We start from the raw sequence: 1,153,433 nt of genomic DNA on the forward strand, positions 1-1,153,433 counted from the left end.
AGCACATTCTCCAGATCTCTCACCAATTGAAAACGTCTGTTCAATGGTGGCCGAGCTACTGGCTCGTCACAATACGCCACTCACTACTGTGGTATCGTGTTGGAGCTGCATGGGCAGCTGTACCTGTAGACGCCATCCAAGCTGTGTTTGACTCAATGCCCAGGCGTATCAAGGCCGTTATTACGGCCAGAGGTGGTAGTTCTGGGTACTGATTTCTCAGGATCTATTCACCTAAACTGCGTGAAAATGTAATTACATGTCAGTTCTAGTATAATATATTTGTCCGATGAATACCCGTTTATCATCTGCATTTATTCTTGGTGTAGCAATTTCAATGGCTGATCGTGCTACGATGGGTGCTGCGTATATTACCTATCCTGCTCTTCTGCTCAACGACATGGTCCCCAGTCAGCTGTCCTCGTCGGGCTGTTATGGGGATCAGGTGTGATATGGCTGAAATCACAACGCCGGGCGTACACGCCACAGTCCCACGATATTATCCGTAGTTCAGGGGAAGGTGCACAACTAATCCGCAATTACTCCATATCGGACGGACGCTGAAACGCGCGAGTCCCATGTCTACCAAAATCTAGTGCGGCCTGTTACCCCGCTGCTGCGGCTGCCCAATCGCATCATTTAAAAATAATTTTAACCAATGAACGCTTCTCCCGCCAGACTGCGGGTGCGCAGGAAACGGCGCTTACGTCACATCGATCTGGCCAATCGTGGTCGCCTGTGGCAGACGCCGCTCGTCCGAAAAACTTTCCAGACGCTTCCTCGGTGCCAGCGTCTAAACGAACACGTTGCGCTCCCTTGTCGCACACTCACAAAAAATGGAGTATGCGATTCGCGGAAGTACATTCATTGCTGGCAGTGCCGCCGGCGGCGCTTTTGTGAGCCCAGGCGACATGGCGGAGGGGGAAACAGCGTACCCCTGCATTATTCATTTTGGGTAGAAGTTCTGCTTTCCGCGCAGTGTTCTGCCGGAAAGGCCGCCGGTCTGTCGAGCCGCATCAAAGCCCTGCCTGGCATGGAGGGGGCCAGCACCTCCTGGATGCTGCAGGTTGCAAAATTCGACCTTCGGGCTAACGTGCTGCTGGCTTCACTTCACTGGCTCTCTGAGTGACATCCCGACAGAAACCTGTACTGTTTCTCCTGAGTGGACTTGGGGTTAAAAAAACATGGAAACTAAATATTACGATTAATTTTGTAAATAATTGACAAGTATGCCAAAGAGGAAGAGAGAGAACTACAATGGACATGTTATTCCCTGGACTCTTGCACTTCTATGCATGAACTATCTTTCCTTTGTCATTCGCTTATCTTATCTTCTTGGATTCGGACCTAAGAGGACGTTCTTGTGTAAAGCTCATCTTGCTGTACCAGCTGATAATGTAAGTTGTACTTAAAACCCGAAAAATATAATGGTTATTTTGTCACAAGAATTTGTGTATGTGGTCAATCAATTGGTAGTCTGATACCTGGACTGTCTTGAGTAGATATGGGCCTTAGCAAAAGAATTTTCATTGTTAGGCGCCATCTTCGAAAAATCTTCAACATTTTTCTTTTAGCTCATCTACGAGACGTGCCGTTGATTAGGACGATTAAGTTTATTTCAGATACCACGAGACCGGAGGCAGCTACTAATAATTTATCAATTTTATTTACAGATTTTCTTTATATAACGAGATAACATCCCAGGCAGAAAAGGTCTGGTCACAGGATTCCAGTTCCATTACAGGATTTAATTTGTAGATGCTACTCTTGTTATCTTATATTGCAGAATAGAAACGAAACCACGATAAGTTACGTATTACAGTAGTGTACATCGAACAGACTTGGCAAATATTCTCTAGTGCAATAAGCACACGACTTCTCACGAGCCTGGAATAATATCTATAGTGTTGGATTGATAAGAAAAGGACAATTAATTGTCGACGATTACGTAACTACCCTGAGAACTGAGCCAGTTTACTGAGTGCTTACAAACGTCGGGCTAAATTAAACAACATATTACACTGTTAATAATATTCCTACATTAGTTATTTCTCTTCTATGCTGAGCCATTGCATTAATGTGTGTTTCTTTTTTGTATAAGTCACGGCTTGTAACAACAACAATTATACATATAATAATTTTTCTTCTGATTTTCGATGAATTAATGTAAGCAATGTTTTGATTTCATTTCTTTTTCTTTTCGTGTCATTATGTTAACGAAAATGTAAGCAACTTTCGATGTGAATATTAATATTTATGTCAAATTTCAAGAAATGCTATAACAGAATTGATGTTGAATCTATTGTAACATGTTTAAAATTGTAATTGTGCGCCTGGTCCATACGTAGGCAATGTATTAGGATATGTGGAATGTAAAACCTTTGGTGAATACCCTATCTGTAGGGGAGCGGTAAAGGGTGGATGGCAGGCGAGCGCGGGAAAGTGCACACGGGCATCATAACAGTTTCAGGGTCCCCCCCCCCCTTCCACTCTTTTCTTTTCTATTCATTTAAATTCTGAAGTGTACTGAACTGATTTGACCTGCAAAGTTAAAGTCAATATAAAACCTAAATTTATCAGTGTTTACTCTTATTAAAATTGACATTGTATCTGTGTTTCAAAAGTGCTATTTCTAGGGTAGTCTATGCCCGATTTCAGTCGGATCAATAGACAAAATGCAGTTTGTAGTAATCATTGTAGTGTAATGTTGTGTATTTACAGCTTGTCCAAATTAGTACAGAAAGGGAAAATATTAGTTCAGTACATTTTTCTGGTTCTAAAATTTACCATATAATGCAGTATTACGAAGTGTTGTTATGCTTGTACGTACACCCACTTGTACAAGGAAAAAACTCACTTAATTCCTAATTAGGCTGGCGAACGTATTATTAACAATTGGTAGCATCTGCTGTGCATATTCCTTGCCCGTCCTAACGTGTAGTTGCACTTTATACTTGCTTGACGTATCATTGTTGTTACTGACTGGGTATAAGTCCGATTTTGCTTCCATTCAGGTACACGCGGTCAACATATGTACTAAAATCCTTTCTTAAAAAGGTGAAGCCCGTCAACTTATCATAGTACAGGCTTTAAAAAGTTAACGTACGCCAGAGCGGAGACGTTACAAGTGGCTTCCCGGTGACAGAACATCCAGTTGTTGTCGGTCACAAATTAAAGTGAATACCGAACAGTGGATCTTCAGTGGCTCGAATTGCAATAATAGTCAGTAAAGTAAATAGCAGTGAACGTCAAGTACAGTGGAGAGGTGTAATTGGCATTCAGTATGGACAGGAACGTAGACACGGTAGATGTGCCGAGCGTAATGGAAAATGCGCTTGGCAGTAGCAGGAGTTTACGTGGCCAGATAACAGATGGCGTTAGCGGAAGGCAATTGACGTACATACAATATCATGAACACGTTAACGAACAGATTGAAATGTCGAGATCGTCTCGAACACAGCAAGGGATAAAACAGGAAGTAGAGGGTGGCTTACTAGATGATAGTGGGTATGTGAATGAATCCACTGACATGTTTGATTCACCACAGATAAAGAAAGAACCGAAAGAAACTTCTGAAGTAGAATCAGAATACACCGATTCAGTAGAACAAAACAGTGTGAAAATTTTAAGCGTGAACGATTTATTTGAACCATTAACCAAACAAATTTCAGGGCAGAATAATCAGCTTAAAACACACGTTGCCGAGCAGCTCAAAACACAGAATAATCAGCGTAAAACACACGTTGCCGAGCAGATCAAAACACAGAATGATCGGCTTAAAACACACGTTGACGAGCAGCTTAAAACACAGAGCCATCAGCTCAAAACACAGAATGATCAGCTTAAACCACAGGTCGAAGAGCAAGGAATTAAAATTAGTAAACAAATAGAACAGGTAGAAAAAAAGTGGGTAATTTAAGTTCTGTGGTAAATACTATGAAATTTGAAATTGACACCATTAACAAAAATATGGATACTATGCAGGGGGAAATTGACAACATTAACAGTAGGTTTGATGTTGAAATTCTCAACATCCAAGAGAAAGTAGAGCCTCTGGTTGAAACAAAAGTAGACGAAAAAGTGTTCGGTCTTAAAACTGAGATCGTAAACGAATGTCAACACGGAATCGCACAGTTGAAAAAGGCAGTTTCAGACACTGAAAGAGATTTAGGTGAGAAAGTTACCGGATGTGTACAAAAATGTGAACAAAATGCTTCGAAAATTCAAGGCAAAATTTTCGATCTTGAGAGTAAAATTAAAGATAGACCTGGTGTTGTCTGTAATGCCACACCAATTACGAAGCTATTAGAAGGTGAGGAACGCTTCGATCCCGCCAAGAAACATAACGGATGGCATCCGTTAGATTTCATCAGAAATTGCGAGAGGATATTTCCTGAACACTTGTCTGATCAGGAAAAGATAAATGTAGTAATTAGCGCCCTAGCAGGTCACGCTAAGCGCTAGGGAATTAATTTGAATACCGAACGAATGACGTTCGAAGAATTCAAGCAAAGGTTTACGGAAGAATATTGGTCCGAACAAAAACAGGATCATTTATGGCGCGAGTTTATCATGGCCAAGCTTCATGATAACAGGGGCAGGAATTCTTTGAAAGATTTCTGCGAATATTGGTACACGAAGTTGACGCATTTAAGAGGAAGAAGATCCGATTCAGAAATCATCTGGGAACTATATAAAAAGCTTCCAGAAGATTCAAAGAGATACGTGGGAAGCAATCATCGCAGCTTCCAAGCATTTCTAGAAAGGGTCGAAGACGAAGACCACTGGCGCGAAAGTCGTGCCAATTATCAAAATTTTGGTAATCGAAATAACCGTAATAATGACGAAAGAAATGATGGCGAAGGGTTTCGCGTCAATATGATACAGAGAGGTAGAGGTAGAGGCAGAGGAAGAGGAAGTTATTCAGGTCGTGGTAGAGGATACACCGCGCAAAATAATAACGACGCGGGAAACTGATTTCCGCGAACGTTGTGGGCCAAACGGAAGCGGACAGACATACCGGCCCCGATTTAAGAAAAGTTACCGAACTGACAGTAATGTTATGAGACAGGTTAGAGACAGGCGTGGAACGACGCAACGTGTTGCTGCGAAACAAGCGTCAGGTGCGAGCCAGAATGAGTCATCTTCGCCGCGCAGAGCGATACATGTTAACAGGCGAGTGGAGCATCAGAGGGCAACGGCCCAGCCTAGCAGAACAGCTGTTCAGAGAGAAGCCGCTAGCAAGGCGGCAGCAATAGGTACAAACATTGCTGTAAGAGCTGGTGAATACATTAAGAGTGGTAATTCCGTGGCGAAGGAAATAGTGGATGGAACAGTGGATACACAGAGAGGTGCGGTTAGCAGTGTTAGTAATGAAGTAAATGGCGAGAATGAATTAGCGGAAGTAAGTAATTGGCGTGTGCAGATCGACGATCTATACAAGAGCCTAAGGCAATGTGAGTGGGAGGATTTTAAGAAAGAGTATGAGGCAAGGAAGTTGATTAGTGAAAAAGGAGATAAAAGGGACGTCGATAAGGTGACGTGGCCCAAAGTTGAAGAGGAGAGAGTAAATAGCGCCGCGCAAAGTACGCGTGCTGCCGATAGGACGAAGGTGAAAAATAGGAAGGAAATGGAGGACGAAATCCTTAGCATTGACGAGGAAGTAACTTCTGTTAATGATCCGCCAACAGTACTAGCTGCTACCGAAAGGCTCCGTGGAGAAGGGGCAGATAATTACCTAAAAGTAATTGAAGTCCACGAGGATTACACGTAATATGAATTAACAGTAGGTGTGAGTAAAGCTGATAATGAGGACGTTTTGCCGAAAGAGGATACTGAGTTAAAATTAAAGCCTGACGAAAATGCAGAGGGAGAACTTAATGCCTGTCTCAGAAAAGCTTTTATGTTAGAACCTGAAAGCGATCCATAATGGTCGGATTCTGACGATAGTTCAGACGGCGAATATTTTGGTACTGGAGAAAATAATGGGGATGCAGCTAATTGTGATATTGTACCTAATGATACCGAAGTTTCAAAACAAAATCCAGATGTTGAGACCGAACAAAGAAAGAAAGAGCCACCTGACGACTCAGGATCTATTTTACAAAGAGTTCAAGTAATTAATGACTTTGAACTCCCGGAACCAAAGAAACCGCCAGATATATGTGGGGTGAATGTTAAAAGCATATCTTGGGACGATGTTATCGTCGACCCGGATTTGCTTAGGGAAGATCACAATAATAGAAAACATTCGACGGTTAAACAAACTGTAATACCAGTTGAAATTTATAATGTGAAATTGCAAGTACTTCTTGATACTGGATCTCAGATAAGCGCAATCTCCCAGTCGTTTTTCGAACACATTTGTGATAAGCCTGGACTAGTAATTATGTCAGTGATGGGTGTAAAAATTGTTGGTGCTACTGGCAAAACTAGCAAGCCGGTAAAGAACCAGGTTTTGGTTGAATTTAGTATAAAAGGACAAAAGTTTGAACACGATTTTTTGGTTGTGCCAGACTTGAGTACTGAAATGATTCTCGGAATAGATTGGTTAGATAAAGAAAAGGTGATTATTGATTGTAGCCAGGAAGTGATTAAAATTAATAATGCATCTAGGAATTTGGAATTAAAATTTGAGGAAAATGGGAAGGTGTTTGGTTCAGAAATTGATTCTTTATTGTTGGAGATCGACCAAGGGAATGATGTTTTGACAAACAAGTATGAGGTGTACCACGTCCAGCGGTTAATAGATGAGAGTGACAAGCAGGGGCATAATTTTAAAGAAATGGTGGAAAATTTGAAGGGAATATCTCCCGAACAGAAAACAGAATTGCTTGATGTTTTAGATAGTAACAGCACCGTATTTTCGGACAAACCTGGCCTAGTTAAGAACTTTGAATACCAGATTGAGACAATAGAGCATAAACCTTTCTTTGTAAGACCGTTTTCGATACCCATATCAAAGAGGCAGGCTGTTCAAGTGGAAATAGATAAAATGATAGAATGGGGTGTAATCGAACGGAGTCGCAGCGAATATAATAGTCCCTTTATCATCGTGAACAAAAGGGATGGGGGAGTGAGAGTAGTTATCGACGCCAGAACTTTGAACAAAATTGTAAAGAAGGAAATAGACAGACCTGAAAATCTGGACGAAATGCTCCAAAATTTTTATAACGTGAAGTATTTAACCAGTCTGGATATGACCGCCGGATACCGGCAAATCTCATTGAGTAAAGAATCCCGTAAATATACCGCTTTTCTATTCGCCGGGAAATGCTATCAGTATAAAGTAGTGCCATTTGGGCTTAGCACTTCTGTGGCAGTATTTATTAGGGCACTGGACTTTGTATTAGGGAGAGAATTGAGTTCCCGGCTAACCATTTATGTAGATGATTTACTGATTGCTACAGAAGAATGGCAAGAGCATTGTGAATTATTGCAGAAAGTTTTTATTGCTCTACATGCAGGGGGCATGACACTTAAGTGGAAGAAATGTGAATTTGTGAAGTCGAAAATAAAGTTTCTGGGGCACATTATTACTACGACCGGCATTGGCAAGGATCCGGAAAAGTTAAGTGCAATAGCAGGGTGTCCAGCCCCTAGAAATAGAAAACAGTTGAAAGCCTTTTTAGGTTCATGTGGGTTCTATAGAAAATTCGTCAAGGGGCAAGTTTTTAATAGTCCTCATTTGAATAACCTACTTAAGAAAAATAGTGCTTTTGTGTGGACTGAAGGGTGTATGAGAGATTTCGAAAAATTAAAAAGTGAACTTTTGAATGATAATATTTTGCATCACCCCATACTGTCAAAACCTTTCCATATGAGTACTGACAGCAGTGCTTATGGAATTGGTACAAAAGTTTTCCAAGAAATCTGTGAGGGCAAAGAAATCGAACACAGGACTATCGCATTTGCAAGCAGGACTCTAACAAAATACGAGAGAAACTACACTATATCGGAAAAAGAAGCTTTAGCCATTATATGGGGGTTAAAGAAGTTCAGAAATTATCTGTGGGGCCATAAGCTCATCATACATACTGACCACAAAGCTTTAACTTTTCTTAAAGATTGTCGTTTACTTAATGGTAGGCTAACTCGTTGGGCTTTGTACCTGCAACAATTTGATTACGATATTTGCTATGTTGAGGGTACTGAGAATTATGTGGCAGATGCTTTATCTCAATTGCCTAATGGTATGAGTGAAGTGCCCAATGAAAATCGTGAAGATGGTACTTTTCAGATAAGGTATATGAAAGAGGTTTCAGGAAAAAGGAAAATTGTGCAAATATGTAAAAATATGAGATACCATCAGAATGAGGATCCGACATGGAAATCTGTGAGGGTAAATTTTGACAGTGTGCAGTATCCTCAAATTAAGAAATATTACAAAATTTTTAAAGGCATTTTATATAGGAGGAAAGATTTAGTCACTGAGGAATGGAGAGTATGTTGGCCACACCAGTTTGATACTGATGTCATAATTTTCATTTAGCATTGGGGCATAGTGGGCCGAAGAAATGTTTGGATAAATTGAATAATGTAGTAGTGATTGCTGGTAGTATCAGTAAGAAGGTAAAGGAACGGGTTAAGTCGTGTGATGTCTGTCAAAAGGCCAAAGTACCGAACAAAACTAGTAGGGGTCCAATGCAAAGTACATTACCTGAAGACACCCTAGACTTATTATCGGTAGATTTATATGGTGCCCTCCCAAAGACTTCGGGAAATTGTGCATATATTTTAGTAATTTTGGAAGTATTCTCTAAATTTGTGAAATTATACCCCTTGAAAAAAGCAACAGCAAAAGCTGTATTTAATAGGATGGTTGAATACTTCAGAACCATTGGCAAACCCAAGGCAGTACTATCTGACAATGGTCCCCAGTTCATATCCAAAATTTGGAAAGAAGGGATGGAGCAAAATGAAGAAGAGGTTAAATATATCGCAGCCTATCATCCTGCTAGCAACCCGTTTGAAAGGTACATGCAAGAAATCGGAAGATTATGTAGAACGTACTGCAGTCATAACCATAGGGCCTGGGGCAAGTTTATATCGGACTTTGAGGCTGTCATGAACACATTACATCATGAAACTACTGGATTCTCACCGGAAGAAATTTTGTTAGGCAGCAGAAGTAAAAGTTTAATTGAGGTAAAACTAGAGTTTCCACCTTGTACAAGTTTGGGGTTGAGTCAGTGGAAAGAATTAGTAAGAAAAAGGGCAAAGCAAAAAGCTGAATCTAGATCTAAAAGACACGATAAAAATCTGAAAGTTTCAAAATTTAAAATTGGGGATTATGTTCTTTTAAAAACCCACGAAAAGTCTAGTGAACTGAACCATGAAATTTCCAAATTTAAATATATCTATAATGGGCTGTATATAATACGGAACATTCCACACGATAATGCTTACTACCTGATCTACCCGAAATCCAAAACATATTTAGGTGTAAGAAATGTTGTGGACCTGAAACTGTATGTTCCTAGGGGTGAGTGACATAAGTACAATCAGAAAACAATTTACAGTAAATATGTTGTATATTATGCTGAAGCTAATTTATGCCAAATGTAACAAACCTTTGTAACTTAGGTAGACCAATATCAGTGTACTAATGTAATTATGTGAGTTTCAGATTACCAATTGTACTATAAATGTAAAGAGGTATGGAGAAAAAGGACTGAAAAGGAAAGGGTAAATGCCAAAAACCAAAGTGGACAGTATATGAGTCATAATGTAAAGGACTGCCAAACACCAATGAGGGCAGATAAATAATCAATGGAGAATTGTAAGTGTGATACAGGTGATGTGGTAAAATGAGGTGAAAAGGACTGCCCAAACCTGAATAATAGGCAGCAAATATGTGTAGTAAATTTTCTGAATATTATTGTGAAATGGACAGCCATTCAATGCAAGCAGCAATAAATTGTCTTATAGTGTATACAGATATTTGCATTTGCTTTTGTAGTTAAATGCTTATGTTTCAGATTTTGAAAGTATTTCTTTGAAAAAGTTAGTAAAAATGAGTAATTTGCTATTTTAATAATGTTGTGATGGGAGGTTGGACTGTGCAAAAGGCAATTAAGTAAATAACCAGTAAATGTTCTTGATATGTTAAAAAGTATAGACCTATATAATGTGAGTGAAAAGAAAGATGTGATATAAATTTTTTTTTTTTTTTTTTTGGACATTCACATAAAGATCCAGAACCACTGTATAAATGTAAAATTTAGTGTTCCCATTAAATTTATACTTAGTAAAATTTACTGGAAACAGGGGCATGTGTAACAACAACAATTGTACATATAATAATTTTTCTTCTGATTTTCGATGAATTAATGTAAGCAATGTTTTGATTTCATTTCATTTTCTTTTTGTGTTATTATGTTAACGAAAATGTAAGCAACTTTCGATGTGAATATTAATATTTATGTCAAATTTCAAGAAATGCTATAACAGAATTGATGTTGAATCTATTGTAACATGTTTAAAATTGTAATTGTGCGCCTGGTCCATACGTAGGCAATGTATTAGGATATGTGGAATGTAAAACCTTTGGTGAATACCCTATCTGTAGGGGAGCGGTAAAGGGTGGATGGCAGGCGAGCGCGGGAAAGTGCACACGGGCATCATAACAGTTTCAGGGTCCCCCCCCCCCCCCCCTTCCACTCTTTTCTTTTCTATTCATTTAAATTCTGAAGTGTACTGAACTGATTTGACCTGCAAAGTTAAAGTCAATATAAAACCTAAATTTATCAGTGTTTACTCTTATTAAAATTGACATTGTATCTGTGTTTCAAAAGTGCTATTTCTAGGGTAGTCTATGCCCGATTTCAGTCGGATCAATAGACAAAATGCAGTTTGTAGTAATCATTGTAGTGTAATGTTGTGTATTTACAGCTTGTCCAAATTAGTACAGAAAGGGAAAATATTAGTTCAGTAGATTTTTCTGGTTCTAAAATTTACCATATAATGCAGTATTACGAAGTGTTGTTATGCTTGTACGTACACCCACTTGTACAAGGAAAAAACTCACTTAATTCCTAATTAGGCTGGCGAACGTATTATTAACAATTGGTAGCATCTGCTGTGCATATTCCTTGCCCGTCCTAACGTGTAGTTGCACTTTATACTTGCTTGACGTATCATTGTTGTTACTGACTGGGTATAAGTCCGATTTTGCTTCCATTCAGGTACACGCGTTCAACATATGTACTAAAATCCTTTCTTAAAAAGGTGAAGCCCGTCAACTTTTCATAGTACAGGCTTTAAAATGTTAACGTACGCCAGAGCGGAGACGTTACAGGCTCATATTAATTCTATTACATTACACTGATAACAAAGAAAAGGACTCACAAATAAAAAAAAATTATTTTATTACATTACAAACCCTGTCTGCAAAACTATTTTCACTTATCGCAGGGCAGTACATTGTCATTGCTTACCCCTTAGCCACCTCTATTATCATAGCGCGAAGAGCCGTAAATTTGTTCACATCAGTGATGCTACTTGTCGTTACTGCCCTAATTACTTATTTAACAACGCAAAGTGGCGCTTGATGTGGACCTTGCACTTCCAGTGCAACGCCCGTATAGGCTGCCACCTTGCAACCACGTCTGATTTGAAATGTGACTAAGGCTCTCCACCATTACAGCGCGTATTTCAAGCAAGCTCGATCTGCATCTTCATAGTGACGCTACTATCGCCACTCTGATGTGTTGCGTGAAACTTGAATGGACATCATGCTTCAGATGTAGAAACACACCTACTAACTTTCATCTGTGTCTCACAACTCCTTATTGGTATTGCGACTTTTTCTCCGTCAGTGTATGTGGCACACGGATCCTCAGGGGGTCAGTGTGCTAGCGACCTCCACAGAAGAACGGCCGCTGACAGCCGAGCCTTGTAAAGCTGCCAGGCGGTCGTTAAGTGTGGCCGTTGTTTACACGCGGCCACTGCAGGCCGTATATCAGCGCGGGAGCTGAGCCGATCTCCGGTTTACGCGGTGAGGGATAGGCAGTCACTTCCAGTCGCCAACGCCGGCCAAGCAACCTCAGCAGCGACGCGATGTAATCTCGCAGCCGACCTGCTGTGCTGCTCTTAACTACGAGGTGCATTCAAGTTCTAAGGCCTCCGATTTTTTTTCTCCGGACTGGAAAGAGACATAAATATGCGCATTGTTTTGAAATGAGGCTGCGTTCATTGTCAATACGCCCCAGAGATGGCAGCACCGTACATCAAATGGAATTTTACCGCCAGCGACGAGAATGAGAACTGTTTTAAATACTTAAAATGGCGACGTTTTCCTTACTTGAACAGTGTGCAATCATTCGTTTTCTGAATTTGCATGGTGTGAAACCGATTGAAATTCATCGACAGTTGAACGAGACATGTGGTGATGGAGTTATGGATGTGTCGAAAGTGCGTTCGTGGGTGCGACAGTTAAATGAAGGCAGAACATCGTCTGACAACAAACCGAAACAACCTCGGGCCTGCACAAGCCGGTCTGACGACATGATCGAGAAAGTGGAGAGAATTGTTTTGGGGGCTCGCCGAATGACTGTTGAACAGATCGCCTCCCGAGTTGGCATTTCTGTGGGTTCTGTGCACACAACACAATCCTGCATGAAGACCTGAAAGGTGGGTGCCACGAATGCTGACAGACGACCACACGGCTGCCCGTGTGGCATGTTGCCAAGCAATGTTGACGCGCAACGACAGCATGAATGGGACTTTCTTTTCGACGGTTGTGACAATGGATGAGATGTGGATGCCATTTTTCAATCCAGAAACAAAGCGCCAGTCAGTTCAATGGAAGCACACAGATTAACTGCCACCAAAAAAATTCCGGGTAACTGCCAGTGCTGAAAAAATGATGGTGTCCATGTTCTGGGACAGCGAGGGCGTAATCGTTACCCATTGCGTTCCAAAGGGCACTACAATAACAGGTGCATCCTACGAAAATGTTTTGAAGAACAAATTCCTTCCTGCATTGCAACAAAAACGTCCGGGAAGGGCTGAGCGTGTGCTGTTTCACCAAGACAACGCACCCGCACATCGAGCTAACGTTACGCAACAGTTTCTTCGTGATAACAACTTTGAAGTGATTCCTCATGCTCCCTACTCACCTGACCTGGCTCCTAGTGACTTTGGCTTTTTCCAACAATGAAAGACACCCTCCGTGGCCGCGCATTCACCAGCCGTGCTGCTATTGCCTCAGCGATTTTCCAATGGTCAAAACAGACTCCTAAAGAAGCCTTCGCCGCTGTCATGGAATCAGGGCGATTACGTCGAGAATTAACGCCAGTTTCATCGATTTAGGGTGAGTAGTCAATTAGAAAAAAAATCGGAGGCTTTAGAACTTGAATGCACCTCGTACAAGGAGGAGGGATAGATAGTTTACATGTTGCGGGAAACGTTATCTAGCTAATGAATAATCAGTACAAAAACAGAATATTCTTCTTTTACTTTCTCGTAGCTGAATGGAGTTCAGGGCGATGAAGCTGAGACAGCTCATGTCCCAAAGTAAATGAGTAAATGTGACCTGGGCTACAGCGGACGGTGTCGCTAATTTCTGGCATACCAAAGTTATTGAAGTTTGTATCTGCCGAATTTTTAATGGAGTTATATACTTGAGCCGTGTGCAGCTCGCGTTCATGCCGTTTGTTCTTTGGCGTTTTGTCACATCGAGTGGCGTCTTGTTTCTTCCTCACTTACTGGCGAAACGAAGTTGTTGGCTTGACTCCGTGAGTGGCAGCAGCAGCGCTTATCGATACTGGTACTGACGTGCTATCTTTGGTGTGAGCGCTAGTATTTCCGGGTGGTGGTGGTGGTGGTGGTGTTGTGTGGTGGTCAGTCGGCTGGGACGGGCAGCGTGGCCAGGTTGGGGCCGCTGGCGGGGAGCACGCGCTGTCGGATCGTGATGCGCTAGCTGCGAGAGCGACAAAGTTCGTAGCCCACCGAACCTGGACACTGAAGTTGAGCGATCAGTTAACGTGTTATGAAACCTCAACTATTGTGACATCTCCTTTTTCATTTGCGTGTTGTTGCTCCCTGGGCTGTTCAGGCTAGCAGCATGGAATGATGTGCTGGAGTCGGCGAAATCTTGCAGCCGTCTTCCCATATTGTAATTAATTATTAAATTGACTGTTACTTGCCAGTGACCTGCACCAGCGGTATTTTCTGCCCTGTGGCCGTTAACGCCCCAGTTTCCTGCTCTGGTTGCTAGCGTAGTTTCCTGCCAGTGTCCCTTTCCTCGACATGTTGATGCTGTCCGGCACGACGTGTACTTCTACAGACTTTTAAGTTGTTTGGTTCATATTTTGCTTAGAGTGGTTATTGTTCCCTTGGCTGTTTTTAGTCGCCAGTTTCTGAAGACGTAGTGCTGTTCGTATCCCCGTCCTTGGCCGATATTTTCCATCGTTGTGCCGTTGGTGAGACGGAAGGGGATTCGTTAAGTTGTTGATTGTTCCTTGGGCCGTGCCTAGTTTGGGTTGTCATCCGATTATCTAACTTCAGTTCTTGGCTGCCTGTCTCACCTCGCCTTATGTTTGAGCTACCTTCTCAGGCCGACCCTTGGAACACTTGTGAGCAGCACTTGTTCTGTTTGTTTTAGACTGTGATTTTCATTTTAGTTTGAAGTACTGTGCGAGGCCTTCGTCTGTGTATTAATTCAGTTCTTTTTAAATTTTAAATAAAGGCCTTCAGCCACATTAAATTAAAATTCTGAAGATTGATTTTATTTTTAAAAAACTTTTTTTCTGAAATTTGTTCTATCTGAAAATGTTTGTACATCAGGCCCTAAGCCGTTAGTTGTTCGATGTGTTATGTGTGGCCTTCGGCCGAGGATTTACGTGAACTCCTTCTAATAAGGCCTTCAGCCGTCTGTATTCTTTAAAGCAATTTTTTTATAAGAAGGAAGGGGTTTATTTTAAATTGTTCGTCTGACTTGTTGTTCAGGCCTTCAGCCATTGTTTCAAATTTGTTTGTGGCCTTCAGTCGTGCAATAAGTTAATATTTCTTTAATTATGCTTTCGGCCATTCTGTAGTAAGTTTAAAAAGAAATTTCTTGGTTAGAAAAAATTGTTTATTAATGTGTTTTAATTATAGTTTCCTTCAGACGTGTAGTGCAGGCCTTCAGCCGATAATTGTTTTCTATTCCATGATCTTTTTTAATTTACCTTCTATTTTTAATTGCTTTTGATTTCTAATTCAGACCTTCAGCCATTCTTGTTTTTGGTGTGGTTTTGGGCCTTCAGCCCAGAAAGCATCTCAAGTTTTCCTTAACTAGGCCTTCAGCCGTATTGTCTAATTGTGATCTTTTAAGTAATGTGTGAATAAGTAGTTCGTAGAAAAATGAAGTTGTGTGTTTGATTGTGCAACTCACAGTAACTGTTTACGGTCCCATCCATATTCGTAACCTTATCCTGCGCGCTCTCTGAGTACCTACCAGCCAGGTTTCAATACTTTTTCTGTAACTCTGGGAAGAACCTTCGAAGAGAAATGCAGGTACATAACCAGTGCGGCACTTGATAAAGTAGTAACAAGATATAGCGGCCTATAAACGTCTCCTCTGCTGTACCAGATGTGAGTAAATGTAATTCACGGACGCTCTTCCACGCTTGTTATGTTGCTGGAGTCCTATTCGAAAGCTGTTGACAGTGAGACAGAGAAATGTATGTAGTTTCCTTTTTGCTCAAGTCGATGTCACAGCTTGGCTGCTACAACCAATACTTAAGTGACGATGAGTGGTATCTCAACCTGCACGAGAATTGCCGAACTCCCTCTCCAAGTTCAATTCTGGCCGAATGCTTCAATACCCCTCTCCCTTTTCTCTCCTTAAATAGCTAACCATGCAATGTTGTACTGTCGTCTGCATTTGTTGTTGATACGTGTTGTTGTCACATGTTGACGTTTCCCAGACCGCCCCTCGTGAACTATATACCCGTTTTCTTCAGTACGTTACAAAATGTGCTCGCAGGAAAGTCTCACTTTAGACGATCCCAACTTTAATAAAATTGTTACTCGGTGGATGGAGGAAGATGTCAATGATATAGATCAAGAAATAGGCGGAAAAGGTGACGATTTTGCTATAGCCAATGATTACAACTCTGAGCGAACAAGAGGATCATTCATAAGACAATGATGATGGGAACCTCTCTGTTTCTCTAGTAAAATAAAGTGTTGGTTAAAATAATATGTGTCCTGAGAGGTAGCAAAGACAAATGTAGGTCTCAGAAATGAATTTCAATTTGCGGACTTCCCTTCTGTACCTATCGAGTGCAATTTTTATGTGCAAGGTTAAAACCTGGAGTTAACGTTTAGCTGAAAAGGGGAACTATAATTTTTCAGAATGTCAAATTCAGTTCTCTAGCAGTTTGTTTACGTGTACCATTTAAAAAACCGCTCAAAAGTACGTGATTTTGTGTTATAAAAAGTACAATACAGAAAGCTTCAGTGCAAAAAAACAGCGAATATTTAAATAAATGTAAAAATAAATGTTGTGCAGCTTAAATTATAATTTTCTACTTTTTATTTGTTTATTCTTATGGCTAGGGCTCCCCGTCGGGCAGACCGTTCGCCGAGTGCCGGACTTCCAATTTGACGCCTCTTCGGCAACCTGCAGTCGATGAGGACGATAGGATGATGATGAGGACAGCACATCACGGAGGCCCTGGGCGGAGAAAATTCTCCAATCCAGCCGGTTATCGAACCCGGGACCCCGTGATCCAGAGGCAGCAACGCTAGCCGATAGACCACGAGCTGCGGACAGGAAAGCCTGCAGCAATTTCAACTAACGTGGTGTAAGTATGTCGTACAATCTCGAAAAATATATGTTCTGTGCCCTTGGGGTGGAGTAGGGGCGTGAAGCGAGTGACACGTAAAAACGAAACGAAATACACAGTGTTGGATCAATAATTTTTGAGATTACTAGAGTGCTTCGTGAAATCAATCCCATTTGCGTTTGTGTGACGGTGGTAGGGGGTGACACAAAAACGAAGTTCATGGTTAAATCTACAGCTCATTCAGAGTAGAATCCTAGGTTCTGTAACAGAAAGAGTAGATGAGCTAGTCTCACATCCGCTACGAGAGCATTGCAGGATTAGTTTCAAATAGTTGAACTACCGCAGTCAAAGCAGGAGGTAAAGATATCTTCATGAGCAAGATATTCAGAATACAATATTTTAATTCGTACAAATCGGTTAAAGTATCGTACAAAAATACGGATTACTCATAAATGTTTTATAGACTGACCCTGACAAAGCCTTACTTGAACCAACAGGAAGCGTGTCATTGATGGATATATTAGGAGACAGATAAAAAATTTTAAACCTTTGAAACTTTATTGGAAACATTAAAATAATTGGTAAACAAAGTATCAGTGTAATAATGAAATGTATTTAAGATAAAGGTACCATACTTAAGGTTTGTACGAACGTGAAGTTCGCAAGGAACCACTTTGTTAAAGGAGAAGAGCATTCTTGCTGTAGAAATAGCCAGTAAGGACGTTTGTCACTGGAGCAGAGTGGGGAAACTAAGGTCACAGAACGATTCATGCCGATTTCTTCATCACAATGTTCTGAGCTTACCAGCACCCTCGTGACGTAAATAATGACATGCCGATGAAATCGTGAGGCGCAGGAGGAAGAGGAGATCATACAAGATGTAACAAGAGTCGGCAATGTTATGAAACGTCGACCCTGTTGGAAGGAAAGGGGGAGGGGGGGGGGGGGGAGAGCAGCAGCGGGCTTGTCAGGGTGGGCGTTCCTGCCTGCTCAACCCGCGTGTATGGGTTCACCAGTGGGGAGCAATGGCAAAGTTAGCAATGCTCATGTTACAAATGTATCCACTTATTAGATCTGGTGCTCCGGGCCCATGTCCAGTGGACGGCACGGGCGTCGAACGCTCGCTCCCTTATTGCGGTGCGCCTTTAGTACCCCGAGCGCAGAGTGCCTCGGAGCTGACCGTTCTTTCTTGGCAGGCAGCGAACGCCACATTCGTAATTGCTCTGACTTAGAACACCACCACAATCAACTGCGGCCCCTTAGTACGGATATTATAGTCAGTTTAGATGTAGTCTCCTTCTTTATGAGATTTCCAAGTTTTGATTCCCTGGAACTAATGGTAGTTAAGTTTGACGATTGACACAGAACTCCTTGGGCAAGTTCTGCTTATTTCCTGTTCGACAGAAAAAATGTTATGAACAAACCGATGGCGTGCTGTTGAGTAGTCCGTGGCCATATGGAGCCGAAAAGCTTCGAGAGTTCCTGGAATCACTACCCCATCGACTGGCCACAAACGACAGAATAAATACTTCCACGAAGACTTCTTACGTCCCTCCAGCCAACAATCATCTGAGTCTTCCACTGTCAACCGGGAAGGCTCTAAGAAACCAAGCAAAGGCAAACGGTCTTCTCCTTCGCCGACTGGAACATCCTCTTCGACAATGTTGCCACATGACACCTTCAGCTGGCCGACCTCCATGTCGCCGGTGCATACTGCCAATCGTTTTTCTGCACTGGGCTCCACAGACCGACGCCTCTGTAGATCTCACGAAGCAGGATCCTCCAGTCTCTGTGCCCTGTAGCTGTGAGTCTTTGAAAGATGGCACTTGGCAGCCACCAAGGTGACAACAATTCATTTTTTCCCTCCTTCCCTTTCCTCATCATGACTCTGGTCCAATGGAATGTTAGCAACTTTCGATCCAACAAAGAGGACTTACTGCTGCTCTTGGAATCGCAGCATCCTCTTGTTTTCTGCTTCCAGGATACAAATTTGTGTCCTCACGACTGCTCTCAGCTTTCACATTTCTTCCCAGTCCACTCTAACCTCCTCCCCGAGGATAGCATTCCATCTCATGCGGGAGTCATGCTGCTCATCTAGGATGACGCTCATAGTCAACCAATCTCCGTGACTACCTGGCTTCAAACTGTTGCAGTCGGCACTTTCCTTCCCCACTTCACCTTTTCCCTTTGTACCGTTTACATCCCTCCATCATTTGGTGTCACCAGGGAAGACTTCCTCCAGCTTATTGCAAAACTCCATCTCTTTCTACTGCTCGGTGACTTTAATGCTCACCATCCCCTTAGGGGTTCTCCCACAACCTGTCCGAGAGGTGACCTTCTTAACCAGCTTAACCTTATCTGCCTTAGCACGGGAGCACTCCCATTCCTTCTTGACTCCACGATCACCTATTAGCGTTTGGGCCTCTCCTTCTGCACTGCCCAGCTTGCCGATCGCCTGTTCTCTCTGACACTTACTCGAGCCACCATTTCCCATGCGCTATCCATTTGCTGACCCCTGCCCCACCTGCATGCACATCCAAATGGTAGCTAAGGCCGACTGGGGGCTTTACTCCTCTCTGGTGATCTTCGACGAACATTCCCCCAGTTGTGATGACCAGGTACAATATCTTACAAACGTTGTTCTTACCGGCGCATAACGTTCCATTCCTCGCACTTCTTCTTTACCGCTCCATGTCCCACTCCCGTGGTGGACAGAGGCGTGCCGCGACGCAATTCGCGCATGGATACGTGCTCTCCACGTTTTTAACCGCCATCTTATGATGGCAAACTGCATTCGTTATAAACAGATTCTTGCACAGTGTCGTCGCGTTCTTCTGTATAGTAGAAAAGCTAGCTGGATTTCCGTTACTAGTTCTTTTATCAGCTACACTCCCTCTTCCACCATGTGGACCAACCTCCGATGGCTCTCTGAGACCAAGTTCCGTTCCCCAGTTTCCGGCCTGGCTGTAGCAGACGATATCAGAGTGGACCCTATCGCTATCTCCAACACCTTGGGCCGCTATTTTGCGGAGATTTCGAGCTCGACTCATTATGAACCTGCCTTTCTTAAACGAGTGAAGGAGGCTCAGGCGACATCATCCTCAGAGTCGTGAGTGCTACAGTGCCGCCTTTACTATGATGGAGCTAGATCATGCTCTCGCTTCATCCCGATCCTCCGCCCCAGGGCCGGACGATGTTTCTATTCAGATGTTGCAGAACCTTCCTCTTGTGAGCAGGTACTTCCTCCTTCATATGTAGAATCACATCTGGACAGAGGGCACGTGCCCAGGCGCTGGCGTGAGGTACTGTAGTACCCATACTTAACCCCTGTAAGGACAAACACCTTCCTTCTAGGTACCACCCCATTTATCTCACCAGCGGTGTATTCAAGGTGATGGAACGTATGATTCATGCCCACCTGGTACGGTGGCGCCAGTTACGTAATTTACTAACCACTGCACAATGTGGATTTCGAGTGTGCCCTTCTGCAGCAAACCATCTCGTCACTTTGTCAACCCATGTCATGAATGGTTTCGTGCGGCAATACCAGACTGTGGCCGCGTTTTTAAATTTGGAGAAAGCCTACGACACCTGCCAGAGGACTGGTATCCTCTGGGCTTCCGTAGCTGTATGCTCCATTTCCTTCACGAATTTTAAAAGACCGAATTATCAAGGTACATGTGGGTTCTGCCTTGTCGGACACCTCTACCCAGGAAAACGGTGTACCTCAGGCTTCCATCCCGAGCGTCGTCCTCTTTGCTACTGGCGCTGACCCTACTATGGCCTCTCTCCCGCCAGGCATCACCGGCTCCATTTTTGTTTACGATTTTGCGATCTATTGCAATTTTCCACGGACTTGTGTCCTTGATCCACGTCTTTACGGATGTCTCGATCGTCTTTACTCATGGAGCATAGACAATGGCTTTCAGCTTATTTTACATTTGAAAGGTATGTGCTAAGGTCTGATAGGGTAGCTCCAGAATATAGTCGGTGGTTGCCAACCGCAAGGTGGAACGAGTATAATATCTTTGAGTAGGAGGTTCTTTGATGGTTAAGAGAGCCGGGGGCGTGCAGTAAAAAACCGAGGAGTCGCAGCTAGGTGCCCGGAGGAAGCAGACGTGTGCAGACAGCTGTAAGGTAGGTCGCGCTCGCTGACCCACACCAAACCTTAGCACGTAAACGAGAGAAGATATATAATCATTTCAAATTGGTTTTGTTAGATCATATTCAGAGTTAGGATTTGTATGTCCAAGGTTTGACACAGTAAGCGTTTGGTAAAATTTTTGTAAGATTGTTTCGTGCTGCGGTAGATTTTGTGTATGACTTAAAATTATAACAATATATATATTGAGATCAACATTGTGTTTCTAATAGCCTGAGTCATCATCCAAACCCTTTGCTTAAATTGAATATGGAAATGAGTAATAGAGTAAAGTTACCCACCAATAAAAGAACCAAGTAAACATCAGGGCCAAAAGTTTATTTTCCAGTACCATCTTAATGCCATTGCACAAACGGCATTATTCACTTAAATGTTATTGCTGAGTCAAATACATGTTGCATTTCTGGCAAAATGGAGGAGTGCAAGAAACAGGTTCACAGACGCAGTCAGATGCAGGTTTCGTGAATAATTAATTTAGAACAATCTTATCAATGAAACTTCCTGGCAGATTAAAACTGTGTGCCCGATCGAGACTCGAACTCGGGACCTTTGCCTTTCACGGGGAAGTGCTCTACCATCTGAGCTACCGAAGCACGACTCACGCCCAGTCCTCACAGCTTTACTTCTGCCAGTATCTCGTCTCCTACCTTCCAAACTTTACAGAAGCTCAGATGGTAGAGCACTTGCCCGCGAAAGGCAAAGGTCCTGAGTTCGAGTCTCGGTCGGGCACACAGTTCTAATCTGCCAGGAAGTTTCATATCAGCGCACACTCCGCTGCAGAGTGAAAATCTCATTCTGGAAACATCCCCCAGGCTGTGGCTAAGCCATGTCTCCGCAGTATCCTTTCTTTCAGGAGTGCTAGTTCTGCAAGGTTCGCAGGAGAGCTTCTGTACAGTTTGGAAGGTAGGAGACGAGATACTGGCAGAAGTAAAGCTGTGAGGACCGGGCGTGAGTCATGCTTGGGTAGCTCAGATGGTAGAGCACTTGCCCGCGAAAGGCAAAGGTCCCGAGTCGAGTCTCGATCGGGCACACAGTTTTAATCTGCCAGGAAGTTTCATATCAGCGCACACTCCGCTGCAGAGTGAAAATCTCATTCTGGAATCTTATCAATGATACTTTCACTTGGCGATACTTTCACTTGGCGACCCTGCTATATAAATAATCAAAGCTTGACCACTTTCACGCTTTAAATCAAGTAACAGTAATACCAATCACACAATAAACGTTAAATTCGTTTACATAAACCAATACAATTTCCTTCTTAAATTTGAATGTCACCGGCAGTAGCCTCGCACCAATGTGCTTTCTGATAAATAAATAAAGAACAAAAGTAACTATTATGCACTAAACTTTACAACAAATATTCTATTACCTAATGATTCACTAAGGTGTCATGCTGTCATCGTTCACTGTATTTTGTGTGGAGGAAATGATGATCTCATACTTAACTGAAAATACTGATAATTTAAATTTACTATATCTTTTAAAGAAATAAAGTTACAGAGTTGATATTTACGACATTTTGTCATTTTAATGATGTGCTTCTATATCAAATGTCGATCGTTAAGATCAACTAAAGCGTTCAGATTTTAGCATTCAGGTCTTTGTTACAAAACATATTAATTTTACTTTAACACTAAATCCTAAACTATTATTGAAATGAACAATATTCAAGTTTTATTGGGATCACCATGAGAATTTAAGAAAGATGGTAGATTTAAATTACTGTGGCTTCATTCCCTGAATTACTACAGAATTAAATAGTTTTCATAAATGTTTCCCTTCGTGGCCGATCTTAGATCCGCCATATTCAACACTGCTACGCCTCCCTGGGCACAGACAGCTCCTTCGGGGTTTCCCTATGACGTAGGTTCTCGTCTGTCTCACTCGCACACTACAGCGCTTAGGCCTGATCAACCTGGCCTCATTCAGCAAAATAGAAATCTGTGAATTTCCCCACCTTGTGGGGACTCCGCGTTGTTTGTGGCACACGGTCCTGGACGACAGTATCCGTTTCACAATTCCTGGAAGGCTGTCTCTTGCGGCCATATACTTAAACGAGAGCGAAATGGTCGTTAACTCACAAGGTGATACCAGAGAACAGGCAAAACATACTGGGAAGCATAGTAGTAGAAATGTTGTGATGTCTAGAAGCAATTTCTATACAGCAACGGCGAAAATGGGTAGTTACGAATATAGCAATTTGAAACAGGAGTTGGAAAAGTATTGTATAACATACAGAGTTATCTGTGACAGATGATAAATGATTAATAAATTCCTAACGTAGAAAGTAATAATAAAAGTTTCGATACTTGTTAGGCACTTAGTGGAGAGAGAAAAGCAACCTTTAAAATCAAGATGAAGCCAAGATAAAGAGTTAGAGATTTATCTTGAAGTGTCGGGAAAACTTGTGTTATCCACGACGGCAGATGTCGTCAGCCGCCTTAGGAACGTGAGAAACTTCGCTCGGCTCTCATGTCCTTGGAGTTATCAGAACGATTCACATTAGTGCTACCTGCGTATCCTAATTTGTGGCAGAGCACCGTGAGGATTCACTGATAACATTCGAGTGCAGTGTGTTTTTCTATATAGCTTATTCTTTTGCCTTTAAATTTCCTTACAGTAGTACCATATTTTATCTTCACCATATTTTCGTTTCGTACCTTATTTCCTCGTGTGGAGATGCGTTTGTTTGCTTTCCTGTCTCTTCTAGCATTTATCAACATGAACCTCTTCATTGCTTGTTTTGTAATCGTGAGTTTTGAAGGCCTTTCGCATTGGAGGGCCATACCTCACTTCTGTAAGTGAAAACAAGTCGTACACACTGATTTTAATGTTGCCTTATAGACCGTAATTACTTTGCCCAAATTACTCCAGACCAGTTTCGCGCCGACCGGAGTGGCCAAGCGGTTCTAGGCGCTACAGTCTGGAACGGTACGACTGCTACGGTCGCAGGTTCGAATCCTGCCTCGGGCATGGATGTGTGTGATGTTCTTAGGTTAGTTAGGTTTAAGTAGTTCTAAGTTCTAGGGGCTGATGACCTTCGAAGTTAAGTCCCATAGTGCTCAGAGCCATTTGAACTATTTTGAACCAGTTTCGCTCAGCTGTTTACTTCTTTTGCTGTCCATCCTGTTGTTGCCTCCAGTTCCCTAAATACAACAAACCTCATCCGCCGGTTCTGTTGTGACCTACCTGGTCGTGAATCAGCTTGTAGTTCCTCAGTGGCAACGACCTAGGCGAAAAATTGGCTGTTAATGTGGGTAGATACAAAACTATCTACGAGGGTTGGATCTTAAATAGTGGCAACTACTTATTCACAACCGATACAAAACAGTTACATGTTTGCACCTGTTACTGCCCTTCAAAGTAGTCACCAGCGACTTGTAGAACCCGTTGCCAGCGATGTGGAAGGCGTAGTATACCGTTAGCAGAGCCTGTTGTGTTGATGGTGTGAATGGAGCGGTCTAAAGTTATGGTGATTCTTGCGTACCACTGTGATGGTGTTATCCTGACGCATTACGTTCCTCCACGGCAGACTGTCAGTGCACAGTATTCGTGTTCGTGTTTGGAGTATCACCTGCTACCAGCTTGGCGAAAGAAGCAGCGAAACTTTCTGCACATCCCACCAATCATTTTGCACGACAATGCGCGGGCGCATACAGCGCAAGCTGTGGCTGCTCTATTCGGTCGATGAGACTGGGAAGTACTGTACCATCCACCATACTCCCCGGACTTAAGTCCTTGTGACTTTGATTTGATTCAGAAGGTGAAGGAACCACTTCGTGGCATTCGCTTCAGAACTGTTCGAGAGATTCGACAGCCAGTAGTCCGCTCCATTCGCACCATCAACAGAACAGGCTCTGCTAACGGTATACTCCGCCTTCCACATCGCTCGCAACGGGTTCTGCACAGCGCTGGTGACTACTTTGAAGGTCAGTAACAGGTGCAAACATGTAACTCTTTTGTATCGGTGGTGAATAAATAGTTGCCACTGTTTAAGATCCAACCCTCGTATATCCAATAATGTGGTCGACACACACACACAAAACACACACATTTTTTTCACAGGTTTTGCTTCCATAAATGTGAGACCCCCTCCCTCACAGAATTAACCATGGCCAGTCCGTGTCTTAATTACGTAGTTAAGTCTCATTCACCAGGTACGAACATACTTCAAAAATGTTCAAATGTGTGTGAAATCTTATGGGACTTAACTGTTATGGTCATCAGTCCTTAAGGGGCTCCGGAACGCCCTATACTTGCAATGTTAAAATAACGCTTATAAATTGCATCTTTCCTCACTAAGTATTTGAGGTAGGAAGTTGAACTTTTTACAGATTATTTATTGGAATATGGGCTACAACTTAACACAGGGATTTTACAAAATTTTAGTTCAGTTATTAAAGATGATTTTTTTCAATTGTAATGAAAATTCACAACATTTTTTTTGCAATTTTTTATTTATATATTCAAAAATGTACAGTTTTTTGGAAAAAGGCTGTGTTAAATTATGCAGAAGGTACTGTGTAACATTTACTGAAAGTTTGAAACAAATATGTTTGGAAGATCCTTAGAAAACATGTAATTAGTATGAGAAAATAAAAGTTTTGGGAATCGAGCGACAAAGATTGGATTAACTTTTTAGTGCATTCGAGGTCCATAGGATGGATTATCTTCATCCTCTGCAAACTCCTCCTCCAGCTTCCTCTTGTTCCTCCTCCTGTTTACTCTTGCTTGTATTTCTAGACTCTTTACAGCCCTGTCTGCAGCCCGAAGGCGTTCCATGTCTAAAGCAAGCATCGCTTGTTGTTGTGTTCGTAGATTTTGCTACCATTTTCTTCAGTTGCAGTTACTGCAACACTGTTCCAAAAGGTGGTCATGTATGAACACTTATCACGTTTCAGTTGTATTTCACTAGCAAGTCCTACGTGCTTTATTATGGAGAGTTCCAGACCAACTTCACTACAATGAATACATCTTACACAGTTTGAAAAAATTCCTTTGAGAACCGACATATCAAATATTTCATTCACATCCGATTCGCCCATAAAACATTCATAGTTTTCACTCATTGAACCAAGCTTCTTCTGTGAAGTATTTTCTTTCCCACTTTGACTGCTATGGGCAGGTGTACTTGAGAGGTTAGATTCACTCACTTGGTTATCGTCTTTATTGTTTACAGTAATAACACATACCTTTGGCTTTCCAACATTTCTCCTTTTCTTAAAAGCCTTCAGAGGATTTCTAATAACTTTACTTTTACTCATTATTATACTTCAACAAAACAGAGACTCAAGCAACAGAATTAATTACGAATATTTTCGAGATAACGACAGAGTAAATAAACATGAAACAATCGACAATAACACCAGCGATATATATTGAACCATCACAGGTTAGCCACAACACATACTTTATCTCACATCACTAAAATGTACCTGATGAACACGGACTTTAATAATAACACCATTTGACAGCAGTTTAACAGCGCCACAGTGGGTCACGCCCATGTAGAACACATTTCAAAAAAAATTTAAAAATAGTTGTAGCCTCGGAACTGAATAAATTATATATAGTCTGCAGATTCAGGAAACGCAAAAAAGTAAAAATTGAACTTTTCATGATTTTGAGCCTTTCCGGAGCCCCTTAAGCTTACACACTACTTAATCTAAATTATCCTAAGGACAAACACACACATCCATGCCCGAGGGAGGACTCGAACCTCCGCCGGGACCAGCCGCACAGTTCATGACTGCAGCGCCTCAGACCGCTCGGCTAATCCTGCGCGGCACTTTAGTGATATCTAGGAGCAATATTATGAGCTGATTCATTTTACAAACACAGTATCCTGAAAGACAATAACTTTCTGTTTGAATACAACATTGATAAAGATCCGTTCTTCAGGCATGTGGAATCTAAGCTGAGACGTAACTGCACTGCGACGTGATCTCCTTGGTTCCTTCGTTCTGCTTGACCACGCTCATCGTCAAGATAACTGTCAGGTATGTGCTTCGTCGACAGATTGGTTGGTATTGCAATGAAGGTGGCCTGACCTGGATTTTTGTCTATGTATTTAGTAACTGCTGTGTCAAGCACGGCAAGACATACAGACTCCACTATTTCTTCTGATTTTCCTGCTCCAGCGGGACCAGCCGCACAGGGTGTTCCAAGATGGCCGCCGAGTAAGTGACGCCAGAAACCATTTCCAGAAAGTTAAGTGATTTAGACAGGAATATAATTTAGTTTAACGCCGACAACAAATTAAATACGTGCATTAGTGTATCGTTTAGTCTTGCCGTTAAAGATTTGACTTTTCTTTGCGTATTTTTTCAGAAAACACGAAAAGATCGTAATTTCGCGAAGTCGCGCTTAGGCTTAAATTTTGTAAACGTGTTTGTTTTTTGTTTGACGGTAATTTAACTAGTTTCTCGGTAACAAATAAGTAAACTACCGTAAATAGCGTATAACTTCATTGTTTTAATACAGATTTCAGAAAAACAGCGTAACTTTATATCAGAAACTTGCTTATATACATTTGTTTATAGGCCTAATTCTCGTAACGTTTTTGGAGAATCAAAGTTAAAGTATCTCGTTTAATTGTCCTTTTTTTCATTCCATCGAGTGACATATATAATAAATAGCGTATACCTTCATTGTTTTAATACAGATCTCAGAAAAACAGCGGAATTTTAAATCAGAAACTTGCTTATATACATTTGTGAATAGGCTTAATTCTTGTAACGTCTTTTTTTATTTTCGGTAATTTAATTGATTTATTCTAGCTAAAGTATTATTTTTGCCATGAGAGAGGAGTGGCTGACTTGCCCTAGAATTGTTAGTTCCGGGGTTTGGTGTGATGGATGCAGTAGTTTTTTTCACTGGGGGTACTGCAGTGGCGTGGGTGTTGGGAAAGTGGATCAGGCTCCTCAGTGGTTATGTAGGATTTGCAGCAGAGATAGGAAGATAGTGGAACAGGAGGGGAAAATTGCTGCCCTTCAGGCTGAGCTAGATCAGGCTAGGGAAGATCTGGACAGGTTAAGGAGGGAGAAGGGCAAAGAGAGGTGGGAAGTGGCAACAGGTAGCAGAAGGAACAGGCCTAGAACTAAGTCTGACAGTTTTGTGGTGAATGTCAAAAATAAGTTTGACCTGTTGCTTCAGTTAGAAACTGATGAGCCTCAAGCAGTGGTAGGTGTAGACAGGACACAACAAACTTTCAATAGTAAATTGAAAAAGAATGTAGGAAAGTCATCGAAAAGGAAGAAAGTTTTGTTGTTAGGCAGTTCTCATGCCAGAGGTGTAGGCCAACTTCTGCAGGAGGAATTAGGACCAGAATACCAGGTCACAATTTTTTTCAAATCAAGTGCTAGTCTGGATCAGGTGACAGAGGATTTAGGTTCACTCTGTAAAGGATTTACCAGGGAAGACACCGTGGTTATTGTGGGAGGGCCAGGGAACAGTATCGACAGAGATCCTGGCTACAGTATAGAGTGTGACCTGGTAAAGATTGCGTCGGCATCGAGACACACCAATGTTGAATTTGTATCTGTCCTGAGACGCCATGACCGGCCTCATTTGAACTCTTCTGTTGGGAGAGTTAATTTGGAGTTTGAATGGCTGCTTGGGTCGGGTGCAAGGGCTCGTATTGGTGTGGTTGCTGTTGATTCACTCAGTAGGTGGGACTACACCAGGCATGGCCTACATCTCAACAGGAAAGGGAAGGGTAAAGTGGCTGGGGTAATAGCGGGAAATTTAAGGGGGCGAGGCGCTGCCATGAATGGTAAAATACCAGTGATTACAGGTGTTGGAGCAGCACCTTTTTTAGGATACGTACGACAGAAAGAGGTCAAGTTCTACGAGAGATTAGGATTGAAACAAATCTTCAGTTTAGGAAAGAAATTAAACAGCACAATTTTAGCACATTGGATCACCAATCACAGCTGTCAATTATAAATTTTCACCAATCACCAGAAATTTTGTCTCCACCAAGTTGTATCTCAGATCTAGGTAATTGCATTGATGAATTAAAGTCACCCAACCCAGTTGACATAATCTGCCTCTCTCAACACCATGTGACCACTGGTATAGGAACTAGGCCTAAGCACAATGAGAAACTCAGACAGGAGAGTACTGCAAATGTTAGAATAAGGAAAGGTTCTCATAAAAGTATAATTAAAAATAATGTAAGTATATTTCATCAAAATATTGGGAGTTTAAAGAATAAAGTAGATGAGCTTCTGGTTTGTTTAGAAGATTTAGAAGCTGAGAATGAAATAGATATACTATGCCTGTCTGAGCATCACATTGTTACTGATATGGATAAGGTAAATGTAAGTGGATATAAGCTCTCTGCACATATAATGAGAGAAAGGAGGAGTTGCCATATATGTCAAAAGTTATCATTGTGCAAAAAGTATAGAAACGAAAAAGTTTTATGTAGAGAAACATATAGAAGCATGGGCCTGTGAGCTTAAATTAAATAAAGGCACATTTATAATTGTAACTGTATATAGGTCCCCATCAGGAAATTTTCATCTATTTCTGAAAAATTTGGGCTCCTTTTTGTGCTATCTGTCAGACAGGGGGAAGCAAATTATTATTTGTGGGGACTTCAATGTAGATTCTCTGAAAGAGGGTAATAGAAAAAATGACCTTGAAGTATTACTCGGTTCTTTCAATTTGACACCCGTTATTGATTTTCCTACTCGGGTGGTAAAGGATAGCAGCTCACTGATAGATAACTTCTTTATAGACCAAGATAAGTTTAACCAGATAAATGCTCAGCCTCTTGAGAATGGTCTTTCTGATCATGGTGCACAGCTAGTTACAATATATGACATAGCTCCATTCAGCAATACTAAACAGTCCTCCAGTGTAGTACGTTCAGTCAACGATTTAACAATTGCAAATTTCGGGGAAAGCCTACAGCAGTTAGACTGGGATGAGGTGTACTGTGAACCTGGTGCCAGTTTAAAATATAATTTATTTCATGACATTTTTGTAAATGAATTTGAAAACTGCTTCCCCAAGAAAATACACTCCTGGAAATGGAAAAAAGAACACATTGACACCGGTGTGTCAGACCCACCATACTTGCTCCGGACACTGCGAGAGGGCTGTACAAGCAATGATCACACGCACGGCACAGCGGACACACCAGGAACCGCGGTGTTGGCCGTCGAATGGCGCTAGCTGCGCAGCATTTGTGCACCGCCGCCGTCAGTGTCAGCCAGTTTGCCGTGGCATACGGAGCTCCATCGCAGTTTTTAACACTGGTAACATGCCGCGACAGCGTGGACGTGAACCGTATGTGCAGTTGACGGACTTTGAGCGAGGGCGTATAGTGGGCATGCGGGAGGCCGGGTGGACGTACCGCCGAATTGCTCAACACGTGGGGCGTGAGGTCTCCACAGTACATCGATGTTGTCGCCAGTGGTCGGCGGAAGGTGTACGTGCCCGTCGACCTGGGACCGGACCGCAGCGACGCACGGATGCACGCCAAGACCGTAGGATCCTACGCAGTGCCGTAGGGGACCGCACCGCCACTTCCCAGCAAATTAGGGACACTGTTGCTCCTGGGGTATCGGCGAGGACCATTCGCAACCGTTTCCATGAAGCTGGGCTACGGTCCGCACACCGTTAGGCCGTCTTCCGCTCACGCCCCAACATCGTGCAGCCCGCCTCCAGTGGTGTCGCGACAGGCGTGAATGGAGGGACGAATGGAGACGTGTCGTCTTCAGCGATGAGAGTCGCTTCTGCCTTGGTGCCAATGATGGTCGTATGCGTGTTTGGCGCCCTGCAGGTGAGCGCCACAATCAGGACTGCATACGACCGAGGCACACAGGGCCAACACCCGGCATCATGGTGTGGGGAGCGATCTCCTACACTGGCCGTACACCACTGGTGATCGTCGAGGGGACAGTGAATAGTGCACGGTACATCCAAACCGTCATCGAACCCATCGTTCTACCATTCCTAGACCGGCAAGGGAACTTGCTGTTACAACAGGACAATGCACGTCCGCATGTATCCCGTGCCACCCAACGTGCTCTAGAAGGTGTAAGTCAACTACCCTGGCCAGCAAGATCTCCGGATCTGTCCCCCATTGAGCATGTTTGGGACTGGATGAAGCGTCGTCTCACGCGGTCTACACGTCCAGCACGAACGCTGGTCCAACTGAGGCGCCAGGTGGAAATGGCATGGCAAGCCGTTCCACAGGACTACATCCAGCATCTCTACGATCGTCTCCATGGGAGAATAGCAGCCTGCATTGCTGCGAAAGGTGGATATACACTGTACTAGTGCCGACATTGTGCATGCTCTGTTGCCTGTGTCTATGTGCCTGTGGTTCTGTCAGTGTGATCATGTGATGTATCTGACCCCAGGAATGTGTCAATAAAGTTTCCCTTTCCTGGGACAATGAATTCACGGTGTTCTTATTTCAATTTCCAGGAGTGTAGTTAAATATACTCGTAATAAACCTTGTAACAAACCATGCTTACTAAGGGTATAAAAATATCTTGTAACCGGAAAAGGGAAATGTATCTGACAGCAAGAAAGAGTAGTGACCCAGAAACTATCAAACATTATAAAAACTACTGCGTTTTTAAAGAAAAGTTATTAAAAAAACCAGGAGTATGTGTATCATGTCTGAAATCAGCAACTCTGATAATAAAATTAAAACAATTTGGAATATTATTAAAAGAGAAACAGGTCAACCAAGAGCGTAGGAAGACAGTATTACCATCAAACTGAATGAAAACTTTACGAACAAAGTCAGAAGTTGAAAATATTTTTAATAATCATTTTCTAAATATTGTGGATATAGTAGGATCCAGGTGTTCATTAGAAGATGCTAGGCTGTTAATGGAAGAGGCCATACCAATGCAATTTGATACAATTGAAATCTCACCCACTTCTCCCTCTGAAATTAGGAAAATAATAAACTTGCTTAAAAGCAAAAACTCACATTGAATTGATGGCATTTCCAGCAAAATACTAAAAGCTTGTTCTCAACAGATAAGTAAGATTCTCAGCCACCTGTGTAATAGCTCTCTGGAACAGGGCATTTTCCCTGATAGACTGAAATATGCTATTGTTATACCTTTGCATAAAAAGGGGGATAGATCTGATGTCAACAATTACCGTCCAATCTCCCTTCTAACAGCTTTATCCAAAATTTTTGAGAAAGTAATGTATTCAAGAGTAGCTTCACATATATGTAAAAATGAAGTACTAACAAAATGTCAGTTTGGTTTCCAGAAAGGTTTTTCAACATAAAATGCCATATATGCTTTCACCAGTCAAATTTTGAATCATCTGAATAACCGAACACCACCCATTGGAATTTTTTGTGATCTCTCAAAGGCTTTTGATTGTGTAAATCATGAAATTCTGCTAGACAAGCTCAAGTATTGTGGCATGAGTGGGACAGTGCACAAATGGTTTAATTCATACCTAACTGGAAGAGTGCAGAAAGTTGAAACAAGTAGTTCTCATAACACACAAAGATCAGCACATTCCTCAAACTGGGGAACAATCAAGAATGGGGTTCCACAGGGGTCAGTCTTGGGTCCTTTGTTGTTCTTATTATATATTAATGACTTGCCATTCTATATTCATGAAGAGGCAAAGTTAGTTCTCTTTGCTGATGATACAAGTATAGTAATCACACCTGAGAAACAAGAATTAACTGATGAAATTGTCAATACTGTCTTTCAGAAAATTACTAAGTGGTTCCTTGTAAACGGACTCTCACTGAATTTTGATAAGACACAGTACATACAGTTCCGTACAGTGAATGGTATGACACCATTAATAAATATAGACCTTAATCAGAAGCATATAGCTAAGGTAGAATATTCCAAATTTTTAGGTGTGTCCATTGATGAGGGATTAAATTGGAAGAAGCACATTGATGATCTGGTGAAACGTTTGAGTTCAGCTACTTATGCAATAAGGGTCATTACAAATTTTGGTGATAAACATCTTAGTAAATTAGCTTACTACGCCTATTTTCACTCATTGCTTTCATATGGCATCATATTTTGGGGTAATTCATCACTGAGGAATAAAGTATTTATTGCACAAAAGCGTGTAATCAGAATAAGAGCTGGAGTCCACCCAAGATCATCCTGCAGACATTTATTTAAGGATCTAGGGATATTCACAGTAGCTTCTCAGTATATATACTCTCTTATGAAATTTGTTATTGACAACGAAACCCAATTCAAAAGTAATAGCAGTGTGCATACCTACAATACTAGGAGAAAGGATGCTCTTCACTATTCAAGATTAAATCTAACTTTGGCACAGAAAGGGGTGAATTATAATGGCACTAAAGTCTTTTGTCACTTATCAAATAGTATCAAAAGTCTGACAGATAAGCAAGTATTTAAGAAGAAATTAAAAGAATTTCTGAATGACAACTCCTTCTACTCCATAGAGGAATTTTTAGATATAAATTAAGAAAAAAAGAAAAAAAAACAAAAATATTAAAAAAATAAAAAAATAAAGAAAAACAAAAAAACACAAAAAGAAATAAAGTTGTTATATTAACTTAAGTATGTTGTTAAATTAACCTAATTATGTCATGTATTGGAAAATTCGACTCGTTCCACATCATTACGAAATATCGTATTCATGATCCATGGAACTAGTATTAATCTAATCTAATCTAATCTAATCTAATCTCCATGACTGCAGCGCCTTAGACCGCTCGGCTAATCACGCGCGGCGCACATACTTCACGTTCTAATTATGCAACAATAGTCGTGCAGTACAAAGTAACGAACCCAGAACAGTCTCCTGAGATGAAACGATATTTTTTTTTTTTTCACTCCTGCAAACGCCAGGGAACTGGCAGTTGCAGAGTCAACATTGCGTGGTGAAGCTAAACTTGGTAGTTTCTGTTGGTAGCGTTGAACGTCGACTATGTCATCATTTCCCCTCACACTTCATTGCACACCGCAACGACCAATCTTGTCGTTTAGGTTTATGCTCTTCTTTTTCAGCAACCGTTTTTGAAGAATTTGGATGTGTATGAATAGCGCCCTAGCTGTGTGAAAAAAAATGGTTCAAATGGCTCTGAGCACTATGGGACTTAACATCTATGGTCATCAGTCCCCTAGAACTTAGAACTACTTAAACCTAACTAACCTAAGGACATCACACAACACCCAGCCATCACGAGGCAGAGAAAATCCCTGACCCCGCCGGGAATCGAACCCGGGAACCCGGGCGTGGGAAGCGAGAACGCTACCGCACGACCACGAGATGCGGGCAGTTGTGTGAAAGTTGTTATTCCATTCACACCGCCACCCTCAGTGCAATTGCTGGTCTTCTTTTGTGCCACATGTACTTGCTTCCCACAGCCAAAGACAAAGATTGGACGTGATGAAAGCTCAAAAAGTAGTAGGAGTCCTTCACACAGTGAAAGTAAAATTGTGTCCTACCACAGTTTCAAAAGAATGACTTCAATTTTTTTTTCCGAAAAGAGTAAAAAAAATGTAACATAAAATAAAAATATCGGCAATCGATATAGCCGTTTTGGTGTCGATATATCGATACACTGGAAAATATAACTACCGACATATTTTCGGAAAAAGATTCATGTATATCGATATTTTATCAACAGTCCTATTACCGACTAATTTGAGTCTGTGCGAGACAGGTTGCAATAAAAGGATGTGCGCTAAAACTCGTTGGCACTGCTTCTGCTACAGCGGTGCCCCTGCAGTAAGGCATGTGCCACAATGAGCAGAGACCGATGACCATGCTGTCTGGTCTCCTTCCCCAAACAACCAAACCAAACCACAATGAGCACATACACAGGTACACTCTGCCTATTACTGTAGACGCCACTGAAGAGGATAATTTTTATAAGAGCTTTGGGATTTCTTGCCGCTGCAGTCAACAAAATGAAGCATGGGAAGGAAGAGTGGTTTTATGTCTCTTGGAGTGCTGTTACTATAATACTTGTCTTACAGCCTCTTTAATTACAGAGTCTACTCGGAAAGCCATTTCCTGGAATTTTGTAAGCAGGCTTTCCCAAGACGTTAGGCGTCTTTGATTGAGGTTTTAAAGCCCGTATTATTTGAGCGTTTCTCTCCGGCGTTGGCCGATGCGCCATCCCCATGACGTTATTGCGAAAATTTACGAAACTACTGCGACGATATAAAAAACAATCGTAACAACGAAAATATTGATAAAAGCCATAAAGACGATGTCTTGTGATTATTGCAGTGAAATATTGTAAAATAATATAGAAAAAGAACAATGAAAATTACTATTAATACGAAAACTATGTATTTCAAGACTAATCCGTGAACAAGGACAAAAATGAATAGACAGTCCTCTAACGAGGAAGAAAGAGAAAAAACTAACTACTCTTCGTTTTGTTCTTCATTGTAGAAGGACGCCATTAACGATTCGTGATGAGAATGGTATGTGTTTTTTACTAATATTCTAAGAAAAAGCAATCTTATGATAATAATTAATGCTATAAATGTGTAATGTTGTGTTTTGCTTTCAATAGTGTAGGCAAAGACATCCCATAATTATTACTGAATAATTTGCTATTTTCATATATTGAGCTGATTTTGTTTCAAAGGCGCCATTACGGGCGAGAACATAATTTTAAGTTTTTCTTTACGCCACACGGCTTAAAAATAGGAACTCACTCACTGAGAATTATCTGCTTAAGTGTTTCACTTGAAAGTGAGTTAATATTTCTTGCAGAAACTGTTTTTGTGTTAGCCTGGACCAGTCAGCACGGATCAGGACTCACGCGATTCACTACATACAAAATAATTGTAATTCAGATGTAAATAGAAAATAGATTTCAAAGAATTTTAATCAGTTCTATAACGAGATTTCAATGCGAACCTCACAGAATGCCCAGAGTCTCTTCTCGTTCACAAAACAATGAAGCTGGTCGGATTTTAATGTGCGCGACATTTAGCTTTGCTACATTTCATGTCTAATACGTTAAACACAGACATGCTAGACTGCTGAAATTCGCAGTTGAAAAGAAATTAACATTACTGGCACAACAACCAAAGCCCTTCACGTAACCGTCAAGATTTTGGTACGCTTTAACACAGCATTTCAGCTTCGTGTTGCAGAGCGGCTCTGCGCGTCTGCAAACGACGAAAGGTACGTCAAACATAACATTCTAATAACGACAGGCCCACAGAAAACTAAAGTGTGTGGGGTCAAGGCGCCCAGGAAAAGTACATTTATCTTGAAAATAGCAAAGCTCAATTAAGGTGGCTTTAATGGTGTTGTACTTTGTAATTTGCAACCTTTCATATCATAAAACATCTTTACGCGTTAGTAGAATTGAGTATTCTGCATTTACAACTGCATTTATGTTCAAATGTATGTGAAATGTTATGGGACTTAACTGCTAAGGTTATCAGTCCCTAAGCTTACACGCTACTTAACCTAAATTATCCTAAGGACAAACACACACGCCCATGCGCGAGGGAGGACTCGAACCTCCGCCGGGACCAGCCGCACGGCCTATGACTGCAGCGCCATAGATCGCTCGGCTAATTCCGCGCGGCAACTGCATTTACCACTGATGCTGAGAATGAGTCATCTTAATTATTTCTTGTGCTACACGAACATTGACAATAACATCATACAGGACGGAAAGTAGTACACCGAGCAAGGTACTGTGGCTCTTCAGAGATCGGAGAATGAATCGCTCAGCAAAACGATCACGTCGGGGATGAAATTTACATGTCGCGGAGGGTCAGATAGTGAAGACACGACTACAGTGTCCGTCAGGGAATCAGGCACATCGCTTGTTTACAACGTTGAAAATGTGCGACAAATACAAGTATTAAGTATTGCCTTTTGTGTAGTTTATGTAGCAAATGAAGCAGGTAACAAGGAATATAGAAACCACAGAAAATGAGACTGACGGAAAGTTCAAAACGGCTAAGCCGGAATGGATAGAGAACAAATGTAAGGCTGTAGAAGCATGCTCAACAAAAAGACAAGTAGATGCCGCCTATAAGAAAATTAAACAGACCTTTGGAGGAAAGAGAAACTGCTTTACGAATACCAGGAGCTCAGATGGTGAGCCAGTACTAAGTAAAGAAGGGTAAGCTGAAACGTGGAAGGAATATACACTGGGTCTGTACAAGAGAAATAAACTTGAGTACAAAGTTGTAGAAAGAAAAGGGGAAGTGGGTGATTCATTTCCCTACTAAAGCTGCTGCCTTTATTTATTCTATCTGCACTCTTCTAACATTTCCTCTACTACTGTAAGATAGGGTCGACCTTCCCCATGGTTACCACGTGTGCCTCATTCCCTGAAAACAACACTGACAAGTCCGCACTTGGTACCGCACGGGGAATACTAGGGGATACTCAAAAAAGTCAGAATTATTACTTAAAAGTTATATGTTTCCAATTGTTTACAAAGAACCTTGTCCCACTCAAAATACTCTCCATCACAACTAATACATTTGTCCCACCGGTGCTTCAACTGTTCGATACATTTTTTGTAGGCCTCTTTAGAAATGGCTGACAGCTCCTCCCTCGTTTTTTCTTGACTTCTTCAGTGTTGTCTTATCGGCGTCCTTTCATGTCCCTTTTCATGTCCGGAAGTAAGAGAAAGTCGCACGGAGCCAGGACAGGCTAGTAAGGTGCCTGGGGCAGCGGAAACACGCCATTTTTAGCTAAAAACTGTCTAACAGAGACGGCTGTGTGTGCAGGTGGGTTGTCGTGGTGGAAGAACCAGTCTCCTGTATGCCACAAATCGGTTCTTTTTTCACGAACACTGTTGCACAATCTTCTGAAAACTTCCAAATAAAAGCTTTGAATGATGGTATGACCAGGGAGAAGAAACTCTGAACGAACTACGCCCTTAGCATCAAAAAACCAAATCCAGCGTTGTTATGATGTTTGATTTGACTTGACGACATTTTTTTGGACTGGATGACGATGACGTCTTCCATTGGCTTGTCTGTTGCTTTGTTTCTGGGTCGCAACCATAGCACCGTGACTCATCACTAGTAATGATCTTTGACAGAAAAGCTCGATCAGTTCCAAGCTGTTGTTTCAAAGCACGACATATTTCAACTCGATGTTCCTTTCGACTGTCAGTCATAACCCGAGGAACAAACTTGGCAGCAACCCTTGTCATTCCCAAATATTCCGTTAAAATTCGCTGAAGGAGCTCCAAGATAACCCACTAACATCTGACAGCTGACCAACTGTATGTCGACGGTCGGCGAGAACAAGCTCTCGAATTATTTCAATATTTTCGTCAATTAGGGCAGTTGATGGACGGGCAGAGCGAGGTTTGTCATCAATCTAAATTTTTAACCAAGCAAACCAGTCGTACATTTGAGTTTTTCCTGTCATCTTCGTAAGCTGTTTTCAACATTAAAAGTTTGAGCAGCATTATTACCGAGTAGAAAACAAGATTTCACAGCTGCACGGTGTTCACTTAAACTTGCAATTATAAAAACAGTCACTGCAGATGAACAGAACAAGCCAGGCCGACAATGCAGGCGGCACTGAACTGGGAATGAGTTGCGATACACACGCCTAGCGGCAGATGTGTGTGCTACACAGACTTGTTGGGTACCCCCTCGTAAGCAAGAAGAAAACATAAGTAAATTCCAGGGATTTATCTCGAGGTACAACCACGAGGTTTCTCTGGGAAATTGTACCGGCGTGCAGCGCCACAGTTCGCCAGTCTCGCTACACCCAGCAGCGTGACCTGCCTCCGTTACACCTTATCCGAAAACAGCTGATAATAGTTAGTACACACAAACTTTGCTCTTAAAGGTTCAACGTAGTGTTTGATGGTTTAACATAGTCCTGGTTCATTAACATTTTGTCTCCTCGTTGTACAAGCAGATCGAAGTAATGGTGACACTTTCGTTCATTATAGCCTTTGTATAACTTACAGGGTAACGTTATTTGTATGTTAGTTGACATTTAGTCTCTTTTCACTTAGCTATCCCCTAGATTTCACAGTGGGTTAGTCCTCTTTACTAGCCCTTTATTGCTTTTGGCTTTTAGACTTTTACCTTCCGATATTCACCAGTTTTTGCGGTTCAATTTCTTTTTCTATTTATTCCCTTTATTGATCCCTAACTACGCCATAGCCATTCTCCACAATTATCCCCTCTACGTTCCTAATCGATTTCTTTCATTTTCATTAATCTCCTCCTCGTTACTCGTATTTCAATCCCTGGGATAGTTTCCACAATAGAATACTGCAAACAGGTTTGCAGAATACTATTATATTTAAAGGACTGCAGTTCAGAGGAAGGAAACTGAAAGAAAACTGCGAACAGGTTGGGAACCCATGTACGCCTCACGCGTTTGAACTCTCCCACCTTTTGCCGGCCGGAGTGGCCGTGCGATTCTAGGCGCTACAGTCTGGAACCGAGCGACCGCTACGATCGCAGGTTCAAATCCTGCCTCGGGCATGGATGTGTGTGATGTCCTTAGGTTAGTTAGGTTTAATTAGTTCTGAGTTCTAGGCGACTGATGACCTCAGAAGTTAAGTCGCATAGTGCTCAGAGCCATTTGAACCATTTCTCCCACCTTTTGTTGTCCTTGTAAGGCAGGGCGGAGGATCGGACAAAGTTTCGTGGCAATCTCTTTCCCTTGGGGTCGGAACTGCCCCTACTGGCCAAACAATCAACAATGAGCAACGTCATGAGGATGCAGAAGACAATGGGAACCAATGCACTAAAGACACATTATGTGCATCCACAGAATATGTGACCTGCAATTGAAAAAGTGTCATGATGATCTCTCCATTGCCAAAGAATCCCTAATAATACCCCATTCTGATCTCCGGGAGAGGAGCCGCTCTGGGTAGCCGAGCGGTTTTAAGCGCCTTGTCACGGTTCACATCGGAGGTTCGAGTCCTCCCTCGAGTATAGGTGTGTGTTTGTCCTTAGCGTAAGTTAGTTTAAGTTAGATTAAGTAGTGCGTAAGCCTAGGGACCGATGACCCTCGGAGTTTGGTCCCACAGAAGTTACCACAAATTTCCAATTTTCCGGGAGGGGACTGCCAATGGAAAGGTGACCATAAGAAAACCACTGAATGACCAACCAAGGATAACGTTCTACGAGTCGGGGCGTGGTAGTGAAGCTAGAAAATCTGAAAAGGGAAATGCAAAGGCTCAGTCTAGACCAGGGGAGTGAAATGGAAATAAGGCGAGGAATTCTGGTACGATGAGTCTACTATAATAACAACAGCAGCAGAAAATGGTGTAACGAGAGTAGAATTCGTTATGAATAGGAGAGCAGGACAGAGAGCATGTTACTGTGAACAGTTCAGTGTTCTGACCAGAATCGACTGCAAACCAACACCGACAACGATCGTTCAGGGTTACATGTCCACTCTAAGATGAACATGAAGATATATAGCAAGTATATGAGAATATCGTACGGCTGACTCAGTACATAAACGGCGAAGAAAATCTAATAGTTATGTGGGATGGAATGTGGTTGTAGGGGGAAGGAGTAGAAGAAAGGGGTATAGGAGAATATGGGCTTGGTAGTAGGAATAAGATAGGTGAAAGACTAATTGAGTTCTGCAATAAATATCGGCTAGTAATAGCGAATATTCTGTTCAGGAATCACAAGAGCAGGATGTATACTTGGAAAAGACCGGGAGATACGGGAAGATTTCAATTACATCTACATGTACATATATACTCCGCTAGCCAGCAAGCGGTGTGTGGCGGAGGGCACAATTCGCGCCAAAGTCATATTCCCCCCCTCACCCCTCCCCCCCCCCCCCCCCCCCCCTCTGTTTCACTCGCGGATCGCGCGAGGGAAAAACGACTGTCCGAACGCCTCAGTACGAGCTCTAACTTCCCTTACCTTTAAATGATGATCATTGCGTGATTTGAAAGTTGGTGGTAATAATATATGGTCTACAGCCTCGGTGAAGATCGGATTTTGGAATTTAGTGAGCAGCCCCTTCCGTTTAGCGCTCCGTCTATCTGTAAGTGTGTCCCACTTTCTATCAGATTTGTAACGCTCTCGCGATGGCTAAATATACCAGTCACGAATCTTGCCATTCTTCTTTGGAGCTTCTCAATCTCTTGCATCAAACCCAACTGGTAAGGGTCCCATACAGACGAACAATACTCTTAAGACTCGACGAACTAACGTATTGTAAGCAATTTTCTTTGTTGAAGGACTGCATCGCTTCAGGATTCTACCAATAAACCGCAATCTAGAGTTACTTGTGTAATCCGATCATTCCATTTGAGATCATTTCGAATAGTCACATCCAGATACTTGACGGATGTTACCGCTTCCAAAGACTGGGCATTTATTTTGTATTCGTCCATTAATGGGGATTTTTGCCTTGTTATACGCAGTAGGTTACACTTACTAATATTGAGAGATAACTGCGTGCCATTACACCACGCATTTGTTTTCAGCAAATCCTCATTGACTGGTTCACAACTTTCGTGTGATACTACTTTCCTGTAGACTACAGCATCATCGGCAAACAGTCTAATTCCGTTCTCAATACCATCAACCAGATAGTTTATGTAAATCGTAAAAAGCAGAGGACCTAATACGGTGGCCTGGGGCACACCTGAAGTTATGCTTGTTTCTGTTGAAGTCACCCCGTTCAGGACGACATACTGTTCCCGGTCTGTTAGAAAACTTTCTATCGAACCGCATATGTTAATGATAGGACGTAAGCGCGCACTTGTTAGAGCAAGCGACAGTGCGGAACTGAGTCGAACGCCTTTCGAAAGTCGAGAAATATGGCATAAACCTGGGAGCCGGTATCTAGAGCCAGTTGTATATCACGCACAAAGAGGGCCAGCTATGTCTCGCATGACCGCTTTTTTCTAAAACCATGATGGTTTCTGCAGATGAACTTCTCAGAGTCTACAAAGGTCATTATGTCTGAACACAAAATATGTTCCATGATGCTACAACAACTCGATGTCAGTGAAATTGGCCAGTAATTATGTGCATCCGATTTTCTACCCTTTTTGTAGATTGCTATGACCTGGGCCTTCTTCCAGTCCCAAGGAACTTTCCGTCGTTCCAATGATCTCTGATAGATCTCTCGGATAAAAATGGTGCTATACTTGTAGCATAGTCAACATAAAATCTCAGGGGGATACCGTCTGGGCCGGATGCCATTCTGGCGTCTAAAGATCTTAACTGTTTTACAATCCCAGATACACTAAACACTATGTCAGCCATCTTTGCGTTTGTTCGATAATTGAAAGGGGGAATGGTGCTGCAGGGCTCTACCGTAAACGACTTTTTGATAGCTAGGTTTAGAATTTCGGCGTTCTGTTTATCAGCATCAGTTACATTACCCGTACCGTCAGCAAGATAAGGCATGGAATTATTTGTAGCGTTCATAGATTTTACGTACAGCCTAAATTTTTGGGGGTTATTTTTAGAATCTGCCGATAAAATATTGCTTTCAAATTTGTTAAAAAAATCTCTCATTGTCCTTCTGACAGCTGCTTTCATTTCGCATAATTTCTGTTTGTCAGCGGGGCAGTGACTAGGTTTTAAACGACTGTGTAAAATTCTCTGCTTTCTCAGCAACTTCCTAATATGTTTGTTGCACCAAGCTGGATCCTTTCCCTCCCCTATATTAATTTTCCATCTCAGTCGAACCTCTTGTTTGTCGTGTGGCTAGAGGTGGTAGCGACCCAATCTTTCATTTTGATTTTAATGTCAGATAGCATTTCCATTTGCGTGTGGCTCTCTTAGCCATCAGGGTATTGCTCAGACCTCCACTCATTTTATAAACACCACTTACGTGCACGTCACTTACAAAGTCTGTTCAAAAAAATTCCGCAACTTTATCCACAAAATGTTTCTACGCTTACCTTTCACTTATTGTGCGTGGTCTACCTCGATATACTCTCCTCCACAATTGATACAATGTTCTCAACGCCGTTTCCACTTCCTGAAGCATTCTTGGTACGCCTCTTGATATCGTTCCAATCTTCGTCCTTATAACGGGGCTTTCAACTTCGGAAATAAAATGAATTCCGCAGGAGCCAGGGTTGGAGAGTACGGAGGGTGAATCAACACAGCTATTTCGTCTTTTGCGCGACATTCACGCACCAGAAGGGATGACTGTGCAGGTGGATGTTATGTAGTTGGCGGCAACACGGTGCATTCCAAGGCGTTGTGTCAGGATTTCATGACATGATCCAACTGAAATGTTACATTCTTCTGCAGTCTCTCGGATAGTCAGTCAGTCATCGATTGCCCCGCACAGTTTAGTTGACGTTCCAGACATGAGCGTCGACGGTGGACGTCGAAGGGCGTCCTGAACGAGGGTTATCTTTAACTACCGTCTGGCCATTTCTAAACCATGTAAACTATTCGTAACACCGAGTACGGCATAAGCACTCATCACCGTAGGCTCCTTGCGCCATTTGATGGGGGTCTGCAAAGGTTTTCCTTAGTTTCACGGAAAACTTAATGCAGACACGTTCTGCTGTAACTCCGCCATCTGGAAATTCGCCATCGGTGCGGCATAACGTTCAACTCAATAAAGCACGGAACGGTAACTAACAGACATACAACAATGAAACTTCCGGCAGTTACACATTAAAACACATCGGCGATCTTTTACAGAAGCTCGAAATTTAGCGCGGACTTCAATGCGAGATGCCTATAACAATTCCCACAATGAAACTTGTCTCGAAACCTGACAGAAAATCCAAAGTGATTATGGTCGCATGTGAAGTATGTTAGCGGCAAGAAACAATCAATGCCTTCTCTGCGCGAAGATACTGTCGGAGACAGTGCTGCCAAACCAGAGTTATTAAACACAGTCTTCCGAAATGCCTTCACAAAAGAAGACGAAGTAAATATTCCATAATTCGAACCAAGAACAGTTGCCAACATGACTAACGTAGAAGTAGATATCCTCGGAGTAGTGAAGCAACTTACATCACTTAATAAAAGCAAGTCTTCTGGTCCAGACTGTATACCACTTGCGTTCCTTTCGGAGTATGCTGATGCATTAGCTCCATACTTAAAAGTCATATGCAACCGTTGGCTCGACGAAAGATCAGTACCCAAAGACTGGAAAGTTGCACAGGCCACACCAATATCCAAGAAAGGTAGTAGCAGTAATCCACTAAATTACAGGCCCATATCGTTAACGTCGATATGTAGTAGGATATTAGAACATATATTGTGTTCGAACATTATGAATTACCTCCAAGAAAACTGTATATTGACACACAGTCAACATGGGTTTAGAAAACATCGTTTCTGGAATACCTAGCTCTTTATTCACATGAAGTGTTGAGTGCTATTGACAAGGGGTTTCAGATCGATTCCGTATTTCTGGATTTTCGGAAGGCTTTTGACACTGTACCACACAAGCGGCTCGTACTGAAATTGCGTGCTTAGGGAACATCGTCTCAGTTACGTGACTTGATCTTTGATTTCCTGTCAGAGAGGTCACAGTTTGTTGTAATTGATGGAAAGTCATAGAGTAAAACAGAAGTGATTTCTGGCGTTCCCCAAGGTAGTGTTATAGGCCCTTTGCTGTTCCTTATCTGTACAAACGATTTGGGAGACAATCTGAGCAGCCGTATTCGGTTGTTTGCAAATGACGCTGTCGTTTATCGACTAACAAGGACATCAAAACATCAAAACAAACTGAAAAACGATTTAGAAAAAATATCTGAATGGTGCGAAAAGTGGCAGTTAACCCTGAATAACGAAAAGTGTGAGGTTATCCACATGAGTGCTAAAAGGAACTCGTTAAACTTCGGTTACACGATAAATCAGTCTAATCTAAAAGCCGTAAATTCAACTAAATACCTAGGTATTACAATTATGAATAACTTAAATTGGAAGGAACACATAGAAAATGTTGTGGGGAAGGCTAACCAAAGACTGCGTTTCATTAGCAGGACACTTAGAAAATGTAACAGTCCTACTAAGGACACCGCCTACACTACGATTGTCCGTCCTCTTTTAGAATACTGCTGCGCGGAGTGGGATCCCTAGCAGATGGGACTGACGGAGTACATCGAAAAAGTTCATAGAAAGGCAGCACATTTTGTATTAACGCGAAATATGGGAGAGAGCGTCACAGAAATGATACAGGTTTTGGCCTGGAAATCATTAAAAGAAAGGCGTTTCTCGTTGCGACGGAATCTTCTCACGAAATTCCAATCACCAACTTACTCCTCCGAATACGAAAATATTTTGTTGACACCGACCTACGTAGAGAGGAACGATCACCGTGATAAAATTAGGGAAATCAGAGCTCGTACTGAAAGATATAGGTGTTTATTCTTTCTGCGCGGTATACGAGATTGGAATAATAGAGAATTGTGAAGGTGGTTCGATGAAGCCTCTGCCAGGCACTTAAATGTGATTTGTAGAGTATCGATGTAGATGTACATGTAGAACCCGCGTGTTCAGGAATGCCAGCCGCATTTCGATGCAACAGACCATTGGCGCGAAATTGCGAATGTTCCAGAATTTTTTGATCGGACCCCGCGTATGGAAAACACCGACAAAAGCAAGTGACAGAATGGTAGAACATCTGTTAAGACATCAAGGAATAACTTCCATGGTACTACAGAGAGCTGTAGAGGGCAAAAACTGTAGAGGAAGGCAGAGATTGGAATACATCCAGAAAATATTTGAGGACGTGGATTACGAGTGCTACTCTGAGATGAAGAGGTTGACACAGGAGAGGAATTCGTGGCGGGCCGCATCAAACCAGTCAGCAGACTGACGACGCAACAAGAAAAGAAAAATTAGGTACCTCATCACCGACCAACGCCACTGTTAACCATTTATCTGGTGTCGCCTTCCTTATTTCCATCTTAAAATCTGATTCAGACATTCAAGATTATGTCGATAAATCGATTAAATTTTGGAATACAGTGCTATTTTCTGATAAATCGAAGATTAACTTGTTTGGATCTGAGCAAATGCGAAAAGTGTGCAGTAGCCAAATACAGAGCTCTGGTCACATATCCTACCTCCAGTAAAGACATGGGGGAGGAAGCATAATTGTTTGGGAGAGAAGGAGGCGATTAGTGTTCAACGTCCCGTCGACAACGAGGTCATTAGAGACGGAGCACAAGCTGGGATTCGGGAGGGATGAGATAAGAAATCAGCCGTGCCCTTTCAAAGGGACTATCCCGGCATTTGCCTGAAACGATTTAGGGAAATCACGGAAAACCTAAATCAGGATGGCAGGACACGGGTTTGAACCGTCGTCCTCCCGAATGCGAGTCCAGTGTGCTAACCACTGCACCACCCCTCTCGGTAATTGTTTGCGGAAGCATGGCACCTTCTGCTGTTGGTGATTTGACAATTATTGTCGCGGATCATCGTAAGTGTATCGCTGTGTTGAGAGGCCATTTACTTAGCAGTACACAGGAACGGAGTCTTGTTGGTGTCTTTTACTTTCGACAAGACAAACGTACGGCTCTGAGAACTCGTTATTGTGTACTTCTCCAAGAAAGTTTTCCCTCCACCACAAAGCCCTGATCTTAATCCCATAGACCATTCATGGGTACACGTGGATACAAAAGTTCGAAAATGTCGTTCACAGGAAAGCGGCAGTTTCAGACGGTATTGTTAGAGGAACGCTCGAAGATCTCCTCAATTATTACTGCAACTTGGTTCACTCCATGACAAGCCACCGTGGCACAACAACCGAGATAGAAAACTGCTGCGGAAGCAAAGAGAACTTCACAGCAAACATAAACATAACCAACGCCTTGCAGACAAACAAAAATTACGCGAAGCGAAATGTAGTGTGAGGAGGGCTATGCGAGAGGCGTTCAATGAATTCGAAAGTAAAGTTCTATGTACTGGCTTGGCAGAAAATCCTAAGAAATTTTGGTCTTGTGTCAAAGCGATAGGTGGATCAAAACAAAATTTTCAGACACTTTGTGACCAAAATGGTACTGAAACAGAGGATGCAGGCTAAAGGCCGAAATACTAAATGTCTTTTTCCAAAGCTGTTTTACAGAGGAAGACTGCGCTGTAGTTCCTTCTATAGAATGTCGCACAGATTACAAGATGGTACATATCGAAATAGATGACAGAGGGATAGAAAAACAATTAAAATCGCTCAAAAGAGGAAAGGCCGCTGGACCTGATGGGATACAGGTTCGATTTTACCCAGAGTACGTGAAGGAACTTGCCCCCCTTCTTGCAGCGGTGTACCGTAGGTCTCTAGAAGAGCATAGCGTTCCAGAAGATTGGAAAAGGGCACAGGTCATCCCCGTTTTCAAGAACGGACGTCGAACAGATGTACAGAACTGTAGACTTATATCTCTAACGTCGATCAGTTGTAGAATTTTGGAACACGTATTATGTTCGAGTATAATGGCTTTTCTGGAGACTAGAAATCTACTCTGTAGGAATCAGCTTGGGTTTCAAAAAAGACGATCGTGTGAAACCCTGCTCACGCTATTCGCCCACGAGACTCAGAGGGCCATAGACACGAGTTCTCAGGTAGATATCGTGTTTCCTGACTTCCGCAAGGCGTTTGATACAGTTCCGCACAGTCGATTAATGAACGAAGTAAGAGCATATGGAGTATCAGACCAAGTGTTTGATTGGATTGAAGAGTTCCTAGATAACAGAACGCAGTATGCCATTCTCGATGGAGAGAAGTCTTCCGAAGTAGTGTGCTGCAGGGGAGTGTCGTAGGACCGTTGCTATTCACAATATACATAAATGACCTTATGGATGACATCGGAAGTTCACTGAGGCTTTTTGCGGATGATGCTATGGTACATCGAGAGGTTGTAAGAATGGAAAATTGTTCTGAAATGCAAGAGGATCTGCAACGAATTGACGCATGGTGCGGGGAATGACAATTGAATCTCAATGTAGACAAGTGTAATGTGCTGCGAATACATAGAAAGAAAGATTCTTTATCATTTAGCTAGAATATAGCAGATCGGCAACTGGAAGCAGTTAATTCCATAAATTATCTGGGAGTACGCATTAGGAGTGATTTAAAATGGAATGGCCATATAAAATTAATCATCGGTAAAGCAGATGCCAGACTGAGATTCAGTGGAAGAATCCTAAGGAAATGCAATCCGAAAACAAAGGAAGTAGGTTACAGTACACTCGTTCGCCCACTGCTTGAATACTGCTAGCCAGTGTGGGATGCGTACCGGATGGGGTTGATAGAAGAGATAGAGAAGATCCAACGGAGAGCAGCGCGCTTCGTTACAGGATCACTTAGTAATCGCGAAAGCGTTACGGTGATGATAGATAAACTCCAGTGGAAGACTTTGCTGGAGAGACGCTCAGTAGCTCGGTACGGGCTTTTGTTGAAGTTTCGAGAACATACCTTCACCGAGGAGTCAGGCAGTATATTGCTCCCTCCTACGTATATCTCGCGAAGAGACCGTGAGGATAAAATCAGAGAGATTAGTGTCCACACAGAGCCATACCGACAATCTTTCTTTCCACGAACAATACGAGACAGGAATAGAAGGGAGATCTGATAGAAGTACTGAAAGTAGCCTCCGCCACACACCGTCAGGTGGCTTGCGGATTATGGATGTAGATGTAGACGTCTAGAAGCTTATATCAGTGCCAACAGTAAGCACACAGGCTACTAGAACTGAGTTACGTGAATTAGAGAGACATGACTTCTATTTTCTCTAAGTGTGCCAATACTTTTTTGATATGTAGAGCAACTGATTTCTTTTAGTGAAGTAATACTTTGTTGCGAGAAACATATGTTTATTATTGTGCATTATTAAATATAACAGAGGGCCTTTATTTGTTTGTAATGTATACATGATGGTAGGTGTATCAGTAGTTTATTGTGCCACTGTACGTGCGAATTCCAACGGAGAATTCCAGGGCGAGGTAACAAAACGGAGATATACGCTCACAGGAGGCTGAGAGATGGTGAGATACTATTAAGAGCAGCTGGGTTGCCCAGCTGATAGCGCGGGAAGACTCCACGCCTCGGGACGTTATCGCGAGCGCGCTGGGGTCAGCAGCGGCGCCCGGCGATAGCGCTGCGAGCACTCGCGCCGCGGCACGGACACCGAGCGGCAGTGAGCGGCATGGCACGGCGTCGCGATCCCACCCCCGTGCTGATCCTGCTGCTGCTGGCGGCGGCTACGTCTTCTGTGGGGGCGCCGCGGCGGAAGCGCATCGTGGGCGGCAGCCCGGCCGCCATCGCCGACTTCCCGTGGCAGCTGTCGCTGCAGTACGACGGGTCGCACACGTGCGGCGCGGCCGTCATCGGCGGCGAGTGGGCGCTGACGGCCAAGTCGTGCGTGGGCACCGACCACCTGGAGCACCTGCAGCTGCGCGCCGGCAGCGCCACTCGCTCCAGCGGCGGGTCGCTGCACAACGTGACGGAGGCCGTGCGCCACTACCTGGCGCTGCCCACCACAATGGACTACGACTTCGCGCTGCTCAAGGTGCGCCGCGCTCTCTGCTCCACTCTGCCCCGACTGCAAGGCTAGCTTACGAGGCACTAAATCACCAAACGAGGCGCATGTGCGGCGCGCGGTTGCTCAAGTCCCTGTAGAAACTAAACCGTTCGGAGATATGAAGCTTCCTGGCAGATTAAAATTGTGTGCCGCAGCGAGACTCGAACTCGGGACCTTTTCCTTTCGCGGGCGAGTGCTCTACCAACTGAGCTATCCAAGCACTACTCAGGCCTCGTCCTCACAGCTTCACTTCTGCATCTCAGTCTCCTACGTTCCAAACTTTACAGAAGCTGCAGAACTAGCACTCCTGAAAGAAACCGTTCGCACTCTGGCAATATTAAAATGCAGACGCGCGGGATTAGCCGAGCGGTGTGAGGCGCTGCAGTCATGAACTGTGCGGCTGGTCCCGGCGGAGGTTCGAGTCATCCCTCGGGCATGGATGTGTGTGTTTGTCCTTAAGATAATTTAGGTTAAGTAGTGTGTAAGCTTAGGGACTGATGACCTTAGCAGTTAAGTCCAATGAAATTAAAAAAAAAAAAAATTAAAATGCACTGCACAACAAAACTGAAGGATCACTTTTTCGAAGCCCGTCATTTTCACATATTGCGCCTCTTAACTTTCATTACATATTTTTTGGATGCAGTCTGCCTTTGGCAGAACACGGTTTTGTTATATATCCCATACATCCTTCACAGCAGTTGCAGCATCATCTGTGCGATTTTATTTTATGGCAGTTAAACATAAAGAATGCTCTTTACTATTTGTACACATGTAAATATTGGTTTTAAAAATCGTAATTACAAATTTTTGAAGAATGCATAAAATTAAGTATTTATAACTCTTTTTACCACATGCTGTGGTTTTCCTGAGGTATGTTTTTATAGTGCCTTTTTTTCTTTCACAGTTTGTCATGTGCAATCATATAGAAGTCAATGTAGACAAATAATTAAAGCAAAAATTACGATTTGGAAACTGTTCTGGCTATGCCTGAAATTAAGTCTATTTGGCAGGTTTCACTGTCACTGTTCCACTGTTTACCAGCTGTAAAAATAAGACGGCGGACAGTGGAAGAGTTGAAGCTATTCCTGGCGGTTGCTTTCAATCTTTCAGACTTGTAGGTGTTTATTTTGTGTGTGTGTGTGTGTGTGTGTGTGCGTGTGTGTGTGCACGGGCGAAAGGTAACTGGGGGGGGGGGGCGTTTCTATGTTGTTGTGGTCTTCAGCCCAGAGACTAGTTTGATGCAGTTCTCCATGCTGCTCTATCCTGTGCAAGCTTCTTCATCTCCTAGTACTTACTGCAACCTACATCCTTCTGAATCTGCTTAGTGTATTCATCTCTTGGTCTCCCTATACGATTTTTACGCTCCACGCTGCCCTCCAATGCTAAATTTGTGATCCCTTGAGCCCTCAGAACATGTCCTACCAACCGGTCCCTTCTTCTTGTCAAGTTGTGCCACAAACTCCTCTTCTCCCCAATTCTATTCAATACCTCCTCAATTAGTCATGTGATCTAACCATCTAATCTTCAGCATTCTTCTGTAGCAACACATTTCAAAAGCTTCTATTCTCTTCTTGTCCAAACTATTTATCGTCCATGTTTCACTTCCATACATGGCTACACTCCGTACAAATACTTTCAGAAACGACTTCCTGACACTTAAATCTATACTCGATGTTAACAAATTTCTCTTCTTCAGAAACGCTTTCCTTGCCATTGCCAGTCTACATTTTATATCCTGTCTACTTCGACCATCATCAGTTATTTTGCTCCCCAAATAGCAAAACTCCTTTACTACTGTCTCATTTCCTAATCTAATTCCCTCAGCATCACCCGACTTAATTCGACTACATTCCATTGTCCTCGTTTTGTTATTGTTGATGTTCGTCTTATATCCTCCTTTCAAGACACTGTCCATTCCGTTCAGCTGCTCTTCCGAGTCGTTTGCTGTCTCTGACAGAATTACAATGTCATCGGCGAACCTCAATGTTTTTATTTCTTCTCCATGGATTTTAATACCTACTCCGAACTTTTCTTTTGTTTCCTTTACTGCTTGCTCAATATACAGATTGAATAACATCGGGGAGAGGCTACAATCCTGTCTCACTCCCTTCCCAATCACTGCTTCCGTTTCATGTCCCTCGACTCTTATAACTGCCATCTGGTTTCTGTACAAATTGTAAATAGCCTTTCGCTCCCTGTATTTTATCCCTGCCACCTTTAGAATTTGAAAGAGAGTATTCCAGTCAACATTGTCAAAAGCTTTCTCTAAGTCTACTAATGCTAAAAACGTAGGTTTGCCTTTCCTTCATCTTTCTTCTAAGATAAGTCGTAAGGTCAGTATTGCTCCACGTGTTAGGTTGGTGTTATCTAATAAGTCTTTGAGTGCAGAGAACAGAGTTCCATTGCAGAGATCTGTGTATTCATGTATTACGTGTTTTCCTTCAACTAAGGCTTTTTGTATTACATATTTTTCTTCAGTTATTAGTTTTTGTGGGGGGGCTCTTGCTCCATTTGAGAATTTTCAAGTCAGTAGTGCTGTCTGTTGGGCTATGTTTCTTGTCCATGAGGTTTTCAGCAAATGTGGAATGACAGGTGTTACTTTTTAATGCTCTTCTGTGTTCTGTCTACCTGCTATTAAAGTTTCTGCTTGTCTGTCCTATATAAACAGATTTGCAATCCTGACATGTTTGTCGGTAAATACCAGATGCGTTGTGTTTGTCTGTGGTTGTCTTAAGTTTTCTCTGTGTTGAGTTTTCTGTCCTGTAGCCTATTTTTAGTATCTTACCTACTCTGTGGGCTGTTTTGTTGTTATAGGTGAGAGTGAAGCACTTGTTTGTTGTTGTGGGTGTTTCTTATTCATGTATTGTTAAAGCAGACACAGAGAAAAGAGCTTCAACCTGAACATGATTACGTAAGTTTCATGTTTGCCTCAGAGGTGTGTGCACCCTTCCTTTGTGAAGCGTGGCGCCCTTCGACATCAGCCTCGGGCTCGACGACGTGTCAGACAGCGAGGTGTCGACTCAGGTGGAAAAAAGGCCAGAGCTCAGAAGTTCATGTGACGTGTAAGGTGGCTTAACGACGTCACATTGGCACCAAACTTCACAATTCTGTCCAAAGCCGCTGCCGACGTGTCACACATTGAAAAGGTTGTCACAGACGCCACAGAAAGATCCGTACTTAAACACTTGAAAATTGCTCAAGTCACACCAATACCCAAAAAGGGAAGTAGGAGTAATCCGCTGAACTACAGACTTATATCACTAACGTCGATTTTCAGTAAGGTTTTGGAACGTATACTGTATTCGAACATTATGAAGTACTTCGAAGAAAACGATTTATTGACACATAGTCAGCACTGATTCAGAAAATATCGTTCTTGTGAAACACAACTAGCTGTTTATACTCATGAAGTAATAAGTGCTATAGACAAGGGATGTCAAGTTGATTCCATATTTTTAGATTTCCAGAAGACTTTCGACACCGTTCCTCACAAGCGTCTTCTAACCAAACTGCGTGACTACGGAGTATCGTCTCAGTTGTGCGACTGGATTCGTGATTTCCTGTCAGAAAGGTCACAGTTCGTAGTAATATACGGAAAGTCAACGAGTTAAACAGAAGTAATATTCGGCGTTCCCCATCTATATTAACGACATAGGAGACAATCTGAGTAGCCGTCTTAGATTGTTTGCAGATGATGCTGTCATTTACCGTCTTGTAAAGTCATTAGATGATCTAAACGACTTGCAAAATGATTTAGATAAGATATCTGTATGGTGCGAAAAGTGGCAATTGACGCTGAATAAGGAAAAGTGCGAAGTTATTCACATGAGTACTAAAAGAAATCAGCCAAATTTCGATTATGCGATAAGTCACACAAATCCGAGGTCTGTAAATTCAACTAAATACTTAGGGATTACAACTACAAATAACCTAAATTGGAACGATGACATAGATAATATTGTGAGTAGAGCAAACCAAAGACTGCGATTCATTGGCAGAACACTTAGAAGGTGCAACAGGTCTACTAAAGAGACTGCTTACACTACGCTTGTTCGCCCTATTCTGGAGTATTGCTGTGCGGTGTGGGATCCGCATCAGGTGGGACTGACGGATGACATCGAAAAAGTACAAAGAAGGGCAGCTAATTTTGTATTATCGCGAAATAGGGGAGATAGTGTCACAGACATCATACGTGAATTGGAGTGGCAATCATTAAAACAAAGTCTTCTTTCTCGTTGCTACTGGATCTTCTCATGAAATTTCAATCACCAGTTTTCTTCCCCGATTGCGAAAACATTCTGTTGCCACCCACCTACACAGGGAGAAATGATCATCACGATAAAATAAGAGAAATCAGGGCTCGCACTGAAAAATTTAAGTGCTCGTTTATCCCGCGTGCCGTTCGAGAGTGGAACGGTAGAGAAACAGCATGAAGGTGGTTCATTTAACCCTCTGCCATGCACTTTATTGTGAATAGCAGTGATCTGAAGTAGCAAAGGGTGTTTGTACTTTTTCATCCCTCCTATTTCTCGTCCTGCTGTGGCGTGATCAGGGAGAACGGCGCGGGTTGGGAGAGTGTGATATTGACACATACGCGAATAAAACGGCGAAATGTCCTTTTAGGACCCACCAGTTTGGTAAAACTCTCGGTCACACCAAACAACCTCTGTTGAGCGCCTTGAAAATGTACCTGTACAGACAGAACCTGTGACGAAAATACCACGGCCCCTGCTGCTGCTCTTTAGCCACCATACTGCTGGTCAGTAAGTGGCTAGTCTCGTGTTCTCTCTGTACAGGTGGGCAAGGGCCACAGAGGGTTTTGCCCAATTGGGTAGTCTTACGTTAGAGGCACCCTTCGCACTTTTATTCACGCATGTGTCAGTGTCACGTCCCCCCGTGATCACCTCAGAGGTGGACGCAAAATAGGAGCGCTGAGAAAAGCGTAACCACCCTTAGCTGCTTTGTATCGCAATGAGATTTCGTTGATCTGGACAGTCACTAGTGGTTCCAGAGCGAAAAATGCGGAACTACTGTGCTTCAAAGAGGTATGATCATCACCGATGGGGAGGCGGCCCCACAATGTATTAGAAGGGATAAACGCCCGAGGGTGTTAGCAGTGGCCAAGGTTGTCAAGAACGTCTTCTTGTTACTCGCGCGAGCACGAATTGTCGTTTTCGACCGCGAAATGTGAGAGAATCGACGCCCCAGAGAGGGTGGTGGTTTCACTGTCCTGTATGCCAGCCCCTGCGGCCTTTTCGTGCCTATTATGAGTGAGGGTGTTTTCCTGGGCTCATTGGGAAACTGCGTGGTTTCAAAGATGGTCGTCGATGTTCTGATTTCGATTGCAGAGGAGTCTGAGGAAGGGGTGAAATATGGATAAGAGGGAGTGTGACAACATTCCAATCATATGACACGTCCACCGTGCCACTGGTCAGAATTGTGGTACAATTTGGTGGGTCAATACACCCACATTACACGTCACACGAACTTCTGATTCGTCCCATTTTCTTACAGGTGTCGACACCTTCTTATTCGAAGCGTCGTGGAGCCCGATGGTGACGTCGCAGGGCCTCAGGCTTTTGCACCATTACAACGGATGTTGTACGCACCTTTGAGCCAAACATTACAACGGGAGGAAATTTCGGGGTTTCGAAAATGTGATTCTTTAGTTCTGTTGCGCCATGTAGTAGTAGCATGTGGTTTGAGGTTAGGCGTTGTGTAGGTAGCGTGTCAACAAAGATAAATATGAAGTGACGAACGGAGCAAATTGTTCGCTTCTTTGACATCCATGCCATGCATAGTTGTTTGTGGGTTTTCGATAATGGTGATTACAGAAACATGGATAGACTCACAGTATCTGATGTGTAGATGAAAATTCTTTCCCTTACAAACACATACACAAATGACTTACGAAAAATAAAAGTGAACAGAACATCAGGGTGTGAAAGAGCCCACATCTACTGACTGACCCTCTAACCACGCCTAACTAGATTTTAAGAAGACAATTATACAAAAGTTAGCTGAGCTTCTAAATCGCTGACGTAACACACGATATCTCCAATTGTAATTGACAAATATGTGCGTAACCAATACTCTCCTCACACTGTCTATAACGCTCTGAGAACAAGAGTTTACTGTAACGTCACACACATTTAACATAGGGTGTACATAAAGTCCGGGAAGACCTTCAATTATTTATTGCACGAGAACTGAACATTGTACAGATGTCATACATATTGCATTTTTAACTGAAACTCTGAAAGTTTTTTTTTTTACAAACATTCGATATGCAATGTAGATTTCGACAAGATATGGTTCATGCAAGACTGAGTTCGACCCCATCGAAGCAGGAGAGTGTTTGATGTCCTGGAGGAGCACTTTGGGGACCGCATTCTGGCTCTGCGGTACGCAGAGGCCACTGGCTAGGGCCTCGATTGGCCACCGTATTCTCCGGATCTAAATTAGTATACGGCCGGGAGAGCGGTGTGTTGACCGCATGCCCCTCCATATAGGCATCCAGTGGTGCCTGTTGGCTGAGGATGACACGGCGGCCGATCTGTACCATTGGTCTGTCCGGGCGCAGTTTAGTTTCTTTGATCACATGCGACTCCTCTTTGACAGGTGTACAGAAAGAACGCCAAAATCATTGCTGAGCTGAAAACAAGCCATTCAGGAGGTCGTCGACACCATCGGTGTTCAGACACTTCATTGGGTCATGCAGAAAGTCGCTATTCGTCTGCGCCATATCAACGTCAGAGATGGCAGACATATCGAACATGTCATAACTTAAATCCGAATATCTTTAGTGACGTTTATGAAATCCAGGTAACAGGTTGAAGATAGGAAAGGACCAAACATGAACACGCGGAAGGGAGACCCATCAGATTCCGTCATTTTCACCAAATTAACATTTATTTAAGAGAAACATATTGAGCAATTAAATTCCAGATTAATAACAACATGAAAAACATCATAATTATAGTTACATATAAAGTGACATACTACTGAAATTAACCAACATAAACAAAAGGAAACAGTTTCCAATAAAAACAAAGCATATGAGTTTATGAAAAGTAAGAATGAAATTTGAATCGTTCAGTAAAGGGAAACTACATTTACCAAATACAAAGCACATCAGGTTTTAAGAAGAACAGTTACTAGAGAATTTGGACGCTCTGCTTTTATGAACGGTAAGAGGATCAACAGCTCGATTATAATTTACAAACGTTGATGAGGTAATCCCAATAAACTCCATTGCCTACAACCCTGGCGACAGTCGCCCAACCCAGGTACAACTCCAAGGAACAAGACAACTACTCAACTTTGATACGTATGACGGAAGACTCGGCAAAAGCGCTCCCGCGGCAATAACTTAGATGTCGGGCGCTGGGCAGGGTTCCGCCAAGGTAGCGGCCCAGAACTCACGGTGCAAACACCAAGGTAGACTCGCGTGTTTCGCAATCAACTGTGAACGCAAATCACACGCGTGGCAGCACCCTCAAACAGTAGCAGAATATACATTATCTAATGATGAGACTCGGTTTAACAAGATAAATACAACGCGTAACCTTAGATAAAACACGTAGTTAAAGCCAAACTTACATAAATAAACTTATATATATGACGGTAGTATCTGTTCCCGAAAGAACAGTTACCGTGGATGACCATGCAGCTTTGCTAGAAATGAAATGATAATTAAATGGACACCCTAGCTGCAAACAGGCTCAGATGGATAGAGCGTCTGCCATGTAGCAGAAGATCCCGGGTTCGAGTCCCGGTCGGGGCACACATTTTCAACATGTCCCCAATGAAGTACCTCAACGCCTGTTTGCAGCTAGGGTGGCCATTTAATTATCATTTCATTTCTAGCAAAGCTGCATGGTTATCCACGGTAACTGTTCTTTCGGGAACAGATACTACCGTCATATACAGTTAAAATATGGCTTCCCGGCCATTGACCTTCTTGTGCGAACGCACACGCAATGCCCGAACTCGTACGGGACTTGGTAGATTAATCTGCCACGAGTAATGAGTATGATGGGCAAACATCTATTAGGCGCACTACGAATGTAGTGGTGTGGACATGTTGGGAATGTGGATCTCACGGGGAGCGTGCAAGGGATAAGTCCCTGCAGACGCACTATCCTCTGTGCCCGCGGTGGCTCAGATGGATAGAGCGTCTGCCATATATCAGGAGATCCCGGGTTCGAGTCCCGGTCGGGGCACACGTTTTCAACATGTCCCCAATGAAGTACATCAACGCCTGTTTGCAGCTAGGGTGTCCATTTAATTATCATTTCAAACTTATATATATTATTAATATTTTTGATTATTCCCTTTTGAGAAAGCGACTGAACTTGAGTAGTCACCATTTCTTCTTCTTTCTTCGTTCTTCCCAAATCTCTTCATGCGTTCACTGTGTTCTCTCTTGCGTTCTTCCGACCATCTTTTTCCCGTTCTGCCGGCCGTTGTGGCGGAGCGGTTCTAGGCGCTTGAGTCCGGAACCGCGCTGCTGCTACACTCGCAGGTTCGAATCCTGCCTCGGGCATAGATGTGTGTGATGTCTTTAGGTTAGTTAGGTTTAACTAGTTCTAAGTCTAGAGGACTGATGACCTCAGATGTTAAGTCCCATAGTGCTCAGAGCCATTTGAACCATTTTCCCGTTCTGTTCTCCGTATATTCTTGTTTAAGTGTGTGTTTCTGTATGGAGTTTCTAAACTGTTCTCTATTATTTATGTTGTCTTGTGTGATTCCCAATTCTTTAATGTCTTCTTCTGCTTCAGTGATCCACTTTGCGTTGTCTTTGCTCTTGTTTACTATCTCAAAGATTTGTCTCGTGAGCCTGCTTTTATTCATCCGGCTGATATGTCCATAAAATTTCATCCTTCTTTTTCTGATGGTGTCTGTTATTGTTTCTATGTCTTTGTAAATCTCTCTAGTTGGCCTCTTCATCCAAATTCCTTCCCGAAACACTGGTCCATACATTTTCTTCAGGATTTTTCTTTCCTGCTTTTCAATCTCTCTGATCTTCGGACGACCATGAATCACTGTAGTTTCTCGAGCATAAAGTACTTCTGGTAGGACTACTGTGTTGTAATGCGTATTGACAGAAATAGGTTTCTTATTATAGTGATTCCAAGTGAGCTTATATGCTTTTTGTAATCTCGAGATTCTATCTTTATTGGCTAATGAGTTCAGTCCTGATGCTTGGATTATCTCTCTCAGATATCTGAAGTGGGCAACTTGTGACACTTTCCCGTACTGACAAGTAATGGGGATATTATCTACAGGTTTGTGTTCCATATACTGTCTTCTCTCCAAGGAACAAGACAACTACTCAACTTTGATACGTATGACGGAAGACTCGGCAAAAGCGCTCCCGCGGCAATAACTTAGGCATCCAGTGGTGCCTGTTGGCTGAGGATGACACGGCGGCCGATCTGTACCATTGGTCTGTCCGGGCGCAGTTTAGTTTCTTTGATCACATGCGACTCCTCTTTGACAGGTGTACAGAAAGAACGCCAAAATCAGTTTTCTGTGAGATGTCGTGTAGTTTTTCCAATGCAAGTTTGGTTTCCTCCCTATTGTTCGTTAGAATGGCAAGATATTCCGCGAAAGCCAGACACTTCACCCTAATTCTCTGCTCTTTTTTTTATCCCTATCTGAATCCCTTTTATTTCCTTTTCCCATGTCCTTACAATTTTTTCCAGAACCATGTTAAACAGAAGGGGGGACATCCCATCTCCTTGTCGAACACCAATATGAAATGCTTCTGATGTTTCTCCCATTAATTTAAGTTTGGCGGTTGTATCTGTTAATGCCAGTTGAATAATTGACCTTGTTTTCCTGTCAATCCTGAACTCCTTTAAAGTGTGAAATAATGTTTGCCTATCTATTAAATCGTAAGCCTTTTTAAAATCGACAAAAGTTAAGACAGTAGATCGACCTTTGCGAAACCCTACCTGATACTCCCCTATTAACTCGCTAAGATTGGGAGATAATTAGAATGGATTTTGTCGTACACAATAAATACATATGCCTCTGTCTAGGTAAGATGATAAGTGATTATATGTAACTAAAGAGGGGCAGGTACAAACTGAGCAGTTGCAGTTAAACCCCCTGATGCATGAGTAAGTATTGCTAAAACGCCTTGACAAACATCAGTTAAGGTGAGCATAAGAAAAGCAGAAAATTTCACTCAGTAGTAGCCATACGTAATTCAGTTGTGACTAAGACACATCAACGTAGGTTAGAATAAATACACTTTTACTAAATCACAATTAGATTTCAAATTCATACCCAGTACCTGATACAATGCCATGACATTGCCAGTCACCGGTGTTACCGCTTCAATTCATGAAACCTTCCCGTCTCCTCTATATCTCTCTTGTTACTCAACCTTCCCTTTTACAATAACCTTCCCTTAGGATTTCTATCTCTTGCTTAGTAATAACAAATGAAATCTTCCCTTTGAAATTAATTCTCTTTCTCAATCTTCGCATACAAATTTAAATGCTGCTTATTAAAAGTGATTATTTCGACGAAACATAGAATGTGTCGTCGTCGTGGCCCTCAGTCGTTACCTGCAATAACCCAAAACTGTTCCTTAACTTTTTTTTACTGTTACTGGATCGCCATCTGACTGCTACATCGAACTGCAACGTGAATATACTTAGTCTGTTTTACTATACTCTATTAGCTACTGGTGGGCTGTCATAATAAGTGGCTGTATTTATTACCAAAGCTGACGCTATTCTTTAATAGCAAAGCTGACATTATTCTTTAATTAATTTGACTGAAGTTACGTAATTCATAGTTAAACTTTTTCTTGACAACAATAAAATTTTGCAAAGTTTTACGTTGATAGTTTTTGGGACGAATTATAATCAGTAATGCAATATTGCTTGCAAAAATTAATTATATTCTGAATGAAATGATTTTACAAACGTTCAAATGGGACTTACTTTTTACAATAATCTTACAACTAGCATTGCGCAAACATACCTTCAGTAGTCTTGAGTTTCTCAAAAAATTAATTCAATAATATTAGTTCCTCTTATGATAATAGTTAGCTGATGTCTGTGTACATCCGTTTATAATCTCTTGTAAATCATAGCTAGTGGCTGGCAGGCACACCGCTCCTCTCAACATCTCGCTTCAGACCTGCTACCGACTCGCTTCACATATCGCTTACTACTGACTTCCTACGAACGCTAAAGTGCGGTCTCTTCCGCCAACAATCCTTTTAGGTGCAGACAATCCCTGCTACCATTACAAAATATATCAATGCGCGGTCTTTCCCGCTCTTTTCTTAAAACGTATCTATACGGGGTCTCTACCGCCCTTTTTAAAATTATATCAATATGCGGTCTCTCCTGCCAACAATACTTTGGTGCAGACATTGCCTGCTACCTCAAATCTTTCCAAGATGACAAATATTAATTATTCCTACTTAATCCTATAAATAAAATATAAACATCTTTCATAAATTGTGGTTTGACAATAGACAATAGAGATATACAGGTCTTACGTTCATAACATCGTACCCCAAGCGGGTGCACACTAGGGGTTAACCAATTAAAAGAATGTCTCGACTTGGAAGAAGGCGCACTAACAAACTATTGGCCACTCTCAGACCAAGGCACACCGCACAACGAACAAACACATATTATTCACTGAGCAAGACACAAAAATATTGCGGCAATTTTCCTTTAAACAATCAAACGACAGTGCCAGCATATCAATAGGTAGTATGTTATGGTGCTCTCTCCGCACCGTCAACTATCCTTTTTAACTCCTTTTCAAATTCTAACATTCTGCGAGGTGTCTGTTTGTTCTAAGTCGTGTCTCCCTACCACTTTCGCGCAACGACGCTCTGAGCGTGAGTTTTAGGGAATTGACTAGTTTGAACCTGGGACGTGTTGCTGGTAAGTAGACGCCAGACCACACATGACATGTAGAGTTCAGAAGAATTCAGTGAGACTAGCGATGACATAATCAAATACTTAATGATTTCAGCGTCAGCTCCGCTGCACTCCCTGTAAAAGAACCTTAATACTAACTAAATTTAGTGGAAGCGGTTCAAGGCTTTCCTATTTTTAGTTAGCTGGTAAAATAACGTCGAAAAAGCAGTTAAGTTTACCATTGTTTATAAATTGCGCTGTTGATGAAAGGAAATATTTTAATACAGGATGATAAAAACCAACTACATTCAACAAAAATGTTAACGAATATTCCCTGAATGGGTTTCCAAGTTCTATAATGGATCCAAGGATGACGTATGCCATATCACATCTACAATCTAGGTTTAAATTAAGTTTCATAAAAGAGAAAACTATCAAAAATGGTGTACAGTGACCCTCAATTATCTTTAGTTACTTATTTAACTTGTCGTAAATTACAGTGGCTGATGTGGCTTCTCAATAATTATATAATGGAAAAATCATTGCGTTTCAGATTTTAACTTCTAGTAGCAAATGTGAATACCATGAGCTTTAATTGACGATCGACACAAGTATTACGCAAAAAGGGGATGTAACAGATGAGACTTCTGCAGTTCTGAGTGAAGCCTTATGCGCTCTTATGCAGCATCGCGTGCGTTCATTACCTTGTCTGTGGTTAGCGTCGGGGGGTAGCGGGTGGCGCAGCTCCACACACCTCACCGTCTCGGTAGCAACTCACTCTAACCTCTCCTACTACAATTTCCCGAAGTTGGTTTAAGAAAAAGGTATCTGGCTGTGTTTTCAACTTACCAATCAGGGTCTCAATGTTAACCTTTTGCTCCGCCTACAAAAATTTTGTCTGTCCAATGAGAAACCTTATACTTTTTGTTGTGGGGCAATGTTTTTAATGTTTGCAACGTAACAGAGACGCGTATAGTCTCACGCTAAAACTTGCAGCTGTTGTGGTCCTTTTAGTGTTATCGTAAGATCTATAATGTTCTTTTGGAGCGCTGTATCTTTTAACATGGGCTGGGAGGTGGTCCTGGCGGTCGGACGGCGACGTGGGTATCCGTCCCTATCATAGGGCCTTCTAGCTTAACACGGCTCTGCTCTCGGCTTCTGTTCTCTTTTCTCCCCTCGGAACTGCGTCTTTTTCACGGTGGGAAGGTATGACATGCATTTAGGCGTTCTTGTGTTAGTCTGTGGTATTCCATTTGCTCACTCGTTGATCGTATTACTTTGGTTAACTTACTGTCAGGATTTATTCGGAGCTATGTGACATACTGCCGGATTTGCTATCATGTCAGGGTTTTCATGGAAGGTGTTGGGTTTGCCTGACACCTTACAAAATAACAAAAGGAGTCCCCCGTCACCAGAGCTCCAGAGCACGACCTCCGTCCCCTTCTCTAGCGGCTGCCCAACATTCGAAAAGTCGCTCGGCGATCCGGCTGGGTACATGCGCTGTCAAACCCAAATCTGTCCAGCCAGACCCCGCCTCCAGGCACTGTTGCTCCAGCCCCCCTCCTCCCGTCACGTGACGTTCACAACTCACTGCCGCCGCGATGAGCCACCACACCTCAACCAGGAAAACCAGAGATAAGTCACAAGGGAGGCGACTATCGATACCGGTGCCAGAGGTAGTTAGCCCAGCAAACCGAGCCGCCACGTCTCAGTTTACATACTGAATAAAATGTGTGCATGCCATAGTTCGTAACTAATTCATGTCTTTTTCATGTACAGGGTGTTACAAAAAGGTACGGCCAAACTTTCAGGAAACGTTCCTCACACACAAAGAAAGAAAATACACTCCTGGAAATTGAAATAAGAACACCGTGAATTCATTGTCCCAGGAAGGGGAAACTTTATTGACACATTCCTGGGGTCAGATACATCACATGATCACACTGACAGAACCACAGGCACATAGACACAGGCAACAGAGCATGCACAATGTCGGCACTAGTACAGTGTATATCCACCTTTCGCAGCAATGCAAGCTGCTATTCTCCCATGGAGACGATCGTAGAGATGCTGGATGTAGTCCTGTGGAACGGCTTGCCATGCCATTTCCACCTGGCGCCTCAGTCGGACCAGCGTTCGTGCTGCACGTGCAGACCGCGTGAGACGACGCTTCATCCAGTCCCAAACATGCTCAATGGGGGACAGATCCGGAGATCTTGCTGGCCAGGGTGGTTGACTTACACCTTCTAGAGCACGTTGGGTGGCACGGGATACATGCGGACGTGCATTGTCCTGTTGGAACAGCAAGTTCCCTTGCCGGTCTAGGAATGGTAGAACGATGGGTTCGATGACGGTTTGGATGTACCGTGCACTATTCAGTGTCCCCTCGACGATCACCAGTGGTGTACGGCCAGTGTAGGAGATCGCTCCCCACACCATGATGCCGGGAGTTGGCCCTGTGTGCCTCGATCGTATGCAGTCCTGATTGTGGCGCTCACCTGCACGGCGCCAAACACGCATACGACCATCATTGGCACCAAGGCAGAAGCGACTCTCATCGCTGAAGACGACACGTCTCCATTCGTCCCTCCATTCACGCCTGTCGCGACACCACTGGAGGCGGGCTGCACGATGTTGGGGCGTGAGCGGAAGACGGCCTAACGGTGTGCGGGACCGTAGCCCAGCTTCATGGAGACGGTTGCGAATGGTCCTCGCCGATACCCCAGGAGCAACAGTGTCCCTAATTTGCTGGGAAGTGGCGGTGCGGTCCCCTACGGCACTGCGTAGGATCCTACGGTCTTGGCGTGCATCCGTGCGTCGCTGCGGTCCGGTCCCAGGTCGACGGGCACGTGCACCTTCCGCCGACCACCCGGCCTCCCGCATGCCCACTATACGCCCTCGCTCAAAGTCCGTCAACTGCACATACGGTTCACGTCCACGCTGTCGCGGCATGCTACCAGTGTTAAAGACTGCGATGGAGCTCCGTATGCCACGGCAAACTGGCTGACACTGACGGCGGCGGTGCACAAATGCTGCGCAGCTAGCGCCATTCGACGACCAACACCGCGGTTCCTGGTGTGTCCGCTGTGCCGTGCATGTGATCATTGCTTGTACAGCCCTCTCGCAGTGTCCGGAGCAAGTATGGTGGGTCTGACACACCGGTGTCAATGTGTTCTTTTTTCCATTTCCAGGAGTGTATGATTTGTGGACATGTGTCCGGAAACGCTTACTTTCCATGTTAGAGCTCATTTTATTACTTCAAATCACATTAATCGTGGAATGGAAACACACAGCAACAGGACGTACCAGCGTGACTTCAAACACTTTGTTACGGGATATGTTCAAAATGTCCTCCGTTAGCGAGGACACGTGCATCGACCCTCCATCGCATGGAATCCCTCATGCGCTGATGCAGCCCTGGAGAATGGCGTATTGTATCACAGCCGTCCACAATACGAGCACGAAGAGTCTCTACATTTGGTACTGGGGTTCCGTAGACAAGAGCTTTCAAATGCCCCCATAAATGAAAGTCAAGAGGGTTGAGGTCAGGAGAGCGTGGAGGCCATGCAATTGGTCCGCCTCTACCAATCCATCGGTCACCGAATCTGTTGTTGAGAAGCGTACAAACACTTCGACTGAAATGTGCATGAGCTCCATCGTGCATGAGCCACATGTTGTGTTGTACATGTTCTAGCAGCACAGGTAGAGTATCCCGTACGAAATCATGATAATGTGCTCCATTGAGCGTAGGTGAAAGAACATGGGGCCCAATCGAGACATCACCAACAACGCCTGCCCAAACGTTCACAGAAAATCTGTGTTGATGACGTGATTGCACAATTGCGTGCGGATTCTCGTCAGCGCACACATGTTGATTGTGAAAATTTACAATTTGATCACGTTGGAATGAAGCCTCATCCCTAAAGAGAACATTTGCACTGAAATAAGGATTGACACATTGTCGGATGAACCATTCGCAGAAGTGTACCCGTGGAGGCCAATCAGCTGCTGATAGTGCCTGCACACGCTGTACGTGGTACGGAAACAACTGGTTCTCCCGTAGCACTCTCCATACAGTGACGTGGTCAACGTTACCTTGTACAGCAGCAACTTCTCTGACGCTGACATCAGGGTTATCGTCAACTGTACGAAGAATTGCCTCGTCCATTGCAGGTCTTCCCCGGTCGCGAGTCATAGGCTAGAATGCTCCGTGCTCCCTAAGACGCCGATCAATTGCTTCGATCGTCTTCCTGTCGGGACACTTTCGTTCTGGAAATCTGTCTCGATTCAAACGTACCGCGCCACGGCTATTGCCCCGTGCTAATCCATACATCAAATGGGCATCTGCCAACTCCGCATTTGTAAACATTGCACTGACTGCAAAACCACGTTAGTGGTGAACACTAACCTGTTGATGCTACGTACTGATGTGCTTGATGGTAGTACTGTAGAGCAATGAGTCTCATGTCAACACAAGCACCGAAGTCAACATTACCTTCCTTCAATTGGGCCAACTGGCGGTGAATCGAGGAAGTACAGTACATACTGACGAAACTAAAATGAGCTCTAACATGGAAATTAAGCGTTTCCGGACACATGTCGACATATTATCTTTTCTTTATTTGTGTGTGAGGAATGTTTCCCGAAAGTTTGGCCGTACCTTTTTGTAACACCCTATAGTTCAGTAACTCTCACCCTGTATGCACGCCCCCAATGCAGGTCAGCCCTGCGTTCAACCTGGACGATCCAAACGTGAAGGCAGCAGCGCTCCCCGAGGAAGGCTCGGACCCTCCGGCGGGGACTGCAGTGATCGCCACGGGGTGGGGCCGGAACGGCACCTCCGTGGAGCTGCCGGAGACGCTGGAGCAGGTGAGCAGCGCGGTGCTGGAGCGCGCCGACTGCCAGGCGCAGCTGGGCACCTGGTACGTCACCGAGCACATGGTGTGCGCCGGCGCCAGCGACCGGGGGCTCGTGTGCTGGGGCGACACCGGCGGGCCCCTGGTCAGCGGCTCCACCCTCGTGGGCGTCGTGCCCACCACCGGCGTCTCCTGCGACGAGCAGCCCTCCGTCTTCTGCAGGGTCTCCGACGTCCGCTCCTGGATCACCGACAACACCGGCATCTGAGCCAGCTGTGTGGTCCTGCACCGTACCACCTGACTACGTGGCAGATCTGCCTTTTATGGAGCGTTAAATTCTTATCTTCCTTTCCTTCTTTCCCGCTCTGGAAACTAATTAAATAGCGATTGATTTGTTACGTTATTCAGTACGAAAATCTAATTTTTATTTACGTCATTCTTCAGTTGTGAAATATTGTACACGAGTGTCTCAAATAAAAGGATTAGGTGCATCATATGCAGGAGCTTAGCTAAACTATTTTATGACTGAAACTTCCTGGCAGATTAAAACTGTGTGCCGGACCGAGACTCGGACTCGGGACCTTCGCCTTTCGTGGGCAAGTGCTCTACCAACTGAGCCACCCAAGCACGACTCACGCCCCGTCCTCACAGCTTTACTTCTGCCAGTATCTCGTCTCCTATCTTCCAAACTTAACAGAAGCTCTCCTGCGAACCCTGCAGAACTAGCACTCCTGAAAAAAGATATATTGCAAAGACCTGGCTTAGCCACAGCCTGGGGGATGTTTCCAGAATGAGATTTTCACTCTGCAGCGGAGTGTGCGCTGATATGAAACTTCCTGGCAGATTAAAACTGTGTGCAGAACCGAGGCTCGAACTGCGTCCATTTCCATGAAAGATTCTGTTTTGAACTACAACTAGATTGATTGCAGTTACCCTACACGAAATTTATTCTGCAACAACTTAAAATGTTTTTTTCAAAGTGCAGATGTTTTTGATTTATTACGTAATTTCTTAAATTTTGTATTTTATGCTTTCATTACTTTTCAGGTGTCTTTTGCGTTGTGACTCTTATCTAAGATGATGATGTTTGGTTTGTGGGGCGCTCAACTACGCTGTTATCAGCGTCCGTACAAGTTCCCAATCTTTACTCAGTCCAGTCTCGCCACTTTCGTGGATGATGGTGAAATGATGAGGACAACACAAACGCCCAGTCCCCAGGCGGAGAAAAATCCCCAACCCGGCGGGGAATCGAACCCGGTACCCCGTGATCCAGAGGCAGCAACGATAACCACTACACCACGAGCTGCGGACTCTTATCTAAGAAGTAAAAATTAAAGTATGCGCATAGGGATTAATCTTTTCACTACTTGTCACAATTTACATCTGTTTAAAGCTCGATTTTGACGTTAACTTTTAGTATTTGACACACCTAGTTGAGAAGCAAGCATGACGACTGCTTGGCGCAGGTAAGGACCTACCTACACATTTTAACGTTGCACTTTGTATCATACACTTGCTATGACAGACAAAAAAATTGGAATTTCTCTCCATTATAGGTCTATGTATTGGTAATTTTTTTATCTTAGGACGGCCTGAGGAAGGTAATGTGTATCGAAACTGGCCAATAATCAAAATAAAAAACTGCAACCATAGACTAAAACATACATTTGTCCCTTACAAAAATTTACATGTTACATCATCGTGGCACGGGGAAGACTTCAGCGAAGACGCAGATGGAGACCATCGGAATAGCGGAGCTGTCGGATGAAGCAAGCCTGCTTTTAGGGGGTAACAGAAGCCATGTGGAGAGGGATCTCAGACGAGTAGTGAAGGCAGTCCCTCTAGGACAAGGGTAAGTCTGAAGGAGAATTCCCCTGGGACAACAGGTTGCGGACTGTGCTTCAGCCTGGCTCCATGTGTAGGTAAAACAAATACTGCTACGTATCTCAGAAAGAAAGGACTGGTAGATCTAATGGTAAACGGAAATGGGTTGGTGAAAGAACTATTGGAACTGGAACGTGGATAAATCAGGGCCTGAGCAACAAATTCCAATAGGTGGTATCAGAAGTTCAGAAACAGCAAGTAGATATTTTAGTTTTGACAGAGACGAAGAAGACAGGCAGAGTGGTGAAAACGAAATACCAGCATGGTGTTGACAAAGGCACATGGGCTTAAGCTGAGATGCTGTTTCGGTAAATAAAGGATGGAAAGGAAGAATAAAGACTGGGAGGAGGCAAATGAAAGGTTCTTGCAGTTGGTGATTGAAAAGTTTGATAATGAAGGGTTTATAATACCAACATATGCTCCCTCTGACTATGCTGTCATCGCTGATAAAGAAGCATGTTTTGACTGGTGCAACTTCTTCACATCAGGAATAGTTTGTTGTAAGGGATTTAAACAGTAGAGTTGACTCTCGACTAAATAATAGTGCGACTGGGAGATTTGGTGAAGAAATGATGAACAAGAGTGGGAGTAGATTAATCAAAGTACGTGATCAGATGCAATGTCAAATTATGGATGGGTTTTTTCAACAAAGGATATCTGTAAGTACACATGGATTCAACCAACTAGGAATTTAATGTCAGCAAGAGATTTAATAACTGCCAAGGAGGGTAGAAGATCAGGACGTGAGAGTGTTTTGAGTGCCAGAATATCGCCATATGATATTTGGAAGAGTCATAAGCCCCCTAGGCTCCGAAACTTTATTTCATTTTGCTGACGACACATTTTAACGCAGATGGAAAATCTCTTCATAAACATCTGTACTGTGCACAAACGTTTATATATTATCAAAAGCAGTACTAAGCGATGTATTCAAAATGTACTCTTTCCTTGGTTCTGCTACTGGGCACGTTCCTACTGATTCCACGTATCAGCTAATGACTTTAGACATTAACTATAGTTCTCAGATACTTCCACATCTCCCACATGTTGTGACGCTCTTTTCATTGTCCATTCACGAACCTTTTTGTTGAAAGAAATTTATTAGTGCCAAAACAAAATTATTCTCATCATGATCTTTAAAACTAAAACAAATACAACACCACATAAATTTCACCAAACACTATAGATTTCTTGCGCACTGACCTTGGTTCCATCCTTTTGTAGACTCATTACTTATGATTATTAATGCAATCGAAAATAATACTCAGAAGAAACTGCTGAAATATATTACTGTATTGAAGATCATACAAAAGTCGAAGTAAATTACTGATCAACTTACGAGCTCCTGGTAGGATAGTAGAAGAGCTCGAGTGAATAAGGAAAAAGGAAAGATGAATTCACAGAGCTGTGGTAAGCCTTATACCACATAACGAATCTTTCAAACTTACACAGAAAATCACTATTTTGCACTTTCTCACCAAACGCTGCCCTTTGCAAACTATTCATTTCTTTATATATATCTAATGCTTTGCACATCTCAGTCAGTGATAACTTTCTTTAATTTAATGACTTTTTTCTCTTCACTTCAGCATGACATTACTTAAACTGATATTTACTGATTGCATTTCACTTAACTTTTTACGAAGTGTGAAAGTTTTGTATTCTTTGTCAACCAGATCATTAACTTCATTAACACTTTCTTTTACTACCTCTAGAGTGTCCCTCTTCGCATCAAAAACAATAAGTATTTACATCAACAATTTTTCTGATTGATCCCCAAATCCTGAATACTAACGTTATTTACCTGCAATGCATCTACAGTCAATTCTTCATTACTATCATAATCTGTATCAGTACTCCTATCTAAATCTCTCTGTACTATCCCCCCTCCCTCCTAGATTCCAGATCCACAACATCAATAACAAGTCTGTCAGACTTTTCATTGAACAATAGTATATATTCTGTTTCAAAGTCAATTGAACCATTTTTTAGAACAACATTCTATTCACCTACATCTACCTTCTCAATATCAACGTTAGTTATCTGCTTTGGGTCAAACATCATTTCGTTGTTATCATCAAAATGACAAGTTTATACTACTTCAGTCAAATCAGATGAAGAAAAATCAACAACTTCCATCTCCTTACTAAATTTGTTTTTAGTTACAGTTTCATTTGACATTTGAAGTTGTGGTCCTCAGTCCAGACGCAGCTACTCCTTCCTGTGCAAACCTCTTCATCTATGAATAACTGCTGCAGTTTGCATCCTTGTGGATCTGCTTAGCTTATTCTTCTCTTGGCCTCCCTCTACAATTTTTACACTCCGTGATTCCTTCCCGTACTAAATTGGTGATCCCTTAATGCTTCAGAACGTTTACAACCAACCGATCCCACCTTCTATTCAACTTGTGCCACAGATTCTTCTCCCAAATTCTTTCTCCTCATTAGTTACGTGATCTACCCTTCTAACATTTACATTCTTCTGTAGCACCACATTTTGAAAACTTCTGTTCTCTTCTTGTCTAAACTATTTATCGTCCATGTTTCACTTTCATACATGAATACACTCCATACAGACACGTTCAGAAAAGACTTCCTGACAATTAAATCTATAATCGATATTAACAAATTTCTCTTCGTCAGAAATGCTTTCCTTGCCATAGCCAGTCTACATGTTATATCCTCTCTACTCCAACCATCATCAGTTACTTTGCTCCCCAAATAACTAAATTCATTTACTGTTTTAAGTGTCTCATTTGTTAATCTAATACCGTCAGCATCACCTGACTTAATCCTACTACATTCCATTATCCTCGTTTTGCCTTTGTTTATGTTCATCTTATATCCTCCTTTCAAGACGCGGTCTATTCCGTTCAGCTGCTCTTCCAGGTCCTTTGCTGTCTCTGACGGAATTACAGTGTTGACAATCTACCATTACTAAAAGATCCTTATTTTTTACCAAAATTTTTTTTGATTACTATTAGTCTCCACCAAAAATTTTGCATTTAATGTACATATTACTTATACTTTCATTACCCTAGTTCGATTCTGATTTTTAACTGCCAAAACACTCTCTAATACTATTTTTAATGTCACTATAATATTGGTCCACTTTTGATTTAAACTACCAACGTTACTCGTTATTTCTTTGACAAACTATTCCTGGTGTTTCATTAACTGTATCAATAATGATTTCATGTCTTCTTTACTGCCACTTCTTGTCACCTAACCCCCAATAAGTCCATTCCTTTTAAGTTACTCATTTTGGCCGAAGAAGAAACAGTCACTCAATGATATAAACACTTGTACCTCGATAATTTTTCGTTGTCAGTTGCTGCTGTTTTGATCTCTGGGTCGTAATCTTCATATCACCATGTTCGTTATTTGCATTTGCCGTCCCGTCGGTTGTTACGATACGTGACGTAGTGTCGACTGAAGTCTTGCCGTCGATCGTGAACGCAGCTGTTGATTGGCTGCTGTCCGAGATGTAGTCGACACTGTTGTCGTCACGAAGTACTGGGTTTTCCATTGCCCAGGCATTCGTCTCGCAATGGCACCCGTTTCTATTTGGAAATTCAAACAGTTAAAGTTTGAGTGTTCCACGAATCATTGTCTGTGCACTTTCTCAATCTACATCTAATTTCAGTTCGTTTACGCCGCACAAAAAGTATTCACTATCCCTCTCCGACAGTCATTTCACTACTACATACAGATCATTCTTTGCCACAAGACTCTTGAGTTCACTATCACTGGGCCCATTTGTGTCAGTTCGTCACACGATACGGCATCAAATGTAGCGGAACCGTACTTACCTGTACCAATAAGTCGTCGGCAGCTGCACCTCCGTCGAATCTGGCTGAAAAGTGGTTGTCAAAACTCACTGACGTAAGCTGCATTGAGATTACTGTTCAGACACTTTAACTGCACTTCGGTGTTAAGTAACCCACTGTTTATGGCCAGGTCGTGTCCCACTAATTTAAATTATGCACAGGTAATTGATTAGCCGCATACTACACTCGGTTGATGTCCTATAATATGATTATTCGATTGAAGTAACCTAGAGTAGAAATGACACAACAAAAGTTCAAGTGTGGTAGATATACATCTTATACTCATAAAACACCGTTCTTGGAATCTAGCAGTCAGCGTGGTACGAAAACGATGTGAACAGCAAGTAACTATTGGAAGTAGCACCGTTCCTACTCAGATCCTATTGTCACAGTTAGGAGGCGGTATTATTGAGAATTAGCACGGGTCTGAAATTAACAGTTTACAGTCAGGCATTCAGAACAGTCACTTAATAAACTCACGGATACGGAATTGAGATAGAACTCTGCATATTTTACTACTTGTAATAATGTTTTAGCCAATAACTCTAATTGTACAAGAAATAGATGAATGCAGTAGTTGCTAACATATTTTCTATATTTTCTGTATAAATAATACAGACCTTCACATGGTTTTTTGAAGTACAGGGTGGCGCAGGGAAACGGGAAATTTCGAAATGACGTCATTTCCATGAATAAATTCATAAAACTAGTAATTTATTAACGAATGTGAACGTATTCAGTATGCCATTATTCAGTATGTCTTTACAATCAAAATGTCCAAAAGTATCTCTTTACTGTTTAAAGATGACATGGGAAAGATGTGCTCCCATTCGGCGTTCACACACTAACAGCCTGTTATGAAACTCTGGAATGCGCGGTGTAGCAAATCTTGGGGAATGGCAGTGATTTCGTTTTCAATGTTCTCCTTCAGTTCATGGGTTGTTGCAGGACGTGTACGGTACACCTTGCCTTTAAGATATCCCCACAGGAAGAAGTCGCAAACACTAAGATCAGGGGATCTCGCAGGCCATGCAATGTCACCGTTACGTGAAATAATGCGTCGTCCAAACAACTGAAGAACTGCTGCCATCGATTGTCGAGCAGTGTGTGACGTGACTCCGTCCTGCTGAAACCACATGTTTTCGACGTTAAGATTAAGCTCGTACAGTCTCGGTGTAAAGAATGTTTGAAGCATTTCAACATATCGAGCGGATGTTACTGTCACTGCACTACCATCCTCACGTTCAAAAAAAATAAGGGCCGACAACACCGTGACATGATACAGCACACCGTATTGTGACCTTGGCGCTATGTAGTGGTCGCTGGTGAAACTCACAAGGATTGTCCTGTGACCAATAACGAAAATTCTGTTTGTTCACGAATCCGTTCAGGTGGGAATGGGCTTCGTCTGATATCCATAAGTTACCAAGGAAATTCGCGTCCTCGTTGATTTTAGCCAATATCTGGCTACTAAACTCCATACGTGACGCTGGGTCTCGTTCATGTAAGTGTTGCACAATCTGCAACTTATAGGGATGGAAGTCTAATTCGTGCAGTATTCTTTGTAAGCTTCGTCGCTTAATCCCTAGCGAAGATGCATGCTGTCGAACGAAGCGGCGAGGACTTCTCTCGATTGCAGCTCTAGCAGCTGCAATGTTCTCTGGGGTACGTAGCGTTGGAATGCCACGTGGAGGTTTCCTTTTCAAGGCAGATCCTGTTTCTTCAAAATTACGCACCCACGTTGTAATCGCATGCGCAGATGGGACACGTCCATGACGTCCAAGCTCGTAATGCTGTCGAAATGTTCTCTGTGCGGCAGTCGCACTATCACCATTTCTGTAAAACGCTCTCACAGCTACTGCACGTTCCGCACCAGTCCAATTCTCCATGATTACTAAATGTCAATGCGTTCACATATTGTGCAAAGTTTCGAACATCTGCCGGCGCTACAGTGCTGCCAACTGTAACGTTCAAAATTTCCCGTTCCCCTGCGCCACCTTGCACTTTATCAGTAAGTTATCAATCATGTATATGTTTACACACAAAAAATGATAACAAAGTTACTGGTATATGTATTTAGCAGGTTTTTAGGTAAGCTAATTACACTTGTGAGTTTCCATTAACTGAAAGAATGTAATGGACAATGAAGTTAAGTTGGCTAAGCTCTGAAATTTTTGGTACAGTGCACATGCCATATAAGTGAGCATGTTCTGTCGTTACTATTTTCTTGGCTGCTGCAGGATAAACGCTGGCAGACAGTCATCGGAGAATGAATAATGTGTACGGGGTGGCTAGCCTGTCGGAAACCGCCATTGTGGAATGGTGCGCCAAGTTCTTTGCTGGTCATGATTGGCTACAAGACGCCAGTCGACCTGGGAGGCCGGCAGAAGTTACGCCAACTCAAGCGAGTGGGACTCGAGTACCTGCCGTATTGCCCTGAAGTCACCCCATGCGACTGTCACGCCTGCGGTCCCTTAAAAAGGGACTTAAAGTGTCGACGATTGATGTCGGACGAGGATGCGCAGCAGCCAGTTAAGGACTTCTACCCACAGTAGGGCACACTGTTGTACCAAATGGGTATTTGAAATCTAGTGCGTCGGTGGAGTGATTGTCTTAATGTCTGTTCGGCATAGCGATACCTGATTGTACGGTCTTCGAACGGAAACTTTTTGATCGCCCCTTTTATATTCACCATTAGATTGTCAGGGGGACGTCAGCTGTTACTATGTTTTTATTTGAGTGTGGATGAATCCTTCCGCTGGATTTGAAGATCTTACTTTATCTGATATTGATTTCGGCACTACAATGCAATATCTTCAGGTTACTGAATTCAATAAACACATTTTTGTCATATCTGAACATAAATGCAGTAAATCGAAGTATCTGCAATTACTTTTAGAAGTGATCAGACATTAATTCCATTAAACTGAGAAATATTCCAGTTTCGATGTATTCCATGTGATAAGCAATCTTGTAAATACTTATCGGAAGCTGAAAGCTACGGGTTAGTGTCTACAATGTACCATATTTTCAAATATGGCCCTAAAATCTGACGAAATAAATGGATTACTAGGCAAAAGCAACGGAAACACACAGGTGTTGTTATCAATGGAGAGACGTCTACAGACGTTAAAGTAACCTCTGGCGTGCCACAGGAGGGTGTTATGGGACCATTGCTTTTTACAATATATATAAATGACCTAGTAGATAGTGTCGGAAGTTCCATGCGGCTTTTCGCGGATGATGCTGTAGTATACAGAGAACTTGCAGCATTAGAAAAATGTAGCGAAATGCAGGAAGATCTGCAGCGGATAGGCACTTGGTGCAGGGAGTGGCAACTGACCCTTAACATAGACAAATGTAATGTATTGCGAATACATAGAAAGAAGGATCCTTTATTGTATGATTATATGATACCGGAACAAACACTGGTAGCAGTTACTTCTGTAAAATATCTGGGAGTATGCGTGCGGAACGATGTGAAGTGGAATGATAATATAAAAGTAATTGTTGGTAAGGCGGGTACCAGGTTGAGATTCATTGGGAGAGTCCTTAGAAAATGTAGTCCATCAACATAGGAGGTGGCTTACAAAACACTCGTTCGACCTATACTTGAGTATTGCTCATCAGTGTGGGATCCGTGCCATATCGGGTTGACGGAGGAGATAGAGAAGATCCAAAGAAGAGCGGCGCGTTTCGTTACAGGGTTATTTGGCAACGTGATAGCGTTACGGAGATGTTTAGCAAACTCAAGTTTAGCAAACTGCAAGAGAGGCGCTCTGCATCGCGGTGTAGCTTGCTGTCCAGGTTTCGAGAGGGTGCGTTTCTGGATGAGGTATCGAATATATTGCTTCCCCCTACTTATACCTCCCGAGGAGATCACGAATGTAAAATTAGAGAGATTCGAGCGCCCATGGAGGCTTTCCTGCAGTCGTTCTTCAAGCGAACCATACGCGACTGGAACAGGAAAGGGAGGTAATGACAGTGGCACGTAAAGTGCCCTCCGCCACACACCGTTGGGTGGCTTGCGGAGAATAAATGTAGATGTAGATGTAGGTGGTAAGACTCACTAAGGGATCAGACAATACAATGTAGAATCGTATTGGCCAATATAAAAACTAAGACGGCAGGATGGAGTCCTCTTGTGTCAGTGACAGAAACAGAATCTAAACGGTGCGGCACGTAACGTGTACATACGTGAAACGTTTTCTGAACGTATCATAAGAACCGAAAACGTAACAGACAACGAGGTTTGTTAAATTATTTAATCGTATAGCACAACTCATCGACGTAAGGCAAAATTATTACTTTGGTTTGACAGGGCTATTTACGGCATTCCTTCTCACTTTGGCTAATACATCTTATATGCGACACAGTCCCTGATATTAATAACCCTACAATCCATCAATGAAGTATGCAATTTCAAACTGGGGAAGATGCATCCTGTCCCACAAACAACAAATGATAACACATCGCAACGCAAAGGCACACGAACGCCAATGCTGGCAGCTTATTTCACACTGTGTAACACTTGTAGTTTCCTTGAAGCTGAAAATTATAGGGAACGGAGTAGAATCTGCTGACCTCTACGATAAACAAGTAATCATGCGAATGACCGGGAATCCGCCGTAGTACATTTCGATAGAGGGAGCAATCGTACCGACGGCCGCGATGGTGAATTTCTAAACCTGAAGTTGCATATAATATCAATTAGACTGCTGGTAGGAAGTAGGGTTCTTAGTTGACGGAAATCCAAGAGTCATAACACAACCATAGATAACACCATATTGTATACCAATGTCTCAAAAAACCGGTGGAGATAAGCGAAAGAATACTTACGGAAAATACTAGGTAAGTGTAAAAAATACTGACGCTACTATGATAAAATATATAGATAACATAACATACTAAATCATACATGGCTTTTCATTATGATATGAATGTAGTGTGTTGCGTTGGCAATACGGCGTTTCGTGCCCTTGAGGTGTGCTTCTTTCTAGCACCTTACATCCGAAAGTAATGCTAATGTTACACTTCTAAACTTACTTTGACACTATCTGTCAACAATTACGAGTATTTATTTTAAATTTTATTACTATAGATGTAATTAGGTTTTTTGCTGCACAGTGTATCTAGTACCAGAGAATGAAAGCTATGATAGTCAACAATGACACCAGAGAGCTAACCCCCTTCCTGAGACAATTCCTGCGCGAGGTCATTACAGCCATCGAACAAATTAAGTGAGTGGGTTTGGCTTCATGAAGCATAGTCATAAAACATACATGATATTAGCGATTTCTGCTGCCACATCGGACTTAGATGAGCGCAGCGCTTTCTTTATGCGCTTTCGGAACACACGGTTCCACTGCTGACCTTAATGAAAATACAGGGTGATCAAAAAGTCAGTATAAATTTGAAAACTTAATAAACCACGGAATAATGTAGATAGAGATGTAAAAATTGACACACATGCTTGGAATGACATGGGGTTTTATTAGAACAAAAAAAAACAAAGTTCACAAAATGTCCGACAGATGGCGCTGGACAGCAAAACTGCTACCGTGACGGGTGAGAGGTACGCCGATATGTTACAGAATCGCATCATCCCCAGCCTGGCTGATAAACACCTGCCGGAACGTACGATGTTTATGCAGGATGGCGCTCCACCCCATATTGCTAGACGCGTGAAAGATCTTTTGCGCGCGTCGTTTGGTGATGATCGTGTGCTCAGCGGCCACCTTCGTCATGCTTGGCCTCCCAGGTCCTCAGACCTCAGACCGTGCGATTATTGGCTTTGGGGTTACTTGAAGTCGCAAGTGTATCGTGATCGACCGACATATCTAGGGATGCTGAAAGGCAACATCCGACGCCAAGGCCTCACCATAACTCCGGACATGCTTTACATTGCTGTTCACAACATTATTCCTCGACTACAGCTATTGTTGAGGAATGATGGTGGACATATTGAGCATTTCCTGTAAAGATCATCATCTTTGCTTTGACTTACTATGTTATGCTAATTATTGCTATTCTGATCAGATGAAGCGCCATCTGCCGGACATTTTTTGAATTTTGTAGTCTTTTTGGTTCCAATAAAACCTCGTGTCATTCCAAACATGTGTGTCAATTTGTACCTCTCTATCTACATTATTCCGTGATTTATTCAGTTTTCAAATTTATACTGACTTTTTGATCAGCCGGTATTTATCCGAACGGTACCCCATAGCTTCAGTGTTCTGTCGACTTAATTTGTCGAACCCGGTTTCAATAACATGATCATCTTTAGTCGGCCTATACACGTACACTGTAAGATCATGGACATTCAGGTACCTATTATTGGTGATCAATATTTGGTGTGTGACGTCTTGAATTTTGATGTGGACACTTTCAACGAGGTTTCTCAGTGTCTGTGGACAAATGGCCTCGCATGCTTCAAGATCCGAAACTCGAGAAGGTAGTGATATTGGACGCTAGGGTCTGGAGAAAAGTCGACGTTCTAACTATCTCAGACCTGTTTGATTGGGTTCGAGTCCTGTCTCTGGCAGGCCAGTTCATTTCAGGAATGTTATAGTCCACGAAGCATTGCCTCACAGATGATGCTTTAGAACAGGGTGCATTGTCATTCTGTCAATCATTGTCTCCGAACTGTTGTTGAATGTACACGATGGTGTAAATTGTTTTCATACCAGTCCATATTTTCTGTTTTGTTAACCGTAGTAAGGGGACCACAGCCCAAACACGAAAAATATACACATACCGTTACAGCACCTCCTTCGTACTTCATTGTTGCCACTACACTGTCTAGCGTTAAAAGGTTTTTGCTTTTCTCATTTAACCAAATATAACATTGATGATGATAATTTATGGCAATGTTTGCCGGCAAGATAAAGAATGAAACCTTTAACACTAGATTGCGTACTCACGGCAGTTTTCCTTGGCCGTTTTTTGGTACGACTTGGAAAGAGAGAAAAATTAATGAATGATCGTCGATGCGTCGGTTCTCGATTGTGTTCAGGAGACGTACAGATTGATTGCGCGAAATTAGTTTCTCAAATGACCTCTTCACCCGGATTGCTTTCACGCAATCAGACTCTTCAATGAAATTACCTAAGGGACCTATTTGAATAATAAAAAAAATGCAAAACAGTGAAATTTTGTAAAAAAAAGGTTGTCAGACCGGAAACTGAACACATTAATGGTCTCCCAAATATAATCGAGACACCGCGATAAAGAGCGAACCTGTAACAAAGTTCATTTAAACATAAACATTATTTGTGATTAATTTAAAGAAAAGAATAAGCATAGATTTTCTGTACAGTGAAGCATCAATATATTCTCAAAGAACAAAGGCGTTAAACTATAAACATTAACAAATTTACAATGAATACAAAACTTACATTTTTATGTTTTTCTCATACATGGAGCAGTCCAACAATCGCTGCTTTTGTATGTGTGATATTTTGTAAAAATTAAATGTCCTTGCGTGTGCGTAAGTATTTTTTATCGTCTCAAGGTTTACAAAAGCGTTTTTGTTTTCTTGGTGATAACGTGGTTTTTCACACTAAATGAAATATAACTTGTAGCGGTGCTACACAACACGTCTTAACAAGTCGGCTACCAAACATCAAAGGTAATGAAGTACATGTTAACATATCGGCGACCAGAAGTACAACTAACTATAAAGACTCTAGAATTTTCCTAACAAATGATAAATTGTTCTTTCTTCTGTTTCGCAGCTTCTTGCTATCAAGCGCTGCGGCAATGATTTTAAATATCTGCGCCCAGGGACTCATAGTGTTTAAAAGTACCTTTTAAACGCTGGCCGCGCGTCTTGGTATAGGCGCACGTTATAAACAGATTTCCTTTCTTTATTCTCGCGTTGTCATGCTTAGTCTCATTACAAACTACAGCTCGATGGTTGTCCTTTTCTCAAATGCAAAATGTCTGAAATCCAATAATATCACAACTGACAACAGATATCGTTGTGCAAGCATTTGCCAAACAGTTCAGTTCACTCATTTCTGAAGTCATTCAATGTCTAGCGGTGGCGCTTTTTCACTCTCTCAAGTGTCACTTAGCGTTACTACGGAAATATGTGACTTGTGAGTAGCTGCTTGACAATTGCATATTGGCTAGTGGACTGCTAGCAACATTTTGGAAGTCGCGAGTGATTCCTTCAGCCGACTTCATGCAACTTTTGCAGCCACCTTCCACAGACGTCAGTATAAAACGTATGTCAGGTTTTTGGTTTATCTGTGGTTGTTCCTTCGCGTTTCCGCTTCACAATGACATCCAACAGTCGCCCTGGGCAGCTTCAGAAGGACTGACGCGGCCCTGATGGACTTGGTTCTCAGGTGACACCCAGTGATCCAGTGACTGCCGCACGCCCTAAGTGACTCAGCTCTTCTGGCCGACCAGTTGCGCTGTTGCGGCTTCTCTGCTGACGACGAACTACACTCCGGCGGCTCTTTTATGCCCGTGGGCCCGCCTCCCGTGAGGTCTACTGGTCCGTTTGGAATGATATGTGGGTGCCGGATATTTCTGATCAGAACCTTACCACGCCACCTGCACGAACCGTCTCACACCACCACTGCGTGCCTTACAGCTGGCAAGTTTCCATTGTCACTGGGCGGTTGCAAAGAACCCAGAGCTTCAATCAGCTGATGTCTTTTACATGCTGAACCAACGGTAGTGATTTTGCGATACTGCATCCTTAGGATCACACAGCCCAGCCAAAGATATATATATGTTTCATGTTTATACATGGTTATATGGCGAATGTGACGGAATTTCTAACAATAAGAATATTGTGAGTCAGTTCCTTGGATATTATATTCTGGCATGGCACGTGATGGATAATATACATGCACATTCTCTACCACAGCAATACAAACACTACTTCTTTTTATTATAAGTAGAGAAGTACAGTATTACAAACCAGTTTGGTCCACTGTTCAATGTTACACTTAAGATAGTGAACACAGTTTCCGGTTCTCCTTTCATACTCCAGTTGAAATAAAATGTATGTGCGAAATAATTTTCTTACCCAGTCTTTAAAAAAATCTTAGTTTCCTAATTACAGTTGCAGATAATGTAATAATAAAATGTACAGTATCGTAATAGAAACCTACAGCAGTACAAATAGTTTTAGTCTCCTATTTGTTACAGTTAAGATGGGAAATACAGTTACTAACCATGTCTTCACAGTGTACTTGAAATGTAAAAAAGTACAACAAAGAGGCTCTATTATTTTAAAAGATGTTTCAGCTATTATTGGTCTGATACTTTATAAAAACGTGTACGTATATCTATAAAATTCAACCAACACACCAAATATCGAATTGTGTTACATTGGAAACGGAGGAGAGAACAATTTAACTAAACTGTGTCCTCATATTAACACAAAAAAACATGGGCAATAGTGATGACCAGTCAAAACTGACAGGCTTGTCTAAGATTAGTCTAATAGGACTTTTATTGTACGACTACATGAGGCGTGAGAACACATTTTTAACCTATTTGGATCTTCTTTGTACTACTGTGGGCTGAATTTTCCGGTATTTTACAATTAACTTGAGTTGCTGGATGCGAAATAGCATAGCTGCAGCTTAGCTAAATGGATGGATGTCTGTGCAGGATATACGACGTCCTACCGCTGCATGGCAACGGCGGATTCTCCAGCTGTCGGTAGTATCTACTACACTCTAATGTATGGGCACTGCACTGAAATCAGCATAAGGTACTACATAATGTGATCAAAAGTATCCGTATACCTGGCTGAAAATGACGTACAAGTTCGTGGCGCCCTCCATCGGTAATGCTGGAATTCAATATGGTGTTGGCCCACCCTTAGCCTTGATGACAACTTCCACTCTCGCAGGCATACGTTCAATCAGGTGCTGGAAGGTTTCTTGGGGAATGGCAGCCCATTCTTCACGGAGTGCTGCACTGAGGAGAGGTATCGATGTCGGTCGGTGAGGCCTGGCACGAAGTCCGCGTTCCAAAACATCCCAAAGGTGTTCTGTAGGATTCAGGTCAGGACTCTGTGCAGAATAGTCCACTACAGGGATGTTATTGCCGTGTAACCACTCCGCCACAGGCCGTGCATTATGAAAAGGTGCTCGATCGTGTTGAAAGAAGCAAACGCCACCCCCGAATTGCTCTTCAACAGTGGGAAGCAAGGAGGTGCTTAAAACACTAATTTAGGCCTGTGCTGTGATAGTGCCACGCGAAACAACAAGGGGTGCAAGCTCCCTCCATGAAGAACACGACCAGACCATTAATACCACTGCATCGCAATTTTACTATTGGCACTACACACACTGGCAGATGACGTTAACCGGGCATTCGCCATACCGTCGACCTGCCATCGGATCGCCACATTGTGTACCGTGAGTCGTCACTCCACACAACGTTTTCCCACTGTTCAATCGTCCAGTGTTTACGCTCATTACACCAGGCGAGGTGTCGTTTGGTACTTACCGGCGTGATGTGTGGCTTGTGAGTAGCTGCTCGACCATGATATCCAAATTTTCTCACCTCCCGCCTAACTGTCATAGTACTTGCAGTGGATCCTGATGCAATTTGGAATTCCTGTGTGATGGTCTGGATGGATGTCTGCCTGTTACACATTACGACCCTCTTCAACTGTCGGCGGTCTCTGTCAGTCAACAGACGAGGTCGGCGTGTACGCTTTTGTGCCATACGTGTCCCTTCACGTTTCCATTTCACTAACATGTCGGAAACAGTGGACCTATGGATGTTCAGGAGTGTGGAAATCTCGCGTACAGACGTATGACGCAAATGACACCCAATCACCTGACCACGTTCGAAGTCCGTGAGTTCGGCGGAGCGGCCCATTCTGCTCTCTCACGATGTCTAATGACTACTGAGGTCGCTGATGTGGAGTAGCTGGCAATAGGTGGCAGCACAATGCACCTAACATCAAAAACGTATGTTTTTGAGGGTGTCCGAATACTGTTGATCACATAGTGTACTTGTAGGCTCGCCCAGTCCTTCGTGTAAGTTCACGTAATGTTAATATTTGGCCGTCTCTTGATTATTTATCCAGCTTTGACTGTGGTAAAAACGCTAGGATAACTATAATATGTTTCTTATGGAGACATGTTCAAAATGCTTTTAAAAGGCTTGCAGAATTTTCTTACCTATTTGAGGACTATCTCTTGTGGTCGAGTTCAGTTTTACAAGACTGTTATTCCGCCATATTTTCTTCACAGTGACCTCATCTCCCAGGAAATGGTTTTCCGGTCAAGCGTTCTAGAGTCCGCCGTGTCATGATTTCATGTCATCCCACACGGCAAGGCTTTGCAACCCGTGCAACGTAATGTTGTGTCATACTTCTTTAGAATTTATAAAGAGCGAAACAATAAACAAGCTATAAAATCGACCAGCACATTAATACTTCCCACAGTGACGTGGTAACGCAGTGTTTAAATTCATAAATAGGGACGAAATTACCTGATCTGTACTATCTTTTAGCTGTTCACATTCAAGATTAGACTGGACCATAGAGAGTTTATCAATTACGCTTATCAGTGATTGCAGACGAGACCGGGAATGCATGTACCGATTACATAGATACATTACGAGCTGATCGAAAGTAGCTAAATGAAAGTCCTAACTGGCTCTTGTTCCATGATTATTTGTAGAACTATTACTCAAAACCTAATGTTTTCTTTGATATACATGACAGATTGCTAGATGTACTCATTTGCTGCAGTAAGGAGACCCAGTTTTTTTAACTAGTTCTATACAACGAGCCTCACTACTATATTTAGTTATTATTTTTGGATCCTTCTCTGCCGGCCGCGGTGGCCAAGCGGTTCTAGGCGCTTCAGTCCGGAACCGCGCGACTGCTACGGTCGCAGGTTCGAATCCTGCCTCGGGCATGGATGTGTGTGATGTCCTTAGGTTAGTTAGGTTTAGGTAGTTCTGAGTTCTAGGGGACTGATGACCTGTTTCTGCTGTTTAAAAATTATTTCTATGTTTTCTGCCTTTGATCCCCAGAAAAGAATTCCACAGCTAAGAACTGAGTGTAGTAGGAACGGTATGTCACCAACAAACATTACCTTTTACGCACTGATGACAGAACACAAGAACATAAAATACTGCTGACATTCTTTTTGATAAATAAACAAACACATCTGGATTTCAACTTTTTACTCACCGACAACCGTTTCCAATCTGCGCTCAGGTCGTTTTTACGTCTGGAGCCGCAGTTTGTCAACTTTTTTTTTTCTTCCCACAACGTTGACAAACTGCACTTAGCGGCGCCAGACCTGAAGGTGACCTGAACGCAGATTGAAACCGGTTGCTCGTAAATAAAAAGTTGTGATCCATACGGCGTTTGTTTATTTACTACAAGAAAGGGTAACGATTACTAAGACATGCCACCTGTTATGAAGGGCATTCTATTTGCAGCTATCTTCGTCTATTCATTCCACGTTAACTGGCAGCTAATATTCATCACTCGAAATCTTTTTGTGTTTGTTACACAATCTGTAGGTTTACCATAAATGCTTAATGCGACAGACTTGTGTTCCCTTTTTGTGCTGAAGGCACACTGTTTGTTTTCTTTATGTTCAGCGTTTATTTATTACATTACATATTGCCCAATTGGAAACATTTCTGAGGACTTTGTTCCATCACCGTTTGGGGCGTGCATCCAGAACTGTAATATTTCTTCTTCCGATATTTTGGCTGATAACCGCACAGCCATCTTCAAGGTGCATCAGTGACGAAATTAAAAACACGTTACACATCCTTGAAGGTTTCATTTTTCCTCTCTACTAAGTTTCCTGGTGTACCATTGACTACATTATTGTCATGAAAACACTCTTATATATTCTAATGCCTTTGTACATTTGAGCTACGTATTTTCATTGTATTACGATGACAAATACTGCATTATTATGAGACGCCCCCTGGATGAATAAATAAATAAAAGAGCATCAGGTAGTGACTGACTGTTGTGTATCTGCAGCATTTGCGATGACCCTCGCTGACTGTTATCGGTTACACTCATGACGAAAGCCATATGTGATCTCGCAGCAGCTACTGAAGTGCCTCTCCTGACGCCTCCCAGTAAACTGTCCCATAATAGATAAATCTCTCTTCTAACAAGCCGTAAAATTTTCTCGGCCTGTGTACTGACATATGATTGGCTACCTTCGATTCCTCCACTTGCTAATTGACTATCTGTTAGCAACTTTCCTTGCTGTTGCGTAGTGCCATCTTTTCCCAAGCAGTGAGTTGCTTGGAGCAGGAAAATCAGAAGAAATAGTAGAGTCTGTATGTCTTTCCATGGCTGACACAGCAGTTATTGAAGACATCGACAAAAATCCAGGTCAGGGCACCTACTTTGCAATTCCAACCAATCTGTCGACGAAGCACATATCTGACAGTTATCTTGACGATGAGCGTGGTCGACAGCAGATCATGTCGCAGTGCAGTTACGTCTCAGCTTAGATTCCAGATGCCTCAAGAACGGCTCTTTAGCAGTGTTGTATTCAAACAGGAAGTTATTGCTTTACAGTATACTGTGTTTGTAAAATGAATCAGCTCATAATATTCCTCCTGGTCATCAACGACGTCAAACATAATTAATTATTCATTTGTTATTTTCATAATTGTAACTTCCAGTATTTAATTTACTGCTTCATAACTAACTCACGACGCCCACTGCACTCAGAGTATCATAATAACTGAAGCGTGATTCAACGCACTTAGGAGCCCGATTATATATACAGGGTTATTACAAATGATTGAAGCGATTTCACAGCTCTACAATAACTTTATTATTTGAGATATTTTCACAATGCTTTGCACACACATACAAAAACTCAAAAAGTTTTTTTAGGAATTCACAAATGTTCGATATGTGCCCCCTTAGTGATTCGGCAGACATCAAGCCGATAATCAAGTTCCTCCCACACTCGGCGCAGCATGTCCCCATCAATGAGTTCGAAAGCATCGTTGATGCGAGCTCATAGTTCTGGCACGTTTCTTGGTAGAGGAGGTTTAAACACTGAATCTTTCACATAACCCCACAGAAAGAAATCGCATGGGGTTAAGTCGGGAGAGCGTGGCGGCCATGACATGAATTGCTGATCATGAGCTCCACCACGACCGATCCATCGGTTTTCCAATCTCCTGTTTCAGAAATGCCGAACATCGTGATGGAAGTGCGGTGGAGCACCATCCTGTTGAAAGATGAAGTCGGCGCTGTCGGTCTCCAGTAGTGGCATGAGCCAATTTTCCAGCATGTCCAGATACACGTGTCTTGTAACGTTTGTTTCGCAGAAGAAAAAGGGGCCGTAAACTTTAAACCGTGAGATTGCACAAAACACGTTAACGTTTGGTGAATTGCGAATTTGCTGCACGAATGCGTGAGGATTCTCTACCACCCAGATTCGCACATTGTGTCTGTTCACTTCACCATTAAGAAAAAATGTTGCTTCATCACTGAAAACAAGTTTCGCACTGAACGCATCCTCTTCCATGAGCTGTTGCAACCGCGTCGAAAATTCAAAGCGTTTGACTTTGTCATCGGGTGTCAGGGCTTGTAGCAATTGTAAACGGTAAGGCTTCTGCTTTAGCCTTTTCCGTAAGATTTTCCAAACCGTCGGCTGTGGTACGTTTAGCTCCCTGCTTGCTTTATCCGTCGACTTCCGCGGGATACGCGTGAAACTTGCCCGCACGCGTTCAACCTTTTCTTCGCTCACTGCAGGCCGACCCGTTGATTTCCCCTTACGGAGGCATCCAGAAGCTTTAAACTGCGCATACCATCGCCGAATGGAGTTAGCAGTTAGTGGATCTCTGTTGAATTTCGTCCTGAAGTGTCGTTGCACTGTTATGACTGACTGATGTGAGTGCATTTCAAGCACGACATACGCTTTCTCGGCTCCTGTCGCCATTTTGTCTCACTGCGCTCTCGAGCGCTCTGGCAGCAGAAACCTGAAGTGCGGCTTCAGCTGAACAAAACTTTATTAGTTTTTCTACGTATCTGTAGTGTGTCGTGACCATATGTCAATGAATGGAGCTACAGTGAATTTATGAAATCGCTTCAATCATTTGTAATAGGCCTGTATGTGCGTTAGTGTCGCGTGAATGGAGTATGAAACCACTGACACGAGTGGAAGTGAGTGAGTGAGGTTTATTCTCTCCAGTTGTTCTCGTCCAAGTCTGCTGTTAGGAATTAGCGTCATTATCTGGTTTCCCCGTTCTTATTGATTTTTATTGTGTGTGCTCCCGTGTCGGTGTGTAACATTCATTTCAAATTCTTCGAATAATATGAAACCCCATTGGGTACGCAACTTCTTACCTTTAATCCTGCTGTCGTACATTTAATTATTTATTTAGCGTCGTTAAAAAAACCCGACCTGGCTCACTGGTTTTCACTTGACCTGTTTAGTCCGTTATCTTCCATTATACACCTGATGCCTGCTGCTGTTGGTCAAGTTGCACTACAACGCGCTACTGTCCTGCTAGTTTGGACAGTTGGTGCGGCTCAGGTAACAGGCGAACCCGCAGGAATTCGGAGCCGACATTTCAGTTTTTGAGAGGTAATCGCTGTCTATGTGATGATATTTACCGAGCTAAGACGTCTCGATTCACTTCATTCTTAACACTGATCGTGATAATGTTCACTCACTTGTGATATTTGTGTATTATAGTTCTCGTAGAGCAGGAAAGTACGGTTCAAATTATACGTAACAGAAGGCAGTTAAAGAGCGGAAGCGGATCCTCAAAGCTCTTCGCTCATCAGCCTGATCTCCCTCGGCGGATAGCGTTTTCAAAAATGCGCTTTGTGTGGGCCTCGAAATATTAGTCCCCAGCAATCTGGTAGTATTCCATTCAGATACGCTCCTACTACCGAAGTAAACTTTGTGATAAGCTAACGATAACGCTATATCTCCGCTCGTGAACAGGATAAGAGGCACTTGGACCAAGTTATAAGAGTTCATGCGTCATCAGTCTGAGAACAAAACCGTATTACACTGCAGAAGATATAGTGAGAAACAGAAAGACCGAACTGCTTCTGCTGGTGTACAGTACATTGCGTTTCATGTGACGAGCGAACTGCATGTCGATTTGAGCCTTGTGAATGTCACTTAGTCTGGGACACTAACGCTGCTGTTGGGCAAATGTACTCTACTACGAAGGAATTGTTCGTAGTAGTGGAAACTCAAACCATAGGAAACATCCTTTTATAAAATATAAAGCAATTACACCGATTAATAATTTATAGACTAGTGACGCAATGCTACACTCCTGGAAATGGAAAAAAGAACACATTGACACCGGTGTGTCAGACCCACCATACTTGCTCCGGACACTGCGAGAGGGCTGTACAAGCAATGATCACACGCACGGCACAGCGGACACACCAGGAACCGCGGTGTTGGCCGTCGAATGGCGCTAGCTGCGCAGCATTTGTGCACCGCCGCCGTCAGTGTCAGCCAGTTTGCCGTGGCATACGGAGCTCCATCGCAGTCTTTAACACTGGTAGCATGCCGCGACAGCGTGGACGTGAACCGTATGTGCTGTTGACGAATTTTGAGCGACGGCGTATAGTGGGCATGCGGGAGGCCGGGTGGACGTACCGCCGAATTGCTCAACACGTGGGGCGTGAGGTCTCCACAGTACATCGATGTTGTCGCCAGTGGTCGGCGGAAGGTGCACGTGCCCGTCGACCTGGGACCGGACCGCAGCGACGCACGGATGCACGCCAAGACCGTAGGATCCTACGCAGTGCCGTAGGGGACCGCACCGCCACTTCCCAGCAAATTAGGGACACTGTTGCTCCTGGGGTATCGGCGAGGACCATTCGCAACCGTCTCCATGAAGCTGGGCTACGGTCCCGTACACCGTTAGGCCGTCTTCCGATCACGCCCCAGCATCGTGCAGCCCGCCTCCAGTGGTGTCGCGACAGGCGTGAATGGAGGGACGAATGGAGACGTGTCGTCTTCAGCGATGAGAGTCGCTTCTGCCTTGGTGCCAATGATGGTCGTATGCGTGTTTGGCACCGTGCAGGTGAGCGCCACAATCAGGACTGCATACGACTGAGGCACACAGGGCCAACACCCGGCATCATGGTGTGGGGAGCGATCTCCTACACTGGCCGTACACCACTGGTGATCGTCGAGGGGACACTGAATAGTGCACGGTACATCCAAACCGTCATCGAACCCATCGTTCTACCATTCCTAGAGCGGCAAGGGAACTTGCTGTTCCAACAGGACAATGCACGTCCGCATGTATCCCGTGCCACCCAACGTGCTCTAGAAGGTGTAAGTCAACTACCCTGGCCAGCAAGATCTCCGGATCTGTCCCCCATTGAGCATGTTTGGGACTGGATGAAGCGTCGTCTCACGCGGTCTGCACGTCCAGCACGAACGCTGGTCCAACTGAGGCGCCAGGTGGAAATGGCATGGCAAGCCGTTCCACAGGACTACATCCAGCATCTCTACGATCGTCTCCATGGGAGAATAGCAGCCTGCATTGCTGCGAAAGGTGGATATACACTGTACTAGTGCCGACATTGTGCATGCTCTATTGCCTGTGGCTATGTGCCTGTGGTTCTGTCAGTGTGATCATGTGATGTATCTGACCCCAGGAATGTGTCAATAAAGTTTCCCCTTCCTGGGACAATGAATTCACGGTGTTCTTATTTCAATTTCCAGGAGTGTATTTGGAACTTTATTATGACTTGAAAATTTTTTAACCAAGTGGACTGATTGTGACATTCACTATATCAATTATCACAAAAGACCAAGGACCTGAAAAATAGTTTTCCTCCGTAACTGTCACTGTTTTTTACTAATGATGAAATGTTTCAGGTTATTGTTTAGATTACATTATATTGATCATAATTAGTGGATTCTGCTTTAATGTGCCCGTACTCTGGCTGAATTATGTTTAATATATTCTTTGAAAGCGTCAATATTATGTTACTTAAATATTTCTATTAATATTTTGGTGGCATTGTCTACGTGTGGCGTAATATTGCTGCAACCTAGCAACGCTGTTCCACAGACGATCTATATCTTACGAACACATTAATACACAACCAAATGCACCTTGATAATAATTCGTGAAAATAAATATGCTTTCTTTCAAATTCTGAAGGTGGCAGGGGGGTGCGAAAGACTATTTAGATTTTGTACAAAAACCAGATGGCAGTTATAAGAGTCGAGGGACATCAAAGGGAAGCAGTGGTTGAGAAGGGAGTGAGACAGGGTTGTAGCCTATCCCCAATGTTTTTCAATCTATATATTGAGCAAGCATTAAAGCAAACAAAAGAAAAATTTGGAGTAGGAATTAAAATCCATGGAAAAGAAATAAAAACTGTGAGGTTCGCCGATGACATTGTGATTGTGTCATAGACAGCAAAGCACCTGGAAGAGCAGCTGAACGGAATGAACAGTGTCTTGAAAGGAGGATGTAAGATGGACATCAACAAAAGCAAAACGAGGATAATGGAATGCAGTCAAATTAAATACGGTGATGCTGCGGGAATTAGATTAGGAAATGAGACACTTAAAGTAGTAAAGGAGTTTTGCTATTTGGGGATCAAAATAACTGATGATGGTCGAAGTAGAGAGGATATAAAATATAGACCGGCAATGGCAAGGAAAGCGTTTTTGAAGAAGAGAAATTTGTTAACGTCGAGTATAGATTTAAGCGTCAGCAAGGCGTTTCTGAAAGTATTTGTATGGAGGGTAGCCATGTATGGAAGTAAAACGTGGACGATAAATAGTTTAGACAAGAAGAGAATAGAAGCTTTCGAAACGTGGTGCTGCAGAAGAATGCTGAAGATTAGATGGGTAGGTCACATAACTAATGAGGAGGTATTGAATAGAACTGGGGAGAAGATGTAACCTCCCCCTCACTTATCGACCTTAATGACAGTGAAAAATTAAACCGCGTGTACCTAATGGAAATTTTGGAAAAAGCAATCGTCACCGAAGTTAATCTGTCGGTAAAGGGGGAGGAAAGGGTTACATCTAAATGAGAGGAAAAATGCAAATGAAACTGGTGGAAATGAATTTTGAAAAGGGGTAAGATAATAAGGAAAGTAAATGTGCGGCCGTTACGTCAACAATTAACTAGCGGTAATTAGATATTAGAGGTTTAGGGGAAATTACGGTCGCCAGTCCTATGGACAATTACTATAATAACTGAAAAAGAAAGGTTATTGCACATATAATTAGCACTAAAAGCGTGGCAACTGAAGGTTGACACGTGTTGTGTGAAAACTGAATGTTTGTCTGAAGTAATAAATTTCGCTACATCCTGACCTAATTTAGCAGAAGAATTAATAAAACTGGAAAATTGAAAGTTAATTTAGTGACTGAAATTAATAATGAACTTTGTTTCTGAAGCATATTGAAATTCAGTAAACTACAGTTAGTCTTGGGCTACCTCAACAACAATTTCAAAAGCTCCTTGAATCTACGCAATTTAGAAATAAGAGATTTAACTTTGAACTTGAATTAAATGATTCTGAACAATTAACAATATTAAAATTTAGTACGTACCAAGCTGAGCTGGAGTCACAGGTAAGCTAAAATATGCAAACAAAACTCGCACTCTTAATTTGTGCTTGTGTAATCTAAATATTGTAGCCAGCTATGAATACCTTAACTAAACTTTGAAATTAAAGCAGTGAAATCGAATGATGCTGGCGTTTGAATTTCAACGACACTCGGGTTCATTTCGGAAAAGGAAGGGACCCTGCTTGGTAATGCAATTGGGACAATGAACAACAAATGTTCATGCTAAGTTGCTGTAATTATAGTTACGAAAATGGAACAGTTTGAAAAGCTGAGGTCTGCCATACAGTTCTAAAACTTTACGTGCTTCCAGTCTTCCTTGTTGGTTGATTGAAGGTTTGAAGCCGTCGATCGAGGAGGTGGCGACAGTCACTCATTGTCGGCCGTCGCTGTTGCAGAAGCTGGATGTTGGCGCGCCTTCTTCTCGACACGGTCACCAGCCGAAACGGGCTCTTGATGTGCGCCAGCTAATGCCTCCCGTCCGCGACACCGTGTCCGAAACTAACATAGCCAGACTCCCTCTGCTCTGCCCGCGCTCCACGCGGCAGAGTTAACACTACCAAAGATCTTAAACACTTTCGTTCTCCACACGACCTATCGATGTATTCGTTCGATAGTATAGTTTTCCATAGTCCAGACCCAGCGTAAAAATACAAATAATATTCACAAAACAAACCAACATAAATGCATAAATATATATATACAAACAGTAAAACAATTACAATATATTATAAAGACACAGAAATGTCATATCTTGAGGTAACAAAACAAGGAAAAAAATTACAGTACAATAGATGGAAATAGGAGGATATGCATTTCCGTCGTTACAAAGAGAAATTTGTGGCACAACTTGACAAGAAGAAGGGATCGGTTGGTAGGGCATATTTTGAGGCATCAAGGGATCACCAATTTAGTATTGGAGGGCAGCGTGGAGGGTAAAAATCGTAGGGGGAGACCAAGAGATGAATACACTAAGCAGATTCAGAAGGATGTAGGTTGCAGTAGGTACTGGGAGATGAAGGAGCTTGCACAGGATAGAGTAGCATGGAGAGCTGCACCAAACCAGTCTCAGGACTGAAGACCACAACAAAAACAAATATGCTTTTAGCTGCCACTTTCTTTTTAGTGTGCTAGGTCAAATACGATATTTACTGTTTGTAATGACTGTCGTCCTTTGACGTATTATGGGCCAGGACCTAATTCCATACAACACCTTAAAATGACTGGCAAATTCGTAATTAAACTGCCTATTACAGGTCTCCAGACTTGCAAGAAGAAACGTTATTAAATAGTCTGCGCTGATAGTAACGCGCCAGTAAAACAATTATACAAATTTTAAACGTGCCGCGTAATGTTGGCAGAATGCAGTGCACCAGCAATGTTGTTTTCGCTCCGCTATAATTCTGTAAACTGGGATTATTTGACATAGGTTTAACGCTTCTATAAATAAAATTCAACTCACGCTTAACTTAGTATCTATTTGATATCAGCCCAGTGAATAACATTACGTTACATTATTTACATTACAGACCTGTAATAACGTTTCGGAAGACAACCAAAGGGGAAGAGAGAAAGAGAACATTTACGTATAGAAAACGGATAAAGACCGTAGATGAACAGTTATCAGTACAATCATATCGTTTATTTTTCAAATACATAATTATCGTCTTTGTTTTTTAAACTGTTAATTTTTGTAATTGTTCGCATAAAACACTATCTTTACGCATTTCATATCATAAGACCTTTTTTATAGTTTTTGTACGTCTTACTTCACTTGCACATATTGGTATGGGGTCACTATACTGCGGAAAAGTAGAAGGAAATGAAGCACGTACCTTTCAGTTAACTGCGATACAAATCATAGCGCTTAACTTTATGAAAAATTGTTGTATTATAGAGATAATATTAATTATAATCTATCATAAAACGTTTGTTTTAAGAGCCCCTGTGAGAATATTCAGCAGTGGATTAGAAGGTTTTACGCTGTTGAGATTTCTTCAGTTCACTCTTAAACTTCACCACATTAAGAATGAGACATTGAAAGTGGCTGTTAATCGTCACTTTCAATGATCCATTTTACGTTTTCTGTATTTTCATTACTTCGTGCAACATGAGGGTTGCAACTTAAATAATGGCAACTATTTATTCACAACCGATACAAAAGAGTTACATGTTTGCACCTGTTACTGTCCTTCAGAGTAGTCACCAGCGTTGTGTAGAACCCGTTGCCAGCGATGTGGAAGGCGTAGTATACCGTTAGCAGAGCCTGTTCTGTTGATGGTGCGAATGGAACGGTCTACTGCTTGTCGAATCTCTGGGACGGTTCTGAAACGAATGCCACGAAGTGGTTCCTTCATCTTCGGAATCAAATCAAAGTCACAAGGACTTACGTCCGGGGAGTGTGGTGGATGGTACAGTACTTCCCAGTCCCATCGACCGAACAGAGCAGCCACAGCTTGCGCTGTATTCGCACGCGCATTGTCGTTCAAAATGATTGGTGCGTTGCGCAGAAAGTGTCGCCACTTCTTTCGCAAAGCTGGTCGCAGGTGATGCTTCAATAAAGAACAGTAATACTGTGCATTAACGATCTGCCGTGGAGGAACGTAATGTGTTAGGATAACACCATCACAGTCGCACACGAGGATCAGCATAACTTTCACCATACTGGGGCTCTCACGCACTTTCGACTTTCGCAGCGACCCGTAATGACGCCATTCGTTGGATTGACGTTTCAGTTTTGGTTCGTACGATGTGGCCCACGTCTCATCCAGTGTTACGATAAGGTATAAGAAAGCCTCTCCTTCACGCTCATAGCGCACCAAGTGCAGCTTCGTAACGCATCCATTTCTGCATTTCCGTCAACTCATACGGAATCCATCGTGATGCAGTTTTTCGCATGGCCAGGCGTTCCTTCAGGATGCGAAGCACAATCGTATGCGCTAATCCGGTTTCGTGGAAGAGCTCACGAACCGTATGGCGTCGACCACTGTCAACTAACGCGGCAACAGCACGCACTTCTTCTTCAGAGACACTAGGACGACCTGCCCGATGGATGTCTGCCACAGTTTGCCAATCTTCGTTGAAGGCTTTTACTCAACGTGCCACTGTTCTGTACGGCAATGCCGATTCCCCGCACGCCTCTTCAAGACCTTGATGCCACTGTCGTGCTGTACGACCTCTGGCACATTCAATCCTGATCCAACTCCGTTGTTCCTGTTTCGAAAACGCAATGACACCGTTACGTTAGACCGCTCGCTCATAACTATTTTTCCCTCGATTGTGCGCAAGCCGGTGACGTGGGACCGGCGAGTCCATTTGCACGGAGGTAAGGTAGGTATGTCAACAACGTGTGCTATCAGCGACAGTAGTAGATTCCATTGCATGGTGTCTCCACTGCAGTGTTGCCACCGTTTAAGTTCCAACCTACGTAGTTATCATAGCTTCAATGAAAAGGTGATTCTGTAATCAGTATCGGATAAAACATAGTATCTTTGGGGTTTAGATTACGAGGTTTGAAGGAGGCATGCTTTGGAGTGCTTCCGGTTCAGCGGGCCAATCAAGAGGCTGACCGCTCACGGATCACACAGATTCCTGGTTTCATATCTATTCTGTTGGGTGCTTTGCTGTTGGCTGGTGTCGTATGGACTGCATCAAGGTGAGGAGGTTAGGTGTCGTACCGTTGCTAATCCAATGCGTCTCTGTAAGGTCAGAAGAAACGAGGCTTGGCACGGAATCCGACATTGGACTATGACTACGAAGAACATTACACTCATTTCAGTCACTGTTGCTTTCAATCAATCTTAGGCTATTAAACGCTTTTTATCGTCTATGAGAACTTTGTTGGGATGATGTGTATATTCTTGCATCTGCGTAACACGTGTTGTGAGCTAATATGGTATCTGCTGCATTGTCGTTTTCATCAGGTTCATCGCCTTAATTGCTTGCAGTCGCACATAAGCATTCTCTTTATTTTGCCTTGCCTTCGTTTACTTAGTGCATTCTCAACGATTACACGATCTCACGGTGCAGTGTATAACTACCGGTCCGTCTTTTATGTTAATGTGAGTTTGGTTGGCAAATTAGAACATCACTTTATATCTAAATGTAATTTTTTTCCACGATATTTCGCAACTGTACTTGCGATTACATACATTTAGCTATCGCTGATACTTTTTCATCTGCATTCATATACGCTGTTGAGAAGCACACATTTTGCAGAATTTCACTTGTAAATGTCGCTTTCCAACTCGCCAAAGCACAGTGTAAATTTTGCTCTCGTATGCACAAACTCAGTTGGTGTTAATTGCTCTCAAGTGACTTTGGCGCCCTACCTGAATTTTATTTCCTTTCTCTGTCTCTCTCTCTCTCTCTCTCTCTCTCTCTCTCTCTCTCTCTCTCTCTCTGTGTGTGTGTGTGTGTGTGTGTGTGTGTAGTGTAGTGTAGTGTGTTGTCTGGACATTAGTACTTTTAAATATGTTTTAGTTGGGTGGATTGTGGGTGATTAAATTATCAGCAGTTGTGCTGTGGGAGCTGTTACTGTCCTGAACATCTTGCCTTAAAGATTCTGCATGAATGTTCTTTGTACACTGAATCATATGTAATGACATTGTACGTGCTTCTACAGAAGTGGCTGTATCCATTGTTTGATATTTGACTATTACAATCGCAAATTGGTGTTTTACATCTCCATTGTATCGTCGCCGACTATAAGTTGAGTTGCTAAAACACATTAACTAATGTTGCAATCTTAGAAGTCATTTTCGTGATATCTTGTGTTAAGTTTTGTAGCAATTCCCGCTAAGTTATGCTGCGCTATTAACGCATATGTGAACTGCTAAGATGACTTTCATTTCTCGTGCTACGGTGAGATAGCATTCTTTAAAGAATAATATAGGTCACAACTTTTATCTACGGCAGGGCCTAGTTTTCTTAAATAAGGGCTTTATCAACAGAATGGCCACCTTACAACATACAGGCCTACTATGCTATGCCAGGTTGTTGAATGGAAACCCATTGTAATTTTCGATCCCCCAATTCGCTCAATAAAGTCCATCAACTTGAGGCTGAGTGCATTCAATCATGCGAACTGCAAATTAATTGTAATTAACATATCCATATACTGATGTACATGTACACATACTCCGCAAGTCAAAGTGCTTCCACGGCGGAGGGTTCCCTGTACCACCATTAGTGATTTCCGTTTCTGTTCCACCAGCAAATAGAGCGACGGAGAAACAACTATCAATACGCCTCCTAAGAGCCATAACTCGTATCTTATTTTCGCGGTATTTACGTGAAATGTATGTTGACGGTAGTAGGATTGTTCTAGTCAGCTTCAGATGCCGGTTCCCCAAATTTTCTCAATAGTGTTCCTCGAAAAGAGCTTAGTCTTCCCTTCAGGGATTCCCATTTGTGTCCCCGAAGCGTCTCCGTGACACTTGTATGTTGTTGGAAACTTCCGGTAACAAATCTAACAACCCGCCTCTGTATTGCTTCGATGTCTTCCTTTAATCCGAGCTGGTACGGATCCCAAATACTCAAGCAGTACTCAAGAATAGGTCGCATTAGCGTCCCATATGCGATCTAATTTACAGATGAACCACGCTTTCCCAAAATTCTCCCGTTAAATCGATATCGACCATTCGCCTTCCCTACCACAATCCCCACACACTTGTTCCATTTCACATCGCTTAGCAACCTTGTGTCCAGATATTTAAATGAAGTGACTGTGTCAAGCATGACGCTACTAATGCTGTACCCGAACATTGTGGGTTTGTTTTCCAACTCATCCGCATTAACTTATATTTTTCTACATTTAGAGATACTTGCCATTCATCACAACTACTAGAAGTTTTGTCTGTGTCATCTTGTTCCTCCTGCAGTCACTCAACTTCGACATATCCTCGTACACCACTGCACAATCAGAAAACAACCGTAGATCACTGTTCACCCTGTTCGACAGATTATTTATTCATATAGAAAACACACTTCCCTGGGACACTCCTGACGATATCCCTGTCTCCGATGAACGAGGACTGCATACTGGGTTGTAGAAGACTTCGCGCCACTCACATATCTGGGAACCTATTCCGTATGCTCGTATCTTAATTTAATGTCTGCAACGGGGCTCCGTGTCAGGTGATTTCCGGAAATCTAGAAATATTGAATTTGCCTGTCACGTTTCATCCATGGTTTGCAGCAGATCATGTGTGAAGAGGGCAAGCTGAGTTTCGCACGAGTGATGATTTGTGAAACCATGCTGATTCGTGGACGCAAGCTTCTCGGTCTCAACAAAATTCATAATTTTTGAACTGGTAATATGTTCAAGAATTGTGTAGCAAACCGATATTAGGGATATTGGTCTGTAATACTGCGGGTCCATTCTTCTGCCCTTCTTATATATAGGAGTCACCTGATATTTTTTCCAGTCGCTTGGGACTTTGTGCAGGGGCAAGCTGGGTAAGGGGCCAGTTCCGTAGGCCACTGTTTGGGTTTCCATCCGGACCTAGCGACTTACACTACTGGCCATTAAAATTGCTACACCAAGAAGAAATGCAGATGATAAACGGGTATTCATTGGACAAATATATTATACTAGAACCGACATTTTCTCGCAATTTGGGTGCATAGATCCTGAGAAATCAGTACCCAGAACAACCACCTCTGGCCGTAATAACGGCCTTGTTACGCCTGGGCATTGAGTCAAACAGAGCTTGGATGGCGTGTACAGGTACAGCTGCCCATGCAGCACGATACCACAGTTCATCGAGAGTAGTGACTGGCGTATTGAGACGAGCCAGTTGCTCGGCCACCATTGACCAGACGTTTTCAGTTGCTGAGAGATCTGGAGAATGTGCTGTCCAGGGCAGCAGTCAAACATTTTCTGCCGGCCGCGGTGGCCGAGTGGTTCGAGGCGCTACAGTCTGGAGCCACGCGACCGCTACGGTCGCAGGTTCGAATCCTGCCTCGGGCATGGATGTGCGCAACGTGCTTAGGTTAGTTAGGTTTAAGTAGTTCTAAGTTCTAGGGGACTGATGACCTTAGAAGTTAAGTCCCATAATGCTCAGAGTCATTTTTTGAACATTTTCTATATCCAGAAAGGCCCGTACAGAACCTGCATCATGCGTTCGTGCATTATCCTGCTGAAATATAGGGTTTCGCAGGGATCAAATGAAGGGTAGAGCCACGGGTCGTAACACATCTGAAATGTAACGTCCACTGTTCAAAGTGCCGTCAATGGGAGCAAGAGGTGAGCCAGACGTGTAACTAATGGCAACCCATACCATCACGCCAGGTGATAAGCCAGTATGGCGATGACGAATACACGCTTCCAATGTGCGTTCACCGCGATGTCGCCAAACACGGATGTGACCATCATGATGCTGTAAACAGAATCTGTATTCATCCGAAAAAATGACGTTTTGCCATTCGTACACTCAGGTTCGTCGTTGAGTACAGCATCGCATGCGCCCCTGTCTGTGATGCAGCGTCAAGGGTGCGCAGCCATGGTCTCCGAGCTGATAGTCCATACTGCTGCAAACGTCCGCGAACTGTTCGTACCGATGGTTGTTGTCTTCGAAACGTCCCCATCTGTTGACTCAGGGATCAAGACATGGCTGCGCGGTCCGTTACTGCCATGCGGATAAGATGCCTGTCATCTCGACTGCTAGTGATACGAGGCCGTTGGGATCCAGCACGGCGTTCCGTATTACCCTCTTGAACCCACCGATTCCATATTCAGCTAACAGTCATTGGATCTCGACCAACGCGAGCAGCAATGTCGCGATACGATAAACCGCAATCGCGATAGGCTACAATCCGACCTTTATCAAAGTCCAAAACGTGATGGTACACATCTCTCCTCCTTACACGAGGCATCACAACAACGTTTCGCCAGGCAACGCCGGTCAACTGCTGTTTGTGTATGAGATATCGGTTGGAAACTTTCCTCGTGTCAGCACGTTGTAGGTGTCGCCACCGGCGCCAACCTTGTGTGAATGCTCTGAAAAGCTAATGATTTTGCATATCACAGCATCTTCTTCCAGTCGGTTAAATTTCGCGTCTGTAACACGTCGTCTTCATGGTGTAGCAATTTTAATGGCCAGTAGCGTACTTGTTTTCAACTCTTTCAATTGTTTCTCTACGCCAGGGACTCTGGTCGATGGTCAAACCACGGCATGTTTGTACGTTTCTCCTGCGTAAAGATTACTATGAAATAACATCAAATAAATATTTCGTCACATTACGCTGAATTATCGTCAAAGAAACTCTTGCTTATTTTAATGTGTGAGTAGATACAGGCGCCGCCTTGACTAGATACCACACTGGATACGAATGCGTTTATCTTCTACAAAATTCATATTGTGCCCCATAACTTAAATAATTTTATAATTATTAGGTTCCAGATACTTCACTTCATACATCAGGAAAATTGTCTTACGGTTTTCAAGCCCTCGTATGACCTTCCTATATTTCTTCTTCGAATGGATTTACACCTGAAAGCCTTAATGGGAGTTTTTCTACACACATAAAGTCTACATCTTCCATTTTCTTCTATTTTCATTTATTTTTGCTTTTATGTTATCGATTCCTAAATCTTTTGTTAAATTCTCATAACTTCAGCGACCTTTTACATACTTCCACTCTTCTTAGAAACATCATTTCTTGAGACCGTGTTCTACTTCCTTCGTGTTTTGTTGCCCCTCGTGCTTAACTTCCTTAAGTAAGGAATGGTACTGCGGTTTCTTTCCTGGTTTATTCTGCAAATTTTGTGGAATCATTCCATATATGGCAGTAAATTTGTTTACATTTTGGTGTACGTCATGGTATTCGTAAGTGACGCCACATACTAGACATTTAAAATGTTTAACTTGTTCCACGCTTTTATTATTCAAGTCTACTTCTCATATTACTGATTGTATGACTCGAAATGCTGTCAGTTTGCCTTATCTGCTGGTGACCTTAGGATGTATTCTGAGGTGTTTGCTGCAACTCAGTCACATCTCAGGGTCATTTTTATTCTCTGCAATCAGTGTTAGGTCATCTGCATATAGCATTATATTTAGTCTAGAGCTACGATCTAAAAATATTCATTTTTCATATAATGGCTGAACGACGTTATTCATATCGTCTCATAAGAGTTTATAAACAAGTATCGAAACTATTGTGGATGTGGGAAACATAGTCACAGAGCAAATGAACACAAAATGAGGTGCAAGACAAGGATGTTATATTTCCCTGACATCCTTCAGCATAGACCTAGATGGAGTGATCAGTATATGGAAAATGGAGTTACGAATATATTTACTTGCACTGGGTAATACTTGTTTAAAAATGACACACGGCCTTAGAGATGAGTTCACTAAGGTTTTTTTACTTTTTATATTTTTATGGCAGAATCATTTAGCGTCTTTCCTGTCACGGACAGCCAGTGGTTATCTTCAAACCAATGACATGTGCAGCGAGCGGATTCCGTTGCGCTGTGACGGGTTATAGAAGTCAAGAACTTCAACGTACGCCGAAATTATTCATACTAATACTTACGAAGATTCTTACCCTGAGAAATGAACCACAGTTGATCAATGACTTTTGTGTAATATTAATAAATTATGCAGAAGTGCAAAGTAGTATTATAGACCCAGCCAAGGTACAGTAAAAAACTGTCCAAAAATATAAAAATAAACCACATTTTCCCCAAAAACATGGAGGTATGTTACATTCTCCTCCGGAGGTAGCTGTTGTCAGCTGTTGTTGCTGACCATAGGCGGTAATTATCAGACTATTGTATCGAAGACTGAGATTCTGATACCGTGACTGTGTGAAAATAGTGGTTAATTCTCGCAGCAGAGTGAAAACAGCTAGCAGCCACTGCTAACAAAGCTGTTTATTGGGGATAAATAGTGCCTTACTTACTTAGAACCGACGAGTTCACACCTATGCAGCTATTCCCATTTGAAATTACATTATGATCTACGTTTCATAATCGCTGATTGTGGTAAAGGTTGCTTTGAAAGATTATCGTCTGCTTTGTGGAAATCGTGGCAAAGGGACGCCAAATGAAAGATTACCGTTTTGTGGAAATCCAACAAACTTTCTTACAATAAAACTAGCAGAGGACGACAGATGAAAGTTAACTGTGTTATTTTAGAGGAGAGAAAACTATGCTTTTTCCTGTGTTTTCTTAAAACCCTCTGACAACGCTCGTATTTCTGCTTTACGCGGCGCTCGTGATTTTTGTGGATTTTCTTGTTTCTATACTGGTCCATAAACAGGCGGAAACCGACGACTAACATCAGCATTAATAGAAGAGGTAGTCATTGCAACTAGCCCTGAATGGAAATGGCGCAACGGATAACTGGGGGAGGGGTACATGAGAGCGTTACCTAGAGAACACAGCATGTCCTATATTGCACGTTAGTAAGCAAGGGCTGAAGGGCTCACACGCTGATGTGTGAGTCCCTGCGTTCTATATCTTTTTGTTATTTTTAAAACTCTTTTCCTTCTATAAATGAATTCTCTTAAATTGACTTCATTGTGATTTCAGGGTATGTTAAAGAGTTATGATCATTCATAACCTATTTATTTTACACATAATCATGCGACTTTACAGCACTTACAGTAATTATTCCACTTTACAGAGATAAAATTTTTTTACAACTTATAGCTCAGCTATCTTGTATGCTAATATGCACGCACATTATTGGTTCAAATGGCTCTGAGCACTATGGGACTTAATATCTGAGGTCATCAGTCACCTGGAACTTAGAACTACTTAAACCTAACTAACCTAAGGACATCGCACACATCCATACCTGAGGCAGGATTCGAACCTGCGACCGTAGCGGTGGCGCGGTTCCAGACTAAAGTGCCTAGAACCTCTCCGCCACATCGGCCGGCACACGCATTATTGTTGTAAGGGCAAGACGGAACTGCGTTTGGCCAAATGTGCACCACCAAATTCTAGCATTACTTTACATATGTAGTGTCGCGGAATAGTAAAAAGTTGGAAACGTGGAATATTGTTTAAATTTCGTTGGCTATGCCGAGAGCCAGAGGCAGTAGGTTAGCCAAGAGCTAAGAGGATTGCACATATATCGGAATGTGTCGTCACGCGGGGGTAATGTCCTGGTTACACACAACAAGCGAGAGAGAATTGCTTAGCACGCGGGTTTGTATCAGACGGAGACTTTCGTAGAGTGTAAGGCAGAGGTATAGCGTCAGCTGTACTGCATTTCACAACTTCGCGTAAGTCTGTCGTAACAACAAGTAACTCTGTCGCAAGAACACCTAAGGGGTGAGTACGACAGATGAATCAGCAGTATAAGTGGAACGAATGCGTTCATTACAAACGAGCGTGACGTCAGGACGTCGCTCGTGCTTCCTTTAAATACGCCAGCTTTGATAGCAACAAGGCACTCGACTCGCAGTTAGACCTGCAGTTAGATGTGTACTGGGTCGCTGCGTAGCGCTCAGCTCGGTGATCGACATGATAATCTTTATTAAGGAGATGTTGCAGTAAGGGCGGCCCATCCAGCAGCAGACGTGAGGGGACAGTACCAGCACTGGTCCTCTCTGCTGCCGCTGTCAATCATCAACCCAGGATTAGCAGACATCGCGGCAGACTCGCTCGCCGCCAATGCTGACCACATCAGTGAGCCGTCGTCGAGATCGTGCGGGGCCTAGGCCCCGTGCATCCGCCATCACAACCGGGTGAGCCGACGACGCTGGGGGACTGCAGCCCGTTCCGCCCGTCCACCGCGGACGAGCCACCAGGAGGAGCAAGGAAGAAGACGGGGTGGGATAGGGTACACCCCGCACTACGAGAACGTCTCTCGTGCCGACAGCGCCGGGACTCGAACCCGGAGCCTCCTACACACAGCGGCTTGCTGTCCGCAGCAGAGCCGGCCGGCGAGCCGGGCGCAACCAGCCATGTGCGGCCGAAGTACGAAGTAAGGACATTGCTTCGCTACGTCACAGCACGCGGCGCTGCGCTAGCAAGGCTGGTGCGGCCCGGAGCTGGTGTCATCGCTACGAGTCAGCGAGGACTCTGGAAGGTCATTGATGTCACCAAGCCACATCGTACTCGGCAGAAATAAAGGTGTTATGAATTAATAATGTTTCTTTGGCGTTTCTGACGCGTCCACAGTCATTTCCTAGCATCCTGACAACTGGAGAGGTCACCACTCGGCCATCCAGTCCACCATAGGCGACCGGGACCACCGGAGCGCCTACAGATTTGGTGTCAGAAGTCCTCGCGCCCACCGCCTACGGATTTGGTATCAGAAGTGTTCGAACCGCTCTCTACAGCACTGGCCCGCAGTTCTGGTATCTGGTGTCGTCGACACCGCCACTGCAGGACTGACACCACACAGTTGCGATCAGAACTGTCGACTCTACGCAGCCTTGTGGTAAGTGCAAGAGGCGATTTTGTTAATAACTGTGGATCCACGTTCTTTGCTGGGAGTGCACTCTGTGAGACCTGTGGAAGCAGCAGATTTATCTGGGTTTAAGGGAAACAGTTGGGAAACGTACTTGGTACCAGTCACATGCACTGTGTGTAATTTAACGGGGCATGGGGAGCCATGCACGAAGTTTGTACCAGTAGAATGTTCAATTTGTAAACGGTTTGGTCACGCAGCGCACAATTGTCGAGAGTGTCTCTGGGCAATAGCAAAGCGGAAGGATTAATTTTGTTTAGTTGTGCATTGCGAGTCTTGTTTGTCTACTTGTGTGTAGTGCTCAACTGTGACAAAGGAGTTGAGTAGCTAGTGTAGTTATTGTTCTGAAGAGTAAATTCAGTATAAAGTAAGATGTTGGTAATTTGCACAAATCATGCCGGAAACAAGATCCGTTAGTACTGAAGCGAGTATAGCTCCTCTGACGGAGCAAGTCTCAAAATTGTTAAAAGAGAATGCGCAGCATAAGTTACGTCATGTAGAATTAATGACGCAAATGCAGACCTTGCGTTCGGCGCAAGAGTCGCAAACGGGTTCAAGTGAGTGCAAGTCAGTAGCAATGTCCAACCTTGCACTATATCCTTCAGTAGCTAACCTGATCACGCCTTTCTCGGATAAAACAAAAGAGGATGTCACAGCGTTCATTAACGATGTTTTGGCAACAGCTGCAATGGGCAATTGGTCGGACTTAACTACTTTACGTATGGCAAACTTGCGACTTGTAGGGGAAGCCAAGACGTTCGTGATGTACCATGAGACGCTTTGTAAGGCGAGCACGTTTGAAGAATTGGCAGATGGGTTACGACAAAGATATCGTAAGCAGAATAGTGCAAGATTTTTTCGAGAGAAGTTAGCTAATTTGACACAGAAGGTGAATGAGACAGTGGAGTCTTTTTCAGATAGGGTACGGAAAATTAATTCGAAGACCTATGAATTATCGGGTAATCCTGATGCGGATCGTGTATTACTACGAGAGGCAGAAAACAGAGCCCTCGATGTATTCCTCAGGGGAATTCCTGCAGAATTTTCTCCTAGGGTTAGGATGGAGAACCCTGGGGATTTAGCTGCAGCACTGCGTATTGCAACGCATCTGCAGGAGATAGACATTGCAACAAGGGTTCGCAATGATAAACGCATCTTTGCGTCGCAGAGGAATTGTTACCGTTGTGGGAGGAAAGGTCACGTGAAGGCTCAATGCAGACAGCCGCAGTGCTATGCTTGTAAACGCTATGGTCACAAGCCGAATGAGTGTCGTAGTAAGCAGAATGGTAACCGGAATAAGCAGTAAAAAGCGTTAAACGGGATCGGGAGTGTTTCGTCCGTCGGAAGACATTCCCGGTAAGCAGAAGTACAGTGAAAACTAGTACAGAGACGGATTGTTGCTTGATGGGTGTTGTAAGGAATAACAGATGTAAGTTTTTGATTGATACAGGGGCACATGTATCTGTTGCTAGTCTAGACCACGTGGGTAGGAGAAGACTAGGTACTCCTAGGTATAGATTACGTGGAGTAGGGAAAAATGAGTTGCAATCATTGAGTACAATACAGCTCGTTTTTAAGATTGGAACTGTAGAGTTCAGAGAGCAAATGGAAGTGTTGCCAACTGTGGGACAAGGGTATTCTGTGATCCTCGGACTGGACTTCCTCGATAAACACCATGCCAAAATTAATCTTTCACAGCGTACAGTTGAACTTCGTGGAAACTTGTTTTCAATGGGTACAACAGCTGTAAATGTTTCTACGTCGCGAGGTGCATCCGTTGCTAAGATTTCACCAATTGAACCGCGTACAAGGGTATTAAAGATGATTACGCATGTCAAAGTGCCTTCGGGTACAGGGAAGTTAGTTTGGTTGTCAGTAGGTACCGATGTACCACAGCAGAGATTATGTGTGGTGGAGCCACTGCGTAACGGATATAAATGGGGAACTGATGATTTCGGTCAGTGTAGATAATTTTGAGGCAGATGAATTGGATCTCCCAAAGGGTTTAGTGGTAGCGAGTTTGGAAATACTCGACGATGAAGATATAGGTGAATCCCAAGGTGATTATAACGTCAAGCAAACCGTCAAGGCATCTGTACTACGTGATAAGATTCGGCATTTGGAGAATGGTGATCGGAAAGCTATGGAAGCTTTGTTACTAGAGTATTTAGACTTGTTTAATTCAGAAGGCCCATTACCAGCAACTTCTATTACACAGCACCGTATACCGACTGGCGATAGTCCGCCGGTCTATAGAAAACCATACAGGATAGCGAAACACCTACAACCAGTAGTGGAAGAATTTATTAATCAACAGCTAAGGGACGGTATTATAGAGAACAGTGAAAGCCCGTGGTCTGCCAACATAGTGGTTGTTCCTAAGAAGTCACTGGACGGTACTAAAGAGTATAGGTTTTGTTGTGGCTATCGTTTTTTTAAGGCACGAACTGTAGCAGATGCGTATCCAATACCGAACATCACGGAAACATTGGATAACCTAGGTCGGTGTAAATATTTTTCGACACTAGATCTAAAGAGTGGGTACCATCAGATAGAAGTAAGTCCCGAGGATAGACCGAAGACGGCCTTTACAACAAGCCTTGGTCACTTTCAGTATCGCAGAATGCCATTTGGGTTGAAAAACGCTCCTGCTACTTTCCAGCGTCTGTTAGATGGTGTGCTTCGGGGACAAACCGAAGATTGCTATGGTATACCTCGGTGATATCGTTACTTTTTCGCGTAATATAGAAGAGCAAGTATTTAGTAGGCTAAGAGAGGCAAATCTTACGCTTAATTTCGAGAAATGTCAGTTTGCTCAGACGCAAGTGACTTATCTTGGGCATATTATCAGTCAGGATGGGGTAAGAACGGATCCTCGTCTAACGTCGGTTGTGCATGGTTTTCCAGTACCACAGACCACCGAACAAGTCCAGCAATATGTCGGCTTATGTAATTACTACAGACGATATGTAAAGGGGTTCGCGGAAATTGCACATCCATTAACGAGATTGTTAAAGAAAGGTGTTAAGTTTGAATGGACATCACAGTGTCAGGAGGCATTCGAGAAGCTCAAACAGATACTAACATCAGACCCAGTGTTGATACTTCCCGATTTCGAACAAGAGTTCATACTATCTTGTGATGCTAGTAATATTGCTGTAGGTTGCATTCTTTCTCAGAGGGTTAATGGACAGAAACATCCAGTGGCTTATGCTTCCAGGCAACTGAATAAGGCAGAGAAGAATTATTCAACTACAGAGAAAGAAATGTTAGCAGTTATTTACGGTATCTCGTATTTTCGCTGTTATTTATATGGACGTAAGTTCAAGGTGATTACAGATCACGCAGCATTGAAGTGGTTGTTGGGGTTGAAAGATCCTTCGAGTCGTTTAACGAGATGGGCACTGAAACTAAGTGAATTTGACTACGAGGTAATTCACAAACCATGGGTAAAACATACGAATGCAGATGCGTTTAGTAGAAAAATAGCAGCTGTACAAGTTGTGGGCATAAGTGAGAAGGAGTGGATAAAGGCGCAAGCCACTGACAGAGAGTGTCAATTGTTCCGAACGCAACCGCAGTTTGAACTGCAGGATGGGTTGCTTTGCGGGAAGACGAAGTGCTGACTACGCGTCGTAGTACCGGAGTCGCTGAGGGAAGAAGTGTTGAAACAAGCGCACGACCATGTATTGTCGGGTCATGGTGGTAAAAGAACGACTGATAGACGGGTAGCTGAAAGGTTTTGGTGGAAGACACGTCGCAATGATGTAGAGAAGTATATGCAAAATCGTATACCGTGTGCGCAGAGAGCAGATTTAAGTCATCAGAAAATTCAGTTACAGAGACTACCGAAGCGGATCGTCCGTTCACATTCATTGGATTAGACGTAATCGGAGCATTTAACAAGACCCAAGCGGGTAATCGATACATATGAACAATATTAGATCATTTTTCCCGATACCTGGTAATGGTAGCTATTCCAGATCAGAAGGCAAACACTGTTGCGCAAGCCTTAGTAAATAACTGGTTGCTGAAGTATGGTGTGCCTGATACTATAATTACAGATCATGGTAGTAACTTTATGTCGGAGCTGCTGAAGCAGTTATGCCGTTTATTGAAAGTTAAGAAATTGCGGACAATCCCATTTCATCCTCAGTCGAATGGACGAACAGAACGGGTTCATAGGACGTTAGTTAAAATGATTAGTCATTACGTAAATTCAGAACACACGGATTGGGACGTGTATATAAATCTGTTGACAAGCGCATATAACGCGATAGTTCATACAGGAACGGGGCTCTCTCCGTATGAGGTAATTATGGTCGGAAAATGCCCACACCATTTGATGTGCTCAAACCTCAGGTAGGTTCATAGGGTGAGTCAGTGAAGAATTTCGCCAAGAAATTGAGAGCGATTTGGCAAAGAGTACGGCGTGCTAATACTAAAGCTTTGGAGAAACAAGAGAGTATTGGCCAAAGAACAGGTAAACTGCCGCAATACAGATATGGTCAATGGGTATTGTTGGCTAATCCTTATGTTACGATGGGTAAAACGAAGAAGTTTTTGACGAAATATTCTGGACCGTATCAGGTACATGAAATAGTGTCTCCAGTGAACGTAAAGTTGCAGTTACCAACCAAGTTGTCAGTAGTTCATGTGAGTAGCATTAAGCCGTTTAAGGGCGCAGTGGATGCGTTACCGCAGATTCCTCCAGCAGTAACAAAGGGTGTGAGGATACCGAAGCTAAAAGAACAGCAGAGGAATGTCCCTTACGCACTTAGGTCTAGGGATAAGTAGATTAAGTGTCCTCGGGGAGGAACATGTGGTATTTATTGTTATTAGGTAATAGGGTATGAGTAGTTTTTACTTGTCATTTGTGTGTTTTAGACGTGGTAAGGAAGGGAGCGATTGACATGGCTTCCTTTTCCTTCAGGTGCCGTGCCAGGATGTGGCCCGGGAAACTTTTCGTCAGTCTGGTACTGCTACACTGTTGCAGAGGAGAGGTGGTGCAGGTGCAACCACTAGATAAGGGAAATTTGTTTGCAAGACAATTAGATGTGGTATTGTCAAGCCGCAGGTGGACAATTGTGTTCACGTATAATATATCGATACGCTCTGCTAACGCCGCTCACGGCAGCAACTCAGTGACAGTAAGAATTTAAATTAACCAAATCCATCGGTTAGTCCCTCAGCTGTTAGGGGTAAAACCCAATGGGACTCGGGGCAAGTAAGGCTAGGAACCTGCTTCACTGGTACATTAAATATGATGCTGGCAACAATCAGAGCAAAATGCCTCGGACCTTTGGAGGTGACGGAGTCCCACCTCTAACTGACAAACCAGGGACTCCTAAGATACGACTTGGCAAACAAATGGTAATGAGATGGGGAGCTATTAATATCTGTGGGGGATACTCTGGGAAGAAGGTAGAGCTGGCAGAGGCTGCAAGTAAGATGGGGCTGGACGTTTTAGCTGTTAGTGACATTCGGGTAAGGGGGTGAGAAAGAAGATGAAGTGGGAGAATACAAGGTCTACCTGTCAGGAGTCAAAGCAGGAATAGCACAATGGGGGTGTAGGGCTTTACATCAGGAAAGAAATTGAACACAGCGTAGTTGCAATAAAGTATGTAAACGAACGACTGATGTGGATAGATTTGACAGTGTCTAGCAAGAAAATTAGGATTGTGTCAGTATATTCGCATTGTGAAGGGACAGATCAAGATAAGATGGATAGTTTTTATGAGGCACTCAGTGATGTAGTTATTAGAGTGAAGGACAAGGACAGTGTTCTGCTCATGGGTGATTTTAACGCCAGGATTGGAAATCGAACAGAAGGGCATGAAAAGTTTATGGGTAAATTTGGAGAGGATATGGAGGCCAACAGCAACGGGAAACAACTCTTGGATTTCTGTGCCAGTATGGGCTTAGTAATCACAAACTCCTTTTTTAAACGTAAGAACATTCACCGGTACACTTGGGAAGGCAGGGGAACCAGATCTGTCATTGACTATGTAATAACAGATCAGGAATTCAGGAAGGTTGTGAGGGACACACGTGTATTCAGGGGATTCTTTGATGACACTGATCATTATTTAATCTGCAGTGAAATTGGGATTGTGAGGCCGAAAGTGCAGGAGGTCAGGTCCATATGTAGGAGGATAAGAGTGGAGAAACTTCAGGATAAGGAAATCAGGCACAAGTACATAACAGCGATCTCAGAAAGGTAGCAGTTAGTTGAATGTAGTCAATTACAGTCATTGGAAAAGGAATGGACAAGGTACAGGGACACAGTACTAGAAGTGTCTAAAGAATGTCTTGGAACAGTAGTGTGTAAAAGTAGGATGAAGCAAACAGCTTGGTGGAATGACACAGTCAAGGCAGCCTGTAAAAGGAAAAAGAAGGCGTGTCAAAAATGGCTACATACTAGAACTCAGGTACACAGGGAAAGTTACGATGAAGAAAGAAACAAAGCCAAACAGATAATTGCAGCATCCAAGAAGAAATCTTGGGAAGACTTTGGAAACAGGTTGGAGACTATGGGTCAAGCTGCTGGAAAACCATTCTGGAGTGTAATTAGCAGTCTTCGAAAGGGAGGTAAGAAGGAAATGACAAGTATTTTGGACAGGTCAGGAAAACTGCTGGTGAATCCTGTGGATGTCTTGGGCAGATGGAGGGAATATTTTGTAGAGTTGCTCAATGTAGGTGAAAATACGATCAGTAATGTTTCAGATTTCGAGGTAGAATGGGATAGGAATGATGATGGAAATAGGATCACATTTGAGGAAGTGGAGAAAATGGTCAATAGATTGCAGTGCAATAAAACAGCTGGGGTGGATGAAATTAAATCGGAACTCATCAAATACAGTGGAATGTCAGGTCTTAAATGGCTACACAGGATAATTGAAATGGCCTGGGAGTCGGGACAGGTTCCATCAGACTGGACAAAAGCAGTAATCACACCAATCTTTAAACATGGAAACAGAAAAGATTGTAACAACTACAGAGGTATCTCTTTAATCAGCGTTGTGGGTAAAATCTTCTCAGGTATTGTTGAAAGAAAAGTGCGAGTATTAGATGAGGACCAATTGGATGAAAATCAGTGTGGGTTTAGGCCTCTTAGAGGTAGTCAGGACCAGATCTTTAGCTTACGGCAAATAATGGAGAAGTGTTATGAGTCGAACAGGGAACTATATCTATGCTTTATAGATCTAGAAAAGGCATATGACCGGGTTCCTAGGAGGAAGTTATTATCTGTTCTACGAGATTATGGAATAGGAGGCAAACTTTTGCAAGCAATTAAAGGTCTTTACATGGATAGTCAGGCAGCAGTTAGAGTTGACGGTAAATTGAGTTCATGGTACAGAGTAGTTTCAGGGGTAAGACAAGGCTGCAACCGGTCTGCACTGTTGTTCATATTATTTATGGACCATATGTTGAAAACAATAGACTGACTGGGTGAGATTAAGATATGTGAACACAAAATAAGCAATCTTGCATATGGGGATGACTTAGTTGTGATGGCAGATTCGATTGAAAGTTTGCAGAGTAATATTTCAGAGCTAGATCAGAAATGTAAGGACTATGGTATGAAGATTAGCATCTCCAAAACGAAAGTAATGTCAGAGGGAAAGAAATATAAACGGACTGAGTGCCAAATAGGAGGCACAAAGTTAGAACAGGTGGACGGTTTCAAGTACTCAGGATGCATATTCTGACACGATGGCAACATAGTGAAAGAACTGGAAGTGAGGTGTAGCAAAGCTAATGCAGTGAGCGCTCAGCTACGATCTACTCTCTTCTGCAAGAAGGAAGTCAGTACCAAGACTAAGTTATCTGTGCACCGTTCAATCTTTCGACCAACTTTGTTGTATGGGAGTGAAAGCTGGGTGGATTCAGGTTACCTTATCAACAAGGTTGAGGTTACGGATATGAAAGTAGCTAGGATGATTGCAGGTACTAGTAGATGGGAACAATGGCAGGAGGGTGTCCACAATGAAGAAATCAAAGAAAAACTGGGAATGAGCTCTATAGATGTAGCAGTCAAGGCGAACAGGCTTAGATGGTGGGGTCATGTTACACGCATGGGAGAAGCAAGGTTGCCCAAGAGACTCATGGGTTCAGCAGTAGAGGGTAGGAGGAGTCGGGGCAGACCAAGGAGAAGGTACCTGGATTCGGTTAAGAATGATTTTGAAGTAATGCGTTAACATCAGGAGAGGCACCAATGTTAGCACTAAATAGAGGATCATGGAGGAATTTTATAAGGGGGCTATGCTCTAGACTGAACGCTGAAAGGCATAATCAGTCTTAAATGATGATAATGATGATGATGATGAGGTGAAAGTACATTAAAACAGGGTGTAAGATAGGTCATGCCGGGAACACGAGCCACGCACGGCTCAAGTAGTTCTTATTACGTTTTTGCTGTAGGGCCCTCCAAGCTGAAACGGTACAGTAGTTACCGTTCCATAAGTAGCAGGTTTCGTTGCTCATTCACACCGGGAATACAAACTGAGGAGGCTCCGCCGCCAGTTTATTGCACGACGCGGCCGGCCGCGGGTGCAACGGAACCCCATGTGGACCGATGGAGAGTGTGTTAGGTTTCATTATACATATCTATATATGTCGGCTATCATGTTTTACTTGAATGCAAATTAGCACATGAACATTCCTAATCCTCCTCAGACCTTTCCATAAAGCGTGGCCAAATAATAGTTCGGGAACAGTAGAGGTAGTTCTGTAGTATAGTAGTGCCAACCTAACTGCTGGGTAGGGGGTCAGAGATAAAGCATAGGCAGGTCGAAGTCAAAGACGTTCCAGTACGATAAGGTTTGGGGTGGAGAGGTTGATCACGGCCAAGTGGTTCGACCATCCCCTCCACCGGAGCCCAGGAAGACCTCCGGGTGCCCGCCATATTGAGGAGTGTTACAGAAGACGACGGTAAGTGAGCAGACGTGCCCTCAGTGCGTCTGTCTCAATGTTCACAGGAAGAAAGATATCTGAATATTTGAACTAATTCTTTTTATTTCCAGCTTCAGATTATGTACGGAATTGAATGTACGTAATGATTGCTTTCTCGTTTATTTCGGAAATTTTGTATGGGAACAGTAGGCTCCCATCCTTTGTACGAAGGCACAGGCTGCCGTAAGCTACAAAGTCGCATTAATAGTTCCAATGTATAAATTCTATCGCGCAAATCGAGTAAAACGAAGCATTTTCAAACGCGTATGATTTATTTTGGTCGAAAAATTGAACTGAAAAAATATTTATTTTTGTGAAGGGGGTCTTCGAACACGTGGTGTGCCCTATGCTAGTAGTAGTGAACGAGGTTGAAAATTAGGTAGCCAAATTATAATATCGAACGCTCACATCGTAATTCGTCGCCTCACGGCATGGTTAAATTAATTGTCGTTTCCACCCCCTTTGTAGTTGGATGTACTACACTTCCACGTGGTCAATCGTTTGTTGCCGGTGGGCACGAGTTTCAAATAGCGAGAAAAGAGATATCGCCCTGCTAAACTCCTTCGACCCCTGTGTCAATGTGTCTGGTCCCCAGTTTGTGAGTTATCCTCCTCTCATATAGTGGATGTTCTATGTGTAGGCGCCCCGGTGGTTCCGGTCGCCTACTGTGGACTGGAGGCCAAGCGGTGACCTCTCCAGTTGTCAGGATGCTAGGAAATGACTGTGAACGCATTCGTTCCACTTATACTGCTGATTCATCTGTCGTATTCGCCCCTTAGGTGTTCTTGCGACAGAGTTACGTGTCGTTACGACAGACTTACGCGAAATTGTGAAACGCAGTACAGCTGACGCTATACCTCTGCCTTACACTCTACAAAAGTCTCCGTCTAACACAAACCTGCGTGCTAAGCAATTCTCTCTCGCCTGTTGTGTGTAACCAGGCCATTGCCCCTGCGTGACGACACATTCCGATATATGTGCAATCCTCTTAGCTCTTGGCTAACCTACTGCCTCTGGCTCTCGGCATAGCCAACGAAATTTAAACAACATTCCACGTTTCCAACTCTTTACTATTCCGCGACACTACACATCCCCCTCCTTTAAGAAAATTCGTCCCGAATTTTACAATTCTGGACTTACTGGTTGTGCACGCCATATTTCCTTATACTCTACAGGTGTCTTACAACTACTCCTTCAACACTGTCAAACTTTTCTTGTCCGCTAATAATCTATTTACCCTTAATACTGATTCCAATCTTATCATTGGTTATCTATTTATATTACGTTCCACTATTCGCGATCCATCCCGTCGGTATTTGATGTACGGTTGTTATTTCAGAACGAGACATCTTTTTCCGTATACAAAAGTAAGTTGCACAAATAAACACTAGAACTAAGATTATGCTAGTCGTTGACACACCAAATATAATTAATTGTGTTTTGCTTATAGAATGAGATTTTCACTCTGCAGCAGAGTGTGCGCTGATATGAAACTTCCTGGCAGATTAAAACTGTGTGCCCGACCGAAACTCGAAATCGGGACCTTTGCCTTCGTGGGCAAGTGCTCTACCAACTGAGCTACCGAAGCACGACTCACGCACGGTACTCACAGCTTTACTTCTGCCAGTATCTCGTCTCCTACCTTCCAAACTTTACAGAAGCTCTCCTGCGAACCTTGCAGAACTAGCACTCCTGAGGGAGACGATACTGGGGAGACATGGCTTAGCCACAGCCTGGGGGATGTTTCCAGAATGAGATTTTCACTCTGCAGCGGAGTGTGCGCTGATATGAAACTTCCTGGCAGATTAAAACTGTGTGCCCGACCAAGACTCGAACTCGGGACCTTTGCCATGTCTCCGCTATATCCTTTCTTTCAGGAGTGCTAGTTCTGCAAGCATCGCAGGAGAGCTTCTGTAACGTTTGGAAGGTAGGAGACGAGATACTGGCAGAAGTACAGCTGTGTGTACCGAGCGTGAGTCGTGCTTCGGTAGCTCAGTTGGTAGTGCATTTGTCCCCGAAAGGCAAAGGTCCCGTGTTCGAGTTTCGGTCGGGCACACAGTTTTAATCTGCCAGGAAGTTTCGTGTTTTGCTTATGTTTCTCCCGATATTGCTGCACGTGCTGATGTTGTCGGCATTCTGCGGGGAGTCGGTCGGTTGTTGGGTTTAAGTTATCCCCACGCGGTGCAGTCGGCTGGGTCCGCTGGCAGTCCCTGCGCAGTGTCGGAGTGTGTGTGGAGCTGTCCGAGTGCTACGAGCTTCGTGGCTCACCCACCCAGGACGTCAAAGTTGAGTAGTGGCTTCAACTACCCAAGCCACGTCCATTCTTGCTGTGGTGGTTCGTTTCGGTGGTTCACTGCTGAGGAGCTTTTCCTGTCAGCAACACTGAGTGTTTCTACTGCTGCAATCTAGCCGCCATGCTGTGCAATTAAGTATTTTGGTTGACTACAATTCGAGTGCACCAGTGTAATTTTCTGCCTAGTGGCCGGTTACCTGCCCTGGCTACTAACGTAATTTCAGGCAGCGTCCTTTCCTCACCTGTTGTCGCTCTCCAACATGGTATGTAATTTTGACAGAAATACATACTCCATTGTCGATTACCGCGTTTGTATCCTTTTGTGTTGGAGTTCCAATGTATTGATTGATGGGAAGCAAGTCGTGTTGGTCGGTCCGTGGCTGTGGCCTGGTTGGGTTCCGACGGATCGAGTGTAGCTGGGCTCACCTCCTGTCTCGCCCAAGTCTCGCCTAAGGCCAGACCGACCTCTCTGGAGGCTTCTGAGTGCCGTTGTCTTTATTGTCTTTCCCACCGGTGTTTAATTATCTGTTTTCAGCTACTTAAAATTTAAGGCTTATGGTTATTTTTTCTTTTTTCTTAAAAATTTTGCAAAATTAATTGTGGGCTTTCAGTCTTGCAACCTCATTCTTAAAATTATCTTTCAAGCTTAAACATTGCGGCCTTCTGCCTTTAAAAGTTTATGGTAATATATTTTAAAATTTTGAAACTTAATTGTGGGCTTCAGCCATTTGTACTGCACCTTGCATATGTTTGTTCTGTCTACCTTGCTTTGAGGTTTTCCATCTAGCTGTGATATATATATTTTTTTAATTGTTTTATTGCTATTTTAATTGGATTTTTATCTTGTTGGTTTTTAAGATTTCTTGTTTGGAGGCCTTCAACCGTGAAAGAGTTCCATTTGGTAAACGTTCCGTGATGTGCCGCTTTGGTTGTAAACGTGTTATTAAATTACAATAAATTACAATTAGAAGGTGAAACTAACCCCAACCTAGTTTGGCCCTTCCCACAACCGTGATTACCTGTTCTGCCCAGCGGTTTTAGCGGGCGTTTCGCTACTATTTTATTGTAGATGTACCTGTAAATATTTTATAATAACATAAACAATTGGAGAACTTAAATAAGAACTTGCTTACATTGTTGTAATTCATTTTAACTCTATTTACAATAAACTAGTCCTTTTCCACTTTGTTGTCTTTTCGCTGTTGGTCACCACCACATCAAGGAACTTTCACCACAATCAGCGAACATCACGTGTACATCATAGTGCAAATTCAAACGTGAACAGCTGTCTGACGACGCAGTTGTCGGTTCGAAACCGGTATCGGCGCTATTTTCTCCTAATAAATAGCGGTATTAACAGTGGCTGTTTGCCGTTTTTACTTTCTTGCGAGATTTACCTGTATTTAATGCTCCGTGTACAGCGACAACGGCCGAACGTCCAAATGATGTGCTAGTGTGTACGCCAATTCAGTAGGCAACTTTTTGTGCTGACAACCAGTGTTACCATAAAGTATCTATGTACGGTCTGAGCTCACAACGACCGTTCGAGGACCCTGGAGACTGAACAGTTATAGAAACCGCATAGCACATTACTCTCTGCCGGGATGCACTGACAATGCAAAATTATTTTTCACCTCACCTTAGTTTCACAGGCGTCTTGACGTACCGTTTTTGGTGTCAAAATAGTATTAACAAAGAGGCTTCCAGAAGAAAAACATGAATCACGCAAGTGATGAGGTTGATCATACTATTTTGAGCAGCTTCTGTCGCATTTTAATAACACTTCAGTAGGTACTTACGGAATGGCGAAGGGCAGTAACAGTCCTTGCAGTTAAGGAGTGAAGGAGCTGGCGGTATCACGCTGCTTTGTGGATGCTTCTTGCCAGAACTTTCCTCAGACCGCCCAACCTTCCAGGGAGATCCTGCGCCGTGGCAGCTGCGCAATAGGCGCGGCCAAAGTTTTCCTGCGAAATCAACATTTATGGCCGCCCACGTCGCAAAGTGTTTCACTGTGAGAAATAGCGGGAAGAGCTTTGGCCCCGTATATTAAGACAGGTGCGACTTTCACAGGGAGCTCGGAATAAATCATACAGCACTGGAGATGCCTCAACAACACGGGACAAGCACTCCTGGCTCTGTCCCCATACATCACGAGAAGTCTCATGTGAAAACACGAAACTACCCACACTCCGTGATCAAGATAATAAACTTTTCAGTTTTATTAATACGGTCTCTGTCAGCACCACTGGGAGACGATCTTAAGCCGTTTTGTCTAGTCTGCAGAAAGTGACGTATCAAAAAAGGATAAGTTGCCTAAACTGCACCGCTTTTGAGGTTTTACTTATTACAGCGTAAACGTTAAGTCAGCAAATTATTCAGGCAATTCCAGTAGTAACTATAGGTTCAAGTGGCTCTGAGCACTATGGGACTCAACTTCTGAGGTCATCAGTCCCCTAGAACTCAGAACTACTTAAACCTAACTAACCTAAGGACATCACACACATCCATGCCCGAGGCAGGATTCGAACCGTAGCGGTCACGTAGTTCCACACTGTAGCGCCTAGAACTGCTCGGCCACTCCGGCCGGCAGCAACTATAGGATCTTGTACTTGGTATCTGGTTTAAAGAATGGTAATTCTTCGAGAAACACACTACACTTAATTATCTAAACATCTGTAAGTGGTACGGTTTAGGAATCTGGTCTCCTAATTTGTATCAGTGGATGCATAAATTGTACCACACTGACAAAAATTTAATCACCCACAGAGAAATCATTACAAGCATCATTTGTAAGGTGTCACGCAAATCCAACACCTTCCATGAAAACCCTGACATGATAAGCAAATCCAGTAGTATGTCACATAGCTCCGAATAAATCCTGACATTGAATTAACCAAAGTAATACGATCAACGAGTGAGCAAATGGAATACCACAGACTAACACAAGAACGCGTAAATGCATGTCATACCTTCCCATCGTCAAACAGACGCAGTTCCGAGGGGAGAAACGAGAATAGAAGCCGAGAGCAGAACCGTGTAGGCTAGAAGGCCCTACGATAAGGGCCGGACACCCACGTCGCCAGCTGACTGCCAGAACCACCCCCCAGCCCATGTTAAAAGATAGAGCCCTCCACAAGAACAGTATAGATGTTACGATTACACTAAAAGGGCCACACCAGCTGCAAGTTTTAGCGTGAGACTATACGCGTCTCTGTTACGTTGCAAACGTTAAAACATTGCCCCACCACGAAAAGTATAACGCTCCCCACGCAGAATGTTAGACATTTCATACCATGTAATTCCACCCCTGGATTTCATAAACGCCTGGATACGGTTTGGAAATAAGACAACAAGATTGTGCAGCGACGCCGTATCCAGCTTAAACGACTCGCTGATTATTTTATCGCGCGATTCCACCAAATTGCGGGGATGATGATGTTGGTGTTTTATCCAGATTTATTATGGGGTCTGGTGGTTTTGCAGACAAGTCGAGACCTTTTTTTAAAAAAATCTCTGGCACACACTTAAGTATGATTTGCAAAGTATTCATATAAATGTAGATGTAACAAGGTGGGGGACGATTCAGAAAACAAGTCACACATTCTTCCAGCTCGATGAACTTTGCTGTCGTCTTTACGTGGCTGTGTGAGCAATGGCCGCTTGCAACGTGACCGACTCGAAATGTTCATCGCATGCGGTTCCTGTCGCAGTGTTCTGCTGCTAGCAGGTTGGAATGGACCTTCATTCACTGCCTGCAGCAATTCATTGTCGCGTTTGGAAGCGATTTTGATTCACAAGCCGTGCAACCCGTCTCCAGTCCATCTCAGTGAGGATCTTTCTCCGGCCAAAGGACTGACGTCGTGTTTCGTGACCACGCGTTTCGCACCACTGTTTGCAGACACGCTGAACAGTCCGCCGCGAAACACAAACAAATCCGGCAATTTACACACCCTGTGGCCACGGGCACGGCTAAACACGACTACCCCATCTACCACTCTGTCACGTTCTTACATAACCTATGTATACGTACAATATCCGCTTGAAACATAAATGTGTCGCCGATCGCTACGGTCTCATGCATACGTAGATGAAGTGTGAACGCGGCTGAGCACATTACTCGGTTGCTGTGCCATCTGTAAAGGCTTAACTATTCATCTGTAAATGCACACTGGGGTGACCAGCTTTTTGTCGAGCGAGCTTATGTCTTTGAGCTTGAAGACTTCTCCTACTCTATAAGTTTCAGATGATGTTGCATATTTTAGATTTTCTATCCGTATTTGCAGACATTACAATACGTCTTCTTCGCTTCTTTCCTCCCTCACAACTGTACACTTACCATCAATCAACATTAAGCATTTCATCATTTCATTCATCTCATCATTTTTTCCATTCTATTTTCGTCGCACAACTCGCAACGGCAGTCCTCTGTTTTACAAACGGTCTTCAAAATATTTTCTTTTCACGTGTGAAGCTGCCGTTCTAGATTTCTTCTCCTTTGCTGCGCTTAGTATATTTATTTTTTCTTTTTTTTTTTAAACACAGACTTTTCTTAAGCTCACAGCCTCCTCGGCTAGGCATTGAGGTTTTGCTTGGAGCTTTCACCATTTCTATCAGATTCGACGATGTCTCTGCGATTGACACCTTCAGTCCACGCTTTACCTGCTACGGCTTCTTCTGCATAGAAATTACGGTACAATCTTTTTTTCCTGCAATGTCTAAAGCAAGATCTCTTACATCCAACGTGCATTATCCTATCGTCATCTTCTAATATAAGAATATGCTCTTCCAATTCGTTTTTAGATTCGCTGGAAAAAAACTTTTTGTATCCCCGTTTGAATTTTTTTCAGTATCCACCTAATTCTGGCTTGTGCCAGTTTATATGCGTCCACATTCATTTAATCCATGATCAAAATTTAAATATGCTGTTACAACAGCACTCCGTCTTCAGGCCACAAGTGGCCCATCGGGACCATCCGACCGCCGCGTCATCCTCAGCTGAGGATACGTATAGGAGGAGCGTGTGGTCAGCACACCGCTCTCCCGTTCGTTGTGATGGTTTTCTTTGAGCGGAGCCGATGCTATTCGGTCGAGTAGCTCCTCAATTGGCATCACGAGACTGAGTGCATCCCGAAAAGTGGCAACAGCGCATGGTGGCCTGGATGGTCACCCATCCAAGTGCCGGTCACGCCCGACAGTGCTTAACTTCGGTGATCTGACGGGAAACCGATGTTCCCACTGCGACAAGGCCGTTGCCTATGCTGTTACAGCTAAACGCTATTCATCTGCGCTCCGGTTTTCCATAACGCCTGTTGCTGTACGGTAATACATAAAATTAGTTAGTTAATAACTTAGGATAAACAACGCATTAGAAAATTCGCCTCATCCTTTCTTAACATTATGTTATATTAATAACGCTAACGCATTTTTTATAGCTCATGTACGAGCAAGTTTCTTAAGCTGTAACGATACAACATCAGGAATTAATAAAGGTACATTATGGGCAACATCACCATTTTCTCTTTTTCAGTTTAGAGCTGTGTCATATTATCAGGTACCCTAAGTTATGATCGAGTCGTCATTCGGCTGTTATCCAAGACAATATGCCGTGTATACGATTATATAACGTTGGTGCATAAGTTCGTTGCGTTTTTGTTTCGCAACTCAGGTTGCCATGGGTTTATTTATCGATTGTCGTATTTTATTTGTACTTCACTGTTGGTGTTTGTGTTCACGTATTGTGATTTCGTCACATGGAGACAGTGAGTGGAGCTGTGGACGCTAGAAAATGGAGTGCCAAGAGGAGAAATCGGAACATTTCCTCCATGTTTTTCGGTTTGAGTTCCATAGCGGGGTTACAGCAGCGGACCCAGCCAGTAACGTTCGCGACGTGAGCGGGGATAATGGCACAGGACAGAGCACGGCAAGAAAATTGTTTTCTAGTTTTAAAGTGGATCGTTTGAGAGACACGATACTAGAACTGTCGGAAACGAAGCCCTTAAAGAAGGAAGATATTAAGAACGCATTAATTTTTTTTGTGTATAGGTTAAGGCTAAAAGCAGCATGTATATGTATATGAACAGTGTTGAAACAGCAAATGTTTTTGTTTTAAGCTCATTTTAAAGACCTTAAAGATCATTTCAACGTATATTTTTAAAAAGGAAACAGTTCAATACATTTTAATTATGAAAAGATTTTTATGCTTATGAAGGTAGCTTGTTTAATGTGATATTTGTGCACACACAACAAGAGTTGAACGTTAGTCGTTTCTTATGCAGCCTGCATGGCCATATGCTAGTGCACTTCGTAAAGTATCAAAATAAATTCATCAAAAATTATAATGTGACAGAGCACTGTGTAACCATTGAGCAATGTTGTATTCATGTCGAGCTGCTGAGTGTCAAACGAAATGTTTAAGAGCATTTATTTCACAATCAGTAACCACCCATTACGTTCCGCACCCCAAAATCCATGTCTCCTTCGAACTCAAAATTTACCCATAAATAAAACATTATGTTGACAGTTTGCTTAAAACAGTAAGTCTCTTCGAAATGTGCACAGACGATCTGCTCCTCAACGCACAGAACTCACAGCTGACAAAATGGCCCCAAGAAACACGCAGCTCAAGCTGACTTCTCAAAATATCGGATACTGCAAGAGGTATGGGTTTTACAATAGTGGTAGAAATTAGGAGCCGATACAATATGGGCAACTCTCCCCTACTGAGTTCTATATTCGTTGGAGTTGTTTGTAATCTTCTTTTACACTACCTGGTTTGCTACTGATAATCTGTTAATTTTCATCACTGTTTAAATAAGATACATGAAGGAACTAAATCCGTCTATTGCATGTTTTCAGGTAATAAGTGATACTTGTAGAAATTATTTTTTTCAAGATCCAGGCCTGACCCACAATTATGTTTTACAGGGGCCGTCAAAGTTTACATTATCAGCTAGGAAAAGATCGGAAGCCCTGAAACATGGTGCTGGTGTCAGTCCTTTCCTAAATGTTCGCCTTTGAATGTATAGATTTTTTCCCATGACGGTTTGCATTTTGGCTGTCAAGGAGACGTTCAACCGGATTAACCATCTCGCCAGAGTTCTCGAAGTTCTTGCTAGGCAATGGTTTGTTCATCACAGGAAGGAAGAAGAGTTAAGAGGGGCGTTCAATAAGTAATAAAAAACATTTTTTTCTCGGCCAGTTTCTCTTGAAAAAGTACGTAAATGTGGGACATCGTGGAATATTACCGCTTTAGCTCATATACTTTCGTGAAGTTCCAATAGATAGCGCCGCTATACGTAGCTTTCAAAATGGCGTCTGTAACGGAGTTGCGTTCCGTGTAGAGAGCTGTCATTGAGTTTCTTTTGGCGGAAACCAGGCCGTCGCAGTTGTTCATAAGCGCTTAGAAAATATCTACGGAGACATGGCAGCGAACAAAACCAAGGTCAGCCGTTGGGCGAGGCGTGTGTCACCGTCGCATCAAGGTCGCGCAAATCTGTCAGATCTCCTGCTTGCCGACGGCCACGCACAGCTGTAACTCCTGAATTATCGGACTTCTGCGTGTTCGTCGGCACAAAAATGCGAACGAGTTTCTCCCTCTCCATGACAACGCAAGGTGTCACACAAGTGTGCGTACTCGACAGAAGCCTACAAAACATCACTGAACTGTCCCTCCTCATCCTACCTACATCCCGGATTTCGCACTTTCCGATTTCCATCTAACCTTGCCCAATGGAGGATAAACTCTTCGGGAAGCAGCTCGACCGGCCGGAGTGGCCGTGCGGTTCTAGGCGCTACAGTCTGGAACCGAGCAACCGCTACGGTCGCAGGTTCGAATCCTGCCTCGGGCATGGATATGTGTGTTGTCCTTAGGTTAGTTAGGTTTAATTAGTTCTAAGTTGTAGGCGACTGATGACCTCAGAAGTTAAGTCGCATAGTGCTCAGAGCCATTTGAACCATCTGAAGCAGCTCGTAGATTTGGGTGATTATTGATGCAACGAGATGGTGGCCCCGACATCGACCAGTAGAGTGATACCATGCGGGCATACGGGGGTACGGGGTACTTACTGGAATTAAGGAAAACTGAAAAGGAGGACCCACCAATATAACTTTCTTTCCACACAACCTGTTTATTTATCAATATATAACCATAATTTTTTTTATTTTTTTTACAAAATAAGCAAATTTGCAAAATTGTTTTGACCTTAAATCTTAAGATGAATAATCTTTTGCAAAACAAATCAAAACAGCAATCAATATGACACTGATTACAAGACGGACGGACCTGCAGTCCACCCGTTATCGGGTGAAACAGCGGTGTTTATTACCGCACTGGACACAGTCTGTCTTATGAAATGCTCTTCTGCAACACATGAGAACTATGTAAGCACCATTGATGACAAGAGTGATTCAGTTACTCAAAACAGATGACGTACCTTCTAATTTGAACGCTGCATGTCGAAAGGTTCGGGGTTAAGATGCGCACCTGTGCTTTAACGTTAAACAGACTAGCAAACAATAGGACAATGATAAGACTTACTTCCAAGCAACCAACGTCTTAATTTCAGTCGGCAACCAAGGTGCGACTGGATCCCAATCCGTCCCTTCTGACCATCTTATTTTGACTAAAGCGCTGGTGACAGTTGGCTGTTAATATTTTCAAAGTTAAACTGATTGTCAGCTGTTAAGACCGCTTTCAAGGAACATCTTAAAACATTACTTGTGAACACGTATTACAAGAGAACTCACTTGGCGGAATCACAAGATCCAGGTAAAATACACCAACAATGACCCGGTCTATCATGCACATCAACGCACAGCTCAGTACAACAGGTAGTTCAGATTATAACCAATGACTGAGAAATACAATTATAGTCAAATAATTGAACCGGTTAACATCTAAATCTAAGCATTAGGCCCCTGTTTTGTTTAACGGCAACCTGTGCCTTAGTACAATTGTTCTGGCTGCGTTTACGACCAGGAGGTGATTTATTAGGACATTAACGATCGGGTATAAACCAGAAAGGAAACGCAATATAATAGCGGGACAAATTTTCAAACGACAACACGTGTCTTAGTACAACACTACAGCCTATATTTTACGACCAAAAAGCCGACCGAGCAAACTCTGAGGGTCGGATACAAACCAGAAAATAATGATGGCAGGTAGGGAATGACACGAATCACCACAGAACGTTAGTCAGCAAGCAGTTCCATGGATCCACGGTGCGTCGCGGCTATTACTGAGTGGTGCCGATGAAAGCCAGGTAGAAGAGGGCAGCCAGGCCACGAGCGGTCGTCCGACACGAATGTTGCCAACCAGCCGACGGGATGTCAGCCTGCTGTTTGTAGGCGACACTGACCCCGGTGAAGTACTCCAGTACCTTCGCACTGCGCAGGCCCTCCTCGCGCAGCTCGTGGCTTCGGCCGCTCGGTCATCGTGACCACCTCTTGTCGCGACGCTACAGCCAATCCTCAAACTTCGTCCCTCCTTCTCGAGCCAGCGAACCCCCCCCCCCCCCCCCCATATATATATGCCCCTAGCCGAGCCTCAGGTACAGGGCGGGTCGCAGGTGGCGGATAGCGAACGATCCATCAGATATGGTGGACAGCTGCGAATAAGGGGAAACCCAAATAAGCAGTCCCGGACCGAGGCGGCAGCATCACGAGGGTGTGGGAGGGTGACTTTTGGCAAGGGTCACACTCATTCAAAAACCACAGAACCCGAAGACGTTGCTGTGTCATGGCGAGTAAGTGCCGCCATTACAATAAGCACTGTCAACACCCAAATCCAGGACGCGTCTGAAGTGGGAACCATCGGCATCCTGGTCAGCGTCTGTTCACACAATGTGCGGCTGGTCATAATGCGCCAGGAACTAACAATCCCTGGTTCTAAACACCCAGTGGAAACACTGGACCAACTTGATTACAAGCAAGTATGACTCGTGCAAGTAATAACAACATTACCCCAGGTGGTAACCAATCCACCCATCAACAGATGGCAACCAGGAATTCGGATTCTGGGGAGCCTGGACTTACACGATTACATCAGAGAAAGTCGGAGCTCTCTGGCAAACTTCCACTTAAAACACCTACATACATTGGAACCTTTAACATAAATACATTAATCCAACCAGGAAAACTTCTAAACCTTACAACAGAACTTGAAAAGCAAAAGGTAGTAATACTAGCTTTACAGGAGACACGTTTTACAGATGAAGAAACATCAGATTATGGCAACTATCGCATCTTTAAGAGCAAGACGGATAAACGAATCGGAAGAGGAGCCCCCCATCTCGGGATGGCGTTTATCATACACAAGAGCGTGCTCAGCTCCATCAAGGAAGTTACTCCCGTAAATAATAGGATAATGACGATGCGCTTACAATGTGCCAACAAAACATACACAATGGTTAATGTTCATGCTCCCACAAACGGAGACAACAAGAAAAACCCCATAGAAACAGAAAAGTTCTGGGAAAATTTGGAGAATATAATGGCCAAGATTCCAAAAGATGATACAAAAGTTCTACTCGGCGATTTTAATGCCCAAATTGGTAGAGAGAAAATCCACCAAAAAACCGTAGGCAAATATCCTGCACATAAATTTACCAATAAAAATGGCACAAGGCTCGTCGAACTATGTAAGCAGAATAACCTGAAGATAATGTCAACATCTCCAAGAAAATGTCCAAGAAAACAAAAGACATGGAGATCTCCTATACAACAAATTGGCGAGTTTCAAATAGATCATGTGGCGATTTCATACCCAGTACAAAAAGAAATTTACGACGTCCAAGTACGCAGAGGAGCAAACATTGATTCAGACCATTACCTAACTAGAATTAAAATCAAGTTTACAGCACGAAGAAGTCATCAGAAGAAAACAGAAATACAGAAATATGACACCAAGAAGATTAAAGAATCTAAAGTAAAAGAAGAATGGGAGAAGGAAAAGGCAAACACATGGGAAGAATTTCATTCTAAAATCACGCTAATAGCTAAGGAAACTATTCCCTTGAAAAAGATATTCAAACACCCTTGGTGGGATTCAGACTGTGAAAATGCATTGGAAAGGAGAAAAATGGCATTTCAAGAATATAACAGTAAAAAATCACAAGAAAGTCTACATTTATTTAACGAGGTTAGAAAACAGGTTTCAAAATCTATTAGGCAAGCAAAAAGGAAGTACACAAAGGCACAACTGGATGCCATAGAAGAAAATTTCCAAAACTATAATACAAGAGACTTCTACAGAACTTTCGCAGATAAAATACGAGGATATATCCCTCAAAATTTATGTTTCAGAAAACCAGATGGTAAATTAGCCCTAACAAACCAGGAAAACTGTCAAGTATTGGCTCAATATTTTTCTAACCTACTAAATTGCCCAGAACCTAGTTTAAGGTTTCCCAAAGAAATCAGTGCCAACGCTCAACCGGATTCATTACCACCAACACAGGAAGAAATCAAATGTCACATTAAAAACTTAAAAAATAATAGAACATCTGGCGAAGATGGCATTGTTGCAGAGCTATTAAAAAACCTAGGACCAAAGACGTTACAAGAGCTCACAAAAATAATAACAAAAATATGGGAAACAGAAAAATTACCAGAGGATTGGAAATGTGCCCTTATTCACCCGTTACATAAAAAAGGAGACAGAACAAATGTCAATAACTACAGGGGAATCTCACTTTTACAAGTCACCTACAAAATTCTCTCAACATGCCTGCTGAAAAGAACACAAGAGCAGCTGGAACGCCAAATTGGTGATTATCAAGCAGGCTTCCGCCCCGGTCGCTCATGCATAGAACAAATATATAATTTAAAGACAATATTAAAACACAAAGCAATTAGAAATGCCCCCATAATTTGTACATTTGTAGATTTTAAGAAAGCCTATGACTCAATTGACCGGCAATCTTTGTTTAACATTTTAGAGGAACTTGGACTTGACTCCAAAACACTAAGGCTTATCAAAGAATCACTGACAGACACTGTATCTAAAGTTAAATTCAGGGGAGAAATCTCTGAACCTTTTCTCATAAAAACTGGAGTACGTCAAGGTGACGGGCTATCTCCACTTCTGTTTAATATAGTCCTGGATAAAGTCATTAAGGAATGGGAAAAAGAATTAAAAAATCAATCCTACTGGAAACCAATCCATCTTGGTAGAACCAAAGACAACGTGGAGATATCTTGTTTAGCATTCGCGGACGACTTGGCCATACTTGCAGATGATGAAGAAATCGCCACCAAACAAATAGAGATCCTTAAGGAATGCCCGGATAAAGTAGGTTTACAAATTTCGTTTCAAAAGACAGAATTTTTCTGTACGAAATTCCATATACACAGTTTGAACACAAAATATGGAAAAATAAATAGAGTAAAACATTTTAAATACCTAGGTGAAATTTTGGAGCCAACCGGAGGAGAGAAAGTTGCACAGAAGATCAGACAACAGAAAATGAAGAGAGCATATGGTATGACACATGAAATATACAATAAAAAATGCATCTCCTCGAACACAAAAATCAGACACTACTGCGCAGTAATTAAGCCAGCAGCGCTATATGCTAGTGAAACGCTCACACTCCACACAAAATGTGATTTAGAAAAAATACTAAAAGAAGAACGCAAAATTATGAGAAAGATTTTAGGTCCAAAATTAAGAGAAGAAGGATACCGGATACAATCAAGAAGAACCACAGAAACTATATCAAACCTGGCAGCAGACATAAGAAGGCGAAGATTAAAATTTTATGGACATATCACTAGACTTCCCCCCACACGACTCACCAACAGAATTCTCACTTACATAGAAAAAGTCAAATCAACAACACCATGGATTAGCCAAGTAAAATTAGATTTACAAAAAGCAAATATTGAACTTAAAGATGTCAAAGATAGAAAAACTTTTAGAAATAAGGTGGAAAAGTGGATTGTATTGTCGGAGAAGGAAGCACTAAAGAGACCAGGAACAAAATGGACAGAAGAAAGAAAAAGAAAACATGGAGAACGAATGAAAGAAGTATGGAAGAAACGACGTCAGAAAGCTTTGCGTGATCCTTCTGGGCCCATTCGCGATAAATAAATAAATAATAATAATATATATATATATGTCTCGGTCTGACGATCAGTGTTCAAGTATTGTTCGATGGATTGTTTTGTAAGACAGTTCCATTGTTCCCAGAATGAGATTTTCATTCTGCAGCGGAGTGTGCGCTGATATGAAACTTCCTGGCAGATTAAAACTGTGTGCCCGACCGAGACTCGAACTCAGGACCTTTGCCTTTCGCGGGCAAGTGCTCCACCATCTGAGCTACCGAAGCACGACTCACGCCCGGTCCTCACAGCTTTACTTCTGCCAGTATCTCGTCTCCTACCTTCCAAACTTTACAGAAGCTCTCCTGCGAAACTTGCAGAACTAGCGCTCCTGAAAGAAAGGATACTGCGGAGACATGGCTTAGCCACAGCCTGGGGGATGTTTCCAGAATGAGATTTTCACTCTGCAGCGGAGTGTGCGCTGATATGGAACTTCCTGGCAGATTAAAACTGTATGCCCGACCGAGACTCGAACTCGGGACCTTTGCCTTTCGCGGGCAAGTGCTCTACCATCTGAGCTACCGAAGCACGACTCACGCCCGGTCCTCACAGCTTTACTTCTGCCAGTATCTCGTCTCCTACCTTCCAAACTTTACAGAAGTTCTCCTGCGAACCTTGCAGAACTAGCACTCCTGAAAGAAAGGATACTGCGGAGACATGGCTTAGCCACAGCCTGGGGGATGTTTCCAGAATGAGAGCTCAGATGGTAGAGCACTTGCCCGCGAAAGGCAAAGGTCCGGAGTTCGAGTCTCGTCGGGCACACAGTTTTAATCTGCCAGGAAGTTTCAGTTCCATTGTTGATGGATTACATTTCCTGAGGATTTTTCCAATGAGACTGCCTGGCATCTGCCTGACTCGTTATTAATTTTATGTGGTCGTTCTATTTCAAATCGCGCCGTACACATGTTCCAAGGCATTTTATGGAAAGTAACTGATTTCAGTGATGGTTCTGCAGTTATGTAATCACGCAATAAAGGGTCTTTGTGTCCATATATTCGCAATACGTTACATCTTTTTATGTTGTGGATCAATTGCCATTCACTGTACCGTACATCGATCATCTGCAGGTCTTTCTGTATGTCGCTGTGTATCAACAGCATCATCTGCGAAAAGCCTCATGGAACTCCAGACGTTATCTACGAGGACATTTATATATATTGTGAAAAGCAATGGTCCATAACACTCTGTAGATTAGAGGAACAGTTCGGAGACGTTGGTTCTATTAGCATGACAATGTACCTTGTCATAAACAACATACGTGAGGCAATGTTTTGTGGACAGTAAGATTCCTGGAATGGACTGTCTTGCCCAGCATCCCGACCTCAAACTAAAGTAACATCTTTTCGATTAGAACGTTGATTTCATTCCAGACAGCAGCGTCCACCATCTCTATCTTCTCTTGTTTCGGCTCTTGAGGAACAATGCGCTGCTGCTGCTCCACAGAGTTCAGGCTGTCACCCCGCATTACTGTCCAGTAACAGGTGTTCGGATACTTTTGATCAGACAGTATCTTTACGAAGCTACAGATGAGTACACACAGTAATTTTTCCCTCAGTCAGTACTGGAATGGTTGTGGCAGATAACTGACTTGCGGAGTATAGAGGAAGAGGCGCACAGCTTTTTGACTTCAAATAAGTTGTGACTCGTTAAAGATATTGCTGATCTCTTTTCAACTAAATTAATGCTCAACAGAATCTCGTGAAGCAGAAACCAATGCGTCAACTTAATTTGGTTTAAACTGGAACTACGTTATTATTCGAACTAGAACAACAGATATGTATGAAAGATATTCAGTGTATAACTCTCATGGATGTATGACAATACATTACAGGATGAAAATACATTGGATGTGGGTACTATTCAGCTGTTGTTGCTACTGAACAGCGGGCGGCTCTCACGTTTGCTCCACTCTCCATGGAGACTAACACCGTTGATACGTGATGTTTGCACCGCTCCCGATGGAGAGTGAAGTAAACCTGAGACTGGCCCGCTGTTCAAACGGCGCAATAACAGTACAAAAATACCCACATCCGATGTATATTCACTCTGTAATTTCTTCTTATACCTACATAAAAGTTGTGTCGCTGAACTTGTTCCATGCATATATGCTATTTCAGTGCAAATGATGCCGAAGCCCCAATTTAAAACAGTGAAGTTGATGCATGTATCCAAGGATTAATAGATTTGCTAAAAGATGTAATTCTTTGCTTCAAGAGCTTCTTTTCACTATGCTTCTAGTTCAAAACGATTACAAATATGTCTTAACGAGTCTAAAGTAAGTTGATGAGAAGTTAGGTACTCACCTTGTACACAAGGTGAGGCATCTTAAGGCAGCCCTCCTCAAATATTAACCTGAACGAATGAATATATCCAGCTACAGCTGACCTAATTGTAAGTTATACTAGACAACGTGGCGAATATTTTGACGTACGAAAGTAATTCTAAACAGCTATAACCACTGAATTATGATACTGATCGTGGTTTTTTAATAAACACAATTGTGTACTTTCATGTGTGGCGATGTAAATGACCTTCAAACAGGAATTTGACTACATTGCAAGTTGCCATTTGCGTGATATTATTGTCAAACACATATTTAACATGTTTTTCTATGATATTTGTGCCTACTTGTCGATATCTGTGTAGTCGGTACTGACGCCGGGTAGATTGGCTTAACTAAGTAAGGTCTTTGCCGCGAGTGGTGTTTCCGTCAGTGAGAAACCAAGGCAGCCAGATAGGTGGCACGGCATATAGCTTAGAATAAGAACAAAGATTCCTATTCTGTTCTGGCTCTGGTGGTGTTCGGTTCTTGTGTGTGATGTGGGATGGTGTGGTGTGGTAAGAGACTTAGCTGCTCTGGAATCCACTGAGAAGAAAGTAGACTGAGGTATAACTATAGCCTGGATTTATATCTATGATAATACTGTGAGAACTGCAAACAGCATATTGTCTGTCAATGAGCGACAGGAAACTATGTAATATTTGTTGCAATTCCGTGCTTGGCGAGCCATGGTGAAATAAGGAGTACTTGTCCGCTTTGAATTATTAAGAGTTCAAAATGTTCAAATGTGTGTGAAATCTTATGGGACTTAGCTACTAACGTCTTCGGTCCCTAAGCTTGCACACTACTTAACCGAAATTATCCTAAGGACAAACACACACACACCCATGCCCGAGGGAGGACTCGAACCTACGCCGCATTAAGAGTAACAAGTCGGTATTTGAAGTTTAGATCTGAGTGGGCCATTCTAGCGTCTTCTGTATGGTGTATTTGATTTGTAACCGAACTGAGTACAGACATTCTCATCCAACTAGCAGTTCTTGGCATTTCAGATGATTACCTTAATATTTTGTAAATGAAGTTTTGTCTTGTGGTATAAGCACCAAGTGGTTCTTGTAACAATGATTCTGGTATTTCATGTGAAATAACTCTATCTTTTGGTTTCCAATAATTATAAAGTGATACAAAATATCTCACATTTATTTGCGTACCTTCCTGTCACTAAACTGAAAATATGTAGTTGTCTAATGATTGTCTTTGATGCAACACGAGGTTATTCACTTCTACATCATTCAGCAGTGTTAACCGACTATGATCTTGTGTCTTCAGCATGATTCTTTACTTCGATGATTATTACTTTTCATGTCGTAGCTACTTTTTTAAAACGTGCGTTTGTTTATCACATTCTTAACAGGTTCGATAAAGTAATCGTCAGACCAGTACTTACTACACTATGTTCTATGCATATTCAGTATTATCCTGTTCTTTGCAGAAAAGGGCTGTGTTTTACTGTTCTCAGCCGAGCAATTACATCGCATATCTTTTGCCTATAAGGTGGGATGTATAAAATTGTTACGTAAACTTTTGTTTCAGGTGATACTAAATTATTTATTACAGAGAATTTATTATACCTTAGCTAAATTTGAGTAATGTGTTAAGCAATTTTGTATGCGTTGGATTGTTCGTGTAGTGAGACTGTGCTACATTATTATTTTCATGGGTGAACATTCATAAAAAAAAATGAGCGTCATCACCAGGGCAAATTTCTGTGGGGACTACAATGTCGACTCAGTTTACGGTATGTGTGTTTTTAGGTTATTAGGCAAAGTAGGTAAGAGACGACAGAGGCGTTTGTCTCTGCATAAGTCGGATCTGCAAGATGTGATTTGTAACACCTGAAGGTTTTGTTGTATGGGTTTAACAGTTTCATGCAAGTGTTCGATACTTGCGAGTAATTTTGATCATATTCTCGCGCTTTGCGGAAGTTCGGTCTCCCTATCGTTAGTAAAGGGGCCGGATCATGTTATCACTGGACCACATTCACTTTATTGGGATAAATTTCAAGGCATAATGTGTGTCCATTACTTTGCATGAAGACGCATAGGAAGGCGGCTTACAAAGCCCACATCGAAGGCTGTTTCCAAATCCACGGAAAAAGTACATCGTTGCATTTGAAGTAACCAAGACAGTGTTACAACTCGAAAGCGTTAAACTGTAAAATTAACGTCCATACGTCGGAAATTTGCTTATACTGTGCACTAAAATTCTGCGAAAACGGTACCGCGGTATATTTAGTTGTGTTGGATATATTTCGGGGTGCCTCAATGTTGTCAGACAGGCTGAGAGGTCACGACCATAAATAACTCCAGAACGCCGGCGTGGAGCGAGTGACGATAAATCGCAATTACCTGTTTGTTAATTTCAAGTTTGTGACCTAGTTGCCGGCTGCTATTACTCACCGGGCCTGTGTCTGCCGGAAGGTAATGCCACGCGGGGTGGCTGTGCTATCACGACGACGCAAGTTGTCCGGGACTGCTGGGGAATTTCCGGGGCCGAACTTGGCGAGCGGCCGTCATCCACAATATCGGCGTCCGCTGCCACTCTCGCCTGCCTCCATTCTCCACTCCCCTGTCTTTCGCATCAACACTTCTCTCTCTCTCTCTCTCTCTCTCTCTCTCTCTCTCTCTCTCTCTCTCACCGCCTCCCACCTCCTTGCTTCTCGCTCATTTCTCGTGTATTCATCTCTGTTTAAGAACCTGCCAGAAGCTTGTGTAGCAACGAAGCCTTTCGTAACTAGCTGTCGTGAAGTAACACTAATATTACTCTCATCTTGTGCCCAGTCTCACTGATCGCGACCGCCATCAACGTAGGTACTGAGTGGTGCGTTTCTCTTTTAGTGTACAAATGACCGTTTAAACATGGGCGTCTGTCTGTATGCATATGTTTCTACACATTGTTGTATTCATGTATGACACATACTGTATTTGTAGCTATACTTAAAAATTACCATTAGGTGCGCACCGTTCAGTGGTTGTGTGTAGATAGCCTCAAATGATGTACAGCGAAATTGTTACTTTTTTAACTACTACTCGCTTCCCAATGTAATTCCCTGGTCAGTGCCTGATTTAATTAAAGTACATTCCGTTACCCTTGTTTCACTTTCGTTGACGCTCATGTTATAACCCCTTTTTCAAGACACTACTGAGTTTATTCAACTACTCTTCCAACTAATTTGTCGTCTCTGACAGAATTAAAGTGTCTTTGGTAAACATTAGCTTTTTTTTCTTCTCCGCAAACGTCTTTCACCCTCCAAATTTCTTTCTGGTTTTCCTTACTGCTTGCTCAATGTACAGTTCGAATAACACGGTGGAATGCCTGTAACCCTGCCTCACTCCTTTCTCAACTAGTTTGGCCAATATCTGGCTGTGTTATCTGCGTAATCCTTGAACATTTGGTATGTATCACGAGGGGACTTTAAAAAGTAAATTACACATTATTACGGCACCCCATTTAACTTTTATTGAATGCTGCACTACATCATCAAAATGAAACAGATGCACAACACTGTCACGGAGTCTCTGTAAACAATGGTCAGAACTTTCTACTAGTCGTTCAATTCCTGACGGTATACAAACATTCCTCGATCACGGTGACTCGAGAACTACTGTGTGGACGTCGTCATCACTGGAAAATCTCTCTTCCCACCTCTTTGCTCTAAATGTAGAAAAATGGAAGTTAATACGGATCAGCACGGAAAACAATCCTGTACCGTTCAAAAACAGCATTAGTAGTGTGCTGCTAGACTCACTCACCTCCATTGATGATGTAGGCGTAACGTTACAAAGCGATATGAAATAAAATGACCAAGTCAGGTTGACAGTGGGCAGGGAGAATACTACAAGGGTGGTTTGAAAAGTTCTCGGAATCACCACGAGAAGTCAGAGCTAATGCAACGAGTTGTTCACGTGATACTCAGTGGCCTGTCACCTGTAAACACGTGCCACGTCAGTGCTCTTGGAAGAGAGTCGTCACGTTGGCGTGGCTCTGTTGTTATTCCCGCGTAGTGATTTGCGAAGATTAAGAACTTCCTAAAGAAAGGTATGAAAGCAAAGGACATTCATGTCGATTTCCAGAATACACTGCGGGACTCTGCTCCTTCATATTCAACTGTTGCCAAGTGGACAAATGAATTTAAATTTGGTCGGGAGAGCTTAGGTGATGATCCGCACGGTGGTCAGCCAAGATGTGTCGCTACTCCAGAAAACATCGTAAAAGTGGACAAAATGATCACGGAGGATCGTCGATTGGAAGTGCGTGAAATTGCTCACGCTTGCCAGATGTCATCTAAATAGGGGGCATCATATTTTAACTGAAGGATTAGAAATGGAAAAATTATCTGTAAGATGGGTGCCGTGACTCTCGACGTTGGATCAAAAGCGCTTGACAATGGACTTACAGGAACAATGTTTGGCCAGTTTTAGGAGAAACGAACAAGATTTTTTGCGCCGGTTTGTGATCACGGATGAAATTTAGCTGCACTACTGTGCCCCAGAGACAAAACAACAGTCAAAGCAGTGGAAACATGCTGATTCTCCGCCACCAAAGAAACGAAAGACAATTCCTTCGGCGGGAAAGGTCATGGCATCAACGCTCTGGGATGTGAAGGGGATTCTGTCAGTGTGTTATCTCCCCACTGGGCAAACAATTAGTGGAGAATACTATGCTAACCTCCTGGACAAATTTTACAAATGATACCCTAAAAAGCCGGCCGGTTCTAGGCGCTTCAGTCTGGAACCGCGTGACCGCTACGGTCGTAGGTTCGAATCTTGCCTCGCGCATGGATGCGTGTGATGTCCTTAGGTTAGTTAGGTTTAAGTAGTTCTAAGTTCTAGGGGACTGATGACCTCAGCTGTTAAGTCCCATAGTGCTCAGAGCCATTTGATACCCTAAAAAAGGCCAGGTTTAGTAAGGAAGAAAGTCATCTTCCATCAAGACAATGTGCCTCCGCACACATGTGCCGTCGCCATAACAAAATTACACGAATTAAGTTATGAGTTGTTGCCACACTCGCCTCATTCACCTGATATGGCTCCGTCAGACTTCCATCTCTGTCCAAAACTGAAAATTTTTCTTGGTAGACGAAGATTCACTTCAAACGAAGAATTGATAGCCAGAGTTGACAACTATTTTGCAGGCTTGGAGGAAATTATTTTCGAGATGGGATCAGGAGACTGGATCATCGTTGGACCAAGTGCATTAATGTACAAGAAGACTACACTGCAAAATAAACAAAAGTTTCAGTGATGTAAGTACTTTTTTTCTATTCCGTCCCGAGAACTGTTCAAACCACCCTCATAGATTTCGTTTTATTGGGAGAATTTTGGGGAGGTTTGGCTCATGTATGAAGCAGACGGCGTATAGAACGCAAGTGCGAGACGTTCTAGAGTATTGCTCGACTGTTTGGGGTCCCCATCAGATCGGACTGACGGATGACGTCGAAGAAATTCAGAGGTATGTTCCTAGATTTGTCACCGGTAGGTTCGATCAGAACGCAGATATTAGGGCGATGTTCCATGAAAGGGAATGGGAATCCCCCGAGGGAAGACGGCGCTCTTTTCACGATGTGCACCGTTGCGGAAATTTGGAAAACCATCGCTTGCGACTGACTGCAGAGCAATCCTGCTGTTACCGACGTACATTTCGAACGCACATCATAAAAATGAACGACTAGCCTAGATCTTTCAGTGTGGCCTCTGACTTCTTCTGTTTTATTACGATGATCCTACCTCTCTATGTGATGGGAGTCAACAAAATATTTTCGCCTTCGGAGGACAAAGTTAGTGATTGAAATTTCGTAAAAAGATTTCGTCGCAACGAAAACCGTCTTTGTTTCAATTATGCCACCGCAAATCGCGTATCATATCTGAGACACTCTCCCCAGTTTCCCGATAGTAGAAAAATAGCAGCCTTCTCTGAACTTTTTCTTGGATGACTAAAGCTGTGTGCCTTATAGACTCGAATCGAGAACCTGGCGACTCACGGGAAATGCGCTTTCCGGTTAATTTTGCCAGGAACGAAACATGGTCTGCCTTCACAGTCTTATTTTCACAAGCGACACTTGATCAGTTTGAAAGTTACGACTGGGGCAATGGCAGAGGTAAAGCTATGAGGTAAAGTCGTGGGACGTGCCTGGATAGCTCATTCAGTAAAAGCATTGCCCATGATAGAGAAGGTTCCGGTTTCGAGTCCCGGTTCCACACACAGTTTCAGTTCCACAGCACATTTAACAGTTTACACCAGTTCGATTTACCTGAAAGACAACGACCCCGTCTTCATATATGGGATTGCAGGCTTTCTTGGCGAATAATATTTCTGTAATCTTTCACGTTTATCAACCGAGTCGTGGCGTCTTGACGCAATGTTTCGACGAATTTCCTCCTCATTATCTTACGGTGAAGTACAAAATATTTGATCACATGAACGTCCGCAGCTGAGCAACATATTTATACACTACTGGCCATTAAAATTGCTACACCAAGAAGAAATGCAGATGATAAACGGGTATTCATTGGACAAATATATTATACTACAACTGACATATGATTACATTTTCACGCAATTTGGGTGTATAGGCCCCCTTAGAAACCAGTACCCAGAACAACCCCCTCTGGCCGTAATAACGGCCTTGATACGCCTGGGCATTGAGTCAAACAGAGCTTGGATGGCTTGTACAGGTACAGCTGCCCATGCAGCTTCAACACGATACCACAGTTCATCAAGAGTAGTGACTGGCGTATTGTGACGAACCAGTTGCTCGGCCACCATTGACCAGACGTTTTCAATTGGTGGGAGATCTGGAGAATGTGCTGGCGAGGGCAGCAGTCGAACATTTTCTGTATCCAGAAAGGCCCGTACAGGACCTGCAACATGCGGTCGTGCATTATCCTGCTGAAATGTAGGGTTTCGCAGGGATCCAATGAAGGGTAGAGTCACGGGTCGTAACACATCTTAAATGTAACGTCCACTGTTCAAAGTGCCGTCAGTGCCAACAAGAGGTGAGCGAGACGTGTAACCAATGGCACCCCATACCATCACGCCGGGTTATACGCCAGTATGCCGATGACCAATACACGCTTCCAATGTGCGTTCACCGCGATGTCGCCAAACACGGATGCGACCATCATGATGCTGTAAACAGAACCTGGATTCATCCGCAAAAATGACGTTTTGCCATTCGTGCACCCAGGTTCGTCGCTGAGTACACCATCGTAGGCGCTCCTGTCTGTGATGCAGCGCGTCAAGGGTAACCGCAGCCATGGTCTCCGAGCTGATAGTCCGTGCTGGTGCAAACGTCGTAGAAATGTTCGTGCAGATGGTTGTTGTCTTGCAAACGTCCCCATCTGTTGACTCAGGGTTAGAGACGTGGCTGCACGATCCGTTACAGCCATGTGGATAAGATGCCTGTCATCTAGACTGCTAGTGATACCAGGCCGTTGGGATCCAGCACGCCGTTCCGTATTACCCTCCTGAACCCACCGATTCTATATTCTGCTAACAGTCATTGGATCTCGACCAACGCGAGCAGCAGTGTCGCGATACGATAAACCGCAATCGCGATACGCTACAATACGACCTTTATCAAAGTCGGAAACGTGATGGTACGCATTTCTCCTCCTTGCACGAGGCACCACAACAAAGTTTCTCCAGGCAGCGCCGGTCAACTGCTGTTTGTGTATGAGAAATCGGTTGGAAACTTTCCTCATGTCAGCACGTTGTATGTGTCATCACCGGCGCCAACCCTGTGTGAATGCTCTGAAAAGCTAAACGTTTGCATATCACAGCATCTTTTTCCTGTCGGTTAAATTTCGCGTCTGTAGCACGTCATCTTCGTGGTGTAGCAATTTTAGTGGCCAGTAGTGTAGAACAAAAATCCGCTTCAGCTGCCAGTAATTTTCTTTAATTTATTCCACAACCGGTTTCGAAGTTTAAAGCTTCATCTTGAGGTGCCACCAAATAAATACGGAAAGATAAATCTGTGTTCGCCACCAAATCCTTATGGGAACTTAAATGCGTGTTGATCGGGCCAGTAAGGCATGGGGATCACATCACACCCACGTCAAATAAACGCATGGGAGTGTAGGACCAGTAACCACAGCGCCCACCTCGGCTGCAAGGGACGGAGCACGGAAGTCCACGTCTTGCTGCCCAGTCGGGCACTGTGATTGCTGGTCCTGTGCTCCCATGCATTTATATGACCTGGGTGTGGTCCCTCACGAATGACTGTCCTCACTGCCACACATTTAAGTTCCCATAATTATTTGGTCGCACATTAAGATTGAAGCTTTAGCTCGTGGCATAAATTAAAGGAATTTACTGCCAACTGAAGCGGATTTCTGTTATTTAAATATTCAGACGAAGGGTTGTGTTCACGTACAGCTCGTTTCTTCACAGCCGCGGGACCGAAGACACCTCAGGGAGGACGCAAGGGGTGGAGCAGTACTGGTATTCGTTCATTAAAGAGGCAGTGGAAATAGGAGTAAGCGATGTTGTGGACCAGAGCAGTGGTTTGCCACTGTACTCCGTGTGGGATACAGCATTAGCAAAAATATTTCAGGAAGGCTCTCGTGTAAAAGAGATTGAGATAACTGTTGGCGGGCAGTAGCTGGACTCGATGCGTGGACCCCACTCTGCCCTGCCGAAGGCCTACCTGCCACCGTGTAACCTCTCCCTTACTAATCTGCCTATCCTGCTTGCGGTATGAAATATGAGCGTGTATCCCTAATGGAATTTTTCTATTTGGATAAGGCTATCTTTCCCAAAGAAGTAATACCGATAAGTAGGGGGAAAGTGTACAACCGATCTTTCTGACAGAAAAGTCTACTAAAAACAAAAAAGTAATTAAACCGAACAGGGCTACAATTTGGAAAAAATGAAAGTTATTTTGTGCATTCACTCACAAACGACACTGGACAGAAAAGGGGCACCACTGATCATGAAACCAAAAGTTACACTAATGAACGAAAAGGAAATAATTACGGTCGGTAGCCCACTGGGGCGATTTACGTCCAAAATCCTGTACAAGATGATGGGAAAGAAAAACACCTATTACTAAACACTGACGTGGCAACTGAAGGTTGTCACGTTTTTTGACACTTATTTTAAGTGAGTATGTAATGATAAAGAAAACTGAGAAGTCACTTTCACGTTAAGTCTGTCATTAAATTTTGAAACAGGCAATCGAGTAATGATTTGAAAATACCCACTTAAACTGTATGTTAGTATTGAAATTCGTTATGTGAACAATGACTTTCAGAGACCTCAACATAACGTCATCAAAGAAATTTAGAGAAAGGCAAGCACTTTGTACTTTGCAGTTACTTAATTTTCAAATTGAATTTCATATTATAGTCTGAACAACTGAACCTTTTTTTATTGACTTGAACAGAATTAAATACTAGAATACGTACCAAACCAATCAGCCATGTGCTCCATCCTATATGTAAAATAAATAAAACTTCCGCACTCTTAATTTGTGCATTTTCTTTAGATTTGCATTTTTTCCAGTGATAGATTCTCAAACTTCGGTTAGCATATAAGGAAAAAAGGGAACAAGGACCCTGCTTGGTAACAATGTCTGGGGGCAATGAGGACACAATTTCCCAGAGTTTAACTGATTATTATTTAAATAAAGTTCATTAATCAAATGACATTCAGTTGTGCTGCTGGGTTAGCCATTAATACTTTCTACCAATGAACAGTCTTACTTCAGTGCTGTGTGTACGACGAAACTCGGAGCCGACTACGGATCTGTGTTGCTGGAACTGCTGCTGTTCTTGAAGACGGTGGCATCTTGTGGGTCCACGGCTAATTACAGGAACGGGCAATCGTAATTAATACAGCCTCTTCCGCCCGTCCACTGTCCTTCCTCCTGCTACTAGTCATCTGGCCGGAGCGCGTACATGATGCCGCCGAAGTGGTACTATGCTGCGACAGCGTCAACACAACACTTCCGCACACTACAAGCGCTGGAACCCGTCTCTCGCTCTCTCCGTGCGCTCAGCGCAACAACCCCCTACCCAAAGATTTTACAACGCACAAGCGCTGCTATTATCGTTGCTAGTCGATGCAAATAACAATTCCTTTGGCTTTTACCCAAAGTTTACAAGTTCTACAGTAAAACACAGATAAATAGAATGAACCGCCAACAGACTTCTACCTAAATGTACACATACAGTGAAGCAATGTTCTCACTTATTAAAAGAAAGCATTTATATTACAAATATTTACACAATTTAAAAAAGAATTATACATCCTGCATTTTCGGTGTTACAACCGTTCTCCATAACATCTATTTCAGAAGCAAGCAATTGGCCCACCCTTTCGGCCATCAACAAAATGGTTCAAATGGCTCTGAGCACTATGGGACTTAACATATGTGCTCATCAGTCCCCTAGAACTTAGAACTACTTAAACCTAACTAACCTAAGGACATCACACACATCCATGCCCGAAGCAGGATTCGAACCTGCGACCGTACCGGCCGCGCGGTTCCAGACTGTAGCGCCTAGAACCGCTCGCCCACTCCGGCCGGCGCCCTTCAACATAGCAGCGGCTAAAAAGGAACAAACTGGTCTTGTAAATGACATTTCGCCTGAAGATCACAAGCAGGAAACTCACCGAAACGTTGCGACAGCACGATGCTACGACCCTCGTGATACCTGAGATTTGGATTTTCTTCATGGAAACCAACATGGTAGCCGAAAAACTTCCATCATGTCATGCGAAACTAAACTTGCCATAGTAAAAATCATACATAGTTCTAGTTCAACATGGCACTTTCCACACTGAAGCGCCAAAGAAACTGGTATAGGCAAATACAGAGATATGTAAGCAGGCAGAATATGGCGCTGCAGTCAGCAACGCCTATGTAAGACAACAGCCATCTGGTGTAGCTGTTACATCGGTTACTGCTGTTGCAGTGGCAGGTTATCAAGATTTGAGGGACTTTGAACGTGGCGTTACAGTCGGCGCACGAGCAATGGGACACAACGTCTCCGAGGTAGTGATGAACGAATTTTCCCATACTACCATTTCACGAGTGTATTGTGAATATCAGGAATCCGGTAAAACATCAAATCTCCTTCATCGCTAGGCCGGAAAAAGATCCTGCAAGAACGGGACCGACAACATGTGAAGAGAATCGTTCAACGTGACGGAAGTGCAACCCTTCCGCAAATTGCTGTAGATTTCACTGCTGAGCCTTGAACAAGAGCCAAGCATGCGAACCATTCAAGTAAACATAATCGATATGGGCTTTCGGAGTCGAAGGCCCACTCGTGCACTCGTGTGCCATTGATGACTGCACGACACAAAGCTTTACGCCTCGCCTGGGCCCATCAAAACTGACATTGGGCTGTTGACGACTGGAAACATGTTACTGGTCAGATGGGTCTTGTTTCAAATTGGATACAGCAGATGGACTTGTACAGGTATGGAGACAACCTCATGAACCCATGGACCCTGCGTGTCAGCGGGGGACTGTTGAATCTGGTAGAGGCTCTGTAATGGTGTGGAGTGTGTGCAATGTGAGTGATTTGGGACCCCTGATACGTCTAGATACGACTCTGATAGGTGACACGAACGTAAGCATCCTGTCTGATCACCTGCTTCCATTCTTGTCCATTTTGCATTCCAACAGACTTTGGCAGTTCCAGCAGGGCCGCACAGCATGGATTACTACAGTTTTGGCCTCCACGGAATTCAGAAAATGAATTATCTCACAGTACTACACTCTGATTTTTCTGAGCTGGATATTAAGTTGTGCTTGCTGAAAATCAGTATTAAAACGTAATCTCAACCACCGTTCACAATGCAAAAGGACTAAAATCAATGAATTTTAAAGAGGCAAGCCTACAAGATTCGATATTTGTTCTTAAGTATAGCTATGTATTTACCTTTTAATGGTAAATGTTGGACTGACTATGTGCTTGGGCGTTTATCCTTCATTAATGCCCAGAATCCTATCGATAAAATCCTAAACTATAAGTGCAATATGGACAATTATTGCTTTTGACAAATCAGGGGAATGGAAGGTTACAGAAATTTTAAATAAATGTAATGATTTGCACAATAAAGTTGAATTCACCATCGAACAAGAAAATAAGGCAAACTGCTACTCCTCAATCTAAATATCATGAAGATGATAGACATGCGTCTAAAGTGTACAGGAAGTTGACATTAAGAGATATTTTTATACATAATAACTTCTGTCATCCAAATGGACAAAAACTACCCACTGTTCACTGTGTAGTCGACAGAGCGTTTTAAAGTACTGATGAGCAAACAGGATACAATGATTGAGCTGAATATTACAAGAAATCTTGCTACAGCTAACTGACATCATGAAAACAGTGACTAAATTACTTGGTAAGAAACAGCACACAAAGGTAAATGGGAAAGCCACACAGAATATTAAGAGTGTCACAATCTGTTTTTCAGTATTTTAGCTCAAAAGTAGCTAATATTTTTAAGCTGTTTACAGCTGAAGGCTCTTTTAAAAGCCAACAACATGTAATGATGTAAATTAATGAATAATTTAAAACAATGTGTTGATAAACATGATAGGGATAGTATCCGTTAAATTCAGTGTAGCAGTTGCAACTACATTTGTCAGACTGGTGGGACTTTTAAGTTGAGGTTCAAGGAACATAGTGACATTCTTTTTTGGGATTTGAAGAAGCCCTCATAATATTGGACATAAAGGATAACGGTAAAAACTGGATCAACTGAAATAGTTACAAATTACTATGCATAGCAGAAATAATGAAAATATGTTAAATGAACAAGTTACAAGATGTGCAAACAATTGTTTCTTAAATTTTTATAAATCTGCTATAATATCAGTGTGTGGTTATCTATTTTACTGGAAGTAATACTCCTGTCATTCCGTGTGTGACAAATTTTGGACTCCCAATCATCTCCATACGGGTGTGCATTATCGTTCATCATTGGTGAGTGTGTCTTTGATTTCTCAATAATGCACGCAACGCTCTTAGTTACGCTACATAAACTGCCTGATCAAAAGTATCTGGACGCCCCTACGTAATGCAGATTTGACCACTAGGTGCCATTGAGAGGCAGACCTGCCACAATAAAAGAATTCAGAGTGCACTGTGTTGTCAGCAGAGAAGCTGTAACAGCAGAATGGGTGAGTCAGGATTGTTCAGGGACTTCAAACATTGACTGATCATTAGATTTCACCTGAGTAGCAAATTCATAAAGGAAATTTCATCCCTTCTAAAGCTGCCTGAGTTGACTGTTGGTGAGGTGATAGTGAAGTGGAGATGTGAAGGAACAACCACAACTAAACCAAGAGCAGGCATACCTCATGTACTTATGAACAAGGACCCTGGAGTACTGCAGAAGGTGGCTGTAAAATACCACATGAAATGAGTGTTAGGAACCATTCACGATTTCCAAAGTGTCACCTGCAGTTTTGCTAGCATTATGACTACATGTAGGCAGTTACAAAGAATAAGTCACAGTGGCTGAGCAACTCTTCACAAGCCACACACTTCTACAGTCAATGCTAAGTGAAACTCGAGATGGTGTAAAGTGCGACACCAATGGACAGTGGATTACAGGAAATGGGTAATGAATCCTGGTATACACTGTGGCAGTTCGACAGAACCAGCTTGCCTGATTCCCAGTCTAGACATGATGAACACCACTGGAATTAGTTAGAATGTCAACTTCACTACAGACTGCAGCATCCAACAGTTACCCTTTGGCTGCTTGGAGACCCAACCTGAACCCAATGGAACACCTATGGGATTCTACATCTACATCTACATCTATACTCCGCGAGCCACCTTACGGTGTGTGGCGGAGGGTACTTATTGTACCACTATCTGATCCCCCCTTCCCTGTTCCATTCACGAATTGTGCGTGGAAAGAACGACTGCTTGTAAGTCTCCGTATTTGCTCTAATTTCTCGGATCTTTTCGTTGTGATCATTACGCGAGATATATGTGGGCGGTAGTAATATGTTGCCCATCTCTTCCCGGAATGTGCTCTCTCGTAATTTCGATAATAAACCTCTCCGTATTGCGTAACGCCTTTCTTGAAGTGTCCGCCACTGGAGCTTGTTCAGCATCTCCGTAACGCTCTCGCGCTGACTAAATGTCCCTATGACGAATCGCGCTGCTTTCCGCTGGATCATGTCTATCTCTTCTATTAATCCAACCTGGTAAGGGTCCCATACTGATGAGCAATACTCAAGAATCGGACGAACAAGCGTTTTGTAAGCTACTTCTTTCGTCGATGAGTCACATTTTCTTAGAATTCTTCCTATGAATCTCAACCTGGCGCCTGCTTTTCCCACTATTTGTTTTATGTGATCATTCCACTTCAGATCGCTCCGGATAGTAACTCCTAAGTATTTTACGGTCGTTACCGCTTCCAATGATTTACCACCTATGGCATAATCGTACTGGAATGGATTTCTGCCCCTATGTATGCGCATTATATTACATTTATCTACGTTTAGGGAAAGCTGCCAGCTGTCGCACCATGCATTAATCCTCTGCAGGTCCTCCTGGAGTACGTACGAGTCTTCTGATGTTGCTACTTTCTTGTAGACAACCGTGTCATCTGCAAATAGCCTCACGGAGCTACCGATGTTGTCAACTAAGTCATTTATGTATATTGTAAACAATAAAGGTCCTATCACGCTTCCCTGCGGTACTCCCGAAATTACCTCTACATCTGCAGATTTTGAACCGTTAAGAATGACATGTTGTGTTCTTTCTTCTAGGAAATCCTGAATCCAGTCACAAACCTGGTCCGATATTCCGTAAGCTCGTATTTTTTTCACTAAACGTAAGTGCGGAACCGTATCAAATGCCTTCCTGAAGTCCAGGAATACGGCATCAATCTGCTCGCCAGTGTCTACGGCACTGTGAATTTCTTGGGCAAATAGGGCGAGCTGAGTTTCACATGATCTCTGTTTGCGGAATCCATGTTGGTTATGATGAAGGAGATTTGTATTATCTAAGAACGTCATAATACGAGAACACAAAACATGTTCCATTATTCTACAACAGATTGACGTAAGCGAAATAGGCCTATAATTATTCGCATCTGATTTATGACCTTTCTTGAAAATGGGAACGACCTGCGCTTTCTTCCAGTCGCTAGGTACTTTACGTTCTTCCAGCGATCTACGATAAATTGCTGATAGAAAGGGGGCAAGTTCTTTAGCATAATCACTGTAGAATCTTAAGGGTATCTCGTCTGGTCCGGATGCTTTTCCGCTACTAAGTGATAGCAGTTGTTTTTCAATTCCGATATCGTTTATTTCAATATTTTCCATTTTGGCGTCCGTGCGACGGCTGAAGTCAGGGACCGTGTTACGATTTTCCGCAGTGAAACAGTTTCGGAACACTGAATTCAGTATTTCTGCCTTTCTTCGGTCGTCCTCTGTTTCGGTGCCATCGTGGTCAACGAGTGACTGAATAGGGGATTTAGATCCGCTTACCGATTTTACATATGACCAAAACTTTTTAGGGTTCTTGTTTAGATTGTTTGCCAATGTTTTATGTTCGAATTCGTTGAATGCTTCTCTCATTGCTCTCTTTACGCTCTTTTTCGCTTCGTTCAGCTTTTCCTTATCAGCTATGATTCGACTACTCTTAAACCTATGATGAAGCTTTCTTTGTTTCCGTAGTACCTTTCGTACATGATTGTTATACCACGGTGGATCTTTCCCCTCGCTTTGGACCTTAGTCGGTACGAACTTATCTAAGGCGTACTGGACGATGTTTCTGAATTTTTTCCATTTATGTTCCACATCCTCTTCCTCAGAAATGAACGTTTGATGGTGGTCACTCAGATATTCTGCGATTTGTGCCCTATCACTCTTGTTAAGCAAATATATTTTCCTTCCTTTCTTGGCATTTCTTATTACACTTGTAGTCATTGATGCAACCACTGACTTATGATCACTGATACCCTCTTCTACATTCACGGAGTCGAAAAGTTCCGGTCTATTTGTTGCTATGAGGTCTAAAACGTTAGCTTCACGAGTTGGTTCTCTAACTATCTGCTCGAAGTAATTCTCGGACAAGGCAGTCAGGATAATGTCACAAGAGTCTCTGTCCCTGGCTCCAGTTCTGATTGTGTGACTATCCCATTCTATACCTGGTAGATTGAAGTCTCCCCCTATTACAATAGGATGATCACGAAACTTCTTCACGACGTTCTGCAGGTTCTCTCTGAGGCGCTCAACTACTACGGTTGCTGATGCAGGTGGTCTATAGAAGCATCCGACTATCATATCTGACCCACCTTTGATACTTAACTTAACCCAGATTATTTCACATTCGCATTCGCTAATAACTTCACTGGATATTATTGAATTCTGTACTGCTATAAATACTCCTCCACCATTGGCGTTTATCCTATCCTTGCGGTATATATTCCATTCTGTGTCTAGGATTTCGTTACTGTTCACTTCCGGTTTTAACCAACTTTCCGTTCCTAATACTATATGCGCACTATTTCCTTCAATAAGAGATACTAATTCAGGAACCTTGCCCTGGATACTACTGCAGTTTACCAATATTACGTTAACTTTTCCTGTTTTTGGTCTCCGAGGACGGACATTCTTTATAAACGATGATAATGTCCTCTCTGGTAAGCCGTCAGGTATTTTATCGTTTCGCCCAAGGGGGGGTCCCTCTAACCTAAAAAACCCCCGTGTGCACGCCACACGTACTCTGCTACCCTAGTAGCTGCTTCCGGTGTGTAGTGCACGCCTGACCTGTCTAGGGGGGCCCTACAGTTCTCCACCCAATAACGGAGGTCGATGAATTTGCAACCATTATAGTCGCAGAGTCGTCTGAGCCTCTGGTTTAGACCCTCCACACGGCTCCAAACCAGAGGACCGCGATCGACTCTGGGCACTATGCTGCAGATATTAAGCTCAGCTTGCACTCCGCGTGCGATGCTGGTTGTCTTCACCAAATCAGCCAGCCGCCGGAAGGAACCAAGGATGGCCTCAGAACCCAAGCGGCAGGCGTCATTCGTTCCGACATGTGCTACTATCTGCAGCCGGTCACACCCAGTGCGTTCAATAGCTGCCGGAAGGGCCTCCTCCACATTACGGACGAGACCCCCCGGCAAGCACACCGAGTGCACACTGGCATTCTTCCCCGACCTACCCGCTATTTTCCTGAGGGGCTCCATAACCCGCCTAACGTTGGAGCTCCCTATAACTAATAGGCCCGCCCTCTGTGACTGTCGGGACCTTGCCGGAGAATCGGCCACTGGCCCAACAGGCGAGGCACCCTGTGGTGGCTCGGAAACGATGTCATCACCACTAGGAAGCACCCCGTACCTGTTGGAAAGGGGTAAGGCAGCTGCCACGCGGCCAGATCCCACCTTCGCCTTTCGGCCAGGCACGCGCGAGCCCACCACTGTCCGCCATTCACCCTGGAGTGATGGCTGACCGGTAAGATGCTCACTGCCGGAAGACGCAGCGACATCAGGGGTTCCATGTGATTCCAAGGCCACCGAAGTAGGCATAGGTCTCACCACAGTTGCCCCAACGCCACTACGAGCCGACGCCTGCGCCTCGAGCTCGATGAGCCTAACAGACAAAGCCTCCACCTGCCCCCGAAGAGTGGCCAATTCTCCTTGCGTCCGCTCACAACAACCACAGTCCCTACACATGACTATGTTTACCCTACTCTATACGGTGACAAATTCCCAAGATAATCTTCTGATGAGCTACTCTGATAATCAAGAAACACTCACTGAAATACGAGACGCGAAAACTACGCTAGGTTTTCCCAGAAAAACTATTTAAAAGCTAAGCGCAGCAAATAAGTACAAAAACGCTTTCTACAAACAGTACTCGCTGCTGCTGGTGCTCTCGCTCTGGCTGTCACAAGACAACTGCTGATTCAAGTGACTAGTGTCTAACGGCCGCGAAACAAACAAAAGACGGTTTTAGGGCGCTTTCTGTTCTAAACGATCAAGAAAACACTAAGAAATCTAACACGAAAACTACGTAAAGTTTTATCAAGAACTGTTAGTTACTATGCAGAGCAGATAAACACAAATGGAATCCCTTCCTTAGTGGATGGTCGTAAACAAAATGCAAAATAAACGCTTTATACAAACAGTACTCGCTGCTGCTGGTGCTCTCGCTCTGGCTGTCACAAGACTGATTCAAGTGACTAGTGGCTAACGGCCGCGAAACAAACAAAAGACGGTTTTAGGGCGCTTTCTGTTCTAAACGATCAAGAAAACACTAAGAAATCTAACACGAAAACTACGTAAAGTTTTATCAAGAACTGTTAGTTACTATGCAGAGCAGATAAACACAAATAGAATCCCTTCCTTAGTGGAAGGTCGTAAACAAAATGAAAAATAAACGCTTTATACAAACAGTACTCGCTGCTGCTGGTGCTGTCGCTCTGGCTGTCACAAGACAACTGCTGATTCAAGTGACTAGTGGCTAACGGCCGCGAAACAAACAAAAGACGGTTTTTAGGGCGCTTTCTGTTCTAAACGATCAAGAAAACACTAAGAAATCTAACACGAAAACTACGTAAAGTTTTATCAAGAACTGTTAGTTACTATGCAGAGCAGATAAACACAAATAGAATCCCTTCCTTAGTGGAAGGTCGTAAACAAAATGCAAAATAAACGCTTTATACAAACAGTACTCGCTGCTGCTGGTGCTGTCGCTCTGGCTGTCACAAGACAACTGCTGATTCAAGTGACTAGTGGCTAACGGCCGCGAAACAAACAAAAGACGGTTTTAGGGCGCTTTCTGTTCTAAACGATCAAGAAAACACTAAGAAATCTAACACGAAAACTACGTAAAGTTTTATCAAGAACTGTTAGTTACTATGCAGAGCAGATAAACACAAATAGAATCCCTTCCTTAGTGGAAGGTCGTAAACAAAATGCAAAATAAACGCTTTATACAAACAGTACTCGCTGCTGCTGGTGCTGTCGCTCTGGCTGTCACAAGACAACTGCTGATTCAAGTGACTAGTGGCTAACGGCCGCGAAACAAACAAAAGACGGTTTTAGGGCGCTTTCTGTTCTAAACGATCAAGAAAACACTAAGAAATCTAACACGAAAACTACGTAAAGTTTTATCAAGAACTGTTAGTTACTATGCAGAGCAGATAAACACAAATAGAATCCCTTCCTTAGTGGAAGGTCGTAAACAAAATGCAAAATAAACGCTTTATACAAACAGTACTCGCTGCTGCTGGTGCTGTCGCTCTGGCTGTCACAAGACTTTGCTCCAGATTGCAGTGTCCAACATAAATACCTTCTCTGGCTTCAGCTACTGAGGAAGAAAGGGGTGCCATTTCTCAATAGACATTCAGACACCTCACTTAAACTATTTGCAGCAGTGTTCAAGCCATCATAAAGCCAAAGGGTGGATACACCCCTTATTAACATCCACTAACAGATGTTCAGATACTTTTAATCAGGTAGTATATATGTTTGTACTCAGGTGTGCCTTTACTCTACGTAAATGGACGGTGCATGCAGAAAGCCTTTGCTGTGACATTGTCCATATTTATAGACTGCATCTGCTGATTCATTTTAGTTTATTTTACTATCCTGACAGATGATGTTGAAACACATTTAATGAAGACATTGTTACAGGGTAAGTTACCTAGAATTCATAATACTTTTATTTGTTTTTTTATCTTTAGCAGTTTTATAAGATTCTTGTACAATGATTCTGATGATGAAGGTTGCTTCTATGGAACACGTCATTTTAGTGATTTTTCATTGTGAACATTGATTGAGAGGGCATTTTAACCTTAATACTCCATTTCATCAATGGACTGTGTGATTTTATTTTTGTTCCAGTGTCATCATGTTGCGGTATTGTGGTACGGAGATTGCACTGTGTACCATGACTGTAGACTTGCGCCTGGAAACAAATGGAAGATCTATTAGTCATCTTGTAAGTGTTGTAATTATTATTCTTTCCATGCCTTCTAAAAGAAATGATTCACTAATTTTTGTGCTGTCTTCAGTGGCCTTATTTGACTATTTTCTTTCTTACATGAAGCTATTGGTTGTTTATGCTCGTAGCTTTAGGTCTCCTACACAGTTTACAGCTGCCAATTATTTTATTTTGTGGTGCTTTTTTCTTTATTTGTCCCCAGGTAACAAGCTTGTTTTGTTTACTGTTGTCGTTACACATTTTTTTTTTAAAAGGATATGTTTGCTAAAAGCAACTAAGCACACAAAGCACATATATAGAAATAACTCCTAAAGTTAAAGATAAGATGAGAAATGACTTGTGTAGCTGGAAATAGTTACATTAATCACTTTTTGTTAATTACATTCTGTTAAACAACGAACACACAAAAATGCTTCCAGTCACTAGTGCATTTAAACATAGATATAAGTATGATACTTGGCTTCAAAATATACAGTGTGTGTCCCAGAATGAATAGTCAGTGTCCAGGGATAAGACAGGAACTGTCATTCAAAGCAAAAAAATCCAGTAAACACTGGCTCTAAAATGCATACCTGAAGAGCTGAGAGCACTTCATAATCTTTGCTGCTGTGTCAAAACTAGAAAAGATTGTCTAGTACACGAGGCTCCCCCCCCCCCCCCCCCTGTCGGAGGTTTGAGTCCTCCCTCAGACATGGGTGTGTGTGTTGTGTGTTGTCCATAGCATAAGCTAGTTTAAATTAGATTAAGTAGTGTGTAAGCTTAGGAACCAATGACCTCAACAGTTTGGTCCCATAAGACCTTACCACAAATTTCCAATTTTCTAGTAAACATGTTCTCTAAAATGCATACCTTAAGAGCTAAGAGCACTAATGTATCTTTATTAGTGTGAAACATGTATCTACTACTTGCTTATCTCTGTTACTGTGAAGCAGACCTCTTCTACTGAACAAGTGCCCATAGTTCTTATGGTACGAATGTTAGAGCCCATATTTACTAGAATTTTTTGCTTAGACTGACAGTTCCTGTCATATCCCTGAATATTGACTATTCCTCCTGAGACACACTGTATATATCTCAAAACCATGTATTATACTTGTGCCTTTTGTTAACCCTTTAACTGCTACGGACTTGTTAACGTGTGTGCCTTTGTACCTGTCCCTGTGTGTTCTGAACGTGTTTATGTGGGCCACCAGTCCTTCCATCTGGTACTCTGATCGTGTCTACGCATAGACACATTCAGAGTACCAGGTAGAAGGAATGATGGCAAGCGTAAACATGTTCAGGGCACACAGGGACAGGCACAAAGGTGCGCGCGTTAACACATCCAGAGCAGTTAAAGGGTTAAGTACATTAGTAACTGGAGGCATTTCTGTGTGTTTGTTTAAATGGTTCAAATGGCTCTGAGCACTATGGGACATAACATCTGAGGTCATCAGTCCCCTTCACTTAGAACTACTTAAACCTCACTAACCTAAGGACATCACACACATCCATGGCAGAGGCAGGCAACAGCACGGTTCCACACTGAAGGGCCTAGAACTGCTCAGCCACAACAGCCGGTTGTGTGTTAGTTACCTAACAAAAGTGATGAACATAACTGCATAAAACTACACAAGTTATTTATTATCTTTGACTTTAGGAATTATCTTTGTTGTTTTGAGTGAATTGGCACATGAAATATTTGGTAGCTATAAGTTATTTGATGTAATTTATTTAGATTCAGCAGGAAATACTGAATTTTGTACAGTAATTTGGTAACAGTTACTACAACAGTGAATAGTTCACAAATGTAAATGCCTAGTACCCTTGAATGGTTGACATTATATCCCAATTCATGTCTTAGGATTGATGGTGATAGAGGTAAGATTGTGTTGCATGGTTTGTAAACCTCAACTCATTTCATTACATAACTGCAAATTATATTATTCTCACTGATGACGAAATATTTATTCCAAAAATAGTTCTTACAAAGCTCATTAACAATGTTTTGATATTACAATAAGGCACACACACAGGTCAGTGACTCATTATTGCTCTCCTACTTTACAGTGCCTTTTGTTTAAGAAGTTACATTTGTAAATGTAAGAAAATAAAGGCACCTTTACTTGGTTTGTATTTAATACGAATTAAAGCATAGCATTTTATTGTACTTTCACAGCCCACAGTTAGCCACATAATCATGAGGTGCTTCTAAGAAGCTTCACATTTGTACTTCACTATCAGCATTAGAATGTAAGCCACAATGACACATGTTGTGTATTTCACAATCGTACCCACACAGAAATATCTTATGATGAAAGGGATGAGCCAAAATTCATGATAGGAGAAAGAAAACAGGTGTGATAGTTCACTTCCCCTGCTGAACACAGAATAGCAGCTGCACACACAGTTGGTGGACAGCTTCGTACTGTCAGCATTCTCTGAGGATGGCCAAGGGCTCCCTGAAAATGATTACACTTTCATGTCTCTCTACAGACTTACACAGAGGCTTTGCACAAGAACACAGAATAAATATGGTTGTCCATCATAACCACCAATATGGAAGGGTCCCCAACCCCAGGTTAAACAGATGGCTGTCAATGTGAGACACAGTTAAACAGATAAATATTTATACTGGTGCATACAAATGAATGTACATACGTTTCAGCACAGCTGAATTTCAGAAAAAAATGTAATTGTCATATTGCACAGGAAATTAGACAAGGCTAAATGAAAAAACTATCAGATGATTAGTCTAACAAGACCCACTTGTAAACAACTGATCAGAAAACTAAAAAAATATAGGGTTATAAAGAGAATTAAGACTTTCTGGAAGAAGTCAGGAAGGTTTCAGGATGGGAAGAGGTATTGTAGGAGTAATTTGACACAGTGTTTAGCAATGGAAACTAGACTGTTGATAAGCAATGAAACATTACTAGCATCTGGAAGTTGAATAGGATATTGACGTCTATATAAGAATGAGGCTGATGTGCAGAGGGAGCCGAATAATCTGGTTAACATCTATAAAATCCAAACAGTAGCAATAAAATTGGAAGTCAAAGACTGGTAAGTTCATGTTTAGAACAGTTCCAGCTTTCCACCACAGTTGGTCAACTTATGTGAGAAAGAGAATGAATGAAGGAAGCAAAGGGACAATCTGGGAGAGGAATGAAAAAACAAGAGGAAGGAAAAAAGATGATCATTTGAAAGGAATGGACACCAAAGATATATTGAATACAGTTTAAAGGTAAACGAAGCATAGTATAAAGGTGAACAATACCTTGATCAAGATCAGAACTGGAAACAACACAGTAGTAGAAGCAGGAAGGAAATCCTCCTACCTCAGAAGTCTTTACGCTTAATGGCTGAAGCAAAGAAGACAGCAGGAGCAGAATGGCACAGGTGAAGATAGCTGTCTTTAGCGACAGAGCTCTACTGGTATGAGGAAATAATATGGAGCTTTGTTTGGTGTCATTGAAGAACTGGCTGGTACACGTAAAGATTCAACTTTCACCTGATCAACCACATGAAGAAGCACAAAGCTGCGCAAACCTTCTGAAATGATTTTTTGTACAATGAAAAAAGAAACTGAATGCTGTAAAATATTCTGTCAATATTGCAATAAGTTCTCATTCTGGCTACGGTCAACTTAACATGTATGTCATCACTTGGCATCTTTAATATGTGGTACGGAACTGTATTCTTTGGTGTTGAATAAAGCAAGCTCAATAACAAGTGATTTTGGTAATGAAAAGGACCAAATGAAGTATATGCATTTCCTGAAATATCTATGAAGAAATTTATTTGTGAGTGTGTCTGGATGGAGATTTTATCAACTGCTCACTTACACTCAAAGAATTTAAAGTGAAAGCAGTGAGAAAAGAAAGAAATGATATTTTGGGGGAGGGGAGGGAGGACGGAAGAAAAGAAAGAAATCAAAACAGGAAGTCAAGATAGAAAACAATAAATGTATCCCAGGTAATACACTGTCAAAATCATCAAGAAAAGAAAAGGACAGAGGAAAAAGAAAACAGTATTCTACTTTCAAGGCATAGCCTTTAGATGAAGATGATGTTAATCACTCACACAACAGTGTTAAAGGAACAGAGCACATTATCTGGCCTCTAGTGTTTGCAAACGTGTGATTACCTTTTTCTTTCAGAGAAAGAGCAATCTCATCCTGAAGGGATGTCGTGTTCACAGCGACTGTGTCAGCGACTGCTGAGGTGACTCTGCTTCCCTCAGCTGAAGGCTCCTCTGGCTCAAATTTGTCACAAGGAAACTGCAACATGCACAGAAAATGTGTTCTATACCACCAGTTCTTAAGGTGCAACATAAAAGAACATGAAAAATTACAACAATGTTAGTGTCACAATTCATTGTTATTTCCCAAAAAAAACTGAAACAATCTTGTCAAAAGAAAGATAAAAGTAAAAGTAATCTGTGGCACAAGCCCATGACCATGCTACTGGCCTTACAGTAGGTAGAGTACAGCCTTTTTTTGCCACAGTAGTAGGAGGTTGTGGGTGGCAAACAGAGTGCCCCAGCTGCCTTTCAGCCCTGGGAAATACCTCTGGTACTCATTTGATAGCTGACTCAGTAGACCTGGGGCCATACGGGAAGGAATGGAATGACAAAAATCTTTGCCCCTATCAATGACTGAACTCAGGGTTACCACACCCAAAGAAGCCACTCAACAGACAGGTACAATATGCATTTTTCAGCCCTTAGATTCCTACTGAGAAGATCCTCAATTATGAAACACAGCTCATAAAAAGCAAAATGTTCCTTCTGTACATCCTAAATGGTACCCAAGAAAGTAAAAAATCTGAAAGATATTTTCAATTAAAATTTGTTATTAAACTTTTCACAAACTTGTAAATATGTACACATTGATGTACAAAGCATAATTTTACATTTGCTTATACAGATGGCATTACTGCACTGAAGATGTGCATAAGTCATAATTGCTGCAATACTCAGGTTATTTGTTAATATTAACAATGTACAGTATAAGTTATCTAGTTCTACAAAGATATTCATCGAATCAGCAGTTGGCCACCAATACATTCATTTAGGTTTCACTAAAACTGTACTTTAGCAGTAGCTAAATTCTTGTGACTGTTAGCAAGTTATTGAAAATATTTCTTCCTGGATCATGGACAAATTTTTGGTATGAAGCAAGTGACCTTTGATGTTTTCAGGGTTATTCTCATTTCTGGTGTTGATTCCATTAATTGGACTACTGATATGAAAATATGATATATTATTTATGACATGTTTCATTCACATGTAAATATACTTTGCAAAATTGCAGTAACAATTTGCAGTTCTCTGAGCAAGCCCCTGCAGGACATTCTTCAATTCACGTCACAGACAGTTCATAGTATCCACTTTTGGACTAGGGAAACTGTAGCCTGGCCCAGAAGTTGATCCAGCATGACATCATGGAATCAAATCAATCAAAATTTTCCAGAATTTTTTCTGTCATGTACGTCTAACAACATCTGCATTGTAAATAAAGGTTTGTTTAGGATTCTCAGTGTAGACCTCTGGATGCTTCTCCCATCTGTATTCATCAAGTTATAATCCCAAAATGAACACTATCAACTTCATTTGTCTGCTTGTCACAATATCTTAAACATGTGGTGGAGAGAAACCTCTCTCAGGTTTTGAATGGCAAGTAGTATGTCTATTCTGAAGTTCTTGGGCACAGAATTGGCTAGAATCCATGTATTGATGTCCATGAAACCTCTTTAGCAGCTATTTTTAGAACTATAACTTATTTGCTCCTTATTGCAACATTCATATTATCTGTCAACAAAGCAGAATGAAGACTGACAGCTCAACATGGGGCAAATGACCTACTGACTTCAGTTGCCCTCCGTGCAGTTATTCCTCTGGCACCACAATATTAAACTTTACTTAAGAAGATCACATTATTTATGCAGCCAAATGCATTTATTTATTTTTATAAGAATAACATCCTCATCAGCAAGCAGTGTGGATTTCAGACACAACTGTCAATGGGACAGGATATTTTTAACTGAACAGATAATATGCTACAATCAGTACATCAGAGAGTATTATCATAATGAATGATTCGTGATGTGGGTAACACTTCAAGTTTCATGGTTTTTGCTATTTACATGACAGACAGCAATTCCATATACATCACATAGCAACAGGTAATCAAAATTGCAAGCAGGCAGATTAGTTCTATTGCCTTGTGAGATTCGCGACACGAAAACACTCTCAAAATGGTTCAAATGGCTCTGAGCACTATGGGACTTAACATCTAAGGTCATCAGTCCCCTAGAACTTAGAACAACTTAAACCTAACTAACCTAAGTACATCACACACATCCATGCCCAAGGCAGGATTCGAACCTGCGACCATAGCTGTTTTTGGTCCTGCGCTCTTCTGATGTGTGCAAATGTTAAATGACACACATTGTTAGAGGGCATAATTCTTGTTGTGCTTGCCAAGGACACAATATAGGTACAAGAAGTAGTAGTACACGCATTGTTAGAGGACATAATTCTTGTCCTGTTTGCCAAGGACACAATATAGGTGCAAGAAGTAGTACCAGTTCTCTCACTGCAAAGAGAGACAATGTCATATTTGAAAAGTCAACAGATAGTTCAAGGGAAAAGAATTCTCACTGCAGGTTGACAATATTCAGGATATTAAATTCTGTAGTTCTCTATGAACATGTTGTAAATAGCCTTCTTTTACAATGTACGTCACATAGGATTCTTTAGCAATGAAGTACAAGTTGCAGGAATTATTAAGTGGGAGTACAGTTAAAACTCAAATGTTATTAGAAACCCCACACTCTGTAATTAATGAGGCATCTTATTTAATCTCTGTTTGCTATAAACAGATTTTGAATAAAGAAACTAGTTTATTCTGGTTATTTCCATCCATTACTGAGTTGCTGAATAATTTTGTAAGGAAGTCAGTATACAAGAATACTTGTATCAGAATACAGAAGGGTGTTCTTAAGTTTTATAACTGGTGTTAATTCTACAACTGCAGATAATGTTAAAAAATGAGTAGTATGGCAACTGCTACACAAGACATACAGATATTTATTAATGCCTTTTTCATCACTAGTATTTGTAGTTTATCAAAAATCAGTGAAAACTTGTAGAAAAGTGGAACTCAAAACAGCCTCTACTGAGGCTTCCTGTCAGAATCAAATGTACAGATACACACATGTTCAGTAACTCACAACAGCGTATTCCACGTTTCATGGGTGATGCAGTGGAGTTTAAGAGTAAATTACAGAACTTTCCTGTATGTCAAGTTCTGCAGCTCCATTGAAGAGTATCTTCACAGAAAACTATTAAAATGAATCCTCTATGTTAGTTGACACACTTGTTCTGATGAACATGTGCTCCTAGAATGAAGCTTCCATGTCATACTTTTCTTTCAATTAACTTGCCCATAACCTGCTCCACATTGTTGTATTTCACTCTCATATATATTATAATCACTAAACACAATATAGGTAAATAGATCAACTACAAAATTCTCAGAGTGACATTAATTATGTTATTTTCCCTCTGACATTTCTGTCAGCAGGTCAGTCATAAAAGCACATGTCAAAGAATGATGAGCATCAAATCTACCCTGAATAGATGATCCATGGAGTGCCTTTGTCATTTCCATCATTTGTGTTTTCAAGCACTGCTCCTAAATGGCTTATGTAATGCTTCCTTTTACAGATTCCTCCAGTGCCCAAATACATGTGGAGAAAATACATTGGCTGCAGTTTTAAATTTTCTCACATTTATTACATATGCCAGCAAAAAATCAATATTATTGATACTGTGTCATACATGTTCAAGAAATCAGATGCTACCAGTGAAACGAGCTGTTTTTATCTTTACTGTTGATGTAGTCTTACGATGTATGTGTCAAATGCAAGAATATTAGCAGAGGATGTGTAGAAATAAATGCATTATATGTGGATGAACATGGAGGAACTGAGTAATAAAGCTACTCATAAAATATTAGTCAATTATATTCAATTGAATTTGAAACTAAGCAGTAGTTTAAGTAGTTCTTAAACTAAACCGTAGTTCATCTGTATGTTCTCGATGGAAGTATATTTAACCAGAAAAGTGAAAGATAATTACCCTCATATGATTGATGGGAGGGGCACAGAAAAGAACATTGATGTTATTAGACGCAACGTGTCATCCACAAATCTACATCTACATCTTTACTCTGCTATTCACAATAAAATGCCTGGCAGAGGGTTCAATTAACCACCTACAAGCTGTCTCTCTACCGTTCCACTCTCGAACAGCATGCGGGAAAAACGAGCAATTAAATTATTCCGTGCGAGCCCTGATTTCTCTTATTTTATCGTGATGATCATTTCTCCCTATGTAGATGGTTGCCAACAGAATGTTTTCACAATCAGAGGAGAAAATTGATGATTGAAATTTCATGAGAAGATCCCACCGCAACGAAAAACCCTTTGTTTTGATGATAGCCACTCCAGTTCATGTCTGTGGCACTATCTCCCATACTGCGCGATAATACAAAACGAGCTGCCCTTTTTTGTACTTTTCCAATGTCAACCGTCAGTCCCACCTGATGCGGATCCCACACCGCATAGTATTACTCTAGAATAGGGCGGACAGGTGTGGTGTAAGCAGTCTCTTTAGTAGACCTGCCAATGAATCACAGTCTTTGGCTGGCTCTACCCACAAAATTATCTATGTGATCGTTCCAATTTAGGGCATTTGTAACTGTAATCCCTAAGTATTTAGTTGAATGTACAGCCTTCAGATTTGTGTGGCTTATCACGTAATCGAAATTTAGCGGATTTCTTTTAGTACTAATGTGAATAACTTCACACTTTTCTTTGTTCAGGGTCAATTGCCACTTTTCGCACCATACATATATCTTATCTAAATCATTTTGCAATTCGTTTTGATCATCTGATGACTTTACAAAAAGGGAAATAACATCATCATCTGCAAACAATCTAAGATGGCTAGTCAGACTGTCTCCTATGTCGTTAATATAGAACACGAACAGTAGAGGGCCTATAACACTTTCTTGGCGAATGACAGATATTATTTCTGTTTTACTCGATGACTTTCCGTCTATTACTACGAACTGTGACCTTTCTGACAGGAAATCACGAATCCAGTCGCAGAACTGAGGCGATATTCCATAGGCACGCAGTTTGGTTAGAAGACGCTTGTGAGGAACGGTGTCAAAAGCCTTCTGGAAATCTAAAAATATGGAATAAATTTGACATCCGCTGTCGATAGCACATTACTTCATGAGTATAAAGGGCTAATTGTGTTTCGCAAGAACGATATTTTCTGAGTTGGTGCTGACTACATGTCAATAAATCGTTTTCTTCGAGCTGCTGAGAGAACTCGTCTATAAAGGTTATTTTGCACTCACTGAGCAGACATGTGAATGAATGTTGAAGAGGCAAGTATTTCAGTGATTTCTTTATGATTAGTCTACTTTTCAGTTATGAAAGACCTGCGAGTCAATGGTCATGTGCATACAGAAGATGAAGTGATTTGCATCTGATTTGAGCATTTAGAAGGAGTGGTAGAATTTGCGTGAGACTGAAATTACGAGGGCAGTTCAATAAGTAATGCAACACATTTTTTTCTCGGCCAATTTTGGTTGAAAAAACCGGAAATTTCTTGTGGAATATTTTCAAACATTCCCGCTTCGCCTCGTTTAGTTTCATTGACTTCAGATAGGTGGCAGCGCTGTACGGAGCTGTTAAAATGACGTCTGTAACGGATGTGCGTTGTTAACAACGGGCAGTGATCGAGTTTCTTTTGGCGGAAAACCAGGGCATCTCAGATATTCATAGGCGCTTGCAGAATGTCTACGGTGATCTGGCAGTGGACAAAAGCACGGTGAGTCGTTGGGCAAAGCGTGTGTCATCATCGCCGCAAGGTCAAGCAAGACTGTCTGATCTCCCGCGTGCGGGCCGGCCGTGCACAGCTGTGACTCCTGCAATGGCGGAGCGTGCGAACACACTCGTTCGAGATGATCGACGGATCACCATCAAACAACTCAGTGCTCAACTTGACATCTCTGTTGGTAGTGCTGTCACAATTGTTCACCAGTTGGGATATTCAAAGGTTTGTTCCCGCTGGGTCCCTCGTTGTCTAACCGAACACCATAAAGAGCAAAGGAGAACCATCTGTGCGGAATTGCTTGCTCGTCATGTGGCTGAGGGTGACAATTTCTTGCCAAAGATTGTTACAGGCGATGAAACATGGGTTCATCACTTCGAACCTGAAACAAAACGGCAATCAATGGAGTGGCGCCACACCCACTCCCCTACCAAGAAAAAGTTTAAAGCCATACCCTCAGCCGGTAAAGTCATGGTTACAGTCTTCTGGGACGCTGAAGGGGTTATTCTGTTCGATGTCCTTCCCCATGGTCAAACGATCAACTCTGAAGTGTATTGTGCTACTCTTCAGAAATTGAAGAAACGACTTCAGCGTGTTTGTAGGCACAAAAATCTGAACGAAATTCTCCTTCTTCATGACAACGCAAGACCTCACACAAGTCTTCGCACCCGAGAGGAGCTCACAAAACTTCAGTGGACTGTTCTTCCTCATGCACTCTACAGCCCCGATCTCGCACCGTCGGATTTCCATATGTTTGGCCCAATGAAGGACGCAATCCGTGGGAGGCACTACGCGGATGATGAAGAAGTTATTGATGCAGTACGACGTTGGCTCCGACATCGACCAGTGGAATGGTACCGTGCAGGCATACAGGCCCTCATTTCAAGGTGGCGTAAGGTCGTAGCATTGAATGGAGATTACGTTGAAAAATAGTGTTGTGTAGCTAAAAGATTGGGGAATAACCTGGTGTATTTCAATGCTGAATAAAACAACCCCTGTTTCAGAAAAAAAAATGTGTTGCATTACTTATTGAACTGCCCTCGTAATGTTGCGTCAGCAACATAGAGTATAGGTGAGATTAAATTTGTGTAAGCGTGGAGAATTGTTGCCCCGTTAGCAGATTCAGTAGCGGAAAGAAGCTGACTTACCTTGTAAAACTCCTCGTCATACTCGTAGTCATCGAGAGAGCCGACGCTTAACATACTCGTCTGTTGTGATCGTGATTGTGAAAGACTCGTCTTTCTGAAAAAAGAACGAAGTGTTTTAGACATTTAGACAGACAGGCTAGAGGCAGAGGAGGTGAGTTGCATGGAGCGAGTTGGTGGTGTCTGCGAGTTACCTGGAGCTGGAGAGGCGCTCCTCAGACGTGGTCTGCTGGTCTCGGCAGGAGGTAAGGGTGTCCGCCATTCCCCTGACCATCTGCAGCTGCTGCACCAGCCCTGTAACGTCCAGTGGCGCCACTAAGTGGAGGAGTTACTCCGAAAGGCCAGTAACAGGGCATTTAAACTTTCTCCAGATTAAATGACATCGTATTACTGACGAGGTAAATGTCTGGGACAGTAATTCAAGATCTCCTACTAATTAAAACATGGACAATATTGTTACTGCACTGTATTAAGTTTATATGCAGCCCACATATATATACAGAAAATAGAGGGGAGATTGTAGAAAAAATAGCAATATCTCACTAAAATTTGTAGAACTAAAGAAGGCTTTTGGCAATATAATAAGGAATAATGCGTTCAAACATCTTTTGAAAAGAGGGGCCAAAGCGCAGCGACAGACTAATATATTCGATATACACACAAAACGCAAGTAGAAACAATGAAAACGGAAATAAAGCAAGCAGAAGGGTTTACGGAGATTTCCCATTAATAACCACTGTCATTCGACATGTGTGCCGAAGAAGTTATAACGATGTGTTTACGTAATGTGTATACATAAAAATACAGTTATAAATGTCCCCGTTCGTCTCTTGCGCTGTAACATATAACTATAATCAGTGGTGGAAATATATTTGCGAACGCCGACCGTGTGCGGCGTCAGATCAGTCGGAAGTTGCATTGCAGAGGAGAGTAAATGCCTATTCAAAATATAATTATTTTTGGATAGCTCAACATGAATTTCGTAAGGGACCGTAGTTTTCATGCATTTACCAGTAGAATATGGCGCGGAGAAAATACTTCGCAGCATGCAACTTCCGTCAGATTTCGACGAAAGAATTCGTGACTGTGAACTCTCTATTTGGCAGAAACTTAAAGAAAATTAAATAACTTCATGAAGGAGTGAGACATAGATTCTATACTAAATAAATAGTCCATACACCAGTTCCATTTAACTCTGAATTTATGGCAATTAATAGATGAACTTACACTGCAATGAAGGATTTAACATGGATGCCGTTTTGACTGGCACTTCTCTTCTCGTAATGAGAATAAGTCCTTTGACGTTTTCACATACACGTCGCACAATAAATCTACTGCTATGCAGTATTGCACTTTTAGTATTGCACTTTCACTTTACACTAAAATAATATTTTTTAACTATAATAATACGGCGGCAAGACATGCGCGTCCGATACGAGTTACAAGAGACAAGAGAAAATGAGTAACTGAGTAACTGTTCATCGAGAATATCTCGTACATCAAAAGAATGTGTAAAAGTGTTCTTCTTCTGTCCGTTTTTCGCGCCGTGGTTTTCAAAGTCAGTAACTCACTGCGTCTCTGACGGAACTTCGGCAATCAACACGTTACGTCACAGGTCGTTCACCTTTTACATTCTCGCAACTTTATTTGCTAATTGTAGCTATTGCCGAGCGACTGCTCGATTAGTGAATGATTCAAAATGATAAGGCAATCACATAATGTTACAAAGTGATGAAAAAAGTGGAATAAAATTTAAGGAGGAAAATAATACAGCAAGAGGAAATACATTATTGGAGACTATACGTGACATGTGAGGCGAAAAGTAAGGAATACTTACATTTCTTAAAAGGAATGGACAGCACGGTTCAGAATGTGGCTTACGGACGGACAAACCAAAAAGAGCAGAATATAAAGGTTGAGTATACTGGCACAGTTAAGAGGAAAATATTAGCACAAGAGGGGAAGAAATGGAAGACAGAGTCGGATCAATAGCGATATTAATTAATTAGAGAGAGTGAATAAATTGTGTGTGTGTGCGCATGTGTGTGTGCTTGAGCGAGAGAGAGAGAGAGAGAAAGAGAGAGAGAGGGTGGAGGTGGGAGGCAAAGCACAAGATTGTTAAGAGGATGTCACGGTGTTCAGGAATTCGTCAGGAGTTAATGATGGAAACTGCTGGCAAGTTGAAAAATGATCACGAACCCAGCTTGTTTGCATTCAGAGATGTTAGCAGTAAACCCTTCCGCAACTTTCGATGCTTTAAAGAATCGAATTCCCACACATAAAACAGCTTCAAATGATTACAAATAACTTAATGCGTTAAACATCTGCTGTCAAGCATACAAATTCTTGATCGTTGAAGACGTAAAACATTAACTGGTTTTGTTAATTTCGGATTATTCATCCAAGGACTAATGAAAACTTCATAACCAAACTGGTAAGCTGAAAAGGTGTTAACCCCTTTATGTGCTCATGTAAGACCTTTTTGGCAAACAGGTGCGTAATTTATGCTCCGTTTTAAGAAAAAGTAGTTGTTCGTATCGTTCAATGTTTATAACTTCGTATCTCCTAAGCCATGTGTCGCACTGTGATGTAATGTTGCGGATGTGTTCAGTGTTATATGTGGACGCTGTCTGTAAAGTGGTTAGTAGTAAAGACATATTAAATATAAATGTCATGGCTGATGCATAAGTTCTACTGTATGAACTGCGGAAATATTCTAAACCATACTTTTTTTTCTTTCACAATTTTCTAGTAGGTGTCGGCAAGAAAACGTTCCGGACAAGTTTTAAATTACGCGTAAAGCTTGCTAGAAGATGTGAAATACTCTTATTCTCAAATACTTGATGGATATAATCTGGTTAATTTGTAAGCCACGTCACGCTACTCAAGACATGTAAACAGTTTCTAACTTTAATACTTAACTTCTTGTGTTGAACCTTTAATTTCAGATTATAGTTCTTAATTACCTGATAATAACAGTATTTAATTTTTTTCAAATTCGATCATTATTAGAAATCATGAAAATCAAACTTCTGTTCCTCCTGGGAGCCATTGCTCTGGCGACCTGGAACTTGGACTAGGTTATTCTCGGCCATTTAGTTCCGCAGGGTGTCCGAGTAGGAATGGTGAATACTAACGGATATGACAGGAACGATCATTCGAAGCAAAACATTCTAGTAAACATGGGCTCTAAACTGCATTCCTCAAGAGCTATGATCATTTCTTCATCTTCGGCACTATGAAACAAATCTTCCCCACTGCAGGCTCTTTCCTTCCATGTTTTGAGAGGTGGCAGTATAGAGCAAAACAAGAAAATATATCCAACAAACATTTGCTCTGAAGTGCAAAGCTTAAGAGACATGAGCAGTTGTTCATCTTCGACACTGTGGACCACATCTCTTCTACTGAACAAGTGTTCACAGCTCGTAAGGTATGCATTTAAGATGGTTCAAATGGCTCTGAGCACTATGGGACTCAACTGCTGAGGTCATTAGTCCCCTAGAACTTAGAACTAGTTAAACCTAACTAACCTAAGGACATCACAAACATCCATGCCCGAGGCAGGATTCGAACCTGCGACCGTAGCGGTCTTGCGGTTCCAGACTGCAGCGCCTTTAACCGCACGGCCACTTCGGCCGGCTATGCATTTAAGAGCCCATGTTTACTGGACTCCTTTGCTTCGAATGATCGTTCCCAACATATCCTCCTCGGACATCCTATGTATACAGCGAGTAAAATAAAACTAGCCCGGAATACATTTTACGCGCTGTAAGACGGGCAACGCAGCTTATATCATACGCCCCGGGTGCGGGTGACATGTTGGATTGTCTCTTAGAGCGCGTTAAATACGAGGGGCTTTCAGTGAGTAATGAAATACTTTTTTCCCAATACAGGTCAGTTTTATTCCGGATTTCAATATACCATTATTATTCCCCATACTTTTGGCTACAAAATCCTATTTTTAAACATTATCTCCGTTTACTGCGACGGCCTTAAGCCACCTTTTAAGGAGGGCCTGGATGTCCGCATGGTACGACTCCACTGGTCGATATCGGAGCCAATAACTTGTATCAGTGACCCCCCCATCATCCACGCCCTGCTTCCCGTGGAGTGCATTCTCCATTGGGTCAAACAGAAGTCGGAAGGTGCGAGATCCAGGCTGTAGGGTGGGTGGATGAGGAAGTCCAGTCCAATGGAGTTTTTTGAGCACCTGTCGCGTGTGTAGACTTGCGTGAGGTGATCCGCAGTCATGAAGAAGGGAACGATCGTCTGCAGTTTTGTGGCGACGAACACACTGTTGTGTGTGGCCGGCCGTCACGAGAGACATCTGACAGCTTGCGATGATGACATGCGCCTTGCCCAACGGCTCACCTTGCTTTTATTCAGTGCCAGGTCTCCGTAAACATTCTGTAAGCGCCTATGAATATATGCAATGCTCTGGTTCTCCGCCAACAGAAACTCAATGACAGCTTTCTGCTTGGAAGTCCCCTCCGCTACAGACGCCATTTTGAAAGCTACATACACTCCTGGAAATGGAAAAAAGAACACATTGACACCGGTGTGTCAGACCCACCATACTTGCTCCGGACACTGCGAGAGGGCTGTACAAGCAATGATCACACGCACGGCACAGCGGACACACCAGGAACCGCGGTGTTGGCCGTCGAATGGCGCTAGCTGCGCAGCATTTGTGCACCGCCGCCGTCAGTGTCAGCCAGTTTGCCGTGGCATACGGAACTCCATCGCAGTCTTTAACACTGGTAGCATGCCGCGACAGCGTGGACGTGAACCGTATGTGCAGTTGACGGACTTTGAGCGAGGGCGTATAGTGGGCATGCGGGAGGCCGGGTGGACGTACCGCCGAATTGCTCAACACGTGGGGCGTGAGGTCTCCACAGTACATCGATGTTGTCGCCAGTGGTCGGCGGAAGGTGCACGTGCCCGTCGACCTGGGACCGGACCGCAGCGACGCACGGATGCACGCCAAGACCGTAGGATCCTACGCAGTGCCGTAGGGGACCGCACCGCCACTTCCCAGCAAATTAGGGACACTGTTGCTCCTGGGGTATCGGCGAGGACCATTCGCAACAATTCTCCATGAAGCTGGGCTACGGTCCCGCACACCGTTAGGCCGTCTTGCGCTCACGCCCCAACATCGTGCAGCCCGCCTCCAGTGGTGTCGCGACAGGCGTGAATGGAGGGACGAATGGAGACGTGTCGTCTTCAGCGATGAGAGTCGCTTCTGTCTTGGTGCCAATGATGGTCGTATGCGTGTTTGGCGCCGTGCAGGTGAGCGCCACAATCAGGACTGCATACGACCGAGGCACACAGGGCCAACACCCGGCATCATAGTGTGGGGAGCGATCTCCTACACTGGCCGTACACCACTGGTGATCGTCGAGGGGACACTGAATAGTGCACGGTACATCCAAACCGTCATCGAACCCATCGTTCTACCATTCCTAGACCGGCAAGGGAACTTGCTGTTCCAACAGGACAATGCACGTCCGCATGTATCCCGTGCCACCCAACGTGCTCTAGAAGGTGTAAGTCAACTACCCTGGCCAGCAAGATCTCCGGATCTGTCCCCCATTGAGCATGTTTGGGACTGGATGAAGCGTCGTCTCACGCGGTCTGCACGTCCAGCAAGAACGCTGGTCCAACTGAGGCGCCAGGTGGAAATGGCATGGCAAGCCGTTCCACAGGACTACATCCAGCATCTCTACGATCGTCTCCATGGGAGAATAGCAGCCTGCATTGCTGCGAAAGGTGGATATACACTGTATTAGTGCCGACATTGTGCATGCTCTGTTGCCTGTGTCTATGTGCCTGTGGTTCTGTCAGTGTGATCATGTGATGTATCTGACCCCAGGAATGTGTCAATAAAGTTTCCCCTTCCTGGGACAATGAATTCACGGTGTTCTTATTTCAATTTCCAGGAGTGTATATTGCGGCCATCTATCGGAACTTAATGAAACTATATGAACTGAAGCGCTAATATTGCACTTTTTTTTTCCTTTGTTGAATTTCGATTTCCCCCGTAGGGGGCGGACTGGCAGCAGCTTAGTACGCTGCTCTTCAGCCTACAGAATTTATTAAAACATAAGAAGAAAAGAAACAATAAAAGCAGGGGATAAAACGGTGACTTAAATTGTAAAACGGCGTAAAATTGTGGAAAGTTAAAACATAAAACAAATGGGTGGGCGATGCTAAGAAAATACACAGGAAGCAGGCAGGTAACCCAGTAGTCAGACAAAAAAACATGGCGACAGTCTGGTTTCTGTTTGCAAGAGATATAAAAATCACACCCAGCGACAGTATCAATGAGGGGGAGAAAAAAAGGGGGGAGGAGAAGAAAAACGAATTGTGGGGGGGGGGGGGGGGGGAAACCGACGGAAGGAAAGTAATCATAAGGGGGGACGACGACGGAGGGAGAGGGCTCATAAGGGGGGGGGGGGGGCAGGACAGACGCGAGAGGGAATGGGGAAAGGCAAAGGAGGGAACCGCAAAAGGACTCGGGGGAGAGAAGGGAGGCAAAGAGAGGGTAGTTGGGGAAAAACAGGATGGAAGGGGGGGAGAGGGAGCCCAGGAATAGGACAGAGGAAGGAAGGGGGAGGTGAGGATCAGTAATATTCCACGATGTCCGACAGAATTTACGTACTTTTTCCATAGAAACCAGACGAAAAAAATGTTTTGCTTCATGTTATGGAACGCCCCTCGAATATTCCAAGCTAGTGTTGTTTTGCCTACCCTGAGTGAGAAACGAGTATAATACAGGGTGATTCAAAAAGAATACCACAACTTTAGGAATTTAAAACTCTGCAACGACAAAAGGCAGAGCTAAGCACTATCTGTCGGCGAATTAAGGGAGCTATAAAGTTTCATTTAGTTGTACATTTGTTCGCTTGAGGCGCCGTTGACTAGGCGTCAGCGTCAGTTGATGCTAAGATGGCGACCGCTCAACAGAAAGCTTTTTGTGTTATTGAGTACGGCAGAAGTGAATCGACGACAGTTGTTCAGCGTGCATTTCGAACGAAGTATGGTGTTAAACCTCCTGATAGGTGGTGTATTAAACGTTGGTATAAACAGTTTACAGAGAATGGGTGTTTGTGCAAAGGGAAAAGTTCTGGACGGCCGAGAACAAGTGATGAAAATGTAGCACGCATCCAGCAAGCATTTGTTCGCAGCCCAGGAAAATCGACTCGCAGAGCTAGCAGAGAGCTGCAAATTCCACAATCAACTGTATGGAGAGTCCTACGAAAAAGGTTAGTTATGAAACCTTATCGTCTGAATTGAACGTCAACTACCCGAGGCGATGGATCGGCCGCCAGGCAGCCCGTGACAGAGCACTTCATCACTGGCCTCCAAGAAGCCCTGATCTTACCCCCTGCGATTTTTTCTTATGGGGGTATGTTAAGGGTATGGTGTTTCGGCCACCTCTCCCAGCCACCATTGATGATTTGAAACGAGAAATAACAGCAGCTATCCAAACTGTTACGCCTGATACGCTACAGAGAGTGTGGAACGAGTTGGAGTATCGGGTTGATATTGCTCGTGTGTCTGGAGGGGGCCTATTGAACATCTCTGAACTTGTTTTTGAGTGAAAGAAACCTTTTCAAATACTCTTTGTAATGATGTATAACAGAAGGTTATATTATGTTTCTTTCATTAAATACACATTTTTAAAGTTGTGGTATTCTTTTTGAGTCACCCTGTATGTGTGCAGTGCTGCTGCCGGCATGAAGCAGCATGCTGCAGCTGCTGCGCTCTGTGGCGGCGCGCCTACCTTGCTGCTCGAGCAGCAGCGCCCAGGCCAGCCGGAAGCCCGTGGCCACGTGCTGCTGCCGGTGGCGCGACCCCTGGCGCCTCGCACCCTCCGCCACGCGCTGCAGCCGCGCCGTCTCCTCCCGCTGCGCCTGCAGTCGCTGCTCCAGCTCCTCCTGCGCGCAAAAAAGTCCCACAAACAAGTCTAAAAAAAAACTCCACACCACCTCCTTGATACAAAAGATAACCATACACAAACCTGAAACACTACTCGCAGTCGATTTAAAGCGCGCCGCTGAAAATACAACTTGTGTGGCGCCAGAACTCGAGTGACACTGCAGTGGTACCGTGAGATGCTACTACAAATTCTACGTGGTGGCACAGTTTTGAATATAACCGCAACTGAGATGCTTCCTGCAGCTGTTAAACCTTTTTTTTTTTTGCTATCTGATCAGAAGTATCCAGACACACCTACTAGCACACATTAATACGGCATGTGGCTACCATTCGCCTTTATGACGGATTGAAATCTGATGCGATCCCTTTCTTTGAGAAGTGAAGTGGAAGAATAGCAGGTCGTACTTCCCCAACAATCGAAACTTGACGAGGTGTCGCTCGCTTCTGGTCTGAAGTGAAGTCGATGTTCTACGTTGTGCCAAAAGCTGGCCCAGTGAGGTCTTATCGAGGCTATGAGCAGGCCAGTCCACTGCAGAAACGGTGTTGCCCAAAACCCATTGCTCACAGATGCTGCTTTATGTCATGGTGCATTGTCATGCTGAACAACCATCGACAGGGTGCATTGTCATGATAATGCAATCATCGTCTCCGCGTTGTTTCTACACTGTATACCGTAGAAACTGCTGTAAGATGTGTTCATATCTTTCCGCATTTGGTGTTTGCTTTAGCGCAGTAACGGGACCACAGTCGACTGGCCAAAACACACCTCTACACCCTATCACTACATACTCCATACTCCACTGTCGGCACTACACATGATGGCAGGTAACGTTCTCCAGGCAATCAACCAAACTAAACACAGGCTCTAATGTGATTCATCACTCGTTTCCAATCCTTCACTGTCTTTTTAAGAACTGCATCGTACTGCTTTAGCGTACTGATGTCCACTAGTTGTTGTGCAAATCCTGTAAGTAAGAAGGCAATTGGCTGAGACCAGTCTCTAACATCACCTTAGATAAAAGTTCATATTTACGCTCACAGGCGTAAAATCCATCCGAGTAAAGAGCAAACACATACCGTGCGCAAGATGAATTCGAAAATAACTCATATACACTGGATCCGTTTCCACAGGTCTTGAACAAAATATTGCATCAGTGAAAAGCTCTGTGAACATAAAAATCAAGAGAGACTGAAGGACCAAATATGGATCAGCAGCTTATGAATCAATCACGTGCGGCTTCATATCTGTCCACCTTTTCTCTCTTAGTATAGTGTCCGCCTGCTTAGCTGGGTGGTAACGTGTTAGTCTCCCATGCAAACGGGACCGGGTTCGATTCCGGCAGGGCTGGAGATTTTCTATGCTCGGCGACTGGGTGTTGTGTTATCCTCATCACCGGCGTACATGTCGCCCAGTGTGGCGTCGACTGCAATAAGACTGGCACTTGGCGGCCGAACTTATCCATATGATGCCATACCGTCTTTTCCATTTCTGTTTACATAGGCGCTCTAATGCTACACACTATAGTGACGTAACTGGGTGTTCACAAATGTAGCTGCTGCGCGACTGCAGTATATCATTAGCAGTGACGACACTTTAGTTTATGCTCTTTACTCCACACATAGTTTACACGTCGGAGAATAACGTCGAAACCTTAGACACACAATACACCATCTTCACCAGCACATCAGGAGAGTGTACATTACAAGACTTCTTATTAAAAAAAAGCCTGTCATTAACGTTGCATATTTTCTGCTTCCTTTGCTGTGACTCTTTGATATGTACCATAACTTCACCTGCAGAAAAACTATGCCATTTTTTTTTTTTTTTTTTTTTTTTTTTTGCTTCACAAGCGATTTAGTCAATTATTACGAGAAAACTAATTGTCTATACTCACGACCTGTGGCCCAAACAGACTTCTATAGTCGGATGTTGGACCGACCAGTCACACCACTTTCGTGTTGGACACAGCCAGCACACACGCAGAAGGAAAAATATGCCACATTCAGTCGGCGACAGTAGCTCATATAGAGAGGCAGTGAGATGACACAGTCGTTTCGCTTGCTTCATAACTTAAAGTTTTCGGATGTTTTGCGACCAATGAGTTCCGATTACAATTAGCAGCTCAATGAAATCATTATAATGTCATCATTTTACGTATAAATTACTTAATTCAATCTCGTCTGATTTCCTATGTGCGAGTTACAGCAAACTAATGATATCCGTTGCAAATACTGGTTTGCTACACAACTTTTCAGCTGTATATTTACGTTGTCCGATTTTCCGTCAACATCGAAAGGGGCAATTCATACAAAACAGGTAATGTCTAATGCCGAGTACTAGCATGTAGCCATATACGGATGTAACAGAAGTAATGCTACCACCACTTTTTAGGTCTACAGTCCAGACAGTCTAAAATAAACGCGAAATCTAAAAAGGTCTTGTGCTTTGAAGTAAAATAAATGTTGCAGTGAAGTTGCAGAGATGGATTTATTCAACAGACACAGGCTGTTTCAAAAAGAATCATCCTACTTCGCAAGACTGTATCTTTTATCTGAATGAATATAGAAACATTAAATATATTTTAATAAACGTATGGGACTAAAGAGTTCTTATCATCACCGAAAACTTTCGAGTTCCAAGGTTATATCTTTTACGTGTGTCCGCGCCCGTAGCTGATTCGTTAGTGCTGCTGACTGCATGGGGAGAACCCAGGTTTGATTCCCAGTATTGCCAGAGATTTTTCCTTGGCAGTATGTCTGGAATGGGGTGCACACAACCATGTCATGCCAATTTAGGAGCTACTTGGCCGATAGTAGAGGCTTCAGGTCACGAAAACTGACAACGACCGGGAGAGCAGTATGCTGATCTCACGTCGTCCATACTACGTTCAGTGCCGACATTGGCAGAGGATGACTTGGTTGTCGGTCGGTGCCGATTAGCTTGCCAGAGCCTGTGAGCGGAGATTACGTTTATTTTATAAGTGTACCTTCGGAAACTTTTTACAATTAACTTTCACAAATATTCAATGTGCTCTCCACCAGTCGTACGACAGACATCCAGGCGATAAGATATCTCGTCCTGTAGTTTTGTGAGCGTGTATGGAGCTGTGCTTTTATTGTTGTTGGTATGTGGCATGCCAATTCCCAAAGATGATGAAATGCGAGACACACAGACGAATAGGGGAAGGAAGTGTTTGCAGAATACTGAAAGTGTTGGCGTTAAAAAACGTTTGTACCAGGTGGGTTCCCAGGATGTTGACAGTGGCTCACAAAGAAACACGAAAAACGGTATGCAGCGAACTTTTGGAACAGTACGAGAATGGTGGGGATGAATTTCTTAGAAGAATTGTGGCAGGTGATGAAACATGGCTCCATCATTTTTCACCAGAGACGAAGAGGCAATCGATGGAGTGGCATCATGCAAATTCACCCAAGTAAAAAAATTCAAAACCACACCTTCTGCTGGAAAAGTTATGGCTACGGTGTTTTTCGATTCCGAAGGACTCTTGCTTGTGGACATCATTCCAAGTGGAACCACCATAAATTCTGATGCATATGTGACGACACTGAAGAAACTTCGAGCTCGACTGAGTCATGTTCGACCATATCGGCAAAAGCAGGATGTTTTGCTGTTGCACGACAATGCACGGCCACATGTCAGTGAAAAACCAGGGAAGCGATCACAAAACTCGGATGGACAACACTGAAACACCCGGGTTACAGTCCTGGCCTGTCTCCATGTGGCTATCATCTCTTTGGGAAACTGAAAGACTCTCTTCGTGGAACATGGTTTGAATATGATGGCTCCCTTGTGCACGCTGCCAAACAGTGACTCCAACAGGTTGGTTCAGAATTTTACCGTGCGGGTATACAGGCGCTGGTTCCAAGATGGCGTAAGGGATATGATATGGATGGAAATTATGTGGAGAAATGAAAATATTGTTCCTAAAGGATGTACCTACACACTGTAAAACTTTCAAACATGTAGAATGAAAGATTGATATAAAAAAAAAGTGTGAATTTCTTTTGAAGTGACCCTCGTCCAACTGGTTTGTAATTTGAATAGACACTATCTTTCAGACGTAGGAAGACGCGCCTACCACATTCCGTTTATGTCGCACAACTCCTTCGTAGTGATGTGATTTTTTTCCGTTGGTGCACTTTCAGGCTGCAAGTTAAAACTGACCCCAAGTTTTCATCTTCATACATGTAGAACACATAGGCCTCTTCAGCCATAGAACTCAATACTTTATAGTGGGACGAAATCAACAGGTGTAGAGGTGATCTCTGGAGTTTTATAGGGCTATTACTGTTTAAAGCGTCGTAAACTCCACAGGCCTAATGAATACGATGCTGTTGTCTACGGGAAGTTGGCAGCGACAGCCGTCGTACCAAAATGCAGGAAGACAGTTGCATGATTATTTGTTCAAGACTCGCAGTTGACCACGAACGTAAATAAATGTAACATACTGTGCGAAATTAGGCGAAAAGGTCCATTACTGTTCAATTATGTTGCTGGTGAAAACTCTCTGAAAACAGCAATAACCCTAAAATACCTACTAGTGACCATTTGGGGCAGCACAAAATGAAATGACCACTAAGAAATAATTGCAGGAAAATGAGATGTCAGGCTTAGATTCATTATTGTAATCTTAAGAAATAATTCATACACGTACAAAGTGGCTTACAGAAACCTTGTTCAAATGATGGTTCAGTATTTTTCATCATTCTGTCAACGTATCAAATAGGATTAGCAGAAAAGAGAAGACACAATGAGGAGTGGAACGTTTCATCATGGACCATTTGGTCTGCACGCAAGCGTTATGGAGACGCTGACTAAATTCCAGTGGCTGTTGCTACAAGACGGGCACTGTGTATCAAAGAGATGGTTACGTCAAAAGAGGCGTTGAGTAACATATTACTTTCTCCAACGTATTTCTTGCTATATAATGACGATAAGAATATCTGATAAATTACGTCCCATACGGGAGTTTAAAGACAGTTGTCCTTCCCATCTGACATTTCAAATGGAACAAAGAACAGGGAAATCAACATACACCGTAAGATAGCTTGCGGAGTAAATATGTAGGTGCACGGCGTTGCGAGGTCAGATCAATCTTTTTTGAAATATTCTGTATTTGGTCACTGCCAGACACGAAGCACACAAAAATTTAAGTTCTTGAACATGGCTGGGTGCACCAACTGTAGACCGGAATCCTAGTTAGGATATACCTATATTATAATCTACATCTACATTTATACTCCGCAAGCCACCCAACGGTGTGTGGCGGAGGGCACTTTACGTGCCACTGTCAGTACCTCCCTTTCCTGTTCCAGTCGCGTACGGTTCGTGGGAAAAACGACTGCCGGAAAGCCTCCGTGCGCGCTCGAATCTCTCTAATTTTACACTCGTGATCTCCTCGGGAGGTATAAGTAGGGGGAAGCAATATATTCGATACCTCATCCAGAAACGCACACTCTCGAAACCTAGACAGTAAGCTACACCGCCATGCAGAGCACCTCTCTTTCAGAGTCTGCCATTTGAGTTAGCTAAACATCTCCGTAACGCTATCACGCTTACCAAATAACCCTGTGACGAAACGCACCGCTCTTCTTTGGATCTTCTCTATCTCCTCCGTCAACCCGACCTGGTACGGATCCCACACTGATGAGCAATACTCAAGTGTATGTCCAACGAGTGTTTTGTAAGCCACCTCCTTTGTTGATGGACTACATTTTCTAAGGACTCTCCCAATGAATCTCAACCTGGTACCCGCCTTACCAACAATTAATTTTATATTATCATTCCACTTCAAATCGTTCCGCACGCACACTGCCAGAAATTTTACTGAAGTAACTGCTACCAGTGTTTGTTCCGCTATCATATAATCATACAATAAAGGATCCTTCTTTCTATGTTTTCGCAATACATTACATTTGTCAATGTTAAGGGTCAGTTGCCACTCCCTGCACCAAGTGCCTATCCGCTGCAGATCTTCCTCCATTTTGCTGCAATTTTCTAATGCTGCAACTTCTCTGTATACTACAGCATCATCCACGAAAAACCGCATGGAACTTCCGACATTATCTACTAGGTCATTTATATATATTGTGAAAAGCAATGGTCCCACAACACTCTCCTGTGGCACGCCAGAGGTTACTTTAAAGTCTGTAGACGTCTCTCCATTGGGAACAACATGGTGTGTTCTGTTTGCTAAAAGCTCTTCAATCCAGCCACACAACTGGTCTGATATTTCGTAGGCTCTTACTTTGTTCATCAGGCGACAGTGCGAAACTGTGTCGAACGCCTTCATTTGGAACCTTCCGTTCCTCTAGAGACTTGCGGTACACGGCTGTTAGAAGGGGGCAAGTTCTTTCGCGTACACTGTGTAGAATAGAATTGGTATCCCGTCAGATGCAGTGGACTTTCCTCTGTTGAGTGATTTCAGTTGCTTTTTTGTTCCTTGGACACTTATGTACATAAGCTCGGTACGGGCTTTTGTTAAAGTTTCGAGAACATACCTTCTCCGAAGAGTCAAGCAGTACATTGCTCCCTCCTACGTATGTCTCGCGAAGAGACCATGAGGATAAAATCAGAGAGATTGGAGCCCACACAGAAGCATACCGACAATCCTTCTTTCCGCGAACAATACGAGACTGGAATAGAAGGGAGAACCGATAGAGGTACTCAGGGTACCCTCCACCACACACCGTCAGTTGAGTGATTTCAGTTGCTTTTCTGTTCCTTGGACACTTATGTACATAAGCTCGGTACGGGCTTTTGTTAAAGTTTCGAGAACATACCTTCTCCGAAGAGTCAAGCAGTACATTGCTCCCTCCTACGTATATCTCGCGAAGAGACCATGAGGATAAAATCAGAGAGATTAGAGCCCACACAGAAGCATACCGACAATCCTTCTTTCCGCGAACAATACGAGACTGGAATAGAAGGGAGAACCGATAGAGGTACTCAGGGTACCCTCCGCCACACACCGTCAGGTGGATTGCGGAGTATGGATGTAGATGTAGATGTTAACTATTGCAGGGGTAACCGTTTACCCTTGTGAATAAGACGTTTTTAAAGACGTCGAAACCTAGGTTAAGAGGTTTGAACGAACTTATTATTTCTGCAACTGGCTGGCTGTATTTCGCATTATCCTCACGAAGATACAAAAATTATTGGATTGTATAGTCACAGTTTGGGGTTGCACCACATGATAACGGTGCTAATGTGATTGTTTTAGTTATAAAAGTCTAGCAGCATCTTCGCGTCACCTTGCGGCGCTGCAGCTGCACATTCTCCTGGCGCAGCCTCTTGCTGTCCTCGGCCGCCTGCTGCTGGGCCAGCAGCGCCTCCTGCAGCTGTTCGTCGCGCTGCCGCAGCTGCTCCCTCAGCGACGCCTGTCCCAGCCGCAGCCTTTTCTCCTCCTGCCAACACAAACACCTGATGTCAGCAATAAACAGCTGCAGCCACTTGCTGACCTCACCACCTGCTGCCGTGTCAGCAGTGCCTCCCACAGCTATTCGTCATCCTGTCGCAGCCGCTCCCTCAGCGAAGCCTGGCCCAGTTACAGCCACTTCTCCTGTCAACAGAAACACCTTACATCAGCAACAAATAGCTGCAGCTTCTGGTTGTTCTCGGCTTCCTGTTGCTGGATCAGCAGGGCCTCGTACAGCTGTTCGTCATGCTGCCTCAATTGCTCCCTCAGACACGTCTGCCCTAGATGCAACCTCTTCCCATCAACAGAAACATCTCACGTCATCAGCGAACAGTCAGACACAGTCAGCAGTATAGGTACTGGTATTAGCTGCGATGGTATAAGCCGTGTGCATTGGGGTTCAAAGTGCTGTTGTTGTACTGTTTGTGTATGTTGTTCGTGCAACCTGTGGATAGAAAGTAGCCTGAGGTCTTCTCTGTGCTACTCAAACACAGTTGCCCCTCATCTGTGCCTTCACCTCCGTGTCCTGTTGCACAAAGGATACACCCAACACTGCCTACAGTATGTACATTAACATCAACAGGAACGTGTAAAACCACCAATGTCGCCACCAGCTTCCCAAACCGAAATAAACAAGGTAAATGACGATAAGACTTCTTTCATTACAATTGTCAATCCCCACCAACTACACATTTTGACTAACTTCGCGAAAGAAATATTATATCATTATTTGCACAAACAGAAAAGCCACATATATTTCACGAATAGGGAAACTCAACGTCAATCAAGCAAGGTGGTTGATACAAATCTCACCAATGTTGCGCAATACTATAATGAAACCCTACAACAGCTTACGAGTGTTAAGGAAGAAATCTCGTGCGTCTCCCTCTCGCAGGCGCTCACTAAAAAGTGCTTTTACAAGTGGTACCATCTTCATCAGCTCTTACAATGAATGTCTCCTTAAGCCATTCAGCGGCTGGTACCTCCTTCCACGTCATCTTATATTAACTGCGACTCTGAAACGGTAATTAATCTTTCCAGATGGTAACAGACTGATACTCTTCACCTGAAAGTCACGAATTTATCAAACAGGTGTTATATTAGATAAGGCTGTAATTCGTTGGCTCAGTTTTTGGCGAACTCCGGGATTTTTTTGAAGGAAGCAAGGTCACCCAGACCATTGAGTCACCCACATCTGAGCCCGCTGCCGACTCACTGGCAATTTCGCTCAGGCATTCCACCGGCCCATTCACAAAGACTTAGTGTGTCTATCAAAATCCCCACCCAACATGAGTGGTCCACTTTCTCCGCTCCTGCATCCGTCCTCACATCACCTTTGGGCGTATTCATGGCACCAGAAGTTAAATTTGTCCCTAAAGATGTGTTTCGTTCTGTTACACAGTTCATCCCATTGGACCAGTTTTCCCTCTCAGGGAATCGCTGCAGGTCTCTTTACAAAGATTTTGGTCCTCTGTAACTCCTATCTGTTAATCCGATGGCATTTTCTGTCTTGTTAATTATATTGAGTCCACTGTAAAATTGCTAATACAAATGACAAACAAGAATTAGAATGCAAGAAATTTTGTTTGTAAATGTATTCCTTTTATTGCACTTCTGAGTAATATTAACGTACTGACTGCACGTAAGGTAAATTTTGTCGTCAATGTTGTGAATTACTATGCCAACGAGGTCGTAATTATCGTCTACGGTCTGCAAAGTAAAGATGTTCAGGCGAAACTGTCGACCTAAAGAAGGGTGTCGTCGCGGACAGTAATGGAGACGAATTAGTGCAGAGCAGCGAAATGAAAAATGAGACATCGCGTTTGTGGAAATTAATTATTCAAGGACAGTGAAAGAGTGTCAAGAGAGAAGAGATGTCGATGTGAAGACGAAAGAAGGAGTGGAATTAATTTTCTGATGAAGCTTCTCAAGAAAGCAGAGAACAAAAATCATGTAATGGGAAGTGGTTGCTACGTCGTCTTTGAAGAATTTAGATTGGTCGTTTGGACTCCGATTGAAAACCTATGAGCAAGACGGATGAACGAAGAGTGTAACGGCGAGTGCACTCATTAGTAAAATTATATTTGCTAGCGAAGTGGAAGATGCAAGTGGACAGTGTCATGAAGACGAACTGTTGCAAATGAACAGAGCGTGTTTACGAATGAACTAATGTTACATGGACTTTTGTACACGATGGACAATTTAGAAGTGCTTTTAATATTTGTGAGGGCATAGTAAATGATTCGCGGACTGTGAAATTTTGAAATGAAAGTGTACTTCGCCTATCAAATACAACAACTCTGCGAGTGCTCACTGTTGAAAGGCAACAGCTTTGCTTTTACAAAATACCATGTCGAAACCAATTCCAGATAATCACTCGTGTTCTACGAAACGTTTGAAGTACTTTGAGCTATTTACTGCAGTGGAATCTTCGCTATATTAATTTTCAGTGGGTTTATTAATTTTGGAGGCCGATTGAGGAAGCAAATCTCATTTACAGATAAGATAACACAGATCAGTCACGACAGCGGCCCAGAGCTTCCTGCTATCAGCGACTATCTTCAGCCGATGGTAGGCAAATCTCAGACAGCAGGCAGAACCGCAACAAAAATTTATTTACGACGGCTTCTAACGGTGCATTCTTGTGTGTCCGGCCACTTCATACATCGTAGCGCCTACTGCATCGGCATCCCACTTCACGTCCAACCAACACGGGATGCCTGCATCCACAGGGCGTATATTCACCAGGAAAACCTACGTCGTCTGTGTTGTCAACACACAAATGTTTACCGGCGGCCGCAACACAGCACAACACTAGGTCTCCACCAACGGCCCCAGAGACCGCTACCCGTTCGCTGAGCTTACAGAACAGCTTCACCAGAGGTAACAGCTAGCCCAGGAACTACTCTAATACGCCAGGCACGTGAAAGCAAATAGTTCTGGCAGATACATCTGCCAAACGAGCTTTATAGGGCGGTGCACTGCCGGCGAAGGGCAGTTAGACCCACCGCTTGGAAGTATACAGCGTTGTCACCCCAGCATCCATGGCCAGACGCCTCTTCTACCTGTCTGATCTCTTGCAGATGGACTTGGTACAGTAGACAAACATCTTGACACTGTAGAATTGTTTTATTGTGATCTCTCCCCATGAAGAGACGGGTCTTTTCCATTATTATTGGTTATTGTACATCTGTGACGATCCGCAGTTGGGATCGAGTATGTTGATCGTTTGGAGACTGTATTTTTGTTTCGGTTTGGTGAGTCCAATAAACTGTTTTCGGACTTGTGTTTTTCGCATTTCTTTTCTGCTAGCGCAGATATTTCACACTCAACACTAAATTAGATTACAGAAGTAAAGACATCCTTTTCCAATACGAAATGAAACTTACACGCAAGTTAATGGTAGACATTTCAACATCTTCATCTTAGTAAACCACATAAACACTGTAATTTCTCTCGTCGTCCAGTGCTTCGCATTTTCTGTATATCCACAAACAATTGCATTCTTGCATAACCAAACAATGGAACTCCAGGATGGCACGTTTTTGTTGAGGCTATCTGCGACCAGCATCTCCGCTATATGGAAAGTACATTCTTGCTTATTGTGATATAATTTTGAAGATTAACAGTGCTTTCTTTACACTGTAGTCTTATATTAGAGAGAAGTCGCAAAACTAGTGTTTCGTGATTCCATCTTGAGGTAAATCCAGACACTGATCCGTAATTTAATATATACTCACAAATATGTGTACTTGCGTATCAAAACAAACACAGACTACACTCACAAGTTGTGATAAATACGGAAACTTTGAAGATATGCAGAATGAAATATCTAATGTCCAAGAGGATAAAGTTAGCAAGGCGATTTGCTTCGAAAATTGTTTACAAAAATGTCATACCTCACCTACTTTCATAAATTGACTGAAACGGAGGAAACTGAAGGCCTGCATGAGGTACCTCAACGAATTACTTCGAATTAGCATTGAACTTTTGTTAGCCTTTCGCTTGTAGCGTCCAGCACTGCAACGGGGCAGCATATGAAATGCAGATAATATTTAATTAACAGAATGATCATCACAAAAACCGTAGCTTCTTGTCGATCATATTATTATCACAGTTCAGTGAGAAGGCGCAATTACAAGTCTTGTAACAGCGTCAGTTCCTGTAACCTAAGTAGCAAGCACAGAATTCATCTTTAATAACACTGTGCTTCAGTAATGGTTCAGTAGCCGCAGACGTAATTAACAGAATGGCTATGACTGCATGTTCGGTTTTCCCTGATACTTCCAGGAGCGGAGACCTCCCAGTTGTGAGACCCACGGGTGTTGAAGCGACACACCGTGAACAGATGAGCTCGTATGCTACAGACCATGGTGAACCCTGGAGCTGGCAACTCTTCTGATTCTAGGCGTCTGCCCGGAAGACCATCCAGTAGAGGCTCCAGCATGAATTTCAGTAACTCACTCCTGCTCTAACAGAACTTCATCCACTCAGTCGCTGATCCTAGCCAGTTATGTTAAAGGTTTATGTGAATCTCAATGTATTGCAATGCCTACCGTATCGGTGCGATGCCTGCCTTCAACAAGGTAGTCATATCTTTTTCCACTACATACAGATAATTCGACCATATGGCACATACTTAGTATTTTTCTATCGCTATCTGCTGGATCACAGGACTTTCTGCAGCCAACCATAATCGGAAAACTGTGCCTACAACTCGTTCTACTGAGAGCACCAGCCACTATTGTGTGCCAGGACACCCTGATGAGCAATTAAATCCTGCTTTATACCTGAGGTGCGACTTCTTTTTATAATTGGGCTTACCCCGTACTTACTGCATAAGAACATTAAGACTACTGCCCACCGTGAAACTGAAGGTCCCCTTGTGACGGAGAGGGCACGTGACGCGATAAGAAAAGTATACGAGTGGGCCGCAGACGTGAGGGAATCACTCTAGCGATGGTATGGACCGTAAATGGCCTAATCCACTGACATAAGCTACTTTGACAGAGGACAAATTGTTACGGCGGCAAGTCTGAGAACGAGCATCTTAGAAACGGCCTAGCCGCCAGGCTGTTAGCTTGCTACTGGCGTGAGCATCTATGGTAAGTATCTGGCGGACGGTGACCACGAATACGCGACAAACTGTTGGACTTCCACGTCTCATTAGAAACTTGCGAGATCGGTGTTTTGGCCTTGGAGCAGGATAGGTGGTGATCTGTGGCATATCTAAGAAAGGGTACAATTCTGGTGAAGATGTAAGTGTTTCAAAGCACACCGTTCAGTGCTCATTGTGGAACATGGGGATCCGTAGCAGGCACCTCTAGGCGTTTCCAAGCTGATCCAACGACTTCTTCAATAACTTTTGCAGTGTGCTCGAAATCATCTCGAGTCTGCCGTGAAACAATGCAATACTATCGCCTGGCTGGATAAATTACATTTCTTGTTACATCAGGTCGATGGTCTTGTCCGGCTTTCCCCTATGTTACTTATCGAAGACAGAATGACAGTTGTGGACTGCGTGAACATTATTATGGAATATCTGCATCCCTTCAGGCGTGGTGCCTTCCATGACAGCGAAGTCTGTCTGTGTCACAGAACCATAATCGTGATACAATGGTGAGGTGCATGACAGTGAATTGACATTGTCTTGGCCACCACATCCACCTGACCTCAAGGCATGGAACGTGTAAGACGCTATCGGACGCCAGCTTCTATGGAGAGGTGGAAACATGTGGACTGTGAATCAGGGAGAAACTCGCTGATACAGTGGAAGATATGAGTAAATTTGAAAAGTCTGTAGCAGCCTCCATCATTGGTGAACAAAGGTTTATACTTCTGAGTCATGGGAAGAAACAACCTAACATTGGTATCTCAGGTACTACAGAAAATTGTATGCCGAACAACTGAAAACTGCTATACACACAAGAGTGATCTTATGACCTGTGATAATCATTCTACGAGAAGTAATCAAGTTTTGTACATCTTTTTCAGTTTAGAACGATAGCACATTTGGCTTTATTCGATTCAACATCAATCCCCCAGGGAAATAGACAATGATGGGCATGAGAACGTCATTTTCAATTAATAAGAGCTGCATCGGCAAGGTATAATGACAAACGCAGTTGTACGTTCGTCGCCGAAACCTGACCGTTCAGTGTTTAGTCCAAGTAACTGTTTGATCCAAGATGTAGGGCAGATTTATGACCAAACATGGAGACAGCTCTCAACAGCAGTGTCCCTAAAATTAATGTTCACCATCAGCACAGTTTCGAGGGGATGACACAGGCCTACAATAAATAGGCGGCAGCGGTATCCTATGTGAAAAAAAATTACGATGTAATTACAATTTCTTCCATGCCTTCAAGGTCTCTCCTTTTAGAACTATAGTGTAAGATTGTTTCTGCGCAACAGTCAATAATGTGCGGTGGGGATCGGAAACAGTAGCTGAAGATCATTCGGATTGTGAGGAGCACTGTTCGCTCGGTGGACCTGTTCTGTGATGTCTCGAAGCACAAGCAAGATGTGCTCGAGTATTGCACATTTTGTCTCTTCATCTTGTTATGTGACTGGGCTCATATTTTGATGCCATAACAAGAATACGTTACAAATGTGTAAACGTGACTCACCTGTCTCACAATGTTTTCTTTGTCTTCACTGAGTTGAGCTTCCATCTCCTCGAAGAGTTTCTGCATCTGTAAACAGTAGCAAAAATATTACAGCGTGAAAATGAAATTGGAATCCTAATATAAAAGTATACATACGATGTGCATTGTACACACGGTAAGTATTTCTTGTTTCTCCGTAATAAATCGTAGTTTTTCTAATCATGTCATAGCTTAAGGCGTACGTTGCATTATACGACGTATTTGCCCTCATGGCGTTTACACATGTCGCTGGATCATGGCGGTGAAATCCAGTAAATCAAAGCATATGTAAATAACATATTTCGTAACTCCCTCCTTTTCTTTTTATCTTTTTAGCAAGTTGTAGCTTAATTTTGCTGACAAAGATTTCGTTACTGAAACATTGTTTCTCTGTATTCTTAACCTCTCTGTGCTCCCCTGAGGATGCGTTACACCTAAACAGATGTCGGATAATACGAGTAAAACGGAATGATCGTAGCTGCGAGTTATTCCTTTCGAAATAAAAACGTCATTAGGAATTTATATAGCTCAGGAGCGCTACGCACCTAAAATATTTAATCACTTGCACACGTTGATGGTGCACTGTTTCCAAGTATTATCTGAGTTTGGATAACTCTGGCCACTTTTTGCAGATATTGGAGGCGTCAGGTGGTGCAGTGCAGTGCTGATGGGCGCAGAAAACTTCTCACTGTACAGACTTAACAATGCAGCGACATTTATTTTAAAACTTTACTGCAACGAAATGGCGGTTACACAATAGCGTTGCACACAACTATGAATACAGTCAGCAGCAGGAAGTCAAATGATTTCTTCAAATAATTGAGGTTTCTGTGGGCAAATGTTGTGTGCAATGTTCAGGCACACTGAATTCAACACCTTTGGTGATTTCTTTATGGCTTCAAAATAAGTTTTAGTATTCAGCTGTAACGAGAAACTGACATTGTTACTGGAGTGAAACGCATTAGTCTGGCGCACTTTTACATGCAACATTTAGGTTTGGTTCCTGTGGGTCATTGCTTCTGAATGTTACAGCAGATAAGTATTACAGTATGGTTGTAAAGAGTGATGACGTGGGATGATTATACATCAGCAGGATGAAGAAACGTTTCGAGTGTAGCATATGTTACTTTGAAATGCTGAATGTAGTTAAGTGTCAATTGATGATTGCTGTCAATCGCAAGAGAGGCAGACCTCCTTGACAACCTGCAATAGTCAGATACTTTAGTATGGCGCCTAAGGACGTATAAAGGCGTTTAGTATAGCCTCGAAGGATGAACCGATGCTCCCTGTGTGGAGTAATTAATTTTGAAACAGTGAAATATAACGAAATCGGGGAGAGTCAATGTGCAGCTGGGTTTGGATCTTCTTGGCTTTGCTTTTGTGGTGCTGCAAATTGTCATTTAATTTAGTATCGTGCTGAAGCGGAAAGAAATGCATTGAATGTAGTTCTGAAGGATTAAGAGAGATTTCGAGCCTGGCGGATACAGCTTTGAAACAATGAATGTAATGAAGGCCGTCTTGCTGAGTGGCAGCTAGGCCAGGATAGCCATACTGACAGTTCACTGACGCATGCATTATCTGGCTTTGGATCCTTGGGGCAGTTCTTTCTGGATGCGGAAATTATCCAAATAATTTAGCACAGCACTTCATTTATGAAAGAGTGCATTAAAGGTAGGTGCGAACTGTAAAGAACAATTTAGTGTGAGAAAATTATAATCAAAGAGTGTGTGAAAGATTTTCTGAAATGCTGAATGGCAAATATGCCAGGGCAGCCGCAATGTTACTGTTCTACGTACCTCTCACTAGATGCTGCATTTTCCACATATTTTACTATGATACTCAAGGATGAATCAATGACTGAAGTGTAGCATTGTATTATAAAGAGACAGTTTGATCGCAGTTGAATTTATTTTGTAAAGAGATAATGTAATAAAGTTTTAAATGATGAATGGCGTCCAAACCACGGCACATACACTGATGGGGAAAAAAGTAACACTAAGGAGTTGTGCGACACAAACGTAAGTTGGTAGGCGTATTTCTACATCTGAAACATGATGTGTATCCAAATTTGGTGCCGTTCGCATGACAGCGGCGTTAGTAGCACTACTGTGAGAATACAAACCGGATTTGCTTTAAAAACACGCTGTAGCGGTCCTGAGTGTTGGTTACATAGTGAGATGATGTAAGTCAAGAATGCCTTTAAGGTAACAAAGACGCCGTTATGAACACCTCACTGAGTTTGAAGGAGATCGTGTAATAGGGCTACAAGAAGCTGGACGTTCCTTCACCGATGCTGCACAAAGACTTGGCAGGAATGCAGCCAACGTATACGACCCCTGTCAGCAGTGATAACGAGAATGTACGCTCGCAAGAAGACCGCTCTCCGGATGCTAAGTGTCACCGCCGAGAAGAAGACCACCGTCTTCGGAGTACGGCTCTGGCGCATGGTACTGTATCCGCGGCAGCAGTTTGAGAAGCAGCTGTCACCAAAGTGACATAACCAACTTGTTACAAAGCAGTTACTTCAAGGACGGCTCCGAGCCAGACGGCCTGTAGCGGGCATTCCACTGACGCCGAAGCACTGCCGTTGCGACTTGAGTGGTGCCATGCGAGAGCTCACTGAAGAGCAGGGTGGATGTCCGTTGTGTTTTCTGATGAAAGCTGGTTCTGTCTCGCTGTCGGTAATGGCCGTGGGCTGGTTAGAAAGAGGTGAATTGACGGCCTCCAACGAACCTGTCTGGAGCTAAACCTGGTGTTAAGGTCCGAAGTGCGATTTCGTATGACAATAGAAGCACTCTCATGGTTATCGCACGCACACTGACTGAAAAATAGTACGCGAGTCTGGTGTTTCGACCTGTTGTGCTGCCATTCGTGAACAGTATTCCATGGTGTATTTTCAAACAGGACAACGCTAGTCCGCAAACCACTGCTGTAACCCAACACGACCGGGGGTGGTAGCCGCGCGGTTTGAGGCGCCTTGTCACGGTACGCGCGGATCTCCCCCCACCCCCCCAGCCGCCACCCCCCCCCCCCCACCCCTCCGGGCATGGGTGTGTGTGTTGTCCTTAGCGTAAGTTAGTTTAAGTAGTGTGAAAGTTTAGGGACCGATGTTCCCAGTAGTTTGGTCCTATAGGATCTTACCACCAATTTCCAAAAGAAATTAACCCAACACGCTCTACCGAGTATCGACATCTTGCCTTGTCGTGCTCGATCACCAGATCTGTCTCCAGCCGAGCACATATGGGACATTATAGGACGACAACACGAGCGTGATTCACAAACAGCATTAACTGTCGCTCTACTGACTGACCAAGTACAACAGCCTTGGGACTCCATCCCCAAACTGACCTCCGGCACCTGTTCATCACAACGCTTGCACGTTTGCAAGCTTTTGTTGAACGTTCTGTCGGTTACGCTGATTACTAATGTACCAGAATTTCGCTTATATCAGGCCACTGTTTAAAGCTGTTGTAGACAAGCACTGGAGTAAGGTTGTAAGGGACGGAGTACCTCTGGAGGATGAAGCTGCTTCAGTGTGCAGCAAAAGTAATTTTAAAATAACTGATGTTTAAATTGTGATTGATGACCATGACAGGGTATGAGTATCTCCTTGTGGTGTTGCAGTTGTTATAAACTGTTATGATGCTGCAGAACACATAAATGGGTCGAGTGTAGCTCTGGAAATGCACAGAGCATAGCGAAGTTCAAAGTAGCGAACGTAACGCTAGGAGAGGCGTACCTGCTTGTGATGGGCCTCGTCTCGCGCCTTGAGGGCCGCCTCCAGCTGCCGGGCGTCCTCCAGCCGCCTGGAGAGGTCTGCGCCCAGCTGTGCCAGGAAGCGCTCCAGGTTGGCCTGCACCAGCGGCAGCCCATCACGGCGAACCCGCCTCACCAGCTGGCGCAGCGGCTCCGTGCTGACAAACGTCTCCAGGTAAGCACACAATACACAGTTACCCTTCTATTGTTAGTCTAATACATTCATTTTCTTAACCTACATGTCACGCTCGGTGAATATCACTTAGATATGAAATCTAGAGCGCATACAATATATCATTATTCGGTGATAATGCATAATTATAATGTAAGTCTGCAGGCTTTCGTGACCGTTGTCACTGAAGTTAAATTCTTCTGGTTTGTTAGACCGCGTCATATTTCTTCAAACGATCGACGTTTCGGCCGCCCTGCTGGGATATTCTTCAGGATCTTGTGATGTCCACTGCAGATTGGGTGTTCAGTCTACAGTGGACACCACAAGATCCTAAAGAAGATCCCACCAGTGGAGGTCGAAACGTCTTCTTCAGGCTCTTGTGGTGTGCACTGTAGATTAAGTGCTCATTGTACCGTGGAAAACAAGATTGTGAAGAAGATACCGGCAGAGGGGTCGAAACATCTTCTTCAGGATCTTGTTGTGTTCTCTGTAGACTGAATGTTCAATCTATATTGAACACTACAAGACCCCGAAGAAGACCCTCGCAGAGGGTTCGAAACGTCGATTTTTTTAAGAAATATAACGTTGCCCAACAACCCAGAAGAATTTAATTTCTATAATAATGTCATACGGCTCAATAGCGAGGTATCCCGTGTTCCCAGGCCGTCATGCATCCATCACGCATAGCTTTCGTGATCGGGTGGGAAACGATGTATCCAACGCGACAGCGCCATTGGCAATCGAGGGTTATATACATCAATATACGAGGTTTATGGCCCACTGGATGTGGTAAGTAACGCAATGATACCACGAATAATCTACACTGATGAGCCAAAGCACTGACAACTTGTTTAACAGCGCGTTAGTTCACTGAAAAACACCGAAGAAGCAGTTCTGCGTGGCATGAATCAGATAAGTCTTTTGTAGGTTTCTGGAGGTAGGTGGTACCAAATGTATACGCACAGATCGTGCAATTTCTGTAAATTATGGGCCAATGGTCCGTGGGCACCGATTTGGTACATGATAGTGTCCCAAATGTGTTCCATCAAGTTCAGATCAGACAAATTTGGGGGCCAAACCGTTGACGTTGACGTGCTTCTCAAACTACTGTAGCAAGATAATGGCCGTACGCCGAGGACATTTATCTGACTGGAGAATGCCATTTCTGGCACGAAGGACATCAGAAAAGTAAACAGATCGTCTGCAGTAATGTTGATGTAGTCCACAGCTGTCATTGTAACATTGATTACTACCACAAGTCCCATGGAATCCCATATCAATGCTTCCATAGCATAATAATGCCCTCACCAACCTGATTCCGAGGCGTGGGCCAGCAGTTCTCCTGGGTGACGGTATATGTACATACAATCCACGACCTGGTGTAACAACAGAAGGTATTCACCCGATCAGGTGATACGTTTCCATTAATCTATAGCCCAGCCTCGATGACGACGCGCCCACTGCAGTCGTAAATGAAAATGTGGTCGAGATGAAATGGGAATGCACAGAAGTGGTCTGTTGCGGGGATCTGTGGCCAACAACGTGCTCTGAACGCTGCGCTCCAGAACATTTGGGCTTGCACCAGCATTGTTATCCTGTCATAAAAAATCCCACGTATTGCCGCCTATCGTGCTTCAGTGAGTAGCCAAGACTCCACTACCACGTTCACCGATGAGGCGCAGGCGTCGACCACATTGTCGCCGACAAAAAGATCGGCTAATAAAATGTTTGTGGACATTAATCACTGGTTACTAGCCAATACTTTGTCACTAAACTTTGGAAAAACACACTACGTGCAGTTCAGAACTTGTAAGGGGTGTCCCACGAGTATAACATACGATGACAAGCAGATAGAAGAAGTGCACAGTGCTAAATTCTTGGGATTACAGCTTGATAATAAATTCAACTGGGAGGAGCACACCACAGAACTGCTGAAGAGTCGAAACAAATCTCTATTTGCAATGCGAATTGTGTCAGACATAGGGGATATAAAAATGAAAAAGCTGACATACTATGCTTACTTTCATTCCATAATGTCATATGGGATTATTTTTTGGGGTGATTCATCAAGCCAAGCTAAAGTTTTCCGGGCACACAAAAACGTGCAGTAAGAGTTATATGTGGCGTGAACTCAAGAACATCCTACAGAAGCCTGTATAGGAAACTAGGGATACTAACTACTGCTTCCCAATATATTTATTCCTTAATGAAATTTGTCATTAAAAATATATTACTTCTTCAAACCAACAGCTCAATTCATGGACTCAATACTAGAAATAAGAATAATATTCACAAGGATTTAGAGTCACTTACTATTGTACAAAAAGGTGTGCATTATTCGGGAACACACATTGTCAATAACTTGCCAGCAGCCACAAAAAACTTAACAACCAATGAAATTCAGTTTAAGAAAAGCCTAAAGGATTTATTGGTGGCCAACTCCTTCCACTCTATTGATGAATTTCTCAGTAAAACGAACTGATTTGTGTATATAGGCACAATTTCAGTGCAGTAATGTGTTTATTGTAAATAAGTATTATAGTAGATCTATTACATGTTTATTACCTTATAAATAAGAAAACATTTTTATTTTAAATTTAGTGCATTAGTGTTTGTAAATGATTCTTTCATATAGTGTTTCTTACAAAAATGACGATCATTCCACTTGGGACCTGTGGAGTGGTACATTAGCTTATTTGTTTGACTTGTAAATATTTGTCATGTATTATTGTTTTTCTGACATGTTCTACATCCTGGAGGACCTCCTCACTACAGATCAATTGGAATGAAAGCAAATCTAAACTAATCTAATCTAGCGGAAAACGTCGCGCAATGCAGACGCAAAGTCGCGGATTCGAGCCCATCCCTTCAAATGGTTCAAATGGCTCTGAGCACTATGGGACTTAACATCTATGGTCATCAGTCCCCTAGAACTTAGAACTACTTAAACCTAACTAACCTAAGGACAGCACACAACACCGAGTCATCACGAGGCAGAGAAAATCCCTGACCCCGCCGGGAATCGAACCGGGAACCCGGGCGCGGGAAGCGCCCACCCCTTCCTTTATTTCTTAAACCACCTATCCGATGGAACCTCAAAGATAATTTATTTCACTTTCTAACTCACCAGTACCAACAAAAGCTTCCAGGAATATTTCCACAAAAGAGCTCGTGGCTGGATCAAGAACAGTTTATGCCCGAGAGTTTCGTGCCCAACAGCGGCCATCGGCTACACACCGCCCGCTCCGTAACATCAGGGCATGTGCGACCAAATAAACGCGGCTCGGCGTGCCTTGGACACGCTACTGCTCTCGCACTGGTGAGCATTAAATTGTTTATTATTATCGGTCGACTGCCCATGCAAAATAACATCGATAAACTGAGTGAACCAAAGTAGAAGCACAACATACACAGGTTGCTATGAGCGTATTTATCAACCGCCATTTTCTTGTTTGAAGTTCTAATATTTATCTTGTAGTTACATATTGGATGTTGCATACTTGAAACTTACGAACGTTTGATACGCGTAACAACATACAGTCGCTAGTTTAATTTCCGAGAAATTACAAACAAAGATTCCACTGCATGTTTTCAATGTAGTGGTAGAAAATACAAGTTTAATTTGTCCTACGTAACTCCAAACTTGTTTACACTGTAATTTAGTCAAGTGCATAAAATACTACTCAACACAGCTTGGTTCACAATTTCGCCTGTTTCAGTACCGTTTTTGCACGTGCAATGATTCTTTACCCGCCTCGTTACGTAAGTAACATTTTTACTTAGTATATGGTGGGTTAAACACTGCTCACATTAACATCTGTCGTGTTTGCCATTACTTTGCATAATCTGACTTAACAAACATAGTCCTCAATTTACCGGCCGATAACGATACAAAAATGACAGCAGTGTCCATTTTTGTACAATTTATTAATTCTACAGATAAGCACAGTCCCTATACATATCAACTATGAAAAAAACTGAATAAGATCTAAAAAATACAAATAAAGTAGTCAGGACTAACTAAGAAAGTACAAACAGACTCCCGCAAAAAAGAAAATCACTCGACTGTGGAGCTACTGAGATTGGAATATACGCAAAATATAAAGGAGGAGAGTAAAGAAACACTAAATTAAGCTCTGCTGAGCTCATACTGTAGCCTAGGATCGCAAGATCCATAATCTCTCAAAAGAGAAATAACATTCCCTACTGAGAATGGATGTATCATCAGTTACTTTTTACTAGAAACTCTGATTACGCAAGAGCTACTGCGGAAAACAAATACGCAAATTCTAAAGCACTGATCTAAACTATACGAAGTGTTGTAACACCACTTTTAAACGGAGTCACGTGACATGGCGCTTCTGGCGGCAGGAAGCTACCCGAGAAAGTCGCCTCACACAACGATAAGCACAAAAATTTACGCAGAAAACTTAGAGAAGTTAGTAAACACCAGTCTACACCAGGGGGAGGCTAACGGATTAACTGTGGTTAGTCTTACCTTATATCTTTTTATACAGGTGATCCATGCTCCGATTCTTCTTGGTACGAAAGTTACCAATAACGTTATCTTTAAATTTCTGATCTCTAATAAATTGTCAAGTCAGTTTTTTCTATGGCAAATGTGTAGAGAGAATTTAACCTATCATTTGCCTGACAATTTTTAATTCTTTTAAGAGCGCTCATACTTCTCTCAGAAGAAGCTGTATTGACAGGGAACAATCAGTGTGATAAATTTTGTTACTCCTTTACAAATAATTGTCCATTATGTTACGAAGTCTACCTGTGGAAAATATTCATGTTTATCAGAGTAAAAGTTTCCATACTCATTTTCCTGTTGTTTTCTGTTGAAGAATGGGTAAGTTGTGACAAGCCCGTTCAGTTTCATTATGGGGAAATTTGATTTATAATTTCCAATCTTATTCTTATCAAGCGTCTCTATAATCTGAATATTCTGAAGATCTACAAAACGCATTTCCATTTGCATAGCATGTCATCAGTAAAGCTTATCACTGATGTCGTTTCACAATGAATTTAAGCCCCTGTTTTGAAACTTTTTTTATTTTCGTCGTTGTTCCTTTCATGTATGTTTTACAGAACAGCAGAGGCGAAACACAACATCCATATCGTACATCTTTTTTTAATCCGAGCACTTCGTTCTTGGTCTTGCATTCCTACTGTTCCCTCTTTTTCTGAGAATTTCGAATATCTTGCACTATTTTACACAGTCGAACACTTTTTCTACGACGACTAATCCTATGAACGTGTTTTAATTTTTCCTAGGCTCGCACACCCTCAATTTATGTTCCATTCCTATGTACGTTATTGGTGTCCGTAACTACAGCGCATGAATTGTTAAGCTGATTGAGCAATAGTTCTTGCACTTTCCTGATCTTGCTATCTTCGGAACTGTGTGCATCATATTTTTGCGAAAGTCTGATGGTACGTCTCCAGATTAAAAGATTCTGCAATCAACATGAATAGTCGTTGGTTGTCTCTTTCCTCAATGATAGTAGAAATTTCGAAGACCGACTGTAATAACTAAACCCCTACTTTCCATAACGACTCATTTGTCCTTCAATGTACCCTTTTCAACTATGCACTCTCACTTTTGCGAATTTCCCTTCCACTCTTCATGTTCACGCTTCTGCTTAAAATTTAACCACAGACTGTTTTGACTTCCCTATACGCTGAATCTGTACTTCCGAAGACAGTTTCTTTCTCGAATTCTTCTTCTTTTTCCTGCAGTCACTGCACATTGGCTTACCTGCAATTCCTATGTATTTCATTCCTTATATTGTTGTAGTCCTTTCTTTCCGTGAACAGTTTTGAACTATATTCTTCCACTAATCAACTGTTGACCAAGGCTTCTTGGCAGTTACCTTCTTTTTATCTATATTTGTATACCGAGATTCTGTAACTGGCGATTTTAGATATGTCCATACCTGTTCACCAGGCTTGCCTATAGCGTTATTCATTACCGTAGTATCTGTAGCCTCAGAGAACGTCAGACGCACCTTACATTTTACAGTACTTCCGTATCCCACTTCTCTCCACAGTGGTCCTTCCGGAGCATTCTCTTTAACTTCAGTCTACTCTTTGCCATTACTAAATAGTGATGTGAGTCTCTACCTGCTCCTGGGTACGCCTGAAAGTTCATACCTGATTTCGGAATCTCTTTCTGACCAAGATGCAATCTAGTTGGTATCATCCCGTGTCTGCAGCTTTTTTCATTTGTATTTCCTCCTCTTGTGATTTTCGAATAGTTACTCGCCATTATTACCTATAGCTGAAATTTATTGCAGAACTTAAGTCTTTCTCCTTTCTCATTTTTAACCATCACCTCGAAAAAATCAATTAGTGTAATTAATTTTTTGTTCGTTTGTACCGTAGAATACCGCTAAAAGAGCCAAAAGAAAGTGGCGCACCTCATTAAGGAAGTGGAAGTGGGCTGCGAGGTTTTTAATACTACATTTCGCATATGGTGAATAGCAGCTGCCGTATTATATTACTGTTGAGGACTCCGGACTCTACCGTTGCTTCTCAAAATTCAACATCCGCTTACAAGGAAACGTTTCCACTGCCCTCACTTGCAGTCGTACCTGTTGTGTCGTAGTGCCGAATTTACTTCAGTTTCCAAGACGCCTCGAAGAAGCTACGCATGGCCAGTGCTTGGCTGACACCGTCTGCGCCTACAAGCTCCACGTGGGGCAGCCCGCAGTACACGAACGACCACGCGGAGGCGGTCTTCTAAGGGGATCTGCATCTGCGTCTACGAGGGTTGTTCCGTGAAATTATAATAACGGGTCCGGCATAAAAAACTCCCCGATTACAAAGTAACGTGCAGCGGACAGTAGAAGGAGCAGAGTGGTGGGGGGCGCGTCGTTAAGTAGCTGCCTACGTGCCGTTTTCAGTGTACGCCATGGCGTGGTCTGGTGAACATCGTGCCTTCGTAGTGGAAGATTTTATTCAAAATGGCGAATCGCCTATTAATACTCAACGTGCTTTTCGCGTTCGCTTTGCGCTCGGACGACGGGACCCTGTTCCCGATAAGAAAACAATTTATTCTTGGGTTGCTAACTTTCGTGAGACAGGTTCCGCATTAAAAAGGAAACCACCTGGACGACCACGGACTGCAACAGGCCCCGGAAATGTTGATGCAGTTAGAGCTTCAGTTCAACAATCTCCTCGACGATCCGCTAAAAAGCATGCGGCAGCATTACGGATATCTGATCGAAGTGTGAGAAGAATCTTGCATCGAGATCTTAAAATGCATCCTTACAAACTTGTAACTACGCAGGAACTGAGTGAACGAGACTGTGGTGTCCGTGTAAGTTTGTGCCAAGGCCTTCTTCGGAACATTCGTCCCAACGATATTGTGATTTTTTCTGATGAAGCACACTTTCACCTTGCCGGAACAGTGAACAGCCAAAATTGCAGGTACTGGTGTGAACACAATCCCCAAGAACTTCATCAACGACCACTTCATAGCCCTAAAGTAACAGTATGGTGTGCTGTTTACAATTCCGGAGTGATCGGTCCTTACTTTTTCGAAGACAATGACAGGAATTTAACTGTCAACAGTGAACGCTATTGTGCCATGCTCCGCGACTTTCTCCAACCGCAACTAAGGGAGCTTTTTGGTGAAATAGAGAACGTGTGGTTCCAGCAAAATGGTGCTACAGCCCACACAGCGGCCGGCCGAAGTGGCCGTGCGGTTAAAGGCGCTGCAGTCTGGACCCGCAAGACCGCTACGGTCGCAGGTTCGAATCCTGCCTCGGGCATGGATATTTGTGATGTCCTTAGGTTAGTTAGGTTTAACTAGTTCTAAGTTCTAGGGGACTAATGACCTCAGCAGTTGAGTCCCATAGTTCTCAGAGCCATTTTTGAACCCACACAGCGCGGCAGTCACTGGCATTGGTGAAGGAAATGTTTCCTGGACATGTGATCTCGTTGCGTGGAGATATTGGCTGGCCCCCACGATCGCCGGACTTAACGCCCTGTGATTTCTTTCTTTGGGGCTATTTAAAAGCAAAAGTTTATGAACAACGTCCACAATCTTTACGAGCCCTGAAAGAAGCAATTACACAAGAGGTTGAAGCTATTCCACCTGAAATGACTCAAAGAGTAATGAATAACTTCAGGGAAAGACTCAATCAGTGTGTCGACAGTGCAGGAAGCCATTTAAGGGATGTTTTACTTAAAAAGTAAGACCATAAGAGTATTTTCTAAAATGGCATAATATGTACTTTTATTTAGTATAAATAAAATTGTTCCACCTTATTTGTTTTTGTTTTTATTAGCTTTCCTTAAAGGGGAGGTTTTTCTGCCGGACCTTGTATCATGTTCTGTGGTCTTACGCCGATCTTGTGTACTTACCGGTACTTAAATACGTTCCCCATAGATTATCTGAACTGTTCTTTCATCGAAATGATGTGGAACGAGCCAGTTTATAGAACATGTATATGAGATTGGCGTTAACATGACTGAACATATTATTTTTACTCCTACTTATGGTCTTAAAAATCAATTTTTTTCCGGTTAACGATTTTAAATAAAAATTCGACCATGGAATAGAAGGAGTTTACCAGGATTTTAAGTTAAATTCAAAATTTTCTTTGCTGTCAGACTTTTCACATTATTGAACCAATGATCAAAAAATTTTGTTGTTGGATATTAAACTCCTATCTGAGTTACTGCCAGCTTTAATGTAGACAATAGTAATTTTTTCACTCTAGTGTTGCATGTATGGACATCACTACAGTTCTCAAATTGTAATGGCTAATTTGTGACGAATTTCATTAGCAAATCTATTTATTGCGATGGTACAGTTAACCATTTAACTATTTAATCCTATTTTTATAGAGGTTGTCACGGTGAAGAACGTGGAAAAGCTATCTCAACGTTTAATACAGTACCGGCCATTAAAACTGCTACACCAATAAGAAATGCAGATGATAAACGGGTATTCATTGGACAAATAAATTATACTAGATCTGACATGTGATTACATTTTCACGCAATTTGGGTGCATAGATCCTGAGAGATCAGTACCCAGAACAACCACCTCTCGCCGTAATAACGGCCTTGACACGCCTGGGCAATGAGTCAAAAAGAGCTTGGATGGCGTGAACAGGTACAGCTGCCCATCCAGCTTCAACACGATACCACAGTTCATCAAGAGTAGTGACTGGCGTATTGTGACGAGCCAGTTGCTCGGACACCATTGACCGGACGTTTTCAATTGGTGAGAGATCTAGAGAATGCGCTGGCCAGCTTTCTGTATCCAGAAAACCCCGTACAGGACCTGCAACATGCAACCGTGCATTATCCTGCTGAAATGTAGGGTTTCACAGGGATCGAATGAAGGGTAGAGCCACGGGTCGTAACAAATCTGAAATGTAACGTCCACTATTCAAAGTGCCGTCAATGCGAACAAGAGGTGACCGAGACGTGTAACCAATGGCACCCGATACCATCACGCCGGGTGATAACGCCAGTATGGCGATGACGAATACGCGCTTCTAATGTGCGTTCACCGCGATGTCGCCAAACACAGATGGGACCATCATGATGGTGTAAACAGAGCCTGCATTCATCCGAAAAAATGACGTTTTGCCATTCGTGCACCCACGTTCGTCGCAGAGTACACTATCGCAGGCGCTCCTGTCTGTGATGCAGCGTCAAGGGTAACCGCAGCCATGGACTCCGAGCTGATAGTCCATGCTGCTGCAAACGTCGTCGAACTGTTCGTGCAGATGGTTGTTGTCTTGCAAACGTCCCCATTTGTTGACTCAGGGATCGCGACGTGGCTGCACGATCCGTGACAGCCATGCGGATAAGATGCCTGTCATCTCGACTGCTAGTGATACGAGGCCGTTAGGATCCAGCACGGCGTTCCGTATTACCCTCCTGAAACCACCAATTCCATATTCTGCTAACAGTCATTGGAACGTGATGGTACGCATTTGTCCTCCTTACACGAGGCATCACGACAACGTTTCACCAGGCAACGCCGGTCAACTGCTGTTTGTGTATGAGAAATCTGTTGGAAACTTTCCTCATGTCAGCACGTTGTAGGTGTCGCCACCGGCGCCAACCTTGTGTGAATGCTCTGAAAAGCTAACATTGCATATCACGGCATCTACCTCCCGTTGGTTAAATTTCGCGTTTGTAGCACGTCGTCTTCGTGGTGTAGCAATTTTAATGGCCAGTTGTGTACGTCCTTCGTATAGATCGCGAGATTATAAAATGATGTGACGAGTTTGCATTGTGCTAGCAATCATCCTTATATCTAAAACAGTCAGAAAAAAATATTCTGCCTATTTACAACGTGTTCAGCATAAAAGGAGAAGAAAGTGAGACAGAACACACCATAAAATGTCGTTCCTTGGCGTAACATGTCATATGTTGTACAATCAAGTACGTTTACGTGGTTTCACCACGGTTTCTTTTCCCGCGACCAAGGAATCAATTACACTATGTTACCTGAAACTAGTAACTTACTTAGCATTGTTGAGAGAGATCAGAACGAACTACAAATACTTTTGAGAAGATTCATTCCACTAACTCTTACACAAGAAGCTGTTGCACACTACATTCAAAATCGTTGTATCTTCGGGCATGTGCCAGAAGCAAATTATCACTCTGCTTCGGAGCGAGCGCTGATATGAAACTTAATGGAAGACTGAAACTGTGTGCCGGACTGAGACTCGAACTCGGGACCTTTGCTTTTCAGTGGCAATTCCTCTACAAAGTGAGCTACCCAAGTACGGCTCACGCCCCGTCCCCACAGTTTCACCTCCGCCAGTACCTCATCTCCTACCTTCCAAACTTCTCAGAAGTTCTCCTGACAAACTTGCGGAACCAGCACTTGTGGAAGAAAGAATATTGCGGAGACATGGCTTAGCTGCAGTCTGGGGGATGTTTCCAGAATGCAGTTTTCACTCTTCAGCGGCGTGTATCTGTAGAGCATTTGCCGCGAAAGGCAAAGGTCCCGAGCTTCGAGTCTCGCTGCAGCGAACAAGTTTAATCTGCTAGGAAATATCGGATATGCGGTTTACACGGCGTGTTTTCGTTTAGAAGCAAACATCATCCGTTATGCAAACATATCACGCACTTCCGGACAGAGATCGTAAGTAGCTTATGTTAAGCACAAAATAGGCGTGGAAGGTGTAAAAAAAGTTAATAACAGAAAGAATAGTGTACTTAAACGCATGAACCTGTTAGTTAAGACACAAAAAAACAAATTGTCTTGCCGAGCGGATTGGCCGAGCGGTTTGAGGCCTGATGTCACGGACTATGCGGCCCCTTCCGCCGGAAGTTCGAATCCTCCCTCGGGCATGGGTGTGTGTGTGTGTGTGTGTGTGTGTGTGTGTGTGTGTGTGTGTGTGTGTGCGTGTGTGTGTGCGTGTGTGTGTGTTGTTCTTAAGTTAGTTTAAGCAGTGTGTAAGTCTAGGGACCGATGACCTAAGCAGTTTGGTCCCTTAGGAATTCACACACATCTGAACAAATTGTCTTACAAAGATCTTTTTTCTTTTTTTTTTGTACCAAAATCCTTTTCATGAAATAACTAACAATGGATATCTGACACACAATGATGGTACTATCCAAGTGCAAACTATAAATTCGACTTATACATTGATGTGTCCACCGCAAGTTGAATCGTGCCTGGAGGCGCACGTGACGCAGTTAGGGTAATACACAAGCGGAGTAGAGACGAACGAAGAATCATTCTAGTGTCGATACCAGCCGCAAAAGAGGACTCCACTGACGTAACAGACTTTGTCAATGGGTATATCGTTGTGGCCAGGTTGTAACGCCGGAAATGCATATCCTCCTATTTCCATCTATTGTACTATAAATTTCTTTCCTTATTTTGTTACCTGAAGATATGACATTTCTGTGTCCTTATATATTTAATTGGAAATGGAAAAAAGAACACATTGACACCGGTGTGTCAGACCCACGATACTTGCTCCGGACACTGCGAGAGGGCTGTATAAGCAATGATCACACGCACGGCACAGCGGACACACCAGGAACCGCGGTGTTGGCCGTCGAATGGCGCTAGCTGCGCAGCATTTGTGCACCGCCGCCGTCAGTGTCAGCCAGTTTGCCGTGGCATACGGAGCTCCATCGCAGTCTTTAACACTGGTAGCATGCCGCGACAGCGTGGACGTGAACCGTATGTGCAGTTGACGGACTTTGAGCGAGGGCGTATAGTGGGCATGCGGGAGGCCGGGTGGACGTACCGCCGAATTGCTCAACACGTGGGACGTGAGGTCTCCACAGTACATCGATGTTGTCGCCAGTGGTCGGCGGAAGGCGCACGTGCTCGTCGACCTGGGACCGGACCGCAGCGACGCACGGATGCACGCCAAGACCGTAGGATCCTACGCAGTGCCGTAGGGGACCGCACCGCCACTTCCCAGCAAATTAGGGACACTGTTGCTCCTGGGGTATCGGCGAGGAACATTCGCAACCGTCTCCATGAAGCTGGGCTACGGTCCCGCACACCGTTAGGCCGTCTTCCGCTCACGCCCCAACATCGTGCAGCCCGCCTCCAGTGGTGTCGCGACAGGCGTGAATGGAGGGACGAATGGAGACGTGTCGTCTTCAGCGATGAGAGTCGCTTCTGCCTTGGTGCCAATGATGGTCGTATGCGTGTTTGGCGCCGTGCAGGTGAGCGCCACAATCAGGACTGCATACGACCGAGGCACACAGGGCCAACACCCGGCATCATGGTGTGGGGAGCGATCTCCTACACTGGCCGTACACCACTGGTGGTCGTCGAGGGGACACTGAATAGTGCACGGTACATCCAAACCGTCATCGAACCCATCGTTCTACCATTCCTAGACCGGCAAGGGAACTTGCTGTTCCAACAGGACAATGCACGTTCGCATGTATCCCGTGCCACCCAACGTGCTCTAGAAGGTGTAAGTCAACTACCCTGGCCAGCAAGATCTCCGGATCTGTCCCCCATTGAGCATGTTTGGGACTGGATGAAGCGTCGTCTCACGCGGTCTGCACGTCCAGCACGAACGCTGGTCCAACTGAGGCGCCAGGTGGAAATGGCATGGCAAGCCGTTCCATAGGACTACATCCAGCATCTCTACAATCGTCTCCATGGGAGAATAGCAGCCTGCATTGCTGCGAAAGGTGGATATACACTCTACTATTGCCGACTTTGTGCATGCTCTGTTGCCTGTGTCTATGTGCCTGTGGTTCTGTCAGTGTGATCATGTGATGTATCTGACCCCAGGAATGTGTCAATAAAGTTTCCCCTTCCTGGGACAATGAATTCACGGTGTTCTTATTTCAATTTCCTGAAGTATATATATATATATATATATATATATGCATTTATGTCGATGTATAATTGGTTTGTTTTGTAAATATTATTTGTATTTTTATGCTGAGTCTGGCCTAGCGAAAACTATGCTATCGAACGATTACATCGATAGGTCGTGTGGAGAACCAAAGTGTTTAGGATCTTTGGGAGTGTTAACTCTGCCGCATGGAGCGCGGGCAGAGCAGAGTCTGGCTGGAGTAGGGCGGTGGAGCAGGTGTGTTGTGTGACGCTCCCGCGAGTTGCCACGCCTTCGGGGTTTGGTAGCATGTAATTGCGGTCGACTTGCTATGATGGTTTTCTGACACGGTGTCGCGGACGGGAAGCATTAGCTGGCGCACATCAAGAGCCCGTTTCGCCTGGTGACCGTGTCGAGATGAAGGCGCGCCAACATCCAGCTTCTGCAACAGCGACGGCCGACAATGAGTGACTGTCGCCACCTCCCCCATCGACGACTGCAAACCTTCAATCAACCAACAAGGAAGACTAAAGGCACGTAAAGTTTTAGAACTGTATGGCAGACCTCAGCTTTTCAAACTGTTGCATCACAAAAATACAGCAACTTAGCATCGACCTTTGTTGCTCATTGTCCCAATTGCATTACCAAGCAGGGTCCCTTCCTTTTCTGGAATGAACCCGAGTGTCGTTGAAATTCATACGCCAAGATTAAAGATTTCACTGCTCTAATTTCAAAGTTCAGTTAAGGTATTCGTAGCTGGCTACAATATTTGGATTACATAAGCACAAATTAAAAGTGCGAGTTTTGTTACCACATTTTGGCTTACCTGTGACTGCAGCTCAGCTTGATACGTACTAAATTTTACTATTGTTAATTGTTCAGAATCATTTACTTCAAGTTCAAAGTTAAATCTATTATTTCTAAATTGCGTAGATTCAAGCAGCTTTTGAAGTGATTGTTGAGGTAGCCCAAGACTACCCTTGTTTTATTGAATTTCGTAGTGCTTCAGAAACAAAGCTCACTATTAATTTCAGTCACTAAATTAACTTTCAATTTTCCGGTTTTATTAATTCTTTGCTAAATTAAGTCAGAGTGTAGCGAAATTTATTACTTTTGACAAACATTCAGTTTTCACACAACACGTGTCAACCTACAGTTGCCACGCTTTTAGTGCTAATTATATGTGCATTAATCTTTCATTTTCAGTTATTATAGTAGTTGTCCATAGGAGTGGCGACCGTAATTTTCGCCAAATCTCAAATATCTAATTAACGCCAATTAATTGTTAACGTAATGATGGCACATTTACTTTCTTTATTAATATTACCCTTTTCTCAAAATTAATTTCCACCAATTTCATTTGCATTTTTCCTTTCATTTAGATGTAACCCTTTCCTCCCTCTTTACCGACAGATTAACTTCGGTGACGATTGCTTTTCCCAAATTTCCATTAGGTGCATCCGGTTTAATTTTTCACTGTCATTAAGGTCGATAAGTGAGGGGGAGGTTACACGGTGTCTGTAAGCCAGCATCTCGGAGATGGAGAAGCTTGTCACCTGTTTACACGCTACTGTTGTGAGCATCTGCGGAAAATTGTTGAAGGACAGAGAAACACGAGTGCGTGACAAGGTGTGGGACGTTCCTGTCTCTTCGCAGAACATGGGAGGTCGAAGGTTTTCTCTCTACGTAAAAAAATGGTTCAAATGGCTCTGAGCACTATGGGACTCAACTGCTGTGGTTATCAGTCCCCCAGAACTTAGAACTACTTAAACCTAACTAACCTAAGGACATCACACATCCATGCCCGAGGCAGGATTCGAACCTGCGACCGTAGCAGTCCCACGGTTCCGAACTGCGCGCCTAGAACCGCGAGACCACCGCGGCCGGCCCCTCTACGTAAAGCAGGATAGCCGGTGACGGAGTACGATGCTGGAACAGGCACGTTTCAGGAAGCAAAGCCCATGTGGCGGAAGATGGGATTCCGCCGTAGACGACCCCTACGGGTTCCCATGTTTACCCAACGTCACTGTCAATTACGACAGCAGCAGACCTGGGAGAATCGAGATTGTTTGTTGGATCGATGAAAACGTATCACCTAGTCATCGTGTTTCTTTTGCCTTATGCAGAGATCATTTCGAACAGGATTGGTCGTATTTTGCGGACGACCATCATCTGAGATCAGTCCTTTTAGATTCCGCAAACGATGATCCTGGCTTGCGTAAGCCGGGTGTCCACCGCATTCCTTGCAGTTGCAGCTTGTCATGTATTAGTCACATTATCAGGACTGGGGAGGGCCGGTGTAATAAGCGTAAGCGCCACACACGCTTACAACAGACTAGCACATTCGCCATTGCAGAACACTGTCTTGGCACCGTTTTTTTTTTTTTTCCTCTATTGAAATTAAGTCGGAACTCATCAAATACGGTGGAATGTCAGGTCTTAAATGGCTACACAGGATAATTGAAATGGCGTGGGAGTCGGGACAGGTTCCATCAGACTGGACGGAAGCAGTAATCACACCAGTCTTTAAACATGGAAACAGAAAAGATTGTAACAACTACAGAGGTATCTCTTTAATCAGCTTCGTGGGTAAAATCTTCTCAGGTATCGTTGAAAGGAAACTGCGAGTATTAGTTGAGCACAAACTGGATGAAAATCAGTGTGGGTTTAGGCCTCTTAGAGGTTGTCAGGACCAGATCTTTAGCTTACGGCATGTAATGGAGAAGTGTTACGAGTGGAACAAGGAATTATATCTATGCTTTATAGATCTAGAAAAGGCATATGACCGGGTTCCTAGGAGAAAGTTATTGTCTGTTCTACGACATTATGGAATAGGAGGCAAACTTTTGCAAGCAATTAAAGGTCTTTACATAGATAGTCAGGCAGCAGTTAGAGTTGACGGTAAATTGAGTTCATGGTTCAGAGTAGTTTCAGGGGTAAGACAAGGCTGCAACCTGTCTCCACTGTTGTTCATATTATTTATGGATCTTATGTTGAACACAATAGACTGACTGGGTGAGATTAAGATATGTGAACACAAAGTAAGCCGTCTCGCATATGCGGATGACTTAGCTGTGATGGCAGATTCGATTGACAGTTTGCAAAGTAATATTTCAGATCTAGATCAGCAATGTAAGGACTATGGTATGAAGATTAGCATCTCCAAAACGAAAGTACTGACAGTGGGAAAGAGATATAAACGGACTGAGTGCCAAATAGGAGGAACAAAGTTAGAACAGGTGGACGGTTTCAAGTACTTAGGATGCATATTCTGACATGATGGCAACATAGTGAAAGAACTGGAAGCGAGGTGTAGCAAAGCTAATGCAGTGAGCGCTCAGCTACGATCTACTCTCTTCTGCAAGAAGAAAGTCAGTACCAAGACTATCTGTGCACCGTTCAATCTTTCGACCAACTTTGTTGTATGGGAGCGAAAGCTGGGTTGATTCAGGTTACCTTATCAATAAGCTTGAGGTTACGGATACGAAAGTAGCTAGGATGATTGCAGGTAATAGCAGATGGGAACAATGGCAGAAGGGTGTCCACAATGAGGAATGAACTGTATAGATGTAGCAGTCAGGGCGAACAGGCTTAGATGGTGGGGTCACGTTACACGCATGGGAGAAGCAAGGTTACCCAAGAGACTCATGGGTTTAGCAGTAGAGGGTAGGAGGAGTCGGGGTAGACCAAGGAGAAGGTACCTGGCTTCGGTTAAGAATGATTTTGAAGTAATAGGCTTAACATCAGAAGAGGCACCAATGTTAGCACTGAATAGGAGATCATGGAGGAATTTTATAAGGGGGACTATGCTCCAGACTGAACGCTGAAAGGCATAATCAGTCTTAAACGATGAGGAATGATGGATGAATGAATGTAATGAATTTCAGTTCCCCATCTGGGGCGGTCTGGCAGCAGCATGTGCGCTGCTCTTCATCCAAAAGACAATAATGGTACAAGAGAAGACGTTTTAAAATTACAAAGTAGAAAATATGGCGGACAACAACACAAAAAATGAGGAACATAATGGACGAGAACAGACAAAAAGGGGGCGACTGTAAAATGGAGACAAAAACCTTAAAAAGTAGTGAGCACAAAAAACCAGACACTGGGGCAATTAAAAGAACACACGGCGAAGTATGGCTGCAGCACAAAAGTATCGATGGACAGCGTAGCACATAACGATCACTGACAGTAACACTATGTGTAAGTCCAGCATAAAATTAGACCCAGAGCTCTCGACGCACAGGAGAACAGCACCAAACACAACACTGACATAGCACGCTGATGACGATGAGCAAAACACAGGACCCGCCAGGGCCATGGAGATGAGGGAGAAGGGAAAGCTGGCCAGGGTGGCCGAGCAGTTCTAGGTGCTACAGTCTGGAACCGCGTGACCGCTACAGTCGTAGGTTCGAATCCTGCCTCGGGCACGGATGTGTGTGATGTCCTTAGGTTAGTTAGGTTTAAGTAGTTCTAAGTTCTAGGGGACTGATGACCTCAGAAGTTAAGTCCCATAGTGCTCAGAGCCATTTGAACCATGTTTTGAGAAGGGAAGAAGGGAGGGAGGGGGGATAGAGGAGGGGGAGAGACAGGTGGGGGCGCGACGAAGAGGGCTGGGGAGGGAAGGACGTGGGAGGGACACAGTTGAGGAGGGAGTGCAGAGGCTAGGGGGGTGGGGGAGAGGAAAATCCGCTCTGGGAGAAGGAGGGGGGAGGAAAAGGGGAGCCCTGGGGAGGGGAGGGACAAGGCCAGGTTACAGTTGGAAGGAAGGGTAGATGTCATGGCGATCCATGTGGGGGAGGTGCTGGAAATTGCCCTGATGAAGGAGATGGAGGGTGTGGAGGTGGAGAGACGGAGGGATACAGCGATAGAGGCGCGGCAATGGGCGAGGGTTGGAGAGGAAGGAGGAAACCAGAGGCTGGGTGGATCAAGCCAGTGGAGAGTATAAAGGATGCGAGGATGTTGGAGGAAAAGGAGGAGGTAGGGGATCGGCACCGGTCATCTTGTGGAACATAACAACACAGAGATTCTGGCATGCACTTCCAGCTACTGGGATAGCCGTATGAAGGAAGCCATTGAAATCAAACTAGCAAGTCACCTTGTAAACAGAAACAGAGGTTTTTGTTTAAATTCTGCGTGGAATCCTGATCTCCTTTGTCGAAAAACGGAAGGACAGAGTTAATGATACCTCACCCGGTGATTATTAATTTCACTAACGTTAATTTCTGTTGTCTGTCATCTTTGCTTTGCGATGGCGCAAGTGTTTACAGTGTGTAATTGTTATCTGTGCAGGAGTTTCTCTGAAAACTGAGATATTAAATTCACTTTCACAGCGCTTACTTGCTGCAGTTATGCCTCGATAATAGCAGGGTGAACACCTGTCGAAATATCGGCGGTTGTCGACCGCGGCCATCGGATGCATTCCCGTTAGTTATCTGAACATCATGTCTCTTGTTAAAATACAAGCGTCGCTTCCCGCTTTATTTGTTTCCTGAGGTGATGGCACCATCCAGCAGTGTACCTGTCCCTGTCACAAGACCAGAATTGTGCTGCAGGGGTGTGAGGAGAAATTTATCAGCAGAAACGCTGCCTACTACGTTCCAAATGTGGATCTACAAGCTGTTAATGTGGCTTATCCGTGTGTGTGAGTATGTGCTACAGTGCCAAACTTGGAATCCAAAAACTGAGGTTCTGTCACCGGTCGCTCTGGGGATTGTTATACATTCTCCACCTTCGCTGTGTTTGTTAATTTGGACAATGACGCGTTGCACCGTGGTTCGGACACCACTTTACACTATAGGTCCTGCTATAATAGACTAGCCGCGCGTGAGTAGCCGAGCGGTCTCAGGCGCTGCAGTCATGGACTGTGCGGCTGGCCCCGGCGGAGGTTCGAGTCCTCCCTCGGGCATGGGTGTTGAAGCATCCCCAACTCTCTTGTGGTTCCCTTTTTAGGTACTCCACGTCGACGTCTGCTCGTAGATACGTATCGTCGGTAGGTTTTCCGGCTTTACTTCCCGACGTGACAGCGACGACTCTCCGATGAGGTGCGGGCCTTGTGTTTTGCTATTACTGGGAGTCTTGTAAATATCGCTTTTATTTAGCAATTTTCCCGGCTAAAACTCTCCCCTTTTATGATTAAGACAGCCTGCGCCACTTTTCAGAGGGAGTGGGGACGTCAAAGAGTCACAAAAGTTCATATTTAGCAGTCCGTAAAACACGTAAACGTTCACTTCAGTTAGCGTGTTAGTTAATGCCTACGCTTTCCGCCAGATGGTGCTGACTTATTGCTGAATAGCTTTGGTACCGCAAAACCTTCACTGATTAGTACTAGGTAAATGAAATAAGTACAACACTCTTGAATTTCACTTTCACTCTATATTCAAGGATTAAGATGGTGATGGATGATGGTCTATTTAAAAGGTTTCTAGCCTGGAGGAATCTAAATAGTCCGCAAATGCCGAATGTCACGCGCTCTGCGTCCAGATTCGCAACTAACGGCACACGACACTTTCAAAAGCCCAGACGTTAACATCTGAATACCGGTACCTCTGAATTCACTCGTATCAGCAGATAATTTGAGTTTCTGTCGTCTATATGTCCGTAAAGTTCCAATCTAGCACCAAAGTCCTAAAATCCCCTTAATACTCCGTTGCTACCAACAGTCAGAGATCGTACACTACATCACTTTTAATCACCGTAATATTCTAACAGTTTATCGTGAATCTTAACACGATAAAGTCGAATCTAATTACTGTCTCGCTGACTGACACGGGTTCCCCGCCCTTTAACGAAACAATCAAGGAAAAAAAGCGGCAATAATGACGATCAGGCCTTTTTTTAGGTTTTTCATCACAAGAGTTTAACGTGCCTGCCTTCTCCATGACGAAGCTTCCGTGGCTTTGCTGTACTTAGACGTTAAACTACTTGCTGATATACTATAATTTTGATCTGCAATTACCGAACTCTGATTGTACACTATTTTCCCCTCTAAAAATTCTATTCTTAATTTTAAATTATTCTTTCTGTAGCTTTTATCACTGTAAACTGAACCGAGGTGTTACAGTGTGTGTGTGTGTGTGTGTGTGTGTGTGTATGTGTGTGTGTGTGTGTTTGTCCTTAGGATAATTTAGGTTAAGTAGTGTGTAAGCTTAGGGACTGACGAACTGAACAGTAAAGTCACATAAGATTTCACATACATTTGAACCTATAATAGACTAGCTCGAAGGAAAGCAATGGCATACCACCTTCTGTAGAACAAAGCCTAGTGACAGTGGTGTTCAGCTCTGCCACTTTCTATATAGTGCTAGTTCGTCGGCATTTTGAATAAGTGTAGTGGTTGGAGGTCGTGTGTCCAAACCCTAAGCCACGTCGCTGGTTTTACACAAACAGTTGCTCAGGCCTGGTCCCTGGCGGAGACAAAAATGCGAGCCAAACGACTCCGACTAAAGGCGGCCACCGGGAACAGGGGGACCGCGACGGCAGCGCCACTGCCGCACCGCGGCAAGTTTTCTAATTACGGCTAGCTCCTGGTTTACGCAGCGAGGTGCGCCCTGCGGAGTTGTAGCGCCGGCGTGCTAATAGCGCCCAAGTACAAAGGGCCTCTTAATATGTCGTTTAAGCGGCTGTCTCCCGTCGTGGAGTGCAGATGTTTCCGCAAGTAAAGGCTGTTCCGTGATGCGGCAAATTGTGGAACGTTCGTAATGAACCAAGTTTGACAGCGAGGCTTCCGGTTACTTGCGGGCGCACTAAATAGATGTCGACTGTCTGTAGTGTTATAGTAGGGATATACTGTCGCCGTTGCGACTACTGCAGGCAGTCGTACATTAAAGGCGACAATAAGGATTTAATTGTAGGGGGATTTTACTCAACGACTTCACTGCAGTCGTAGAACAAGCGCGACAGCGAGGTGTAGAAGCAGTAATTATTATCTATATACAGGGTGGTCCATTGATCGTGACCGGGATAATATCTCACGAAATAAGCGTCAAACGAAAAAACTACAAAGAACGAAACTTGTCTAGCTTGAAGGGGGAAACCAGATGGCGCTATGGTTGGCCCGCTACATGGCGCTGCCATAGGTCAAACGGATATCAACTGCGTTTTTCTTAGAAGAGGAACCCCCATTTTTATTACATATTCGTGTAGTACGTAAAGAAATACGAATGTTTTAGTTGGACCACTTTTTTCGGTTTGTGATAGATGGATGGCGCTGTAACAGTCACAAACATATGGCTCACAATTTTAGACGAACTGTTGGTAACATGTAGGTTTTTTTAAATTAAAATACAAAACGTAGGTACGTTTGAACATTTTATTTCGGTTGTTCCAATGTGATACACGTACCTTTGTGAACTTATGATTTCTGAGAACGCATGCTGTTACAGCGTGATTACCTGTAAATACCACATTAATGCAATAAAATGCTCAAAATGATGTCCGTCAACCTCTATGCATTTGGCAATACGTATAACGACATCCCTCTCAATAGCGAGTAGTTCTCCTTCCGTAATGATCGCACATGAATTGACTATGCGCTGACGCATGTTGTCATGAGTTGTCGGTGGTTCACGATAGCAAATATCCTTCAACTTTCCCCACAGAAAGAAATCCGGGGACGTCAGATCCGGTGAACGTGCTTCGATGACCAATCCACCTGTCATGAAATATGCTATTCAATACCGCTTCAACCGCACGCGAGCTATGTGCCGGACATACATCATGTGGGAAGTACATCGCCATTCTGTCATGCAGTGAAACATCTTGTAGTAACATCGGTAGAACATTACATAGAAAATCAGCATAAATTGCATCATCTAGATTGCCATCGATAAAATGGGGGCCAACTATCCTTCCTCCCATAATGCCGTACCATACATTAACCCGCCAAGGTCACTGGTGTTCCACTTGTCGGAGCCATCATGAATTTTCCGTTGGCCAGTAGCGCATATTATGCCGGTTTACGTTACCGCTGTTGATGAATGACGCTTCGTTGCTAATAAGAACGCGTGCAAAAAATCTGTCATCGTCCCGTAATTTCTTTTGTGCCCAGTGGCAGAACTGTACACGACGTTCAAAGTCGTCGCCATGCAATTCCTGGTGTATAGAAATGTGGTACGGGTGCAATCGATGTTGATGTAGCATTCTCAATACCGACGTTTTTGAGATTCCCGATTCTCGCGCAATTTGTCTGCTACTGATGTGCGGATTAGCCGCGACAGCAGCTAAAACACCTACTTGGGTATTATCATTTGTTGCAGGTCGTGGTTGACGCTTCACATGTGGCTGAACACTTCCTGTTTCCTTCAATAACGTAACTATCCGGCGAACGGTCCGGACATTTGGATAATGTCGTCCAGGATACCGAGCAGCGTACATAGCACACACCCGTTGGGCATTTTGATCACAATAGCCATACATCAACACGATATCGACCTTTTCCGCAATTGGTAAACTGTCCATCTTAACACGGGTAATGTATCACGAAGCAAATACCGTCCGCACTGACGGAATGTTACGTGATATCACGTACTTATACGTTTGTGACTATTACAGCGCCATCTATCACAAAGCGAAAAAAGTGGTCCAACTAAAACATTCATATTTCTTTACGTACTACACGAATATGTAATAAAAAATGGAGGTTCCTACTTTAAAAAACGCACGTGATATCCGTTTGACCTATGGCTAGAAGAGTTTCGTTCTTTGTAGTTTTTTCGTTTGACGCTTATTTCGTGAGATATTTGGCCCGGTCACTATCAATGGACCACCCTGTATAGTGTGTTTTGCTGGCAACTTTCATAGCAAGCACAATAATCGACTGCAAATTTCGGAGTGAAAATCCGAAGTGCATTAAGTACAAAACGCACAGCTAAACAGTATGGCGTTTAACACATATTTGTTAAATGGATCATAGTCAAACGATGTTTTCGGTTTTGGGAATGCGCAGAGTGCTTTTAGCGACGAATCTTCGTCATTGTCTAATTTATTGTATTACGAAAGGCATAGAAAAAAAAACTGAGGATCCGTTAGAGGACGATCAGTTTGTTTTAGTTAAGGTAAAAGCACCAGACAGAAAGAGCTGACGTTGTGCCTGGCAATGGTAACAAGACTGAAGAAAAATCAAGACATAGTCATAGGATCTATCGACACAGAAAAAGGTTCAACGAAGTATGATGGTGTAAGATGTTCTAACATACAATACCTATAAGAACCAAGAAGGATCAATAAGAACGGCAGACAAAGCGCGCAATGATCAGATTAAAAAGGGCGTAAGAGAAGGATACTGCCTTTCTCCCCTAAGTTCAGTCTGTATATTGAAGAAGCAATGACGGAAATAACAGGTAGGTTCAGGGTGAAAGAATATCACCGATAAGACTCGCTGATGGCATTACTGTCGTCAAATGATGTGAGAAAGAATTACAGGACATACTTAATGAATAGTAAGACGAGCACAGAATATGTAAATTTAAGAAAGATCAAAGTGATATGGAGTAGTAGGAATGAGATTAGTGATAAAATGGAGACAATGGAGTAGACGGAGTGAAGGAGTTCTGCTATCTTGATAGCAAAATGACATAAGGACGAAGCAAGGAGGGCAAAAAATGCAGACTAGGATAGGCAAAGAAATCTAATAGTAGCAAACACTGGCCTCATTCTGAGGAAGAAATTTCTGAGGATAGACGTCTGGACCACAATATCCTATGGAAGTGAGTTGTGGACAGGGAGGGGAGGGAGGGAGGAGATGAAGAGAATCGATGCGTTTGAGCTGTGAAGGAGTTACAGAATAATGCTGAACATCAAATGCATTGATAAGAAGTGAGGAGGTTCTTCGCAGAATCAAGGAGTATAGAAATATGTGGAAAACATTCACAAGAAGAAGGGACTGGATGATAGGACATATGTTAAGACATCAGGGCATAACCGCCATAGTACCTATGGGAGCTGTAGAGAATGGAAGCTGTAGATTGGAATATATCCAACAAATAATCGAGGACGCTGGGTGTAAGTCCTACTCTGAGAGGAAGAAGTTGTCGTAAGAGAGGAAGTTGTGATGGACTGCATGACACCAGTCACACGGCTGTAATATTATGTCAGTGTTGGTTACCTGTAAGACAAAACTTGGTGCACTTTACACATGAAGAAGGCATATGCCATATCTGTAGTGAGTGATGGCATGTGAGTAGTGTTACCTTAGCAGGCACGTAACACGTGTCGGTTCTTCTATGGCTGTACGCAGAGTACATATAATGTACAACATAGTACGCACATATAGCAGATCTGCAGAACCAACTACATATGGGTGCACTTGAAACTTCGCTTCAGGTTAAAACTGTATGCCGGACTGGGATCGAACCTGGGACGTTTGTCTATCGTGGGCAAGTGCTCTACCGACTGTGCTATCCAATTACCAGTCATGACCTGCAACCAGATTAATTCTGTAGCCACCCAATCACCGTGGACGGGTGCTGGCTGTTTCTCTGTGACTCGAAGACAAAGGAGCAAGCCAAGCAGCCGAGAAATGCAAAGACCCAACCATTATCGAGCGAGGTAATGCTCTGTTTTGTGACTGCACGGCGTGGTGCTAACAAATTTTGCTCCTAAGTGGCAAACTGTCACAGAATCACACTGCCGAAATCTCCTGACGAAGTTACTGAAGTCTACCAAGACAAAGCGCTGCAGGAAGAGGTCCCAATGGGTGTTTTTGTTCCACAACAACACTCCAGCTCTTTCCGCTCCGTGCACTGTCATACATGCTGCTGCCTTTGGGCTATCACATTTTGCCTCTTCGTCTCCTGATCCAGCGACTTCTTCTGGTTTCCTAGGACGAATAAACTGGTGCGTGAGAGGCATTTCCAGAATGGCGACGGGGTGGAATCTCTGCTGAACAGCAAAAACGAACCACTGTGTCCGTCACGTCATCTGTCGTTGGGGAAAATGTGTCGCATTATTATTAACGAGAAAAATACGTTCAGACTGAGCATTACTATACAAGTTCAGACAAGCCTTACAAGTTTCAGTTTTGGCTAAGTTTTCACTGAAACTTCCTGGCAGATTAAAACTGTGTTCCCGACCGAGACTCGAACTCGGGACCTTTGCCTTTCGCGGGCAAATGCTCTACCATCTGAGCTACCGAAGCACGACTCACGCCCGGTCCTCACAGCTTTACTTCTGCCAGTATCTCGTCTCCTACCTTCCAAACTTTACAGAAGTTCTCCTGCGAACCTTGCAGAACTAGCACTCCTGAAAGAAAGGATACTGCGGAGACATGGATTAGCCACAGCCTGGGGGATGTTTCCAGAATGAGATTTTCACTCTGCAGCGAAGTGTGCGCTGATATGAAACTTCATGTCTCCGCAGTATCCTTTCTTTCAGGAGTGCTAGTTCTGCAAGGTACGCAGGAGAACTTCTGTAAAGTATGGAAGGTAGGAGACGAGATACTGGCAGAAGTAAAGCTGTGAGGACCGGGCGTGAGTCGTGCTTCGGGAGCTCAGATGGTAGAGCACTTGCCCGCGAAAGGCAAAGGTCCCGAGTTCGAGTCTCGGTCGGGAACACAGTTTTAATCTGCCAGGAAGTTTCATATCAGCGCACACTCCGCTGCAGAGTGAAAATCTCATTCTGGTAAGTTTTCATTCTCTTCGCTCACGATGTAATATGGTATTTCTTACATACTTGCCGACATAGAATACGTTTCCACTCTTCTGTACACTCGTGAAATTTTTTGTTGGCACATATTTTATGTGAAATTCGTATTTTGCCAGTATTGTTGTTACATGCCTCTGGTTCCTACATTCTTTGGCTCAGTTGTCATCCATCATGGCTTATGTGATGTAGAACTCTTGGTTTGTCTCCATTTTCCGATCGATGATGTTAATTAGTTTCTGATATGGTCCTGTTGAAGATATCCATTGTTGTAAACTGATGACTCCCGTGAAATAAGCCTCTTTCATGAGTCGGGATGGCGTGGTTTCTCCCGTTTTGTAGTATCCTTTTCATGAACACTATCTTGTCTTTTTCTGTTCTTTTCCTATCGCCGATCTTAGGGTTTTTTCCACATGCTTCTATTCCATACGTTATAACCCGCACCACTGCCGCTTTTTGTAATGTCATCGATGGGCTTTTCACAGACTGGTTATGTTCAAGACATTCTACGAGGCTTTTATGGCTGCTGCTGCTCTTTTCTGAATATGCATGCCGAAAGGTGCCGCTGATGCCTCTAATGTAATTCCCAAGTATTTATATTTCCCAAATATTTGTAGTGGCTCATTGTATAAGTGTGTCGCGTTAAAGGATGAATATGTGGAGAACGGCTAGCATCATTTTCAAGTTGAAGGTTGTAGCTTGATTTTTTTCGGGCCGATAAAGCCTCGTAACTACACCTCGTGTTCCACATCTGGTCACATGATGACATTATAAATTTGATCATCTGTCATAAGTCAGCGCGAAGAAGTATCCTTGTTGATCTTCCTATTATTCAAATGGTGCAAATTGCTCTGTGTACAATGGGACTTAACATCTGAGGTCATCAGTCCCTAGACATAGAACTGCTTAAACCTAACTAACCTAAGGATATCACACACATCCATGCCTGAGGCAGGATTCGAACCTGCGACCGAAGCGGCAGCGCGGTTCCGGACTGAAGCGCCTAGAGCCGCTCGGCCACAGACGCCGGCGTTCCTATTACTTCCGGCTCACGCTGCAAACAGAAAGTACAAGATCCCACTATCAGTTTAGTAGCAGACCGATGTGTGTACATTCCTGCCCGCTATGTGGCACTGCCTATGGCGTCCCATGGCCCAGATTAGGAAAACTATAATTTCTTAACTATTTTTGCACGATATTAAGCAATTATATTTGTCATATGTAAAAGAATCTCTACTGGAAGTCAAGGAATAATGTGGTTATACAGAAAAACTATAATCTTTAACATAAGTATTATTACGGGGTGTTCAAAAAGTCTCTCCGCTGTGCCATATGATTTTTCGGCTGCCTGGGTTACTTCCCTTCAAGTGGACCCTCCCAGTGATATTCTGTAGCCATCCATACTACAACTTGTGTTAAGTGAAATACTAAACGGTTATTTTCAACAAGATGGCGCAACCACGCATACAGCTCGCGTTTCAATGTCACTGCTTGCTGATGTTTTGCCGGCCGTTGTGGCCGTGCAGTTCTAGGCGCTTCAGTCCGGAACCGCGTTGCTGCTACGGTCGCAGGTTCGAATCCTGCCTCGGGCATGGGTGTGTGTGTGTGATGTCCGTAGGTTAGTTAAGTAGTTCTAAGTGTAGGGGACTGATAACCTCAGATGTTAAGTCCCATAGTGCTCAGAGCCATTTGAACCATTTTTGCTGATGTTTTTGGTGATCACATAATTTCACAGGGACTTTGGTCTCCACGATCGCCTGACCTAACACCACCTGACTTTTTCTTCTGGGTTGCAGCGAAAGCAACTGTGAATAAAAACCGTCCAAAATTCACCGATGAATTGGAAACTGCAATATCCACTTTCACTGCTTCTGTTACAGAAGAAATGTTACAGCTTGTGTTTGGAAACATGATTAGACGAATTGAACTGTGTATTCAACAACGGGGGCGGGGGCGGGGGGGGGGGGGGGGCAAATTTCAACATGTAGTGTGAAAATTTGTAACTAAAAGTGAATATTCAATAAATTAATAACTTGTATTTCACTGAGTTTCAATTCGGTATATTCACTGCCGCATACGGCACGCGCAGCTAACAGAAATATAGCACTGCGGAGAGACTTTTTGAACACCCCGTATCATCTTTGGTCTTTCTGGCGTCGGCGTGAAACAAAAAGAGCCAGACTCTGTCTTGCTTTGTCTTGTTCGGATAGGACGACATTGCGCGCAATCTACATAATGGTGTGTGTTCATATTTTATTATTTGAGCAGTGAGCTCCAATATATGTCTTAAGTATTGTGAGCTCCAATATATGCCTTAAGTATTGCTGTTGTTAATTTTAACTGTAACCTGCACCATATATCCCGTTTGCCTGTCCCAACATTTTTAAAATAATTTCAGACGCCTCGCCGGCAGCAAGCTGAACATCGCTGGAAGGGGGCAATTGGTCGCCTTTAAGCGGCAATTTCAAATTATTGTAATTATTATCCCGTTCTTTCCACAGGCGACGCTGGAGACAGCCGACATTTCTTATTTCCTCCATGATCTATAGCAAACTGACATTTTCCAAGAACTTAACGATTTATTTAGACGATTTATGTTACTTGCAATAGGACACAAACTTGGCTTGCACTAAGACGGAATTAAATCACACGTAGGTCCTTACGTACTGGAAATGGTGAAATACTTTTTTAGTGTGTATATAGCCTATAATGATTAACTGTTTTTGAGCACGGATTCGTCTAAGTAAATTCAATAATTATACAGGATCCCATGCTACATTTTTGTGTCAGTAAAATGTAAGAACGATCCGTGCCTTCGCATATCTTTGCAGTGAAATCAAAATCAAATTAAAAATAAAATATAAATACATTCACAGTCCATTCAACAACACACACATTAAAAGGGTATATATTACACTACTAGCCATTAAAATTGCTACACCAAGACGAAATGCAGATGATAAACGGGTATTCATTGGACAAATATATTATACTACAACTGACATGTGATTACATTTTCAAGCAATTTGGGTGCATAGATCCTGAGAAATCAATACCCAGAACAATCACCTCTCGCCATAATAACGGCCTCGATACGCCTGGGCATTGCGTCAAACAGAGCTTGCATGGCGTGTACAAGTACAGCTGCCCACGCAGCTTCAACACGATACCACAGTTCATCAAGAGTAGTGACTGGCGTATTGTGACGAGTCAGTTGCTTGGCCACCATTGACCAGACGTTTTCAGTTGGTGAGAGAACTGGAGAATGTGCTGGCCAGGGCAGTAGTCGAACATGTTCTGTATCCAGAAAGGCCCGCAGAGGACCGGCAACATGCGGTCGTGCATTATCCTGCTGAAACGTAGGGTTTCGAAGGGATCGAATGAAGGGTAGAGCCACGGGTCGTAACACGTCTGAAATGTAACGTCCACTGTTCACAGTGCCGTCAATGCGAACAAGAGGTGACCGAGACGTGTAACCAATGGCACCCCATACCATCACACCTGGTGATACACCACTATGGCGATGTCGAAAACACGCTTCCAATGTGAGTTCACCGCGATGTCGCCAAACACGGATGCGAACATCATGATGCTGTAAACAGAACCTGGATTCATCCGAAAAAAAATGACGTTTTGCCATTCGTGCACCCAGGTTCGTCGTTGGGCGCTCCTGTCTGTGATGCAGCTTCAAGGGTAACCACAGCCGTGGTCTCCGAGCTGATAGTCCATGCTGCTGCAAACGTCGTCCAACTGTTCGTGCTGATGGTTGTTGTCTTACAAACGTCCCCATCTGTTGACTCAGGGATCGAGACGTGGCTGCACGATCCGTTACAACCACGCGGATAATATGCCTGCCATCTCGACTGCTAGTTATACGAGGCCGTTGCGATCCAGCACGGCGTTCCGTATTACCCTCCTGAACCCACCGATTCCATATTCTGCTAACAGTCATTTGATCTCGACCAACGCGAGCAGCAATGTCGCGATACTATAAACCGCAATCGCGATAGGCTACAATCCGACCTTTATCAAAGTTGGAAACGAGATGGTACGCATTTCTCCTCCTTACACGAGGCATCACAACAACGTTTCACCAGGCAACGCCGGTCAACTGCTGTTTGTGTATGAGAAATCGGTTGGAAACTTTCCTCATGTCAGCACGTTGTAGGTGTCGCCACCGGCGCCAACCTTGTGTGAATGCTCTGAAAAGCTAATCATTTGCATACCACAGCATCTTCTTCCTGTCGGTTAAATTTCGCGTCTGTAGCACGTCATCTTCGTGGTGTAGCAATTTTAATGGCCAGTCGAGTATATATGTATATCACTGCATGCTCAACAATATAGGGAGCGAGTATAGAGCACAGATTTCCCTCAAGAGCTGTCAGTGCGCAGCTGTGCAAACTGTTTCACGTTACCCTCAAACATCAGGGTCACCATTCTTGGATTTAAAAGACAATACTCCCTGATACACGTCGGGTGTTTCACGCATTCCAACACCTTGCCCGCTAACTGAAACTGGAGCACGCAGCGAAGCAAGGCTCCAAGGTGACGCGCCTACTGTGCAACAATGGCCATCGGCCTGGAACCAGTCTGGCGCTGGAGTGGCGGTCCCTGTCGGCCCTCCTGGAGCAGTTAACGACGGCGGCCGGGGAAACCCCGGCTGCTTCCGGCTGGCCGGTCCAACACAATGGCTGCCAAACGAGCAGCAAGTGGGCGACCAGAGCGGCTCCACGAACTCAGCACACGTCACACGTCTCCACGCTGTGTGACTGCGAGTTATCTCGGGTGAGCAGACAGCAAGGGGGCGCAGCACCTGCTGGCCAGCACAGGCTTTCTGTCGGTACTCTTGTACTGAAGTACCACAGGGCTGTGCCCGTCTGACTTCTAGGAATGCTCTAGCGGGTTCATGAAGATGGTGGTTTGGTTTGTGTGTGTGTTTTCGAGTAAATGTTTGCTTTGTGTGTGTGTTTGTGTGTTTATAGGTCCCTAAAGTGGCGCGTAAGGGTTAGTTTAGGTCTTTTATGCTGAAGGTCTGGATGTTCGCAGCCTAAATTTCGAATGAGGAGATGGGGCGATGACAAACTGCCTATTGGCTTCTGTCTCGGGTTCTTCGGCCGACGTTCATCTAAGAACCCGAGACAGAAGCCAATAGGCAGTTTGTCAACAAGTGGCCACGAAAGCCTTAACAATTTTGTAGATGAGGCGATGTTTGTGTCCTCTCATAAAGACACTTAATGTAGTAAAGGAGTTTTGCTATTTGGGGAGCAAAATAACTGACGATGGTCGAAGTAGGCAAGATATAAAATGTAGACTGGCAATAGCACGGAAAGCGTTTCTGAAGAAGAGAAATTTGTTAACATCGAGTGTAGATTTAAGTGTCAGGAAGTTGTTTCTGAAAGTATTTGTATGGAGTGTAGCCATGTATGGAAGTGAAACATGGACGATAAATAGTTGAGACAAGAAGAGAATAGAAGCTTTCGAAATGTGGTGCTACAGAAGAATGCTGAAGATTAGATGGGTAGATCACATAACTAATGAAGAAGTATTGAATAGAATTGGGGAGAAGAGGAGTATGTGGCACAACTTGACAAAAAGAAGGGACCGGTTAGTAGGACATGTTCTGAGGCATCAAGGGATCACAAATTTAGCATGGGAGGGCAGCGCGGAGGGTAAAAATCCTAGAGGGAGACCAAGAGATGTATACACTAAGCAGATTCAGGAGGATGTGGGTTGCAGTAAGTACTGGGAGATGAAGAAGCTTGCACAGGATAGGGTAGCATGGAGGGCTGCATCAAACCAGTCTCAGGACTGAAGACCACAACAACAACATAAAGTTTGGCAGATTTTTCCGTTATGAGGGAATAGATGGTGGGGTGATCCAAGAATTCTCTGATTTGTGTGTTGCGGACGTATCTGTCAGCACCTGTGATTGCTCTGAAGGTTTTATTTTGTAGCCGTTGTAGCCTTGCAAGTGAGGTGTCTGACGCCATTGACCACACTTCCGAGCCATACAAAATGACCGGAAGTATGAGTTGGCGCCAGAGAAGCATTTTGCAATTCAAGGTGAGTCCTTCACCCTTCAGAAGAGGGTGTAGTTGGGACAGGAGCGCGCACCCTTTGTTTGCCGCTTTATTGATGTGTTGTCTCCATGTTGAGGCGGTTGTCGATCTGCATCCCGAGGTAGGTAATGTGCTGGTCAGCTGGCCGCCAAAGCCGCACATGTGTTCCGCTAACTGTAGCCACTATACAGCAACTGCTGCTCCTTGGATGAAATGCCACGTGCGCTCATTATTATTATTATTATTATTATTATTATTATTATGTGGTTTGCCTTCCTGGATAGCCGAGTGCGTTAAACACGCCGCTTCAGGAATTCGGGCAGTGCGCCGGCCCCGGTTCGAATCCGCCGGGCGGATTAACGACGAGGAAAGGTGTGTCGGACAGCCTGGATGCAGGTTTTAGATGGCTTCCCACATCCGGTCTGGGTGAATACCGGGCTCATTCCCAAATGCCGCCTCAGTTACAAGATTCGCGAACACTTTGAAAAAAATTCGGATTCTGTACATGGGTATCACTACATGGAGACAGCTGTGGTACACATATTTCCTCCTGAGATGTGGAATGGTGAAGGGCATCCGGTCACCGCCTTAAATTAACCATGCCTAATTCCGTAGTAACAATGCCAACCCCATTTAGATGCACACAAAGACACTAGAAGAAGAAGAAGAAGAAGAAGCTTACGTATACATGCAGGCAAGCGACGAATTTAAATTTCTGCCTAGGTGTTCAAATGGTTCAAATGGCTCTGAGCACTATGGGACTTAACATCTGAGGTCATAAGTCCCCTAGAACTTAGAACTACTTAAACCAAGGACATCACACACATCCATGCCCGAGGCGGCAGGATTCGAACCTGCGACCGTAGCGGTCGCGCGTTTCCGGACTGAAGCGCCTAGAACCGCTTGGCCACAGCGGCCGGGGACCTAGGTGTTAAGGGGGAGTATCAGAAGGGGTGAGGCGTGAATGGGAATTTGAATTGAGGAGGGACGGATGCTAGGGTAGTCCGTGCGATTGTGCAAAGCCACTGTGCCAGGGTGGTGTAGTGGTTAGCGCACCCGCCTGGTGAGCACAGTCTCGGGTTCGAAACCCAGCCTTGGTAGAAATTTTCATTCATCGCTTCAGTCTGAGCATATACATCAAAGATACTTGGGACTTGAAAAGGTCTCTGGAACCATATAGTTTCATTTGATTTGAAATCGTTATAGTTTTCTCTGCACGTCCTTCTGTGTAACACCTAAAGTGACTTTCGAAAATAGCCGATCACTTCATTTTGTTTTATGTACTTGCAGCGTCAAATGGCAAATTGAGGACACAAGAAATCTTGTTTGAATTAACACCAGAATTTGATTGTGTGTGTTGCATGCTATACACTCGCAGTAACTAAAGCAATACGGATTTAGCGGAAAAGCTAAACACTGGTACATGAACCCAAGGGCTATGCGATGTCTACCGGCTGCCGTGTCGAACCTCCGGCAATGGCGTCATCTGGATGTAGTATGGAGGGGGAGAGGGGGGGGGGGGGGAGGGGTGCTCGGCATCGTCACTGCGCTCTACCACTTGTTATCACTTTTTCAGACATTCGTGCTGATGCTGCTCATTTCAGTATTTTCCCAGCTGGCGCCACTCGCGTGACTGCATCACGTTCCAGTTCTCTCACTAACGGAAAACTTCGTGGCAGTGAGAGTTTGCCGGCCGCTGTGGCCGAGCGGTTCTAGGCGCTTCAGTCTGGAACCGCGCGACAGCAACGGTCGCAGGTCCGAGTCCTGCCTCGGGTATGGATGTGTGTGATGTCCTTAGGTTAGTTAGGTTTCAGTAGTTCTAAGTTCTAGGGGACTGATGACCTCAAATGTTAAGTCCCATACTGCTTAGAGCCATTTGAACCATTTTGAGAGTGTTTTCGTGTCGCGAATCTCACAAGGCAGACTTGCTGAAAGCTCAGCTACGGAAGTGACTCAGTAATACACTTCGTATCAGGAAAACAGGAAACGGAAGATTGCCCTCCGACGTCTAAGAACGGGCGCTGTAAATTAGAGGACGCCACGGTATTGTGCTCTGGACTGTTCCTTTTCTCAATAAAAATCAGTTATCTGCCACTGAACATGGCCAGTGAAATAATTTCTTAGATTTGAAAACGACTTAACGAACAGTATAGCAGACAGTGTTAAATCGTGGCTAACCCAAAACACATATAGGCTTCACTGGGACAAAACATGGAATCTTGTGGTAGCCCAGTGTTTACTGTCAGAAGGTGATCACATAAGCAATGAAGTCCAAGACTTTAAATTATTAGGAGTGAAGACGGATGAAGAAATTCCTTGGAAGTATTATATTCGGGGACTTGTCAGAAACTAAATACTGTTCACAGAATGAACTTCCACTATGCAGCAGAGCGTGCGCTGATATGGAATTCCTGACAGATTGAAACTGTGTGCCGTACCGGATCTCGAATCTGGGACTTTCGCGGACAAGTACCCTAGACTCGACTCTCCAGACGCGTCTCACGATCCGCGCTCGCAGCTATCCTTCACTCCAGCCAGTGCCTCGTCTCCTCCGTTGCAAACTGCACAAACGTTCTCCAACATTCTTGGTGGGACTAGCAATCCTGCAACAAAGGATACTGTGGAGGCATGGCTTCCACTGGCTGGGGAATAGTTTCCAGAATGAATTTTAATCTGCCAGCAAGTTCCAAATCAGCACACACTCCTGTACCGTCCCTGTACATATAATTCCTCGTGGAATTTGTGGGACAAAACGTGGCCTCATTCAAAACGAATTTCCTCAGTCACTCAATGAACACTAGAAGATAAACAATATATACTAGCACAAAAGTTATTTAGCCGTTTCAAAAAATGGTTCAAATGACTCTAAGCACTATGGGACTTAACTGAGGACATCAGTCCCCTAGACGTAGAGCTACTAAAACCTAACTAACCTAAGAATATCACACACATCCATGCCCGAGGCAGGATTCGAACCTGCGACCGTAGCAGCAGCGCGGTTCGGGACTGAAGCGCCTAGAACCGCTCGGCCACTAAAGATTTCAATTTCAATAGATTCTCATCAACACTGAAAAATTTAAATCACGAGGCAGACACTTTAAAATATATAATCTTCAAAGGCTTCATTGCGCCATACTTGCAGCATAGCATATTCTTTAATATACACTCCTGGAAATGGAAAAAAGAACACATTGACACCGGTGTGTCAGACCCACCATACTTGCTCCGGACACTGCGAGAGGGCTGTACAAGCAATGATCACACGCACGGCACAGCGGACACACCAGGAACCGCGGTGTTGGCCGTCGAATGGCGCTAGCTGCGCAGCATTTGTGCACCGCCGCCGTCAGTGTCAGCCAGTTTGCCGTGGCATACGGAGCTCCATCGCAGTCTTTAACACTGGTAGCATGCCGCGACAGCGTGGACGTGAACCGTATGTGCAGTTGACGGACTTTGAGCGAGCGCGTATAGTGGGCATGCGGGAGGCCGGGTGGACGTACCGCCGAATTGCTCAACACGTGGGGCGTGAGGTCTCCACAGTACATCGATGTTGTCGCCAGTGGTCGGCGGAAGGTGCACGTGCCCGTCGACCTGGGACCGGACCGCAGCGACGCACGGATGCACGCCAAGACCGTAGGATCCTACGCAGTGGCGTAGGGGACCGCACCGCCACTTCCCAGCAAATTAGGGACACTGTTGCTCCTGGGGTATCGGCGAGGACCATTCGCAACCGTCTCCATGAAGCTGGGCTACGGTCCCGCACACCGTTAGGCCGTCTTCCGCTCACGCCCCAACATCGTGCAGCCCACCTCCAGTGGTGTCGCGACAGGCGTGAATCGAGGGACGAATGGTGACGTGTCGTCTTCGGCGATGAGAGTCGCTTCTGCCTTGGTGCCAATGATGGTCGTATGCGTGTTTGGCGCCGTGCAGGTGAGCGCCACAATCAGGACTGCATACGACCGAGGCACACAGGGCCAACACCCGGCATCATGGTGTGGGGAGCGATCCCCTACACTGGCCGTACACCACTGGTGATCGTCGAGGGGACACTGAATAGTGCACGGTACATCCAAACCGTCATCGAACCCATCGTTCTACCATTCCTAGACCGGCAAGGGAACTTGCTGTTCCAACAGGACAATGCACGTCCGCATGTATCCCGTGCCACCCAACGTGCTCTAGAAGGTGTAAGTCAACTACCCTGGCCAGCAAGATCTCCGGATCTGTCCCCCATTGAGCATGTTTGGGACTGGATGAAGCGTCGTCTCACGCGGTCTGCACGTCCAGCACGAACACTGGTCCAACTGAGGCGCCAGGTGGAAATGGCATGGCAAGCCGTTCCACAGGACTACATCCAGCATCTCTACGATCGTCTCCATGGGAGAATAGCAGCCTGCATTGCTGCGAAAGGTGGATATACACTGTACTAGTGCCGACATTGTGCATGCTCTGTTGCCTGTGTCTATGTGCCTGTGGTTCTGTCAGTGTGATCATGTGATGTATCTGACCCCAGGAATGTGTCAATAAAGATTCCACTTCCTGGGACAATGAATTCACGGTGTTCTTATTTCAATTTCCAGGAGTGTATGTACCACACAACGTAATGCTTTCTTAAATAGTTTTAGTTGTTTGGCTTTCAATTTTCCTAATTAATAATTATGCACTAATTAGCGTCACGGTCAGATATTTTTCGCTCACATGGCCGCATGAAACCTCGCAATCTGAATTATAAACCGAACACCTGCATAACCCGCGCGATCCGCTAGAGATTATTATAAACGCATGGCAGAGGGTAATTTTTATTGCGCCATATGATAATGTGATAATGCATCTTTTCGTCCATTCACATATGGAGTGTGGTAAGGAAGACTAGTTACATAACTATGTGCGGTGTCTTACTACTCTGCTTTTGTCATAGCACTATCTACAGGGACCGTATTGTAAAGCAAAGAACTCTGTTCATGGGTAGCCCTCTAAAAACAAGACGCTAGAATTTTCTACGAAGATTTTTATAAGTTACCTCATGAGGAAACAGAGATGAAAGACACGTTCGTAGCATTTCTCGGCTTAGAAAAAAAGCGTTCGACAATGTAAAATGGCGCAAGACGTTTGAAATTCACAGAAAGATATGTGTAAGGCATAGGGACAGACGGGTAATATACAATATATAAGAGAACTAAGAGGTAAAAACAAGAACGAAACGACAAATCGAAATGCTTGGATTAAAAAGCGTGTAAGACACGGATCCAGTATTTTTCCACTAGTGCTGAACTGTACACAGTACAAGCACTAATGGAAATGAAAGAAAGTATCAAATGTTGGATTTAAAACTCAGGATGAAAGGATATCAATGATAAGATTCGATGATGACATCGCTATTCTGAGTGAAAGTGAAGATGGATTACATGGAGTGAACAGTCTACAGAGCATATAATATGCATTGAGAGTAAACCAAAGAAAGACGAAAACAATGGGTAGTAGTAAAATGAGATTAGCGATAACGTTAACATCGAAATTAGGGGACAGGCAGGAGATGAAGGAATTCTACTTTGGGAGCAAAATAGCACACGACTGAACAAACAAAGTGACATAAGAAGCAGACAAGCACAGACACAGAGAAAATTTCTGGCCAAAGGAATTGTACTGGTATCAAACATCTTCCATAATTTGATGAAGAACTTTCTGAGAACGAACGTTTGGAGCACGTCTTTGTAAGTGAGTGAATGAGGGACGGTGGAAAAACCAGAAAAAGAGAACCTAAGCGTCTGAGATGTGAAGGTGTAGAAGGAGGTTGAGAAGTAAGAGGACTGGTAAGGAATGAGGAGGTCCTCCACAGAATCACTGAGGACATGTGGAAAACAGTGACAAAAAGAAGGGTCACGGTGATAGGAATAACATCAACGGAATGCGAGGGAGTTGTAGAGGGTGAAAACTGCATGCGAAGAAGAGATTGGAAAGTGTCCAAAAAGTAACAGAGACGATTGGTGTAAGTCTTACTGTGAAATGAAGAGGTTTTGACACAGGAGAGGAAGTGTTTGGTTACGTGAAATCATAACTTGGTTTAGGGTAAACAAAGTCTGATGAAAGAGGTTAAATACTTTGTTGTTTGGGGAACGACATACAGAACAACATATACGCTGCACTCGAAAACGATGAATACGAGGTGCATTCAAGTTGTAAAGCCTCCGATTTTTTTTCTAATTAACTACTCACCCGAAATCGATGAAACTGGCGTTACTTCTCGACGTAATCGCCCTGCAGACGTAAACATTTTTTTTGAGAACGCTGACGCCATGATTCCATGTTAGCGGCGAAGGCTTCTTTAGGAGTCTGTTTTGACCACTGGAAAATCGCTGAGGCAATAGCAGCACGGCTGGTGAATGTGCGGCCACGGAGAGGGTCTTTCATTGTTGGAAAAAACCAAAAGTCACTAGGAGCCAGGTCAGGTGAGTAGGGAGCATGAGGAATCACTTCAAAGTTGTTATCACGAAGAAACTGTTGCGTGACGTTAGCTCGATGTGCGGGTGCGTTGTCTTGGTGAAACAGCACACGCGCAGCCCTTCCCGGACGTTTTTGTTGCAGTGCAGGAAGGAATTTGTTCTTCAAAACATTTTCGTAGGATGCACCTGTTACCGTAGTGCGCTTTGGAACGCAATGGGTAAGGATTAAGCCCTCGCTGTCCCAGAACATGGACACCATCATTTTTTCAGCACTGGCGGTTACTCGAAATTTTTTTGGTGGCGGTGAATCTGTGTGCTTCCATTGAGCTGACTGGCGCTTTGTTTCTGGATTGAAAAATGGCATCCACGTCTCATCCATTGTCACAACCGTCGAAAAGAAAGTCCCATTCATGCTGTCGTTGCGCGTCAACATTGCTTGGCAACATGCCACACGGGCAGCCGTGTGGTCGTCCGTCAGCATTCGTGGCACCCACCTGGATGACACTTTTCGCATTTTCAGGTCGTCATGCAGGATTGTGTGCACAGAACACACAGAAATGCCAACTCTGGAGGCGATCTGTTCAACAGTCATTCGGCGATCCCCCAAAACAATTCTCTCCACTTTCTCGATCATGTCGTCATACCGGCTTGTGCGAGCCCGAGGTTGTTTCGGTTTGTCACACGATGTTCTGCCTTCATTAAACTGTCGCACCCACGAACGCACTTCCGACACATCCATAACTCCATCACCACATGTCTCCTTCAACTGTCGATGAATTTCAATTGGTTTCACACCACGCAAATTCAGAAAACGAATGACTGCACGCTGCTCAAGTAAGGAAAACGTCGCCATATTAAGCATTTAAAACAGTTCTCATTCTCGCCACTGGCGGTAAAATTCGATCTGCCGTACGGTGCTGCCATCTCTGGGACGTATTGACAATGAAAGCGGCCTCATTTTAAAACAATGCGCATGTTTCTATCTCTTTCCAGTCCGGAGAAAAAAAAATCGGAGGCCTTAGAACTTGAATGCACCTCGTAAATTCCTGAAACGTTTTGTGTTACGCCTGCAAAAATCTAACCGGTTGAGTACTTGATTAGACGTGTTAATAATGATTTTATTAAAGTATTTCCAAATATATCGTTACTATGGATGAAATTAAGATCAGGAATGTTTCTCCAACCTGTTCGCATTGACACAGATATGTCCATAGAACGCTTATGCAAAGGGGGGCTAAAGTGAGGGTGTTCCTTCTTGTATAAAGGGGAGCTGGCCAGCTCACCTGGAGAGGAGCCTCGTGTCCTCGATCTGCGCCAGCAGCGCCTCCATGGGGTCCTGGTCGTCGTCGTCGTCCACGTCGTCGTCCCGCGCCACGTCCGCGTCGCCGTCGACGTCCGCGTCATGGTAGCCGGAGGGCCGCGCGCCGCAGGGCATGCCCACGCCAGAGTCCGCCTCGTCCAGGGATCGAAGCTGCGCCTCCCGGCTCGGCGGCCGACGCTGCGTGCGCAGGAAGTCACCTACGGCAGACACCAGACACCACGCTAGCCATTTACACTTTGTCCACTTAATTACTGCTTTATAAAAAACTGGCTCTTATGTGGTTGTACAGGTCGTTGAAATACACCGAACGCCCTCTACATAATGGTGCTTTAGTTTTAGCTCTAATTCTACCCCGTAGGTAGTGGTTTGTGCAGTACGCCCGAGATAAAAGCGGCCTCCTGTCAACCATACGCGCAGCGTGTCCTATGGAAATTGGAATGAGCGTTTGGCGTCACTGGCAGGGAGGCCCCTCGCGGGGCAGGTCCGGCCGCCTTGGTGCAGCTCTTATTACATTCGACGCCACATTGGGCGACCTGCGCGCCGGATGGGGATGAAATGGTGATAAACACCCAGTTCCTGAGCGGAGAAAATCCCCGACCCAGCCGGCAATCGAACCCGGGCCTGTAGGACAATGATCCGTCACGCTGACCACTCAGCTATCGGGGCGGACAGCCGGTCCTATAAGATACGAGTATCTCACATAATGGCTAAAAGACGCTCACAGCAATTTCAAGCAACAAGCAAACGGCAAGAACTAGAGATGTGACCATTAACAACAACCGTCACTCGAACGGAAGATCCGTCGAGTGGGAAGCAGGAAAATAAAAAACCTACTTTGCTTACGAAGGAGGGTCGCTTTTTTTTCATCTTGAATTTACTTTGTAATATAACTTAAAGAAGATGGGTTTGGGAAAAAAAGACTTAACGAAGTTCTCCATAATGAAGTACGGTTTTATGGAGGAAGTAGCAAAAACAAAATAGGCAGAACTACAATTGTGGATAAAGATCTTGAAGAAGATCTGGTTTAGTACTGTCTAGCTGTGGAAGCTTCTTTCTTTGGGCTTACTCGTCATGTCTTGAGAAAACTGGGCGAAATTTTCAATTATCCAGATACGTTATTGTTGCAGTAGAACTTCAAAGTACGTTGTTGCAGCGATGGAGACTTCAATATTTTGCTGTCCCACTGGCTCAGATCTTTCCAGTTCATGAGGTGTTGCAGAATACAGAGTTTCGCCCGCATCTCGTGGTCGTGCGGTAGCGTTCTCGCTTCCCACGCCCGGGTTCCCGGGTTCGATTCCCGGCGGGGTCAGGGATTTTCTCTGCCTCGTGATGGCTGGGTGTTGTGTGATATCCATAGGTTAGTTAGGTTTAAGTAGTTCTAAGTTCTAGGGGACTGATGACCATAGATGTTGAGTCCCATAGTGCTCAGAGCCATTTGAGCCAATACAAAGTTTACATATATTACTTTGTACTGCACGAATTGCACCTACAAGGCGTTATTCACATAAGCGGATAGTAGTAGTTACAAGAGATCTGTTTTAAGGATAATTATTTCAGTTTTCTCTTGGTTTAGCTTATGTTAACACCACCCTCTAATTTATTCCGTTGCGCTATGAGGAAGTTGATGTCACCATGGGATAGTCTGTCCATTTACGGGTCAGGTTTCATACAAACAGGAATGTTCGAGGGCTTGAAAACTGGAGATCATAGTGTCTTATGAACAGACAGGTTAAATGTAAAGTAGTGGCAGGCTTTCAGAGTTCGGACAGGAAGTAATCGTTCTACTGATTCCTAAGTAATGTTTGTTGGTTTGGGAAAATCACCAGGCTGGACGGACGGAGGGGAAAAAAAACAAAAAAAAAACAAAGAACTGCTCGATTCGTCACTTGTTTGTTTAGTCGCCTTGAACGCCACAAAAACGCTCGACAAACTGCAGAGCGAGGAGTTGCAAAACGATTATATGTGCATCGTCGACGACCGGATGCGTCCCAAAACGAGTCCAGAACCAATAGAACTTCCTCTAATATGTAACATTCATCTTGCGTCACGACCACGCTCCTACAGTCAGGGACGGGTTCATACAGACGGGCACGTACCGACTCTACGTACCAACTGCGAATAGAATAGGGGGTGCAGGGGTGATACGGCTACGTTAAAAGCCACTCCCCTTCACCCCACCACGCAGCATATTGTGGGTCTCAAGAGAACAGGTGACTGTGCAGGGCACGTGATCTTTCCGTACATTTAGACCACAGTGGTACGAGGCGGGGAGATGTGACAATGAAGCTGCATTCTTTCTTCCGTCATGCCTGCCAGGGCCCTGTGCCGAGTCTGTGTGTTTGTGTCAACAGCGCCAGCAGACATCGCTCACAGGGGACGTGGGTTCAGGGTCCCGCGCTGCGCCACAGAGGACAGACGGGTCGAAAGCCCGGATACGTCACCTCGCAAGCGCCGCTCGGAAACGAGCATTGCACCAGCAGCCTGGCAGCAGTAAAATAACGCAAGGGGTCGGTAGTACCGTCCATAAACAGCGCTGCTTCTGAGACAGTCTTCCCTGAAGTACCTCTTCTTCCAGTATGTCGACGTCAGAGGCTGACGGCAAAACTCCAAAATACACAAGGAAAAACAATGAGGCGACGACATGGGATAGCGATGTGCATATGTACAAGTGACGTTAGTATCGCGTACACAAGGTGTAAATGTGAGCAGCCAGTTGCAATAAGCACTATGTGGACGATGTGGCCTATTCTACACCTTATTTTAGATCCATGTGACGATGCTGTGCTGATTATATTTATACGTTTTGACGATGCCATTATGGCCTTATCACTTTAGGACATGGTGTAAAAAAGATCTGAGGATGGTCATTACGGACTGAAACCGGTCATCGTCTAAAGAATTGATATTGAGATCACAGACTGGAATAAAAAAACATATTTAAGGTGTAAAAGGACAGTGCATTGGCGCAGCCATCATTTTTACACAGGTTCAAATGGCTCTGAGCACTATGGGACTCAACTGCTGAGGTTATTAGTCCCCTAGAACTTAGAACTAGTTAAACCTAACTAACCTAAGGACATCACAAACATCCATGCCCGAGGCAGGATTCGAACCTGCGACCGTAGCGGCCCTGCGGTTCCAGACTGCAGCGCCTTTAACCGCACGGCCACTTCGGCCGGCTTTACACAGGTGAGTCACTAAAAAGGTATCCGATATGATTATGGGCAGACGACACTAATTACGCGACTTAGCACGCGGAATGGTAGAACTAGACGCATGGGACATTACATTTCGAAAATCGTCACGGAATTCAGTATTCCGTGATCCACAGCGGAAAGAGCGCGGTATGAAAAACGCAGTGGCCGCCGACCCCCACGTAACGACCACGAACAACAGCGTCTGCGTATAGTTGAAAAACAATACTGCGTGAAATAACGGCAGAAATCAATGTGGTGCATACGGCGAACGTTTCCGTTAGGACAGGGCAGTAAAATTGGGCATTAATGGGCCATGGCAGCAGACGACCGACGCAAGTGCCTTTGCTAACAGTAGAGATGGGCAAAACTGTTCTTTTCAGAGATCGGATCAGAACTGTCCACTCCCTGAAATGAACTAGCTCTTTTTCATGACTCACCACTCATTCACAATAGAAAATAAATGGAAGGCACATTGCCTTTAAACTTGGTTTATTCCAGTACTATACCTGTATTTTGATCTTATTTGATCCTACTTTGAAGTAACACAGATAATGAGTAAGAATTTTGTATTGTTTATTGAAATTTCCACGATATGACAAAGTTTTTGATTATTGATTTATTTTGCACTATCGTGGTTTTTTGGGTGATCGGAAAATGTTGTAACTTGAGATTTACATTAACAATATATTTGGCTACAATGTATTAAAATTTCATTATCCTCGTACAAATATATCGCAAGCCATATATTTTTAAAGTGAACGTTTCCTTCCGAAGACGCCTAAAATCGCAAAATCCGTACCAGAATAAGAAAAAAATATATATAAATTTGACTGTAAGACTAAAGTGCTGCATGTAGCCTTACGCAGAATAAAACAAGCAAAATATTGGTGTATCACATTTTGCTATACGTTTATTGGTTTGCTCGTAATTAAAGCATAAATTCGAGTGTCCATAATAAAAATCGTATAGTAAGAGGAGTCGTCAGGAACATAATCTGATCAGTTTAAACAAATAAAAATAAAATAAAAACAAATGATGTATACATAACATAATAATGTAATATACATAGCGGTATTACTACGAAGAACAATATCCAGTAGAGACGAACTCCGATGCAGAGGCGCTGAGTCAAGCAGGTCGAGCCGCGAGCTGTATTACTGCGTGAGCTAAGACCACAGAGACCAGAGTGACACCTGAGTTGCTTTGCTCAACGCTCTGGCTAGAGTCGAGAACGGTGGGGTGAGCGTTGAGCGGGCGAGTTCCGAGGGTGGGGGGAGCGGTGAACGGCCACCAGTCACCCGCTCCGAGACAAGTCGCCCGTTCTCTTGCGAGCTGGTTGTTGCAAGTAGTTCTTATGTTCTCCGCTAGGCGGCTCTCTGTCCTGTTGCTCGCATCAACTGCCCAGAGGGCAGGACGTGCGACTGAAACGATCGCTGACAGAGTGCGATACTAAGTTGAGCTGCGCCAGACACTGCATGCGGCACAGGAAGCACAGAGACGGCATGGCATATGTGAAACACAAAATCCAATGGGGCACTGCACAATGCAGGCAGCTAAGGTAGAAGCAGGGCAGAGGCCGGCGCTGGCTGCGTTGTGTGGCCTGTAGTGTGCTCTGACCAGCAGAGGCCCCACTGATATGCTCCGTCTCTCTCTCTCTCTCTCTGCTGTGGGAAACGTTTGGAGCTACCGTTCTTTTTTTCTGAATCACTGATTGTTCACTCCTTTGAAAGATTCAACTCTATGAATCAGTTCAGGAGCGGATCCCCCATCTCTAGCTAACAGCAGGACACTGCATGAGCACCTTTCCTGGGCTCGTGACCACATCAGTTGGACCATGGACGACTGTAAAATCGTGCTCTGGTCAGGTTAGTCTCGATCTCAGTTAGTAAGAGCTGGTGGTAGGGTTCGAGTGTGGCGCAGACTCCACGACGGTGTAGTTCCAACTTGTCAACAATGCACTCTGCAAGTTGGTGGTGACTTCATAACGGTGGGGTCTGTGTTTACAGGGAATGGACTCTATCCTCTGGTCCAACAGAACCCACCATTGATTGGAAATGGTTATGTTCGGCTACATGGAGATCACATGCAGGCATTCATTGGCTTCGTGTTCCCAGGCAACAGTGGAATTTTTATTGATGACAATGCATCATGGCAGCGCGCCGCAATTGTTCGTGACTGTAGAACATTCTCGACAATTCGAACGAATGATTTCGCCACCGTGATGGCCCGGCGTGAATCCCACCTCATATTTACGGGACATAATCGAGGGGTTCGTTCGTGCACAGAACCCTGCATCGGCAACATTTTCACAATCATGGACGGCAATCGACGCAACATGGCTCAGTATGACGAGTCCGCGCCAACTCGAGTTGCTGCAGTACGTATATACAGGGCTATTACAAATGATTGAAGCGATTTCATGAATTTACTGTAGCTCCATTCATTGACATATGGTCACGACACACTACAGATACGTAGAAAAACTCATAAAGATTTGTTCGGCTGAAGCCGCACTTCAGGTTTCTGCCGCCAGAGCGCTCGAGAGCGCAGTCAGACAAAATGGCGACAGGAGCCGAGAAAGCGTATGTCGTGCTTGAAATGCACTCACATCAGTCAGTCATAACAGTGCAACGACACTTCAGGACGAAGTTCAACAAAGATCCACCAACTGCTAACTTCATTCGGCGATGGTATGCGCAGTTTAAAGCTTCTGGATGCCTCCGTAAGGGGAAATCAACGGGTCGGCCTGCAGTGAGCGAAGAAACGGTTGAACGCGTGCGGGCAAGTTTCACGCGTGGCCCGCGGAAGTCGACGAATAAAGCAAGCAGGGAGCTAAACGTACCACAGCCGACGGTTTCGAAAATCTTACGGAAAAGGCTAAAGCAGAAGCCTTACCGTTTACAATTGCTACAAGCCCTGACACCCGATGACAAAGTCAAACGCTTTGAATTTTCGGCGCGGTTGCAACAGCTCATGGAAGAGGATGCGTTCAGTGCGAAACTTGTCTTCAGTGACGAAGCAACATTTTTTCTTAATGGTGAGGTGAACAGACACAATGTGCGAATCTGGGTGGTAGAGAATCCTCACGCATTCGTGCAGAAAATTCACAATTCACCAAAAGTTAACGTGTTTTGTGCAATCTCACGGTTTAAAGTTTACGGCCCCTTTTTCTTCTGCGAAAAAAACGTTACAGGACACGTGTATCTGGAAGTGCTGGAAAATTGGCTCATGCCACAACTGGAGACCGACAGCGCCGACTTCATCTTCCATCGTGATGTTCGGCATTTCTTAAACAGGAGATTGGAAAACCGATGGATCGGTCGTGGTGGAGATCATGATCAGCAATTCATGTCATGGCCTCCACGCTCTCCCGACTTAACCCCATGCGATTTCTTTCTGTGGGGTTATGTGAAAGATTCAGTGTTTAAAGCTCCTCTACCAAGAAACGTGCCAGAACTGCGAGCTCGCATCAACGATGCTTTCGAACTCATTGATGGGGACATGCTGCGCCGAGTGTGGGAGGAACTTGATTATCGGCTTGATGTCTGCCGAATCACTAAAGGGGCACATATCGAACATTTGTGAATGCCTAAAACAACTTTTTGAGTTTTTGTATGTGTGTGCAAAGCATTGTGAAAATATCTCAAATATTAAAGTTATTGTAGAGCTGTGAAATCGCTTCAATCATTTGTAATAACCCTGTATATCCACACTTATATATTGCCAAGGTTGATGTATCAACAGATCGCAAAAAAGAGAGCTTGCAAGGCATTGCATTACTGCACTAAAGCTTCACCAAAGTCTGATATTGCACAGCGACTTTGCAGCAGGATATGGGCAAGGGTAAATACATCAATCGGTTATGCTAAGAAATTAATCACTGATGTAGAAGGGGTTGGCCACACGTTAATTCTCTAGGCTATCTTTAAGCTATTGAAAATGGTTGTCCCTGAATAATAGACACCTTTCTGGATCAAAGTAGGTGACTTTATAAAGATTGGTTCTCCTTCGAATTCCGCGAACTGAGCTGTTCGCTTGAAAGAAATATGTGTTTTATTAAGAAACAAATATACTCAGAAGTAACAGGTAGCACATGAAATTGCTTGAACAAACTTCTGCACGACTTTCTTGAGCTCGCACCACAAATAATTCGTAATGCACCCGTTCGAATCCAGAAGCGTTTGGTGTAGTCTGACGTGTATTTCTCCCAAAATCTGATACTGTGCGACAATATCGAATGAAAGTAAGAAAATCATTACAGCTTTTTTAGGTCACGTATGTCTGAATACATTCGCATTCCAAACAAAAAATCGTTCATTCATGGTAACCGTTCTGTTGCTGCTCTTCCTAACTGAACAGACGATGTTTTAATTTCAAGAAGTGGTCAACTTTGTGTATTGCATGTCCTCGCATTTTACGTATATGTTACATGGCAAGCACTTGCAGGGTCTCAACTGCAAGTAGAGAATTTTGTCCAAGATACCTGAATTGGTCCCAAATAAATTGTTCACGGACACGATAATCTCATTAACGTATCTTTCTAAAGTAACATTAGATTTGCCATGTAATACAATGTTTCTATCATCTACAAGCAAAACAAACTTCTCACTTTGGTAGTGTTGGTGCTGGAGGGTCATTAATATTTATTTTTGCAATCATCAGGCTTCACACTGTCCCGGCGGGAACTTCTCCTGCGCCAACCTCTTCATATCAGGGTAGTACGTACAGTAATACAAGCGAGAAAAAGTAGTGGGCCTAGGATGGAACCTTGTGGGACACCACGTCAAATTACGAGTAGTTCCCATTCAGACGCTTCATGTCAGATGGTTCCTTTGTTGACGTCGTGAGATGCATGTTCGACGGACCTAGATTTGGTCGCATCCTCTGTTGAGTAGCACACGCATATGTAGTAGTGTGTTCTTGTAAAACTGCCTTTTGTCATCGGACAGTGGATATAAAGGCTCACGAGTTGTCACATGTGTTGCTGCATATTCAAATGTGAGGGGGGGCCGCGCAATTCGTGACAAGGCGCCTCTAAACCACGCGGCCACTCCGCGCGGCTTGCTGCATATCATGTCCCTCTGTGTATCCAACAAGATCAACTTGGGTATCGATGGTATTATTTGTGCGGATAGCTCAGCGTAGCGGCACGCTTAGGTCGCACGAACTGGATCTTGTCGGAGAGTGTTCTGAAGGGCACTTCGTGACATGTGCGTTCTTCCTCCGGAGGGAGGACACCCCACCCCCCTCCCATCGCAATGTCTAGTACAGATTTGAGGACAACAGGGCAGCACGTATTAGATAAATGTATTTAGTGGTTAGTTTACAGTTGATATGTTCTCTATTTTATCAAACAATGGGACGAATGTTATGATCCTTAAGATATTGTGAAATGGCCGACATGCTACCAAAATAGTCAGGGAGAATGTTTTCATTGGGGTGGGTGACTATCCTAGATGTTTTTAAGTGTTAAGACCCTAAGGTTCTTTTGTCTTAATTCTGTAGTTCAGTTCAGTTAATACTGTATTTTGATATCACATATTAACACTGAAGAAGTTGATAGTTTTATATTCTTCCTGAATGGAGGTCCCACAGGGTGGAATTGACATTTTCATGTCAACTACATGGTGGAGTACGTTAGGGTCTCAAGTGTCACTTCCAACAGCCATTGACCGTGGTGGGCCGTGTTTCGCTAGTAATCAGCAAAACACAATTTGTCGTCATCATACAGATCCCTGAAAAGAACCATAACTCTTTAAACGGCACTATAGCCTATTGGTTAAGTTATTTAGCTAGTAGCTATGCTGAAGGTTACGTGTTCGAGTTCCTCAGTAGTCCAGTCAAAATTTAAAGGAAAAAATTCGTGCAGGCGCAAATTTTTGTACAGTGGTATAGGAGAGGGCCATCAACAACATGATACACTACTGGCCATTAAAGTTGCTACACCACGAAGACGACGTGCTACAGACGCGAAATTCAACCGACAGGAAGAAGATGCTGTGATAGGCAAATGATTAGCTTTTCAGAGCATTCACACAAGGTTGGCGCCGGTGGCGACACCTACAACGTGCTGACATGAGGAACGTTTCCAACCGATTTCTCATACACAAACAGCAGTTGACCGGCGTTGCCTGCTGAAACGTTGTTGTGATGCCTCGTGTAAGGAGGAGAAATGCATACCATCACATTTCCGATTTTGATAAAGGTCGCATTGTAGCCTATCGCGATTGCGGTTTATCATATCGCGACATTGCTGCTCGCGTTGGTCGAGATCCAATGACTGTTAGAAGAATATGGAATCGGTGGGGTCAGAAGGGTAACACAGAACGCCGTGCTGGATCCCAACGGCGTCGTATCACTGGCAGTCGAGATGACGCGCATCTTATGCTTATGGATGTAACGGATCGTGCAGCCACGTCTCAAACCCTGAGTCAACAGGTGGGGATGTTTGCAAGACAACAACCATCTGCACGAACAGTTCGACAACGTTTGCAGCAGCATGAACTATCAGCTCATAACCATGGTTGCAGTTGCCCTTGACGCTGCCATCACAGACAGGGGCGCCTGCCTCAACGACGAACCTGGGTGCACGTATGGCAAAACGTCATTTTTCGGATGAATCCAAGTTCTGTTTACAGCATCACGATGGTCGCATTCGTGTTTGGCGACATCGCGGTGAACGCACATTGGAAGCGTGTATTCGTCATCGCTATACTGGCGTATAACCTGGCGTGATGGTCTGGGGTGCCATTGGTTACACGTCTCGGTCACCTCTTGTTCGCATTGACGGCACTTTGAACAGTGGACGTTACATTTAAGATGTGTTACGACCCGTGGCTCTACACAGAAAATGTTCGACTGCTCCCCTGGCCAGCACATTCTCCAGATCTCTCACCAATTGAAAACGTATGGTCAATGATGGTCGAGCAACTGGCTCGTCACAATACGCCAGTCACTGCTCTTGATGAACTCTGGTATCGTGTCGAAGCTGCATGGGCAGCTAGCTGTACCTGTACACGCCATCCAAGCTCTGTTTGACTCAATGCCCAGGCGTATCAAGGCCGTTATTACGGCCAGAGGTGGTTGTTCTGGGTACTGATTTCTCAGGATCTATGCACCCAAATTGCGTGAAAATGTAATCACATGTCAGTTCTAGTATAATATATTTCTCCACTGAATATCCGTTTATCATCTGCATTTCTTCTTGGTGCAGCAATTTTAATGGCCAGTAGTGTAAAAATGTTCACAGGAGGGGTGTGATCGTGATGGTGGGGGTGCGTTTGAAGGTCACTTTTTAGGCTGTTTTTTAAACTACGTCAAACTTCCTACAGGAAAGATCCGACTCATTGTTTCACTATGGCTAGTGTTTTAAGCATCGGAAATTTGCAGATTATTAGCAACGGTATTTTAATGGTATTAAATTACCCTTTACTGTTAAATGAAATGTATTAATAATACATATGAAATACGTGTAATTCGACTAGGTATAGCAGAACCATGTTAAGGGATAAATAATGCTCTGGAGGTGGTGTAACAGGGTGGAGGGTTGAGGAGTAGGGGTAGGGCAGAAGAGCAAGGGATGGTAGGCTGCCGGATTGTCATCATTAACTTCCCTCCTTGATAGGTCTGCAAACTGATGATTGAGAAGATGATTCCCCACTCTACCTACTCCACTACGTGAGAAGAGGCAACTGCAGCGTTTTTCACAAAGTTACACCGAACCTCCGCAGTGCGCGTTATGAATCACTGGAGACGCAGTGCGCGCGCATGCTCGGAGCTGTTTATTTTCCATAAAATCGGTTAACACTACGTGGAAAACAGTTGTAGCTATATCAAGCTACTAATAACACTAACGCAAGAAACGCATATGGGAAGACTACGTAAAACTCTGCATACTGTACTACAATGCACAGGGGTAACTGATTCTTAGTCATCCTGTGCCGCTGCTATGCCTTAGCGTTTTTTCCGGGAAAGAAGACTTCCTGGACGACGAGGACTGCCCGGTTTTTAGTTTACAGACAGATTGTACCTCCCCAGCATTTCCTGGTTTCTTCTCTTGACAGAGCTCGTGTTTACACGAGATAATTGACTTATTTTCAGTTGAGTACATATTTGCAGTTGCTAAGTCACTTTTTATGCAAAACACGTTCCTATAAACAACGGCTCAGAAGTGTTTAATCTGCAAGTGTGACGTATGTAGTTCAAAATGGTTCAAATGGCTCTGAGCACTATGGGACTTAACATCTGAGGTCATAAGTCCCCTAAAACTTAGAACTATTTAAACCTAACTAACCTAAGGACATCACACACATCCATGCCCGAGGCAGCATTCGAACCTGCGACCGTAGCGGTCGCGCTGTTCCAGACTGTAGAGCCTAGAAACGCTCGGCCACCCCGGCCGGCCTATTCAGGAATTGCTGGCACCTTTAGAGTGGGCTGCACTCAGTGGAGGCAATCACCACACATCCACAGTATCTCTTACAAGATGGTGTGGGTATGTCTGTTGGAGTGTTCAAGTCTAGAACAATGATCTGCTGTATGCATTGCTTGACTGAAATTCGTTAACACGTAGGTGACCTACTGGTGTTGCAGAGGGAGACAATTTAAGTCCCTGGGATTCTTCAGATGTTGGAAGAGCTTACACTGGGGTGATGAATTTGAAACCCCTCACGCCATGAAAAGTATCCCGGCCAGTGGTACTAGAGACAATAAAATCGACATTGCCAAAAAATATTGACGTAGGACAGGCTCTTCAGTGTGGTAGACATCTGAGAGGCGCAGCTGCAGTGCATATTCACGTAAGAGCTCAATTAACAACTGCAAGTACATACTCGTTGAATACACTGACAGTAACTGCGCTGTATAAACAGGAGCTAAGTCAGGTTATTTTGTCTGTTCACGCAGAAGTGGACAGGCAATGCTGGGAAGGTTTAGTCTGTAAACTAAATCTGAGCATCGCTAATGTTGGGGGAAGTTGTCTTTCCCAGAAGAGCGCTACGGCAGGCGTACTGGAATTTTCCTGTAGCACTGTAGAAGAGTGTGCAAAGTTTTACGTAGAGTCCGTCCGTTTGCATTTCCTGTGTTAGTATTATCAGCTACTATTTCCTGTAGTGTTAACGGACTTTGCGAAAAATAAACACTAGCGGGTAGCGATTCATAAGCGCGCTGCCGAGGGCTGACACAACTTTGTGAAACACAACGTAGTTGCTTCAGATAATGGTATAGAGAGAGCAAGGAATCAGCTGATAAGTCTTCAGTTTCCAGACCTATGAAAGAGGTAAGCGGATGATGACAACCCGGCGACCTACGTTCCTTTAAGCTTCTATCCCCCACTCCCCACCCTTGATCCTTTTACAACAGAACATAATTTATTTCTTAATACGGCTATCCGGCACTTAAAATTTGTTCTTAATCCACTTCGTTTAACAAGAAAAATTAATTTTATACCATTAAAACTATAATAGTTTCCATTTCTCCATCCCCTGCGATGCGGAAATTACTCATTGTAGTGAAAAAAAAATGAATCCGCCGTTTCCTGTAGGAAATTTGATGTAGTTTAATTTTGTACTGGGAAACATTTTCGCTAGCATCTGCGGTTTTAGAGATATTAAAAAAACCTAAAATGTGTGACCTTTAAACACATCCCCAATCCCACACTCATATCCGACCGGTGGGGACTTTAACTGTGTTTCAATGGACCTCTTCCCTACCACTCAACAAAAGTTTGCGACTACACGAATTTTTTCTCCTATTCAACCTTTTTTGGTCTTCGGTGACTGGGCTACATAGGTTGTACACATTTTAATAATATTTATCGAAAAGATTAATCATTATTTTTATTCAATTAACTGGTTTAAATTTACATATTTTTTAATTCTAATGCTTTGCCGCCTCATTTGAATCACACCTCTGTACTAACTTTTACATTCGCTCCCACTTTTCTTGTTTTCCTTCTTTCTTCATCTATAATATTTATCCAAGTGACTTTAATTATGTTTATTTATTTAGTTCGATTTAATTTCTTCCTCTTTACCGTTTTGTATTTTCATCCATGTAATTGCAATTGTTATTTTGTTTGGATTTAATTTCATGTATAATGCCTTCTTTCGTCTAATTCTTCTCTGCGTCATGATGACTAAAATATTTCAAAATCACTGCGGGCAATAAGGTATTTTTTTGTCAAAGCAGGTTCAAATGGTTCAAATGGCTCTGAGCGCTATGGGACTTAACATCTGAGGTCATCAGTCCCCTAGAACTTAGGACTACTTAAACCTAACTAACCTAAGGACATCAAACACATCCATGCCCGAGGCAGGTTTTGAACCTGCGACCGTAACTGTCGCGAGGTTCCGGACTGAAGCGCCTAGAATCGCTCGGCTACTCCGGCCAGCTATCAAAGCAGGCATGACGGAATTTCGGTCGATGTTTGACCACGCCAGCGAGAACAAACAATTTATTTGTCGTTCTCTATCATTTATATAAAAGATTTATATTATTTTTATTCAATTAACTATTTTAAATTTATATATTTTTTATTCTATATCTTCGCCACGTCATTTGAATCACAGTACTAACTTTTTAATTCGCTCCCACTTTTCTTCTTTTCATTCTTTTTTCATCTGTACTATTTATCCAGATGGCTTCAATTATTTTTATTTACTTACTTCGATTTAATTTCTTCCTTTTTACCATTTTGTATATTTTCATCCATGTTATTGCAATTGTTATTTTGTTTGGATTTAATTTCATTTATAATGCCTTCTTTCGTTTAAATCTTCTCTGCGCTCTGCGTCATGGTAGCTAAAATATTTCCAATGCGTGTGAAATCTTACGGGACTTAACTCCTAAGGTCATCAGTCCCGAAGCTTACACACTACTTAACCGCCGGCCCTGGTGGCCGAGCGTTTCTAGGCGGTTCAGTCTGGAACCGCGCGACCGCTACGGTCGCAGGTTCGAATCCTGCCTCGGGCATGGATGTGTGTGATGTCCTTAGGTTAGTTAGGTTTAAGTAGTTCTAAGTTCTAGGGGACTGATGACCTGAGATGTTAAGTCCCATAGTGCTCAGAGCCATTTGAACCATTTTTGAACTACTTAACCTAAATAATCCGAAGGACAAACACACACCCATGCCCGAGGGAGGACTCGAACCTCCGCCGGGACCAGGCGTACAGTGATAACTAAAATATTTAAAAATCACCGTGGGCAATAAGATTTCTTTTGTCAAAGAAGGCATGGCGGAATTTCGGTCGATGTTTGACCACGCCAGCGAGAATAAACGATTTATTTGTCGTTGCCCACCACGAAGTGAAATTAGTAATTTGTGCACTATTAGTTTAGTTAACGACGTCGAGCCCTGGTCTACGGATGACTACGGCACTCACACTGTACTTAGGCTTCGGGTGTTCCTCTCCTGCCAGAGCTGACCTCGTGGTCCCGTGATGAGTCACGGGCTCCACTTGGTATTTGCAGTGCGTGACGCACATCTGCGTATCAGCGGGCCGGATGCAGGATTCTCGGCTCCATCGCTACAATCAGGAACACACAGCCCAGGGAAACTGGCGGTTTCCACTTGGGACAGCAAGGAGCTCCGACCGAACTCCACCTCTCCCACAGCAGGACAACAGTATTTTATACGACGCAGCCGCCGACTTTGCGTCACGCAATTCTTCGTCCATGAGAAGAGGTCGACCAGTAGAAACGAAAAATGTAAATGATTAAAGTGGCGTACAGCTGCCTCAGACTTTTCCAGTAGTTTTACAGCGGCCGTTCATTAGGCACTCTACGTCAAGCTGTAGTGGCAGAAAACCACCACTAATGAAGGGGCCCACTGCAAAGCCACGAGTCGTGTGATAGGCCTAAGTCCAGCGATGTCGCCTGTATCTTGCAGTGTACATCACTATATGCTGACCAGAAAAAGGAATAAAAGTTCAGACAGGAAAAACAAAAAGTTTAAGGAATGACTGTGCATTTTTATTTTGTCTGGGACGGCAAGGGGCGTGGAAGACCGGTTGTACGAAATGGATAACGTCTTAAAAAAAGGTAATAGGACGACCATTAAGAACAGTAGAACATATGTAACGCAATGTAGTCATGAGGCGGAGCCGAGGATGTTAACTTAGGAAATGAGACACTAAAGTTAGTAGATGAAGTATGCTGTTTGGGCAGCAAAATAACTGACGATGGCCAAAGAGCAGAATGCCAGTAGGAAGACTTAAAGTACTAGCATGTCTTTTCTTACAATATTTATCTGGAATGCACTCTCATATGTAAGTGAAACAAGGACGATAAACCTTTCAGCAAGAATAAAATAAAAGTTTTTCAAATGTTATTCTACACGAGAATGCTGAAGATGAGATGTAGATGACTGATTTTGAGGTTGGGAATGTACTGGAAGGGAAAGAGCTTTTTGATTTAAAAAAAAAATTCATCAAAAACGCTAGACTGCTTGTAGGGATAGGTTGATATCACAAATCCTGCTGCTGTGTGGGGCATAAAATTGTACAGGGAGAGCGAATACAGTAAGCAGAGCCGAATGGATATAGGCTGCAATAGTCACACAGAGATGAAGGGATTTGTACAGGTTAAGCTGGCGAGGAGAGCTGCATGAAACATTTTTCCGAAAAAAACTGCATAATAAAAGTAACTCGCTGTTTAATTATTACGAGTTTCTGCCACACAATTTGCGTAAGTCTTAGGATACGATGAGCACAGTCTACAGAAGATGCGTGCTGTCATTTCGGATTTTGGATACAAGAAGTAATAATTAAAAAACTGTACCCAGTACTTGTTTTGCAGTTCGGGCCCACTGGTAGTCATAATGCTAAACGTTCCTTCCAGTTGTAACTGCCACGGTAATGTTGACGTTGTTAATTTTACATGCCAGTATGAAAACTTGTTCGTATTGCAGCTTACGAGCGTTCAGCCTCTAAATGCAACTTACGCATTCATCGAGCTCTCAAGCGAGTAGAAGTGTTTTCTCCGTTTAGTTGTGGATCCATTTTGATGGAATGACAAAGAATAGAACGAACTAAGCTGGGCCGAAGTAAAACTAGACATAGTACGGTCGTTATCTTCAGTTGGACTACTTAACTGATCTCATTCCAAGTTAAAAAGAAGAAACTTCCGTTCAGAGGACCTGGTGTGTCATTGAATATTCCCTGTTGTTTACTATCGTGTTACGTATGTGAAGACACCTTTCATTGATTAGACCTGTTCCGCGTGGCCGACGACTGCCTGCAAGGCATAACGAGGAGCCATCCATGATCGTGGGGAATGTGACAGCGTGTCGCCAATCCTTCCAGTCGTCACTGCCAGTGGGTGAATCCTGATGGCGGCGCTGCTTCTGAGTTCAAGCAGCTCCTGATCTGACCTTACGAGGCTGTTTAGACTCCTTCCCAGACCTCCCTACCACTCAGGACAAAACTGAGGAGTTACTAGGAAGAGAAGCCGGGTCCTTCCGCATGGGAGGCAGGGACGTTAAACATTCGGCTACGGAGATGGTCAGTATGCTTACGTTTCCCAGAGAGTACTTCGGTACCAAAGAGAATCAAGAGTATGTGGCCCCTGCTATGCGCGGTCGTCGCTGAAGGATTCACAGCTGGGTATATTCCAAGGAAGGAATCGTGTAAGTCTGCGGCACACATGTAGCTGGAGCTCTACATCCACGGGTGTACAGGTTTACCTGTCAAATCAACCTGACGTCTGCTGTGGATGCACGATTTAGGCAGCCAGTTCATCGGTTCACCATAAACTCCACCATGACTGTTCAACGACAATCCAGTTTTGACACGCCGTAACTGTTTTAACACAGGAAGAAAGTGTTATGTGATGTATAGAATGCATGAAGAAAAGAGAAGTGTATTCAATTGTCAGTTTGTTATACTAAAGAAGGGCAATTTAGGGCTTACGGTGCCGTCGGCGAGGAGATCATTAGGGACGGAGCAGAAACTCGGTTTAGGCAATCTAACGTGCTGTAAGCTATTTAGAGACGCGTAAATCTGAATGGCAGGACACGGACTTTGGCCATTTAATGCGTTACAGTAAATTATTATATTTTACTTAATTTTAATATCTTTGTGTTTTTTTACAAAAAAATGGTACAAATGGCTCTGAGCACTATGGGACTTAACGTCTGAGGTCATCAGTCCCCCAGAACGTAAAACAAACCTAACTAACCTAAGGACATCACACACGTCCATGGCCGAGGCAGGATTCGAACCTGCGACCGTAGCAGCAGCGCGGTTCCTGACTGAAGCGCCTAGAACTGCTTGGCCACACTGGCCGGCTGTTTTTTTTACATGTGAATACGAGTTTCCAACATTACCTTGTTTGCCCAAGAAACTCAACAGCTTGATCTGAAACTACTTCCTGATTTCAAAGTATGGTTCGCTTTCTTTCAGTTTCTTTCGACAGTTAATTCCAGTTCTTATACTGGGAACTACTGTCAGTCGGTCGACAGTGAGTTCTATTTCTTTCAAGGATTCCATTAGTTTTGAATATGCCAGTTTCTTCTCCACTATCATGTTAATCTCTAGTGTAAGGTTCAGTACACTTCGTCCCGCCGCCTTGTGTTTGTCTATCTTTCTACTCATTACGACTTACCAGAACAACTGACGTCCGCAGCTCGTGGTCTCGCGGTCGCGTTCTCGCTTCCCGAGCACGGGGTCCCGGGATCAATTCCCAGCGGGGTCAGGGATTTTCACCCAGATGGCTGCGTGTTCGTGTTGTCGGCATCATTTCATCATCATTCGTGCAAGTGGCGAGACTGGACTGAGCAAAGATTGGGAATTTGTACGGGCGCTGATAAACGAGCAGTTGAGCGCCCCACAAACCAAACATCATCATCGACCGACTGACACCTTGGAAAAGCAGCAGCTGACTTGCACATTCATCACTTGTGAAGGTATATCGCGTAACTTGGGGCATTTGCCCCGGTCGCCTGCACAAGTAAACACACTCTTTCATCCACACGTTCTCATTTGACTGCACAAGCGCTTTCGCACAGGCAAACCTCGAAGGCATAACAGACAAGCCTTTCCCCTGTATTCACTGCAGCTTGGGCGATTAAGTTGGTTAGCGACCTCTCAACATACGGAAGGGAAGGATGTCAGGCGAAACCAACTTGCAGGTGAAAAGAAGTAGTTTATGTATACACCTGGATCTCCATCAGGCCCACAAAAGCATTGCCCCAGAAATGAGTTACAAGGGCTCTAATGCTCCAGATCGACCAAGGTCTTCGGGAGGCCGGCCTTGTTCATCCCAAAAGAAATCCATAATATTCCCATTTGGGACTTCCTGTGCCTCACTCACAGCTCTTTGCTGAAAACAACGAAATTCTTCAAAAGCGATACATAGATTCATACACACACACACACACACACATACACACATAAACATTCATAAGAGTTTGAATATTGAATGGGTCACTGTCTGAGAAATTAAAAGTAGTTTCAATCCCCCAATTTCGATCCAGATTTTCGGGAGATTTCCCACGGATTAAGGCAAAAGCCATAGTTGGTAATCCCAACTAGGAATCTCTTTGCCCTACTACAATCTAGCCTGGTACTTCTTCGAAAAAAACCAAGGCTCTGTAATGGGCTGGATCTCCTTCTTCTATCGCTTTCAGAATGGAAAGTACAAAATGTTCTACCCTGAACACATCCAACCTGGGAGCTGACATCTCGCGGCTAGATATGAGCGCGCTTGGAAGTGAACTGTATGAGGTTTTCGCGAGCAGAGATTTAGCAAAGCACAGTAAGCAATTGAAATGACGTAGTTGGTACTCACCGAAGCCGGCGAGGAACTGGTCGATGGTGAGGTATCCGTTCCCGTGGACGTCGAGCGAGTCGAAGACTGCCTCCAGCTGCTCCGGCGTCAGAGGCATCTCCCCGCGCATGCGCTGTGGACACACAAACAGAAGAGCGGCGGTCAAGGTCACGCGGCAGCAGTCTCCAGTTACCTGCCTCTGCCTCTGCGCGCTGGAATTACACCGCCTTGTTAATCGCTGATTACGCGAGCAAGGACGCCGTCCAGGGATATTTCCAGCACCTGTGGTTCTGCCAGCAGGGGAGGGGAGGCGAGAGCGAGAGGCTGAGTAGGGCAACAACAGGCGAGCTCGCGATGATGCAGCGGGCCAATAAAGCGAATATTCAAGAACGTTCACTGCAGATCGTGAATGACTTTTACAATACACCAATCATTTCCATACATTCTGCAGACAATGGTCTCCGGAATGAAGAAAGAAGTCAGAGCTATATATTTAAGTATTATACAACATTACCAAAGCATAACGTCTGACAACACTAATTCTAAGTACACAATAACCTAAAACATTGACTTTTAGAGGTCCTGTGGAGATATCCCTCAGTGGAGCAGAAAGAGTTGCCCAAAATTATGTTCCCTAATTCAGTCCGCCACATTTCACAATGTGCCCTGTCAGGCTCTCAAATACTCATGTTCCTCTACTAATGTTAAGCCCTTGAAGCCTCTGCACAAGTTGATTTTGGTCCTAACGTTATATTCATATTTCGCACTTCTTTTAAAGATGGAAAAATGTTGATAACGACAAAGCACAATAATGTATTGTGTAACAGTTACCTAATTGCCAATTTTTATTAGAGGTCTCGGCTAGATGTTGTACGAGTACAACTGACACAACAATCAATTATCGTAGATCACATAGAACACTTTGAAAAATTATCGGTGCAAGTTCAGGTTCCCCAAAATATGATTCCGTAAGTTACCAGTTAATGCAAATAAGCGAAATGAACTAATTTTTTTCATTTTCAAATCACATGTAGCAATGGTCATGTGCGCGGCAAACGAAATTAAACTAGGTTCGTCCTTAATGCTGAACAGCATGTTTTCTAACTAATGTTTTAGTTTATTGGATTTCAAATTAAAAATTACTGCTTTCTACATTTTGTATGTCATTGTCGAAGAACCTTATTTTTATAGCTTGTGGAGTTTTATGAGAAGTACCCTACTGCATGTATGAGTCAAAATTCGATGATAATCCACTTTTCTTGAATCATCTGCTGTTCCTTATTTGTAGAAAATGAACTAACTTTTCGTCTGTCAGTCGATGTTTGTATTATTTCAAGCTGGCTGGTTACGGGCAGTGTGGTCCATCTTTAGATCATTTCTCGTAGTTACGTAGTGGCCAGACTTAACGGTACTATTAGTTAGTTTCGCTGTTAAAATCAAAGAAGTTCGGGGCTTGCTGCTGGTCGTCGTTAACTACAAACCACGATATTTCCACTGCTCCCCCCAGTTATCTACAGGTGAACCATCGAACTCACAACAGTTTCACTGTTGAGTATATGGCAGTGAAATTGATAGTTCCATTAAGACTGTTGCTCTGTAATTATGAAGGTCTAACAGTGTTTCACAGGTGAAAAATAAGTCTATTTTCCATCTGTTGATATTTCTGAACATTTCATTAGTTGTCTTTTCTGTAAAGGGACTGGTACCACTTTTCATTTCTTTACTTGCATCATAAAAATAGTTGGATCTTCTGAAACTGAAAGTGAGAAATCGTTTATCCAGACTTTCAGAAAAAAAACAGAGGGCCCAGAATCAATTCTTGTGGTACACAATGTCTCATTGCTTCAAATTCTTAGTGACTATTGTTACGTCATTAACATAGAATAGGCAGACTTCGCTTTGCGGCTTTCAAATAAGATGAAATCGCTTAAACGGCAATGTCTGCTATTCCACAATATTTTATTTTTGCATGAAAGTATTATGGTTCACACAATCAATGTCTTTAGCCAGGTCACAAAGTACTCCCAATGGCAGGAATTTGTGGTTTATTGATTCTAATATATATTTCTGTCCAGATAAATACAGCCGTTTCAGGTGGCCTTTCCTTTCAAAATCGAACTCGTTTGCTGTTGAATGTGTTTTCTTTTAGTAAACGATTATAAAATCTATTGTTCATTATCTTTTCGATTTTTTTAAATTTTGGCAATAAGGGGGTTTATCCAGCTGAGCAAGCTAGAAAACTTTGAAATGCATGTAAAAATTACAACACTGTATAATGAAGGCTTTCCCAGTCTGTTGTCTCAGTTGCTGGTGAATCATCTTTGATGTATGGTCGCGGCTTATTCGTTCCCCAGATTTCGTCCAGACATGTGACAGACATCAACACAGCGCTTGAACCATATCGTGAAATCATGACGCTTGATCATATCACTATAATGAATTAACGTGTTAGCCGTTATTTGGCATTAAATACATAAGCTAGAAAAAGTTTAGAAAAGGTTTGAAGCTATGCTTAAACTTTGTTTTTTGGAAGCCACTAAGTATGAAACACTGCTTGAATACAGTCTGTGAAATTTGCGCTCCGTTTTAAGAAAAAGGAAGTTCACACGTCTCAGTGTTTATGACGTCACATCTCCTGAATGATGTGTCGTACAACGATATAATTTTTCAGGTACATTCAGTAGAATATGTGGATATTATCTGCAAATTGTGCTACGAACAGAGTCCATAGTAAATAAGTCATAAATTAACGCGTCGGGTCTGATGTTTAAGTTTTACTGTATGAGCAGTGAAAACAATAATGGTTCTTTCTTTTACAATTTTGTGGCGGGTGTCAGCGAGAAAAAGTTTTGCAAAAGGTTTAAAATTACGTTCAAAGTCTGCTGGAAGTCACTAAGTGCTCTCATTCCCAAATACTGGATGAATGAAATCCAAGTATTCATCAGTTAAGCATCCTGAAGACAATCACATAGTTTCTAACTGTAATACTTGTCTTACTGTGTTTTAAACATAAGATCATACCTGTTAACGAGTAGCTTATTAAAATATTTTAAATTCAACAACAACGCGTAGTACTAAAAATCTAATTTTTGTCGCCCCTGGGAGCCCCTAGGTAGGCAACTTCATCGATAGTCGCTTAGTAATACAGATCTCTGTCGACCTGGTGTGGTTTAAGATCGAAACAATTCGAAAATAAGCTCAGGAGCAAACGGAACTTAGTTGATTTGGCAGTTTCCCAGTTTAAGCTGTAACTATGATTTTGTGAAAACATGTACCGTGCTTCCACAGTTTTTTCCCTCTACAACAGGTAAGTACAGAAGATGGTGTTACAGCTGCAGTACCCGACAATCTAGGGAATGAAACTGTAATGAAAATAGCAACTGATGATGGCACAGGGCGCTGAAACATCTTTGCTCAGAATAATAACAGTTGATTACATATTAGACGGAAATGACTTACCGTAATTTAATCCTCAAATACGGCCACTGGTAGAGGTTTAAAGCCAGACTTCAATGATAGTTTATTTTTAATACAGGGCTATTACAAATGATTGAATAGTTTATTTTTAATACAGTGGGGAGATCGAGTTACTGTAAGCTTTTCCTGTTGGCTGTTAGCTTTTCTTAATTTATATTTTGACCATTTTCATGGCAGTACTCGCAGAATGCAAAGGATGAATAAATGAATGGGCACCATGTTTGTTATCATGTCGTAATCGTTCACTGTGGTTACGCCTGGCGCTGAAACATCCAAAATGGAAACAATACTAAAATAGGAATTGCACCAAAAGCCAATTCACTGCAGTTGTATCTTTCGTTGTCAATTGTATTCTGCACACATAAAGACAGGAAGGTTACGCACGAGCCTATGTCTTTACATTTTGTTCACTATTTTTGAAATTACGAAATACTAGAGGTGATCCGGCTGTGGGAGACACGAGTGCTCACGCACTGCTCAGAGGGCGTGCTTCGTGAATGGAGGGGTGAGCCCGGCTGGACACGGTCGGTACACACACTGACTGCCGGCTGCCAGCTGTAACGGCACCCACTCACAAGGGCATCACGCGGCCTTACACAGAAGAGCTCCGCAACTGTGGGAATGTAGCAAAACAGCCAAGACTTGCCAACGGGAACCGAGCTCTTTGACGATTCTCAGTTCACGAACCGAGGCAGAAAATCCGCGTTTCACTTCTGAAATCTGCATGACGATAGCCACTATACTTGTCATAAGGGAGGTATTGTATTTTCGACTCATGTGTTCACAAGCTACGGACAACGCAAGAAGGAACATTTGTATTTGAACCTGTATGTCAGCGTCCTAAAAGAATGAGAGGAAGGAAAGCACATTGTGATTTAAGGTCCAGTTGACACGATGTCATTAGGGACTGAGTACAAGCTCAAAATGAAGAAGGATGAGAAAGGAAAATACATTTTGAAACGTCCCCTTTAAACAATTATACATGACTGTGCTTAAACCGACACACAATATTTTTAGCGCAACGCAATCTGACTTACAATAATCCCTACAAAAGAATGGCCCTGACTAGCATTAACCTATACGTTTCACAAATCACTCACCTCACAAAAATCTTCGTTACTCGAACTACTGCAATACAGCGAGCGCCACTACTGCCAGCTAAATAAAAGATTCAAACTACTGAAGGCACTAACTACTGATAGGCATAGTTAGCAAATGAAAGATTTTGATAGAGAACAAACAATGTATTTACCTTAATAGTGTTGAAAAATCATAATATACATAGCAGTTCATGATATCCAGTATTACAAATTTCAAAACTCCGCCATCTCTCTCTCCACATCCACCACTGCTGGCGGCTCACCTCCAACTGCGCAACGCTACGCGCTGTTAACAGCCAACAGCCCAACACTACAATGGCAGACAACAATGCAAACTAGCCACAGACTGCACACAGCACAGTCAGTGATTTTCATACAGAGCGCTACGTGGCGTTACCAATAAGAAAACCTAAACAGCTAAACAGCCTACTTACACTTTCTAAAAGGAATCATCCCGAAACAAGCGATATGCAGACAGAATCGAAGAGTGGTGATGATATTGTGTGGCAGAAAGTAATGAACCGAAAGATTATACGTGCATAATATCGAGTTGATGTACCTATAGAGCGCAGTACAACAGCTATTCTGCTTGGCGTTGATTCGATAAGTCCTTGGTAGGTTTTCATAGCTACACTATGTGATCAAAAGTATCCGGACATCTGGCTGAAAATGGCTTACAAGTTTGGAATTCAGTATGGTGTTAGCCCACCCTTAGACTTGATGACAGCTTCCACTCTGCAGGCATACCTTCAATCAGGTGCTGGAAGGTTTCTTGGGGAATGGCAGCCCATTCTTCACAGAGTGCTGCATTGAGGAGAGGTATCGATGTCGGTCGGTGAGGCCTGGCACGAATTCGCCGTTGCAAAAGATTCCGGTGTTCTGTAGGATTCAGGTCAGGGCTCTGTGCAGGCCAGTCCTTTACACGTATGTTATTGTCGTCTAACCACTCCGTCACAGGCCGTGCATTATGAATAGGTGCTCGATCACGTTCAAAGAAGCAACCGCCATCCCCGAATTGCTCTTCAACAGTGGGGACCAAGAACGTCCTTAAAACATCAATGTAGGCCTGTGCTGTGATAGTGCCACGCAAAACAACAACGGGTCCAAGCCCCTGCACGAAAAACGCGACCACTGCATAACACCACCGCCTCCGAATTTTACTTTTGGCACTACACACGTTGCCAGATGACGTTCACCGGGCATTCGCCATTACCACACCCTGCCATCGGATCGCCACATTGTGTACCGTGATTCGTCACGCCACACAACTTTTTCCCACTGCCACTGTTCAATCGTCCAATATTTACGCTCCTTTCACCAAGCGAGGCGAAGTTTGGCATTTATCGGCGTGATGTGCCATTCGACCATGAAATCCAAGTTTTCTCACCTACGGCCTAACTGTCATAGTACTTGCAGAGGATCGTGATGCAGTTTGGAATTCCCGTGTGACGGTCTGGATAGATTCCTGTCTATTACAAATTACCACCCTGTTCAACTGTCGGCGGTCTCTGTCAGTCAACAGAAGAGGTCGGCCTGTACGCTTTTGTGCCGTACGTGTCCCTTCACGTTTCGACTTCGCTATCACATCGGAAACAGTGGACCTAGGGACATTTAGGAGTGTGGAAATCTCGCGTACAGACGTATGACGCAAGTAAGTAACACTCAATGTTGGAAGTCCGGGAGTTCCGCGGAGCGTCCCATTCTGCTCTCTCACGGTGTCTAATGACAACTGAGGTCGCTGGTATGCAGTACCTAGCAGTAGGTGGCAGCACAATGCACCTAATATGAAAAACGTATGCTTTTGGGGGTGTCCGGGTACTTTTGATCACATAGTGTATGTGGCAACAGATGTCTACCACTGGTCATACTATTCTCGTAAATTAGGGACCATTGGGCGCACGGAAGTGGCCCTCGATACTGTTCCAGATTTGTTCCGTCGGGTGGATTTGGTGCTCAAGACATCTACATAAGTTTAGTACCATGCTTCTCAAACCACTGCAGCCTGATGCTAATCTTGAGACATTAACAGTTATCATGCTGGAAGACGTTACTGCCATCGGGGAAGACAACATGCACAGTGGTGTGTACGTGACACACATTATAATTTGCCGGCCGTAGTGGCCGAACGGTTCTAGGCGCTACAGTATGGAACCGTGCGACCGCTACGGTCGCAGTTTCGAATCCAGCCTCGGGCATGGATATGTGTGATGTCCTTAGGTTAGTTAGGTTTAAGTAGCTCTAAGTTCTAGCGGACTGATGACCTAAGATGTTGAGCCCCATAGTGCTCAGAGCCATTATAATTTTCCTAGCCCACAGCTGCCTGACATTTTTGACAACTACCACAAACCGCATCAAAGCCCAGGTGAATGTCCCCACTATATAATACTGCCTCCACCGATCTGCATCCATAGCGCGGACTGTATTTCGAGTAACCGTTTGTCTGCATGACGGTGTAGCTGGACCAAGCGTAATAAGAAACGTGATTCATCCGACAAGGCTACAGGTTTCCATAGTTGCACTGTCCAACCTCGATGAGCCTAAGCATGCTGCAATCGCAATTGCCGATGATTCTTGAGAACAAGCAAGTTTAGCAGCGCTAGCATTTTCAAGTGAGAGAAGGTGCGGTGGCATATTGCATTAACCTCTGGCAGTCAGTGAGCAGGCATGCCGTCATTCGGGTTAAGGCAAAACGTTGTTGAAATATTAGGAGACGGGCTAGGCTCGGTTGGAGTCACCTGTCAGTCAGCTGTAATTTATACACAGACAAAGGGATTTCTCCGTTATCGGGCTTTCGGTGGTGTTGCTGACTGCTTCACCAGAATCGACGCACAGGTATAACAGGTGCGATAGCTGTTGCTTTTGTAGCAGATTCATTCGCTGCGCACCAACCTTCCAGGGAAATGGGGTTAAACCGGACGGGGAGGCAACATGGAGCCGCCAACGGCAGCCTTGGGTTCGAGTCTCTGTCGCAGTACCAGATTCATGTGTTGAGTCCGCCTTCCAGACTTGGTGACGCAGCGCAGTGGGTCTTCCCAGCTCACTCCAGCAGCAGCCAGAGTCCTGCCCAGGGGCAGTGGGTCCCACCCCGGACACGGCAGCCGCCTTCCGACAAGCCGGTGGGCGTGCTTCCTCGCTGCACGCTTCTGTCACCCACATGTGGTCATTCATAGAGGGTTGGGCTACGTCTGCAAACTTTCTGTCCGTCTCCATGCGTCGCTGACGACGGTGCTGCGGCTCACCCAACTGGGACGAGTTGTTGCCAGCTGGATGGTCGCTAGGAATCTCCCGGCCGGCTGCCAGCCTTCTTTCTGTGGGACTGGGAAGAGGGGGGATCGCATCTCCCCATATGGACGCAGTGCTGATGTACGAGTTGATTATGATAGCTGCTTCTCTCTGGGCCTACACGGACCTGCCACCCACCCTGGACTCGCAGCCATTTGATGACGCAGCCACCGTGCTACTCCTCAAGACTGTTGTACAGCGCTAGTCCGCTACTGAATCCCCTGTTCAGCTACGTGCACTCAGAGGTAGGGTTCGAAACGCTTGTACCGGCACCGGCATTTTTAAATGCGATCACCGCCCGCGGTGGCCGACCGGTTCTAGGCGCTTCAGTCCGGAACCGCGCGACTGCTACGGTCGCAGGTTCGAATCCTGCCTCGGGCATGGATGCGTGTGGTATCCTTAGGTTAGTTAGGTTTAAGTAGTTCTAAGTTCTAGGGGACTGATGACCTCAGATGTTAAGTCCCATAGTGCTCAGAGCCATTTGAACCATTTTTAAATGCGATCCATAACTACGCTAAGTATTGAAAATCGAATTTTTGTTGTCTCTAGAAGCCGTTAGACATCATTGTATTCTACCGCCACATCTTCAAGAGATATTCTGTCGCCACATCTTCCACAGATCGCCGTCTATACTGCGTGATGAGGTGTGGACGTCCAACATTTTGTCACCTTGTTCAGCCATTTTCCACAGATGCTTACTGTGGTGTCACCGCCAGACACCACACTTGCTAGGTGGTAGCCTTTAAATCGGCCGCGGTCCATTAGTATACGTCGGACCCGCGTGTCGCCACTGTCAGTGATAGCAGACCGAGCGCCACCACACGGCAGGTCTAGAGAGACGTACTAGCACTCGCCCCAGTTGTACAGCCGACGTTGCTAGCCATGGTTCACTGACAATCACGCTCTCATTTGCCAAGACGATAGTTAGCATAGCCTTCAGCTAAGTCATTTGCTACGACCTAGCAAGGCGCCATCACCAAGTATATTGAAATGGAGATTATATCTGTACAAGAGCGATGTTATACAATTATGGATTAAAGTTAAGTATTCCAGCAGCTACGTACTCGTACTTTTCTTTATAGCATTCATTACGTATCCTGTTTCAGACCTCACGCCAGCCTGCGTGAGTTTAAGCGCGTGCCTTTCGGCTTCCTCTCATTGTGTCTAGACTGTCTTGTCTAGACACAACACTTACGACACTAGCCAGTGAACAGCTGACCCTTTTACCGTTTCCTCGATGCTCGTTTTCTGCTCCTGGCCAATAACAATCTGCCCTTTGTCAAAGTGCAGTGTGTTTATTTGTGCCCCATGTTGTCGCTAGAATAATTCCCCATTCGCCTCTGCTCAACTTATACAGGGCCGTTAATCAAAAGTTTTGAATATTTTGAGAGGTCGTAGTACCCACCTAAACAAGTATAATAAGTGTAATAAATCGGGGTAATATTTCAGGCACTAGAGAGACAGGCAGTCCAAAATATACACGTAATAAGTTTATTCCCCGAACACAACTTTAACTAAGTCTTCTATATACTATGGTAGTAAAGTTCCTCGACGTCCCAAATTAAGCAAGTGAAAAATAAACAACAGTTCTTCACTGGCGAACAAATTAAAGTTCCTGAATCAAAAAATAAATAAGTTCCTCAAGAAGTGAAAATCTTCAACTGGTATGTAACAGCACAACACTCTTTGAAGGCGTGCAAAATCGTGAAGCCTGAGTAAAGTTCAACGTAAAATAAGTTCCTAAATTTTACAAGCTGGGACATAGTCGCGAATACGAACAGTGATCCAGCTACTGTCAAATGTTTATTTACTCCAGTCTTTGGTCACAATATGAAGTCCTTTGGTGATGACCGGTTTCAGTCAGTAATGACCATCTTCAGATCTGTTCTACACCATGTCATATTGTGACAAAGCCGTAATGGCATCGTCAAAAGTGTATTGAGTGTATTTATATGTTCTGAAGATGCCATTACGGCTTTATCACATTAGGATATGGTGTAGAACAGATCTGAAGATGGTCATTACTGACTGAAACCGGTCATCGTCGAAGGACGTTATATGCTGACCAAAGACTGGAATAAATAAACATTTGATAGCTCCTTAATTCTTGGGTTTGATAATAAAGTCGCACAATAGGTTATGACGTGAAAGCAAACACTTTCAAAATGCCTTACAGTCATATTTCACAGGAGAAGTTCCAACGATAAAACTGTACAGTAAATTTCTATGTCCGGTAAGGACAGAAATACAAAGTAACGTCTTGGCATTATCTTATCTTTTAGTCTAAACAGAGGAGGCGACGCGCTGTCCTGGAAGGTGGTGTCGGAGCCCACAGCGAAGCAATACTGAAATAACCCCGTCGATTGCTCGCTGCGACGGAACTGGTTTGCTAAGCTCGCAAGCTGGCCTGAATAGCTGACTAACGGCAGGATACGTGCGGGAGTATTTTCGGTACGTGACACTGCAGACGCAGGAAGAGGTGAGGTAAGTCAACGACCTCTGCCGTCGCCGTGCGCGCCGTCTCGTCGCCTGTTGGGAAGGCTGTTGTCGCCCCCTGCTGGTCTGTCCGTGGAGTTCCGGAACTCAAATTTCCCGCTGCGTCCGTTCCGTAGGGGCGAAGTTCGCGGCAACCCACACAACGCAGACGTTGTGCCGTCGGCGTCATATTTTTAGAGCGCCATGGGAAGTGAAAAATGCACACCTTTCGAATTGTGGGCGCTTGTTCATCTTTGATATTGTGAAACACATCTCTTCTACTGCAAGCTTTTTGCTTTCCATATTTAGGGAGGACATAGTATAGACCAAAACAAGGAAAAATTGTAGAATAAACACAGACTCTTAAAATGTATATCTTAAGAGCTATAAGCATTTGCTCATCTTCGTTGTCGCAAAACACATCTCTTCTATTGAGCAAATGCTCATACATCTTAAGATATGCATTTTAAGAGGCTATGTTTGCTCGAGAAGCAAAGAGTTGCAGCAGAAGAGATGTGTTTCACAATATCGGAGACGAACAAGTGCTCGCAACTCTTAAGGTTTACTGGACATCTTTTCCTTGTTTTGGTGGGTACTACCGTCTGCAAAAATATTCGACACTTTTTCTACACTTTGAATATTTTCCTTCCGCGACCCGTGGCTGCAGCACCAGCACGTGACATTCAGACCCACTGTGACCAGCTGTGATAACGTTTAGTCTCCGTTCTCGGCTGCTGCGTCTCTGCTATAGAATTTTCTATTATGGAGACTCGAGTTTGAGCTTTAATTACACGCGAACCCATAGGTCTATCGCAGAATGAGTTATACCAATATTTATCTTGTTTTATGCTGCGTTAGGCTACATGGAGAAATTTGATTTTAAAGTTCAGTGTCTACTTTTCAATTTAGATTGTAGTCAAGCCGGCGTCTTCGCTACGAACTGCTCATTTCAGAACTATATAGCTTAAAATGTATTTGTCCAAGGCTAATGAAATTTTAATAGGTTATAGGCACATGTATTTGTAGCGGAAATCTCAAGTTACAGAACTTTTCAATCACCCACAAAAAATTATTATTATTTTTCAGAAGTAACTTTCCTCAGCCGTAGATAAACACATAACCGAAAGCGTGGTTTACTTTGGAGTTTTCTTTCGTGGCTATACGAAGCTACGACCACTGTGACGCTTTCAGTTATATGTTTATCTTGGACTGAGGTAAAGTTACTTTAGGAAAATCATAAGAACGTTTTTTGTGTGAGTGAAAAACTCTGTAACTGGAGATTTCCACTACCAATATAAGTGTCTATAACACATCGAAAATTCATTAACATTGAACAAATGTATTTCAGACAACATAGCTTTGAAGTGAGCACCTCGTAGCGAAAACGCAGAAAACCGGACAATCCTTACTACAAACTAACATAAACGTATATATTGAACTTTAAAACTAAATTGCTCCATACAGCCTACTGCAGAATAAAACAAGAAAAATATTGGTGTAACTCATTTTGCGGTAAGCATATTAGCTCGCTTGTAATTATAGCTTAAACCCGAGCCTGCATAATAAAAAATCCGCTAGTAGGGATCACGGCACACACACGTCACACGGGGCTGATTGTCGGACCTCTACAGGAAATAAATACCCAGTCCGGATAGGACAGTTCGTATCTCGTCTTCGAAGCCTTCGTTACGCCGATTCATGAATACAGTTGTTCCTTATTTCGATTTAGAACTATTGCGTTGTTCTTTGCACAGTTACAGTATAAATTATTAAAAAAATGTAATAGAGAAAACGTACGAATTTAATATGGAAACGAATATAGCCCTTATAGATTACGTGAAAGCCTTCGATCGTATAAATAGGCAGATGTAATGAGGCGTTCTAGAAAAACAAGATTACCTCCAAAACAACAAACAAGTTCTGAAAGATGAATACACAGACACTAAAACAATGATTAGAGCAAGTGCAAGAATTTCATATATGATACCAGTGAATAAGGGGGTCAGACAAGTGGAGAGCTTATGACATTATTTAATACCTATACCGAAGACATCATAAGAAGACTGAAACGCTATTAACAGAACCTTAAGGAACAGATTTTGGAAGGAGGCAAAAGTTAGGTTTTATAAAGCTACGGCCCTACGCTGCTGGAGTGAGACCTGGGTTCTTACAAAGAGGTCTAAGAATAAAATACAGAGAGCTGAAATGAGATTTCTAAGAACAGTGAAAATCTGACCTTGTCAGGATCAAATTAAGAATCATCAAAGTGATAAAAATTGAATGTTGAAGGCACAAACAACTCAACAGAGAAATACAGAAACAGATGGAAAGAACACGAGAGCTGAATGCTGCAAGAAAGATTGGCGATACAACTGTTGAAATACAGGCCGAGATGAAGATGAAGTAATCCTGGTAAGCCCAAATTTAGATGGGTTCAACAACAACTTTTGAAGCCTAACTGGCATTATACTAATGTCTGGAAGTGAAAGTGGTGGTGGTGGTGATGACTATGATGATGATGATGATGATAATGTTGTTTAAGATGAGGCTAGGTTAGTTTATCTGTACTGATTTTCGGTTCACGTTGCTACAAGTCTCTACAATGTTTCCGGTCACCGCCTTGGTCTCCATCTTGGTATCCAAACGCTGCGTGGTTCGTTACATTGCTGCTGCGATGACCGTTGACGCGTATTGCTAAAGACAGTATGAGACGAGCTTGACTACCGCTTCGACGAGGGCACTCACAGAGCATTTGTCGAGTGTAAAATGCAACGTCGGTGATTTCAAGATCCTATCTATGCATCAGTAGCATCTGAACATGTAATTCCTTGGAAAATGTAGAGCTCTGGAAACGAACGGATCATGCATTTTATTCACAGTGTTTCACATACAATTTCTTAAAAGTACAAGTAATTAATTTGGTTCAGCGATGAACGCCTTCCGATCTGTGGCTACATAAAGGTAAAGCAATAGTGTGCTCGGTTGTGATTTCTCCACGTTAATATTCAGATGTAAGGCTTTTCAACGCTCAATAAATTTAATTACACGGGTTTTTTTATAAATTCGTGCTCAATGACTGTGAATAAAATAGTTTTAATATTATAAACTGTTGGTGACATTGTCGAATGTAGTAAACTCTGCCATTTGCTTCGAGTCATTAATGGAATCACGGAAAATTAAAATTCGGGTAGCTAGAAGGGTGTTGAAGCGCATACGCCCTCAATACCAGTCCTTTCTTAACCACTGCGATACATCCCTCGATATTTTTAGGGGTCGAAGAATTTCCTTTGAAATTATCTTACGTTGACGTACTATAGCAAACAATTAGTTCACAGGTAAAGTATTACAATAGAACTGTAGGTCAACAGTAGCCAAATAGATTTTCTATGGAAGGAAAAAAAGGTGTGCGTTTCGCCTGCAAAACCAGCGATAGCCATGTGGCACTTACGATAAAAATTTAAGTGACAGTTGTAAAACACTGACACAGAAGTACATGAACTTACGAGTAGGCAGAGAAGAGCTGTTTTATTACGTTTCACGGAACGGTTGCGTTAAGACTTCCTGACACTGAACTTGACAGCGACATGAGCGTGGAGTAGAAGAAGGCATGTGACGTCATAACGTGGAATTACACACTTAGGAGAGCTATTGGTTCACTAAGTACCGTCTGCCACATAGGGTACAGCCGTTTTTCAATTACATCTGTAGATGTAGATGTCTAGATGACGATCCTCTTCGTCTCGTGAGGCCCCCGCTGGACGCCACAGTTCATTTGAGGTGTCCTAAGCGCGTTTGTACTGGAATGTAAAGTTTACTGAGCAACAAGTATGAACTGAGAGTGAACTGAAGAAAGAAGAAAGTAAGGGAAATGAGATTAGTGGGAACTTACTATAAAAATTGGAAACTACGAAGGAGACAAAGTTAAGGAACTCTTCTACCTTGGAAGCAAACTAATAAACACCGGATGGAGCAAGGCGCACACAAATAGCAGAATAGCACAGGCACTGAGGAAATTTCTGGTCAATAGACGTGTGTTAGTGTCAAACATCGGCCTTAACCTGAGAAATAAATTTCTGAGAAAGTACGTTGAAGCACAGCAAAGTGTGGTAGTCAATCATGGACAGCAGGGAATCCGAAGCAGAAAAGAATCTGAAGCGTTTGAGATATGGTGTTAAGATATCAGGGAATGTCTTCCATGACACAAGAGGGAACTGTAGAGGATAAAATTATAGAGGACGTAGGGTTCAAGTGCTTCTCAGAGAGGAAGAGGTTGGTACAGGAGACGAATTCGTGGCGGGTCGGTGCGAACCAATCAGAAGACTGATGATTAAAGAAAAGACTTACAATATTGCCAACTTTCCCCCTTACAATATACCATTACTTAGTTCGCACAATGAACTGAGTTGTCATCTTCAGGGAGAACCTCAGGAACGCACTGCAGCTCTGTCGGTTAGCGGAAACAGCCAAACTGCCGTGTCAGTCCAGCACATTAGACACAGAACGTTACGTCAGGGAATGGGACGCAGCTTAGGTCTTGTTTCGTAACCATTCAGCGAGGCGTCCTGCAAGGAAGCAAAGCTTGCTGCTGCATTTACTCTCTGCGATAGATTTAGCGAAGACTACTGACGCTCTTGTTTTGAATGAGCTTTTTGGGATTATAAATTATCGTGTACAAAATGCAGGAAGCGAAAGTTTACCTGCAACGTATACAGAAACGAAACTGCAGTTTTATGAGTTGTAGGGCATGAAGGAGATGGAGTAGTTGAAGAATGAGTATTCAATCTGTACAACGCCAAAGCAACTAAGGAAGCCCTATAGAAAGTTCAGGTGTTAGAAATGAAATAATAAAAAAAAAATCTTTCAGGATTGCGGGTAACTTCCTAATTCCGTCAGAGACAGCAAAGGATTAGGAAAATCAATAGAATGGAATGGGTGGTGTCTTGGAAATAGGTTACAAGATGAACACCTATAGAAGTAAAACAACGGTAATTGAATATACTCGAATGAAATCAGCCGATGCTTAGGGAAGTAGATTAGAAAATGAGAAACATCATGTATTAAAAAAGAGTTGTTATTTGGGCAGTAAAATGACTTACGACAGCCGAAGTACAAAGGATACGAAATGCAGACGGCTAACTGCAAGAGGGGATTTTAACTTATAATACATATTTAACTGTTAGGAAATCTTTTTTGAAAGTAGTTTTGAGGAGTGCAGCCTTATTCTGAAGTGAAATCTTAAGGATAAAAAATATAGGCAGGACATAATGAAAATCGCATAGGTACATTCGGTTACCTACGAATCGCGGGAAAAAAACTTTATAGCAAAATTTGGCTCAAATAAGGTCTTTATTGATAGTGCACGTACTGATGTGTTAACGAATAGTTAATTTGAAGGGAAGTGTGAAAGGTAAAAACTGTATATGAGGACAAAGATTTGACGACAGAAAGTATGTTCCTTATGTGTAGATGAATAGGCTAGTAGTGGATGAGCTAGGAAGGTGTGCTACAGAAGGCCGGCCGAGGTGGCCGAGCGGTTCTAGGCGCTTCAGTCTGGAACCGCGCGACCGCTACGCTCGCAGGTTCGAATACTGCCTCTGGCATGGATGTGTGTGATGTCCTTAGGTTAGTTAGGTTTAAGTAGTTCTAAGTTCTAGGGGACTGATGACCTCAGAAGTTAAGTCCCATAGTGCTCAGAGCCATTTGAAACATTTTTTGTGCTACAGAAGACCAGTGAGACTGAAGACCGTAATGACAATAAGGGGCTTAATGCAACGGTCTGTGCTTGTTTGTCACAAGGCATGGGTTTCGATCGATCCATCCCGATGCGATGATGGTTGAGTTGCCACTCCTATAAGCACAGAAGTACTTCCGCTACTATTGCATGCATGTCGTCCGAAGTTAGGCATTTTATTGAATGTCCGCGCTGTCTGCACAATAAACATTTAATACGCTTGAAAAATATAACTGATCCGAAATCGATTGGCTAAATAAAATCGCAACATAAATGGTAATTACAGCGTCTGCTTTCGATTTCCTCCCAACGTGCAACTAAGGCCTGTATTACAGTGTCAAAAACATTTGAGCAATCTTTTATGAAGTCTAGGATCACGCCCCAGCTTTTGTGATTTTGACAGAGTTATTTTAGCGCGTAATACTGGCTCGAAGGCCGTCCGTTTTCCCAGCAGAAGAGGGCATCTGCGCAAGTGCGCCGTGTTTGCCGTACCTGTTCTGACTCGACAGGTAACACCCATTCCACGACTCTCCGATCGCAAACTGTGTACCGCAGTAAAACTCTGCTCACTCGGCTGCTCGAGTCATTCTGACTGTGAACGTCCTAACCAAATCTATATAACGTAACGGCGATGTATCACAGCAACTGGGACTAACTGTCCGCAGCTACCTAAGGAGCAAAAACCACATAGATTTATTCACCTAAGTCAATCTCTTCGTCTCAGAGTAGCACTTGCACACACCTAACGCAATTGTATGTTGGATGTAATTCCAATCTATGTCTTGCCTACAGTTTTTACAGTCTACAGCTGGTTCTACTACCACGGAGATTATTCCTTGATGAGATGTTTCTCCCTGATGGCTTTACAGATGTTCCATCACCCTGTCCCTTCTTCATGTCACTGTTTCCCATAGTCTTAACAGGTGTCCGATCATTCAGACCCTCCTTCGCCTTACTGTTCCCCACATGTTCTCCTTGCCAATTCTGCGGGGAATATCATTTCTTATCTTATCAGTCCACCTATTTTCAACATCCTTCTATAACTCCACCTAAATCTGAGTCACGTCGAATCTCTTCTTTTTACAGTTTCGCACAGTCCATGATTCACTTCCATACAATGCTGAGCTGTAAATGTACATAAACAAACATCTCTTCCCCAAATCGAGATCTGGTCTAATACTAGCATATCTCTCTTGGTCAGTAACCCACTCTTTGCCTGTGCTAATCTACTTTTTATGTCCACATTGTCTTATTTTGCTTCCAAGGCAGCAGAATTACTTAATTTCGTCTACTTTGTGATCCCCAGTTTTTATGTTAAGTCTATCGGTAACCTCATTTCTAAAACCCCTCATTACTATCATCCTTCTTCTGTATTCCCTCACTCCATATTCTGTAGTCGTTAAACTGTTCACTCCGTTCAACTGGTCTTGTAATTCTTCTTCACTCCGAGGATTACAATTTCGTCAGTGAATATTTTTATTGTTATCCTAAATTTTATTCCCAAGCCTGAACCTTTCTTTTATTTCCGTCAGTGCTTCTTTTATGTGTAGATTGAACAGTAACGGCGAAAGACTGCATCCGTGTCTCACACCATTTTTCATCCGAGCACTCTGTTCTTCGTCTTCCATCCTTCATTTTTTACCTCTTGGTTTTTGTATATATTGTATATTACGCGTCTTCCTCTATATCTTCCACCTATTTATCGGAGAATTTCGAAAATCTTGCACTAATTTACGTTTCGAACTCATTTTCTAGGTCGAGTAATGCTATAAGCAAATGCCAGACTCATTCTTTGAAAGAATTCTTATAAGATGTAATTCACCTACCGAAGAACTAACTCACAAAAATGTCTTTCCGATGCTTAATACGGGACAGTCTGGGGCTCCTACCAGGTAGCATTAATAGAGAAGATGATAAATATCAAAAGGAGAATGGCACGCTGCGATTCAATTTTGCTTAGTCGATGTGACAGTAACACGGAGATGACCTCCATTGGCAGGCGCTACATGAGAGACACTGCGGGTTACGGAGAAGTTTACTGCCGAAATTATAAAATCATATTTCCCAAGAAGACTCGGGGAACATACTCTTTCCCACCACGTACATCTCGCTAAATGACTACAACTGGAAAGAAAGAAATTCGAGCTCATACGTAAGCTTAATGATTAATATTAGACAAGTTCTGCATCTAACAGATGAGGTTCACCAGTCATTTTTAGAAATTTGTCCTCCCACACCAGAAATGTGTTTATGTAGTGGAAAAAATAAGAACGAAGCTAGCTGATGAGTAGGTGATTCTATTTTCGTGTGCCAAATAAAAGACAGGCTCTGTTGCAACATTAAATGATTAATAACGCGTTTCGCGTTCTTCGAACATCACTATATTAACTTAAAAAGCAACAGTGGTCGCATTACCCAGAATTAGAAACCATAGCGGCGATGGAGCTGTTTTCATGATTTCAGTCTCCGGTGAAGGCACTGTGCGCGACTGGGTCCACAAATGTAGTTCGTGCAAAAGAAAGGCACATCGCTAAGGCAACAAAAGGAAACCTCCCATCGACTGTCAGTTTGCAGACAGCTTGACACACTTCTCTCAGCTATTAAGCCCTAGGCCGCACACTTGGAGCCACGAGATGTCTGTCCCTGGAGAACGATGGCGGCAGTGCAGAGTGGGACAACTACACCAAAGATGCTGGTTGCAAATAGTGAGCGGTGGGAATCAGGCAGCCGGAGATGGAGCTTCACTGTGGCGAGAAGCACAGGTGTTCCTGGGGAAATTTGTTTGGTGGATGCAAGCATTGGTACCAACGAGACCTAGTGCAAGCCACTCCTATAGATGGTGTGAAGAAAACGGTTACCGCAGATCTACTCTGCGTAAATTCCAACGGTGAATTTTGATTATTTAAATTCAAAAGAAGCCATTTTATTTCCAAAGTTAACTACAGTAATCACGTCAGAATTTTGTAAAAAAAACTCCGAAAAACATAAAACACGAAAAAACCGAAAATAATTTGGTCAATATTTAAGGATGACTGACATTTCGTTCCATTATCAAACGAAAGAAACTCACGCTCGGTCATGAGTATGTGGTAACATGACTTCCCACTACAAATAAACACAATTTACACAGTTGACAGCTGTCAAAGTCAAACTTCCCACTGTTAGCGTCCCTTGCACCAATAGCGAGTGAGCAGCCTTACTGCGATTGGTCAGCGCTCGAATCTGATGGCCGACACCGCAAATCGAACCAAAGCACGTAATTGCGCCTGACAAAACATGCCCACGTACATAAAACACACTCGTCCAACAGAATACGTTAAAACACGCGCAATAACAGCTACAATAAAACAAAATAAAAAGACGGTAGTAGTAAATGGCAATGACTGCCATAAATAGTGGGTCAACAATGTCAACACAGATTACGGACACGCTTAACAGAAATACATTTTTTAAGGGAAGTAAATATTGAGAAAAGTTCATCACAAAAGAAAAAGAAATTACATTTGTAGCTGTTAAGAACATTCTGGGTCTTTGCAGAGGGAGAGTGATGGGCGTTACAGCTCATCTGAGTGTGTGGTTGTTGTGACGTCGAGGGCACCTCGTTTATCCCGGCCGTGTAATTAAATCGCCTCTCGCCAGTCATGAAATTTCCATGGACACGTCCTCTTTCTTAATATATGGTTATTTCCGGGGGAAATATTATCATCTGTGTCATTTTGCCATATGCTGATTAGACGTGATTGTTGTAGAAATCCAAATTGCTTAAGCACACACTTCCGATATCAAAGTCCCGTACACAGTTTTAAAACAGTATAATATTCAATTTGATTCGCGATAACCCAGTCCATCGGTTTTTAGCAATCACGATCGCGAATTCACGGTTCTGGCGAAAAACAGTACGACACGTAACAAAGAACTTCAAACTCTCCACAGCGACAGCTAATGTTTTAACGAGTGCGGCATCTCATTAAATTCTACCCGAGATAATACGTTCGAAGTACATTACTTCGGGTTACTCTTGTTACGTGCTTAACAGTTCGGTCTTAACCGCGATAATCACATTCCGTTCGCGTAAGCATTGTCACTGCTGTTTATAGTACTCAATGTTCACAGTATTCACAGGCTAACATTTTGTTCCATAGCGCCCACCTCGAAACTTAGTTTATACCGCGACCGAAGAATAAGAACGCGGCCATAAATTTGCGTGCTTTCCGTCCTAGCACGATTACCCAACACATACGCGTCCAGGGCACTCTGTTACACACAACTGAGTAACATTGTTCGACTGCAACTATCGATATCTCTCCGCCATCACAGTTCAGTTTATACAACGGTGCTGCATATTACATTTATTATTACACAAAAGCATTACAATGACGGTCAAACATACTCGTGCGTTAAAAATTCTGCATACTCATTTAAAAAGAGATTGCTGTTGAAATATAAATAAAGCAAAAAGAAACAGTTACATTTCATGCTACAGAACAAAACAAACATTAATCGAAACCGCACAAAGACAAACGTACAGAGTACACGAAGCAAAAGAAAAGAAAGAATAGAAAAAAATAATATATCGTAACTAGCCATATCTTGACAAACGTGAACGTACAACGGCCTAACCCGTGAGAGTAAGCCATGGAAAAGAATATGGAGGACAGGACAGCATTTTGTGGGAGGGTGGAGTTAGTTTGGAGCCTTGGAGGAGGGAGTTTGGTTGGAGCCATGGACAGCGCTTATCTGACGGCTCTCGAGGGGCACAAATGCCTCACTAGCTGCTGATAAAGAGTCGCATATCGTCTCAATGCGTGTCGCGAGAACGCTATCACACACGCCCACACTTCCTTCCGACAGTTTGCCACCGTGTGCAGTCAGGGGCCCGACGATCGTTTGCTTTTCTTAAGCCAATTTCCGCCCTAGACCAGGACCGGTCCGCACGCTGTTGCTTACAAGGAGAGTAATATCATAAAGTTTTATGCAGTAGTGCTGACCTGCTGTGTAGATATGGGAAGGGAGCGCATAACGGCTGGGAACGGCGGCCATAACGGATACAAAAAGGTTTGGTGATTTTTTTTACCTAAGTTGCAATCGATCTGGAACCTCTAAAATCGCAGGGTGCACAGTAAGACTACCTTGTTACCCGCTATATTTTTATTTCATTCTCTTCTCAGAAATGGAAAGCCGTTTAATAATCAATAATATGAAAAACATGCGAGTGGCCAACATGCCCGACAGGATAGGTCGTAATGGCCACAAACCTAAGAAAGGGCTACACAAATTCAGAAAACCAGATCCAACTTCGAAAAATTGTACTAGGAGGAAAAAAAAGAACCTATTTACTGCACAAATCCCATGTTGGCAATAAAAAAATAAAATACGTAATATAATTACTATATAATTTTTCAAGAAAAATTCATTATTATTACCGTGAAAAAGGAAAATAAAGCGATTCAAAAAAATTTAGGCACAGTCTCTGCAAAAATGGTCATTGACATCGTCACCAACAGTCAGGTACTGTTCGTGAGCCCACAATGCATATCCTGAGCACTTGATCACAACTTCAGTGTTTGAAATCATTTCTGGAAACGAGAAATCCACCCTTTTCCATACATTCAGGTTTCTTTACTAAAATTTTGCACAATATCGGACAGCTCTAATGGTCTACTTCACAGATCCATAGCAGTCATCTAGAAAACTCTCGTGTCCAACAGCAGGAGACGGTCGTAAATTTTCTAATCTTGCCGGCCGGTGTGGCCGAGCGGTTCTAGGCGCTTCAGTCTGATCCATAATAGTCATCTAGAAAACTCTCGTGTCCAACAGCAGGAGACGGTCGTAAATTTTCAATTCTTGCCGGCCGGTGTGGCCGAGCGGTTCTAGGCGCTTCAGTCTGATCCATAATCGTCATATAGAAAACTCTCGTGTCCAACAGCAGGAGACGGTCGTAAATTTTCTATTCTTGCCGGCCGGCGTGGCCGAGCGGTTCTAGGCGCTTCAGTCTGATCCATAATAGTCATCTAGAAAACTCTCGTGTCCAACAGCAGGAGACGGTCGTAAATTTTCTATTCTTGCCGGCCGGTGTGGCCGAGCGGTTCTAGGCGCTTCAGTCTGATCCATAATAGTCATATAGAAAACTCTCGTGTCCAACAGCAGGAGACGGTCGTAAATTTTCTATTCTTGCCGGCCGGCGTGGCCGAGCGGTTCTAGGCGCTTCAGTCTGGAACCGCGCGACCGCTACGGTCGCAGGTTCGAATCCTGCCTCGGGCAGTGATGTTCTTAGGTTAGTTAGGTTTAAGTAGTTCTAAGTTCTAGGGGACTGATGACCTCTGCTGTCAAGTCCCATAGGGCTCAGAGCCATTTGAACCATTTTTTTCTATTCTTGATTTGAGGTAAACATAATTGAAACCCTCCAAGTATTTCCTTGTTGACAGTATTCAATAGCTGTTCACATAAATAACAGTATAACCGGAAGAAAAAAGTTTTCATATAGCCCGAGTATACTGACTAGGCTTGTCGATAAAATTTCGATATGTATCAGCAACATATTTTCCCGCGATACATCGATGTATGGATGTCGTAATGACAATACGGAGGGCCGATATTTTTATTTTATACGATTTTTTTTCTTAACTTTCGATAAATATTTGAAACTGTTCTTTTGAAAATACTGTGGAACATATTTCACTTTCACTGGTGAAGGAGTCGTACTAGTTTTTGAGTTTTCGTCACATCCGGTCATTCTCTTTGACTGTGTGAAGTAAGTACAGGTTGAAGAAAGAAGAGGGCGACTGCACTGTGAATGGAACGATAAGATTTACACTATGTGATCAAAAGTATCCGACACCCCAAAAAAACATATTTTATCATATTAGGTGCATTGTGCTGCCACCTACTGCCCGGTACTCCACATCAGCGACGTTAGTAGTCATCAGACATCGTGAGAGAGCAGAATGGGGCGCTCCGCGGAACTAACGGGCTTCGAACGTGGTCACGTGACTGGGTGTCACTTGTGTCATACGTCTGTACGGGAGATTTCCACACACTTATAAACATCCCTGGGTCCACTGTTCCTGATGTGATAGTGAAGTGGAAACGTGAAGGGACACGTACAGCACAAAAGCTTACAGGCCGACCTCCTAAGAGGGTCGTAATGTGTAACAGCCAGAATACATCCAGACCATGACACAACATTTCCAAACTGCATCAGGATCCACTGCAAGTACTACGACGGTTAGGTGGGAGGTGAGGAAACTCGGAGTTCATGGTTGAGCGGCTGCTCATAAGCCACACATCACGCCGGTAAAAGCCAAGCGACGCCTCGCTTCATGGAACGAGCGTAAACATAGGACGACTGAACAGTGGAAAAACGTTGTCTGGAGTGACGAATCATGGTACACAATGTGGCGATCAGATGGCAGGGTGTGGGTATGGCGAATGCCAGGTGAATGTCATCTGCGAGCGTGTGTAGTGCCAACAGTAAAATTCGGTGGCGGTGGTGGTATGGTGAGGTCGTGCTTTTCATGGAGGGGCTTTGCATTCTTTGATGTTTTGGGTGACACAGCAAATGCCTACACTGATGTTTTAAGCATCTTCTTGATTCCCGCCGTTGAAGACCGATTCGGGGATGGCAACTGCATCTTTCAACACGATCGAGCAGCTGTTCATAATGTACGGCCTGTGGCGGAGTTGTTACACGACAGTTACGTCCCTGTAATGAACTAGCCTGCACAGAGTCCTGACCTGAATCCTACAGAACACCTTTGGGATGTTTTGGAACACAGATTTCGTGTCAGGCCTCACCGACCGACATCGATACCTCTCCTCAGTGCAGTACTCGGTGAAGAATGGGCTACCATTTCTCAAGAAACCTTCCAGCACCTGACTGAACGTATGCCTGCGAAAATGGAAGCTGTCATGAAGGCTAAGGGTGGGCCAACACCATATTAAATTCCAGCATTACCGATGGAGGGCGCCACGAACTTGTAAGCCAATTTCAGCAAGATGTCCGGGTACTTTTGATCACATAGTGTACCATTATTAGCGAAGTGGGCATCATCAAGAGTGAATGTGCATCGTTTTGCTTTCAGTTCATGCTCTAAAGGTATGTGCACACGGTGCCTCTTTCGTCGTCAGCAGTCGCAGATCCACGGGAATAAAACGGCATGCACTAAAAGTTGTGGAAAGAACGCATGTACGCATGAACGTTCTCGGATCCACACGTTGCCACATTGCGCAAGCAGTCTGCTATGAATCATCTCCTTTGCTTGGAAGCTTGTGTCGCGTTTATTGTGATGAAGAAGCGACAGAAAATGAAAAGTACTTAATGTACTTCTAATTTATCCGAAATTGGTTGTGTGACTAAAACTACGACACGTTTAGCAAGCTGAGCGCTTGATTTCCGTAAATTTGTACGTTTTGCGCAATTCAGTTAGTAAACTGTAATGCTATTTTGTCAAGCTGCAATATTATTGGAGAGTCATGGCATTGCTTTGGTGTAGAATGTTGATAGCGTACACATGGACTGTAGGTTTACGGTGAGTTGTCGTCGAGCGGTCATTTCACAGCAACCAAAGTATGTTAACCGTCTCGCAAATGAATGTTTACATTCGAAACCGGTAACGGCGCTTTTTCAATAAGGCAAACAAAAACTGAATTGTGGCCGGCTGTTAGCGTACGCTATCAACATATTGCACTCGCCAATCGTCTGTATTTAAGCCACGTTTTGGTGGCCCACAAAATGTGCAAGCACCGTTCGCGTGATCTCATTTCCGACTCGTACGTCAGCATTTCTTTTATCTGCGACGTTTTGTTTCAATTGGGCGTGGGAATATTACCCTGATATGCCGCTATCTCTGCTTTCACTAGACACAGTTCCGCTATCTAAATGTGTGGAACTGGTGGAGAGTGTTACCGAGAGTCAATAAGTACTATCGCAGCGTCAATAAAGTAAAAGTTCGTAAACAGTGAATGATATCTTCCATAAAACTCCACAAAGTTGTGGCCGTATGATATTTCGTATTTTTACTCACACGCTGTAACACAAAATTAATTCAGTGTTTTTTTTCTCAGATAGATTAAAAATACGATTGCTAGGCCACTCTATAATAAATATGACTTCCCAGATATCAGCAAATTGCGGATAGTCTCCCCCCTCAACATTACTTTCTCCAACTTGTGGTAGTGTACTCATGAGTAAGAATGGGTAATTTAATCAACTAAAGTTAGGAGTTCAGAAATGCTATCGTAATAAAGCAGCTACCTTTACATTCACGTGCCGCGAAATAAAATTTTCAAAACATAAAACATCAGCAAAATGGGTCTTCTGTGATCTTACTGAAGCGATCAGAATGCGTCAGTCAATATTCTGTTAGAGGCGCTTAGTTTTTATGGGACCGATGCTACAGCAACTGCGTGGTTCATTTGATGTTTGAGTAAACAGGATGCAGAAAATTACAATAGAATGTTATAATAACTAAGGGAGGGACGTCACGTCGTCTACATGGGTAGATCACAACTAGCTGATTGAATCATGAGTCCATTACTATTTTCGTTTATGTTAATTGATCTACCATTGTCAGTGTGTGGATGTTATGTTGACCAGTTGTGCAACGGATTGATCGGAGAAGTACCCTTTGGCTCCTCCAAGAAGCAAATTCCACCCCACACTACTACAGAAGTCAGACAGACGCTCCTAACTTACCAAAAGGAAATGCATGAAAAATTTTCAGCAATAAATATCTTCTGGAGTCATCGGCTGTAAGGAAAAGACACAAAAATATTCTTTTTTCTTACATAACTAGTGGGATACTTGGGTACTGGAGTAGTGCTAGTTAGTGTAAGAAAAACTTTAAACGAACAGAAAATATTATTTATTGCAAAATTTAAGAAAATCAAGTGAAACTTTTATTTATAAACTGATACACAGCTCCTCTTGTAGATAGGAATCCTGTTAATGACATTCATATACAAAGTGTGGGAAAGCTCTTTTATGCCTTTTCTTTAAGAATGTTGTTTACTCGGCAGAATGGCTGAGAGTCACACCTACTCAACTTGAATAATTATCCGATTCAATTTTTCTAAGTACGGTCGAGGCTGTCGCGTGAGAAATGCAATGGAGTGACGTGAATGAAGAATGTTATTTGTATTGGAGGAAAGATGGGGCTCGCCTACACTGTAGCGCACAATACCATGAGCTGCAGCTACTACTGCCTGCATCATTCGCCGCTGAAAAACAACAGAACTACCTCTTTCTATCTGGACTGACCTTCGCCAATCGAACTCTCACTACGCCTTGATGAAGTCAAGGACTCTTATCTGCCCCTGCTCTAGCTATTGACATGGTACACTGGTCAGATAACCAGTCTACAGTGATGCCACTCAATGTTCGCTCGCAGGTGCTAACTAATACTCCGTCTGTGTTCACACCGCACATTAAGTGTCGCAGCCAACACAGTGAACAAATGCTTAATGGATTGCGAGCGACTCAATATGGAGTATCACTGTGATTCACTAGCGACAGAGGTGCTCTCTCAAGCCGGCCGGAGTGGCCGAGCGGTTCTAGGCGCTACAGTCTGGAATCGCATGACCGCTACGGTCGCAGGTTCGAATCCTGCCTCGGGCATGGATGTGTGTGGTGTCCTTAGGTTAGTTAGGTTTAAGTAGTTCTAAGTTCTAGGGGACTGATGACCTCAGAAGTTAAGTCCCATGGTGCTCAGAGCCATTTGAACCATTTTTTAACTACAGTTAAAAATAAGTCTTTCGTTTACTGGCTGCCAAAGTAGAAATTCGTCAGTGGACTAGAAGGAAGTATCCAGGACAAACGGTTTTAAGTTGGGTTTAAAGACTTGCTTTGCTGCCTGTCACACATTTTACTTTATTGGGTAATTGATCAATAATTTTTGTTGCTGCATTCTGAAGTCTATTCTGAGCCACAGACAACTTTAATAATGTATAATAACGCTCATTTAAACGTCCTGTGCATTTTAATTCACCGATGTCCTATTGAAACACATCAGGTAGCTCCGCACTTAGACAAAATTTAAGTGCACAAAAGTAGGTACCGTATTCAGAATTATGGTGGAGTTTGCACACGTACATACTGAAAGCACGTTTATAAGCAACTTCGAATGTGAACTATAGCTTCACGGTTTATTTACTCAATTATTAACTTTGTTGTCGTTCCATTAAAGTTTGAGAGTAACATAGATATTCACGAATACAATACTAAAGGAAAATTAAACTGAACTTTCCTCCAGCGACTTTACATTTTTCGCAGCAATGTGTGAAATGCACAGCTGAAATTCTCTCAAACGACAGTCGCCCATGAAAATTAAATATGTGACTTTCAGCAGAACTGTTTTCACACGTAGATTAAAGAAATTTTCCTTTAAATCTCCTAAACTACTGAGGAATTCTGGAACACAAATAAACGAATTATAAACCCGGCATAGAGACTGCCATATTTTAATAAACAGCGGAAACTGAAACAAGTGAAAGTATATGATGATAAACGCGAAAACATTCTGGAAAACATGGGTCCGCAAATGAGCTGTGTGCGAGATGGTTGCGAATATGTAGTTATTAGCCCTTCTTGGTGGCGCTCAAAACGTAATAGTCTTGCAGTAGTAGCACATTTCACGGATGCTTCTGTGGGAATTTGCAACGTCAGAATTAACAAGTACCACTGCACTCTTCCGTTCAACAGTTTTCGACTGCCTCTAAAAAAGTGTATCGTTTCACCTTTTTTTAAACTTTAGTTTTATCACACTGTTCGGTTGACACAAAGAGTTAAGAGTTTTTAATCACACAACAAAATTATATGCTCCCTCTGCGGTAAACATTCTTCCGATATCTTCAACCGTTCACAAAATAAAAGATAAATGGAACATGCCACTAACTAACTAATCTTTCTGGGAATGGTGTTTGCCTCCGCACAAAATACACGGTTAACGAAACCCAGTAAACTGCCCCCGGTAATATATTGGACGGCTGTTGTGAGGCAGCTGAGTTCAAATGAAAGACCTGCTAGTGCTGTTATGAAAATAATAATAATAAAAAAAAATAACCTTGAAGGCGCCCGTCCAGCATAGTGATTAATCATTTTACCTCTCAACACTAGAGCCAAAGCCGGCCGGAGTGGCCGAGCGGTTAAAGGCGCTACAGTCTGGAACCGCACGACCGCTACGGTCGCAGGTTCGAATCCTGCCTCGGGCATGGATGTGTGTGATGTCCTTAGGTTAGTTAGGTTTAAGTAGTCCTAGGTTCTAGGGGACTTATGACCACAGCAGTTGAGTCCCATAGTGCTCAGAGCCATAAAAAAACTAGAGCCAAACAAACATCATCTCCCATGGTAAATAGGCGTGTCAAGCTAAACTTTGTGGCACAGGTAGCTAACACGCTTCGACATGGCGGTGCTTGACATGATATCCAGGTATACAGTTCGAATCCCAGATGCGGTACAAAATATGTTTTTACCTCTTTTTCTTAGTCATCAGCGTTGCGACTGATTTGCTTGCGCTACCGGCAACCACTTTTTCCTCTTTTTGCACCAGGTGGATGTCCAGCAGCAGATATTTCTCCCACCACATTAGGAAAGACGTCCTCGGCGCTACTCCGGTTGAAGCCACCTCGGTGATACGTTGGGACTGACGTAAATTATTACAGATCAGAAAGAGCCGAGAAGACGTCGCCACAGTTAAGGTGTTCTCGAGTAACAGGAGACGTGTCGACGATAAGATAGCACTCACCTTCATCAGAAACGGCTGCGTCTGCCGAGAGCTGTACTATCGGCGAGTAGAAGTGCCTTATCGCGTCTCCTGACCCGCCTACTTGTCTGGGTTCCACACAAGTGCTGAAGGCTCCTCCGTACTGCGAACTGTGCTGGAGTATAGCAACTTGCGCAATGCGTTGTTGGGTGTAATGAACACACGTTTTATAACGCTTAAGGAAAAATCATAGTTGGAAACTCCTTAACGCTTGCTCGTACCTCTTACAGCCCCATTATTAAATCAATACGAAATCTTTCTTCATCATGTGCTAATCATTTCATATGGACGTAATTACTACTCCCAAAATCTGCTCTTTCTTTTGTCCATTTAAGCCTCCTATTTTCCCCTACTACCGCCTGTTTAACTAATCACGGATATTGTAAAAGACGTCTTACAACCTGTCCCTTTTTTGGTAAAGGTCGTCCATAGACTTAATTCCTTAGTACTTTTTCAGTTAGTACTTCACTTGTCTGGCAATTTTTTTCATCGACACCACTGCATTTTAATACTTTGAGTTTACTCTTCCCTAGATTAATAATTTTCATTTCACTTCTCTACGATACTGTGCCTTCCACAAACCAAGAACCATGCCGCAATGAATAGTTTCCGTGCTTCGACTATAGAGACAACCGTACCGACGGTGCAGACACATCGGAGAAATATTTTGGAAGGAACATATGGTTCGTGAAGGGGGACAGCAGCCTTTACAATGCACACAGGTGCAACAGTCTCAACCATTTAATGATCTAGCCTTTTAACATTAATGAACATCAACCTGCTAGTTGGTATTGGTAAAAGTTGAAAAGCATCAAGAAATTACAATACGTTAAGGCAGGTGGCACTGAATTAGAGACAGCAGGTGAAAGGAATGAATAGTGGCTTGGAAAGGGGTTAGAAGATGGGAAAACTCAAATAAAACAACGGTAATGGGGACAAGTCGTATCAAATGATAGGAGACTGTTGGAATTATATTAGGTTCAAATCAAATGGCTCTGAGCACTATGGGACTTAACACCTGAGGTCATCAGTCCCCTAGAACCTAGAACTACTTAAACCCAACCAACCTAAGGACATCACACACATCCATGCCGGAGGCAGGATTCGAACCTGCGACCGTAGTAATCGCGCGGTTCCGGACTGAAACGCCTAGAACCGCTCGGCCACCGCGACCGGCAATTAGATTAGGAAAGCAATGTTGACATGTGTGTGAATTCCTAAGGGACCAAACTGCTGAGATCATCTGTCCCTAGACTTATACACTACTTTAACTTTAACTGATGCTAAGAACAACACATACATCCGTACCCGAGGGAGGACTCGAACCTCCGACGGGAGGGGCCGCGCAGTCCGTGACATGGCGCCCTAAACAGCGCGGCCATTCCGCGCGGCGGAATTACTTTAGGAAACGAGGCACTAAAAGTAGTAGACAAGTTTTGCTATTTACGGTGACAACAGTAAAGATGATATAGAATACATACTGGCAAATGGTCAAATTGTCTTGACAATCAGACATATTTTCACATCGACTATCAGTTTAAACGAATGGAAGACTTTTCTCAAAACACTTGTCAGTAGTGTAGCAGTACACGGAGTTGAAACGTATGGTATAAACATTTCAGGCAAAAGGAGAACGGAAGCCTTCCAAAATGTGGTGTTACACAAGAACGTAGAAAATTATATGGGAGCGGCTAAGTTAATGAGGAGACGCTGAATCGAATGTAGGGAGTGTGTGTGTGAGAGAGAGAGGGCTTTGTTGCACAATATGACTAAAACAAGGGCTCCATCGGTAGAACACACTTTTAGGTATCACGGAAAAGTCAATTTGATGATGCAGGAAAATATGGGAAGGGAAGGAGCGGTTAAAATTGTTGAGTGAGAGCAAGCCCCGAATTCAGTAAAAGGGTGAAGTGGATGTAGGTAGCAGTAGATGCGCAGAGATAATGAAGATACTTAACGGTGCACACTAGCGTGGAAATATTTATCAAGCCAGTCTGCGGACAGACCAAAATAGCAACAATACAACTGTGCTTCAGACATAAACTTGTAGGAATTTCTTCCCCAGTATCTGATAAGATTTCTGTTTCGTTGAAGAAAGACAATTACTTCTGATATCTTCCTTGTTCCTGAGGTTCTATGTTTGGAGGAAGCGCTGAAAGATAGAAATTTGTTCTACTTGCAGCTCTCTACCGGGACAGAGTAACGAGCCAGTCAATGGAACAGTAAACAAATCGCTAGTACGACGGTGTAAGACATATGGATGATTTTGCATGTAAATACGCACGCCAAACAAAAATTTATCATTACTAAAAGCGTCACTCTGCAGCCCTGTAACAGGATCTCTGTCCTTGATGATGGTTCAATTCTGTGAGGAAGAGACTCGACAGATTACTTCAGATGCCCCATATCCAGCTGAGGACCCCTTCCCCTCCCACACCATTGCTGATTAGATCCCGTTCAGTAATCATATTGCGACAATGTCGATTCCTACGTTTCACCCGCTGACTCAGTCCGAGACGTTTTCTGTAGGTCTATGATCGGGTGCTGTGCGATAGGGAATCTGTTAGTCAAACCAGGAACGGACGAGTGCAGCCTTATGAATATAGCTTTTTCCGTCTTGGAAGATGGCTCAACACGAAAATTCAGAAGAAAGGGCAACACTTGGCCGACAAAAATGTTGAAATAAAAATCGTGGCTCATTTTCACGGTATCCTGAATGAGTGGGTTCCGATCATGGTACAAAAGCACCTGCATATTATCACGTAAGTATATTCGCCCAGAGCTACACGGTTTACACACTTGACTGGCCTATCCATGCACTCGACACCTTTCATCACTTGAAAAGGGGAAAACTCGGCTACGTTATACATCTACAGTTAGCTGCTATCGTATCTCCGCGTTGTTCGGCCAGCTGAAGTTATACAGCTTAATGTGTCGCTGTGAGTAATAGCTTTGAGCGAGGTAAGCAACTCAAAATATTCGTTGCATCCCCACAGCTTCATTGGTTGAAATCGAAGCTCATTCCCTGATAGCAACAATTCTTATAATCCGGTTTGCAACTGTAGCCACTGACACTTGTCTCTGGTCCCTATTAGGTGTCACCCTTTTACTACGACTGTTGTAATGCCATTTTACATGGTTTAGAGTGCTACGCGCTCCATGTAGACAGTCCGCGCTGATGTACCAATAGATCGGGCAACTTCAGTCATGGTGCGGCCATGTCACGTCCAACGACTGCAACATTCAAGCACCTCAATGCCATGAGTTACGTCAGCGGTGGTGACCACATGATCGACAGGTGTCAGTTTTGCAGCATCTAGAATAATACAAAGCGGCCAGTGTCCTCAGTTCCAAGGTTTTGTATGCCCATCCTTTTAGCAGGAGGTCTCTGGGACGACGGCCGGTTACTATCGTGGCAAGGAAATAAAGACAGCTAGAGCCGTCCTTACGATTTTATTTTATTTTGTCGCTGCCAGTTTCAACGCTTCAGTGCGTCATCAAATACCCAATTTGAATGGTTCTCGCGTCAATTGGCAGTTGATGGTTGGAGTGCTGACACATTGTCTGCGTATCCAGTAACGCTGGCAGCAGATGTATGCATGGGGAGCATATCAACCTGTATCGCATCAGAAACAGCCTGAAGATGACGCACTGAAGCGTTGAAACTGGTAGCGATCAAATAAAATAAAATCATAGGGAGGGCTATATGTTTTTATTTACTTGTCAGTTACAAGGGGTGTTCAATATGTGACATATTATTCCCCACTCTTCTGGCTAAAAACCCTGTCTTCAAGCAGAATCCCCGTTAAATGTGAATGCCTCACTCCACGTTGCTGGGAGGGCCTATAGCCCCTCACGGTACCACCCTACAGGTCGACGTCTGTGCCATCGTCTTGCTGCGTCACTAACCTCCCCATCATCAAGGTAATCTTTCCCGCGTAGTGAATCCTTCGTTGGGCCAAAGTCGGAAGGTGCGAGAGCCGGGCTGTAGGGTGGATGAGGAGAACCGCAAATGGTGGACGAGTGTGTCGGCACTACCAACGGAGACGTCCAGCTGAGAAGCGAGGTGTTTGATTGTGATCTGTCACACGCTGAATGAGAGTGTGTGCACGTTCCAACACTACTGCAGTCAGAACAGTCCGACACGCAGGAGCTCGGACAAGTTTGCGCGACCTTGTAGCGGTGATGATAAGACGCGTCGCCCAACGACTCGCCGTGCTTTTGTTCACTGCCAGGTCTCCGCATACATCGTGCAAGCGCCTATGAATACCTGCGAGGCTCTGATTTTCCACCAAAGGAAACTCAATGACAGCTCTCTGCTTGGAACGCACTCATCCGTTACAGTCGCCGCCACCTATCAGAACTTCATTTAACTTCAGGGGCTGAAGCGGGAATATTCACAACAAATTCCGCATTTTTTTCAACCGAAATTCGCCGAGACAAAGACGTGTTGCATTACTTATTGAACGCTCCTCCTACGTGGCTGACTAATTTTTGTCCAGTAACTGCAAACAGTTTGATGGATTTTCTTTACCAGACTAACCGGAATTCTAGGGAAACACAGTGCCGCAGGGAACACTAATGTGAATGAGCTGCTAGCGCGGATGGAAGCAGGTGGCGATGGGAGCATCCCGCCAGCCGCCGGCTGCTGCTACTCACCTGCTGAGGACGCACGGACATGGCGCGGCTCGGGGCAGAGGCCGAGTCGCGACTGGTGAGGCACAACTACCGTACCGCCGGCCGCCGGCCCTATCTTATCTGAGATTTGCCGACTGCCAAACACGTCAGCAGATTCCCGCTCCCTGTCTCCCCATCACGTGACCGGACGCGCCTCCGTACAATATTTGACAGCTTACTCGATGGACGTGGAAGCGCTTCCGTTCAACTGGGAGTCGAAGACACAATTGTCCAACTGTTTTGTTGGAGACCGAAGAGGATGGCTCACACGAACTCCGCAACATGTTCAAAAATGCCCTTATCGCCTGTACGCTAATCCGGCAACCACCAGTCATGGACTGTGGGGCTGGTCCCGGCGGAGGTTCGAGTCCTTCCTCGGACATGGGTGTCTACGTGTTTGTCCTTAGGATAATTTAGGTTAAGTAGTATGTAAGCTTAGAGACTGATGACCTTAGCAGCTAAGTCCCATAGGATTTCAGACACATTTGAACATTCGACAACCACCAGTGGATTTGTAATATTCTATTGATCAACGCCAAAATACATCAATAAGGCACCGGGCTGCAACAGTAAGCACTTATATTTAGGTTATATTTTTAATATGTAGATTAAAATTGAAGAAACTGCAAAAAGGTGGGAATTTAAGGAGATGGGACATGGATAAACTGACTAAACCAGAGGTTGTACAGAGTTTCAGGGTCAGCAAGAGCATAAGGGAACAACTGACAAGAATCGGGGAAAGAAATACAGTAGAAGAAGAATGGGTAGCTTTCAGGGATGAAGTGCTGAAGGCAGCAGAGGATCAAGTACGTAAAAAGACGAAGGTAGTAGAAATCCTTGGGTGACAGAAGAAATATTGAATTTAATTGATGAAAGAAGAAAATATAAAAACGCAGTAAATAAAGCAGGCAAAAAGGAATAAAAACGTCTCAAAAATGAGATGGATAGGAAGTGCAAAATGGCTAAGCAGGGATGGCTAGAGGACAAATGTAAGGATGTAGAGGCTCATCTCACTACATACTGCCTACAGGAAAATTAAAGAGACCTTTGGAAAAAAGAGAACCACTTGCATGAATATCAAGAGCTCAGATTTCTACCCAGTTCTAAGCAAAGAAGGGAAAGCAGAAAGGTGGAAGGAGTATATAGAGGGTCTATACAAGGGCGATGTACTTGAGGGCAATAATATGGAAGTGGAAGAGGATGTAGATGAAGATGAAATGGGAGATATGATACTGCGTGAAGAGTTTGACAGAGCACTGAAACACCTAACTCGAAACAAGGCCCCGGGAGTAGACAACATTCCATTAGAACTACTGACAGCCTTGGGAGAGCCAGTCCTGGCAAAACTCTACCATCTGGTGAGCAAAAATGTCTGAGACAGGCGAAATACCCTCAGACTTCAAGAAGAATATAATAATTCCAATCCCAAAGAAAGTAGGTGTTGACAGATGTGAAAATTACCGAACTATCAGTTAAGCCATGGCTGCAAAATACTAACACGAATTCTTTACAGACGAATGGGAAAACTGGTAGAAGCCGAACTCGGGGAAGATTAGTTTGGATTCCGTAGAAATGTTTGAACACGACTTATCATAGAACATAGACATATCTTAGAACATAGACTTATCTTAGAACATAGATTAAGGAAAGGCAAACCAACGTATCTAGCATTTGTAGACTTAGAGGAAGCCTTTGACAATGTTGACTGGAATACTCTCTTCACATTCTCAAGGTGCCAGGGGTAAAATACAGAAAGCGAAAGGCTATTCACAATTTGTACAGAAACCAGATGGCAGTTATAAAGAGTCGAGGGGCATGAAAGGGAAGCAGTGGTTGGGAAGGAAGTGAGTCAGGGCTGTAGCCTCTCCCCAATGTTATTCAATCTGTATATTGAGCAAGCAGTAAAGGAAAGAAAAGAAAAATTCGGAGTGGGTATTAAAATCAATGGAGAACAAATAAAAACTTTGAGGTTCGCCGATGACATTGTAATTCTGTCAGAGACAGCAAAGGACTTGGAAGAGCAGTTGAACGGAATGGACAGTGTCTTGAAAGGAGGATATAAGATGAACATCAACAAAAGCAAAACGAGGATAATCGAATGTTGTCAAATTAAATCGGGTGATGCTGAGGCAATTAGATTAGGAAATGAGACACTTAAAGTAATAAAGGAGTTTTGCTATTTGGGGAGCAAAATAACTGATGATGGTCGAAGTAGAGAGGATATAAAATGTAGACTTGCAATGGCAAGGAAAGCGTTTCTGAAGAAGAGAAATTTGTTAACATCGAGTATAGATTTAAGTGTCAGGAAGTCGTTTCTGAAAGTATTTGTGTGGAGTGTAGCCATGTATGGAAGTGAAACGTGGACGATGACTAATTTGGACAAGAAGAGAATAGAAGCTTTCGAAATGTGGTGCTACGGAAGAATGCTGAAGATAAGATGAGTAGATTACATAACTAATGAGGAGGTATTGAATAGAATTGGGGAGAAGAGGTGTTTGTGGCACAACTTGACTAGAAGAAGGGATCGGTTGGTAGGACATGTTATGAGGCATCAATGGATCACCAATTTAGTATTAGAGGGCAGCGTGGAGGGTAAAAATCGTAGAGGGAGACTTAGAGATGAATACACTAAGCAGATTCAGAAGTATGTAGGCTGCAGTAGGCACTGGGAGATGAAGAAGCTTGCACAGGATAGAGTAGCATGGAGAGCTGCATCAAACCAGTCTCAGGACTGAAGACCACAACAACAACATTTTTAATATAAAGATAACATTTAAGGTTTGTACGAAATACTTGTCACTAAGTCCTCTCTGTCCATTTTATCATTACCCTACTGTTAAGGTCTGTTCTGACGAGCACTTGTCTTTAGTTCGTTGACAGTTCGTGGTACGAACAAGGACGCGACGCAGCCGAATGTAAGGATCTGTTTGCGTTCTCCACTAACTATTGACGAAATTGTAAATGTTAGCGTGAGGTTATTCAAAGATTTAAAATCGGACGAAATCTGTGGTATACATTTGTCGTTGTGCAAAGAGCAAAGCACTCACTTGCCCATGAGGGCATGAGAAGCAGTTCTGCCAATATAAGAGGAGGCGGCAAAAGGGAAGATGAGCGTCCAGTGTGTGAGGATGAAGATGCTCTCCTCAAGCTGGGCGTCGACAGCCAGGCTGACTACGAGGCCCTCTATCCACTCCTGGACAATTACAGTGCCCCGGCACCAGGGAGGGAGCTGCAGGACAATACAAATAAGACGGCAACCAAGACCGTCCTGAGAGGACTTCTCTACAAGTAAATTCAACTACAATATTCGCCATTAAAATTGCTACACCACGAAGATGACGCGCTACAAACGCGAAATTTAACCGACGGGAAGAAGATGCTGTGATATGCAAATGATTAGCTTTTCAGAGCATTCACACAAAGTTGGCGCCGGTGGCGACACCTACAACGTGCTGACATGAGGAAAGTTTCCAACCGATTTCTCATACACAAACAGCAGTTGACCGGCGTTGCCGGGTGAAACGTCGTTGTGATGCCTCGTGTAAGGAGAAGAAATGCGTACCACCACGTTTCCGACTTTGATAAAGGTCGGATTGTAGCCTATCGCGATTGTGGTTTATCGTATAGCGACATTGCTGCTCGCGCTGGACGAGATCCAATGACTGTTAGCAGAATATGCATTCGGTGGGTTCAGGAGGGTAATACGGAACGCCATGCTGGATCCCAACCGCCTCGTATCACTATCAGTCGAGATGACAGGCATCTTATCCGCATGGCTGTAACGGATCGTGCAGCCACGTCTAGATCCCTGAGTCAAAAGATGGGGTCGTTTGCAAGACAACAACCATCTGCACGAACAGTTCGAAGGCGTTTGCAGGCCGGCCAGAGTGGCCGAGCGGTTCTAGGCGCTACAGTCTGGAACCGCGCGACCGCTACGGTCCCAGGTTCGAATCATGCCTCGGGCATGGATGTGTGTGATGTCCTTAGGTTAGTTAGGTTTAAGTAGTTCTAAGTTCTAGGGGACTGATGACCTCAGAAGTTCAGTCCAATACTGCTCAGAGCTATTTGACGTTTGCAGCAGCATGGACTATCAGCCGGAGACCATGGCTGGGGTTATTCTTGACGCTGCATCACAGACAGGAGCGCCTGCGATGGTGTACTCGGCGACGAACCTGGGTGCACGAATGTCAAAAGATCATTTTTTCGGATGAATCCAGCAGGTTCTATTTACAGCATCGTGATGGTCGAATCTGTGTTTGGCGACATCGCGGTGAACGCACATTGGAAGCGTGTATTCGTCATCGCCATACTGGCGTATCACCTGGCGTGATGGTATGGGGTGCCATTGGTTACACGTCTCGGTCACCTCTTGCTCGCATTGACGGCACTTTGAACAGTGGACGTTACATTTCAGATGTGTTACGACCCGAGGCTCTACCCTTCATTCGATCCCTGCGAAACCCTACATTTCAGCAGGATAATGCACGACCGCATGTTGCAGGTCCTGCACGGATTTTCCTGGATACAGAAAATGTTCGACTGCTGCACTGCCCAGCACATTCTCCAGATCTCTCACCAATTCAAAACGTCTGGTCAATGGTGGCCGAGCAACTGGCTCGTCACAATACGCCATTCACTACTCTTGATAAACTGTGGTATCGTGATGAAGTTGCATGGGCAGCTGTACCTGTACACGCTCTGTGTGACTCAATGCCGAGGCGTATCAAGGCTGTTATTACGGCCAGAGGTGGTTGTTCTAGGTACTGATATCTCAGGATCTATGCACCCAAATTGCGTGAAAATGTAATCACATGTCAGTTCCAGTATAATATATTTGTCCAATGAATACCTGCATTTCTTCTTGGTGTAGCAATTTTAATGACCAGTAGTGTAAATACCTAGGAATTACAATTACGAACGTCTTAAACTGGAAGAACGCATAGAAAATGTTGTGGGGAAGGCTAATCAAAGACTGTGTTTTTTGGCAAGACACTTAGAAAATTTTACAGGTGCACTAAATAGACTGCCTACACTACTCTTGCCGGCCTGAGTCGCCGTGCGGTTCTAGGCGCTACAGTCTGGAGTCGAGCGACCGCTAAGGTCGCAGGTTCGAATCCTGCCTCGGGCATGGATGTGTGTGATGTCCTTATGTTAGTTAGGTTTAAGTAGTTCTAAGTTCTAGGCGACTGATCACCTCAGAAGTTAAGTCGCATAGTGAACAATTTTTACACTACTCTTGTGCGTCCCCTTTTGGAGTACAGCTGCGCGGTCTTGGATCCTTACTAGATAGGATTAACGGAAAACAAAGGAGAGCAGCATGATCCGTATTATCGCGAAATAGGGGAGAGAATGTCTTTGACATGATACAGAATTTGGGTTGGACATAATTAAAACGGCGTTTTTCGTTGCGGTGGAGTCTTCCCACCTACTTCCTCCTCTGCATGCGAAAATATTTTGTTGACGCCGACCTACATAGGAGAATCGATCGTCATAAGAAAATAAGGGAAATCAGAGGTTGCACTGAAAGATACAGGTGTTTGTTTCTACCGCATGCTGTTGTAGATTGTAATAGTAGATAATTATTGTGAAGGCGGTTCGATGAACCCTCAGCCAGGCACTTAAATGTTATTTGCAGACTATCCATGTAGAGACAGATGTAGATGCTAATATGGTCCGCAAGAAGCCTACTGCGCGCAGGTTTTTGTGATTTGGTTCTAATGCAACAGAACAAAAGCAACAAGAGGAAGACGCCGTCCTTCATCCAGGAGCCAGGGACAATGTTGTGGAGAGAACCAGATCTTTTTGCTGCACAGCCAGCTGGGTTTCAGACTGTAGGCAAAGCATTTCCCAGCGAGACCTGACAAGGAGCCTCAGAGCTTCAAGTGTCAGGAGGAAGGACATGTTGCAAAATATTTTTGCAACGAGCCGAAGTGTGTCACGTGCGGCGGTAAGCATGACACCCGTGCCTGCACACGAAGCAGAGAAGAGCAGTGGACGTGCGCGCGATGTAGCGGAACCCACTTTGGCGCGGCCGCCCGGCTTTCACCAGCTTCGGCGCCGAAAGCCACCCAAAGAAGCAGATGACACAACAGGGGATGTCACAGCAAATGGCGCGCGAAAGAAACGAAGGAGTAGGAAGAGACGACCATGTGGTAGACCGCCACATCGCATTCCGAACTACGCTGGGAGGCCACGGTAGCCGTCTACCCAGCCGCAACCCCTCCATCCCACGCCGGTGAGAGTCTGGTGGTGGGGACGACGGATGCGCGGCGCAGAGCAGAGAAGATCAGTGCCGGCACATCACGATGAGAGGACCCTGTACGATGACTTCAGAGACAAAAGCACTCCGTCTTCAGGCCACGAATGGCCTACCGGGACCATCCGACCGCCGTGTCATCCTCAGGGGAGGATGCGGATAGGAGGGGCGTGGGGTCAGCACACCGCTCTCCCGGTCGTTTTTCGCTTCTTGACCGAAGCCGCTACTATTCGGTCGAAAAATGGCAACAGGGCATGGCGGCTGGACGGTCACCCATCCAAGTGCCGGCCACGCCCGACAGCGCTTAACTTCGGTGATCTCACGGGAACCGGTGTATCCACTGCGGGAAGGCCGTTGCCCATGACTTCAGAGAGGCACTCCGAAAAGCTGAGACTCGCTTCCAAGCCGCGCTCCATGCCGATATGAATGTGGGCTGTCCCTTACTGAGATAGGTCAGCGGCCACAGGTCGCGTGAGGCGCAAACCAGCGCGATGTCGTGCGTCCCAGCAGCCTTCCGGACGAAGACTCGCAGACAAGAGCACCAGGCAACGCAGGCTGCACAGGTGACGAACGAGACGACCAGCGTACATAAGACGACGGCCACCGGCAAAACACAACTGGAGAGTATAAGAGAAGGCAAACATGTATCACATCAGCCGGAGATGGTCGACTAAAAAGTCATGACAGCTGCTGAACTTCATCGACAGGCTAATATCGTCGAGCGACTACGCATGGAGTAAGCAGAAATTTGAATAAGAGAAAGCGGCGGAGGTCTACTATCCAAAGTGCTGCCTTCCTGGGGCCGTCTTGGAGGCGCGATGTATTCACCTGGAGGCAAGACAGCCCCCACGATCAAAGAGGAACCAGCAAAGGGGGCTAGCAGGCGAACATCGAGATAGAACAGCGCATACGCGCAACCGTAATCCGCCAACAAAATAGGTATTAAATCACCAGCAATTCTGGCCGGGTTTTGGAGATTTTCCTTCACTGAAGCTTTTCTCACAAACTCCTACAAGCAAATCCCCAATTGCGAGATACAAGTCCCCCCCCGGTAATATAGCACCAAAGCAAGCAAATGTAGTAAAGAACAGTACAAAATCAATGTCGTACCCGTTTGGCCAGAAAAACAACTTATATCACGCTCTAATTAGGCTAGCCCTCACTCTCATGGGAGGGAATGAAAAGTGCTTAAAAAACTGTTAAATGGAGAAACAGTAACAGGAAAATACACTCCTGGAAATTGAAATAAGAACACCGTGAATTCATTGTCCCAGGAAGGGGAAACTTTATTGACAAATTCCTGGGGTCAGATACATCACATGATCACACTGACAGAGCCACAGGCACATAGACACAGGCAACAGAGCATGCACAATGTCGGCACTAGTACAGTGTATATCCACCTTTCGCAGCAATGCCGGCTGCTATTCTCCCATGGAGACGATCGTAGAGATGCTGGATGTAGTCCTGTGGAACGGCTTGCCATGCCATTTCCACCTGGCGCCGCAGTTGGACCAGCGTTCGTGCTGGACGTGCAGACCGCGTGAGACGACGCTTCATCCAGTCCCAAACATGCTCAATGGGGGACAGATCCGTTGCTGGCCAGGGTAGTTGACTTACACCTTCTAGAGCACGTTGGGTGGCACGGGATACATGCGGACGTGCATTGTCCTGTTGGAACAGCAAGTTCCCTTGCCGGTCTAGGAATGGTAGGACGATGGGTTCGATGACGGTTTGGATGTACCGTGCACTATTCAGTGTCCCCTCGACGATCACCAGTGGTGTACGGCCAGTGTAGGATATCGCTCCCCACACCATGATGCCGGGTGTTGGCCCTGTATGCAGTCCTGATTGTGGCGCTTACCTGCACGGCGCCAAACACGCATACGACCATCATTGGCACCAAGGCAGAAGCGACTCTCATCGCTGAAGACGACACGTCTCCATTCGTCCCTCCATTCACGCCTGTCGCGACACCACTGGAGGCGGGCTGCACGATGTTGGGGCGTGAGCGGAAGACGGCCTAACGGTGTTCGGGACCGTAGCCCAGCTTCATGGAGACGGTTGCGAATGGTCCTCGCCGATACCCCAGGAGCAACAGTGTCCCTAATTTGCTGGGAAGTGGCGGTGCGGTCCCCTACGGCACTGCGTAGGATCCTAAGGTCTTGGCGTGCATCCGTGCGTCGCTGCGGTCTGGTCCCAGGTCGACGGGCACGTGCACCTTCCGCCGACCACTGGCGACAACATCGATGTACTGTGGAGACCTCACGCCCCACGTGTTGAGCAATTCGGCGGTACGTCTACCCGGCCTCCCGCATGCCCACTATACGCCCTCGCTCAAAGTCCGTCAACTGCACATACGGTTCACGTCCACGCTGTCGCGGCATGCTACCAGTGTTAAAGACTGCGATGGAGCTCCGTATGCCACGGCAAACTGGCTGACACTGACGGCGGCGATGCACAAATGCTCCGCAGCTAGCGCCATTCGACGGCCAACACCGCGGTTCCTGGTGTGTCCGCTGTGCCGTGCGTGTGATCATTGCTTGTACAGCCCTCTCGCAGTGTCCGGAGCAAGTATGGTGGGTCTGACACACCGGTGTCAATGTGTTCTTTTTTCCATTCCAGGAGTGTAGATCGGTCAAGAGAGCTCCGCGACTTCGAATGTCCACTAGTCATTGGATGTCAACAGGGTAACAGATATGTCAGAGACATTTCAGTCCTTCCTAAGCTGCCCATTTCGGCTGTTCATCACGTGATCATGAACTGGAAACCCGAAGGGGCAACCATAGCTAAACCAAGACCACGCAGACCTGAAGTATTGACGGATGGGGACATCAAGCATTGTGGATTACGTGAAATCAGTGGAAGGAACCAATCGTGAGTTTCAGCTTCCAGCTAGCACGACTGTGCATAGGGACCTAAAAAGAATTGGATATACTGTTCGAGCAGTTCCACACAAGCCACTCCTTTCTCTAGTCAGTGCAAAGCGACGTTTGAGGTGGTGTGAACAGCGGCGTCACTGGACAGTGGATGGCTGGAAATGAGTGGTTTGGAGTGATGTTTGACAATGATTCACGCTATAACTTGTGCCAACCTGATAAAAAGTTCTGGGTCTGACGAATGTCTGGAGGATATTACCTGTCATCATTGGTAGAGCCAACAGCGAAGTAGGAAGACTGTGGTGTTAGGTAAGGGGGTGTTTTTCGTGATCATGGTGTGTCCCCTGATTGTGCTTGAGAAAATGCTGAGTGCAGATGGATGTACACACACCTACATCTACATCTACATGACTACTCTGCAATTCCCACTTAAGTGCCTGACAGAGGGTTCTTGGAACCAGCTTTAGACTGCTTCTCTACAGCCTCACTTTCACACTCATAGGACAAATAAACTCTTAAATCTTTCTGTACGAGATCTCTCTTATGTTATTATGATGATTATTTCTCCCTACGTTACAGCATTGTTACTTCTTAAAGTAGAGGAACAGTTCGATGACAATGATTATATCAGAATTACAATACATCCTGTCATAAAGAATCATGTGCGAGGCAATGGCCTGTGTACAGTAACAATCCTCAAATGGGCTGGCCTGGACCAATGAAACATTTTGGGTCATCGCTCCAGACCCAAGTGCCCATCATAACTACCTGCTCTCGTTTCGGCTCCTGTGGAAGAATAGACTGCCACTACTCCATAGACTTTCAGACGACACCTCTTTGAAAGATTCACCAGAAGAGTTCAAGCCGCCATTAAGGCAAAGGATAGACACATATTAATGTCACTAATAGCAGGTCGGATATTTTTGATCAAATCGTGTATGTACACGTTCTTCTACGTGATGGATAATTTACAGAATAGCGATACAGGTATTAGTGGACGTTTCCTTTTCCTAAAAGCGGAGTTCGTGCCGGTTTGAAGCGGTTTCTTCTTTAAACGGCCAGACGCACACCTTAGATGGCAGATACCGAACGATAGGTGACGGCGGGAGAGGAAATCAAATGAAATCGCTCAAGAGAGGATTGGTGATTCGTCCTAATGGGATAACTATACAATTCCATATAGAATAATCTTATAGCACCAATATACCGCATGTCGCTGGAGGATCGAAGCGTTCCTAGTTATTGATAAGTGCGCAAGTCGTTCCCGTTTCGAAGAAGGGTGATGGAACAGACATACACAGTTATAGGCCCATATCGCTGTTATAGAATCTTGAAATATATTTAATGGTCGCCTGTTACGACATTTCTGGAGACCTCAAAGCTCCTCTGTAGAAATCAACATAGATTCTGCAAACGCGTTTCGTCCACGAGTCCCATAAGGCAATAAATACTGGCGCGCTCAGCTCCTTGCCATGTTCCTTGACTTCCAGAAGGCGATCGGTACAGTTCTGTACTGTCGCTTAATGAACAAAATACTTTTTGAAGGTTATTGCCAACAACTATTATTTTATTTTGCATGAACGCAGCTGTCTATCCACGGATAAGCCAAAACATTATTACCACCTGCTTAACACCTTGTTTGTCCGTCTCTGGAACGAAACACACCACTTATTCTGTGTATCAGGAATCCGACAGTTTGTTGGTGGTAGGTTCGTGGAGGAATACAACATTAGGTGTCTACGCAGAAGTCCTGTAATTCGCGTAAAAACGGACCACTCATTTGCGTATTGGGTGATGACGCCCTGTAGGCCCCCAGATGGGTCTCATAGGGTTTACATCCGGCGAATTTGGTCGCTGAGACATCATGTGAGTTCATTATAATGCTCCTCAAACCATTTTTGTAGCACTATTCTGGCTCCAAGACACTGACAATGATACTGCTGAAAGATGACATCGCCGTCGGGGAAGACACAACGGATGAATGGCTTCAGGTGGGTTTCAGCTGTCAGCGTGTCTTCGATTATCACCACAGGTCCCATGCGAGCGCTGTGGATGTCTCCCACCAGCTTGTGTCCGTGGCACCCTTCAGGTTTCGAGCCGCCATTCACCTCGGTGACGTTTGTGGAGACGACTATCCACCCAGTGCAGCAAACATCTGATTCACCCGAAGAGCTGGTCACGTTTCCATTGATCGACGGTCGAATGCTGATGGTCCCCTGCCCACTGCAACCGTAACTGACGATGTCATTGGCTCAACACGAGAACACTTAGGGGTGGTCTGCTGCGGAGCTCCATGCTCAACAATGTGCGATGAACGGTGTGCTTCGTAGCACTTGTGCGTGAACCAACATTGCGCTCTTTCGGCAGAGATGTCACGGATCACCATCTACCCTACTTTACAGAACAGATAAGCCTCAGAACCCCAGGTTCTGTGAAGAGTCGTGGACGTCCAACCATGTAGTGCCTAGTGGTAGTTTCACTGTCCATCTACCTCGTTCCCTAGATTCTCACGACAACACGTGAACATTCGGCCAGCTTCACCGTTTTCGGGATATTCGTTCACAGGCTCTGCGCAATAATAATAAGCCCTACATCAAAGGCGTTTATCTCAATGAATTTCCCCATCTGCAGCCCTTATCTTCGGCACGGTGGTCCCTCGTACGTGTCAGTTCCGCTTAAAAATTTTCATTATCGTGTCACGTGCTTTCAACGCCACTACGCTGATCGGTATATGTGCTCTTTTATCGCTACCGGTTTTGGTTAATAACCATCTTCAGAATATAAAAGTTTATTTATTATTTATATATTAAAGTGGCAGTGTTGTTAATACAGAGCGATCAGAACTGTTGAACATTCAAATCACAAACAGGAATCCGTACTCATGGGGTGGTGTGACATTTCACATAAGTACACTCTGCCATGCACTTCACGTTGGTTTACAGGATACGGATGCTGACGCAGATGTAGATGCATGGGTCTACATTCATTCTTTATCAGTTTCTCCACTAGATGTATGGTACAATAAGGTATTAATGGCTCTGAGCACTATGGGACTTAACATCTATGGTCATCAGTCCCCTAGAACTTAGAACTACTTAAACCTAACTAACCAAATGACAGCACACAACACCCAGTCATCACGAGGCAGAGACGATCCCTGACCCCGCCGGGAATCGAACCCGGGAACCCGGGCGTGGGAAGCGAGAGCGCTACCGCACGACCACGAGTTGCGGACAATAAGGTATTGTTTTAGAAGAAACAAAGTACTAGTTAATGTATTTTTATTTATTGTATTATCGATGGTGGCTACGCAACAAACACTGAGAATAAAAACTGAAACCAGCCATGGTATTTTTGAATGAATAATGTATTTCATCATAAATAGTTTGGAGACTAGGCACGAGTCCAGCATCAGATGGCACAGATTTCACAATTTTAATCCTCAAATTTTAAAAAGAGTTGCAGATTTTGCGGATTAATAAAGCTGTCTCTCTCTCTCTTCCTCTCTCTCTCAAACACACACACACACACACACACACACACACACACACACACACGCACACAACACTATTGCAGTTCTCTTCCTAACTGATGTTTACTTATTTATTTTCAGACACGTTTCAAGTTATGAACATTTACGTCCACTTAAATTTTGTCGAAAATATTAATTATACTCTACATATACACTACGCAAGCTACTGAGCGGTCTAATACGGAAATTAACTTTATCTTTCAATCTCTTAACCAACAATGTCAGTGACTTCACAAACGTTATCAAGAGCTCTGACTTTCCCTGACGTACCTCACGTCCAGATAAGTCATCTACGTTTATATCGGTAGTTATTGAGCAGCGACTCCCTACCTTCTTCTTAACGTCAGCAGAGCCAATATGCCTGTCCTTCGTATCTGCCGTCTGGTTTAAACAAAGAACTCAACGCAATTTGAAATTTGATAGCTTCATGAGTATATGCAAGTACGTATATATACACCAAATACACACACTGTAAATAAATATGTATGTTGTGAATGCCTCTCACTCCATATACTGCAGTATGATAGTTGTATACGTAAGAGAAATCACGTCACCATCGCTGAATGGTAATTTAATCTACGTTATTATAGGTTAGTTCTCATGGCGGTGTATACATGGGATATGTGTACTAACGCCAGTAAAGGTGGATATAATAATTTTAATTTGTAATTTTACTATATCTTTATAAATTTTTTAATAACTAGGTGTGTTTTTTAGACTTAGACGTGAGAGTGCCCGAAAAAGCGGCGGATATTTTTCACAGTTTCGTAGTTTAGTGACATTAGTGTTTTTTCTATTACATTGCTTTACTTTTGACTTCTTGACGTAGTTTCAACCAAAGCGCATATCGACAGGGCTTTGATTCGCTCAGCAAGGAATGATACGCCTTGTTGTTTAACCTTACGATGTATCTGACCAGGGAGTTTACGTTAACTGTTCAGAAGCAACTCACTCCAGTTTTATGTACGATGGTTGCGCTATACACAGACCCATGTTTGTTACGTGTGGCCCCCGGCTACATAATGTACGTTATCACATTGTAAGCTGAATCTGCGAATTTGTCTTACTGCAAATCGGTGAATTTATCTTACTGCATGGTGGCGCAACACATTGTATTTCCACAGTCCTGAAGATGCTTGTGTAGGTCGAGTGAAACACACAACAATTTTAAAAAGTTACATGCGATCTGCGGCTGTTCTAGAATTTTAATTATTAAGACGTATTCTTTGAGGTTTCGGGACTGCAGCCAGATCATGTTGACTTCTTGCCACAATATTTCGGCTGCAACCGTCCAGCCATCTTCAGGTGTGTGTCCGTCATTGGAGACAGCTAGTTCACGGTATCGGCTTTAGAGCAAAAATTGGCGCGGAAACGCATGCGCACTGGTGGCAGTCACAGCGGCGTTCTCTACTGAATATAAAGGTCGACACCGTGAACTAGCAGTCTTCACACCCGTGAAGATGACTGGACGGTTGCCAGCCGAATTATTGTGGCAAGAAGTCAAGGTGATCCGGCTGCAACCCCGAAATCTCGTAGAATATTCAGTACCCCGGGAAGACCTCAAGAATCATATTAAGATGTATTCACAAAGATAATACCGCCAAATGCTGTGAGATATCGCCGAGCTACATGTCTGCCTGCACAGTGTCTCGCTGCTGCCACATAAATCCCGGCACCGCCCACCAACTTACCCCGCGCGTTGCGGCAAGCCCGCCGCACGACTTTACGCAGAGCTGTCCAACGAAACGGCTGCAGTCCCTAGGTTTGCAGCTGATGCATCACAGCAGACAGCACCCCCGGGTTAAGTCCTACGGCGTGCCCGTCTCGTGTGTCGATATTTTCCCTCCTCCCTCTCATTTTTCCCAAAACACAAAGCAAATAATTAAATACAACAAGACAGTCTCGTAGAGAAAACAGAACAAAACAAGAGCAGAGCGTTCTGTAATGGATTAGTTTTGTAAGAGCGAAAACGTGACGGAGATGCTCGTCAAATTACAGTGTCAGAAGTTATATGAGGGTTGCTACGTATTACAGTGTGGTTTACTGTTAAGATTTGGGAGAGCGTACGTTCCTAGAAGAGTCAACGAATGTCATTCGCAGCACTCAAAAATAGGTCGCACCAGCGTCCTATAAGCGGTCTCCTTTACGAATGAAATACACTTTCCTAGAATTCTCCGAATAAACCGTAGTCTCCATTTGATGTCGCTTTGCAGCGTTACGCCCAGGCATTTGATCGACGTGACTGTGCCGACCAAGACGCTACTGATGCTGTATCCAAACAGGGTACGTTTGTTTTTCCTACTCATCCGCATTTACTTACATTTGTCTATATTTGGAGCTAGCTGTCACTCATCGCACAAACCAGAAATTTTGTCAACTCATTTTGTATCCTTTTGCCGTCACTCAACTTCGACACCTTATTGTACACCACAGCAGCATCAGCAAACAACCGCAGATTGCTGATGTCCTGTCAGTCGCTTGTCACTGATAAACACTCGTCATCGAGGACAAAATACTGGATTCAACTCAAGAAATCTTAGAGCCACCCACATATCTGTGAACCTATTCCATATGCTCGTACCCTCTTTTTACAGGCCTCAGTGGATCACCCTGTCACACGCTTTCCGGAAATCTAGAAATATGGAATCTTCAGCCATAATTAGCAGTTTTTCATGTGAGGAAAGAACAAGCTTAGTTTCGCACCAGCGTTGCCTCCTAAAATCATGCTCCATCGTGGACATAAGCTTCTCGGACTCAAGAAGAAAATTTATTACATTCGAACAGAGGCATCAAGTGTGCCGTAATTTACACCAGTAGTGCCAATAAATGAAACCTGTGAGTTTTGTACGGTTACAGAACAAATCTTTACTTATTTTGATCAATAAAAAGGCAATTTTTCTTTTTACTTTAATGCCAAGGTCGAACTACTGTATAGTTATCGCCAAGTGCACATTAACCTGTAATTTAGATCACTACCAATAACTGGAAGAAGAGTGGGTAGCTTTGAGGGATGAAATAGTGAAGGCAGCATAGGATCAAGTAGATAAAAAGACGAGGGCTAGTAGAAATCCTTGGGCAACAAAACAAAATACTGAATTTGATTGATGAAAGGAGAAAATATATAAACGCAGTAAATGAAACAGGCTAAAAGGAATCCAAACGTCTCAAAAATGAGATCGACAGGATGTGCAAAATGGCTAAGCAGGGATGGCTAGAGGACAAATCTAAGGATGTACAGGCATATCTCACTAGGGGTAAGATAGTTACTGCCTACAGGAAAACAACTTGTATGAATATCAAGATCTCAGACGGAAACCCAGTTCTAAGCAAAAAAGGGAAAGCAGAAAGGTGGAAGGAGCATATAGAGGGTCTATACAAGGGCGATGAACTTCAGGATGATATTATGGAAATGGAAGAGGATGTAGACGAAGATGAAATGGGAGATATGATACTGCGTGAAGAGTTTGACAGAGCGCTAAAAGACCTAATTCGAAACAAGGCCCCGGGAGTAGACAACATTCCATTAGAATAATTGACGGCCTTGAGAGAGCCAGCCCTGACAAAACTCTACCATCTGGTGAGCAAGATGTATGAGATAGGCGAAATACTCTCAGACTTCAAGAAGAATATGATAATTCCAATCCCAAAGAAAGCAGGTGTTGACAGATGTGAAAATTACCGAACTATCAGTTTAATAAGTCACAGCTGCAAAATACTAACGCGAATTCTTTACAGACGAATGGAAAAACTGGTAGAAGCCGACCTCGGGAAAGATCAGTTTGGATTCCGTAGAAATGTTGGAACACGTGAGGCAATACTGACCCTACGACTTATCTTAGAAGATAGATTAAGGAAAGGCAAATAGACTTAGAGAAGGCTTTTGACAATGTTGACTGGAATACTCTCTTTCAAATTCTGAAGGTGGTAGGGGTAAAAAACAGTAGGAATTAAAATGCATGGAGAAGAAATAAAAAATTTGAGGTTCGCCGATGACATTGTAATTCTGTCAGAGACAGCAAAGGACTCGAAAGAGTAGTTGAACGAAATGGACAGTGTCTTGAAAGGAGGATATATAATATGAACATGAACAAAAGCAAAACGAGCATAATGGAATGTAGTCGAATTAAGTTGGGTGATGCTGAGGGAATTAGATTAGTAAATGAGACAGTTAAAGTAGTAAAGGAGTTTTGCTATTTGGGGACAAAAATAACTGATGATGGTCGAAATAGAGAGGATACAAAATGTAGACTGGCAATGGCAAGGAAAGTGTTTCTGAAGAAGAGAAATTTGTTAACATCGAGTATAGATTTAAGTGTCAGGAAGTCGTTTCTGAAAGTATTTGTATGGAGTGTAGCCATGTATGGAAGTGAAACATGGACGATAACTAGTTTGGACAAGAAGAGAATAGAAGCTTTCGAAATGTGGTGCTACAGAAGAATGCTGACGATTAGATTAGATCACATAACAAATGAGGAGGTAGCGAATAGAATTGGGGAGAAGAGAAATTTGTGGCACAACTTGACTAGAAGAAGGGATCGGTTGGTAGAACATGTTCTGAGGCATCAAGGGATCACCAATTTAGGATTGGAGGGCAGCGTGGAGGGTAAGAATCGTAGAGAGAGGCCAAGAGATGAATACACTAAGCAGATTCAGAAGGATGTAGGTTGCAGTAGGTACTGGGAGATGAAGAAGCTTGCACAGGATAGAGTAGCATGGAGAGATGCATCAAACCAATCTCTGGACTGAAGACAACAGGAACAACAACAACCAATAACTGAGTCACATGTACTTCATACACATATAGAACAGTAATACAGAAAATTTAGATGTGGAAATACGATTGTGATATTTAATGTGAGGTCCATTGTGCCTTGCACCACTTGCGAAATAAAGCTCGATCTATATTCGTATTTGGGTACAGATAAGAAGACGGCCGAGTGCTGTTTAGTTTTAATGTTCAGTAAAACAGTGGGGGAGCAAACAATGTATGTGCTGGTTTAGAAGCACTCTGACTGGCCTGTTTCCAAAAAAAAAAAAACAGCAAGGCTTAGGATTAAATTTTTTAAATTTATGGCAAAATCTTATGAGACCAAACTGCTTAGGGCATCGGTCGCTAAGCTGAGACACTACTTAATCTAACTTAAAGTAACTTACGCTAAGGACAACACAAACACCCATGCCCGAGGGAGAACTCGAACCTTCGACGGGGGGAGCCGCGCGGACCGTTACAAGACGCCTAGACCGAGCGGCTACCCCGCGTGGCCATGGCTTAGGGGAGAGATGGGTAGTGGATGGGGTACGAAGGGGTACGCTGAAGTCATACCGCCCATGCTCTAATAATTACAGTATATTTCTGTATAAGTCGTAGGTAACTTTTCGCTCTCTGTGATTTAGGGTTTCAGTAAATGTTTCCAACGCTTTTTCTAAATCTAGGGTTAGATTGTGCAATCTATTAGAAGGGAACAAAGGTTTGACGTAATCAAGAAAATGACAAGTCAGCCGACTGAGTACAGTGATATAAGAAACAGTTTGGGGACTAGCTCGTCACCAGCTGCCGAGGAAATTATCAGCTGAGTGGGAGTGAGAACACCTTGACACACCCGGTGATGAAATCGCCTGTCGGATTTACAGAAGAGATCAGTGCAGATAACACAGGCTCCAACACACAACAGTCTGCTGTAACCAAGACTACCATGTCTCATGTGGAGAATTACCTCTTTCAGGGGAGCAATTTAAGTTTTCACATGGAACGCTGCCCACGTGTCAGAATATACAAGGTTGTTTTAAAGTGTCCCTTACCTTACAGCAAATAGTGCTGCTCAAAACTAGAAAAAGGGCATATATGTCCGTAAAATAATACTTGTTGAGTTATGGCCAATTGATCTTGTTCCGAGTAGGTTTTCGTCCTACTGACGTGCATTCACAGTTTCTTGTAAAAGCAACCCAGTACAAACGTAACTTCCTCAGATTTACAAATAAGGTAAAGAAGCACGAATTCGGTTGCTGCTGGACCACGAAGTTGTTTTTGTATGTCAATCCTTAAAACAGGTGGAAATTTAAGTTCAGGAGTACACTATTTGTTAAGAAGTGTAGTGAATTGCACAATTAATTGATTGCAGAAATCTCTCAGAACAATGTGTGTTGGTCAACTACCGCCAATAGTTTCACATTTTCCTGTGTCAGAGTGGGAGACACCACCATTATGAGTATGCCTGCAACAGACCTGGCGTTCGCCGTGCCTAGCTGACGTGACGTCACGAACAAGCGCAGAGGCCTTCCTCCGAGTCGGTGTTGGTATAACGCACAGAACATTCATACAACCATGTGAAGCTTTCGAAACGTCCTTCTATGGGATGTTGTTCAACTAGCGCGCCACATTAGCTTTAGTGTCGGTTACATCGTCAAAGTGTTGGCCATTCATGTGAATTTCTGCAGTATGTTGTTATTTAATAGATTCGCACTAAATCTCGTAGTCCGCGACGATTTTATCCAGGAGAGCATCGTCCGCGTTTTGCATTTCAATGAAGTTGCGGCAGGCGTCCATGCTCGTTGTTTTCATTCAGGAGTCGAGGTGCGCGAGACATACTTTGCCTAACGCTTGGCCTCAAAACATACTGGAGAATGTCTTGAACATTTCATTTAGGAATGTTGCCCCATTTGTGACAGAATGGCTTAACACACGTAGATGTCCACTGCTTAACACTTACTTCCCACAACTGACTGATCGAATGTAGCATATCTGTTGTTTACAGCTGATAGTGCAAGCTGCCAGATATAGTTAGTGTGCTGACATCGTTTATACGCCACGAATAAAATCGGTCTCTGAAAGTTTTGGTGAGACGGTGTATCTACCTAGGAATTTCTGTTCAGCTTTGACGAATACCATCTCCTGTAAGAATGTGTTATATTTGCTTTTTAACATCACGTAGAAAACAGCTGTGCTTCACATTTCCAAGAAAAGATTTCTTAAGTTATTTACACTTGTTAGAGCTCTTCTTCACAGTTATCTCCACACGGTATGATAAAATTCTCTTTAACTCACTTCTCTCGGCACTCAAGTAAGCAATCGATCGATATCGGACGAAATTTTCTTCGTTTCTGTAACCTAGATTTTCTCATACCAGAAGTTAGTTCGAGCGTAACACAATGAAACCTTTCGACTGCTCGAAATTTCATCTCATACCGTCATTTTTATACATATTTACTCTTTTGTCTTCATTTGATTCAATTTTCGTTCTTGCTTTCCATTTCGGAAATTGCACGCAATGTTGTTCACATTTGTCACTAGTTGGAATCACATTTTACTCGCCGTGAGACAAAAGGTTTCGTGTGTTGTGTGTGTGTGTGTGTGTGTGTGTGTGTGTGTACAGATTGTATGAGCTAATCCCATCACATTTATGATACTAAAGCATTGCGCCACTTGCTTTCACTACATAATTTAGAAACAACACTTACACAAGTAATATCTAAATATCAGTAGACTTTACAACACCCTGAGTAATATTCCTAGTGTCACACATGACACCACCATTTAATATGAATTAATTTAAATATCAAATTAAAACACAGTTTACTTTGACACACGCCCCCAGAAAAAAATTTGATTCTACATTCACGTTCCGCAGATCAAATTCTCCTTTGATGTGAATAACAGTGAAATTAGACTGAGTTTATATTCTGGTGAAGTAACGGAACTTTCTTTTATGTTTTCGCACTTACACTTTAAAGACAACCTAGTTCAATCAGCGCTTTATAAACACGGTTTGTGCGTGTACAGATCATACACACAGTGAGGAGATCTCTTTTTTTGTTGGCATTGTTGTGGTCTTCAGACCGAAGACTAGTCTGATGCAGTTCTCCAAGCCACTCAATCCTGTGCAGAACATTTCATCCCCTAACACGTACTTCAACCAACTTCAATCTAAATTGATAATTCCTTGATGGCTCAGAATGTGTTTGACTAACTGATCCCCTTTTAAAGTCAAGTTATGCCCGAGATTACTTTTATCACCAGTTCTATTCAGTTCTTCCTCATCGATTACGCGATAGTAATTCACATCTTGTATTCCCTCTAGTTCGGCCATTATCAGTTATTTTACTGCTCAAATAAGAAAACTAATCTACTACTTTTTTCATAATTGTTTCCCTTTGCACCGCCTGATTTAATTCTAGTACATTCCATCATCCTTGTTTTGCTTTGGTTGCGTTCATCTTATATCCTCCTTTCAAGACAATGTAATTTTGTTCAGCTGCTCTTCCGTGTCCTTTTCCTGTCTCTAACAGAATTACAAGTTGTACATAAATTTTCATTCTCACTACCTTCACGATTACAAAGAGTATATTCCTGTAAAGATTGTCAGGTCTTTCCTCTAAGCCTACATATGCTACAATCGTAGGTTTGATTAAACTTTTCTTGCTAAATAAGTCACAGGGTTAACATTGTCCCACATGTTCCCGCACTTCTCCGGAATAGAAACTGATGTTCCCCGGTTTCGTCTTCAACCAGTTTTTCTCCATTCTTCTGTAAATAATTCGTGTCATGATTTTTCAACCATGGCTTAACTAAACTGATTTTTTTATTATTTTTTGTTGTGAAGCACTATACAGTACAGTGAAATGGACATGAGATCAAATTAACTGTACACTAAACTTCAACAGAATTAAAAGGTAAAAGGTGTTGGACATTTAACGTTCAAACACTGACGTCACAAGTCACCAGATAAGCAGTAGCCTCAGCTTACAGGCGGAGCACGTATTCATGTGTTACATGTGGAGCTGTTGCTGTGGTCGTGTGACACAGATTTTATTTTCGAAACACTGTGATTAGCCATATTTGAAATGGAGAGCTTATGTCACTGTTTTAGCCAGTCTTGGTTTGCTAGGTTTGGAAGAGAGAAATACTCGAGTATATTAGATCAACTGAATCATTTACTTTTCCTTCGAAACGTGACAAAGAAAAGAATCTCGAAACGTGAAGAGAAAGTAACAAGATGCATCTTTAACACCATTATCGATTTAAGTAGTTTATACAGTGTAATTGTGTGTGTTTAACTATGAAGTGATTGTTCTGGACTAGTTAAGATCTTTGAATATATATATATATATATATATATATATATATATATATATATATATATATATATATATATATATATATATTCTAAACGTGGAAAAGACCGAGTAACCTGTTTCTGAATGACCATTGAATTGTTTCTAATTTGAATGTACCAAAGTTTCAGTGTTACAGTGTATAAATGTTGCCTGTTACACCACCTGCATCACAGGTAATCTAAAAGGCACGTAATGTGACTCAGAGGAAATTTGCTTTTGTTTTGACTATACCCATGAACTAATTTCTGAAGTTTCACTTGAGAATGACATTTGAGTAAATTGTTATATAGTATTGAAATATAAACAAATTCAAGTGGGATAGAAATCCATATTAGTGTAATGCAATTTGTCTCTGAAACAGTTACAGACTTTACCTATAGCGTAAATGACAGTTTATGAACCCCCACTATATTCTTTCCTATTATGAGGAAGTTAAATTGAGCATTGCTTTGGCTAAAGGAATCTGAAGTATTTCCATAAAAGAGAGAGAGAGTAAAAAAGTGTTTGTGCAGTGTTATTTTATTGCATTTGTGATGGTTGTGTGTTAGTTAAACCAGGACTCTTGTCATGCTTCACTTAGTCTCGTGATCACTTTGATAGCTTTTTTGTGCTGAATTCGTTAATGGTTGAGTTGATGATTATTACCAACAGGAGTAAAGAACCATTTGTCTTTCTGTGACTGCTAATTCATGCAAGTGATAACTACTACTAATAACTGTTCAGCTCGCCCAGTACTTGCGTGTGTTCAGTGCACTTCACAAAGACAGAAATAATGAGAGTCCTTTTTGCAAAACTATAATTAAATTCTTTTAACTTAATTTTCCAACATTATTATGCCTAATTAGGCTGGTGACCGTTTATCATTTCACTCTCGAGAACTTAGTTACTTTCTTAGCATCCAAAATTAAAGTCTTTCAGTTTTTCTACTAATCGCCGTAGTCACGAAATCTATGTTCGATCCCCTCTGACTATTAAGTTACCATACAGTCAAACTATTCAAAATTCCTCCCAGACGGTAAGACTTTTTGCACGTTGATGTCATATTTGGCACAAATGCAGCAATAGTGTTATACATTTCCCAGAAAGGTTTAAAACATAAACATACTGTCGCAGAAGAAGCTGAGTAGCACCGTGGTGTAGTGTTGATGATACTAAACTGTTGCATGGAGGGTCGTGAGTTCAAAATATATTCGGTTCGAGTACATTCTAGAAGTATCCACAAATGTGAAGAATCATTCTGCTGGAATGTTCTGTAGCTGTTTATATACAGTATGTGTTCAGGCCGGAGGCACTTCACTCCGCGCTCTTGTATGTGCAAATGCTGAATACACCTTCGTTACGTCAAGTTAGTATTCGTCATTCGTCTCCTTACACCTTCTACGTGACAATATTCGCGTAAATCGTGGATTTTTCAAATCATATATCTATTTATAGATTAATGTTACTTATATTGCAAAGGGCGCTCCCTATGTAGTCTCCAGTCATTCATTTGATTTGATTTCCCCGTGCATTATTTAGAAATATTTATTTTTTTAATAATTTGTATGTCATGTTCCATAGGACCAAATTGAAGAGCAAGTCTTCATGGTATGGAATGAGTCAGTATAGGAAAATATAACAGAAGAGCAATAATACACGGAAAGATACGTATACGAATCCTATGTAGAAGACAACCCATAAGTTTAAAAAAAAATTCCAAGAGTTGCTCGACAGAACAGAAGGAATGAGCCACGAGGAAACCCTTCAGTTTAGGTTCCAAAGTGCGTGAGTCACTGCTAGAATTTTGAATTCTTGTGGCAGTTTAATTAAAATGGATGCAGCAGAACGCTGCACGCCTTTCTGCCCGAGAGTGAAGGATGTGCGTTCCAAATGCAGATTGGATTTCTGCCTAGTAGTGAGAGAAACCTGCTAACTGTTGTGAGTAAGCTAATACTATTTACATGAAACGAAATTAAAGAAAATAAATATTGAGAGGCTAATGTCAGAATTCCCAGACTAGTGAACAGGGGTCGACAAGAGGTTCGGGAACATACACGATATATTGCTCGAACCACCCGTTTCTGAAGCAAAAATACCATTCTGAATCAGAAGAGTCACCCCAAAAAATAGTACCATACATCATAAGCGAATTAAACTAAGCAAATAAGACTAATTTTCGTATTAAACTATTACTTATTTCAGATGCAGTTCTAATGGCAAATAACGCAGCATTTAGGTTTTGAACAAGATCCCGAACATGTGAAAATTCTGTTAGATTTCCAAGCTGGTTGTGAATATAACGGCGTATGACCGAAAGACAAGTGATTCCCATGCTAAAATGCAGATTGGATTTCTGCCTAGTAATCAGGAGGCTACACGGCTGTTTGCGTCATCCGGGTGTTGGTTTGGAATACACATAATTGCTGGATATCGCGTCGGGAAGTGAAGCGTGCGTAATAACTGCAGATGAGGCGTCCACGCTTCCATGTTACGAGGCCTGACGTTCCAACTCGGGCTTCACGGCAGAAAATTTCAGCAGTCACGCAGGATAACCAGCCCCGTGGAGAGGCGCTCTCTTCTCATATGCCACGCTTTGCCAGCGCACCGTGACGCAGCATTTTCACGCACTGCTGCGGGAACACAGGGGGAAGTGACGTCTATCAAACCCGGAATTTTAAAAATGTATTTGACCAATAACAGGAACGCCCTTCACGCGCGAACACTTCACGTTAGTCCCAACCGAGGTGGTTGTGAATTTCAAATGAAATACACAAATAACAGTAACGAGTCGTTTTTCTTCATACACTTCCGGGAAAAAAATTAGTACACCCTTTTAGAAGTTTCCAACTCACTCGAGGTTTACTGTGGCAATAGTGAATAGACTATGTGATCAAAAGTATCCGGACACTCCCAAAAACATACGTTTTTCATATTAGGTGCTTGTGCTGCCACCTACTACCAGGTACTCCATACCAGCGACCTCAGTAGTCAATTAGACATCGTGAGAGAGCAGAATGGGGCGCTCCGCGTAATTCATGGACTACGAACGTGGTCAGGTGATTAGGTGTCACTTGTGTCATATGTCTGTACGCGAGATTTCCACACTCCTAGACATCCCTAGGCCCACTGTTTCCGATGTGATAGTCAAGTGAAAACGTGAAGGGGCACGTACAGCATAAAAGCGTACAGGGCGACCTCATCCGTTGACTGACAGAGACCGCCGACAGTTGAAGAGGGTCGTAATGTGTACCAGGCAGACATCTATCGAGACCATCACACAGGAATTCCAAATTGCATCAGGATCCACTGCAAGTACTATGACAGTTAGGCGGGAGGTGAGAGAACTTGGATTTCATGGTCGAGCGGCTGCTCATAAGCCACACATCACGCCCGTAAAAGCCAAAGCAAGCCTCGCTTAGTGTAAGGAGCGTAAACATTGTACGATTGAACAGTGGAAAAACGTTGTGTGGAGTGACGAATCACGGCACACAATGTGGCGATCCGATGGCAAGGCGTGGGTATGGTGAATGCCCAGTGAACTCATCTGCCAGCGTGTGTAGTGCCAACAGTAAAATTCGGAGGCGGTGGTGTTATGGCGTGGTCGTGTTTTCTATTGAGGGGGCTTGCACCCCTTGTTGTTTTGCGTGGCACTACCACAGCACAGGCCTACATTGATGATTTAAACACCTTCTTGCTTCCGCTGTTGAAGAGTAATTAGGGGATGGCGATTGCATCTTTCAACGCGATCGACCACCTGTTCATAATACACGCCCTATGGCTGAGTGGTTACACGACAATAAGAGCCTTGTAATGGACTGGCTTGCACAGAGTCCTGACCTGAATCTACAGAACACGTTTGGGATGTTTTGCAACACCAAATTAGTGCCAGACCTCACCGTCCGGCAGCGATACTTCTCCTCAGTGCAGCACTCCGTGTAGAATGGGCTGCCATTCCCCAAGAAACATTCCAGCACCTGACTGAACGTATGCCTGCGAGAGTGAAAGCTGTCATACAGGCTAAGAGTGGGTTAATACCTCACTGAATTCCACCAGCATTACCGATGGAGGGCGCCATGAACTTGTAAGTCATTTTCAGCCAGGTGTCCGGATACTTTTGATCACATAGTGTATGTAGTAAATGAAATGATTACATTTACAGATCAATAGGACAAGCGTTTCTCAGTTATCAGGTATCGACCCACCGCTTAGTATGTATTGTAGCTTCCATGAGTGGCAATGCCGGCGCTTACTCCGGCATGCAGTCCATCATGCAGATGGCGACTACTGTCCTGGGATTGTTACACCACGCCAGCTCGACCTGTTCACGTAGTTCTGGAAGAATTGTTGGCTAACGAGTCGCACGAGTCACTTCTCTTCGCATCATATCCCACACGTGCTCGGTTGGAGACAAGTCCGGAGATCGTGCTGGCCACGGAAGTTGCTACACGTCTTGCTTAGGACGTAGAGTTTCACGGGCAGTGTGTGGGCGAGCATTATCCTGTTGGAACAACACATCACCTTCCTTTTGAGGGACAAAAGAGCAGGTCTAACATTCGACACATACCGAGTGCTGGTTAGCGTCCCCTCCAGAAACATCAAAGGTGAACGTGAGCTGTAGCTTATCGCATCTCAGACCATAAGGCCTGGGGCGGTACTAGTGTATCTTGGACGAATGCATTCTACAAGACAGCGCTCACCAGGTCTATTCGCACGCGAAAAGGACCATCGCTTTTGCGCAGGCAGAATCTGCTTTCGTCGCTGAAGATCACGGCGCCATTCCATCTTCCAAGTCGAGCCGTGCACGCGGACGCTGTGGTTCGAGTGGAAAACGGGCTGGAGGTGTCTGTGCACGCAGTCCCGCTGCTGATAACCGATCCACAACAATTGGTGTAGACAAGTTTGGCCTCACCAGCCCTTTTATGTGTTCTGTGGTAGCTGTACGATTTACCACAGCTGTCCTTACAATACGTCGATCATAGCGGGCGTCCGTGCTGCGTGGGCGTCCAGAACCTCGTCTGAGAACGTTCACGAGACCACTGATAACAGCGTCGTCGCACAACTGACTCAGCACGTCCAGTTTGTATGTTCATTCTCCGGAAGGACCATTCCGCCACTCGGAAGGCCACTTTCTGACCGCTTTCAAACTCCCTCGAGTTGGCTTTAGGAAGTACGAGTGTGTCTCCACGGCACGGCTGCCTGCTTGTTTCACACGTTTGCACCACTATGAGCCTTCTGGCTGTGAGCATTCTGTATTAAAGGGCAGACACAGATGGCACTCTCGTAACCACTATCCTCCACGTGGCATATGGCGTGAGTGGGAGCACTTTAACTGTGATAAATTCTTATATTTAAGTAACAGAAAACAATTCGTTTCAATCAGAAATGTAAATTCTTGCGTAATGGAAATCAGCACAGGTGTACCACAAGGGCCTATCCTCGGACCCTTCTTCTTCATTAACGATTTACCTAAAAACATAGCCCACCCTGCCGTGTGTTATGCTGACGACACAACACTACTTACCACACATCAGAACATTTCATACCTGAATAAACTAACAAAAGCAACACTTAATAAGGCCCTGGACTGGTTTGCAGCCAATAAGCTCGTGTGCAATCCTGATAAAGCCCAATAACTTTTAATGGGAACATCAAATGAAGTAGGCAATAAGTCGGTAAAACTCTTAGGTATTCGCATTGACTCTATACTCTATTGGGAGGAACATGTCAATCACGTATGTCAAAAAATATCTCGGGTGTCATACCTTATCTTGGAACTAAGGGGGGTACTGAGCTTAGAGACCCTGAGGGTGACATACTTCGGGCTATTCCGGTCACATATTTCATATGGTCTGATTCTATGGGGGCACTCACCTCACATCAAGAACATCTTGAAATTACAAAAAAGTCTTACGCATAATATGTAAAAGAGGTCATAGGGAGCACTGCCGTCATCTTGTTTCCTCACTCAGAATGCTAACAATTATAAACACACATCTATGTGTCTGCACTCTATATTTAAAATAATATTTCAGAATTTATGGCCAGAGGGGAAATACATGAACACACACCAGGGCTCAGGGTAATTTAGACATACCACAGGTTAGCAAGAACAGGAAATTCCCACTAAGTTAACCCACTGAAAATGTTCAATAAACTGCCAATTCATGTTCAGTCTATGGATATAGTTTATTTTTAAAATTAAATGGTACAGCTGGCTGTCAGATCATCCATTCTATGACATTAAAGAATTCTTTGAGATGCCTGAGGAGGATATTAGCATTTAAAAGTTGTCTGTAGTTAAACATATTATTGTTTGCTGTGGTTAATAGTGTGAAATTTCATAGAGTATACAATAAACAATGTTTTTGTTGTTGTAGTCTTCAGTCCTGAGATTGGTTTGACGCAGGTCACCATGCTACTCTATCCTTTGCAAGCTTCTTCATCTCCCAGTACCTACTGCAACCTACATCCTTCTGAAACTGCTTAGTGTATTCATCTCTTCGTCTCCCTCTACGATTTTTACCCTCCACGCTGCCCTCCAATGCTAAATTTGTGATCCCTTGATGCCTCAGAACATGTCCTACCAACCGGTTCCTTCTTCTTTTCAAGTTGTGCCACAAACTCCTCTTCTCCCCAATTCTATTCAATAGCTCCTCATTAGTTATGTGATCTAGTACATCCTGTATGACGAAGCAAATATCATTGTAAAATGATCTATGGTGAATAAAATTCTTGATTCTTGATCGGATCCTAATCGCCGTTGTCTTCCGAGTGTACTATTTTTTTTTCGTCAGTATTTTTCCAACAATCTTTTCGGAGGATTGCATTTCGATAGCTGAAGTATTCCATATTTGAGATAAAAATGTCCAATAAACATGGACTCCAAGGCGAGTCTTAAGAGCTGTGAGCACTTTTGGATTTTCGCTACTATGAAACACATCCCTTCCTGCTGCAAGCTCTTTGCTACACACACACTACCTACAGAATGGAGCAAAGGAATGAGGACAGATTGCTCCGTTATTGTCCACGGATACAGAACGCAGTGAGCACTCATAGTTGTACACTGTTAACCGGTATTAAAGTTCTGGATATGTGCAGCGAAACCGATAATTCTAATGGAACCAGTTTGCGTTTTGATAAGTTTGTGAAATGCTTTACACTTTAGTTTTATCTTTGCACTTACCAGCATAATGGAAGGTATTCCACGCGGGAAATGACAGACATGATCCTCTGTTAATCTATGGCAAACAGATGTCACTGAGCTGTGCAGGCAGCTTACATTACAAGTTTTGTTTTTCCACAGTAACAGAATGATGTGTTATCATATGTTCACTCATTTGTTTGCTGCATTCTGTAAGTCGTTCATAACAGCAAAGAACTCGTAGTCGATGTGTTTTACAGTAGCGCAGGTAAACAACTGCTCATAGCTCTTACTGTACGCATTTTAAGGCTCAAATCACTCCACATTTTTTCTTCGTTTGGTCCATACTGCCTTACTATTGAGGGCTTCTCTGCTCTTCAGCAGTTGTCCTGTATTCACATTGTTCAACATTCCGTCCTTTTGTAGCGTCCCTCTTTCAGACCTCCCTTTCAGCTCTTACCGCTCTCCGTGTTACCTTCGGCCGTTCACGATTCCTCCTTCACAGCAGCCACCAGTCGCGGATTGCTCTCGACCATCGTCGTTGCTCCAAACGCCGTTCATAGCCATTCTACTGAAAAACTGTTTTCCCAATTCCTGGCACGACTATCTGTTCCAAATCCATTACCTTTCTAATTTCCTCACAGCTTCTCCTCTCTGTTCTGGATATCCTGGTTGTCCTCCACAGGCCATCTATCTCTACTGCCTACACTCTGTTTCTCTGTATAGTATTTGAGGCGTGATAGTATCAAGGGAGACGGAGGTGGCCCTCCTCCTCGATACTATAATGGAATTCTTTTTTTAACATTCTGTACATAAAAGTGAATGTTTTGATTGGATAGGTAGTCATTAATATCAATAGAAATACCTTTCAGTGCGCACAGGTTGCTGTTCTGAATTTTACTTACCTTAGACATAGCTTAAAATTCTGTTTATCTTAAACATAGCTACTGTAAACAGAAATAAGTAAATATTGTGTTTCAGGAGGTAAGCGTTGTAAAGAATATACGATAGAATAATCTCGTCAAGAGCACAAAACTTTTCGTAATTTTTATTTATTTATTGGTTTTCAGCAGGTAAATGGCTGACTGCAAGTCCAAATGTTCGCCGTAGAAAGCCAGCCTAACCAAAGTGCTTTTTCTCTACTGATCGTTCCTTTTACTTTTGTCGACAATTTGCTGGTGTGAAAAATCCTGAGTTTCATTGTCTTTTGGAGTCAGGTTAATATGTAGGTCTCCCTATAACTAGCTGGTAAGTCATTTCAAAGTCGGGCATAGGAAATACCACCCTCCAATAGGTTAAAACTCTGCGATCTTCGAACTAACGTTTTGTTTTAGAATTTATTTATTTAATGTTGATACACCTCTCTCTGTCTCTGTCTCTGTCTCTCTCTCTCTCTCTCTCTCTCTCTCTCTCTCTCTCTCTCTCACACACACACACACACACACACACACACACACACGCGCGCGCGCGCGCGCGCGCGTGTGTGTATGTGTGTGTGAGAGAGAGAGAGAGACAGAACAGCCAATTAGGGGGTAGAAAGGAGTGGGGGGATTACAAGCGCAAAAGAGACATTATGTTACACAAGCTCGCAGGCTTTCATCGCCGCTGTAACTGACGGTACAATGTGCTGTGTTGTTAGACTGCGTCATATTCCCCTTCAAACTTCTTCTTTACCCGTTGTTTCGACCTCTCTGCTGACATCTTCAAGAGTCCTTTGCTGTCAGGTACTCAGAGACACTATTACACTCCTGAGCATGACCTAAGCAGAAACGTCGGGTATTCGATAAGCTTGGACGGGAATATGATGGGGCCTAACAACTCTGTAGATTCTACCACGTGAGGTGGTGGGAGGCTGCAGAGAGGGAGAGAAGGGGGGAGAGAGAGGGAGGGGGGGGGGCAGGAATGTAAACTTGGTGCACAATTACTGCACAGGTGACACCAAAAGTATCGTCAGTTGCGTAGGAAGATCATGAGATTATTTATAATCAGACACAGGAGCAAGGTGACTGAAACGTTAGGAGACAGCAATGAGTATAAATTAGCACTTTGTCTGAGATTCATAGATTCTGAGAAAATTTTTACTCTGTTTCAAAAAAATCGCTGCTGAGGGCTTGAGAGATGACTGTTTCAAATCTAAAGCTTTTTTAAAACTATTCAACTGAAAATAGTTTTAATGAATTAAAGAAAAGCTGACATTTTATGTCTTACAGTTCTATCAGTCGTTGATTATCTGCACTAGAGGCAAAGAGCGAAATGCCATCTGCAAAACATAGCAGGTTCGGGTATGACCCAGTAACACGTACTCCTTCTTCGTTTTCCCATTTTAAGGATATGAAAAGTTTCTCTGTCAGTCTACTCCTTCAGTTTTAAATTCTTAGCACAGTAGAATCGCATTCGGAAGAACGACAGTTCAAACCCGCGTCCGGCAATCCTGATTTAGTTTCCCGTAATTTGTCTAAACCACTTCAAGCAAATTCCGGGATGATCCGTCTGAAAGGGCACGGCCGACTTCCTTTCCCATTCTGTCCTAATCCCATGGGACCGATGACCTCGCTGTTTGGTCTCCTCCTCCAAATCAACCAAACAACCAACCAATTTTGAATATCGGCAAACAACCAACCAATTCTGAATTTACCACTGTCGTGGTGAAGTCTAAAGCAGGTGGCAGCACTGAGGCATGCTTGTTCTTCGGTATATAAGCGAAATTTGAACGAATACCTTGTTTTTACACTATTGCTCTTAGTATAGATGTTGTTGAAATTTGTACAAGAAACTATATGACGCCTGGGAACAAACGGAAACCGCCTGGGGGAAACCCAAAGAACCGTGGGGACGGAAGAAAATCGCTAATAAACAAGGAGCAGCCGGCCGGAGTGGCCGAGAGGTTCTAGGCGCTTCAGTCTGGAACCGCGCGACCGCTACGGACGCAGGTTCGAATCCTGCCTCGGGCGTGGATGTGTGTGATGTCCTTAGGTTAGTTAGGTTTAAGTAGTTGTAAGTTCTAGGGGACTGATGACCTCAGATGTTAAGTCCCACAGTGCTCAGAGCCATTTGAACCATTTTTGAAACAAGGAGCAGTTACGCTGTTATCACTCTCTGGTCATTCGCCAACTGACGGAGGCGTAGAGAGACATATTTATGGTCCACGCGACACTGTTAGGCTGTCAGTCATGGAAGTTACCTGCCAGCACCAACATGCTACAAGCCTCGCTTTTCAACGTAATCGATGACTCCAAGCTCCAGGAACGTTTGTAGCGCTGCATTCAGACACCCTCAGGGAATAATTAACACACAACCGATCTTCCCCGTAGGCTAACTGTTCTGAGAAGTACTGGACAATTAACTGTTTGAGTACCTTCTGTAGTCAAAAATATAAATTAATATCTACATCTACATCTACATCTATACTCCGCGAGCCACCTTACGGTGTGTGGCGGAGGGTACTTATTGTACCACTATCTGATCCCCCCTTCCCTGTTCCATTCACGAATTGTGCGTGGGAAGAACGACTGCTTGTAAGTCTCCGTATTTGCTCTAATTTCTCGGATCTTTTCGTTGTGATCATTACGCGAGATATATGTGGGCGGTAGTAATATGTTGCCCATCTCTTCCCGGAATGTGCTCTCTCGTAATTTCGATAATAAACCTCTCCGTATTGCGTAACGCCTTTCTTGAAGTGTCCGCCACTGGAGCTTGTTCAGCATCTCCGTAACGCTCTCGCGCTGACTAAATGTCCCCATGACGAATCGCGCTGCTTTTCGCTGGATCATGTCTATCTCTTCTATTAATCCAACCTGGTAAGGGTCCCATACTGATGAGCAATACTCAAGAATCGGACGAACAAGCGTTTTGTAAGCTACTTCTTTCGTCGATGAGTCACATTTTCTTAGAATTCTTCCTATGAATCTCAACCTGGCGCCTGCTTTTCCCACTATTTGTTTTATGTGATCATTCCACTTCAGATCGCTCCGGATAGTAACTCCTAAGTATTTTACGGTCGTTACCGCTTCCAATGATTTACCACCTATGGCATAGTCGTACTGGAATGGATTTCTGCCCCTATGTATGCGCATTATATTACATTTATCTACGTTTAGGGAAAGCTGCCAGCTGTCGCACCATGCATTAATCCTCTGCAGGTCCTCCTGGAACACGTACGAGTCTTCTGATGTTGCTACTTTCTTGTAGACAACCGTGTCATCTGCAGATAGCCTCACGGAGCTACCGATGTTGTCAACTAAGTCATTTATGTATATTGTAAACACGCTTCCCTGCGGTACTCCCGAAATTACCTCTACATCTGCAGATTTTGAACCGTTAAGAATGACATGTTGTGTTCTTTCTTCTAGGAAATCCTGAATCCAATCACAAACCTGGTCCGATATTCCGTAAGCTCGTATTTTTTTCACTAAACGTAAGTGCGGAACCGTATCAAATGCCTTCCTGAAGTCCAGGAATACGGCATCAATCTGCTCGCCAGTGTCTACGGCACTGTGAATTTCTTGGGCAAATAGGGCGAGCTGAGTTTCACATGATCTCTGTTTGCGGAATCCATGTTGGTTATGATGAAGGAGATTTGTATTATCTAAGAACGTCATAATACGAGAACACAAAACATGTTCCATTATTCTACAACAGATTGACGTAAGCGAAATAGGCCTATAATTATTCGCATCTGATTTATGACCCTTCTTGAAAATGGGAACGACCTGCGCTTTCTTCCAGTCGCTAGGTACTTTACGTTCTTCCAGCGATCTACGATAAATTGCTGATAGAAAGGGGGCAAGTTCTTTAGCATAATCACTGTAGAATCTTAAGGGTATCTCGTCTGGTCCGGATGCTTTTCCGCTACTAAGTGATAGCAGTTGTTTTTCAATTCCGATATCGTTTATTTCAATATTTTCCATTTTGGCGTCCGTGCGACGGCTGAAGTCAGGGACCGTGTTACGATTTTCCGCAGTGAAACAGTTTCGGAACACTGAATTCAGTATTTCTGCCTTTCTTCGGTCGTCCTCTGTTTCGGTGCCATCGTGGTCAACGAGTGACTGAATAGGGGATTTAGATCCGCTTACCGATTTTACATATGACCAAAACTTTTTAGGGTTCTTGTTTAGATTGTTTGCCAATGTTTTATGTTCGAATTCGTTGAATGCTTCTCTCATTGCTCTCTTTACGCTCTTTTTCGCTTCGTTCAGCTTTTCCTTATCAGCTATGATTCGACTACTCTTAAACCTATGATGAAGCTTTCTTTGTTTCCGTAGTACCTTTCGTACATGATTGTTATACCACGGTGGATCTTTCCCCTCGCTTTGGACCTTAGTCGGTACGAACTTATCTAAGGCGTACTGGACGATGTTTCTGAATTTTTTCCATTTTTGTTCCACATCCTCTTCCTCAGAAATGAACGTTTGATGGTGGTCACTCAGATATTCTGCGATTTGTGCCCTATCACTCTTGTTAAGCAAATATATTTTCCTTCCTTTCTTGGCATTTCTTATTACACTTGTAGTCATTGATGCAACCACTGACTTATGATCACTGATACCCTCTTCTACATTCACGGAGTCGAAAAGTTCCGGTCTATTTGTTGCTATGAGGTCTAAAACGTTAGCTATCTGCTCGAAGTAATTCTCGGACAAGGCAGTCAGGATAATGTCACAAGAGTCTCTGTCCCTGGCTCCAGTTCTGATTGTGTAACTATCCCATTCTATACCTGGTAGATTGAAGTCTCCCCCTATTACAATAGTATGATCACGAAACTTCTTCACGACGTTCTGCAGGTTCTCTCTGAGGCGCTCAACTACTACGGTTGCTGATGCAGGTGGTCTATAGAAGCATCCGACTATCATATCTGACCCACCTTTGATACTTAACTTAACCCAGATTATTTCACATTCGCATTCGCTAATAACTTCACTGGATATTATTGAATTCTTTACTGCTATAAATACTCCTCCACCATTGGCGTTCATCCTATCCTTGCGGTATATATTCCATTCTGTGTCTAGGATTTCGTTACTGTTCACTTCCGGTTTTAACCAACTTTCCGTTCCTAATACTATATGCGCACTATTTCCTTCAATAAGAGATACTAATTCAGGAACCTTGCCCTGGATACTCCTGCAGTTTACCAATATTACGTTAACTATATATATAGCGAATTAATAGGAGGTTACAGAAGGGAGGCAATTTCTACCATACAATAAAACACCTGATTTGGAATAATGAAGTTTCACATCCCTATTGTCACCTATGGTGGAGAAACATGGACAATGACAGAAAGGGACTGCAAGCACGGGAAATAAAATTTCTCAGAGCAGTTAAGGGAAAAACAAGAATGGACAGAGTAAGGAATGTAGAGATTAGAAATGACCTTAAACAAGAAACTATGAGAGAAGAAATTGAAAGAAAGAGATTAAGATGGTATGGGCATGTTAAGAGAATGCATGGGCAGAGACTCCCCAAAATTATGGAAGAACTAAAGATGGATGGGAAAAGACCTAGAGGGCACCCAAGAACACAGTGGAAAATGGGAGTGAGGATATCTGTAGAAAGGAGAGGTGTGACCTGGCAGCAAGTGGAGGAAGAAAAGTGGTGGGAGGACCGAGCCAAATGGAGAGGGCTCATCAGCACCCAGACCCGGCAGTAGCTGGAGGGGGATTCGGATATAGATAGATAGAGCACTTGACTGTTTCGGCATACACTCTCTGATCAAAAGTGTCACATCGAATGCCCTACAAAAGTCGATACTGCACGATTCGACCAGTCGGCCAAATGCAGACCGACAATGAGGCCCCTTCAGTTTCTGTCAGGTGCTGATAACGCTGTCTCAGATGTTCACAGTGAACACTCAACGCCTGGCGCTGTGGACGCAACTTATACACTCTAACAGGCGTGGTAGCAATACTAAACATGATCGACGCTAATGCAGTCTGGCGGCCGTTCCACTCACCACAGAGAATTGCTACTCTATCATTTACATACCCGTCGAGGGCGTGGACGTGTACAGTTACATTAACATCCGACCTTGTCTCCCGGGAGCTTCAATTTTTTTTTTATTATACTGTGCGACTGGTTCCGTGTCAGCACTGTTCTGCCACAGAATATCATCGTGGCTGGTGTGACTGTCGTTTTTCCCTAGTAAGGAACTTTCCAGAGCAGTGTCTTCAGACTCTTGTGCAACAGCGAGGACAACTCGCACTCCGCACACTGACAGTAATGAACATTCCGTGACGTCTTCCGAACTCCAGCGCCGTGTAGCAGGAACTCATTCCGACTCTACGGGAGTAGGGCAGGGTTAGATCTGTAGCAGCGGTGGGAATGCGGGCGGCTGGCGGCAGCAGGGCAGTGCGACTGCGACCCCTCGCCTCGGGTGACACCTGCCACGGGCGTCGAGCCCCGCACCTCTAATTAACGAGCTGTCACGCCTGCCGACACATAGCGCGCGACAACACACACACACACACACACACACACGCACGCACTACAAATCAAGTACAATTCCTGCGTTCTGTCACCACATTCCTTACGAAACTGCAACCGAAATGTGGATATTAATCCGTCTTTATTTTTGCATTTGCCCTGTCGTAGTATGAAGATGTCTCACAGTGCTCTTCGGTGTTACAAGACATTGTTATATTTCTTTTAAAACTTTACTTTGTTTCAGGGAGAGGATAAGGGAACAATTGACTGGAATGGGGGAAAGAAATACAGTAGAAGAAGAATGGGTAGCTCTGAGGGATGAAGTAGTGAAGGCAGCAGCAGAGGATCAAGTAGGTAAAAAGACAAGGGCTAGTAGAAATCCTTGGGTAACAGAAGAAATATTGAATTTAATTAATGAAAGGAGAAAATATAAAAACGCAGTAAATGAAGCAGGCAAAAAGGAATACGAACGTCTCAAAAATGAGATCGACAGGAAGTGCAAAATGGCTAAGCAGGGCTGGCGAGAGGAAAAATGTAAGGATGTAGAGGCTTATCTCACTATGTTGTTGTTGTTGTGGTCTTCAGTCCTGAGACTGGTTTGATGCAGCTCTCCATGCTACTCTATCCTGTGCAAGCTTCTTCATCTCCCAGTACCTACTGCTACCTACATCCTTCTGAATCTGCTTAGTGTGTTGATCTCTTTGTCTCCCTCTACGATTTTTACCCTCCACGCTGCCCTCCAATGCTAAATTTGTGATCCCTTGATGCCTCAAAACATGTCCTACCACCGATCCCTTCTTCTAGTCAAGTTGTGCCACAAACTTCTCTTCTCCCCAATCTTATTCAATACCTCCTCATTAGTTACGTGATCTACCCACCTTATCTTCAGCATTCTTATGTAGCACCACATTTCGAAAGCTTCTATTCTCTTCTTGTCCAAACTATTTATCGTCCACGTTTCACTTCCATACATGGCTACACTCCATACAAATACTTTCAGAAACGACTTCCAGACACTTAAATCAATACTCGATGTTAACATATTTCTCTTCTTCAGAAACGCTTTCCTTGCCATTGCCAGTCTACATTTTATATCCTCTCTACTTCGACCATCATCAGTTATTTTGCTCCCCAAATAGCAAAACTCCTTTAGTACTTTAAGTGTCTCATTTCCTAATCTAATCCCCTCCGCATCACCCATTTAATTTGACTACATTGCATTATCCTCGTTTTGCTTTTGTTGATGTTCATCTTACATCCTCCTTTCAAGACACTGTCCATTCCGTTCAACTGCTCTTCCAAGTCTTTTGCTGTCTCTGACAAAATTACAATATCATCGGCGAACCTCAAAGTTTTTACTTCTTCTCCCTGGATTTTAATACCTACTCCCAATTTTTCTTTTGTTTCCTTTACTGCTTGCTCAATATACAGATTGAATAACATCGGGGAGAGGCTACAACCCTGTCTCACTCCTTTCCCAACCCCTGCTTCCCTTTCATGCCCCTCGACTCTTATAACTGCCATCTGGTTTCTGTACAAATTGTAAATAGCCTTTCGCTCCCTGTATTTTACCCCTGCCACCTTCAGAATTTGAAAGAGAGTATTCCAGTTAACGTTGTCAAAAGCTTTCTCTAAGTCTACAAATGCTAGAAACGTAGGTTTGCCTTTTCTTAATCTTTCTTCTAAGATAAGTCGTAAGGTTAGTATTGCCTCACGTGTTCCAACATTTCTACGGAATCCAAACTGATCTTCCTCGAGGTCCGCTTCTACCTGTTTTTCCATTTGTCTGTAAAGAATTCGCGTTAGTATTTTGCAGCTGTGACTTATTAAACTGATAGTTCGGTAATTTTCACATCTGTCAACACCTGCTTTCTTTGGGATTGGAATTATTATATTCTTCTTGAAGTCTGTGGGTATTTCGCCTGTCTCATACATCTTGCTCACCAGATGGTAGGGGGTAGAGTTTTGTCATGACTGGCTCTCCCAAGGCCATCAGTAGTTCTAATGGAATGTTGTCTACTCCCGGGGACTTGTTTCGACTCAGGTCTTTCAGTGCTCTGTCAAACTCTTCACGCAGTATCTTATCTCCCATTTCATCTTCATTTACATCCTCTTCCATTTCCATTATATTGTCCTCAAGTACATCGCCCTTGTATAAACCCTCTATATACTCCTTCCACCTTTCTGCCTTCCCTTCTTTGCTTAGAACTGGGTTGCCATCCGAGCTCTTGATATTCATACAAGTGGTTCTCGTATCTCCAAAGGTTTCTTTAATTTTCCTGTAGACAATATCTATCTTACCCCTAGTGAGACGAGTCTCTACATCCTTTCATTTGTCCTCTAGCCATGCCTGCTTAGCCATTTTGCACTTCCTGTCGATCTCATTTTTGAGACGTTTGTATTCCTTTTTGCCTGCTTCATTTACCGCATTTTTATATTTTCTCCTTTCATCAATTAAATTCAATATTTCTTCTGTTACCCAAGGATTTCTATTAGCCCTCGTCTTTTTACCTACTTGATCCTCTACTGCCTTCACTACTTCATCCCTCAGAGCTACCCATTCTTCTTCTACTGTATTTCTTACCCCCATTCCTGTCAATTGTTCCCTTATGCTCTCCCTGAAACTCTCTACAACCTCTGGTTCTTTCAGTTTATCCAGGTCCCATGTCCTTAAATTCCCACCTTTTTGCAGTTTCTTCAGTTTCAATCTGCAGTTCATAACCAATAGATTGTGGTCAGAATCCACATCTGCCCCTGGAAATGTCTTACAATTTAAAACATGGTTCGTAAATCTCTGTCTTACCATTATGTAATCTATCTGATACCTTTTAGTATCTCCAGGATTCTTCCAGGTATACAACATTCTTTTATGATTCTTGAACCAAGTGTTAGCTATGATTAAGTTATGCTCTGTGCAAAATTCTACAAGGCGGCTTCCTCTTTCATTTCTTCCCCCCAATCCATATTCACCTACTATGTTTCCTTCTCTCCCTTTTCCTACTGACGAATTCCAGTCACCCATGACTATTAAATTTTCGTCTCCCTTCACTACCTGAATAATTTCTTTTATCTCGTCATACATTTCATCAATTTCTTCATCATCTGCAGAGCTAGTTGGCATATAAACTTGTACTATCTTAGTAAGCATGGGCTTTGTGTCTATCTTGGCCACACTAGGGGCTAGATAAATACCGTCTACAGGAAAATTAAAGAGACCTTTGGAGAAAAGAGAGCCTCTTGTATGAATATCAAGAGCTCAGATGGAAACCCAGTTCTAAGCAAAGAAGGGAAAGCAGAAAGGTAGCAGGAGTATATAGAGGGTCTATACAAGGGCGATATTCTTGAGGACAATATTATGGAAATGGAAGAGGATGTAGATGAAGATGAAATGGGAGATACGATACTGCGTGAAGAGTTTGACAGAGCACTGAAAAACCTGAGTCGAAACAAGGCCCTGGGGGTAGACAACATTCCATTAGAACTACTGACGGCCTTGGGAGAGCCAGTCCTGACAAAACTCTACCATCTGGTGAGCAAGATGTATGAGACAGGTGAAATGCCCTCAGACTTCAAGAAGAATATAATAATTCCAATCCCAAAGAAATCAGGTGTTGACAGATATGAAAATTACCGAACTATCAGTTTAATAAGTCACAGCTGCAAAATACTAACGCGAATTCTTTACAGACGAATGGAAAAACTGGTAGAAGTGACCTCGGGGAAGAACAGTTTGAATTCCGTAGAAATGTTGGAACACGTGAGGCAATACTGACCTTACGACTTATGATAGAAAATAGATTAAGGAAAGGCAAACCTACGTTTCTAGCATTTGTAGACTTAGAGAAAGCTTTCGACAATATTGACTGGAATACTCTCTTTCAAATTCTAAAGATGGCAGGGGTAAAATTCGAAGTAGGTATTAAAATCCACGGAGAAGAAATAAAAACGTTGAGGTTCGCCGATGACATTGTAATTCTGTAAGAATCAGCAAAGGACTTGGAAGAGCAGTTGAACGGAATGGACAGTGTCTTGAAACGAGGATATAAGATGAACATCAACGAAAGCAAAACGAGGATAATGGAATATAGTCGAATTAAGTCTGGTGATGCTGAGGGAATTAGATTAGGAAATGAGACACTTAAAGTAGTAAAGGAGTTTTGCTATTTGGGGAGCAAAATAACTGATGATGGTCGAAGTAGAGAGGATATAAAGTGTAGACTGGCAATGGCAAGGAAAGCGTTTCTGAAGATGAGAAATTTCTTAACACCGAGTATAGATTTGTCAGCAAGTCGTTTCTGAAAGTATCTGTATGGAAGTGAAACATGGACGATAAATAGTTTGGACAAGAAGAGAATAGAAGCTTTCGAAACTTGGTGCTGCAGAAGAATGCTGAAGATTAGATGGGTAGATCACATAACTGATGAGAAGATATTGAATAGAATTGGGGAGAAGAGGAGCTTGTGGCACAACTTGACAAGAAGAAGGGACCGGGTGGTAGGACATGTTCTGAGGCATCAAGGGACCACAAAATTTAGCATTGGAGGGCAGCGTGGAGGGTAAAGAGGGCGACCAAGAGACGAATACACTAAGCAGATTCAGAAGGGTGTAGGTTGCAATAAGTACTGGGAGACGAAGAACCTTGCACAGGATAGAGTAGCATGGAGAGCTGCATCAAACCAGTCTCAGGACTAAAGACAACAACAACAACTTTTTTTTGAAATGTTTCGCAGTTGCGTGCTCAGTAATTCATCGGTATGTGCGAAATTGCATGTGCTACTGAATATTGAATGTGAACATGAAATTGCCAAAACTTAACAGAAACCACACAGATCTAAAATTTCTCGCAAATTAACAAACAGTATGAACTATTTGCCACGTAGGTCACTGTCTTTGGAGCTGCGACAGCCAGAATGCTACAATACTTCTTGTTAATCTACAGTACTCGTTCAAAATGAGAGTTGCGACAATTTTTGTTGTAAACGTACCGAATGTGAAGAGTTAAAAGTTGTTGTGTGTCAAAGGCGTCACTTATATTAGTGTGAAAACACGATTGTTCATGACGATGACAGAACTAGTCATCAGTGCTGTAACGGAACTTGCAAGTGCACATTTTTTCTAATTACATATTGGAGAATCCCATACATATCAGTTTGCATCACCTTCCTACGACATTGAAACTGTAATTCTGCAGTCAATTAATGTTGACGTTAGAACCAAAATGGTCTTAGGTTTTAAAAGCCGGCCGGAGTGGCCGTGCGGTTCTAGACGCTACAGTCTGGAATCGAGCGACCGCTACGGTCGCAGGTTCGAATCCTGCCTCGGGCAAGGATGTGTGTGATGTCTTTAAGCTAGTTAGGTTTAATTAGTTGTAAGTTCTAGGCGACTGATGACCTCAGAAGTTAAGTCGCATAGTGCTCAAAGCCATTTTATGAACCGCCATATTTCTTTCTTTGTTGATCTGTGTAAGTTGTGAGAAGTCCGCTGTGAATTGTACAGTGGTCATAGACTGGTAATGGAACAAAGAATTTGTTAGCAATGACAGTTTGTGGGCATGTGATACCGAAGAGAATAAATTTACGGTGTCCGAACACTTTAAATACGTGTCAATATTTTAACAGTAGAAATAAGAGAACATAGCTCGATCTTTTCAGCAACCAAGCGTAATTTGAAACTGTCGCAGATAAGGAAGTCAGGACTATGAAGAAATCAACCATGAAGTACGCCGTCAAAAGTTAAGCGAAAGAGAAATTTGTTAATTTTTCATGTTACTGATGCATGAACACTAACATCTTCCTCTTTTTCTTTAGTACTTATCAAAACTGGAGGGAAAAAGCCGTAACTGTAACGTGATGTGCACATGGTTCTAGATGAAGTTAATCATTTTTAGTAAATTCTTTTACAAATATAAAACGGAGACATTTTAAAAGGGGAGATGTTAAAGCGTAATCATCGATGGAATAATGAAGACGGTTACGAAAAATCAGTGCAAGCTCGTGTCTAACGCTACCTCAAGTGTCGGACAGCTTTATGCAGATTTCTCAGAGTTTTTGCACGAGACCGTGGCTGAAACAGTGAGGTACCACAAATCCTGTACTCATAGGAGTTGCCTTTCTAAGAGCAACAAAAGATTACTGCTTCCCTGGACTTTTTTTTAGTTCAAAATGCCGACGGAGGAGGTCCACTGAACATACTTATCACCAGTGAAGAGATACGCCAACGCAGCGACGAAACATCAGGCAGTAGGCAGTGCTGTGGGGTCATAACGCATCGCCAACCCCCCCCCCCCCCAAAAAAAAACAAAAAAACAGTGTGAGACATTACGAGAGTCATGTCAAACAAGCGACACTGTCTCGACTACAGACCTTGTGGTTTTCCGCGGCAATGCACGACCACACCGGGCGGCAAATACGACAATTTTTACATGTGTTTCGATGAGAGGTTTCTGAACATCTGCTCTACAGCTCAGACTTGGCACGAAGTGATTTCCACGTCAGATACTGGTCTGGCTCCTAACGCTTTGACTACGATGAGGAACATGAAAGTTCTGTCACGGGCTGACTCCAATCTTAGGCTGCAAAGTTTTATGTGACAGGAATTTGTCAATTCTTCTTTCCGCATAGTCCCGTAAAACGTTAACTACTGTATGCGATATGCTGCGTAAAGCTTGAATTTTGATGAAAATGGTAATGCTTTTTACATAAAAATAGAATCTTTTCTGTTGTGAACACACTTGATTTTCAATTACACAAGTGACGGGACTTCAAACATTCAACTTAATTCTTGTTTAAACATTCAACTTAATTCTTGTCTTTGATATTAATAACAATTTGATAGACATTAATACAAAACTGAAGGGGGAGAGATGATTTAATGTATATACGAGGTGCGATGATAAAGTAATGAGACTGATATTCTTTGCAAGATGTGGCAACCCTGCAGGCTTGAGTAGGCACAATATCTTTGACCTTGGTCTATTAGCTGCTTCTGGTCCAAGCGGAACATCGATGCAACTGCTCAGTCGTGAGTCGTGCTGTAATAAGTTAACAAGTGTTTGTGTCTCTCGTCACGGAAATGGAACCGCATAATATTGCGCATCGGTATGCCATTTCTTTTTGCGTTAAATTGGGTGAAAACAGGACGACAACTTACGGTAAGCTTCAGAAGGCTTTTGGAGAGGAGGTTATGCCAAGAGCTCATGTTTTTCGTTGGCATAAAATGTTAAGTGAAGGCAGACCAAAAAAAGCTCGCATGTCAAATTCAATTGGTTGTTTGTGGAAGGAGACCAGACAGCGAGGTCATCGGTCTCATCGGATTAGGGAAGGACGGGGAAGGAAGTCGGCCGTGCCCTTTCAAAGGAACCATCTCGGCATTTGCCTGGAGCGATTTAGGGAAATCACGGAAAACCTAAATCAGAATGGCCGGACGCGGGATTGAACCGTCGTCCTCCCGAATGCGAGTACCAGTGTGCTACCCACTGCGCCACCTCGCTTGGTGTCAAATTCAAAAGTGAAATGCATGCTTGTGTGCTTCTTTGATTCCAAGGGAATTGTTCATAATGAGTGGGTGCCTCCTGGACAAACAGTTAACCAATATTACTACAAAGAAATTTTAGAAAGACTTCGTAAAAGAGTTCTTCGTGTCCGTGCCAACATTGCTGATAATTGGATTCTGCACCACTATAATGCGCCATCCCATACTGCTCTGTCAGTACAGCAGTTTTTATCCTCAAAACAAAGTTCAGTACTACCATAGCCACCTTATTCACCAGATATCGTTCTGTGCGACTTTTTTCTATTTCGAAGAGTCAAAACGGCGGTCAAGGGACACCATTTTCAAACAACACAATATGTCCAAAAACCTGTGACGATGGTCTTGGAGGATATTACAGAACATGAGTTCCAGAAGTGTTACCATCAATGGCAGAAGCGATGGAAAAAGTGTGTGCAATCAGAAGGGAACTACTTTGAAGGAGACAACACTAAACTTGACTAAAAAGGTAAGCAAAATTTATTTTCACATCTGTCTCATCACTTTATTGTCACACCTCGCACTTCACACGTGGCTCATCTAGTCAGCCACATTAAAGGGTGACATGATTGTTTTCATCTCAACGTGATTTTAGAATGGCGTGTATTATTACGCTCTTAGAAAGGAAGTGCATGACCTCAAATAAAAAGCGCACAAAACTGTGTTTAGAATAGAACCAGTTCATCACAAAAACAGAGGTATGAGTCATTCGTTTGCAGAAATTCCCCGTCTCACCACGAGAGACATTTGAAAGATCAAGGTCTGAGAGACGAAAGGAGAAAATATAAAAATGTGGCAAATGAATCAGGCAAATGGGAATATAAAAACGTACAAAATGAGATTGACATGTAGTGTAAAATTCTACGCAGGAATGGCTAGAGGACAAATGCAAGAATTTACGCATATAAATCACTAGGGCAAATACATGTTATTTTTGAAAACACTGTTGGGGAAATCAGCGCTCACAATGTAATATATGAAATTAATTATAGAATGGTCTAGATCTAGAGGAACGTTTATTATAAGGTGATCGGTTTCCATCATCACACGATCATCTTCAAACCTGCAACCATATTGATGGACAATGACTGTGCATGGAGCAGGAGCCGCTGAATGACAATAGTCAACTGCTCTCAGCTATCGTCATTCATCGGTTCCTGCCTCATGCACAGCCATTGTCCATCAATACTATTGTAAGTATGACGATGAACATGTGATGATCGAAACTGGTCATCCGGTCACCTTTTAATAAGATAGGGTCTTCCTCTAGGAAAATTAAAGAGGCCTTTGTAGAAAAGAAAAACATCTGCATTAATATCAAGAGCTGAAATGGAAAACCAGTCCTAAACAAAGAAGGGAAAGCCGAAGAGTGGAAGAAGTATAAGGGCCCCTGGAGTAGACGATATTCTGTCAGAAGTACTGACAGAGCCACACATGGCAAAACTCTTCCATCTTGTGTGTAAGACACGCCAGATACACTCAGACTTCAATGTAATAATTCCAATTCCAAAGAAAGCAGGTGCTGAGAGGCGTGAACATAACTGAACTATCAGTTTAATAAGTCAAGTTGCAAAATACTAATACGAATTCTTTATAGACGAAGAATGGAAAAACTCGTAAAAGCCAATCTTGGGTAAGATCAGTTTTGATTCTAGAGAAATGTAGGGACACGCAAGGCAACACTGACCCTACAACTCATCTTAGAAAATACCTAAAGGAAAATCAAACTTAAGTACATCGAGCCATGTTGCGGCTTGCGTTGGTGCCGTTGGTAGGTTGGCATCGTGTAATAGGGATAATGGCGTATCGTTTCCTTCTTGTGTTTACCGGTGCCAATACATTTGCTGGCATTGTCTGTCCATGAGTGGCAGCAGCAGCTGTTGTCAATATCTAGTACGGTGGTACTATCTTTGGATGGACGTCTTTAAGTGTTTTCCGGGTCGGTGTGTGTGTGGAGGGAGTTCGGGTGGGATGGAGCAGCAGTGAGGTCCGGCAGCGGCGGGGACCGCTGGCGACACGCAGCCACTGCTGGATCGAGGGGCTGTTGCTGCGTTCTCCACCGGACCCAGGACGTTTCAGTTGAGTGAACATTACCTCAGTAGTGAAACCTCCACTACTTTGAGGTCAAGAGCAACAAGTGGAGTGTATGGAGTTGGCGAAATTAATTATCCATCCTCCACCTTTTATTATTAATCATTGAATTCCTTGTGTTTATGGATGAAGTTCAACCAGCGGTATTTTTCTGCCTAGTGGCCGCTAACGCCCAAGTTACCTGCCCTGGAGGTTGGGTGTATTTTCGCAGCAGTGTACCTTTCCTTTCCTTGCCGCTGCTGTCCGGTAAGGCGTGTAGTTCGACAGCGTCCTTGGTTGTGGTTCGGATATTGGTTTCTTTTGGACTACTTTGGTCGTAGTGGTTCCTTCTGCTTCTGGATGTTCTAAACACCCGATTCTGAAGATGGAGTACTGTCCGCCGGTTCCGCCTTGCCAGAGTTATTCCACCTTTCTATTGGTTCTCAGATGTAGATTTTGCAAGAGTGATGGTCTGCATTTAAACTCTTGTAATTTTTCCTCCTATCTATGTAATTGTGTAGTTCTCAATTCGTTCGAGCAATCAATCATTCATGATATGAAACACAGTCATAGCTCAGTCACTCAAAATGATTCAGAAATTTTACTTGTTAGAATGAAATCAGGCGATGATTCTTCTTCTCTGGAGGCTCGTGCTTTGCGGCAGTCTGCTAATCTGTACAAATAAAATGCCCCGTAATTTTGGGAGCGTTGTATAATCAGTCGGGAAACCTCAGATCAAGCGGATATTTGGCTTTGATGAAGTTTAACCTCCCGAAGAAGTAATGGAGCTATTGGATATTAAATGCAGGTTCGTATCCAGTCTTTCGGAAGTTCCCTTCTGAATAACAACTACGCAATATATCGATGAATATCATTATTTCTCAAATGTCAAATACACACCTTTTGTATGAAGGAGCAATATATATGTATATTTACCTTTTAATCGTACAATTTCGTCTCAGTTATCTTTTGTCATAAATCTCAATATTCAGATTACAATTCTTCAAACCAAGCTCAGGCTAATCGGCACGAAGACAATCTCGGAAGCTTTTTTTTTTTTCTAACCACCACCAGAGAGAGTACAACAAAGAATAATTATGCGCTCATTGCATAGCTATTGTATGAAACTACTTTGCGCATGGATTCTGCGAGTATGAAGATAGAAAATTAGTAAACGTCATTCATCGAATATAAAGAGATATTACAGTGTCACTAGTTTAAGTTGCCATCTGGTTAAGTTCAAGTGGTTCAAATGGATCTGACCACTATGGGACTTAATATCCGAGGTCATCAGTCCCCTAGAACTTAGACCTACTTAAACGTAACTAACCTAAGGACATCACACACATCCATGCCCGAGGCAGGATTCGAACCTGCGACTGTAGCAGTCGCGTGGTTCCGGACTGAAGCGCCTAGAACCACTCGGCCAGAGAGGCCGGCTCCGGTTAAGTGAGTACAGGACAGGCAATGGGAAGAAAAGCGTTTCTACAGAAGAGAAACTCCTTAATATCGAATATAGATTTAAATGATACGAAGTCCTTTCAGAAAGTACACTCCTGGAAATTGAAATAAGAACACCGTGAATTCATTGTCCCAGGAAGGGGAAACTTTATTGACACATTCCTGGGGTCAGATACATCACATGATCGCACTGACAGAACCACAGGCACATAGACACAGGCAACAGAGCATGCACAATGTCGGCACTAGTACAGTGTATATCCACCTTTCGCAGCAATGCAGGCTGTTATTCTCCCATGGAGACGATCGTAGAGATGCTGGATGTAGTCCTGTGGAACGGCTTGCCACGCCATTTCCACCTGGCGCCTCAGTTGGACCAGCGTTCGTGCTGGACGTGCAGACCGCGTGAGACGACGCTTCATCCAGTCCCAAACATGCTCAATGGGGGACAGATCCGGAGATCTTGCTGGCCAGGGTAGTTGACTTACACCTTCTAGAGCACGTTGGGTGGCACGGGATACATGCGGACGTGCATTGTCCTGTTGGAACAGCAAGTTCCCTTGCCGGTCTAGAAATGGTAGAACGATGGGTTCGATGACGGTTTGGATGTACCGTGCACTATTCAGTGTCCCCTCGACGATCACCAGTGGTGTACGGACAGTGTAGGAGATCGCTCCCCACACCATGATGCCGGGTGTTGGCCCTGTGTGCCTCGGTCGTATGCAGTCCTGATTGTGGCGCTCACCTGCACGACGCCAAACACGCATACGACCATCATTGGCACCAAGGCAGAAGCGACTCTCATCGCTGAAGACGACACGTCTCCATTCGTCCCTCCATTCAGGCCTGTCGCGACACCACTGGAGGCGGGCTGCACGATGTTGGGGCGTGAGCGGAAGACGGCCTAACGGTGTGCGGGACCGTAGCCCAGCTTCATGGAGACGGTTGCGAATGGTCCTCGCCGATACCCCAGGAGCAACAGTGTCCCTAATTTGCTGGGAAGTGGCGGTGCGGTCCCCTACGGCACTGCGTAGGATCCTACGGTCTTGGCGTGCATCCGTGCGTCGCTGCGGTCCGGTCCCAGGTCGACGGGCACGTGCACCTTCCGCCGACCACTGGCGACAACATCGATGTACTGTGGAGACCTCACGCCCCACGTGTTGAGCAATTCGGCGGTACGTCCACCCGGCCTCCCGCATGCCCACTATACGCCCTCGCTCAAAGTCCGTCAACTGCACATACGGCTCACGTCCACGCTGTCGCGGCATGCTACCAGTGTTAAAGACTGCGATGGAGCTCCGTATGCCACGGCAAACTGGCTGACACTGACGGCGGCGGTGCACAAATGCTGCGCAGCTAGCGCCATTCGACGGCCAACACCGCGGTTCCTGGTGTGTCCGCTGTGCCGTGCGTGTGATCATTGCTTGTACAGCCCTCTCGCAGTGTCCGGAGCAAGTATGGTGGGTCTGACACACCGGTGTCAATGTGTTCTTTTTTCCATTTCCAGGAGTGTAGTTTCGACAAGCATTGTATATAGCCTTTTGAAATGTGGTGCTACAGAAGAATGCTCATGATAACATCGTTGCCGGCCGGTGTGGCCGAGCGGTTCTAGGCGCTACAGTCTGGAACTGCGCGACCACTACGGTCGCTGGTTCGAATCCTGCCCCGGGCATGGATTTGTGTGATGTCCTCAGGTTAGTTAGGTTTAAGTAGTTCTAAGTTCTAGGGGACTGATGACCACAGCAGTTAAGTCCCATAGTGCTCAGAGCCATTTGAACCATTTTTTTGATAACATCGGTAGATAACTAGTGAGGAGGTACACCGCTGGCCACCGTAAATGCAACACCAAGAAAGACAAGAGGCAGCACAACAAAATTTATTTTGTAGATAACATGTTGACCAAGTATCAAATGATTACGTTCACAGACGTCTGTGACATGTGGTTCCTGCCAGAATCAGTAGCCAGAGTAGCCGCCATTGTTGGAGATCACTGCTGCCACACGTCTCGGCATTGAGTCAAAGAGACGTTGGATGTGTTCCTGGGGTACAGCAGCCCAAGCAGCTTCCACACGTTGCCAAAGATCATCTGGTGTGGTAGCTGGGGATGTAATCTGGGTCACTCGTTGAGCAACCATGGACCACATGTTTTCTATCGGCGAAAGATCCGGAGAGCGAGCCGGCCAGGGAAGCAATTCAATCTGGTTATTGACGAAGAACCTTTGGACAATGAGTGCCACGTGTGGTCGCGCATTATCTTGTTGAAATATGGCTGTGGCCGAGCCCTGAAGGTAAGGAAGGACAACTGGCTCCAGCACTTCGGGTATGTAGCGCCGGCTATTTAAAGTACCGGCAATGCGTACTAGAGGCGTGCGAGAGTAATATCCAATACCGCCCCATACCATAATACCCAGTGCAAGACCAGTGTGGCGGTGCATAATGCAGCTGTCCAGCATCCTCTCTCCACGGTGTCTCCACACTCGAATCCGACCATCGTGGTGCTGCAGACAGAAGCGTGCCTCGTCAGTAAAGACAACGTCATTCCATTCTGCCGTCCACATCCGTCTGTCATCACACCATTGGCGACGGAGACGTCTGTGGTTCTGCGTCAATGGTAGACGAAGCAATGGACGTCTTGCGGACAGACCACTCTGTTGAAAACGGCGTCGAATGGTACGCGCTGACACTGGATGATGCGTTACAGACGCAATGTGCTGTGCTACGGTTCGGGATGTCACTGAGCGATCCGTCACTGCCATGCGCACAATTTGCCTATCAGCACGTGCAGTGGTGCACCGAGGTGAATGCGATCGACCACGTCGGTCCGTCGTACCCTCCTGCATCCAACGGTCACATATCCGCATTACAGTTGTTTGGTTTCGTCCAACACGACTAGCGATTTCTCTGTATGATAATCCACAATCTCGGTAAGCCACTATCCTTCCTCTGTCGAACTCGGATACTTGATCAAACGATGTTCGCTGTTGTCTAGGAGGCATAACTGATCGTCTTGTGAAACAACCACAAGGTAAACACACGTGCCGAACGTACACTCGTCGAAATCGCCAAGCCTTAAATGGCGCTGTGAGGTGGCGCCACAGGCGCACGTGATGTGCGTCTGCGCTGAAATTCTAATCAGTTGCATATCTCATCGCTGCAAACCCATGGTGTAAATTTCACTTGATTCGGATGCTTCCTTCAGGGTGTTGCATTTACGGTGGCCAACAGTGTATTTAGAAGAACTGGGGTGAAAAAAAAAAAGAACGTGACACAACTAGACTAGACGAAGGGATCGGTCGTCGACGACGACAACCAAGAGGTGATGAATTTTGGTAACGCGGAGAAACGAAGTATCGATATAACAGGACCAAAACCACTCTAAAACAGAAAAGTAATGCCAACCTCTTGATGTTTACTGTACTACTTTGGGCGATATGGGCTCTACAGAAGGATCATTTTGTAAGACTATGTGAAAAATAACAACAACGTTACACTTCTCTTGTGCCAAACAATCAAGCTTCTGCAGAGAAGTTCAAGCCTACATAACAGCTTGCCTTGCTGAAGGCAGGTTACGACACTGGCACGTCAATAATATCGTTTGCAGGTTAGTACAAAAAGCATAAATATTTTAAGCAGAGGGAAATACAGCAGTAAGTTTCGACATTCAGACGTTGACCTAAGTGTGCTTTTTGCGCTATTATATCGATATTTTATTTCTTTGCGTTACGAAAGTTCCTCTCTTAGACTTTAAATAGGTGATCACTCACGTGTCTCTCCTGGTTAATAAGCGTAGTTCTGCATGTGAATGGTTCATACCACTGTTTCTGGAATGGGCGCTTTACATTCTTAGCACGTTTTCGTGCGGTTCTGAGCATTCTAGGTCACGCACTCTCCCTATTAGACTACGTCACGATGCACACCCGATTCGCTGACGCTTTCCTGTGGCGCGGGCATTCGTTCCATCGGCGGACAGGATGCGGGCGTCGACGGATCCTTCAGCTGCCATTGCAGCGCCGTCAACGACACACATGTTGTTTTCTCGGTCTGTCGCGTACCTGGCAGAACCATTTAGGGACGTCGTAGAGAAAATTCTCGTCACTGCCAGAACTAATCAGCGCAGGCCGGCAGTCCTTGAAAGAACGCGAGCTGTTTGCTCTGCAGCTGACAACGCACATTTCATTTCACCTCTGGCAAGTTCCACGTCTTTTTACATAACGCTGTACGCCGCCTCTGGCATCTCTGAAGAACCTCCCCTCTATCACCATCTGGTGTTAGCGATCAGAAATTATCATCTGAGAAATGCTGGTCCTGACGTGATTTTTATTCGCTGTATAATACATGGAATAAAAATCACGTCAGTGGCTGTCAGCACCCCATTTGCATACCCGATCAGCACGTCGCAATTTCGCAAACCACCTTGCTTCCTCTAGCACACAGTTTACATCAACTACCAACGTCTAATTAACTCTACCTACTTTTCTGTGTCTGCTGACCTTCTTACCGCATTGTTTATTCATTATTCCTAAATTTCTGCAGACGGCTTTATATAATACGCAATGAAAATATTACGCGCCTGATTTACCACGTTAAATAATTTATTTATTCATTGGAAAAATAATTAAAGACGCACAAGAAATTTCCTGTATTGTCAGTTAAAATTACTAGCCAAGGACATTACGTACAGGAAAGCACGCGTTTCTGTTTAACATTGCAGAATAAACGTTCCTGTTATAAGAGGCTACGTGTAAGTCACGTCTCAAACGAGGATCTCATTTTACTGAAGACGTCTTCGAAACGCAAAAGAGGAGGAGATCTTGTCGGTGTTGAATGAGCGACGAAATGAAACAGACGAGGAGCAAGCGAGATTAGATTCACAATGCAAGAGAATGAATACACTGAGAGAAAACGTATGAACAATTTTATGAAATCACAGAAGAGGAAACTTTTTACGATGATCTCGAATGTTCGCGAGTGATTTGGAATGTTCTCAGAAAACAAATGAAAAGAAAGACCGAGAGATAAAAGTGTTTTTTTTTTCAGTTAGTGCATATATAAATCTCTGATTTATTTTAATTATGTACAATGATTTTTTTCTGCTACACGGAGGTCCCGCTTGGGATTTTTCCTTGGTTGCATGACAGGAACAGGGTGTACTGAGCCTCGCGATCCCTACTGAGGGGCCACTTGTGTGAGGAGCAGCGGCTCCATCGTCTGAAAGCGGCCAAGAGAGCGGTGTGCTGACCCCATGCCCTCTCATTCCGCATCTGAATGACGCAATAACCAAAGGATGACACGGCGGCCACTAGGCAACGAATCGTCCTTCAGGCCCAGTGCGCAGTCATTGTTACTGTGAGATTACTGGTTATAATTAAAGTGCAGCTCACCGTAGAGTTCCAGTGTGGGCTGAAATTACCGAATGGCAGCGAAATTTAATACATAATGTAGCTAATGAATAAATGCTGAACCGATTAACACTGGAAAAAAATTAGTCCCAATTTTGTTCACCAGGTGCAAATCTGTCGCTGTGAATGCACAAAAGACGTTTAGAAATGTTTCCGTGTGTAATGGCACAAAAGACGTGTAGAAATGTTGCCGTATGTAAAGGTTTACGAACAGGGTGTGGGCAGACACAATTTCTTCAATATGAGCACCGGAGACGTCGAAGAGATACTGCACCCGTAAAAGGGCGTGATCAACAGTTGCTCACACCAGTTTCGGTGGAATCTGAGCAACGTCTTCCTTTAGATCAGATAAAGATCGAAAGCGTCGCTGGTATCTTTTATATATACCCAAGAGTTGGCTCAAATGGCTCTGAGCACTATGGGAGTTAACATTTGAGGTCACCAGTCCCCTAGAACTTAGAACTACTGTAACCTAACTAACCTAAGGACATCACACACATCCGAACCTGCGACCGTAGCAGTCGCGCAGTTCCGGACTGAAGCGCCTAGAACCGCTCGGCCACCGAGGCCGGCTACCCAAGAGTCAAAAGGCACATGGATTCAAATCAGATCAGGAGTCCTTGCATATGGTAAACGTCTAGAGATAACACGTTCGTGAAACGTTGCTCTAACCAGATCTTTTACTGGGCGAGCGACATGAGGTAATACCTCATCTTCCACGAAAACAGTGACTTCCACACAGCTGCTGTCCAACCTGATACCGATAACGTGAAAATGTTACGAGACCCATGTCAGGCGCTCTGGGAGTATTCTCTTCACAGAAGAGCGGACCAAAATTAAAGATGCTTGTAAATCCACACCAGATAATCGCATACGGCGAGCGCAATGCCTCTTCCTGCACAGCACGCGGCTCAGCAGTACCACACATCCGCCAGCTATGTGTGTTTGCTGAGCCCAGTAGTGTAAAATACGCCTCTTCACTTCTTAGAATATTTTCCGGCCACATGCCGCCAACATCGACCCGAAGAGCGAATTCAGAACGTTGCTGCGGATCGTGGGGTTTCAGATACTACACGATCAGCGTTAACATAGACCGCAAAACTTTCCGTACTGTTCACCACGGGACGGGCAATTCTGGTGACACTGTGCGAGTGCTAGTACAACCAAGGGCACGCGCTGCCTGGTCAGTTACAACAACAGCAACCTAGTCAATAACCTCCACACCAACAGGGCGCCCTCCTCTTCCGTGCCACACCAAGCTCACTCTTGTTTTCGATTTAAGTGTTCTTTAAACCGTTTATGGCTACAGGCCTCTGCTCACATCTCTCAGTAGGCGATACTCTCTCAATGCACCACTGTAACTGCTGCTATCCACACACAACAGTTTCATGAACAGTGCCCAGTCACTCTTCTCTATAGCCATACTGCTCACTCACGTTATGCCTTGTCAAATGGCACAGTGTACAGCGCCACATTTGCACCTGGTGACCAAAAACCTTTTTTTTTTTTTTTTTTTTTAGTGTAAATCGGTTCCTCATAAACATATAAGCATGCCCATCAAGACTCGCTGCCTTACGATAGTTAGCAGTCGACGCGGCATCTCCGTGAGTAGCTGCTATTTTACTCCGTCAATATGTGTGGTTTATTTCGTCTAATACTAATACAATCGACGTTGTCAGGGTACATACACACAGCTTTATGACGAAAGTAAGAAAGTAGTTCAATGAGTTAGTTGTCTCCATGTTCCAGTGTTCCAGGCATCGTAAGCGGCTATCTCACTAGAACGTGGGACGAGTCTGTTTTAAAATACCCAGAACCGTATACGAGGTGCAATGTCCTACAGTCGCCATATGTGGAAAAGAAGACGTCTCAACATGAACAAGGTTTTCAAGCAAAATGGCTGCCTACCAACAACCTCAATTATCCAAACTAGCAGCTGTATACATGTACAGATATACATGTACTGATAACCCAAGCAAGTCTGATGATCACACATGTACTCGTAGCTATAGCATGTTTTTATTCCTTTCTGTAAGTAGAAGACACTCTCAGTCACCCTATTCACGGTATTTTATAATTTAGCAAGCTTTTTATTTTTCCATATACATCCAAACTTCTCTGCAAACAGTGTAAAATGTGTGAAAGAGATACGTACATCTTACTGCATTAAGATAAAGATTTCTTCCGTTCTGTTCAGTGGGGGTGAATAGTTGCAAGCCCGACTGCAATTACCTGATTTGATCCATTATAAATGGTTGTGAAAGCCTGCACTGTGAAAACAATAGGTTTGTTTAAAAATAATTCATCTGCTACCAGTCACGATTTTCTTTATTTTATTTTTCGCACGACACGTTTCGGGAGATGATTCACATTTTCAAGTGCGTTTTCTGTGTTTGTTATGTCATTCCTACACTACTGGCCATTACAATTGCTACACCAAGAAGAAATGCACATGATAGACGGGTATTCATTCGACAGATATATTATACTAGAACTGACATGTGATTACATTTTCACGCGATTTGGGTGCATAGATCCTGAGAAATCAGTACCCAGAACAACCACCTCTGGCCGTAATAACGACCTTGATACGTCTGGGAATTGAGTCAAACAGAGTTTGGATGGCGTGTACAGGTACAGCTGCCCATGCAGCTTCAACAAGATACCACGGTTCATCAAGAGTAGTGACTGGCGTATTGTGACAAGCCAGTTGCTCGGCCACCATTGACCACATGTTTTCAATTGGTCAGAGATCTGGAGAATGGGAGAAGTGCCGGCCAGGGCACCATTCGAACATTTTCTGTATCCAGAAAGACCCGTAAAGCACCTGCAAAATGCGGTCGTGCATTATCCTGCTGAAATGTAGGGTTTCGCAATGATCGAATGAAGGGTACAGGCACGGAAATGTAACGTCCACTGTTCAAAATGCCGTCAATGAGAACAAGAGGTGACCTAGAAGTGTAACCAATGGCACACCATACCATCACGCTAGGTGATACGTCAGTATGGCGATGACGAATACACGCTTCCAATGTGCGTTCACAGCGATGTCGCCAAACACGGATGCGACCATCATGGTGCTGTAAACATAACCTGGATTCATTCGAAAAAATGACGTTTTGCCATTCGTGCACCCAGGTTCGTCATTGAGTATACCATCGCAGGCGCTGCTGTCTGTGATACAGCGTCAGCGATAACCGCAGCTATGGTCTCCGAGCTGATAGTCCATGCTGCTGGCAAACGTCGTCGAACTGTTCGTGCAGATGGTTGTTGTCTTGCAAACGTCCCCATCTGTTGACTCAGAGATCGAGACGTGGCTGCACGATCTGTTACAGCCGTGCGGATACGATGCCTGTCATCTCGACTGCTAGTGGTACGGGGCCGTTGTGATCCAGCACGGCGTTCCGTATTACCCTCCTGAACGCACCGATTCCATATTCTGCTAACAGTCATTGGATCTCGACCAACGCGAGCAGCAATGTCGCGATACGAGAAACCGCAATCGCGATAAGACCACAATCCGACCTTTAACAAAGTCGGAAACGTGATGGTACGCATTTCTCCTCCTTACCCGAGGCATCACAACAACGTTTCACCAGATAACGCTGGTCAACTGCTGCTTGTGTATGAGAAATCGGTTGGAAACTGTCCCCGTGTCAGCACGTTGTAGGTGTCGCCACCGGCGCCAACCTTGTGTGAATGCTCTGAAATCATTTGCATATCACAGCATCTTCTTCCTGTCGGTTAAATTTCGCGTCTGTAGCACGTCACCTTCGTGTTATCAGTAGAGAACCAGTAATCCCAGAATGGGTCGATCAGCAGAGCTCTGTGGTTTTGAACGTGGACGGCTCGCAATGTGTTTCCGTCTTCGGCCGTCCTCTTAAGGAGGGGCATGCGTGGTGCAGCTGGTATCCTCCATGATCTTGTTGATGTATTTTAGTATCGATCTGCCTCTTGTGTTTCTCCCTTCTACTGTCCCTTCAATGACAGTTTTAATGATACCATAATGTCTCAATAAATGGCCGACCCGAGCGTCATTTCTGTGTTGGATAAAATTCAAGAGACATGGCCTCTCTTCCTCCTCTGAGGGGCGCCTCTTCGTTAGATATCTTGCATCCAGGAAATCTTGAGCAACCTGCTGTAGCATTACATCTCGAAGTCTCCTCCTCTCAGAATGTCTGTGTTTCACTTCCGCATAGAAGCACACTCCATACCTACGTCTTTATGAGGTCGTTTACGTTTGTCTATGCGCCTGTATGAGTAAAGATTCCTTCTCTTTTTAAAAGCAGCTTTGCCTGGTGGATTTGGCCTGCAGTAGCCTTCTTTGATCTTCCATCTGATGCAATTTTACTCTCTAGGTTCGTTTTCCATGGTTAGGATGTGATACCGTTATTGCGCTTAAGGAAACTGTAAACGCGGAACGATATGAGCATATTTCATAATACTGTATACTGTGTAAAGCAGAGGAACGGTTCGGAGCGAATGCCATTATGAGCATGACAATGCATCGTATCATAAATTAGCATCTGTGAGCCAATGGTTTTTGGACAACGTTCGTGACATGGAGTGGCCACGCCAGAATCCCAACTGAACCCAATAGAAAGCTTTCTGGTAGGTTAGAACGGTAGACTTTTCTCCAATCCCAGCGTAAAACTTACTCTGGTTTAGACTTGAAGAAGAATTGACTCAATTTCCTCCACGTTCACAAAATTCACTGAAGTGTCTACAGCACAATTTAAGTTGCCATAAAAGCAAAGGATGGACACAAAGGCATTAATGTCCACTAATAGGTGTCCGTTTATTTTTGGTCTTATAGTGTGTGTGTAAGGAGTTGGATATGGTAAAAAATGATGGACCTTATAGTATGCGATTAAGAGATTAGTGATGAAGGACTGTCATATGATACGTGACAATCACATAAAATCACTTGCAGGGAAGGCTATTTCAGTGCTTACATTAGATTTGTTCGAATGGTTCTGGGAAAATGCAGTTAACGTGTACGGAAATCTCGTATAGAATGATAGTGAGAGCAATTCTACACTACTGTTCCAGTCTTTAAGAGTCCTTATCAAGCAGGCCTGACAACGGATAGGCCGGCCGAAGTGGCCGTGCGGTTAAAGGCGCTGCAGTCTGGAACCGCAAGACCGCTACGGTCGCAGGTTCGAATCCTGCCTCGGGCATGGATGTTTGTGATGTCCTCAGGTTAGTAAGGTTTAACTAGTTCTAAGTTCTAGGGGACTAATAACCTCAGAAGTTGAGTCCCATAGTGCTCAGAGCCATTTGAACCATTTTGACAACGGATATCGAATGAATTCAGAGATTCGAAGCTAGGGTCGTAGCGGAAATACTAGGAGAACTTAAATGAATCGTTGGAGGCGAGGGGAAGTAGCTGTCGCGAAACAGTTTTGTGGAAATTAAGAGCGCTTGTAACTGAGGAAACTGTTTGACCGTTAAGCCGCCTTCATCATACTTCTCGTGTAGGGATCGCGTGAAAGAGTGAGATTACGTCACGTACACAAATATGCACACATCCTTTTTGCCTTCAGTCAATACTCGAATGGAACAGTAAAGATAATGGATAGTATCAGTAAAATGTGCCCTCCGCCATTCACTGTATTGTGGCTTATAGACGATAACTGTTTAGAACGTACCACTGTCGTTTAGATGAAATAGAGAACAGACGTGGTCTGTCAAGCCAAGAAATAGTCTAACTTGGCCTACAAAAGCCAGCTACTGCCGTTATTTCCTAGGAGCAGCGCGAACTGGACAGGGCGTCTTGCGTTGGCAGGGACGCATTTGGGTTTTCCCACAAAATTAAACAGCAAGCACGTTAACTATTCATTCCACATGCGATGTCTGGGACGTGTCCAAACAAAGTGTTGTTACTTTCAACAAAGTGCAAATATACTGTACAGTATTAATGGATCGCGTACGTGAAAAGGTAAGGAAACTTCTGGGTTTTCCAATAGTCAAACATGCAGGGTGGTTACAATCCTGTTTGAGCCAGTATAGACGAAAACTATTAACCGTACAAGAATGACGTCCAGACTTTGCGCAGCAGGGTTTGCGTTCTTAGCAGTGTTAGTGCCATGACTTGCCGCCAGGAGCCGCTAGTGGTACGGCGACTTTACGTTGAACCAGCAGCGTCAGCGTGCACTGCACTCACACACAGTCAACATCGGTCTGGACAAGGGGAACACGGCTTTACTCGTACAGCTGTTTTATCAAAACAACACCAATAGTGCTGCTGCTGCTCGCGTGTATCGACGTATTAAACGACTACGAGGGGTAGTCCGTCCACACAGGATTGAAGTACATTATTCGGAAGTTGGAATCAAATGGCGATTTGGGAACTGCTGCTGGGAGCGTCCGACGGCCAATTGCGCCATAAAATGTTGAAGAAGTTAATATAGCCATGACTGAGAATGCTAGACGCAATGTACGATCTTCAAGCAGTCCAGGAGATGTGTCACGACAGCTGAACACTTCCGTGGTCCACCTGAGATGTTTCGGGCAGCAGTACACCAATGTCTAGTGCGGTCCCAGGCTGTCGCGGATTCAGGTGGTCGTTACAATGAGCAACGTTTGTAACCTGGAACGTAAACGTGGTACGCAACTAGCAAATGTCGCCCCTCATTTGGAAAGTAAAACGTGATTCCTTCAATGGTTCATTCGTTATTCCTCTTCCGCTTGTTCTTATACGCTGAAGAGCCAAAGAAACTGGTACACCTGCCTAACTATCGTGTACGAATCCCGCGAGGTAACACGACGTGCCACGGGCTCGATTAATGTCTGAAGTAGTGATGGAGCGAGCTGACACCATGAATCCTGCAAGGCTGTCCATAAATCCGTAAGAGTACGAGGGGGTGGAGATCACTTCTGAACAACACGTTCCAAGGCATTCCAGATATGAACAATAGTGTTCATGTCTGGGGAGATTGGTGGCTAGCGGAAGTGTCTGAACTCGGAATAGCGTTCCTGGAGCACCTCTAGCTTTTCTGGACCTTTGACGTGTTGTATGGTCCTGCTTGAACTGCCCAAGTCCGTTGGAATGCACAATGGACATGAATGGATGCAGGTGATCAGACAGGATGCTTACGTACGTGTCACCTGTCAGAGTCATATACAGACTTATCAGGGGTCCCATATCACTCCAACTGCACACGCTTCACACCAGAGTTCCACCAGCTTCAACAGTCCCCTGCTGACATGCAGAGTCCAAGGAATGATGAGGTTGCCTCCATATCCTCTCCATACCCATACACGTCCATCCACTTGATACAATTTGAAACGAGACTCGTCCGATAAGGCAACATGTTTCCATCAACAGTCCAATGTCGGTCTTCACGGGCCTGGCGAGGCGTAAAGCTTTGCCTCGCCCAGTCATCAAGACTACACGAGTCGGCCTTCGGCTCCGAAAGCCTGTATCGATGTTGTTTAGTTGAATGGTTCGCACGCTCACACTTACTGATCGCCCAGCCACTGAAATCTGCAGCAACTTGCAGAAGGGTTCCAATTTTGTCACGCTGAACAATTCTCTTCAGTCGTCGTTTGTCCCGTTCTTACAGGTTCTTTTTCTGGTGGCAGCGATGTCGGAGATTTCATATTTGACCAGATTCCTGATATTGACGATACACTCGTGTAATGGTCGTACAGGAGAATCCCCACTTCATCGCTACCTCGGAGATGCTGTGTCCCACCGCTCGTGCGCCGACTAAAAATGGTTCAAATGGCTCTGACCACTATGCGACTTAACTTCTGAGGTCATTAGTCGCCTAGAACTTAGAACTACTTAAACCTAACTAACCTAAGGACATCACACACATCCATGCCCGAGGCAGGATTCGAACCTGCGACCGTAGCGGTCGCTCGGTTCCAGACTGCAGCGCCTAGAACCTCACGGCCGCTCCGGCCGGCGCGCCGACTATAACACCACGTTCTCACTCACTTAAATCTTGATAACCTGCCATTTTAGCAGCAGTAACCGATGTAACAACTGCGCAAGACACTTGTTGCGTTGCCGACCGCAGCGCAGTCTTCTGCCTGTTTACATATCAGTATTTGAAAGCGCATGTCTATACCAGTTTCTTTCGCGCTTCAGTCTAAATATTTCCACAAAGTTTCACTGTCCTATAATCACTAGTTTTTCATGAGGGTCACCTCAGATGGCGAAAGTTTAATTGTAACCAGCATGTATAATGGACGATGAAGAAGAGGATTGTTTGCTGCAGAATTAAGTGAAAGGCAGAACAACAGCGAGCAATGTATTCTTGGCACTTACCTGTTTTTGACAACTACCTGTTTATCTTCCTTGGTACTGAAAACCACTTGTAGAGTTTTAGCATATTTTGTACCCATTTTGCAGGCGAACTCTAAATGATCTGCAGAAATTGCTTCACTACAGCGGAGAGTACAACGCATTAGGCTCTTCCAGAACCTATTGGCCTGTCACAGCTGACGTAAGGCGCTGGCGCACTACAGATTGCGCTCCGTCGGAAAACACTTTCCCAATTTTGTCAGTGTCGCGTGGACGACATACTTTGCCGAACGCATTAAGTAGTACGAGGTGAAAAATTCCTGCTCCTAGGAAAACCGGTTCAAGTTACATCGCAAGCGATCCGTGGGAGGTTTTGACTGAAATCGACCATGAACCCCTGTTCTGCACTTCCAAAACTTGACATTTCCGTAAGATTTACTTCAAAGAACTGTGAATTTTAACAGCGTGAGATTAACAATTAAGTAGTTCTTTTCTTCCGGCCTTCTTACTACGAAACTGCTGTGTTCGTAAGGGCGTAGTTGAGACCTAATTGTAAAGGTGCTTTTACGAAATTCTTTTCTCTTTCATTACCCTTACGGGAAACTTTGATCAATAATGTTAAGGTAATAGCCGACAGCTGGTGGCGTGAGAGAGGGAGGGAGAGAGGGAGGGAGAGAGAGAGAGAGAGAGAGAGAGAGAGAAGGCGGGCAGCATCGGAAAGCTCTTGTGGTGCGCATGTGCTGTATCTTAGGTGAGTTTTGTAGGCCAGTGTGAGGTTCTTACCCGCCTTTGTAGGCCGCAGGTGTCCTTTATCAAATTGTTCATCTCGACTTCTACTGCACCACTGTGGCACGTTGCAAACAGATACAGACCCGAAACACGAAGATTTAGATGGTACCCACCTGTGTACCGAAGTTCATAGCTTTGTAAGAGGCGTCGTGCAAAGAGGCTTTTCGAGGAAATCGCACCCCGGTGCGGAACCAGATCTCGTCCGAGCAGCCCCGCACACCGGCGAGGTTCGAACCCGGGAACGCAGCACTCGGAGAGGCGGTGCGAGCGAGACTGACGCCGGCGGCCAAGTGCGCGCACTTCCCCGAGACTCCGGCAGCTGGCACTGCCGTCTGTCCACACTGCGTCACGCGGTCGCGTGTGTACTTGCCGGCCCTTGTGTACACAACACACAGCTGCGAGAGCCGGCAGTAACTTGGCGCTCTCGCGGCGGCTTTCTCCCGTAAAATATTCTCGGCATTCTTGCTGCGTGAAATTAGAATCGATATCGAGCCTTCGACGATGCCATTGGCCTTCTTCGTCAGGAACAAGTGAGGTCAACAGCGATCTGTAGAAACTACCGAAGGGCGTCTCTTTTCAGTCAAATCCTGATCTGGTTTCAAATAATCAGTGTAGGTAAGTGGCTGCACATGACGAACAAATGGTACAGTATGTGAAATACAATCTCTCAAAGTTTGTGGTCGCAGGTCGTGTTGGCTAGTTTCGAAAACCGCCAACAGGGGCTCCAATCACCACAGTTGCTAAAAATGGAGGCGAACCAGAACTAGAAAGTATTTTGTGTGCTACAATTTGCCCGGTGCCAATCGGTAGGTGGTATGTAGGTGGTATGCGAAGAGTCTTCTGTGGTAAGTATCACAAGAAAACATCAGTTTACAACAACAGAATAGTCAAGTTGTATAAGAAATTGGAGGAGGATGGTTTCTTTGGGATGCAATGTATTGGGGGCGATCGAGCGTGTAAGAACATACCGTAGACCGTGTAAGGTATGTGATATTGCCAAGTTCCACAAAGTCTGTCTATCAAGCTCGTGCAGCCATTGAACATCCTGCAGCCAGCAGGGTAAGCGATTAATAGGAAAACCATACAAATTGCGGGGTGCACTCAGCCTCGTGATGCCAATTGAGGAGCTACTCGATCGAATAGTAGCGGCTCCGGTCAAAGAAAACCATCGTAACGACCGGGTGAGCGGTGTGCTGACCACACAACCCTCCTATCCGGGCCGGCAGGAGTGGGCGAGCGGTGCTAGGCGCTACAGTCTGGAACCGCGCGACCGCTACGGTCGCAGGTTCGAATGCTGCCTCGGGCATGGATGTGTGTGATGTCCTTAGGTTAGATAGGTTTAAGTAGTTCTAAGTCTAGGGGACTGATGACCTCTGAAGTTAAGTCCCATAGTGCTCAGAGCCATTTTGAACCTCCTATCCGCATCCTCATCTGAGGATGACACGGCGGTCCGATGGTCCCGATGGGCCACTTGTGACCTAAAGACGCAGTACTTCATACAAACTGCAGGTCCTGCAATTACGACGACTTGAAAGTTACGACGGCAAACTGCGCCTTCTGCACTTCAGTGATACGCACAATCATCCTGAAAATGACGACTTCGCAAGCAAATTAAGCTTCGGTGACGCAGACACTTTCCATCTTCAGGGAAAGGTCAGTGAACACAAGAGACGCATATTGTCACGTGAAACTGTCGAATACGTCCTTTACCCTGAGGAAGTTAACTTGTACTGTGCAGCTGATTTCGACATGCTGAAACTGTGGCTCAGGACACCACTTGAAACTGATAGTAGGGTTTTCATCTTTCAATAATACAGCGCCTCCACGTTTCCGTAACTGTGTACGAGATTCACTGAATGAGACTTCGCCACGTCGCTGGACTCGAAGTCGTGAGATTTTTCTTTTTGGGATTACATTAAGTGTAGCGTTTGTGTCCCACCTCTACAACGGATCCTCGAATACTTGCGACAGCACGTCGCGGCAGCTGTTTTTACCGTCACTCCTGACATGCTGCGCCAGGTATGCCCGGAACTGCCGGAACTGGACTGCCGATAAGATGTAAGGAGTGCGTCGAAGTGCGCACTGCTTGTCTTTCACATACTGTATCATTTGCTACCTCCGTCGTGATCATTTATCTTTACCAATTTTTTTAAATGTGTAGATGGACTTACCCTGTATTCTCTGACTACAGTACCAGTGAGTCATAATCGTAACCAGCCAACTTGTACAAATTCCTGGGTATAACTGCCTCCACAGCTGAGTGGTCATAGCATCTGTCAACCTTGTGGAGGAGACGGGTTCAGTTCCAGATATTTTTGTTGATTCTTTTCTGGTCGGAGCAGTGGAGAGGGGTGCACTCAGCTTCGTGTGGCAAACTCAGGAGCTGCTGGAAAACGTAGCGGCTCCAAGGTCTTGAAAAGACAACGGCTGGGAGAGCGGTGAGCTAGTGGTAGTAGTAGTAGTAGTATAAGGGACAGTCAGATGAAAACCAAACATCCGCCACAACAGGAGCATGGGACGGTTCCATTTAAAAGTAATCACCACAAGCGTTAAGACACTTATCCCACTGGGAAACGAGACGATCAGTTCTTATTTCGTAGAACGCGGTCGGCCGACGACGGATCCATGCACTCTTGCACTTCCTCGTCCGACAGGAACCAAAATGTTCAAATGTGTGTGAATTCCTAATGGACCAAACTGCTGAGGTCATCGGGCCCTAGACTTACACACTACTTAAACTAACTTATGCTAAGAACAGCACACACACCCATGCCCGAGGGAGGACTCGAACCTCCGGCGGGAGGGGCCGCGCAATCCGTGACATGGCGCCTTAAACCGCGCGGCCACTCCGCCCGGCGACTGGAACAGACGTCCACGCCAAAGATGTGAAAATCCCACGGTGGAAGGTGCGGGCTCTACGGAGGAAGCTGCACGGTCTCCCAACCAAATAGCCAAAGCGTAGCCATCTTACTATTGGCAGTGTGGGAGTGGACGTTATGCTCTGCTTGTCGAGTTCCTCGAGCTTGCAACCACAATCAATGCGCGGCGCTATGAAGTCATTCTGCAGAAATTGCAGCGTGCCATAAGGTCGAAATGTCCAGGAATGCTGCCGGACGGATTCATTCTGTTGCACGATAAAGCCCGCCACCACACCGCCACTCGGACGAAGGCCACGTTTCGGCGATTTGTTTCGGAAACATTGCAACACCCCCTGTACAGCCAGGATCCCTCACCGTGTGATTTTCATATCTATGGCGACCCGAAGAAAAACACGCGTTGACGTCGGTTTCAGTCGGACAAGGAAGTACAAGGTGAGTGCCGCTGTTGATCCATCAGCGGTCGACCGCGTTCTATGAAACAGAAACAGATCGTCTCGTCTCCCACGTCTTAAGACGTGTGATTATTTCCGAATGGAACCATTCCATGGTCCCTCTGAGGCAGGTGACCTAAATCTGGATGGGTGGATGAGGACTGGAGCCACTACCCTCCCGTTAACAAAGCCACTCTGTTCAAACCAGTGCTACCTCATTCTGTTTATAATTAGTATACAGCACTATTTTACGAATACGTTATTTATTAATGTCGAAGAGTAACCCCGTGCACCTCCATACCGCATCCGAATGACGCCATACGCCACAGGGTGATACAACCGCCGGTCAGCATGGCTCGATCTTCTGGGACACAGTTTCTACAGAGGTGATACGAAACTATCACATAAGCTAAGTAGTGTACAAAGCATGTGGTAGAGTTCGGTACTTTGGTAGAATACTGCGAAAGTTCATTCGGTCCACAAAGGGGACTGCTTACAAAATACTCGTGCGACAGATTCTAGAACATTGCTCAGTCCTGCAAATATGTAGGACCCTTACTCTGCGCATGCTTAACGTGTACAAACAATGGCAGCGCGAATGGTCACACGTTTGTTTGATCCACAGTGGAGTGTCAAAGAGATTCTGCAAAACCTCATTTGGCAGCTGCTATGCCGACAACGTCCACTTAAAAAGTTTCAAGAACCACCTTTAAGTGGCGAATCTAGGAATGTAATAGAACCCTCTACGTATGGCTCTGGGACGGATCGCGACGATTAGACTGATAATGAGTGCGCAGTGACGTTGAAGCGATCATCCATCCCGCAATGAACTGCACCTACTACACACATCAAAAAAAGTTTTGCATCACCTCGGTTCCGAGAGTTCCGGAAACTGTAAAGAAAACTGGACGACAGTTCAACAGACACATCATTTCCATCCTTTTTATGGCTCACGAAAACCACACATTGGACGTGTAGCACTGTCGGTCGGAGGATGGTATTCGCATATCGTACAGCACTTACGGCGCCTTCTATAACCACCAGCGGCGTACGTCGGCCCCACATAATGCCACCCGAAAACAGCAGAGAACCTCCACCTTGCTGCACTCGCTGGACAGTGTGTCTAAGGCGTTCAACCTGACCGGGTTGTCTCCAAACACGTCTCTGAAGATTGTCGGTGAAGAGAATGTGATACCAATCCTGAGCGGTCCATTCGCCATGTTGGGCCCATCTGTACCGCGCTGCATTGTGTTGTGGTTCCGAAGATGGACGTCGCCCAGGACGTCGGAAGTGAAGTTCCGCATCATGCAGCCTAATGCGCACAGTTTGAGTCGTAACACGACTTCCTGTGGCTGCACGAAAAGCATTATTCAACATGGTGGCGTCGCTGTCAGGGTTCCTCCCAGCCATAATCCGTGGGTAGCGGTCATCCACTGCAGTAGTAGCCCTTGGGCGGCCTGAGCGAGGCATGTCATCGACAGTTCCTGTCTCTCTCTATCTCCTTCGTGTCCGAACAACATCGTTTTGGTTCACTCCGAGATACCTGCACACTTCCCTTGTTGAGAGCCCTTCCTGGCACAAAGTAACAACGTGGACGTGACTGTCCAGGCATGGTTGAACTACAGACAACACGAGCCGTGTCCCTCCGTCCTGGTGGAATCACTGGAACTGATCGGCTGTCGGACCCCCTCCGTCTAATAAGCGTTGCTCATGCATGGTTGTTTACATTTTTGGGCGGGTTTAGTTACATATCTGAACAGTCTAAGGGACTTTTTCTGTGTTATAATATCCACAGTCAACGTCTGTCTTCAGGAGTTTAGGGAACGTCGTGCAGACGATGCTAGTGTTATAATAAATCCCACTAGAGAGAAAGAAGCAACGAAGAGTTAGTAAATGATACTCCAAAGAATTATTAAGCGGTTGAAAATCGCACTACGTTCAGTTCTAAACGATGTAGCGTATTGGCAGCAGTCAGTACATAGGGTAGAACGCTCGATATCTTTGGGTGTACACATTGATGAAAACTTGAACCGGAGGAAGCACATTACTGAGCTTTTCGAACAATTAAGTTCAGCTATTTTTGCTCTTCATATGATCGCTAATCTTAGAAACAAAACGTCTCAACCTCCTAATATATTTTGCATACTTCCACTCAATAACGTCGTACAGAAAAATTTTCTGGGATAATTCATCACTTAGAAAGAAAGTACTGATTGCACAAAAGCGAGCAGTAAGAATAATATGTAGTGTTCACCTACGGACGTCTTGTAGATGTCTCTTGAAGAAGCTAGCCATTTCAACTGTGCCGTAACAATATATATTTCCGTTAATGAAATTCGTCATAAATAATCCAATTTGAAGCCAACAGTGGTGTACGTACCTACAGCACTAGAAGGGGAAAATGACCTTACTGCCCACTGTTAAAAGCTGTTTGGTGGTTGATTTGGGGGAGAGGATCAAACACCGATGTCATCGGTCCCATAGGATTGTGGAAGCATGGGGAACGAAGTCGGCCGTGCCCTTTCAAAGGAACCATCAGGATTTTAGGAGCCGCGCGGGTTAGCCTCGCGGTCTCAGGCGCCTTGTCGCAGTCCGTGCGGCTCCCCCCCCCCCCCCCCCCCTGTCGGAGGTTCGAGTCCTCCCTCGGGCATGAGTGTGTGTGTGCTGTCCATAGCGTAAGTTAGTTTAATTTAGATTAAGTAGTGTGTAAGCTTAGGGGCGGATGATCTCAGCAGTTTCGTCCCATAAGACCTTATAAAAAAAATTAAAACAAAAAGTAAATAAAAAAATTAGGAAATCATGGAAAACCTAAACCAGATGACAGGACGCGGGTTTGAACCATCGTCCTCCCGAATGAGAGTCCAGTGTGCTAACGTTAAAGCTGTCAGTGGTTCAGGTAGGACTTCAAGATATAGCAATAAAAATTTTTGATCATTTGCCCAGTAAGATAAGCAAGTTTTAAAACTATTTTAAAATCATATCTCCTGGACAACTACCGAGCGAGGTGGCGCAGTGGTTAGCACACTGGACTCGCAATCGGGAGGACGACGGTTCAATCCCGTCTCCGGCCATCCTGATTTAGGTTTTCCGTGATTTCCCTAAATCGCTTCAGGCAAATGCCGGGGTGGTTCCTTTGAAAGGGCACGGCCGATTTCCTTCCCCATCCTTCCCTCACCCGAGCTTGCGCTCCGTCTCTAATGACCTCGTTGTCGACGGGACGTTAAACACTAATATCCTCCTCCTCCTCCTGGACAACTCCTTCTATTCCACTGACGAATTTTACTTAAAAACTTGTACGCAATCAAAAACCACTTCTTACGTGAGTACGAATAGAACGGTATTGTGTACATAGATGTTAACAGTAATCATGTATACAGACCTCGTTAACTGACTCGTTCCACATCTTTCCGATAGGAGAACCTTTCAAAGCCGGCCGCTGTGGCCGAGCGGTTCTAGGAGCTTCAGTCCGGAACCGCGCTGCTGCTACGGTCGCATGTTCGAATCCTGCCTCGGGCGTGGATGTGTGTGATGTCCTTAGGTTAGTTAGGTTTAAGTAGGTCTAAGTTCTAGGGGACTGATGACCTCACATGTTAAGTCCAATAGTGCTCAGAGCAATTTGAACCATTTATTTGACTGATGACCTCAGATGTTAAGTCCCATAGTGCTTAGAGCCATTTGAACAATTTGAATCTTTCAAATGACCTATGGAACATGTAACTAACTAGCTAGCTAACTAACACGCTGTGCCTTCGCACAATTACAGTAGTATGGCTCAAAAATGACAAAAATATATGGTTGATCTGTTTATGTACAATGTTTTTCTCGTCGACGATGATTGTAACAAAACCGGCAGAGAGAAAACATGAAATTATACAGCTGACGCCACAAGTATGCTTTTTCCAAATTTCACAATTCTACTATAGATTTACGTCATCGGTACTGGCCTACAATTAAGTCCATCTTCCCTACCTTTTCGTGTGCAGAATTCGATATGCGAGAACGTATGGTCGAACAAGAAGAATTACCGAGTGCATTTTCGGCACTGTGTGTGGAATCGTACGAGAGGGCCGGATGTAAAAGGAAAAGATGGCCAGCCGTGCGGGGGCGAGCAGAGGAGCTCTAAACGGCGCTGCGAAAGCAATTTGCATGGCCAGATTGCGACGGAGCGTCACCCGGCGCCAGGCCGCCGTGTTTACGGCGCGATAAAAGCCCAGCCGGCTGTGACGCCGCTGTAATTGCGACCGGAACGGAGAAGAGACGAGAGGAGAAGGGAAGAGCAGGCCCTGCCACGCCAGCGGCCGAGCTAGCTGGATGGCTGGCTGGAGGCGCAGAATTGCGTCGCATTGTCGGCCGAGCGCGCGGCGCCCTGAAAGGTCTCTCCCCCAGCTCTCGTGTCGGACACGGCCGATTTACCCCGCGGCGTTGCGGTGCGACAACAACCTTTTCATCCCCGGGTAACAGCTGCAGGTGAGCCCTCGAATTACTGCCTCGATAGTTGTCCGACAGAATGAACTCATCCGTGGCGACCAGCGTGGGTTCCACAAACATCGGCCAGGCGAAACGCCCACTCGCGATGGAAATACAACAGGGTGTCCATAATTAAAGTTCCAGTTTCAAAACGCTGTAGAAAGGGAACCACCGCTCAGAATGACGTCGTATTATTGATGCAGGGGGAAACATCATGGAACAAATAAAATTAAACCAAAATTTTACCAGTAGGTGGTGCTATAAGGGTACTAATGGGACCACACCCAGCCTATGTAGCCCATGTTAATTTAGGCAAGTATTTGACCCATTTCTGAAAAAACTATTTTATGCAGGACCTTAATATTTTTACTTTATGTTACATGATGCTAATACAGTCATCTGTACTAAAATCTACTTTATCCATTACTAGTTTTTAAGAAATACTCAAATTTATTAACAAAAAATATTAAGTTTTTTCTGGAGTTTTTTGTGAACTTGCTAATGGGGGAATATTAATGAATGTAGTACCAGAGGTTGCTTTTTATGTTATGCAGAGTCTCTGAAAATTTTATTCATTTATCTGTGATAGTTTCGGATATAATGGGCCATGTTATTGTGGTCTTCAGTCCTGAGACTGGTTTGATGCAGCTCTCCATGCTACCCTATCCTGTGCAAGCTTTTTCATCTCCTAGTACTTACTGCAAACTACATCCTTATGAATCTGTTTAGTGTATTCATCTCTTGGTCTCCCTCTACGATTTTTACCTTCCACGCTGCCCTCCAATGCTAAATTTGTGATCCCTTGATGCCTCAGAACAAGTCCCACCAACCGGTGCCTTCTTCTTGTCAAGTTGTGCCACAAACTCCTCTTCTCCCCAATTCTACTCAATAGCTCCTCATTAGTTATGTGATCTACCCATCTAATCTTCAGCATTCTTCTGTAGCACCACATTTCCAAAGCTTCTATTCTCTTCTTGTCCAAACTATTTTTCGTCCATGTTTCACTTCCATACATGGCTACACTCCATACAAATACTTTCAGAAACGACTTCCTGACACTTAAATCTATACTCGATGTTAACAAATTTCTCCTATTCAGAAACGCTTTCCTTGCCACTGCCAGTCTACATTTTATATCCTCTCTACTTCGACCATCATCAGTTATTTTGCTCCCAAATAGCAAAACTCCTTTACTACTTTAAGTGTCTCATTTCCTAATCTAATACCCTCAGCTTCACTCGAGTTAATTCGACTACATTCCATTATCCCCGTTTTGCTTTTGTTGATGTTCATCTTATACCCTCCTTTCAAGACACTGTCCATTCCGTTCAACTGCTCTTCTAAGTCCTTTGCTGTCTCTGACAGAATTACAATGTAATCGGAGAACCTCAAAGTTTTTATTTCTTCTCCATGGATTTTAACACCTACTCTGAATTTTTCTTTCGTTTCCTTTACTGCTTGCTCAGTATACAGATTGAATAACGTCGGGGAGAGGCTACAACCCTGTCTCACTCCCTTCCCAACCACTGCTTCCCTTTCATGCCCCTCGACTCTCATAACTGCCATCTGGTTTCTATACAAATTGTAAATAGCCTTTCGCTCCCAGTATTTTACTCTTGCCAATTATAGAATTTGAAAGAGAGTATGCCAGTCAACATTGTCTTTCTCTAAGTCTACAAATACTACAAACGTAGGTTTGCTTTCCTTAATTTTTTCTTCTAAGAAAAGTCGTACGGTCAGTATTGCCTCACATGTTCCATCATTTCTACGGACCCAAAACTGATCTTCCCCGAGGTCGGCTTCTACCAGTTTTTCCATTCGACTGTAAAGAATTCGCGTTAGTATTTTGCAGCTGTGACTTATTAAAGTGATGGTTCGGTAATTTTCACATCTGTCAACACATGCTTTCTTTGGGATTGGAATTATTATATCCTTCTTGAAGTCTGGGGGCATTTCGCCATAGGTACCGAAAATTTTAGTTTGCGGGAAATTGATTTTAAAGAAAACAACTTTTGAAATTTGTTACTTACAGTAAATTAAAACTGTACTGCTGCAGTAGATGGCCCTTCTTTGATGTTCCTGGATGTTTGTGTTGCTTTCTTGGTCGTATTAGATGCAGACCTGTCTGCATCGGCTATCCTCATTTTATCGCAATGTGGCAGTCCAATGAAAATATTTTCACCGAGATTAATTCCCAGCTTTTTCAGTACACAACACTTTCCACTATTTCCACAACTGAATGTAATAACTGCATCATGAACTAGTTTCATTGTGTGCATGACTACAAATACAGTTTTAGGAAGGCGGTTCCAAATTATACTGTTGAAACATTCATTTGGGTTCTGTGTCTGCCCATGCACACATTTCCTTAGAAGGTCAAGATGAGCCAAGTCTCTGAAAATAGATTTAATTGCTGTAATAAGAGCAGCAATAAGAGATCGTTGCTGAGAATAAGATTCTCCAGTTGCCTGAGCCCTATTGTATTTGCAGCATGAATTTTCTCCTGATGGACACAATCTATGACATGGCTTATCATCAGGAGAGGACTTACGGAAGAATATCGCCCAAACATCTCTCTTCATTGCCTCCAGAATTTCTTTATTTCTTCTAATTGCCTGCCTGTAGTATACCTGCAAGTTTTCTATTTCAGTTTTAGTTAACCGACCCTGTCCGGTCAACTATTTTCCATCGTTCCAAACGTTTTTGAACATGGCCTACACATTCTATTTTGCTAATAATGCACCTCCGTATGGCTTAGAGTTCACCACATTCTTGTATGCCTTACTGACACCATCGCCCAAACATTTGGTGTATAGTTTCTACGGAGCGATGAAATATTTGTTGTACTCCACGAACTTCTATACCAGCACTTGTTCCTCTAAAATTAGCCACACAGGTGTGTTCTTTATGTTCATTAACTTTACAACATTTGCAATATTTAGACATTATCTCCACATCTAACACTTTACCGGTGTGTACACTCGTGGCAGTCACTACTCCATTCAGAGAAGTATGTCCTCTTTCCTGTTCCATCAAGTGCAATTGCAATATCCTACTATCCCTCATTTTCTTCCACTGCTTCCCTAGCAGCCAGTTTCATGCTTTGCTCACTGACCTCACATACAGCTTTCTCTAATATTGCAGTCAGTTTTTCAAATTGATTCGGTGGTTGATGTAAGTTCATCACTGAACAAAATGTTCTCCCTGCGGCCATGCCCTTGCCAATGGATCGTAAGGCATAAACTAATCTAGTATTGATTTCACAAGGGCCACTTGCATCTGATTTTGAAGAACTTATAAATGAAATCACAGCTGAGCATTTAGTGCAAAACAAATCCAAAGCAATTGCTAGGCCTATTCTCCCATTGGCACTTTCACAAATTTTCACACTCTCTGACTCACCACACTGTCTACATTGCACAAATTTAGAAATTACATCTGATAATATTATCAAATTTATAATAATGTTACTGCTCCTCTTGTCACTTACAGTAAATTCGTTGTAACTCTCTTGAAAAATGGTGAGAGCTGTTTGATGTTGCACTTATTGAAGAATTACAATTGGAAACATCGTTGCCAGGCGAAATAACCTCTTGTACAGGAAGCTTTCTAAACTTGTTTCCCCGAAATTGTCATTTCTTGAAAATGCCTTTACGTTTCCTCAGCTTCAATAAACACAACAAAACACACGTAAACAAGCACTGCAAACGTAAGTATAACAACTACTCGCAATCACACTTGAACAAAACTAACCGCGTGTTTGAAAGCGTGTTGTTTACAAACAGCAGAAACACAACACTACCGATCGTTGCATTCCAAGGATAGCCAACACACTCGGGAGTAAAAAAAAATCCCTAACGTGCAATGTAGGGGATATAAAGATCTAAAACATATGCAGAAAAGTCGGTGACAGAAAAGTGGGCGTGGCACATAAACACACGTGGTAAAAAAATGCTCTTTAAATGCTGAAAAAATTTTTTTGTAAGCAGGATCCTTTTCAGAGTACTCAAATAAAATCTTAAAATCCATCGAAATATGATGAAAACGGAAAATCGATTTTTCTCGACCTGAACCACGGTGTGGTCCCCTTAATATAAATAGGGTCGGCTACAAATGACAGATGAGTCGCAATACGAAAGCTATGGCTTGCGTTGCACAATACACCATTCGTACTGTTCAACGTGCATGACAGTACAAGTTCGGCAACCAAAGTCGTGGCAATGTTAGTTAGGTGAGCCCATTCACCACGGCAAGTTCGTTCTATATCGAATGGGAAAAACCGGTTTTTAATTGTCCTGAGACCAAAAATCGCATAAAAAGGATTGTGAAATCGTTTTTTTAATTGCCATGGGGCCCAAAAACATCATTAAAGGCAAACTGACATCTGTTTCTAATTGCCTTGAGACTGGAGTAAGACTTACTCAGTATGCTGCCCACCATCTTTCGCCGCAAGCTGAAATCGAGAAACAACAAATCGGGCAGTCTCGGAGGTGACCTATGTTGAGCTATGTTCGTGACTGGAGCACTGAACAAAACAACCTCTTTCATATAACCCCAGAGCCAGAAGCCACACGGATTAACATCATGTTATCTGGACGACCAGCCTGTACGGAAATGACGGTTGATATTTCCAGCATTTCCGAAACGCCTCTGCAGCAGTAGCTTCACTAACTCTGTAGTGCACGGAAGATCAACATGTCGCGTAAAAATTATCGTACTGACACACTCCGTCGAGGAGTGGAATGACGTTGGTGCGGAAAACAATCTAACAGCGTTTACCAGTGACGGTACAGTTAACAGGATCTGCAGGATTCAAGTCCTCCAAAAAATACGCCGTGAACCGCACCGCTGAGAAGCCTTTGAAGAATGAAATCGTACCGTTTGATGCGCGTTCGGATTTTTCCGTTGCCCATATTCTGCGAATCAACGTACTGACATTTCTTTGGAGATGTAAATGGGCTTCACCGGTCCACAAAATGCTCCGTGCCCATGCGACTAAAAAAAATCCAGAGCGAACGTTTGTCTTGCTCGCATGTCAGCAGGTAGCAACCCCTAGACAATGGTGATTTTGTATGGATAGCTATGCACGATGTTTCGAAGTAGTGATGCACCGTGCTAGCAGACATTTTCAACGTTGGAGCAATTCTCCGTGCCTTGCATGTTATAAAATCGCCTCTCGAGTCCTCCTGCAATTCTGTGGTCATATCTTAGACTTTGGATCAAGTGCTTTCCTCCCTCTGCCACATTCCTGAAATCTGGTTTCCAGGACAGAGGAGATCAGGTTATGGTTATGGAGGGGGCTGTAACCAGTTACTGTTAGTTGCACAAAACACACAAACTTTTATTTACACATTGCCTTAAAAGGATCAAATTAAAACAATACGGCTGAAGGCCTAGTTAATAAAACTTGTGATATCTCGTGGGCTGAAGGCCCAAAGCCACACCAAAAACAAGAACGGCTGAAGTCCTGAACACAAGTTGTAAGAATTGCTTTAAGGAATACACGCGTCTGAAGGTCTTACTTTAAACAAATATTTCACGTAAATACTCGGCTGAAGACCACACACAAGACATTGAACAGCTCAGGGCTTAGGGGCTGGATAACAAGAATTTCAGATAGACCAAATAAAAAAAAAAAGTTCCAAACAAATCACTTTTCAAAATTTTAATTTAAGGTGGCTGAAGGCCTTATCTTAAAATTGAAACAAACTAAATTAATACACGGCTGAAAGTCTCGTGCAGTACTTCAGACTGAAATGGAAAAGCAACAGAACAGCGGTGCTCAGATGTGTTCCAAGGGTCGGCCTGAGGAGGTAGCTCTAACGTAAGGTGGGGTGAGACCGGCAGCCAAGAGTGACGTTAAATAATCGGATGGCAACCCGACCCAAGGACGGCTGAAGGACCGACCAACAACCTAATCAGTTCCCTTCTGCCCGATCACCGGTACGACAACGGTAAATATCAGACGAGGACGAAGACACTAGCCACATTACGTCTTCAAAATTGGCGCCTAAAAACAGCCAAGGCACAATAACCACTCTTAAGAAAAAAAAATGGACGAACAACTGGAGGAAAAACACACTGCCGGAAAACTGCGCTAACGACCAGGGCAGGTAACTGGGGCGTCACCGGCCACAAGGCAGAAAACACCGCTGGTGGACTTCGCTGATAAGTAACTACCAGTCTAATAGTTAGAGACCACACAGGAAGATGCCCGCAAAATTTCGCCAACTCCAACACACCATACGTTGCTGCTAGCCGGAACAGCGTAGGAAGCAACAACCGACAATGAACAAAGAGATGTCACAGCAGTTGATGTTTTATGACAGGTTAACCGATCACTCAACTTCAGTGGTGGGCAACGAACTTGTAGCTCTCGCAGCTAGCGCGTGTGCGGGCGGCCAGCGGTGCCGGCCTCACCCCGCGCCATGGACACTTCCTCACTGCTCTGTCCCAACCAACCGACTGCCACACACACAACCACAGGGAAACATGGCGGTCGCACCAAAGATGGTACAGCAGTACTAGTATCGATAAGCGCTGCTGCTGCCACTGACAGAGACAAGTCAGCAACTCGTTATGGTAGTAACTCAGGGAGAAATAAGACGCCACTAGATTGCGACAAACTGCCAAAGAACAAACGGCTTCGACGCGATCCGTCCACGGCTCAATTCCACTTCAAAGGAACACGTCTCTTCGTGTTTTGTAATCATTTTCTCCACACCCTTAGCAGACATCGGATCAATGCCGTGTCCAGAACTTCTACAACGTTAGTGACGCACAGTCACCGTTTGTCTAAAAGAACTTCGCCAGTGGCATACGGTCCTTCAGGGAGGCAGTGATGCTGGCTGTCGTGGGCGCAAACTGAGGAACAGCCGTGCGCCACGCTTTGGTGTGCAAACTCTGACGCTTACAGCGCCGTCTATTGAACAAATTTTCGATAGTATTATTTTGTTCCATGACGTTTTCCCCTGCGTCAATAATATGCTGTTCAAATTTGACGTCGTCCTGAAACTGGAACTTAAATTATGAACAGCCTGTATACTGGATCTTTTTTTTTGGTCATCAGTCTACTGACTGGTTAGATGCGGCCCGCCACGAATTCCTTTCCCGTGCTAACCTCTTCATCTCAGAGTAGCACTTGCAACCTACGTCCTCAATTATTTGCTTGACGTATTCCAATCTCTGTCTTCCTCTACAGTCTTTGCGCTCTACAGCTCCCTCTAGTACCATGGAAGTCATTCCCTCATGTCTTAGCAGATGTCCTATCATCCTGTCCCTTCTCCTTATCAGTGTTTTCCGCATATTCCTTTCCTCTCCGATTCTGCGTAGAACCACCTCATTCCTTACCTTATCAGTCCACCTAATTTTCAACATTCGTCTATAGCACCACATCTCAAATGCTTCGACTCCCTTCTGTTCCGGTTTTCCCACAGTCCATGTTTCACTACCATACAATGCTGTACTCCAGACGTACATCCTCAGAAATTTCTTCCTCAAATTAAGGCCGGTATTTGATAATAGTAGACTTCTCTTGGCCAGAAATGCCTTTTTTGCCATAGCGAGTATGCTTTTGATGTCCTCCTTGCTCCGTCCGTCATTGGTTATTTTACTGCCTAGGTAGCAGAATTCCTTAACTTCACTGACTTCGTGACCATCAATCCTGATGTTAAGATTCTCGCTGTTCTCATTTCTACTACTTCTCATTACCTTCGTCTTTCTCCGATTTACCCTCAAACCATACTGTGTACTCATTAGACTGTTCATTCCGTTCAGCAGATCATTTAATTCTTCTTCACTTTCACTCAGGATAGCAATGTCATCAGCGAATCGTATCACTGATATCCTTTCACCTTGTATTTTAATTCCACTCCTGAACCTTTCTTTTATTTCCGTCATTGCTTCCTCGATGTAAAGATTGACGAGTAGGGGCGAAAGTCTACAGCCTTGTCTTACACCCTTCTTAATACGAGCACTTCGTTCTTGATCGTCCACTCTTATTATTCCCTCTTGGTTGTTGTACATATTGTATATCACCCGTCTCTCCCTATAGCTTACCCCTACTTTTTTCAGAATCTCGCACCATTTTATATTGTCGAACGCTTTTTCCAGGTCGACAAATGCTATGAAAGTGTCTTGATTTTTCTTTAGCCTTGCTTCCATTATTAGCCGTAACGTCAGAATTGCCTCTCTCGTCCCTTTCCTATTCCTAAAGCCAAACTGATCTTCACCTAGCGCATTCTCAATTTTCTTTTCCATTCTTCTGTATATTATTATTGTAAGCAGCTTCGATGCATGAGCTGTTAAGCTGATTGTGCGATAATTCTCACACTTGTCGGCTCTTGCCGTCTTCGTAATTGTGTGGATGATGCTTTTCCGAAAGTCAGATGGTATGTCCCCAGACTCATATATTCTACACACCAACGTGAATAGTCGTTTTGTTGCCACTTCCCCCAATGATTTTAGAAATCCTGATGGAATGTTATCTATCCCTTCTGCCTTATTTGACCGTAAGTCCTCCAAAGCTCTTTTAAATTCCGATTCTAATACTGGACCCACTATCTCTTCTAAATCGACTCGTGTTTCTTCTTCTATCACATCAGACAAATCTTCACCCTCATAGAGGCTTTCAATGTATTCTTTCCACCTATCTGCTCTCTCCTCTGCATTTAACAGTGGAATTCCCGTTGCACTCTTAATGTCACCACCGTTGCTTTTAATGTCACCAAAGGTTGTTTTTTTGACTTTCCTGTATGCTGAGTATGTTCTTCCGACAATCATATCTTTTCGATGTCTTCACATTTTTCCTGCAGCCATTTCGTCTTAGCTTCCCTGCACTTCCTATTTATTTCATTCCTCAGCGACTTGTATTTCTGTATTCCTGATTTTCCCGGAACATGTTTGTACTTCCTCCTTTCATCAATCAACTGAAGTAATTCATCTATTACCCATGGTTTCTTCGCAGCTACCTTCTTTGTACCTATGTTTTCCTTCCCAACTTCTGTGATGGCCCTTTTTAGAGATGTCCATTCCTCTTCAACTGTACTGCCCACTGCGCTATTCCTTATTTCTGTATCTATAGCGTTAGAGAGCTTCAAACGTATCTCGTAATTCCTTAGTACTTCCGTATCCCACTTCTTTGCGTATTGTTTCTTCCTGACTAATGTCTTGAACTTCAGCCTACTCTTCATCACTACTATATTGTGATCTGAGTCTATATCTGCTCCTGGGTACGCCTTACAATCCAGTATCTGATTTCGGAATCTCTGTCTGACCATGATATAATCTAATTGAAATCTTCCCGTATCTCCCGGCCTTTTCCAAGTATACTTCCTCCTCTTGTGATTCTTGAACAGGGTATTCGCTATTACTAGCTGAAACTTGTTACAGAACTCAATTAGTCTTTCTCCTCTTTCATTCCTTGTCCCAAGCCCATATTCTCCTGTAACCTTTTCTTCTACTCCTTCCCCTACAACTGCATTCCAGTCGCCCATGACTTAGATTTTCGTCCCCCTTTACATACAGCATTAACTTTTCAATATCCTCATACACTTTCTCTATCTGTTCATCTTCAGCTTGCGACGTCGGCATGTATACCTGAACTATCGTTGTCGGTGTTGGTCTGCTGTCGATTCTGATTAGAACAACCCAGTCACTGAACTGTTCACAGTAACACACCCTCTGCCCTACCTTCCTATTCATAACGAATCCTACACCTGTTATGCCATTTTCTGCTGATGTTGATATTACTCGATACTCATCTGACCAGAAATCCTTGTCTTCCTTCCACTTCACTTCACTGACCGCTACGATATCTAGATTGAGCCTTTGCATTTCCCTTTTCAGATTTTCTAGTTTCCCTACAACGTTCAAGCTTCCGACATTCCACGCCCCGACTCGTAGAACGTTATCCTTTCGTTGATTATTCAATCTTTTTCTCATGGTAACCTCCCCCTTGGCAGTCCCCTCCTGGAGATCCGAATGGGGGACTATTCCGGAATCTTTTGCCAATGGAGAGATCATCATGACACTTCTTCAATTACAGCCCACATGTCCTGTGGGTACACGTTACGTGTATTTAATGCAGTGGTTTCCATTGCCTTCTGCATCCTCATGTCGTTGATCATTGCTGATTCTTCCGCCTTTAGGGGCAATTTCCCACCCCTAGGACAAGAGAGTGCCCTGAACCTCTATCCGCTCCTCCGCCCTCTTTGACAAGGCCGTTGGCAGAATGAGGCTGACTTCTTATGCCGGAAGTCTTCGGCCGCCAATGCTGATTATTTATCAAAATTTAGGCAGTGGCGGGGATCGAACCCAGGACCGAAGACGTTTTTGATTATGAATCAAAGACGCTACCCCTAGACCACGGGTACGTCCTGGATCTAACGGTAACAAATACGCCTGACCACTTTGGAGATATTCACGTCTAAACTGGCAACAGAGACAATGAGTGAGTTGTAGAGACAGCGATTAACAAAGCACTAATTATATAAGTGTTAAACAAATTGTAAGGGGCATTCAAAAAGTTTCCGTCTGAGGGCGTTGCTGCAGCGTATACTGAACCAGCGCGACTCCGATGCGAGTATATATGCACCGACATGCAGGTAACAGATTAGTGTGGTATTTGGGCCTTTACCGAGCGAAGTGGCGCATTGGTTAACACAATGGACGGAAAGACGACGGTTGAAACCTGCGTCCAGGTTTTCCGTGATTTCCCCAAACCACTTCAGGCAAATACCGGGGCGGTTACTTTGAAAGGGCATGGCCGACTGCCTTCCCCATGCTTCCGATGACCTCCCTGTCTGGTCCCCTCCCCAAAATGAACCGAACAACCATTCGTGTCTTTACGACGTGCGAGCGGTAAATGTGGTAACGTGATCTATGGCGACGTTATTACCAAATGCGTCCAGACGAGAACAGTGCACAGTTATTCTTCTTTTTACTGCCGAAGTACAAAACCGGCAGACGTCCATCGGAGAATGAAGACTACGTATGGGACATAATGTTTCTCGAAAACCACCGTTGTGGAACGTTGCCTCAAAAATTCGTACTGTGTGCTAAGTAAAGTAAAATAAAATAAAATAATCTACGTATGATAATCATCAAGTCGGTTTTATCATTTGTCTTAAATTAGAGTTACATCTGAAATAATGCACGAACAGTTCGACGACGTTTGCAGTAGCATGGACTATCAGCTCGGAGACCATGGCTGCGGTTACCCTTGACGCTGCATCACAGACAGGAGCGCCTGCGATGGTGTACTCGACGACGAATGTGGGTGCGCGAATGGCAAAACGTCATTTCATCGGATGAATCTAGGTTCTGTTTACAGCATCATGAAGGTCGCATCCGTGTTTGGTGACATCGCGGTGAACGCATATTGGAAGCGTGTATTCGTCATCGCCATATTGGCGTATCACCCGGCGTGATAGTATGGGCTGCCATTGGTTACATGTCTCGGTCACCTCTTTTCGCACTGACGGCACTTTGACCAGGGACGTTACATTTCAGATCTGTTACGACCCGTGGCTCTACCCTTCATTCGATCCCTACGTAATCCTACATTTCAGCAGGATAATCATGACCGCATGTTGCAGGTCCTGTACGGGCCTTTATGGATACAGAAAATGTTCGTCTGCTGTCCTGGCCAGCACATTCTCCAGATCTCTCACCAACTGAAAACGTCTGGTCAATGGTGGCCGAGCAACTGGCTCGTCACAATACGCCAGTCACTACCCTTGAACTGTGGTAGCGTGTTGAAGCTGCATGGCCAGCTGTACCTGTACACGCCATCCAAGCTCTGTTTGACTCAATGCCCACGCGTATCAGGACCGTTATTACGGCCAGAGGTGGTTGTTCTGGGCACTGATTTCTCAGGATCTATGCACCTAGATTGCGTGACAATGTAATCACTTGTCAGTTCTAGTATGATATATTTGTCCAATGAATACCGGTTCATCATCTCCATTTCTTCTTGGTGGAGCAATTTTAATGGCCAGTAGTGTAGATGTCTGTGTACTACAGTTACGATGAACATGTACTATGATGTGTCTGTATGGAAAGAATATTGAATCTGTACATTTTTAAGTACATGTTCTTCATACTTCTACGGGCTTGTTCAGCATTCGACTTGTGATTATAGTCATAGCTATAACGTAATAAGAGCGTTTTTCATGAATTTGTTCACATTCTGTGACGAGTGTGATTGCTGCTAATAGTTTTATCCCGAAATTCTGCCCGGTGCTGATGGACAAAATATTCGTGCAGTTTGTGAAGATGTCATTCAGACTATATTACGTTAGCTGCCTACCAGTAACAAAGCTTTTACTATTTATAGGCGAGGAGGGGTGGTGGTGGGGGGTGGGGGGGCACGTAAGGGACAGATGACAGATGAATAATAGAAGAATCGGAACACATTACAGAAGATATCAAGTGGAGTAGTAATGTCAAGACTAGAAAATCAAAAGTAGGTAGTAAAGAAGTAGAATTATTAGAGGGGAAAAATACCCGAAGCAGACGACAAATAGATTATACAAAACTGAGGTGGAAATATAAGACTGGTGCCTTGAAAAGTACAATAGCAACAGTAATTGTAGTTGTATGCGTTAATCACATGAACCGTTACGTAAAGTACCGCAAAATTAGACGGAACAGCAACAGAAAGAGCAATGAAACGGAAGTATTCTACAGCTCCGCCTCCATAATTGGGTGGACAGTGCGCGCGATTGCCAGGTGGGGGACCCACGTTCAATTCTCGCTACTGTCAGGGATTTTTCCTTGGCGGGAGGACTGGCATGGGGTCCTGTCAGCGTCGTGAGGCCAACTGAGGAGCTACTTGAGTGAGAAGTGGCGGCTCCAAGGTCAGAGAAGCCGACAACGGGCAGGTGACCGGTGTGCCGACCACATGCATCTCCGTGCCGCATGCAGCATGAGAAGACTGTGTGGTAGAGGAAGACACGGCGGCCGGTCGGCGTCAAGCCGCACTCGGTCGCTAACCGCGGTGTTGAGGGGTTGTCGAAGGGCAGATCGGAGTGCATGCGGCTACATTTGTTGACTCAGCATGATGATGTTCCTTGTCAATCTCGGTCTGAGATGAAATACGAGTATCGGCTGCTCGTAGTAGTCTACGAACGACGTGCTGTAAGGTTCACTGGTAACGAAAGCCCTAGAATCTCGAAGAGATCTTACGCAAGACTGCGACAGAGAGCTCAAACACAGACGGTAAACGGGCGACTCAGGAGTCGTCGCTGCTAATGAATAGTACCTTGAGGACGCAGTTGCTTGTGTGCGGCGAGGTCGGTGGCATTCACAGCGACGATACGCAGGGTGACCACACAGGCTAAAACTTAAGACGCCTTTGACTTCCTGTCCAGCCTACGGTCGATTTCTACAGAATTTGAAGTTAAAGCTGAAATGTGGAAATGGTCTCAACTAAGAGCCATGTCATTTTTCTCTTGCGGCGTCGGATCCACCACGTTGCTTACTTGCCTCGGCAGGAAGACTTGCGGACTAGCTCGACCATCCACTTCTTCTGCTAGACAGCCTTTTTTTTTTTTAAACGCTTTAACTGACAAAAAGCAACACGTAAGTCTGCTGCTCGTTCCCTAGCGGTGCCGGCACGGTAGCTCAGCGTATTCCGCAGAGGCCTGGCTGCCCTCTGTAACAAGAAAAACTGAGTGTCATGTGACGTCCGCCCAGACCAAATGCCGAGAGGGGGAAAAAAGGTAACTTGTGTGTCGTACGTTCAGGGTTTCGATTCCCGGCTGGGTCGGAGATTTTCTTCGCTAGGGGATTGTGTTTTTGTGTTGTTCTAATCGTTTCTATATTACAGCCAACCTGTTGCAACAAGATTTAACTTGACTTGGTTTCGACACTGACTACGGGTATCTTCATCAGAAAAAAAACACAGTTACATGTAGTGACAGTTGGAAACAGATTTGCGAGCAACTGTCACTATATGTAATTGTTTTTGGTTTTTTCCGATAAGGACATGCATAGTCGGTGTCGAAATCCGGTCAAGTTAAATCTCGCTGAAACCGGCTGGCTGTATTATGCATATTCTTGTACGTATTATGTATTATGCGTATGTATATGTATTATGCATATTCTTGTACGACTACTGGCTCACCTATGTTGAAAATTGCCTATCATTTCGGTTCGTCTTCACCAGAAAGATGCACAAGTTCCCAAGGTATCGTCAAATAAAAAGACTTGCACCAGGCTACCAAATCGCACTAGACGGCTCATCAAATTGGATTCCATCAGAACCCTTGTGCACAGCGACTGTGATGTAATTCAGACAGACAGTAAGTCAGCAATCACTTGCGATTCAATCTGTCCTTTACTGCATTCAGTCTGTACTTTACTACAACCTTGATTTCAGTAAAGCTATCATCAGTGCTAGAAAATAGAAGAAATACAGAGGAATCAAACAGTGGATGACATAAAACGAGAGTTATGTCACAGATATACAGAACCGAGGACTTCATAGTAAGTAACATACAGTACGAAGTGAACCATGTAGCCTCCACAGGTTCGTAAATGCACATGTTATTACACTACCTTAGCATGTACATAGCTTAATTCAACCTGAGGCTGCTGTTTACAGATCTTTACAACCAGCCTTGGTATACGTCATAGAGGATACCTTTATACCACTGGCACCTATATACGACTAGCAATTCAAACAAACTCCTCCCGAACAGGCCATGGGGACCCAAAGGTACCGACCGGACGCCGCGTCATCCTCAGCCCATATACGTCACTGGATGCGGATATGGAGGGGCATGTGGTCAGCACACCGCTCTCCCTGCCGTATGTCAGTTTACGAGACCGGAGCCGCTACTTCTCAATCAAGTAGCTCCTCAGTTTGCCTCACGAGGGCTGAGTGCACCCCGCTTGCCAAAACGCTCGGCAGACCGCATGGTCACCCATCCAAGTACTAGCCCAGCCCGACAGCGCGTAAGTTCTGTGAGCTGACGGGAACCGGTGTTACCACTGCGGCAAGGCCGTCAGCACAATTCAAACAAACTTTGTATAAAATTATAAGTAGACAAATAACAATCATAAACCAATAACAGTTTTCCACTAAATAGATTAACAAGGTAAAGTGAGATAAATATACTGACTTTGTGGGACAACCCGCTAATACTGATTTGAATCACGTAGCTTAAATCTGATTTGATCCAAGAACATCTTTGTAACAGCTTTGTTTAAAGTATACAGCAAGTTGTTTCTGATGTTTAGTGTGTATGAGACTCTGCACAAATGGACCATAAGAATACCTAAAGTTAATGAAATGGGACAGACTCTCATACATCGACAACATCACATAGAAATCGCATAATACACACAAAAAAAGCACTTGAAAAAGAGAATCATTTCCCTATACGCGTCGTGTGAAAAGAAAATAATGAAAATCGTGACTAGTAGCAGAAGAATTATTTATAAACAAAGCTATTACATAGCTTAAAAATAAATGTTCAAATTTTTTAGAAATCTTATAACCATCATCAAAAGCTTGGAAAAAAGGAAGATAAGAGTTTAATGTCCCGTCTACAACGAGGTTATTAGAGACGGCGAACAAACTCTAATTAGGGGACGATGGGGAAGGAAATAGGCCCGCACTTCTCGAAGAAACCACCGCGGCCTTTGCGTCAAACTGTTTAGGGAAATCACGTAAAGCCTAAATCTATATGGCCGGAAGGGGATTTGAACCATCGTTCTCTTGAATGCGAGTCCAGTGTACTAATCACAGTGTAACCTCGCTCGGTATTAAAAGCTTGATGTCTTGTGTGAAACAATAAAAACTACGTTCTAACACCCTACGTAATAAATTGTATTAACTACAGTGTCATGGCTGATGAAGGAAAGTGACGAACAATAACGCATTCTACAAAAAGTTTGACAGTTCTATTAAATACATAATGGCCTGAATGGGAGCTAATAATATTATTATCAAAGATAATGGCTATAGTTACAAGAAAAGCAACAAAATTTTGCAACGACGAAAATTAGTCTCATTTGATAAGCTATCAAACGTTACTTCATAGAGAAGAATTATGCCGCTCCTGGAGTCGCAGCTACCTCTGCTGTCACGATGGGTTTTTACCAAAAGTGGCTGCTTCTTGCTGGCGACTGCTCATTAAGTTGAGCAGTGTCAGGAGATCTCAGATGGCAAAAAGTTTCGCTCATCTACAGGAGGTCCATAAATCTGTCCCCACCTCCATGTAGTAACCTGAAATGTCAGGTGGTACACGTGTCCGCTTTGAACTACGTGAATTTTTCGGCTGTACCTTTCTGTCCAAGGTTACGTGTTCACCGAACACAGCTTCCAGTCGCATCCCGACTGCCCCACATAACACGCATCACACACTGGCCATTCTAATTTATGAACACCTTATTCACGTAAATGTTCCTCCTGTCAACTCTGAAAATAAAATACTACCAAGGTTATTCGTGGTCGAAAACGAAACTATAATTTTATGATTCTTATAAACTGATGGCAGTCTCTTACTAACTTTATGGTAATATGGAGAACAAATATGTTCGCTGCTGATATCTTTCAATTTATTGCTCACAATAGGAATAGTCTCTTGTTGACTTTTAATTTCAGTTTTATGCAAATATTACGTAATACGGTGGATGATTATTCACTTTTACAGTGTATTTAATGGTACTGAATTCTAATTCCAGCTCGGCCTCTGGCAATGGAAACTTAAATAAGCGGTTAATAGCAAAATAAATTACACAATAATTGCGACTGAGTGCTGACTTCCTTCCCCTGGGCCAGTAATGCTAGGCGGTCCTTTCGTTTTTCAGTAGAATTGTAAGAGCACTAACAAGAGGAGGCCGCCAATTGTGAAATTCAGATTCGATTCATACTGTGCATAATAAAAGCTCATGGCCAGAGGTGTAATGTGGCAAAGCACCAAGACGCACTTCTCAGCCGTTGTCGAGAAAATCGACAGTTAAAAGAAACCGTTGCGGTGAAATATTCTCTATGCTTAATAACTTTCTACAGCGTCGTGGCGCAGCGGTAAGCGCTCGGGTTCGTAATCCGAAGGTCGCCAGATCAAATCTCGCGCCATGCAACTTTTTTTTTTATTATTTTTTTTTGTAATTCAGATGTACACACACACACACACACACACACACACACACACACACACACATATATATATATATATATATATATATATATATATATATATATATATATATATATATATATCCAATCCATCGTCCACCACCAATTGTCTTCTCCGATTTTTGCCGATATGATACGATACGCGTGGTATGCATCAAACCTGACGAACGACAGAACAATTTTTCAGAATGTCAATCAGGTGTGTTTCCCAACAGATAATTTAAAAAACAATTGTTCTTGTAAAAACGCATCGTTTATCAGATGTGCTCGATGTCGTGCTCTTTCCTGCTTTCCATGTTTCTGTGATAACTGTCACTCTGGTTGGTGCGATACTCCAGCTACTTCTGGTCACTAATTGTTAATTATGTGCGAGTGTATACCGAACTTTTCAATAAATTGCATCCACTTGAATACTATTTGTGATATTGTGTTTTATTTCAAGTTTTATTTTTCCACGACAAACGACTTTCAACAACTTATTATATGCACAATTGTTGCAACTGATTGCCGGGAATTATATATATATATATATACACACATTTGAATTACAAAAGAACAAATAATAAAAAATGTTGCATGGCGCGGGATTCGATCCGGCGACCTTCAGATCACGAACCCGAACACTTACCGCTGCACGACGACGCTGCAGAAAACAATTAATCGTAGAGAGTATTTCACCGCAACGGTTTCTTTTAACTGTCGATTTTCTAGACAACGGCTGAGAAGCGCATCTTGGTGCTTTGCCACATTACACCTCTGGCCATGAGCTTTTATTATGCGCAGTATGAATCGAATCTGCGGCACATTTATAATTGTAACTGTATATAGGTCCCATCAGGAAATTTTCATCTATTTCTGAAAAATTTGGACTCCTTGTTGTGCTATCTGTCAGACAGGGGGAAGCAAATTATTATTTGTGGGGACTTCAATGTAGATTCTCTGAAAGAGGGTAATAGGAAAAATGACCTTGAAGTATTACTCGGTTCTTTCAATTTGTCACCCGTTATTGATTTTCCTACTCGGGTGGTAAAGGATAGCAGCTCACTGATAGATAACTTCTTTATAGACCAAGATAAGTTTAACCAGATAAATGCTCAGCCTGTTGAGAATGGTCTTTCTGATCATGGTGCACAGCTAGTTACAATATATGACATAGCTCCATTCAGCAATAGTAAACAGTCCTCCAAAGTAGTACGTTCAGTCAACGATTTAACAATTGCAAATTTCAGGGAAAGCCTACAGCAGTTAGACTGGGATGAGGTGTACCGTGAACCTGATGCCAATTTAAAATATAATTTATTTCATGACATTTTTGTAAATGCATTTGAAAACTGCTTCCCCAAGAAAATAGTTAAATATACTCGTAAGAAACCTTGTAACAAACCATGGCTTACTAAGGGTATAAAAATATCTTGTAACCGGAAAAGGGAAATGTATCTGACAGCAAGAAAGAGTAGTGACCCAGAAACTATCAAACATTATAAAAACTACTGTGTTATATTAAGAAAAGTTATTAAAAAATCCAGGAGTATGTGTATCATGTCTGAAATCATCAACTCTGATAATAAAATTAAAACAATTTGGAATATTATTAAAAGAGAAACAGGTCAACCAAGAGCAGAGGAAGACAGTATTACCATCAAATTGAATGAAAACTTTACGAACAAAAAGTCAGAAGTTGAAAATATTTTTAATAATCATTTTCTAAATGTTGTGGATATAGTAGGATCCAGGTGTTCATTAGAAGATGCTAGGCTGTTAATGGAAGAGGCCATACCTATGCAATTTGATACAATTGAAATCTCACCCACTTCTCCCTCTGAAATTAGGAAAATAATAAACTTGCTTAAAAGCAAAAACTCACATGGAATTGATGGCATTTCCAGCAAAATACTAAAAGCTTGTTTTCAACAGATAAGTAAGATTCTCAGCCACCTGTGTAATAGCTCTCTGGAACAGGGCATTTTCCCTGATAGACTGAAATATGCTATTGTTATACCTTTGCACAAAAAGGGGGATAGATCTGATGTCAACAATTACCGTCCAATCTCCCTTCTAACAGCTTTATCCAAAATTTTTGAGAAAGTAATGTATTCAAGAGTAGCTTCACATATCTGTAAAAATGAAGTACTAACAAAATGTCAGTTTGGTTTCCAGAAAGGTTTTTCAACAGAAAATGCCATATATGCTTTCACCAGTCAAATTTTGAATGATCTGAATAACCGAACACCACCCATTGGGATTTTTTGTGATCTCTCAAAGGCTTTTGATTGTGTAAATCATGAAATTCTGCTAGACAAGCTCAAGTATTGTGGCATGAGTGGGACAGTGCACAAATGGTTTAATTCGTACCTAACTGGAAGAGTGCAGAAAGTTGAAATAAGTAGTTCTTGTAACATGCAAAGATCAGCACATTCCTCAAACTGGGGAACTATCAAGAATGGGGTTCCACAAGGGTCAGTCTTGGGTCCTTTGTTGTTCTTATTATATATTAACGACTTGCCATTCTATATTCATGAAGAGGCAAAGTTAGTTCTCTTCGCTGATGATACAAGTATAGTAATCACACCTGACAAACAAGAATTAACTAATGAAATTGTCAATACTGTCTTTCAGAAAATTACTAAGTGGTTCCTTGTAAACGGACTCTCACTGAATTTTGATAAGACACAGTACATACAGTTCCGTACAGGGAATGGTATGACACCATTAATACACTCCTGGAAATTGAAATAAGAACACCGTGAATTCATTGTCCCAGGAAGGGGAAACTTTATTGACACATTCCTGGGGTCAGATACATCACATGATCACACTGACAGAACCACAGGCACATAGAGACAGGCAACAGAGCATGCACAATGTCGGCATTAGTACAGTGTATATCCACCTTTCGCAGCAATGCAGGCTGTTATTCTCCCATGGAGACGATCGTAGATGTGCTGGATGTAGTCCTGTGGAACGGCTTGCCATGCCATTTCCACCTGGCGCCTCAGTTGGACCAGCGTTCGTACTGGACGTGCAGACCGCGTGAGACGACGCTTCATCCAGTCCCAAACATGCTCAATGGGGGACAGATCCGGAGATCTTGCTGGCCAGGGTAGTTGACTTACACCTTCTAGAGCACGTTGGGTGGCACGGGATACATGCGGACGTGCATTGTCCTGTTGGAACAGCAAGTTCCCTTGCCGGTCTAGGAATGGTAGAACGATGGGTTCGATGACGGTTTGGATGTACCGTGCACTATTCAGTGTCCCCTCGAGGATCACCAGTGGTGTACGGCCAGTGTAGGAGATCGCTCCCCACACCATGATGCCGGGTGTTGGCCCTGTGTGCCTCGGTCGTATGCAGTCCTGATTGTGGCGCTCACCTGCACGGCGCCAAACACGCATACGACCATCATTGGCACCAAGGCAGAAGCGACTCTCATCGCTGAAGACGACACGTCTCCATTCGTCCCTCCATTCACGCCTGTCGCGACACCACTGGAGGCGGGCTGCACGATGTTGGGGCGTGAGCGGAAGACGGCCTATCGGTGTGCGGGACCATAGCCCAGCTTCATGGAGACGGTTGCGAATGGTCCTCGCCGATACCCCAGGAGCAACAGTGTCCCTAATTTGCTGGGAAGTGGCGGTGCGGTCCCCTACGGCACTGCGTAGGATCCTATGGTCTTGGCGTGCATCCGTGCGTCGCTGCGGTCCGGTCCCAGGTCGACGGGCACGTGCACCTTCCGCCGACCACTGGCGACAACATCGATGTACTGTGGAGACCTCACGCCCCACGTGTTGAGCAATTCGGCGGTACGTCCACCCGGCCTCCCGCATGCCCACTATACGCCCTCGCTCAAAGTCCGTCAACTGCACACACGGTTCACGTCCACGCTGTCGCGGCATGCTACCAGTGTTAAAGACTGCGATGGAGCTCCGTATGCCACGGCAAACTGGCTGACACTGACGGCGGCGGTGCACAAATGCTGCGCAGCTAGCGCCATTCGACGGCCAACACCGCGGTTCCTGGTGTGTCCGCTGTGCCGTGCGTGTGATCATTGCTTGTACAGCCCTCTCGCAGGTGTCCGGAGCAAGTATGGCGGGTCTGACACACCGGTGTCAATGTGTTCTTTTTTCCATTTCCAGGAGTGTAAATATGGACCTTAATCAGAAGCATATAGCTAAGGTAGAATATTCCAAATTTTTAGGTGTGTCCATTGATGAGAGATTAAATTGGAAGAAACACATTGATGATCTGCTGAAACGTTTGAGTTCAGCTACTTATGCAATAAGGGTCATTGCAAATTTTGGTGATAAACATCTTAGTAAATTAGCTTACTACGCCTATTTCCACTCATTGCTTTCATATGGCATCATATTTTGGGGGAATTCATCACTGAGGAATAAAGTATTTATTGCACAAAAACGTGTAATCAGAATAATAGCTGGAGTCCACCCAAGATCATCCTGCAGACATTTATTTAAGGATCTAGGGATATTCACAGTAGCTTCTCAGTATATATACTCTCTTATGAAATTTGTTATTAACAACCAAACCCAATTCAAAAGTAATAGCAGTGTGCATAACTACAATACTAGGAGAAAGGATGATCTTCACTATTCAAGATTAAATCTAACTTTGGCACAGAAAGGGGTGAATTATACTGGCACTAAAGTCTTCGGTCACTTACCAAATAGTATCAAAAGTCTGACAGATAATCAACAAGTATTTAAGAAGAAATTAAAAGAATTTCTGAATGACAACTCCTTCTACTCCATAGAGGAATTTTTAGATATAAATTAAGAAAAAAAAGAAAAAAATATTTAAAAAATAAAAAAATAAAAAATAAAGAAAAACAAAAAACACAAAAAAATAAAGTTGTTATATTAACTTAAGTATGTTGTTAAATTAACCTAATTATGTCATGTATTAGAAAATTCGACTCGTTCCACATCATTACGAAATATCGTATTCATGATCCATGGAACTAGTATTAATCTAATCCAATCTCACAATTGGCGGCCTCCCCTTGTAAGAGTCCATACGCATATTAATTGGCAGCGCTGCGGTCACTTATTTAAGCGGTATTGGCAGGGCATATGTGCCGATTTATTTTGTAACGTTTGTCACATACAAGGATGGTAGACTTCGTCCACTGGGTAGATACTGCGAAAATTCAGCAGTCAACAAACGTGACTGGTTATAAAACATCGTTGCAACCCATCCCGGAATGTTGCGCAAAAGGGTGGTGTCCAAATAAGACTAACAGAGGCAATTGAACGTATAAAAAGAATGGCAACACAGTTAGTCGAAGGTGTGCCACAGAAATGCCGAGAAATGTGAATTTTTAGACACTTTCAAGTAACGACAACTATCCCGCGAGAACCTGTATCAAGTAAGCAATCTACAGATGTACTGCAGTAACTTAGGTCACGGTACTGTAGTGACCCAAAGAGAAGAATACACTAATTACCGCCTCACAGAGGTCTTTAAACAGTAATTGTCGCACGATCAACAAGAGAATTATCGGGAGGATAATTTGTGAGGTGCCCCCTTGCCAAGCACTTGACATGGTTTTCCCTGAAAGGATGTAGATGTTGACGAAGATCCGGTGGATTGCACGAGAACTTTGTTCAAGTGTGTGTGAATACCTTAGGGACCGAACCGCTGAGGTCATCGGTCCCTAGACTTAGACACTACTTAAACTAACTTATGCTGAGAACAACACACGCACCCATTCCCTAGGAAGGACTCGAACCTCCGGCGGGAGGGGCCGTGCAATCCGTGACATGGCCCCTCGAACCGCTCGGCCACTCCGCGCGGCACGAGAACTCTGAGCTGCCAGATCGCAAGAGCTTTTTATGTGATGGTACTGTGGTGCAGTTTAATACTGAATTAAGAAAGTTTATCTTAAGTAACTCCCACTTCACTGGAACTAATTTAATCTACGGAGCAGAACTTGTCAAACTGCTTCAAGAAACTTTGTAAGTGGGCTTTTGCCAAACAGCTGATGTCTATCTTCAAGAATTTGCCATTGCAGTGTTTTCAGCAGCGCCCTCACGCTATTCACGTGATCAAACGAACCTGTGACTGCATTTCTGAACATTTAGAGCAAATTGCCCGTATGTTAAATCTTACCAAGCTGTTCTTTCGGATGGTGCTTCATTATAGATAAATTCATCATATGCAAAAAGTCTGAGGTTCCTGATTATATTATCTGATAGGTCGTTAATATGCAACATGAACAGCAAAGGTTCGAACACAGTTCCCGACGGTGTGCCTGAAGAAACTGCCACATTTATGGATGAATCTCCATCCAAGATAACATGCCGTCCTTGATGAGGGAATACGTCAACCACATTTCATAGTAGCAGTGTTGCGAAGAGTGCTTAGTACTGCACATAGCATTGATTTCACCGGTACATTACGAATTTGAAGCTTTCTAGACTGCAACGTAATACGGCGACGCGCTTTCAGTTCCGGCGATATTTAGTCCTCTGCATCGGCAGCTTGTCACGGCTCCAGTAGCAGCTCCTAATTGCCGCCCTTAATGAGACGACGACGTCACGCACACTGTGGAGACATCAGACTGCCAGTTCTTCCTCTGCGCTGGAGAAACGCGCGAGAAGCTTCCAGGACGCCGACATTATGCATGCAACACTCGTCACGGCATTAAAGGAGTGAGTGAGTGAGTGAGTGAGCTTCCCAAGGGCGTGACGCGACACTCCAGCCGAGCTCCAGTATCCGTAATTTTCCAACGTTTCTATTCTGCACGCCCCCTGCTACCCATCTCCATACTTTTTTTTCACTCTTCGCTCTTTTTCACAGTCGTAAGACATGTACACTGAGTTACTCAGTGAGAAATGCACACGTTAGCTTATCATATGCGAGAGAAACCCTTTTTCTCATTTTATTGCTAATTCAACTCTTTCACTTCATTTGTCTCTCTCTCACTCAACTCAAATGGAATGAGGGCAGTGGTAGGGAGGGGGGAGGTGGGGGAAAATGGAGTGCTTTCAGCGGTAACACATTTGCTCTCCATCCAGAGACGTTTAAAATTTAACAAAAGTAATTTAAAATAATAAAAAGTATTAAATTATTTAAATACTTAAGATATTTCATACCCACATTCTTGTTGTGGTCTTCATTTCAAAGACGTATGGTGCAGCTCTCTACGCTAGGCTATCTGTGCAAACCTCTTCATCTCTGTATAGCTTTTTTGTCATCAGTCTGCTGACTGGTTTGATGAGGCCCGCCAAGAATTCCTTTCCTGTGCCAACCTCTTCATCTCAGATTGGCACTTGCAACCTACGTGCTCAATTATTTGTTGGATTTGTTCCAATCTCTGCCTTCCTCTACAGCTTTTGCCCTCTACAGCTCCCTCTAGTACCATGGAAGTTATTCCCTGGTACCTTAACAGGTGTCCTATCATCCTGTCCCTTCTCCTTATCAGTGCTTTTCACATATTACTTTCCGATTCTGCGCAGACCCTCCTCATTCCTTACCTTATCAGTCCAACTAATTTTCGACATTCGTCTGTAGTACCACATCTGAAATGCTTCGATTCTCTTCTGTTCCGGTTTTCCCACAGTCCATGTTTCACTACCATACAATGCTGTACTCCAGATGTACATTCTCAGAAATTTCTTCCTCAAATAAAGCCCTACGTTTGATACTAGTAGACTTCTCTTGGCCAGGAATGCTCTTTTTGCAAGTGCCAGTCTGTTTTGATGTCCTCCTTGCTCCGTCCGTCATTGGTTATTGTACTGCGTGGGAAGCAGAGTTCCTTAACTTCATCTACTTCGTGACCATCAATCCTGAAGTTAAGTTTCTCGCTGTTCTCATTTCCACTACTTCTCATTATCTTCGCCTTTCTTCGGTTTACTCTCAATCCGTATTCTGTACTCATTAGACTGTTCTTTCTGTTCATCAGATAGTGTAATTCTTCTTCACATTCACTCAGGATAGCAATGTCATCAGCGAATCGTATCACTGATATCCCTTCACCTTGAATTTTAATTCCACTCCTGAACCTTCTTTTTATTTCCATCATTGCTTCCTCGATATACAGGGTGTTACAAAAAGGTACGGCCAAACTTTCAGGAAACATTCCTCACACACAAAGAAAGAAAATATGTTATGTGGACATGTGTCCGGAAACGCTTACTTTCCATGTTAGAGCTCATTTTATTACTTCTCTTCAAATCACATTAATCATGGAATGGAAACACACAGCAACAGAACGTACCTGCGTGACTTCAAACACTATGTTACAGGAAATGTTCAAAATGTCCTCCGTTAGCGAGGATACATGCATCCACCCTCCGTCGCATGGAATCCCTGATGCGCTGATGCAGCCCTGGAGAATGGTGTATTGTATCACAGCCGTCCACAATACGAGCAAGTAGAGTCTCTACATTTGGTACCGGGGTTGCGTAGACAAGAGCTTTCAAATGCCCCCATAAATGAAAGTCAGGAGGGTTGAGGTCAGGAGAGCGTGGAGGCCATGGAATTGGTCCGCCTCTACCAATCCATCGGTCACCGAATCTATTGTTGAGAAGCGTACGAACACTTCGACTGAAATGTGCAGGAGCTCCATCGTGCATGAACCACATGTTGTGTCGTACTTGTAAAGGCACATGTTCTAGCAGCACAGGTAGAGTATCCCGTATGAAATCATGGCGGTGAATCGAGGAAGTACAGTACATACTGACGAAACTAAAATGAGCTCTAACATGGAAATTAAGCGTTTCCGGACACATGTCCACATAACATTTTTTCTTTATTTGTGTGTGAGGAATGTTTCCTTTTTGTAACACCCTGTATAGTTGAACAGTAGGGGCGAAAGGCTGCATCCTTGTATTACACCAATTTTAATACGAGCACTTCGTTCTTGGTCGTCCACGCTGTATAGCTACAACAACCTATATCCGTCTGACCCTATTTACATTTCTGGAGCCTTTTTCTTCTTCTATAATTTTTTCCCCACACACTTCCTTCCATCACCAAACTGACAATTCCTTGATGTCTCAGGATGTCTGATATCAACTGTTCCCTGGTTATAGTCAGATGGAGCACATTTTAAGACCATCAATCTCTCAATACACTTTTTAAATGCGTTGAAAATATCCAAACATGTTGTTCTGAGTAACGGAACTAAAGCGAGTATTTCATGTACAGGAAAGTTGTCCAATATTATACCAACAAAAATTAGTAAGTTGACCAAAATGTGTTCGATCAGTACTCCCCTCCACACAAAGATTAATAGCGGTAATTTACAACTAAATTGCTTGGTTTCTTTTTTGACTATGTCCCAAGAAAGCGGCTTTTTTTGTGCTGTGTAAGCAGAAGCACTCAGCAGCAGCATCGTAACCAAATGTTTGTGCCATTTCTGTTCCACATTCTTTCACTAGTACGCCGTCGCCGAAGCATTTTTGACGTTTTGTTAACTTTAGACATAACACATACGACACTTTTAAACTCTTATCTTGAGATTTAGTCGTTCAGGTAATTCTTGCATCTCTTTAAGGGGGGTAGGACGTCAAAAGGGCTGACTTGGAGCAGGAGAGGCATCACAGGACATTTTAATTTCCAGTGTCTATACTTTTAGAAATAAATTCATAAAACTTTGTCAGCATCACCAGGAAGGATTCAGGATTCACAGTCATTGCAGTGGAAGTTCGAAGACAACAAAATAAATTTTTTTTACGTGTGAAATTTCATCATTTTTTCACTTACTAATGGCTGCGTTTCTTGCTACAGGTACACTTTTCTTCATAAGTTCGAGAGATTCTTCGATGAATTTTGCACATCATACATACCATACTCACAGGTGTATGAAACTCTAGAATTTATTTAATTTATGAAAAAACGAATGAACTGTTATATTTGAAACTTCATGTTTAGGAAAAACACAAATTTTGTAGTTAATTACCTCAATTTTTACCATAGTTTTTAATAGATTTCGAAAATTCTAGAGCTTCATACACCTTTAAGTATGGTTTATATGCTGTGCACAATTCATCGAATAATATCTCTTACTTATGAAGTAAAGTGTACCTATAGAAACAAATACTGCCATTAGTAAGTGAAAAAAATGATGAAATTTCGCATGTAAAAAAATTATTTCGTTATGTTTTCGAACTTCGACTGCTATGAGTGTGGATTCCGAATCCTTCTTGGTCATGCTGACATAGTTTTATGATTTTTTTAAAAGTATAGACAGTGTAAATTAAAATGTCCTGTGGTGCCTCTCCTGCTCCAAGTCGGTCCTTTTGACGTCCTACCCCCCTTAAGTTACTCAATAAAGCGCGTCGTTCGTCATGAGAGTAACTTCTGTATGTTGCTTCAGGGAATGAATCAAGACCAAGATAACACATTTGTTTTGAGTTAAGCATTTTTTTACATATGAAACACTAGGGTTTTTCATCGGAATTGTGTACAAGAAAGTACTTAGTCTCCCTGAAAACACGGTTCTCAGTATTCTCTCGTTTCACCATTCTTGAGAACTATAATAGAAAAACAGCCACAGTAACAACCACACTCACCCCAGAATAATAGCCACAGCAGTAACCAAAATGACAACCTGAATGACGGCGCAATATTATTGAGAATAAATCTGAACAAAACATCGAGAGCAATTGGACTAACGAAACAGTGATGCCTCTTCGTAGTCGGACAGCCAGTGAACATGCGAGAGCACTTCCTTTCAGGGGTCAATCAGGCTGACCCACTCGATTGCTGATAAACAAACGAACCGTAGGCTGCGGCGAAGCTGTGACATCACCGCGCGGGTATGGTTGGAAGCAGAGGCAATCGGTGGAGGGGAATGACACGTGAACCACGCTTTGCCAGACCTGCTCTAGAGTGATTCCAAGACGAATATGACACATCTGGCGTAATTACACTGCTACTAAGGGCAGAATGGAAACGTAAAATAATTTATAATTTATATAACCTGGAGCAAAATCATTGTGACTGTCTTGAGTTTCTCCCAACAAAAATTCATAGGAATTCTCTTAAATTTTATTGTTCTAGATCAATTGCGACGATTCACATCATTCAGATCTCAGGTGTAAATCATTTTGAAACTCGTGTCAGTCTTCTGTTGACCGTAAACGGTGTCACCTTCAAACAGGCTAAGACGACTCCACAGACTGCCCTTAGATCGCTTATACAGATAGTCAGACAAGTATGGGAAATTCCACATATAGATTCGGTTTAACTTAATGAGATCTCGTCATTTATTACATAATTTGGTCTTTCTAAGTGAAAATGCAATGTACTCTGTAGAGACGGTGATTCGCGAATAAGTATGATGTCAACTGGTCACACGACACAAGCACTGGTTTCGTCGCTGCGTCCGCGTTTACTCTGTATTAGTTGTTTTAGCTGTTATAACTAAGAGGGCTCAAATTCCTTTTTCTTCTTGGTTTCCTGCTGCTAAAAACCAAACTCATACTACTTAGAATTCTCCAGCGCAATCTGGTGCGCTTTAGTGCTGAGGGAGTGTGGAGCAGAATTTTCAATTATGTAAATAATGAAAACTGCTCCATTTAATTATTTATTGATACTTAGTGTTGTGGCGTAACAAGCTTGCTACGCCACACTGGGAAGGGAACCGAAAGAAAGGCACGCGTACACACACGCCGACTGGCGTCAATTCTGGAACAGGATAACTATTGAATGGTAGCAAGAAAAGTACGTAGCTGCTTTATACTTAACTTTTAATCTTTGTTGGTTTACACGTTCTTCTTGAGACATTTATACGATAACTCTCAAACTAGGTAAGGCTAATGGCGCCTTGCTAGGTCGTAGCCATGGACTTAGCAGAAGGCTATTCTAACTGTCTCTCGGCAAATGAGAGGAAGGCTTCGTCCGTATAGTCGCTAGCAATGTCGTCCTTCAACTGGGGCGAGTGCTATCCCGTATCTCGAGACCTGCCTTGTGGTGGCGCTCGGTCTGCGATCACACAGTGGCGACACGCGGGTCCGACATGTACTAAATGGACCGCTGCCGATTTAAGCTAACACCTAGCAAGTGTGGTGTCTGGCGGTGACACCACACTTAGCACAACGCGTTTCTATAATTTATTCTCACTTTCAAGTGCATTTGTGACTTTGTTTATATGAATATGTTTGGTGATACTTGCATGCCTGATTTTCTGCTTCGCTTACGTCTACATCAATGTTAGACTGAAATCGGAAAATGGGACAAAATGAATCTTCGAGTGTTTTTAAATGCTACTATTAGTAACGGTATTTTTGTTTGTCTACTTACAGGTATTGCGCCTTCTACATTATACAGATTATTACACATACGCAAATCATCTCTTAAACTGTTTGTTTAGAAAACATGCTACGAAGACATTACGATATTAAGGCTTCGCAAAGAGTTTGTACGCAGAGTTGTTACAGTGTTTTTGGATTACGTTATGTGTGTATATTATAAAATGTATTTTTACCACTATTGACTACTAAATTATCGATCACATTTTTTTGTAATGAGGAAATACGCATATTGATGAAACTTGTTACAGTTATCGTATGCAGGAGAAATGGCTCTGAGCACTATGCGACTTAACTTCTGAGGTCATCAGTCCCCTAGAACTTAGAACCACTCAAACCTAACTAACCTAAGGACATCACACACATCTATGGCCGAGGAAGGATTCGAACCTGCGTCCGCAGCGGTCACGCGGTTCCAGACTGAAGCGCCTAGAACCGCACGGGCACACCGGCCGGCAAGGGGCTAATAAAGAGACTGCTAAAACTTCGCTTGTGCTCGTTTTTCTGTAATGCTGCTGTGCGATGTGAGTTTCGCGTCATTTAGGATTGGCGGAGGACATGGGAGAAGTCCACAGAAGGGCAGCTCGTTTTGTATTACACCGAAACATGGGGAAGAGTGCTACGGATATGATGCGCGGGCTGTGGTCACAATCATTAAAACAACGGCGTTTTTCGGTGCGGCAGTACCTCCTCATGAAACTTTAATCACCAACTTTCTCCTCCGAATGCGAAAATATTTTGTTGACGCCGTCCTACATAGGAAGAAAGGATTATCATAATTAATTACGGGAAAGCGGATCTCGCACGGAAAGATTTAAGTGTTTTTTGACATTGTCAATGGTGGAAGGCGTGGGGGGAGCCTGGAGATATGTGATTCCTGCATAGGAAGAAACGATCGTCATAATAAAATACGAGAAATCAGAGCTCGCACGCGAAGATTTAAGTGTTCTCTGACATTGTCAGCCCGCCTGCGGTGGCCGTGCGGTTCTAGGCGCTTCAGTCCGGAACCGCGGGACTGCTACGGTCGCAGGTTCGAATCCTGCCTCGGGCATGGATGTGTGTGATGTCCATAGGTTAGTTAGGTCTAAGTAGTTCTAAGTTCTAGGGGACTGATGACCTAAGATGTTAAGTCCCATAGTGCTCAGAGCCATTTGAACCAAGCCATTTGACATTGTCAATGGGGGAATGGGTGGGGGGAGGGGGTGTGGAGATATGCGATTTGTTGATTTACAACATGTGTGGATAAAAATCCTACGTCAAGATAGCAAATCATCTTTACTGATTAGCCGTTTCGGCTCATTACCGAGCCATCTTCAGATCAGTCTAAAATGCTGTCAGTGTCTGACACATCGTCGTATTTTTTGTAGAGCAAGGTCGCCCTAGTTAAATAGAAAATCCTAAAGTGAAAATCTCGGTTGGTTATGTAACAACATTTGATTAGAAATTAACGTTGTCAATTTACGTAACTAACAAAGATTTTTAGAATGAAATTTTCACTCTACAGCGGAGTGCGCGCTGACATGAAACTTCCTGGCAGATTAAAACTGTGTGCCGGACCGACACTCGAACTCGGGAAACTGGCAGAAGTAAAGCTGTGAGGACGGGACATGAGTCGTACTTGGGTAGCTCAGTTGATGCCGGCACGGTAACTCAGCATGTTCGGTCAGAGGGTTAGTTGCCCTCTGTAATAAAAAACTGAGTTAATGGATGAACGACGAACCGAAATGGGTGTCTTGCGACGTCCGCACCGAGCAGATGAAACGAACGAAAAAAAGGAACAAAATGAGACTGGAAAAAAAAAGTTGGTAGAGCACTTGCCCGCGAAAGGCAAAGTTCCCGAGTTTGAGTCTCGGTCCGGCACACAGTTTTAATCTGCCAGGATGTTTCAACTAAGATTTTTACTTTAGCAGTTTTATTTAATTAGGGCGACTTAGCTCTAAACAATATGAGGATGTGTAATGAGTGTCACATTGTGTACCACTGCTCCTGAGATTATATTCTTCGCATTTCTTCTACTATCTACCATTTCTCTTCGCCGTTTTATTCGCAGGGTACGATTTGGGTACGGATTCAGAGCGTGGTTCTGGGTACGGAACAGTGTTAAACAAAATTTGCTCTCTTGGCGTAGGATTTTTATCCACGAACAATTTAACTATTCGTTTTTCCCGTGAGCTCTTCGAGTGTGGAACGGTAGACAAGCAAATTGAAGGTGGTTCGATGAACGCTCTGGGATACACTTAATTGTGAATTGCACAGTAATTAGGTAGAGGCAAATGCGAACCTTTTCCTCCTCGTTACCGACACCCCAAAGTTGCGATTTCCCCACTGCCGTGTGTTGGCGGCTGAGAGCGAGACTGAGCCACGTGGAACAGGGGAGCACAAGTTGCGGGGGCGGTTGCTCTCAGCCCGCAGGATTCCATGGGGCGTGTTCCGCCCCCACCGCCGCCCCCTTCGCCCGCAGCATTTGCCATCCGCGTCACAGGCGTGGGCCGTAGTGTGTACCGGCTGCCTGCCCGTAGGCCAGCTTTATTTACTCACGAGAGTTCAGTCTGCGCAGGTGCTCATTCGTCACCTCGCTTTGAGGCACATCTTTCACAACGAATTTTGTGCCGCTTACAGGCTTATATTGGCGAGGCATACTGCCTAACCTACTGACCTTCTTGTAAACAATTCCTAGCCCGGGGTTCACAAATTGTGTCACAGAAGCATTCAACTTGTCATATCGTCATCATGCGGCGAAAGGTTCAAATGGCTCTGAGCACTATGGGACTTAACTTCTGCGGTCATCAGTCCCCTAGAACTAAGAACTACTTAAACCTAACTACAACTTTGAACATGGCTGACGTCTGCAGCAACCGTATACACAAATTTGAAAAATATGTAAAGATCAGCCAACCGGTTGCATAGGTTTTCTATATACCTTGACCAGGTTTCGTCACCTCTAACGGTCACTTCATCAGAAGGTAAGGTAATTACATGAAGAACATATCGTCAAAGATGTACAGTGATTTAAGAGCCGAGTTGCTCAAGTCATACATTAAAATATAAAACAATGTTATTCAAAAGGTCAAACATTAAAACATAAGTAACACCTCACACCACACCGGTGGTACTTATGTTTTAATGTTTGGCCTTTTGAAGACCATTGCTTTATATTTTAATGCCCGCATCTCGTGGTCGTGCGGTAGCGTTCTCGCTTCCCACGCCCGGGTTCCCGGGTTCGATTCCCGGCGGGGTCACGGATTTTCTCTGCCTCGTGATGACTGGGTGTTGTGTGCTGTCCTTAGGTTAGATAGGTTTAAGTAGTTCTAAGTTCTAGGGGACTGATGACCATAGATGTTAAGTCCCATAGTGCTCAGAGCCATTTTTTATATTTTAATGTATGACTTGAGCAACTCAGCTCTTAAATCACTGTACATCTTTGACGATATGTTCTTCATGTAATTACCTTACCTTCTGATGAAGTCACTCTTAGAGGTGACGAAACCTGGTCAAGGTATATAGAAACCCTATGCAACCGGTTGGCTGATCTTTACGTATTTTTCCGATAAACCTAACTAACCTAAGGACATCACACACATCCATGCCCGACCGTAGCGGTCGCTCGGTTCCAGACTGTAGCACCTAGAACCGCTCGGCCACTCCGGCCGTCTGCAGCGAAAGAAAAGTCGTCGGACGGTGAATTAAAATTAGATCGAAACTGATGAATTATCCTCGGGAAATTATCCGAATAATAGTTCGTTTCAGAGCGGCGATTCTATGTTTCTTAATTGGCATAACTGCACCACAAGATGACAAATAAGAAAATTGTCTGAACATTGCTCCAAGTAGATATACTCGATTGATTTCCAGTGCAGAAATCATCTGTGCAATTAACAGAGAAAACGTACATTTGCATAACGTCGTAGCCGTTAAAGCTTCCAGGTGTTCTCGTACCCCATTTCTCGGCATTTCCGATCAAAGGTTCCCAGTTAATTTCCTTCACGACTGTTCGTTACAAACCCGCCTGACAGATCGTTACGTGACAGCCTGGCTATGACACAGACATACAGACCACTGCAGAGATTTCCCCACTTCTGACAACCCACCATCTTTCTTCTTCTTTTCACCCATCTGTTCATTGTGACAACATACCGTTTCTCCCTTCACTCAAATTCTCTGATGGTTTACTTACACAACATGATGAATGGATAAGCTGCCTGTCATTACCGGCTGAAGCATTGTATGAGGTCAAGGCCCATATGATGGTGTATACCACACCAACTGCAAGTTCTAAGTTCATTACGTAGAAAGAGTGATTCATCTGCGCCAAACAGCAGCACTATTGTCACAATTTTTCTGCGCGCGTTGTTGTCCGATGTTTGCATTAACTCAAAGACACAGTCATAAATACAGTACCACAAAACAATTTATGTAGAAGACAGTTCTTTTTAGCGGTAGAAGTGGAATTACTTAGTACCAGCGTGTGGTATATTGCAATACACACCAGACAACATGACCAAATTCATCCTTTCGAAATTGAGGGTTAGGACTTTCTTCCATCAACGCCTTCATCTGTTACATCTTGCTGTGTGACTAAATCACTGCCAAACAGTAAGAGCAATTTTTTTAGTTTTTAATTTTTTGCACAGATTCTTGTACTCCGACTTGAAGTAGTAAGATCACAAATCAGTCTAAAAAGATTTTATACAAATATTCTCACAGGATGGCAACATAGTGAATAAACTGGAAGCAAGTTGAAGCAAAGGTAATGCAGTGAGCGCTCAGCTACGATCTAGTCTCTTCTGCAAGAAGGAAGTCAGTTCCAAGACTAAGTTATCTGTGCACCGTTCAATCTTTCGACCAACTTTGTTGTATGGGAGCGAAAGCTGGGTGGATTCAGGTTACCTTATCAACTGCAAGTAGGCTGTTCAGGTTTTCTTAGCGCTCTGTATGAAAATCACTGGCTGTGCTGTGTGCAGTCTGTGGCTGGTTGGCATTGTTGTAATACTCGCCATTGTAGTGTTGGGCAGCTGGATGTGAACAGAGCGTAGCGTTGCACAGTTGGAGGTGAGCCGCCAGCAGTGGTGGATGTGGGGAGAGAAATGGCAGAGTATTGAAATTTGTAAGACTGGATGTCATGAACTGCTATATATATTATGACCTTTGAACAATATTAAGGTAAATACATTGTTTCTTCTCTATCAAAATCTTTCATTTGCTAACTATGCCTATCAGTAGTTAGTGCCTTCCGTAGTTTCAATCTTTTATTTAGCTGACAGTAGTGGCGCTCGCTGTATTGCAGTAGCTTGAGTAACGAAGATTTTTGTGAGGTAAGTGATTTGTGAAAGGTATAGGTTAATGTTAGTCAGGGCCATTCTTTTGTAGGTATTTTAGATAGATTGCGTTGCGCTAAAAATATTGTGTGTCAGTATAAGGACAGTCATGTACAATTTTTCATAAGGGGACATTTCATATGGCGACCCTGCCAGGATACCTCACTGGAATCTTCTGATTTTTTTCTTGTAGTTTGTGTAATTAGTGTAGGTTTTGTTTATTGCTAGCGTGTAATTGTAGAGAGAATTTCCTTTGTAGTGTAGTTTTTCATTCTTGTACAGTAAAACAGTTGTGGCATGCATGCAGATTTGCACCAAGTATTTCGCAGCTGCGCTTGCAATTAACTAGATATTATTTTCAGTGCTATGTTAATGTGTTCTCTTATTTTTGCTCTTCAAATTGTGCTTTTCTGTGTTGTAGTGTGAAATATTGTGACAATAATGGCGTGTGAAAAACGTAATACTAGGCTTCAAAGTAAACTGAGAAATGACAGTGAAGACGAAAGCAGTGTGTTAGCGCCGCAGAGTAATGAATTAACTAATGTTCAAAGTAGTAACTTCGTAATTGTGCATAGGGAAATGGAGCGGGCTGCAAATAAAGGTGTAGGCAGTGAAACAATTAGTGAACAGGGAAGCATTATCGATCGATCGGTCGGCAACAGCTCGCCTCAGGAATCCGAAATGACAGAACACAATATTGCAAATACTGTAGACTCAGGTTTTGGGTCCTCACCGTTTTCTCAAATGGGTCAATACACATTTTCTGCTTGTCAAAACGTGAATGTTGCCGGTGAAAATGCACTGCCAAAAAGCATAGAGAAACACATTCCAGACACTAATACATTATTATTGCAATTAATGCAGCAAATGAAACAAAATCAGAGACAAACACAGCAACAGTTAGACACAATGGAACAAAATCTTCAAAAGTTAGACACAATGGAACAACACCAGAGACAAACACAGCAACAGCTTCAAAATTAGACTCATTGGAACAAACTCTTGAACAAACACGTGAAGATTTAACTACTGAGTTACATAACATTGAATCGAAATGTCAAAAAGCCTGTAATGACGTAAAAACACAAATTTGTGAGCATTTCCAACCAATTTTTTCGCGTCATGAAAATGCATTACAGAATCACGAAGCAGCCATAAAAGAACTGCAAACTATTGTTCATGAAAATCGTGACACCTTGCAAGCTAAAATTGACTCAATTGCATCTACCGATTCGGTTACGCAACTTGCAAAAACTCAGGAAAACTTAAAAGACACAGTAGATACGATTTCAACACAAATGGACACTCTGAAACTTGGTTCAGAAAAACACACAGAGGAAATAATTTCACTATCGGATAAAGTAGCCGAACTTTCAGATCAGTTCACTAACTTATCTACAAAGGTAAATGATGATCTGAATGACACAAGACCTGTAGCCTTCACGGACACTGAAGAGTATGAACAAATTAGAAAATTGAAACAAAAACAAAATCAAATCAATACACAGTACAAAAGAGAAATCGGGGAAGTACAAGATCAGTTGGCACAAGTAATACAAGAATTACATATTTCAGAGGACACTCGCGCTCCAGTACGGGAAGAGGGACATAGAAATACGGAGCAACCACAAAATAATAACACAGGAAACTTTATGAAAGAAATTGGCAAGGCGCATTGAATTTTGAGATGGAACCGCCAAAACGAAGTAACAATGAGTGATGTGCGACTCGCCGACACGATGATTTTGACTATAAGCTGTTCATTACTACACGTAAATTCAAAACATTTAAGAATTCTGACAACGACATTCATCCACAAGCATGGCTCCATCAATTCTCTCATTGGTTTCCTCACAACTGGTCGTTGGAACACAGATTAGAATTTATGTGTGGCTACTTAGAGAATGAACCAGCTGTAAGAATGCGATGGGTCATTCACGATTGTCACAGTGAAGGAGAATTTTATCATGCCTTCCTCTTAGCATATTGGTCTCAAGCTACACAAGACCAAGTAAAACATAGCATCATAATGATGAAACATTTCGAACAATCTGAATTCTCCAGTCTTGTGAAATATTTTGAAGACATGTAGCACAAGAATCAGTACCTGTCAAACCCATACAGCCCCTCAGAACTCATCCGCATTTGCTTAATCAAATTACCTGAACATTTACGACACATTATTTTGGCAGGGCGTTGCAAAGACGACATTGAAGCATTTCAGGGACTGTTACAAGAATTGGAAATTGACACTGACAATCGCCGAACGCGAAAACAGGAACACAACAATAACAGGTCACATCCGTCGCAATTCCGCGATGAAAGAAATAATAACTGGACACGACAAGGCTATTCTCACAACACAAATCGTGACCAAAACAGACACCACCCGTATGACAACCGTTGGCAGAGTAGTAATAATTACAGGGAAAGATCACCTCTCCGCGGTAATGACTATCACAGAGACAATCAGAGAAACAGACAATATGGGAACCAAACTAAATATTATCAAGGGAGACAGAATAACTTTAGACGCAACGGACCAGCGCACAGTTACGATTCAGGGAGAAGTTCTCCACCACGTGACCGACAAGAAAGTAACTATGGAATCTACCGACATGACGACAGACGATATGATCGTAACGACAGACCTGAATTGCATCAGAACTGGCGGGATTCAAACAGAGCAGGGCCCTCTCGACAAGGTGAATTTGTAGAAGTTAGGTCTCCAAACCCCAATAACGGCGCGCGCCAACAAAGAGACAATAGGCAATGACTCATACCGGTGGCAGCCACAAAACGTACTTATGAAACTGACGACGCAGCTGCCGTAGCTAGTAATTACGTAAAAATGGAAGACATTAGGGACATCTTACTCGAGGAACACGACGTAAAACATAACAACATTGCATATCCTGTGATTCACATTACAGTAAATGACGTAAAATTTACGGTAGTACTTTGGCAGTCCCATTTCAGTAATTAGTGAAACAGCCTTTAGCAAATGCAACAAATTGAACGATTGTCCCACACTTCCGTTACGTAAGATTAAATTTCAAGGTGCAATATTTGGAAAAAGTGTAGATGTACGCCAACAAACCAACTTAGAAATCTTTTGTCAAAGCCACAGCTTCTCTATGAGCTTTCTTATTGTTCCATTATTGTCGACGGAAATTATATTGGGAGTAGACTTTTTGAATGAATACAAAACAATCTTAAACTTTCATGATGCTGAAATAAGTTTAGAGAAAGAAGGTAAGTCAATAGCTTTGAAATTTGAAGATTGGCTCTCAAACCATGACGAGGAAATTAATTGGCTTTACCTTCTGTTAGACAACAGTTCGGAATTCTCTACGGAACTAGACACTAACAATCACTCTGCAAGTACTGACAGGGATGATATCGACGGCATAGTTAATACTAATGAGTTAATTCAGAATAAAATTCAAACAATTGAGAATTGTAATGACACTGATAGGCAGGACCTTTTTGAGATTTTACAAGCACATTCCACAGTTTTTACTCACAAAATAGGAACAATCAAGGGATTTCAATACCAATTTCGTATCCGTGAGCATACTAAATTTTGTGTTAGACCATACGTAATTCCGGCACATTATAGGGACCGTGTTAGAACAGAAATACTATCTATGCTTGACGAGGGCATTATTGAGCCTGCAGTAAGCTCATACAACAATCCATTACATGTTGTTGAGAAGAAAAATGGATCGATCAGGCTTGTCTTAGATTAGAGACAAATCAATACTATCATTATTGCTGAAACAGACAGGCCGCAAACGTTGGAAGAACTTCTTCAAAATTTTAATGGTGTAAAAGTTTTGTCTTCTGTTGATCTCAGATCCAGCTTTTATCAGATCGAACTTCATCCAGAATGTAGAAAATACACAGATTTTCTTTGTTTCGGCGTTTGTTATCAATTTCGGAAACTTCCTTTTGGTTTGAACATTTCTTCGGCAGCGTTCATTCGCGGGCTAAATTCCATATTACCTGAGTTCTTAAAACGTCACATCACCTTATATGTGGATGATATTCTAATAGCAGAAGCTTCATGGGAACAACATAATCGCATCCTCAACAGTTTGTTACGTATTTTTGCAGAATCTTGAATTACAGTTAAGTTGGAAAAGTCTGAATTCGGTAGGTCAAAGGTGAGGTTTTTGGGACATATTATTTCTTCTGAAGGCATTCAGCCGGATCCTGAAAAGTTAGAATCAATCAGAGCCATTCCAGTTCCATCCACAAAAAGACAAGTCCGCAGTTTTCTAGGTATCGTAAATTTTTACCGTCGTTTTCTGAATATGCAAATTCTAGTTATACAAAAACTTTGTTCTCTCACTGGAAAAAATACTATTTGGAACTGGGACGAACAAGCACAGTTGGAATTCAATTCTTTGAAAGAATCGCTACTTAACACGCCAATACTAGCTTATCCAGATCTGTCACAAGATTTCTGCCTTAGCACGGATTCTTCTAAAGTAGGTCTTGGTGCCCATTTATTTCAAGAAGCCACAGAAAATGACACTACTGTTCAGAAAACCATTGCTTTTGCTAGCCGAGTGCTAACAAAATCTGAAAAAAATTATTCCGTTACTCAATTAGAAGCTTTAGCTATCGTTTGGGCACTTAACAAATTCAGTTTCTTTCTTTCTGGTAAGCACGTAAAAGTATACAGTGATCATCGTGCATTACAATTTCTTGTGTCTTCAAAATTAAATCATGACAGGTTAAAACGTTGGGCATTGTTTCTGCAAGAATTCCACTTCACAATAGTCTACATTCCCGGCAAGGAGAACATTGTTGCCGACGCACTGTCACGCGCACCGGCTGGGCTTGAGAAAAGTAACACAGACGGCAACCTCGAAAAAAATTTCAGTATTCTTTACATTCAGAAAGTCGCCTTTGAAAACTTCATCGCCACATCTTTAAAGGACATTGCTCATGAACAAGATAAAGACCCGATTTGGAAAGACATCAAAACTAAATGGCATGAAAAGCCGCACACTCAGATTCGGCATTATTATCTGGTTAGAAACAACATACTCTTCAAACGCTGCACTGTTGATGACAAGCTATGGGTACTTTGCATTCCAGACGATTTTGTTAATAAGCTCATTTGGTACATTCATTTCAGCTACGCACATTTTGGTCCACGAAAATTTATAATATTCTTCGGACGATTGTTATTTTAACAATATGGAAAAGAGAATTCGAAGAGTCTTGTCTATTTGTAAACTTTGTCAAAAGGCGAAACCATCTACTATCTCACATCGTGCTCCGTTGTTTCCTATCATTCCTTCTAAATTAAAAGAAATTGCTGCAGTTAATCTCTTGGGACCGCTTGTCAGAACATCTAATGGATTTTCGTACATTCTAGTCGCTGTTGAACTTACTTCAAAATTTGTTTCCTTCACACCGTTACGTAAAGCCACTGGACGGTCTGTATCCAACGCCTTTGTTAAAAAATTTTTACGTGAAATTGGGGACGTTAGTAAAGTCATTTCAGATAACGGACCTCAATTCAGATGTGGTTTTTGGTCACGCATGCTTCGAAACCATATAATCAAACCTGTTTCTATTTCATTGTACTCACCACATTGTAACCCCTCCGAACGGATTATGAAAGAAATCAATAAGCTTTGCAGACTTTATTGTCACAGAAAGCATCAGCATTGGGACAGATATTTACACTTATTTCAAAACGTGCTGAATGAAATGCCTCAGGACTCCACTGCTTTACCACCTACTCTTGTACTGAAGAATGAAGAACCACCAAACAGAATCAGAGAGCTTGTACCTTTCCCGAATACACGTAAACTTCGACACAAAGACATAATTGATTTGGCTATTAAAAATATCAAATCTGCAGCAGACAAAAGGAGAAAACTACACGGTAAAGCAAATGCAAAGAAATTATATATTGGTCAGAAAGTTCTCATTAAAGCTCATTCATTGTCACATAAGAAGAAACACTTGAGTCACAAATTCTTTCTAGTTTACAATGGACCTTACAGAATCCGACGTATACCACATGATAATTGCGTTGAAGTTGAAACTCTGCATACTAGGAAGAGTAAAGGTTTACACCACATTTCACATGTAAAACCGTTTATTGAAAGATAATCTGCTTTTTAACTTTGTCTTTGCCATATAACTTTTCACTTTACATTGCTAGTAGGTTTTGTCAGACTTAGAATCTGTTAACATGCAACAATGTTTGAAGTTAAATATCCAGTCAAGAACCAAGAGAACTTATTTAAACAGAAATTACGAATGCATTGTTATTGTGAACAGACGTCACAGTGTTATTGTGTGTGTACATTCTTGCTTGTTAGTTGCACGATTACGTAACGACTATAAGGCTTACATACTTAGAATATATACCGGTACTGCTAATGAGATTTTAATGCAACATTTTGGTTTACTTGAAAATAAATTCTGGAGTTAAAGTACTTTCAGTGAGATACCAGATGACACAGTGGTTAGTTTATGTGTCAGCTACACGATTTTATTACGACGCTACTAATGAGTGACAATGTACAATGTTGCTTTTTCAGTGTTTCTGTTTTATATCTGCACAGTTTTTCTGTATTATTCTGGAAAGTAAAACAGGTTTTAGTAGTAACTTTTGTGATATAGCTACAATGAGACTGCCTTTTCCGTAGCACAACAATACGTTACAGCACAGTACTTTCTTCATCATGGCAATAAGCGTAATAACTAAGATATCCATACGCAAAGCATTTTGTTTATCATGAGGTAAGTACATTGACTTCTGCAGAACTTAGCTTTCGGAGCACGATAACTACGACAGTTCCGCAGAGATTATCTTACAACAAGACGCACAGTTTAGCGCTACAGTACACGTATTTGAGTGATTAATTTTATACTTAAAACATTTATTTTTAAAGGTTTTTGAATTACAAAGAAAGTTTTCTGGGATATATTTCATTCCATTGTAATAATCTGTAACAACTGAGGGTATAATTACATTAATCCTCAGGGGGGTACACGCTTACTTTGTGTACCATGTGTGTGGCAAGCACAAGGAGCCCTAGCTAATATGGTATTTGCTTATACAACTTTACACATCGGTACCATATTTCTCTAACACATAAATTACACAGATATATGATCATTTAACTGAGAGAGACAAACATTTATTTTAATACATCAATGACAAATGTTTACGTAATTACACAGTTGGATAACTTCACACTTATGAAATTGAATTTGTCTGTACTTTGCGAACTGTTCATATTTTTTTTTGGAACCATTGTGATACTATGAGAGCTTTGAATGATGTATTTGGTATGGGATCATGATTTTTAAAGTACGTTTGAGGTAGATAACACTTTTGAAATGAGCAAAGAATTTTTTTTAGGTTTTAAAATATTCAGAAAGCTACGACGATTTTGAGACGTGACCTGTTATGATGTTATTATTACGATGGCGATGTGTATTATGCTGTTGAAGTATGTTTATGATCAATGAGATGATGCTATATGAGGAATCTGATTACACTATGTATTTATTATGATGGAATATTGGAGACGTGTTGATGAATATGTATATGTGTAATAATGTAAGGAATAAGGAGCAGTGGTTAGGGACTCTGACTTGTGAAAAAGGATGTTGGAAACCAAGAATCGTACTTTAAGAATTATGAAATGTGTGTAAATGCGTGAATGTATCACAAAGCTGGCGAAAATTTTTTGGACACTGTTATATTTACAGGATTTTGTTTCTACTCATTTGTAATGCAAATTCTCGACCTGTGAAATTTCTATATGAGACTGTCACTGCTGTCATAAATATTTCGGTAAGAAAGTTAAGTGACCTTCACGTAATGCGTCGTTGACGCCCAGCTGTACCACCTGCCTGGAAAAAAGCCATTAGTGTGTGTGTTTCAGAGGCACAGGTGGAGAAAAAAAGAGGCCATTATCCTCGCTATTGACATTTCTTTGCAGAAAGCATTGTAAATACGACACACTCATTACTTGGAAACATGATTACTCGTACTTTGTGCTACTTACTGAAATGCATATGAATTGATGGGAAATATTCGTACATCTGCACACCTGATTATGACAAGTGTATTTTCTACGAGAATTCAGAGAATTTCTACTGACTTATGAAATGCCACATAGCTGTTGAATGATGTTTTTATGCTTTGGTTTGCGTAACTGCTTATTTCATTTGATATCTGTTTTCCATTTGTGTTGCAGCATTGGTTTTATAAAATAAAATTAAATGCATTTGCTAATGTGAACACTTTCTGTCAACAGATCTATTAAATAATTACTTTATGATCCACATTCTTCGAAAAAGGAGCTCTTGGAATGGAAAGAACAATAAGAAGGGACTAATAGCAGTAACTGCATATATAATTTTCTTTTCAAGTACTTGGTAATTTTTTGTAGAATTAGTTTTTGTGGTGCACCACTTTAATGACATAGATATTAAGATGTGAACAGACATTTCCCTTATCTGCAATGTTGTCTTTAGTGTACTATTTTTTCTGCTTGAGCTATGTCATATTTAGGTATAAGTTATTGCATTTGCTGCTGCTGTTTGCCAGGCATAGTGCTACTAAATTTCACTTTGTATTACTCTGTTAAGCTAGTTTTACTACTGATTTATTTTTCTTGTTGCTGCACATTGGCTCATATTAGTTGTAATGTTGCATTGCTTGGTAATTTAGATTTACTGTAGCTTGCTTTGACAATTTCCATTTTTTTCGTTGCTGTTTGTATTAATTGTTTTGTGCTGCTGCATTGCCTCATCCCTTAGTTTAGCATCTGAGCTCAGTAGATTTAAGTTAGCTTAAGAGGGGGGTAGACTATATAAGAGAATGAGTTGCGATGAATTGGAAGAAATGCATTGAGAAGCTATACGAAAAAAGTACAGAAAGCAGGTATAGATAGGACTTTTTGGAAATAATGAAGAATGGAGATCTCCAAGAAGTAAAGAAAGTTTTGTTTGCAAAATACTGCAATAAAACAAACCTTGTCCTTTCCTTGTGTTATCCCACTATGTGTTTGTGTACTCTTGTATATTTGTGTTTTTCCTGTCTTTATGTGATTATCTGATGAGAGTTACGTTGTAGAATTTTTCTGATAATATGTTATTTACTTTGTAAAGATGTTTAGACATTATTCTGTTTTGTTTTAATGCTCATGTGTGAAATTAATGTTTCAAAAACTATTCTCGTTATTTTATATATTTACTTATGTCTTAATTCCTGTAACACTGATGTATCTGTTTATTTCAATTCTTTTGTAAAGCCTGTACTACTACAAATGTTATCTGTATTGTTATGTTATTTAATGATGTATTTTGCACCGTTGTTATTGTATTCTCATGTTATAAAATTGTAACCGACACCAGTTCATCAAATTGAGTAACTTGTAAGTTACATTTCACTGCACACGTTTCTGTTGGTCATAGTATATGGACAATATGTGAGAAGTAGGGACTGTTAGTGTTTGCACGTGTGTTAATAATTCAGCAAGAGACTGGATAACAGCATTGCTGGTTCTAAGGACAATTCCAAAAACTTTGTGAGTGCACAAGTGGTGGTTTATGGACTTGCTATATTGTCCGCAAGACTCTTCGATGGTGATTGTGCACCTGCACAGTCGCAACAGATAGCTGCTGGCCGTCTCTACAAGGACTGAAGTGGGTCTGCACCTGCGATGGTCCACCAATACCATTATCTCTACAAGGACTACAGTGGGTCTGCATCTTTGATGGCCCACCAATACCATTATTTCTACAAGGACTGCAGTGGGTCTGCACCTCTGGTGGATCACCAATACCATAATCTCTACTAGGACTACAGTGGGTCTGCTCTGTGATGACCTACCTACCATTATTCTTCAAAACTTTGACTGACTCTGCTGTGGGTTTTCTCTGTTGTGGCCCATTACCTGTCTCCATGTCAAGAGTCAGCACTGTCTTTCCGTTAGAAGGACAACACTACTCCTTCAAGACTGCATGGAAATCCACTACTTCTGTGTGCATTTTCTTTTAGTGCTCAGACTTTGAGAAAACACTGCGATTTTCTTGTGATGAACGATCAGGACTGTCTTTATGCACTGTGAGAAAATTTTAGCTTTTGACCAACATTGTATCAATATGTGTGTGCATTTGATTTCTTTGTTATTGTAACTGTGAAAAAATTTTAACAAATATTTATTGGCCAGTGCCCAAAACAATTTGAAATATTTTTTGTGGGGAGCATGGGGGCTATGTAAGTAGGCTGTTTAGGTTTTCTTAGCGCTCTGTATGAAAATCACTGGCTGCGCTGTGTGCAGTCTGTGGCTGGTTGGCATTGTTGTAATACTCGCCATTGTAGTGTTGGGCAGCTGGATGTGAACAGAGCATAGCGTTGCACAGTTGGAGGTGAGCCGCCAGCAGTGGTGGATGTGGGGAGAGAAATGGCAGAGTATTGAAATTTGTAATACTGGATGTCATGAACTGCTATATATATTATGACCTTAGAACACTATTAAGGTAAATACATTGTTTCTTCTCTATCAAAATCTTTCATTTGCTAACTATGGCTATCAGTAGTTAGTGCCTTCCGTAGTTTGAATCTTTTATTTAGCTGACAGTAGTGGCGCTCGCTGTATTGCAGTAGCTTGAGTAATGAAGATTTTTGTGAGGTAAGTGATTTGTGAAAGGTATAGGTTAATGTTAGTCAGGGCCATTCTTTTGTAGGGATTTTTGATAGATTGCGTTGCGCAAAAATATTGTGTGTCAGTATAAGGACAGTCATGTACAATTTTTCATAAGAGGACGTTTCACAACAAGGTTGAGGTTATGGATATGAAAGTAGCTAGGATGATTGCAGGTACTAGTAGATGGGAACAATGGCAGGAGGGTGTCCACAATGAAGAAATCAAAGAAAAACTGGGAATGAACTCTATAGATGTAGCAGTCAGGGCGAACAGGCTTAGATGGTGGGGTCATGTTACACGCATGGGAGAAGCAAGGTTACCCAAGAGACTCATGGGTTCAGCAGTAGAGGGTAGGAGGAGTCGGGGCAGACCAAGGAGAAGGTACCTGGATTCGGTTAAGAATGATTTTGAAGTAATAGGTTTAACATCAGAAGAGGCACCAATGTTAGCACTGAATAGGGGATCATGGAGGAATTTTATAAGGGGGGCTATGCTCCAGACTGAACGCTGAAAGGCATAATCAGTCTTAAATGATAATGATGATGACAACCATACAAACGATATATGGCTCAGGATATTAGGGTACAAAAGACAGACAAAAGCGTCGAGTGATATCCATGGAAATAGATTACTAGAGGGGAAAGTGCTAGTATCTCCTGATTATACAATTGAAGTAAGGAACTCTGACTAATTATGGGATTGGAAGGGAATGCGGGCTGTTGAAACTAAGTGGTATCTATGCTATGGCCGCCCAGAAAAAAAATTAACGACAAAAGATGACCACAAAAGGTATGGAAGTGAATCCAAGAGCAGTGATTGATCACCTAGGAGATGAGTGACATGTGCCGGAGAAGTTCTGGACTCCATAATTCTGGAGGACTATTAGACCTTAAGCTACATACATCTCCATACTATCTTTGTAGTTATTGGTATCAAAACTTTTTCTTTCCCTGAAAAGAAAGATGCCTTTCACAGACGCTGCAAAAATCGAGAGGCATATCAATTATACTAACGCAACGTGGCCACTTTCAGGTATGCGGTTAATAGTTTAATCGTTTAAAAATACTTTGAGGGCTCTCTGGTAATCGTGTTAACACCTTGCTAAAGGAAAATAAAAGGGACTCATCATTTACGTGCTAATGGAAAATAAAAGGGACACGTCATTTATGAGATCCTCCGAGAAATTAACCTCCAGCCTCATCAATACATGAGGAAATCTGAAGGAAAGTGATGTGTCTGCGTAAGCAGAAGAAACTAACGATCAAAGTTCAAAAACAATTTATTGGACTGTTCAATTAACCAAAACAAATTCTGAAAGTATAACACCAGTACAAAACAGTGATCCGTCTTCGAATCACAACTACATACAAGAATAATATAGAAAACAACTGAAATAATTTCCTACTAGTCTCCGCCAGAGACTTCTCCGATATACCAAGGCTAATCCAGAGATCAGCGAGAAGATCCAAGTCGGGCTGCCGGGGAGGCAGCTATCCACGTCTGCTGGCGGTCGATGAACTGCCGACGTGCGACCGAGTGCCGGCCTTTATATCGCTTCGGCGGGTGAGTACCTCGGAACTACTTTCCATCACGTGGTTTGACGTGTGAAAATAGTTCCGGGATCTGCAGCGACCTCTTCCTTATGTTTATGTGGGCCGGTAGTGGCCCCTGGTGGCCGCTGGTGTCTTTGCTGTGGTGTTGTTCTTGTTGTTGTGGCCGTTCATCAATATTACCTGTCGGTTGTGTAGTGCTTCGGTGTGCCAGCGAAGCGGGCAACCCGTGGCTGCAGACTGTCAGTTTGGTTGCTGATACTCTAGGCGCCCTGATGTCTGGTGGAGAAGGCCACAGCAGAAAGGATGTCCATTTAATCAAAGCTCTCATTTCTTACTCCACATCAGAAAGTCACTTGTCGACTAAGCTATTAACAAGCTCGAATTTGACCTTTTAGATGACATTCCGTGCTTTTCTACAGAAAATTTCTTCTAGAGATTTTCATGTTGGTGTTCCCATTTAATACTCGTGTGACATGTGACCTAACGGTGACCAAAGAAAAAGTGAGTATGAGACTAAAGAAACTGAGATGTGTTGGCAGAGAAGAACTTCAATTCGTCTCCTGTGTCTACCTCTTCATCTGAGTGTGGCACTGCAACCTACATCCTCAATTATTCGCTGCATGTATTCCAATCCGGAAGTCTTGCCACCCTGTCCCTTCTCCTTGTCAGTGTTTTCCGTATATTCCGTTCCTCGCTGATTCTGCAGAGGCTCTCACCGTTCCTTACCTTATGTATGAAAAATTTTCTACCCTTGGTAATTAATTTTGGTCAGTAATGACCATCCTCTGACCTTCAACCTTACAAAATCGCGTGTACTCAAGTCTATAGATGATCATTACTGATCGAAAGTAGTAATCTTGCGTAGCAAAATTTTATAATCTGTAACTGAAATATATGTGTGTGTATGTGTGTGCGTGCTGATCGAAAGTAGTAATCTTGTGTAGCAAAATTTTATAATCTGTAACTGAAATATATATATATATATATATATATATATATATATATATATATATATATATATATATATGTGTGTGTGTGTGTGTGTGTGTGTGTGTGTGTGTGTGTGAGGCTTCCATTATGCTGTATTGAGCAAGTATTTCATACTTCACTCTTAACACGCTATTCATGTCAAAAATGGGCCTCCGACAGATCCGTGGCCATCAAATTGTTTGGGGGTTTACTTTTTGTTCGACTCCTGTAATCCAACAAAACTTTACGATGGGGCCTCCATGTCTAACTGAAAACAGAGAACGCTGTCGAAAAGAGAAAGAGGATTATTTTGGCCGCGGCGGTGCTCCACAGGGATCGAGTTATGGTCCAGCCGTGCCGGCTCCCGGTGCCTGATTACCAGCGCGCGCTGCTAATTGGAAGCCCTGGACGGGCGCGCTTTCTAAACCCGATTACTGTTTCCAGCGGCCGTGGTCCTTGTTTAGGGAAACAGTATTACTCGCGCGCCGGTTTTTTGCTGCGCGCCGCGAGAGATTGTCCGACATTGTCCACCTATTGCGCCGCTTTACAAATGAGTGGACGAGACAAAGAGGGCTGATGGGGGAGGGAGGGGGGGGGGGGAAGGAAGGGGTGCTGCTGATGAAGAGGCCGACTGCTGTGCTTAAAACGGCGGAAAATTAGTGCGGCCGCAGTGGCTGGCTAGCTCGCTCGCCCGCTCGCCGTGCAACGCCGCGCACCACTGACGCACACGTACACAACTCCGGCGAGGTGTGACCCTGCTCGGCTCCCTCTTTTGTTTTTGCCATTCTGGCAACGCGAGAGCAGACAAATGTGCCGGGGCCCGCAGTTTACGTCCCACACACCCGGAGCTTCTAGCCATTCGGAAGAATACTTTTCAAGGAATTAGCCCCAGGCGGAGGTCCAGCAGGTGGGAACACTGTAGCGGCGCTAAGCGCTCTCCACGGAATGGCGAGGGGGAGCTGGTCGTTATTCCTGTTGGAACCGAGTGTGGGAAATCACGGAGAATTGTTACGAGAAGAGACGGGATGCGTAAGCAGGACAAAGGAGGTTAGCCGACTCATTGGCAGAAATACATTAACACAGGTCAGAAACAGCTATAAAAAAAGGAAGTAAAAATGTTTTGCGAGTAAATAATGTATGTATTTATTTATTTATTACGCCACTTCGGCTACTGCCGTTATCAGATCAGAAATTGGAACCCGCAAAACATGGTTGAGTGACAGAATGAAAAACCTATGCCTTATCGGGCTTTGACTGGTTGGACATAGCATTTTCATACTGACACCGAAACTTGTTTTGCATGTTCCAAGTATTGATCTGAAGACGGCAGAAGGCAAAGCAGCGTAATAAATAAAGTCAGATATCAGGCTTTCTAGATCGTTTTATCCATATTTACAACGATCGGAGTCACACGGAAATTTATTTCCTTTACTTTTGAAGGGGAAATGATCCACACAGCTACCATTCTACATCACTCACGTGTATTTGTAACAGTCTGGCAAATTTTCAGTTCAAACAAGACGACCGTAAATATGGAAGTGAGTATGTGTTCCAAAATTATCAGCTGGCTGCTGAGCGGTTCTAGGCGCATCAGTCTGGAACCGCGCGACCGCTACGGTCGCAGGTTCGAAACCTACCTCGGGCGTGGATGTGTGTGATGTCCTTAGGTTAGTTAGGTTTAAGTAGTTCTACGTTCTAGTGGACTGATGACCTCAGATGTTAAGTCCCATAGTGCTCAGAGCCATTAGAACCAGAATTATCGTTCATGCGAAACTTGCACTCTTCACACGTGAAACAAGCCCTTCGATGTTTCCAGACATCCGAAAGACATCTGATTCAGTACTATATAGACGAATTTTAACCAGGTTTCCGACTGGATCGAAAATTCTCTAACACGCAAGGCGGAGAACATTACCTTGAGTCTTCGCAGATTGTACACTCCTGGAAATGGAAAAAAGAACACATTGACACCGGTGTGTCAGACCCACCATACTTGCTCCGGACACTGCGAGAGGGCTGTACAAGCAATGATCACACGCACGGCACAGCGGACACACCAGGAACCGCGGTGTTGGCCGTCGAATGGCGCTAGCTGCGCAGCATTTGTGCACCGCCGCCGTCAGTGTCAGCCAGTTTGCCGTGGCATACGGAGCTCCATCGCAGTCTTTAACACTGGTAGCATGCCGCGACAGCGTGGACGTGAACCGCATGTGCAGTTGACGGACTTTGAGCGAGGGCGTATAGTGGGCATGCGGGAGGCCGGGTGGACGTACCGCCGAATTGCTCAACACGTGGGGCGTGAGGTCTCCACAGTACATCGATGTTGTCGCCAGTGGTCGGCGGAAGGTGCACGTGCCCGTCGACCTGGGACCGGACCGCAGCGACGCACGGATGCACGCCAAGACCGTAGGATCCTACGCAGTGCCGTAGGGGACCGCACCGCCACTTCCCAGCAAATTAGGGACACTGTTGCTCCTGGGGTATCGGCGAGGACCATTCGCAACCGTCTCCATGAAGCTGGGCTACGGTCCCGCACACCGTTAGGCCGTCTTCCGCTCACGCCCCAACATCGTGCAGCCCGCCTCCAGTGGTGTCGCGACAGGCCTGAATGGAGGGACGAATGGAGACGTGTCGTCTTCAGCGATGAGAGTCGCTTCTGCCTTGGTGCCAATGATGGTCGTATGCGTGTTTGGCGCCGTGCAGGTGAGCGCCACAATCAGGACTGCATACGACCGAGGCACACAGGGCCAACACCCGGCATCATGGTGTGGGGAGCGATCTCCTACACTGGCCGTACACCACTGGTGATCGTCGAGGGGACACTGAATAGTGCACGGTACATCCAAACCGTCATCGAACCCATCGTTCTACCATTCCTAGACCGGCAAGGGAACTTGCTGTTCCAACAGGACAATACACGTCCGCATGTATCCCGTGCCACCCAACGTGCTCTAGAAGGTGTAAGTCAACTACCGTGGCCAGCAAGATCTCCGGATCTGTCCCCCATTGAGCATGTTTGGGACTGGATGAAGCGTCGTCTCACGCGGTCTGCACGTCCAGCACGAACGCTGGTCCAACTGAGGCGCCAGTTGGAAATGGCATGGCAGGCCGTTCCACAGGACTACATCCAGCATCTCTACGATCATCTCCATGGGAGAATAGCAGCCTGCATTGCTGCGAAAGGTGGATATACACTGTACTAGTGCCGACATTGTGCATGCTCTGTTGCCTGTGTCTATGTGCCTGTGGTTCTGTCAGTGTGATCATGTGATGTATCTGACCCCAGGAATGTGTCAATAAAGTTTCCCCTTCCTGGGACAATGAATTCACGGTGTTCTTATTTCAATTTCCAGGAGTGTATTTATAACGATCACAGAAGTGTTGGTACCGGGATCGAAAGGTGTGCGTAACAGTTTGACCATAACTTAACTTATCTTTATTTCGTTAAAACAATCTTAAACAGCTCTAGCAGCACGGACGACCTGCAGATTAACCTTGTACTTATTTAATAATTAAGAAACGAACAAGCCATAATCACTAATATGGTATGAAAGAAATCTCTGCAGGGTTGGCCAACTGTGACAGAGACATTTAAAGAAGTTTCTAATAATAAACAAAATAACTGTGCATCAATAAATCTTATTAAAAATAAATAACCTTTAGCCAGGACTGGGTCTGGAGAACATGATCTGAGCACAGACGAACAAGAAATGAACCCAGTAAACAATATGCCGTAGCAAATGATGATATTCGGAAATACCAATAAATCCTTTAAAGAAGAATTAAAGCTAAGCACTGGAAAGTACCGGCTACTAACACAGGGCTCGTCAGATGTATTACAAAATGGTCTAACTTCACTTACTCATAACTCACAACACATCCAAACACATCCAAAGAGATTCTTCTCGTATGTGAAGTATGTTAGCGGCAAGAAACATTCAAAGCCTCGTCTGCGCGATAGCAATGGAGATACTATCGAAGGCAGTGCTGCAAAAGCAGTCACTAAACACAGCCGTCCGAGACGCCTTCACAAAAGAAGACGAAGTAAATATTCCAGAATTCGAATCGAGAATAGCTGCCAACATGAGTAACGTAAATATCCTCGGAGTAGTGAAGCAACTTAAATCACTTAATAAAAGCAAGTCTTCTGGTCCAGATTGTATACCAATTAGGTTCCTTTCGGAGTATTCTGATGCATTAGCCCCATACTTAACAATCAATATTACCGCTCGCTCGACGGAAGATCCGTACCCAAAGACTGGAAAATTGCACAGGTCACACCAATATTCAAGAAAGGTAGTAGGAGTAATCCATTAAATTACAGGCCCATATCATTAACGTCGATATGCAACAGGATTTTAGAACATATATTCTATTCGAACATTATGAATTACCTCGAAGGAAACGGTCTATTGACACACAGTCAACATGGGTTTAGAAAACATCGTTCCTGTGTCACACGACTATCTCTCTATTCAACTGTAGTGTTGAGTGCTATTGACAAGGGATTTAAGATCAATTCCGTATTTCTGGGTTTCCAGAAGTCTTTTGACACTGTACCACACAAGCGGCTCGTAGTGAAATTGCGTGCTTACTGAATATCGTCTCTGTTATGTGACTGGATTTGTGATTTCCTGTCAGAGTGGTCACAGTTCGTAGTACTTGACGGAAAGTCATCGAGTAAAACAGAAGTGATTTCTGGCGTTCCCCAAGGTAGTGCTATAGGCCCTTTGCTGCTCCTTATCTATATAGACGATTTGGGAGACAATGTCAGAAGCGTTAGGTTGTTTTCAGATGACGCTGTCGTTTATCGACTAATAAAGTCATCAGAAGATCAAAACAAACTGCAAAACGATTTAGAAAAGATTTTTGAATGGTGCGAAAAGTGCCAGTTGACCCTAAATAACGAAAAGTTTGAGGTCATCCTCGTGAGTGCTAAAAGGAACTCGTTAAACTTCGGTTACACGATAAATCAGTCTAATCTAAAAGCCATAAAATTCAACTAAATACCGAGGTATTACAATTACGAACAACTTAAATTGGAAGGAACAGACAGGAAATGTTGTGGGGAAGGCTAACCAAAGACTGCGTTTTAGTGGCAGGACACTTAGAAAATGTAACAGACCTACAAAGGAGACTGCCTACACTACGCTTGTCCGTCCTCTTTTAGCATAATGATGCGCGGTGAGGGATCCTTACCAGATAGGACTAACGACGTACATCGAAAAAGTTCATAAGATTTAGGCTGAACATCATTAAAAGAAAGGCATTTTCGCTGCGACGGAATGTCCTCCGAATTCGAAAATATTATGTTGACACCGACCTACATAGGGAGGAACTATCACCAAGATAAAAGAAGGGAAATCAGAGCTCGTACGGAAAGATATAGGTGTTCATTCTTTCCGCGCGCTATACGAGATTGGAATAATGGAGAATTGTGAAGGTGGTTCGATGAACCCTTTGCCATGCACTTAAATGTGATTTGCAGAGTGTCCATGTAGATGTAGATATAGACATGGAAACTAATACATCGACCTCGTGATTCAGCACAATGGTCCTATGTTACAGTGAAACTGCTTCCAACCTATGAAAGAACAACATTCCATCGATATACGGTGTTGTTGTTGTTGTAGTCTTCAGTCCTGAGACTGGTTTGATGCAGCTCTCCATACTACTCTATCCTGTGCAAGCTTCTTCATCTCCCAGTACTTACTGCAACCTACATCCTTCTGAATCTGCTTGGTGTATTCATCTCTTGGCCTCCCTCTACGATTTTTACCCTCCACGCTGCCCTCCAATACTAAATTGGTGATCCCTTGATGTCTCAGAACATGTCCTACCAACCGATCCCTTCTTCTAGTCAAGTTCTGCCACAAACTCCACTTCTCCCCAATCCTATTCAACACTTCCTCATTAGTTATGTGATCTACCCATCTAATCTTCAGGATTCTTCTGTAGCACCACATTTCGAAAGCTTCTATTCTCTTCTTGTCTAAACTATTTATCGTCCATGTTTCATTTCCATACATGGCTACACTCCATACAAATACTTTCAGAAACGACTTCCTAACACTTAAATCAATACCCGATGTTAACAAATTTCTCTTCTTCAGAAACGCTTTCCTTGACATTGCCAGTCTACATTTTATATCCTCTCTACTTCGACCATCATCAGTTATTTTGCTCCCCAAATAGCGAAACTCCTTTACTACTTTAAGTGTCTCATTTCCTAATCTAATACCCACAACATCACCCGACTTAATTCGACTACATTCCATTCTCCTTTTTTTGCTTTTGTTGATGTTCATCTTATATCCTCCCTTCAAGACACCTTCCATTCCATTCAACTGCTCTTCCAAATCCTTTGCTGTCTCTGACAGAATTACAATGTCATCGGCGAACCTCAAAGTTTTTATTTCTTCTCCATGGATTTTAATACCTACTCCGAATTTTTCTTTTGTTTCCTTTACTGCTTGCTCAATATACAGATTGAATAACATCGGAGATAGGCTACAACCCTGTCTCACTCCATTCCCAACCACTGCTTCCCTTTCATGTCCCTCGATTCTTATAACTCCCATCTGGTTTTTGTACAAATTGTAAATAGCCTTTCGCTCCCCTGTATTTTACCCCTGCCACCTTCAGAATTTGAAAGAGAGTATTCCAGTCAACATTGTCAAAAGCTTTCTCTAAGTCTACAATTGCTAGAAATGTAGGTTTGCCTTTCCTTAATCTAGCTTCTAAGATAAGCCGTAGGGTCAGTATTGCCTCACGTGTTCCAATATTTCTACTGAATCCAAACTGATCTTCCCCGAGGTCGGCTTCTACTAGTTTTTCCATTCGTCTGTAAAGAATTCGCGTTAGTATTTTGCAGCTGTGACTTATTAAACTGATAGTTCGGTAATTTTCACATCTGTCAACACCTGGTCTCTTTGGGATTGGGATTATTATATTCTTCTTGAAGTCTGAGGGTACTCGCTCTCCCAAGGCCATCAGTAGTTCCAATGGAATGTTGTCTACTCCGGGGGCCCTGTTTCGACTCAGGTCTTTCAGTGCTTTGTCAAACCCTTCACGAAGTATCATATCTCCCATTTCATCTTCATCTACAGCCTCTTCCATTTCCATAATATTGTCCTCAAGTACATCGCCCTTGTATAGACGCTCTATATACTCCTTCCACCTTTGTGCTTTCCCTTCTTTGCTTAGAACTGGGTTTCCATCTGAACTCTTGATGTTCATACAAGTGGTTCTCTTTTCTCCAAACGTCTCCTTAATTTTCCTGTAGGCAGTATCTATGTTACCCTTAGTGAGATAAGCTTCTACATCCTTACATTTATCCTCTAGCCATCCCTGCTTAGCCATTTTGCACTTCTTGTCGATCTCATTTTTGAGACGTTCGTATTCCTTTTTGCCTGCTTCATTTACTGCATTTTTATATTTTCTCCTTTCATCAATTAAATTCAATATTTCTGCTGTTACCCAAGGATTTGTACTAGCCCTCGTCTTTTTACCTACTTGATCCTCTGCTGCCTTCACTACTTCATCCCTCAAAGCTACCCATTCTTCTTCTACTGTATTTCTTTCCCCAATTCCTGCCATTTGTTCCCTTACGGTCTCCCTGAAACCCTGTACAACCTCTGGTTTAGTCAGTTTATCCAGGTCCCATCTCCTTTGGAAATGTCTTACAATTTAAAACCTGGTTCCTAAACCTCTGTCTTACCATTATATAATCTATCTGATACCCTTTTAGTATCTCCAGGCTTCTTCCATGTATACAACCTTCTTTTATGATTCTTGAACCAAGTGTTAGCTATGATTAAGTTGTGCTGTGTGCAAAACTCTACCAGGCGGCTTCCCCTTTCATTTCATACCCCCAATCCATATTCACCTACTACGTTTCCTTCTCTCCCTTTTCATACTACCGAATTCTAGTCACCCATGACTATTAAATTTTCGTCTCCCTTCACTATCTGAATAATTTCTTGTATTTCATGATACATTTCTTCAATTTCTTCGTCATCTGCAGAGTTAGTTCGCATATAAACTTGTACTTCTATAGTAGGCGTGGGCTTCGTGTCTATCTTGGCCACTATAATGCGTTCACTATGCTGTTTGTAGTAGCTTACCCGCACTCCTACTTTTTTATTCATTATTAAACCTACTCCTGCATTACCCCTATCTGACTTTGTATTTATAACCTTGTATTCGCCTGACCAAACGTCTTGTTCCTCCTGCCAACGAACTTCACTAATTCACTATATCTAACTTTAGCCTATCCATTTCCGTTTTTAAATTTTCTAACCTACCTGCCCGAATAAGGGACCTGACATTCCACGCTCCGATCCGTAGAACACCTGTTTTCTTTCTCCTGATAACGACGTCCTCTTGAGTAGTCCCCGCCTGGAGATCCGAATGGGGGACTATTTTACCTCCGGAATATTTTACCCAAGAGGACGCCATCATCATTAACCATACAGTAAAGCTGCATGCCCTCTGGAAAAATTACGGCTGTAGTTTCCCCTTGCTTTCAACCGTTCACAGTACCAGCACAGCAAGGCCGTTTTGGTTAGTGTTACAAGACCAGATCAGTCAATCATCCATACTGTTGCCCCAGCAACTACTGAAAAGGATGCTGCCCCTCTTCAGCAACCACGCGTTTGTCTGGCCTCTCAAAAGATACCCCTCCGTTGTGGTTGCACCTACGGTACGGCTATCTGTATCGCTGAGGCACGCAAGCTTCCCCACCAACGGCAAGGTCCATGGTTCATGGGGGGGGGGGGGGGGGGTAGCGGCTCCTTAATAACAAGTGCCCTGTGCACTGAATACAGGGTGCGCCCTCGCGATCAGAACCCGAAGCACGGCCAGGTGTGGCTTCACCGACGCCCTCGTTCGAGGGATGTGGCGAGGTTCATCGGTCCACGGGAGAAGTTCTTCTGCCCCCGGTAGTGCAGAACTGCGAAGCGCCCCCCCCCCCCCCCTTCCCTAGTACTTGCGGCCGCCCGCCGCGTGCGTTACTCCGGCGACTCTCTCAGCGCGAGTTTAAACCCGCCGGTTCTGGAGACGGAAACGAACAGTCACAGTATTAACTGCTACCTCGAGCTTTTCTGGAGACACTGCAGTTATCTTTCAGAAAATTCTATGCTGTAACAACTTCTGAAAGATAAAGTTAGATGTCGACAGAATGTCGGCCTGTTGCAAAGAGCGGCAACAAGAAAGACGCAGAGAAATAGCTTTAACGAAACGTAGATGTGTAACATCATTTGAGTACGGTACTAATGATTCACAATTACAGGCAGTAATGACGTACAAATATTTGGGAGTGATACTATGCAGCGATATGAAGTGAAATACTTTAATACTGCTCTTCAGTCGGCGATCCGTGCCTGATAGATTTGATGGAGAAATTCCAAAGAGGAAGCAAAAAGGAACTGCACGTTTCGTCGCAAGTTCATTTAGTAATCGCAGAAGCCTCACTGCGATCCTCATACAGATCCAGTGGCAGACTGATGACCCCGCTGTTGAGTGCCACATAAATACCGCTACACCATACCACAACAAACCAACGACAGAGGCTACAAGAGGGGCATTGTGCATCATACTGTGCTGTACTCTTGAAACACCGAGAGCGTGCGTTCCTCGCAGAGTAACCCAGTATGTTTCTTCTTCCTATGGGTATCCCGTGAAAAGACGGTGAAGGTAAAATTAAAGAGATCTGAGCTCACTCGGAGGCTTCGGCGGCAATCACTCTTCCAGCGAACCATTGGCGACTCGAACAGGTGATGGATGAATAGTAATGTGACAAGGTACATAAAGTACCCTCTGCCACGTATCATAAGGTAGCTTGCAGAGCGTGGATGCAGATGCTGATGTAGAAATTTCCACATACTCCGTCAGTCCGAGAATTTGAGTCTGGATTAATAAAAACAGAGGCAATTCGGGATTCTCTTTTTACGTCTACATTTACGTGATAACTCTGCTATTCACAATAAAGTGCCTGGCAGAGGGTTCTATGAACCACCTTCAAGCTGTCTCTCTGCCGTTCCACTCTCGAACGGCAAGCGGGAAAAACGAGCACTTAAATTTTTCTGTGCGAGCCCTGATTACTCTTATTTTATCATGATGATCATTTCTCCCAATGTAGATGGGTGCCAACAGAATATTCTCGCAATCGGAGGAGAAAACTTGTGATTGAAATTTCATGAGAAGATCCCGTCGTCAACGAAAATCGCCTTTGTTTTAATGATTGCCACTCCAATTCAGGTATCATGTCTGTGACACTATCTCCCCTATTTCGCGATAATACAAAACGAGCTGCCCTTCTTTGTACTTTTTCGATGTCATCCGTCAGTCCTACCTGATGCGGATCCCACATCGCACAGCAATACTCCAGAATAGGGCGGACAAGTGTAGTGTAAGCAGTCTCTTTAGTAGACCTGTTGCACCTTGTAAGTGTTCTGCCAATGAGTCGCACTCTTTGGTTTGCTCTTCCCACAATATTATCTATGTGATCGTTCCAATTTAGGTTATTTGTAATTGTAATCCCTAAGTATTTAGCTGAATTTACAGCCTTCAGATTTATGTGACTTATCGCGTAATCGAAAGTTAGCTGATTTCTTTTAGTACAGGTACTCATGTGAATAACTTCATACTTTTCCTTATTCAGGGTCAACTGACACTTTTCGCACCATACAGATATCTTATCTAAATCATTTTGCAAGTCGTTTTGATCATCTGATGACTTTACAAGAAGGTAAATGACTGCATCATCTGCAAACAATCTAAGACGGCTACTCAGATTGTCTTCTATGTCGTCAATATAGATCAGGAAGAACAGAGGGCCCGTAACACTTCCTTGTGGAACGCCGGATATTACTTCTATTTTACTCGATGACTTTCCGTCTATTACTACGAACTGTGACCTTTCTGACACGAAATCACGAATCCAGTCGCACAACTGAGGCGATACTCCGCAGGCACGCAGTTTGGTTAGAAGACGCTTGTGAGGAACGGTGTCGAAAGCCTTCTGGAAATGTTCCATATAATCTTTTTCAACTTGAGTAGGACACACACAAAAATACAAGCAAGCGAAACTGTCAGAAACGTCCTTTTTTGGGATCTTGTTGAACTGCCGTATCACACTGGCTTGAATGTCGGTTATATCGTCAAACCGTTGACCCGTCATGTGAATTTCCGAATTTTGTCGTTTTGAAGTAGGTTCGTGCTGAAGCTTTATTGCCCATTATTATTTTTTTCCGTAAAGAATTTTCCGAGTTTTGCATTTCAATGAAGTGGCGGCTGGCGTTCACACTTGGCTGCTTATGTTCGAGGGTCTTGCTGCGCCGGACAGACCTCGCACACATTTTTATCTTCGTCAAGACATTCTGGACAATGGCTTCATCACATGATTTAGTGGTGTTCCTCCACTGCGATTCGTAACACAACGTCCCCTGCTTAACACTGCCTGCTCACTACTGATTAGCTGATTACACATCTGTTGTGTACTATTCTTAGTTCACGCTACCATCGTAGTATTGCGCTGCTTCGCTTATAAGTCACGCACAAATTCAGTCTCGAAACTTTTTCGGCTGATGATGTACGCATAGGTGTAAATGTTCAAATGTGTGTGAATTCCTGAGGGACCAAACCGCTGACCTCATCGGTCCCTAGACTTACACACTACTTAAACTAGCTTATGCTAGGAACAACACACACACATCCATGCCAGAACCTCTGGCGGGGCTTGGAAGGGGGGGGGGGGGGAGGGGGGGCGCAACCCGTGACATGGCGCCTCTAAACGCGCGGTCACTCCCCACGGAAAGAGCATAAAGCCGTTGATAAATATAGACTATGGATAGAAGTCTGTTGCTAAGGCAGAATATTCAAAATTTCTGGGTGTGTGCCTTGGTGAGAAATTAAATTGATGATCTGTTGAAACGTTTAGGTTAGCTACTTACGCTATTAGAGTTATTGCGAATACTGATGATAAAGACATTAGTAAGTTAGCCTACTATGCCTATTTTCGTCCAATGCTTTCATATAGAATCACATTTTGTGGTAGTTAATCACTGAAAGTATTCACTGCACAAAAACGTGTAATCAGAATAATAGCTGGAGCGCACCCAAGATCACCTAGCAGACATTTACTTAAGGAACTCGGGAGTTTCACAGTACCTTCGCAAAAAATGGGTCAAATAGCTCTGAGCACTACGGGACTTAACTGCTGCGGTCATCAGTCCCCTAGAACTTACAACTACTTAAACGTAACTAACCTAACGACATCACACACATCCATGCCCGAGGCAGGATTCGAACCTGCGACCGTAGCGGACGCGCGGTTCCAGACTGCAGCGCCTAGAACCACTCGGGCACTCAGGCCGGCAGTACCTTCGCAATACATACATATATTCATTTATGAAATTTGTTGTTAATAATTCATCACAATTAAAAAAACAGTGTATAGCTACAACATTAGAAGAAAGTATGAGCTTCAATATTCTGGGTTAAATCTGACTTTGGCACAAAAGGAGTGAATTATGCTCCCACAAAAATGTTTGGTCATTCATCAAAAGGCATTAAAAGTCTGTCAGATAACCAACCAGCATGTTGTTGTTGTTGTGGTCTTCAGTCCTGAGACTGGTTTGATGCAGCTCTCCATGCTACTCTATCCTGTGCAAGCTTCTTCATCTCCCAGTACCTACTGCAACCTACATCCTTCTGAATCTGCTTAGTGTATTCATCTCTTGGTCTTCCTCTACGATTTTTATCCTCCACGCTGCCCTCCAATACTAAATTGGTGATCCCTCGATGTCTCAGAACATGTCCTACCAACCGATCCCTTCTTCTAGTCAAATTGTGCCACAAACTCCTCTTCTCCCCAATTCTATTCAATACCTCCTCATTATGTGATCTACCCATCTAATCTTCAGCATTCTTCTGCAGCATTTCGAAACCTTCTATTCTCTTCTTGTCTAAACTATTTATCGTCCACGTTTCACTTCCATACATGGCTACACTCCATCCAAATACTTTCAGAAATGACTTCCTGACACTTAAATCTATACTCAATGTTAACAAATTTTTCTTCTTCACAAACGCTTTCCTTGCCATTGCCAGTCTACATTTTATATCCTCTCTACTTCGACCATCATCAGTTATTTTGCTCCCCAAATAGCAAAACTCCTTTACTACTTTAAGTGTCTCATTTCCTAATCTAATTCCCTCAGCAGCACCCGACTTAATTCGACTACATTCCATTATCCACGTTTTGCTTTTGTTGATGTTCATCTTATACCCTCCTTTCAAGACACTGTCCATTCCGTTCAACTGCTCTTCCAAGTCCTTTGCTGTCTCTGACAGAATTACAATGTCATCGGCGAACCTCAAAGTTTTTATTTCTTCTCCATGGATTTTAATACCTACTCCGAACTTTTCTTTTGTTTCCTTTATTGCTTGCACAATATACAGATTGAATAACATCGGGGATAGGCTACAACCCTGGCTCACTCCCTTTCTCAACCACTGCTTCCCTTTCATACCCCTCGACTCTTATAACTGCCATCTGGTTTCTGAACAGATTGTAAATAGCCTTTCGCTCCCTGTATTTTACCCCTGCCACCTTCAGAATTTGGAAGAGAGTATTCCAGTCAACATTGTCAAAACCTTTCTCTAAGTCTACAAATGCTAGAAACGTAGGTTTGCCTTTCCTTAATCTTTCTTCTAAGCAACCAGCATTTAAAAACAAATTTAAAGAATTTCTGAATGTCAACTCCTTCTACTCAACAGATGAATTTTTAGATGTGAAGTAGTAATTGTAAAAGAAAAAAAATATATTATGTCGGGTAAAGAAAACTTATGTTAAACTGACACGTACCACATCATTACGAAATGTCGTATTCATGATCTATGGAACAAGTATTAATGTAATGTAACAAAACAGTCGTAGGTTGTGGTTCATTGGTAGGATACTGGGAAACTTCACCTTGTCTGCAAAAGAAACTGAATAAAAAACGCGTATACGCTGTGTACTTGAACACGATTCTGGAGTGTGGGACCAAAACCAGGTCACGCAAACAGCGGGCGTCGAGCGTATACGAAAAAAGACGGCGCGATCTGTTCAAAAAATGGTTCAAATGGCTCTGAGCACTATGCGACTTAAATTCTGAGGTCATCAGTCGCCTAGAACTTAGAACTGATTAAACCTAACTAACCTAAGGACATCACACACATCCATGCCCGAGGCAGGAGTCGAACCAGCGACCGTAGCGGTCGATCGGCTCCAGACTGTAGCGCCACTCCGGCCGGCGTGCGATCTGTCACGGGTACGTATAAACACAGGGAAATCCTAAAACAATCAAATCTGGAAATACGAGGCAAGACGCCGTAAAAAAACGCGAGGACCTACTTGGAAAATTTTAAGACCCATATGTCAGAGCAGAAACGGCGAATGTTGTTAGATCCCTATGTATCAGTCGTGTAGAGATAGCACCCATACCATCTGACGTACAACACCTCGTACAGAGGCACGCAAGCGGTCATTCTTCTCTCGCTGAATGTAACGCCAAGGACAATAATTATGCTGTGACAAGAGAAAAGAATCCGTTGCCACGCACTGCACAGCGTTTCGTCGAGTGTAGACGTAAACAAACTTTTAGCGTGCGCCGTTGTCTGTTGCAGTGGCGGTCCACGGCACGAACTCGTACTGCAGGCTTGTTAACCTGGTTGCAGTGCTGTATCACTTCTGATCTGAATCAGCTGAGCACCGCTCCACTTCTGCTAACAAGTTGACACCTTTCTCTCTCTCTCTCTCTCTCTCTCTCTCTCTCTCTCTCTCTCTGCCTCTCATTCTCCGCGCCTGGATGCCTGCATATCTACGTTTCCCTGCTGACGCCTCACACTTTCCCCTACCGAAGTTAGCTCTCAGGACAGCTAACAAAGTAACACAGGTTGTAAGCGAAACATTCAAATATTAAGAATGTAACAGCTATGTACATTGAATTTTAACGTGTGTTTATATATGGCGACCCTGTCGCTACAGTATTCTGATCTATATGAGAAATTCATGGTAGCGTCACTGATTTTCAGCGTTAGTTTTCTCCGTTTCCTACCACACAAGAATGCAGGCTTTCTCGGCGACTGTCGTTGATGAAATTTTCTCGGGTTATCATCAGAGTCGTGTTGTCGCAATGTTTCGACGAATTTCCTCGGCGTCGTCTTTTAGGTGAACTACAATTCGTTCCATTTGATATGTTTATCGGTGAAGAGGATTTTTAGACGTGTACGTACAGGGTGTATCGTAAGTTAATAGTGAACACCGCCACGGGTAAAAATATACAACAGAAGCAAAAAAGTACCAGTAAACGATCCGTTTGTGTGATTGTGTGAATGTTTATTACGAGCCGCCGCTGACATCAATATGAAATAACTAGGCTATAATTTCAAAAATTGTGCACTTTAACAAGAAATACAGTATCGATTAAGATATATCCTAGTGACATTCAGAAATTGTCATTCGATAGCTTTAATTTAAAAATTTAATTTCAAAAACTTTTTAATTTTGCAAAAAAAAAATTAATTGTAAAAACGTATACTTTAAGGCATATAAGAAACTATCATTTTCACCGGATACGATCATATTCGTGCCCTTGGTCGTACAGGTGCCACCTTTTTAAGGTATACTGGGCAAAATATTACAAATTAGTCGTCACTGCCAAGTTACGTAGAGAGCTTAAAACTAAAAATAAAAAGAAGCTCAAAAAAGTGTATTGTGAGCTTTGGAAATAAACGGCCGGAAGTCGTCTAGTACTCCATGGGGCAGTAAAACGTAGATGGCGATCGGGGATCACAAAAGGGGCAGGTTTTAGTAACACAAACGCCTCGTGCTCACCTTCAGGTATGCGATTAATCGTTTGAAAATACTTTGGTGGTTTTTGGCAATCGTGGTAACACCTTGCTAAACAAAAGAAGAGGCATTCGTCTTTTACGGAAACCTCCACGGAATTAGCATGCAATTTCGTCGGTACAGTTTGAAATGAGCAATATAGGATGATTTGACCAAACCTCCCACTTCTTCTTCCACGACGTCAGAAAGGCACACGTCAACTTAAGTTGAACATACGTTGAATTTAACCATGTGCAGGATATATCGTGCATTTCATATACCTCATCTCACAATGAATATCAACCAGCAGTTTAATCAGAAAATTTCATGTCACCGTCCCCGTTCATTACTTGTGCGACCTGTGACGTAATGGCGGCAGTGTGTGGGCCCAGAAAGGCTGAGATACGTAGGTAAAAAAGAAATCCACCTATGAAAAGCCGAAACGCCACGAAAACCCCTCAAAGCATGACAACAGCAATCTCTAACGCCTTCAGGTACTATTTGCAGATTTCGTATGTACAACAAGTAATATTCACGCCATCGCTTCCCCCTCTTATATATTCTACAGCAGACAGTCTTCAATCTAAAATTTCAGCCTGCGTGTTGATGATAAGGGGCAAAGTTTCATGTACTTGTGGCACTTGAGTTTGTTTCACATAAGGTCTGTCTCTTTCGCGACCTGTTTATACAACCGAATCCGGTTTGAAAGTACAATAGCGGCTTTAAAGGCTAGAAAGCGTGTTTGGCGATTTTTAAGGTCTTTCGACAGTTGTCTGATTCTACTTCTATGATTAGTTTCGTCTCTCAATGTTAGAGACATTATCAAAAGCAAGAAGACAAAAAGCAGAATCATACTTCAACAAACTTAGCAAGCACAATTGTTTATATCCATGCAACGGTCGGTTCGTGACGTCATCAGACCGCTGCCTAAGACAGCTGAGTCACGTCGAAATGTGTTAACAACGATGTAATATTCGTCATTTTGACGTCACGCGCACTATCGACGACCGCATGATTGGCTGCCGATTTTGTGAGAAGCACTCGCAGCAGTTTAAGCTGCCCTCTTAGTTTCCTGCCTAGCCACACACTTGGAAGTCCAAACATATTGGGAAACAAAGAAACAAAAAACTTGTGAGAAGAAAAAATACGAATTTTATTGCACCTCGTTTTAGTCGCAGCATTTAAAGCTGTATTCTTTGGTTCCAGCCTGACAGACTCGAAAATCGCCACATACTCGGAAACTAAGAACCAATTATTAGTGAAAAGGCAGAATACGAATTACAATGGTGCTCGTTTCAGTCGCAGCAATTAAAGCTATCCCCTTAGGTTCATGACTGACTAGAAAGTTGAAAAGCGGCGCATATTCGGAAATTAAAGAGTCAAATATTAGTGTTGTTCGTTGCCGTTAGTCAGTAGCTGTGGCCTTCTGACGCTGGTAGGGCACCCACAATGTCTGCGTGCACGGGTTCGAAGCGCTGACTTGATGGTACGAACGTGCCTAATGTTGCCTTGACGTGCCGAGTGATCGTATTTTTCCAGCACGCCATGCAGTGTTTGACAAATGTCTTACGCTCTTGCATCCATTTCTGGCCAGATAAAACTCTGATTACTTTTAGCGTGACTCATGTTGTGCACTGATGCAATTGCTTGTTCCCGAAATCGGCAAGATAAGAACAGTCGTGTTTTCGCTCCCGACACACCAGAGTACAGTAAGATATTTGATGCTGGTAAAGTCATGCATTGTAACTTTAATCCCGATGGATGTAGCTCATCATCGTGCTGTTGGGACTAAGCAAGGCCACTGTAATTAATTGCAGTAGGTACCGCTTTACCACGTGAGAGAGCGTCTGCTGGTATATTCAACTTTCTTTGCACATAGACTACGTGAGCAGTAAACTGACTGATATAACCCAAATGTCGAAGGTGTCTTGGATATGCTTTCTCTGGTTTCATATTGAAAGGGTACGTTAACGGTTTATGGTCCGTGTATATGGTGAAGTGTGGACCTTCTAGAGAGTGCCAGAACCACAGGTCTCGATCGAAAGATGCCCAATGTTGCTATGTCGGTGACAGCTTGTTGCTAAAGAACTGGAGTGGCGCCGGCCGAAGTGGCCGTGCGGTTAAAGGCGCTGCAGTCTGGAACCGCAAGACCGCTACGGTCGCAGGTTCGAATCCTGCCTCGGGCATGGATGTTTGTGATGTCCTTAGGTTAGTTAGATTTAACTAGTTCTAAGTTCTAGGGGACTAATGACCTCAGCAGTTGAGTCCCATAGTGCTCAGAGCCATTTGAACCATTTTTTGAACTGGAGTGGCTGCGAAGTATGATCAACGTATATGAGGAAAAGTACCACCACAGCTGTATCCTGAGAATGTATTTATTGTATAACACGACTAGTTTCGGCGGCACTTTACCGCCAACACCAGGCCCCACGACTGGCAACAGCGTATTTCATTTCCTTGGTCGATTTACTGTGGGATCCTTGTTACTGGCACACGTAGGCTACCTTCCGTCAGGACTCCTTTAAGCGGCATTGGCATCAGCTGAAGTCCCTCGTCCTTGCAGTAAGATGGACATCCATAACATATCCATCATGTTGCTGAAGTACAGTGCCAACAGTGCTGCTGATGGATCTACCACGAGCGCGAGGAGAGCCAGTGATATTGGGTCAGCTATTGCCTCTGCTATCGCTGTCTCTATAGCCGTCCATAATTGCGAAAGTGTTACCGGCGCAGGATTTTGTGCACGAACTTATCTCTCGATTGCGTCCCACAAATGTTCAATGAGATTCATGGCGGGTGCTCGGGGTGGCCAAATCATTCGTTCGAATTGTCCGCATTCTTCTTCAAATCAGTCGCGAACAGCTGTGGCCTGGTGACATGGCGCGTTGTCGTCCGTAAAAATTCCACCGTTGTTTGGGAACATGAAGCCCATGAACGAATACCAATGGTCTCCTGTAAGTAGGCTGTTTAGGTTTTTATGTTGGTAACGCCACGTAGCGCTCTGTATGAAAATCGCTGACTGTGCTGTGTGCAGTCTGTAGGTGGTTTTCATTGTTGGAATTTTAGATATTGCAGTGTTGGGCAGTTGGATGGGAACACCGCGCAGCGTTGGTCAGTTGGAGGTGGGTCGCCAGCAGTGGTGGATGTGGAGAGAGGGATTTAAGGTAAATACATTGTTCTCTATCAAAATCTTACATTTGCTAACTATGCCTATCAGTAGTTAGTGCCTTCAGTAGTTAGAATCTTTTATTTAGCTGGCAGTATTGGCGCTCGCTGTATTGCAGTAGTTCGAGTAACGAAGATTTTTGTGAGGTAAGTGATTCATGAAAGGTACAGGTTATTGTTAGTCAGTGCCATTCTTTTGTAAGGATTATTGAAAGTCACATTGCGTTGCGCTAAAAATATTTTGTGTCAGTTTAGTGATGATCAGAATAAGAAAGAGAAAACTGTTTGAGTACGTGGAGTTTTGCTCAGCTGTCTGAAAATCAAATAACGTAGAAGTTTACCTGCACAGTCATTCTTAATTTTTCTAAGGGGACGTTTCACTCCGAGTACTCGAACATAACCATTTCCAGTCAATGATCTGTTCCCTTGGAGCAGACGACCCAGTCCATTCCGTGCAAACACGGCCCACACCATTACGGAGCCACCAGCAGCTTTCACAGCGCCTTGCAGACAACCAGGGTCCATGGCTGCGAAGTGTCTGCGCCACGCTCTAATCCTACCACCAGCTCTTACCAACTGAAATCCGGATTCATCAGACCACGCCACGGTTTTCCGGTCGTCTAGGGTCCAACCGATATGGTCACGAGATCAGGAGACACGTTGCAGACGATGTCTTGCTTTTAACAAAGGCACTCCGGTTTGCTGCCATAGCGCATTAAGAGATACATTCGTCGCACGTCCCACATTGATTTCTGCGGTTATTTCACGCAGTGTCACTTGTCTGTTAGCACTGACAACTCTACACAAACGCCGCTGCTCTCGGTGGTTAAATGAAGGCAGTCGCCCCACTGCAATGGCGTCCTGAGAAGTAACGCTTGAAATTCGTTTTATATTTTTTTCCGGCACACCCTTGATTTCGGAATTTCCTAACGATTTTCGAAATGAAATTTCTCAGGCGTCTAGCTCCGACTACCAATCCGGGTTCGAAGTCTGTTAAATCCCAACGTGCGGCCATAATCATGTCGGAAACCTTTCCACATCAATTACCTGAATACAAATGACAGCCCCAGTAATGAGCTGCCCCTTTATACCCTGTGTACACGATGCTCCCGCCATTAGTATATGTGCACATCGCTATCCCACGACTTCCGTCACCTCAGTGTAGACTGATTGTGTAGCCAATGAATTGCACAGCGGAAGCGGTTCAAGGTGATCGTCCTAGACAAAACTTATGCCTGAGACGAACAGGAAAAGGACGATTCACAGCACCTGAAGTCGTTGAAGGTCGTGATATCCGCCTACTGCTTGGCTGCTAGCGTCGTTCTCACGTTAGCAGAGGCCAACCGCCGGATGCCCTTTTCACACTGCGTATGGCCTTTACTTACTCCTTCAAGAACGCAAAACTCATGGACGAAGATGGATTATGTGTGCATGACTTTCGGAAAGCTTCTCGGCCTCTACCTCGCCAGTGTTAATAACGACAGTAGCTTCGTGCGAGGTGCTCCATCACGACTACCCAGCAAAACAGAACTCAAGAAGTCATTCTTAACGAGTTGGTATCGTCAGATGTGAAAGCAACTTCGGTAGCACCCAAAGGCAGTGTTTTTGGGCCGTTACAGTTCATTGTCACTCCTTTCTGTTTGAGTATGCTGTTGCAATTCCCGACTCCAGAAAGACACGAGCAGAATACGCAAGGTAGTGTTACAGGCCCTTTGCTGTTCCTTATCTATAGAAACGATTTGGGAGACAATCTCAGCAGAGGGTTTAGGTTGTTTGCAAATGACGCTGTCGTTAATCGACTAATAAAGTCATCAGAAGATCAAAACAAATTGCAAAACGATTTAGAAAAGATATCTGAATGGTGTGAAAATTGGCAGTTGACGCTAATTAACGAAAGTGTGAGGTCATTCACATGAGTGCTAAAAGAAATTCTTTAAACTTTGGTTACACAATAAATCAGTCTAATCTAAAAGCCGTAAACTGCACTAAATACCTAGATATTACAATTAAACTAAATACCTAGGTATTACAATTACAAACAACTTAAATTGGAAGGAACACATAGAAAATGTTGTGGGGAAGGCTAACCAAAGACTGCGTTTCATTGGCAGGACACTTAGAAAATGTAACAGGTCTACTAAGGAGACTGCCTACACTACGTTTGTCTGTCCTCTTTTAGAATACTGCTGCGCGGTGTGGGAACCTTACCATATAGAACCGAAGGAGTACATCGAAAGAGTTCAAAGAAGGGCAGCACGTTTTGTACTACCGCGAAATATGGGAGAGAGTGTCACAGAAATGATACAGGATTTGCGCTGGACATCATTAAAACATGGGCGTTTTCCGTTGCGACGGAATCTTCTCACGAAATTCCAACCACCAGCTTTCTCCTCCGAACGCGAAAATGTTTTGTTGACACCGACCTACATAGGGAGAAACGATCACCACGATAAAATAATGGAAATTAGAGCTCATACGGAAAGATATAGGTGGTCGTTCTTTCCGCGCGCTATACGAGATTGGAATAATAGCGAATTTTGAAGGTGGTTCGATGAATCCTTTGCCAGGCACTTAAATGTGATTTGCAGAGTATCCATGTAGATGTAGGTGTAAAAAAAGCGACGCCTTGTGCAGGAAGTGTTAATTCATACTAATGTACTGAGAATAAATAGTCGCAAGCCATATTACTCGACAATATACAATATTTCCGAAATTGTATTTTAGGATTCCTGTAATAAATATATATTTGGGATACTGAAACAACTTAAATAAGTTACGCTATTCTTGCTATCACGAATTGAGGATTCATAGGAACTGAAGATCATAATAGGCTTCATGAGGAACCATCTCATGTGGCTACTTCCAGATCTGTATAACATATAAACAGAGGTAGTTTTCACTTAATATTCAAATGCGCTTACAAGAAAACTAACAGTTATCACCGAATTCTTGAGGACAAAAGATAAAGTTTCACGCATACAATTGACATCCAAAAGCGTCAGCTGAATTAATATTAACAATATTAAATCCTCCAAAACTGCAGGCTAGCAAAACGTAAGAGAAGTTTTGCAGTCAGCACGAACGTGCCTTTAAGATGAAATCCTCAATCCTTCTAAATTGCGCAGATACTGCGTTTATTTTATTCTTTTAACATGGCAGAATCAGTGCGTCATATAATTTCGTAATCGATTATCGACACAAAGTCGAGTGTGATTCCTAACAATAAATTTCCTGAACCTAAGGATATGTTAATAGTCTCTAATATTATTGCTACTACATCATTATAATCGTACTTTCATACAAATTTAATACGTACCAGAAAAAACATTTTTTACGTAGTTCTAATATAAATTAAAGATACCTTAATTTTTATATTTCGTTTTGTGATGTTAGGTCTCTTAAACTGGCGGGGAGGTATACGTCTTGTCTTTAAATACATTCTGAATGGACGTCAAGTGTCAGTTGAGAGTTAGTTGATGTTGCGGTAGCTTACACATATCTGCAATTTTTTTAATTTATGTGAACGCCAATCAAATGTAGGTTGACGAAGTGCACAAACATGTTCGATGTCAACCATGAGCGCCTTTTGCGAGCTGTTTACAAAATAAATGCAGAGCTATGAAGACATGTTCCGATTTAGCGATATTTACATTGCAAATAGTTACAGAACATGACAGCACAAGTGAACTCCGGCACCGGATACCTCAAATCGATTGCAGCCATCGTAATCATTTCATTACGCCGATTAAATCCAAAAGTTAGATTTGTGGCATGCAATATGGAACGATGACTTTTTTTTTTTATCAACACCAAGCATGAGCCACAACTGGAAAGAGTAACAACTGTAAACTATCTAAGAGTAACATTCCAGAAGTAACTAGCATATAACGACCGAAGCTCGTTACCAGCTAGATCTGTACGTAAATATGTGGCGGGAGAGAGGGAGGGAGAGAGAGAGAGAGAGCTGCATACTTAAGATACAACTGTCTTCTCTAATCTAATGCATAAGGAATTCTAATTCGTGTATTACAAAATTGTTAAGGCTTTCGTGGCCACTTGTTGACAAACTGCCTATTGGCTTCTGTCTCGGGTTCTTCGGCCGACGTTCATCTAATGATTTTTCTGACGTTTCGCCAGCACGAGTGGCTGGCATTGCCAAAGCTTCACCCTCCATTGCCGGTGGTGAACTGGAGGCGAGCTATTTGAGAGATGGGGCCCCTCCACGCCCGCACCAACGTGGTGACCAAACCAAAAGTTCTACTGTCACCTCCGTAAACATGTTAGTTATCTAGTAAGTGGATCACAGGATGCTGGGCTGTGATGTTGTCCGTGCGTCTGGGTAAGGCTACGCATTAACACGGTCCATCAGGTGATAGATAGTGGACGAAACGCGAGTGAGTGTAGCTCGCGGCCGTAGACTATATGTACCTGGCGCGCCAACGTCCGAGGGCTTCTCCGCGGTCATTTCTCCTCTTGCTACCTGCGACGGTCGTTCGCTGCAGTACGGGAAGCCAGGATCCGTTTACCTTAAGGCTTTCCTCTTTCTTGTTGAAACTGTTCGCGTGTTTTTGGAGACAGAACGCGAGACAGAAGCCAATAGGCAATTCGTGTATTGTTTACAGCAAGAAACTTATAAAATGAAATTTTAAAAAACTGTAATTGTAGTAAAAGCAGACACCAAGCTGTTGGTTGGTTGGTTGTTTCGGGGAAGGAGACCAGACAGCGAGGTCATCGGTCTCATCGGATTAGGGAAGGACGGGGAAGGAAGTCGGCTGTGCCCTTTGAAAGGAACCATCCCAGCATTTGCCTGGAGCGATTTAGGGAAATCACGGAAAACCTAAATCAGGATGGCCGGACGCGGGATTGAACTGCCGTCCTCCCGAACGCGAGTCCAGTGTCTAACCACTGCGCCACCTCGCTTGGTGACACCAAGCTGTGATTCATGTGAAGAATATGAAGGAGATGTAATTCATCCACGAAAGAGGTAGCTCCACTCCTTCGGACGAGTATTATTTCTCGTCATCCTGGAACCATTACCAGGTGTGGTTAGTAGAGAAGATGGACGAGAGCCAAACCAGAGTGGCGGAATCGTTTACTAAGCACGAAAGTGTTATGGAGATGAACAAAATCTCCAGTGGCAGAAGGTGTTGGCCATCAGCATGAGGTTTCCTGTTAAAATACCGATAGCACACGCTCCTAGACGAGCAAGGCAACATATTGCTTCCTCTCAATGATATAACCATAAGCACCCCCGTTCTGGCCGCAGAGGAGCCAGTCGGACCCGACCGATCGCCCCGTCATCCATCAGCCAATGATGTCACGTGGATGCAGTAAGGAGGGTTGACAGTCAGCGCATGACAGCCCGCCATGCTGATCTGCATAGGACTCCTCCCACAAACTTCTCGCTAAAATGAGAGTGATTGGAGCTCATACGGTGGTTTGACAGCGACAGCTATAAGAAAGGCAACTGCAAAGAAAATGAAGGTAACAGAAAATATACTTCAACTGATAGGTGAAAGAAGGAAATGCGAAAATGCTCAGGAAGAGACAGAATCACAGCAATGTAAGTCACTAGGAATGAAATAATTTAAAACTGCAGGGAAAGTATGCCGGAATAGCTCCAGAAAAAGAGTGAAGGAATCGAAAAAGAAATAGTCATCGAAAGTATAGACTGAACTTACAGAAGAGAAAAATCAGCCTTCGGTGAAATTAGAATCAGTCAATACCAAGCGCAAAAGAGAAATTGCACCGTTAAATGCAGAGGAGACAGCGTATTGGTGGAGAGAACATACTGGAAGTCTCTCCGAGGGTGAGGAACTGACAGTGCGATAGAGGTACAGTGCGATAGAGGTACAAATAGAATTCGATGTGGAAGATACAGGGCTGGCATTAAAACAGTCATGATTTCACACAGATGTGGAAAACTTGCATTCAAATAGTGCAGAAAGCATAGACAACGTTCCTTCGGAAATTCTAAACACTGTGGGCAAATAGTAACCACCTGAATATTCTAGTTGGTGTAGAGCCTCTGAGACTGGTGACATGCCACCAGATTTTCGGGAAAATGTCATGCACACATTTCCAAAGACTAGTTGCTGACATGAATAATATACAGAAGAATGGAAAAGAAATTTGAGGATTTCTTAAGACATGATCAATTTGGTTTTAAGAAACCGAGAGGCAGTACTGATGTTGCGCTTGATAATGGAAGCAAGACAATCAAGACACTTGCATATGTTCTGTCGGCCTAGAAAAACGATTCGAAAATGTAAAATACTCAAAAATTTCTGAAATTCTCTGAAAAGTAGCTACATGCTGTAAGAAAAGGTGGGTGGTTCAAATGGCTCTGAGCACTATGGGACTTAACATCTGAGGCCATCAGTCCCTTAGACTTAGAACTACTTAAACCTAACTAACCTAAGAACATCCCACACATTTACTGAAGCGCCTAGAACCGGTCGGCCACTGCGGCCGACAAAGGTAGGTAGTATCTAATACATATGAGCGCCAAAAAGGAACAACGAAGAATCAAATACTTGTATTAGGAAGGGTGTAAGACAGGGACGCGTCTTGTCTCCCTACAGTACAATTTGTACATCGAAGAAACAACGACGGAAATAAAAGATAGGTTCAGGAGGGGGAGTAAAATACAGGTTGAAAGAAAATTATCGATAAGATTCGTTGATGACGTTGCTGTCCTTAGTGAAACCGACGAGGAATGACGGGAAATAATGAATAGAATGGTCTGCCGAGCATAGAATATTGATTGAGAGTAAGCCACAGAAGACGAAAGTAATGAGCAGTAGCAGAAATAAGATTAGTGTGACGTGTAACACCGAAACTGGGGACTACGAAGTACGTGAAGTGAAGGTATCTGCTACATTAGAGGCAAAATAACGTATAATGAGAGTGACAAAGAAGATATAAAAACGTAACTAGCATTGGCAAAAATGACATTCCTAGGCAAAAGGGGCCGACTAGTATCACACAGGCCGGCCGGAGTGGCCGAGCGGTTAAAGGCGCTACAGTCTGGAACCGCATGACCGCTACGGTCGCAGGTTCGAATCCTGCCTCGGGCATGGATGTGTGTGATGTCCTTAGGTTAGTTGGGTTTAAGTAGTTCTAAGTTCTAGGGGACTTATGACCACAGCAGTTGAGTCCCATAGTGCTCAGAGCCATTTGAACCATTTTTTTTTTTTTTTTTGAGTATCACACATTGCCCTTGATTTGAGGAAGAAATTTCTGAAGAAGATCATTTGGAGCAGAGCATTGTATGGTAGTGAATCATGGACTGTGAGATTTCTGAATACATGGTGATATAGGACAAAGTATTTTAATGAAATAGGATGTAAGGTACCGAATGAGGAAGTTCGCCGCGGAATTGGTGACGAAAGGAATATTTCTAAAACGCTGACATGAAGAACGGGGGACCGTTTCGTACTCCATTTGTTAACATATCAGGAATTAACTTCCGCGTTACTAGAGAGAGCTGCAGAGGGTAAAAACTCTAGAGGAAGGCAGAGATTGGAAGACATCCAGCAAATAACTAGGATGTAGTCTGCAACTTCTGCTCTATGACAAAAAGGCTACGAAGGAGAGGAATTCGTGGCGAGCCGCATCAAACAAGTCAGAAGACCGACGACTAAAAGAAAAAAAACTATACATACCCAGAAAGATATCGTTGCGGCCTGTATCTGCAGCAATTCTTCACTGTTACTGCGCCAAAGGAGCTAATTTGTAGATAAGAATAAACGCCAGACATCTTTTATTAAGTGACTTTTAATCGACGTGTTTACCAAACATGTTTCTCCTGATCCTATTACGTATTTTCAGTAGTTTTTACGCGGTCCAGGCACTATCGGTCGGAGGATGGCATTCACGTATCGTACAGCCGTTACGGCGCCTCCCACGACCACCAGCGGCGTACATCGGCCCCACACAATGCCACCCCAAAACAGCGGGGAACCTCCACCGTGCTGCACTCGCTGGACAGTGTGTCTAAGGCGTTCAGCCTGACCGGGTTGCCTCCAAACACGTGTACGACGGTTGTCTGGTTGAAGGCATAAGCGACACTCATCGGTGAAGAGAACTTGATGCCAATCCTGAGCGGTCCATTCGGCATGTTTTTGGGCCATCTGTACCGCGTTGCGTCGTGTCGTGGTTGCAGAGATGGACCTCGCCATGGACGTCGGGAGTGAAGTTGCGCACCATGCAGCCTATTGCCCACAGTTTGAGTCGTAACACGACGTCCTGTGGCTGCACAGAAAGCATAATCCGTAGGCAGCGGTCATTCACTGCAGTAGTAGTCCTTGGGCGGCCTGGGCGACGGATGTCATCGACAGTTCCTGTCTCTCTGTATCTCCTCCATGTCTGAACAACATCGCTCTGGTTCATTCCGATACGCATGGACACTTCCCTTGTTGAGAGCCCTTCCTGGCACAGGGTAACAATGCGGACGCGATCGAACCGCGGTATTGACCATCTAGGCTTGGCTGACTAAAGACAAGACTAGCCTTGTACCTCCTACCTCGTGGAGTGAGTGGAACTCATCGGCTGTCTGACCCCCTCCGTCTAATAGGCGCTGTTCACGCATGGCTGTTTACATCTTTGGGCGGGATTAGTGACATCCATGAACAGTCGAAAGGACTGTCTCTGTGATACAATATCCACAGTCAACGTGTATCTTAAGGAGTTCTGGGAACCGGGGTGATGGAAAACTTTTTTTAATGTGTCTAGTAGTCCTTTATCCATTAACGCTGGTGTCAGCACTAGATGGAACACAAATAAGTTTTCTATCAACCGTGAGTCGCAGTGCTGCATTTCACTGTACATACCCCAGCCGTTGCTTTAGGATGTATAGATTGCATCAACTTTGTGAAATAACTTTTTTTTTGTAAATCTAATAAATTAAATACCTACAGTAGTTCAAGAAGTAACAATGTGACAGCTTAAAGGTGTGTGAGGAATAACCAGAATCAATCGACTAATAAAAGTGAATGCACCTGAGAATGCTGGATGACAGCAATCAGAATCAACAAACAACAATAAGAACAGAAGGCGAAGGAGAAGTACTCCAACCAGAAAGAGCTCTAGACAAGAACGCAGTAACATCTGTAATGTTTTTGATCTGTCAGTGGTCAGCTACTATTAACGATTTCTGGGTTAGGACCATCTGTATGCAATGCACAAAGGCGTTCGCCTCAATTTATTAAGGCATCAAAAGTGGCTGTGTGTCTTGCCATTGTTCTACACTCGCGAAATGACAGAACTAAAGGTTCTGGCTGCTGGTTCTTTGTGAACGGACAAGTTCGCCAATATATTGTGCTACACCTTACTATAAAGTGAAAGTATACAATGTAAACCTGTCTCCGTGGCCGAGATCGCCAAAGGACGATTGTGCGGTGGCGCTAGACTCTGAACTAAGCCGGTTCGAATCCTGGTGGTGGATGAGATTATTCAATTTCAAACGTCTCCGTAGTTTCTGACTATCGGCGGCCCAGTTTAGCGCCACTCCAGAGGACTAGGCTGTGTGCTGGCTCAGAGATCCACCCCCTCTCTTCACTTCGTCCATCACAACACACAATGCCCACTGGTCGGAGGAAGGCGGCACCAAACCACATCCACCAGGACGTTGCTGTCGTCACCTAATAACGGGACTGCTTTTGACTTTTGATACAACGCAAATAACCTTTCGAATCACAGTCAAAAGAAATTATTCTTATAGTAAAGGTAGAACTATTTATATTCTGCATAACATCCAGCATGCGATACTTGACAGTGACATAGTCATGTATCTTCTGTATCAATAATTTAAAATGTGGGGTATCATTTGATGAATTTGTAACAGTACAATTTCGTTTATACAAAATTTCCAAGTGACAGACTGTATGTTCTAGACTTTACTGCAGTTAGGCATTCTTATATTTTGCTAAACAATTTCCATTTCATTTCACATCTGTCAAAGTGACACTTGTGTCATCTTCAAATAAAAAAAATAGTCACTTGTCATGGTTAATAGCAAATCATTAATGTGTAGTCCTTATCGTAACTAACAAGGGTGGAAGTACACGGTAATACAAGCAAAAACTTTCAAGTACACTTGGCTCCACAAAGGAACCATTTGCGAGATAATTGCGAGTATGTCGTTATGGGCCGCCACCGACGTCGATATACACTCCTGGAAATTGAAATAAGAACACCGTGAATTCATTGTCCCAGGAAGGGGAAACTTTATTGACACTTTCCTGGGGTCAGATACATCACATGATCACACTGATAGAACCACAGGCACATAGACACAGGCAACAGAGCATGCACAATGTCGGCACTAGTACAGTGTATATCCACCTTTCGCAGCAATGCAGGCTGCTATTCTCCCATGGAGACGATCGTAGAGATGCTGGATGTAGTCCTGTGGAACGGCTTGCCATGCCATTTCCACCTGGCGCCTCAGTTGGACCAGCGTTCGTGCTGGACGTGCAGACCGCGTGAGACGACGCTTCATCCAGTCCCAAACATGCTCAATGGGGGACAGATCCGGAGATCTTGCTGGCCAGGGTAGTTGACTTACACCTTCTAGAGCACGTTCGGTGGCACGGGATACATGCGGACGTGCATTGTCCTGTTGTAACAGCAAGTTCCCTTGCCGGTCTAGGAATGGTAGAACGATGGGTTCGATGACGGTTTGGATGTACCGTGCACTATTCAGTGTCCCCTCGACGATCACCAGTGGTGTTCGGCCAGTGTAGGAGATCGCTCCCCACACCATGATGCCGGGTGTTGGCCCTGTGTGCCTCGGTCGTATGCAGTCCTGATTGTGGCGCTCACCTGCACGGCGCCAAACACGCATACGACCATCATTGGCACCAAGGCAGAAGCGACTCTCATCGCTGAAGACGACACGTCTCCATTCGTCCCTCCATTCACGCCTGTCGCGACACCACTGGAGGCGGGCTGCACGATGTTGGGGCGTGAGCGGAAGACGGCCTAACGGTGTGCGGGACCGTACCCCAGCTTCATGGAGACGGTTGCGAATGGTCCTCGCCGATACCCCAGGAGCAACAGTGTCCCTAATTTGCTGGGAAGTGGCGGTGCGGTCCCCTACGGCACTGCGTAGGATCCTACGGTCTTGGCGTGCATCCGTGCGTCGCTGCGGTCCGGTCCCAGGTCGACGGGCACGTGCACCTTCCGCCGACCACTGGCGACAACATCGATGTACTGTGGAGACCTCACGCCCCACGTGTTGAGCAATTCGGCGGTACGTCCACCCGGCCTCCCGCATGCCCACTATACGCCCTCGCTCAAAGTCCGTCAACTGCACATACGGTTCACGTCCACGCTGTCGCGGCATGCTACCAGTGTTAAAGACTGCGATGGAGCTCCGTATGCCACGGCAAACTGGCTGACACTGACGGCGGCGGTGCACAAATGCTGCGCAGCTAGCGCCATTCGACGGCCAACACCGCGGTTTCTGGTGTGTCCGCTGTGCCGTGCGTGTGATCATTGCTTGTACAGCCCTCTCGCAGTGTCCGGAGCAAGTATGGTGGGTCTGACACACCGGTGTCAATGTGTTCTTTTTTCCATTTCCAGGAGTGTAATATACTGTCCTATTTGGCACAAATTTATTTGAAATGCAAAATTTGCCATTTAGTCGACAAGGGAAAGTCTGAAACCTTAATACGTAAGTGTATAAATATCAGGTGTTGACTATTCGTACAGTTTTCTCTGTTTCATGTAATAGCCAAGATAGAACGATTCAAATTTCTCGTCACTGGAGTTGCGGGCTATCATGCACTTTTTGTGTCTCCAGGGGAAGCCGACTAAGGGTATTAAAACAAAGATGTCACAAACACAGGAAGAGACGTATGCTTCCTACGGCATTGTAAATATGCGGATATCTCATTTCAAGACAAGTCATCTCACTATTGAAGACGAGCCGCTCAGCGGCCGCCTTTAAACCGCAACAGACTCTGCAACATCCGGTGCTGTTCATCAGCTGATTCCTCAGGATCGGTGAATAACCGCCAAAACGATAGCCTAGATACTGGATAATCTCCCGGGAGCGTGTTGGTTTCATTATGACCACAATCCTAGACATGGCTGCCGAAATTTTTGAACCGCGATCAACGGAAGGAACGAGTTGAGATTTCAAAAGCCATTTTCGCCGTTTGGAAGCTCCACTGATCTTTCTGGCGTGGTCAGGGGTCAAATGGCCCTAAGCACTATGGGACTTAACACCTGAGGTCATCAGTCGCCTAGAACTTAGAACTACTTAAACCTAAGTAACCTAAGGACATCACACACATCCATACCCTGGCAGGATTAGAACCTGCGACTGTGGCGTGGTTCCACACTGAAGCGCCTAGAACCGCTAGGCCACACCGTCCGGCTGGAGAAGTATACATTTCAAAGAAATTTGTGCTAACTGGGACAATATTTTGTAGAGGATTATGGCACAACGAAGTAAAAGCGGAGGACGAACAGTACAGACGAGAATAGAATGGAAGCTTTCGCAATATGAGGCTACAGGAGATTCCTGTAGATCATGTGGGTGGATCAATAGCTAAAGAAGAGGTACTGAAACGAATCGGGAAGAAATTAAATTTATGCCACATCTTTACTAAAAGACGATATCGGTTGTTAGAACACATGCTGAGCCAGATATGTGTTCCACAGATCATTTGAACGATTCTCTTATCTAAATTATGTGAAAGTAATCAGTTTACAGGGTATGCATGGAAGATACGTGTTTTACATTATATAATAATTTTTTTTATTCCAACTCACGATACTACACTTAGGAAGTAACTTTTTTGTTATGGTCTACCAGTTTTGAAATAGAAATTAGTCAATGGAATAGGTGCTGTTTTCCAGCAAAAATGATTTTCGGTTAGATTTAAAACTTGTTTTGCTACCTGTAATATTTTATGTTATTGACGAAATGATCAAAACTTTTGCTGCTGCGTATTGAACTCCTTTCTGAAGCACTGACAGCGTTAATAATGGGTAATAAAGGTCACTGTTCCTGTAGTGTTGTAGGTACGGACATCACTGCTCTTCTCAAACTGTGTTGCATTATTTATAACGAAGTTCACTAGCGAATATCTGTACCATGATGGCTTGCGGTTGCTGATTCTCGATCACGAAGCCCTGGGTTCGATCCTGGCTGGATCGGAAATTTTCTCCGCTCGCGACTGGGTGTGTGAGTTGCCCTTATCCATCACCTCATCATCACCACCAATGCGCTAGTCGACGATGTGGCGGCAAATAACAAGACTCGAATCTGGCGTCCGAACTACCCGGCCAAATATGCCGTACACACATTTCCACTTACCCCAAAAAATTATTGCATGAGACGGTATTGAGTGGTAATATAGAAGATATCCCAGGAGATTCTTCATTTATTTCCGAGACCAGCAATTATACGAAGAGTAAACGCAGCTGAACTTAACTGTTCGAAGAATCTCAGGAATATACGAGTCTTCCAGTTCACGTTTCCATCAATATGTACGCCCAAAAATTTGGAGCATTCTATTCTAGTTACTGATTCCTGTTGTCGCTGTACATCAGTTGTTAATGTGAGTCTATTCGTTGAACAGAACTGAATATAGTGTGTATTCTCAAGATCAGAGAGTCAGTGTTTGAAGAACGAAGCAATTGTTTTAAATAAATCACTAAATATCTCTTTTGTTCTTTCCTCTCAAATGGCATTGGTTGTGATACTAGTATCATCTGCAAAATGTAGCAATTCTGCTTGTTGAAAGTTAAGTGGAAGGTCATTCACATACACAGGGTGTCTCTCCTAAGAGTCATCGGGCTCATTTTCTCTGATGTTTCGGCAGGTGTTTGCAAATTCGTTTTTTTAATGTGTAGCTTTAGTCAGCCCAAACAAATACTGTTAATCACGTGTTTCATGCGGCGTCCAGCGTGGACGGAAAACGTCGGTTTGCTTCCCGTTACAAACAAAATTATTATTAAACTGGAAATTTTGCTACCCATTCGATAGAGCAGTCCCAAATTAGTGCACTGCGATATTCACGTTATCGATATGTATTAATGGGAACAGCAGCGACTCAGAAGCGCTGCTACTGCATGGCACTAGCAGTCAGTGCAGGCTAGTGGATGACGGAGTACTGATTATTCTTTGTCTTTTGCTGTTCCTATTAATACGTATCGATAACGTAAATATCGCAGTGCACTAATCTGGGACGGCTCTATCGAATGGGCGCCGGCCGCGGTGACCGAGCGGTTCTAGGCGCTACAGCCTGGAACCGCGCGACCGCTACAGTCGCAGGTTCGAATCCTGCCTCGGGCATGGATATGTGTGATGTCCCTAGGTTAGGTAGGTTTATTTAGTTCTAAGTTCTAGGCGACTGATGACATCTGAAGTTAAGTCCCATAGTGCTCAGAGACATTTGAACAATTCTATCGAATGGGCACGTAAAATTCTGCTTTAAAAACCATTTTGTCTGTAACGGGAAACAAGCCGACGATTTCCGCCGACACTGGGAGGCGCATGGGAGATGTGGTGAGCAGTATTTTTTTGGGATGGCTCAAGCTACACATATCAGAAACGAAACTGCAAATATCTGCCAAAACCTCAGGGAAAAAGCACCTGCCGACTCTTGGAATAGACACCCTTTGTAAGGAATAGCAGTGGACCCAAAACTGAACCCTGTGGGACTCCCTCTGTAATTTTCCTCCAGTCAATAAAACCCTCTACCTTTCCAACATATTCAGTACACCTTCTTGCATTCTGTTAAGTATGATTCAGGCCAGTCATGTGTAAAGCCACTGTAAGACGTCGTGGTCTCCTGACCTTCATTGGTTACATACTCCACCCTCGCAATCATATTCCGCACATCAAGACGCTTCATTCGAACCCAAACTCGGCAAGATAAAGTCAATGTTGTATGAATTCATGTAAACGATATGCAAATAACAAGTGCGCACCGGGGTTGAAATACTCCAGGCTGGCGTACACACATACATTCCAGACATGACGGTCACAGGAGCTTTTAGTTCGAGAGAGGCAGATCACACACCGGGAGGCCGTTCCCTTCAGAGGATGGCCGGCCGGAGTGGCTGTGCGGTTCTAGGCGCTACAGTCTGGAAACGGGCGACCGCTACTGTCGCAGGTTCGAATCCTGCCTCGGGCATGGATATGTGTGATGTCCCTAGGTTAGTTAGGTTTAATTACTTCTAAGTTCTAGGCGACTGATGACATCTGAAGTTAAGTCGCATAGTGCTCAGTGCCAGCCTTCAGAGGACGAGTCAACCTCGGCCGCCCGTGGAGCAGACAGCGTGTGCCCGAGTGAAAGGGGGAACGACCCCGTGTTTGGCTTAAAAGAAAATTCCGTTACATTGTGTGGGAGCGTCCAGCCTTCATATTCTTTACACATAGCACGCAGTTTCAGAGATTTTCACCGGGAGACAGCAAACGCCAAACGCCGGTACTACAGATTTCCGGATTGCGAGGAACAAGTCTCTGTTCAGTACTTCACTGGGAGAGCACCTCTGTCGAGAGCGAATCGAAGTGCGACTCTATATTGAGTCCTTGCGATTAAGCGTTGTTCACTGTGTTGGCCGACACACTTATTGTGCGGTGTGAACGGACAGAGTTACAGTTAAACGCTGGCGAGCGAATTTTTGAGTGGCATCGCGGTGAACTGGTTATCTGACCGGTGTACCACGCCAGTAGTTAGACTAGAGGCGAATAGGAATCCTTCACTTCATCAAGGCATAGGGAGAGTTTGATTGGCGAAGGTCAATCCAGATAGAACGAGAGTTATCTTATTTGTCAGCAGCGAGCGGCGCAGAGAACAGTCATCGCAGCTTACGGTACTGTGGGCTACAGCTATTGCGAGCCCCATATTTCCTCCACAACAGCACACTTCACTGCATTTCACACGCGACAGCCTCGACCGTACGTAGCAACATTCTAAAGGATAATTATTCAAGTTGAGTAGGCGCGCCTCTCAGCCATTCTGCCAAGTCAATAACAATCTTAAACTTTGTATAGAAATTTCATTAGCGAATCCTATCCTTGAGAGGTAACTTCACATTCCAAAAAGAGCCAGGATATAACTTGTTCAATTCATAACTAAAAGTGCCATTGTGATTTCTCAGAATTTTGTAAAATAAATAATAATTATCGTTAGTTTCATGTTTTTCTAACACTAACTAGTATTACTCCAGTACCCAAGTATCCCACTAGTTACCTAAGAAATTTTGTGGATTTTTGTGTCATTTCCTTACAGCGGACGACTCCAGGACATATTTATTGCTGAACGATTTTCAGGCATTTTTCTTTACAACGTTAGGAGCGTCTGTCTGGCTTCTGTAGTAGTGTGGAGGTGGAAATTGCATCTTGCAGGAGCCACAGGGTAATGGGTACATCTCAGATTAATCCGTTGCGCAGAATAACAGAATAGCAGATCAACCCCACACTCACACCACAAGCTGCATAAAACTGAAGTATCGAGGAATAGTCAATTTTTTTTTCAATGTAGGGAGAGGGGGGTGGGTTTAAATTGTAGAGGAGGAGCAAATCTTCGCTACAGTAAACAAGTTCAAATGGATGTAGGATACCAGTCTTTTAACTGAAGACCACAAGACCATTAATGGATAAAAATGAGATTTTTGTCAGATAATAGTGCTGGCAGCAGTGTGGTTGTTACGGAGGGCACCACTTGCGCAACATGGCAGAGGGTTGTTCATAACGCCGTGGCTCGGTTCGCCGCACCGAAGAGCAGCGTGCGCAAGGGTCCCCGCAACTATTTCGCACTCCTTTGCACAAGGGCCGTTACGAGTTGGGGAAGCGTTTGCGTCAGAACATTTCACGCCAGCGTTTCGCCAGCAAAGAGAGCCTGCAGATGAAGCGCTCTGAGGTGTTAGCGCGCTTCCTAACGGCCGCGGCGTCGCAACGGCGCGGTATCGGAAAAGCATCAGGGATCGGACGAAAGCAGCCGCAAGCCGGCATGTAGCCGCAGCGGAAGGCCGACACACAGCCTCAAGAGTGGGAAGCGCAGGGGCCGGAGCGACCCAGCTGAGGTGGCGCTGGACACGGTGATGTATGCTGAAGTACGTGCCGTAGCTGCTCCAGTAAACGTTTAAAGTGAACCGAAAATAGGCGTTTGCATGTGCTGTGGCAGAATTCACGATTCTCGGATGGTCGCTCGGGGACATTTCAGAGATGCGGGTAGGTCGGGGAAGAATGCCAGTGTGCACTCGGTGTGCTTGCCGGGGGGTCTCGTCCGTAATGTGGAGGAGGCCCTTCCGGCAGCTATTGAACGCACTGGGTGTGACCGGCTGCAGATAGTAGCACATGTCGGAACGAATGACGCCTGCCGCTTGGGTTCTGAGGCCATCCTTGGTTCCTTCCGGCGGCTGGCTGATTTGGTGAAGACAACCAGCATCGCATGCGGAGTGCAAGCTGAGCTTAATATCTGCAGCATAGTGCCCAGAGTCGATCGCGGTCCTCTGGTTTGGAGCCGTGTGGAGGGTCTAAACCAGAGGCTCAGACGACTCTGCGACTATAATGGTTGCAAATTCATCGACCTCCGTTACTGGGTGGAGAACTGTAGGGCCCCCCTAGACAGGTCAGGCGTGCACTACACACCGGAAGCAGCTACTAGGGTAGCAGAGTACGTGTGGCGTGCACACGGGGGTTTTTTAGGTTAGAGGGACCCCCCCTTGGGCGAAACGATAAAATACCTGACGGCTTACCAGAGAGGACATTATCATCGTTGATAAAGAATGTCCGTCCTCAGAGACCAAAAACAGGAAAAGTCAACGTAATATTGGTAAACTGCAGGAGTATCCAGGGCAAGGTTCCTGAATTAGTACCTCTTATTGAAGGAAATAGTGCGCATATAGTATTAGGAACGGAAAGTTGGTTAAAACCGGAAGTGAACAGTAACGAAATCCTAGACACAGAATGGAATATATACCGCAAGGATAGGATAAACGCCAATGGCGGAGGAGTATTTATAGCAGTAAAGAATTCAATAATATCCAGTGAAGTTATTAGCGAATGCGAATGTGAAATAATCTGGGTTAAGTTAAGTATCAAAGGTGGGTCAGGTATCATAGTCGGATGCTTCTATAGACCACCTGCATCAGCAACCGTAGTAGTTGAGCGCCTCAGAGAGAACCTGCAGAACGTCGTGAAGAAGTTTCGTGATCATACTATTGTAATAGGGGGAGACTTCAATCTACCAGGTATAGAATGGGATAGTCACACAATCAGAACTGGAGCCAGGGACAGAGACTCTTGTGACATTATCCTGACTGCCTTGTCCGAGAATTACTTCGAGCAGATAGTTAGAGAACCAACTCGTGAAGCTAACGTTTTAGACCTCATAGCAACAAATAGACCGGAACTTTTCGACTCCGTGAATGTAGAAGAGGGTATCAGTGATCATAAGTCAGTGGTTGCATCAATGACTACAAGTGTAATAAGAAATGCCAAGAAAGGAAGGAAAATATATTTGCTTAACAAGAGTGATAGGGCACAAATCGCAGAATATCTGAGTGACCACCATCAAACGTTCATTTCTGAGGAAGAGGATGTGGAACAAAAATGGAAAAAATTCAGAAACATCGTCCAGTACGCCTTAGATAAGTTCGTACCGACTAAGGTCCAAAGCGAGGGGAAAGATCCACCGTGGTATAACAATCATGTACGAAAGGTACTACGGAAACAAAGAAAGCTTCATCATAGGTTTAAGAGTAGTCGAATCATAGCTGATAAGGAAAAGCTGAACGAAGCGAAAAAGAGCGTAAAGAGAGCAATGAGAGAAGCATTCAACGAATTCGAACATAAAACATTGGCAAACAATCTAAACAAGAACCCTAAAAAGTTCTGGTCATATGTAAAATCGATAAGCGGATCTAAATCCCCTATTCAGTCACTCGTTGACCACGATGGAACCGAAACAGAGGACGACCGAAGAAAGGCAGAAATACTGAATTCAGTGTTCCGAAACTGTTTCACTGCGGAAAATCGTAACACGGTCCCTGACTTCAGCCGTCGCACGGACGCCAAAATGGAAAATATTGAAATAAACGATATCGGAATTGAAAAACAACTGCTATCACTTAGTAGCGGAAAAGCATCCGGACCAGACGAGATACCCTTAAGATTCTACAGTGATTATGCTAAAGAACTTGCCCCCTTTCTATCAGCAATTTATCGTAGATCGCTGGAAGAACGTAAAGTACCTAGCGACTGGAAGAAAGCGCAGGTCGTTCCCATTTTCAAGAAGGGTCATAAATCAGATGCGAATAATTATAGGCCTATTTCGCTTACGTCAATCTGTTGTAGAATAATGGAACATGTTTTGTGTTCTCGTATTATGACGTTCTTAGATAATACAAATCTCCTTCATCATAACCAACATGGATTCCGCAAACAGAGATCATGTGAAACTCAGCTCGCCCTATTTGCCCAAGAAATTCACAGTGCCGTAGACACTGGCGAGCAGATTGATGCCGTATTCCTGGACTTCAGGAAGGCATTTGATACGGTTCCGCACTTACGTTTAGTGAAAAAAATACGAGCTTACGGAATATCGGACCAGGTTTGTGATTGGATTCAGGATTTCCTAGAAGAAAGAACACAACATGTCATTCTTAACGGTTCAAAATCTGCAGATGTAGAGGTAATTTCGGGAGTACCGCAGGGAAGCGTGATAGGACCTTTATTGTTTACAATATACATAAATGACTTAGTTGACAACATCGGTAGCTCCGTGAGGCTATTTGCAGATGACACGGTTGTCTACAAGAAAGTAGCAACATCAGAAGACTCGTACGTACTCCAGGAGGACCTGCAGAGGATTAATGCATGGTGCGACAGCTGGCAGCTTTCCCTAAACGTAGATAAATGTAATATAATGCGCATACATAGGGGCAGAAATCCATTCCAGTACGATTATGCCATAGGTGGTAAATCATTGGAAGCGGTAACGACCGTAAAATACTTAGGAGTTACTATCCGGAGCGATCTGAAGTGGAATGATCACATAAAACAAATAGTGGGAAAAGCAGGCGCCAGGTTGAGATTCATAGGAAGAATTCTAAGAAAATGTGACTCATCGACGAAAGAAGTAGCTTACAAAACGCTTGTTCGTCCGATTCTTGAGTATTGCTCATCAGTATGGGACCCTTACCAGGTTGGATTAATAGAAGAGATAGACATGATCCAGCGAAAAGCAGCGCGATTCGTCATGGGGACATTTAGTCAGCGCGAGAGCGTTACGGAGATGCTGAACAAGCTCCAGTGGCGGACACTTCAAGAAAGGCGTTACGCAATACGGAGAGGTTTATTATCGAAATTACGAGAGAGCACATTCCGGGAAGAGATGGGCAACATATTACTACCGCCCACATATATCTCGCGTAATGATCACAACGAAAAGATCCGAGAAATTAGAGCAAATACGGAGACTTACAAGCAGTCGTTCTTTCCACGCACAATTCGTGAATGGAACAGGGAAGGGGGGATCAGATAGTGGTACAATAAGTACCCTCCGCCACACACCGTAAGGTGGCTCGCGGAGTATAGATGTAGATGTAGATGTAGATCCCATTAAAACAGCGTGGGCAAATCAGAACTGGATCGGAAAATATTTCGTATACCTTACATTATCCGTATCCGTATCCGCACCTTGCCGTTGCCTATCTTAAGGTCCATGAAGTATTTTGCTGTCCAATTCTATATTTGCCACACGACATAAAGAAAAGTGATTCATTCGGGCATTGAGCAAAAATTACACGTCAGACAACAATTTTCTCATCTCACGAAGAAGACAATAGTTACCTATGAGGAAATCCTGTGCTACAAAACTGCAATACTACCCGGTTATAGCACTACGAAATACTGTATTAGACTACTGCAAAGATAATTCACCAGCTTATAATGAGAAAGATGCAATCCATGAAATTTAAATACATGGTATCGCTTCACTAAGGGATACACGAGCTATAACATGGTCAGCCAAATAATACAAATATTTGGTACTAACAATATCTATGGATATGAAGCGAAACGAGTACATGTAAATGTAAACGGATGCTTCTAGTGTCACGCGGGACCGTAGAGTTCAAGAATTTCCGACTGTTCCCTCGTAGTATTTAATGGACGCTACCCACTCATTTAACCCATACAGCTGTGAAAAACGCAGACATATAGAAGAAGAGATACGCTAAACAGATACGTAGTCGTTCGTCACACGTTGTACATTTATCTTATTTTCTCAAAATGAGGAAATGTTACCCTTACAAATCCCAGTCTTACCCAGTTCGACATCGACGAAATGTCAGCACGGTGGGGCTGGTGATTAACGCTGAAACAACCGGTTTTAGGTTACACCGATTTTTTCATCACCAGTCTGACCTTACTTTTAAAACCGCTCAAAATACCTGGTTTCTGAAGTAACTAATTTTCGGTTTTTTATTGCTATTAGTTCCAGTAATAAACGTACACATCGAACAAATACTGAGATTCTAAAACGCCCTCAGACATTTACATTCCACTTTTCAAGATACCTAAAATAAAAATGTCGAATCAAATGCGGGTAAGAAAAGAAAACTTTGAGCGTATATACACTCCTGGAAATGGAAAAAAGAACACATTGACACCAGTGTGTCAGACCCACCATACTTGCTCCGGACACTGCGAGAGGGCTGTACAAGCAATGATCACACGAACGGCACAGCGGACACACCAGGAACCGCGGTGTTGGCCGTCGAATGGCGCTAGCTGCGCAGCATTTGTGCACCGCCGCCGTCAGTGTCAGCCAGTTTGCCGTGGCGTACGGAGCTCCATCGCAGTCTTTAACACTGGTAGCATGCCGCGACAGCGTGGACGTGAACCGTATGTGCAGTTGACGGACTTTGAACGAGGGCGTATAGTGGGCATGCGGGAGGCCGGGTGGACGTACCGCCGAATTGCTCAACACGTGGGGCGTGAGGTCTCCACAGTACATCGATGTTGTCGCCAGTGGTCGGCGGAAGGTGCACGTGCCCGTCGACCTGGGACCGGACCGCAGCGACGCACGGATGCACGCCAAGACCGTAGGATCCTACGCAGTGCCGTAGGGGACCGCACCGCCACTTCCCAGCAAATTAGGGACACTGTTGCTCCTGGGGTATCGGCGAGGACCATTCGCAACCGTCTCCATGAAGCTGGGCTACGGTTTCGCACACCGTTAGGCCGTCTTCCGCTCACGCCCCAACATCGTGCAGCCCGCCTCCAGTGGTGTCGCGACAGGCGTAAATGGAGGGACGAATGGAGACGTGTCGTCTTCAGCGATGAGAGTCGCTTCTGCCTTGGTGCCAATGATGGTCGTATGCGTGTTTGGCGCCGTGCAGGTGAGCGCCACAATCAGGACTGCATACGACCGAGGCACACAGGGCCAACACCCGGCATCATGGTGTGGGGAGCGATCTCCTACACTGGCCGTACACCACTGGTGATCGTCGAGGGGACACTGAATAGTGCACGGTACATCCAAACCGCCATCGAACCCATCGTTCTACCATTCCTAGACCGGCAAGGGAACTTGCTGTTCCAACAGGACAATGCACGTCCGCATGTATCCCGTGCCACCCAACGTGCTCTAGAAGGTGTAAGTCAACTACCCTGGCCAGCAAGATCTCCGGATCTGTCCCCCATTGAGCATGTTTGGGACTGGATGAAGCGTCGTCTCACGCGGTCTGCACGTCCAGCACGAACGCTGGTCCAACTGAGGCGCCAGGTGGAAATGGCATGGCAAGCCGTTCCACAGGACTACATCCAGCATCTCTACGATCGTCTCCATGGGAGAATAGCAGCCTGCGTTGCTGCGAAAGGTGGATATACACTGTACTGGTGCCGACATTGTGCATGCTCTGTTGCCTGTGTCTATGTGCCTGTGGTTCTGTCAGTGTGATCATGTGATGTATCTGACCCCAGGAATGTGTCAATAAAGTTTCCCCTTCCTGGGACAATGAATTCACGGTGTTCGTATTTCAATTTCCAGGAGTGTAGTTCGCTGCTTTTCTCGAAAAGTGATGAAGCGTTGAATACTTCAAAAAAATCACCTGAATTATTCTACTGTATTTTTCGTGTTATGTTGTCCGTTTCCAAGGGCTACAAACACATAAAGATATACTACGCAGACACTGACAGCAGAGCAGCTACTTCTTATTTTTATTATAAATAAAGAGTGATTTGTTGAGTCATTAATTTATTACTGTTGCCATAGTTTCCTTTCCCTTATCGCGAAACAGGGGAGATGGTGCCAGAGACATGATACGTGAATTGGAAAAATGGTCAGATCTGTGTGAAATCTTATGGGACTTAACTGCTAAGGTCATCAGTCCCTAAGCTTACATACTACTTAACCTAAATTATCCTAAGGACAAACACACACACCCATGCCCGAGGGAGGATTCGAACTTCCGCCTGGACCAGCCGCACAGTCCATAACCGCCGCGCCCCAGACCGCTCGGCTAATCCCGCGCGGCGTGAATTGGAGTGGCAGCCATTAAAACAAAGGCGTTTTTCGTTGCTACGGGAACTTCTCATGAAACTTCAATCAGCAGTTTTCTCCTCCGATTGCGAAAACATTCTGTTGGCACCCACTTACATAGGGAGGAATTATCACCACGATAAAATAAGAGAAATCAGGACTCGCACAGAAAAATTTAAGTGCTCGTTTTTCCCGCGAGCCGTTCGAGAGTGGAACAGTAGAGAGACAGCTTGAAGGTGGTTCACTGAACCCTCTGTCAGGCACTTTATTATGAATAGCACAGTAAACGTAGATGTATTGTTGCATAGAAATAGCAGACAAATAATTAGTTTTTGTGTAAATTTTGTGGAGTTATTTTTCTTTAATTATTTCGAATGAAAACCCCTTTTGTAGTCAAATATATTTATTTAATTTTAAAGAGGAATTTGGATACGCCTCATTTTTTTGATGTCAAAACGAAACATTGTCTTTCAAAAAATCAAAATGAACAGTTCATAACGTAGGCAAAATAGAACACTTATCAGGAACAATTACTTGACAAGCCCTAAAGTATCAGCAACGAATTAATTCCTTGGCCAGTATTTATTGTCCAGTCTTTTTAGAAGCACTCGTTCTATAATGCGTTGATCCGTCAGTCGACTCCTTTCACCGGAAACATTATCACTTAAAGACGATACCAATCCTTCGGAAGCCACAGAGCGTCGTGTCAATGACAAATATTTTTGGGCTACAAATGACAAGCCTCGATACACCTTCTGCTCTGCTCTGCTCTCAAACAAAAACACGAAAGTATCGCTGTTTCTGGATAGCAAAGTACAGCATGTACATTATTGTCTCGGCAATGCTGCGCCGATTCTTATGTCGTAAGTTTGTTGCACGTTTCTAACAGCTGGCATTGTTACTAAAGCAGTTCTTATCGCTTTTCCCATTTTCCATATTCGTATATCAAAGCAATGGGAATTTGCGAATAAACATTACTCTTATTAAACACGTCTTACATAAATTTTAGCGCCACTGGCATCACGAATTGACATAGCGGCCTCTTGGCCAGCCATTAGTAAGTAAATAAAAAACCTGTAGTAACCGAGACCAAACAAATACCGAAAAATATCGGTTATGCATAACTAAAATACCGGTGTTGGTTTTAACAGGTCGGTGTTTCCCACCCCTAGAGCACTGTACAATGGCTGATAACTAGTTCTTAATAGAGTGAAATATGAAGCTGTGCCCTTGAGGAAACCCAGCAGCAAGGTGTCCTTTAACTACAAGACTGATTCATAAACGTCTTCAGGAGAATCAGTATGCAGATAAATGCAATGGAACGACCGCAAATTATCGTTTATAGGTAAAGCAAACGGCAGTGTACAACCCAGTGGTACAACTAGGACACGGCAGTTTGTCTACGAAAGAAATTGCGTAAAAAACACTGGTACGTCCCGTACCAGAGTACTGCTCGTGTGTACGGCATCCATATCAGGTCGGAAACGGGGGCAACGAGTATATGCAAAGAAGGGCAAACAGTTACAGGCATGTTTGACCAGTGAAAGAGCGTAGCAAAAAATGAGTAAACATACTTTCTCCCAAACACTCCAAGAGAAACACAGTACGTTTCGTGGAAGACTGTCTAGAAAACTTAAAAGGCCAGTTTGTTTGGACAGTAAGCATGAATATTCAGTAGCCTTATACGCGTGTATTGCGGAGACAACTAGAAGATAAAATTGTGCAAATAACAGCTAGCACAGTAGCGCATAAACATTCATTCCTTTCACCCTCCATTTACGGCAAGAAACCACAATATACGGTACCATCTGCCATATCCCATGTTAGTTCTCAGAGTTCAGATGTCGATGTAAACCAACTAAAAAACGACACTACATTAAAAAATATGTACGCCGATGAAACGTACATTTTCGAATGATTTCAGTGTGTACAGACGAATCTATCTTTGACAGGCGCTACACGGTCCTAGAATCCAAACGCAATGCTAACACACCAACAGTTTGTTCTGACACCGTGTCCTGAATTAGGCGATATATCAGACATTACAATACTCTTTCAGGCCATGTATCGGATACTAAGATACTGATTAGTCATATATCAGATAGTTAAGTTCTCTTTCTTACACTCAAATGTCGGCAAATAAAACCTGTAGACGAAGAAATATACTGCTATCGTTGGCATTTTTGCTCATAGTATAGTATAACGTTCAACTTATATTCTCACCTCCTGGTAAAGAAAATAAAAGTTTCTGGCAAACATTAATTGCAGTCATATTTGTGAAATCTAAATCTAATATCTTAAGAAGCAATATTTTTGACTAATACGTTGTTCACTTTCCACAACGATCATGTCTTGTTCAAAAAATGAAAAACTCGAGCAAACCATTATGGAATATAAACTGATACCTAATCAGATGAAATACTTAGCTTGAAAAGCTACGTATCTTTAAAAAGTTATTTCATTTCGATAATTTATATCTCAGAGAAAAGCGTAGAGGGCAGTGTAAGCAGAATGCATTTTACATTATATCAAAACTATTGAGATAGGGTAAATCAAGTTTTGATTACGGAAATTGCGTCTCATATCGAAATTCAGAAACAAGCGTAATTCACACAAATGCGAGTGCTAACGTCATTCACAGAGTTTCTTAAAACTGAAAAAATATTTACAACTTGAAAAGTCATGTTTAGGGAAAAGATGACATTAAATTTCAATTTAGCGTTTACAATTATCCACAACAATTAGCGGCTTCACGTTTTTTGAACGCCTCAGAGGAGAAATGCTAAACTGTATTTATTTAGACTGTCATCATTACGCAGAAGAGAAGAGGTAATGTTAAAGTTACGAAAATCTTTTTAATATTTAAGGTAAATTTGAACAGTTATCAGTCACCTGCACAAAGGAATCTTTATGTAAGGACTTTGTTGACTATGGAGGATGAGTAATGTTTGGTACACAAAAAACGGATAAAGGAATCGGTTGTTTTGTGTTTAAGGAGGGTAGGACGTCAAACGGGCCGACTTGGAGCAGGAGAGGCACCACAGGACATTTTAATTTCCACTGTCTATACTTTTACAAATAAATTCATAAAACTTTGAAAGCATGACCAGGAAGCATTCAGGATTCATACTCATAGCAGTGGAAGTTCAAAAACGTAACATAATAATTTTTTTTTACATGTGAAATTTCATTATTTTTAACTTACTATTGGCTTTATTTGTTGGTATAGGTACACTTTTCTTCCTAGGTAAGAGAGAATCTTCTATGAATTTTGCACAGCATACAAACCATAGTTACAGGTGTTTGAAACTGTAGGATTTATTTAATTTATGGAAAAATGAATGAACTGTTACATTTTAAACTTCATGTTTAGAAAAAACTCAAATTTTATAGTTAATTATCTCAATTTTTATTACAGTTTTTTAATAGAGTTGGAAAATTGTAGAGTTTCATACACCTGTGAGACCTGTCTGTATGCTGGGCAAAATTCATCGAAGAATCCGTCTTACTTAGGAAGAAAAGTGTACCAATGGCAACAAATGCAGCCAGTAGTAAGTGAAAAAATGATGAAATTTCACGTGTAAAAAAAGGTATTTTGCTACGTTTTTTGAACTTCCACTGCTATGAGTGTGGGTCCTCAATCCTTCCTGGCCATGCTGATAAAGTTTAATGAATTTATTTGTAAAAGTATAGACAGTGGAAATTAAAATGTCCTGTGGTGCCTCTTCTGCTCCAAGTCGGCCCGTTTGACGTCCTAACCCCTTAATGAAAAATATGTGTTTTGTAATTCCTACGTATGCTAATACGCCGAAGAAAGTTAGCGACCATGTTGAAACTTTAATGCGATACGTAAGTAGAGCAAGAAGCCACAAATAAACTATGAATACTACTGAAACTAATAGCTTTTGCTTAATTTACTGTACAGGTAATTAACACTACAAAATCTATTATACTAATTTTTGCAAAGCTTCGACTGCGAGCTTTGAGTTCTCTCATTTCCCTGGCTGAAAGTGATTCCGCAGTGCTGAACCCACGTCAGGCGTGACGGCACTTGCAGATTCTGCTACCGAGACTTCGAGGGAAGGTCACACCCGAGGCGGCGAAAGCGTCTACAGTCGTTGCTCACAGTTTGTGACGAGGAAGGCTAGGTCTCGAAAACAACTACTGTGTAACCGTCAACTGAAAATACTCGTATACCAGTTACACCACGATTACTTCAGGGGTCCCGCGATTCACTGTTTGGAGCATCTCCATCTAGCGCATAATGTCTATGCTTTCCAGAAGGAACTATTTCGGCGAACCCTCGTTTGGCAACAGACGTCGCTTTTGGCTCACCGGCTGCGGGAAGAGGCCCCCGGGCAGGTACTGCTGGCAGATGCAGCTGCAGGTGAACATGTCTCTGGCCAGCTGCGGCTGCTCGACTGACCGCCTCACAGCAGGAGCACAGCTGGCGGGAACCCTCTCCTCGTTTCTCGTCACCCTCTGCTTGGCGCACCCACCCACCCGTTCACTCACCCACTCACTCACTAGCTGCCTTTCTCCCGGCGCCTGCTCTGCTCCAAGCAGCCACATCATAATTAACAACAGGTTCTCGTGCCGTGCACGACGCAGAAACTGAGAATGCCTTTCAGTTCTGGCTGAAAATTGCGGGCGTTCACTCGCGAAACGGAGGAGCATATAGCGCTGGCTGCTGTTATGACGCCACACGAGATTGGATTCCACCCAATTTGCGTTGGTCAGGGGACCTGAAGATGGTGTAATGTAATACCGAAACTTTGCGCTGAAATACATTAAAACCAAAAGAGGTGGCTGTAGGTGTTTCAATTTTCATTTCAGAGGAAAATACATCTGACGACTCTTATGAGGGCAGGCACCCAGCACACACTCAAGTACTACACTCTCTAGGGTGCACGGAGTCATATATCAGTCTCTAATGACTTAAGTCATCGATGGGAAGCCGGCCGCTGTGGACGAGCGATTCTAGGCGCTTCAGTCCGGAACCGCGCTGCTGCTACGGTAGCAGGTTCGAATCCTGCCTTGGGCATGGAAAAGTTTGATGTCCTTACGTTAGTTAGGTTTAAGTAGTTCTAAGTCTACGGGACTGATGACCTCAGATGTTAAGTCCCATACTGCTTAGAGCCATCTCAACCATCTGAACCATCGATGGGATGTTGTAGTGGGACGTTCCTTCTCCGTTTTCCGAGACTGCACTGAAGCAAGCGGTTTCATGTATTCTGGAAGGTAAAATGACCGAAACGCTGCTGTCGATCGTTTTAATGTTCCTAAAACATCAAAACAAACTGCAAAACGATTTAGAAAAGATATCGGAATGGTTTGAAAAGTGGCGGTCGACCCTAAATAACAAAAAGTGTGAGATCATCCACATGAATGATAAAAGGAACTCAAATTACAATTACGAACAACTTAAATTGGAAGGAACACATAGAAAATGTTGTTGGGAAGTCTAACCAAAGACTGCGTTTTATTGGCAGGACACTCAGAAAACGTAACAGACCTACTAAGGAGACTGCCTACACTACGCTTGTCCGTCCTCTTTTAGAATACTACTGCGCGGTGTGGGATCCTTACCAAATAGGACTGACGGTGTACATCGAAAAAGCTCAAAGAAAGGCAGCAACTTTTGTGATACAGGATTTGGGCTGGAAATCATTAAAAGAAAGGCGTTTTTCGTTGCGACGGAATCTTCACACGAAATTCCAATCACCAACTTTCTCCTCCGAATGCGAAAATATTTTGTTGGCACCCACCTACATAGGGAGGAACGATCACTACGATAAAATAAGGGAAATCAGAGCTCGTACGGAAAGATATAGGAGTTCATTCTTTCCGCGCTCTATACGAGATTGGAATAATAGAGAATTGTGAAGGTGACTCAAAATGGTTCAAATGGCTCTGAGCACTATGGGACTCAACTGCTGGGGTCATTAGTCCCCTAGAACTTAGAACTAGTTAAACCTAACTAACCTAAGGACATCACAAACATCCATGCCCGAGGCAGGATTCGAACCTGCGACCGTAGCGGTCTTGCGATTCCAGACTGCAGCGCCTTTAACCGCACGGCCACTTCGGCCGGCGAAGGTGACTCGATGAACCCTCTGCCAGGCACTTGAATGTGATTTTCAGAGTATCCGTGTAGATGTTGATGTAGAACTAGAATGCAAGGGTGATCAAAACCATTGAAGGGAATCGATAAACATCTGTGACACCTCAGATGAGGTTTTTCAAACTAAAATTTGAAGAAAATTACTACGTAATACTTGTGATACAAGTGAGAGATTTAGATTTCAGATTAATGCGGCAAACTAGATTGAGTTTTAAAAACTTGTTTACTACTCAGTAGAAAATTTAAATTTGCCTCACATATTTTAAAGAGAAAAAGAGATTGGCAGGTAAACATTTAAGTGAAATGCGTTCAGTCGACGAGTTGAAAGATTTTGTAACCAACTGGTTTTTTACACTCTTGTACTTTTGATATAAAACCAGATTAATTTGTCTGTGAACCACAAAACACGTTTTTTTCTTCAAAAACTCATATTTGGTTTATGCCTCATATTACGCGACGATTTTCTTAACATGCTTTTTTTGCTGTGTATCGGCTTGGGCAGATTTTTTTTTTACCATCTACATAAAAAAATGTACAGGTCGTGACGTGTAATGCATTTGAAAACGAAATAAGTGGTATTATATTTGCTCGACGTATCTGGTGACTCAATGGATAACGTGCACACACTAATTTTACAGTATGGCAAAATCCAACCAGAGATCTACGGACACCGGTTATGTAATACTAGGTCATGCTATGACTGCACACGAGAGCGGATTTCTCCCAATGTACGTTGGTCTAGGGGCCTGAAGATCGTGTAATGGAACACCGAAACTGGTTGCGTAAATAAATTAAATGCGGAAGAGACGGCTACAGTTGTTCTACACTGAAGCGCCAAAGAAACTGGTATAGGCATGTGTATTCAAATACAGAGATATGGGAAGAGGCAGAATACGGCGCTGCGGTCGACAAAGCCTATACAAGATAACAAGTGTCTGGCGCAGTTGTTAGATCGGGTACTGCTGCTACAATGGCAGGTTATCACGATTCAAGTGAGGTTCAACGTGGTGTTACAGTCGGCGCACGAGCGACAGCCCACAGCACCTCCGAGGCAGCAGAGAAGTGGGGATTTTCCCGTGCGAACATTTCACGAGTGCACCGTGAGTGTCAGGAATCCGGTGGAACGTCAAATCTCCGACATCGCTGGGGCCGGGAAAAGATCCTGCAACGCTCCCAACGCCTTCTCCAATCCTATCTTGACCGGTTCACCGCTTGGTGCAACCAGTGGTTGCTCAAGGTCAATCCTTCAAAAACCCAGGCGATCATTGTAGGCAAAACCACCCCTTCCTTCCGCCTCCTTGATTTCTATCTCACCGTCTATGGCCGTCCCATCGCCCTCACTCCCACCCTTAAGTACCTTGGCGTCATCGTCGACCGTCGCCTCTCCTGGACTCCCCATCTCCAGACAATCCAAGCCAAGGCACGTTCCCGACTCCGTCTCCTCAAGCTCCTTTCCGGCCGTACGTGGGGTCTGGACCCCTCCACCATCCTCCACACCTATAAATCCCTCATCCGCCCTATCCTTTGTTATGCCCATCCAGCATGGATCTCCGCTTCCCCTACCTTTTATAAATCCCTCCAAGTCCTTGAACGCCATGCTCTCTGCCTCGCCTATCACATCCGTCTCCCCTCCCCCACGCGGATCCTGTTTGATCTCATCCCTTTCCCCCACCTCCTCCTTTTCCTTGAAAGGATACGGATCCTGTACACCTCCCGTAAACTTGATCCTCCTTACCCGCTCGTATCCCCGATCCTCTCCCATCCCTGCCCGCTGCCGCGCCTGTATTCCCACGTCCCGCCCGGTCTCCATCTCTCCACCCTCCTTACCCTCTCCCAATGTGGCTTCCGCCAGCTCCCTCTCCCTGATGATGTCCTCGTTCCCTCTATCTACCCCTCCTATCAACTTTGACCCTGCCCCGCCCCCCATTTCCGGTGTCCCTTCCTTTCGGCACCCTCCCTCCCTTCTCTTCTCTTCCCTTCTTTTTCCTTTTCCCCGTCCCCTCCCTCCCCCCTCCTCCCTCGGGCTTCCTCTCCCCCTTCCTCCCTCCCCCCTCTCTCCCCTGCCCGTGGCATCTCTGCTCTCCCCTCTCGCTCTCCCGCTCCCCTTCCTCCTCCTCCTCCTTTGGCAGGTCCCCGGACTCGCACACGCATAGTGAACATTCGTGCGCTGGAGATCATCGCCTTCTGTGTCTGGTGTGTGTGACGTCGTTTAGTGTTTTTTGGTGTCCGCCGTCCCACTACTACGTTCACTTGTGCCGTCGGATTCATCAGTGTTCTGTGCACCGTGCCAACGCGTTTTCAGTGTTGTTATCGTCACGTGTGAACGACTCTGTAAGGGTGAGAGGCGTGTGCAGTTGGAGTGATATGGGACCCCTAATAGTCTAGAAACGACTCTTGACAAGTGGCACATACATAAGTATCTTGTTTAATTACCTGCGTCCATTCATGTCCATTGTGCATTCCGAAATCTTGGGCAGTTCCAGCAGGACAATGCGACACCCCACACGTCCAGAATTACTACAGAGTGGCTCCAGGATCACTCTTGAGAGTTTAAACACCTCCGCTGGACACCAAACTTCCCAGACGGGCGGCCGCTGTGACCGAGCGGTTCTAGGCGCCTCAGTCCGGAACCGCGCTGCTGCTACGGTCGCAGGTTCGAATCCTGCCTCGGGCATGGATGTGTGTGCTGTCCTTAGGTTAGTTAGGTTACGTAGTTCTAAGTTCCAGGGGACTAACGACCTCAGATGTTAAGTCCCATAGTGCTCAGACCAATTTGAACCATTTTTTCTTCCCAGACAGGAACATTATTGGGTATATCTGGGATGCCTTGCAACGTGCTGTTCAGAAGAAATTTCCACCCTCTCGTACTATCACGGATTTATGGACAGCCCTGCAGGATTCATGGTGTCGTTTACCTCCGGCACTACTGCAGATATTAGTCGAGTCCATGCCAGGTCGTGTTGCGCCACTTCAGCGCGCCCACGGGGGCCCTACACGGTATTAGGCATGTCTAACAGTTTCTGTGGTTCTTCAGAGAAATTTTCTTTTCATATTGAACAGCCGACATTCTCGTAACCATCCATCACAAGAAGGACACATGAAGAAACTCCTTCATGGGAGGGATTATCACTCATCAGAAGCAGTGGTGAATGCTGCGGTGGCGATTTTGAAGGAATTCTCAGAAACCGCTTTCCAGCATACATTTGAAGACTGGCAGAAACGCTGGGACAAGTGCATCGCATTCGTGGGAAACTACTTTGAGAATAACCACCAAAATTATGAGGCTGAGTAGAGGTATGTTGTCAAAAAAAAATTATGATCATTCTTTATTGAACAGCCCTCGTTTAAATAGGCGTGGTGTGCAAAGCCTCAGGTAGTCAGCGTTTGGGATCCGTAATGTGAAGTTACTTTGTTGTTCAGTCGGTGCTCGATAATTGAAATGATGACCAGTACGTTAATCCGCGTTTAAACGTCATGTATTTCTTAGCCAGCTAGCACGGAACTGCTTAAATAATGACGGTGCTCGGTCACTCAGAGTTGTGATTTCAGTATGTTATTTTGCCACCAGCGAACTGTGAGACTGTAACTTACAACAGTAGCCTGACGTGACATAAGCTAATGTTACCCTCTCGGAGGATTTTGAGTTTTGACCGAGCGTGTGTCTAATGGATATATAATTTTGAATAGAGTGCAATTAACAGAAAAACTAAAGAGCCTTTAAACGTTGGGGTTGAATGAAAGTAGTAAATTTCGTACACGAATGAAAAAAATGAACGGTCGCCAGCCCAATTAGGCACATAAATTTGGAAATATATGTTTACGAAAATTAAATATTAGTTACTTAAGTTACTTTCATTAATATTTCCCTTTGAATAGTACACAGGATACAAACGAACACAGGGCACTCTGAGCTGTGTGTAGCAGTAGAAACCAGTTTGCAAGGGGGCTTAATTAAAAAGAAAAGACTAATATTAATGAATAAATGCAATAATTTTACTAGCTGTGTGACCGGTTACGAAGTCTCGTAGCCAGTTGGCCCTGACTAGTATTAGCACGCAATCTGACTGCATAAAATCAAAATAAAGAATGGCAAGGAATTTCCATTAACACAATTGATTAATTAAGTCCTCTGCAACTATAAAAGCTACGAAACAACAAAGCACAAGTGTAACTATTCTGTGTGTGGTAGTGTGACTCAACATACATGTAGCTGGCTCGGTTCTTTCTCAAAACGACAAAATATTTTAAACACCATTTACAATGAACTAATTGAAAAACCAGAAATACTATAATTGCACATAGAAACCAGAATTACAAGTCTAATAAATGAACACGAGCCAGATGCTTTGTTGAAAAATGTAATACCTTTTTACCTCATTCTATATTGACGAAAATATTCCATTACACCAGCATCATAAATCAAAAGCCCATCTCCTTTCTCAAATATATTCTGACAATGGCATCTTCTTCCATCTATACATTACACCAACCGAACAGTACAACGTTTCGCCGGCCGGAGTGGCCGTGCGGTTCTAGGCGCTACAGTCTGGAGCCGAGCGACCGCTACGGTCGCAGGTTCGAATCCTGTCTCGGGCATGGATGTGTGTGATGTCCTTAGGTTAGTTAGGTTTAATTAGTTCTAAGTTCTAGGCGACTGATGAACTCAGTACAACGTTTCAGTCAACACTCAGATCGTCTACTCTCTCGCCCAACAGAACGACTGCTCTCGACATCCTCTGAACTACTACTGCCCCAGTGGAGGCGGCGGAATAACAATCTTTGGCGCAATCTCTGGCGCTGTGACTCAGTGCAGCCACCTTTCAAGTTATGAGCATACTAGTAGTCATAGAAAGTAAAATCGTACCAAACTCACGCTGACAGGAGCTACACTCAATATTGTTACTTGGATCATTACTGAAATATTCCTGCTAGAAGTGCAGAACTAAAACTGGCCAGGAGCGACTTCTAACTTCACTGACATATAAATACCACAAGTGAAGTAAATAATACAACAATCACGCTGTTAATACTCCCATCTATAGAAATATATCGATTTCTTTGGTAGAAATAATATTCCAATTATCTTTCTAATATGAGAAGGATATGATGGGGACCCATAAACTGATATTGTCACTAGTCAAACTCTATGATTATTTCAGCAGCAAAATTCAGTTCAGCAAAATTTAATTCTTAACTTCACTTGGAATAATTTTTGGTTTTACTCTTTTCAAGGCTAATTATTCAACACTGATGCCCAATTAACTTCACAAATTCGTTCATGGTAGTAATCAAAGCTAAATTAAGTTTCAAATGAGTATAACTTATATGCCTTCTTTCACCTTCCGCGTGTATTTTAGACAGTAACATTTAAACAGTCTGACACTGAATTTTTGCAAGACGATGCTTTGCAGTAAGTTGACAGTATTTTAGTAAAATTGTAACTAGTTTCACTTTTTAAAATCCTTGCACATCTGACAAACGTAAATAACCACAAACAGTGCATTTGAAACAGGATATTCTGTTTTATAAACATTTAGGAGGGGATCCTGCATAGGTTCATGATCAGGAGAAAAGTTAGGATTCTGAACACAGGTTTACAGCACTTGGATTATTATTAAAATCACTCACACAAATCAACTGGCCCATGCTCTGATACATGTCTGTATGCCTGAAATTGGTGCAGCAGTGACGATGTAGTGGTGGCAATCGACGTGGTGGCGAACTGTACTCACGGCTCTTGATGTTTGAATGCTCTGTACAATTTCTTCTTAGCGACAGATTTTTTAACGTGTTAGAGCCATTCCTTATTGCCGAGAGTACCATGCAACAGCCGAGGCAAAATTCCTAGGAAGGCCGCTTCCAAATTGCCTCCCTTGGAACCGTCGATGTGTACCGTGCAACGGCTAGCCACTCACTGCGTACGGTTCCCGCAAAGGAGTCGCCCAGTTCGACCGCCAAAACCACCTTTTACATCGCACTGAGCCACTTCCGTTGCAGAGGGACTTCAAATGGTTCAAATGGCTCTGAGAACTATGGGACTTAACATCTGTGGTCATCAGTCCCCTAGAACTAAGAACTACTTAAACCTAACTAACCTAAGCACATCACACACATCCATGCCCGAGGCAGGATTCGAACCTGCGACCGTAATGGTCACGCAGTTCCAGACTGAAGCGCCTAGAACCGCACGGCCACATTGGCCGGCGCAGAGGGACTTCCCTATATATTTTACGTTATACAAGCACCCTAAGCATGAACCACCTTCCAATATACAATGGTTTCTTCTAAATACACAGTATTATAAAATTTCATTATTTTAAACATCATTTACCTCTTTCTACATATACATTACAAATTTTAAATTTCCTGTCACAAATCAATGACCTTAAGTAACAAAGAACAAACACTTCATAATCACAGATACACAGTTACATAGTATAAACCTACTTCTAATCGATATAGGTGTTACAAATTTACTGATGTGTGTTTAATACTGAGACTCACACATATTTCGAGGATGACCTTCAAAACATGGAAACTGTGCGTCAGTATATAGCAAGAGCTCGAAAATCATTTGCTGCTGTGCTGTGTTATTTTATTTACCGGGTGATCAAAAAGTCAGTGTAAATTTGAAAACTGAATGAATCACGGAATAATGTAGATAGAAAGGTACAAATTGACACGCAGCTTGGAATGACATTGGGTTTTATTAGAACAAAAAAAAAAAAAAAAAAAAAATACAAAAGTTCAAAAAATGTCCGACAGATGGCGCTTCATCTGATCAGAATAGCAATAATTAGCATAACAAAGTAAGACAAAGCAAAGATGATGTTCTTTACAGGAAATGCTCAATATGTCCACCATCATTCCTCAACAATAGCTGTAGTCGAGGAATAATTTTGTGAACAGCACTGTAAAGAATGTCCGGAGTTATGGTGAGGCACTGGCGTCGGATTTTGCCTTTCAGCATCCCTAGAGATGCCGGTCAATCACGATACGCTTGCGACTTCCGGTAACCCCAAAGCCAATAATCGCACAGACTGAGGTCTGGGGACCTGGGAGGCCAAGCATGACGAACGTGGCGGCTGAGCACACGATCGTCACCAAACGACGCGCGCAAGAGATCTTTCACGCGTCTAGCAATATGGGGTGGTTCTAATAAAACCCCATGTCATTCGAAGCATGTGTGTCAATTTTTACCTCTCTATCTACATTATTCCGTGGTTTATTAAGTTTTCAAATTTATACTGACTTTTTGGTCACCCGGTATAAATGGCAAGGGACCAACTTATGAGACTACAGAAGGTGGAAAACCTGGCCGGTGAGCTCACAAAGGCTCTTACCGAGTAAGCTATCCAGGTAACGAAGATCTGCGCGGTTCAATCTGTAGGAGCACTGACCGCGAAATGCAAGCTTCTGGGGTACCAGTACCGGTCTGGCTCAGCACCAGGAAGTTTGAATTGAAGAGGTTTTTCAGCTACAGGTTAGGGAAAGGGGTGGGGGGGGAGGGGGAGGGAGAGGAGCAGTAGTTATGAGAGACAAGTGACAACGGACGCCAGTGCAGCAAACGGAGACAGGAGAAGCGCTTTCCTCAGCCTGGAACGACGAGAATTCGGCCTCGCCAATTATCCCGGCGTATTACGAGGGCCTCTCTATTATACCATCAGCCAAGAATATTCGTTGCGTAACCTGGATTATGAAACCCTGCGTTAATTACTTCCTCTGTTCCCGGCAGCTGTCAGGACAGATGCCAGTCCAGGGGCAGTATCATTCCGACTAAACGTAACTGACGAAGAACGATCGTTTGGCTTATGAAACGAAATTTGTGTATGCATAGAATATTTATAAATAATGAGAGACACAAGTTGAAAGTAACTTTAAGCGTACGCCACAGAAGGCCACTAGAACTTGTACGTTAGTGATGTAGCGGGACACGTCAATACTAGTGTCAGATTTCTTGTAGATGATTCTCATATCTATAATGTAGTACTGTGTGAAAAAAACTGCGTTAATATCTAGTCAGATCTTGATAAGATTTCGAATCTTTTCAAATATGGATTTTTGCTCTAAGTATTCACTCGATAAAACACTAAAAAATAGTATCCTGTGACTACAATATCAGTGAATCGCGATTAGAAGCAGTCGACTCATACAAACAACTAGCTGTCGAAGTCATTCAATTTGACGCCACTTCGGCGACTTCGGTGTCCCTAATCCAACTTCGTGTTCCAGCAGCGGAAAGGAGACATACCGTTAACGTGGAATTCAAACCACGGATCCCTCCTGGTGACTCCCGACATCGTTGGAAGGTGAAGGCCACATTAAAGGCAGGCTGAAAATGGACCGCTCGGGATTCGATCCTGCGACCTCTCTGTTTCCAGGGACGCGCTTACCGGCTTTCCACCAGACCCGAAAGGTGTAACAAAGCAAGTAGAATGATCGCATTGATGCAGTATTAACAAGTAAAGCGGACAATACATCTTGGTTCATTATTACGATACCGGGAAACTTCAGTCTACAAAGTAGATTCTTTAGAAAACTCTCTCTTGGCCGTTCTATAATTTTGTTCAAGTTGTAAGTGGGCTGCTTCTGTGTTGGCAGTGCAGTGTAGCGCTTTGCATTGGGTCTCTGACTGCGCTTTCTTCGTAAGAGACTCTGTGGCTGGTCGGACTCGTTGTTGGAAGTTAATCGCCAGTAGTGTTGTGCAGTTGGAAGTTAGTCGCCAGCAGTGATGGAAGTACCGTTGGGCAGTTGGAGGTGAACAGCCAGCAGTGATGGGTGTTAGATGTGAGAAGTTAGCATTTATGGAGGGTAGAGGTCTGAAGTGTTAGCGTAGGCGAACGATCTGTATATGTTAGACTTGGAGATTGAATATTATTCATTATTATATACCTTTGTACCAGATGTCAATGACGATTTCTATTCGTGTTTGAACTGGATGTCACATTATTTGGTTTGCAACAAAATCTTTCCTTTGCTAACCACATGCCTATTAGCAGTTAGTGGCTTTAGTAGTTAAAATCTTTTATTTAGCTGCCAGTATTGACGCTCGCTGTATTGCAGTAGTTCGCGTAATGAAGACTGTTGTGAGGTAAGTGCTTAATGAAATGTGTAGGTTATTGCTAGGATATCTTTTAAGTCAGGGCCATTATTTTGAATTAATTATTTGAAGTCAGGTTACCTTTTTTTTTTTTTTGAGCAGTCAGATTGCGTTGCGCTAGGATATTGTGGGTCTCAGGCATTCAGCAATTTAAATACAGCCACACTCATTTAAATAAAGAAGTTTCAAGGTATGTGGCGCCGATACACAATATAATTTCTAGAGGATACAGAACCTGTAGAAAGAAGGACAGAGTCTATGATAACAGACGATATCGTGACGGAGATGCTGAAAAACGTTGTCAGGCGTTTGAAGATAACCGCAAACTATCTCCTGGAAGCCTACATACAAAGGTTCAAGGACCACGGGATTTTCTCTGCCCGGGGATTGGGTGTTCGTGTTGTGGTCCTCATTTCATCAGCATCATTCGTGACTGTGGTTAGATTGAACTGTGAAAAAATTTCGATTGTGTAAAAATTGGGACTTTGTACGGGCGCTGCTGACCGCGCAGTTGAGCTCCCCACAAACCAAACATCATCATCATCATCATCAAGAACCACCATTAAGTGAAGAATCTGTGATTCGACTACAGCCTGTTACGTATCGCTTCCGTAACGACCGTTACACTAATTACAGTGCGCATCGATGCATTTGAGAGCAGCCATTCTTCCTGCAAGGTATTCACTGATGGTACAGAAAGAGACGCCAACACTTGATACAACGGGACATGACTTATGCCATGCGCATAACAGTGGTTAACAGGGTATTGACAATACAGTAGAAGGCCTATGAAAAACTGATATGCGAAAACAAACGTTTCCTTCATTCAAGCGTTGATAAGCTTTCCATGTTACTGACTCGAAGAACATGGCACACAGACCGTACTCCACAGTATTCTAGATAAAATCTCCCAGTTCAGTGCATTAAACGGCTATATATCTATTTCGGTAAGTTGTATATTTTACGAGTAACTATGAAGTACACTGGACAGGGTATTTTTAGGAAATGCTATGCCCGACGGTAAGGCTAGCTTGAACATCGGAATGCTTTATTAGGCAGTGGGCTACTGTAAGTGGCTTCCCTCCGACCTTGATACTGACTCCGTATTTTGGACAGCCAGTATCGTGGGATTGCGGTCTCCTGTGAAACTTCGCATTTTTTTACCTAACAAAATATTGGAGCGGTGAAAAAAATCCTGGGGATGACTAGAGTTCTGTTGTGTGACATTTATCCAGTAAACCACTGCCTTCTAAACATGTGCGACGTTGATCATCACTTTGTCGTTGGAGTTTTTGTTTCTACACCACCAGAGTGAGCGCGGGCCACAGAGCCAGATAGAGCAGTTTCACTCTCCCAGATACCCAATAGCGCTAGATAGCAGAAGTGTTATAATCACATCCTTAACAGCATATTGGTTCACATTTGAAACGTAATACATCAGCGATTCTGCGTGGCGTGCATTCGGGCTGGATCTGAAGGTCTTAGAAGTGGTCAGTCGCTGCACGGAGACGGACGAGGGCCTCGAGAAACTGGTGTGCTGCGGTGCTGTCTGCCGGACGTCACTACGGGGTGTGGGGGGCGTGGCCTGTGTCGACACATCATCGTGGTGAAGCGGCTGGTGTCTTTCGCTGGACGGACGGACAGCGAACGCAGCTGAGGCGGAGACAGGGGTTTCTGCGCTTCCTGAGGAGCACTAACTGAGCCCTTTTGCAGCTGACAGTTGCACATTCGTGGCTGTGTGGTTGTGACCTTATAAGGCATTTGATTGTGTGAATCAAGGTATTCTCCTAGGTAAGTTGAAGTTTTACAGGACTGATGCTGTAGCCTCCCAACGTAGCTACCCAAAATAATGCAGAGCGTCGTACTTGTAATGCAAACAGTATGGTCCAGGGGCATAATTCTGAATGTGGAGAAAACACGCGTGGGGTTCCCCAAGAGTCCATCTTAGGTCCACTATCGTTCCTCATATACGTAAACGATCTTCCTTGTAACGTACAACAAAAAGAATTAGTTCTTTTTGCAGAACACTCTAATAATTAATCCATACGTATATACACAAACAGAAGAAATGGTAAACAAGGTTCTTGAAAGTAACATTGGTCTCCTGCGAATGGTGTCAATCTCAATACTAAAAAAACGCAACGTACTCGGTTCTGCACATCTAGGAGTACCACACCAGTGATAAGTGTAACACATGGTGAGGAAATCATAAATAGGGTGGAATCTTCAAAATTCTTCAGTGTCCATATCGATGAGAATTTAAACCGGAAAAAGCACATTTTGGAACTGCTAAAACAGCTTAGAATCAATGGAAATCTTTGGGCGAGAGAAAACAATAAGTTGACATATTTTACATAATTTCATTCAGTAATATCGGATGGAATAATGTTCTGGGATAACTCATTTTTAAGAAAGAAAGACTTCACTGTTCGTAAACGTGCTGTAAGAATAATATGTAGCGCTCACATGCGATCATCTTGTAGACATCTGTTAATCAGCTGGGCATTCTGACTACTACTTCACAGTATATTTATACTCTCATGAAGTTTTCTGTCGTAAATAATCCATAAGGAAAAATGATCTACATATTTACAACACTAGAAATAAACATAACACTCACTACTCCACATTAAGGTTGTCCTTAGCATAAAGAGGTGCACAACGCCGCAACAAAACTTTTTGATCAATTACCAAATGATATAAAATACCTGACAGAAAACAAAGTGAATTTTAAAACAAACTGAATAGTTTTGTCCTTCTGTTGCACAGAAGAGTTCCTATTGTTGTAATGTGTAAAATGTGATGGGTAGGAATCACTAATAAACTGATGGGCAATATCTGACAGAAAACGAAGTAAATTTTAAAACAAACTGAAACGTTTTGTCCTTGACAACCTCTTCTGTTGCAGTGGGTAGGAATCACTAACAAACTGATGGGAAATATCTGACAGAAAACGAAGTAAATTTTAAAACAAACTGAAACGTTTTGTCCTTGACAACCTCTTCTGTTGCACAGAAGAATTCCTATTGTTGTAACGTGTAAAATGTGGTGGGTAGGAATCACTAACAAACTGATGGGAATGTAAAATGACTCTCTCCACATAATTACGATTTAGCGCACAAAATGTCGCACGGAACATTAAGCTAACTAACTAATAAACGGAGAACTAGGTGACAAAATTCTGTACGGCCTGTTGTTGTTAAATGACAAATTGTGACTGTTTGTTGATGACACACAGGAGGGCACTGTGACAGTGACTGCAGGCTACAAACAGTGAGTGTGAATTAATTGTATCAATCCTCAGATGTTCCGTTAATATTATAACGTGAGTGTGACTGCTGAGAATTTGTCTTGTTAGCTGCTATATGAAAAACGGTTTTTTGTACTATTGTAAAATAATTTATTATTATATTTGCGTCGGTAGTTTGGTACGGTAGTTTCTGCAGCTGGATGTGGTAGCTCTCTGATGACGTTGGTAGCAGTAGAGCAATGCGTAGTTGTGTGTTACTATCCTAGTTAAGTGCAAAAGTTACTTTGGCATCTTATGTTTTAGTGCTGTAGTTGTCTCAGATGTGATTACTGGTTATAAAGTTTTAAACATGGCTGCGTACTCAGCGACCGTTTACAAACTGAAGTTAATTTAAGTATTTTGACACTTCTATGAGTGCCTTCATCAGAAATTAAATATTCAAATTGGCCTATAACAGAAGTACAAAATTATGGGAATTTTTTTTAATATAATATTGGAAGTACTGACCAACAGTACAACAAAGAAACAGTACTTAAATGTCACGTAAAAGACAAATATCAAGCGCTAAAGCTTTAGTCACAAAAATTTAAAAAAAATTCATGGAAGGCGAGCCACTATGGGCTGCTCATACATGTAAAGCCACAGGCACCAACAGACTGAGGCGCCCGTGTTAGCAACTGCGGGCATGTGAACATTACACCAAGAGTACCATCTAAATATTGTTCATATGTTTATACTTTAAATGTTAGGCAGCTCCGTTACATTTACGGCTACTAGATGGCACTCTTGGTGTAATGTTCACCTGCCCACAGTTGGTAACGCGGGCGCCTCAGTCTGTGCTATTTGTGGCTTTATACGTAGGTTGGAACTTATACAGTGGCAACACTTCTGTGGAGACACTATGCAATGGAAACTACTATTGTCGCTGATAGCACACTTTGTTGACATACCTACCTTACCTCCGAGTAAACGGACTCGCCCGTCCCACGACACCGGCGTGCGCACAATCGAGGGAAACAGTCACTTGTGAGAGAGCGGTCTAACGTAACGACGTCACTATGTTTTCGAAACAGCAACAACGGAGTTGGATCAAGATTGAATGTGCCAGAGGTCGTACAGCACGACAGTGTCATCAAGGTCTTCAAGAAGCATTGCCATACAGAACAGAGGCACGTTGGGTGAAAGCCTTCCAACGAAGGTCGGCAAACTGTGGCAGACATGCATCGGGCAGGTCGCCATAGCGTCTCTGAAGAAGAAGTGTATGCTGTTGTCGCGTTAGTGGACAGTGATCGAAGCCATACGATTCGTGAGTCCGCCCACGAAACCGAATTAGATGGGTTCCGCATGACTTGACGGAAATGCAGAAATGGACGCGTTACGACGCTGCTCAGACGCACTTGGAGCGCTATGAGCGCGAAGGACAGGCTTCTAACTCCGTACCGTATCATTGGATGACACATGGGCCACATCGTACAAGCCAAAACTGAAACTCCAATCCAACGAATAGCGTCATTGTGGGTCGTCGCCAAAGTCGAAAGTGTGTCAGAGCCCCAGTATGGTGAAAGGTATGGTGATCCTCGTGTACGACTATGGTGGTGTTATTCTAACGCATTGCGTTCCTCCACGGCAGGCTGTCAGTGCACAGTATTACTGTTCGTTTTTGGAGCATCACCTGTGACCAGCTTTGCGAAAGAAGCGGCGACACTTTCCGCGCAACCCACCCATCATTTTGCACGACAACGCGCGGGCGCATACAGCGCGAGCTGTGGCTACTCTGTTCGGTCGATTGGACTGGGAAGTACTGTACCATCCACCATACTCCCCACATTTAAGTCCCTGTGACTTTGATTTGATTCCGAAGATGAAGGAACCACTTCGTGGCATTCGCTTCAGAACTGCTCCAGAGATTCGACAGGCAGTAGACCGCTCCATTCGCACAATCAACAGAATAGGCTCTGCTAACGGTATACTGCGCCTTCCACACCACTGGTAATGGCTTCTACACAACGCTGGTGCCTGCTTTGAAGGACAGTAACAGGTGCAAGCATGTAACTCTTTTGTATCGGTTCTGAATAAACACTTGCCACTATTTAAGTTTCAACCCTCGTATGTATAAACAGCCCGTAGTGTCTCACCTTCCATGTATTCTTTCTTAAATTTTTGTGACTAATGCCTTAGCGCTTGATATTTATCGTATACGTGACATGCAAGTACTGTTTCCTTCTTGTACTGTTAGTCAGTGCTGTAACACCATAGCTCTAATGCTGCACCGATGTATTTTGCCTTTTGTTTTGTTTAATGTTATAACGCTGAGGTTCTGTAAATGTTCTTTGATTGAATCAATAACACAAAACTGTATACTCCTATCTTTGTAAAAACTTTGATATCATGATTGGATCTATACAACGTAGTGTATCTGTCATTTAAATTCTTTGTACCAATTGGAGGGAGACAAAACTTACTGTATACATTTGGAATTTGCTTAAACAATTTTCTTAGAAATGTCAATATGTGCAAAGGTTCTCTTTTATTTAAAATGTTTGTTCTCTGTTATGTAAACTGCTAACTTTCACTTAGGGTTCTTAGTTATTTTGTATGTAAAAGGTGTTGTGGTTCCCCTCGGGAACGGAAGCATGCAGCGCACGCAAATTGTGGTTGGCCTAGGTAGAAAAGGTGGAATTGAGAGTCAGTCGGGGATGAGCTACCCAACTATCAACTGCTCATGTAAAAGTTGTGTATTGTACTGGTTCCGAGAGAGGCCTTTCCTGACGCTTTCCAGTGCCTCGGATGGATGGATAAAGAGCTGGAACTATTCTGGAATTGGTATCTATCTTCGCCACCAACAAATGACAGAGTCCAACAATTCTACCTGCGGATCCACCTACCAACACGCATTCGCCACCACGTTGCGCAATCACTAGAAAGGAACCAAGAACTGTAAATACGTAAAGTGAAGAATCAGCTCATTGGATGTTTTAGTGTGCGCAAATATAAGGTAACTTATACTTCAACTCTTATACCTACCTTGATTTTTTTATCCCTATGTCACATTTCCACTTAGGGTCCTTCCCATGCTAAAGTGATTACCGAGTGCCCTTATTGAAAGAACATTATAGCCTAGTGTTTTATCTAATTAATGTTTCTAGAACATAATAAAATGAAAGTTAAAGTTATTGTGGCAAGATAGTGAGCTAAAGTACATGATGCTTGCTGAAAATAATTTTTCTATTAAAACTGCTTATTAATATGTTGTTGCCAATTTCAATATTAAAAGTTCTTAAAACTGAGTATTGTGAAGTTTTGCTTAGTAAATCATCACATTGCTGCTTGTTGCAAATCGCAAAAGGTGAGTCAGTTTCTTACAGATATGTTGAGTTCTACTGCAGTAAGAGTTGAGAACTAATACCTTGTTTCTTTAGTGCATTGAAAGTGTGTTTAGTATGCTCTGCTACATTGGTCAAGATTAAGGGCCCCCCTCCACTGAAAGTAGTTCAAATGCACAAAGTTACTATACAAGTGAACTTCTGTACAATATTGGACACCCCTTGTGTATTAAAAGTGCATATTAATGGTGTAACAGGATCAACAGTTAGTCTGTTGTGCTCATGCTAGATAACGATTAATAGAAAGACCACTATCTATGAAAACAATAATTTCTTTATTCAAAAGACAGTGAGAAGTAACCTGTTAGTGAATTCCATTTAACTTTCATTCTAAATAGAAAAGTATTTAGCTGAGAGAGACTTAACCTGTGATCAGTTCATAATTTTGCAAAGAACTACATTTAGAATTTTATGTCAGCTAGGAAAATGTTTGAAAGGTAATACCGAACCTATGTCCAATTTATGATTCCACAGTGAATATTAATAGTAATGTTATAAAGACCATTCAGTTTGAATAAGTCCTGAAAGGAATAGTGTGTATTGTTATCTGTTATATTTATGCAAATAATTTTTTCTGCTCTGTCAGCTTCCAATCTTACCGTGAACATATGCAGGTGTCAGAGTTCATTGCACTCGCGTGTGGAAAAATAGAGGTTGTTTGTCCATTAAAGTTAATCATACTTATTTTCTTGAACAAGAATGTGAATCATTCTCCTGCCTAATTAGGCTGGAGACCGTTTTCATTATTCTTTGAACAGTGTAGGTAGGTAAAATACTGTTTGTTACTGTTTAAATATTTACGTAATTCTGACTTTCACTTCCAATAAGCCACCTCCGTTAGATACAACACGGTCAACATAACAAAATTCCTCTCTGAGGGTAACACTGCCCTGTTGCTTTATACCATAATTGCTTTATCAAGATAGCTTTATTTCACGACCTGCCTCCAACTTTAAGGTTATGGTATAGCAGTAGCGGACAGAAGTGTTATAGTACTTAAATTATTATATAAAAACTTTTTTGCTATAATTTTGTACTTAATGTTATAGACCAATTTGAATATTTAAAATCTGATGAAGGCACTCACAGAAGTGTACAAAAAATGGCTCTAAGCACTGTGGGACTTAACATCTGAGGTCATCAGTCCCCTAGACTTAGAACTACTTAAACCTAACTAACCTAAGGGCATCACACACATCCATGCCCGAGGCAGGATTCTAGCCTGTGACCGCAGCAGCAGCGCGGCTCTGGACTGAAACGCCTAGAACCGCTCGTCCACAGCGGCCGGCTGGAGTGCACATCCTGGACTGGTATGAGACAGGCACAGGTTTGCAGAAGGCGATTGTATCACGCGTCCTTCCAAGCTTCTCATACTATTACCATATTATGACATTTGAGAATGTAGTTTAGAATACCGACTAATATTTGATCAGAAGCAAGCAGCGTCTCCTATCAGTGTTTGAACAGTGGGACGGGCGAATTCACGAGAATTATATCACGTAATTACCCTACTGTCCCTTTCAAACTAGACTAAAATATTAATACATGAACTGATACGGTATTTATGTGTCACTAGAGAGAGGTCCCTCAGTGGATCCCAATATTGCGTCCACCTTTCAACAAAAGAGACAAAAAGGGCGAGACAACATTCCGCAGCGAATAACTCGAATGCCGAAGGTTCGCGAAAGTTTGCACGTCTCGGCAGAGACGGGAGGCTTGGTGGTGAGGGGAGGAACTGCCGATCAGATGTGGGGGATGACGGAGGGTGGGATGGGTGGGCAGCGCGAGACACGTCGCAACTATTTCAATATCCGCAGCCAGGACACAAAAACTCGCGACGCAACTGCGCTCTGCCGGCCGGACAGGTCAGCGCCTCTCCCAGCGGGGGCGGAAGAAAGAGTAGGGGGTGGCGGGGTGGGGGTGGTTCGCAGAAGGTCACTCTTAGCACAATACATATTCCGTGTTGCCCACTCCAACAAAACTGTCACCCCCAGTGTGTCCGTTCACCCGTGGCTCCAGGTGAGTATACTACCCCGCAGTACAGGGTCGGCCACACCCTTAGCTCCAAGTGAGTATACTACCCCGTAGTACAGGGTCCGCCACAGCTTGCCATACGGCACGCAGCTCATGGTGTCCGATCCGTGGGCGGGCCAAGCTTCGGCTAAGTTCTGCCCGTTCCTTCCCAGACGTACTCGATACAGCGCGGTACTTCCTTTAGTACTGCGGCGTGGCATTTTTCGGCCGCCACGACTCTCTTCAGTTCGGCAAAATAGCGCTGTCAGACCTGTTTACCCTTCGCTGTTTGTTCGTAGTATGAGGAACGTTCACAGATACACTGGCTGTTCGCTCATACAGAGGCAGCTACCAATCACAACCCTTTAAAAATGAACGTGAAAGACAGGCCACAGCGATAATTCTCAATATTTATTATACAACTGCGTAATCGAAGTGTACCACAAATACACTACTGGCCATTAAAACTGCCACACCAACAAGAAATGCAAATAATAAACCGGTATTCATTGGACAAATATATTATACTAGAGCTGACATGTGATTACATTTTAACGAAATTTGGGTGCATACATAGATCCTGAGAAATCAGTACCGAGAACAACCACCTTTGGCCGTCATAACGGCCTTGTTACGCCTGTGCACTGAGTGAAAAAGAGCTTGGATGGCGTGTACAGGTACAGATGCCCATGCAGCTTCAACACGATACCACAGTTCATCAAGAGTAGTGACTGGCGTATTGTGACAAGCCAGATGCTCAGCCACCATTGACCAGACCTTTTCAATTGGTGAGAGATCTGGAGAATGTGCTGGCCAGGACAGCAGTCGAACATTTCCTGTATCCAGAAAGGCCAGAACAGGGCCTACAAAATGCGGTCGTGCATTATTCTGCTGAAATGTAGGGTTTCGCAGGGGTCGAATGAAGGGTAGATCCACCGGTCGTAACACATCTGAAATGTAACGTCCACTGTTGAAAGTGCCGCCAATGCGAACAAGAGGTGACCGAGACGTGTAACCAATGGCACCCCATACCATCACGCCGGGTGATACGCCAGTATGGCTTCCAATGTGCGTTCACCGCGATGTTGACAAACACGGATGCGACCATCATGATGCTGTAAACAGAACCTGGATTTGTCCAAAAAATGACGTCTTGCCATTCGTGCACCCAGGTTCATCGTTGAGTACACCATCGCACGCGCTCCTGTCTGTGATGCAGCGTCAAGGGTAACCGCAGCCATGGTCTCCGAGCTGATAGTCCATGCTACTGCAAACGTCGTCGAACTGTTCGTGCTGATGGTTGTTGTCTTGCAAACGTCAGGGATCGAGACGTGGCTGCACGATCCGTTACAGCCATGCGGATAAGATGCCTGTCATCTCAACTGCTAGTGATACGAGGCCGTTGGGATCCAGCACGGCGTTCCGTATTACCTTCCTGAACCCACCGATTCCGAATTCTGCTAACAGTCATTGGATCTCGACCAACGCGAGCAGCAATGTCGCGATACGATAAACCGCAGTTGCGATAGGCTACAATCCGACCTTTACCAAAGTCGGAAATGTGATGGTACGCATTTCTCCTCCTTACACGAGGCATGACAACAACATTTCACCAGGCAAAGCCGGTCAACTGCTGTTTGTGTATGAGAAATCGGTTGGAAACTTCCCTCATGTCAGCACGTTGCAGGTGTCCCTACCGGCGCCAACCTTGTGTGAGTGCTCTGAAAAGCTAATCATTTGCGTATCACAGCATCTTCTTCTTGTCGGTTAAAATTCGCGTCTGTAGCACGTCAGTTTCGTGGTTTAGCAATTATAATGGCCAGTAGTGTAGTTATGAAGTGACATTGCATGCACAAAGAATTGAAAGACTTATTTGACGATGAAAGAACAAAAAGTACAAAGACGGGGTTCATTGTTCTGTAGATCACGAAGCACTGTGTGCTACATTTTCAGGCATGGAGCACGTAAAGAAACAGGTGATATGACTAGTAATATTTCTAAAGTCGCTCGCATTGTTCCACTGTCAGTTGCGACAGTCTCTGATGGAACTAAATGAAGAATATTGGGGCTCTATACAGAGTGATTACAACATGGTCACACAGAGAATCCGAAATCAGATACTGGATTGTAAGGCGTACCCAGGAGCAGATATAGACTCAGATCGCAATATAGTAGTGATGAAGAGTAGGCTGAAGTTCAAGACATTAGTCAGAAAGAATAAATACGCAAAGAAGTGGGATACGGAAGGACTAAGGAATGAGGAGATACGTTTGAAGTTCTCTAACGCTATTGATACAGCAATAAGGAATAGCGCAGTAGGCAGTACAGTTGAAGAGGAATGGACATCTCTAAAAAGGGCCATCACAGAAGTTGGGAAGGAAAACATAGGTACAAAGAAGGTAGCTGCGAAGAAACCATGGGTAACAGAAGAAATACTTCAGTTGATTGATGAAAGGAGGAAGTACAAACATGTTCCGGGAAAATCAGGAATACAGAAATACAAGTCGCTGAGGAATGAAATAAATAGGAAGTGCAGGGAGGCTAAGACGAAATGGCTGCAGGAAAAATGTGAAGACATCGAAAAAGATATGATTGTCGGAAGGACAGACTCAGCATACAGGAAAGTCAAAAAAACAACCTTTGGTGACATTAAAAGCAACGGTGGTAACATTAAGAGTGCAACGGGAATTCCACTGTTAAATGCAGAGGAGAGAGCAGATAGGTGGAAAGAATACATTGAAAGCCTCTATGAGGGTGAAGATTTGTCTGATGTGATAGAAGAAGAAACAGGAGTCGATTTAGAGGAGATAGGGGATCCAGTATTAGAATCGGAATTTAAAAGAGCTTTGGAGGACTTACGGTCAAATAAGGCAGAAGGGATATATAACATTCCATCAGAATTTCTAAAATCATTGGGGGAAGTGGCAACAAAACGACTATTCGCGTTGGTGGGTAGAATATATGAGTGTGGCGATATACCATCTGACATTCGGAAAAGCATCATCCACACAATTCCGAAGACGGCAAGAGCTGACAAGTGCGAGAATTATAGCACAATCAGCTTAACAGCTCATGCATCGAAGCTGCTTACAAAAATAATATACAGAAGAATGGAAAAGAAAATTGAGAATGCACTAGGTGACGATCAGTTTGGCTTTAGGAAAAGTAAAGGGACGAGAGAGGCAATTCTGACGTTACGGCTAATAATGGAAGCAAGGCTAAAGAAAAATCAAGACACTTTCATAGGATTTGTCGACCTGGAAAAAGCGTTCGACGATATAAAATGGTGCAAGCTGTTCGAGATTCTGAAAAAAAGTAGGGGTAAGCTATAGGGAGAGACGGGTCATATACAATATGTACAACAACTATGAGGGAATAATAAGAGTGGACGATCAAGAACGAAGTGCTCGTATTAAGAAGGGTGTAAGACAAGGCTGTAGCCTTCCGCCCCTACTCTTCAATCTGTACATCGAGGAAGCAATGATGGAAATAAAAGAAAGGTTCAGGAGTGGAATTAAAATACAAGGTGAAAGGATATCAATGATACGATTCGCTGATGACATTGCTATCCTGAGTGAAAGCGAAGAAGAATTAAATGATCTGCTAAACGGAATGAACAGTCTAATGAGTACACAGTATGGTTTGAGAGTAAATCGGAGAAAGACGAAGGTAATGAGAAGTAGCAGAAATGAGAACAGCGAGAAACTTAACATCAGGATTGATGGTCACGAAGTCAATGAAGTTGAGGAATTCTGCTACCTAGGCAGTAAAATAACCAATGACGGACAGAGCAAGGAGGACATCAAAAGCAGACTCGCTATGGCAAAAAAAGAATTTCTGGCCAAGAGAAGTCTACTAATATCAAATACCGGCCTTAATTTGAGGAAGAAATTTCTGAGGATGTACGTCTGGAGTACAGCATTGTATGGTAGTGAAACATGGACTGTGGGAAAACCGGAACAGAAGAGAATCGAAGCATTTGAGATGTGGTGCTATAGACGAATGTTGAAAATTAGGTGGACTAATAAGGTAAGGAATGAGGAGGTTCTACGCAGAATCTGAGAGGAAAGGAATATGTGGAAAACACTGATAAGGAGAAGGCACAGGATGATAGGGCATCTGCTAAGACATGAGAGAATGACTTTCATGGTACTAGAGGGAGCTGTAGAGGGCAAAAACTGTAGAGGAAGACAGAGATTGTAATACGTCAAGCAAATAATTGAGGACGTAGGTTGCAAATGCTACTCTGGGATGAAGAGGTTAGCACAAGAAAGGAATTCGTGGCGGGCCGCATCAAACCAGTCAGTAGACTGATGACAAAAAAAAATGCAGAGTGAAGAAAAATTCGCGCACCTGGACTTTGCAACCTGATTCCTCAAATACTAGCAATAGATAAATGTCTGTCACAAAATTTCGTCCTGTACATATTTCTACCAGTGAATGGACGTTAAAGACCGGCAATCTGGCAACACTGTAATCACATTTAAGGTAATTATTTCTGTCAGGATACACCATTAGATCTGTGTAGCTGGTGCAATCGATAGCGTTTTAGGTTAGCATGCAGAAGGTCGAGGGTGCGATTCTGAGTCGAAGCTTATTTGTTTTTATTTGCTAAAAGTAGTCTGTGTGGTATCGTATCTGGCGTTCTAATCGTCATACAGCAATTAAAGTGGATTTTCTACAAAACATTTGTATTTACGTACTACAAGAACCGAAATGGAAGTACAATCATTTCCATTGGTCAGCTTTTAAAAAAACCTTTTGCATGTCATGGACGCAAACTGTTTCGCGCCACTCCATCTACTACATTCCTAACTTGTATTGTGTTTTGTTGTGTACCGTCCTCTAGTGGCCCATCTAGTAATACCATTAATTCTTGCCACGTTCAGGCCCATTACATTTCGTTACGGCCTTATGTCACCAGTAGGGCTAGCAATGTGCTTTGCAAATAATTTAGATGGGATCTCTGGGGGAGAGTACCCAGAAAAAAAGTTTGGAATCTAATAGATGTAGTGACGCGAAAGAGTTCGTGTCCACAACGTGCAAGACTATAGTACTTCCATTCCTGTGTTCCTTGTACGTAACTGTAGATGTTTTGTAGAAGACCCTTTCTAATCACTGTGTGACGATTAAGACGCTAGATACCGAACCATGCAGACTATCCTTAGCAAACAAACACAAATAATCCTTGACCTGGAATGCTACCCACTGCACCAACCGCACAGCGCGATTACTACTTCCTGACAGAGGTACTTACCGCACATGTGATTACAGTATAGCCAGATTGCCAATCTTTCATATCCACTTACTTGCTCGAAATTATCGCAGGATGAAATTTTACGACACACTTTTGTATTGCCAGTATGTCAAGAATTGCGTTGTGAAATCGAGTGCGCGAATTTTTCTTCACCCTGTATGCTTAATACTGGAAATTACGTTGCTTAAGTCAAGCGGCATGCCTAGCAGGATTTTTCTTTTTAAAACCTGCTACTTTTGAATGAAAGAAAAAGGACTGCAGGAACTAAAATACAACAACCAGAATGAACTGAAGACCTCGCATGTTAAGTGGACTTGACTGTACGCCGTTACAGACACTGCAAAGTGAGAAACAATTTATTTCTCATTTGTGGAGATGAATTTAAAAAGAGAATCGCACTGTGGAAGGCACCGTCCATTTCTCTAAGCTAACTGGCTTTAAAGAAAGCGCGAGATTTGAAGAATTCATTCTTGCCTTCAAGCAATTCCAAGGCTAATTTTCTAAACGTTTCTGAGGACACTGCCAATATTACATCTGTCTTCGAACTGTTTTCGAGACGGTCTGGCTTCAAATGGCTCTGAGCACTTTGGGACTTAACATCTGAGGTCATCAGTCCCCTACAACTTAGAACTACGTAAACCTAACTAACCTAAAGACATCATACACATCCATGTCCGAGGCAGGATTCGAACCTGCGACCGTAGCAGTCGCGCTGTTCCGGACTGAAGCGCCTAGAACCGCTCGGCCACCGCGGTCGGCACGGTCTGGCGTTTCCGTTAAAAGCGCATCTGTGCAAGTGGAAATATAACTGATTTATCTGCAACGCTTTTACTATTATTAGCTTCTCCAAATTCTCATCTATTTCGGTCTTCGTACTACGCCATTATGAAGTACATCTGAAAGTTATACTGTAGAGAAGCAACGTTAAACCATCATTTGAAGTTGCTCCTCTGCAGCATAACTTTCAGATGCACTTGATAATGGCCTAATATAAAGTCCGAAACAGGTCGTGTGAACATACTAAAGTTTTAAAACAAGCACCTCAAGCGACTTTTCATCAATTACAATCCCTTTCTGTTAAAACTGACAAGGATGTCTACATTGTTTGCCCCAGGGAGAGTGTCCACGTCTCCATAATGGTTCTGCAAATGTGATAAAATATTTCGATCAGAATATGTATGTGAATGGATGTTTTCTGCGAAACTCAGTAGGTCACGTTTACGTGGGAACCTGAGTGAAATAGTCTCCGTCTGTCTGAACGCCGACAAATGGGCCACTTAAAAATTATGTCTTCAGGGTGCCAAAAATAATGAAGTAATAGTGAAAATTTGTTCCGTTTGTTACCTGCTTTGTCGATATACACTGAAGCGCCGAAGAAATTGGTATAGGCGTGCGTATTCAAATACAGAGATACGTAAACAGGCAAAATACGGCGTTGCGGTCAGCAGGGCCTATATAAGACAAGTGTCTGGCGCAGTTAGTCGGCGCCGAGTGATGGAAACCGACGTAGCGATGAACTGGGGATTCTCCAGGACGACCATTTCACGAGTATGCCGTGACTATTAGATGTCCGGCAAAACGCCAAATCTCTGACATCACTGCGGCCGGAAAAAGATCATGCAAGAACGGGACCAACGACGACTGAAGAGAAGAGAAGTACAACCCTTCTGCAAGTTGCTGCAGATTTCAGTGCTGGGCCATCAACAAGTGTGAGAGTGTGAACCATTCAACGGAACATCATCGATACGGACTTTCGGACCCGAAGGCCCACTCGTGTATCCTTGATGACCGCACGACACAAAGCTTTACGCCTCGCCTGGGCCCGTCAACACCGACATTGGACTGTTGATGTTGTTGTGGTCTTCAGTCCAGAGACTGGATTGATGCAGCTCTCCATGCTACTCTATCCTGTGCAAGCTTCTTCATCTCCCAGTACCTACTGCAGCCTGCATCCTTCTGGATCTGCTTAGTGTATTCATCTCTTGGTCTCCCTCTACGATTTTTACCCTCCACGCTGCCCTCCAGTACCAAATTGGTGATCCCTTGATGTCTCAGAACATGTCCTACCAACCGATCCCTTCTTTTTGTCAAGTTGTGCCACAAACTCCTCTTCTCCCCAATTCTATTCAATACTTTCTCATTAGTTATGTGATCTACCCATCTAATCTTCATCATTCTTCTGTAGCACCTCATTTCGAAAGCTTCTATTCTCTTCCTGTCCAAACTATTCATCGTCCATATTTCACATCCATACATGGCTACACTCCATACATATACTTTCAGAAACGACTTCCTGACAGTTAAATCTATATTCGATGTTAACAAATTTCTGTTCTTCAGAAACGCTTTCCTTGCCATTGCCAGTCTACATTTTATATCCTCTCTACTTCGACCATCATCAGTTATCTTGCTCCCCAAATAGCAAAACTCCTTTACTACTTTAAGTGTCTCATTTCCTAATCTAATTCCCTCAACATCACCAGACTTAATTCGACTACATTTCATTATCCTCGTTTTGCTGTTGTTGATGTTCATCTTATACCCTCCTTTCAACACACTGGGCTGTTGATGACTGGAAACATGTTTCCTGATCTGTCGAGTCTCGTTTCAAATTGTATCAAGCGGATGGACGTCTTTGGCCCCATTTGAAATGATAATTAAATTAAGAGCCTAAGCTGTCAACGAGGACACTTGAAAATGTGTGCCCCGACCAGGACTCGAACCCGGGACCTCCTGGTTACATGGCAGATGCTCTATCCATCTGAGCCACTGACGTCACAGAGGATAGTGCGATTGCAGGCATTTATCCCTTGCCCGCTCCCCGTGAGACCCACATTCCCAACTTAATGTCGACACACTACATTCGTAGTGCCCCTGCCCATTACACTCATTACTCGCGGCAGACAATCTTACCGAGTCCCGTAAGAGTTCAGGCGATGCGTGTGCATCCGCACAGAAGAAGAATATCAGTGACCAGTTTACCGTAACTATATGAAGAGATTCGGACATGTCCGAAAGAACAGATACCATCTTCATATTGGCTCTATTTTGCCAAGAAAGTACTGTTATGCATACTCCAAACGAATTTTCACCATGCCTGCTGCTGTTTAACATGGATTTCTTCTTGATTGTTACGTTCATCTGCAAATCGTTGGCCTATGATGTAATTAGATGAGATTTCATTGAAGCATGAATTATTGCACTTTTAGCCCGGAAGTATTATTATTTTCGGCAAGCCGAGGTTGGTCGAAAATCGTTAGATTTTTTGTCGTGTGTGAGTTTTACTGGTAGCCTTCTTACGTTATGAGCTTTAGAGCCCATCTTTGCTGGGCATTTCTTGCTTGTGTTGGTCCGTACTACCTCCTTCCAGAATAAGGAATGCGAAGAGCTTCCAGTAGAAAGAAGTTAACTGTCGGAGGTATCACAATGATTTTCGCTTATGACTTGCGACTCTGTCGTCTCCGGATCAGGGTCCCTTAGCACAAATTAACACGTTCGTTGCCCCGCCCTGCGAGGCGTAGTAGCTCGGGAATCGGCAGGCGGTCGCCTCTACGCCTAGCGTGTTCTCTGGGCGGCGTCTAATCTATGTTTTGTTTACTGTGCGGGTCGCATTTGCGTCAGTCCGTACCCGAGCACTCTGCAGTGCACGTTGGTTGAGATTTAGCTGCTGGTTTATCTTTCCACCATTCTGTGGTGAAACCTGTGCAGGTAAGTGAATTTGTTTTCAATTCCTCGTTCTTTATCTATAAAATAATTATTTTCAGCGTAATTAAACACAAAATCCACCATGAACAGGAAATAATTTCCTCTTACGTGCACGCGTGTTTTCAGACATTGGCTGAAAATAATAATTTTATACACTACTGGCCATTAAACTTGCTACACCAAGGAGAAATGCAGATGATAAACGGGCATTCATTGGACAAATATATTATACTACAACTGACATTTGATTACATTTTCACGCAATTTGGGTGCATAGATCCTGGGAAATCAGTACCCAGAACAACCACCTCTGGCCGTAATAACGGCCTTGATACGCCTGGGCATTGAGTCAAACAGAACTAGGATGGCGTGTACAGGTACAGCTGCCCATGCCGCTTCAACACGATACCACAGAGTAGTGACTGGTGTATTGTGACGAGCCAGTTGCTCGGTCACCATTGACTAGACGTTTTCAATTAGTGAGAGTTCTGGAGAATGTGCTGGCCACGGCAGCAGTCGAACATTTTCTGTATACAGAAACGCCCGTACAGGACCTGCAACATGCGGTCGTGCATTATCCTTCTGAAATGTAGGGTTTCGCAGGGATCGAATGAAGGGTAGAGCCACGGGTCGTAACACATCTGAAATGTAATGTCCACTGTTCAAAGTGCCGTCAATGCGAACAAGAGGTGACCGAGAAGTGTAACCAATGGCACCCCATACCATCACGCCGGGTGATACGCCAGAATGGCGATGACGAATACACGCTTCCAATGTGCGTTCACCACGATGTCGCCAAACACGGATGCGACCATCACGATGCTGTAAACAGAACCGGGACTCATCCGAAAAAAATGACGTTTTGCCATTAGTGCACCCAGGTTCGTCGTTGAGTGCACCATCGCAGGCGCTCCTGTCTGTAATGCAGCGTCAAAGGTAACAGCAGCCATGGTCTCCGAGCTGATAGTCCATGCTGCTGCGAACGTCGTCAAACTGTTCGTGCAGATCGTTATTGTCATGCAAACGTCCCGATCTGTCGACTCAGGGACCGAAACGTGGCTGCACGATCCGTTACAGCCATGCGGATAAGATGCCTGTCATCTCGACTGCTAGTGATAAGAGGCCGTTGGGATCCAGCACGGCGTTCCGTATAACCCTCCCGAACCCACCTATTCCATATTGTGCTAGCAGTCATTAGATTTCGACCAACGAGAGCAGCAATGTCGCGATACGATAAACTGCAATCGCGATAGTCTACAATCCGACTTTGATAAAAGTCGGAAACGTGATGGTACGCATTTCTGCTCCTTACACGGGGCACCACAACAACGTTTCACCAGGTAACGCCGGTCAACTGCTGTTTGTGTATGAGAAATCGGTTGGAAACTTTCCTCATGTCAGCACGTTGTAGGTGTCGCCACCGGTGCCAACCTTGTGTTGGTTTGAAAAGGTAATCATTTGCATATCACAGCATCTTCTTCCTGTCGGTTAAATTTCGCGTCTGTAGCACGTCATTTTCGTGGTGTAGCAATTTTAATAACCAGTAGTGTAGATAAAGAAGAATTCATTAAAAAAAAATATACTTACGACAGAATGGCAGAACGATAAACCAGCAGGTAAATCACAACCGACGTTCACTGCACAGTTCCCGGGTACCGAATGAGGCAAATCCGACCCGCACAGTAAATGAAATATTCTGTACACTAGATGGCTCAGCTAGGCATGGAGTCGGCCGCCTGTTGTGCTTCGAGCTATCGCCTGGTGGCTCTTCGGCACCGAACGTGTTAGTACGTTTACCTTTCTCCGTTATCCGTGAAAGTTTATAACACCATCACGGAATCGTCCTGCATGACTTAAGCTCGTAAGGAATATGTGAAAAAAACTTGCGGACTCTTCCTCGCCAAATTGAAGCCATTATCACATCTAGAGCTGCGTTACAGTGCTTTAGCCTGCTGTCTCCTGACGGTGACGTAACCTTCTGCCTGGCTGCTTATTTCATTCGCTAGGTAAAGGAGAAGAACGGCACGGAGTTGTTTAGGGAAGGAAACTGGAGGAAGCCTAAGACAGTTGCGGCCGGTCACAAACCAGTGGCGTGGAGTGAGCCTGGCGGCTTCCCCTCAGCCCTGGGCGCATTCCGCAGCGCTGCGGTCTGCCCTGCCGCTGCCTAATGGCGCCACCTGGCCGCGTGCCGCGCATCGCTCGCGAGCCTGCCCCTGACCCTGCCTCTCCTCATGATGACGCCGCTCCACGCTGCCGAAACGTTCTCCGAGCTCACTGCGTACTTTCAGAATTTAGCTCTGTATGCCTCAGCGGTGCGTTCAAGGGCACCGCGCGAAGCCCGCTTTGGCACCAGGTGAGGCTTAAGAATTTTTCTGGGAGAGGGAGGGTCACGCTGTATTATAATATCCCCTCCTACACCCTGCGCAAATAAAATTTGCCCTCATTTTTAATGTCCTACATTTGCATAACATTATTATAATAAAGCATATTTTAGATTTTAGCACTGACTCCCCATAAGGAAAGTAGGAATTCTTTGTATTGAACCCTGCAATAAAAATAAAGGGTTGTATACAAGAGGGCTTTTTGTGTATAAATTGAATGCTAGGTTACTTTGTAAAACAAAATTGTTAACATTTACTGTAATGTAAAATTGGTATTTTCATTTGGATGCAGCGTTAATTTGTAAAATAAAATTGTTAACATGCCCTGTAACGTAAAATTGTTATTTTTTTCTATTTTTAAAATATGACACCAATAAGTGGCAATGAACGCCACACCAGCGTGTATATGAAGGCGACAGCTATCACAGTGTCCAGCTGACTACTGAAAGCTATAGTTGTCAGTTTGGTTGTGTTGGTCAGATGCTGTCGTAGATACCTACGCTAATATAAGTGAGAGGGTTTCCCGCAGCTTGACTTTTTACACAGAAGCTATTCGTGCCTTTTGGCACCATGCTGAATGACAAGTTACGGTTAATAGCAAGGTATGTCTATAAGCATGTAAGGACGTGTAATATGGACTACATACTGTACATGAATATTATTGTACGACATGTGCTTTATATTTTTAGGTGTCTGGCCTGAGAACAAGCGTCTCAGCCCGAAACCGGTAACCACCGCAGCAAAAATTGTGTATTAATGGAACTGAGACGACTGAAATGAGAAACTGTCCAATTTCCCCAAACAATTTTTTGTTGAGACGCTCACGTAGACAATGCTGTGGGGAAGGCGACCAAAGACGGCGTTTTACTGGAAGAACAATTAGAAGACGCAAAAAATCCATTAAAGAGACTGCGCCGTATGGAATCATTACCACACAGGATAATAAAGTAATAATGTAACACATACGCTAATAAATACAGTTTTCAGAACATTTTTTCGCTCTCAACACTTTTAAAATTTGAATAGAATATTTGTTCCTAGTTAAATGACAGTGTTCTACGTTAGAGCAGCTTTTTATGTTTGGAAAAACTTTACTTTTCCAGAGTAATTTTTGTAATTTCACAAAAATACCAGCGAAAATTCGAAAAGGTACACCACTCTCCCTTAATATTAGGTCAGATTTTGCTGAAATTTAGCCAAAAACTTATCAGAATCTACAATTCCTCGGTAAGGAGACAATTGACAGTCATCACCGCGTTCCATAATTCCATTAGCCCCTTTTAAACGCCCCACTGTGGTCTGTTCACTTGTCGAGTCGGACTTACTTACGTACCATACTCTGCTGTCTCCACGCCAGTTTCAAGTGGAGTCTTAGCGTTTCAGCACCGGGTGTACTTCAGTTGGCGACAAGTACCTGAAAAAAAATTTCTTTATGAAGGCTTGCTGTGACATGTTCCTTGGAATGCACTAATGACACTGACTGTCTAAGCTTAAAAAATTTCTGTTATTCACAGCGCTGCGCTTTCCTATAGTAAATGGGAACTAGGTCGACATAGAAAGACGAAAGCAATGAGAAGTAGCAGAAATGACAACAGCGGGAAACTTAACATCAGCGCTGGTGATGACGAAGTAAATAAAGTTAAGTTACTTTATTTATGTAAATAAAGGTAGGTAGCAGAATAATCCATGACGAACGGAGCAAGGAGGACATAAAAAGTAGACTAGCAATGGCAAAAAGGGCATTCCTGTCCAAGAGCAGTCATCTAGTATCAAATATTCACTTCAATCCAAGGAAGAAATTTCTGAGAACGTACGTTGGGAGCATAGCATTGGGGTAGTGCTACATGGACTGTGGGAAACCGGAAAAGAAGAGGTCTGAAGCATCCTAGGCGTGGTGCTACAGAAGTCTGGTGGAAATTAGGTGGACTCTTAAGGTAATGGGGTGGTTCCCTGGAGAATCAGCTACGAAGAAATATATGGAAATCACTGACAAGAAGAAGGGACAGAATGGTAGGACATCTGTTAAGATATCACGGAATAATTTCCAAGGTGTTATAGAAAGACAGATATTGGAAAAAAACCGGCAAATAATTGAGAACGTAGGTTTCAAGCGCTACTCTGTGGTAAAGAGGAAGAGGCTGACACAGGTGTTCGCCAGAAGAGTCAGAAAAATATTCAACTTGTTACTGTCACAAACATTCACTTGACTTTATTCAACATGTTAAATGAACAAGATAACCACCGAAGCTCGCGACAAATCAGTGGTGTCTTTACAAAATGAAGAGTTCAGGGAAAATATGCATTCACAGCCTAGAAGTTCAATATAACGCTCGTGAATCGACTGTTCATGACATTCAAAGATCGATATCCGGCAACACTGGATATCCGATCGATTGCTTCTGGCTAAACGCTCTTTGTTTCAAAAAATGGTTCAAATGGCTCTGAGCACTATGGGACTCAACTGCTGTGGTCATAAGTCCCCAGAACTTAGAACTACTTAAACCTAACCAACCCAAGCACATCACACACATCCATGCCCGAGGCAGGATTAGAACCTGCGACCGTAGCGGTCGTGCGGTTCCAGACTGTAGCGCCTTTAACCGCTCGGCCACTCCGGGCGGCGCTCTTTGTTTCTCTAACCTGAATTCTCACATAATATAAGTCGGTTATGACATTATATGAACTCTGGACTTGAATCCAAAGTTGACTTCTTCAGCTTTTGTATGCCTGTCTTCTCCAGTTGCGTTTAATGTTACGTTATATTGATAATTTTTAGTTTATGGACCGTCTGACAGCAACTGAATGAAACACAATTTTAGTGCCATACGTGTTTCGCCTTTATTTTCTGCAAGGCATCTTCAGTAGCAGGTTGCATAGTCGATTTCCTGCACATTACGCTCCTGTTGCATTTTTGGTGTTGTTGTTGTTCTTCTAAAGCCAATTTGCGGTCTTTTTCCCACATTGCATCGAAACAAGTTTCAAGCTGATAATGTTGTGAATTTGGGAAAAAGACCGCAAATTGGTATTTAGAAGAAGAACAACAACACCAAAAATGCAAAAGGAGCGTAATATGCAGGAAATCGTCCACGCGGCCCGCCACTGAAGATGCCTTGCAGAAAATAAAGGCGAAACGCGTATGGCACTAAAATTGTGTTTCATTCAGTTGTTGTCAGACGGTCCATAAAGTAAAAATTATCAATATACCGTAATAAGTCAACCTGAAGTGTTTGAAAATTCCTGGTCCCTTTCATTAGCAGTTTTTCACGTATATTTACCCAGTCAGAGATTCAAGTTTACTCTTGTTACTGCACATTCATTATCAAGTCGTGTGACTAGGGCCTCGGGTTGGGTAGACCGTTCGCCAGGTGCATGTCTTTCGATTTGACGCCACTTCAGTGACTTGCGCGTCGATAGGGATGAAATGATGATGATTAGGACAATACAATACCCAGCCCCTGAGCTGAGAAAATCTCCGACCCGGGTCCTTAGAATTGACATTCTGTCGCGCTGACCACTCAGCTACCGGGGGCGGACATTATCAAGGTAAAATGAATAGGATATTAAGACTGCAGCAGCTGGTGATATGCAAGAAACGCAGGTTAGAATCCTGATGTGATACATAATTTCAGTTTTCAGAAAAGCTGTATTGTATAGATCGAAACAACGGTCATGTTTTATAATTTTGTGAACAAGACACAGTTACGATCACAGTTTTAGGACGCGGAACATAGCTTTTCTTCGTATTTTAGATTTGTGGATAGTCTACTTTGACCGAAACTGGCAATTATAATATGAACTACATGATGTGGTCTGCGGTCTCTTCTTGAAAGTAATGATTTTCGTTTGTCACTATATGTCCGTTGCACTGCAGGTTCAGCATACCTGAACACTTCGTACTGATCTCACTTTATGTCTCTGCCAGTTCAATATGAGCAACATCAAATATCATCTCATGTCAATCCATTCATTTCAGTCTTGAGAATTTATTCATTCCATAAACTTTACGTTTGTCTCAAATGTTGTCACGGTATACAAACAACAGTCAACGCCACCGGGGAGGGAAAATTCCCAAATTATCAAACAGAATCGTAAAAATCGTTTTCTTAATGTGGAAATACAATATTATGACGTTACGTGTTCTAAATATAATGTTAACATAAGTAAAAATAAATCTATATACGACTTCATAACATCAACTAAAGATTCATTTGACATTATGGCAACTTAAATATCAATATTTCTGCACAATCAACTCATTCCGTTTAAAAAGCGAATATTCTTTTAGTGCTGCACCGGAAGATGGCTAGTGAAACAAAGCTGTTAAAATTATAAATATATGCAACTGATAATAGCATTTATTATATCCATATTTCACTATCGCCGGATTCATCTATTTGCTGCAGAAAATATTGTTACCTACATCAGAGCATCGTTAATTCCACAGTAGAAATCGTTTCCAGTTCACTCTTCTTTTAGACATTCATGCCTGTTTTGTTCTCTCAAGGAGTCAATGTGACGTTCTGCCTGTGCTCTAATTAACCTACAGTATCACTGACACTGTGGTCAGTGGCAGACAGTGTGACGGTGTTTCGTAAGGGACAGAGGTCCAGATTCTAGGAGGAACCCTCACAGTTGCACCTGTGATTCTGTCTACCCGACAGCGTCGCCTGCTGCGCGGGCAGCCGAACGTGCAGGGGTGCTTGCGGCGGCGGTAACGTGGCAGCTTTGTTACTTGGCGTCTGCTGAAACATTATGTTTTCAGAAGCGCTCTACTGGAAATTGCAGTCTCTTGAGAAAACGTCTGCTGGAAGTTAAAGTCTTTTGAGAAATTTCAAGTTTGCTAGTCGTTGCGGTCTCTCGTGATGCAACTGTTGCTTTCTGAGGTCGTTTGTTTTTTAAGTCATTTCTACATCTCGACTATCTGACCAAAAGTATCAACTTAATCAGTCATATGTAATGCGGAATCGACCACTAGATGTCACGAGTATAAAAAGAAGGGGTGAGTATCGCTTAGTCAGCAGATAAGCAACAACAATAGAATGGACATGTCAGAAGAGTTAAGTGACTTGGCACGTCGCCTAGTCACTGGATGTCACATGGATAAGAAATCCGTCAGGGACATTTCAACCCTTCTGAAAGGGTGGTGATGTGATGGAGAAGCGAAACGCTCGAAGGAAGAAGCAGATCCAAGCCAAGAACAGCTAGGACTCAAGTACTGACAGACAGGGACCACCGTCGAGCATGGCGGGAAAAAAAAAGAGCTTGACACCAGCGATACGGATCACGCGTGAGTTACAACGTGCTAGCAGCAGTCTGGCCAGTACAATTGGACTTACATGAATCGTGTACAATGGTCGAGGGTTTCCTCATGGTGTCACACTTTTCTGTAGTCGAGGCTAACCAACGCTTGAGGTGGTGTAAAGGGCGACGCCACTGGACAGTGGATGACTGGGAACGATTGATTTTGAGTGAAGGACCGCGATATAACCTTTGGCAATCCGATGGAACAGTTTGGGTTTGGCGGATGCCTGCAGAACGTTACCTGCCGTACTGCCAACAGCCAAGTACGAAGATTATAGTATTTTGTAAAACTGTTTTCTTTCGCCTTTTTCCCCTGCTTCAGAAGCATAAACCGCTATCACTGATATATATCCTTCTTCTGTTAAGGTCTGTACTAAATTTGCGAGAAATTTAACTATGCACAGTTTGCTGACGCAGAGGTAATGAGGCGAAGCGCCGTATAACGATCCTGCCTTGGAGGCTGTTAAGTGGGATATGTGTCTCAGAGCTGTATAGTGACAGATGGTGACGCGAGACTGGATGCGCACGTGGTTTGTGTATCAGCCGATAGAGGACAGTATTGGATAGGGGACTGATTTAGTTTCGATTGTGCCCAGTAGAGTGAACTAAAATAATAGAATGTTTTTCATAAACTGTTCTGGTATTTTCATGAAGTGTTATTGTGTCTTTTTGTCTATGTAGAATGTTATAAATGTGTTTTAGCAGTATGAATGATGCGTGAGTGTGATTTAAGGTTATATGAAGATAATTGTTTAACGAGTTATGTAGTAGGTTTTAGTGTGGGAACATTTCGAAGAAGTATGGATATGGACAAAGGGGATTTTTGTAGAATAGTTTTGTAAAGTAAGTTTATGGTAAAGGGAAAGTTAATTTGGGTATAAATAACAATAGTAAATAACTTTATGCATGAACAAAACTTCAGCATACTAGATAATTACGTCGGTAAAAAGTGCAGTCGTGAGGTTTACTATTTTGCGATTTGTTATGGATGAAAAGCGCGGATTGACGTGGGAGAATGTTGTTTTGCTATTGGCTGTTGAGTAAACTGACGAATGGTAAAGCAATGTTCTTCGCGCGCCTTTCTCTGCTGGTAGAGAAGACTTAAGAGTATTCAAGAGAGGAGTCGAAGGCTGGTCATGAAAGAGATCGGACGTGTGCAGTAGTGGTTCCGATGGAAATGATAAGTTGCCGGATATAGCAGTATTTCATTAATCAAAAGTGTTGGAAAGTGACGGCATAATTATTCCGATGGGCGTGTAGAAATTTCGGAATTTTTAAATGAATTTTGTGACGAGAAAAGACATATATTCCGCGTGGCGTATTGAGCAGGTCGGTGGCTAAAAGCTGTGACTGTATTTGGTACCGACAGACCTAATATTTGGCGAGCATTATCAAAAACAATCAGTATGTTTGTAGCTATTAAGTTTTCGGGAAATGCAACACCATAAACTTACTAACGTGAGTGAAAGGGATTGTGAGTGACTGTGTTAAGACTAGCACGGGCTTGGCAGTGATACTTGTTCACCTAAGTTTCAGAATATATTAATTGAGGACAAAATTTCCAACCTTTCATTTCCTGTTTCTCAGGAAACGTAGATTAGTGATTTTAATTGCAGCCTGGTTCACGTCGAAGTACAGTAGGTTTCACTCGACTTACCTACTGATGATCTGCTGAGACAATGTTCACAGGTAGGTGCAGGTTCGTCGCAAGGGGACGGAAAGAACCGCGCCGCCGCAGTAAGTACTAGCCCTCATGAAGAAGTATCAACTATCGTTATTTTTCCGGAAATTTTGGACGTATATCAGCGATATGTTCCCCACTATATATCGATGTAGAACCGGAAACATAGAGTGCAGATATTTTCATTTAATATTATATTTTTATATTTTATATTATATTATATTTTTCACATATTTGATGCTGTTCTATAGAAACAAAATGTGCTGTATTAGTTACTGAACGCCCTTCATATAAATCAAAATCAAAGCCAGGCACACGACGAAACATTCCTCCTCTCTGCCTGCTGCTTGAACGCTGCGCCAGGCAAGTGGATTCCTGAGGACGTCGCAGACGGTCTTCGTGGCGAATCGCAGCCAGCCGCCGATCTCTCAGAGGAGGCGTCTTAATTAAGGAATGCGCTTCCCACTTCCACGTGTACAGCGCCGGGGCGGAGCCGCCGCAAACAAATGCCTCTCCTTCCGTCTACTACGTCACGACCGGCGTCGCACGCCCTCGCGCTCAGCTCCCAGCAAATGCGCGCCAGAGGGAGCTACACACTACTGCGCTCCTACTTCACGCACGAGTCGTGACCGGAATACCTCCTTACCTCCGTCCTACGCGAGAAGCTGCAAATGCGGCAACATGGTAAACTCTGGTTGCGGCGACGCAAGGCCCACACATATTATTCACATTTTATACAGGGTGCTTCAAAAATGACCGGTATATTTGAAACGGCAATAAAAACTAAACGAGCAGCGATAGAAATACACCGTTTGTTGCAAAATGCTTGGGACAACAGTACATTTTCAGGCGGACAAACTTTCGAAATTACAGTAGTTACAATTTTCAACAACAGATGGCGCTGCAAGTGATGTGAAAGATATAGAAGACAACGCAGTCTGTGGGTGCGCCATTCTGTACGTCTTTCTGCTGTAAGCGTGTGCTGTTCACAACGTGCAAGTGTGCTGTAGACAACATGGTTTATTCCTTAGAACAGAGGATTTTTCTGGTGTTGGAACTCCACCGCCTAGAACACAGTGTTGTTACAACAAGACGAAGTTTTCAACGGAGGTTTAATGTAACCAAAGGACCGAAAAGCGATACAATAAAGGATCTGTTTGAAAAATTTCAACGGGCTGGGAACGTGACAGATGAACGTGCTGGAAAGGTAGGGCGACCGCATACGGCAACCACAGAGGGCAATGCGCAGCTAGTGCAGCAGGTGATCCAACAGCGGCCTCTGGTTCCCGTTCGCCGTGTTGCAGCTGCGGTCCAAATGACGCCAACGTCCATGTATTGTCTCATGCGCCAGAGTTTACACCTCTATCCACACAAAATTCAAACGCGGCAAACCCTCAGCGCCGCTACCATTGCTGCACGAGAGACATTCGCTAACGATATAGTGCACAGGATTGATGACGGCAATATGCATGTGGGCAGCATTTGGTTTACTGACGAAGCTTATTTTTACCTGGACGGCTTCGTCAATAAACAGAACTGGCGCATATGGGGAACCGAAAAGCCCCATGTTGCAGTCCCATCATCCCTGCATCCTCAAAAAGTACTGATGTGGGCCGCCATTTCTTCCAAAGGAATCATTGGCCCATTTTTCAGATCCGAAACGATTACTGCATCACGCTATCTGGACATTCTTCGTGAATTTGTGGCGGTACAAACTGCCTTAGACGACACTGCGAGCACCTCGTGGTTTATGCAAGATGGTGCCCGGCCACATCGTACGGCCGACGTCTTTAATTTCCTGAATGAATATTTCGATGATCGTGTGATTGCTTTGGGCTATCCGAAACATACAGGAGGCGGCGTGGATTGGCCTCCCTATTCGCCAGACATGAACCCCTGTGACTTCTTTCTGTGGGGACACTTGAAAGACCAGGTGTACCGCCAGAATCCAGAAACAATTGAACAGCTGAAGCAGTACATCTCATCTGCATGTGAAGCCATTCCGCCAGACACGTTGTCAAAGGTTTCGGGTAATTTCATTCAGAGACTACGCCATAATATTGCTACGCATGGTGGATACGTGGAAAATATCGTACTATAGAGTTTCCCAGACCGCAGCGCCATCTGTTGTTGTAAATTGTAACTACTGTAATTTCGAAAGTTTGTCTGCCTGAAAATGTACTGTTGTACCAAGCATATTGCAACAAACGGTGTATTTCTATCGCTGCTCGTTTAGTTTTTATTGCCGTTTCAAATATACCGGTCATTTTTGAAACACCCTGTATAAATACAGATTCTTCTGATATTACGCTCAGGCAGATACCTTCCTACTCCACTGCCGGCCTAGATTACTGGTTACGCACTACAATGGCGGATAAGGTAGTCCGAAGCCATCGAAGATAGGCATCGAAGTACAGATGTAGAACAATAATCTACAACCGCAAAATCCAAATGGCACTACAAGAAATGCAACTGTAAGAACGACAAGTTTATTTAAGGTAGGATTACAGATCATCACTAGTTCTACTCGACATTTTCATCGAAGAGACAATGGAAAGTGAACAAAATCTAAGGGGAACACATAGGGATGCAACAGTATGCTTGTGGGAGCATTTGTGGACGACTTAAGATGAATGGAACTGACATCACACTTAGCACAGAATACTGCTGAAGAAAAAATAAAGCACAGCTGAAGGCGATGAAATGACAGTCGTAACTTAGGCGAAACCAAACTTTACGCTGACAGAGTAGTCGAAAAAGTGACAGAATTCTATTACATAGTATTACACTGAATTGTGTAATCACGGAAGATAATAGAGTTGCCTGCTATTTTTCGACCATTGCATGGAATGGAAATGAAATGTGGACCGTGGTACATCCAGAGAAGACGAGCATTTAAAATGTGTTGTTATCAAAGAATGTAAAGAGAAAAGTGATACAGTTACAAGTACATTAGGAAGCACGAAGTATCTTGCTGGAGTTGGAAGCACCTATTGATGTCTTGTGTTCTCTGTTTGGGAATTAAATTTTGTTTTTCAGAAATTTCACCTTCTGCAAAACACTTTTGCTTTTTTTCCTCTTTACCCAAACATATTTCGACGCCTTTTTGAAGATTAATGTAGTTTCAGGCGAGCAATTAAAAATTGTAAAAGTTACAGTTTTTAGGCCTAAAACAGAAAAGCAACCACGTACTTTGTACAACATTTTTTGCAGAAATAAGATGATAGATGCTGGTTGAAACACGTTTGGATAAAGCAAAGGAAAAAGAAAATACAATGAGTTTGATATAACGCAGTTTTAAAGATCCTTAGGGGGTATTAAAAAGTATAGATGAGGAAAGAAGTGTAAGGAAGTATCTCAGCTGAACAGTGGACGATTAATAGTGTATCTGGTAAAGCATCAGTGAATAATTAACTTGAGGCTGAAAGGAGCATTAAAGGAAAAAAAGTAGTGGAGGCAATAAGGGATAGAATATCCATAACACAGTATAGATAGGGACAAGAAAATTTCGCGACACCATACCGCGAGAAATACTGTGAAACTGGTGATTTTTTGCGAAATAACACGAAATCTGCGATTTTCAAGAAATATCGTGAAATTTGTCACTTTTCCCGAACAAAGAATGTTTAGAATTTAAGTAAATTAAAGAAAGACAGTTTATCAGTATACGTAACTGATACGTACTGAATGTGATCCGACATCAAAAACTGCAGATGAATAGGCAAATCACCGAGAGTGGGAAACCAATGACCGCGCCATTCTCAAAAAATCAGCGAAGATGGCAAAAAAAAAAAATTACACCTAATTTGGCAAATGAAATACTGAATCTGACAAAAAAGTTACACCGGATCTGGCAAAAAATAACACCGAATTTGATAAAAAATAGCACTAAATTTGGCAAAAAATGACACCGAATTTGGCAAAAATATAATAACGAAATTGCCAAGAAAAACATCAAAATTGGCAAAAAAACATCGAAATTGGTAAGAAAAATCACAGAATGTGTCAGAAAATTACACCTAATTTGGCAAAAGAAATACTGAATCTGGCAAAAAAGTTACACCGGATCTGGCAAAAATGCAACACCGATTGTGGCAAAAATTAACATCGATTTGGCAAAAAAGTAGCACCAAATTTGACAAAAAAAAAATCCCTAATTGCAGAGATGACAAGATTGGCAAAGTATGCAAAAATGATCAAACATCAAAAAGGTTCATGTAAATGTTAGCATCAATCCGTTGTAACCCTGAAAAATCGATATTAATCCTATTACATGTATTCTTACTGTCTTTACTTTGAAAATAACACCACACATCGCAAAACGCTGTGAGAGTGTGATCTTCGAAGAGGACGACTGAAAGATTCATTCGGGTCTTTTGCAAAGAACGATATTTTTTCAACGACACAGAAAGTGCTTTCCAGATAGAGCTGTTGGAGTTGTGAGTCCACGTGAAGCGACCAAATTCTTTTTTGTTGGCCTGTAGATGAGGACTACAATGGACCCGCCAGGGTAGCCGAGAGCACTAACGCGCTGCTTCCTGGACTCGGGTAGGCGCGCCAGTGGCGGATCGAATGCGCCCGGCGGATTAACGACGAGGGCCTGGATATGGTTTTCAGGCGGTTTTTCGCATCCCACTAGATGCATACCGAGCTGGCCTCGCGTCCCGCCTCAGTTACCACGGTTTGCAGACATCTGCAACATGTTCACACTGTTTCATGATTTACTCTAGACGCAGACAGCTGGGGTACACTGATTCCGTCCTGGTTAAATTAACCATGCCAAATCCGACTGTAAAAATGCCGACCCTGTGAATACTGCAGGAATGAAGCACAAGCGAAAGAAGGACTACAATGCCCAGGGGATGAGCCTAAAGTCTAGTACATTTACGACTCAAGTGGATACGGACTTTTCAGATGATAAGAACAAATTCAGCATTAATGGCTCGCTAGTTTGGTAATGAAAAGCCAAACTACGTATCCAGAGCTGTCTGGTTCGCACCTCGGTCAGTACTAGGATTTTTAACTGTCACTTCTTTTACCTCTGGCTATGTTTGTTAATGTGACAACTGCTGTGATGCACCTTAGTTGGGAGATCACGTTAAACTGTAAGTCTCCTTATAACTAGCTGTGTATGTGCGTTCAAAGGTTCAAGGAAGGCAACGGGATATCACCTCCAATAGCACAGTAGTTAGTAAATCCCTGAAGGTTTCAAACCTATTGTCACGTTGCTGACAGATTAACTTTGAGCGTTAGTCAGAAATGCTTCTTGAAGAGAGAGTTTTTAGTATGTGTGATCTTTCTCTTAGAACAGCGCTAGAGGGGATGGGAGATAGCAGCCCAGTTTTTTTGGTCATCAGTCTACTGACTGGTTTGATGCGGCCCGCCACGAATTCCTTCCCTGTGCTAACCTCTTCATCCCAGAGTAGCACTTGCAACCTACGCCCTCAATTATTTGCTTGACGTATTCCAAGCTCTGTCTTCCTCTACAGTTTTTGCCCTCTACAGCTCCCTCTAGTACCATGGAAGTCATTCCCTCATGTCTTAGCAGATGTCCTATCATCCTATCCTTTCTCCTTATCAGTGTTTTCCACATATTCCTTTCATCTCCGATTCTGCGTAGAACCTCCTCATTCCTTACCTTATCAGTCCACCTAATTTTCAACATTCGTCTATAGCACCACATCTCAAATGCTTCGATTCTCTTCTGTTCCGGTTTTCCCACAGTCCATGTTTCACTACCCTACAATGCTGTGCTCCAGACGTACATCCTCAGAAATTTCTTCCTCAAATTAAGGCCGGTATTTGATATTAGTAGACTTCTCTTGTCCAGAAATGCCTTTTTTGTCATAGCGAGTCTGCTTTTGATGTCCTCCTTGCTGCGTCCGTCATTGGTTATTTTACTGCCTAGGTAGCAGAATTCCTTAACTTCATTGACTTCGTGACCATCAATCCTGATGTTAAGTTTCTCGCTGTTCTCATTTCTACTACTTCTCATTACCTTCATCTTTCTCCGATTTACTCTCAAACCATACTGTGTACTCATTAGACTGTTCATTCCGTTCAGCAGATCATTTAATTCTTCTTCACTTTCACTCAGGATAGCAATGTCATCAGCGAATCGTATCATTGATATCCTTTCACCTTGTATTTTAATTCCACTCCTGAACCTTTCTTTTATTTCCATCATTGCTTCCTCGATGTACAGATTGAAGAGTAGGGGCGAAAGGCTACAGCCTTGTCTTACACCCTTCTTAATACGAGCACTTCGTTCTTGATCGTCCACTCTTATTATTCCCTCTTGGTTCTTGTACATATTGTATACATGACCCGTCTCTCCCTATAGCTTACCCCTACTTTTTTCAGAATCTCGAACAGCTTGCACCATTTTATATTGTCGAACGCTTTTTCCAGGTCGACAAATCCTATGAAAGTGTCTTGATTTTTCTTTAGCCTTGCTTCCATTATTAGCCGTAACGTCAGAATTGCCTCTCTCGTCCCTTTACTATTCCTAAAGCCAAACTGATCGTCGCCTAGCGCATTCTCAATTTTCTTTTCCATTCTTCTGTATATTATTCTTGTAAGCAGCTTCGATGCATGAGCTGTTAAGCTGATGGTACGATAATTCTCGCACTTGTCAGCTCTTGCCGTCTTCGGAATTGTGTGGATGATGCTTTTCCGAAAGTCAGATGGTATATCGCCACACTCATATATTCTACATCTCAACGTGAATAGTTGTTTTGTTGCCACTTCCCCCGGTGATTTTAGAAATTCTGATGCAATGTTATCTATCCCTTCTGCCTTATTTGACCGTAAATCCTCCAAAGCTCTTTTAAATTCCGATTCTAATACTGGATCCCCTATCTCTTCTAAATCGACTCCTGTTTCTTCTTCTATCACATCAGACAAATCTTCACTCTCATAGAGGCTTTCAATGTATTCTTTCCACCTATCTGCTCTCTCCTCTGCATTTAACAGTGGAATTCCCGTTGCACTCTTAATGTTACCACCGTTGCTTTTTATGTCACAAAGGTTGTTTTGACTTTCCTGTATGCTGGGTCTGTCCTTCCGACAGTCATATCTTTTTCGATGTCTTCACATTTTTCCTGCAGCCATTTCGTCTTAGCTTCTCTGCACTTCCTATTTATTTCATTCCTCAGCGACTTGTATTTCTGTATTCCTGATTTTCCCGGAACATGTTTGTACTTCCTCCTTTCATCAATCAACTGAAGTATTTCTTCTGCTACCCATGGTTTCTTCGCAGCTACCTTCTTTGTACCTATGTTTTCCTTCCCAACTTCTGTGATGGCCCTTTTTAGAGATGTCCATTCCTCTTCAACTGTACTGCCTACTGCGCTGTTCCTTATTGCTGTATCTATAGCGTTAGAGAACTTCAAACGTATCTCCTCATTCCTTAGTACTTCCGTACCCCACTTCTTTGCGTATTTATTCTTCACCAGTTATGCGATATGTGAAATGAATCCGAATGGGCCAAGCTCAGGGACTGACGCAGGCTGGAGTTTGAGAAATTCCAAGGGTGGGCGGAGATATTAAGTGGGGAACGCACCGACTTGTTGTTAGACGTGACTGTAACAGCTGTCATCGCTGGCAGACCAGTAGCCACCATAAAATTAAATGCGATCAACTACGCATCTGAGTAAGTCCATCTGCAAAGTTATGTTCGTCCCACATTAGTAACTGACACCTACAAAAATAGTCCTGTGATAATTATTAATATAAAAAGCTCATTACAATAATGGAAAAAAGGAGGGAAGATAAGAGTATAACGTCTTATCACCAACGAGGTCATTAACGACGGACCACAAGCTCGGACAATGAAGGATGGGAAGGAAACCGGAAGTGCGCTTTAAAAGGAATCGTCCTGGTATTTGACTTAAGCGATTTAGGGAAATCACGGAAACTTAAAATCTGGATGACCGGACGCAGATTTGAACCGTTGACTTCCCGAAAATGAGTCCAGCGTGCTTACCACTGCGCCACCTTGTTCAGTCGTTATAATAATGTTAGTGTGCGAAGGAAAACATTAACTGCATGAGAATAAGGAAGAGGAACTGTAATCAGTTTGGCTACAGCCAAAACATAAATACGAGGGTTGTCCAGAAAGTAAGTGCCGATCGGTCGCTGAATGGAAACCACAGCGAAAATCAGAAACATTTTATTTGCAAGAGTTAGCTACACTCTCCAGACACTTCTCTACGTAGTCGCCGCTCCGACTTAAGACATTTGTCGGAACGTTATACCAAATTTCAACACCATCGTCACTGAAGGCAGCCATCCGTGCTTTCCGATAATTCTCTACGCTGGTCTATAGCGCGTAGCCAGCGCCCAAGTGTTGTCTTCGTATCCAGCGTTTCATGTGAACAGAGATGATACTCAGGACGAGCCAATTAGGGCTGTGTTGTGGGTCATCGAACAATTCCCATCGAAAAGGCTCTGCCCCTGCAGAGTGCGGCTGAGAATTTCCACGAAGAACTAAGTGTGTGGCAGTTGTGTTAAGTGGGTTGCATTCAGCAAGGCGAATCCTCTCAGTGGGCCCTCCTACTTGGCGGGAGACATTGTTGCTCTAGGCACCTTTACTCGCTCACAGTGCGCTCACAACTCAAAAAAAGCGTCTTCATGCGATCGACAGTCACACTAGGGACACTACCCAAGACATCTGTGCAAAGCTTCATCAGGTTTTCGCTGTGGTGTCCATTTCGTGACCGATCGGAACTTATTTCCTGGACAACCCTCGTAAATAAAAACAGAAAGATAATTTCTTTTAAAATCCAAGCATGAACACGGTTGGAAAAAAACTGCAACACCTAGAACGTGTTTGCGACATAAACGAAAGTTGTTAGGCGTGTTTCTACTTCTGAAAGATGATATCAATTCAGATTTCGCACCAGTCTCATAGGAGTGACGCTAATGGAGCCTCTATGAGGATTCCAATCAGGTTTGCTTTAAATATTCGCTGTTACGGTGGTGAGCTTTAGTTACCTTTGAGATTGGACATGGTGAGTCGATATAAGTCATGAATGCCTTTAAGGCGACAAAGGTGATATTATCAACACCTCACTGAATTTGAACGAGATCGTGCAATAGGGCTGCGAGAAGCTGGGTGTTTCTTCTACGATATTGCAGAAAGACGTGGTAGGAATGCAGCCACTGTACATGATTGCTGGCAGCGGTGGTCATGTGAATGTGCGGTCGCAAGAAGACCGGGCACTGGAAAGCCACGTGGCATTACCGAGAGGGAAGACAATCGCGTTCGGCGTATCCCTCTGGCGCATCATACTGCATATTCAGCAGCAATTTGAGCAGCTGTTGGCACCACAGTGACACAACGAACTGTTGCAAATCGGTTACTTCGAGGAAAGCTCGGAGCCAGACGCCCTGTAGCGTGCGTTCCAAAGACCTCAAACCACCGCCACCTGTGACTTCAGTGGTGTTAAGGGAGAGTTCATTGGAGGGCAGGGTGGAGGTCTGTTGTGTTTCCTGATGAAAGCTGGTTCTGCCTCGGTGCCAGTGACGGCCGTGTGTTGGCTAGGAGGAGGCCAGTTGATGTCCAACAACGAACCTGTCTGCATGCTAGACACACTGGCCTACATCTGGAGTTCGGGTCCGGAGTGCGATTTCGTATGATAGCAAGAGCATTCTCGTGCTTTTTCCACACACTCTGACTGCAAATTTGTAAGTCAATCTGGTAATTCGACCTGTCGTGCTACCATTCATGAACAGCGTTCCAGCGGGTGTTTTCCAGTAGGATACAGCTCGTCCGCATACCGCTGTTGTAACGCAACGTGCTCCACGAGTGTAGACATGTTGCCTGGGCCTGCTTGATCACCAGATCTGTCTCAAATCGAGCACTTTTGGGACATCGTCAAACAACTCCAGCGTCATCCTGAATGCGAGTGCAACAGGTGTGGAACTCCACGCAACAAACTGGCATTCAGCACCTGTACAACACAATGCATGCTTGCATTCAACATTCTGGCCGTTACACCGGTTATTAGTGTACCAGAAATTCACATTTTCAATGGCTTATCTCGCACTTGCATTAACCTACGAACTTGCAACGTTAAATTACCTATACAATTGTATTCTCAAAATTTCATTACTCTACATTAATTACTCTTCGGTGTCGTGATTTTATTCCGTCAGTATGTAATGTATTATACTTACCTTCCTGATACTAGGGCGCTTTTTATAGTTTGTAAATGCCAACCTCAAGTGAATTGTTCGCAAGTAATAGAAATATTTACGACACATAAATTTTTCAAACTGGATAGCGTAATAAATCCGTTATGAAAAAAATTATCTTCCTCATGTTCAAATCTGTTACTGTATACAGGGTGTAAATTTTAAGTTGACAAACCACAGTAACTCGAAAAATAAGTCACATGAAGAAATGTGTAGAATCCAAAGTTGATTATTTTCGAGGGGTTCTACAATTAGCCCGACACCCAGCCCCCTGGGGGTGGGGCGGGAGACAACTTTAAAATTTCAAATGGGAACCCCCATTTTTTATAGCAGAATCAGACTCTACTTAAAAAACTACGTACATTTTGCCTTAAAGATTTGTTTTGATTCTTGGTAGCTGGCGCTGTAATTCAAGAAAATCCATGTTCTCATTCTTGTGTGGAAAATGGTTACGGATAGACAAAAGATACTTATTTACTTCGTAAATTTTGATTCACTAAAACTAAAACTTTCCCTCTCTCCCCATAGGGTGGGGTTTGAGACAGAGGAATTAGAGTTTTACAAATGTTGACTTAAATACTAATTTTTCCAGCAGATTCAACATTTGTAAAACTCTAAAACTGGCATTTACTGGTTTTGTTCTCTCCATGTTGAAGTATGAAATTCGTGTTTCTTCCCTTGTCATAATGTAATAGGGAAATACCTCTTCATCTTCGTCGTAGCGCATCAGAAACGTCAACATGGCTCCGAACCTGTTCGTTTTGTAGACAGTAGTCAGCAGCATTCGGACCTGTCGTGTACAAAATTTGTGATAACCAAGCTTATCAGTCATGAGTTCGTACAATACTGTTCATGATATCTGAGTAAAACTGACTGATAATTCTGTAATCATATGTCGCAACAGATAGTCGTCCACTTCTCTCATTTGACTAACCCGGAAAAAACGCACCTTTATCTTACAAGAGTAACACTAATAATGTTCTCTGCGTCTACTGCACGAAGAAGTCTATGAATGTCGACAGCTTTCCTGTTTTCCGTACCCAGAAGATGTATACCGAATAAAGTCGTCAGTCCACTGGACTCGCATTCCGAACAATGAAGAATTCAAATCTGCGTCCGGTCATAGAGATTTAGGTCTTCCGTGATTTCCCTAAATCTCTGCAGACAAATTCCGGGACGGTTCCTTTGAAAGGGTATGATTTCCTTCCCCATCCTTGAAAAAATCCTGGCTTGTGCTCCGTCTCTAATGACCTCGACGTCAACGCGATTAATCTCTGATCTTCCTTCCTTCCTTTTTACAGAAAATGCGTTAAAGCACGTAATTTACGGGAGGCGGCGTTATTGATAGAATCTTCCTTCCTTCCCTTTTACAGAAAATTCATTACAGCACGTACTTTGCAAGAGGCGGCGTTACCTGACAGTGGCTATGTTTATTTAGTGTCACTGTGCAAAGAACAGCGTAGTAACTTTTCCAGGGCACGGCCACATTCCCACTGAGCCGGAGGCGCAGTTGTGCTGGAAATTACACAGCCATCCGAGAATGAGATTTTCACTCTGCAGCGGAGTGTGCGCTAATATGAAACTTCCTGGCAGATTAAAACTGTATACCGGACCGAGGCTCGAACTCGGGACCTTCGCCTTTCGCGGGCAAGTGCTCTGCCATATGAGCTACCCAAGCACCACTCACGACCCGTCCTCACAGCTTTACTTCTGCAGTACCTAGTCTCCTACCTTCCAAACTTAACAGAAGCTCTTCTGCGGACCGTGCAGAACTAGCATTCCTGGAAGAAAGGATGTTGCGGAGACATGGCTTAGCCACAGCCTGGGGGATGTTTTCAGAATGAGATTTTCACTCTGCAGCGGAGTGTGCGCTGATATGAAACTTCCTGGCAGATTAAAACTGTGTGCCGGACCGAGACTCGAACTCGGAACTTTTGCCTTTCGCGGGCAGAATTGAAGCTGTGAGGACGGGTCGTGAGTCGTGCTTGGGTAGCTTAGATGGCAGAGCACTTGCCCGCGAAAGGCAAAGGTCCTGAGTTCGAGTCTCGGTCCGGCACACAGTTTTAATCTGCCAGGAAGTTTCACATACCCACCCACTTCTCCCTGCAACAGAGAGCGTCGGAAGTTACTTTCCGAACAGCCGTTGTAAAATAGCCACACAACGTCAGGATTACAAAAGGTAAACTGCAAAGCACAAATTAGAACATAAAACACATTCTATATAGATAAAATTCCAAAATCGCAAGCGCTTCCTACATTTATGAGACAAAATATTATGATCACCAGCAGTGTTCGTTCCCATTTGGAACGACTACAACAGCGATTCTGTGTGAAATGATGTCGACAAGTCCCTGGTACGTTTCCGGTTGTATGTGGCACCAGACGTCTACGGAGTCACACAATTGCAATAATTTGTGGCTTGTGGACACGGAGCTGGCCGCTGACAGCATCCCAGATGTGTTCTATCGGTTCCAGATCAGTAGAATGTGGTGTGATGCTCCTCAAACGACTGTCCCACGAATCTGGCCTCGTGGCTGCCATCACCGTCGGGGTACACGTCAAGCTTGAAGGGATACGGGTGGCCCGCAACTTCGTTCGCCTTGTCCAGAGGTGTCATGATGCCTTTCATTGCTATCGTAGTTCCTATGGAAGCTGAATCTCCCCCGAAGCATAACACTGCCCCCATCGTCCTGTGTCGGTGGCGCGATGCATGTTTCGAGCAGCAGCAATTCGCCTGGATAATAGCGTATCCACGCGATCACCGACCTGGTGTAACGTGGAACTTCATTCATCCGACCAGGAGACGTGTTGCCACTGAACTACGGTGCAATCTCGATGATCACGTGTCCATTGCAATTGTAATTGCCGACATCGTAGGTTCAACATGGAAATGGGTAGGACTCGTCTGGTACCGAGGTTAAGCGTTGCGCTCCGAAACACTTGCGTCTGCACGTGCGCCGTACTCTCTCGTCAGATCTGCCACAATCAACGCGTATTTTGTTGTACAGAGTGCGAAAGTCCCCCACTTCACGTTCTTAGGCAACACTTTCTCGCCTACTCACGATTTTGCCGTTCTTGAATCACTTTATATAGATGCTCACGACGGAAGTAGGGCAAAAGCCGACCAGCTCCGTCGATTCCGACATGTTCATTGCCAGTTGCCATGCCGTAAGTCTGCCCTGCCTAACTGACGCCATGTCCAGGAACAGTGATCTCGTTCCTTAGACAGGGTGGCTACTCAGACCTGAAATTAAAGTTTCTGAAAATTCCAGGTGTGAGGATGAAGATGGTGTCAAGCAGCTCCTGGTAAATTAATGGTGAGTGCGGGAGGAAGGGAGGGGGGAGGGTATCGTACCATAATGATGAATTTTCTTTCCACTCAGCTGAGCTATACTAACAGCAGTTTTTAAACATTGATAACTTATCTGATTTGATCCATTATAAATGGTTTTTGAAAGCCTGCGACTGTGAAAAGAATAGGTTTGCTTATAAATAACTCTTCTGCTACCAGTCACTATTTTCTTTATTTACTTTTTGCACGAAGCGTTTCAGGAAGTGATTCCCATTTTGAAGTGCGTTTTTTGTGTGTATTATATCATCTCTATTAATGTTGTCAATGTGTAAGAGTCTGCTTCATTTCTTTGACTTTTACTGCAATATTATCAAATGTGAGAGTCCGCTTCATTTCGTTGACTTTTACTGCAATAAACGAAATCAAGCAGACTCTCACAACATCAATAGAAATGGCATATGTTGTTGTTGCTGTTGTGGTCTTCAGTCCAGAAACTGGTTTGATGCTGCTCTCCATGCTACTCAATCCTGTGCAAGGTTCATCATCTCCCAGTACCTACTGAAACATACATCCTTCTGAATATGTTTAGTGTATTCATCTCTTCTCCCTCTACAATTTTTACCCTCCACACTGCCTTCAATGCTAAATTGGTGATCCCTTGAAGCCTCAGAAGATGCCCTACCAACCGATCCCTTCTTCTAGTCAAGTTGTGCCACAAATTTCTCTTTTCTCCAATTCTGTTCAATAGCTCCTCATTAGTTATGTGATCTACCCACCTAATCTTCAGCATTCTTCTGTAGCACCACATTTCGAAAGCTTCTGTTGTCTTCTTGTCTAAACTATTTATCGTCCACGTTTCACTTCCATACATGCCTACAGTCCACACAAATACTTTCAGAAACGACTTCCTGACACTTAAATATTGCAGTAAAAGTCAACGAAATGAAGCACACTCACACATTGGCAACTTCAATAGAAATGGCATAATACACACAAAAACACACTTGAAAATGGGATCATTTCCCGAAACGCGTCGTGCGAAATGTAAATAAAGAAAATCGTGACTGGTAGCAGAAGATTTATTGATAAACAAACCTATTGATAATTTATGTGGAATAATATTCAAATTGTTAACACGCTTTGAAATAGTAAGTATTTTAAATGGCTCTGAGCACTATGGGACTTAACATCTATGGTCATCAGTCCCCTAGAGCTTAGAACTACTTAAACCTAACTAACCTAAGGACATCACACACATCCATGCCCGAGGCAGGATTCGAACCTGCGACCGTAGCGGTCACGCGGTTCCAGACTGAAGCGCCTAGAACCGCACGGCCACACCAGCCGGCCAAGTATTTTAAAGTTTGTGATTTATAAAAGCCGTCAGAATTAAACTTCATTGGTAAGTTAAACACACAAAATTCCCTGAGATTTTATGAAATTCCTGAAATTCCCTGAGATTTTCTCCGATTTTTTCAGGTACAATGTAATTTCCTGAGAATTCCAGGTTTACCATATGATTCGCCATGCTGTTACAATAAATACACAAATACCGTCTGGATCACAGTTTCTTATAACCGACTACCAGCTTCAACCTGCGCTGCAAATTATCTTCAGGTCTGGCGCTGCAAGGTGCAGCTCCGCAGCAGTAAACCAACCTGCCCTTTGTCAAACTCTCTTACGTACCAGCGATCGGCGACCAGGGTCGCGCAACCCGTTCTGCCCCACGTGGCGTTAATTTTAATCAGCCGCCAGTAATAAAGAGTGCCACTTAATCAGTAACTCCGAGCATCGACGGCTGATAATTGTGTATGGAATTTATAGCCACAATTAGCAAATGCGGTGCGCCAAACTGCATACAAATAATTGATTAAAATCCATTTAAAAAGGCTACCGCAATTATTACTGCGAGGTGACCGGGGTTGCAGTAGTGTGTCTGATTTGTGTGTATCCCCGTCGAATGGACGAATCTCTTGTTGTGCATGTTTGATCATCTGGCGTAAGCGGATTATGTGTAGTAACTAAAAGCAGCAATACCGAGGTAGAATTCTGGGTAGCGATCGGGATTACAGTAATTAGAATCCCAGCACAAACTGTATTTAATCTTTTCTACCGACATTCCGAAATCTTATCACTCAATTTAGTATAGATCGTTCCGTGAGGCCTTCAAGATACGTAACGAACAGCAAAGAAACCAAATTCTCCGAAATAGTGACGTCATTACAATACACATTACGTTTTATCTCAATATATCGTCATATCAGAGAATTTTTTCTTCGTAGTTTTATCTTTGTCACTGGCACTGTTTAAGAATATTTCACTGTCCAGAAATTTGAATAGCAAAACAAAACCAGAAATGCTGAACTCGATTTTCAATATTTACAGGTGCTAGTGATAAAAGGTCAACGACCTTGCTGCTGTGGTAACACCGGTTCCCGTCAGATCACCGAAGTTAAGCGCTGTCGGGCTAGGCTAGCACTTGGATGGGTGACCATCCGGTTTGCCTAGCGCTGTTGGCAAGCGGGGTTGCACTCAGCCCTTGTGAGGCAAACTGAGGAGCTACTCGATTGAGAAGTAGCGGCTCCGGTCTCGGAAACTGACATACGGCCGGGAGAGCGGTGTGCTCACCACATGCCCCTCCATATCCGCATCCAGTGACGCCTATGAGCTGAGGAGGACACGGCGGCCGGTCAGTACCGTTGGGCCTTCATGGCTGTTCGGAGGAGTTGAGTTTTAGCGATCAAAGAGGTGCCAGGTAGTGAGACGTAGCAGTATGGGGTTTCTAGAGCACGTTACGCACATTGGGCAGTGTTGTTCAATCATAAGATGATACGAAATTTTACGTGAAAGGTTGAGGAAACTGCCTACGATGACTGTAATCCCTCTACAACCCTCCTAATGACGCACTCTCTTTAACCACATCAAGTGAATATTGGTTTAATGCCAACTAATTAGACACGATAATTTTCTGTGAATGAAAAAATGAGAAGTTATTCATCCATACACGCCTGTCGCATATGCATACGCCGTGCAGGATCAGAGAACAAATGAACCCTATCATTAATCTAATTTATCAAACAATCCGCAATAGTAATACAAGATCCGACCGATCATACGACAACATAATGCAAGTTTCATTATCTTCTTTACATGTGCTTATGGCATTCTTAACAAATGCTTTGCAAATTCCATCTCCTCGGGGAGGCATGATCATTAAAAGAAGATGTCATAGGCAAACATCAAATATATCACACACTACTTTCTTTCGAATATAAATGACAAGAATAACTAGTTCATGAAATCTACTCTATCCTCTTCCAATGTAACCTGATCTAACTGGATGAAAACTTACGTATCTCATCAGTGACTTCTCTCTCAATGTCCGCCCCGACAGTCGAGTGGTCAGCGCGACGGAATGCCGTGCAAAGGGGCCCGGGTTCCATTCCCGGCTAGGTCGGAGATTTTCTCCGCTCAGGGAGTGGGTGTTGCGTTAACATCATCATAGTCATCTCATCCCCAGCGACACGCAAGTCGCCGAAGTGGCGTCAACTCAAAATACTTGCACCAGGCGAACGATCTACTCGAGGGGAGGCCCTAGCCACAGGACGTTTCATTTCGTCTTTCTCAATAAAAAAATTACGTAAAATGATTACATGGGAAAAGGGAACTACATGCGAGAGCTTGACCGTTGCGAGATGACGATAATGACTGCAAAGAACTGGGGATAATTAGCATGCAAACTATACTGATAGGACTCCCCGCAGGAGGGTCAAAAGAACGAACTGGATTTCCGTCCGCATTTTTACGTGGCTTTATTGAAAATTCTTCACGCGATTCTCGGATCATTTGGAAGCAAAATTATTATTATTATTATTATTATTATTATTATTATGACGAACACAAATATCTACCACGTAATTCCACTGTCGCAAAGAGTGAGCCACTCGCCATGTGGTCTCAAGATCTTACACAAAGCAACAACATCCGTCTCCGGAAAATTACTCGATCAGAAATATTCATTAGGCACACGAGTTACAGAGCAGGTTGGAAAATCAACAGAGACAATACTGATCCAAATTAAGCACGATAGGCGTTACTTGAAGTGGACCCACGTGTATGAATACTGAATAACGGACAAAGGACAATCACAAAGTCCAAAGCGGCTCAAAATTAAGTACATTTCGCATTCAGTAAGTAGAAAAATGCGCAAAGAAATTACATGGGAACAAGAAAGCGATGATGCTTTGAAGTTTGCTGTTTTTCGTGTCCACTACGAACACACGTTCTTACCGGCCGAGGCCTGCAACACGACACTCCGGCACAAAGTCAACCTCTGTCCTTATTCAGAGTGGAGGCTCAACTTCTTAGAAGAGGGAAATGGCGTCAGCTCCACTAACAAATGAGGATGGGTAGAAAAGCCGCGAAAGCTGCTTGCTGTTTCAGCAGACAACCTGAACGAGGCGGGATGGCCTATGATTCGTTAAAGCTCGTTCAGAGAGCCCTCTTTGTGGCTCCAAAAATACGTGGAATGTGAGATTCTAATGGCTGCTGGTACTACTGCTTGGGAGAGAACGTAAAGCGACTTGTTTGTCCCCTACAAGACATCCAAACGGCTCACCCATGCTTTCAAGCTAAGCGGCTGAAGTGGGGAAGGAAACCATTAAGGCTACGAGCGAGATACTCTGAATTTAAGCACCATCCGAAGAACTCGTGTCGAACTTTCGCAGTTTTGTATTTTTAAAAAGGGACAGCATTTGGAATAAGTGTAGCCTTTGGGATAAGGGTAGATGTGAGAATGAAAAGAAACATCTTTAAAAATGAACCAAACGACGTGCAATAATAATCATGAATTCATGTTACACCTATCTATATACATTTCCTTGTGTCGAAAAATATGTTTTGCACTCGGAATGTTTGTCCCAGCTTGTACGACGGGCACAGACCAAGTATTGTCAGTAGGGCCACATAACCTATAAACTTAACTCGACAAACATTATTAATTACAGTAAGCACGTTAGGCAGTAATAGCAGTAGGAACATCATAGTTCAATGCCACAAAAACAAATGTGTTTGTCGTTTTTGAAAGTGTAGCCGTTTAGAAAAGTAAACTTGTACGACAGACAGAGACAACGGTCTATCGCAGTGGTCACAGTTATTATCAATGACAATGCTGTATACAAATTATCCAGTTAATAAGTACTTTGAAATAAATGAAATTGTATTTGTAATAATATGAAAAGGGAATCTCTTATGCGTGATTAATAAGTTAGTTCCGTAAAATATAGGTATGAAGCTGGGCATCCACGATAGCCTATTACGCTAAAATTTTTCACAAACAGTAAGTTTCAGCGCAAAATTGGTATCCAGTGTTACAAGCCCTTTCTAACGATACCTTAATCATCACAGTACGATCAGCATGTGTTGACAAAAAGGGATACTGATGAACTGAGAAACTGTGATTTTCATATAGCAAATTAAGACCAACAATCGCAAGGTTAAAGGTGATATAAACCACGAAAGGAGTGCGTAACATATGCACAATGGCTGTGAGGAACAGCCAAAATCATTAAGATTGACCAAGGGTGCAGTTTCGGCTCACAGAATCCCTGTCAGATTCTAGACAGAATTTCCAGCTGAGTTAAGACCTAGCAGGTGTTTCATCTATTCTAGGAACGGTAAATTTTACCACAACAGCAATTAATACACGATCAAAAAGAATAACATTAGATCAAACACCATTGTTTGTATGATCGACTTCATGACAGTTCACAACTGTCTACAAGTTTAGCAGAAATGATCCACAAAACTACTGTCCAATACCCGTGACGTACGCCCACCTAGAAAATTAGAACAACTGAGGTCAAACGTAGTGATGTATCTCGAACAGACTGATCTCCTTCATGCAAACAGGCGTCCATTCCGGAAACACTGACCACGTGAAATTCAACTCGCGTTTTTGTCACGTATCATGATACAATCCATGGCACGAGACAGTCAGGTACGTGCAGAACTTTTTGACTTGCGAAAAGCATTTGGTTTAGTAGAGTAAACACCGTCCACACGTCTTGGCGGGTCCTTCGGTACCGACCGACAGCCCTGTCATCCTCTGGATGCAGTGTGGAGGGTCGTGGGGTCAGCACACCGCTTTCTGGGCCGTTGCTAGGTTTCGTGAGACCTGGAGGGAGCCTCTACTAATCGGTCGAGCAGCATCTCACTTGGCATCACGAGGGGGAGTGCACCCCTTTACTGTCCTCCCACCGACGAAAGATCCCTGGCAGTACCGGGAATCAAAGCCGGGTCCTCCACATGGCAGTCGGCTGCACTAACCACTCAAACTTTATTGACAACAGTAAGATTAAATGAGGTATCAAACAAAATCTGCGAGTGGGTTGAGGATTTATCGATAAGGACAGGTTCAAATGGCTCTGAGCACTACGGGACTTAACAGCTGAGGTCATCAGTCCCCTAGAACTTAGAACTACTTAAACCTAACTAACGTAAGGACATCACACACATCCATGACCGAGGCAGGATTCGAACCTGCGACGTCGCGTGGTTCCAGACTGAAGCGCCTAGAACCGCTCGGCCACTCCGGCCGGCAAGTAGGAGTAACTTCTGGCCCATAATCAAACAATAGTTCGGCTTAGAATGGATTGTCTCCGCCATTTCCTTTCTTTCGGGAGTGCTAGTTCTGCAAGGTTCGCAGGAGAGCTTCTGTAAAGTCTGGAAGGTAGGAGACGAGGTACTGGCAGAAGTAAAGCTGTGAGTACGGGGCGTGAATCGTGCTTCGGTAGCTCAGATGGTAGAGCACTTGCGCGCGAAAGGCAAAGGTCCCGAGTTCGAGTCTCGGTCGGGCACACAGTTTTAATCTGCCAGGAAGTTTCAGATTAATAATGTTGCTCACGCAGCATATGTTCGCTTTATTGGGCAACAACAAATTTATTGACTGTGGGTGGTATCGTCAGAATGGAAACAATGAAGTCACTGTAAAAAAGTCATTAATTTTGGCATTTGTCTTGAATGGATTCCCACGTAGATTTCGTCGAACTTGTTATGGCTCATCTTGTTGATTGTAGGGTGATTTCACTTTGACTGCTAGAAGGTCCAGGTCTGTATTTTAGCAATATTTGAAGACCTAACAAATGCGTTTTTCAGGAAATTCTTAATGATCAAACAATCCCAGATCAGAACAATGGTATGGTAGAAATAATTTGTGACTTGGTGTTCACGATCCACATTTTTATTAAACTTCTTGTAAATTCACATATACTTCTTCTTAATTGTCACAACATCAAGAAAACAGTTTTGTATCATTCTTCATATATTTAATTTCCACTTTAACCAAACACAAGACCTGACTGTTCTTTTACAAATCGAAATAACAACTTAACTTCTGCAATGTGAAACAAAGACTGTTCCGTGCGCATTCACGCCAAAACGGTTACAAGTACGTCAAAGATTATGACAGTCTCACAGAAATGAATACACACAAGAACCATATCACTATAATATATCGAAACATAGGAGTACCTATACAGAAAACCCAAATGTGAATATTGTTACAAAAATATGTCTGTTAGTTTGCAGAAAAGTAGAACTATATTACTGGTATCGAGAACTAGGGATGGAGTGCCGTAATGGTAACGTAAATAAAGAACCATTACAACATCCAACAAATCTATCAATCAGCGCCAAGCTGTAGAACTACCTGCATAAGGGTGAGATGTTGGTCAACGCATTTCGGACATGCTCAATTTTTGAAGCTCTTTCTTTTGAATAAATCATCCATTGAAACTTCCTGGCAGATTAAAACTGCGTGCCGGACCGAGACTCGAAGTCGGGACCTTTGCCTTTCGCGGGCAAGTGCTCTACCAACTGAGCTACCCAAGCACGACTCACGACCCGTCCCCACAGCTTCAATTCTGCCAGCTTCTGTGACGTTTGGAAGGTAGGAGACGAGGTACTGGCAGCATTGAAGCTGCGGAGTGAAAATCTCATTCTTAAATCATCCAGTACTTCCGAAATCGTAGTCTTTTGCTTGTCTGCACATGTACAACACATCTTCCGATTTCCGTCGCGTTCGGAAAACTCCTTCATGGTGCGTCGGTTTTCTCTTCCCTCTAAGAGTGTACTATCTCAAAAAGAGCTGCAGAAACATGCAGTCTGACCTCGATGAGATGTCACCCGTGCAGAGATTAGCAGTTTAAAGTATTCAGAAATGAAGAACTGTGCGCTTCACAGAACGTAGGAAAGTAGTGTCTTGTGACTACAACAATGACGGGTCACAGTAAGAATCAATCGAGTTTTACATATATTGATTGTAACCATTTCTGCGTGTATGAAGTTGAATGATTACATATACTCAGTCATAGGTAAGGCACGTGGTAGACTTCGATTTTCCAAGATACTGGTAAAATGTAGCCATTGTACAAAGAAGATTGCTCAAAAGTCACTCTGGCATCCAGTATTACAATATTGCTCATAACAATATTACCAACTAGGGATACTGAGCGAATACAAACAAGAGCAACACGAATGGTCACTGATTCGCTTTTGTTTCTGGCATCAGAATTAAGTGAAGGGTTTAGATACGACCCTCAGTTCGTGGATGGTCTGCGGTAACCTTCTGTATCTTTCCGAATGTTTTCAGTGTTAGCGTCTTGGTGATTGTGCGATATGTATGTTGAAGGAAGTACTGTGTCTCTTGTTACGCGTTGGAAGAAAAGGCCTCGGGATTTTATGAGGCTCTCTGCGATGCACAAAGCCTCTCTTGCAGCAACTCCCATTGCAGGTTGTTGGGTATCTCCGTCACACTGTCGGGCTTGCTGGTTCAAATGGCTTTGAGCACTATCAGTCCCCTAGAACCTAGAACTACTTAAACCTAACTAGCCTAAGGACATCACACACATCCATGCCGGAGGCAGGATTCGAACCTGCGACAGTAGCAGTCGCGCGGTTTCGGATTGAAGCGCCTAGAACCGCTCGTCCACCGTGGCTGGCTGTCGGGCTTACTAAACAATCGCCTGACGAATCGTGCTATCCTCTTCGAACCATTGTTTACATCTTCCATTTATCACATTTGGTGTCTGAGCTCAGGGAACTATAATAAAGATTTGATCGAACAAATGGTTCGTGAAAAATATCTCTGTCTTATGAGTCTTCCAAAATATTTGAGCCTGGCATCTGGCCCCACCCGATTGCCGAAAGGTTTATGGCATCGTCCCACTTTTTATCGCTCCAAACAAATCTCCTAAATGAGCTAATGGCCATTAAAACTGTAACTCTATGCAAGAAACTTCAGATTATCATTAAATGTGCTAAATGCTTGTTTGTAAAAATGATTAGTATTTCAATATAACCACACACAATAGATAGGTGTAACATCTCCATTCTATACCGTGTGCACATATTTTTGTATGTGGTACCTTATTATGTACACAGATCAGTGTGTTTCTCTGCATGTAGCCTTCCCACAAACACGTAATTCACTACCTTATGTTTTCTGCACGGTCGTAACAGTACCACTAAGTGGACTACGCCTGTCAGTATAGACTAACCCTCTTGCATCCATACATCCACACTTTAACACCTGCCCTGCTGGCCAGGGGAAAATAAACATTAATGGCTTGCTCTCGCCACATCTATGTGGAGGTATTAATCAACCTAAAACCATACGACTCGTAATAGTTGCAATTATTAGTTTGCAAATGACGTAAATACTGATGTAATGTTTTGAGTACACCATCCTCGTTCACCATATCTGCACTTACACTCTGTATATAAGGAAAGATTACGCACCAGATTTGTCATTCAGAAATGTTGGTTTCTTGTAAGAAGACTAATATCGAGTAAGCAGGAGAAATGCGTAGCGACAAGTGTCGGAATTCGACAGTGACAAGGTCGTGGACTATCGATACTGCAGTACGTCGTTCCACAATAGTGCTCCTCGAATTGGTCGGGATCCTAAGAATGCCATGTGAATATGGGACCGTTGGGTTCAGGAGCACCATACTCAACGCCATGCAGGTTGTCAATTGCCTCAAGCGAATAGCGCCCGAGAGCAAAACCATAGTGTTTTCTCAGTCGTGCACCACCATACAACCACATACTGTACCTTCAGGCCAGAAATGGGTCTTGTTTGCAGAATAGCAAGAATTCCCACATACAGTGCGATGTCTGGAGTATCACTGTCAGCACAATGTCCGCTGCTGCGGTTTTCCTCAACGCGCGCCGACAATGGTCTCCTAGTCAGACGAGTCCCTAGATGTGTGTACAGTATCTAGATGGAAGCAGCCGTGTGTGGACGAACGCTGCCGAATTCCATTCGTCATCGTCATAAAATACAGTTTTCCGAAAATACTTCACCAAGGAGGACGAAGTAAATTTTCCATAATTCGGAATGAAGTCAACTGCTGACACGAGTAAATTAGAAATATATATCCTCGGTGTAGCGAAGCAGCTTAAATCACTTAATAAAGGCAAGTCTTTAGGTCCAGACAGTATACTAATTAGGTTCGTTTCAGAGAATACTGATACAATAGCCCCATACTTAGCAATCATATAAATCGCTCGCTCGACGAAAGATAAAAACATGGAAAGTAGCACAACTCACACCAATAGTCAAGAAAGGACTTAATTTAAGACCCACAGTGTTAACTTAGATTTGCAGTAGAATTTTGGAACATATACTGTGCTCGGACCTAATGAATTACCTCGAAGGTAACGATCTAATGGCACACAGCACGAATACGGGACATATCATTCTTGAGAAACACAATTAGCTCTTTATTCGCACGAAGTAGTGAGTGCTATCAACAGGGGATCTCAAATTGAAACCATATTTCTAGATTTAAAGATGGCTTTTGACACAGTTCTTCAGAAGAGACACCTTGTCAAACTGTATGCCAATGGAGTATCCTTTCAGCTGTGCGACTGGATTCGTGATTTCCTGTCAGGCGGTCACAGTTCGTAGTAATTGACGGAAAGTCATCGAGTGAAACAGAAGTGGCATCTGGCGTTCTCCAACAAAGTGTTTACGGGTTATACGGCCTCTGCTGATTTAGGAGACAATCTGAGTAGCCATCTGCGACTCTTTGCACATGCTATTGTCGTTTACCTACAAGCAGAGTCATCAAATATTCAAAACTAATAGCAAAATGAATTATGTAAGATATTTGTATGGTGCGAAAAGATGGCAATTCACCCTAAATAATGAAAAGTGTGAGGTCATTCACATGAGTGCTAAAAGGAATCTGTTAAATTTAGGTTACATGATAAATAAAACGAATTTAAAGGTTGTTAATCTAACTGAATAACTGGGAATTACAGTTACGAATAACGTAAATTGGAACGTTCACATGATGTCATGGGGATGGCGAACCAGAGACTGCGTCGGCGGAACACTCTACAACACGCAACAGGTCTACTAAAAAGCCTCCCAACACTAGGTTTGTCCCTCCTCTGCCAGAGTATTGTTGCTAAATACGATTGACGGGGAACATCGAAAAAGTTCAAAGAAAGGCAGCTCGTTTTGTACTATCGCGAAATAGGGGAGAGCGTATCACGGGTGTGATACGTGAGTTGGGGTCCCAGTCATTAAACCAAATGCGTTTTTCTTTGCGGCGAGCTATTTTCACGAAATTTCAATCAGCAACCTCCCTCTTCTAATGCAAAAACATTTTACTGTCGCCAACCTAAAATGGGACAAACGATCATCTTGACAATGAATGGGAAACCAGAATTCGTACAGAAAGATTTATATGTTCATTTTTCCCACGGGCTCTTAGAAAGTGGAGCTATAGAGAAACAGACTGGTGATACGAAACACCCGCTGCCAGCTACTTAAGTGTGAATTGGAGAGTAGCTGTATATACGGGTCTAACACCTAGCGGTACGATATGGGGTCCCATTGGACACACAACAGGATGACCTCTGGTTCGCATAACTGATATTTTGGACACAGCAGGCGTCATAAATTTTTCACGTGTTAAGGCCCGTGGGTGTGCCCCAACTTCGAGTTTTCCGTCAGGTTATCTTCAACACGATAATGCAAGACAGCGTGTAATCTGTTCTGCACCGACCTATCTCGGAACAGAGGGTGTTCGCCCGTTGCCCTGGCCAGCACGTTCCCTGATCACTGGCCAGCACGTTCCCTGATCCCTCTCCAACTGAAATCATCTCGTCTCGGATTGCGAAGCGACTATGACGTCACATCTCGTCAGCGACTACGAGTGAAACTGACGGAGTCGAAGCAGCTTCGAATGTCGTGTACACACCTGTCACCCAGGCACAGTTCGACCATCGTTGCTACCAGACGTGGCATCTCTACAATATTTTACATCCGTGTACCCCAAATCATTTACAAATTTAATCATATATATTTCGTATTGTACGATGTGTAGAGAAAGCAAAACTTCGTTATTTGCTATCTTTCCTGGTTTTGTACTCTTAAGGACCAGTACCTCGAAGAAAACGATTTATTGAGACATAGTCAGCACGGTTTCAGAAAATATCGTTCTTGTGAAACACAACTAGCTCTTTATACTCATGAAGTAATAAGTGCTATCGACAGGGGATGCCAAATTGATTCCATATTTTTAGATTTCCAGAGGGCTTTCGACACCGTTCCTCACAAGCGTCTTCTAACCAAACTGCGTGCCTTCGGAGTATCGCCTCAGTTGTGCGACTGGATTCGCGATTTCCTGTCAGAAAGGTCACAGTTCGTAGTAATAGACGGAAAGTCATCGAGTAAAATAGAAGTAATATCCGGCGTTCCCCAAGGAAGTGTAATAGGCCCTCTATTGTTCCTGATCTATATTAACGACATAGGAGACAATCTGTGTAGTCGTCTTAGATTGTTTGCAGATGATGGTGTAATTTATCGTCTTGTAAAGTCATCATATGATTAAGGCGACTTGCAAAATGATTTAGATAAGATATCCGTATGATGCGAAAAGTAGCAATTGACCCTGAATAAGGAAAAGTGTGAAGTTATTCACGCGAGTACCGGTAGTAAAAGAAATCAGCTAAATTTCGATTACGCGATAAGTCACACAAATCTGAAAGCAGTAAATTCAACTAAATACTTAGGGATTACAATTATAAATAGCGTAATTTGGAACTATCACAAAGATAATATTGTGGGTAGAGCAAACCAAATACTGCGATTCATTGGCAGAACACTTAGAAGGTGCAACAGGTCTACTAAAGAGACTGTTTACACCACGCTTGTCCTCCCTATTCTGGAGTATTGCCGTGCGGTGTGGGATCCGCATCAGGTGGGACTGACGGATGACATCGAAAAAGTACAAAGAAGGGCAGCTTGTTTTGTATCATCGTGAAATAGAGGAGATAGTGTCACAGACATGATATGTGAATTGGAGTGGCAATCATTAAAACAAAGGCGATTTTCGTTGCGACGGGATCTTCTCATGAAATTCCAATCACCAGTTTTCTCCTCCGACAGCGAAAACATTCTAGCACCCAACTAAATAGGGAGAAATGATCATCACGATAAAATAAGAGAAATCATGGCTCGCACAGAAAGATTTAAGTGCTGGTTTTTCCCGCGTGTCTTTCGATAGTGGAACTGTAGAGAAGGTGGTTCACTGAACCCTCTGCCAGGCGCTTTACTGTGAGTAGCAAGTAATTACGTGGATGTAGACGTAGAAGTAGCTGCGTACTTAGCGGCTGTCAGGGATTCCAGTCTATCGAATAAGTAAACAATACGGGATATTTTCGTCTATTTGCGTGTTTTAATTACGTTTACGTTTAAGAGTCACACACATATCGTAAAATGACCACGCCGGGAAAATGAAGGAAATCCGAATTCATACCGAGACTTATTGACGTTTCCCCGTCGCAACATTCGAGGGTGGAACAAGAAATTGAGGAAATGGCATTCGTTCACAAATTACTCTCCGCCACAAATTAATCTCCGGCATTCCTTCCGCCCAAGGTGATTACGGAGTATAGGCGTAGGTAAGGATGTAGGAGAGAGAGAGTGAGAGAACTTGCGGAAGCAGTGATTTGATTTGGGCGTTTCAATAGTGTCTGTATACGATTCGCTTCGTGGAGGCGAGAACAAGGGACCGAGGGATGAGATATGAAAATTATATTCCACAAACTCGAGCCGCGCCGATAGCAAGAACATCCAACTGCTTCCGATAGCGCTGATGTTTACTGGAAAACAGTTCTTACAGGAAGGCCTTATCGCCAGAAACGTTGCTTAAAGGGCCGGCAGTTTTAATTAAACCTGCGATACGCAAATGGCGCGGCCGCCGTAGCCCCTGTAATAAGCACCAGCAGTCTCTCTTATCTCCACTTCTGTACGGAATTGCAACAAAAGAACGGGCGAACAAACCTCTTTTATTCCGACGTACAAGTTTTACGGAAGTAAAACCGTGTTACACTTTAATGTAACTCTTACTAGATGAATGACGCTTCGGCCACAGTGTCGGCGGTGTTGCTCTGATCCTACCGGTCTATATTACACCCAACTAATTCTGGACAGCGTAACTTACGTACTTCCACGTATCTCCCAAGTTTTCCAGCAAAATGAAAAACGTAAATTGTGACAATACAGCGTTCGTTTGTTAGAATGAACAGTATTCACACCGGTTTGTTGCACACCGTCTAGATTGCCTCTCCAGTTCCATTATCTTCATCTCATAGTAGCACTTACAGCCAAAGTCCACAGATATTTATTATATACACTCCAGTATCCCTACAATTTCTGCTTTCTGCCCTCCCGTCAAGCACCATAGAAGTTATTTCTAGTACCCTATCCCTTCTTCCAGTTAGTGCTTTCCATATATTCCTTTCCTCACCTGTACTGCAGAGAAACACCTCATTTTCAGCATCCTTCGATAGTATAATAATGTTTTTCTTGTCTTCAGTCCAGAGACTGGTTTGATGCAGCTCTCCATGCTACTCTATCCTGTGCAAGATTCTTCATCTGCCAGTACCTACTGCAACGCACATCCTCCTGAATCTGTTTAGTGTATTCATCTCTTGGTCTCCCTCTGCGATTTTTACCCTCCACTCTGCCCTCCAATACTAAATTAGTGATCCCTTGATGCCTCAGAATATGCCCTACCAACCGATCACTTCTTCTAGTCAAGTTCTGTCACTAATTTCTCTTCTCTCCAATTCTATTAAATACCTCCTCATTAGTTATGTGATCTGCCCATCTAATCTTCAGCATTCTTCTGTAGCAGTACATTTCAAAAGCTTCTATTCTCTTCTTGTATAAAGTATTTATCGTCCATGTTTCACTTCCATACATGGCTATACTCCACACAAATACTTTCAGAAACGACTTTCTGACACTTAAATCGATACTCGATGTTAACAAATTTCTCTTCTTCAGAAACGCTTTCCTTGCCATTGCCAGTCTACAGTTTATATCCTCTCTACTTCGACCATCATCAGTTATTTTGCTTCCCAAATAGCATAACTCATTTACTACTTTAAGCGTCTCATTTACTAATCTAATTCCCGCAGCATCACCCGATTTAATTCGACTACATTCCATTATCCTCGTTTTACTTTTGTTGATGTTCATCTTATATCCTCGTTTCAAAACACTGTTCATTCCGTTCAGCTTCTCTGCCAGGTCCTTTGCTGTCTCTGACAGAATTACAATGTCATCGGCGAACCTCAATGACCTTCCGTGTTAATCAACGGCCTGTAGCAAGTCTTTCAATTGGGCGCCACTTCGGCGACTTACGACTCCCTAACCTATCTCAGAAATCCCGTCCACAAAATAAGCAGTTTAACAGGGAATCCGAACCACGTACCGTTCCTGAGGAATGTTTACATCATTGAGAAGTGAAAGCTAGTACAAGGGTAGACGGAGATATTCCGTGGTCCAATGGGGATGTGATCCCGCGATTTTACGGATTCTGGCACAGGCTTTACCAGAGGACCACCAGGACCAACACGATCCTTCTATAGCACAACATCTCGAAGGCTTCGATTCTCTCTTTCTCCGGTTTCCTCACCAACCATGAACCACTTCCGTGCTCCAGACGAACATCCGCAGAACAACGTATGGTCTATGTTTGATAATAACAGACTTATTGTGATGATGAATACTCTCTTTGTCTGTGGGCGTCCGATTTTTATATGCACTTCGTATGACAAGCTGTGATATGAACCCACAGCAGCAAATTACTCGCGTTTCTTGCAGCAGAAGTTCATTAGTTTTGACTTTTAAGTAATTTCTGCTTTTCTTTACACTTGGATCTTTCTTTGGTTTACTCTCAATCCACATTCTATGCGCATTTGACTGATCATTTCTTTCAAAATATCTTGCGGCTCTTCCTCAATTTCAACGAGGATAGCAATATCATGAGCAAATCATTTATATTCTTTCACCCTCAATTTTAATAACTCTCGTGGTCATTTCTTTTACTTCTTCATTGCTTCTTCGGCATACTGTTTAAAAAGTACAGAAGACATATTTTATGCCAGCATTGCTTCGTATTTAATGTAAGCACTTCTCTGTTAGTGTTCCTTATTGTTTCCCCACGACTCTTGTACCATCTGTATGTTACCTGTCTTTCCATGTATACACCTTTTTTCGGGAGGGGGGGGGGGGGAGGATTCCAGCATTTCGCACACATTTATACTGTCGAATGCTTTTTCTGTCTAATGAATCCTATGAAGCTGTCCGGAATTTTTTAAGGCTCTCTGACATTCTCAGAGGTAAAGTAATAACAGCTTCTCCTCTCCGGCGCCTTCTTTTTGTTAAAGTCCATCAAATCATCATAACAAATTTTTTTCTATTATTTATATATTATTCTGATAGCAACATCGATGCATCAGCAGTCAAACTGATTGTCCGATGCTTCTCTCATTTCTTCCGATTTTCGGCACTGTGAGGATAACATTTTTCCAAAAGTCCCATGGTATGTCTCCAGTCTCGCAGATTCTGTTCACTAACTTGAATAATTGGCTCTTCGAAAATAAAAGGTCAATGTGGCGGACTGGGCATAGATGTTAATTTAGCTCTCTCCCCCCCCCCCTCCCCCCTCCACACACACAAACACACACACACTCACACAAACTGTTAAAGTAGTACAATTGCTTGCAATAAGCTATGCTGATGAGCCAAATAATGCTACTAACGACAGACAAATACGACCTACAGCTTACGGTTAAACATTTACAACGCGAGCAGGAAAAATGCTCACTACGCAAGGTTCTCATATAAGGGCGGAAATCTAAATGGCGGCACTAGATTCCAAATTGCTATCAGCGATGACGCAGTAATTGGGTAGGGAAAAAAATCTAATATTTATGGACGTATATTCATAAAAATTGACTGGGTACAACGAAAATAAAGCTGAAGAGTAATGTCAATTTTAGTATATTCACTATGGATGACGAACTGGAACTGTGATTTAAATTGGTGATTTATCTGGGTATGAATATGCCACCAGTCCCCTTTTGGGATTTTAGATACGATTTATTGTATCACTAACTACGTTTCGAGTCACTGCGGGCTCACTATCGGATGGTGGTGTTACAGAAAAATTATATCGCCGGCCAAATATAGTAAGATGCTATGGTGATGGGCTGGCGAAAATGGCTCAAACTTAGTAATCGATAACGAAACGTTTATGAAACACAAATTTTGTTACGTTTCGGGTATTTACAGCGCACTTCATCGTGGTATCCATAGCAAATTCATCCCCATAATGTAGATTATCGGATGTACATATAAACGCACACAGTATTTAGCTGCACTGGTATTCACACAATGTAAAATAATTGATGTAAATACAAAGAATATGTATACTATAGGCATAACACTTTGCTACGTCGTGATCTTTGGCCTGAGACTGGCTGTATTAAAACAAGTACAGATAACGTATTTAAGTAAATCTTGCTAGCTGGAGTTGTGTTCTTATATTGACGGTATACAACTAATATGGATTAAAAAGGTATACAAAAAAAAATCTATTTCTGTAACTCAGTCACTCTTTTAATTGCGTAGTAAATATTTGACCCTGTTAGTCGTGTAACAACAATGACGTGCTGTAACACATCCGTAAATTAATAATTATTTCACTCTATTTGTTTATCTTTTGTATAACTTTTTAATCCATATTACTTGTATATTGACAATATAAGAACACACCACACACCAGCAGCTAACAAGATTCACTTAAGTATTTTTTCTGAACTTGTAAATATTTATTTTGTAATATAATGCACCTTAGGCCAAAGATCTTGATGTAGCAAGTGTTATGTGTATTGAATGGGCATTCATTGTATTTACATCCAGTGTTCACATTCTGTGAATAAGTGTGAAACCAAGTTCAGCTAAATAATGTGTATATTTGTGTATACACCCGACAATGAACATCATGGGAATGGATTTGCTACGGATACCACAATGCAGTGTACTGTAAGTACACAAAACTCAACAGCATTTTTGTTTCATAAATGTTTCGTTACCGATTACTAAGTTTCCGCCATTTTCACCAGCTCCATCACCACAGTGTCTAGCTACATTTGGTCCACTATATAATGTTTCTGTAACATCACCATCAAATGACGAGTCTGCAGTTACTCGAAAACTAGTTAATGGTACAATAAATCGTATCTGAAATCCAAAAAGGCGACTGGTTACGTATTTGTACCCAAATAAATCGAAGAGTGACGAAATAGCTTTCAGTTGGGAAAGAACACCCCAAATGGCTCTGAGCACTATGGGACTTAACTTCTGAGGCCATCAGTTTCCTAGAACTTAGAGCTACTTAAACCTAACTAGCCAAAGGACATCACACACACCCCAAATAAAAATAATAAAAAGAGAGAGTAGAGTTTTGGTCGAATCAGGCGAATCCTATGAATTTGAAAAGAAGGCTTGTGTGTGTCAATTGGCTGTGAGAATTCCAGTATTGTAGGATAACAGGATTAACAAGGAAGTAGGAGCAATAGTGAGGACGGATGAACGGTGAGAGAACAGAAGGAAGATCGACAAAGTAGTGTGGACATTCGTTGATTATGAACAGTCTTAAGTATTGCGCAGAACGTATTTCGTTGCAGACCACTTGGAACACGGAAAAAAAAACTACATAGTTCTTGGAAGAATGGGATCATGAAAGTGATGGAGAATCGCAGTTTACGAGACAGAGGAAGAGACTGCTTTCTGAGTAGAGAGGCTGGGCGGGCGTTAAAGGAAAAACGGGTCTGTGTTGTGATTGATTATTGTCTCTGTCTTCCATACATTTAAATATCGCACTTTTCGGTAGTGAATGCAAATATACTGTGCTTCTTTAAGTGTTCCATATTCAAACACGAGATTGTACAGGTAGAAACTAGAACTTAGCAACAGCTAGTTGTTGATGTATGGGACATTTTATTTGTGCCGAGAATGATAAATAATCAGTACCTTCCTGTTCATGCTCACTATTGTTTATTATTGGTTGTTTTATATCTTCACTCGGTCCTCTCCCATGCGCAGCACTCACAACCGTCTCCTACATCGAGCACTACATACGTATCGTTCTGAGGTCTTGCTGGAATAGGAACAATATTAGTGATTCCATGCAGTGAGAACAAGTTGAACAGAATTCCATACGGGACGTGACAGACGTAATACAGCGCTATGGTTTAGTCAACGAAGCTTAACGACAGGGAATTGAAGGTCATCTTGAACGCCGGTCTCTTTATTTTCAAAAATATCGGGTAGCCTGTCCCAGCGACACCTACACACGGCGTCATCCGCGGAAACGTAAAGAGATGGTGGTAGACGTCGCTCAGTTCAGGCAACGGATATAGAAGAGCGTTGCGATGAGCAGACGCTGACCATGAAATAGTACGAAGAACTGGAGCAGACGTAAACTACACCCTTGTCTGAAAATGAACACATTTCTTACGCCACTACCAAATGTAGACCCTTTTATTGTTCAAGATGAACAGTTTTAACACAGTCTTATGCTGCCACTATCTGATATCATGGAACCTGATATAAAAGTGCCATGTTTTGAATTCATATAACATGCAAATTTTATACCAAGTTCCATACGATCAGACGATGGCAGCATAAAACTGTTGAAACCTATCATCTTGGAACAATTAAAGGTGTCTACATTGCGATCGCGGCGTATGAAGTGTGTTCATTTTCAACCATACCCATCGCTCCACATGTGTACCTCACTCTCTGTTTTGGTCAATTGCGTGTCATCACTGAATTTGTCTCCCAACGGCTTTGACGCAGTGGTAACACCGGTTCCCGTCAGATCACCGAAGTTAAGCGCTGTCGGACTTAGCTAACACCTAGATGGGTGACCGTCTGGTCCGCCTAGCACTGTTGTCAAGCGAGTTGCCGTTGTGAGGCAGATTGAGGGGCTACTCGAATGAGAAGTAGCGGCTCCGGTCTCGGAAACTGACGTACGGCCGGGAGAGCGGTGAGCTGACCACATGCCCCTCCATATCCGCATCCAGTGACGCCTGTGGTTGAGGACGACACGGCAGTCAGTCGGTAACGTTGGGCCTTCCGCGGCCTGTTCGGACGTACTTTAGTGTAGTTTAGTTTATCTGTATCACTGTCAGCCTATGTAACTCACGCCCCGCCGCCCTTTAGCAAGTTCGAATTCCTGATAATGGCTTTAAGAAGGAGCGCTGAAGACGCGCAGTTCACGTATGAAAGTTTTATCTCACAAATTAGTGTAAAATAGCATCTCTTTAAACGACCAATGTATTATTTAAATTTAATTATTAATGTTGCTGTGTTAAATATGTTAATACAATATGCAAGACTACGATGTACAATTTTTAACGAATGTTCCATTCTTTAGCAAAGTTTATTTTCTTATCTCATGGGAATTTACGGTTTAAGTATTTGAGCCGTGGTAAAAATTGCTGTATTGAAGAGCGCGTAGTGTGAAGCAGTCGTCCTCCGTTTCTGGTGTTGGCGCCGCTGTGGCAATCGCAGCTTTGGTGTCTCCCTCTGCTGGGAAAGGGGAAAGGTTGCCTGTTCACGTGCATTTAAGGGGCGCTATGAGCTTGCCAGTGGGTCAGTCTCTCGTCCCCAGCTTGCTAGTCTGTCTCTCGTCCGCATTTGTTAGGCAGTTAGTGTCTATCTGTCGTTCGGAGTGCTAGTATGTCTGTCCTTCGGATCAACCGTTAAAGCCGGCAAAATGAGAGTCTTTCGACTCCGCCAGTAAGAGAACTCAGCGAGTGGTCGCCCGGTCTGGGCTTAGTTCCTGCATCTGAGTCTGAGCGTTAGTCCGCCAGTCTGCTCGAGTTTGCTCAGGCAATGGTCATTGGCGGTTGGATCGATAGGTTGGTCGGTCGCGCACTGAGACACATGATGACTTGTCCGTCCTGAGCGTCGGCGCATGTGAGGTCGCCACGTGAGTCCAGTGGGCCGCGGACTATAGCGAGGGGTAGTGAGTGACTTCGCGGTCGACACGAGAGCAACAGGAGTCAACCCACGACATCGGTCTGGCCGGTGCGAGCTGCGACGTCGTGAGACGGGAGATCGGCGCGCCTTCCTGCGTCCGTTGAAGCGGCTGGCAGCGGACGGTTCGGGAGAGCGATTTTGGGGTGCTGCGCCAGGTCTTCTCGAGGAATCTCAGTTTATTAGAAGTTAAGTGATTGGTGATAAGTTGTTTGATTTACTCTTGTTAAATTCTACTTATTTTCTTGGTGAGGTCACCAGCCGTTTTGCTTTGTGGTCGTCCCACCATTCTTCTCCGTTTGCCCACCCGCGGGAAGGTGGTTGTTTATAAATTGGGTGGTCCGTTTCTCCCTTCTGGAGCATGGGCGGGTTAGAGCAACCTGCGGTTCGAGTTGTTCGGTAAACTTCCTTATCAATCTACCGTACGTTAGTAGCTGCCTCTATCATGTTTGTCGGATTTGGTGTGTTAACGAATTTATTGTTTGGAGTGTAACGGCCTAATACCTGAAATATGTTTGATCTTTGGAACCTTTGATATTATTGCCTATGATCTTGAGAGGCGGTATCTGTGTACTGTAGAGCATCTTAACTATTGTTTGGCCAACCTTGTAGAATTTTATATAAGATTGCATATCATGGGCTTTTATTTAAATGATCATTTTAGTATATAAAGTTGTCACCCTTTCACCGTAAGACTTTTCTTAGAAGTTAAAATCAAATTGCAACTTCGGTGGCAAGCTTAATGTTTTAATTGTTAGTGTTTTGTACCATTTCCATCCCTCCTACGGAGGGGGGGGGGGGGTGCATAGTTTGTGTGCTTGTGTAAATTGTTGAAACTCTTAAAGTTATCTGGTGTGTTGCAGATTTGCACCAGTGTAGTCTTCCAGAGGCTGTTGTGAGCGGTCGTAATTACGGCCCTGTCAAAAGGGAGCGGCAACGTTCTCTGCCCGAAAGCTCATACAGTCAAAACTTGTTTCATTATTCTGAGTCCTTATCAAGTAGGCATCACAACAGACACCGAACGAATTTCGATACGTGCTCCTAGAACTTGTAAAAGACCGGTACTGCCCGTACGTAGCAGAGATGCTCGATGAACTTTCATGGGAGTTATCTGCAGAAAAAGCATTTCTCGCGACAGCATTTCTCCTAAATCATCGTCTTCTGACTCGGTTGATCCGGCCGCCACGAATTCTTCTCCTGTGCTAAACTCTTCATTTCAGAGCAGCACTTGGATCCTTCGTCCTCAGTTATTTGCTGGATGTCTTCTCCTACTGTTTTTACCCTCAACAGGTCCCTCTCGTACCATGGAAATCATTCCCAGTGTCATACATGTCCCATCCTCCTGTTCTTTCTTCCTGTCACTGTTTTCCATACATTCCTGTCTCTGCCGCTACTGCAAATAATCTTCTCGTTCCTTTAGATTGCAGTCCACATAATTTTCAGTATCGCAGTCCGCCCCCATTAGTTGAGTGGTCAGCGCGGCGGGATGACACGCCAAGGGGCCCGGGTTCGATTTCCGGCTGGGGCAGGAGATTTTCTCGGCTCAGGGACTGAGTGTTGTGTTGTCCTCATCATCATTTCATTCGCATCTCCGGCGCACAAGTCGCCCAATGTGGCGTCGAATGCAATAAATACTTGCCCTCGGCGGCAGAATTTCCCCGAATGGGGGACCCCCTGTCCACGATGCCGTACGTTTATTTCCATTTCTGTATAGCACTACAGCACCACATCTCAAACGCTTAGATCCTCTTCTTTTAATGGTGTCCTCCAAACGCACACTCTCAGAAATTTCTTCCTCAGTTTCAGCCTGATGTTTCAAGCTAGCAGGCTTCTCTTGGCCAGGAATGCCCTCTTGGCTTCCGATAGTCTGCTTTTTATGTCCACTGTCATCTGTTATTTTGCTTTCCATGTTGCAGATTTCCTTAACATCGGTTACTTCGTGGTCCCCAGCTTTGATGTTAAGTTTATTGCTATTTTTCTGCTGCTATTCATTTCTTTCGTGTATATTCTATTCACTCTCAGTCCATATTCTACACTCACTAGACTCCACTCTTGAACCTTTCATTTCTTTGCTGTATAGATTCAACAGGGACGGAAGACTACGCCCCTGTCTCACTCCCTTTTTAATCCGAGCACGTCGTTCTTGGTCTTCCATTCTTGTGCTCCCTCTTTGTCTTGTACGTATTGTATATTGTCCGTCTTCCCCTATATCTTATTCCAATTTTTCTCACAATTTCGAATATCTTGCATAATTTTACATCGTCGAACGCTTTTTCCACATCGACAAAGCCTAGCAACGTGCACTGAGAACAAGGTAAGAGGGAAACAGGTAGTAATTTTTTCTTCGCCCATTACCAGAGCGGAATAGGACTGGGAATCGTTGGCAATTAATACGAGGGATCTTCCACCTTGCACTGCCAACTGGCTTCTGCGGCAGTAATCTATAGGAAATACATGATTAAAGCAGATGATTAGTGAAAGAGGGAAAGTGTGATGAAAAAAATAAAAAATTAACGCGAGTGAAATGGTTATGATACTGAACTACCCAAGATATACTTTCATGACAGAGAGTGACTTGCGTCTTAATAATAAGAAACTGTAATCGATGTTTCAGCTAAGCTTAGTGATTTTTAATGGCTCATGTTTATATCTAGTTGAAGAGAAAATAATTTTCTATAAAAATACCATGGGGAACAACCCAGATACACACTAATTCTAGTGACAGTTTCACTATAACGTAGCTGATGACAGCGACGAAAACTTGAAATATTAGTGCTGACGTTCTTGTCGAATAAACTGTGATTTATTTACGTATTTCGTCGTTCCGAACTATACAACATTTTCCTGAGACTGACTGACTGAATTGAAATGAATAATTGTCAAACTACACTGAAGTCGAAACCGGTACTGGTAAGGGCAGTATACACATTCACTCTTAATAACCTCGCCTTTCCTTTTGCGGAGAGCTGTACCCTCCAAATAAATTAATTCCGATAGTTTTTCATTAAATTTGCGAGCGACAGTGTCTTTGGAATATAGACCGAGAGTTGGGTGAAAGCTCACACGAAACTACTACGGGTGGAGTGGACCGACATTTTTTAATTATTATCCGTTATTTGCAGTCCCTCAGTAGGGGGTGGGGGCGTCCAGCGGCCATGTAACTGCATTTCAGCATTTGATTAAAAGGAAACACGTGGAAAAATTAATTAGTAGGAATAAAAATAATGATATTGCAATTATTGGGGTTATGTCTGCGATCCTGAAATCTGTGTGGTGATGGTGGAGGATTTGAGTGTAATATTGTAGATGCAAGGACGTGTCTGGAGTACTGGAAAAGGGTAAGAGACGGAATGTACGTAATAGGCGACAGGTAGGAGAGGTGTTACAGAGGAAAAGGGTGGTTCAGAGCCTTCATTTGTATCGGACGAAGTAGTTTTCAGAGATGAGGTCTGCGAGAGAGGCAGTTGAAATCAGCCTAGGAAAGGACGTGTAGTGTGTGGACAAGTAAGGGAGACGTTATTTTGGTGATACAGAGGCCGCAACAGGCCAGAGTTCTCAAGAAAAGGTTGGCACGCTGATGGAAGTTGATTTACAGGAGATACTGGACAGTTAAGTTACTCCAGATGTTTATGGAGATGTAGGGGCTGGGTAGGAGATACGGGTAGTGGAGTGTAAACGGATAAGCAAAGCAAGGCTTAGTGCATGTCGTTATGGGATTTGGAGAACATGGTCGCCTCCTTAGCGAGCATCCATGCAACGTAAGCGTGGCTGCGACAGAAGACGCTCTTGTAGGTGTGTATGATACTCGACGGATTTAGTCCTCTCCTTTGGGCGTTTAGTACTTTTAATCTGTTACAAATTTCAGTTTGGATTTTTAGGAGGCGAAGATTCCAAGTTAGCTTTTGATCGAGTGTTGGTCAGTGAGATTTTAGTTTTATCCAGGTAAACTGAACGGCTGTAGGCTATGAAGCAGACATCTCGAGGACGAAAAACATGGACAGTATTTTCTCTATAATTATCTGGTGTTTTTCAGGCTTGACAAAACTGACCAGTGGTTACATGAGAAGGTGAAATTTTTTTGTGAGGGGATCGTTCGATGAATGGAAGATGAGATGCATATAAAGGAAATTGGTGGCATCATCATAATGAAGTAGGTACACGTGAAGGGGTGGTCGCGAAGGTTAGTTGGGAAATGTGGGCATTGGTGTTAGTTGTTACATAGCATGGTTGGTCCGTTATTGACGATACATTTAGACAAATGTAACTGAATTGAAGTGGAATTTGAACGTCAGATCGAAATTTCAAACATGACCATAAGGTCTTTTCGTGCCTACAGATAGGAAGTGAGAGGATAGGCGTTTGTTGCTCGTGTGAGAAGTGGACTAAGTGTAGCAGTTGATCATCAATTGAGACAATGAGACAGAAGTCACGCTGAGAGATGGATTGAAGGACCCTGCTGAAGACTGAGAAGAGTTCATCAGGAGGTTTGTTAGATTTCCGCGAGAGGAAAGTATTTAGATGTTCCACAGTTTACTAGGTGCCGCTTACCCATAAAATGTATGACCAGCATAGTGAACACTATCCTAAAATGAGAGAACCACATATAAAGTCGGCATAATCTTAACATTTTCATTTGGTCTCTTGACGTGTTATCTTAGGAAAGAGACCGACACAATAGTAGTACTGTCCCTCGTTTGTCATGATGGGAAGGGACTAGCTCTGCAGCGTTCGAAAAGTCAGCCATTCCTGACCACATGCAGTATCCAGTTTTGGTTGGTCTTTCGCTAGTTTTTGAAGGAGAATATAGAAATTACAGCGGTGATTATCTTTGAAATAGAGGAATAACGATTTTTCTCCTCTCAGGGTTCTGAATGGAGAAACCTGCTTTTATTTTGTTGGCTTCTTAAAGAGATGGCGTCTCCACGTCTTACAGAGATTAGATTAGATTAGATTAGTAGTTGTTCCATAGATCATGAATACGACACTTAGTAATGATGTGGAACGTGTCAGGTTAATAAAAGGTGTCTGTACAAGATATTACATTAGACAAAATATTACATGACGCTTGATATTTTTAACTTTTTTTTGTGGGTGTTGGGGATATTACCTACTTACTACATCCAAAAATTCACGTAATGAGTAGAAGGATTGGCATTAATCAATTCTTTTAATTTCCTTTTAAATGCTTTATGGCTATCTGTCAAGACTTTTGATGCTATTAGGTAAGTGACCAAAGACTTCAGTGGCAGCATAATTTACCCTCTTCTAAGCTAAAGTTAGATTTAACCTTGAGTAGTGAAGACCATCCTTTCTCCTTAGTGTTGTAGCCATGTACACTGCTATTACTTATGAATTCGTTTCGATTGTTAATAAGAAATTTCATAAGTGAATATATATATATATTGTGAGGCTACAATGAAGATCTCTAGCTCTGTAAACAAGTGTCTGCAGGATGATCTTGGATGAGTTCCAGCAATTATTCTGATTACACGCTTTTCTGCACTGAACACTCTTTTACTCAATGATAAGTTACCCCAGAATATGATGCCATAAGAGAGCAGAGAATGAAAATAGGCGTGGTAAGCTAATTTACTGAGATGTATATCGCCAAAATTTGCATTGACCCTAATAGCGTAAGTAGCTGAACTGAAACGTTTCAGCAGATCTTTAGTGTGTTTTTTACAGTTCAAGCCTTCATCAATGCATACACCTAGAAATTTTGAACATTATACCTTAGCTACCGATTTCTGATCGAAGTCTGTATTTATTAACGGTGTCATTCCATTTACTGTATGGAACTGTATATACTGTGTTTTGTCAAAATTTAATTAGAGCCCATTTGCAGAGAACCACTTAATGATTTTCTGAAAAAACATAGTTTACAATTTCACCAGTTAATCCTTGTCTGCTGGGTGTGATAGCTGTACTTGTATCATCGGCAAAAAGTACCAGCTTTGCGTCTTCATGAATATAGAATGGCAAGTCATTAATATATATTAAGAACAGCAGTGGCTGGGAAGGGAGTGAGACAGGGTTGTAGCCTATCCCGAAGTTATTTAATCTGTATATTGAGCAAGCAGTAAAGGAAACAAAAGAAAAATTCAGAGTAGGTTTCAAAATCCATTGAGAAGAATTAAAAACTTTGAGGTTCGCCGATGACATTGTAATTCTGTCAGAGACAGCATAGGACTTGGAAGAGCAGTTGAACGGAATGGACAGTGTCTTGAAAGGAGGATATAAGATGAACATCAACAAAAGCAAAACGAGGATAATGGAATGTAGTCGAATTAAGTCGGGTGATGCTGAGGAAATTAGATTAGGAAATGAGACACTTACGGTAGTAAAGGAGTTTTGCTATTTGGGGAGCAAAATAACTGATGATGGTCGAAGTAGAGAGGATATAAGATGTAGACTGGCAATGGCAAGGAAAGCGTTTCTGAAGAAGAAAAATTTGTTAACATCGAGTATAGATTTCCATGTCAGGAAGTCGTAGCTGAAAGTATTTGTATGGAGTGTAGCCATGTATGGAAGTGAAACGTGGACGATAACTAGATTGAACAAGGGAATAGAAGCTTTCGAAATGTGGTGCTACTGAAGAATGCTGAAGATTAGATGGGCAGATCAAATAACTAATGAGGAGGTATTGAATAGAATTGGGGAGAAGAGGAGTTTGTGGCACAAATTGACTAGAAGAAGGGATCGTAGAGGTAGGCCAAGAGATGATTACACTAAGCAGATTCAGAAGGATGTAGGCTGCAGTAGGTACTGGGAGATGAAGAAGCTTGCACAGGATAGAGTAGTATGGAAAGCTGCATCAAACCAGTCTCAGGACTGAAGACAACAACAACAACAACAACAGCAACAACAACAGCAGAGGACCCAAGACTGAACCTTGCGGCACCCCATTCCTGATTGTTCCCAAGTTTGAGAAATCACCAGTTTTTTGTATATTATGTGAACAGTGTATATCTTACCTCAATTGTTCTTATCGAGCTAATTTAGGAGTAATAAAATCTCTGTACCCATTCTTGCCTTGCACGTTACTTCAACCACTACGGAGGTACTGACCTTCTTCCACACCCGTGCTCTCACTCGTGACCTTGGACACACTGTGTTTGTAAACGGACTCCCTTACGCTGTTATGTCTGTATTGAAATCCACTCTGACTTTCTTTGCCGTTTTCTCGCTGGAGGCGGCAGTGTCAACATGGTCCCTCAATGCGTTTAAATATTACTCGCAAACTTTGAACGAGCAGCCCGCGCTTTTAGCGGGGAAACGCCGCCTGCGAAATGAGAAGAGGAGGCCCCCACCGCACCGCGCGCCATTTCGTTTTGTGTTCCGCGGAAGTGTTATCCCAGGAACAGGAAGTGACGTAGCAGCGGCATCGCCGGCGGCTGGGTTTCATTAGCCAGCCGGCGGTCGGGGGACACAAAAGGAAGAGAAAAGGGAAGGACCAGGGGAAATGCGGGGGTGGGGAGGGGAGAGAGGACAGGAAGGGGAGTGAAGGGACGCCTGGGGGAAGGACGCGGCCGACTTTCCTTCTGCCTGCGAATAATAACGGCCGAGCCGGCACGGCGGCAGGCGAAGTGGCTCTCTATTAGCAGAGCGGCGCGGCTGGCGCTACTACGCGCGGCTCACGGCGGGGGGCCGGAGCGGCCCCGGGCCCAGCGTGCCCACTCACCAGCTGCGTGTCGCACTTCAACACGGAAGATGGCTCGGCATGGAGAACGGTTAAGAGCTTCATCCGTCGCACGATGAAAGTTCCTCCACTCCAGGTCGGAGCAGATTTTGTTAGCGAGCCGAATGCAAAGGCCAACTGCCTGGCCGATGCGTTCGCCGCTAATTTCACTCCGATAGAGGACCCAGTCGACGCAGCGCACATTCGACTCGTCAGGGATCGTCTTCCCCGCTACCTTGCGGCGAGAGACCCAGACGACCACATCACGCCGATAGCCGTCGACGAGGTGAAACTGCTGCTGCGTCACCTTCAAGGTCGCAAAGCCGCGGGTCCAGACATGGTGACAAATTCGCTCCTCAGGCAACTCCCAGAAGAAGCAGTGGCCAAACTTACAGAACTCTTCAACGAAGTGCTTCGTACTGAAGAGTTTCCGCAAATCTGGAAGCACGCAGAAATAGTGGCCCTACCAAAACCAGGGAAGGACGCGCGGATGGCAAAAAACTACCGTCCGATTAGCTTGCTGCCGGCGCTATCCAAACTTTTTGAGCGGCTATACATGACGCGCCTCCTGCGTCATATCACCGACGAACAAATTCTGCCTGATGAGCAATTTGGGTTCCGGCGAGGACACTCTGCCACACACCAAGTCCTACGGCTGACTGAGGAAGCGTTCGGAGCAGTTGACCGACGCGAGTATTTCGGTGCTCTTATGCTCGACGTGTCACGCGCCTTTGACTCGGTGTGGCACGAAGGCCTCCTGTACAAGTTGCTTGTACTGGGGGTACCCGTGTCACACGAGAGTCTCCTGCAGACTTACCTGCGGGACAGGACGTTCCACGTTCGGGCAGACAGTGGAATCTCCACGGAGCGCCGGGTACTCGCGGGTGTACCGCAAGGCTCGGTCATCGGCCCGACGCTTTACTCGGTCTACACAGCGGACCTCCCACGTACAGGTGCGGTGAACAACGCCCTGTACGCGGACGATACCGCCGTCTACGGCCGCAGCAGATGCCCCCGAGCTCTACAACGGCGTCTGCAAGCGGCAACCGCGGCGCTAGAAGAATGGGCCACGAAATGGCGTCTGGCTTATAATCCCGAGAAAAGCCAGGCGATCATCATCGCGCTCAGGCATGTTCCGGCAGACCTCGAGCAGCTGACAGTCCGCGGAAGACCCGTACCGTGGAACAACAGTGCCAAGTATCTTGGCGTCACGCTAGACAAGCGTCTAACGTGGCGCCAACACATCGAAGAAGTGAGGAGGAAGGCACTGGGTAGACTGCGCATGTTGTACCCGGTCATCAACCCCACATCATCGCTACCAGCAGACTTAGGTCTCACCTTGTACAAAGCCACCATCAGCCCGCTGTTTGATTATGCAGCGGTGGTGTGGGGCAACGCAGCCGAGACCAACATCCGCCGTCTACAAATGGTCCAAAACAGGGCCCTCAGAACGGTGCTGCATCTTCCGTGGGACTTCAACACCGCGGAACTACACCACGTCGCAGGAGTTCCCTTACTCAGACAGCGGTTCCAACTTGCTGCCCAAGACTTCTACGAGAAGGTCGAAGTATCGCGTAACCCTAAGGTACGCGATCTCGGCCATCGACCACACTGGCGCGCCACGCTGCGCTGGCCAGATCTCCTTCGCCTACAACAATAGTGCCGCGAAGTGAAGACTTTCCCCATGTGATGTTCCAGTGCAGAACAAGACTAAAACCTCACAAAGACTTATACTAACATGGTGCACCCTATTTATGGAAGAAAGAGCGTCAAGTACGCTGAAAACTTCCTCACAAGTGTTAACGCAGAAATGCGTCACACACACCCTTATGCACACGCACTTGGCGCATGCGCGCAAGACAATTTCTTCTACAACGAAATTCCTTCACCAGGGAAGACGAATGGAATATTCCAGAATTTGAAACACGAACAGCTGCTAGCATGAGTTTCTTGGAAGCAGATACCTTAGGGGTTGCGAAGCAACTCAAATCGCTTGAGACGGGCAAGTCTTCAGGTCCAGTTTGTATACCGATTACGTTCCTTTCAGATTACGCTGATACAATAGCTCCCTACTTAGCAATCATATACAACCGCTCGCTCACCGATAGATCTGTACCTACAGATGGGAAAATTGCGCAGGTCGCACCAGTGTTTGAGAAGGGTAGTAGGAGTAATCCATCGAACTACAAACCTATATCATTGACGTCGGTTTGCAGTAGGGTTTTGGAGCATATACTGTATTCAAACATTATGAATCAACTCGAATGGAACGATCTATTGATACGTAATCAGCACGGTTTCAGAAAACATCGTTCTTGTGCAACGCAGCTAGCTCTTTATTCGCACGAAGTAATGGCTGCTATCGACAGGGGATCTCAAGTTGATTCCGTATTTCTAGATTTCCGGAAAGCTTTTGACACCGTTCCTCACAAGCGACTTGTAATCAAGCTGCGGGCCTATGGGGTATCGCCTCAGTTGTGCGACTGGATTCGTGATTTACTGTCAGGAAGGTCGCAGTTCGTAGTAATAGACGGCAAATCATCGAGTAAAACTGAAGTGACATCAGGTGTTCACCAGGGAAGCGTCCTGGGACCTCTGCTGTTCCTGGTCTATATAAATGACCTGGGTGACAATCAGAGCAGTTCTCTTAGGTTGTTCGCAGATGATGCTGTAATTTACCGTCTAGTGAGGTCATCTGAAGACCAGTATCAGTTGCAAAGCGATTTAGAAAAGATTGCTGTATGGTGTGGCAGGTGGCAGTTGACGCTAAATAACGAAAAGTGTGAGGTGATCCACATGAGTTCCAAAAGAAAGCCGTTGGAATTCGATTACTCGATAAATAGTACAATTCTCAAGGCTGTCAATTCAACTAAGTATCTGGGTGTTAAAATTACGAACAACTTCAGTTGGAAAGACCACATAGATAATATTGTGGGGAAGGCGAGCCAAAGGTTGCGTTTCATTGGCAGGACACTTAGAAGATGCAACAAGTCCACTAAAGAGACAGCTTACACTACACTCGTTCGTCCTCTGTTAGAATATTGCTGCGCGGCGTGGGATCCTTACCAGGTGGGATTGACGGAGGACATCGAAAGGGTGCAAAAAAGGGCAGCTCGTTTTGTATTATGACGTAATAGGGGAGAGAGTGTGTCAGATATGATACGCGAGATGGGATGGAAGTCATTAAAGCAAAGACGTTTTTCGTCGCGGCGAGATCTATTTACGAAATTTCAGTCACCAACTTTCTCTTCCGAATGCGAAAATATTTTGTTGAGCCCAACCTACATAGGTAGGAATGATCATCAAAATAAAATAAGAGAAATCAGAGCTCGAACAGAAAGGTTTAGGTGTTCGTTTTTTCCGCGCGCTGTTCGGGAGTGGAATGGTAGAGAGATAGTATGATCGTGGTTCGATGAACCCTCTGCCAAGCACTTAAATGTGAATTGCAGAGCAGTCATGTAGATGTAGATGTAGAAAACGGGTACCACTAGCAAAAAGGGTTCAAAATCAGACTCTACTGAGCCTATGGTATTCACGTTTCAACTTCAATATAGTTCTAGAAATGACTACGTATGTATGTTCAATATCTACTCCTAAAGCGTAGTTTCCGCACACAATGAAAATGACCCAAGTCGGCAAAACTGCATGTGGAAACACACAGATTCTTGTGGCATGAACCGAGTGACGCCACTTTTAAGTATTCCAGTAAAAGTAAAAGTTGCTTTAGCTCTGAGACGCCACTTTCCTTTCCCCATCACCGATCAGCCTTATTCGACTGTCACCTCGTTGTTGAATTTCGAAGCACCGTATCAGCGTTCCGGTTTTCATGTTAGTTAAACACTTGTTCAACGAATCTGGGAAAGGAAGTAACAAGGATTCTGATGGTAGTGTAACTTCAGATTGAATGTAGCTTTTGAAAATGGACATGAATATGCAGTAACAAACTACGTCTCAGTATTATCTGAATCTTGCGTCGGTTCATGGTAGAACAACATTATAATACAGTCACAGTGGCTTTTAGTGCACTCCAGACTTCGTTGTACAATAACTTTAACATTTACAATACCTGTCACGTCTTACTTATTTTTTTTTTTTCACTGTGAGACTTAACTGCTGAGGTCATCAGTCCCCTAGAACTTAGAACTACTTAAAACTAACTAATATAGGACAACACACACGTCCATGCCCGAGGCAGGATTCGAACCTGCGATCGTAGGGGTCGCGCGGTTCCAGACTGCAGCGCCCAGAACCGCTCGGCCACTCCGGCCCGCTTACTTAATTAAAGTGGTATACAAGAGTCTTCAGTGCATCGTAAATAGCACCCAATATATCACGCAAGAACCTTGAAAATTTTACTTTTGAGGATGTGGTATACCACTACATATTGGGGAGATTACAGACATCAAAGCCGGCCGCTGTGTCCGAGCGGTTCTAGGCGCTTCAGTCCGGAACCGCGCTGCTGCTACGGTCGCAGGTTCGAATCCTGCATTGGGCATAGATGTGTGCGATATCCTTACGTTTGTTCGGTTTAAGTAGTTCTAAGTTCTGGAGGACTGACGACCACAGATGTTAAGTCCCATAGTGCTCAGAGCCATTTGAACCATTTTGAACAGATATCAACTACCACATGAGGTAAGTCCTTTCGCTGGATTCCCAGTACTGTTGTGAGCATCTGATTTTTTTTTTTTTTAACGGAGCTCGATACGCAGCTCGACAAGTACCTAGCAGAAATTTCCTTTTGTTGTTCGAAAGTGGTACACTTCCAAATCTCACATATGTGCTTCGTTTTCTCTTTACTTGTTTCTTGGCTGAATTCTAACGCCATAACCTTAACCACAACACCAGTGTCCGTCCGAATAAACTCAGTTGACGGTACATTGAAAACCGTACCACTGCAATTTAAACAATACCGTATCGAAACAGGAACAAACGGCGCCACTGCCGTATCAGCTGCCGCGTCATCTGCTGGCTTCACTTAGCTGCACGTGGAAACCTCGATCGATATCACCTAAACTTGGCACACACACCGTTTACTATCTGGAAACAAGCACTTCTGGGTAAGAGCTACCTACCTACCACAGAAATGAGGGTGATGGTGAAAAGGAGGTGACATGGACGAAGAGCATAGGTAAGTCTGGAAAAATTTCAGTCCAAATTTGTTTAGACCCTACACAAGAGTCATTATTTGCAGAATTTGTTGTATGAAAGAAATGCGTGTCTATACCCTTATTGCCCGTATCAGTAAGGTTGGGGCTCAGAAAACTGATACGAAAAATTAAACGATAACAACTGGTTTTAATATTCTACTGAATCCACAGTTTCCACGGTCGCTAGACTCGCTGGTTACACTCCTGATGGCGTTTCACCCGTAGGGAAGCGGTGGGGGTGCAAAAACAGAGCTATAACAGCGGAAGTCTGTAACGTCTCAGGCAGTTTCTACCAAACGTGATACACATATCACTTGCTATCTGGGGAATAATCACTATGGCAAAACAATATTATGAAAAGGATAGTTGTGTAACGCCGGAAATGCATATCCTCCTATTTCCATCTATTGTACTATAAATTTTTTCCTTATTATGTTACCTGAATATATGACATTTCTGTACCTTTATATATTGTAGTTGTTTTACTATATATATATATATATATATATATATATATATATATATATATGTCGATGTATAATTGGTTTGGTCGTAAATATTATTTGTATTTTACGCTGGGTCTTGCCTAGGGAAAACTATGCTGTCGAACGGATACATCGATAGGTCGTGTGGAGAACCAAAGTGTTTAGGATCTTTGGTAGTGTTAACTCTGCCGCGTGGAGCGCGGACAAAGCAGAAAGAGTCTGGCTGGGTAGTGCAGTGGAGCAGGTGTGTTGTGTGACGCTCCCGCGAGTTGCCGCGCTTTCGGGGTTTGGCAGCATGTAATTGCGCTCGACTTGCTATGATAGTTTGACACGGTGTCGCGGACGGGAAGCATTAGCTGGCGCACATCAAGAGCCCGTTTCGCCTGGTGACAGTGTCGAGAAGAAGGCGCGCCAACATCCAGCTTCTGCAACAGCGACGGCCGACAATGAGTGACTGTCGCCACCTCCTCGACCTACGTCTTCAAACCTTCAATAAACCAACAAGGAAGACTGGAAGCACGTAAAGTTTTAGAACTGTATGGCAGACCTCAGCTTTTCAAACTGTTCCATTTTCGTAACTATAATTACAGCAACTTAGCATGAACATTTGTTGCTCATTGTCCCAATTGCATTACGAAGCAGGGTCCCTTCCTTTTCCGGAATGAACCCGAGTGTCGTTGAAATTCAGACGCCAGCGTTGAAGTAATATCATTCCATTTCACTGCTTTAATTTCAGAGTTCAGTTAATGTATTCATAGCTGGTTACAGTATTTAGATTAAGCAAGCACAAATTAAGAGTGCGAGTTTTGTTACCATATTTTAGCTTACCTGTGACTGCAGCTCGGCTTGGTACGTACTAAATTTTACTATTGTTAATTCTTCAGAATCATTTAATTCAAGTTCAAAGTTAAATCTCTTATTTCTAAATTGCGTAGATTCAAGTAGCTTTCGAAATGATTGTTGAGGTAGCCCAAGACTAACCGTATTTTACTGAATTTCGATGTGCTTCAGAAACAAAGCTCACTATTAATTTCAGTCACTAAATTAACTTTCAGTTTTCCGGTTTTATTAATTCTTTTGCTAAATTCAGTCAGAGTGTAGCGAAATTTATTACTTCTGACAAACTTTTAGTTTTCACACTACACGTGTCAACCTTCAGTTGCCACGCTTCTAGTGCTAATTATATGTGTAATAACCTTTCTTTTTCAGTTACTATAGTAATTGTCCTTAGGACTGGCGACCGTAATTTCCCCCAAATCTCAAATATCTATTTACCGCTAGTTAATTGTTAACGTAATGGCCGCACATTTACTTCCTTTATTAATTTTACCCTTTTTTCAAAATTAATTTCCACCAGTTTCATTTGCATTCTTCCTTTCATTTAGATGTAACCCTTTCCTCCCTCTTTACCGACAGATTAACTTCGGTGACGATTGCTTTTCCCAAATTTCCATTAGGTACATGTGGTTAAATTTTTCACTGTCATTAAGGCCGATAAGTGAGGCGGAGGTTACAGTTGCTTCTCACCCTATAACGGATATCCTTGAGTGGCAGATAGGCACAACAAAAAGACTGTTGGAAAGAGAGCTTTCGGCCAACAAGTCCTTCTTTGAAATTAGACAAAATGCACACACACACACACACACACACACACACACACACGCCCGCAGTCTCTGGCAGCTCAAGCCAGACCAAAATGACAAAAAGAAATCCTGCGGCTGAGTTTGGGGGAGAAAAGAAGTGACAGAGGTGCATAACTGAGGTACGTCTGGAGAAATATCAGCCAATTTTTGTGTATGCATGAGTCATTTTATACAGGGCTATTACAAATGATTGAAGCGATTTCATAAATTCACTGTAGCTCCATTCATTGACATATGGTCACGACACACTACAGATACGTAGAAAAACTCATAAAATTTTGTTCGGCTGAAGCCGCACTTCAGGTTTCTGCCGCCAGAGCGCTCGAGAGCGCAGTGAGACAAAATGCCGACAGGAGCCGAGAAAGCGTATGTCGTGCTTGAAATGCACTCACATGAGTCAGTCATAACAGTGCAACGACACTTCAGGACGAGGTTCAACAGAGATCCACCAACTGCTAACTCCATCCGGCGATGGTATGCGCAGTTTAAACCTTCTGGATGCCTCTGTAAGGGGAAATCAACGGGTCGGCCTGCAGTGAGCGAAGAAACGGTTGAACGCGTGAGGGCAAGTTTCACGCATAGTGATGTGAAAGATTCAGTGTACAAACCTCCTCTACCAAGAAACGTGCCAGAACTGCGAGCTCGCATCAACAATGCTTTCGAACTCATTGATGGGGACATGCTGCGCCGAGTGTGGGAGGAACTTGATTATCGGCTTGATGTCTGCCGAATCACTAAAGGGGCACATATCGAACATTTGTGAATGCTAAAAAAACTTTTTGAGTTTTTGTATGTGTGTGCAAAGCATTGTGAAAATATCTCAAATAATAAAGTTATTGTAGAGCTGTGAAATCGCTTCAATCATTTATAATAATCCTGTATATAAAAATACTATAGAAGTAAGCTCCACTGCACACAGGGGTTGGGGCAGGTGTGAGAAGCCAACATTAGTACCGAATCCTTAGCGCCCAGTGTTGCAAGGCCCATTAGTGACGGTCCCGATAATGTTGACCGTTAGGAGTGGAGACACAAGGACAGTGACCTATCAGATTATTTCTGCAATGTCTGAAGAAATTTCGGCAAACCTTGCACACATACCATCTGCTATCTGGAAGAAATAACACATTATTTGTAGCCCTACTATTTCTGGGGATATATATGTGCGCCCACGTGCACCATACGAAAACACACACACACACACACACACACACACACACACACACACACACACACACAAACATCTGCCTGTGTGTGTGTGTGTGTGTGTGTGTGTGTGTGTGTGTGTGTCTGTAGTCGGCATGCATGCAACGGCATGCGTACCTAAAGGTGGGTTCACACTTACCGGAACGTCAGCGTCACGTAACCGCCATGTTTTTGAGCGTCGGCGGTCGGAGGAGGTCCTGACCAACCACACTAAACGCCATGTCTACGTCGAGAGAACGTCCTGGCGTTACGGCTGGTTCGTCAAACACTCGCCAGAGGCACTATTTCCTCTATCAGAATGTTGCAAAAAGTGGTTTATCTCGATCATGATGACTACTTCGTCTATCAGAATGTCTAAGCGACAGTTTTTTTCCTGTTAATCAAGGTACAAATAAGAACTGCGAGAAGAAATTCAGGATTTAGGTGTCCAATATCACCACGACAGGCGCGCGAGGTAGCTGCGTTGCCACAGTTCGCGCGGCTGCCCCCGTCAGTGGTTCGAGTCCTCCGTCGAGCATCGTTGTGTGTGTGTTGTCCCTAGCGTAAGTTAGTTTAAGTTAGATTCAATAGTGTGTAAGCCTAGAGACCGATGACCTCAGCAGTTTGGTGCCATAGAAAACACCCACAAATTTCCCAAACCTCAACGACAGAAGTTGGTGGTTTGCTTAATTTATGCTTATATGGGTCATTTCCGTGTACTTGAACTGTGTTTACATATATTTCTGCTACCTGCTGTTCATCGTTACTTAAGAATCTTATTTTAAACTTCCGAATGTCGCATCGACTATGCTCCAGGTTTTTCCTTTCGCTACTCAAGAGGAAAAATTATGATTAACGAGATACGTATCCGTTATTTCGCAATGTATTCCTTCGGCGTATAAAATAAAATACTTTAACTAAATATTGTTTTACGTATATATTAAGACCTATTCGCAGTAGCAGTCAGTGGGGAATACTTTCGCGTTACTTCGCACTGTGTACTTAATGTAACAGCTGCTCGCCAAGCACACTATTAATGTTTATGAATTTGTATTGGAAATGGATGACTTTAAAAAACACCTTTTTCATACTGGTGTTTAAAAATATGTCCAAGTATTGCCTACTGGTATACAGAGCAGAAGTAACTTTCGGGAATACTGAACCTACCGATCCCGCTCGCCTGATTTGAACCCTGATGTCATCAAGATCGAGACAAACCACTTTTTGCAACACAGTCTGCGTAAAATATGTACTCTAACAAGAATTATAACAGTTTGGATGATATCATATTCATTGGCTTTGCCAGCTCACAAGCAAACTGACACACTTCAACCCAGTGTAGACCTTAGGCTACGCTTGATACCAGCATTCACAATGCAACTCTCAGCTTCCAACCTAACCAATATAAGGGCTACGCTGCTTGTTAGTTTTGTCACCAAAAGTCTTGTGACTGGTTTGATGGGGCCCGCCAAGGTTTCCTCTCCTGTGAAACTCTTCATCTCAGAGCAGCACTTACAACCTACGTTCCCAATTATATGCTGGATGTATTCCAATCTCTGTCTTCCTGTACAGTTTTTGCCCTCTATATCTCCTTGTAGTACCATGCAAGTCATTCCCTCGTGTCTTAACAGATGTCCTATCATCCAGTCCCTTCTCCTTATCAGTGTTTTCCACATATTCCTTTCCTCTCCGATTCTGCATAGAACCTCCTCATTCCTTACCTTATCAGTCCACCTAATTTTCAACATTCGTCTACAGCACCACGTCTCAAATACTGCGATTTCTTCTGTTCCCGTTTTCCCACAGCCCATGTTTCACTACCATACAATGCTGTACTCCAGACGTACATCCTCAGAAATTTCTTCCTCTAATTAAGGCTTATGTTTGATACCGGTACATTTCTCTTGCCCAGGAATGCCCTTTTTCCCAGTGCTAGTTTGCTTTCTATGTCCTTGCTCGGTCCGTCGTTGGTTATTTTGCTACCTATGTAGCAGAATTCCTTAACTTTATCTACTCGTTTCCATCAATCCTGATGTTATGTTTCTCGCTGTTCTCATTTCTGCTACTTCTCATTACTTTCGCCTTTGTCTGATTTACTGCCACTCCATATTCTGTACTCATTAGACTGTTCATTCCATTCAGCAGATCAAGTAATTCTTCTTCACTTTCATCCCGGATAGCAATGTCATCAGCGAATCTTATCATTGGTATCCTTTCACCTTGAATTTTAATTCCACTCCTAAACCTTTCTTTTATTTCCATCATTTGCTTCTTCGATGTACAGGCTGAACAGTAGCGGCGAAAGACTACATCCCTGTCTTTTACTCTTCTTAATCCGAGTATTTCGTTCTTGGTCGTCCACTCTTACTATTCCCTCTCGGCTCTTGTACGCATTGTATATTACACGTCTCTCCCTACAGCTTACCCCTATTTTTCTCAGAATTTCGAACATGTTGCACCATTTTACATTGTCGAACGCTTTTTCCAGGTCGACAAATCCCATGCGCGTGTCTTGATTTTTCTTTAGTCTTTCTTTCATTATCAACCGCTACGTCAGAGTTACCTCCCTGGTGCCTTTACCTTTTCTAAAGTCAAACTCATCGTCATGTAGCACATCCTCAATTTTCTTTTCCACTATTGTGTGTATTATTCTTATCAGCAACTTGAATTTATGAGCTGTTAAACTGATTGTGCGATAATTCTCGCACTTGCCAGCTCTTGCAGTCTTCGGACTTGTGTGGATAATAGTTTTCCGATAGTCATATGGTATGTGGTCTGATTCATACACTTTGTACACCAACAGGAATAGTCGTTCTTTTGCCTATTCCCCCAATGATTTTAGAAATTCTGATGGAATGTTATCTATTCCTTCTGCCTCCTCCAAAACTCTTTTAAATTCTAATTCTAATACTGGATCCCCTATCTTTCCTAGATCGACTGTTGTTTCTTCTCCTTATCACATCAGACAATACTTTCCCCGCACAGAGGTTTTCAGTGTACTCTTTCCATATTTTCGCTCTCTCTCCTGCATTAAACAGTGAAATTCCCGTTGCACTCTTAATGCTACCTCACTTGCTTTTATTGTCATCGAAGATTGTTTTGACTTTTCTGTATGCTGAGTCTGTCCTTCCGACAATCATTTCTTTTCTTCACATTTTTCATGCAGCCATTTCGTCTTAGCTTCCCTGTACTTCCTATTTATTTCATTCCTCAGCGAGTTGTATTTCTGTATTCCTGAGTTTCCCAAAACATTTTTGTACACCCTCCTTTCGTCGATCAACTGAACTATTACTTCTGTTACCCATGGTTTCTTTGAAATTACCTTCTTTGTACCTATGTTTTTCTTTATAACATCTATGATGGCCCTTTTTAGCGATGTCCAATCCTCTTCAACTGTACTGCCTATTGAGCTATTCCTTATTGCTGTACCTATAACCTTAGAAAACTTCAAGCGTACCTCGTCATTCCTTAGCACTTCTGGAACCAACTTCTTTGCGTTCAAATGGTTCAAATGGCTCTGAGCACTATGGGACTTAACTTCTGAGGTCATCAGTCCTCTAGAGCTTAGAACTACTTAAACCTAACTAACCCAAGGACATCACACACATCCATGCCCGAGGCAGGATTCGAACTTGCGACCGTAGCGGCCGCGCAGTTCCAGACTGTAGCGCCTAGAACCGCTCGGCCACTCCGGCCGGCCTTCTTTGCGTGTTGATTTTTCCTGGCTAACCTCTTAAACTTCAGGCTACTCTCCATCACTACTATATTTTGAACTGAGTCTATATCTGCTCCTGGGTGCGCCTTTGAACCCGTATCTGATTTTGGAATCTTTGTCTGACCATGATGTAATCTAGCTGAAATCTTCCCATATCTGGTCCCAGCGGAGGTTAGAGTCCTCCCTCGGGCATGCGTGTGTGTCTTTGGCCTTAGGATAATTTAGCTTAAGTAGTGTGTAAGCTTAGGGACTGATGACCTTAGCAGTTAAGTCCCATAAGACTTTACACACATTTGAACATTTTTTTCTACCCATATCACTCTGCCTTTTCCAAGTGTACCTCCTCCTCTTGTGATTGTTGAACGAAGTATTCTCTATTACGAGTTGAAATTTATTACAGAACTCAATTAGCCTTTCTCCTCTCTCATTCCTCGTCCCTGCAACCTTTTCTTACAAGTTTGTGCAGTAATCCAGAATGAGATTTTCACTCTGCAGCGGAGTGTGCGCTGATATGAAACTTCCTGGCAGGTAAAAACTGTGTACCCGACCGAGACTCGAGCTCGGGACCTTTGCCTTTCGCGGGCAAGTGCTCTACCATCTGAGCTACCGAAGCACGACTCACGCCCGGTCCTCACAGCTTTACTTCTGCCAGTATCTCGTCTCCTACCTTCCAAACTTTACATAAGCTCTCCTGAGAACTGTGAGGACCGGGCGTGAGTCGTGCTTCGGTAGCTCAGAGGGTAGAGCACTTGCCCGCGAAAGGCAAAGGTCCCGAGGTCGAGTCTCGGTCGGGCACACAGTTTTAAACTTGTGCAGTAATGTTTTAGCTTAATGTGAGTTACTTATACATGGCGATGTATGCAGACAATGTAATGCTTTTCCATGTTTGTTTTACAGATGCTTGACAATGACAAGTAGTCGATATTACCTAATCGCACGATTAAATAAAAATCACGTTACAGTCTACTACGGACCATATTCACGTTTCTTGATGAGTTGGGAGGCCGTGGATCCCCACAAATACAAAATTTTAAGTCCTCAGTATTCGATGGATGTATTCCAGTCTTTGTTTTCCGCTACATATTTCACTCGCTAAGGCCCCCCTCTAGTACCATTGAAGTTATTTCCTGATGTCTTAAGACGTTGTATCATACTGACCTTCTTGTCAGTTTTTTCCATACATTCCATTTCTCGTTGATTCTTCGGAGAACCTCCTCATTCTTTACCTTACCTTATCAGGCCACCAAATTTTCAACGTTCTTCTGTCGCACCTAACGTCAAATACTTCGAATGTCTTCTTTTCCAATTTTGTCACTGTCCATATTTGACTACCATAGGATGCTGTGCACCAGACTTACATTCTCAAAAACTTCTTCCTCAAATTAACGCAAGTGTGTGTTACTAGTAGACTTCTCTTCGCCATGAATGCCCTTTTTGCCAGAAATAGTCTGCTTTTTATGTCCTCTTTCCTTCGTCCGCCAATGATTATTTTGCTGCCTAGGTAGACTAATTCCTTAAATTCATCTTCACTGGCGTCAAAACTAAAGCAACAAGCACAAATTTTGCTAGTATGCGTTTATTCTGCCACAAAACTGTATAAATAGGTGATAGTACATTAGCTACAATGTAAAGGATATACAAAGTAGCGAACTGCAACATGAGATAAAAATGTTCATCGGTGTTTTCCAACTTAATGCATTTTCACACACATTCTGACATCTGGTTAATGTGCTCAGTATGGGGTGTGACCATCATGGTTCAAATACAGGCCTGACAACGACGTGACATGTTATGAATGATATCAATCTCACGTTAAGGGAATAACGACCATTCTTCCTGCAGAGCTGCTCACAAGTCTTGGAGAGTGGTTGGTGGATGCTGACGCGATGCAACCCGTCTCCCCAGTGCTTCCCAGACATACTCCGTGGGATCAAATAGAAAGAGTGAGCAAGCCACACCATTCGACCAATATCTTCCGTTTCCAAAGAAACCTCAACCACCCGTCCTCCATGAGGTCGAGCATCATTGTCCATCAAACGAACTCTAGGCCCACAGCACCTCGCAACAACCGCGCATGAGATAGCAAGATCTGCTCACGGTACCTGTCAACAGTTAAATCTTGCTGATTCACCCGTAGAGTTTCGAGTGGTAATCCCTGCCCTCACCATTAAGGATCCTCCCCCGATATCGACCTCTATCCACAAAGTTTGGATCCCGAAATTGTGTTCCTTGTGCCCTCCAGATGCGAATCCATCTAGGGTCACTCTCCAGACCAGACCGGGACTCATGTGTGAAAAGAACATTGGCCCAACGTTCGACCGTCCAAGTGCGTTTTGACGGCTCCACTCGAGACTCTGTGAATACACGCCAGAGGTAAACAGACAGCAATTCTCCGACAATAAAGGCCACTGATCTTACAATCTAAGCTTTCACGGCCGGTATTGTCTTCACTTAAAACTTCCGGACTGATAGGCCGTGGTCGAAGTATAAAACTCTCCCCTGACGTTTCGTCTCCGACTGCGGGAGACATCCTCGGAGGTAAAGCGGCGAACTGCGAAAAGAACTCGAGGAAGCGCTGATTATATAGGCAGTACAGAGGCTATTCTAGCAAGGATATAGATCGAGCACTTCGCTCTAGGCACAGAATCAGGAGTAACGACGAACAACAGTCGCCCAAGGCAAAAGTTTTTCTTCCGTTCATAAGTAAGGTCACAGATCGCATTGGGAATGTTTTAGGCAAGTATGAGGTGGAAACTATTTTCAGACCCACCAGGAAAATAAAAGAATTTTTAAGGTCGGCAAAAGATGCACGACACCCTTTGGCTACACCGGGGGTATATAAAATTCCTTGTAGTTGTGGACAGGTTTACATCGGTACCACAAAGAGAAGTGTGAACACCCGTCTTGTTGAACATAAGGGGAATTGCCGCCTGGGTCACACGGATAAATCGGCCGTAGCGGAACATGTTTACCAGGAAGGTCGTCATGAAATAAAATTCAGCGAGACGAGCGTCATATCCAAAACCTCGCATTATTATGCACGCTTGTATAGAGAGGTTATCGAGATTGATAAACATCGTAATAATTTTAACAGGAAAGACGAACTGGATAAAATTTGGATGTCAGAGTTGCACCGCAAGCGTGACGATCGATTACTTTCAATCGAGAATGTTGGCATTACCAGAGACAATCTCATAGCCGACGCCACGTGATCGACAGGGGCGCCCTCTATAGTGCCTATATAATCAGCGCTTCCTCGAGTTCTCTTCGCAGTTCGCCGCTTTACCTCCGAGGATGTCTCCCGCAGTCGGAGACGAAACGTCAGGAGAGAGTTTTATTCTTCGACCACGGCCTATCAGCCCGGAAGTTTTAAGTGAAGAAAATAAAGGCTACTCTTCTGAAGCATTCTGTACAACGTTTGCCTCGATACGACACGTCCAGGGGATGTTGTGAGGTCAGATGCCAGTTGCAGTGCATTACTAAGGCTGTACCGTCGCGCTCCCTACAGCCCAATAATGGACCACTCTTTCTGACGTCAGAAGTGCTCGGCTCTGTCCTGGTCTCCGCGATGCAGTTTCGGTCTCTATAAACTGTCGCCTCATCCGAGAAACAACACAACGATTCACATTAAGCCATAGGGCCACGTCAATTTGCGACTCTCGTGCTTCCATTCTTCCTCCGCAGCAGAGTGTCTCGTTGGCGTCTTCTCTGTGCCGTACTGCACCGTCTGTGAATGTGTACACAGCGATTGTGGATATGGGACTACCATGCAAACACTACCCCGCTTGATAGATGCCACGACGTCATTGCTGGCGTGGTTGTCCGTTGATTGGAATGCCGTCTTCCGTGTAGAACACGATCTTAACGACATCTGCTGACAGTTTGTATGATTACATCGTGAATCAGACACACGACGGGGAAATAGCAGTTTGTTGCTTTTAATTCTAGAAACAAGTGTACTTCGTGATCGCCAATCCTGACGTTAAGTTTCTCGCTGTTCTCATTTCTGCTACATTAATACGTCCTTTCTTCCATTTACTCTCAATCCATATTCTGTACTCATTACACTGTTCATTCCATTCAGCAGCTCTTCTACTGTCCGCCCCCGGTAGCTGAGTGGTCAGCGCGACAGACTGTCAATCCAAAGGGCCCGGGTTCGATTCCTGGCTGGGTCGGAGATTTTCTCCGCTCAGGGACTGGGTGTTGTCCTAATCATCATCATTTCATCCCCATCGACGCGCAAGTCGCCGAAGTGGCGTCAAATCGAAAGACTTGCTCCAGGCGAACGGTCTACCCCACGGGAGGCCCTCGTCACACGACATTTCATTTCAGCTCTTCTACTTTTTCTCCACTTTCACTGAGAATAGCGGTGAATCAGCGAATTTTATCATTGATATCCTTTCACCTGGGAATGGTATCTTGCCGTTAAGCGACATTGGGGATCCTGTGCGACTACAACGTGTATAGAGGCGGAATGTTGTTTCATTCGCTTTGTGGATGGAAGGAAACATTTCTATTAGACACAGGCGCACACGTATTAGTGGCAGGATTGGACATTTTAGGAAAGAGGCAATTAATACCACCGCCATATAATTTACGTGGAGTGGGTAGTAGTGACGTAAGTGCGCCGAGATTAGATTTTCTGTGTGTACATCACCCTAAAATTTACTTTGGACAGCATACATTGGAACTCGGTGGGGCATTAATTTTGTTGAGCCCAACCTACATAGGTAGGTATGATCATCAAAATAAAATAAGAGAAATCAGAGCTCGAACAGAAAGGTTTAGGTGTTCGTTTTTCCCGCGCGCTGTTCGGGTGTGGAATGTAGAGAGATAGTATGATTGTGGTTCGATGAACCCTCTGCCTCTGTGAATTGCAGAGTAATCATGTAGATGTAGATGAGGTTACAGAAAGGCATGATCAATTTGTAAAAGTTATTAGGACATCAGAAAACAACAAGCAGTCGCATAAAGAAGAGATGAACGGGGGGGGATATGACTTGACATTCATTTAGAAAATTGAACACTGTATCAGAAGTAAATTCTCAAAGTGTTCTACACAGAAAGTGTATAACCGGTCTACACTGCAAGTACTGAAACACGGATGGAAAGCGCTCAAACAATTCAAAAATTGAGGTTTGTCCAACGGGCAATGAAAAGATGTGTGTTGGGCATAACAAGAAGGTGCAGAATAACGAAGGAATAAGGAAAAAGACAGGAGCTGAGGGTGTGGTAGTGACTGTTACGAAACTGAATTGGAGACCGGCTCGATATATAGCGAGACGAAACAATGGAGTCAGGGCGTTCTGTACTGTATTCCTCGTGGCGGAAAGGACCTAGAGAGCGACCTAAGATGATGGAGTCACGACGTAGGGAAACAAGCAGGACAATCTTGGATGCGGAAACCTGAAGACTGTAATCTATGGTGAAACAATAAGTGTACTGTAGCCATCAGCGACTGGTGATGACAATAATAATGATGGGCATAGGTATATTTTAAAGCCAGTTGACTGAAAGAGTGGAGCACTTGTACCAATGACTGCCCCACCCCCCCAAACGCCAACTCTGTTTCTCTCTGGGGAGGAGGGATGAAACAGCAATAAAGGAAAAATTTATTCGCGAGAAGTGCTTCTCATATTTACATCTTGCCAGTGATTCCCGTTGTCGCGGATCTTCTCAATGCTACACCGCCTGTTCGTTCTCGATATTTGGCCCCGTTTATGACTTGAAGGAAGAAATCTCAAGAATCTGGAAACCGTAAATACTGGTTACAGGCTGGGGGTGGGTTTTATGGCGCGACCTTATCTGCCGCCGTAAATCACATTCTGCAGGAACGTGAGAAACAGAGAGCCCTTTAGGGAGGGGGCTAAGGGCTGGCTGCACGTGCCACGCGCCGGGGCCACGTGGCCAGATAAGCGAGCAGCGCCTCTTCTATGGATGAAGTCCTAAGGTCACTGCCCCGTCCAGTGGCTTACACGACGCTCCAACCGTCAGAGATTGGTTGCGTGTGAACTGCGTACACCACAGGGTTCCGCTTCGTTATGTTACCCAGCGATCTGCACCCCGAGCCCGCTTATCGACTAATCCGATAATCACCCCTTGACTCTCGCTGTCGAAACTTGTGAACGGCGGACAGTTCTTTACTCACATTCGAGAAAACGTCAACCCTACCACAACAAAGGTCAAAATTTAATAATGATTATGGTGTTGCTCACGGTGCTAAATACTGCATTTTCGGGCAACAACATAGTTATTATGTGGCAGGTGTCATTAGAGCACAGTTAATAAAGTCATTTCATGTAATAATAAATAAACTAGGCACTCGTCTTTTCGTGTTTCCCACGGTGGTCTCGTTGTAAAATCATGGCTCAATCGTCGAAAATCTAGGTGGTGGTGGTGATTACAAGCTCGGATGCAAAGAGGCCTAGGTTTTATTCTGCTATATTCAAAAGTTTATAGATGTGTTTCACAAACCATTCTTGAAGAGTAAACGTTTGAAAGTTAGCACAATGGTGATGTAAAAAATAATCAGCACTCCGAATTTAAGTTACACTTCCTTTTTATTGCAATATCGCGTAATACACAAAACATCACTTAACAATACAAAACATACTTGAAAACATCTTCCTCACTGTCAAAGTTCACATTTATAAGCTGACTACGTTATGCGTCTTTCCAACATGACGTCCAACACTTGATTTTCTCAAGGTCCGACTCTCTAACAAACTACTAATCGCTTACGCGCCCAAAAATCAAGAGTTAAAAGTACGTCAAAGATCATAGTGACAAAAGAAAGAATACACATAAGAATAATATCATTACAATATAAACATATCGATGTATCAAAGTACCTCTACATTAATGAAATAAAATCTGAATGTTGTATCAGAAATATGTTAACTACTTTACAGAAACACAGTAGAATATTGTTGGTATCGAGAGGTTCAGGTGAGGAGCCGTAATGGTTACGTAATTCAAGTACTATTACACTGATAATACACTCAATTTTACTCACTTTCTTTTACCCACTGCTCATGTAGGTGTTTCACATTCCCGCTTCATCATGTACTATATATGGTATCATCGCCCGTCGATACCACAAAGGAGGCAATCGATTCTAATACAGAAGCTGGCAACGAAGAGTTAAGGAGCGGTCGCTAGAGGAAGATAGAAAGGCAAGCGCCGAAAAATCACTGGTCGCGGAAATTCTCATGGCTACGACATCCAATCGAAAGAAGTTTTCATCAGTTCTGAAACAGCTATTAATAAAGCAGTGGACAGCATATCAGGGGCTCTCGGTTTCATATTGTACAGTCTCCTTGGCGGAGGACACAGGAGCTACGAAAGTGTATAAGCAATCTCCCAATCAGCCAGACAGTTATTACTTGAAAAACTTCTTCGGACTGCCTTTCTTTAGTCCAGATGAGGTGAGGGGGTGCTCCACTGTTATCCCCGGTCAACGGGTGTAAGAAGACGGAGGAACATGCGTTGAAGCAGAACCGTGAAATAGCAAAATTTGCCGACTACGTTTTGCTTGTTTCCATCCGCTATCTGGGCCGAACACTCGCCCACCTGCAACCGTACCACAAGCAGTCGTGAAGCTTTCCATTCCAAGCTAAACGATTCGTTTTATTCTGCCCATCCGCCTGTCTACTGTCTTGCGAATATTCTGCTTGGGGTGCAAGCAGATACATGTGAAAATCAGTAATACGAACAGTGCCAAGCGCCCAAAGAAACTGTAGAGAAGGAAGCATTTTTACGAGAGCAGATGGAAGAATGGAGGAAAGGAGTCACCGATCGGTTCGTTTTTGTTTAAAGACTTAGCTTGAAGTTTTTGCGCCAAAAGCTGAAGAAGAAGCTTAGTTTTGACGATTTGATGTATGTCAGAGTTGTGTTTGTTGACAGATGTTTTGGTTGTTATTTCGTTGGCGAATATTGGAGACAATCAGCTAACTTCCTCAGTTTACCCCTGTTCGCCGTTCACATAATTAAGGGAAGGCTGTCCGCAGTACACAAGTTGTGCAGAGATTTGTGTCGCACGCACTATTGCTCTCGCTCCCATTCGCCGTGCGTCCCTTGGAATGTCGCTCAGAGTTCAGTACCCCGAAGACATACGGTGCTTAACACGTAACGATCCTTGCTCCCCCCTAGTCCACGTCAGGAGTAGCCACAAGCTCCGAGCCAACTCCTGACCCTCAGTGCCATTATCAATGCGGCAGGCGCTTGATGTGGCGACAGCATATGTAATGCACAGTGAATAAGCATCAGTTGTAACTGGAAATGGGAATGCCGTGTGGCTAGGGCCTCCCGTCGGGTAGACGGTTCGCCTGGGTGCAAGTCTTTCGACTAGACGTCACTCCCGTGACTTGCGTGTCGATAGGGATGAGATGGTTATTGAGCAATGGCGTTTTCTACATCTACATGATTACTCTGCAATTCACATTTAAGTGCTTAGCAGAGGGTTCATCGAACCACAATCATACTATCTCCCTACCATTCCACTCCCGAACAGCCCGCGGGCAAAACGAATACCTAAACCTTTCTGTTCGAGCTCTGATTTCTCTTATTTTATTTGATGATCATTCCTACCTATGTAGGTTCGGCTCAACAAAATATTTTCGCACTCGGAAGAGAAAGTTGGTGACTGAAATTTCGTAAATAGATCTCGCCGCGACGAAAAACGTCTTTGCTTTAATGACTTCCATCCCAACTCGCGTATCATATCTGCCACACTCTCTCCCCTATTACGTGATAATACAAAACGAGCTGCCCGTTTTTGCACCCTTTCGATGTCCTCCGTCAATCCCACCTGGTAAGGATCCCACACCGCGCAGAAATATTCTAACAGAGGACGAACGAGTGTAGTGTAAGCTGTCTCTTTAGTGGACTTGTTGCATCTTCTAAGTGTCCTGCCAATGAAACGCAACCTTTGGCTCGCCTTCCCCACAATATTATCTGTGTGGTCTTTCCAGCTGAAGTCGTTCGTAATTTTAAACACCCAGGTACTTAGTTGAATTGACAGCCTTGAGAATTGTACTATTTATCGAGTAATCGAATTCCAACGGATTTCTTTTGGAACTCATGTGGATCACCTCACACTTTTCGTTATTTAGCGTCAACTGCCACCTGCCACACCATACAGCAATCTTTTCTAAATCGCTTTGCAACTGATACTGGTCTTCGGATGACCTTACTAGACGGTAAATTACAGCATCATCTGCGAACAACCTAAGAGAACTGCTCAGATTGTCACCCAGGTCATTTATAGAGATCAGGAACAGCAGAGGTCCCAGGACGCTTCCCTGGGGAACACCTGATATCATTTCAGTTTTACTCGATGATTTGCGCCTATTACTACGAACTGCGACCTTCCTGACAGGAAATCACGAATTCAGTCGCACAACCGAGACGATACCCCATAGGCCCGCAGCTTGATTAGAAGTTGCTTGTGAGGAACGGTATCAAAAGCCTTCCGGAAATCTAGAAATACGGAATCAACTTGAGATTCCCTGTCGATAGCGGCCATTACTTCGTGCGAATAAAGAGCTAGCTGCGATGCACAAGAACGATGTTTTCTGAAACCATGCTGATTACGTATCAATAGATCGTTCCCTTCGAGGTGATTAATAATGTTTGAAAACAGTATATGCTCCAAACCCCTACAGCAAACCGACGTCAATGATATAGGTTTGTAGTTCGATGGATTACTCCTACTACCCTTCTTAAACACTGGTGCGACCTGCGCAATTTTCCCATCTGTAGGTACAGATCTATCGGTGAGCGAGCGGTTGTATATGATTGCTAAGTAGGGAGCTATTGTATCAGCGTAATCTGAATGGAACCTAATCGGTATACAATCTGGACCTGAAGACTTGCCCGTATCAAGGGATTTGAATTGCTTCGCAACCCCTAAGGTATCTACTTCTAAGAAACTCATGCTAGCAGCTGTTCGTGTTTCAAATTCTGGAATATTCCATTCGTCTTCCCTGGTGAAGGAATTTCGGAAAACTGCGTTCAATAACTCCGCTTTAGCGGCACTGTCGTCGGTAACAGTACCATCGGCACTGCGCAGCGAAGGTATTGACTGTGCCTTTCCGCTTGTGTACTTTACATATGACCAGAATTTCTTCGGATTTTCTACCAAATTTCGAGACAATGTTTCGTTGTGGAACCTATTAAAGGCATCTCGCATCGAAGTCTGTGCTGCAGTTCCAGCGTATTTGCAAGTACCTCGCCTTCGCGCTCTTATCTTGTGGTGCGCACTGACTCTTGGCTGCCTTATCTTTTCTGGAGGAGTTAACTGGAGGCTCTCGCGAAGGACGTGAAAAGTTGGTGTTCGCTGTTACCTGAGGCCGGAGTACGCTTGTAGTGGAGCGGGAGCCGACCACGTGCGTGGGGCAGCCTGGTTTCCTGTCGTCTGTGAGGAGGCTTGTGGCTGCCTTGGGTTGAGTGCTGCTCGTTCCGAACACGGCTGTCTACGGTCGTCCGCTGCCTTATTGCCGCATGCTGTACCCGACGCAAGCCATATCGGACCTCCAGAGAAAAGTTAAGTGACACTGTACTTCGGACATGTGTGTGAAGATATTGAGGGCTGCTATCTCACTTCTGCTAACTGTAAGCGCATGGGTGTTACCATGGAAGTAAAGGTGTGCCTATGAAGAGTTCATGGTGTTCAAGACAGGTGTTAAATATTAATATAATAACGATCGTGCCTATTCCAGCTCGCGGGAAATGGTTGTTTTATGTAATACGTAATCAGCTGCAAGGCCGTAATCTGTTTATCAAATATACTACATTCGAGTGTTTGGTAGTATTAGCGCAGTGAGTCCCAGTAAAGCCTATAATGAAATTTTCAGAATTGTGCTCGTTACGATTATCACTGAACAGTGGGGCATAAGAGTTCGCGTAATTTGTTGATTGGCGACTCCATGGAGTGCTGTGTGCACAACGACCATATATGTTAAATTAAGAGGAAGGTCAGCGTTGGCCATAATATTGATGTTTTATTGACAGCAGAATCGATTTTCGATCACACAGTGATCATTTTCAGTGCTGTACAAATTAAACTCAGACACTGGTATCAAGTTATCTATGACCAAAACTGAGAAGCGGTATTGTGATTGCTTCTCAGTTTTGGTTATTGATAACTTCATACCAGTGTCTGAGGTCAATTTGTACAGCACTGAAAATGATCACTATGTGATCGAAAATCGATTCTGCTGTCAATAAAACATCAATATTACGGCCAACGGATTGGATTGTTCCGGGAAAAAGACCAAACAGCGAGGTCATCGGTCTCATCGGATTAGGAAAGGAAGTCGGCCGTGCCCGTTCAAAGGAACCATCCCAGCATTTTCCTGGAGCAATTTAGGGAAATCACGGAAAAACTAAATCAGGATGGCCGGACGCAGGATTGAACCGTCATCCTCCCGTACGGCCAACGCTGACCTTCCTTTTAATTTCACGTAATTTAATTGTGATTGTAAGTTTTTTTAATATCCTAATTTCAGGCCGTTCTCCTTAAGGTTATTGATAAGATTTGTGCTGTTTGTTGTACCTTGCCCGTGTAATTCATTCGTAGTGGGGCGAAGGCAGGGTGCCGTTTTACTAGCGAATAATTTAACCTGTTATTTAATATCTTTTGGTGGTTGTTTACATTGTGCCTGCGGACCTGTTCTGTGCGCTTGTTAAATGTTACAGCTGGCTGGCTGGCTGCTGTTTTGGAGTAAGCGCTACCTTTCCACCTATGGGTACCTGGGCTGTGAAATCCTGGGTAGCGGCAGGTGACTGCGGCTCGAAGCTCGAGAAGTGGGTCTTGTACCAACTGCCGCCTTCCGTCTTTCGCCTTGGCTTCTCCAAGTTAAGTTTTCGTTCTGCCTTCGATCGACATGGCGTCACTCCTCGCTAATTAATTCTGGCGCTAATTATATTTACTTGAGTATTTATTATATTTATTAAACCTTGTCTCAAGAGGAACATACAGTCGTGAAAGGTTGTTGGTGTGCTACTCTTCGTAAGACTTTGCGCTGACTACTTGTGTTACTGGGCGTTGCAGCCGAAGTTTCAAACCTTAGTAAGCCTTAGTGATGTTGATTGACTCTTGAGTGTGAAACAAGTACCTCTGTATTAACTTCATCCTGCTATTTTTTGGGTGCACCTCTGGCAGGTTGTAATTTAGGTAAATGTTTTTGAGAACATCAGTTCTTGGTACCGAAGACTAGTCACAAATATTGTGTGTCTTAATTTAAGCCGTCTGGCGCATAATTATCAGTGGTTTTAAAATTTTCTTATATATAAGACAGACTTTCTTTCATAAAAAGACATTGGTAGCAGATTCACTAAATTCTTGTGACTTACTATACTTATTACCGAAAGTAATCAGGATTAAGATATTGTTGTTTTAAAGGAATTTGTTGATACGATTGTTAAATAAAACGATTGATAACAAAAGGGGTCCAGTCCTTCCTATTGTTTCCCTATTCCCTAGTAGAAGACCATTTCAGTTATGATAAGGACAACACAACACCCCGTCCCTAAGCGGAGAAAATCTCCGGCCCAGCCAGGAACCGAACCCGGGCTGGTAGGTATGACGTTCCGTCGCGCTGACCACTCAGCTGCCAGTGGTGGACATTAACTGTAACTAATATAATCAAATAAGGAAAGCCAGCTCATTTCGACAAACCACTCAAAGAAACTCGCATCAATCAACTATCATCATATCTACATCATAATATAATTTCCGATACGAACAGCTATCTGAGGATGAACTTCTCTTTTCGAAATCAGTAGCGGCGGTAATCTATCCCAAATAAATGGCATTATTAACAGCGGCTGGTTCCTGTTTTACTCTATTGTATGACTCAACTTTTATATGGGTTAGCGTCATTAAGGAAGATTTTGAGATTAAGAAAGAGTTCTGAACAAATAAGACAGCAACAGCGCAACTTGCTCACCCATCTGTAGTCACTGTCTCACTATCGATAAGGTCTGTTAATTATCTGGTTTCGTGGTGGCATTACTTATTTACAGTGTGTATGTTGTCTTTTTGCATATGACGTGCCTTGTTTTCTAGCTGGCGTTGTTCCAACCACTGAGAGTTCAAGTTCTCTTGCACAGCGCTCTCCAGTTTCAATCATACCTTGAAAATGAAGGGTTGTTCACCTATCGAAATGCCGACGATTGACTAGGACGTTACCTGCTGCATTTCGCTGATTAGTTTGAACATTCGATACGCCGGCAGGATCTCCATTTTTGCGTCAACTATTGGTTACTGACCAACTGTAACATATCTTAATTATAGGATGGATGTATAGCCACCTCGGTCGCACAAAATTATTGTGAAATTGACCATGGCTTCGACAGCACTAAGGCGGTCTTCAGCAGAATAAAAATTACATAGAAGTACGTAAAACATTCTCGGTTTTTCTTGCCTCGTCAGTTCTGGATAACATCTCAAGTTTTCAGCTGAACAGTGATACCACCTCCACGCTGACTAAAATGTCATTTGGACCAACTCTTATCTGTTTGATTTTCTCAGTGAACATTTGGGAATTTTTGTTGTGATGTTCACACCAGCCGACTACAGGAGTTATCAACTTTGTTAGGTATTTGGCCAGCTTGTAAGTAGGAGAACCAAATGCACTGACAATAGGTCTCATGGGAGCATTATCCTTGTGGATATTCGATAGTCCGTAAAACCTGGGCGGTCTAGGAGCTCGGATTCTGAGATTTTTTTGTAACATCGTCTAAGCTGTGCATGGAAACGAGGGCTTCATGCAGAGAAGCAGCAGAGACGTTCCTTCCAAGGTTTACGTTCCAACGGAAGCGGTAGAGCCACCGGCGCACACATTGACACCGTCTGCGACAGCAGTACGTAATCGCCGACCAATCATAAGCCGACCAATCAGAAGCCCTTCACGGGATATATATATACATATATATTGATTATTGTAGTCAGGTTTTTAATATCTTCTTATTGTAGTAGCGGAACTTAGAAAAAGTAAAATTTTACCATGAGTGAGAAGTGTGGGCTTTGCCGTAGGTTCGTGAGTAGTGGATTGCGGTGTGAGACTTGTTCGAAGTATTTTCACTGGGGGGAATGCAGTGGGGAAGCCAGTGGGCATTCTGGTGAGATCCTCTCCTGGAACTGCAGGTTATGTAGCAAGAGTAAGTTGATAGAGGAGCAGGAGCGTAAGATCTGTGCCCTTCAGGTGCAGTTGAAAAACGCACAGGAGGAGCTAGATAGGATGAGGAGGGAGAAGGGGGTTGGGGAATGGGAGCTGGCTGTTGGCAAGAGATCTGCTAGGAGAAGAAGATTTTCACATGGTTTTACTATTGGTGTTTACAATAGACATGACCAACTGTCAGAGTCTAGTGGAGAGGAATCTCTAGTAGCTGTAGAAAGTATGCAGCAGACCTCAGTAGTTACGGTGGCTAGAACAGTAGAAAAGTCGAAGAGGAAGAAGAAGGTTCTGCTGTTAGATAGTTCTCGTGGCAGAGGTGTAGGCCAGCAGTTGCAGGTAGTGCTGGGGAGTGAGTACCAGGTCACCAGCATTGTGAAGCCTAATGCAGGATTGGCTCAGGTGACTGTTAACATAGGGGGGTTATGTAGGGATTTTACTGAAGAGGATGAGGTAGTGATTGTGTGGGGGGCTGGTAATAGTATTGATAGGGATGGTGAGTATAACATAGGTGGTGACCTGGAAAAGATAGCCACTCAGACTGGCAACACGAATGTGCATTTCGTGGAACTGTTTCAGCGTCACGATCGGCCTCATCTTAACACAGCCGTCAAGAGTAATAACATGAGACTTGGGGGTGCGCTGATGACAGAAAGCATGGGTCACATTTCAGTGGTGTCGGTGGAGTCTATCAGCAGGACGGGTTTCACTAGACATGGCCTGCACCTCAACAGGTATGGGAAGGGGAGGTTGGCAAAGGTTATAGGTGACAGCATAGGTGGGGTTGGTGGGATCACTCATGGGAAAATTACTGCAGTAGTGGGTGTTAGAGCTGCGCCTTTTTTAGATTGAAGTCAACTGATAGGTATTCCTGCTTAAGGGAAGTCTCTCTAACAAAGGAACCACTTTTGACAAAGCTTAGGTATCCGAGTAATGAGGGAATTAGTACATTTCATCAAAATATACAAGGTATTAGAGATAAAGTTAGTGAACTGCTTATAGATGTTGACTCTGAAATTATTGGTATATCTGAACACTTCTTAAATAAGGAGATAATTCAGAGGCTTCCTTTACCAGGATACAGTTTGGCTGGCAGCCTTTCGAGGAGCTCTTTGCGGTGTGGGGGAGTACCCATGTATGTGAAAAACGGCATCCCATTTGAGTCAATTGATGTTTCAAAGTACTGCACTGAAAAGGTGTTTGAACGTTGTGCAGGTGTGGTTAAATTTAACGGAGCAGACCCCGATTTCACAACATTTTTGCTAAAGCTAGAGGAGGTTCTTGGTTCACTTTATAGGAAATACAAAAAGTTTGTTGTATGTGGTGACTTCAATATTAATTGTATAAGTGACTGTGCAAGGAAGAGGATGCTGGTAGACCTCCTTAATTCATATAATCTTATGCAAACCGTATTCTTTCCTACGAGAGTGCAAGGGAACAGTAGAACAACCATAGACAACATTTTTGTTCATTCCTCATTACTAGAAGGGCATTCTGTTAGCAAAAAGGTGAATGGCGTTTCAGATCATGATGCACAAATTTTAACTCTAAAAGATTTTTGTGCTGCATCACGTGTTAAATATAGTCATCAGCTGTTTAGGAAAGCTGATGCAGTTGCTGTAGAGACATTTGTAAACCTCATCAAGGAACAAGAGTGGCAAGATGTTTATAGTGCTGATACAGTAGACGATAAATACAATGCTTTTCTCAAGACTTTTCTCGTGCTCTTTGAAAGTTGCTTTCCGTTAGAACGTTCAAAACAGGGTACTAGCACAAACAGGCAGCCTGGGTGGCTGACTAAAGGGATAAGAATATCTTGTAGAACAAAGTGGCAATTATATCAAAACGTTAGAAACAGTCAAAATCTAAATGCAGCAGCCCATTACAAACAGTATTGTAAAGTGCTTAAAAATGTTATTAGGAAGGCAAAAAGTATGTGGTATGCAGATAAAATAGCTAAGTCTCAGGATAAAATTAAAACCATATGATCAGTAGGAAAGGAAGTGGCTGGTCTGCAGAGACAGGTTGAGGATATAGAATCAGTGCGTAGTGGGAATGTCCGTGTTACTGATAAGTCGCATATATGTACAGTATTTGATAATCACTTTCTGGATATAGCAGGTGAACTAAATAGAAACCTAGTCCCAACAGGGAATCATATAGCGCTCGTAGAAAAAAGTGTTCCGAGACTGTTACCTGAAATGCTCCTCCATCATACTGACAAGAGGGAGACTGAGTTAATAATTAAATCACTAAAGACCAAGAACACTCATGGATATGACGGAGTATCTAGCAGAATACTGAAGTATTGTTCTATGTATGTTAGCCCAGTACTTAGCTTTAGGAGTGGTCGGTTTCCTGACCGATTAAAGTACTCGGTAGTGAAGCCACTTTATAAAAAGGGAGACACTGATAATGTTGACAATTTTAGACCTATTTCTATGCCATCGGTGTTTGCTAAAGTTATCGAGAAGGTTGTATATACAAGGTTACTGGAGCATTTAAATTCACATAATTTGCAGTCAAATGTACAGTTTGGTTTTAGAAATGGCTTAACAACTGAAAATGCTATAGTCTCTTTTCTCTGTGAGGTTTTGGACGGATTAAATAAAAGGTTGCGAACGCTAGGTGTTTTCTTTGATTTAACGAAGGCTTTTGGCTGTGTTGACCACAAAATATTACTGCAGAAGTTGGACCATTATGGAGTAAGGGGAGTAGCTTACAATTGGTTCGCCTCTTACTTTAAGAACAGAAAGCAGAGGGTAACTCTCCGCAATATTGAGAGTGGTAGTGATGTTCAGTCCCAATGGGGCACTGTTAAGTGGGGCGTTCCCCAAGGGTCGGTGCTGGGCCGCTGCTGCTTCTTATTTATATAAATGATATGCCTTCTAGTATTACAGGTGATTCAAAAATATTTCTGTTTGCTGATGACACCAGCTCGATAGTGCAGTATCTTGTGTGTAATATTGAAACAGTATCAAATCATGTAGTTCATGAAATAAGTTCATGGCTTGTGGAAAATAATTTGATGCTAAATCACAGTAAGACTCAGTTTTTACAGTTTCTAACTCACAATTCAACAAGGAAAGATATTTGATCAGCAATGTGCACATTATAAGCGAGACGGAACAGTTTAAGTTCCTAGGCGTTCGGATAGATAGTAAGCTGTTGTGGAAAGCCCATGTCCAGGATCTTGTTCAGAAACTAAATGCTGCTTTATTTACCATAAGAACAGTATCTGAAATAAGTGACACTTCAACACGAAAAGTAGTCTACTTCGCATATTTTCATACGCTTATGTCGTATGGTATTATTTTTTGGGGTAATTCTTCCGATTCAAAAAGGGTATTTTTGGCTCAAAAACGGGCTGTTCGAGCTATATGTGGTGTAAGTTCGAGAACCTCTTGTCGACCCCTATTCAATAGTCTGGGAATTCTGACATTGCCCTCACAGTATATATCTTCGTTAATGTTGTTTGTTGTTAGCAATATTAGCCTATTCCAAGAGTTAGCAGCTTTCACTCAGTTGATACTAGGCAGAAATCCAATCTGCATGTGGAATGCACTTCCTTGACTCTTGTGCAGAAAGGAGTGCAGTATGCTGCTGCATCCGTTTTCAATAAGCTAGCACAAGAACTCAAAAATCTTAGCAGTAGCCCAAACGCTTTTAAGTCTAAACTGAAGAGTTTCCTCATGGCTCACTCCTTCTATTCTGTCGAGGAGCTCCTGGAAGAGCTAAAGAATTAAGCAAATTCCAGTGTTACATTGTTGATTTTCTTTATTTAAACTTACGACTTGTCACTTGAATATGTCTTTTTTATATTTCATTTTATCTGTTTCTAATATCGTGTTATAATTTCATGTATTGACTCGTTCCATGGCAATGGAGACTTCTCCTTAATTTGGTCCCACGGAACAAAAATATATATATATATATATATATATATATATATATATATATATATATATATATATAAAGGCAGCAGCAGCAGTGAAGACTGTCAGTTGCTCCTGACGATGGAGGTAATCGTCGAAAGCTTGAGATTTTATCCAGAACTGACGCGACAAGAGAACCGAGAATGTTTTACATATAAGTGCCGTCACGAAAAAAAACTTCGTTCCCACATTACACAGAATTACACGTAATTGCACCATGAGTGAAAAATATCTGAGCAAAAGTGCTCTCGTCAAAATGGCTCTGAGCACTATGGGACTTGACATCTTAGGTCATCAGTCCCCTAGAACTTAGAAGTACTTAAACCTAACTAACCTAAGGACATCACACACATCCATGCCCGAGGCAGGATTCGAACCTGCGACCGTAGCAGTCCCGCGGTTCAGGACTGCAGGGCCTAGAACCACACGGCCACCGCGGCCGGCCCTGCTCTCGTCAAATAGAAATTGGTGTGATTACATGTAATACCATGTAATTTTTATCCTGATGAAGACCGCCTTAGTGCTGTCGAAACCATGGTCAATTTCACAATAATTTTGTGCAACCGAGGTGGCTATATAGACATCTTGTAATTAAATTAACGCACGGTTGCTTGACCTCAGCCAATTAAAATGTTGTAGTATATGTGTTAACTGTGTGAGCCGACGATACTGGATAAATAAGCAACTTCCGTCGCGGCATGGAATTCCTGTTTCATTATCACGATGCGTGGGTGGTGAATACAGAGAGCCCAATTCTAGTTATGGCGCTGATAGTGTCTCTTGGGTACTCTGAAGCAAACGACAACGTCTATATGAGCTGGATGCACTTTCCTCTATTACGGCAGCCGAGCTGATGGCCATTTTGGAAGTCCTGCTATTCGCACAGCCGAGCACAGCAGACACCCAGTCATAATTCTGATAGACATGTCAACCCTAAAATTGATTAGTAACCATCATAATAGTTGTAACGACTTCACAGTTGCAGCAGTTATCGAGGTTGTGATCGTGATGGTATGGATCAAAGGCCGCTCTGGTATACCAGGAAATGAACAAGTAGCTGTGCTAGGAAAGCAAGCATCTCTACATGGAGCTATTAAATACTATGAACTCCCTTTCACCGATATGATATCCATGCTCAGAACGCGGCTGACATCGAACTGGCAAGAGCAATAGTCGAGAACATCCAAAATCAAAGGCAGCCACTACGTAGTAATTCATCTTATGTTCCAAGACTACCATGGTATAATAAGACCCGAACATCTGGAAGCTTCACCACAGTTATAGCCCGACTGAAGTTTAATTAATGGAAGTTTAACAAACGCCTCAATCTAAGCCTCACTCCCTATGTGTTTGCGAAGAAGGAGAAGATCCAAACAATACGTTCTTATTGTGTCCTCGGAACACGTATCACATCAACACCATTACGCGTACGGGTGCTTGGTCATTAGTTCCCAACCACCCTCCAAACCTTTAATTTTTTTTTTGTATTTGTGGGGATTCACAGCCTCCAGATGCTTAAGAATACTATGTTAAAAGGTGTCACTTTAGTGTGGATCCTTTCGTAAAATGACGGAATATAGCTACTGTTTACTTGGAATTAAGAGTGATTTGAAAATGACATGAAATAAAGATATTACATATGTACTTGACAATGACGCTTAGTCGAAATTAGCTGAACGCACGGTGAAATAAACAACGCATTACAGCCAACTACAGACAATGTTTACGGTTGTTAAACCTTCAAGCCTTGTTAGCATCCAAAGGTATACCAATATATAAAATGTATGAGTTAGTTAACAGTACCGCCATGCAAATATAGCGCCCTCCGGTTGGTAATTCGAGTACCAGGAGAAGACCGTAGCACAATTAACAACAACAACAACAACAAAAATGTTCAAGTGTGTGAAATCGTATGGGACTTAACTACTAAGGTCATCAGTCCATGACTACAGTGCGTGAGACCGCTCGGCTAATCCCGCGCGGCCACAATTAACAGACCATATCCCCACGTACTATTTAGTAGGATGTGGAACGCGCGGGCTATAAATGTATGTCACTATGTTCGTACTATATGTACGTGTCAGCCTACTGATGTATCTGTACGTATAGATTTAATAGCCTTATATGGCTATTGTATACTGACGTCCTGTTGTGTCTAGATGGTACTCATCGACCTGCACAAATATTCACGCACCTAGCTGCAGCTTTTGAAGCAGTTCTTACAGTATTTAACAAAAGAACATTTTACTGTTAATTTAGATACAGAATCACAAATATGGATTGACTTGGAAACATCCCAAATGTGTATCAACGGCGTTTTATCATTGTTTATTGTGTTACCAGTATTTTTATAGCATATTACTTCTGTTAACCTCTGTTACATTTTCATCTTGTTTAATCGTTTTAATATGCTGTGGTTGTGAAATTTGTTTTATTTAGGAATACATCCTTTTTTAAGCGTACGACAGTATGAGTTGAACAAATGTATGCTCTACGCTGTCAAAACAAATTGAAGAATCGAATTTCCAGTGTTAAATGGCTGTATGGACAAGTACAGAGGGCTAATAAATAAAAAAAAAACCATGTCTGTACTATAGTATGCTTCCGTTGTTTGATTCATAAATACATCACTGCTGTCATCCGCAAAGAGATAAGCTAACACAGTTTTCTCGTTAAAAAATTTTTGCAATTCCTTCTTTCAACTCGGTGGACGAAATCGAAACATTTTGAACGTAAACTCTGAGATGTAAATAAACCTGAACCATTCGCGGCGCTTTCATAAGGGCGCCCTTTTGCAGGTTCTTCCTTTGTACGCCGCCGTGGAGACGGAAGACGACGGCCGTTCGCTGGCAGAAGTCGCGAAGCGGCGAAATTTGCGGCGGGCTGCGACTGCGGCGGAAATTTAATAACGCAGACTGCGAGGCGTCCCCTGGTGACGTGAAGGATGCAGCCGCCGTTACGTGTGTTTAGCGGGTCGGCGGTGGGCGGTCGCGTCTACCTGGTGTAACGCAGCAGGTTGCAGGGGAGGTGAGGTCACGTACACACAGGCTGGACGTCGGCCGCAAACGCGGACCGTGCAGGCGGAACAGGGGGGACAATATGCGCGGGTCTAAGAATAAACCCGTGTCTTCACGTTCACTCTGCAATGCACAGTTAAGTGTTCGGTAGAAGGTTCACAGAACCATTTTTACACTATTCCTCGATCTTTCCACTCTCGAATAACAGGTTGGAAACTATCAACACCCAGGTCTTTCCGCGTGAGCTCTGAGTTCTCTTATTTGATTATGATGGTTATGTCTTTCTGTGTAGGCAGGAGACAAAAAAAATATTTTCTCGATGTTGTGACTGACAATTCGCAATTTACCACAACGCAACTTTTATTGATGTAAGTTCACAAGGTTGATGACTGAACATACAAACGAAAGGTAACAACAACGAAAAAGGCTGGTCCCGGCGGAGGTTCGATTCCTCCCTCGGGCATCGGTGTGTGTGTTTGTCCTTAGGATAATTTAGGTTAAGTAGTGTGTAAGCTTAGGGACTGATGACCTTAGCAGTTAAGTCCCATAAGATTTCACACACATCTGAATAACGAAAAAAGTCTCCTAATTGAGGCAACAAAAGTAATAGACGGCAGATCATCGAGTAAAACTGAAGTGATGTCAGGTGTTCCCCAGGGAAGCGTCCTGGGACTTTTGCTGTTCCTGATCTATATAAATGATCTGCCTGACAATCTGAACAGTTCTCTTAGGTTGTTCGCAGATGATACCGTAATTTATCGTCTAGTAAGGTCATCCGAAGACCAGTATCAGTTGCAAAGCGATTTAGAAAAGATTGCTGTATGGTGTGGCAGGTGGCAGCTGACACTAAATAACGAAAAGCGTGAGGTGATCCACATGAGTTCCAAAAGAAATCCGTTGGAATTCGATTACTCGATAAATAGTACAATTCTTAAGGCTGTCAATTCAACTAAGTACCTGGGTGTTAAAATTACGAACAACTTCAGTTGGAAAGACCAGATAGATAATATTGTGGGGAAGGCGAGCCAAACGTTGCGTTTCATTGGCAGGACACTTAGAAGATGCAACAGGTCCACTAAAGAGACAGCTTACACTACAATCGTTCGTCCACTGTTAGAATATTGCTGCGCGGTGTGGGATTCTTACCAGGTGGGATTGACGGAGGACATCGAAAGGGTGGAAAAACAGGCAGCTCGTTTTGTATTATCACGTAATAGGGGAGAGAGTGTGGCAGATAGGATACGCGAGTTGGGATGGAAGTCATTAAAGCAAAGACGTTTTTCGACGCGGCGAGATCTATTTACGAAATTTCAGTCACCAACTTTCTCTTCCGAATGCGAAAATATTTTGTTGAGCCCAACCTGCATAGGTAGCAATGATCATCAAAATAAAATAAAAGAAATCAGAGCTCCAACAGAAAGGTTTAGGTGTTCGTTTTTCCCGCGCGCTGTTCGGGAGTGGAATGGTAGAGAGATAGTATGATTGTGGTTCGATGAACCCTCTGCCAACCACTTAAATGTGAATTGCAGAGTAATCATGTAGATGTACTTCTCATTTTCCACAAAGGTTCGTGGCACACACACACACACTAGTAACGGTCCAATTCCGAGACGAAGACGTAATCTTCGAAGGTTGCAGTACACGAGGCCGGCATCTGGCGTCAACTGAACTTCGGGCCTGGTTCTAGCACCTATATAGCTGTCTCCAGCCTATCAGATTTCGGTGTATTGATACTTCCTGCAGGCCGTGGCTCTAGCTCCCCCTGCAGGAAGTAGTGCTCGGAATGTCTGTTTCCTCTATCTTGTGAGTAAATAGCCGGTGTTCACCATTGTGCTTATGGGTACGCCTTTGGGCATAGACAACCTCGTCCTCCGTGGTGTTATATGGGTTGCCGGCCCTCAGGGGCTACACTGGCTCCGGTATAGCACAGGAGAAAGTTGGTGATCCAAATTTCGTGAAAAGACCTCGCTGAACGTGTTACTGACTGTCTGTATCCGTGGCACCTTCCCTCGTGTTTCGCGATGATGCAAAACGTGCTGCTCTTCACTAAATTTTTTTTCTATGATCTCGATCAGTTCTACCTGGTAAGCACCCTATTCCGCACAGCAATAGTTCAGTACTTCAGAAGAGGGGTAGACAAGCGAAATACGGGCAGTCTCTTTGGTAGATTAGTTGCTTCTTCTAAGTGCTCTGCCAATAGAACGCATGCTTTGATTCGCCATCTCCACATAATTTTTTGTGTGATGGTTCCATCTTAGCCGGCCCTGTGACCGATCGGTTCTAGACGCTTCAGTCCAGAACCGCGCTGCTGTTACGGTCACAGGTTCGAATCCTGCCTCGGGCATGGATGTGTGTGATGTCCTTAGGTTAGTTAGGTTTAAGTAGTTTTAAGTCTAGGGGCCTGATTACCTCAGATGTTATGTCCTATAGTGTTTAGAGGTATTTCAACCAATTTTTTGTATTTGGTTCCATCTTAAGCTGTTTGTAATTTCAATCCTGAGGTAACTACATCTACGTACATACACTGCATCGGCCACCATATGGTCCATGGTGCGTTTTACCATTACTACTCCTTTTCCTGTTCCACTTGCAAACGGAGGAAGGGAAAAAGACTATCTATAGGCCTCCGTACAAGTCAATACTTTCTCTTTATCTTGTGAGCACGGTCCTTACGCGAAATCCACGTGGGCGGCAGAAGAATCGTTCTGTAGCCAGCCGCAAGTGCCGGTTCTTTAAATGTTCTGGATTTTATTCAGCGAAAAGAAAGTCTTCATTTCACGGATTCACATTTGAATTTACGAAGCATCTCCGTAGTATTCGCGTTTTCATCGAAACTACCGGTACTAAATTAACAGCGCGCCTCTGAACTGCTCCGCTGTATTCCTCCAGTGGTCGACCATCCAAGTTCCCTACTGCCGATCTTGCGTGCTCGTTCCATTTCACATCGCTTTTGCAACGTTATGCCTGCATATTTAAACAACGTGACTGTGCCAAGCAGCGGAACTCTAATTCTGTATTCTAATACTACAGTATTGTTTTTTCCTACTTATCTGCATTAAAATGTACCACACATTCAGGTCTCTTCCTGTTCTTCCACGGATGACGGGTGCGCTGTGACATCGAGAATGACTGCCTCCGTACGAAGTGATGTTTACACAGTTTCACCAGCAAGATCTCTACAAGCGTAGATCATAGCACTTCGTGTCTTGTTTCATGCTGGTCATATTGAGGAGAGATCTGAACTGTTGCCTTAGACAGTAAATGTTTCTATAAGAAATTAACTCCTTGCGTGGTTCAGGTTTCTTACAAAAATTTAACATGTTAATTCATTACATAACTACGTCTTAGAGTTGTATCTGCTTTTTGTAATGATTTGGCCTAGTAAGGACTACATGAAATAATTGATGTCTTCTTTCTTTTCTCCTTTCCCTCTGGCTACAATTTTTTCATTGTTTCCCTATATTGTTCTTTCTTCAGTACATATTGCGCCTGTTATTCTGCTCTGAACTTTTCTTCTGCTATTTCTTCCTCCGTTATTTCCATTTCGCTCACGTTTGCTTTAACGTCCACGTCATTAACGTTTTCGACTTTGTGTCAAAAAAAGTAAAAGTATTTTTGTTATTCTTTTCTCTTTTAGATTTTTTTTAAAAAGTTTTCATGAGCTACCATTCTTCTCTTGCTCATAATGTCTAATATTCATATAGTATCTTTCTACAAACTCTTTTATTACTGGATAAATTGCATTTTCCATTATCATATTTTGGTCCCCAGACTATTTTAATTTTCGTCTTCTCTATTACATCTAACTGGTTGACTGTGTTTAATGAAACGCAACCGTAAGTACAATCGCATTCTGGCACAGTAACAACGTTGAAGTGCTAGTGTTTTGTATGGATGTATAAAGGTTTCCTGTTGTACAAAGTTTTCGTTAACTGAAAAGCCGCCATGCGGTTTGAGGCGCCGTGTCACGAAGTGCGCAGCTCTTCCCGCCGGAGGTTCGAGTCCTACTGCGGCGGCGCGGTTCCTTCCGTCCCTTGCCGACGGACCTGCACCTACCTGTGAAGATTGTCTCAGCAGATCATCAGTTGGAAAGCCGAGCGAAACCTACTGTACTTCGACGTGAACCAGGCTGCAATTAAAGTCACTAATCTACGTTTCGGGAGAAAGTTTTCACACGAAATGAAGGGTTGGAAATTTTGTCCTCAATTAATATATTCCGAAACTTAGGTGTACAAGTATCACTGCCAAGACCGTGCTAGACTTAACACAGTCACTCCCAATCTCTTTCACTCACGTTAGCAAGTTTATGGTGTTGCATTTCCCGAAAACGTAATAGCTACAAAAATACGGATTGTTTTTTGATTGAGAATGCTCGCCAAATATTAAGTCTGTCGGTACCTAATGCAGTAACAGATTTTAGCCACCGACCTGCTCAATACGCCACGCGGAATTTGTCTTTTTCTCGTCACAAAATTCACTTAAAAATTCCGAATTTCTACATACCCATCGCCGGCCGCTGTGGCCGTGCTGTTCTAGGCACTTCTGTCCGGAACCGCGTGACTGCTACGGTCGCAGGTTTCTAATCCTGCCTCGGGCATGGATGTGTGTGATGTCCTTAGGTTAGTTAGGTTTAGGTAGTTCTTAGTTCTAGGGGACTGATGACCTCCGATGTTGAGTCCCATAGTGCTCAGAGCCATTTGAACATACCCATCGGGATAATTATGCCGTCACTTTACAACACGTTTGATGTATGAAACACTGCTAGATCCGGCAACTTATCGTTTCCATCGGAACTACTACTACACGCGTCCGAACTGTTTCATGGCTAGACTCCGTCTCTTCTCTAGCATACTCTAAGTCTTCTAATCCAACAGAGAAAGGCGCGCGAAGAATATTGCTTTACCACTGGTCAGTTTACTCAACAGCCAATAGCAAAACAACATTCTCCCGCGTCAGTCCGGGCTTTTCATCAATAACCAATCGCAAAATAGTAAACCTAACGACTGCACTTTTTACCGACGTAATTATCTAACATGCTGAAGTTTTGTTTATGCGTAAAGTTATTTACTGTTGTTATTTATACCTGAATTAACTTTCCCTTTACCATAAACTTACTTTACAAATCTATGCTACAAAAATCCCCTTTGTCCACATCCATACTTCTTCGAAATGTTCCCACACTAAATCCCACTACATAACTCGTTAAACAATTAACTTCATATTAATCTTAAACCACACTCACGCATCATTCCTACTGCTAAAACATTTATAACATTTTACTTACACAAAAAGACATAACACTTTATGAAAATACTAGAACAGTTTATGAAAAACATTCTATTACTTTAGTGCACTCTAGTGGGCACAATCTAAACTCAAATCACAGTCCCCTATGTTAGCTTCTTTGTATGAAGCATTCGGCTGTATTGTTTTACCTAGGTATTTTAACTTTTGTAGCCTTGTTTTATTTTCCTTATTTGGTTCCCATGTATTTCGGTGCTTCCTTCGTGACTGTCATATACTTTTTAAAAAAAAGTAACCAACTTCTGAAGAAACCTCTTCCAGGAGATTTATCTGGATTGTTGCATCTTCTATAGATCCGATGATGGCAACATCGTATGTAAAAGCCAAACAGTCCATGTACTCAAATTATCCCCTTTTCTCCGAATTACGATTTTTTAATAAATTCCTTCTTTTCCTTTTCTTCCGTTCACTGATTTTCATGTACACAACTAAACATCAATGGGGTCAATCCATCTCCTTGTCTTACACCAGCTTTGATCCCAAACGATTTGGAGGTTTTACCTAAGAATTTAATTTTGCACTTTCTGTCCGTTAGTGTTTTCTCTGTTTGAAGCTGTGCAGGTGTCAGTTTAAAACGCTTTCGGAGAGTTAAATAATGTTTCTCTTTAAAACTAATATTACATAAATGTTTTCCGCACTCACACTTCAGATTTGCTCCACCCAGGATCGTCCTCTTCTAGACCCTACCAGGGTACACTCGTAATTGCTGACCCAATTGGCTTTACAGTCTGTTTTGTAATGTTTTTGAAATACTTTTGTAGATCAATGGTAGGAGGAAAATTCCTCTGTAGTTGTCCGGGTGAGTTTTATCGCCTTTACTGAGGACTGATTGAATTAAGGTTGTTTTCCAATCTTCTGGTACACTTATTTCCCACACTTTTTGAAAGAGTCTGTGTAGCTTCTTGACTGTCCCGGCACTCCAATTCCTCACCTTTATGAATCTTCTCCGGGAACCTTATTTTACTTTATTTATTAAGGTTTAAGAGCTGGGAAGAGCCTTTCACTTGGCGGGTAAAAATCTGTTAGTGAATTTACTATTGTTCTCGTTACAATGAATCCTGACCCCAAATGTGGAATCCCTTTTCGCATTGGATTCCATGCTTTTTTCCTTTGAGAATCTTATGTCTCTCTCATTCCATGTCTTCATCGGTGACGCGATGCATCTTTGTCAAATGCGGCAATGAGGGATTTCTTACCATTACGCATAAGGCTTGTCTGGAACCAGACAATGGGCATGTGTAAGTTCGGTTGGTTGCAGTATGCTGTTTGAACCACAAAGGAGCCAGCAATTCCGCTCTCTGTTTCCACCTGGGCAGCACGGTGGTAACGAGTAGTAATTCCGGCTTCTGTTTTGCCTGCGAGATGGAAGCTTTGGAACGGCACACTGCATTGTGAATGGTGAGAGCGTATTGCCGCGCGCACTGCAGTTGCCTTCATACGAATAACCTTCATGGTAATACCGGGTTCTGACAAAGTCTTCACTATTTTGCGTTGCTATTAACGTGAAAAATCAGCGTTCTAAACGTAGATGTTCGTTCCTCCCGTATTTGCTTTATAAGACGTGGTGATAAGAATCTACTCCAATAATAGGCATCTGTAACCACGAGTGACTTATAGGAAGGTCTTTCAATTCTAAATAGTTCATGTACTGGTTAATATTAATTTTATGGTGTGGGTCAATGGTATTGCATCGAAGGATTTTACACATAGTACATTTCGAATGTGTATTCACAGCCACGAGGTGTGAATAGTAAATTTAACATCTACACAGCATTTCAGTTTAATTTGTCTACGTAAATTCATTATCTTACACCGCGTCCATGTTGGTATTTTAAAACTTTGTCTCGTGGGGCGATGTTTCTGTTGAGCAGGTCGCAATGAACATGCGAGTTCACTTAGAATTTATTTTCTTGTTTGTGACCTTCGGCGGCTAAGTTAAGTTCGATGCTGATGCAGCACTCTTAAGATCATCCGATGCTACCGAGTTTAGACGAATTTGTTACCGACAACTTTCGTCAGTAGAAATTATGCTCTCAGCTTATTAGGTGATACAATACCGGAGCTAGATGCCCCCATAAGATTCACATCATACTATGAGCTCGTGTAGCGTGGAGTTTACAGTCTCCGCCTTATATTCAATGCCGAAATGGTATTACAGATGAGTAGCCTTCCGCCTTGTTGCACGTTACGTAATATCTGCGATTTCCTTAGTACTAGTCAAACTTCATGTCACGATAATTATAAATCATATTCTTTTTTTTGGGGGGGAGGGGGGGTTATGTATCAGGGAAAATATTCCTGTATGAACACTTGGGGTTAGTTAAAGAAGGAGAGACAGCTTTCAGTTCAAATTTATTTTCTCTCTTATTCGATTCATTATCTTTGTGCCAGTTATGTGATCCATAAATCTAGTTTTCAGAGTTTTCTTTGGCATCACATTTCAGAAGCTCGTATTCTGTACTTGCCTGTATTGTTCATCGTCCACGTATCACTTGAGCTACGTTCCAGACAAACAACTTCAGAAAAGATCTCCTACCATTTAAATTTATGTTAGAAAGTAACATATTTCCCTTTTTCAGGAATGCTTTGCAATGATATTGTCACGTATCTTCTTCCGCCATTAACAATTATTTTGCTGCCCACCAGCAGAACAACGTAACCTCTTTTCTTCTGCCGCCATCAGTTATTTTTCAGCATAAATAGCAAAGCTACTACTGTCAGTGTCTCATTTCCTAATCTAATTCCTTCAGCATTCGACCACATTCCATTATCCTTGTTCAACTTTTGTTGATATTCATCTTACAATCTCTTTTCAAGGCACAGACTTCGCTTCCAAGATCGGAATTCCATCTAATGTAGCGCAGTGAAGATTATCGTGGGCGAACTTGGGAATCGTTTTGCGGTACACCGGGCAGGCGAGACGGCGGGTTGAGGCCCTGCCTGTTTCAAAACAGCAGACACGTCGCATCCGTCAACGCTGGAAAAACACGGGCAGTAAAAGCTGCCTGCGTGTGAATGCGAGAGAGCGCGTAGCAAGGTCACACGACTTGCGTCTGAGCGGCGTGCCCTGCCAACAGCTGTGTAAAGCAGTCACCGCCGTGTCGCCGCAAGCCCGGAAACTGTGCTGACAGCAGGGGCGGCTTGTCGTTGGAACAGTGACGATGTAGATTATGTTAGTCGCCACTGCGTCTCATCCTTGCTTCCCCTTTTTTTCCGTTAGGCGATGAGGAACAAACTTAGGTCACCACAGAATAATCAAGTACAGGTCTACTGGAGAGTCCCCACAACAGACGAGTGATTACAGGGCAACGAAACATTGCGGAAACATTTGAAAGAACTTGCAGAAGAGAAATAACTCTTAAACCAGTGAAAGAAACCCTTTTAAATTTCCACTTGGGATGGTAACATTTGAAACGTCCCCTTAGAAAAATTTATGAATTACTGTGCTGATAAACCTCTTACATTATTTGATCTTCAAACACCTGGGCAGAACTGAACGTACTCAGAAATTTCTCTCTTTACTTGCTCTGATCAACACTAAACTGACACACAATATTTTTGGCGCAACGCAAATTGGTTCAAATGGCTCTGAGCACTATGGGACTTACCATCGGAGGTCATCAGTTCCCTAGAACTTAGAACTACTTGAACCTAACTAACATAAGGACATCACACACATCCATGCCCGAGGCAGGATTCGAACCTGCGACCGTAGCAGTTGCGCGGTTCCAGACTGTAGCGCCTAGAACCGCTCGGCCACTACGGCCGGCGGCGCAACGCAATCTGACTTTCAATAATCTCTACAAAAGAATGGCCCTGACTAACAATAACCTATACCTCACAAAAATCTTTGTTACTCGAACTACTGCAGTACAGCGAGCGCCACTACTGCCAGCTAAATAAAGGATTCTAACTACTGAAGGCACTAACTACTGATAGGCATAGTTAGCAAATGAAAGATTTCGATAGAAACAAACAATGCATTTACCTTAAGTGCTCAAAAGTCATTATATCAGTTCATGACATCCAGTCTTACAAATTTACTGTCTCTGATGGACACACGTCCAGATCATCCGCTCTCAAAACTCCGCCATTTCTCTCCCCAAATCCACCACTGCTTGCGGCTCACCTCCAACTGCGCAGCGCTACGCGCTGTTCACATCCAACTGACCAACACTACAATAGCTAATATTCCAACAATGCAAACCAGCCACAGACTGCACACAGCACAGTCAGTGATTTTCATATAGAGCGCTACATGGCGTTACCAACATAAAAACCTAAACAGCCTACTTGCACATTTGTTACCTGCATACCATGTTAACGTTACAGGTGGCAAACGTTGCTCAGTGTGACAATCATTTGCGTCTATGACAGACTGGAACCGCACCTGAGATTGCTCTACTGCTGCCCGACACAGCGGTGAACCGCGGAATGTTCAGATGCCGTGACACACCTCGCGCACTGCTTAAGGATCACACATTGCGTTCAGCTTTCTCAGCTGTGGCAACAGTAACTTCTTCAACAAGTTGTGGCGCAACTGACCGTCTGCCTCTCACAGCAGCGATTCCCAAATCGCCAGTTAATTAGAAATTCCGAATCACGTTCTTCAAACCCAGTACGAAAAAGGACCTCTCTGTATTCCTTTAAGATGGGAACGTTCATGAAATTAATAACTGAAAAGCACCAGTTTGCTTTTGTTCTACAATATTATTTTTATTGCTAACCGGTTGTCTTACAAGGCCATCTTCAGACATTTACTGGGTATTATCACCAAAGAAGTTAAATGTTAGCAGACAACATTGGAAGAAAAGTAACACATCTAGACTGAAGTAGAAACATACAGTAAGTAACATGTTTGCAATGAAATAGTAAAAACTGAACAGTACATAAATAACATTGGAGTTGACAGGAAAACCTTTAGCACAAAATAGGAATAGCATGCCTACATAACAGTTTCCATTAATAAACAAAACTAATAAACTAAGATAAAATTAGTACTAGAAAAGGCTGCATCAAGAGGTATGAAACATGGAGAGTGATACACAACCAACTAAAAAAGAAGAGGCAGTTGTCAATGTAAATACAGAATACATAAGGAACTTAAGCAATATCAACAAGATAAACAGAAATTAATAAATGCAGGATGAAACACGTATGTAACGCAGCAGCGATGGCGAGGCATTGTAGCATCTGTGACCAGAGAGTATGCGCTTGACCGCGCGAGTGTTGCGAGCGGTTATCAGTCAGTAGTAGTCTTTGCGAGTTAGTTGTCGCTATGCAGAGTAGCAGTCAGTCAGTCGTTGCGAGTCTGTAGCTCTGTCTAGTTGAGAGCAGTACTCAGTCTGTAGTCGTCATGCAGAGCGGTCGGTCAGTAGTAGCAGCCCAGTGCGGTTGTGTGATGTAGGCGGTCGGCAACAATGGTCAAGATGAGGAATAAGGTATACTGTTAATTAATATAATCATTAGATAATGAAAAATTTTATTTATTGTAATTATTCTCCAACAAGTCTCCCAATAATAATTTTTTATTTCAAAAGCATTTTCTCAAAAGTTTAATTTTTTTGAACTAAAGATCTCGTTGCACTTCCCATTTCATTCCACTTCTTTTTGAAGAAAAATTTCACTAGAATTACAAAAAACAGTAGAATATTATTATTTGCAATGTAGTTCCTCCAAGTGGTGCGCAACAACAAGAGCAGATATGTGACATCCATTTATTCTGAGGTAAGACTTTAATTCTGATTGTTTTTACACAGGGCCAAAAACCGATATTTCGGTTTAATTGAATTTTCTTGTCACTGAATGGACTTTAATTTTTTGAAGGATTTATAATTGAGTCAGATTGCGAATTTCACATTTGTTGCCATTGTCAGTACATTTGATTGTGGGCAGGTTACGCATAGAGCCATGTCCATCAGCATTTCTAATTAGTATCGTTATTTTCTTTTAAAATTTTTGTGGGGAGGTTACACTTGGCTCCCATTTCTATTAAGTATTGCTAAATTTTCTTTTAAAATTTTTGTGGGGAGGTTACACATGGCCCCCATTTCTATTAAGTATTGCTATATTTTCTTTTAAAAATTACGGAGGGGAGGTTACACTTGGCGACACCCAGTCCAGGATCGTATTTCGTTGAGAGTCTTTTGAGCGACAGTCAGATATCTGCTCTTATTTGCTTAGATAATTAGGATTTGGCGCAACGCTTTTAATAATATTGTGACTTTCTTTCTACAGGTCAACGGCAATTTGCTGCTTTGTTGTATTTGTGTGTTGCTTTTGCATTGTGCTTATTTGCTTTGTGAAAAATTTTGACTATTGTAAAAATGCCGCGAAAGACTGTGAATAGTGTATCGCGAAGTATTGTGAATGAAATTACCGACTTAAACAACGTGACCGATAGTAATTGTGATACGCAACGTAATGATGACAATCCTGCGTTCACTAACAATCAGTGCATTCCAACCACTAATGATGACTTTCACCTTAATGATGAACAAACGAACTCAATTGTCTCGTCTGTTAACTTGACGACAATTGATGACGCAGAATGCTCTATGGTAATGAGCGCTGTAGAGCTTAACACACCCGATTTGGAAAATTCAAGTAATGTACAGTCAAATCTGTCTAATGAAAATGAACAGATCACACAAAGTAGGACAGATGTATTTAATTCCGAAACAATGACTGATAGTATACATTTGACTGACAAACCTTTTTGTAAATTTCAGAATGACCAAATGGTTACAGAAAGTGAAACAATTCCAGATCCACTATTGAACAGTACAGATAATAGAAATGGTAATTTTGGCTCGGATCCAATTATGGCAATACTGATACAACTTAGGGAAGATAATAAACAACGGAGTGAAAATTTCAAACAACTTAGGGAAGATAACAGACAGCTTAGTGAACAAATTAGAGACGTTGCCGCGCAGTGCCATGACACTAAGGAACAATTGCGCGTGGAAATTGAGGCTTGTTCTCAAAAAAATAGCGAAGAAGTTAAGTCTGTTGCGCAAGAATTAAGAGAAATGCAAACAGCCGCAACAGAAACACTCAGAAACGAAATTAGCGGAGTCGCTAAACAATGCTCTGAAAAAGCTGCACAATTACGGGACGAGTTTAAAGCAATGACGGTAGAACTTTCGCGCACTATGGACGCAAAGATAGACGCGAAATTCGAACAGCAGAACACTCAGATTAACGAGCGCTTTAGTCAGCACATACAGAACAGTGATACGCGTTTCCGCAGATTTATTCAAGATCAAAACAAAGTAAAACGACAAGTCATGAAAACAATCACTGCACAGAGACAAGAGGACAAACGTAAAATATTCGCGAAAGCGAAGACGTATGTAGACAATAATATTACTACAGTGTCCGACAAAATTAATACCATAGAACAATTGAACGCGGAATTACGGGATGAAATTTCTGATCTTAAAGCAAAAACGGATACACACACAGTAAATATTCAAACAGTGACAGATAGATTCGAACAACTAGATCTAACACAGGATTGCGATGTCATCAAAGCTGATGTTAAAAAACTGAGCGAAACTACGCGCAAGTTGCAAAAACAGATTAATGCGTCTGATTCTAAAACCGATGATCAGGTTAAAATACTGACTGAAAAATGTGATGAATTGGCCAGTCGTATTGATGTTATCGAAAATACTAATGACAATAAATCAGACGATACTGCACCGGTTTCTTTTATCCAAACGCCTGAATTTCAAAATTTACAGCAGACTATTAATGAGATCGATTCATCTAACAACACGTTACGTAGGAAGTTATCAAATTTACAACAAGAAGTAACAGAAATGAAAAACACTTCTGTTAATAATACACAACAGACGCCACTTTATGAACATTTGTCAGACTCACGCAGCGTGTGTAATGTGAACAATTTACAGCAACTACGCGACTTAAAATCCGAAAAGCCAAGCGAATTGAAATCTGAAAAGCTACACAACTTAAAGTACGAAATGACACAGACGAGCGAATTCACACACAAACCTGAACGTGTTATTAAACTGAGTGACGAGAACGTAGATTTCGAGCAATTTGCATTTGTAAGCAAATGTAAAGAATTTAATAATGACAGAACACAGATACACGATTTGCACTGTATACGACAATTTATCTTTGTACATTCACCGCTATTATCGGTAATGGAGAAACTAGCTTTGAACCAGATGCGACAATTTATTTTTGTATTTACAACAGCATTGCCTGTAATGAAGAAATTTGAATTAGCACGAATACAACAATTTGCCTTTGAAATTTTACCGCTATTGCCTGTAACACAAAAGCTAAAATTTATTTGCAGTGCGTAAATGACCTCAGGGGATTCATTACGCTTTAATGAATATGTGCCGTAGCGAGCATAGGGCCCCGAGCTGTAGTAGTGCTGTTTCATCTTTAGTTTTCTGCACTGCTGCCTTTTCTTCTACTATCCTTTATATCTATCCAAACTGCTCTTTAACTATTGCTCTACCTAGTATTAAGAAACGTATGTAATGAAAACCGGATACGACAAATCTTTTACCGAATGTGACAATTTTCATTAGGCACTCCAGAATCACGAGAACTTAAATAACAGATAAAATCGTAATCATCAGTATGTATAAAATTTTGAGCAGTCGGAACCATATTTTTTGGTAACAATAGATGTTTTTCACCACAATAGCATGAAAGTCAACCGCTTAGCATACGTAACCAACAATGCAGTCTACAAGGTCAACCAAACTTTAATGTTTCGCCGCGTGCATGTATAGTCTCAGCGCCAACAAATAGTAGCGCATGGCAGCAAAGAAATAACTACGTACAGACAACACTCTATTTCAATTCCTATCGCAATACACCGTATAGGAATGATTATTAGGACAGACGTAAAAAGAATGATGAGCACAATTTTCAGCGTACATTTAATAACAGTCGATCTTATGAGCAGCAACAACATCAGCAACAACAAATAATCATGAATGGAACAGACAATAGGTGTCATCCATAGCGTAACACGTCAGTAAGAAATAACAGAACAGTTCATATAGTGGATATGCCACAGCATCCTCCCGTAAATAACAGGACGAACGATAGAATTTAACCAGATACAGCACAGATTGCATACTACAGTAACGCAAACATTACTTTTGACACGCAGAATTTTGTTCACGAGAATGTTATTTGAAACATGCTTTATTGAATGCTCTACTTTTATCGCACCCAGATCTCACCAGAAATTTTTCCATTGCCACTGACAGCTCTAACACCGCTTTAGGTGTACATATTTTTCAGGAAATTGAAGAAGATGGTTCTACAGTAATTAAAAACATCGCATTTGCAAGTCGCATTTTGTCACCTGCTGAACGAAATTATTCTGTTACAGAACTGGAAACATTATGTGTTGTATGGGCTTTTACGAGATTTCGGCACTTTCTTTATGGCAGACATACCACCGTTTACACAGACCATAGAGCTATACAATTTTTGCTTTCAGCTAAATTTACTCACGACAGATTAAGTAGATGGAAACTATATTTACAAGAAGTTAATTTTACGATTGTTCATATTCCCGGCACACAAAATGTTATAGCAGACGCACTATCGCGTTCTCTCGGCAACAATCAGCAAGACATCGCAACCAACTTCTGCAAAGCAAATTTCAGCGTCATGTACATTCAACAAGTTGCATTTGAAAATTTTATTTCATCGTCATTACAGGACATAGCACAAGAACAAAATAAGGACAATGTGTGGAAAGAAATTAAACACCTTTGGCAAGATAGGAAAAATGTTACGATTAGGAACCACTACACTGTACGCAATGACATTCTGTTTCGCCGCTCTCATCCTGACAGCAACATTTGGTTATTATGCATTCCTGACGAACTGGTTAACAAACTAATTTGATACACTCATTTAAGTTACGCACATTACGGAGCACGAAAATGTTTTCTTATACTGAGACAGAACTGTTATTTTACCAACATGGAAAAACGTATACGACGAGTTTTAGCGTCTTGTAAAATTTGCCAGAAAGCTAAATCAGACACCACTTCACATATTCCTCCTTTATATCCCATTATACCTGTGAAATTAAGACACATGGCCGCAGTAGATATTTTTGGTCCGATTCCGAGAACTAACAGAGGTTTTTGCTACATTTTTGTCGCTGTTGAGCTCACTTCAAAATTTGTTACTTTCACTCCGTTACGCAAAGCTACTGCTAAAACTGTTTCGAAAGCATTTGTAAAACATTTTCTATTTCATGTAGGGCATGTAATGAAAGTAATTTCTGATAATGGATCTCAATTTCGTAGTAGCGTATGGACACGCATGTTACGAGCTAGAAACATTTCTCCGATTTATATATCCAAGTACCACGCTTCTTCGAACCCTTGTGAAAGATTAATGAAGGAAATTGGTAAGCTGTGCAGAATATACTGCCACAAAAGACATATTGATTGGGATACACACATACTCTCATTCCAAGATGTAATTAATTCCATTCCAAATGAATCCACTATGCTATCTCCGACTGTTATACTGAAAAACGTTGAACCACCGAACAAAATTAAAGAATTAATAGAATTCCCCAAAAATCGTCGCCTACGACACCACGAAATAATTGACATTGCGCTGAACAACATCAAACGTGCCGCAGAGCGCCGGAGAAGACAGCAAAAACAGGTTTGTACACGCCGCGACTTTCACGTTGGACAGAAGATATTAGTACGTACACACTATTTATCCAGCAAATTAAAAGGTAAGTGCAGTAAATTTGAACTTCTATACGCAGGTCCGTATCGGATTCGCAGTATCCCTCACCCCAATGTTGTACACGTCGAAACTTTGAGAACCAGAAAATCGAAAGGCAATCACCATATCTCAAACATTAAACCGTTTATTGAGTGAAACCACTGTATGATTCAACACACTATGATGCCATTTACTAATGCAATTAATTCACCTGACTAATTATTGATGATTATCGTATTTTTTTTCTTGGCAAGTGCCCGGCAAGGTAAGGTGAGCAGGTCGCTTTTCTTGTCGTTACACATCAGACCATGCATATTTTTCCAGATGAATTTACACATTTACGACTATTTCTGCAATTATATTTATGTGACTACTTATTGATGATTATCGTATTTTTTTTCTTGGCAAGTGCCCGGCAAGGTAAGGTTAGCAGGTCGCTTTTCTTGTCGTTACACATCAGACCGTGCACATTTTCCATTTTTTTGTGTATATGACTGTACTCCAGTTTTGTTTGTATGCACTATGAAATAGTTAAGATATAACACACACCAGTCGACTTTGACATTTTTTTTTTTTTTTTGCCTTATGACATCTCAACATCGTGACTGTTTCACATTTTTTTTGCTACTGCATTGTATTATTCTGTGTACATTTTTTCGCATCCGAACACTGTCAATGTCTTGGACATATTACGTTTTCTGTCATGTTATGCTGTATGGTTAATTGTGTCACCATAAACCAGTCATTATTTAGTGGGTATAGGATTTAAATGCAAGACATTAATCTTTGTTCATCAATTTCAGAAAGGAATGATGATTCTAAGAAATAAATTTAACATAAATGGGAATTTCACCTACGGAATAAACGAAAGGAGATGCAATAACTTTATGAGGAAGAGTAAAGGGATCAGGATTAACAAGCATTAACAAGACTATACTATACTCATCACAGAATAGCAGTCTTAACTAATTTTTTCTTTCAGAATACAAGGTGATTGATGCAGGCTGTCAGAGAGAACTACACATCTTATTTTTAGTGATGAAATATGCTAGAGATAAGGAATAGTTAGGTAATGAGTAATGAAGTGATTTTTTGCAGATGATAGTGAATACTGATGAATAATGATGAAGGAAATGGTATTATGAATAATGAAGTTTTTTCTCTACAGGTGATGATAATGGTGAAGTTATGATGATATGGATAATGAAGTTTTTTTTTCTTTATGCCACGTAGTTATTTAAGTATTTGTTGCGGTTTGCTTTGACAGCAGGTGTTACATTGCATAGTAGGATGACGGAAAGTTTTGGAAAGGACAGCTATGGAACACATTTTATACACATTTCACTACTTGTTAATTCGAAGTTCACTACTTTTCAGCATAGTGTGCGTTTCTTCTTTCAGGTCAATAATCCGTTTTTGTATTTTTTCCAGGAGAAGTTTTTCATGACACTTACTAAACCTGTTACTTATTATACCTGTTCTAGTACTTGCATTTTTATATTTTTTACCCATTTGTGTTTATCATTTATAAATGTGATCACATGTACTGCCTTGTTACATAATCTTGCTACAGCTGACTCATGACGAATGACGTTACCTATCCTCATTTGCAGCAATAGGTCAAAAGCAAAAAGTATTATGCCTCAGCAATTAATTATCGATCCCAACGCAATGCATTGCTACCAAAAAAAAAATGTATTACCAGTCCCACATAATGTCACTAGTTTATGATAATTCTGAATAATACTGATCAACTCTGAATAGCATGTCACTCGAGTAATGACCTCTTAATGAGACTATATTCAAAATAATGCTTTGTCACTAGCTAATAACTGCCACTGTTTATTGTAATGCCTGTGATTACTAATGATTTGACTGTAATTAACTGATTTTTAATAATGACTTTGTAATGATCTGAATAATACTGAATGATGAACTATGTTTTATTCTATTCAATACTTGATGGCCACTGAGTGCCAATAATTAATGTCAATCAACGAAATTGTTATTAATTATGCCATTAATTAACTCTTGTTTTCAATGTTCATACTTTGTAATTGGAAATAAATGTGATTGTTTAATAATGCTTTGTAATTAGAAGAAGGCTAATGATTCTTAATAGATTGGAATGACAAATGATTAATTAACTGTAATTAGGAGAAGGTTAATGATTCTTAATTATACTCTGTAACTGAAAAGAATGCGATTATTTCATAATATTTTGTAACCAGGAAAAGAAGGCTACTGATTCTATGTAAAACAATTAATGAACATTTTTCTGTAATACTACATACTTGGTACAGAAATGTTCAATAACTGGGCTATGAATGCCACGAACTATCAATGAAGACTGTAATTGTCAATATTATGTGACTTGATGTCCTTCACCTCATAAGCTGACTACCCTGAATTACTGCAATGTCCATTTGTCCTGTTTATCCCAGTGATCATGGAGCACTATATTTGGTTTTGCACTAATTCTACGTTGGTGTGCCTTGTAAGAGTGTGGTGTTGACACGACATGCTGTCCACCACCATGAGCGATGAAGACATTATTATGGTCCCACTGTTTGGTGTACCTAATGTACTGCCAAAATGAAAACATGGAACATTACTACGACAGTTCAGTGTCTTGGCTACACTGATAAATTCTGATGGGAAAAGAACTTCAAGTTGTGTCACTTGGTGTTGTACTACTGTGGAAAGATATGGACTTTCAGAGCAGCTGTGTGCAATCTAAAGTGCTACAACCATGATGCAATCCTTCCCTTTCCTATCCTGATTCTTGTCACATAAAGAAAAAATTTTTTTTGGTAACATCATTTATGTTCATAGGTTATACATTTTTCGATTCGCTAAACTCCAGTGTGAGTACACTTATGTCACTGGTCGACATGATGTTTGCCATTATGTTTATTTGTTGTGAAAATACTAAAGACATTTTTCAGTGCATGTGCACTTTGGACATGAATTTTTTTTTGCCATTATGTTTATTTGTTGTGAAAATGCTAAAGACATTTTTCAGTGCATGTACACTTGTCAACATAATATTTTTTGCCAGTCTGTTTATTTGTTCTGAATATGCTAAAGAATTTTTTCAGTGCCTGTGCACTTTGTTATCTGCCAAATAATTTGTATATACTTTTCTGATTTGCTACTATGTTTTGTACTCACATTTTGTCTTTGTCTGATATATTTTGTACTTAGTGCGTGTGCACAACATTTACTTTATGTACTACATCTAATTATTCTTGCCAGTCTGTTTATTTGTTCTGCATATGCTAAAGAATTTTTTCAGTGCCTGTGCACTTTATCGGTCAAAAAGTTTGTATATACTTTTTTCTGATTTGCTACTATGTTTAGTATTCACATTTTGTCCTTGTCTGATATATTTTGTACTTAGTGCGTGTGCACAACATTTAAATATTCTGTAAGTTGTAGGATTTTGTTAATTAAAGAAAAATTTTGCCGCGCTTGGCAAGTCCAAATGACTCACCATCGCTGCCAAATTTTTGCCCCCCGAGTGGAGGGTTATGAAACACGTATGTAACGCAGCAGCGATGGCGAGGCATTGTAGCATCTGTGACCAGAGAGTATGCGCTTGACCGCGCGAGTGTTGCGAGCGGTTCTCAGTCAGTAGTAGTCTTTGCGAGTTAGTTGTCGCTATGCAGAGTAGCAGTCAGTCAGTCGTTGCGAGTCTGTAGCTCTGTCTAGTTGAGAGCAGTACTCAGTCTGTAGTCGTCATGCAGAGCGGTCGGTCAGTAGTAGCAGCCCAGTGCGGTTGTGTGATGTAGGCGGTCGGCAACAATGGTCAAGATGAGGAATAAGGTATACTGTTAATTAATATAATCATTAGATAATGAAAAATTTTATTTATTGTAATTATTCTCCAACAAGTCTCCCAATAATAATTTTTTATTTCAAAAGCATTTTCTCAAAAGTTTAATTTTTTTGAACTAAAGATCTCGTTGCACTTCCCATTTCATTCCACTTCTTTTTGAAGAAAAATTTCACTAGAATTACAAAAAAAAGTAGAATATTATTATTTGCAATGTAGTTCCTCCAAGTGGTGCGCAACAACAAGAGCAGATATGTGACATCCATTTATTCTGAGGTAAGACTTTAATTCTGATTGTTTTTACACAGGGCCAAAAACCGATATTTCGGTTTAATTGAATTTTCTTGTCACTGAATGGACTTTAATTTTTTGAAGGATTTATAATTGAGTCAGATTGCGAATTTCACATTTGTTGCCATTGTCAGTACATTTGATTGTGGGCAGGTTACGCATAGAGCCATGTCCATCAGCATTTCTAATTAGTATCGTTATTTTCTTTTAAAATTTTTGTGGGGAGGTTACACTTGGCTCCCATTTCTATTAAGTATTGCTAAATTTTCTTTTAAAATTTTTGTGGGGAGGTTACACATGGCCCCCATTTCTATTAAGTATTGCTATATTTTCTTTTAAAAATTACGGAGGGGAGGTTACAAGGAAAATGGAGGTGTTTGAGGGAACCTACAGTTTGAGAGTGTGGTGGTAATCCATTTTAACTTTAACATTAACATTATAATCAAAGCAGTGGCTGTGTACCAGTTTTCATTAAATAAATGAGCAAAGTAAAATATGAACTGTATTTGATGAGACAACTACAAGGGGAGTTAAACATGGACAGTAATACAAGTACAAGTTAAAAGGAAACCCTTAACTATTGAAACTACAGCATATGTGGAATAAAAAGACAACTGCAACACATAAAACAACTTAATGAATACAGGAAAATGGGAATATGTAGGAAGAGAGACTGTGGGAAGTAATGAACAACAGAGATGATTATATGAAGGTTAGGAGAGGGGAAGTGTTGAGCTGTGTCTTGTCATTTAGGATTAGATGTGGACTGTGAGCAAGATGTTTGTTAATTTCCAGGGCTTCCAGCAGGTTGAGTTTATGGCCTTGAAACACGTATGTAACATAGCAGCGATGGCGAGGCATTGTAGCATCTGTGACCAGAGAGTTTGCGCTTGACCGCGCGAGTGTTGCGAGCGGTTCTCAGTCTGTCAGTAGTCGTTGCGAGTCTGTCAGTAGTCGTTGCGAGTCTGTAGCTCTGTCTAGTTGAGGGCTGTACTCTGTCAGTAGTCGTCGCGTGCGGTACGCTAATAGTCGTCATGCAGAGCGGTCGGTCAGTAGTAGCAGCCCAGTGCGGTTGTGTGATGTAGGCGGTCGGCAACACTGGTCAAGATGGTGAATAAGATATACTATTAATTAATATAATCATTAGATAATGAAAAAATTTATTTATTGTAATTATTCTCCAACAAGTCCCCCAATAATAATTTTTATTTCAAAAGCATTTTCTCAAAAATTTAATTTTTTATTGAACTAAAGATTTCGTTGCACTTCCCATTTCATTCCACTTCTTTTGAAGAAAAATTCCACTAAAATCACAAAAAAAGAGAATATTATTATTTGCAATGCAGTTCCTCCAAGCGGTGCGCAACAACAAGAGCAGAAATGTGACATCCATTTATTCTGAGGTAAGACTTTAATTCTGATTGTTTTACACAGGGCCAAAGACCGATATTTCGGTTTAATTAAATTTTCTTATCACTGAATGTACTTTAATTTTTCATGAGGAATTTATATTTGAGTCAGATTGCGAATTTCACATTTTTGTTGCCATTGTCAGTACATTTCATTATGGGCAGGTTACGCATAGAGTAATGTCCATTAGCATTTCTAATTAGTATCGTCTTTTATTATCGTCATTACTTTTAAAATTACGGTGGGGAGGTTACACTTGGCGACCCTGCCAGGATCGTATTTCGTTGAGAGTCTTTTGAGCAACAGTCAGATATCTGCTCTTATTTGCTTAGATATAATTAGGATTTGGCGCAACGCTTTTATTAACTTGTGACTTTCTTTCTACAGGTCAACGGCAATTTGTTGCTTTGTTGTATTTGTGTGTTGCTTTTGCATTGTGTTTATTTGTTTTGTGAAAAATTTTGACTATTGTAAAAATGCCGCGAAAGACTGTGAATAGTGTATCGCGAGGTATTACGAACGAAATTACCGGCTCAAACGACTTTACCGATAGGACATGTGACACGCAGTGTAATGATGACAATCCTGCGTTCACTAACAATCAGTGCATTCCAAACACTAATGATGACTTTTACCCTGATAATGAACAAACGAACTCAATTGTCTCGTCTGTTAATTTGACGACAATTGATGACGCAGAGCGGTCTATAGTAATGAGCGCTACCCAGCTTAACACAACCGGTTTGGAAGATTCAAGTAACATACAGACAAATTTTTCGAATGAAAATGGTCAGTGTAGTGAAAGTACGACGGATTTATTTAATTCCGAAATAGGGACTGACAGTGTATGTTTGACTGACAAACCTTTTGGTGAATCTCAGAATAACCAAATGGTTACGGAAAGCGAGACAATTCCAGATCCACCACTAAACAGCACAGAGAATATAAACGCTAGTTTTGACTTGGTACGAATTATGAAAAGTTTGCTACAACAGCAAAGTGAGAAAATAGACAACAATCTCAAACAACAATTTAGTGAACAGAATAAAAAATTAGACAAACAGAGTGAAGATTTCAGACAACTTAGGGAAGATAACAAACAACAGAATGAAAACCTCAAGCAACTTAGTGAACAGGTCAGACAACAAAATGAAAAATTTGACGACAATTCGAGGCAGCTTAGTGAACAAATTAGAGCGGTTGCCGCGCAGTGCCATGACACTAAGGAACAGTTGCGCACGGAAATTGAGGCTTGTTCACAAAAAAATAGCGAAGAAATTAAGTCTGTTGCGCAAGAATTAAGGGAAATGCAAACAGCCGCAACAGAAACACTCAGAGACGAAATTAGCGGAGTCGCTAAACAGTGCTCTGAAAAAGCTACACAACTACGCGACGAGTTTAAAGCAATGAGTGTAGAACTTTCGCGCACTATGGACGCAAAGATAGACGCGAAATTCGAACAGCAGAACACTCAGATTAACGAGCGCTTTAATCAGCACATACAGAACAGTGATACGCGTTTCCGCAGATTTATTCAGGATCAAAACAAAGTAAAACGACAAGTCATGGAAACAATCACTGCACAAAGACAAGAGGACAAACGTAAAATATTCGCGAAAGCGAAGACGTATGTAGACAATAATATTACTACAGTGTCCGACAAAATTAATATCATAGAACAATTGAACGCGGAATTACGGGATGAAATTTCTGATCTTAAATCAAAAACAGATACACACACAGTAAATATTCAAACAGTGACAGATAGATTCGAACAATTAGATCTAACACAGGATTGTGATGTTATCAAAGCTGATGTTAAAAAACTGAGCGAAACTACGCGCAAGTTGCAAAAACAGATTAATGCGTCTGATTCTAAAACCGATGATCAGGTTAAAATACTGACTGAAAAATGTGATGAATTGGCCAGTCGTATTGATGTTATCGAAAATGCTAATGACAATAAATCAGACGATACTGCACCGGTTTCATATATCCAAACACCTGAATTTCAAAATTTACAGCAGACAATTAATGAGATCGATTCATCTCACAATACGTTACGTAGGAAGTTGTCAAATTTACAACAAGAAGTAACAGAGATGAAAAACATTTCAGTTAATAACATACCGCAACAGACGCCACTTTATGAACATGTGTCAGACTCACGCAGCGCGTATAATTTGGGTAATCTACAGAGAGTAAGGGACTTAGATTCCGATCAACCACAGTTCAATAGATTCTCTTACGATCTTGAACCTGTTCCATCACACAGAGATGATAATTTCGACTACAAACATTTTCTGTCAGTGAGAAAGTTTAAAGTTTTTAAAAACGATAGAACGCAGATTCACCCACTGGATTGGATTCAACAATTTAGCTTTGCTCTTCCACCGAATTGGCCTGTAACACACAAACTTGAATTTATTTGCAGTTTTTTGGAAGGCGAACCGGGAACTCGCATGAGACCGATCGCGAGGCAATGCTATTCGGTAGAGGAATTTCAGAATGCTTTTCTGTCAGCGTACTGGTCGAAGACGACACAGCGCGGAATTAAAGACCAACTAATTAGTTTGCCAAACTATGAAAACTCAAATTTTCCCAGTGTAACGCAATTTTTTGAGCACATGGTACAACAAAACCAGTACCTAAGTGAACCGTACAGTGAATCCGCACTTATACAACTATGCATCTCTAAATTACCACGGTCATTACGAGTGTCACTTCTAACAGGTCAGCAAAAAGAAAACATTTCAGCATTCAGAGATCTTTTACAGCTCTTGGAAGTACAGCAATCTGATTATTCTTTTGTAAACAAAAACTTTTTGAGTAACAACCAAGGTCAACAACAGTACTGCAATTATGATCAGGGACGTAATTTCAATCGGAAAGATAACAGACGCTTTAGGAACGACAACTAGCAAAACTTTAATAACAGGCAAAATTCTAATTATCAATACCGTCAAAATTTTCAGCAACAGGAACAACACTTTAGTAACAATAGAGGTGTTTCACAACAACAACATCAAAACCAGCCGGTTAACATACCTAACCAACAATGGAATACACAAGGTCAACCAGGCTTTAATGTTTCGCCGCGTGGACGTATAGCCCCTGGTCCAACAAATAGTAACGCACGGGAGCAGAGAAACAACTATGTACAAAGAAGACAGTATTTCAATTCCCATCGCAATACACCGTATAGGAATGACTATTACGACAGACGTAAAAACGACGAGCACAATTATCAGCGTACATATAATAACAGTCGGTCTCACCAACAGCAAAATTATTCACAAGAACATATTCTCATGAATAAACCCGACAGTAGATACCATCCAGAACGTAATACGTCTGGAAGAAGTAATAGAACGGTTCAAATAGTCGAAATGCCACAGAATCCTCCTAATAATAATAACACGTCAGATAGAATCTGACTAGATAATGTACAGGACGCATCTTGCAATAATTCAAGCACTACCTTAGACACGCAAAATGTTGTTCACGAAAATGTAATTACTTTTGACGACATCAGAGACACTCTTTTGCAGGAAAGACCATTTGTTCAGAAAACTATTTCACATCCTGTCATCGAAATTAAAATTGGTTCTTCGAAATTTTTAGCAGTAATTGATTCCGGATCACCTATATCAGTAATAAATGAGGAGACTTTTAATGAGTGCAGCAAAGAGAATACCTATCCGACATTACCTTTAGGCAAAATGAAAGTGAAAGGAGCAGTATCGAGTAAAGGTGTAGACGTTAAATTACAGACGCATTTATCATTTTGTATTGGAGGTCATACTTTTCACTCTAATTTTTGGATTGTGCCTTTATTGACAACAGACGTTATTTTAGGTACGAATTTTCTGGTACAACACGACGCAGTCATTGATTTTCAGAATTCTTATTTAATGTTAAAGGATGAAAATGTACAACTTGCTTTAGAATTTCAGCACTCATTATCTGCGGAAGAACAAACAATCAACCGCACAGAGGTCATTTCCGCAACACGTGACATAGACTGTAATCCCACGTTGTTAACGGATACGTACGTACACAACTATAATACTCCAGACGAAGTTGACTACGACGTAATACAAATGATTTCCGATAAAGTTAGACAAAGCAGTGCAACTACAGACGACGAACGAACGCAGTTACACAAGATTCTTTTACAGCAAGCTCCAGTTTTTGACAACATTCCTGGTACTATGTCCGGCTTTATGTATGAATTTCAAGTGAAACAGCACGACACATTTAAAGCAAAGCATTATCCCATTCCATATATCCACAGAGAACAAGTTAAAAAAGAATTGCAGGATATGCTTGATCAAGGAATTATAGAACCAGCAGTTAGTCCGTACATAAACCCGCTACATATTGTTAAGAAAAAAGATGGCTCACTTCGCCTTGTACTTGATTCACGTCACATTAATGACATTATTATTAATGAAACAGATCGACCACAGACATTAGAGGAACTTTTACAGAAATTTCACGGCACTGCTATTTATTCCACATTAGATTTGAAATCGGGATTTTGGCAAATTCAACTTCATCCGAATTGTAGAAAATATACAGCTTTTCTCTGTTTCGGCGACTGTTATCAATTTTGCAAACTACCGTTCGGCTTAACTATTTCTTCTGCAGCTTTTATTCGCGGTTTGAACACTATACTTCCGACAGAACTTAAAGACAGAATTACGACGTATGTAGACGACATTCTTATCGCAGAAGCTAACTGGTCCGAACACAATATGATTCTTGAACAACTGTTACAAACTTTTCATGCACAAGGACTCACAGTTAATCTTAGTAAATCGCACTTTGGCAAAACTTCCATAAAATTTCTTGGACACGTAATTTCAGCAGAAGGCATTGCACCTGATCCGAAAAAACTTCAAGCTCTACGTGACATTAGTGTTCCTACGACGAAGAAACAATTACGCAGTTTTTTGGGCTTAATTAACTTTTTTCGTAAATTTATTCACCATTCTGCTTTAGACACGCCTAGACTATGCCAATTAACAGGTAAAAACACTATTTGGTCTTGGGATAAGCAAGCACACTCTGAATTCATGAACCTGAAACATGCTTTGTTGAATGCACCACTATTATCGCACCCAGATCTTACTAGAAATTTTTCCATTGCCACCGACAGTTCCAACACCGCCTTAGGCGTACATATTTTCCAGGAAATTGAAGAAGATGGTTCAATAGTAATCAAAAACATCGCATTTGCAAGCCGCATTCTGTCACCTGCTGAGCGAAATTACTCCGTTACAGAACTTGAAACATTATGTGTTGTATGGGCTTTTACGAGATTTCGGCACTTTATTTATGGCAGACATACCACTGTTTACACAGACCACAGAGCAATACAATTTTTACTTTCAGCTAAATTTACTCACGACAGATTAAGCAGATGGAAACTTTATTTACAAGAATTTAATTTTACAATAGTTCACATTCCCGGTACACAAAATGTTATAGCAGACGCACTATCGCGTTCTCTCGGCAACAATCAGCAAGACGTAGCAACCAACTTCTGCAAAACAAATTTCAGTGTCATGTACATTCAGCAAGTTGCATTTGAAAACTTTATTTCATCGTCATTACAGGACATAGCACAAGAACAAAATAAAGACAATGTGTGGAAAGAAATTAAACACCTTTGGCAAGATAGGAATAATGTTACGATTAGAAACCACTACACTGTACGCAATGACATTCTGTTTCGCCGCTCTCATCCTGACAGCAACAATTGGTTATTATGCATTCCTGACGAACTGGTTAACAAATTAATCTGGTACACTCATTTAAGTTACGCACATTACGGAGCACGAAAATGTTTTCTTATACTGAGACAGAACTGTTATTTTACTAACATGGAGAAACGTATACGACGAGTTTTAGCGTCTTGTAAAATTTGCCAGAAAGCTAAATCAGACACCACTTCACATATTCCTCCATTATATCCCATTATACCTGTTAAATTAAGACATATGGCCGCTGTAGATATTTTTGGTCCGATTCCCAGAACTAACAGAGGTTTTTGCTACATATTTGTCGCTGTTGAGCTTACTTCAAAATTTGTTACTTTCACTCCATTACGCAAAGCTACTGCTAAAACTGTTTCGAAAGCATTTGTAAAACATTTTCTATCTCATGTAGGGCATGTAATGAAAGTAATTTCTGACAATGGATCTCAATTTCGTAGTAGCGTATGGACACGCATGTTACGAGCCAGAAACATTTCTCCGATCTATATATCCAAGTACCACGCTTCTTCGAACCCTTGTGAAAGATTAATGAAAGAAATTGGTAAGCTGTGCCGAATATACTGCCACAAAAGACATATTGATTGGGATACATACATACTCTCATTCCAAGATGTAATTAATTCCATACCAAATGAATCCACTATGCTATCTCCGTCTGTTATACTGAAAAATGCTGAACCACCTAACAAAATTAAAGAATTAATAACATTTCCTACATCTCGTCGATTACGACACCACGAAATAATTAACATTGCGCTGAACAACATCAAACGTGCCGCAGAGCGCCGGAGAAGACAGCAAAAACAGGTTTGTACACGCCGCGACTTTCACGTTGGACAGAAGATATTGATACGTACACACTATTTATCCAGTAAATTAAAAGGTAAGTGCAGTAAATTTGAACTTCTATACGCAGGTCCACTGTATGATTCAACACACTATGATGCCATTTACTAATGCAATTATTTCACCTGACTAATTACTGATGATTATCGTATTTTTTCTTGGCAAGTGCCCGGCAAGGTAAGGTTAGCAGGTCGCTTTTCTTGTCGTTACACATCAGACCGTGCATATTTTTCCAGACGAACTTACGTATTTTATGAATAATTATGCAATTGTATGTAATGACGTATTAATTTTATCAAATTCTCTCTCCATTAAAGTCTTTAATTCTCGCCTCTATTAACTACACTATATACAAGCTGAACACAACGAACGTCAAATTTGTCTTTTTATGTACGATTGTATTCCAGTTTTGTTTATATGCACTGTGAAATAGTTAAGATATAACACACACCAGTCGACTTTGACATTTTTTTTTGCCTTATGACATCTCAAGATCGTGACTGTTTTACATTTTTTTTTTGCTGCTGCATTGTGATATTCTGTGTACATTTTTGCATCTGAACACTGTCAATGTCTTTGACCTATTACGTTTTCTGTCATGTTATGCTGTATGCTTAATTGTGTCACCATTAACCAGTCATTATTTAGTGGGTATATGATTTAAATGCAAGACATTAATCTCTGTTCATCAATTTCAGAAAGAAATGATGTATGTAAGAAATAAATTCAACAGAAATGGGAATTTCACCTACGGAATAAACGAAAGAAGATGCAATAACTTTATGAGGAAGAGTAAATGGATCAGGATTAACAAACATTAACAAGACTATACTATACTCATCACAGAATAGCAGTCTTAACTAATTTTTTCTTTCAGAATACATGGTGATTGATGCAGGCTGTCAGACTGAACTACACATCTTAGTTTTAGTGATGAAATATGCTAGAGATAAGGAATAGTTGTATAATGAGTAATGAAGTGATTTTTTGCAGATGATAATGAATACTGATGAATAATGATGAAGGATATGATGTTATGAATAATGAAGTTTTTCTTTACAGATGATGATAATAGTGAAGTTATGATGATATGGATAATGAAGTTTTCTTTACAGATGAGGATAATGTTGAAGTTATGTATTTATGTTATGTAGTCATTTAAGTATTTGTTGCAGTTTGCTTTGACAGCAGGTGTAATATTGCATAGTAGGATGACGGAAAGTTTTGGAAAGGACAGCTATGAAACACATTTTTATACACATTTCGCTACCTGTTAATTCGAAGTTCACTACCTTTCAGCATAGTGTGCGTTTCTTCTTTCAGGTCAATAATCCATTTTGTAATTTTTCCAGGAGAAGTTTTTCATGATACTTACTAAACCTGTTACTTATTATACCTGTTCTAGTACTTGCATTTTTATATTTTTACCCATTTGTGTCTATCGTTTATAAATGTGATCACATGTACTGCCTTGTTACATAATCTTGCTACAGCTGACTCATGACGAATGACGTTACCTATCCTCATTTGCTGCAATAGGTCAAAAGCAAATAGTGTTATGTTTCAGCAATTAATTATCGATCCCAACGCAATGCGTTGCTACCAAAAAAATGTATTACCAGTCCCACATAATGTCACTAGTTTATGATAATTCTGAATAATACTGATCAACTCTGAATAGCATGTCACTTGAGTAATGACCTCTTAATGAGACTATATTCAAAATAATGCTTTGTCACTAGCTAATAACTGACACTGTTTATTGTAATGATACTACTTATAATGCCTGTGATTATTAATGATTTGACTGTAATTAACTGATTTTTAATAATGACTTCGTAATAATCTGAATAATACTGAATGATGATTAAATTCAATACTTGCTGGCCACTGAGTGCCAATAATTAATGTCACTTGAAGAATTGTTATTAATTATGCCATTAATTAGCCCTTTTTTTTCCCATGTTGAGTTTTCATGTTTTGGTTAATGGCCAATGAGTGCCAATAATTTGTATCACTCAATGTATTATGTTAATGCTAGGCCAATAATTGACTCTCCTTTTTAACTAAGACTTCTGATGAACATTATTCGGTCTTACTAAATATACTTTGTAACTGGCCAAGGACCGCCACTGTTTATTGTAATACGATTACCCATGATGCCAGCTAGTGATTCTTAATAGATTGTAATGACACATAATTAATTAACTATGGTACTGTTTAATAATGCTTTGTAATTAATTAAGGCTAATAATTCTTACTATATTGAAATGACAAATGATTAATTAATTAACTGTTATTAGACAAATGATTAATTAACTGTAATTAGACAAATGATTAATTAACTGTAATTAGACAAATGATTAATTAACGACAAATGATTAATTAACTGTAATTAGGAAAAGGCTAATGATTATTGGAATGACAAATGATTAATTAACTGTAATTAGGAGAAGGTTAATGATTCTTAATTATACTCTGTAACTGAAAAGAATGCGATTATTTCATAATGCTTTGTAACCAGGAAAAGAAGGCTACTGATTCTATGTACAACAATTAATGAACATTTTTCTGTAATACTACATACTTGGTACAGAAATGTTCAATAACTGGGCTATGAATGCCACAAACTACTAATTAAGTCTGTAATTGTCAATATTATGTGACTTGATGTCCTTCACCTCATAAGCTGACTACCCTGAATTACTGCAATGTCCATTTGTCCTGTTTATCCTAGTGATCATGGAGCACTATATTTGGTTTTGCACTAATTCTACGTTGGTGCGCCTTGTAAGAGCGTGGTGTTGACACGACATGCTGTCCACCACCGTGAGCGATGAAGACATTATTATGGTCCCACTGTTTGGTGTACCTAATGTACTGCCAAAATGAAAACATGGAACATTACTACGACAGTTCAGTGTCTTGGCTACACTGATAAATTCTGATGGGAAAAGAACTTCAAGTTGTGTCACTTGGTGTTGTACTTCTGTGGAAAGATATGGACTTTCAGAACAGCTGTGTGCAATCTAAAGTGCTACAACCATGATGCAATCCTTCCCTTTCCTATCCTGATTCTTGTCACATAAAGAAAATCATTTTTTTGGTAACATCATTTATGTTCATAGGTTATACATTTTTTCGATTTGTTGAACTCCAGTGCGAGTACACTTATGGCACTGGTCGACATGATTTTTTTTTTTTTTGCCATTATGTTTATTTATTGCCAAAATGCTAAAGACATTTTTCGATTTGTTCTGAAGTACAGTATATGTACACTCTTGTCCTTTATATTGTATATACATTTTTTTATTTTCTGAACTACAGTGCATGTGCACTCAAGTCACTTTTCAACATAATATTTTTTGCCAGTCTGTTCATTTGTTCTGAATATGCTAAAGAATTTTTTCAGTGCCTGTGCACTTTGTTATCTGTCAAATAATTTGTATATACTTTTCTGATTTGCTACTATGTTTTGTACTCACATTTTGTCTTTGTCTGATATATTTTGTACTTAGTACGTGTGCACAACATTTAAATGTTCTGTAAGTTGTAGAATTTTGTTAATTAAAGAAAAATTTTGCCGCGCTTGGCAAGTCCAAATGACTCACCATCGCTGCCAAATTTTTGCCCCCCCCAGTGGAGGGTTATGAAACACGTATGTAACATAGCAGCGATGGCGAGGCATTGTAGCATCTGTGACCAGAGAGTTTGCGCTTGACCGCGCGAGTGTTGCGAGCGGTTCTCAGTCTGTCAGTAGTCGTTGCGAGTCTGTCAGTAGTCGTTGCGAGTCTGTAGCTCTGTCTAGTTGAGGGCTGTACTCTGCCAGTAGTCGTCGCGTGCGGTACGCTAATAGTCGTCATGCAGAGCGGTCGATCAGTAGTAGCAGCCCAGTGCGGTTGTGTGATGTAGGCGGTCGGCAACACTGGTCAAGATGGTGAATAAGATATACTATTAATTAATATAATCATTAGATAATGAAAAAATTTATTTATTGTAATTATTCTCCAACAAGTCCCCCAATAATAATTTTTATTTCAAAAGCATTTTCTCAAAAATTTAATTTTTTATTGAACTAAAGATTTCGTTGCACTTCCCATTTCATTCCACTTCTTTTGAAGAAAAATTCCACTAAAATCACAAAAAAAGAGAATATTATTATTTGCAATGCAGTTCCTCCAAGCGGTGCGCAACAACAAGAGCAGAAATGTGACATCCATTTATTCTGAGGTAAGACTTTAATTCTGATTGTTTTACACAGGGCCAAAGACCGATATTTCGGTTTAATTAAATTTTCTTATCACTGAATGTACTTTAATTTTTCATGAGGAATTTATATTTGAGTCAGATTGCGAATTTCACATTTTTGTTGCCATTGTCAGTACATTTCATTATGGGCAGGTTACGCATAGAGTAATGTCCATTAGCATTTCTAATTAGTATCGTCTTTTATTATCGTCATTACTTTTAAAATTACGGTGGGGAGGTTACAGCCTTTGTTTGCTAAGTGAAGTACATGGGACACTGGCTGGTAGTTGTGACCCTCACTCAGTACATGCTCAGCAAATGCAGAGTCTGAAATTCTGCAACCTCCAGCTGTGTACATGTTCAGCCAGCCTAGTTGGTATGTTTCTGCCTGACTGACCAATGTAAATTTTGTCACAATCAGAACAGGTGAAATTAATCGAAAATGTGCGCGCCCGGCTAGCCGCGCGTTCTCACGCGCTGCATCCCGAGCGGGAAGGCGCGCCGGTCCCCGCAACCGAATCTTCCCTGCGGATTAGTGTCGAGGTCCGGTGCGCTGACCAGCCTGTGGATGGTTTTTTAAGGCGGTTTTGCGTCTACCTCGGCGAACGCAAGCTGGTTCCCCTTACTCCGCCTCAGTTACACTATGTCGGCGATTGCTGCGCAAACAATGTCTCCACGCACGCGTACACCATAATTACTCTACCCTGCAAACATTGGGAACCGAACTGCACAGTAACCCTGGGTACGGGCGGCAGTGGGGTGGGTGGACTGCTGTGGCCTGTTGTGGGGTGGGCTTGTTGTGAACCACTGAGGACTACGGCGGTACGAAGCCTCTCCGTCGTTTCTAGGTCCCCGGTTTAATACACAATACACAACCGAAAATGTCAATTTTCAATTTTTTTAAATTATTTGAACTCATGCACAATAAGTACCCAGTAACCTCTTACAGCGATTCTACTTTATTTCTTGCAATCAGATACAAAAATCAGTGTATAAAATACATTAGTTTGGAAAAACGGAATATAGCCTTCGCTGACTAGTAAAGAAAAGTAAAACCATGGCTCTTCACAGCAAATATCCTACCTGCTCAATACCGCACTTGAGCAAGTATCTAGCTTCAATTTTTTGCGACACAAGCTGCGATACAGACACCCGGATATAGAAAATAATCTATCAAGTATCAGTCAATTCGGAATGATAAACAGAAGACCCCAAAACAAAATACGGAAGGAAACATAAATTAAGTTTTATAAAACCATGGCTACAATTGTATTCTTATAAGGAAGTGAATAATGGAACCCTACAAAATGTGGTATAAGTAAAAACACAAGTAGCAGAAGTGAGATTTCTCTGCAGTTACTAGCGGCGACACCACACAAGCAATGAGGATATTAGGAATGACCTAGTAGATAGTTTATCAAGTTCCATGGAGCTTTTCGCGGATGATGCTGTAGTATACAGAGAAGTTCCAGCATTAGAAAACTGCAGCGAAATGCAGGAAGATCTGCAGCGGATAGGTACTTGGTGCAGGGAGTGGCAACTGACCCTTAACATTGACAAATGTAATGTATTGCGAATACATAGAAAGAAGAATCCTTTATTGTATGATTATATAATAGCAGAACAAACACTGGTAGCAGTTACTTCTGTAAAAATCTGAGAGTATGCGTACGGAATGATTTGAAGTGGAATGATCATATAAAATTAATTGTTGGTAAGGCGGGTGCCAGGTTGACATTCATTGGGAGAGTCCTTAGGAAATGTAGTCCATCGACAAAGGAGGCGGCTTACAAAACACTCGTTCGACCTATACATGAGTATTGCTCATCAGTGTGGGATCGGTACCAGGTCGGGTTGACAGAGGAGATAGAGAAGATCCAAAGAAGAGTGGCGCGTTTCGTCACGGGGTTATTTGGTAAGCGTAATAGCGTTACCGAGATGTTTAGCAAACTCAAATGGCAGACTCTGCAAGAGAGGCGCTCTGCATCGCGGTGTAGCTTGCTGTCCAGGTTTCGAGAGGGTGCGTTTCTGGATGAGGTATCGAATATATTGCTTCCCCCTACTTATACCTCCCGAGGAGATCACGAATGTAAAATTAGAGAGATTCGGGCGCGCACGGAGGCTTTCCGGCAGTCGTTCTTCCCGCGAACCATACGCGACTGGAACAGGAAAGGGAGGTAATGACAGTGGCACGTAAAGTGCCCTCGGCCACACACCGTTGGGTGGCTTGTGGGGTATAAATGTAGATGTAGATGTATTTTGTAATATTAATGAATACTGATGAAAACAACACATAATGGAAACTTCACCTACAAAGAATGAATGTAGAGAGAATCCCCCGTCAGGTCAAGCTTTATCAGCCAACAGGAAGAAGGGACGTAGGAAGACGAACGAGGTGGCACCGAAAAATGAAGACGGAACACGCGTGAATGCCAGAACCTTGAAAAAAAGAAGTGCAGAAGAAGAGGAAGAATAAGAAGCAGAAGACTCAAGAATGGGACAAGTGTTTTGCAAAGCTCTTCCTTCGTGGATGACTTACATTTTCCTAACATTTCTCCTGCAAACCTCAGCGTGGTTCGTGCCCTTCCTGCAATTAGTTTTGTGCGCTCATTGCACCTCAGGTCGCTCTTGATAATTACTCCCAGTGTACCTTACGACAGCCACTGTTTGTATTGCAGGCGACGAATCACTGGAACGTAATACTCACTCATCCATTAACGGTTTGCTGCTGGCTATTCTGCCGAGTTGCTGTTTCCATTTTGTGCACTATATTTCGACGACCGACACAACCGTCTTCTTCAGGTGCTGCGAGTTTTACTGTTTTGTGTTCTCGCTGCCTCGGTTCCAACCAGTTATTATTTTTCGGAGTACAGTGAACAGAAGATATTTCATTTTGTTGACATTTAATTGCAGAGCACTTCTCCCCCAAGGGCTTCGAATAACTGCTGCGTCAGAACTGTAACTTCTCTTTTTACAGTATATCAGGCAAGGTTTGAACTACGAACCGGACCTGGCTCCCAGGGAAATTGTACTAATCGATAAAATCCTTTTGCAATTGATTTTAACTGGGCTCAAATAAATGCTCAGTTAATGACGTCCTTTATATATGCACCGTCCGGATTTTACGTGCAAAAAACGCCTTTCTGGGAGTTCAGTTCTTTTATGTTGGCGGCTCGCGCATGCTCGCCCAGACGCGGGAGATTGCTGCGTTGCCACTTGCAAACGACGCATAGGCCAAGAGAAGCAGCGCCATAGTATAGTATAGTTCGCAGACTTACGTTTAGGGGGGAGCGCGCAGTTCAAGAAGTCAATCCACGACGGCCGCATTAATCCTTTCGCTGCTACAGAGACGTGCTCCCCGCATTCCGCGTTGTGTGCGATTTTGTCATCACTGCACTGCTCGCCTGTGCAGACACATGGTGTTCCGACTGCTTTGACACACTTATCATTCGATTTCACAAAAACTATTTGGCCCAAAAATTTGATTTTTACACATCACAGCAGCGAAGCAAGGAATTGCGTCAGACAATCAGGTAGCTCGGCAACGTACGAGCCGAAATTCTGCTCTAAATAATACTTTTAATACTGTCGCAAAAGAATATATCTCAATATGAATAGTAAAACAGAGACTGCGGAAGAGAAGATATACAAACAAAACAGATAGCATTAATATTGTAAGTGTGCCTTTTCACTGTTTTTAATTGCTGTGAAAAGAAATATTGGAGGACAACACTAGAAAAACCGAAAACGTATTATGATTATAATGAAGAAACAAAGCACTAGAAATTTCAAAAAATTACATTCGACGAATAAAATTCATGAAGTAAGACACTTCGATATTGTTTTAAAATAAAGAAAATATTAAGCACCGAACAAGGTTTTAACTGAAAACCTTTCGCTTAGCAGCCAAACACCCTATTACACTAACGCAGCTCGCCTCAACAGAAATTCAGTAGGACTGTAAAGTATCACGCAAAATACCGACAAACACTGTAGGTATGACTATGAATTACTCACGTTTCATCGAAGTACAATAGGAAATAAACAATTACCACTGTTCTTTATTGAGAAAAAGCGGCTCTTGAGAATGATACAAACGCCTTTCCTTGCTATCGCCTGAATTAGGAGGCTTATTGCTTGTTTGGTTTAAATAATTAATAGAATATGAAGCAACTGGTATAAAGAATGATTTTTCCAAACTTTCTATAAAAGATAGTCTGCTATCAAGACATTGCTTTTGTTCAATTACTTTATTTATGACTGAACGTTTCTAAAACTGAAGACACTCGTCCGTGCTCTGCACTGCAGTCAAACTCCGGCAACGTCTTTCTCTGTTCATTGGCTGACTGTGTTTTGTGACGTCAGATGCGCAGAACGAACCTAAACTCGGCCGCCGTCGTAAATGACGCGCACTATAGCTCAACGCATTAGTCTTTAAAAGTAGCTGCCCCTACTTAAAGGAGGCCTATGCCCTCGATGGGACAACACAGGCTATTTTCATTCATTTGATTCATTCATTTATTCATTCATAACACACAAAAAAGGCGAATATGTCCTGGGCGGAGTTAGGGGTTTAAAAGAAGGGAACTAGCTTTTCCACATACCTGGCAACTCCAAAGACATTTACATCAAACCCTCTTGACCTATTCGCGTTTGTATGCGAGTGAACCTTACTTCCCCAGCGGATTGAGGTCTCTCAGGTGCGAAGTGTTGGCACGCCTGCATGTTGCAGCTTACAGGCTTAAGTCCCTGATCCTGTGCCAGAAAGCCAGAAGGCTCGTCAGCCACATCATGTCACCTGACACGATGCACTGCCTTACATGACATGGGTACTAAACTAAAAAGTAAACAAGCACGATTATATCAGAATGTCTTGACTGAAATTTCTTCGAAGCTGCCTGATATATCGAAAGGTTAATTCCCCCCTTTTACATCTCAAGCTCCGCTCAGGACACGTTCGGTAGTATTTGTGCTATTAGGAGCATTTTTCATTCTGGCGATAAATTAAGAGACGACTGGGATTGTAATCCTTGCCATCTTCAGTTTTGTTCAACCTTTATTGGAAAACAATTTTTCAAGCGCCTTTGAAATACGCGAAAATGAGAGCAAAAGTAAACTGAAAGTGGGCCACCAACAGAGTACGCTTACGATTCCATATTAATCGATCATAATAAAAACTGGTCAATGTAATATCAGAAAACGGTAAACAATTGTTTAGTGCACACAACTCGGAAAAAAAATGCGGTTAGTGTCGTGCCTCTGGACTGTTTAATGACCACACCTAACCGTTTCTCACTTGCCCGCACATGGTCATTTCCGCCGACGTTGGTCACGTTAGTTTATTTCATTTGTTTGTTTTTCAAAGGTTCTTTTCAATAAATAATGTTGCAAATACGAAACGTCGTTATGAGTTCCAGTACATTAGCTTGTCTTTTTAATAAGTTATTTATCCGTTATGACCACTGTAAGTTATAGAGTGGCCGCCAATTTTGTAGGGAAGTTTGCTCAAGGGCAAGAAATCCGCCCCCCCCCCCCCCAAAAAAAAGTTCAAATGTGTGTGAAATCTTATGGGACTTAACTGTTAAGGTCATCAGTCACTAAGCTTACACACTACTGAACCTAAATTATCATAAGGACAAACACACACACACCCATGCCCGAGGGAGGACTCGAACCTCCGCCGGGACCACCCGCACAGTCCGTGACTGTAGCGCCTAAGACCGCTCGGCTAATCCCGCGCGGCAAACTTCCCCAAACTCTGGGGTCGAGGTAGGTGTCTTGACCTGTTGTCACAATATAGTGGGTAACCTGCCTACCTATTCTGACACGCGTAACCCGGAATGTGGTGTGAACACCACCAATGGACCTAAATATCGACACGGGAACACCAAATTCATCAGAATCTCAATTTATTTCCAAACTCTGATCTAAAATTTAGCTGAATTGCCAATAGAAAACTGTGCGCGTGTGTTAAAATTGAACCGTGGCGCGTTCGACTTTGCTTCAGTGTCTCTAGCAATCTCTGGTCAATATTTCGCGCTAGTTTTCGGGCTCTGATTACTAGAGGAAATTATAAGACCGAGCTCGGTGAAGCTAGGGGACCTAATCACAACGCTCCACCTACATCTACATCTATAATCCGCGAACTACCGGGAAGTGCATAGCTGAGGGTATATCTCACTGTACCAGTTATTAAGATTCCTTCCGTTCCATTCAGGTATGGAGGGCGGGAAGATAATTGTGATCCTATCCCCACGATCCCTGTGTGAGGGGATTGTAGTAGAAAATTCCTAGAGTAATCATTTACACTCAGTTCTTAAAAATTTGTTAACAGACTTTCTCGTGATAGTTTACGTCTGTCTTCTACTCTACCTGTTCAGTTCCTTCGGTGTCTCTGTGACACTCTCTCGCAGATCAAACAAACCTGTGACTAGTCGGGCTGCCTTTCTCTCTACGTGTTCAATATCCCCTGTAGACCTATTTGGTATGGGTCCCACACTCTTCAGCAGTGATTTGCAAGCAATCTCCTTTGAAGATTTCTCCTGCATTCTACCCACAAACCGAAGCCTACTACCTGCTTTACCTACGACTGAGCGTAATTCATATCACTACAAAGTGTTGTTTGTATTTGTATGAGTTGGCCGATTCCAACAGTGACTCATTGATGATACAGTTTTAATCTACAGTTCATAACCAAAAGATTGTTGTCAGAGTTTTCATCTGCCCCTGGAAACGTCTTACAATTTAAAGCCCGGTTCCTGAATCTCTGTCTTGCATTATATAATCTATCTGAGACCTTCCAGTATCTCCAGGCTTCTTCCATGTATACAACCTTCTGACATGGTTCTTGAACCAAGTGTTAGCTATGATTAAGTTATGCTCTGTGCAAAATTCTACCAGGCGGCTTCGTCTTTCATTCCTTACTCCCATTCCATATTCACCTACTACGTTTCCTTCTTTTCCTTTTCCTACTATCGAGTTCCAGTCACCCATGACTATTAAATTTTCGTCTCCCTTCACTATCTGAATAATTTCTTTTATCTCACCATACATTTCACTTATCTCTTCGTCATCTGCGGAGCTAGTTGGCACATAAACTTGTACTACTGTGGTAGGGGTGGGCTTCCTATCTATTTTGGCCACAATAATGCGTTCACTAAGCTGTTTGCAGTAGCTTACCCGTATTCCTAATTTCCTATTCATTATTAAACCTACTCCTGCATTACCCCTATTTAATTTTATATCTATAACCCTGTATTCACATGACCAGAAGTCTTGTTCCTCCTGCCACCGAACTTCACTAATTCCCACTATATCTAACTTTAAGCTATGCATTTCCCTTTTTAAATTTTCTAACCTACCTGCCCGATTAAGGGATCTGACATTCCACGCTCCGATCCGTAGAACGCCAGTTTTCTTTCTCCTGATAATGACGTCCTCTTGAGTAGTCCCCGCCCGGAGATCCGAATGGGGGACTATTTTACCTCCAGAATATTTTATCCAAGAGGACGCCATCATCATTTAACCAGACAGTAAAGCTGCATGCCCTCGGGAAAAATTACGGCTGTAGTTTCCCCTTGCTTTCAGCCGTTCGCAGTACCAGCACACCAAGGCCGTTTTGGTTAGTGTTACAAGACCAGATCAGTCAATCATCCAGACTGCTGCCCCTGCAATTACTGATAAAGCTGCTGCCCCTCTTCAGGAACCACATATTTGTCTGGCCTCTCAACAGAAACCCCTCCACTGTGGTTGCACCTACGGTACGGCTATCTGTATCGCTGAGGCACGCAAGCCTCCCCACCAACGGCAAGGTCCGTGGTTCATGGGGGAGATTAAAAGATAACTGGGACACCTTTATGAGCGTATGATATTAAATTAAAAGATTATATGTTCATAAAGGTGTCCCAGTTATTGTATGTGTTTAACAGCTTTTATGTTGCAGGAGTTGTGACCAAGTGCTGAATATATACCATTAAATTGATGTAATGTCCATCTGACAGCCATACAAGTGGCATTTGATGTGAGCAGGGGCTCCATCTAACGTTATGCTGACATGTAAACGGTCTCATTTTGGATACGAGGTACGCTACTTCCACTTACTGTCAAAGTGGTTGGCTTAGTTTTGAGATTTCATCTGTAAATTACAAGAGACGTCAGGAATTTGTAACATCGAAATTCATGGTCTTTCCTGTTTAGTACGATAAATAAGTTTTTAGTATGCTAAATAAGTTCTTTTAAAATAGCAGTTAAACCTTTCTTGCCCCAGCACCTTTCACATGCCACAAGCTCAGAATTGCGAGTTTCATCCAGACGGACTAAAATTTCTCTGCTTAAAAGTTTGTTAAAACGTGTACTGATAAGGGACCAAAAATATCTGGGCAGATGGGTATCGAAAGAATGGACGTGTGACAACGAGGTTAAATGCTACACTGAAGAATTCAAGCAAGTCTTCTTATCGATTAATAACGTGCTTGCATGATCGCATTCTGATCTAAACTTGAGGCTAAGGGTTGCAAAAACTGTTACATTTGGTCGAAAGTTTTTACGTTGTATAGCCACCAATAAGATAGCTTTCGAGATGTGGGTACACCACATGCAAGACACTCTCGGCCGCGAGAACGATAACGGGGAAATACTTAAGCTTTCAGCAGAGATGAGTCAAAAGAAAGAAGGCTTACCTAAGCAACAACACACGAAATGCAAAGTACCGTTCTTGCAGATGATATTGACAAAATTCAGTAAAGAGGATGAACCGTAAGAAAGACAAATTTAAATACCTGAGAGAATTTGTAACAGGAAGGAATAGGAGCAAGGAGGGAATAACAGAGAGGATGAAGAAGATGAGGTCAGCCTTCTGCATGACGAGAGAGATATGCAATAAAAAGAATATATCCACAGAGGCATAGATAAGCCACTTCAAGGCAATGTTGAGGAAATACAGTATTATATGCTGCTGAGACGATGACACTAGGAAGAAATTGGGCAGAACAACTAGAAAAACAAGAGAGAAAAGTACTGAGAAAAATACTAGGTTTCAAAAGAGGTAGATGCGAAGACCTAGGGAAGAATTGTAGCGGAACATGAGAACAATATCTGGGGAAATCAGACTCAAAAGGGCAAGGTTTGCTGGACATGTAGTTAGGATGAGTATGGACAGAATGACGAAGAGAGTGTGGGAAACAACAGGGAGGACAAGGGGAAAGACAGGAACCAAGTGGATTGTTGAACTTCGGAATGACTGGTTGGAATTGTGGATCAAGGTCGAAGGAAAGGAAAATTGGAGGAACAAATATACACTGACCAATATGCCGGAGATCAATGACATAAAAGAATACAGGAAAATATTATATAGTGTCACCAGTGGAGCCGAGAGGAGAAACGAAAACTGAAGATCTTGGAAGAAGAGCGGGAGAGAAGAAAAGACAGAATGAAGAGGTTCTGGGAGAAGAAGAGGAAAACGCAGTCCACGAAGGGGCTACCCGTGGTCCTACAGAGGCCGTAACGCCAGAAGAAGAAGAAAGATGACCTTAGCTACAGGCCAATAGGCAATGGACGGTATGATATTGTATTCACCCGTTGTTACACGCTGCAGGAAACCGAGAAGCTATGTTAAATTTGATCGCAAAAATCCATCAGTGAACACGCATTGGAAGAAAAAGGAGACGAAGGAAACGTAATTTTGATCACGACAGCAGAAATCTTTATATACAATTTCGCTGGACTTTCAAGTTTTCTAAAGATTTATCATTCCCAGAAAGCCTGCCAGTTTCTGTTAACAGAAACTATCATAAATTACGCTGCATCAATACAACGAATCAGTTCTGTAGCGACTTTTACAAGAAGTGCCCTCATGTTCTCCACTGGTGGCGCTGACGCCAGCGATCGTTCCGGCCGGATCCGCGGTCGGCCACTGGCGCGACCCTACAGCACAGCCAGCGGCGGCAGCGGCAGCTCCGGAATTTCGTTCTCCGCCGGCCTCCGAGCCGCTGTCTCCGCAGGGCTGCGCCCCGGCGCCAGAGATCCGTAATTTTCCGCGGCGCTGACCACACGAGATGGATCGGGCCAATCACTGCACGAGCTCAAGGTGCGACGTTTCCAATTTAGGGCGACGCCTTCAGCAGAGAGAGTTCATTTTCTGTACGTCGCCCCGTCCGTTGTGGGCTGGTCATCGTATACGAGACAAACAACACACTGCTCGTACTACTTGGTTTGCAAACCCTGAGATGATGAATTGCAGTTGCCGTCCCATTTTTAAAAAAACATAAGAACTGAAATATTCAAGTACTACTACGCACAAAATTACAGACCAGCATCATTAACGTTTTTTTGCTGCGACATTCTTGGGCACAATCTAGGTTCCAGTTTAAGAAATTCCTTGACAATGAAAACTCGTTCACAAATCAGAACACATTTAGAAATCACCGCTCGGGAGAAATTAAGCTTGGCCTCTTCTCTCACAATACCTTGTGAACCATGGATGAAGGGCAACAGGTAGATTCTATATCACCAGATTTCAGGGAAACGTCTGATAACTGCAACACGGCAGACTGAAGGTTCGAGAATACAGAGTAGATTCCCAGATGTGTGAGTGGCCGAATGACCTTTTTGTAAAGGAACATGTACGATGTTCTGAACTGCAAGTGTTCATCGTTGTCAGTTGAATTCTGGCAGAATTCAACCGAAAAACTTTCATAGGTGGTAGTATGGATCAAACCAAGAAAAAAATGTCTAGTATGCATGAGCTTTAAAGTGTGTAGCTTAAACACCATGAACACTTGTTCATCTTCGGTACTGCGAAACACATTTCTGCTACAGTAAGCACTCTGCTTCCCGTATTCTGGGAGGAGGTATTATGCACCAAAACAATAAAAAATTGTCCAGTTAACACGGGCTTTAAAATGCATACCTGAAGGGCTATGATCACTTGTTCAGTAGAAGACACGTTTTCACAGTAGCGAAGAACAATTGCTCAATGCTGGAACAGTTGTGATCTTCATAGCTGATATACCGGCACGCAGTTAACCTTGGTTGCTTCGGTGCACTGTCAAGGTACGCACTTCATAGCCAATATTTGCTGGAGTTTTCTTTCTTGTTTTGGTCCATACTACCACGTCTGAAAGTTTGTCTGTGGAGTTCTGGTTCACCCAATACATCTATTGGAGAAGGTGAACAGCAGACGGCGGTTGTTTGCTGATGAGCCGGCCGGAGTGGCCGTGCGGTTCTAGGCGCTACAGTCAGGACCCGAGCGACCGCTGCGGTCGCAGGTTCGAATCCTGCGTCGGGCATGGATGTGTGTGATGTCTTTAGGTTAGTTAGGTTTAATTAGTTCTAAGTTCTAGGCGACTGATGACCTCAGAAGTTAAGTCGCATAGTGCTCAGAGCCATTTGAACCATTTGTTTGCTGATGACGCTGTGGCGTATAGGACAGTGCTGTCTTCGAGAGACTGTAGGGGAATTGCTGTTTGGGGTGATTAACTGCAGCTTGCTGTAAATGCGGATGAGTGTGAATCAATGCAGATGAGTAACAAACACAATCATACAATGTTCGAATACAGAATCAGCGCTGTGCTCTTTGACGCAGTCGACGAGGTATTTAGGCGTAAAGTTGCAAAGTGACATGAAATGGAGCGAGCACTTGATGTATGTAGTAAGAAAAGCGAATGGTTGACTTTGCTAATTACGGTAATTTTATGCTCGACTAGTCGGCAAGAATTCGTGTGCAGTCAATATGTTCTCAGTCAGTGAAGAAACAGCGTCGAACTAAATGCGTTTCTGGAATCGCCAGTGTTGCATCCATCCATGTAGCCTAGAAAGTGTTTCCACATTTGTGTTTATTGATCTTCCTTACATCTTGACCTGTCTTCCTTATTGCTAAATATTGTTTCACCATCTGTTACGTTCTCTGCGCAATATTTTCCACTTTGGAATCTCAAACAATTCTGCCGCGTGGCGTTGACTTCTACCTGACGGTACGATTTAACTGCATGACATTCTCGGTCCACAAAGAAAAAGTTTTTTCTTTTATATTTTCCCATCAGCAGTACAAAACAGAAACAAAATAATGCAAAACGAAAACAAAATAGCAAGTGAAAGAAATTGCTCCTTTCCTACCCGCATTTCAGTGACCCGATTCGCGGAAACACAAAACTTTATTTTTCCTTAAGTTGGTAGTCCTGCTGAGGAAGCATACAGGGGGCAGAAGATGCTCCACTGAACAATTTGAGGCAGGAAACCAGCGGTCGAGAAGCCAGCTTAAGGAGATAATAGGAATAAAATCACATTACTGTGTACTTTTTTTATTTACATTAGTGACCGTTAACTGCAAATACCATGACTGAGACAATGAACGTACCACTGGTACTGTATCTTTCAAAATGTGCTGAAACTGACGGCTATGAACCTCAATGCAAGCATGACATCGGCGAAGCCGTTTCTGTCGCACCCGGACAAACATCTGCCTGTTAGGAAATCGCTCCCTGTACAACCTGTCACCACCGACAGCACTGCAACGCATTCCCCCAAACACAAGGTGCACGTCAGCGAGCTCAGCTCTGCGAAACTGTGCCGACACTACTCCATCGTATTGTTCTGTACGTCTCTGAATAGCAGTGAGTAATGAATGGGTCTGACGTTGATTCATAGCACGTTCCGTCGTGGAACAATGTAAATACGATAGAACAGAGCCACCTTGTGGACAAGTAAACAAAACCTGCATCATGACTTCCTGGTAATTAGGCTGGTCCTCCTTGTTTCCGTCCGCAGCTCGTGGTCGTGCGGTAGCGTATTCGCTTCCCGCGCCCGGGTTCCCGGGTTCGATTCCCGGCGGGGTCAGGGATTTTCTCTGCCTCGTGATGACTGGGTGTTGTGTGCTGTCCTTAGGTTAGTTAGGTTTAAGTAGATCTAAGTTCTAGGGGACTGATGACCATTGATGTTAAGTCCCATAGTGCTCAGAGCCACTTTTTATTTTTTTTTTTTTTTTTGAAGAATACTTTCGAAAACTAAAGACAGACATAAACATTGGACACACGTGCTAAAGTGCTGTGGTTTGCAACTTATACAGTCACCGCTCTATGGCAATGCTTCCTTTCCCATTTTGTACTTACACGTGGCTATCCGGGCGATATTTCTAGAACTGACCCGATTCATCTACCGACGCGATTCCGTCGGCCATACCCTACATTACTCGAACCTGTCCTGCAAGAAGGTAAGGAAACCACCTTTTTTCTGCGCAAGGGGAAGAGCCAGTTCGTCCAGACACCAGAACGATTTCCAATTATTCTCGTAGCATGTGCAATACTTTCAATTGCACAACAACAGTTCCAGGAAGTCTTTGACCATTACTCTTTCCCGCATTACCACAAACTCAGTCTCGAACCTCTGTACAGTGAAGATCAGAAATGAGTTCCGTGCACTCGTTTTTAACTCGGCAGCGAGTGCTGTGACGTCACACCTGAACTCTCCGTCCCCGTGTGCCGCGGCCCATTCGTCACCTTAGCCTGTTGTCGGCTGCAAGTGGACTCGACTCGCTCAGGAAGGAGAACAAAGGTTCGCAAGTATAACTGCGGACTTGCAGCATTCTCCCTACATAAGTAAACACTAAACAGTAAATTACTATTCATTTATTTCACGCAATCATGATTTCGGCTTTATATCCATTCCAAGCACAAGCTGAAATGTCGCACAATGTCCGACCCGCCTAAATGACAGAAGCAAACTAGAAACCAACATAACGACTGATCCGATGGCAGTCAGTATTGTTCTGCTTTAGATACATTTATATAGATAAAACTGTTTCTGAGCCTGAATATTTAACAGCTATTCAGAGAACGTCTAACAGTTACATATACACTGGCCGACCCGTGTGGCCGAGCGGTTCTAGGCGCTTCAGTCTGGTACCGCGTGACCGCCACGGTCGCAGGTTCGAATCCTGCATCGGGCATGGATGTGTGTCATGTCCTTAAGTTAGTTAGGTTTAAGTAATTCTAAGTTCTAGGGGACTGAACACCTCTAATGTCATGTCCTATAGTGCTCAGAGCCATTTGAACCATTTGAACATATACACACTTTCGAGGCGTTACCGAGCTTGTAAAGACAGTACCAGAAAACATGACATGAAGATGAAGTGCAATCTCTAAATGGTGTTTAACTATTAAAACAAATTATAGAAATGACTGATAAGGTAAACAACCGGCTGTTAGCCTGTAAACGCAAGTTGTCATGACCACACAATTTTTTTTTTTTTTTTTTTTTTTTTTTTTCGCAGGGGTATAACACTGACATTGCTCTGTGCCCAGTTTTCGTATTACGGAGTACACTCGTCTTCTCACGGTGGAGGTGGAATATACAAGAATACAGTAATTTTGTTTGCACTCCAGGAAATTTGTCTGTTTTTCGTCTGAACCGTGGACTGTAGCGTCAAACTTATTCCAGATATCACTCCTCGTCTAATGGAACATACTTGCAGTTATGTACTATACATCGACTAATTCTCGTCTTGTACCTTCTACAGTCTCACAAAACATATGAATCATACCTCTCGTCTTTTACTACTGCAAGGTACTAGTAAGACCAGCTTCACGAAATACCGGGTGATCAAAAAGTCGGTACAAATTTGAAAACTTAATAAATCACGGAATAATGTAGATAGAGAGGTAAAAATTGACACACATGCTTGGAATGACACAGGGTTTTATTAGAACAAAAAAGTTCACAAATTATCCGACAGATGGCGCTGGACAGCAAAACGTCAGTGACTGCGCATGACAATCGTGTGTAAAACGAGCTGTAATGAGAGAGAGAATTAGATGCACCAGCAGTCGCAGCATGTTGACGTTACCTGAAAAGGCGCTTTTAGTGAAGCTGTATTATCAGAATGGGGAATGTGCTAGTTCAGCGTTACGATCCTACCGCCACAGGAAGGGGATTCGAAAGGGTAAAGGTCCGTTGACAAATGCAGCTGTGGCGAGAATGATTTCAAAGTTCGAAGCCACGGGTTCTTTAGACGATAGACCCTGTAGTGGCCGACCGAGCACAAGGCGTAATGCTGCTGAGACAGTTCAGGGAGAAATGGAGACTGTGGCGGATTCTTCTATGCACGGGGAAGTCAGCGCTCGTGCAGTCGCACGTCGCACCGGCATTCCATACACTACTGTTTGGTTGGCACATAGGCATATCCTCCGATGCTATCCGTACAAAATCCATCGGCATCATGAACTGCTACCTGGCGATTTAGTGAAGCGGATGGCATTTACGGTGTGGGCGTTTCAAAAGATGGCGGAAGATGACGATTGGTTGAGCAACGTGTTGTGGACCGACGAAGCTCATTTCACGCTCCGATGGTCTGTGAACGCCCACAACTGCAGAATTTGGGCTACCGAAAATCCTAGAACTGTCGTGGAAACTCCATTGCACGACGAGAAAGTCACGGTATGGGTTGGATTTACATCTACCGTTGTCGGGCCTTTTTTCTTCGAGGAAATGCGTGATTCTGGTTTTTTAACTGCTACCGTGACGGGTGAGAGGTACGCGACATGTTACAGAATCGCATCATCCCCAGCCTGGCTGAGAACCTGCTGGAACGTACGATGTTCATGCAGGAAGGCGCTCCACCCCATATTGCCAGACGCGTGAAAGATCTCTTGCGCGGGTCGTTGGACGATGATCGTGTGCTCAGCCGCCACTTTCGCCATGCTTGGCCTCCCAGGTTCCCAGACATCAGTCCGTGCGATTATTGGCTTACCTGAAGTCGCAAGTTTATCGTGATCGGCCGACATCTCTAGGGATGCTGAAAGACAACATCCGACGCCAATGCCTCACTATTACTCCGGACATGCTTTACAGTGCTGTTCACAACATTATTCCTCGACTACAGCTATTGTTGAGGAATGATGGTGGACATATTGAGCATTTTCTGTAAAGAACATCTTTGCTTTGTCTTACTTTGATATGCTAACTATTGCTATTCTGATCAGATAAAGCGCCATCTGTCGGACATTTTTTGAACTTTCGTATTTTTTTTTTTTTTTTTTTTTTTTTTTTTTTTGTTCTAATAAAACCCCAAGTCATTCCAAGCATGTGTGTCAATTTGTACCTCTGCATCTACATTATTCCGTGATTTATTCAGTTTTCAAATTTATACTGACTTTTTGATCACCCGGTATCTCTTTTCTGATTTCCTAAATCCCAAGAACGACAATGCAAATAGAACTTGCGTTCGCTTGCCTCGTAAAAAAAAAAAAAAAAAAAAAAATGTCGTGTGACTAGGGCCTCCCTTCGGGTAGACCGAATACCAATCCATATATTGGAATATACGTTAATCATGATAACTCCCATTGAAACATTATTACGGGGGAAGGGGGGGGGGCTGCAAACAACTGCTTTTAAGGGCCCTAACTAGGAAGCTGTATGGCGCTGTGAGATGTGAGATTCATGCGCCAGCAATCCAAGTAACTGTGTTTTAACTTAACATCTATGTGAGTGTTTCTTTTAATGAGCAAATATCCTCATTAAAACCAACAGTCACACAGATGTTAGTACTCAGTTACTTGGAATGACAGCGCGTGAATCACGACACATGGTACATTACACAACGCAACAGCTGGACTGACACGTTTGGGAGGGGGGGGGGCGGCAAGTCTCCAAAATTACTGGTTTCAGTTTGTCAGGATCACACACACGACGTTCACACTATCACTCACACAACAAAAGATAAAAAATAGAAGCAAGTTTCCCCACTCCACATACAGCTAACTGGGACAAAGGGTGTCTAGCTTTAACGGTAAATTTCAAGAGAACAAAGCAAACTTCCGAAATTCCGTATAGCTCAGTAATTTTGTAAATACATTTATCAAATGTGAGCACATCCACTCCGCGATGAAACTGAGGGTTCAATTCGAACACGAGAGGTGTTTACATCGAACTGGAGCCTCATGGTTTACAAAGAAATTCACGTAGTACAGCAGAATACAGGCTACTAAGTCCGTGGCAAAGAAGCACAAATTGGACGGAAAAAATTAATAAAATTTAACACAACCATTCCACAAAGCACACGACACATTCATACACGATACTCGAAACTAACTAAAACTTTACATCGCGCGGTGGCTCCGCTCGTCCATGCCAAGTTGCAGTTGCACCAAAGATTTCATCGAATAAACTGAATATTGATGAAATAAATACCGTTTCCTGACTGAACTACTTGGTGCCGCATGATTATCAACGCCACAGACCAGAGTGATTATGGGAAACTCAAACACAGCTAACACATTCCAACTTAGCAACTACAGATGCTACTCAGAGTATCCTCGTTGGCCGGTGCCCCGGGGAAGAGTTAACTAACCTGCCCCGTCGCCGGGGTCTACACAGCAACCCCGGAGGGCTCAGAGAGCGTAAGCGCTTTCTACCTGTACCGACCTCACAATGGATGCTGACCAGTGGCCACTAATGCCTCTCTGACCCGGCGTAGCCGGATTCAAATCTCTACACAAAGGTTGGCTAAATTGCTCTTAACATTCACGGAAGCTCCTGGCAACTAAGAAAACTCCAACTGCCAGTTACAGACAAGCCACACATTCATGCTAGAAGCCGACAGTGGAGACAGGAACGATATGACATGAATACTTGGTAATGGGTTACACAGAGACGTACGGAACATAGTTATGAATTTGAAATTGAAAAGGAGTTATCCTTTGGCGTTGGAATGGCAGTCAGAAATGCTGCTGCAATATCACACACTCTGTCGTCCATCTTTCTCTCCAGATGTAGTCGTACAGAACATCTGAGTCGTTAAGAATTGTAGCGAAACCGAAGGATGCTTTCCAAGATCAATGAAACGTATAATACTAACTTGCCGTGAAACACGCTAATGTTACCCTATGAGAGGATTTCTAAATTCGACTGCGCGTGTGTCTAATGGAAAAGGATATCGTACTATAATTTCGAATTTTGTGAAGTTAACAGAAAAATCTAACGAGCTTTAACACTGGGAGTTCACAGAAGTGGTAAAACCATAAATGAATGAAAAAAATGAACGGTCGCCAGCCTAATTAGGCACATTAGTATGGAAATATATTTTTGAGAAAATTGAATATTAGTTATTGAAGTTACTTTTGCTGAGACTTCCCTCTGAATAGCGAACAGGACACAAACTGAGTCAGTGCACTCTGTACTGTGCATAGCAGCAGTTACAAATAACACACACACCAGTAAATTATGGCGAACGAAGCTGCACCGAGCTCATACTAATGACAGCCACACTCAAGAGCACTACTTAATCAAATACTGAGACATCACTGCATGAAGTGCAGAACTAATTTTGCACATGAGGGACTTCTATCTTGACTGACATGATACACACAAATAAAGATGAATAACATCTTAAATACACTGTTTAAACTCTTCTACATATAGCAGTTCTCTTTAGTAACAGTAATAGTACAGTTTTTTCTTAATAGATGGAGAATATGATGGGGGCCCGTAAACTGGCATAGTTTCACTAGCCAAGGATCTTTGATTATTGCTGTTGTGGATTGGCAAGAGAGCCAACCCACTATGAGAGGAAGCCGAAAGGCACGCGTTTTAGCTCACGCAGGCTAGCGTGAGGTCTGGAACAGGTCAAGGAAATGAGACTAGCAAAAAAGGACGTAGCTGTGGAATACTTAACTTTAATCCATTAATGGTGAACGTCGCTCTTGACGGTACATGTTTTACAGCATCAATAGTAACTGGTAATGGCGCCTTGCTAGGTCGTAGCAAAGAACGTAGCTGAAGGCTATGCTAACTATCGGTTCGGCAAATGAGAGCGTATTTTGTCAGTGAACCACCGCTAGCAAAGTCGGTTGTACAACTGGGGCGAGTGCTAGGAAGTCTCTCTAGACCTGCCGTGTGGCGGCGCTCGGTCTGCAATCACTGACAGTGGCGACACGCGGGTCCGACGTATACTAACGGACCGCGGCCGATTTAAAGGCTACCACCTAGCAAGTGTGGTGTCTGGCGGTGACACCACAATTGCTATTGTAAAAAACTATCTCTAAAAGCTAATCATTCACTTAAATTACTTTACAAGGTAATAAAATACAACACTACGCTTAATTAACTTCAAAAGGAACCAGCCATGATGGGTACCAAAACTACATATTTTTTGAAAGTGTGCTTCACTTCTAACACTACTACCGTAGATCTGTTCATTTAAGATTTATATGTACTTGAATTTTAATCACCTGTGAAGCAGGTATTCTTGCAAATATTTGCACAATCTTTCACTGTAATCCTACAAAACTATGTTTATAATAAACTAAGAATAGTTTAGCAAATGCCTATCCAACTTCACTTTTGTGGTTTTAGCTTTTAAATTTTTCAGTTTTCTATTAATTGATCTTTGAATTTTTGTACTTATACTTCCTATCTTAACAACTTCATTTGGAGTAGTTGATTAATAAAGCATTCAAATGTTACTCTAACTTAAACTTTTGCTATTCCTTTTACTTTAGACAAAAAAATCACTTTTAAACACATGAATGCAAGAATTGCTCATTTAAATGAGGATACTCGGTTTTAGTAGCACTTAGGTGAGGACCCTGAGTAGGTTCAGTGATCAGGATTGAAGTTATGGTTTTTGAACACGAACTGACGATTTATGTGATTATTATTGAAACAACACACAAATTAAGTGGTCCATGGCCATATACATTACTGAACTGAGTATATGAAGTTTGCGAAGCAGTGGCGAAGGTTGGTGGCAGGAGAAATGGCGGCTAACTGTATTCGCGGCTCTTGATGTGCGAATACTATATAGAATCTCTTCTTGGCGTCGGATTTTCAACATATTGGAGCCGTTTCACTGTTCCGTGAATACCAAATAATAGCCAGATCGACATCCGAGGCAAATCCCTTCTAATGCAGCTTCCAACTGCCTCTCTTAGCACCGTCGAAGTGTACCGTGCTACGGCTAGCCACACACTGCGTGCCGTTCACAGAAAGGAGCCGCTCAATTCGACCGCCAAACCCACCTTTTACATCGCGCCATGCCACTTCTGTTGCAGTGGGACTACCCTACGGCGTTTGCATGTTACAAATACAAGTGCCCTAAGCATGAACCAGCTTTTAACAAACATACTTCTTTCATAAACATATTCATATTACAATAATTTAAAATTTCAATATATTATTTTGCTTTTTTCACATGTACTTTACAAAACTCTAGTTTTCATACCGTACATCAAGCAGTTCAAATAACACAGAATGCACACTTTATAAATTGCAAGTACACACTTACTTAAGATAAACCTACTCCTAATCGATGTACGTGTTACAAACAGCTCATGTGGAGACGTTTCATATAGCTTCGATAAATATCATCTGATCCCGACAATCGGTCATTAACCCTCGTCAGTGCTACTTTACAGCAGCAAGATCGTGTATTCACCTCCCGTACGAACAATAAGTCATAACCTGTCTGCTTGAGCAACAGAGAACGAGTCGACGAGTACGAAGCGACCGCAGCGCCACAGATTTCAGTCTCGTCACACTAGCGGAACTACAGCGGCAACAGAGGAGGGCCGTTAGCACTGACGTAACAGCCGCCCCTTGACTTGTGTAGTATGCAACCCGCAATGTCAGAGTCGAACTCGCTCCGTTTCTGATCTCTAGTGTAGGGGGGCGACATGTGTAGCTTTTGCGCTATTGTGGTTCTTTGTTCCCTAATTACTGAGGCCCAAATTTTTAACCAAATGACGAAATGTTCAGCTTCTAAATAGATCATCTGAACGTGAAGCATACTGCGAATTGTATATGGTTCAGATGGCTCTGAGCACTATGGGACTTGACATCTGAGGTCATCAGTCCCCTAGACTCAGAACTACTTAAACCTAACTAACCTAAGAACATGACACACATCCATGCCCCAGTGAATTATAACCGGTATCCTCGTGAAGAGGATTATTTTAGTGAGGTTAGTATTGTATTAATACCTTCAGCTGCTAACGGGCGTTGATATATATATATATATATATATATATATATATATATATATATATATATATATATATATATATCAACGGGGAGAGGTGAAAATGTGTGTCCTGACCGGGACTCGAACCCGGGATCTCCTGCTTACATGGCAGACGCTCTATCCATCTGAGCCACCGAGGACACAGATGAATAGCGCGACTGCAGGGACTATCTCGCGCACGCCTCCCGCGATACCCACAATCTCACCTTGTATGTCCACACACTAAACTCGTAATGTCCCACCCCAACACACTCATTACTCGTGGAAGACATTCTTACCAAGTCCCGTAAGAGTTCGTCCGCAACTCGTGGTCGTGCGGTAGCGTTCTCGCTTCCCGCGTCCGGGTTCCCGGCTTCGATTCCCGGCGGGGTCGGGGATTTTCTCTGCCTCGTGATGACTAGGTGTTGTGTGATGTCCTTAGGTTAGTTAGGTTTAAGTAGTTCTAAGTTCTAGGGGACTGATGACCATAGATGTTAAGTCCCATAGTGCTCAGAGCCATTTGAACCATTTTGAACCGTAAGAGTTCGGGGAATATGCGTGCATCCGCACAGAAGGAGGAGGTCATGGCCGGTGTTGCCACAACTTATACTTACAGGGGTATGGTGTCTGTTCTTTCGGACATGATTTGTGGCCACTATTGTGTTTACATGATGTCTCTCCGTGTTTTGTGCAGACTATTGAAACAGTTGGTCTTGAAACATTCAGTAAGTTGGCTGTCTCGGGTACTGACGCTCGAGCTATTGGGCCCCCACAATGTGCTCTCTTTGGAACTCTGTTAGGTCTTTCATTACACGTCGACCTCGGCCACTGAACGCAAATACGGCGTGTGCACCACTGGTAAACAACCTGCACTGATGCCTAGTCCGTACTGAACAAGCACAGTCCAGTGCGACACGCGCCTTACCTGCAGTGTTGAGTAACATACACAACCAACCCATTACTCGCGCAGTTCACATTACTTTGCCTATCCCCTGTACATAAACGCAGCAGAAACGAAAGGCGAACCGTTATAGCAACGACGTGCGCCGCACATCGGGTGAGCCACTGATATAAGCGACTTTGAGAAAGTGTAGAAATCTGTGAACCGGCGCATGGGAGCGATGGACTCGGAAACGGCCAAGCGCGTCGGCTTTTCGTGTGCTACTGTCTTGAGGATCTACAGCAAGTGTTTGGAGGACGGTGAAATCTCGAGTAGATGATAACGTTTTGGATGTGCACGCTTCGTCACAAAACATGTTCGGAGGCTTGCCCAGTCTGTACAGGACGATATGTGGCCATTTATGGCGTATACGACGACAGAGTACAATGCTTATGCAAGCACAAGTGTTTCGCAGCACACCGTTCAGGACACATTATTGTCATGGGGACCCCGCAACAGAGACTACTATGTGTTCCCATGTTGAATCAATAACATCGTCAATTACGGTTGAACTGGCCATGGAATCATCGAGGTGGGACCGTGGATCAATCGGAACGAGTTGTAAGATCGGTTGAAACTAGTTTCTTGTTATACCAGGTCGATGCTTGTGTCCAAATACGCCGCATCCGGGCGAACGGCTGCTATGGACGTGCAGGGCGCAAGCCATTAGCGGGTGGGTATGGAGGGGAGGTTGGTTTGTGGGATTGAAGGGACCAGACAGCTAGGGCCATCGGTCGATGGAGGGGAGCGGTGGAGGTCGAGGAGAGTGGCAGTATTATCCAACGGGGCACGTTCACCAGGCGTTCCTATGGTCACCATGACAGCTCTGGACTACATGAACACTTCTGTGGACAACCTACATCTCTCCACGCTTAATGTTTTCCCCGACGACAATGGTATCTTCCGGTAGCGTATGTGAGAGTGTCATAAAGGCGGAACAGTGCTACGGCGAGTTGAGAAGCGTGGTAGTGAACTAGCACTGATATCTCTGGCACGAAATTCACGTGATCTGGGCTCAATGGAACACGTCTGGCACGTTCTCGGGCGCCATCTCCGCACCCACAAACTACCGGCCGATTACGTACGAGAATTCATGACCTGCACGTAGATACTGGTGCCACACATTCGGCACTCCACCAAGGACTCGGCGCCGGCCGCGGTGGTCTAGCGGTTCTAGGCGCGCAGTCCGGAACCGCGCGACTGCTACGGTCGCAGGTTCGAATCCTGCCTCGGGCATGGATGTGTGTGATGCCCTTAGCTTAGTTAGGTTTAAGTAGTTCTAAGTTCTAGGGGACTGATGACCACAGTAGTTAAGTCCCATAGAGCTCAGAGCTATTTGAACCAACGACTCGGCGAATTCATGTCACGCAGAAGTGCTCTTATACTGAGTTCCAAATGTGTCCCAGCACGCTTTGAAGCACGTGCTATTTTCCATTTCAGGTAAGACCTATTTAGTCGCGTAAGATATAAATAAGTATTACAGTTTTGAGCATGGCTGTTACTCAGTAACTCTATCCTACACACATGCTCAAAAATTAAGGATAATTGCAGAATGTGGTTCCACACAACGTGACACTATACAAAATTTGTGCTAATAGCATAGGCACATGGGAAACAGACCCGACACTGACCTGTAAGTCCACGTGATCAGTGATCAGTTGAGAAAACCGTCCCGAAACACATGTGCTACAAATCGCCACTGTTTCCTGCACATGTACCCCGAAATCGATATGGGATATGATCACCATGCACACGTACACAGGCCGCACAACGGGTTAGCATACTATGGATCTGGTGGTCGAGCAGCTGCTGGGGTATAGCCTCCCATTATTGTACCAGTGCCTGTCCGAGCTCCTGAAGCGTCCCTGGGGTTTTAAGAGGTGCAGCGATACGTCGACCGAGAACATCCCAGACGTGCTCGATGGGGTTTTGGTCTGGAGAACAGGCAGGCCACTCCATTCGCCTGATATCTTCTGTTTCAAGGTACTCCTCCACGGAGGCAGCTCGGTGGGGCCGTGCGTTATCATCCATCAGGAGGAAGGTGGGACCCACTGTACCCCTGAAAAGGCAAAATGACGTCCCGATACACCTGACCTGTTACAGTTCCACTGTCAAGGACATGCTGGGGTGTACGTGCACCAGTCATATACCCAACCCACACCATCAAATCACGACCTCCATACAGGTCCCTTTCAAGGATATTAAGGGGTTGGTATCTGGTTCCTGGTTCACGCCAGATGAAAACCCAGCGAGAATCACTGTTCAGACCACATCTGGATTCGTCCGTGAACATAACCTGGGACCACTGTCCCAATGACCATGTACTGTGTTCTTGACACCAGGCTTAATGGGCTCTCCTGTGACCGGGGGTCAGTGGAATAAACCTTACAGGCCTCCGGGCGAATAAACCATGTCTGTTCAGTCGTCTGTAGACTGTGTGTCTGGAGACAACTGCTCTAGTGGCTGCGGTAAGGTCCCGAGCAATGCTACCTGCTGTACTCCGTGGCCGTCTGCGGGCACTGATGGTGAGGTATCGGTCTTCTTGTGGTGTTATACACTGTGGACGTCCCGTACTGTGTGTCCACAATGCTTAAAACTTAGAAATAATAGTGTTGTTTAGCTATATGTCCTTTGTACTTTGAAATAATGTTTCTGTTTCTGCTACACGTTCGTTGTAATTAGTAGTTTAATAGACACCATCTTTACTTACAAAATGCACAAGTTTAAATGTTATGCATAACAACAGAGAAATGAGCCTGTGACCACCGGGGGTTTTCTATTTTTGTTGTTCTATTTTCACCTTTATATTTATTTTTAGTTTGTAGTCAAAAACTCCGTGATCTACACTGGCTGGTCACGGTGCTGGAGATCAAGCACAAATTTATGACAACTGATGATCGGCATGGAAGAGTCCGATACCGGTTATGTTTAAGTACTGAAAAATAAAATGAACCTTGCAAATGAAGCGGTATCTTCAATTTCTGCGGTAAACTTGTTGTTTCATTCGAAAATTCTCCACAAATTTTTGAAAGTTATTTGTTGTCGAGTGCCTTGTATCTTGAAATGGAAGGAGATCTTTTACCGTGAAACATGTACTCGCAAATGTACTGAGTTTATTCAATTTCTTAACAAATTTTACTTGTCTTGGAAATGGAAATTTATGTTAGTTTCCAATACCTATAGCTTCGAAATGTATTTAATTTGTATGTGGTTTCTGATAATATTTGTGCACAATTTGATTTCACTTACCGATTATTTGTGTTTAGCAGAATAATATTGTAACAGAAAGACATTTTCACTTTGCAGTGGAAGATGCGCTAACTTGGTACTTCCTGGTAGTTAAAACTGTATGCCGGGTCGAGACTCGATCTGGGGACCCAAGCATTACTCGTGACCCGTCCTCAAAGCTGTACTTCCGGCAATACCTCATATCCTCCCGAACTTCACGGAAGCACTCCCTCAAAACTTGCAAGTCTAAGCACTCCTGGAGGAAAGGATATTGTGGAGACGTGACTCACCCACAGTCTGGAGGTTTTTTCCAGAATGAAATTTTCACTCAGCAGCGGATTGTGCGCTGATATGGTAGGAGATGTACTCACAGAAGTAAAGCTGTGAGGATGATTCGTGAGCCGGCTCAGTGGCTAGAGTAATGGTTCAAATGGCTCTGAGCACTATGCGACTTAACTTGTGAGGTCATCAGTCGCCTAGAACTGAGAACTAATTAAACCTAACTAACCTAAGGACATCACACACATCCATGCCCGAGGCAGGACTCGAACCTGCGACCGTAGCGGTCGCTCGGCTCCAGATTGTAGCGCCTAGAACCGCACGGCCACTCCGGCCGGCTGCTAGAGTAGTTGCCCACGGAAAGCAAAGGTCCCAAGTCCGAGTCTCGCTTTTAATCTGCCAGGAAATTCCATAATAACAGACAAACGACTGAATGCAGCATTAACAAGACTTCTCGATTTCATCGCTTTCATATTCCAATAGAATATCTGTGCATAGGTACATGACGATTCTGTACCTTGGAATGGGTTTTTGTACTTCGAAAAACCTTTATTTTCCGGAGTAATTTTTGTAATATTAGAAAAAGAGTGCAGCATATACAAAGTGAATATCATCATTTACTAATAGAACAGGAAAATATTGTTATGTATCACAGGGATGGCTATAGGCGGAAATCGGGAAAATGTTCCGAAGTCCTATTAGGTCAAATTTTGCTAAAATTTAGTCAAAAGATTATCAAAATCTAAAATTTCTCGGTAAGGTGACAATTAACAGTCATCGCCGAGTGCCAAAATTTCGTTAGGCCCTTTCCAAATGCTGCATTGTGTTTGTTCACTTGTAGAACCAGACATACTTACGCTCCATACTCTGCTGTCTCCACTCTTTTGTTTCGACTGACGTCTTAGCGTTTCAGCATTGGCTGCGCTTCAGTTGGAAACACGTACCTGAAAAAGAAACATTTGTTGATAAAAACGTGCAGTCTTGAAATTCAGCAGTGTGACAGACTTGCTATAGCTGGCTAGAAGTGAGTCTGAGAAGTGTCCCAAGGCATAACACTTTCCGCTACTCATCATGAGCGAAACATATGTCAATATGCTGACCATTTACATTTTTTGTCCTCACACAGTAATTTATACTAACTACCCTGACGGGGAAAAAATCGCAACTCCAGGAAGAAGTTCTGCGACATAAACGGAAGTAGTCAGGCACGTTTCTACACCTGAAAGCCGCCCGGTTTAGCCGAGCGGTGCAGGGCGCCTTGTGACGGTTCGCGCGGTTCCCCCGTCGCAGGTTCGAGTCGTCCCTCGGGAATATGTGTGTGTGTGTGTGTGTGTGTGTGTGTGTGTGTGTGTGTGTGTGTGTGCGTAAGTTAGTTAAGTTAGATTAAGTAGTGTATAAAGTTAGGGACTGATGACCTCAGCAGTTTGGTCGCATAAGACCTTACCACAAATTTCCAATTTCTACACGTGAAACTGAAACGGTACAGTAGTTTCCGCTCTATAAGCAGCAGGATTCGCTACTCGCTCGCACCGAGAAATACAAATAGAGGAGGCTCTGCCGCCAATTTTATTGCCCGACGCGGCCGGCCGCGGGTGCAACAGAACCCATGTGGACGGGTGGAAAGAAATGTGTCAGGCGTCATAATACGTATTTATATGTGACGTGTATTCTGCATTTCTTGTACGTGAATGTGAATCTGCACATGAACTTTCCTAATCCTCCTCACACCTTTCCGTAAAGCGTGGCCAAATCTTTGTTGGGAAGTAGTTTTGTAGTACAGTAGTGCCAACCTTACTCCTGGGTAGAGGAACAGAGAGACAGCACAGGCAGAGCAAAGTCAAAGACTTTCCAGTGTCACAAGATTAGGGGTGGAGAGGTTGGTCACGGCCAAGTGGTTCGACCACCCCCTCCACCGGGCCCCAGGAAGACCTCCGGGTGCCCGCCATATTCTAGGGGGTGTTACAGAAGACGGGTAAGTGAGCAGACGTGCCCTCAGTGCGTCTGTCTCAATGTTCACGCGTGGAAGAGAGGTATTTGAATATTTGTACTAATTATTTTATTTCCAGCTTTTGACTGTGTAAGGAAATGAATGTTCTCGTTTAATTTCGGAAATTTGACCTCCTGTGTTAATGTATCCGGTCCCCAGTTTCCCCGTTATCCTCCTCACATAGTGGATGTCCCATGTAAAATATTGGGAGACTTTGGTGGTATACATTTGGCCAACGCAATTCCGTCTTGCCCGTAGAAATGCGCGTGCAGATTAGTATATAATATACCCGAGCTATAAATTGTAAAATTGTAATACCTGTAAACTGGGACAATTGCTGCAATCGCTGTAAAGTCGAGTGATAATGTTTAAAATAAATAGGTAATCAATTGTCATCAGTCTTTAACGTACCTTAAAAATCACAAAGAAGTCAAGTTAAAGGAATTCATTTTAGATAAAAGATATAGAATGGAGGAAACCACACATCAGCGTGTGAGCCCTCCAGCCCCTTGTCTCCAGGTAGCGCTCTCAAGCTCCCCTCCCCAGTTATCCGTTACGCAATTTTCATTCAGGGCTTGACAACATCAGCTCTCATCTGGCGTCCTTAGGCAAGGAGGTTAGACGGGAAACTTTCAAAAGCTGATGTTTGTTCAAATTTCGCACCAGCCGCATAAGACTAGGGCTAGTAACGCCACTATGGGGGTGGGGACGCAACTGAGGTGCGCTTCAGAGATACACGCTGTAACGGTCGTGAGCGTCAGTTACATTTGAGATCCGACGTGGCGATCTATCGTCAAGAATGCCTTGAAGACGCCATTATCAACACCTCATTGAATTTGAACGAGGTTGTGTAATAGGGCTACGACAAGCTGGATGTTCCTTCTGCGATACTGCAGGGAGACCTGGCAGGAATGTAGGCACTGTTCATGATTGCTGCCTGCGGTTGTCACGAGAACGTCGCTCGCAAGAAGACGGAGCTCCGGTCACCCGAGCGGCACTACCGACAGGGAAGACTATCGTGTTCAGCGTATGGCTGCGAAGGATCGTACTGCGTCTGCAGCAGCAATCTGAGCAGCAGTTGTTAGCACACTGACACAAAGAAATGTTACAAACCGTTTACTTCAAGGACAGCTCCGGACCAGACGCTCTGTAGCCTGCATTCCACTGAGCCCAAACCACCGAGATTTGACATTTCAATGGCGTCAAGTCCATTCCACTGAGCCCAAACAACCGCCATTTGACAATTCAATGGTGTCAAGTCCATTCCACTGAGCCCAAACCACCGCCATTTCACATTTCAATGGCGTCAAGCCCATTCCACTGAGCCCAAACCACCGCCATTTGACATTTCAATGGTGTCAAGTCCATTCCACTGAGCCCAAACCACTGCATTTCACATTTCAATGGCGTCAAGCCCATTCCACTGAGCCCAAACCACTGCCATTTGACATTTCAATGGTGACAAGCCCATTCCACTGAGCCCAAACCATCGCCATTTGACATTTCAAAGGTGTCAAGTCCAATCCACTGAGCCCAAACCACCGCCATTTGACATTTCAATGGTGTCAAGTCCATTCCACTGAGCCCAAACAACCGCCATTTGACATTTCAATGGTGTCAAGTCCATTCCACTGAGCCCAAACCACCGATATTTCACATTTCAATGGCGTCAAACCCATTCCACTGAGCCCAAACCACCGCCATTTGAGATTTCAATGGTGTCACGTCCATTCCACTGATCCCAAACCACTGCATTTCACATTTCAATGGCGTCAAGCCCATTCCACTGAGCCCAAACCACTGCCATTTGACATTTCAATGGTGTCAAGCCCATTCCACTGAGCCCAAACCATCGCCATTTGACATTTAAAAGGTGTCAAGTCCATTCCACTGAGCCCAAACCACTGCATTTCACATTTCAATGGCGTCAAGCCCATTCCACTGAGCCCAAACCACTGCCATTTGACATTTCAATGGTGTCAAGCCCATTCCACTGAGCCCAAACCATCGCCATTTGACATTTAAAAGGTGTCAAGTCCATTCCACTGAGCCCAAACCACTGCATTTCACATTTCAATGGCGTCAAGCCCATTCCACTGAGCCCAAACCACTGCCATTTGACATTTCAATGGTGTCAAGCCCATTCCACTGAGCCCAAACCATCGCCATTTGACATTTCAAAGGTGTCAAGTCCATTCCACTGAGCCCAAACCACTGCATTTCACATTTCAATGGCGTCAAGCCCATTCCACTGAGCCCAAACCACTGCCATTTGACATTTCAATGGTGGCAACCCATTCCACTGCCCAAACCACCGCCATTTGACATTTCTATGGTGTCAAGTCCATCCCACTGAGCACAATCCACCGCCATTTGACATTTCAATGGTGTCAAGTCCATTCCACTGAGTCCATACCACCGCCATTTGACATTTCAATGGTGTCAAGTCCATTCCACTGATCCCAAACCACCGCCATTTGACATTTCAATGGTGTCAAGTCCATTCCACTGATCCCAAACCACCGCCATTTGACATTTCAATAGTGTCACATCCATTCCACTGAGCCCATACCACCGCCATTTGACATTTCAATGGTGTCAAGTCCATTCCACTGATCCCAAACCACCGCCATTTGACATTTCAATGGTGTCAAGTCCATTCCACTGATCCCAAACCACCGCCATTTGACATTTCAATAGTGTCACATCCATTCCACTGAGCCCATACCACCGCCATTTGACATTTCAATGGTGTCAAGTCCATTCCACTGAGCCCAAACCACCGCCATTTGACATTTCAATGGTGTCAAGCCCATTCCACTGAGCCGAAACCACCGCCATTTAACATTTCAATAGTGTCAAGTCCATTCCACTGAGTCCAAACCACCGCCATTTGACATTTCAATGGTGTCAAGTCCATTCCACTGAGCACAATCCACCGCCATTTGACATTTCAATGGTGTCACGTCCATTCCACTGAGCCCAAACCACCGCCATTTGACATTTCAATGGTGTCAAGTCCATTCCACTGAGCACAATCCGCCGCCATTTGACATTTCAATAGCGTCAAGCCCATTCCACTAAGCCCAAACCACCACCATTTGACATTTCAGTGGTGTCAAGTCCATTCCACTGAGCCCAAACCAACGCCATTTACGGTTTCTGTGGTGTCAAGCGAAAGCTGGTTAGAAGGCCGGGTGGACGTCCATTGTGTTTCCTGATGAAAGATGGTTCTTTCTCGGTGACAGTGGCGGCCGTGCGTTGGTTACAAGGACGCCAGTTGAGGGCCTGCAACCAACTTGTCTGCCTACCAGACACACTGGACCTACACCTGGAGTTATGGCCTGGACTGTGATTTCGTATAACAGCAGGAGAAATCTCGTGGTCATCACACGCACCCTGTGCATCGCATCTCAATCTAGTAACTCGACCAGATGTGCCACCGTATATACACAATCCTCCAGGGTTGTTTCCCAACAGGACAACGCTCGCCCACATACCGCTGTTGTAGCCCAACACGGCCGGCCGCTGTGACCCAGCGGTTCTAGGCGCTTCAGTGCGGAACCGCGCTGCTGCTGCGGTCGCAGGTCCGATTCCTGCCTCGGGTATGGATGTGTGTGCTGTCCTTAGGTTAGTTAGGTTTTAAGTAGTTCTAAGGTCTAGGGGACTGATGACCTCAGATGTTAAGTCTGATAGTGCTCAGAGCCATTTGAACCATTTCAACCCAACAACTTCTACAGAGCGTCGACAGGTTGCCTTGGCCTTCCCGGTCACCAGATTGGTACCCATCAGCACATATGGGATAACATCGGACGATAACTCCAGCGCCACCCACGGAAAGCATTAACCGTCCCTGTATTGACCGACCAAATACAAGATGGATGGTTCTCCATCCCACAAACCAACATCCGGCACCTGTACAACACGTTGCAAGCACGTTTGCTTGTATGCGTTCAACATTCTGGCTGTTACACTGGCTATGTCTCGCGCTTACATTAACCTGAGATCTGCAATGTTAATCACTTCAATATGTCGCCCAGACAAATGTATTCCAGGAATTTCATTACTGTACACTAATTAATTTTTTGTGTTGCGATTTTTTTCCGTCAGTGTATATTCAGTCAAACACTCTTAAATACATACATACACACACACACACACACACACACACACACACACACACACATCACATTACCATATATTCTGTAATTCTTCTATGAAGTAACACTCGTCAAGAGCATATGATTTCAGTTTGTCTTTCTAGTTAATTTTATAGTCTTTCAAGTCATCTACGTTTCTCAAAGATTTTTAAGGATGAATATTTCTCTTTCACTGCAACACCAAATCTCAGTGACGAATAGCGTAAATTATTTCTCCCTCTCGTATTACATGGACAAATGTTAATATTGTTTTCAAACTGCAACTGGTTGCTGACTAGAAACTTCAAAAAGGAGTAACAGTGCAGCGCGGATTTCGGTGTGCCATAGTGTTTAAAGTAGTGTCCAGAAGTATTTACGCAATGGACACCACTTTATCCTTATTGCATACATCCGCGCAACGAAATTCTTTTTATCAGTGACAAGCTACCGCAGAATATTCCACGAGACATTAATGGATGAAAATAGGAAAATTCTTTTTCTTCTTCTTCTTCATTTCACGTATTGTAAGTAGGCTGTTTATGTTTTCTTATTGGCAACGTTACGTAGCGCTCTGTGTGAAAATCACTGGCTGTGCTGTGTGCAGTCTGTGGCCAGTTTGCATTGTTGTCTACCATTGTAGTGTTGGGCAGTTGGATGTTAACAGCGCGTAGCGCTGTGCAGTTGGAGGTGAGCCGCCAGCAGTGGTGGATGTGGGGAGAGAAATGGCGGAATTTTGAAATTTGTAAGACTGGATGTCATGAACTGCTATATACATATTATGACTTTTGATGACTATTAAGGTAAATACATTGTTTGTTCTCTATCAAAATCTTTCATTTGCTAGCTATGCCTATCGTGCCTTCCGTAGTTTGAATCTTTTTATTTAGCTGGCAGTAGTGGCGCTCGCTGTATTGCAGTAGTTCGAGTAACCAAGATTTTTGTGAGGTAATTGATTTGTGAAACGTATAGGTTAATGTTAGTCAGGGCCATTCTTTTGTAAGGATTTCTGAAAGTCAGATTGCGTTGCGCTAAAAATATTGTGTGTCAGTTTAAGCACAGTCATGTATAATTGTTCAAAGGGGACTTTTCAGTATTAGGCAAATTGCCCATTACGGTACTCCATCTCTTGTATGGTCTTCCTACATTTTTTCTTCCAGTGCATTTACAATTGAGAGCTTTACCGGGAATCTTTCTGCAACCATATCGTCTACATGTTCCTTCCATTTTATCCAGTTTTCATTCACTTTTTTCGCTTCGGTTATATATTCTTAAGTCTCTCCTTACAGCTTCAGTTCTTTTTTCGATCTTCCCCTGTACAGCCTTCTACTCTTCTTAAGAGTCCCATTTCTTGACCCTGTATTCCACTTTCTTTGGTTTTTTTTCTTTGTCTGTGTTCATTGGCTTTGTTGTGATATTTGCCATATCTGTGACAATTTCGGTGTTTGTGTACAGACTCTTAATAGCACTTAAGAGGTGAGATTGATAACTTGTTCAGCCATGATATTCCATTGCAATCCTAGATTCGCATGATCGAATGCTTCCTCAAACACTACAAAAGAAAGGTGGATTTCCCGTCTCTTTTCTACAACTTGTTGCAGCGTAAAAACATGGTAAATAGTTAATTGTCCTTTTCTAAAAGCTGATTGTTCTTCAGATACTAGCTTTCCCATGTAATTTTTAAGTCTTGTATTCACGAGTTTGGCATACAGTTTTTAGGCTGGATCCAGGAGTCTTATACCACGATAGTTACTACATTTGTTTTTACTTTAGCTCTCAGCCAATCTATTGGTACCTTCTTATTTCTCCAGCACTGATTAAATATTTGAAGAAGTCTTCACTGCAGGAATAACCCTCCACATTCCCACGTTCCATACTGATACCATGTACCAGTGGCTTTCTTATTTTTTTGTAGCTTTAGAGTTTCCGTCAGTTCTTGACTCTAAAGGCCTGGACGATATTGATACTGATTTGAATCGGAAATTTAATAAATTTTTTGACAATGCACCCCCCCCAAAATACGGTATTATCAGTAAAGCAAGTGTTTCAGAGATTAGACGTGCAAGAAGATCTGTAAAATGTGACTTACAGTTCAGCTTCTTATCATTACAAACACCTAAGAATGTAGAATGTTCTGTTTGATTTATTCAATTACGCAGCCGAATTATTTCTGTTGATGAGGTCAGGCCTTGTACAATACTGAACTGAATATAATTTGTTTTTATCGAACAATCAGTAACTAATTTTCAAGAAAATGCAATTTACGTTTTCACTTGTTGTAGTTACTCAATTAGGCCTGCACATTGAGCATAGAGGACTTTTTCTGATTCTTGTGTAAACATTGGGAGATCATAATATTTATAAAAGAAAAAGTGTGGACTCTGCATAGATCCCTGTGGTACACCTGTAGTGATTACCCCCCTTTCTCAAGATGCTGTTACGATGAGTACACAGTCTTTTAGTTGAGATCAAAACCAGTTACAAGCATGAACTCTGGTACCACAATATTTGAACATCTCTGGGGAAACAATTGATATTACCCACTTTTTCAGCCACGCAGCGTAAGCTTTAGGAGCATCGAAGGCTAACCAGAGAGCAGTGAGAGGACCATTCTGTCGTAGACTGTGTGGGAAACACTTGTGGTGTTCCAGCAGACACCTCCGCGGTTGCAAATGCTCGCTGCACCTAGCGCAGTTATCCCTGGGAATCCACACGCCGTGCGCAGTTGCCTCACACGGCCAGCTACGCTACGCTCCCCCTGGCGGCGGAGTGTTCCCGGAGCCACAACGCGCTTTGCCTGTGTTCCACTGGAACGACCAGACGGTCACCTGGAACCTCGGGCCGCCACGCCCAGTCGGCAGCTATTGATCGACAGGCGCATTAACCGGCGGCCATGTTATTTCATTACGGGTAGCACGGCGCTAGTAACACGGCGTCGACGCCGCACGCCGACAATGGGCCACTTCAGCTTTTCCGTTTGTGCTGCAGCACTCCTGATACAGTGGTACAGCCCTTCTGCTGAGTCGAATGCCGGTCAAAGGGTCGGCTGCTACCACAGCGCCACACAAATACCATTAAGATAAGGCGACAACACCGATATTACCATAAGCATGGACTATAAAGTGTAGATAAAGTCTTTGAATTCATGTTCAGTTTTAGGTGTAACAGTTTTATTACAGTAAGCAATTGCGGCTTCTGTGTCATTTTCAAATACCTACAAAGACATACCTACATAAAGTCTTTGGCGACACTTTCGTTTTTAAGTGTAACAGTTTTATTGCACTACTGCAATTTCGGCTTTTCTGCCATTTTCAAACACCTACAACGACATAATACGAAGTACCAAGAAAAACATTATATCAGAATAACACTGTGCACAAAAAATTCGTAGTCTATTAACACTTGCGTACTTTAAGATTTAATGTCATATTACGTTACAGAAATACGTTGAAAATAACTCTCTAGTTTGCCTTTGCCGCTCCTGATGATAACAGAGCCAGCGGATGCTATCGGCGACATGAGCAGAGGTGTGTTAATAACAGACAGGTTAAAGTCAGTCAAATTGGGAAGAGATAACAGCGTAAGAAGTACATGCATCAAAAACTAGTCAACAGATCGTGGTACTCCATTTTTTGTACCTCCTTCACTAGACAGCTAAAAGTGTGTACTTTCAGTACATTACAGTAAATGCCTAAAAGAATTTGAAAATATTTTATTTCCAAAATCCGCTTATCATTGGGGATATTCCTAATTTGCTCTTCCTACAAATCCCAATTTCTTCAAGAGCGTCCATTAGCCTAACAGTCTCCATCACACACAGAGTTGTCGGTGTTGTTATTGTGATTACGCAGATGTACACTAAACGAGGACCTACAACTTATGTTTGTGTCGTCTCTGAAACTTGAATCTCTGAAGATGCCGCATAGGGTGAAAGAGGACAAATTAATATCCGCTACGAAACTGGATATTAGAGCAAATAAATTCGCAAAACAACAGATTTTCGTAATTGAAATTCCAGTTCCTAATTAGGAAGCAAGCGGGTAAGAGGCAAAATATGGATTTAAAAAATGCAAAGTGTCGTAAGAAACAGTTTGTTCAAATTCTTATATCCGTGTTGCGGCTGTAGTATTGTACCAAGAAACGACGAGTTAACCAGTCACTTCAGCTGCTTTCAATGTAAACATTTATTTCAGTGCCCATTCCATGTTGTCATCTAAAAATGGTTCAAATGGCTCTGAGCACTATGGGACTCAACTGCTGTGGTCATCAGTCCCCTAGAACTTAGAACTACTTAAACCTAACTAACCTAAGGACATCACACACACCCATGCTCGAGGCAGGATTCGAACCTGCGACCGTAGCAGCAGCGCGGCTCCGGACTGGAGCGCCTAGAACCGTACGGCCACCGAGGCCGGCTGTCATCTAATTTTCGAGTCCACAGTTACAGCAGATGAAGTCAGTAACACAAAATAGGCTAATAAATCAACAGATACTGCAGCTAAGACAGAGTAATAAATATTTGGTAATTGCTATCAAAAAGCAACCAAATACGATTACACACTACGTCTGCAGGAGCCGGCCAGAGTGGCCGAGCGGTTCTAGGCGCTACAGTCTGGAACCGCGCGACTGCTACGGTCGCAGGTTCGAATCCTGCCTCGGGCATGGATGTGTGTGATGTCCTTAGGTTAGTTAGGTTTAAGTAGTTCTAAGTTCTAGGGGACTGATGACCTCAGAAGTTAAGTCCCATAACGCTCAGAGCCATTTGAACCATTTGAACTACTGGCAGTGCTAAGTGTATCCTAGACTTCCACATCGCTGGCAACGGGTTATACACAATGCTGGTGACTACTTTGAGAGTCACTAAAACTTTGAAACACGTATCTACACTCCTGGAAATTGAAATAAGAACACCGTGAATTCATTGTCCCAGGAAGGGGAAACTTTATTGACACATTCCTGGGGTCAGATACATCACATGATCACACTGACAGAACCACAGGCACATACACACAGGCAACAGAGCATGCACAATGTCGGCACTAGTACAGTGTATATCCACCTTTCGCAGCAATGCAGGCTGCTATTCTCCCATGGAGACGATCGTAGAGATGCTGGATGTAGTCCTGTGGAACGGCTTGCCATGCCATTGCCACCTGGCGCCTCAGTTGGACCAGCGTTCGTGCTGGACGTGCAGACCGCGTGAGACGACGCTTCATCCAGTCCCAAACATGCTCAATGGGGGACAGATCCGGAGATCTTGCTGGCCAGGGTAGTTGACTTACACCTTCTAGAGCACGTTGGGTGGCACGGGATACATGCGGACGTGCATTGTCCTGTTGGAACAGCAAGTTCCCTTGCCGGTCTAGGAATGGTAGAACGATGGGTTCGATGACGGTTTGGATGTTCCGTGCACTACTTAGTGTCCCCTCAACGATCACCAGTGGTGTACGGCCAGTGTAGGAGATCGCTCCCCACACCATGATGCCGGGTGTTGGCCCTGTGTGCCTCGGTCGTATGCAGTCCTGATTGTGGCGCTCACCTGCACGGCGCCAAACACGCATACGACCATCATTGGCACCAAGGCAGAAGCGACTCTCATCGCTGAAGACGACACGTCTCCATTCGTCCCTCCATTCACGCCTGTCGCGACACCACTGGAGGCGGGCTGCACGATGTTGGGGCGTGAGCGGAAGACGGCCTAACGGTGTGCGGGATCGTAGCCCAGCTTCATGGAGACGGTTGCGAATGGTCCTCGCCGATACCCCAGGAGCAACAGTGTCCCTAATTTGCTGGGAAGTGGCGGTGCGGTCCCCTACGGCACTGCGTAGGATCCTACGGTCTTGGCGTGCATCCGTGCGTCGCTGCGGTCCGGTCCCAGGTCGACGGGCACGTGCACCTTCCGCCGACCACTGGCGACAACATCGATGTACTGTGGAGACCTCACGCCCCACGTGTTGAGCAATTCGGCGGTACGTCCACCAGGCCTCCCGCATGCCCACTATACGCCCTCGCTCAAAGTCCGTCAACTGCACATACGGTTCACGTCCACGCTGTCGCGGCATGCTACCAGTGTTAAAGACTGCGATGGAGCTCCGTATGCCACGGCAAACTGGCTGACACTGACGGCGGCGGTGCACAAATGCTGCGCAGCTAGCGCCATTCGACGGCCAACACCGCGGTTCCTGGTGTGTCCGCTGTGCCGTGCGTGTGATCATTGCTTGTACAGCCCTCTCGCAGTGTCCGGAGCAAGTATGGTGGGTCTGACACACCGGTGTCAATGTGTTCTTTTTTCCATTTCCAGGAGTGTATTTTGTACGACATGTAAATAAGTAGTTGCGACTATTAAATTTCCAAACCTCGTATCTATAGCGCCACTCCTGAAACGCTTTGATTCTTCTTTGTGGTTTCCCCACAGTCCATGACTGACTACCGTAAAAGGGTGTACTCAAAATGTAAATTCTCAGAGCTTCCTTCCTCAGATTAAGGTCCATGACTAATGCGAGCAGACTGCTCTTGTCTGGAAATGCCGGCTTTGCCTGTGCCATTATGGTTTCTATGGTATCCTTGCTTTGTTCGTCGTAAGTTATTTTGCTGTAAAGGTAGCATAATTCCTTAATTTCATCTACTTCGTGGTCTCCAATTTTGAACTTTTAAGGTTATAGCTTATCTCATTTTTGCTACCGTTCATTACTTTCGTCTTCCTTCGTTTTACTGTCAATCTATATTCTGTATTCATTAGACCATACCAATCAACACGTCCAGTAATTCTTCACTTTGAATGAGGATCATAACGTCGTGCTGATATCGTTTCACACTGAATTTTAATCCCAGTCTTGAACAATTTTTTTCATTTCCATCATTGCTTCTTCGATGCATGGATTGAACAGTAGGATCGAAATATTACATTCTTGCCTTAAGCCCTTTTTAATCGGAGCACTTCGTTCTCGGTATTCCAGTCTTCCTATGGCTTACTCGTATTTTTCCTCAGAATCCGAACATCTTACCCCATTTTACATAGTTGAACGCTCTTTTAAATCAACAAATCTTATAAACCTGTACCGATATTTCTAATATCTTGCCGGCCGCGGTGGCCGTGCGGTTCTAGGCGCTTCAGTGCGGAACCGCGTGACCGCTACGGTCGCAGGTTCGAATCGTGCCTCGGGCATGGATGTGTGTGATGTCCTTCTGTTAGTTAGGTTTAAGTATTTCTAAGTTCTAGGGGACTGATGACCTCCGATGTTAAGTCCCATAGAGCTCAGAGCGGTTTGAACCATTATTTTTCTAAAATTTTGCTTTCTTACATGGTCAATCACAACGCCAGAATTACATCTCCGGAGCCTTTAGCTTCGCGAAAGACAAAATCGTCGTCTGACAGACCTTTAATTTTCTTTTCCGTTCTCTTGGATATTATTCTTGTCAACAACTTGGGTGCATGGGCTGTTAAACTGATCATGCGGCAGTTCCCGCACTTGTTTGTCCTTGCTCTTTACCGAGCGAGGTGGCGCAGTGGTTAGCACACTGGACTCGCATTCGGGAGCCATCCTGATTTAGGTTTTCCGTGATTTCCCTAAATCGTTTCAGGCGAATGCCGGGATGGTTCCTTTGGAAGGGCACAACCGATTTCCTTCCCCATCCTTCCCTAACCTGAGCTTGCGCTCCGTCTCTAATGACCTCGTTGTCGACGGGACGTTAAACAACACTAACCTAACCTAACCTTGCTCTTTCCAGCATTCTATGGATATTATTTTTCCGGAAGAACATACATTGTGCACACCATCTTAAATAGTCGCTTTGTCACTACTTTCTCCTATGATTAAAAGTTCTAAGAAATGTTATCGAATGGAATAGTAAGCGGAAAAAAATTTGTACTGATTCGCTATGTATTCTCCGTCACACACTAGATTGCCTGTGGGCTACAGATGCGAATACAATATAAAACTAATAGCGGTAGTTGCAGCAGCTGGGAACTCTGGCGAAAGCAGTTTGCACGGAATACGTGGCGTAAAGGGTTCTCCGTCGTATACTACAATTACTGTTTGCTGCATAATTCACGTCTGGTATTACTCTAAAATATAAAGTAAATAAGTGAAAGTGGTTACTGATGAGCTACTAATAACTAATAACCAATTAACGTACATACAAGAAATGGTAACAGTGGCGCGAGCCTACTGAAAATAGAATCATACATGTTCGAAGGCACCCATCCAAAGACGACAATAATGATATAAAGTGAATAAGGCACTCCGCAGGTCACGTAGGGTTTTAACCGGAAGAAATGTAAAAATTCTTAAATAAATCTTCCATTATGACGAATTTTTTGCGAGTAATCCCGTCTAGAGCGCTTAATGTATTTTTATTTACTTTATTAGTAACATGTTTCAGCAACTGCTTCGTCCGCCGCAGACGCAGTACTCGTGAGACGAAGATCAGTGTCAGCCGAGAGTCAAAGCGAAAAAAGTAAAACATACTCTTGCTCAAGGGAACAGACTTCCAACTTCAGTAAAGTGTATGAACCACGGATACTTGAAGCAAAGACTAAACTGATGAAAAGTACAGTAAAAGAGAACGATGAGTTGTTTAATATCAAAATTGGAAATGACGGAGTGGGTTAAACGAATTCTCTTATCTAGGAAGCAAGATGACCAAAAAAAGGATGTCGGAAATTGACGACGCAAAGGTTGCTTCAGTACTGAAGCGTTACTAATATCAAATACAGTTATTAAAATGAAGAAGTTCCTGAATGTGAACGTCTGGACCATGGAAGTGAAAGAAGAGGCATAGGAAACCGGGAGAAGAACAAACTTTTAAAGCATCTGAAATGTGGTGACACGCATAAACGCTACAGCTTAATTGGAAAACTAAAGTACGAATTGAAAAGATGCTAAAAAGAAATGGGGAGATAGAAATCAATTAATGTTATCAGAAGAATAGAAAATTTACTGCAGTATCTTCTACGGTATCCAGAGAATGCTGATTTTGCGCTTGCAGGAAAAGACCAGGGGAAGTTGTTGGAAGAGGTGAACACTACATCATGAAAAATGTAAGTAGAGTTAAGTAGAGATTAAAAAATCAGCAAAACGAAAGAAATGTTGGATGTTAAGGAATATATTAGAACAGGAAATTCAGAGTGAACATTGCCCGAATTTGATTATATTTAACGCGAACATACTACCAGTACTGGAAAGGAAAAAAGATTAACGAGATGTATAAAAAGAAGAACACAAAGAATAGTAGTGAACGTACAGAACTATGAAACAACACGATTGCAGCCGTTATTCTTTGGCGGTGCATTACACCCCAACAAGAAGAAACCCCTTATGTCTCCCTGAATTAGTCTATTTAGCTTAGTTTGGTGACCATTAACTGTACGGAAATAGTTAAATGCTAGTTGGAAGCCTAAATCTGCCTATTTCCAAGCTGTGATCAAATATTTCATTCACGTAATAAATTCATTACTATTGTCAGTTAGTGTTATATTGGTATCTGTTATTTTTCGTATAGGTAGTTTCATTACTGTCTTACCTGATATTCGCTTAACCGAGGAAATAGAATAGGCAGTAAGACAGAATTTCAGTTGCCGATATGTGAAGGTTTGTGGGATTGTGTCGATGGGAACAGTTGTATTTTACCCAAACATTTGCAAGAGAGGGACAGTTACCTAACACATGATTTAGAAAGTTGACCACTGTGAGCACTCTTCTATGATACTCCAATCTAATTTAGTCCCCAGGCTTTACTTCATATTATGTATATTTGTGGATATACCATTGCTAATCTTAACAATAGGAACAGCAGAAAACTGGAAAGCAACACAGGAGATTCTTTTTCTGGCAGGCGAAAACCATTTACCAACAAAATAAACTACGACCATTGTTTGCTTGGTGATAATTGGGAGTTTATGGGCTTCTTGGAAAAGGTAGTTCAATACCAAATAGAATTTGGCTATTGTACCGTGACACTGCCATTGGAGATGTGCTAGCAAAGAATATTAAAAATAAACTGGGCAGATAATGTATGAAGTGGAGAACTTCCAAAAAGTCTACACGAGGAAATAAGTCAATGGAAGGCTCTCATCAGAAGAAGTAACATGCTAGTAGGACATTTGCTATGACGTCGAGGAATAGTTAACTAATCACTAGAAGGAGTAGAAAGAGGAAAATTAGTAGGTGAGGTAACAAAGGGTAGAATATGATAAACAACTTAGAGAGGATGCTCGGTGTAGAAGTTGTGTAGACAGGGAAGGATAAACTGAGTGAAGCCATTTTAATGACTGATGACATAAAAAGAATAAAAGATACATCGTTACATGTAAAAACAACGAAAGAAGGAATGATGTGACGCATTGGAAGGAGGCTATTTCGTCTCTTTAAACAACTTCCGAAATCCTTTCATCACACACAAACAAACTGAGTTCGACAGTTTCCTTACCTCTCTGAGCTTGTGCATTAAACTGACGTATTAAGATCTTTGCAACTACATTCATGTTGCGGTGATGCAGCCTTCAGTTCATTTATTGCGACGAGTGTCGAACCAAGTACGCCTGCTTCCAGGCTCCAGCAACATTGCATATAGCAGAGTTTACCGACTTGCCAAGTATAACGAAAATTCCTGATGTTACCTGCGTTATTATTTGTTTCTCATGGTATCTGCCGCATCGAAAAATGTATTCATTTGAACGACCTAGGTTTTTAGGACGGAAACTTGGTATTTCTCTGGTCGACCATCTAACAGGGAGAAAGAATCTGATTTCAAAATATTTTACTACATGGAGATTTTACAAAAACCGAAGCCGAACTACGTACAATCATCATTCCTGCCAGTTTTATTTCAATATTCTGATACAGATAGCTCCTATATCATTCGATCTTTCTTTTTTTATTTTAGGGGCTATTAGGCTCCACCACGCGTCTTGGTGTATCACATCAGTATAATACGCCTACGTGCTGTAGCGCTCGACTCCGTTCGAATTTTGGTTGTGGGTGAAATTCTCACTGCCAGTATTTGGCCGGTAAGGAATCAACAGTTTTGAACCAATGTATCTGCAATTATGATGAATTTTTTTGCTAATAATACCATCTTGATCGCTTAACGTATTTTTTATTTATTTTATTACTAAAATTTTCAGGTGGTGGTGTAAGTCTTGAAGTAAATCCTAGAAGTCTCCGCAGCCTCTTATGAACTGAAGACACTGACACTTTTGATGGTGATCTGCAACCCGTGATCCGTTCACCGGAAGCTTGGAGGCCCCCTTGGTTCTATTCGAGAGGAATAAGGTACGTGCTGGTACCAGGTTTCATTTTCTCCCTTCTGTCATCATCAAATATAACACTACACTATATATGCATCCATTACACTCATCTACACTCTACAGATGCACATACGACACAACTCACACATACCCGCAAAGAAAGTAACCAATGTGCGCGGACGGCAGGCAATTACGTCACCGTGTGGGATATCCCGGACAACGAGATTAAATTTACACCTTACTTGCTGTATATCTACCATATAATACTTGGGTACTATTTAATTACTAGTGTGCTAACCGTCTATGTGGTACTCTCTCTATGCCCCCAGCTAACTATTAGATACGGCTCCTTTCAGGATTTCATCCTCATTTTATACGCGTGATGCAAATCAAATAAAACACAAGCAAGTTCCTGAGATCGGATTATCTGGTAATAGTGGTAATAGCCAAAACACACGTACGACTATCAGGACGGGAGTCGATATAGCCAAAGCGAGTGTGGTTCTTGTGCCATTTTCTGATGCTCCACGCTCGTGTACGAGTGAAGCATTTTGTTTCGCCGCAAAAGCCGTCTTATACGATCGTCGGTAATTTATAGGAGGTAATCTTTTACGTTGTTCATCGCTGGTTCCTGTGGTAAACGGCGTTGGCACAGCTGATGCTGCCGCGTCAGGAGAATATGGATATTGGGATAGTGCGCGGTGAAGCCTGCTGCTTGGAGATTGCGTTTGCATACTGCAGATCACGTGGGCTACCTCTGTGATGAAGGGCACACAGGTGAGAGGTCACAAGTGGACACACAGCTCATCAGTGGCGACGTTGTCTACAGTACGGTCCAGGCAAAGCAAGTGGCGTTGTTTATCTGTGCCATGCAGCGCGCCAGAAGAGCCTCCAGGTGATAACGAGGTAAACCACGATGAGTCTAGTGTGTCTATCATTTCTAGGAATCTCTATAGATTCTGTTTTACGGTCGTTAATAGCTCTGCGACAGACTCTCTTTGCAGTTTCCTTTAGTTCATTTGAGAGTGCTTCTGCATGAACAGATACAGTCCGTAAACCACTGTAAAGAGCTTGGAGCAGTGTACTTTGTACTATCATCAGCAAACTTCTGCCCCACTCCACACGTCTGTTGATCTTGAAATGTCTACGTGCCTTCCCACGCACAGTCATCTCTCTTATTTTATTCTCGTTATCCCTAGGCGAGGTATGCTATGCTGACAGTAGAACTACAGTGTTCCCCGATAACATGGAGGCCTGTGTTGCGGAGATTCCGATTTAATGTGAGTTCCTCCCGGGGTACACAGTGCTCTAATAACTCACGGGAATGCAGCCGGGTGAGGTCGTTGATAACCGCCGCTATTTCGACAGGTGACCACCATTTCAGTTTCCTCTTGAAAATGACACGGTGGTCAGCTGTCGAAATAACGGCAGCTCTCAACGACTTCACCCGGCTGCATTCCCATAAGATACTTGAGACCAGTTTAAGTTCACAGTGTGTCTCTGTTGCTCTTCCTTGAAGGGCTGCACCGACCTGTTACGATCCTATCAACCGTTCTCTGATGTATGTTCGATGTCTGGTGCGGACTCCAAACACCGGAGCAGCACTCAAGAACTAGTCGCACAAGTCACATGGGCGTCTCGTACGCGATTACATTTAAAAAAGAGAGCTGCCATTCTTCATGATACTAGTTCCCTGCGATCGCCGAACGAAGAGTTTTTCTGAAGACGACAACAGTATCAGGGAACAGTTGGATCATTTCACTACCTAATAAATCTTTCGCGTGTACTGAGAACTTGAGTGGTCCTACTACGTTTCCGTATTGGTACACCTGAGGCTGCTTTCGTTTGTATTTAACATTACTTTCATTACAACGTACTGTGTTACATTACTCAAAAATTCAGCGAGCCAGTTGTATGTCTGCGAATGTAGTCTGTGTGCTAGTAACTTGGTTACTTTTTATTTTCTTTTTTAATTAAGGGACCAAACTGCTGAGGTCATCGGTCCGTAGACTTACACACTACTTAAACTAACTTGTGCTAAGAACAATAGACACACAGCTGCCCGAAGGAGGACTCAAACCTCCTTCGGGAGGGGCCGCGCAGTCCGTTACATGGCGCCTCAAACCGCGCGGCCACTCCGCGCGGCTCTTAGTTACTCGTCAACAGCATGGTACAACGGCGAACACCTTCCGGAAGCCTAGGAAGACTGAATATACCTGCCCGCCCGTACTTACGGATTTCACGGTACCGCGCGTGAGCAAAGCGCTCTGTGTTTCCGACGACATTTTCTACTGTAGTCTGATCAAAATTACTTGAGAGTTGACACTTCATGCGTTGTTGCTGGTTTCCTCCTATCAGAGCGTTCAACGTTACGCTCCAACCGTTCGTCGTTGCCAAACTGTCATAAAAATTAGTCACTTCACTTCCAGTTCCTTATCTGGCTTTATTTCTTGACGTGTTTGCATCCCTGTTGGTTTTCTTTCTTGATGTGTTTGGATCCCGAATCCTATGTCTGGCCCTTATACAACTATTTAGTATTGCATCATGCATAATACACACACACACACACACACACACACACACACACACACACATACACACAATAATTCTAACGGAATACGCTCGTTTCACACACAGCACTAACGAAATGCTACTGGATCCTTCCGCACAAGACTGATTACAGCGTCACTTATACGGTTATTATAACCACAGAGATCAGGTTTCTTTGACAAACCTCACATAACGTACGTCATAGTCTAGAGGTTAGCGTATTAACCTGATGTGTAGACGGTCATGAGTTCGAAATAAATCAAATGCAGCAGTTTTTTTTTATTTTTCTAAACCTGATCAAAAGACTATGATCTTTCACATTCAATTAAATGGTTTAAATGTAATTTTTTTTATTTCTAATACTTTGACGCGTCATTTTCAAAATGCATTGAGCTTTTCTTGCTCTTATTTTTCTACCTATCATTTCTTTTCCGTTTGGAAACTGCTTGTGTTGTCTATAATTTGCAACCAAGTGGCAACCAGGACTGCTCATCGGTTGATAAAGCGGCATCCCGTGTAGCCAGTGTGAGAATAGTTTCAGACAACCAATGGCAGCGAGATATTAAAGTTTGCTTTTACCGCTAAAACTGAAATTTTGCTATGGAAGGTGGCTGTGCAAACTAACTCATTATCAAACTTGTCTGCCTTGAGATTGCTCTTTGAAGTTAGTCTCAATCGCCATGGAGATAGCGAACGTGATGTCAGTTCTGACGCAAATTGTCGATCGCCGTTTTCTCGCATACACTGCACGCTACGAGTTTGTAGTTACGTTAGGACATTAGTTTAAATTCGCGGATACAAAACAAGTCGACTGCCGCAGTTCAGACACCGTTCACTTAAAATTAGAGCAGCTCCCATTTCCGTCATACCTCGCGGTGGTCGCTTCCAACATTGCTCTACGTCACACGCAGCAGTAATTGTTAAGTGACCCGCCGTGTTTGTGTGCCGCCTGTAACCGAGCGGCAGCCAGAAGCAAAGTGGCAACACTGTAAGGGAACGAGACAGACGTATAAAGTATCGAACAATTTTAATCGGACTCTACTTGTCTTCGTGCTTGTCAAACTCTACCTTGAAAAGCAAGGTAGCCGCATATGTCCGCAACTGAGAATATTTGGCCCATTATGGGCAGGGCCCTGCAGCCATCTAGGGACTTTGACGATCTAGTGCGCCAACTGGACAGATTTTGGCAAGATGTCCCTCAGGAGGACATTCAAGAACTCTGTCAATCAATATCAAGCAGATAAACTTGCGTAAGGGCCAGAGTTGGATCAGGGTTAACATGCTCAATTTGTAAAGTTATTTCTCTTGAATAAATCACCCAGTTTTTTGGTATTGTAATCATTTGTTTGTGTGTACATGTACATCACATCTACATCTACATCCATACTCCGCAAGCCACCTGAAGGTGTGTGGGGGAGGGTACTTCGAGTACCTCTATCGCTTCTCCCTTCTATTCCAGTCTCGTATTGTTCGTGGAAAGAAAGATTGTCGCTATGCCTCTGTGTGGGCTCTAATCTCTCTGATTTTATCCTCATGGTCTCTTCGCGAGATATACGTACGACGGAGCAATATACTGCTTGACTCCTCGGTGAAGGTATGTTCTCGAAACCTCAACAAAAGCCCGTACCGAGCTACTCAGCGTCTCTCTTGCAGAGTCTTCCACTGGAGTCCATCTATCATCTCTGTAAAGCTTTCGCGATTACTAGATGATCCTGTAACGAAGCGCGCTGCTCTCCGTTGGATCTTCTCTATCTCTTCTATCAACCCTATCTGGTACGGATCCCACACTGCTGAGCAGTATTCAAGCAATGGGCGAACAAGTGTACTGTAACCTACTTCCTTCGTTTTCGGATTGCATTTCCTGAGGATTCTTCCAATGAATCTCAGTGTGGCATCTGTTTTACCGACGATTAATTTTATATGGTCATTCCATTTTAAACCACTCCTAATGCGTACTCCCAGATAATTTATGGAATTAACTGTTTCCAGTTGCTGACCTGCTATATTGTAGCTAAATAATAAAGGATCTTCCTTTCTATGTACTCGCAGCACATTACACTTGTCTACATTGAGATTCAATTGCCATTCCCTTCATCATGCGTCAATTCGTCGCGGATCCTCCTACATTTCAGTACAATTTTCCATTGTCTCTATATACTACAGCATCATCCGCAAACAGCCTCAGTGAACTTCCGATGTTATCCGCATGGTCATTTATATATATTGTGAATAGCAACAATCCTACAACACTACCCTGCGGCACACCTGAAATCACTCTTACTTCGGAAGGCTTCTCTCCATTGAGAATAACATGCTGCGTTCTGTTATCTAGGAACTCTTCAATCCAATCACACAATTGGTCTGATAGTCCATATGCTCTTACTTTGTTCATTAATCTACCGATTTCCGTCGCATTCGGATAATTCCTTCGTGGTGTGTCTTTTTTCCCCCTTAAAGTATATTTGTTCTTCTAGATAAACATTAATTTGGCTGGCCTGTCTTATGTTATTGACCCTGTACATATGGAACCCTGTGGTAGCCCCAAAGTTTGTTGTCAGTAGAGGGCAACCTACTATTTCTCGAATAAAAAAGTTATTCAACTTTTCTCCTAAATCTTTATGAACGCAGCTGACGTTCTCATCGGTGTTCGCAGATGCAGTGCAAACTGTTCCACCATATAAAATACAACATACCAGATTACTGACCTCGCTGCAGGTGACTAAGATGAGCCGGAGCACGTCTGTGGACCTTGCCCCCACCCCCCACCCCTGGCACCATCCCATGGCGTGAGTGACTCTATGTGACCCCGTGGCTCTGCCTCGAGTCCCTAGCGCTGGGGGCGACTCAATAATGCACGCAATCTGCGCCCTTTGCTCGCTGCATACTGCATGCTGTCCATACCCCCCCCCCCCCCCCCTCCCAAGCAGCAAGCTCCTACCTGTGTGATTACGCGCTCTCGCCTCGCACACACTGCACAGTTTGTGGTACACAGGACTCCGTGCTGCTCCTTTTTGTGACTTATATATTCAGGGCTTCATCTCAACAATACGCCATCGTTGGATGCATGTTTAAGAAGGGTACTGGGACAAATGTAAATGGCTGACGAACCGTTCACTAAACACGCCATACATAAGGGTGTTTCAGCCGCCACCACCTATGGGTTTTATGCAACCTGCAACGCCCTCAAAAACCATTTGCAAGCGCTTCATATTATCTCTCCCGCTATGTGCAAATGAGTCCTATAGAAAAAATGAAAAGGACATTTTTTTAGGAAATTTAATGTAGTTAATTTTTGTTCTGGGATGCCTTTTCCACTGGAAGCCACAGCTTTCGATTTATTCAAGAAAAACACGTTTGAACGTCAGTTTCTGCAAGTTTCTCTTGAATAAGTCGAAAACTACGGTCCCTGGCGAAAACATATGGCAGTACAAAATTTAACTACATTAAATTTCATACAAAAAGGTCCTGTTCATTTATTCTAAAATGGCTCTGAGCACTATGGGACTTAACATCTGAGGTCATCAGTCCCCTAGAACGTAGAACTACTTAAACCTAACTAACCTAAGGACATCACACACTTCCATGTCCGAGGCAGGATTCGAACCTGCGACCGTAGCAGTCGCGCGGTTCCAGGCTGTAGCGCCTAGAACCGCTCGGCCACACCTGCCGGCTCATTTATTCTGAAAGACTACCAGTTTGCGTGAAGCTAGTGAGAAATGAGAATTTGTGCGTAGTGTTTGAAGGCGTTGCACGTTGCATAAAACGCTTACGTAGGGGCAGGTGAATCAGCCTCTATGGCCAAATTCTCCATCTGCATCTATGCTCTGCAAACAATTGTGAAGTGCATGACAGAGACTACTTTAGATTGTGTCAGTCATTAGCGCTTCTTTCCCCTCCATGCACTTATGAAGCGCGGAAGGAATGACTGTTTAAACGCCTCTGTGTGCGTTGTAATTAATTTTGTCTGTAGGATATCTACGAAAGCGGTACACAGCGCGCTGCCATGTATTCCTAGATATGTAGAGGTCACGAAGGCGAGACAAGATTATTTACATAACACATTTCAAGCTGCTTCTTTAAACTTAATAATGCACGCTTTCAGGGGATTGTTAGTGTCTAATTTCAACCGTCTGACAGTTCATTTTGTTCAGCATCTCTGTGACACTCCCCCGTGCAACAAACAAGCCTGTAGGAATGCGCGGTGCTTCTCACGATAGACGTTCAGTGTACCTCGTTAGTCCATTTTGGTATGTGTCTTACACATACTCTGCGTTGGGTCGTACAGCTGTTTTACATGCAATCTCTTTTGTACATAGATTGCATTTTCCTTGCATCCTACGAGTGAACCAAACTCTACCGCCTGTCTTACCTACGACTTGACTCTATGTGTTCGTTCCATTAGCCCTACAACTTATTGCATTAAGGTAACTGTGAGGGTACTGATTACAAATGTGACTTACTGATAAGATAGGCTATGTTGTACTTATAGGCCACAACGAATCATATCACCCCGAGAAAATTTTACATTTCTGAACATTTAAGTTGATAATCTTTGCACTGCTTTGAAATCTTATCAAGATCTGCCCGAACATTTGTGCAGCTTCCTTTCACACAGTGCTTCAGTACAAACAGTTGCATCACCTGCAAAAAGTCTGAAGTTACTGATTACAATGTCTCTAACGTCATTAATATACGACATGAACATCAACGGTCCAAACACACTTCCCTGGGGCACACCTGAGGTTACTTCTGTATCTACGATGACTCTCCACCCACGATAACACGCTGCATCTCCCTACCATGAAATCCTCGAGCTAGTCGCAAATGTCGCTTCACATGCCGTACGATCTTACTTTCCTTAAGAGGCTTAGGAGTGGTACTGAGTAAAATGTATTGAGTGAAATGCTTTTCTATGGTTGCCAGACAGAGATTATCTAGTCGTTGTACCTTCGATGATTCAGTTCTCCCTTGCGAGTGAACGTCTTCCCTTTAATTTAGGCAGTCATCCTGATTTGGTCGGAATTTGTGTTTTTGGAGTTATGGGAGGAAGCAGACAATTGATCGTGTAATATGTATGCGAAGGATACAATTGAACACTTCGTGCTTCCTCCCAGAAATACATGACACAAAACAAAGTAAAACATTGTTCAGTACAACAAAACTAAGCACACATTTCAATTTCATTTATACCACGATATTTTTCACTATCATACAAGCTATCCACGCACCATATAAGCCGGCCGTTGTGGCCCAGCGGTTCTACGCGCTTCAGTCTGGAACCGCGCGATCGCTACGGTCGCAGGTTCGAATCCTGCCTCGAACATGGATGTGTGTGATGTCCTTAGGCTAGTTAGGTTTAAGTAGTTGTAAGTTCTAGGGGACTGATGACCACAGATGTTAAGTCACATAGTGCTCAGAGGCATTTAGCAGCATATAAAGTGGTGATATGTCAATATTCTGACGTAGTAAGGGTTATAAATAATCTTAACGATTCTGACACTGTCACAAAACAAGTGCAGATATCTAAGAACAAATTTCTCGGTTTAAAAAATGTGTAAGGCAGGGATGCTGTCTGTCGCCCCTACTGTTCAATCTATAAACCCAGGAAGAAATGAAGGAAATAAAAGAAAGTTTGAAGTGCGGAGTTAAAATGCAGGGTGTAAAGACATCAACGATAAGATTCTCTGATGACATAGCTAGCCTCAGTGAAAGTGAAGAAGAATTACACGATCTGTTGAATGAAATGGTCTAAAGGAATATGGATCGGGAGGTCCCCGGCAGAAGGCGAAAGTAACAAGAGACATTAGGAATGAGAATAGCGAAAAAATTTATATTAAAATTTGTGCTCACTAAGTAGACGAAGTTAAGTAATTCTGCTACCATGGAAGCAAAAACCCATGAAGCAAGAAGGACATAAAAAACAGACCAGCACAGGCAAAGAAAAGAGCAGTCTACTGGTGTCAATGATAGGACTTAATAAGAGGAAGAAATTTGTCAGACAATACGTTTGGAGCACAGCTCTGTTTGGTAGTGAATCACGGACAGCGAAAAAAATCTAAGAGAAAATAGCAGAGAATCGAAGACGTTACGACATGCTGCTACAGAAGAATGTTGAAAGTTATGTAGATTGATAAGCCAATGAATGAGGTTCTCCCAGAATCAGTCAAGATGAGAACATATGGAAAACACTGAGGAGAAGAAGGGACAGGATGATACGAGATACGTTAAGAGATCAGGAAATCGCTTCAGCGCTACCAAAAGGGGCTGTAAAGGGTAAAATTTGTAGAAGAAGGAAGAAACTGGAATCCATAGAACAAATAATTGAGGGCGTTTGGTGCAAGAGATACGTCGAGATGAAAAGTTGGAACAGAAAAGGAATTCATGGTGCGCTGCATAAAAAAAAATAAACAGACAAACAAAAAATCTAAAGACTGCGATCTCCGTCAACAATCCTTAATAGAATAATATCCACAGAGCCAACACAGTTCAGCACGGTGTGGTGTCACAAGGCTTAGGCCTGTCCCACCCCTCATTAAATCGACCAAGACTTATACAAATAATTGTTAGAACAGTTATTATTATTATGTTCTTTTAGTTTGTTTTTGGGTTTTCAGAAATACTGTGGGAAGAAAGTTTATTTGTGTTGCAGACAACGTGGAAGACGTTGTCCAACGATCACCACGACATTTCGACGTAGCGGCAAGTAGGCAAGGAATAAACCGAATGCTGCAAACTACTGCGAGCCACGGAAGAGCCCGGGCCGCGAGGGCGTCGAGCTTCCTACGTCGTCGTTGGACAATGTCAAAGGAAGAAATATTCTGCCTTCTCTTTGTAAACAGATCGATCGAGTCTTAAAAGGTTCATGTAAAACGTATAGGCGGGTGACACATTAGGTGGGACCCAATGACTGTAATACTTCCACAGTTGTTAAGTTGTTAGACGGCAAAACCAGTAGTTCATCATTTATACAGATAAAAAGTAGTAAAGATATAGGAAAGGAAGAGTTGCGGCGTCAGAACGAAAAGTGATACATCGCTCAGCAACAAAGGAGGACGCAAACAGCGGGCGTTACGTGGTGAAAACAAATCAACTGATAAAATAGTAAGTCTACAATTAAGCATAAAGGCACGTAACACTGCAACGGATAAATTAACAATTTATGGCACACACAACACTTCACAGTGTTTCCGCGTTATGTCACACCTAGCCATGTGTTTCTTGATAAAGGAAGATATATTTTGCGACCGACGGCACGGTCACACAAATATTTACCTAGTTGTGGCGTTGTTCAGTGCTAGCTCGATAACTGCGCCTCAGCCGAAAGGGTCTAGATACGCCGCAGCGGTGAGTGCAGAAACTGGTGCAGGTGAACGCGTGTGTCACTCGCGAGGTACCGCACAACGTACTGACTCAGTGCTGAGCACACGCGGGGGCCAGAGTAGATCAGCCTAAGGCAGTCACGTACCGCCTCGAGGAGCGCCGACTGCAGCGCGGAAAATCTGAAATAACAGACCGCGAGTACCTGCTGCAGGGCGGCAAGTAGGTCGCGGCTCCGTCTGTCCAGCGTCTGGCGGCTGGAGGCTGGAGGCTGGAGGCTAGAGGCTGGGGGCGCACCGTCTGGGCTGCAGGGGCCGCGGGGCATCGCCGTCTGCAGGGAGGCGGAGCGGAGCAGCCTCTCCAGGGCGTCTTCCACAAATACAAACTTTGCAGACGGGGCGTATAACTATTCCTCTACCGAAATCATAAGCAACCACTTGCGTAAAAGAAATACAATTTATCTACCGCTTTCGGGCGCTAGTACCCTTCTTCAGAATGCTGTGCGGGAAAATACACCACAAATAAGTAGAAGTCATATAAGAACATTAAAATTAAGGACGAAAAGTCTAAAAATCTTAAGGTAATAAAATGGTTCATACTTATACCTATCGCTTTATTTGCGAGAGTCTTTCCCGAATGAGTAAATATTTTGTTGAAACCCACCTACGTAACGAGAAATGATCATCTTAATAAAACAAGAGAAATCAGAGGTCGAACGGAAAGATTTAGGTGTTCCTTTTTCCCACGTGCCATTCGAGAGTGGAATGGTAGAAAAGTAGTATGACAATGGTTCGATGAACCCTCTGCCAAGCACTTAAGTGTGAATTGCAGAGTAACCATGTAGCCGGCCAGTGTGGCCGAGCGGTTCTAGGCGCTACAGTCTGGAACCGCGACACCGCTCCGGTCGCAGGTTCGAATCCTGCCTCGGGCATGGATGTGTGTGATGTCCTTAGGTTAGTTAGGTTTAAGTAGTTCTATGTTCTAGGGGGACTAATGACCTCAGATGTTGAGTCCCATAGTGCTCAGAGCCAGTAACCATGTAGATAGAGATGGAGACGTACAAGACGCATATAGCAAAATGCCACGGTCCTACATTTATTTGTGGTGTATTTTCCTACACAGCCTTATGAGGAAGGGCACAAAGTGCCCGAAACCGGTAAATAAATTAAATTTATTTTATGAAATTGGTTGCTTATTATTTCGTTATATACGACTACAGTTGCTGAAGATGGATAAAATACTATTACTCTATCGTTCCACTCTCGAACGACATGTGGGGAAAAGTGAACATGTAAATCTTACCGTCAGAGTCCTGATTTCTCTTACTTTATCACAACTATCATTTCTCCCCATCTACGTGGAAGTCAATAAAATATTTGTGCATTAGGAGGAGAAAGATGTCGGTTAAAGTTCTGTATGAAGATATCACCGCAACGAAAGTAGCCTTTGTTTTAGTGAATGCCACCCATCTCGCATCATATCCGTCACAAATTCTTCCCTACTCCGTGATAAAACGAAACGAGCTGTCTTTTCTCCTTCTCGGTTGTCATCCGTCAATCATACCTGGTAAGGATCTCGTAACTGTCAGCAATAATCCAGAAGAGGCCGGATGACCGTAGTGTAGGCTGTATCTTAAGCGGATTTGAGGTATCTTCCAAGCGTTCTGTCCATAAAACGCAGTGTTTGGTTCGGTTTACCCGCAACGTTTTTCATGAGATAGTGGGCCAGCACCTCGGGAATCTTGTGTACTGATCTGTCCCTTGCTAACCTACATAGGATAGTACGAGGGCGTATTGAAACGTAATGCCTCCGAATTATTAATGTGAAAACTCTTAAAACTGGGAACTAGCCGCGTGTACGCTACCGTGAGACCATTAACTGATGCGCTAGTTAGAGGGCAGTATCACGATGTTACCCAAACTACACCCAAGTGGGTTTATATTGAAGCTGCCTAAGGCGTATAACGCAATGGTTCAAATGGCTCTGAGCAGTATGGGACTTAAGTGCTGTGGTCATCAGTCCCCTAGAACTTAGAACTACTTAAACCTAACTAACCTAGGGACATCACACACATCCATGCCCGAGGCAGGATTCGAACCTGCGACCGTAGCAGCAGCGCGGTTCCGCAGCGGTTGGCAATCTTATATTAGTCCTGATATAAATCGAATGTGGGGTTACGAGTCTCTCTACAATTTGTTCATTACATTAACTGATCAAACTTCCTCCCCAAAATTGATGACAGGAATGGATTCTGATTAGTGCAACTATAATTACAATTATGTTTTTTTTCTTTAAATGGAACACAAAACTGATCATGAATTTGTACAAGGGATAGTCATTTAGACTGATGTCGAAAAATAAACCACAATTTCCCCGTCCTGTGTCTAATTCACAATATAATACAAGAAACTGACAACAGATGTCTATACGATCGTGTTCTGCACGGAAGATGGCATTCTGGTCAACGGACAACCACGCCAACGATGACGTCAGGGCACCTGTCAAACGAGAGAGTGTTTGCCGGGTAGTCCCACATCCACATCGCTGTGTATACAGTCACAGACGGTGCAGTATCGCACAGAGAAGACGCCTACCAGGCTCTCTGCGGTGGAGGGCCATGGGAAGAATGGACGTCGGACAGTCGCAAACTAATGTGGCCCGATGGCTTAATGTAAATGGTTCTGTTGTTGTTCGGATGTGGCGACAATTTATGGAGATCGAAGCTATCTCGAAGACTAGGGCGGGGCCGACCACGTATGACACAAGAAAGGGAGGACCGTTATTTGGGTGTAATGGCACGGCGTACCGCCTCAGTACTGCACTGCAACTGGCATCTGACCTCGCAGCATCCACCTGGCGTGTTGAAGGGAGGCAAACGGTGTGCAGAAGGCTTTGGCAGAGTGGCCTATTGTTGGAGACCTGCAGCTCGTGTACTACTGACGCGTCTTCACAGAAGGGAACGTCTAGAGTGGAGCCCTCAACACACCACCTGAACAGTCGAACAGTGCGACAGTGTTCTTTTCACAGACGAACCCCCGATTTGGTCCGGACAGTGTTTCTCGAGCGATTCGTATCTAGAGGGAAAGTAGAACACGATTTAGGTTCAAAATGGTTCAAATGGCTCTGGGCACTATGGGACTTAACATCTGAGGTCATCAGTCCCCTAGAACTTAGAACTACCTAAACTTAACTAACCTAAGGACATCAGACACATCCATGCCAGAGGCAGGATTCGAACCTGCGACCGTAGCGATCGCGCGGTTCCAGACTGCAGCGCCTAGAACCGCTCGGCCGTATTGGCCGGCCACGATTTAGGGACCCAACCATTATGTAAAGAGACTGGTACCGAGGAGGATCCCTAATGGAGTGAAAGAGATTATGTTGAACAGTCGAACACCTCTTCATGAAACTGGAGGGTTAAATCGGCAAGGCTTAACTGCTGTCAGGTATCGTGACAAGATGTTGGGAACGCATGTGCAGTTGTTGCGAGGTGCTGTGGGCCCAGACTTCGTATTGCTGGAAGATACTGCTCGACCTCATAGAGTAATCGTGGTTGATGTTTTCTTGGAAACGGAAGATATTGCACGCATGACGTGGCCTGCTCGCTCTCCCGATTTCAATCCCATACAGCACGTTTGGGATGCACTAGGGAAACATGATTGCCTCAATATGAGATTGATGACATTATTCACACTGTGCCCCGTCGATTGTCAGGCCTGTTTTGCTGCCATAGTTGGTCGTACCCCTAACTGAGCGCATTAACCAGTTGTCGGGACGGATGGTGTTGCCGAGCGGTTCTAGCCGCTACAGTCTGGAACCGCGCGACCGCTGCGGTCGCAGGGTCGAATCCTGCCTCGGTCATAGGTGTGTGTGATGTCCTCAGGTTAGTTAGGTTTAAGTAGTTCTAAGTTCTAGGGGACTGATGACCTCAGCAGTTAAGTCCCATAGTGCTCAGAGCTATTTGAACCATTTTTGAACCAGTTGTCGGAATGTGTGTGTAAATCCGTTAAGTTGGAAAAAACAGAGAACTTTTTTGTCTACCGTTATGCGTGTTACAGTTGTTTACGTTCTGTATTTTTTATATTGTTTCTACTTTACTATCACCTGATTATACTATTTTGTGGCAAATTAAACGCCATCTTGCAAAATTTCGGTTCTTTGCTTTAATTTTGGATCCACTACATAATAACGTAAATCAAACATGGTTCGCAGGAGAGGTTCTGTAAAGTTTGGAAGGTAGGAGACGAGATACTGTCAGAAGTAAAGCTGTGAGGACCGGGCGTGAGTCGTGCTTCGGTACCTCAGATGGTAGAGCACTTGCCCGCGAAAGGCAAAGGTCCCGACTTCGAGTCTCGGTCGGGCACACAGTTTTAATCTGCCAGGAAGTTTCAAACATGGAAATAGTCCTCACCTGTAGAGATTTAGGCAAGAACCTAGTACAAATTACACTGCATGGAATCTAGTATGTTTCTCTGCTACGAGAAGAGCAAGCAAAGAGAACAGGTGAAATGTATGATATCGATAGACGAGTGGGTAATAGGATGCAGTACCACGATACCACGTAAGGAGGCAGTCGTTCTCCGGATGCAACCGCTGAGAAGCCTCAATTCGAATTCTGGGCGGCTTGCGCGGCTGAAAAATTAACAGAAACCCTACAGGCCAGAGCTGTGTGCATTACCAACAGTACAACACCAGGCGGCGTGTTGATGATGGCGGCTACTTGCGGTCGGCTCCGCTGCACTGAGATGAGATGGGCTCCTCCTGCAGACCGATCGAAGGGCGAGTGCGAAAAAAACTCTTGTGTGTTCGGATAGCCGCACAACTGAAACTGCGAATGAAATTACTCTGCAGCACCGGGGGCAAAGTACGCGACCGACAGCATTTATCTGTTAAACAGTCACGCTCATCATGATCCTTTCCCATCATCCATTTTTGGAGGGGAACATTGATCGATTAATTTAATGAATAAATTACATGATAGGCTAGTCACACCGCTTAGAATTTGTATTAGGTCCATTATAAGATTGCGTTACACACCTTGTGCAGATTTAATATAAAACCAGTTGAGTGTGATTCGCATAACATCGTGATTCTGACCTCTAACTTGCATACCAGTTAAGGGCTCCACAACAGCAAACACGCGACTAGTTTCCAAAGTTCTTTGAATAAAACGAACGTTATAAACATGCTACACCTTTACATTAAATGTATTCGCAATTGCGGATAATGACAACCATCAGCTGAAGAAAGGAACGCCAATGAAAATTTGTGTCAGACCGGGACACGAACCCGGATTTCCTGCTTATCGTCAGCGGTCGCCTTACCGTTTGGCTATCCGAGCACGACTCACTACCAGACCTAAGCTTCCACGTACACCATGAGTCTACGGCCTGCACTTGTACATCCACTATGTACAGTCCCATACAGGCCAGACGTCGCACGTGTAAGCCGCTTGCACGGTATCGCCAGATAAATACGATATTCCAGCATCAGTGTTCTTCTGATTACGATGCGAAGTTCCACTCGCTATAGTAGGGGAATCCGGGTTCGAGTCCCGGCCCGACACAAATTTCGCCGGCCGCTGTGGCCGAGCGGTTCTAGGCGCTTCACTCCGCATCTACGATCGCATGTTCGAATCCTGCCTCGGGCATGAATGTGTGTGGTGTCCTTAGGTTAGTTAGGTTTAAGTAGTTCTAAGTCTAGGGGACTGATGGCCTCAGATGTTAAGTCCCATAGTGCTTAGAGCCATTTGAACCATTTTTGACACAAATTTCCTTTGTCATCATTCCATTCTACAGCTGATGGTTGTCATTATTCGCATTTGCAAATAAATTTAATTTATTTCATAACGGCTGTAATCGCCATAGTGCCTGTTTCTTTGGACATGCATGCATGCACAAAGGATTTTTGCATCGTAATCAGAATAACACTGGCGCTGCAATACCATTTCCTGTATATTTATTCTTCATGCCTAAATTCGTGGAGATATGTTCCATCTATGCAACAAACTGAAGGCAGTTTGTTTATCGCCATACGCGTTTCGCTTCTTTTATTTGCGAAGCACCTTCATTGGCGTGTATTACATGTTTCTTTTTACACATACAATATACGTATTATGCGGTAGATAAAATGTGCTGCTGTGTTACATTTTGTCGTGTTTTGCTCTTGTTTATAGGTTACACTCAACTTTTGTAGCACAAACCTGAAAAAAAAAAGAGCAGAACACGACGAAATGTAACATAGCAGCACATTGTATCTATCACATAATTTTTTTATTGTATGTATAAAAAGAAACATGTATTACAGGCCAGTGAAGATGCTTCGCCGGCCGAAGTGGCCGTGCGGTTAAAGGCGCTGCAGTCTGGAACCGCAAGACCACTACGGTCGCAGGTTCGAATCCTGCCTCGGGCATGGATGTTTGTGATGTCCTTAGGTTAGTTAGGTTTAACTAGTTCTGAGTTCTAGGGGACTAATGACCTCAGCAGTTGAGTCCCATAGTGCTCAGAGCCATTTGAACCATTTGAAGATGCTTCCCCAAATAAAAGCAGCGAACGCGTATGGTAATAAACAAGCTGCCTTCAGTTAGTTGCATAGACGGAACACACCTCCACGTATTTAAAGCAAGTAAAGAAATACGGAAAACAGAAAAATATGACGATCACGTCTAAATATTTGCAGCCCTGCGCTGCCTGAGGCACCTGCAACAGTTCAGCGTCTTGCTTTCACTGCCACCGATCATCCCACATACAGTTCCAACTTGACCCGTCCGAAATTTAACTGTTCCAAAACTTAAAGAGCGCTATGAGGACTCCACTTTGATAGTAGTAATGAAGCGTCTCGAGAAAAGAGAGGTTGTGGCTCCGTCAACAAAGTCAAAACATTCTACAGTGATGGTATCAACAAACTGGTCTCTCCCTGGGAGAAACGTTTCTCCGCCAGGGTGACGATGTTTTGAAATACGTATGTAGTCAAGAAGAATAAACATGAGAAATGTTAACGTTTGTTTTATTTAAAAATCTGTAATATCTTTCACATAAAATATTCCTAGGCATTACTATTAATTGCCTATTGCGTTGTTGTTGTTGCTGTGTTCTCTGCGTAGGTGAATGGTTAACTGGATAATGGTTCAAATGTGCAAAAGTACAAGGTGTTCTACGTATTGCGTGGGAATCAGAACCTAAATCCCCGGCCCGTTCTTCGGACTAGCGGGTGAAAAAAATGGTTCAAATGGCTCTAAGCACTATGGGACTTAACATCTGTGGTCATCAGTCCCCTAGAACTTAGAACTACTTAAACCTAACTAACCTAAGGACATCACACACATCCATATCCGAGGCGGGATTCGAACCTGCGACCGTAGCGGTCGCGCGATTCCAGACTGCAGCGCCTAGAACCGCTCGGCTACCCCGGCCGGCGGTTAACTGGATATTAACAGTAACTGAGATTACATTAGAATGCGTTAAACAATGTGAGTCCCCATCACACATATTTAGCAAATGTTATGAATGTCACTTTTCTTCTGCTCGCTTCGCTGCGCTGTATTACAACAGCCGTAATTTAATTTCATATTCCTTGTCACAAATATGTTAAAGATGACCGTCTCTTTAACGCGCATTCAAGAATCGGTTACTACGGTCTGAAATTTATACCGTAGCAGCTGATCGGTAAGAGTCGTGCACGCTCTGAGTTGTCAGTACTTATAGACAAGAAATTAAACATTTCCTCTCTCACATCTTCTAACCCCAAAGCGGCCGCGCTTCTTACGCCTCAGTCCTTTACTTACTGTTAGCTCAAAGCCAAATTCATCAAAGTGTACTAAAATTTCGCACATCTTAATGATTATTGTCTCTGCAGGTATTTTTGTCTGTCATTCAGCAGGAAAAGTATACTCAGAAGAAGCTCTCAAAGGCAGTTGGCATGCCGAGCGGTCTCAGGCGCTGCAGTCGTGGACTGTGCGGCTGGTCCCGGCGGAGGTTCGAGTCCTCCCTCGGGCATGGGTGTGTGTGTGTTTGTCCTTAGGACAATTTAGGTTAAGTAGTGTGTAAGCTTAGGACCTGATGACCTTAGTAGTTAAGTCCCATAAGATTTCACACACATTTTCATTTTTTTAAAAAATATCCCGTTAAATTTCAGTTGTAGGATAAATCGTAGAGATTTAAAGCCTATCGATTCAACGAAAGGTGTATGGATTAAAATTACGAACAACGTAAGCCTCTGTCTACCACTGGGACGCATGTGCCCCGCAATAGGCTATCAAATATTTAGTGGGAATTCGATGTCAATAATTAGGTAAATAAATAAAGTGGGAATTTGCTGCATGACACTGCTCTGTAAAATGTAAAGGGAAGCATGCTAATAGTTTCCAGAATTCTTATAGTTGCAGACTGCACCGGCAGATTGAGCATTCTTCAAGTTTCATCGTAAACCAATCATCTCCATAGTGTCACATCGAAGTAGTTCGCGCCTCCTATGAAGCAAGTATTGGCGTTTACAGCCTCACGGTCGGTGCCAACACTGAGACTTGTAATGAAAGTTAAAAACTTGGAGAAATGCTCTGTGCACTGATTAAGTATTATTCTTCTATATGTCTTATAGTTTTTGCGAAGTAATCTTATGAAACCCTGGAGGTACTCATGAGCAACCCTGTATGTCTCATGCCTCCTCACTTTGGAAAATGAAACACCAGGAAATATTTTTTTCATATGATTAGTTGTGACTACAACATTAATTAAGATGACAGTACAAGAATGTCTTTCACTCCGAAAAGAAATTGACAGTCAAAAGGTTAACTCAGTGATGGTCAAACTGTGTTCTCAGCAATATACTGTAATAATAATAATAATAACAATAATGGTAATAATAATACGCATCTATTAGCAAACAGTAGAATGTAAAATTGACAACTGCAAATGTTCAAATGTGTGTGAAATCTTATGGAACTTAACTGCAGCGCAACATACGATGTGTAATTGCCTAGTCAGCTTCTAAAACCTGTATCAGACGAGACCTGACAATCAGTATTGAATGGGACCACAAACTAAATGGTTACGCCTTGTGACAGAAGTCGGACTCCACTAGTAACGAACTCAGCCCCAACCCAAATGCTACCGCCGATATCGCGGCGTGTCGGGGTCGGCTTACGCTGTGTCTAAGGCATTCGGACGTAAGGAACCCGACTCGGCCGCCATTCAAAGCAGAGGATTAATTGCGGACACAGGCGTTGCCGCAGCGGCCATTGTGTGGCTCGGTTTGGCCCTTAATTACCCCACACCACACCACACCACACCGCGGCCTGTCGGCGGCAGAGAGAGGTCGCTACGGAACCAGAAGTTCTGAGCCGGAGTTCTGAGGCGCGTTCTTCCCAACAGACTCCGCCACTCTGGAGACCAGCAGCAAACAAGTTCAGCCAGTTGATCACTGGCCTGCTCCCGGCAGAGGCATTACAGCCGAGAAGCTTAACTCGCTGGCTGCAGCGTCCAGCGCTTGGTGTCGAAACTCCAGCAAAGCACATAACATACTATACTGCCATTACTGTCTTCGTTGATGAAGTGAATCCCACTCCATATCCACGACGTCATTCCCGAGAAATAGTCTTCCTGTCAATACGTCTACCTAACCGCTGCAACGAAAGGAACATTGGATGAATGTTGCCGAACCTGGGAAACCTCTAAGACGATGAAAGGACAAAAACTCGCGGAGACTGAATCGTTCATTCAAAAAAGGACATTGTGTTTAAAGTTAAAACTTTCACAACAACACACATCAATCAAAGAATACGAAATGAACGCTACTGTTACCCTGCGCATGTTAACAGAAGTTAGCAGGCCTAGTTCTCTAAGGTAAAATTGTCAAACTGGGAAAAATCGTTTTCCGCACTGCAAGACAATTTCAAGAGACGGACTCTCATCTCTAAATTCCAAAATGTGAAGATATCGAGTCACAGCAACCGGATTACTCCACAGGTGCACAGCAGCAACTGACACCCGAAGGAGAAACTGTCTGCACTCATTTTATAACTGGTTATTTTAGTGTTAATCTCTTGCCCGATTAGTTGCTTGTTTCCAGTGATGAACCACGTAAAACTTACTCGAATGAAACATGATTCTTAATTATTTTATTTATTATTGTTCGAGGAATCAACGTTAGATTATTTAAGACGTGATCAAAAAGTTTCTGTCTGAAAGCGTTGCTGCAGCGTGTATGCAACGCAGCGCGACTCCGATGCGGGTATATAAGCACCGACATGTAGGAAGGGATTAGGGGGCATTTGTGTCTTTCTAACATGCGTGTAGTAAATGAGGAAACCTGAACTATAGCGACGTTATTATCAAATGCGTTCAAACAGGACCAATGCTCCGTAATCCTTTTTTTGTCTGCGAATGGACGAACATCCATAGACATCCATTGGATAATGAAGAATATGTGTGGGGCACTAACGTCATCCATCGTCCTCTCGTCCCAAGAAGTTGAAGAGCCACAGTCGTCAGCTTGAACGGTGATGCTCATCCAGTTCTCTGATTAGTGGGAACCATTGCTTATAGTTTTCAAACAACCTAGTGTCTCCATGATCCCTTAACCGGGCAGGTAGATTACAAAATTTAAAAAGGGAAATGGATAGGTTAAAGTTAGATATAGGGGGAATTAGTGAAGTTCGGTGGCAGGAGGAACAAGACTTTTGGTCAGGTGAATACAGGGTTATAAACACACAATCAAATAGGGGTAATCCAGGAGTAGGTTTAATAATGAATAAAAAAAATAGGTTTGCGGGTAACCTACTACAAACAGCATAGTGAACGCATTATTGTGGCCAAGATAGACACGAAGCCCACGCCTACTACAGTAGTACAAGTTTATATGGCAACTAGCTCTGCAGATGATGAAGAAATTGAAGAAATGTATGATAAGATAAAAGAAATTATTCAGGTAGTGAAGGGAGACGAAAATTTCATAGTCATGGGTGACTGGAATTCGAGAGTAGCAAAAGGGAGAGAAGGAAACATAGTAGGTCAATATGGATTGGGGAGAAGGAATAAAAGAGGAAGCCGCCTTGTAGAATTTTGCACAGAGCATAACTTAATCATAGCTAACACTTGGTTCAAGAATCATGAAAGAAGGTTGTATACATGGAAGAATCCTGGAGATACTAAAAGGTATCAGATAGATTATATAATGGTAAGACAGAGATTTAGGAACAAGGTTTTAAATTGTAAGACATTTCCAGGGGCAGATATGGACTCTGACCACAATCTATTGGTTAAGAACTGTAGATTAAAACTGAAGAAACTACAAAAAAGTGGGAATTTAAGGAGATGGGACCTGGATAAACTGAAAGAACCAGAGGTTGTACAGAGTTTCAAGCAGAGCGTAAGGGAACAATTGACAGCAATGGGGGAAAGAAATACAGTAGAAGAAGAATGGGTAGCTCTGAGGGATGAAGTAGTGAAGGCAGCAGAGGTAAAAAGACGAGGGCTAGTATAAATCCTTGGGTAACAGAAGAAATATTGAACTTAATTGACGAAAGGAGAAAATACAAAAATGCAGTAAATGAAGCAGGAAAAAAGGAATACAGACGTCTCAAAAATGAGATCGACAGGCAGTGCAAAATGGCTAAGCAGGGATGGCTAGAGGACAAATGTAAGGATGTAGAGGCTTATCTCACTAGGGGTAAGATAGATACTGCCTACAGGAAATTAAAGAGACCTTTGGAGAAAAGAGAACAACTTGTATGAATATCAAGAGCTCAGATGGAAACCCAGTTCTAAGCAAAGAAGGGAAAGCAGAAAGGTGGAAGGAGTATATAGAGGGTCTATACAAGGATGATGTACTTGAGGACAATATTATGGAAATGGAAGAGGATGTACATGAAGAATAAATGGGAGATACGATACTGCGTGAAGAGTTTGACATAGCACTGAATGACCTGAGTCGAAACAAGGCCCCCGGAGTAGACAACATTCCATTAGAATTACTGATGGCCTTGGGAGAGCCAGTCCTGACAAAACTCTACCATCTGGTGAGCAAGATGTATGAGACAAGCGAAATACCCTCAGACTTCAAGAAGAATATAATAATTCCAATCCCAAAGAAAGCAGGTCTTGACAGATGTGAAAATTACCGAACTATCAGTTTAATAAGTCACATCTCCAAAATACTAACGCGAATTCTTTACAGACGAATGGAAAAACTGGTAGAAGCCGACCTCGGGGAAGATCAGTTTGGATTCCGTAGAAATATTGGAACACGTGAGGCAATACTGACCTTACGACTTATGTTAGAAGAAAGATTAAGGAAAGGCAAACCTACGTTTCTAGCATTTATAGACTTAGAGAAAGCTTTTTACAATGTTGACTGGAATACTCTCTTTCAAATTCTGAAGGTGGCAGGGGTAAAATATAGGGAGCGAAAGGCTATTTACAATTTGTACAGAAACCAGATGGCAGTTATAAGAGTCGAGGGGCATGAAAGGGAAGCAGTGGTTGGGAAGGGAGTGAGACAGGGTTGTAGCCCATCCCCGATGTTATTCAGTCTGTATATTGAGCAAGCAGTGAAGGAAACAAAAGAAAAATTCGGAGTAGGTATTAAAATCCATGGAGAGGAAATAAAAACTTTGAGGTTCGCTGATGACATTGTAATTCTATCAGAGACAGCAAAGGACTTGGAAGAGCAGTTGAACGGAATGGACAGTGTCTTGAAAGGAGGATATAAGATGAACATCAACAAAAGCAAAACGAGGATAATGGAATGTAGTCGAATTAAGTCGGGTGATGCTGAGGGAATTAGATTAGGAAATGAGACACTTAAAGTAGTAAAGGAGTTTTGATATTTGGGGAGCAAAATAACTGATGATGGTCGAAGTAGAGAGGATATGGCAATGGCAAGGAAAGCGTTTCTGAAGATGAGAAATTTGTTAACATCGAGTATAGATTTAAGTGTCAGGAAGTCGTTTCTGAAAGTATTTGTATGGACTGTAGCCATGTATGGAAGTGAAACACGGACGAAAAATAGTTTAGACAAGAAGAGAATAGAAGCTTTCGAAATGTGGTGCTACAGAAGAATGCTGAAGATTAGATGGGTAGATCATGTAACTAATGATGAAGTATTGAATAGAATTGGGGAGAAGAGGAGTATGTGGCACAACTTGACAAAAAGAAGGGACCGGATAGTAGGACATGTTCTGAGGCCTCAAGGGATCACAAATTTAGCATTGGAGGGCACCGTGGAGGGTAAAAATGGTAGAGGAAGACCAAGAGATGAATACACTAAGCAGATTCAGAAGGATGTGGGTTGCAGTAAGTACTGGGAGATGAAGAAGCTTGATAGAGTAGCATGGAGAGCTGCATCAAACCAGTCCCGGGACTGAAGACCACAACAACAACAGTGTCTCCATCACTGGGGAACGGTACCCATGCGATTGGACGCCTTCGGTAGCTCTCAAAATGTCTTGAAGGGACAACGATTCCCGTCGGGCGAGACTGTGCACCAGGCAGTGGCGGCTTTCTTTTCGCAGCAGGACACGGTTGTTCACCAAACGAATATCTTCCTTCAATCTGGTGCGTGGATGGAATGATTGCCTCAACGCACACTGACATTTTGCCTGATTGATTTATTGGTTTGGGACTGTACGGCCTTCGAAAGGAACTTCTGATTGTCCCCTACAGTTAAAAGATGGGCGACTCAGCGACGAATTTGGTGTAGAATTTGATGGGGATTCCATCGTACCCTGGGACTTTATTCTATTAGAGATTTCAGCTGTTTCTGAACAATACTGACACAAAGATCTGCCATCAATTTACCTTCCATTAGGAATGTGGGATGCACTCAACGAGTGTGGTTTGAGTTTAAAAACGACAGAGCACAGCAATCAGTTGTCCTTTCCTTTCAGGCTCCGTTAAAGTAAATCTAAATTTCGGCTAGTGCCTAGCCATTATCGCACTATTTCACAGTTTCAATACATGTCGTAGGCTGTTAGTCCCCTGTTCAAATGGTTCAAATGGCTCTGAGCACTATGGGACTTACATCTGAGGTCATCAGTCCTCTAGAACCTAGAACTACTTAAACCCAACCAACCTAAGGACATCACACACATCCATGCCCGAGGCAGGATTCGAAACTGCGACCGTATCAGTCGCGCGGTTCCGGACTGAAGCGCCTAGAACCGCTCGGCCACCGCGGCCGGCTCAGTCCCCTGTTGTTCAGGCTTCTGCCACAGTACATTCAAGACTTAAACGAACTGTGATAGAAGCCCAAACAACAGGGCACTGACAAGACTAGGACATGTATTGAAAGTATGAAATAGTGCATTGATAATGGCTATGCGCTAGCCGAAATCTGTATTTGCTTTAATAAAGCCTGAAAAAAAAAGGACGACTTACTGTTGTGCTCCATCATTTTGGAACTAATATCTGTATCGGTTATTGCTGCAGTGGGGAGAGAACTAAATTGGGGCAATACTCCTTGATTTTCATGTGTCAAGTAACATTTGAAAAACGAGTTCCTCATTTGTGCTTTCGCTTTACTGCCCCTTATATGAGGGACACTAACCTTGGTACCAGAAACAGCCTTTAATATGACCAAAATTTTTGTTAGTTTATGTGAGAGGTCCTTCGATAATATTCTACTACAGCAACCATTGAAAGCTTCACGTATTGCCTATTTGACAGTCACAAGCGTTTCATTCAGCCTCTCGCTATCTCTAGCTGTATGCTTTTTTTACGCCTATTACTCAGTACTTATCGCAAAGCTAAATATTTGCAGTTCCTTTCTGAGATACGACACTACAGGCTGTTTATCTTGTTTGCTGAAAATACACTGACGGAAAAATAACGCGACATCAAAAAATGTTTGATGTAGATTAATGAAATTCCGGAAATACATTTGTCTAAGTAATACATTCAAATGATTACTATTACAAGATCACAGATTACTGTTAGCGCAATATAAGCCGCTGCAAATGTGAAATGCTGCTACAATAATAACCAGAAATTGAATGAAAGCGTACTAATGTGGACGTCTTGTGTTTTACAGGTGCCGGATGTTAAGTTAGTGGGATGGAGTTCCATGCTTGTTGCACTTGGTCCGCCAATACAGGTTAATACTATTTATCGTTGGCGCTGGATTTGTCGTCCAATGATGTACTATACGTGCTTGACTGGAGAAAGACCTGGTGGTCGAGCAGGCCAAGGCAACATTCGACACTGGGGAGAGAATGTTGGGTTACAACAGTGGTATGTGAGCCACCGTTATAGTGTTGAAAAACACCCCCTGGAATGCTGCTCATGAACGGCAGCACAACAGGTCGATATACAAATTTGCAGCAACGTGCGTGGGATAACCATGAGACTGCTCCTGCTGCCATACGAAATCCCACCCCACGCCGTAACTCCATATGTAGAGGCAGTTGTTTAGCAAGCACACAGGTTGGTTCCTGGCCCTCAACTAACCTTCTCCTAACCAACATATGCCCGTCACTGGCACCGAGGCAGAACCAGCATTCATAAGAAAACACAGCAGACCTCCACCCTACCCTCCACTGAAGTCGCAAATATTGATGGTCTGTTGTCACTGGAATGCGTGCTACAAGGCGACTGGCTCGGAGCTGTCTTTGAAGTAACCGACTTTTAACAGTTCGTAGTGACACTGTGGTGCCAGCTATCACTCAGATTACAGCTGCAGACGCAGTACAACACGCCAGAGAAGTGCTGACGTAGGCCTTCGTCAGCACACCGGTCGGAACTAGGAAACAATATATAGCAGGCGCTGAACTAGGTGCGCCTATAAGAAGACCAAGACACGCCCCCCAGGCTACGCGCCGGTAACGCCCCCTCTGGGCAGCTTGCATATAGGCCGCCGCCACCGACCGCGCTGTCTCAATCTCTCTGTCATTGCACCTCACTACGTCACACTCTGCTGCAGAGGTAGTTGTCGCCTAGCACCTTAGATCGCTGTGAGGGAATGTTAGTCATTGTATATAGTTGTCTTATAGACGCGGACAAGATTCAAGAACTAGTACAACTTAGTTGATTGCTGTTAACCACAGAACTTCAGATTGGACATTACTGAACTTAAGTACTCCAATGGTTCCTGTAATAAAGTGCATTTCAACAACGTGTGCTTTTTGTGTTGCAGTGAGAGGAAACCGGCCATCCACCTATCTACCACCCTCTCCTCATCCAGCCAAGATCCAGAAAACATTACAAGAAGGCACAGCCAACACAAGAGCCATACGCCGAACACAGTACTCTCCCTGTCGGTAGTACCACGTGGCCACTGGAGCCAGCTTCAAATGGTTCAAACGGCTCTAAGCACTATGGGACTTAACATCTGAGGTTATCAGTCCCCTAGAACTACTTTAATCTAACTAACCTAAGGACATCAGACACATCCATGCCCGAGGCAGGATTCGAACCTGCGACCGTAGCAGCAGCGCGGTTCCGGACTAAAGCGCCTAGAACCGCTCGGCCACAGACGCCGGCCCTGGTGCCAGCAATCACGGACAGTGGCTACCTTCCTGCCAAGTATTTTTGCAGTATCGCAGCACCCAGCTTCTCGCAGCCCTAATTAGACGACCTCGTTCAAACTCAGTGAGGTGTTTATAATGGCATCTTTGCCGCCTTAGAGGTATTCTTGACTAACATCACCTCAACTCAACACGTCCAATCTCGCAGATAACAAACGTTCACGACTGTTATAGTGTGAGTTAGAAGCAAGCTTGATTTGCGTTCTCGTAGTGGCGTTACTAGCGCACGGTCCCGCAGATTTTTTTTCTTTTTTTTTCCTCCAGCTGTCAGGTTTTTCCACAGAAACAAATGCAACTGGGCTAACAAATCGAATAAATCTACCCAACTCTGTAACGACACACCGGCGATCACGGATAGCTGATAGGCCAAATATCAGAAAATATCCATGAAAAACCTCCGAATATTTGTCAGCAGAGTTACAGTTCTTTTGTAAACATTTTTTGTTTACTTATAGACGCAGTCACATTCTTATGACACAGTCATAACCGGTTTCGGCCATACAATGACCATCTTCAGATTCTTAATGCGGCATACACTGCGTTTGGCAACGCACTGGACCTGTGTTCAGTGTATGCCGCCTTCGGAATCTGAAGATGGTCACTGTATGGCCGAAACCTGTTGTGACTGTGTCATAAGAATGTGACTGCGTCTATAAGTAAACAATTAAACAATAAATTATTACAAAATAAGCGGTCAATCACTCACTCCATGGACAAAATGTCGTTTTTTTCACAGTTACAGTTCACCGTGTGAAAAGTGTTCGAACTGACTCCGACCAGCAATCTGTCATCGTGGGTACTCAGCGCTTCGCTCGCACGGACAGGACACTGTTACGTGAGACTCCAGCGCGTAGAAACCTGGAATTCCGCGCTGGCGAAAGTCGGCGGTCGAGCGCAACGGCTGGCGGGCAGCGTCGCCTGTGTGAACGCGCCTGTCCGTCAAACCTCCTCAGGCTGTCACACGGCCTCTCCACCCATTCCCGAACCTAGCTGACAAGTACATAGCGGAGGTTACTTGGTTCAAATGGCACTAAGCACTATGGGCCTTAACATCTGCCGGCCGAAGTGGCCGTGCGGTTCTAGGCGCTGCAGTCTGGAACCGCGAGACCGCTACGGGTCGCAGGTTCGAATCCTGCCTCGGGCATGGATGTGTGTGATGTCCTTAGGTTAGTTAGGTTTAACTAGTTCTAAGTTCTAGGGGACTAATGACCTCAGCAGTTGAGTCCCATAGTGCTCAGAGCCATTTGAACCATTTGAACCTTAACATCTGTGGTCATCAGTCCCCTAGACGTAGAGTTACTTAAACCTAACTAACCTAAGGACATCACACACATCCGTGCCCGAGGCAGGATTCGAACCTGCCACCGTAGCGGTCCCGCGGTTCCAGAATGAAGCGCCTAGAACCGCTCGGCCACATCAGCCGGCCAAAGGTTACTTCCTATCATCGTTCCTTCCTTTTGCCCTCCAGTACAAGCTGCATGGAAAGACCCACAGGAGCTTACTTCTGTAAATTTTCTTCAATCCTAAATAAAAAATTCTCTTGATACTTTTTTTATAGATGTGCCAATTGTGACAAATGGCCTTCTTAAGAACGACTTTCTACACACTCTAACTTGATGAAGGCCACTTAACGCCGCCAAAACATTAGTCCGTGGAATAACATGACGACGCAGCCACATGTCTGGAAACGTTTTATTTAAGATGCCAATCTGTAATGTTTCGCTTATGCCTCTTACACGTACCTACCAAGGTGGCACAGTGGTATGACATTGGACGCGAAGCCGGGAGGTCAGTGGTTCAAAACACGTGCGCCAATCCAGATTTAAGTTTTCCACGGCTTCGCTATGTAGCTTTAGGGCCGGCCGCGGTGGTCTAGCGGTTCAGGCGCTCCGTCCGGAACCGCGGGACTGCTACGGTCGCAGGTTCGAATCCTGCCTCGGGCATGGGTGTATGTGATGTCCTTAGGTTAGTTAGGTTTAAGTAGTTCTAAGTTCTAGGGGACTGATGACCACAGATGTTAAGTCCCATAGTGCTCAGAGCCATTTGAACCATTTGTAGCTTTAGGCATAGGTCGAAGTTGCTCCTTTGAAAAGAAAACGGCTGATTTCCTTCCCCAGCATCTCCTGGTACGAGCTTGTGCTCCAGTGATACGGTCGTCGATGGGACGTGAAACCCTAAATTTCCTTTCTTCTGCTTAAGCCGTGGTTACGAAACAAGTTAGAGAGAGGTGCACAAATTAACTCTGAAAATTGGGTGCTAATTTTAGGGTAAAAAAAAACACTTGCACCACCTGCATATCAACGAACGAATGAGAGATTAGATTCAAGGGGAGCAGGGAGTGAAAGGAATCGCTGTATGAAACTACAAGAGTAACTGTCTTACTAAATAATAACAAAACAATACTCGGTATGGTTCAAATGGCTCAGAGCACTATGGGACTTCACTTCTGAGGTCATCAGTCCCCTAGAACTTAGAACTGCTTAAACCTAACTAACCTAAGGACATCAAACACATCCATGCCCGAGGCAGGATTCGAACCTGCGACCGTAACGGTCGCGCGGTTCCAGACTGTAGCGCCTAGAACCGCTCGGCCACTACGGCCGGCAATACTCGATACAAAAGCATTGTATTCGAAAGTGTACCTTAATGGACTAAGAAATTTCTGTTGGGAAATATTCGAAGCAATGCTGCCCCACCCCATTTATCGTACACTAGGATCTCCCTTGGCAGACACTCGCTGGTGAACGCGACGCCACAGCTGTAATTTCCATTCCACGTCCTCCCTAGCCCGCCATCCTCGCCGACCACGGTGCTGGGTGTTTTATACTGTAGTTGGGAATAGGTGTTTGGAGGCCAAACGGATCGTGTGGTCACGGTTGCTTTCTCTTTGTGTCGACGCGGCCCTCCCAGGAAACTCGATAAAGGCAGAACTCAAGTTTTGTTGCGTTCTCGTCGTAACGTGCACCGATTCGGAGAGTGAGTTTCCATGCTGACAACGCTTTCTTGTCGTTAAGCTACAAAGCGTGCTATGTCTGTCTTTTACGCGTCTACTTGCCCCGTTCACAATGCGCGCTGTATTCTACACTACTGAGGGTGCAGCATTACTGTTATCTGCAGTACACAGGTGGAGTTGTGTAGTTGTTTCCTATGATAAAAACAGTATTGGAGGTATCCAGCATTAAAAAAAAAGAAACAAACAAACGAAACTATGCTGGTTGTGAGGATATTACGCTCCCAGTAGGATTGACAGGCTGATCCGTTTGAGATGTCGGAAAAGTAAAACGCTACATACAGGAAACTATGCCGGTTTACTACTTTTTAGCGGTGCATACATGTGTAGGAAAGTCTGGAGTTTGTGCCTGAACTTTGTGAATTTTAGCACTCAACATATCTGCCACTGCGGACGCGGCACATATCGTACCTCGTATCTCGTCCATGCTGGAGTGATTTGCTGCAAGGCCGCCGCTGTAATCTGCCTCCGTAGACCTCCGTAGACCGGCCAAATTCTGTAGTCTTCATGCATACACTGTTGACTTGACATAGCTCCACTCAAAAAAATAAATAAATAAATAAAAACCGTCTGTAGGCATTAGGTCGGGGCTGTTAGCAGGCAACGGGAAGGTCCCCAACAGCGACCGTTTAACATCTGGTTTCGTTGTTTCCGCACTACGAGAGCCCAATGCAGTGGAGCGCCGTCCTGTTGTTAGTTAATGGTGTCCAGTAGCCCATGTTGCTGTCATTGGAGGACCACATACTCCTCGATCATTTCAAGGTAGCTTACGACACAAACAGTCACGTCAGAAAAAAAAGGAAAAAGTAAAAATAAAAGTAATGGGGCGATAAAGTTGTACTGCTGTCTGAAAGCTCGCTGGGTCCATATGTCTCTCGAAGACGTTGTGGCGTAACGACCATTTTCACTTAATACTCGACACACACTTGAGCACGCTAACTTGTGCCATCTTTGTAGAGTGTTTTTGTATGTCCCTCCTTCTGACATGACCTGCGGAACTTCGGGCGTTCGCCTACAGCCGTCGTTCTGATGTTATTTTACATTGCAACCAGTTTCATCCTTTAACTGATGACGCTGCAGAGGTGACATCCAATCGTATACACGATCTCTTAAGTGGCCAACATCTATAAACTGGCTTCCGTAGAATACTGTAAAGGCGATGTTGTGTCTGTAACATCGCTTTTATTGTGTTCTACGGAAGCGATGTTGTGTCTGCAAATTTGCTTTTACATTATTCTACGGATGCCAGTTCATAGATTTTGGCCACGGAAGGGACTTTGTACACGCTTGGATTTCACCCCTTCAACTTTTAAGGCCTGAAGATGGTGTACGGAGTCACCGAACCTGTTTGCAATATAATGAAATAACATCAAAACGATGGCTGCAGGTGTTACGTTTTTTTACGTCCACAAAATGTGTTTTGTGACATCCGGTGTTTGCGCTGTGAACTACACACCGTTGGCTTGCCTCCCAGAGCGTTGTTAGCTCCCATCATTTTCACGTTAAGTTACAAAAGATTGCTCAGAAATATATTCATTAACTGAATGTATATAACGTGATACTTTTCTGACATTGCAAACAGATCTTGAACAAATGACGCTCGGTAGCTTGCGACACTTTAAATATGAGCTGCCCAACAGAGATTACTTTTATTTTTTATTTTACTTTTTTTTATTTATTGACGAGCTGGTACCGGAAACAAGGTCATCATCAGCGGCATCTGCATTGCAGAAGATAAAATGTCTTTCAAAATACGTTTATCTCTACTCTACAGTGTTTCGTATTAATTAATGCGCTTGCTACATTTTCTTATATTTTGACTCGTCTTATATACCGGTTTCTTAGCACAATAACCCACACAGTACGCTTATGAACTTGTCAACCCGTAGAACAGAGGCACCTAACCTCTTGAGAGGTTTATGGGTGTGTGCAATTAGTTATTAGTTAGTAGCCCCCTTTCCTCCCTACCAACGTTAGCGCCTAACTGAACTTTAGAATGAAAAGAATTTTCAGCACTTCCATTTTCAAAATGACGAACGATAAATGTTATTTTGTCAATAAGTAACTAATGAGTCAATGAAACTATTGGTATAATCCTCATAACTTCTCTTTTTTATAGCAGTGGTTCTCACCCTGGGGGGATGCAGGCGCCCCCCTGGGGGGGGGGGGGGATGTCAAAAATTTTATGTACTTGTTTCAGTTACCGAGTGGAACTTTTCGTAGAGCTAGCAGCATCAGCTTTGTCCCGCGCGACAACAATTTAGTTCTGACAACACATTCTTCAGTGTGCGTTCTTAACTCAGTACTACACCTGTTGTGCTTAGTAAATATTATTTTTATAGATGTCGTACGCTGAGTGGTGAGCCGTGTCGGCTCGTATTGATCGCGGTCCGTAGGTCGAACCTCTGGCTCGTTTTCTCTCTGGTCGCCGGGCGGCGCTCTTGCGGCGCGTCTTCCGGTTTGAAAAGTTTGTGAGGCCTTGAGTGCGTGGCGAACAGTCAGCAGGGCCGAGAAGGAAGGAAGTCGGTTGGAGGAAACGTGTGTTGTCACGCGCCAGAGGTCTGTGTCTTGAGCGATTCGCCCTGAGGGAACCACTGCAACAGGAACGACTTTATGATTAGCTGATTCCGGTGAGCTGAAAGGGCACCTCTTTCCTGTTGGCGAGCCGTTTTATGGGGACTTAAGCGGACTCTGTTGTTAACGCCCTCCCCTATGTGATTCTTCCCTGAATTGAGAATTTGTGGTTTCCGGGATGTTTGGATTCGAGTGTGGGCTGCATCGCTTACAGAGAAACTGTTTGAGCCTGCCCATCTCGGTGCTAGCTGAGCTCCCTGCGTTGTTTTCCTCAAAAGTAGCTTAGTTGTGATCCCTGGATGTGCTGTTAGGTTTAGGATACCTTCGGCAGCGGATTTATTTTTTCCGTGGCGGACCTTCTCCCTTAATAGTGTTTCTCCTCGCCAAATGATGCCTAACCGCGCAGAATGGCCGCGCGGTTGGAGGTGCTGTGTCACGGATTGCGCACTCCGTCCCGCCGGAGGTTCGAATCCTCCCTCGGGCATGGGTGTGTGTGTGTGTGTGTGTGTGTGTGTGTGTGTGTGTGTGTGTGTGTGTTGTTCTTAGCATAAGTTAGTTTAAGTAGTATGTAAGTCTAGGGACCGATGACCTCGGTCCCTTAGGAATGCACACTCCTTAGGAATGCACACTCATTTGAACCTTTTTTTATGCGTAACATTATTACTGTCACCGTATGAACAGGCTGTGGGAATATGACGGCGATTGCATTTCTTACTGGTGCTGTCATGAACATTTATGATTTATGAGAAATTCACTCTTTTAATTATGTTTTAGATTCTGATGTGGCCAGATCAATTAGTATACAGGGTGTGGTGCCGAAGAGGTGTGAAATTTTCTGTGTTGGCACCGTTGGGTGTTGTAAGGCGAGATCCCGTTCCTGGTTCTTGGAGCCTGATTGGGTCTGTGGGCAGTCTTGTACTAGTATCTGGCCGTTATATTATTAATAGTAGCAGGATTTCAACCACGAAGCACTCCGTCTTCAGGCCACAAGTGGCCCATCGGGACCATCCGACCGCCGTGTCATCCTCTACTGAGGATGCGGAAAGGAGGGGCATGTGGTCAGCACACCGCTCTCCCGGTCGTTATGATGGTTTTCTTTGACCGGAGCCGCTACTAGTCGGTCGAGTAGCTCCTCAATTGGCATCACGAGGCTGAGTGCACCCCGAAAAATGGCAACAGCACATGGCGGCTGGATGGTCACCCATCCAAGTGCCGGCCACGCCCGACAGTGCTTAACTTCGGTGATCTCACGGGAACCGGTGTATCCACTGCGGCAAGACCGTTGCCTCAACCAAGACGGTGGGTTCAAAATTGTTATTTAAAATCTACTTAAACTATGTTTGTAGTTTTGTTATATTAACATATTTTTCTTAGTTCTCCCCAGTGTTTAACTTGCACTGTTCTTTAAATTTTTAATTTTTTCTGTTAATCGCCGTTTACCGGCTGTTTTTTACCTTATTCTGGATTGCTTGTTCAGGCAGCTACTTGCTGGAAGTGTATCATAATAACTGACCTGTTGGTGTTTTTTTGCATCATCTTGTCGCGTGAAGCTTATTTCAGGAGCGCCCTGCTGTTGCCTACTGTCTCTGCAGTCTATGCTTGCAACTGGCCCGGCCTGACACGGGTGACCGCACCGGCAACACGACGTTACTGGCCGGCGCTTGGGATTCGCCGCTGCCGTTCTATTGTGTGAAGTTGATCTGCAGCAAGGTGACTGCTGCTTAGGGTTTTTTCTTCACTGGTCCGCGTGGGCCTGTATCTTTTGAGAGATCGCGTATTTACTGCCTTTTGGCTTGCATACCTTTTGGTGCCGTGCCCTTTCTGTATTTAATTTTCCTTTGTCAGCTCGGCCTTTTGCTGGCCCTTGTATTTGCTTAAATTTGTCAGCTCTCTCAAAGGACTTTGCTAAATAATGGTCTGTAATTTAAAAACATTCTGGTAGCTCGGGACATTTAAATTTGTTTAAACGTTTTTACTAAGTTTGCGCTGTCACGTTCGACTTTTTAAACTTTGCTTTGAATTTTGCCACATCTCTTAAAGAGTTGTGTTAAATTTTAGTCTTCAATTTAAAACCATTACGTTAGCTTGGATATTTAAATTTATTTAAACGTTTTATCTGTAACTAAGTCTGTGCTAATCGTTGTTACATTTGACCTTCAAAAATTTTGCTTTAAATTTGTCAGCTCTCTTACAGGGCTGTGTTAAATCTCGTGTTTGTAATTAAAAACCGGTGCGTTAGGCTGGAACATTTAAGGTATCATATTTGTTTAAACATTTTTCTGTCGTTGTTAAATTGACTAAGCCATTGTGCTCCATTAAATTTAAAGAATTCCAGTCATTATTTTAAGAACTGCTGATTTCTAAAAGATTATTTATTCGTGTTTTACACTTGTTGCTTTTTTAAAAGAAAAATGCTTATAAATGTGAATCATTTGCCAAAAATGAATTATGTCATAACCTGGGGCCTTCCCCTCCCATACATTCCTGTTAACCTGTCTTGCTGGAGCTCTGTTGGTAGCAGAGCGTGGCTGTCTGCTGAAAGGAGATATTACATTATATTATATTAATTTCGGATTCATCTTTCTTGAAAAAGACAACCAATTTCGACCCTGTGTTTATCATAATGTCATAAGTGATTTGACTCGTTGCGACCTATGCCTCTGGAACGTCAGTTAACAACGGATCACCCGATCACCCGGCGTTGAAGAATGAACGAAAAGAGTTTTTTGTTGGAGAAAGATATTGTTTACATCGCATGAAACTGGGCTCCACTATGATCTTTCAGCAGGCAAATGAGCATGTTACTGACACACCGTAAAAAATTTCTCTCTTAACAGCAAAACATCAAAAAAACCTAATACTATTGGTGAGACTTTACTCCAATCTTCCATACTTAATGCAATCAGAATTCTTTTTCGAGCAGACAGACAGCGAAAAATGGACGACATACCTCTTTCACACAACAGTGTGCAACGTAGAAATAAGGAAATGATCCTGAATTAAAAAAGAACAGCTGATTGATAGAGTGATATGTCTACATTTTTTTGCTTTGTAGTTTGTTGAATCTCCTGATATAGCTCTTCGAATATGTCTCCATTTTTCTGGCCTTGAAGTGCGATAAAACCCCTGGTATAGGTCAACAATGCCACTTAATAGTATTTAGCAGATTAGTGGACGAGAAAAAATAATGCACTACTGTTTCTAAAATATTGGAAACGTCAAAATGTTCTCATGTATTTTCTGTCGTTAATGAATTTTTGATTGAAAACAGTTTGTCTTGTGACACAGTTATTGTGATCTGTACCGAAAGAGCACAAGCCATGTTACGTTCAGGTTCTGCCTTCCTAAGTATTGTCAAGAATACTAATTTTACAGGCTCTCGCTGTATGATCCAGAGACAAGCCCTAGCCTCTTAAACTTTACCTTGGAAACTGTGCTCCGCACTGAAAGTGGCTATCAGCGTACTTCATAAAATTCAATCAAGTGCTGTGAACACTCGCTTACTTACTGAGTTCTGTATAAGGATCTCAATGCTCAACAACAATCTTTAATCTTTCATGCAAAAGTCCCCTGGATTTCTAAGGGCAATATGCTTAGTAAGCTGTACGAATTGAAATCAGAGGTAAAACTATTTCTTTTGATTCAAGGGAAACCTGAGCTTCAGTATTATTCACTGACGACTGCTTTACACCTTTTCGATAGCATACCTTAAGGAGCTCTTTGAAACCCTGAATAACCTGAATTTGAAACCAGAAGATAGGAACACAACTATCTTCTTTTGCTTGTGCCTTTATCCCGCGGTCTCGCAGAGTGGGCATGGTTAGTATCGGGTTTGGCAAGGTTAATGTTAAGGGGTGGCCGGATGCCCCCCCCCCCCAGAGAGAATTCGTGTACCCCAGACAACAATAAAGAATGCCAATGACCCTACAAGTAGCGCCTTCTTGGAAAAGACACAACAATGGAAGCGTCTACTTGATGCGCCCTTTGCTAACTTTTCGTCGTTTCCTCGGTTAAATGAACTTCTAGAGAGGCTGCAGTGCAATATCAACAAGCGGAGAGTTATCAGTAACACTTTGAATGGCTTCAAGAAGAGATCAAAATTTATTTTTCTTATTTGTCTTCAGAAGACCGGCAGTGCAAATTAGCAAAATTATCCGTCACAGTTACTGCTCTTACTGATGAAATACAAGAGGATACAACTGAAATGAAATGCGTCTTGAGTGCTTAAGAATCGTTTCAACACATGGGAGTGAAAGAATTTTGGCCCATTTTCCTTCCTTTTTATCCAGGTATTTAAGTAAGACATAAAGACATTTCTATTTCGGTTACCAAGTCCAATGGAACACCATAGTTTCGTATGCTCTACATTTATTAACTCTCTATTCCTAAAATGTGGACAGTAGCTTATAGCACTCAACAACTGTTTTGCAACTGATGTGATACCAGTTAGGATAGATCTTGTTGTATAGAATTGGAATCTATCTTTCAAAATATTCTAGCAGGTAAGATTTTTTAGTTTTTACGATGCTTTTATACTTTATTTGCCGTACTTTGGTGTTTGCTGCTCTTATGTTCAGATATATATATATATATATATATATATATATATATGTGTGTGTGTGTGTGTGTGTGTGTGCTAGAAGATCTACAAATCCACGCTAGATGACAGGTGTGACAAAGAAATGGTGAACAAAAAAGAGCACATTTTTCGAAAATAAAAGAAGAGTTAAACTGAATGTATCTTGAGGACTAATGTAGACTTGCTGCTACTGACATCATGCCCACATATACATTTTAAACAGTAGTAACTTCTAATGTTCTGAATATGTATTTCTTGTCAGCGTCCACGAGTACAGTTTTTGATTCTGCTGTGTGTCTTGGAAATATGATGTGACGAAAAAAAGTTGATTTTACCAGTGAATTCAGCACCGAAATATTAAGAGAATCCGCCCATTTACACCCCAGATGGAGAAAAAAAACTTTAATTTTTTTTTTTTTTACTAGTTTTATTGCCAAGTAAAATCAAATGGCCCTCTATTGGAACGTATTCTGGATCAGACGACATGCTGCTGATCAAAACATCTGTGTAATGAAGACTGCCAACGGCCTTGTCGCAGTGGTAACACCGGTTCACGTCAGATCACCGAAATTAAGCGCTGTCGGGCTGGGCTAGCACTTGGATGGGTGACCCTCAGGTCTGCCGAGTGTTGTTGGCAAGCGGAGTGCACTCAGCGCTTGTGAGGCAAACTGAGGAGCTACTTGATTGAGAAGTAGCGGCTCCGGTCTCGGAAACTGACATACGGCCGGGAGAGCGGTGTGCTGACCGACAACATGCCTCTCCATATCCGCATACAACGACTGCTGTGGGCTGAGGATGGCGCGGCGGCCGATCGATACCGTTGGGCCTTCATGGCCTGTTCGGGAGGAGTTTAGATACAGAAAGGGCACGGCACCAGAAGGGATGCAAGCCAAAACGGAAAAATACGCGATCTCTGAAAAGATACAGGCCCACGCGAACCAGTGAATAAACCTAAGCAACAGTCACCGTGGTGCAGATCAGCCTCAGACGATAGAACGGCAGTGGCGAATCACAAGTGCCGGCCAGTAATACGTATCGTGTTGCCGATGCGGTCACCCCTGTCAGCCGGGCCAGTTGCACGCATGGACTGAAGAGACAGTAGCAACAGCAGGTGCGGCGGCGCGGTTCTTTCCGTCCCTTTTACGACGAACCTGCACCTAGCTGTGAACATTGTCTCAGCATATCATCAGTAGGGAAGCCGAGTGAAACCTACTGCACTTCGACGTGAACCAGGCTGCAATTTAAGCCACTAATCTACGTCTCGGGAGAAAGTTTCCACACGAAATGAAAGATTGTAAATTTTGTCTTTAATTAATATATTCTGAAACGTAGGTGAACAAGTATCACTGCCAAGCCCGTGCTAGTCTTAACACAGTCACTCATAATCCCTTTCACTCACGTTAGCAAGTTTATGGTGTTGCATTTCCCGAAAACGTAATAGCTACAAAAATACTGTTTTTCATTGATAATGCTCCCCAAATATTAAGTCTGTCGGTACCAAATGCAGTCACAGTTTTAGCCACCGACCTGCTCAATACGTCACGCGGAATATATGTCTTTTCTCGTCACAAAATTCACTAAAAATTCCGAAATTTCTACACGCCCATCGGAATAATTTTGCCGTCACTCTACCACACTTCTGATGTATGAAACTCTGCTAGATCCGGCAACTTATCGTTTCCATCGTAACTACGACCACACACGTCCGAACTGTTTCATGGCTTGGCTCCCACTCCTCTCTAGAATACTCTAAGTCTTCTCTACCAGGCCGGCCGTTGTGGCCGAGTGGTTCTAGGCGCTTCAGTCTGGAGCCGCGCGACCGCTACGGCCGCAGGTTCGAATCCTGCCTCGGGCATGGATGTGTGTGATGTCCTTAGCTTAGTTAGGTTTAAGTAGTTCTAGGGGACTGATGACCTCAGATGTTAAGTCCCATAGTGCTCAGAGCCATTCTTCTCTACCAGCAGAGAATGGCGGGCGAAGAATATTGCTCTACCATTGGTCAGTGTACTCAACAGCCAATAGGAAAACAACACTCTCCCGCGTCAATCGCGCTTTTCATCAATAACCAATCGCAAAATAGTAAACCTAACGACTGCACTTTTTACCGACGTAACTATCTAATATGCTGAAGTTTTGTTTATGCATAAAGTTATTTACTATTATTATTTATGCCTGACTTAACTTTCCCTTTACCATAAACTTACTTTACAAATCTATTCTACAAAAAATCCCCTTTGTCCATATCCATACTTCTTCGAAATGTTCCCACACTAAATCCTACTACATAACTCGTTAAACAATTATCTTCATATTAACCTTAAACCACACTCACTTCATACTGCTAAAACATATTTATAGCATTTTACATACACAAAAAGACATAATAACACTTTATGAAAATACTAGAACAGATTGTGAAAAACATTCTATTACTTTAGTGCACTCTAGTGGGCACAATCGAAACTAAAATCACAGTCCCCCTATCCAATACTGTCCTCTATCGGCTGACACATAAACTACGTGTGCGTCCAGTCTCGCGTCACCATCCGTCACTATCCAGCTCTGAGACACATCTCCCACTTAACCGCCTCCAAGGAAGGATCGATATACGGCGCTACGCCTGACAGGGCGCTCGTGAAATAAGCTTCATGCGGTAAGAAGATGCCGAAAAACACCAACAGGTCAATTATTATGATAACACACTTTCAGCAAATAGCTGCCTGAACAAGCAATCCATAACAAGGTACATCAGCCGGCAAACGGCGATCAACAGACAAAATTAAGAATTTAATGAACAGTGCAAGTTAAACACTGGGGAGAACGAAGAAGAAATATGTTAATATAACAAACTACAAACATAGTTTAAGCAGATTTAAAATAATAATTTTGAACCCCCCTTCTTGGTTGAAATCCTGCTACTATTAATAATATAACGGCCAGATACTAGTACAAGACGGCCCGCAGACCCAATCAGGCTCCGAGAACCAGGAACGGGATCTCGTCTTACAACACCCAACGGTGCCAACACAGAGTACAGTTTTTGATTCTGCTGTGTATCTTGGAAATATGATGTGATGTAGAAAAGTTTATTTTACCAGTGAATTCAACACCGAAATATTAAGAGAATGCACCCATTTACACCCCAGATGGAGAAAAAAAAACTTTAAATTTTTTACTAGTGTTATTGCCAAGTAAAATCAACCGTCTACTAGAACGTATTCTGGACCAGACGACATGCTGCTGTTCAAAACATCTGTGTAATGAAGACTGCCAACGGCCTTGCCGCAGTGGGAACACCGGTTCCCGTCAGATCACCGAAGTTAAGCGCTGTCGGGCTGGGCTAGCACTTGGATGGGTGACCCTCCGATCTGCCGAGTGTTGTTGGCAAGCGGGGTGCCCTCAGCCCTTGTGAGGCAAACTGAGGACCTACTTGATTGAGAAGTAGCGGCTCCGGTCTCGGAAGCTGACATACGGCCGGGAGAGCGGTGTGCTGACCACAAGCCCGTCCATATCCGCATCCAACGACGCCTGTTGTCTGAGGATGGCGCGGCGACCGGTCGATACCGTTGGGCCTTCATGGCCTGTTCGGGAGGAGCTTAGTTTAGTTTGTAATGAAAACTATTAGTCATCTGAAGATGGGAATGGTTGCCAGAAACCAGTTATGGCACTAAAATAAAACATTTAAAGAAGGTTCGTGCGTCGTTGCGTCATTCACCAACTATCATTAACGGCCGCGGAGTTCACAAGATACAACATGGATAATATTTTACAGAATGCTAGTGTTTCCTATAACTTCTCTTCTGACAAGAAAGTTAAGTATCCACGTTGAGGGTCGGCACTCGTTACAAAACATGCTTCCTCTGCACAACTCCTCTTTCTAACGACATTTGAAACACTCACACCCTGCACCTCCATTTAAAATCAGTCAAGTTAAAAACGTGTGCGCTGTACTTCGGCCCCCTGTTTGTAAATCGCTCGATTGCTAGGCTCCACTGGCAGAAATTGAAAGACCTTAGTCTTCCAATACTTTGTGTCTGAACGCTGCCAATAATAATAACAATAAAAATAAGCGTAGTAGTCAGTACAAAGCTACTGTTGTGTTGTGTTGTCACTTCGTACGTTTATTGTTGCAAAGTTAATAATTGAGCTATTTATAGTTTGTTTGTGGAACTACAGGGTGAGCAAGAAGTCAGTGGAAATTTGAAAACTTAATAAACCACGGAATAATGTAGATAGAGAGGTAAAAATTGACACACATGCTTGGAATGACATGGGGTTTTATTATAACAAAAAAAAGTTCACAAAATGTCCGAGAGATGGCGCTGGACAGCAGAACGTCAGTGACTGCGCATGACAATCGTGTATAAAAGGAGCTGTAATGAGAGAGAGTATTAGATGCACCAGCAGACGCAGCATGTTGACGTTATCTGATAGTGAAGCTGTATTATCAGAATGGGGAATGTGCTAGTTCAGCGTTACGATCCTATCGCCACAGTAAGGGGATTCGAAAAGGTAAAGGTCCGTTGACAAATGCAGCTGTGGCGAGAATGATTTCGAAGTTCGAAGCCAGGGGTTGTTTAGACGATAGACCCCGTAGTGCCCGACCGAGCACACGGTGTAATGCTGCTGAGACAGTGCAGGAAGAAATGGAGATTGTAGCGGGTTCGTCCACGCACGGGGAAGTCAGCGCTCGTGCAGTCGCACGTCGCACCGGCATTCCATACACTACTGTTTGGTTGGCACTTAGGCGTTCCCTCCGACGCTATCCGTACAAAATCCATCGGCATCATGAACTTTTACCTGGCGATTTAGTGAAGCGGATGGCATTTGCGGTGTGGGCGTTTCAAAAGATGGCGGAAGATGACGATTGGTTGAGTAACGTGTTGTGGACCGACGAAGCTCATTTCACGCTCCGTGGGTCTGTCAACGCCCGCAACTGCAGAATTTGAGCTACCGAAAATCCTAGAACTGTAGTGGAAACTCCATTGCACGACGAGAAAGTCACGTTATGAGTTGGATTTACCACATCTACCGTTATCGGGCCTTTTTTTCTTCGAAGAAATGCGTGATTCTGGTTTTGTAACTGCTACCGTGACGGGTGAGAGGTACGCCGATATGTTACAGAATCGCATCACCCCCAGCCTGGCTGATAAACACCTGCTGGAACGTACGATGTTTATGCAGGATGGCGCTCCACCCCATATTTCTAGACGCGTGAAAGATCTCTTGCGCGCGTCGTTTGGTGATGATCGTGTACTCACGCGCCACTTCCGTCATGCTTGGCCTCCAAGGTCCCCAGACCTCAGTCCGTGCGGTTATTGGCGTTGGGGTTACCTGAAGTCGCAAGTGTATCGTGATCGACCGACATCTCTAGGGATGCTGAAAGACAACATCCGACGCCAATGCCTTACCATAACTCCGGACATGCTTTACAGTGCTCTTCACAACACTATTCCTCGACTACAGCTATTGTTGAGGAATTATGGTGGACATATTGAGCATTTCCTGTAAAGAACATCATCTTTGCTTTGTCTTACTTTGTTATGCTAATTATTGCTATTCTGATCAGATGAAACGCCATCTGTCGGACATTTTTTGAACTTTTGTATTTTTTTGGTTCTAATAAAACCCCATGTCATTCCAAGCATGTGTGGCAATTTGTACCTATCTACATTATTCCGTGATTTACTCAGTTTTCAAACTTATACTGACTTCTTGATCACCCGGTATTTGCTGATCGCAGAAGATATTTTGAAGAGGTATTTAATTGTATGTGATGGCGGAATGTAGACACGATCTTACAATTACCCGTAAAGGAGAAATCGTACGGCGTGAGGTTAGGTGAATGTGGAAGCCAGCGGAAAAAGTTCTGTCATGTTGACCATTGCAACCAGTCCAACAGTCAGGGGTCACGAGGTTTAACCACTCTCCTATTAAAAAATGCCAGTGGGGAAAGGGTCCGCCTTGCCAGATAAAGTTTTCACGTTCAACCTCTAACTGGGTAAAGAACAATTCTTGCAACATATCCAGATAAGCAAGTACTGTTACCGTAGCTTCAGCGAAAAAAAAAAATTTAAATAAACGGTCCGCACAACTGACGTAGCGACACAGAGCGGAAGACTTTTAATTTTGATGAATCTCTTTGATACTTCACAAGTTCATGACGGTTTCTGACCACCAGATAGGAACATTATCAATATCTGCCTTCCCACTTAGATTAAAAGTTGCCTCATCATCGAAAACAACGCGATCAAGGAAGTCAGCTTCCCACTGCAGCACTCAGTTGCAGGGTTACAACGGACAGTCTAGTCATCTCTTGCTTACAGCAAACGTACTTTTAGCAAACCGTTTTACCCTCAGGGGACACCAGTTTGCATAAGTGGCGTACTTGGAACTGCAAGTGGGAAAACAAAGAAGAAAAATGCAGTACTCGCGTATGCGCTTATTTAAAACTATGGACGCGTGTATAAACCTTGTCTCGAAACCTTCCAGAGTGGCGTCTTTGCTAACCGAAGTTACAGACTTGCTTTCAGAGCAGACTTCTTAGCACACCCTGTCCAGCGTTCTGTTTAGAAATTACGTTAAACACACTATGTAATTTAGAAATTATATAATCCATGAAATAAACAACTCAGTATCTTTGGATGTCAAGCACATCGCAATTGACAATTGCATAATATCCAATTTTAATATTCTGATTAAAACTGTCGTATAATTACATAATTGCACAACTGTTATTGCCAAACATCTTTGGTATGTGCTAACAAAACAGGACATTAGACAAGCTAATCTGCATGATAAGTAACAGTCACGTTAAATAATGCGAGACACTATTTGCATCTACTTATACATCAGATACTCCGCAACGTACCGTATGGTGCGTGGTGGGGGGCTTACCTTGTACCACTACCAGTCCTTTCCTTTCCTGTTCAACTCGCAAATGGAGTGAAGCACAAACTACTATCTGCCTCTGTGCGAGACGGAAATTCTATTCTCTTCACGTTACTTCCGCGAAACGTATGTTGGTGGCAGCAGAATCGTTCTGGAGCCAGCTTCAGATGCCCGTTCTCTAAATATTCTCAACAATCTTTCGCGGCAAGAACGTCATTTCCCCTCCACATATTACGACTTGAGTTCACGAAGCATCTATGCAACACTTTCGTGTTGATCGAGCCTACCGGTAACATATCTAGGAGCGTATCTCAGAACTGCTTCGACATCCCTGAATTGCTCTGATGTTTTCCTTTAATTCGACCTGGTGGGAACCCCAAAAACTCGAACAGTACTCAAGAACGGATCGAATTGAGAGCTATACGCGGTTTCTTATATAGAAGACCTACGCTTCATAATAATTCTCAGAAGTAGACCATTCGTCTTCGCTACTATCCTCCTCATCTGATCGTTACATGTCATATCAATTTTTGCAACGTTACGCCTCGCTATTTAATCGACGTGAATGTATGAAGCAGCACAACGGCACAATAATGATAGGTGGGAGGAAGCTTTTCTGTCTCAAGGAAATTTAATGTATTCTGGCACAGAATATGTTCAAGAATTCTGTAGAACAGTCTATTAAGAAAGTTTGAAGAACCGGCTTTAAATGATTACTCTAGGGGTATATTACAACTCCTTACGTATCGCTAACATAGGTATCGTGAGAATAAGTTTAGAATAATTGCTGCACGCACAGAGGCATTGAAACATCCTTCTCGCACTCCATACGTGAATGGAACAGGGAGAAACACTAGTAACTGGTCCAATGAGACGTATCCTCTACCAAGCAACTTAAGGTGGTTTGCAGAGTATAGATGTAAATGTAGTGTAAGCACTACACATTTTGGGTGTAAGCACTGCACTGCTCTACGATTGACGGCACAGATCCGATGGAAAGGAACCAAGTGGGTCAGACTGCAGAGAGACACGCTCTGGTTGCGTCCAGGTATGCCGTTGCCACCTCCCACCAAAACACCAGCTGAGCTGCGAGTTAACACGTCCCATTTACTACTGGACGAAAGGCCGCCGAGTTGCGTAGCCGCCTGAACTAGCTACCGCCTCGCAGCGCCTGCGTGTTCCGCGGAGCTGAAGGCAAGTCTATGTCTGTACGAGAAGGCACATCCGATGATATACGATGATGATGATGATGATGATGATGATGATGATGATGATGATGTTTGGATTGTGGGGCGCTCAACTGCTCGGTTATCAGCGCCCGTACAAATTCCCAACCTTTTCTCAGTCCAATCTTGCCACAGACATATATGATGATGAAATGATGAGGACGGCACAAACACCCAGTCATCTCGAGGCAGGTGAAAATCCCTGACCCCGCCGGGAATCGAACCCGGGAACCCGGGCGTGGGAAGCGAGAACGCTACCGCACGACCACGAGCTGCGGACGAACCGCTTGGTCACACAGGCCGGCCGAAAAAGTCTTAGATAGCGTGCTTCGCTGGGCGCTGAATTAAACTCTAAATACGTATTCCTTAATCACTTACAACCTTCGTACATATGTGGCGTGGAAAAGCTAACATAAAGGAGCTGATGAGCACTTGCTGTTACACAGAAATTTAGGTGTAGTGAATGTTTCCTAGTTTAACCTAGTGTATCAAGAGCGATCTGTTACTTTATGAAATGGGCTAGCTGATGGATATAGAAAGCATATAAACTAAACTAAAACTGCACTTAAGTCCATTAAAGTTGCAATACCACAAAGAATAGCAAATAACGACATTTTACTTATTGTGTGATTAAATTTGTAGTTGATTTAGGAGTATAGAGGCTGCGAAAATTAGTTCGTAGATCTGTCACCTGTGACAGCAACAGCGGCTGTAACCAGATTGTGCACAGAGCCGAACTAAGCTCGGAGCTCGGATACGGGTACTGCATTCCATGGTGCTTCAGCTCTAGGCCTCGAGTTTATCAGTCGTAATGTTCAAACTGTTCAGATGTGTGTGAAATCTTACGAGACTTAACTGCTAAGGTCATCAGTCCCTAAGCTTACACACTACTTAGCCTAAATTATCCTAAGGACAAACGCACACACCCATGCCCGAGGGAGGACTCGAACCTCCGCTGGGACCAGCCGTCAGTCGTAATGGTTGGTGACTTCCGGTGTGCCTAATTTTGGCGATCCTAACAAGACGATTTCGATGAGTGAGAAATCTGGAGCTCGTGTTGGTCAGGGCCACAGTTGAACACTCTCTGCATCGAGGTAGTGTCTTTACAGCGGAGCAGCATGCTGAATTGCGTCATCTTGTTGAAAATATCAGTGACCTCCATTAGATTAGTAAGGGCTACTTTGTTAATTGTCGGCTATTCGGAATAGAGTTGATCGTGCAGTGCACCGAACGGTAGTGCATACCCTAAAGCCATGTGCTGGGCGGTAATGACGGTGACAGATGAAGTCTGGCAGTGTTTCTTTTTAGAAATTTGTGGTAAGGTCTTTTGCGACCATCCTGCTGAGGTCATCGATCCCTAAGCTTACACACTACTTGATCCAACTTTAACTTACGCTAACGACGACACACACACCGATGCCCGAGGGAGGACTCGAACCTCCGACGGGGTCGTAACACATCTGAAATGTAACGTTCAAAGTGCCATCAATGCGAAAAAGAGGTGACCGAGGCGTGTAACCAATGGCACCCCATACCATCACGCCGAGTGATACGCCAGTTTGGCGATGACGAATACACGCTTCCAATGTGCGTTCACCGCGATGTCGCCAAACACGGATGCAACCATCTTGATGCTGTAAACAGAACCTGGATTTATCCGAAAAAATGACGTTTTGCCATTCATGCACCCAGGTTCGTCGTTGAGTACACCATCGCAGGCGCTCCAGTCTGTGATGCAGCGTCAAGGGTAACAGCAGCCACGGTCTCCGAGCTGATAGTCCATGCTGCTGCAAACGTCGTCGAACTGTTCGTGCAGATGGTTGTTGTCTTGCAAACGTCCCCGTATGTTGACTCATGGATCGTGACGTGGCTACACGATCCGTTACAGCCATGCGGATAAGATGGCTGTCATCTCGACTGCTAGTGATACGAGGCCGTTGGGATCCAGCACGGCGTTCCGTATTACCCTCCTGAACCCACCGATTTCATATTCTGCTCAGTCATTGGATCTCGACCAAAGCGAGCAGTAATGTCGCGATACGATAAACCGCAATAGCGATAGGCTAAAATCCGACCTTTATCAAAGTCGGAAACGTGATGGTACGCATTTCCGCCCCTTACACGAGGCATCACAACAACGTTTCAGCAGGCAACGCCGGTGAACTGCTGTTTGCGTATGAGAAATCGGTTGGAAACTTTCCTCATGTCAGCACGTTGTAGGTGTCACCACCGGCTCCAACCTAGTGTGAATGTTCTGAAAAGCTAATCATTTGCATATCACAGCATCTTCTTCCTGTCGGCTAAATTTCGCGTCTGTAGCACGTCCTCTTCGTGGTGTAGCAATTTTAATGGCCAGTAGTGTAGTATACTTTTCGCGAAATTTGCGTTTTTCATGCCGTCTACAAGACGCAGGAATTGCACTCGCCACCAGTGTATGTAGCTAACTAAGCCGTGTGCTTCGCCCGCTGTGATCGACACATTCTCTGCCCGTTTAAACTACACACCGCACGGACGGAGGCGTGCGCTGGCCGGCTGCACTGCAATCCTCATATGATTTTAAAGACCCTGTTATGAGGGGCAGATAAATGAAAACCAAATAGCTGTCGCAACGGGACCATAGAATGTTTCTACTCAGAACTAATCACCACACGCGTTGGAAGAGATTTATCCTACTGGGAGACGAGGAGATCAATCCCTGTTTCGCAGAACGCAGTCGGCCGCTGATGGCTCCACAACCGTACCACTAATGCACTTTCTCGTCCGACTGCAAAGACGTCAACGCATGTCCTTCTTTATGTTTCCAAAGACGTGAAAATCAGACGGTTGAAGGATCCGGGCTGTTCGGAGGCAACACGATCATTCCGTCCGAAAATATTCCGAAAGCAGGAGGACAAACGCCGAAGTCAGCACCGGAAACATCCCACATCTCCCTCACCTAAGTCCTGGTAAGGTAGCGATGACCTTCTTCTTCGAGTGTAGGGGCGCTCTAGTATATTTCATCGGATCTGGAAACGCAATCAGTGCACAGCGCTATGAAGGCACTTTGGAGAAACTTCAAACATGCCACAAAGTCAAAACTGGAATTCTCCCAGTGGGATAAATGTCTTAATGCGTGTAGTGAGTATTTCTGAATACAGCCATTTCATGGTCCCGCTCTGGTGAGTGTTTGGTTTTCATTTTATTGCATCATTTGACGCATCTAGTAGTCCCATTCATCAGCTTCATGATGAAATGCCGATCATTTCGTTAACGGTGAAAGTTATTATGATATTTTTATATTAAGTAAAGCACCATGCAAAGTTCCAATATTTCACAATGAAAAATAGGGGTCACTGTGAATTTGCGACTGGTGCATGCTAGACCACATATCGCTCCTTTCGAAATTGAGCTAACAAGTTGAAGCTTTCTTTAAACTTGGAACGAGATGTATATCTGTCATGAGTCTACAGAATATACTTTTTATGTAATGCACTCACTTCCGTTAATATGCGCAAACGACATAGTGCAAGTGAAATATTTGTAAGATCCTTCACATCCCTCACGCAGTTCGAGATATCGTAACGAATTTTTTGCAAATGATAACATGCACAACTGAGAGTATTTTTCTGTATAGCTAACATTCAAAACTTTCTATCTGCTGGTATGCACGAGTGATTACTGACTTTTTTCAATGAAACGTTGTAATGATTCAAAGAGCCATCCATATCTGGTGAAATGAGAATATTCGTATGGGTTTGTAATAGTATAAGTGAAGCAATCATACCTTCATTTTTAAAATGAGCATGAGCTTTTCATAAGCTGTTGTCCTTATTTGTGCTCAGTCGTTTCATTCATTGTAGACTGCTTCAAGAGACTGTCAAAATTGCAGTTCCATCACCATGTTAGCGAAATGAAATTGAATAATCTCCGCTGTGTTTTGGGAAAAGAAGCTGATTTTAACATGGCAACAACAGAATGAAAAAAAAAGCTGTACGAGGCAGCGAAAATGAATCGCCCCCGCTTTTGCTTATTCGGCGTAATCCTGTACCCGTGTTTATAATAACAAACGGTTGATTCTTCGAAACAGTGGTCGTACTGGCGTAACATGTTAACATGATCGTTTTCAGGCTCGCTATCCGTAGCTTACATGTTCCGTATGATGTATGTTTGTGTGATGGTTTCATCTGTAGAACAACAACTCTCCTAACTCACTGCAGGAACTCTACTTTTCCACATTTTACGAGCGCTACATTTATTACACGACGTGGATATTCTGTTCAAATGCTTGCGCAGAGGCTAACTGTCGCCGAACAACCATATCTTTTCTTTAGATGAGAGCGTGGACTACGAACATCCTGACAGGACTTTGCACTTATATAATGCATCGTTTGGATATTCTGAGAACATTTGCGATTTGTATATATTTTGTCTCACTATACCCATTGTGGACGATGAACTGCGAAAGTGATTTAAATTGGCGGTATATGTATATATAATACGCAACGAGTTGATTTTTGAATTTGATACAATTTATTGTACCACTTCACCATTTCCAGCCATTGCAGGCTCATAATCAGCAGGAGGCGTTACAGGAACATTTTATTCTGGACCAAGTGCAGCTGGGTGCTAGGGTTGTAGTGTTGGCAGAAATAACAGAAATTGAACGTAGTTATATTTAGGGTACTTAATTTCCACTGCTGCGTGGTATTCATGGTAACACATCTGATGATAAGCTTACAGTGCCTCAAAAACTGATTAATTGTACAATAAATGACATCAAAATTAGTAGGCAACTGCTTGCCTATTATACCTATATAAGCCACTAATACACTCAAAGAAATAAAAAAATGGTTCAAATGGCTCTGAGCACTATGGGACTCAACTGCTGAGGTCATTAGTCCCCTAGAACTTAGAACTAGTTAAACCTAACTAACCTAAGGACATCACAAACATCCATGCCCGAGGCAGGATTCGAACCTGCGACCGTAGCGGTCTTGCGGTTCCAGACTGCAGCGCCTTTAACCGCACGGCCACTTCGGCCGGCCAAAGAAATAAACAAAGAAATAAAAGAAACACGACGCAATACGAAGGAATTACCCGAATGGGACGGAAATCGGTAGATGAACATGTACAGGCAAACAAATAATTACAATTTAAGAAATATTGGATGATTTACCCAAGAGAAAGAGCTCCACAGATTTGGCGACTCAATAAACCATTCGTCTACCTCTCGCCCTTATGCAACCAGTTGTTCATTGGATAGTCCAAATCCTCAAGTTGCCCGGAGCACCCTGTTCTCAGTTGGGGAGAGATCCGACAACGTTGCCAGCCACGGCACAGTTTGGCAAGAAGACAATCAGTAGAAATTCTCGCCGCGTGCGGGCGGGCATTATCTTGCTGAAATGTAAGCCCGGGATGGCTTGCAATGAAGGGCAGCAAAACGGGGGTAGAATATCGTCGACGTAGCGCTGTACTGTAAGGGTGCCGCGGATGGCTATCAAAGGGGTCTTGCTACGAAATGAGATCACACCCCAGAGCACCAAACCTGGTCGTCGGCCGAATGGCGGGCGACAATGAGCTTGGTACCCCACCGCTGTCTGGGGAGTCTGGAGACACGTTTTCAGACTGGAATCTCATTGAGAGGAGTAGAATTGTCTTCAGTGTTGAGTCCCGCTTTGACCCCCAATGGCCAGAGAAGACGAATCTGACTATACACGCGTCGGATGGCTCTAATGTCTCGGATATTTATACTGCCGCGCTTGCCACTGAAAAATTTAGCGCGCAGCCACGTGGAGACGTTCCACAGCTTCCAAGAGTGATAACAAAGCTTTGGACGATCCCTAGTGGTACTCCGCATCTTGAGAGACGCTCGGAGAGAGATTATGATGCAAACTTCCGTTGGCAAGGAGGTTTTTACGCAACGAGAAAAGTTTTGACGTCGTTTGTAAACATCGCCTCCAGCGTTTCAGGACGTCTTTCTTCGATGTGCTAAAAGTTTACTTCCGCATAAGCTCCCGCTTTGTGCTTTTGTGTGTATACACAATATTGGTGAAGCAATTTCCCAAGTACTGCAGTAATCGTGAAGTGGTGTGACAGCATAAACTTAAAAGACTGACTTACGCAACGCATGAAAGTGGGAATAGCTGCTACATACGAGACTATATCATTTGTTTACCGTATTATAGGTAACTACTGAAGTGCGAGAACCGAGTGACGTGGAATTCCTATGACAGTCGACTACAAATTTTCTTTCCATCCTTCCCCAATACAAACTTGTGCTCCATCTCTAACAACTCTGTCGTCGACGGGACGTTAAAGCCCTAACCTTCCTTTATTAGAATACGGAACAAACGAAATATGTAAAACATAGATCCCCCAGAAGCATTCGGTGGTAGTCGACATAAGACGTTGCTTATCTCCTTTTCCCCTAACTGTTCCACTATCCTGTATTCCATCGTCACATATGCCTTATAAGGTAACCATTAAGTTAAATGATTGAATTTGATTACTGCTTTGACATTTTGCTACTGATAGTTACTTGTGGTTACCAATAATCTGTCTTTTATCGCTCGGATTTCTTTTTTTTCTTTGGAACAGCTTAATAGGAACCAGGTTCAAAACTCTGTTTGATAATGTTGAGAAAACGTAAAAAAGAGTGATTACTTACCATTACAAGATAGATTACGCTGTACTGATCACACGAAACAGCCTACTATGAGCCACGATTGTTGTCTGGGCTTTCACACTGAATATTTAACAAGGATAAATGCATTTCTTCCCATTCTTGCCCCATAGTTACGCTTTTCCAAACTTGTCTCCATCATGAGTCTGAGAAAATCGTTACCTATCGCTAACCACGAATACTATACATAACACCGTCCACGCACTTCTAACGCCAGCGAATGCCGACCTTCGCTCACCAACTCCAACCATGCGCAGCTTAAACGCTGCAACAAACGTGTCTATAGTGGACACGTTTGGACCACGTTTGGACCAGTGTCAAAGAAGACATTTCTCACATTTCTTCGTATTAACTTCAAAATTCTTAATAACTTCACAAAGTATCTCAAGATGATAGTGTGTACTCACTTTGTGACATGATATATATATCACTGTTCAAAACTTGGTCTTAACGTATGTAAATTACTGGCAGTTTATTTAAATCGCCAAGTTACCTATGAGGTAGAATATAAAAACACATACTTTGATAACTAACCATCGTCAGTAATTTAAACTGAGGCGTCATAATATCTAGCGACCCACACATCACGCAAGTAAACAGTAAAAATCAATTTGGAATGAGTGACAGTAGCTCACAAAATAGTACTAACCACTTCTTACTAGTTGGTTCAGTTTAATTTAATAAAAGAAAAACTCAAATTTAAAAAATGGTTACAGCTATATTTAACAGAATAGTTCTGTCTTACAAAAAATACCAATATTTGAGGTAAATATTATTTTTTTTTCTACTTCTTTTATTAGAATGTTTTAACGAGAGTTGGAATAATTGTACAAAAAGATTTAATTCAGTACATGCTCTAAGTTCTGACTTTTAACCTTATTCCTGGACGTGTAATATGTATGACCATACGCCAAGTGTAATATTTATGAACATCAACGCAAATGAGTGCCAAGTGTAATACGAGGGTTGGAACTTAAGTAGTGGCAACTATTTATTCAGAACCGATACAAAGAGTTACATGTTTGCACCTTTTACTGTCCTTCAGAGTAGTCACCAGCGTTGTGTAGAACCCGTTGCCAGCGATGTGGAAGGCGTAGTATACCGTTAGCAGAGCCTGTTCTGTTGATGGTGCGAATGGAGCGGTCTGCTGCCTGTCGCATCTCTGGAACAGTTCTTCATACTCGGAATCAAATCAAAGTCACAAGGACTTAAGTCCGGGGGGTATGGTGGATGGTACAGTACTCCCCGGTCCCATCGACCGAACAGAGCAGCCACGGCTTTCGCTGTATGCGCCCGCGCATTGTCGTGCAGAATGATGGGTGGGTTGCGCAGTAAGTGTCGTCGCTTCTTTCGCAAAGCTGGACGCAGGCGATGCTCCAAAAACGAACAGTAATACTGAGCATTGACGGTCTGCCGTGGAGGAACGTAATGCGTTAGGATAACACCATCACAGTCGTACACGAGAATCACCATAACTTTAGACCGCTCCATTCGCAGCATCAACAAAACAGGCTCTGCTAACGGTATACTATACCTTCCACATCGCTGGTAACGGGCTCTACACAACGCTGGTGACTAAGTTGAAGGGCAGTAACAGGTGCAAACATGTAACTCTTTTGTATCGATTGTGAATAAACAGTTGCCACTATTTAAGTTCCGACCCTCGCGTTTATGAGGGCTGCACTTGTTCAAATTATTTCCTAACGCAGGGGGTAGCAAGTGCCTATTGGCTGTTTTCCCAAAAGATAAATGTTGCAAGTTGAAAGTAGTAGCTTCCACCAAAAAGATATACAACATACTCGGTGGATATCGGAATGTAACACCCGCGCTCACTTCTCGTAGCACAACTGGAGGCAATTTGCTTATCTCGTGTCCTGTAAAGATGACTCCTAATCGTCATTTCGAATGGTTTCTTCTTCCCCGCAGGCAGATTCTAACTGGCATACAATAAACAGGGCATGAAGGGCAAATGGGAAAACCTCAACGCCACTAAACATGTTGTTATTGTTGTGGTCTTCAGTCCAGAGACTGGTCTGATGCAGCTCTCCATGCTACTCTATCCTGTGCAAGCTTCTTCATCTCCCAGTACCTACTGCAACCTACATCCTTCTGAATCTGTTTTAGTGTATTCGTCTCTTGGTCTCCATCTACGATTTTCATCCTCCACGTTGCCCTCCAATACAAATTGGTGACACCCTGATGCCTGAGAACATGTCTTACCAACCTATCCCTTCTTGTAGTCAAGTTGTGCTACAAATATCTCTTCTCGCCGCGCGGGATTAGCCGAGACGTCTTGGGCGCTGCAGTCATGGACTGTGCGGCTGATCCCGGAGGAGGTTCGAGTCCCCCCTCGGGCACGGGTGTGTGTGTTTGTCCTTAGGATAATTTAGGTTAAGTAGTGTGTAGGCTTAGGGACTGATGACCTTAGCAGTTAAGTCCCATAAGTTTTGACACACATTTGAACATTTTTCTCTTATCCCCAATTATATTCAATACCTCCTCATTAGTTATATGATCTACCCATCTTATCTTCAGCATTCTTCTGTAGCACCACGTTTCGAAACCTTCTATTTTGTTCTTGTCTACAGTATTTATCGTCCATATTTCACTTCCATACATGGCTACAATCCATACAATTACTTTCAGAAACGACTTCCTGACACTTAAATCTATAAGCGAAATTAACAAATTTTTCTTCTTCAGAAACGCTTTCCTTGCCAGTGCCAATCTACACTTTATATCCTCTCTACTTCGACCATCATGAGTTATTTTGCTCCCCAACTAGTAAAATTCATTTACTACTTTAAGTGTCTCGTTTCCTAATCTAATTCCCTCAGCATCAGCCGTTTTAATTCGACTACATTCCATTATCCTCGCTTTGCTTTTGTTGATGTTCGTCATATATCCTCCTTTCAAGACACTGTCCATTCCATTCAACTGCTCTTCCAGGTGCTTTGCTGTCTCTGACAGAATGACAATGTCATCGGCAAACCTCAAAGATTTTATTTCTTTTCCATGGATTTTAATTCCTACTCCGAATTTTTCTTTTGTTTCCTTTACTGCTTGCTCTATATACAGTTTGAATGACATCGGGACTGCTTCCCATTCATGCCTCTCGAATCTTATAACTGCCATCTGGTTTGTGTACAAATTGAAATGTCAACACTGTCAAAACCTTTTTCTAAGTCTACAAACCCTTTCCTTAATATATCTTGTAAGATAAGTCGTAGGGTCAGTATTGCCTCGCGTATTCCAACATTTCTACGGAATTAAAACTGATCTTCTCCGAGGTCGGCTTCTACCAGAACTGCGAAATAATGGGCTGGCACTTTATTTTCTTTTATTCACGGAAACACAAAATAATGAAAACGATTCCTAGAAACATTCCACTATTAAAAGTCTACTACTAAAATTTCCCGATATCTACCGTTATTTTTCGAGCAGCGAAAGAAGTCTTAGATAACAAAAAGTGTTCAAATGTGTGTGAAATCTTATGGGACTTAACTGCTAAGGTCATCAGTCCCCTAAGCTTACACACTAATTAACCTAAATTATCCTAAGGACAAACACTCACACCCATGCCCGAAGGAGGACTCGAACCTCCGCCGGGACCAGCCGCACAGTCCATGACTGCAGCGCGTTAACGCGCTCGGCTAATCCCGCGCGGCTTCTTAGATAACACTTTACTTCGCATAATATTAAGAACGGCATGAGACCATACTTGTACGTTTTTCGAGGAAACTTTTAACGGATTGTTCCGTCTTTAAGTGAAATCACAAGTCACACCCTGAATCACGTGTTATCTCTTCTGAACTTGACCGTAGTCTCCTCGACATGATCGTTAAGATTAACATGAGATTGTACACGTACTTCATCCGAGGAAATTTCCAACTGAATCAAGGCATCCACCGTATTTCGCTCCCTTCAACTAAGATAAAAAGTATTCTTTGTAATGTTAAAGACGTTCTAGGTCTCTGAAAGCAGGCTGTGTATGGCATTCCATGCGAATATGGCATGTGTTACGTTAGGCAGCCTATCAGAACAGTCAAGGAGAGAGGCAAGGAACGTAAGGGACACAGCCGACTAAAACAACCAAGCAAATCAGCTGTCGCCGATCACCGCCGAGAATATAATCATGAAATCTTATTAATGACAAGATTCGATGATGATATAGCTATCCTCAGTGAAAATTAAGAATAATTACAGGATCTGCTGAATGGAATCAACAGTCTAATAAGTACAAAACATGGATTCAGAGTAAATCGAAGAAAGACGCAACTAACGAGAAGTAGTAGGAATGAGAACAGTGAGAAACCAAACATCTGGGCTGGTGGTCACGAAGCAGATGAAGGAATTTTACTATCTAGGCACAAAAATAACCAATGACGGATAGAGCAAGAAGGATATAAAAAGCAAACTAACACTGGAAAAAAGGTCATTGTTCTGCAAGAGAAGTCTACTAGTATCAAACACAGTCTTTCATTTGAGAATGAAATTCCTGAGAATATGTGTTTGGAAATTAGTTCCATTATACCAGGGGGTATACACCGAGTAAATAACTGAGGACGCAGGCTACTTTGGATGAGCAGTTCGTGGCAGGGCGCATAAAACCGGTCAGAAGACTGATGACTAAAAAAAAATTATGAAACAACTAAGGCTTTCGCGACCAGATGTCTTAGCCGCTGGTAAATCATCCGGAAGATGTAGCTGAGCACTTATGTGGTGTGGTAATGAGACGATGCACACGTGTCTGGGGCTACGTCTCATGAAATGGGTGCATGTTACACCGTTCATGGTGATCCTACCTTTCGACTGTGCGAGAGAGTTGTAATTACAAATGGGACGTACACTACTGGCCTTTAAAACTGCTACACCAAGAAGAAATGCAGATTATAAACGGATATTCACTGGACTAATATATTAAACTAGAACGGACATGTGATCACATTTTCACGCCCTTTGGCTGCATAGATCCTGAGAAATCAGTACCAAGAATAACCACCTCTGGCCGTAATAACGGCCTTGATACGTCTGGGCATTGAGTCAAACAGAGCTCGGACGGCGTGTACAGGTACAGCTTCCCATGCAGCTTCAACACGATACCACAGTTCATCAAAAGTAGTGACTGGTGTATTGTGACGAGCCAGTTGCTCGGCCACCATTGACCAGACGTTTTCAATTGGTGAGATAATGGAGAATGTGCTGGCCACGGCAGCAGTCGAACATTTTCTGTATCCAGAAAGGCCCGTACAGGACCTGCAACATGCGGTCGTGCATTATCCTGCTGAAATATAGGGTTTCGCAGGGATCGATTGAAGGGTAGAGCCACGGGTCGTGACACATCTGAAATTTAACGTCCACTGTTCAAAGTGCCGTCAATGCGAACAACAGGTGAGCGAGACGTGTAACCAATGGCACCCCGTACCATCGCGCCGAGTGATACGCCAGCATGGCGATGACGAATACACGCTTCCAATGAGCGTTGTCCGCGATGTCGCCGAACACGTATGCGACCATCATGATGCTGTACACAGAACCTGGATTCATCAGAAAAAATGACGTTTTGCCATTCGTGCACCCAGGTTCGTCGTTCAGTACACCATCGCAGGCGCTCCTGTCTGTGATGCAGCGTCAAGGGTAACCACAGCCACGGTCTCCGAGCTGATAGTCCATGCTGCTGAGAAACGTCTTCGAACTGTTCCTGCAGATGGTTGTTGTCCTGAAAACGTCCCCATCTCTTGACTCAGGGAACGAGACGTGGCTGCACGATCCGTTACAACCATGCGGATAAGATGGCTGTCATCTCGACTGCTAGTGATACGAGGCCGTTGGGATCCAGCCCGGCGTTCCATATTACACTCCTGAACCCACCGATTCCATATTCTGCTAACAGTCACTGGATCTCGACCAATGCGAGCAGCAATGTCGCGATACGATAAACCGCAATCGCGATAGGATACAATCTGACCTTTAACAAAGTCGGTAACGTGATGGTACGCATTTCTCCTCCTTGCACGAGGCATCACATCAACGTTTCACCAGGCTGCGCCGGTCAACTGCTATTTGTGTATGAGAAATCGGTTGGAAACTTTCCTCATGTCAGCACGTTGTAGGTGTCGCCACCGGCGCCGACCTTGTGTAAATGCTCTGAAAATCTTATCATTTGCATATCACAGCATCTTCTTCCTGTCGGTTAAATTTCGCGTTTGTAGCATGTCGTCTTCGTGGTGTAGCAATTTTAATGTCCAGTAGTGTAACACTTCACAAAAATGAAATGACACAACTTCAGATACGATTCTATGTATATTGACTGAAACAGTGTGTGAAAATTTGTACCAAGGTCCGGAATCGAGCCTGGGTCTTCTGTTTACTAGGCAGCTGCATTTGCCACTAACCCGCCTTGACAACGGTTCATTGAACTGCACGGATTCCCCTGGTGTATCCTCCTCCACGATCCAAATTCTCACTGTCGCCCCAGCCTACTTTAAACTCCACCTTACACATGAACAGATTCGCCGAGGCTCTCCACGTTCTGCAATAGCACCTCAGCATCGACCGTAAATGGGGGATCCAGCCTGGAACCCAGGTGCAGAACTTGGAGAGCCCCGACAATTCTCTTCAGGTTTAAGAGGGTATTTGAAGTAGGATGGGGTGGCAGTGAGAATTTGGATCTAGGAGGAAGGTGTGCCAGGGGAATCTGTGCAGTTGTCTGAACCGCTGTGTCGAGATAGCTTAGTTAGTGGCAAATGCAGCTGTCCAGCAATCAGGGGACATAGGTTCGACTTAATAAAAATTCACTCTTCGCTTCAGTCTTTACACTTAATAACAGTTTATGTTTTGACGGGTACTGAGGACTGAGAGCCACGTAAACAATGTATATGTGTCAGTTACAACACAGGACAAAAAGGAATTCGAAGTCATCAGTAAAATACAGCAGCTCACACACCGTAAACATCACGTTTAACAGCGTGAGAGTATCCGATAAATACAGTTGATAATGGGGACGATTTTTCGAAACGTGCCACACGGAAAGTAAAGAAAGTCCTGAGTAGTGCAGCAAACGGTACGTTGTAACAAAAACACATAGTTATTACTGTTGTAGGCTTTCAAGAAACAATATACATAGAATAAAATTTTAAAAAATACTTATTATTGCCAGTCTGCGTTTTGTGTCCTGTTTATTTTTGCAAAATAACTTTGCAGCACAAATACCAAAACTTGTCGACTACTGCTTAGTTACTAATCTAATTTCCCTGATATCGCCTGCCTTAGATCGAATAAACTCCGTTACAGTTTTCTTCTTCATAGTTTGCACCACTGTCTTAAATCTACTAGCTTCGGTATAAAAAGCCTTTTTTTGAATTTTTATCCAGAGCAAAGCGTCATCCACATTAAAATGGCAGCAAATTCACAGGGTGTGTTACCATTCGTGGTGATTTATGGCAGCAAATTCGCAGGCTGTTACCATACATAGTGGTTTAACAACAATACTGTTAGTGCAGGTTCAACGTAGTCGGTAAGTGCCCTCACGAGGTGCATTCAAGTTCTAAGGCCTCCGATTTTTTTTCTCCGGACTGGAAAGAGAGAGAAACATACGCATTGTTTTTAAATGAGGCCCCATTCATTGTCAATATGTCCCAGAGATGGCAGCACCATACGGCAGATGGAATTTTACCGCCAGCGGCGAGAATGAGAACTGCTTAAAATACTTAAAATGGCGACGTTTTCCTTACTTGAACAGCGTGCAATCATTCGCTTTCTGAATTTGCGTGGTGTGAAACCAATTTAAATTCATCGACAGTTGAAGGAGACATGTGGTGATGTGTCGAAAGTGCGTTCGTGGGTGCGACAGTTTAATGAAGGCAGAACATCGTGTGACAACAAACCGAAACAGCTTCGGGCTCGCACAAGCCAGTCTGACGACACGATCGAGAAAGTGGAGAGAGTTGTTTTGGGGGATCGCCGAATGACTGTTGAACAGATCGCCTCCAGAGTTGGCATTTCTGTGGGTTCTGTGCTCACAATCCTGCATGACGACCTGAAAATGCGGAAAGTGTCATACAGGTGGGTGCCACAAATGCTGACAGACGACCACACGACTGCCCGTGTGGCATGTTGCCAAGCAACGTTGACGCGCAACGACAGCCCGAATGGGACTTTCTTTTAGTCGGTTGTGACAATGGATGAGACGTGGATGCCATTTTTCAATCCAGAAACAAAGCGCCAGTCAACTCAATGGAAGCACACAGATTCACCGCCACCAAAAAAATTTCGGGTAACCACCAGTGCTAAAAAATGATGGTGTCCATGTTCTGGGACAGCGAGGGCGTAATCCTTACCCATTGCGTTCCAAAGGGCACTACGGTAACAGGTGCATCCTACGAAATGTTTTGAAGAACAAATTCCTTCCTGCACTGCAACAAAAACGTCCGGGAAGGGCTGCGCGTGTGCTGTTTCACCGAGACAACGCACCCGCACATCGAGCAACAGTTTCTTCGTGATAACAACTTTGAAGTGATTCCTCATGCTCCCTACTCACCTGACCTGGCTCCTAGTGACTTTTGGCTTTTTCCAACAATGAAAGACACTCTCCATGGCCGCACATTCACCAGCCGTGCTGCTATTGCCACAGCGATTTTCCAGTGGCAAAACAGACTCCTAAAGAAGCCGTCGCCGCTGCCATGGAATCAAGGCGTCAGCGTTGTGAAAAATGTGTACGTCTGCAGGGCGATTACGTCGAGAAGTGACGCCAGTTTCATCGATTTCGGGTGAGTAGTTAATTAGAAAAAAAATCGGAGGCCTTAGAACTTGAATGCACCTCGTACAATGTCACCGGCAACTTTTAAGTTTTCTCCGTGAACTTTAATCCGACTTCCGAATTTCTGGTCACATCTTGTTCTACGTTTAGACTGAATAGCATGGGCCAGAGGCTACAACCCCATCTCATTGTCCTCTCAACTAATGCCCATCTTCCATCTCTTTCGACTATTGTTACCACAGTCTGGTTTCTGTAAAAATGGTAGATAACATTTCGCTCCACGTATTTTATCTAGGTACGTTCGGCGTTTCAAAGAGTATATTTCGCCAAACATTGTCAAGAGTTTGTTTTTTAACCTACAAACGGTATAAACTTGAGATATGGTTTTCTTCAGAGTTTCTTCCAAGACATGTTGTAGTGTCAGCACTACCTCAAGTGTTGCTACATTTTTCCGAAAACCAAACTGGTCTCCACCGTGTCTTTTTCCATTCTTCTGTACATAATTCGTGTCAGTATTTTACACCCATGACTTACTGAACTGATGGGTGGGTAATATTCAGACCTGTTAGTATCTACATCTACGTGACTACTTTGCTATTCAGAATTAAAAGCCTGGCAGAGGGTTCAATGAACCGCCTTCAAGCTGTCTCTCTACCGTTCCACTCTCGAACGGCGCGCGGGAAAAACGAGCACTTAAATTTTCCTGTGCGATCCCTGATTTCTCTTATTTTATCGTGATGATAATTTCTCCCTATGTAGGTGGGTGATAAACAGAATGTTTTCGCAATCGGAGGAGAAAACTGCTGATTGAAATCTCATGAGAAGATTGCGTCGCAACGAAAAATTCCTTTGTTTTAATGATTACCACTCCAATTCACGTATCATGTCTGTGGCACTACCTCCCCTATTTCGCGGTAATAGGGGGTTCTTTAGAATTGGAACTGTTACGTTCTTCTTGAAGTCGGGGAATACTTTGCCAGTGTCAAACATCTTGCACACCAGGTGGAATAATTTCGTCTGTCAACGATCTCAGTAATTCCAAAGGAATGTCGGCTACTCTAGGGCCATTGTTTCTCTTTCCATAACATTGCTATCACGTTTATTTGCTTTGTACAGAACTTTTGTATATTTAACTAGAGTCTGAACAAGTTCTATTTTTTTCTCTTCTTGTATTTTATTCCTCAGAACTTTACGTTATCTTAATCTTTTTATAAATGTAACGAAACAGAACTAAATTCTTTTGACGGACATGGACCGTAAATACTCCCTGTAGCTACTACAATCACTTTGCAGTGACAAGTAATCAGGACAGGATGATGTACCTGTAAGATTTTACAAAGATTATGCGAAAGAACTGACCCCTTCCATGAGCAGTTTATCATAGTTCGCTGGACTAACGAAGGCTACCTAGAGCTATTGGAAAAAGGTGCAGGTCAATCCCGTCTCAAGATGGGTCGTTGGACCCATGCACTTAATTACAGGCATGTATCGTTGACGTCAATCTGTTGTAGAATTGCGGAACATGTTTTATGCTCAAGAATTCTGACGTGTTTGGAGGACTAAAAATATCCTCTGTAAAAATTAATATGCATGCAATAGACAGAGATCTTGCGAAACGCAGCTCAATCTATTCCTCTATGAGAGTCCTAGCGCCGCAGACAACGGCGCTCAGGTTGAAGCCGTGTTGCTTGACTTCCGGAAGTCGTTTGGAACTGTCTTCCGCACTGCCGTTTAGCGAAAAAAATACCAGCCTACCGATGTACGACCAGATTTGCGGCTGGATTCAAGATATCTTTGCAGACAGGACGCAATCTGTCGCTCTTAACAGAACAAAATCGACAGATGGAAGACAGTTTCCGGAGTATCAGTACCCCAAAGTTACTGTTTACAATACATGTTGCACGCTCTGGCAGTTGACCCTGAACGTAAATAAACTTAACACATTGCGCATACGTACTAAGAAATCCACTACTTGGTGGAAACAGTGTCTACCGTAAAATATCTATGACTAACTGCCTAGTGCGAACTTGGGTGGAATGACCACATAAATCAAATAACAGGAAAAACAGATGCCAGACAGAGTCATAGTAAGAATCTTAAGGGAATGTAACTCATCCACGAAGAACAGGGTTTACAAGACGCTTGTTTGGTCCATTCTTGAGTACTGTTCATCAATCTGGAATACATACGAGGCAGGACAGATAGAACAGATAAAGAAGATCCAACGAAGAGCGGCGCGGTTGATCAAGGGATCGTCCAGTCAGTACAAGAGCTTTACGGAGATGCTGAATGAACTCCAGTGGCAGACGATACAAGAGAAGCGTTGTGCTTCACGGAGATTTACTACTGAAATTTCGAGAGGGTACTCCCCGAGAATAGTAGGACAACGTACAACTTCCCATCCCACATAAATCTCGCGAAATGACGACGACAATAAAATTCTAGAAATTCGAGCTAATACAGAGACTTACCGACGATCATTCTTCCCACGACCCATTCGCGAATGGAACAGGGAAAGGGGCACCAGTTTAGTGCAATAAGTAGCCTCCGCCACACATCGTCAAGTGGAATGCGGAATACTGATGTAGATGTACAAGGGTGAGTCAAATGAAAAACTGAAATATCTTTTCAAATATAATTTTTTGTGCAGAAGTGGTACAAAGCTGTATCACTTTTCAACATAATCTCTCCCACGCTCAATGCAAGTCCTCCAGTGCATAAATTCCTTCAGAAAAAAATTCTTTTGTTAGTCCGCGCAACCACTCATGCACCGCGTGGCTTACCTCTTCACCAGAACGGAACTTCTTTCCTTCCATTGCCTCTCAGAGTGGTTCAAACATATGGAAATCACTTGGGGCAAGGTCTGGTGAATATGGTGGATGAGGAAGACCCTCAAAATGCAGGTCTGTGATTGTTGCAACTGTTGTACGGGCAGTATGGGGCCTTGCATTGCCATGTTGCAAAAGGACACCTGCTGACAGCAATCCACGTCGCTTTCATTAGATTGCAGGCCGCAGATGATTTTTTTAGGAGATCTGTGTGTGATGCACTAATGACAGTGGTCCCTCTAGGCATGTAATGCTCAAAATGACGCCCTTTTCGTCCCAAAAAAGAGCCAGCATAATCTTCCCTGCTGATGGTTCTGTTCGAAACTTCTTTGATTTTGGTGATGAGGATTGGCGCCATGCCTTGCTCGCTCTCTTCGTTTCTGGTTGGTGGAAGTGAACCCAGGTTTTGTCCCCAGTAACGATTCTTGCAAGGAAACTATCACTTTCTCGCTCAAAGCACTCAAGAAGTTGTTCACAAGCATCAACACGTCGTTCTCTCATTTCAGCAGTCAGCTGCCGTGGCACCCATCTTGCAGATACTTTGTGAAACTGGAGCATATCATACACAATGTGGTGTGCTGACCCATGACTGATCTGTAAAGATGCTGCAATGTCATTCAGTGTCACTCGGCGGTTTTCCTTCACTATGGCTTCAACCGCTGCAATGTTCTGTGGAGTCACAACTCGTTGTGCCTGACCTGGATGAAGAGCATCTTCCACTGAAGTCACACCATTTGCGAACTTCGTACTCCATTCGTAGAGTTGCTGCTGTGACAAACATGCATCACCGCACTGAACCTTCATTCGTCGATGAATTTCAATAGGTTTCACACCTTCACTACACAAAAACCGAATACCAGAACGCTGTTCTTCCCTGGTGCAAGTCGCAAGTGGGGCGGCCATCTTTATACTGATACTGCGAAGGTATGTGTGCATCTCCGCTATGCTGCCATCTACAGGCCATTCTGCACGCTGTTTGTAGCACGCTTACCAACTTACAGGATAGCGGCGCGAAATTTCGATTTGTTATTACAAATTTAAGGTTTTCATTTGAATCACCCCCGTAGGTTGAGGTAACAATGAGGAGGCCAGAGAGATAGTAAAACGTGCAAAACCCACAGAAATAATGGATGGTCAGGTTCCACCAAGAAATAACTGGCCTGGAAGGAGTACGTTTCACATGCCTGTTGACTACCTTTTCGAATGAACTATTATATAGTAAGTTAGCTTTCCGTGCGTAGGACGATGAGTGTTGTGAAAATAACGTAAAATTTACAGCGTTAGCCTTTTGAAGCTGTGGTACATTTAATAACGATTCCATTAACAATTAGTTCCAGGTTTCCAAATAGAAACGTTTTGCTTATGCATACATTGGGGTTCGTTTTCTCGTGAAAATGTACCATTCAGAGTTCCAATGGTTCTTCTGCTACAGGAGATTACAGCTCACGTGTCCCAAGACAAACCAGTGAACGGTGGAGTAATTTCAATCGTCTCCAACGCTGCCTCACCCCCCCCCCTCTCTCTCTCTCTCTCTCTCTCACACACACACACACACACACACACACACACACATACACACACACACGCTCTCGCTCTCTTCGAGACCGAAGTTGTGCGCGGAAGGTCGTCACTTTTGCAACGCAGGAGAGCCGAAACTTCACGACCTACTTCCAGTCTCCGCTATGGCGTCACAATAGTGTGTGAGGTGGTGTTACTCTGTGGCTGGCTTAGCAATTCTTTAGTCGGGAAATAGCGAACTGCCCAACTAGCAGATAAACAATGTGCTGGTCCTCCGCCGCCCTATTGCCTTATTTATAAGTTTCGCACAGTACCGGAGGTAGTCTGCAAGTTTGGTCAGAGATGCCAGAAGTTGAGAGAACCGAGGACAAACGCAGCGGAGCGGACAGACGGCGGTGAGAAACGCCCTGGCACGGTCGCCAGTTCGCTGCACAGCCGCAGACCTTGGCCTTGAACTTGCAGAGCGCTGGGACCTGCGCGGAAACTCACCGCCCACGCCCGTGGCACTGCGCGCCTCTGGAATCCAAAACGGCGTTCTTACTTCGAGCCCGAAGCACGGCGAGTATCTGCGAAAGTAATCGGCCACTGTCACAATTAATAAAATGTTCCGGGCTACTATGCCGTGGTCGAATGGATTTCACCTGAAAACCGAGGGCTTCGTCGCAATCTGCCGAGGACACTTTCATGGGGGATCGTAGGTTTTTTGAATGTCCAACTCACACTACTGAGTCAGTAGCGAGCCTGCGAATTTTTTGAATGTCCGATCCACACACTGGCTATCTATTGAGCAAGTAGCGAGCCAGGGTGTGAATCGGACATTCAAAAAATTCTACGCTCCCCTTGAAAATGTCTTTCGCATACGGGGTGAAACGTCGGATTTTAAAGTGAAATCCATTCGACCACGCCATAATAGCGCAAAACATATTATTAATTTCGACATTCTATAATCGAGCACTGTCCCCTAAGTCTGCATCTTACTGCCGCTAGTCTTTGAAATATTGCTTTGAGGAGAAACATAGCATTCTGTCGTAAGACATGCCAATGTTTTTGTTACACTACTCACGTTTTTAACTATTATCACCAGTTTGGGCAGAATTAAAAGATCAGAATTAAAAAGTCAGCAATTTAAACCTGAAATCTGAAGAGCTCATTTTAGTTTTTAAATACGAGAGCTGTCTGTTTCGATTCAGACCACTAGCTTAGTTACATAAAAATTTAATGTCAATTTTTTTCATAAGAAAGTTATTTTAAGTAACCAGTATTTCGACTATTTGTCGCTGTCTCCCATCTTGTCCTATCTTGTGCCCGTTTTTTTCCATATTATAGTCTTTGCCCATACTACTGTTTGTCCTCCAAACTGCTCCTTCCCATGCCAAACTAGTGATGGATCTCGTCGCATGTGTCACATTAACCTGTCCCTTCTTCTGGTAAAGCTGTAAAGCTGTTATCTAAGAATGTATTACATCAAATACATACATAAAGTAAGCAATTAAGAAGTAATAAAAAAGAGAAGTATACTGAAAACACGTTGTTGTTTTAATACTTCTTAGTTTCGTACTTTCTGGTGCCAACAGAGATGTTTTACTGAAATGATTTTCGCATCCCCCTATCTGCTTCTGGTATCTTCCTTTCTTCAGTTATCGTGGGAAATTTTTCACCCTATGTAAGTGAAGCCTTTCTCTCCTCTGATTACTGCGCTGTATCCGAATATGGTGGTAAGCAAGTCATTATTGTTATTTCTGCCACTCTCCATCACCTACGTTTTGGCTTAAATTACCCATAAATCACATTCTGTGCCAAGCGATTTTCGAGGTAGCAGCATTCGTAAAGTGCCCCTCCCCCTCCCCAGTTCCTCTCGGTTCCTGGTGGGACTGGATTTATTATGTCCCCTGTCGTTGACTTAGTTCTGTTCGAATATACTTGGAAACGTCCTGGTCGGACTACGATACCGAAACATTAGACTTTTTTCCTCTGCTAAAGGGGTGAAATTAAGCCAACACTTTTTGATCAGTCACATTTGATACGATACTGCTACATATAAGTCAAGGCAATGGATGTGATCCTCGTTATCGTTAGTGAGATGACGGGCGTATTTAGAATCAAATAAAACATTTATAGCTGGGTGGTTGTACAATCAGAGCACATTGCGTGACTAATTAAAAAAGTCTTAACGTAATAATGATATCCTTTAATATGTGCCATTACATAAAAACATTTATATAGAAATGTGCTACCTGAGCAATTAAAAGAATTTATCTTAGCAGTTAGGAGTCTCTGGAACGATGTTAACATCTGAATGTGAAAGTGTTATATTGTGATGTGTTTGTTACTTTCCTCTGGGTGTCAGGCAACTACATTTCCAGCAAAAATGTAAGTAAGTACAATGATGAAATGATTTAAAACAATCAACCTACCTACAGCACACACTAAAATAAACTTGTCTCCCTGTGGAGGGTTATATTCGATACATAATCTCACTGGCATATGCAGCAAATGAACCTCATCACAGTTCAGATAAATGTAATGAACGTGTAACTCTAAGACACCTGATGATGGCAGAAAACTGCCGAAACGCGTCACGCTAGTTAAATATTAGTAAAAAGTGACTGAATCAATAGAAATTATATCATAAACTTACAATACAGTCGCAGACCTCAAACATTTCCTTATAACATGTTAAAAATGTGACCTTAAATCTTCACACAAGAATAAAAGAACAAATCCATCAGCCACTTGTGATGGTACTTGAATTACGTAACCATTATGGTACCTCACCCGAATCTCTCGGTACCAGTAATATTCTACCGTATTTCTGTTAACTACTTAACATATTTCTGAGACAACATTCAGATTTGATTTCATTTGTGATACATCGATATGTTTATATTGCAATGATATTATTCTTGTGTGTATTCTTTCTTTTGACACTATGATCTTTGACGTACTTGTAACTCTGATTTTTGGGCGCGTAAGCGATTGTTAGTTAGTTGTTGACTTGTTAGAGAGTCGGGCCTTGAGAAAGTCAAGTGGTGGACGTCACGTTGGAAAGACGCATAACGTAGTCCGCTTATAAAATGTGAACTTTAACAGTGACTGTGAGAGATTGTTTTCAACAAAAGTGTAATCTTCAAGGATGGTTCGCGAAGCGCATCTACATAACTTTTGCATATAGCAGAATAAAACCTAGGCCTCTTTGCATCCGAGCTTGGAATCATCACCACCTAGATTTTCAACGATTGAGCCATGATTTTACGACGAGACCAGCGTGGGAAACACAAAACGATGAGTGCCTAGTTTATTCATTATTACATGAAATGACTTTATTAACTGTGCTCTAATGACACCTGCCACATAATAAAACTGTTGTTGCCCGAAAATTCAGTATTTAGCAGCGTGAGCAACACCACAATCGTTATTAAATGCTAACCTTTGTTGTGGTAGGGTTGTTAGTCGCTGATTGGGTAAACAAAAGCAGTAGATGATGACGTCGGCGAGAGAAACGGAGACGAGTGATGACAACGGCAGCGGAGCGTCATGGTCGGACGTGAGTGGCAGCACGGTTAATCTTGAGGCTCGGTTGTGATCTCACATCCGTGCTACCATGGTTATATTAGCTGGTTTGGTATCGAAGTTAGTTCGTAACGAAACGATGGAAGTGATTACTCGTCGTAGTGGTTGCTTTCCCTAATTTTCACAGACTTCGGCACTCGGTAAACATTTCTACCAACATGGCACCCATGCCAGAGGTTCAACGTGGTCTTGCCGTAGACTGTACCGATGTTGGTTGGTTGGGTTGTTGGCTCGGGGGAGGGGATGAAACAGCGAGGTCATCGGTCCCCTCGAATCAGGGAAGGACTGGGAGGGAACCATCCCGGCATTTACCTGAAGCGATTAGCGATTTAGGTTGCCTGGTTCCGGCGAATTTTTAGCACAAGTTTCACCGTGCAAGAACACCTCTTTACATGAAGGCGGAATATTGCTCACAAAAACTCTGTTACAACAGAAATCGCAATTTTAACGACAACTGGTAACGTAATGTCAATAGTTACTAAGACACAAATATCAGGGAAAAATACATGTAAACTTAAACAACAAAAAAGAAATTTATATAAACACATCCCTATGTAAAAATTTATAACGTTTATCAGTTTATTTTTAACCTCAATTTTTTATGCTTCATTCTAGGTGTTTATTGAACACTAACATGGTGTTTCCATTCTTTTCGCGTATAGCATCACACACTCTCAAACACATCGACGTTGTTTCTGTGTCTGTGGGACTACTAAGCAATGTTTACTAATCTTCTACTGAATGTCACTCCCTTTAACGGTAATCATTAAAAAGTAACGCAAATAAAAAATAAAAAGGTCAGAGCGTAAGAAGAAACTTTACTGGAAAACTTCAACCTTCTGGGTGCGCCGGTTAAAGAAACCTCAGGCATGAGTCTAGTGCAACGTATTATAGTCTGCGTAACCTTCCAGTTATTTGAGTCCTTGGCAAGTGGATTTGACGAAATACATCGAAGGATTTGAAAGACGTTACTAAGCGATATGAAATGGAAATGCACAATGTGAAAAAAGTACCAGAGGAAGTAAACGGAGGAGTTAGAATTATTGGGAGGATTATGACAAATTCCACGGCACCGGCTACACATTAGAGGGGTGTATAGAAACTGCGCCTAGTGAAATTTGCGCCCGTACAAAAATCTATAAAATTCAAGCGGAAACTACCTGCACCCGCACCTCTTCTACTGGGCAATACTGAATATTAGGAAGATGTATTATAAACTCTCTGTATGTGAAGGTTAATCTGAGGGACTATTGTAAGGATTTTTCACTGGTACATAGACTGATTCACCAGGAAGGTTTGTGTGTATAATTCATTACCGCTACGTCAGACAAATCGTCCGACCGTATAAAGAATATTCGCTCTGCAGGGAAGTGTGCACTGAAATGAAACTGTCTGCCAGACTGAAATTGTGTGCCAGATCGAGACTCGCACTCGAGACCTTTGCCTTTTGAGGACAAGTGCTCTGTCAACTGAACTACCCAAGAAGGCCCACAACTCGTCCTCAGAGTTCCGCTTCCACCAGTACCTCACCCTCAAGGTTCCCAAACTTCAAAGAAGCCCTCCTGCGAAACTTGCAGGACTAACACACCTGGAAGAAAGAATACTGCGGACACGTGGCATTAGACACCGCATGGGGTATGTTTCCTGAGTGAAATTTTCACTCTGCAGCGGAGCGTACGCCGACATGAAACTTCCTGGCAGATTAAGGCAAAGGACCCGTGTTCGAGTCTCGGTCTGGCACACAATGTTTAACTGCCAGGAAGTTTCATGTACAAAATTGTTTCCAGGTTCTTAAGTCACATGTTGATGACGCGGCCATGCACCGCTAGACGTGAGAGGAAAAACTGTATAGCGCTCGTGTCACGTGCATACGTCATAAACCTGATCTTTTGGTTGGTATGGCAATGCATCTTACGTCCGTTACAAGTACCATACACTGTTCCACTGTTATATAATATATTTGATGCTCATTTTAAAGTATTCCTTATCAGGTAGAAGATACACGGTTTGTGGTGTTTACGTTTTCCTCAATATTTCTGAAGATTCTAATTCATAAGTGAAAGTCCTGTAATTGCGCCAGGCAGCAAACAAAACAAATTATCGCCACTTTCGTTAGTAAAAATTTTGTCCTTTTCTTATTCTAGACTTTGCAATATTCTTCCTCAGTACAACAAGTAAAAGCTTTCCGCTGTTCTAACTGCCGAGCAAGTTGCGAGTGCGGAAAGAGGTATTTGTGAAGCTTTCGTGGGGCTGCTCTGTGTGCACCCTGTTAAAGAAGCTACAGGCATGAGTCTACTGCAACGTATTACAGACTGCATAACCTTCCCGTTATCTGAGTCCTTGGCAAGTGGATTTGTCGAAATACATCGAAGGATTTGAAAGACGTGTTGATAAAATCCGAATATATCAGTCTGGCAGTGAGCATAATGATCATGTCGTTTACAACTTGATCGCACGCGGTGGGTCGAGAAAAATTTCGACGCAGGAACACGTGTGTGACGTCAGAGCCAGGAGGCGACGCGACACCCCCGGGATAACAAGGCCGTCCAGCAGTGTTAGTGACGTCACACTAAGCGGCCCATAGCCGACGCAGCAGTCCACGAACACCTCCGTACAGACGCGCCTGATGCTAACGATCTTCTGTCCGTCATACAGAAAGGAGCCAACTATACTTCGAACCAAAGCCCAAATTACATATATTCTTGTAAACAGCATAAAGGTTCATAATGAAATACCGATTACATATACGGGCAGGAATAAGTTTAATCGATTGAGGAACTTTGCCACTATTTTATAATTGTCAGAACACTATTTAGCTTTAAAACTCGCATACAGGTGGTGACAAATGCCAGCTGACAGCAGGACTTAACATTTTCAAGCTATTACACTGAAAGTAAATTATCTTAAACACTGTCATACATAGCAAAACCCTCACAACTTTCGTTTACAATAAGGTAACAAGAGTTCGCTTTAACATATAAAACACATGACTATTGTGAATTTGCTCATATTTTCATGGTGACAGCTCTTTTCAAGAATTTTTACAAGTGTATCCCCAGTAATAAAGAATGGAAACAAAAGATAAATATCAAATATTCTCCTTTTAACATAGACATCACTGAACACAAGATTCTGTCTTGCACTGTGATACTAAGGGACTGCTCTTTCCTTTAAGAAAAGCCTGAAAATTTGAAGTTCACTCTGCTATTGAAGATACACTTCTTGAAGCAATATTAAAAATGTTATGAAAGGTAAGGAAATGAAAAACAACCAAGTGCATTACATGTAAGAATGTGAGCAAAAGGCTGAGGCTCTCTTTACTTACAGCTTATTTCCTTTTCCACGTAGAAGTCACCAACTGCAAGTCTCATTATTGGTGTCTGTTACTAACAAATTGCTTTTCTATTTAGAAAATCTGACAATTTGATGTTCATTCTGGTACTGAAGATAAACACTTTTCAGAGGATTTCTAGAATCTATTCCTGCCCCTATATGTAATCGGTATTTCGTTATGAACCTTTACGCTGTTTACAAGAATATATATAATTTGGGCTTTGGTTCGAAGTATAGTTCGCTCCTTTCTGTATGACGGACAGAAGATCGTTAGCAGCAGGCGCGTCTGTACGGAGGTGTCCGTGGACTGCTGCGTCGGCTATGGGCCGCTTAGTGTGACGTCACTAACACTGCTGGACGGCCTTGTTATCCCGGGGGTGTCGGGCGACGCCGTCAGTGTTTAAAGCGGCCGCAGGGACGGGCGAGTAAAGGGTGAGTCACACAGAGGCGTCACTGGTGGAAATACATGACTACAAGCACGTCTCAAGTGTGAAACAGCCAGTCGGCTGAAAAATGACAGCCACTGGCCTCATCTCAATGCATTCATCTGCACTCGCGAGCTCCAGTACGGTGTGTGACGGTGGTACATGCTTCGCCAGTACCACATTGTTTTTTTTAATAATTTTAACAAGCAGTGCTTAACAGCTGTTAAATACTTTGTAATGCCACGATTGTATCGGTCTGTTGTTCAGAACAAATAATCTCTGTTATGCGACCAGTTTCAGACTGTAATCGACATCTGTCAGCTCACATACAGACCCGACATACTCAACTAAACTTTACAGTAAACATCTTGGGGTCGAAGCTCTTTTCTTCCGCGTTTATTTGAATAATACGTATGTTTTTGGATAGGGTCCGCCTTTAGCAAAACACAATTTAGTTTTTTAACCCAAACATGTTTCACTGCAGTTGCAGCATCTTCAGTGGGCTTTTATTTTTCATCTGGTAAAGAGTGTTATTTGTTGTCTGTATACATGTAGCTATGAGTTTTTAAATAGTAATTACAGATATTTGAAAAAAACATAAATTACGAACTCATACCATGTCGTAAAAAGGTATGAATTTGTAATTTATGTGCTTTTTCAAATATCTGTAATTATGTTTTAAAAACTAATAGCGACATGTATACAAACAGCAAAGGAAACTCTTTATCTTTAACATATGAAAAATGAAAGCCCACTGAAGATGCTGCAACTGCAGTGAAACATGTTTGGGTTAAAAAACTAAATTGTGTTTTGCTAAAGGCGGTCCCTACCCGAAAACATACGTAAACTCCACAGGTTGCTCGGTACTATCAACAAGAGCGCCAATAACAAGCTAACAGGCAGTATCAGGCATACAGGGGTAGGGTGCTGATGTGACGGGGGAGGGGCAGAGTAGAATGAGATTTTGAAAAGGTTATAAATTGTTTTCCAAATTGTTATTTCACCAACTTAAATTACATAAAAACATTTAAGAAACTTAAGTAAATGTGGATAAGTTTCATAAATAACTCCATTAAGATGACGTCTGTTGAGGAGCAGACATTGTTTTAAGCGAGCCTTGAATTTATTCATCACATTCCGCAGCACTGCCTGTGAGATTTGAACCATCTCCCGTCGGATCCGTTCTTTCACTGCCTCAGCTGTTCGGGTGGACTATCCTGATACACTTTACTGTCCAAGTAACCAAACAAGTCGCATGTCAAACTTCCTGGCAGATTAAAACTGTATGCCGGAGTGCTCTAGCACTTGCCAGCGAAAGGCAAAGGTCCCGAGTTCGAGTCTCGTTCCGGCACACAGTTTTAATCTGCCAGGAAGTTTCATATCAGCGCACACTACGATGCAGAGTGGAAACCTCATTCTGGAAAGTCGCATTTCGTTAAGTCCTGTGAAAGGGGAGACTACGCGATATGCCCATTCCGAGGGACCACGTGACTTGGAAATAAAGCATTAAAAACATTCATTCTCACTCTAGCCAAGTAGGTGGCTGCTCCGTCTCGTCGAAAAGAGTCCTCGTTTACTTCGCACCGAGGAAATTGTGGAGCCTGCTTAATGAGAAAATGCACGACGTGAGAACTCAAACTCAAAACTCCGTCCGAACAGGCCGCGGAAGGCCCAACCGTACCGACAGACTGCCGTGTCATCCTCAGCCGATAGGCGACGCAGGAGGCGTATATGGAGAGGCATGTGGTCAGCACACGGCCATCACGATCGTTGTCAGCTTTCGTGACCGGAGCCGCTGATTCTCGATCAAGTAGTTCCTCAGTTTGCCTCACAAGGGCTGAGTGCACCCCGCTTGCCAACAGGACTCGACATAAGCGGACGATCACCCATCCAAGTCCTAGTAAAACCAGACAGCGCTTAACTTCGGTGATCTGACGGGAACGGTGTTACCACTGAGGCACAGCCGCCGGCATATGACTGTTTGGTGAAAAGCTTTGACAGCTGATGCGCGATGCTGTTCAAAAGAGTTTCAACAGTAGTGCTGCTGACTGCATGACTCGTGCATATGCTGTTATTGATGTACATTTGACGATGCTGGTGCTGGTTTTGCATTTAACATTTGACGAAGCCACTATGGCTGCAGTACATTAGGGCATTGTTTTTATAAAACAGATCTGAAGATGGTCGTTATAGACCGAAACCGGTGATCTGTTGACGAAAAGTTTGTGGTCATAGACGTAAAGTAAAGGAAATTTAAGCTTGCAGTTATTACTGATTTATTTTTATCTGAGTATGTTATTACAACCCGTAATTTGTTGTACCATTACAGTTTAACGTGTAGAATCTGTAATGGCAGGCTTAGGTAACGATGCACTGGAAGACAACAAGTGCGCGTCACCGTAAGAAATAAGTGGAAGAAGCTGGAATCAAGCAAGAAAATAAATAACAGAGTGGGCTGAAGAGTAATAATGGCTAAGCAGTACATGTATGCTTTACTGAGCAACCAGAAAAGAAAACCAGAGCTAAGGAGGAAACACCAGACTCATCGGAGATATCGATGTTTCCAGCATTTGTGGTGGTGACGAAGATTAAGATAAACAGTTTACTAGCGCAATGAAATCACGACCTACACATAGCAAAGAACCTAATGCGTACGCTGCATCTGTGGAGAAGTCTCATAAACTGTACCACTTTCAGCATTTTTCTCACTTTGCTGAAGCCTAGTATACATTCTCTAAGTTAATACTAATAAAGTGTGTCCCATTCTCTCACTTTCGAAAATAAATTTTCTATCATTTAAATGATATAACACAACAGAGATGAACAAAGTAGTACAATTTATAAGCAGGTCTTCTAAATATTTTACCACAGGTATTATAAATTGTGCCACTCCATGAAAACCATGTTTGTCCACTAAATCGCTGTCGAAATACCTTCTCGATGGCACTGAGATAATTCAGGGTGCCAACACATGAAGCTCTACACCAATGTTTACCTGCCATCCCAGTTATAAACATACAGTATGTGCAATCGCATATGCTTCCCTATGAACAATCGCATATGCTTATGATAAATCATAGGCTACCGATCACAATACTGCACAAGAACATTAAAACATGTGGGATTCAAGCAGAAGAGTGTGACATACCAGTGCGTCCGCAATCTCACCGATATGTCCCTACTACGTCCAAATTTCTTCCAGCCATCACGTGATTTCACATTCGCGTTCTCCAGCCTCCTCTTCAAGTGAACTTTGGAGCGCCTTACGTCCTGCTTATTTTGTTGATGTCAACATTGCCGTTTCGGAAAGCATCAATCGCCCTATGCAAGTCCTCTTGTAATCATGAATCATATTTCGTAAGTGCCGCAAGTTGAAAAATTTGTAATTTTGTAAGTGAAGTGGCACCCTGATAATATCACTATCATCAATAATAATGTTTATAATGACTCATTTACTCTTATGTCATTGGAGCTCTAGTAAGTAAAGGACCACATTTTCATTCTGGCTGAACAAACTAACATGCCTTATGATTACGCTTTTTAATCAAATGATGCAGCACATGAACTGTAGAAAGACAATATTTAATATAATCTGCTTCGTTTTGTATTTAAATAAAATGAAGTAATAAAATTTGTGAAATTCATTCTTCGAAATATAGCCCGTAAAAATATCTCGTGTATTTATATTTTTACACGCGCCAACGCATACATCAGCGCAGTTATTAGATCAAGTCAACTGCCAAGACATATACAGGATGTTACAAAAAGGTACGGCCAAACTTTCAGGAAACATTCCTCACACACAAATCAAGAAAATATGTTATATGGACATGTGTCCGGAAACGCTTAATTTCCATGTTAGAGCTCATTTTAGTTTCGTCAGTATGTACTGTACTTCCTCGATTCACCGCCAGTTGGCCCAATTGAAGAAAGGTAATGTTGACTTCGGTGCTTGTGTTGACATGCGACTCATTCTCTACGGTACTAGCATCAAGCACTTTAGTACGTAGCATCAACAGGTTAGTGTTAATCACGAACGCGGTTTTGCAGTCAGTGCAATGTTTACAAATGCGGAGTTGGCAGATCCCCACTTGATGTATGGATTAGCACGGGGCAATAGCCGTGGCGCGGTACGTTTGTATCGAGACAGATTTCCAGAACGAAGGTGTCCCGACAGGAAGACGTTCGAAGCAATCGATCGGCGTCTTAGGGAGCACGGAACATTCCAGCCTATGACTCGCCACTGGGGAAGACCTAGAAGGACGAGGACACCTGCAATGGACGAGGCAATTCTTCGTGCAGTTGACGGTAACCCTAATGTCAGCGTCAGAGACGTTGCTGCTGTACAAGGTAACGTTGACCACGTCACTGTATGGAGAGTGCTACGGGAGAACCAGTTGTTTCCGTACCATGTACAGCGTGTGCAGGCACTATCAGCAGCTGATTGGCCTCCACGGGTACACTTCTGCGAATGGTTCATCCAACAATGTGTCAGTCCTCATTTCAGTGCAAATGTTCTCTTTATGGATGAGGCTTCGTTCCAATGTGATCAAATTGTAAATTTTCACAATCAACTTGTGTGGGCTGACGAGAATCCGCACGCAATTGTGCAATCACGTCACAAACACAGATTTTCTGTGAACGTTTGGGCAGGCATTGTTGGTGATGTCTCGATTGGGCCCCATGTTCTTCCACCTACGCTCAATGGAGCACGTTATCATGATTTTATACGGGATACTCTACCTGTGCTGCTAGAACATGTGCCTTTACAAGTACGACATAACATGTGGTTCATGCACGATGGAGCTCCTGCACATTTCAGTCAAAGTGTTCGTACGCTTCTCAACAACAGATTTGGTGACCGATGGATTGGTAGAGGCGGACCAATTCCATGGCCTCCACAGTCTCCTGACCTCAACCCTCTTGACTTTCATTTATGGGGGCATTTGAAAGCTCTTGTCTACGCAACCCCGGTACCAAATGTAGAGACTCTTCGTGCTCGTATTGTGGACGGCTGTGATACAGTACGCCATTCTCCAGGGCTGCATCAGCGCATAAGGGATTCCATGCGACGGAGGGTGGGTGCATGTATCCTCGCTAACGGAGGACATTTTGAACAGTTCCTCTAACAAAGTGTTTGAAGTCACGCTGGTACATTCTGTTGCTTTGTGTTTCCAATCCATGATTAATGTGATTTGAAGAGAAGTAATAAAATGAGCTCTTACATGGAAAGTAAGCGTTTCCGGACACATGTCCACATAACATATTTTCTTTCTTTGTGTGTGAGGAATGTTTCCTGAAAGTTTGGCCGTATCTTTTTGTAACACCCTGTATAGTGAACCTTATTTTAAAGTGGACCAGTACAATACACAAGAAAAATGGTGGTACAATTAAAGTTGGTGCCAAACTTCATAAAATTATTTTTCACTGCACAGAGGGGCTATTTTGGATGCATTTATGCTACATTATCGCTGATAATATATAGTCGAGCAGCCCATACACAACAGCTAGATATAACCCAATATACACATTCTGTCCAACAGGCGACATCTCCATGTAGATAGTTTGCTGAATATGTTAGTGGTGCACTTTAAAAGGCGGTATTATTTATGTAACTTCATGAGGACAAAGAACTGTGGTAGAAGTGCGTTGGGTGTTCTACTTGGAATCATGCTGCTTGTGCTGATAAAGACAAGCCACGGCTGTCTGTGATGATGGCGTATCCAAGAAACGAACACTAAAAAACTATCGAAACGTGAAAATAAACGTGATTACACCTTCCATGATACTGTTAAACATTTTACTACTCTATTTTCCTAACAAATATTGACAGATGATTTAAACTGCGATTATTTTCACTCATATATGTTTCATACGATGGTTTTTCGGAAAGTAAGGTATGATCGGTCGCGAAATGGAAAATACAGTGAGAATCTGATGAAGCTTTGCACAGAAGCGTTGGACACTGTGTCTAGTACGCCCGCCGATCGCATCATCGAAGGGGAAACTGGCTGGGGTAATAGCAGGAAATTTAAGGGGGGGAGGCACTGCCATGAATGGTAAAATACCAGTGGTTACAGGTGTTGGAGCAGCACCTTTTTTAGGATAGGTAAGACAGAAAAATGTCAAGTTCTAAGAGAGGTCAGGATTGAAACAAATCATCAGTTTAGGAAAGAAATTAAACAGCACAATTCTAGCGCATTGGATCACCAATCACAGCTACCAATTATAAATTTTCACCAATCACCAGAAATTTTATCTCCACCAAGTTGTATCTCAGTCCTAGGTAATTGCATTGATGAATTAAAGTCACCCAACCCAGTGATATAATCTGCCTCTCTGAACACCATGTGACCACTGGTATACGAACTAGGCCTAAGCACAATGAGAAACTCAGACAGGAGAGTACTGCAAATGTTAGAATAAGGAAAGGTTCTCATAAAAGTATAATTAAAAGTAATGTAAGTATATTTCATCAAAATATTGGGAGTTTAAAGAATAAAGTAGATGAGCTTCTGGTTTGTTTAGAAGATTTAGAAGCTGAGAATGAAATAGATATACTATGCCTGTCTGAGCATCACATTGTTACTGATATGGATAAGGTAAATGTAAGTGGTTATAAGCTCTCTGCACATGTAATGAGAGAAAATGTGGAGAAAGGAGGAGTTGCCATATATGTCAAAAAGTTATCATTGTGCAAGAAGTATAGAAACAAAAAAGTTTTGTGTAGAGAAACATATAGAAGCATGTGCCTGTGAGCTTAAATTAAATAAAGGCACATTTATAATTGTAACTGTATATAGGTCCCCATCAGGAAATTTTCATCTATTTCTGAAAAATTTGGACTCCTTGTTGTGCTATCTGTCAGACAGGGGGAAGAAAAATTATTATTTGTGGGGACTTCAATGTAGATTCTCTGAAAGAGGGTAATAGGAAAAATGACCTTGAAGTATTACTCGGTTCTTTCAATTTGACACCCGTTATTGATTTTCCTACTCGGGTGGTAAAGGATAGCAGCTCACTGATAGATAACTTCTTTATAGACCAAGATAAGTTTAACCAAATAAATGCTCAGCCTGTTGAGAATGGTCTTTCTGATCATGGTGCACAGCTAGTTACAATATATGACATAGATCCATTCAGCAATACTAAACAGTCCTCCAAAGTAGTACGTTCAGTCAACAATTTAACAATTGCAAATTTCAGGGAAAGCCTACAGCAGTTAGACTGGGATGAGGTGTACCGTGAACCTGATGCCAATTTAAAATATAATTTATTTCATGACATTTTTGTAAATGCATTTGAAAACTGCTTCCCCAAGAAAATAGTTAAATATACTCGTAAGAAACCTTGTAACAAACCATGCCTTACTAAGGGTATAAAAATATCTTGTAACCGGAAAAGGGAAATGTATCTGACAGCAAGAAAGAGTAGTGACCCAGAAACTATCAAAAATTATAAAAACTACTGTGTTATATTAAGAAATGTTATTAAAAAATCCAGGAGTATGTGTATCATGTCTGAAATCAGCAACTCTGATAATAAAATTAAAACAATTTGTAATATTATTAAAAGAGAAACAGGTCAACCAAGAGCAGAGGAAGACAGTATTACCATCAAATTGAATGAAAACTTTACGAACAAAAAGTCAGAAGTTGAAAATATTTTTAATAATCATTTTCTAAATGTTGTGGATATAGTAGGATCCAGGTGTTCATTAGAAGATGCTAGGCTGTTAATGGAAGAGGCCATACCTATGCAATTTGATACAATTGAAATCTCACCCACTTCTCCCTCTGAAATTAGGAAAATAATAAACTTGCTTAAAAGCAAAAACTCACATGGAATTGATGGCATTTCCAGCAAAATACTAAAAGCTTGTTCTCAACAGATAAGTAAGATTCTCAGCCACCTGTGTAATAGCTCTCTGGAACAGGGCATTTTCCCTGATAGACTGAAATATGCTATTGTTATACCTTTGCATAAAAAGGGGGATAGATCTGATGTCAACAATTACCGTCCAATCTCCCTTCTAACAGCTTTATCCAAAATTTTTGAGAAAGTAATGTATTCAAGAGTAGCTTCACATATCTGTAAAAATGAAGTACTAACAAAATGTCAGTTTGGTTTCCAGATAGGTTTTTCAACAGAAAATGCCATATATGCTTTCACCAATCAAATTTTGAATGATCTGAATAACCGAACACCACCCATTGGGATTTTTTTGTGATCTCTCAAAGGCTTTTGACTGTGTAAATCATGAAATTCTGCTAGACAAGCTCAAGTATTGTGGCATGAGTGGGACAGTGCACAAATGGTTTAATTCGTACCTAACTGGAAGAGTGCAGAAAGTTGAAATAAGTAGTTCTCGTAACATGCAAAAATCAGCACATTCCTCAAACTGGGGAACTATCAAGAATGGGGTTCCACAAGGGTCAGTCTTGGGTCCTTTGTTGTTCTTATTATATATTAATGACTTGCCATTCTATATTCATGAAGAGGCAAAGTTAGTTCTCTTTGCTGATGATACAAGTATAGTAATCACACCTGAGAAACAAGAATTAACTGATGAAATTGTCAATACTGTCTTTCAGAAAATTACTAACTGGTTCCTTGTAAACGGACTCTCACTGAATTTTGATAAGACACAGTACATACAGTTCCGTACAGTGAATGGTATGACGCCATTAATAAATATAGACCTTAATCAGAAGCATATAGCTAAGGTAGAATATTCCAAATTTTTAGGTATGTCCATTGATGAGAGATTAAATTGGAAGAAACACATTGATGATGTGCTGAAACGTTTGAGTTCAGCTACTTATGCAATAAGGGTCATTGCAAATTTTGGTGATAAACATCTTAGTAAATTAGCTTACTACGCCTATTTTCACTCATTGCTTTCATATGGCATCATATTTTGGGGTAATTCATCATTGAGGAATAAAGTATTTATTGCACAAAAGCGTGTAATCAGAATACTAGCTGGAGTCCACCCAAGATCGTCCTGCAGACATTTATTTAAGGATCTAGGGATATTCACAGCAGCTTCTCAGTATATATACTCTCTTATAAAAATTGGTTATTAACAACCAAATCCAATTCAAAAGTAATAGCAGTGTGCATAACTACAATACTAGGAGACAGGACAATCTTCACTATTCAAGATTAAATCTAACTTTGGCACAGAAAGGGGTGAATTATACTGGCACTAAAGTCTTTGGTCACTTACCAAATAGTATCAAAAGTCTAACAGATAACCAACAAGTATTTAAGAAGAAATTAAAAGAATTTCTGAATGACAACTCCTTCTGCTCCATAGAGGAATTTTTAGATATAAATTAAGAAAAAAAAAACAAAAAAAAATATTTAAAAAATAAAAAAAATAAAAAAAATAAAGAAAAACAAAAAAACACAAAAAAATAAAGTTGTTATATTAACTTATGTATGTTGTTAAATTAACCTAATTATGTCATGTATTGGAAAATTCGATTCGTTCCACATCATTACAAAATATCGTATTCATGATCCATGGAACTAGTATTAATCTAATCTAATCTAATCCAATCTAATCATGTGGCTTTTTCCAGTTCTGAGCTCACAGTGAGAATGTAAAGGTGACTAGCAATTAGCGTCTCCCGCCAAGTATGTGGGCCTCGCGAAAGATTTCGCCTGAAGCTATGCAATTCACATAACATACCTGTCATGTGGTTCGTTCTACACAACAATTCTCGGCCGCACTCTGCAGGGGCAATGAAGACGCTCCTGCAGCGTTTTCGATGGGAAGTGTTTGATCACCCACAATACTGACCGTAATTGGCTACCCCTGAGGTTCATCTCTGCTCATATGAACAGCTGGCTATGAAGAAAATATTTTGATACAGATAACGAGCTGTAGTCCGGAATAGAAAATTGTCGAGAAGCACTGGCGGTTGTCTTCTATAATGAGAGAAATGAAAAGTTGGACAGCCCTACAACAGACGTCTGAGCGGTGACTGTGTAGAGAAGTAGCTGGAAGGTGAAGCTATCCATTGCAAATGAAACAATTTTGATTTTCACAGGGGTTTCCACTTCGCGACCTATCGTTCCTTACCTTCGCTTCTCAAGTACGCAATTTCCCACCGACTTGGGGTAATTATCCCGTGTTGTAGGGAATTGTGCGCACTCACGTCTTTGAAATATCTGCAGTTAAACTTTGTTTTACAGTTCGAATAGTGTACGGGAATGTAGCCGGGTGATATCTTCGACAACCCCTGATATTCCGACAGATGCATGCCTTGTCACTTTCAAGGCACGGCAACGAGAGAACTCCGTGCAAGGAAATTTAAAACGTCAGTTTGCAAAGCAGATATCCAAAGCGTAAACACACGTACACAAACACCGTCAGAAGTTATAGATAGAGAAAGTGTGACGTATTCCTACAGGAGGAACTTTTGGTCATAAACTGCAGTTACTCAGGGCGGGAAGGGGGGGGGGGGGTGTCCAGTACGGGCTGCAATGAACGTATTGTAGCGAAACTTGATAGCCGTGCGGAGTGGCCGAGCGGTTAAAGGCACCATGTCACGAATTGCGCTGCCTCTCCAGCTGGAGGTTCGAGTCCTCCCTCGGGCATAGGTATGAGTGTGTGGTTCTTAGCATAAGTTAGTTTAAGTAGTGGGTAAGTCTAGGGCCGATGACCTCAGAAGTTTGGTACCTTAGGAATTCACTCACATTTGAACATTTTGAAACTTGCTAGATGTTCTAATGCGTTAGTGCGTAACCCATTTACACTGGAAAAAATTAGCTCCAATTTCGGGCAAAAGGTGAAAATTTGGATCTGTACAGTATCTCTTCGACGTCTCCGGTGCTGATATTCCGTAATCGACCATTAATAATAAAATCAACATTATGTCTTTATTACTCGTTCGATCTTTTCTGCCCACATTCCGTTCCCAATTCACTACCTACAGAAACATTTCTATGCGTCTTTCTTAAACTCACAGCGCCAATACATTGTACTGTATTGTACTATATTGTTTTCGTGGCAACAATGCAATCCACTGGGCCGATCAGTCTGATGTTTTTAGCAAGGCATGCTTTCAAATTCTGGAACGTACTTACTTTTACTTTTTGACTTGAGCATATCTGCTCAAAACTTCGACCACTGCTTTCTCGCAATGTAACTTTACGTAAGTAACCTTTGTATGCCATGGCAATTGTCATCTTGGTTAATATTTTTGTCAAACTTTATTTTCTATATGTTATTTAACAGGGTTTCTTAAAATTTCATTTTGATGAAGACATCCTTAGAGGTGTCGAAACCAAGGTCAGTGTACCAAACAGTTATATGCAACCGGTTGGCTGTGTGATTCCTATGCTGAAACTTATTTACGGCTGCTGACAGACAGCCATGTTTAAAACTGTGATCATTGGAATACCTACCAAGTTTCGCTGCCATACGATCATTATAGCCCACACTGGACCCCTGTCGGTAGCTGCATTTTAATTATAGCCATCCACCGCTTGTGACGAGTGGTGCATAGTATTTACAGATAAGGCAGGATTCACTAGAGATGGCACAGTAAATTACCTCATGCGTGCAGATGCAAACAAACGAGCAATCATGGAGGTGAGGCGTCAGAATCACTTCAGTATAAATGCATGGGGAGGAATTGTCGGTCACAGGCTAAGAGGCCCACATACAGTTTATGAAACAGTTTAACAGCTGCCGTCTATCACCTATTTCTTCATGTTGAAGTACCAGCGCTACTGGAGAATGCTATCCTTGCAGGAAGAGAATGTGTTTTATGCACGACGGGGCACTACCCCATTTTCTACCTATCGTGCCTCTGTATATCATCGCGACGTTTCAGGGGTAATTGACTGTCGAGGAGGACCGGTAACATGGTCGCCCAACGGATCTGGCTACGGGGCAGCTGTCTACGGGGACATTTAAAGGCACTGGTGTATGCTCAGTCCATCGACAATGTGTAGACTCTATAGGAGCGTGTGGCCAATGCATGTGACGCAATCCTAATGGAGCAAAGGGTAATTAGAGAGTTAGTTGCTTCTTCCATAGATCAAATTCACGAAAAACGTTGTATGGAACGTGTCAGCAGAACAAGCGCAGAACATAACTTTAAAAAACATATATGAAAAATAATATTTATATGGTTACACGCTGGATATTTATAATACTTTTGTAAACGACTCATTATCTCTACGCAAGAATTCCCCCACTGTACACAAAGAAACGTTCAGGAGAAACATCTTTAATCGTCTTTTGAGAACACTTCTTCCGTCGTGTATATATGGTAAAAGAGTTTTACAGCTGTACTTTAAAGTGCGTCAGTATGCGCGGTAACCACAAGTAGCAGTACCTACATGAATGAAAGCACACACAGTGTTGACGATCCACAACTGTACGAAATAATTCGTAATTAATTCGCTGAATTCGAATTCCATGACATCAGCTAGAATAGGAATCTATCTACCAGCCAATACTCAATTATGAGTCCACTGAATTCATAACCAAACATTCGCAACCATTACTTGCATTCTCGCAACAGGGAGAATTTCTCGTTGTCTCATTCTCCCTCTTGCGGGAATCCAAATGTTCCGAACATTAGGTGATGAATTCAGCAGACTACGACATAAGAGTGTAGACAGTGTGACATGTGGAAGTTTCAGTCGATCTAGGGAGCCTGGACGGGTAACTAAAGTGGGTAAGGCGACCGCTCGTGGTAACTGGGATCCGGGTTCGAGTCCCAATCTGGCACAAATTTTCGTATGTCACTATTTTGGTTGTAGGTCTGTACCTAATAAGTGAATTCCCAGTCAGCGAATTAACTTCGAACTCCATGTAGCAGTGCCTAATGTGTTTACTTGCACGTAACAGACAGACAGGTATGAGAGAACAGATTGGTCCATATTTAACAGGTATTGGTTTCCGGACACCTAACTATAAGAATTTTTCTTCTAGTTTTGACTAATACCACCTCTTGTAGGCATACGTGACTTACTTTTTAAACACGTGACATAAATGGCCGAGCAGATGAAATCTGTAACCGTAGAAGGCTGTTCGTAGTCGATGCAGTTCTACGCAGGGAAGATACTCAACACCACGTGTAACGTTGTTAGAAAGCCGTTACGAAATATAGAGACACTGCTGAATATCACTCCCTGGTGCAAAGATTAGCAGCTCACTCTGTTGTTGTTGTGGTCTTCAGTCCTGAGACTGGTTTGATGCAGCTCTCCATGCTACTCTATCCTGTGCAAGCTTCTTCATCTCCCAATACCTACTGCAGCCTACATCCTTCTGAATCTGCTTAGTGTATTCATCTCTTGGTCTCCCTCTACGATTTTTACCCTCCACGCTGCCTTCCAATACTAAATTGGTGATCCCTTGACGCCTCAGAACATGTCCTACCAACCAACCCCTTCTTCTAGTTAAGTTGTGCCACAAACTTCTCTTCTCCCCAATCGTATTCAATACCTCCTCATTAGTTATGTGACCTACCCATCTAATCTGCAGCATTCTTCTGTAGCACCACATTTCAAAAGCCTCTATTCTCTTCTTGTCCAAACTAGTTATCGTCCATGTTTCACTTCCATACATGGCTACACTCCCTACAAATACTTTCACAAACGACTTCCTGACACCTAAATCTATACTCGATGTTAACAAATTTCTCTTCTTCAGAAACGCTTTCCTTGCCATTGCCAATCTACATTTGATATCCTCTCTACTTCGACCATCATCAGTTATTTTGCTCCCCAAATAGCAAAACTCCTTTACTACTTTAAGTGTCTCATTTCCTAATTAATTCCGTCAGCATCAGCCGATTTAATTCGACTACATTCCATTATCCTCGTTTTGCTTTTGTTGTTGTTCATCTTATACCCTCCTTTCATGACACTGTCCATTCCGTTCAACTGCTCTTCCAAGTCCTTTGCTGTCTCGTGACAGAATTACAATGTCATCGGCGAACCTCAAAGTTTTTATTTCTTCTCCATTGATTTTAATACCTACTCGGAATTTTTCTTTTGTTTCCTTCACTGCTTCCTCAACATACAGATTGATTAAAGTCGGGGACAGGCTACAACCCTGTCTCACTCCCTTCCCAACCACTGCTTCCCTTTCGTGCCCCTCGACTCTTATAACTGCCATCTGGTTTCTGTACAAATTGTAAATAGCCTTTCGCTCCCTGTATTTTACCCCTGCCACCTTCAGAATTTGAAAGAGAGTATTCCAGTCAACATTGTCAAAAGCTTTCTCTAAGTCTACAAATGCTAGAAACGTAGGTTTGCCTTTCCTTAATCTAGCTTCTTGATAAGTCGTAGGGTCAGTATTGCCTCACGTGTTCCAACATTTCTACGGAATGCAAACTGATCTTCGCCGAGGTCAGCTTCTACATGTTCTTCATTCGTCTGTAGAGAATACGCGTTAGTATTTTGCATCCGTGACTTATTAGACAGATTGTTCGGTAATTTTCACATCTGTCAGCACCTGCTTTCTTTGGGATCGGAATTATTATATTCTTCTTGAAGTCTGAGAGTATTTCGCCTGTCTCATACATCTTGCTCATCAGATGGTAGAGTTTTGTCATGACTGGCTCTCCCAAGGCCGTCAGTAGTTGTAATGGAATGTTGTCTACTCCCGGGGCCTTGTTTCGACTCAGGTCTTTCAGTGCTCTGTCAAACTCTTCACGCAGTATCGTATCTCCCATTTCATCTTCATCTATATCCTCTTCCATTTGCATAATATTGTCCTCACGTACATTGCCCTTGTATAGGCCCTCTATATACTCCCTCCACCTTTCTGCTTTCCCTTCTTTGCTTAGAACTGGGTTTCCATCTGAGCTCTTGATATTCATACAAGTGATTTTCTGTTCTCCAAAGGTCTCTTTAATTTTCCTGTAGGCAGTATCTATCTTATCCCTAGTGAGATAACCCTCTACATCCTTACAATTTTCCTCTAGCAATCCCTGCTTAATCATTTTGCACTTCCTGTCGATCTCATTTTTGAGACGTTTGTATTCCTTTATGCCTGCTTCACTTGTTGGAATTTTGTATTTTCTCCTTTCATCAATTAAATTCAGTATCTCTTCGGTTACCCAAGGATTTCTACTAGCCCTCGTCCTTTTACCTACTAGGTCCTCTGCTGCCTCACTACTTCACCTCTCGAAGCTACCCATTCTTCTTCTACTGTATTTCTTTCCCCAATTCCTGTCAATTGTTCCCTTATGCTGTCCGTGAAACTCTGTACAACCTCTGGTTCTTTCAGTTTCAGTCCGGAACCGCGTGACTGCTACGGTCGCAGGTTCGAATCCTGCATCGGACATGGATGTGTGTGCTGTCCTTAGGTTAGTTAGGTTTAAGTAGTTCTAAGTTCTAGGGGACTGATGTCCTCAGAAGCTAAGTCCCATAGCGCTCAGAGCCATTTGAACCATTTTTTGATAAGTGTATGTATATCACAGCCTTCTAGATGTGTGTCGCGCAAGTTTGGTTGAAAGCAATCTACGGAATCGTTGTTGACTAAGCTAGTATTGAAGAGTTGCTTCAAAAAGAGGGCGTGTCAGGAATGTCAGGTCACACGCTTCATTATTTTTCAGGCACTTTGGATGCGATTTCCTCTTCGAAACTAATAACTAAATAACAAATTGAAAGTTGGCACTTTCGGTCAAGTCCCCCCTTAAAAGCATCGACTGGATATTAACACAGTTCACAGCAAGCTGTGACTTGAGAGTGATTTTGAATAAATACACTGAGTAACAGGGCGGGCACAAATTGGTGTCATTTCTGAACTAGCGTTAGCTACGTGTGGGGTGAGTGGTCTGTCACCCGGTCAGCCTTGCAGACGGCCTCGGGTGACGACTCGCGCCCAGCCAGCCGCATCGCACGCCGAGAGAAAGAGGGGAGGAGGAGGAGAAAGTGGGATTGCGCCGGCGGACTTTCGCGTCGCTTCCGTCACCGGCCGCTGCACGTAACAGCCGTGGGCTCGCCTGCAGCCAGCAGGCACCGAGCACTCGAGCTGCCGAATGGCGTGCCCGTCCAACCCGGAACACTGCACTGCCCGTAGGGCGCAGCCTCGAGTAACGCAGAAAGGGTTATCTAACCTTGTTAACAGGAACACATTACGTAGTAAGGCGAATTCGTTCAAGTCAGTGGCTTGGCTCACAAATATGGCGTAGATATCAGTGAAGTGTCTTATTACACATTATGTCACAAACATATCCGTCCACAAGGAGAGGCAAGAGAGGACAGTTACCCGCTGCTAGAATGTGCGGTACGAACTCTTTTTATCAATTACAGATTCCTCCGACGCATAGCTAGAAATTATTATCTATGATTGTACTACACCGTAACTCTAAATATTGTGCCACAGAGTGCTTAAGGAGCCCCTATGGCAGTCGTTTATGCAACCTGCAATGTTACATTTCACCATAAAAGAAGCGCGTGATATTTCATATACTTTTAACGAAAAAAAAAAAAAAAAAATACTGAAAAGGAGGTTTTTGTAGGAAATTTAATGTAGTAAAATTTTGCATTGCAATATGTTTTCGCTAGAGGCCGCACTTTACGAGTCGGAAAACACAAAAGTGATCTCCAACCGCAGCCCCACACCCACATTCAGCCCTCCATTGGTCTCAATTTCTCTCTCCTACCACTACAAACACTACAGGCCATTAAAATTGCTACACCAAGAAGAAATGCAGATGATAAACGGGTATTAATTGGACAAATATATTATACTAGAACTGACATGTGATTACATTTTCACGCAATTTGGGTGCATAGATCCTGAGAAATCAGTACCCAGAACAACCAACTCTGGCCGTAATAACGGCCTCGATACGCCTGGGCATTGAGTCAAACAGAGCTTGGATGGCGCGTACAGGTACAGCTGCCCATGCAGCTTCAACACGATACCACAGTTCATCAAGAGTAGTGACTGGCGTATTGTGACGAGCCAGCTGCTCTGTCACCACTGACGAGACGCTTTCAATTGGCGAGAGATCTGGAGAATGTTTTGGCCAGGGCAGTAGTCGAACATTTTCTGTATCCAGAAAGGCCCGTACAGGACCTGCAACATGCGGTCGGCGTAGCCGAGCGTTTCTACGCGCTACAGTCTGCAACCGCGCGGCCGATACGGTCGCAGGTTCGAATCCTGCCTCGGGCATGGATGTGTGTGGTCCTTACGTTAGTTAGGTTTAAGTAGTTCTAAGTTCTAGGGGACTGATGTCCTCAGAAGCTAAGTCCCATAGTGCTCAGGGCCATTTGAACCATCTGAACAAGGACCTGCAACATGCGGTAGTGCATTATCCTGCTGAAATGTAGGGTTTCGCAGGGATCGAATGAAGGGTAGAGCCATGGGTCGTAACACATCTGAAATGTAACGTCCATTGTTCAAACTGCCGTCAATGCGAACAAGAGGTGACCGAGACGTGTAACCAATGGCACCCCATACCATCACGCCGGGTGATACGCCAGTATGGCGATGACGAATACACGCTTCCAATGTGCGTTCACCGCGATGTCGCCAAACACGGATGTGACCACCACGATGCTGTAAACAGAACCTTGATTCATCCGAAAAATTGATGTTTTGCCATTCGTGCACCCAGGTTCGTCGTCGAGTACACCATCGCAGGCGCTCCTGTGTGTGATGCAGCGTCAAGGGTAACGACAGCCATGGTCTCCGAGCTGATAGTCCATGCTGCTGGAAACGTCGTCGAACTGTTCGTGCAGATGGTTGTTGTCTTGCAAACGGCCCCATCTGTTAACTCCGGGATCGAGACGTGGCTGCACGATCCGTTACAGCCATGGGGATAAGATGCCTGTCATCTCGACTGCTAGTGATACGAGGCCGTTGGGATCCAGCACGGCGTTCCGTATTACCCTCCTGAACCCACCGATTCCATATTGTGCTAACAGTCATTGGATCTCGACCAACGCGAGCGGTAATGTCGCGATACGATAAACCGCAATCGCGATAGGCTACACTCAGACCTTTATCGAAGTCGGTAACGTGATGGTACGCATTTCTCCTCCTTACACGAGGCATCACAACAACGTTTCACCAGGCAACGCCGGTCAACTGCTGTCTGCGTATCAGAAATCGATTGGAAACTTTCCTCATGTCAGCATGTTGTAGGTGTCGCCACCGGCGCCAACCTTGTGTGAATGCTGTGAAACGCTAATCATTTGCATATCACAGCACTTTCTTCCTGTCGGTTAAATTTCGCGTCTGCAGCACGTCATCTTCGTGGTGTAGCAGTTTTAATGGCTAGTAGTGTAAATATTTGCGCCTGCAAGAATTATTTCCCACTCTCACTGACTAGCCTTATCACGCCACCGACTTAGTCGAACATTTACAAATAGGAAAACTGACGTTTTCGTACATGTTATCTAACAATTTTGTGAATTTTGACAGGATAACGTAAACAATTATATCGTTGCATCTGATAGATCTTCTGACTACGAAACTACTGTGGTTGTAAGGATTAAGTTTGGATAAAATTTTCAACGTTAATTAGTTTCGAGGGAACATTTGCAGAAGCTGTTTTTTACTCATTACCCTCATGGGCACGTTTAAATTAATAACGTTAACGAAGCAGCCGACCACGCTGGTGGCCTAATAGCCCAATCAATAGAGACTAAAAAGGTCGAATGTCGGGAATAGTTCGTGTGGCAGGAAACTTTTGTGCAGTGGTAGGAGGGAGTGCCGTGAAGAACATACTAGAAATCCTGGCAGGTGGGGGCTGAGCGCGGAAATGGGGTTGCGTTTGGTGGTCACTTTTTTCCTTTCTTTTTTCTTTTAGTAAGTCGGAAACTTGGATCTCCAGCGAAAACGTATCCCATTAAAAAAAATTTAACTAGCTGGTTTGTTTGTTGTTAGACTCTTCAAGGGGAATTACACGTTTTACTTTGCGCTGAAGTGATTTCGCCGTTGATCTGCTGTCAAGACGAATCTGAAGATATACAGAACATTGCCAAAACAGTCCCCAAGATATTCTCTACCACTTCCGCGTACTGGCATTATCGAGCTACAGAAAGGAAATCATTCCGACAGATTGGCGTGCGAATTTCTGCGCATATGCTCCGCACAAAATAAATACAACTCGATAAATCCATTAAAATGATATGACATAAAGTTTTGTAAACAAAGGAGGTGTTAAGAGGGCATCAACGTTGAACAACCATTACTAAAGTTTGTATCCTTTTTTCCAATTTGAAGAGTTTAATCAGTGATATCTCTGTAAGCTGTAATTGTCAGTAACCAAGAGTGTTTCTGCAAGTTTTCAGCCTTTACTTGTATTTGAGGTTTTTAGTTTTCAGGGTCAAACCAACACTATCGGTCTAGGAACAAAAATATGTTATGTAAATATTTCTAGCCAAATTTTCTAACTTGTTGAATGCACTGGATTTAATCACATGCGTGACGTAATTTCATCTTGGTATATCGAAAGGAGCAATATCTATTTATAATAATGACCAATAAAGACTGTATATATTAATTAAGTATACTTACCTCTTAAGTATTAAAGTAATCCACCTTGAACAAATATTAAGTTGAAACTATCAATCGTTTGACACACAATACGTTCACTACATATCATCTCAAATTTAGTTCTTTAGATCACCGAATCACTTACACAAAAAACGGCAGTTCTGCAATATTGCCCCTCTTGCATAAACTTCTGCGGACGCCCACCGTTTTGCGTAGTTCTTGTCCAATTTAGTTCCTGGGGCACGACGCATTTACAAACTCAATGAATTAGTCATACTGAAAATGGCAAATTCTGAATCTTGGAAAAATTTCTGCAGACACCCATGGTCACAGCTACAGTAAATAAGATAGGATGAAATCAGTCAGAGGAAAATCTAGGGGTGGGGTGGATGGGGGAGGCCGCATTACTCTTGCCTCGTAAATTTTCTTGCTTTTGTAGTTGGTATTGTAACAGATTAAATAAATACCTTCGTTTAATCCAGAAAATTTCTGTGAGCTCAGCCTCCCTCCCTCCCCCCCCCCCTTCCTCCCGCCAAAATCCAGGATACGACTCTGAAGTCAGTGAAGGGTGACGACACTCATGGGTGTAACGAAATCTCATGATGAATTACGAAAATCGGTTCTATGCTCAGTCGCTTGCCGATCGTGTATCGTTACTAAAAACACACTATCAAACCTGGGAGATACATCAGCATTTCCGCCACACTGTGCTTAAATTTTTGAGTCATTGGACTTCTAACTGGTCTGATGCGGTGTGGCACGAATTCCTCTCCTGTGCCACCCTTCTCATCTCACATCTCAGAGTGGCGTCTTGCAGCCTACGTCCTTAATCATTTGCTGGATGTATTCCAGTCTCTGTCTTCCTCTACAGTTTTTACCCTCTACAGCTCCCTCTAGTACCATGGAAGTTAATTCCTGATTTCTTAACTTCTCGTCGGTGTCTTCCATATCTTCTCGCCCTTTCTGTGGAGAACCTTCTCATTCCTTACCTTATCAGGCCAACTAACATTCAACATTCTTCTTCAGCACGACGAATCAAATACTTCTCTTCCCTTCTGTTCTGGTTTTCTCACAGTCCATGTTTACTGTCATACAATGCTGTGCTCCAAAACTGTATTCTCGGAACTTACTTCCTCAAAATAAGACTTGCATTCGACGCTAGTAGATTTCTACTGGCCAGGAATACCCTTTTTGCCAGTGCTAGTCTGCTTTTTACGTTCTCCTGGCTCCGTCCGTCATGGGTTATTTTGCTGCCTCGGTAGCAGAATTCCATAACTCCGTCTACTTCGTGATCACCAGTTGCCATGTTAAGTTTCTCGTTGTTCTCATTTCTGCTACTTCTTATTACTTTCGTCTTTCTTCGATTCGCTCTCAATCCATATTCTGTACTCATTAGACCGCTCAATCCGTTCAACAGACCCTATAAATTTTCTTTACTTTCACTGAGGATGGCAAGTTTATCAGCGAATCTTACCGCTGATATCATTTCACCTCAAATTTTAATCCCCCTTGAACCTTTCTTTTACGTTCGTCATTCTTTCTTCGACGTACAGATTGAGCAGCAGGAACGGAAAACTACATCCCTCCCTTACACCATTTTTAATCGGTGCACTTCGTTCTCTGTCTTCCACTCTTATTGCTCCCTCCTTGTTCTTGTACATTTTCTATATTTTACTGTATAATACCTGCCTTTCCCTACACCCTACCCCCATTTTTCTCAGGATTTCGAACGTATTGCACCATTTCACGTTGTCGAACGTTTACTCCAGGTCGACAAATCCTATGAACGTGTTTTGATTTTTCTTCAGTCTTGCTTCCATTATCAAACGAAGCGTCAGAACAGCCTCCCTGATACCTTTACCTTTCATAAAGCCAATCTGATCATCATCTGACAGATCCTGAATATTCTTTTCCACTCATCTGTATATTACTCTTGTCAGTAGCTTTGATGCATGAGTTGTTTAGCTGTTTGTCCGACAATACTTGCACTTGTCGGCTCTTACGATCTTGGAAACTGTGTAGACGATATTTTTACGACAGTCTGATCACAGTTCGGCAGTCGCATACGTTCTACACAATAATGCGAATAATCGTTTTGTTGCCTCTTCCTCCAATGATTTTAGAAATTCTGATTAGACGTATCTACCAGTTCTGCCTTACCTGATTTTGTCTTCCAAAGCTCTTCTAAATACTGTTTCTCATACTGGATCTCCTTTTTTTTTTTTTTGGTCATCAGTCTACTGACTGGTTTGATGCGGCCCGCCATGAATTCCTTTCCTGTGCTAACCTCTTCATCTCAGAGTAGCACTTGCAACCTACGTCCTCAATTATTTGCTTGACGTATTCCAATCTCTGCCTTCCTCTACAGTTTTTGCCCTCTACAGCTCCCTCTAGTACCATGGAAGTCATTCCCTCATGTCTTAGCAGATGTCCTATCATCCTGTCCCTTCTCCTTATCAGTGTTTTCCACATATTCCTTTCCTCTCCGATTCTGCGTAGAACCTCCTCATTCCTTACCTTATCAGTCCACCTAATTTTCAACATTCGTCTATAGCACCACATCTCAAATGCTTCCATTCTCTTCTGTTCCGGTTTTCCCACAGTCCATGTTTCACTACCATACAATGCTGTACTCCAGACGTACATCCTCAAAAATTTCTTCCTCAAATTAAGGCCGGTATTTGATATTAGTAGACTTCTCTTGGCCAGAAATGCCTTTTTTGCCATAGCGAGTCTGCTTTTGATGTCCTCCTTGCTCCGTCCGTCATTGGTTATTTTACTGCCTAGGTAGCAGAATTCCTTAACTTCATTGTCTTCGTGACCATCAATCCTGATGTTAAGTTTCTCCCTGTTCTCATTTCTACCACTTCTCATTACCTTCGTCTTTCTCCGATTTACTCTCAAACCATACTGTGTACTCATTAGACTGTTCATTCCGTTCAGCAGATCATTTAATTCTTCTTCACTTTCACTCAGGACAGCAATGTCATCAGCGAATCGTATCATTGATATCCTTTCACCTTGTATTTTAATTCCACTCCTGAACCTTTCTTTCATTTCCATCATTGCTTCCTCGATGTACAGATTGAAGAGTAGGGGCGGAAGGCTACAGCCTTGTCTTACACCCTTCTTAATACGAGCACTTCGTTCTTGATCGTCCACTCTTATTATTCCCTCTTGGTTGTTATACATATTGTATATGACCCGTCTCTCCCTATAGCTTACCCCTACTTTTTTCAGAATCTCGAACAGCTTGCACCATTTTATATTGTCGAACGCTTTTTCCAGGTCGACAAATCCTATGAAAGTTTCTTGATTTTTCTTTAGCCTTGCTTCCATTATTAGCCGTAACGTCAGATTTGCCTCTCTCGTCCCTTTACTTTTCCTAAAGCCAAACTGATCGTCACCTAGCGCATTCTCAATTTTCTTTTCCATTCTTCTGTATATTATCCTTGTAAGCAGCTTCGATGCATGAGCTGTTAAGCTGATTGTGCGATAATTCTCGCACTTGTCAGCTCTTGCCGTCTTCGGAATTGTGTGGATGATGCTTTTCCGAAAGTCAGGTGGTATGTCGCCAGACTCATATATTCTACACACCAACGTAAATAGTCGTTTTGTTGCCACTTCCCCCAATGATTTTAGAAATTCTGATGCAATGTTATCTATCCCTTCTGCCTTATTTGACCGTAAGTCTTCCAAAGTCCTTTTAAATTCCGATTCTAATACTGGATCCCCCATCTCTTCTAAATCGACTCCTGTTTCTTCTTCTATCACATCAGACAAATCTTCACCCTCATAGAGGCTTTCAATGTATTCTTTCCACCAATATGCTCTCTCCTCTGCATTTAACAGTGGAATTCCCGTTGCACTCTTATTGTTACCACCATTGCTTTTAATGTCACCAAAGGTTGTTTTGACTTTCCTGTATGCTGAGTCTGTCCTTCCGACAATCATATCTTTTTCGATGTCTTCACATTTTTCCTGCAGCCATTTCGTCTTAGCTTTCCTGCACTTCCTATTTATTTCATTCCTCAGCGACTTGTATTTCTGTATTCCTGATTTTCCCGGAACATGTTTGTACTTCCTCCTTTCATCAATCAACTGAAGTATTTTTTCTGTTACCCATGGTTTCTTCGCATCTACCTTCTTTGTACCTATGTATTCCTTCCCAACTTCTGTGATGGCCCTTTTTAGAGATGTCCATTCCTCTTCAACTGTACTGCCTACTGCGCTATTCCTTATTGCTGTATCTATAGCGTTAGAGAACTTCAAACGTATCCTTAGTACTTCCGTATCCCTCTTCTTTGCGTATTGATTCTTCCTGACTAATGTGTTGAACTTCAGCCTACTCTTCATCACTACTATATTGTGATCTGAGTCTATATCTGCTCCTGGGTACGCCTTACAATCCAGTATCTGATTTCGGAATCTCTGTCTGACCATGATGTAATCTAATTGAAATCTTCCCGTATCTCCCGGCCTTTTCCAAGTATACCTCCTCCTCTTGTGATTCTTGAACAGGGTATTCGCTATTACTAGCTGAAACTTGTTACAGAACTCAATTAGTCTTTCTCCTCTTTCATTTCTTGTTCCAAGCCCATATTCTCCTGTAACCATTTCTTCTACTCCTTCCCCTACAACTGCATCCCAGTCGCCCCTGACTATTAGATTTTCGTCCCCCTTTACATACTGCATTACCCTTTCAATATCCTCATACACTTTCTCTATCTGTTCATCTTCAGCTTCCGACGTCGGCATGTATACCTGAAATATCGTTGTCGGTGTTGGTCTGCTTTCGATTCTGATTAGAACAACCCGGTCACTGAACTGTTCACAGTAACACACCCTCTGCCCTACCTTCCTATTCATAACGAATCCTACACCTGTTATACCATTTTCTGCTGCTGTTGATATTACCCGATACTCATCTGACCAGAAATCCTTGTCTTCCTTCCACTTCACTTCACTAACCCCTACTATATGTAGATGAGCCTTTGCATTTCCCTTTTCAGATTTTCTAGTTTCCCTACCACGTTCAAGCTTCTGACATTCCACGCCCCGACTCGTAGAACGTTATCCTTTCGTTGATTATTCAATCTTTTTCTCATGGTAACCTCCCCCTTGGCAGTCCCCTCCCGGAGATCCGAATGGGGGACTATTCCGGAATCTTTTGCCAATGGAGAGATCATCATGACACTTCTTCAATTACAGGCCACATGTCCTGTGGATACACGTTACGTGTCTTTAATGCAGTGGTTTCCATTGCCTTCTGCATCCTCATGTCGTTGATCGTTGCTGATTCTTCCGCCTTTAGGGGCAATTTCCCACCCCTAGGACAAGAGAGTGCCCTGAACCTCTATCCGCTCCTCCGCCCTCTTTGACAAGGCCGTTGGGAGAATGAGGCTGACTTCTTATGCCGGAAGTCTTCGGCCGCCAATGCTGATTATTTATCAAAATTTATGCAGTGGCAGGGATCGAACCCGGGACCGAAGACATTTTAACTATGAATCAAAGACGCTACCCCTAGACCACGGGTTGAGTCTGGATCACATATCTCTTCCTTATCCTATTTCTTCTTCTATCACGTCATCAGGTAAATTCTCCCCTCACGGAACCTCATATTTTCTTTGCAATTACCTTCCTTGTACCAAAGGTGTTTTCTCCAACTCCTGTGACTGATGTTTTTAGGGATGCCCATTCCTCCTCAGCTACCTAGTGAACTATACCTTATCGCAGTATCTATAGCCTTATAGAACTTTATGAGTATCTCTTCATTCTTATTAGTTTCATATCGCACTTCTTTGTGCATTAACCCTTGCCGACTGGTCTCCTACAGTTTAGTCTACTTTTCATCATTGCCAAATTGTGATCTGAGTCGATATTTGCTGCTGGGTACGCCTTACAATCCACTACATGATTTCAGAGTCTCGGCCTGATGGCCGGCCAGAGTGGCCGAGCGGTTCTAGGCGCTACAGTCTGGAACCGCGCGACCGCTACGGTCGCAGGTTCGAATCCTACCTTGGGCATGGATGTGTGTGATGTCCTTAGGTTAGTTAGGTTTAAGTAGTTCTAAGTTCCAGGGAACTGATGACCTTAGAAGTTAAGTCCCATAGTGCTCAGAGCCATTTGAACCGTCTCGGCCTGATGCTGTTGCAGTCTAACTGTAATCTTCCTGTACCTTCCGGATTTTTCCAAGTCTACCTCCTTCTTTTGTGATTCTTGAACAGAGAATTCGCTATTATTATGAGAAATTTATTGCCGGTCTCAGTTAGTCTTCTTCCTCTCTCGTAACTGCTATCAAGCCCCTATTTTCCCGTAAACGTTTCTTCTATTCTTTCCCTTACAAGCCGCATTCCAGTCCCCAAGACTATTAGATTTTTATTTCTCTTTACGTATGAATTACTCGTTCAATGTCCTCATAAAAATGGTTCAAATGACTCTGAGCACTATGGAACTTAACTTCTGAGGTCATCAGTCCCCTAGAACTTAGAACTACTTAAACCTAACTAACCTAAGGACATCACACACACCCATGCCCGATGCAGGATTCGAACATGCGACCGTAGCGGTCGCGCAGTTGCAGACTGTAGCGCCTAGAAACGCTCGGCCACTCCGGCCGGCAGTGTCTTCATACACATTGTCTAACTCTTCATCTTCTGCTTACGATGTCTGAACTATTGTTGTCGGTGTTGATTTGTTGTCGATCCTGATGAGAACAACTCTATGACTGGACTTTTCAGAGTAATTCAGTCTCTACCTTACCTTCCTGTTCATAACGCATTCTACTCCCGTTATAGCATTTTATGCTGCTGTTGGTGTTACCCCATACTCGTCTGACGGGAACTCCTTGTCCTCTTTCCATTCCACTTCACTAACCCGCACTATATCCAGACTGAGCCTCTGCATTTCCGTTCTCAGATTTTCTAGCTTCTCTGCCACGTTCAAACTTGTGACGTTCCACGCCACTACTAGTAGAACGTTAGCCTTTCGCTGGTTCTGTACTCGTGGTCACCTTCTTGGCAGTCCCCTCCCGGAGATCCGAGTTGGGGACTAGTGCGGAATCTTTTGGCAATGGGGAAATCGTCACGACAGTTTTTCAGTTACACTCTACATGTCCTATGGACGCACGTTATGTGTTTTTAATGCACTGGTTTCCGTTGCCTTCTGTATCCTCATACCGTTGATCATTACTGATATTTCCGCCTTTTGGGAGCAGTTTCCCGCCCCAGGCCGTTGGCAGTCTGAGGGTGACTTGTTATGTCACGATGGTCATATACCCCTATGCACATGGTATATATACACTGAAGAGCCAAAGAAACTGGTACTCCTGCCTAATATCGTGTAGCCAACCCCCCCCGATTTTGATAAGATACACATTACGTGTCTTAAATTTAGTGGTTTTCATTGCCTTCTGCATCGTCATGCCGTTGAGCATTGCTGATTATTACGTTTTTTAGGAGCAGTTCCCCCCCCCCCCCCCCCCCCCACACACACACACAAGATCAAAAGAGTGCTCTGAACCTCTGTCCTTTGTACCGCTATCGTAGACAAGATCTTTGGCTAAACGAGGATGACTTCTTATGCCGCCGTTGCACGTGATTTTTATTTTTTATAATCTGTATTGCGTATTCTATTGTGTTCCCTTTTTGCCACTGCCAATTTTGCGCGCTTCTGCTGCTTCCAGCGTCAAGTTAATTGTTTCGATGTCGTGGCAGATGTCTCGCTAACCTGCCCTTCTTCTGGTAAGTGTATTCTATAGATTTATTTCCCTGCAAATGCTTTTTAACACATCGTCATTTTGTACCTTATCTGTGACCATTTTAAAAATTCTTAGGCAGAATCAAATTCACGGCGCCTCCAGCTTCTACTCCTCTATACAATGGTGTGCTTCAGACGTATTCTTTCAGAAACTTCTCTGTCATTTCCACATCGGTGTCAGCTTCTTTTGTCGGCTGAAATCATATACCCCTATGCACATGGGAAGAGCCAAAGAAACTGGCACACCTGCCTAATACCGTGTTTGGTCCCCGCCAGCACGCACAAGTGCCGCAACACGACGTGGCATGGACTTGACTAATGTCTGAAGTAGTTCTCGAGGGAACTGAAATCAGGAAACCTGCAGGGCTGTCCAGAAATCCGTTAGAGTAAGAGGGAGTGGAGATCTCTTCTGAACAGCACGTTGCAAGCCATCCCAGATATGCTCAATAATCTTCATGTCTGGGGAGTTTGGTGGCCAGTAGAAGTGTTAACACTCAGAAGAGTGTTCCTGGATCCACTCTGTAACAATTCTGGACGTGTGCGATGTAGCATTGTCCTGCCAGAATTGCCGAAATCCGTCGGAATGTACAATGGACATGAATGGATGCAGGCTATCAGACAAGATGCTTACGTACGTGTCACCTGTCAAGAGTCGTATCTAGACGTATCAGGGGTCCCATATCACTCCAAACTGCACACACGCCACACAATTACAGAGCCTCCATGCAGTTTGGCCCAGGCGAGGCATAAAGCTTTGTGGCGTGCAGTCATCAAGTGTACAGGAGTGGGCCTTCAGCTCCAAAAGCCTATATCGATAATGTGTCGTACAATGGTTCGCACGCTTACACTTGTTGATGGCCCAGCACTGAACTCTGCAGTAAATTGCGGAAGGGTTGCACTTCTGTCTCGCTGAACGATTCTCTTCAGTCGTCGTTGGTCCCGTTCTTGCAGGATCTTATTCCGGCCGCAGCGATGTCGGCGATTTGATGTTTTACCGGATTCCTGATATTCACAGTACATTCGTGAAATGCTCGTACGGGAACATCTTCACTTCATTGCTACCTCGAAGATGCTGTGTCCCATCACTCGAGCGCCGATTATAACACCACGTTGAAACTCACTGAAATCTTGATAACCTGCCATTGTAGAAACTCGGAATGGTCAGCTAGAAACGATGCTTACAAATTTATTTACAGACCTGTGAGATGTGTTATTCAAGAACACGCGGAAAAATCCACATGAATCCTGCAGAAAAGCGTGTATTCGGGAGTTCTGAGAGTACTATCGATAAGCAATGCCGAAGTAGATCTATCTGTAGGGCTGGGTGCATATCACAATACTTATTACTAAGAGTGGTCAAACATATGCGTACTGAAACCCACGCTAGTGTGTAAACCAGTCACACATAACACACTGGTACTAAAGGTTACATAATTTGAGGAGAGAGTAAAGCACATTACTGCTTCCGAGCGGCAGAGGCATCGGTACAGTGACTATGTGGAGGAAATCATCGACTTTACTCTGAATATACAGAAACCAGTACCCGTATCTTTTCGCTTACAAGAGTATTTCACACTTTTTGTCTGCGACATATCGTCCTAAAATTAAACTGAAAATAGCTCCCATCCCCCGGTTGTTTGCAGAGAAATGCTAGGACCTCTCCCAAAAATATTCACAGCTGGGGAACTCTCTTGCTACCAGCACGTCGCCTAAACCGAGACAGTGACCAGTTGGGAGTCGTGGACAATGATTCCACTTTCGAGATTCACCAGCCACTGATGTGCTGGCTAGTTCAGTTGTTGTTCGTTGTAGGCGACTTTCACGTTGACCTTGCCGTGACACATTCCCGCATAGCCTGAGGTATATGGTGTCGTCCATTAAGTCATTTCATTTATTGGCAATAGTTGCGCTTTCCTTTCTTTCCGCCGAATCTGACTGAAAGACTTCCATTCAGTTTGAGGCATAATGACAACAGTAAAATTTCTCGTTTGGAGAAAACTTACTGTATCCAACAACTGTCAGAGATAGAACGTTAAATGTATCTATGATATCCATGGAGGTAAAAAAAAGAAGGAAGTTGTCACTACGTCACAAACTTTTTCGCCATCGTACATAGCCCAACACATCAGGTTCACTGCATATATTCCTTGGTTCACCGCTGTGGTACTTACCCAACTCTGACGCGTCTGTTCCCAGTTTCGACCGCTGGCAGTATCTATCGACTTTTGTGGTCGTATCTCAAATAGCATCTGGTACTTTGATTGTGTGCAGACGTAATATAAAGTGTAAAGGAATCACATTTCTTTCGCAAGCGCAGCCGTTCGAGCAACATTTTCTTTTGTATGCATGAACTGCATTTGGGCTGTTTATTTTTACTGTTTCCTGTGTTTTTCATTGTCTTACAAACCGCGAACGCTCCGACATCCGAGCTACACACTGTATCAACGATTCGTCCCTCGAGCCTAGGTGAGTATGCGAATCGAGCCCGCGGCTCACCAAAGGTTGCCCGTGACTAATTTAGGCAACAGTTAAGTGGTCTGCCGGCAGTGTCCGATAACGCATTAGGCAGTACAGCGCACCAGCCGAGCGGTGTAACAGAAGTGACCCTTTGTTGTGCAGCATTAGCAGCGGCAGTCGTTCCGCGTGTGACGTTGCACGCTCTGATTGGAGGAGCCGAGTTCGCAGGCGTGAAGTATGAACCGGCACAAGTAGTGTTAATCAGGCAGTAAACAGATTTACACTTGCTTCAGTCATTGCCCCCCCCCCCCCCCTCCCCACGTAAGCCTGGCGCCTCCCAGACCCGCCACTGACGCAGCCATTGAAGCAGCCAGCGCTGGCCAACCCCGTTTGACCCGGACACTGCGGCATGAATAGCCTCCGCCCCCTGTGAGGGCACATTGCCCCTGCCTTCGGTCTAACGGGGCCCACCTAGCTTCCTCCTCGCCTATGCCGGCTATTCAGCGGCGATTTGCTTCGTTAACGAACCGCCGAGGGAGGAGCCATTCACACGAGCCACGGAATTCTTGGGCGATACACACACACACATACACACACACATACACATACCTGCCATTGAAGCAAAGGAAACTCGCGCGAATGATTTGCACTGCCTTACGTCACGGACTCCGCTAACGAGGCAGATGCAAGGATGCACCATAAATTTATTCAACATCGTGCCCTGCAGCGAACAGGTATTTCTTTAACAGCATCAGTTCCACAGTAGCCATATAGCTAGACAAAAACGCTACGCTTCCGACCACTAAAAATGAACCAGCAGGGAGGAGAGCAAACAATGAAATTTAACTTACTGTGCGTGTACACAGCAGTATTAAGAACACACGCTTATACAGGGTGTAACATAAAGATACAGCTAAACTTTCAGGAAACGTTCCTTGCACATGCAACAACTAAACGACTTATATGGACAATGGGTTTGGAAACTCTTTGTAAACACGTTAGAACTCATTTTCCTCTCCTCTTCATAACCACACTAATCACGGAAAACTCACAACGGAAACAGAACGTATTAGCATTACATCAAACGTTTTCTTACATGAAATGGTCAAAATACACTCTTGGTTTCGTTTGGTTAGAATGTGGAGCATGTAATTACTGGGTTCAGCGTCAATGTTCCTTGTTCCAACAGAACAGAGGTATAGAGGGTGATCCACGAAGATATGCAAACATTTTAGTATGTTATTCTACAAGTAAAACTAAAGAAAAACGCTCATATAAACATAGGTTCACAAATGTTTGGTTATGGAGTAACGGCTAATAAAAGATTTTGTCTGAAATTTAGCAATATGAAGCCATCGCAAAACTGTACGAGAAGCCATCGCAAAACTGTACGATGTTAAAGCAAAGCACGATTTCCATTTATTTTGTTGTTATCGATCTCGTGTATCTAATAAAATATGTCCCAGACGTGTATCTGCAGTAATTTTCCAGAACATCCAGAGAAGCAAAGACTATTATATATGTAAATTTGTCTACTTTCCATTAAGAATGTAGAAACGTTTGTCATTGTTGACAACCGTTAGTGAGTTGTTTCAGTCGTTACCTAACCTTGAAACGAGTTTGTTTTCTGTACTGTTCAGTGAAAGAACATAACAGCAAGAAGATATTTAAGTGAAACCACATAGTAACTGTTGTAGTTTATAGATTATTTAAGAAATACGGATGCCTTTCAAATTTACGACAGAGGAATACGCCGACATGGTGTTTAGTTTTGGCAAATGTGATGGTAATGCTACGGCTGCAGTTAACAAATGTCGCGTACGTTATCCAACGCGGAGGATTCAGAATGGACGAATCATTAGTGGAGTACTTCGAATGTTACGGGAGACAGGTTCTCTACCTAGCGTTCATAATCAGTACGAGCGCTCGATACATGGAGACGATGACGAGCATATTATGGATGCTGCTCAACCTAGCCCGTGTACCAGTACACGACGTACCTCTCAACGATTAGGCATTTCACAATCTAAGGTATGGCGTACACTAAAGTACAATAATCTGTATCCTTACCATAAACAAAAGTACATCATTTACATCCGAGAAATCCCGTCCTTCGCTTGGAGTTGTGGAACTGCTTAAATACTAATCGGCAGTTACACAAACACATTTTATTTACTAATGAGACACAGTTTAGTCGAGATGGTATAAACAATTTAGATAACAAGCACGTATGGTCTGAAGCAAACCCACGTGCAACAGTGCAGCGCGATTTCCATCAGCGATTTAGCATAAATGTGTGCTGTGGTACAATCAACACACACTTTTATTGCACCATTCATTTTCCCAGGACGTCTAACTGGCGAGACGTACTTTCAATTCCTTCAAGAAGAAATTCCCCGCTTGCTCGAATATGTTCCGCTTTTTATGCGATTGCCGCGCCTGCACATTTCACTAACGCCGTTACTACACATTTAAATGAACATTTTCCCCACAAATGGATTGATCGTGGTGCTACACGTCTGTGGCCACTCAGATCGCTCGATTTAACATCATTGGTTTTTTGTGTATGGGAATAGGTGAAAGACACAGTTTATGAGGGCAATGTCAGTACACGTGAGGCATTACTTCCTCGCATTATGGATGCTATAGACGAAATTAAGAACCCTGTAAAACTGAAACGAGCAACAAAATCTGTTCACACACGTGCAGATAAATGCATTGAACACGGTGGAGACATTTTTGAACATTGATTCTGAATGTATTGTGGAATTGTATGTATACTGTACAACTTCCTTAACACTGAGCTTTGTTTCTGCCGATTTAACATGAATTCACGTCCCCTATGGTATTAATAAAAGCAGATTATATGACACATTCATACAATTTCAGTTAACGTTATTGCCATCATTTTTCCAAAATTAAATTTTCTACAATATCTGTTGAAAACTCTGTGCAGTTGTGAGGAATTTAAAAAAACAAATTGGGCCAAGTAGTTAATAAATTAAAAATTTTACTAAATTACGTCTTTTTTGCTTCTCTAGATGTTCTGAAAAAGTACTGCAGATACACGTCTGTTACATGTTTTATTATATTCACCAGATCAATAACACCAAAGTAAATGGAAGTCGTGCTTTACTTTAACCTCGTACAGTTCTGCGAAGGCTTAATATTGCTAAATCTTAGGCAAAATCTTTTATTAGCCGTTACTCCTTAACTAAACATTTGTGGACGTATGTTCATATGAACTTTTTTCTTTAGTTTTACTTGTAGAAAAACATACTAAAATATTTGCTTATCTTCGTGAATCAACCTGTATATGTTGACATGTTGTTGTTGTCTTCAGTCCTGAAACTGGTTTGACATACAACTCAGTTCTCTAATAGCATAAAGCACATAGGCACGCATCATATTGTTTAGTGCTCATCACGGACTTTGTTTCCGGTATAGTTCAACAGATGCGTAATCAAATTATAGCAGATGCCCATTTGCTGTACAGATTACCAGTTGGTTCGGTCCGCAGCGCTCAACGTATGTCTCTAGAGAGGCTTCCAGAACGACAGTGCCCCACAGGGAGACATTTGAAGGAACTGGTCGCCATCTTAGGGAATGTAGGACGCCACAGCCTACTACTCGCGACTAGGTGAGGCCTAGAAGGACGGGGACACAACGGGAAGAGGAAATTTTCATGCTGTTGGCAATAATCCTAGCGTCAGCGTAAGACAATTAGAAACAGCAAGTGCTACATGAAAACTTTCTAGATCACGCACAGCACCCCAAGACTTACAGCAGTCGATTTTCCTGCACAGGTACCCTTCAGCGAATGGTTCATCCAGTAATGTGCAACCCCCACTTTACGAGGTGCATTCAAGTTCTAAGGCCTCCGATTTTTTTTCTCCGGTCTGGAAAGAGATAGAAACATGCGCATTGTTTTAAAATGAGGCCGCATTCATTGTCAATACGTCCCAGAGATGGCAGCACCGTACGGCAGATGGAATTTTACCGCCAGTGGCGAGAATGAGAACTGTCTTAAATACTTAAAATGGCGACGTTTTCCTTACTTGAACAGCGTGCAATCATTCGTTTTCTGAATTTGCGTGGTGTGAAACCAACTGAAATTCATCGACAGTTGAAGGAGACGTGGTGATGGAGTTATGGATGTGTCGAAAGTGCGTTCGTGGGTGTGACAATTTAATGAAGGCAGAACATCATGTGACAACAAACCGAAACAACCTCGGGCTCGCACAAGCCGGTCTGACGACATGATCGAGAAAGTGGAGAGAATTGTTTTGGGGGATCGCCGAATGACTGTTAAACAGATCGCCTCCAGAGCTGGCATTTCTGTGGGTTCTGTGCACACGATCCTGCATGGCGACCTGAAAATGCGAAAAGTGTCATCCAGGTGGATGCCACGAATGCTGACGGACGACCACACGGCTGCCCGTGTGGCATGTTGCCAAGCAATGTTGACGCGCAACGGCAGCATGAATGGGACTTTCTTTTCGTCGGTTGTAACAATGGATGAGACATGGATGCCATTTTTCAATCCAGAAACATAGTGCCAGTCAGCTCACTGGAAGCACACAGATTCACCGCCACCAAAACAAATTCGGGTAATCGCCAGTGCTGAAAAGATGATGGTGTCCATGTTCTGGGACAGCGAGGGCGTAATCCTTACCCACTGCGTTGCAAAGGGCACTACAGTAACAGGTGCATCCTACGAAAATGTTTTGAAGAACAAATTCCTTCCTGCACTGCAACAAAAACGTCCGGGAAGGGCTGCGCGTGTGCTGTCTCACCAAAACAACGCACCCGCACATCGAGCTAACGTTACGCAACAGTTTCTTCGTGATAACAACTTTGAAGTGATTCCTCATGCTCCCTACTCACCTGACCTGGTTCCTAGTGACTTTTGGCTTTTTCCAACAACGAAACACACTCTCCGTGGCCGCACATTCACCAGCCGTGCTGCTATTGCCTCAGCGATTTTCCAGTGGTCAAAACAGACTCCTAAAGAAGCCGTCACCGCTGCGGTGGAATCATGGCGTCAGCGTTGTGAAAAATGTGTACGTCTGCAGAGCGATTACGTCGAGAAGTAACGCCAGTTTCATCGATTTCGGGTGAGTAGTTAATTAGAAAAAAAATCGGAGGCCTTAGAACTTGAATGCACCTCGTAGAGCTGATGTGCTGTTCATGGATGAGGCTTCATTCCAAGGTAGATGATGAATGTCTTGAAAAGTTGTAGAAACTTGAGCTTGAAATGGAGGTAAAGCGTTTCTTCCTCTTCATGTGAGGAATGTTTCGCGAAAGTTCGGACATAGCTCTTTGTTACACCCCGTATCTGTGTATGATTTGGGTGTATGAAGTAGCGAAATTTAGTAGACAGAACTACCACCTCTGACAGCGACAAAGCCTTTAACTTGGCTGGTCAACGTGTCGAACCGACAGGGGGCCACCAGACCTGTTAATCACGGATATTGATGAGACTCAGGTATGTTGTACAAGGACCGCTCCTGAGTACCTGGCTAGCGGCTTTTCATGCGACGGCACCTAGTTCCCGAGAAAATCTAGACGTTTCATGTGTGTCTTCTGTACCCCTAAAGTTATCCAAAAAATGGTTCAAATGAAATTGAGCACTATGGGACTCAACATCTTAGGTCATCAGTCCCCTAGAACTTAAAACTACTTAAACCTAACTAACCTATGGACATCACACACGTCCATGCCCGAGGCAGAATTCGAACCTGCGACGTAGCGGCCGCGCGGTTCCAGACTGTAGCGCCTAGAACCTCTCGGCCACACAGGCCGGCAAAGTTACCCATATTTCGACCTAGTGATAGTAGCGCTACCCCGCCGGCTGTACGGTCTCCAGTTCTGTTTGTGTTCGTTTTCTTTCACTCGAGGAATGAATTAAAAAACGCCTTCGGTCACAACTTTTCGTGTTTTACTCAGTAAACGATGCATTTCGGACCCTGTGGGTCGATCTTTTTCTTCTTCTTTTTTTCAATTTTATCGTATAGAGTATCATTAAATCGTATCTGTCACGCAATATTACTCAAAAATAGTCATTTTCGCAGTGGTAATTTTATTATTATTTATTTAATTTTATTTCATTGTTATTTCAGAAGGATGTAGGCTGCAGTAGATTCTGGGAGATGAAGAAGCTTGCACAGGATAGAGTAGCATGGAGAGCGGCATCAACCAGTCTCAGGACTGAAGACCACAACAACAACAACAACAATTTTATTAAAAAATCAAGCATCACACCACACTTCCTTTAAATTACAAAATCATCTTGCATCTTGCACGCAGCTGGTATCTGCCGTAGTACCAACCGAACCACACTGTGGAGCATGACGCAAATTTTATGAAAGCTAGTGCCTATCAGGCTCGCCCATTTCTCAGAACCGATGCCGAAAAATACAGGTCGTTCAAATTTTTAAAAAAATGTCGTTTCTTCAATCGGCTTAAATTCGAATCACGCGTATTTGATCATTCCTCTGAAAGCAGGCGCACAAAATTGATGAACAGTTAAAGAATATACTCTTACGGGGTCTTCTCTCGAAGCTATTTCTCTATTAGTCTTTAGAAATATTGAATTTTTTTCCCGAAACTTCTATCCTGCCTTGAAAAACAAACATCACAGGAATGGCGATGATTCGTCTGTCCTCCTCGGAAGAATGAAAGATTTTAAAAACTCGACTTTACAGCCCTTTCGTGAGCTTCCCTTATTTCGTACTGGTCACGATTACATTTTTTATTCATGAATCAACTCGTCGACTCCTTTTTGAACAACCTGAGCAAATTTCCCGGACTGTTCTAGCACAAATAAGAAAATATAAGGGAATATCTTTCCCGACTGTGCTGTGAAGGGATGACTAATCTTCTATTTAAAAAAACTTTGTACATGAAACTAAAAAAAAAAAGCATTACAGGGGCACGACTGGAATCCGCGTCGGTGGTGTGTTCGCTGCGAACTTCAGCCGCTGCGCTACGTTGGCTTGGTCGAAATGCGAATATCATTACGGGTACAGGAAGAGCTCATAAAACTTCGACGTCTGTTTTCTGGGGAACTAGGGCGTCTCATGAAAAGCCGTGAGCCAGACACTCAGGATAGGTCCCTCAATAGCTTATCTAAGAGTCATCACAATCCGTGATTAACAGGTATGGTGGTCAGATTGTGAACTTCGATGACCCTTGAGGGTACGTCATTACCTGCTTCTTTAACTCTGCAGCACCGTCCACCGATCGCAGTGGCTAACGAGTGGTCCAGTTCCAGACCTTGTCCCCCCCCCCCCCCCCCCACAATATGTTTTAATCGGTGAGAGGTGTGGAGAACTTGCTGGACAATACTGCATCCCGTCTACTGAAGTAGATCAGAACAACACGGACAACATGCGGACCTTGTTGAAAGGTAACTTCATAGAGACGAACAAGATAAAGCTTAGTAACTGGCCTTAACTCGGCAGTTATGCAACGGCTGCTGTCCAAATTACCGACTATGCGAACCAAGCTGACTTTCGTGGCAGCCAGAAAATTGGTTGCTGATTTAAACTGTCCTGTTAGGTTCCCGCCTAGTCACGCCCTGGTTCAAATGGTTCAAATGGCTCTGAGCACTATGGGACTCAACATCTTAGGTCATAAGTCCCCTAGAACTTAGAACTACGTAAACCTAACTAACCTAAGGACATCACACACACATCCATGCCCGAGGCAGGATTCGAACCTGCGACCGTAGCAGTCCCGCGGTTCCGGACTGCAGCGCCAGAACCGCTAGACCACCGTGGCCAGCCACGCCCTGGGAAATCGAGACATGTTCGGAGAAACACCCAGAATACAAATGCCACTGCTGGTCGTTTCACTAGTGAAAATACATCTTTCGTTTTTTGTTCAGACTTAAGTCACTCAATCGAAGAAACTCATTTCTGGAAGAGCGCCCTCTTATATGTAAATATCATCAAATATTGCAAAACATACTTGTAATACATTAATAACAATGTCCCTGAATCTGGTACAAATTAATGGGATAAAAGTTGCATATAGCCGTATGGGAACCTACTTTCATCGACTCCGTAACCCCATGCCTCTGTTCCTTACGATACGGTGAACTCGTCCAACTTCCGATGTTATCTTTCGTCTTACGACGTCCTGAAGGCTTTTACACATTGACGTGTCATTAACGGTTATTTAATCCACATTCGCTATTTGGCTCAGTTCCACACTGGTTTTCTGTCGATGATGAATTATAAAGATAATATTTTCTCTTCACAGTCTTCTGAGATATTTTGGTTTTGGATCGCATGCTACGTCCACGACGCTTCATAAACCTGTAGCACCAACCAACTCCACACTTAAAGTCTGTTAAGTTCCACGGTATCGCTAGCTTACGGGTGTGTATTTCACTAATATTTGTATTAATTCCAATGGTTCAAATGGCTCTGAGCACTATGGGACTTAACATCTGAGGTCATCAGTCCCCTAGAAGTTAGAACTACTTAAACGTAACTAACCTAAGGACATCACACACATCCATGCCCGAGGCGGGATTCGAACCTGCGACCGTAGCAGTCGCGCGGTTCCGGACTGAAGCGCCTAGAACCGCTCGGCCACCGCGGCCGGCTAATTCCAATGCCTTTTGAAGGTGTCCTAGAATCTATTTCAATATATCATCTTCTAGTTTTGGCCATTTTGCATTCAGTTCTCTATTTGTACACTTAGTCTTCCTCATTTTTTTTTCAGCTCTTCTTTACTAGCCCGCCAATTGCGAATGGTTCTTTTTTAGTTGGCGGAGGGCCGAAACGCCACTCAGCGGTTCTGCCCCAATGTTCTTCTGCATATCCTGTTACTTCCAATTTATGGTCCGCATCACATGAATACCGTTTTTTCTGTTACGAAACTAGTTACTAACAAGACTATTGTACTGTTACCGTTAACACTAATCAGTTTCAATTCAAGTTCCCTGTCACCGCAGACTGGAGTGACCCATCACAGGCTAGAAGGTGTTTGGCGGGCAACTCAGGTTCGTCGCATCGGTGTTGCCAGTTGAATCCAATGTTGCCAGATAGGTTTCCCGCGGCATCGAATATTTGGCCGTTTTTAAGACTGGCGGGAATTTTAAATCAAACAATGGAAGTTTTATATTAAATTGGAGTATAAGATGCTCCTGAATATTTTTAGAATAAAGAAGTGCATCTTATAGTTGATAAAATACGGGAATGTCATTATACCGTTTTCCCCCCTCTCTGACGCCTTCAGTGTCCCATTTTCACCAACCTGCTCTCTCCTCTGTGTATAACAGTGGAACTCCTCTTGCATTTCAATGTTGGCACGTGTGCCAGTTGGCACGTCTTTGCCTACCTACAAGTGTGTGGCGGTCAATTGGATACGTGTCGTGCATCGCTAAGGACGCGCCAGCAATGAGTACGGACGGTCGTTACACGGCGGACAACAAGCAAGTGTGGGCTGTGTATGGGACAGTGCGAAACGGAACACGTGTGTACCAAGTAGGGCTACGGCAGTCGTTCTTCTGTAAATGGCGCTGAAACTTGCAGTAATTGCTGTGGTCAAGTCTGTGGAGACTTTGAGCCACTGCCTTCAGAGAGGAAGGAGGCCCGTACAGTATGGACTTGCTGGTATGTTGCTTTTAATGGAACTTGGTAGACGGGTGAAGCTTCCTGCTGTGTAGAATGGATGGACCGAGTCAAGGGATGGCTGTGTGGTAGGCCTCTAGAGTAATTCTGTATGGAAGGGAATCTGCTGCTCTAACATGACATCATTCATTGCTTGTTATCACTGTGTTTTGCCGCAGACTCATGGGCGGTATGTTGGTCTTTGCCTTGTGGCACTCTAAGCAATATACGACTCATACAACGCAACAGACGTTATCGGTGGTTGTTTGTTTCATAACGCAACAGACGTTATTGGTGGTCGTTTGCTTATCGGGTTAGTGCGTATACTGTGGTGTGAGAACAGAGCTCACAGTGCGGTGATGTGGGAACTGGGTTATACTTCATTCTGGGTAGCAAATAATTTTCATTTAAATGTGGGTTGCAGACTGTGTCACCGAACCTAACGTTGATTTCCCTTTATCTTGCTGGGCAGTAGGAGCACTATCGTACAATATCTCTGCTTCACATCAACCTTAGGTATGGTAACTACCTGTTATCAAAAAAATGGTTCAAATGGCTCTGAGCACTATGGGACTTAACTTCTGAGGTCATCAGTCCCCTAGAACTTAGAACTACTTAAACCTAACTAACCTAAGGACATCACACACGTCCATGCCCGAGGCAGGATTCGAACCTGCGACCGTAGCGGTCGTGCGGTTCCAGACTGTAGCGCCTTTAACCGCTCGTCCACTCCGGCCGGCACCTGTTATCTGTGTGGACAGTTAACAGAAGGTGAGGAAACTGGATTTTTTTTATTTCGTACGTCTCAGTTGCACTGATGTAAAATTCAGCTGTTGTGGTTACCGGTTTCGGGCTGACGTGCCCATTTTCAAAGCAAACGCGTTGCTGTTAACCGTAATTATCCATACAATACGATGCCAAAAAGCATGGCAGAGTATTCAGCGTGCAACAAGTACCGTCACTGATCTTAGCGTATGCATCCGTCGCTACTACCTGATACAACCAAAGTGAATTTTGTGTCAATGCAACTGAGACGAACGAAATAAAAATAATAATAACTTATCCAATTTCCTCAGTACTGAACAGGCGCGGACCTACTATCCCGTGGCAGCATGCCTCGAACAAGCAAGTAAACAGAAAGGCCCGAACAAGTAACGGCGATTAGGTGACTGGAAATGTACCAGGCTGGCGACAGAAGGTGCAACTGCATGAGCCATTTCTCCGATATTTGCAAGTTACGTAAATGTTTGTTTTGTATTTTAGTACTCCTTATGTCCCATACTAACATGCTTTAAAATTTACTGTCGCTGCTATGATGAAAATAATTTAAATTTATTAACGAATGAATTAGATTGTTGTTTTAGATTTTAGTAATGCTATTGTTGGTTTCATATTTTAGTAATCCTATTGCTGGTATTACGTGAATTTTTTCAAGCAACAGCGCAGGGGGCCCCTCTCTAGAAAAAATAGAGATGGGTAGATATAGAACGACTGGGAGTTCATGAAACATTCACACTAAAATCTGCCGTGAAATAATTTTGAGTTCGTTAAAATCTGTGTTGAAATAATTCTGAGTTCGTTCGTTTTGGAGCCATGTATGTCCTATTAGTATTAAGGAGTTGTTATCATTGTAAAACATGGGATAACATATGTCTAGAAATAAGTCCTAGGGAACACGTGTGGCGATGCTTTCGAATATGTGCACAGCTGAAGCATCATGAACTGTATCTTCCTGAAACGTCTTACTCTTCGTAAACCGTTCCTGCTCCGGAACTTAATGGTATTATCTTTTCTATGAAGATTTTGTTATGATGAGTTTGGTAACATACTAGATAAATGTAATATTAGTGTTCTAGTAAATGTCACTCTGCATTCATTTTCTGAGTCTATTTGAGCAACTTAAATTCCGCAGCACACAAGTTTGCTTTTAATTTCAGGGAAGATTGTTTTGACTTTTGTATCATTTCTTAAAACGACCAGATCTTTTGAGGTATCTTAACGCTTTTAACGTAGCCATTTCGCCTTGACTTCCCTGCACTTCCTATTTATTTCATTCACAAGTGACTTACAGTGCTGTATTCCTGTCTTACCCTGAATGTTGCTGTACTTCCTTCTCTCATCGAAGAACTGAAGTTGTTCTCTTACTTTCTTCGCAGCTACCTTCGTATCTGTGTCTTTGTACTTCTGTGAATACTCACCTTGCTGGAATCAAGCCCATTTTTCGATTCAAGGTGTCTGACATGGATGTACGATCCTCTACAGTCGAGCGGAGAATATGTTTGTCATCTTGTGCTAGTCGCGAGTATCCGTTCAGATCCTGCATGACGTTATGTTCCATTTATCGTCCATGTTGCACTTCCATACATGGCTATACTCACTAAAAATACTTTCAGAAACGACTTCCTGATTCTTAAATCTATACTCGATGTTAAATTTCTCTTCTTCAGAAACGCTTTCCTTGCCATTGCCAGTCTACCTTTTATATCCTCTCTACTTCGACCATCATCAGTTATTTTGCTCCCCAAATAGCAAAACTCCTTTACTACTTTAAGTGTCTCATTTCCTAATCTAATTCCCGCAGCATCACCCGACTTAATTCGACTGCATTCCATTATCCTCGTTTTGCTTTTGTTGATGTTCATCTTATATCCTACACTGTCCATTCCGTTCAATTGCTCTTCAAGTCCTTTGCTGTCTCTGACAGAATTACAATGTCAAACCTCAACGTTTTTATTTCTTCTCCATGGATTTTAATACCTACTCCGAATTTTTCTTTTGTTTCCTTCACTGCTTGCTCAATATACAGATTGAATAACATCGGGCAGAGGCTACAACCCTGTCTCACTCCCTTCCCAACCACTGCTTCCCTTTCATGTCCCTCGACTCTTATAACTGCCATCTGCTTTCTGTACAAACTGTAAATAGTCTTTCGCTCCCTGTATTTTACCCCTGCCACCTTTAGAATTTGAATGAGAGTATTCCAGTCAACATTGTCAAAAGCTTTCTCTAAGTCTACAAACGCTAGAAACCTAGGTTTGCCTTTCCTTAATCTTTCTTCTAAGATAAGTCGTAAGGTCAGTATTGCCTCACGTGTTCCAACATTACTACGGAATCCAAACTGATCTTCCCCGAGGTCGGCTTCTACCAGTTTTTCCATTCGTCTGTAAAGAATTCGCGTAAGTATTTTGCAGCTGTGACTTATTAAACTGATAGTTCTATAATTTTCGCATCTGTCAACACCTGCTTTCTTTGGGATTGGAATTATTATATTATTCTTGAAGTCTGAGGGTATTTGGCCTGTCTCTTGCTTACCAGATGGTAGAGTTTTGTCGGGACTGGCTCTCCCAAGGCCGTCAGTAGTTCTATTCAGAAGTTACAACGTAATAAAAACATAAAAAACTTAATTTTAAAATACATTAACAATTTTCCAACTTTCTGTGTGTACAGATTACATCAGTGCAATAGCTCGGTTATGACATACCTGCATCTATAATGTAAGACTGTGACATAATCTCAATGGGACATTCACAATTAGTCTTGTTCATACTAGGGGTCAACATAATAAATGAAGTTAGGAGAAACCGACACGCACCTTCAATTGTTTACTGTGTATTCATGCGTACTGCCTCCGTTTACAGAACATAATACCTCAAAATTCCACAGTTTCTTCAAAAATTTACATATTTCCATTGCAAAACTATTCCTCGTTTATCAAATGTGGTCGTGAATTGCGTCTTCAGTTAAAATTAAAATCGTGTCCACGACGCTACATCTATTACCACCAGCCATAGGTACTGCGACACGTACACTTTTACAGTCATTATCATGATTATTTTACATTCGTTCTAAATTTCATCAACTGTGGTGAAATCCATATTTGGTTAAAATAATGAAACAGTAATCATAACTTCAAAATATCGAAGAATCAGCAAGGGGTAGCTGATGTAGAAAAAGTATTTGAACGTTGATTGGAATAATACACTCCTGGAAATTGAAATAAGAACACCGTGAATTCATTGTCCCAGGAAGGGGAAACTTTATTGACACATTCCTGGGGTCAGATACATCACATGATCACACTGACAGAACCACAGGCACATAGACACAGGCAACAGAGCATGCACCATGTCGGCACTAGTACAGTGTATATCCACCTTTCGCAGCAATGCAGGCTGCTATTCTCCCATGGAGACGATCGTAGAGATGCTGGATGTAGTCCTGTGGAACGGCTTGCCATGCCATTTCCACCTGGCGCCTCAGTTGGACCAGCGTTCGTGCTGGACGTGCAGACCGCGTGAGACGACGCTTCATCCAGTCCCAAACATGCTCAATGGGGGACAGATCCGGAGATCTTGCTGGCCAGGGTAGTTGACTTACACCTTCTAGAGCACGTTGGGTGGCACGGGATACATGCGGACGTGCATTGTCCTGTTGGAACAGCAAGTTCCCTTGCCGGTCTACGAATGGTAGAACGATGGGTTCGATGACGGTTTGGATGTACCGTGCACTATTCAGTGTCCCCTCGACAATCACCAGTGGTGTACGGCCAGTGTAGGAGATCGCTCCCCACACCATGATGCCGGGTGTTGGCCCTGTGTGCCTCGGTCGTATGCAGTCCTGATTGTGGCGCTCACCTGCACGGCGCCAAACACGCATACGACCATCATTGCCACCAAGGCAGAAGCGACTCTCATCGCTGAAGACGACACGTCTCCATTCGTCCCTCCATTCACGCCTGTCGCGACACCACTGGAGGCGGGCTGCACGATGTTGGGGCGTGAGCGGAAGACGGCCTAACGGTGTGCGGGACCGTAGCCCAGCTTCATGGAGACGGTTGCGAATGGTCCTCGCCGATACCCCAGGAGCAACAGTGTCCCTAATTTGCTGGGAAGTGGCGGTGCGGTCCCCTACGGCACTGCGTAGGATCCTACGGTCTTGGCGTGCATCCGTGCGTCGCTGCGGTCCGGTCCCAGGTCGACGGGCACGTGCACCTTCCGCCGACCACTGGCGACAACATCGATGTACTGTGGAGATCTCACGCCCCACGTGTTGAGCAATTCGGCGGTACGTCCACCCAGCCTCCCGCATGCCCACTATACGCCCTCGCTCAAAGTCCGTCAACTGCACATACGGTTCACGTCCACGCTGTCGCGGCATGCTACCAGTGTTAAAGACTGCGATGGAGCTCCGTATGCCACGGCAAACTGGCTGACACTGACGGCGGCGGTGCACAAATGCTGCGCAGCTAGCGCCATTCGACGGCCAACACCGCGGTTCCTGGTGTGTCCGCTGTGCCGTGCGTGTGATCATTGCTTGTACAGCCCTCTCGCAGTGTCCGGAGCAAGTATGGTGGGTCTGACACACCGGTGTCAATGTGTTCTTTTTTCCATTTCCAGGAGTGTATTATAAACAAGCATTAGAGATTCATATACGTCATAACCGAAGTATTGTACCTACTGTAATTCGTGCAAGCACAATGTTGAAAATCGATTTAGGTATTTTAACACATGTGCACTAATCCTGTGCCTTCTGATGTCGGTAATGGTTTGAAAATGAGCGCAAGCGTTTGAAACTAGCCACCACCAAAATTACGCGCAACTGTAATGGAAAACTAAAAAATAATGAATAAATATAGCTTCTGGTCCTTTACGCCAACGCATTGTTGGAATTTCACAAATCTAACTTTTGTTGTGCACTCACAGTATTTGCACAAAACTTTTCAGGTATTTAAAAGCATATGTACGTCCAGGAATTCGTACGGTAGGACATCAAATGAAGTCACAGCGCATGTGGCAATCGACATGCCTCAGGACACAATGACGATGACACGTAGCTGTCAGCCATTTGTCTAGAATTTTCCATCCGCTACAGTTTTCAGGTATACGCAGCCACGTCGCTTATGCATGTTACCTACACATATTCTGTTACCTCATCTTACCGTACTTCTATGGATCTCGCTTCGTCCTCCGCCACCAGCAGCCATAATGGTGATGTACGCCTGAAGATGGTCCAAAGAAAGGGCTGGAACCGGTTCCCAGCAAATAAAAAATCTGAAAACGCGATCGAGACTGTATTTATTGATTTTTAATATTCCTTCATCGGTCATTCTTTTCTCATCTCTTTGTTTCCAGCAAAGAACGAACTTCTTTGGTCCATCTGCCGTCCATTCGTCTGTCTTCATGTCCATCGCAAACTCCTTTTCATATGCCCACACAGGTGACAATATCGTCTTCCACTCAAATGTGTTCCCCAATCTATCTGTGCATTTTCCCTTTTCTCCTAGTGCGACACAACTGATAACACGCACTGACTGTAAACCTCCATTTACATACTGTTGTGGGTTGGCAGGAGAGCCAACACCGGTTTTGAGAGGAAGCCGAAAGGCACGCGTTTTAGCTGACGCAGGCGGGCGTGAGGTCTGGAACAGGACAAGGAAATTAGACTGTAGAAAAAACTGACGTAGCTGGTGGAATACTTAATTTTAATCCATAAATGGTGAACATCGCTCTTGAGGGTAAATTATTCATAATATCAATAGTAACTGGTAATGGCGCCTTGCTAGGTCGTAGCAAATGACGTACCTGAAGGCTATGCTAACTATCGTCTCGGCAAATGAGAGCGTATTTTGTCAGTGAACCATCGCTAGCAGGATTAGCCGAGCGGTCTAGGGCGCTGCAGTCATGGACTGTGCGGCTGGTCCCGGCGGAGGTTCGAGTCCTCCCTCGGGCATGGGTGTGTGTGTTTGTCCTTAGGATAATATAGGTTAAACAGTGTGTAAGCTTAGGGACTGATGACCTTGGCAGTTAAGTCCCATAAGATTTCACACACATTTGAACATTTGAACATCGCTAGCAAAGTCGGTTGTACAACTGGGGCGAGTGCTAGGAAGTCTCTCTAGACCTGCCGTGTGCCGGCGCTCGGTCTGCAATCACTGATATTGGCGACACGCGGGTCCGACGTATACTAACGGACCGCGGCCGATTTAAAGGCTACCACCTAGCAAGTGTGGTGTCTGGCGGTGACACCACACATACATTTAGGAAGCTCTGAAAACTCTGTTTAGTTTATCAAAAACACTCAAGATCAATGTTATTCTTCTGTTTGTTTCTTCCTCTGCCAATACTTTCGTCGTCGTTACCTGCTTTGAAAATAACAAACTTATCCTAGGGTTATATGACTTCACTGTCCATTCGTACGATCTTTATCTTTGTTGATTATGTATTAATCAAAAACCTACAAGGGTGCCCAATATCGATTGCAGATTGCCTATATATCGATTTCCAGGGACGACAAAAATTTGTTCTACAATATTTCATATACTTTCGGACTAATTCTGTTCAACTGCATCTACATACAAACTCTGCAAACCATTGTCATGTGTATGATATAAGGTACCACATGTTAGGATTTGTTCCAGTTTCAGTTGAATTTCTCTTGATTGCTCACTAATACTGGTTGTCGAAATTTTGTGAATTGGCTTTAGCGGAATAATTGGAGTAGTCTCATTCGTTGCATCCATCTGTTTACCTGCACTAGTTTATCTGCACTGGAAGGCAACAATACTATGTCAACAGTAAAACTGAGACAGTTAAGATTTCTTACATTAAAACGTATTCATTCTACACTTCCCACATTTTGGGTTGGGGAAGATTCCTCTAGGACTGCTGTTAAATAGTCTCGGTGATACGTAACCCCGTTCCCACCTTCACGTTAGTTCTCAATTTCTCACTAACCTGGTCAAGCGTAACGCAATTTGCAGCGTTGACTTGTACATTCTTTGCATACCCACGCAGGTTTTGTTTCTCAAGACGTGTGAAAACAGATTTAATCGAAGTGGAATCAAAAGATTTTCAAAAATGTACGCATCGCAGACATAGTTGCAATTCATACTTCTTGGTTTATTTACATTTTTGCTCATCACTTGTAAATGGTCAACTGTGTGAGTGGTCATCTGTGCTACTTCCATTCCAAAAGCCAGCTTATTCCTTCTCCTGATTAATGTTTTCTCCATGAGACTGGTGGGAATTAAGCGAGACATAAAAATCGAGTGAAGGCAATACGAAACGCCGAATTTTTTTATCAAGAAGACTGGCTTAATGGGACGCATGGTATGACATTCAGGATAGGTAAATTTGAGAACGCTGCTGAAAATCAGCTTGCTGTTGGGCCAAGATTTGACAGCGTGATGGAGATTCCGCATACCTGAACTCTTCCTGTTGTACCTCAGGAAACGCAACGCCTGCGTGACGCAATGACTCCCACACTTGGCGAGGAAGCTTCACATTAAATTGGATCTTGAGGCTAAACACAGGACGTGGAAGGCCAGGTGGGCCCTGACAGACAAATCCCACGCCCTTGGCACAAAGGCAGCTGTACGTCGCCTAGCGAAAGAGAGACACGTGCAAGTAGTTCCTTTTGAGTTAATGGTTACATCTTTGCGCCGAAAATATGCTGTATCCTCGTCACTTCAATCGGCTGTCATTCATAGTTCTATCGAATTTACATATTGTTTTCATGTCGTGTTGCACCACGAGGTTCACCTGCGTTTTTTGTGCTGTGTTCAATCCAACTAAAATCCTTAACTCACATATTTATATTAATATTTATCGACATTTTTCATCCTTTCGAGATAAAACATAAATTAGAAAGATGACTATGTAAATCGTAGTCAAGTTGCCTTACTGCTCTCTGAGACATTGTATTACGTTTATAAACTATATATATAATAACCTCCACAGTTTATGTTTCATCATCTTGTCGTAATTAATTTGAATGCACACTACTGTAGATTGTGAGCGTTAGTTCATGTTTGTCGCAAAGGTTAGACCGGGTTAGAGCAATTGTACCCTAGTTCATCATGAAATCACACTTTTACCAATATTTACTAATGTGCATTCTGAATGGTCCATTTTACCAAGACGCCTTTTCACAATACTCCACAGATTCTCGATGGGATTTAAGTCCGGTGAATTACTAGGCCACTGAAGCACATGAATGTCTTCATTGCTTCAGAAGTGTGACATATGGTCTGATCATGCTGAGATGTTCCTCCACCATCTCTTAAGGTCTTTAGGAATGGCACAATTCTCCGTCTAATGATTTCCATGTATTTGGTTGAATTCATCAAACCATTAACTGGGGATTGTGACCCATGGCCACGTGTAGTGAAGAAACCTCAAAAGATATATTTGCAAGACATATTACAGTCTGTTCAAGAAGCTAAACTCTCACGCCCTCATGAGTGCTTCACCTGACAATCCTCGCTTTGTAACCTCGAACAATAAAATCACAGCCGGCCGGAGTGGCCGTGGGGTTCTAGGCGCTACAGTCTGGAACCGCGTGACCGCTACGGTCGCGAGTTCGAATCATGCCTCGGGCATGGATGTGTGTGATGTCCTTAGGTTAGTTAGGTTTAAGTAGTTCTAAGTTCTAGGGGACTGATGACCTCAGAAGTTAAGTACCATAGTGCTCAGAGCAATTTGAACCAATAAAATCACTCTTTTCGAGTCATTGGAGGTCCAAGATTTCTGTATTTTGGTTCAGGCCAAGAGTTTTTTCATGACGGCAGGTATTAACAGCTGCTTCTTCATTAGCTTTCATGCCTTCCACCTACAATCAAGAAGACTACGCCGTACAGCTGATGAGCCAATTTCGGTCCCAGTAGCCAGTAAATCTCTCTAAAGGTCTTGAAAGGAGGATATAAGATGAACATCAACAAAAGCAAAACGAGGATAATGGAATGTAGTCGAATTAAGTCGGGTGATGCTGAGGGAATTAGATTAGGAAATGAGACACTTAAAGTAGTAAAGGAGTTTTGCTATTTGGGGAGCAAAATAACTGATGATGGTCGAAGTAGAGAAGATATAAAATGTAGACTGGCAATGGCAAGGAAAGCGTTTCTGAAGAAGAGAAATTTGTTAACATCAAGTATAGATTTAAGTGTCAGGAAGTCGTTTCTGAAAGTATTTGTATGGAGTGTAGCCATGTATGGAAGTGAAACATGGACGATAAATAGTTTGGGCAAGAAGAGAATAGAAGCTTTCGAAATGTGGTGCTACAGAAGAATGCTGAAGATTAGATGGGTAGACCACATAACTAATGAGGAAATATTGAATAGGATTGGGGAGAAGAGAAGTTTGTGGCACAACTTGACCAGAAGAAGGGATCGGTTGGTACGACATGTTCTGAGGCATCAAGGGATCACCAATTTAGTATTGGAGGGCAGCGTGGAGGGTAAAAATCGTAGAGGGAGACCAAGAGATGAATACACTAAGCAGATTCAGAAGGATGTAGGTTGCAGTAGGTACTGGGAGATGAAGAAGCTTGCACAGGATAGAGTAGCATGAAGAGCTGCATCAAACCAGTCTCACGACTGAAGACCATAACAACAACAACATAGCCAGTAAATCTCTCTAAAAGGTCCTTACTTGTAAGGACGTAAGCTTCTATTTCTAAGTAGTGTTTTGGCAGTGCTACGGGTGGTTTCTCGTTTTTGTCCACACCTGCCTTGTCCCTTTGAGGAGAATGAGGTAGTATCACTATATGCCCTAATAAGTCTTGAAGCACTAGAATTTCCCACAGTAACAACAACAGGGGTAATGTCTCTTAGATATGTGTATTCATGAAGAGCAACTACTTTTATCCGCTTCTTAGTCGGATTGTTCTTTTTAACACAAACACAAAGTTTTCCTGTCTGGAACACAGATGATGATGATGATGATGATGATGATGATGATGTTTGGTTTGTGGGGGCCTCAACTGCGCGGTCATCAGCGCCGTACAAAGTCCCAATTTTTTCACACTTCAATTTCTTATGCAGTCCAATCTAGCAACTATCACAAATGATGATGATGATGAAATGAGGAGGACAACGCAAACACCTAGTCCCCGGGCAGAGAAAATCCCCAACCCGGCCGGGAATCGAACCCGGGACCCCGTGATCCAGGGGCAGCATCGCTAGCCACTAGACCACGACAGGGAACGCAGAAATAACACACACCGTTGCTACGCGTACAGACACCCAACTGAACTGGAGGAGCCTACAATTGCTGTTCATAGCCAAGCCAACAACAGTCCGCCAAGGGTCAGACAGCTGGGCGGATAAAATTGGTTACAGCAAAGCAACTTCAGTTCTTTGTAAAATACGACCTTGTCCTAATGAATTTGCACACTACCGTATATCACACCGAGGCACCGCGATATTATGTTCTAACAAACATGTTAAGTAACTGATTCTGCATGATACGAGGGGAGTAATGCAACACATTTTGTTTCTGAAAGCAGGTTAGTCTTATTCAGGATTCCAATACGCCGTATTATTGCCCACTCTTTTGGCTAAAAGACCCTATTTTTCAGCATAATCTTCGTTCAGTGTAATGGCCTTAACGCTGACTTACTGGGGAGGCCCGTATGCTCATACGCTACCTCTCTATTGGTCGACGTCGCGGCCGACGTCTTGCTGCATCAATAACTTAGCCATCATCCACAAACTGTTCGACAGAAAATTGTCACCATCAACCTAGTAACGCCCAAGCAGCTCCGCACAGAAGGCCCTCCGTTGCTCTTTATGGTCTTCTGGTAGGCTCCGAAAAACCTAGGGGGCAGACACCTTTGACTACCCCAATTGGTGGAAGAGTGTGTCAACGCTAGCGACAGAGTCGTCCAGTTGTGCAGCGAGAGTGTTTTGATTGTGATCCGTCGTTCACCTCGAATGAGAGTGTCCGCACGTTCCAACACTGCTGGAGTCACAGCTGTGTGCGGGAGATCTGGTAAATTTGCGGAGCTTGTTGCGATGATGACAGACTTGTCACCCAACGACTCACCGCGCTTTTGTTCACTGCCAGGTCTCCGCAGGCGTTCTCCAAGCGCCTATGAACATCTGCAATGCTGTCTGCTTTTCCGCCAAAGAAAACTCAATGACGGCTCTCTGTTACAGATGCCATTTTGAATGCTACGCATAGCACCGCCACCACGTAGAACTCCATGAAACTATAGGGGCTGAAGTGTGAATACCAAACGATGTCGCACAACAAATTTCGCATTTTTTCAACCGAAACTTGACGAGAAAAATGTGTTGCATTGCTTACTTAACACCCCTCGTCCATGAAGTTATTTTGTGTCAGTCGATAAAGAAATGTTCGTGACACGGCGTGTGCATGCGTTTCAGATATGCTTCTGGAAGCAGCTAGTACGAAAAGACCAGGCGCAACCTTTAGAACACAACAAATACACGTTGCTGGGACACCGCTGCCGTAGCGTAACTTTTTCTGCCGACGTCACAGTCTCGTGATAGGGCATTGCGTTGTGACGTGATGGAGTACAATTCCCCGCTGCTTGCGGGCAGTGACTACGCTGCAGTAACGTTTCGACTGGCTGTTGTGGAATGAAAAGCTTCCTCTGCTAAATCGATTTCGTCGCAACCACTGTATTTGTTGGTTCCGAGCATTCCTGAGATACAGAAAACTAATATTCCCCGCCTCTGTCATCTACTCCTGCATCTGCTGAGCTAAGTAAGTCTTCCAGCACCAATAAGACTCAATACTCCTGATCGCTCTATACAGGGTGATTTATAACCGATATTACAGGCGTCTAGGGATCTGCAGAGGGGACTTAGTAGACCAAGTTCATTAGAAACCCATGTCCAGGTATGTACCGTTTGGATGTACAATAACTTTGAAGAGCAGATACCTTTCAAACCTCCCGCTCCACCGTAAGAATACTGTGGTGTCCGCCAGACACCACACTTGCTAGGTGTTGTGTTGTGGTCTTCAGTCCTGAGACTGGTTTGATGCAGCTCTCCATCCTACTCTATCCTGTGCAAGCTCCTTCATCTCCCAGTACCTACTGCAGCCTAAATCCTTCTGAATCTGCTTGGACTCCAAGAGTCTTAGAGTATTTATCTCTTGGTCTCCCTCTACAATTTTTACCCACCACGCTGCCCTCCAATACTAAATTGGTGATCCCTCGATGTCTCAGAATGTGTCCTACCAACCGATCCCTTCTTCTAGTCAAGTTGTGCCACAAGCTCCTCTTCTCCCCAATCCTATTCAATACTTCCTCATTAGTTATGTGATGTACCCATCTAATCTTCAGCAGTCTTCTGTAGCACCACATTTCGAAAGCTTCTATTCTCATCTTGTCTAAACTGTTTATCGTCCACGTTTCACTTCCATACATGGCTACACTCCATACAAATACTTTCGGAAACGACTTCCTGACATTTAAATCTATACTCGATGTTAACAAATTTCTCTTCTTCAGAAACGATTTCCTTTCCACTGCCAGTCTACATTTTATATCCTCTCTACTTCGACTATCATCAGTTATTTTGCTCCCCAAATAGCAAAACTCCTTTACTACTTTAAGTGTCTCATTTCCTAATCTAACTCCCTCAGCATCACCCGAGTTATTTCGACGACATTCAATTATCCTCGTTTTGCTTTTGTTGGTGTTCATTTTATACAAGACACGGTAGCCTTTAAATCGGCCGCTGTCCGTTAGTATACGTCGACCCGCGTGTCGCCACTATCAGTGATTGCAGACCGAGCGCCGCCACACGGCAGGTCTAGTCTAGAGAGACTCCTTAGCACTCGCCCCAGTTGTACAGCCGACTTTGCTAGAGATGGTTCACTGTCTACATACGCTCTCATTTGCAGAGACGACAGTTTAGCATAGCCTTCAAATACGTCATTTGCTACGACCTAACAAGGCGCCATATTCTCAGTTCCTATAAGTACTATCTTCCAGAATGTATTCTGAACAGATAATATTGTCAATCATGTACAGTCAAGAGCCCATCATTAATGGATTAAAGTCAAGTATCAAGTTAATTACGTCCGCTTTCTGAATTCTCATTCCTTGTCATGTTCCAGACCTCACGTCAGTATAGTTCTCTCCTCACGCCAGCCTACGTGAGCTAAAACGCGTGCATTTCGGCCTCCACTCGTAACAAGGTGTTGGCTCTTCTGCTAACACAAAAAATACAGCAAAGACAATGAGCTGTTGTGTCAAAGCATTCCTTACTTCGGCAGACAAATACGATATTATGGAATACTTTTGCATTAGCGCTGACGATTTCACGCTCACTATGCATTACGATTCCACTGGGACCGATGTTTTCCGAGCGGTCTGTACAAGCGGTCGCTGGGGCTCCGGGATGCGTAGCTGCTACCTGTTACCCCAAGTTACCAGGGCCCACACTCGGGTGACGTAAGCCTTGCTGTGATGTTAAAAGGACTATTTCCTTTCTGTAGCTACGGCAATGTTCTTCTCACAAAGCTAAATAACTAAGTTCACGTGTTCAAAAATGGTTCAAATGGCTCTGAGCACTAATGGGACTTAATTTCTGAGGTCATCAGTCGCCTAGAACTTAGAACTACTTAAACCTAACTAACCTATGGACATCACACACATCCATGCCCGAGGCAAAATTCGAACTCGCGACCGTAGCGGTCGCGCGGTTCCAGACTGTAGCGCCTAGAACCGCTCGGCCACCCCGGCCGGCTAAGTTCACGGGTGTTGCATAATTTGACATTATCTCAACGCCATAAACAGCTAAAACATTTTATAATAAGCATCGCATAACAAGCGGGAAGGTGAGCAGGCACGCTCGCTGCGTATCGTAGCGTAGTGCTGAGCGGAGAAAGCATAGAAACGCCGGCAGCGGCGGTGTGACTGTGCAGTCTGAGATTCCGCTTCACAACTTTGCCGCCCGCAGTTTCCAAGACAAGAGGAACGTAATACAATAGGACAGACCTTCCTGTGAGTTATGCATCACAACTACCGTGAAAACGTGAATGCGACGTTTTGCTACGCAACTTTGCATCATTAACGAGTAGCTGACAGGATGCCCTAATATGCAAAACCATTATTGTTCGGCATGTACTTTGTTTATGAATGATAAATCTGTGGCACAAATAATGTTCAAAAAGCCATTAAAAACTAGTCTTACGACCATCGTTCTCCATAATCAATGGAAATACGTACCAGAAGATATGAAGTGATTGCATATTTGCTGGGCGGAGGACATTTCGTTTCTTACATGATAACACGGTACGAAAGAACAGGCACAAACGCGTAACTTTTTTTTTTTGCATCGCCGGATATAGCGTTCAGTGGACGTTGTGAATCACTCTGGTCTCTGAGTAAATACAGTTATTTACGAACTTCCAGCATGCGGAATAATTATAGGTGAGCAATTTCTCTTAATCGGTATGACGGAAAACCACACAAAGTTGCAAATTTCATATTTTTTATTTACTTAATGACTAGTTTCGGGCCGGTGCCCATTTTCACATCCCGAAAGTACCCATCAAATAATTAAAAAAAGAGAAATTCGCAACTGTCGTTGGTTTCCGTTGAACTGAAATACAATTATGTTTAACTGGTACTTCTCAATGAATCTGACGAAAAGTTGGAACCTTAGTTGGTATACTCTTCTGTGTTTACGTGAGTGTTAAATCTAATCGTGAATGACTTGATTGCTTCTGGTTCAAATGCTCTCACGTATAGAATATCAAATAATACAGGCGAATAGGATTTTATCTCGTTTTTTCTGTGTAAAACACGTGACGTGAATAATGTTCGTTCACCGTTTCGTTCATGGACTGCATTTAGTGCTTTCGGAGGCCATGTGAAATATAAAAAATTGCACAATTTTTTCACCCACTGTGAATGGTCCTGCTACTTTTCCTTCCAAGTCATCGAAGAGAATCAAAGCTTTAGTTCAAGACGTAAAGAAAGTGTTGGAGTTCTGCGTATAGTTTGCTTAAAACCATATACGAATTTCACTTTTCAAGAATTAATTATTTCCAGATGAGACATGGCACGAAGGTGCCTATATTGCCACTCATGAATTTGATATATGTTGCAAGACGTCAGTTTCAGTTTTCTTCTATATACTTCTGTAAAGATTCCCCTTTCACTGACGCGTAATTTGTTGTATGGAAACCAGAGCTTACGACACTGGCTGCTTTGTAACAAAAGTCAATCAATTCAAAGAACCGTTGAACGCCAAGCGTGACGTATTTGAAAATACATGGGACTAAGCCATCCTAGGTCAACATACTGATGGACAAGCAACTCAACGTTATAGGGATGATGCCGCACTCAATTCTTCAAAATAATCTAAACCGAAACTTTGGACAAAGTGATTGGAAAGTTACATGATAGATCCAGTAATATGTATTACAATCACTAAACGACTATTGGGGATTATTTTTTCTTTGTCGGCTTAAGATCACAGCTAGCTGCTACGTATATTTCAGGAGAAATGTAACACAAAACTGTTGGTGATATGTCGAAATTTATTAAGTCAAATAAATTCGAATCAGCATACTGCGGAATTGGAGCAGTCTATGAACTTATTTCCGCTATTCCTGTAACCAGCGCCTCATTTGACAGACGCTTTTCAGCCCGTAACAAAATAAAGAGCTATGTAAGTAGTTCACAAACTCAAGAGCGTCTTACAGACTTAACTCTATTACCAATGGAAAGGATTTCCTGCAGCAGCTGAGGTCTGAACCTGAGTGCTACGAATTCCCCCAAAAGGGACGAAGGATCCAGTTTCATTACATGTAAGGTAGTATCACAAACAAAAGTGGTGTTTACCACATTTGCAACTCCTTTCCTTAGCGAAAAGTTCAATACACGTCAGTTCCTAGTTGCGTAAGTATCAATTCGTTGCCAGCTGTTGTAGCCGGACGAAACTGTTTTCAGTGTGTGTGCGCGCGTGTGTTCCAGTGTAGTGGGAGATCTGAAAATGATTCGATCTCCAGATGCATTTTACGTCCAAATGACACATTTCTGGACATGGGTTCCTTACCAAAACTTCATCTACTAAGACCGCTCTACAACCTCCAGAAGCCAGTAATACGAATCGGGGAAACACCCTGTAGGTACGCATTATTCTAATATTCATTTCGAAGACTGATAAGATACAATTCTGCGTGTTACTCTATACTGTGCAATTCTTTCCATCTGTGTGCAGCTCCTGCAATCTATAGCCAAATGAACCTGTGTAATGCAGAGAAACCTCTACAGTTTTTACCTCTAGTCTTCGATACTTACCAAATTACTCATTCCTTGCTGCCTGTGTGTTGTCCAGTCAACATATCGTATCTTCTAATGAGGTTCCGCCATAAAGCTCTTTTCTAGTGATTATATTCAGAGCCCCTTTAATAGTTACTGATCTACGTTTTTATCATTCAACATTTCAATAGCTTCTAGTATATTCTTACCCATAGTGCTTATCGTCCACAGCTCGTTTTCATATAAAGCTTAGAAGAGAAATGATCAGGGGTATACACTTTCATTTTTAATATACGTTCAATAAAGTCATCATTTGATTCTATAACACCTTTTACACAAAACAAAATTTTGACATTCATTTACATTTAAACAGATTGTAAAATATAATTTGGTAATATGAAAAAAGTTATAAAATTGTATAAATCGAACATATTTCATAATTTTGGAAAGTAACCATTATTATTATTATTATTATTATTATTATTATTTTACAATGAATTTTCCATCAAATAAAAATTAATGTTCACTTATAAAAATTATAATGTCAGATATCCAAAGTATTAATTACACGTAAAATTATCTTTGCTTGTATGGATCGAGTTGAAACAACAGCTTCTTATAGCAAAATACGTCGCTAATATCTTTGTTTTTTAGGCGCGTTTTAAGTAGTACTTTTTCAAGAAGTATTACGACAGTCATTAGTATGGAAAAGTTTATTCCTTGCAACTCAAGATTTTGTGTTCTATGGGGCATTCTTCAAAAATAGTATTAAACGCTGGAAATGATCACGAGACAAAACTTGGCAACAAATCTTTTTAACGCTAATGCGTAACCAAATTACCATTCCCGGAACTCTCCTCTGCAAACAGAAGCATACTTCTCGACGATAAAAAGATCGAGAAAACTACGAAGAAGAGACAAGAACAGGTAATAAACGATTTTACAAGTGAACAGCAATGATTCACACTCTTTTTCGATGGTCTCACGGCTCACTGAGCAGACTCTAGCGATTTTCATCATTGAGATTTGCTCACAGTTTTAAACATTACTTTTACCCGATTGCAAAACAGTAGGTCAGAAGTACACTTCAGAAAAACACTTTCAGAAAGAACTTCCTAAGACGCTAAATTTTAATATAATGTTAACGTAATTTTCTTTCCAAATAAGCCTTATCTCCTGTTGCTACAGTGTATTATATATCCTTTCTATTCCCATCGTCATCCACTATTTTTCTCCTCAAATAGCAAAATTCCTCTCTTACCTCTAATGCCTTACTTCCCAAAGTAACTCCCTCAGCATCGCCTGATTTAGAACGACTAAATTTCATTACGCTTGTTTTATATACGTAGATATTCATTTCCGGTAACTGTATTCAGTTTGTTCTTTCTGATAGATTACAATGTCATAAGCAAACATTAAAGTTTTTGCTTTCCTATCTGAACTTTAATTCCTTTTCTAACTTTCTCCCTAGTTTCCTTTCCAGCTTCATTAATGTATATATTGAATAACATGGCGGACAGACTACAGCTCTGCCTCACCCCCTTCGCAACTACGTACTGATTCCCTTTGATGTTACTCTACACTGGTTACTGCAGTCCGATTTCTGTATGAGTTTTAGTCCGAATATGTTTTGTCCCCAACAACTTCAGAATTTCAAACATTGTGTTCCAGTCTACATTGTCCAGAATTTCAAAGACTGTATTCCAGTCTACGATGTCTAAAGTTTCTTCTAAATCTACGTAGAAGAACATAATTGACACCCTTGGCAGACGTAAATACTTTCCGTAAGTTAAGGTAACGATGAGGAGTCGGGAAAAGCAGGCTGCCAGAGAAACAGCAAGAAATGCTAAACCTAGAGAAATAAAACAAGTAAGCGGACATTTCAGAAAAATATCTTTAGTACCGACCGCGTGAAATCTCGCCTGTTGGCTGTGTGACCTCTTTTCGCACCCAACTGTTTTCCAGACGATTACCTTTCCGTGTCTAGGACGTCGTGCGTTCTGAAGATAACCTAAAATCATTTACTTACCACTAACCATACCAGTTAGTTCCCGTTATCAGTCTCGACCCAAATGGTCACTGTTAAGACTTCGTTGTTATTGCGCTCAGGTTACATGGGGCAACACCACTTTGGCGTAACAGCCGTTCTTCCAAGCTTCTCTCTATAATACGACCGCTTCCAAGTGTGACTGCCTTTTATTAATTTGAACAGAATTTTGAAACACTGTGCGATCTGTCTAACGATTACTGATAAGCACTTATATCCCCCGAGACTGTAGATACGGAGATCGACGAAACCACGATTTCGAATCTTTCAGCTCGTTTTCCCCACTTTTAGTGGTTCTTTCTTAGTCGTGTGGCGAACAAATACAAGATAAATGATGCACTTCTTGATATATGATTGTTCGTTTCCCTCCCTTAACAAAAAACAGACCTTAGCACTATGCCCGTGTTGTTGTTATCTGTATATAATATTTTGGAAGCACCACAGGGCTTTGCCCGTCTGACTTCCACAGTATCTTGGTGATTTTAAGGCTGTTTTAAGGATATCGCGATTTGAGATCTAGATGGTAAATTAAGGGATTTTCCCCTGGAGTCGAAGGTTGATTTTTTTCCAGGCTTGCTAGGCAGAGCTAGAAAGTTGGGGACATCGATCGCTTGATGGCGAACGGTCAGGAATAACGGCCGGACTGGTAGGAGAAAGGGCAGTATCTATTGCTCAGGATCGTTTAGGATGTCTATCGTCTTTGGGAGTTTGACGTAGCTCCCTAACAGGAGCAGAATGTCAGTTGCTTCGTTGCAACAGTTATCTATAGGGATGGACTGGGGCCGCAAGCCGAGTTTTCTGGTCTTCTCGTCGATTTCTCGTAGCTTCTGACATAGGCTGGAGATTTAAATGTGTCTGATATCAGTGTTGCCAACGTAAAATCTATGCAAGGTGATAAAACCGACAGCTACATATGTCTGCCACACATAGTGTCTCCACCTATAACTGTCACACACTGACCGCCTATAGACGAGAAAGCTTCTTTGTAACAGGTGACTCCTTACGCTGCTGCTCGAGCCTTATGCGAGCTATACGTCATAATGACGACATGACTCTTACCTAAATAAATTATTACTGCACACATTTTTAATTTGTGCTGAACATCAGTTTTGCTTACCCTCCACCTATACATAATATAAATGGGAGTCTAATACACCATGCATGCAAATAACGTTTGTAGCATTTTAGCGGTGCAAGAATGCTAACGTTATATACATATATAGTTATGAGATATTATCGAAGCAGCATTTACGAAGAGTAATCTTTATTTTTGTATTTATGTTTTAATCTATTTATATTAATTAAAGTTTGATCTGGTTTAGAAATCCTGGTTTCTAAAATGAGGCAGTTTTAGCTACTTCTTTGACTGAGCTAATTCAGAGACTTCAATAGGCAGTGGCTAAACAACTCGATGAATTTGAAATTAAGAACTACATAACACTGTAAGAAGTGAAGCAATTCTAGAACATCAGAATCAGGCTTACACAGCATTTACCACAGCAAAGTAAAGAAGCAAGGAAGTACGACGACTCAGGCGGAGAGAAGTTCTCTTCACTAAATCAGCTCTACTGGGGTAGCCAAAATTGAAAAGATTACATTACAGTACGATTTTTGTAGTTCTTTCGTACTCATCGGTCTTCCTCTCATAAGCAAAATTGTCTCAGAGTAGCACATCCACCCTACGTTGGATGTATTCCAATCTCCGCCATCCCCAGCAGTTTTTGCTCTCTACAGCGCCTTCTAGTACCATGGAAGTTATTCCCTGAAGTTGTAACATGTCATACCATCCTGTTACTTCTACTTGCCTATGTTTTACCGTTCTAAAGCACCACGTCTCAAACACTCCGATTCTTTACCAGCTCTTCCACAACCCGTTAGTCACTACCGCACAAAGCTGTACTCCGAAAGTACATTTTCATTAATTTCTTTCTCAGACTAAGGCCGATGTTTAGTGCTACCAGACTTCTCTTGGCCAGGTATTTTCTCTTTATCTGTACTAGTCTACTTTTTAAGATCACCTTTCTTCGGCCACCAGGGTTGCTTTGCTTCCAGGATAGTAGAATTCCTGAACTTCGTTTATTTTGTAGTCACCAGTTTTGATGTTAAGTTTATCACTAATCTACTTGGTGCTATTCTTCGCCATTTTTGTGTTTCTTCTGTTTACCCTAAATTTGTATTCTGTACTTTTTCTTACGTCTTGATTCCAGTTACAAGCGCAATGTCAGAACAGTACGAAATTTAAAAAAAAAAAATATTATAAAGAACAGGTGAGGAAAGTGGTCTAAGAAGAGGCTCAACAGAAGAAGGGACATAAAAGAACAGGTGAGGAAAGTGGTCTAAGAAGAGCCTCAACAGAAGAAGGGACATTTAAGTGGCCGTCCGCAGTGGCCAAGCGGTTCTAGGCGCTTCAGTCCGGAACCGCGCGACTGCTACGGTCGCAGGTTCGAATCCTGCCTCGGGCATGGATGTGTGTGGTCTTCCTAGGTTAGTTAGGTTTAACTAGTTCTAAGTTCTAGGGGACTGATGACCTCAGCTGTTAAGTCCCATAGTGCTCAGAGCCATTTGAACCATTTGACATTTAAGAGTGCCACCTGCTACGGCATCCAGCCATTTTTGACCTGGTGCTGGAATGAGTGATAGAGAAGGGAAAGAGCAGTGGCAAACAAAGACTAGAACATGCTAAATTGGTTACAAAAGAGCTTGGACATAGCAATTACATCTGGATAAAAAGATCAGCACAAGATCGGAAAAGATGCTTGCGATCACTAAATAATTCCAAAGATACATGATGAAAAACCTGTTCACAATTTATTGTTTTGACTACCGGACATCACGAGCACGCCAGCGCGCTGCCGCTTCTTGCTACTGTCGTCAGCCAAGACCTTGTCCCCAGAGACGTTTGCTTCCAGGGGGGAGGGGGTCAAAGAACCCTTCGCCACTTCTGCTGACGCTAACCGCTACACACCGCTTGTCAGAAACACGAGAGCCGCGGCTGCGTGTCCATCACTTGTGGACTGGAAACGCGGTGCTTCATTCGACGTGTCAAGCGGATACCATCTGAAGAGGGAAAAACGGAACACAATGAAGCACGACGTACTGTCAAGAGAAATACTGCAGCGGGAGGAGCCCTGTGGTATGGAATGCTACACATTTCGCGGGCAATGTTCTTTTTAGGCATTGAAAAGATGTATTTTCCGTGCCAGTGAGAATAAAAATGTATTCGACAGCGCAGTAATAAAAGGAAATATGGCCTGTTTCCTAGCTGGAGGACACTTGCAGAAAGTCATAGAACAGTTTGTGAGGCATTCTCCGCGTCGGTCAGAAAGGGCGGCGGCTCGTACATCACCGACAGCAGGGCTTAAAGTACTGACAGCTACGCAGTACAGCAATATGAGCACTGGAGATATAGACGGCTAACGTTGTAAATTACACTGAGGTGATAAAAATGACGCGATACCTCCTAATATCATGTTGGGCCTCCTCCTGCCTGACGCACTACAGCAGATCGTCGTGACCCGGACTCGGAAGTCCGCTGCAGGAAAACTGAGCCACACTGCGTCTCTGGCCGTCCACAACTGCGGCAGGCTTTTGTGCAGGCAGTGCCGTCTCGATTACGCCCCGTAAACGATAGATAGGATTAATGTCGGGTGATTTGAGTGGCCAAAACACTGGCTGGAATCGTCCGGAATGTTCTTCAGACCAATCGCGAACAACTGTCGTCCCGTGATATGGAGCACCGTCATCCATCGTTGTTTGGGAACTGGAAGTCCACGTGAATGGTGGCTGCAACGGTCTCCTAGTACCCGAACAAAAGCAGGGCCTGGTTCGTTCCATACAAACACAGGCCACACCACTATGGAGTCATTTTCAGTGTCCACGGTGCATTGTTGACAACCTGGGTCCACGGCTTCGTGGGGGTGTGCGCCACACACGAATTCTACCATCAGCTCTTACCAACTGAAATTCAGGCCTCATCTACATATACACTCCGCTAGTCACCAAGCGGTGTGTGGCGGAGGGCACAATTCGCGCCAAAGTCGTATTTCTCCCCCCTCCTCTGTTCCACTCGCGGATCGCATGTGGGAAAAACGACTGTCTGAACGCCTCAGTACGAGCTCTAATTTACCTTATCTTTGAATGGTGATCATTGCGCGATTTGAAAGTTTATGGTGATAACATATGCTGTACATCTTCGACCAAGATCGGATTGTGGAATTTAGTGAGCAGCCCCTTCCGTTTAGCGCTTCGTCTATCTGCAAGTGTATCCCACTTCAAACGTTCTGTGAGATTTGTAACGCTCTCGCGATGGCTAAATGTACCAGTCACGAATCTTGCCGCTCTGCTTTCGACATTCTCAGTCTCTTGAATCAGACCCGACTGTTAAGGGTCCCAAACAGACGAACAGTTAACGTATTGTAAGCAATTTCCTTTGTTGAAGGACTGCATCGTTTCAGGATTCTACCAATCAACCTCTTGCCCGTTACTTGTGTAATCTGATCATTCCATTTGAGGTCATTTCGAATAGTCACACCCAGATACTTGACGGAAGTTACCACTTCCGAAGACTGGGCATTTATTTTGGCTTGTACATTAATGGGGATTTTCACTTTGTTATACGCAGGCATTCAAGTTCTAAGGCCTCCGATTTTTTTTCTAATTAACTACTCACCCGAAATAGATATAACTGGCGTTACTTCTCGACGTAATCGCCCTGCAGACGTACACATTTTTCACAACGCTGACGCCATGATTCCATGGCAGCGGCGAAGGCTTCTTTAGGAGTCTGTTTTGACCACTGGAAAATCGCTGAGGCAATAGCAGCACAGCTGGTGAATGTGCGGCCACGGTGAGTGTCTTTCATTGTTGGAAAAAGCCAAAAGTCACTAGGAGCCAGGTCAGTTGAGTAGAGAGCATGAGGAATCACTTCAAAGTTGTTATCACGAAGAAACTGTTGCGTAACGTTAGCTCGATGTGCGGGTGCGTTGTCTCTGTGAAACAGCACACGCGCAGCCCTTCCCGGACGTTTTTGTTGCAGTGCAGGAAGGAATTTGTTCTTCAAAACATTTTCGTAGGATGCATCTGTTACCGTAGTGCCCTTTGGAACTCAATGGGTAAGGATTACGCCCTCGCTGTCCCAGAACATGGACACAATCATTTTTTCAGCACTGGCGGTTACCCGAAATTTTTTTGGTGGCGGTGAATCTGTGTGCTTGCATTGAGCTGACTGGCGCTTTGTTTCTGGATTGAAAAATGGCATCCACGTCTCATCCATTGTCACAACTGACGAAAAGAAAGTCCGATTCATGCTGTCGTTGCGTGTCAACATTGCTTGGCAACATGCCACACGGGCAGCCATGTGGATGATACTTTTCGCATTTTCAGGTCGTCATGCAGGATTGTGTGCACAGAACCCACAGAAATGCCAACTCTGGAGGCGATCTGTTCAACAGTCATTCGGCGATCCCCCAAAACAATTCTCTCCACTTTCTCGATCATGTCGTCAGACCGGCTTGTGCGAGCCCAAGGTTGTTTCGGTTTGTTGTCACACGATGTTCTGCCTTCATTAAACTGTCGCACCTGCGAACGCACTTTCGACACATCCATAACTCCATCACCACATGTCTCCTTCAACTGTCGATGAATTTCAATTGGTTTCACACCATGCAAATTCAGAAAACGAATGATTGCACGCTGTTCAAGTAAGGAAAACGTCGCCATTTTAAGTATTTAAAACAGTTCTCATTCTCGCCGCTGGCGGTAAAATTCCATCTGCCGTACGGTGCTGCCATCTCTGGGACGTATTGACAATGAATGCGGCCTCATTTTAAAACAATGCGCATGTTTCTATTTCTTTCCAGTCCGGAGAAAAAAAATCGGAGGCCTTAGAACTTGAATGCACCTCGTACCACGCATTCATTTTCTGCAAATCCTCACTGATTTGTTCACATTTTTCGTGTGATACTACTTTCCTGTAGACTACAGCGTCATCGGAAAACAGTCAAATGCCGCTGTCAATATCATCAACCAGACCGTTTATGTAGATCGTAAAAAGCAGCGGACCTATTACGCTGCCCTGGGGCACACCTGAAGTTACGCCTGTTTCTGTTGAAGTCACCCCATTCAGGACGACATACTGCTCTCTGCCTGTTAGAAAACTTTCTGTCCAACCGCACATGTCATCGGATAGACCGCCTCATCTTACCAGGCTATGGTTTTCCAATCGTCTAGCGTCCAGTCGATATGGTCAAGAGTTCAGAAGAGGCTCTACAGGTGATGTCTTGGTGTCATCAAATCCACTATCGTCGGTCTTCTGCTACCATAGCCTTTTTTTTATTTTTTTGCCATCAGTCTACTGACTGGTTTGATGCGGTCCGCCACGAATTCCTTTCCTGTGCTAACCTCTTCATCTCAGAGTAGCACTTTCAACCTACGTCCTCAATTATTTGCTTGAAGTATTCCATCTCTGTCTTCCTCTACATTTTTTGCCCACTACAGCTCCCTCTAGTACCATGGGAAGTCATTCCCTCATGTCTTAGCAGATGTCCTATCATCCTGTTCCTTCTCCTTGTCAGTGTTTTCCACATATTCCTTTCCTCTCATATTCTGCGTAGAACCTCTTCATTCCTTACCTTATCAGTCCACCTAATAAGGATAGCACCACATCTCAAATGCTTCGATTCTCTTCTGTTCCGGTTTTCCCACAGTCCATGTTTCACTACCATACAATGCTGTACTCCAGACGTACATCCTCAGAAATTTCTTCCTCAAATTAAGGCCGGTATTTGATATTAGTAGACTTCTCTTGGCCAGAAATGCCTTTTTTGCCATAGCGAGTCTGCTTTTGATGTCCTCCTTGCTCCGTCCGTCATTGGTTATTTTACTGCCTAGGTAGCAGAATTCCTTAACTTCATTGACTTCGTGACCATCAATCCTGATGTTAAGTTTCTCGCTGTTCTCATTTCTACTAATTCTCATTACCTTCGTCTTTCTCCGATTTACTCTCAAACCATACTGTGTACTCATTAGACTATTCATTCCGTTCAGCAGATCATTTAATTCTTCTTCACTTTCACTCAGGACAGCAATGTCATCAGCGAATCGTATCATTGATATCCTTTCACCTTGTATTTTAATTCCACTCCTGAACCTTTCTTTTATTTCCATCATTGCTTCCTCGATGTACAGATTGAAGAGTAGGGGCGAAAGCCTTGTCTTACACCCTTCTTAATACGAGCACTTCGTTCTTGATCGTCCACTCTCATTATTCCCTCTTGGTTGTTGTACATATTGTATATGACCCGTCTCTCCCTATAGCTTACCCCAACTTTTTTCAGAATATCGAACAGCTTGCACCATTTTATACTGTCGAACGCTTTTTCCAGGTCAACAAATCCTATGAAAGTGTCTTGATTTTTGTTTAGCCTTGCTTCCATTATTAGCCGTAACGTCAGAATTGCCTCTCTCGTTCCTTTTCTTTCCTAAAGCCAAACTGATCGTCACCTAGCGCATTCTCAATTTTCTTTTCCATTCTTCTGCATATTATTCTTGTAAGCAGCTTCGATGCATGAACTGTTAAGCTGATTGTGCGATAATTCTCGCACTTGTCAGCTCTTGCCGTCTTCGGAATTGTGTGGATGATGCTTTTCCGAAAGTCAGATGGTATATCGCGAGACTCATATATTCTACACACCAACGTGAATAGTCGTTTTGTTGCCACTTCCCCCAATGATTTTAGAAATTCTGATGGAATGTTATCTATCCCTTCTGCCTTATTTGACCGTAAGTCCTCCAAAGCTGTTTTAAATTCCGATTCTAATACTGGATCCCCTATCTCTTCTAAATCGACTCCTGTTTCTTCTTCTGTCACATCAGACAAATCTTCACCCTCATAGAGGCTTTCAATGTATTCTTTCCACCTATCTGCTCTCTCCTCTGCATTTAACAGTGGAATTCCCGTTGCACTCTTAATGTTACCACCGTTGCTTTTTATATCACCAAAGGTTGTTTTTACTTTCCTGTATGCTGAGTCTGTCCTTCCGACAATCATATCTTTTTCGATGTCTTTACATTTTTCCTGCAGCCATTTCGTCTTAGCTTCCCTGCACTTCCTATTTATTTCATTCCTCAGCGACTTGTATCTCTGTATTCCTGATTTACCCGAAACATGTTTGTACTTCCTCCTTTCATCAATCAACTGAAGTATTTCTTCTGTTACCCATGGTTATTTCGCTGCTACCTTCTTTGTACCTATGTATTCCTTCCCAACTTCTGTGATGGCCCTTTTTAGAGATGTCCATTCCTCTTCAACTGTACTGCCTACTGCGCTATTCCTTACTGATGTATCTATAGCGTTAGAGAACTTCAAACGTATCTCGTCATTCCTTAGTACTTCCGTATCCCACTTCTTTGCGTATTGATTCTTCCTGACATGTCTTGAACTTCGGCCTACTCTTCATCACTATTATATTGTGATCTGAGTCTATATCTGCTCCTGGGTACGCCTTACAATCCAGTATCTGATTTCGGAATCTCTGTCTGACCATGATGTAATCTAATTGAAATCTTCCCGTATCTCCCGGCCTTTTCCAAGTATACCTCCTCCTCTTGTGATTCTTGAACAGGGTATTCGCTATTACTAGCTGAAACTTGTTACAGAACGTAGCCTATTGACGCCAAATTTCGGTTAACTGTCCTAACGTCGTACGTGCCCCACATTTCTTTCTGCGATTATTTAACAAAGTGTTGCTTGTCTGTTAGCGCTGACAACTCTACGCAGACACTGCAACTCTCGGTCGTTAGGAGAAGGCCGTCGGCCACCGCGTTGTACGTGTAGTTTGATATTCTCGGCACACTCTTGAAACTGCCATTCTCCGTTCAAAGTCTGTTAATTCTCGCTGCGCGGCCATAAAGTCTTCAAAATCCTTTTCACATAAATCGCCGAATACAAATGAAAGCTCCACGAATGCACTTTCCTTGTATACGTTGTGCACGCAATACTACCGCCATATGTATATGTGCAAACGCTATTCCATGACTGTTTTGTCGCCTCACAGTATGTAACCTTGACGACCTACGTTAGTGTGTACGTGACAGCAAGAGCGATTCAGCTGAGCAGGTTATGCCTGGAGGGTGATACATACTGAATTAAGTAATAATTTTTATTGCTCTGAAGAACGCTTGTCAATGAGCTGAAAATAATAATCAATTAAGGAATTTTAGCGATTTTGATCTAGGATTTTTATTCACGCCTTTTAACAAATTCCCTGCTTCGTCTGTGTGAAATGGAAAGTTGTTCATATGTATCACTACGTAACATGATTCTAGAGAAACACAGATTGGTCGTCCTCCCCCTGCCGGCCGGAGTGGCCGAGCGGTTAAAGTGGCTACAGTCTGGAACCGCACGACCGCTACGGTCGCAGGTTCGAATCCTGCCTCGGGCATGGATGTGTGTGATGTCCTTAGGTTAGTTAGGTTTAAGTAGTTCTAAGTTCTAGGGGACTTATTACCACAGCAGTTGAGTCCCATAGTGCTCAGAGCCATTTGAACCATCGTCCTCCCCTTGGCCCGAGGATTCTCATTTAGACTTCCACTAATTTTCCTGAGGTAGAGAAAGTGTACGAGGATGTCGAACGGGTAATTCTGAACGTAAAGGAAGATGAAAATCTAATAATCGTGTGGGATTGGAATGTGGTTGTATGTGAAGCAGCAGAAAAATATCTTACAGGACAGTATGGGCTTGGTACCACGAATGAGAGAGGAGAAAGATGAATTGGGCTCTGCAATAATAGTACTAGTGCAATAGTACTAGCGAATTCTCTGATCAAGAATCACAGGAGCTGGAGGTATGCTTGGAAAAGGCCGGGAGATGTGGGCGGGAGATGCGGGAAGATTTCAGTTACTCGTAGATTACATCATTGTCAGGCAGAGATCCAGATATGGTTGGTTCAAATGGCTCTGAGCACTATGGGACTTAACAGCTGTGGTCATCAGTCCCCTAGAACTTAGAACTACTTAAACCTAACTAACCTAAGGACATCACACACATCCATGCCCGAGGCAGGATTCGAACCTGCGACCGTAGCAGTCGCACGGTTCCGAGATCCAGATATCACATACAGGATTGTAAGTCGTGCCCAGAAGCAGATACAGACCCAGATCACAATTTAATACCCATGAAGAACAGGCTGAAATTTAAGACTCTAGTCAGGAAGAATCAGTGTGCAAATAAGTGCGATACAGGAGTACTAACAAATGAAGAGATACGCTAGCAGTTCTATGAAGCTGTCGATACTGCGATAATGAATAGCTCAATATGTAATTCAGTTGAAGACGAATGGACACCTCTATAAAGGGCAATCACAGAAGTTCGAAAGAAAAACATAGGCTCAAAGAAGGTAACTGCGATGAAACCATGGGTAACAGAGGAGACACTCCATGTTATCGATGATAGAAGGAAGTACAAAATGGTCAGGGAAATTCAGGAATACAGAAATACAAGTCACTTAGGAACGATATAAACAGGAAGTTCAGGGAAGCTAAGGCGAAATGACTGCATGAGAAATGTAAAGAAATCAGAAAAGGAAATGATTGTCGAAAGGACTGACTCAGCATATAGAAAAGTCAAAACAACCTTCGGTGAATTAAATGCAAAAGTGATAGCATTAAGAGTGCAACTGGAATTTCCCGTCGAATGCTGAGGAGAAAGCGGACAGGTGGAAAGAGTGCATTGAAGGCCTCTAGGAGGGCGCAGAGTTGTCTGATAACGTGATGGAAGAAGAAACAGCAGTCAATATAGAAAACACACGGGATCCAGTATTAAAATCAGAACTTGAAAGAGCTTTGGAAAAATTAGCGTCGAATAAGGTGACATTCCATCAGAATTTATAAAATCGCTGGGGGAGGGGGCAACTAAACGACTACTCACGTTGGTGTGTAGAATATATGAATCTGGCGATATAGTCTGTCTTTCAGAAAAACATCATCCACACAATTATGAAGATTTGTGAAGAACCGACAATTGCGAGAATTATGGAACAATCAACTTACTAGCTCACGTATCCAAGATGCTGACAAGAATAGTATACAGACAGACAGAAAATTGAGGACCTGTTAGATGAAGATCAGTTTGGTGGCTGACAACAGAAGCGAGACCTGAAAAAAGCGTTCGACAATGTAGACCGGTGCAAGATGTTCGAAATTCTGAAAAAAATAGGGGTAAACAACAGGCAAAGACGGGTAACATACAATATGTACAAGAACGAAGACGGAATAATGAAAGTGGAAGGCGCACAATGAAGTGCTCGGATTACAAAGGGTGTAAGACATGTATGTAGTCTATTGTTCAGTCCATACATTGAAGAAACAATGACGGAAACGGAATTAAAATTCAAGATGAAGGGACATCAATGATGAGATTCGCTGATGACACTGCTATCCTCGGTGAAACTGAAGGTGAATTACATGATCTGGTGAATGGAATGACCAGTCAGCACAGATTATGGACTGAGAGTAAATCGAAGAAAGACTAAAGTAATGAGAAGTAGCAGAAATGAGAACCGCTAGAAGCCTAACAAATGGATTGGTGATCACGAAGTAGATGAAGGAATTTTGCTAACTAGGCAGTAGAATAACCCATGCTGCGCGGACCAAGGAGGATATATAAAGCAAAGTAACACTGGCAAAAAGACATTCCCTCTCGAAGAGAAATCTACTAGTATCAAATATAGGCCTTAATTTGAGAAAGAAATTCCTGAGAACGCATGTTTGGAACACAGCATTGTATGGTAGTGAAACATGGACTGTGGGAAAACCGGAAAAGAATTGAATCGAAGCATTTGAGATGTGGTGCTATAGTAGAATGTTGAAAATTAGGTGGACTGATAAGATAAGGAATGAGGAGGTTCTCCAGAGAATCGGAGAGGAAAGGATAAATGGAACACACTGTAGATTAGATTAGATTAGATTAATACTAGTTCCATGGATCATGAATACGATATTTCATAATGATGTGGAACGAGTCGAATTTTCCAATACATGACATAATTAGGTTAATTTAACAACATACTTAAGTTAATATAACAACTTTATTTTTTTGTGTTTTTTTTATTTTTTATTTTTATTTTTATTTTTAAATTTTTTTTTTATATTTTTGTTTTGTTTTTTTTTCTTAATTTATATCTAAAAATTCCTCTATGGAGTAGAAGGAGTTGTCATTCAGAAATTCTTTTAATTTCTTCTTAAATACTTGTTGGTTATCTGTCAGACTTTTGATACTATTTGGTAAGTGACCAAAGACTTTAGTGCCAGTATAGTGGTTAGTGTTTTTTTTGTAACGTCCCGTCGACAACGAGGTCATTAGAGACGGAGCGCAAGCTCGGATTAGGGAAGGATGGGGAAGGAAATCGGCCGTGCCCTTTCAAAGGAACCATCCCGGCATTTGCCTGAAACGATTTAGGGAAATCACGGAAAACCTAAATCAGGATGGCTGGAGACGGGATTGAACCGTCGTCCTCCCGAATGCGAGTCCAGTGTGCTAACCACTGCGCCACCTCGCTCGGTATAGTGCCAGTATAATTCACCCCTTTCTGTGCCAAAGTTAGATTTAATCTTGAATAGTAAAGATCGTCCTTTCTCCTAGTATTGTAGTTATGCACACTGCTATTACTTTTGAATTGGGTTTGGTTGTTAATAACAAATTTCATAAGAGAGTATATATACTGAGAAGCTACTGTGAATATCCCTAGATCCTTAAATAAATGTCTGCAGGATGATCTTGGGTGGACTCCAGCTATTATTCTGATTTTGTGCAATAAATACTTTATTCCTCAGTGATGAATTACCCCAAAATATGATGCCATATGAAAGCAATGAGTGAAAATAGGCGTAGTAAGCTAATTTACTAAGATGTTTATCACCAAAATTTGCAGTGAACCTTATTGCATAAGTAGCTGAACTCAAACGTTTCAGCAGATCATCAATGTGTTTCTTCCAATTTAATCTCTCATCAATGGACATACCTAAAAATTTGGAATATTCTACCTTAGCTATATGCTTCTGATTAAGGTCTATATTTATTAATGGCGTCATACCATTCACTGTACGGAACTGTATGTACTGTGTCTTATCAAAATTCAGTGAGAGTCCGTTTACAAGGAACCACTTAGTAATTTTCTGAAAGACAGTATTGACAATTTCATCAGTTAATTCTTGTTTCTCAGGTGTGATTACTATACTTGTATCATCAGCAAAGAGAACTAACTTTGCCTCTTCATGAATATAGAATGGCAAGTCATTAATATATAATAAGAACAACAAAGGACCCAAGACTGACCCTTGTGGAACCCCATTCTTGATAGTTCCCCAGTTTGAGGATTGTGCTGATCTTTGCATGTTACGAGAACTACTTATTTCAACTTTCTGCACTCTTCCAGTTAGGTACGAATTAAACCATTTGTGCACTGTCCCACTCATGCCACAATACTTGAGCTTGTCTAGCAGAATTTCATGATTTACACAGTCAAAAGCCTTTGAGAGATCACAAAAAATCCCAATGGGTGGTGTTCAGTTATTCAGATCATTCAAAATTTGACTGGTGAAAGCATATATGGCATTTTCTGTTGAAAAACCTTTCTGGAAACCAAACTGACATTTTGTTAGTACTTCATTTTTACAGATATGTGAAGCTACTCTTGAATACATTACTTTCTCAAAATTTTTGGATAAAGCTGTTAGAAGGGAGATTGGACGGTAATTGTTGACATCAGATCTATCCCCCTTTTTATGCAAAGGTATAACAACAGCATATTTCAGTCTATCAGGGAAAATGCCCTGTTCCAGAGAGCTATTACACAGGTGGCTGAGAATCTTACTTATCTGTTGAGAACAAGCTTTTAGTATTTTGCTGGAAATGCCATCAATTCCATGTGAGTTTTTGCTTTTAAGCAAGTTTATTATTTTCCTAATTTCAGAGGGAGAAGTGGGTCAGATTTCAATTGTATCAAATTGCATAGGTATGGCCTCTTCCATTAACAGCCTAGCATCTTCTAATGAACACCTGGATCCTACTATATCCACAACATTTAGAAAATGATTATTAAAAATATTTTCAACTTCTGACTTTTTGTTCGTAAAGCTTTCATTCAATTTGATGGTAATACTGTCTTCCTCTGCTTTTGGTTGACCTGTTTCTCTTTTAATAATATTCCAAATTGTTTTAATTTTATTATCAGAGTTGCTGATTTCAGACATGATACACATACTCCTGGATTTTTTAATAACTTTTCTTGATATAACACAGTAGTTTTTATAATTTTTTATAGTTTCTGGGTCACTACTCTTTCTTGCTGTCAGATACATTTCCCTTTTCCGGTTACAAGATATTTTTATACCCTTAGTAAGCCATGGTTTGTTACAAGGTTTCTTACAAGTATATTTAACTATTTTCTTGGGGAAGCAGTTTTCAAATGCATTTACAAAAATGTCATGAAATAAATTATATTTTAAATTGGCATCAGGTTCACGGTACACCTCATCCCAGTCTAACTGCTGTAGGCTTTCCCTGAAATTTGCAATTGTTAAATCGTTGACTGAACGTACTACTTCGGAGGACTGTTTAGTATTGCTGAATGGAGCTATGTCATATATTGTAACTAGCTGTGCACCATGATCAGAAAGACCATTCTCAACAGGCTGAGCATTTATCTGGTTAAACTTATCTTGGTCTATAAAGAAGTTATCTATCAGTGAGCTGCTATCCTTTACCACCCGAGTAGGAAAATCAATAACGGGTGTCAAATTGAAAGAACCGAGTAATACTTCAAGGTCATTTTTCCTATTACCCTCTTTCAGAGAATCTACATTGAAGTTCCCACAAATAATAATTTGCTTCCCCCTGTCTGACAGATAGCACAACAAGGAGTCCAAATTTTTCAGAAATAGATGAAAATTTCCTGATGGGGACCTATATACAGTTACAATTATAAATGTGCCTTTATTTGATTTAAGCTCACAGGCACATGCTTCTATATGTTTCTCTACACAAAACTTTTTTGTTTCTATACTTTTTGCACAATGATAACTTTTGACATATATGGCAACTCCTCCTTTCTCCATATTTTCTCTCATTACATGTACAGAGAGCTTATAACCACTTACATTTACCTTATCCATATCGGTAACTATGAGATGCTCAGACAGGCATAGTATATCTATTTCATTCTCAGCTTCTAAATCTTCTAAACAAACCAGAAGCTCATATACTTTATTCTTTAAACTCCCAATATTTTGATGAAATATACTTACATTATTTTTAATTATACTTTTATGAGAACCTTTCCGCAGTACTCTCCTGTCTGAGTTTCTCATTGTGCTTAGACCTACTTCCTATACCAGTGGTCACATGGTGTTCAGAGAGGCAGATTATGTCAATTGGGTTGGGTGACTTTAATTCATCAATGCAATTACCTAGGACTGAGATACAACTTGGTGGAGATAAAATTTCTGGTGATTGGTGAAAATTTATAATTGGTAGCTGTGAATGGTGATCCAATGTGCTAGAATTGTGCTGTTTAATTTCTTTCCTAAACTGAAGATTTGTTTCAATCCTGACCTCTCGTAGAACTTGACATCTTTCTGTCTTACCTATCCTAAAAAAGGTGCTGCTCCAACACCTGTAACCACTGGTATTTTACCATTCATGGCAGTGCCTCCCCCACTTAAATTTCCCGCTATTACCCCAGCCAGTTTCCCCTTCCCTTTCCTGTTGAGATGTAGGCCGTGCCTGGTATAGTCCCACCTACTGAGATAATCAACAGGAACCACACCAATATGAGCCCCCGCACCCGACCCAAGCAGCCGTTCCAACTCCAAATTAACTCTCCCAACAGAAGAGTTCAAATGAGGCCGGTCATGGCGTCTCAGGACAGATACAAATTCAACATTGGTGTGTCTCGATGCCGACGCAATCTTTACCAGGTCACACTCTATACTGTACCCAGGATCTCTGTCGATGCTGTTCCCTGGCCCTCCCACAATAACCACGGTGTCTTCCCTGGTAAATCCTTTACAGAGTGAACCTAAATCCTCTGTCACCTGATCCAGACTAGCACTTGGTTTGAAAAAATTTGTGACCTGGTATTCTGGTCCTAATTCCTCCTGCAGAAGTTGGCCTACACCTCTGGCATGAGAACTGCCTAACAACACAACTTTCTTCCTTTTCGATGACTTTCCTACATTCTTTTTCAATTTCCTATTGAAAGTTTGTTGTGTCCTGTCTACACCTACCTCTGCTTGAGGCTCATCAGTTTCTAACTGAAGCAACAGGTCAAACTTATTTTTGACATTCACCACAAAACTGTCAGACTTAGTTCTAGGCCTGTTCCTTCTGCTACCTGTTGCCACTTCCCACCTCTCTTTGCCCTTCTCCCTCCTTAACCTGTCCAGATCTTCCCTGGCCTGATCTAGCTCAGCCTGAAGGGCAGCAATTTTCCCCTCCTGTTCCACTATCTTCCTATCTCTGCTGCAAATCCTACATAACCACTGATGAGCCTGATCCACTTTCCCAACACCCACGCCACTGCAGTCCCCCCAGTGAAAAAAACTACTGCATCCATCACACCAAACCCCGGAACTAACAATTCTACGGCAAGTCAGGCACTTCTCACTCATGGCAAAAATAATACTTTAGCTAGAATAAATCAGTTAAATTACCGAAAATCAAAAAAGACGTTACAAGAATTAAGCCTATTCACAAATGTATATAAGCAAGTTTCTGATTTAAAATTCCGCTGTTTTTCTGAGATCTGTATAAAACAACGAAGGTATACGCTATTTATTATATATTTCACTCGATGGAATGAAAAAAAGGACAATTAAACGAGATACTTTAACTTTGATTCTCCAAAAACGTTACGAGAATTAGGCCTATAAACAAATGTATATACGCAAGTTTCTGATATAAAGTTACGCTGTTTTTCTGAAATCTGTATTAAAATAATGAAGTTATACGCTATTTACGGTAGTTTACTTATTTGTTACCGAGAAACTAGTTAAATTACCGTGAAATAAGAAACAAACACGTTTACAAAATTTAAGCCTAAGCGCGACTTCGCGAAGTTACGATCTTTTCGTGTTTTCTGAAAAAATACGCAAAGAAAAGTCAAACCTTTAACGGCAAGACTAAACGATACATTAATGCACGTATTTAATTTGTTGTCGGCGTTAAACTAAATTATATTCCTGTCTAAATCACTTAACTTTCTGGAACTGGTTTCTGGCGTCACTTACTCGGCGGCCATCTTGGAACCGTCCAATGGTTGTAAATCTGTTAAAACATCGGGGAATAACTACCATGGTGCTTGAGGGAGCTGTAAAGGGTAAAAACTGCAGAGGAAGACAGAGATTTGAATACATCCAGCAAATAATTGAGGACTTAGGTTGCAAGTGCTACTATGAGATGAAAAGAGTTTGGCACAGGAGAGGAACGCGTTCCAGGCCGCATCAAATCAATCAGAAGACTGATGACTCCAAAAAGAAGAGAAAGAAGTTTTCCCGAAGCAGTTATTGAATGTGAATTCTGGAATGGTCACTTCTAAAGGTTGCAGACGATTCCCACCTATGTAGTGTATCCCAGCAGCTCACAGTCGAAAATGAGTCATAAAACATATGTGTCTAGTGCCTTTAATACGATATTAATATTAGGCTCCATGCAGGGCTGTAGCGGTAGGTAGTGGTGTCCAACGAACTATCAGAGAAGCTAATACGAAGCTGGTGAAATGACAACTGGAATAGTAAGTGCAGTGTATTAAGGCCCGCAGAGAATACACGTACGTGAGTGCAGACTTATTTCAGCTCTATATGAAGCAACGTAACTGAAATGACGTCTGCATTTTAATTTGAATGTACTTTTTAGTGCTTTCGTATTTTTTGTTTTGTTCTTCTTTTCTTTTTTTATGTTTTAAATATTCCTCGTCATTGTGATTCCCCCTGACGGTCAGTCGCTGCTACCTCGAAACGTAATTCGATTAGAGCCGTAATCTCTCCCTGTGTGTAATAATGCAGCTGTTATGCATCGCGTATTCGTTTCATCGGCAGCCGCTGGAATGCTTTCCAAATTATAATTCCTGGGGCATTATTCATATTCGTTGCAAGGCAAACAGCGTGTTAGCAGGTGCGAAATGTTCCCAGCTGGCTATGCATGGACCGTAATTTCTGGTGCGTTATTCTGTTTTCCCTCGTGGTAAATACAATTACTCTCTTTGCCCTTCCAGTACCCAACCTATAAAATCACCATCAATTTGTCATATCTCTTACTGTCTCGACCTGTTACGCGAAACCTTTTCTTTTGAAATACACACCTGAAAAAAAGTTTTGCATCACCTCAGTTCCGAGAGTTTCGGAACCTGTACAGAAAACTGGAATAGAGATCAACATAACCATCATTTCCTCCCTTTTTATTGTTCATGAAAATCACACATTGCAAGACGTACCACCATACAGCGAGACCTTCAGAGGAGGTGGTCTGGATTGCTGTACACATCGGTACCTCTAATACTCAGTAGCATCTCCTATTGCGTTCATGAATGCCTGTATTCGTCGTGGCATATTATCCACAAGTCCATCAAGGCATGTCCAGATTGTCCCACTCCTCAACGGGGATTCGGCGTCCCTCAGAGTGGTTGGTGGGTCACGTCACCCATAAACAGACCTTTTCAAACGATCCCAGGCATTTTCGATACGGTTCATGCCTGGAGAACGTGCTGACCACTCTAGTCGAGCATCGGTCGGAGGACGGCATTTACGTATCTTACAGCCGTTACGGCGCCTTCCATGACCACCAGCGGAATACGTCGGCCCCACATAGTGCCACCCCAAAACAGCAGGGAACCTCCACCTTGCTGTACTCGCTGTATAGTGTGTCTAAGGCGTTCAGCCTGACCGGGTTGGCTTCAAACAAGACGATTGTCTGGTTGAAGGCATATGCGACACTCATCGGTGAAGAGAACGTGATGCCAGTCCTGAGCGGACCATTCGGCATCTTGTAGCGTCCATCTGTACTGCGATGCATGGTCTCGTGGTTGCAAAGCTGGACCTCGCCATGGACGTCGAGAGTGAAGTAGCACATCATGCAGCTTATAGGGCACGTTTTGTGTCGTAACACGATGTCCTGTGGCTGCACGAAAAGCATTATTCAGGGTTCCTCCGAGCCATAATCCGCAGGTAGCGGTCGTCCATGCAGTAGTAGCCCTTGGGCGGCCTGAGCGAGGCATGTCATCGACAGTTCCTGTTCCTGTCTCTCTGTATCTCCTCCATGTCTGAACAACACCGCTTTGGTTCGCTCCGAGACGCCTGCACACTTCCCTTGTTGACAGCCCTTCTTGGCACAAAGTAACAATGCGGACGCGATAGAATCGCGGTTCTGACCGTCTAGGTATGGTTGAATGACTGGAACTGATATCGGACGCCCTTCGTTTAATGGGCGCTCCTCATGAATGGTTGTTCACATGTTGGGTTTAGTGTCATCTCTGAACAGTCAAAGGGATTGTGTCTGTGATACAATATCCACAGTCACCGTCTATCTTCAGGAGTTCTGGGAACCGGGGTAATGCAAAACTCTCTTTGATGTGTGTATTTCAAAGATGTGTGCACTTCTATGAAAGACATATTAAGGAACACAGCCAAAATGTATGGACAATAGATCGAATTTTTCCTTTCAAACCTATGAACTATTGTCTTTATGCGTGAGTGTTCGTGTTACATCCAATTGCAATTTTCCGTGATCCCTCCACTCATCAGTGACAAATCCAGCTATTATTACCTTCACTAAAATAAAATGTCAACTAAAGTACGTGAATCACACGCAACTGGTAGCATTGTTTATCCAGAATGCCTAGTGAAAAACGCATCTGATTTCAAATTACGTGAGGCCAACAATTTCGCATTCGAAACGGAAAAAAAGGCCTCATTTGTCACAGAAAAAAAACCATGACGCTGCACAAAGAAATTATCCAGATTGGTCGGAAACCGGAATATGTGACGTACATGTACAGACAAACAAATGACCACAATTTCAGAAAAACAGGATCATTTATCCAAGAGATTGTAATTGGGGCCCAATTCCAAGCGGACTCGCCACTGAAAAGAATTATACTCCAGTCAGTGTGTTTCCAGGCCGAAGGCGTGTCTGGAGACACCCCAGACAGCAGTGGGATACCAACCTGATTGTCGCCCACCACACAGCCCGACAACCAGGAGTGATGATCTGGGCTGTCTCTTCTTTTCACAGCAGGACCCTTTGGTTTTCATCCGCAGCATCCTTCTTGCACAGCAGTATGTCGACGTGTAAAGTTGCGTGGTCTCCTCATCTTCATTTCTTACATATTCCGACCTCACCATCGTATTCTGCATATCAAGATGTTTCATTTGTGCGCAAACTCGATAGGGTAGAGTCAGTTTTACATATTTACATTTAATCAATATGCAAATCCAATAAATAAATCACAAGTGCGCACCGAGATTAACTAGTCGAAGTTAGCGTACACAAACATTCAAGACACGACAGCCACAGGAGTTTTTGTTTGGTGGAGGCAATCAGCCCACTGGAAAGTCCATAGGAGGGTGAGTTGGCACGCAACTGTGCTGGCTGGCCGACCGCCCATGGACGAAAACACTTTTTGCCAGAGAAAAGGGATAATGGCCTGCATGTTCACCTTAGAAGCAAAACCCACGGTATTGTTTGTGAGAGCCCGAGCATATGCATTTTTTGACGGACCTAGTGCGCAGTTTCAGAGTTCTCACAAGTGGACAGTAAACGCTTAACGCAAATGCTATATATTTCCAGATTGGTCAGCTTAGCCATTCTTCCGTTTGTAAGAGTAACAATGATTGGTTGACTATTTCTGACGCAATGAGCCGGAGGAGAGAGGAAAAGACAGCGTATGATATACCATTTCGCTATTTGCATGGAGGGAAGTCGTTCCGGTGACGCTCTTGTAGCGGGAATACATAGTGGGAGCGAGTGCACTCATGCGTGTACGCAGAGAGCGAGGAACAAAGTCTCTACTCAGTACTGCACTGGGAGAGCAACTCTGTCGCTAGCGAATCGGAGTGGTACTCTATATAGAGTCGCTCGCGATTAAGCGTTTGTTCACTGTGTTGGCCGCGACACTTAATGTGCAGTGTGAAGACAGAGTATTAGTTAGCACCTATAAGGGTACAATGAGTGGCATTGCAGTGGACTGGTTATCTGACTGGTGTACCACGCCAATAGTCAGACTATGGGCAGATAGGAGTCCTTGACTTCATCAGGGCCTAGTGAAGATAGTTTTGTAATTTTTTAGCGGCGAGCGATGCAGGCAGCAGTCGTCGGAGCTCACGGAATTGTGAGCTACAGCATAGGTGAGCCCCATCTTTCCTCCTTTAGAAATAACATGCTTCATTCACGTCACTCCATTACATTTCATGCGACATCCTCGACTGTACTTAGAAAAATTCAATTGGATAACTATTCAAGTTAAGCAGGCGCAGCTCTCAGCCATTCTGCAGAGTAAATAACATTCTTAAAGAAAAGGGATAAAACAGCTTTCCCAAACTTTGTATATAAATGTCATTAACAGGATTCCTATCCATAAGAGGTAACCTCCTATTCTGAAAAGAACCCGGAAATTTGTGTATCAGTTTATAAATAAAAGTTTCACTTGGTTTTATTAAAATTTGCAATAAATAATATTTTCCGTTTGTTTAATGTTCACGTCACACTAACTAGCAATACTCCAGTACCCAAATATCCCACTAGTTACGTAAGAAAATAGAATATTTTTGTGTCTTTTCCTTACAGCTGACGACTCCAGAAGATATTTATTGCTGAAAGTTTTTCAGGCATTTCTTTTTGGTACGTTAGGAGCGTCTGTCTGACTTCTGTAGTAGTGTGGAGTGGAAATTGCTTCTGGCGGGAGCCAAAGGGTGGGTACTTGTCAGATCAATCCGTTGCGCACCTCGTCAACATAACACCCACACATGGACGGACGATATACTCCCCCCTGTTTTGTTGCCCTTCATGGCAAGCCATCCTGAGTTTATGTTTCAGCGCGGTAATGCCCCTCCGCACACGGCGCGAGTTTCTATGCTTGTCAAATCTCCTAACCTCGGCCAGCAAAGTCGCTGAATCCATCCCCAACTGAGAACGTTTGGAGCATTATGGAAAGGGCCCTCCCAACCAGCTCGGCATTTTGACGATCTGACGCGCCAACTCGACAGAATTTGGTACCATACGCCTCAGGGGGATAACTACATCAATCAATGTCAAGCTCAGTAAGTACTTGCATAAGGGTCAGAGGGGGCCCAACGCATTAATGACGTGCTCAATTTTTTAAGCTCTTTCTCTTGAATAAACATCCAATTTTTCTGAAATTGTAATAACTTATTTGTCCTTACATGTACGTCACATCTACCGATTTCCGTCCCGTTCAGGTAATCCCTTCGTGGTGCATCTTCTTTTTCTTTTTTTCCTCTCTCTTAGAGTGAATGGTGAAAACTCACATAATACAAAACAACGTTTGTGGTGGAGTGAAATGCAACATATATTCATGAATGCTGATGCAACTAAACAGGGGCTGAAATCATTATGTGGCCTATTGTAGTCCGTTAGCTTACATAACCATTTGGTTACGTTAGTAACAAGCATGATTTAGAAAGAAACGAGCGCATAACCACCGGATTTGTTGGTAATTGGCCCTATGAGAAAACCAATGTTCAACGAACACGAGTACAAGGAAGATGCTTCTGAAACTCGAATGGGAATCCCTGGAGGCAGGATGACGTCCTTTATGCGGAACACTACTGAGAAAATTTAGAGAACTGGCATACCATGTATATTTCTCCTGAGGTCCACGAATATATGATAAGAGAAATTAAGGCTCGCATAGAGGCATATAGATAGTGTTTTTTCCTCCCTTCTACTTTTGAGTGAAACAGGAAAGGAAATGACTAGCAGTGATGCAAGGTACCCTCCACCATGCTTCATATCGCCGGCCTGCGAAACATTTACGTAGATGTATGATAGATGCAGAAAGAAAGTAAGTTCCGTTTTTAAATCTGAAAACCGAGTAATTCGAAGGGATTTTCACTGCCTAAACCTGACGTCGGAAAACAAACTCTTACTACGTGAATGCAGCTGATTACATCTGCAATGCTCTGCTTAGACCAACAGCATCTCGCGATCTTACCATTACATTTGAATCAGCATGAACTGAGGCAGCAGCTTGCAACCGTGCGACCGATATAACGTATGAGTCCCTCTGGAAGTCAGATCTGGAAGCTGGAGAGATTGAATAAGAGTCTGACTGTTCTTTCTACCAACTTGTCCTCTTCTAAAGTTGTGCCCCCAGTGCAGAAGACAGCTCGTCTTCTTTGGCGGAGGCTGCTACGCTGTTATTCGAATCTGTGATTGTGCTTTTTGCAGGATGCCACTTGGCTAGGTTAGTCTCTGCATCTACAGATGGCAAGATCTGTAGTACTGTCAATGACGGTAGGTGTCACTTCTCATTAATGTATGCTGTTTGGTTATTATTCAAATATTTAGACATTTATAATGTCTTTTATAGCACTCAGCGTAGTTTTCTTAATTGTATGGTAACTTTTCCATCCGACTTCCGAAATATGATACACATGTCCGGCTCTCCGGAACGCACTAGACAAAGTGAGTATTACATATTCACAACTAAGTTACGCCCCATATAGAGTGCAACATGTCCGGCTTTAAAAAACACCCAGAACAGAGTAACTATCACATATTCACATCTAAGTAACGCAGGATACTGAGATACGTGTCCTATTCTCCAGAGCGCCCGACACAGACACACGTGTTCGGCCCTCCAGAACGCTCAAAACAGAGTGGTTAGCGCAGCAGAAGGACTTCGTCTCCCAGACGCACCAAAAAGACCCGAAGGTGGCCGGAGCGCTTCGGTTGCAATATTGTTACTCTTACGTTTATCAAAACTAGTGAAATTTAATAAACAAAAACGATAGACTCTTAGGATAACAATGAGAGAGTGTCATACTAAAAACTAGGTTAAATACAATTAAAAGTATATAAATGATTAATAACAGAAGTTATGCGTTCTGGCGCCTAGCACCCGAACGTGCCGACCAATCAGAAGCAAGTTCAGTACAATAGGCTGACTCTCCATGGGACTATCTGTCGCTTGTACCTCACTCCACGTTTGTACCGCGTGCTACTTCACGTGTATCAAGCTGCATCAAGGCGAGCTTGTAGCAAAATAAAATACTGGCGGCCACAGGCAGGAATATCACGCAGAGCAGAACCAAAACCAGAGAAGATGCAGCAGTAATAGAAACCCGGGCAACCGCGAAAGTGGGTCCACGCCACGCTGATTCGAGCAGTACGAATTCTCCCAGCAATTGGTCGGACTGACCGCGGCAGGCTAAAGAGATTCTCGCGAGATGTGTAGTTACCACCCCTTACACTTCTGGTTAATTAGAACTTAAATAGACTTGTGTACGTAAAGTTCCCTGTTGAGCGGGAAAGCCATCTACTCCGAAGAATAAATGAAATTCGTGAGATGTAGGTGCAGTTACAACCGAATCGCCATGCTCTGTACTTCCAGCGGTGACGAGAAGAAGTAAACTCTCGGTTAAAGTAAATGAATGTAAAATTTGGGTAGATGGAATGAAAGTAATTAGCTAAATTTTTAAAATGTTATAAGGTTAGCTAGTGAATTAACGAAAATCAACTGTTATCAGCTCACTGTCTGATCAAAATTACTGTCATGATAATCACTGCCCATTAATGGGAAAAACGTACGGTACGTAAGAATGTTTGATTCGGTTGCAAGACGAAAACAGCACAAAATCAGTAAATATTAGTCTATCGAGATTTCAAATGGATAGGTCACAGTGAACAAATACCTTTCAATTAGGTAGCAGCTCTTGGAAATCAATTAGTAATAAGCAAAAAACAAAATCTCATCACTAGTAAACTGTTACGTAAAAGCAAAAATTCGTGAGGTCACTCAGTGTAAAGCATATTGTATCTTTAACTTTACTCAAAAAGTTTTTTATATTTCTTCATTATTGAATGCTGTCATTTACCTTGAAAATTATTGTAATGATATAGCGCTATTCAATAATCACTTTACTGTGATTAACAGCTACGTAATTTGCAAAGTCAAAACTTCGATTGAAAAAAAAATGGCAAAGTTCATGATTTGATTTTACCGAATTACTGCTCTCAAGCAACTTCAGCTTTTGTTGCTATTCATTAACTTTTACTCCCAACCACTTTGTGCAGTTATATTATTATTTGCTCAAGACGTTAACAAACATTTGTGATTGGGTGCAGTTGAGTAAAATGGAAAGCTTAATTATCCACGAAAACTACACAAAAAATGTCTTTTACTGATTGCATAAAATGGAAAAGTTATTTATGCATGAAAAATATACGAAAAATATCTTTTACTGAATGTCTCTCTATTAAGTAATGTATTTCAAATTAATGTTTATCGAACTTCAGCCCTTCTATTAACTTTAGTACTGCTAGTTATTGAAAATTTAGTTGCTATTATTTCTCTCATAAAACACTGAAATAGTATCTCAATCATCTCTCTCTCTCTCTCTCTCTCTCTCTCTCTCTCTCTCTCTCCTACATTCTATTCTTCGCGCTACTGAATTGCTAGCGAGCTTGCGCGCCCAGCGATAATGCAACTGATAATTCATTATAGTCTCTCAAAATATAGCATCGCCCTGACTAACCATGCGCGTCTACTTGCACTAGCTTAAAACTAACATTTATTTAACTTTATAATGAGGAAACATTTTCTTTCATCAAACAAACATTAGTAAGTTTGAAACTTCCTGGCAGATTAAAACTGTGTGCCGGATCGAGACTCGAACTCCGCTGCAGAGTGAAAATCTCATTCTGGAATTAGTGCGTTTATCTACAAACGTTGATTCGTAGAAAAATATATCGAAAATTAAAACTGCAAGGAAAAATTTTGGTAGCCCACATAGTTGTTTAGTTACAGTGGTATGCCTCCCTTCCGGCCGAAGAGCTATGCTAGACAGCACATTATCGACCTCGGAATGTGAACATACGTGCCTCTTTGGATAAGACGGATTATAGTGATGATGATAACACTCTTAGGAGAGTGTGGAGACGGCCAGATAGCACTGTACCACGCAGTTCTAAGGGTTGAGCAGGCAGGTGGGTCAGTTATGTTTTGGCCCAGTATCGTGTAAGGGCGTGAGGTGCCTCTCATCGCTACTCATGTTATTTGAGCTCTGTGCAGTACCAGGACTGGAGCGTCTATCCTACACTCCGGCCCTACAGTCAACATTGTGGTGTCTATCTTGCGAACACGTTCCTCCAGGAGGGAGGAATCAACCGAATGGTTTGCGTTGACCTAATTCCCAGTGAGCATGTTTGTGATCAGTTGAAATTTGCAATGTGTCGCCACAAGAAAGTTTCTTGACACACTTGATGGCCCTCAATTCCGCCGTCGAAGAGAGGGTCAGTCTCGAACAGCGACAGCCAAGACCATTTTGTGGTCAACGTACGAAGGAGGGTCTAGCTTTTGTCTGGGAGATGAGTGTTTGGCCGAGAAAGAAACAAGTGGCAGCTTTGGACTATTTCGAGAGTAACGCTTTTCGTTGTCGTATATACAGCTATTATAAAAGAATGGAATGCCCCATTTTACGTAAATTACTTGAGTCGCTTCAAAATGGCAATCTTTTTAAAGGAATCAAATTTTCATTCCATACTGTGCTGAAGGAGAGGCTTCAGTTATTCAATGTTTAACGGAAGCAAAACGTTAATGGTAAGGACAGATATAGTTGCATAGCATTGCACATTCCTGCGCAGGATCATGGAAGTAAGATTCGAAAGTATAGTGGATATAGTTGAAACCTGGATTAATGCCAGCCGGTCATTACGTAAAGGCTGGAGTGATGGAACACCTGACGGGACCATGGCACTGCCTGTAGGAACAGAAGAGTGAATTATTTTTTCACAAGCAAGTACGTACGACAGTTTTGTTCCAAAATGCTTGTTAATGTTTCGTTCCAAAAACACAGGTGATTATCACGAACAAATGAACAATGTACACTCCTGGAAATGGAAAAAAGAACACATTGACACCGGTGTGTCAGACCCACCATACTTGCTCCGGACACTGCGAGAGGGCTGTACAAGCAATGATCTCACGCACGGCACAGCGGAAACACCAGGAACCGTGGTGTTGGCCGTCGAATGGCGCTAGCTGCGCAGCATTTGTGCACCGCCGCCGTCAGTGTCAGCCAGTTTGCCGTGGCATACGGAGCTCCATCGCAGTCTTTAACACTGGTAGCATGCCGCGACAGCGTGGACGTGAACCGTATGTGCAGTTGACGGACTTTGAGCGAGGGCGTATAGTGGGCATGCGGGAGGCCGGCTGGACGTACCGCCGAATTGCTCAACACGTGGGGCGTGAGGTCTCCACAGTACATCGATGTTGTCGCCAGTGGTCGGCGGAAGGTGCACGTGCCCGTCGACCTGGGACCGGACCGCCGCGACGTACGGATGCACGCCAAGACCGTAGGATCCTACGCAGTGCCGTAGGGGACCGCACCGCCATTTCCCAGCAAATTAGGGACACTGTTGCTCCTGGGGTATCGGCGAGGACCATTCGCAACCGTCTCCATGAAGCTGGGCTACGGTCCCGCACACCGTTAGGCCGTCTTCCGCTCACACCCCAACATCGTGCAGCCCGCCTCCAGTGGTGTCGCGACAGGCGTGAATGGAGGGACGAATGGTGACGTGTCGTCTTCAGCGATGAGAGTCGCTTCTGCCTTGGTGCCAGTGATGGTCGTATGCGTGTTTGGCGCCGTGCAGGTGAGCGCCACAATCAGGACTGCATACGACTGAGGCACACAGGGCTAACACCCGGCATCATGGTGTGGGGAGCGATCTCCTACACTGGCCGTACACCACTGGTGATCGTCGAGGGGACACTGAATAGTGCACGGTACATCCAAACCGTCATCGAACCCATCGTTCTACCATTCCTAGACCGGCAAGGGAACTTGCTGTTCCAACAGGACAATGCACGTCCGCAAGTATCCCGTGCCACCCAACGTGCTCTAGAAGGTGTAAGTCAACTACCCCGGCCAGCAAGATCTCTGGATCTGTCCCCCATTGAGCATGTTTGGGACTGGATGAAGCGTCGTCTCACGCGGTCTGCACGTCCAGCACGAACGCTGGTCCAACTGAGGCGCCAGGTGGAAATGGCATGGCAAGCCGTTCCACAGGACTACATCCAGCATCTCTACGATCGTCTCCATGGGAGAATAGCAGCCTGCATTGCTACGAAAGGTGGATATACACTGTACTAGTGCCGACATTGTGCATGCTCTGTTGCCTGTGTCTATGTGGCTGTGGTTCTGTCAGTGTGATCATGTGATGTATCTGACCCCAGGAATGTGTCAATAAAGTTTCCCCTTCCTGGGACAATGAATTCACGGTGTTCTTATTTCAATTTCCCGGAGTGTAGTTTTTCGAAACGGGTTCGAGACATCGCCTATGTGAATCATTGATCGTTATGGATAATGCCGCATATCAGTCCGTTGTTCAAGATAAGACGTCAACTTTGGCAGCAAAAAATATCATATGATTCAGAGAGTGAAAGGATGATAAGTGTCTTTCAGAGAAGATTTGAAGAAGGCTGAATTGCCAAAAATTCTGAGCCAAGGGACCACAATTTCCAACATACGTAGCTGATGACACTGTTAAAACAGTCATGAAATCGTTCGGCTTCTGCCATTCCATTGTCACTTAAGAGATATGGGCGCCAACAAAAATTAAATTGCTCCAGGCAATAAAATGGTTAAAATGGGTCTAAGCACTATGGGACTTAACATCTGAGGTCATCAGTCGCCTAGACTTACAACTACTTAAACCGAACTAACCTAAGAACATCACACACATCCATGCCTGAGGCAGGATTCGAACCTGCGACCCTAGCAGCAGCGCGGTTCCGGACTAAAACGCCTAGAACCGCTTGGCCACAGCAGCCGTCTCCAAGCGAAAAAAAATGCACCATCCTTGATGTTGAAAACCTCCTTAGCAGCTTGCAATCAAGTGACAAGCGAAACCTGGACTAAAATTGTGAAAATCACTGCACATGTCATCAGAGAGGCACCCAAAAACGAAGGCTTTGTGGAAGAAAGCATAGAAAATTTAATTATTCCTCTGAGAGGCAGTGGTAGCTCGAGTAGTGCTGAAGAAAATTATTCTAAATGAGATTCTGACAATCGGCCGAAGTGGCCGAGCGGCTCTAGGCGCTACAGTCTGGAACCGCGCGACTGCTACGGTCGCAGGTTCGAATCCTGCCTCGGGCATGGATGTGTGTGATGTCCTTAGGTTAGTTAGGTTTAAGTAGTTCTAAGTTCTAGGGGACTGATGACCTGAGAAGTTAAGTCCCATAGTGCCTAGAGCCATTTGAACCATTTTTTTGAGATTCTGACAGTAATGTGAGTGGTGTTTTGCCATTAGCGTAACTTCAACACCCTCAGGAATGTAAGGGACTTTTGAGTATCTTCTTCAGATTATAACTGTTAATTTATTGATAAATTATTCTGTAGCTCATTGTGGAACTAATTAATAATGCTAGTATTTAACAACGAAAACAAAAACTGTTGTTGTTGGACGATTTTGCAAAAATAATTTTCATTTATATTGTGAAGTTTAACAAGTAACTTACAATACTTCATTATATTACAATAGCTCTTTTCAGTTTTTCGAGGTTACATATGGCAAGTAACAACCGCGTATAAATTCACGCATACAAATACAACCTGCACGTTGTCGATGCTTTTGTTCCTGCTGCTAGAGAACACGTGTAGCAGCGATCGGGCGCGGAGTGCCGTTACGCCACGTTCGGCAACATTGCAGTCTGCGCGCCTGAACTGTCAATAACCAGCCTTCGTCTCTCACGGATTACATGCTGCGATGTTCGGCGTGGAGCAACACGCTGGCAGTGAATGTTACTCCGCACCAGATTACGATTTCACGGATGTGCATCTCCTCTCTTTCCCTGCCGCCCTTGAATCTGAGACTAACGTCCATTTACGTTCGCAGCTATGCAACAGGCGCAAATTTTTTCAGATCACTTTAAACAGGAATCACTAAAAGTTCTGCAGACATTCATATTATGCGGTGGGATCTCGGGTGTGTACAAAGTGACCTTCCAGGACGATAACGCTCACTCGCATCCTGCAAAGCTGCAAAGGAGTTATAGAACGAATTCCAGGGTACACGATTCCCGCTTTTGCAAATAATTGTACAACATAGTCCCAACGGACTTGCTTACACGCTGTGACTGGCAGAACTTCGAAAATATCAATGCGTATCGATACATCGAAAGAAACTAAAAGCTGCAATATATTTTGAGAATGAAAGCATGGTTCAAGAAGTCTGTATGCCTTTTATTGTCTGTGCGATGAGCCAGTTTCAAGCACGTATCTGAAGCTTTCGGCTTGAAAAAAATGGTTCAAATGGCTCTGAGCTCTACGGGACTTAACATCTGCGGTCATCAGTCCCCCAGAACTTAGAACTACTTAAACCTAACTAACCTAAGAACATCGTACACATCCATGCCCGAGGCAGGTTTCGAACCTGCGACCGTAGCGGTCACGCGGTTCCAGACTGAAGCGCCTAGAATCGCACGGCCACACCGGCCGGATCGGCTTGAAAATGATTCAAATTTGAAGTTGGACGATCGCAAAGACCATAAAAAGAATAGAGCCTACTTGGAACGTATTTTGGTTCTCAAAACACATTCAGGCTGTGGCTTCCACAAAATTAAATTTTTTCGCTGTACTATGCTTTGTGAAAGATAATCTAGCGCTCCAAAACGGGTTGTACACCGGTCGTTGTGCGAATGTCGCCGGATGTATGTTGGATGTACTGCAAGAACTGTTGAACAAACCTGTAAAGAAGGCAAATTGTCGGCTTCGCTTGACTGGGAGTGACACCGTGTGCATCACGAGTACGATCAACTTTTGAGTATTGCTCGAGTGTTTTGGATCTCCGCCAGGTATGATTAAACGAGGACATCGAAGCAATTCACGGCCGGGCTGCTTGATTTGTTGCCCGTAGATTCGATCACGGCACGAGTAATATGCAGATGCTACGTGAGCTCATATGGGAATCTCTGGTGGGAAGATGACGTTCTTTTTTGAAAAAAAAAATTATTGTGAAAATTTAAGCGAACTCGCATTTGCGACTCACTGCAGAACGACTCTGTTGCCTCCAAGGTATATTTCGCGTAAGGACCACGAAGACAAGAGAAATTTGGGGTCGTGGGGCAGCATGCAAAAAGTCGTTTTTCCTCGCTCCATTTGCGAGTGCAACTGCAAAGGGGACGGCTAGTCCTGGTACAGGCTACTCTAAGCCGAGGACCGTGTAGTGGCTTGCAGAGTATGTATGTAGAAGTAGAAACAGCACACACTCGTGCATTCTGCTAAATTTGTGCTCATGCATTCTAGTAAATTAGGGAATCGGAGACGTTCAACTGCCCGCTGTGCTGCTACTCCAGTTGGGCTGCATTTGAGAGTTAGGGAGAGGGCGCCGCCTCTTCCTTGATGAGTGGAGAACAAACCGTGTGCTGATCGCAGCAACAGCACCTTGCCGATGGCCAGTTCTCTTGGTCGTGGCGGCGGTACACGAATGGACCGTGCTGTGGACGGACATGGGGAGTGAATGCGGGCCATTCCTGGCCAGCCGATAAATTGTTGCGGTGGTTGTATAGAGTGACACTATCCGTCTGCTAGTTTAGTTGATTTTGACCTTTTCATAGCTTGGTTTTTGGTGTTCTTTCAAGATCCATCCTGGCATCACTTAATTTATCGCTACTACAAGTGCTGCCGATCTCAAAACTTGGCAGACATTATTGTGGCTCATCTGTTCCAAGACAGATTAGGTTTGGAAATTTTGGAAATTTGTGGTAAAGTCTTATGCGACCAAACGGCTATGGTCATCGATACCTAAACTTACACAGTACTTAACTTAAACTAACTTACGCTAAGGACGACAGACCCACCCATACCCGAGGGAGGGCTCGAACCTCCGACGAGGGAACCCGCGCGGACCGTGACAAGACGCCCCAGACCACTCGGCTACCCCGCGCGGCTTTAAGTTTGGTTACTTAGTTGTTATGAAGTCAGTTTTAAATTGTATGCATTCTGAGTCGTTAAAGTTCATTTTTTGTGGTTCAGTACCCGCCGCCATACACAAGGTCGCTGACGCACTCCTGTAGGGTGGGGCTCGACTGGGAGGTAAGCCAGTTCGAATGCTGGTTCTGGATAAAATTTTCACTGCCAGTATTTGGCCGGCAAGGGTAGGAGTGGTCGTGGCGTAAAGTTCCTGAACACCAGTTGTAAGTGGGCTGCCTCTGTGTAGCGCTTTGCACTGGATCTCTGGCTGTGCTTTCTTTGTAGGAGACTCTGTGGCTGGTCGGACTCGTTGTTGGAAGTTAATCGCCAGTAGTGTTAGGCAGTTGGAAGTCAGTCGCCAACAGTGATGGAAATACTGTTGGGCAGTTGGATGTGAATAGCCAGCTGTGATGGATGTTAGATGTGTGAAGTCAGCATTGATGGAGGGTAGAGGTCTGAAGTGTAAGCGTAGGCTAACGATTGTACATGTTCGACTTGGAGATTGAATATTATTCATGATAATATACTTTTGCACTAGATGTCAATGACGAGTTATATTCGTGTCTGAACTAGATGACACATTATTAAGGTAAAAAAAAATACATTATTTAGTTTTCAACAAAATCTTTCCTTTGCTAACCACATGCCTATTAGTTAGAATCTTTTGTTTAGCTGTCAGTATTGACGCTCGCTGTATTGCAGTAGTTCGCGTAATGAAGATTTTTGTGAGGTAAGTGCTTAATGAAATGCATAGGTTATTGTTAAGATTTCTTTTCAGTCAGGGCCATTCTTTTGAGTTAATTTGGTAGCAGTCAAATCGCGTTACCGTTGTATATTGAGAGTAATTAATGAATACGAAAAGACTGAGTTCTGTTTGCCAGGGCAAATTCAGTAGGTCAATGTTATAAGGATGAAGGCGAGCGAAGTGACACTTGCATTCAATGTCACTCAGCAGTTTAAGCAAATATTTTATTAAGAAGTTTCAGTCTTTGAGCTAATTTCCTAGTTTAAATTCCAAACCTGTCTGCAGTGCCTCATGAAGTGATCAAATCTGACATAGTAACGTTTAGCACGGGGGCTGCCGTGGCTCTATTTGCCAGCACCGGGTTTCCGCCCTCTCCCTTCCTTTCATCCAAAACAGCACAAACACAACACTACACTGTAGAAGCAGTCATCATAGAAGTCCGCACGACACCGATACAAACCTGACATTTCATAGCGACGTAAGATTCCTGCATTTGCGCGCTAAGCTCAGTACCTGACTCTGCGACTAATGTTAATTGACTGGTTCAGCAAATGCGCTTCGTCACAACCAATACCAGCCTTTCACAACCGCTCCTGATTAGTTGGATTAGTAAATACTGCCTAACAAAAAGAGTTGAGAACTCAGAAGGAGAGGACAATACGAACTTGACGGGTAGAGAATGTATGTGATGTTATTTGAGTGATTACAAAATCGAGCCAAGTGTACAAAGCTCTTGGCAGTATGTGCCTACCTCTGGCCTGAACGAGTGCGCTCATTCGATTGGGAAGGGTGTCATGTACCCGTTGTATGATTTCCATAGGCAAGGACTGTTGAAACTGGTCCTTAATATCCTAGATACTGCCAATGGGACGTAGTTGACGGTAGGGGTAGTACCTCAGCATCACGCGGACAGTTCACACAGACGTGCGATGCGTGGGCAAGCACTATCCTGTCACATGACAGGTAACACCTGAGGAAGCAGTACGTCCGTGACGTAGCATTGTGCTGCCGGTGTTCCCTTAAACACTATCAGCCGTGACAACCCCCCCCCTTCCCCCTCAATGACGCCAGGGGTAGCATCGCTGTGCCTCTCCAACACTTTGGAGAAATGAGGCCACTCCCAAGTCGCCGCCCAAACTCGCCGATGATGTCGTCCAGGACAGTACAGAACCGCTGTTCACCGCTGAATACAGACAGTGTGACGCCTTTCATCAACAATCGATGCTTCCCCGTCACAGCACCTCCGCAAACGCATCCGTTTGTGTTATTGGCAGACAACGCATTCCCCGGTGTGGCTGCTGTTAGTCTCCGGTCTGTGGTGTGTTATGACTTACAACACAGACCGTAGCAGGTGCAGACGTGTCGGGGTGTGTAGTGGACAGTAAACCGACCCTTCCATGTGACGGTTAACTTGGTCGATCGTGACCTTGACGGCGAGCATGTCTGCCCTCACGTTTCCATGCAGTCCAGCATCAGACCAATGTCATCCGAGTCCACTCCAAATCTAGATTCGACCAGCAAGCTGAATGAAGTTCAGCAAACAGGCCCAGTTCAAACTCTGCCAAAAACTGATAACGCTTTCTCACATGAGTACGCGGCATCGCCGTGTCTTCCGCAGTGATCATTCACCATGTGATGCTGTTCACTCCTGGATACCATACCAGGCATGGTAATTTCACTAAACTCGTACAAAAGTATTGCCCTCTGGTGGCCGTTTACCCATCAGAGAGAATTACAGCTCGAAGCATTTAACAAAACTGCCGATGGTGTATACGTGTACAAAGTTACGCTGACGTGCGGCCACATCTGCTGCGTACTTCACTTCTCTCGTCAGGCAGTGTATTTTTGGTAACCCTACGGTTTAGTTAAACGCGGCCTCACCCGTGAGCTTGAAATCTCATCGCGGCGACAAATTTTTGGGACAATGTTGCGTAGAAGGGTTTGGAGATTGTAGTGGAGTATAACTGAATTAGCAGGAACAGATGTTTAAATAAGGCAAAGGATCCGCCTAGGGTTTGGTTAAACGTCGGGAAACATCTCAACGCTCAGTAAAGTATGTCTTACGCCCTTTGCTGGTGAGGGTCTAATATTATGACATCTCCTCATTGCTGATTTCATTCTTTTTGTGGGACTACAGTCATGTAGAATTTTCGGAATGTTATTAACGGCATTTGGCAGTACGACAGTAAGGAGTATATTTATTTCCCGATCTATATTTCGGCCTTAGACCATTTTCATGTCGAGAATCGTATGACTAAGGCCGTAATCTAGATCGTGAAATAAACATATTACATACAGTCAAATGGTGATAATATCATTTCGAAAATTCTACTCATTGATAACTTTTTATGCACTGGAATAGCATTTTGGATAGTCCTAAATTTCTTTTATTGATGGCGACAGGAAACAATCGTTAGCGTGTTGCACCGTGTCCCATTCACAGTTTGGATGGACTCCTAACAATAAGGAACAGTATGTGTGCTCCACATCTGAGGAAGACAATATATTTTACATAACCATAATATTCAAACAATATTTATAAAATTGAATGCTGATGGCCAAGATAAACAATTAACTGAATGTCTGTCATAAAGGTGTAGTTGGCATTTATGTTTATAGTCTATCAGATATTTGTTGATTGTGACTAGATTTCTCTTTTTGTAGAAAGGAATTCAATGTCTCCATCGTCACCGGGTGTTGATTCTCTGTATTACAGATCAAATGTAGTGTCAAAGAAACCTGAAAGAATTTTTTGAAATGTATCTGCCATGAAATTCTGCGTCTGATTTAAGAGTCAGGTAATTCGTCTGATGCGCTATGACGACGCTCAGCGTGTAGTAAGATCGGGCTATTCTCGCTATGTAGTGCATTAAGAGGCAGTTCCGTTTTTTAAATGTTTACCGCGTTGCAGGATTCGACCAAGCCCGTCATCCTTCCCGCTTCCCTGTGTCTTACGTCGAGAAAGTTTCTGGTATATGAAATAGGAATCAACAATTATCGAGGAATTCACTGAAACTATCTTAAGTAGATAATTATATATTTTCAGAATTTTCACAATTCACTACTTCTGCATTCTTCAATACAGTGTGTAGATTCTCGTCCCATATTGGACGTAATTTGATAAATTACAACTTTTCCTTTAACGAGAAATAATCCGAAGAAAATCTCTTTAAGTTCATAATGCTATCCCACGTAGTAAGCGTCGTTCGTTCCACAGAATACATAGCTAAGTCGTTGCAGTCATTTCTATTATCAACGCCGACCGCGCTCGGGCGCGCAGCAAAACTTCGCGTAATATACACTTAACACACACGCCGAGAAGTTCGTAGAAGAATGGGGAAAGTATAACACCTGTGGAAATTTTCGCAACATCGTGTAACAGAAATTAAAACAATGATTCAAATACAGAAACAGACACTTCGACAGCATGCTTGTATTTTTACCTTTAGTGACAACTCGCACATTCTGATGTCTGTAGTGTGTGTCTTTTTAATCACGTATCTGTAGGTTCAAAAAGTCTGTATGATCCATCTTCACAAAAATATTTCTACATTCCTGGTTAATGGATATAGGAAAAGTGCACGAATTCCTGCCTTTATCTCTACCGCTCATTTCCATCACAACAACTACATCATGTCCACGTCTTGCTTCATTTTCTATTGCTGTAAGTTACTCACAAGGTGAGCAAACAGGTGTTCTGCAACGACCACTCCTCGGCAGAAATTTCCCATCGCTGAGCAAATAGTCTACCGGAGAATACGAGACGCGGGTCGATGTTTGCTGAGTGCATGGGCGGCGAGCGTCTATACGTAACGTACACTAAAATATTCGTAGCTGTCCGTACGGCCTGCAAGAGCTGCAGAACGAGAAAAGCAAAATATGTGCCAAATTCACAACGTAGCCAGGTTGGCCGAGCGGTTAAGGCGCCAGACTTAAGTTCTGGTTCCCAATAGGGAGCGTGGGTTCGAACCCCACACCTGGCACTATATTTTTACACTTTGCGTTCAGCGCCGATCCTCTCTACATGAACGGGCAGATATCGCTAAAGCTGTCTTAGGTCCAACTCATTAATAGTAGTGCATTAAAAAATAAACTATTTTTTCGTAATAAAAAAAATTGGTTACTGATATAATATCGGTATAAACATTCATGTTTAGGGTGGAAACCTGTCATTGTTGTATCCACACCATCTCTGAACTTTAACTTGGAGGCTTGTTTACTGCGCTTCTCTTATATCCTATACCATGTTTTGGAATAGCTCTGTCTGTGGCTTTGCAAGCAATATTCTTCACCCAGAAAACACCAATTGGAACTATTTTCATTGTGAGTTCGTTAAGTTTATGCAGGGTGCCTCGAATACTGTGAGAGTATGCTATCGTATTTTTCTGTTTCTCAATCTTTCTTCTTTAAATTTTTTGTCGCCTTTGCATGAATTATGGAGAGGCACATTCAATGATTGTAGCGTCTGCTGCTGGAAAGTATCCACACAGCATGAATGAGACAGGGCGTTCGGTGTGCACTCATACCTGGTCCAGAGCAGCATAACACGTAACTTTCAAAAACATTTTTTAGGAGTGAGATTACATTATGATCCTAACAGTACATGACTTGACTACGTTCTAACCGTGTAAATACATAAAAACGTCACATTTTTTCTTTGTAATGATACATGCGGTGTTAGTAGAGACGGTATAAATATTTTATGAGTCTGCGCTTTGCAGCCACTGAAACATGGTTTCGTCACAATACACCTTTCGTTTTGTTCAGTGAAAATATCGACAATGGTAGGGCTTTTCCAGTCCGTTTCCTGACACGGACCTGATGTTTATATGCACGTTCCAAAAGAATTTTCAAATTCTACATCGGCACCCTAGTTACGAAATAATCGAAAATAGGACACCATAAACGATGATCAAAGAAACACAGAATAGCAAGGTTGACTAATAAGTCTACCAGTAAGACAGTATTTATCAGATGGCCAAGAACACAGGCCATGAGAAGCCACGGGGCAGAAGGAAGCGAGGGAAAGACTGTTTACCCCCTCCACGCCTTGCGCTCTCCCTCTCACCAACATTTTTGACAGCTACGTGAAAGACAAACGCGTTTATACTTCTGTGTAACTTGGAACATTATGGAATTAGGGAGTGATTCTGAACAATGGTTTATTTCATATGCAACAAACAGAAGGCTGTACTGCAGTCAACGGAGAACAGAAATGGTTGTGAGTGGAGTGCTGTGAATGTTGTGAAACAGAGACGGGGAAGGGAGGGGCGGGGGGATCGAGCAGAAGAAGATACCACAGGGTTCTTTTCTGGGTCTGTTGTTTTTCTCAATACGCAACGTGTAGCAACACGATACTGACTACCGTAACCAAGACTGTATTTTTATCTCAAATTTTACACTGGCTGACTGTATCAGCCGAGATCAAGGAATGGAAGAAATTTTACCTTCGATAGGTTATAGCGGAACAAATAGAGGATAGGAACAAGTCTTCAGAAACGCGATCCAACGATGCTACAAAAGCTTTCTTACAAGGGGACTGAGTTCTTTACATTATCAAACTTTTTAATGCACTTATCGACTCATGTTGTTGTTGTTGTTGTGGTCTTCAGTCCTGAGACTGGTTTGATGCAGCTCTCCGTGCTACTCTATCCTGTGCAAGCTTCTTCATCTCCCAGTACCTACTGCAACCTACATCTTCCTGAATCTGCTTGGTGTATTCATCTCTTGGTCTCCCTCTACGATTTTTACCCTCCACACTGCCCTCCAATGCTAAATTGGTGATCTCTTGATGCCTCAGAAAATGTCCTACCAATCGACTCATTAGACTTCTAAAAGGGTTCTTTAATGATTAAGTTTTGATCTTCTGACTAGTTCCTTTAATTTGTTACTTTAAGGAAAAATTTAACTTGAATGGCGCATCATCTTTAACTTTCTTTGTCCTGTAATGTTATGCTCATAATTTTTAGGATACATCTGATTAAAGTCAATTTTATTATGTCTTTTTTATTAATGAAAAAGTATTACGACTGGCAAGCTGTGTGGATGCTGCTCTACTTGTGTAATTACTTACTTTCTGTCCTTCTACCTCCAATCTTTCGCATTCTCAGTAGCATCCAATCTTTCGCATTCTCAGTAGCACAGTATTGTGAATATGAACACATGATGATGAAAATTCGTGTTCATGCTCTCACCGGCATTTCGCAGATCGCCTAGCCCAATCTTACTAGTATTTAAAACTTTTCCTAGCTTTTTTGTAGTATTGTATTGTTCGATTATAATTCGTTACCGCATACATGCCAAGTATAACAGTCGCTTCACTAGAAGTTGTTTGTTCCCGTGGAACGTGATCTGCTGACAGCCTGCACCCACTGTGGGTAGCAAACTGTATGTGGGAGGGAAGTCACGTGATGCCAGCTGGGAGTGTCGATTCCAAGCAGGATCTCTGGCACCGGCTTCTCCAAGCAGCTAGCAATGACGCGCATCCTCTCCTTCAGTTACCTTCGTACTTAGCTCCGGCAAGAAATTAACATTATCTTGTGGCTACAGAAACTGGTTAATGGCCTCATAGATAGACCTGGATGTGGTCATCCATATTCAGTGCAACTGAATACAATTGTTTCATTACTTTTAAGCCGACTCATTCAATTTGAAAAATCCCTTTCTCATGTTCCCTTGGACACCTGTACACTGCGCTGACGAAAATTCGAAAGACGGAGCAGAGGAATAGTTTTGAAGCCAGCGAAGTAAGAACGCAATAGGAGCAGCGACTAAAAAGCAACTAAAATTATGTCACTTTATGATGCCTTTAAAAAAATCGTATATGCCATGATAAAGTTGATTTTCAGCTGCGTATAGCCGGATCTAGCCTGAAAATTGTCAACAAAATGAGTCGTGTTGAATGATTCAACGTTCTACAGAGAGCCTCCTAGGAGGACTGGTCAATGTTCAGGGCTATCACAGGAACGATCATGAGAAGCAAAAAAGGCCAGACAAAACTGACTTTAAAACGCATATATTAAGGGCGATGAGCACGTTTCCGATACTGTGAGATAAATCTCTTTTACGGTAAGCGCTTTGCTTTCCACATTTTGGCAGGAGGTAGTATGGCCCAAAACAATAAGAAACTGTCTAGACATGGGCTCTAAAATGCGTATCTTAAGAGCTATCAGCACGTATTCAGTATATGAGATGTGTTTTACGGCAGCGAAGAAGAGCAAGTGCTCACAGCTCTTGAGGGGTGCACTTTATAACTCATGTCTCCTGAACACTTTTTATTGTTTTGATACACAGTATCACCTCTCAAAATATGGAAAGCAAAGAGCTTGCAGTAGAAGAGATTTGTTTCACATTACCGTAGACGAATACCTTTTTGCTTCCAATGATGGTTTCTGTCATATCCCTTAATATCAAGCATTCGTCTTGGGACATCTTGTATAGGCACGGTGACAGTTTGTACTTGGTTGTATGGGCATTTGCCCAAAGCCATTTGAAATAAAGTATGTTATAGGGGATAACACCTGCCACAAGAACACCCCTCTCGCAAAAAACTGAGTTCTAGACGCTGATACCAGGCTTAGCGGTTTGCACACTATTGAGGTCCTGAATGCAGTGACGTCAGTTGAGTCAGTGCTACAATTCAAGTAACTATTCCAGGGATGGCCTAGCGGCAAACACTGTCCCCTCCCCGTAACTTCTACGCTTTGAAGCGCCCGACGTCCATCTTATTCAACACATTCTCTACAACCCCTCACAGTCTATGTTATCGTTTTGTTATACTCTATACATAAACTAATCACCACTAAACACGCAGAGCAACCACGGTTGCGTTGGTCTCGCGGATCCAATACGTACTTGGATGATTGAGATGGATGAGGTTCGCGAGTTGCACCCTACCTGCATGTCCCTGCGGACGATGAAGCCCTTGCGCTCGGCGTCGGACAGCAGGAAGAGTCGCTGCGCGCGCTCCGTCACCAGCTGCTCCAGCGCCGTCTCCGCGCCGTCCATGGCCGCTCCTGCCGAACACAGACACAACCGCCACGTCACACACCGGCCTCTGGTGCAAGCACATATTGCAGCGCGCAGCACTCCTGGTACATCGTGGGCAGAATGTAAAGCTGGCGCGCAAACATTTCATCTACCTTAAGGTAGGCAACCTAACTTACATCTTATAACTGGGGTGGGGATGCGTAAGTGTGGTTGCCTACCTTAAGGTGCGTGAAACGTATCCGCGCCAGTTTTACATTCTGCCCACCCTGTATTATTGGATAACGTTGGACGATTGTAAGTACAGTACTGGCCATTAAAATTGCTACACCAAGAAGAAATGCTGGCGATAAACGGGTATTCATTGGACAAATATATTATACTAGAACTGACATGTGATTACATTTTCACGCAATTTGGGTGCATAGCTCCTGACAAATCAGCACCCAGAACAACCACCTCTGGCCGTAATAACGGCCTTGATACGCCTGGGCATTGAGTCAAACAGAGCTTGGATGGCGTGTACAGGTACAGATGCCCATGCACCTTCAACACGATACCACAGTTAGTCACGAGTAGTGACTGGCGTATTGTGACGAGCCAGTTGCTCGGCCACCATTGACCAGACGTTTTCAGTTGGTGAGACATCTGGAGAATGTGCTGGCCAGGGCAGCAGTCGAACATTTTATGTATCCTGAAAGGCCCGTACAGGCCATGCAACATGCGGTCGTGCATTATCCTGCTGAAATGTAGGGTTTCGCAGGGATCGAATGAAGGGTAGAGCCAAGGGGCGTAACACATCTGAAATGTAACGTCCACTGTTCAAAGTGACGTCAATGCGAACAAGAGGTAACCTAGACGTGTAACCAATGGTACCCCATACCATCACGCCGGGTGATACGCAAGTATGGCGATGACGAATACACGCTTCCAATGTGCGTTCACCGCGATGTTGCCAAACACGGATGCGACCGTCATGATGCTGTAAACAGAACCTGAATTCATCCGAAAAAATGACGTTTCGCCATTCGTGCACCCAGGTTCGTCGTTGAGTACACCATCGTAGGAGCGTCAAGGGTAACCGCAGCCATGGCCTCCGAGCTGATAGTCCATGCTGCTGCAAACGTCGTCGAACTGTTCGTGCAGATGGTTGTCTTGCAAACGCCCCCATCTGTTGACTCAGGGATCGAGACGTGGCTGCACGATCCGTTACAGCCATGCGGATAAGATGCCTGTCATCTCGACTGCTAGTGATACGAGGCCGTTGGGATCCAGCACGGCGTTCCGTATTACCCTCCTGAACCCACCCATTCCACATTCTGCTAACAGTCATTGGATCTCGACCAACGCGAGCAGCAATGTCGCGATACGATAAACCGCAATCGCGACAGGCTACAATGCGACCTCTGTCAAAGTCGGAAACGTGATGGCACGCATTTCTCCTCCTTACACGAGGCATCACAACAACGTTTCACCAGGCAACGCCGGTCAACTGCTGTTTGTGTATGAGGAATCGGTTGGAAACATTCCTCATGTCAGCACATTGTAGGTGTCGCCACCGGCGCCAACCTAGGGTAACACAGCCACACTCCTGCAAACAAAATTCATTTATTTATTTTTCAGCTTCAGGTCACACAAACGGTATCGTAACAAGTTTCGATACGTTTGCAACACATCATCAGATGATTCGACTTCATTACGTGCTCATATTGTTCTCCCATAAACATATCTACCACCTAGTTTTCATCTACTTTCTCTAGAAATGTATAATAGAACAGTGTTAAATTCCAAGCACTTAGTACGCTGTCGAGATCTGACGTGCTTATTTAATGATTCTGAGAAAGTGTATTAGAATGTAAAAAGCACAGTTATTTTAAAGTTATATAATCTATACAAATAAAAAAATGTAAGTGTTCATTTGTTCAAAATCTTAAATCTTCGATAGTTGATCAGTCTCTTCGAAATTTTGATACACATTTACATTCGAATACGTACGTGTTTTTACATATCTATTGTTAATATATGTAACACATAAACGAATATGTAATATAACCAGAAATCTCAAAGCGCACTCGACCGATTTACTTCAAATCTTACACGTTACTGTAATAATCTTATGGACACATACCGCCAATATATTTTTAATATATGTATAATAGTGAAACGTTATTAAACAGGACAGTTGCATTTCTGGCTTATAGGCTTACGATTAGTATACTACGACAGAATCTGAATTTGCAATAACAATAGGTGTGGTAGGTGGAAATAGGTGTAGGAGGAACTGGATGTAGAAAACGGATAAGAGGGAATAGACAGAGAGAGGAGAAGATGGACGCAGAAGCGGGGAAGGAAGTGGTGGACAGAGAGGCCCCAGGAGGAGATGGAGAAAGGGGGGTGGAGAAGATAGAATGAGGGGGAAGAGGTGATGAACAGACTGAGGGGGCAGGAGAAGATGTAGAGAGAGAAGGGAGAAGAGGATGGACAGCGATACAGTGAGAGGGGAAGGAAGAGGAGATGGGAAAAGAGAGAGGCAGGACGAGATGAACAGGGAGAGGTGGGAGAAGGTCATTAGGACTTATATCCAATTCCCATACATGTTAGAAACGTATGCTCTCTCTTCTATTTTTTCCATTTAATCAGACTGAGCCACATTTCTGTATGTTACGGACTCATCCTTAACTTGATATTATTTTTATTACGGTAAGTACAAAATATCTTTGAAAGAAAGAAGGAAGCCATTACGCCCAAGGAAGGCAAAGTTTTTGCACTTGTCGTTCCATTTGGCGAACGCCTTTTGTACAAGACGAAAGGCGCAGTACACAGACCCGGCGGACAGCATTGAGATAGGAGTAAAAGCTAGTCTTGGCGCGTTTCATTTTGGGGAACACCTTTTATGTGGGCACAAGTTAACCGCATACAGCCTGAGCAATGAAGAGTGGACTACCTGCAGGGATAGTGAGAGGTCGTGTTTTGGTACAGTACGCAAGACATTACTATTTTATGCCAACATACGCCCGTGGTATTGGAAGAAAACGTTTAGTAACGCTTCTGCATTAAGAAGTGGCCTCTGGTGACTCTTAGCCTCAGTTGCAAGACTTAACCAGGCTAAATTGTGGTGTTGCGGCGACTGCACCACTGTGCTGCAAGCAGCCTTACTAGGGGCAGCCATTATGACGGCTTGGCCTGACAGACGTGAAGAATTTGCAGACGTGTTTTTGGCACCACATCCTCAACTTCACTGCGTCTAGCAAGGCAAGCTGCAGACTACTTATTTGTTACTCTTGTAAAAGGAGAAACAGGCTTAGTTTAACACGTACTGTGAGCAAGTGTGGCACTGACATCTGAAGTTTGTTTAATCTTAAGTACCTATTTCATTTTACTTCATTCCTATCCACCTTCTAAGAAGCGGTATGAAATGGGACGATCACTTAAGCTCTGTTGTCATAGTAAAGGCGAATGTGACACTTACTTGGATTTGTTGAAAAGGTACTACGGAAGTGCCGTGCACCAATAAAGGCAGTTCTATTACTTTACCGTTTGGAGTCAGAGGTCCACTGCTTACCTTGGGAGGGAAAATTTCCAGGTTGGGCGCCTACTGAACGGCCGAAACAACAGCACAAAAAACCCAATACCCAATGTAACTTCTAGTCAAATTTACGAAAGAGTCGTTCCACTAAATTTTTCTCGTACAGATCTGCTATTCTGATGCAGAAAATTATCATAGTTACAGTTAATCGGTATTAATAAACTGCTGGTCTAGGTGAAAACAGGTTGCACACGTCGTTAAGGAAACAAAATTTACTTTAGGTGAAAAGCTGGGCACCTCATCGTTTATATGCCGATATAAATTTGCACTTTTGCTGAAACTAAAGATCTATGTAAGTAATCTAACACTGATGACAGTGTGAGAAATAATATACATATGCTGTGTCACAAATAATTAGTTAATATGTGCAGGGTGTTGATATGTAAACTGTCGCAACTTGAGCCTGTGTAGACAGAAAACTAGTTACCGTATGGGTACCCAACTTTATAGGAACGATGTTCAGATTCTGCGCTGCATGATTTACGTTGTTAGTAGTGTTAATATCATGTCTTGCAGTCAGGCACCGGTACTGGTACAACGACGTAGGGTTGAATCGCAAGTACCAGTGTGCATTACAGCTGCAGACAGTCAGCGCGGTTGGGCAAGCTGAGCAGGGCTTGCTTTAGCAAAACAACACCAACACTGCTGCAGCTCTTCGCGAATGACGACGCATTAAAGGGACGCGAAGAAGCCCTCTTCCTGCGCCGAGTCCCGCGTCCGGCCGTCCTGATTTAGGTTTTCAGTGATTTCCCTAAATCGCTCCAGGCAAAATGCCGGGATGGTTCCTTTGAAAGGGCACGGCCGACTTCCTTCCCCGTCCTTCCGTCATCCGATGAGACCGATGACCTCGCCGTTTGGTCTCTTCCCCCAAACAACTCAACCCCCCCCCCCAACCCCCTGCGCCGAGGTTGGAGAACATGACTCGGAAATTCGAATTAATTGGTGATTTGGGAATTTCTCCTGGGAGAGGTGAGTGGCTAACTGCGCTACAGATTCTTGAAGAATTGACTGTTGTCATGGTTAATAATGCTGGACGCAATGTGTCTTCAAGCAGTGCACATGCTGTGTCACGACACCTGAACATTCCACGCTCCAGCGTTGCGTGGCCTTACAAATGTTTCCACAAAGTTGCATTATCCTACAACACTCGTTTTCGGTGGGGGCCCCTCTCAAGTGGCGAAAGTTTAATTGTAGCCGCCGTTTAGTCTTATTCCAAGAGAAAAGGGATATCTAGTAAGGTATAGAATTTACTTTGCTTCCTGAACAGCTTGGGTAAAAAGTATGTAATAACGAAAAAATAATAATTTGTAAGACTAATTAAATGGAAAGAGAACTAAAATATTCTGCACATTTGAAAGCAGCTTCTGGAAACTGATCTCGACTTAGAAAAATTGAGTTAATGTCCGGTCAGTTCTTCAGGGAAGCATCTAACTTCCGAGAGGCGTTACTTATCGACCGAATTCCTAAGGGCCAAGGAAGCGACGAACCGTACCGCCACTCTCCTCCGATGTGTTGCGCATTCGCAGAGAACTCTTCTAATGTTAACTTTCTTTTGAGACTCCCTGCAAAAATTTATAGCACAACTTGATTAATAGGAGGGCTCGGTTGTCTGGAAATCTTGAGCTATCAAGGAATAGTCACGTTGGTCATGGAAGGAAGTGTGAGGAGTGAAAATTGCCGAATGGTACGTAGGCTTGATTACAGTACGCTGGTTATAATTGATGTAGGTTGCAGCAATTTTGCAGAAACGAATAGAATTGCGCAGAACAGAACAACGTGGAGAGAAGCACCAAACCAGTCTTCGCAGAGAAGATCACAACAACAACGTGATCTTCTTTCGCAATGAAAAATTACTTTTTGCTGTTTAGCTAATTTTCTCATTTATAACGATGTCACGCTGTGACTGTACATGAAAGAGAATACAGAGGTCGCATACGGGCTCGCTGCTCCAAAAGTATTGGAATGTAACTGTGATCTGACAAGAATTAATAAAACCTGCATAATGGAACTACTAAGTTGCACATAGTGCTGTAAGTACGTGCTTGTTGGCACATAACTTCCCTACAACGTAAGGATGATGGTTGTGCCTGTGGAACAGTTCCAGCATATGTGGGACACAATTGGGCTTTTTCGCTCACAAGGCAAAATCCCCAACACACACCACTCACATGTAATGGTAAGATGGCTCAGTGGATACCCCTACAAAACTGAACACAGATGAAGCATGAAAACAAGAAGAAAGTGTACTAAACTGTGAGAAAAAGAAACAAAATAAAAACAATGAATAGTCCAAGCTGCAGCCGAGCAACATCGAGTGGATGCAAGAATCACGGGGGTTGTGGCTGTGTGGTGACGGTATTGAACTGCCACGGGAGAGATCCGTGTTCAGAACTCACTCGTGCACCATTTTTTTTCATAAAATTATGAACTTTTGAAGCGTCCATTGACGTGTCTGTTCTTCTTCTGTAGTTTTGACAGTTTTCATACTATACATTGGTTATAGAATATGAGTCACGTGGTAACGAAAATAATACCGTCGCAAGTAAATGTGAGGAATAGTGAGAGCAGGCGAGATGCCGCATAGAGTTCTCACAAAAATGAAAACAACAAATAAACGAGTGTGAACCATGTTACAACAAAGGAATTCAAGAGTCAAAACTTCCAAAACGGAACGTAAGAGTCATAACGCGTGGTACTTAAGTAGAACAAAAAGGAGGTACTTACGTCTGGAGATCCCGTCCTTACACCTCACTGTTGCAAACGGGCGCTACACGACACAAACACGGATTTCAATGCAGCGAGAAAAAAATTTGGATAGACTGAACATACACGCCAGTGACCGGAGGGACAGTTCATAATTTTGTGAAGAAAGCAACATGCGGCACGATGGAGATTTGAACACGATCTCTGCCCGACACCGTGACCACATAACCACGACACTGTACAATTCAAATTCGTTCAGTGTTGCACATCTTAAGTTTGAACCGTTCAATGTTCCTGTTTTGCTTCGTTTTTCATAGTTCAGTTCTCCATCTTTCTATTTTTATGCTTGCCGGCCGGGTTGGCTGAGCGGTTCTAGGCGCTTCAGTCTGGAACCGCGTGACAGCTACGGTCGCAGATTCGAATCCTGCTTCGGGCATGGATGTGTGTGATGTCCTTAGGTTAGTTAGGTTTAAGTAGTTCTCAGTTCTAGGGGACTGATGACCTCAGATGTTAAGTCCCATAGTGCTCAGAGCCATTTGAACCATTTTTTTGTTTTCATGCTTGAATTGTGTTCAGTTTTTGACGGGCTGTCCAACAAAATTTGAGGAGTGTGCCATGGGGTTTCTCCCTTGTCAGCAGCGCTCCAACATCAGCTTTGTTGAGCGACCCCCACTGGCTGGCCTAAAGTGACGTCACAGACTGTATAAGCCTCGGGCGTTTTAACCTGAATTTTCCGCATTGACCTCTCACGGCTCATTGTTATATTATGAAAGGACGTACTGCTGCAACTTTACGAATCTGCACACTCACCAGCGAAATGTCCATTATATCTGCAGCAAGCCTTTTTGTGTACATCGAGGCGCTCGACCCAGTCTGCCTGGCGTTTTCTTCAGGTTGCGAAACACCTGCACACACGGCGCATCTGTTCTGTTTGTACGCTTACCCACAGGTGAAAGCTTCGCGGTGACTTTTGCCGCCAGCTGACTTGCAACAGACCTTGTGAGGAGCTCCGTTCAACAAAATACATATTGGAGCCTCGTACGTTTTCAGTTCAAAAGTTTACACACGTGTAGCAATATAACCTTTTGTTTGCAAATATGTGACAAGAGCCGTTCGGCTTTATCTAATCTAATGTACCATGATGTGATGTAACAAGGCCCACTGCTTCTGAAGAAGATATTTTTACAAACATCGAAACATTGGTGGAGGGCTAATAACATTTGTTTGCAACTGGCTGGCTGATTTTTCAGCCTCTTCATCTTTGTAAATGTCTGCATACTTCATTACACCAGAATCGCTTAGATATGTAACAGATACTCACATTATCGGGCCGGTGATGCTACTACAACAATCATCGTCTCCGAAGTGTCCCTCTGCTGTACGTAGTACGCAATGTTGTGACAGAGCGGTTCTAGGCGCTACAGTCTGGAACCGCGCGACCGCTACGGTCGCAGGTTCGAATCCTGCCTCGGGCATGGATGTGTGTGATGTCCTTAGGTTAGTTCGGTTTAAGTAGTTGTAAGTTCTAGGGGACTGATGACCTCAGATGTTAAGTCCCATAGTGGTCAGAACCATTTCAACCACATTATCGGTTAAGGAAGTAGTTGTCATCTTCAGATGTGCTTAATTCACTAAAAAGCTTCGTACAGATATATGTAAACAAATACAGTTAGGCATTTGGAACATCCGAAGTCGTTTAGCATTTCAATGAATGTAAATCTTATTGTTAAAAGGAGGTCTTTTTATCATGTGACGATGCGTTACACGCTCATACATGTGAGCTAAGCACATCTTAAGTTGGCAACTTTTTGAACAAACGGGGTAACGTCAATATTTTTATGTAAGTAAGCGATCGTGACGTGGTAAATTATTATACACGAATCGTATGGCGGTTTAGGCTGGGAGACCCAAAAGGACATGAACAGCCGTCTGACTGGGGAGACTTCTTCTGTCCTTCTCGCTCGCGAAGTGTGAGCGTTGTGAGGTTAAGCGAATCTGAAAGTGTAGGTGACTAATGGGTGTGTGTGTGTGTGTGTGTGTGTGTGTGTGTGTGTGTGTGTGTGTGTGTGTGAGCAGTGTGTTGTCATGTTTGTACTGGACGATGACGAGAGAAGAAGAGGGTGAAATCCAATGCCATCACATAGACGGCTACTGTCGCATAACCCCACAGCAGCAGCCGAGCTAGAAGTTCCAGCCCGACGAAACAACAATGGCGAACGCTCTCAATTCATGACGCACCGCCGCTTTGTCCAGGAGATTGGTGCAAAGTCTGATGTTGAGGAATCAGCGGAAAGGAGGCAGCAGCTCGTGGCGTACCCACCCAAGTACCAGCCACGCCAAACGTTGATTAACTTCGGTAATCTGACGAGAACTGGTGTATTAAACAAAGCAAAGTTGCTGGCTATTCAGAAAGGTAAGAACACAAGAGAGGGCGTTCTGATGTTGCGACTGATAATGGAAGCAGGATTTAAGGAAAGTCAAGACACGTTCATAAGATCTGTCGACATGGAAAAAGCGTTCAACAACGTAAAATGGTGCAGGATGTTCGAATCTCTGAGAAAAATAGGAGGAAGCCATAGGTGAAAACAGACAATATACAATACTTATAAGAACCGAGAAGGACCAATAAGAACGGAAAACCAGGAACTGACAGCTCGCATTAAAAAGGGTGCAAGACAGGGCTGTAGTCTTTCGCCCTTGCTGTTCAATCTATACATGGATAAGGACTGAGGGAAATAAAAGGAAGGACCTAGAGTGGGGTTAAAATTAAGCGGAGGGACATCATTGATAGGATTCTCTGGTGTCACTGCTATCCTCTGTGAAGGTGAAGAAGAAATGCGGGAGATATTAAGTGGAATAAACGGTGTAACGAATACAGAACATGGATAACATTTTCTCCATCTCTTCTGCTTTATTACTGCTACGACCGCATTAACAAGACATTAGCTTCCGAATTCTGCACAATTTCTTGCACATACCTGGACCAGAATAAGAAAGTGACTGACAGCTAGTTGTTTACAGGATACGTAGCAAAGTAACAACTACCCAGAACACGATTCTGCTTACTGCTGCTGCCCTTTGTACAGCTGTCATATCGCTGTGCTTTCTCAATGGCCAGTTCACTCAACTGCGATCTATAACATAACTGATGCGATTTATTCTTATTTGCCTTGTTTCTCAGCGCGTAATTTGTGAAGCTAACTGTTAAACTGATTAGGAAGGTAAGAATGTTACTCCTACAAAATAAACTTAATGTAGAGCGTTAACAGGATTTATTCTTATTTGCCGTGTTTCTCAGTGCGTAGTTTCTGAAGCTAACTGTTAAACTGGTTAGGAGGGTCATAAGAACATTAATCCTGCAATATGAGCTTAATAGAGAACGTCAACAGGGAGCATATGAATGCACTTAGCACGGAGCTGCTCTGCCGTTGCTACAAGGAGCCGCATTGCGCTTGCGCGTAAAAGCGAACCGACAAACACAGTATCTGATCTGGGGGTCATTTAAGAAGATGAAGTGAAGGACTTTTGCTATCCTGACACGAACATTATGCACGAAGCAAGGAGGACACAGATTTGCACGGGCACAGACGGCATTCCTTACCAAGAGAAGTGTGCTAGTATCAAACATCAGCTTTATTCTGAGGAAGAAATTTCTGAGAAAGTACGTTTCGAGCACAGCATTGTGTGGAAGTGAAACATGGACTGTGGGAAAGCCGCGGAAAAAAATCGTCACGGCATTCGTGGTGCTATAGAAGAGTGCTGAAGATTAGTTGCACAAATTACAGGCCCATATCGTTAACGTCGATTTGCAGCAGGATTTTAGAACATATATTGCGTTCGAACATTATGAATTACCTAGAAGGAAACGGTCTATCGACACACAGTCAACATGGATTTAGAAAACATCGTTCCTGTGAAACACAACTAGCTCTTTATTCACATGAAGTGCTATGTGCTATCAACAACGGTTTTCAGATCGATTTCGTATTCCTCGATTTCCGGAAGGCTTTTGACACTGTCACACACAAGCGGCTCGTAGTGAAATTGCGTGCTTATGGAGTATCGTCTCAGTTATGTGACTGAGTTTACGATTTCCTATCATAGAGGTCACAGTTCGTAGTAATTGACGGAAAGTCATCGAGTCAAACAGAAGTCATTTCTGAAGCTCCTCGAGGTAGTGTTACAGGCCCTTCGCTGTTCCTTATTTACATAAACGATTTGGAAGACAATCTGAGCAGCCGTCTTCGGTTGTTGGCAGATGACGCTGTCGTTTATCGACTGAGGAAGCAATCAGAAGATCAAAACAAAATGCAAAACGATTTAGAAAAAATATCTGAATGGTGCGAAAAGTGGCAGTTGACCCTAAATAACGAAAAATGTGAGGCCATCCACATGAGTGCTAAATGGAACTCGTTAAAGTTTGGTTACACGATAAATCAGTCAAATCTAGAAGATGTAAATTCAACTAAATACCTAGGTATTTCAATTACGAACAACTTAAATTGAAAGAAACGCTTAGGAAATGTTGTCGGGAAGGCTAACCAAAGGCAGGACACCACAGTAATGGGTTCTAGGCGCTTCAGTCTGGAACCGCGTGACCGCTACGGTCGCAGGTTCGAATCCTGCCTCGGGCATGGATGTGTGTGATGTCCTTAGGTTAGTTAGGTTTAAGTAGTTCTAAGTTCTAGGGGACTGATGACCACAGACGTTAAGCTCCATAGTCCTCAGAGCCATTTGAACCATTTGAACACCACAGTAATGATACAGGATTTGGGCTGAAAATCATTAAAAGAAAGGCGTTTTTCATTGCGACGGAATCTTCTCACGAAATTCCAATCACCAACTTTCTCCTCCGAATGCGAAAATATTTTTTGACACCGACCTACATAGGCAGAATCTGCGAAGAAAGGAACATTTGGAAAGCCCCTGACAAGAAGAAGGGACGGGATGACATTTGCTAAGAAGTCAGGGAATAACTTTCATGGTACTGGAAGGAGGACCACATGGTGACTGCAGTACGGAGCAAGAACAGTAAGTTTAAAGGGATATGCGTTTCAGTTCGTCCGCAAGTCAGCATTCAGGTAAACTCGGACACGGCGTTGTAGAGATGTGAGCCGGGCGAATGTGACGCCCGCTCCCTGCTCTGCAGAGCCACACAGTCACCAACCGTGAGTCTACTCTCTCTTCCACGGCGACAGCGCACAGCACTTAGACAGCAGTGGCGCCTTGCAAAAAATTGCAGCTTCCCGCTCTTCTCGTGCTTTCAGCCTTCATGCTTTGCTCTGCATGTCATTCTGAACTGAGAAATGTCCTCAGACGTAAAAGTAACTTCGGCCGCGTTCCCTGAGGAGTGTCACAGGACCATTACTTTCAATAATATATATAAATGGCCATCTGGATAACGACGGGAGTTCTATGAAGATCTGCGCAGGTGATGGTATTGTGTATACAGGGTGTTACAAAAAAGGTACGGCCAAACTTTCAGGAAACATTCCTAACACACAAATAAAGAAAATATGTTATGTGGACATGTGTGCGGAAACGCTTAATTGCCATGTTAGAGCTCATTTTGGTTTCGTCAGTATATACTGTACTTCCTCGATTCATCGCCATTTGGCCCAATTGAAGGAAGGTAATGTTGACTTCGGTGCTTGTGTTGGCATGCGACTCATTGCTCTACAGTACTAGCATCAAGCACGTCAGTACGTAGCATCAACAGGTTAGTGTTCATCACGAACGTGGTTTTCAGTCAGTGCAATGTTTACAAATGCGGAGTTGGCAGATGCGCATTTGATGTATGGATTAGCACGGGGCAATAGCCGTGGCTCGGTACGTTTGTATCGAGACAGATTCCCAGAACGAAGGTGTCCCGACAGGAAGACGTTCGAAGCAGTTGATCGGCGTCTTAGGGAGCACGGAAAATTCCAGCCTATGACTCGCGACTGGGGAAGACCTAGAACGACGAGGACACCTGCAATGGACGAGGCAATTCTTCGTGCAGTTGACGATAACCCTAATGTCAGCGTCAGACAAGTTGCTGCTGTACAAGGTAACGTTGACCACGTCACTGCATGGAGAGTGCTACGGGAGAACCAGTTGTTTCCGTACCATGTACAGCGTATGCAGGCACTATCAGCAGCTGATTGGCCACCACGGGTACACTTCTGCGAATGGTTCATCCAACAATGTGTCAATCCTCATTTCAGTGCAAATGTTCTCTTTACGGATGAGGCCTCACTCCACCATGGTCAAATTGTAAATTTTCACAATCCACGTGTGTGAGCTGACGAGAATTCGCACGCAATTGTGCAATCACGTCATCAACACAGATTTTCTGTAAACGTTTGGGCAGGCATTATTGGTGATGTCTCGATTGGGTTCCATGTTCTTCCACCTACGCTCAGTGGAGCACGTTATCTTGATTTCATACGGGATACTCTACCTGTGCTGCTAGAACGTGTGCCTTTACAAGTACGACACAACATGTGGTTCATGCAGGATCGAGCTCCTGCACATTTCAGTCGAAGTGTTCGTACGCTTCTCAACAACAGATTCGGTGACCGATGGATTGGTAGAGGCGGACCAATTCCATGGCCTCCACGTTCTCCTGACCTCAACCCTCTCGACTTTCATTTATGGGGACATTTGAAAGCTCTTGTCTACGCAACCCCGGTACCAAATGCAGAGACTCTTCGTACTCGTATTGTGGACGGCTGTGATACAATGCGCCATTCTCCAGGGCTGCATCAGCGCGTCAGGGATTCCATGCGACGGAGGGTGGATACATGAATCCTCGCTAACGGAGGACATTTTGAACATTTCCTGTAACAAAGTGTTTGAAGTCACGCTGGTACGTTCTGTTGCTGTTTGTTTCCATTCCATGATTAATGTGATTTGAAGAGAAGTAATAAAATGAGCTCTAACATGGAAAGTAAGCGTTTCCGAACACATGTCCACATAACATATTTTCTTTCTTTGTCTGCGAGGAATGTTTCCTGAAAGTTTGGCCGTACCTTTTTGTAACACCCTGTACAGAACTCGCGGCGCTAGAAAGTTGAAGCGAAATGCAGGAAGACCCGCAGAGGATCGAACCTTGGTGCACGGAGTGGCAATTGACCCTCAAAATGGACATATTTAATTTACTGTGAAACCACGAAGATCCTTTCTGTTGTATGATCACACAATTGTAGACCAATTACTGAAAGCAGTCACTTAAGTAAAATGTCTAGGAGTATGAATAGGGAGCAATCTGATGTGGAGCGACCACTTGAAGTTATTTGCGAGTAAGACAGATGCCAGGCTGAGAGTCACTGTAGGAATCCTCACGAAACGTAGTCCATCAACAAATAAGGTAGCTTACAAAACACTCGTTTGACCAGTAATTGAAAACTGCTCGTCAGTATGGGATCCAGTCCAGATAGGACAGAGAGAGGAAATCGAAAACATCAAAACGGAGGAACGAGTTTCGCTACAGTTTCATTCAGCATGCGCGAAAGCGTCACGGAGAAGTTCAACGAACTTCAATGGCAGACTCTGCATGAGAGAAGTTCTGCATCAGTCTGGTTTGTTGTTAGCAGTTCCGAGAGCGTACGTTCCTAGAAGAGGCAACAAATGCATTGCTTCCTCTTAAGTATATCTCGCGAAAAGACCAATAAGATAAAATTGTGGACATTCGAGCCCACACACAGGCATACCAACAACCGTTCTTCCCGCGAACAATATGCGACTGGAAAGGGGGTAAACGACACAAACAGTACACTCCGCCACACACCGCAAAGTCACTTGCTTAGTATAAATGTAGACGCAGATTCTCGTAACAACCTGAAAAACTCTACCGAAATGTTGAATCTACAATACATGTCACTACACGTAACTCTTTGTCAGACTTGCAGTTTAGTTTTAGGATAAAAGTTCAAAAATGATTCAAATGGCTCTGAGCACTATGGGACTTAACATCTGATGTCATCAGTCCCCTAGAACTTAGAACTACTTAAACTTAACCAACCCAAGGACATCACACACATCCATGCCCGAGGCAGGATTCGAACCTGCGACCGTAGCGGTCGCGCTGTTCCAGACCGGCAGGATAAAAGTGTCAGAAAATATTGGAACTTATTGTTTTCTATGTGAGAGGCTAAGTGATAAGCCGATAATAAGCGTATTCTTTCTTTTGAAAAGAAGCATTTGACTGAATCTTACTAAACCTTAGCATAGATTAGAATGTCATGGAATTAAGGCAACAGCTGATCGATGGTACTGGTCATATTCAGAAAATGGATATTCTGAGACGCCACAGACGTCATTGCGAAATACGTGGAATACATGTCTCAATAGCCAGGTTAGCAGATAATGTTAGCTCGTGCCTCACTAAAAACCGATTGATGCTTAACGAAAACAAAACAGAAGCTTATTTTGACTGTTAACACAAATATATCCGTTTGACGGGTTATTCTATTTAAGTTCTCTTTTATTACTATTTAACTTTTAAATTTTATTCCGTCAACTAAGAAAGCAATTGCTGTTTTATATACCACCTAAAAATAAGTAAAGCAGACAGAAGGGAAGAAGGAAACGAAATGAAACCTTACGTGTAGAGCGAGTATGTGGCTTTACTTCAGTGATTACAAAATCGAGTCAAATTTACAAAGAACTTGGCAGGATGAACCCATTTATAAGAGACTCCACCCGTTCCACCGTTGGTGAACGCAATGATTCTGTCAAAAAGCCGCGAATGCTGTAACTGGTTTTTGATCTCGTGGATGTCGGCCACCGCATGTCCGTCTACAAACTCATTATTAGCTTCGAAAATAAACTTGGAGGAAATGGAACAGCCCAAGCTGTTATATTGAATGGACCCATAGTTTTCCGTGGCTGCAGGGTTAATTTTAGGCTCGACGTCGCTACTGGGAAATCTGGTAGTGGATGGTTTACCCTAGCCATTGTTCGATGTCAAAATGCCTCACTTCCAGGACTTGAATCCTTTGCCGATCGAGATGTCATCGCCTACAAGACCTGGCATTGTGGTATCGACCCGAAGACGCAAAGTAGACCTAGCTATGTTTATAGTAATATGCCATTTACATTGTATACACGCTCCTGTAGAAAAGTTTGTAATGACCAAAAAAATACATGTATGGATGAAAGTACTTGGTGTACTTGCTGAAAATGTAACTGTAACTGGAGATATTACTTTGTACTACAATTATTAATTATTTGAGATGGTCCTACTTGTGTTGTATCGGGAACAGATCTGGGGACCTTACTAGCCATGCAATCATTTCATAGAGACATGTGCCATATGTGGACAAGAATGATTCTGTATAAAAATTGCACCACGCTCCTTTGCAGTCCAATATTGAGCCATTTTCACAACAGAATGCCCCCGAAGTCTGGATATTGCAGGATTCCACCAGCTGGCGCAATGCAGATACGCGGTGAGTCCCCTTTCAAACTCGTGTAAGGTGCTGATAATGATGGATCCCGCGTCCTTCACAGCGATGACTCAGCATTTGACACAGTTCTGGCTCCTTATATTATATATCCCAGCAGGGTTGGTAACAATGCTAACCACGAACAAGCATCCTGGCGTCCGTTCTACGTCTCACACAGAACTACAACTCGAATCATTTGCATCATTTTTATTCTATCGATGTCACATCTAGTATTTATTGGAGACATTTAAAAATATGGCTACACGGCTTAAATTACATATTAGCGAATATTACAAAATAAAATGACATTTTACTCAAATTAGCGACAGCCAGTGCGGCAGATTATTGCATTCAGATAATTTGCTGCGAGAATAATCTCCACTACGACTGACATAGAAACGCAAAAACGAGTCTGCTTTGCACACTTTCATTCTATTGTCTGCTTTGATATCGTGTTTTGGGGTTGACTGTGCATTCACAGAGAATACTCACAGGTTAGGCAAAAGCACTCTGAACGATCTGCGGTGTCAGTTCGCGAACTGCGTTGTTCGTTCATCAAGCGCACAATAACTGTACTTCCACTACATGTATTCAGTAAAGGGTTTGTGGTTTATAATGTAGACTCATTCGATAGCAGCGGCAACATTCGCTCAGCGAGCAGTACATGGGAAGACGATTTTTACTTGGTTAACAGTTTGTTAACAACTAAACAGAAAGGTGTGGACTTTTCAGCAGGCTTCCGGTTCAATATTTCTCGAGTAGAACTGTTAAACTTGGGCGATAAGCGATAGTTTTTCAAGTCTGCGCTTTAGAGCTTCCTTGCGGCACATTCATTTCGTTCTGAACGAGACTTCTTGATAATGGGTTACAGCCTTCCACTGTGAAGTATTATTTATTACACACCATACTGTAAACTGTTATTGCATTTTTTCCTTCTTTTGTGTATGACCCACTCAGGACTAAGTTTGTTTCAACTGTTTCTTCCTTCTTTTCTTTCATATTTCTGTCGTCATTTCTCGATGTTTCTTTCTTCTTGCTCCTGTCCAGGCGGCTCCAGTTGTTTTGGGTTTTCATGTAAAACTCTGGTGTGTTACCCCTTCCTGCCGAGAGGCAGTCTTTCTTCCAAATCTTGTGCAGTAAGCCCGCATCTCGTGGTCGTGCGGTAGCGTTCTCGCTTCCCACGCCCGGGTTCCCGGGTTCGATTCCCGGCGGGGTCAGGGATTTTCTCTGCCTCGTGATGGCTGGGTGTTGTGTGCTGTCCTTAGGTTAGTTAGGTTTAAGTAGTTCTAAGTTCTAGGGGACTGATGACCATAGATGTTAAGTCCCATAGTGCTCAGAGCCATTTGAACCATCTTGTGCAGTAATTCGGAGTTCGTCTACGTTCCTTTTAATTTCTCAGCACCTTATTTATTTTTAATTTACCCAGCCTGCTGGGTTCTCCTTTGGATGTGATCGTAACATCACTATCATGGCGTCTTCTTTTTTGTGTTTGCTCTTCAGTTATCCCAAAATGTTCCCTAGTACTTTCCTTTCTGTGGCTTCAGTTGGTTACATCATCGCCTTCTTCTTTAGAATTAACATTTTGCTGCATACAGTGCTTCTCGCTGATTTACTGTAGAGTAGTGCCTAAGTTTACGATTGAGGGATATTGATTATCATACAGCTCCTTAGTGCGGCAGTACACTGTTTCCATGTACATCATACTCCGCAAGCCACCTAATGGTGTGTGGCGGCATCTTATTAGCTCTACTTTCATGTTTTCTTTCTCAGGAATTTCTTGAATTTCTTAGTTCTCTCGATTAGTTTTCATTACCTTCGCAGCTGCTAAAAACCGGTTTTTTCATAAGGCTTATAAGCATTTTTTTTCAGCTTGTTCTCGTATCAGTTCTGTCCATCTAGTGACTGTTCCCATCGAGTATAAAAAAAGCAAAGTCTTCTGCAAAAATTCTGTTTGTAGGCTGTCCGTTTTGTGACCTAATCTAATTACCTCATTCATTTGACTTTCTGCTAATGACATTTTCCACTCCTTTTTGATTTCTTCTAGATCTGCTCCTTATCTACATGAACGATTTAGGTGAGAGTCTGATTAGGACTCTTGGATTGTTTGCACATGGTTGCTGTCATACACCTTCTTATAAAGTCATCAGATGATCAAAAAAAATTATAAAACAATCTAGACAAAGTATCTGTATGGTGCGAAAAGTGGCAATTGATTCTAAATAATGAAATGTTTGAAGTCATCGATGAGAGTACCAAAAGGAATTTGCTATATTTCGGTAACACGATGGATCACAAAAATTCAACTTAATACTTAGGGTAACAATTACGAATAACTTAAACTGGGACGATCACATAGATAAAGGTGTGGGTAAAGCAAACCAAGGAGTACGATTTATTGCCAGAACACTGAAAAAATGCAATAGGTCTACTAAAGAGACTGCCTACAATACGCTTGTACGCCTCTTCTGGAGTACTGCCGTGCGATATGAGATTCGCATCAGACAGGATCGACGGAAGACATCGAAAAAGTTCAAAGAAGGGCAGCTTATTTCATACTGCCGCAAGATAGGGGAGAGAGCGCCACGGATGTAAAACGCGAAATGGGGTGGCAACCATTACCACAAAGGCGTTTTTCGATGCGGCAGGATCTCCCCATGATACTTTAATCACCAAGTTTCTCCTCATAAGGTGAAAATATTATTTTCATGCCCACCTACGAAGGGAGAAATGACCATCAAAATAAAATAAGAGAAATGAAAGCTCGCACGGAAAGGTTTAAGAGGTCGTTCTTCCCGCGCGATGTTCGATAGTGGAACAGCAGAGAAATAGCTTTAAAGTGGTTTGATAAAAACCGCTACCAGGCACATAATCGCAAATTGTAGAGTAATAATGTAGATATACGTGTAGAACATAGCTAAGGAGTAGCGGGGAGAGACCATCTCCCTGTTTGACTCCAGATTTGCTGTCCAGAAATTTCAACTCTAAACTGCTCTTTAGAATGTGTGTTTGGTAGTGTTTGCCTGATTAAAGCTGTGGTTTTACTATCTGAGCCCAGTTCGCAGAGAATTTCAATGGTTTGCTATCTACCGAGTCATAGGCATTTCTTAAGTGGAAAAAAAAGTAATTACCAAAATTTTACATCTTCTTTTCATGTACATTATTAGTGACTTTTAGTTGAGAATCTGCTCTGAACTTTTTAAGCACATTAACATTTACCAATCTCAGCGTCATGTTGTTCTTCTACCCCAGCGAATACTGCATTTGTAAGATTTTGTAGGTAACCGGTAGGGCACGATGCCTCCGTAATTGTTCACATCGGTTTTGTCACCTGATTGGTGCGTGGGTGGATCAAGGCTCTCTTCCGGTCTTCAGGAATCTCTTATTGAGTTTTATTCTAATTATCGTAGTCTTCCTTTGATTTCTAGATTTCCTTGTCAACCTGATGTGAATTATGTTTTTGAGTAACTGTTAAAGGCAATATACATTTTAAAAGACCGTGGAATGCTTGTACGAAGTTCTCTCCCTCTACCTTGAAACTTGGGGTAGAAAAAACACGTTAGAAAAGCAACTTCATACAGCACCATTTGACGCCATGTGAACGGGCATCAGTAAGTTTCTAAACGTTCACGGCCTGAATTCGTTGCTCTGGTTGAAGTGTTTAAGTAAGTATAGGAAAAATAACGCTAGCCCAAAGAGACAGCTGTCGCGTTTCTTGTGTATTATACATGACAGAGTCTGCGCATAGCACATATCTACAGCTAAAAATAAAACAAAATTCTTCTGAAGATATAACATGTATGAAATGTAACGTGTCAGTTCAGCATGCCAGAAATAAAGGAAGTCTTTGTTCTTGGACAGCTGTTCTCGGCTTGCCGACGGTTGGGGCGGAAATTTGAGCGGAGCAACACGCAGTCTGACAGCCTGAAAATTTGCTCTTTTGGGTTGATGAAGAGAGAGGGGTGACGAGGGAGACGAGACAAGATGACGTCACCTACTGCTGTCAACAAGTGGAAAAAAACATGATTCCAAACAGTCGATGCAGCTCCAATTCCATGGCTCCTGACCTAAGTTTTGTTTTGGCGTATTATTGACCACATACTTCATCATATGTCTTCATCGTTTTTGTAATTGTACAAAAATTTTGGTTACATCCACATTGCTTGGCATCACTGCTCACTGTCTATAGCATTCGACGTTTAAGTTAAATTGTAACACGGTTTTTATAATGTAAGCCTATTTATTATGACTAATGTGTACTTCTACATCATTTACTTCAGTTCAAACTGTTTTTTGAATATAAATACTGAACGAAAAAAATCGCAAGACCAAGATGGGGCTGTGCGAGACAAACGAAAGTAGGTAGGCGTGTTTCTGCACGTGAAAGACGATTTCTATTCAGATATCGCAGCAGTTGCATATGAGTTGCGCTCGTAGCGCAACTATGAGGATACAAATCACGTTAGCTTCAAATACATCTTGTAACGGTATTGAGTGTTAGTTACCTTTGAGACTGGACGTGGTGACTTGATGGTAGTCAAGAATGTCTTTATGACGAAAAAGACGCCACTGTCAACACCTCTGAACCTGAACGATGTAGGCCCATATAGTGCAGAAAGACTTGGCAGGAATGTAGCCACTGTACATCATTGCTGGCAGCGGTGTTCACGAGAATGTACGGTCGCAAGAAGACCGGACTCCGGTCGGTCACGTGGCACTACCGAGAGGAAAGACCATCGTGTTCGGCGTATGGCTCTCAACTACTATATAGCAGCAGCAATTTGAGCAGCAGTTGACACCACACTCACACAACGAACTGCTACAAATCGATTATTTAAAGGACAGCTCTGATCCAGTCGCCCTGTGGTGTACATTCCACTGAGCCCAAACCACCGCCATTCGCGACTTTAGTGGTGTCAAGCGAGAGCTAACTGGAGGGCAGGATGAATTTCTGTTGTAGTTTATGATGTTCGCTAGTTCTACCATCGGTGCCAGTGACGGCCTTGTGTTGGTTAGCAGAATTCTAGTTTATGACCTGCAACCAACATGTCTCCGTGCTGGACAAACTGGACCTAAACTTGGAGTTAAGGTCTGTGTTGCGATTTCGTATGACAGCGGGGGCACTCTAGTGGTTATCCAACGCACCTTGACTGCAAATCTGAACGTCAGTCAGGTGATTCGATCTGTTGTGCTGCCATTCACGAACAGCATTCAAATTTCAAATGGCTCTGAGCACTATGGGACTCAACTGCTGTGGTCATAAGTCCCCTAGAACTTAGAACTACTTAAACCTAACTAACCTAAGGACAGCACACAACACCCAGCCATCACGAGGCAGAGAAAATCCCTGACCCCGCCGGGAATCGAACCCGGGAACCCGGGCGTGGGAAGCGAGAACGCTACCGCACGACCACGAGATGCGGGCGAACAGCATTCCAGAGGATGTTTTCCAACAGGATAATGCTCATCCACATACAGCTGTTATAACCCAACAAGCTCCACAGAGTGTCAACATGTTGCCTTGGCTTGGTCGATCACCAGATGTGTTTCAAATGCAAGACACATGGGTCATTATCGGACGAAAATTCCAGCGACATCCACAAACAGCATTAACCCTTACTGTATCGACAGACCAAGTGCAGCAGGCGTGGAACTCCTGGCCACAAACTGACATCCGGCACCTGTACAACACAATGCATGCACGTTTGCACTCTTGCATTCGACATTCTGAGCGGTTACATCAGCTACTAATGTACCAGCATTTTACATTTACAACGGCTTACCTCGCGCTAACGTTAACCTGTTATCTTGCACTATTAATTACTTAAATATTTTGCCTACACTAATGCATCCAGAAATTTCGTTACTCTGCATTAATTATTTTTTGGTGTTGCGATTTTTTTCCATCGGTGTACGTCTCTGTTTCTTACACAGTTCATGATGTGTCTACATTGTTTTTGTAAATACACTCCTGGAAATTGAAATAAGAACACCGTGAATTCATTGTCCCAGGAAGGGGAAACTTTATTGACACATTCCTGGGGTCAGATACATCACATGATCACACTGACAGAACCACAGGCACATAGACACAGGCAACAGAGCATGCACAATGTCGGCACTAGTACAGTGTATATCCTCCTTTCGCAGCAATGGAGGCTGCTATTCTCCCATGGAGACGATCGTAGAGATGCTGGATGTAGTCCTGTGGAACGGCTTGCCATGCCATTTCCACCTGGCGCCTCAGTTGGACCAGCGTTCGTGCTGGACGTGCAGACCGCGTGAGACGACGCTTCATCCAGTCCCAAACATGCTCAATGGGTGACAGATGCGGAGATCTTGCTGGCCAGGGTAGTTGACTTACACCTTCTAGAGCACGTTGGGTGGCACGGGATACATGCGGACGTGCATTGTCCTGTTGGAACAGCAAGTTCCCTTGCCGGTCTAGGAATGGTAGAACGATGGGTTCCATGACGGTTTGGATGTACCGTGCACTATTCAGTGTCCCCTCGACGATCACCAGTGGTGTACGGCCAGTGTAGGAGATCGCTCCCCACACCATGATGCCGGGTGTTGGCCCTGTGTGCCTCGTTCGTATGCAGTCCTGATTGTGGCGCTCACCTGCACGGCGCCAAACACGCATACGACCATCATTGGCACCAAAGCAGAAGCGACTCTCATCGCTGAAGACGACACGTCTCCATTCGTCCCTCCATTCACGCCTGTCGCGACACCACTGGAGGCGGGCTGCACGATGTTGGGGCGTGAGCGGAAGACGGCCTAACGGTGTGCGGGACCGTAGCCCAGCTTCATGGAGACGGTTGCGAATGGTCCTCGCCGATACCCCAGGAGCAACAGTGTCCCTAATTTGCTGGGAAGTGGCGGTGCGGTCCCCTACGGCACTGCGTAGGATCCTACGGTCTTGGCGTGCATCCGTGCGTCGCTGCGGTCCGGTCCCAGGTCGACGGGCACGTGCACCTTCCGCCGACCACTGGCGACAACATCGATGTACTGTGGAGACCTCACGCCCCACGTGTTGAGCAATTCGGCGGTACGTCCACCCGGCCTCCCGCATGCCCACTATACGCCCTCGCTCAAAGTCCGTCAACTGCACATACGGTTCACGTCCACGCTGTCGCGGCATGCTACCAGTGTTAAAGACTGCGATGGAGCTCCGTATGCCACGGCAAACTGGCTGACACTGACGGCGGCGGTGCACAAATGCTGCGCAGCTAGCGCCATTCGACGGCCAACACCGCGGTTCCTGGTGTGTCCGCTGTGCCGTGCGTGTGATCATTGCTTGTACAGCCCTCTCGCAGTGTCCGGAGCAAGTATGGTGGGTCTGACACACCGGTGTCAATGTGTTCTTTTTTCCATTTCCAGGAGTGTATATAAAAAAAGATTTGGTTACATACGCTTAGTTGACCTCACTGCTCGCTGTCGCTAGCATTCTAACCTCTCTTTTGTAATGTACGTCAGTTTATTATGGTCAATATATAGGTCTATACCATTTGCTGCATTGAATTTTGTTTGCCATGTGCGACCGGAAACGTAGGTTCTAATACGCTCATAATTCTGATCATATATATACATCACTATTATTAATATGTTTCATTATTTGTGATAAGAATGGCGCTTGATATCGAATCATTAACATGGAATTATGTCAATAGGACGACAAGTTCATTGACTGTAAATAGTACATGCGAAGGTCTTTTATATAATGATAGTTTTATACTGGAAAGAAGCTATGTTAGAAGACACGACTTTTAAGCTATACCATTTACTGGACCGCCATGTCTTTCGACATAATGTCATCTACGCTAGTTCTCCTCATGCTATACGAAATGTAGTTTCACTGTTTGTAAACACAGCACTTTAGCAACAACAAATTAGCCTTGTATTAATTGTACAGTCTCACTTCTTCCACTGACTGTAGTGTAGGTCTTCATATATTTTAATCTTTAATATCGTGATCTTCGGTGATCTTCTGTTACATACGTCTTCGATGACATTACTTGTCGACTATCGGTAGTCTTTACGCGACCTTTAGTATTTTGAAGTTTACCCTACTTGTGTGATTTATGACATTACCAAATTACGAGTATTTTACATACCACTGCAGAATATCGATGTATTTTGTAAGCTGTTGAGTCATTTGTGAGTACTCCTACTAGTACTACTACTACTACTACTACTACTACTACTACTACTACTAGTGCTACTACCACCCCACCAGATGGTTATCACAACTATCTAACACAATTCTCTACCAGAGTACCTACTCATAATATGGGATAGTAAAACCAATTCATTCCCATAGAACAACTAACAAGATGAATAGTCAGTAGTCGTGCTCACGGTGTAGTTTAAACAAAACACTTTAGTATTACCACAGTTAATAACACAGTATGGTACAGAACTAGAACTACTGTCAATGAGAGCGAATACAAGGACTCACGTGTGCCTTCAATAAATAAACACAACTTGTCACGAAATAACCAAAGACATCCGTGCAGGACGACTCACACCAAACACACAGCTCGCATACAACACACACTGCACTGTACGAACCACAAACTGCCGGTGTGAAACTGTCAGCTGGAAAAACACATAGATACTGATTCTCTTGAGATGCAGAAGCCCCTTTCTCTGCCTGCACCGGGAAAAGACACAAGGCTGTTGTGTCCACGCAACAGCCACACCGCACGCACCCCGTACTGGTGTCCGACTGACCGTACCACAAGCCCTCGCTGTCGGCTAGTCCGGAACTCGCTCTTTTGTCTCCGTGCAACCGGTCACTACCCCAACACATTCATGCCCAGCCCAGCGTTACTGACACCTCGACCGCTGCGCCAATCCGGATGTGCTGGCCTCCAGAAGATACTGTTGGACTCGTTCGCTACAGCTGACTTGACCACCGCGCCGTCTGTGCTTGCGACCGGCTAGGCCACAACGCCACTCTTGACAATTACGTGTCTGCACCGTCCGTCCTCTCGCGGCTCCGGAGCGACAGTGCGCCAAAATGAATCTCTGGAGGCGAAGAAAACAACGTTGCAGTGTAGGAAAGAGAAACTATGTGGGCTTGATACAAAGTAATGCCTCCTGTTCTCAATATCAGTTAGGGTATTTGATTTCAAGCATATTACTCGGCCGACTTTTCCGCTTCGCTGATGCAAGTTACACACTCTGCAGCTAGTTGTTGTTGTGGTCTTCAGTCCTGAGACTGGTTTCATGCAGCTCTCCATGCTACTCTACCCTGTGCAAGCTTCTTCATCTCCCAGTACCTACTGCAACCTACATCCTTCTGTATCTGTTTAGTATATTCATCTCTTGGTCTCCCTCTACGATTATCACCCTCCACGCTGCCGTCCAATACTAAATTGGTGATCCCTTGATGCCTCAGAAAATGTCCTACCAAACGGTCCCTTCTTCTAGTCAAGTTCTGCCACAAACTCCTCTTCTCCCCATTTCTATTCAGTACCTCCTCGTTAGTTATGTGATCTACCCATCTAATCTTCAGCATTCATCTGTAGCACCACATTTCGAAAGGTTCTATTCTCTTCCTGTCCAAACTATTTATCGTCCATGTTTCAAGTCCATACATGGCTACACTCCATACAAATACTTTCACAAACGACTTCCTGACACTTAAATCTATACTCGATGTTAACAAATTTCTCTTTTTCAGAAACGCTTTCCTTGCCATTGCCAGTCTACATTTTATATTCTCTCTACTTCGGCCATGATCAGTTATTTTGTTCCCCAAATAGCAAAACTCTTTTACTACTTTAAGTGTCTCATTTCCTAATCTAATACCCTCAGCATCACCCGACTTAATTCGACTACATTCCATTATCCTCGTTTTGCTGTTGTTGATGTTCATCTTATATCCTCCTTTCAAGACACTGTCCATTCCATTCAACTGCTCTTCCAAGTCCTTTGCTGTCTCTGACAGAATTACAATGTCATCGGCGAACCTCAAAGTTTTTATTTCTTCTCCATGGATTTTAATACCTACTCCGAATTTTTCTTTTGTTTCCTTTACTGCTTGCTCAATATACAGATTGAATAACATCGGGGAGAGGCTACAACCCTGCCTTACTCCCTTCCCAACCACTGCTTCCCTTTCGTGTCCCTCGACTCTTATAATTGCCATCTGGTTTCTGTACAAATTGTAAATAGCCTTTCGCTCCCTGTATTTTACCCCTGCCACCTTTAGAATTTGAAAGAGAGTATTCCAGTCAACATTGTCAAAAGCTTTCTCTAAGTCTACAAATGCTAGAAACCTAGGTTTGCCTTTCCTTAATCTTTCTTCCAAGGTAAGTCGTAAGGTCAGTATTGCCTCACGTGTTCCAACATTTCTACGGAATCCAAACTGATCTTCCCCGAGGTAGGCTTCTACCAGTTTTTCCATTCGTCTGTAAAGAATTCGCGTTAGTATTTTGCAGCTGTGACTTATTAAACTGATAGTTCGGTAATTTTCACATCTATCAGCACGTGCTTTCTTTGGGATTGGAATTATTATATTCTTCTTGAAGTCTGAGGGTATTTCGCCTGTTTCATACATCTTGCTCACCAGATGGTAGAGTTTTGTCAGGGCTGGCTCTCCCAAGGCCGTCAGTAGTTCTGATGGAATGTTGTCTACTCCGGGGGCCTTGTTTCGACTCAGGTCTTTCAGTGCTCTATCAAACTCTCCACGCAGTGTCGTATCTCCCATTTCATCTTCATCTACATCCTCTTCCATTTCCATAATATTGTCCTCAAGTACATCGCCCTTGTATAGACCCTCTATATACTCCTTCCACCTTTCTACTTTCCTTTCTTTGCTTAGAACTGGGTTTCCATCTGAGCTCTTGGTATTTATACAAGTGGTTCTCTTTTCTCCAAAGGGCCGCTAGAGGGCTCCGCATTGTCCGGGTAACATGGTGGTGTGTAATGGAACTATGGTGGTGCATGACAAACAGCGTGCTGTAAACGAGTTTCTAACCGCAGGAAACGTGCCTCCAGTTGAAATACGCAGAACAATGAAAGCCGTGTACAGTGTATTGACGCCAGTAATGTGCGGCATTGGGTTGTTCGTCCTCGTAATGAAATGGTGGTGCTAGCCACAGTGTGTATGACAGAAAGTGGACGATCACGTACGGTAACCGACGAAAATCGTCACAATCGAGTTGATGAAGTCATCAGAGAAAACCGTCGATGACACAGACACAGCTCTCGGGCAAGTGTGCCTTATGACGAGAGTGTATACAGGCCGTTACTGTAGAACTGCAGTACAGAAAAGTGTGTGCACGTTCGGTGCCCGGAATGCTCACTCCTAACATGAAACATAGCGGACTGGCTATCTTCCAACAATTTCTTTTGCGTTTTGAGCGCGAGGGTGATAAATTCCTGAACAGCTTTTCGACAGGTGATGAAAGCTGGATTCACCATCTCGATCTTGAAAACAAGAGAGCGTCAATGGAGTTCCGCAAAAGTTCAAAATCATGCTGTCAGCAGGCAATCTCAGGCTCGCAGTGTTCTGGGATGTTGATGGTGTGCTGCGTTTCGAATTCGTCCCTAAAGATATCGTCATACATTCTGCAAGGTACTGCGAGACCCTCAGAAAACTGGAAGCACACATGAAGCAGCCAATCCTTCAGCGTTAGAGTGCCAGACTACATACCAGCACTGCGACACCTGCCACAAGCCGCCCCCTTGCGTTCACTGCTGTCCATTATACTCCATACAGTCCCGACTTGGCCCCGTCCGACATTCATGAAAGAACAGCTTTGAGGACTTCATTTCAATATGACTGAAGAGATGCAAACAGAGGTGAAGTTGTGGCCCCGTCAACAAAGTGAAACGTTCTACAGTGATGGTATCTACATCTACATCTACGTGACTAGTCTGCAATTCACAATTAAGTGAGTGGCAGAGGGTTCATCGAACCATCTTTAAGCTACTTCTTTATCGTTCCACTCTCGAACAGAGCGATGGAAAAACGAACACTTACATCTTTCCGTGCGAGTTCTGATTTCTCTTGTTATGCTGGTCATTTCTTCCTATGTAGGTGGGCGCAAAACAGAATATACTCGCACTCTGAAGAGAAAGATGGATGAAATTTCATGAGAAGGTCCTGCCGCAGCGAAAAACGCCTTTGTTTTAATGTCACCCCAATTCCTGTGACATATCCGCGGCACTCGATCCCTTATTTCGCGATGACACAAAAAAAGCTGTCATTGTTTGAAATTTTTCAATGTCCTCCGACAGTCGTATCTGCTGCTGATCCCACACCGAAGAGCAGTACTCCAGAAGAGGGTGGACACGCGGAGAAAAGTTGGGAGGAACTGTGTGTCGCCAGGGTGGCTATGTTTAGAAATAAATATGTAGGCATGAAGAGTAAATGTGTATAATGTAAATGAAGTTTGATTTGTTTAAAAAGCTTTAAGAGTTTTGACATAAAAAAAATGAAACGAACATGTGCCATTGTAGGCGGGAAAGCCCCATCCGAGGAAGTTCGGCCGCCGACAGCAAGTCTTATTTCAGTCGACGCCACACTGGGCGGCTCGCGAGCCGGTGATGAGGATCAAATGATGAGGACAACGCAACACCCAGTCGACGAGCGGAGAAAACCCCCAACGCGGCCGGGAATCGAAACCGGGCCCGCTCCATGCGAGGCAAGCACGTAACCATTTTTTTTTTTTTTTTTATAATTTTGTTCGGTATTGTTCGTTTCGTTTCGGCTGGGCGGACGCCACGTGACATACGTTCAAGTTGATCGTTGATTTCTTTACTCAGCTTTTTTTTTTTATTACAGAGAACAATCGGCCTTTTCTGATCGAACACACTGAGCTACGCTGACCGCACCACTCAGCTAAGCATGCGGGCAGTTTTCACATAAATTAGTATGCATTACTTCTCAGGACGCCCTTGAATTATCACCACATGCTGGAATTCGACAGCGTCTGAATCGTGCTCCATCGAGACTGCAGTTCATGGTTCTTCGATGCTGCTGCTCGCGTTCAACAGAATTCCGTGGCTGTTAATGCGAATATGAACTCGGTGGGTTCAAAAGAACCACACTCAACGGCAAGCAGGATCTAAACGGTACACTGTCAATGCTGTCCTTGAGGACAGACAGATTGTATCTCGGCCGGCAGGATCGTACATCCACGTCACGTATCTTGTGCCAGGAAAAGGGCTAGTCTGCCGGCCGCGGTGGTCTAGCGGTTCTAGGCGCTCAGTCAGGAACCGCGCGACTGCTACGGTCGCAGGTTCGAATCCTGCCTCGCGCATGGATGTGTGTGATGTTCTTAGGTTAGTTAGGTTTAAGTAGTTCTAAGTTCTAGGGGACTTATGGCCACAGATGTTGAGTCCCATAGTGCTCAGAGCCATTTCAAAAGGGCTAGTCTGCTGCAAGGTAAGTATCCACGCGTCTAGAGCACCACAGCCTGTCAGCTTGGAGACCTTTGTTGAGGTTTCCCTCTACGCGGGCAGAACAGAGGGAGACCCGTCAACAGTGCTGCGTCCAACACCAATGGGCGCAGGAGAGGCATGACGTCATATTTTCAGTCGAGTCCCGGTCCTATGTACAGAATGACGATGGACATATCCGTGCGGAGAGGCTCCGAGCAGAATGAACGTTGCCAGATTGTGTTTGTCACACGGATGCAACAACACCTGGAGAGAAGGTAAAGGGTGCCAATGGGTGCATAACAGGATACTCACTGGTTCGCATAGCCGGTAATTTTGAACCAGGCGTTAAATTTACGACGCATAAAAGGCCGGTAAATGTGTCTTGACTTCGAGGTCTCCGTGACGTTATCTGTCAATAAGATATCGCAAAACTCATTGCTCTTCATGATGTCTTGTTTTTTAAAAAAAAATGTGTGTGAAATCTTATGGGACTTAACTGCCAAGGTCATCAGTCCCTAAGAATACACACTACTTAACCTAAACTATCCTAAGGACAGACACTCACACCCATGCCCGACGGAGGACTTGAACCTCCGCCGGGATCAGCCGCATAGACCATGACTGCAGCGCCCCCTAGACCGCTCAGCTAATCTCGCGCGGCATGATATCTTGACCTACCTCGGTACAGAGGGGGTTCGACTATAGATCTGGGCTGCACGTTCTGAATATCACTCAGGAGTTGCTGAGAATGTGGTCCACGTTACAACTCGCCAGCCACTAGGACTGATGACCTTTAGTATAGAGAAAAACAGCATGGAATGCCGGCCAGAATCTGTCATCTACTTGTACGTTCAGTTCGTCTCGATGCATTTCCGCGTTACAGCCAGCTCTGTTTAGTACGCTTCGAAAACGCCGTAACCCCCACCTCCATTCCCCCCTCACACAAATTTATTCATTACTTAGGAGAAGAACTTCTTAGCAGGGATCGCTATAAAGAACTTTATTGTAGATAACCGGTTTCGGTAAAATTAAGTTAGCATCTTGAGATCTTCATAAAGCTTATTACAAACATCGTGTGCCAGCAGGCACGAGATGTTTGTAATAACCTTTATGCTAACTTAGTTTATCTACACTAGTTTTTTTATAGCGAGTTCGTCTAAGAAGTACTTCTTGCCCTGAGTAACCGCTACACATCGCCCCTTTGAGCTCAGCACGGCTAAAATAATTAATTAATTTATAAATGTTTTCCTCCAATATCTACGTCTACATGGATACTCTGCAAATCACATTTAAGTGCCTGACAGAGGGTTCATCGAACCACCTTCACAATAACAATAACGTATACACACAATAATGTATACACACAATGAGTAAAATTTCCTGCCCATTCTGGTGTTGCAAGATAAAGGGCCAGCAGTGCATATCGTATTTCCTACCTCTATCAGTTCACTGACACCAAATCATCGCTGTTAAATGACCCTGCACACACGTACAAACAGACACTAAATGGTTGCCACCCTGCGTAGGAGACTTAACTCACCATGCGCACTGTTCAGTCCAGCTCTTTAACTATGAGCACATTTACATCAGTACCTCTTCGTGACAGCAGTACATGAGTAACACGCTTATTTTCGCCTATTACTCAGCATCATTAGCCTTCGGGCTGCTCTCGTGTTGCTGTCAGATAGCTGTTCGACTGTTTGTCTACCACCTGCTATCGCCCGACATTCGATAAGATGAGCAATCGCTCAAGAGCTGCTCATTGCCAGCGTACAAGTTGTTTACGAACACCGGCAGCTTTGCATGCAACGCTTCGATTAGCCTCACCTTTGTAGCTGTCCAACAGCCACCCCTGTCCCCACTGTAACGAGGTAATACTGACATCTCAAAGACCCTAAATCCAATAATCGGGCATTGTGTTTCAATTACGATTATTTCGAAGGACAGATGTCAATTGTGCAACACTTCTTTTAATTCATTAATCTTCCGACTGGTTCGACACAACTCGCCGCGATTTCCTCACTTGTACCAGAATTTTCATTTCATAACAGCACTTAAGACACCTTACTTATCTGCCACACTTTTGCAACGTCTTTCTTTCCCGACAACTTTTGTTCTCTACAGCAACCTCTAGCGTCAGAGAAGCTATTCCATAACGTCTTCAAAATGGTTCAAATGGCTCTGAGCACTATGGGACTTATCTTCTCAGGTCATCAGTGCCCTAGAACTTAGAACTACGTAAACCTAACTAACCTAAGGACATCACACACATCCATGCCCGAGGCAGGATTCGAACCTCCGACCGTAGCGGTCGCGCGGTTCCAGGCTGTAGCACGTAGAACCGCTCGGCCACCCTGGTCGGCCATAACGTCTTGACACATATCCCATTATGCTGTCCCTTCTTAGGGACTGTGTTTTCCACGTTTCTCATCTTGTCAGTGCCCTTAATTTTGAGTTTCCTTCAGTAATACTACATCTCAAAAGCTTCGATTCTCTTTTTTCAGACTGATTCTCATAATACATTATTCACTTTCATGGTATGCTGTTTTCATACGTAATTTTTTTTTAAATTTCTTTCTCAAATTAAGCCCCTTGCGTGATATTAATAAGACTTCCTTAGGCGAGAAATGAGCCGTCCTTTCTGGCCTGCTCCTTAGAACGTCGCTGCTTTGTTGCTCTATTTATCTTCCAAAAAAGGATAAGTCCTTCACTTAGTACGCTAGGTAATTTGCAGAAGTCATGATTACCTTCTCGCTGACCTCATTTTTTCTGCTCCTTAAAACTTACAAGTTTTTTCTATTTACTTTCTATCCACATTCTGTGCTCAGTAGGCTGTTAACTCCATTCAGAGGGACCTGTAAGTCTACTTCGCTCTTATAGATGATAGCAACATCATCAGCAAATCCTGTGAATGGTATTTCTCCTTGAATTGTAATACTGTTTCTGGGCATTCCTTTTATTTCTTCCATTACTTCTTCAGTAAGCGGTTTTAACGGTGGAGGAGGAAAACTGCATCCCTCCTGTCACTAGTCTCTTTATCCTCTACTCTTATTGCTCCTTCATTATCATTATTGTTCCTTTCATTATCAAGCTTGTCACCTGAACTGCCCTTAAGGTGCTTTTAGCTGCTCTCAAGCTTAACTGATCATCATATAACAGAGTCTCACTTTTATTTTCCATTTCTTAGTATATTAGTCTGGCCAACAACTTGGACGCATGAGCTATGAAACTGCACGTGCGACACTAGCGGCCTCTTACGGATTCTGTGGATTGTTTTCTTCCGAAAGTCCGATGACACATCTCTAGCTTTGTAGCTTCTACACACTAACTTGATTAATCGTTTGTATGTCACATGGCCAATTAATAAAAAATCCGAAGGAATGCTCTCTTTCTGTCTTGTTTTACTGCTAGGCTTACGAAATGCAATCCAGATCTACTGGAGCTCCTGACCATCCACAAATGGCATCTATTTCTTTTCCGTCATGTTAACACATAGTTCCACCCTCTCATAGACGCCATCAATATACTCTCCCGAACTATCCATTCTCCCCTCTGTATTTGATAGTGGATTTCTGATTTCTAACACAGGGTGTAGAAATAAAAGCGGTACGCCTCACGTACCGGTTCATCATCTCTACAGGAATTGCTTGTGGTGGTCTGGATGCCCATGGCCACCACCTCAAACATCTCTTATAAACAGGTAACTAGATGTTTTTAACGTTACTATTATCTATTCTTCCTTAGATGTAATTTTAAGGTGGATCACTGCTGTCAGCTGCAACGGGACATTAAGCGGAATCAGCGGCTACGTGCGAAAATGTCTACCGGACCGGGATCTCCGGCATATTAGACAGATGCGATGACCATTGCGCCATCCGGGACACAGCGTTATCACAACTGCACGGGCTATCTCGGCACGCCTGACGGCCGATCCACGCTCCCACCGAGCTGCTACCAATCCGCAGTCAGATTGCCACGGGAGGTCGGACGTATTTGAGCATTCGCAATTTCCGTACAGTGTTTCACAGCTGCGGGATCTGTTCTTTCGGAGGAACAGACACCACGCATTCAAGTTATTCAAATATCCTTTTTTTAGTTAGTTCATTGTTACTTGAATCTAGCGCCTGAGGCATACCGGTTTTGACACGCTGTATTAACACGTTTGCTTGTAAATTCCCCTGAAGTTCCTTTTTCTCGTACTATGTGCTCAGTCTTCCGACAACCATGTTTCGTGCTGCCCTTTCGCTTCGGCTGACAAAGCACGAGTCGCAGACATCGTCTGCAGTGTGTCATTACAGATTATAGAAAATTAGAGGATCCGCAGGAAACATCAGCTCTTCAAAACGCATCGTCTCTATGGAGTGCTCCCTCATCTGTATTACTCCGCTTTGCAGTTAATTCGTGTGAAAACATTGCTCCCCAGCGGAACGTCGGCGCGTAATCCGAGGAAAGTAGCACTCAGCGTAGTCAGAAGATGAGAATCGTGACCGACGCAAAGAGTGAAACTCTAGAAAACTAGCTGTTGTCGTCAACGGTAGAAACAACAAAGTTACGGAGACAATATCTTTGCCAGAAGGTGGCTGAACCTAAACTAAGAGACATCTGGGCTGAAATGCTGCAGGTGTATTTAAATTTAACGGATCAGGTTCTGATGCTACGTTTATTTTGGTAGGGACAAAAAAAACCTGTCCCGCGATTTGTTGTGTGTCCCCGGGACGAGAGTGATTTGGAAATTATATATCATCGTTAGATTACTTTACAGGAATAACTTTAATGCAGCGCGCTTCAAACTGCCATTATTGGTGGTGACCGTAGAAAAACTCCACGAGCGCTGCATTAGCTTCCTGGGAGGTGGTTGGCGGTTAGGACCAGTGATGATGATGATGATGATGATTAGTGTTTTAGGGCGCACAACAGCGAGGTTATCAGCGCCCGTTCCCAAAAGTTCAATTCAGAGCCGAATCGTGAGAGAAGTGGTATTGTTCAAATTGCAAGATTGGACACAGCACATCAAAACAGGGAGATAAAACTAAAAATAAAAGAGCAGTACAGGCAACGGCAACGTAACACATTTAAAGAGTTCTGTAACGTCCTTCGGTACTTCCGTCTTGGCTAACACTCAGCGATAGAGCAATGAGATTGTTATTTCTTATGTATCGGTATCGACGTTACAAACAGAACACTGATGAACTGAACTCGCGACTTGTGCGAGATACACTCCTGGAAATGGAAAAAAGAACACATTGACACCGGTGTGTCAGACCCACCATACTTGCTCCGGACACTGCGAGAGGGCTGTACAAGCAATGATCACACGCACGGCACAGCGGACACACCAGGAACCGCGGTGTTGGCCGTCGAATGGAGCTAGCTGCGCAGCATTTGTGCACCGCCGCCGTCAGTGTCAGCCAGTTTGCCGTGGCATACGGAGCTCCATCGCAGTCTTTAACACTGGTAGCATGCCGCGACAGCGTGGACGTGAACCGTATGTGCAGTTGACGGACTTTGAGCGAGGGCGTATAGTGGGCATGCGGGAGGCCGGGTGGACGTACCGCCGAATTGCTCAACACGTGGGGCGTGAGGTCTCCACAGTACATCGATGTTGTCGCCAGTGGTCGGCGGAAGGTGCACGTGCCCGTCGACCTGGGACCGGACCGCAGCGACGCACGGATGCACGCCAAGACCGTAGGATCCTACGCAGTGCCGTAGGGGACCGCACCGCCACTTCCCAGCAAATTAGGGACACTGTTGCTCCTGGGGTATCGGCGAGGACCATTCGCAACCGTCTCCATGAAGCTGGGCTACGGTCCCGCACACCGTTAGGCCGTCTTCCGCTCACGCCCCAACATCGTGCAGCCCGCCTCCAGTGGTGTCGCGACAGGCGTGAATGGAGGGACGAATGGAGACGTGTCGTCTTCAGCGATGAGAGTCGCTTCTGCCTTGGTGCCAATGATGGTCGTATGCGTGTTTGGCGCCGTGCAGGTGAGCGCCACAATCAGGACTGCATACGACCGAGGCACACAGGGCCAACACCCGGCATCATGGTGTGGGGAGCGATCTCCTACACTGGCCGTACACCACTTGTGATCGTCGAGGGGACACTGAATAGTGCACGGTACATCCAAACCGTCATCGAACCCATCGTTCTACCATTCCTAGACCGGCAAGGGAACTTGCTGTTCCAACAGGACAATGCACGTCCGCATGTATCCCGTGCCACCCAACGTGCTCTAGAAGGTGTAAGCCAACTACCCTGGCCAGCAAGATCTCCGGATCTGTCCCCCATTGAGCATGTTTGGGACTGGATGAAGCGTCGTCTCACGCGGTCTGCACGTCCAGCACGAACGCTGGTCCAACTGAGGCGCCAGGTGGAAATGGCATGGCAAGCCGTTCCACAGAACTACATCCAGCATCTCTACGATCGTCTCCATGGGAGAATAGCAGCCTGCATTGCTGCGAAAGGTGGATATACACTGTACTAGTGCCGACATTGTGCATGCTCTGTTGCCTGTGTCTATGTGCCTGTGGTTCTGTCAGTGTGATCATGTGATGTATCTGACCCCAAGAATGTGTCAATAAAGTTTCCCCTTCCTGGGACAATGAATTCATGGTGTTCTTATTTCAATTTCCAGGAGTGTATTTACTTCACCGAATGTCGTAATTAAATTCTTTATAATCGATGGTTTATCAGTTCCTTTTTAAATATTAATGATCAGTTCAAATTAGTTCCAGCGACACCCAAATTCCCTATAGACTGGTTGTAATCTCAAATCTATAATCAGTCGTAACGGCGTTATTAATTCCTAATGTCAAGGAGTTTCCATATAAGCGCCGAGCGCTTCAGTCAAATAATATCGCAGCACGTTATCTCTATAAATAATATTGCAAAATTTGAATGATAAATGCGTGAATTGACATGATATTCTGGTTCATTACACAATATTAGTCACTTCCTAACAGAGCCGTGAGGAAGAAGCTTTGCCAGGTGTTGGGGGGAATTATAAATTATATGCTTCGTAACTATCGCCAAGTTCCATAGTCCATTAGTTATTACGAATGAAATTACCTGTGTTCACTTCCTAAATAGTGGTAACTTCAGGTTATCTTAATTAAAAGTCACTTCTGTCTAATATATGCAAGTCCTCTATCTGAATTCTAAATAACGTAATATTTGAAGTCAAAGTATCGTTTCACTGCGTCATAGTAGATCGTAATATTCAATTCTGAAAAAAACAGTCTAATTGCGTCTTTCTTCTTTCGTTTCACCCTCTTTGGGGTACGCTGGATCAATCATTTCTTTGTGCGTTGTTCTTTTCTTAGGGCCCAGTATTTCTTCATTCTTTCTGATCTTCTTCTTCTCTCTTCTTCCGAGATGAAGGATTTGGACTTTTGTGTGGATTTGTCTTGGAACCTTATGTTTTCATCTTTAGTAATTAATTTAGCAGTTCGATCAATAAGTGAATTTTCTGAAATATTTAATTCCACTAGGTCTTTCTCAGTTTCTTTAAACCAGTTGGGCTTCGTTTTTCGGTTACGGAAGAAGTCAAAGATTTGTTTAGTTAATCTGTTGGAATTCATTCTGAGAAGATGACCATAAAAATTTATTCTCCTTTTTCGCATAGAATCTGAAAGTTTTTCAATTTTCTTGTAGAGAGTTTCATTTTTAATGTATATAATCTTATTGTCTTGAAATTTTGGCCCAATGATTTTTCTTAAAATTTTTCTTTCCTTTATCTCAAGTTTCTCCATTTGGCCTTTGAAATTCATGTTAAGTGTTTCTGCTGCATACAGTGCTTCTGGCTTAATCACTGTCTTGTAATGTGTAATTTTGGACCCCCATGAAAGGGATTTTTTGTTGTATGTATTTTATGTTAGTTGGAAGGCCAATTCAAGTTTATTTTTTCTGGATTCCATTGCTTTGCTTTCCCCAGCATTCCAAGTAATCCATTCTCCGAGATATTTGAATTCTTTTACTATTTCAATCTTCTGTTCTTGAACTTTGAGGTATTTACATGAGTGCTTGATGTTTGTCAATATCTTAGTTTTTTCAAAGGAGATGTGAAGCTCAATTTTAGCTGCTTGTTTCTTTAGTTCAAGGATTTGCTCCCGTGCTTCTTCCATTGTTTCAGCAAACAGGGCCATATCATCTGCAAAAGCAATGCAGTTTACTTTAAGGTTCTTCTTTTTGCAACCCAGTCTTATACCACTCTTAATATTTGTGTTCCATTCTCTGACTACTTTCTCAAGCGCACAATTGAACAGCAACGGTGAGAGCCCATCACCCTGTCGCACTCCCGTTTTTATTTCAAAGGGTTCCGATAGTTCGCCCATAAATTTAACTTTCGAAAATGTATTCGTAAGGGTCGCTTTTATAATATTAGTTGTTTCCTTATCCAAACCCATTTCTTCCAGGACTGATAACAGAGATTCTCCATCAATCGAATCATATGCTTTTTTGAAATCAATGAAGGAGATTACGTATGTCTTTGCCCTTGATTTTTGGTAAGCCATGATGTTTTTGAGGTTTAGTATTTGTTCCGAACATGATCTACCCTTTCTAAAACCTCCCTGGTATTCCCCGATTTGCGGATCCAATTGCGGCTCTGCCCTGTTCAAAAGGACTTTAGAAAGAATCTTGTACGTTATATCCAGCAGTGATATTCCTCTGTAATTGTTGGGGTCTGTCTTCAAACCTTTCTTGTGGATAGGGTGGATGAGAGCTGTTCTCCATTCTGCGGGGATCTCTTCTTCTTTCCAGATTTGATCGAAAACACACTTTAGGGATGTAACTGCATTTTTGTCAGCCTTTTTCCATAGTTCGGCCACTATTTGATTTTCTCCGGACGCCTTGTTGTTTTTAAGTTCTGAGATGACCTTCTGTAGTTCTTCAGTCGTCGGTGGTTCTGAATCCGGCTTCTCACGGTTGTTCGGAATGGATTCAAATTTTTCAAGGATGGGTTCACAATTCAAGAGTTTCTCAAAGTAGCCTGCTGGTATTTTGCAGTTTTCCGTGTTGTTGTGAGCGATGGTCCCATTTACATCTCGAAATTGTAGGGTGGGTGCTTTGTATCTTGATAACCTTTGTTTGAAAGTTCTGTAAAAGCTCCTTGTGTTGTTTTTAGCAAATTCTTCATCAATTTGGAGGAGAGTTTTGTTTTCATGTGTCTTCTTAATCCTTTTTATATTTTTATCTACCAGTTTTCTAACTGTAATGAAATTCAGTCTACTTTCTTCTGTTTTCTGTGATTGCCAATTTTGCCATGCCTGTTTTCTCGTTTTAATGAGGGCATCACATTCCAGCGACCACCAGGCATGTTTTTTACTTTTTTTGTTACGTGCTATCCGTTCAGCTGTAGTAATGAGGTTTTCCTTGATATCCCCCCAGCTTTGTGTCTGAATGGTTTCTGTTGCTTTTGTGAATTCATCTGATTTTAATATCTTTTCTGTGCTATACTTCCGACCCTTAATTTGTTTCATGCTGCGTTTCCTGTTTGGGATGACTTTGAACTTAATTTTAGAAAGGTAATGGTCTGAATCCAAGTTTGCACCCCTGAGTACCCTAACGTTCATGATTTCTTTGCTAGAAATCTTCTTAATTGCCACATGATCAAGTTGAAATTCCCCACGGCTAGGATTTGGGGATACCCATGTTTTTGGTCTTCGTGGTAGTTTTTTGAAAGCTGTGGATTTAAGAATTAAATTGTCTGCTTGGCAAAGTTCTATTAGTCTCACACCATTTCTGTTTGTTCTCTTGTGTGCAGGATAGTTTCCAACTATTTTCTTATATCTTTTTTCTTTACCAATCTGTGCATTAAAATCTCCAAGAAGAATGATGATGTTTTTATCTGGAATTTTCTGAATAATGTCATCTAGATGATTCCAAAAGGCCTCCACTTTTTCTTTGTTTTTCCTGTTATCCTCGTTTATAGGGGCATGTGCATTGATAATTGTGTAGATTTTGTTTGTGCTTGTGAATGTAAGACTTGAGATTCTTTCTGATTGGGAATCAAAGCCAACTATTGAGTTCAAGATTTGTTTGTTGATTATAAAGGCTGTACCAAGATGTGGTACATTTTTCATTACTCTCGGTCCCACTTTCCCTTTGTATACCCTAAAACCTTCGGAATCGAAGGTATCTGTATCCATGTATCGTGTCTCTTGAATGGCTCTTATGAGTATGTTGTGGTTCTTTAGCGTATCTGTTAGATGTTTTAGTTTTCCGGTTTTCAACAATGAGTTTGCGTCTACATATACGAGCATTCAAAAATATGACCTCCTTCGGCTAACTCTCTTAACGTTGTGACAATGGATTGAATTATCCTCAGCCATTAGTCACGAATCTCAAAGAGTACTCACACGGAGTATTCTTTGGGAACGTTGGTTCTACTTTGTGAATTTTAATTATAATGATTTTGCGATTTACTATGATTTTGAATTTTGAGTTCGATTTTACTGGAATCCTATCTTTCTTTCGTATGTTAATAAATTACTAAGCATTAGATTCCTGATGCAATTACTGGTAAATATCTAAATAACAGTGTTAACTGGAAATTTGTTTGCTTGTTCATTTTTCATGGAATTCGGAACTTGTTTTTAGGAAAATCTTTGGGAATTTTGGAGCTAATTTTTGATTTTCATTTCTCGTCGGAGGGAGTGGCATTACAGTTCCCTCATAAATCACTTGTAAAATGAACTTCCATTTTCTGTATGTACGGCAGTTTAGGAAGGCAACGGAAAACAGTGCCTATCGTGACAGTCTGCCGTTTCCTTGCTGATAGAGACTTTTTAAACAGAACCCAGCAGGATCAATCAGTCCCACTTTTGTCAGTGTCCTGGAGCAGTCCACGCACTGTGTGTCCATAGCAGAGAACCTCGTGATAGGAGCGGTGTTGGCTCCAAGGGCCTCACGCACTTACAGCCTTCGAAAACCTAGTACGAAGTTTACTGCTCGCGAGACGTTGATGACCCACGTGGTTCACGCGAACGCAGGACAACCGCGTGAGCCCTCTGCATAGCACAGGCTAGATACCGCGTCATCAGCCTTCACTGTTGCTCCTCTCACTAGTATTTCTCTCTTTCTCGCTCGTCTCAACCATATAGTCATCTCCCTGACGTCATTTTGTAATTTATTTTTAACTGATGTTCGATGAATGGTAGTGCATTCTTTCCTTCCGATTTCAAGGTTTAAGTTCGTTTTCATGTTTTTTTCGTAAATCTTAAATGCAGAATACATTTCAGTTACGGATTCAGATTTGGGTTCTAGATTAGTATGAAATGAAACAAACATGTGAGGATTGTAATGAGGAAGGCGAACGGTCGATTTCGGTGTAATGAGAGATTCTTACGAAAGTATGGTTCATTTGCAAAGGAGATAGCATATAGAACACTAGTGCGACCAGTTCTTGAGAACTGCTCGAGGTCTCGGACCCCACCACGTCGGGTTAAAGGAAGACACCGAACCAATTCAGAAGCTTTCTCCTATATTTGTTGCCAGTACATTCGATCAACACGTATCACGGAGATGCTTCGGAAACTCAAATGGGAATCCCTGGAGGGAAGGCGATGCTTTTTTTTCTGGAGGTATGCAATTGAGAAAATTTAGAGAGCAGGCATTCAAAGATGAATGCAGAAGGAGTCTACTGCTGCCGATGTACATTTCGCGTAAGGACAGCGAAAATAAGATCAGAGAAATTAGGGTTCGTACAGAGGTATATAGACAGTCACTTTTCCCTCGCTCTATTTACGAGTGGAACAGGAAGGGAAATGTTAGTAGTGCTACAACGTACCATCCACCATGCATCTTAGCGGTGCCTTGCGGAGTATGTATGAAGGCGTAGATATGACTGCGGTGCGGGATTTCCTCTGTATCTAAGCCACCGTGATAAGCTTTGATTAATGCTTGATCCTCGCCTGCAAGTAGAGTCGAGTCAGACATTGTCAAGACCACGCGTAACAACATCATCTACTTTGGGTCGCACTTGCCACAGGAAATGGGGGAAAATTAGGTGACTCGGGACCATGTGAGTCGAAATACGTAGTACAAATAAATTGGCCAGCGATACTGACACTGGTTTCTTGGAAACGTATTCAAACGTGTGCAGCTGCATAAAAAAAGTTGCGGTTTAATTTTAAGTAATACTATTTCTTATTCCTCTTTTTTATTCCTTTTGAAAAAGTTCGCCTGATATGAATCTTCCTGGGGGATTAAAACTGTATGGCGAACCGAAATTCGAACTCGTGACCTTTGCCTTTCGCGGGCAAGTGCTCTACCACTTTTTTTTTTCTTTTTAAATCTCATTTTGTTACTTGTATTTCTTCAGGACGGACGTCTCATGATACCCTTTGTTGATCCATTCACTCAATTTTTCTTTTATTATTATTATTATTACAGAGGGTAGCTAACCGTCTGACCGAACACGCTGACTTACCGTGCTGGCATGCTACCCAAGCATGACTCACAAGCTGTGCTGAAAGCCACACTTCTGCCAGTACCTCGTTTCCTACCTTTCCTACCTCACCTGCAAAACGTTTCATTCTGTAGTCCGTCTGACAATTACTTACTGTTGTGGCGTAACAAGCTAGCTACGCCACACTGAGAAGGGAGCCGAAAGGCACGCGTACACACACGCCGACTGGCGTCAAGTCTGGAACAGGATAACTATTGAATTCTAATAAGAAAAGTATGCAGCTCCTCTAATACTTATCTTTTATTTATCCTTCTGGTACATCGCTCTTGATAATACAAATAAGACTATCTTCAGATACGGTTAATGGCGCCTTGCTAGGTCGTAGCCATGGACTTAGCTGAAGGCTACTCTAACAGTCTAATGAGAGAAAGGCTTCGTAAGTGTAGTCGCTAGCAAAGTCGTCGTACAACTGGGGCGAGTGCTATATCGTATCTCGAGACCTGCCTTGTGGTGGCGCTCGGTCTGCGATCACACAGTGGCGACACGCGGGTCCGACATGTACTAAATGGACCGCGGCCGATTTAAGCTACCACCTAGCAAGTGTGGTGTCTGGCGGTGACACCACACTTACTAGGAAGTCGACGCTGGATATGATACAATTTCTGTGACCTGAAGCTAGAAAAATATTGTACAAAGATTTCGTTTACACGGCCGTAGTTTGCGGCAGGGCAGTTTTTTTTTCTTTCCTGTATTGATTCGTTGCGCGTTTGTGCTCTCATACTAAGATAATCGAACTTCCACACACTAGAACTGGGTGACACTGCCTAACTTTCAGTACATACACTACTGGCCATTAAAATTGCTACACCAAGAAGAAATGCATATGATAAAGCGCTTTTCATTGGACAAATATATTATACTAGAACTGACATGTGATTACATTTTCACGCAGTTTGGGTGCATAGATCCTGAGAAATCAGAATCCAGAACAACCGCCTCTGGCCGTAAAACGGCCTTGATACGCCTGGGCATTGAGTCAAACAGAGATTGGAAGGCATGTAAAGGTACAGCTGCCCATGCAGCTTCAACTCGATACCACTGTTCATCAAGAATAGTGACTGGCGTATTGTGACGAGCCAGTTGCTCGGCCAGCATTGACCAGACGTTTTCAATTGGTGAGACATCTGGAGAAAGTGCTGGCCAGGGCAGCAGTCGAACATTTTCTGTATCCAGAAAGGCCCGTACAGGACCTGCAACATGTGTCGGGCATTAGCCGGCTGAAATGTAGGGTTTCGCAGGGATCGAATGAAGGATAGAGCCACGGGTCGTAACACAACTGAAATGTAACGTCCACTGTTCAAAGTGCCTTCAATGCGAACAAGAGGTGACCGAGACGTGTAACCAATGGCACCCCATACCATCACGCCGGGTGATACGCCAGTATGGCGTTGACGAATATACGCTTCCAATGTGCGTTCACCGCGATGTCACCAAACACGGATGCGACCATCATGATGCTGTAAACAGAACCTGAATTCATCCGAAAAATGACGTTTTGCCATTCATGCACGCAGGTTCGTCGTTGAGCACACCATCTCAGGCACTCCTGTCTGTGATGCAGCGTCAAAGGTGACCGCAGCCGTGGTCTTCGAGCTGATAGTCCATGCTGCTGCAATCGTCGTCGAACTGTTCGTGCAGATGGTTGTTGTCTTGCAAAACGTCCCCATCTGTTGCGTCAGGGATCCGTTACAGCCATGCGGGTAAGATGCCTGTCATCTCCACTGCTAGTGATACGAGCCCGCTGGGATCCAGCACGGCCTTCCTGAACCCACAGATTCCATATTCTGCTAACAGTCATTGGATCTAGACCAACGCGAGCAGCAACGTCGCGATACGATAAACCGCAATCGCGATAGGCTACAATCAGACCTTTATCAAAGTCGGAAACGTGATGGCATTCATTTCTCCTCCTTACATCACAACGACGTTTCACCAGGCAAAGCCGTTCAACTGCTGTTTGTGTATGAGAAATTGGTTGGAAACTTCCCTCACGTCAGCAAGTTGTAGGTGTCGTCACCGGCGCCAACCTTGTGTGAATGCTCAGAAAAGCTAATCATTTGCATATCACAGCATCTTCTTCCTGTCGGTTAAATTTCGCGTCTGTAGCACGTCATCTTCACGGTGTAGCAATTTTAGTGGCCAGTAGTGCAGTATTTAATCAGAGACAGTGTTGTCTCTGCCTCGTTCACCTGTCGGCTTTGCTTCTGCAACGTTCTTAGCCGTACATCACGTTGTCGCATAGAAATCACTGAAGTCATCTTTATACTTGACCGGTACGTGAAAACGCACTGATATTGTTTCGTTTTTGCACTAGTGCTCATATAAGCACGGTCGAAAGATCAAATCTTATAATTCCTTATCGTTCAATTGTTCATCCATTACTGTGACACAAGTAATAACGAATCAAAAAATATTTTCCCGGTCACGAAAGAATTCTGAATAAATTTATTTCATTTTGCCGTTGGTCCTATTCGTCCAGGAAACATAACAGCGATGCTGATAAACAAAGCGAAAACCGTTCAGTTGTGCTACGTTTCTGCCACGTGGAATTCTCTCTTGATAAGCAAAATAACACTCTAAACGAATGTTAAAAGTTGCGACGCATAGTATACCAATGCTCTTTTCATTTCGTCCTGTCGCGGCATATAATTCCAAGACGTCTGAACAGTATAGCCATACTTTTCTGCATTAAAAAATGCTGTTTACACTTTCCCAAAGTCTAATCATTGACGAACGAAAAGCGATTCACTTAAAGTTAGACACCTTTTTCACGACATACTCGAGCATGTGAACTGATGAGATTCATTGTGTCACGGTTTTGAATATGATTCTGCCGTTGGCTGTCCGAAACGCGTAAAGGTGTATATTTTTTAAAAATATAAATATAAATAGCGATCAAGACGGACTATCTCATCGATTACACCCGTCGAGCAGAGAAAAATATTTCTCCAGATTCATTATTTTTTGTTCGCAAAAAACTCCCCACCTCTCCTGCACTGTTTTTTTTTCTAATATACACCAAAAATGCGCTTCTGACACCCATTTAGCGATCCAGGTTGACAGGTTAAGCAGGGAAATCGCAAGTATATGTCTGATTTGAACGAGCTCAATTTGACTCAATCAATCCAAAAATTTCGAGGTTGAATTAATAAAAAAAATGGTTCAAATGGCTCTGAGCACTATGGGACTTAACATCGGTGGTCATCAGTTCCCTAGAACTTAGAACTGCTTAAACCTATCTAACCTAAGGGCATCACACACATCCATGCCTGAGGCAGGATTCGAACCTGCGACCGGTTCAGTCGCGCGGTTCCGGACTGAAGCGCCTATTACTGCTCGGCCACTCCATTTAAATCATGTCGCCACAGTTGTCCACGCGTCATTGCGTCAATGTGTGCGTCACAAATTTAGCTCCCAGTTTTTTATTCTTCATAACATTCTGGAGAATGTTTTGAACACTCGATTTCGAAGACGTTTGTCCATTGCGAATTGTGACAGAACAGCGTAGACACACTATGGCCACACGTCCACTACTAAAAAATGCCTGCTCCCAACTGAGTGGTCGAATGCCTACGTGTTGCTTACAGTTGTTAGTTCAAGCTACCAGCATAGTTAGTGCACTGACTTGCTTATGCGGGAAGAATAAAGTCAGTCTATGAACTTTGCGGACAGACGGTATAAATCTTCTCTCTTTCCTAAAGTAGAAAATGAACTGCTTCTTCATTTGGAAATTAAGCAGTTCTACAAACAGCCGAAATTTCATATCTTCAGCTATAAAATCACAAAAAACTCAGTTTTTTAAATAAGTTAACGATCAACGTTTCCAGATCTGCTCCGCTCACATGACAAATTCCTACATCTACAGTTTTTTCGTTCCAGTCTTCAGACTAGTTACATATTCTGCATAAACAGGATAGGTGTATACACTGCGATATTTCCAGTTGCTGTGGCTTTAACTGAAAATGATACAAATTTTAAAAGTTTCAATGAATTTTTAACAAAATTTCCAGTTACATATTTATGTACAATTGTAAGATGAATATTAGAAATCAATATTAGAACCTTCAGTAGTCTCTTAGAGTTCCATTTCTGAGCCCACATTCAACTACCTAAACATATTGTGAACATTTTACGGTCAGATTTTCAGTTAATCACAGGAAAATTATTGAATGAGCTGATCTCAAATGTGGTAGATGTAACTCCCTAAAAAGTATGAAAATGAAAAATACGATAAAATTTATGTTTTGTCATACAGCCCGCCTCGGGTTGTAGTTATTCATATACAAACGCCGCTCAGACTAACGATCTCACATCGTAAACGTTTAGAATCTCCCTGAGGGCTGTCGATATTCGTCAAATGGCGCTGCAGTACGTCACAGAGTGGTGGATACTATTTTATTTTTAAGAAAATTATCACATCAAAATGGTGTGAATTTGGAACTACGTATCGACTACTATCTTAGAATTTAATCCTTTGCTTCGACCTAACCTTTGCTAGACTTAAGTTTGCATCTACTACTGTACGTAAACAACATATTTGTGTGGTTACTAATATCGACTACGGCAAGCTGCGGTCGGATGGTGCACTCGCTCACCGCTGTCCACGGCTGCCGTCAGAACGCACAGACATTCCCACGCTAGCAGAAATTAGTTCAAAAATGGCTCTGAGCACTATGGGACTTAACATCTATGGGCATCAGTCCCCTAGAATTTAAAACTACTTAAACCTAACTAACCTAAGGACAGCACACAACACCCAGCCATCACGAGGCAGAGAAAATCCCTGACCCCGCCGGGAATCGAACCCGGGTACCCGGGCGTGGGAAGCGAGAACCCTACCGCACGACCACGAGATGCGGGCAGAAATTAGTGATTTACGTTTTGCGCTCCGGGAGTTAAGATTTTCTAAGACAAAGACGTAAACCCACCGTTACGGTTTCGTGTCGCCTGCAATGTTGGTAAGAAGTGTGTGGAGTAGAGCAAGAGGAAGAAGCTGAGAAACTTTAAATTCTGTAAAACATCATACTATGGTCAAGAAACACTCAACCCTATTATCTTTTACAATGTAAATCAAGCTGAGCACATGGAAAAGCAACGGCTAACTACAAATCATTACTTTGTGTGAATCAACTAGGCGACAATGTTGTTGTTTCTTCAAATAACTTACGGGTTTGCTGCCGGGTGACGTCGCCGAACACCGCCAATATTTCGACAGGAGCACACCCCGCCATTCTCAACGCACAAATGCAAGGCTGCTCCTGTCAAAATGTCGGCGGTGTTCGGCGACGTCACCCGGCAGCAAACCCGTAAGTTATCTGAACATTCGATTCGCCGGGAAAAGTTAAGGTCTCACATTGTTGTTTCTTTTCTTTGTGAAACAATATACTGTATTTAAAACTTATTAAAAAATCAGCTTTTATCTTTTCAGTATCATATTTGCTACGCCAAAGTCCGTCTCGATGTCCCACTTCCACCATCACGGCTTCTTTTGTTTTGTAAGTGCTTTCACTGCGATGTCAACATGCCAGAAACGCGTATATGCGAACTTTATCGATTTCTTTTGTAGATGACAACGCAATGAAGCAGAGCCCATATATTTTCACTATTATATCAACACACACAAAATTCAAGAAGGACACACAGTGTGGATAGTCTCATATCAAAGCATACATTTATTTTAAAATTTTTGTAAAGGTCTGAATAAAAGGACCACTAAGAGCAGTAAGAGGGCTGCGTTTCGTTATATGAGAGACGTTCGTAATGAAAGGCATTCGAGAGTAGCATTCCCAATGACACACATTTTGATGGCTTTGCAGAATTCAGTTCATTTTGTCATTCACGTCTTGGCTCAGACTAATGGATTACCTGTAGCAGATTTCGATGTAGAGTTTGCTGCATAATCATAGAACACTTTATTAGTTCGAATATAATAAATTTTCTCGAGATCGAGAATCTTACGTCGACGACTATGCTGGTTTAAAAAGCATCGCTGATGCGAAACTCAGATTCCCTTTTTATCACGTGATATACTACGTAATGTGGATGAAAGGCAACAGGCAGATTCCATATCTCTAGATTTCCGGAAAGCGTTTGACAAGCTGCCCGCCTGCAGGCTGTTAAAGACGGTAGGAGCATATGGAATAGGTTCACAGATATGAGAATGGTTCGAAGACTTCGTAAGCTATAGAACGCAACATGTTGTCCTCGATGTCAAGTGCCCATCACAGGCAAGGGAATCGTCAGGAGTGTCCCAGGCAAGTGTGAAAGGACCGCTATTATTACCTATAAACACAAACAGTTTGGCGGACAGGGTGGCCAGAAATCTGTGATTTTGCTTGCCGATGATGCTGTGGTGCACAGTAAGATTTCGAAGTTGAGTGACAAAATTTCTAATTGTTGTGCTGAATGGCAGCTAGCTCTAAATGTAGAAAAATGTAAGTTAATGCGGATGAGTAGGAAAAACAAACCTATAATTTTAGGATAAAGCATTAGTAGTATATATTTTTTTTCACAATGCGGGGCCACAGTCATAAAATATTTCTTTAAAGTCAGTACCGTCATTTGACTGTTGTTTATTTACAGTGTTACATTGTGTAAGTGTAAATGTAACACTGTAAATAAACAAGTCTAATGGCGGCACTGACTTTAAAGAAGCATTAGTACACTACTGCCCATTAAAATTGCTACACCACGAAGATGACGTGATACAGATGCGAAATTTAACCGACAGGAAGAAGATGCTGTGATATGCAAATGATTAGCTTTTCAGAACATTCACACAAGGTTGGCGCCGGTGGCGACAGCTACAACGTGCCGACATGAGGAAAGTTTCCAACCGACTTCTCATACACAAACAGCAGTTGACCGGCCTGGTGAAACGCTGTTGTGATGCCTCGTGTAAGGAGGGGAAATGCGTACCATCACGTTTCCGACTTTGATAAAGGTCGGATTGTAGCCTATCGCGCTTGCGGTTCATCGTATCGCGACATTGCAGCTCGCGTTGGTCGAGATCCAATGACTGTTAGCAGAATATGGAATCGGTGGGTTCAGGAGGGTCATACGGAACGCCGTGCTGGATCCCAACGGCCTCGTATCACTAGCAGTCGAGATGACAGGCATTTTATCGACATGGCTGCAGCGGATCGTGCAGCCACGTCTCGATCCCTGAGTCAACAGATGGGGACGTTTGCGAGATATCAACCATCTGCACGAACAGTTCGACGACGTTTACAGCAGCATGGACTATCAACTCGGAGACCGTGGCTGCGGTTACCCTTGACGCAGCATCACAGACAGGAGCGCCTGCGATGGTGTACTCAACGACGAACCTGGGTGCACGAATGGCAAAACGTAATATTTTCGGATGAATCCAGGTTCTGTTTACAACATCATGACGGTCGCATCCGTGTTTGGCGTCATCGCGGTGAACGCACATTGTAAGCGTTTATTCGTCATCGCCATACTGGCGTATCACCCAGATCAGATGGTATGGGGTGGCATTGGATACACGTCTCAGTCACCTCTTGTTCGCATTGATGGCACTTTGAACAGTGGACGTTACATTTTAGATGTGTTACGACCCGTGGCTCTACCCTTCATTCGATCCCTGCGAAACCCTACATTTCAGCAGAATAACGCACGACCGCATGTTGCAGGTCCTGTACAGGCCTTTCTGGGTACAGAAAATGTTCGACTGCTGCCCTGGCCAGCACACTCTCCAGATGTCTGACCAATTGAAAACGTCTGGTCAATGGTGGCCGAGCAACTGGCTCGTCATAGTACGCCAGCCACTACTCTTGATGAACTGTGGTATCGTGTTGAAGCTGCATGAGCAGCTGTACCTGTACACGCCATCCAAGCTCTGTCTGACTCAATGCCCAGGCGTATCAAGGCCGTTATTACGGCCAGAGGTGGTTGTTCTGGGTATTGATTTTCAGGATGTATGCATCCAAATTGCGTGAAAATGTAATCATATGTCAGTTGTAGTATAACATATATTTGTCCAATGAATACCCGTTTATCATCTGCATTTCTTCTTGGTGTAGCAATTTTAATGGCCAGTAGTGTGGTATAATAATTTTTTCATGTTGCGGGGCCACAGTCATAAAATATTTCTTTTAAGTCAGTACTGCCATTTGACTGTTGTTTATTTACGGTGTTACATTGTGTAAGTGTAACTGTGACACTGTAAATAAACAACAGTCTAAAGGCGACACTGACTTTAAAGAAGCATTAGTAGTATTCTGCTTGACTCAATCAGGTAGTTTAAATATCTGGGCGTAACATTGCAAAGCAATCTGAAATGAACGAGCATGTGATAAATGTAGCAAGGAAGACGAATGGTCGACTTCGGTTTATTGGTAGAATTCTAGGGAAGTGTGGTTCATCGGTGAAGGAGATCGCATGTAGGACGCTAGTGCGATCTACTCTCGAGCACTGTTCGAATGTTTTGGATCCGTACCAGGTCGGATTCAAGGAAGACATCGAAACACTTCAGAGGTGGGCTGCTAGATTTGTTACTGGTAGGTTCGAACAACACGTAAGTGTTACGGACTTGCTTCAGGAACTGAAATGGGGATCCCTGGATGGAAGGCGACAGTCTTTTCGAGGAGCATTACTGATAAAATTTAGAGAAGTGGCATTTGAAGCTACGTAATAAGTTTCCTTTCATTTACGTCTATGGTCACAATCTTTTTGTTTAACAGATTACCAGTTTCGGTCTTTAATGAACATCATCAGATCTGTTTCATAAAGACAAAGTCCTAATGTACCGCAGCCATAGTGGCAGTAGTGCAGTACATGAGGACTTTGTTTTTATGAAACAGATCTGATGAAGGCCATCAAAGACCGAAACCGGTAATCTGTTAAACAAAAAGACTGTGACCATAACGTAAATCAAAGGAAACTTATTACATAGTACGGGTCACTGTGTTTTTTCGCGACGATGTCGCAGCTTGTGGAACATTTAAAGCTACGACCTCCAATATACTTTTCGCTTAAGGATCACAACGATAAGATATGAAACTTATGGCTTGTACGGAGGCATATAGACAGTCGTCTTTCCCTCGCTCTATTTGCGAATGGAACAGGAAAGGAAATGACCAGTAATGGTATCAGGGACGCGCGGATTGCTGTGTATCTACGTAGATGTGGGTGTAGCGTTGTCATAGCTAGTACGTGAGCTACATCCCCTGGGTTTGTTTGCGTTGCGAGGTCCCCTGTAAACGGTCGCAGAGCGCACGCACGCAGCCAGGCGTCGCCTTGAAGCGCTGGACTGGCGCCCGATCCGGCATCGGCCGTGCTGCCAGCAGAAACCGGTTCTGCCATCGCCTGCTGGCTGCTGGCTGCCGGACGCGCCGTGGGCTTGACCAGCGCCCTCGCTGCAGCCGTGGGGCCCCGCACCTCTCGCAACCGCGTTTGTTTACCTGCCGCGACTGCTGCAGCGGGGTTGCTCCTGCCTCGAGTGCAGTTTGACGGAAGTTGGCACCACTGAGTTTAAATCGCCGCGCGGCCGGTTTTGGCGACCGTGTCATGGTTCTGCAGACGTTTACACGAGTTTTCCTCTGCTTTATTTACCACTACGCCGCTACTCTGCAAACCACTGCAAACTTTTGTCACCGAGTACTTCCCGTTCTATCACAAATTACGACTTCATGTCCCATTTGCTTGTGGAGCCGTAGAAAGTACGACTTCCTAAACGCCTCTGTCCGTTATAATTAGTCTAATATGGCATTTGCAGTCCCTCCGGAAGCGATACGTAGGGGTTGTAGTATGCTCTGAGATTCCTCACTTAACACCGCTCCTTGAAACTCTGTAAGAAGGCTATTGCAGAATAGTTCTCTCTTCTTTCGTACGTTCCGTATTCCCTGTTAATTTTGTTTGGTGTATGTCTGACGCACTTTTTAAGTTTAGGTTTTTATGTTGGTAACGTCACCTAGCGCTCTGTATGAAAATCACTGGCTGTGCTGTGTGCAGTCTGTGGCTGGTTGGCATTGTTGGAATATTCGCGATTGTAGTGTTGGGCAGTTGGATGTGAACAGCGCGTAGCGTTGCGCAGTTGGAGGTGAGCCGCCAGCAGTGTTGGATGTGGGGAGAGAAATGGCAGAATTTTGAGAGCGGACGATCTGGACGTGTGTCCATCAGAAAGAGTAAATTTGTAATATTGGATATCATGAACTGATATATATATATATATATATATATATATATATATATATATATATATATATATATATGATGACTTCGGAACATTACTAAGGTAAATACATTGTTTGTTCTCTATCAAAATCTTTCAGTTGCTAACTATGCCTATCAGTAGTTAGTGTCTTCAATAGTTTGAATCTTTTATTTAGCTGGCAGTAGTGGCGCTCGCTGTATTGCAGTAGTTCGAGTAACGAAGATTTTTGTGAGGTAAGTGATTCATGAAAGGTATAGATTCTTCTTAGTCAGGGCCATTCTTTTGTAGGGATTTTTGAAAGTCAGATTGCGTTGCGTTGCGCTAAAAATATTGTGTGTCAGTTTAGTGTTGATCAGAATAGGTAAAGAGCGAAATGTCTGAGTACGTTGAGTTCTGCTCAGCTGTTTGAAAATCAAATAATGTAAGAGGGTTATCAGCACAGACATTCATAAATTTTTCTAATGGGACGTTTCAACTTGATCAATATTCTAGGAAGTGCTTCGTAAGCAATCTCCTTTACAGACTGACTGCAGTTTCCCAGTTTCTGTCAATGAAACAAAATCTGTCGCCTCAATTACTAAGACTTACTATCTGATCTTCCGCATTAATACCCCCACAGAGGTATTTGTATGAGCTGACTGATTCCCACACTGGTGCACTTTTGCGCTTTGTGGTTCTGTATGATGGGGCATACTTACACCTCTCTGAAATCTTTCCGAACTTGGTTTGGATTTTTGTGCAAGCTTCCTTCAGATACTACTTCCTTAGGGATAACTATATGACGTACAGAAATTCTGACGTTACTGTTAGTAATGTCTGTCAGTTCACTAACATACAACATGAGCAGCAAGAATGCCAAAACTGTTAAGTTAATCATACAATGAAGGCTTTCACGACCGGATGTTTCAGCTGAGAATTCTTCCGGGTTGTATGGCCGTGGTCCACGGAACTCTTCAGTCTCTGACGTTTCGTCCAAGGCTACGTTGGACATCTTCGGAACACTGCATCCAACAGATTTCCTTGATACATCGCTATTAGGAGGTCATATGAGGGAACCTGAAACTGTCTCGCATCATCAAAATACTAGAAATCCGTATTGGTTGTCAATGATGAGGTCATTCCATTCGAGATATACATGACGGTTGGCCTGAAAATGGGGTCTGAGATTCTACAGCGTATGTATGTCAATAATACCGGACAACAGTTTAGAAAACTGTAAATACCGATGTGAGATCATTATGAAAAACCGACAGGACGAGGTAACATTCAAGGAACGAATACATGAACCTGAAATACTCTACGAAATTTCGTACGCGATCTGTAACAAAAAATGCCTTTCACAAAAGACTGAGATACATCACTGTGAAACGGTTCTGCAGCCGCTAGTTACGTAAGCAGCCGATACCGTATCTCTAAACGCAAATAAAGGCTCCCTCGAATAACTAGAGAAGAAAGATCGCAGAATCATTTGACAGTCACTGGATCCAGTTACAAGAATAGCATCCACCAAAATGATACAACAATGAAGTCTATGGCAAAATAGGGAAAATACTGACACAGTCTGCACGATTTTACGGTCACCTTGAACGGACTGACAGGAACTTGTTGACCAGGAAGCTCTTCCACACTTTTATTCAGACCCCAAAACGCCAATGGAAACCCAAAGAAGGCCTCCAACTCCTACAAACCGAAGCCGAAGACGCCTGCAGCAAGGTTCTCTTCCACAAAAAGAAAGTGTCGAGTGAGTTACCCCTAGAAGAGCAATCGAAAAGAAGTCGCAAGTCCACTCACAAATAATGAAGGCAATCTGGGCTTCAAAGAAAGCAAACTTCACTGCCAAATGTAACAAAACGTGGTTCTCGATGCCCACAGCAAAATAATAATACGAATAATGATAATAATAATAATAGTGGTAGATACACACTGTAAGAAAGTGATACTTACTGAGACAGTGACTTCTGGGGAAAAGGAACTTTGGTAGACGGCACCAGCTACGAGCTTTGGTAAACGAGGAAGAGCTTAGTTACAATGATTACGTGCAGGAACAAAGGCAGCCATTATTGTTATTTGGTACATATGTCATCACCTGTGTTTTAAAGCTGCGACTGTTATTCAGTTCTCTGTGTGATGACGGAGGTCATTCCAGAATCGGGTTCCTGCTACAGAAAAATACTTTGAGAAACCGGCTGAGTGATGGAGTGCTGAAGGAGAAAAGGAAACCCCGCGGTCAGGCCCTGAAGACGACGCGATAGTCGACCAACTGCCGTGTCATCCTGAGTCATTTATCATCGGATACGGTATGGAGTCAGCACGCCGCACACTCTACCGTTGTCGACGTTCCGTCCTTGGAGACGCTACCTCTCAACCAGGTATCCAATCATATCGAATAATTTTAGCATCTTTTATATTGGGAGTCACTACCATCTTTAATCCTAAATGGGACGAATATCAACTCCTCTCCCTCAGCACAGCAACTTAATTGGCTTCACGAGGCTGACTGCATCCCAGTCAGTCCTTCCACCAAGAAAAATGGTCCTTAGCAGTACCAGAAATCGAACCCGGGTCTCCCGGTCCACTCCGCTGCAGATGTGGAATATGTAGTCGAACAGAAATAATTTTGCTGTGATGGAAACGAATGTTTCTGCTGTGACGATCGGACAAGTAGGTTAAGATCGAGAATAGATACAAAGGGTAGGTCGAGGAGACAGAGTGTATGAAAATCTCTGCATTTGTCTGCACTTAGCTTCGATAGCTGTGCATGAGATGGTAAAATGTGATTAACGAGTCGAATGTCAGAGATATATCGAAAGCAGGCATTTATCGCCAGTTACAGGTACAATGAGCTCTCCAGAGAAACACTTTGCAGGATAACATATCTGTAATCAACAACTGTAAGTATAAACGTCTGTATAAAATTCTTTTTCAGGTCGAACAGGCCTTTTATATTTTTGTACGGCATGGAGAGATGTTGATACATTCTTGCACACTGCAGCTATGTTCTCAGCTCAATTTACGGTTTTCATCTGTTGTTACTCCCAGACCATTTTCTGTGTGAGAGGAGTAGATATTCGTCCCATTCAGGATTAAATATGACAGGGATCCCCAATTTATAGGATGTAAAAAATATTCGATATAATTTTAAACATGTCAGCAACCATACAAGAAGATGATTTGTATAATACATCCAACAGGTTGCAACAAGATTTAACTTCACATGGTTTCGACACCGGCTATGGGTGCCTTCATCAGAAAAACCATAAACAATTATATGTGCTGACAGATGAAAAGAGATTTACTTGCCAAATACTCTCGTCACATAAAGTAGCTTCTTAGAATCACATTTAAAACCACATGAAAATGGCAGATATTGGAACTGACATAACAATGGCACTTTTCAGTAAAAATTGTAGCTACGTAACGTAGCCCACTGCACACCGCTAAGGACTGTAAGAGGAAACACGCACTGAAGGCGGCATCAGACTTATAATATTTTATAAACCGGTTGCGTAACTAAAATTATGGACATTCACACCATTTTTGTTAAATAAACTTTTGTTGCCGTACCAGTACAACACAGCACAAGTTTTTCTTACGGAATACCACGATTTACAGATTTTCGCTGCGCTCCACTGACGACAAGGGGTAAAAAAAAGCAATCCACGCACTGCTCACGTGTGTTCTGAGGTCAGCGTTCTGCTGGCTGCACACGTAACAAGCGAACAGGTGACACGTGTGAGTCGTTCATACGTCAGCGTTTAGCGTGTCGCCCGTAACTAGGTGATTAGCATTGACGGAGTTCTGGAAGGAGAGCGCGTATTGTCCGCCAGCTATTTCAGGCGTTTCCACTCATCGGCTGTTACAGTCACCACCGTACCAGGTATCTACCTACACTAACCCAGCACAGATGCCGTTCGTTCCCACATCACACGCATTTATCATTTCATACCAGCTGGGTTACTTATTTAGGTCTATCTCATGTTTCATAGGAAAACTAATGAAAAATGTCTCCACGTCTCTACTGTAACGATAGTCCTAGTTTACTCACCTATTTTTCAAAGCGTAAATACGGTTTATAGACTTGATTACATACACAATTTCTACTTTTCACTGCAGGTGAGAGTATAAATTGCTTGATCATAACGTGTCTACATAGTTCAAGAGTAGTGCTCATACCACGGAGATATTTCTTATTTCCTGGCGTTTGGCTCTTTGCACCATAGTACTACAAGAAAAATAATTAAACAATCGCCTAATGTTATGACTACCCAAGTAGCGTATTTTTATTTAATTTGTGTTTTATCCCATTATTGATTTGGCTAAACACAGATTGATTTTTTCACCATAACTATGCTTGTACAATTATAACTTTTATTTTTTTAATATGTATAGCAAACAAGGCAGCGTATCCTTCTCTCATCTTTGTATTATTAAGTTTCGTACGACAATATTCTGTTAAATACTACGAATATCATATCTACTGGAGATATGCTTACGATACTTCTATTGTGTACATATACATCTAATGATGGAATGTTTATCCAGAAATCGATCATGTATGTTGTATAAACAATCAAAATCAATAATGTCCAACCTGAGGAGGTCTGTAATCTTTCTCGTAATCAAATAGTGCATGTGCGTGCATCCGAGATGCCATCGCCAACTACCACGGAGAGACTAAAATTTACAAACAAATAATAGCACCAGTTGAAATTTTGTTTGCTAGCACCACGACCGGTAGATATCAGCCATCGAGATCTTTTTCAAATGGTTACGAACTTAGCTCCGTGGAGATACTCAGACAGCCTTTGTGACCTTGGTGGCTGACATTGATTGTACTGCCCGAAAATAAATTTTCGGCTGGTGCTGATATTTGTTTTCAAGTAATTACTACAGTTACGAAGTCTGCTTGCTGGACGCACCCGCACAAGATAAAAGCACCCTTCTCGATTTTTTTGTTAATCCCGTTCACACTTAGGATCAAATCTCAGCAACTGTCACCATTCAAGCTAGCGGCCCCAAAAATAGTGGATAAGCGCTAAATGTGAATCAATAAGCGCACAGACCCGTTATTGTACAAATACACGATTGCCGAATAACCACCGGTAAAAGTGACATCTACATCTACATACATACTCCGCAAGCCACCTGACGGTCTGTGGCGGAAGGTACTTGGAGTACGTCTATCGGTTCTCCCTTCTATTCTAGTGTCGTACTGTTCGCGGAAAGAAAGATTGTCGGTATGCCTCTGTCTGGGCTCTAATCTCTCTGATTTTATCCTCATGGTCTCTTCGCGAGATATACGTAGGAGGGAGCAATATACTGCTTGACTCCTCGGTGAAGGTATATTCTCGAAACTTCAACAAAAGCCCGTACCGAGCTACTGAGCGTCTCTCTTGCCGAGTCTTCCACTGGAGTTTATCTATCATCTCCGTAACGCTTTCGCGATTATTAAATGATCCCGTAACGAAGCGCGCTGCTCTCCGTTGGATCTTCTCTATCTCTTCTATCAACCCTATCTGGTACGGATCCCACACTGCTGAGCAGTATTCAAGCAGCGGGCGAACAAGTGTGCTGTAACCTAATTCCTTTGTTTTCGGATTGCTTTTCCTTAGGATTCTTCCAATGAATCTCAGTCTGGCATCTGCTTTACCGACGATCAACTTTATACGATCATTCCATTTTAAATCACTCCTAATGCCTACTCCCAGTTAATTTATGGAATTAACTGCTTCCAATTGCTGACCTGCTAAATGATAAAGGATCTAAGTTCCTTCCAGTATGCGTACGGAACCGTTTAAAGCGCACTGATCACACAGAATTAATCAGAGGAGGGACAAATGCCGGACTACTGTCCTCGGAGAGTGTGGTCCACCCACGAGGGAGGTTGCTTACAAAACACAAGTTCCACCAAAAATCGAGTATTACTTACCACTCTACGACCCTTTCCTTATTTACCTACACATTTATACTCTGAAAACTACTGTGAGGCGCATAGCAGAGGGTGTTTCCCATTATACCAGTTATTAAGGGCTTCTTACCATTCCATTCATACAAGGAGTGTGGGAAAAATGCACTTCAGATGCATCTTTGTGCCCCATAATTAATCTAATCTTTTCTGCAAAAATGTGCTGGGAATAGAGTTAGTAGTGAAGACGTAATAAATTAAAACGCCGTGCCTGTGTTGAAATTTTACATAGCCCATTTTAAGCAAGAGCCACTTTTTCACTGATCTAAATTTTTATAACATCATGTATCCTGAAGTGTGTGTCGTACAATGATACACTTTTACAGGAACATTCACTGGTCTATGTGGAGACTGTCTGCAAAAGGTGTTGTGGGTAGAGTCATCAGTAAAGGAGTAGTGCATGAAAACTTCATGCCAGGTGCTGAAGTCTGACTGCATAAACAGTTAAAATACAGTAAGCGATAAATTTTCTCGTGTTCATCATTTTGTGTTTGGCGGCAGAGGGTGGGGTTGGGAGGGGGGAGGATGGAAGTCAAGGAGAAGATGTTTCGTAAAGGTTTGAAATGATATGCAAGTTTTGTTGGAGGTCGCTAAGTGCTCTGATTCTCAAATTACGGATGAATTAAGTCCGTCCATTAGCGCGCCGTCAGCTACGCTCCATCAAGACACACAGTTTCTAATTGTAATACTTGTCTTACTGGGTTAAACTTTTTAACATGAGATTATACCTCTTAATTGGTAGATTAATACAACATTTAAGTTTTTAAATTCTGTCAATAAATACGCAAAGTACTCAACATCAATCTTTTGTTGACGGGTTTTCCGCACCGAGTAGCCGCACGGTCGTAGGCGCCTTGCCACGGTTCGCGCTGCTCCCCCCGTCGGAGGTTTGAATCCTCCCTCGGGCATGGCTGTGTGTGTTGTCCTTAGCGTAAGTTAGTTTGAGTTAGATTAAGTAGTGTTTAAGCCTAGGAACCGACGACCTCAGCAGTTTTGTCGCATAGGAACTTACCACAAATTTCCACATTTACTCGGTTTCGGGACAGCGTTTTAGTGATATGGATCGTCATCTTCGATCCTGGCAAGCTAACCGAGAACTTAACTCCTCTTGGAACAATACCACACTGTAGCATACCGACGAAACAACTTACCTGGACGTGGTGCTCGATGGACCTCTGACATACAGGTACCATTGCGAAAAGACGCGACAAAAGGTACGTGCCAGAAACCATATTCTGCGGGAACTGGCAAACGGGGTGCCCAACCTTCCATATTAAGAACCACCACACAAGCCTTATGCTTCTCTATACCCGAATATGCCTGCCCAGTATAGTCCAGATGAACCCATGCATGTTCGAATCCTGCCTCGGGCATGGATGTGTGTGATGTCCTTAGGTTAGTTAGGTTTAAGTAGTTCAAAGTTCTAGGGGACTGATGACCACAGCAGTTGAGTCCCATAGTGCTCAGAGCCATTTGAACCATTTTGAACCCATGCAAAGAAGGTCGAGAAACATGTTGATTAACAATGGGATGCATGAAACCTTCAAAAAAACTACATCGAGCTCCCGGGTTTGCGAATCTCAACTCTCGGAGAACATCACATGAATTCACAGAGAGGCTCAGACAAACTTTTGACGATCGGCGTCCCCTTTTTGGCAGCGAGTGTAAACCCGGGCGACTGAAATCCCGTAAAAGGTTCCTAGTCACGAAAATAGAAGAACCACCAGCTGATTACCCACCTGCACAGGCAGTGCCAGCGGATTCAGCACAAACTGGACGACATGGAGGACGCTGAACCGAATAAGGACAAGGTTGGTCCCAGTGAAGACAAATATGATTAGGTGGGGTCTTGGAACCATGGGTAATAAGTGTTCCTGTGGCGCTTTACAGGATACGGAGCACCTGCTCCCCTGACCAAACTGCCCTTGTAAGTGCAACCCCGACGAGTTACAGCTGGATAAGAAAGAAGCCTTGGACGTGGCCCTATGGTTCAAATGGCTCTGAGCACTATGGGACTTAGGTCATCAGTCCCATAGAACTACTTAAACCTAACTAACCTAAGGACATCACACACATCCATGCCCAAGGCAGGATTCGAACCTGCGACCGTAGCAGTCCTGCGGTTCCGGACTGCAGCGCCAGAACCGCACGGCCACCGCGGCCGGCTCGTGGCCCTATACTGGGCTGAAAGATTCTGACCTGGTTTCCGGACACGAAAAATTAAAGGAAGTAAATGATACAGATGTCTGGTATGTGATGCGAAGCCTCCAGCTAGCGACCTTCCTAAACTGACGTGGAAAGTACACTACTGGCCGTTAAAAATGCTACACCACGAAGATGACGAGCTACAGACGCGAAATTTAACCTACAGGAAGAAGATGCTGTGATATGCAAATGATTAGCTTTTCAGAGCATTCACACAAGGTCGGCGCCGGTGGCGACACTTACGACATGCTGACATGAGGAAAGTTTCCAACCGATTTCTCATACACAAACAGCAGTTGACCGGCGTTGCCTGGTGAAACGTTTGTTGTGATGCCTCGTGTAAGGAGGAGAAATGCGTACCATCACGTTTCCGACTTTGATAAAGGTCGGATTGTACCGTATCGCGATTGCGGTTTATCGTATCGCGACATTGCTGCTCGCGTTGGTCGAGATCCAATGACTGTTAGCAGAATATGGAATCGGTGAGTTCAGGAAGGTAATATGGAACGCCGTGCTGGATTCCAGCGGCCTCATATCACTAGCAGTCGAGATGACAGGCATCTTATCCGCATGGCTGTAGCGGATCGTGCAGCCACGTCTCGATCCCTGAGTCAACAGATGGGGATGTTTGCAAGACAACAACCATCTGCACGAACAGTTCGACGACGTTTGCGGCAGCATGGACTATCAGCTCGGAGACCGTGGCTGCGGTTACCCTTGACGCTGCATCACAGACAGGAGAGCCTTCGATTGTGTACTCAACGACGAACCTGGGTGCACGAATGGCAAAACGTAATATTTTCGGATGAATCCAGGTTCTGATTACAGCATCGTGATGGTCGAATCCGTGTTTGGCGACATCGCGTGTATTCGTCATCGCCATACTGGCGTATCACCCGGCGTGATGGTATGGGGTGCCATTGGTTACACGTCTCGGTCACCTCTTGTTCGCATTGACGGCACTTTGAACAGTGGACGTTACACTTCAGATGTGTTACGACCCGTGGCTCTACCCGTCATTCGAGTCCTGCGAAACCCTACATTTCAGCAGGATAATGCACGACCGCATGTTGCAGGTCCAGTACAGGCATTTCTGGATACAGAAAATGTTCGACTGCTGCCCTGGCCAGCACATTCTCCAGATCTCCCACCGATTGAAAACGTCTGGTTAATGGTGGCCGAGCAACTGGCTCGTGACAATACGCCAGTCACTACTCTTGATGAACTGTGGTATCGTGTTGAAGCTGCATGGGCAGCTGTACCTCTACACGCCATCCAAGCTCTGTTTGACTCAATGCCCAGGCGTATCAAGGCCGTTATTACGGCCAGAGGTGGTTGTTCTGGGCACTGATTTGTCAGGATCTATGCACCCAAATTGCGTGAAAATGAGATCACATGTCAGTTCTAGTATAATATATTTGTCCAATGAATACCCGTTTATCATCTGCATTTCTCCTTGGTGTAGCAATTTTAATGGCCAGCAGTGTATTTGACACATGACAAGAAATTCCTCAAGATAACATTCACAGGCTGTCTGCTTCCATACCACACTAAATGATCTCCAGGGTGAATAGGCTGGAAGCCTGCATCGCCGCTCGTGCTGAGGTCCAAGTGGTGGTCGTCTGCTGTTGCCTTCTCCCACCTTGTATGAAGTGTCGCGTATGTGCTTCTCTGTCTTGCGCATTACGGCGATAAGAGCGTGTGCAGTGTAGTGTAGTGTAGTGTAGTGTTGTTATGGGCGAGGGGAAGGAAGAGTGTGAAACCTGATGCCGGTATCGAGTCCACTTTACCTTAACAGCACAAAATACGCCATCGAACATAGCGTCCCCATCTGACGTATGGATCATCTTCAGTAGTGTCACATCCCCTCACTTCATGAAACACTGCAAAGTGGTTTGTAATTTATCCCCGAGATTGTCGCAAAGATAATAATTAACGGAAAGTCATCGAGTAAAACAGAAGTGATTTCTGGCATTCCCTGAGATAGTGTTATAGGCCTTTTGCTGTTTCTTATCTATATAAACGATTTCGGAGACAATCTGAACAGCCGTCTTAGGTCGTTGGCAGATGACGCTGTCGTTTATCGACTAATAAAGTCATCAGAATATCAAAACAAATTGCAAAACGATTTAGAAAAGATATCTGAATGGTGCGAAAATTGGCAGTTGACCCTAAATAACGGAAAGTATGACGTCATCTGTGGTGTCAACGTTAGACACCACGCTAGAGGTTGCGATAATCGACAGCGGTCCAGCACTTGCAACCTCTGTTGCAGCGCCGCCGTATGGCACGGACAGAGACTTGCAGATCGCACCGGCCGAGTCAGCTACAAAAATGGCTCAAATGGCTCTTAGCACTATGGGACTTAACTGCTGAAGTCAGCAGTCGCCTAGAACTTAGAACTACTTAAACCTAACTAACCTAAGAACGTCACACACATCCATGCCCGAGGCAGGATTCGAACCTGCGACCGTAGCGGTCTCACAGTTCCAGACTGTAGCGCCTAGAACCGCTCGGCCACCCCGGCCGGCAGTCAGCTACAGGTCGTGAGGGAAGTCAGATTAGAATAGCCTTCAGCCGGCTAGGTTCGCAGCCTCTAGTTCGAGCACGTATTACGCACGTAATACCAGAGTTGTGTTATCTTGCTTTTTGTATATTCAAGTTAATGTTTGTTAATGAGTCATTTGTATTCAATAAAGATAGTTGTCATTAGGTATTTTCCTGGAGTGCAGTAGCAGGACAAAGTTAAGTTAAAGTCATTTACTGAAGTATTCCAGTACTAATTATTATAGAATGTTCCAGATTCCTACGAGCACCTCACTCGTGCTTGCCTGTATTAGCCCACTGCAAATCCCAGGGGTAGAGATCGAAAAGCATCCTGCATTTGTGTGAGGTTATGACATGCTGCCATCGACCTTGACATCATGATCCACATGAGTGCTCAAAGGAATTAATTAAACTTCGGTTACACGAGAAATCAGTCAAATCTAAAAGTCGTAAATTGAGCTAAATACCTAGGTACTACAATTACGAACAACTTTAATTGGAAGGAACACACAGAAAATGTTGTGGGGAAGGCTACCCAAAGTCTGCGTTTTATTGGCAAGAAACTTAGAAAACGTAACAGACCTACTAAGGAGACTGCCTACACTACGCTTGTCCGTCCTCACTTAGAAAACTGCTGCGCGGTGTGGGATCCTTACCAGATAGGACTGACGGAGTACATCGAAATAGTTCAAAGAAATGCAGCACGTTTTGTATTATCGCGAAATATGGGAGAGAGAGTCACAGAAATGATACAGGATGTGGGCTGGACATCGTTAAGAGAAAGGCGTTTTTTGTTGCGACGGACTCTTCTCACGAAATTCCAATCACCAAATTTCTCCTCCGAATGGGAAAGTATTTTGTTGACACCGACCTACATAGGGGCTAACGATCACCACGATAAAATAAGGGAAATCAGAGCTCATACGGAAAGATATAGGTGTTCGTTCTTTACGCGCGCAATACGAGATTGGAATAATAGAGAATTGTGAAGGTGGTTCGACGAACCCTCTGCCACGCACTTAAATATGATTTGCAGAGTATCCATGTACATAAAGATGTAGATTGGTGATGAGGAACTTTGCGCCACCAGCTCTCCTCCTCGCCTTGCGAGCCAAATACTGGTTGCGAAAATTTTCCACCACCAGGATTCGAACCGGTTTAACTGCGGCTCGAGCGCCACCGAATACGTTAGCGGCCTCGGCTACGGAAGCGGGTGTCAAACGGAAACTATAGTGTATTTGTCATCGTGGGAGTCTTATCTCATAATGCTGTTGATTATGGACATCGATTCCTAAAGGAAATAAAGTTTAATAATTCAGTACTCATTAGGTGACGTACATCTGCAAAAAAGTTTTGATAAATATCGGACTGCTCCTTCATGGTGTACATTTTTGCATTTACGTCAACGCATTTATGCTGACTGTACGAGGAGCACCGAATAAGTAACGCAAAACATTATTTTTCTAAACCAATTTCGGTTGAAAAAGCGGAATTTGTTGTGGGGTATCTTGGAACATTCCCACTTCAGCCGTTAAGAGTTTCATGGAGTTCCGATAGGCTACAAGTAGACTTCAGAGTGGCGTCTGTAACAGAGGAGCAGTCCGAGCAGAAAGCTCAGTCCGAGCAGAAAGCTATCATTGATTTTCTTTTGGCGGAAAATCAGAGCATCGCAGATATTCATGGGCGCTTGCAGTATATCTGCGGAAACCTGGCAGTGAAGAGAATCACGGTGTGTTGTTGGGCAAGGTGTGTCATAACCGTAGAAAGGTCGCTTTGCCGGTTCGCCATTTCCTGACCGAATGCCCTTTTTTTAACCGCTCACGTTCCAGTGTTTGTTGGCAGTCTGAATTATCGGCCGGTTCTGCGGACGACGCGCTGACTGTCGATCGCGCTTTACGTTTTATCTGTTGTAGCAATATGGCGAAGGATATTTAATCTTTGCTTGCTTCGGGACCTCCGCTGTCTCTACGGCGTACTTTCCGGACCTTTCTCCAAGCGGAAGTCCTTGTTTTTAGCTGTCATTCCTCCCGCTCACTGGGGTTAACGTGTAGTCGCTTTTAACACTTACAGGGTTATTACAAATGATTGAAGCGATTTCACAGCTCTACAATAACTTTATTATTTGAGATATTTTCACAATGCTTTGCACACACATACAAAAACTCAAAAAGTTTTTTTAGGCATTCACAAATGTTCGATATGTGCCCCTTTAGTGATTCGGCAGACATCAAGCCGATAATCAAGTTCCTCCCACACTCCGCGCAGCATGTCCCCATCAATGAGTTCGAAAGCATTGTTGGTGCGAGATCGCAGTTCTGGCACGTTTCTTGGTAGAGGAGGTTTAAACACTGAATCTTTCACATAACCCCACAGAAAGAAATCGCATGGGTTAAGTCGGGAGAGCGTGGAGGCCATGACATGAATTGCTGATCATGATCTCCACCACGACCGATCCATCGGTTTTCCAATCTCCTGTTTAAGAAATGCCGAACATCATGATGGAAGTGCGGTGGAGCACCATCCTGTTGGAAGATGAAGTCGGCGCTGTCGGTCTCCAGTTGTGGCATGAGCCAATTTTCCAGCATGTCCAGATACACGTGTCCTGTAACGCTTTTTTCGCAGAAGAAAAAGGGGCCGTAAACTTTAAACCGTGAGATTGCACAAAACACGTTAACTTTTGGTGAATTGAGAATTTGCTGCATGAATGCGTGAGGATTCTCTACCGCCCAGATTCGCACATTGTGTCTGTTCACTTCACCATTAAGAAAAAATGTTGCTTCATCAATGAAAACAAGTTTCGCACTGAACGAATCTTCTTCCATGAGCAGTTGCAACCGCGCCGAAAATTCAAAGCGTTTGACTTTGTCATCGGGTGTCAGGGCTTGTAGCAATTGTAAACGGTAAGGCTTCTGCTTTAGCCTTTTCCGTAAGATTTTCCAAACCGTCGGCTGTGGTACGTTTAGCTCCCTGCTTGCTTTATTCGTCGACTTCCGCGGGCTACGCGTGAAACTCGCCCGCACGCGTTCAACCGTTTCTTCGCTCACTGCAGGCCGACCCGTTGATTTCCCCTTACAGAGGCATCCAGAAGCTTTAAACTGCGCATACCATCGCCGAATGGAGTTAGCAGTTGGTGGATTTTTGTTGAACTTCGTCCTGAAGTGTCGTTGCACTGTTATGACTGACTGATGTGAGTGCATTTCAAGCACGACATACCCTTTCTCGGCTCCTGTTGGCATTTTGTCTCACTGCGCTCTCGAGCGCTCTGGCGGCAGAAACCTGAAGTGCGGCTTCAGCCGAACAAAACTTTATGAGTTTTTCTACGTATCTGTAGTGTGTCGTGACCATACGTCAATGAATGGAGCTACAGTGAATTTATGAAATCGCTTCAATCATTTGTAATAGGCCCGTACTTATTAGTGTTCTGAGGTTATGACTCTGGCGCTTATGACCTCAGTTGTTCTTGCAGAAACCCCCCCCCCCCCCAAAAAAAAACCGCCACAAGGTCGCGCAAACCTTTACGATCTAGCGCGTCCCTGCCTGCCGGCCGCACACCGCTCCTACAATGTTGGAACCTGCGTCTGCAGTTATTCGTGGTGATCGGACGGATCACAGTCAAACACCTCGCTGCACAACTCTGAAGGGGTTATTCTGTTTGATGTCCTCTCTCATGGTGCAACGATCAGCTCTCGAGTGTAGTGTGCTACCCTCAGGAAACTGAAGAAACGACTTCAGAGTGTGCATCGCCACAACAAAGCAAAATCTGGAAATTTGTGGAAAGGTCTCATGGGACCAAACTGCTGAGGTCAGCGGTCCCCTAAGCTTACAGACTATTTAATATAACATAAACTAACTTACGCTAAGGACGACACACGTCACACACACCCATGCTCGAGGGAGGACTCGAACCTCGAACCTCCGACGGGGGCAGCCGCAAGGACCGTGACAGCACGCCCTAGACCGAGCGCTTCTCAACAAAGCGAACGAACTTCTCCACGAAAACGCAAGGTCTCACTCAAGTCTGCGCACCCGAGACGAGATCACAGAACTTCACTGGACTGTTCTCCCTCATCCACCCTCAAGTCAAATCTCGCACCTTCCGACTTCCATCTGCTGGGTCCAATCAAGGACGCACTCCGCGGCAAGCAGCTCGTCGATGATGGGGAGGTTACTGGTGGGCCAAGACGCTGGCTCCGACGTCAGACAGTGGAGTAGTAGCATGCGGGCGTAATGGTCCTCAGTTGGCGTAAGGCCTTTGCACTGAACAGACATTATGTTGAAAAATTGCGTTTGGTAACTAAAAGCGAGGGGAATAATATGGTGTATTGGGCTCGTGAATAAACCAACCTGCTTTCAGAATAAAACGTGTTGCATTACTTACTGAACGCCCCTCCCAGATAATATGTCCGCTTTTATGTAGAAGACACTTAATAACGGAAGATTTTCGCACTTTCGAGCAAGAAAAGTGCTAATCAACAAAACGTCGGAATGTATAGATTCGTCCACACACAAAGTAACTATTAGGCGTCATCTACTGTCCCTGTATTTTCGCAGAGGCGAAGGCTCGCTCAGATACATTTTAGACATTAGTTGAAGTCGTACCCTGGTAAGAAGTATAACAGGCTTAACAAACTGCTCATATCGACATAAGACAAGTTTTACAGCCACAGTACACTGAAACGAGTAAACAAGACAAAAGTGTAACGCGGGATAGACGGAGGGAGATGGCTATAAAAAACATACTGGTAACACAGTTAGAAACTCTCGCAGCCCGTTAACGAGCTGGAGGTGACACACGATGAAGTCTGGACTTGCCACCACCGCTATTACACACACGACCGCAGCCAGTGCGCCATGGCTTCGCGCTTGTTTGCCTGTTTGTGCAACGCTAAAGCCGCCCCAGCCTTATCTCCCAGCCGCGCTCTCGTGCGAATACGGCGCGAAGTAAAGCTTTGCCTCTCTGTGCAAATACAAGGTGAGCCGCATTTCGCACAGCAAAAACTCTGCGTGCAAGGGCACCACGGTACGGCTGCCGCAATTATCTTGAAACAACGACACCTTTTGGTAAGCGCAATTTTTTTTTTCTGTTTGAGTGACAGCACTTCGTTGGCGGAGTAGGCTCTGGGCTGTTCTGTTTACACAGGACCGACTCGTACATCGCGCTACCTGAATAAACAGTCTGATCACAATCCCTGTCAAACTGCGAATATAGTACACGCTTTTACATTACGAGCAAAACGAATATCCAAGCGTAAACAAGTGTATGGAGAGCTGCAAACATGTTAGTCACGTTCAAAGGCATCGGCCACACGGGAGCCAAATTGCGTAGGGCCCTTCCGCTGTGGCCGAGCGGTTCTACGCGCTTCAGTCCGAAACCGCGCTGCTGCTACGGTCGCAGGGTCTAATCCTGCCTCGGGCATGGATGTGTGTGATGTCCTTAGGATAGTTAGCTTTAAGTAGTTCTAAGTCTACGGGACTGATGACCTCAGATGTTTAGTCCCATAGTGCTTAGAGCCATTTGAACCATTTTTGCGTATGGGAAAATAGCTCACACGACAGAACCCCAGGAAAAGACAAATGGAAACAAAGACATAGCTCACCGACGTTTGTGCCTCTAGTCAGAGAGAGAATCAGCCACACCTAATGACATTCAAAGGTTTTTAGGTCACGAGAACATCAGCTCCTTACTATTTTCCAGAAACCATCACTTTACAGGACACTGAAATAACAGAAAAGTTCAGCTGTGCTGCAACATATTTTTAATAATATACACTCCCAGTAAGTTCAACGAGGGTCACATACTAGCTGACAAAAGGCGTCTTTATGCACGTCGAACTAAGGAACTTTGGTTAAAACAAGAGTCGAGATCGCAATAACATTTGTTTATTAGGACCGGCTTCGGTTTATGTTAAGGCTGTTCTCAGATTTGTTGGCCTCTGCTTTCCGCCTCCATAGCGTAGCGGTAGCGTTACCGCCTACCAAGCAGGGGGCTCGAGTTCGATTCCCGGCAGGGGACAGGGTATTGTGTGCCCTCCTTCAAAATTGACTTGTAAGTCGCCGATGTGGCGTCGCCTAAAAAGGACGTGCAATATGGCGGCCGAACTCCCCCGAATGGGGCCTCCCGGCCAACAATGCCATACGATCATTTCCATATATACAGGGTGATACAAAAAGGTACGCCCAAACTTTCAGGAAACATTCCTCGCACACAAAGAAAGAAAATATGTTATGTGGACATGTGTCCGGAAACGCTTACTTTCCATGTTAGAGCTCATCTTATTACTTCTCTTCAAATCACATTAATCATGGAATGGAAACACACAGCAACAGAACGTACCAGCGTGACTTCAAACACTTTGTTACAGGAAATGTTCAGAACGTCCTCCGTTAGCGAGGATACATGCATCCACCCTCCGTCGTATGGAATCCCTGATGCGCTGATGCAGCCCTGTAGAATGGCGTATTGTATCACGGCCGTCCACAATACGAGCACGAAGAATCTCTACATTTGGTACCGGGGTTGCGTACACAGGAGCTTTCAAATGCCCCCATAAACGAAAGTCAAGAGGGTTGAGGTCAGGAGAGCGTGGAGGCCATGGAATTGGTCCGCCTCTACCAATCCATCGGTCACCGAATCTGTTGTTGAGAAGCGTACGAACACTTCGACTGAAATGTGCAGGAGCTCCATCGTGCATGAACCACATGTTGTGTCATACTTGCAGAGGCACATGTTCTAGCATCACAGGTAGAGTATCCCGTATGAAATCATGACAACGTGCTCCATTGAGCGTAGGTGGAAGAACATGGGGCCCAATCAAGACATCGCCAACAATGCCTGCCCAAACGTTCACAGAAAATCTGTGTTGTTGACGTGACTGCACTATTGCGTGCGGATTCTCGTCAGCCCACACATGTCGATTGTGAAAATTTACAATTTGATTACTTTGGAAACTAAAATGAGCTCTAACATGGAAAGTAAGCGTTTCCAGACACATGTCCACATAACATCTTTTCTTTATTTGTGTGTGAGGAATGTTTCCTGAAAGTTTGGCCGTACGTTTTTGTTCAAAATGGTTCAAATGGCTCTGAGCACTATGGGACTCAACTGCTGTGGTCAGCAGTCCCCTAGAACTTAGAACTACTTAAACCTAACTAACCTAAGGACATCACACACATCCATGCCCGAGGCAGGATTCGAACCTGCGACCGTAGCTGTCGCACGGTTCCGGACTGCGCGCCTAGAACCGCGATACCACCGCGGCCGGCTACGTTTATATATATATATATATATATATATATATATATATATATATATATATATTGGGAGGGGGGAGGGGGCTCTGTAAAGGTAGGAACAGCACAGTTACAAACATTCCTATTACATATGGCGTTAAAAGCAAACAAAGAAATGCTGTAGCGTTTACCCCTATTGCTGTTGCTGGCTACTCATCGGTTTTTCACGTGATACCACGATCGTACACTGTGATTAATGATTGTGGAAGCACGGCTTAAATGCTGTGCAATTCACGCGCCGACTATGGATTACGTCAGCAACAGCCAACGGCAAACGATACCTCAATCGCAGTCGGCATCCCCGTGTGTACTTCTCTGGTTTTTTAGCTGCCACTTCAACAGTTACGTTACCAGGACAACGGCGTGCCTTTCAGTACAAACTTCTTTGATTTCACGGCGGCCATCTTGGCCTTTACGTTGCTTAGAGAACGGCATAGTTTTGAATTCTGTGTAGTAAATATACAATGACGTGTATATATTTTAATTGTTGAATCTTCTAATGTTGTCTTACCTGCTATTGCGTCTTCATTTAATGTGCATATTATTACTACTCTCGAGTTTAAGCGCTTATCGACAAAATATTAATAAGAACAATGTGTTTGTCATTCACACCAATGTCATTAGATGGCACTGCTTCTTCTCTCGTTCTGTACGTTTGTTTATTTTTTTAAACATAAATGACTACTTGTCTGACGATTTACATAAAATATCTTATGCGTGGCTGCGAAACAGCAACTACGTAAATCGGAAGAAATTGAAAAATCAGCCAATCAGTTTCAAAACAACGGTTTATGAGCTCTTGACCTAGGTTTCGATATTTTTAAAAATATCTTCTTCAGAAGGAGTGGGCCTTGTTACATCACAAGATGGTACACTGGATTAGATGCAGCCGAACGACTCTTGTCATATATCAGATTGACAAAACAGGAGTTATCCCAAGCTGTAGATAGCAGCCAACAATGGTTGGCCTTTGTCTCTGACATGCTGTGCGTGGAACTTAACGAAAATATTTTATCCTGTGACTTCTGTAACAATTTTACCTTGGGGAGAGCCTCTGCCTTGGGCATTTACTACTGAGCATTCATTCTGAAGTACGATATATGTAATCTGGCTGCTGTCTGCTACAGCCATGGCTTGGGATAATTCTTGTTTCTTCAATTTTATATATGACAAAAGCCGCTCGGCTTCATCTAATCTAGTGTACCATCATATGATGGCCACGCCTTCTGAAGGAGATATTTTTAAAAATATCGAAACCTAGGTCAATGGCTAATAAACCGTTGTTTTGTAACCGGTTGGCTGATTTTTTCAGCCTCTTCTGATAATTTATAACGTTTTAACGTCTTATATACTCGTACTTCGTCTACAACATACTTTGCAAATTTCATACACCAATGACATTTCAATTCTTGTGAAGCGTTTGCCACTGTCTGCTTCTGACGTAATCCATAGTCGGCGCGGGTACTGCACACTATTTAACCCGTAGCTCCACAGCCATCAGCCACAGTGTACGATCGTGGTATTACGTGAAAACCGAGGAGCCGCAATCACCAGCCATAGGGGTAAACGCTACAGCATTGCTCTAGTCTTTTAACGCCATCTGTAGTAGGACTATTTGTAACTTTGCTGCACCTACCTTTTCAGGGCCCAAAAACTCTGACGACGGCTGTAACATAAGTCGGAACCGGTCATAATAAATAAATATTATTTGTGACTTCAACTATTGTTTTAACGAAAATATAGCTCCAGATCGCTGCGCTCCAGGGACAATGTCGTCTAAATTTATGAAACTCAGCAAGCTACTGGCATACATAAGTATGACAAGGAAAGAAGAAACACCAAAAAATTGCCGATATATGGTTTCCACCACTGGCGGAGACAACAGTGGCTGAACTTCAAGGTAGAGTTGCACCAGACAGCAGTTAAACAAACGGGTCAAGTCCGGTGAAAGACAGCCAATTCTCCCTAACACGTGACGTGAAAATGAGAATATAAATTGAAGGGTAGGATAGCAGAGTAATAAATGATGAAAAACCCTTGGTAATAAGTGCTGTGATGTCACGGACAATATACTAAGTACTGTTCAGACTCACTTTTGCAGTAAAAATTTATGAAGCTATTTGTCGCGGGTGTCAAGTAGCCATTTTTAATTTTCCTACAAGACAAAGGCTATGGTTTCTTAATCTAGATGGGTGATTCCATGATGATGTTACAGACTTACAGGGAAGATGGAGAAAGGTAAATGTATCAAGGTAAGGGACCCTTGTCCGGAAACGATAGCGTCGAGCGTTTTAAGCGTAGATCGTTCTGATACTCCTGGTAGCGGAATACACCTAACGGTACTGTTGTTGCTAAGACTAGACAACTTTGGGTATTATGGACCAAAACAACAAAAAAAGTCTATTAAACATGGGTTCTAAAATGCATACCTCAACAGCTGTGGGTACTTGTTCATCTCAGCTACAGTGAAACACACCTCTTCTACTGAACAAATTTCCATAGTTCTTAAGGCATGCATTTTAGAACCAAAGTTTACTAGACTTCTTTTTCTTTTGGTAGATAATACCACTTCTGAAAGTTGTCTATCCTGCAGCCTTAGCAACAACAGCACTGGTACATGCATTCCACCTTCGCTTACTATTTTGACTCCGTCGTTTCCGGGTTAGGGTTGCTCACGTCAAATTTATCCTCTATCACTTCTCCATCATATCTGAAAGTTCGTTAACATCATCACAGAATCGCCATTTATGTAATCACATTGGTATACTGGCTTCGATTACCAGTGCGGAACCATTTCGTCACAAGGATTTTAAAATGAGTTTGTGCTAAAGCTATACTTGTGTAAGCCAACATCTAATAAATGGTAGTCACAACATAAAAACGTAGAGTTGAAATAGCGTGTGAAACTATCAGAGATAATCCGTTAATAGCCGTTGACGTTCTGGCAGCACATTTCTATGTTCCTTTCAGCATGTATGGGTTTTCCATTCGGTGCTTCACCAGTAATTGTCGGATTCGTAGTGTTCTGATTATGTAAGTAGATTTTCTGTTACGTTTGTATATTAACGACAGTAACCTCAGGATTTGGCTTGTAGGAAACTATAAAATGGATGCTTGACATCCGAAACAGGTTGTTTAATATATTCGACCATAACAGGTCGTTTAATAAATTCGACTATGGAAATTGGATCGTACAGTGCCTTTTACATCCTAGAAAATGGTATTCACTCGCTGGCGAAGGACCTGGAAGAATAAACGTTAGTGGATGACGTCCACTACACCAGACAAGCGACCAGGAGGAGAATTCTGCATTCGACAGCCGCGAAAGACTGACTCATTTTATCAAATATAATGTCATTTGTTTCCCCGGACATGATGTCTCCTTATATGAGGCCATGCTGAAAAGTAATGTCTCCGAAATTTTGTGTGAAAACTCTTAGAGATTTTTCAATAAAACTAAGGTTACTAACATGCTACATGTTCATCCTTTATGTCTACACATTTGCAGCCCTCTGCCGCTACGAATTGTTGCTTGTACGACGGCGGTGTGTAAGGTAACTATGCTACGCAGGTGCGCGAGAAACAGGGTGCTACTATAATCAAGTTTCGGATTCGAGGAGCTCATTCACGCATCGAGCACCATCTCCCTTGTCATGACAATTCCAGACCACATATGAGCGTTGCGACATCTGCAACAATCCGGCGCCTTGGGTCACTTTCATCGTTCATCATCCTTACATTCCCGACTTGGCCACATCTGTTCCCAAAACTTACGGAACGCCTTCGAGGACTTCGCTTTGACAGTGATAAAGCGCTGCAAGGAGAAGTGAGGTTGTCATTCCGTCAACAAAGTCAAACATTCTACAGTGACGCTATCAACAAACTGGCCTCTCGTTGGGGAGAAATATGTTCGTCGTCCCGTTCATTATGTTGAGGAATAAGTTAGTATACATGAAGAATAAAGGTGTAGTACGTTAACAGCGTTTGTTTTACTTAAAACGCTTATTTCGCATAAAAAATTCGGAGGTATTAATTTTTGGCAGGTCTTGGTACGTGCGGCGTCCCGCTGTGAGCAGTGTTTACCTTTGCTTCTACCTGGTGATACAGGGGGAACCAGGAAGTGACGACAGGACTTAACATACTCTCCGGGCTTGCGGAGAATAGAAGTAGATGTGGTTCGAAGTTTTAAATGGAGTTAATCAAACAAATTTTTTTCACCGAAATCAACGGAAAATAGTGCATTTGTATTGTTCATCAGGGAAATTGGTTAGCAAAGGAACCAATTAAGAACAGAGGAGTTGACTGAAAAACATCAAAAACTTTTGAGAAATGTGGGAGACTGAGAGATTCAAGGAAATGGAAATGAGCTCTTGTATATTCTTTAAACAAGAAAGGAAATAACGCCACTGTTAACAGCTACAGAAGAACTCTTTAATGGCTGTTACGTACAAAATCCTATCCAAGTTCCTTACAAATCGTTTGGAGTATAATTCATCACGTCAGTGAATACACTACCTGAGCACCGAACAGCTGATGGTGGACATTAATAGGGTGTGTGTCCACCCTTCGCTTTTATGATGACTTGAACTCTCCTGACGACACTTTTAGTTAGGTGTGTAATTAATGACCTCAGTGAATATGCTACCTGAGCACCGGACACCTGTTGGTGGAATTGAACAGGGTGTGTGTTCACCCCTCGCTTTTATAATGGCTTGTACCCTCCTGACGACGCTTTCAGTTAGGTGTCCGAATATCTGTGGAGGATTGGCAGCGGATTCTTCCTCGTGAGCCACAACCAGTGAAGGATATCTGAACGCTCTAACTCGGCCCAAAGGTGCTCCACTAGTCCACAACCATTGCGTCACAGATGCCGCTTTATAACAGGGTGCCGATTCAGTCATACTATCCAAATTTTTCCTCTACTGCAGAACAAAATGCTGTAAAATATTTTCTCATCTTTCCGCAGGTAGCATATCTCAAGTGCTATAAGGTGACCACGCCTAACAGCAATACGTAGTCTTCAAAATGGCGTCTTTAACGGAGGTACATTACAAGCGGAGAGCTGTCACCGAGTTTCTTTTGGTAGAAAATCAGAGCGTTGCAGGTATTCACAGACGCTAGCAGAATGTCTGCGGGTACATGGCAGTGAACAAAACCACGGTGAGTCGTTGGGCGATGCTTCTGTCATCATAGCAGAAAGGTCGCGCGAGCCCGTCCGATCTCCCGTGTGCCGGCTGGATGCAGACAGCTGTGAATCCTGCAATGGTGGAACGTGCGGACACTCTCATTCGATGTGACTGACGGATCAAAATCAAACATCTCACTGCACAAGTGGACTTCTCTGTTGTTAGTGCTGAAACACTCGTCCACCAATCGGAGTACCCAAAGACGTGTGTCCAATAGGTTCCTCGCCACGTACACACCTTTCGACTTCCATCTGTTTGCCCCAATGAAGAATGCACTCCGGGGAAAGCAGTACGTGGATTATGGGGAGGTTACTGACGCAGCGAGACGTCGGCTGCGAAGTCGACCAGCTGAGTGGTACAATGTGGACATGTAGGTCCTCCATGTGAGGTGGCGTAAGTGTCGGAATTAACAGGCATTTTTTTTGAAAAGTAGGGTTTTGTAGCCAAAAGAGTGAGGAATGATATAATGGATTGGAATCCTTAATAAAACCAGCCAGAAAAGAATGTTCTGCATTACTTACTGAACCCCCCTCGTATATCAGCGCCTCTCACAGTGTGTGATCGGAATCTCAGTCCAAAATTCATGCATTTCAGACACCTAGCATGAGATCCTTTGTACTAGACGCTGACTACCCGACGCATGTATTGCCCGCTAAAGTAAGGGAAAAAAACGAAAGTTGAATGGCATTGTTGCCTGCCCGGCCCCTAAACGGTAGAGATTCGACCAAATAACAGGAAAAGGTAGTCTTCCTCCGCTCATAATGCCCCGTATGTCTCAGAGTTGAGCCTTTAGTGCAGCTCGTTGACTGCAGGTAACTTGCGGCTGTGTGCCTAGTGTGGTGTCACCTTTGTGTTGCATAATGATGAGAGAGGGCTGAGGGTGGAACTTTGGTGCCGGCACGCAGCCACTCCTCTCAAACAGCGCCGAGGGGGCCGCCGAGCTTACGGCCCCCATCCGACAGATCGATCACCACCGACAGCGCCACAAGCCCTCACTTCATGAGACACTGCGCAGAGTTTCAGGATTTAATCTAGGGCGGTGATCAGGAACTTTAAAACCACTAACACTCTGCCCTTGCCTGCCAAATGCTGGCGGTGAAAATTTCTCCACCGTCAGGACTCGAAGCGGCTACCTTCCAGTCGAGCGCCACCGCACAGGCGTTCGTGGCGGGTAAAAGTGACAAAAGAGACACTTACTCCCCTTCTGGGTACCGCCGCACGAAGCAAATGTTTTCCGTTGTTGCCCTAACGGAATGGCTAGGTCACTCATTCAAACAAGTTTTGAGGAAACTGTATACGGATCTTCTATGTTGCCATTACTTCGCCAACTACCTCCCAGTAAAGGTACCCTTGCGCTCATGGCGACGTTTTTCATACAATGGAACATTTTCAACGAACACGCCATTTTCGTGAAATCTCACAGTTGTAAACTCAAAAGAGTTACAGCAAAATTACACATAAAGAGAAATAATTCCGTACGTAACGAATACATAACGGACAACTTAGTTATGTTAGATATAAGTATCTATTAATTATTAACTTACTTGGTAAAAATTGGACACATTAATAGCGACCATAAATTACTTAAGGCAGGTATAGAAATAAAAATTAAAAACTTCCGAAGGCTGCCATGGTGTAGATAAGATAAGATCAGATCTGGGAAACGAAGGACTATGGAAATGCTCTCATTTAAAATTACTAACACTTTACGAGACAAAGAACCCCCGCCGAGCGGTCTAAGGCGCTGCAGTCATGGACTGTGCGGCTGGCCCCGGCGGAGGTTCGAGTCCTCCCTCGGGCATGGGTGTGTGTGTTTGTCCTTAGGATAATTTAGGTTAAGCAGTGTGTAAGCTTAGGGACCGATGACCTTAGCAGTTAAGTCCCATAAGATTTCACACACATTTAAACATTTCTGAATGAACCCCCTGTCAATGTCAGCGATCATTGGGATATGGTGAAAGAAGAAATCACAAGAGCAGGGAAGAAAAGTATAGGGTATGTAAATGGGAAAAAGGGCAAAAAAGAACACAAGAACTGATTTCGAAGATAGAAGAGAGAAGAAAACTTCGTAGAGAAACAGAACAGGCTAGGACAAAATGGCTGAAAGAGGAATGTGACTCAATTGGATAACTGGAGAGCAAGGGAATATATGATTTAATGTACTACAGAGTGAAGGCTACAACATGGGATCAAAAAGATCAGGAAGCGCAACTATGGAAATTTTCAGTAAAGACGAAAATGTAGTGTCCAAAGATCATGAGGACATCCTACAGCCGGCTTTTGTGGCCGAGCGGTTCTAGGCGCTTCAGTCTGGAACCGAGCGACTATACCTGGACTCGTCCGTGAACATAACTCGGGACCACTGTTCCAGTGACAATGTACTGTGTTCTTGACACCAGGCTTTACGGGCTCTCCTGTGACCAGAGGTCAATGGAATGCACCTTGCAGGTTTCCGGGCGAATAAACCATGTCTGTTCAGTCGTCTGTAGACTGTGCGCCTAGAGACAACTGATCCAGTGGCTGCGGTAAGGTCCCGAGCGAGGCTACCTGCCGCAGTCCGTGACCGGTGGTGGTGGTGGTTAGTGTTTAACGTCCCGTCGACAACGAGGTCATTAGAGACGGAGCGCAAGCTCGGGTTAGGGAAGGACTGGGAAGGAAATCGGCCGTGCCCTTTCAAAGGAACCATCTCGGCATTCGCCTGAAACGATTTAGGGAAATCACGGAAAACCTACATCAGGATGGCCGGAGACGGGATTGAACCGTCGTCCTCCCGTCCGTGACCATCTGCGGACACTGATGGTGAGATATCGTTCTTCTTGTGGTGTTGTACACGGTGGACGTCCCGTACTGTAGCGCCTGGACACGTTTCCTGTCTGCTGGAATCGTTGCCATAATCGTGAGATCACACATTGTGGCACACGGAGGGCCCGTGCTACGACCTGCTGTGTTTGACCAGCCTCCAGTCTCCCTAGTATTCTACCCCTCATAACGTCATCAATATGTGTTCTTTGAGTCACTTTCAACACACAGTCGCCTTTAGCACGTCTGCACACTTACTCGTTGCACCATACTCTGATACGCACCAACACAGCTCTGCGTATGAGGGACTGCTGCCAGCGCCACCGTGCGACGACAGCAGGTCAAATGCACCGCATGGTCATACCCCGAAGGTGATTTGAACCCGCAAACCGCCTACCAGAGCGTTGTTTCACAGTGCATCAGCATTATCAAATTGGTTCAAATGGCTCTGAGGTCATCAGTCCCCTAGAACTTAGAACTATTTAAACCTAACTAACCTAAGGACATCACTCACATCCATGCCCGAGGCAGGATTCGAACCTGCGACCGTAGCGGTCGCGCGGTTCCAGACTGTAGCGCCTAGAACCGCTCGGCCACCCCGGCCGGCTATCAGCTTTATCCTTAATTTATGAGCATGAGTGTAGATGTTGGTGTAGATGTAGATTCCGGCTGTGGGACGACGTGTTCATCAGTATTGAGGTCGACCTCGAGATAATAGCCATCTTTTTTTTTCTACTGAATGATCAAATTTCAGTTTGGTATGTGCATGTAAGCCTATTGCGAGGGTGTCCGTCGACGGAGGCACCTGGCCACACACTTTGTTTACTAGCTATACGCAAACATATACAGTCGTCGTGTACCAGAGCCTGTGCAGAGTGGCGTCCAAGGGTTTCGTCGTGGCGCTGTCGAGAGCAGGTACGCCGACGCCGTAATGGCCGGAATTACGTTAACAAACGGCTCGTGAGCGGCCCTGTCTGTGCGAGTGGCGTGCGGGCCACGCCGCAGGTAATGTTTCCTCCGTAAAGAAAACGAGAGAGGCGCACGGTTAAGCCTTCTGCCGCAATCCCGGCGCAAGTTTTACGCCGAGACGCGAGGGGAGACGTCTGGAAAATTCGATTATTCCTGGCTGCCCGAGGCAGAAGGGCTTTTATTTCATAACATAAGAGATGCTATAAATTGCGCGTGGCCTAATGTATTATGCAGGCAGGGTATTCTTAACTGCCACAATTTAAACTTGAAGATAAACGAAAGCTTACCCGCCTGCTCTGCCCCGTGCTGTGTAATTATGCCGCAACGCAACTTTTGTTCCTGGCCACACAAAGATCACAGGCCGCCGGTCTTCCGCCCTGAATAAAACTTGTGTCCACCCCTCCTCCCTCCCTCCTACCTCCCCTACCAACCTCCCTTTAACCTCCTCCACTCCATTTCTCGACGGCTTTTGTTGTCTCGATGTCGCTGTCCGCGACACGTAATTACGGCAATGTGCACATCTGCGACAACATTACACAGCAGGCTTCATAGTAATGAAATATGTATGGGTAATTCGGTGGAAAAAATTTCAAAGAAATGAAATGAAACGAACAACAGCTGCTGGGGAGAAAACTACATCACAGTAAAACAAACTGAAAAATGTTTTTTAAAAGCAGAAGTCACATCAGTTATAAAACATACTTTTTATTTCGATGTCATCAGTCGTATCATTTACGTCTACTGTCGTGCTGTTTTATTTACTACGTCTATGTTTCAAGCTCTCGTCAGGCTTCTCATATGATTAAATTCAAAGAACTAGAAAACAGGATTTTCGTTTTATTAAGGTTTATTGGTTTAAGAATCATGAAAGAAGGTTGTATACATGGAAGAACCCTGGAGATACTAAAAGGTATCAGATAGATTATATAATGGTAAGACAGAGATTTAGGAACCAGGTTTTAAATTGTAAGACATTTCCAGGGGCAGATGTGGACTCTGACCACAATCTATTGGTTATGACCTGTAGATTAAAACTGAAGAAACTGCAAAAAGGTGGGAATTTAAGGAGATGGGACCTGGATAAACTAAAAGAACCAGAGGTTGTACAGAGATTCAGGGAGAGCATAAGGGAGCAATTGACAGGAATGGGGGAAATAAATACAGTAGAAGAAGAATGGGTAGCTTTGAGGGATGAAGTAGTGAAGGCAGCAGAGGATCAAGTAGGTAAAAAGACTAGGGCTAGTAGAAATCCTTGGGTAACAGAAGAAATATTGAATTTAATTGATGAGAGGAGAAAATATAAAAATGCAGTAAGTGAAACAGGCAAAAAGGAATACAAACGTCTCAAAAATGAGATCGTCAGGAAGTGCAAAATGGCTAAGCAGGGATGGCTAGAGGACAAATGTAAGGATGTAGAGGCCTATCTCACTAGGGGTAAGATAGATACCGCCTACAGGAAAATTAAAGAGACCTTTGGAGATAAGAGAACGACTTGTATGAATATCAAGAGCTCAGATGGAAACCCAGTTCTAAGCAAAGAAAGGAAAGCAGAAAGGTGGAAGGAGTATATAGAAGGTCTATACAAGGGCGATGTACTTGAGGACAATATGATGGAAATGGAAGAGGATGTAGATGAAGATGAAATGGGAGATATGATACTGCGTGAAGAGTTTGACAGAGCACTGAAAGACCTGAGTCGAAACAAGGCCCCCGGAGTAGACAATATTCCATTGGAACTACTGACGGCCGTGGGAGAGCCAGTCCTGACAAAACTCTACCATCTGGTGAGCAAGATGTATGAAACAGGCGAAATACCCTCAGACTTCAAGAAGAATATAATAATTCCAATCCCAAAGAAAGCAGGTGTTGACAGATGTGAAAATTACCGAACTATCAGCTTAATAAGTCACAGCTGCAAAATACTAACACGAATTCTTTACAGACGAATGGAAAAACTAGTAGAAGCCAACCTCGGGGAAGATCAGTTTGGATTCCGTAGAAACACTGGAACACGTGAGGCAATACTGACCTTACGACTTATCTTAGAAGAAAGATTAAGGAAAGGCAAACCTACGTTTCTAGCATTTGTAGACTTAGAGAAAGCTTTTGACAATGTTGACTGGAATACTCTCTTTCAAATTCTAAAGGTGGCAGGGGTAAAATACAGGGAGCGAAAAGCTATTTACAATTTGTACAGAAACCAGATGGCAGTTATAAGAGTCGAGGGACATGAAAGGGAAGCAGTGGTTGGGAAGGGAGTAAGACAGGGTTGTAGCCTCTCCCCGATGTTGTTCAATCTGTATATTGAGCAAGCAGTAAAGGAAACAAAAGAAAAATTCGGAGTAGGTATTAAAATTCATGGAGAAGAAATAAAAACTTTGAGGTTCGCCGATGACATTGTAATTCTGTCAGAGACAGCAAAGGACTTGGAAGAGCAGTTGAATGGAATGGACAGTGTCTTGAAAGGAGGATATAAGATGAACATCAACAAAAGCAAAACAAGGATAATGGAATGTAGTCTAATTAAGTCGGGTGATGCTGAGGGAATTAGATTAGGAAATGAGGCACTTAAAGTAGGAAAGGAGTTTTGCTATTTGGGGAGCAAAATAACTGATGATGGTCGAAGTAGAGAGGATATAAAATGTAGGCTGGCAATGGCAAGGAAAGCGTTTCTGAAGAAGAGAAATTTGTTAACATCCAGTATTGATTTAAGTGTCAGGAAGTCATTTCTGAAAGTATTCGTATGGAGTGTAGCCATGTATGGAAGTGAAACATGGACGATAAATAGTTTGGACAAGAAGAGAGTAGAAGCTTTTGAAATGTGGTGCTACAGAAGAATGCTGAAGATTAGATGGGTAGATCACATAACTAATGAGGAAGTATTGAATAGGATTGGGGAGAAGAGAAGTTTGTGGCACAACTTGACCAGAAGAAGGGATCGGTTGGTAGGACATGTTCTGAGGCATCAAGGGATCACCAATTTAGTATTGGAGGGCAGCGTGGAGGGTAAAAATCGTAGAGGGAGACCAAGAGATGAATACACTAAGCAGATTCAGAAGGATGTAGGTTGCAGTAGGTACTGGGAGATGAAAAAGCTTGCACAGGATAGAGTAGCATGGAGAGCTGCATCAAACCAGTCTCAGGACTGAAGACCACAACAACAACAACAAAGGCACCAAAGTTATTTTCAATCTATCTCAGCGGTGGCATTCAAATATTTTCAGAAACTTCCGTCTCAGTATTAAGAAGTTTTTGTGTATTTTTCAGAGTTAATCGGAAAAGTTTGGATTGTAATAGTTACTTGGAGATGAAAGAAGCTTGCGCAGGATAGAGTAGCAAGGAGGGCTGCAACAAACCAGTCTCTGGACTGAAGACAACAACAACAATCGGAAAAGTTGGGTACGCATAAGAAATCTCACTGTTCTTGGTATTTTTTGTGATACGTCCAAGACGATTGTGTAGATCACATTACTCTCTATGAAAAACGTAAGATTTATGGAGCCGCGCGCGATTACCCGAGCGGTCTGAGGCGCTGCAGTCTTGGACTGTGCGGCTGATCCCGGGCATGGGTGTGTGTGTGTGTGTGTTTGTCTTTAGGATAATTTAGGTTAAGTAGTGTGTAAGCTTAAGGACTGATGACCTTAGCAGTTAAGTCCCATAAGATTTCACACATTTTTTGTATTTCTGGCTTTACAAACAACACATTTGAATCATACTTAAAAAACATAGCACTGAAAGTTGTACTAAATAATTCAGTGTTCGAAGAGAATAAAATATTAGTGACTATGGAGTAATCACAAAGGGAGTCACACAGGGTTTGATTTTAAGTCTACACCTATTCCTTATATACAGGAAGTTACGGGTGATATTTTTATTGGTGACTGAGAACAGTCTACTGAACAACATTACACCAGTATTCACTTCATTTGCAGAGTAATAATTACACCTATAATATTGGTTAGCACCTCCACGTACACATGGCAAGAGCGAGCCATTAACGCTTACTTTTCCCTGGGCAGCAGGTCAGCTGTTGAAGTGAGGACACAAAACGGTTAGTCTATACTGACAGCCGTAGTCTACTTTGTGGTGCAGTTACGACCATGCAGAAAATCTACACTTGTAACTCTAACACCCTGTATGCAAATGACTTTCCACTTAACATTCGTCAAGCAGACAACACTAGTTTAGTAACAAATCTCGTTACAAAGAAAGCAATTGAAGAAATTTTTAGTGACGTTTCTTCAAGGATTATTAAGTGGTTCTCTGAAAATAAACACGCCCTTAACTCTGTGGAAACATACAACAGTCACTTCTGTTTGTTGTAGCACATGGAATCAGTAAACGTACTACAGCGCTAAACATTTTTTGATGTACCTATTGACGAAAACTTCAACTGAAAGAAGTGTATTACTGAGATCCTCAAACAATTAACTTCAACTCATTTTGTTCTTCATGTAACTAGTCTGCGAAGCAAACGAATCATCTTCCTAACATACTTTTAATCAATAATGTAACAAACTGCCTTGCCGCAGAGGTAGCACCAGTTCCCGTCAGATCACCGGAAGTTATGCGCTCTCGGGCTTGCTTAACGCTTAGATGGGTCACCCTCTTTGTCTGCTCTTGGCAAGTGGCGTGCATTCAGCCGTTGTGAGGGCAGTTGAGGAGCTATTTGACTGAGAAGTAGCAGCTCCAGTCACGAAAGCTGACAAAGGTCACACGCCCCTCCGTATCCGTATCCGGTGACTTCTAAGGGCTGAGGATGACACAGCCGTTGGGCTGTCAAGGCCCTTTCGGATCGTGTTTCTTTGTATTTCACTCAATAATGTCATATGGAATAAGTTTCTGGTGTAACTCATCACTAACAAAGAAAATATTAATTGAAGAAAAGCGGGACTGAGAATAGTGTGTTTACCTGCGGTCGTCTTGAAGATGCATCTTCAAGGAGATAACCCTCTCTGCAGGGGCACGTCGAGATGCTGCGTACAGTCTACACTACAGCCTAGGGATGAGAAAAAGCGACCGGTTCAAGCCGATACTTTCGGTATTTGTTTGGTCTCACTTATAACAGGTGTTTTTTTTTCTTTTTACTAACAACCGGGTAAAAAAACCGAAATATCAATTAGCCCTAGCAGCAGAGCAAAAATTTTTCGTTTTTAAATATTTTTTTAAAGAACAAGTTTTTATACGTAAAATTTGCACTGCTTTCAATTACTGAGTTATTATAGAAAATCAGCGCTATTTTAATAACTGTGCCGCCAGAAACAAATGGCATACGAATTGATACAGCATTGATGAGACAGTAATGTAACTGGTAACATGTGGCTGGCTTGGTCTGTTACATGGTGCGCATGTACAGCAGTGTGTAAGACTTCCCACATCTGGTCTAGATGGCAGTTTCTCACTGTCGTGGTCGGAGCTGAGTGGTCAGCGTGGCAGCTATGGGCCGGGTTCGATTCCCGGCTCGGCTGGAGGTCTTCTCCACTCAGGGACTGGGTGTTGTGTTGTCTTCATCATCATATCACCCCCATCGACAGCAAAAATTTCATCAGTTGCATTACATAATGGAGCTAGCCCAAGTATGGAAGTATTGTACGAAGTGCGGTAGCAACGAAGTTCAGGTCTCCATTTGATTTAAGGGAATGAAAACCGGAGGACCCACAACAAACTTTCGACATAATGTAACGAGAAAAATTAAAAACAGTTTATTCATAGTTTCCAACAAAGACTGGAAACAGCCTGTGTCTACATAACATGCTTGTATCTGTTTGTAGCCCTTGAAAATGGACAAATTAGCAGGATAAACAGGGATCTGCAACTTCAGTTATCACTGACTATTCGTAATGTCCAAGTAGCGGTTTGATCTCTGATTACAGCACCATTTTTGAGGAGAGTTTAAAATAATTAGGTCCAGTGGTAGAACATCGGTGATATTTTGTAGTGGTCAACCACTTACCACTTTTCGAGGAAAGTTGCGAATGGTGTGGAGGTGATTCAGTTTTATTGTTTATGCCTGTTTATTTTATTATTTTGCTTCTATGTAGCTTGAAACTGAGGGATTTAAACTTTTTCAGATATTGTTCGATTTCTACGTTTATTACAGGAAATAATACGAAAAAAATTGAAAATCGTATTTCAGAAACCGGTATTTTGATCGGTTTTAAAGTTTAGTTAAACTGGCGCTGAAAAAGACGATATAACGTAAAACCGGTTGTTGGAGCGATATCCGGTATCCCTACTACACCCCAGCCAACACAAAACGCCGCGGGTTCTTCTGTCGGTTCTTGTGGCTCACAGTTGTCTCTGTCTCTTCTTAACAACGCAGTGCCATTCTAAATATCAGAAGATATTATACTGACCTTTTTGCTTTTTAAATTTATGTCTTTGCTATCCAGTGAACCCTGGATGATCAACACAATTTTCCTCTGATTTCAGTACAAAATATTTTGTTTACTTAACTAGATTTAAAACCTTGAACTACATCCGCGTCTTCTTCCGCAAGCCATCTTAAGGTGTGTAGCGGAGGGTACCCTGTGCACCACAGTTCCTATTTCCTGTTCGGGTCGCGAATGATCCGCGGGAAGAACGATTGCTGCTTAGCCTCTGTGTGAGCACGAGTCTCTGCGTTTACTTTCATAATGTTTTCACGAGTTATACGTAGGATAAAGCAATACACTGACTGACTCTTCCAAGCATCATGTAATTAATTAACCACGGCGGCCTCCTTGATGCTTTTGGTGAAGAGCAGGCTGCGTGGCGGCATCGGTTTTCACCTTCTCCCTTCTGTCGTCACCACACAACAGAAACATGACATAGTGGAAAGGAACACTACGTGCTCGGAGGAAGAAAGTCTTGAACAACTTTTCGGAGCCAGCAACAAACACCATACGTTTCTTTTTTTCTTTCCTATACATTCCAATAATAAAAAAAAAAGTGAAGTCAACTTGTCAGCCAGTAAGCCGCAGGGTCTGAATACTACAGAGACTCAGCTACCCCTCAGATGTGGATATGAAATAGCGGTCATAATATTGTCCTTGGATCTATTACACCACTCGCTCTTCGCAAGTACTCTTTCGTCACCAGGAAGCAGTTTTACAGATTTGCTCCTCCAAAGGCATATGAAATGTTTCCTGCCGTTATAATACCTTATTTTTCTAAACGGAAAGCGACCGACTGGTGCCTCTGGAATTACGAGGAGAACATAAGCGGGCAGTGGAAACGAGAAGCGGGTATTTTCAGATTGTAGGACTAGTTGCTATTGTGTCCCAGCAACTCGCGGATAAGCGGGACCTTGGTGTGGCGGCTTCATCAATCGTGGGAGCTTTAACACGTAACACAATTCTCGGACAGAGATGTATTTCTTCGTAATATATATATATATATATATATATATATATATATATATATATATATATATATATATATATATATAGTATCTGTTCTTTGGGACATTTGATTGTAATTTCATTCATGAATACCAGTCAAAGAAAACAGTTTTAACAGTTTCGAGATAGCCAATAGTGTTTCAAACGATGTAGGAGGAGGCAGATAACTATTCAAGGAGGTTTAAAATTATATTTATAAGAGAGAGAGAGAGAGAGAGAGAGAGAGAGAGAGAGAGAGAAGTTAGCGTGCGTACAGCAATGAATGACTCGAGGTTTTGGAAGGAAGCAGACATCCCCCCGATGAAACCTTTGCATTACATTACTGCGGTTGTGTATAAAATGCAGAGACCTTAAGGGGAGCCGGAGGTGGTCAAATCCAAAAAATTACGATTTTTTTTTTTGCTACCGAAAATTAATTGGTACATTCCTCTTTAATGTAAACTTTGAATTATTGTTCTACTCACCCTAGAAGTGGAGTTATTATCATTTTTCCCCAAGCCTGCAGAGGAAATGGGCGGCCGCTGAATGCATCTAACACCCTCTCGTGACTTCCTGGCGAACTGCTTGGGATTTTCTCGGCCTGTTACGCATACAGCGCCTTATGTTACCCATACAGCGAGTGTGCAAGGGTTGGCTACATTGTTTTCTGTGACAAATATTACCCGTATTTCCTTACAGCTTACTCCTATTTTCCTCAGAATTTCGAACATCTTGCTCCATTTAATATTGTCGTACACTTTTGTTCTGGTTACGATGCCACGTTTTAGTAACCGTGTATATAAGAAGAGGAAGAACGTAGGGAAAAGAAAATTAACACTAATACCAAGTTGCGATACTACAATGAATAAGAGCGCGGAACATCGTCTCTTTGCTGTTTACCGTTTCGAATTAGTTCTGTGTTGCGCCTGTTCTTGGTAGTATTATACTTCTTGTGTAAAGCGGGTAATATGCAGCATGTACAAGAATCAGGAGGGAACAATAAAACCAATTTTTCATGACTTAGCACAGCGAGAAATGGTAAACAAATGTCTACACGGAAAGACGCAGAATCCTAATGAGACCGTAAACAATTTGATTTGGAAAGCGATTCCTAAAAGGGTGTTTGTAAGCATAAAAACACTGCACTTTGGCATTTATGATGCAATAGCAACCTACAACCAAGGGAACAGTGTGAAGTGTGAAGTTCTGAAGGCATTAGGATTTACAGCTGGGGTGAACACTGTACGAGCACTAAGAAATATTGACAGGGAAAGGATAAGAGGAGCAGAAAGAAGAGAAAGGCACATGAAGTATGATGGAACAACAGGCCAGAAAAGAAGACAGAAGAGGAAGCTTTTGGAGGATGAAGATGAAGACCCTGATAATCCATCGTATAGCGCAGGAATGTATTGAGAAACTTTGATAGCCATTTCCCGTAAATTAGAATTTTTCGAATATAAGGAACATTTTCTGAAAATCCACTCAAGCTAGAGAGATGAAATTTTTATACAGCACTCCTAGTGGTCAAACTTACATTGTAACACAGCCATTTGGCAATATGTTCAGTAGTTTCATTTGTTTAATTATAAAGCAATTATTTGTAAAAAAATTTGGGTCATTAATAAAAAAAATAATTGGAAGGAAACTAGAAAAGATACTCCAAAATCCCTCTGTCATAACTGCAATACTAAACCACTCTATATGTAAAAAAAATTCAAATTTTTCTATTTGGCAGTTTATTCATAAATGTTCCTCAAACTTAGTGATTTTAACATGGGCAGCATAGGCACCTCCGGCTCCCCTTAAGACGTTGATGCGCATGTAGTAAAAAGGAGTCGAATAGCAGACCAGTGGAAATAGCCATCTAAGCTGGTTTGCAAGTTATGGGTATTCAGTTGAGCTTCATTTTCTTCCCACGATATTTCGACATATTCTTGACTGTCTTCGTCGGTTGTCCAGCGAGGGTTTTGTGCTCGTTGTTTGAGTGGTGTGTGTGTGTGTGTGTGTGTGTGTGTGTGTGTGTGTGTGTGTGTGTGTGTGTTTATTTGGAGATATAGGGCACACAACAACGATGATCGTAGCGCCCTTACTGAAACAGTTCGAGTCGAGTACGATTAAAAGACTGAAAGCTAAAAATTCCTAAAACGTAGTGTCACAATAAAACTGATCATCAATGATTTCCGCTGGATCTGGTCCATGTGTAGAAACCTGTAGTGTCTTCCACACCGAAAGAAGGCTATAGGCTACACGTATTACACATTATTAGCGTAATGCCTCCTATCGGTGATTGAATTTCTGTCCGGTGTGTTTACGCTTTTAGTGATGGGGTGACATTTGTAGGCGTGGCGAAAACGTGATGGACACAGAAGCCAATGAACTGAATAACTGTTCTTTCGGACTCCGCTTATTATGCATGCGCTGCCTTTCAAGCAACGAGCCCCGCCTTTAAGCATTTTTGTTATGTCGTATTGTGGTCAATTGATAACTTCGCTACATTTCCCCATCCCAACGAACAAACTGCAAAAAAATGGTTCAAATGGCTCTAAGCACTATCGGACTTAACATCGGAGGTCATCAGTCCCCTAGACTTGGAACTAACTGAACCTAACCAACCTAAAGACATCACACACATCCATGCCCGAGGCAGGATTCGAACCTGCGATCGTAGCAGCAGCGCGGTTCCGGACTGAAGCACCTAGAACGGCTCGGCCACAGTAGCCAGCGAACGAATTGCAGATCTTCGAGATTGAAGTAGTGGGGCTAAGAAGTGTCACGGTGTCTTGAAGGCAGACTGCAGGTGGTGACACTACCACAAAATTAGTGATATTTGGTGAAGCCTGGAATCGAGAAGATAGCCACGAGAATGGAAACTAGGTGGGAAAGGAGAGGTACACGGCACAGATCCAATGGTACCAAACAGTCCATACTTCACGGAGCTGATTTAGCTGGAACCCTTAGTTTAAAGTTCTGGGTACTGCACAGTAATATCAACTTAAATCAAACGACCTTAAAATCAGCACTCAACAAACTGTAGTCCATGGAGACACTAGAATCTCATTCGCAATCACGCATTCGTATTTCCTGTACAATTGACTGCTTTTTTATATAAGCTATGTAATTAGTCAAAGTATCCTAAATTTTAACACTAATTAATTAGATTAATGCAAATGATGCGTTTACTCCGTGAGGTGTATTTCGCTGCTGTGTACCACATGCTGATGCGCTCTAATGTGTATTTGTTATATTTAATTAATGAACGGCTATTTTATGTTAATTAGAGCTTTCAGTCTCAAATTACGTACGCTCTGTTTATGCAAAACTGAGTGGATTAATCAGTGCTGACGGAATGGTGCAAGAGTCCTAAATCGCGATAGGTGAATGACTGCCATAGTCAGTGTCGTGGCTGAGGTTTAACATGTATAGTCAAGAAACAATGACGACAGTTGGAGTAGTTGGTTACGGACAAGAAATCAACATGACATGCTTCACTGATGACATAGCAATGGTCGCCGAAAGTCAAAATGTAAAGAGTCTGATGGTTGATGCAGTGGAACTGGTGCTGATGGCCGTAACATGGAACGAGCATTTAAAACACTAAAGCAATGTTGTACACAGCAGGTTAAATGTTAAACAGTCTGGAAAAGGTGGGCACTAGAATAGATAAGAAAGGCCATAGTGCTCGAGACAGAACAGTCACACATAGAAACTGCTACTACATCCAGAAACAGAAACACTGGGACCTGAGAAACAGTGAAAATCAATATTTGGAGCACACCGAAACATGAAGAATAACAAACACAGTAATGAGATGATTACAAGCCTGTAATATGTGGTACTTTTGGAGGTTGTTGAAGATCAGATAAATTGGCAGTATAAGAAGTGAAGATTTCTCGCAAAGAGTTAACAAAAAATTGAGTAATAAAGAATATAATGAATCGACGAAATAGAATGGGAAGAGACGCATTATGGCAAGATTGAAATGTTTCAAGTGGCTCTGAGCACAATGGTACTTAACATCGGAGGTCATCAGTCCCTTAGACTTGGAATTACCTGAACCTAACTAATCTAAGGACATCACACACATGCATGCCCGAGGCAGAATTCGAACCTGCGACCGTAGCAGCAGCGCGGTTCCGAACTGAAGCGTCTAGGACCGCTCGGCCACAACGGCCGGCTCATTATGACAACAGTCGATGCTGAAAACTGAAGTGATGGTAGAATGCGGACCGTTACTGGTGTAGGATGCAGCGCTTATGATGAAACGAAAGAGTAATGGACAGGAGATGCGAACATTGGAAATGCAGTGTCAATGTTTCTACCTTTCGTTGATACCTTTTGTTTGAGATCTGACTGGTGGTTGGACGATGTTGCACTCATGACTTGTTCATTTTGAACTTATTTACTAATTAACTGACTTCTGCAGGTGCCAGTATATCTACTTTTTGTAGCCGCAATGGCTGTAGTGTCCAGATATCTTCCCAGTTGTACCATCTCGGCAAGTCGTGGCGTACGTTTCATTTGTTGGATACACCATATTCTACCTCTTCTGTTGATTTTCTGCCTCACAGCTCATAAAAGCCAGAAACCGCAAGACGTATGGTACTGTCATTTTGGAAAAAGTTCTTAATCCTATTCAGCACACGTTACTTTGGTGACAAGTGAAATTATAAATGTTTTTCTTGTATGACGCAAACGTTACAGACTAAAAAAATACTGAGACTACACTGGTACCCGTACTGGCTCCTCCACCTGCCTTTCCAAAACACAAAATAACTACTTATTTTGCACGGGAATTAAACCAATAATAAGTCCACATATGCACCGGCAGTGTCAGTTCCGTAAGGTCACACTGGAGTTGCATAGCCAGCATACCGCCACAACCAGGCAAGTTGCCGGCCGCAGTTCTTTCTCCTCAGTCCTTGGTAAAATAGTCGGCCACCGTAGAGACAGGAGACTTCCCGTGGCGATACCTTCCACATATTGAAAATACTTATTATGTAATAGAAAAAGTGTTGAGATAAGCACACAGTTTAAACACGACTGCATTATCTTATCCGAACCTGCTGCTAACAAGCTCTAGTACGTCCTGTAGAGGTACTTTCGTGCATAACGTGCAGAAGGATTTAGTATTTTATCCATCTTCAGCAACTGCAGTCGTGTATAATGAAATAATAAGCAACCAGCTGCATAAAATAAATTTAATTTCTTTACCGATTTCGAGCACTCAGTGCCCTTCTTCGGAAGGCTTATTAGCGACACATTCTTTATTGAAATAAATGTGGTTGGAGATCCTCAGAGTCTTCAGTTTATTTTTCCGGTGCAGGTAGGTGGCTCTTTGCAACTGTAGTCGTATATAATGAAATAATAAGCAACTTGTTGCATAAGAGAAGTTTAATTTACTGGTTTCGGACACTTCATGCAACTGGTTGCTTATTATTTCATTACATACGACCACAGTTCCTGCAGACGGATAAAATACTAAACTTATCGTCAAGCCAGACGCAGAGAGCCATCTACTTGTACCGGACAAATAAATTGAAGACTCTGAAGATGTCCACCCACACTTATTTTAATAAAGAATGTATCGCTAATAAGCCTTCTGAAGAATTGGTAAGCCGTACAGAATTCAAGGAAAAGCAGTTTGTTGGCGCTGTCTCTTGCTGACGTTTGCTCGAACAGAACCCTTCTTGAGGAGATCCAGAGCTATTCTCTGCTTATTGCCAGTCGGATTCTGCCTTAGTTTTCGATACGCAGGGTCTGAGAGAAGGACGATGACGTTCTCCGTGTCGGCAGGTAAATGAAGAGCTCTTTTTATGCTCCTAAGATTTGCAGAGCATTCCTTTGGGCTGGAGTAATAGGCGAAGCTTGGGTTAAAATTCGGTAGGTGTATTTCGTCTTCTGAAACATCACGGGGACGTTACAAGTTTACTTGTTCTATCACGCCACCTGAATATGAAGAACAGTCGCTCAGTTTTTGTATGTCCTCCCTCGTAATTGACGGTCTGTGGGACATCGGCCGTTCACTTACGTAACGAAATGAAACACCTGCTATAATAAAACATCACCAAAACCTTTAATGCAATAAAACAACATCAAAACGACCGCTGCAGGTGTTTCATTTTATTGCGTAGTTGTTCAGTTCTTTTGATGAGGTATTACGGGACTTGAACAGTGATACCCAGCGCCAAACCGTGAGGTGATTTTTTGCTGTATCACGATTCACCAATGTAAAATGCTGAATGGATTGTACTGTGTACTGAAGATCAAAAATGTTACTTTTCGTACTAACCGATTCACATACAATAATTAGTTAGTTAGTTACATGTTCCATAGATAATGTGGACGATTCTTTTATCAAAGTGACTTGGAGAGGGTCATTTTACACGATGTGGATACATGATGGATTATATATATATATATATATATATATATATATATATATATATATATATATGTGTGTGTGTGTGTGTGTGTGAGTGAGTGTGACTGAGTGACTGTTTACTGGTCATCAGTTTTTAAGCATAAATTCGTCAATAGGATAGAAGGAGTTGTCCAGGACAAACGATTTTAATAAATTGGATTTAAAACTTGCTTTGCTGCCGGTCAGATGTTCAACGTTATTGGAGAAATGATAAGAGATTTTTGTTGCTGCATATTTAAGAGTCGCTGGCAGCTTTACTAATGGGTAATAATGGTAGTTTTGCCCTCTAGTGTTGTAGGAATCGGCGTCACTATTCTCAAATTGTGATGGATCATTTGCGTCGAATTTCATTTGCGAGTAACTTTTGTCTGCTGTCGTTATATCGTGACATGTAGGAAACACAGGTAAAGTTCTGATGAAAGCTATAATTCTAGTGATTTACCCCCACCGGCAGTGAGACGACGCGGCGGTAACACACAGCGGCTCCGTAACTACAGACTAGCGGCGGCACACCTGTCGCCGTATGACGCAAATCACAGAACCACAAGTCAAAATTTATGGCTTCATAAAATCAGGGCTTTGTATGAATCGTGGCACGAGAATCGCTACTTGATACGTCGATCACTTATGGGGTTCTCAGACAATATATCAGGTTTTGTTGGTTTCAAGTGTAGAGGTAGCAATAACCACAAACGCCCTATTACACCTATGGTAATCGGCATTAGTACTGAAGCACTCGAGTAACGATACGAGAGAATGGACTCAATTTTTGGCCACGCTGAAACAGTCATTTTCATGCACGACATCAATATCATCAGCGAATCTTATCATTCCTATTCTTTCCTCGTGAAGTTTAGTCCCACTTCCGAATCTTCCTTTTATTTCGTACAAAGTTTCTCTGATATGTATGCTGAACAGTAAATGGAGAAAGACTGCATCCTGGCCTTGCGTACGTTTCCATTCTTATCGTTATGTTCTGGTTCTGGCACATCATTATCAAGCATATCGATTTCATTTTGCACCGTTTCAAATAATCGAATGTAAATTCCGCATCGAAAAATGCTTCAGAATGGCATTGATTTTTTTAACCGTTTGCTTCCACATTAAATTGCAACCGGAACTACCTCTGTGGCAGCTCTACCTTTTCTAAATCCAAATTAGTTGTGGCATTCTGCTACATTAAAACTGTGCCGGCGCGATCCACACATCAGCCGGTAAGTGCATTGCACGCGAAATGCCAGCTTTGGATTATGAGTCCCGGTCCGGCAAACAGTTTTAATCTGCCTGGAAGTTTCAAAACAACACACATTCCGCTGCAGACTAAATGTGTCGTTCTGGAAACAATCCCCCAGGCTCTGGATTCTTTCCAGTAGTGCTAGTCCAGGAAGGTGTGGACGGGAGTTTTGAAAGGTAGGAGAAGAGGTAATGGCGGAAGTAAAGCTGTTAGTAGGAGAAGAGTTACTTACTCCCCTAGTACCATCTATATGACTCTTAATGTCGCGAGGTTAAATGTTAAACAGTCTGGGAAAGGTGGGCACGCCGGCTGGAGTGGCCGAGAGGTTCTAGGCGTTTCAGTCTGGAAACGCGCTGCTGCTACGGTCGCAGGTTCGAATCCTGCCTCGGGCATGGATGTGTGTGATGTGCTTAGGTTAGTTAGGTTTAAGGAGTTCTACGTTCTAGGGGACTGATGACCTCAGAAGTTAAGTCCCATAGCGCTCAGAGCCATTTGAACCATTTTTTTGTTTGTGTGACTGGGTGCATTATCGTCCCGAAATATGGCATCATTGTTGGGGAATAATATTTGAATCAAGGTGTGCACCTGATCAACTGAAATGTTCACGTAATCTGAAACACGGCCTTTGAGAGTAATGATGGGACCAGCAGAACACCATGATACGGCTGCCCGCATCACACTTCCACCTCTATTCTTAACCGTTGGAATCAAGCAATCAGGACTGTAGGCTCCTTTTGGAAATAACGAAAACGTTGACTCGTCGGACGATATGAAGTGTTTCTACTGATCACCCGTCCGTGATATATGCTCCTGAGACCATTTTTTACGCTTCTTTGCGTTGGTTGTCGTCACTAATGGTTTCGGTATACCAACTCGTCCACGAATATTCACTTTATGGAGTTCTCGGCGGACAGTGTCCATAGATGCAGGTACGATGGTTATTGAGTTCTGCAGTCACTTTAGTCGCCGTGGTTTTGTGTTGTTTTGACACAGTTCGTGTTAGCGTATGACAATCTCTATCATTTAGTTTTGATTTGCGCCCACTATTATGTTCACATGATGCCTCTCCATATTTTGTATAGGCTGCCCTGACTGTTGAAACAGTAGCTCTTGAAGCATTGAGTAAGTTGGCCGTCTTGGTTACTGATGCTGCAGGTAATGGGGGCCCCCACAATCTGCCCTCTTTGGAACTTTGTTAGGTCCTTCTTTGCACGTCCACCTGGGCCTCTGAATGGAAATACGAAGTGTGCCATACTCGTTAACAAGCTGCACTGATGCCTAGTCCGTACTGAACACTCAAAAGTCCAGCGCGACACGTGCCTTACTGCGTTGTTGATCGTTAAACACAACCATCCCCTTACTACCACTGTTCACATTATTTTGCCTATCCCCTGTATGTGGCGTGAAAACTTCTTTAATTTATGCTTGTAAGCGTCTTGTCTTATCGCTGGTTTTGGTTGCGGAGTAACCCTGCGAGCATCCGCGTTTTACAGAGTCGAGCACAGGACACGTTACGTTGTGTTGTGGGTAGCTCTGCATGGGAAACGAATTATTATAAAATCTCAAGTGTGGCCGCAAATCCTATTGTTGTGAAGTAATGAGATATGAAAGTGGATTCAGTGGAAAGCACGTAAAGAAGTAATTAAATATGAGCAGTGCCGTCGATATCGTTTTTGAGTATCCGCCCGTTTGCGTGTCGTACCGTACATCAATCACCAGCGCCATATTCGGCCTCCCAGAATGAACAAATGTCAATCAGCAATATAGTTTACCACAAGAGAGAGCATTCAAGAGTCAGTGTCTTGTAGCGACACTGAGAACGTGCGTTGGGTCATCGCGTTTCCTCATCATCAACAACCCACAGCGCCGCGACGGTTGCGCGCACACTCGTACAAGCGAGAAGTGTGAACGGTAGTTTAACTTTATGAACAGTGTTATATTATTGCAAGTGTCTAGGAGGACTGGCACCAGATATCTTTATGTGTGACGAGCGTAAGAACCTTCGTTCGATCATTCGGCTTCCGCATAATCTACATCTACACCACGTAGTATCGATACTGTGCAAATCACATTTAAGTGCCTGGCAGAGGGTTCATCGAAACAGCTTCACAATTGCTATTATTCCAGTCTCGTACAGCGCGCGGAAAGAATGAACACCTGTATCTTTTCGTACGAGCTCTGATTTCCCTTATTTTATCATGGTGATCGTTCCTCCCTATTGAGGTTGGTGTCAACAAAATATTTTCGCATTCGTAGGAGAAAGTTGGTGATTGGCATTTAGTGAGAAGATTCCGTCGCAACTATAAACGCCTTTCATTTAATGATTTCCAGCCCAAATCTTGTATCATTTCTATGACACTCTCTCACATATTTCGCAACAATACAAAACGTGCTGCCTTTCTTTGAAGTGTTTCGGTGTACTCCGTCAGTCCTATCTGGTAAGGATCCCACACCGCGCAGCAGTATTCTAGAACAGGATGGACAAGGGTAGTGTACGCAGTCTCCTTAGTAGGTCTGTTACATGTTTTAAGTGTCCTGCCAATAAAACGCAGTCTTTGGTTAGCCTTCCCGACAACATTTTCTGTGTGTTCCTTCCAATTGAAGTTATTCGTAATTGTAATACCTAGGTATTTAGTTGAATTTACGGCTTTTAGTTTAGACTGATTTCTCGTGTAACCGAAGTTTAACGAATTCCTTTTAGCACTCATGTGGATGACCTCACACTTTTCGTTATTTAGGGTCAACTGCCACTTCTCGCACCATTCCGATATTTCTTCTAAATCGTTTCGCAGTTTGTTTTGATCTTTTGATGTCTTTATTAGTCGATAAACGACAGCGTCATCTACAAACAAGCGAAGACGGCTCCCCAGATTGTCTCCCAAATCGTTTATATAGATAAGGAACAGCAGAGGGCCTATACCACTACCTTTTGGAACGCCAGAAACACTTTGGCTTTACTCGATAACTTTCCGTCATTTACTACGAACTGTGACCTCTCTGACAGGAAATCACATACCCAGTCACATAACTGAGACGATACTCCATAAGCACGTATTTGTACACGAGCCGCTTGTGTGGTGAAGTGTCAAAAGCCTTCCGGAAATCCAGAAATACAGAATCGATCTGAAATCCTTTGTCAATACCACTCAACACTTCGTGTGAATAAAGAGCTAGTTGTGTTTCACAGGAACGATGTTTTCTAAACCCTTACTGACTGTGTGTCAATAGACCGTTTCCTTCGAGGTAATGTATAATGTTCGAACACAATATATGTTCCAGAATCCTGCTGCATATCGACGTTAATGATATGGGCCTGTAATTAAGTGTATTACTCCTACTACCTTTCTTGAATATTGGTGTGACCTGTGCAACCTTCCAGTCTTTGGGTACGGATCTTTCGTCGAGCGAACGGTTGTATATGATTGTTAAGTATGGAGCTAGTGCATCAGCATATTCCGAAAGGAACCTAATTGGTATACAGTCTGGACCACAAGACTTGCTTTTATTAAGTGAATTATGTTGCTTCACTACTCCAAGGATATTTACTTCTACGTTACTCATGTTAGCAGCTGTTCTCGATTCGAATTCTGGAATATTTACTTCTTCTTTTGGGAAGGCTGTGTTTAGTAACTCTGCTTTGGCAGTACTGTCTTCGATGGATTTTGCGTCTATTTAAATTTTGCATGTTTGTTTTGTTGTTTCTGCAACAGTGTTCTGACGCGTATTGTGTACCAAGGAGGATCAACAATCACTCCGTCACTGTGGACATGTAATCATCACGAATGTTAATTGGCTTGAACACTAGTGACTTAGAATTCAAACAGTGCAACATCCGATTTTCTGATCGTCTCAGAATACAGTTGTTCATACCACACGTAGGACAGTGTAGTGTTTAATGTTGAGTGACTTCCCTAAACCCGCTTGCATATTGAGATACATAATTTCAGGCAGCCAGCAGCACTGTGGAGCAGAACAGTACGACCACCGCGACAGTATGAGGTACGTAGTGTGGACAGGGCGCACGGTCAAGAAGTGACGACCAGTTTAAGGGGCCCCACCATTAGTACCCCCAGGTGTGTTACCATGTTGTAACAAAAGTTTTCGTTTTTTAAAAGTAATTACTGGTGGTGAGGTATTTGACGAAATTTTAAATTATTACGTAACTTGATTATACAGGGTGAGTCACCTAACGTTACCGCAGCATATATATTTCGTAAACCACATCAAATACTGACGAACCGAACGTCAGGAGAGGGGCTAGTGTAATTATTTAATACAAACCATACAAAAATGCACGGAAGTATGTTTTTTAACACAAACCTACGTCTTTTTAAATGGAACCACGTTAGTTTTGTTAGCACATCTGAACGTATAAACAAATACGTAATCAGTGCCGTTTGTTGCATTGTAAAATGTTAATTACATCCGGAGATATTGTAACCTAAAGTTGATGCTTGAAACCTGCGACGTTCAGTAGCGTGTTGTAACAAACACGGGCCACGGTCGGCGAGCAGCATCTGCAGGGACATGTTTACGATGAAGACCGTGTTTACGAGTGTGGCTGTAGTGCACTGTTGTGGTTTGGTCTAGCTGTCGCAGTGTCCGCATGTAGCGCTTGCTGCTATTGTTATTCTGCATTCGTCTCCCCACGTAGACCAACTGTAGTACACCGTGTTACCAGACGTCTGTGATAGTGTAGTGTTGTAGGAACTGTGATCATGGTGTATTCGAACTCGGAAAAGGCGGAGATGATACTCATCTATGGCGAGTGTCGACGAAATGCAGCTGAATCCTGCAGGGTGTATGCAGAACGGTACCCGGACGGAGAGCATCCAACGTGCCGCACATTGCAAAACATCTACCGCCATCTGTATGCAACAGGTATGGTCGTCGCACGCAAACGGGTCCGTAACAGGCCCGTCACTGGAGAAGCGGGTGCAGTTGGTGTCTTAGCTGCTGTTGCCATGAACCCACACATGAGTACACGGGACATTGAGAGAGCCGGTGGACTGAGTCAAAGTAGTGTCATGCGCATACTGCATCGTCACCGCTTTCACCCGTTTCATGTGTCGCTACATCAGCAATTACATGGTGATGACTTTAATCATCGAGTGCAATTCTGTCAATGGGCATTAACAGAGAATACGTTGCAGTTCTACCTGTTTACCGATGAAGCGGGTTTCACAAACCACGAGGCAGTGAATCTACGGAACATGCATTACTGGTCCGTGGACAATCCTCGCTGGCTCAGACAGGTAGAGCGAGAGCGACCGTGGACTGTAAATGTATGGTGCGGAGTCATTGGCGACCACCTCATTGGTCCTCACTTCATTGCAGGGGCCCAAACAGCTGCAACAGACATCGCGTTTCTACAGAATGATCTGCCAATGTTGCTCGAAAATGTCCCACTGGAAACGCGTCGACGTATGTGGTATCAGCATGATGGTGCACCTGCACATTCCGCAATTGACACTAGGCTGACCCTTGACAGGATGTTCGACGGGCGTTTCATAGGACGTGGAGGACGCATAAATTGGCCAGCCCGTTCTCCTGATCTTGCACCTCTGGACTTCTTTCTGTGGGGTACGTTAAAGGAGAATGTGTACCGTGATGTGCCTACGACCCCCGAGGATATGAAACAACGTATTGCGGCAGCCTGCGGCGACATTACACCAGATGTACTGCGGCGTGTACGACATTCATTACGCCAGAGATTGCAATTGTGTGCAGCAAATGATGGACACCACATTGAACATCTATTGGCCTGACATGTCGGGACACACTCTCTTCCGCTCCGTAATTGAAAACGGAAACCACGTGTGTACGTGTACCTCACCCCTCATGGTAATGTACATGTGCGTCAGTGAAAAAGACCAATAAAAAGGTGTTAGCATGTGGACGTAATGTGCTGTTCCAGTCTCCTCTGTACCTGAGGTCCATCACCGTTCCCTTTGGATCCCTACGTAATTCGGTGCTCTCCGATACACACGATCGAACAGCGGAGGAATGGCTCTGAGCACTATGGGACTCAACTGCTGTGGTCATCAATCCCCTAGAACTTAGAACTACTTAAACCTAACTAACCTAAGGACATCACACACATCCATGCCCGAGGCAGGATTCGAACCTGCGACCGTAGCAGTCGCACGGTTCCGGACTGCGCGCCTAGAACCGCGAGACCACCGCGGCCGGCGAACAGCGGAGGAGTGGTACTCAAGCGTCAACTTTAGGTTACAATATCTCCGGATGTAATTAACATTTTACAATGCAACAAACGGCACTGATTAAGTATTTGTTTATATGTTCAGATGTGCTAACAAAACTAACGGGGTTCCATTTAAAAAACGTAGGTTTGTGTTAAAAAATATACTTCCGTGCATTTTTTATGGTTTGTATTAACCAATTACACTAGCCCCTCTCCTCACGTTCGGTCTGTGGAATCGATTCGTCAGTATTTGATGTGGTTTACGAAATATGTCCAGCGGTAATGTTAGGTGACTCATCCTGTATAGTTTTCAATAACATTAATTACCTATCAATTTTTATATGAAAAATCTTCTTTTTATATAAAATATTTTATATAATAGTTTCGTAGATATTCCCTCTAAACTTAAAACGCCAATTTACGTTTTGGGGCTGCGTCTTACGCAGTAAAAGTGAAACTGGGCACAAGGAAAAAAATATATATTGCACTAGTTTGCCCCTTCTACACACCCCACCAAGTACCTTCACATCGTTTATTGACACTTGGGAATGTTCCCTTGTAAGTAAAATTCTTTTCGGATGTTAGAAAATACTGTCTTGACCCGTCGTTTTCAGGATTCCTGTGAGAGAGTTACCTTACCCATAACGGTTGTTTCTGGAATGCATACTGGATGTCCTGGGGGGTCACTATACCTGCTAACACACTGCACTCTATACACCAGGCACCGTGTCAGGCTGAGCTGCTACAGGCAGCCAGGTGAGGGGTGCCGTGTACTCCCCTTTCCTGCCTGCAGCAGCTGCTCTCCCCGAAGAATGGAAGGGCGGGTTTCGCCTCCGCCCCAGGCCGTTACGTTTTGCACAGCAGGCCAGAACACCCCGCCGCCGGCTGCCGCTTCCCGTCTCGAGGTGGGCCTAAGAGCTGGCACCGGGCCAGACGGGTGCCGCTAGACTCGTGTCTGTTTCTGAGGCACGCCGGAACCTCACTCAGCACACAGCATGCGTTCGTACCCGTCACTACTATGAGAGCATCGAACACCACAAAAGACTGCAACTTCTCTGAGTAACAGAGCATGTAGGACCTTTTTTATTTATCGCAGTCTACTTTGTTGATTACAACGACAACGGACCCTGACATATCTGTATGAATTTTCATGATAACCTACACAATTTCTTGACCCTTTTTTCTGTTCTGAACATGAATTAATTTCACACTGTCCATAATACTACTTTTCCCTGTTTTTATTTCTTTCCTACTAGTATCACAAACATTTCGATGACTACCTGTCCACCCTCAGTAGTGACGTAACATGCCTATGCATTTATATGCTGTCCGTAGCTCGTGGTCGTGCGGTAGCGTTCTTGCTTCCCACGCCCGGGTTTCCGGGTTCGATTCCCGGCGGGGTCATGGATTTTCTCTGCCTCGTGATGACTGGGTGTTGTGTGATGTCCTTAGGTTAGTTAGGTTTAAGTAGTTCTAAGTTCTAGGGGACTGATGACCATAGATGTTAAGTCCCATAGCGCTCAGAGCCATTTATATGCTGAGGAAATGTCCTCAACAAACACCTGTGTAAATGACCAAAATTCATTAATACCCGGATACTTACTCGTTTTAAAGATTAATTGATAAGCGGCGCTTAAAAAAAAATTTAAAATTACATTTTGTATTGGAAAAGGTGTTTTGTAGTGATTGGGTAGCCAAAAAGAAAAATCTGCTTGAGAATTAGGGAGGAGTTACTAGGAGAGATAAACTGCACTGTACACATAACTAATCATTTTTAATGACGTCAATTCTTGGGGTAGTACATAATAAAACAAAGAAAACAAAACTCAAGTATAAACGTAATTCTTGAAATAAAGTATAGTTTATATTAAGTAGGTAGGCTGTAGGTAGTATTTTTACTTTCACTACTTCAAAAAATTAGAGTAAAAAAAGTTTATCCATAATGGTTTTAATCAGGGATGAGTCATGTGCCGATTCTGATTCCGCGAGTCCAAGAATCACCGGTTCTCTTGGAATCGACTAGTATCGGAATCTTAACGATTCCAGTGTCTTCGGCATCTATACTTTGCTCTGCATCTACACCTACACGATTACTCCGTTAGTCGCAATAAAGTGTCTGGCAGAGGGTTCAGTAAACCACTTTCAAGCTGTCTCTCTACCATTCCACTCTCGAACGGCGCGCGGGAAAAACGAGCACTAAAATTGTTATTAAATCTTTATTTTATGTTACTGTCCTCATTTTATCTTCACAGGGTAAAGGTAATGGAAGGAGCAGAAACTGTCTCAAATTTCGCTGACAAAAAAGCTTTTTTTTTTCTCACTGAAAACAGTTTAACGTTTAAGAATACATTTATCATCATGAAACACATGCCAACTGTTTAATACATTCAGTAATAATTTTGCTATCAACAATCGTTCTTGAGTAATATTCAGAGATTTCAACACGGATTATAAGGGTGTTACATTCCAAAGCGATGACCTAAGCACAATGTGTTTTTATACCGGCTTATCACTACACAGCTGTTCAACGGTGCATACCTGAGGATTTATAAAGAAACTACTTTTTACAGGTTTTACTGCTAGAATGCATAATTTACCAATTAGAATAAGGGATGGAGCGATGCTCCAGATATTGTAAGTTTGTAAATGTTTACATTTAAACATACGAATCTCATTCATTGCATTTATTGGAAAGAAGAGAGAAGAATTTTTTTTCTAGCATTCCAACTTGGTGTACCAAGGAAGGGCGCGTGTCACTGACAGCTGCTTCTCTTTTACAATGCCCTTTTTATTTTTAACAGTTCTATTCTCTAACTCTCTCTTTATTGCGCCCCCCCCCCCCTCACGCATACACACACACACACACACACACACACACACAGCAAGTTGGGATGCTAGAAGAAAATTATTCTCTCTTCTCTCCAATAAATGCTATGAATGAGAATCGTATGTTCAAATGTAAACATTTAATAACTTCTAATATCTGGAGCATCGCTCCATCCCTTATTGTAATTAGTAAATTATGCATTCTAGAAGTAAAACCTGTAAGAAGTACTTTATAAATCCTCAGGTTTAGGGCATTTAAGACTGCTTTGGGAAAATTCCAGAGCAAATGCACATTTATAAGTGTCCTGCCCACTGGGCATTTGCCCGGTCCACATCATTAACCCGCAATCGGGTCCTCGTTTACTGTGACAGAAAGAGAGCCATAGGTCTTCGGTATTTCAAATTATCTTCACTAATTTACAGTTTTCATTACACAGAAGTGACAAAAGTCACGGGATACCGTCTAATATCGCGTCGGAAGTCCTTTTGCCCGTTATCGTGTAGCAAAGCCACTTGGCAGGAACTCAACAAGTCGTTAGAAGTCCACTGCAAAAATATGGAGCAATGCTGCCTCTACAGCCGTTCATAATTGCCCGTGCAGGATTTTGTGCACGAACTGATAGCTACAATATGTCCTATAAATGTTCGATAGGTGATCAAAATATTCGTTCGAAGTGTCCAGAACGTTCTTCAAAGCAATCGCGAACAATTGAGGCCCGGTGCAATGGTGCGTTGTCACCCACAAAAATTCCATCGTTGTTTGGGAACATGAAGTCCATGAATGGCTGCAAATGGTCTCAGCGTAGCCTAACGTAACCATTTCCAGTCGGTGATCGGTTCAGTTGGACGTGAGGACCAGCCCATTCCACGTAAACGCAACCCACTGTGCAAGCTACCAGCTTGCACAGTGGCTTCATCACAATCTGGGTCCACGGCTTCGTGGGGTTTGCGACAAACTCGAACCCTACCACCAACTGAAATTGGGGCTCATCTGACCTGGCCACCATTTTCCACTAGTCTGTAGCCAAATGATACGTTCACGAGGCAAAGAGAGGCACTGCAGGCGACGTGCTGTTAGCAAAGCCACTGACGCAGCCCCTTGTGCCAAATTTCGCCGCACTGCCCTAACGGATACGGTCGTCGTACGTCCCACATTGAATCTGCGGCTAACGCAGTGTCGTCCACGGATCCAGCTCCAACTACCATTCCGATTGCAAAGTCTGTCAATTTTCGTCGTGCGGCCATAATCAAATGGTTCAAATGGCTCTGAGCACTATGGGACTTAACATCTGTGGTCATCAGTCCCCTAGAACGTAGAACTACTTAAACCTAACTAACCTAAGAACATCACACACATCCATGCCCGAGGCAGGATTCGAACCTGCGGCCGTAGCAGTCGCGCGTTTCCGGACTGAGCGCCTTTAACCGCTAGACCACCAAGGCCGGCATCATCGGATTAGGGAAGGACGGGGAAGGAAGTCCGCCGTGCCCTTTGAAAGGTACCATCCCGGCATTTGCCTGGAGCGATTTAGGGAAATCACGGAAAACCTAAATCAGGATGGCTGGACGCGGGATTGAACCGTCGTCCTCCCGAATGCGAGTCCAGTGTTTAACCACTGCGCCACCTCGCTCGGTGGGTCTGGCTAGTATTTAATCAACAACTTCAGGTTCATAGAAAAGAGGGAAGAGACCACCAACCAGCAAAGAGTAGAATCATAGAAGGAATAGTTCTCTTTGTACAGTTTTTGGTATAAAACCTGGTCACCAGCTAACCGTACCAGAGACTAAGTGCGCATCGTCCACTTCAGGTGCCAATAAAACTGCTGCTCCTCAGAATTCCAAGTACAGCCATCTGAACGATATGCCAACACTGTAGAATGCGAAAGTGTTGTCTTCCATTCCACCTGTTGCGGTGCTGTATACGCTCACATTCCAATGGCACACGACACACAATGCTGTCTCAAGTTTGAATTCATTCCTCATTTTAATTTTTTAAACTGCATTTTTAACTAGGTGTTGATCTCTACTTAATCGCCGTTAGATTCCAAAATTTGTCCAAAACGAAAGCATCCCATAGTGGAGGGCTATCTAGAATTTAATCAATCGAACTTCTGACATCCACGCTCCACACATTAGCGAAGGAAACTCAACCTTAAGCAGGGATTATCGACGCCCTTGCTGCCGCTCAGGGTGGCCCATGGCGGTGCCCCAATATAAACACTGCTACAGAAAGACTGTTTACACTCCCCGCCGCTTCGCTACCGTCGTCGCTCTTGCCGTTTACCTCAGCTACAAGATAAACGAACCGCTATTCTCACGATCCTTACACAAGATACACGACGATGGCAACACAACAGTGTCATACTCTTCCCGGAACACACATACCCTATATTTACACCGATCGAGGTGGCGCAATGGTTAGCACACTGGACTCGCATTCTGGAGGACGACGGTTCGAACCGCGTCCGGCCATCTAGAATTAGAGCTTCCGTAATTTCCCTAAAATCGCTTCAGGCAAATACCGGGGCGGTTCGTTTGAAATGGCACGGCCGACTTGCTTCCCCATCCTTACCTAATCCGATAGTGCCGACGTCCTCGCTGTTTGGCCCCATTCCCCCAAATCAACCAGCCAACGAACCGTCTAAATTTTACCACTGTGTTCTGTGAACACTTCTCTTTTTCTTGCAGTGAGTCACATTCAAGCTTCTAGAGTATTTCTGTTACATTTACAGAAGAAGGACTATGCTGTCCTGCAACGGTTCTAGTCGCGCGCCTCTGAATTCGATGTACATCACCTGATCAAAAGTATCCGAACACCTGTTAGTGGACACTGATTCAGTGTGTCTGTCCTTCGCCTTTATCACGGCTTGAACTATGGTGGGGAACCTTCCATGAGGTTTCTGAATGTCTGTGGAGAAGTAGCAGCCCATTCTTCAAGACCCGAAAACTAGAAAAGGTAATGATGATGGGCACTGGTGTCTGAAGCGACCTTCTAACTCATCCCAAACGTGTTCCATCAGTTTCACGTCGGCACTCTGGGCAGGCCAGTCTACTTCAGGAATACTGTCGTCCACCAACCATTGCCTCACAAAATGGTTCAAATGGCTCTGAGCACTATGGGACTTAACATCTGAGGTCATCAGTCCCCTAGAACTTAGATCTACTTAAACCTAACTAACCTAAGGACATCACACACATCCACGCCCGAGGCAGGATTCGAACCTGCGACCGTAGCGGTCTCGCGGTTCGAGACTGTAGCGCCTAGAATCGCTCGGCCACACCGGCCGGCCATTGCCTTACAAATGCTGCTTAATGACACACCGCACTTTGATGCTGCTACAACAATCATCGTCTCCGAAGTGTCCCTCTACTGTACGTAGTACGTACTGCTGTGAAATCTGTTAACACCCTTCCGTATTTAGCGCAGTAAGAAGACCACAATATAAGCACGAAAAGCACCCCTGTACCATAACACCACCTACTCCGTGCTTCATTGTTGACACTACAAATGATGGCAAGTAATTTTCTTCAGGTTTTCTTCAAAGCCTAACCCTTCCACCGAATAGCCACCGGTTATAACAGTTCCAGTGGCTTTGCTCTTTAGACCACCTCAATCGTCGCTTGGTAGTGACTACAAAACTATGTTCCTTATTAAGATCTGCTGGAGCTCTGTGCACCATTAATTTAAGTACCTATGTACAGTCACTGTGATAACATCACTCCTGATAGCATTTTGGAACACATGCGATTTTTTTTTACAACCACCTTCCGCAATGGTCCACGGCCCTGTCTGTCAGTACATTAGACCCTCTGGTCTTTGTTTAGCAGTGGTTGTTCCTTCGCGTTTCTGCTTCATTATCACATCATCAACAGTCGACTCTGGCAGCTTTAGAAGGGTAGTAATATCTCTGGTGTATTATTTACTCAGGTGTCATCCAATCACTATCCCACGTTCGAAGTCAATGAGCTCTCCTGACGGACACATTCTGTTATTACAGCTCCACAACTGACAACATAAAACTCCGAGCCTCCTTCTATACTGGCGGGTCTGCATCTCGCGACACCTCCTGCTCAGTTCATTGGAGTGTCCTGTTATTTTTAATCCGAAAGTGTATACTGACATATCCACTTCATACGGACTGAGAATTTAAAAGAGCTTTGGAGGACTTAAGATCAAATAAGCAGAAGGGATAGATAACATTCCATCAGAACTATACTCATTGAGGGAAGTGGCAACAAAACGACTGTTCACGTTGGTGTGTAGAATGTATGAGTCTGGCGACATACCATCTGACTAACGGAAAAGCATCACCCACTCAATTCCGAAGACGGCAAGAGCTGACAATTGCGAGGCCTACCGCACAATCAGCTTAACAGCTCATGCGTCCAATCTGCTTACAAGAATAATGTACAGAACGGCAAATAAGATTGAGGATGCGCTAGATGACGATCAGTTTGGCTTTAGGAAAGGTAAAGGAACGAGAGAGGCAATTCTGACGTTGCGGATAATAATGGAAGCAAGACCAAAGAAACTTCAAGATACGTTCATAGGATTTGTCGACCTGGAAAAAGTTTTCGACAATGTGATATGGTGCAATATGTTCGAAATTCTAAGAAAAGTAGGGGTAAGCTATAGGGAGAGACGGGTCATATACAATATCTACAACAGCCAAGATGGAATAATAAGTGTGGGCGATCAAGAACGAAGTGCTTGTATTAAAAAGGGTGTATGGCAAGGAGGTAGTCTTTCGCCCCTACTGTTCAATCTGTACATCGAGGGAGCAATGATGGAAATAGAAGAAAGGTTCAAGAGTGAATTCAAATTCAAGGCGAGTTGGGTTAGGTTGATATGGGGGGAGGAGACCATTCTGCGAGGTCATCGGTCCCACAGGATGGGGAAGGAAGTCGGCCGTCCCCTTTCAAAGGAACCACCCCGGTATTTGCCTGAGGCGATTTAGGGAAATCATGGAAAACCTAAATCAGGATGGCCGGACGCGGGATTGAACCGTCGACCTCCCGAATGCGAGTCCAGTGTGCTAACCACTGCGCCACCTCACTCGTAATTAAAATTCAAGGTGAAAGGATATCAATGATACGATTCGCTGATGACATTGCTATCCTGAGTGAAAGTGAAGAAGACTTACATGATATGCTGAACAGAATGAAGTCTAATGAGTACAGAGTATGGATTGAGAGTAAAACGAAGAAAGACGGAGGTAATGAGAAGTAGTAGAAATGAGAACAGCGAGAAACTTAACATTAGGACTGATGGTCACGAAGTAGATGAAGTTAAGGAATTCTGCTACCTAGGCAGTAAAATAACCAATGACTCCAGACGTACATTCTCAGAAATTTCTTCCCCAAATTAAGGCCGATATTTATATTAGTAGACTTCTCTTGGCCAGGAATGCCCCTTTTGCCAGTGCTAGTCTGCTTTTGATATCCTCCTTGCTCCGTCAGCAAGGAGGACATCAAAAGCAGACTAGCACTGGCAAAAGGGGCATTCCTGGCCAAGAGAAGTCTACTAATATAAATATCGGCCTTAATTTGGGGAAGAAATTTCTGAGAATGTACGTCTGGAGTACAGTGAAACATGGACTGTGCGAAAACCGGAATAGAAGAGAATCGAAGCATTTGAGATGTAGTGCTACACAAGAATGTTGAAAATTAGCTGCACTGATAAGGTAAGGAATGAGCAGGTTCTGCACAGAATCGGAGGGGAAATCATTAGCCTTTCTGAGAAGCCTTGCAACGAATATGTTCGTTGATTTTAACAATTATCCGGTATAATGTGAAGTGTATTACTTCAGCGGTAATTGTATGCTCTGGCTGCAGACCTTGACAAGAATATCAAAGCGAGCTCTATTTCACACAAGTGGTTTTCCGTACATCCGTGCTCGTTATTTCATAGAACCAAATTTTGTTCCACGAACGTCGTAGTGTTTGAGCTCGGAAAACCCTTTACAACCCTGCAACATAGGGACGCGAAGGATATTTGTCTAGAAGTGCGTGCTTCAGATTTTTTACCCTTTATGTAAACAAACATGAGCTACCTGTCTCTTTCCCATTCACAAGAGGAATTATCGATAAATGTGAGCTAGGAAAGCAAGATATTCTGCAGCGTATTCAGTATAAAAGGGGCCTGTTTCAGCCACCTATCACACAAGTGTAATATAAATGTTTGTTTTGCAATCAGTGTAGCATCTTACTTTTCTACAATACTATGCTTTTTATGCTGCGATTGGAGAGAGACTTCGTAGGAACAAAACCGTTTTGTTTGTGTCTCACACGAGTAGTATCTTTCCATTTCTTAATCCACATCATGAATAATCTCTGTACAGTGTTGATGTGTATCTGTGTATTCACATGTATCGGCAGAAATTTTCCTTGAATCCCGTCCACAGACACTTAGCGCTCCTTTTACCGTTTTTCGACTGGTCCAGCACTCCTCCCGTGTTTACAGAAGGCGGTTATGAATTTTTGTGGTCATTCTCTTCCTGGGGACGCCGTCGTGAGGCATCTTGCTCCTCACAAGTTTCAGTTACGGAATTCGTTAAATGTACATTAGAAACGTGTGACGTTATCTCCGGCCAAGGTGGCCGAGCGGTTGTAGGCTCTACAGTCTGGAACCGCGCGACCGCTACGATCGCAGGTTCGAATCCTGCCTCGGGCATGGATGTGTGTGATGTCTTTAGGTTAGTTAGGTTTAAGTAGTTCTAAGTTCTAGGGGACTGCTGACCTCAGGGGTGAAGTCCCATAGTGCTCAGAGCCATTTGAACCATTTTTGTAACGTTATCAAGTCTGCCAGTTTATTAACCGCTTTCGGCGAGTTATTTGTAACTTCTGTTTTAAATTTTAACTACTAATCGTGATTCAGGTTCCTGTGTGTCCATTCAGTTTGAAGTTGTATTTCTGCGTTGTACCGAACACCACGTAAGTTTGACTACTGGATTCCTACTTCGAGACTGGCGAACCGAACGGTCGTCAAATCGCCCATATAGTGTATGGAGATTGGTGGGCATCGAATTTAATCGATTTTATTGTCGTGTTATGACTTAATCCTGTATTTATTGTCCACCCACCGCAGTCTCACCTAATTATCAGATATAGTTTTTTTGGGTTGCTGTCCGTTGAAACCTCCTCTTATGATTATAGTATATACTGATATGAATACATTGTGTAATTTCTCCAGTAGTTTCCTGTCACAAGAATAAACGCGTGTTGTGACACTCTAGAGTTATTCGCTTCCTAATGTATCCACACTTCCTATTTCTTCCCATGAGGTTGTCATGCTGATGTTAAGGATAAAGACTGTTGATATTAGTCCTACACAAATGTTAAAGAACCACGTTAAGTAAGAGATTTTCTTGATTCACGTTGTGTAATGCAAGTATTCTGTTTTTAATTATTGTCCATTTTATAGAATGTGAGTTACTTTTGTTCGCAAACCCACTCACACATTGATGGTCTGCTGTCTCCCTGCATTCCATGTAAAACCAGTAACAGAATTTCCCAAATTTTTGAGTAGTGGTCAGTGTGACAGGCACGAGGCATTCATTGGAGAATTGGGCTTTTGAAATTGTATTGGTGAGATTTTCTGTGAGCACAATGTACATCTTTTCACGCCTGAAACTGCAGTCCATCGAGCATTTGTATTTCATTCTCACACTGAGAAAGGAAACCCGTGACGAGTCGTGCGCTTTCTCTTTGAAACTTTTCTACCTCTTGCGTTGATCTAACTTGATGAGCGTCCAAAACCGACAAATACTGCTCAGGAATTTGTTCAACGAGTTATTCTACGGTATCTTCCGCGTATGATATATAATTCCTTAAGATTTTTTCAATAAAGATGTCGTCTGCATTCGCCACACCTACATCTTCTCGCCTTAAACCACTCTGAACAGAACCTCTTCGATACTTGAAAGTTTATGACTGACACCAATGATCGATCCCGACCTAACAGCTAAACGACACCGGATCTTCTATTTATTTGCAAGGCTTCTCCGCATTCAGCAAACAAGTTTATAACGCTTTCACTGCCCTGAGCTCTCCGAACAGTCTCATAGGGCTACAGACTGTACCTCGTAGGGAATTTGTACAGAATGATCCAAATCGCAAGGACAAAATTTCGAAAGTCGTTCAGTGATATTTTCTGAATATTTTGATATTAGGTCTCGTGTGACTCGTTGCAGAGGAAGGCTTACTTTACCGTTGGCCCTCACGCTTGCATTCAGTACTGTCCACTTCCATCTCGGGTTCATTTTTCTGGCATTGATGGTGGTACTTTATCGGAGATAGGCTTAGTTGGCCATTATGAATACATCGAAGGCTCAAAAATGGTTCAAATGGCTCTGAGCACTGGGCGACTTAACTCCTGAGGTCATCAGTCGCCTAGAACTTAGAACTAATTAAACCTAACTAACCTAAGGACATCACACACATCCATGCCCGAGGCAGGATTCGAACCTGCGACCGTAGCGGTCGCTCGGTTCCAGACTGTAGCGCCTAGAACCGCACGGCGACTCCGGCCGGCGAATATCTCGAAGAAAACGATTTATTGGCAAATAGTGAGTACGGTTCAGATTGTGAAACACAAGTTGCTCTTTATTCTCACGAAGTAATGAGTGCTATCGACAGGGAATATCAAATCGATTCCATATTTTTAAATTTCCAGAAAGCTTTTGACAACGTTCCTCAAAAGCGACTTCTAATCAAATTGCATGCCTATGGATTATACCCTCATTTATTCGACTGGACTCGTGACTTCCTGTCAGAAAGGTCACAGTTCGTAATAATTGACGGAAAGTAATCGAGTAAATTACCTGGCGTCCTCCAAGGAAGTGTTATAGGATCTTTGCTATTCCTGATCTACGTAAACAACATTGGAGAAAATCTCAGCAGCCATCTTAGACTGTCTGCAGATGATCCTGTCACTTACCGTCTTGTATAGTCATGAGACGATCAAAAATAATCGCAAAATAATTTAGACAGACATCTCTATGGTGCGAAAAGTGGCACTGGACTCTAAATAATGAAAAGTGTAGTCATGCACATAAGTACTAAAAGAAATCCGCTAAATTTCACTTACGCGAAATATCACACAAACCTAAAGACTCTCTAGTTTAATTATACTACTGGCCATTAAAATTGCTACACCACGAAGATGATGTGCTACAGACGCAAAATTTAACTGACAGAAAGCAGATGCTGTGATATGCAAATGATTAGCTTTTCAGAGCATTCACACAAGGTTGGTGCCAGTGGCGACACCTACAACGTGCTGACATGAGGAAAGTTTCCAACCGATTTCTCGTACACAAACAGCAGTTGACTGGCGTTATCTGGTGAAACGTTGTTGTGATGTCTCGTGTAAGGAGGAGAAATGCGTACCATCACGTTTCCGACTTTGATAAAGGTTGCATTGTAGCCTATAGCGATTGCGATTTATCGTATCGCGACAATTTATCGTATCGCGACACTGCTGCTCGCGTTGGTCGAGATCCAATGACTGTTAGCAGAATATGGAATCGATGGGTTCAGGGGGGTAATACGGAACGCCATGCTGGATCCCAACGGCCTCTTATCACTAGCAGTCGTGATGACAGGCATCTTATCCGCATGGCTATTGTGGTGTCACCTCCAGACTCCACACTTCCTAGGTGGTAGCCTTTTAAATCGGCCGCGGTCCGCTAGTATACGACGGACCCGCGTGTCGCCCCTGTCAGTAATTGCAGACCGAGCGCCACCACACGGCAGGTCTCTCTAGAGACTTACTAGCACTCGCCCCAGTTGTACAGCCGAATTGCTAGCCATGGTTCACTGAGAATTACGCTCTCAATTGCCGAGACGATAGTTAGCATAGCCTTCAGCTAAGTCAATTGCTACGACCTAGCAAGGCGCCATTTATCCTTTGCTATGTATCTAATGAAGCAGCTGCAGAGTGTGCTGGCTAAAATAAATTACTATCATCGCTTTCTGCGCAATGCCTCTTCCATTTCAGCTCCGCTTCATCGCTTACGCCGTAAAGGTGTTCCGCTTGTCTGGACGACGGAATGCGAACGCGCCTTTCGCCAATTGAATTCGGCGTTGCTTTCTAATACTTGCCTTACGCCATTCGATCCCCGGAAACCCCTTTTGTTGATGGTAGATGCATCGGATTTCGGGATCGGTGCTGTGCTTTGCACGCGTGGATTCGGATCCCATCCTCGTCGCCAATAATGTTGTGGACTGGCTGTCTTGTCAGTCCACAACAGTTATAACGAATCGTGCAGCCAGATCTCGATCCCTGAGTCAACAGATGGGGACATTTGCAAGACAGCAACCATCTGCACGAACAGTTCGACGACGTTTGCAGCAGCATGGACTATCAGCTCAGAGTCCATGGCTGCGGTTACCCCTGACGCTGCATCACAGACAGGAGCGCCTGCGATGGTGTACTCGACGACGAACCTGGCTGCACGAATGGCAAAACGTCATTTTTTCGGATCAATCCAGGTTCTGTTTACAGCATCATGATGGTCGCATCCGTCTTTGGCTACATCGCGGTGAACGCACATTGGAAGCGTGTATTCGTCATCGCCATACTTGCGTATCACCTGGCGTGACGATATGGGGTGGCATTGTTTAGACGTCTCGGTCACGTCTTGTTCGCATTGACGGCACTGTGAACAGTGGACGTTACATTTCATATGTGTTACGACCCGTAGCTCTACCCTTCATTCATTCGCTGAGAAACCCTACATTTCAGTAGGATAATGCACGATCGCATGTTGCAGGTCCTGTACGGGCCTTTCTGGATACAGAAAATGTTGGACTGCTGCCCGGCCAGCACATTCTGCTGTATCGTGTTGAAGCTGCATGGGAAGCTGTACCTGTACAGGCGAAAATGTAATCACATGACAGTTTTAGTATAATATATTTCTCCAATGTATACCCGTTTATCATCTTCATTTCTTCTTGGTGTAGCGATTTTAATGGCCAGTAGAGTAAACACCTAGGCATTACTATTACGAACAACTTAAATTGGAACGATTACATAGATAATATTGTGAGAAAAGCAAAGCAAAGTCTGCGGTTTACTGGCAAAACACACAGAAAATGCAACAGTGCTACTAAAGAGACTGCTTGCACTACTCCTATCCGCCCTCTTCTGGAATACTGGGATCCCCATCAGACAGAAGTGACGGAGGGCGTCGAAATAGTCTTGCATTATGCGAAACAGGGAAGAAAGTGCCACAGACATCATACGTGAATTGGGGTGGCACTTTCGTTGCGGCAGGATCTACCGGCGAAATTACAGTCGCCAACTTTCTCCTCCGATTGTGAAAGTATTTTGTTCAAATGTTTCAAATGGCTCTGAGCACTATGGGACTTAACTTCTGAGGTCATCAGTCCCCTAGAACTTAGAACTACTTAAACCTAACTAACCTAAGGACATCACACACATCCATGCCCGAGGCAGGATTCGAACCTGCGATCGTAGCGGTCACGCGGTTCCAGACTAAAGCGCCTAGAACCGCTCGGCCACCGCGGCCGGCAAAAACATTTTGTTGGAGCACACCTACGGAGGGAGAATCATCATCGTTAACAAAATAGAAGAAATGAGAGCTCGTAAAAAAAAGATTTGAGAGCTTTTTGCCCGCTCGCCGGGATAGAGTGTAACGGCAGAGAAATAGCTTGAAGGTTATTTCGATGAACCCTCTGCCAGGCACTCAATTGTGTATTACAAAGTAATGATGAAGAGGTAGTTGTAGAATATGCACCTCGTGTATGAGTTCACTGAATGCAATGGCAGAGCGGCTGAACGTGCTATGCTGAGGTGTCGGAGGTAGGGCATTCCCATCACTGTACACTTGCATCTGAACGTAGAAACCGGGTCATTCCATGTTATGATGATAGTGATTGCATATGACACGCTTTTTCACTTTAGCGAAGGATCAGAAACAAATATGAGTACGAACAAACCCAATAAATCATAATTATATTATTGTCCTGTAACGACCAACCTGATCACTCGTCCCTTATATCAAAATACAAATACTGCCGAAAAATCACCGAAATTTTAATGGTGGAGGTGAGGTCCAGCAGTCCTATTGCTCTACAACGTGCTGTGCGAGACTGTACCGAACCTTTTCTTGCGGGAACGCTGTAAGACGTCGTGGTCTCCTGACCGCCCTCATAATCATATTCCGCACATCAAGACGCTTGATTCGAACCCAAACTCGACAATATAAAGTCAATATTGTATGAATTCATGTAAACGATATGCAAATAACAAGTGCGCACCAGGGTTCAAATACTCGAGGCTGGGGTACACACACACACACATTCCAGACACGACGGTCACAGGAGCTTTTAGTTTGAGAGAGGCAGACCACACACCGGGAGGTCGGTCCCTTCAGAGGACGACTCAACCTCGGCCGCCCATCGAGCAAACAGCGTGTCCCGAGTGAAAGGGGGAACGACCCCGTGTTCGGCTTAAAAGCAAATTTCGCTACATTGTGTGGGAGCGTCCAACCTACGCATTCTTTACACGTAGCACGCGGTTTCAGAGATTTTCACAGGGAGACAGCAAACGCCAAACGCCGATACTACAGATTTCCGGATTGGTCGCCTTAAATGAAACGTCATTCTCCCGTTTTAGAAGAGCAATGCTGATCGGCAGACGACGCCTTGAGCTGAAGGAGTAATGGAAGAGACTGAAAGATACACCCATTCACGTCTGGTGAGGAGAGGCGCCGTTCCGTTGTCACTCTTGGAGCGAGGAACAAGTCTCTCGTCAGTACTTCACTGGGAGAGCACCTCTGTCGAGAGCGAATCGAAGTGCGACTCTATATTGATTAAGCGTTGTTGACTGTACTGGCCGACACACCTATTGTGTGGTGTGAACGGACAGAGTTATAGTTAAACGCCTGCGAGCGAATTTTTGAGTGGCATCGCGGTGGACTGGTTATCTGACCGGTGTACCACGCCAATAGCTAGACTAGGGGTGAATAGGAATCCTTGACTTCATCAAGGCATAGGGAGAGTTTGATTGGCGAAGGTCAATCCAGATAGGACGAGAGTTATCTTATTTGTCAGCAGCGAGCGGCGCAGACAGCAGTCATCGCAGCTACCGGTATTGGGCGCTACAGCTATTGCGAGCCCCATATTTCCTCCACAACAGTACACTTCACTGCATTTCACACGCGACAGCCTCGACCGTATCTAGCGACATTCTAACAGGTAATTATTCGAGTAGGCGCGGCTCTCAGAGATTCTGCCAAGTCAATAACAATCTTAAACTGTGTATAGAAATTTCATTAGCGAATCCTATCCTTGAGAGGTAACTTCACATTCCGAAAAGAACCTGGATATAACTTGTTCAATTCATAACTAAAAGTGCCATTGTGATTTCTCCGAATTTTTGCAATATAAATAATAATTTTCGTTAGTTTAATGTTTTTCTTACACTAACTAGCACTACTCCAGTACCCAAGCATCCCACTAGTTACGTAAGAAATTTTGTGGATTTTTGTGTTATTTCCTTACCGCAGACGATTCCAGAAGTTTTTATTGCTGAAAGTTTTTCAGAAATTTCTCTTTAGAACGTTAGGAGCGTCTGTCTGACTTCTGTAGTAGTGTGGGGGTGGAAATTGCATCTTTCAGGAGCCACAGGGTAAAGGGTACATCTCAGATTAATCCGTTGCGCAGAATAACAGAATAGCAGATCAACCCCGCGCTCACAGAACGCTTCTTTATTAAGAGCAACATGTTGAACTCTGTTTGCTAGGAAGTCTTGGCTCTAATCACAGTTCAGCACGCACATACTTGGTTTACAAGGCATTGGTGCAGACGCGTGTCTAGCACCTTCGGAAGTTGAAGAACGCGTCATCTAGTAGAGATTCTCTATATACTGTTTCCTTGATCTCTTGAAGCGAAAAGAACAAGCTGGGATTCACACGACCGATTCTTGCGGGAAACCAGGTTACTGTAGTCACAGTAGGCGCGCACTAGCGAGGAGTAGACAAGCCGGTAAATGGACTGCCGTACAAGGGGCGAGAGGGAGAGGCGGTGTTGAGGCAGGCGGAACGGAACGAGATGTGTGATCCAGGCCGGCGGGCACTCGGCCGAGGAAGCACAGGTTTTCCGCTCGCTGGCCAGGGCGCTAGCGTGTTTGCTTCAGAGGACGCGACCTGAAGGCCAAGCCGTCTGCAAGGCGCTCCGCGAGCGCCGTCGAGGATGGTGTTTTAGGACATTACAGGAGCAGTACGGAGATACGCAAACACCTATTTATAGTTATTTATTATTTTATTCCACGTAAGGACCACTAAAGAAGCTTTTTAAAACACCCAGTAATAAACTTCGGTTTGTAATAATCATCTTCAGGCCTATAAAATTACGCCGGGCGGTTCTCGGCGCTACTGTCTGGAACTGCGCGACCGCTACGGTCGCAGGTTCGAATCCTGCCTCGGGCATGGATGTGTGTGATGTCCTTAGGTTAGTTAGGTTTACATAGTTCTAAGTTCTAGGGGACTGATGACCTCAGACGTTAAGTCCCATAGTGCTCAGAGCCATTTGAGCCATTTTGAACCTATAAAATTACAAACCAAAGACATCTCAAATCAAATTAAATTCACACGAAACACTTACATACTATGGATGGTAGTTAACAGTGAAACAACCGTTTTTCGTTTATATAGTTTTTTTCACGCCAATCTAACCTGGTCGTTAAAGCCACTCGAAATAATCGATTTTCGGATTTTTTCTTATTATTTCCTAATGAACAAAGATGGAAAAATTTTGACTCACTCAGTTTCATGATATATAGAATGAAAATATTAAAGTAAATATTAAATTTTGAAGTAAACAGGCAAATAAAAGAAAACTTAGTCAGTCCACCTTTAACTGCTTTTCCTCGAAAAGTGATATGAGGTTGCAAGTTCGAATCCTGCCTCGGGCATGGATGTGTGTGATGTCCTTAGGTTAGTTAGGTTTAAGTAGTTCTAAGTTCTAGGCGACTGATGACCTCAGAAGTTAAGTCGCATAGTGCTCAGAGCCATTTGAACCATTTGATATGAAGTTGAATTTTCGTATTGATTCTAATTTTTTGAAACTCTGCTCAAAAATTATGTTGTAATCGAGGATCACATCAGTTTTTTGAGCCTTATCAATGAAATTCGCCAACAGATGTGTAACTGAAATGTTACTTTATTTTGAGTGCGAGTTTGGGCATTCCACTTCGCCATCTTCAGGCCCCATATGCATCTCTGAAAAATGAGTGATATTGTCATACAGTGTCATGTATTCCTGGATGTCGTGAATCCAACACTGCATCTCAAGTGCTTTGTTCTAAGACTTGATTGCAACTCCCTGCTTGGGCATTGCGAATAGTCAGTGTTAAAGGATGAATACTGAGTTTGAAGGACTCTGTTATTCGTGTTAACTCGTCCGTTCTCAACGGCTACACGGAGATAACGCCATATTGAGTAGCACACGCAACAGATAAGCTACGTGCTATTTCTGTTGTACACAATGAACGAACAGTTGTTAAGTTTTTAATTTCTTACTTTTACCGCAATTTCATGCATCTTTTACTATTTCATAGAAATGGCAGACAAATCTTTAATCTTCTAAACAAATGAAGCCTTGTACGTCTTTTCTGTGTTACTTCGTAAAAATATTTCCAGGTTATTGTTGGAGCAATTCTGCAATAGAACGGATGTCTGGCGACGTCAGCGAGAAATTACCGTACAGACCAGGTGTGGACATTCTGGCCCACAGCACGTACACGCATACCTTAACCCACGACACACGGCAGCAGCGACATTATTATCTCAGCAATGCTGAGCTACTTACTATGCCAGGGTTTACTGCTCGTTTCTGTCGGCACTGTTTGTAAAACAGCATTGATCGCGTTTCCCATTTTCTGTTATAACGCAATGGTTCATACCAATGTAAATTTTGCGAATAAAAATTACTTCTTTTTTAAAAAGGTTCATTTCAAAACGAAAAATTTCAGTCTGCTGCGGTGGCTAATTGATATTTAGATTTTTTACTCGGTTATTATTAAAAAATAAACACTGTTATAACCAAGAGCCGGCCGGGGTGGCCTTGCGGTTCTAGGCGCTACAGTCTGGAGCCGCAGGACCGCTACGGTCGCAGGTTCGAATCCTGCCTCGGGCATGGATGTGTGTGATGTCCTTAGGTTCGTTAGGTTTAAGTAGTTCTAAGTTCTAGGGCACTGATGACCTCATAAGTTAAGTCCCATAGTGGTCAGAGCCATTTATAACCAAGACCAAACAAACAGAGATAAATACTGGTTATTCAGAACTAAAATACCGGTATCGGCTTTAACACGTCGGTTCTTCCCATCCTGTCACATACCTCATTGCACAGTTTGCTGATTGTATGATGTCGACATGCACTGAGTGGTCAGTAACAGTCCGAAAAGCTTTCAAGGGTGTTGCAGGGTAAGTTGTGCTGAGAAACAACTGTTAAGCAAAAATTAAATATGTTGCTCCGTTTCCAAGTCAATTAGCAACACAGTTAGCCTATGAGGCTGCTGCGCGCCGAAAATTCAAGCGGCGCGCCTGATCCAGTTAGTCAGTTGTTCTCATAGAGTAGATGATAACGCACGAGACTACTCTGCGTTTGGCTCGGGTTCGACCCTTAATGTGGTCCCATGTCCAGCTTTTTGTATTACTTTCTTGTGCGGTTTTAGGAAACCAAACGAAGAACTCTGTCCCTGACGGGTCGTTTGAATTTGCGCGCGCAGTGGCCTGGTTGACTAATTTCAGTGTTAATTAACTCGAAAACGGCAAAACGTACCGAATTTTTTCTTAACAATCATTTCCCAGAACAACCTAACCTGCAACACGCTTCCCAGATTTTCAGACTGTTTCTGACCATCCTGTATTAAAAACGTTACAGTCGCAATGAGCCAGCCGGCCGTGTGACCGTGCGGTTCTAGGCGCTTCAGTCCGGGACCCCGCTGCTGCAACGGTCGCTGGTTCGAATCCTCCCTCGGGCTTGGCTGTGTGTGATGTTCTTATGTTAGTTAGGTTTAAGTAGTTCTAAGTCTAGGGGACTGATGACTTCAGATGTTAAGTCCCATAGTGCTTAGAGTCATATGAACAATTTTTCTTTTTGCAATGAGCCAAATAAGCTTTGACGAATACACGTAAAATTTAAGTATCATATAAATAGTTGTAATAGATATTCTGATTACGAAGAATCCTATTATACTGCCGCGCAGCCACGACTGACATGCCTGCTGTCTGATGTAGATCGGATAATTAATGAAGCGTTAATGAATCGAATCTGAGAAAATCACAGCGGCAGCTCGCCCACGTTGCAGTCTCGGGACTGAATGATAAATATCCCTGGTAATGAATTGAAGAGGGTCCGCCTTTTGCAAGAATGCAATTTCTATTTTGTTTTAATCCCCAAACATGTTTCACCACAGTTGTGTTATTTTCAGTGTTTTCTTAATTGTTTCTGAAGCACATAGATACAAATTTTAAGTTAGTTCGGAATATGTCGACACGAAATTTCGTCATTTTTTTTTTTAGATTCTATGTGTACTCAACTTCTTTTACATTGTATGTGGCCTGTGGCTGCCAACACAAATCAAACAAAATGTCTAAATTAATAGAATATGTCATCTGCAACAAAGGGATGTTAGGGTAACTTCATCAAAATAGTCGTATTTTTTTACGCTTACCATTACTATAGTTGATTTGTCCTCTACTTGATTTTTATTCATTGCAAAACGTGCTCTTGTTGTTTTTGTGTTTAACCCCTATTTTCTGGAAGAAAGAAAACATTTCTTTACGTGGTAATGCTCTTAGGTGATTTTTTAAAGACTTTAGACGCAAGATTCATACAAATAAAATAGTTTCTGCGTCAGTCTCTTGTTTATTTGCCACTATGCGTTTCGGTGGTTCATACCATCATCTTCAGGTGCACAAGTGTTTATTTATATTGCTGATGTTGGTGAAGAGTACAGATGTCTTTTCATAGTCGCAGAGCAAGAGCAGTGTAGATTATTCTACGTCTTTTGATAATGATAAAAATTGTTGATTTAGAAAAGCGCTTTAGAGGTTCAAAAACGTGAATTACTGACAGAGAAATGTGGAGACTACTTACAGCTCTACCGCTCCTTTAAGTGCAATTCACTGTCAGAAATTCATGTTTTTTAACCTCTAAAAATGCCTATTCTAAAACAACAATTCTTATCATTAGCAAAAGACGCAAAATAACCTACACTGTCCTTGGTCTAATACTCTTCACCAATACCAGCCATGTAAATAATTCTCTACCTGAAGATAATGTGTGAACCATCGACGCGGGTAGTGGCAAAATAAACAAGCAGAAACTGTTTTATTTGTATTGATCAGAAGTCGCACCCCTCATAATAGCGTCCCTTATGGGCGAAATATTCATGCAAGAATTATACAAAAATAGAAACATACTTTTTACACTTGGCTTCATATTAAGGACTAAAACGTACGAAATATTCTCTATTGTAATAAATAGTAAAATGATCATTCAGTAATTTCCGTGCAAACTAACAGTAACAATATTCAGTTACACAGTGGAATACAGCTAACCAACCACGTGCATGTTTTCTGGTAGTCACAAGCTGCAGGGCACAGGCACACACTAACACGCTGCCTTGCTGATGTTTTCACAGTGACGCCCAACAGTTGGTGGGCAGTACCTGCGCATGATGAAAAGACAGAACACTCATAGATGTGTGCCTCAGGTTTCTATTGCGAAAAAATACTTCTTTAGGAGCAAAGGCAAAGTAAAAGTTAACATACACAACTGTAGTCAGAGAGTCTGAGGGGTTAAAACGACCTGTAGCCACCGGTAAAATTTCACAAACTTTTATTTTTGAAAGCTATTTGGTGCGGTTATTCTACTTCTAGATTGTGTTGCGGATCTTCAACAGAATTTACTTACGTTTTACCGAACTCATTGTTGAAATGTGGATGTTCCTGTGTTATCACTGCACATTTACATTTCAGATATGCTGTTGATTGCCGTTTGTTTCGCTGTTTTCAGAGTGGCAGATGCGACGTTTGAATTTGTTCCGATGTGTTTCCATTTGTGTGTGCGTGTGTGTGTGTGTGTGTGGGGGGGGGTGTATTTGTGTGGGTGGGTGGTAGCTGGGAAAGTTTTATTGGTGTTGTTTGGTAGTTTTATTGGTGTTGTTTGGTAGTTCACTTGGTGTTGAATAACTGTTTGTTGCAGAGTACTGTTTAATCATGGACGACTGTTTTGCACTGTGAGATAGATTTTTGGATGTGATAATTTTCTTCTATTAACAATCTTCGTGTCTTGTTACGAAGTGGTGCTGATAATTACAGTCTTTTAAGATCTGGAGCTGTGGTTCTATGTCACTAGGATGATGGCCGATTTTAATCAGGTAGTCTGGAAATGAGTCATGCGTACTGTCGCTTTTCTATGCTTCTAAATGTTCGGAGTATCTCAATCGAAATTTCTTGATGACTGTCCCAGACATGCAAGTAACCACAACTATGGTGAAGCACGTTTGGTGACCAATCGAAACAAAAAATATGTTCCTGTAAAGCGATGGTTCCTCTTTAATTCATTAATACTTTCTGCGTACACAGGAACAGAGCGGAAAATTCCATTTTAATAAGTGTTCCTGCCGTTGCAGGCTTTTAGTATGTGTTTCATAACTGGAAGCTTATGAAACCGCAGTCGTTTTCATTATGTGCAGGTACCAGAAGACTTTTTAGTGCTGGTGAAACGGCACTGAAACTGAATAGCTACCGCGGAGGAGACCACGTTTTTCTTCCCCGGTAAAATTTTTTATCATCATACAGTGAAACCATGTCCAGAAAATTATTTAAAGACACGAATGACATCTACTAGATATACTTCTGAAACTTACTCGTCGTTTAAACCTTCCGAGGCTTACTTGCAAATTAAAACTGTGTGAGGCGCCGACAAAACGGCGTACACGCTGCTATAGAGTGAGAGAGTCATTCTGGAAAGAATCCTAGGCTACGGCTTGGCCATTTCTTCCAAAAGGGGTAGCCGCACAAGGTATGCAGGAGAATTTCTGTTAGCTTGAAAAGTAGGGCAGAGGTACTGGCAGTTGTGAATCGCTGAGGGTAGGGAGTGAGTCGTGTGTTCATTGCTCTCGAACGCTAAGGATTCGGGTTCGAGTACAAGTGTGCCACAATGTTTAAGTTCGCCATAAGATTTCAAACGATGCAATGTCTGTTACAGAGCTAAAGACGTACCAGTATGAATTACAGAAGGCTGCTAAACCTTTATTATATTCCAGAAAGGACGCCACGTATACCGACAACACGTTCCGCTGCAGAGTAAATCCGGTCTAGAAACTATCGAAATAAGGTTGCGTCAGGAGGCGTTTCCGCGTAGTGACACATATGCGTTGGCGCAGGTACGTAATTACGGAGTGTGGCAATCTTCATCTGCATACGGGAGCCTTCACCAGCTGCACCTGCCGCCCACGGGTGTCATGCTCGCCGCCACACCCCTACGTCGCGCAGAGCTAGTCGAAACGCCAGGAAGCGATCCCGAGTGACTGCCAGGTGTCCGTAACCAAAATGAGGCCTGAATAGAATTTGGGGTTCATATAATGTGGCCTACCTGGAGCAAAACGACCTCGATGTAAATTAGTATTGATTTCGACAAGGTCGACCATGCGAATCCCAACTCGTACTCTTCACTCATGATTTTCTCAGTGTCATACATAGCAGAAACACTATGGTATTTGTAGATTTTTCGAAAAACTTTTGATTCAATACTACGTCGCTGCCTACTAAAAGAAAAAAAGAAGAGAACGTCCTATGGAACTGGTGACCGCATATGTCTATGAAATATAGTGAAAGGGGGTGGAAGCTTAATGTCGGAACACGGCATTATGAGGAAGTGAGACATACTCCAATACAGAGAAGGAGTAGTATGGAGAAGAAGAAGGAACTGGAAGTAAATCATTAAATGGACACATAAGGTACGAAATGGAGAAGTCGTAAAGACAAATGTTTGCAGAAAACATTTAACGAAATAAGGGTAAGGTAATGGCATTCAGGAATGATGAACTTGGCAGCTGAAGGTGCAGCAGGGAGAAAAATACGAGGAACTTACAAAGAACAGAATGTGCCAAACAGGTTATAGAGGAAAGAACGAAATTTTCACTCTAAAGCAGAGTGTGCGCTGATATGAAACTTCCTGGCAGATTAAAAATGTGTGCCGGACCGAGACTCGAACTCGAGACGTTTGCCTTTCGCGGGCAAGTGCTCTACCAACTGAGCTACCCAAGCACGACTCACGCCCGGTCCTCACAGCTTTACTTCTGCCAGTATCTCGTCTCCTACCTTCCAAACTTTACAGAAGCTCTCCTGCGAACCTTGCAGAACTAGCACTCCTGAAAGAAAGGATACTGCGGAGACATGGCTTAGCCACAGCCTCGGCGATGTTTCCAGAATGAGAGCTCAGGTGGTAGAGCACTTGCCCGCGAAAGGCAAAGGTCCCGAGTTCGAGTCTCGGTCCGGCACACATTTTTAATCTGCCAGGAAGATTCAGGTTACAGAGGATGTTCGGTGTAGTAAAGGAACGCATCAAATCAGTCATAAGACTTAATACATTTTTAAAAATATGCCAAGCGCAGGTCCACTCGATTCTTAGCTACGGGACTGTTGTCTGTGAGATATGTACAGTGTTTTTCAACTACTGAAAAGGACCATCACAATAACAATCAAAAATAGCAGTCGAGCTCATTGTAAAGAAATGCTTAGAAGACTGGGGACTTCATTGCACCGTGTGAGCATATTTACCAATAAGCTGTGGACATAAAAAAGCACTGATAATTCTTGCATAAACAGCTCTGTCCATGAGCATGGAACAAGATCTATATTGAACTTACATTTAACAAGAAAAATTAAAAGTAAAACTCTAAACAGCATTTTATGCCAAGAAATAAAACATAAGACAAAGTGTCTGAAGAGATTAACGAGGTTACTAAAACGAGCTTATTTAAAAAGGCGTTTAATAAGTACCTGTTAAACAATTTGTTCTACACCGCGGCCGACTTCCTGTCGCATTCTTGTTAAACTAGACCGGCAAGTATGTAAATGACTGTATACACGAATATTGTTATTATCATACCGCTGAGATACTGTCTTGCAGACAAGGCACAACAAAAATCTACTAAACACACAAACTTTAGGCCTGGAAGCCTTCTTCTGAAATGGGCAACACACACACACACACACACACACACACATACACACACAGTCGTGTAAACGCAGCTCTCTCTCTCTCTCTCTCTCTCTCTCTCTCACACACACACACACACACACACACACACACATACACATGCCCACAGTCTGGCTGCCGAGAATGTGTGTTTATGTTGTCTGTTTCAGAAGAAAGCCTCCTGGTCGAAAGCTTACGCGTTTAGTAGCTTTTCTCCTGTGCCTGTCTGTGACTCAGCATCTCCGCTATTTGGTGAGCAGCAATCTGTGGTTTCCATAATATTGTTATTATTCCATTCTGGATTTTCCATTGTTGATATTGTTATGTTGTTGTTCTTAAATTGTAATACCACGTTTTGTTCAATGTTCTTGTAAAAGGATGTAAAAACTACTACTACTACTACTACTACTACTACTACTAACCTAGATCACGTAAGTAACTACACTACTGGCCATTAAAATTGCTACACCACGAAGATGACGTGCTACAGACGCCAAATTTAACCGACAGGAAGAAGATGCTGTGATATGCAAATGATTAGCTTTTCAGAGCATTTACACAAGGCTGGCGCCGGAGGCGACACCTACAACGTGCTGACATGAGGAAGGTTTCCAACCGATTTCTCATACACAAATAGCAGTTGACCGGCGCAGCCTGGTGAGACGTTGTGACGCCTCGTGTAAGGAGGAAAAACGCGTACCATCACGTTTCCGACTTTGATAAAGGTCAGATTGTGGCCTATCGCGATTGCGGTTTATCGTACCGCGACATTTCTGCTCGCGTTGGACGAGATCCAATGAATGTTAGCAGAATATGGTATCGGTGGGTTCAGGACGGTAATAAGGAACGCCGTGCTGGATCCCAACGGCCTCGTATCACTAGCAGTCGAGATGACAGGCATCTTATCCGCAAGGCTGCAACGGATGGTGCAGCCACGTCTCGATCCCTGACAAGAACCATCTGCACGAACAGTTCGACGACGTTTGCAGCAGCATCGACTATCAGGTCGGAGACCATGGCTGCGGTTACCTTTGACGCTGCATCACAGACAGGAGTGCCTGCGATGGTGTACTCAACGACGAACCTGGGTGCACGAATAGCAATTCGTAATTTTTTCGGATGAATCCAGGTTCTGTTTACAGCACCATGATGGTCGCATCCGTGTTTGGCGACATCGCGGTGAACGCACATTGGAAGAGTGTATTCGTCATCGCCATACTGGCGTATCACCTGGGGTGATGGTATGGGGTGCCATTGGTTACACGTCTCGGTCGCCTCTTGTTCTCACTGACGTCGCTTTGAACAGTGGACGTTACATTTCAGATGTGTTATGACCCGTGGCTCTACCCTTCATTCGATCCCTGCGAAACCCTAAATTTCAGCAGGATAATGCACGAACGCGTGTTGCAGGTCCTGTACGGGCCTTTCTGGATACAGAAAATGTTCGACTGCTGCCCTGGACAGCACAATCTCCAGATCTCTCACTAACTGAAAATGTCTGGTCAATGGTGGCCGAGCAACTGGCTCGTCACAGTACGCCAGTCACTACTCTTGATGAACTGTGGTATCGTGTTGAAGCTGCATGGGCAAAACATCTATGGTCATCAGTCCCCTAGAGCTTAGAACTACTTAAACCTAACTAACCGAAGACCGAGCGAGGTGGCGCAGTGGTAACACACTGGACTCGCATTCGGGAGGACGACGGTTCAATCCCGCGTCCGGCCACCCTGATTTAGGTTTTCCGTGATTTCCCTAAATCGCTCCAGGCAAATGTCGGGATGGTTCCTTTGAAAGGGCACGGCCGACATCCTTCCCTAATCCGATCAGACCGATGACCTCGCTGTCTGGTCTCCTCCCCCTAACAACCCAACCCAACCCTAACTAACCTAAGAACATCACCCAACACATGAAGACCCGTTTATCATCTGCATTTCTTCTTGGTGTAGCAATATTAATGGCCAGTAGTGAACGTGATCTGGGCTACTACTGGGAGACTTGTGAAAAGCGTTTGCCACGCATGAAAATTCCGACCGCCCAACACCCTAGCTGAGCGAGCTTCGCCAGCTGTAGGACTGACGTGGCAGTAATGCGCAAGTGCACAGTGTTTTCCAGGGGCTGCGGTGACTCGGCACGGCTTCCTTCCTGGCGGCCTCCAGGTGTTCCTGCGTCCTCTTCAGTCCTGCAGCCTGCCGCGTATGTGGCAGAGGCCACCAGGCCTGCGACAGAGGCGGACGTCGCAGTTTACAAGTTGTACTTGGCCGCAGCTCTTCCGCAAGCTGAATACGCAAACAGCGGACGCAGTGTGCCTCGTGCTGAAGCCGTGCTATTCCTGGCCCCCAGGCTACACTAAGGTACGCCGGGACCTCATGTAGCGCCGCATGAGGCTTTCATTCCGCGACGGGCAGACATACGCTTATCGCCACATCCCGCGACTCCCAGCGGTTCCGGTCCAGCAGATTTCGAAAAAGAGTTTCTTTGAGTATCATTGAATCTGCGTTGCGTCTACAGCTTACGGCATCTAGTGGATACTACGGCACCACTCTGGTTTTCCGCCTTTTACATTTTCCGTTCGCCAGTACCGCGCGGAAGAAGACAACCGGTAAACGACCTGTTACTTTTCCTTTTATTTATTTATTTTCGAACCATCAGTCATCTGACTGCTTTGATTTGGCCCGACACGAATTAATCTCCTATGCCAACCACTTCATCTCAATGACACTTGCAACATAGGTACTCAAATATTGCCGGCCGGAGTGGCCGTGCGGTTCTGGGCGCTACTGTCTGGAACCGGGCGACCGCTACGGTCGCAGGTTCGAATCCTGCCTCGGGCATGGATGTGTGTGATGTCCTTAGGTTAGTTAGGTTTAATTAGTTCTAAGTTCTAGGCAACTGATGACCTCAGAAGTTAAGTCGCATAGCGCTCAGAGGCATTTTTTTAACTCAATTATTTTGTTCGGTGTCCCAATTTCTGTCTTCACCTATAGTTTTTACCCTCTACAGTGCCCTCTGATTTACTCTCACAGAACGTTGTGATGCAAGCGTACATTCTCAGAAATTTTTTTCTCAAATTAAGGACGATGTTTCATAATAATACAGTTTTTTGTCTAAATATGATTTCTTTGCCTGTGCTAGCCCGGTTTCTATGACCTTAACGCATCGTTCGTTATTTGTCACTTTGTTCGAAGATAGCAGAAATTCTCCACTTCATCTGCTTTGTTGTCATCACTTTCGATATGTTTATCTCCAATCTTATGTATCGTATTCCTAATTAGTTTCGTCTTTCTTCAGCCAATTTATAGACTGAACAGTAGGAGCGAAAGAATACATTCCTGTCTTACAACCTTTTCAATTCGGTACTTCGTTCTTGGTCTTCAATTCTTATTGTTCCCTTTTGGTTGCATATTACCTATCTTTCCATAAAGCTTACTCCTAATTTTTCCCAGAATTTCAAACACCTTTCACCGTTTTACATTTCGGGGTCTATGAACGTGTCGTGATTTTTCTTCAGTTTTGCTTCCATTGTCAGTCCCAATGTGAAACCTCAGCATCTCTGGAGTCTTTACCTTCCCTAAAGCCAAACTGAACGTCACCTAATAGATCCTCAATTTCCTTTTCCACTCTTCTGTGCATTATTATTGTCAGCGACTTGGATGCATGAGCTGTTAAGCAGACTGTGCGATAATTCTCACATTTGTCGGCTCTTCCTGTCTTCGGAATTGTGTAGATGACGTCGGCACATTTGATAGGTCGACATATGCTATGAACGTGTCTTCATTTAATTCATCAGTCGCAGCATCAGAATTGCATGCTGGTGCCCTTCTTTTCCCGAAAACTAATCATCATCATCTATCAGATCCTGAACTTTCTTTCCCGTTCCTCTGCATGCTGTCCATATCAGCAACTTGTATGTATGAGCCGTTAAGCTGATTCGACTTGGATGCATGAGCCGTTAAACTGATTGTGCGATAGTTCTCGCACTTATCTGCCCTTCTTATCTCGGTGTGGGCTCTACTTCCCCTGATTTTTCCTCGTCGTGGTTATTTCGCGAGACGAAAGTGGGACGAGGCAAAATGTTGCTTGTCTGCTCTTGGGATGTTCACTTTCTATAGCAGTACACGTCTCAGTCATGCACAATGCCTCTATTCATAAGTTTAACTCAGGGGTTTGATGGAAATCACCGTGAAATTCTTTCATCCTTACCAAACGAATTCGTCACGAAACACGGCGCTTTCCTTTAGATCGTCTCTATCACATTTATTAATTCTATTTGCTGGCAGTCCCAGACTGACGAAGAGCACCTAAGAACAGGTCCAACTAGTGTTTTGTAGCTACTTTTAGATCTTTCGATATATGCCCTTCAAAAACAGTGTGTTCTTGTCACGCACTGTGGGCTATTTATCACATTCCCATGTTATGCATCACAGGTTGCTCTTATATCTCGCGATTTCACCTTGTTAAGAGTAATCTTTTGAGTTCTGTTTCCAAGCAAGTATTGATTCCAGCTGACTTTATTATGCCTCGGAGAAATTTGGCAAGACAATTACTGTTCCTGCTATTTCACAATAATAATCAACATCAACAGAAATCTCAGAGATTACAAGGATCATGAGGTTATCTAGGAGAAACTGGAATCCGATAAAAAAAAAATGTATAAACGGCTGTCAAGAGAAAATGAGACCAATGGATACAAAATTGGTCAGGTGAGAGTAGCACTCGCGCACTGTATGTTCTGTACGTACTCCATTAGGGCCTATGCGCGTAGACAGTTCGTCCATTCCGCGAATCTAGACTCAAGATTTTTGCCTGTTAATACACCGCGAAGGAACTATACACCTTAGTGTGTGACATTAATTTCAACTTGAAACGTCTATCCATTCTTGAGAAAAAAGGTTTGAACAATCCGACAGCCAGACGAACAGACGCGCTAGGATTTAGTTTTCACTGATTCACACAGGTAAACTGTTTATTATACGGAAAGTAATCGCCATACCTGTTAATACATTTACTTATTTTCAACATGCTGGATAGCAACAAGGCAGCAACTTGAAATGATTCGACAAAATTGTAAAACACCGTCAAAGTTGCATATAAGAGTGTCTTTATTAACTGATGACTAGTTTCGGATCTTTACAGTTTACTTTCAAATGATCCACATAAGTCATACAATAACATCCATTACGTGCGAACGCTAGGCAGCGTGTGTGTGTTGGTGAGTGCAACATTTTATTAACAAAACGACCGTAGTGTGCTACATGGAGTGAAACAATGAGCATTACTCTGCTGCATGCAGCACAATACTGTCTTTTGTAAATAAAATGTTGCACTCAGCTATACACACACACGCGCCATGTGCTCAACGTTCAAACTCAATGGGTGTTGTATGACTTACGATGGTGATTTGAAAATGGTCTGAAAGCAGTCATCAGTTAATAAAGACAAACGTTTGTGTAACTCTGACGGTTTTCTAAAATTTTCTTAATACAGTAGAGCGTCGATTATCCGAAGTAATTGGGGGACATGGGTGTTCGCAAAACTAGTTTGTTCGGATAATCGAACTGCACATGTTTATTTGCCAAAAAGAAGTACTGTACAGTAAATTTATTCATAAAAACAGGCATCTCTTTTAGTATTACAAAGTAACATACCAAGGCAACTTCGGTAGGGATATATAGTATGTGGCACAGTTTATTAAACAAAAATATATACACAGAAAGGACAACACGTTTACGTTTAAGCATTTTGTATCGTCAAGTTCACTTCTTCACGCAGCAGCACACAAGTGGTCGTAACAGAGAACAGAAGGTGACTGCACCGTGAGAAGCTCTTCTTGGGGGCGCGCAATCCTTTAAACTGAGCGGAGCGGCACGCCTCAACTCTTAGCTGGCGAAGCTGTTGCTGTGAACAGCTTTGATACTGCCGCTACTTCTACTGCCAGTGCCGAGCCGACAGAAGTGTGCAGATTGTTGAAACACAGCGACTGGCGGCTCGGCCGGTCAGCAGCGCCTTGTGAAGGCCCCATTAGAAGCAATGTTCTGCCAGTGGTGGCCCAGTGCGGCGACTACTGGTTTGGGAGTGAGGGGGATGATGGAGTGTAACAGGTGCGAGCGAGTACACAGTTCGGTTAAGCGGTCGTTCGGTTGACCGACGTTCGGATAATCGACGCTCCACTGTACATTTATCCCACTGCGAGTCAAGGCGACCGATGCTTTCACGGAAAACTGAGATTGCCTACGGATTCATGCCTGTACCCTCTCCGACGTTAGCAAATAAGACAGCCACGAATGTCGTTCTTCAGAGCTCCAAAACCATAGGAACTGCATAGGGGAGGTAGGGACTTCATGGAGGACGTGTTAGTGCTTCCCAGCGAAACTCCTTGAGCATACTCGAAACAACTTTGGCAACATGTGTACAGGCCCACGGTTGGTTGTCCCGACATGTAAATCAGGAGCTAACGGTGTCGCGGACAGGTCAGTGACGTCACAGGTCAATTGAGTGTAGACTTCCGAAATCCTTAGTTTGAAGCAGACTGCTCATTCGCAAGGGGCGTCGTCTGCTAACATCTCAAAGCTGCCACTCAGAACAGCAATTGTGTGTTTCCGTGTCTGCTTCATCTATTTTCCTCTTTCTTCCGTTACACTGCAAATGTTGCATGAAGACTTTAGATATATTTCCCACAGGACAGAGCAAATAACTGAAAGCAAAGAAAAAGTCCACAATGGCCGTACATAACGACCACCTCCTGAACACGAAAAATTATATTCGACGCTGTTAAGTGACTACAAATGAAACAAGATGTAGTGGATGAAGTGAAAATGTGCTATTTACCGGCTTTTCAAACCGTTTGCTGTGTTTGCGTGCATATATTCCCTCGAGCAAATACATATTGATGTTGTAAAATATTTCGAACGACGCCTTGCCTGTTCTTTCAGTTCTCGGCAGTGTGGAGAATTTACCAAACCATCTTCGTCAAGAATATCCACCATGAATATTGCTGTATTTATTAGCAAACTCTAGTAGCATGGCTAGGTTGGTAATGATGTGACTATATTCACAGTTTTCGTAAGATGGATGGTCTCTCGTACCTCACTTCAGGCGGCAAACTGCGCAGCCGGCAACTCTCGTTAACACACACAGTTCTGACGCAGATACGTAATTAAAAGCGACTACTCGACACAGACAAGTCTCAGTACAGGAATAACACGCCAGAGGCGCTGCAGTCGGCTCTGAGTTTGTGGCATAAAGTAAATGTTGACAATGCATCTCCATAACAAGTTGGAGGCAGCTAAGAGACGGATAGTACAAGGGCGACCTGGAAAGTAATACCTCCGAGTCTTTTATGTGAAAACTCTTAAAGCTTTTTAAATAAAACAAACGTTACTAACATTCAGCATCTTCATTCTTTTTGCCTTCTTCTTTACTTTGGTGGCTGAACACATTCCTCCCAACGAGAGCCCAGTTTGTTAGTGCCGTCAGTGTAGAATGTTGGCCTTTGAAGAAGGAGTCACAACCTTACCTCTGCTTGTACCACTCGAAGGTGTTTTTTAAGTTATGCAAACAGATGAAATTCGGATGGAGTTAAGTCGTAGCTGTAGGGAGGATGATCGATGAAAGTGAACAGAATGCGTCGAACTGTTGCAGACGTCCCAGCGCTCGTGAGTCTTCTGACATTGTCATTGCTGAAGGAAAGGCTACTCCACGTCTGGACGAACTCGTCTGCGATTAGCAACTCGACTACCAGCACGCCGTTTCTCACGTACTGACACACTGACTTTAGTCACCGATGCTACACGCTACAATTCGAAGCTCTCCAGTGGCAGAGGACCGCTGATAAATAGACATGAAGAATAAAGGTGTAGAACGTTACTAACGTTTGTTTTATTTGAGGAGCTTTAAGAGTTGTCACAAAAAAATTCGGAGGCATTACCTTTCACTACGCCCCCGTATGTGTTAGCTACATACATCTTTATGCCATTAATTTATGAATTAATCGCATTTTGTTTACCGCCTTTCTTTTAAATTCTCTCTCTCCCTATCTGGTAGAAATACTACACTACTGCACCACGAAGATGATGTGCTACAAACGCGAAATTTAACCGACAGGAAGAAGATGCTGTGAGATGCAAATGATTAGCTTTTCAGAGCATTCACACAAGGTTGGCGCCGGTGGCGACACCTACAACGTGCTGACATGAGGAAAGTTTCCAACCGCCTTCTCGTACACAAACAGCAGTTGACCGGCGTTGCCTGGGGAAACGTTGTTGTGATGCCTCGTGTAAGGAGTAGAAATGCGTACCATCACGTTTCCGACTTTGATAATGGTCGGATTGTAGCCTGTCGCGATTGTGGTTTATCGTATCGCTACGTTGCTGCTCGCGTTGGTCGAGACCCAATGACTGTTAGCAGAATACGGAATCAGGAGGGTAATACGGAACGCTGTGCTGGATCCCAACGGCCTCGTATCACTAGCAGTCGAGATGACAGGCATCTTATCCGCATGGCTGTAACGGAACGTGCAGCCACGTCTCGATCCCTGAGTCAACAGATGGGGACGTTTGCAACACAACAACCATCTGCACGAACAGTTCGACGACGTTTTCAGCAGCATGGACTATCAGCTCGGAGACCATGGCTGCGGTTACCCTTGACGCTGCATCACAGACAGCAGCGCCTGTGATGGTCTACTCAACGACGAACCTGGGTGGATAAATCGCAAAACGTCATTTTGTCGGATGAATCCAGGTTATGTTTACAGCATCACGATGGTCGCATCCGTCTTTGGCGACATCGCGGTGAACGCACATTGGAAGGTTGTATTCGTGATCGCCATACTGGAGTATCACCCGGCGTGATGGTATGGGGTGCCATGGGTTACACTTGTCGGTCACCTCTTGTTCGCATTGACGGCACTGTGAACAGTGGACGTTACATTTCAGATGTGTTACGACCCGTGACCCTACCCTTCATTCGATCCCTGTGAAACCCTACATTTCAGCAGGATAATGCACGACCGCATGTTGCTGGTCCTGTACGGGCCTTTCTGGATACGGAAAATATTCGACTGCTGCCCTGGCCAGCATATTCTCCAGATCTCACCTCAACGTCTGGTCAATGGTGGCCGAGCAACTGGCTCGTCACAATACGCCAGTCACTTCTCTTGATGAACTATGCTATCGTGTTGAAGCTGCATGGGCAGCTGTACCTATACACGCCATCCAAGCTGTGTTTGACTCAATGGTCAGGCGTATGAAAGCCGTTATTACGGCCTAGAGGTGGTTGTTCTGAGTACTGATTTCTCAGGATCTATGCACCTAAATTTCGTGAAAATGTAATCACATGTCAGTTCTAGTATATCTGTCAAATGAATACCCGTTTATCATCTGCAATTCTTCTTGGTGTAGCAATTTTAGTGGCGAGTACTGTATAAATTATTTCGTTTTAAGGTCGTTGTTACGTTGTGATGTAATGATCAGTTGTCTTTAGTGCAGCCTGGGTCTAGGCTACTTTGGTGGGTGACAATTTGGTTGCTGTTTGTGAATCCAACAAATACGAAAATAAATAAATCTATGCAATAAAATAGGGCACCTATAGCCGTCCTTTCGATGTTTTGTTTCATATGGTTACCAGTTTTGGTGATTCAATATACCATCTTCAGGCCTTAATTGACGCTGTGGAGTTAACTCCAATCGTATACGCGATTCCAACATGCGCCAATATGTAAGAACTGGTATCTGTAAATGGTAACAACGATGTTGTGTTAATGATTGAAGACACAACAACGTTGTTAGATTCTACGGAAACCAGTCTTCATCCTTTTCCCGTGACACTGAAAATGTAACAACGATGTTGTGTTGATGGTTGGAGACACAAAAGTGTTGTTAGAGTCTACGGAAACCAGTTCATGTATATTGGTCACTGACGGAATCGTATAGCCGCGTCGTCTTGGGCGCCTTGTCACGGTCCGTGCGGCTCCCCCGTCGGAGATTCGAGTCCTCCCTCGGGCATGGGTGCGTGTGTTGTGCATAGCGTAAGTTAGTTTAAGTCAGATTAAGTATTGCGTAGGCTTAGGGGAATCATCGAAACTGACAGCCATATAATACATTACATCGAAAGTTGGGTGTTCCATTTTGCTGCATTAGCGAACGGCCTAAGTCCCTCAAACATTCAGTCAGAACGATGCACATGCAGAAACTAAATAAATCTCACTTGTGATGACAGAGTGATCTGTAGCATCGCCGGAGGGTCTATTGTTTTTCCAGACTGACAGTTTCATATTACACTAATTTCTCTTTACTTGCGGTCAACGGCCTGCAGTACACATGTCAATATCGGAATAACCAAGATGCGGTAAAAGCAGAATATGAAAATGCAGTGTTGAATTATTTATCGTGCGTGTATTTGCCTCAGCAAACTAAGTGTTTTTTTAAGCGAGCGCGGTTGCGAATACCGAAGGGTTATCTGCGAATACCGAAGGGTTACCTGCAGATATCCGCAATGTCGGTGTTATTATACGCTTTAAACCTGCGTTCAAATGACCTAGATCGCATGAATGGCCACCACAAGTCCGTTGTAACGTTAGCTGAAAACTTCAAGTCTGTGGTCATTCTTGGAATGTCTGCGACACCCTTGTACAGAGGAAATCGGTTTCCTTTATTACCTTCCGCCTACGACCGCTTTATCAGCATCCAGGGAACCAGCACCTTGTGACTTCGCGTTGCCCTGACCTTATCTTTCGTGTTCTTTGTGTGAAGCACGTTCTAGATGACAGCCCTGGCTACTGACTACCTGAGAGGAGAGAGTTGCCGACTTTCTGGAGCCTTCAGCCTTTCTAGTGACAAAGTGATCACGTGCCTCGGAGTAAACATTAGTGAGACTGCTTTAACAAAATGAACACCACGGTCGTAATCTCATATAATGTGAACTAAGTTGATTTCAAATTACTGCTAGGATCCAAACTGAAACTATCGATTTGGAAGAAATGTGGTAATGTATTTTTGAGACGCAGATGTTCCTTAAGTCCCACAGAATTTTAAGGTCGCCGACACAAAAAAACTCATCGATCTAGTCAGCAAGGAAATTTTACATTTCGAAGTTATTTGTGGAAATGGATTTCTCGAGACAGCACAGTTCCTAACTGATTTGGGGCCTAGGGCAGTGCAATGAGTAACAAGCAACTGTTACATCGTCCAACTACCATTTCGAGAAATTTAAAGGAAACGACCGATTATCTGCATGAAGCTGTTTCTCGAGAGGTGAGGAATGTTTTCAGAGATGTAGAAGAGGCACAAACAAGTCGATCTAAGGAGTGATTCGTATCGTAAAATAAACTACATGGGATTGGCTGCACATTAAATTAAAAGTTAATAAGGAAAACCCGAGGATTGAAAGTTTTCAAAAGAGAGATATTTAAAAAAAACTGCTAAACGGTTGCCAACTTATTCAAACATTGTAGCAATATGACAGTGGTCAGCGGACATTCTGTTGGAGCACACGACTCGAGGAGACATCGATGACGATAAGAGTGATGTACAGCGACCAATCAGTCTTGTCGAGTCGTCAAAACTTTCTACAAAGATTTGGCCTACTGAAGCAACTGCGGAACTCGCTGCAAAGAGATGCGCACACACGATGAGACAGCAAACTAGACACGCTTGTTGAGTCAGTTAACTCGCAGTGGTTCAAAGTTCTACCAATTTCATCTGAGAAAAATCGAGCTAATTTAATTGACTGTTCTGACATAAAAAAGTTGGAAGGTGTAACAAGCTCCCTGACACCATTTATTAACGCCCAACAGAGATCTCGAGGCCTCCAAAATACCAACGCAGTATCCATGTGAATTACAGAAATTTGAAACTATTCTCCTGTCTAGGAACAAGACTAAGGATGATGAGAATTTCTAATATATCAAAAGACTAACGGAAAATCACTTCTAATCAATAGGTGAGAAATAACTGCGCACGAACTTACAACGTCTTTAAATCCTAAATACAAAAGCTTAATATTACAGTGCAGAGGAAGTTAGGAATTAAGTTGCAAGAAATTGTCCACATCTCAAAAATAATGAAAAAAACAACACATCTGAAGGTCATGCAAAGAAACATGAAGCTGATGGATTTTTCAAAAAATTTCAATAATTTTGAACTTGCTGAGCAAAAATCATTCAATATTTTCTAAAGGAACACACCGCCATTTGACTGGTTTATTGTTTATCTAAGTACGACCCAGGTTTCGGCCTCTTATGCATTTTATGGTATTTTATTTTATGCGTTTTACATATACTGCAGGACACCTAACATGTTGTGAGTCTCACGTTGACCATAAATTAAGTAAAATGCCAGATGTGAAATCACCATATTGTAATAACCTCAGGGAATCATCGTACACCCACGATTATTTACCGATCTGTTACAACATTGGGATTTTACAGCCGCTATTTCGATGGGAGCCAATATTTTTCTCAATTTATTGCCAACTTTCGAGCTTGACAACATGTTACGTGTCGTGCAATATATGTTAATGGCATAAAATGAAATACCTGAAAATGGCATAAAAGGCCGAAATCTGGGCTTTACTTAAATAAACAAAAAACAGTCAAATGGCGTGTGTTCCTTTTAAAAAAATTGTAGAGCCGTCGGAGGATGAGTCTACAAGTTACATCGGTGTTGCAGCAAATGGATATTCCAAATATATCAACGACAAACTCCAATTTGCGGATCAAATAGCTTGGTGACGCGGACGTGAAAGCGTGTATGTACTCACGTTTCCGAACTGGCTTAATTTATACACTGCATTCCAGCATCCAGCGCGCAATCCGAGAGGAGCTTCTCTACTGCGGGACGATTAATTCTGGGCCAACGCATTTATTTGAAGCCACAGACAATTGAAGGTATTCATCTTCCTGAATAGTAATCTGCCATACTAAATAGGTGCCTGTACAGCTCCCCTTTATTTGCTACCTCCTTTTTACAGTTTGATGCAGCACTTTTACATTTAAGAACTCGCTCAAAATATTGTGAAACTTTTTACTATTACCTAGAGGAACATTTAACTTCAAAATCAGACTTTTGCGATATTATAAAACTAAATTCGTTATTTGCCTACCTAAACTCTTAATATGCATGACAATAAAACTATTCTAGACCAGACTGTTCCTGCTCGTGGAGCATTGTTGCTCTTTGTGAACGATGAAATGGACACGAACACTTCCGAGAATTGTCGCTTGCTGCAAACAACCAAATGCGCGAGCATAGCGGAGCCTTGTGATCTGCCTGCCGCGTCTTTCATGATCGCCGACTTAGCGTCCCGCACCACATGGGCTGAAAGCCGCTGAGAACGAGTACCAACATAAGAGATGATTACATGCGTTGTTAACATCTGCTCTAGAGCTAAAAATGGCAACGTTGTCTTCTTGCCGGTTTTCTACACTCTTAAATCTTAAATGTGCATTCTATTTCCAGCTGCCTTCAAGAACGAAGCAGTAATTAAAAAAAAAAAAAAAAAAAAAAAAAATGCGGGGGAGGGGGGGGGCTCCGATTTGTTAAGGAAGACATTACAAAGACCCGTGTTTTTAATTTATTCTTAGAATTTTCGTAACGATAAACCATTTTATTCGATAATGATCTCGGAGTCTTCACCAAGCGGAGTTATGATCACCTTACTTATGAGTGTTGTATTTTGGCAAATCACTAAAAAGGCAGTAATGCTCCAGTCTCTCTTCACCCTCCGTGGTAATTTTACACTTCTCTTCTTCTTACAGTCTCAATTTGAGCTTAGGAAGTGATCAGGCAAGGCCGAGCGCAAATTTTTTTGGTCACTATGATAATTAGCGACAAGGTTTTTGGATTACAGAGATAAATGTTCGACAGAGGAGAAAGAACAATTTTTGGTGGCGAAAATGCAAAGGATCCGGACTTGCTCAGCTTTACACTTTCCCGAAGTTCCTCTTTTAGGTATGCATCTCTATCTTCTTGCAGTGTAAGAAAGAACATTTTCTGTATTAAAGAATATCCCCGGCAGGCAAATGTATGAGCCTAAATGAGGAGAATTTGGATTATTATTTATTTATCATATGGCTTTTAGTGCTGGGTGTCTCCATAGGAGTGCTCAATTCGCCTTCGATGCAGCTCTTTTGATCTAAGTAGAGGGGCTACATCTTTGTGGCAATTAGAATCTTTCAAGAAAGAAAGGTATTTGGAAGGAATTGGTTGTGGCCTATAGGAAGGAATCAACCCCGGCATTTGTCTAAACTGAAGATGGGAAACAACACAAAACAATTTTTAACGCTGCTGGCGGATGGATTCAAACCACCTCGCTTACCGAATCCAGGAATTGTTATCTCAGTGGCCCAATATCCAGAGCTACCCAAAGTCGGTGAAGAATTTGGAAACTGGTTGTTGTACATTGCTTCAAAATAAAATAAAATGCATTACAACGGAAAATTTAATTCTGACACTGCATCTTTTTCCTTTACTTCTGCATGTTTACTCAATTGATAGCCCTAGGACGAATGCATATTTTAAGATTTAATTGTGTGTGGAATTGCTGTCTTCAGTTGTTACCGTTTTATGAGAGCGTACATAGATTCTAGACGAAAGGGACAGGGAGGGATGCAGATCGTGGTCGGTTCGGACGGATTCAAGCAGTCCGTCGAAGCAATCTTTTGGAAACGAACGAATTGCAGAGTATGCTTTCATCCCGTACCCCTTCCGCTAGGAACTGGGTACCGTCCAGGTGACCAGATTGGGCGATATTTTGCCATTTTATGCTACTAAGAATTTTTTAAAAAGGAATTCTACCATTGCCGTTTCGTTGGTATTTTAGCTGATAAACGTGATTTTTGGGCGACACAGACAAATCCAAGTATATTTTTATGCGCTGACTTCAATTTAGTGTTGTTTGTAATTATATTTACCATTACGCTGCCTTGTGAAATACTTAAGTATTGCAAGTACAAAAGTTCTATCAGCCTCTAAATAACGAATTCAGTGCTACCAGAAAACTGCTATAGATACGTAGGCTACTGTCGTAGTGCGTACTAATTTTTAACTTAGCATAACACTAGCAGATGAATTGAAATTAATTTTGCTCTTCTTCCCTGTTACAAAGTTTTCTACAACTGGAAACTACCACAACAGCACGCAGCACGAAAACAATAAACGGTACCACTTACATTAAATTCAGCTGTAGGTAAGAGCTGAGCTGATTAGCAAAACTACGAATGAGCTCAAACAAACCAGTAACTGGTCTTGGCTAACATAGGGATGGGCGATAACCGATAATCCTACCGCTGTATAGATAGTTTAAGTACATCGTTGGCGTTGCTGACTGCCGATTGTGCGTAACCCTTTTCCCTCTTATGCCGTGTGTAATTTCATTTAGGTGATTTTTTTGGGGAGGGGGGGATCAGGACCCCCTGGTACCCCCCTCCCCCCCTTTGGCTATGGACTTGCTGCCTTACATCTAAGTAATTCCTATTTCTTTTGCAGCAACAGAACTCAATTACGAAGCTTTTAAGCATTTACGTGATAAATAGGCTCTTCTAGGCCAAGCTGCTATTTGGAATTCTTCGTTTCGTAACGCACTTAACTCTGAGTCCTGTTTGTTATTCACATACGCCATAAATAACGTTCGCTATAAAATCAGTGAACATGTCAACGTGTGTATGCGTACACACTAGCAATGACAGCTAAGCGCTTCGTCGCCCGAGATTTGCTTAGTGTTTACGGGCGGCAACTCGCAGCCAACCCTGGTTGCGGCTCCGTCTGCTGGCGGTAACATCAAAGCGTTGGCGTTGGTGATCTGTTGTTGAATTATGAAGGCCCCAATGTTTCGAAAGACAACATCTTTTTAGGAACCTGCAGCAGAAAGTCAACAGTCACTCACAGTTTTGTTTGTTTCTCTTTATCGTTCGCGGCAAGACGATGTCAATAAAGCCAACGTTTTCCTTTTCACCTCTAATAATTGAGATATTCCCCTCCAAGCGTCTGGTCTTTTCAGTTTGGTTTTATAATCGCAGTTCGTAGGAGCCCATAAACAGCCCCGTTCACGATAAAACTATCAACTTTAACGCTCTCTCCCTATTCCTGTGTCTTTAAACACAATAAACAGAAACCCTTAAGCCTGCAGGGAAAACAGCGACTGTTGAAATTTTTTCAGGAGAGCCAAAAATCGCACTCAGTATGTTTTACTGACTGGTTTCGCTCCTTAACAGCCAATTACTGTCCTTTAAAATATAAATTTCAGAGTCTCTGAAGACGCTCTACATACATTAAAGAGCGAAACCGATCAACAGAACATTCTAAGCGGCACTTGTGGATATTCCGAAAACTTAAATACACACCCGTTCTAAGATGCACGACAAATCGCTACTGAACCAACGAACGTTCGATCCGGCGTTCAGCCGGCCGTTGTGACAGAGCGGTTCTAGGCGCTTCAGTCCGTAACCGCGCTGCTGCCGCAGTCGCAGGTTCGAATCCTGCCTCGGGCGTGGATGTGTGTGATGTCCTTCGGTTGGTTAGGTTTAAGTAGTTCTAAGTCTTGGGGACTGATGACCTCAGATGTTAAGTCGCATAGTGCTCAGCCATTTTTTTCGGGCGTCCATACTACGGAAAGGCGTCACAACTACGTGACTTTAACAATATACAATTGACAACTTGTACCACGATTTCGTTGACCTTGAGTCACAGAGAAATTCGCAAAATACGTTTCAGTAATTATGACTGTGTGTTATTATTTGCCGACCGTATCAAGAATACGGCAGGCCGTGCTGTATTAAAAATGATTATTTACATTACCAGTCTAGAGCATGAAATGTTTTAAAAATTTGTTCTCTTCAAATGCCTTTCTACATAAAAAAAGACCAAGCAGCTTTCGTGACACTCCAATATGCAGAAGAACTAAGTTTATATTTGATATGACAGTCACTAAAAAATGCCCAGCACTAATTCACATGAACGTAGACAAAAATTCTGGTGAGGCACAAGCCTTTTGTCAGTCCACACTAGAACCGCCGGATTTTTTGAACCTTCTAAAAGTGCCATATGGACAAAAATGGCGCAGCTTTAGTTCATGCGTTTACAGTTCGTCCAACTTTTTTCTTAATTTGAGGGAATGAGTAGTTTTGTAATGTATAATCACTCTAATGGTCAGTTATTTTCTTTTACTTCTAACCATTAGGTACAGTCGTGCTAGCTACTTACGCTCACCACCAGGGCTAATTTCTTCTTTATCGAAATATGGTAAAGCATTCAACGTATACTGACAATGTTTAAGGACAGCCGTATATATTAGGTACCAATGAAATGAGTGAACCCCGACACCTCAACTTGCACTGGAACTGCTTCTTGTCGACCATGAATACTTTGACAGTTTGTTGTTCTTCTCCAGCATATGTGAGATATGAGAGCAACTTTCACTTTCTTATCACCCCGCCCACATTGATCCTAAATTAGACGTGAGGAATATCATGATTTTCCTAAAGATTCTTTTCTCTGACCAAAGAACTCCCACTCCTTTGGATTCAGTGGCACCACCAACATGCAGAACAGTAAGAAATGCATTCAGCTCTTCTAATGGTTAATGGAAATGAGCGTTTGGCGTCATTGGCCGGGAGGCCCCTAACGGGGCAGGTCCGGCCGCCTTGGTGTAGGTCTTATTACATTCGACATTGGGCGACCTGCGCGCCGGATGGGGATGAAATGATGATGAAGACAACATCCAGTCCCTGAGAGGAGAAAATCCCCGACCAAGGCGGGAGTCGAACCAAGGCCCGTTAGGACGGCAGTCCGTCACGCTGACCATTCAGCTATCGGGGCGGACTCTTCTAATGGTAATGACCATTCTGCACCTTCTAACGATCTACAGGCCTCTCTTACAGTGCCTTTTTTTTTTTTTTTTTTTTTTTTTTTTTAGGTGTATATCAAAACCGATTTGTCAATAAACAAGTGCCAAGCATGACACGGTAAATCAATTATGACTCGTCATTAATCATATGGATAAGGATCAGAATTATCTTGCTTTCCGCTCCTTTAGGAGTACCAGTACTAACAGGAAATACCTCCCACTTTGGTCCATCAGAAGCTTCAATATTTGTACCGGCAATCGATCCACTGAACATTTTGTACGTGAATTACGACGCCTTTTAGCATATGCGTTGCTCAGTTTTGCATCATTTACGTGTAGCCATACTCCATAATTCTTACCTTGAACTATGGTGGCAAAACAGCCTCAACTATCTTCTCTATTACCGAAACGACATGACTGACGTTTGGATGAGGTGGCACATACAGGTAAGTGTAATGAGCGTTATTCATGGAATGAAAACAGCTGCTATGAAAAAAAAAAACTGGGAAAACAACAATATCCTCTCAACTACTGTGTACAGTATACATGAACATTCATCAGTATCCTCGCCGCTGCCCTCTGATTCATCGGAGTTCCGTGCTGTACTTAGTTTCACATCAGAATCAGCTGAATTACGTCTAAATACCCTTCTTCGAATTCAGATGCTTCACTATCACTTGTCAAACCTAACATCTGCTCATACGTGAGGCGGCGACTAGTGATGCACCACTACTTCACAGCGCCTGTGTGTGTTATATGAAGTTCTATGCCGTCAAAGACGCCGCACTTACAGTTTCACATCCGCTACCAACAATGTGTGGCTCTTTATTGAACGGGCCGAAAATGTCAGCGTGTTTCGTGTTTTTCTTGAAAGCTATGCAACTGACGGCGTTGACATTTAATTCAAAATGAACTAAGCAAAAAATGTTAACTTTTGTAGCGCACACCTCTGAAACTTTCACACAAAGTGTGCACCAGGGTCAAAGTGATTCAATTGTTTGCTGGAGAAGTTGCCTGAAAATATAATTTTTTTAAATGAAATTGTATTCTCATGTACTAAACTCACTTTATTTCACTTTCCTCGTGTCCTTTTTCAGTCAGTATTAATATTAATGCACCCAAAATTCGAGACGAAGTAAAGGCCGTCACGGAAACTTCTCACTGAAGGAAAGAACCAAAAGACTTTATTTGCAATTTAATCAGGCGAAGGTACTATTCATCCTATAAAGTGCAGATACTACGCGAATACTTTGAGGTGTTCTAAATGCTTCATAAATCCGTTCATTCATTACTTCCACATTCTTGGAATATGGACTAAAATGTTATAGGCAGCTGGCAGCCCTGTACTATTAGAGCCAGCTGTGTTCCAACAATGACCATTCTTACCGTGGGCGACTGTATTTTCTTTATCACTGTCTGAAGATACGGCAGACTGATCAGTTTCGCTATCTGCTGCAGGAGCATCACATTCAGAATCACTTTCTTCACGAACGTCAGTTACGTCACTTTCACGACTGAGTACTTCCAACAATGCTTCCCGCATATCATCTTCAGTTAGTAAAATGTCATTCCTAGCTGCCGTTTCCACATAAATATACTTAACACTCAGCGACAGAACATGTACGCATTGTGTAATCCAGGATCGCAGTGACCTTTCAAAAAAATATTTCTGTCAAATTAATTAAGCAACATCGTCTCACAATTTCGAAAGCCAGCCCACTGCCAGGTCTCACTCAAGGCTGAATTTACATTTGTGGCAGCGGGATGTGTACGTGGACTGGCACAGGCACAGTAACGAACAAACAACTCCAGTGTCAGAGTGACATTGCTGTACACTTCTAGAGTTAAAAGTCATAAACCATCAGTACGCCTCCTAAGCCAATTAGAAGAGGGAGAGCGATTACGTGTCGGACAAACATGTCTCGTCGACGGTTCTATTGTGAAATTGCTTGGTTCAAATGGCTCTGAGCACTATGGGACTTAACATCTGAGGTCATCAGTCCCCTAGAGCTTAGAACTACTTAAACCTAACTAACCTAAGGACATCACACGCATCCATGCTCGAGGCAGGATTCGAACCTGCAACCGTAGTAGTCGCGCGGTTCCGGACTGTAGCGCCTAGAACTGCTCGGCCAGCCTGCCGGCTTAAATTGCTTGACAAAACTTTTAATTTCTGTGGACGCGGATAAGGGTCCTGTGGATGCGATGGGTGCAGCATTATTTTTCACCCGCGCGGACCTCCAAGTCAAAACAGCTGCTTCGCCATCGTTACTTCCCACGACCCGCTCGCGACAGGTGTTGACATTAAGTCGAGGTTAGCGCGCGGACTACACAGTTTTACCAGCTCACTTGCCACGAGCAGTCGACTGAGACAACAAAAGGCTCGTGCAAATCGGACTTTTAGAGAGAACTACCGCCCTTGTACCAAGAGGAAACACCGTCGTTCTTCTCTTCGTCGCAGCCACCTTGCGAGAACACCTGCACGCAGGCCGGCAGTGCGCGGTCGGCGTCGCACCTGGGAGTGTCGTGTTGACACGGGGCGCCGCGTTCACTCACCCCTCTGCTGCTGCTGCTGGCGCCGGCGCGCTCCACGCGGCACTCACACACACTGCACTCGCCACTGACACCTGTTGGGTAGCCGGCTCTCGCGGCCGCAGATAACGCGCGCACTATCTGCGTGACGTCACACGGCCACTGTGCCCGGGGTGCAGCTCGCCTCGCGTCGCGAGCGGAAGGCGGCCGGCCTACTGACTGCGGCCCACGTGTGGCGCTCTCTCTACCTGTCGCGTGACGTCACGCCCCTACCAGGCTGGGCGCTGCCCCTTCCAGACGCGGCCAGCCTTGGGACGAATGCCTGCCCGCCCGCCTGCCTTGCCTGCAGCTCCTGATGCAGCCGCGCATTCCTCGGCTCGCTGTAGCGCCGGCCAAACCTCGCGGAGCCACCAGCGTATCTCGAGGATCACGAAACGTCCTGAAGAGACAATAACATCAGACGCCCGTATCATGGCTTCAACATAAGAAAAGCCAATACTTGGTCACAGAGCGTTTTGAAGGGAACGAACACCCGAATAAGTTGGCCCATCTCAACTGGAAGACATTGGTATCCACAGCAAACTCAATACGGACAGACAGGGTGCCCCAAAAGTCCGTTAACATTTGAAAATTAAATTCTTCGCGTAAGTGGGGAGAGAGGTACAAATTGTAACACATGCAGTGACCATAAGTTTTTATTGAAACGAAAAAATAAAAAGAAATGATGTCGGCCGTAATTCATCAACAACACGCGCAGTAGAGGGGCAATGCGAGCAGCACTGTGCGACATATGAGTAGGTATGGAGAGAAATTGCCGCCGGATATCTCCTAGCATCCCTAATGAGATCGGACGATCGCGATAGAGTTTCGACTTCGGGTAACCCACAACCAATAACCAAACGAATTGAGCTCTGGGTATCTGGGAGGGACACGGCGGTTCAGCACGTGATCCTCACCAAACTATGCGCACAACAGACCTTTCACCGTGTAGCAATATAGGGTGGAGCGTCGTTCTCTATAAGAGTCGTACCTCCCAGCAGGTGTTAATCAGTCAGGTTAGGGATGACGCCATTCTGTAACATATCAATGTACCTCGGAACCGTCAACCTGACAGTTTCCGATCACGATTCACGTGGTAGATACACACCCCAACGTGACTTTCTCGTCATACATTGGGTTACTAGAACAGTTCTAAGATTTTGTGTTTGCCCATATTCTGTTGCTCTGGGTGTTGACAGACCATCGGAGCGTGAATGTGCTTCGTAGGTTCACAACCCGTTAGACAACCAATCGCCGTCTTCCCCCGTTTTTCGAAGTGTCCACACCGCAAACGCTCTCCGCGTCACGATATCGGTGGCTAACAGTTCGTGATAACACTGCATTTTGCACGGGTCACCGTGGTCTAGGGGTAGCCGGCACGGTAGCTCAGCGTGTTCGGTCAGAGGGTTAACTGCCCTCTGTAATAAAAAAAAACTGAGTCAATCCATCAACAACGAACTTAAACGGATGTCTTTCGACGTCCGCCCCGAGCAGATGCAACGAACAAAAGTGAACAAAAATGAGAGAGAGAAAAAAAAGGGTAGCGTCTTTGGTTCATAATCAAAACGTCTTCGGGCCCGGGTTCGATCCCCGCCACTGCCTATATTTTGATAAATAATCAGCATTGGCGGCCGAAGAATTCCGGCGTAAGAAGTCAGCCTCATTCTGCCAACGGCCTTGTCAAAGAGGGCGGAGGAGCGGATAGAGGTTCAGGGCACTCTCTTGTCCTAGGGGTGGGAAATTTCCCCTAAAGGCGGAAGAATCAGCAATGATCAACGACATGAGGATGCAGAAGGCAATGGAAACCACTGCATTAAAGTCACGTAACGTGTATCCACAGGACATGTGGCCTGTAATGAAGAAGTGTCAAGATGATCTCTCCATTGGCAAAAGATTCCAGAATAGTCCCCCATTCGGATCTCCGGGAGGGGACTGCCGAGGGGGAGGTTACCATGTGAAAAAGACTGAATAATCAACGAAAGGATAACGTTCTATGAGTCGGGGCGTGGAATGTCAGAAGCTTGAAAGTGGTAGGGAAACTAGAAAATCTGAAAAGGGAAATGCAAAGGCTCAATCTAGATATAGTAGGGGTCAGTGAAGTGAAGTGGAAGGAAGACAAGGATTTCTGGTCAGATGAGTATCGGGTAATATCAACAGCAGCAGAAAATGGTATAACAGGTGTAGGATTAGTTATGAATAGGAAGGTAGGGCAGAGGGTGTGTTACTGTGAACAGTTCAGTGACCGGGTTGTTCTAATCAGAATCGACAGCAGACCAACACCGACAACGATAGTTCAGGTATACATGCCGACGTCGCAAGCTCAAGATGAACAGATAGAGAAAGTGTATGAGGATATTGAAAGGGTAATGCAGTATGTAAAGTGGGACGAAATTCTAATAGTCATGGGCGACTGGGATGCAGTTGTAGGGGAAGGAGTAGAAGAAAAGGTTGCAGGAGAATATGGGCTTGGGACAAGGAATGAAAGAGGAGAAAGACTAATTGAGTTCTGTAACAAGTTTCAGCTAGTAATAGCGAATACCCTGTTCAAGAATCACAAGAGGAGGAGGTATACTTGGAAAAGGCCGGGAGATACGGGAAGATTTCAATTAGATTACATCATGGTCAGACAGAGATTCCGAAATCAGATACTGGATTGTAAGGCGTACCCAGGAGCTGATATAGACTCAGATCACAATATAGTAGTGATGAAGAGCAGGCTGAAGTTCAAGACATTAGTCAGGAAGAATCAATACGTAAAGAAGTGGGATACGGAAGTACTAAGGAATGACGAGATACGTTTGAAGTTCTCTACCGCTACAGATACAGCAATAAGGAATAGCGCAGTAGGCAGTACAGTTGAAGAGGAATGGACATCTCTAAAAAGGGCCATCACAGAAGTTGGGAAGGAAAACATAGGTACAAAGAAGGTAGCTGCGAAGAAACCATGGGTAACAGAAGAAATACTTCAGTTGATTGATGAAAGGAGGAAGTACAAACATGTTCCGGGAAAATCAGGAATACAGAAATACAAGTCGCTGAGGAATGAAATAAATAGGAAGTGCAAGGAAGCTAAGACGAAATGGCTGCAGGAAAAATGTGAAGACATCGAAAAAGGTATGATTGTGGGAAGAACATACTCAGCATACAGGAAAGTCAAAACAACCTCTGGTGACATTAAAAGCAACGGTGGTAACATTAAGAGAGCAACGGGAATTCCAATGTGAAATGCAGAAGAGAGAGCAGATAGGTGGAAAGAATACATTGAAAGCCTCTATGAGGGTGAAGATTTGTCTGATGTGATAGAAGAAGAAACAGGAATCGATTTAGAAGAGATAGGGGATCCAGTATTAGAAACGGAATTTAAAAGAGCTTTGGAGGACTTACGGTCAAATAAGGCACAAGGGATAGATAACATTCCATCAGAATTTCTAAAATCATTGGGGGAAGTGGCAACAAAACGACTATTCACGTTGGTGTGTAGAATATATGAGTCTGGCGACATACTATCTGACTTTCGGAAAAGCATTATCCACACAATTCCGAAGACGGCAAGAGCTGACAAGTGCGAGAATTATCGCACAATCAGCTTAACAGCTCATGCATCGAAGCTGCTTACAAGAATAATATACAGAAGAATGGAAAAGAAAATTGAGAATGCGCTAGGTGAAGATCAGTTTGGCTTTAGGAAAAGTAAAGGGACGAGAGAGGCAATTCTGACGTTACGGCTAATAATGGAAGCAAGGCTAAAGAAAAATCAAGACACTTTGATAGGATTTGTCGACCTGGAAAAGCGTTCGACAATATAAAATGGTGCAAGCTGTTCGAGATTCTGAAAAATGTAGGGGTAAGCTATAGGGAGAGACGGGTCATTTACAATATGTACTACAACCAAGAGGGAATAATAAGAGTGGACGATCAAGAACGAAGTGCTCGTATTAAGAAGGGTGTAAGACAAGGCTGTAGCCTTTCGCCCCTACTCTTCAATCTGTACATCGAGGAAGCAGTGATGGAAATAAAAGAAAGGTTCAGGAGTGGAATTAAAATACAAGGTGAAAGGATATCAATGATACGATTCGCTGATGACATTGCTATCCTGAGTGAAAGTGAAGAAGAATTAAGTGATCTGCTGAACGGAATGAACAGTCTAATGAGTACACAGTATGGTTTGAGAGTAAATCGGAGAAAGACGAAGGTAATGAGAAGTAGTAGAAATGAGAACAGCGAGAAACTTAACATCAGGATTGATGGTCACGAAGTCATTGAAGTTAAGGAATTCTGCTACCTAGGCAGTAAAATAACCAATGACGGACGGAGCAAGGAGGACATCAAAAGCAGACTCGCTATGGCAAAAAAGGCATTTCTGGCCAAGAGAAGTCTACTAATATCAAATACCGGCCTTAATTTGAGGAAGAAATTTCTGAGGATGTACGTCTGGAGTACAGCATTGTATGGTAGTGAAACATGGACTGTGGGAAAACCGGAAGAGAAGAGAATCGAAGCATTTGAGATGTGGTGCTATAGACGAATGTTGAAAATTAGGTGGACTGATAAGGTAAGGAATGAGGAGGTTCTACGCAGAATCGGAGAGGAAAGGAATATGTGGAAAACACTGATAAGCATGAGGGAATGAATTCCATGGTACTAGAGGGAGCTGTAGAGGGCAAAAACTGTAGAGGAAGACAGAGATTGGAACACGTCAGGCAAATAATTGAGGACGTAGGTTGCAAGTGCTACTCTGAGACGAAGAGGTTAGCACAGGAAAGGAATTCGTGGCGGGCCGCATCAAACCAATCAGATCAGTAGACTGATAAAAAAAAAAAAAAATAATAAAAAAAAAAAAATTGGAGGGTACGACTAAGTGCTATTCAAACAGTGGTGCGTCGACTTCACCATGCGGAGATGAACCCGGCAACTTCTACATTTGTTCCTGAAATGTGTAAGCAGCAGTAGCGCTTCCGTCCGTTTGCCCACTGCGCGCCCGATCGTCAAAACCAGGGCTTCCCAACGTGTGGTCCTCGGACCCCTTAAGGGGTCCGCCAGCTCTTTCTAGGGGGTCCGCGGCCACCTTTCACCAAATCGTGTAGGATAATGGGTAACATTATTGAATAAAAATGTTAAAATCAAATTCATGACTATTTTGTTGTGTGTGAAAAACGTGTACTTTTACTTCAGGTCGTATCCTCAAGCAGCCTTTGCGGTTCCTAAGTGAGAACGCATACACAGTTTAGTGCCGGAGAATGCGGCTTCTCTGATCGACTTTTTCCCAACAATACGGGGTTCGTTTGTGCGCCGGCTCACGGCGCTAGATGCGCTGAAATGTTTACGCATGCGCGGAGCGAGCTTTGTTGACCAATCACAGTGCTCGCTGGCACGTATGCGGTACCAGGCATCGTTAAATGTTACACTTGCTTTGTCAATGCACTACCTGTTTCATAAGCCGATTTTTGACAAGTTTATTACTTCTAACATGGATCGGTGGCTGAAGTCAGGATCATTGAAGAAGGGTGCAGTTTCTCCATCGCCTTCACAACGAGGGAAGTTTCCAGTTGAAATGAATGAGGAGGGAGGACGACCAAAGGAAGACTTTACATAAATTTGAACATTTTTCTTCGGATTTCACAAAAAACCACACACACACACACACACACACACACACACACACGACTGTTACAAAATATGCATGCTCGTTACACAACAGTAGCCAAACAGTGGAAGTGAACAGAACATAATCGGGAGCTTGTCAATAGCGAACAGTTTGGACGCGACGTTGATTGCCCGTGGAGGAAGACGGCTCCATCGTGTGAAATTTCAATTACCAAGTAATGTGTGTTGAACAAAGGGAGTAAATCCACTAGCAAGTGTCTGGATACAGTGGGGATTCAGATTGGATCGTTAATTTCAAGTTGTTTTCATTCATCTCTAAACCAAAGACTATTGATACTTCGTGGGGGGGGGGGGGGGGGGGTTGTCATTTGCAACATGGCACTTGCATTAAGAAGCTTTCAGTTCCCATGGGTTTCGCTCTGAAATTTAAAGTTACTGTGCTCTTGACTGACTAGGGGTCCGCCATGGAATTTCGCCTGAAGAAGGGGTCCGCCAGCTGAAAAGGTTGGGAAGCCCTGGTCTAAACAACCCTTGGCTTCGAACTTCGTGATTATTTTCTTCACAACGACACTTGTCACAGGACGCTTTACACGTTAGAGTATCTTTCGTATGGCGATAGAATCGTAAAACTATAGCGAATTTTCCATTCTGATAGCAGAGCTCCACTACAAGTGCCTTTCATGTTAAAGTCAACATGCCGCTATTGCTGGCGCAGCCGACTCCATCTCTCAATACAGCTCATTTTATACACGATTCTCACACGGCGTCACTGCTGTCCAGCGCCATCTGTTGACCAGTTTTTCCAGTCTTTCTTGGTATGACTAAAAGCCCATGTCATTTCAAGCGTGTGAGTCGGTTTTTACCTCTCTGCCTACATTATTGCCTGAATTAATGCATTTTCAAATGTTAATGTTCTCTGGCTCATCCTGTATACAGGGTGATCCATTGATCGTAATCGGGCAAAATATCTCACGAAATAAGCGTCAAACGAAAAAACTACAAAGAACGAAACTTGTCTAGCTTCAAGGGGGAAACCAGATGGCGCTATGGTTGGCCCGCTAGATGGCGCTGCCGTACGTCAAACGGATATCAACTGCGTTTTTATAAAACAGGAACCCCCCCTTTTTTATTACATATTCGTGTAGTACGTACATTAATATGAATGTTTTAGTTGGACCACTTTTTTAGCTTTGTGACAGATGGCGCTGTTATTAGCACAAACATATGGCTCACAATTTTAGACAGCAGATGTTAACAGGTAGGTTTTCTAAATTAAAATACAGAACGTAGGTACGTTTGAACATTTTATTTCGGTTGTTCCAATGTGATACATGTACCTTTGTGAACTTATCATTTCTGAGAACGCATGCTGTTACAGCGTGATTATCTGTAAATACCACATTAATGCAATAAATGCTACAAATGATGTCCGTCAACCTCGGTGCATTTGGCAATATGTGTAACGACATTCCTCTCAACAGCGAGTAGTTCGCCTTCCGTAATGTTCGCACATGCATTGACAATGCGCTGACGCATGTTGTCAGACGTTGTCGGTGGATCACGATAGCAAATATCCTTCAATTTTCCCCACAGAAAGAAATCCGGGGACGTCAGATCCGGTAAACGTGCGGGCCATGGTATGGTGTTTCGACGACCAATCCACCTGTCATGAAATATGCTATTCAATACCGCTTTAACAGCACGCGAGCTATGTGCTGGACATCCATCATGTTGGAAGTACATCGCCATTCTGTCATGCAATGAAACATCTTGTAGTAACATCGGTAGAACATTACGTAGCAAATCAGCATACATTGCACTATTTAGGTTGCCATCGATAAAATGGGGGCCAATTATCCTTCCTCCCATAATGCCGCAACATACATTAACCCACCAAGGTCGCTGATGTTCCACTTGTCGCAGCCATCGTGGATTTTCCGTTGTCTAGTACTGCATATTACGCCGGTTTACGTTACCGCTGTTGGTGAATGACGCTTCGTCGCTAAATAGAACGCGTGGAAAAAATGTGTCATCGTCCCGTAATTTCTCTTGTGTCCAGTGGCAGAACTGTACACGACGTCCAGAGTCGTCGTCATGCAATTCCTGGTGCATAGAAATATGGTACGGGTGCAATCGATGTTGATGTAGCATTCTCAACACCGACATTTTTGAGATCCCCGATTCTCACGCAGTTTGTTTGCTACTGATGTGCGGATTAGCCGCGACAGCTAAAACACCTACGGGCATCATCATTTGTTGCAGGTCGTGGTTGACGTTTCACATGTGGCTGAACACTTCCTGTTTCCTTAAATAGCGTAACTATCCGGCGAACGGTCTGGACACTTGGATGATGTCGTCCAGGATACCGAGCAGCATACATAGCACATGCCCGTTGGGCATTTTGATCACAATAGCCATACATCAACACGATATCGACCTTTTCCGCAATTGGTAAACGGTCCATTTTAACACGGGTAATGTATCACGAAGGAAATACCGTTCGCACTGGCGGAATGTTACGTGATACCACATACTTATACGTTTGTGACTATTACTGTGCAATCCATCACAAAGCGAAAAAGTGGTCCAAATAAAACATTCATATTCCTTTACGTACTACACGAATATGTAATAAAAAATGGGAGTTCCTATTTGAAAAAACGCAGTTGATATCCGTTTGACCTATAGCAGCGCCATCTAGAGGGCCAACCATAGCGCCATCTGGTTTCCCCCTTCAAGTTAGGCGAGTTTCGATCTTTCTAGTTTTTTCGTTTGAAATATTTGGCCCGGTCACTATCAATGGACCACCATGTATAAGAAAAGGCAACAATTGGTCACAGAGAATATTGAAATAAATGAATACTTGAATAAGTGGATGCAAGTGACGGTACACAAAACCTTCTAATCATCCGCTTCAAAGAGGAAAGTCAGTTGGTGCGTTTGTGATCTGTGTATGCTAGGCAATTTTTTACTATAATTCAAAGTGGCAACATATTAGCGATGTAGGCTCTTCAGTTGCTTGCATGCATGTCACTATTGCATGTTTTCTAATGTCATCCACTCATCGTCAATCAAAGGTTGTAGTACGAATATTTCCGTATGTCCTGGAATCCGGAAAGAATATCACTGTTAAATCATTCATTCAAGCGTGCATGCACCTCCATTTCATTTTCGTTACGGTAGTATTTACGCTTTCTACTCTGATATCTTCCCTGATCAGTATTTTCTGTCTCCCCTAGTAATTCCCTACGTGCATTAAAGGTCCTTCAGTCAAAATTGGTTATACACACATGTAGACAACTTTCCCTTCCAAACGTGTCTTGTTTTGAAAACCGTATCTAGTATTACAAAGGCTGTCCGGGATATTTTTCCTCTTCTCTTTATTTCTTTTTACCAGCCATGCAGTCTATAAACATCCGGTCTGACTCACTCAATGATTGTTAGATTTCATGGTTAATTTGCAGTTGTTCTGTTCAATATGATCCTTATACATATTTTAGTCCTGCAATGTTTTGTAAGCACACTTTCACAGCTTCAAAACTACACTACTCAGCAACACTCCGTCTTTCATAGCTGAAAGACGGTGGGGCATCACACCATCCTCGTAACAGTCTGGTTCCCTTTTTTCTGGTCTTCTGCATCTCAGAGTAGCTGGCCCCATGTTTGTGTCTTCTCCTTTATGTGTGATACCCATCGCCTCGGTGGTGATCCCTGCAATCTTTTGCTCTCGACTTTGCGTTGGATGATCATCTTTTCGAAATTATCCTCCTGTCGTCGAACTGTGTGACCAAAGAATTGCAGTATTCGCTGGATACAAATACTGGACAAATTCTTCCCCACCCTAAGTTCTTGAAGGATTGATTTGTGGGTCCATTTTTTTATCCGTGATATTCTGAGCAGTCTCCTATATGTCCACGCCTCAAAAGCCTCCATTCTTTTGCGGACCCCTTCAGTTATCGTCCATGTTTCAGCGCAATAAAGGAAAACTGAAGGCACCAGTTGCAATATTACATTCTTCCATTCGTTGTTCACGTTTACTAGCAATGATTTTAGTGATACCGAATCTCTGTACGTGACTCCTCTATCACTTCCAACTTTGTCAGCTTTCTGACCAAGTCCCACTGCAGCTGTGGCATTAATGTACACCATAAGCCAAAACATTATGACCATTGCCATTCGTGAGACTGAATGCGGACACCAGACGTGTTAAAGTAAAGTACACTGTGCACCACACTTACAGGGCAGCGTTTTCGAAACACTGTACAGGGTTATTACAAATGATTGAAGCGATTTCACAGCTCTACAATAACTTCATTATTTGAGATATTTTCACAATGCTTTGCACACACATACAAAAACTCTAAAAGTTTTTTTTAGGCATTCACGAATGTTCGACATGTGCCCCTTTAGTGATTCGGCAGACATCAAGCCGATAATCAAGTTCCTCCCACACTCGGCGCAGCATGTCCCCATCAATGAGTTCGAAAGAATCGTTGATGCGAGCTCGCAGTTCTGGCACGTTTCTTGGTACAGGAGGTTTAAACACTGATTCTTTCACATAACCCCACAGAAAGAAATTGCATAGGGTTAAGTTGGGAGAGCGTGGAGGCCATGACATGAATTGCTGACCATGATCTCCACCACGACCGATCCATCGGTTTTCCAATCTCCTGTTTAAGAAATGCCGAACATCATGATGGAAGTGCGGTGGTACGTTTAGCTCCCTGCTTGCTTTATTCGTCGACTTCCGCGGGCTACGCGTGAAACTTGCCCGCACGCGTTCAACCGTTTCTTCGCTCACTGCAGGCCGACCCGTTGATTTCCCCTTACAGAGGCATCCAGAAACTTTATAAACTGCGCATACCATCGCCGGATGGAGTTAGCAGTTGGTGGATCTTTGTTGAACTTTGTCCTGAAGTGTCGTTGCACTGTTATGACTGACTGATGTGAGTGCATGTCAAGCACGACATACGCTTTCTCGGCTCCTGTCGGCATTTTGTCTCACTGCGCTCTCGAGCGCTCTGGCGGCAGAAACCTGAAGTACGGCTTCAGCCGAACAAAACTTTATGAGTTTTTCTACATATCGGTAGTGTGTCGTGACCATATGTCAGTGAATGGAGCTACAGTGAATTTATGAAATCGCTTCAATCATTTGTAATAGCCCTGTAGTTAACTGCCACTGTAACGCATAAGTTTGAAATTTGGCCCAAAGCTGCCTAGAGCGTACCTCTCTAATGGTGCAAAAGCGAAGTGTCCTGTGACGTCGCACTCTGTCTCAACGGCGCTTCAAACAGCAAAACGCCGACACATGCAAAAAAAAAAGGCCAGCGCTCAGAAGGTCGTGTGACGTGTAAGCTGGGTTAATGACGTCACATGGGCACCAAATTTCTCCATAAACCTGCCCGGAACCACAGTGGACGTGTCACACGGTGGGAAGGTCGTCAGTCACACCCCCTGTTATCCACATTTCGTCCCTTCTTTTGACACCTCCGCGATCGGGGTCAGAACTCTGACACCCAGCGCTGAAATCACTCGCTTTTCACACAGGTGGCCGAGGGAAAGATTTCAGACACACCGCCGCTCAGAATCAACACAGAAACGTCTCGGGAGGTGGCATAAGGGACGTCAATGAGACCACCCCTCTGGGGGCGCACATTTCGCGCTCGAAAACTTTGTCAATGCGATCAGGAACCGGACGACGTTCTCGAAAACGTTTGAAGCTGCTGACACCCCCGGACGCTTCAGCCTCTCTCCAGGGACATTGTGGGGCTGCTTCGGATCACGATCAAATTTTCTCGAGTGGAAGATCTAGAAAAGGCATATGACCGGGTTCCTAGAAGGAAGTTATTGTCTGTTCTACGAGATTATGCAGTAGGAGGGAAACTTTTGCAAGCAATTAAAGGTCTTTACATGGATAGTCAGGCAGCAGTTAGAGTTGACGATAAATTGAGTTCATGGTTCAGAGGAGCGGTAAAACAAGGCTGCAACCTGTCTCCACTGTTGTTCATATTATTTATGGATCATATGTTGAAAACAATAGACTGGCTGGGTGAGATTAAGATATGTGAACACAAAATAAGCAATCTCGCATATGCGGATGACTTAGTTGTGATGGCAGATACGATTGAAAGTTTGCAAAGTAATATTTCAGAGCTAGATCAGAAATGTAAGGACTATGATATGAAGATTAGCCTCTCCAAAATGAAAGTAATATCGGTGGGAAAGAAATATAAACGGATTGAGTGCCAAATAGGAGGAACAAAGTTAGAACAGGTGGACGGTTTCAAGTACTTAGGATGCATATTCTCACAGGATGGCAACATAGTGAAAGAACTGGAAGCGAGGTGTAGCAAAGCTAATGCAGTGAGCGCTCAGCTACGATCTACTCTCTTCTGCAAGAAGGAAGTCAGTACCAAGACTAAGTTATCTGTGCACCGTTCAATCTTTAGACCAACTTTGTTGTATGGGAGCGAAAACTGGGTGGATTCGGGTTACCTTATCAATAAGGTTGAGGTTACGGATATGAAAGTAGCTGGGGTGATTGCGGGTGCCAGTAGATAGGAACAATGGCAGGAGGGTGCCCACAATGAGGAAATCAAAGAAAAACTGGGAATGAACTCTATAGATGTAGCAGTCAGGGCGAACAGGCTTAGATGGTGGGGTCATGTTACACGCATGGGAGAAGCAAGGTTACCCAAGAAACTCATGGATTCAGCAGTAGAGGGTATGAGGAGTCGGGGTAGACCAAGGAGAAGGTACCCGGATTCGGTTAAGAATGATTTTGAAGTAATAGGCTTAACATCAGAAGAGGCACCAATGTTAGCACTGAATAGGAGATCATGGAGGGATTTTATAAGGGGGACTATGCTCCAGACTGAACGCTGAAAGACATAATCAGTCTTAAATGATGATGACGATGATGATGGTAATGATGGTTTCGAACGGTCCCTAATGGTTCCAACCTGTACACGAGAACAAAAATTGCAGTTGGTCTGCACTCTAAAGGGGATCGATCGCGTTCAGTGCTAGTTTCATTGACGCCTTTTGTGCCACCCCCCCTGAGATGTTTCCGTGTCGACAGTGAGCGGTGGTCTGAAATTTTTCCTGAACCACTCACGAGAAAACCGCGTGATTTCAACGCTATGCGTGTCGGTTATAACCCTACTCGCAGAGGCGTCAAAAGGCAGGATGAAACGTAGGTAAGAGAAGGTGTGACGACCTTCCATCGTGTGACTCGTCCCGGTTACGTTGGACAGGGTTTTGATGAAATTTGATTTCAATGTGACACCATTAACCCGCCTTATACGTCACGTGACCTCCTGACAGCTGGCCTTTTTTCCTCATTTGTTAGCGTTTTGCTGTTTGAAGCGTGGTCGAGCACGAGGTTGACGCGTCAACGCGGCGTGCTTTTCCGCCGTTACGGAGGAGGGTTGTAGAAATCTTTGAGCCCAACTTCGAACTGATATCTGGCATCACGAGACAGTTAATGGGTTCCGAATAAGTGGTCCTTTAATTGTGTTGCACAATGTTTTTACACAGAGCAGAGACGACTGGGGAATCATTTTAGCGTCGATACGAGCCTCAAATGCAGAAATCCGCTCACGTAAGGCGACACTGACAAATGGCAGATTGTTACGACCCGGCCTGGGAGCGAGCATCTCGGGAACGGCGAAGCTGGTGGTAATACCACGTGGAGGCGACGAGGTACTGCACCACAGAACGTGAAGACCGGAGATTTGCCCGCTCTGTGAAAGAGGATTGGTGGCGTTCTTTGGAAAATCTGCCAACAGTACGTAATGCTGGTGCAGGAACACTTCTAATAACACTGATAAGCGTTTATTAGTGAACTTGGGATTCTGTAGCAGACGGTCCTTCCCTGTTGCTATATTGACCCAACGAAATCCTCGGTTACGATTGTGGTTGACACAGGGTCGTTGAGATTAGATCGTGTCGCCTTTTACGATGAATCACGTTTCTTTCACAACAGATCGATGGTCATGAATTCGAACGACTGCTCGAAACGTGAACTGCGACACGTACAAAGGGCGAGGGTGGCAGTGTTGTGTTCTGGGGGACGTTCACCTGGGCTTCCGTTGGACTTTTGCTAGTAAATTAGGCATATTACAGTTCTAAAATGGCAAGAACTATGCCCCTTACATGAAGTCATTAAAGATCACCGAACTCAAGTTGAGTGAACAGTAGGGCTGAACAAAAATGACTGACAAGGCACAATGCACCTTGTATAGGGTATAGTATGGACGTATTGGAATAATTAATGTTGGGTGATGGTTTTAAAGTAATTCACGCGACATGAAAACTTCGTGGAAACGCGTTGATTTACTGGAGGCTAGTTCACCCCAGTGAAGTATTCAGAGTTGACTGTGGCCGGCTGGGGAGTGGAAAAGGGAAGCGACAATAGGCAGCTTAGGGCGGCTCAAGCTCTGAGAAAGCGGTAACGGGGCGCGGCCTCCAGCTGCCTTAAGATGAGTGACAGTGAAGGGGTGGTTGACCCCATGCTGATGTAACGGAAAGCAGACAGACAACTTGTATGCCTGTTGATAAATGTCCGTCATCCCGTTTTCAGTGAAACATGCAAAAAAGCGCAAAGCTATGGTGGAGCAGTCAACAGAGGCCGAAATAAGCGTGTTCGTGACTGCAGCAACTTCACGCTGAATTCACCGTCCGCAGAATCTGAAGTAAACCAGGTGAAGAGCGGCAGAGTGAAATACGCCGGCCTCCGATGGGAATGTAGGGCCAAGGAATTTGAAGTACTCTCCTGGGAGTCAGAATCTCGGTGTTTTATGCAGATGCTAACCTTGATGAGTGGCCTGGGAGGAGGTAAATAGCAGTAGTTGAGAGGAAGGGAAATTTTGTGGTAATTTGTACACTTCCCAGAGCAGGCATTGGTCGGCGCTGGGAAGCGACAGATAATTAACGCGACTTGCGCTGCAATTGGCATAAGTGAGTTTGCTGGAGGGGAAACCGAGGCGAAGAGCAGACTGGCAGAAGTCTCCGTAGAGTTTTTTTCTTCTGTTCCCAGCTTGACTAGAGTGCAGACTTGGCGTTCTTTACTCAGCTTGCCTCAGAGAGAGTGAGCCATCTCTGCAGTTAGGGACTAAGCAAACGGAATGATTGAGCTTGGTTCAGCTATGTACTGAGCAAGAGAGCTAGGAGTGAATAGACGAGTGCAGCCTTGCAGCACCACGAGATTGGCCGACGTCGGCATAACGACGCTGCCCCGCCACGTTGGATCACGTCGGCAAAGTTTCCAGGAGGGTTTCATGGGCCGTGTATTGTAGAATTCTTCTCTCACTTCGCATTACACCTGGGTCAGTTGATAGGACTTACTTTTGATTTATACCGCTTTACTCCACGTAAACGCAATTTATTCCCACTGCCTATTAGGAGAGTCATGTAATGTGATGATTGAATGTCGTGAGTAAAAATAAATTTGTGCTAAGCAACTGCATCTGTTGTCAATCAAGTAGTTGAAATCCCGAGTCACTTTCTTAATTAATTTTATGTTCAACATTTGCATCTGGTGTTCAATAGCTGAATATAACATCAATGTGCTCCCCTTTTTAATTAAGAGGGATCAATTCTGAATCAATTAATGTCAACATAGCCACCGCAGTTCAATCAGGAGTCATGGGGCTTTATTACTTTCTTTGTGTTATCTGATATTGCGAACGTTTTGCTCTCTCTGTTGATCTGTTAGTCAATTAACTGGGGTGAACACACGCCAAAACCAGATAAGTGATGGGTGGGGTGTTACACAGTTGTGGACTTTGTTGCGGACCAACTGCACTTCTTCATTCTTAATATCTTTCTCCCAGCAGGATGCAAGTACAAGTCACAAGGCCAGAAATGTTCTATTACTTTTTTGCAGCATAAACTCACCTAGTTGTCTCGGCCACCATATTCGCCTGATCGGAACGCTATGGTACACATTTAGTTTGTTATCGGGTACCATCTCCGCTCTCAAATAGCTTCGGGAATGTGCTTAGGACTTGTCGAATACATTGCACGCAGAACTGCTGACGCATTGTGTTCCAAAAGTGCACCAACAAATCTTGAGTAGGTTCGTATTTCCGTGGATTATTGATTTAACAGTGCATCATACCAACCAGAGTATCTACATGCAATATTTAGTCTCGCTTAACGTGCTGTACCGATACACGGTACAAAATATTAAATCGTGCGACACAAAACAAACTAAAATGAAAATTGTAAAAAAACTCTGAAAATGTGTGTGTAATTAGCTGCCACAACGGCAATTTATAATGAAATGAAATAATAATGGTACAAACAGGCCCTATAACACAACTGTATAGGATCTTTGTGGTAATTAATTGTTCTTTAGCTCGCTGGCACAAGAGACTAAAAAGACCAGTGTTATTACTAGAGCTAGGATTTTTGCATATTTGCATGATAGTGCATATAAATGGATGTTTAAGGGTTTATTGCATATATAAAAAAACTTTTGCATATTTATGCATATATTTTACTTTTGCAGCAATGAGTCTTGAAATACAGGTATTTCACCACAATTGTTTAAGCAGAAGAGTAAGACCTGAGCAAATTTCTCTTTTATTGCTCTGTTTCTGTAGAATTACTTCTCTGTCATATGTACAAATCCATGAAAGGGTGCCTAAAAATGAGGCGAACATAGCAATCAGCAATGAGCGGTTCCTGTACTATAAAAATATGTCTCTCGACAGCTTAACAAAAACTAAATAGCGATCAACAATCGTGCGGCAAACCTTTAAAGTTCGGTCGGCCATCGCGTCATAAAAGTCAGTACGGTTTGTGTTGAGTAACGAAGCTGCCGGCGGCAACAATGACATTTCCAAGAATGAAAAAGTTCGATTGTCAGCTACCTATAAATCAGTAACTAGTGTGCTGTTGTTAGTGATTTCTGAAGTGTGCGCAGGAGGAGACCATATTACCACAAAGGAGAAGAACAGTAAAGCTTATTTACTTCGACAGTGGATTGATGGAAATCCCACTCTAGCAAAATTCCAGATTACACAACATTTAAAAACAGCTGCTCATAGAAATGCTGCTAATAAAAATATCTCCAAGACCCAGACAACCTTACCAGCAGAATTTTCTGCAAGCAGAAGTGGAAATGATGGCAGTGATAATTTTTCGAAAGATCTCTGCAAAGCTTTAGTTTCAGCCAACATCCCTTTCAATAAATTAAATAATGTAGAATTTCGAGGGTTCCTCGAAAAATATACCAAACGAAAAGTTCATGATGAATCAACAGTAAGGAAAAACTATCTTGGCAAAGTTTACGAAGAGGTAAGTTGAAACATTTATTTAATAGAATTAGTTTGCATGTCAGCAACCCCGATATCCCCCAACCTCCATTTAAGTTTCATTAAAACTTTTTGTGGTGTCACCGCCAGACACCACACTTGCTAGGTGGTAGCTTTAAATCGGCCGCGGTCCATTTAGTACATGTCGGACCCGCGTGTCGCCACTGTGTGATCGCAGACCGAGCGCCACCACAAGGCAGGTCTCGAGATACGGGCTAGCACTCGCCCCAGTTGTACGACGACTTTGCTAGCGACTACACTGACGAAGCCTTTCTCTCATTTGCCGAGAGACAGAATAGCCTTCAGCTAAGTCCATGGCTACGACCTAGCAAGGCGCCATTAGCCTTACATACATAGTTTGATACTTATCGTATGAATGTCTCATCAAGAACGTTGTAAACCAAAGGACTATATAAAAGTTAAGTATTCCCAAAGCAACGTACTTTTCTTGCTACCATTCACTACTTATCCTGTTCCAGAATTCACGCCCGTCAGCGTTAGATAGCGTGCATTTCGGCCTCCTCTATCTACAAGGTGTTGGCACATTTGCCAACACATCACTTTTCAATTTTTTTAAGAATTTTAAATCTATTACACAAAAATATTTTAAAATCGAAACATAAAATTTCGAATGGCCTATAGTGTCAACGAGTTTACAATCAAGAAACATTTTTAATATTTTTTGTTATACTTATCCTCCCATTTTACACTTGTGCTCCCCCCCCCCCCCCCCCCCCCGCAAAAAAAATAGTGAGATCGATATTACCGTGGCTGTTCTTCATAAATTTTCAATAAAATAACTCTTTTCAGGTAATACAAGAGGTCAGAGATGATATTGGGGATTCAAACGTGTGGTTGTCTGTAGATGAAACGACCGACTCATGTGGGAGATATATTGCCAACGTTGTCGTCGGAAAAATGGCGGAATCTGAACCAGGAACACCTCTTCTCATTGTCTCCAGAGTACTGGAAAAATCAAACCATTCTACTACTGCTAGGGTTGTTCGTGCATTACGCGTTTTGTGGCCCGCTAAAGAAAACGAGGAAAAACTCCTGGTGATAGTTACAGATGCAGCAGCCTATATGATTAAGGCTGCTAAAGCTTTGCAGGTATTTTATCCCAAGGCGGTTCACATAACTTGTTTAGTTATGCTCTTCGCCGGCTGGCTGAAGAAATTCGAGCGTATTTTCCAGAAGTAAAGGCTTTAATTTCCTCTGTGAAAAAAGTGTTCGTGAAGACGCCATCAAGAGTAAAATTATTTACTGAAATGATGCCAGGTATTCGTTTACCCCCACAGCCGATCATCACGAGGTTGGGAACATGGATAGAAGCAGCTCTGTATTACAGTGAGCATTTAGAAGACGTGGAAAGGGTGTTGGGCGTGATGGACAGGAACGAAGCAGCAAGTATCCCAGCTGCAATTAGTGCTCGCAATGAGGAGAGTCTCCAGAGTAAATTAGTGTTTATTAGGACCTATTTCAGTAAACTCCCAGCCACAATCACACGTATGGAAGGAAAAGCGATGCCTCTATTTTCTGCCCTCGAGGTCTACGAAACAGCTGTCGTCGGAGACATACCAGGAGAAATAGGAAAGTGTCTTCCCAACAGAATTGAGAAAACTGAAGCAAGGAATCCAGGTTTAATGTTTCTTCGGGGTGTGAATAAGGTGTTACAAGGAGAATCTGAAAAACATCTGAGTGGTTGTGACAGCCTCTTTTCGGTACTGTCCTGTGATTTCGTGTGATGTAGAGAGATCTTTCTCTTCGTATAAAAACATTTTAAGTGACAGAAGGAAATAATTTCTTACAGAAAACTGTGAAAAATATTTAATTGTTTATGCAATAAAAGCAACTGATGCTAAAATAGACTAAGAGAAAGAGACAAACAGACAGTAATAACTATTGACTTTATCAATTAATGTTTTAAGAATAATTTATAATCAGATTACTTTAGGAGAATTAAAAGATGTGAGAAAGTTGAAATAATTAATTTTATTTATTATGCATATTTTAAAGTTTTTAGAGCATATTTATCAGATTTTTAATGCATAGATGCATGCATATATTCATATTTATCAGATTTTTAATGCATAGATGCATGCATATATTCATACTTTTCAGTGCATATAAATCCGAGCACTAGCTATTACTCACACTCTGTTCTAGGGCCGAAGCTAACGCACGCTACGGCAGCCACTTCGCACTGTAAGTTGTAAATTTTAAACAATATATGGTAATTTATGCTGATCGTGCATTTTTTCTTTCGTGTGCTTAGTGACCTTCATACAGAAGTAAAAATAGTGTTTGTAAGGTTTTCAGTACGCTGGATGATTAACAAGAACGGCCGAACAATCGACCATTCTTGGCAGACATCTGGCGTAGGAATAATGTCATTATAATTACATTGCGTTCCGTCTTCAACGAACGCTTCAAAAGACTCGTATCATAATTATTAAGGAAAAGAAAGTGACTATATTAATTTATATCGTATTAAGATAAAAACTAACAACATTCAGTTAAGTTCAGATATTGGCCGTTTCTCGGCAAGACAAAGATTATTACGTTTAGAAAAAAGAGGGAATACTTCCATTCATTAAAAGGTTTCTTTTAATTAAATTTCACTACAGTACAGATATCCTGCTGCAATATTTTAGTGTGATAACACGAAATACTGTCCCGAGGATTATGTTTACGTTCTTTTTTTTGTCAGTATGAACGCTCCACGTAGACATCAAATTCTAAAACCGTCTCACGCAATCCTATGTTAAAAAGGCGGTGAGTCGCACGATGTTAAATAATCAGAGCTCAGAGAAATATTTTACGAAAGTATAGATTCCGGTCCCGCATATTATCATGATTCTTTCTACTGTCCGCTCCGCCAGATAAGTGACCCATTCACGCTCTTGTCGGGCATACATATAAGTTAGGCGGTAAGATCTTCGTACACACTCGTTGTGTACACCGTAAGTATACTTGAAACAGTGTCCGGGCCGAAGCGGTAGCGGTACAGTTCTACCACAGAAACTTTTAGCCGTTTACAGTGAAGGGTCTAAGCAAGCAGACACTCCGACTGTACCGGTGTTCTCCCCCAATGCGTCTTTGCGATTTGGGTTCAGGGTGTATGACACAGAGCTGTGTACGATCCTAATGCCCGTCGATCAAGAATTTACTCTTCTAATCTCATGTTCTAAGGATCCATCATTCCATTCGGAACAAGTAATTATTTGAAATGGCGTAAAACGGTCTCTGCGTAGTGCAATAGCAAGGGAAGGCAGTGTGATTCTGATGGGTTCCGACGTGGAAATCCAGGTGAAAGGCCTGCCGGACACAGATTTTGCGACGCTTCCATCGACAGTAACGTGGTACCTCATTGTCTTTGGATGTTACACTATCGTGTTGTCGAGGAGAAAATTTATACTTTAGTTTGAACAACATAACACAAAAAATTAGGGCATATTAAGTCAATATTAATATAAAGTTAACTTTATACTAAGTTAACTTAAATATTTAGTAATTAAACAATCTCGCCCCCCCCCCCCCCCCACCCAACAGCCACTCAGTTGAGAGAATCGACTTCAGCGTGATCAAGCAGTAGATGTTCCACTGTGAAACATGGTGACCTCTTCTGGTGATAGGAATCACTAGTGAACACTACGTGTTCCATATTTGTAACTAGAGCTGGTAATAGGCCGAGAAAATACGATTCCCGCTATTTTAGGCTACAATCGGATGGGCATCGAAAAAGTTTTATTAGCCTTTTGCGTGTACACGGGACCTCTGCCCAAGCCCAAAGGATAGCTGAGTGTTTCAGTCGGTGTGTTAATCTTTGCTTTAATTTGTGCTTCTTTGTCTTGTTAACTGTTATTTCCCGTTTGGTGTAGGCCAGCTACAGCTACGTAAAGAAGTCTTTTAAATCTTTTTTACTGTATCCAATTGCCGTTTTATGGAACACCGAATATAACCCATTAGCTGTCCATGACTATACAGTAATGTTAAGTCAACCTGCGGCTAGTGACTAACATAAATGGGGTTAATCCCTGTGAAAAGCCTTACAAAGTTCATAAGAGACACATACAGTTTTATTTAACAATACATCTATAAATAACAAATTTGGCGAAATAAAGTCGCTACAATCTGCCCTGACGCAAGTACAATTCTTGTACACACGGTCAGATCTACTGTCATGTATCATGTGTGACATGTTCATTCATATCTGCACGGGTCGTTGGGATGGGCACGCTTTTCCTTTTATGAAATCGCAAAAAAAGAAATCCGGAGATACAAGACCTTATGATGAAGTTACCCAATTTATTCTAACATCTCCTGTAACTGCAATCAAAGGCATTTTGTGATGGGCAACCAACGTAAGTGTAACAAATAATTTGACTTTCGTGAAGGCTAAGATTTTCAGTCAATCTGAGGATTTGTCTTAAATATTTCATCAAAAATAGCCCAAACCAAAATGGACCAAGGAGTTTTCCAGGATTATACTACAACAGATGTTAACAGATCAAATATGCTCAAATTCAACTTCATAAAGACAGTTCAGGTTTACCGGGCACCATTAATACTTTACATGTCCACTGATTTCACCAACTTTCTTTTTGAAAACTGGTTCATCTGAGAACAATACACGGCAAAGAAATTTTTGATTAATGTCTTTATGGTGACAAGCCCACTGAAAAATATGAGGAGATTATGAAAAGCATATTCTATGCTACGTTAAATCCTTACTGGAATTTATACGAAAAAAAAAGTTGATAGAGTAACAAATATTTAAAAAAATTCTAGAATGAGATTTTCACTCTGCAGCAGAGTGTGCGCTGATATGAAACTTGCTAGCAGATTAAAACTGTGTGCCGGACCGAGACTCGAACTCGGGACCTTTGCCTTTCGCGGGCAAGTGCTCTACCGACTGAGCTTCTGTAAAGTTTGGAAGGTGGGAGACGAGGTACTGGCAGAAGTAAAGCTGTGAGGACGGGGCGTGAGTCGTGCTTGGGTAGTTCAGTCGGTAGAGCACTTGCCCGCGAAAGGCAAAGGTCCCGAGTTCGAGTCTCGGTCCGGCACACAGTTTTAATCTGCCAGGAAGTTTCATTTAAAAAACTTGTTTATCTAGACGTGACTGGTCTGTAGTAGCCGAGTGAAAAAATAAACTATTGTCAAGACAATGAAACGTAGCATAAACAAAAGAGTAACGAGACAACTGAGGCACTGAACTATCATACTTAATATTTTGGGCAACAGTGATTGTGAAAATCATACGTACTTGCGCGTGCTGTAGGAGTAGGCTTCCGATGTAAGGAGTCACCCCGGTTGTGCCAACAGGCTATTTTCCTGTATCAAAATATGGTCCGGATTGTTATTCTGATTTATTGTAACGTTTAAATAGCATTTACGGTCAATGTTCTCACAAAATATCTGTAATTTTTGTGTAATTAAAGCTTTAAATTCATTAAATGCCAAGATCTGGTGACGTGATCGAAAACGCTTTGTTACTGGCTGATGCTCTGGTGACGTCACAGGCTGGGAGTACGACGGAGCTATTACTTGCGTTATAGGAGCGTTAGCCGAAGTTACGAGGTTTTAAACTACTTTTTCTGCAAACAGTTTAGTTACTTAGTGATGGAAAAGGCAATTACAACTTTAAGTAACAATAGAAAGGAATTTTGTGAACACTCGATTGTGGAAGCCTTGCGAAAGTTGATGTGTTTATGCTTCACACGTTTAGAGCGGCGATATATGAAACAACAGACATTCTGCAACATCGTTAAACTCGCTCAGAACTTGTAACTAGATTGTCGACTATCGACCATGAACTACGACCCAAGACACAATAAAATTATTCTTGGCAAAACTTAAAGCTGGTTTCCTCTGTAGAAGACACTAAGCAGAGAACTTCGTATTATCACTCGTTGGATAGCCCAACGGGTAAAGCATCCGACTGCAGAGAAAGAGGTCACATGTTCGAACCCTGGAAAGATAGTGTGTTTTGAAAAGTTTTAAGCGAAGTATGAAAATAGTGTTAGCAAGAACTGATTGTAGCATTTCTTTCAGTTGTGGGATGTATTATATACAGCTCCATATTAGTCTTCGTATGAAAAGTGCACTTTTACTTTACGAACAAACAATTCACTTTCTTGGAAAGTAGCTAGTAATGAAGATATCACCACACGCCCACTGTACAATAGGTGTGGGACGATGAGGTTGCAGGGAGAGATAGAAAGCAAGTACAACATGCAGGTGACAGAAACTTAAAGGCTGTGATGTTTGTGATTGTTAACTGACGCTGTCATCTGAAGAAGACTAACTTCATCTTTATGTAAGATGATAAAACTGCAAAAGTTTAAACAATAAGGATCCTAGCTGGACAGTACGAAGATAAAAACATTGTTTCGCACAAAGTAAGTAGTGTGTCAAACTAACTAGAAAATATATATCTTTGAACGTAAATTGCGTGAACAGCGAGTGCAACGTGTAAGTTCATGTAGACAGCAAGGAAAACACAATAATACTCTGTTTCTGATCGATGTGGTGAAGTTTTGTGGTTGTGGTTTGGTTATCACATTAGTGCGGACTGCCAAGTCGTTTTACAAATAAGTTAAAATGTTCTTTCGTGTTAGATTCGAGCCAGCGATCTATGGACATCAACTAGTAAAATTCGATGGTCTACCGCTCTAACAAGTGAACTACTGAACAGTTGAGGAGTGGTTGCATAAAACGACAGTTTTAACTAGGAGTTTAATTTCGTTGACTGGCGCTATCCTTCTTTGTAACCGTAGGAGAACGTATCTCGGAGGTAAGTTAATGTTAACTTTACAGTGCAACATATTTTTAATTAAGTTAGTGAACTTGTGAGTCCACGTAGTGGAAATTAGCCGGTGCAGTGCAATCGCACTTTATGCGTTTTCTCATTGTCTGGAACACTCAAAAACAACTTTTCAGTAGTGTTTGTAGATGTATTTGTACAGCACGCTTCTACACTCCATTTCCAACCCTTTTTCCGAAACGTAAATCCCAAAACAAGACATCACTGCGAATCAGCGTGATGACAGTAGGAATAGCGAGCTAGCCAGTGACGTCACAGGCATCACATGACTCGATTGGAGAGTTTTAGCGGGCTTTCAAATTATTTGAATTGAAATTAAAGAGGAAGAAAAGCATGTTAGGAGCATAAAATGACGTATTTAATCAGTTAACACAATTACCAGAAAACAATCAAATACCCTATCGCCTCGTCGGAGGAAGGAGAAGTTTCAGGGCAAGCATGTGCCCCTGGGCTGGTAAATTTCCCCAAAAGGAGGAACACTCAGTGTGATGAACTGTATGAAAATTCAGAAGGCAATGGGAACTCCTTCATTAAACTCTTAGAATGTAGGTACAGGACATGTGACCTGCAATTTAGAAACTGTCATGATGATGACCTATACTGGCGGAAGATTACAGATTAGTCCTCTATTGATACCTCCGGGAGGACACTGCAAAGAGGGAGGTAAACATCTTAATAGCCAGGGGAAGGGTTACTTTCTGCGAATCAGAGGGTGCAGCATGAGAAATTTAAACGGGATAGGGATGTCAGAAAACCTGAAAAGGGAACTACAAAGGCTCACTCTAGATACAGCGGTAGTTGCTTAAATGAAATGGGAAGGAGATAAGGATTTCTGATCAGACGAGTATAGGAGCATACAAGCGATAGCAAAAAATTGTATAAAGGAAGTAGGTTTCATTATGAATAGGAAGGTATAAAAAGAAATGAGTTACCGTGCACAATTCAGCGACAGGGTGGTTCTTATCAGAATAGTCAGTAAACTAATCCCGATAACAACAGTTGAGGCACAAAACACAAGCAAAAGACGAAGAGGTGGAGTCAGTATATGAAGATGCTGATGGGATAATTTCAGTAACTAAAAGAAGACGAGAATCTAATAATCAAGGGGAACGCCGTGTTAAGGGAAGGAACAGTAAAACAAGTTACGAGAGCGAATTGGTTGTAGGAATGAGAGAGGAGAAAGAGAAACTGAATTCTGTTATAAATTCCAAATACACGTACTTGGAAAAGACCTGGGGACACATGAAGATTCCAGCTGGATTACATCACGGTCAGAAATTCCGAAATCTGGTATTGGATTGTATGGCGTATCCGGAACAGATGTAGGATCAGATCGCAATTTAGTGATGATGAAGAGTAGGATGAAGTTTAAGAGATCACCAATCAATGTATCAATGTACGAAGAAGAAGATAACTGAAAGGAATGGTGAAATGCGACTGAAGTTCTCTGAAGCTACAAGTACTGCGTGAATGGATGGCACATTAGGTATTTCAGTTGAAGGTCAATGAGCATCACTAAAAAGATCAGTCACGGAAACTGGACACACAGGCATCGGTACAAGGGAGGTAACTGCGAAAAATCTTGTTTAACAAAAGTCATACTGAAACTGATCGACGAAAGAAGAAAGTACATAAATATTTTCGGGTTCAAATGGCTCTAAGCACTATGGGCCTTACATCTGAGGTCATCAGTCCCCTAGACTTAGAACTACGTAAACCTAACTAACCTCACACACATCCACGCCCGAGGCAGGATTCGAACCTGCGACTGTAGCAGCCGCTTCGTTCCGGACTGAATCGCCTAGAACCGCTCGGCCACAGCAGCTGGCAATGTTTGGGTAAGGGCAGGAATACAGTAGTGTAAGTCACTTAGGACTAAAGTAAATAGGAAGTACAGGGAAGGCACCACGAAATGATCTCAGGAAAAATGTGAAAGAATCGGAAGATAAATAGTTGCCGAAAGGACTGATTCAGCATACAGAAAAATCAAAAGAAACTTCGGTGAAATTAAAAGCAAATGTGTCAACATTAAGACCGTAAGAGAAATACCACTGTTAAACGGAGAGAGAGAGAGAGAGAGAGAGAGAGAGAGAGAGAGAGAGAGAGAGAGAGTGAGAACGGGGTGGGGGGGGGGGGGTGTTGGGTTGGTGAAAACAGCACATTGAAGGCCTGTACGAGAGGGCAGACTTTTCAACGTGGTGAAGGAAGACATACGGGGTCCATTGTTACAGTCCGAATTTAACAGAGCTTCGCACCTGATGTTCCGTCTGTACATAAAAGAAGCAATAACGGAAATAAGAGAAATATTCAGAAATGGAATTAAAATTCAAGGTGCGAGGATACCAGTGACAAGATTCGCTGTTGACATTGCTGTCCTCAGAGAAAGTGAAGAATTACGGGATCTGAGCACAGAAGACGGATTGAGAGTTTAAATACACCATAAAATTATTTTCATCTAATTAATATGTTTGGTGCTATCTGTTCAAAAATGGCTCTGAGCACTATGGGACTTAACTTCTAAGGTCATCAGTCCCCTAGAACTTAGAACTGCTTAAACCTAACTAACCTAAGGACATCACACACATCTATGCCCGAGGCAGGATTCGAACCTGCGACCGTAGCGGTCGCGCGGTGCCAGACTGTAGGTGCTATCTGTTAGCTGGAATTTTATTGCAATATCAGAAAAAATGTCCGAAGTATTTATGTAATGTCTGTGTAATTATCAGTTCGCTTATTAAGTGGCACTTCCTTGTGGTAATTGCTTTCTGAAGCTCCGCGAAATTAGTCTCCTGCTGCCCTATGTTCCGCTGCTAAGTTTGTCGTAGGCTGTAACTCCAAAAGAAATTACGTTTCTTGTGATAGAATATTTGGAAGTTGTTTATGCAATGACAGCACACTAGATTGGAATCTGGTAGTATTATGTGTCCAAGGAAAATCTCAAAAAGGAGGAAAAACCTGTTGCGCTGAATAAAAATTCTCCCAGGAAAGTTCTGATCGTGCACAGTGTCGAGACTTTGGTACTAAAGTCCGTCCTTCCGAAAGTCGGTTCCGATGTGCAACACATCGGGATTCATATTTACGGTCAGACTTGAAATAAAATCGTAGTTACATTTTCAAATTAAACAATGATGTATTTTTCTATACCCTTCTTATGCAGCAGTAATTGGAGATCCAATTTAACTTAGTTCGACTTTGTCAGTTCATCAACTTTTAGAAGTCGAAAATCCGCGCGTTGGCTGACCTTCAACAATATATTCAACTGGCTTCGTACGAAACGCAGTACACTTCTACTCCGTCGTATGATTAGCACCAGGATGAGATATTCCCTACATTAACTACTTGCTCGCCAAATCCAGAGAGAAGCGCTAAGCCCGTAACTTCTCTCTCGCAGTCACAAAATATTGATTATACATTATGTAGCAAATGTTGGCGACCGTGATGTCGGTTGGGCGGGCAAGCTTGCATGCCATCAAATCAGGTGGATTCTGATGTCTATGAAAATTGGCAAATTACGAAGTATCTCCACAGCTGCAGGACGCGCTGACCTGTACGCAACTAAACCGCAGAAAAACGGAAGTAGCCGAATTTGGTGACCACGAAGCAGACGAAGTGAAAGAAACCTGCTTCCCAGTACACAAAACAATATATGAAGTATGTGCACAGTTATATGATTGTCTCCAAGAATTTTTGGATAGTACGTTACGCTGGACGGCCCGTGTTCTGAGGAACAATGCGCATGCTGCTAAGAAATATAACAGAACACGTAATAGTGGCAGTATACGTAGGTTCATCCTATGTGGTGAGCATTGTTATCAGATATAACTTCCGCAAGCACAGTCACTTAACGTGAAAGTTTTGTGGATATGGTAGCGCGCCGTATTGTAAATAACTATCAGTGATGAAACCAACGTTTCGGCGGCGGTTACAGCGGCCTTCTGCTGGGTCTACTGGTCAACCCAGAAGCAGGTCAGTGTAACGTTGGTTTCATCACTGATAGTTCTTTACAGTATGACGTGGTCTGACGTGGTACCACAAGCAGAAAACTTTCATGTTAACCTCTATCAGATTGTTCCCTGATGATGCCATTACTCACAGGAAATTATCGTCGTTGGATCACATCAAGAATTCAGAAACACTGGCAAAAGTTCTTCTGAGTATAATGAGTAGCACCTCTGTTTAAATATGGATAAAAGCAAGATAATGTCCTTAACAAAGAGAAAAAAACCCAACAGCATTCGACTACAAGGTTAAAAATATCTCCAGCACGTGTAATCGTGTAAATACCAAGCGGTAATATTAAGGGGGAAACGAGGACTGAATAGGGAAACCGTCGTGCTTTTAGAGAGTTTATAAGAGCATTTGATAATGTGGACAGGAAAGTGGTATCTAACATAATGACTGAACGAGGTTACTATCTCATTTCATGAATGTTGTACCGAACATCGAAATTGTTATAGATGAGGGAAACAGTATCATCAGGCCAATAAACATAAAGAAAGCGGTAAGACAAGGGAGCTGCATTTCCACGACATCTTTTGGTATACTACATGGAATCGGTGTATAAAAAAGGAATGTTGTTAGATCGTGATGCAAGACTAAATGAAATCCCATGTGCAGATGATCCGACATTCATTGCAGAGACTGAGGGTGACCTACGGATTGGGGTCTGCAAGCTACAGCAATAGCGTCTCAATATAACCTAAAACTCTCTGTAGACGAAATGAAAGAGATGAGATTTCTAGGCACACAACCAGTAAGATAAGCGCTAATAAGCCAAAACATTACGACCGCCGCCCACAGCGAGGTTGAATGTCCCCTCGTAGTATTACGGGCATGTGACGCAGTAAGGAAAGAATGTAAGCAGGAGAGAGACGGATGGGCAGCCATTATGGCGAAGACACGGACCATAAACGCGGAAATCCACCGATATAAGGGGTTTTGACTAAGGGCACATTATTGTGGCACTGTGGCTGGATACGAGAATCTCTGAAAACCAGTAGGCCGTATCGTATTGGACGATCACGTGTCATCACAATACGTAGCCGTCGGAGGATCCCCCACTGTGTAATACGGAGTAGGCAGCGCTCTGTGGCAGATCTGACGGCAGAGTAGAATGGCACAACTGTTTTGGAGCACACCGTTCAAAGGCCCTTGTTGAACATGACCGAACGACATCGTGAATTATGACTGCAGTGGGCGCAGCATTGCCGAGTTTTCACAGTGGATCGATAGCAAAGTGTCGCCGTTTCTCTTGTTACACCAGGTCGACGGTCGGGTCCATACACGCCGTTTTCCAGGCGAATGGCTGCGAGAAACATGCACCGCGTCACAGATGCAGACCGGTGAGAGCGGAATTATGCTGTGGAGTAAACTGAGTTGTGCTTTCATGGGATCTGCGGTGATAATCGAACGCATCATGACAGCAGTGAAGTACATGAACATTATTGCGAGCCACCTGCGTCGCCCCATGCTTTAAGACTCCCCCTACGGCGATGACATCTTCCAGAAGGACAACTGTCCGTGTTGCAAGGTGAGAATCGTGGTTTGAAGGGCATTACAGTGAACTCACATTCCTGTCTGATCTATAACCATTGAAAAAAATATCGGGCCCCAGCCGCGTGCCCGTAAACCACCGTCCCGTAATTTGCGGGAGCTGCTTGACCTGTGCGTAGGCTACTGTCTCCAGCACGCAAAAAAGGTGAAAAAATGTGCGCGACAAACCGTTTGAAGAATTGTCGTGTCTGTGAGAGTGGTGGGTGAGGCTGTGGTGGAATATTGTCGCTCTGCAAGTCATGGGACCTGGAGGCACCTGCTCCTGGAGAGAGCGAACGTACTGGAACTGGTGGTCAGGTCGGCGGTGACCAATGACACGGGGTCACATACATCCGGTGGCCGCGGCTGATTCTGTATGCAGTGCAGGGTCTGCGGCCGGACTGTGACCGGACAGTGGACGAGGTGGTTCGTATGTGTGTGTGTGTGATAGAGAGAGAGAGAGAGAGAGAGAGAGAGAGAGAGAGAGAGAGAGAGAGGGCGTAATGTGCTGCACTGGAGTTCACATCAGGCACATGGCTGGTAGGGCGTGCGGAAGCATCACAAGGCATTTTTATTGTACGATACATTGTACTACGGTTTGTTCCCGTTCCATTTATAGATAGAGGGTGGCAAGAATGACTGCAAGTGCCTCGTTTCATCTGGTATTTACCCTATGTTATTTAAAGGAATTCTCTGGGGAACAAATGTACGGAACTGAATAAATATGCCACAGAGACAGTACCTCACATTTTCTGAATAGGTTCTTTAGAGATCTGCAGTCCATTTAAGTTTCGACATTGTATTTATATACGAAATGTAAATATAATATCAATTATTCGTATAAGTAATTACTTATTTTCCATCCAGATCCAAACCTGTAAGCCTCAAGCCTTCGCACCGCAACTATCGCTCATTTACTGCTGTTGAAAGATTTCTCGTTGTTGCATTTCGTACCGTTACTTTCCAAATATAACTCACGATAAGTTGAAAAATCAAATGAGAACACGCTTCTCAGCAACAGAAACTGTGTTTTAAAGACCGGACAAGTGCGCAAAGGAGTCTTACTCTGAGGATTCCGTACAAACTTAATTGTGTATATGCGAGATCATCTATAGGTTTTGATGAGTGAGTTTGCGAGTATTAAAATACACGTATCTTTCGACTGCATTGACTTAGAAGATTAATGTTTTACACCGGGCAGGGACCGTTGACCTTAGAATCTGACATGAATTGCAACTTGGTACTTCTATCCGTTCCTGAGAAGGTTTCTTAACAGTCGAACAGACAGACAGACGGATAACAAAGTTGATGGTGTTGGGACAGCAACCAGCCACAAATTTACTTTCAGTTCCTTTATTCAAAGGGTACCGTTTCCGGTTTCGAATCGTTGTGATTCATCTTCAGACAGTTTACGCGCTGTCCTTATAACATGTGGTGTGTTTTTTACAGATTAATTGTCCTAAAATATAAATAATACATAATTATAAGCACGCCACACGCAGATGGTTGCGTTACAAGTTTTCGTTGCATGTGACTTACGTGAGATGTCGGTTTGGAGTGTTTGTTTTCATAACATTCGTCCAACAGATGTGAATACATTCCCACTGCATTCTTATTGTTGCACACGTAAATTTTTCTCACTGAACTCTTTAGCTTTGTCACAGAGAGGATTTCTACCACGCACCACATGTTTAGATACATGCAAAGAGCTTACAAACATATGAGTATCAAAGATGCTATGATATATCGTAACATTTGAAGATGTCCTATGTTTGGAAAGGATCATATTTTTCACTTACTCAACTGACGTGCATTTTACCCTAGTACAGAGACATTGTTTTTTTGACTTGATACTGTTACATTAATTATAAAATTGTCCCTTTTTTAGTACTGTGTAGGTAAAATAGTACATTATTTAATTACGTTTAGCATCATGAGAATTATAGTAACATATAAATTTGCTACTTGATCTGCAGATAGGCGTACTAATATTATTTGGTTTGGAGGTTGGAAAATAATTTTTGGAAATTTTTCAGGAAAGGGGTATTAGCTAACTCTGTGACAAATCTAGAGTTCAGTGTGAAAAATTTACGTGTGCAACAATAAGAACGCAGTGGGAATGTATTCACTTCTGTTGGACAAATGTTATGAAAACAAACACTCCAATCCGGCATCTCACGTAAGTCACATGCAACGAAAACATGTAACGCAACCATCTGTGTGTGGCGTGCTTATAATCATGTACTATTTATATTTTAGGACAATTAATCTGTAAAATAAGGAAAGCGTGTAAACCGTCTGAAGATGAATCACAACGATTCCAAACCGGTAACGGTACCGTTTCAATAAAGGAACTGAAAGTAAATTTGTGTTTGGTTGCTGTCTCAACACCATCAACATTTGTCTTCAAATAACAGTCACGGTCTCCAGCCATGTCATCATATGACAAAATTGCATTGGACGACAAAGTGATTTTATAAGGGTTCCGTTTTTACCGGCTGAGGTACGGAACCCCAAAAACAATCCGGAACAACTACTGTGGTTCAGCATTTAATGAAGATACAGAATCTTTTCTAATTAAAAAACTGATCACATAATTAATCGCAAGAAACTGATAAAAACGGCCCACCACGACTTAAGGTACTTGAATTTAAGTAAAGTAATAGTCACATTGTGACACCACGTGTTGAGTAGTGTGCGTATGCAGATGCCCTAGCCTTCAGACAAAGAACTAAGACAGTACCAATCAAAAGTCGTGCACTCTGACTAATAATGAACAGTCCACTGGTGTCCTCATTTTTTCATATCAATTTTGTTTTGAGTTCTTTTAGGTTTCAGTTCAGTTTAACACTTTAATGAAAATTCAGAGAGAAAAGAGAAATTATCATAATTATTCCTGAAGTAGTGTTGAGGCAATATGTGGAAACGGATCTCGGCTATGGTCATTTTGAGAGAAGCTGTTAATTTCGCAAGAACAGCGGAAACCGGTAAAAACAATATAAACAGTTCCTTCTTATTCCACGGGCAACGTCCTTGCCGCAGTGGCTACACCGGTTCCCGTGAGATCACCGAAGTTAAGCGCTGTCGGGCGTGGTCGGCACTTGGATGGGTGACCATCCAGGCCGCCATGCGCTGTTGCCATTTTTCGGGGTGCACTCAGCCTCGTGATGCCAATTGAGGAGCTACTCGACCGCATAGTAGGGGCTTCTGTCGAGAATACCATCTTACTACCGGGAGAGCTGTGTGCTGACTCCACGAACCTCCTATCCCTATCCTGCACGGAGGATGACACGGCGGTCGGATGGTCCCGGTAGGCCACTCGTGGCCTGACGACGGAGTGCTTCTTATTCCACGTTGACGCGTAGGATGACAGTGAGGACCGCTTTTCCGACGTATGCCCCAAACCCAGGATATGAAACTTCTTTCGACAAAATACATGGCCTGTCCCTTACGTCATAGCAGGTAGGATTTGACACGTCGGCTCTTCGTCTCTAGATCGCTGGCTTCCTTGGCTCTGGGTCTGGGTATTTCTGTTGTCATAATGAGTTCATCTCATCTTCATCAACGCGCGTCGCCAGACGCGCGAACAACACAAGACGGCGTCTCCCAGCCAGAAATGCCACAAGATCTTTTCGTCCAGGTTTTTGCCCTTGTTCCTCCTCCTAAGTTTACATCGGTCCTACTCTTCTGTGAACCCTCTGCCAAGCGCTTGGATGTGAACTGCAGAGTAGTGACGTAGGTTTGTAGGGGTCGGAAACTCCTTAGACGTTGGCGCCTCCACAGTCGTAAAAGGATGGTCCAAAGATGTAGCTTCGCTTTGTTACAGGCACTTCGCGCTATACATTTAGCCATGCAAGTATAACTTGAACACACCGTTTCGTTGGCGCGCCGAGTGCGACCACCTCGCGCCATGGCCACAGACAGACAGCCCCACCCATGCTGCTTCCCCTTTGTCGCCTGCATTGGCGTCTTGTGGTTCAGTTCCCTCTCACTAGTTTAAGTGAATCCTACAACATTTTTCATCCAACATAGCACCAACCCTTGCACAGATCAAGTAAATTTCCATCGAGTTGTGTAGTTTCTGTGTACTTTAGCGTCGTATTTCCACACTGATCACCCAGGATATTATGACCCCTTACCTAATAGTCAGTTTGTCCACTTTAATAGCGGCGACGCGTCGTGGCATGGAAGCAACGAGGCCTCGGAAGATCGCCGGAGGTGGTTGACACCACATCTGCACGCACAAGTCACCTGATTCCCACATATTCTGGCGAAGGGGACGCTGAGCTCTGACGCCACGTTCAGTCACATCCCAGATGTGTAAGATCGTGTTCAGGTCTGAAGAGAGTGGGGGAGGGGGGGGGCGGTGGCAGAACATCAATTGGACCTCTGTATTCATCGAACCAGTCCACACACTTCTGACCTTATGACATGGCGAATTATCTTGTTGAAAAATGCCATTGTCGGCGGAAAACGTGATCGTCATGAAGGGGTGTACGTTGTGTGCAACCAATGTACGATACTCCTCGGCCTTGTATGAGCTCCACAGAACCCACAGACGCCCACGTGAATGTCCCCCCGGAGCACAATGGAGCTGCCGCCCACTTGTCTCCATGCCGCAGTATAGGTGTCAGGGAGCCGTTGCCCTGGAAGACGACGGATACGCGCCCTCCCATCGCCGTGATGAAGAAGATATCGGGATTCATCAGACGATGCAACGCTCTGCCATTGCGCCAATGTCCAATGCCGATGGCCAAGTGCCAATTTCAGTCTTCCTTGCTGATGTCGTGGTGTTAACATCGGCACATCCATGGGTCGGCTGCGGAGGCCCATCGGTAGGAGTGATAGGTGCACTGTGTGTTCAGGCGCACTTGTACTCTGCCCAGCATTAAAATCTGATGGTAGTTCCGCCATAGTTTGCCGTCTGCTCCGTTTTACCGTTCTGCCCAGCCCACTACAGCCGACATCTGTAATCAGGGTGGCCGCCTAACCCCACGACATCTGGACGTAATTTCATCTTGGTTTCGCCAAGTTTCGAAGACACTTACCACAGCACTCGGACACCCGACAAGTCGTGGAGTTCCCGAAATGCTCGTGCGAAGCCTCCGGGCCATCACAATCTGCCCGGGGTCAAACTCAGATAAATCGTGCGCCTTCCCCATTCTACACTCGGACAGCACGCTCAGTGATGCACCGTACGTGTGTCTAACTAGTAGTCGTCCCTCGCGTGGACAGGTGTACACAGTTAGTAGGTCAGTTGTCATAATGTTCGGCCTGATCAGTATGTTCAGTAAAGCTTAACGTTAATGAAGGTGGACCTCAACTGGATATTATGAACCTATAATCTCTGAATCCTTTTTTTTTTCTTAGATGTGACTTTCCCTTTCCTTCCAATCTTCTTAAGTCTCCGTAACCGGTGACCCTACAGGTAGGAACGTTTTCGACGCCTTATGAGGTCCGAGACTGAATATACAATCGTTATTGGAACCCCGGCGTCCTGTTGATCTTTATCGCCTCCGCAAACTGGGCCAAGTTGCTTTCATATAAGCTCCCTGGTGAGGGAACTCTGTTAACAGCCTGCGAGAGGAAACCAGCACAAGATGCTACATGAAAACAAGTAAAGCAGCTCATACCCATAGCGAAACACTTTTTTGTAACCGAGTTTTTGAAATTTAAATCTCACAGGCAACTTAGATTTGACATTGATGTACAAAATAGAACGAATGTACTAGCAAGAAAATAAAGAAAAATGAATTTGTTCACAGAGTAGATTGCTGTTCAACGCCTCGTGGTAGCCAGTCTTGGTGCGTTTCTGTGTGTGCCACTTAAGATTTGAAAACCTTTCCATCTGAGTTTTCTTCGTTTGATTTTGTCTACAGTCTGACTTCCATTTTGTGCCTGTTGTTGTGGTCTTCAGTCCTGAGACTGGTTCGATGCAGGTCTCCATGCTACTCTATCCTGTGCAAGCTTCTTCATCTCCCAGTACCTACTGCAACCTACATCCTTCTAAATCTGCTTAGTGTATTCATCTCTTGGTCTCCCTCTACAGTTTTTACCTTCCACGCTGCCCTCCAATGCTATATTTGTGATCCCTTGATGCCTCAGAACATGTCCTAGCAACCGGTCCCTTCTTCTAGTCAAGTTGTCCCACAAACTCCTCTTCTCCCCAGTCTTACTCAATGCCTATCCATTACTTAAGTGATCTACCCATCTAATCTTCAGCATTCTTCTGTAGCACCACATTTCGAAAGCTTCTATTCTCTATTTGTCTAAACTATTCACTTCCATACATGGCTACACTCCATACAAATACTTTCAGAAACGACTTCCTGACACTTAAATCTATACTCGATATTAACAAATTTCTCTTCTTCAAAAACGCTTTCCTTGCCATTGCCGTTCTACATTTTATATCCTCTCTACTTCGATCATCATCAGTTATTTTGCTCCCCAAATAGCGAAACTCCTTTACTACTTTCAGTGTATCATTTCCTGTCTAATTCCCTCAGCATCTCCCGACTTAATTCGACTACATTCCATGATTCTCGTTTTGCTATTGTTGATGTTCATCTTATATCGTCCTTTCAAGACGCTATCCATTCCGTTCAACTGCTTTTCCAAGCCCTTTGCTGTCTCAGAGAGAATTACAATGTCATTGGCGAACCTCAACGTTTTTATTTCTTCTCCATGGACTTTAATACCTACTCGGAATTTTTCTTTTGTTTCCTTCACTCCTTGCTCAATATACAGATTGAATAACATCGGGGAGAGGCTACAACCCTGTCTCATTCCCTTCCCAACCACTGCTTCCCTTTCATGCCCCCTCAACTCTTATATCTGCCATTTGGTTTCTGCTAGAAACGTAGGTTTGCCTTTCCTTAAATCTTTCTTCTAAGATAAGTCGTAAGGTCAGTATTGCCTTACGTGCTCCAGTATTTCTACGGAATCCAAATTGATCTTCCCCGAGGTCGGCTTCTACTAGTTTTTCCATTCGCCTGTAAAGAATTCGTGTTAGTATTTTGTAGCTGTGGCTTATTAAACTGATTGTTCGGTAATTTTCACATCTGTCAACACCTGCTTTCTTTGGGATTGGAATTTTTATATTCTTCTTGAAGTCTGAGGGTATTCCGCCTGTCTCATACATCTTGCTCACCAAATGGTAGAGTTTTGTCATGACTGGCTCTCCCAAGGCCGTCAGTAGTTCCAATGGAATGTTGTCTACTCCGGGGGCCTTGTTTCGACTCAGGTCTTTCAGTGCTCTGTCAAACTCTTCACGCAGTATCGTATCTCCCATTTCATCTTCATCTACACCCTCTTCCATTTCCATAATATTGTCCTCAAGTACATCGCCCTTGTATAGACCCTCTATATACTCCTTCAGCCTTTCTGCTTTCCCTTCTTTGCTTAGAATTGGGTTTCCATCTGAGCTTTTGATATTCTTATAAGTGGTTCTCTTTTCTCCAAAGGTCTCTTTAATTTTCCTGTAGGCAGTATCTATCTTACCCCTAGCGATACATGCCTCTACATCCTTACATTTGTCCTCTAGCCATCTCTGCTTAGCCATTTTGCACTTCCTGTCGGTCTCATTTTTGAGACGTTTGTATTCGTTTTTGCCTGCTCCACTTACTGTATTTTTGTATTTTCTCTTTTCATCAATTAAATTCAGTATCTCTTCTGTTACCCAAGGATTTATACTAGCCCTCGTCTTTATACCTACTTGATCCTCTGCTGCCTTCACTACTTCATCCCTCAGAGCTACCCATTCTTCTTCTACTATATTTCTTTCCCCCATTCCTGTCAATTGTTCCCTTATGCTCTCCCTGAAACTCTCTACAACCTCTGGTTCTTTCAGTTTATCCAGGTCCCATCTCCTTAAATTCCCACCTTTTTGCAGTTTCTTCAGTTTTAATCTGCAGTTCTTAACCAATAGATGGTGGTCAGAGTCCACATCTGCAACTGGAAATGTCTTAAAATTTAAAACCTGGTTCCTAAATCTCTTTCTCACCATTATATAATCTGTCTGATACCTTCTAGTATCTCCAGGATTCTTCCATGTAGACAACGCTCTGTGCAAAATTCTACCAAACGGCTTCCTCTTTCATTTCTTAGCCCCAATCCATATTCACCTACTATGTTTCCTTCTCTCCCTTTTCCTACTCTCGAATTCCAGTCTCCCATGACTATTAAATTTTCGTCTCCCTTCACTACCTGAATAATTTCTTTTATCTCATCACACATTTCATCAATTTCTTCATCATCTGCAGAGCTTGTTGGCATATAAACTTGTACTACTCTAGTACGCGTGGTCTTCGTGTCTATCTTGGCCACAATAATGCGTTCACTACGCTGTTTGTAGTAGCTTACCCGCACACCTATTTTATTATTCATTATTAAACCTACTCCTGCATTACCCCTATTTGATTTTGTATTTATAACCCTGTATTCACCTGACCAAAAGTCTTGTTCCTCCCGCCACCGAACTTCGCTAATTCCCACTATATCTAACTTTAACCTATCCATTTCCTTTTTTAAATTTTCTAACCTACCTGGCCGAATAAGGGATCTGACATTCCACGCTCCGATCCGTAGAACACCAGTTTTCTTTTTCCTAATAACGACATCCTCCCGAGTAGTCCCCGCCCGGAGATCCTAAAGACTGGAAAGTTGCTCAAGTCACACCGGTACCCAAAAAGGGAAATAGCAGTAATCCGCTGAATTAGAGTCCCATATCACTAACGTCGATTTGCAGTAGGGTTTTGGGACATATACTGTATTCGAACATTATGAAGTACCTCGAAGAAAACGATTTACAGACACACAGCACGGATTCAGAAAATACCGTTCTTGCGGAACACAACTAGCTCTTTATACTCATGAACTGATGAGTGCTATCGACAGGGAATATCAAATTGATTCCATATTTTTAGATTTTCAGAAGGCTTTCGACATGTTCCTCACAAGCGTCTTCTAACCAAACTGTGTGCCTATGGAATATCACCTCAGTTGTGCGACTGGATTCGTGATTTCCTTTCAAAAAGTAGTAACAGACGGAAAGTCATCGAGTAAAACAGAAGTAATATCCGGCGTTCCCCAAGGAAGTGTTATAGGCGCTCTATTGTTCCTGATCTACGAGGTGCATTCAAGTTCTAAGGCCTCCGATTTTTTTTCTAATTAACTACTCACTCGAAATCAATGAAACTGGCGTTACTTCTCGACGTAATCGCCCTGCAGATGTACACATTTTTCCCAACGCTGACGCCATGATTCCATGGCAGCGGCGAAGGCTTCTTTAGGAGTCTGTTTCGACCACTGGAAAATCGCTGAGGCAATAGCAGCACGGCTGGTGAATGTGCGGCCACGGTCTTTCATTGTTGGAAAAAGCCAAAAGTCACTAGGAGCCAGGTCAGGTGAGTAGGGAGCATGAGGAATCACTTCAAAGTTGTTATCACGAAGAAACTGTTGTGTAACGTTAGCTCAATGTGCGGGTGCGTTGGCTTGGTGAATCAGCACACACGCAGCCTTCCCGGACGTTTTTGTTGCAGTCCAGGAAGGAATTTGTTCTTCAAAACATTTTAGTAGGATACACCTGTTACTGCAGTGCCCTTTGGAACGCAATGGGTAAGGATTACGCCGTCGCTGTCCCAGAACATGGGCACCATCATTTTTTCAGCACTGGCGGTTACCCGAAATTTTTTTGGTGGCGGTGAATCTGTGTGCTTCCATTGAGCTGACTGGCGCTTCGTTTCTGGATTGAAAAATGGCATCCACGTCTCATCCATTGTCACAACCGACGAAAAGAAAGCCCCATTCATGCTGTCGTTGCGCGTCAACATTGCTTGGCAACATGCCACACGGGCAGGCATGAGATCGTCCGTCAGCATTCGTGGCACCCACCTGGATAACACTTTTCGCATTTTCAGGTCGTCATGCAGGACTGTGTGCACAGAACCCACAGAAATGCCAACTCTGGAGGCGATCTGTTCAACAGTCATTCGGCGATCCCCCAAAACAATTCTCTCCACTTTTTCGATCATGTCGTCAGACCGGCTTGTGCGAGCTCGAGGTTGTTGTCACACGATGTTCTGCCTTCATTAAACTGTCGCACCCACGAACGCACATTCGACGCATCCATAACTCCATCACCACATGTCTCCTTCAACTGTCGATGAATTTCAGTTGGTTTCACACCACGCAAATTCAGAAAACGAATGATTGCACGCTGTTCAAGTAAGGAAAACGTCGCCATTTTAAGTATTTAAAACAGTTCTCATTCTCGCCGCTGGCGGTAAAATTCCATCTGCCGTACGGTGCTGCCATCTCTGGGACGTATTGACTATGAACGCGGCCTCATTTTAAAACAATGCGCATGTTTCTATCTCTTTCCAGTCTGGAGAAAAAAAATCGGAGGCCTTCGAACTTGAATGCACCTTGTATATTACCGACGTAGGAGACGATCTGAGTAGTCGTCGTAGATTATTTGCAGAGGATCCTGTCATTTACCGTCTTGTAAAGTCATGAGATGGCCAAAATGAAATGCAAAATGATTGAGATATGATATCTGTGTGGTGCGAAAAGTGGCAATTGACTCTGAATAAAGGATAGTGTGAAATTATTCAATGAGTACTAAAAGAAATCCGCTAAATTTCGATTACTCGAAAAGTCACACAAATCTGAAGGCTGTAAATTCAACTAAATACTTAGGGATTACAATTACAAATAACCTAAATTGGAAAGCTCACATAGATAATGTTTTAGGTAGAGGAAACCAAAGACTGCGGTTCACTGGCAGAACATTTAGAAGGTACAACAGATCCACTAAAGAGACTGCTTACATCACGCTTGTCCGCCATATTCTGGAGTATTTCTGTGCGGTGAAGGATCCGTATCAGGTGGGACTGACGGATGATATTGAAAAAGTACAAAGGACGCCTCGTTTTGTATTATCGCCAAATAGGGGAGATAGCGCCACAGACATGATACGCGATTTGGACTGGCAATCATTAAAACAAAGGCGTTTTTCGTTGCGACGGGATCTTCTCATCAAATTTCAATCACTAGTTTTCTCCTCCGATTGTGTAAACATTCTGTTGGCACCCATCTACACAGGGAGAAATGATCATCACGATAAAATAAGAGTAATCAGGGCTCGCACAGAAAAATTTAAGTGCTCGTTTTTGCCGGACGCCCTTCGAGAGTGGAACGGTAGAGAGACAGTTTGAAGGTGTTTCATTGAACCCTCTGCCAGGCACTTAATTGTGAATAGCAGAGTAATCACGTAGATATATATGTATATGTTAAATGACTACCGTTTCGATAAGAAGTACCATCATCAGTCCATCCCCAGGTCCACAGTCGTCAGAACTGCACCCACGTAGGTCACTGTAGTACACTACTATATTGACGTCTGCACACCAAACGATGGACTGAAGATGGTAACTGGTGCTGAAAGGCACTCATTTTAGAAAAGGAAAGTGAGACTGTACACTAAAGTAGATATTTTTTTTAACATTCTTCTTGTTCTCGCGATGTATTGACCCATAAAATTGCAGGAATTCAGCCTAACAAAACTTTGTCCGCCGAAATATTTGTAGCAGCAAAGTTGGCTAATGTCTGAATTTCCGTAACTTTATGGATTTTTTTTTTCCTGATCTGCTGTTCCATCCTACAGTTTGTCGAGAATATGTGATTTACGTTACAGTCTCTCGTTATTTAGGCCAGCCTTCGATCTTGTACAGTGCTGATAAAGGGCGGTTGGAAGTGATTACGTGCCAGGGAGTATTTTAAACAGGGTATTAGCACAAAGTTCTTATTCAACTAAATGGCAAATACAGAATTCTTTTGCAAACATATTTCCACATTTCATCAAAAAAGAACATTATCTGCACTTAAAACTATAAACAAATATCTATCAATTGACTAACAAGTGCAGCCTTCAGGTAGCTGAATTGAGTGAAAATCTTTACCTCAAATATCGGTAAGATTATTAAACAATAACAAACTTTGACTAGATGTTTTAATTAATCTCTCTTGTTTCAAAGCAAGAAATGAATTACACTTCTGGTTCAGTGGTTCTGGCATAACCAGTTGACTGGCACCTTCGAATAGTTACACGAAAGGGACGTGCTAACAAATAATGGAGTAACATAACAGAATTAGAAACAGCGTATAGGCCGTTAAAACATCAGTTGAAATACAAATCTGGCCAATAAAAGCACGGGAGATACTGAAAGATACTTGATTAAAACATTAAAACATTTTATTTTACACCAGAATATAAACAAGATAGTTATTGTTAAGAGTTGTGAACTATATTCCCGAAATAAATATAGCTTAAAAACAACAAACTATATATTAAAATAGGTGTTATCACTCACAAGAAGAAGACGCCACGTTCGGAGCACGGATTTTCTTGACACTTTGTCCATTAGGACAACATAAAGTGCAAGTAGTATGGCGTACTACTTAGGCTATTTCGAGGAAATTTCAAGAGACGTTTCACGCGTCAATGATGTATGTGTGCGTTGCGAGTTTCTGTACGAGCTGGCGGCGCTCATGTGGTTAGGGTTTATGCTCCGTAATCGGTGGCTCACTGGTACCAGTCCTGCTCATATAGTTTTTCTAATTTATATTATTTTCAACAATAGTTTTATTATTCCGTATGTACTACATTTGAAAGGTAATATGATGAAAGCGCTTGCATGGACTTTTTATCAAATTTCCAATGCATTTGTCTCTTAACTAATTTTTAATATCACAAGCAATGTTATCCGATTTTTGTTTCTAGAGGCAAGTTAAAACATTGTCAATTTTTGCTTCTCGTGAAGATGCTATTAAAATTCATTCAGTCGCACATTGCCAATTTTCAGCACCGATAGTAATGGAAATGTTGAATCTAAATTGTCGGAAGAACGAGAAATTTTTCAAAATGTCAACGAGCTTTGTTTTCCCTAAGAAATTCTGACGATCCCTTGTGCGTACCGAAAAACTGCTGTTGTAGGTACTGTTTTAGTTTATGTTTCCTGTGTCTGTTTGAAAAATATTATTCTGCAACTTTTGTAATGTGAAAGCACATCTGACGATTAATCGTATATCACCTTCACATTCTACCACATTATAACTCATTGCACTTCTGAATAAAGTTATTTCCACCTAGATTTATCGATGTTTGACTTGGTCTTTCCAAGCATGTCCCTCGTCCTTGAAACATGTGACTGCATATCGAAGCGTCCGGGTGCAAAGCAATCCTCGCTACCTTACCGACTGCAGGCACAAGGGATTTCGGAAATCACGACAGACCTACACTTTCAGCTTTCAGGAAAACTTCGTGAGTTTGGTCGTTCACTTGTCGATAGTTATATTTATAGTATTTGTTGTGATAGTAAGATTTATCAAACAACCAAATAACACTGGAATTCAACAAAAGTTCATGCAATTACACATGTCTTCTCATAATATTACCTTTCAACTGTAATAGAAATGTAATAATATGACTAACAGTAAAAAACATAAATAAAAATCGTGAGTGGGACTCGATCCAACGATCCACCGATTACGGAGCTTGAACGATAACCAAATGACTGCCGCCACCATCAATGACGCGTAGAACTTCTCTTGCAATGTTCTAGAAACCAACCAAGTAGTACGCAATACTATGTGCACTTTATGTTGTCTTAATGAATTATTAAAAGACATCAAGTTTAAAGTAAATCCGTCTTCCGAACGTCATGGCCTCCCCTTGCCAAAATAAAGGACACTGGTGAATACAAACACGTAATGTCCACCTTGTTAGACAGCAATAATGAAGTTGCATTGTCACTCAGCGGTTAGATCGGAAAGAAAATGTCTAACGTAAGTTAAAAACCATGCAAAAGCCAAGACCGCACAAAATATTTTTATTCAAGACGACCGATTTCGACACTCTTAGCTGTCATCTTCATGTCTTAAACGCTTTTTTGTTTGTTTGTAGAAAAACATGTTCATTTTACGTGGATAAAACTTGACATCTTGATCGTGAGGTCAACGTACAATGAACATGGTTTACTACAAAAAAAAAAAAAAAGTGTGAGACACGAAGATGACAGCTAAGACTGTTGGAACCGGATGTCTTGAATAAAAAGTATTCTGTGCGATCTTGGCTTTTGAATGGTTTTTAACCATTAAAACAGATCGCTCTTCAATATACTCACAACGAGAAAATTCAGTTTAAGATAAAGTTCTCACCAACATAATTTTCCTGTGTGACAGCCCTGAAAGGAAGATTTCATACCGGTCGGTGTCGTTTGCTACTGTCAGTGCGCTTGGGCTCACTTCCTTCTGAAAGCACTCCTCGAAGTTAACAGCCCTGTCTGGATTGCAGATAAAGCACCAGAACCACAGGCCCCAAGTAGAAGCCTCCTACTCGGCCACAACGCGAAGCGATATGACCAAGTAGCACACATAATACATGGACGGAGACACTGTCCCCACTTGCTCCAGCATATTACCGTTTTGGCGAACACGACCGCTCTGATTAAGTCAGCATACGCTAGTTGAATGGTTGTGATATCCAGAGCCTGCGATTCTCGTAGCAACCTCATAAAATTCTCTTATTTTAGTAAAAATTCTCGTCCCTTTTTAAAAAAATATTGTATTCGTGGTATATTATAGACTACATGTACTGCCTAAAAACCATCTGATTTGCAACAGACTAGAATAAAAAAATGTACGAGATTTTGTACCTATGGTTCGGATCCGAAGTCCACTTCTTCTACTTTCTTTTTCGTGTTGTACAGACTAGCCGAACTCATTTTATGGTACATTTCACGTGTTGGTTGAAAAGTGAAATGTGCCGTCGTTCTCTTTAAGAACTGCACTAGTGATTCCAAAGTATTGTAGAGTAACTTACTGTTAATTGTTTTCTTGTTTTGAGATTCAGGTGGCTGGTCTATATCTGAAACTTAATAATCAGATATGAGTGCAAAACGTTATACAAAACAAAGTGAATCGTTATTGTTAGCTTTCTGAATTATTTTACAGTGTCAGGGTTTGAAGCCTCGTTCTCGACTTTAATTCTTGAGCCAGACTCGGCTGCTCGGTGCTGAGACTCTCTGGCTGAAGTTCTTGATTGTCCTTAATCATGAGTAATTTGTAACAACTTAACGCGCATTTCATTAAATATACAAGGTGAATTAGTTATTTCCTCAACAAATGTGAGCGAACGAGGTGGCGCAGTGGTTATCATACTGGACTCGTATTCTGGAGGACGACGGTTCAAATCCGGTCCGGCCATCCTGATTTAGATTTACCGTGATTTCCCTAAATCCCTTGAGACAAATGCCGGGATGGTTCTTTCGAAAAGGGCACGGCTGATTTCCTTGCCCATCCTTCCCTAATCCGATGGGATCGACAACCTCGCTGTTTGATCCCCTCTCCCAAACCAACCAACAAAAGTCTGTAACGTATACTTGATACAAAACTTAGGCCCCAGGAAAAATTCTCGTGTGTTTGCGTACGATACTTGCTTTAGCCTTGTATCACGTACACAGGATGAAATTCTCGTATGCGTACGACAATTCTTGTAGATATCACAACTCTGGTCGGTTGCCCCCGCTGGGCAAAGAAGGTAAACATGCACTCCTGAGTCGAGCAAAGATACAGTCACACACATGTTATCGATCCCGCACGCTTGCACTGGTAATGTACGACAAACGTCAATATTATTCATGTGTGGGTCGTGAGAGTATTCTATGCGCAATTCTAGGTAGATTGTAGTTTCCCAATCGAAACGTACGTCATAAATGAAGCATAGTACACACTTAAAGATAAGAGACTTGAAACAGGGATTTATAAAAAGCAATGACGACTAGAATACCTGTATGACATTGAAATATTCGGCGTCAGTGTAACCCTTTTTACAGAAAAATCATGTAGTGAAGCCTACGATTCGTAGTACTAGTGTGTCATCATCATCATCCTGAGGCAAGAATCTCATCACTGATTGTCGCTGTGGGGCTGGGACGATGCATGGGAGGGGAGCGGGGGTTAGATTTTGATTCAATCAGAAGGGAAGACAAGAGTTGTAATAGATGTGTGGCACCATGATCGTCGTACTGAAGTCAGCCATGCAGTGGTAAATGTTGAGTGATGCAATGAACAGTGTACTCTTTAAGTTATTAAGTTAACTTTTCCCAAGTTTTCGTCAGCAAAATAGCATTGCTCACTAACTAAAGAAATGGATGTCCCTGAACGCTTAGTAAAGGTATAAAATGTGCTTAGACTATAAATCGCCCATTTCGAAACCACTGGTATGAGTCATTCGCTCACAAACCTGCGCTTTGTACCCCGAAAAACATTTTATTGGTCACATTCTCAGATGAGAACTTTCGTAACACGAGGAAAAGAAATAAACAAAATATCGATACAATAAGACGAAAAACATACATATTTCAATGTCGTGAATGATTGCTATTTTTCCTTCTGCCTTAAATAATTACACTATCTGAACAACAAACTCTTTCTACTGAGCTGGTAGTGTTGGGTAGCTACTCTGTCTTCAAAATGCAAGGCGGGATTTCAGTGAAGCAGTCAAAGCAAAGTGGAACTTAACAAAGTGCACATCTGACTAAAGCCACTTTTTCTCATTCAGCTTCACTTCTGAACTCTACCAGTGCAATATCAAACACCGCGCTCAATCCATTATCAAACGATATTATTGATACTTCAGTCTCTTAATCAGATTGTTGCAAACATATTGTAACATAGCCATGTACTTTGGTTCTGAATGCTGATTATATACTGACGTGACAAGGCTCATGAGATTTCTCCTAATATTGTGTCGGATCTTCTTTTACCCTGAGTAAATAGGTGTTCGATCTTGTTGAAAGATGCAGTCGCCATCCCCGAATTGCTCTTCAACAGTGGGAAACACGATGGTGCTTAAAACATCAGTGTAGGCATGTGCTGTGATAGTGCCACGCAAAACAACAATGGGTGCAAGCCCCCTCCATGAAAAACACGATCACACCATAACACCACCGCCTCTGAATTTTACTGTTGGCACTACACAAGCTGGCAGATGACGTTCACCGGTCATTCGCCATACCCACACCCTGCCTTCGGATCGCCACATTGTGTACTGTGATTCGTCACTCCACACAACGTTTTCCCACTGTTCAGTCGTCCAATGTTTACGCTCCTTACACCAAGCGAGGCGTAGTTTGGCATTTACCGGCGTGATGTGTGGCTTATGAGCAGCCGATCGACCATGAAATCCAAGTTTACTCACCTCCCGCCTAACTGTCGTAGTACTTGCAGTGGATCCTGATGCAATTTGGAATTCCTGTGTGACGGTTTGGGTAGCTGTTTGCCTATTACACATTACGACGCTCTTCAACAGTCGGCGGTCTCTGTCAGTCAACAGACGTACGCTTTTGTGCTGTATGTGTCCTGTCACTTCACAGTCACATCGGAAAGAGTGGACCTACGGGAGTTTAGGAGCGTGGAAATCTCGCGTACAGACATAAGACACAAGTGACACCCAGTCGCCTGAACACGTTCGTTCTAATGACTACTGAAGTCGCTGAGAAGGAGTACCTGGCAGTAGGTTGCAGCACAATGGACCTAATATAAAAACGTTTGTTTTTGGGGGTGTGCGGATACTTTTGATCACATGGTGTATGTCTAGGCAAAGGCCACTGCTCTCGGTCGTTAAATTAAGGCCGTCGGCCATTCTGCTGCCCTTGGTGAGAAGCATTGCCTGAAATGTGGTATTCTCGCCACTATCTTGACACTGTGAATCTCTAGCTCCAGCTACCATTCCGCGTTCAGAGTCTGTTAATACCCATTGTGGAGTCGCAATCAGGTCAGACAGCTTTTCACACGAAGCACCTGAGTACAAGTGACGGCTTGGCCACTGCGCTGCCCTTTTATACCTCGTGTACACGATACTATCACCATCTATATATGTGCATATCTCTGTCCCATGACATTTGTCACCTCAGGATGTAGTGTATAGAGAAGTCTGTTGATGAAATTGCGATCATGTAACCTGCAAGACTACACTGGTCTTGCAGTTTGATTTGAAAGGCTACAGGTGACTGTAAGTTTACACCGTCACTTGTAAGTCTTCCACTTGTCTACGTGGCCATCGATGTGCTAAATTTATTCCGCCCTCTGACAGTTGTTGTAATTGCTAGCCTGCACTGGATGTTATCACTTTTATTAGAATTTTAAATAGAGATCGAATGCTGAAATAATTTAATGAAATGGTGGCCATGTTATTATTGTAGTCAAGTATTGATAGGTGATTAATATATCACCATGGGGTTAATCTTTTATATACAATAAATGGCGAAAGTTTATTGATCGTAAGGTAGGACAAACAACAGAATTTAAGCGAGATGACAAATAAATCATGAACTGTTGGCAACACAACAAGAACCAACAAATAATTAGTACTCCAGTGGGTGACATTTGGTTTACAAAGAATAAGGTTTATCTGTTTAATCTATTTACCTTGAATCAATACGCAACCTGAAATTATCTAATGCTTAATAGACCTTGACGGATTTATTCTACACAGTATTTACACTACGTTGGTGCAACTGAGAACTAGTGGCAAGACTGTGATTCTGTTTTTCCCTGACACGCCAGAACAGCAGTACAATGCATAGTGCTGTCTCAGGTGGTGGTCATGGTGCAAGCATCTGCAGAGTAGTGACGAGTGGCGTCTGTAATTCGTTATAAGCCGCGGGCTAGCATACTGTTAGACAGACTGCAAGTACACTCTGATGGAGCCCTGAAATATCGGCAGATTACAGCTTGTGACACTCCTGTTCGCCGTTCCTACCACAGACCAATTTCACTCACTTTTGTGGCAGTGCATTCAAGGAGATAAAACGTCAAGAATAAGTTTGTGCTCACTCAAGAAGGCTGAGGTGTAAACTGTCGGTACAGCCAACACTTCACCACTGGCCGACTAGTAAAGGCCAGTCCAAAGTCTCGCTCAGGACGAGTGACCTAAATGCAACCCGCTCATAACATGAGTCAAGACAAGAATCTCGTCTCCGACTGCAGTCTGAATCAGACGCCGCATTTCTCCACTCCCCACTTTTTTCCATAAATCCTCGGTAAACGTGAAGAAACCACCCATGCAATAGCCCACACAAGGCTTTTTTGCCAATCACAAGACTCCACGAGCGCCCTGTCTCCCCTCTAACTCGTCTGCTCTACCCTGCGGCCATTCCTAACCAACGTTGGGGTTGATTCCGTATTTCTGGATTTCCGGAAAGCTTTTGACACCGTTCTTCACAAGCGACTTCTAATCGAGCTGCGGACCTATGGGGTATCGTCTCAGTTGTGCGACTGGATTCGTGATTTCCTGTCAGGAAGGTCGCAGTTCGTAGTAATAGACGGCAAATCATCGAGTACAACTGAAGTGATATCAGGTGTTCCCCAGGGAAGCGCCCTGGGACCTCTGCAGTTCCTCATCTATATAAATGACCTGGGTGACAATCTGAGCAGTTCTCTTAGGTTGTTCGCAGATGATGCTGTAATTTACCGTCTAGTAAGGTCATCCAAGACCAGTATCAGTTGCAAAGCGATTTAGAAAAGATTGCTGTATGGTGTGGCAGGTGGCGGTTGACGCTAAATAACGAAAAGTGTGAGGTGATCCACATGACTTCCAAAAGAAATCCGTTGGAATTCGATTACTCGACAAATAGTACAATTCTCAAGGCTGTCAATTCAACTAAGTACCTGGGTGTTAAAATTACGAACAACTTCAGTTGGAAAGACCACATAGATAATATTGTGGGGAAGGCGAGCCAAAAGTTGCGTTTCATTGGCAGGACACTTAGAAGATGCAACAAGTCCACTAAAGAGACAGCTTACACTACACTCGTTCGTCCTCTGTTAGAAAATTGCTGCGCGGTGTGGGATCCTTACCAGGTGGGATTGACGGAGGACAGCGAAAGGGTGCAAAAAAGGGCAGCTCGTTTTGTATTATCACGTAATAGGGGAGAGAGTGTGTCAGATATGATACGCGAGTTGAGATGGAAGTCATTAAAGCAAAGACGTTTTTCGTCGCGGCGATATCTATTTACGAAATTTCAGTCACCAACTTTCTCTTCCGAACGCGAAAATATTTTGTTGAGCCCAACCTACATAGGTAGGAATGTACATCAAAATAAAATAAGAGAAATCAGAGCTCGAACAGAAAGGTTTAGGTGTTCGTTTTTCCCGGGCGCTGTTCGGGAATGGAATGGTAGAGAGATAGTATGATTGTGGTTCTATGAACCCTCTGCAAAGCACTTAAATGTGAATTGCAGAGTAATCATGTAGATGTGGATATACTCTTTCCCCTGCTAGAGAAGCAGCCAACTCCTAACTCTCAAATTCCAGTGCTGTTTTTCCCACGGCCGCTTTAGGCAGCATGTTTTGAGGTTTCGTTTAGGCTTAAAGTGAAGAACACGTTTATTACAGAGATCGTTAACTGGACTGGCCAAATGTTACACCATGTCTGACCAGGAGCCATGGCTAAACTAAGAGAAGTGCCTTTGTGTTCCAACATAATCCACTTCAGGGTCACCATAAATGTTGCATTCCAAACTCAGATCCTTCGGAAGGACTAAGGCTTCCCAAAAATACTCGACAAGGCAGAGGGACGACGCCACGACCATGGATAACGTCTGGTCCAAGGTGGACACGGAAACTCGCGGAATTTGACGGAAGCCATCTTTCTACACAATGGGCATTTATAACACTGTCGAAGCGCCTTGGCGAGGTGACACTCTTCTCTCATGCGCCCCTGTCCCCGCCATGGCCAGAAACGCCACCATAAAGATCCTCCATGCATTAACAATGTACTTGCTCCCATCAGTGCCTCCTCATATTGGTAACTTCCAGTCGTCTCATAAAAATGACGTCTAGGGTACGAGGGTCACTCCAAAAGAAATGCACACTTTTTTTAAAATCCTTTTTCTATTCTACGTGTTTGAAAGTTTTACAGTGTGTAGATACATCCTTTAGGAACAATATTTTCATTTCTCCGCATAGTTTCCATCCCTCTCAACTGCTTTACGCCATCTTGGAACCAGCGCCTGCATACCCGCACGGTAAAATTCAGGACCAACTTGTTGGAGCCACTGTTTGGCAGCGTGCACAAGGGAGTCATCATCTTCAAACCTTGTTCCATGATGAGAGTCCTTCAGTTTCCCAAAGAGATGATAGTCACATGGAGCCAGGTCAGGACTGTAAGGCGGGTGTTTCTAGCCGAGTTTTGTGATCGCTTCCATAGTTTTTTGACTGACATATGGCCGTGCATTGTCGTGCAACAGCAAAACATCCTGCTTTTGTCGATGTGATCGAACACGACTCAATCGAGCTTGAAGCTTTTTCAGTGTCATCACATATGGATCAGAATTTATGATGGTTCCACTTGGAATGATGTCCACAAACAAGAGTCCTTCGGAATCGACAAACACCGTAGCCATAACTTTTCCATCAGAAGGTGTGGTTTTTAAATTTTTTCTTGGATGAATTTGCATGATGCCACTCTATTGATTGCCTCTTCGTCTGTGGTGAAAAATGATGGAGCCATGTTTCATCACCTGTCACATTTATTCCAAGAAATTCATGTCAACCATTCTCGTACTGTTCCAAAAGTTCGCTGCATACCGTTTTTCTTGTTTCCTTGTGAGCAACTGTCAACATCCTGAGAACCCACCTGGCATAAACCTTTTTAACGCCAACACTTTGCAGAATACTGAAACACTTCCTTCCCCTATCCCAACGTAGCGTGGCAATTCGTTCACTGTGATGCATCTGTCAGCAGTCACCAATTCGTTAACTCCCTACACATTGAAACTTCCTGGCAGATTAAAACTGTGTGCCCGACCGAGACTCGAACTCGGGACCTTTGCCTTTCGCGGGCAAGTGCTCTACCATCTGAGCTACCGAAGCACGACTCACGCCCGGTACTCACAGCTTTACTTCTGCCAGTACCTCGTCTCCTACCTTCCAAACTTTACAGAAGCTCTCCTGCTTCTGTAAAGTTTGGAAGGTAGGAGACGAAATACTGGCAGAAGTAAAGCTGTGAGTACCGGGCGTGAGTCGTGCTTCGGTAGCTCAGATGGTAGAGCACTTGCCCGCGAAAGGCAAAGGTCCCGAGTTCGAGTCTCGGTCGGGCACACAGTTTTAATCTGCCAGGAAGTTTCGTATCAGCGCACACTCCGCTGCAGAGTGAAAAAACCATTCTGGAAACTCTCTACACATTTTCTGGAGTGTGTTCAGTACGAGGGCTGCCGCTGCGAGGACAATCCTCAATATTGCCGTGCCCGCTTTCACCAAGTAATCGGCTTGCCCACCGACTAACTGTACTGCGATCGACAGCAGCATCTCCATACACCTTTTTCAACCTCTTGTGGATGTTTACCACTGTCTCGTTTTCACAGCACAGGAATTCTATGACAGCACGTTGCTTCTGACGAACGTCAAGTGTAGCAGCCACCTTGACATTCTGTGACGGCGCCACTCACTGGAACAGGTTGAACTAAGTTTGGAAACAAGCGGGAAAGATGTATCTACACACTGCAAAACTTTCACACATGCAGAATGAAAACTGTGTTTCTACGAAAATAGTGTCCATTTCTTTTGGAGTGACCCTCGTATAATAACAACATCAAAGAGCAGCCTTGAATATGAAAATAAGTGAGAGAGTGACTCGTCCTCTCTCAAACGTTACTTGTGGTATGCAGGACATTGCAGTTTTTCCTCTAACGTTTTGACATCATTCGTGGGATTAATCTGTCTTATGATATCGATGTGCACTCTTTACACTCTAACTCATACCCCATACCTCAAAGAAAGACCACCTTTGCAGAGATATTATTCTCAAAACTAGTGTAAGTAGTTATCAGAGTAAGCACAATGTGCTAACATCGAATGGTACTAGCAAACAACAGGTTCGTTTTGCATGCGAATGGCCCATACCACTGCCTTTAGTGAAACCTGATAGAGTGTGTACTTTCGTGGATAATTTGACGAGACAGGTGATTACCAACAGAGCTGGTGCTGAAGTCTATCAGCAAGTGAGAACCCTTTTAGGTGTTGACAATATTCCAGGAAAAGCAAAATTAGTGATGTTCAACAGCTATTTCGCACCAGTAGAGACCTACGTTAACGGAGTGTGCACTCTCACAGAGAGAAAGTCACCGAGCTCCACGCATCAGAAATGAAATGGTTCAAATGGCTCTGAGCAGTATGCTACTTAACTTCTGAGATCATCAGTCGCTTAGATCTTAGAACTAATTAAACCTAACTAACCTAAGGACATCTCACACATCCATGCCCGAGGCAGGATTCGAACCTGCGACCGTAGCGGTCGCTCGGTTCCAGACTATAGCGCCTTGAACCGCTCGGCCACTCCGGTCGGCTCAGAAATGAAAAACCTTAGATCCACCATCCAGCGAACTAAAAGGCGTATTGTATGAATGCAGAGTCCCGTGGCGATAACATTGAATCCCAACCACGTCAATTGCTTAAAACTACACGAGCTTTCGGCCAAGCACTCCTTGGCCATTGTCAAGTGGTGTGACTGCGAGTGGGCTGTTGATGCGCCCTTATATACGCTAGCTGCCGGCTATGACGTCACTGGTGCCCGTGACATTGCCATATATGGGCATGTTGGAGAACGTATTGTAGACACAATAAGGCGAAATGGCGTCCTGTCCTTGTGTATCTTGTCCACCGTAAACGAAATGGGTGCCTTGGCCACAGCGTGTACAGAAATCCCATCCACACAGACCTGTACCTGCACGCCACCAACCATCATCATCCAGCACAGAAGTGCACAGTATTACAAACATTGCTGCATCGTGCAAGAATAATATCAGACTACGATAACCTGCCCCACGGACTGAGCCACCTGCGCAAGGCTTTCAGGATTAACGGCTACAGCGCCCACCAAGTGAAAGGAGTGATTTCTGAGAAATATCAGAATAAGACCACCGACGAAGAGCAGGAAAAGAAACTTGCTTTGCTGCCATTCTGTGGCTCTGTGTCGGGCAAGATAAGCCGCCTGTTGAAAAGACACAAGATCAAATCGATCTTCAGCCCTGCAACGAAAATCCGTCAATTACTGATACTAGTTCAAGACGCAGTTGGTCTCAGAACACCTGGAGTCTACGAAATATCTTGTGAATGTGGCCGGAAGTACATCGGATGAACAGTGCGCACTGTGCAACAAAGCAGGAAAGAACATGAGAGGTATTATCGCCTATGCTATCCAGAGAAATCTGCGTTAGCTGAGCATGCGGTGGAAAACGGTCACCACATAAAATTTGACGATACCTCTGTCGTGGCTCGCACTAACGGCTTCTGGGACAGTTTAATAAAGGAAGCAATAGAAATAAAAATTACCGCAAACATCCTGAATAGAGACGGTGGCTTGCAGCTCAGCGCTGCGTGGTATCCAGCGATCGCACGGTTGAAGATGGCACATCGAACGCCGACTCAAAATATGCCCATATATGGCAATGTCACCGGCACCAGTGACGTCACAGCCGGCAGCTAGCGTATATAAGGGCGCACCAACAGCCCACTGGGTTGCCGATGACACCGCCTTCCTTGCCCTCGCCTCCCCCCTGCAGCATTCCCAACACCTTCTCCAATCCCATCTTGACCGGTTCACCGCTTGGTGCAGCCAGTGGTTGCTCAAGGTCAATCCCTCCAAAACCCAGGCGATCATTGTAGGCAAAACCACCCCTTCCTTCTGCCTCCTTGATTTCTATCTCACCATCTATGGCTGTCCTATCGCCCTCACCCCCACCCTTAAGTACCTTGGCGTCACCCTCGACCATCGCCTCCCCTGGACCCCCCATCTCCAGACAATCCAAGCCAAGGCACGCTCCCGACTCGTCTCCTCGATCTCCTTTCCAGCCGTATGTGGGGTCTGGACCCCTCCACCATCCTCCACACCTATAAATCCCTCATCCACCCTATCCTCTGTTACGCCCATCCTGCCTGGATCTCCCCCCCCCCCCCCCACTATTTATAAATCCCTTCAGATCCTTGAACGCCATGCTCTCCGCCTCGACTATCGCATCCGTCTCCCCTCCCACATGCGGGTCCTGTAGGACCTCATTCTGTTCCCCCAACCTCCTCCTTTTCCTTGAACGGATACAGATCCTGTACACCTCCCGAAAACTCGATCCGCCTCACCCGCTTGTCTCCCCCATACTCTCCCACCCCCGCCCACTGCCGCATCTGTATTCCCACGTCCTACCCGGTGTTCATCTCTCCACCCTCCTTACCCTCTCCCGAGGTGGCTTCCGCCAGCTCCCCCTCCCTGATTATGTCCTCCTCCCCTCCATCTACCCCTCCTATCAACTTTGATCCTCCCCTCCCACTTCCTGTGTCTTTTCCTTTCGGCACCCTCCTTCCACTCTCTCTCCTTATCCCCCCTTCCTCCACCCCTCTTCCCCTCGGGCTTCTCCTCCCCCTTCCTCCATTCCTCCCTCCCCCCTATCTCTGCTCTCCCCTCTCCCTCTCCCACCTCCCCACCTCCTCTCTTGGCAGGTCCCTGGACTCATACACACTCAGTGGATATTCGCGCGCCGGAGATCATCGCCATCAGTGTCTCGTGTGTGAGCCTTCGTTTTGTGTTTAGTGTTCTTTCGCCGTCACGCCACCACTGTTCACCTGTGCCGTCACAGTCGTCCGAGTTTTGTGCGCTGTGTCCACAGGTTTTAGTGTTTTTTCTTGTGCAGCGTGAACGGCTTCGTGTATCTTGTTTTTCAGTGTCTACAGGTTTTTACCCGCCATTTGTCTTGGATTATCTGTACCTCCATTATGTTTTCTGTTGTATTACTCTTGGCTGAAGAGCAGCGTATTATGCTGCTGCCAGCCCACCTTTGTACAAGGTGTTGAAAATCACAATAAAGATAAAAAAAGCCCACTGGCAGTCATACCACTGGACAATGGCCAAGAAGTGCTTGGCCGAAAGCTCGTGTAGTTTTAAGCAACTGACGGGGTTGGAAACAGGAGAGCATTTTATTTAAGACGCGTATGGTAAGGAATAAAGAGGTGAGGAAGAAGCTCGGTATCGACAGGCACCTTTTAGGCAGAATCAGGACGTCCAGACTACGGCAATACAGACATTTAATGAGATTGGCGATTACAAGAACGGCCCGAAAAGTCTGGAAAGAAGGTTGAAAGGAAAGCGCCCCGTAGGAAGACACGGCGAAGGAAGATATCTCTGAAGAAGAAGGAGAATAGATGATTTTGTCAGTGACGGATTGTACATGGACAGCAGAAGGCGGAAGAGGCTCACAAATAATAGACTGTAAAACAGAACTGTGCAATGATTTCGGTGATGACATGACATGACGTGGCGTGTCATACTTGTTAGTCATTATCCTGTAGTCAAAAGATACAGTCTTTTTACGTTTTGGGAAGTGCTCAAATTAGCTTTTGTTTACAATGAGGGACAGAAGCCAGTCTGTGCACAAGCTGAGGTTTTGCCGTTACTCAGAGAGGGCGGGGAGCAAAACCTGCGTCTGCTCGCCTCGAAGCAACTTTTTGGCAGGGCAGAGGAAAGCCACGCACTGTGAAAACTGTGCTGTCGGATGAGGGCATCAGACGCACACAGCGGAAATTTTTAGCAGACCACGGACTGCCAAAACGGTTGTAGCTGATGTCAGATAACAAGCTGCCCGCTCCACTTAGCGAATAACCGCGGGTATTTCACACAGATATACAACGATAAACGTTACTTTTCAGAGTGTAACGTCAGAACTTTGTGAAAGTCTTTTGTGGGATGTATTTTTCTCGTTAAAAGAAAATGGTTCAAATGGCTCTGAGCACTATGGGACTTAACATCTACGGTCAGCAGTCCCCTAGATCTTAGAACTACTGAAACCTAACTAACCTAAGGACATCACACAACACCCAGTCATCACGAGGCAGAGAAAATCCCTGACTGCGCCGGGAATCGAACCCGTAAACCCGGGCGCGGGAAGCGAGAACGCTACCGCACGACCACGAGCTGCGGACGTATTTTTCTGCTTTTACTATTTGTGCTACTTTATCAAAAAGTATGGTGGCCTTGGAAAGACGCAGGTCAGTCATAACAAAAAGCAAAAACAATAATAAGAATGCTATTTGTGTACAGTGAAGCGCCAAAGAAACTGTTATAGACATGCGTATTCAAGTACAGAGATACGTAAACAGGCAGAATACGGGGCTGCGGTCGGCAATGCCTATATAAGCCAAGTGTCTTTCGCAGTTGTTAGATCGCTTTCTGCTGCTACAGTGACAGCGTATCAAGATTTAAAAGAGTTTGAACGTGGTGTCATAGTCGACGCACGATCGATGGGTCACAGCATGTCCGAGGCATCGATGAAGTGGGGATTTTCCTGTACGACCATTTCATGAGTGTACCGCGAATATCAGGAGTCCGGTAAAACATCAAAACTTCGACCGCTGCGGCCGGAAAAATATCCTGCAATAACGGGACCAACGACGACTGAAGAGAATCGTTCAACGTGACAGAAGTGCAAATCTTCCGTAAATTGCTGCAGATTTCAATGCTGGACCATCACTAAGTGTCAGCGTGCAGACCATTCAACGAAACATCATCGGTATGGGCTTTCTTAGCTGAAGGCCCTCTCGTGTACCCTTGATGACTGCACGTCACAAAGCTTTACGCCTCATTTGGGCCCATCAAAACCGACATTGGCGTGTTGATGACTGGAAACATGTTACCTGGTCGGAGGAGTCTCGTTTCAAATTGTATCGAGCAGATGGACGTTTACGGGTATGGAGACAACCTCATGAATCCATGGATCCTGCATGTCGGCAGGGAACTGTTCAAGCTGGTGGAGGCTCTGTAATAGTGTGGAGCGTGTGCAGTTGGAGTGATGTGGGATCCCTGATACGTCTAGATACGATTCTCACAGGTGACACGTACGCAAGCATCCTGTCCGACCGTCTTCATTCGCTCATGTCGATCGTGCATTCCGATGGACTTGGGCAATTCCAACAGGACAATGCGACAGCCCACACGTCCAGAATTGCTATATAGTGGGACTAGGAACATTCTTCTGAGTTTAAACACTCCCTCTAGCCACCAGACTCCCAAGACATGAACATTGTTGAGCATATCTGGGATGTCTTGCAACGTGCTGTTCAGAAGAGATCTCCACCCCTTCGCAATCTTACGGATTTATGGACAGCCCTCCATATTCATGGTGCCAATTTCCTCCAGCACTACTTCAGATATTAGTCGAGTCCATGTCACGTTGTGTAGTGGCACTTCTGCGTGCTCGTGGGGTCCTATATGACATCAGTCAGGTGTACCAGTTTCTTTGATTCTTCAGTGTAAATCAAATAGAGCCATTACCGGTTTCGAAGCAAGTTCGTCGTCAAACAGCTGTTCACGTCTACAGTTTCATTTGATACTGCTGAACACGGGAACTGACTACTTTTTGTTTCTTCGGGAGGTGGTGTCATCGAAAATGCTGCATCATTTTGTGGCACCGTTGACTGTTTTTTTTTTGGAAGCTCGTAATTCGCGAAAAAATTTTAAACACTTTTCTGAACGTTAGAGACTGCGAAAGTGCAGAGCGTGAAACGTGTCTTTCTTCGATATTGAAGTATTTCAATGAAAAGTTTATCCACAAGCGCCGCTACAAAAGATATTGCGAATAATGTAAGACTTAAGCTAAGTTAATTAGAGCGACAAGAGAGCACGTGTCAATCAAGGTGGGAAAAAAAATCCTGCTTTGAAAGCAGCGTGAGATGAAAGTAAATTGATATTTATGAAAAATGAAAATTATAGGTCTGAAATATACTCGTACTACTGCGAGTAAGAAAAATGTGGGGGCGAATCAGGTCAGTGAGCATGTTGGGTGGCATCATTGGTCAAAGATGTGTGAGTGATCAGTTGAGAACAAATCTTACGCGGAAATTAATGTAAGATAAAGAAAGAGATCCGCTAATTAATCTCAGGGGAGGGGGAAGGGAGTATTCCCTCTTCGATTAAAGAATAGTTAACGATAGGACACGAACAGTGTTTGTTCGTTTCATCATCGAACAACCCGCTTTCAACTTCATGCCAACGGCCCCTGAGAATCAAATACAATGATAATTATATTCACGACAGTGAAAATGAACGTAATTGGTTTTGCACTTACTACGTACAATTAAATATAATAAATAAGTTAATTGTTGCTAGCAAATAGGGGTACATACGACATACCTCAAATGTTTCGAGCTCCCACAAGAAAAAGGCCACATGAACATTTATCGGACAACTGAAGTTACTCAATCGCTTGTTAAAAACAACAGAGTAACACCTCTACAAAATTACGAAGGAGGCTGAAATCTTTGACAAAAATATATCTCTGGTTATCTTCATTTTTTTACATAGAGTGTTTTAAAAAATACATAAAAACGTAATCTTTCAAGCAACAGAAACAGATGTGTTGTTCACACTCTACGTGTCAGCTCGTCATCGTCATCATCATCATCACCACAATCATTACGATCATCAATTTGACATCCGCAGTTGGATAATGACCTCCAGGAGATATTTATATGCATTATCGCCCTTAGCTTGAGTCATCCATTTTACTACTGCGTGATATCTGATGGCCACTCACCTTCCGTTAGAGCGCCGCTTCCTTTTTTTTTGTTTTTTTTTTTTTGAATCAGGCAAAGAACTCCCTTAGTCGATCTTTTACCGTTCATTCACTTACTTGGTGTTCCGTTCAAGTTTCAGACACTTTCGTCGCAGACATAGTTACCTTTCCAATTCCAGTCTGTTTTCCTCATTATTTACACATCTGACCAAAAGTAGGTTCAAAATGGTTCAAATGGCTCTAAGCACTATGGGACTTAGCATCTGAGGTCATCAGTCCCCTAGACTTAGAACTACTTGAACCTAACTGACCTAAGGACATCACACACATCCATGCCCGAGGCAGGATTCGAACGTGCGACCGTAGCGGTCACGCGGTTCCAGACTGAAGCGCCTAGAACCGCTCGGCCACTCCAGCCGGCTGCTCGTACTTGTTGAAATATTATTTTGTAAGAGTAAATTACACACCGTTCAGTGTGTTGAATGGAATTGAGCCGTGCACGGCTCGTGTTCCCGCCATCGTGTATTTTACACCCTGTTTTTAACGTACGTTCACCTCACTACGTTAATTTAAATTACTGCTGTCACTGAGCTGCTGCTTTGCCTGTCCGTGAGCGGCGCTAGCAGCGCGTATCAATATATCCCCTCTCGTAGCATCTTTGCTCGACTGCTATTACTTGTCGGTCGTTGTCTCTCGTAAGCGAGTTCGGGTCGCCAGTCAGTTGGAACGCGTCTGGAGTGCAGTCTGGACCTACCAGTCGGGGAGTTGCAATGCGGCAGTAGTGCAGTCGGGTTGGAGCAGCAGTGAGGTCTGCGTCGACACGGCGCGCCCGAACATTGCCGCCACGCATCACTTGAGCCGGGCCACGGTCCTGGTGGATCGTCGGTCGGTCTTCCTACCGGACGACGCGTTTTGGCTCGCCCATCGTTCGTGAGTCGGCTGTGTGTGTGTGTGTGTGTGTGTGTGTGTGTGTGTGTGTGTGTGTGTGTGTGTGTGTGTGCGTCCGTGCATCGACTCCCGATTTGTCTTCGTGCGTGCTTAGTTACTGTTGGGTATCGTTCAGGTCTTCGTGCAAGTGTTTGTCAGGTTGTGTGTGTAGTTGGCGTTATCTGCACTGACGACTGTTTTAGATGTTGTCGGTATTCTGCGGGGAGTCTGTCGGTTGTTGCGGACGAGGCAAGTTGTCTCTGCGCGGTGCAGTCGGCTGGGTCCGCTGGCGGTCCCTGCACAGTGTCGGAGCGTGTGTGGAGCTGTCCGATAGCTACGAGTTTCCTGGTTCACCGACCCAGGTCGTCAAAGTTGAGTAGTGGCTTCAACTACCCAAGCCACGTCCATTCATGTTGTGGCGGTTCGTTTCGGTGGTTCGCTGTTGGGGAGGTTTTCCTGTGACCGAGTGTTTCTATTGCTGAAATTTAGCCGTCATGGCCGGCCGGAATGGCCGAGCGGTTCTAGGCGCTACCGCTGCGGTCGCAGGTTCGAATCCTGCCTAGGGCATGGATGTGTGTGATGTCCCTAGGCTAGTTAGGTTTACGTAGTTCTAAGTCCTAGGGGACCGATGACCTCAGAAGTTAAGTCCCCATTTGAACCATTTTTAGCCGCCATGTGGTGTAATTAACCATATTGGTTGACTACAATACAATTCGAGTGCACCAGAGGAATTTTCTGCCTTGTGGCCGTTAGTGTTCTGGTTACCTGCACTGATCACTGACGTAAATTCAGGCAGTGTTCTTTTTTGGTGAAGTTAACGATATTACCGTATTTCAAATTCAAATGTACTGTCAGTAGAATTTTCTGCCTTGCAGCCGTTAGTGTTCCAGTTACCTGCCGTGGCTACTAACGTAATTTCAGGCAGTGCCCTTTCCTTACCTGTTGTCGCATTTCAACATGGTGTGTAATTTTGACAGCTAATACAGGGCGTTTCAAAAAGAAAGAGCAGATTTCAAACATTTATTTCTCAAAAACTACAAATGATAGAAACACAATTCCAACGGTCCTTCACTCAATATGAGTACCAAATGTTACACAACAAATATCAAAACTGTACCTCAATATGAGCACCATTTGTTACACGACAAATATCAAACCGGTATCTCATTTCTTGCCACACACGACGCAACTGGTCTTTAGTTACCGAATTCACGGCCGCAACAATTCGATGTCGTACCTCTTGAAGAGTAGCGGGCATAGGTGGGACATAAACACAGTCCTTTATGTACCCCCACAAATAAAAATCGCAGGGAGTAAGGTCTGGTGACCTGGGAGGCCACAGACGATGACATTGATCTTGTGCTCCTGCTCTTCCAATCCACCGTCCTGGAATGGTGTTATTTAGGTACCGTCGTACAGGTTCAGAGAAGTGTGGTGGGGCGCCATCTTGCATGAAGATGAAGTGATTTGAATCTTCCTGAAGTTGAGGAAATAGCCAGTTTTCTAACATGTCCAGGTAAATGGTTCCTGTGATAGTTTTCTCCATGAAAAAGAAAGGTCCATAAACTTTGTTTACCGAAATTGCACAAAAGACGTTAACCTTTGGTGAGTCTCTTTCATGTTGAATAACGTCCCTCGGAGTTTCACTCGCCCAAATTCGTACGTTATGCCGATTAACTTTACCAGAAATGTGAAACGTTGATTCATCTGAAAAAATTAATCGTTCGGCAAAATTGTCCTCTTCCATGTCCTGTAGAATTGCAGTTGAAAATTCGAACCTTTTGTTGTGGTCGTCAGGACGCAATGCTTGCAATAACTGCAGTTTGTACGGCTTCATGTGCAGACGGTTACTCAGAACGCGCCATACCGTTGTTTTAGACATGTTTAGTTCGTGACTTGCCCGTGCCGTGGATTTTCTAGGGCTCCTTTCGTAAGCTGCACGGACACGCTCGACATTTTCATCCGATGTGCGTGGACGACCCGTGCTTTTTCGCTTGCAGATGCAACCATCTTCTACGAATCTGTGATGCCACTCATAAATTTGCTTATGACGAGGCGGCTGTTTGTTGAATTGACGGCGGAATGCACGTTGCACACCAACAATGGACTCTAACTTTGCAAATTGCAGCACACAAAATGATCGTTCCTGTGGTGTCGTCGCCATTTTCCTACAAACAAACGCCAGCGCCACTGCGGATTTGCATGGAACTTCTGCGCGGACCATTGAAAAACTTTGAACCTTTCTCTGACAAGAAACGTTTGAATTGTGTTTCTATCATTTGTAGTTTTTGAGAAATAAATGTTTGAAATCTGCTCTTTCTTTTTGAAACGCCCTGTACATACATCATTGTCGATTATCACGTTCGTAACCTTTTGTGTATGAGTTCTCATGTACTGATTGAGGGCAAGCAAGTCATTGTGTCGGTCGGTCCGTGGCTGTCCCTTGGTTGGGTTCCGACGGATCAAGTGTGGTTGGTCTCACCACCTGTCTCACCTAAGTGAACGAAGGCAGACCGACTTCCCTGGAGGCTTCTGAGTGACGTTGTCTTTATTGTCTTTCCCACCGGTGTTTAATTATCTGTTTTCAGCTACTTAAAATTTAAGGCTTATGGTTATTTTTTCGTTTTCTTAAAATTTTTGCAAAATTAACTGTGGGCTTTCAGTCTTGCAACCGTATTCTTGAGATTATCTTTCAAGCTTAAACATTGCGGCCTTCTGCCCGTAAAAGATTATGGTAATATATTTTAAAATTATTGAAACTTAATTGTGGCTTTCAGGCTTGGTATTGCACCTTGGATATGTTTGCTCTATCTGCTTTGCCTTGAGACTTTCCACTTGGCCGTGATATATGTTTTTCTATTTCTTTTCTTTTCTTTTTTTAATTCCATTTTTGTCTTGTTGATTTTTAAGATTTCATGTTTTTAAATATTGTGGCCTTCTGCCTTTGAAAGTCTATGGTAATATATTCTAAAATTTTGAAACCTAATTGTGGTCTTCAGCCATTTGTATTGCAACTTGCATATGTTTGCTTTGTCTACTTTTCTTTGAGGCTTTCCACGTAGCTGTGATAGGTTTTTTAAAATTATTTTGTTGCTATTTTAATTGGCTTTTTATCTTGTTGATTTGTTAAGATTTCTTGTTTGAAGGCCTTCAGCCGTGAAAGAGTTGCATTTGGTAAAGGTTTGGCTATGTGCCGCTTTCGTTTAAATATGTTATTAAATTACAATTAGAGGGTGAAACTGACCCCAAACTTATTTGGCGCTTTCCACAATCCTAATTACCTGTTGTGCCCAGCGGGTTTAGCTGGCGTTTCAGGAATATTACATGAAACTAAAAGATCGAGAAGTTACATGATACGAGCAGTACAGATATGTCTGCCGGACCTTAATTTTGGAATTTTGTTTACCTTCACCGCGCGTTATTTACGTATCGCGTGCGTCGCAATTTCAAATGAATCCCCCGGGGTTCGCTCATTAGCCATCGGTATGGCGGGCTTTGTGGCGGCGTTATCTGTGACGTCAGAAGCCAAAGAGAAGCGGTAAGCCGGCCGCTCGCTGCAGTCCGCTTTCACACACAGCTCTTTTTAATGCATTAAAGTCGGTGTATATGGAACGGTGTCCAAGCACGGCGACGCGTCTTTCATCGTTTGTGCGGCAGACGCCTGTCGGGGACTCCCGGTGCTGTTCACAGAATATCAGAAACGTAGCTATGTGCGCCGAAGATACACGTTAACCTCGAGGGCACGGCTGATTACTTAGGTTGACACGTGTGTGAAATATAATCAGCGAGATGTCTCTTTGAAGCAGCGCGACGTCTAACTAGGAGGAACGGAGCCCCTTGGACATACAAGATGAGGGTGACGTGCTGCATATTAAGATTCAAAGAGCTGGCGTGTGCCTGAGCATTTCTGGATAGCTTTTTTTAGTTCACCGTACACGGCAACTAGTCGGTGCAGGCTTCTGACGTATTTCTAAAAGGCGTTCGATATTGCTCTACGTCGTGTACTTCAAACACGTGTACAGTTCACGTAGAATAATTTGCTTCGAGCAGCAGCTTTAGCCAAGAGAAATATGCTGATGAGATCGCACTTTACCCTGCACTACAGAGGGATTTGATCAATCATTCTATAAATAAAACACATTATTCCAAATATTTGGAAGTAGGGACACCAGATTGAAAACTTTTGTACAGGTAATTTTTTTTTTATTAATTGACCTTTGGCACGTTCCCACACAGCCATATCAACAGTCGAAAGACGATACGACAGTGCACGTCTTCAGTTTAATATACATTAGGGTCAAGCCGTACCTTGTTAGCAAGTTACAGAGGCTTATACTTGAACCTCTTCCGTCTCGCTTATAATATGCCCATTCTGTCTGGTCAGAATATCAGTTCTTGTTGAATTGTGAGTTATAAACTGTAAAAACTGAGTCTTACTGTGATTCAGCATCAAATTATTTTCCACAAGCCACGAACTTATCTCATGAACTACATTATTTGATAATGTTTCAATATTACACACAAGGTGCTTCACCACCAAGCTGGTGTCATCAGCAAACAGAAATATTTTTGAATCACCTGTATCTTGTAGGCGATGATGTCTCTGTCGACGAAGCTTTCAAGTCCTGAAACGTTTGGAACGCCTGAACCACCTCGTACTATGGCTACTGTAAGCCATCCATTGCCATGCGTAAATGTGTCGTTAATGTCGATGCTGAAATTCAGTTTACATCCACAAAAAACTGCCGGTCCATCTAGCAGAGAGTGTGCAGCAACAGATTTAATTGTGTTCTTCTTCTTGTCTGCAGCTGATGTTGTCATTTCCACGTCCTCAATTGTTTTATATATTGTCTGTCTTGCACGACGACGTAGCCTTCTATATCTAGAAGGCGGCCCCAGCACCGACCCTTGGGGAACGCCCCACTTAACAGTGCCCCATTGGGACTGAACATCACTACCACTCACAATATTGCGGAGAATTACCGTCTGCTTTCTGTTCTTAAAGTAAGAGGCGAACCAATTGTAAGCTATTCCCCTTCCTCCATAATGGTCAAACTTCTGCAGTAATATTTTGTGGTCAACACAGTCAAAAGCCTTCGTTAAATCAAAGAAAACACCTAGCGTTCGCAACCTTTTATTTAATCCGTCCAAAACCTCACAGAGAAAAGAGAATATAGCTTTTGCAGTTGTTAAACCATTTCTAAAATCAAACTGTACATTTGACAGCAAATTATGTGAATTTAAATGCTCCAGTAACCTTGTGTATACAACATTCTCGATAACTTTAGCACACACCGATGGCATAGGAATAGGTTATAATTGTCAACATTATCAATGTCTCCCTTTTTATAAAGTGGCTTCACTACCGAGTACTTTAATCGGTCAGGAAACCGACCACTCCTGAAGGAAAAGTTACAGATATGGCTAAGTACTGGGCTAACATACATAGAACAATACTTCAGTATTCTGCTACATACCCCGTCATATCCATGAGAGTTTAGTGATTTAATTATTAACTCAATCTCCCTCTTGTCAGTATCACGGAGGAGCATTTCAGTTAACAGTCTCAGAACACTTTTTTCTATGAGCGCTATATGATTCCCTGTTGGGACTAGGTTCCTGTTTAGTTCACCTTGTAACAACAACAACGTTGTCCTATTGTACATATATAATTTTTTTTTCTGATTTTCGATAAATTAGTGTAATCGATATTCTGATTTCATTTCTTTTCTTTTCATGTCATTGTGTTAAGAAAACTGTAAACAAATTTCGATGTGAATATTAATGTTTATGTCAAATGTCAAACAATATTGTAACAGAATTGAAATGTAAGAAACGTTGAATCTGTTGTAAAATGTTGAAGTTGTAATTGTGCGTCTGGTCCATACGTAGGCAATGTATTGGGATATGTAGAATGCAAAACCTCTGGTGAATAGCCTGTCTGTAGGGGAGCGGTAAAAGGTGGATGGCAGGCGAGCGCGGGAAAATGCACACGGGCGCTGCACGGCACAACGGGCTCAGCAGTGGTAGTCGGAGTCGGGCATTCGTCTGAGCAACACGTTCTGGATCGAGGAGGCTCTCCTGGAAGACGTAGTTTCATTGAGCCTCGGATGTGCCGTTTCCGACGCCTATACAGCATGGCAATATTCCATAGGCACTAAACGGAAAAGTATTGCGACGCTAAGAAGAAGCAAAGTGCCGATACATCACGAGCCATTGTTGTGATTGTATGTGTGCTCTGTGCCTCGCCGCCCGCCAACCGCCACATCGATACAAACAGGTTGAAACTTTTAGTACTGTTTTCGTGTGGACCAGTGTTACTTTTGTTCCATACTGTTCAATAACAACTTAAATTTTACCAGAACTGTCCTATCAGTTAATTATCCTCACAACTAACCTAGACAGGGTCCTTTCCACATGTGCAATCCGAGTGTCCCGAAATGAAGATTTAAAGTTTTTGTTAATAACAATTACCTGCAGACCTATCTATGTTAGAATGATGTTTAAAGAACTTTGTTGTTAATGAATATATAGGTAAATAACAAAGGTCTGACAAAGTTGGAAGATAATTTTGAAATTGAATTAGTAATGAAGTTTAATTATTTTGAGGCAGAAATAATGGTACTAAAATGAGCAGGAAATAAGACAAAAAGAGTAGTAACTCATATATTGGAAATCTTGAGTACTTAATGATTTCAATAATCAAAATTTTCAATACAGTGATCATAACAGTTTCAGGCCCGCCCCCCCCCCCCCCGCCCCTTCTTTCTTATTATTCATTTGAATTCTGAAGTGTACTGAACTGATTTGACCAGCAAAGTTAAAGTCAATATAAAACCAAAATTTATCAGTGTTTTACCTTTTTCAAAATTGACATTGTATGTGTGTTTCGGAAGTGCTATTTCTAGGGTAACCTATGCCCGATTTTAACCAGATCAATAGACAGTACGAAGTTTGTAGTAAACATTATAGTGTTTTGTTGTGGATTTATGGCTTGTCCATGTTAGTACAGAAAGTGAAATTATTAGTTCAGTAGGTTTTCTGGTTCTAAAATTTACCATATTATGCAGTGTTATTACGTGTTGTTTTGTATGAACGTACATCAACTTGTACAGGGAAGAAATTCAGTTAATGCCTAATTAGGCTGGCGACCGTATTATTAACAATTTGATAGCATCGGCTGTGTTGTTTCTTGTCCGTCCTAACGTGTGGTTGCACTCCGGAATTGCTTGACGTATCATTGTTATTACTGAGTAGGTGTACGTCTGATTTGCCTCCATTCAGGTACACGCGGTCAAAATCTATACAAAAATCCTTTCTCTTAAGGTGAAGCCCGTCAACTTACCATAGTACAGGCCTTAAAGAGTATCGTGTGCATTAGCGCAGTGTTACAACCTGCTATATTCAGAAAGTGATTATTAAATACTGTACATATATGCGACTTAATAGTAACGCAGATATTCCCACTACGCACCGATTGTATATCCTCGACCTGTCTCTGCAGACCAGCTACTTCCTTTACAACTGACCATATGGTTTTAATTTTATCCTGAGACTTAGCTATTCTATCTACATACCACACACTTATTGTCTTCCTAATAACTTTTTTAAGCACCTTACAATACTGTTTGTAATGGGCTGCTGCATTTAGATTTTTACTGTTTTTAACGTTTTGATATAATTGCCACTTTGTTCTACATGATATTCTTATCCCTCTATCAGCCACCCAGGCTGCCTGTTTGTGCTAGTGCCCTGTTTTGAACGTTCTAACGGAAAGCAGCTTTCAAAGAGCATGAGAAAAGTCTTGAGGAAAATCATTATACACTCCTGGAAATTGAAATAAGAACACCGTGAATTCATTGTCCCAGGAAGGGGAAACTTTATTGACACATTCCTGGGGTCAGATACATCACATGATCACACTGACAGAACCACAGGCACATAGACACAGGCAACAGAGCATGCACAATGTCGGCACTAGTACAGTGTATATCCACCTTTCGCAGCAATGCAGGCTGCTATTCTCCCATGGAGACGATCGTAGAGATGCTGGATGTAGTCCTGTGGAATGGCTTGCCATGCCATTTCCACCTGGCGCCTCAGTTGGACCAGCGTTCGTGCTGGACGTGCAGACCGCGTGAGACGACGCTTCATCCAGTCCCAAACATGCTCAATGGGGGACAGATCCGGAGATCTTCCTGGCCAGGGTAGTTGACTTACACCTTCTAGAGCACGTTGGGTGGCACGGGATACATGCGGACGTGCATTGTCCTGTTGGAACAGCAAGTTCCCTTGCCGGTCTAGGAATGGTAGAACGATGGGTTCGATGACGGTTTGGATGTACCGTGCACTATTCAGTGTCCCCTCGACGATCACCAGTGGTGTACGGCCAGTGTAGGAGATCGCTCCCCACACCATGATGCCGGGTGTTGGCCCTGTGTGCCTCGGTCGTATGCAGTCCTGATTGTGGCGCTCACCTGCACGGCGCCAAACACGCATACGACCATCATTGGCACCAAGGTAGAAGCGACTCTCATCGCTGAAGACGACACGTCTCCATTCGTCCCTCCATTCACGCCTGTCGCGACACCACTGGAGGCGGGCTGCACGATGTTGGGGCGTGAGCGGAAGACGGCCTAACGGTGTGCGGGACCGTAGCCCAGCTTCATGGAGACGGTTGCGAATGGTCCTCGCCGATACCCCAGGAGCAACAGTGTCCCTAATTTGCTGGGAAGTGGCGGTGCGGTCCCCTACGGCACTGCGTAGGATCCTACGGTCTTGGCGTGCATCCATGCGTCGCTGCGGTCCGGTCCCAGGTCGACGGGCACGTGCACCTTCCGCCGACCACTGGCGACAACATCGATGTACTGTGGAGACCTCACGCCCCACGTGTTGAGCAATTCGGCGGTACGTCCACCCGGCCTCCCGCATGCCCACTATACGCCCTCGCTCAAAGTCCGTCAACTGCACATACGGTTCACGTCCACGCTGTCGCGGCATGCTACCAGTGTTAAAGACTGCGATGGAGCTCCGTATGCCACGGCAAACTGGCTGACCCTGACGGCGGCGGTGCACAAATGCTGCGCAGCTAGCGCCATTCGACGGCCAACACCGCGGTTCCTGGTGTGTCCGCTGTGCCGTGCGTGTGATCATTGCTTGTACAGCCCTCTCGCAGTGTCCGGAGCAAGTATGGTGGGTCTGACACACCGGTGTCAATGTGTTCTTTTTTCCATTTCCAGGAGTGTATTTATCGTCTACTGTATCAGCGCTATAAGCATCTTGCCACTCTTGTTCCTTGATAAGGTTTACAAAGGTCTCTACAGCAACTGAATCAACTTTCCTAAAAAGTTGATAACTATATTTAACATGTGTTACAGCACAAAAATATTTTAAAGTTAAAACTTGTGCATCATGATCTTAAAGGCTATTCACCTTTTTGCTAACAGAATGCCCTTCTAGTAATGAGGAATGAACAAAAATGTTGTCTATGGTTGTTCTACAGCATTTGACTCTGCAGCTCACATAAGGGCGGGAACTTTCCCTCGTTCTACTCCCTCTAGGAAGGCTCCAGATTCACTCAGGCTCAATTGACCTCGAGACCATTATCGGGGGTAGAGAGGGGGCCGGGGTGGTGGACCTGATCCCCCCCCCCTTCCCCCTTCTACCTGCAGACGGGCCGATGGCCCCTCCACATTGTCGTGTCAAGGGCTTCACCTATGCTATAAAACTACATCCCCTTTAAAGTTTTGTTTGTTTTTGGAAACAGAAAAAAGTCACATGGGACCAAGTCTGACGAACATGGAGGCTGACGCATCTTAAGATTGTACTTCCTAGGCAAAATTCACTAATAAGCAACGAAATGTAAGCAGGCTGATGAGCCCTGGTATTCTGTTCGCTTTTAGTACACGAATGTACTTTTCGGTGCAGTATTACTCGACATCGAAATACTGCAAACAACTTCCACTACACTTTTCATACAACTTTGAACATTGTTATATACCAACATGTTTTGACCAATATGTTTTGATAATAATAACAATAATCAAAAATTTATTAAAAATTCTTATAATAACAATTTTTACATGCATGTCTGACAGAACACATACTGTTGACGATTCACAGCTGTACGAAATAACTCGAAATTAATTCTCTGATTGCAAAGTCTTTAACATTAGCTACATTAAGTACCAAATTTATACCTAACGCAGTTGATGTTAAAGAATTCACATTAGAGAATTAACTTCGAATAATAACAATAATAACAACAGAAAGTTTCATTTTGATCTGTTAGGTAGTCTGAGATCTGCCTTCTATTACTCTTGCTAAACAGATAAACCTTCCTCCCTTTTTTTATATCCCTATTAACTTCCATATTCAGGGATGCTGCAACGGCTTTATGATCACTGATTCCCTGTTCTGCACTTACAGAGTCGAAAAGTTCGGGTCTGTTTGTTATCAGTAGGTCCAAAATGTTATCTCCACGAGTCGGTTCTCTGTTTAATTTTCGGATAGTGCACTCAGTATAATGTCACTCGATGCTCTGTCCCTACCACCCATCCTAAACATCTGAGTGTCCCAGTCTATATCTGGTAAATTGAAATCTCCACAAAAGACTATAATATGCTGAGAAAATTTATGTGCAATGTATTCCAAATTTTCTCTCAGTTGTTCTGCCACTAATGCTGCTGAGTCGGGAGGTCGGTAAAAGGAGCCAATTATTAACCTAGCTTGGTTGTTGAGTGTAACCTCCACCTAATATGTTAAGTCCCGTAGTGCTCAGAGCCATTTGAACCATTTTGAACCGAAACCCCACCAGCCTATGGCGCAAGTCGAGGAATATGCAGCCCACACGGTCGCAGAACCGTCTCAGCCTCTGATTCAGACCCTCCACTCGGCTCTGTACCAAAGGTCCGCAGTCAGTCCTGTCGACGATGCTGCAGATGGTGAGCTCTGCTTTCATCCCGCTAGCGAGACTGGCAGTCTTCACCAAATCAGATAGCCGCCGGAAGCCAGAGAGGATTTCCTCCGATCCATAGCGACATACATCATTGGTGCTGACATGAGCGACCACCTGCAGATGGGTGCACCCTGTACCCTTCATGGCATCCGGAACGACCCTTTCCAAAACTGGAATGGCTCTCTCCGGTATGCACACGGAGTGCACATTGGTTTTCTTCCGCTCTCTTGCTGCCATATCCCTAAGCGGCCCCATTACGCACCTGACGTTGGAGCTCCCAACTACCAGTAAGCCCACCCTCTGCAACTGCCCGGATCTTGCAGACTGAGGGGCAACCTCTGGAACAGGACAAGCAGCCATCTCCGGCCGAACATCAGTATCAGCCAGAGAGAGAGCCTGAAACCGGTTCGTCAGACAAACTGGAGAGGCCTTCCGTTCAGCCCTCTGGAATGTCTTTCGCCCCCTGCCACACCTCGAGATGACCTCCCACTCTACCACAGGTGAGGGATCAGCCTCAATGTGGGCAGTTCTCGGGCAGCCACAGTCGTAGTCCGATCGGGCAATGCGTGGGACGAGCTGGCCGTCCCCGACAAACTCCCATCCGGACCCACACAGTGATGCCCACTGGCAACAGCCTCAAGCTGTGTGACCGAAGCCAACACTGCCTGAAGCTGGGAGCGAAGGGATACCAACTCAGCCTGCATCCGAACACAGCAGCTGCAGTCCCTATCCATGCTAAAAACTGTTGTGCAAAGAACGCCTGAACTAATCTACAGACAGCACAAACAAATTGACATAAAATTTAAACGGTTATTAAAATACAAGATTGCCTACTAAATGCAGTAATGCTGCTACTTGCGCACTGCTGACACACTGCTTGGCGGCGGAAGGAGACTACGCGATTTTACACTATTCAGGTACTAAAACGCAATGCTACAACTGTCAAATACTATAATACGCCCGAAATTTATGAATTTGAACAATGCAAGTACCAAAAACACACAAAGAAATTAAGAATTAAACTATGTAACAAATGAGTGAGCTAGGAGTATACGACTTTCTGCTGGCAGCTGCTCATCCAACGGCGGCAGGGAGCACACTGGCTGTGACCAACCGACACTGGCCGTTCAAAACAAAAACAGAAGATAGACGACTACGCGAATTTACACTATTCAGGTACTAAAACGCGATGCTACAACTCTCAAATACTATAATACGCCCGAAATTTATGAATTTAAACAATGCAGGTACCAAAAACACGCAAAGAAATTAAGAATTAAACTATGTAACAAATGAGTGAGCTAGGAGTATACGAGTTTCTGCTGGCAGCTGCTTATCCAACGGCGGCAGGGATTCGAAGCTTATAGGCGGCCATGTTATGCTGGTGGGTGATTCAGCCAGTCTTTTTCCCATTTTTAGCAAGAAAGGAATTTACACTAATATGTGCAGGCTGTCGACTGTCGAAACGCACACTTGTGTTCAGATTGAAACATCCCCTTGGAAAAATTTATGAATGACTGCTGGTAAACCGCTTACGTTATTTGATTTTCAAACAGCTGACTAGAACTGAATGTACTCAGACATTTCGCTCTTTACTTATTCTGATCAACACTAAACTGACACACAATATTTTTAGCGCAACGCAATCTGACTTTCAATAATCCCTACAAAAGAATGGCCCTGACTAACAATAACCTATACCTTTCATGAATCACTTACCTCACAAAAATCTTCGTTACTCGAAGTACTGCAATGCAGCGATCGCCTATACTGCCAGCTAAATAAAGGATTCTAACTACTGAAGACACTAACTACTAATAGGCATAGTTAGCTAATGAAAGATTTTGATAAAGAACAAACAATGTATTTACCTAAATAATATTCAAAAGTCATAATATATATATCAGTTCATGATATCCAGTATTAGAAATTTACTCTTTCTCAAAATTTTGCAATGTCTCTCCCCACATCCACCACTGCTGGCGGCTCACCTCCAACTGCACAACGCTACGCGCTCCTGTATATCTCTTTTGTTACGCAACCCTCCTTTTTACAATATCCTATGAAACCTTCCCTTAGGATTTCTACCTCTTGCTTAATAACAACAAATGAAATCTCCCCTTTGAAATTAATTCTCTTTCTCAATCTTCACATACAAATTTAAATGTTGCTTATTAAATGTTATTTTCCGATTATTTCGAAGAAACATAAAATGTGTTGTCGTCGTGGCCCTCAGTCGTTACCTGCAATAACCCAAAACTGTTCCTTACCTTTTTTTACTGTTACTGGATCGCCATCTGACCCCTACATCGAACTGCGACATGAATCTACTTAGTCTGGTTTACTACACTCTATTAGCTGCTGGTGGGCTGTCATAATAAGTGGCTGTATTTATTACCAAAGCTGACGTTATTCTTTAATAGCAAAGCTGACGTTATTCTTTAATTAATTTGACTGAAATTACGTAATTCATAGTTACACTTTTCCTTGACAACAATAAAATTTTTGCAAAATTTTACGTTGATGGTTTTTGGGATGGATTATAATCAGTAATGCAACAATGCTGGCAAAAATTAATTATATTCTGAATGAAATGATTTTACAAACGTTCAAGTGGGACTTACTTTTTACAATAATCTTACAACTTGCAATGCGCAAACATACCTTCAGTAGTCTTGAGTTTCTCAAAAAATTAATTCAATAATATAAGTTCCTCTTACGATAATAGTTAGCTGATGTCTCTGTACATCCGTTTATAATCTCTTGTAAATCATAGCTAGTGGCTGGCAGGCACACCGCTCCTCTCAACCTCTCGCTTCAGACCTGCTACCGACTCGCTTCACATCTCGCTTACTACTGACTTCCTATGAACGCTAAAGTGCGGTCTCTCCTGCCAACAATGCTTTCTGGTGCAGACAATTCCTGCTGCCATTACAAAATGTATCAATGCGCGGTCTTTCCCGCTCTTTTCTTAAAATGTATCCATAGGCTGTCTCTCCCACCCTTTTTAAAATTATATCAATGTGCGGTCCCTCTTGCCAACAATACTTTGATGCAGACATTCCCTGATACCACAGTTATTTCCAACATGACTAATATTAATTATTCCTACTTAATCCTATTAATAAAATATAAACATCTTTCATAAATTGTGGTTTGACAATAGACAATAGAAATATACACGTCTTACAACCCTACTTACAAGATGAGATCCTTCCACGATCTTCAAACGTGGTATTCTTTCAACTCAGCATCATTCAGTGACGTAAACGACGCAGCTCAGTCATTCAATCACTCACTCACTCACTCACTCAAAACTGATCAGACAGTCCTAATTGCCTTTTGGTTGCACATGTTAATTGTACACATCGTTTGTGCATTTCCTGTATTTTGTATTTGTCCTAAAGTGTTGTTTGTGTCTTCTCTTCAATAGTGTGTTTGTGTGTTCTCATGTGTTTCGCGCCGAAAGTAAACACTGTTGAGTCCAGAATGGTTCTTGTCGTTGCAGTTTGGGCTGCCTAGTGTGAGTCTGGTTACACAGAGTTGAAATTAACCTATTGGCTGACTGATGCATGGTGGCATAGAACGACCGCGTAATGAGCTTGAAAGGGTCCCGTAACATGGGGATACCAGTAATACCAGAAATCCCGCTGTACGTGCATAGCGAGGCGTAAGACTCTGCTTTGCAATCCTTGGAGCTGAAGAATATATGTATTGCTGCATTCCCCCACACTGCGTCTGCGTATTCCAGCACTGCTCGGATTAGTGCCAAATATAACGTGATTCTGCAGTGTGGCAGTAGAGCTGGCTCTGCATTGAATAGTGGGTAATCCCCCGAGTGAGTCGACTGTGTAGCGTCACGCCAAGATCGAAGTGCAGGACCGTGGGTTGCAGCCTCCCATGATCCGCACCAGTTGAAGACCTAAAGGCACTCAGCACAGCCTAATAATCACAGCCCGGCTCTTGGTGGAAATTCAGCGCCACTTCGTAGCCCAAGCTTGAAGTACGTTACAAGTCGTCTGCGGAGGACATCTACCTATAAGCATCGCGCGCAACGAGCGGTGTCGTCCGCTTAGAACGTCAGCGTCAGCCACCCCGTCTTAGGTACGTCAGACGTATAAAGCGGGCACATCAGGGGACTAGGGACAGACCTCTGCGGCAGTCTCAATCGCATAAGCCTCGCCGTTGAAATGCCATCTTCGGCACAGACATTGAAAGTGCGGTCACGCCAGTTGAGGAATTCACTAATTCTTCCAACTCAACACGAGTCAACGACACAAATGCCATGGTGCCACAATTCGAACTCCGCAGAAGCGTAGAAAGATTCAAATAATTGAGAAGCACTAAACGATTTCTTGGAAAAGCCAAGAAACAAGGACATTGCTGTAAACTTAGAGGCTTTGCTGACTGCACAGAGTAAGCTGGAGCAATAAGAATCATCGTTACCATAAAATACAACAGAAAACTATGAAATATTTGACATCAGAGAAATAATATCTGTATCAGGTCATTGTGACCCAGTCCTCATATATGTAGCTTCTACGTTTATGACCAAAATACTTCAAACATTTTAAAATAATTTTGTACATATATTTATTACGCATTTTCAGACAAAGGCATTAAATTTCATAAAGTTCTTTTTCTACTTAAATAACAAACGAAATTTATAACTTTTTCTGGTCGTATAGCCTGTAATATCCACGACACTATGTTCTAGCCACAAGATATTAAAATGAACTAAGTGTACAAACTTCAACAAATATTATCGATACTGCGAGTAAAAAGACTGTATCGTGTAAAAATGACGATAATTGTTTCATTATTTTTGTAATTTAATTTCCCTTGAATTAAAACTATTATCCGAGAACTTCATTCATAGACAACGACAATTTATAATCTTTTTTTATTTGTAGGAAACGTTAGCGGCAGCCCTGGACATTTGCACAATCCCCGCCCATTTACCCCCCTCCACACCTACCCACCACCACACCATCCAAGCGCGCATCAATATGATCTTTGGTAGTCCTCGTCGCTGTCGTGTTTTTGTTCGTCGTTTTTTGTTTTAACGCGGTTGTTCATATTAGCAGTGTTGTGCTGTTAGTACTTCTTAGCAGTTTGTGTAATACTGTCAAAATGAAACATAGATATGCACTCTCAGTAAAGTTATCATACACAAGGTACCTAATCTTGAGCGTTGTGGCCAACTGCTGTCAAAACTGATATCTAACACACATTAAAGTACGATAAGATGTGTTGGAATGACACTGACGAAATTATGTACATATGTCTAACAATAGTCAGCTCTAAAGCTCTCAAACACTGAAGAAGAACTCAAAGTAATTTCATGTGTGCTATAAGCAAGCATCATAAGAGTTTACAAGTAAAAATTCACCCATTACACAGGCAAATATTAATGAAGAATGTCATTGTATAAATATCTGACTGCTTGCATTACGCATTTCTACATTATCCCACTCTTACATTCTTTAGTCTTAATGAGGTAATCAGAAACAAACCAAGACATCGACTTTGCCTTGTTTATGCACAACATTGACTTTAGATAATCGAGATAATGGACAGCATCCTTGGTGATACTACCAATTAATATTTCCCAACAGAATTTCTTACACTACGCGAGGTGACGGAAATTGCGCTCACTACAGTTAACAAATATCAGATTTTTTGATGTAGTGCAGATGAAAGCTCATGAAATAAAAAAGACAGTGTGGATACCATATTTCTTTTTCTTTCTTATTGATGATTTTTCAACGAGCATATTCAATGAACATATTTCTAATTCTTTTCACAATGGTACCGGAAAAACTGTATTTCGTACTAACTACTGATTTTCTCCCTTGTTATGACTGGCATACCTGTGATACGAACAACTTTGACGTTGGAACATGCGGCACACCATGGGCGGAGCTTAGGATATGGATTGGTGTGGAGGGGGGTGATTGGGCGGGACTTCTGCACCGTCCGGGGCTGTCGCTAACGTTACGTTTTTTTTATCTACATCTACATTTATACTCCGCAAGCCACCCAACGATGTGTGGCAGAGGGCACTTTACGTGCCACTGTCATTACCTCCCTTTTCTGTTCCAGTCGCGTATGGTTCGCGGGAAGAACGACTGTCTGAAAGCCTCCGCGCGCGCTCGAATCTCTCTAATTTTACATTCGTGATCTCCTCGGGAGGTATAAGTAGGGGGAAGCAATATATTCGATACCTCATCCAGAAACGCACCCTCTCGAAACCTGGCGAGCAAGCTACACCGCGATGCAGAGCGCCTGTCTTGCAGAGTCTGCACTTGAGTTTGCTAAACATCTCCGTAACGCTATCACGGTTACCAAATAGCCCTGTGACGAAATGCGCCGCTCTTCTTTGGATCTTCTCTATCTCCTCCACCAACCCGATCTGGTATAGGTCGAACGAGTGTTTTGTAAGCCACCTCCTTTGTTGATGGACTACATTTTCTAAGGATTCTCCCAATGAATCTCAACCTGGTATCCGCCTTACCAATAATTAATTTTATATGGTCATTCCACTTCAAATCGTTCCGCACGCATACTCCCAAGTATTTTACAGAAGTAACTGCAACCAGTGTTTGTTCCGCTATCATATAATCATACAATAAAGGATCTTCCTTTCTATGTATTCGCAATACATTACATTTGTATTATCTGTGATAATTGTAGTTCAGTTGTTCTTCCGGTGCTAGCCGATGAACTGTTCGGACGTGAGACGTGTGAGGTCTGTAAAGACGAAGCGTGTAACTATATTGTTAATTATTATTTGAAAAATAGAGTCGCTGTTGTCTAGACTTGGATTTGTATTTATTTCAATTGCAATCCAATCTAATTAATGTTTTTAAGTGTCAATTTTCACCTCCGCAATTAGGAGCCCAGCCATTAGCGCTAGTAACTTACAGCGGAGTTTACTAGTAGCTGGTATAAAAAATATGCAGTATTTTCATTTAGAATAATTTTAAATGCTAAAGAATAGAGAGCAAAAGGCTTAAAGACTTTTATCTAAATATATTAACTTAATATAAAAGAAATCGAGAATAACAATAGACAAAGTGACTATCGTCTGTCTGCCGCCATCTTAGCAAAAATATCTCGGCGGCAGTTTTGAATCGAAAATTTTAACAAGCCTAAATGTTGTTAGATATAAATGAATGGAAATAAATGTGCACCGGTGGCCCCGAATCTACTTTAAACGACAGAATTCAACTCAAATTGAATATTTAAAAACAGTGCTCACTGCACGTTACATAATATCAATTTCTTATTTGCTGACGTATGAAGCCTAATTATTTCGGACGATTTACACGAAATATTTTAATAGGAGACATACGTCAGTGTTGTGCGCGGGTTGTATTTTGAGACTAAATGTCCCTTTGGCTAGAGAAAAGTACTTCCATCTTAAGTAACAGTTGTGTAAAATCTGATAAACGATATGCAATTTAGTGCCACACGCACGACTTTACAGACATCATTTCTACACAACGTCAAGTGGAGATTTCTTTAGCAGAGTGAAAAATATTAGCCGGGATAATCATTTCTGGGAGCAAACGGATTGTTATGCTGACAATAGGTAACTGGATTTATATTTTCCTATTCATCTACCTGAAATACCATTTATAAGTAATTAAAGTCACGAAATACTATAAACTGGTTCCGCCGCAAGCCCCAAACAGAACTGTAGGGCTAAAATCTAGGAACACAGTGAGCATCACTTTCTCACGTGACCGCACATACGAAACGCTTTTCTGTCATGGCGATAACGATTCTTCAAGGACAGCTGCGCTTTAGTTTCAACTCATATCCGTAAAATCATGCCTAATCAAAAGATTTCATGGCATGAATCCATGGTTATATCAGCATCATCAGCCACTTCTCTGATGGGGCTTCGGTGATATTTCTTAATCAGTTCCTTCATTTGTTCGGCGATTTTATGTGATGAAGACTCGCTGGGGCTCGCACGGCGCTCGTCACCTTAGACGATTCCACGGACCCCTTCCAAACGCTTGCACCACTCCTAAACCCTTGTTTTACTAACAGCAGATTCACCAAAAGCAATATTTAACATTTCTAAAATATTGCTACACTTTTTCCATTCTCATAGACAAATTTAATACAAATCCTTTAATGAATTTTTGCACAAAATAAATAATCATCGAAACCACAACACAGATCTGACATTTTTAACAGCTGAGAGCAAACTATATTTCCGACATGGTTAACACTGCACACAGGTTTTCCAGACATGATTACCAACACAACAATGAAAAGAGTCGTGCTAATCGGGGGATATAACACGCGAAATAAATTTAAAAAAAATCTGTTACTTAATGGCCAGGGCTACGACAAACCGTACAGCGGTGGAAGTTTGTTACTGCATGCAGGGTGTTTCAAGCAGAACCGTAAATATTTTAGGAGATGATAGCACAGACTAATTGGAATAAAACGTTCCCCATAACAGATTTCAAATTTTTACTGGTCACACGCATACGCCTGGTTGCAGAGATACGTTTCACGTGCTGGTACTTCAGTTGCTATGCGTTTATTTATCAGTTGCGACATTTGTTTTGAAGTTTAAATTGCGAAGCTGTGTTTGTGTTTACGTAACTGCATTTTCCAACTGTGATTATAAATGCTATTTGTTGACCAATTCTACAGCACCGTTTAAGCATGCCACTCGTATTTACAAACGCTGAGTATGCCAATATAATATTTCTGTACGAACTTTGTAATGAAAATGGTGCTGCTGCTTGAGGAGGATACGGTAGACGATTTCCTAAGCGCAGAGTACCAGTTTCAAGGGTATCTACTCGTGTTTTCAGTAAAACGCGTGCGACTGGTGCACGTAGAGCAGTCATGTCTCAATTAAAGGTGTAAATGAACAGAGTGTGGACGAGGTAAAAGGTAGCTGCCAGTACATGCTGAGTTTCCGTACTCGTCGGCGTTCCTCATACAGATATTGGACGAAAATATGGAAACCCCACTAGAAATGGTTCAAATGGCTCTGAGCGCTATGCGACTTAACTTCTGAGGTCATCAGTCGCCTAGAACTTAGAACTAATTAAACCTAACTAACCTAAGGACATCAGACACATCCATGCCCGAGGCAGGATTCGAACCTGCGACCGTAGCGGTCGCTCGGTTCCAGACTCCAGCGCCTAGGACCGCACGGCCACTCCGGCCGGCGAAACCCCACTAGAAATGCATGTTTGAATATAAATGCAGAAGCTAGTCGAGCGTGCAGGTTGCACAGTTGTACACGACCATGAACGGCAGCTGTGCAATGTCTTCGATATTGTGCAAGGGTCAGTCGTCGCCAGAACACTGATGCGTGTAGTTGTGAGTGCATTATGTAGCAGTTAAGCGAATTCGAACGTGGGTAGATGGTTGGTGGGTGCTTTCGTAGCAAAGGTAGGCAAAGTATTTGGTGTCTCACGGGGCACCTTTTCGAAGATTTATACCGCATGCAAATAAAGCGGAAAAACTTCGTGCGCTAACTCACAACGCGGACGAAAATGTGTGTTGAGTGATCGTGGAACACGGTCATTGAAGAGGATTGAGGCGAAAAGTAAGAGGACGAAAGCTGCAAAAGTCACTGCAGAACTGACTGTCGCACTCGCGAACACTGGCGGTACCAAAACAACAATAAGGGAGTTCCATAAGAAGTGTACTGCAGGGTGAGTTAGAATTCATCAGTGATACGAATGCCTGCGACAGTAATACATCTACATCTACATGGATACTCTGCAAATTACATTTAAGTTCCTGGCAGAGGGTTCTTCGAACCACCTTCACAATTCTCTACTATTCCAATCTCATATAGCGGGCGCAAAGAATGAACACTATATCTTTCCATACGATCTCTGATTTCCTTTAGTTTACAGTGGTGATCGTTCTTCCCTATGTAGGTCGGTGTCAACAAAATGTTTTCGCATTCGGAGGACAAAGTTGGTGATTGGAATTCCGTGAGAAGATACCGTCGCTATGAAAAACGCCTTTCTTTTAATGATGTACAGCCCAAATCCAGTATCATTTCTGTGACACTCACTCCCTGTCCTGTTTGGTAGGGATCCCACACCGTGCGGCAGTGTTCTAAAAGAGAACTGACAAGCGTAGTGTAGGCAATCTCTTAGTAGATCTGTTACATTTTCTAAGTGTCCTGACAATAAAATGCAGTATGTGGTCAGCCTTCCCCACAACATTTTCTATATGTTCCTTCCAATTTAAGTTGTTCGTAATTGTAATTCCTAGGTATTTAGTTGAATTTACGGCCTTTATATTTGACTGATTTATAGTGTAATCTAAGTTTAACGGATTACTTTTAGCACTCATGTGGATGATCTCACACTTTTCGTTATTTAGGGTCAACTGCTAATTTGCGCACCATTCAGATATGTTTTCTAAATCGTTTTGCAGTTTGTTTTGATCTTCTGATGACTTTATTAGTCGATAAACGACAGCGTCATCTGGAAAAAATCTAAAACGGCTGGTCAGATTGTCTTCCAAATCGGTTATATAGATAGGGAACAGCAAAGGGCCTATAACACTACTTTGGGGAACTCCAGAAATCACTTCTGTTTTACTCGATTACTTTCCGTCAGTTACTACGAACTCTGACCTCTGTGACAGGAAATCACGAATCCACTCACATAACTGAGACGATATTACATAAGCACGCAATTTCACTACGAGCCGATTGTGTGGTACAGCGTAAAAAGTCTTCTGGAAATCCAGAAATACGGAACCGATCTGAAGTCCCTTGTCAACAGCTCTCAACATTTCATGCGAATAAAGAGCTAATTGTGTTTCACAAGAACGATGTTTTCTAAACCCATGTTGACTGTGTGTCAATAGGTAATTCATAATGTTCGAACATACGTGGTGCCGAAGCTATATAATCCGAATTGCGGAGTAGCGGAAGAATGTCGTTTGGTCGGATAGTCTTGCTTCACACACTTTCCAACTTCTGGCCGACTGAAACACGGCCGGGGTTTGGTGATGAATTGGACAACTGTGTCGTGGTATTCCACCGGCGTCATGGTTACTCTGCAAGGTCGCATTACTAATAAGAATTTTGTGACCATTTTAGCTGATCAGGTCCATGTGTTTGGTCCTCAGTGGTGATGCTGCGTTCCGAGATGTCAGAACCCAACCTCCCCCCGCCCCCCTATTCACACAATCGCTTCATCCAGAACAGGTTTTGTGAGCACGAAGATGAACTGTCGCTTCTTCCTCGCCACCAGTCACCAAACCTTATTGAGAATTTGTAGTCTACTTTCGAGACAAGGGGTCGGTGTTCGCTACCCGCCTCCATCATAGTCAGCTGAACTTCCCACTATTTTACAGGAAGAAAGGTATAGGTATAAGGTATAGGTATAGGTATAAGGTATAGGTATAAGGTATAGGTATAAGATATAGGTATAAGGTTCCCTTGAAGACCATACAGCACCTGTAATTATCCATTTCGAGACGGCTGGAAGCTGTTTTGAATGCCAACGGTTTTCGTGCAACGTATTGGGCATGGTGAAACACTGTGCTCTGTGTTTCCATATTTTTGTCCGCCAGCGTTACAAGAATATGTTGGACGTAACATATGAATGTCCTCTATTGTTATCATTTATAGCGGTATCAACTCTTCGGGAATGGGATTCAGATAGAAGATTGTAATGTTCTCGTTGGCTATTTGCAAATCGCCTATAAATCTCAGTAATATTGTTTGCGAGCGAAATCACTTTGCTTTGATGGGGAAACATTTTCAAGAACGCTTCTCGGGGGGATTTGTGGTGCGGTACGATAATCACCTGGCTGGTTATTTGGTGCTGCCGCATGCCGCATCGTCTTACAGGACCCCGTTATCCTGACTTCCTTGAAAACGAGCCTCCAGCATTACTGGAAAAAGTTCCTTTGACTACAGGGAGCCGTCCGTTATGGTCGAGCGGTTCTAGGCGCTTCAGTCTGGAACCGCGCGACCGCTACGGTCTCAGGTTCGAATCCTGCTTCGGGCAAGGATGTGTGTGATGTCGTTAGGTTATTTAGGTTTAAGTAGTTCTAAGTTCTAGGGAACTGATGACCTCAGATGTTAAGTCCCATAGTGCTCAGAGCCATTTGAACCATTTTTTTTTTACTACAAGGATATATGTTCTTCTAGCTTGACAGGCCCTCTCTGCATTCTAATCGTCAGGTGACACATTATCTAAATAAAACATTCCCCGAAAGATTTGTCGGGAAAAACGGTCACGTTTCTTGGTCACCAACGTCCCCGAACCTCTTTTCGATTTTTGTCTATAGGGATGACTGAAAGGCGAAGTCTTCTTTTTATTATTCTTCTTACAAAGGGGTTTGTACGAACTTCCTATTACCGTTTTGATTCATATTGACGTCACAGATTGCGCGGCCTCTCCCGCCGGAGGTTCGAGTCCTCCCTCGGGCATTGGTGTGTGTTTTGTTCTTAGTATAAGTTAGTTTAGATAGTGTGGTCTAGGCACCGATGACCTCAGCAGCTTGGTCCCTTAGGAATTCACACACATTTGAACGTTTCTGGATTAACACTGACAGGGTGTGCAGGGGACGCCTAGGACTTTTAAGATTTGTAAACAGGAAGATGCAACTCTCAACTGTTTTCGAGAAAATCGAGTCTGAAACTTTTAGGCGTCTTTGAACACTTTGTATACTCGACAGTGTTCAATGAGTGGGCAGACAGGCAAGTAAGCGCTGTTTCAGCGGCGCGGTGTTTCTGCCTCGAATCTCGCTGCTGGTACTTTTTTTTTTTTTTCATTCCTGTAATTCTGACAACAGACATTTGTGGCACGCCACGAAATTCTTTGATGACCTGTAACCGTTGATGACTATAAACCAAATCTGTATTGCAATAGACACACTGAAAGAACCGTGGGCATGCCAAAACCCGGCATCAGTCGCAGTAATTATTGTTTTGCATGTTTCTACGATCGTGCGGCTTCCGCTGGTTGCACATTATACTTATCACAAATGTTCACACAATAATATTAATAAAATGAGTACTGCTTTTACTGAAAGTTCACGTGTATAGTCTGTTTACGAGGGTGATTCAAATGAAATGTTCCATAAAACTTCGAAAAGTTGTGCGAGGTAGTTGGTAGGTGGCAGTAATGTTCCTTGAGGTTTAAAGAGACCGAGAAGTGGCAAAGTGATGCTGCAGCGCAAGAGAAGGCAGCAGCGTCCACAAGAAGATGACCACCGTGCTGTCAACATGTATCGCGATTGAGCAGAGATCTATGTGGATATTTCAGTAGTGCAAGTGTCAAATCAATCGAAATACATCGCAGAATGACAGAGCAGTGTGGTGATACGGTGGAACAAGTGTACGAGTGGTGTGGGAAGTTTAAAGGCGGTGTAACGTCTGTGGAGGATGCCCTAGGACCACGGCAGGCACACCGCATAGTGGCGAACGAGAATATTGCGTTTGTGGAGCAGCTTGTAAATGAGAACAGACGCGTAATTCTGAACAAATTAGCTATAAGTTTGACGATCAGTATTGGTTCAGCGCACAGTATTGTTCGCAATTTGCTGCACTTCAGCAAGGTGTATGCAAGATGGGTGACATGTCAATTGACTGCCGAACTGAAAGACCGTCGCTTCGATACCTGTGAAGGACTTCACATCGAAGCTGATGCATTTCTGGGGAAAACTTACAGGCTATGAGACTCAGGTCAGGCTATGAGACTCAGATCCGTTATAACCAACCAGAAACGAGGTCATCAGTCCCTAAGCTTACACACTACTTAACCTAAATTATCCTAAGGACAAACACACACAGCCATGCCCGAGGGAGGACTCGAACCGCCGCTGGGACCAGCCGCAGAGTCCATGATTGCAGCGCCTCAGACCGCTCGACTAATTCCGCGCGGCTGCAAGTGATCTCTTATTTTCCTGCTAAGTCACTGGGAGACGGGTAATGTTAGAGTGTGGCTGCATAAGGATTTGGGGGCATGCTTATTATATATTCCAGTGTGGCTGTGATGTGACCTTGTTTTCATTGCAATCTATCTGTGCTGCAGGGGATTTGTTAAATCTGCTCGTTTCCTGGCGTCGGTGCGCTTATGGATTCTTGTCAGGACCGCGCATTGTGAGGCCGGTTGCATTATACATAAATATATACCGCCTGCTTGTGAGCCTGTGCACAGGCCGTGGAGAGCGAACACTCGTATTGCCTGCCGGCCGTAGCGCTTTTGCTTCCAAATACTGCTGTGGGCCTTAACGCTATTGTCTAAAGTTAAGCGAGGCCGCTTTGTTAATATCAGCGTTTCTGTAAGTTATTTTACTGGTTATTACTAGCCATTCTTATTGAACACTTACGTTAATCATTTGTGTAACTTTAATGAATGTGCAACCTGTTGTTTTTCCTGTGTGCCAGTTTTTCGACCTTGGTTGGCCCACTTTCCATTTTTAGTATAAGCGTGTTTCACTGTGGACCTTTACGTGGGCGGTTCAGTTTTATTAAGCTTTAAGATCTTTATTTTTATATGAAGTTCTGGTATTACGTGGTTGTGTAGCTTTGGGTTGGAAGTGCATAGCGTTACTAGCATTTTGAGATATGGTTAAACAAGAACGATTGTTTGTGATTGCTTATTCACCGTGCCTACTATCTACGTTTTTGGTTGCGGATGCTAAATATGATCCTTATTCGTGCTTATGTAATTCAGTTAAAGTGAAAATGCGTATATTGCAGCAGTAAGAGGGCAAATTTCCGAAATGACGTTTATTATAAAGTCTGTTTGAGTCAAATTAAAATTGTAAAACAATCACTAGCTTGTTCGTCACCAGTGATCCCAGGTTTCCTATTTTCTTTAAATAACTGTGGTGAGATTGTAATTTTGATTTTCTGAAGAACCGAGTAGTACCACGGTTCAGTTACTGTTTCTCCTGATACACCTCCAATACAGATCCATTTCAAAGTAAAAAAAAAAACAGAAGTCACGCATTACAGCCGAGCTGCACCAACTTGCGATAGAACTTGCAACAGTCCTCCTGCATTCCTCGGCAGATGGCAGCAGGGCCCAGTTGGCAGGCCTGAGGATCACGTTGGCAGTGCCCTCGTGTCACCGAGGGCGGCACGCAGCACCATACAGTGCGGGCTGTGTCGGTCCCGGAACGGGACGGAGCGACCACAGGCGCGCGGGAACGCGGGACAGCCGGGCGAGGACTGCCGCGCATGCGCCACGCCGCCACTGTGCGACCGCAAGCATCCGTCCTGGGGATTGTCCAAGGGGTCGCGCAGTGCACGGCGCGCCGCAGATAGAGACCCATTAAGGTCCTCAGCTCTTGACACACACACAGTGGACGGAGATTTCCCTGGATTAAACTACCCTACTGGCCATTAAAATTGCTACACCTAGAAGAAATGCACATGATAAACGGGTATTCATTGGACAAGTATATTAAACTAGAACTGACATATGGTTACACTCTCACGCAATTTGGGTGCATAGATCCTCAGGAATCAGTACCCAGAACAACCGCCTCTGGCCGTAATAACGGCCTTGATACGCCTGGGCATTGAGTCAAACAGAGCTTGGGTGGCGTGTACAGGTACAGCTGCCATGCAGCTTCAATACGATACCACAGTTCATCAAGAGTAGTGAATGGCGTATTGTGACGAGCCAGTCGCTCGGCCACCATTGACCAGACGTTTTCAATTGGTGAGACATCTGGAGAATGTGCTGGCCAGGGCAGCAGTCGAACATTTTCTGTATCCAGAAAGGCCCGTACAGGACCTGCAAAATGCGGTCGTGCATTATCCTGCTGAAATGTAGGGTTTCGCAGGGGTCGAATGAAGGGTAGATCCACCGGTCGTAACGCATGTGAAATGTAATGTCAACCGTTCAAAGTGTCGTCAATACGAACAAGAGGTGACTTAGACGTGTAACCAATGGCACCCCATACCATCACGCCGGGTGATACGCCAGTATGGCGATGACGAATACACGCTTCCAATATGCGTTCACCGCGGTGTCGCCAAACACGGATGCGACCTTCATGATGCTGTAAACAGAACCTGGATTCATCCGAAAAAATGACTTTTTGCCATTCGTGCACCCAGGTTCGCCGTTGAGTACACCATCGCAGGCGCTCCTGTCTTTGATGCAGTGTCAAGGGTAACCGCAGCCATGGTCTCCGAGCTGATAGTCCATGCTGCTGCAAACGTCGTCGAACTGTTCGTGCAGATGGTTGTTGTCTTGCAAACGTCCCCATCTGTTGACTCAGGGATCGAGACGTGGCTGCACGATCCGTTACAGCCATGCGGATAAGATGCCTGTCATCTCGACTGCTAGTGATACAAGGCCGTTGGGATCCAGCACGGCGTTCCGTGTTACCCCCCTGAACCCACCGATTCCATATTCGGCTAACAGCCATTGGATCTCGACCAACGCGAGCAGCAATGTCGCGATACGATAAACCGCAATCGCCATAGGCTACAATCCGACCTTTATCAAAGTCGGAAACGTGATGGTACGCATTTCTCCTCCTCACACGAGGCATCACAACAACATTTCACCAGGCAACGCCGGTCAACTGCTGTTTGTGTACGATAAATCGGTTGGAAACTTTCCTCGTGTCAGCACGTTGTAGGTGTCGCCACCGGCGTCAACCTTGTGTGAATCCTCTGAAAAGCTAATCATTTGCATATTACAGCATCTTCTTACTGTCGGATAAATTTCGCGTCTGTAGCACATCTTCGTGGTGTAGCAATTTTAATGGCCAGTAGTGTACATTACATTAGTTATGTTCGATGAATTCCATGCGAATGCGATGTCGAAAGAAGGCAAGCATATAATTTTTATTTACCGGGTGACCCAAAAGGCTGTAAACATTTGAAAATTCAACACTTCACGAAATAACGTGGGTAGAGAGTTATAAATTAACACACATGCTTTAAATGACATGGCGGTTTTTTTAAGCAAAAAAGTGCACAAAATGACCAACAAATGGAGCTTCATATGATATAAAAGCAACACTTGGCGTAAGAAGTGATTGTTAGCAAAGACGATGTTCTTTAAGAAAAAAGCTGAACAAGTCGGCCGCCATTCACCAAGGGACAATGTTTTGAACAACGCTATACAGCATATTAGCAGGAATGACGAGGAAGTGCCGTTGGATGTTGTCTTTTAGCATCCCTAATGAGATCTGATCAGTGCAGTAGACTTGAAATTTAAGGTAATCCTACAAACAATAATCTCACGGATTGGGGTCTGGGAACCTGGAAGAGGCGGCTCAGCGCGCGATCCTCACCCAGCGATGCGCGTAAGAGATGTTTCACACGTGTAGCAATATGGCGTGGAACACCACCCTGCATAAAAGTCATATCTCGCAGCAGGTGTTTATTAGCAGCCTAGGGATGATGCGATTCTGTAACACATCGGCGTATCTCGCACCCGTGACGCTGACAGTTTGAAAAGCAGCACCCCGCATTTACTCGAAGAAAAGGTGTCCGATCACGACTGATGTGGTAAATCCACAACACGCCGCAACTTTCTCGTCATACAGTGGTGTTTTCACGACAGTTTTAGGATTTTTGGTAGCCCAAATTATGCAGTTGTGGGTGCTGACAGATCCTCGGAGTATGAAACCTCGTGTCATTTCGGGCATGTGTGTCAATTCTTACCTCTCTGCCTACCTTATTGTGTGAATTAGTGCCTTATCAAATGTTAACCGACTTTTGGGTCACACTGCATAAAATGACAGGTAGTAGGGATAAAATACAGGGAGTGAAACGTCATTCACAATTTGTACAGGAATCGGAGTTCAGTTAGTAGTAGGACATAAACGGAAGCAGTGGCCCAGATGTTATTCAATCTGTACATTGAGAAAACACTGAAGGAAACCACGGAGAAATTGGGAAACCGAATTGCGGTCTGGGGAGAAGAAATAGAACTTGAACATTTACCATTGATCATATAATTTTGTCAGAGACGGCGAAGGGCATGGTTAAGCAGTTGAACAGAATGACTAGTGTCTTTCAAAGTGGTTGTAAAATGAACATCAACAAACTTAAAATACTGTCAAAGCTAACCATTGTCTCATAACTTTACATAAGGGCTTAGCAGAAATTTTGAAGAACTATGAAACTGATTTATGGGCATTTTCAGACAAAAGTTGTGATATCGCTGTCTCAGAAATTTAGCTACAAAGAAACTTTCACAAGTGCTATGTAAATCTCACAGATGTGTTTCTGGAGAAAACATTTCAATTGATGTCAGTGTGGAATGCTGCAAAGCATATGCAAGAGTCACCTTGTCAGCAGCACTACTGTTCAAAGAAACTAAGTGACTCTTACATATGCTGTTATTCATATGTATTTGACGATGCTGGTTCTGATTTTGCGTTTAACATTTGACGATGCCACTATGGCTGCAGTACATTAGGACATTGTTTTTGTAAACCAGATCTGAAGATGGTCATTACAGACCGAAACCGGTATCTGTTGACAAAAAGTTTGTGACCATAGACGTAAACTAAAGGAAATTTTTCTGTGTTCGGGTGATTGTTTTAATCGCGACAATGTCGCAGCTTGTTAAATACATGAAACGGAATCGTGTTTAACTTGAGAGATCCTATTCGTATCCAGTCATTTTTAAAATACTGCTCAGTGTACAATAAACAGAGATTCAAACCGTTAACTTCCACTTTAAATTAGCTGATGAGGCTAACAGCATTGTTGTAGTTTAATGTCCGCAAAATGCAATGAGGGAGTATCTCTGTCGGGTAAATTTTCATTTGTGTACACTATACAGTTAAAACCAACAAAAACAGCGCGCACAGTGCATCAAGACGACAGTCAGGCTTTGTTGTTGGCAGACAGGACTGCCGGCCTTGTCACTACTGAACACAGTATCCATTATGCTTCCGTCATAGCCATTTAGTGAGTGAATGTGCAGATAAAACTGTTTCATCACACCGTTGAAATAGAGTTACAACTGGATAGCCGTTCGCCGATCTCAACTCAGGTAAACAAAACTTATCACAGAGCTTCCGTTGGGGTACTAGTTTTGCTTGCCTTTTCCAGCATGTGTTGGCACCATAACTGTTCATCAGTATCTTATACCTTCAGTTTGTATGTACTGTCGTTATAACATTTACGAACTTGGGTTAACTGGATAGTAGTCTATCCACATATACAGGGTGAGTCACCTAACGTTACCGCTGGATATATTTCGTAAACCACATCAAATACTGACGAACCGATTCCACAGACCGAACGTGAGGAGAGGGGCTAGTGTAATTGGTTAATACAAACCATACAAAAATGCACGGAAGTATGTTTTTTAACACAAACCTACGTTTTTTTAAATGGAACCCCGTTAGTTTTGCTAGCACATCTGAACCTATAAACAAATACGTAATCAGTGCCGTTTGTTGCATTGTAAAATGTTAATTACATCCGGAGATATTGTAACCTAAAGTTGACGCTTGAGTACCACTCCTCCGCTGTTCGATCGTGTGTATCGGAGAGCACCGAATTACGTAGGGATCCAAAGGGAACGGTGATGGACCTTAGGTACATATAAGACTGGAACAGCACATTACGTCCACATGCTAACACATTTTTATTGGTCTTTTTCACTGACGCACATGTACATTACCATGAGGGGTGAGGTACACGTACACACGTGGTTTCCGTTTTCAATTACGGAGTGGAATAGAGTGTGTCCCGACATGTCAGGCCAATAGATGTTCAATGTGGTGGCCATCATTTGCTGCACACAATTGCAATCTCTGGCGTAATGAATGTCATACACGCCACAGTACATCTGGTGTAATGTCGCCGCAGGCTGCCACAATACGTTGTTTCATATCCTCTGGGGTTGTAGGCACATCACGGTACACATGCTCCTTTAACGTACCCCACAGAAAGAAGTCCAGAGGTGTAAGATCAGGAGAACGGCCTGGCCAATTTATGCGTCCTCCACGTCCTATGAAACGCCCGTCGAACGTGTACCTCACCCCTCGTGGTAATGTACATGTGCATCAGCGAAAAAGACCAATAAAAAGGTGTTAGCATGTGGACGTAATGTGCTGTTGCAGTCTCTTCTGTACCTAAGGTCCATCACCGTTCCCTTTGGATCCCTACGTAATTCGGTGCTCTCCGATACACACGATCGAACAGCGGAGGAGTGGTACTCAAGCGTCAACTTTAGGTTACAATATTTCCGGATGTAATTAACATTTTACAATGAAACAAACGGCACTGATTACGTATTTGCTTATATGTTCAGATGTGCTAACAAAACTAACGGGGTTCCATTTTAAAAAACGTAGGTTTGTGTTAAAAAACATACTTCCGTGCATTTTTGTATGGTTTGTATTAACCAATTACACTACCCCCTCCCCTCACGTTCGGTCTGTGGAATCGGTTCGTCAGTATGTGATGTGGTTTACGACATATATCCAGCGGTAACGTTAGGTGACTCACCCTGTATAATTTAGAACACATGGTTCTGTGTCACCCCCACAGATCTCAATATTTTTTTTCAAGTGGAATACAGGCAAAATAATTACAAGATAACTATGTAGACGTTTCCGTGGGACTCATACCCATAATTTATAACAGGAACATATTTCTTTACAGATTATCATTATTGTAACGATTTTTCATTGTAGGAATGATTTACTTCTTATTTTAAATAAAAAAACACATATGTGAAATGGTAAACAAGAAACATCAATTTAAAACACAATACAAAAATAAGTGAAAGAAGTAATTATAATGATGATGACAATTAGATATTATAATTAGATATGTTGAAAATACTCCGATAACACATTGAGTACAATTCCAAAAATGGCGCTTCAGGAAACGGCTTCAAATAACATGGATGGATATGGCGTGAAATCTTCTTTCATTTGTGGCTTGATGTTAAAAGGGGCCAGAGTTGCAAGATTCAGTTTTTTTATTTAATTCATAACTAGTTTCGGGTTACCTGACCCCATTTTCAAATCATCCCGTGAGCTGGAAAGTTAAAACTACAGTTAATTCTCCAGGACATACGTACCAAACAGTCAAAATAGAATATTTCGTAACAGTTTGCAAATCATGTTAAGACTGTACACACACGTTTTTCAAAGTCCAGTTTTCCTATGTGCAAGTGACAGTCTATATGCTACACCACCACACGGAAACTTCAGGTAGGGGGTGCCATATCAGGATGCAGAGAATTATTTTATTACAATTTCCAATTATCAAGAACAAAACAATTAATACAACACAAGTATAAGTCAACTACCACACTGTAGTTATTTTAAAATTTTCCAGAAAGAACAGTACATTTAAAAGCTCTTTAAAATTTTCCTAGAAAACAGCAGGACATTTAAAAGCAACGCACACTAATTAACAGCAGTGTCTCATACGGCGTATACAAACAAAAGTCGTATGCTATAGAGACACATAATATCGTTCATTGTGAACCATAAATAGTGTGGAAAGAAACCTGAGAGTGTGACACTGAAAAATCATCATCACCTTTCGAATTACTTCATTCTCGTAAATCACGTAATCAGAAGCCAACCTAACAGAATGTATACCTATGAAAACCTTTATAATGACACTTCAAAATTAAAACAAAAATTGAAACGCTAGGTTGTCTCTTCCACTGTGCCAAGTGGCAGGCTCATAATCAAAGACGACAACGTAATCTACCCATTTAATCCAGCAGTGAAGTAATTTATCGTGTACCGAAAGTTTTCATTTTCCACATCTACATCTACATGGTTACTCTGAGATTCACACTTAAGTGCCTGGCAACGGTTCATCGAACCATTTTCATGCTACTTCTCCACCATTCCAGTCTCGAATGGCGCGTGGGAAAAAGAAACACCTAAATCTTTCCGTTCGATCTCTCTGATATCTCTTATTTTATTATGATGATCATTTCTCCCTACGTAGATGGGTGTCAACAAAATATTTTCGCATTCGGAAGAGAAAGTGGTGATTGAAATTTCGTAAATAGATCTGGTTCAAATGGCTCTGAGCACTATGGGACTTAACATCTGAGGTCAGCAGTCCCCTAAACTTAGAACTACTTAAACCTAACTAACCTAAGGACATCACACACATCCATGCCCGAGGCAGGATTCGAGCCTGCGATCGTAGCGGTCGGGCAGTTCCAGACTGAAGCGCCTAGAACCGCTCGACCACATCGGCGGGCTGTAAATAGATCTCACCGCAAAGAAAACCGCCTTTGTTTCAGTGACTGCGACCCCAATTCACGTATCATATCAGTGACACTCTCATCCCTATTGCGCGATAACACGAAACGAGCTGCCCTTCTTTGCACTTTTTCGATGTCTTTCGTCAATCCAACCTGGTTAGGATCCCACACCTCGCAGCAATATTCCAGCAGAGGACGGACAAGTGTAATGTAGGCTCTCTCTTTAGTGCGTTTGTCGCACCTTCTAAGTGTTCTGCCAACAAACGGCAGTCTTTGTTTCGCCTTCCCCACAATAATATCTATGTGGTCTTTCAAATTTAAGTTGCTCGTAATTGTAATTCCTAGGTATTTAGTCAAACTGACAGCCGTTAGATTTGTGCAATTTATCGTATACCCAAAATATATCGGATTACTTTTAGTACCCATGTGGATGACCTCGCACATTTCTTTGTTCAGTGCCAATTGCCACTTTTCGCACCACACAGAAATTCTCTCTAGATCATTTTGTAATTGGAATTGATCGTCTGATGATTTTACTAGACGGTAAATTACACCGTCATCTGCAAACAATCTGAGGGGGCTGCTCACATTATCACCTAGATCATTTATGTAAATCGGGAACAGCCGAGGGCCTATGACACTACCTTGCGGAACGCCAGATATCACTTCTCTTCTACTCGATGATTTACCGTCTATCACTAAGAACTGTGACCTCTCTGAGAGGAAATCACGAATCGAGTCACACAACTGAGACGATACTCCATATGTACACAATTTGATTAACAGTCGCTTGTGAGGAACGGTATCAAAAGGCTTCTGGAAATGTAGGAATATGGAAACGATCTGAGATCCCTTGTCGACAGCACTCATTACTGCATGGGAATAGAGAGCTCCCTGTGTTGCACAAGATCGATATATTCTGAATCCGTGTTGGTTATGTGTCAATAAGTCATTTTCTTCAAGGTGATTCATGATGTTCGAGTACAGTATATGCTCCAAAATCCTACTGCAAATTGAGGTCAGTGATATGGATCTGTAATTCAATGGGTTACTCCTATTTCCTTTCTTGAATATTGGTGTGACCTGTGCTACTTTCCAGTCTTTAGGAACGGACCTTTCGTCAAGTGAGTGGTTGTATGTGATTGCTAAGAAAGGCGCTATTGTGCCTGCATACTCTGAAAGGAACCTGATTGGTATACCATCTGGACCGGAAGACTTGCCTTTCTTAAGTGATTTGAGTTGTTTCAAAATTCATTAATGACGATGGTGTATTTTGCAAAATTTCAAATGATTACAAAAGTTGAAACTTGCTGGCAGTTAAAACTGTTTGCCAGAGCGAGACTCGAACTCGGGACCTTTGCCTTTCGCGGGCAAGTGCTTATGATCTGAGCTACCCAAGCACGACTCACGATCCGTCCTCACAGCTTTAATTCTGCCAGTACCTAGTCTCCTACCTTCCAAACTTCACAGAAGCTCTCCTGCAGACCTAGCAGAACTGGCACTCCTGGAAGAAAGGATATTGTGGAGACATGGCTTAGCCACAGCCTGGGGGATGTTTCCAGAATGAGATTTTCACTGTGCCATGGAGTGTGCGCTGATATGAAACTTTCTGGCAGATTAAATCAGTTTTAATGTGCCAGGAAGTTTCATATCAGCGCACACTCTGCTGCAGAGTGAAACTGCCATTCTGGATTACGAAAGTTGACTACATACTTTTCAAGAATCTTAGTTGCAATTTTTGTGTGAAAGACAAAATTTTTTTTTTGTATTTCATGGTCGTGAAGATATTTCCTGTAAATCTAATATGCTAAATTACCTTTCTGGGTGCGTTCGACCTCCTAAAAGTGAAATTGGGTAACAACAAAAAGTAAGTTTTGCATTGCTTTGACTCTTCTATACACCCGTAAAGTTTAATCAGAATCGTTGTTTGCACTTGGCAACGTTTCAGGTCTCGGTTGTCAAAAAGCCCAACTCCTGCCTGTAAGGAGAGCGTGAGTGAGTACCACACACCGGTGCTGTTCTTGCAGTACATCTTTGAGCATCGAGAAGTACCTTCCTTGAAGAAGAGTCGCCCCAGTCCGTAGGAGCAGAGCGCCTCTGACGCCGCTGCGAGGCAGTTAGGCGACGGGCAGAGGACGTGTGGATACTCGCCGTACGGCCCGCCCGGAAGGAAGTCTCAACACGTGGCGTCCTGCGGCATCCTGTGTTTGAGGGTCTGGCCGCCAGCCTGCCTGGGTTTCCGCCCACCCACACACACCCACACACACACACGCGCGCGCGCGCAACAGCTGGCACACGCCGCCTGCCGGCCCGGCAAACACGCTCGCCCTATCTGTCTACTAAATACACGGAAGCACCGACACCGAAATGAGCCGCTGGCATTGGCACTTTCCATTTGTGGAGATACTGCAAGTATTACGTACCAGAATGTATGTCACAGTCTGCTGCGGGGTATTACTTACTGGCAGTTTAAGACTTTGTGTCGGACCAGGAGTAGAGGCGGCTGTACCCTTGCCTTTCATGGGCAGCGCTCCAACCGAGCTGCGCAGACACTACTTTATTACTTGTGTGGCCGATGCATTCTTCGGTCCGAAGGCTGGTATGACGAAGCTCTCAACGTTAGTCTACCCTGCGCAAATCTTTTCAGCTCTGCTTAGCTACTGCAGTTTACGTCCCTCTACAATTCAGTGTTTCCTTAGGATTTGCCCTATCAATTGATCCCTTCCGACATGTTGTGTGCTGAAGTAGTATTGCATATCTTGTAAAGGCAGGACTTTGGTGAAACTTGAACCCCATTGGATGGGGGCTTCATCGAAAAGTTTACATTTCATATACGTTTAGTGATTCCCAATCTTTCTGAGACTATTGTTCCTGAGTGCAGTCAGATCTTGGACAGTATCTCCGCTATACCGCCATCCTTGACATTAGTGCTTAAATAAACTTCAGACTGCGAAGAGAAATTTCTCTGAAAACTTTCGTTCTTAAAATGACGAAAGATAAATGATGTTTAGTTTTAGAGGTTGTTTTATTAAACCACCTACTAATGAGACAGACACAACTGATACTGCTTATTACTAACAACTGCTTTTTATAGAATGATGAAGCAATTTTCAGTGCGTCGTTATGCTATCTGCAGCTCCTCCTCAGAAAAGAAGGCGAACTATCCAGACTGAGGGCAAACACTTGTCACAAAACACACTTCCTTCGCGCCACTCCTCCCCTGGCGACACATGCACCATCCACACATACCATTCATTCGCATCTAAAATCAACCACGATTAACTGTGCTCTATACTTAGTTTTTAAATCACTTGATTGCTGGACTCCATACTTCAGCTCTGGCAGAAATTGGAAGACTTCACACTGCCAATATTTTGTGTCTAACCACCGCCACATATAATAATAATAACAATAATAATAACAGTACTATGTAGGTCCTACAGCAATGTAGTGGCTACTTATATTACATAGTTACTGTTGAGTTGTACTGCCAATAAGTCCATTTATTGTTGCAAACTGAATAACGAAGCAATTTCTAGGCTACCGTTAAAACTACGTACAACAAGGAGAAGGCATTTTCTTGACACGTTTAAGCATCTGTTATGTATCAGTCTGAATTATACTGTCGTAGATGCAATATGCAAAATACAATATATGTGTTTGGTACGTGGACTATGTGAGGAAGACTTGATCATACATTCGCTTCACAGGCTGTAACCTCCACTACACTGCGTCCTACGTTAACGATAATATCTGAAAAATATAACTGTAGATAACTTATCAATATTACAATACTACGAAATAGCGATAACGATTAGGCTCTTTTAAAACTAATTTAGTTTCGTAAACGAAACACAGTTTAACTCTTTTATTTTTATCCCTCAGAAAATTACATTTTGAACTTCACGGAGTAATTATCCACAGCAACTAGGACAACATTTCACACACAAGTCATGTGTCGGCTCGTAGCTACGTATTCATAGTTGTCACGCAAACGTCTCGTTTGTTTACCCCAATTTGCTAGAATGTTTTTAATTCTGTTATAGTGTATATTTTCATCCGTGTCAGTTTTCGCTAATACATCGACAGCAAAAAATACAATAGCAAAAAGGAGTTGTGCGACATAAATGTAAGTTGGTAGGAATGTTTCCAGATCTGAAAGACGATGTCTATTCAAATTTCGTCCCAGTCGTACGTGGGGCGTTTGAAAAGTCTGTGCAAAAATAAAAACTACTTACGTGTTTGGGGTAAACCTTTTTTTATTTTTCGACGTAGTCTTCTTTTAGACTTATACACTTCGTCCAACACTGGTCTAATTTATTGATCCATTCCGAATAATAGGAATTGTCCAAGTCTGCAGAATAGCTATTAGTTGCTGCAATCACCTCATAAGTTTGAATAAAATCTTTGTCCCACTAGCTATTTCTTCAAACTAGGGAACAAATAGTAGTCCGAGGGAGCCATGTCTGGATAATAGGCGGGATTTGAAACGAGTTGGAATCCTATTTCCATTAATTTTGAGACCACAACTGCTGAGGTGTGTGCTGGTGCATTGTCGTGATGGAAAAGCACTTTTTTGCTGTCCAATCGCCGGTATTTTTCTTGCAGCTCGGTTTTCAGACGATCCTATAACGATGAATAATGTGCACCTGTAATAGTTTTACTCTTTTCCAGATACTCGATGAGAATTATCCCTGGCGAATCCCAAGAAACAGTCGCCATAACCTTTCCGGCTGAAGGAACAGTCTTCGCCTTTTTTGGTGCAGATTCTCCCTTGGTAACCCATTGTTTAGATTGTTTTTTGGCCTCAGGAGTGTAGTAATGTATCCATGTTTCATCCACAGTGACGAAACGACACTTAAAGTCCTGCAGATTCTTCCTGAACAGCTGCAAACCAACGTTGCAACACTTTACACGATTCCGTTTTTGGTCAAGCTTGAACAATCGCGGAACCCATCTTGCGGATAGCTTTCTCATGTCGAAATGTTTATGCAAAATATTGTGTACCCGTTCATTCGAGATGCCCACAGCACTAGCTATCTCACGCACCTTAACTCTTTTGTCATCCATCGCCATATCATGGATTTTATCAATGATTTCTGGAGTCGTAACCTCCACATGGCGTCCAAAACGTTCAGAATCACTTGTGCCCATATGGCCACTCCGAAAATTTTTAAACCACTGATAAACTCCTGTAATCGAAGGTGCAGGGTCACTGTAATGTTTATCAAACTTGTCTTTAGTCTCTCTCCTGAGGCGTTTTGCCTTTCATGAAGTAATGTTTAATCACCACACGAAATTCTTTTTCGTCCATTTTTTGAGAATCAGGCGACTTTCTTGATTCACGCGAATGCCAAACACAAATAAATAGACCAATATGGCTGAAACTTGGTGTGCGTTCTTTCCAAAGATGCTACTAACTAAACACGACCTCGGTACGCGCCGGTGGTGCCATCTCTCGGACTCTGCACGGACTTTTGAAACGCCCCTCGTATAAGAGTGGCAGTAGTAGCGTCACTAAGAGTGTGGGAGTCTGGTTTGCTTTAAATGCAAATGTTAGGCAAGAATGGGTTTAAGGAGACAAGGACCCCGTTATACACACTGTAACCTCCCCCTCACTTATCGACCTTAATGACAGTGAAAAATTAAACCGAGTGTACCTAATGGAACTTTGGGAAAAGCAATCGTCACCGAAGTTAATCTGTCGGTAAAGAGGGAGGAAAGGGTTACATCTAAATGAAAGGAAAAATGCAAATGAAACTGGTGGAAATTAATTTTGAAAAGGGGTAAAGTTAATAAAGGAAGTAAATGTGCGGCCGTTACGTTAGCAATTAACTAGCGGTAATTAGACATTTGAGATTTTGGGGAAAATTACGGTCGCCAGTCCTATGGACAATTACTATAGTAACTGAAAATGAAAGGTTATTGCACATATAGTTAGCACTAAAAGTGTGGCAACTGAAGGTTGACACGTGTAGTGTGAAAAACTGAATGTTTGTCAGAAGTAATAAATTTCGCTACACTCTGACTTAATATAGCAAAAGAATTAATAAAACCGGAAAATTGAAAGTTAATTTAGTGACTGAAATTAATAGTGAGCTTTGTTTCTGAAGCACATCGAAATTCAGTAAAATACGGTTAGTCTTGGGCTACCTCAACAATCATTTCAAAAGCTACTTGAATCTACGCAATTTAGAAATAAGAGATTTAACTTTGAACTTGAATTAAATGATTCTGAACAATTAACAATAGTAAAATGTAGTACGTACCAAGCTGAGCTGCAGTCACAGGTAAGCTAAAATACGGTAACAAAACTCGCACTCTTAATTTGTGCTTGTGTAATCTAAATATTGTAGCCAGCTATCAATACTTTAACTGAACTTTGAAATTAAAGCAGTGAAATGGAATGATATTACTTTAATGCTGGCGTTTGAATTTCAACGACACTCGGGTTCATTTCGGAAAAGGAAGAGACCCTGCTTGGCAATGCAATTGGGACAATGAGCAACAAATGTTCACGCTAAGTTGCTGTAATTATAGTTACGAAAATGGAACAGTTTGAAAAGCTGAGGTCTGCCATACAGTTCTAAAATTTTACGTGCTTCCAGTCTTCCTTGTTGGTTGATTGAAGGTTTGAAGTCGTCGATCGAGGAGGTGGCGACAGTCACTCATTGTCGGCCGTCGCTGTTGCAGAAGCTGGACGTTGGCGCGCCTTCTTCTCGACACGGTCTCCAGACGAAACGGGCTCTTCATGTGTGCTAGCTAACGCTTCCCGTCCGCGACACCGTGTCAGAAACTATCACAGCAATTCGAGCGCAATTACATGCTGCCAAACCCCGAAAGCGCGGCAACTCGGGGGAGCGTCACACAACCCACCTGCTGCCCTGCACTACTCCAGCTGGACCCCTCTCTGCCCGCGCTCCACGCGGCAGAGTTAACACTACCAAAGATCGTAAACACTTTGGTTCTTCACACGACCTATCGATGTATTCGTTCGATAGCATACTTTTCCCTAGGCAAAACCCAGCGTAAAAATACAAATAATATTCACAAAACAAACCAATTATACATCGACATAAATGCAGATATATAGAAATAGTAAAACAATTACAATATACAAAGACACAGAAATGTTATATCTTCAGGTAACAAAATAAGGAAAAAAATTTGCAGTGCAGCTGAGGGTCTGCAACCATACTGTCTAAGTGCTATACACAATGGACCTACACCTGGAGTTATGACCTGCGATCCGATTTCGTACGACAGCAAGACGACTCTCTTGGTTATGCCACACACCCTGACTGAAAATGTGTACGTCAGCCCGGTGATTCGATCTGCGTGCTGCCATTCATGAACATATTTCCAGATGGTGTTTCCCAACAAGATAACGCTCGCCCACATACCTCTGTTGTAACCCAATATGTTCTACAGAGTGTCGACATGTTGCCTTGGCCCGCTCCACCACCAGGGCACGTATGCAACATCACCGGACAACAACGGCGGAAGCATCCGCAAACAGCATTAATCGTCCTTGTATTGACCGACCAAGTGCAACAGGCGTATAGCTCCATCTAACAAATTGACAACCGGCACCGGTAGGGCAGAATGCGTGCACATTTGCGTGCCTGCATTCAACATCCTGTCGGTTACACTGGTTATTAACGTAACGGCGTTTTACATTTGTAGTAGCTTGGCTCGTGCTTCCATTAACCTGTGATCTTGCAATGTTACCAAGACAAATGTTTTCCAGAAATATCATGACTCCACGTTAATTATTATTTGGTGTTGCCATTTTTGTGTCATTATATTGCGGGGTTTCCAATACAAAATGATGATGTGTTGTGGAAGCCCACAACTACGTACCCTCAGACTCAAAGTTGAAATATTAAACGTTTTGGCTGGTTTCGTTGTCTAGGGGCTGGGATACGTAGTTGCCACATTACTAGCCAAATACTGCCCAGTCTACAGTATACAACATGAATAGACACATGAATCGAAAGGATGAAGGTTCCTATTTACTCGGCAACTGTGAATTTGTAATGCAACATAGCAATTTATAAATGAAAGATTGCGATTAAATAAAATCTGCAGGTGCTATCTTAACGACTTTAAATGATGAGTACGATAGTAGAAGTACTTCTGAGAATGCGGTGCATTTCTGCAAAACACTTATTGGTGTCGATGGTCCAGCAATTAAATAAAATATAAGTTGAATAACAGGGAAACAATAGATTCCTACTTCAGGTAATTAGTTATGAACTGTGACATAGCTCGCGAGATATTCACGTCTAAACGCATACTACGTCTTCACTGCACAAGCCACGGAAAGTGCACAAGTCGGCACTACGAAATATTTCCATTTCCCGCTACCATGCACTAAACTGCTCCACTCCTCCTAGTCTTTCCCGCGACTGTGCGTCCGTCGCGCCGTACTGTCCAGGACTCTTTCGATTCCTCCCCCGTACTGTACAGAACTCTCCGTGTCCCGTGCGACTGTCCCTCACGCCACCCTGTTCACAACTCCCCCTCCATTCACTTCGGTAGTCGTCTCCCTTAGTAACGAGCGCTGGGATTGGCTAGAGCGCTCCCGTCATGTCTCCAAGCCGACGCGCACTCACAAACATTTTGAAACACATTCGAAATACTGGATTTACATTTAAATACCTTCAAATTAAATAAATCTGGACCATAAACACGGAGGACGCAGTGTTGAGGAGGTGACAGCCTGTGAAGTGAATGTATGATCAAGTCTTCCTCACACAGTCCACGTACCAAACACATATATTGTATTTTGCATAGTACATCTACGACAGTATAATTCAGACTTATACACACTATAACACACATTATTACATACATAAAGGAATTAAATAAACATATATCAAAGGAATAGGACAGCAGTAAGCCAATAGCCTATAGTCTCTGTGCTTTCTAAAACACAGTAAATTATTGACCAGTTGCTTCATGAATAGTATATGTCGGATATAAACAAAGACATAGATGAATAAATATATTTATAAGGATGCTGCAACCGTTTCTTCGTGTAACTCTGGAGTACTTATGGCTTGACGCGATCGATAGTTCAAATGGCTCTGAGCACTATGGGACTTAACATCTATGGTCATCAGTCCCCTAGAACTTAGAACTACTTAAACCTAACTAACCTAAGGACAGCACACAACACCCAGCCATTACGAGGCAGAGAAAATCCCTGACCCCGCCGGGAATCGAACCCGGGAACCCGGGCGTGGGAAGCGAGAACGCTACCGCACGACCACGAGATGCGGGCGATCGATAGTAATCGGCCACTTTGACCTCCAATAACTCATGTACTATTCAAGTTAGATGACCGTAATTTATACCAATTTAGGTTTACACTAATTGTGGTGTCACCGCCAGACACCACACTTGCTAGGTGGTAGCCTTTAAATCGGCCGCGGTCCGTTAGTATACGTCGGACCCGCGTGTCGCCACTATCAGTGATTGCAGACCGAGCGCCGCCACACGGCAGGTCTAGAGAGACTTCCTAGCACTCGCCCAGTTGTACAGCCGACTTTGCTAGCGATGGTTCACTGACAAAATACGCTCTCATTTGCCGAGACGATAGTTAGCATACATAGCCTTCAGCTACGTCATTTGCTACGACCTAGCAAGGCGCCATTATCAGTTGCTATTGATACTGTAAATAATGTACAGACAAGAGCTACGTTCAACATTAATGGATTAAAGTTAAGTATTCCACCATCTGCGTCCGTTTTTCTAAGTTCTAATTTTCTTGTCCTGTTCCAAACCTCACGCCAGCCTGCGTGAGCTTAAACGCGTGCCTTTCGGCTTCCTCTAACATTAGTGGGTTGGCTCTCCTGCCAGTCCACAACACTAATAGCCGCCTCGTGATGACTGGGTGTTGTGTGCTGTCCTTAGGTTAGTTAGGTTTAAGTAGTTCTAAGTTCTAGGGGACTGTTGACCATAGATGTTAAGTCCCATAGTGCTCAGAGCCATTTGAACCATTTTTTGAACACTAATAGCCTTCTGAAGGCAGGTCGAGCGACAAAATCGGATGAGCCGTTTAGATTTTGGAAATTCGTTGCTGGGTGTTGTTTGTATAATTTACAGTCAGATACTAAACTTTAAACTAATAAAGATAGTGAAAATCTGATTATAACCATCATAATCGTCGTGCAAATAATGTTTCTTTTTAAGGCATATGATTCATCTGGCTACTATTGGTTTCCAAACTAACTCTGAAATGTGTGCCATTAAGGTTTCACAAAGTCCGCCATCTTTGGCACTCCATGCATGTCTCCTTCATCGATACAGCGTCATCATGGAATTCCCAGCCACGTGGCCGATGGTCCACGTGATCCGGCCACTGTGTGGCATCATGCGGTTGTTAACGAGCCGCGGTTTGCCGAGCAGCCACAGTGGTGGCCGCCAACTCTGAACTTAGAATATTTTCAGGGTGCCACAACTCGCCCCTTGTTGTTGTTGTTGTTGTTGTTGTTGTGGTCTTCAGTCCTGAGACTGGTTTGATGCAGCTCTCCATGCTACTCTATCCTGTGCAAGCTTCTTCGTCTCCCAGTACCTACTACAGCCTACATCCTTCTTAATGTACTTAGTGTATTCATTTATTGGTCTCCCTCTACGATTTTTACCCTCCACCATGCCCTCCAGTACTATATTGGTGATCCCTTGATGCCTCAGAACATGTCCTACCAACCGAACCCTTCTTCTAGTCAAGTTGTGCCACAAACTTCTCTTCTCCCCAACCCTATTCAGTACCTCCTCATTAGTTATGTGATCTACCCATCTAATCTTCGGCATTCTTCTGTAGCACCACATTTCGAAAGCTTCTATTCTCTTCTTGTCTAAACTATTTATCGTCCACGTTTCACTTCCATACATGGCTACACTCCATACAAATACTTTCAGAAACGACTTCCTGACACTTAAATCTATACTCGATGTTAACAAATTTCTCTTCTTCAGAAACGCTTTCCTTGCCATTGCCAGTCTACATTTTATATCTTCTCTACTTCGACCACCATCACTTATTTTGCTCCCCAAATAGCAAAACTCCTTTACTACGTTAAGTGTCTCATTTCCTAATCTAATTCCCTTAGCATCACCCGACTTAATTCGACTACATTCCATTATCCTAGTTTTGCTTTTGTTGATGTTCATCTTATATCCTCCTTTGAAGACACTGTCCATTCCGTTCAACTGCTCTTCCAAGTCCTTTGCTATTTCTGACAGAATTACAATGTCATAGGCGAAGCTCAATGTTTTTATTTCTTCTGCATGGATTTTAATTCCTACTCGTCCGTTACCTCACAGCATTTATGATACACCTTTCGTAAAAACTTTGCAATTGGACTCCTGTGGCGCCCCTCTCAGCTTGGCGCCGCAGGTGGCATCTTGTGTCACTTGGGCCTTCAACTGCCCCTGCATTTGGGACGAAGAGAATGTCTCTTCTCGCATTCCAACTGATAGAGGAATAATAAAGTGAAGAGATGGGAAGTCATATGGGTGCCGTATGAACCCTCCACCTCATACTATGCGGTGAATTCAGGAATACAGTTGGAGAAGCAAGTGACTCGGCTTGCAGAAAGGGCGCGGAAGTCTTTTCCCCAGTTACTACGCAACGCAAGCCTGGGAGTCAGGTATCGGAGCTGATTTCCCGGTCGTTGGAGCCAGCGCGCGCCCGCGGGCCGACAGCCGCCGGGAGGCGGGTCCGCCCCAGTGAAAGCGCGCACAATGGCCCGCCGGGCCCTAATGCAGACAAAGTGTTGGCCTAACACAATATCTGCCGGCCGCCTTTCCCCTCTAATGAACGCCCGTTTAGTTTGCAACAAGCACATCGCCGCGCCCTCCTCCCGCCGAACAATGAATTCAATTTGCGTTGCATCCCGTTGCCTCCTGGACCAACGGGGCCATTTTCCGGAGCTTTAAACCTGTCGTCAGGCAGGCGCGCGACCCCATCCAACCCTAATGGCGCCCCGTCTGCTCTGCTTCGCCTTCTTCCCGGTGCAGGTGATTTACCTGTCGTCGTCCTCTCATCAGAAAAAAAAAACTTGCCTACCAGCAATCCGAGCCACCTTCCAACACCAACATTTCATCAAATACAGGGTGACACAGAATAACGGGAATGTTTGAAATGAGTAGTGGCAGCCGTGGGGAGGTGCCAGCACTGCGAATTTGTGACAGTTAGCGAGTGAACAGTCCGCCATTTCAGTAATCATGAATCAATGGGACGGACAACAGCGTGCGTTAGCCATAAATATTTATAAAAACTGTGATAGTTTGGTAGTGGCGCAGAGGGAGTTTCGACGATTTTATAATTTAGGACGCCATGAAGCCGTTAGGTCGATGCCGTGTTTCTTGACTTCCGCAAGGCGTTCGATACAGTTCCCCACAGTCGTTTAATGAACAAAGTAAGAGCATATGGACTATCAGGCCAATTGTGTGATTGGATTGAAGAGTTCCTAGATAACAGAACGCAGCGTGTCATTCTCAATGGAGAGAAGTCTTCCGAAGTAAGAGTGATTTCAGGTGTGCCGCAAGGGAGTGTCGTAGGACCGTTGTTATTCACAATATACATAAATGACCTTGTGGATGACATCGGAAGTTCACTGAGGCTTTTCGCGGAAGATGCTGTGGTATATCGACAGGTTGTAACAATTGAAAATTGTACTGAAATGCAGGAGGATCTGCAGCGAATTGACGAATGGTGCAGGGAGTGGCAATTGAAAATGCAGACAAATGTAATGTGCTGCGAATACATACAAAGAAAGATCCCTTATCATTTAGCTACAATATAGCAGGTCAGCAAATGGAAGCAGTTAATTCCGTAAATTATCTGGGAGTACGCATTAGGAGTGATTTAAAATGGAATGATCAGATAAAGTTGATCGTCGGTAAAGCAGGTGCCAGACTGAGATTCATTGGAAGAATCCTAAGGAAATGCAACCCGAAAACCAAGGAAGTAGGTTACAGCACGCTTGTTCGCCCACTGCTTGAATACTGCTCAGCAGTGTGGGATCCGTACCAGATAGGGTTGACAGAAGAGATAGAGAAGATCCGACGGAGAGCAGCGCGCTTCGTTACAGGATCATTTGGTAATCGCGAAAGCGTTACGGAGATGATAGATTAACTCCAGTGGAAGACTCTGCAGGAGAGACGCTCAGTAGCTCGGTACGGGCTTTTGTTGAAGTTTCGAGAATATACCTTCACCGAGGAGTCAAGCAGTATATAGCTCCCTCCTACGTATATCTCGCGAAGAGACCATGAGGATAAAATCGGAGAGATAAGAGACCACACAGAGGCATACCGACAATCTTTCTTTCCACGAACAATACGAGACTGGAATAGAAGAGAGAACCGATAGAGGTACTCAAGGTACCCTCCGCCACACACCGTCAGGTGGCTTACGGAGTATGGATGTAGATGTAGAAACACGCCATATAATGTTGGATTAACAATTTTGAAGAGACTGGATCTTCCCTCAAAAAGAAACCAACAGGACGACCAAGAAGTGTGCGTTCTCCAGCGAACACTGATGTTGTACGCGAGTCTGTCTTACGGAGCCCACGGCGTTCAGGTCGTAAGCAAGCAGCAGTGGTTGGAATGTAGCGGGAGAGTGTTCGCAGAATTCCTCATATTGATTTAAAATTTCATCCGTACAAACTACAGATGGTGCAACAATTGAAGGACAGCAATTACCGGTTACGATTAGGATTCTGTCAACAAATGATAACAAAAGTAAACAATGACGATGAATTTCTAAACCAGTTGTGGACGTCAGATGAGACACATTTTCATCTCACGGGTTATGTGAATAAACATAATTACCGTTACTAGGTAAACACATATCCTAATGAAACTTTCTGGCAGAAATCCTCATGACGTCCATGAGCGCCCTTTACACGCTGGTAAAGTGACAGTATGGTGTGGTGTTTCATCACATGCGATTATCGGAACGTATTTTTTTGCAAATGTATAGGGAAGCACAATAACTGTCAATGCCGATCGTTACGTGGCGATGTTACGAACTTTCATTACACCTGCATTGAACAACTTTCCAGACGTTCAAGAGACTGGTATCAACAGGACGGAGCGACGAGAATTGTTTGGAAACCGTGTGATCTCACTATTCGGTAACATTCCCTGCCGCCCTAGATCGCCAGATTTATCCGTTTGCGATTTTTTTCTCGTGTGGCTACCTCAAGAGCAAAGTTTACAAGACTCGACAAACAACCCTGGAAGAGTTAAAACAGGGAATTCACAGTATCCCAGCGGAGATGTTGCAGCAGTCAGTGAGGAATCTCAACAGCAAATTTCACGAATGTATTCGTACAAGACAACGCCATCTAAATGATGTAATTTTTTTAAAAAAATGATAAATGCCATCAATGTTTCGTAAATGGCAAAGTTGTAAGGTTTCAATTACTATGAATGCAATCTCTTTCCTTTCTAGTTTGACGTCTTTCGCATAAAACCTCCTTTAATAATACACCCTCAATGGGTCGGAACTTGAACAGGCCAATCCACCCCTAAACCCTCCTCGAAACCTCCCAAATACATTGCTGACCTCAGGAACCGCGAGGCTGCTACGGTCGCAGGTTCGAATCCTGCCTCGGGCATGGATGTGTGTGATGTCCTTAGGTTAGTTAGGTTTAAGTAGTTCTAAGTTCTAGGGGACTGATGACCACAGATGTTAAGTCCCATAGTGCTCAGAGCCATTTAAACCATTGCTGACCATTGCAATACGAGGAAGGATAGCAAATAACGAAATTTTATATGTTGTGCGTAAAACATAAGAAATGGTGGGACGCATTAAATAATTTGTAAGTGAGTTGGGGGTATATTGTTTGCAAGAGCCACCACCTCTGCCAGAAACAACTGCCCTAACCCTGTGGGGCATCGAGTGAACTGAGTTTGGATAACAGATCTGGGTACGTCATTCCAGGCTGCTTCAGCTACGTGCCAGAGTTCATTAGTTTTAGTGGCTAGCGAATAGGCGGCATATCAGTCGCTAGGCAAGAGCATGACCAGAAGATTGTACTGGGTCAGTGATCTGGAGAACGTGTTGGCCAGAGACACAGTCGAAGACCCTCTGTGTCGAGGCAGATCTGCACTGCACGAGCACGTTCAGTCTGCCAATGCTCTTTCTCCATGGCGTCTCTCTGCTGTCAAGGAAAGCCACAATAATGACTGCACTGCTGGAAGTCGTACTGGTTCTGAGGACGTCGTTTTACTGCCCGTGTGCATACGTCTCTTGCTGCCTATAGCCCATTTGCTGACTCAAGGGGGCTGTACGACCCTGCACGGCCGAGTAGAACAATAAGTCTGTCCGTTTGGGAGCTAGTCGCGTGAGAGGGCGTTCAGATACAACATGACCTTGAGTATAACTTCCGTGAACCCGTAGCTTCCATATTCGCATAGTAGTCATGGCATCTCGACCAACGACAGCAGCGGTTTTGAGAAACGTTTTACATCGCATTCTTAACAGTCCACGAAGAAATGTGTCCATCTATGAAAGAGGTAGCTTACAAAACCCTCGCCGACCGCTCTGGTCGAGCGGTTGTAGGCGTTTCAGTCCGGAACCACGAGGCTGCTACGGTCGCAGGTTCGAATCCTGCCTCGGGCTTGGATATGTGTGGTGTCCTTAGGTTAGTTAGGTTTAAGTAGTTCTAAGTCTAGGGGACTGATGACCTCAGATGTTAAGATCCATAGTGCTGAGAGCCATTTGAACCATTTGTACAAAACGCTCGTTCGACCAATACCTACGTATCGTTCAGTATGGGATACACGGTAAACAGAGGTGACAGAGTAAATAGAGAAAACCTGAAGAAGAGAAGCGCGTTTTTAAGAGCTAAAACATCACGAGGATGCTCAGCTGACTCCAGTGGCAATCTCTTTAAGGGAAGTGTTGTACATCACGGTGTGGTCTACTGGTAAAATTCCTAGAGCATACCTTCCTACAAGACCCAAACCGAAATATTACTTCCTCCTACGTAAATCTCCCGAAAAGGTCAGGGAGGCAAAATTGGTGAGCTTAGAGGTCGTTCAGAGACTTACCAAAAATCATTCTTCCTGCAGACCACTGTCGACGAGAACAGGAAAGGGAGGTAGTGATACTCACACATAAATTACCGTCTGCCACACACCGTAATGTGCTAGTGGAATACAGCTGTAGATGTAGAACGACATACCGCAGTCATGGAAGACCTCGACCATGCCACTTTCGAATTTCGACAAGCGTTGGTGGGCATTTCTCCTAGTTACACGATTCATAACACCACCTCCTCACAAAAAACAACATCCGAAAATGATTTCTGAAGGTGAAACTTGCTGCATATTCTTTCCTTATACACCGAATGATACAGAACTTAGATAGCTTTACTCCTAAATTTTTTGTGCGATTGAGCTACTCATTTGTATATCCAAGCAAGTCCTCGTGATGTTAACGGTTTTAATGGGTAGCACTGTAATACCAGGGATCTTCACATCTCCTCTACATATACTCTAACGAACAACGTCAGGTAACTTATTTCAACATCATTTTATATTAACAAAAGTTATGATTTATTTCTTTTAATCATTTTAAATCGTTGCCGAAGGGCGGCAGCATAGTAGCCATCAGCCCACTTCCCAACGGGGGGTACATAAAGGGTTTCCCATGAAGAACACAACTCTGGAAATGTCGGCCATTTCTGTACTAGTAGGTTGGCAGCATTGAGGTGTATAGTTGCCATCTGTTTTCCTTGCGGCTAGTAATGGGACGCTTCGCGATGTAACCGCGGAACAGCACTATGTCATAGAAAACGTATTACAAACATGGTGAATGCTTTTTTCAAAGACTGTTCACCAACTCCATCGAACGTTTGATCAACAAAACGCACAGAATAAGTCGATTGTGATGAGACTGACAGAGGCACAACTTTATGTTTGAGTGGCGCTTCGTGAACAAGCAGCACTGCAGGATCTGGGGTACAAAAAACCCTCAGCTAGTTATGGTTTAGCCGTTACATGCTCCACGAGTCAGAGTGTGGGGTGGCATTTGGGCTGGAAGCGTGACTGAGCCGTACTTCTTCGATGATGGAGCTGAAAACGCGTTAACCGTGGAAGGTGAACGCGACCGCAAAACATTAAAAGAACTCTTGTGGTCTGATCTGGAGCCCTGGAATGCTGAGGTTCGTTGCTCACAACATAGTGCAACTTTTCACCCTTCGATTGCATCAGTGGACATATTATGAGAGAGGTTCCCCCGGCTGGATGATTTCTCCTATCTGTGACGTGAATTGGCCACCCATATCTTGTTTTCACAGCATTTGATTTCTTTCTGGGAAAAGGGGGGGGGTGTACTCGAAACCACGATCACTTCCAGATCTCAAGTCCGAGATTCATAGCGTGATTTCAGAACTGGAGTTTCAAGCATGCTGAAAAGTTATGGAAAATTTCAGCGTTGGAACTAGAATGTGCCTGCAGACGCTTGAAGGGCATTTCAGTAATATTGTGTTTCATACGCAACACAAGTAGCGCACACTGCTGTAATATGTAAGTTACTTAATTTCATTAATAAATTTATGTACTATTATGCACTCAAAAGATGAACTGCTTATGGGACACTCTTTACGAGGCATGTTGGAAAAGTCAGGGCCGTTCGGCAAAATACTCGTGGGAAACGGCTGTTTCATGTTCAAAATGCATGTTTAACCATCGTTTAATTTTTTTGACTTGTAAATAATATATTTCAGCTATCAGTCGTCCTTATTAAATTTTTTTTAGCAGATCTAGATTTCAGCTAGAAACCAGCCATTCTCAATGCACTATCATTCTCGGTCAACGCATGTAACGCCTGTTGGTCGGGCTTCATCCACGGTATTCAATGAACTGTGGATGAAGCCCGACGAACAGGCATTACATGCATTGATCGAGAATGAGAGTGCATTGAGAATGGCTGGTTTCTAGCTAAAATCAATATCTGTCAACAATAAAAAATTAAAAAGGACGACTGATAGCTGAAATCTATTATTTACAAGTCAATGTAACAGTCGCTGCTTGCAGCCTTCTGCATGGAAGGTAACCTGATTTAATTTTTTACTTAAAACCCAAATATCGACAGGTTTCAGTCGAAGTTATGTCCTACAAAATGTCAGTCATTTTCGCCGCGTGTAAGAAGACTACCTGAAATTTTTTTCGGATTTGGCGAACGCAAATGGTGCCACTAGATCGACATTTATCGTCTTTACTCGGCGTTAGGGCAAGGTTTTACTGTCGCGTCGACCGTAAGAGAATAGAAAACAAATTATCTTCCTCTTTTCGATAGCATCTTGGGATGTGGAGTTTTTGATACGTTGCGAGAAAAAAGGTAGGTTGTTGTTTCGCGTCTCTGAAACAATTTAATGAGTCACATTACATTCACTGCAAGGATCTACAAAACATAGAATTATTACTGTTCTCATTATCAAGATGTTTTCATTGCAGAAATAATAACGTCTGTGGAGCAAAGATGCTTTCAAACTGAAAATATGGTTTAATGAACATCCTGAAGTTGACATCTACTAATCTAGTAAATGATTTAATGAAAACACAGATCAGCACGACAATATCGTCCGGAGGTAAAGAAAATAACTTTACTCTTGCGCAAAGAGGAGCACAGAATGGAGACAGAAAAATTTGACCATATTGTTTGTAAATTAAACGTGCTAACAAATACTGAAAGTTTTAAAAAGAAATTGAAGTAAGTTCTCTCGGGTAAGTACTAATTCAGTAATAAATTTCTAAGTAGACAATATTTATATCTGGCTGCAATACATTTATGGAATTTTATCGTTAATTAAAGTACAAGTACACATCGAATTACGCACGGCGATTCAAAAAGAAAGAACAGATTTCAGTTCTGTATTACAGACAAACTGTGAAAGATAGAAACACATTTCCCATGTCACTGAGTAGAGGAATCTTCAAATTTTTATGTTCGCACAGACACTGTACCATACACTCAAAATGTGCACCATTAGAAACATTGAAGCGGTAGTCCATTTTAACAGGTCCCTGTTTATTGAATTGAAGCCTCAACAATTCGGTTTGTCGAACCGTGAAGAGCAGCTGTTGCAGGTGGGACAAAGATTGTGTCTTTTATGTACCCCCACAGAAAAAATCGCTAGGTCTGAGGTCTGGTCACCTGGGAGGCCAAAAACCATGAACAAGATCTTGTTGTCCACCTCTTCCAATACAAAGTTGCGGGTTGGTGTTCTGAAGATAACGCCGCACCTCAAGGTGGAAGTGAAGAGGGGCAGCATCGTACATAAAAATGAAATCATTGGAATCTTCGTGAAGTCGAGGAAGCACCCAATTTTGCATCATGTCCAGGTATAGCAAATGGTTCAAATGGCTCTGAGCACTATGGGACTTAACTTCTGTGGTCATCAGTGCCCTAGAACTTAGAACTACTTAAACCTAACTAACCTAAGGACATCACACACATCCATGCCCCAGGCAGGATTCGAACCCGCGACCGTAGCAGTCGCGCGGTTCCGGACTGAGCGCCTTAACCGCGAGACCACCGCGGCCGGCGCCAGGTATAGCATTTCTATCACATTTTCCTCTGCGAAAAAAGAAAGGTCCATAAACTTTGTGAACAGAAACGGTGCAAAACACATTTAGTTTTGAGGAGTCTCTTTCATGTTCGACGAAAACGCCAGGACTTTACGACCCCCAAGTCCTTACACTATGGTGCTTTGCTTTACGTGGCGGATGAAACGTCGATTTGTTCGGGAAGGTGAGACGTTTGGAAAAAAAGTACCTCTGCCATATACTGGAGAAGAGAAATGTAAAATTCGTACCTTGTGTTATGGTCGCCAGGACGCAACCGAGGGCTCCGTGTGAACCCATCTCACCATTTTTATCGGTCGATTAGTGTTCTTCGCTTTCTATGTGCAACCAACTTCCAAGAACGTTTTCTGTGATCGTCATAAATCTACTTGTGCAGAGGCGGAATGAACGCTGCACTTTAACAACGAATTGACTTCGCGCAAATTGTAACATTCAATTTCTGTTGTCGTGTAGTCGCCATTTTGCTCCAAACAAACGACAGCGCCGCTGTGTCAAAACTTTGAACCTTCCTCTATCCAGTGACATGCGGCATGTGTTTTTATCTATCATAGTTCGTCTGTAATAAACAACTGAAGTCCGTTCTTTCTTTTTGAATCACCCTGTATAAGTTTTCACAGGGAAAATGAATATCCTTTGTAAATCCATCGAAATGCTTCCATTCATAGCGAGTGGCAGCAAATTTGAAGCACGGAATTTGCCAACATCTAACAGACTAACTGATCATTTGCAACTGTGTGCAAACATGAAGCGTTTAAAATGTTCTATAAACGGGTTGCTCGTAGTTCCAACAACATGCGGTGTATCTGTGATAACAAGTACACACATTCACGGGGCTTTGTGTGATGTCGCCGTCCTGAAATTCGCAGCAGCTGCGTGGAACTCAAAGCCTTCTAAAATCAAAGCTCGTTTTACCCACGCGGAACTGGTCCCGCATATTTTCCTTCTACGGTTTTTAGTCTGTCCTGAATAGCGTATTCGGCAGTTCACGCTGAATTAACGACCCACTAATGCGCGATTTTTTCGTGTACAGCTGTTTAAGCGTAGGGGTACGTTTTCCCTGCAGTAATTTTTATTTTTTTTTTCTGCTTGAACTGGTATATGCCTAAAACTCACAAGAACTTGGACAATGCCTTACGAAAATTTCAGCTCGCAATGTACTTATATTAATCGAGGTGAAAGCAGCGCTGCATTCAGTAAAACGAAGTTTTAGAACGTTTACCAGCGTAGGCGATATTAAGTTATCTTTAGCCTCTCCTTCAACTCTAGTGGTTTCGCACAACTGACGTACCAGTGATCTTGTACTCTTTAAATAGACATTGCTTCTTATTTACTCCACAATAAAGCCGAAATTACCTTACAGAAAAACCTTCATGATTTTCAGTTCAAAGATTAGAAATGACATTGTTAAATGAAATATAGACAGTATCTGTAAACACTGCGTAACAAAGAAAAAAATTTCTAGCAATGAATATTAATTCTCAGTTGAAGGGCTGTGAACACACAAAGATACATGCAAACAGAATGTTGTCAGCATATTATGGGCTTACAATTGCGTCATCAGTATGCCATAAAATTTACTTACTTGTGTACACACTCAGCTGATAGGTATGGAATTACAGAGACGAAAAAAAAATCACAACACCGAAAAATAGTTAATGTAGAGTAATGAAATTTCGAGAATACATTGTGTAGGTAAATATTTTAAACATAGCTGAACAACAGCAACGGTTTCACGTAACAAAATTATAAACAGCCGACCAGTTGCAAGGGATAAAGAAATTCTTAACCTAGGTTTCGACAAATATAAATTTGTCTTCTTCAGCAGGTAACAAATTTTACGTTAGTAAGGACATGTTCTGAAGCATCAAGGGATCACCAATTTAGTATTGGAGGGCGGCGTGGAAGGTAAAAATCGTAGAGGGTGACCAAGAGATGAATACACTAAGCAGATTCAAAAGGATGTCGGTTGCAGTAGGTACTGGGAGATAAAGAAGCATGCACAGGATAGAGTAGCATGGAGAGCTGCATCAAACCAGTCTCAGGACTGAAGACCACAACAACAAGGACTAATGTACCATCGTCGATTTTACAATTGTCGGCATAGATCCATGTGTCAAAAATAAAATATAGCCCTAGAATTAGGGTTTGTCACGTTAATATATAAAAGCTCAAGGATCTTGCAGAGCTCTTTTATATTAGCTATTTCATATTAATGTGACAAACCGTAATTTTAGGGCTGTATTTTATTTTTGAAACATGGATCTACGCCGACATTTGTAAAAACGGCGATGGTACATTACTCCTTACTAATGTAAAATTTGTTACCTTATGAAGAAGACAAATTTATATTTGTCGAAACCTAAGCAAAGAATTTCTTTATCCATTGCAACTGGTCGGCTGTTTATAATTTTATTACATATTGTGTAGGTAACATATTTAAGTGGTTAACACTACGAGAATACAAGTTAATGTAAGCGCGGGATATGCCGTTGCAAATGTGAAAAGCTGGTTCATTAATAACCAATGTAACTGCCAGAGTGTTGAAAGCAAGTATGCAAACCTGCACCCACTGTGTTTTATAGGTGCTGCATGTCAGATTATGAGATGTAATTCCTTGCCTGTTGCACTGTGGTCGGTCGATACAGGGACTTAACGCTGTTTGTGGAGGCCGCTGTAACTGTCGTCTCATGGTTTCCCAAATTCAAATGGCTCTAAGCACGGTGGGACTTAACATCTGAGGTCATCAGTCCCTTAGAACTTAGAACTACTTAAACCTAACGCGGGTTCCAGACTGTAGCGCCTAGAACCGCTCGGCCACACCGGCCGGCAGTGGTGCAAAATATGAATAGAAATCATCTTTAACATGTAGAAAGTTGCCTACCAACTTTCATTCATGACACACAACTTGCTCTTGGTCTTGTGATTTTTTCCGCCTGTGTATTTTCTAGGGACCAAATTTACAAAATATGAACACCGTTTTCAAATTACAGAAGAGAGCCGAAAGAATAATGAAAATAGGAGGGTAATCCCAAAAGTAATGTCTCCTATTTTTTTGTAAGTAAATAGAGCTGTATATTTCTACAATGGTTTACATCAGTTTACAACTTGAAGATTTAGCTATTTTTCGACTTAATCACCATTCCTGTCGATGCATTTTTGTAGACGCTGTGGCAGTTTTTGTATGCCCATGTCATACCAGCTCGCCGCCATGCTGTTCAGAAAGTTATGAACCTCTTCTTTCACCTCGTCGTCGGAGCTGAATCGCTTTCCGGCCAAATGTTCTTTTAACTTAGGGAACAGATGATAGTCAGTGGGCGCCTACTCAGGAATATAGGGTGGGTAGGTGATTATGTTCTACTGAAACTGTTGCAGGAGAGCAACGGTTTTCCGAGCGATGTGTGGGCGAGCGTTGTCATGGAGAATGTGTAAGCCCTTGCTCAAAATTCCTCTTATCCGGTTCTGAATTGCCCGTCTGGGTTTTTTCAGAGTCTCACAGTACGTGTCAGCGTTTATTGTGGTCGCAGTGGGCATAAAGTCGACCAACGATACTACTATCCGATCCCAAAAAGCGGTTGTCATGAATTTACTTTCAGACTGTGTTTGTTTGAACTTCCGCGGCTTTGGCGAAGAAGGACGCCGCCACTGGCGCGATTGTTGCTTGGTCTCAGGTGTAAAGTGGTATGCCCAGGTTTCGTCACCCTCAGGTGTAAAGTGGTATGCCCAGGTTTCGTCACCCAGAAATTTGTCCTGTTCGGCTGCAAGGCGGTGAAGAAATGCGCGGGAAGCATCAACTCGTTGCCGCATGTGGTCCTCAGTCAGCATTCGTGGCATCCATCTTGCGCACATTTTCCGGTAGTTCAATGTTCCCGTTAAAATTCTGTGAGCACTGCTTCGGGAAACCAACGCGCAGAGATCATCCAGGGTGATCCGCCGATCTCCACGCACGCTTCGCTCAACCTTCAACAGTGTCTCCTCCGAAATTGACGGTCTCCCGCTCCTTTGTTCGTCGTGAATTTCGATCCGACCAGCTGCAAACTCTCTACACCACTTACGAACATTTTTGACATCCATGCACGACTCAGCATACACTTCCGTCAATTGGCAATGGATTTCAATCGGCGCAGTGCCCTTTGCGTTCAAAAACCGAATAACTGGGCGCAATTCGCACTAGGCGGTAACATCTAACGGGTGCTCCATTCTCAACGGCTGCCAAGCCAAGACTGAGCGCTTCAGAGCGGCGTGCGCATCTTTACACACAGAGCGTGAAGCACTTTTCATAACAGTGTGACCAAATGCCACACAAATAGAGTTCTGTACCTATAAAAAACTAGGAGAGCTAGCTTCTGGGATTAACCTCGTTGAATAATTGGACTCATTCTAAATATCTGTTCAAAAATGCGGATATTTCCCACAGCATGTTAATATATAAAAGAAAATAAGATACATATTAGATGTAGATCTCTGTCTACGAGCGTGGAACAAGATACAGACTGAATTTATATTTATCATAAAACTCAAATTAGGATTTTCTACTAAAGATTTAAATTGTACAATAAATTTTATATGGAGGTTAAAGTTATTAATAGAATAAACGTATTTGAAAAAGCAGCGAAAAAGTACGTGCCCAGCGGTACATTTTGTACAGTGTAGAATCACTTGCCGGCCGGAGTAGCCGAGCAGGTTTAGATGCTTCAGTCTGGAACCGCGCGGCCGCTACGGTCGCAGGTTCGAATCCTGCGTCGGGCATGGATGTGTGTGATGTCCTTGGGTCAGTTAGGTTTAAGTAGTTATAAGTTCTAGGGGACTGATGACCTCAGCTGTGAAGTCCCATAGTGCTCAGAGCCATTTGAACCTTTAGAATCACTTAGATAACAGAGAGCAGGGGCTTGATCAATAATTCAATAGAAGTAACTAATAATAAAACACCTTTGTCTTTTCCCTACGCATTATCGCTCTGTAGTGTTGTTGCTGCTCCTTTGTCTAGAAAATATTACGCCAAAGTTCTGTAATGCGCAATCCCTCTTATTCTCTTTCTGAGTTCAGCATCTCGCTCATTACGTAGACAGGCTGACTGGCTGTAGAGTTGATGTCAGAAGCATTTTGGTTTCGGTGGACCTCGTGTGGTAGCTGGTGCCAGGCCAGTCAACCTCCACACAGCACGGGTTCGCGAACGCAGCACGCAGTTTCGTCAAACAGTGGGGTACTTCCACCAGCTATTGAGTTTTGTGTTTGTTTTCCTTGTTTTATGTGCAGAGGGCGTGGGATATAAGCGAGTTTGGCACAGGACTTTGGGGTCTACTTCTGTGCAACCACGAGACCCTGCTGATCTGTCTCAGTTCCGTGGTAATACAAACGAGCATTATACACGACATGTGAGATGTGGTCAGTGTAATTTGACGGGGCGTTCTGCGTCTTGTACAGAGTCAGTAGCAGCAGTCTGTGTTACTCGTTATTTTCGTCGGTAAGGGTATGTATCTAGTCGGTGCACAAAGTCAAAATGGATTATCACAAGACGTAAGGTGTAAAAATAAGTGTGTCATACGATCTGTTATTAGTGTATTTTGTGTTCCTTAGAGTGTATTGGGGACTAAAGTTCCACAACACCACAGTCTCAAACACGAGATGTCACTAGTCGGGAGGCAGTTCAATCATTGGTTGATGAAATGGCGCAGTTGAGAGTAGAGAATACAGACTTGCATAACAGTGTTGCGGCTATGGATGAAGAGTTTGAATTAGCCGAGCAACCTAGTTATTTTTAAATATTTGTTGTTATTTTTATACCAATTAGGAAAGAGTCATATCCTATGAAGCGGAACAGAGGGCACTGAACGCATTTTTAACGGGCTTGCTGCCTGATATGTCACGAAGTCTGAGACCAGGTACCCTGAAGGATTTATACTCTGCGGTCAAGTTAGCAACAGAGTTTGAAGAAATTGATGCAGGTGAAGGAATGCGGGATAAGAGAGGAGTATTATCCAGTAACGTGAAGTGTTATAGATGTGGGAGGACGGGACATGTGCAGAGATAATGTTGCCAACCTCATTGTGGCAAATGTGGTATGGCTGGACATTACCAAACTGACTGTAGAAATCGTAGGGGCAAACAGGGGGTCGAATAAAGGGATGAGTAACGCAAAAGGGATCCCAGGTCCGCCGTGTGGGGTTCCCAGTACATCTCGGTACATACATTAGGAATTGGATGGTAAAGTAGTGCCCATGAATTCAGATAACTTTGCCGCCGTGTCATCCTCAGCCCACAGGTGTCACTGGATCCAGATAAGGAGGAGCATGTGGTCAGCACACCGCTCTCCCGGCCGTATGTCTGTTGACGAGACCGGAGCCGTTACTTCTCAATCAAGTAGCCCCTCAGTTTGCCTCACAAGGGCTGAGTGCACCCCGTTTGCCAACAGCGCTCGGCAGACCGGATGGTCACCCATCCAAGTGCTAGCCCTGCCCGACAGCGCTTAACTTGGGTGATCTGACGGGAACCTGTGTTACCACTGCGGCAAGGCCGTTGGGGCTACAAAATATTCTAGTAACGTTTCAGCGTTTGCTGGATGGAGTGATGAGAGCATTGAAATCTCGCCAGTCCGTGGTACACGTGGATGATATAACTATTTTCGTAAAGGATATAGCAAAGAAAAGCTAATGCAACGCTTGCGAGACATTTTTAGAAGATTATGAGCAATGAATTTAACATTAAGCGCAGACAAATGTCACTTTGCATTGGAAGGAGTTATGTACACTTCTGGAAATGGAAAAAAGAACACATTGACACCGGTGTGTCAGACCCACCATACTTGCTCCGGACACTGCGAGAGGGCTGTACAAGCAATGATCACACGCACGGCACAGCGGACACACCAGGAACCGCGGTGTTGGCCGTCGAATGGCGCTAGCTGCGCAGCATTTGTGCACCGCCGCCGTCAGTGTCAGCCAGTTTGCCATTGCATACGGAGCTCCATCGCAGTCTTTAACACTAGTAGCACGCCGCGACAGCGTGGACGTGAACCGTATGTGCAGTTGACGGACTTTGAGCGAGGGCGTATAGTGGGCATGCGGGAGGCCGGGTGGACGTACCGCCGAATTGCTCAACACGTGGGGCGTGAGGTCTCCACAGTACATCGATGTTGTCGCCAGTGGTCGGCGGAAGGTGCACGTGCCCGTCGACCTGGGACCGGACCGCAGCGACGCACGGATGCACGCCAAGACTGTAGGATCCTACGCAGTGCCGTAGGGGACCGCACCGCCACTTCCCAGCAAATTAGGGACACTGTTGCTCCTGGGGTATCGGCGAGGACCATTCGCAACCGTCTCCATGAAGCTGGGCTACGGTCCCGCACACCGTTAGGCCGTCTTCCGCTCACGCCCCAACATCGTGCAGCCCGCCTCCAGTGGTGTCGCGACAGGCGTGAATGGAGGGACGAATGGAGACGTGTCGTCTTCAGCGATGAGAGTCGCTTCTGCCTTGGTGCCAATGATGGTCGTATACGTGTTTGGCGCCGTGCAGGTGAGCGTCACAATCAGGACTGCATACGACCGAGGCACACAGGGCCAACACCCGGCATCATGGTGTGGGGAGCGATCTCCTACACTGGCCGTACACCACTGGTGATCGTCGAGGGGACACTGAATAGTGCACGGTACATCCAAACCGTCATCGAACCCATCGTTCTACCATTCCTAGACCGGCAAGGGAACTTGCTGTTCCAACAGGACAATGCACGTCCGCATGTATCCCGTGCCACCCAACGTGCTCTAGAAGGTGTAAGTCAACTACCCTGGCCAGCAAGATCTCCGGATCTGTCCCCCATTGAGCATGTTTGGGACTGGATGAAGCGTCGTCTCACGCGGTCTGCACGTCCAGCACGAACGCTGGTCCAACTGAGGCGCCAGGTGGAAATGGCATGGCAAGCCGTTCCACAGGACTACATCCAGCATCTCTACGATCGTCTCCATGGGAGAATAGCAGCCTGCATTGCTGCGAAAGGTGGATATACACTGTACTAGTGCCGACATTGTGCATGCTCTGTTGCCTGTGTCTATGTGCCTGTGGTTCTGTCAGTGTGATCATGTGATGTATCTGACCCCAGGAATGTGTCAATAAAGTTTCCCCTTCCTGGAACAATGAATTCACGGTGTTCTTATTTCAATTTCCAGGAGTGTATCAGGATGGTCGGATGAAGATTGAGACCTGCCTCTTCTCGTATACAAGTCAGTCTGTTAGCGAGAGAGTAACCAATAAGTTTATCCCTAGTGTGCAATGCTGTTTTGTTTATACAACTTGCATCGAAGTTATTTAATAATGTGCATAGCTAGATCTGTTTCCTTCATTTTTTTTTTGGACACCAGTTATTTGACGAATGTATACAATATGCACACACAGTGCAACTGATATAGGAACCATGACGATAATTTTGGTGTGTATTTTGTGTACTGCACTACAGAGTTGCCAACCTCAAAAAATGAGACCACATCCCTTCATAAAGAGTGTGATACTGATCTCATAGAGTGGATAAGACGCCAATTTTATTCACTACAAAGGCAAGTAACAGAACCCAGTACGTTGTCCTCGATCGTGAGTGTTCATCGGAGGTGAGGGTATCATCTGGAGTGCCCCAGAGAAGTGTGGTAGGTCCGCTGTTGTTTTCTATCTACATAAATGATCTTTTGGATAGGGTAGATACCAATGTGCGACTGTTTCCTGATGATGCTGCGGTGTACGGGAAGGTGTCGTCGTTGAGTGACTGTACGAGGATACAAGATGACTTGGACAGGATTTGTGATTGGTACAAAGAATGGCAGCTAACTCTAAATATAGATAAATGTAAATTAATGCAGATGAATAGGAAATAGAATCCCGTAATGTCTGAATACTCCATTAGTAGTGTAGCGCTTGACACAGTCACGTCGATTAAATATTTGGGCGTAACATTGCAGAGCGATATGAAGTGGGACATGCATGTAATGGCAGTTGTGGGGAAGGCGGATAGTCGTCTTCGGTTCATTGGTAGAATTTTGGGTAGATGTGGTTCATCTGTAAAGGAGACTACTTATAATACACTAATACGACCTATTCCTGAGTACTGCTCGAGCATTTGGGATCCCTATCAGGTCGGATTGAGGGAGGACATAGAAGCAATTCAGAGGCGATCTGCTAAATTTGTTACTGGTAAGTTTGCTCATCATGCGAGTGTTACGGAAATGCTTCAGAAACTCGGGTGGGAGTCTCTAGAGGAAAGGAGGCGTTCTTTTCGTGAATCGCTACTGAGGAAATTTAGAGAACCAGCATTTCAGTCTGACCGCAGTACGATTTTACTGCCGCCAACTTACATTTCGCGGAAAGACCACAAAGATAAGATAAGAGAGATTAGGGGTCGTACAGAGGCATATAGGCAGTCATTTTTCCCTCGTTCTGTTTGGGAGTGGAACAGGGAGAGAAGATGCTAGTTGTGGTACGAGGTACCCTCCGCCACGCACCGTATGGTGGATTGCGGAGTGTATATGTAGATGCAGATATGTTTTTCCAGAAAATTACGTTTATGGTGTAGAAATATATTACGAAATGACATATGTTTTACTACTATTCCTCTTCATAAATTTTTTACCCTGTCCTTACTCTACTGTACTTAAGTAATCCTTTACTTTACAGAAATTAGTCCTTCGCAGATAGGTCCTACTTTTTAATAGTTTGTAGTTCAGACGTACACAACTCTGCATCATTGAGGGTACTGTGTTCTGTACTCAATGTATTTTCTTCTGCACGTGCTGTGATGTCGGAGTGGTCTGTTCTTGCTGCATGTTATGTGACGTCTAGCTGGGACGCTATGAGCTGCGTGCTGCTCATCACCTGCTGCTGTGTGTACCTGCGAGGTCGTTGTCCTGTACGAGGCAGTTGCTCAGCCCTCGGCGCCTTCGCTGCTGCATAATGGAAGCGCTATCCGCTTTTGCGGCTTCCGACCGAGCGAAAAATTTCTCCATTAACTTTTAACGTAATCCACTGGAAATGAGTGCATAGCGCGGCGACAGCGGCCGCCTTAATGCGCTTATGAATGAATATTTTAAGCGTGATGGGCCCCGGATTGCGCCTGAAGTGGACGCCGAAAGCGGCGAAACGTTGCCGCAACTTTCTGCACCGTTTAGTTTTACGGTCCCCTCTCTCTCTGAGCTGGTGGGCGCTGCACAGTCTGCCACGCCCAGAGAGTTAACCGTGATCGTGGCGCGGCGCTGGCGAAAGTCCGTATCGCTAGGTGGGACGGCGCCCGCTGGGACACCCGGCGAAGTGGCAAGACACCGGAGTCTCATCCGAGAGGACGGAGGTTCAAACCCCAGGGCACTCATCTAGACTGAAATTTTATTGTTTTCCTAAAGCGCCGAAGGCAAATGGCAGGATGGTTCCTCTTGCAACATCAGTACGTTGTGTCACATTTGGGGGAAGGTATGGCCGTTTGCCAGGGCGGGGAGTATGTCGCATTTTCTAAGCCATTAATTCCATGAAGGGTGCTGCACTCTAGTGGTAATTGAAACAACTCTTCCAGCAGGATGACGTCATCAGCTGCGGCTGAGTTAGTGCAGAGAAACGAAATGTGTTTGTCTCTAGTAATTTCTCTACTGTGAATTTTACGAGGTAAAACGATGTAATTTTTTTGTGCTGTCGTTTCGGCCTGCTATGGACCACCAAGATTTTTATCTCTTCCCTGATTGTGTTTACCTCTTTTGCCAGTAGATTTTCATTTTGGCTGACTGTGGTTCTTTTCTCTGTTTTGACCATTTGCAGGCAGGACGTGGAACTGGTGTAGTTCTCTCTGAAACCTTACCGATACTGAATGTCATCAAACGAAATTTCAGCTTCCAGTAAATCCTTTTTAACTAGCCTTGCCAATTTTGAATACGATTTTGTTTTTGAAATTGATGAATGTATGCGATGAGTAAGTCTTTGTCGGTTCATTGTTTCCAGATGACCAAAAACATAATTCTCCGCTTCCTCATGCTGGTAACAATGTCTTCTGTATGTTCGTATAATTCACAGTTGTGTCTTCGGCGGAATTCTCCGTTTTCTTTGATAGGGCCAAGGATTTTCCTCATATTTTACGGTCTTTTATTTCAAGTTTTCGTAGTGGTCCTTTCTTCGTCATGTTTAAACATTCTCATGCATACAAAGCCGAGGGTCTATGTAATCATTTATGTCATTAACGATGTAATTAATTATTAAATGCAGGTGTAATAGGTATAATCGTGATAGTTACTGTTGTGTTTCTGGCGTCAAATTTAATTTGGTCGGAAGGAAACTCCTTATCGCTGAAAGTAGTTGCTATTATTGAGGTGGCCGACAACGGCAGAACTGAAGGCAACGCAGATTAGGTACAATTTCCAATAAATCATTAAATTGTAGTATACGTTATGCAACTTTAGAGATTTGAGCGACACACATGGCAATGTACACTCATGTTCAGGAGAAACAGAACACATTGAACGACTAGAGACAGGACGTCCATATTCACAGGACGTATGTTTACGGTATAAAGACTTACTGTAGGCCTGATCCTATACGGTTTGTATTAAACTGCACCACATGCCGTATAAGGACACGGCGCAATGTTTTTGAACCTTTGACAAGGGGCATTTACCTGCTGGGATATTTCATGGACGGTATCTCTTGTACCCACCGCTACCAAATATCAACTAATCCGAAGGAGCAGATGTTGGGGGAGAAGAAAGGGTTACGACAAAATATGTGTTTGTTACCACGGATGAGAGGAGTAAGACTAACTGGGTTCTGCAATGAATTCAGCTAATAATAGCGAATACTCTATTCAAGAATCACGAGAGGAGGAGGTAGAGGAGGAGGTAGACTTGGAAAACGTCGGGAGGCATGCGAAGAGTTTAGACTGATTACATCACGGTCACGCAGAGATCTCGAAATAAGATACTTGATTGCAAGGCGTACCGAGGAGCAGTTATAGACTCAGATCACAATTTAGTAATGATAAAGAGTAGGCTGAAGTTTAAGAGTCTACTTAGGAAGAATCAATGCGCAAGGAAGTGGGCTATAGAAGTACTAACGAATGGAGAGATATGCTTGAGAGAGTTCTTTGAAGTTATACTGTGATAAGGAATGGCTCGTTAGGCAGTTCAGTTGAAGAGGAACGTACGTCTCTAAAAAGAGCAATCATGGAAACATAGGTACAAAGAAGGTAACTGAAAAGAAACCATGGGTAACAGAAGAAATACTTCAGTCCGCCGATGAAACAAGGAAGTACACAAAACATTCCGGGAGATTCAGTAATACATGAATATAAACCACTTGCGAATGAAATAAATAGGAAGAGCAGGAAGCCGAGGCGAAATGGCCACATGAAAAATATGAAGAAATCGAAAAAGAAACGATCGTTCGAAGGACTGACTCAGGGACAGAAAAGTCAAAATAACCAGACCTTTAAGGTTCAGAATTGCAGGGTGGCGCAGCGGAAGCGTGCTGGCCCCATAACCTAGAGGTTCGTGGATCGGAACCACACTCTGCTACCGTTGAAATTCCTAAACACAGGCTGGTGTAGGACAAGGAAAGCATGAAAGGGCGAACCCAGAATAGTGTCAACTGTCGTTTGTTGTTTACATTTATTTAACAACCACATTATAGGATGAGTAAACTGATACAATAATCACAAGTAATTATGATTGATAGGGTAAAGCTAATTAGTTGCTTACAGCAATAATCTGCTTTAACAATTGATTTTATCTTAACAAGCTACAAAACATAGCGCCAGAATAAATATAAAACAGAAAAAAATTTAAAAACTTCTTTCCTTATAAAACAAAACTGCTCAAAGTGCAAAAGCAACAATCTCTTAAGATAATTTAAGAAAATGTGACAAAGCCTTCAAAAGATTTTCAAGAAATTAATTGACAGTTCGTTTTAATTAAACAGGCCCTAATCACACAGGAGAGCAACTACTCTGTTAAAAATTACTAAAATATGTGCTAAAATTTTTTCAATTACCAAAACAGCAAAATGGAGTAAGGTTACCCACATGTGAATAAAGTACAAAGTAAAGTTAAGTTCAACCAGTAATTCTGGTCAAATGATTTGTAAACATTCACATAACGTAATAATGAAGACTGTGGTTTGTTTAAGAAAAAATAGCTACCCAGAATTAACAAAATGTGCAGTACAAGCATATTGCAAAGGAAATGTACAACTTTAAATAAGGTTCCTTAAATTGGAACTTCATGTACTTAAATTCTTTCAGCAGGCAGCGCGAACCAGCAGGCTAAGTCAGACACAGACATTACTCAAAGGCAGTCGATAAACACCAAAGTGCGGCACACGGCAACAAACCCGTGTGGCCACCAGTCGCTGAAAACCCGACTGTGCGGATCAGAAGACTATGTAGGGCTGTTAAGAAACGCCACTTAGGTGAAACATAGCCCAAACCAACAAATTAGGCAAATATTAATGGCCAACGTCTCGAGAACTGGAGAGCATAAGGGTTCTTAATCCGTCACAAAATTTCACAACAATTATCCTTAACCAGATTTACATAATATAGAGGAGGAGGAGCAGATGAGTGTTCAGCGTCCCGTCGACAACGAGGTCATTAGAGACGGTGCACAAGCTCGGATTAGGTAAGTATGGGGAAGGAGAAAGGCCGTGTCTTTTGAAAGGAGCCATCCCGGCATTTGCTTCAGGCGATTTAGGGAAATCACGGGAAACCTAAATGAGGATGGCCGGACGCGGATTTGAACCGTCGTCCTCCCGAATGCGAGTCCAGTATGTTAACCACAGCGCCACCTCGCTCGGTTATAATATCGAAAAAGCGTAGTAGTGGCAAAGTGTCCGTTAAAGCATTTAGCAGAATAAAATGTAATACAGGAAAACTTGATAAATGCTCAGAATAAGGTCTGACAGTAACTAAGCCAAATCACATGGCAAAGAACCTTGCTTGAAGCAAACAATTATGTAAGGAAAATGACAAGCTACCCCCTGCAAGGCGGTACCTTTAGATCTTACAATACATATGTTAAATACAGGAAAATTTCTGATAAAGCAAACAAATATAAAATAAAAGATTACATGCAAAATGCTTAAAAACACTGAAAACACAAGTACAATCGTATATACAGCCAAATTCGACGGATCAGAAATATGAATAATCAGAAAAAAACAGAGTCTTGTCTTAGATAATTACACTGAAAGAAATATTTCAGCAAGGAACCAAGTGCAGACAAAAGAAGTGGACGTATCGTAGTACGATAAATACAGACCATAATGATGTGGCAGCCGGCCGCTGGTGGCCGAGCGGTTCTGGCGCTACAGTCTGGAACCGCGCGACCGCTACGGACGCAGGTTCGAATCCTGCCTCGGGCGTGGATGTGTGTGTTGTCCTTAGGTTAGTTAGGTTTAAGTAGTTCTAAGTTCTAGGGGACTTTATGACCTCAGCAGTTGAGTCACATAGTGCTCAGAGCCATTTGAACCATTTGATGTGGCAGATATTTGATAATGCTGAAAACACCCAGTGCACGTCCTAGCACCCAGTTCAGCACAGCATGGAATATCAAAGCCAGACACATCCGTGGCCGCGGACAGAAGGACGAACATAGACGGGGCTAACGGCCGACTGACCCACTGCGCCCGGAACTCGCCCCCTAATGCCCCCCAGTCCGCTGTCACTCGCTGCCTGACTCTTACTGACTTCCCAGCGCTGCTCAGGGCGTACTCTAGGACTCGCTCTGCCGAAATAATCAGCGACAAGCTACAGTCGATTCGCGCTGCCAATAGCGGCGCTAGTGGATAATGCTCGAAATCCAGGCACGCGAGATCGATTCCGAGCCGTCCAAGTATCAAAACCATCGGTGAAACTGAAAGTAGAAATGGTTACATTAAGAGTGTAATGGGAATTCCACTGTTAAAAATGAAGAGGGAAGAGCATATAGGAGGAAAGAGTACACTAAAGACCTCTCTGAGGAGGAGACTTCCCTTATGAAGTGGTAGAAGAAACAGGAGTCGATATAGAATAGATATTACAATCAGTATTTAAAAGAGCTCTGGAAGACATCAGAACGAATAAGGCAGAAAGAATAGATAACATTGGTGTGTGGAATGTGTGAGTCTGGCGCTGAAAACTTTCGGAAAACATCAAACGCACAATTTCGAAGACTGCAAGAGCTGCAATGTGCCAGACTTCTAGCACAGTTAGCTTATAAGCTCATGTATCCAAGTTGCTGACAAGAATAATATGCAGAAGAATAGAAAAGAAAATAGAGGATATGTTAGATGCCGATTAGTTTGGTTGTAGGAAAGCTAAAGGCACCAGAGAGGCAGTTTTGACGTTGCAGTTGGTAATGCTAGCAAGACTGAAGAAAAATGAAGAACGCTCATAGGATCTACCGACCTGGAAAAAGCGTTCAATAATGTGAAATGCTGCAAGTTGTTCGAAATTCTGAGAAACATGGGGGTAAGCTATAGTGAAAGAGGGGTAATATACAATATGTACAAGAACCAAGAGAGAACAATACGAGTGGCAGACCAAGAACGAAGTGATCGGATTAAAAAGGATGTGGATAGGGATATAGTCTTTCGCCTCTACTGTTCAATCGATACATCGAGGACGGAAATAAAAGAAAGATTCAAGAGAGGAATTAAAATTCACGATAAAAGGATATCAATGATAACTTTCGCTGATGACACTCCTATTCTGAGTGAAAGGGAAGGAGAATTACACGTCTAATGACTACAGAATATGCATTGAGAGATGCATTGAGAGTAAACAGAAGAAAGACGAAAGTAATGAGAAGCAGCTTAAATAATAAGAGCGATAAATTCAACATCACCATTGACGATCACGAACTGGATGAAATCAAGGAATTCTGCTACCTACGCAGAAAATTAACGCGTGATGGACAGGGCAAGAAGGACATAAAAAGCAGACTAGCTATGCCCAAATGGACATTCCTGGCCAAGAGAAGTCTACTAGTATCAAATGCAGGCCTAAATTTAAGGAATAAGGTTCTGAGAATGGACATTCCTGGCCAAGAGAAGTCTACTAGTATCAAATGTAGGCCTAAATTTAAGGAATAAGGTTCTGAGAATGTACGTTTGGAACACAGCATTGTATGGTAGTGAAACATGGACTTCAGGCACACTGGAACAGAAGAGAATCGAAGGGTTGGAGATGTGGTGCCACAAAAGAATGATGACAGTTAAGTGGACCGATAACGTAAGGAATTAGGAGGCTCCTCGGAGAATAAGCGAATGACGGAACATATGGAAAACACATACAAAGAAGAAGGCACAGGATGGTAGGGCGACTGTTAAGATATCAGGGAATAACTTCCATGGTACCAGAGGGAGCTGTAGAGGCTAAAAACTGTACAGGAAGGCAGAGACTGGTATCCATCCAGCAAATAATGAGGACATAGGTTGTGGTAAGTCCTACTTTGAGGTGAAGAAGTTGGCACAGGAGAGGAATTCATGGCAGGCCGCATCAGACCAGTCAGATGACTGATGACTGAAAGAAAAAGAATCGATAAAGGCTTTGAGACGCGCAAGGCAAACATTGGTGTCTTATTACATATATGTGGATCATGTGATATCGTCTGGTGTGACAGACACCTACTGAAGTTCATCAGTGTCATACCATAACCACTGTAACTGGCAACAAGGTGAACAGCAGATACTTCCAGGTGTTCTCAGAGAACTGTAAAAGTTGGGTTCACAAAATAAATGATGGTATTGTACAAGGTTCCGTTTTAGCTACACTCCTTCCTAATTTGTATACATATCACCTTCTAGGAAATTTATTTACGCTGACGATATTGCTTTCGTCGGCAAGAACCAAAACCTTAGGAAAGATGAAGCAGCACTAACATCGGATCTGAAGAGGTTTAAGTCTTCAGTCAGACACAGATCTCTCCAATCGAATCCTCTAAAGAATGTTGTATCAACTTTGCACTCACGAAATAAACAAGTGAATTACAAAGACAACATCACATTTAGAGATCAGACTCTCCAATACTACAACACTCCAAAATTCCTAGATGTGACTGTAGACATGTCTTTGACATACAAAACACATCTCCAGACTATGACAACTGAAATTAAAACTTGGAGCACTATAATCCAGAAATGAACAAGAACTGTTTGCCAATGCAGCAGTCCTCAGGTCGTCACCTCTAGTTCTTTCATACTCAGTTGCAGGATTCTGCTATTCCATCGGGCTAAACGCCTGTCAAACTAAAATAATTGACATACAGCTCACCCAAGCAATGCTCCTCATCACAGGCTGTATGTGTTCCACAAACAAGCATTGGCTACCGGCTCCCAATAATGTTCCACCACCATTTATAAGAAGAACTCAGTCACAGCTGAACGTGTGGACGGGAGAAGAACACAACTCAGGCTTGCTAATTTATTCAGAAATTTGATTATCAGTTCTCCAGCGACTGAGGTCTAGAACTACATCGTAACGTACAGCAATCAGCCTGCGGGACAGTCATTCCAACATGCAAGACGCCTGGAACAATCAACGACAGGATCAAACTTCCTAGAAGCATCACTAACCAATCAAAACCCTCTCAAGAACGTCGCAGAGTGCTTGCAGTTTAAGATGAGACAGCAATAGATGCAGGTACAATCGAAATCGGTGGAACAACTATTCGCGATCCGTATTTTGGATATAAGTAGGTGGCATGTTGTGGTTTCATGGAGTTCTCCATGCTACTCTAACCTGTGCAAACGTTTTCATTTCTGCATAGCTACAACGACATACATACATTTCTAACCCCCCCCCCCCCCGCCCCCCGGCAAACTTCCTTCTTGCCTCAGAACGTCTCCTATCAAGTGATCCGTTCATTCAGTCAAGTTATGCAATAAATTTAATTTTTTACCAATTCACTTCAGTACTTCCTCATTAGTTACGCAATCTGCCCGTATAATCATCAGCATTCTTCTGAAGCACCACATTTCGAAAGCTTATATTCATTTCTTGTTAGAACCAGATGGTTTTCATCTTCCTCGACGACACTGGTGCGTACTGTATCGGATCACAACTGATCAGAGCACACGTGAAGCATAGCTCCAACAGTAGTGATGGAAGTTATGCCCTGAATGTGACTGTGGCGAAGAGCAGCAAACGGTACGTGAAATAACATTTGGGAGTTCCTTTGGAGAAGTCAAAGGGACAATGGATCATCTTCACAATGTGACTGCGGAAACTCCTGACTGGATTGCAGACCTGGGAATACAGCTCTGAATTCTTTAGGAAATGTATGTATTTATTGCAATAGTTGCCTAGTATAGTCTTCTGTCATCACAGGATAGGTGCTAAGTGTTGTATTTCACTGATGATACTGCTTTCGAATTTGGACTTGAGTATGGTTACTATGTGACTTTGATGGAGATCAACAGGTCCGCACTACAAGAGTGTGGGAAGGAGGAGGTGGTTTTGGGTCATAAGTCATAGTAATTAAGATAAAGTTAAATACAAATTTGCTTGCATGCAATAATTCGCAGAAAGTACATATATATTCGTTTTATAGATTTAATGCCTTCATTTCTTGCTGTAATGTGTTTTACATCCCTTTTACATTAAGGCACCTTCAGCGGGCTAAATCTGGAATCAAACGGTTTCATTCTTATATGCAATGTTTGCAGATTAGAAAATAGTTCACGTTCTAATTTTTCCATACGTAAGTTACTTCTTATAATTATTAGTTTTTCCGGATGAAATCTGGGTTTCCTCCAATCAGGTAACAGGCCAGAGGTCGCACTCTCACTTTACTTATGAAACTTAGATACATTTTAAGTTCACAATATTTTTTGCTCTTTGTTTCGCGGTTTTCATATTTTGTAGAACACTAGTCTGGCACTAGCTGCAGCTTTTCTAATGACAACTGTGTTTTCGTAGTCTGTTTGTTCACTTCATTTGTCTTCTTACTTGTGTATGGAAGTGTTGCCATCCTAAGAAAGTATACGATGAAATCTAAGGACTGATTGTTTCTGTTTTCTTTCTATCTGTGTCCCTGTTAGTCAGGGAGGGTGTTGTATTAAGTTGAATGCGGACTTAATAGTGGCCAGAGAGTGGGTGAAAGTTTTAGGCGTACAAATCACAGAATTTTTGGCTTGTAACTTATTTTGAGGGGGTCACGTAAGTGTGAGGGAAAATGTGTGCCTTTATTCTGATGATTATATATTGCTGTTCTAGTATTTTATGACTAATGTAAATATCGAGTTCATTTGTGAATATGCTTGATCATTCAATGGTGTTTTCTTTTCTGCTTTGGTTTTTTGTGTGCGACAATTTTATTGCAAGTCAGAAGGAGCCTTTTATTGCTTATAATAATTATTTCCTGAAGGCGCCTTAATGTAAATGACAAAATGTGTCTGGAGTAAATAAAATAGATTGCAGCATGATAAAGGCGTTTAAAATATTTGTGTATTTGCTGTGACCGATGGCCACGCAAGCCGGCCGGAGTGGCCGTGCGGTTCTAGGCGCTGCAGTCTGGAGCCGAGAGACCGCTACGGTTGCAGGTTCGAATCCTGCCTCAGGCATGGATGTGTGTGATGTCTTTAGGTTAGTTAGGTTTAATTAGTTCTAAGTTCTAGGGGACTGATGACCTCAGAAGTTAAGTCGCATAGTGCTCAGAGCCATTTGAACCATTTGGCCACGCAAACAAATTTATTACATAAACCACGCCAGACATTTCCTGATTGCCTCTACCAGAAATTCAGAAGACTTGACCCCAAAATTAATGAAACCATACGACACATGAAGTTCAAAACAATACGCAAGTTATGTCAATTTAAAGATTAGTTCACCCACTGCTAAAAAAACAACGCAAGTTTCTCAGGAAATGTGATAAAAATTCAGAATTACATCGATTTTCTCTATAAAACAAGGGTTAAATTACGACTTATATAAGACAGGTTTGCAGCTTGCGAACACCATTAATAGTAGGGACGCTTTTCTCATACAATCAACAATATCGAGAGAAACACAAAAAACGTCTGTAAAAAGAATTGGAACAGTTGATAGCAGAAAGAATAATAAACTCACAAAAGCTCAAGCACAACTCATTAATTTTAAACACAACCAACAAAAACACACACAAAAATTCTACCGAAGGTCAGTGAATGTTTCAGAAACACAGATAAACAATAAAGAAAGACACCTGTTGAAGAAAATTCAGGAATAGAGGAGGATTACGTAGAAAAGCTGATTACGGAAGTAGAGAATGTATTGACAAGGAGAGATAGAAAACAGAGGTGCCAACGTCGGCTTAACTAGAAAACTAGTCGAAAAAGAAATCCATAATACAATAATCAACATGAACATATAACAAGACGAAAACAACAGAAACACAGAACCTACAACACTCAAAAAACTTAGGAAAAAGATTCAAAATGAGAGTGCCATTCTTTCGAAAGCATACCAGGGGAACAGAGTAGAACTTATGGATACAGGGAAACACATTGAAAAAACACATGAATACATCTCGCAAAACAACATTACAAAGTCAAAGTCAGACCCAATGAATAGAGTAATGACAAAAGTAAGAAAAATTATGAGGAAGTAGACACCATACAGGATAACACAGAAGAAAGAAAGCTGATACCGAATAATCCGACGGCACGCGTAATCTGAAACCAACCAAAAAACCGCTAGTTAAATAATCAGTGAGGCCAAAGCAGAGTTCAGAAATACCTCAACTTACAAGCTTGCATGACATTTGTTAAAATTACTGCTTGGAAACTTCAAAATACAAGGAGACTGAATCATTAAAAAGACAATAAAAAATACAAAAATTCCAGATACAGCAAGACTCTTCTCATTTGATATACAGACCGTGTATTCCAAAACACTGGTAACAGAATGAGACGTTGTAGATGACAAAATGAAAACACAGTCAACTTCATGACCAACAGATCAATGAAATACTCATATTAGGAAGATTTATGACAGAACAAAACTGCTTCCAGTTCAGTAATGAATTTTATTCACAAGAGGATGAATTACCAATGGGATCCCCAGAGTCAGAAAAATTAGCAAAAATTTTTGTAAACCGTACTGAACAGATAATTTCCACAAAAATAGTTGCAAAAAATGCAACATATTATACTAATTGAGATACATGAAAGATGTCCTTTACGTAGCAGGCGAATGTAAAACAAAAATTGAAAAGCTACGTACTGATATCAACAAAGTGCATAAAAAATAAAATTCGAAATTGAAAGAGAACAAAATTAACTTTTTAGATGTAACATACAAAAAATAAAACAAATATGTATCGGAAATTAAGCTTAAACATACAGCAAAGGACACAATCATCCACATTCACAAAAACAAGCAGCATTTCGACACATTCTATGCGGAATCAGCACAGTGCCACTCAAGAAAGAAAACTATCAAAAAGAACTTGAGATAATAATGTAGGTAGCTACAAACAATGCATCCATTAGTAACAAACACACAAAGCTAAACAATAATATTAAAAGGAAAACAACAACATTAAACATAAAGCCACTAACAATAACACAATTGAAAGAATCACAAACACCATAACTCAATACCTTACCAACTATACAGAGTAATCAAGAAAATGTGAGAGAAGACAGAAGATGTTACGCAATGATGTCCAAACACAAACCCATACATAAAATCATCATTTTCAAAGCAGGTGGCATAAACATAGCGCACAGAGCAAACATTTCTATCCAAAAAATACCCTCCAAAACTGACAAGAGGTAAATATCACCTTACGTTATAAATTTTATGATGGCAAATGTGTGCAGCAGAAAGGCAGAATCTTCGACGTCCGATGCAAAGAAAACATGGGAACTTGTAACTATGTAACAAGATTTTGCACATTTCCAGAAGACCTCAGAGAACATAATCAGAAGCTAACCACTAGTGAAGAAGACATGAAAATAATTAGAATTAACAGTGACAGACAAGTCATTATTTACACTAATAGAGAAAATAGTAGAATAACTCTCCAACAGATGATCATCGTCACACTTTCATGACCCTCTTCGAATAACCTTTAAACCAAAAGTCCAGTAATGTGAATGCCTAAAACATTCAACCACCCTTGGACACCATTTACACCCATATTCAACTTTCCACACACCCCCCCCCCCTGAATAAACATATCCCATCCTCCCTAACTTCTAAAATAAGAGATTTCACACAGCCCCCTCCCCTCCCACACACACACATACACACGCACACCACAGAAAGAGAGAGAGAGAAAGAAAAGAGAGAGAGCGAGAGGAAGAATGAGAAAAGCACACACACATACAGATAGAGAGAGAGAAAGAGAGGGAGAGGAAGAAAGAGAAGAAAAGAAATAGACAGTCGTTAGGTTTCATCATATACTTCGTTAGACCAGTAATACTTATGTAAACAAATAAAATAGAAGAGAGGCATCAAGTGAACACACAGTTAAGAATAAATTTCACAGTGCCCTGCACCTAATGCCAGACTAGCAGCATAGGAGTTATCCTGCAAAATATGGAATCTATGGAATAAAAGACCGTAACCTGAAAATGTGTCTGTGTTTCGTAAGCAAAGTGAAAGTGCGACCTCTGAGAGAAAATGCACATCTCAGTTGGAAGAACTAATAACTCTAAATACTAACTTGTGTATGTAAAAAAGAGAACGTGAACTGTTTTATAATCTAAAAATCGGATATAAAAACAAAATTTTATCATTCGAGATTAAATCAGCTGAATATGCCTTAATGTAAAAGGAAAAACGCATCTGGAGCAAATAAAACACATCCGAATAAGATAAAGCCATTTAAATTTACTAAACGAATATGTTACAAGCATTTGGTAATAAATCGATCAAGCGTAAATACAAGCAGCGGTGTTTGCATTAGGATAAAACCATCGGGCGGCCATTTTGTTTAAACAGAAGGTACACAGCCAAGTGTGCGGTTTATTTTCATTACGGTCATTAAAATAGGCTAGGCCAAGTGGCTGGCTTGTTTACGTACAGAGAACAATGCCCTGCTGTTCTGAATCCTGCGTAGCTCCACTACTGTATACTTACAGGTAAGATAATCACATAGGAAAAGACAGCACAGGAATAGTAAAATATCCTTACGAAGAGGTTTGAAATACTGTCTCTGATCAGTGTGTGGCGATGCCCACTTTGTATCAAATTAGCGACATTTTGTCCAATTCGCTCCTCGTATACACATATCTCTGTTGGCGTCATAATCTGTCGTGTCTTATTGTCGTAGCACCATCGCGACAAATACATAATGGTTCAGGTCTCGTCAACGAGTCTCAGAATTCGTTCGATGTATGGTGTCACGACTACTCTATAAAGATAACAAGAACTACAGCAGTACCGGTACTGCAAAATTGGTCACACTGGAGTCTTTTTTGGTACTTCCTTCACATATATACGGCTTTTTTCAGGACGTTACAACGAATTTACAACTTCCTTTCACCTTCTCTAGTACAGATGTTACATGTTCGTTCCGTTTCATATCGCATGTCTGTATCAATCCAAAATATTTAAACAGTGTGCCGTGCTCCACAAGCTGACCATTGGTCTTGTAATCATACACTATCAGGTTCTTTGTCATATTAATTATCTTGCATTTATCCACATTTAAATAGGACTACCATTCGTTTCAGGAAATGTTAATTCTGTTGGCATGTTCCTGCGCTTCCTACAGTTCATCCCACGAAGATTTTCTCCTGTAGACAACTACATCGCCAGTGCACAGTCCGATTGTTTTGCTGATCATAGATGAGAAATCGTATATGAATACGAAGGAAGAGGAATAGATAGCTCTAAAAATAAATGAGACATTGGCAAGAAGTGCATGAAGTGTCGCAATCGTCTGGAACAAGAACTTCGTTTCTTTTAGGGACAGCTTGCTGTTACCCGGTTCAGTAAAGAGTGCAATGGAATATCTGAAACCAGTCTCTATAAATAACTTTAGTAAAATGGAAATGACACTCACTCCTACCAAAGAAGTAACACCCATCATAAAACTCTTAAAATAAAAGTAGTCCAGTGTTTATGATTACATATTAATGAAGTTAATCAAAGAGTGTTCATGTGTGTTGAGTTCTACCTTAAGTTATTTGTATAATCAATCTCTTATTGGTAGTTACATTTGCAGGTGATACAAGCATTACGATAAATAGTAGGTCTCGTACAGGTTCACATATGGCTGCTAAGAAAATTTTTACTGACATTAATAAATGGTTTGAAGGTAATTCACAATCATTAAACTTTGAAAAGACCCACTATATGCAGTTCAGAACCTGTAAGAGATTTCTTTCCGGCATGTGTGTAAAGATGAAGACGTGCAGATAGAAGAGGTGGACAGTGTTAAATTTCTGGGATTACAACAAAAGCATAGTTTTAAAAAAGTTTGAAAGCCATTTTTGTTGGAAACTCCTTCTACTCTATAGGTGAATATCTTAACAGGGCCTGTTAGATCAACATAAGGAAAAATATCTCTTACATTTCAGTTTTAACAGGACGTGGTCATAGCAGTCAAGATAAGGTATTTTGTGCATGATAAATTTATTAAAGGTGATAAGTACATTTCATTTTGACAGTGTATTAATTCTGTAAATATAAGCAGTGCCAGTTTACTGTAATGTATTCACATATCTTGACTAGCTTCTGACAAATGATCAGGGAAGAGAGTAATATATTCAGTTGCTCTATGTATTCTATGTTGTACGTCCTACCATGTTCCACACCCACGAGAAACATCTCATTTTCTGGTCGACGGAACGAAAACTGAATCTAATCTATTCAAATGGAATCCACTCACGTCGCATCGTGATCAGATAGTCCATTATCAATTGGGTACATATTAATTGTTTCACCCTTAGCACTGTCTATAAAAATGTTATCAATCATTGTCCTACAATTTTATTGCACATGAGCTGGAAAAACGACTTCTGAAATTCGATAGAAATACTCAAATAATAGTTCTAGTTTACTTCTACTGTCCGTATCTTTAAAGATATATACCTTGAAATCTCCACAAACAACTAACTGTTTCTTCCTGTCTTACAAGTATTTCAACAATGCATCTAGATTTCTCATAAATAGCTGAAAATTTCCCAGATGAGATCTGTAGTCTGTTACAATTATTAGAGAAGTATTTTGCAGCAACAATTCACAAGCACATGCTTCTAGGTTCTGATCAACATCAGATCTATGTCTTTCAATATTTTTGATGTTGTCACCAACTTTGACATATGTTGCAACTCCTCCTTTTTCCATGTTGACTCTATCACGAAAATGAGGCAGTCTTTACTGCCTGATATTAACTCCTCGTTCCCTGTGGTTTCACGGCGTTCAGAGAGGCACAGGCTATCTGTCCCTTCAGAATTTTCCGCACCTTCTAGACGTACAATAAGTTCATCTGTTTTGTTTTCCAACCCTCTAATGTTACGATAAAAGAAATTAACTTTTATGGAAACTCTTGCATGTATTATGGTCTCGTACTGCTCTGTCAATTCTGTTTATAATCTGACTCCAGCCTAAAAAAATCCCCGCCCCCTTTGATTCACTGAATTGTTGTAATTATTACAACTGATAAACCAAAATTATGTTAATGGAAGCGGATGCTCACCATGCTCGAACTGTTACAGGTGGAATGCCGCGAGTAATGAGGAAAATGGCAATGGGCACTACATTAGTAGTGTGTGGATCAGCTGAGAATTTTGGTAGGATGGGAGGTGTGCTGGGACAGTCCGCGCAGTTGCAATGACTTCTGTGTCTGAATGGCTTAGTGGTCAGGATGTCTCCCTAGTAAGGGAGACCTGGGTTCGAATTCAGGTCCAGCATAAAATTTTCAAGCTTCCCCAATGATTTCAATCAATGCTCGCTTGCAGCCAATGTCTGCAATTCATTTGTGTCATTCATTTGTTGCAATAAGATAGCGAAAGATTCTTTAAAATTTTCTTTTAGTAAAGAACAAGACCACAATTTCAGCATTAAAAAGTAATGTTAAAAATAATATGTTTTGAAACCTTGATCCTCTTTTGTCATCATAGCGACGAGTGTAACCAAATTAAAACAGGCAGTCCTGAGGGGAACAGATTATTTTTTTATCTTTTTATGTAAAATTTACACTGGCATTAACAACAAAACGTTTCTGAAAATATCGAATGTATACTGAAGTGTGAGGAAGTCTTTTCCGAGTGTATTTTCTGGAGTGTAGCCTTACATGGAAATGAAATGCGGACAATAAACAGTTCAGACGAGAAGAGAGTCTCTGATTTTTCAACTGTTTCGACAGTATTCATGAAAAGTACTTTTTATGAGTCCAACATTGGCACCAACACGTCCTCCCTCGTGAGGCGTGCAATGAGACCACTTACAAAGATGTCGCCTGGATTTTGTCCGCAGCAAAAACTGGCACGACTGAAGGAAGGTAGGAAATTCGTGTACAAGTCTGAGACCATTTCATTCAGCGCAGTTTCCAAGAATATCTGCAATTTTATATGTTCCAGATGACACTATGATGCATGGTTTCAACTAAAAACACAGATATCCTCGAATTTTCGAATCATCTGAGCTAATAAAATGGCATGCTTTTAATCTTTTCGAGAGGGGGGGGGGAGGGGTGTTATATCTCATAAAAAATACTGTGGTAGTGCTGTAACGTGTGTTACAGCAAAAAGATTTGCTTGCAAACAAGAGATCGATATTATTTCGAATGATGAATTGCGCAATTTGCTAAGCTGCGACCACCCCGCGTTTAAATGGCATGTTATCACGTAAGAGAACGGACAATGAAATGGATTCATCTGTGTTCGGCGAATTTACGGAATCAATTAAAAAGCTGCGACCTTTCGTGTCTAAAGCCGGGAACATTCAGGAAAAATGAGGGAAGGGAGTCCGAAGGAAATGTAATATTGGCTTTTCAGTGGGGTGCCAATGACACGGAACTTGTGTTGCGAGTTTGGCATTCGGAGAAACTGTATTCTCACTCTCGCCAAAAGTTTGCAAGCACAAAAATTTCGTCGTAGATTGGAAACATTGTTTGTCTTTCAAATGTGACTAATGCTTCTTCTTCAACTAAGGCTGTCAACTTGTAATCTCTCCCCTCCTTCCTTCTCCCATCTATTGTCCACATTAAACAATGCCCAGTCCAAGTAATTAATAAGCAAGGTCTTTTATGAAGATTTGAGAGGAGCGAAGATTACAAATAAACTTTCAAGTTTACTTAGCTTGTCATGTTGAGATGGCTCCGGATCTTTTTGTGTAGAGGTCTGATTCTTGAAGCTGAAAATCTGACATCAGGTCTTCACGGTTGGTTTGGACTAAATAAACTGGGAGAGTGTTGTTGCGGAATTTTTTACGTAAATATATTTTCCACTGATTTTCTCACATTTTAGTATATCATATAGTATTTTGATTTTTCACATTAACAAAACCGAAATTACATTGTTCCCATCTATTATACAAAAATACGCCCCATCAGACCAGAGGCAAGCTTAGGACTCTCACACCCTGCGGAAATGACAATATTCCAAAGTGCTTTCAATTTTTCTTAACAAATAAATTCCTACTAGTTTTATTATTAATTTCGATTATTATTTCATAAATGAATGCAGAAACAAACATAGTTAACAGTACAGGATTTCGTAATTAATAATAGAAATTGTAAGTGTGCAAATAATTCGTAATTTGAAATGTTCAAAAAAAGAATAATAATTTAACTGTACATTCAGAACTAGTGTTTATCGATTATAACATCGAAACTAAAATATTTTAAAAGTAATACCTTTTCATAAACTTTAGCTTGAAATATAACATACTGTGTATAAAATTATATGAAAGTTTTCAGGAAAGCACCTGCGATAATACTGACCTGTTCAAAATTCGAAAAATAATACTGGTATCGACAACTACCGCTGAGGAAAGTTAATGCTACAGTAGGATGTCCCATGTCCCGTTACAAACTGAACAACGCAAAAGATATCCTCGGAAGAATAACCTTACAGAAACTGTACGATTTGTGTTTCTGCTAGAAAATGAAGCAGAGGATTTTTTACCCTTATCTTGCTATAAAGGTCGGCCTATTTCAGATCATCACATATCAAACGTTCCACAGCTGCTCTCAGTGAGACTTTTATGTCACATATTCACGGTACGTTGTGTCGGTTGTGTTTAGAAAAACACGTCCAATACTGTAACGTGATGAAAATATTCACGTGTTAAAAACAATTGCTTCTTCTCCATCCATTATAGCTTCAGATGTAATGTGGGAGATGTTATGGGCAAGTCTATTTTGAATCAAAACTCTTGAAATATGGGGAAATCTGCGTCTATATTTCCCGAGATACTGTACCAGTGTGCGGTTGATGGTCCTCCATTTATCTTCCGTTCGCAGGCGCCAGAATACATCCACTTTTTCTGATGCAGTCATTAAGCGAGATATGGACCTAAGTTGGGGGAAGTAATACAGGCGGACAGAGTCAAAAGTGTTTTAGACAATATCGGGAAACAGAATCTAAATAGCAACGACATTATTACAAGACTACCTGAAGCAAACCCAAACCATGGAGTACAGATATGTGTGTATTGCCTCCAAAGTCACGTAATTTAGTGGTAGTTATCTGCGAAAAGTAACTTTTCGTCCTTTCACTTATTTTGATTTACGTCTGTATCAGAATAAATTATTCACCTTTGCTGTTACTTGTAAATAATTGTATAAAAACATGATAAATGCACATAACATTAAAGTTTCAGTTTCAACGTAAATTGTAAGCAAAGAGGTACTAGACTGTCCCACTTTGATGTTGGCAACATGTGAAGTGCGCCGTACTCACTCCAAAGGTAAACCTTCTCTGTGCATCTGTGGTTCAGTCTGGCTTCAGCGGCCGCCCGGACAAGATGTGCAGTACTTCCGCCGGCGGAACGTGTGGTTGAAATGGTTCAAATGGCTCTGGGCACTATGAGACTTAACTTCTGAGGTCATCAGTCCCCTAGAACTTAGAACTACTTAAACGTAACTAACCTAAGGACGAAACTTCCTGGCAGATTAAAACTGTGTGCCCGACCGAGACTCGAACTCGGGACCTTTGCCTTTCGCGGGAAAGTGCTCTACCATCTGAGCTACCGAAGCACGACTCACGCCCCGTACTCAGAGCTTTACTTCTGCCAGTATCTCGTCTCTTACCTTCCAAACTTTACAGAAGCTCTCCTGCGAACCTTGCAGAACTAGCACTCCTGAAAGAAAGGATATAGCGGAGACGTGGCTTAGCCACAGGAAGTTTCATATCAGCGCACACTCTGCTGCAGAGTGAAAATCTCATTCTGGAAACATCCCCCAGGCTGTGGCTGAGCCATGTCTCCGCTATATCCTTTCTTTCAGGAGTGCTAGTTCTGCAAGGTTCGCAGGAGAGCTTCTGTAAAGTTTGGAAGGTAGGAGACGAGATACTGGCAGAAGTAAAGCTGTGAGTACCGGGCGTGAGTCGTGCTTCGGTGGCTCAGATGGTAGAGCACTTTCCCGCGAAAGGCAAAGGTCCCGAGTTCGAGTCCCGGTCGGGCACACAGTTTTAATCTGCGAGGAAGTTTCATATCAGCGCACACTCCGCTGCAGAGTGAAAATCTCATTCTGGTAACCTACGGACATCACACACATCCATGCCCGAGGCAGGATTCGAACCTGTGACCGTAGCGGTAGCGCGGTTCCAGACTGTAGCGCCTAGAACCGGTCGGCCACCGCGACCGGCGCGGAACGTGTGATCTCGCTTTTGTTTACATTGCGACTTAGCCTGCGCGCGCGCTTCGTGCACTGAGATTGTGGCAAATAAGTTCAGAAATTCGACATTACATATCTGTCCGGAGTTTGCACGACCGAAAGCCTTAGATGTGGAACATTTCCTCAGTGAGTAGGAATACCCCGCCATCGGAACTTCTGGGCGTCCGTCTCTCGATTCTCAGTAACACCGTTTACGTTCAAATGTTCAACAACGGTGCGCGCGAGCGCGTTTTAAAGGCGACCAGACACGGACTCCGTTTCCGTCACGCTATCGGTAATTTCGGAGTCCTCAAAGTCGAACATGCGGGATTAGTCATTCGAACTATTCGCGTGTTCAGGCTGCCATTCAGGGTACCTGTGGAAAACGTCATAGCGGTTTTTTTAACCATACGGCGTTGTACCGGGTGGTTATAATTAAACTTTCCCTATTTAACACGTTATAATACGAAAACTGACTACCGTACTAGTACCAAACTAGGTAGAATCAATATCAAGGATAAGGGGAAGAGAAATAATGCAGAATCAATTCAACTGAAGCACTTTTAATGTGCTGCTACGGTACATCATAACATTACATACCGGTACCATTACTGCTACAAAAAGGGGCTCAATATGGCGCCCATCAGTGTCCATAAGAGTCTGAAAGCGCAGTATTGCGTTGTGCACAGCAGAACGAAGCACGCCCGTTGTATGATGGCTACCTCTCTCGATATGCACATGTGTGAATGTTCCCCTGGTAAACGCTGTCCTCCAGGCAGCCCCACAACCAGAAATCACAGGGAGTGAGATCACGTGATCGTACCGGCCAAGCTTTTGGATACGATCGGCTGGTAATTCGAGAGAAGTAGGTGTTTCGGAGAAGTAGGTGAAGATGACGAGTGATGTGCGATGGGACCCCATCTTGCATGAAAACTGTTGAGTTCTATGTGTCTCTCTCCTGTAGGGCAGGTATGACAGCCGGCTTGGGTGGCCGAGCGGTTCTAGGCGTTACAGTCTGGAACCGCGCGACCGCTACGGTCGCAGGTTCGAATCCTGCCTCGGGCATGGATGTGTGTGGTGTCCTTAGGTTAGTTAGGTTTAAGTAGTTCTAAGTTCTAGGGGACTGATGACCTCAGCAGTTAAGTCCCATAGTGCTCAGAGACATTTGAACCATTTTGAACGCGTATGACATCATGGCGAAGCATATCGCAGTAATGCTGGCCAGTCACAGTGCACGTCTTTGATCCGTTGAGAGTCAACCTGTTCAAAAAAAGAACGGGCCAATGATGAACATAGCCGTGAAGCCACACCATACGGTGACACTTCCACCATTCAGAGGGACTTCATGCACAGTGACTGGAGCTGAAGATCTCCAGACTTGGCTATTCTGTGTGTACACCTCACGCATCAGATAAAAATGAGCTTCGTCTGTCCATGGGGTTGTCCAGACCAGTGCTCATCAACTTTAGTTCTTCCGAGAAAGTGGAGATCGGAGTCAACACGTCGTTGTACGTCCTGTGGTGCAAGCTGCTCTACGATATGGATCTTGTGCGGATACCATTTGAGAATGGTTCGAAGCACCCTCCGTACAGTGGACCACGGGATGTTCAACTGTCTTGGCACAACGCGCACAGTGCCTGACGATCGGGAATAGCGCGCAGCGTTGTCTGCCATAGCGACAGCGATTTCATCAACCACCTGTTGTACACCCGATTGTCGGCCTCTTCCCGGAGCGATGCCCAGTTCTCCAACTGATTCGAACTTCTTTATCATGCTCCGCACAGCAGGTGGAGAAAGAGTACCATTCCGTAATCCTTTCAGCCGGCGGTATTCTCGAAGTGCAGTTGCAGCATTACTGTTCTTTTGATAATAGAGCCCCACCAATAATGCCGTACTACTTTCGTCCGAGCTCACGTTGACACGTCAACAAGTGCACTGCCACTGGTCAGGTGTGTGAGACTGTGAATCACGATGACTGATCACGACACCTGGTGGTCAGAGTTGGATCTGGACGGTGGCGCTGTGACGCATGGAGATCATGCACCCCAGACGTTGGATTAATGCTAACAAATTTGGTACTCACACGGTAATTAGTTTCCGTGTTCTAACGTGTTAAATAGGGAGAGTTTAACTATAACCACCCGGTACGTGGTCGTAAGGCAGAACTCTGGTCCCACTTCCGCACCCAGCCCGTCAGATGTCGGGCCGTAATCATGTACGACGGACAGCTGCGTACGTATTCTGGTAATGGAATGCAGCGACGGATAAGGTAACGTCCGACTGCAAGACTGGTACCTGCCTCATCGTAACGATACATCCAATGACATATGCGACGGGACTTAGGTCGCCGCCGGTCGGTCTCGGAATCACGTGAACAACTGATGGGGATGTTCTGATCTTCTCTGAGCCGGCTTTCAGCCATGTCACCGGCTGCACCCATGGCCGATGCACATGTGGGACGTGACTCCTTGAGGGATTCTCTGGTTGTCCTGGCGGCGGTCTTCCTGCCTGACTGGCGCGGTTCCCTCCCGTCTTCAGGCACGGAAGGACGATTGCGTAAACAGAACTCCCCTAAACGATGCAAAACGAGGCGCCGTACGACGTCGGAGCGAGTTTCTTCTCCCTGTCCACATGATACGCTACTTGCTAAGCAAACCAACGTTTCAGCATCTGAGACCGTGGATGACAGGTGTTGTCAGCGCGTCTGTGGAACGGCGGTCCTCTGTGGCTCTCGCACCAACAGAGTGAGTGGAACGTTCCTGCCTCTGGAGTTCATACCGGAGGAGGGACGATACCAACCGCTGTGGCTGTTTCGGCAGGCGTTGAATATGTGGATTACAGGGCGACGTAGTCACCGCTGGCGTGGAGCGGGGATCTGAAGAAACAGCAAACTTCCTATAGCAGTCTCCGCAGCTAGGGGAGGGAACGTGCACCGTGCGAAAAACGCCGGCAGCTGGGTGCCCAAACACCCCCCCCCCCCCCCTTCACCCATCTTCACACCAGGGACCTGCAGGCCGCCCACCCATGTGGCGCACAGATCCATGCGTCGTATTGCGGCACTGGAAAGTCAACATCGTCCCCACACCCATCGAGATCCATCTCCTAAATCATGTGGACTACGGAACTAGACATTGTACTGTTACAGGAGGTGCGTTTAGCAGCGTTACCATGGACAGCAAGATACGACTTCCACGCCTCTCATGACGATGACCTTGGCCGTGAAGTGGAGGCGTATGTACGCGAAGGCGTCCTGGTTGACGACACCATGTACATCCCGTCTTCCAGCGATATGGCATTTACGATCTACTTCACGCGTGTCATTTAAGTCTATGCACCTTCTGGGTGACGGTGTGAAAAGGGCGCAATTTTATGCAAAGGAAATTGCCCGACACTTGTCAGGTCTACATAAACATCTTATTTTTGGAGGGGACATTACCTGCTTACACGGCTAGAAAGATCAGTACCCGAATTTTACAACATGCTCGGGGCTGCTTCGCGATCCAGCCGTACGTGATTCCTAGGAGGCACAGAAGATCGGGGATTCACGTTTCAGATTAGCGATTCGGCAATTTGTTTATTTATTTACTTATTTCTACAAGAGGTGGAGCCCCTCCATGCCCACGCCGGCATGATGGCCAACTCAAAAGATCTACTGCCATCTCTGCATAAGGGTTGGTTTTTACTAGAGTGAGGTGTCGCAGGATGTGGGTACTGCGATGTTTGCGTACGTCTGGTTATGGTTAACCATTAATACGCGATCATCTGGAGATAGATGGGGTCGTAAGTCGAACGAAGGGTAGCGGCTTGAAGGGCAGAGGAAAAAAAGTGACAAGGCAAGAGCCAAGGGAAGGAAACCTCTGCGATAGTTTGGTCGGGTAGTCATGCAAAAAATGGTTCAAATAGCTCTGAGTACTATGGGACTTAACACAGGAGGTCATCAGTACCCTAGAACGTAAAACTACCTAAACCGAACTAACCTAAGGACATCACACACATCCATGCCCGAGGCAGGATTCGAACCTACGACCATAGCAGTCGCGGGGTGACGCACTGAAGCGCCTAGAACCGCTCGGCCACCGCGGCCGGCCCAGGTCATGCAAGGGTAGGCTTTGTTAGTGATGGGTATCATGCATGTCGATACCTTTGACGTAATGCAGTGCTGTTACTCGGCGGCTGCGGCTGGGTGCCGGTTTCGATCTCTCGGTCAGCGTCAGCATACCTGTAACAGGTTCATCGTCGTGTCAGATAGGTCATGTACCAGGTGCGCAGTGTAGGGTGATGTTGGCGATATGTTTGTGCGTCAATGGGCGAGCTCGTCGGTTTCCGTGCTGTTACCTATTGGTCGGCTTAAATAGCAGCTCGTATATCCAGTCAACGTTGCTGATATGCAGGGCTTGCCAACGTTTGTCGCTTGTTGGTGTGTGTTAGCTCGCCATAGGTGGTTACGCCCTAGCTAGTAGTGTCTTTGGCCGCTTATGCTTCCACCTAATGTTGTGATGATATTTTCTCACAGTAAAGATGAAAGGATTGTTCGAGTGTCTCGAGTTCCTGTATAGTCGTGTGGTGTGTTTTTTGAATACTTCCCTGAGGGTTTCAAGGCGGTATTCATTGTGAAGATCCACGGTGCGTGTGTAGCGTGGATCTTTGCTAATGATGCGTAGCACTTTGTTCTGTATGATCTGCAAGCGGCGCAGTCGTGTGGGAGCTGCGTATCCCCAGGCGGGAGCTGCGTACGTCATCAGAGGTCTAATCAGTGTCATGCATATGGACCTCGACACACTCCTATTCAGTGTGCTTTCCCTGTTGAGCATTGGGTAGAGCTGTTTGAGCCTCGCGCGCGTTCTGTTGGCAACGTATTCGATGTGGTCCCCCCATGTAAGTTTCCGGTCCAGCCAGACACCAAGGTATCTGGCTTTCTCTCGGAGACGTATTGGGCGCGTTTGTAGCGTTATCTGTCTACTGTGCTGATGTTTGCTCACTAGTTTCGGTCTGCGAGTGAACAGAACTGCTTCGCACTTGTCAGCGTTTAATTTAATACGCCACCGATCCAACCAAGGCTCGGCAGTTCTGAGTGCTGTCTGTATTCGTGAATTAATGTGGGACGGTTTCCAATCTTGCGCAAGGATGGCTGTGTCACCCTCGTAGATGGCTAACGTCGTGTTTTGTGTTGCTGGGAAGTCGTTAATGTACAGGTGGAACAAGATGGGCCCTAGGATGCTTCCCTGGGGTACTCCGGCTTGGATACCGTGTTTTGTCAGTGCTGAAACATCTGTTCGTGAGATATGAGGGTATGAGACGTACGAGTCCATCCGGGAAACCAGCTTCGCTCAGTTTGCGTATAAGGCTGTTGTGCCAGAGACGGTCGAAAGCCTTTTCGATGTCCAGGAACACGGCCCGTGTGTCTTTGTTCATGTTGTAGCCGTGTGTTGTATGTTCGACTACGCGGAGGAGTGGTGATTCCTGAAGTCGACCTGCTTCGGTCTTGTGTCATTGGTGATGCAGTGCAGTGACGCTTTTTAATATTACCTTCTCAACAATCTTGCTGAACGAGCACAGGAGCCTGATGGGTCGGTAATTTGTGAGAGGGAGTGGTCTTTCCCTGGCTTCCTGAATATCATGACCTTGGCCGCCTTCAAAAAGTCAGGGAAGTGTTGGTGTTTTAGGCTGGCATTCGTTATATGTGTAAGGTATTCTACGGCTCTATCCGTGAACTCCTGGAGGACACAGTTTTGAACGCCATCAGGCCCAGGGACTTTCCTAGCATTGGTATGGTTGATAACGCGTGTAATTTCATTTGTACTAGTGCGTCTAATTTCGTCGCGCGTGGGCTTGGCTACAAGTCGTGCAACCTCCTAGTCCATTTCAAGTGTGAATACTGGATCTGAAGGAGCCGGAATCGGCATGAAAGACGCTGCAAGTGTTGTGGCCATAAGCTCTGCCTTCTCCGTCCCGAAGTAAGCTGGGCCGTCTGGTCCTTCTAGAGTGGGAACGTAATATTTCTCCCTGTCGAAGTATCTGGCTAGCTTCCACAAATCAGGACGTGTGGTATCTAGCCCTGCGAGTTTCTGTCCCATTGTTTGTTTCGAAATGTTTGTGTTTTGTCCCGTATTATGCCCTGGAGTCTGTTGACGTGTAGTTTATAGAACTGGCGCCAGGTACACTGCCAATATCTCTTGAGGCGGTTCCCCATTGAGATAACTCCCAGGATTTCCTGGGGCAGGGCCATCGAGTGTTGCTTGGTGTTGTACGTGGAATGGTGTCAGTCATTGCGTCTGGGATGGCAGTAGTAAGAGCCTCCACAACGCTCATCAATTTGTTGCGTGTTGTTAATTTCACAGGTGTCTGAAATACGACTATCAAGCGTTTCCTTGAACAGTGTACAATTCGCGAACTTGTAGTTCAGTATCCTGCGTGCTTCTGTGTCCTGCAGTACTTCTTCGATTCGGCAAGTCAGTTAGACCGCATTTATATCTCATGTGGACTGGTGGATGCGATACTCGATGAAGTGCGCTGGCCTTTGGTGTTTTCTGACAACTGCGCGTATATGTGTACAGTGGTCCTTCCCCGCCAGGAGGTTTCAAGGAATCGGGCACCATGGAATCTCAACGCTGAGCATCCGCAGGAGCCAGATTGTTGGCAACTGACGCATGTCTGTCAGTACGTCGCTTGTACCGACGCGCATCAGAGAGGTTCGCCCGCGCCCGGTATGAAACGGGCCGTGGTGACAAGATCCGGGAGTGGCGCGAGCTTTAGTTGTTTGGCGACGGGCAGTGCAAGCAGTTGCGTGGGCGAGTGACGAACTGATGGACACGCCCTTTTTTAAGTACAACGCTTTGTCGATTGGGTCTGTCTGGTGTGAGAAGCGACAGAGAGGAAGTGGCGTTGGCCGTCACAGTCCGCAAGTGCTATTGGGTCGATGCGGCAGGACCCTGTCACAACCTGCTTCGAATCCAGGATAGCGGGTGATATACTAAGTTATGTACGTTTCACTGTCGAGTTGAAAGCTGGTTACAAGGTTCGGAGACTTCCCGCGGTTCTTCGTTTGTTTGTGTCCTTGTTTTGGTTAATAACTGTCACTGCGTTCTGTGTCCAAAAATTTTATTTGAGCAGCCAGTATATGTTTGAGAGTAATTGACGCAGTGCGTTAGCGCACTGAATATACACTCCTGGAAATGGAAAAAAGAACACATTGACACCGGTGTGTCAGACCCACCATACTTGCTCCGGACACTGCGAGAGGGCTGTACAAGCAGTGATCACACGCACGGCACAGCGGACACACCAGGAACCGCGGTGTTGGCCGTCGAATGGCGCTAGCTGCGCAGCATTTGTGCACCGCCGCCGTCAGTGTCAGCCAGTTTGCCGTGGCATACGGAGCTCCATCGCAGTCTTTAACACTGGTAGCATGCCGCGACAGCGTGGACGTGAACCGTATGTGCAGTTGACGGACTTTGAGCGAGGGCGTATAGTGGGCATGCGGGAGGCCGGGTGGACGTACCGCCGAATTGCTCAACACGTGGGGCGTGAGGTCTCCACAGTACATCGATGTTGTCGCCAGTGGTCGGCGGAAGGTGCACGTGCCCGTCGACCTGGGACCGGACCGCAGCGACGCACGGATGCACGTTAAGACCGTAGGATCCTACGCAGTGCCGTAGGGGACCGCACCGCCATTTCCCAGCAAATTAGGGACACTGTTGCTCCTGGGGTATCGGCGAGGACCATTCGCAACCGTCTCCATGAAGCTGGGCTACGGTCCCGCACACCGTTAGGCCGTCTTCCGCTCACGCCCCAACATCGTGCAGCCCGCCTCCAGTGGTGTCGCGACAGGCGTGAATGGAGGGACGAATGGAGACGTGTCGTCTTCAGCGATGAGAGTCGCTTCTGCCTTGGTGCCAATGATGGTCGTATGCGTGTTTGGCGCCGTGCAGGTGAGCGCCACAATCAGGACTGCATACGACCGAGGCACACAGGGCCAACACCCGGCATCATGGTGTGGGGAGCGATCTCCTACACTGGCCGTACACCACTGGTGATCGTCGAGGGGACACTGAATAGTGCACGGTACATCCAAACCGTCATCGAACCCATCGTTCTACCATTCCTAGACCGGCAAGGGAACTTGCTGTTCCAACAGGACAACGCACGTCCGCATGTATCCCGTGCCACCCAACGTGCTCTAGAAGGTGTAAGTCAACAACCCTGGCCAGCAAGATCTCCGGATCTGTACCCCATTGAGCATGTTTGGGACTGGATGAAGCGTCGTCTCACGCGGTCTGCACGTCCAGCACGAACGCTGGTCCAACTGAGGCGCCAGGTGGAAATGGCATGGCAAGCCGTTCCACAGGACTACATCCAGCATCTCTACGATCGTCTCCATGGGAGAATAGCAGCCTGCATTGCTGCGAAAGGTGGATATACACTGTACTAGTGCCGACATTGTGCATGCTCTGTTGCCTGTGTCTATGTGGCTGTGGTTCTGTCAGTGTGATCATGTGATGTATCTGACCCCAGGAATGTGTCAATAAAGTTTCCCCTTCCTGGGACAATGAATTCACGGTGTTCTTATTTCAATTTCCAGGAGTGTATTTGAACATTTCTTGCAAGTTTTAATAGACGTAACAGTGTCTTGCTGGCTGTAAATCTCATCTAAATAACCAGTATACAGCTGTATCCGTTTTGAGATCAGCTGCTACAGTGTGTTAGCATCCGTACTTGCTCCTATCCGTTCCGGTTGCTCGCAACCATCTTGGCAGTGCTTTCCTTGTCACCTGCAGCTCTAAATAGCTCTGTAGATGTTTTAGAGGTCCACGCCCTGATGTTCTTAAGCCAGGATATTCTTCTTCGGCCAACGCTTCTCTTCCCTGGTATTTTTCCTTGCAGGATGGCCTGGAGGAGATGGTATCCGTTGTTGATCCGCATGATGTGTCCCAGATACTGGATGTTTCTTGCTTTCAAGGTGGCCAGTACTTCTTTCTCTTTCTTCATTCTTCGTAGAACCTCGACATTTGTGACATGTGCTGTCCTCGGTATTCTTAACATTCTCCTGTACAGCCACATCTCAAAAGCCTCCAGCTGCTTAGCCAACGACTCTGTCAGAATCCATGTTTCAACACCACAGAAGAGGGTGGAAAATACGTAACAGGTCTGATCTTCGTCGTCATTGCTGATCCATGATTCTTGAAAAGCTTAATCATCTTATTGAAACAGCCCTGGCTTTTCCAATTCGAGTTCTCACCTCATCCGAAAGATCCCACTGGTCAATTATTGTAGTGCCAAGGTAAGTTTACTTACGTACTTGCTCTATGTGACTTTGCCTTATCTTAGTGTGACATGCACGGACTCTGTTTTTTCTGATAATCATTGTTTTCGTTTCTTGAGGGTTGACATCTAGACCATATTCAGAGCTTTTTTGTGCAAGTCTAGCGACAAGATACTGGAAACTATCCTCACTACCAGAAAATATTACTGTGTCGTCAGCATATCGGGTGTTGTTGACATATTTTCCGTTTAAGAGCACTCCCATCTCTATTTCATCAAGAGCTTCCTTAAGGATGTGTTCTGACTGGATGTTGAAAATCAGTGGAGATAATGTACCATCCTGCCTTACACCTCGTAGAACGTCTATGTCTTCTGTATTTTCTCTGTCCAGCATCGCAGAATCCGACTGGTTCCAATATAGGTTCACAATTATACATTGGTCTTTATCATCCAAACCAATGCTTTTTAAAATGTCAACAATATTATGGTGTTTCACTCTGTCGAAAGCCTTCTGATAGTCAATAAAGCAGGCATAAATGTCCCAGTTCACGTCTCTGCATCTCTGAAATAGTACCCGGATACTAAATAATGCTTCACGCGTACCTAATGCATTTCTGAAACCGAACTGTGTAGGAGAAATGTGTTCTTCACAGATCTTGTAAATTCTTTGGTGAATGACACTCAGGAAGTTCTGTAGCAGGTGAATCATGAGGCTGATGGTCCTGTATCCACCACAAGTCTTACCTCCGGGCTTTTTGGGCAGTGTTATAAATTCGCATCTAAGCCATTCCCGTGGGATGTTACCAGAGTCGTAGATGTCACTGAATATTGCAGTCAACCATTTTAAATTATCCTCATAGAGCAGCTTGAGAATTTTGAAATTCACATTCTCGGGACCAGGTGATTTACCATCTTTCGTTCCATTTATCGCAGCTTCTACTTCTTCCAGCAGAATTCTAGGTCCTGTTCCGCAATATATTTGAGGACGTTCTTGCCGGTTGTCATAAAAGAGTTGTTCTATGTATGTTTCCCATGTTCCTTTAAGCTCATCTTGTACAACTATTATTTTTCCTTCATTATTCACCAACCTGTTTCCTGCCTTTTTTCTGTAATTTCCTGTCACTTCCTGACTTTTTATGAATATTGAAACTATCATGCTTCAATTGAAATTCCTCTATTTCATTGCACTGGTCCTGTATTTCTCTTTCCTTAGCTTCTCGTATCCGTTTCCTGATCTCCTTGTTGATATTCTTGTATTCATCAGGATTACTTTTCACTTTGCTCCTTCTGTCCATGATTGTAAGTATCTCTTCAGTCATCCATGGCTTCATTTTGGTGACACTGGATTTCAGATGTTCTTCTTTAACTGATTTCACTATAGAGTTTATCTTTTTAATTTTTCTTTGGTGCACAAGTTACCTGACAGAGACTTTAGCTCATTATTAAGATGGATTCCTGCATTTTCTCTTATGGAAGATTCTTTCAGTTTGCGGATGTCATACATTTTGACTTTTTTCTTTTGAACTCTCTTCATTCTGATTTTAAAGACACCAACTAGGGGAACGTGGTCTGAGTTAATGTCGGTTTTCATTGAGAGACAGCTGTTTCTATCTTTGATTTATCAAGACATAATCAGTCTAATTCTGAGTAATATTTTCGTCTGAATATTTTCGGGAGTTACAGGTGCAGAGACGTCTGGGTAGTAGTGTGAAGAATGTGTTAGTTATTACGAATCTTCACTCTCCAGAACTGCTGAAGATAGACATTGACTGTGGATATTGTATCACAGACACAGTCCCTTTGACTGTTCGGAGATGTCACTAAACCCGCCTAAAGATGTAAACAACCATGCGTGACCAGCGCCTGTTAGGGAGAGGGGGTCCTACAGCCGATGCGTTCCAACCGTTCCGCCAGGAAGGAGGTACACGGCTCGTGTTGTCTGTAGTTCGACCATACCTCCACAGTCAATACTGCGGTTCGATCGCGTCTGCATTGTTACTTTGTGCCAGGAAGAGCTCTCAACAAGGGAAGTGTCCAGGCGTCTCGGAGTGAACCAAAGCGATGTTGTTCGAACATGGAGGAGACACAGAGAGACAACAACTGTCGATGACATGCCTCGCTCAGACTACCCAAGGGCTACTACTACTACTACAGTGGATGACCGCTACCTTCGGAATATTGCTCGGGGGAACCCTGACAGCAACGTCACCATGTTGAACAATGCTTTTCGTGCAGCCACAGGACGTAGGGTTGCAACTCAAACCGTGCGCAGTAGGCTGCATGATGCGCAACTTCTCTCCCGACGTCCATGGCGAGGTCCATCTTTCCAACCACGACGCCAGGCAGTGCGGTACAGATGGACCCAACAACATGCCGAATGGACCGCTCAGGATTGTCATCACGTTCTCTTCACCGATGAGTGTCGCATATGCCTTCAACCAGACAATCGTCGGAGACGTCTTTGGAGGCAACCCGGTCAGGCTGAAAGCCTTAGACACACTGTCCAGCGAGTGCAACAAGGTGGACTTTCCCTGCTGTTTTAGAGTTGGAATATGTGGGGCCGACGTACGTCGCTGGTGGTCATGGAAGGCGCCATAACGGCTGTGCGATACGTGAATGCCATCCTCTGACCGATAGTGCAACCATATATAGGTGACGGGAATTGTGTGTGCAGATGTGGTGCCAACTACCTTCAGCGATGTACCAAGGTCTCTTCCATGTCATGACGCGTCGCCGCTGTTATCCGTGCCAAAGGTGGACCTACTGGCTATTAGGTAGGTGGTCATTAATGCTCTCGCTGATCAGCGTATAATGCTTTCCTCAACACATTTCTCATGTTCTCTTGCCATAGCTAGCTAGATCACCAGATTTCTCCCCAACTGATCACGTATTGCACACACTGAAATGAGGACTTACTCGTCCTCCGATGTCTGCTAAAACCATTGCCAGATTTCACAAAAATGCGCAAGATACTTGGAAAAGTTTATCGCACGATGCCATTCAGCAAGTTAACGATAGTTCGCATGAAAGAATATGCGCCTGCGTTGCTGACAGAGTTCATTATGCATTGATACAAATCTTTGGGCACGCTTTATTGTGACTTTTATGTTTCATTTGGTCTAAATTGGTTATCAGATACTACTAAAACGATGAACTACTTGTTCCCTCATTTGTCAAAAAATGACCTTGTCCTTAAAGGTACTGTGTTGTTTCTCTGGCAGTATAAGTTAAACAATATGGCGGCTATATAGTGGCGTGTATCATGATTTCAGCATTTGGAATAGTATTATTAATTGCAATCAACACTCCCATACACAGGATGGGCAAAATAAATCTGGCCCAGAAAATGTAGGCAACCGAATTTACGTTATCCGTACCAGGTGCGGAAAATCAGTTCAGCTGGGAGGATGGAAAACTGTACCCGTCGGAAATGTCGACACTGATTCACCATGCCTGAACCGCGCGAGGTGGCGCAGTTGTTAGCACACTGGACTCGCGTTCGGGAGGACGACGTTTCAAACTCACTTCCAGCCGTCCAGATTTCAGTTTTTTAAATCACTACAATCAAATGCCGTGATTTCCTTTGAGACAGCGTGGTCGGTTTCCTTCCCCATCCTTGCCACACTCGAGCATATGTTCCGTCTCTAATGACCTCGATGTCGACGGGACGTTAAAGCCAACCCTCCGTCCTACCGTCTTTTGTGGCTTCTCTAGCACGTAGGCTAAGGAATTGCCTAACCCTCAGGCGCAAAAGCGGTCGCAGAGCTGAACCGGTGTACAATTTTCTGACAGGTTCATTTCTAAGGTGCTCAATAAAGCTGCATGAGCGACTTAACCATTTTATTCACACATGTGTCGATGTCAAACTCTTCCCAATGGCACAGGAGGGCGCAAGAGAGGAGGGATGAAAGAGCATAAGACCACTTTTCTACACTACTGGCCATTAAAATTGCTACACCACGAAGATGACATGCTACAGACATGAAATCTAACCGACAGGAAGAAGATGCTGGGATATGCAAATGATTAGCTTTTCAGAGCATTCACACAAGGTGGCGCCGGTGGCGACACCTACAACGTGCTGACATGAGGAAAGTTTCCAACAGATTTCTCATACACAAACAGCAGTTGACCGGCGGTACCTGGTGAAACGTTGCTGTGATGCCTCGTGTAAGGAGGAGAAATGCGTACTATCACGTTTCCAACTTTGATAAAGGTCGGATTGTAGCTTATCGCGATTGCGGTTTATCGTATCGCGACATTGCTGGTCGCGTTGGTCGAGATCCAATGACTGTTAGCAGAATATGGAATCGGTGAGTTCAGGAGGGTAATACGGAACGCCGTGCTGGATCCCAACGGCCTCGTATCACTAACAGTCGAGATGACACGCATCTTATACGCATGGCTGTAATGGATCGTGCAGCCACGTCTCGATCCCTGAGTCAACAGATGCGGACGTTTGCAAGACAACGACCATCTGCAGGAACAGTTCGACGATGTTTGCAGCAGCATGGGCTATTATCTCGGAGATCATGGCTGCGTTTACCATGGACGCTGCATCACAGACAGGAGCGTCTGCGATGGTGTACTCAACGACGAACCTGGGTGCACGAATGGCTAAACGTCATTTTTTCGGATGAATCGAGGTTCTGTTTACAGCATCATGATGGGCGCATCCGTGTTTGGCGACATCGCGGTGAACGCACATTGGAAGCGTGTATTCGTCATCGCCATACTGGCGTATCACCCGGCGTGATGGTATGGGGTGCCATTGGTTACACGTCTCGGTCACCTCTTGTTCGCATTGACGTCACTTTGAACACTGGACGTTACATTTCAGATGTGTTACGACCCGTGGCTCTACCCTTCATTCGATCCCTGCGAAACTCTACATTTCAGGATATTGCACGACTACATGTTGCAGGTCCTGTACGGGCCTTTCTCGATACAGAAAAAGGTTCGACTCCTGCCCTGGCCAGCACATTCTCCAGCTCCAGATCTCTCACCAACTGAAAACGTCTGGTCAATGGTGGACGAGCAACTGGCTAGTCATGATACGCCGGTCACTACTCTTGATAAACTGTGGTATCGTGTTGAAGCTGCATGGGCAGCTGTACCTGTACACGCCATCCAAGCTCTGTTTGACTCAATGCCCATGAGTATCAAAGCCGTTATTACGGCCAGAGGTGGTTGTTCTGGGTACTGTTTTCTCTGGATCTATGCACCCAAATTGCGTGAAATTGTAATCACATGTCAGTTGTAGTATAATATCTTTGTCCAATGAATACCCGTTTATCATCTGCATTTCTTTTTGGTGTAGCAATTTTAATGACCAGTAGTGTACTTTGGATAACTTTCAAATTTAGCCGAATTGTTCTGAACGCCATCTAGTGGTTCCGCCCTATTTGGTATAGCAAAAACTGCTGTCTCATTGCACTCCAAACGAGCGCAATCACGTGTGATTGCAGCCCCACAATGTCCATAGAGTAGGGCTGAAATGTCAGATTTGTCAAGAAGGACGTTCTGTCGTTCATCGCACAGCGAACTGTCCTCGAGCGTGAAGTGTGAGGGAATCAACACACGAAGGTCCGCCCCGATAGCTGAGTGGTCAGCGTGACGGATTGCCGTCCTATGGGCCCGGCTTCGATTCCCGGCTGGGTTGCAGATTCTCTCCGCTCAGGGACTGGGTGTTGTGTTTTCTTCATCACCATTTCATCCCCATGCGGCGCGGAGGTCGCCCATTGTGGCGTCGAATGTAATAAGACCTGCACCACAGCGGCCGGACCTGCCCCGCAAGGGGCCTCCCGTCCAATGACGCCAAACGCTCATTTCATTTCCAAAACGCCAAGGAAAGAGTTGGTTTCATTGACTCCATTTATGCCACCCCCTGAGGCGTTTCCGTGTCGCTTCTGGACGGCAGTTGAGTCTGAAATTTATTCCTCTGTCATCCATAAGGAAACTGCGTAATTTCAACGGTAAGTCTAGCGGTTCCGACCACCATCGTAGAGGCGTAAGTCCTTCTCATCGTGTGCCACGTCCACAGTGGCTTTGGGGAGTATTTTGGTGAAATGTGGTGTCAATATGACATAATTAACCAGCCTTACAACTCACATGAACTTCCGAGGTTCGGTCTTTTCTTGGATATGTTGACACCTTACTGTTTGAAGCGTCGCAGAACTGGAGGGTAAAGCCGCAGAGCGCCACGCTTTTGAATCCTTGCAGAGGAAGGTTGTAGGCACATTTGAGCCAAATTTCAAAGTTATGCATTTCAACGGCAGACAATTAAGGGGTTTCAGAAAAGTGATGCTTTAATGTTGTTGCTCAGTGTATTTCCGGAGCCAGCTTAATTTTACCCAACTTGCAGTTACCCGTTAGCACAGGCCAAAATTATCCCTTAATAGAAAGGAAGTAGACCAGTAAATTGTCCGTAAAGCAAGATCTAAGACGAACATCACAAACATACGATAAAACAGAAGCACTCTGTAGAATAATACTCAAAGTCTAGTTTCAAAAAACACACCGTAATTGAGCGGCACTTGCTGAGACTAGGCGTGTGCTACAACTACGCGGAACACGAGCGAAGCAGAGTGTCCACTCCCCTTGTGAGTGAGGACGGCCGCGTTACGTGCACACGGGTGCCTACGCGCTCGCGAGGTCTGTGACGCACTGAGTGCTGAGGCGAGCCTGCTCCGTCACGCGGTCCCTGCGCCACTTGCGAGCCAGTTGCCGCTGACTCTGCACGCACCTCCGCCGCCACTTTGGCCGCAGCCGGCCCGTGTGCACCGCGGCTGCGTGCGGCCGACAGCGGGGGCGGCAGGTGTCCCCAGAGGGGGCAGCCCGCCCCCAGCGGCCACTGCACGCACCGGGACACGAGCTGACAGCTGACACGAGCAGTCGCGGCCCGCGCCTCTGCTTAGCATTTCAAAGTAGCCGTGGCCGCCTCTGCCCGCCTGTCGTTCCCCCTCTGCACCCTGCGAATCCCCGAGGGCTTATCATACCATTACACTGCTCCCGCAGTCTCTCGTCAACTTTCCTACACCGTATATCTCACCGGTGACAACAGCCGTCCCTATTCCCCAGACTGCTGAAAAGAGCCGCATCTACACTCCTGGAAATGGAAAATAGAACACATTGACACCGGTGTGTCAGACCCACCATACTTGCTCCGGACACTGCGAGAGGGCTGTACAAGCAATGATCACACGCACGGCACAGCGGACACACCAGGAACCGCGGTGTTGGCCGTCGAATGGCGCTAGCTGCGTAGCATTTGTGCACCGCCGCCGTCAGTGTCAGCCAGTTTGCCGTGGCATACGGAGCTTCATCGCAGTCTTTAACACTGGTAGCATGCCGCGACAGCGTGGACGTGAACCGTATGTGCAGTTGACGGACTTTGAGCGAGGGCGTATAGTGGGCATGCGGGAGGCCGGGTGGACGTACCGCCGAATTGCTCAACACGTGGGGCGTGAGGTCTCCACAGTACATCGATGTTGTCGCCAGTGGTCGGCGGAAGGTGCACGTGCCCGTCGACCTGGGACCGGACCGCAGCGACGCACGGATGCACGCCAAGACCGTAGGATCCTACGCAGTGCCGTAGGGGACCGCACCGCCACTTCCCAGCAAATTAGGGACACTGTTGCTCCTGGGGTATCGGCGAGGACCATTCGCAACCGTCTCCATGAAGCTGGGCTATGGTCCCGCACACCGTTAGGCCGTCTTCCGCTCACGCCCCAACATCGTGCAGCCCGCCTCCAGTGGTGTCGCGACAGGCGTGAATGGAGGGACGAATGGAGACGTGTCGTCTTCAGCGATGAGAGTCGCTTCTGCCTTGGTGCCAATGATGGTCGTATGCGTGTTTGGTGCCGTGCAGGTGAGCGCCACAATCAGGACGGCATACGACCGAGGCACACAGGGCCAACACCCGGCATCATTGTGTGGGGAGCGATCTCCTACACTGGCCGTACACCACTGGTGATCGTCAAGGGGACACTGAATAGTGCACGGTACATCCAAACCGTCATCGAACCCATCGTTCTACCATTCCTAGACCGGCAAGGGAACTTGCTGTTCCAACAGGACAATGCACGTCCGCATGTATCCCGTGCCACCCAACTTGCTCTAGAAGGTGTAAGTCAACTACCCTGGCCAGCAAGATCTCCGGATCTGTCCCCCATTGAGCATGTTTGGGACTGGATGAAGCGTCGTCTCACGCGGTCTGCACGTCCAGCACGAATGCTGGTCCAACTGAGGCGCCAGGTGGAAATGGCATGGCAAGCCGTTCCACAGGACTACATCCAACATCTCTACGATCGTCTCCATGGGAGAATAGCAGCCTGCATTGCTGCGAAAGGTGGATATACACTGTACTACTGCCGACATTGTGCATGCTCTGTTGCCTGTGTCTATGTGCCTGTGGTTCTGTCAGTGTGATCATGTGATGTATCTGACCCCAGGAATGTGTCAATAAAGTTTCCCCTTCCTGGGACAATGAATTCACGGTGTTCTTATTTCAATTTCCAGGAGTGTAGACGCACGTCTGTACTACGGAAGCCACTTTACGGTATTCGGTCGGGTTCGGCTCGCATTCGCTTCTGTTTGTTCGTATTCCGCTTGGCTGTCGGTCTTTTAGCAAACCGTGACAGGAAGGTCACTTCCTCTCCGCTTCTGCGTTAGCAGTACATAACACTTTCGTCTCTTATATTGTCTACCTTTGTCGTTGCGCGAGCGATGGAGTGGTCCGAAGAGAATGTGACGTAGCTAACAAAACCTTATAGATGTCACACGTGTTTCTGAGGCCCGAGAGATGCGCAGCACAGATACCGATAGAAAAGAAATTTGACTGACAGAAAACTGCCGAAGCATCAAACGTCCCACTGTGGACACAAGGAAAACCTTAATCCATCAGACGCTTGCGGCAGGCGGGGACTCTGTGACTAAGCACAAACTTTGTAATTATTTTTATTATCAATGGAAAGCACAAAAATGCAATTATTTATCTATTACGTTGATTAAAATAAAAATATAACTTGAAAATTCTGTTTTCTTACATTTACGGCGTCTACATATACGGCTGATGTCTCACTGTTATGTTAACGAATTTAAATGACAACTGAAGATGGTTTATGCGGCATATGCTATGTGGACTCTAACAAAATACACTGAAGTGATAAAAGTTACGGGCTCCAGATGACTGGGTGTTGTGTGATGTCCTTAGGTTAGTTAGGTTTAAGTAGTTCTAAGTTCTAGGGGACTGATGACCATAGATGTTAAGTCCCGTAGTGCTCAGAGCCATTTTGAAAAGTTACGGGATACCTTCTAACATCCTGTCTGAATCCTTTTGCCCGGCGCAGCGTAGCAAATGGACATGGCATGGGCTCAACACGTCGCTGCAACTCCCCTGCAGACATACTGAGCCATACCGTCTCTATAGCCGTCCATAATGGCGAAGGTGTTGCCAGTGTAGGATTTTGTACGCGAACTGACCTCTCTACTGTCTGCTATTAATGTTCGACGGAATTCACGTCGGGATGTCTGGGTGGCCAAATCATTCGCTTCCATTGTCCAGAATGTTCTTCAAACCAATCGCGAACAGTAGTAGCCCGTTGACATGTTGTTTTGTCATCCATCAAAACTCCACCGTTATTTGCGAACAAGTAGCCGAACATAACCATTGCCAGTGAATGACCGGTTCAGTTGGACCACAGGAACCAGTCCATTGCATGTAAACAAAACGCACACCGTTCTGGTTCCACAACCAGCTTGCACCATACCTTGTTGACAGCTAGGGTCCATGACTTGTCGGGGTCTGCGCTACACTCGAAACCTACCATCAGCACTTACCAACTTAAGTCGGAACTCGTCTGCCATGCCACTATTTTCCAGTCGTCTAGGGTTCAGCCGATATGGTCACGAGCACAGGAGACATACCGTGCGGTTAACAGAGACACTCGCATCGGTCGTCTGCTGCCATAGCCTATTAACGCCAGATTTCACAGCAAGGACCCGACGGATACGTTCGTCGTACATCCCACATTGATTTCTCTGGTTACTTCACGCAAGTTGCTTGTCTGTTAGCACTGACAATTCCACGCAAACGCCGCTACTCTCAGTCATTAAGTGAAGGGCGTCGGTGACTGCGTTGTCCGCGGTCAGAGGTAATGCCTGAAATTTGATATTCTCCGCGTACTCTTCACACTATGGGTCTCTGACCATTGAATTCCCTAACAATTTCTCCCGTACTTCCTCTTCTGCACGTCGAGTCCCAGTCCCCTGGTGGACTTCGGCATGCAGCTACGCTATTCGTGCTCGGCGACGTGCTTTACGCACCTTCCAACGCCACCCTACGATGCCGAACTGTGTCAGTTACAAACGACGGCCTGCACAATGTCGTCGTGTTATCAAAGAAATCCAAAAAGGCTTGCTGGGTGGCTTTCACCAGCTCATTCAACAGTTTTACTCCTTCTTCGGTTGTCTGGGGTGGCCTGCGCCGGCTGTGTGGCACCGAGGTCCACTCCCCGATTTCTGGCCTGACTGTAGCGAATGAAGTCCTTGTGGATCCTGAGGATGTCTCATATGCCTTCGGCCGCTTTTTCGCGGAGGTTTCGAGCTCTGCCCATTACCACCCTGCCTTCCTCCCCCGAAAACAAGCAGAGGAGGCACGGCCACCTTCTTTCCAGTCTTAGAATCGTGAAAGTTACAATGCCGCCTTCACCGTGCGGGAACTCGAAAGTACTCTCACCCGGTCCCGATCCTCTGCTCCGGGGCCCGATGCTATCCATATTCAGATGCTGAAGAATCTTTCTCCTTCGGGTAAAGGCTTTATTCTTCGCGCCTATAATCGCATCTGGACTGAAGGTCATGTTCCCATACGCTGGCGTGAAGCAATTGTTGTTCCCATACCCAAACCAGGAAAGGACATACTGTAACCTCCCCCTCACTTATCGACCTCAATGACAGTGAAAAATTAAACCGCGTGCACCTAATGGAAATTTGGGAAAATCAATCGTCACCGAAGTTAATTTGTCGGTAAAGAGGGAGGAAAGGGTTACATCTAAATGAAAGGAAAAATGCGAATGAAATTGCTGGAAATTAATTTTGAGAAAAGGGTAAAATTAATAAAGAAAGTAAATGTGCGGTCGTTACGTTAGCAATTAATTGGCGTTAATTAGATATTTGAGATTTGGCGAAAATTGCGGTCTCCAGTCCTATGGACAACTACTAAAATAACTGAAAATGAAAGATTAATGCACATATATTTAGCACTAATAGCGTGGCAACTGAAGGTTGACACGTGTAGTGTGAAAACTGAAAGTTTGCCAGAAGTAATAAATTTCGCTACACTCTGACTTAATTTAGTAAAAGAATTAATAAAACCGGAAAATTGAAAGTTAATTTAGTGATTGAAATTAATAGTGAACTTTGTTTCTGAAGCACTAAGAAATAAAATAAAATAAGGTTAGTCTTGGGCTACCTCAACAATCATCTCAAAAGCAACTTGAATCTACGCAATTTAGAAATAAGAGATTTAACTTTGAGCTTGAATGAAATGGTTCTGAACAATTAACAATAGTAAAATTTAGTACATACCAAGCTGAGCTGCAGTCACAGGTAAGCTAAAATATGGTAACAAAACTCGCACTCTTAATTTGTGCTTGTGTAATCTAAATATTGTAGCCAGCTATGAATACCTTAACTGAACTTTGAAATTAAAGCAGTGAATTGAAATGATATTACATTAATGCTGGCGTTTGAAATTCAACGACACTCGAGTTTATTTCGGAAAAGGAAGGGACCCTGCTTGGTAATGCAATTGGGACAATGAGCAACAAAGGTTCATGCTAAGTTGCTGTAATTTTCAGAGGCAAATGGAACAATTTGAAGACCTGAGGTCTGCCATACAGTTCTAAAACTTATCGTGTTTCCAGTCTTCCTTGCTGGTTCATTGAAGGTTTGAAGTCGTCGATCGAGGAGGTGGCGACAGTCACTCATTGTCGGCCGTCGCTGTTGCAGAAGCTGGATGTTGGCGCGCCTTCTTCTCGACACTGTCACCAGGCGAAACGGGCTCTTGATGTGCGCCAGCTAATGCTTCCCGTCCGCGACACCGTGTCAGAAACTATCGTAGCAGGTTGGGCGCAATTACATGCTGCCAAACCCCGAAAGCCTGGCAGCTCGCGGGAGCGTCACACAACACACCTGCTCCACCGCCCTACTCCAGCCAGACTCTCCTCTGACCGCGCTCCACGTGGCCGATTTCACACTACCAAAGATCCTAAACACTTTGGTTCTCCACACGACCTATCGATGTATTCGTTCGATAGCATAGTTTTCCCTAGGCAAGACCCAGCGTAAAAATACAAATAATATTTACAAAACAAAGCAATTATACATCGACATAAATGCATAAATATATATATATACAAATAGTAAAACAATTACAATATATATAGACACAGAAATGTCATATCTTGAGGTAACAAAACAAGGAAAAACAATTATGGTACAACAGATGGAAATAGGAGGATATGCATTTCCGGCGTTACAATACACCTTCCTTCCAGTTATCGCCCAATCTCCCTTATCACCTGAGTCTGCAAGGTGATGGAGCGCATGGTAAATATTCGATTGGTTTGGTTCCTTGAATCTCGACGCCTCCTTACCAATGTACAATGTGGCTTCCGTAGGCGCCGCTCTGCTGTTGACCACCTAGTTACTTTGTCGACCTTCATTATGAATAACTTTCTGCGTAAGCGCCAGACGGTGGCTGTGTTCTTCGATTTGGAGAAGGCTTACGACACCTGTTGGTGGGCGGGCATTCTCCGCTCAATGCACACTTGGTGCCTTCGCAGTCGCCTCCCTCTTTTTATTAATGCATTTTTAATGGATTGAATGTTCAGGGTACGTGTGGGTTCTGTTGTGTCAGATGCCTTTCGCCAGGAGAATGGGGTGCCACAGGGCTCCGTTTTGAGCGTGGCCCTTTTTGCCATAGCTATCAATCCAATAACGGATTGCCTTCCAGCCGACGTTTCAGGCTCCCTTTTCGTGGACGACTTTACTATCTACTGCGGCGCTCAGAGAACATGTCTCCTGGAGCGCTGTCTTCAGCGTTGTCTAGGCCGTCTATATTCCTGCAGTGTCGCTAACAGTTTCCGTTTTTCTGATGAGTAAACGGTCTGTATGAACTTCTGGCGTTGCAAACAGTCTCTTCCGCCATCCTTACATCTCGGTCCCGTTGCTCTCCCATTCGTGGAGACAACAATATTTTTAGGTCTTACATTTGACAGGAAACTTTCCTGGGCTCCACATGTGTCTTACTTCGCTGCTCGTTGTACCCGTTCCCTAAATGTCCTCCGTGTTCTCAGCAGGGGAGCAGATAAAAGGGTCCTGATTCGCTTATATCGGTCCATTGTCCGATCAAAGATGCATTTTAGGAGCTTTGTCTACTCTTCTGCCCGGCCGTCCATCTTGAGCCGTCTAAACTCTATCGACAATCGGGAGCTACGTCTGGCGACTGGAGCATTCTACACCAGCCCTGTCGAGAGTCTGTATGCCAAAGGCGCCGAATTACCGCTAAACTACCGGCGCGATATGTTGCTTATATGTTGCTTTGTCGGTACGCCTGCCGACTGATGTCAATGCCCTACCACCCGTCATATTTCTCCTTCTTTGACGACTCTCTCGACCGCCAATATGGGCTGTATGTCTCTGCCCTGTTACCTCCTGGAGTTCGCTTTCGTCGCCTGCTTCGTTCGTAATTAGTAATTAGTAAAACTGTGTTGGTGTTCCTCATTACCAGACATTCAGAATTATAGTATTGAACAGGACGAACTGGAAAGTAACAACTTCCGTAGCAGTCAATTCCGATTACCAGCCCCATTAGGTTCACGGTCATGTTAATAATAAATATTGGGCTGCTATTCGATCAGATCAGGTAGGGATAAAAAAAGGAGGTGATACAATGTCTACTAAACTTCTTTTTTCTTGTTTTAGCTCACACTGTTTCCTCTGAATGGTCATCGGTACACTTCTGGTTCGCACTGTGTACGTGAAAACATTTTCCTGTAAATACAGAGCCGCAAATAATCCATTATTAACCACCGCTATTGATTTTAATAAATAATACAGTCCTGGTCAGTAAAGCGTATTTGTATTTGAAATATAAATTTGTCGATGATTTCCCATCTAATTTCGCCCATGCACTGCCTTAACACGAAATACAAAGCTGTGTGTTGCTGTACACTCACACCTGCCGAAGGACGTGTTTCAGATGTCACCATCGCATTTGGAAGCAATACTCCATGCGTCTGTGCAGTGAGTTAAGAATACTTTCAAACAGCCCGCAATCATCTCGTAAAATTTGACAAGCCTGCTTATTTTCATACTGCTGTTCTTCAACCGGTTTCTGTGGCACTGGGAATGCCTTCTGAGAGGACATAAGTTGTGTGGATGTTGACGAAACAGAGACAATATAATCCCTTTCAATAGCGATGCTGTACGCTTCATTTTTGAGAAACAGTGAAGGTGGAAATGAGACCAAGTGATCCTCAAGGTCAAGGTGCAGATGCTGGTGGACCTGTCCATCACGGATGTAAGATGTGGACTTCAGTCAGCAGCAAAACGAATCGGGTCCCTATCATGCATCTGCCACTTTCTCCAACCAATAGTTGTGCGTGAAACGTTTACATTTCAAATAAATTTATTCTAACTAGGACAATATTTCATACTGAAGTCAATGGCGGTGGCTAGTCGCAAACGGCTCGCTTGCAGAGAATCATGTTTATTCGAAGTCGCCTTTCAATCTCGAGCTATTGTTCGACTCGACAGTGCAGGTCCTTGTTATATGGCTTTTCATGTCCTTGGGAGTCGTCAGTGTTTCCTTGTAATCCCGTTCCTTTAATGTTCCCCACAGATAAAAAGTCAGAGATATTTGATGACTGCATGAGCAGTTTTATGTTTCGCGAACAAACGCTCCAACGATCTCCAAATGTTGTTTTAAAAAGTTGTATAATCGTTGCAACCAGCGTAGCACAGACAGGTGATCTTCAAGCGCACAGGTAACCACATGAACCGCACCTGAGTTACGTGTGTCCTTAAAGGTCAGAGGGGGGACATAGCTTATTTAATTAAATTAGAATTGAATAATGTAGTAGAGACAGACGGTGAGATGACGGGCGAAGTAGTATTGTAGATGAGTAAGATAGCTACTAGAAAGAAGCTAATCTTGGTTCTCGGAATATTCGGAGACATAAAATTGCACAAATGGACACAAAAACGCACCACGTTGAAGGTGTGGGGCTGGATATTCAAACAGCCAGGCGTAACAGACCAATGTAGCTGACAACAAGTACCCCTTCTCACCCCAAGACAAGGGAGACGCCCCGCTTTTTCAACAGCCGCTGGTGCTTGGCGCTTTCAAGCAACAGGGCTACTAGGAGCTCAAACGTTTGAGTGCCAGTTTCTGTACGAATCAAAAGCCACCATTCTCTAAATTCAAGCAGTCGCCAGAAGCTAGGCAGGGCACTGGCCAGAATCTTTTACTTTGCATCGTGTTAGACGGGCAGAGAGACGAAGAAAAAGTCAGCCACTTAGTTATGGACTGATCTGGAAGTAAGACGTGCTTCACTAGTACACTTGGCGATGTTTTATGTCGGCAGGTGGTAGCATGAGGTAGGTCACGAATGCAGAAAAAGGCGTTCGTTTTATTTCGTGTACGTAGCGCAGCTTGAGCTCTTAAGGTTAGAATCGTCCTGCAGAACCATGTTAGAATAATTTCCAGACTAATTCTGCCCTACGTTAATGTGTTTGACTTTTCAGACTTTCTTCAGATGAACCGCTGAGCACAGCAGGGGCCAAAAATAAATGGCACAGGCAGTATCAAGAGTATGCCATGAGGTGGACATACCAGGGGATCAGAGTGAAGACAACTCACAAATTCCCTCACACCAATCAAAGTGTGAGGGATACGCTGCACAGGGCAAACATTTGTGGGGCCTCTTCTGTTGACGGTGGCACTGTGATTTGAGGCGCTATAGTCTTGCCACTATTACATCATGGCCCACACTTTTAAGTCGTATGAGTTCTCCCCCACATCGAAGGCTTTTCCAGTGCCACAGAAAAATATACGCACTTTCATTAAAAAAAGTTGGTACCATAAACCTACAGATATAAGCTTAAAAAACACTTGTGTAGTGGAAGCTTTTTCTAGGTTACATTTTTTTATGAACGTTGTATTGGGACATTCTTCAAGCTAAACGAAAGTGTGGTACCTTATATAAGGGGACCACACCCTGCCTATCTAACCCATGTTAATTTAGGCAAATATTTGACCCATTTCTGATTAAACTATTTTATGCAGGACCTTAATATTTTTGCTGTATGTTACATGATGTTAATAGAGTCAACTGAACTAAAATCTACTTTATCCATTTTATAGTTTTTAAGAAATACTTTATTAAATTTATTAACAAAAAATATTAAGTTTTTTCTGCAGAATTTTTTTTTTTGTGAACTTCGTAATGGGGGAATTTTAACGAATGTAGTAGCAGAGGTGGTTTTTAATGTTATGCAGAGTCTCTAAAAATTTCATTCATTTATCTATGATAGTTTATGACATAATGGGGCACATGTACTGAAAAATTGTGGTTTGCGGGAAATTGACTTAAAAAAAAAACTCTTGAAATTTGTTACTTATAGCTAATTAAAACTGTCCTGCTGCATATGATGGCCCTTCTTTGGCCTCTAGCAGGTCTTCCAGCTTCTTTTTTACCTTCCTGGATGTTTGTCGTGCTTTCTTGGCCATATTAGATGCAGACCTGTTTGCATCGGCTATCCTCATTTTATCGCAATGTTGCAGCCCAGTGATCATATTTTTACCAGGATTAATCTCCAACTTTTTCAGTGCCCAACACTTTCCAATATTACCACAATTGAATGTAATAACAGAACTCCTAGTATCATTGTATGCGTGCCTACAAATACAGTTTTAGGAAGGCGGTTCACATCATGCTGTTGAAACATTCATTTGGGTTCTGCAGTGTTGCAGCCCAGTGATCATATTTTTACCAGGATTAATTCCCAGCTTTTTCAGTACCCAACACTTTCCAATATTACCACAATTGAATGCGAAAGTACAGAACACTTAATGCATGCCTACAAATACAGTTTTAGGAAGGCGGTTTCACATTATGCTGTTGAAACATTCATTTGGGTTCTGTGTCTGCCCATGCAGACATTTCGTTAGAAGGTCAGGATGAGCCAAGTCTCTGAAAATAGTTTTAATTGCTGTAATAACAGCAGCAGGAAGAGAATGTTGGTGAGAATAAGATTCTCCAGTTGCCTGAAACCTATTGTATTTACACCACGAATTTTCTCCTGATGGACACAATCCATGACATGGCTTATCACCAGTAGAGGACTTACGGAAGAATATGGCCCAAACATCTCTCTCATTGCCTCAAGATTTTCTTTATTTCTCCTAATTGCCCGCCCATAATATACGTGCAAGTCTTCTATTTCAGTTTTAGTTAACCGACCCTATCCGATCAACAATTTTCCATCTTCTAATTTTTTTCCTCTCATATCAACAGTTAGTTTTCTCAGCCTTGTTCCCAAACGTTTTTAAACATGGCCTACACATTCTATCCTGCTAATAATGGCATCTCCATACAGCTTAGAGTTGACAGTGGGTGGGTTGAGAGTGGGTGACAGAAAAGTGGGCGTGGCACATAAACACACGTGGTAGGAAAATGCTGTTTAAATGCTGAAAAAAAATCGTTTTCAGAGTACTTAAATAAAACCTTGATCTATCGAAATATGATGGAAAACGAAAACCGATTTTTTTCGACCTGAACCACGGTGTGGTCCCCTTAATTCATACGTATTACAAAAACAGATGTATGTATCTTTCTGTGTGTATGTTCCACATCTCCTCCTAAATTACAGGAGCGATTTCAATAGAAGGTGGAACACATATTCCTTACTTTCAGGTAACAGTTGTTGGCAGGCTAAGAACCACCTACCTGTCATAGTTCGTGAGACATTACGTCATAAACGCTGAGACGCGTGAAAAACTGGTGCAGTATGCGTGAAGTTCCAATACTTCTTCACTAGAAAGACACTCCTACAGTCGACTCCACTTAAGGAAATCTCTGATACCTGGAAGGGCTTTTGACATCTTGCAACAGCGAAGCACAAACGGCAGTAGGCGTAAACAGTCGTCGTCTAAGGAGATATGAAGAGGCGTTGCCATAGAGAGGTTCACAGAGTCGGATTGTAGACACATGGAGCTGTTGCCCTCAGAGTACAGAAATTGTCCGGAAGATTACACTACAAGAGCAGTTCGTTCTTTGTTTTCGTTTCTAATAGAAAATTGGCGTAATGAATACCCTAGCAAAGCCGGTTTAGTCAGCTGTTATAATCGTAAAACGTAATACCAGAACAGTAAGCGTTCATTGATGTATTTACAGCTTTTTTTCATTCTTTTCATTTTGATCTTTTAAATTTTAGAGGGTTGAATATTACACAAAATTGTAATGCTTAGAAAAGTCATTTTTGTTACAACAAGTTTAAATTGGACGGTACATCGTTATAAACATTAAACTGAAGTATGTCCAAGTTTCCATATTGGTAGAAAGTTGACATAAACAAACAAAAGATCATAATAAAATCGTTAAGTTAAAGACACGATCAGAACAGGGTTACATCAAAACTTTAGTGCAACCTTTAGTTAAACATTTATCACACATACAGAGAAGAGCATTCAGCCTTATAAGGGCCCAAATTTCATGGACCGAACGTTCACAAATATGAAACAGAATCCAGTCTTCTTTGAATAATTTCACTGATCATATAATATTGTTTCCTGTTCATCACGGAATGTTCTAAAAAATATATTATTGTTTGCGAAAACAGGTTTCATGGAACCTCTTCCTATTCCCCTAAAATTTCAAGTAACTGTGAAGTGTACAGTTCCGCTGTCTTTGGTATGGACAGAGACTGTGATTGCTGAGTTAAGAGAAATTTGAAGTAACTACGTAGTGTGGAGTTTCGCCGTCTATGGCGTGAATAGGGATGTGACTGCTGTGTTCAGTAATCATGTATTGTACTTCTTGCGAATGAATATTTCCTCCTTCGCTTCCTTGATTATCTTTTCAAGAAATCTGACTTTCTATGCCGCCTCCTAGTTTCTTTTGGTCCCACTTTTGTTGTGACTTTTCCAATTCTGTCTGTTGAAGGAAAAATCTGCAAGGATTTTACGTTTTGTCCTACCTGTTTTGTCCCAAGTAATCCGAAATTGTTTCGCCAGATACAATCAAAACGTACCGCTGTGGTAGTTTAGCATTCGCTTTGTTATTATACCATGGTTTGACATTGTTATGGAGAATGAAATCGGTTTATCTGAAGACACAAAAAAAAGAACTTCTAACAAAACACAACACTAGAATTAAGTTCGACACCAGAAAAGTTAGTAGAAACAGACAACTTTTGCACTCCGAAATGCAGTGCTGTTACGTTTCAAAACTGTGTAGGCGGTCTTGTTTCTCCATAGTTCCCACTGCAATGGTTAGACAGGTGCTGCCGGTAGCGTTTGAGTTAGAAAACAGCTCTTGTCCGACACAAACTGCTGTCCGCTGTAACTTAGTCAAAACCATAGAGGACGTAATTATTTACTCGTTCTGGATTTACTTTGAGTGCTCCGTCTCAGCTATCTCACCTCGTTTGTGAATGTGCTCTGTATAATGCCGTCTTCGCCACTTTTTCCTTTAAGGACTTCTGTTCGTTTGCTTCCAATGTACAATTTTTTTTACAAAGGATTTTCTTCACTACAATTATCAGTCCTTTAGAGTTACTATAATACTACTAACAACAATGGGGAGAAAATACATTACTGGCCATTAAAATTGCTACACCAAGAAGAAATGCAGATGATAAACGGGTATTCATTGGACAAATATATTATACTAGAAGAAACATGTGATCACATTTTCACGCAATTTGGGTGCATAGATCCTGAGAAATCAGTACCCAGAACAACTACCTCTGGCCGTAATAACAGCCTTGATACGCCTGGGCATTGAGTCAAACAGAGCTTGGATGGCGTGTACAGGTACAGCTGCCCATGCAGCTCCAACACGATACCACAGTTCATCAGAGGTAGTGACTGGCGTATTGTGACGAGCCAGTTGCTGGGCCACCATTGACCAGACGTTTTCAATTGGTGATAGATCTTGAGAATGTGCTGGCCAGGGCAGCAGTCGACCATTTTCTGTTTCCAGAAAGGCCCGAACAGGATCTGCAACATGCGGTCGTGCATTATCTTGCTGAAATGTAGGGTTTCGCAGGGACCGAATCAAGGATAGAGCCACGGGTCGTAACACATCTGAAATACAAGGTCCACTGTTCAAAGTGCCGTCAATGCGAACAAGAGGTGACTGAGACGTGTAACCAATGGCACCCCATACGATCAGGCCAGGTGATACGCCAGTATGGCGATGACGAATACACGCTTCCAATGTGCGATCACCGCGATGTAGCCAAAAACGGATGCGACCATCATTATGCTGTAAACAGAACCTGGATTCATCCGAAAAAATGACGTTTTGCCATTCGTGCACCCAGGTTCGTCGTTGAGTACACCATCACAGGCGATCCTATCTGTGATGTAGCGTCAAGGGTAACCGCAGCCATGGTCTCCGAGCTGATAGTCCATGCTGCTGCCAACGTCGTCGAACTGTTCGTGCAGATGGTTGTTGTATCGAAAACGCCCCCATCTGTTGACTCAGGGATCGAGACGTGGCTGCACGATCCGTTACAGCCATGCGGATAAGACGCCTGTCATCTCGACTGCTAGTGATACGAGGTCGTTGGGATTCAGCACGGCGTTCCGTATTACCCTCCTGAACTCACCGATTCCATATTCTGCTAACAGTCATTAGATCTCGACCAACGCGAGCAGCAATGTCGTGATACGATAAACCGTAATCGCGATAGGCTACAATCCGACCTTGATCAAAGCCGGAAACGTGATGGTACGCAATTCTCCTCCTTACACGAAGCATCACAACAACGTTTCACCGGGCAACGCCGGTCAACTGCTGTTTGTGTATGAGAAGGAGGAGGAGATTAGAGTTTAACGTCCCGTCGACAACGAGGTCATTAGAGACGGAGCGCAACTCGGGTGAGGGAAGGATGGGGAAGGAAATCGGCCGTGCCCTTTCAAAGGAACCATCCCGGCATTTGCCTGAAGCGATTTAGGGAAATCACAGAAAACCTAAATCAGGATGGCCGGAGGCGGGATTGAACGGTCGTCCTCCCGAATGCGAGTCCAGTGTGCTAACCACTGCGCCACCTCGCTCGGTGTGTATGAGAAATCGGTTGGAAACTTTCCTCATGTCAGCATGTTGTAGGTGTCGCCACCGGCGCCAACCTTGTGTGAATGCTCTGAAAAACTAATAGTTTGGATATCACAGCATCTTCTTCCTGTCGGTTAAATTTCGCGTCTGTAGCACGTCATCTTCGTGGTGTAGCAATTTTAACGGGGAACGAATCGAATGGAAATGCGACGCATCACACCGGAACCGGTTCTCCATGATGTGAGCGTGTGATGTGATACAGAAGAGGCGCATAACGCCATCGGCATCCTATCACGCTGCACACAGTGTTCTGTACTTTCGCGGAATGCGGACAGCTATACAGGCTGCAATTGCGCGCGCAGTCGGATTGACACGGCATTCAATGGCCGTCGCGGGGTCTGCCGCTACAAAATAATGGACGGCTCGCCGACACTGGACGAGAATAACTGTACAGCCCGCTGGCGATTTTAGCGCCCATAGCGACCAATTTGCGCGCAACCAGGCGTTTCGGATTCATTAGCTGCATCTCAATTGCGCATTTTTTCACTGTCCTCGTTTCCACGGCTATAAAAAATAACCGACAGTTCCTTGTAATGAGAGTTTGAACTAGGGCTAAACCAGACTTATTTTACTTTATTTTAACGTCACTACACAATTGTCCTACCGATCTTTATTTGCAACAATAGTATATGAAAGACTTCTCAGTTATGACTCGGTGCAACTAAATAAATGTATTTTTGATTATATGAATGGGTGAACATGTCCGAAAGAACAGATTCCACGCATTCATATACACTACTGGTCATTAAAATTGCTACACCACGAAGATGACGTGCTACAGACGCGAAATTTAACCGACACGAAGAAGATGCTGTGATATGCAAATGATAGCTTTTCAGAGCATTCACACAAAGTTGGCGCCGGTGGCGACACCTACAACATGCTGACATGAGGAAAGTTTCCAACCGATTTCTCATACACAAACAGCAGTTGACCAGCGTTGTCTGGTGAAACGTTGTTGTGATGCCTCGTGTAAAGAGGAGAAATGCATACCATCACGTTTCCGACTTTGATAAAGGTCGGATTGTAGCCTATCGCGATTGCGGTTTATCGTAACGCGACATTGCTGCACGTTTTGGTCGAGATCCGATGACTGTTACCAGAATATGGAATCGGTGGGTTCAGGAGGGTAATACGGAACGCCGTGCTGGATCCCAACGGCCTCGTATCACTAGCAGTCGAGATGACAGGCATCTTATCCGCATAGCTGTAACGGATCGAGCAGCCACCTCTCGATTCCTGAGTCAACACATGGGGACGTTTGCAAGACAACAACCATCTGCACGAACAGTTCGACGACGTTTGCAGCAGCATGGACTATCAGCTCGGAGACCACGGCTGCGGTTACGCCTGACGCAGCATCACAGACAGGAGCGCCTTCGATGGTGTACTCAACGACGAACCTGGCTGCACGAATGGCAAAACGTCATATTTTCGGATGAATCCAGGTTCAGTTTACAGCATCATCATGGTCGCATCCGTGTTTGGCGACACCGCGGTGAACGCACATTGGAATCGTGAATTCGTCATCGCCATACTGGCGTATCACCCGGAGTGATGGTTTGGGGTGCCAGTGGTTACTCGTCTCGGTAAACTCTTGTTCGCATTGACGGCACTTTGAACAGTTGACATTACATTTCAGATGTGTTACGACCCGTGACTCTACCCTTCATTCGCTCCCTGCGAAACCCTGCATTTCACCAGGATAATGCACGACCGCATGTTGCAGATCCTGTTCGGGCCTTTCTGGATACAGAAAATGTTCGACTGCTGCCCTGGACAGCACATTCTCCAGATCTCTCACCAGTTGAAATCGTCTGGTCAATGGTGGCCGAGCAACTGGCTCGTCACAATACGCCAGTCACTACTCTTGATGAACTATGGCATCGTGTTGAAGCTGCATGGGCAGCTGTACCTGTACGCGCCATCCAAGCTCTGTTTGACTCAATGCCCAGGCGTATCAAGGCTGTTATTACGGCCAGAGGAGGTTGTTCTGGGTACTGATTTCTCAGGATGTATGCACCCAAATTGCGTGAAAATGTAATCCCATGTCAGTTCTAGTATAATATATTCGTCCAATGAATACCCGCTTATCATCTGCATTTCTTCTTGGTGTAGCAATTTTAATGGCCAGTAGTGTACTTGATTCGCTTCGATGGGCAAGGAAATGCATCTCTTTCAGTGCAGATGTACATTTACGGCTGACCTCCTGAGGGATGCTAGAAGTAAGCGAGCACGGAGTTTGGATGGGGACTGAGTATAGGTCGCTCTGGGTGGGAGTGTGGGTTGGCCGAGAGACGTACGGAGATAATCTGCGCAAGTGCAGTAAACAATGCGCTCGGATTTCGCAGTGAATAACGCAACTGCTTCGTAATCAGAACATCCTAGTTTCGAATCCCGGTCCATCAAACATGTTCACTCGTCCCTGCTGATTCCGCATCAAGTCCCGATGCCGCTGACATCGATAACCCCTTGCCTTTCTTTTCCTTTCTTCTCCCTCCACCTTCCATTTACATAATATTTATATTATTTTATACGCAACTATACAAGATATTCGTTACTAATACTATTCTCACAAGCAAACGAGGTGCCAGCGTGGTTTAAGACAAGAGACTTGCTTTTGTGAGCACAGCAGTTAAAATCCTTGTCTGGGCATACAGATTTTCCCCTAAACGCTTAAGGAAACTCTAGGATGGTTCCTTCGACAAGGACATGGTTGATTTCGTTCCCCATACTCTCCCAATCCGTCTGCAATGATATCTTCGGGGACGTGACTTGCATTTCTAATCATTGGTTCAAATGGCCGTGAGCACAATGCGACTTAACTTCTGAGGTCATCAGTCGCCTAGAACTTAGAACTAATTAAACCTAACTAACCTAAGGACCAATCGATTCCTTCTTCTAGTCAAGTTGTGCCACAACCTTCTCTTCTCCCCAATCCTTTTCAATACCTCCTGATTAGTCACATGATCTACCCACCTAATCTTCAACATTCTTCTGTAGCACCACATTTCGAAAGCTTCTATTCTCTTCTTCTCTAAACTATTTATTGTCCATGTTTCACTTCCATACATGGCTACACTCCATACAAATACTTTCAGAAACGACTTTCAGCGTGGAGGGCAAAAATCGTAGAGGGAGACCCAGAGATGAATACACTACGCAGATTTAGAAGGATGTAGGTTGTAGTAGGTACTGGGAGATGAAGGAGCTTGCACAGGATAGATTAGCATGGAGAGCTGCATCAAACCAGTCTCAGGACTGAAGACCACAACAACAACAACAACCTAAGGACATCACACACATCCACGCCCGAGGCAGGATTCGAATCTGCGACCGGAGCGGTCGCTGGGCTGCAGACTGTAGCGCCTAGAACCGCACGGCCATTCCGGCTGGCTTCTAATCATTCTTTTTCTACCAGTTGCATAGAGGAAACATAAGATTTTAATCAGCACAAGTAACAAGGTGCCTTTAGAAGTGGACACAGCACAGCGGACGGGTCCCAAGACTCAAAAGAAATTATGCAACGGAGCTATCAATATGAAATGTAACTTCTCACGGATTCATGAATTGTGAATACGCAGCAAATGAAGCAGGCGAAAGGGAATCCAGAGGTCTAATAAATCAGATTGACAGAACGTTCACACTAAGTAGGAATGGTTAGAGGACAAATATGAGGCAGCAGAAACACGCGAAACTGTAGGAAGGTTGGATGCCGCCTATAGAAAATTGAGGAGACATTTGGCGAAAAGAGAAGCAGCTTTATGAATATAAAATGCCCATATGGCAAATCAGTTGCAAGCAAAGAAGACGACCCTGAAAGGTGAAAGGAACATATAGAGGATGTGTATATGGAAACAAACTTGAGGGCGGTATTACAGAAGAATAAGAGGACGTAGGTGAGGATGAGCTGAGAGGGAATTTGACAGAGCACTCGAAGATTCAGCTGGAAACAAGAGCCCTGCAGCTCACGACATTCCCTCAGAGTGATTGAGCTCTATGGAAGAGCCAGCCATGACAAAATTATTCCACCTGGTGTGCGAGAAGTGTGAGACAGGCTAAATACACTGAGGAATCTTGAAGAACTTAATAATTCATATTCTGAGGAAGGTATGTACTGACAGGTGCGAGTATGACCGAAACATCAGTTGATTAAGTCATGGATGCAAAATATTGAGACGAATTGTTCACAAAAGAGTGAAAAAACTGTTAGAAGCCGAGCTCATGGAAGATCAGTTTGGGTTCTGGAGAAATGTGGGAATATGCGAGGTAATATTGGACAATACGACTTATCGTAGAATAGAAAGGCAGCAGTACCTTTATAGCATTTGCAGGTGTAGTTAAAGCTTTGGACAGTGTTAACTAGACTCCAATCTTTGAAATTTTGAGGGTAGAAGGCATTCAATTCAGGGAACGAAACGTTACTTACAACTTGTAGAGAAACCTCTGCAGTTATAAGAGTCGAAGGACATGAAAGGGGAGTCGTACTTGAGAAGAGAGTGAGACAGGGCTCTACCCCAACTCCGATATTGTTCAGTTTGTACATTATGTAAGCAGTAAAGAAATCCAAGCAGAACTTTGGAAAGAATAGACAAAAACTGCCGATGACGTTGTAATAAACTCGGAGATGGTAAAGGACAAGGAAATGCTATTGAGCGGAATGGATAGTGTCTTGAAAAGAGATTATAAGGTGAACACGAAGAAAAGTAAAACAAAGGTAACGGAATATAGTCGAATTAAATAGGCTGATGCTGAGGATATTAGATTAGTAAATGAGTCAGTAGAAGTGATAGATGGGTTTTGCTGTTTGGGTACCACAATAACTGGCTATGGACGAACTAGAGAGAACATAAAAAGCATACTGGAAATTACATAAAATGTTTCCTGTAAAAGAGCTATCTAATATGAACTTAATTTTCTTCTCGATGGGCACTAAAGCCTAAACTAATCTGAAGAAGGACATTGTTCCACCAGGATGAGATGTGCTGCCACAGTCCCTCACTAATTACATTAGGTTTCTTCTGAAGATCGAAATCTTTTTGATCATCATAAGCTGTTATATTTGCATCTGCGTTAGAAAACGACAACTGGCGGCGATTGGGTAATAGTGCAAGAGTGGTTAAAACACTGGACTCGCATTCGGGAGGACGACGGTTCAAAACCCCTTCCGGCCATTCTGATTTAGGTTTTCCGTGGTTTCCCTAAATCGCTTCAGGCAAATCCTGGGATGGTTCCTTCGAAAGGGCACGGCCGACGGCCTTCCCCATTCCTCGCTCATCCAATGGGACAGATGTCCTCCCTGGTTGCGTCCCTCCCCCCGAACGAAGCAATCAATCAACAGCAGACCAGTATATTATGATACCGTTCTACGTCCATCAACGATGGAAGACCCTTCAGGAATGAGTGTCACGTCTAAATCGATGTCGTTAGAGACTGGTTGCACCTGCTGAGTTACAAACTGAAACATTACTGTCGACTTTGCCCGGTATAATTTCATTTCCACTTCACAAGCCAATGCACACTGTCAAATGAAATTTGAAATAGCCAAATTGAAGCGCGTGCCCTGTTTTCGAATATAGATTTTAATTACAATTGTCTTGATCACCTTGGCCGGACTTGCAACAGTTAACCGATTTCGACTAATCCCTGCGACATCAATAAATTGAAGTACACGAAGTAAGCTAACATTCTATCGCCTGCATTACCACAGTCAACGATTACAAGTAGAGAAAATGTAGTTGCACTGGAGGGTTGGAATGCCCTACGCCACGTGATTTCCAATCCCAGTTCTAATTAATATGCATACCCAGAAATTTTGAATAAACAGTTTTGCATGATTCCCATCTCCTGTGCTATGCTACTGCTGATATTGACATTCCGTGCGTACGACAGCACTGAGTAAACTGTGGTTATTGCCGATTTAAATGATAGACCGTTTACACGCAACGTGGTAATGGTTGGACAACTGCTGCTATAGTTTCTTGTTCTGATGCTAAAATGGTTGCTGTTCCTGAGAGTTTCAACTGTCGTGATGCAATTGCTTATCGGACATTTCAGACTGAAGAGGTATATAACATAGATATGGGTCGTTCGTATTTCGTTTCTAGTGTGCCATTGGCTTTGAGGACTAGGAATCGTCGTAAGATAAATGAGTCTGAGGCAATTTCCATTTTTTTTAAAGGTGATCTAGATTGTAAAAGCATTAAGATTATTGGTGTTGTAACATGTTCGTAATGGAATGTAGTCGAATTAAATAAGGCAATACTGAGGATTATTAGATTAGGAAATGAGACATGGAAGTAACAGACGGGTTTTGCTGTTTGGGCATCAAAATAAATGTTGATGGACCAACCAGAAAGAATATAAAAAGCAAACTGAAAATAGAAAGAAAAGCTTTTCTGAAAAAGAAGAATCTAATATAAACTTAATTTTCTTCTAGGTGGGCACTAAATCCTAAACTAATCTGAAGAAGGACATTGTTCCACCAGGTTGTATTTCAGTTAGTAATACTGTGCACTACGGTTTCGGGCACAGCCTATTCTCAAGTGCATCTATAGCAAAAGATATGAATACATTTTACGAGACAAGGACGACTGTGTCCACATCTATTGCCATAGATGGACTTGATAACAGGCCGTGCTCAACAGCGGTAGCGCACAGTAAAGTAATCTGAAATACAGCCTGGTGGAACAATGACCTTCGTTATTAATTTTACTGACAGGAAGTTTTTTCTAACGGTGTTTGTCTGGCTTGTAGGTCTCTATGGAACTGAAACTTGGACGATAAGTAGCTCAGACAAATAGCAATAGCAGGGTTTGAAATGTGGAGCTAGAGAAGAATGCTGAAGTTTAAGTAAGTAGATCGAATAACGAACGAGAAGGTATTGACTCCAGCTGGAGAAAAAAGAAATTTATGTGACAACTTGCCTAAAAGAAGCGATGGGTTGATACGACACATTCTAAGGCACCAAGGAATTTGGTATTAGAAGAAAGAGTGGGAGTAAAAACTATGGAGGGAGACCAAGTCTTGAATACAGTAAATAGTTTACGATCGAATGGGCCTGCAACGTAGAGGAGATCTCTTAGAGACTTAAACAATAAAATCCAGATTCCTACTGTACTCGTTCTCGCTTCCAGCGCCCGGGTTCCCGGGTTCGATTCCCGGCGGGGTCAGGGATTTTCACTGCCTCGTGATGACTGGGTGTTGTGTGATGTCCTTAGGTTAGTTAGGTTTAAGTAGTTCTAAGTTCTAGGGGACTGATGACCATAGATGTTAAGTCCCATAGTGCTCAGAGCCATTTGAACCTATTGTAGTGGTTCAATTCTGTGTTTATTGTGATGGGCCCGTTTCGGCTAGGTTGCCATCTGCGATAGTTACATGACATTTTTTTGTTTTATTATAAGGTTGCTTAATCATATTTTTGGATACAAAATTTTGATACTTATATCCATACATCATCGTTCTTCCCTGTAGCTCTGTATTGTATTACTACATGGTGTAGGTTTAGGACTCTTAAGCTGTTAGCTCTTCTGTGATTTTCTCGTGTTGTCAGTGGTATTTTCTTGTAATTTTTATAATTTGATGTTTTATCGTGAGATTTAACAGACCGACAGTTGTCACAGTCGGTCAAAGATGCTATGTGGTTACAGCTGCTACGGTGTGTCGACGTTATCGTCATGGTAACATCATACTTCATTGCTAATTCCATTCATTCTGCGTTGTGATTATCGTTGTTTAAGTGGTTGCAGAATGTAGATGGAGTGTTTTCGATAATTCTCCAAAAAATTGTTCAAATGGCTGTGAGCACTATGGGACTTAACATCTGAGGTCATCAGTCCCCTAGAACTTAGAACTACTTAAACCTAACTAACTTAAGGACATCACACACATCCATGCCCGAGGCAAGATTCGAACCTGCGACCGTAGCGGTCACGCAGCTGCAGACTGTAGCGACAAGAACCACTTGGCCACTCCGGCCGGCCGCTAATTCTCATGTGATCTCGATGTATTATACTGAAGATGTGCCCCGTCTGTCCTCTGAAAAATTTATTGCAATCCTGATATTCGATTTTGTATATACCTTGGTTTGTGTATATTAATAATTTTGTTTTTCCTGAGTGAATCTATGCTGGATATTGTCGCTGGTTCTTTACGTAAACTGGATACTCGTGCTCTTCATTAGTGCATTTAATTTGTTTGATATTGTACCTAAATGTGTAACAGGTATGTATCTTGATTTAATCTCTTTTGGTGTTTCTCTGTACCACTTTACGTCCTTGTCAATTTTTGGTTGCGTACGTGTACTTTTGTATTTTGTGTATCTGCATTGCTATGGTTCGGTTGAAACCATTTTCTTGTGCTATGTGCTGTAATGTATCGAGCTCATTTTGTATGGCAGTTCGTATGGTGGTTGATTTTGTACTCTGGTGATCATGGCTTGGAAGTATACATGCTTGTGTGTATTTGGATGACATGAATTAGCATGTGTGATGCAGTTGTTATGTGCTTTCAATAATTTCAGAAACTTGTGAATTATTGTTGTTACGTCCCGGGAATTAATTAATTTGTTCGGTTCTATTTCCATGGTGAAGTGCATTTTAGAATGTAGCTGATTTACTGTTTGATGCCTATGTTGAATGTCTAGTTCATCTCCATCTATAGGGGCAAGCGTGTCATCCGCACTAACTGTAAAAACAGACCATAGAAAGGGAAAGAAGCCAACAACATAGCACGCATATTTATATATACGATATATGGTCATAAGTCCCATATTTGTATACTCAAACATATGATTAACTAACATTATAATAAAATTTTAAAAAATGTTATGTGGCTTTCGCAGATGGCCTGAAGATGTCCATACGACCGAAATGAAACCATCATAATAAATACAACATTGAACTCTTACAGCAGCGATATGGATTTTATTACATAATGTCTCTAACAGTAAGGAATGTCTGCTGCGGTAGTTCTGCAGAGATCAAGGTGCTTGTACAGGCTACGCTAGATTGGAGAGCTGCATCAAACCAATCTTCGTGCTGAAGACCACAACAACAGCAATAAGATGAGGACGTTTTCGACTAGATTTCAAAAGCATCTAACCTGATACCCCTTAGTTAACCCGATATTATTTCTAACAAAGTTGGTACGTTTTCATACAGCTTCCACTACACTTCATCAGGAGACTGGAAAATTTAGTAATTGAAGAGAGATGTGAGGGAACGATATTCCATAAAACCAAAACTATCCTCATTACCTCTAGAGCAAGTTTTAGGTATTTAATCCAGGAAAACAGAAAAGAAGTGCATGATACTGAGAGGTGTGAATTTCCTTCCTTTTGATGACACGGTTCCGTTTGCTCCTAGAGCAGACAGAAAACGATGGAAGAACGTAATAGGAAAAATTTAAAAGTAAGTTTGAAAAACAATTACGGTAAACCTAAAATAACGTATAAAAGAAAATAGAACCAATTATCAGAGAAGTCATAAGCTAGGCGGACAAAATATTGGCCATCCTCTTTTAAAACAGCACAATGCTGGCTTTGGAAAGTTATATGTGTTGTAGAACTTGTATCGAGCGGTCACGTGACCCTCCACCGATGACGTAAGTCATGTTAGTGAGGTGGTGTACATGTGCCAGTCATTTGCACTGTATCAGCGCAGTTAAGATGGTTCGACTTGGAGCCGTGACAGAATGACGAAAGGAATCTGTTCAGTTTGGTCGTGAATGTAGCTGCCAGATTTGCTGGAGTATCAGTGCAACCTATCAAACATTTCTACAACGAATAGTGCACCCCTCCTCTACGCTCTCTTTGTTGTTCCTTCCAATGTTTGCAGAAAGAGGTGCACCATCTCATACCTAGGACAGGTATCACAGAGTGTGGCCTAATCACTGAGATCCTGCATACAATTTCTTGTATAAGATTTTTTGCTCCGTCTTTGATATCAGTTCTTCTCTTGTTTTCCTTGTATTTATTTACTGTTTAACTTCAACATTCTTTATTGCACATAGTCAAAGACGACTTTTACTGTGTGTTCGTACCTCACTCTCCATATATTATTAGTTTTTTTCAATTACATCTTTGTCAGTGTTGTTCACGAATATTGTACCCTCTTCTATGACGACGGGCAGCTGAAATCTGAGGATGACCTCGTAAGCCGAAAACCGGTTAACAAAATAAACTAACGCTTTGAGTATTATACTTTAATTTATAATTATTATGGAAAGCATGGTCTTTAGAGAAACGAGCACAGAAGCAGTACATTACTCACTAACAGTTGAGCACTTTGCTGCGGCAGGTCTCTCGCTATTTGCTGTGCTCGCCGAATCTGTGGGTGGACAAATTGTAACGGCGGGTTGCTCCTTTTGCCAAGCCTCGTGTTAGTCTGTCGGTTGGGGCCTTATGGAACCTTGCTTACTCATTGTCACGTTCACAATTTTTTCTGCTTTGTGTTTTTGAACATTTAATACCACGTCTAAAAGTTGCTACCATTGCAGGCAATATATGAATCCCAATCAGTATTTCCACGATGATGATAAGGAGAATGAGGAGAATTTAGAGACACAGGAGATATCGTAACCGCGAAGCTATGCGCTATTATTCTCTCCACCCCTACATCTACATCTACATCTATACTCCGCGAGCCACCTTACGGTGTGTGGCGGAGGGTACTTATTGTACCACTATCTGATCCCCCCTTCCCTGTTCCATTCACGAATTGTGCGTGGGAAGAACGACTGCTTGTAAGTCTCCGTATTTGCTCTAATTTCTCGGATCTTTTCGTTGTGATCATTACGCGAGATATATGTGGGCGGTAGTAATATGTTGCCCATCTCTTCCCGGAATGTGCTCTCTCGTAATTTCGATAATAAACCTCTCCGTATTGCGTAACGCCTTTCTTGAAGTGTCCGCCACTGGAGCTTGTTCAGCATCTCCGTAACGCTCTCGCGCTGACTAAATGTCCCCATGACGAATCGCGCTGCTTTTCGCTGGATCATGTCTATCTCTTCTATTAATCCAACCTGGTAAGGGTCCCATACTGATGAGCAATACTCAAGAATCGGACGAACAAGCGTTTTGTAAGCTACTTCTTTCGTCGATGAGTCACATTTTCTTAGAATTCTTCCTATGAATCTCAACCTGACGCCTGCTTTTCCCACTATTTGTTTTATGTGATCATTCCACTTCAGATCGCTCCGGATAGTAACTCCTAAGTATTTTACGGTCGTTACCGCTTCCAATGATTTACCACCTATGGCATAATCGTACTGGAATGGATTTCTGCCCCTATGTATGCGCATTATATTACATTTATCTACGTTTAGGGAAAGCTGCCAGCTGTCGCACCATGCATTAATCCTCTGCAGGTCCTCCTGGAGTACGTACGAGTCTTCTGATGTTGCTACTTTCTTGTAGACAACCGTGTCATCTGCAAATAGCCTCACGGAGCTACCGATGTTGTCAACTAAGTCATTTATGTATATTGTAAACAATAAAGGTCCTATCACGCTTCCCTGCGGTACTCCCGAAATTACCTCTACATCTGTAGATTTTGAACCGTTAAGAATGACATGTTGTGTTCTTTCTTCTAGGAAATCCTGAATCCAATCACAAACCTGGTCCGATATTCCGTAAGCTCGTATTTTTTTCACTAAACGTAAGTGCGGAACCGTATCAAATGCCTTCCTGAAGTCCAGGAATACGGCATCAATCTGCTCGCCAGTGTCTACGGCACTGTGAATTTCTTGGGCAAATAGGGCGAGCTGAGTTTCACATGATCTCTGTTTACGGAATCCATGTTGGTTATGATGAAGGAGATTTGTATTATCTAAGAACATCATAATACGAGAACACAAAACATGTTCCATTATTCTACAACAAATTGACGTAAGCGAAATAGGCCTATAATTATTCGCATCTGATTTATGACCCTTCTTGAAAATGGGAACGACCTGCGCTTTCTTCCAGTCGCTAGGTACTTTACGTTCTTCCAGCGATCTACGATAAATTGCTGATAGAAAGGGGGCAAGTTCTTTAGCATAATCACTGTAGAATCTTAAGGGTATCTCGTCTGGTCCGGATGCTTTTCCGCTACTAAGTGATAGCAGTTGTTTTTCAATTCCGATATCGTTTATTTCAATATTTTCCATTTTGGCGTCCGTGCGACGGCTGAAGTCAGGGACCGTGTTACGATTTTCCGCAGTGAAACAGTTTCGGAACACTGAATTCAGTATTTCTGCCTTTCTTCGGTCGTCCTCTGTTTCGGTGCCATCGTGGTCAACGAGTGACTGAATAGGGGATTTAGATCCGCTTACCGATTTTACATATGACCAAAACTTTTTAGGGTTCTTGTTTAGATTGTTTGCCAATGTTTTATGTTCGAATTCGTTGAATGCTTCTCCCATTGCTCTCTTTACGCTCTTTTTCGCTTCGTTCAGCTTTTCCTTATCAGCTATGATTCGACTACTCTTAAACCTATGATGAAGCTTTCTTTGTTTCCGTAGTACCTTTCGTACATGATTGTTATACCACGGTGGATCTTTCCCCTCGCTTTGGACCTTAGTCGGTACGAACTTATCTAAGGCGTACTGGACGATGTTTCTGAATTTTTTCCATTTTTGTTCCACATCCTCTTCCTCAGAAATGAACGTTTGATGGTGGTCACTCAGATATTCTGCGATTTGTGCCCTATCACTCTTGTTAAGCAAATATATTTTCCTTCCTTTCTTGGCATTTCTTATTACACTTGTAGTCATTGATGCAACCACTGACTTATGATCACTGATACCCTCTTCTACATTCACGGAGTCGAAAAGTTCCGGTCTATTTGTTGCTATGAGGTCTAAAACGTTAGCTTCACGAGTTGGTTCTCTAACTATCTGCTCGAAGTAATTCTCGGACAAGGCAGTCAGGATAATGTCACAAGAGTCTCTGTCCCTGGCTCCAGTTCTGATTGTGTGACTATCCCATTCTATACCTGGTAGATTGAAGTCTCCCCCTATTACAATAGTATGATCACGAAACTTCTTCACGACGTTCTGCAGGTTCTCTCTGAGGCGCTCAACTACTACGGTTGCTGATGCAGGTGGTCTATAGAAGCATCCGACTATCATATCTGACCCACCTTTGATACTTAACTTAACCCAGATTATTTCACATTCGCATTCGCTAATAACTTCACTGGATATTATTGAATTCTTTACTGCTATAAATACTCCTCCACCATTGGCGTTTATCCTATCCTTGCGGTATATATTCCATTCTGTGTCTAGGATTTCGTTACTGTTCACTTCCGGTTTTAACCAACTTTCCGTTCCTAATACTATATGCGCACTATTTCCTTCAATAAGAGATACTAATTCAGGAACCTTGCCCTGGATACTCCTGCAGTTTACCAATATTACGTTAACTTTTCCTGTTTTTGGTCTCTGAGGACGGACGTTCTTTATCAACGATGATAATGTCCTCTCTGGTAAGCCGTCAGGTATTTTATCGTTTCGCCCAAGGGGGGGTCCCTCTAACCTAAAAAACCCCCGTGTGCACGCCACACGTACTCTGCTACCCTAGTAGCTGCTTCCGGTGTGTAGTGCACGCCTGACCTGTCTAGGGGGGCCCTACAGTTCTCCACCCAATAACGGAGGTCGATGAATTTGCAACCATTATAGTCGCAGAGTCGTCTGAGCCTCTGGTTTAGACCCTCCACACGGCTCCAAACCAGAGGACCGCGATCGACTCTGGGCACTATGCTGCAGATATTAAGCTCAGCTTGCACTCTGCGTGCGATGCTGGTTGTCTTCACCAAATCAGCCAGCCGCCGGAAGGAACCAAGGATGGCCTCAGAACCCAAGCGGCAGGCGTCATTCGTTCCGACATGTGCTACTATCTGCAGCCGGTCACACCCAGTGCGTTCAATAGCTGCCGGAAGGGCCTCCTCCACATTACGGACGAGACCCCCCGGCAAACACACCGAGTGCACACTGGCAATCTTCCCCGACCTACCCGCTATTTTCCTAAGGGGCTCCATAACCCGCCTAACGTTGGAGCTCCCTATAACTAATAGGCCCGCCCTCTGTGACTGTCGGGACCTTGCCGGAGAATCGGCCACTGGCCCAACAGGCGAGGCATCCTGTGGTGGCTCGGAAACGATGTCATCACCACTAGGAAGCACCCCGTACCTGTTGGAAAGGGGTAAGGCAGCTGCCACGCTGCCAGATCCCACCTTCGCCTTTCGGCCAGGCACGCGCGAGCCCACCACTGTCCGCCATTCACCCTGGAGTGATGGCTGACCGGTAAGATGCTCACTGCCGGAAGACGCAGCGACATCAGGGGTTCCATGTGATTCCAAGGCCACGGAAGTAGGCATAGGTCTCACCACAGTTGCCCCAACGCCACTACGAGCCGACGCCTGCGCCTCGAGCTCGATGAGCCTAACAGACAAAGCCTCCACCTGCCCCCGAAGAGTGGCCAATTCTCCTTGCGTCCGCTCACAAAAACCACAGTCCCTACACATGACTATGTTTACCCTACTCTACACGGTGACAAATTCCCAAGATAATCTTCTGATGAGCTACTCTGATAATCAAGAAACACTCACTGAAATACGAGACGCGAAAACTACGCTAGGTTTCCCAGAAAAACTATTTAAAAGCTAAGCGCAGCAAATAAGTACAAAAACGCTTTATACAAACAGTACTCGCTGCTGCTGGTGCTCTCGCTCTCTCCGTCTGCGTCTGTCGAACAAAGTCTCCAGTGTACTTCAGTCACTACTTTGACCCCTTTTTTCCTCGGCCAACTCTGTCGTAGTGGGTAAAGAAAACTAGTCGACGAATATGTATCTGATTGTCCCTATTTTGCCCAGTGAAATGATTTTTTTCACGAGAATACCACTTTAAAATTACGTAAGACCTCTTCTTTTAATGTAACCACTTGTGAAAAACATATTAAAATATGGTTACAAAAATAATAATGCTACTGTCGATCGACTCAATAACTGTTCTTTCCTTCAAAACTAACAAACGAAGCATTTTTGGTAATATGGCCGTGTGTAGTTACTCACTAAATTGTAAACATCTTGCACTGTACGCGTATTCACCGTAGAAGTGAGTCGCCGCGACTATAATGTTCACTGGTGAAAAACACGTGCAGTGATCGGCTCACGCAACTGGTTCAGCCTGTATCGAATTTCTCTCCTGGAGCGCCACACCACACTGTTGTTGTAAACATGCTGACCAGCCTCATACATTAACCGCAACGTGTCTGACGTCAGAGACCATCTCAGATGTACCGTCGCAGTCGCCGAGTTATTAGGTTACGCTTCTTCTGAAGACCGAAATAATTTTGTAGTGATTTTTTTCGTGCGTTTGTGTGTTGTATGTCAGTTTGTGTATACTTATGCTGTTAGTAATACCTCGCGAGGTCCCATAAGGCTACACGCAATATATTCATTGCAACGTCTCCGTACGGGCGAATATTATTATTTTCGATATTATTAAGTCTTTCTATATTCAAGTGCCCGATAAATAAACCAGTTTCGAATGTCGATATGTATGTAAAATTAATTAGGAACAGATCTTTGTGAAGCACCTTCATCTTTTTCATTTAGAAATGTCTTATGGTTGTAGTTAAATATCGTTTCAGTCGATTAATGATTTATACTTTCGTGAGTTTACTATTAATTCAAAGCTGATAACTTTCTTAACTGAGAAAATCTCACCACTTGAACAAAAGAAAGCCATGAAACGGCAACCAAAAAAAAACTGTTTAGTATCGATAAGACTCTTTGAAAAATGAATGAAATTCTTTTTACTTTAGTATCTATACTCAAAATTACTTTACTTTAGTTGGTTGGTTGGGGAAGGAGACCAGACAGCGTGGTCATCGGTCTCATCGGATTAGGGAAGGATGGGGAAGGAAGTCGGCCGTGCCCTTTCAGAGGAACCATCCCGGCATTTTCCTGGAGTGATTTAGGGAAATCACGGAAAACCTAAATCAGGATGGCCGGAGGGGGATTGAACCGTCGTCCTCCCGAATGCGAGTCCAGTGTCTAACCACTGCGCCACCTCGCTCGGTTTTACTTTAGTATCTTTACTCAAGAATTACTTTACTTTAGTATGTTTACTGAAGAATTACTTGGAAACCCTCTGCATTTTTTTTTGGATTAATTTGAATAAGAAAGAAGTCGCCTTGCAAATGGCGCCAACAATACAAATTACAACTAGCACTGTACCGCACGTTATTAATCTCTGAAAAAAAACCAACATTCATTTAAATTGTCACACATTTAGGGATGCTACCGCTACTGAAATCGGTGGTTCGCTTATAAACAACAACATATATTTACCAGAAGTGCGTTACAAGATACATAAATCACCATCCAAGTCTTTCTCATATGAAGGTCCGAACAAAAGTAAGATAATTTTAAAAATCTCTTTCTATTGTTTTATTGTTCTAAAATCACGAATTATCCTACAATATCGATACTCTTTTTCACGTACATCGCAGTGAGATAATTAATATATTTTTTGTGTATTCTTTTGCACACAAAATAACGGTTTCTTAAAACATGTCATGTAAATAATCAATAAATATTTCTCGTTCCCAGATGACCAGTACAATTTTGATCATTATAAGCTGTTATATTTCCATCTGCGTTAGAAAATGACAACGGGTCGAAATTGGCCAATAATGCAAAATAAATTCTGAAGTAAAAATTCTACTAGTTCCCATAAATGAAACTGCCTGTGGTGGTAGAAATTGTTTTGACCTTCAAAAAATTCAGTGAGACTGTAGACCAGAATATCAGAATAGCAGTCTATGTCCATCGACGATGGAAAACACTCCAGGAATTACTGTCACTTCAAAGTCTACGTCGCTGCACGTACAATCTCAAAATATACTGTCGACTTTGCTTTGCATAGATTCATTTTCGCTCCACAAACCAACACATACTGTCAAACGAAATCTGATGTAAGCCACTTGGAGCATGTGTCCAGTTTTGGCCAGACTTCTAACAGTTTACCGATTTCGACTATTCCATATGACACCAATAAATGGAAGTACACAAAGTAAGCTAACATTCCACTGATTCAATCACCACAAACAGCGATTAAACGTAGAGCAAGTATAAAAGTTGAAGCATTTGGAATTGCCTATGCTACGTGATTTCCAATTCCATTTCTAATTAATATGCACATCCAGAAATTTTGAATAAATAATAAATAAATCTATATATTTCCTCTCCCTATATATATCCTCTCTCTCTATACAGGGTGAGTCACCTAACGTTACCGCTGGATATATTTCGTAAACCACATCAAATCCTGACGAACCGATTCCACAGACCGAACGTCAGGAGAGGGGCTAGTGTAATTGTTTAATACAAACCATACAAAAATGCACGGAAGTATGTTTTTTAACACAAACCTACGTTTTTTAAATAGAACCACGTTAGTTTTGTTAGCACATCTGAACATATAAACAAATACGTAATCAGTGCCGTTTGTTGCATTGTAAAATGTTAATTACATCCGGAGATATTGTAACATAAAGTTGACGCTTGAGTACCACTCCTCCGCCGTTCGATCGTGTGTATCGGAGAGCACCGAATTACTTAGGGATCCAAAGGGAACGGTGATGGACCTTAGGTACAGAAGAGACTGGAACAGCACATTACGGCCACATGCTAACACCTTTTTATTGGTCTTTTTCACTGACGCACATATACATTACCATGAGGGGTGAGGTACACGTACACAAGTGGTTTCCGTTTTCATATATATATATATATATATATATATATATATATATATATATATATATATATATATAATTTCCTTTCTGTATATATGTTTCCTTTCTTTATGTATTTCCTTTCTATATATATATTTCCTTTCTATATGTATTTCCTTTCTCCTGTGTTATGTTGCTACTAATAGTGACGTACCTTGCCTACTATAGCATTGAATGAACTGTGATTTTTCCCAAATTAAAAGACAGACCATTAAAATAGAACGAATCAGTATTAGTTTTTAATATTTCATTTATTGCTCTGTTGAGCTTGATTATGATGCTTACATCAACGAAAATAAGCACTATTTCTGTTTTATCAGGGTAACATCACGGGTCATTTACAACAACAGGATGGTCCCAGAATTGAATCCTTTGGAAATTCAATAGTACGTTGCCCCACTCCGAAGGAGATTCATCACGACAGGTGCATGAGGTATCTATCACGACCAGTTAGGGCAATATGAAATGGACCACTAACTCGTTCTACCCCGAAAATCACAAATTTGGCGTCAAATCCCTTAGAGTTATACCAAACACAAAAAATTTCCAGTAAGTGAAATCTCGTGATTCAGATATTTTAACATCTTATCAATAAATAGTAGGTGGCATTTTTAGTGGAAGGGATCTTCTGGTATCCAGTGACTGACTTAGAATCTTATGTTCACAGATTTTTTAAATACATCATGTTATGCAAAATAATAGAAGGTTATTAATATCTGTCTTACTACCTTCCTTAAAAAAGGTTTTAACAATCGCATACTTTAATGTGCCTGGGAATCTACCGTGGGAAAGTGATGCATTAAATAGAAGGACGAGTCCAGTAGCTTCTTCAGAAAGATATGCTGTTAATATTTTGTTCTAAAGGTTTTCAACTCCCTGAGAAATTTTCCTTTCAAGGGAGTTAATTACTTCCCTTAACTGATGCTTGCGGTATTGATTGTCAGATATATTGAAAAAAATCTTCTTTGATACCAAGGCACCGAGTTTCCCACTAACGTTTAGAAAGTGAATGTTAAAGAGGCTTGCTGTATGTACTGTGTCACGGACCATTTAGTCCTTGTCTATAATACTACAAGGGCCTGCTGAAAATTAATACCTCTGAATTTTTTATGTGAAAGCTCTTAAGGCTTTTTACGATTCCCGGCTGGGTCGGAAATTTCCTCCGCTCAGGGACTGGGTGTTGTGTTGTCCTAATCATCATCATTTCATCCCCATCGACGCGCAGGTCGCCGAAGTGGCGTCAAATCGAAAGACCTGCACCAGGCGAACGGTCTACCCGACGGGAGGCCCTAGCCACACGACATTTCCATTTTTTATAAAACAAATGCTATAAAAATTTCACATTTTCATTCTTTACGTCTACATATTTATTTATTAACTCAGTAATCACACTGGCGCCGAGCACGTATCTCCCAACGAGAGACCGGTTTGTTGCCACCGTCGCTGTAAAGTGCTTGACTTTGCTGACGGAGTCACAGCGTCACCTCTGCTTGCATCGCTTCAACTGCGAAGTCGTCGAAGGTATTCTTCAAGTTTTGGAAACCGATGAAAACCGGGTGGCGCCAAGTCGGAACTGTATGGATGGTAAATCGCTGACAGTGAACCCGTGGTGTCGGTTTGTTGCTGACTTCACAGCACTCGTTTGTGGTCTGACACTGTCATTTATGAATACTGCTGGATTCCGTACGCCGTGCTTTCCCGGATACTGGACAGAGTGCTTTCGCGTCTTAAGTTTCATGGTATATGCCATTATTTGGTCGATCTTGTGATTTTTAGTGAAATTTTTGAGGAACATGTAATCCCCATAAGGAGGTTCTCAGACGTGTCATATGGGGGAGTCTTGCGGCTAAGCTAACGAAAGTAAACTTCGCCCAGCCTGAAATCTCTTTCCTGCGGAACCTGAGTTCCAAAAAGGGGTACGTATTGATCAAGAGAGCACGAAGACCATCCATCCATGCCGGTCCATAGAAATGTTAATGCCACTTATGCTATATTTCACAGTTTTTGTTGGAAAACAGCTATTAAAGCCGTAGACATTTACACAGAAATAGATTAAATTTAGAATTTAAAATAAATTAAATTTAGAACTTACATCCATTGCCTCATATACTTTATTTTAGCTGATGTTTGCGGGTTTCTTCTGAAGATATCTGTTGTGATCTCTTCGTATATTTATATTTACACCTACATCTACTCTGGAACGTCAAAGAAACTGGTACAGGCATGCGTATTCACATACAGAGATATGGAAAAAGGCAGAATACGGCGCTATTTTCGGAAAAGCCTATATAAGACAAAAAGTCTCTGGCGCACTTGTTTGATCGGTTACTGCTGCTAGAGTGGCAGGTTATCAAGATTTAATTGACAGAATGAGATTTTCACTCTGCAGTGGAGTGTGCGCTGATATGAAACTTCCTGGCAGATTAAAACTGTGTGCCCGACCGAGACTCGAACTCGGGACCTTTGCCTTTCGCGGGCAAGTGCTCTACCAACTGAGCTACCGAAGCACGACTCACGCCCAGTACTCACAGCTTTACTTCTGCCAGTACCTCGTCTCCTACCTTCCAAACTTTACAGAAGCTCTCCTGCGAACCTTGCAGAACTAGCACTCCTGAAAGAAAGGATATTGCGGAGACATGGCTTAGCCACAGCCTGGGGGATGTTTCCAGAATGAGATTTTCACTCTGCAGCGGAGTGTGCGCTGATATGAAACTTCCTGGCAGATTAAAACTGTGTGCCCGACCGAGACTCGAACTCGGGACCTTTGCCTTTCGCCGGCAAGTGCTCTACCAACTGAGCTACCGAAGCACCACTCACGCCCGCTACTGACAGCTTTACTTCTGCCAGTACCTCGTCTCCTACCTTCCAAACTTTACAGAAGCTCTCCTGCGAACCTTGCAGAACTAGCACTCCTGAAAGAAAGGATACTGCTGTGAGTACCGGGCGTGAGTCGTGCTTCGGTAGCTCAGTTGGTAGAGCACTTGCCCGCGAAAGGCAAAAGTCCCGAGTTCGAGTCTCGGTCGGGCACACAGTTTTAATCTGCCAGGAAGTTTCAAGATTTAATTGAGTTTGAAGGTGGTGTTATAGTCGGCGCTCGAGCGATGGGACATAGCATTTCCGAGGTAGCGATAAAGTGGAAATTTTCCCGTACGATTATTCCACTAATGTACCGTGTATATCAGGAATCCAGTAAAACATCAAATCTTTGACATCGCTGCGGCCGGAAAAAGAAGTAATTAGAAGTCCAGGAAAGCTAATCAGATCCGCCTTCCCCAAGCACTCCACTCGCTGCTCTTCGCCTCAGCAACACTACGAGCAGCAACACGAACCCACGTAACTGGAGAACCGCAAGATTGCACAATGGTGGAGGGTTCTCCAATTGAATCCAAATGTACTCAACTTAACACTTGCTGGATCCGGTTTACCCTCGTGACCACAGGCCTTCGATCTGGCAGTCCACGCGCGCCGCCAGCGGTCCCGGCGTGTTTCCCGCACTGCGCTGACCTGGCTCCTCGTGAGTCCCCAAACGAATTGCACACACTGACACGACCCGGCAGCACCACGACGTCGCCCCAAAGATAAGACCACAGTTACTACATAACGATTACCGCCGCTGCTGCCACTAGCGGACAGGCAACTGCGAAACCGAGTGGCGCCAGTCAACACGAGAAGAAGACCAAAAACTGCGACATGTCAACAAAACGATACGGTCTGGCCTCCAACAGAGGAGAGAAACTTACAAACAACACTAATGCGAGCCGCAGCGCGGCTCACTTGTAGCTCGGACCTCGTGGTCGTGCGGTAGCGTCCTCGCTTCCCGCGCCCGAGTTCCAGGGTTCGGTTCCCGGCGGGGTCAGGGATTTTCTCTGCCTCGCGATGACTGGGTGTTGTGTGCTGTCCTTAGGTTGGTTAGGTTTAAGTAGTTCTAAGTTCTAGGGGACTGATGACCATAGATGTTAAGTCCCATAGTGCTCAGAGCCATTTGAACCATTTTTGTAGCTCGGACCAGTCTTGGCGAGCAATAAAGGGGGTCCTTGTATGATTTCATATTATTACATCTTGTTTCTTGATTGCTCTGAATTTGTTGCGATTTTATGATTTTTAGATGCTTCATTTCAGTTATCTGGCAAACATTTGAATTCTGTGTGCTTCCAAGACCTGATCGGGGTTGTTTCTGGTTAGAGGCTGTTAATTAATTCCTGATTGTAGCTCTATATGGTCGCCTGGTTAGCCTTTGACCCTACTGTATCAGACAACTATCTTATATTACAATCTTGACATTGAACGTGAAGCAGAAATGTGGTGAAGAAGTTATTCGAGTCATTCACTTGACTTATTTATTATTAGTTTAGCAAAATTTGGAAGCGCCATTTCTTTTATCTGGTAAATACGTGGTGAATAAGCCTACCTGAGTTGTTGCTCAATTTCTTGATTGTATATCGTCGCCTTGCCACTCTGTGAGCGTATTGTAATCAGACAATTATCTTATATTGAAATATTGACATGGAATGTATTCAAGGATAATCGCCTACGCCGGAGATACCATTACAGTTATTTAATTGGCTTGTTCATTGTCAGGGTCCGTCCCGGTAGCTGAGTCGTCAGCGCGACGGAATGTAACGCCTAGGGGCCCGGGTTCGATTCCCGGCTGGGTGGGAGATTTTCTCCGTTCAGGGACCGGGTGTTGTGTTGTCCTCATCATAATCATCTCATCCTCATCGACACACAAGTTGCCGAAGTGGCGTCAACTCAAAAGACTTGCACCAGGCGAACGGTCTACCCGACGGGAGGCCCTAGCCACACGACATTCTCATTATCAGTTTAGCAAAGTGGGCTCGAATGTTCTTGGAAGCCAAAATTACCTACATCCACGTCTATATCTACATGATTACTCTGCAATCCACAATTAAGTGCCTGGCAGAGGGTTCATTCAGCCACCTTCAAGCTATTTCTCTACTGAAACTTCCTGGCAGATTAAAACTGTGTGCCCGACCGAGACTCGAACCTTTGCCTTTCGCGGGCAAATGCACTACCAACTGAGCTACCGAAGCACGACTCACGCCCGGTACTCACAGCTTTACTTCTGCCAGTACCACGTCTCCTACCTTCCAAACTTTACAGAAGCTCTCAGGAGAGCTTTTCGTGGCATACGGATCCCTTCTCCAAATTGGTTTGCAATTCTTTTTGGTCATCTGATGGCTTTATAAGACGGTAAATGAAAGTATTATATGCAAAACAATCTAAGAAGGCTATTCAGACTGTCTCCTAAATCGTTTGTGTAGATTAGGAACAGCAGAGGGACTATAACGTTTCCTTGTGAACGCTGGATATTACTTCTTTTTTATTCGATGACTTTCCATCAATAACTACGAAGTGTGAAGTTTTTGACAGGAAACCACGAACTCAGTAGCACATCTGAGACAATAGTCTATAGGCGCGGAATTGGATGAGAAGTCACTTGTGAGGAACGGTGTCAAAAGTCACCGTAAATCTAAAAATATGTAATCTGTTCGATATCCCTTGTCGATAGCACTCATTACTTGTTGAGAATAAAGAGTTAGTTGTGTTTCACAAGAACGATATCTCTGAATCCGAGTTGGCTGTCTGTCACTAAATTGTTTTCTTCGTGTAATCCATCGTCTTCGAACACAGTATATGTTCTAAAATCCTAAATTAATGTTAGCGATATGAGTCTGTAATTCAGCGGATTACTCCTATTTCCTTTCTCGGGTATTGATGTGAGTTGGTGCATCTTAGGTAGCGATTTTTCGACGAGCGAGAGGTTGTATGTGATTGCTAAGAACGGAGCTATTTTATCACTCTCAAAGGAACATGTCTGGTATACAGTCTGGACCGAAGGCTTTGCCATTAATAAGTCATTTAAACTGCTTCGCTACACCGAGGACATCTACTTATAAGTTACTCACGTTCGCAACTGTGCTTGATTAGAATTCAGTACTATTTACTTCGGTTTATTTGACGAAAGAATTCCGGAAAACTGCTTTTAGTGACTCTGCTTCAGTAGAATTGTCATCCGTGACATCGCCAGTGTTACTGTGCAGTGAGGGCAGTGATTGCGTCTTTCTGCTGGTGTACTTTACTGTGTCTTTATGTTAGTGTACTTTACGTATCAACAGAATCTCTTTCGAATTTCTGCCACATTTCGAGACACAGTTTCGTTGTGGTAACTATTAAAAGCTTCTCGCATTGAAGTTCACGACAAGTTTTGAGCTCCTGTAAAACTTTGCCACTATTGAGGGCTTTGTGTTCTTTGAAATTTGGCATGCGTTTTTTGTTGCTTGTTCTACATTTTTATGACCTGTTTAACATGGGGGAACAGCACAATCTATTATTATTAGTTTATTTGATATATACCTCTCAACTGGCGATGATACTATTTCTTTGAATTCAACCCACGTCTGGTCTACACTTACGTCGTCAGGTTGGAAGAAATGGAGAATGTCTCTTAGGAACTCCTCATAAGAACTTTTACCTGCCCTTTTAAACAGATAAATTTGGTGTTTATTTTTGGTGGGTCTTGATGTTACGGTATTTAGTCTCACTACTACAATCTTAAGCTCGCTAATCCCTGTATCCGTCATGATGCTTGCTATTTGCTCACGATTATTTGTTGCAATCCAACATTTGTATGCTACGGTTGAAGCTTAAAAGCAAGTGTGTACGACCAACCTCTATTGACTGAAGCGCGCCAGAATTTAAATGTTACGTCGTGCATTGTCCGCAGCAAGCTGTTTGTCCAGACGCACCCTGTGCAAGAATCACTTGAGACATGCATCGAGTGCCATTGCAGTCTTTTACTTTAAGCAAATGAAAAAGTATGTGGTTCCAGAGATCCTTTCAAGTCTCAAACATGTATGATGTGTATATGCAGACAAAAGCGACGAATGAAAATTTATGCTAAGGCCAGGATTCAAACCCGGGTCTACTGCTCACTAGGCAGCTGTGCTAACCACTACGCCACCCTGGCACAGTGGCTTTGCACAACGTACGCATCCCCCGCAATTCGACGACACGAATACATATGTCAAACAAGTGGTGTATACACTGCCGGCGAAAAAAAAAATTAGTACACCCTTTTAGAGGTTTCCATTTCACACAAGATATACAGTTGCAACGGTGCATAAGAAGTAAGTGAAGTGATTGCGTTCACGGATGAATAACACAATCGCTACTGAGATATCAGATATCGACCCATGCTGAAAGGTGTAGCCTCCAAGAGTGGAAGGCTCTGGTGTCGAGTTGGTCGTATGGATGGCGAATACTATCATGGGATATGCCATGCCACGCCTGCTCGACCTGTTCACGTGGTTCTCTAAGAGCTGTTCGTTGACGAGTCGCCAGAGTCACTTCTCATCTCGTCATAATCCACATGCGCTCGACTGGAGATTATTCCGGAGATCAAGCTGGCCAGCGAAGTTGCTCTTTGAGAGCAAGTTGAGTTTTACGGATAGTGTGTAGGCGAGCGTTATCCTGTTGGAACAACATAACACCTTCCTTTGCAAGAACGACAGAAGAACGGGTCTAACAACATCCTGCACGTACCGAGCTCCAGAAACACTAAAAGTGAACGAGTGTTGTAGCTTATCGCACCCCAGACCGTAAGATGTGGGGTGGGCCAGTGTGTCTCGATTCAGTGCAGTCTACGAGACAGCACTCTCCAGATCTACGTCGTACGCACTGACAGTCACTCTCGTGCGGGTAGAAATTGCTTTCATCACTGAAGACGACGGCGCACCATTACATCTTCCGAGTGATACTCTGACGCCACCCGTCGAGCTAACGCCCCTGTAAGTACGCGCTGGCGCATCCGCCACTTTGTTTCCCAGAGCTCTGAAGTGTGAACGTTCTGCGGTGCTGCAGGATTTGCGTCACGGCACTACAGCACGAAATTACGGGTCGTTGTGCTGCCCTGAACTGTTCTAACGATTCTAGAAGTGGATTTAGAATCGTTCGTTTAGAAGAAGATTCGGAGAGACGAAAGAAATGGGCCGTTAACTGTCGTCGCGAAAACTGGGAACCCGGACGGAGCGCACAGTTATATATTGTAACTAAATAATATTTATTACCACCTGAAGCAATATTTAATAGTAAAAATCGTATGCGATATTGGAACGTCGGTTTTTGTTTAGCTGTTTTGAAAGTACTACCTCTTAATAGAGATTCTGCCTGTGGGGAGTTGGCAGCCGTCGTTAAATTTCCAGGACACACAAGAACACACTTACACACTACACAATTTCTTTTCTAAGGTAAAGCACAGTTTGAAAGGCGTCAAATTGCGGCCTTACGGGATGGTCCTTTCGGGGAACTGCCACACAAGTTGGACGTGTCGCGTCAGTTGTGCAACGATGCTGGTACAGTGGTCAAGTGAACATTCTCACACCCACAGAAGAAGAGGTTGTGGACGTCCACGCACCACAGACGTCCTCCAGAATCGTTATACTGTGACGTCAGCAGTGGCAGATCGTACAGCTACCTCAACACAGATGAAAGAACTTGTGAGACCAGACGCGTCAACACGAATTTAAATAAAAATTTTAAGCGATCGTGCCTTGTATTTGATTAATGACTGTCAATATACTTTAAGACACTCATATTGTACTCTAAATACTGTATGTTCTGGAATGTTTTGCTGTGTTATGATATTTTGGGGCTTCATTTGATGTGATTCTTCAGTTCATCCCGGCGTATTTCTTGCCCGAACAGTCCACGTGTGTACTGCCGGTCCGTAGTGTCCTCTACGAGCACAATATTTCTGTTGCGAACCGGTTATTAGCAGCAGGATTGTGGACACACACGTCTCTACCCCCTTTTCCACTCACGCCACAGCATCGAAGTGCACCGCTTGGCTTTAGAGCTCCTAAAGACACAGGCTGCCTCATACGCCATTTTGTTTCCCAAGAAATGCTAAACACAGCACGTAGCTTATGCGAACTGTGTTGATTTGTTCAAGTTTTCTCAAATATTTTAGAAGTGTCCTGCATGGAGCCTTAGATCGTGTTATTTAGAGCTTTCATACCGCTCATGTTTACATCGATCCAGATCTTAACGGTCACGAAAATACGAAGATCAAGCCACTTATTCTGAGGGAATAATATTTTGAGTCTTACAGATTTTATTTACAATTAAAAACAGTCTTGATCGCGATTTATTTATCAAGGTGACCGGTTTCGACCACTACTGTGGTCATCTTCTTCAGACCATTGAGTAGGAACCTCTTTGTGTTGGAGTTTTGAGTAGTGATTCTCCAACAGAAAGAGGTTCTTCCTGAATGGTCTGAAGATGACCACAGTAGTGGTCGAAACCGGTCACCTTGATAAATAAATCGTGATCAAGACTGTTTTTAATAGTAAATATTTGTAACAAATTGATCACTGCCCCTCGTATAATGTATTCAAAAGTAATTACAGATTTTAATCTCGACCTTTCGCCAATTTAACTCACACGGTGCTAATTAGGTGTTAAAATCCCTGTCTGTATGCCAAGACAAGAATATGACAGTCCGTTGTCCTAATGTCACGATGCACTTCGGTGACTACAGGTAATCAGTGCCAGCGAGGAAAACGAAGAGCGTACGTCTATTCTACGTTATGCAGAATACTTAGTAGTAACATTACCAGAACTGTGATAAGGTCACAAAAATGGCGGCAGAAGATCTCACTCGCTACACGTCACAGCGTGGCACGTCAGCTCACGTCGAGCTTTCATTTGTTTTGGCTCTCCGGTCGCTGCAGCGAACCACGGAATCCGTGTGAGACGCCATAAGCTCACCGGATGGAATTTCTGACGGGAGTTATGTGGATTACGGGGAAAGCGCCGGGTGTCAGCGATAAAAAAAATCCCGGTGTGTTTGCGCAGAAGGATCAGACGCCAGCGAGCAGCAGACGCAGTCATAAACCGAGTCAAATGCGACCGCTGGTAGACGGACTCAGACGTGGGGCTTCGGTAATCACACCGAGATATCTGAAACAGCTCGGCCAGAAGAAATAAGAAGCGACCAACATCGGTGACGTTTGAAGTCTCTGAAGATCGTACTGACAGGTAAAAATACGATGCGAATGTGGCGTGTAAACCTCTCCAACATCGAAATGCAACAGCGGCGTGTCTATCTACGTGTCCCACATTTGAACCGAAAACTTTATAATGGAAATTCAGTTCGTTTTCCAGGATTGCTTTCTATCTAAATGCAAACACCGTTATTTTTACGTTTCTGGGGGAAATAAAATATTTATGCCAACGTATTTCCTGTGACAGATAGCCTCTTCACATTATCGGTTCTCAGGCATACAGTAAATGGCAAATATTTGTGAAGCTGAAATACAAATTTTGAGTCATACTGCACGCATGCGCTAAAATTCGCGCTATAATTCGGCTGAATGTTGTTGTGAGCTAGAGCCCGCCAAACAGGTACAATCACTAACGAATAAATTAGTGTAGAGAAATTTGCAATATTTTTGTGAGTGTTTCCAATAGATTACAAAAATAAAATTTAAAAACAATCCGGATTAAATTCATATTGTTTTTTTTTTTTTTCATTAGCCCATATTACGACAATGTTCTTCAAGATTGGTTCAAATGGCTCTGAGTACTATGCGACTTAACTTCTGAGGTGATCAGTCGCCTAGAACTTAGAACTAATTAAACCTAACTAACCTAACGACATCACACACATCCAGGATTCGAACCTGCGGCCGTAGCGGTCGCCGGTTCCAGACTGTAGCGCCTAGAACCGTCTACAAGATTATCCAACATGTGGAAGTGTGAAAACAAACATTGTTTCAATAATATAAAGAAATGCACTGCGTGTCCCTTGTTCGATAATTGCATTTTAACAAAAAAAAAAAAAAAAAAAAAAAAAAAAAAAAAAAGATATGGAGACTAGAAGAGAATTATTTTTCACAGAGTTTCCATGTTTGGTCTTGTAGTCTATCTGACTTACTGTTATACTGATTTATTTCGAATATCAAAGGGTGCAGTGTCACAAGTAGAGTAAAGAATGCCCAGTATGGTTGTCGCAGGTTTTTGAAGGGTATTTATGTCAAGAAGTGCCTGTCAACAGTAACGAGTTGTCACATCAGACAGATTCTGTTGCTATTTATAAATAATTCACGGCATGATGACTAAAAGACAGTGGATGCACAGACCATATTGTTCTCAAGTAATATTGAAGAGATGCTGCGAAACTTTCTCAGCTGCCATTGCGTTAAGGCTGCAAGCCGGTCGCATTTAAGTTTGTAATACTAATTTGAAATGGCCGCAAATTCTTATGCTGTTGTTGATGATGATGTTTGATTGGTGGGGCTCTCAACTGCACGGTCATCAGGGCCTGTACAAAATCCCAAATTTTACACAGTCCAAGTTTTTCACAGTCTAACTTAGCCACTGACACGAATAATGATGATGATGAAATGCTGAGGACAACAGAAACACCCAGTCCCCGGGCACAGAAAATTCCCAACCTGTCCGGGAACCGAAACCGGGACCCCGTGATCCAGATTCAGCAACAGTAGCCCGTAGAATACGATCTGCGGACTCTTACGCTGTTCTGCTCTTCAGGTTGAAGGCTAGTACGATGGAGATCTCCACGTTGGTCTATCCTGTGCCAGTCTCCCCATATCTGCATAGTTACTGGAAGCGTTGGTCTCCCCATAAAATTTTTATGCTACGCACTTCCTTCCACTACCGAATATACGATTCTTTGATGGTCTAGAATGTATCCCATCCACCAATCCCTTCTTTTACACGAAACATGTTTGCAGTTGCGAATGTGAACAACCATTAGCTGTATACTGGAATGACACCAATGGAAACTTTTGCCCTACCAGGATTCGAAATCGGATTTTCTCCTTACCGCGAGCGCGCTTCAGGGTCAGATCCAAACTTCCGTATGGGGTCAACCATGTGCCTACAACCTGCACTCCCACATCCATTATGTGTATTCCCGAACAGGGCAGACATTTTTCTTGAAAGTCACTTGCCCAGTGTGGGCTGATAAATACGATACTGCAGTCCCTATATTGTTCATAAGTACGATGCACTGTTCCTTCGGACGTCCATGCATGAATAACACAGCCACTGCAATACTGTGGCCTATCGTAACAATCCTTCTTTTTTAGGCAAGTTGTCACGTAATTTTTTTTACCCCAATTCGACGAAGTACCTCATCATTTGTTATTCGATTTGTCAATCGTACATTAAATGTTTTTCTGTAGGACCCCACATTTCTATGGTTTCTGTTCTCTTCTTGTTTAAGCTGTTTATTATCCGTGTTTCACTTCCATGCATGACTACACTCAAACACCTTCAGTAAAATCTTCAAAACATTTCAATTTATTTTAGATGTTAACACTTTTTTCATTTTCAGAAATGGTTTTCGTTCTATTACCATTCTGCAGTTTATATGCTCTCTTCTGTGGTGATGATGTTTGGTTTGTGGGGCGCTCAACTGCGCGGCCATCAGCCCCCGTACGAAGTACCAATTTTTACACAGTCCAATTTTTTTTCGCAGTCCAGTGTAGCCACTGTCACGAATGGTGATGATGATGATGATGAAAATAATGAGGACAACACAACGACCCAGTCCCCGGACAGAGAAAATCCCAAGCCCGTCAGAGAATCGAACCGGAGACCCCATGATCGAGATGAAGCAACGCTAGCCACTAGACCACGAGCCCTGTCTACTGTGGCCACTACCGGCCCAAATTGGAAAACTTTCAGTTTCTCTTTTCCTATTCTATTTCCTTCATCATCGCCTGATTTAATTCGGCTACAATCCTTTACCTTTCATTTACTTTCGTTGATATTCATATTATAAGCTCTTTTTCGTCACACTGTCC

General features: G+C 43.3%; 2 protein-coding genes, 3 non-coding genes and 6 pseudogenes across 6 annotated transcripts; 6 read left to right on the top strand and 5 right to left on the bottom strand.

Annotated features, from left to right (window-relative positions):
• The first annotated feature begins 48,997 nt into the window (after nucleotides 1–48,997).
• LOC124575898 (trypsin-7-like) lies at nucleotides 48,998–66,648 on the top strand. The gene is made up of 2 exons (XM_047131206.1): nucleotides 48,998–49,381; nucleotides 66,016–66,648. Exons 1-2 carry the CDS (start codon nucleotides 49,019–49,021, stop codon nucleotides 66,418–66,420), a joined length of 768 nt encoding a protein of 255 aa, XP_046987162.1. The 5' UTR covers nucleotides 48,998–49,018; the 3' UTR covers nucleotides 66,421–66,648.
• Nucleotides 66,649–152,453: 85,805 nt separating this feature from the next.
• On the bottom strand, nucleotides 152,454–949,827 carry LOC124577539 (EF-hand calcium-binding domain-containing protein 4A-like). 2 transcript variants are annotated; one of them, XM_047131228.1, is made up of 12 exons: nucleotides 949,761–949,827; nucleotides 804,265–804,383; nucleotides 246,270–246,381; nucleotides 227,249–227,483; nucleotides 187,329–187,503; nucleotides 183,572–183,637; nucleotides 176,779–176,931; nucleotides 169,349–169,502; nucleotides 161,757–161,856; nucleotides 161,566–161,659; nucleotides 154,649–154,781; nucleotides 152,454–152,961 (listed from the first exon to the last, which is right to left on the bottom strand). In XM_047131228.1, exons 2-12 carry the CDS (start codon nucleotides 804,373–804,375, stop codon nucleotides 152,711–152,713), a joined length of 1,584 nt encoding a protein of 527 aa, XP_046987184.1. In that variant the 5' UTR covers nucleotides 804,376–804,383; nucleotides 949,761–949,827; the 3' UTR covers nucleotides 152,454–152,710. The 2 variants fall into 2 exon arrangements, with proteins under 2 accessions (XP_046987184.1, XP_046987195.1); XM_047131239.1 differs by lacking the exons at nucleotides 804,265–804,383; nucleotides 949,761–949,827 and adding an exon at nucleotides 444,209–444,279.
• LOC124559807 lies at nucleotides 497,962–498,079 on the top strand (annotated as a pseudogene).
• Trnat-ugu lies at nucleotides 611,530–611,604 on the bottom strand. Its single transcript has one exon. It is a non-coding gene; the product is annotated as a tRNA-Thr (tRNA).
• On the bottom strand, nucleotides 666,398–666,514 carry LOC124560359 (annotated as a pseudogene).
• On the top strand, nucleotides 670,326–670,443 carry LOC124555079 (annotated as a pseudogene).
• LOC124556939 lies at nucleotides 673,076–673,193 on the top strand (annotated as a pseudogene).
• Nucleotides 800,269–800,351, top strand: Trnal-uaa. The gene has a single exon. It is a non-coding gene; the product is annotated as a tRNA-Leu (tRNA).
• Nucleotides 949,828–982,084: 32,257 nt separating the features above from the next.
• Nucleotides 982,085–982,202, top strand: LOC124555712 (annotated as a pseudogene).
• Nucleotides 982,203–1,068,788: 86,586 nt separating this feature from the next.
• Nucleotides 1,068,789–1,068,906, bottom strand: LOC124556268 (annotated as a pseudogene).
• Nucleotides 1,068,907–1,147,495: 78,589 nt separating this feature from the next.
• Trnat-agu lies at nucleotides 1,147,496–1,147,567 on the bottom strand. The gene has a single exon. It is a non-coding gene; the product is annotated as a tRNA-Thr (tRNA).
• Nucleotides 1,147,568–1,153,433: the final 5,866 nt, after the last annotated feature.

Source organism: Schistocerca americana, chromosome 1 (assembly GCF_021461395.2).
Source record: "Schistocerca americana isolate TAMUIC-IGC-003095 chromosome 1, iqSchAmer2.1, whole genome shotgun sequence".
NCBI classification, from domain to species: domain Eukaryota; kingdom Metazoa; phylum Arthropoda; class Insecta; order Orthoptera; family Acrididae; genus Schistocerca; species Schistocerca americana.

What these genes read in the sequence shown, in the direction of transcription:
- LOC124575898 (XM_047131206.1), top strand. Translation starts at nt 49,019, where the DNA reads ATGGCACGGCGTCGCGATCCCACCCCCGTGCTGATCCTGCTGCTGCTG. An exon ending in ACGACTTCGCGCTGCTCAAG is followed by an intron (nt 49,382 to 66,015) that starts GTGCGCCGCGCT and finishes CCCCCAATGCAG; the next exon opens with GTCAGCCCTGCGTTCAACCT.
- LOC124577539 (XM_047131228.1), bottom strand. Translation starts at nt 804,375, where the DNA reads ATGGACGGCGCGGAGACGGCGCTGGAGCAGCTGGTGACGGAGCGCGCG. An exon ending in TCGTCCGCAGGGACATGCAG is followed by an intron (nt 246,382 to 804,264) that starts GTAGGGTGCAAC and finishes GTGTGTCCACAG; the next exon opens with CGCATGCGCGGGGAGATGCC. An exon ending in ACGAGGCCCATCACAAGCAG is followed by an intron (nt 183,638 to 187,328) that starts GTACGCCTCTCC and finishes TACTGTTTACAG; the next exon opens with ATGCAGAAACTCTTCGAGGA.